General features: G+C 39.8%; 21 protein-coding genes and 6 long non-coding RNA genes across 84 annotated transcripts in view; 16 read left to right on the top strand and 11 right to left on the bottom strand.

The window, feature by feature from the left end:
• Positions 1 to 2,976: 2,976 nt before the first annotated feature.
• Positions 2,977 to 24,784, bottom strand: SCP2 (sterol carrier protein 2). Of its 4 annotated transcripts, none has more exons than XM_068953167.1 (16): positions 24,652 to 24,784; positions 23,062 to 23,119; positions 22,431 to 22,502; positions 21,107 to 21,238; positions 19,909 to 19,973; positions 18,751 to 18,877; positions 17,801 to 17,864; positions 17,377 to 17,463; positions 16,611 to 16,761; positions 15,581 to 15,728; positions 12,661 to 12,768; positions 10,373 to 10,526; positions 7,295 to 7,388; positions 6,591 to 6,720; positions 5,133 to 5,212; positions 2,977 to 3,893 (listed from the first exon to the last, which is right to left on the bottom strand). In XM_068953167.1, exons 1-16 carry the CDS (start codon positions 24,691 to 24,693, stop codon positions 3,798 to 3,800), a joined length of 1,608 nt encoding a protein of 535 aa, XP_068809268.1. In that variant the 5' UTR covers positions 24,694 to 24,784; the 3' UTR covers positions 2,977 to 3,797. The 4 variants fall into 4 exon arrangements, with proteins under 4 accessions (XP_068809268.1, XP_068809267.1, XP_068809266.1 ...); XM_068953166.1 differs by lacking the exon at positions 24,652 to 24,784 and adding an exon at positions 24,390 to 24,616; XM_068953165.1 differs by lacking the exon at positions 24,652 to 24,784 and adding an exon at positions 24,475 to 24,616.
• An 8-nt stretch (positions 24,785 to 24,792) lies between these two features.
• ECHDC2 (enoyl-CoA hydratase domain containing 2) lies at positions 24,793 to 33,168 on the top strand. 5 transcript variants are annotated; one of them, XM_068953169.1, is made up of 10 exons: positions 24,793 to 24,977; positions 26,232 to 26,408; positions 27,013 to 27,100; positions 27,583 to 27,669; positions 28,832 to 28,924; positions 29,547 to 29,603; positions 30,012 to 30,199; positions 30,640 to 30,690; positions 30,992 to 31,039; positions 31,773 to 33,168. In XM_068953169.1, exons 2-10 carry the CDS (start codon positions 26,358 to 26,360, stop codon positions 31,848 to 31,850), a joined length of 741 nt encoding a protein of 246 aa, XP_068809270.1. In that variant the 5' UTR covers positions 24,793 to 24,977; positions 26,232 to 26,357; the 3' UTR covers positions 31,851 to 33,168. The 5 variants fall into 5 exon arrangements, with proteins under 5 accessions (XP_068809270.1, XP_068809269.1, XP_068809271.1 ...); XM_068953168.1 differs by having other exon boundaries at positions 24,800 to 24,977; positions 26,341 to 26,408; XM_068953170.1 differs by having other exon boundaries at positions 24,924 to 25,035.
• Positions 33,169 to 35,514: 2,346 nt separating this feature from the next.
• LOC104149583 (protein zyg-11 homolog B) lies at positions 35,515 to 61,003 on the bottom strand. Of its 4 annotated transcripts, XM_009683256.2 has the most exons (15): positions 60,916 to 61,003; positions 59,554 to 59,648; positions 52,239 to 52,404; positions 49,154 to 49,908; positions 46,345 to 46,485; positions 44,992 to 45,168; positions 43,608 to 43,672; positions 42,805 to 42,904; positions 42,670 to 42,720; positions 41,824 to 41,985; positions 41,666 to 41,713; positions 40,844 to 41,041; positions 40,700 to 40,752; positions 39,915 to 40,012; positions 35,515 to 37,577 (listed from the first exon to the last, which is right to left on the bottom strand). In XM_009683256.2, exons 1-15 carry the CDS (start codon positions 60,983 to 60,985, stop codon positions 37,387 to 37,389), a joined length of 2,370 nt encoding a protein of 789 aa, XP_009681551.1. In that variant the 5' UTR covers positions 60,986 to 61,003; the 3' UTR covers positions 35,515 to 37,386. The 4 variants fall into 4 exon arrangements, with proteins under 4 accessions (XP_009681551.1, XP_068809263.1, XP_068809262.1 ...); XM_068953162.1 differs by lacking the exons at positions 59,554 to 59,648; positions 60,916 to 61,003 and adding an exon at positions 58,804 to 59,091; XM_068953161.1 differs by lacking the exons at positions 59,554 to 59,648; positions 60,916 to 61,003 and adding an exon at positions 58,652 to 58,823.
• Positions 61,004 to 61,133: 130 nt separating this feature from the next.
• COA7 (cytochrome c oxidase assembly factor 7) lies at positions 61,134 to 64,292 on the top strand. The gene is made up of 3 exons (XM_068953174.1): positions 61,134 to 61,492; positions 61,576 to 61,716; positions 63,264 to 64,292. Exons 1-3 carry the CDS (start codon positions 61,219 to 61,221, stop codon positions 63,710 to 63,712), a joined length of 864 nt encoding a protein of 287 aa, XP_068809275.1. The 5' UTR covers positions 61,134 to 61,218; the 3' UTR covers positions 63,713 to 64,292.
• A 22,850-nt stretch (positions 64,293 to 87,142) lies between these two features.
• LOC138068053 (uncharacterized) lies at positions 87,143 to 87,792 on the top strand. The gene is made up of 2 exons (XR_011142616.1): positions 87,143 to 87,531; positions 87,619 to 87,792. It is a non-coding gene; the product is annotated as an uncharacterized lncRNA (long non-coding RNA).
• Positions 87,793 to 105,935: 18,143 nt separating this feature from the next.
• SHISAL2A (shisa like 2A) lies at positions 105,936 to 128,882 on the bottom strand. Its single transcript, XM_068953160.1, has 4 exons — positions 128,567 to 128,882; positions 121,892 to 121,946; positions 117,480 to 117,619; positions 105,936 to 106,449 (listed from the first exon to the last, which is right to left on the bottom strand). Exons 1-4 carry the CDS (start codon positions 128,746 to 128,748, stop codon positions 106,350 to 106,352), a joined length of 477 nt encoding a protein of 158 aa, XP_068809261.1. The 5' UTR covers positions 128,749 to 128,882; the 3' UTR covers positions 105,936 to 106,349.
• Positions 128,883 to 139,607: 10,725 nt separating this feature from the next.
• On the bottom strand, positions 139,608 to 153,407 carry GPX7 (glutathione peroxidase 7). Its single transcript, XM_009683252.2, has 3 exons — positions 152,425 to 153,407; positions 145,154 to 145,415; positions 139,608 to 143,787 (listed from the first exon to the last, which is right to left on the bottom strand). The coding sequence occupies exons 1-3, from the start codon at positions 152,629 to 152,631 to the stop codon at positions 143,624 to 143,626; spliced, it is 633 nt and encodes a 210-aa protein (XP_009681547.1). The 5' UTR covers positions 152,632 to 153,407; the 3' UTR covers positions 139,608 to 143,623.
• Positions 153,408 to 155,862: 2,455 nt separating this feature from the next.
• TUT4 (terminal uridylyl transferase 4) lies at positions 155,863 to 205,501 on the top strand. Of its 6 annotated transcripts, XM_068953152.1 has the most exons (31): positions 155,875 to 155,996; positions 158,744 to 158,844; positions 164,416 to 165,094; positions 166,648 to 166,811; positions 170,475 to 170,591; positions 172,960 to 173,137; positions 176,163 to 176,251; positions 177,505 to 177,556; positions 179,025 to 179,094; positions 179,899 to 180,025; positions 181,169 to 181,288; positions 181,654 to 181,872; positions 181,994 to 182,195; positions 183,725 to 184,470; positions 184,904 to 185,054; positions 185,506 to 185,592; positions 187,071 to 187,174; positions 187,548 to 187,605; positions 187,700 to 187,803; positions 188,488 to 188,577; positions 190,437 to 190,550; positions 191,675 to 191,752; positions 192,162 to 192,339; positions 192,701 to 192,748; positions 192,846 to 192,928; positions 194,948 to 195,063; positions 196,828 to 196,988; positions 197,955 to 198,052; positions 200,814 to 201,339; positions 203,718 to 203,891; positions 204,943 to 205,501. In XM_068953152.1, exons 3-31 carry the CDS (start codon positions 164,530 to 164,532, stop codon positions 205,032 to 205,034), a joined length of 4,911 nt encoding a protein of 1,636 aa, XP_068809253.1. In that variant the 5' UTR covers positions 155,875 to 155,996; positions 158,744 to 158,844; positions 164,416 to 164,529; the 3' UTR covers positions 205,035 to 205,501. The 6 variants fall into 6 exon arrangements, with proteins under 6 accessions (XP_068809255.1, XP_068809254.1, XP_068809251.1 ...); XM_068953154.1 differs by lacking the exon at positions 158,744 to 158,844 and having other exon boundaries at positions 155,863 to 155,996; positions 164,419 to 165,094; positions 182,021 to 182,195; XM_068953153.1 differs by lacking the exon at positions 158,744 to 158,844 and having other exon boundaries at positions 155,863 to 155,996; positions 182,021 to 182,195.
• A 1,099-nt stretch (positions 205,502 to 206,600) lies between these two features.
• Positions 206,601 to 211,105, bottom strand: PRPF38A (pre-mRNA processing factor 38A). The gene is made up of 10 exons (XM_068953158.1): positions 210,779 to 211,105; positions 210,532 to 210,691; positions 209,877 to 209,998; positions 209,268 to 209,353; positions 208,987 to 209,097; positions 208,340 to 208,452; positions 207,759 to 207,785; positions 207,583 to 207,680; positions 207,194 to 207,242; positions 206,601 to 206,944 (listed from the first exon to the last, which is right to left on the bottom strand). Exons 1-10 carry the CDS (start codon positions 210,906 to 210,908, stop codon positions 206,902 to 206,904), a joined length of 939 nt encoding a protein of 312 aa, XP_068809259.1. The 5' UTR covers positions 210,909 to 211,105; the 3' UTR covers positions 206,601 to 206,901.
• ORC1 (origin recognition complex subunit 1) lies at positions 211,106 to 230,827 on the top strand. 2 transcript variants are annotated; one of them, XM_068953156.1, is made up of 17 exons: positions 211,106 to 211,240; positions 211,859 to 211,952; positions 212,703 to 212,830; positions 215,958 to 216,127; positions 216,534 to 216,915; positions 217,633 to 217,930; positions 218,446 to 218,550; positions 218,901 to 219,099; positions 221,023 to 221,129; positions 221,985 to 222,086; positions 222,416 to 222,587; positions 224,197 to 224,304; positions 225,068 to 225,217; positions 226,659 to 226,778; positions 227,461 to 227,627; positions 228,772 to 228,859; positions 230,219 to 230,827. In XM_068953156.1, the coding sequence occupies exons 2-17, from the start codon at positions 211,864 to 211,866 to the stop codon at positions 230,408 to 230,410; spliced, it is 2,577 nt and encodes an 858-aa protein (XP_068809257.1). In that variant the 5' UTR covers positions 211,106 to 211,240; positions 211,859 to 211,863; the 3' UTR covers positions 230,411 to 230,827. The 2 variants fall into 2 exon arrangements, with proteins under 2 accessions (XP_068809257.1, XP_068809258.1); XM_068953157.1 differs by having other exon boundaries at positions 211,127 to 211,240; positions 211,859 to 211,901.
• Positions 230,828 to 231,480: 653 nt separating this feature from the next.
• Positions 231,481 to 273,343, top strand: CC2D1B (coiled-coil and C2 domain containing 1B). Of its 7 annotated transcripts, none has more exons than XR_011142612.1 (25): positions 231,481 to 231,554; positions 231,758 to 231,878; positions 234,810 to 234,951; positions 241,992 to 242,107; positions 242,952 to 243,071; positions 244,228 to 244,365; positions 246,241 to 246,511; positions 247,069 to 247,193; positions 247,350 to 247,425; positions 249,208 to 249,318; positions 249,574 to 249,761; positions 250,389 to 250,461; positions 252,798 to 252,910; positions 253,736 to 253,928; positions 256,286 to 256,458; positions 257,465 to 257,590; positions 258,115 to 258,173; positions 258,430 to 258,546; positions 259,085 to 259,158; positions 259,803 to 259,861; positions 261,842 to 261,893; positions 262,594 to 262,693; positions 262,871 to 262,960; positions 267,515 to 267,605; positions 270,410 to 270,542. XR_011142612.1 is itself a non-coding variant. In XM_068953142.1 (25 exons), the coding sequence occupies exons 2-24, from the start codon at positions 231,813 to 231,815 to the stop codon at positions 270,527 to 270,529; spliced, it is 2,610 nt and encodes an 869-aa protein (XP_068809243.1). In that variant the 5' UTR covers positions 231,481 to 231,554; positions 231,758 to 231,812; the 3' UTR covers positions 270,530 to 270,541; positions 272,140 to 273,343. The 7 variants fall into 7 exon arrangements, 5 of the variants coding, with proteins under 5 accessions (XP_068809243.1, XP_068809240.1, XP_068809241.1 ...); XM_068953142.1 differs by lacking the exon at positions 262,871 to 262,960 and adding an exon at positions 272,140 to 273,343 and having other exon boundaries at positions 246,241 to 246,478; positions 249,634 to 249,761; positions 270,410 to 270,541; XM_068953139.1 differs by lacking the exon at positions 262,871 to 262,960 and adding an exon at positions 272,140 to 273,343 and having other exon boundaries at positions 246,241 to 246,478; positions 270,410 to 270,541.
• LOC138068052 (uncharacterized) lies at positions 239,427 to 241,967 on the top strand. Its single transcript, XR_011142615.1, has 3 exons — positions 239,427 to 239,501; positions 240,031 to 240,095; positions 240,723 to 241,967. It is a non-coding gene; the product is annotated as an uncharacterized lncRNA (long non-coding RNA).
• Positions 273,344 to 274,178: 835 nt separating the features above from the next.
• On the bottom strand, positions 274,179 to 337,262 carry ZFYVE9 (zinc finger FYVE-type containing 9). Of its 5 annotated transcripts, XM_068953134.1 has the most exons (21): positions 337,080 to 337,234; positions 320,694 to 320,798; positions 319,135 to 319,216; positions 314,002 to 314,115; positions 313,372 to 313,476; positions 310,443 to 312,535; positions 305,252 to 305,351; positions 301,344 to 301,520; positions 300,831 to 301,000; positions 299,934 to 300,057; positions 298,031 to 298,153; positions 296,692 to 296,847; positions 288,655 to 288,879; positions 286,134 to 286,216; positions 285,288 to 285,392; positions 282,224 to 282,374; positions 280,767 to 280,847; positions 279,269 to 279,431; positions 278,033 to 278,138; positions 276,697 to 276,873; positions 274,179 to 275,848 (listed from the first exon to the last, which is right to left on the bottom strand). In XM_068953134.1, exons 5-21 carry the CDS (start codon positions 313,439 to 313,441, stop codon positions 275,687 to 275,689), a joined length of 4,266 nt encoding a protein of 1,421 aa, XP_068809235.1. In that variant the 5' UTR covers positions 313,442 to 313,476; positions 314,002 to 314,115; positions 319,135 to 319,216; positions 320,694 to 320,798; positions 337,080 to 337,234; the 3' UTR covers positions 274,179 to 275,686. The 5 variants fall into 5 exon arrangements, with proteins under 5 accessions (XP_068809235.1, XP_068809234.1, XP_068809237.1 ...); XM_068953133.1 differs by lacking the exon at positions 314,002 to 314,115 and having other exon boundaries at positions 337,080 to 337,238; XM_068953136.1 differs by lacking the exon at positions 319,135 to 319,216.
• LOC138068051 (uncharacterized) lies at positions 336,339 to 346,698 on the top strand. The gene is made up of 3 exons (XR_011142614.1): positions 336,339 to 336,548; positions 337,798 to 338,132; positions 339,365 to 346,698. It is a non-coding gene; the product is annotated as an uncharacterized lncRNA (long non-coding RNA).
• An 11,502-nt stretch (positions 346,699 to 358,200) lies between these two features.
• BTF3L4 (basic transcription factor 3 like 4) lies at positions 358,201 to 368,966 on the bottom strand. Of its 4 annotated transcripts, none has more exons than XM_068953149.1 (6): positions 368,810 to 368,966; positions 366,829 to 366,892; positions 365,741 to 365,854; positions 363,470 to 363,671; positions 361,328 to 361,387; positions 358,201 to 360,436 (listed from the first exon to the last, which is right to left on the bottom strand). In XM_068953149.1, the coding sequence occupies exons 2-6, from the start codon at positions 366,880 to 366,882 to the stop codon at positions 360,390 to 360,392; spliced, it is 477 nt and encodes a 158-aa protein (XP_068809250.1). In that variant the 5' UTR covers positions 366,883 to 366,892; positions 368,810 to 368,966; the 3' UTR covers positions 358,201 to 360,389. The 4 variants fall into 4 exon arrangements, with proteins under 4 accessions (XP_068809250.1, XP_068809249.1, XP_068809248.1 ...); XM_068953148.1 differs by having other exon boundaries at positions 368,651 to 368,961; XM_068953147.1 differs by having other exon boundaries at positions 368,001 to 368,915.
• Positions 368,967 to 368,971: 5 nt separating this feature from the next.
• On the top strand, positions 368,972 to 379,808 carry TXNDC12 (thioredoxin domain containing 12). 2 transcript variants are annotated; one of them, XM_068953146.1, is made up of 7 exons: positions 368,972 to 369,168; positions 371,008 to 371,068; positions 376,796 to 376,848; positions 377,599 to 377,672; positions 378,232 to 378,301; positions 378,391 to 378,474; positions 378,892 to 379,808. In XM_068953146.1, exons 1-7 carry the CDS (start codon positions 369,084 to 369,086, stop codon positions 378,969 to 378,971), a joined length of 507 nt encoding a protein of 168 aa, XP_068809247.1. In that variant the 5' UTR covers positions 368,972 to 369,083; the 3' UTR covers positions 378,972 to 379,808. The 2 variants fall into 2 exon arrangements, with proteins under 2 accessions (XP_068809247.1, XP_068809245.1); XM_068953144.1 differs by lacking the exons at positions 376,796 to 376,848; positions 377,599 to 377,672; positions 378,232 to 378,301; positions 378,391 to 378,474; positions 378,892 to 379,808 and adding an exon at positions 372,334 to 374,594 and having other exon boundaries at positions 369,106 to 369,168.
• Positions 379,809 to 389,207: 9,399 nt separating this feature from the next.
• RAB3B (RAB3B, member RAS oncogene family) lies at positions 389,208 to 456,728 on the top strand. Of its 7 annotated transcripts, XR_011142611.1 has the most exons (7): positions 389,208 to 389,333; positions 394,692 to 394,770; positions 400,227 to 400,454; positions 440,427 to 440,545; positions 449,713 to 449,837; positions 453,718 to 454,522; positions 455,065 to 456,728. XR_011142611.1 is itself a non-coding variant. In XM_068953131.1 (6 exons), the coding sequence occupies exons 2-6, from the start codon at positions 394,750 to 394,752 to the stop codon at positions 453,903 to 453,905; spliced, it is 681 nt and encodes a 226-aa protein (XP_068809232.1). In that variant the 5' UTR covers positions 389,270 to 389,333; positions 394,692 to 394,749; the 3' UTR covers positions 453,906 to 456,728. The 7 variants fall into 7 exon arrangements, 6 of the variants coding, with proteins under 6 accessions (XP_068809230.1, XP_068809232.1, XP_068809228.1 ...); XM_068953131.1 differs by having other exon boundaries at positions 389,270 to 389,333; positions 453,718 to 456,728; XM_068953127.1 differs by lacking the exon at positions 389,208 to 389,333 and adding an exon at positions 389,575 to 389,586 and having other exon boundaries at positions 453,718 to 456,728.
• A 2,930-nt stretch (positions 456,729 to 459,658) lies between these two features.
• On the top strand, positions 459,659 to 491,084 carry NRDC (nardilysin convertase). The gene is made up of 31 exons (XM_068953109.1): positions 459,659 to 459,996; positions 464,714 to 465,029; positions 465,235 to 465,316; positions 466,648 to 466,801; positions 468,581 to 468,654; positions 470,111 to 470,206; positions 471,294 to 471,416; positions 472,918 to 472,975; positions 473,989 to 474,062; positions 474,270 to 474,339; positions 474,764 to 474,841; positions 475,268 to 475,388; positions 475,467 to 475,525; positions 476,133 to 476,187; positions 476,541 to 476,645; positions 476,871 to 476,994; positions 477,542 to 477,628; positions 478,011 to 478,130; positions 479,607 to 479,658; positions 480,828 to 480,978; positions 481,921 to 482,048; positions 482,410 to 482,572; positions 483,640 to 483,671; positions 483,974 to 484,112; positions 484,671 to 484,718; positions 485,085 to 485,137; positions 485,778 to 485,861; positions 487,950 to 488,040; positions 488,373 to 488,489; positions 488,791 to 488,880; positions 489,159 to 491,084. The coding sequence occupies exons 1-31, from the start codon at positions 459,674 to 459,676 to the stop codon at positions 489,354 to 489,356; spliced, it is 3,465 nt and encodes a 1,154-aa protein (XP_068809210.1). The 5' UTR covers positions 459,659 to 459,673; the 3' UTR covers positions 489,357 to 491,084.
• Positions 490,225 to 560,032, bottom strand: OSBPL9 (oxysterol binding protein like 9). 12 transcript variants are annotated; one of them, XM_068953120.1, is made up of 24 exons: positions 559,893 to 560,032; positions 547,692 to 547,742; positions 543,298 to 543,376; positions 529,168 to 529,244; positions 519,124 to 519,219; positions 517,001 to 517,052; positions 511,624 to 511,653; positions 509,092 to 509,142; positions 504,627 to 504,665; positions 501,509 to 501,602; positions 500,863 to 500,964; positions 497,587 to 497,746; positions 496,778 to 496,890; positions 496,373 to 496,491; positions 496,015 to 496,100; positions 495,539 to 495,713; positions 494,080 to 494,164; positions 493,695 to 493,805; positions 493,244 to 493,307; positions 492,965 to 493,105; positions 492,126 to 492,204; positions 491,678 to 491,769; positions 491,073 to 491,208; positions 490,225 to 490,955 (listed from the first exon to the last, which is right to left on the bottom strand). In XM_068953120.1, exons 6-24 carry the CDS (start codon positions 517,043 to 517,045, stop codon positions 490,881 to 490,883), a joined length of 1,797 nt encoding a protein of 598 aa, XP_068809221.1. In that variant the 5' UTR covers positions 517,046 to 517,052; positions 519,124 to 519,219; positions 529,168 to 529,244; positions 543,298 to 543,376; positions 547,692 to 547,742; positions 559,893 to 560,032; the 3' UTR covers positions 490,225 to 490,880. The 12 variants fall into 12 exon arrangements, with proteins under 12 accessions (XP_068809221.1, XP_068809225.1, XP_068809222.1 ...); XM_068953124.1 differs by having other exon boundaries at positions 517,005 to 517,052; positions 559,893 to 560,026; XM_068953121.1 differs by lacking the exon at positions 559,893 to 560,032 and adding an exon at positions 559,333 to 559,639.
• Positions 527,127 to 528,763, top strand: LOC104149571 (uncharacterized). The gene is made up of 3 exons (XR_695361.2): positions 527,127 to 527,433; positions 527,580 to 527,884; positions 528,028 to 528,763. It is a non-coding gene; the product is annotated as an uncharacterized lncRNA (long non-coding RNA).
• Positions 559,940 to 563,660, top strand: LOC138068050 (uncharacterized). Its single transcript, XR_011142609.1, has 3 exons — positions 559,940 to 560,052; positions 560,592 to 560,845; positions 563,482 to 563,660. It is a non-coding gene; the product is annotated as an uncharacterized lncRNA (long non-coding RNA).
• On the bottom strand, positions 563,654 to 580,972 carry LOC104149570 (uncharacterized). Of its 2 annotated transcripts, none has more exons than XR_695360.2 (3): positions 580,792 to 580,959; positions 574,480 to 574,585; positions 563,654 to 565,469 (listed from the first exon to the last, which is right to left on the bottom strand). It is a non-coding gene; the product is annotated as an uncharacterized lncRNA (long non-coding RNA). The 2 variants fall into 2 exon arrangements; XR_011142610.1 differs by lacking the exon at positions 563,654 to 565,469 and adding an exon at positions 573,608 to 574,207 and having other exon boundaries at positions 580,792 to 580,972.
• Positions 580,971 to 634,742, top strand: EPS15 (epidermal growth factor receptor pathway substrate 15). Of its 3 annotated transcripts, none has more exons than XM_068953112.1 (25): positions 580,971 to 581,112; positions 589,542 to 589,583; positions 594,829 to 594,918; positions 595,079 to 595,126; positions 596,167 to 596,262; positions 596,697 to 596,762; positions 597,272 to 597,397; positions 598,013 to 598,072; positions 599,176 to 599,340; positions 600,805 to 600,950; positions 601,845 to 602,004; positions 605,705 to 605,790; positions 611,386 to 611,458; positions 616,283 to 616,444; positions 617,050 to 617,247; positions 619,119 to 619,316; positions 619,917 to 619,994; positions 620,345 to 620,435; positions 621,873 to 621,908; positions 622,758 to 622,894; positions 625,178 to 625,247; positions 626,556 to 626,632; positions 627,234 to 627,396; positions 630,291 to 630,469; positions 632,341 to 634,742. In XM_068953112.1, exons 1-25 carry the CDS (start codon positions 581,086 to 581,088, stop codon positions 632,485 to 632,487), a joined length of 2,721 nt encoding a protein of 906 aa, XP_068809213.1. In that variant the 5' UTR covers positions 580,971 to 581,085; the 3' UTR covers positions 632,488 to 634,742. The 3 variants fall into 3 exon arrangements, with proteins under 3 accessions (XP_068809213.1, XP_068809214.1, XP_068809212.1); XM_068953113.1 differs by having other exon boundaries at positions 599,176 to 599,376; positions 630,369 to 630,469; XM_068953111.1 differs by having other exon boundaries at positions 599,176 to 599,376.
• A 6,966-nt stretch (positions 634,743 to 641,708) lies between these two features.
• Positions 641,709 to 695,332, top strand: TTC39A (tetratricopeptide repeat domain 39A). 7 transcript variants are annotated; one of them, XR_011142608.1, is made up of 20 exons: positions 641,769 to 641,981; positions 652,733 to 652,837; positions 657,954 to 658,085; positions 658,761 to 658,837; positions 659,332 to 659,399; positions 662,163 to 662,227; positions 664,731 to 664,830; positions 666,115 to 666,180; positions 672,565 to 672,673; positions 673,412 to 673,479; positions 673,604 to 673,663; positions 674,436 to 674,597; positions 676,303 to 676,394; positions 677,464 to 677,584; positions 679,805 to 679,916; positions 682,642 to 682,756; positions 683,458 to 683,574; positions 687,487 to 687,598; positions 689,848 to 689,966; positions 690,885 to 695,332. XR_011142608.1 is itself a non-coding variant. In XM_068953104.1 (20 exons), the coding sequence occupies exons 2-20, from the start codon at positions 652,632 to 652,634 to the stop codon at positions 689,911 to 689,913; spliced, it is 1,758 nt and encodes a 585-aa protein (XP_068809205.1). In that variant the 5' UTR covers positions 650,462 to 650,574; positions 652,504 to 652,631; the 3' UTR covers positions 689,914 to 689,966. The 7 variants fall into 7 exon arrangements, 6 of the variants coding, with proteins under 6 accessions (XP_068809206.1, XP_068809207.1, XP_068809204.1 ...); XM_068953104.1 differs by lacking the exons at positions 641,769 to 641,981; positions 690,885 to 695,332 and adding exons at positions 650,462 to 650,574; positions 652,504 to 652,642; XM_068953106.1 differs by lacking the exons at positions 689,848 to 689,966; positions 690,885 to 695,332 and adding an exon at positions 652,504 to 652,642 and having other exon boundaries at positions 641,775 to 641,981; positions 687,487 to 689,425.
• Positions 695,333 to 698,933: 3,601 nt separating this feature from the next.
• Positions 698,934 to 732,181, bottom strand: RNF11 (ring finger protein 11). Its single transcript, XM_068953108.1, has 3 exons — positions 731,914 to 732,181; positions 700,095 to 700,264; positions 698,934 to 699,505 (listed from the first exon to the last, which is right to left on the bottom strand). The coding sequence occupies exons 1-3, from the start codon at positions 732,034 to 732,036 to the stop codon at positions 699,334 to 699,336; spliced, it is 465 nt and encodes a 154-aa protein (XP_068809209.1). The 5' UTR covers positions 732,037 to 732,181; the 3' UTR covers positions 698,934 to 699,333.
• Positions 732,182 to 780,166: 47,985 nt separating this feature from the next.
• On the bottom strand, positions 780,167 to 786,128 carry CDKN2C (cyclin dependent kinase inhibitor 2C). The gene is made up of 3 exons (XM_068953101.1): positions 785,983 to 786,128; positions 785,485 to 785,625; positions 780,167 to 781,992 (listed from the first exon to the last, which is right to left on the bottom strand). The coding sequence occupies exons 2-3, from the start codon at positions 785,611 to 785,613 to the stop codon at positions 781,606 to 781,608; spliced, it is 516 nt and encodes a 171-aa protein (XP_068809202.1). The 5' UTR covers positions 785,614 to 785,625; positions 785,983 to 786,128; the 3' UTR covers positions 780,167 to 781,605.
• A 1,442-nt stretch (positions 786,129 to 787,570) lies between these two features.
• Positions 787,571 to 875,627, top strand: part of FAF1 (Fas associated factor 1) — a 183,780-nt gene continuing 95,723 nt past the window's right edge. Inside the window, exons 1-7 of one of the 2 annotated variants that reach the window (XM_068953099.1) lie at positions 787,571 to 787,701; positions 809,698 to 809,766; positions 829,844 to 829,890; positions 832,785 to 832,993; positions 836,315 to 836,406; positions 836,787 to 836,875; positions 845,023 to 845,128. In XM_068953099.1, coding sequence (XP_068809200.1) covers positions 832,924 to 832,993; positions 836,315 to 836,406; positions 836,787 to 836,875; positions 845,023 to 845,128 — 357 coding nt within the window. In that variant the 5' untranslated portion in view covers positions 787,571 to 787,701; positions 809,698 to 809,766; positions 829,844 to 829,890; positions 832,785 to 832,923. Of the gene's footprint in view, positions 787,702 to 790,990; positions 791,475 to 809,697; positions 809,767 to 829,843; positions 829,891 to 832,784; positions 832,994 to 836,314; positions 836,407 to 836,786; positions 836,876 to 845,022; positions 845,129 to 875,627 lie in introns of those variants that run through there. The other variant, XM_068953098.1, reaches the window with a different exon arrangement.

Here is an 875,627-nt window from a genome sequence, read left to right as displayed (position 1 = left end):
TGATCACCTGTGTGAGACACCGTCATACACTCCCAAGAAGCTACTCAAGAGGTAAGGCCAACGATGGACAGTTGAAGGAATGATTTTTTCCCCTCAGACTGCCTTATCTGCCCACAGATAGAGCCTTATTCATCCACAAAGAGCTCTCTTGTGAATATCCCAAATTCAAAGTTGCATGACAAATTCCAACTTGTTATCCTGAAGAACTTGGGAACAGGGATTCCTCAAAGTAGCATGGTTTTCTTAAGAAAAGGACCCATGTTCTGACTATCAGTTTTATTCCTAACGTCACAAATTCATCATCTGAAAAGCAACAGTCAAGTCTGAAAATGTATATGGATAAAGTGTGTAAGGCTTACCTACTCCATCATATCCATTTCTGACTAGGCAAAGCAGCAGGATTGAAATACAAAATTCAAACAGAAGTTTTAAATAAAATCTATGCTCCAAAACCAAAACGTTCACTGGAAGTCCTGCAAGCCAGATCTGCTGAATTAGGCACTGCTCTGCTCACTGGCTCAGACTCAGACACATCTATTTGATTCTCTTAGAGCAATAAAACACGTTCATTTTTTTCCTTTTACTATAAAAGTTCGTATCTGAAAGAACTGCACGAATTTTACAAGAACACATGAAGATGAGATTACCTCTGCCAACCTGGCAATATCTCTGCTGTCAAATAATTAACACATTAATCACAGCTGATAAAAACATTAATGGCTTCCTTCAAAAAGTATTAAAAGGTATTCATCACAGTCTACAAAGGAAGAATTCCTTTCATATGAACTGGGAGTCTGAGAACACTAAATCCTCTGCCTAGAGAACTAGATTTTTTTTTTTTTTTTAAATAAGGACTTTCATATCAAAAATTACATTTTGCTATGTTCAGTGACTAGCCACCTCTTGAAGATTCCACTCACCTCTCTAGGGCACCTGCAGCAGATATTATGTAAATATTAGTTAAATGTAGTGATAGGTACAGACAGAGGATGCAATCTCGGTAACTCCATAGAAGGCTGGCAGACGTGAGAAAAATGAAGTTCCTTGACAGTTTAAAATGATCTAAGACATAATTGCTGAAGTCCACCTTCCCTATCTCCTCCCTCACACTCCACATTCCTCACCACTCCCCCTCGACCTGACCTTAGCTCTCATCCCATTCTAAAGGGAGCTGGACCACCAGAAACTTGTACACCTTTTTCCCGTGAGATTAATTTTCTGTCTATACAGCTCCATAAACTGGCACACCACAGCATCAGGTGATTGCTGACTCTGTAAGCTTAAACAGATGAAAGATAATTTGCTGAGGACCATACATAATATACAATATTTAAAAATACAAAAGGTAACTTAGAAAAATAACATTTTAAAGTAAAATGACATTTATCATTGATATCCACTTTAATATTCTGCTTGGAGAAGTAAATTCTTAAATAGAATATTTGAGACAGCTTTTTTTTTTTTTTTTAATTAAACAGCGACCAAGAATACATGAACTGTGCTCAGAATTCTTGGAACAGGTGGGTTCTTAGCTTGCATTACAGAGATACACTCAAAACCTCTGGCAGTATCAGTGATTTCAAAAGACAGAATGCTTGCTGATGAAAGGCAGTAAATGCAACTCCTAGTCCAGGAGCCACAGGACACAGGAGCCAATTATTTAAAGTACCGAATTACTACCGCAATTCTGTGATTCACTTTTATTTAAACTTACCAACCAAACAGCTTGAATTTAAGAAACAGTTGGACATATTAGCAAATGTTATTTTGTGGTGAGTTAACATTACTTTTATTTGAGAGGTAAGACTCCTACCTACTACAATCCTTTGGATCAGTCAAACAAAGGCACAAGAGGAGACTGATTTGCATGATCAGATGGGATTTACAAAAAAGTTTTCAGTGGAGCAAGGACAGATCTGTCCTATTCAACACTGAACTGATGACTTAGAAAAGTGGAGGAACAGCGAGGCAATTAAAGTTCTTTCATTCGGAGCAATAAAGAGAAGGGGTACCTACAAGAGCTGCAGGCAGGTCTGAACACTGACTGAACAATAAAGCAAGCAGCTGACATTCAGCGTAAATCAAGTGATGCACAGAATGAAAAAAACAAGTTCCAGCTTCACCCTGCAGAAATAAGTACTGAATTAACATCAGAAATAAACGAGGCCTCAGTTATAAGATCTAAGAAAACGTCAGTTCAAAACCCAGCAGCAGTCAGAAAAAACAAATGATAAGAATTGGGGGACATGAGGGTAAGAAAACCAGAAAAAGCATTTGTTTTTGTGCCCTTGTATCTTAAAAGCCTTTTACTATGCGGTGACCAGAACACCAGGTACAGAAAAGAAACACGGATGGTGAGACGTTTAAAAGGACTTCTCTGTGTGGCACGCTTAAATGAACTAAGGAGCCTGAAAGGGATAGGGCAGGACCATTAACACCAGGAGTGACACAACAAAGCTGTTCAGTTTATTCCACTACAAAAGTCTAAGGGACCCCCTCAAATCTGTGAACTGATAATCACTGGCAGCCAGGAAAGTATTCTGGGCAAACAGATGTTTGGACTGTATTAATATTACTTCCAAGGTATGAATGGTCAGAAGAGGTAATCTGCTAGATGGATTTTTGGTCTGATCCAGTGTAGCCATTCTTACAGTTTAAGCAATTTGACTGTTAAGCAACCACACCAGAAAAACAACTGAATAAATTCAACTGGCTTGAATTAGCTCATTTTGATCATTATTTTAGTTACACTGGGGAAGTGAAAGTTTATGGAGAAGTTCCTCTGTCCTGACCCATATATGTGAGGTGTATATAATGGATCGAGATGTAGATTATAGTTTATCTAGTGATGGTGCCCGAGGCGTAGAAAATGAATGACTGTGAGAGCTCTTAGAGATAATTTGTATAAAATAATCAACTCAGTGCATGAATTTGAAATCCATATTTACAAATCCAAGGAAAAGAGACACGCAGAAGAACAGGAAAAGTATATTTAATTATCTATTGAACATCCAACCAGAATACATTTTCCCAAAGCAGAAGTTTTTACATTACTGATAAGAATTTCCTAATGATCAACTCCAGAACTGCTTAGGAGAAAACAGATAAGTGTTGGTTAGTCTCCCTTCCTGCTCTCCTGGGGAACCTCAAGTTTCTTCAAGGTAAAGTATTATTAAATCCTGTATACTTCAAAGCAATGTTCTAGTTCTGACTTACTTTTGGATACTTTCATTTATTTTTTAATTCCAAAATGGTAATAAGAAAAGTATTTTATAGCAAATTCCCTAAAACCTATTTTTTTTTTTTAAAAAAAAAACATTGTTAGCAATCCCACTGATAAGATCATTTTAATTTAAGCAGCAGCAAATTTGTTAGAATGGATGTCTGAAGGCCGTGACCTGCTATTACAGGTTTTTAAAAAAATGCAACTCATTTAATCTGTACGTCAAACTACTTATAACATTCCCCACTGTGTTCCCAACTAACCTGAAAAACAGTAAGCAGCTTAATTCATCTTGTCTAAGTTTTATAAAAATTTCATATTGGTTAAAACAGATTTTTTTTTTTAACATAATACCCACCATATATCATTTGTAAGAGTTAGTGTCTCAAGCTTAGCTTAAAAATCTTTGCCATAAATTGATGGAATTCAGTAAGAGTATTCAGGTCTCTTAACCACAGCATTTGGGTGAGATAGGTCCAATTAAGTCCAACCTGTGCCATATTATTGCCAATGTCTAGTTTCATTCTAATTTTTTGTCAAAAATACTAAGAACTGACTGTTTAGCCTAATGATCTCAAAGTTTAGCTTTGCCTGGCTGAAGCTGTAGATTCTGAAGTTTCATTGCCATGCCCATGTTCCCAGAAACCTTCAATTTGCCTTGAAAGAAAGCCTAAAAAGAAGAAAGATTGTGTGAAATGCAATACAACACATTTCCCCAGATGCACTCCCCTCCCAAAACTTATGATCGGAAGAGATCCAAAATATTTTATTCCACCATGCTGCTTTCAACTCTTGAGTATTTTAAGATTGTGATAGATAATCTAATTTCATTGGGGTACATCACATATATTTTTTTTTCCTTCTTCCTAGTTTTCATGCTTGAAAAAACAAAAAACAATAAAACCATACCTTTAGATTTTAAGACTCTTTCACAAGCTAATGGGCTGTTACATATGCACAGGTCCTAGCCTGCACTCTTACCATTCCAACAGTTCCTAGCAGACACCTTGCATGCATCAACAAATGTATTTTCTGACACTAAAGGCTAGAATAGTAACCTTAGAAAGCTGTACATTTATACTTAGTGTATTTGTGATAGCTAAACAAAATACATTTGGTATCACGTTTCTTGCCTTATCATAATGATGTATTTGTACACAAGGCCGTGCAGAATACCCAGTGTTTCAGTGATGACAGTCCGTAAAACAAAAAGATCAGTACTTCAGTTGGCGATCATAAAGCAGTAGCGTATTAAGGAGAGAGCGGATGCCATGACTGATTTTTAAAACTCCTTGCTCCTCCTTGCCCCACAACTACTGTTGTTGTTACTGTTGAATTCAGTTTTACAAGCCTAGTTTGCAAAGCAGACATGTTCAGGATATTGTTTTTTTCCTCCTGATCTTGTAAAAACATGAAGTACGTGCCGTAAAATATTTAAGTTTTAGATGTAAAATTCTAACTGCTTCTAAAATTTCTTACATATAAACTACAACAGTCTTCTGACGTATTTTTACCTACCAACTTTTGCTAGATATGATAGTTAAGAACATAACACTTCTTAGTTTGTGGAAATTCTTTAATTGTCACATAATTACCAGACCAAAAACCTAGAACAATATTATAGCATTCCAAACTCAGAAATACACAGCAGTAACTTAACTTAGAGGTCAGGTTTACTTGTATGGTCTGGCTGCTTTTGGCACACTGAGGAATAAAAAAAATAATCTTAAGTGTTCCACGGATGTTTACCTCAATTTTCACTTTCCAGCATCAATAACACTCATACTAGCTAGCCCTATTTCTTCTAACAGAGGGCTGATATTCCTCCCTTCTTAAGCTATTCTGTCCCCTGCAAACACTTGTTTCCTCTAAGAAACTCCTATTTTCATTTCATCTTTGCTATACTTACTGTCTGAGGATTCATTTTGCCAGTCATCAGAGCTAACAGATCGGCATCAGCCATTGTAATTGTGCAATCAGCCTTCTTATCTGTAACACAAGAGTTGACCATAAAGATTCAAACAGAGAGATTAAACAGTAATACAAGCTGCAACTCCCTCAAGAATCTCCTGATACTACAGGTTAGCGCAATAGTATCTAAAGTACTCACAAATAAGGGCTATTATAAAAGTACCAGCAAAAGGTTCTGCAATAGCGAACAGCAATCTGTGTCACCTTGTAGCACAGACCATCCCAACACTGAAAACACATGGACCTTTCTGAAAGGCGCTAAGGAAAAATAAGCAAAAAAAAATCAAAAACAAAAACCCCACTTTGATTCAGATGGAATGCTAATTGCAAATGTTCACAACTGTCCTAAGTTTTATTAAGCTTAAATTTCCTAATATTGAGTTTAACTCAGGGCAAACATGTTCTCCCCTGTGACACTTCCTGAAGATTTTTATCACTGAAATTTCAGGAATTTCCTGCCCCTTATTTCTATGGGAAAAATATGTGCGTCCTAAAAGTTCTCATTCGTATTAATTCAAATCCAAAAGTTTTCAGGATCTCCTTTACCAGAAAGGAGCTGAAATAAATAATAAGCTCTCATACATTAATGTGTATACTAAAGGGCTAAAAATTGCACACACCTTCTCCCACGCTCATCTTTTTATTAATAAACTTAAGTTTGTGATAAAAGGTTGTCCAAACAGCAGAACATAGTACTTTTCTTTCTGTAATACCTTAGATAAATGAATTCCAAATCAAATCCCCCGTAATGTTTTCAATTGAAAGCTTTATGATGCAGTTCATAGAAATAATGAAACTGAGGAGAGAGCTGTCTTTGGCTTTTTATTTATGTTAACGGGATGCATTACTTCAGATATTGGACATAACACTTTCATGACAAGTGTACAAATCCTTTGCTACCACAACTTTTGAGGAGGGTTCCCCACCACCACCCTGCCTCCCCTCTTTTTTTTTTTTTTTTTTTTAAAATGGAGCTTGACCTCTATGTGAGGTAGTACAGTGTTTAGATCAGTCAGTCCCATTGTTTAAGTAGTTGCAAAGGTGAAGTAACTGGCTAGATGCACCAGCTACCAGGGTCTCCAACAAGCAACTGAAGGATGGGCTACAAATTATTGATAACATCTTTCTTTGGTATTCTGGTTCCTGCAGGAGTCATATGACACTACTAGTCTACATCTGGAAAATACGCAAACACATAGACAGACTTCAGAGTAGAATACATTTATATCTTTGTTCTAAACTTCATGGATTAAAACTGCCAGTAATAAGAAAGGTTTAAAATAAGGTCATTCTACCCCACTCTTGCTCAAGGTCACCATAGTTTGAACAGAATATAAATTTATATTCTTTTCATTCACGTGTGTTTCTTGCAATGACACAGTAAAATAGCACTGACCTGAATTAACAGCCACAGAGCCTTTTCCATTTTTCACATCTACTATCCAAGTTGCTTCTTTCCCATCCGGACCATCTTTTATTTTGAAGGCAAAGACACCACCTATTTTCTTTACAAAGTGTTCTCCTTCCTGTAACGACCAAGGAACATGCAAATTATTCATTTTCTTCAAAATAATTTTAAAATAGTTTGAATTAAACAAAAGGCAGTAGAAAATCTTTACCCTTTTTACTAATAGAGAGATATTTATTTCCCTCTAGTAGGCCTCATTTAAATAACCAAAAAAAATCTAATGCTATCTATCTCTACTAAACCTATCAACTAAGAGAATTACATCTGGCTCAACAGTCTTGTCTTGCTGTAGGTCTGACAAAAAGTAATTTCTTTCTTTTATTATAGTGACAAAGCAAGCAGCAACACAAAGTAAAAATTCCTAGTGTTAACCAGCAAGCTCCTCACACACAATCTAAACTTGCCTTTACTGAAGTACTCTTACACAGGCAGGAACTGTCGAAAAAGTCACTTAAAAACATGGCACCGAATGCACAGCATAAGATGGTTTGTGACACTGAGATACAAAGCTGTAACATTTGTTTCAGTGAGCAGTCCTGACAGAGCAATTGATGCTACAATATTCCCTTCAGGTTTACCATGTGTTCTATCACTAAAAACCCCTGTAACAGGTAAAACAAGCAGTCAAATACCTCTTCGAGCTTCTTTTCAATCTCCTTGAAGACCAAATGTGACTTAAATCCATCAACAGCTGCGCTGAGAGGCATAGCCACAATATGATGGTCACTGGAATGAAAATCCCATGCATTTATGTTAGTTTAATTGTGTTTTCAACATCCTCAGATTATCTTGAATAGGCCTGACCCCAGTCAGAACAGCCATACTAGAACACTTCAGTGGTATAGAGCAATTACATGGGCTAGACAGCCTGAGTTAAAAGCACTTCAACTATCTAGATGTTTTTGCATGTGTGGACAGGTCACTAATTTTACAATGAGTGTAAATCATTGCTCTTATTACGAAAAACAGGCCACACCGTGTGTGCAAAGAGAAAAGCAGCACACACCGTCTCAGAGTACTACCCTGTTTTGACAAAGTCCCTTATAAAACAGCACCAGAAGTTTAGTTTCCAGAAATGGTACCAATTTCCACCATCCCGCCTAACAACTTCAAAAGAATCGCTAGCCTCTATAACAGAGGCCAGTAAGGTTCACTCTGCCATTACAGCAACTCTCCAGAAAGAGACAACTCTCAAACTAGAAGCTGAAATTGTAGATGCTTAAGGAGTCAACAAAAAGCAGAACTGTTGTTAAAAAACAAAAACAAAAATCAATCAAGTCCTGCTGCCATTTACCTTTATCTGTATTCATGGCAACTATTACTAAAGCCATTAATTACAAGCTAGATCTGAATCTCCAGTGATGCAAGGCAGACTTTAAAAAAAAAAAAAAATTACGAAAGATCTTCATAAACATGAAATGCCACCACCTTTCCCCCAATTATGTAATATACAAATCAATCAATTATATCAGCTGTGTCTTGAACAGATTAGCTGAATTGTTTCATTCCAAAGTCTGATATACATTAGCACAACTCCTCACGTCAGGTATCTTCTGCACACAAAGCCTTTGAGAGAAATAAGGGTTCTTAAGCCTCTCATATTACAAAATAGGTATTGCTAATATTTCTATGCTTTGAGATGCACCTGAGACAGAATTTTAAAAATTCTCAATAGCAATGAAGCTCAAGTCAGCTTTAGTAAATTAGGAGAAACATTGTCTATAAATGTAGTTTTTTCTAACTGAAAGGGAGGCACTATTTTCAGTATCTTAATTCTAATGGTGTACAAATACGTAACAACATATTCCCTACTCTATAAAATTACAAGCTTTTTAAAGACAGAGCTTAAAGCAATGGAAAAAACAGTATATTAGCTATAAAATAGTATAACACCTAAAAAAGTGTTTTCCTCCCAGATTTACGCATGTAGACCAATGCCTACTGCCAAGTTTTTTAAGCATATGAAGAGAATCCATGAAAACACATGATTTTCCTCTGTCACACATATCCTACCATATAGCCAAGCCTCTAGCAGATCGAGGAAGGGATTGGATTATAAATTCTGACACTCTACTACAAAAACTTACTGCGTAGCCCCTCCAAATTAAACTGCTGCTCTCATCACCTCTTCCACAGAGTATACCATCATCTCCCAGGAACAGTATGAGTTCATATTAGAAATAGGAGTAGTGAGGCAAATATTTCGTTCTGAAAGGTTACCGCATGATAACTTTACCGTCCAAGTGTTTTTAGAGCAAATGGAAAATATTGGCATCAAGCTTTAAAAATCAAAACATAAACACCACAAGGAGTAGCTCAATCTTTGTAAACAAAGTCGAAAGTAAAAACAAAGGGGAGTGTATACTAGCAAAGTCTCTCCTGAAACTGTGTATTAAAAAAACTGCAGAATATTCTCCCAATTCCTGTCCGTCCTAGCACAGAACTGCAGTAGATTACAAGATGACTTCACAGCAGTGTTTTCTTTTATCGCTCTGAAGTATGCTACAATGGCAAAGGTAAAAATCTCTAGCCCAGCCTGGATGAGTTACATGCCTGAATTCTAATAAGCACTTCGAATCATATTATATAAAAATACATAAAGTTGGAAATAATTTCTTCACGAAATCAGTAACAGTTTTAGCAGGAAAAAAAAGTGGATAGCTGTATCTCCCAGAGATAACCTTTTTCTTTCTTTCTTTTTTTTCTTTTTTTTTTTTAAATACGAGCCCCTGGAAACAATAATTCCCTTTCATAGTGCCTGTTCTGTTTTGCGGGGTTTTGGTCGTGTGTTTTTTAACACTGTATTTTTCCTTCCCTTAGGAGACAGGAAATTATGCAAGCCAGAAACGGGATATTTTGTTCTTTTCAAAAAACTTATAAACAACATGCAGTAAGAGTTATCAGGAATAAGACACTGCAAAAGTTATAATCTCTGCATAGGCCTGCATTGCCGCAGGTATACAACAATTCCAACTGTTGAGCAAGTTTTAGTTTTTAAGTGTGATTTCTTTCTTGCACAGAGGGAAGAAATAGGGCTAAAAAATTCTTACATAAATATTCTATAATTAAAATCATCTGATAATTCTTTGTACCCATGTCATCATCAATGTTGCATGACATGATTAAGCTGCTCGTGGTAAACAAAAAAGAGTAGGCAATATATTTTGCAACATAGCAGATGGGTAGTAACTTCAAAATCTGTAAGCGACACACTGCCTTCAAGGAAGTCAGTGGCACAATCTCGAACAAAAACTCCAGTACGGCATGTTGATGCCTCTAAACTGCATCAGCCTCTAAACGGCTGATAGTGTCTTCCCACTGAAGTGAAGGATTTCCACGACTCAAAGCAATTCCTCTTGTACAAACCCAGGCAGAAACTACCGTTCAGCTCCACGTTTCCCGTTCAGAGCGTGCTCCCACCCACTCACCCCCAGAAGTCCCCAACGCCTGACAGAAGTCCACTGTCACTTCGTAAGTACATATGTTTGCCCTCCGCAGTTGGCGCTCTCCTGCGCTATTCTGAAGCGTAAGGGCGCACCGCGGCTTTCACGGCGCTTTACTGCGACTCGGCTCGTCTCGGCCCCGCATTCTCTTCCGCTCGGAAGAGACAGGGCCGGAAAGCGAGCGGTTCCGGACAGTCCTGCCGCGCAGCGGGTGCCTCCCCCGCCCTGCTCGGGCGGCGGCGGGGGGACCGGAGGGGGGACGCTCACCTGGCGGCTCCGGGGAAGCCCACGCCGTAGAGGGTCACCACGGCGGCGCCGCCCAGGCCCAGGTTGTGCTGCAGCGCGACCTTCGCCCCGCCGACCTGCCTCCTCCCGGCCAGGCCGCGCAGCTGCCAGCAGAGTTCGGCGCACTGTGCCAGGCCTGCAAAATCGAGCACAGAGCGCGCGAGCCCCGAGCTGGGGGTGGGGGGGGTTCTGCAACACGAGGGCCTTAGGACACAGACAGCTCGGCAGCGGCTTCTGAACCTCCAAGGCACAAACGCGTGAAAATCATATGCCTTTTGAAGCGGTTCTGTGTGTTCTCACGTAACATGGGCTAGGATTACCTCGGAAGCGTTAGCAGAGCTACCCAAGTGCCTTTAATTACATGAAACCAGCCTGCCCAATCTCGGCATGCATTCTCGGGGCAGAAATCAGAATTCAACCCGAGTTTGCTAGATCACACATAAATAAAATGTGACCACAAGATCTTCTGAAAAAAATGCTGCCTTTTTTTTTTCCTGCAATACAAATGCCTACTATTCAAACACGCAGGAAATTTATATTATACTACAATGGAAGAAGAAACCCTGCAATACACACAACTGATAATCGTGACTGAAATTACTGCTAGGTTTAGCTGGTTAATGGAAATAAAGAACACACTACAGGTACTGTCTTTAAACTTCCTTCCCTAGCAAGATATTAAATGAACACAAGGACTATGATTTGAGTAGGTTAATTCATGATAGCTCAGTTATCTAGAAAGGCTTTTCCTGGGAGGCCCAAAGTGAACATGAATGCGTTTTCATTATAGCTGATTTTAAGATTACGTTTACCTTTTTATCCTTTGTCTCTTCCTTCTATCAGTTAGTTATTTCCTATCAATCAGTCAGTTGTTTTTTTTACCAGTTATTGTGCAACTATGATCCAGCTCCACTGGAGGCACATTTCTTCTGCCCTGTCATCCACAGAGCTCCTTCCCTTCCCGTCTCTTCCCCAGGCACTTGCACAAGCCTTTGGGGCAAGTTACAGGAGGAATCTGCACCCTGAATTTTATGCATTGCCCAGGGAAACATTATGAAGAGCAAGAATAAAAACTTTTCTTATAAATAATTCCAATCTTTCATATGAGAATTAGCAACTTTCACACACGCTCTCTCTTAGCCTCATGCAGAAAATGTGTATGGTGGAGCAGCTTGCCCTGGAACGGTTTGGAAATTTAAGATGACATATATGACCTCTGATCAGCATATAACTAGAGTCAGGAATGTTTTAGAGCAAAATTAAGACAGTCCATAGGCATGCCATTTTCTGCATTTTAATGATTCTTCTCTGCATCCTACTGAAATAGGGAGAAGCATGAACACTACTAACTGCCTCTATATTTATCATTGTACAAGTGACAAAAATGTAACACACATCTAGCAATACTCCTGTTACAGATACCCACGTTCTCATTTAAATGGAATGTTATTCTTCCAAAGTTTCCTAACACTTTTTTTTTCCTGTCAAATTAACTACAGATAATCTAAATAGCTGTAAATGTCTAGGTAAAGAACATTTGTTTCAGAAAATCTCCTCTGCTCCAACTTTCTGACAATTTCTCATTTCCAAACAAGGAAGGTGAAATATTCTCACAAATCCAAACAGATTTTATCCAAGATCCTTTTGGAAGTAAAGTATAGCAGTTTGAAGAAAACAAAAAACAAACAGAAAAGAAAAGCCCACGTTGCTGGGAAACAGCAACTAACAGTGAACTTTGGATGTAAACATCAGATAAATATTTGGAAATCCCAGGCTCAACAGAAATAGCTTTTATTATAGTTAAAAAAAGCCACAGGCTATTCAGATGCAGTAAAGATCTAAAACAAAAATTGAATTATAAAAGTCAGTAATATATGAAAATAGTTATTGCAACTACATTCATCAGAAGTTGCACTACTGAGCAGTGATTAAAAAAAAAAAACGTTAAGCTGCTTTGCTGTTTTTTTTAGGTAATAAAAGGCAGCACCTTAAAACTATACTAGCGCTAAGGATCAAATTCACACTCTTAAGTATTTTGTTTTGACCAACCCTGCCAGCCTGCCCTAATGCTTGCATTAGTCAGAAATGAGAATCAATTACAGAACTTTTATCTTATGAATCCTGTAATAATCCAAGCCTTCATCTGTTTCATAAAGACAAATGCAAAGTCCTGTTAACATACGTAAAGAAAAAGTGAGAAAAATCTGCTCAAGAACTGTATTTTATATCCAATTGTCATGGCTAAATTAAATAAAATATTTTTGCATTACCTGTAGCACCAAGTGGATGTCCCTTTGAGATCAAGCCACCACTAGGATTAATAACCCACTTTCCTCCATAAGTATTGTCTCCTCTGTCAATCAGGTCACATGCTCTTCCTATAAAGCAGTATTTATGAAAGAAAGTGTATATTATTTTACAAAGATCATTTTTCGACTCTCCTGTCACTAACCAAAGATGTTGCATATACTTCAAGTCAGTCAAAACCCAAGAAATGTCAGAACACAGATTTTAGAAACAGTAAACTGAAACTGGCCAAACTACATAAACAAGACTTGCTTAAACTCCCTGAGAAAGCGTAATGTGTAGAAAAGCAAAACGGCTAGCGTTTGATATAAAAGTTTTTAAATTAGCTGTTCAACTGGTTTACTGTTCTATAGTATTACTATTTAATCAAGTATGCTGTTCATTATTAATTATGAAGCTACAATGAAAATTATGTTTTTAACAGAAGTTAGTCATAATTATGAGTACTCTTTATATATTTTTGCTTTGAAATCTCCAATAAATATTATTTGCAAGAGTATCATCAACATACTGCAGAGCTAATACTTAAAGAGATTCCTCTGGACACCGTCAGGATTCATAGAACAGATTAAGTAAATATTAATTTGCAAAGGTGCACAAAATCCCCTGTATTTGGATTAAATCACTTTCTACCAAAAATCCCTCTAATTCTCAGTTCAAGAAACATGAGATATAATTGTTCATGTTACACAGAACTATAGCATAGAAATGACAGGAATTTCTTGGGCTATGTCCCATAATACCAAAGGCAACTACATCATTTAAAGATCCTGTTCAAATTTGAAGTGGCCAGTGCTCCTACCGCAATGCTGTCCTTGAAGGTCTCCTCTAGATCTTTTTTTTTTTTTTAGGTTTTGTTTGACAAAAATATTAGGCAGAGTTTTCAGATTAAGTTAGCTTTACAGCAAATTTGTCTTTCAGATCACTAACTTCAGCTCTTTGCTCTCTCTTCTTCTAGTCCAACTTACAATCTCTTTGGAAAGGCAAACATATCATGCTTGTTAGTCTAATTAAGCTGAGCTGTAAAAGCAAGCTCTCTGTTCCTCTGATCAGTGACTCTTCTCTCTCCCAGTTAGAGATCTGTATCTTTCTTGAACACAGGATTTCAGATGAGACCCCAAAGCTTTGTTCCACATTACAGAATTTCAGAAGGAAGCTACAAACGCTCCTGATAACTACAGTAAGATAACTACCCTCCTTATAACTACATCCAAATGACGAGCTCGAATTTTAGCAGTTAGTTGTTGTTAGTGTTTAAGTGGATGGTCTTTTGTTTTGTACTACTCTAGTCTTTCTTCCCATCTAATTTTTCATCATTATTTTAATACTCTCCTGCACTGGCAATAGTGCTTCCGGATAGAATGCAAGACATCAGAATGTTCCTACCATTTTTGTCATTAAGACATTAAATAAAATCATTCCCAAAATTAACGTTTAGAATTGCTTAACTTCCCAGTCTGTTAGTTCCTACCCTTTCAGCAGACAGTTCTCCCCTTCTACTAGTTCCTTACTGCCTATTCTTATCCCAGTTTCTTCAGCCTACTTTACTAAGGTCAAAGTCCAAAAAAGATCTGCCACGTTTCCTGTATTTAGAACACTTCATTCTCCCATTAAAAGCAAATACCTGGTCAGTCTTACATATCTAAATACACAATGTATTTTATGCCATTCCACTTGTCCCTATGTCTAATTAATCTAACCTCAAGACGAGGTTCACGTACTACTGGGGTCAGACTGACTGAAAGGGGGTGAGAATTGCATTCTTGAATTGGTTACTAACTTACCATACACAATATTTATTTGTCAAATAGGAGTACCACTAAGACTCTACTGTATCTTCAGTGAAAGGAATGAAGCTACAACGCTACATGTACATATTTGAATAACGGCCGTCATTTTCCATTTTACTGTAGATACCATAAAATCGCAGCAAAGAAGGCAGTAAAGAGCAAGCATTCCGCGAAGGCAAATAGTAGAAAACCTACACACACACAAGAAAGTTTTCCTGCAGGTTTATAAACATCTTGGTTTACACGTGGATGCTCATAACTAATACAATACACCATCTAGTGATAAAAGTATATTTTCTCAAAACTACTTAAGAATAAATTAAAGAAAGACTATGTCATGATTATTATGATTACTGATGCATGGCAAGAATATGTTTAGAGTCTGAATATATTAAATAATGAAGTAGTAGTTCAATGGATTATTTACTTCAAATCAAGCAAACACCTCTAAAGTAAAAAACTTCTGGATTGTTTAATGATTTCACTTACACCCCTAGAACTAAATTCCACTATCATTTAGCCTGTTGTAAAACCACTTCAATGGAGTTACACTAATCTAGACAGACTGTGCTTTGTCATACAGTTAAGTTCATGGGCATGTACACAACATGCCAACAATTTTCTGTATTTTCGAAGACAGCTAAGTCAAGATTTTTTAAAAAAGCCATATCAAAATTACCTAATTTGGTTAGGCCCTCTATAGTGGATCCCTGAAAAATGGCATAATGCTGAGAAAGATGAAGTATTTAATTTCCTTCCTCTGTTTGTTTAAAAAAGCCCCTTCTGCATATGCTAACCACATGATTTTGTGTAGCTGTCCAACACTTTACTCTGATTTCTAAATAAGTGTAAAAGGCAAATTAATGGCCTCATTTGTTAAATCAATTCTACAGTTTGCAAGTCTTATGTTTATATGTCACTACAGTGGTTAACTTGCATTTTCCTTTTTTATGAGGTTAGCTAATAAGGCTTTCAAATATAGAAGATCTTTCAGTAGAGAACTCAGAATAAGTTCTAATTAGATAAGTAGATAAGAAGAAATTTTTTATGCTTTACATTTTAATAAAACAAAGATCTTCACTGACACTAATACCTTCTGGACAGAGTCCCAGGGCTTCATAGGTAATGAACTCATTAACTGAGAAACAATCATGGAGTTCAATCACATCAACATCTGTAGGCTTTAAGCCTGCTTTTTCAAAGCATTTTTTAGCAGCTTTTTTAGTCATATCATAGCCAACCTGCAAGAAGACAAAATCGTCAGTTAAAATATCATGAAAGAAACTTAACTAGTGATTTCATTTCTACACCTGATTTTTAATGTGCTTTCTATATATCCTGTAAGTGAAAAAAATCAAAATGCTACCATCTGCAGATTAAACATATCTTTATCATAGCCTTTAATTTTTATATTGTATAAGCTGTGCAGAAAGAAATAACTAAATCTCTCTGTTGGTAAGTGGAACGTTTTGGGGAGCATTTCCTCAATTTTTTTCCGACCCTGTTGACAAGCCAAATTGCTCCTTTGTGCGACTAGGACCAACGACCTTGAAACAAAAACCTCAAACTCTGCCTCAACTGTCTTGATACCTTTTTCCACTAGAATTTCATTGATCGCCTGAATATGACATGACAAAAGAAACTATTTGGTTCTACTTAAGCAAGCTAGTACTCATCGCTACAACTGACAAATTATTTCAGCTTCAATATTACACAAACATAAATAAAATCATTTTAAAGTTTTGTTACACTTATAATAGAACAGAGAAATTTAAGAAAGGGGTTCACATGACACAGGCTACATTTCTTCCTGTTCAAGTGGTTAAAATGACATTTAAAAAGTGGCATTTAAATAATTTGTTAAAAACTAGATTTCTGCTAGCCTATTAATAGGATTTGTTACTGTTACTCCACCACTGTATTGTCTGCCCTCTCCACCTGCCCAAATCACAGTATTTTTATATTCATCATAAAGTATAATTTGTGTGCTTACCGACATGGAAACGTCTACAGCATCCTTAGGGCTGGCAAGTATTAAAAAAACAAAACAAAAACAAAACAGACACCACCACCACAACCCACACCATGAGAAATATCAGGAAATACAATGTTTGTAAACTTACCATCTTCAGACAACTGTTCTCTTCAAACGTGCTCGGATAATCAGTAGTCATCACCTGTGCTAGAATTTCCACAGCTTTAGGCTGCAACTTGTGCCTTTTCACAAACTCCTCACTAGCCAAAACTGCAGCTGCAGCACCATTTGATGTTGGGCTGATTGAAAGAAAAATAATTATTTCCTCATTCTGTATTATTAATGCTGGTTTTCCACAGAATTACCTTTAAAAAAAAAAAAACACACCAAAAAGAAAGAACCTTTGTTTTGCAAATGTCTTTTAAACTATATTCCATCAGTGTTCAATGGACACTTTCAGCTTTTAAAATTGCCCATTTCAGTAATATTTATCACAGATTTTTGAACAATATGACATTTCAACAGAAATGCTTCTTTAAGATTTTTCTATCCAAAAAAAAAAAGTCCTTGCTTGCCTAAAAACATTCTAACAGCAAGCCTTGCAAGAGTACATGGGAAAGGTTGAAGAGGAGAAATAACACTTAACAGCAACAGGTGTACACTGACAGAAGATACAGAATGACATTGAGAACCCCAAAATAGGAAAAATATTTCAGTTTACTGTATTATACTGTTAACAAGTACCCAGATAGTGTTTGATCAAGAGAGAGATTCATATTTTATGAGAAGTTGTATTTAAAATAATCTGTAACTTTTAATTTAGAAGCAAACAGATTTTTATTTACATAGATGTATAGCCACGTTTGTCTTAATTTCAAGGTTTATCTTTCACAAGGCTAAGTCGTTTTTCTTACCAACACTGTAAGACAGTCAAGAAATCAAAAATTTTGCGAGAATGCAGAATTTCATCTAACGTATACTCCTTTTGGAACTGGGAATACCTAAGAGAAACATACATATCTCTGTTTCAGTACAGTCCTCAGCATTACTCATACTAGTATCACACTCTCAGGCAACTCTATAGTTGCTTTCACTGAGCACAAGGCGTTGTACACTTGTACACATTGTATAACGCGCTCAATACAATTACAAATTTATTCTGGCTACAATAGAGAGAGAGATTGTACATACCTTATATAAAGAGATATAGATACATTCTCACTCCTTAACAAAGAACACACTCTGCAGAGTTGTTTTTTAAAATAAGTAATTTTCACTTTTACATGAATTTAATAACAGCACCATATCTTCACTGTAGAGGTATAGTACCATACTCACGGATTGTTAGTTGAATGGCTATGATTCTTCCATGCAATTTTTGCAAAGTATTCCGGTTTTGTCCCTGGAAGGAACAAGAAAGCTGTGTTGAGGCCCTGAAGTTATCCAAAACAGCGTTAACATAGCATTTTAAATACTGTATTAGTCAAGAATTTGACCTTCACAAGCATCTTTACAAGAGATTCGCTATATCAAAAGCTTTCTTCAGAACTCAACTGATATCCACAAACTAGATAATTTAGATAAAGACCACTAAAATTGGTCGAGTTTCAGCTAACAGAACTTCCTACTTGGATATTTAACACTTACTAACATAAAATTGCAGAAAATACCACCATTTTGAGGCATTACTTTTTTACTGTAATTTGAACACTCATTTTCACATTCACTACAGGATAGGTGCACTTAAATATTGGCCTCTAAGTTTTTTCCATATACTAGTCTAAAACTAACTGAAAATAAAAGATCTCAACAGGCTGGAATTCTGCAGAACAAAGAGACTATCTTGGATACAATTCTCTTGGCTAGCAGGAGGGTCAGAAAGAGCAGTGGCATTACTGAATCAATTAAATACAAAAGCTATTGTCAAACAATTCGGCCACCAGCCTATCTACCCATCAGAAGAATGGCAAAAGGAAAATACAAGGAGTTAAGCCACCTCATAACACAGGCCCTAGAGAAGCCCACACCGTACCATTAGACCTTCTAGCATCACAGCCTTAATTTTGTCTCCCTGTTGGTTGCATCTGCCTCCACCCCATCAACTTTTCTGTAGGCAACTCTTTATCTAAATATAGTCCCTTAAAGTGCTAGCTGTAGATGTTGCACTTGAGGCATTTGGGTAGAAGAAAGAACAGTGAATGCTATTGATTTTTAAAAATGAAATCGTAACAAATTTTTTAAATCGCTTCATTAAAAGAAGACAATGACAAAACATATTTTGACAATACCATACTTCTCCATATGTTCTTTGCCAGCGCTTGCAAACATCTGAGGTGTTATTGGAGCGCTGGCTAAGCCATATTTATTTATCATTAATTCCACGTGTTTGTCAATTGGATTAGTTCTGTCTGAAAACTAAAAAGAAGGAAAACAGTTACAAAGCAAGTCATAATCTCTTTTTCTTTAAACATACCTAGACAAATATGATAGATTTCAAGGAAAATAGAGGTTTTTCTGATTTTTTAAAACAATTCCACTGGACAGCACCTTGAACGTCAGTAACATGTTTTGAAGCATTTATAACATCCCAGCTAAAAGAAAGGGTAAATAAAACATTTACATTATCACCACTGCACTGATTTGTTTTAAGGATCACCTGCATATGACCTCCATCACAGTCACTATTTTCAGAAGATGACTTCAGGAATTTTTTCCACCTTGGCTTAAAAATCCTACATTTAATATAATTCCAAGTTAACAATAATATTGTATTAATTTCGTATCTTCAACAAAGCTGAGATTAGATATTGTACAGTATGTTAAGGACAACTCTTAGACATTTCTATCAGTTGTTAAATTCATGATTCCTCACCCAAATCTGGTGTTGTATGCATAGGTTTGTAGGTTCTGTAGTTGAATTACATTTGGTAAGCAATATCGGTTGCCATAAGGCAAAAAAAACAATCAAATATCCTGCAGTTCTCCAATAAAAAACATGGGAGATACAGAAAGAAAGGTTTACAGAAGCCCTTAAGTTTTCAGGAAAGCATACTAAATAGTCAATTGTGTAAGGATCAATCCATAAGCCAAAAGACACAGATTTTTTTCTTTGACTTGCTGTGTCATTTTGAGAAAGACACTGCAATTATGCAATGCCTTAGTATTCTGTATAGTATTTTTCTTTATCTCCTATTAACCCTGCCATTAACATGTTCTTGGTAAAGTCCTAAAAGCATGACAGATTATTTGAAATTAGTTTTAAAACATTCCACACAAAATTTGCAAATCATAGCTGGAATCAGAATGATAAAACTCATTAAAAGTTTCCATGAATCAAAACACAGCAAAAATCCTAAAACAATCAATATTTATGAGACGATATCTCAGAGAAAGAAGTGTATGTCATATGAATACTATGAAATGTATGACATGTTTTAGACGCTTACCACTGAAGAAATGGACCCCTTTGCCATCTTTTCAAAGCCAAGTGCCAGAACACAATCTGCCAAACCTTAAAATAAAAATTGTGGCTATCTGAATAACAATTTAATTATAAATGACATTAGGTACCATTAAATATTTTATTACAAGAAATATACACAAGCTCCTACCAGCTCCTCTTCCTCCTTTCTTAATTTTTGAGAGTGAGTCAAACTGGGATGGGAATGGTATTAATACAAAAATATTGATATTAAATATTGAGAGATCAATAGAGGGTTTTAGTTGTTTTTTTTTAATAATTCTCTACAGCTTAACAGCAAATATCTTATATGATCAAGCACTCATGTCTCAGCCACAAACACTAGAATAAGTATATAGAACCTTACTATAAACAGTTGTTATTATAGAAACATCAGCAGTTGATTGCAAGAAAGTATCAAAATCCATAAAGGAAATCCAGAAACAGAAGGAAACTCTCATCTACCAATCCAAAGCATAGAGTCTGTCACAAGATGTTCTCTTCTCTCCACCAAAAATCAATTAGGCAAACACTTGTGTTATCAAGTTTAAAAAAAAAAAAAAAAAAGGAGTGGGGCAGGAGGGGAAGAGAGAGAGAGAGAGAGAATGAGAGTTAAGCTTTTTTGTCAGACTCTTCTCTCCTTTTCATCCTGCAGATTCCAGTCTCTTGCAATACCATAATGCAACACATTCTGCCCTCCTCCAAAAAACTTTCCAGAAAAACTTAACTGTGTTATTACTTATCATATGAGGTTCATACACCTTATGACACAGGAAGGATGTTTACATCGATATACATCATCTTAATGAATCATAGATTTAAGTCTCTTAGGTGCACACATAAGGCTCAAGTTTACAATGACAGTCTTACTCTTTTAAGTCTTCTGTGTGTGTGTGTGTGTGTGTGTGTACATTTCTATTAAAAAAATATATATATATACATATACACATACACACTAAGTTTTCATAATGTATTTAAAAGGAGGAGGGAGAAGACACAGTCCAGGCAGCACTGACCAACCTCTTCAGTAGAATGCAGCAGAAAACACAATTCTGTCTTTGAAGATAGGACACTTAAAATTCAGAGTACTCTTTCACACACGTTTGCTAGTCCCATTCCTCATCAAGTTACAGTTATACAGCTAAAGAATACGTATCAACCAGTTCCAGAGCAAAATAACTCACCTCCTTCTACCAGCTGCCTGGCCATGAACAAAGCAGTAGATCCAGTAGCACAGTTGTTGTTAACATTAATGATAGGAATGCCAGTTAAACCCAAACTGTGATAGATGGCCCGCTGTCCGCAGGTTGAGTCACCTTTACATAGAGATATAGCATTAAAATAAGGTACATACTCAAGCTCCACTAGCAAAAAGAAATTCCACCTTGTATATGCAATACCACAGGTTAAACTGTAAACTGGAACTTTTGAACCGTGAATTTGAGTACATCTCAAAGTACCACAGTACAAGAACCTCAGGAACCAGATGAAAACTGTATTTTTAAAAACAGAAATTTGTCTTGCTTCTGTGACAACAGAGTGAATTAATGGAAGGTAACTGGACTGGATATAAAGGTATTAATAGAGAAACACACACACACATACAGTGGAAAACTCTCCTTCAAATGGAATGGAATGAAATTGGTCAGTTGGACTGACAGGAAAGGGTTCGAGTCAGTCATTTAATACCATTTCCTCCCTCTACAATAAGCAGTGACTGCAAGGTGAAAGTTCAGCTGAGAGTGTCTGCTAGAAATGTGTTGGAGAGTCCAGACGGTAACAAAGGCAGGGCAGCACTGTGTAGGTATCTGAACCACTCAGGTATCTTTATGTCACCTGGGAAGCATTACTCTGGAGCCATACTAATGCATATACTCTCAATAATCTTAGATCGTACATTAAATCATGGTTATGTTTTCACATATGTGCATAGGATTAAAATAGTTATGAAGCTCTCACAGAGTAGATCTCAGCTATCACTTAAGAGTTGAGTCTTTATCTTCTGTGCTCTCAGGCTGAAAGCGCAAGGTCACAGAACATGCTTGATCTCAAAAATACCTCTAGCAAATGTCTCCAACTCAACAGCGCTGAGTAAACAAGCTTGCCTTTTCTAGTGTACATACGCTATCAAAGGCGAATAAAACTGTGCTATAATTTTAATTTCAAATATATTGCCATAAACATTACAATACGCAAGTTTTGCATCACTTGTATAAAGTTACTGCTTGATCTTGCCGAAAGAGCTACCTATAAGCGACACACCTGCAGGACAATTTTCTTGAACTCTGTCCGTTCCAGGGACTATTACTGTAAACTCCATAGATTAACAGACACAAATCTATGCTCACTAAAAAAATAAAAAAACCTAAGAGTTAGTTCTATGAACTGACATGTGATTAAATATAATAACCTACATAAGACCCCGGAAACTGATAGGATCCCCATACACTTAACTCTATCCACACAAACATCTGCAAAGTCACATCCTAAGCAAATTACGTTACTTACCGTAAACATAACCCACACAGGCCTGCTCCACTGCTGAATAAGGAATGCCAGCATCAGCTAAAGCCTTCTGGCCTTAAAAGGGTAAAAAACAAACAAACAAATCAGCTGACACAACCATAACAAGTAACTTAGTTTAGTACGTATATGATTCAGGCGTCTATACACAGGAATAAAACAGAGCAGTAAGAATTTCTTAATAGACCATGTGAATGGTTTATATAGCCCTGCACCTTAACTGTCACAGGAAGAACAATTCTGCAGACCTTCGAGCTCTGAGCAGGCTTCCTTACCAGAAAATTTCATCCAATCAATTCTGCGTTCATGAACAAAGATTGCTGGTCCTAATGAAAGTATGTTTAAATAATATATGCAGATGTGAAATTATTTTAAGCATCCAATTTAAGCTGTCCTTTTGACTTCAGCAACGGAAAGCAGCGAGTCAAACAGGTCAATGTCACAGGTTACAGACTTTGTGACACTGTTCATTTTTATCAGTTTTACATTTGCTTTTGAAGTGTATTTATTTACTGAACATAGTTGTTCCCTCATTTGCATAATAAAATGATTAACTGTAAAACTCAGAGTAAGTGTCAGGAACCAAAACTAAATGTCTTCTTTGTTATTAAATTACCTGCTTCCTTAGCCAGGTCAGGATAATCAACGTCCTTCTCCTCATTAGGCTTCAAAAACTGACAAAAAACAAAGCAAAAATAACCCACATAACAGTGAAAATTTATACATTATCTTTTGCTCAAATCGATAGATTTAAAAGCTGTATATTTAACTTAGAAATGAGTTTGTGAACGGTCAGCATTACACCCTCTTTACCAAGGCAAACAACTTAATTTCACCTACTCAAAAGTCCACGCACAGAACCTGTACAATTCCCAAGTACTACTGCTAGAGCTTGGGCTGGCTAAAAACAGACAACAAGCACAAATTTTTTTTAAAAATGACAGACATCAAAGACCATTTTTGCTCAGTATTGAAGAAGATCCATGACTTGTATAGGGACGGACAACAGACTTGTCCGAAGCCTGCGGACTGGACAGAGAACGACTGTTATCTTTATTGACTTGTTCTAATACATGACATCACCAAGGCCTTGATAAATACTTCCCTTCTACTTTATGCTATACTCCTAGTCAGCCTCCATGTCCCAAGCCTGACTCCCAAGCCTCTGCTCCATCCTTGGAGTAGAGATTATATTTCCAGTTTTTTGGTTTTTTCTTTTTTTTCCCTTTGTAAAGAATAATTTGACAGAGTAGAGTCCATCAACAAATATAAAATATTTGTTCTGCATTTTTGCATCACTGAAAAAGTGTAACTGCTAAAAAAATCCTTCTATTCTTTATAGTTTTACAAAATATTTGATGTTCACTGTTAGTATACGAAAATTAGGTTGATGTCCCTTATGTCTACCTCCCCAAATTCAGCCTCTCATATAAACGCTCAGCTGTACTTTCTGTTGTACCTCCTTTTCAGCAGTTTAGACGGAGAACCTTCGCCCTGAAGGTCACATGAAAAATTGGCCAGGGAACTGATTATTGTGCAACTCTGTAAGAGCAACCTGCTTTAATGGCTTTCCTTAGGCCAGGGAAAGGGGGGGGGGGAGTGTTAACAGCTTCTCCGATCTCAGTGATCTCACAGCTGGGATAATTCATTTCTGAGAGTGAAACGCGTGATCCGCGAAGGTGGCAAATTAGACACACGCGAACTACGCAACGCTGTCTTGAGAAGGCACGAAGTTTTCAGTAGACGCTATACCGTTAGGATGAACGAGAAGGAAAGGATAAAATCCTAAAAGACTTCTTAATAAAACACCGAAGGCACAACAGGGTGCCTGACAAGCTTTAGCTGTCTGTGACCCTTGAGCACACCGCGAGCGAGCTAAGCTGAGGCCCCACAACCTCCACACCGCTCTGCAACCCAGCCCCGCTCACAAACCAGCCGTTTTACCCCACCACGTTCCCGCGCAGCAGCCCACCGAAGTTTGTTCCGTTTGTTCCCCCCCCCCGGCTACTCGCCAGACCATCCGAGCCACCTTCGCCTTCACCCGCCGGCAGGAGAGAGGCCCCTTCCCTCACCAGCCCCGAGGCGGGCGGACAGGCTCCCGCTGGCGGCTCGGGCCCCAAGCGCCCAACCGGAGGGCAGGCCGCTCCCGCGGGGCGCCTCGGGGGCGGGGCGGGGGGGGTGGCAGACGCCGCCGCAGACCCCCTACCTGGGTCATGCCGACGCCCACCACGAACACCCGGCGCGACATGGCGGCGGCGAGCGCGGCCCCCGCCTGCCGAGGCCGGTCGAGGCGCCGCCGAGACGCCCGTGCGCCGGCGGCGGCGGGAAGGGGCGGGTCCTGCCCCGCCCCGCCCCGCCGGGGCCGGTGCGCAGGACGCGGCGCGAAGCGGAGCCCGAGGAGCGGCGCCATGATGCGGCTGGGGCGGGCGGGGGCGCGGGCGCTGCGCGGGCCGCTGCGCTGGGGACCCGGCGGGGCCGCGCCGGCGCGGGGCGCCGAGGTGCTGGTGGGCGCGTCGGGCGGGCGGAGCGGCGGTGAGTGCGGCGCCCGGCCGGGAGCGGAGGCGGGGAGAGCCGGGACACCTCTTTTACGGTAGAGCTGCCCAGCCTGGGGCAGAAGCCTCTGCGGGGGTAAAACGGCAGTTTCGTCGGTGCGGGCAAACGCGCCGCCGTTCTGTCTTGTATCCCTTTTGGGGGGGGGGGGGGGAGTTCCTGCTCTCGGTAACATACAGTGCTAAAAGTCGGATAACCCCGGGGTGACCTGTGCCGTTCCCTGCGTCTTTGTGCGCTGGCTGGCGAGGTCGGAGGAGCGCAGAGCGAGCCGTGCTAGCGGAACAGAGGGGACCCGGCGGCTCGCAGCCGCCGCGGCCGGTGCAGCAGCACCCCGGAACGTGGCGGGCTGGGAAACGAGCAGGAGTCCGGCCGGGAAAACAGGAGCCGGACTCGCAACTCGCTCACCGTAAGCGGAGGGCTGAGACCCTTTCCTTGCGCTGGTGCGACTGTGCCTCGCTTTCCTACCAGCAAAGCCTGTGAGTTTGGGAGAATTCAGCAAGTCCTTACTTGTGGGAGCTTGCAGACAGCACCGCAGAAACGCCTCTAAGTAAAGAAGGCTGTGACCTGTGTACGTCCGTCTTCCTAAAATGGCTCTGAAATGGAGCCGATGCCTCCCCTTTTTCCAGCAGCAACCTCTGGAAATGATTCTACTATGAAACACTGCCTCTGAGATGATTTCTGTATGCTTCATTCTGGAAAAAAAAATCGGATAATAATTTACAAATCACAAGTGCAAGGGAGAAATAGGTAGATGTTGTGGTCTTTTTTTCCTGCTTGGACTTAGGAACTCTGAATGAAGTCCTCCCAGTAATGAGCTTAGCTTGAAATGAAGCGGATCTGCGCTTTGAGAGAGGTTCTGGAGCGTGAACTGAGAGTGCCTAGTTTGTGCTGTTCTCATGCAAACAGCAATTCCAGGAAGATGTTTTCCTTCATTAAGGAAAATACTCGAAGACAGTAAGGCTATGCCATGAGAACTGAATTAAATAACACTGGAAGCAGAAACCTAACATGGATCACTTGCCTTTTTTTCCCCCCCCACTATTGCAGATGTTTCTAAGATATAAATACCTGAACCGTGTTCCTTTTTTTTTGTTAAAAACGTCTGCTTTTTTATATTATTTGCAGTGTTGCTGAATTTTAGTCATCCTGGATGACTAAAATCATCACTGGATTATACACACAATCTACCACCTCCACTTTTAAAATAACTGATTCTTTTTAAAATATACCTTATAGGCATTTTCAGAAAAGAGAAGATGCAGCATATGCAGACATTGTTCCCAGCTGAATGACTGTGTCAGAGAATTAAAACAAAGTATAACTGAAGTTGTCTCCTATCACTAAGGTATTGCTGAAATCCTAATGAACCGACCCCACGCAAGAAATTCATTGGGAAAAGTATTTGTAAATGAAGTGAGTATAGCCCTGGCCTGTAAAGATGTTTGGAATCATGATCGATAACTAAATAGGATGTGAATAGCTATGATCAAGACTAATTTGTGGGAAACCCGAGACAAAAATTTAATCTTTTGCTAAAAGTCAGCGTAGGCGGCACTGAGGCAAGGCATCTTGGCCTGAAGAAAAAGGGACTGGGATATACGTACGTTGCAGTAACGTCAGATGAGGACTGAACAGAGACACTGGAACTAGATTTAAGTTAGCTGACTCAGACACGAGTTAACGTGTCTTAGTTCGTTTGAGTAATTATGATGAAAACATACTCAGCATCAGGCCTTAGCAGATGATCTGCTCAAGGTCAACACATTCCAGAGAAAGTCTGGCTCAAGCTTGGAAAGGAGGAAGGAGAGTTTAAGGTACAGCAAAAGTTCATCTTTGAACGGAAGAAAAGAGATGGGGGAAACCTGTCATTCTGAAACTCTCATGGAAGGATCCTGCTGGCTCTAAATAAGTGATCTCCCCGTATGTAATTTGGGAAACATGATATATGTGATAATTTAGGTATATACATCTACACGCTCAAGTTTTTCTCCTCCTGTTTGTATTCCCTCCCTCATAGTTGTTCAGTGCTCTGGAACATCTCCGCTTCGACGAGAAGGTTCGTGTGGTGGTGTTCAAAAGTGAAGTTAAAGGTGTATTTTGTGCTGGTACGTAACAAAGGCACTGCAAGCTCTTATTAAAAATACGGATGACTCTTAGGCCCGAAGGTTGATCAGCCTGTCCAGAAAAGCACATGAGAAGAAAAATAGGGGCTGGATTTTGTGTAACAAACAGTCAACACATTGCTCTCTCTTTGGCCTCTCTGATTCAGTAACGAAGACGTGCGTGATGGAGTGAGCCACACAGGCTGCAGTCTGACATCTAAGCTTTTCTATGCTAGCGTTTCTTTTTGGTTGTTAAGCACCTTCAGGCCCAGGTGATTCGTGCTCCTCTGTGAAATCAGTTCACAAAGAGAGTGGAGAATTCTAGCTGCTCCAGCCCAAATGCCCATGCTCTAGAGCTTCCCCTTTACTTGACCAGAAAACTGTCATTTTAAGACTTCTGAAGCTGTCTGACCTGTGGTAGCAAGAACACAGCTCAGATGTCTTTCCTCTGTTCCTGGCTTCTAACCTTTTTTTCTTCCATTTAGGTGCAGACTTAAAGGAACGCGAAAAGATGGATGATGCAGAAGTCGGGCTCTTTGTTAAAAGGCTGAGAAATCTCATGGATGAAATAGGTAAATGATTATCACAGTTTGAAAATTTGTTCCATGCTGTCCATGTTGAGACACTTAAAATTGCTGAAGGAGAGGAAGGACACCAGTCCCAGCAGGTTATCTGTTTAGAAAAGGCTCCCCAAATGGTTCCATCTTAAGTCTCGTACAAAGATATGATCAGAATTAAATATCAGCTGTCCTGCTGCTACTCCAAGGGCAAGATGCACTTCAGCACTGCCTTTTCCAAGATGAAGAGCAGCACACAGACGTGCATATAAGTATCTGCCATAACAAAGCGTTGTATACAAAGTTCCATGTAATGCTTCGGAGAGAACGCTAGACAGAACGAGTAACGGTGGTTGACTTATTTTTAATGCGCCCTCAAAAGCACTAATGATAGGTCTAAGAACAGGGACTCAGATCTCTGAACGAATCTGTTGCCTCTAAGGGTTTTTAGACCTTCCACGCCTCTCTCTTTTAGGAGAGGAATATGGACTTCTACAATTTTCTTCCCGTATTTATCTTTTTTTTTCTCCTCTCACTGGAGAGGAATACTGAAGTCAAATCTGACTGGAATACCAGCCCAAATAGCAGTCATAAAAAGATTACAATATATAGAGAATGACTGCGTCTCACAAACCACAGAAGCAGCGTTACAGGGAGGGTTTCCTCGTGGTTACAGCACAGAACTAGCACGTACTTCTGAAGCCTGTTCCCAGCTTGCTGACTGAATACTTAAAAAGATACCTTATTGAACAGCTCATTTCCAGATGCCTCAGTTTGTTCAGCTATGAAATCACAGCAGTATTTGCCAAGCTCAGGAGCTCTGGATAACATTTAGAAAAGCGCTTGAAGAGCTAACCCTTGTACCAGTGAAAAGCGATAGTGCCTTTGCTTTGACTGTTTAATTGCAACAGCTGGACATTCACATCATAAATGTGCAAGGAGACAATTCATCATGCTTTGTATTGCAGTACACTACAAAAAGGTGTTTGCATTTTTTTTTTCCAGAGAAGGGCGAAGCGCAAAAAAGATTCAGTTTCTCCCAGAGACAGCCAGAATGTTTGTGGCATTCATACAAAAGAAAAAGAAATCTTGATCAGTTTTGAAATGCTTGAGAAATTAAACACTTGAGAAAACTGTTTCTGGAACAGAACTTGATAATCTGTATTGTTTCCTGTAGCTGCACTGCCTGTACCCACAATTGCTGCAATAGATGGCTACGCTTTGGGTGGGGGACTGGAACTGGCGTTGGCTTGTGACCTTCGAGTAGCAGGTTTGTGCGTTGCTTAATGTAGGATTCTCCTTGTAATTGGTGACTATGTTTTAAAGAAAACTTGCATTTGTGATAGCTTACTGCTAATAGAATCTAGCTGGCTAAAAGAGGAATTTAAACAGTTCAGGAAATGACTAGGCATTCGTCCGCAATTTGTGACACTTAGCGACTATTGGGAAAGCAATCTCCTTGCTTAAAAAGTAAACCTTATGTTTAGACAAGATTAGAGGTCCTTCAGAAAACTATTTGCTGGTGAGATTAAATAGTTATTACCATGTAATATTGGGTCAGCCCTCTGGCTTGATCTAGCCTTCACTACTTAAACCAATTTTGAGTGGAAGCCTTGCTGCTTCTATTGCTTTTCTTCTGTCTATTACATTTCATTTACTATGGGCCCAAGATTCATTTTTCTTGATAAAATTGCTACATTCCGGTAAGCAGCCAGACTGCGCATCCCTCATCTGACTTGAGATGCAGGTTTATTAAGCACTGTAATATTCACACTTTTTAGCTACTTGGAGAAATGTTGTTCCACTACAGTGTGGACAGTTTTTAGTTGTATTGACAAAGCTTCTTCCTATCATCAAAAAGTAATTTAACCCCATACTTTTTTCTTTAATAGCTTCATCAGCTAAAATGGGCCTCATTGAGACCACAAGAGGGCTTCTTCCTGGAGCAGGTAATCTTGTTTCATTGATGTTAAGTGTCTTTCTTTCTCAGCTGGTACAGGAAATATTTTGCCATTAGAGCACCTGAAGGGTGTTGAGTTTGGGCTTTGAATATAAATTAGAAACAGTATCTTGTAGTGACCCAAGAGATCTATGAATCCAGGATTCTGTTCTAAGCCCTTGTGTCCAACTTGCTAAGAGTTTAGGAAAGTCACTTTACTCTTTTTTTTTTTTCCATTTATGAGAATACTCATGAGGACGTTGAAGACTTGGATGCTTTGCAAAATGCTGAGATCCTCAGCTGGTAGTTAAAGAAATACACAATCTGTTATTTTTCAGACCTCTTTGTTAATAAGGAAACAAAACTTTTTTTGGCATTTCTCTGAAGTAGAACATGGTGTTTTGGCTATTGTCTTAAGGTGGAACCCAGCGCTTGCCCAGATGTGTTGGAGTAGGTCTTGCAAAGGAACTCATTTTCACGGGTAGACAGATTGATGGACAAGAGGCCTTCTCAATGGGATTAGTAAACCACACAGTGCAACAGAACGATGAGGGAGATGCAGCTTACCAGAGAGCATTAACTTTGGCTAAAGAAATCCTTCCTCAGGTCAGTGTACTATTCATATGGTCAATGTGAAGAAGGTGTTGCTGCTTCCCTTAAGAGAAAACAAAGAATTTAACTCTGAAATTCCTTTCCATGACATAGTAAAATCTTGGTTTCTGACTTTTAAGCCTCTTAACCCCCTGTCCTTTTTGTGAATGCAGTTTCTGCAGAAACAAGTGTTGACATTGAGCTACATAACCCATAGGACAGTCTTACCCTCCCAGCTGTGGTTATGTAGACCTGCAGGCCACATATAGATGTACGTACGCAAAATAAGGTTTTAATTAACTGTAAATAATCCTAATTTGTATTTTAAAGTTACTGCAAATTCCTATAGACTGAAAGGTCATTTGGAAGGAGGGTAATGATGTAAAAATTGCCTTAATGTAAACTGATGGGGTTTTAATTACTTTTAAATGCCTTTTTTTTTTTTTTAAATATAGGCTCCAATTGCTGTGAAAATGGGAAAATTGGCAATAAACAGAGGAATAGAGGTAATACAATCTAAAAATATATTAAGATAAAGAAAGCAGACAAGTAGCTCTTAAAAATTACTGTGGTAAAAATGTTTAGAACACACAAATTATAATCCTTGTTTAAACAAGGCATTTAAAACCTTTTCAAGGTTTTTAAAGATTTGCCTTAAAGACCAAATTAACACGGCAGGATTTTGTTCTACAGTTGTTAGCACTGCAGTTCTAATACCATGTCAATACCAGTCACTGCAAGTGAATGTTTATTGCTTTGAGGGTTACAGACTTCAGACAAATGATATTCCTTCCCTCTCGTCCCCAGGTTGACATCGCATCAGGGATGGCTATCGAGGGGATGTGTTATGCCCAGGTAGGTTACCTTCAGAACACGCCCCTGAAAGCAACAACTGTATGTTTTCTGAAGTGGGTGGGATTTCACAGCATCATCTTGTAATTTCCCCTCTGTAAAGGAGGCCTAACAGATAAAACCAAAGCTTTGAGAACACGCTTAGGTGCAGTTCCAGATTTTTATTTCAAAATATTAACTGTTTTCTCATAAAGAGCTGCCTCTCTCTGTTTTCCTAAGGCCACACTCGTTCCTTAAATACCCTTCTACCTAAAGTGATTGTATATTCTTATGTTTTCCATAATACATTAACTACAGCATGAGCTTTGCAAATGGTTTAGTATTAATAGGTTAAAAAATTGATTCCTGTTATAGTCATTCTTTTGGACAAGTTTTGAGAGCACACGCACCTTTCTGAGCTCTTAGAACAATTTAATTGCTGTGCCCTTCAATGCATTTTAAGGTGATACATCATTGAATGTATGGAAAATACTTTCCTTATATAGTTTGCTGGTCTACAGTCCTTTGTCTTAGACTTTCACTTGTGATTTGCACTAGAAACCAGTCTTTGTTTTCCTGACTGCAAAACGTGGAAGATAGGGCTTAATTTATCACTGAGAGAAAAACAATCTCAGCAAAGACTCTAACACCACTACTGCCAAACTAATCACTACTTAAAATCACATCAGATTTGTCAATGGAAACAAACCTCTCTCTCTTTTTTTTTTTTTCCCCCCCCCCTCTCCTTCAAATGTAGAATATTCCCACACGAGACCGTCAGGAAGGGATGGCTGCCTTCAGGGAGAAAAGACCACCTCGGTTTATTGGCAAATAACGCTTCCTAGCTTCCCCTTGTTTTTTTTGAAGGTAGCTTGGGCGTGAAGAGGAGCCACTAATTTTTTTGGAATTATTTTTATGACTGCATACATACTTAGCTCTTTACCATGGACTACATTTCTGAATACTCCACTGGATCTCTTGTTGTTGCAAGGATTCCCAAATAAAAGAGATTTAACTTTGTAAAGCTGATCTTTTTAGAGAGGGTACAAATCTTTTCTTTCCTTGTTGTTCTGAATCCAGAACAAATTGACAATAGAGAAATAGGTCCAGCACAAAATGAACAAATAGTCTCAGTTCACTAACTGATCATTAACTCCGAGACTGGACTGTCCAGAAGGGCCCTCAAGCTACAGGTAGACCTGATTCATCTAGCTTCTGTCCTAGTTCTCATGCCTGTCACTTAATTCTCCTCCTGTGGTTTGCTAGATGGCAGCACAAGAATGTGTATGTGGGGAGGAGCAGGGTTGCTATTTTCAGGGGCAGCACAGACTTATGCCAGCCGGGACAATGTAACCTGATGGATTGTTTCCAGGCAGCCAGCGCTGACAAATGCTGGATTACAAACAGCCGTCTGGTGTTTGCTGCAAATGAAAGAATTTAGAATTCTATTTCTAAACTTCTACCTAACAGTGCAGAGAGGTAGCTGGAGTCTAAACATCTGAACCCAACTTCCTCAAGAAACCGGGGCTGAAATTTTAGGAACCTAAAGGATGCACTAGCAGTGCCTTTCTCCGTGTCAGCAACAGTAAATTTGCAGGCATGGCCTTCTTAAGACGAGATCCTGCAAGCAACACAGTACGAGATATTGCCATAACAGCTTGTGAACGATTACAGCAGCCACATATGTGATTGTACTTGCACCTATTCATTTAGTATGGCTTGTGACAGGTTTAGGTCTTCCATAGTACAATGTATATGAATCTATGCTATCTAGTATCTCAGCAGTTATTACCTGGGCATCAGGATCACTCTGGACATTTTCTTTGATGTTACGTAAATATGGCAGTCCACCTCCTTCAGTTAACGTGCTGGCAGCTGAAGTACAAAGGAAAAGTTTATCTTCAGGAAACTTGCTGAGATGGCAGAAGAAAACAAATACAAAAACAAAAAACTGGGTCAGAAGAAGGCTATAGGAGAAGTGGTTGGGAATTTTCTTCCCTCACAGTTTCATCACTGAGCAGCTCTGCTGGGATAGAAGAATAAGCAGCAAAACTCAGGGGAGCAAAACCAATGCAGCAGGCATTCTAATTCACTCATAACTTTGTACACATCTCAGCCATGGGACTTTATTATAAAGAAAGATTATAAACTGATTCCTTGAGTTCATAAATGATTCTTAGAATGGAACACAGAAGTGTCAAAAGAAACAGACTATAAAGCAATCATGGACTGGTGACATAGATAAAATCCTCATTTTTAAATTACATGAAAGCTTTTTGTTGGTGCTGTGGGGAACCCAACTTTTCTAGCTGCCCGTAAACTATTACAGCCTTACTCACAGTAAATATCTTAGATCCTAAACGCACTTTAAAAACAAAATCCTTTAAGTTGGATCTAGAACAATGGCGTTTTGTTGGGTTGGCTGAAATGTCAGCAGCTAAAGAAATTGCAGTCTAGACCAGCAGTCTGTCCTGAACTGAGATTATAGTTTAATTCTTGATTATGTATAATACAGGGAAAACGTTTGAGATACGAAACATCACAGCTACTGATTCTAAAGCAACTGTTTTACAATGAAATCCTGCTGTCTGAAGTAATCAGTCAGCTACTTGATGGGCAATGAAGGTTCCCCATGGGGAAAGAAAAGTCTTTCAAGGAAAGCGTTCCACCTCTCACTACAAAACTTCTGCAAGTCAGCAGTCAAGGCTCTCAAACAGATGTCAAGTAAAGTGTAAGGATAAGCTTTGACTTGTCATATGCACATTTGAAAAATCAAAAAGCTAAAAAGGATTACTAAACACTAGGTCAGCTTAGTGTTAATAATATGCTTTAATTGTTCCCATCCTTGATGGGAATTTATCCCAGTAGCTAAAAGTATTATAAGAGTCATTCAGAGGACAACCTTCTAAGAACCAGGCCTCAGAGAGCAAGGACTGGACCTACAAACATGCTACATCTCAACGTGAATAGGAAAAGAGTGCTAGGAAGAGAAACCTATCTCATGATTTACCAAGAGATAAAACCTTTCTAAGACAGTCCGCTGTTACTCTGCCAGGTAATCTGTCCGACAGAACAAGCAGAATTAGCAGAGCAGTGGTCTTTCATCCCTATGATTGTTACGAACAGAGGAAAACAGAATCATCGCTCCAGTCAACTAAACTTACATCCGTTTGGTGTCAGCAGCTGACAACTCACAAAACATGTGTGCCCACACGTGCATACGTGGCCTCTGGCTCAGACTCGCCTGCTGTTTCAGGATCGTGCATTATCCCTGGGGCACAGGGACTGATCTGCAGGCAGCCAGAACGACCCTGCTTTCCACTGGGAACCAAAAAAACCAGTCCGGGGCAGCGTCCCACAGCCACAGCCCCCACCCTCCTTCTCCCCCACCAGCACCATGGCCACCCTGGCAGGCGGTAGCAGCACTGCTCTACTGGTGAGAGCGGGGAGAAACGGTGCAGTCCAGATCCACTTTTCTGGAGCAAAAGTGCAACAGATCAGAACGAAGCTGCTGGCCCGACTGCAGCCCCCACCCCGGCCGCTGTCTATCTGACCAACCCTGGCTGCAGCTGCTGGGGCAGTCCCACTTCCATCCTTTGCAGAAATACGTGCCACCTCTCAGCACCTGTGCACATTTTCAAACATTTCAACAAATATGGAACCTTCTCTTCCCAGCAAGCATTTCCCTTTGGAGCCTGACTAGAAGCTGAAGTTATTTTCTCTGTATTAGAAGCTCTTTCCCCAGCACTGCAGGCTTAGGTGGTACCGTCCCTTCCTTTGCAGGCCTGCACCCATACAGCAAGTGAAGCACCAGAGCTGGAGAAATGCATTTTTAGTAAATGAACTAGGTTATCAAAAGATGCTTATGAAATATAACTTAACCACACTGGAATGGGCAGTCACTTCATACCGTGTTAAGCCTTTAGGCGAAAGCCAAGTACACTAGTCCACCGAGTTAATTCAACTGCAAGTAAGATAAGGCAGTTGGAGTAACTTCAGCAGTTTATGCATTTACAAGAAGTTTCTTATATAAAAGGCTGCAGAGGTAAAGCAGAGACATGTAAGATCTTTGGCCTTCATAAAAAGATGACAAATGCAGCTAGAGAAATACCAAATACAGAGTTTTAAAACTGCTTCCACAAGCGTTCTACCCTGGCAGGGACTACTGTAACGGCAGACGTGAGTAAACTGTGTTATCTCACTACATGTGCACCTTGTAGCCCCGTTCATACTTTTCAGCTTAAAAGAATTCTGCTCGCTGTCTGTTGGCCCAGAGTACATGGGAACAAAACAAGAAGGGTATGAAAAAAAAAAAAAACCAAATTTACAATCTCTGTGCTTGCTTGCTGAAGAATTTCATGAAGCGGTATCTTCTCCATCTAGATTGATGCTACTGTCACACTCGCTTTGTGCTGCATGCAGTGGTAGATTTTCAGAGTTTTAGTTAATATACTTCAGCAAGTTCTCCTGTTATCAGGAAAAAAAAACATTACTGTAAAGAGAGTTGTCTTATTTATTTTAAAATCTTGTGGTACCGATTGATTTATATTCCATTAACACCAATTTTGACAGCTTGTATTTCCATTTCATGCAGTGGAAATTTCATAGCACAAGTCCCATAGTGGACACATCCCAGAAAGGTAGTGGGAAAGGCTTGCAGGCCACTTCCAAAGAAGTGTCATGACTGAAAGCTTCAGCCTGTTTCACTTCTTTATGAATCAAGAAAACTGCATGTAGCCAGATATGCACAGGGAAATGATGCTAGCCAAATTATACTTCAGTACAAAAAACAGTCACACAATATTGATGAAATTACTGATGCATTCCCTTTTGAAGTTGCTGAAATACACAAGATTAAAGGTTAGAGGTGATGTTTTTATTTGAAGGATGAGAGCTCTGGTGGGAGGAAAGGGAGGATGGGAAGAAGGGGAGGAGTTAAAAATAGTAAAATAGTCTCATCCTGAAAAAACCATCCCTGCCCGTACGCTACCAAACAGAAGTATTCCCTTTTTTAAACCGAATTACCAGTACAGTTACAGAAGAGTCTGTGAAGATCAGTCAGTTGCCATGGAAATATTGAGATTAACCAGATAAACAGAAATAATGCTTGAAATAAAAGCAAATTTGAACTGGTGCGTAGCTTGCTTCCATTACTTGTATTTTATCAGGCATCTGTATACTGTGCAATATTTTTCATTCAACACATCATTTGAAACCCACCAGAATCAGAGAAAGTAGTAAGTTGTTACAATTAGCATCTCTATGTAAGATTTCACACTCCACAAAACAATGCAATTGACACAGGGTTTACACAAAACACTAGGTGATATCTTGAAAATACACTGTGATCTCTTGAAAATATAATTCACTGCACAATACTGACAGAATATTTACAGAAAACAACAAAGCAATCATTAGTCTCTCATAAATAAGGTGACCAAATATCCTGGGCCTCCAATCAAGTCATGCAATCCCCCATCACAATGGGGACAGGTCAGTATTTTGCTCTGATGAGCCTTCTCCTTCCCCTACCAGTCTTCTAAAAGCAAAAGAAAAATCCCACACACAACCAAAAGTACTCAAACAAACAAACAAAGAGAGATTTATAGTCATCAAGCTTAAAATTGCAAGCTTAGTTCATCCTTTTAGTATTATGTCTCCTTTTAATCCTGTTGCTATTGCTTTGCTCTAGCAAGCTTCCCCTTTCCCTGATGCAGTGCTGATCCCGACCTTACTTATGAAGTAGAGAGCACTCAAGAGAGCTGAGCTGCAAAAAGACATTGTTTTAGCAGTGAGGAAATCAGAAGAACACAGCTTGCAGGCAAAAGGAAAAGGAAATTGAAGATCCCATTCGTGTTCAGAAAGGTTACGAGGCAATGGGACATTTTGGTCGCCTTAGTTACAAGTCTCATTGTAACTTGCATGCATGCGCTTTTGTTTTAATCTGTAAGTGTTGAATCTCACAATCACAAACAGCTCTATTCAAACACCAAACTGGTAAACAGTTTTTATAAACAGCAATCATAGGGATGAAATAACTTTCTGTCCCAGAAATCACAAAACAAGATATTCCTAGAAGTCTTTTTTCCAGATGTGCATACTGATCTGTACAAGTCCCATCTTTTTGTAGCCAGCAATAATCCTACAGGTATGACCAGCTCAAGCAGTGACCATAGTTCCTTTTACAAGTTGCATATGCGGTTGCCATTAAAGTTGACGTTCACCATAGGTTACCATACATGGCTCTGGATACCACAATTATCGGCAAATCACTTTAATGGTGACCACTATATTACAAGTTACTCCAAGTACACACACACCATAAAGGATTATTACAGAGACAATACTTTACACTCTTATACCTGCAGCTTTCAGTTTGGTTTATTTTGTTGCTGTTTTCTACATGGAGGTGGTCTCCCATGACGCATAATATGTTTTTCCAAACTATCTAGGATGGCAATTGCAATTCGCTGTACATGTGGATCAGTCTGGACATTTTCTTTGATGTTGTATAAGTGCTGCAAACCACCTTCTTCAATTAACATGTTGCAGTACCTGGCAGCTGTAAAGAGATTTTAAAAAAAAAAAAAAGTGAATTTTGAAAAAGAATCTGGTGTTGAAGTAACAGATACTGTAAACACTTACTCAAATCCACTTTCATCTCCTAGACCAGTCAGCATTTAGGATGCTTCCTGAAGTGTCTACAGAACTGCATTCGTACTTTAATGAGCAACAGTGGAACAACAGAGCCGTTTCTGTGGTTACAAATACCCGACCTCTGATTGTCTTTGTTCAGTTTCCAAATCTGTCTTTGAACTTGATTGCAAGGTGCCTTGGAATATGCACAGTATTCTCTCCCTCTCTCTCTCCCTCCTCTATATACGTTTTAAGGGTGCATACATTTCACTTTCAGAAACGGGCACTAAGGAAATCAGAAGTATTATAGTATCTTTAAGTACCTAGGTAAAAACATAACCTTTTCCAAAAAACTTCAATATGGAACAGTTATCAAAAAGTGGTATCAGATACACTGCATCATTTGTACAGATTCGTCGAGTTCCTTAGAAAGCGGTTTGCCAACTACTACTGATGCTGACCTGTAACTAGTATTAAGTTGCTATGAATGCCTTTTCAGCAATAAAATTATACTTTTCTTTCCCCTTTTCTTATTGATTTAAAAAAGCTGGAAGTGCGTCTATATCAGCTCCACTGTTAGTATATGCAGCGACAAGCCACAAACAGAGCCATATACGTAACATATCATATCAGCTTCAGAAGTTTAAAAAAAGTCAGAATGACTGTAATGCAATTCACGGAGCGTTACTTCAGATGTGCCCAATATCATCATTCAACTCAGTGACACAACACTAGAGTTAACAATTTAAATGCTGACATAAAATGTTTCATTAGGGATCACATGTGCTGCAGTGCTACTAATATCTAAGTTAGCTTAACAAGCTGGATGTGGTATAGCAAAATGGCAAGCAGAGAAAGAAAGAAAGAAACAAACAAACAAAATCAGTCCCATTCATCACTCTTTCTTTTTTATCCTCATCTAAAGAGAGGAAGGCAAAATAAAATGCCTCCCCTTTCCAGGGTAAAAAGCCTCCTTGGTTCCAAACATCAACAACTTAGCATTTTTCCCCAAATTAATCATCATATTTCAGAATTAAAGATACTTTCCCTCAGAGTAGGTTATTACATTTGCTACTTAGCATTTGGTTTCTCTGCAGCTTTCTCAGGGAGGTTCTGGCAGCACCTCTAATCAGAACTAAACTTCAGGAATAAGAGAACCACTGTTTTGATCTCAAATTAGGAATATCTCACCCAAGGATTCCCTGCCTCCCATTCTACAGTGCAGTTACTGTCAACACAAACCTCTGTGGCATGCTGAAAGCTCAGAGGTTACGACAGCATAAAAATAAACACTAAAAATAAACAGAACATATAGGACTGTAGCGAGTTGACAGGTCTGAGGTACAACGCGGAGGAGAAGGCTTGCTTTAATTTTATTAACACGGAATTACAGGGTCTTAACCAAAAACTGTTATCTAGAGTCCGGTCAGGAAAACAGCTTTATCAGAACACTTCTACTTTAATACAGGAATAATCCTCACAGATCTCTGGACAACGTACCCTGGGAACGAAGCCTCAAAAGAATTACCGTTATGAGCTTACAAACAACCACAGCGTAGAAAAATTGTACTTTATATGCAGTTACCTATTACACCATGTTACTGTTTGATCCTGAACAGATATATTTCCACTGTAGAAGTAGTGATTTATGGGACTGTTCAGCCCCAAGATAAACAGGGATAGAGTTACTGCTGTTAGGAGGATTAAACACTGGCACAGAGAACATCTTTAATACTTTGGAGGAAAGCTGCATTATATATGGTAGAAATTTATGTGAATACAGGTATGTATATCAAATTCACAAAGGGAGGAAAAAAAGAAAAAAGCATTAAAAGCCATGAAACATTGCCCCGTTTTACATTCAGGTATGCTCAGGGGATTTATTTCCTTCCCTAGCACTTAGACATTTCATCACATGCTCTCAAAGCATTTTACAAACAAGATGTTGGTGTTCTCCTTTTGCAGATGGGGAAAATAGATTAAGAAACTGACCTTCATGTCACAGCAAGTTACTACAGAAGGGCGATTAGAGGCCAGGATTACCTAAAATTTCTGTTCTAATTGTAAGAGATGGCTACCTGCTGCAATCCTTGTTCTTTAATTTAAACATAAATTTGTGTTGCCTATTACTCTTATTATTGTTCACGTCTGAATAAAAACAACCGTTCAAGGAATACCATGTGAATTCCCATTTTTCCCAGTTCATGCTAGTGAATTTTATGCTACGAAACACGAATAAACACCACTTTGCCTTAATACATACGATTTTTGCTGCAGACATGCTGCATGGCCCACACTGCCCATAACTGGACACCAGGTGTCATGAAACAGCCAAGTAGAGGAAAAAAAGGATTGAAAGACCTATAACAAAAATAAAATAAAATAAGAGAGAGAGCGCGAGCGAGTGAGAGATGATCAGCAACTCACTTTGCTACTAGAATGTCATTACTCAGAGAACATGTTCTGTCTAGCTCTTCAACATTTCATAAATCAGCATTTTAGATGCAGGATGTGACTGGCTTCTAATACTTAAGAAAGTTACTACCAAAAACGTGCAGAACAAATACATGGTATGCTTCTACCATAGCACTTGGATGCCTCCTCCTACTCCTTAGGAATAAACAGTCTAAGTGATAAGGATTAGATGGATAGTAATCATCTAATTGCACTTTTTGGCCTCAAGTCTCTTTTTCTAGGACAGACAGTGGTAACCTAGTGCTAGCCAATACAACTTTATCGGTTAGTCGTTGCTTATAGTCTTTTAGATAGGCAGCTGAATACCATAATAGAAAAGCAGGGAGAAGAACATTACATTTATCTCTTACAGGAGTCCCTAGCTGACTCTACCTTTCTTTTGTCCCAGAGGGAAACCCAATAGGCTGTATATTTCGAGCTAATAGGTCTTCTGAGTTGGTTTCTTTTGGGCCAGTTATCTTCTACCAGACAAAACCACGTCTGGCATGTGGCTTACTCTGCTTCAGGAACAAGCTTTTAAATGTAGTTCACTTCTACCGTACTTTCCAAACTCTAAACGAAGACAATAGTTACCTGTAAGCCACCATCTCACATTCCGGAGTTGGCCAATTCAAAATGGCAGAATGCTGCAAAATATAGAACCAAGAACACTCAGTGTTAAATACAAATAGAAAATTATAAAATACAGTATGATAAAGTGCACTGTCTTTTCTGTACCAGTTGTTCAAGAAGAGAGGTCCTCTGGCTGCGACTTAGTGTCCAGGCCTGCTCTCCTCGAGATATCAAATGAGCAATAATCCCTGCTGCAAAGTAGCTGACTTCCACCTCAACACTGTGCAATAATTTGCTGATATGGTCTATAAAGTCTTTCCACATTAACTCCGAGTGGAGTTCTTTAACTTCAGCTATGTTATTCTGTGAGGGGAAAAAAAAGAATTAAGAACATATCAACAAAAGTAATACCATTCAAAGGAGATGAATATATGAACTTGAACTATGTGGTGAATTTAAACGTGAGATGAGATCTTTGTACATCCAGGTGACAACTATATACCAAAATACTACTTTTGCCTTTGAAAACCTTTCCAGTTTACTGCAGGAATTTGCCTCAAAATAAAAAGATTTTCTCATAAATAGTTTAAGATCATTAGTACAGAGATTCTACTAATTTAAAGGCTAATTTATAACATTCTCAAATACTAATTCTAATTTATAACATTCTCTCATTTCATTAAATATCAAAAGTGTGCAAATCTGAATTCCATTGACTTTCAACCTATTTTTTAAGTTTACACCCATTAGAAGCCTCACTCACTGCCCTTTCTTAAAAGCTCTTTTTGTTCACACTAACCATCCATTTCAACATAATTAGTGCTTTTGGAGAATTGGCAAAACAGTCCAAAACAGTGTGAATTATGAAGAACGCACACCATAAAGATTAAAGAAGAATTTTTAAGTGTTATGCAAGTTTTCAGATTAACATTGACACATCAAGTTTTAAAAGTCTATAAGATTTCAGATATTTTTTGTTCATCTCACCAGAAGTCCAAGAACTTTCTGTTGGATGGATGACTCAGATGGAAAAGACTATGGAAAGAAAGAAAAAAAAACCATAGGTAACCATTTATGCTTATTATTGAAAAAATATTAATTATAAAACTAATTGGATAATCCACAACCAAAACCATACTTCATACCTCCAAGACTCTCATGAAAAGTTCTAGCCCTTGATTTTCAATGAAGTGCCGACATGTTGTTGGAGATTCGTCAGTGAGGTTCCAAAGTGCGCTCAGTGTGAACTTGAGGGTAGTATCTACAAGATTCTGGTTTGTTTTTTGTTTAACTATTTGAAGAAGTTGCTGGGAAAAATAAACCAAAAATTCTAGTTATGAGTGCATATTTAAAAAAAAAAAAAGTATCGGCTCCTCTGTTTGCTTCTGGACAGATTGGGGTAATGCATAGTGATCATTTATAGGCAGAATATACTAATACCTATGTGTTTAGGATCAAACTATTCAAAAACAAAACAGCTATCCGTTCTTTTCTCCCTTTAAACATGGTTGCCTGCTAAAGGAATTCCTTTGTCTACACCATAATTACATTTGCAGCGCTATTATAGATGGCAGAAAGCCATCTGCAGAATTCTCGACATCACTTGAATATTGCCAGCATTGACAATTTACTCCAAGTATTCTATTTTTAATCATTTTTAGTTTTATACAATGAATTTCAAATCAAGAGACTTCTTGCCATTTTACTTTGGATTAGTTTCTGATAGTGACAAATTTTTCCACTTTGACTTCTTTTCATCTATGCTATTATATCTCACTGTCACTGTATTTGACATTATCTCTAATAAATTCTCTAGGTTTTTCTGTTTCAAAAAAAAAAAAAACACAAAAAAAACTTTCAAACAGAATACAGATTAACGTGTTCTAGGAATTCTATCCACTTTCTTTTATTCTATATCTTTAGAAATACTGTTATCACGAATAGCTGGAAAGGGTTGGTATTTTTGACTGTCAGGAAAGTATCCAACTTACCCTAACAATGAAGAGCTCTGCACCAAGTTGAGCTGTTTGCTCTGTTGAAAGCTACGAACAAATAAAAATCACATCAGCAATTTTTTTCAGACATTAGAAATACTGCCTGATCTTTTAAAAATTTAAGTTTTGTACCTTTGCAGCAAGAATGGAAATTATGGCTACAGCCATCCTTTGCATGTTTTGATCTTCATGATTACACAGCCACTGCATAACAAGTTTGGCTGCTTCAAACCTGAAAGTTAAAAATAAGTTAATTTTCAGAAATCTCCTAAGTCTTAATAAGAGAAAAATGCACACAGAAAACTCATTAGATATAAATGCATTAAGCCAAAAAACTAGAAGTACACCTTGTACCAAAAAGGTAGAAATACACAGCAAAACTACAGGTATTGCATGAGCCTCGGTAGGCTCCGAGGTGTTTGTTTAGGGTCTCTAACTCCAGGTTACGTATCCAAGTGCAGGAGCTTCTAAAGAAGGAAGAAAGCTTTCAAACAATCTTCTGAAACATCAGAACAACATACTGTAAAGCCTCTGGGCAAAACATGTAAGTAAAAAAAATCTCTGCAAAAGCAATCCCACAGTCCCCTGAAGAAATCCTGATTTCTGTTACACTTGACCAGTGGTAGACCTATCCAGCTGAAGTCAAAATACCTATATATCAAAGCATTTTTTTCAGATCTATATTCAAAATAATTGTGAATTGCAGATCGAACAATACCATAGACCAGACAAGTTCAGCATGTTAGAATAATTTAAACTGAGCAAACAAGAGTCCAGAAACAAGCTTTGTGAATGATCATCAAGCCTCCAGAGTAGGCACACACTTCTGAAAGTCCAAGAAAGTTATAAGCCTATTTCATGACTAAGCAGTCACCATAGAAAAAAAAACCATTTCCAGATGCTACAACTCATTTTAATTGACATATAAAACTTGCCTGTTAAATGGAACATCCTGAAGGATTCTGTCACTGCATAGTGAAAGAAGGCAATTCTTTTGCAGCTGTAAGAAACGAAAATGACTTCATCAGACACACACATATTTCAGAATGCTTTCTTTCTATGAATCATTAAATATATTTTCATTTCTATCATGAGCTGTACTGAAAATAACTTGTCAGAAAAGAAAGGAAAAGGTCAGTCTGAGAAAGGGGGAAAAAGAACAACTTTTGAGTAAAATTAATCCTTTCACAGTGGGATTCACTTTCCCTCTTGTATTTAAATTTATGCAACTCTAACATGAGTGAAGGAGTTCTAAAAATGCCACAATTTTCTTTAGAATTATATCCCAAACAGAGTAGAAGGAAAGCCAGCTGAATACTCAAAGCCCATTAAATTTTAAATGTGAAAGTTGAAAGTTAAAAAAAAAAAAAAAAAAAGCGCTTTCAGAAATTCACCAAAATATTTCTTAGGATTGTTATCTATAACTGTTGACATAACTATAGGCGTGAATGGAAGAGAAGCCCTATGCAAGATACCAAACTAGGGTTCATTTACTTCTTAGCAATTCACTTTAAAATTTGATGTTTTCAATAGTGAGACTTGCCCAAACCACACTATTTCATCCAAGGACTGTCCAAGTACACGAGATTTTTCCAAAAGCCAGCAGCATCTCATTCTATGTTATTAATGTTAACAGTTGCTTGATCAATGACGCAACTCTCAAACAACTCCTAACACACAGCTGATCGCTCAGAAACTAGCTTAGTGATTAGAGACTTCTCAAAGGATTTCCACATTTCCACATTGACTTTTCCTTCAATGCATTCATCCTTCTTTATCAAGCAAAAACTTCTGGATAATCATAAGGAAATAATTTGTACCCACATATCCAAAGTCTACTAGAAGAGATATTTTGTTTGTTTTCAACAAAGGACAAGGTAACCACTTTGCATTTCTACTTAATTCTGCCTGGATAATAGTTCTGTCAAGGCAAAAGTCACAGTTTGCATTAGATATCCAATAGCATCACCTCTTGGTTTCCATCCCTCTTCTGTTTTAGCTTTTGTGTTTGCCACATCCAAGGAAGCATTCACTCTTGTCAGCAAGATTACCTCAAAATAGTGGCTGACTCGGACTACAGTATTTGCTATTCATTCATGACTTTAATTTCATTAAGAGGCCTCTTAAAAAGCCACATTATGGGAACATATAAGGCAGAAAGTACAAAAGGAAGCATTATTCCATGCGAATCCTGCACAAATACAGATGCATGTGTACTTGTTCACAGCCGCTCTTGAGATTGAGATGCGGAAAAATCTTTTCCAAGACCCACAAGACAACAGAGAAACCTACAGAAAACAGAGAAACTTAGTCTTTTACCTGTTGATGATTTGGGAAGTGTTCCATGGCCTTCAGGAGCAAGTGAGTGACATCAGCCAGAAGTCGTACAGGCATGCCTGCTGCTAAGTCTTGCTTGGTTAGGTTAAAGACGCATGCACTTGCTGCTAACTGCACAGGCAAGTTCAGGGGGTGATTTCTCATTCCAATAACCACAAGCTGAAATGCAAGAGTTTTGCCCGCGTTACTTACACATACCCCAAGAGCAATCCACTGCTGCTTGAGGCTGCAACAGTGACTCACAACACCCAGTTTCTGCCTGCCTTTTATTTAAGTGAAAAATCCATCTGGTGTGATTTTAATTCTCAGTAAGAACATTTCCCTCTGCTCAGTGATTCAAAGCAGACAACTGATACTTCTCTGAGTCCTTTTGTACCGGTTGCAGCAACCTCTCAAAGGAGATTCGCACGGAACGCAAGAGATTCTTAGGAAGACCCAAAGTTTGCTCTACATACCTGGGTAATATCACCATACCCTTTCAGAGATGAATGAGGTCAGATATGCTTTCTGCAGCGTAACGGAAGTGATGTACTGGATTATTATTTGGTGACTAGACATTTAAGATCACATCCTAAGCTGTTGGTTTAGTATATATGTATCACAATTCCTTCCTGAATTATGTTTTTGGCTATGGATATTGATTGCAACCTCACCTAAGAAAATATTTTTCCTGTTGATTATCAATTCCTTCTTGAGGTTGAAGCCAAAAATATCAAGCAAGATCAAGTAAAGGTCACTTGTTCAACTCAAAAGATCATAAGGGGAAAAAAAAAAAAAATCTGTCCTTCTGATCCCTCTTTTTATGATCAAAGAAGAAATTAAACCATTTCTAGTGTTTCAGTAATGTAAAGCCAACATCTAGAATGGGTTTCTAAGGAAGCTCCTAGGAATTGTCACTAGTTTAGCCCAATATATAACACTATTTTTTTTTCCACTTGTTACCATCCTAGAAAGTGACAATGAATAGAAATATCAGGAAATTAGGCTAGACAAATCTTTAATTTGACCCAGTATAAATATGTTCCAAAGAAATAATTCAGCACGTGCAGACAATTTCAAATCATATCAAAGTTACCCAAAAAAATTAAAATTGCAATGCTACTAAATAGCCCAGAATACTTTAACCTAACATAAAACACTGCTAGGGCATCTTCTCCATCTCTCTTCCTAAAGTCATTGTTGATTTTTATCAAATACTAAAGTTTTAAGATTAAAAATCACAACAAAAAAAAAAGTAAAAGTTCATACAATAATTGATAGCACTTTTTTGAGACGGCCTCCTTAAGTTCAGTTTAAGAAACAATTTACAAATGTCTTATCAAAAATATATTTTACCTTTAAAATTTCAGGCTTTGTTTTTTCCATTACATGTGTCAGACTAAACAAATGAAAGAGTGCTTCTCTCACAAAGAAGGCCCGTTCACTGTAACGCTTCAGTGCTTCAGAAATCTGAGTTTCATTTGCTTCTCCTGACACCTACAAACAGAGAAATAATCTTTAGTTCACAATGTCATCACTTCGTTTTAAAAATTTTGCTCTTAGTAAGTGCAAAGCTGCAATGTCAAAGGTGGCAATATTTTAGCCAAATCCTTCAGGAGGCAAATGATTATATTAATCTGCCCACATTAATCCAGAACTACATAATCTTCAAACATTCTTCATAAGATGATAGCATCCGTCTGTTTAAGCCAAAACTAGGATTCAATCACGTCTTTAAGCAGAACTGTGAGACTAAGTAAATGTAGCACTCCTAGCCAATAAAAATTGATCGTGACACACCAAATGCTTAAAAGCAATTTGTTAACTGAATGCTCTGTCAAATGAAGCTGATAAACTGACGAGGATGATATATTTCAACTCTAATTTACTGGCACTCCGTTCTACCTCCATCAATAGACAATATTTCCATTCCTTGCCTACAACAAGTTTCTTATAAGATAAATCAATAGCAATAGCTTTACAGCCCTGCTTTAAAGAACATATACTCATTGCAGAAGAAGAGCGTTCTTAAAACTAGACTTGAAATACATGCAAAAATTAAACAGTGATCTAATGTAGTAAAGAGCACATTAGAAGCTATGGGCGACTGCCTTAATATGTGCTTAAGTTTAGAATAATAAATCGGAAACTAGCTACAGATTTTTCTACTTCCCAACCTGATGTGTTTTCCACTAACTGAGTTTTATCTACTTTATAACTGTAAGTTGCGTACCTGTAGATGGTTTGTTCCTCAGTCCTACTATTTAATGAATCATTGCTGCAGCCACTGTTTTTAAAAAGTTCTTATAGAAGGATGCAGAACTTGTTCTACTTAATCTGTCACATAAGGGAAAGCAAATGTTCATAGACTGAAATGTCATGTTCCTTGCATCTTGCATTACATAGGCCAAAATTTTCAGACCTTGCTGGAATATCAGGCATGTTTTACAGTTTTCCAAGAACTGATACCATCTTGGATTGGCTTTACGTTCTCGCCTCATTAAACCAGGGCAATCATATCTACCGAGCAAGGAAACGTTCCACAGCCAATTATACACTACATGAAGAATTTACACTCAGCTTCATGACGATAAATCACCGTGTCCGCCTCAACTGTTATATAACCTATAAATGTTTACTCTCTCAAGAATTTTCTATGATCCAGTTATACAGGACTGTTTTACAACATAAATATTTTACTTCTAGTGTCTCCACACCTGCTGCGTCCTGTTTATTCTTTAGTAGTATCTAGACTAAGCAGCTGAATATTTCAATATTGTCACTAATGAACTTCAGCTCACAAAAATCAATTCCTGCCTACAGTCTTTTCCTGACAACCAAGCCACTGAGGAAAGGAATATGAACTGCACTTTGCTAACTCCACTGCTAAAAATCCATCACGATTTTCATGTTATTAGAACCTTCTTCATTCCCATCTTTTCATATCACAATCACTCACATGAAACATATATTCTAAAGAGCAAGGATTACATTGAATCATGTTATATCAAATGTGAGGTGTCATTTTCTGATGCTGTACACCAGTCATGTTAAATGGGAGCCTGCTTTCTACAACACAGCATTTCAACATTCATACATGCTGCTGTCAGCTGTGACAACTACATAAGTACTCAGGAGACCTGGACGTTAACGATCGTCAAAAGTTCCAAGCAAAAAAGATCATTATGACAAAATTGTTAAAACTGCGTCATTTCACTTGCCTATAACCAGAGCATTCTAAATGTTATAAATCAAATTTTAAAACTCCGCTTGCACAGGAGACAGACTGAAGTACAGCCACGTCGTGCAAACTCTTCCTCATTCCATCTGCAGTTTCCGTCATTCTCATGGCACAGTAGAAAACAAAACTGTCAGTAGCTTGGTCAAGGATGCTACACCATTGACACCGACATGTCTAAAACACCTTTCTTCTTTAATGCTGGCCCCTTTATACAGGCTACAGGACAGACTCATTCTCCAGTTCTATAACTATATGCATCTTCTAAAGACAGACAAGCAACTTCTTGTTGCTTGGTGCTAAAAGATAAATAAATGCACTTCAGCAGTCATCTCATCCTGAAGGGCCAAGTAAGTAGTTTAGGATTTGCACAAGAAGAACTATTTCATCCTGAATAATTGCTTCTTACACATGCATCACCAAAAGACCTTTCACGGTGGGTAGAAATACTGTAATTAGGAAATAGGAGTGGTGATGGAGTAAAGCAGCAGTTCAGTTATTAAGTTTTAGTAAATTTACTATGTTAGGCATGAAGTGCTCAAAGTTTACACAAATTGCACCATCGGCTCTTACAAGTTTCTGCCTTATGCTAGAGACCATGATGAAAACCAGAGAATATTATCCCAATAAATGACTTCAGACCAGAAAAAGTTCAGCTTTCTTAGATCTGATATCTTAAATCAGGACTTGACACTCACTGCAAAGGCACAGAAGATGGACTTTTTTTACAATAGTATTATGTAGATTTAGCAGATACTGTGCCAAAAATAAGTAGCAGTCTGAGAGACAATCAGCAATTACAATTAATAGATGAAAAATGAATCTATAGCTTCCTTCTGAAACACCCACATACATTTGTTACAATTGACTCGTCCTATTTTTCCTGCACATTTTAGTTTTCCAGTACAATTAATCCCCCCACTTAACCTTTAGGTTTCCTTCTCCTGTTAGGAATTCTGAGTAGCCGGCATCCGTAGCTAGCAGTCCTACGAACTGCATTGTTGGACGTTGCTGAATAAATGCTTCTACAGCCTTATCCGTAACATGCTTTCTTCCAGAAATATCCAGAGACACGAGGTTAGGCAAGATATCTTTCTGTTCCAGTAAACGAAGTGCTATGTCTGATGTGAACTGTTTATCATCTGAAATATCCAGATGATTTAGATATTTTAGTTCTCTTATAACATCCAAAATCTGTGTTGTGGTCATTTTCAAGCATTTCAGGTGGTGCATGGTCAAAGATTTGAGATGGTCTTTGCAGGTAAGGAGTGCAGTTATGTCAGTGACAGAGGTGTTTGATATATCCAGACTTTCTAATCTAGGAAGGGAAGCAACGTCTGCCAAGTCCTCATTGTAGAACAGAACGTTGGTAATACTCAATGCACGAAGCCCGGAGAGCTGACTGAAGCACCTTTCATAGGGGTCTTCCAAGGAAAGAGTTAATGAGTTCAGCACAAGGCATTGAAGGTTTTGTTGGATCCATTTATTGCTGCCAAGTCCACTTATAATGTCCGTGATTGTTATATCTGCATTCACCCCAGTAGCATCAAGTTCTACCAGCTTGTGATGGCAGAATGCTTTCCGGAAAGCCACAGCGGAGATTTTTGCTTTCCGGATACAAGCTCGTTTCAAACGCATCTGGTTGCCTCGGAAAATGCCCACTGTTCCGTCATTCAGCAGCCCTATTGGAAAAGAGCGTAAGAAGTGTTAAAAAGGAAAATTAATTGCAAAATAATGCATATTGAATCATTATGCCACTGATTCCAAAATCTTACATTTCAGATTCTGCTTTTAAGATTATGATCTCACTTTTGGAAAATTCCAAGTTTGAAAAATTGGAATTAAAGTTGGAGCTAAATTAAATTAAAATGCAGTACATAAACAATGTCTCTTTGGCTCAGAACATGGAACGTGCAATAAATGAAATGTGGACATGATTCAGAACCTTTCAGACTACAGCCTGCATTTTCTGCATTTTCTCACAGTAACTAGTTAGAGATGTGATAAAGAGTACAATACCAACGATCAAGGAACAGTTTCCATCTTGCTTTAACTAATCTGAATAATTTAGCATTTGGTTGAACTCACAAGTAGGATCAATACACTAAGCTCAGCTAATGAAGTTCTCTCACATATCCTATATGAGGAAGGTAGGAGTGTTGCTCAGAAACAAGCTAAATGTGAGAAAGAAACCCCAAAAGTGTTTCAAAAAGAAGAAAGAGGAGGACAAGGAAAGAGAGTGGGAAGGAGAGAAAGACAGCAACGACAAAGAAAAAAAAATCTGCCTATGCAGTCCTTTCTTGCAGCATGCTGGCAACATCTTTACTGAAATAATAGGCTTAGTTCTATGCACAGGATTATCCAAAATGCATAGGAAACGAGGATTTCTTATTTGTATCATATCAGTAAAGTGATTGCTGCATTATAGAAAGTCATAAGAGAAGGGCATGACTGCATAAGCATGCACACAAGAGGAGTAGGAAGAAAGCGTCCTTCTAGTTTCACTCTAGAGGTTTATAAACTCCTGTTTTGAACCTCCTATCTATAAACATACTGAGAAAAGAAACTGAAAATGCAATATATTTGAATAAAACCTTTGCCATCACTACAGTTTGTCTGGATTTAAGTCATTAGGTAGACTTCCTCTGTGAGGATATCAAGTTAATATTAAGGTCTGCAGATCTTTCTAAAGAACAAGCAGTTTAGGCATTTCTCATCTGGTAGCTGAGGCATTTCTCTTTTGCAGAGAAAGTAAAAATAGGGGGCGAGACAACTGGTACCTGGAGAGAAAGATTAAGTGCAATAAATAATTTGGTAAAATATTACCAAATGGCATCTACGTTTTTGCTTATCTTTTCACTTGAGGATCAAGTTAGGCTATGTCACTAGCCTACTTTAGCCACACCCTGTTTATCTGGCATGCACTTTATTACATGCTGCACCTTCTCTGATACAGTATTTGTGACCTCTCTGCGGCTGGAACTGTCCTCTTCGCTACTAGCATCGGTAGTAAGTTTCTGTTCCTTGAATCTGGTTTCTTGGGACTACCCTAAACAATTAAGTATCAGAGGTAACACATACTGAAGATGGATGGGGTTTTGGAGTTTGTTTGTTTTTTTGTTAGAACCATTGCCCAGACTATATGGGACTGGAAACAGCTAGAGAAAACTAAAACTCCACTATTTGCACAACAAGACTCCAGTGATTTATTAGTCAAATCCATCCTACAGGTGTAGGGTTCTTAGTCTGTTTTAAATGATTTTTTGATGTCTCATCTCTACATAATGTCTCCAGAAATAGGTCTTCTGCCACTTTTTTTTTTTTCAGACTAGCCTAATCTATGCATTCCTTCTTTTCATGCTAAGATGCCTTTACTGACGTGAGCTTAACATATTCCTTTGTGTGCTTAAAGCAAAAACAGACAGACAGGATGGGAGCCCTCCACTCAAATACATACTGACATAAAACATGCAATAAGCCAGCACCTATAACGTAAAAAGATAACGATGTGGTTTGCATCATTTTTTATAACAGATTTGAAACTGACTGCTTTCCAGCAAATAATTCCACTCCATCAAATGTGCCAAGATTGCCGACAAACTTGTACACAGCACTAAACACACTGACAATTAAGAAAACATAATTCAGTTAATTGTTCTGCAGGAGAAATCATTGCTATCAGTTAGTAGCTATTTGAGCACTGTTGACCAAAATTGACCAAAAGAATCAAAGGAAAAAAAACCTAACGTTCAATTAATGGAACATTAAATTAAAATTGTAACTATGAGGCAAAAAACTTCCTATTCAGAGCTTTGTACATAGCTATGCAGCATTCAGCCGAAGTTGTGGCAAAGCTGGAGTAACAGAAATTCCCTATTAAGGAATATAGTTTAAACAGCTCCAATATCAGATTCTACTAGAAAATACACCAGCACTACAGTGTCACGTTCCAGTAAAATATTACTTAATACTTAATAATTCACAAATGATTTTTTTTTTTTTTTTTTTTTACCATGAAATGCCATCGTCTGCAGCAATCGATCAGCCACTTCTTGAGGAAACATTCCCGGCTCCTGTAGGCAGAGCGTTCCATCTTGCCTTTCTGTACAAAACTTCTCTAGGTTGGCAGTCAGGAAATTCAAACAGATGTCAAGCAAAGAATAAGGCGATGCTTCCTCCTGTCACGTGCAAGGCACAATGAAACAAATGAGATTTACTCAAATCATTGTCTTTCTCCATGAATGTCCCATTCCTCTACTATGCTGTTTTTAGGCAAATCATTTTTTGTTAGTCTGATTCTCACTGGAACAGGCAAATAGTACAAAAGGATAAGTCCCCCTTACAAAAAGGGAAGCCCCTCTTTGGAGGCACCCAGCAAATGTACCTCAGGTCACAGGATAAACGACTGGCCACACCGATGGGCAGTCCTCTCCCACAACCACCCCTGGAGCCACAGCCCAGCTTGTCTGTTGTACAAGACGATGCAAGTCCTGCTTGCACTCACAGAGGAAGAAAAGTATTTTCCTAATTTCTGATAAGTTGAAATTATGAAGTCTACTGGGAATTAATGAAACAAGATAGACCGATAGAAGAAAATCATATATCCGTAAAGTGATAAGCAGGAAAAGACAGCACCTACTGTTCTTAAAAACGTGGAAGGCATGGAATCAGGCTTTCTAAGTATTCTGGTATCCAAAGATACAAATAGGAGGTAATAGTAAGTTCAGGTGCTCTTGAAAAGCCTGCTTGTTACTTAATATCGTTAAGAGTACTTAAGAGTACTCAAAAAAAAGAGTACTCAAGTTATTTAATTCACAATACAATTAATCAATTACTGTTTTTTTTTTTTTTAACTAAATCACTTTAGCTTTGAAATGTATTTGCAGTCCACTAAACTGACAGTAAAAAAAAAAATGCTGGTTTTGTCCATCTAGCTCAATTATAATTTCCATCAAGGTTTAACAAGAAAAATGTCAAAGTAAAATACGTATTTCAAAAGTATGTGGTTCATGTATTTAACTTTTTAATAAGTATGTTGGAGACACATATATACCAAACATGGCATAAAAACAATCCAGCTTGCAGATAAACATGGTCTAATTACAACACTAGTCTATTAAAGTAAAAACCTGTTTTGTAAAATAAATTATACAAATGCAATATAGGATTAAAAATGAGAGCATTATTTAAAATCAAATGTTACTTCTTTGATTAATCTTTAATTTAAGTCAACCCACATTAGAAAACTACTCCTGAACTACAGCAGAAATGTAATAAATTTTGATACTGAAAAGGCGAGCTAAAACTTCAGATCAAAAAAGGAGACTCAGAAAGACCTACTTTAGCGCCAAACTCTGTGCGGCAAGAATTAACAATTACTACAGTCTTCTTTCTGGTCATAAATACCTTTTTCTCCTTTTTATGCTAAGGACCTGGAAATCATACACAGAAGTACCTCAGGTACAAAGGACAAAGCAGAATATAAACTTAAACTATACCTTCAGAGATTAAGATTGTACGTTTAATAAGAAGAACTCCAAGGATCTGGTAATTCAGTGCCTAATAATAGCCTCCTGTTTTCAGTCACACAAATTAATCAACATAAAGAATGACTCACAAGCATTGTGAATCATCCCCAGCACTACACAAAAGAAGGCCAAGTGACTGGTACATACTCCCTCTGATAATTTTGAAAATAACAGCATCAACTGTTGCCACATCTCATCTGTAGGTAAAATTGTAGCTTGCCTTTTAGACTGAACGCTCTGGATAACTTCACCTTTCTTTTCTAGATCATCTGACTTCTCTTCTGTCGTTTTATTTGCCTCGTGTGTTCATCAGATAAATACAGAAATATGTAATAGGTCACACAAAATAAATTTCAAGAAAAATACAACTTGCATCTTTTAAAATCAGCTGCATATACTTGAAGATGGGGAGATATCACAATAGGTCAAAGACAGCTTTGACACTTATCTTTAATGATTCATGTATTGTCAACATAGACACTGTAGTTTAATACAGAGTCTGAAGACTTAAGTACAGGTCTGGGAACTAGAAACTCTAAATTATTCAAATGTAAGCTCTTTCTGCAGCATTTGACACTCAACTTCCAACCCCTTTGACTCGATTTTTCTATCTATAAAAGAAAACAGGCATATTTGTCTCAGAGAGATCTCCTGCGCTTAAAGGAGATCTTTAGTGCTTTAAGTCTCTTTAAAAAAAAAAAAAAAAAAAAAAAAAGCTTGATTATTACATTGTGGAAGAAATAAGAGTTATTTTTCTGATGTGACTTGCTGAAAACAGCAATTTTGACTGCCTCACACCGTAAGCCAATATGAAAGGAAGGGCGAGAATTTGGAACCTTTAACATCTTTTGTAAGGTACAAAAATGCCTGAAATACTTCTAAAGAGAAATCCAACTAATTACTCAAAAATAGGACATTTTTAAAGGAAAGGAGAAAGATTTCTGTTTAACCTGAAACTAATACACAGGCCCAGGAGCTGCATGACAGCTGCTGACTCAAACAGAAATCAGAACCCTTGCTCAAAAGCCTATGAAACATTCCCGCTGAACCAAAGACATCCTCATCTCCCATTAGCTCCTGTACTCGGAATTTGCTGCTTAAATATGACAGAAACACAACACTGGCTCTGTTAATTTCTTCTGGCACTGTCCCATCACTTCTGCCAGAAAAGCTAAAATACTTCACATACCAGTGTGCAAACTCTGATGAGAATTTTTGGCCTTGCAGATAGGCTGCTAACAAATAAATCAGAAAGCCATCAATCAATACTTCTAACTGGTCAAACTCTAATTTGGATCTATTATTTTAATTTTAGTATTGAATAAGCACTTTAAAAGTCCACATAGGACATCACCATAACAATAAAAAGATGCAGGCCACTATCAGAAATCAGTGATACTCTTGTTGTTTCCATGCGTAATTTTTACTAACTTCACTTATTCCATTTGTAGGAGACATGGAGATGTTTATAAAGTTTCTTTAACTTTTTGCAAAAAAGGCTGATGAAACACCACTAATGAAGGCTCTTAGGTAACCTGAGCAGATAGGGCAAGTATTTGTATACATAGCTAATAAAGTCCCTTGACAAGCATCAGGAAAATGATTTCCTAGGTTGTCCACTACCGAAACAGAACAGCTGGAATGTATCCTGCAAAACTCTTATGTGAGCCAGCAGCATTCCTCTTCTGTAGTACATCATGTGCCCCTTTAATTTAAAAAAAGAACATTACCCAGCTAAAGATCTCAGAATAAGAGTCTTTATTTGTATTTAAATGCTCACAAGTTTAGCATTTAGATCTCTGTTAAAACTACTTATGCTTCCGAATGTCAATTTGAAAACAAATTGGGCTATTGTTTTCAGTTCATTTCACTTTCTGCTTCTAATACTCTAAAATGCAATGCTTTAACATGTCAACCATAGCTCAGGATTTTTTTTAAATTCAGAAATATTGGGAAAACTTTTATTACGTAGATTTGACTTTTGTCATAGCCGTTTTGTCAGGGTTTCTTTCATTTCATCAAACTAATTCAGCAGGCAGTCGAGAAAAAAAAAAAAAGGTCACGAAACCACAGACTATGCATTGCATGATACAGATCTTGACACCTTCATTTGCTAAAACTTACATTAAGAATAGTAATATGACACATCTAAAACCAACTAATTAATGGAATGAAATAGAAAATAGAGTAAGTCCATTTAGATGGACTTTTTAAGGCTTATTTCAATGAACTATTTAAAAAAAAAAAACAAACAACACTTTGTCCATGGTAAACTAAGGTAAACTGGAGGGGAGGGGGAAACTGCATGGCTGTTGGCATCTAACAGTAATCTAATACAGGTAGCAAACTGAAATTCAATACCTGTTTCAATATGATGTCAATACGATGTCATCCAGTTCAGCTTCTGAGCATATATACACTATGTCATTGGCAAGGTTCTCACAAAGAACACTATCCTCCACCTTTTCTTTTAAAATCTTCTCATATCAACTTTAAATACTACTAGAATATATTTTACCCTTTATTTCAAAATCTAGATATAAAGAAAGCTGATAAAGGGACAGCTTAAAGTACCTGGAATAATTTTGAGAATCCTAAACCTAATATTATGCCTACATTATACATATTACGCTCATTACCATGAGCGTAAGTATCGAAACAAAATACTGTTCCTTTTGCAAGGCATTATCATGCAACCACGCACCTATAGAACAGCAAGAGAGGAAAATTAAAATAAACAAATAAATAAATAAAGACATGGGTTTAACTGACATTTTCCATCAGGAACAGCAGTCTAATTTTGCAGGAAAAAAATTCCACTGCTGTGTAGGCCTTTTTTACTACAGGCGTTGTGATCCTACCATCTCACCCTGAAAGATTTAGTTCCTTTTAGCTTTGTGTCTCACTCATTAAAAAATAATAATCTTTTTTTCCATAGGTAGTTTTTGATCAGTTTTTTTGTCAAACAACTCATATAAAATCTTTGAAGACAGACACCAATTTCAGCTTCAACAGAACAATTTTATGGCTTACTCTCAATTTTTATATCCATTTATTTTGGTATGACAGAAACCCGAACGTGCAAGGTTTCTGTACACTCTACAAGGCCCATCGGCTTTTTTTCCTTGAAAGCTCAAAGGGGATAAGGATGTAGGATAAGAGACTTTTCAAATAGTGGCAATTATTTCTCTCAGCAAGTTGGCAAGAAAATAAGAGGCAATTCAAGACCTTAGTTATTGGTTTTGGACATTCTATGTTTTTCACTGCTTTTTTCCCCCCCTCCCCACAGCCCTAAGGCTTTATTTACATTCTTAAAATAATCAAGAAGTAGTAGCAACTCAAGTAACGGTGAACAAAATTCTTCTGAGCCCTAATAAAGGAAGGGGAAGGCAAGCAAAAAACAAACAGATGGTTCAGTGATTGACGCTATACGGAAAGCTTTACGATTATCCTGCTTAGGTTAAGCAGAATGAAACAAAAGTAGGTGATTTATTAACTACCAGACTCGAGCAGAGACTATGAGCCGAATTCATCAAATTTAATATTTTCATTAATTATTCTGGCACAACAAATGGGATCACGCTGATGAAAGCTGCTAGGCACGCAAAGTTGGGAGGGATCACAAGTGCAAAAATTATTAGTGCAAAAAATTAAATAGAGCTATATGTAAGGCCACCTATTTGAAGATGATATCCAGACCTCCAGACAGGCACTCATCAATTAAAAACTGCTGGAGACCAGAACCTGAATCCTTTACTTAATAGCAGGAAAACAACGCAATGTAGCCAAAGAAGGTATCAGGAGAGGCATCAGGCAAAAATAAGGCAGTATCAGTGTCATTTCCAAGGCACTAGGAGATTTCATGGGACTATTTATGCCCAAGACATATTTGCACGGTTTCAATTTGAACACAAGTTACTAAAACGCTCGGGGGGGGGGGGGGGGGAAGCCTGTTGGGAAGAAGAGACAAAACCAGCTTTTCTTATGTGTCTAGCAGATCAAAAGGTGTGAGGAGATATGAACGCCGCCCTATAAACATGGTGTCGTGAATAAACGCTATAGGAGAAGGGCAGTTAAGGTAAAGCACAAGGCCAGCACAGTGACCAACCAAAATTAAAATTTTGCCACGAACGCAGAAGTCGGGACAGAGCTCCTGAACATCAGGCGGGCAAGTCCTACCTCAGCGGGGGCAAAGAGGGAACCATCTTTAAGACAAGGATCAGGGGAGGGGGGAAAAAAAAAGTTTATTAAGGGATTAAATGAAACAGTACCTGTAATAACAAGGGAATTAAACCAGACAACCCAGGAAGCGCCTGCCAGTGCTTTACAAGCAAACCTGCACGCTCATCTCCCACGCAGGGCAGTGGGCAGAGCAGCACCCATACGCCCTGCTCCGAGGCCTGGCTTTAACGTGCAGAAACGGCTGTTTTTACCCGCCGGCTGCTGCAGCAGGGCAGCCAGGCCCGTGGCCCAGCCGGTGGCGCCGACGGCTCGGCTCTCCCCGCACCCAGGGGCTGAAGGGCGCCGGGGGGGGGGGGGGGGAGAGGGAAGGGCTGAGGGGCGCGAAGCCCCCGCTCGCTGTGGAGATTTCGCGCCGCGCTACGCCCCCCGCCCGCCCCTTGTGCGTGTATAAGCGGCGGCCGCAGCCGTCGCGCAGCGCGGAGGGCGGCCGAGTCCGCGCGCGCCCCCCTCAACGGTTGGCAGCGGCGAGGTGGGGGGGGGGGGGAAGAAGGGGAAGGCGCGCGCGCGCCCCGGCCTCGCCTCGCGCCGGCCTCACCTGCCCCCCCGCCTCTCCCTTCCCCCGCAACGCCCCGCGCCCCACAGCGCCGCCGCCCTCGCCCCCGCCGCGGATCGCCTCAGCTCCCCCCCGCCGCCGCCTCCCTCCGCCCGCACTCACCATGGCGGCGCGGCGTGTGCCGGACGCGAACGCCCAGCGAGCCGGCTCCCGGCGCGGGGCTCCTTTTTTTTTTTTTTTTTTTTTTTTTTCCCCTCCCACCCCCCGTTTTGCCTACCCCCCCCCCCGCCGCCGTCGGCCGCCGCCGCCCCGACCTGGAAGTGAATGTGGCTGAGCCGGCCGGGAAGCGGCGCTGAGCCCGCCTCCCTTAAAGGGCGCCGGCGTCAGGCGAGGGCGCGTCGGCTCCTGCCGCCAGGTGTGAGGCGGGAGCGGCGGCCTCCTGCGCTCAGCCCCTGTCAGCGCTTTTTCCTCGACGTCGTGTTGCCTCCGTGGCCGAGCAAGGACGAAAGGGAAAAATGAGATTTGCCGGTGAGTTTGCCCCTTGAGCAAATGCTCTTCCGTCCGCTGAGGAGTTAAGCACTTACATAGCAGCCCTTATCTGTGGGGAAGCCTCTCTCACCGTCAGGAGTCTGATGTCATCCTCACGGGTCGGCCTGCATATCTAAACTGGTTTCCTGCACAAACTCGTTTCTTACAGTAAAGTGAATAACACCATAGGTTTTGCTTCCTGCAAGTAGGAGAGCAGCTTTGCCATGAACTTCAATACCAAATAATTTCAGGCCTCACTTGCAGAAGTACATGAAGAGAAATACAGTTATTTTTGTGTCAGGATACAAACTAAAGAGTGATACCGTTACCCTGTCCAGGCAAAACGAAATTACGAAGATGTTATGGTTTAAACCTTTTATGGAGTTGCTGTTGTCATGTACAGCAGCTCTGAACAGCATTTGTTTGCAAACCAACACATAAATAATCATTAAGGAAAAGATACTAATTTATGTTTTTATCATTAGATTATGACAACACGTTCTACAAACAAAAATATTCTACAAACGCAATTTTACCTGTTCAATGACTTCTTGACAGCAGTCAGTTGTAGTCCCATTGTTTAGATTGGGGTTTAGATTGGGATGTCGAGGCAGAGAAAATAAACAACGTCCTTGGGATCAGACAAGAACAGAATCAAAAGTCCCCACGTTTCTGAATTTAACTGCTTAAAAAACTAGCCTGGTTAGAAGAAATGACTTATATAATTATGGCAACATAAATGATCTTAGATAAGTAAAGAAAGAGGTAGTATTCTTATTCTTAGTGCATTGTCTGTTTCTCCCACTTGCTAATGTCTTTCAGAGCTTCTAGTCTCTTTTCTTCTACACTTAATTGCAAATTCACTCCCTCCCTCCAACCCGAGTATCCCCACATACCCTTGTCCTTACTTTATTTCTCTCATTCTGTCTGCATTTATGATAGGAAATACCTTCCTTTCTCCTATCTGGGCTCAAACAGTGAAAGCTTTGAAGACACAGGCTAATTTCCTACTCAGTGCTAGTGCTTGGCCTCCCCACGGTACTCGAGAAGTGCAGTAGCAAGGGAAGCTTGCTGTGCTGCTGCAGTCCTAGGATAGAGTTTGCTCTGTCGAGTTGGTCCTGCCACAACAGCGGCATCAGAAACGGCAAAGACGAAATCCCAGCAAGAACAATCTCTTTGGAGATTTGTACTAGCAAACTCAAGAGTTTCTACTGCGCCTATGCAAATGGTCATCTTCCAAAGCCCTTCTGCAGAGCAGAAGAGGACTTGACAAGAAAGTTCTCAGGTGTCAGTCAGCATGGGCCAAACAATATATATTCTCTTATTTGCATTCTCACAGACATGTTAGTGCTTTCGCTTGATACATTTTGAAAGAAGATTTTCGTTATTTGTGGCCAGTGTGTGATAACTTCAACCCAAATACTGAAAAGTTTGGAAAGTTTTAAGCAAATAATGTAGCAATAATTTTAACAGCTGGTGTATTTGGACTTTGGTAATATGTCCAGCAGGTGGTGCCATCGGCCCGACCTACAGTAGTCCTGGCAGTTCGCTCTGGTTGTTAATGGACAATCTGTTTTTTTTTCCTATGGAGCCTATGCACAAGATTTAGCTGAGTTCTGTATATTCCCAAAACTTGACAACTCTGTGTTATATTACTGAAATCATTTGGGACAAAATATTGTCAAGTATTCTTTAAAATTAATTTTAACTCTAGGCCGTTCGTCATGTCCATTTCTAATGTGCTGCTACAGTCAGAAAGTTCAGTTTGTGCTCAAAAATGCTGGAATTGGAAAGTGTGCCATACTTTGTGTAAGTATCCTAATATCACATCTTGCTTGAGCTGTAAATTCAGCCATACCTAGAGAACTACAATTTGTTATGTTTTGTCAATTGCTTACCGATCTCTGGGCGTTCTCGATATCCCTGGCACTCAGACATACTAGGAGGGAGGATTCCCATCAAAAGCATCTGTCAGAATTTTTGCTGAAGGAAGAAAAAGGAAGAATTGCTGATCTAAAATTGAGCTGACCGTTATTTAGCTGTTAATCCAAGACAAAAAAGCATGCGGGCACCGAGTTGTGGAATGGGTAATAAAGCCCTAGCTTCCAGGTCATGCAAAGTATATTGATGTATACGCCACAGAAAAGTCTTAACTTATGGCTTTAAATATCGTAAACGAAACCTCAGAAATATGAATCCTAATGGCACAAAACCCAGCAAGTAAAATCCGCCGAATGCGTTACTGCCGAAAATGCGTAGGCATCCCCCCGCCGCAGGCGGGGAGGGCTGATCCGCGCGGTGCCCCGCTCGGGGCTCCTCCGGGCGGCCTGGCATCGATGTCTCGGCGCTCGCGCGGCGGCCCGGCCAGCATGGCGGGGCTCGTCAACTTCGAGGACGAGGAGGAGGTGCGCGGCTACCTGGAGAACCTGCACGTCGAGTACAGCTACCAGTGCTACCGCGAGAAGGACCCGGACGGTAAGCGGTCCCCGCCGGCCCCCTCCCCCGCCCCGGGGCCCGCCGGCCGGTGTCCGGCGCGTCCCCTCACTGCTGCCTTGCAGGCTGCCAGCGCCTCGCCGACTACCTGGACGCCGTGCGGAAGGACTTCGTGGCGGCGGCGCGGGTGCTGCGCGACAACTGCGAGGCGCACGGGCACAGCGAGAGCTGCTACAAGCTCGGGGCCTACCAGGCCATTGGGAAAGGTGAGCCAGGCCGTGGGGGGGGAGGGGAGGAAAGCCTTTTTTTCCCCGCCCTCCTGCGAGACCCGGCAGAAGGCCCTTTGTTACCGTTCAGGCCTCCGGTTGCCTCGGAAACCCTCGTGCTTGGTGCCGTCACACTCCTGCCTGAGCAGCTGGTGGCATGGTCGTGTTGCACAGTGGTGAATGTGTGGCAGGTTCTGCTTTTTACCTGCAGCATAGAGGGTACCAGTCTGTGGTGGCCCTGCCAGGAGTGTGAACTCCCCTGCTGTAAGGGCCACGGGAGCAGAGAGAGGGTGCCTGAATACCTGTGGCGAAATGTAGCTCTTATTTTTCAGGAGGTGCTGAGTACCTGCATTTCCTTCTGACCTTGAAAAAGAAAATAGGTGTCCTTCCTCTTTTATGGCCGCACGATTAAAGCGAGAGAAGGGTGGAAAACTTTTTTGTTCTGTAGTTTTCAGACTTTTTCAGTCGATCAAGGGTCATTGGCACTTCCCTGCAATATATATTTATAAGTTCATGCTCAAAGTTGCAGCCTCGGATCAGTCCTAATAGGTTTCTGTGACTTGGAAGACTGAGGAGAAAGTAAAAGTCTTGGCTGTTGTAATGGAACTGTAGCAACTCCTAGAGAGGTCTGCAGCATGCATTTGTATTTCTGCAGCTCGGGTTAGATTTAGGAGTGTTTATTGTCCCAAGTTATCTGCATCTTCTAGACTGTGACAATGCAAGGAGTAGAAATGTATGTTTTCTAGCTTAGAAAATGTTAAGCTATTTAAGATACTCCTTTTACTACCCAACTAAATGTATTAGATATAGTGTAAAAAAAAAAATCTTATTTTGAGCCCCGTTTACCTAAAGTACTTTCCTCTGAAGAACCAATTATAAGTTACGTTTAATTACTGAAACTATAAAAAACCTGAACTATAAACAAATAAATGTATAAGTGGTAGGTTTATTCAGTGCTGAGTGTGTCCTGTTTTTAAAACTTGGATTTCTTCCTGTCTGGTTTTTTTTTTTTTTTCCTTACAGAAAATAAGGAAGAAATAAACTTACAGACGGATGTCACTGTTTGCAGATACACAAATGTGTAGGCCCCAAGTCTGCCAAAGAAGTATCTGCTGGTGCAGTGATTTGAAGCAATTACATTAGTGAATCTCCTTGCAAATAACAAAGCAAGTGAGGAACGTGATGTTGTTACTGTAGTTTTAAAAAATAGTAACAGTTTCAGTGTACATATGATTATTCTGGCAAAAAATACTTAGTCTAGTGTAAGTTACTTAGGTTAGAGGTCTATGTAAATAGTGGAAAGAGGTTTGTTTGTTTTTTTTTTTGCCTACATGACTACTGTGTAGTGGAACAGGGTTCCCTAATTTGAGGGCATTAGCAAACCTATCGTAATTGAGACAACAGTTGTGTCTCTGAAGTCCTAAACGTAGACTGTAGCATCTCATAACGAGGAATGTTGTGAGCATTGGGAGACATGGTGCAAAGCAGAAAGTTTCATGGTTATGCAGCATGTGCTTACTGTAATCTTTTGGTTTCTTGGCTGACAGGTGGACTCGCGCCAGATTTGAAAGCTGCCTACAACTCCTTTATGAAGTCATGTGAGAAAGGTGGGAAGAGGTCAATAAAGGCCTGTCATAACGTTGGGCTGTTGGCCCATGATGGGCGAGTAAATGATGATAAACCTGACCCGGTTGTTGCTAGAGACTATTACACGAAAGCCTGTGATGGCAATTTTGCTCCTAGCTGCTTCAACCTCAGTGTAATATACCTCCAAGGAGCACCTGGCGTTCCTAGGGACATGAACCATGCTTTGCAGTATTCTCTGAAAGCATGTGAGCTGGGTCATGTGTGGGCTTGTGCCAATGCCAGTCGAATGTACAAAATGGGAGATGGCGTTGAGAAGAATGATACCAAAGCAGAAGCTTTGAAAAACAGGGCAAAACAGTTGCATAAAGAACAGAAAGAAGCATCGAGTTCTTTAACGTTTGGGGAGTAAAACTGTCAGTTGCAGTTCTTAAGACTGCAGTTTTACTTGTCAAGTGAACTTGTTGTTTAAATCACATGGGCATACAGTTTTTACTCTGAGTAAATATTCTGTAAGTTTTTGCATATACAAATAAACATATGTTTTGTGGACGCAACAAACATGGTCAACTCTGCTGTGCCTTTATCCATTTTTAAATACATATGTTTTTAGGTGCATTGCTTAGATTCCCCCCCCCCTTTAAGGAGGGCAAAAACTTCTGGTCTTTTGGAAGTTTGTCCCTGTGGTTTCAAGCGTGGAGGGCTCTCCCTTGTGCGTAACACTTCGATATCAAGGCTTGTGCTAGGTCAAGTTCTAACACAAAAAATTGTAGTTGCGAGATAATTCAAACATTCAAAACTGTACCCACAATCTTTCAAGCACCTGTGGAACTTTGATAATGTGCACACGTGGACAGTCTGCTCTAAGGCTACTTGGTACTAGGATGGTTTGAGAAACGAGTTGATTCTCTCACTGAAGGTAACGTTTGTTGTCCTGAAATGATATAAAGACTTGCTGACTTACGTGCTCTGTCATCAAACTCTCAAAACAACACATATAAAGAAGGAGAAAAAAGAAATACCTTGTTCTGTGGAGAAGTACTAATTTGATATCCTACTGAGGTTTTAAACTGTATGTTTAATGTCATAATTTCGTCAGAATTTCATCTGAGAAGCTTTAATTTCTTGAATCAGTCTAAGTTTTATAGGCTGTTAGTGTTAATTCTTTTAATTTTACAAATTGTTATTATTTGATTGTAAACTAACATTGTGGAATTGAATTATTGGATATACTTTGATTCCTAAATAATTCAGCATGTGAATGGAGTCAAATCAATAATCTTTTGTCCAAGAATAACTTTAGTAGTAAAACTTTTGATTCAGGAAAAGGGCCAGCTGTGAAAGCTACTGCTCGGGTTTTTTTGTTTTGTTTTTTTGTTGTTTGTTGAATACGAAGAAACTACATTGGAACACTTCTTCAGCATACAAGTAAAAGCTGTTTTCTGTAGAAGAGTATGGTTTTCAGAGGGAGTTGTACTAAGCTGCTGTCTTAAAAGGAGCTCTAGCCTATGAAATTGATATTTGTTGGGCAACAACCTGTGAACGTTGGAGCTGTGTCAGTCAATATGAGCTGCATCCTTGTGCGTTCATTTTTTTTGAAATATCTGCCTATGCAGACCCACTCTGTATGCGTGCCTGTCTGTCACGGGCCGGGAACACTGATTTGCCCAGGGGATTTCAGTGCAAACCCGGAAAGTCTCCTTTCTGCTTACTTTCATGCTTTGCTGTCATACTCGGTCTGATTAATGGTTTTTTGGTTCCATCTGCCACTTCATATATTCATTTACATTTCTAAACCTTGTGATATGAATCTCCTACAACACTGACCTTAGGGTAAAAAGCATCACGCAGTTGTTTGGTGTGATCTTTTATGTACAAATTAAAAATAGTATTCCTCAGTCTGAAAAAACAAAAGCTGTGGTAACTGACGGTGAAAATACCATCTTTTATTCTAAGAGTTCACCTACAACAGAGTTGGCATACAGCTGATGTGGGATGTGGCACTCCTATCTGAGCATTGGATTCTGTGCTCAGTGGCTGGGTTTGTGATAGATGCTCTGAAGAACTGTTAGCAGCTGGTAGTAATGTGGGTTTGCCAGTCAGCAGTGAAGGTTACCCTTGAAGGAGCAGAGGGAGGTACTGAATACTGGTTTGTGCTACAATCTTGCTATGGAAAAGAAAGTCAGTTTACTTGGCAAGTTAGCCAAATGCGTGTATTTGTGTGCTTCTCAGTGTGCCTAGCATTTCAGCTTGCACACAGCCTAGCAACAGCTGAAACTAAAGAATAATTTCTAATTAATTTTTATCACATCTTTTTGGAGGAACAATTAATTCAATAGTTTAGTTTATTTTCTGCTACCTTCTGTTTAGAAAAGCTGACAATATGCTAGATTTGCACAAACTGTAGCTGGTTCTTTCTTCCTTCTCTGAGGCTGCAGTTTACAAGTCAAGGCTCAGACCTTTCCAGTATGCACAGCAATAATCATATTGATTGCAGTGAGATTGCTCCTCTGTGAGAGCTGGAGGCTAGGTGTTTGCAAGCACTCTTAGGGATGTCTAAATGCATGTGATAGCCTCAGGAGATGCATGTAATGGAAGATATTTGAATATCTTCAAATGCAAATGATGAACAATATTGGCAGCTAGTTTCAAGGTGTCTGTACATAGTTTATATTTTGGAATTATATTGCCTCTAGATTTCCATACTACATGAAGTAAGAAAACATTATGTTAACTGTTAGAAAGATGTTTTCAGCCTGGACTCTGTAAGTTTCTAACTATTAATAGAGTTTTCAGCTGGGAATACCTTTTGGCAGATGGCAGAACAGTTCCTTCCCATACCTCAGTTTGCTAATCTTGGTAACTATGGCACATGGGATTTTAAGCATTGCTGAATGCTGAGGATCATGCAGGTGTTCTTGCACCATCTGAAATATAAAAATGGGCACACCATTTTCGGGAGGCAGAATGTACTCGGAGCAAGTGACCTCATTTGCCTTATGCTGTTATACAGCGATAGCATGACCCTGCTGGACCTGCTTCCAGTTTAAATGCTGGGAGGAAGGCTTCAGGCAGTTTGTTTTCTGTTCTCTGGACAAATGTAGGTTTTCAGCTAGTGACTTTCACTGACAGGGGAATATGAATGCTCACATGTACATTAAGTGTCTTTTCTGCTATTGGTTTACTGGTTATGGGCCCCATGGCTGTTCGAAAAGTTCAGTTGGAGAGCTGAGAAGGCACAGCCAGTGACTGCTGGTGAAACAGCAGAGCTGTGCTTGGCTTCAACTCCCAATCTTACTGTTTGAACAAAATTGTGAGGAAGAAAAAACACTTCTTAGAACTATAGGAATGAAGTTGTCTGTATTTGAAATAGAAAGATCCACTGTGGTGGATGGAAATAAGTTTGCATTGTAGCATCAAACAAAACAAAGAGCAGTCATATGAAGTGAGTGCTTTCTGAAAAAATATATATTCCAAATATAATATTCACTTTTTTCTTCAATGCAAATGTGTATAACCAGGAACGGTGACTTGATACAAGCTGTGAATAGCTCGGGTGCTGTGTATGTGTGTATGTATGTATGGGGAGAGGCATCTCTGCATTTCTGTAACTGAAACAGGCAAGAGGCAGAGGAACTCTAGCCCTGTTGGACAGATAAGCTACAGGAACACGGAGGGTTTAAGAGAACTGCCCCAGACTATAGAGGGGAAAAGTGAAAGGGCAAGGAGTTGCCCCAGATCTCCTGAATTACAGATTAAGTATCCAAGAGAGGAGAGACTGTTTCAAACAAACCATGCGCACAGTTTTTTAAATACCTTTAGCCTGAATGTTGTTTCTAGCATCTTGCCGACTAGTTTGTCACAGTATATCTCGCTTCTGCCTGTGCCTGACTACTACAGTGATGTTCTTGAGTGCACAGTGGTCACCCCTTATTCAATTTCACATAAATTGTTTCAGTTTCTGGCCAGCTTCTGCAACGTTATTTTCTGTTATTATTTTTATAACAGATTTAGGGAACAAGGTCCTGACTGATTGGATTTTGGGCTCCAATTAAATGTGATCACATACCTGTTCTGAAACAGCAATCCAAATAAGTAGGGCAGTGTATGTAAATGTACTCATGCACCCACACAATCATTCATAATTTTGGTATGTATAAATATGTGTAAAGTTTGTGATATGTATGTGATATATATATTGCTCTAAGTTACACTGCTGACTTAGAACGTGCATGCTCTGGCTGTGATCTGGATAAAGAGCCAGATTTATTAGTGAAATAAATTAAGTGGAGGAAACACTAACAATAATTTGACCATGGTAGAAAATATGTAGAGCAGAATAAATTATTAAACAAATCACCATATGCTATATAGCCAGAGCATATATGAATCAAAAGAGTTATTTCCAATATAATAAAACCTGTAAGAGACTTCTCATAAGAGGTATAATTACTGTTGGAATAAAAACCACAAAGGCATAGAGTAATGATAAAGTGTGTACATTATAACGACAGGTGGCAGTATATGAAAAACATTAGTGCATACTATAGGTATAAGGCCTATGGCTCTATTTTCAGCTGCCTGCCAAAAAATTTGTAGTAGTAGCAAACATTAGATTGTTAACATACAAACAAAAAAAAAAATCACAGTTCCTTTCTTATGGCAGCTCAAGAAAGTAATGTTCTTTCAGAGGAAGACACTTTGCCTGATTCTTTGCTGGGAACTATTCTGAGCATTTGTTTCACTTGGGAAAAGTAAGTAAATGCTACCTCTGCACAGTAAGAATGCGGTGGTGTAGTGGGCCATGCTCATACAGGTTTTCTTCCAAGAGGACTAATGATTGTCAGTAATCCCTGTGGATACTCCCAGACAGCATAGCAAACAGGCACCTGGGGACTGTGAACACCCTGAATGAAAGTGGCACCCATTTTTGAGCCTATTCATAACACTGGATGACTGGGAGGCTTAAGAAGTTTGAAGTTATAAAGTGAAACTTTTTGCATAAAATGTGTCCAGTGTGCTAGTATAGAGGAAGGCTCTTTTGCTACATGAAAACACCATCAAAACTGGTTTAAAGCGTTGTGATGGTCTCTGAACAGTTTGCTTCCCAGGTGGGACAGAGCTGTATTTTTTTTAACACAGTAACTGATGGTGCTGTAACAGATGCATGAGCTATGTAAGGCCCTCTCCTATTACACTGCTTTTCCTCCAGGGTGACAAGGCATCCAGATGGATCAGCCTGTCTCATTTCAGCAGATTACAGGTTGTATGTAGTTGATGATATTCCTAGTAGCCTATTCTCAACCTGGAAATTATGCTCAAGAGCCATAATCGAAGTCCATAAAGGGTGAAAACTATAGTGCGAATCTTGGCTTATAACCATCTTGCTCTGATATTATGAGGATATTATTAAAAGGCCAATATCTTTCTGCTCTTTCTTTTTACTTTATGTTATGAAGGCTAAATTGTATGTCCTTTTGGGAAGAAATTGTTCCTCAAAACCTCTGAGGTCATAAAAAGGGAGTGCTAGATATCACAATAGCATAGTTGGAAATATGGAAGACCTGTTGATCTTTTCAGTTTCAGTCAATTGTATTACAAATAAAGCAGCCCGTCTCAGCCTTGCAGTTCCTAGAACCGCTGTCTGTTTTCTCTTTTGCTTGTTTGCATTGATTGAGCACACAGCCAACCTCCTTTAATAAAGCAGCAGTCCACTTCAAAAAGAAAGTGACCAAGTCTAATTAATTAAATACACTTATGAATACCTGGCTGTAAATGATGAAAGCATTCACTGCAGGACTTTTCATGCTTACTGCAGCTGCAAAGAGATTGTTAATGGAGTGTTCTGTTTGTACTGAGATATAAAAAAAAATACTAGCGCTATATTGTGTTGTGTCACAAATGCCATTTGGATTCATTCTGGTCAGAAGATGATATCAGGTAAAGAAGCTGAATAATATTGTAAAAAGAAAAACCTTTTTGTTCCGGTGGCTCTTTTCTGTGTTATATTGTAACAGAAGCAGTTCTGCAGCTTGCTTACCTTTTATTCTGCTGCCAGTAACACACTCTCCCCCCGCTCCCCACCCCCTGCAGTGTGGGTGTGAAGGTAGTGCAGTGCCTTCTTCAAGCTGCACGCATCCACCCAGATGGATGGTCTGGGTGACTTTGTATGTGTAATCACCACATCAAGAAAGCAAAACAATACCTGCTCCTTGTTACAGTACAAGCTTTTTTTTTTCAATGTGTAAAGAAAGTTACTCTACTGGGAATTTCTTATGCATGAGGAGAAGTCTCCCAAGTAGCTCTTCTGCCCCTTTGGTAGATGGAGAAGGAAGAACTTATCCTCCTTCTTCCCCTGCGTTTGTCAGTGTCTTCCTCGCTAGATTCTGGACTGAGAATACTCTGCTCGAGGTTGGGCTTTTTCAGGGGTGAAGCAAGAAGGAAGAGGGAGGGAGAGGGGCCATGGCACAGTAAGAAACGGAACAGAAGATAGGCAGTGTATCCAGTTGTGTTATTAATGCAATAATTTGTGCTGGGGTAATAACCAGGGATTCAAATTGGGCCCTGATATTAGGTCATTTCTATACACCTGCAGTGACACTCCTGATCCAGAGAGCCCACAATCTAAGATTCAGGACTGTGCAAAGTCTCTATTATGCATTTCAGTATTAAACTAATGTCTTACTCCCATTTTTGAAACACCATATCAACAGTACAGCCCAGAATCTACATGAAACAGATTTTTCCAAAACTCTTAAAATTTGAATGATCTAATTCTGTATCAAATTTTAGATACCTAGTTTCTTATTCTGAATCTTCCATCTCCCATTGCTTTCATTCTTCAGTATCAACTTTTGAAACAGACACAATAACCACTAATTGTACTGATTTCAGATTATATCACATATTTCTAGTTTGTTGTTATTCCCTTCTAATTACACCAATTACAATTGCCAACAGCATAGTAGTTTCAGATATGATGGTTTATATTCCTGATATATATATATATTTTTTATAGTCTTGTTTGTAATATGGTAATGTGATTTTGTAATATAATATTGTTTATAATCTTTTCTCCCCTAGATAAAACTATTAAGAACTTTGTATGGTATGAATTTGTAAAATTGAGGCAGCTTTGGCAGAGTTATTTCAAAGAGGGATTTGTCAGCAGCATAATTATAATGCATACATGTACTCTAACTCATGAGTGTCTTGAGAGTTTTCTATAAGATGTGATTCTATCTGTGGAAAACTGAAATATGGTGCTTTAAACATACCCTGGAGGATTTTCTTAGCAACCAAGAGACTTCAGGTAAAATAGAAGAAGGAAATAAAATAAAAACCTGGCAGGCTTACACAGCACTTGTTACCGAAGCATTCTAGTGCACTTCACTGCGTGAATCACAAGAAACACAGAATTACTTTTTAGCTCACAGAGCCATTACAGAGCAAGTTAGGATAGGAAAACCCTAGAAGAAAAATGTTAATTGTTTGGCTATGATGTAATTTCCCAATTTGAAGTTAGGGCTACCCTGCACTCCTGTTTAAAAAACAAAAAACAACTTATTCTAGCAGCTCTCTCTTGACACTTGACGGCTCGGGCTAAGTATTTCGTTATTTCATTACTTTGGAAAAAAAAATGCTGAAGAGAAAAGGGAGCTAATTTCCTTCCAGCTCTCTTGTGACTCCGTGCTCTTACAGAGCTTCCTACCCACAAAATTCAAATCATTTTACAAAAATCCTGCAAACTCCTGAGAAGAAAATGTGTATTAGCTCTCTAGGAGGAAAAAGGAGATCACGGCACTGAATGGTTATTGACTCATTTAAGGTCACACAAGGTCAGTGAGGAGGCCAAACTGATTTGTATTTTCCAAAGAATATTTAGAGTGGCAAGGACTTGTCAATTATTTACAAGCCAACAAACACTAAGATGGGAAACTTGCCCTTGAATGTTATTCTGATAATATTTGTGGAATATTCTGGAAAGATGCAATAGCCCCCTCAGCCCAAGTGTCATTAATAACTGAAGAGAAAATAAGAAACTGTGACATTGTCAACAATGTAAGCAGTGTGTTGTGGCTGTGTTACCTTAAGGTAAGTTATTTTGTGTGGCTTATTAAGTGGAGCGTTTTCTCTTATTATGTTGTGTTGTTTATTTGTTCTGAAGTACATAATATCTTGTTTTTTTATGTAGGCTGAGATAGAGTGAAGTCAGCTGTCACAGGAACCCAGACCTGCCTTAAATTGGCAGCTCACACACCATGGTATTTGCTATGAACAGACCTTGGCCCTCAGGGAGATTATATATAACTTGATGTAAAAAGCTTTAGATCTTTTTGAAATGCTGAGCTTATTCTAAGTTCTTTTCTACTTGTTTTTTTAAGTTTTCTGTGCTCCTCAGAATTTGGACTGGTATTAGAGGACGCTAAGAACCATTGCATTGACTTAGTTACAAAAGCCACAGAGTGTGTGAGCAAATTCAATTCAAAGGGTAATTTTTATAGGAATATCACAAAAGTTTAGTTACAGTAAAAACTTTCCACAGCATTTCACAGTTAAACAAAATACCTTTGCGGTACACTTAGCTGTGTAATTTCAGTTTTCTGTGTGTTATAGCATGAAACTCCTAGAGTATTGTTTGCTGACTCTGGAAGAGGTTGTGTTCTGGTCATTGCTCCCACAACAGGCTTTGCACATTCCTAGATCACACTATCACACCATAGTGCCGATGCTGATCCATCAATGCTTTAAATTGCAACACTATTTAAAAACTAATGAATATAGTTCTATAAATGATAGAAGATAGGTGATACCTGTGTTGACCAATTCTACTTTTATATGAACTTTCTTTCCTAATCTAATACCATTCTAACATACATATTAAAAAAATGCATAGAGACAGAATTTATTTCTTTTGCAGTACCTGTATGTCTCTGTAGTGACCTTTAGGTAAGAATGCAAAGTGTTCAGGCCTTTCAAATGCAGGATAACTTTGCTTTAGACATTGTGCAGTTACAAGGTGCAACCTAAGGCTAAATTTACTATAACAGAGCTCTGGAAACATTTTATATCTAGATATATATTTATTTTTTCCACACTATAATGTTTGAGGAACATTTTAATGAAGGGTTTTGGTCCGTGATTTGATTTCAGTGAATGTTTTGCCTCAGCCTTTTGCCAGACTCATCCCAGAATACTTCTTGTAGGCCATAAGCAAGTACATTGCAACTTTAGCTCAAATGTCGAGAAGTTTTGCGTTTTAGATGCGCCAGTCAAAACGTTGCCCTCTAGGAGAACCAAAGGTGAGGTCCTTTGACAGAGCGCAATGACAGTGTAACACACGTGAGCTGGGGAAATGGTGTACAGAGGCAAGCAAAGACACTTGGTGCTCAGGAGTCCGCTGCTGACACTACTGAAGAGCAGCAAGCATCAGGGCTTCAGGCTGTGCACACTTTGCTTCAAGTCCTTGAAAGGCATCAGAACTTGGCAGCATTGCCTTGGGAAATAAGGTGGCAGAGGGAAAGTTAGTAACATCTTTTGATGTTTAAGACTGAAAGAACAAAGTTCTTTGATTCAGTTCTGTTCACTAACATGAATCAGAGATATTGTGACACTGGGAAACAGATACAGCCTTGAAATCTGATTGGATTGAACCTTAATACAACAGTGCTGGAAAACTTTCTTTCAGAAAGCTTCTCATGCAGTCTGGGATGTGTTGATCAGCTGAATGTGTGGAGAGGAATTGATTAATTACTCTGTATGCTTGGAGCCTTGAACTAGTGTGACGCGCCACTAGAGGGGCGTCCGGGATTCTTTCGTATTCTGGGATTAGTTGCACTGAACTCGAGAGATCATTCTTTGTCAGATGTAAGAATTTATTAGATCTAAGCGGTTCTACACATATGACGGACACTGGACAATACTAAACCATTAACAGCAGACAATCTACAAGTATAACAAAGCTAAGAAGCATAGTAAAGAATCAAAAACACACACATATCAGAGCTCTATGGTTAAGCCACGGAAGCACAGTACAATGACTGCTCTCGGATGCACGGTATAAAGACCGCTCTCGCCCTTTCCTTGTCCTTATGGGCCACCCCTCCGGTATAGTTTTCCCCGGATTGTTCTCACCACGCTCGAGCTGCGCCAGGAGGATTCAGGTTCTCTCTGGCAGTCGGCATCAGGGGCGTCCCCGCTGATGGGTGGGTTGTCGGGTCCGCAGGCCAGCTGACGGTGAGTCCGAGTCCACACAGAGGTATGTGGCTTACTTCCTTTTATCCTTCCCGGGCTTAGTTCATTAATCAGTGCCAGACCATAGCTGGACAATGGAACAGATGGTCTTAGGTGATAACAGTATGGATGCCGACAGGATGGTCAACAGGGTGCTTACCAGTACATTCAGCAGCTATCAGTGCGCATGTTTAACAGTTGCACGTTTAACAGCTATCAGTGCGCACAGTCAGCAGCTATCAGTACGCACATTCAACAGCTATCAGTGCGCAATTCCAAGGTATCTAGATGCTTACAGTGTGAGTCTGCGGTGTCACTTCTCCTTTGCTGACTAGGTTTGCTCTGCACTCATGCTCTGCACTCATGAGGCTACGGCAACCCCACAGTGTGGTGACTCTGGCCGTGGTGCACCCGGGGTTCCTAAACTCTTGGGGAGCACCCCAGAGCAAACCCCTCTTCTACGGGCTGCACCATCCTGAGGCCCACGCTTGCCTGTGTGGCGCCTATCAACTAGTAAGCAACAAACATAAATGCTATTTCATGCTGGAAATTGCTGTGTCCAATACTGTGCAGCCTATGAATATGGTTAAAACCAAAGGGGCTCTGCACGCTTTCTACAGCACATCGGGCATCAGCTTCCTTCAGCAGAGACCTGTGCCGTTGTTTTAACATTAAATGACTTGCCAGGGCGTAACTTAGCTTGGCCCAAACACTCCCAAGATGATAGTTCATAGCAGAGCTTTGGAGAAAAATAGGACCAACACACCAGAGCATCTGCACAGAAGAGGAGTTCACAGAAAAAATGAACCAGAATAAATTACATAGCAGAAAAATTCTTTCTACCTAAGTATTTATTTGTCCTTATGCAAAGTGAGATTAACTGAGTAATTAATTCACAGTGAATGCTGTTTTTTCTCACTTGACCTATAAACCTTTTTCGTGCAAATAACAGTAGGATTTCACTTCTCGTGCATTTGTATACAATCTAGTGCAATGGATCCTGCCCCAACTGGAAGTAGTCTAGAAATAGTAGCAGAAATCCACATTTTTTCAAACGTTTTGCTGTGCGTGGGTAAACCTGATTCTTGCTTACTTTTAAGATCTGCAGTAAACCCTGCCCCAGGATGTAGACAAACCAAGGATAATAAAAACGATGGATACACAACTAAGCCTTTTAACCTAAGCTCTGAAACCCCACCACATTTGAACCGCAGAATCACTTTCACATTAAGTGGGACAAAGATACAACAATTTCTTCCTTTCCCCTCAACACTTACAATTTTAGCTATATTTTCATAGCGACTAGGCTTTGAATTTTAAATCCTTTGTAGATTCACAGAACTGAATTTCCCCAAAGCCTAACTAATGGTGTGTAGAGAGGGAGAAGTTTGAAATGTATGATGGTGACATGGAAAGTATTTATGAAAGTGTGTACCTGGCTATTTATAATGTCCCCTTTGAATGTATGTGTGACTGAGGACTAATGAAGTCCAAATGTGAAAACTGACTGAAGTTTTAGTCATCTGCCTCTTTGTATTCGCATATTAGGATCTCTTTTGATTATTCCACCTCACTAAAGTCCCTCCTGTAAAAATATGCAAATCATTTATCTCACGTCCTTAGAGTCCATATAGCAGCACAAATGTAAAGAGGATGTGCACACAATGGATAGTACATAAGGAATGGTTAGCCAAGTCTAATGCGTGTGTCATGCCGCATACATAAGTTATTTTGTACACGATCCCATTGCTTTTGCCAGTATGGGAAGGGGAGGGACAGAAAAGCCTGTGGCAGTTTTACATACCATTAGACTCACCAAGATGAGTCACCAGCTTGTAGAGAGAACTGGAATGGAGTCTTGCATTTAATTTCCTGGAATGTAATCCCAGATCAGATCAAATTAGCTCTTAGATACCTGCAAAGGGTCTGGATGACCTGAACTGGAAGTCATTCTACTAGTTCAAGGTCTCCTCTGTTAATTCCTGTGCAATCCCTACTGAGCGAAGTTCCTGGTGGGAGTATGCCCATAAGGCGCTGCTGCATGTGTGCCATTGCATTTATTAAATACGAGCCCACACAGAGTTTACGTCCAAGACTGGTAGAGGAGGTGAGGGCTGGAACAGAAACGTGGTCTTTCATCACAGACATTTTCACTTTCTATCTGCAGCCGGGGATGAACCAGGGCATGGGTGCACTCACAGAGGTCTGATTTTGGGAGCCGAGTAGGTTTTCTAGTTCAGGCCCAGCTGTGCATTTATTTGATCGCAGTACTGTTTGAAGCATTCCCAGAACCCATTAAAGGCTGAAGAGTGCCCCAGCACTTTAGATTGCAGGCGGTCTAAGCGTTCAGAATGGATAAAAGATTGACGCTATCCATCTATATTAAAAAAATAAATAAAAAGCACACACATAACAAACCCCAAATGTTCTCATGATCTGGCGAGCCTTTTGTGTGCTGTCCTCTCCACATGCTGTTCAGCTGTGTTTTTCTTATTTTCATGTGGGAGGACTGTTCCCTTGGCTACCAGGGCCTGTAATAGTTGGCATTTGGGCACTCAGAGCTAATGGGATGAAAACAGTTCTGTGTTTTTCTTTTGTTCCTACAGGAACCCAGGGCACACAACTGGAAAAGGAAAGATTTCTGGCAGGCAACAGCTTCAGGTGATCTCATCGCATCTGAGGAGACATGGCCCTGCTGCCAGGTGGGCCCGAGCCCTTGGTCAGGAGCTGCCCCACACCCTTCCCTTCTGGGTGCTGCTCCTGCAGGTGTCTGTATTTCTGCTGGCCACTGCCCTTCTAAAGGTGCTATAACAGGAGGTGAGGTCTGGGGGCTTGTTTCTCTGCCCTCTTGCACATGAAATGGTACATGCCACCTTTACCACTCTAAGCAAATACATTTCTCACCAGCCACGTGAACCAACACCATCAGTATGCTATGAGGCATAACATGCACAGCCACCCTTGTGCTAACAGGAGGGGCAGGTCACAGCAGACTGCTGATACCTGGCAGCTCTAATCAGTATCGCTCAGCCTTTCTTGGCTTTCTGTATTAAGGACATTGTTGCTTTCACATAAGAGGAACGAGAATGGTCTTGTCCTTGACCTCAAGGTCCCATCTTCATTTGCCATCATGTTCCATGAAAGTCCATCTCATTAAAGCTTCCGCACAACAACCTTTGCAGAATTACTTGCTCTTTGTAGTCCCCACTGTTAGGCTGAGGGACTCAAATACATCTTTTTCTCTAGTTAAGTGCCTGGAGCAAACCAATGTCCTTCCACAGCCATGAAATGCAACAAAGGGACCCTGATTCAGAGGGCAAGGTGAGGTTTGCAGTCTCTATGGAAACTGAAGAATAGTCTAATGAAAGGGCAGACAAGGAAGCAAGAACTCAGGTCTATCAGATGAACAGAAACCGAAGGATCTCAGACACGAGTTGAGAAAATGAGGCAGGAAACTTGGCAAGTTGACTGAATGTTGTAAGTTAGGTATCTGGGGCCCTAGCGAGGACTCGGTGATGATCTCTTAACAGATAATTGACCAATTCTGTGGCACAACCAGCCCAAATATTGACACATCGATATATATTGTGAGAAAAAGAGGAAGAGTCACAACCAAAGACCATACATGTTACATCACGTGTTTTCTGCTGTAGCTATTCCAGATGGAAATAAGAGAAAATCTGATAATCTAGGAATGTGTCTGTGTTGTTTGGTGCGCATGCTAAATGATCCTGTCTTTGTAAGCAAGGCCGCTGGCTTTGAGCGCCTGCTAGAAAGGCTCAGAGGATAGAGAAAACAGCTTGGGGCAGCCTTCATGAGGGGAGGAAGAGGAACATGGGAGGCACGGTGGGGGAGCTGTATTCAGAGCCTTAGCTTATTTCTAGGCATCTGCATCATTCTTGCATGGTTCAAGAACAGAGGGAGGTAGTTTAAAGGTTTTCTTGCTGAGCCTGTGTGCCTGGCTTTGCATAGGTTGCTGGGAAGATATGAGGGCTGAAACCTCTGTTTTCAGAGGCCAAAGAGGTTAAACTGTAGGGTCTTCCTGCTCAGAAATTGTTACAGTTCTTCTTATTTTAGCATGTAGGAGCCGTAACCAAAGAAATACCCAAGAAGAAAGAGCTGGGGGTCCAGTGAGTAGATCCATCTAGTGAGGTGACTAGCCCAGACTGTGACAGCTCGGGTTTTCTCATTAGGTGAATTGAACTCTACATTTAAAGTCTATGAAGCCTCTCTCTGTTTCAGGGTTTTGCAAAGGTAGCTATTCTTCAATGGCCCAGTCCTTTCTGATAACTCCATAATCTGAGGCTCTGCATTTCCCAGTTTGTTCAGGAGGCAACACTCTCCAGCATGCCAAAGCCTCATTCAAGGCACAGCAGTACAAAGTCATGCCAGCAATTGCTCTTGGGTATATTGGCCACTGCTGACCAATTTTCTGTCATAAGAACATCTTTGTATTTGGATGCAAAAGTCACACTCTCTTCATTCTTGCTGATGGCACAAGGTAATTCTGCATGAATGTTCTCCTGAGGAATTAAACTATATTGCAGTATGAGTGATATTGAAACACATCAAACTGTGACTATTAATATGCATATTAATAAAGTATGTGCTATATAAAAACCTAGACAAACTGGGTTAGAAGGGACCTGGAGGTCATATAGTCTATTTCTCTATCCCAAGCCAGAATTATCTGTATTCATCATGCGTGGCAGATACCTGCCCTGTCTAACTTCTGGTGGAGGCTTCACAGTCTCTACAGGCAATCTTTTCCTGTGTCCACTAATCTTGCCCACCACAGACAGAGAGCAGTTTACTTTCTCTTGAACTATGAATGCAGTAAAAGGAGATCACGCAAACAGGGAAGAACCGCTCCACTCCAGCAGCAGCAAATGTACAGGAGCTGCGGCAGTCTAAGGGAAATCTCATTCAGTTCAAGTGTTTAGTTCAATTCAAGTTGACTATAATAGGGTATTGTCTATAACCCAGTGAAGAACAACAGTCCTTTCACTACACTGGAGAATGTAGACAAGATATGATTCCTCAACATCAGAAAAGATGACTAGCAAAGGGTCAACGTGAAATGCAGTTCATTGCAATGAAAGAGAGAGGCAGAATAAATTAGAGTAGCCACTTAGCTAGCGTTGAGGATTGGCCTAGATTTATTTTTCACTGTGTCAGACTGTTACTGCTTCCTTTTTATTGTTGGTGCTGTCACTGCGATAACGTTCTAGAAATTAACTGCTTTATTTTATTCATTGTTAAGAACAGAGCTTAACCTGCCCTACGCCACACTGCTGTTTTCAAGCGAATACAAAGATTGCATCAGGAATCCAATAAGTTGACAAATATCTGGGATGAGAAGAAAGGTAAACAGTGGAAACCTACTGCTCCCGATTCCTATCCTAGGAGAGATACCATAAAGTGCACTACATCATCACTATATTTAAAATACTTTTATTTAACAATGCTCTCCAATGGCAATGGTCCAGTTCCCCGGAAAATGGAGCCTAGGGCAGAAGCCCCATCACTGGCACAGACAGCCCTGTTCTGTTTCCTTACCGTGAAGTGTAACTGAGAGGCCAAAGCTGACAAGGCAGCCTGAAATGTTTTCCTAGCTCTCATCCTGTACATTTTTAAGGGTTTGTTTGATGGAATGAAATAGGGAAGATTACATTGTCCTCTGCACAAATGGCTTAATATATCATTTTTCAGTCTGAAAACCTCCCTTTTCAGACAAAGGAAATCAGAGGAGGCCCAGTAAGGAACCTGCAGTAATAGAACTGAAGCACTAGAGAGTTTCAATCATGGGGACTAGCATATTCTAAAGAAAATACATTCATATGAAAATAAATAATTTTGCAGTCTTTTCAGTAGCAGTTCGATACTAAACAGGTATTTGGGTGCAGAAAAACAGAAACCACCTCTTCCTGAGCCCCCAAGCACCCAAAGCAGAGGGGCTTGATATACCTCTTGCATTAGACTTCCCTGGTGAAGCCGGGCTCCGGGGAACGCCTCTGACTGCAGGCTGCTCTCCTCAGATGTGACAGACTCACAGTCCCTCTCAAAGTACCAGAAGTAACAGCAGTGTTTAGACAAGTTTATTGAGTTCAACATCGTGATTTCTTGAGACAAGTAACAAATACGGCCTAATGAAAAGAAAAGCTGCAGAGACACATTTTATCATTGACTCAGAAGAGAAATCAATGTATTTATATGTAGTAGAGGGGGCAGTCTCCATTAAAAAACAGAGGGATGAGACAGCTACGTTCATTATACTTGCTAGAATCCCATGGTTTAGGGAATGTTTTAATCTCTGCCATAGCTTCTGCCAGAAGCTGATGGGCTCATGCAAGAAACCAGCCTCTGCCCTAGCTGATCCCTGGAAACCCCGTGGCAATTACCAGACCGTGCTGGGGAGGCACCTTCCCTAAAAATACCTGGGAGAGCTGCAAGGAAGAGAAAGAAAGATTTTTCCCCGTGAATGATTCAAGATCACTAAAGGATGCAGCAGGGGCCAGCCTGACCATGCTAATAGAATACAAGATTGCATTTGTTTTCTTAAGAAAATAAAATTATACGGCTGGGGTTTGTGGCTCCTCTGATTGTCAGCAGATTGAGTAAAATCAATTCAAATCAAATGGACAATCGAAGTGCAACACATAGTGCAGGCATCCTTTTAAAAAATCAAAAGAGACAATGTAAGTCATTTTTTATCTTGTGATTTATTTTACTGAAATGAAAACGTACTGGGACATCACTGCAAGTAATTTCACTGTTTTCCTCCTGGAGCCAAAAACTAGAAAGCATTGGACAGTTGTGATCAAAAACTCCATCAAAAAAGGCAGCAGTCTTCAAGCAGCACATGCTACACTTGATCTAGGAGGCCAGAGAGTGTAGATTTGCATGACTGCAGCCTCCCCCAAACTGCTGTTCGTTCTGCAGCCTGACAAGCAGACGTGTTAACTGAGAAATGCAAAGTGCACCTTAAGAGAAGATCTGAAGAAGGCAGATCTACCTATGATTTCAGAGCAATATTTGTACATTTGCTAATATCTCAGAGAGAAAACTCAGGGGAAGAAAATATTCCGTATTCAAATAGCTACTCCAGTGAACCTGCAGTATAAATAAGGTTTGCTGATCATAGCAAATGGCAGGGTCCTCAGTGCAACTTCCTGCTTTGGAAGTGGTTGCTAGAATCTGCCCTCAACTCACTTTGCTCATGGTAGCTTGGAAGAAAATTCTGAAGAACTATTAAAAGCAGGGGTAAGTACTGATGATGTGCTTTGCTTTCTTTAATCTGTATTTAACTTTGGTTCCTATACTCTCATGGGATTTTTAACCCTTTACTTCGACAAGATACACAGACTTATCCTTACCCAGGGGTGCCGATAAAGTGGTCAGAGAAATGCTAGGAGCTGCCCTCAGCCCCTTTGGGAGCGCTAGTTTCTTTTGGAAGGTCAAGACTTGCCAAGCATCTCCTGCTTAGCAGCTGCCAGGCAGCCCCGAGAGCCAGGGCACAGGCCCCGCTTTGGCCCCCAGCACCTGCTGAAAGAGCACCAGGACCACGTGCCAGGTCAATACAATGCAATTTTAAACTACACAGATTTTGCTCTGAAACTAACTTCTTTAATACTGACAAGCCTCAAGAAACGGAGTTACTTTTCGCTAAATGGATCCTGCCACGACCTTCCCCGCCAGAGCCCGTGGGAGCACAGCCAGGGCGGGAGAGGCTCGGACACAGCTGGATGTCAGCAGTCACAGTGAGAGCACACTGCATAGAGGAGGGCACACTTTCATGGTGTTTTTAAAGCTAAATGTGAAGAAATAATCAATCAGTATTACTCTGCAATATCCACCGCCACCACTTGGAATAAAGCTCGCTTGGCACTTCTGAGGGTACCTAAGCAAACTCACGCTGCAAAAGCAGTAACAGAGCTGTTGCGTAACTAACATTGCAATCCAGTCCAGCCTGCGCGAGTTCTGCCGAAGAGCTGCTTTTATTCCTATTTGGCTGAAAGCCTGAGACAGAGCCTGAAAATAACACCTACCATAACCTCCAACATCTCTTTCAACACCTCTTAAACCACAGCACTTTCTGAAGAACAATGTCTGCTCTCCTCCGTAATTTCCCACCTTACCCTCCTCACCTCCATCCACTCCTGCTGAAGCACTTTCATTTTTTTGTTAGTGTTGCTACTTCAAAACTCTGTCAGGGTCTCCCCTTTCGCCTGCTGGAAATGGCTGCCTTGGCAAATCAGCCGTACCACGCTCTCCACTGCTTGTGAGGCCAATGGTGCAGCTGTGCTCACCAAAGGAGCACTGCTGCAGCAGGTCTTGCCTAGGTAATTCACACCACTACAGACTGTGTGCACCACTGTTCACACACAGCAGATACGTATTGACACAGGTACACTGATGCCTAAAATCCCAGGGGGAGACATCACCTTAAATTTATATACAAACATTATATGCTTTCTGATACATTCTGTATAGAAAACATTACATCTAGCTGAACATACTATATCTAAAATCAGCTTTTACTCATGCTCTGCAGACTCAATGGAAGTCAAGGTAAGCCCATCTGTTTTAACTCGCCTGAGACTAATGTTACTTCCACTCTTTCCTTCACACGAGTTCATCGCTTTCTTCTTTCAATGAGAAAGCTGGGAAATGTAGCAGCCTTGGGGTTTGATTAGTCATACTCAAAAAACCATCCACACCTGTTGGCAGGCAGGGAGAGGCTTTTCAATTAAGAATGGATTTTAAGAACACAGTGTCTCTGTTTTAAAAGGACAAATGCACCCTGCAAGGAATACAAGCTGTAAAATTCATTTATCGGTGGCTGTTCTTCCAGGCTAGCAATGTTATCAGAGAATGAGGTATCTTAATTGTTGAAGGGATTCAGTTCTGCTATTTGGAAATAAATATGCTCAATTTCACTGAAGAACTACTAGTGGGGTTTTCAAAGGGAGCAGAATAATGTGCCCATAAAGCAGCAGTGAATTGGTAGCCTTGAGTAAGCCTCAACCTCACTGAATGGCCTTCAGCTTCTCTTCTGCTCCTTTCAGAGCATGCACGCACCAGGGAAATACACCATCCCGGGCAAGCTTGACAGCAAGCCTGGCAGCAAAATAAAGGTGTGCTTAAGCTCAGGCTGGCAGCAGTAACCCAGCCCTTGCTACCTGCCCCTCTCCCGGGAGCCCGCAACGGCCCTGTGCCATCTGCTGCTGTGAGGCGCCTGCTGGGGACACACCTGCAGGACGTGAGGAGCATGAGACCTCCGCTGCCGCTTTGCACAGCCGCTCCAGGGACCGAAGGTGCCCAGGGGCTCTAGTGGAGGAGCCTGCAGTGAGAATAAACTTGTGCCGAATGCACGAGAGCCCGCTGGTCTCCCAGCAGGAAAGGTGTGCCAAGACCGAATGCAGTCTGGTTTGGGTTTAAAACAACCCGGGAAGGTCATGCTGGCACATGGGTCCTGCTGCCCACAGCAGAGAGCCACTGCACAACCCTTTTGCCTTCAGCTGTGGCGGCAAAGGAGCTGCTGACGGTGCTGGGAGCAACAGGGCTCCTGAGAGCAGAGTAGGTCACACCAAAACCCCACTGATAAAGTTCTGCATTTCCTCAAACTTTCCCAAAACAAACCTATGCTGCTAGGTACCTGTGCTCCTAGGCAGATGACTAAGAGGCCTACAGCTTGCAGTGCTAAGTGCTCTTGACAGACTAGTGATAGAGGAGGAACAGAGTTTTCTTTCTGAAAAAAATCAAGGCAGGGGGTGGGACATGCAGGTGGTCAAGGAAGGTTTAGGAAAAAGCCTCGCCAAAAAACAGTGGTAGGAGAGGTAGGGAAGGCCCTATTTCTCTTCTTCTAACACATCTCCAGGGTCTACTGCATGGAGGGCCTACACCTAAAACAAAAGCAGCCCTGAAAGTACTGGAATAGGGCTGTCCATGGAGACCCAGGATGATTATTTCTGCAGAAAGCAGAATTGCAAGGAAGCAGTGCCTAGCTGAGATAAGTGATTCTTACTCATGCTGTTTCTAAGTCTTTATTATCATTAGTACTTGTTTAAATAAGAGACTTGGAAGAAAAATCCTCCATGATGATTTAGTTTCCTCACGCTTCAGTTAAATCCTAAGGATGTTTCTGCTCCTTATGTCTCAAGCCCCCAGCAAAGGCAAGTGAAGGCAAGAACTTATAGTCCTATTAGCTCTAGATTTAAATTGTAAGCAGAATTAAAACAATATTTACAGGGCTCTTTCGTATGCTATAAGAAAAGCTTAGAAAAGTACATCTGCGTGTTTCTGTTTCCTTGTTATACTGTCTTTCACCTCTCTGCTTCCATTTCCTTAAGTAGAAAGATAAGATTCATCTATTCATCTGTGGTGCATAACAAAATAACCTGCTAGGTTTTGCAGAACAAAATATATTTACTCATTTGAGCAAGTTCTGTGTGCAGCAAAGAAGTTCTAAGAATATGTCTAAATTAAGCATGCTGCACAGATGTCCTTTGGAAAATACATGTATACAAATAAACACAGGAAATGAGATCTGCAGAGAATCATTGAGGAGGTTTCAAGATTTCAGGGTGTAAAATCTATTTACTGCTTCTGTTCAATTCCTCCCTAGCAAGCAGCCAGCCACTGTGGGAATGCATAGCTACAGAGGACCAGAGCAATAGCCAATCTAGAGCTCTGTGCTGGGAAACATCCTGTGGTGGAGGCAGAAAAACAGAAAGAAAAATTAAAATCAGAACAAGGACTGATTTTTTTCATTGCCAACGAAGGAAAGACTCCTCAGTGCCCAAAGCTCTACTCCTATGTGACCATTTACCTCTTCACCACTGCTCTGTAAATGCTACGTCCTCTTCCAGCATTTTTACATCTGGGCACACAACCTGACCGAGCATGAGGCATCTCTGTCAGCTTAAAGATGTGCTCTGTCTATGAGGAGGAATTTTATCCTGAGCTGCAATACTCTGAGCCCAATTTGCAGATAGATGCCCCTTCATCACCTGCAAAGGCTGACAGGGAGCCATGCACCCCACTCTAGTTAAAATGGAGCATGTTACAGCAGGGGTGTACGCTGCACAGCACTGTCATTTCCAGCTGGTTCCACCTTTGCTGCTACTATAGTGACTAAGTCCCATTTCCTTGGTCCTTTTGGTGCTGGGGTTTAGATTTAGTTACAAGATCATGAAAGTCTTCTCATTTGGTCCACCTCAAAGCACAGCTGGTGGTTGTGTTTTCACATCTGTCCAGAATACCTTGGGTCTTGCTTCTGGAACAGCTTGCCCTCACTTAGAAATTGTTCATAATGCAGCAAGGGGTTATTTTCTAGCTGAGGCTGGCATGAAATGTGCAAGTACTTAAGCTGAAATCATTCAATAGAAATAGACTTTTTATACTACATCACAGTCTGACAGAAAATTGCTGCACTTCTGTTATCGAAATGTTGCAGAGCAGTAATCATAGCTCCTGTCTGCTCAGCCGTGCATCAGTGCCCAGCGAGGGAAGGTCAGCGAGGGTGCAAGGGGAAACAGAGAACTTTGTGCGGAGTTTCTTGAAACTGAAATCCCTAGTTGGGGAAATAAAACACATAGGAGACTACTAAAGTCAGGCTGTGCAACGCATTTTGCTTTTCTTTTCCAGAAATAACAAATTCTCTAATTCACATTCTGCTGGACATGACCTGCACTTGAGGGGAGCTGACTTTTATTCATGCTTATACAGATGGGGAGTTGAAGCACTTTCCCTAGAAACCCATGCCCATTTAAGAGTGGGTTTTCCTCAAAGGACTAAGGCCCTGTAGGTGTTGCCTGGAGTTGCTGAGTGCTTTGCGGGAGGAGCCCCTTCCTGCATCCACCTACATCACAGCAGCTTCCAGTCCCACTCTTCTAACCTCCAGCTATTGCTGCTTCTCTCCCAGGGTGACCCCATGCTGGCTGACTTGCAAAATGGGAATCCTTGTCACTGAAGGATGAAGATGTGCCAGTTCTGTGGCATTTTGTTCCTCAAGGAGCATCTCCCAAACAAACCAGCTCATTAAAAGCTTGCAACTAGAGAAGGAATAAAGGTTGTGGAAGAAAAGCAACTTCTCATAGCACCTAGAATTTAAGGATTTGTGCTTCCAGTTGGAGATCACTGAGGCCTTGTTTCACTAGGTGAAACTTTTGGCATTATTAGTCCTTCAGTAAAACCTAGGACACCTTCTCACTCACCTTGATCATGGTCCCAGGTACTGCAGAGGCTCAGAATGAAGAGATGGTCCTGCATAAAGCATTTGGGCATGCCAGGATGGGACATCTCACACATCGTGGTAAATGCTAAGGAAGGGTGTGCCAGGAAAAAAATGCTTGAAATATAACGTGCTTGTATATACATACATCTGCTCCTCAGGAAGGCTTTACATGATATTCTTTATCACAGAATACAGCATTCCCCAGTAAAAAGTCCCTTTTGCCCATTGGCACAAACAATGAGAATGATCATTACCTTAGGCATAAAATAGATGCAAAGCTTCCTGGAATAAATGATCTCCTGAAAGGCAGTAACCCCCTCTGACTTTCCCAGGACTGTCTTCTCTGTGGCAGTCCTGTTTGACGGAGTTATTGCAAACTGCTTTCAGATTCAGACCTCTGGAGCATATGAAGCACTGAAGCAATGATAGCACAGCAACTCCTGTGTCCTTGCTGAGGAGAAGAAATAATGACAGGCTCTCTGATATAGCACCACCGTATAGTAATTATGCATTTTTAGAAAATAAGGAGAAGCTCTGCCTTGTGTCTCTCCTCAGTGCTCTGCGGAGGGGCCAGATGGCAGTTGTGAGTTGCCGAGCCGCTGAAAACCTGCTCGTTCCATGCTGACTGGTTAGCGGTCCTAGCAGGCAGGGTGCAAGTCACTGGGGTCCTGTGGGAAGAAAAGCACCCTTCAAAGTGTAAATTATATTAAAGTACACCAAGACAAATATGGGCTTTTCACTAGCACAGAGGCCTTACGCTCAGGAGATTGGGTTTTGTTTACTGCTTCCGCCACAGAAGTTTTACATGAGTCCTTTCTCTTTATCTCTGTTGTATGTCCTGTCCTACATGGAAAATGAATTTTTGTCTGTCACAGAGGAGATGGGAGGATAAAAAAGGGCTGAGAACTGCCAAGGTACCCTCTCTGGTCTGCTCTCACTTGAGTTGCCTGAGCAGCGCAGCATTAACATTTACAGGTTTACCTGTTCCATGAGCTCCAACCTCATTGCAATGTGATTTACCCTTGCTCATGAAGTGCTGCATATTTTAGACTAGGCTTTATGTTAAACCCATGAACCATGTCGGTAGTTTCATTCTGAGGCTTTAGAAAGTAATTGGCATGCTTCAATTTCAAATTATTTAAGGCAAACTGATAAGCTATATTTACATGTGGGTACTTATTCTACCTTCCATTCAAAATCCAAGCTGAGACGTAAAGGAAGCCAAATCTGTGTCGCAGGTTGTGATTCAGATCAGTATGCAGCCTTCAGAAAAAACAACCATTTTAATGTATTTTAAAGAAAAGAGTCAAATCTGGTTGGGAAAAAAAATCTCCCATCAGTTACCAGTCTTTTGTTATATTACCAATCTGCTTGCTACAGAATCAAAGCCAGATGTTTTGATTAATAGCAAAGATTTTCTCTCTAGGGATACCTATCTATCTGATGGGAACTAATTACCCCTGACACAGACAGCTGTCATAAAGAAAATTGAACCTTTTCTTGTTCTCATCATATGAATTTGAGGAATGTCCTAAAGGAAGAGGAGGAAGAATTCATGGGGAATGCTATCCTTCAGTTTGCCTCCTCTTCTCCTTTCAAGAAGAACAATCATCAGCAAGAAGCAGTGAAAACTGCAGATGGCATGTAAGAATAAGTGTAATTTGCGCTTATGAAATAAACAGATCCATTTGCCATGGAAAAGAGCTAGTAAAGAAAATCAGTGAAGCAGGCCAGTTTTGCTCAAAGGTACTCTTCACATGGTAAGTCTGATCAAAGTGGTCAGAGTCTGATTGTCAGATGGCAGTAAGCAGACCATGACATTGCTTTACGTGCTCTTTCTGTTTCAGAACCGCTCCTTAGAGGAACCTCAACTTCTGTGGTGTTCAGAATGTTTCCAGAAAAGAGAAAACAGAGAAAATGCAAGTTTGACTTGACTTTTTATGTTCCTAATATATTAACTGTTTTCCTTTCTCTTTTTGTATGTCTTTTGGTAATGAATAAATGCTTTAGTGCATTCAGAATAGGCAAGAAACATTTGATGCAATATCTGGATCACATTCCATTAAAATAGCCCTCTACAGCTTTAATGAACATTTCAACTTTTCTGAATGTGAGGCACTTCCTTATACAACAGATATTCATGGTACTCCAGCAATGCCATCCTACAGCTCTCATAGGATGTTACCCATATCTTTCACTTTAAACATTAAACAGCTCCCTGCCTGCTACTCTCAGTTAGACGTGTACCCAAGTACCAGAGCCACCTCCCTCCTGGTGCTGTGCAAATGGTGTATTGCTTTGGTAAAAAGCAGAATGAGCTAGAAAAGAGTTGTGAAGCAAAATTATCAACAGGTTTTATAATGGATAGTTTGGGATCCTTGCTTACTTATATCACTAACAATGGGCATGGGACAGGTTGCTGATTTTAGTGATGCTGGCTTGATAGAGTATCACACTGTGAGTTGATCTACGTTTGATACAATTCCATATATATTTGTGGAGACTGTGAGAGATGGACAAGATGTTTATGTTTCTTCGCTTCTCACTGTTTGCCTATTGTTAATGATAAGCATGCTGCAATCTTGCAAATTGGGATTTATCCCACCTACCTGTAAAAATCTGAATGGTAGGACCCTGCTCCAAGACAGTCACCTGGGTGCAGTAGTAAAAGGCAAGAACATATGCTGCTGCAGAGTGAGACATCTCTCCCGGGCCAAGATGAATTGCCACACGGCGGTTACCATCTCTTCCCATTGGCCAGAAGAGAAGTGTAGATGAATAGCTGATACCAGATGATTAATTTTTAGATGGTTAAAATAAGGTGAGACAAATCTACCCTTCTCAGCTGCATCTGTTTTGCTTTGTTTTTAAAAGATATGCTTGGTTTTACAAAACTTGAACAAGTTTCTTGCTTTCAGGACAAAGTTATGAAAATTTAAGAAGAAACTTCCCCTACTGGCACATTATTATTCTTCTTTAACCATCTACTGCTTTTTTTTTTTTTAATTTTCTCCTTCCCTCAAAGCACCTACTATTGCACACTGAGATAGCTGCTGGATTGAAAGGAACTTTTGTTAGGGTTCGAGGTGGTAATTCAGCAATTCCAAATTCAGCAGTTCTGATGACTGGAAAGAATAGTGAATCAGGCACCTGGCACAGACACTCACACTGATGAAAGTTCACATTTATCTATTCCTTGCCCTTCCTCAATTACCAGCTTGAAAGCATGTCTTCTGTTCCACCAGTCTACTTTGCAAAGTACAACTTGTGTTGGACTGCTTCTTCCCCAACCAGCTTTTGCTTCTAGCAAAGCATATGCAAAGAAAAGCATATGCAAAATCCTACTTTTACATAGTGCTCTATTTATGCAACAAACCATAACTATCCATAACTAGAACTGCAAACAGAAAGGAGGCCCTATCAATTAACACCATTACTATCAATTATGCAGTGAAGGGGAAAAAATAGACTTCGAAAAGTAAAAGACTGATTGCATCAATAGTTGTTAATTGCAATTAATTTGACTGCAGGCCTCTCAGAGGAATCCAGAATGGAGAGCCACATGTTATAGTCCACAACTGAATATGGCAGAGTTTGGGTTGGGGTTTTGGGGTTTTTGCTAAGGTAAACTTAAAATTAGTCTAGTTCACATTTAAAAAATCATCACATACATACTTTTTAACCTAGGGCATTGCATGATCACATCTTATTTTCCCACTATATTTACCTCTTTCCAGGTGAAGGCAGGCAGAGTGCTGGGAGCATACAGGGAGGGGGCATGCATATCGGGGCTGTTCTCTGCTGGAAAGAAGTAACAATCAAAACTGCCCAAGTGTTCTATTAAATCACTGGGGAGCAGTATGATTTAAAAAGTATTCTGAGAGGTATTACAAGGAATTAAAGACTACTGAGTCTGATATCTCTACCAGGCAAGCTGGTGGAAACGATTGCAAAAAAGTGAATCAGAAGGCAAACATGGTAGAACAGGAAGCTGTCAGTGTAGCTATTGTAGAGAGAAGTCACCTACTAGATCTGTGTGAGCTCCTGGGAGACAAACCACAGCAAAGCATTCAGCACTCAGCTTACCCAACCTTGTTGCCAATGTGAAAACAGTTCCTGCGCAATAAGACCAGGGAGGAGCACAGCAGCAAAGTGGTCCCAGAAACCAAAGGGCTGCAGTGGAAGGAAGGGAGGACACAGTGGACAGGTATGGTGAGCAGTGCAAGGCTAGTGTCGAAAGTAAGAAGGTGGTAAGAGGAGGGTTCCCAGCAGAAGGTGGGAGCAGGATTGCATAATGAAGTTATCACGTAGACATGATGAAATAATTAAAAGTCACTGAGATCATGCTAAAAGACAGTAAACTCAGTTGTTGAGCCTCTTAAATGAGTTCATAACTGTTCCAGTACCGCTGCTGCTCATATGCATAGGAGAAGGCTTTTATTTTATAACAATAAATGATTTACTGGCTAGCCTCCTCATCTGCTCCATATTTGCCATTTAAATTAAGGGCATGTCTTTATGTCTTTCCTTTAAAGAAACAGTTATTACAGCTTTCCCATGGTGGCAAAAGAAAGATGTCTATTGTTCTTCATGCTATTACTATCATTAAAAAAGTCTAAGCTTTTTTCTTATTCACTTGAACAAGGAAAATGAATAGCAAAAGTGATTTACATTTGCATTGCATAAAGTTGAAGTCACATTGTGGAGTCTTGATATATACTTAGGAAGCATTTTTTAAATGCCAGTATTCCCAAAATGCAGATATTTACACTGAGGTTCAGTAGCTTGTTCACAGTAGGATAATTTACTTTATTATTATTTATATTGTTTGGCTACTGAAATGATATGTTTTTTTCTTCTTGTAAGATTCTGGGTAATTTGAGAAGATCATAGTCAGATATTAATTCCTGTGGATATAACTTGCTGGTCAGTGAGTATTATAACATTTCTTGTGTCTTGCCCATAGAAGATAAGAGTTTTATGCCCCTAGTTACAGGTGGCAGCATTTTTAGCATAAGCTGCAACAGTTAGGTCTTTATCTTTGGAGGTTTCTGGTTCAGTCCCATAGGAAGACTGCACACGGTCCTTTACAGAATCTGCACACACGCATCGAAATGTTGTGAATTAGAGTAACTTTAAAAATTCAGGAGTGAAGACAAAGTCATCTACTGCCTGACTAGGCCTGCAATACTAGGTGTAGTATCTTACCCATCATCTGTGCTTTCAATCTGGTGATGAAGTCCACGGTCACAGCCAGCCTGGAGAACCTATGTGTGGTGAGCCAGTGGCCCACTGTGTTCAGATAGGTCGCTGGAGAGCAGTTGTCAGGAGTAAGTGTGCACAAGGCAGTGGCAGTGCACAAGCTTTATAATTAGAGGCCTTCTCTTGCAATATTTCAGTAGCTCAGAGCAGGACTTTCCTAGCTTTTTCACCAGTGGTAAGATGGAGAGAGGCTCCAATCTGTTAGTTGTCTGGGAAGAGGAAAAAAAAAAAAAAAAACTATTGCTACAGTTGTGTTGAACAGTTTAGTTTTAATGATTTACATATCTGTATTGCTAATTAATTCACATTTCCAGCTGTCCTTCAAACTCCCCATAAATTTGCTTCACTCTAATAATGCACTATCTTTTAAAATTTGACTTGAATGAAGCAATTTTTCTTCTGCACTAATCCTGATTGTTTCTAATTTGGGAGCCAGATATGACTTAGCATGTCACTAATATCCTTCAGCACTCTTCAGTTTCCATTTGGCCACTGGGGAATATTTTAATGGTTGAGTGTCAGTTTTTAATTACGTGGGTTTATTTGAAAAGCTGTTTTTTTCAGCCCTTTATGCTTCTAAGCCACATAAACAAAACTGGAAACCTGAACTACTACCTGGAAAATGGGAATTGTAAGACATGTATAATTGCAGTTTGCCTACTTCGGATCACTTTGAAATCCCATGGTGCCCAAACTTGTAGTACTGTGGTATCCAAAATGCCAAAACATTAGCATCATATCTGGAATTGTGCTGAGGGAGTTATGATCCAGCTTCTCTGATAGTTGGTATGTATGAGTAGGTTACATTTTGCTTAAAGAAAGCACCTAGCAAGATGAATTCTGACTTCAGTCACATTAATTTATATCAAACAAGATTTTTAATTATGTTCAAGCGTCTGGAGAGGCAGCAAAGCACATAACACGCATGGTTTTGAGGAGAAGCAGGCTGCAGGGTGTTTTATAAACCTCACTTCAACTTCCTTGAGATCTGCCCATCTTTCTTTTCTCTTAGCTCTTTCCCTCAGCTCTCTCTGCCTGTGTCACAGGCTGGCTGTGAGCCAGATAGCTACATTCGCACAGTCCTGAAGCTGAGCAAACGTAGATATCAGCACAGCATCCCACCTTTGCTAACCCACTGTTCGGAGAAGGTACTTCCCTCGCCAGCATGGAGTGAGGTCACGTCTGCTTATAAAAACACGTAGGCAGACTGTTAGATATCAAGGTAACATCAGTTATTCCTGCAAATTGCTGGCACCTAAGGCAAAACAGAAATTAAGAGCAAATCTGACCTTAAAACCCTCTTTACGTGTTGTGCTGTTCAGGGCTCAGCGAGCTTTCTCAACCAGCAAAACCCCTCAGAATCCACATACTCTGGCTGGCTCTTAGGCCCAGGACCATAAATCATTGTACTTCAAATAACTAACAGTGAAAAACACCAACATTATGTAGCATTGTAGAACTCTTCTCTCATGAGAAACTATAGTTGCTAAAGGGGCCAAACCCAGCTTATGGATCTTGGATTTTGTCATGGCAAACAGGGCCCGGGCCGCTGAGTACACTGAAGATTTTAACGCGCAAACGTAGTGGAAGTTCCCAGTTGTTTTCTGCTAAACTGACTGCTGATACCAGGACTGTACTTCTCTTGAGGCCTTGAAGAACACTTTTAAACGCTCTATGGGAGATGGGGCATTGATTCATATTGACCATCTAGCTACACCTTCATCCTGCCTAGATGAAAGCCTCCCTTGCTGGAAGTACCTCTCAGTACTTTCCACTGCAGCTCTTGCACTGGGGAGTGCAAACAGAGCAGAAAATGCCATCCATTTTTCCTAGAACAAAACAAGGACAAAATGTTTTCAGTTTACTTATGTGAGCAGCATCCCACCTTAGTAATTAGTAGTTTGGAGATTTCTCATTCTGCCAGGTTTAATGAATATTAGCGATGCTGAAGGATCCTGCTGTGAATAGCTGAACACTGCTGGAGTTGTTTATCAAAGAGAATTTTCAATCTAGGTCAGACACAGTGGATTAAAAAAGTAGTTTATCAAGCAGTACTGGGTAGAATGCAAGTCTTGCTGCAAATACGAAAGGAGCATAAGACAAAGTTTACATTAAGTATTAATTTAAAGAATTTGATCTTTAAATGGCATTTAATGTCTCTGTGAGGCATACTATAACATTTTAGTATGAGTATCAGTGCTCTTATGCCACAGTATTTGATCAGTTTGCATACTGACTATCATCAGTTAACACAGTAAACAGTTTCGCCCTGTACTTTTTTCTCCTTATTAGAAAAATCTATATTCACACAGGTACCTTCTTTAAACTCCTTAGACAGGAAAGTAACAGCAACATGGTAGGTTATCTCAAGTGAAACCCAGCTGATCAAAGTTTTTACATGGATTCAAACCTTTTCCCACGTCCTGATATTTTGCATTTTTGTCTACAGCAAGCTACCAATCACAAATAAAAAGCAGTGATAAGTTAACTCTAGCAATATGATGAGACTATTTAAGAAAAACAAGGTTTTTAAATAACTGCTCTTTTGGGACCTTGGCAGGCAGATTTGCAAGACTTACCCCTCCCCATCAAAGGGCAGGACAATATATGCTCCTTTGTAGTTTCCACAATAATGTTTGTTATAAAGCTGGGATTAAGGCCAGGTATGGCCACAAACAAATTTGGGAAGGTGAATTAATTGTTATTTGCTGACAGTAATTGCTTCCTGTTATGATTAACAGAGCAATTAATGTAATTCTCTAGCATACTCTTGGGAAGAACAAAGTTACTGGAGAAGAACAGCAAACAAATACCTTTGCCTCCTCCAGAAATCAGGTCAATACCAAGTCAGGTTTGGTATATGGATGGTAGGAGAGAGCAGTTCGTTTCCTCGCTTTTAAATGCTTAGCTTAGTCAAAGAGTCAATTAGGACTTAGCGCCCATAACTAGGTTCAGTACTGAAGCACTTTGGAACAGATAGTACTTGATTACCAAACATTACCCCTACAGCATACCTGGGATCACTCATTTCTGTTTAGAAATGGTGAGAATAGGTGGCAAATAAACCAAAGTAACTTTTAAAAACATTTACATCCCATTTTCCAAGCAACTGTAGGAGCTTCATCTTCCCCTGATTCCCTACCATCCCATTGCCCATACAGACCAGTTTTTGAAGAAACGTTTGAAAAAGTAAGGGCACAGGGAAGCACCTATTGGTGTCTGAAGGTAACTGGTTGTCTGACACCACCAAAGTCAACTGCAGATAAACAGCTAGGTACTGTAAACGTCCCAGTGGGCCCTTCCTTCTGTATGCTCAGATATCTCACTTAGATGCTTTTGAAAATGTGTCCCCCTTTGCTTAATTTTATGTAGCAAGTTTGTTGCAGAACCAACAATATAAGAAACACCAGCTGTCCTGTGTCTTAGTCCACTTCCTAGTCGCAAGGTCAGCTTTCCTGCCCCTATTTAGCTGTGTTGTTACCAAGTAGAAAAGGCACCATGGATCTCAACTCCATCAGCTGTCTTGTACCTTCATCTAATATTATGGCAAATAACATGCATGCAAGTCTGTTACCAACAGCAACATAGGGTTGCCTTTTCACTAATCAAATTAGCTTTTTTTCAAAAAGCTGCTCTCTCCTGCTATGAAAGTTAGTTTGGAAATTTATCATCAGGCATGATGATGCAACATGCCACAGATTGAATCTCATCTCACCCTGATCCTTCAACAATTAATTTTTCTGCCTGTCAGAATTTGTTTAAGTTAAAGTCAGCCATATGGAGAGAATTCTGCACATACCAGTTCATCAGTGCCTGATGTTGGAATATTTTTGAGTAGGTGCTTAGGATGCTCTTGGACACATAGGAAGTTCTGGATGAATAGAATATTATTATAGTAATTCTACATTTCCTGTACATTATGTGACTTTGGTACTTCTAAGTGGTGGATTCTTCAAAAATTGGTGACAAAAAGATTATTTCCTTTATTATAAAAGTACTTGAGGTAACTCTTGCTTCCCTCCCCCCCGCCCCAACTCAGTGGATTTATAAAAGCCCCACAATTCTCTGTCTAGATTTGCAACATTCTTGAAGAACTAGGGAAAGAAGTGGGACTATGTAGCACCAAACACAACAGAGGAAACAGTCCAGTCCACACCTTGATTTATCCCCACAGCACAATTAATTAAGTGGTGAGATTATTTAATAAAATAATGGTATAAGACAGAAAAAGGTACTAATTTAGAAGAATCGCAATTAGACTTGGGGCCTGATTCTGATCCCGTTTAGAGCCATTTATACCAGTGGCTCGGGCAGAACCGAGGGCAACTTTCCCTGACGCATACAAGGGCAGCGACAGACCCCTTCTATTTACAGCTGTGACCTGAAAAAAGCACTCTTGAATCACAGATGCAGAGCAGGAGACACATGGCCACTCACCATCATCCGAAAGTGAGTTAAATGTGCCTTTTTGTAATAGTTTAAATGTAGACTTGAAAAATGTTCCGGACAAATATTACAGGAGCTCGCAGTGGAAGTAGAAGCCCAGTGCAGTTGGTCTCAGAGCACTTATTAACGAGGATACTTTTTCTGAGATATTCTAGCATGCGGCTAAACAGTTCAGTTCTGGAAGACTGAACAGATGTAGCTGAAAATATTGGTAACCAACAGTTTAGCATTACTTTCTGCAGCTGAAATATGCCATGGAAAACAGATGAAATTAATTTAGCCAGGGCAGGCAATGCTTGCCTAGTAGTTCTTAAGTAATTTGTTCAGTTCTGGTACACAGAAAAGGGAAATGTCCTGATTTTTTCACTGAGGGCCTGGCCCCCTGCTCACCACCCTTGGCAGCGATGCTCAGTGACCGCCTGGAGCGTGTTGTTGCTGTCGGGGAAGAACAGTTCTCTCTTGCCTCCACCACGCCCACTGTCACACCAGTGACCTGCTTACACTTCACTCCCTGCAGGTCCAGCTTTGCAAAGAGCAGTCTCCAGGGAGGCAGGTCCATAGCAGAAAGGGGGTCCACAGACAACAAGTGAAGCCTGCAGCGATGGGGCCTCTGCAGCTAAAGAGCAATTGCTTCCTCTGGACAGTTTAATGGGAAAAGCCAGGTTGCTTCCATGATAATAGCAACATCACAGAAGTCTGCATTTACCGGAATCCATAACCGCACCATCTCTAACCCTCTGGCCAGTCATGTTCCTAGTTACATACTAGTTGCATACATCTTGTGTGAAATTTTCTGCTTTACTGCCCGCCCACAGCTGTTGTGTCAGGCTGCCCTGTGCTTCTGGGGATCCTTCTCCATGCAGAGAGGTCTGCGCACTTCCATTAGTCATGGAGCTCAGTGCCTTGCCCTTATGGGGCAAAGGATTTTGAAGTGCAGGAAAGGGCACAGAATCAATATAGCCAGAAGAAGTCTAAGAAATGCTTACAGTCCTGCCTGACAGCACCCTTAGGCTTTAGGAAATGGTGTTCAGAGCTCGTGGGAATGGCAGCCACAGCAGAAACAGCAAGGTGAGAAGTGATTATTTCAAGGTAAACAAACAATATTCTATAAAACTGCTAACACAGAGAGTTAGGGACTACTTAGACTTTGTTCAAAGTTTTTTTGCCTAAAGTTCTTGTGTTTTAAAAATGAAATTAGTACAAGATTCAACAACAGTCCTGGTATATTAGACATATCTTAATTATGTTCTATAGAGAAATAAGATGACAGATAAATTGCTTCTAATAATGTAATTGCATCATGAAACTACTACATTTCCTTATAGTGAATGCTAAAATAAGAAACAATGACTGTGATATCTTTGCTTTATTAGGAGATATTATTCTTTTAAACCTATACTCTAATTAGCACAAGATAAGGGACAAGAACTGGTCTAATTCAAGCTTTACGTTACTGTAAGTCTACTCCTTAACTGCCAGAGAAATGTGTATTCCTGGGTGTTTCCTTCCAGCAATTTTCTTAAACACATGCAGCACTCCTGCCTCCTAGAAATTTGTTCTATCAAATGCTGTTAAGTGTCTTTGGTACCATGGGATCCTATTTCTCCTAGTCATTAGACCGGAAAGTCTATTTGTTACCCAAATATATGCTAAAATATTAATATTCCAAATTGGTTTCAATACTTAGGAAGGTATCAGAAGAGGTTAGATTCTGAAAATTGCCTGGGATTACCTGGGATATTGTCCACTAAACCTAAGAGTTTTGGATACTGAACTCAATGTAGGGTTCCTGAAAGAGAAGAAAAAACTGGAAAAGTGGAAATATGAGGGGAGATATGGAGCCAAAACTCCAGCTACTTTTCCTAAATCATCTTACACAGTGAGACTGGAAATCTGCACACCTATTTTTCTCTCCTAAGACAGAAACAAGGAAAAATTTGAAATCTGTGAGGCTAGACGTAACTTTCCCTCCAAATGTTTTTCTCATGTTTCTGTTGCCACTTCAGACACCAGAAAAAGCACAAGAATCTATGAATGTTTGGATGTGAATACTTAACGATATATCATGCTGTTGCATGATCTGCCATTGAAAGCTAGGTTACAAGGGGACTTTAATTTAAGCATTGCTGAGAATGATAGCATGAGTTATGGCAGTAGCACGTGGATAACATGAAAGCAGCCTGCACTGTATTCTTTTACTACTGCACCCATTCTCCTACACTGCCATGGACACTTAGCTCTGCAGGACCTGCCAATCGCTTCCCTCAACACAAAACACCTACACATATCTGACAGGGGCACATCTGCATCCCCACTGGAGCGCTAAACCCTGTGGTCTCCTTGGTAGAGAATCTTTTTGTGTCTCATCTGGTCCTTCTTTTCCTCTTTCTTTACATGCTTTTCAAATTGTATAGGAAAACGGATGGTATACCACTGGCAGGCAACTGACAACTTTGTCCCAAAGCAGCCTGAACGACAGGGATTTTTGCAGACTGTGATAAAGCTGCCTGGCTCTACGCTGCCCAGTTTCCTTGCCAGGACATATCAATACCACTTTACAGACTTTTGACCAGACAGATCAAGGAGTAATGTTTTCTATATTGTTTCTGTTGCCTGATACCTGCTCTGGGCAGTGTCATTTCTAACTCCATCCTTTCCTAATGTCCATGCTTGTTGCTCCTCTATTTCCTGCCCCTGCGCCCTTTTCCTTTTACTGTATGTTACTATGTGCAATTAGGAGAGGATGCTGAGCACCATTCAGATGCAGATTCAATGGCTCCTCAGAGAATTGTCTGGATTCCCACAGTGTAACTTCGAGTTTTAGTTTAGACTCATTATATCACTGAAACGTAGTTTTGCACTTTCATTGTTCTCTGTCCTGGGATATTTTATGCTTCCTCATGGTATTCCAAAAAGAGATGCATGCAGCTGCACAAAGCATAATGCTTTGTGATGGTTTTATTTTTTGCCAAAGCCCATAATTAGTAGTTACCTAGTGATTTAAAGTATTATTCCACATCCCCTGACTATCACTATAAAGCGACTGTTTGATGCATTTTTTTTTAAGATATTGTGGCCTTCTGAATAACTTAGAAAATTACTTTATTAAAATGCTCCTGCTGCTGCTAAGGACTCCTGAGCTCTTCATACCACTTACTGTTGCCAGGCTGATAAATATGAAATATCACTTGTTGACAACCTGCAAGGAACATTATATTCCCTGAGTGGAACAAGCTGTCCAGGAGGAGACGTATGACCTATAGGAGGGATCTTTACTCCAACTGCCACCCATTGGCATGCTAATCAACAGCAAAGTGTGTTTAGGGAGGAGTCAGAACCAAAACCTCAAACCCTGAAACTCATCAAAACTTGAGGGAAATCACTTGCATGTTACTCACCAGTAAGGATGGCACAAATTTCCTGTAAGTTCATGATCTTTTTGCTTTTCTCCACAGAACTGATGACATTTATGTGAGAGGCATTTTCCATCCTGGCTTGGTGCTATAAGATTCATATGCAGAAGAAAGATTAATGGAGAGAATGGTGACTCACCATTCATGAATGAAAAGTGTAATCTGAGGGGAGGTAGCATAACAATTAGAGATTTTCCCTGCAGTCCCAGAACCCCAGCACTATTCTCTTCTGCCTCCCTTTCACCTCCCTCCCTCCCTGCTTCAGCCATTTCTCAAATTGCAGTGTCAGTAATTAATGCAAACTTTCCATTCTGCTTTCCCATAAGTGACCCAGACTTGCTGTTTCTCTCCCCCTTCCAAATGACCTGCCTGCTCCAAAAAATGCAGTTAATACACCTGAAAGTAGTTAGTGATCATCTGTCATACACAGCATGCCAGCACCATCCTTCTCTATAGGTCCTGCTCACCTGGAGGCGTTCCCAAATACATGTTTTCTGATCTCCAAAGTCTGCCAAATAGTATGTGCCTCTGAGCTGGCCCAACACCAGGCCACCCCACTCACACTCTGGGCCACTTGAAGGTTTGTAGCTTTTGCAGGACTTATTTTCATGCATTTCTTATAGCCTCATCCTTTCTGGGCTGGGTCTGTGCTGCAGGTTCAGGATCCATATCCAGGTTTAAGAGGGAAAGGCTTCTGCATTAGAAATGGTGGTTCAACTCCTCACAGGTGGAAAGTCAAATTTTGAGCCAGGGTTGGGTTCAAAATAAGCATTTTTTCCAGTCCCAGGTTTGTTGCCCTTGAAAGGGACAGACATGCTTTGACCTGCACTATGAGCAATTGCTCTGCATCGGATAGAGAAAATAAGCAAATGTTAGAAAATTAATCATGATGGGGATTTCAGGGATAAAGTTTTCAGATTGAACTATCAGATTTCTTACCCAGAAAGAAATGGAATGAGAGATGAAATTCTTGCATACCATTTTTATCTCCTACATGAAATTAATACCCCTAAATGCATTGTTCTAGATGCCTTTTACCTCCGCATTTCCTTACGTGCAAGCAATGCTATGCGGGAGATGATAGCACGTACCTTCTTGCAGACTGCTCTTTAGAGTTTCACCCTGCAAAGGGCTGAGCCCTCTCAAATCTCTACCTAGTCAATGGGAAGTGAAGTCACTTAACATATTAGAGGCCAGTTCATAGCTCACAAAATCTTTCTGCTACAAAATCACCCTGAATCCTCTGTCTAACCGAAACTTCACTTACACTGTTGCCATCAAATGGCCATGGTGTGTGATTTCAGCCTGAGATGCAGAATGGACAGGTGAACTGAGCTGAGTTTTTCATGACACTGACACCAACCAGGTGTCACACTGCGACCCCATACCGCAGTGCTACCACAGCTTCTGAGGAAGAGGTCAGCAAAATTTCAGAGGACTGTAGGTTTCTTCTTTTTTCACATCTTTCTTCCTAGTCGATCCTACTAGAGGACCGGTATCATATGGAGCATGAGATTAGTATCATGATATGGATATATCATAATAGGATTTAAAATCACAGTCCTACCATGGTATTGGTGTACTACCTGCTTGTACTCAGGCTTAGTATGTTCATCCTCAGCTGGCAGAGGTAAAGATCTGCAGGATATGTTATACATGTGCTACTTAACCCAGCTCTTCAAAAGATTTAACCTGACCTCATAACCTTTGCTTTCCCAGCTCCTGCCTTCCCATTGCAATGGAGGAAATAAAATGGAGGAGATAAAGTAAATATGCACAAATTACAAGCCCTAATAACTTGCTCTTTAGAAGAATTATATTACTCAAAGGTGACCTGTACATGTATTCATTAGAGTCAATAACTTTAACCACTGATTTCCCAACTGTGGCTGAACTAGTTACTTTTAAGGTATGTTTTACATGAATACCAAATGTTTTTCTTGGATTTAGTTAATGTCTCCCATTAGTTACACAGAGATTCTGAATCTGTTTCATTCCTCATAAATAGAGCTACTTCTTTCACAGGAAAAATCTGGCTTTTCATTCAATATGAAGCACTCAGAGCCAACCTCATGTGACATTAAAGTCACTGCAAACTGTCTCTCAGCATCACTAAATTAAGGTGTTCATCTCTGCTTAAAAGAGCAAAGAAAAATGCTTCAGTTGCAATACAGTCTCCAGTGTAGAAAGGATTTGGGGGTGACTCATCTCTTTTAAGAGCGGTAAAATGAAAAACAATAGTGTACTGAAAAAATGACAAGTTCATTTACCTTTTTTAAACTCCAAAAATAAACTGTGATTTTTTTCTTTCCCTCCCCTCATTTATTTGCACCTAAAAATGTTTTTAGCAAAAACTAACAGACTGAATGGCACAACCAAGATGATAAAGCTCAGACAGGGTAAAAATTTGAATTTTGAAACTTTGCAAACAAGTTGCTTTGAATCAATTTTCCCACAGCTGAATCTATGCTCTTGTCTGTTCTAATTTCCCACAGGTAGTTACAGCATTGGCGATTTGAAGTATTTCATAAATAACTTGCTGGTATTCAGTACGTTGCCTTATTTCCTCTCCCATAATTGAGCTGTGCTGGTTTGACATTTTGATTCAGCATTGCAGAAAGAGCAGACTCAATTTACTGAAATTTCTGTGGTTGATACATTAGGGAAAAACATTGGTTCCATTTTGCAGTGCATTCATTAAGAGAAAGGTACTTACCTTACGCTTGTTTGCAGCAACAAGTAGTCATTCATCAGGAACAAGAGAAACATCTCACTCTCCTCCCTGGAACAAGTAACTGTGGGCAGGGACAATTCTGACCTGAGACTGGTTTTCCAGATGGAGTCCAGTCCTATGGCTATTTGAAAGCTATCTGCAGAGCCGTTTTGGTGCTCTCCTGAGCTTCCTGTGAATCTCTGAAGGGTTTCCACCTCCTACATGTTTTGTGAAAAAGAGGGAGAATGTGGAAACAGAGAAAATAGCAGAGGACCATGGCATCGCAAGGTGTTATCTTTGGAGCCAGGATTATCATATGAAACATGACAATTGACAACAAACCCATACAGCGTGTTCATCAGTGTCAGCCTTGGTACAGTGTTTTGCTCTCCACCCTCCCCTGTCCAAATCCTGGGTCCTCGCTTAGGCAAACTCTTTCAAACTGATACAGGTCTTGCCTCAATTAGGGCTCAGGAGGCTGCTTTCCCCCAGCAAACCTGTTAGCCCTGGGTTTAGCCAAGCTAGGGCCTGCTCATGCTGGACGGGCTGGAGAAGGGGAGTTGAAAGGAGAAAGAGCAGAAGGGCTCTCTGCTTGCTGCGAGACATGGATGAGCTGTGGGTTTCACCTGGTCCCAAGCTTTCAGGTCACTCTTCCCAAAGTACAGCATGTTCCTGGCCCACCAATACCTCCATCCCCCGCCAACAAAAGCCTGAACATCCCTTGTCCCACTTCTCCCGTTGTTCCCAAAGCCTCTAGGTGACACTGCTTGACCCAGTGGTGTAATGCTCAGCAGAGTGGATGGAACAGGAAAAAAAGTAGCTACACAAACCTCCCATTGCCACCAGCATCTTGTTACCCAGGGGGAAAGGGAAGCTGTGGTTTCATAAGAGTGATGGCTCTTTAGCTAGAGTATCCTGAAACATGTTATCGGCTCAAGGGCTATTTGAAACAGTGTTTGTTTTAAATGCTTCATCGCTAAACTTTCCATCAGCTGCATAAAAAGGTGCTTGTACAACAGCTGCCTGTATGCATTGTTTGCACTAATGTCACTTGGTGCTGCTGCTGCCATCACAACGTACTCTTCTCTATATAAAGCAAGGCTCTTCAACAGTTTTTCTAAAGGACCCAGACTGTAAAAAACACAGGAATAATGGAGAAGGCAGGAATGATTTTCCTATTCGTGTTTTTAAGCAATAAGTATGTAACATAACTAAAATGTAAATTTTAGCATATTGGACAGAGACTCAGGGACTCAAAGATACTTGGATAGAGTCTTCCTCTGCGAAGGCATTTTATATAAAGGTACTATATATAGGCACATACACATATATGAACCAAAGATCTCTATCTGTAGCACACACATGCGCTGTCTTGGTCATTAAGGAACAACACAGTAATAGAAAAAGCAAGCTGACGTGGAATAATTCGGTCAACTACTAGAAACCAGCACTCCCTGACAAGGATCCACTTTAGAAATAAATAGCAGGTGGGAATCCAGACAGATCCAGCTTTCCTGGTGTTAGTGGATGTTCAGATCAGATTTTCCATTTTTCCCCTCCTAATTAGTCTTAGGATAATGTTTGCATTTCTGATAAAACTTCATAAATGCTACTCTTGCTACTGATAGCTTAAGCAATGTTGCAAAAACTGAGTTTCTCTATCCCAATCTAAAATTCAGTTTCTCAGTGTGACAGGTATCTCTTTTTCTGAAAGAAATAGCTTCATACGGCTGGGAACTGACTTTCCAAAAACATGTCCTTTGCACAGTTCTCTCATCCTCTACCTTTAACGCAATATAATATTAATGAGTCTTTAGCCAACTAATGTCTGTTACAATTTGAGGTCTATTTATACTATTTTCTAAACCTAAATGGCTAAAAAGAAAGGACAACAAGATCTTTAACAGATACCTAAATCACCATTCCTCTGACAACTTCTGAATTTGACAAAATATTAAATACCTTACCTCAAATTAAGAGAGGGAGGATTCCTGTGAGCTTCAGGCTTATAGACAAAAGCTTCTCATTCATGTTCCTAGGAGGTGGCTGTCTTTATGCTCTTCCTGCCTCATGTCTTCCACGACTTGAAGGATTGAACTATCTTGAGGACCTCTAGCCTTTGTCATGTTAGCAAAACAGAGCAGACATTTTGATTCAATACAGCTATGACTTTTATTTGGTCTTTCTTCCATAATTTAGAACTTGTAAAGGCCAAAGCTTTCAGGCGTGATATTTAAATAAGAAGATTAATTATGAAAGTCATTAAGGATTTGATTGATATTGTGGGACTATTGATTTGGTATTTTCTATTTAAACCCAAAGTCAAACTAAAGATTACAAGTGACTAGCTAATTATTAACACACAGGTATCTGGAGGATGATAGGGACGATAAGGATAGATCTGCTAAGGGAACTGAGGATACGCAGTTAGTCAGGCAGACAGCTTGCACTTGCCACAAGGAAGGCTCACTCCTGTAGATCCCAGTTTAGAGAGCATAAGCATTGTACAAAGCAGGTCCAAGGAAAAACGATACATATTTAAGTAAACCAAAGCCCAAATCCAAACAACTCTTGGGCGGATCTGCAGATCTCCCTGCATACACCCGGTGTCTTTGATCTGTGAGCTGCCGCTTTGCCAGTGTGACTCTGAAAAATGATGGCACGGTTCTGAGGAGATCACTGGAGGCTGCTGCTTGTGCCGCTCTGCTGGCATCTATAAATGTACAGAGAGACAACATGGACTTTCTATACGCCACAATCCATGAGGCCTATTGCATAGTATTATACAATTACTCTTCTCCCATTTTTACTTTGCCCTTATGATTAGTAAAATTCTTCCACTTTTAAAAACAAATAATAAAAACCACTCTCAGCAACTCTAGTAAGTTATCTTCATTAGCTTCTCTATGGCTAATGGTAAGAGAGAAGCCCCGAGTTTGCTTTACTATGGTCATTTAAACAACTTACGCTTAAAATGCTCCCAGGGCCAAAATTAGGGCTGTGCCTAACAAGTACATTAAGCCTTAGTATGACTACTAAGCTTGGGGAGCCAGTGCGCCCTGTAAGACTGCACATTACGTTCGAAAGCTATTAGGGGCAGCGTACTGAATCCCCTAATCAAATCAGCATGGGAGGTACTGTTTTGCGGCATCTAAAAATTACAGCAGTGCTGGTTCAAGTTTATATAAAGTTGAATTGAGCAAAATCCTCTTGTTTATGTGCTGAAAATCTTTTATTGGTTGTTTAGAATGAAGCATAGGCTTCTAGCATGTGAATCTTGGGGCTCAAATACTGAAAGGAGCCTAAGACAATCAATTGGCAAAAATCATAAGCTTTTTCCCGTATGCTCTTTGACAGCCCCAGCCAAGAGAAGTTATGGGGCTGGAAGGTCAGGTGTATGATCTATTATTAGAAAAGTTTTGATTTTTTTGTCTACTGTGGTTTTATTTTTCTAGAAGTCAAAAATGGCAACTGCCAGTTCAGTGAGACACAGTGTATGCAAGCAGTTACAGGAATAACATATACTATGCTCTCCATTTCTTTTGCAGGGGTTGTTATATTTTTCCAGCTAAGCACTATAACGTAAAAGTAGCTCAGGCTGAAAGCACGTGAGTTTTTTGATGCATGATACAGGATAACTGCACAGAAGTTTAAGTTTCAAACACTATCACAGACAAAGATTAAGTTAAAATTTGAAGTATACCTGGCAACAAAACTGACGCAGGAGGTGAATATTTCAGGCTTCCTCTGTAAATGGAAGATGTAATCTGTCTACTCCTTTAACATAAACAGCATTGTTAAATATTTTAGAAGCTCTTTTGATCACAGATTTTAAAGAACTCTTACAAGATAAAAGAAATAATACTCATTAACGTTCATGACTTAGAGGCTGAAACCTTAAAGCTTGACAAACTTGAAAGCTCCCATATGACAGTTCAGGACTATGTTGGTTGTTCCCTAAGACTTCTGAGGAAATAAAATATGTGGTTAGAGCTCTCTGAGTACTGTAGGAAGTCCAATACGTCACAGATTAGTGCTCCAAACTGGAACACGCCTGGAAACATTTTTAGGTTTGCTTTCAAATAAAAATTCCATCATATTGTGATGTAGAATCCACAAAATGTCTGTGGATGTTTATTTCAATTCATTTCAGTGTTTACTCTTTCTTATGAAAATAACTTACCAAAATCAAAAACTGTCCTACAAAACATTTACATTTTGACTAACTTCACTTCCTTTGTTGGAAAATTCTCCCATCAAAATGATTTTAGGAAGATACATGGGAAAATTGTAAGGGAAAAGGTGGGGAAAAATGATAAATGAAGAAAAATACGACACAAGCAAATGCCAAATTTTATTGAGGTACTGTATTCACATATGTTTGAACACCAAACCATCACATTTGGCTAGATAAGAACATATTAATGATGTGAAGACACCACATGAAGGTGGTACACAAGGAGAGCTTAAAACAAAGCTTGGCCAGCATGGGGTACCAAATTCTGCTCTGCCTGACAGCTGTGCTGTCTCCTGGGAACTGCACAGAGTAAGACAACAATTTGCATGAAAATGATTAGCTGCAGTAGCAGGTATGTGCAAATTAAAAGATGCTGCCTCTCAGTAAAGTAATGATACACAAACACATATCCTGGTACAGCTTCAGGTTGGCCTCTGGATATCAGTAGTGGTTGCAAGTAGTCAAAAAACACCCGTGGAAGAGTGAGTCAGGTTCTTGGGACGATGGTCACAGTCTATCCTTGTGGCTAAGGAATTGTCTCTTGAAGCCATTTGTCCTGTCAATAGGTTGGTTTGGTGGGGGCCTTCTAAAGGATGCAGCTCTGTACCTGGAAAATAGCAAGCATAGTTAAAAACTAGACTGAATAGGGAAAATTTTGTTGTCTGTTGCACAGCGGTTGATAACTACCAGCAAATCCTGAACAAAACACACAGCTCTTGACACATTTCATTGGGATTATTTCTTCCAAGCATCTCAACATATTCCTAACCTTTATCATCTGAAGACTCATGACCCCGAAGAAGGGCAGTACTAGAGCTACAAAGTACTTAAGGCCTCTTTTGAGGATGTATGTGGATGGGTAGATCTGCTGTTGCTCCTCTGCGCAAGTGGGGATCTCACCCTGCATGTAATAAAGGCTTGAGGCACAATGGTGCCTGAGTGAAATAAAAAAGGCTTAGCTGGCAAAGACAGCATCATTCATTCAATGTTTCTAAGCAGTAACTCTTGGAAACTGCACCACTGTCTATATTAAAGCTGTGCATTTCATTTTTTTAGATAGCTATACTCATAGATGTGTGCCTTTAATTCTGGAGGATAACAAAATATTTTGCAAACTACATTTGAAGAATTTCTATATAAAGAAATTATTTCACTGCTCATTGAAATGGGATCGCTTCTGGGGTGAAGCACAACAGCTGTCCGAGTTGCAGCAGTACAGACCGGTTTGTTCCAACAGCACTTGGCTACACTGGGAGTTAGGAAAGAATACACTTTGAAGTTTTTGAAGGTCTGCAGACATTATTCAGTCTGCAAATAGCAGGTGGTGGAAGAAACTGCTACCCCCAAGTACATATTATCATTTCTCTACTAGTAGAAAAAGAGGAATCTACCCATAGTGATAGGGTAATCCTAGACCTATTTTAGGCAGCAGCAGCCAGATTAGTTTAACAATTGGCCCACGCTCTTCTGGCTAATTTTGCCTGAAGCAAGGTAGGGAACACTCATCCACTTGTTCTGTCAACCTATTGGTTGGGCTGGTAACATCTGCTGGCACAGCTGGGTTCAGAAGCAGATGCCTGTCCACAGTCTTGGACAGGCAGAAGAAGAATGGACATGTACTGAAATCATGTCAGAACATCTCAGCTAATTCAGCTTCTAGTAGAAGTTCTCAAGTGTGAAAGTTTGGATTTCAAGACAGCTGACAACTCTCGCAGCAAAGAGCATCCTAGCAAGACAATAGTATCAATACTGGTTCAACAAGAAGAATGCTGTTTATCTATCTGAGTTATCAGTACTACTTTTTGTAGTGTAGATTTTCTTTTGCTTCTGGCACTGAGGATGGTTACACATTCTCGACTTAACTTGAAGCAAGATGCACACAACATATATATAAATTTAGATCTGTGCTGCTCCCTCCCCCTCCCCCCCCCACAACATTGCCATCCCCATATCCTGAATTTCTGATTAAATACCAGAACAGAAAGGAGTTCAGATGTTCCTACTATGGCCATGCTTTCTCTCTAGACTGAGGGCTGGATCCGCACGCAGCCTGGCACTGTGCCCAAGACACCTGCACTGGCTCTACCCCAGGACAGCAGGACAGCCATTCCTTCCCGACCTTGATGCAGCCTGGCAAGGAGCTGGGTCTGCCAGTGTGACCTACGGGGTCCTGAGAGCTCAGAGGCAGCCCCTATATGCACCACTGCTGTGGAGACCCTTCACCTCTTTCACCCTTGACAAATGCGGGTCTAGCCTGTTCTTCAAGATCCCCGTTGAAGAAACTAGGCACCCTGCCTAGTTGCCTGGCTTAGTATTTCTGCTACCCTTATGGTTTGAAAGATTTTCTATTACTGAATCTAGATCTACTTCAATGTGAAATTCAGCTCACTACTTCTTATCCTGCCTGCCACAGACAGGGAGAATGAACAATCACTGTCCTCTGTTTTACGTATCTGAACACTGTCACTAATCTTTTCTGTTCCAGACTTAAGCCAGCTTAAGCTTGTCCTGCCTTTCCAAAGCTTTTATCGTTTTCTCATTTTTGTCTCTTTTCCAGTCTGCCAACACCTGAAGAACTTTATGGCAGCAGCAGCATTGCCAGCACTAACTAGAGCAAAAGATTACTTCACAACTTACATTCAGCTCTCTGCAGAATGCCAGAATAAAAAATAAATAAAAAAAAAAAAGGCCCAAACATGAATACTCTGTTTATGGCACTCTATAATCCCCAGACAATTTTTTTTTTTAAATATTGCTTTGACAGTTATTCTTCCTCAGGTATATTTGTGGATTTGATTTCTCCTTTTAAGTGCAGTACTTTGCTTTTATCTTTATTGAATTTCACCTTTTTGATTTCAGACCATTTCTCCTGGGCATTAAGATAATTCTGAATGGTACTTTTAGCCCCCAAAGTCTTGCAGCCCTTCCCAGGGTGATGTCATCTGTAAATTTTATGTGTATACTCTTCCTTTCTTCAGCCAAGCTGTGAATATTCAAATGGCATAGATCACTGAGACATCATTTCCTCCAAAAACGTGCTTGAGCCACTGGAAACCTTTCCGACTGAATTTTCAAGCACTATATTTCTGTAGTTATAGCCACTTCTTCCCTTTTATCTGACAAGCCAACTACTTTGTCATAAGAAGAAATTAAAAAAAGAAATTAGGTTGGTTTGTCATGATTGGTTTTCAGGAAATCTGTCAGGTATTTCTTATGTATAACCTGATTGTTTAATAATTTGATCTACCATCACTCCATGTCTGAAGCGATGTCTCCAGTTCCCTGGCTCCTCCCCTTTCCCTTTCTAAAGCTAAGAGCTGCGTTGGTTCTTTTGAAGTCCCACCCTTCACTGGACCTTGCAAATAATTCAGACGCTAACTTGGGTGGAGGGACAGGAAAGAAAGGCTGCTGGAGGGTTGATGTCACCTTTTCAGCTGGCACGGGTAAGAAAAAGAGTATGCAAACAAGCCTGAAGTATATGGTATAAGGTGAATTACATCAGTAGTGAGGGTGTAGGGGTCCTGTTACTAATTAACAAACAATGAAGTTGCAGGGGAAGTACGCATGTTAAATCAAATTATCTGCTGTGTGTAGCTTTCTCACAGTAGGCGAACGCTGGCAGCCACTGATGGAATCTGTGGCCTCTCGCTGAGCTGTGCAGCAGCCCCCTGCAATAGGTAGGGACAAGAAGTCTGCAGCAGGCAGACAACATGAAAAGCAGAAGAAATAAAAACAGACACCTGGAATTTCCAGTAACACTTGACTGGAATATCTGTTAAAGTTCAGAAAAGATCCTTGCCTGCCTTTTCAGTTTCACCAGAAAGTTCCCAGCTGCTTCACTCTGGGTCTGGAAGCAAAAAGGCTCACATGCTGAGGGCATAGTCCTCCTTTTCTTAGCCCAGCAACTCTCTCAAGCAGTGCGAATTTTTATGATACTCAGTTTGTCAACAAAAGAGAATCAGACAATTCATCCAAAAAAGAGCTGCTGAGTTTCTAGGTCTTTATGTAACGTGTATCTATATTCAAACCCTACGAAGATGTCCTTTGCAGCTGGCCTTTTGATTTTCTTCTCTATCTGGTTCCCTCTTCCTGTAAGCAGTAGCATTTAGCAGGCTACACACCAGGGCACTCCATAAACATTAGTCTCCAAAACATGATGGAAGACAGGCAAACAGAGGAAGCTGAGATATAAAGAAACAAGAGTCTCATGGCCTTACAGAAAGCAATGCCAGGTTCACAGAACTGAACTGAGGTGCCAATACTTAGCACCTGCCTCAGATGATGCTGGACTCTTTCACTGCAGGATCATTTTTAATCTTCCCATGGCATTTTTCTCCCACAGGCCGTTTCATTTCCAATAGCATAAAAAAGCATGTGCATTCAGGAGGGGAGGAGTTTCAAAATTAATTTTGTTACACCAAATGTTTTCATGAGGACAAGCAATCCAAACCAATCTGTTGTGTTGCTAATAAAGGGGAGCTCTGTGAAAGGTGCATTTGCACTTACGATGGACAGGGTGGCAGTTTTTACGGAGGAAGAGAAAATACACAAAGCAGTGAACTCTGACACATTCACTTTCCTGCTGATCTAAGAACAAGTTCTGAGCAAACAGGCCCACTTTCCTTTCTGTGACAGACTGCTGATCTATGGCCAGTTTCACATTCTGTGGCTGTTTAGCTGTGAGCTTTCACCTCCTGTGGAAAGAAAAATGAATGTTTCATGCCATATGAAGTCGCCTGCATTATTCATAAATTCCTCTCAAGGTTGAAGTACAATTCATCTGTATTGGAGTACATTTTAAATACTTTTTGCATGATCTGTGCCATAGGGAATTTGACCTTTAAACATGATTTCCACACAAAATCAAGTCAGCATGCAAATCTTCATTTGCTGCAAGATATCCTTCTTCATTTCCCTATCGGAATTGACTCAGCAATAGTATGTATCATCCCCAAGAAGCAGAATGGTGCACCAGATACTTCACTGCTCTTACCTTTGTCACACAGAAACCTTTCTACCAGTTTATCACAAAAGAACTTCTTTTGAATGGTAAGTTACAATGGCTGCCTCCTTAGTAAGCTCTTGTGCATCTTGGACAGCATCAGGGGAAGGACGAGAACAGTATCAGGGGAATGTAATCTTCCCTAGCGTCTCACTATGAAGGAGTATTCACGAATAGGTAAATCAGGCAGAGTTATTAAGTCCATGAATATGTAACTTGAAATCACCCACTCTTCTCTGTTAGTGCTTTTCAGAAAACTAAAAAACCACTTAAAGAATCTCAGCTTTTTGAAAAATGCCTCTACACATCACATCACATACAGAACAGAGTGAAGGGTATAGGAACACAATAGAGTAAGATAAAAAGAAATGTTCTCACAGTACCTATTTCATTACAGTATTAGCAGAATCCATCCAGTGCCTCTACTTTTTAACAGACAGAACTCCGTCTAGTCTCACTGCCTGAAACACAAAAACATTTCCGTAAAATAAACAGCATTTTTCTTCTTTTAGTTGCAGGCAGAAATACATAAGTGCACCCACTGAACTAGAAATACATAGTTACTGGAATATTTCTCCACAACCTATAGAGTAAGGGATAGACAAGAAGTGCAGATCTTTCCCATTCCTGAGCCCGTGGAAAGCTGCAACTACTAACTTACTCCTGTTAAAAGGGAATAAACATCAAAATGAAGAGAAGTTGTTTAAGGTAGCGGCATTGCGCTGTAAGTAGCACTCATTACATAAAATTAGTGCGTTTCCCAAAAGAATCAGCAGAAAAACTGCTGATAATCAAAAAAATAGATGAGCACTCTCTCTCACCCTCCCAAACACTATAACGATCAGTCGCTACTGCCTTCACAGCACCTTCCATCCAGTGATCCCAAAGCACTGTATGGGCAAATGCTAACAATACCTCTTTGCGTGAAAGAAATGCCATACTTGTTTTTCAGACAGACTGAAAGAAAAATGGGAGAAAATAAAACAATTTGCAGTTAGGCATTTCATGAGCTGCACAGAAAACCTTAAGTTCTGGCATCTCCAACCTTCTGAGTGCTTGTTTTCAAAGCTTAGTACAATTTTAATACTGTTTTTCAGAGTACAACTTCATTTGATATTTTGGCATTTCAAAAAAATTGTACAAAAACACTTGAGCCAAGACGAAACCTTAGTTGAAATCTACTCTTTTCAGTGAGTTATTTCAATTGTAATCCAAAAAAAAAAAAAATCCAAAACTTCCTAATCAGTTCAAGGGATAGGGGCCTGGTTTTTATCTCTGTGTTCCATATCTAAACCAGCTTATAGCATCTGCAGGTACCTTTGCAGTAAGGGTTTGAATGTTTTTGAATTGCAGAAACTCACCGTTAATAGAAGTCTGGGAAATTTAATTGCTAAGGAGTCTAAGTTGAATATGAACAAAATTTCATCTTTTCTAGTGATGGAACTTTGAGCTAATGCTATCCTTCCACTAAATTTGAATTCCCAGCTGCAAAGTATGAAATTGCTTTAATTCCTAAAGAAACAAATTGTGTATTCTTTTAATACAGTCCAGAGGTAATTTTTAGTAATTTTTTTTAGTAGTTGAACCCATGTGGCTATTTTTTCCAGATATCAATATCTGAGGCAGACGGCCAGCAAAGAAAAAGGCAGCCTAACTGTGGAAAAGTTAAGGTCAGCTGCAGAATGATTGTATAATGGAAACTGATAATAAACCTTAACAAGCAAAGCTATCTGTGTGTATTCCAAAACAAAGCACAGTGTCTCAGAATTCAGATGGCAGCTATCTGGATGATAAACCAAACGAGACAGGTAATTCTACCGAGTTAACGAGGAGAAGGCGTGAGAGTTTGGGGCTTTTTCATCAACATATCTGAATTCAGTTTAGTACATTTGAATAGTGCCCCATGAGGGAACTTTAATTAAGGAGAGAAATAGGGACAGGAAGGTCGGCTGGCTATTTTTCAATCTGAGCTTTTCCTTATTATGAACATTTGCATACTATGATATCACTACTTTGTAAGAACAAGGAGTTAATCTCTTGTATTAAAACAGGTTTTCCCCAGGATCTATGAGTAATTTACAAGGTCACAGTATTCTTCACACTCCATCCCAAGGGTCACTGCTGTCTGACTCTGAATGCATTTCAGAAGTGTTCCTCAAGCTAAGTTTTAAAGGAAAAAGTTGGCTCCCATCAAAATATGTAATTTGCTGTCTTCACTTTGCAGGCAAATAGGACATCTTGCCCCAAAAGATCTCCCCACGCTAACACGGGCAGGAACACAAGGGCATGCCAGAGCAAGTTTGTTTACAAACTGTTTGGACACAAGGATGGAGAGGCTCTATCTACCTTTTCATCTCTGATGGTAACACCATCTAGAGGGCAGGACAGAGTGTCAGTCCTCTCCCAGCAGCAAAGCATATGCGCACCTTCTCCCAGCGCTGAGAAGCAGATATACCCCTGTAAATTCTTCTCTTGCCTGTTTACCTTTCTGATCCTACTCCTCTCCTGCCACTTATGCAATTTTACTATCCAAGTCCCCCTCATCTTCCCTAGAGGCTCCAACATTTTTCACTAAGCTTTTAACAACACAGTGGTAATCTAGGGACACTCTAGTTCCCTGCATTTTAAAGGGAATAAACCTTATGCACAAAAAGTTCAGGGTTAGAAGGAAAACAAGGCAGAAAATCAAATTCCCTTTGGAATATCCATGACTTTTGCATTCTCAGGGCAGGGATTTGTTCTGGACCTTTGTTTATCACGGAGAAAGACTTCTATAGCAACTGTTCTCTAGCCTTCTGATGGGAAGAACAGAAACACCAATCAGGAGTTCAATGAAAAATCTTTTCCTCTCTGAAAGAATTTACTGAGGAAGTTGTATATAATTAAAAAATAAGTTCAAAATATTAAGAAAAAGCATGCATTGAGTATTCAGCCTGGTCTGTAAAAGCATGGTTCAATCCTCTGTACCACAGAATTCCTGTGTGTCTTAAGCTAGTCTGTTAGAGCCGTAGTTTTAGAGGTATCATAAGCAATAGGACATAAGTGTTCTGGTTAGTACTGCCTTTTCAAAATTCCACTGAACATTAATGTCTGAACTGGCACATGAATGATTAAAAATATGGCTCTTCACTTCCCTGCAGTTCTGCCTCCTTGTAAAACAGGGCTAATAGTGTCTCCCTACTTCTTGGAGGTAGCTGCAAGGATAAATTGAGGAAAAACTGTGAAGCACTTAGATGCTTATGTAAGGCAGACAGCTAACCCATGGGCAAGATGCTATGCGAACATCACATTGAGACAGAATGCAAACAGCAAGAAAGCGATGTATAAACATCTGAGATTTTGACTATAAAACTAGAGGATTTCATAGAAAGAGGTAAATAGAGTATGCTGCTCCTTTTCATCAAGAAATACTAGACTGGATGCATATCTCTCAGAAGAAATTGGATTGTAAGCTCCTTGAGACACAGGATTTTCTTGTTACGTGCACAGAGTCTGATACTACAAATAGAAAAGAATAACAACAGTTTATATCAGTAGAACTATACTAACATTCAAGCAGTGACTCCTGGTCTACGGCAGTGTAGGTTGAGTATAGAACGAGCTCATTTTTTCCTCAAATTCAGTTCTCAGAATAAAATGCTAATTTTCTCTAGGGCTAACATTCTTTGATAACTCAGGGACCCCATATGCAATACCTGTATTCAGGCTATTAAAGACCATTGCTCAAGACTAAAATGAGGCAAATTCCAGCTGATCTGCTTCTTGCATAATTGCAGAATCTGAAACTTTAAAGTTGCACATCCAGCTTATTGTTAGATTTGCAACTGGTCTTTGAATTATTTGGGTAAAAATTCAACAATTCCACAATTCTATTTTTAGGAGATCTTGAATGAGCTCACAGAACAGTGACCAACTTCTTGGCTATTACATGAGGGAGGAAAGGCATACAACAATCAATCAAAGGTTTAATGAAATACAAAACTCCAACTGAGCTGATATATGTTGGGTGAAATTGAATATAATAAAAGTATTGCTTTCATAAATGAGCGCTCTCTGAATGCCATGGGGTACTGACGTTGCACAACACCTTATGTGTGACACAGCTATCATCTAAAGGCAAGACTAAACTAGAGCAGAAAAAGCAGGACCGAGCTAAGTTCACAGTTAAAATTCACACAGTCCTGGGGCCTAACATTTTCCTGAAGCTTCTAAAAATTGTTTTTATTCTTTAAATTCATTTTTATTACCTATATGTGATTACTCTGAGATCTCAGACAGAAGACCTAAAACAGCAGGAGAGATGCTCCTTTCATTGTTCCTCTGGCCCGAGAGCAGCTAACCAGCCATCTCATAAGAGACTCAAATCTCACATAACTTCCAGGCTAAAGAAACCCAAATATGATAAAGATAAGCATTCAGGCTTGTCAATGAAATCCTTCAGCCTTTTCAAAGATCTTTCAACCCTGACACAGGAACGGGCTTTCAATTTCTAGCAGCCCACCTCATCAGCCACTAAAGCTATTAGAATTTAAACGTGAAATAATTGTCATTTGGAGCGGCCAAAGAGGCAGAATAATAAAAATGAAAAAAACATAGGACAAGTGAAAAGTCAAAATAGTGTTTAAATGCAAATCATTGCAGCTTGAATAAAGCTCAAAAAGGCATGGGAGATGGTTAAGACAAAGCAGAGATCTCTCAATTTTCAGGAATCCTAATGCTTGGAACTAGGAGAGAGAGGATAACACTGGCTCATCAGTGGGGGAGCTTGCGATGCAGTTCACCTCATGATAGGAAGAGAGGAGGGATCTGTAACGCCACAGCAGGATAGCAGGGCTCCAGTCCGCAGAGAAAGAGAGCAAGCACTTGATGGCAATGGAGCAACAGCACCTGCCTCCTTACCAGCCCCCATACGCCAAACATGGCTGGCATCTCGTACCATACATGAGAAAAACAGAAAAACTGTACTGGTGGTGGATTAAATGCTGATGCCATAGCAGAAGAACCTGAGGGAGAAGGTAAACAGCGATATTTTCAAAAGCATAAGGCCAATTTATAATTGGAATACAATCATCTTGTCAAAGGTCACTAGGCACTTCGTCAGCCCCCCCTAGGACTTTATTTATGCCATTCTAGGCAGCAGGTCCTACTTCCGCTGTCTCTATCTCCAGGACAGGTGTCAAGTTTTCAATTTACAGATTAGTAGCAGTTTGCAGAATGTGTGACTCTCACTTTGGCAACTGGTTCAGCTCATGCAGTTCCAAGGGAGGCTTTACATTTCCTTACTACTTTACAAACTCCTTTTAGACCACAGGCTGCATTTTCTGGAGAATAAAAGCAGATGTAGGAAGTTCAGTACGAAGTGGACTGAGTTCATTAGACACCCACGAATGGGCTTACTGCTATATAATAGGCTATAACTACAGTTATATGCAGGTATGAAAACACTGTAAAAATATTATTAAAAAAAAAAGTTTTTTGAATTTGAGGTGGGAGAAGAGAGCAAGAGATGGACACTTTTTTCGCCCCATAAAATAGTCCCCTTTTTCAACTAGCTCCATTTACAAGGCTTAAGTAAATATAATCTGACAAGAGACCAAACAGAACATTACCTTTACTTCCTACAGCTTTACTGATGAACAACTAAAGCCAGATTTAAAAATTCAGCCATGACTAGACATCTGAATAAAAGCAGATGCTTTTCTTTTCTGTCCCTAGTCTTATAACACATATATATATATGGTATTAAAGGCAATGGCGACTAATGCTGATGCTTCCTTGGCTCTTTCTCAGATTGGTATTCAGCTGATATACATTAATTTCGGACTAATACTCAATAGGGTAACCTTTGCAGTTAGTGGGTTATATATTGTACAGGCTAATGTGTGTGTATGTTTTAATTTTCCTAATAATCTTAAAAATAAAAGCCCTAATACAATTGACCATCAAGAAAGCATTCTTCAGAATAAGTGGTGAGACCTGAAGTTTTTAGTTGTCTTAAGTCTAAGCTGCAAATATTGGTTGCGGCATCAGCAAGCAGCCACAGGTTCTTTCCCCTGCCGGTGGGCTAGTAGTGGGTACATGCATTGCTCCTGCAGGTGTTCACGGAGCTTTATCATGCTGCTGCCAGTGCTGGATGCTGAAACACAGTCTGGGTAGAAAGGTACGGACGACTGGGACTGAAGTAAAGAGTCTTAGATTTCAAAGACAGGGTTCTATGGCAGGAAGGAAGGAAAAAGAGGATGATCTCTCCCTGACTCAAGGAAATGTACTTAAAACCTTTATTGAGATTCTTATTCCTAGAGTGAAATTTTTACTATATACTTATTTACTTGGACAGGAAATCTGGAGCAAGCAACTCAGTAAGTCTCTTCCTGATGATGGGATTTATTTGTTGCATCCTCACTTGTATTACAAAATTTTACTGTTCCTACAATTAAATAAAAAGTACTGAGCTTGTGTTATTTCATTTGAGTTTGGTATAGGTTTCATTCAGAAGGTTTAACAACACGATAGTTTGACTACACCTTGAGACCCACATCAGAAAGAAAATAGAGTCTGTTGGATTTCTCCACAGAGACAGAACAAGGGTTTTCCTCTGCAGGAGATAACGTTATGTCAGTAACAACTGGTCTTACCTGCCACCTGTAAGCTTAAGCCAGTATCCAGTTTGCTGCGTGGCTTCGTACTGATAAACAAGTAACAGAGAACACACACAGTGATGATAAAAGCAAACAGGACCACCGCTGCTATAGAGAGGCCCACAAGCGCTCCAACGCTGGGAAGAGAGAAAACAAAGAAATTAAGTGGGCAAATAGCCTGAGATATCTATTTAAACAGTGGTCAGCATGACGTCTGGAGGTTACTTGTACTCAGGCAGGGGAGTGACTGTGTATTTTTACTGTACACAGAAATTTTGAGCTTAACACTTTAGTTCCATAAATTAGCATTATTTCATTGCCCTCGGAAGAGCAGTGCCATTAGTGACTTTTCATGTTACCTATGCGTACTACTCCTGAGTCCAATTTAAACTGTGTTGATAAAAATAAGAAATAACTTCATAACTTCTTAGTAACTGGCATCAGTGAGATCAAAACTTCTCCAGTGCTGTGCATATTCACCAACAAACCACTGGAATATTTAAGAACGTGCACTGTGCTTCCAAATTAAAAGTGTATAGTCCGAAGGATGCACAGCCTTCATGCAGCATTCCCATCTGTGCAAAGGCTGTAAAAAAATTACTAACGGTCTTCTCAAAAATCAGAGAGAGAAAAAGCAATACATTTCAACGTGAAAAATCAATGCAAACTACTGAGAAATTGGTGTCTGGGTCTTTATTTTTTTTATAAAAAACTTTTAACTTCCCCTAATTTTTGTGACTCCTTAATAGATTTTGGCCAATTTAGAAAAAAATTGCTCCTAAATATCACACATGCACTCAGAGGGGGTTTCCAGAGGTCCAGGCAGTGTCCATGCAGACTGCTCTTCTCAAGCAACATAGCTGCTAAAGCTATATCTTTGGTCTGAAATGCCATTTTTTAACTGCACAAAAAGCCTATTACAGCACTTTAAATGCACTTGCTTGTCACAGGCTTGCCTTCAAGGCTGAAATGCCTGTAAAAAGGGGGATAAGAAATGTAAAAACCACATCTTTCAATTCTGTCAGCAGCTCTGCAAAGCTGGGTGGAGTACTGTGATTGCTGCTGTGCTCCTGCATTCATGCAATAAATCTTGCACCAAGACTGGCGAAGCTCTTCTATGAACTTTGTCAGGATACAACTAAAACTAAAGATGAATTAATTTACTCACAATTTCAAAGGCAAAGGAGCAGGAACAGAACATTCAGGATGCAGAATGTACAGCAGTATATGAGATTTTATCAGGATACTACCTCTGCAGGATAGAAGCCACTTAATAACGCTTTCACAGTCTCACAGTGAGACACTATACTAAATATAGAAATCTTTAGTAGTTGCCTTACTCCCAATAATTCCCAAGAGACCACTTGCAATACAGCCCAGCTAGCATTTACTCTCCTCTCTTGGGCCATTTGATGCAGCCAGCATTCCAGTCCCCTGTTCGACAACCCCAGCCAAAGACACTGCCTTCTGGGGAAATTAAACTGTGGCTTTTTGATGGTAGATGAAGAGTGCCTGAGGCTTGAGGATCCTCATATTACTACTGTGATATATTTCCAATTTTGACAAAGGAAAAAAGGATAGGAGAGAGAGGTGAATGTCTTGGAGAGACTAAGAATTATTCATTAAATTCTACAAACTCGGGCCTCTGGTGATGAAAATGCTTTTCTACAGCACTGCTATCAGTGAGAAGTCACTTCCACTTGTGGCCTTGCAAGGAGAGGGGAAGAGTTGTACCTCAGGACGTTTTTATGGATTTTATATCCACATTCCAAGCTACTGCAAAGCTTCTCTACAAGATCCTGCAACACAAGTAGACAGACGTGCCCACAGAAAACTCTTAAGATCAGCAGGACGAGGAGGAAAATAGCAGAAATCAGTATGACTTTTAGATGCAGTTCTCATCAGCTATCTGTCAGATCCATTAATGAAATCTGTGTTACATTTAGCTCCATGCACAAGTCATTATCAGCAAAATTACTGGTCCGAAAAGAACAGTTTTACCCTTATGAAGATTTTTTCATGGCATTTTTCATCTATGTGAACTACAGTCCCTTATATGTTTGTGTGTACATGCACATACTAAGCATATTTTTCCCTATTGGTTTTTATTGCTCGCCTGTATGTTGTTTGAGTCATTCTGCTTAATACGGGATTTCAATATGTCCTGACAATGAGGGACCTCACGTGGGTTCTGCTCTCATTTCTTCATTTTTACTTGAAACATTTATAAACCAAATGGACAAAACAGAAGAAATGCACTACAGGGGACTGAGGTGAGCAGCTATCAAACAAAGAATGATCTCCACAGCTGAGCCTTTTCCAGAAAGTAATACAATCCAGGGGCTCTTCAGAAACAAGTATTTTGGCTTTTTTTCCTGTCAGTATCAGCCCTATTTTAAGATTCTTTTTAAATAACAGTCTGCAGTGCAGGACAAAAGAGTGAGTTCATCACTTTCTATCCAAACTTTAAGCAGAGTCAGCTGTTCTATAGCTGAATAGACACGTACATATTAACTACTGTAATATTTTCTTTTCGGTTATCTATCTTCCACAGTTGTAGCTCTCCTCCATTACATTGTGGAAGATAACATTAAACAATACAGTTGTGCATTATACAACACATCTGTAATATCATTATATAACTTGTGTAAGATGCTTTGTGCATTACAAATAGGAAAAACAATTCCCGGAGAACGTTTCAGTATTTCTTACTACAAGTAAAAGACTTATCATACATAGGTTACTTGCCACTAAAAACGCTTGTCAGAGTCCAGTTGTAACATGAAAAAGATCTTTCTCAAGACATGGAGACCCGCTGAAGCACACAGAAGCACCACAAAACTAAATACAGACCCCCTGGCTTCCCCTTTCTAAACCAATCAGAAATTAAGATTCAATTCATACTTACTGTTTTATATATGATATTTCAGCACCAGATTATTTTCAGTATGCTGAAATCATCAATCCTCTTGCAGGCTCCCTGACAACTTAGAGTGTATTATTAATTTCTTTAAGGTTGATTTTGCGTGAAAGCTTCGGGGCAGGGTCCCTTTCTTCATTTATTGAATTAAACCAGAGGAATTTAATACATCTTCCACAGCCCTAAATACTGAAGTTTCTTAACCACAGGGGCTTTTTTTTTCTTTAAACAGTTACCAGAAACAAGATACCAAAATAACTATGATTATTGATGACAGTGATCATCCTCCTCTGAAAATAAAGATGATCCTTCAGTACATCCCCTAGATTCTACACCAATGGCTAGAACATTGCATATCCATGTAGAAAAGCCCTTGCTAAAAACATTTTGCTATTTTCCTATCTTCATTTTAAACAGCAGATGTGAAAGTCCATCCATGTGACAACAGTCCACAGGACTCAAGATCTCTTATCTTCAAGATCAGTTTTCTGATAGCACACACGTTAAACTAGCAAACTGAAAAGTTGCTCTTGCCGACAACTGCTGCCTCACTAGCAAGCGCGAACCTCTGCATTAACAACTCCCCCAAATAGTGCTCTAGCATAAAAACGGCAATGAAGGCACAGAGGTTAATCCTGGCCAGTACTTCCTCGTGGTTTCCCTGGCCTACCAACAACATCCATAGGTTTTATTTGGACTGAGAACCTTCTGTCTAGCTCTGCCTGTAAACTACAAGGTTCCTGCTTATAGCCCAACATTCTGGCTGGAATGGGTACCACAAAAACCATATCTGTGTATCATTAGCATGTTAATATGGTGCATATTTTCTCTGCTGTGTTATCTCTTTGACCCTACAGGTATCCTCATCTACATATTGAGCAAAGTGGTGGCAAAATAGAGCCATCTACTGCTTCCGTTTTGGAGAGCATTTGCTCCACAAGCCATTAGCCAGCTGATGGGTGCAGATCATAAAGTTTATTTACCTGTAGGTGGAGTGGAGGCACAGCCAACTGCCCAGCCCAGTAAGCAGAGGCTATCCACTTTGGCTTGGGTAACAGACATTTCTCCATTAGGTGGCTGGTGTCCCAGGATGGCTCTGCACCTCTTCATTGTCTACTATTTACCAACTTTTGCCTGTTGGTGGGAGCGTGCCAATGCAAAAGGCTGAACAGAAAGTACGATCATCACAGCACTGTGGCCTGTCAAAAGGTTTCCATGAAAGACTGTTTAAAGCTGGTGTAAGCGGCCCTCAAAGGATTTTACCATCAAATAAAAGAATTCAAATGGGTGAAACACAGTTAACAGAAATGTCCTACCTTTGGCTGGCACAGGGACTAGCTTTGATAGAGTTGCACTATCCCTTTATCCTGACCACATCTGGGCTTCTCTAGTAGTTCTGTTCCACAATCTAGAATTGCCTGAAGACTAAGCTATGTAGGGGCATGAGATACATGGAGATCAGCACGGTATTGTGGACACAAAAACCCACCTTTGCATTTCCCCTGCCAAACTGCAATGACAGCTCTTCAAACACCATCACGAATCTGAGTCAAAAAGTAAAAACATTCATATATGGAATCCTTTGTAAAAGAAGCTTGCCCTGCTGGGAAAGGACAATGCAGAAACGAGAAGAGATCAAAATGAAGAGAGAGACAGTATCTATGGGGAAAGAGGTCAGAGAGCATGGGAAAAAGAAATGTGAACTCAGTAATGGAAAACGAGTATTGAAAAGATAACAACTGAGCAATAATTAATAAACAAAGAGAAACTAATTAAGTTTTAATATAAGCAATATCCAGAGACACTAACACAGAAAATCACTGAGAAATATATAACAAATTAAAGGAGAATAGAACAGTAAGGAGACATGGGTGAAAAAGCACCAAATTTGTGTAATCAGGGCTCTACTATTAGACTGTACAAGAGTAGAGTCCTGAAAATACCATTGTGAGTAGTAATCTTTGGTTAAAAGTCATTCTGAATGCGAAACAAAGTGGGGAAAAAACTTCTCACATTCTAATCCAAGCTGTGACCTTCAATTTTTGTACTGTCATGAAACAGCCTCTAATGCACAACACTACCAAAAAGATACATGATGTGATGTTTGCATAATTCTTTGAAGGTGAGCAATGGCAAGTTGATAGAAATTGACAGAAGATCCACAAGTCAAACAAAGCTGTTCCAAGTTACTCTCTACACACAATGAAGATACAGCTGTGTTTTTATCTTAAGTGATACAGCCACACCACAGATTTCACTGATTGCTCCCGCTGCTGTTACACTACGTGCCATGTACACGCTCATAGCACTACCACACAGCTGCACAGCCAGAGGCTCTACTGACCGGAGAGGCTCTACTCTGTCAGCAAGCTAGCTCCCCAGAGCAACCTGTGCTGTTGTCCAGAGAGCTGCTTTGTAAGTTATCAACATTTCTTTCAACGGAGGCTCAGCATCACAAACCCACAGCTGATTTTAATCTGGAGAAACAGTCCATCCACTCCAACAAGGGCCAGGAAAAATTAAAATATTGGCTGAGTAGATGCAGTTTGTCTACTCGTAGATTCAAAGGAAGCTTATGACTCATCTAGATACGAGCAAACCAAATATTCCTAATATCATTGCTGCAACGGTGTTTTGTATGTAGCATTAGCAACACAAATAGATAAATATTACTAGGAGATTGGAAGAATGGGCAGGCAGGAGCAAAAGACTTGCCATTTTGGAAAGCCAAAACAGCAGAGAGTCCTGAAGACTGAAAAGCTGAGGAAAGCTTGTCTAGAGACTTAGGTCACCATGGTTCTGCTTTACACAATTTCTTGAATAAAAATTATACTTGGCCTGGATAGTGAGTTTTAATCAAATTAATAACTTTACATGAAACTAACAAAAGGTACTCATTTGGAAGGGGTGTTATAGCTCTATTCGATATAGAAAGTAAATAAACCATAAAATTCGCAAAATAAAACTTAACTGAACAATGACAAACAAAATAATTCTAAGATATTTTAAAATGACGACAAAGAAGGTGCTGACTGAACCTAACTGCATCACAGTTCAGTGTAAGTACTTAAATGCTCAGCACATCTCTCCTCTTCCGCTCAGCTGTTCAGGTAAAGGAGATGTTATGATACGCTGTCCACTGTATGACATGTATGCACATGTACAGCACACATCTCTGAAGGGTAAGTTGTTCAGTATTTTGCTCACTAATGTTTTGTAGCATCTGTGTCTTGCTCCCTCAGAAGCTGCATAACCCTCTGGTGAACTTCACACACTCCTGGCTTTTTACTAATATTCCCTTCACTTCCCTGCTCATGGGCTCCTGACTGCTAGTTCTGAAGGAGAAAAACATACCCTTCACCCCTCTTTACTGAGGTCAGCCTTTTAGGAAATGTATAAAAGGAGCCTGGGCCACTCAAAAAAGAAGAAGCTGTTTGATTTTAAGTACCAGCAAAAAAGAAAGGATGAACGAGAAATTCCCTAAATTTCTCATCTTTAATGATAATAGTGAAAGCATGAAACGTGTCAGAGCTGCTAAAAGGTTTATGACTGTCTCAACACTTACGACTGTCCAGCAGCTCCCAGTATGGCAGATTTCAGGAGGCACTGTTTGAAGACTGCAGTTTTTGCAGGAGTGGGGAGCAAAAATACACTTTTGTTTTTGCCAAGGGATGAGCATAGTATATATTTCTAAACATACTACAGGCAGTAGTGATTTGGCAAAGAAAACCATAGGCCTGTAAGGAACAAATGGTTCAGGTAGCAGAGGCTGCTCGTTTCTTCATGAATTATTTCCATCAGAACTAGCTGCTGAATGGTCCAGTAATGCATCTCATACAGCAAGAAAAACAAGGCAGAACTATGCAATAGCGGCCTGAAACTGTAACTGGTGTGTCACCAAAAAGAAGCAATCTCTGAGACACCACTGACCAGATACTCCCCTCAAAGGACAGAGCTTGGAGCTGTCTCGTTTTGTAAAGCACTTAAGGTAGAGGCTCAGAACTATCAAGAGATTTCACTAGTTAATTCCAGATTTGAAAGATGGTGCAGCAACATAAACAATTAGTCTTGGACTCAAGTATTCAGTTTGGGAAACTAAACATCATATACCACTGTTACCCATGAAAGTCATATAGTCTGAAGTCCCAATTACTAAATCTCTTAAGTTCTACGTTGTTCTGTTTGAACACTCAGGTATTAGTTCCAGTGAATTTCTTTTTCTATTTGCAGAGTTTCTCTGCATTATCTGGACACAAGAAATATTCTGGTTATTTATAACAATTTATTTCTTTTTTTGTGCCTACAACTGCCAACATTTACATAAAAATAAATCAGTTACTTAAAAATGCCTTTGTTTTCTGTCCATGTGTTCAGTCAGTGTTTTCAAATTAAAGGGGGAGGTCAAGCAGAGGAAGATGGAGAAAGACAAGTTGCAAGCTCTGGAGTAAACAGAAGCCTGCAACAATCCTCCCAGCTGGGCTTCCAACTCCTTTCCCTTCCTCAGTAGATTCAGTCTCTGGACTTATCTTGGCTGGGCTTGACTAATTCCTGAAGAGTTTTAAGATTTAAAAGTGCTTCCTAGAAAGCCAGAAGAAACATTTGAAGGATTATTTTAACATCTGGTTGTTATATTCTCATAGAGATTATGGTCTGAAACAAAGACAAGCAAGGCACTGCTTCACAAAACATTCTGAGCGACCAGAGGATTTTTTTTCTTCAAACTCCTGATGGAACTATCATGTGCAATATATACAGTTTTTGTAGTGCTGCAATACTTTAGGGCTTCCATTGGGTGAGGAACTAAAAATTGCTATTTGATTTATTCCTGGAAAATACTTCTGAAAACAGATTTTAATTCTAAATACTAATTAACTTTGCTTAGACATATAAACTGCATTTATTCACCTTTTTTCTGTGATGGATATAAATAGTATGAGAGAATTTAAGGATAACCCAAAAACCCACACCAATTGCAGTTTCCCCAGACCCTTTTAGTAGCTCAGGGCTGATGGGTCAGCAGCTTAGGGCCACCACAGAGAAAAGAGAATAAAGCCTGAAGCTTCAAAGTTTTAGCCCAGATTTCAGACTCTGACCCTGATAGAAGCTTAGCAGTCACAATTCTCAGATCCTAAGAGATCTTTGTAGAAGTTCCTTCAGACAGGTGCTTTGTTAAAGTCTCTCACAGGATTCAATTCTTTGAGGTACTCGATGAAAAGATTAAGCTTTAGCAGTCTTCACTGCAACATCTCATCCAGATGCAAGACCAAAATTTCGTAATCTTAATCTTTCTACAGCTATTCCATCTTGAGAAGGTTTCCCGTGACAGAAACAGTCAAAGCTTGTAAAAAACAAAACCCTACAATAAAATATTAAAGCAGCATGGCTATTTGATGAAAAAGGTGTAAAAAGGACGCTTGGGGATGATAAACTAACAGCAGAGAAGCTCAATGACTCTGTGTCAGTCTTCACAGCTGAGCATGCTAGAGAGATTCCCACGTTCAATTCACTCTGGGTATCAGGCAAACTAGATTTTACATAATTATACAAGAAATATTAGAGCAGATAGATAAGTCGGATGTGAGTCCCCAGTCCTGGAGAACATTCATCCAAGCACCCTGAAGGAATTCCTATATGAAACTACAGAATTGCTGGTTGTCAGTCAGCCAGAGGACTGGTAGATTGAGCGTGTCACTCCAATTTAAAAAATGGTCTAGAGGGAAACCTAGGAAGACTGATTTCCACCCTGGTAAGAGTGTAAAGTCTATTAAAAAAAAAGGGAACATCACGGAGCACAGAGATAAATACAAACAATGTCAGGGCCCTGCATGCACCCTCTTCTGCCCAAGTGTTTGGCTTCCCAGGTCTCAGGGCCAAGTTTGCACAGCTGGTGACCTTCTACCACAGCTCTTGACACAGCCCTGAGGGACGCCTCAGCGAGGGTTGCCCCTTCTTCCCTTGGGAGCTTTTTTTAAGCTGAGGTCTCGCCCTGGGCCCTTGCCTGAGCTACATGGCAGCTGCACTACAGCCATGCCAGTGCCTGGCCATGGACCCTGACCTGCAGATTTACCTTGGACCTTGACCTTGGACTTGGCCTGTCACTATAGATTGCCTGAAAGGGGATCACTGGGCTGTGTCTGACCCCGGTTACAGTCTCCAGACCCTGATTTGCTGACTCCACTTCCCAAATGGTCCTTGAACCGACCTCACCAATGTGGACTTGCCTGGCAGTCACGGGGGTTGTGTCTGACCCTGGCTATCATCCCCAGGTCTGCCCCCCTCACCTTATTCAGGCACTGCAGGATACGGCCCTTGATGGTGAGGCCGCTACCCCTATCTGCCTCGTTACCATGATCTGCTCCCAGTTCCCTTGTCCTTAGGGAGCTGCCAGACCTTTCTAATGCACAATCTTTCAGAAAACAATCAGCATTACTATAGGAAGAAAATACTGTCTCGCTAATCTGTCAGAGTCTATGAAGTATCAATAAGCACTCAGCTAAAGGAATCCAGTAGACAGTTAGGTTTTCAAAAAACCTTTGACAAGGTCCCACAAACACTATTAAAAAAACTAAATTGACACAGGTTTGAAGAAAAGGTTCTGTTACAGATTCAAAGCTGCTTAAAGGATAAGGAGCAAAACATAGGGCTAAGTGGTCCCTTTCCAGTACGGAGAAGAGTCACAAATCAGTGCTGGAACTGCTTTTATTCAGCATCTTCATCTATGATCTGGAGAAGAGAATGAACAGTGAAACCTGATTTTCTGATAATCCTAAGCTCTTACAAGTCAACAAACACTATAACGGCAAGGAATGCTAGAAGGCTGTCAGAAAATTGAGTGAATTGGCCAAAACGAGGCAGATGAGCTTCACTGTAGACAAATGGAATGGAATGGAAAAATAATCAAAACCAAGCCTACACGATAGTGAACTCAGAACCAGACAGAACTCAATAAAAGTTTTGAAGGCATCGGTGACAGTTTCTCTGAAATTACAGAGTCAATGTGCAGGGGCAGCCAAAAGCACGAACAAAATGCTGGGCTTCATCAGGAAGGGTGTTGAAAGCGAGGCAAAAGGCAACATTTTGCCTCCGTGTAAACCTTGCTGTACCCACATTTTGAGTGGGCAGTCCTAGACTAGGCGTCTTTAAGAACAACAACGTGGAGTTAAAAAAGGTACAGAGAGGAGGTAACAAAAAGTAACTGTGGTAACTAAGCCTCCGTCAGTGGGACGGAGCAGCTGCCTCATGATGACAGTCTAAAAGGGCTAGGACTGTTCAGCTGAGCAAAGTGAGGGCTGAGGACAGACCTGCTCAAGGCGTGCAAAATCTCAAACCGTGCAAAGACTGAACGCACAACCGTCGTTCGCCAAATCTCGCAACACGAATGCTAGCGGACGCTCCAGAAAACTAGAGTAGGAAACAGTGTAAAACAGATTAAAAAGAACATTTCTTCCAACAGGAGGGAATGAACCTTGGGAAGGAGACAGCAGAAGCGCGCGCGCAGAAAGCAATTAGACAAGCTCAGGGACAACAAGTCCGTAAACGGGTACTAAAAGGGCCACCACACGCAGGGCTGCAGCCGCCCACATCCATCCGGATGCTGGCAGAGCCCAGAAGGAGCCGGCAGCCCGGCTGGCGCGCGGTCCCCAAACGGCACCTCGCGCTGCCACCGCTGCGGGCCGACCCAGGGCGCGAGGAGAGCCCGGGCCATGTCCCAAACGGGCGTCCATTTAGCGCTTGATCTTGTCACACACAGAGAAAAGCAGCTGGAACTCAACGGGAACTTCACGCCCGCAGCGGGCCCCGAGGCGGCAGTTCCCCTCAGGGAGGAGGGGACGCTCGGCGTGCCAGGGGCTGAGCGTTTCCTAACGCCTCGCTGGAAAAAAAAAAAAAAAAGCGGGCGTTAATTCGTTAGGATAGTCTCCCCCGGGTGCCACTGCGGCTCTACCCCTACCCGCGAGGGGGAGAAAGGCAGCCTCAAAGTGCCTGGCGATCTAGAAACAGAGGGGCGCGGGCCGGTCCGGGCGGGCCCCGGGCTCCCGCCGCCCCGCCGGGACGTTTCCAGTCACGGGGGCGCCCGCCGGCCGCGCCGCCGTGTGGGGCGGCCGGGGCGGCGGCGGCGGCGCCATGCCGGGCGCCACCCGCCCGCCTCTCTACCTACTCTCCCTACCTGAGCCACCACATGTAGCCGTGCTCGTAGGGGAAGAAGCTGTGCGGGTCATCGCAGCAGTACTTGACGTCTTGGAAGCCGCAGCAAAAGACGGCGCGGGCGTCGCCGCCCGCGCGCGGGCAGCTGAAGCCGCTCACCAGCACCTTGTCGGCGCTGAGGTAGCTGCTGCACTCGGCGCTCATGGTGCGCCGCCCGCTCTCCCCGCGGGGCTGCCCGCCGCCTCGGCTCCGGCGCCCACCGGAGGGGGGTGGGAGGACAGCGGCGAGCGGGTGGGCAGGCGGAGCGCGGGCGGGCGAGGAGCGGGCAGAGCCGCCCCCTCCGCCTGCCCCCCCCCCCCGACCTCGGCCGGAGGTCGCCGCCCGCGCTTGTGGCGGGAAGGAGGCTGCGCGGCTCCTGCGGCTCCGCCCGGGCGGAGGTGCCGACCCCCCCCGCCCTCCTCCCCACCTCCGCGGAGCCCGGACAGCCTGAGGGAGGGGGCGGCTTCAGGCGACGCCGCCCCGGCAGGCAGCGGCGGAGCCCCGGGTTTTGTGAGGAGTGCGAGGGCCGCGCAGCGCTCAAGGAGTTTCTCTGAGGGGCGTCCTTCGTGCTCACGGCGGGAGTTTCCCTTTAACGTGTCAGGCTTAACTTTTGCTGAAGTGAGGCCCCGTGCGTGTGAGGGAGTCAAGAGCCTGCCGCGGGGGGGAGAGGGGAGGAGGTCTCCGTGGGTCTTGAGGCGCAAAACCGCACGTCAGGCAGCTGCACCTCTAGGGGCGATTTTCACTGAGAAAGATAAGGGGAGGAAAAATACATAATAATAATAATAAATCTACCGGCGAACAGCAGCGAAGTGCCGCCGGCTCCACAGCCCGGCGCCTCAGCCCAGCTGGATCAGCCCTCTCCAGCAGGCAGGGTCTGGCTCAAGTGCTGGGCCACCGCCGGTGAGCTCCTCAAGGGGATGGGCGCGCAGGAAGGAAGAAGGAAAGTTGCACAAAGGGAGCTCGAATCTGTACGTTTAAGAACACAGTAACTCAGCAGAATGCTTTACCTTTGAATTTCAGGTCTTGCCTTGAGAGGAAGTCCAGGCCAAGGGGAAATTTAGTGTCTTCTGGACAGTGGTCAGGGAGCAGCAAGAGCCAAGGGTGACCACAGCTCGGGCAGGGGCAGCACCACCCCTCTCCACCCAGCCAGGCATGTCTCACAGGGTCCGAGCAGGGCCAGGCCTGCGATAACGACGGACACCAGCAGTCCCAGGCGAGGTATGATATTGAGTCAGGTCCACAATCCGTTTTAATGCACGTGTTAAAAAGTATAAATATTCTTTGATTGGTTGGTTTTGCAAGTTCAGCCCTGACCTGGCACCAACTGAAACGAATGCGGAGGTTTAGCCAGAGCGTGGCCGTTGAATTACAGATTTGCCTTCCTAATATTTAGATATATGCATACCCAGGGAAGAGTCAAGTTATTCAACCGTCGAGTGCCTCAGGCTTGAGCAATTTGAGTATTTGACTTTTAAGGACCTGGAAAAACAGCCGAGCAACTGGTATTGCAGAGGATGAATGACAGTGATGTGGCTGGAGCCAACACTCCAGAAAAGGGGAGACCAGGAGGAATTGGTGAATATTGGACATTGGGAAAGAGAAAGGCCAGATTACTCTGAGATTTTATGATAATGGTGATTTCATCAACTCTTGTGTTGTTCAGATCAGATCAGATTTAATCAGGTCAACTGATTTTATGTTTAATTTGAGGATTAAGCTATTCTGGGTTTGTACAGTAAAATGATCTGCCACAGACCAGCAGGCAGCCTTTTTACTTCAGCCATGTCAACAGTGTCCCCATGTGTTATGATTTAAACGTGAGTCTTGCGATACTTGAGGTCTTTCTTAGAGACCAATCTCCTGGTCATCCAATTCAGGAGAGTTTCATTTTAATACATCAGCTTAGTCTTTCAAAGAAATGGGGCCTGTGTTGCTGTGACTGAGGAAGGAGCCTGCAGTTGTGTTTTTTCACGTTACTCTAGAGCCTACCAACTGCTAGTCCTGTTAACTGGTTATCTTTCATACGATGGATTATTCGTTAATTGAATTGCCCCAGTCAATGGATGTTGTATAGATTTTGCCTTCATAGAGTCAATTCTTTGCTTTACAGAGCTAAATAATGAAGAGGGAAAAAGTAATTTTGAGCCTCAGGAAATAAGAAGAGATTTCAGTCAAAATTTAAAGGAAAGGGGAGAATCGGTGAAGCAGAGTGAAACAGGAAGATTTATTGCACGTGTTGACACGCGTGATTTCAAGGTGAAGATGGAATCCTGATAAGTATCTTGTATGTGATGTCTGATGGCCTCAGTATCTACAGTTTTTCAGATGTTGCTGTTGATAAATATTTTGTAACAATGGCTCATTTATGTAAAGAAAACAAATTTTACCCTTTCACACTTATCCCTCTAGACATAGAATAATAACAAAGGTAATAACGATTTCCAGCACTGAACCTAGCCAAACAATCGTGACTGCTATTTTTATTAGTGGAGTTATTTCCGTTCTTTTTCCTTTTTGATAGGAAAAGGCAAAGTTGTTTTTACTGAGCTGAGCTTTAGGCACAGAGATGATGTGCTCCTTACTTACCAAACATTTACAATGTGGCATTTGCTCAGCCATTTAACTTTTCTGTGCTTTTATTTACCCTGCTTGTAAAACAGGATTATTTGTAATTTTTGAGATACAGTTATATACTGTAATGTACTTTCTACTTAAACAGAAGTGTGAAACATCTGAAGGATTTTGGTAAACATGTAATTTCTGCATGTAGGTGATGATTACAGGATAATTCTGAGACTGAGTTACTCAACTGTAAGGAAGTAAGAAATAATGGAACTATTATTTCAGACTGTTTAAATTAAGCAGTACATCCATCAGAGCTAGCACTTGTAAAACATATAAGTTATTGAATCTTTTGAATACCGATTGTACATTAATATATGATAACAGAAAATGATAAATTCATAGGCCCATAATGAACTGTTACTTCCTACCACAGTTTGAATACTCCCTGGCTGATACTGAAGATTAAAGAAAACACCTTCAGAAAACAGGTACGAGGCAGTGACTTCTAGATATAGGTAAACAAAAAATACAACAAAACATCTTCCCACAATTTGCACTGTAAACTTGAACTGAAGCGTATTAATTTTCTGCTTCTTTGCTTCAACTTCTTAGACCAATAATTTAGATTCAGTCTTTTGAGGACGATTTTCTAAAAATCAAATACTGTTTTTGATATAATTATTATATCATAGTAATTTAATATTTTTAAGTTATATTTTTCATACATTTTTGTGCACCTTAGCTCAGAATCCTTTCGCTCTCTTGGCCATCATAGAGAACATTTGTTCTTGTTTATAGTTCAAAGAGATTCAGCTATTAATAGTAGTAACAACTCTTCCCTCCCTAACCCTCCTGCACATCTTTCTCTCTATTGTAGGTGGAGAAGGAAGCATCATATATTGTTAAGGTTCCGTAGTACTTCCTTTATAGGAGCCTATTTTCAATTGCTCCTTGTTTTGCCCAACTTTGTTATTTGGACTGAAGTTTTCTGTCCTGTGTTTCTGTTTCCCACTAACAATTTTTTATCGAGTTTCACTAGAGGGTAAGTAGTGAGCCCTGGAGTCATGGGAGGAAGATTTAAAATGGAAGAGAAGTTGGAAAAGAGAAACAGGGATCCCAGCAGAAGGGTTAAGTGAAGGGAGCTGGAAAAGATGAAATGGAAGGGAGGTCTGAAGTCTGAGGTGGGGGAGTCACAGCTCACATGGTGAAGCAGGAGCTGAGCAAATGAAGACATTAGGGCCAAAAATTTAGTGATGCAGGCACTGAATTAGGTTGCTGTAGGAAACTGGAACTGAAATGAGAAACTTAAAGTTCGGGGTCTGGGATTTAGTAGTCAATGAGATTAGGACTAGGATGGGGAGATGGGAGTAGGAAAGAGTGACCAGGAAAGAACTGAAAGGACTAGGCAAAGAGGACTAAGCTTTGTAGGAACAGGAAGACATCTGTGCTCACCAGGTCATTTACCTATGGAGCCTGGAACAGAACCCAGATTTCCTGCTTGTCCCCATTCCTTTTCTCTCAGCACACATTATGTCACATGCATTTCTGTCAAATATATGTCAAATCCTGTGGTGAAACGTGTGTCTCATTTCTCTTTCACACCGATGATGACCAACTGTTACTGTTACCAGTTATTTCATTCATACATATGGCTAAGTTTTATATGACATTTGAAAGGTTCCAGATGACTCGTGGTTGCCAACATGAAATTCTGCTCTTGTTTTCTGTATTTGTTGTTAAATATAAGGAATTACATGTACAAAATTGCATTCGAAGAATATTAGGTTAGGCTCAGAATGTAGAAGTGCCAGACGTAGGGCTAATAACACAATCACACACTATTTTTTAAAGAGACTCCTTCTCATTTTGCGATGGGGGAATTTAAGCAGTTTATTTTCTTATTATTTTTTAATGTGTGGTCAAGTTTATTTACTGCATATATGAACCATATCCACTGTGAATATAGAATTATTTCAAGCTGAGCTTTTTGTAATAATTAGACTGCTTCACAGACATTAATTCATTTTCACAGTGTCCTGTGAGGTAAGGGGTTGGTGCGTTTATCTATTTTACAGTTATCAGAATGTTTCATTATATGCCCTTCTCACATACCTGACTCTGGAGGCACAGATGCCTATTGCACATTGTCAATAATTTTTCTTCTAGTAGGAAAACTGAAGAGACATACTTACTATTCATAAAATGATTCAGATTCTCGAGCAGAAAATGATAGAAAAGTTCAAAGTATTGCTTCTAATTACTATGATAGTATTTTATGACCATGCAAAAACATTGCTAACTCAGCAAAGGGGACTCTTCTGTCTCTCATTTGGCTAACATCTGGAATGCACTTTTTCCCTGCGTTTAAAAACACATTGAAAAATTCTTCTGATTTAAAAAAAAAAGGTAAGATACTGCAAAATCCCATAAACAATCAGAATCGTAATAGAAGTGTCAGTTCAGCCTCGTTATGGATGATAGCGCTCTAAATCTGATGGGAAAGAAGTCACGCAGTGCATTCCTTCATGCTTCGTGTATTACATATAATTACAGGAAGATGGGAAGCTGGACTTTTCAGTCCTGATACCGCTATTGTGTTAGTCACCAGCAATGACATGCCTTTCTTACCAATTGTTTTCTTGACAGAACTTCAGTTTTCTTTCCTAGCTGCAAAAACTCATTTTTATTTCTCTCTTCTGTTGCTGGAGTTGGATTTTCACTGAGTATGAATGGCATTCATACTCATCCTACTCTGAGGGTACATCAAACTTTCAAGGCTTTTAGTTTGGCACATTTTTATCAAATTTCCCCAAGCACTGGCTAAAATGAATATTCCCAGGCTGGACAATAAGTTTTGGTGAGAAGTGTTGTGTGCGTGAGAAGCCTGTTTCTTCTTTCTGTCTTGCACATCTGTCAGAGGTCCTCTGGAGATCTAAGGACTCCCTAGAATCTTTGCCTGTCTAGCGACCTCTGCTTATTATCTTCAAGTGGTGTCCTTGTTTTGAACGTTTGGCCCTCACTCTCATTTCTGCTTTTTTCATTTTTTGCTTCAAATGTTTTGCTCCCGGGATCTGTGTGCTGCCTTTTGTGTTGAAAGATAGTCTTTTTGCCCTGAGTAAGTCTAGCGTAGCTACGCACAGTACAAATAGGGAAAAGTTTTATCAACTTTTTCCCAGCGCTGGTCAAAGTGGCTCCCTCTCAGGCGAGGAAGAAAACATTTGGTAGAGAAGCTGTGTGAAACTTGAGGGACAGTTTCTCTATTTTCTCCTGAGGAAAATAGTTCTGTCGACTTCTCCCCTAGGATCTCCACTGTTTTCCTTTACACAGTACTTTTATTTTTTATTTTTTTATCTTGGTCTCCCCTATTTCATTCCTGATTGCTGATTGTTGATGCTGCTCCATGTATCTCAAGTAAAGCAGATGTATGGGGCAAGAAGAGATCAGAAACTGACTTCTAAACAGACCACTTCATCGAATCTTGTCACCCAATCCATTTGGCATCCGTTCTGATCAATGCCTGGAAGACACTGATGAGCAAATGCTAAACTCAGTCACAGGCTAGGCCTTTAGTTCCCCATATGCTTTCCTGCCTAGTCCAGGGTATCAAAGCGATTGAGATCTCCCACACGAGGTCTTGTCCACTTTCCTAGAGTGCAAACATTTTAGCAGTACGTACCAGCGGTGTTTTCACAGGAAGTATTTTTTCAGTTGAAGAGAGAAAAGGCACTTAAAGCATTTCCATTTCAGAGGAAGTTAGAAGAGGAAAAGTTTGGTTAAGTGTCGTGTTAAAAGGTCTGAAGTCTGAGGAGGTGTGTAGGGCATTTCTTTAGCTCTTTCCTAGGAGTTAGGCATTACAGAAGATGTGTGATCCAATAGCAAAAAGTAAGATATGGTTATTAGTGTGTTCACTAATATGATATCAGCTGTAGTCTGTCTTCCAGCCAACACTAAGCCAATACACCTCTATTGAAGCCTACTGTTAATGACGGTTACATTCATCATTCTTGTACACCTGGAATTTGCACAAGGGATTTTGACAGGAATTGTTTCTGTATTGCTACCAAAGTGCCAGTGGAATGTATCAGTGCAGCTCACTGTGACAGAAATGATGAACATCTCAATAGAAATAGACAAAGCAAAATCAAGCTAAGTTATCTTAATTTACAGTAGCAGTGCTGTTTGTCTCATGGAAGGAAATGTAATTACTTCATTTATCTGTTGCCTTCTATTTCTCACTTTAACTGCTGACAAATCAATCGGCTTTTATGTGACATGACTTGCTTTCTCTTGCTTTGATTAACTGAAGGTGATATATCAGTACAAACTTGGAATCAGAAGGTCTACGTTCTGTTTCTTGCTTTTCATTTACTTGTTACAAGCTTTTGGGAAGATGGTGTCACCCACATGCTTTGGTTGTGTCATCCATAAGATGAACATAAAGCTCTTTTCATGCTGCTGTGAGGTTGCTGTGAGTCTCAATAACAGAATATGCTAATTATCATCCTTGGCTAAAATTGTTCCACTTTACTATTCTTATTACTACTGTAGTTACATCAGTAACAAACTTTCCTGTTTTGACAAATATTCATGTTTTGAACTACATTACATACAGCATGGAATAAACAGAATAAAACACATACCACTGCCCCCAAAAATGTTAAAACTGCATTCAGCAATTAAAAAGGACAAGTCTTTGGGATTGTTTGTTTGTTTGTTTGTTTACTGTAATCGAGGATAGAAGTTTAACAGAAACACTCACTGAAAAATTACTTTTCTAACGGCATAAGTCAGAATATATCCAAGTTCACAGAATGAATGTCCAAATCATGTAAATTTATAAAAACGAGGCACCCGATGCAGAACACTTGGTCAATGTTAAACTATAATTATGTTATCTGGATTGTAAAGAACAAGGGATCCTCAAGTGATGACAGGACTTCAAGGCTTGTCTTGAGCTGTGAATTCTGGGCTGATTCATGAAAGCTACAGCCTGTGAACGGAGTATCGTATACAGCCAATGAAGTCAAACAGTCAGTGGAAAAAGACTGCAAAAAAGATTGGCAGAATCACCTTATCGCTTTTGATCACGAATGTTCACTAGCGGTCCATATTGATTCACTTCATATTAACAAATTCTCTACAGCAGCAAATGTTTTTCCAACGTAGCTGCTTTAGTTATCGGGAACTGCTTCCATCATGCCTACTAACGGCCCTGTAAACACCTATGTGAGATGAAGCCTCTTTGCTGCTCCAGTGCAGCAACTCTGCTGTCTGTGAATACATGTATATGAATATGATGTAATCATGCAGCTGTTGACTTTAAGTCAGCATTTGTACCAAAGTAAAGAAAGATGGGAATAAAAGAGGATAGAATTTCAATTTTTATTCTTATTTGCTTCACTGGCTGCTGTTTTATAATTGAATTGCATTTTAAATTTCACATTCAAAAGGTTCAGACTGAGACACAAGCACTAATCTCCCCACTCCAGGGGGAAATTTGAATTTTTATCTCATTACAGGTCTAAAATTCAGAACTCTGATCTCACTAAACATTTTTTACATCAGAAGGTCCTACTCTAAATTCTAATCTCTTTTCTATTTCAAAATAATGCCTGTAGGAGATCTGTAATGTTTTTATATTACTGCAATTTGTTCTCAGAAGCTCTGAAGACTTCTTGTTTAAAAGAAAAAAAAAGACATACAAATGACAAGAATTGTGGCCATAAAAGCAGTTAAAACTGGAATCCTACGTAAGACCGAACATAAACAGTAATCCCCCTCACCTTTAAGGGTTTCGACATTGTCTGTCAGGTGTAGGAATTTTTAAAACCTCACTATAGTACAGAAGTAGCCTTTATCTCTGGAAATTCTCCAGGCTTTTGGGGCTGAATGTGAATAAAGCCTATCAGCAATATGGAAATATATCCCTCCCAGTGTTAAAGAGCTTTGTAGGCTTTCTTTCAAAGTAATGCAGAGACGTTTCATTGCATGTATTTAAATCTTGTACCAGTTATTATAATAACTTTTAAAGTATTCATCTTCCACATGAAAATATAAAAGGAAGAGAAATAACAAGCATACAGGTTGACTGTGGTAAGCCTATGCCAAAAGAGAACCTGGCCTAACAGTGGGGAGAGTGCGGAGCATTCGTTACTCTTCTGCAAATGACTGATATTTTAATGCTGCCAGTCTGTTCTATTTAGAAAGTAAAGCATTCAGCTCATAAATCAACTACTGAATTTTATTTAGAAGAGTGATAAAAAAGTCCCTCCTCCACGATGAAGTCACTTTTTGTTGAGTCACCATCTGGTCCCAGAGAGGTTCTTCTATTCAGAACAGATAATACAAACAGTAAAAAGGACCAATAAGTGGAAGAGTAATTAGAAGAGTTTTATAAATATGGAGATTTTTTAAAACTGTTTCTGCAAGGTACTAGAGTGTATAAATTAAGATGGCTAGCCAGGCTCTATTGATAGAGAGGTGCTAGCTGACGAGCTGTTTTTTCAAAAGGTTTTTACCTCATTATTCTCCAGTTGTTTTGGCTCAAGACGGTAACGGTTTCCTGAGAACAGCTGATTTCCTGCATTTCTGCCATTCAAGGGGATAGAGAGCTTCATGAAAAGTGAGTTTGTAACTGGCTGTCAGTGACCTAATGCACAAGAAAGGCCAAATTTTTGTAGTTGCTAGGCACCTGGCTTTTCCTTCACATCAGTACATCTGTTACAAGTATAGTACACAACCTCTTTTGTTTCTTGGTTTATGACTTCTGTTCATATTAGATTGTATTTTGGAGCACCAGCCTCCACGTAAGACAGTATTTCATGCATTAATTAATTAACTCACAACTTTTTTGTGTAGTATTATCAACTCTATTAACTGAGAGGAAAATCAGATCACAGACAGATTAATTCACATGCTAAGTATCAGAAAGGAGACATTGACAATGCAAGGAGCCAAGTCCAACACTGATGGTACCCAATCAGGATATCACATAGATGCTGAATGCAGAAATCTGTAGCAGCTTTTTCTCGTACAGTGCTTTAGTGCATACATAATCCTTAGGAAGGAAGAAGTAGGTGGCATGTGTCTCAGAGCACTGAGTCTCCAGCAAGGAGTTGAGAGTATCGCTTATTTGTTGGGTCAGGTACCTTTCAGCCTACTAGATATTATTGCAAACATTGATTCTTCGTGATTATTTTCAATAAATATTAAAGTGCTTAGAAATAACATTTTAAAGAATATGAAATAAACAGAAAAGCATTCACTCTAAAATTGGGGATGCACAATAAACTCAGATCGTTTTTGTTCACTGATATTCTCATTTTTGTTTGCGTTTATGTAACTCTTGTATCTGCTACAGAACTTAAGGAAGAGTGTATCTAAGGACAGACTTCGTGAGAAATTGCTTTGCGTTGATCCTGGCAAAGTGAATTTTGGCGACATCAGTGGAATGTTTTTTCTAGAAAAAGTAGGGGCTGAGGTGAGGCTCAGTCTCCTGAGTTTTGTGGAACAAAAACAGGGCCACAGCACCCTTTTAGAGCCATGTCAGAATGTCTCCACCAAGTCATGTTTAGTCTGTTGTGCTAAAATCAAGCTACCACTACTGGAACCAATGACAGTGATCCTCCTCCAACTTACACAGAGACACATAGTCCACCTTCAAACCATTGTCAACAGAAGCATCTTAAACATCCCTTGTATTCTCTGCTGTCCCACTGTTATTAGAGAAGGGAGAAAATAAGCACTGAATTATGAACTAAACCGGAAGAAACATCTCAAAACTGTCATGGCTGTACTTCCCTTTCAGAATACAAGTCTGCTTACTTCATATATTGAGATCCTTCAACTGTTCTCATTTTCTGGAATTAGTTTAGAAGATTTTCTTGTTGAACAGGTATCTTCCAATGCTCTGAGATAAAAGAGCATGCCTTATGTTTTAGGTCTGTAGATTGACAGCTTGTATCAAGTTTTCTAGGCTAGGAAAGGAAAGTTGCTCTGGGCTGACCTCAGCTCCTGTGTAGAGGTCAGCCATTATCACTAGACAGGCCTCCGCTGTTGCTTATGCCTAACCGCTGTGGCATTGACATAAAAGATGAGTTTTGTTCTTTCTGATGCCATATGGTAGGCACCTTGTGTTGATGTGTTGGCTCTGTGATATTAGATCACAGCGTCACCCCTACTATATAGGGAACATTCAGGTATAGCTCAGGTATTTCCTTCTGCCCTGTTTCTGCTTCTGCTGCGGAGCTTTAATATGGTTCAGACCTAGTTCCCAAATATCTTTATGCTTTTGCTACCTCATCCATCTAAGAGTATGTAAAGTGTTTTGTGTTTTATCAGTGATGTTTTCATTCTGGGATCTATTAATATCGTATTGCTGAGAATACCTGATTTCTCTGCATGCTTGACTCTTTCTTTAAATGAGTCAGAGGTAAGCTTGTTAAATTTGTTTTATTTTTGGGTCTACAAGTAGTTGCAGTATAACTTCCGTGGTATAGGACATATTTAGTTGATCCAATAGTTGCAGGTAGCATAAAATTTGTTTTGCTTAGTCAAGTGGATGTCCAGTCTTTTTAAAGTAGTGACTATGGTTAGCTATTTGTTGAATATCATCAGCTGAAGGGGCTGATGTGTTTGAAATGGTACCATGGATTCAGGAGAGAGAAATTGTGTCTGATTTTCCACCGAGGTTTCATGCCAGAATCGCAATGGAAACTTGAGAGAAATGTCCCTAGTATACAAGTAAATTACCAGAGATGATTGTAAGGACAACTAGGCCATTTGGTTTAGTTCTCCTTACAAGGCCAAAAAAAAAAAAAAAAGCATTTAAACTCCTCTTTGTTGCTCATTACTATTTCAATATACCATATTCCACTTCAGAGTGGAGCTTTGGATATATGTAGGTCTGATTTCACACTCTTTATGAGAAAAAATTCTGGGAGTCCAGAAGTATTCTATCTGATTGTAAACTGTGCAGACAGGCTTTTAAGTCATTTCTTTTCCCTATAGTGTGCCATAGGGGGCATACAGCTGTATATAATCATGCGTCTTGTGTCTCATCTTTAGCCTTTAAATCAACATGCCAAGAGTTTACACCTTCAAATTTGCAAATGTAAGAGATCGAGCCTTAGATGATGACTCTCAATACGTTAAAGTACACATCTGTTAACTTGCAGCATTGTTTTCTCTGTAAAGCAGACAAGCTGCAAAGCGGATAGTCTCATACTAAATAGATAGTGCTGTTTTACAGTTTCCAGGATTTTTCCTAGGGAAGATTTCTATCAGATCCAAAGAGTGTCAGAACTCATGAGCCCAAAAAGTCATTTCTGATCTCTGCATGCCGCTGTTGTAGTTCTAGCAAACAAATACAACCCAGTGCAATTTGGTTTGCAATCTTTCTGAGCAAGTATTCATGAAGAATTTATCACATGACTAGATACGAATCAATCTATAACCAAAAATGGTTACATTTATTCTGTAACTTTGTTTAAAAGACCAAAACATTTGTTCTACAACCTGCGATTCCAATGCAACAAAGGATTGAAAATATGTCACATGCTTCATTTAACCATGGAAATGTTTCTATTAAGTTCTGAGAGAGTATTCATGTGTTTAAAATTATATGTCCTGTTCAAATTCGTTGCTGTATCAAGTCTTGCCTATGTAATACTTACCTTAGTTCCTTTTAAGCTGCCGCAATGGTAAGAACAACACCAACACTAATAGTCATCAGCATTAAAATTAAGTTATTCACAGCACTTGGACATCTGCTGAGACTTCAAACTGCAGATCTTTTTAGCCCATGCTAGAATAATAATACTGACAGGTACAGCCTCATTGTTCTTTGACAAACAAAACCCTTTGAAAATCATGTCAGCAAGAACTCTTTTTATCCCAACAAAAACACAGTGTACAGGTCCCCTGCTCTTAACCCCAGGATACTTTAAGAAGACCCTAGTCTTGTCCAATGTGCAGCATTATTGACAAGCAAAAGCTTTTTTTGTGCTTCATAATGTTTTTTTAAGTAGAACAAACAATATCTGTTGAGATAGTATGAATTTCTTCCAACTCGTCATTGCCATCATAGCTCTTCAGATTTCTAGAATTTGTCTTATAAAGAATGCAAGATCAGAACTAAGTAAATCCAAATTCTGTTTGAAGGGGGACACCCTAACTTGAAATAGAGAAGTCTTAAAATGTCTTTCACAGTATGGTCTGGGTTCAGCAGCTCTTCAATTATAAAATGAAGAAGTACTTTCTAAGGAGACTATTTTCAGCCCTGCAGCACCTGCTAACAACATGCTGGGGCATTGAATTAGTACCAGTGCACAGAGGAAAAGATGAAGAATCTATAAATTCATAAATGATCTCCTTTCCTAGTAGCTAGGCTCTCTGTCCCAGTACAGAACAGCTGGCCCTGATCCTGCTTTCTTTTTGATGTTCCTTTGTAACTATTGTCTTAAACACAGTGATTCATATAAGAATAGACTAAGCAACTGAACGGACTGTAGAATACCCTTTCCTTCTCTCCATCAGAGGAGGAAAACATAGATGTATTCACTGCCACTAGCAGCAATTTCCTGTGCTGTTAAGTTACACTCCAGGGGAGAACTAGCTGATGTAACATGGAACATACGCATTAATATTAACACAGCCTGAACATTTCCATCCCCCATTTGTCTCAAAGATTCGCCAGGCTTGGGCTACAATCTGCTCACCCATTTCCTTCTCATTTCTCCCTTCTTACTTACTTGCTCTCCTTGCTTTTCTATTTCTGCTACTTCTTCCTTTTATTCCCCACACCTTTTTTTTTTTTTCTCCTTAGAATAAAAAACCCTTGCTCTCGGCTTCATTCAGGCAAATTCAGCTTGCTTTGTGCAGTACGGTCTTTCTCTCGGGGCCTTTCTGCAAATCCTAAAGTAGCTCCAGTAGTTCCTATTTCCTTAGACTGCTCTACAGAGCAGGGTCCAACAGTGACCTCAGGAGACAGCAACTTCTCAAAGCATTGGAACCATCAGTTACTCTAGAATCAACACTTTTGTTTCCTCTAGCTCTTCAGTACTCTTCTTCCCCTCTTTTTCTGCAAGCTAGTGCATGTTGTAACATTTGCCTTTGGTTTCAAGCTGACAAGCTATAACAGCAATGATCGGTTGGAAAAAGCTTATACTATGGTCAGGGCAATTAAGGCTTATTGGTGCTCTGACAACTATATGGACAAATATTGTTTGTGCTACTTTAAAAAGCATTACAAAACACAAAAAAAGGCTTTTGCTTGTCCAATAATACTGCAATTGGACAAGACTCGATTCTTCTTAAAGCATTCTAGGGTTAAGAGCTGGGGACCTGTACGTTGTGTTTTTGTTGAGACGAAAGGAGTTCTTGCTGACAAGATTTTCAAAAGGTTGTTCAAAGAACAGTGAGGCCGTGTTTGTGCTATTATTCTAGTATGAGCTAAGAGGACTATGAGCTAAGAGAGCTATGAGTCTGAGCAGATGTTGGAGTAACACATTTGAAAAATGTAACATTAAACATTATGATATTAATGTAACATAAACAATGGAGCATTATATAACAATGTAACATTAAATTTTTAAAAATTGCTTTCCATGTTGAAATGTTGATTCTCTAATGCTTGTCTCTACATGCAGCAAAATCAGATGATGTTATGAACTGAAAACATAAACCTAATCAGACTGTATGAGGCAAGAGTGATTTTCCTAAGGCAGAATGATAATGTAAGAAAGAAATGTCCATTTCCTGTAGGCTCTGACCCTATAGATGTTCAAATGGCTATTTAAATATCATCTGATAATCTTTACTGGGTGAAAGAATGTAGTAATTCTTCTGATAGTTTTTGGATAATTTTTGCAGAGAGTTCATCTTCATAATTCTTTCATTTCAGTTTTATAAACAAGTTTTCCTCATGCCCTTCCTAGTTAACTACCCAGACAGATACAGTGAATTGTGTTTGGCCTTGGTAACTAGAAAGACGAATATCTATTAGGTCTGCCTGGTTTGAAGATATCTATTTTGGCTTTTGCCCGAGTGCATGCCCTAAGTCAATCATGTTCTTTACTCTTTTTTTATTTTTTAATTCAGTTCATCAAAATGTGAGAAGAGAATTGTAGGTGGCAGTGATACCTCTTTAAGGAATTTATAATTATTCTCAGCCTTCATCCTAGAGATACACTAACTGACTTTCTGTAATGTTTTCAACAATCCATAATTTGAATTGGGAAAGAAACAATTGCTGGTAAGTCTTCTTTCCCAGAAAGGTCAAATTGAATTCAGCTGGAGAATAACTTAAATTGCTTTGACCATATGAACTTACAATCTTGTATTCTTAGGATGGCGAATATAGATTCCATTAGTCATGATTTCCCTTTCCCATATTCCCTCTTCTGGAGTGTAAAAAGACAAATTCCAGTCTTAATTCTCAATAAAGGTGTAACTGGCATACTGGAACTTTTGAAAGTCACAATTCATCTTTCTTCTTCAGGATGATTTTCCTTACAAGTTCTGTAATATAAGGTCTTATTTCTTCAACAGAGACAGTAGAGTCCCAGGCTTTTACCACTTTCCCGTTAGGGTCCACCAAGTATTTCCAGAAGTTCCATGTTGGTTCTTCTCCTGTAGAATCTATGGGGAAGAGAACAAACTTAGAAAAGAAAAACACATCAGCCAATTCCTGCATGTCATTGACATGTGATGATTAGTATCTCAGAGGAAAAAGGAATATAAAATTAAGAGAGAGCTCAGATTGAATATTAAGATGAATTTTCTGACAGACAGGGAGATTTATCTAGACAGCAGTCCCCTGGAGACTAGCAAAACAAAGTCAAACTTACGACAGGCAGACAGGAGGAAGTACTATACTTTGTGTGTGTGTGTGTGTGTGTGCATGTATGTATACTATATGTATAGTGTAAAATAGCTATACATTGATAAAAGGAATTTGGGGTAAAAAAATAGTTGTATCAGAACCGATTAGTAGTTTAATTACCTAGGATTTTGTCTCCAAAAGTACCCAGTATCACATGCTTCAGAGTAATGGTTCAAGAAATGCTACATGAAGAAATAGCAAAATAAATTGCTCCCGGAGGAATTTTCCTTGTAATCCTAATCTACTACTGTTTTTACTCTACATGACTGCATAGCCGTTTCACCTCGGTCATACTCTTATCCTTTACTATTCTGTTACAGTAGTAGCATAATTTTCAGGAAAGCATTTTCAGTCAGACCAAGAGTTTCATCCCACTAACTACACAAGTACAGACCCTACAAAGTAACATCTTTCTCCATTGATCATACGCTGGGCAAAATACTATTTCCAAAGTATTATCAAGACACAGCTAGACCTTCACTGTTGACTGTCTTGTCAATGTGCTGCAGTAAGTGTCCTGCCTCCGGCAGCCTCACTTTGCATGTGGACCAAGAGGGAAACACAAGGTTTGCAGTTTTCATGTGACATGCCAGCAGTAACAAGCCCACTGGGCAAAATAGACACGGAAGGACATGAAGAGGACTATAAGGAAGTTTGGCTAGCAGAAAGACTCAGTATAGACACGCGGAGGAGTTCTTGGGGTAGCCAAAAATAATACTAGCAACACTCTGTGTAAAGTCAGGGGTATGTGGGAGAACACTGTGGTGCTGGAGAGAAGGGGAAGTGGTGTGGTCCTTGCAGAATACAGCTTAGGTGATATCATGTCAGGTTGGGTTTTATGACAGATCGTTCCCAGAAGACATTTCCTTCACAAATGTGGGGTTATGGGGTCTTCATCACTCGTGATCTTTTTAGAAGTTCAGACAAACATGTCAAGAGAGACAGAAATCCTGCCTTGTGCAGAAGGACAGACTAGATAACTTCTGACCTCTTTGACCCTGACAAATCTGTGCTATGATTTTGTGAGCACAAACATAAATACCCTTATTCAGTCGCATGGTATCTTGTGTCAGAGGAATTCTATGTTGTAGAAACAACCTTCCAATATTCCAGATTACTCACCGATTAAGTACTTGAAGGCAGGAATTGCACCAGCACCACTGACGGCAGTTTTGCTGAACATAGGAAAAGAGGCGCCGTAAGTCTTCCGTGCAAAACTCTCAATTTCTTTGTTGCTGTCTGGTTCTTGCTGCCCAAACTGATTGCATGGGAATGCCAGCACATTGAAATGGTATGGGCCAAGGTCTCTCTGTAGCTGTTGTAAGGCCTTGTAGTGGCTATCTGTATATCCACACTCACTTGCAACATTGACAACTAAAGACACCTAAAGAACAAGAGAGATTAAAAAATGTGCTACACATGTCAGTTTTCCAATAGGTAGGCTTAGGTATTAATTATTCTCAAAAACTAAGAATGTCTAGAGAACTGTGACTGAACACTCATGTTTGAAACCACACAGAATTCTGTTCACTATAGGCAGATTTAAAAATATATATTTTTTATTTACTCCCGTTGGGAACCATGAATATAATACTTATTAAGCTTCTTAGCAATCTTAATTCTCAGTTTACAGAGAAACCAGAATCTCTTCTGTTCTGCCTTTTAGATATCTGTAAGGATATTTAAGAAGTGATCATCTAGTTGAGGTATATGGGGTAGTTTATCAAAGACTTACGAATTAATGTATTTTTGGTTGTTCCGTTACCTGTTGTGCAGCCTATTCTTTCTTACAGAATTTAGTACTGATACAGAACCGGCTGATGCATTTATCATTGTATGGATGCCTAGATCTGAAAGCCAGTGGAAGTAATTACATGATTTTAGGTTAGTCTGTGCAGTACAGACTGTAAAATTTCAGCCCATTTCTAGAGTAAGTTCACTAAGTCGTGACAAAACAGCAACATATTTTGCGTAACGGTTTTCTACCTCAATTAGAGGTTCCAAGTAGTGAAGAATGTGCATGCTATCCTTTAAAGGGTGACTGCTATAGCTGGTCATCTTTGATGTTGTGTGCAGTGATATCAGTCAAATGCTACCACCAGGCAGGTATCTGCCTATGCAGATCCAGCAGAAAGAAAGATGCCAAACAAAAATGAGCACTGCTTGAAAATGAAGGCACGTGTAAGGAGAATGCATGGTGGAACAGATTCTGCCAAAAAATTTGGGGGGAAATAAAGTGACCTAACCCTGATCTGACATAGCTTCTCAAGAACATGAAGAGCTTTCCATAGATTTTGGAGGTATTTTATCCTTAAATAACTTTTAGAGTGTGTTTTTGGACTTCTTATACTTTTTATCATTCTTATAATTTTTGTAAGTGTGAATTATAACTAATCCTATAGAAATTGAGCCCTTTCTAATGTTTTCATGGGAGTGGATTAAAGCTGAATATTATAGGCCTCTATCATAATAGCATTATGCCCTTTTCAGTGGTAAGTTCTTTTACGCAAAACTATATTCTATTACTTTTTTTGAATCAATCTGTAAGACACTGAGTTTCTACAAATTATAAATCAGCACAAAAGTTGGTCCTTCATTCTCAGATTGTGAAAAAAGATTGAACGTAATCGAAGCAGCCAACACATTCTCCAGTACTAGTAGCATAACAGTAGCTGTTCACATTGGATCTTTTTACAACGAAGTCTCAAAGTTCCACACAAGCTGGCATATTGATTTCATTATCATTTTTGTGAGATAGAGCAGCATTATAGGTGTCAATGCAGCAAGAGGAAAGCTTGCAGCTTGGACACATTCATTGACCTGATGAAAGTTAAACAGCAAGTAGCTGCATGGCAAGAAAAGGAAGTAAATAATCCTGACTCTAGGTCTTGCACTCTTGTGTTTGTGGCCGCTGGCCTTATTCGATTTGCGCTTTGGATTCTAATGTTACTGTTATTCTATATTCCTATGTGTATGTTTTTATACAAAATATAAAAGTATGTAGGAAGCATGAATAGAGTACATAAACCTAAATGATAGCTAATGTATCCAAAAATAAGTGACTACATATGTATAGCATTTTTAAGGCCAGAGAACAATCATTTATATAAAAGTTCATAATCTAGGTAAGGTATGGGACAACCGGATGAAATCTCTAGAAGGGTAGGAAGGAGTAACAAGAAAGCTAAGGGACTGTTTATAATTTCTTATGTTAAACATTAACGCTTACTTTGTATATTTTCTATATTGTATGGGCATGCAGCTATATTTAAAGAGGTTTCTGAGCAGCACTGTTTGTTTTCCCTAGAGGACTGGTAATTTTATAAGGCAGAAGTTGATGTAATCTTCTTTGGGGTATATTCTGTCAACAGAATATAATCTAAGGAATCCCTGTACACTTGCACATGAAATATCATCTGCAGCCATCTAGCTAACTTCCAAAGCATCACATTTATTCAGACTATATTTACAAGCTCTACATGAAATTTTAAATCAGTCTCCTAAAACATCCAAAGATTTGCCTTATAGTTAGACAATTTTTAAGAGAAGAGGTAGTAATTTTATGTTGCATTCCTATTTCAGACTGTCATCATTTCAAATACATCTTATAAATATGTATTAGACACAAAAATAATCATTGGCAGTTCTGTTCTCTTCAGATAATCTGTTTTCCAAGTTTTAGTAACAATTGTAGTACAGAATGGTCGAAGTAAAAATAAATGTAATACCGAGAGTTAAGTCACGTGTAGTTCCTTAGCTAAAATTCTAGCCTGTTTTTTAAATATAGTTTAAGGCTCAGCATTCTTGTGATGCAGAAGTATTCGTATACCTTAGTGTATTCACAGCTATTGGTACTTTATCCCAAATACAGTATGTAATATAAGAATTTATCCTTGGAGGCTTGTGGGAAATAAGGCTATGTACATTATTATGTTCATATTATAACAAATATGAAAGATGAACTGCAAATGAAATCATCAAGCTTTTATAATTTTATTTGATTTTGAATTGAGCAGAGCTTGAAAGAATGCACTCAAAAAGAGATGACTATTTTAGTTTACAGCTATTTAACACCAGTGATTGCTCAGCATGATGATGAAAGGTATGAGCTCACAATGCAAGTGGTGCAAACTTCCCAACATTCTTCTAAAGGAAACTACGCACACCTTTTTTCTGAAAGGCAGATATATGGTGCTTCTCTTCTTTTTTTTCATAGAAAAAAAGCATTCTGTTACTGAATTCGACAATTTAATATTGCCAACATCCTAAAAGTATAAATAACATATCATAAAGATTTTTCAGAATTTATTAGTATTTCATAAGGAATGTTTAAAATGAATGTTTAAAAATCTTCAGCAAGTCATCTTTTAAGTGTTTCTATTGAGTAACACAAACGATGAAATGAGGTGATGTGTATTTTGGTGTTTGTATTTTATCTTTTATAAACAACAGTCATTCTTTTTGTTCTCATAAAGAGGCTGTACTTTGAATTTTTAAGACCATTAATGGTTTAAATTAAACTCAATACTCCACTTTACTGACTTCTCTCACCTCATCCTCTGAGAGTGCAAGTCAAGTACACCATCTAGTGTGCAGTGCAAACAATTCATCCTGGACCTTTGCAAAAATGGTTTAATTAAAGCTGAACTGTGTTTTAGCCGTTGTTTGACCTTTTAATACTATGTTTTCCTTCCCTTTTCTTAGGAAACCCATGCATTCTAATAGGGAAATCATTTTTACATTGCAAAAATAGTTGTTGGTTTACTTCATGTTTACACAAGTGTACCTCCTTGAGGAAAAGATCCCTAGAGAGATTTATGAACCTATCAGCTTCAAGTAATGCTTCATGGACCTTTTAGCACAGACAGTAGATACTTATGTTTTTAGATCTGGAGATTTTAAATGGCTCCATCAGACTGATGGAAGGACCATCTAGAGGGTCAGATTACACCAATGCAGGGAACTGTTGCCTTCGTGGAAAAAACAGCAATGCTTTGTACAGCAATTAAGTATCTCTACTCTGTATTTATACACATTCAGTAATAATACATTCTTGAATTGTACAGAGCTGCAATGCAAAGTGCCTAGCATTACTTCCAGCAGTAAAATAAGACTTAACATTATTATAGTACCTTTGGCAGAAGGTTTCCAAAGCACTGCACTAATGCTGCTTCATTAAGCCTCAGCCACTGTACTTAGCTCTGTGGTTGGTAGGTAGGTAGGTAAGTAGGTACTATTATATCTGGGTAGGTATAAACACAGTAGGGAACAGCAGAAGCTTGGCAGTTCTGACTTCCAGATAGATACTATTTTTGGCAGGAATAGTGCCTCTTACTTAGAGCACATCCGACAGACCATAAAATGAAATATAAACTTTCTTGATACAGATGGCTATTCTGATAAACCTCCTTTTGTTTAAATCCTGATGATTCTTCTCTATCCATCACCACCCATTATATTTAATGTAGATGGATCAACAACATCAGAGTGATAGCCTAGATAAAGCATAGGAGGACGATCTTCTCATGGGACAGAATAAAACAGCTAACTTTTTGATCTGTTTCACTTGTGGCACTTTTTTGTCCATCATAATAGTCCTCTCTCTCTGCTTTCAGACAGATTTAATATACCTAGCTTTGCTGAATGTATGCCAAATTTGTAGCATTCTGGCAATATAATTTCTAATGCCCTTTTGAAAACAGAGTTCTCCCTTACCTATTTTGATATTTTTATTAAAGTGGAGGATACATTGCATCTGCGCACATTATTTTCAGCGCAAAAAAATCTGATCCTTAATCTTCTCATTTTTACTATTTCAGACTTGTAAGTAATACATTTCTTATTTACTATATAACTGACTTAGTACTTGTGGTTTGCATCAAGTTGCACTTGAACAGAAATTGAATTAATTGGCCTCATTTTTTTTTCTTACTAAATAAAATTATTTCGGTGATTTGAATATAAAACTTTTTATATTAGTAATGAGTCATTGAAGAAAGATTCTGCAAGTAGTGAATTGCACTGATTGTTTCTACCCAGCATGGCTCTTATGTTTTTAGAATTAGCAGACTTTATTCTATTTTTTGAACACTTCTGACTTTTTCAATTCCCAGGTAGTTTCTTGACTACAGATTACATTAACTAAATTATTTGAGTGACTGAGTTGAAGAAAATGTTTTATCTACCTCTGCCAGAAAGCTTCAGGCTGTTAAAAACTGGTTTAGCAATTAGCAGACTATTGTTCCAGGGGTTGACTAGTGACTCACTTCCTTTAAAACATCAGCAGCACACATATACTGCTATTTGCTTTGTTTTAATTACTTTAAAATATTATGGTAAACTTACAACTGTACATTGGTTATCTAACTTCAGATATAAGTGGGTTTATTTTAAGAAAAAAATGGGATCTGTGTCTACCTTGATATTGAGCTCTAACATATTGACATAAAAAGGTCATTTTATTGGTATAACCTGGTTTAAATTGTGCGTGTGTGTTCTCAAACAGCAGTTGAACTGAGTGTGGATGGGCTCTCTGAATGCAAATCTTTTGGTCGGACAGCTTGGACAGAAGCCGGTCATCACTTTTTGGAATAAGTAATTCCCACAAAGTACTTGTGGTCTTGGAAAAGCAAAAAAAGTTGTGGAATGAATGCTCTTGCAGTGGGATAGGCAGATGCAGAAAAAATTAGATGCTTATTTTCTCCTTATGGTCTAGCAAAGATCAAGGAGTAATATTCACTGATGGCAATACCTTTCCTCTAGTGCTAGAGTCCTCTGCTATGAAACCAGGCACCCCTGGAGCATGGCACTAGGCGAGATTCAGACACGCACCCCTGACCTGGAGGAGTCATGAGATACTGGGGCAGGCCCTAAGGCTTCTTCTGGAGGGGACAAACACCCCCTGTCTCTGCCAGGAGGGCTATAAGGAATTCCACAAGGGAAACCTCAGAGTTCCCCCTTTAGTCCTTGCCATGCTGATTCTCACCCTGCGTTAGAGAAGATACAGGTGGTATTTGCTTATTTAGAAAGATTTGCAGGCGACCTGCACCCAAAACATGCCCCAGTGACAGGATTTATTGACAGAGCCTTTGGAAGGAACTCTTAAAAAAGGTAAATATTGCTTAATATTAAACAGGTTCCATAGTTTCTCAAAAACAGATATCTGTGTGTGCATTGGATCTGTTCCCCACCTGCTCTGTTCTCTGACTGCATTGTGAACAAAAGCAGAGGAGGACTTTGACCAGATAAGATCGAGGCCTCTCATTTGGTCCAAATGCACCAGTAGCCCTCCCTTCTGAGCTCAGAAATACATCCCCTACTGTAGGCCTTCTGTTTCTTCCCGCAAATATTTTGGTCACCCACCACTTTGGATTAGTGACAAAGAAAGTGGAAACGCGGAGCTGAGACTAAGGGTGAAAGAGAAGAGTGGAGCCTTCCTTTTTGGGAAGCTGTTGGACTGGCCTGGCTGTAGCACATAAGATGTGTCACTTGAGCACTAAGGATGGAGGTGGTGGCTTTTATGCTTTGATTTTAGCTTCTGCAATTTGTGAATATGGCTACAAGAGCTACAGATACTATGCCACCCTTTCTGTGCTAACCTCTCTTCATTCTTCCATAAACCAAATTAAAAAAAAATCAAGTTACATTCAAGACAATTTTTCTCAAACTGTGAAGGAAAGTTGTGTCTACAACTCCTTAATTTAATATGTAAATGACATTTAAAAGGTAAAAAAGCATATGCAGTGTCTATCTGACCTTCATACTGTTCTCTGTCATGCTAAAATTGACTACAAGGGGAATAGCATGGTGTTTCCACAATTTCACTGTACACTGATATTAAAATAGTACATAGCAAGTCTCTCACTTTTTTACTAATTATGGTGAAAACTCTTAACTCCATTAATCACTGGCTAAATTCCATCTCTTTTGATGCAAAACTTCAAAGGGAAATGGGATTTAGGTAAAAAGAATTTACTAAATGTTTACTAAAAGCGGAAATAAGTTCCAAAAATAATTTGTACAAAGGTACAAACTTCCTGTGCTTCATGTTTTAGCAGCCACAGTCAAGTGCAATTCATCCTGCTGAATGGAAGGCAGGCATTCCCTGCTTGCCACGTATACAGGGAGCAGCCCGCACGAGGAAGAGATGCCGCCACACAGAGAGGTTAGGCTGCAAACGTTTTATTTACAGAGTGCAAAGACCTAGGGAATGGTATTAAAGGAAGCATGCAGGCAACACTCCAGATCAGTTAAAGAAGTCATAAAAACAAATCCATCTGCATGCGCGCATCATGTTAATGTACAATCTCTCCACCCCCATTGCTTTCTGCAGACATGCAAGGACTGGCTGATTAGTGATAGTGTGAGAGCTGCCCATCTCCATGCAGACTTACCGAGCCCCTGTATTTCTCCAGAGAGACTAGCTTGCCCCTGATGTTTACAACTTTGAAAGTGTAAAAATCAGTCTCTTTCTGCTGAGTAGCGGAAAATGCTAAGAGCAGGAGCGCTGCTATTGCAAGGAGCATGGCTAGAGGGATGAGGAAAACTTTGGGGAAGGAAGAGGAAGCCTTGTGCTCCACACTGCCCTCAGGATCTAGCATGCTGCAAGACAGCGCTGCACAGACACTTGCCACAATAGTAAAGTGCTGCCGGAAAGAAAGGAGTGCTGCAAACGGACCCTTTTGCAACAGTCTCTCTTCTGCAGAGATTTAATAGGATCTGTGTTCATGCAAGACCTCAGGAGGATGTCTTCATGAAGGATTCAGATTCTCTCCAATGGAGTATTTCATTGTGGCAGTGGTGTATTAGATAAGGCCATTTATGGGTGCAACATACAAACTGAAGGGCTAGTTCTTTCAGCTCAAGAATAGCAGTACTGTATGCGTCTTTGGGGGATGCTGACTTAGGGAGCTGCTTTGACTATGTCCTAGGAAAATATGGCATAGAGTTATCACAATGTTGGCAGACTTGCAAGTAGGTATTTTTAATATACTAATTATAGCAGCTAATAACTATGATGTAACGTCAAAGGATACCAGTGGCTGGGTGGCTAGTGGTTACTGATTCAAGTGCTCTGCACAAGAGTCAGAGCATACGGTTATCAAAAACTGAGCGTTACAAACAGTGTCACGTGAAATGGAGCGCGCTTAGGCCTTCTGGAACGTCCCCTGTCTGAACGCTCGGCTCGAGAAAAGTGGCCGGCCAGGCCACGCGGGTCTTGACAGGGTGATCTGGGAGAAAGCACATCACCAAGGAGTTCCTAAGTGAGAAAGAGGCATCAAGCATTAGAAACTGAATTTGGTACCAAAGCTTGCAGAAATACAGAGCCAAGGCAGCTACTTGGGGGATCAGTGTAGTGATGCAATTCGTGGGTTGTCTGGGGAAAAAAAAAAAAAAAGCCATTTGTGCCATTTGCTACTATGTCTGCTGGAAGAAAGAGGATTTGTATATATGAAGTAACAAGAAACGTTTGATGGTCATTGATTTCTTCTTGGACTGAAAAACCAGTCTTCTGTGCCTGTGATTCTGCTACTTCTTGGCAAAGAAAAAACAAAAGGTAATGATTTACAGAAAATATTGAAGTAGCACACATGAGGCATACTGGAAATTTATCTTTTGAATAGCCAATTACATTTTGTAATCTCACTGTGTGTGTGTGGTTTTTTTTTTAAACCTAGAGTTTTGGCAGATCTTTGAGGTTTTTATCAAGTTTGGTGAAGTAATTTAAGCATAAGTGGCATTACTGTAAGTGAAGGAAACATGAATAACTAGTTGAAAGACTTAATAATAGTTTTTAAACATTACAGATTTTGCAGGTTTTATGTATTTCAGGTTAAGTAGATATCCAACACCAAGAAATCATGCAATATTCTACACGGGTGAAAAATCTACCATGCTATCTGCGTGGAAGACATACTGTGCTAAAAATCTGAAGTTCTGATCTCATCCTCACAGATAAGTACTATTTTTCTGTATGCTTTTCAGGCTTCGGTATTGACCAAGAAACTTTCCTTTGGAAGACAGTGAAGTATGAATTCCCCATTTTATAAATAAATTATTTAAGAAGCTCCAGAGTCTCTTCAGACATAGCTCGACACAGAGAATATAGCTTTAAAATAGTATGTACATTTTAATAAATAAATTAAAAAATTAAAAATAGTAAATCCTAAGAATAAATAAAATATTTCATTCCAGCTTGCTGAAAATAATTAAACTGAAACCTTCTGAAACCTTTTTTTTTATTTGGCTAGCAAATTTTTAAAAATATACAGTACACTTCTACTGATTTTCTACAATCTTTTAGGCATAATAATACAGTAGTTTTGGCATGAGACTGCAGGTGAGGCAGTATGACTATACTATGAGACAAGCAAGATTTTGCTGTGGAAAGTGACTTTAAAAAACCTGCCTCCTACATCTCCATGTTTATTGTTTCTGATTTCTAGATAAAATTTACTTGCTTTCAAAATTACATTTTCTCCTACAAACAAAGCTTGGAATCTGAAAGTTTTGATCACTGACACTGAATTAGAAGTCCTTTAAATAATGGCCAACTTGTAGTAGAATTTAGCTTTCTCTTTTACAGCCACGTTTCGATACTACTCCCTGGAATAAAGCATTCTCTAACACTAGCAAAGAAGGCAGAATCGCACAGAGAGAGAGAGGGACAATGTCAAAGACTGTTAGTTTTATAATGACTCAAGTTTTCAGAGCCAAACTGCACTGACATCTTTGTATTACTGTCTGTCCAGCTATTTGTTGGAAAGAATGTGTTGGAATTTGTTGAAATAATCTGATGTATTCTAATAAATCTCAGCCTGTAGGAAAAACGCCAGTTAGAGTTGCAAACAGATGCCTGTTGGCTCGCTAGCATGCCTAAACGTTGCTCGAGGAGGGCTGTACTCGGTAGCGAGTATAATCTATATAATCTACTTTTGCAATTTACTCTTTGGCCTGCTACACCTAGTAAAAACCCTCGTCAAACAGGACTAGGTTGAAACCACCCTGCAGCTAACGTCAGCTGCCCACCAAGCAGGGCTGCAGCTCTGGTCGTTGGGCCCGTGTCCCCGACCGGGGAAGGGGGTGGGGGGAAGAGGCTCCACACTACAGCCCACCAGCAACACCCCCGGGCCGCCCAGCCCTCGCTTCTTAAAACGTGAACTTCAAGTGAACGGCGAGAAAGCGGATTAGCTCACGGCATCGTGCTGACTTGACGTTTCCCCACCTTGTCCAAGGCACGTCCTGCCGGCGTTTGGGGAACCCAGCGTTACCCATCTTGCGACTTTTCTTTACCTCCCCGGGGTGCCCTTTCCAGCACTAGTACCCACATTACTTTCAATAACTTCCTCTGAATCCTTTTAGTAGCTCCACATTAATCTTTTATGCTCCCTTTTTGTTTTTTTTTTTTCAATCTGGAAAGGCCTCCTTAGCCCGGGAGGCGACGCTTCGCCGCCAAGCCGGAGCAGCGCCGGACGGCCCCGACGGGCCTTGGGTCACCCGCCAGCACGGCCCCGAAAGCCGCCTCTTCCTCCCCACCGGACACCTGGCGAAGCCGCCGTCCCCAGGGGCCACCTGTGCCGTTTTGGGGAGCCGGGGCCGCTCCCCTCGATGGCCGGGGGGGGACGGCGACGGCGAAGGCGCTGGGGCCGCCCCGGGGCGTCCCAAGCAGCAGGGGCGGCCGCAGCCCGGCTCTGCGGGACCCACTGCGGCCTCCCCTCTGCCTCCGCGGCGGCGGCGGCTGCGGGGGGGGGGTGGGGGGGGTTCAACGGCCGCCCCGCTCCCCCCGGCCCGGCCCGGCCCGGCCCGCCCGTGGGGCTCCCTCTCCCCCCCCCACACCCCACAATGCAACGCGCGGCGCGGCTGACATGGCGGCCGGGCCGGACTGAGGCGCTGGCGTCGGGGCCTCCAGCAGCCGGAGCCGGTCATGGCGGGGCCGCAGCCCCGGTACCTTTAGGGCGGCAGCCAGGTACCGGGCTCCGAGGGCCGCGGAGGTGCGGGGGAGGGGGGTGGGGAGAGCGGCCGCAGAGCTGCTGCCGAGGAGGAGGAAGAGGAAGGGCGGCGGGGCGCGCTGCCCTCTCGCCGCCGCGGGCAGCCGGCTCCGGGGGGGGGGGGGGCGAGGGCCGCCGCCGCCGCCACCGCGGGGGGCGGCCCCAAGGTCAGCGGGGAGCCGCGGCCGCAGCCTGCCCCGCGCCCGCGGCTTGGAGGGGGGGGGCTGCGCCGCCGCCGCCGCCTTCCCCACTGGGGCGGCTCCGTCCCGGCCTTCCCCCCCCCCCCCCCCCCCGCCGGGCTCCCCCCCCTCGGGAGTCACCCCTCGAAATGGCCCCCAGGGAACCCCCCCCCCCAACCCCCTGGGCTCTTCTCTTGGGCCCTGTTGTGTGTACAAATACAGGCGGGCAAGTTTGCAGGGTGCTGTAATTCGCCGCTTGGCTGGATGTGTCAGGTTGCTCCAGGCCTTGTTGCTTTTTTAGGGTGGTTTCTGGAAAGGAGAGGAGGGCTGGGTGGGAGCGCGCAGGGGCTGGAGAGGGGCCGGTGCGGGAGCCGCGCTCCGGCATCGCCTAAAGACGGAGCTAATAATTCCTTTTGTTTTCACCTCCAAATCACTTGGCTTCCTTGGCGCTGCGCCCTGGGTTTGGGATTCGCTGTGTTTGCTCGAGTACAGAGGATACGCGTTTGCTTCTGATTTCGTTTGACTTGCGCTCCCGGGCTCAGTAGGTGCTTTTTGATAGTTTGACCCCAGATAGAGATGACATAATTATTTCCATGGCAAGAAAAGTAACCCCACCACAGAAATGTGACTTAATTACAGTATCTGGCAGAAGAAGCTATATTAGGAGTGAGAGATCTCCTTTTCGGACATCAGTTATGCAGTGAGCTGGGTCTTGTTGTTGTTGTTCTGTCAAACTTTAGAGAAAATGCCTGCGTAAAAATAATTTGGGGATGTAATTATGGTTTCCCGGAGCACGTGTATTGTATGTTCCCATAACATACGTAGAGAGGGATGAGAAAATTCTCTCTGTCTTCTGTTCTTGCACAGAAGACAGCTGGGACTTCTCTCTCATGCTCAACTAGAGCATGAAGAGGAACTGCCAGGTGCCGGGGGCACCTGCACAGTGCCGAGGTATTTACCTGCCTCTTCCTCTGAAGACAATTGCTGCTGCGGGGAGAAAGAGCGAGGAACAGGATTTCCCTGCATCCTCCTTGAAAGCAAGATCCCTGGGGAGCTCCTCTTATGCTTCTTGCGGATCTGCTTCTCAGAATAATAGTTTTACACTGGGTATTCATACTGTTACCATCAGGCAGTGCAAAACTCTGCCCAGCTGAGAGTATATCCCGTCTTCTAGACGTAAAAATTGCTTTTGAAATTTTAGAAAGCATATCAACTAAATTAACTTTCAGTGGCGGAGGGCAATAATAAAAGAATTAATTTAGTACTGCTACTGACTTCCACTGGGATCTCATATAAAGAAAGATTCTGCATTTTTTGATTGCATTCATTTGCAGAATGAGAACTGTATATGCAAAGTCAATATTTCTGATGCTTTTGGCACATTTTCAGACAGTGTGCAATATTATCATAAATTAATTGTAGATAAGTGATAGATCAGTAACTCTTTTAACTTTAAAAGTACTGAAAGCTTGCTACCTAAATTTAGTAACAATGCGTATGAATCCCTTTTTTTCCTTTTTTTGATTGGAGATGCACACATAGCTGTACATGTACCCATACTGTACCCTGGTTATAATTGTTGGTTCTGATGTTTTATCAAATCTTTGGAAAAACAAAAAATCATCTAAGGAAACTTGATACGTTATTTCTGTTGCTGTATTAAAAAAATAAATATTACCAGCAGTAAGTAACTTTCAGAATTCAATTTTTGATGACAGCAATGCTTGACTTGTGAGTTTGGTATTGATCTTTATTTCACAAACTGTTGTGACTCAATCTATGAGCCAACCGCATGAGCATGTTCATGACAACTTTTCTGAAGTAGTGGTTTTCATTTTGTTTTTTTAAGTAGTGAAAGTGCTGTACCCTGGTAAAGCAGGGTTAAAGATGCTGGTAACAGATCCTTTTGCTTTAATTGTAGTTTGTCAACTAGTTTACAACTAGTCTGAAGTAATTCTGGGGCTGTCCTTCCTCAAGGATCAGAGTTTGCATGGAAGGATCGCTGTTGGTTAAATAAAATTTTGGTCCAGACGAACTTCTATGCCAAAAATATGTTCTGCTGTATTTTTATTTAGAACAGCCAACAAGTATTAACAGTTGCTTAAGAACAAGATGGATAAATAGAGTTTGAATACGTTTCTGCAGTTGAAGCCAGCTTCACGATCAGTTCAGGTCTCTGGAAGCTGATTTTGCCCCTGAAAGGCTTTGGATGCACACAACTCTGGTCTGTTTTTTTTTTTTCCCCCCCTCCTTCAGCCTCCTCCTCTGCATTGGTACAAAAGCTGTGTTTGTTTTTAAAGTTGGAGCTAACTTGGACCAGTTTCCTGATCTGGTTACAGCATGTACCTTACAGCATGAGGCAAGTGGTACCCTCTTTTGGCTTTAGTGTTTGCTTAAGTTGGTTATAAAATTGTGGTGTTTTTCAAACATTGAGAGGATTATTACAGTAAAATTTAGGATCAGAACCAAAATGTACCGAAGCATTAGGAAAGTATTCTTGTGTGAAATACAAAGAGAAGGGAAGTCATTGTAACTTTGTTTTACAGCTCACGGGAGGGAGAGGATGCCTTGCCTGAGGTTGGAAGGGGAGTCGGCAGCAGCAGCAGCAGCAGGTTCAGAGATTAGTAGTTCTTGGTTTTGCTGTTAGGTAACATACCTCTTTCTTAACTCTTCTACAATATAATATGATGGATAGAAAAGAGAACAAGAATCAATGCGAATAAAAACTAACCCATATCAAGCATGTTTTACAAAGATTTCTGGTCTTGCATATTCTGGTCATTTAAGAACATAATTGTAGTTAGGTAGTGGCACCTAGATTTGTTACTACTGGTTTTCGTATCAAAGAAAGCTTTTCGCATCTGTCCCTCCATAGGACACTTACTCAGTGGTACTTGTCTAATTCAGATTCCCTTGTTAAAGTTCTGTATATAGAACTTGTGTATCTGATGATAAACAAGATCGAGCTCCAGAGGTCCCTTCCAACCCCAACTATTCTGTGACTCTAATGATCGCTCTTAGCAAGTTTTCAATCCTCTATGCCGTAATGTTTAACCTCAGAGCTTCCTGCGGAGCTGTGCATCTTCACTAAGCCCAGAGCATTCCTTTTTGTTTTTTCACTGTTTTGTATTAAATGTCACGTATGCTGCACTCGCTTCCTTCTGAATAGATTTTAAAAGTATTATATTTATTAGCCTAAATTCTATAGCTTGTAGAAGCAGGAAGATCTGAGACTCTGCATAGCATTTATATGTTTGTTACTAAGAATACCTATGCTGGTTTATTGCTGGTGAAGCCTGAGGAGCTTTAGTGGCCAGTAATCGCTGGTAGTTTTAGTTTTAAGTAGTTTGGAAAACCACCAAAGATCGATTATAGTTTGTATGCAGTTATGCCTAGATTATCGTAAAAGCAAACATAAATGTATGATAACTTTTTAAAAACTATCTCCATAGGATATGGGAGAAGCTTGAAAAATCTCTCTCAGTTCTCAGACACAAACATGGGCCTGAGGCTATCAACAGTCCAGAGAAGAGACTTTTTTCCCCCGTCTTTTCTTTCTAGCACATTAGGTCTGTAGAAGAAGACACTACCTGTATTGCAGTATGAGCAGAGTGCAGAAGACTGCTTTTCCCTTTGTTTCTTTCTGTGGCTGTAACCTCTGTTTGCTGAATGTCTATTTGTTTTTATCGAGGAAAATCAGCTGGGCTATATTGGAAATCAGCCTGGGGAAGCTGAGGTTAATCATCCCACTTACTGCTGGAAGGCAGGCTGGGGAGATTTGAGCTTAAGGGACAATCATAATGGGACCGATAAAAGCAGGTCTCCGATAAAAGCAGGTCCCTTGTTCTCAAAGGAGGGAGTGCTTTATAGAAAGAGGGTGATAACAATTATGTTTGTAGTACTTCTGCTGTTTATCTTTAATCTAGTCCTCCCTAAGGAAATGAAACTTATGAGGCTGTTCTGTTTCACTGCAGTTCTTCGTCTACACCCTTGTGATTGCTCTTGTACTTTCTAGTCAGTTACAAGCGAATTTTACAACATATTTGAAATAATCTCAAAGACCATTGAGCTACTGTATGTTTTCTGGGAGAGAGAAAAAAAAAAAAAAGATGTCTCAGTCCAGAAGGTGCCTGTACTGAGAGAAAAGCAGGAGGAAACTACATTTGCTCTTGGGGAGCAGGTAATAACTGGTGAGCGTGTATGTTTCTTTGTCTCCAGCACATCTTGCCGCTTGCCCAATGGCCTGTGCTAGAGCGAGTCACGGAGAGAGCACAAAAGGAACGTATAGCAAACCAGGCATCTTCTGTTCTGCCGCTAATTAAATGATTGAAAAAGAAATGCTTTACCAAAGAGCATTTTGTCACACCTCAAAATGCAGGAGCGCAGAGTTTCTTCATCCGTGAAGAGGTCCTGTTGTGACAAAATCCAACCCAAAATGTATAGTGTTAGAAGGAGTTAAATACAGCTGAAAAGCTTGAAGAGGTGGAAGGGCAAATGGGTAGAAATACATCCTCGAGAGTGTTTTTCTTTATTCTTTTATCTTTTTTTTTTTTTCCTGTTTGCATTTAAGCATTGCCCTGAATATTTGCAGTTCAAACACAGAATTTTCTAATGCTGGTCTGAGAGATCAAGGAAGCAAAAGAAACTGGCAAAAATGAAAGTGAAACAATTTGGTTCCTTCATTTCATCAGCCTGAAATGAATTTTAAAATAATGTTTTAGCTACTTTTAAATTCATTGTTGTAGGTATTTATCAATAAGTTTAATCATTTTCTGGAGTTTGAGGTCAGATGGTATCTTGTCTGACCTCAAGCTGTTGTATTTCAGCCAGAGTTTTTTCTACAAAGTGCCAAGAATTGAGCTAGATTTCAGAGGAGTTGCTGGCACTGCACATTCGGGAAAGCAGGGGAAACTGAGTCACCTGTAGCACCAGGAAGTTGAATAAATGAAATACGCTCAAATGATTTCAACAGGTGAATCATACCCCACTTTGCAGACACAGGTGAAAAACTGCGTTTTTGTTGCCAGCCTGCCTGGGTGACGATTCCTCTTTGCTTCCAGGTCTGGCAGTTGACATGAGCCTGAGCTTACGAATAAGACGTGCCATCCAGGTTTCTAGAAAGATGCCACCTCAGCACTGATTCACTCCATTCTGATGTTTTGTTTCCAACCATGTTACTCCTTTCAGAGACACTCCTTTTCAGCTTCCCATTTCCCTCTCTTCCCTCTATCTGTATGTAGGTGGTCAATATCTATGGCAGAGAAGGAAAAATTATCTTTTTAAAACTGTCTTCTTTTAGTGGTGGTCTTTTTGCCCTTTTTCTTTCTTTCTTTTTTTAATGTTACGGTTCATTAGTTGGTTTACTGTGTAGTCCTTTATAGGAGAAGGATAATGTGGTTACTATTGAGCGTGTTACAGTAATTCAGATTTTTTTCGTTTGCTAAATCCTGCCAGGATTAAGGAACAGAATTCATTCCTAAGTGCTACAACATTAGCGCACTTGCCTTTCAGATCTGAATTTGGTTGTGGAACTCTTAACATTTTTTGTTACAAAATGCTGTTTGTCTTGGGAAATTACATGAGCGGTCTTTATTGTAATTTTTTCCAGAATAAAGAATGGCTCTGTGCTTTTTAAACTTAATTACCTACATGTGATTATATTCACTCTATCGGTACGTAACACTATGGCAGTACTCAATTTTTTAGCTAGGTTATAAAGATAGTTTTAATTGTGACAGGAAAAAAAAAAGCCTAAGGAAATTGCTAATAAAAGCTCTATAAGAGTAAGCCACACTTGTACATACTGTGTATTTTTATTGAATGGATGAGATCAGATCAGTTGAGCCTACAGTAGAATTCTTGTGGTTTTTCGAAACCTTTTTGTAAAATCTGAATCGACCAATTTGAAGGTGATAAAAAGCAGAGCAAAACTGAAGTTCCCCATTCCTTCCAATGCCGTAGTTTCAGGGTGACTTTAAGCTGGCAGAGAAGTTGTTCCACTCTGCTCCTAGTTGTTTGTTATTACCTCCTCCTCCCTTGTGCCAGCTTGGGTTTAAGCTGGACTGGTTTTCTGGTTTTGTTCCCCGTGCAGCCTGCAGAAGTGTGTGAGGGAAGGAGCAGCCTGCGGAGAGGGCGTGAGTAGCCAGGGATGGAAAGAGGGTGGGATTGCTCCTTGCAGCAGCTTTACTGTGAACGTGAAACCATGAAACCTCGGCATGCTCTGTGCAAGAGTCTGTCGTGGGTGTCAGGAATGAAGGAGAAGTGAAAGTGGGACTGGTGATTTATTTTGCCTTTTTTTTCCTTAGGTTGAGCAACTTAAAACATGATGAATAGTTTAAAATTTGGGAAGTCTTGTTCTCCTTTTCTTTCTGTCTCATACAGATCTGTACAGTTAAACAGAGGATTGTTTGCAGATGGCAATATCCTTTACATACAGTAACGTTTCACCAGTTTGTAGGGCAAAGCCTTCTACTAGCGGTCAGACACCAGCAGATGTAGTTTACTGGTGCGGCCCTGGGCCCTTCTTTCTACTGTGAAACTTGTGTGACACTGGTACAGGTCACTAGTCGTTCCTGTTGCTGGACTGATAAGAAGTGCTATGGGAAAGATCGACTGAAATTCAAAGGCAAATTTTATTTACTCTTTTGGCTTCCCAGTCTTCAACTTTTGGTCCAGAAGTGAGAGCCAAGTGTTACCAGCGTTTAACAGCGAATAGCTCTAATATTACCTAAATGTATTTTTGAGGTAAAATATTTCACCGTTGGAATGAATTTAGTAGTTTAGATTTTTAATTTTCAGGTGGTATATTTTAGTAAAAATTGAAATTGACTGTGATGCTGACATTAACTTTATGACAATTCTTGAAATTTTTTCGCCCTCTTGGAAAAATAATACATATTTTAAATCATGTAAGTAGAGGCTTAAGCTGTCCATTTTCTGCTTTGTGTCTCTTCAAAGTGAGGTATAGAGTGACTATATGATATAATCTGAAAAAATTGTTATCCTTTATACTGATAATATTCAGAAAGATTTTTTTTTTTCTTTTTTATAAGCATTTTAACCTGATCCTTTCTTTTGGTGCTTCTTAAATTTTTGTGCTAAGTAGAGTAAGTACATTGTGATATCACCTAATAGTTGTAATTTGATTTTTTTTCTTCTATTATTCCTTTGCTTCACTAGATGATAGGCTTATTTCAATGGGTTCTTTAATATCCAGGAATTTCCAGTGATCATGCTTCTACCTACTGAATATACAGATGGACAGGAAAGGGAGAAACTTTGTATTCCCGAACTCCAAATCTTGCTATAGTTGTCTAGAATACATTTTCTTTTTTGGCTAATTCTTTATTCTCGTAATTCCTATTACCATCTCAAGGATTCTTAAAAAAAAATTCTTACAGATTTCCTCTTCGTTCTTTATATTAGTAAGAGTAATTCCTTACAAGCAAACAGGCTCCTATATTCATGCTTAGCTTCCTATTAGAAAAACAACATGGGATTTGCCTTCAAAATCAGGTTCAGATGATATACTACTTAAAGGACTGAGGTTTAGATAAGTAAAGTTAATTTGTAGCTAAACAAAATATTTACTACCTCTATTTTTCTGAAGAAGCAAAATCTTTTGTAATTGATGGCAGTTAGCAAATGCAAGAGTTGTATGTGTCAAAAATGTAATACTTAAGTGTCTGTGGATGTAGGTGATAGGTCAAGATTTATCTTTTTTTTTTTTTTAATCAGTTGATAAAATGGAGCTTGCTGGAAACTGAATTAGTTTTCTTCAGTGGTTAATTGGAGCAGTATGTTTTACTACGTGGTATTTTTTCTAGACATATTAAATTTTTTTTTTTCAAATTTTTTCAGTGTAATTGTGGATATCTTGGTTCTTAGTTTTTTTTTTTTTTTCCTAAAGCCAAAAATAGGAAGGAAGGAAAAAAGCAAGCTGTTAAAAGTTGTGTCACTGAGTGATAGTTACCATGTTTTGCTGTTTTTTTATCTCACCTCTTTTAAATAGAAGTCAAGATTAACAAAATATTCATGGGTTTTATTTTGATATGGAATGTATTATGAAAATCCCCCGTTATGCCTATGGGGGAACATGCTTCCTGTCATCATTAGTAGTTTCACTTTTCCTTAGAGAGGTTTATTTTAATGCATTTTCTATGTAGAGCTTTGATATTTTTTTCCTTCATTTTTAAAGTGTCTGTCACTATTTCTCCAGCAGACAATCAGCTACGATTCTTTCCTGCACCGTGGATTTAAAATCAACTTCAAATTACTGGAGAATTGCACTTCAAGTGGTCTCAAGAGACAGAAGAAGCAGGTCTTCACTATAATGGAAGAGGCCAGGAGCTCAAAGAATGGAAATCATGACCCAAGGAAGTCTGCCCGTGTTGTCTGTGAGGAAGGCAAAGCAGTCAAAATTACAAATAATCAAAATTATAAACATAACAGAAATGATAAAACTGTGAAGGATGTTGGGAGAAGTTCTCCAAGTGGGAATAGCAGCAAAAAAAGTAAACAAAATGATGTTTTTTCTGAAAAACAAGGAGAAAATAAATCATGCAAAGTAAATAGTTGTATTCCTGGGACTAAAGATTTGGCGGGGTCAAACCTTCAGGATCGTAGTCATGGAAAAGCAAAAAAATTTTCTAATTTATCATCAGCAGTGGAAAACCTGAAACAGACAAAAGCCCAACAAGTAGGAGAAAACTTTTCAGGCTCCCATGTTTCTGGGAATGGAGTTAGTACAGAAACCTTAACAGCTACCCAGAGAGGGAAAGTGGTGTTGGAAGATCCACTGGGAGTTCATACGTTGAAGACTAGTGTTGATCAGACTGGTGATCCTGGTAAGACTGCTTCAGATCAAAGAAAAATGGAACAGAAGTCTGATGACTTCAGTGAGTATTATTCAACACTGCTTTATTCATTTTTCTTCTGGTAAAATTGTTAACAATCTGAAATAGGCTTTGAAATGTTTCTATTTGCATTTTTTTTGCCTATTGTAACTTGCTGAGTGCGTTTACAGAGAGCATATTATTAATAATAAGCATATTACTTAGAGAATAGAGATTATGATAACAGCTGTTCTTCCCTCCCCACACCATGTCAAAAATCTAAACATCTTTGCAAGATAGTTAGAGTGCGTGGGTTTCAGGCAATTTTAGTGCCTTGGAGGGGGAAAAAAAAACAACCTTCATAATGTCATTGCCTTTTATGGAAAGGCCAGATATTGCTGCTTTTCAGAAAGATCAGGGGAAAAATTCAACAAGAAAACTTTCTTATAGGTAGTACGGAAATACTTACCTTTTTCTGTGACTGTTGTGCTCTTTTTGTTACCAAATCTTCAAAAGATGATTTGGCAGGAGGCTTTTCTGTTTAGGGTGCTGTGTAACATACTATCAGCAGTTATCCTTAAGAGTGTTCATTTTCTGTCTTCGATTTTGGAAATAAATATCTGGATCAGAGTTTGTTTCATTTCAGGTTAGTTCCTTAGCACAGGGTTCGTCCAACTTCTTCAAAACATAGGATTTTTTTTAACCCCCCCCCCCCCCCCCCCGTAAAAATGCTGTTTTGAGACTGCTTTTTTTTTAAAAAAAAAAAAAAAAGCAATCTCAAAAAATTGTAACAGAAAAACAACTTGAAATGGCAGCATCCTGTGATCAGTCCAGCTCTTTGTAGACCACCATCATGTACTGCAGGGACCATCTGTCACTGACAAAGCCAGGACTTGAAAACTTGCTCAGTTTTTGATTCCTAGCTGGTCTGAGGACACAGATACCTCATAAAAACCTCAGTTTTACTGATGAACAAATTGTAGGCGTCTGGAGAAACTGGCCTTTCGGAATCTACTTGCGTGTTTGTAAATAGCGACGTTCCAGAGCGCTGTGGTTGCTAGCCGTAGGGCAGTGAGGTGTCACGGGGCGTTCAAACGCCACTCCAACAGCCTTTCAAGTTGAGGTGGTTGAAATGTGTGGATACTAGCTTTGTGAGATCGTTTGGGTCAACGTCTTTAAAGTGGTTTTATGACTGTTTCCTTAGCAAAGTATGGTGTAAAAATTTATACCTAGTATTTATTATTTCTATCACAGTAGAGCATCAGGATCTCAGGTACTCTACTGTGCTTAACAAAAACCCCCTTTTCCTGCCTTGAAGAACTTAATAGAGGATTTGAAGTTAGGATTGAAGAACAAAATGGATCTATCCTTTTTTTTCTTTTTGATAGCACTCTTCCGTCAGAGACTAGTCTGCTACTCTCTCCAAAATTATAATAAACACACTGAAGAGATTCTAATGTCTAAGATGATTTTGGCCAACCTTTCAACGAAAGTCTGGACTGTGGCTCTAACTTGTGCCCAGTTCCTTAGTGAGACACCCTCAACTGCTCTGGCCATATTATATAACTTCTATTTTTTCTATTCTGAAGAAAATAACTACCTATTTCTTTCTGTAGGTAAAGTAAAGAATTCTGAATCGACTAAAGAACACACTTTGGAGTCTGATTATTTAGAAAACACTGCTGTTATTGATGAATCTAATCTGACAGCTGAACAACAACTAGGACTGAAACAAGCAGAAGAACGACTGGAAAGAGATTACATCTCCCGACTTGAAAAAGTAAGTTGTGTTACTTATTCAACAAAAAAGAAAGTTAGTATCTTTGTACAAGGTCGTTTAGCCTACCTTTCATTGTATTTGCCGTATTTCTTTTTGGGTGGTTTTTCTATTAGACCCTGTTGCCTCTGTTTCTTTCTTCTTTATAATGACTCACTTGCATGATCTAAGATGCTATTCCTAGTAATTGACTAATCCCTTGTTGGAGCAGGAGGAGTGGACTGAAAATTTGATGTTCCTTTTGTGGCAAATGTAGCCTATATGGAACAATATTTTTAATTCCACAGACCTAAAGGATGACTGTTCCATTACTTATCTGAGATTTTTCCAGAAAGTCAGGTTACCTGGACTCTCAGCATACAGGATTGAAAGGGACCTCAAGGTATGTTCAGTGTATTAGCCTTCCACTAGTCAGAATCGCCTATACCGGAGACAACAGTTCAAGAATGTTTGTCTAAGCTGTTCTTAATCTTCAGTGAAACAAATTTCAAAACCACTGTAGGAAACCAACAAGTTTTTCCTAATATCTAATGCAAATCTTTCTTGCAGCATTTTAATCTCTTCATATTTTGTCCTAGGAAAATAAACCTAACAATTCATTCCTTTTTTAGCAACTTCCACACATTTGAATATCGTTACCAGTACTCCCTGCAGGGTTTTCTTCTTTAGACTCGCTCTTTCTTCCTATGTCATTGGATGCATGTGTGGCTTTTTTTAAGCTCGTAGATAATTCTTGTTGCTTTTCTCTGGACTTCCGCCACCTAGTCCATGTGACAGGTATCCAAAATTGGACATAGTGTTTCAGCTGAGGTCTTAACTGGTACTCTGTAAAGAGGAAAGTTGACTTCATCCATCTGAAATAAAACATTTGTGTTTTTGTTAGAGGAGGATGTCTGCTGTTATAGCAGCAATAGGAAGTTGACTTGTACTTTGATTTGCTATGATTGCCATATCCTTTCCTTAAGAAGTGCCCAGCCAGGTGTTGCCAGACCTGTATTCATTGTCGTTGATAATACGTAGGCAGGAATAATACTTTGCTTTGGTGTTATTTAATTGCGCTTTATTCTGTTTTTCTGATTTGTTGTGATCACCTGGAATTGTCATCATCTTACAAAGCCTTTTGTAACCTCTCCCAAATTGATGTCTTGTGCAAGTGTAGTCAGCACACCCTCTGTTGGATTTCGTAAGTCTTTAACAAAAACGTGAATGATTCTCACCCCGAAAGGACCCTGTTGAAGACTGCTTGCACGTACTTCTAGATAGGTGGTGAACCTTTGCTATGTGCCCTTTCAAGGCCATTTTCTGAGCAGTTTTGCTCCCACCTTACCAATCCTTATTTAAATAGTCGTTATGATCTGCTTTTGAGACTGATACTATGTAGAGTGTTGAAAAAACGTGCTGAATCTAAGATACAACATCTGTTGCTACTTCAAGCCTTATGATTTTGTGTTTTTAAAAAGCAACCCCAAAATTGGTTTAGTATAATTTGTTCATAGCAGATCAGTTCGTCCCCTGTGACCTGTTTTCTTCTACATACTTATTCATATCTTAGTTATTTATTACAGTATTTTTCTGGAGGCTATTTCTGACTGGTCTCTGATTCCTTGGCTTATCCTTTTTAGACTTTTAAAGACAGTCTTAAGTTTTTCTTTCCTAGTGATTTGGAGCCATCTCATTCTCTGTGGGTTCTTTAAGATGCAAATGGCTCTGAGATGGATGAGCCAAGGGTAAATTTCAGTAGGCCTAGCTTATCTGAAGGCGTCTAACTTATTTAAGTAGTAATCTGTAACTTTTTATTAGTGTATTTTGAGGTCTTACCCCTTTCTTTACTGGTGTTAAGCATAACTAGATGATGAAAACAAGCATTACAATAAAGGCAAAGTAAAAGGCATTACATGATTCAACATTTCTGACAACATCTGTTGACCTAGTACTGCAAAGCAGTATTGCATGTACTTAGGTATCTCTGTTTCTGGAGGGCTGCAATTTTCATTGAACATTCAGCACGTTTTCATTTAACTTGATTTAAAGAAATAGCCAATCATTTTTAATATTACTGTTGCCGAGATGCATTCAACTTCAGAAGAGTGCTAAAATACTATTTTTCATCTGCAGTCCTTAAATCTTCATAGTTAGCCAAGTGTAACTGACTGTAATTTACGTTCCTAGTAGATGTTTAATTTCATCTTGTTAGGTATCAGTGTTGCAGAAAATGCAGATGAAGGAAATTAGTAATGAAAGTGTAATGACTGGGTTATTTTAAATTGATATTTACTCTGATGTTGGAAAATATCAGAAAGTGTCTGAAGTCTTTCTGAAAGTCAAAGCTCAAACTCAGTAAGTTGAAAAACTTGTCCAAATTTAGCAGTGGTTTAGGTTTTCTATAGAGTAATTCAAATTTGTTTAACCTAAAAATAGTCCGTTTCAGGGTCTTAAAATGGTGTTCTGTGTTCATTCATTGCTATGACACTGTTAAACAGCTGGTGTTTTCAGCATGCTTTTCCGTTTTAGTAAATACAGATGTATTAGAATTAGAATGGAAACGTTAGGTAGGGTCTTTTAGTCTCGCCGTTATAACTGACAGCGGTTACTGGAAAAGTGAAAGTCTGGAGGAAAACTAATCTTTTTTTTTTTCTTGGGATCCCTTCAAGAGGGACATGAGGAGGAACGCTCTCACATTGTGTCTTTTGAAGTGAGCATATGAAAAGATTTCCTATCTCTGTAGCTGTATCTTATTAGAACATTGCAACAGAGCAAGAAAAAACCTCTACTGGATGAGACAGAAGTGGAGGATTTGAAAGCAATTCTTGCCCCCCTCTTTGCAGAGGTGTTCCTTTCTGCCGTTTAGTCTAGTAGTTCTCGGTGGTTTCCTGGAGAAGAGTAGTTCTCGGTGGTTTCTCGTCTCCTGAAGCTTGGCTGTGAGGCTGCTTCTTGCTGCAGGCATGCCCCTTGCGCCTCTCTCATCTCCCAGGCTGCAGCTCCCTGTTTGGGTACTCCATCGCTCGCAGCCTGTCTATCCAAAACGCTGTTCATTCGGGAGTTTCGCCAGTTCTGAGCGTGCTGAACTGTAAGCTCACTTCCAGCCGGAAGATCCCACCTTATGCAGAGTACAGTCAGCAGGAAGTCAGAAACCAGCTATCTTCCTCCTTGTTGGCCGGCTGTACCCTTCTTAATAGAATACAAAATGCAGTATTGCACTTTACACTGTGAATATCCAAAGCAAGGCAACTCCACTATCTGTCATAACGTGTATAGCAGATAGTGTGATGAATGCTTCCCATTTTCTCCTCAGAAAAATGAGGATAGATGCTGAGACTTAATAAATCCATGGTTATTGAAAGCTTGGGCTGATAAGGGAAGAGTTTACAGCTCTTTAGTTCAGGCTTAGTCAGCATAAACTGTTAAGTCTTGATCTTGCCTCACTGAAATCTACTTAGAAGTGTAACGTCCAAATAATCTCACTTCCTTTCCTTGCTTTCGCCCCTTGTTGTATGGGTGCAAATCCGTTTCCACTGGTTTTTTTGGAGATCACTTAGTGTTTGCAAAACACCTGGACATTGTAAGTGCTACATAATCGTTAAATGCAATTTATTGTTCAAACAGTTGAGTTTTTCAGATGACATTGGCAGAAACATTTTCTTTTAATCTATGACCGTTTTTCCCCAGCGCTCCCCAGAATACACCAACTGTCAGTATCTATGCAAGCTCTGCTTAGTTCACATTGAAAATATCCAGGGAGCTCACAAGCATATTAAAGAAAAACGTCATAAGAAAAATATAATGGTAAGTTAACAAATAAGAAATTTGACTGTTATTTTTCTATTTTTAAAAATTAAGATATTTTTGTTATGTGGTATGCTTCTTTTTGTCATCTCCTTTTAGGTAAAAGTTTGCGTGTGCTGAACAGGGATGCACAAATTCCTGTTGCTCGTTTTCTGTTTGAGAGCAAGGGCTTGGTGATCTGTCCAGGGCAAGAGGAAAGAACGTTTGTGATAGTTGCTTTAAATTAGTCTTTCTGAGTAGTGGGCAGTTCAGTTGGATCTTGAGCCTCATATTCCTAGTAGCAGGAGGCTAGGTAGCTCAAGATGACAAGTACATTTAGTTTTTCTGATTCTTTCAGAAATAACACTGTTAGTGGCAAAAACATCATGGAGGGAGGGTTGTGTTTTTGGTTTGTTTATTTGTTTTTCTTTTTTTGGTCTGATTTGTGTGTTATATCTTTTTTTTTTTTTTTTTTTTAAATCTACATCCTTTCTATGACGGGTAAGCAAAGGAAATAGTACGTGTAGACTAAAAAAAGAGAATTGAAGTAGCGATTCAGTTCCTGAGATGTCATTTGTCATCTCCCTGTGGTTGTGTGTATGTTTCATATGAAAAAATATGTGCACAACTTGGAGGGTTTTTTTTAAGGAGAAAGGCAACCAGTTTCCTTATTTTTCCTTATATTGTTAGCATTTATGTTGCTTTAAAAAAAATAAGTTTTGTGCATGACTAGTAAATGGCGCACACGTTTCATTTGTTGCCAACCTGCTTTGTGTAAACACTGGTGGTGATCGACAAATTCAGAAGTTTGTAGAGTTTTGTGATTCAGATAGTTAAATGACTTCTACAACTATTTCCCAAAGTGTAGTGAGTTGCTTATTCCTGCTTTCGTGTACTACTTACCACGCTTGTACGTGGGATTAACGCTCTAATTCTCTTATATATGCCAGCCAAGACTTCACTGAGAACACTCTGAATGCCATAGATGCATAGTGTCCTCAGAGAGGAGTATTTTTTTTATGTTCAGTTATTAGTTGTAAGGGATTTTGGTTCTTTTGCTGTCTGCTAAATTACGTCATGAGGAGAAAAAAAAGAATAAAACTGCAAGAAACCAGACCCACAAGTGATACGGAAACACTTTTGTACCATGCTTTCCATCTGGGTATGGAGATAAGAGTTGAGGAAAGAGGTTTCTTTAGCAGTGAATGGAAATGATAGACGACAGGGAGTGGTTTCAGTTTATAACACTTGTCTACGGTAGCTTTATGTTGTTCACTACATTGCAGTGATAAATAGCATGTAGCTGTCTAAATGTTACTTCATTAAACACATGTATTGGCTTCCAAAACACTATGTATTTTAGATATATCAGTGTATACATTTGAATTACCAGAAGTTGAAGATTCTTAGTTTGACTAAAGAGGTCCCATTCTTTACAGCTCTAACAATAAAATGTGACAGTACAAAATAAGCTTAGCAGCAGCTTCCACTTCCCCACTCAAGGAAAAGCCTATAGCGATGCCATAAATAAAAAAACCTTTTCAGAAATGCACATCTCCTCTGTTATGTTAAATTTGTTTAAGAAAATAGAAGTTGATAGAAACAGTCTAGAACTAACCAAACATGATTTTCACGCCGACTGGCATGTGCATAACTAGTAGTTAGTTAGCGCATAGTTAGTGCATAACTGTTTTCTGGTTATTATTAATTTCTGTTGTCAGTCATATATTTCATGTAGTTGATGAATCTGTAAAACAAGCAATTGTTGCGCCTACCCCCAAATGGCTTGATGCCACTGACATTTATTACTGTCGGATTAAAGTGATTATAATTTGATGGATTAAAAATAGCACTTCCTGGCATTAGCTGTTTGGTAGCAGTGGGAGGAGACTCAACCTCTTAAGTTCACTTGGTGTTAGGGATACCTTTTCTGCCCCTGAAATCTTTCCTTCAGTTGTGATCCATTCTGAAAAATCGTGTGACCCTACTCCTTCCTCAACACTGTGTGACCCCTTCCTCAACGCTGTTACTTTCAGTATGTAGAAAGAGTTGCAGCTTTTCACTTCCTTGGATGCGTTCTGTTTCAGAGCTGTCTGAAAACGTGGTTCCAGAACGTGACGCTCCAAACTTTCTCCCCAATTGCCAGCTGTGAAACAACGTGCTCTCTTGTAAACACTGAGCAGCTACAGTCGTTTCCATGAGCCACACTATTACGTTTGTCAGTCGGGCCAGGCAGAGTTCCTACCTTTGCAAACGTGTGGTCGGGACAGCATGTAAATAGAAAAAACACAAACAACAAACAACACGTTCCGTTATTGTGCAATACTATGAGATAACCTTTTTCTCTTAAAATATCAGTTTTTACTTTTATCATCCAAAAATTATTCAGGAAAAACAAGAAGAAAATGAGCTGCGTGCCCTCCCACCCCCCTCCTCCGCACAGTTGGCTGCTCTGAGTTTTACACTCATTGAGGCAGCAAATGAACAAGGCATATCAGATGATGACTTCAGAATCCGTCAAGAAATTGTAAACGAGATGGAGAAAATTATTCAACAGCCCTTACCAGGTATCCATAGTATCCTCCGTTTTCTTTAGGTGGAAATTGTTCTCTTTGTTTATTCTCATATAGATTTTGATACCTTCATTAGTGATGGAATAATAAATTTGGGGTTGAAGTATCTATATATTATACAGTATTAATATATACAGGCATTTTAATATAGATTAGCACTTGATTTAAATGCAGCTAACAGACCTACAAAAAGAGGAAAATATGATTGTGCTTGGTTTTGCTTCTTTCTGATACGTGTTTATTGAAGCCGTTTGGCTTCTCTAAAGTGATGATTTCTGGTGAAGATCAGAAATGTCTGGGGCCCCAAATGTTTCCTCCTTGGTCTTGTTTAAAGCCTCAGCCACTGAGGCTGTCTCTCTCAGACTAGTCCTAAACCTAACTGGTATTACTGAACGCCTGCAGAGATGTGCACTGTAGTAGAGAGATTAGTTGTCAAGTGCGCTTCATTAAACGGATATGAATGTAATAACGGGGAGGGGAAAGAGGAAGGAGCTTGAAGGAGCATGAAAAATACTCTGGCTTTTTTGTCCTACCAGTGAATGCATCAGCTGTTTGTGAAGTCTTTCGGGGCAAATAAAAATCACGTGAACCAGTTTTTTAAAAGCATAAATTTGGGGGGAAGGAAGGGTTTTTTTTAGATCTTATCTATGAGGGGTTTTGTTAAGGGTATAAGGCATTTTTAGTACTTAATTGTGTTATGGAACGTCTGCAGGTACTAATCAGTAACTCTTCATTAAAAGAAGTCATTAAAATTAAGAAAGTTTATTGTTTAACAGGCATTTCTTCTCATGCATGTTTATAGTTAGTGGGTCCTAAAGTGAAGAAAGCTGTGCTTGGAGGTCAGCTATAGCTTCTGAAAATCTTTCAAATACCTGAATTATCTTTAACAGGTCTAGATATATCTCCTCTGAAATACTGTGCTTACTTAATTATATGTAAATATCATACCTCATCTAGTTCTTCCTTGATAACTTAAGAAAAAAAAGTCTGAGTAGGTTAAATGATTAGTCATGTTCTCACTTCAGGTAGTTAAGTTTCTTTACACTGCTCAAGTTCTTAGGAGTTGTCTGGGGATGCTGAACGGTAGTCATGCTTTTGCTTCAGATATGTAGTATGTCACTTCATTAGAACACGTGAAACATTCAAATCCAGTCTATAGAACTGGTGGAAAATAAAATAATCCATGACACTTGCTGCTTTGCATTAATTTCCCGTTATCTCCTGTGGTGCAATTGATACACCGAAAATTTTGAGAGCTGAGTTTTATAGCTACATTGATGTTTGCATAATGTTAACAATAGCTGACTTTTCAGTGACTCTGAACAGAACACGGTATTGATCTCACTGACAGAAGAATGACTTTTCAAACTCACATTTCATTTATATCAAAACTGAGCTGATGTTCTATACCGTTTTCTGTTTTGTTTTAGAAACACTATTATTTTTTTCCCTTTGCACTATAAAAATACAGGAGTAAGAAAGACTTTTTGTTTGCTGTAGGATGATTAGCCTTATTTTGAGGAACTGTGTTTAATATGCACTTAAACGTAAGGTGCAGAACTTTGCTAATCTGTTTACTCTGTAATATTGCCATGGGTGGCTCCTCTGTGCAAACCTCTGTTCTGACATGCTGTTGAGTTTTCCACTGAAAATTAGTATTTTAGCATGAGACAAGACAAAGGCAACAATTTTACATACATACTCATGAAAACTACTGTGTTAATGTCATTTGGCTAGTTGATATGTTTGGACTGATGAAGTGATGTGGAGAGGTATGTCTGTAGCAGTGAATGGCAGTTTCTTTTCTTGCTTTTTAAAGCCTGGTATGTTTTAATGAATGTATTTTCCAAGCTGTAAATTAGGGTAAAATTCAATTCATGCGCAGTATTGAAAACATTTTGGCTTCTTTTTCTCTAGAGCTCACAACAGAACCAACGTGATAGTTCTTACTACCATGGGAATCCATAGGAAGTAATTGCAGTGGGTTTAGGTTTTTTGTTTTTTGGGTTTTTTTTGTGCCAAGCAAATTCATTTTGAAAGGGCTGGTTTCTAAGTAGCAGAGAGTAGGCAGAGGTTTGTTTGAAGCTGTGAATGTGTAAGGTTTATTTTATTTTTGTTGTGGTTCTGTTTGAGAGTATTTGGTTCAAGCACAAAGGCAACTAAGATTTTTTTTTTTTTTCCCTGAAGGATATGCAATTGGGAGGGGGTTGAGAATAGTCCCAAATTTTACTGCTATAAATATGTCAGAGCCCAAATATATATTATAGGAAAGCTTTCATCTACACCAATTATATCATGAAGTGGGATGAACTATTGTTTATGCAGTGGAATGACATTTGTCATGATATTGTTGTTGTGTGGTTACTTCCTGATCAGTTCCGAGTAGATCTGTTGTACGTCCCTTCAGATAAGGAGCCATATCAACTACAGAATTACAGATTATCACAGATTTATTAAAAACTCCAGATTTATTTAATAAATGGATGCTTAGCTCTGTGGCTTAGATTACATCAAAGTTATGTTTTATATGTCTGTTTCCAAATGAATTGGGCATAGGAACTTGCTAATGTATATAATTAATGGTGATTGCAGTATGTATATGTTTTTTGTCACAAATATTTTTATGAGGCAACAAATAATTTGTACTTGGCTAGCTGCTGCAGTGAAATCAAGCTGTTATTAACAACAAAAACTTAGTTAAAATCCTGCACTAGGGTGATGGCAGTCATCACTATTTTATATTTAATTTTGTATTAAAAAAACGAAACTAAGGCTGCAGTGAAAGTTGATTTTGAAATCTCTTTTAAAATTTTGAATATCTGGTAATTGTACTATTTGAGTCATCAGTTTTCCTGTGAGTCTGTGTTACAGAAATGACTTCTGAGAAGTAAGAAAGTGCTTCAATATTCATTAATCTGAGAGTACCGCTTGGGAGTTATGGTATCTAAGGCACGGTATGTGTCGTCCATTATAGACTGATTTATTTACTAGCTGTTAAATACGTTTCTCTCTCTTCCAGACTGTTCACTGAGGATGTATGGCTCCTGTTTAACTAGATTTGCTTTTAAAACCAGTGATGTTAACATTGATATAAAATTTCCCCCAAAGGTGAGTAAATGTTCTCTTGTTTTAACCAGGACTGTTCTTTAAATCAAGCCTATCCACAACATTTATTTCTACTCCATTGCCTGCATCCCCTATTGGGACATACCGTGCTCTAATAGCACAAAGCACTTAATCCTTGGTTTGGTATCAGGTGTGCTATAAATCAAGCTGAGAAAGTTTTTATTGCCGTGAGATAACTTTAATTCTGTTTTTATTTTTTATGCTTGCCACTTTTTCATTTTTTGAATAAGCACTGAGGCAATATTAAAAAAAAAAGTTGACTATAAATAAGCATGCTTTTAAGTGCTCAAGGTTTAGACAGTAAAATCTTGTAGGTCTTTGTTCCTATTTATTTATTTATTTTTTATTTAACGGTTGGCTTAAAACTGACAATTTTCCTTTTTATGTGTTAGTCAATTCCAAGTAGATGTCATATCCCAGTTTATAGCTTACTCTGCTCCTCCAGAGCAGTGGAGCTGGCCCGTAGACATTGAAGTTGTTGGTACATTTTTGGTACAGGATATAAGCAGCATACTCTTGTTAAAGAGAGACAACTGCTGAACGTGCTCTTTCATGGACTGTGTGTGCTACAGAGGAATTCCAGATATCTGCTTTGGGTACATATTTGCATATAACATTTTGAAATAATACTGCAGTTAGGAGGCAAAACTGAGACCTTTTTCAGACAAGTGCACATTGAGTTCACCATGTCACTTTGTCGTAGAAGCTCAAAGATGGTACTTAGTTTTAGCTTTTCTTTGAACTATTTCAGAGCACATCTTTTAAACACCGTTTCAAAAATGGATAGTTGATTTCTGGGGAAGAGAAGAAAACACATTTTAAAATGTTTATTTCCCTAAGGATTTTTGAAGGTTAACTCTGATGTTAAAATCTAAGTTATTTAGTATTGTATGTTTCTAGTGGCGTATGTTGACTCTGAAATTGCTGAATGTATAGCAAGCATTGTTTTTACTACTGTTCCACAGTAACAGATTTCATAGGGCAAGTGTATTAACTAGAAAAGCTGTAGGCTAAATGAAGAAGATGGCTTATTTACTAGTACCTGTTTTCATGGTGCAGACAGGTACAGTTAATGTTTTAATTAATACAGATACATGGTTTCACTTCTGTTTAAAAAAACAAAAAACAAAAACCCATAGTGTTCTTAACTGTGCAACGTAAGCAGTTTTAAACTAAGTGAAAACTGAAATAGGTTGGTCTGAATGATATAATCTGTTCTAATTTTGTCATTTTAGATGAGTCAGCCAGATGTTCTGATACAGGTGCTTGAAATCCTAAAGAATAGTGGTGAGTTATTTACATCTCATTTCTATTTAATTAAATTAACAAAAAATATCACACAATGTATTTACTCAAATAATTATTTAAATTTTTTTTCCTCCAGCCAGTTCAGATCACAATTTATGGTAACAGTGTTAGATCCTGGGTCAGCAAGAGTTTTGTTTTATAGGAGAGATTCCATACAGCAAACCCAGCAGCCACTTTCCACTTGCTTGTGAACATCTGTGAGAACTGTTTTGAGCTTCTGAAACTTGTAGCCTCCTTGTTCTGTCAGGAAGTGGTCTAACCCTGTAATCCGAATGTCTTGAATCGGGTGACATGAGTAGCATTGCATTTTCTGATCCTGCAGGAAATTTTGATCAATTCCACAAGCAGTTCTGAAACAATCCTGGTGGTTTGTTAGAGATATAACCTTGCATCTTTCAAATCTCCTGAAGACAAAGAGGTTCTAAAAGAGATGCCAGCCCAGTTTCCTGACTAGTGCTATTTACCTCTTGGTTGCCTTTCCAAGACTTCATTTAATCCCGGATAACCCCTTAATACAGGACAGACCGTCCTTTTTACATTGATAGGACAAAAGTGCTCAGAAACGCACCTAGTCTGCTTGTGGTCTCTGCAGAGAAACTTGGAGTTTGGCAGTATTCTTCCAGAGACTGTGTTGGATTCCAGCTACCTGCACCCTTGCTACTTCCTCATACTACAGCTTGTCTTGTTAATGCCCACCCAAGGTTTCTTGCCTCTTGAGTAACTTTCTCACTTGTGAAGTGTGTGGTGTGCAAGTCGTATATGATGCTGGCTAATTGGATGCTTAATTCAATAGGACTGCGGTGCAATTATTGCAATTCATTGTAATACCTAAGATTCACCTAAAAAACAAAACAAAACAAACCCAGATAACTTCTGGTTGGTCATCACAACCTGGTCACAAGGACAACAGCTTGAAGGGTTATGTACTTTACCGTGTTTATAGTGTTCTAATTTATGCTGTCTACATAGATTCTGTAATTTGCACCTTCGTCACTACTAATGATTGCTATTCCTTTGTAATTCTGTATTGCTGGAGAATTGCAAAATGGTTGAGCTTTTTCCGTCCTTTGTGTCTTTGAAAAGAGAGAGGGAGGAGGGAGTAGGAGAGTAGCTAGGAGAGAGTGTGGTTCTAGCAGATGCTACCAGCTGTAAGGATCTTGCAGACACAGGCAGAATATACAGCAAGACTAGGCAGGTAAGCAGCATAGCCTTAAGGTCTACATCTGCTATAGGAAAGCAACTTTATTCTTCTCTTTCTACTGGCTGTGTGATACTAATGGTGAGCATCTGAAGTAACCAAGAAGTATTGCTTAGTGTTTACATACACACAACTTGGAACTTGAGTTGTATAAGTGCCTGATATAAATGTTACAGTTTTGAAGACACAATTGGGAAAACTGTGCAAAACTTCTATATATAATGTTTTTTTCCTCCCCTCTTTGCTTAGCTGTCTACTCAGACGTGGAGTCAGATTTCCATGCCAAAGTTCCTGTTGTCTTTTGCAAAGACGTTAAAAGGTACATGTTATTGAAAAGGATTTTCAGTGAGATACCAATTTCTACTGTGCTTGTTCATAGCAGCTGCTTGCCTTCACTCCTGGCAAGAAGTATTACTGTAACATTTATCTAACTTTCATGTCAAGGGGGAATTGCTCATACACAAGGGAGGTACAATCCAGAAAGAAAGCTTAGCTTTGTTTTTGTGCTTGGACTAGTACATATTCATAGAGCTCGTTGGTTGTAGGAGTCTGAAAATGCCCACTCTATTATAGTTAAATAAGGAAAAAGTAGAATGGTTCTCAGACAATATTTAAAATTTCTGCCAGCTGTTTAATCCAAGATTTTAAAAACATTTTATGAGAGTCACATTTCCAGTAAGGACACATCATCTGACACTTGCAGTAAATTCTTAACAGGTAGTAACCGCCAAAATGAAATGTAGTTGCTGTATGATGATGCACATTGCTTTGACTGACTATGGATTAGATCTTACTAGTCATTCCAGCCTGCTTTTTAATTTTTTTTCCGTGTATGAAAAATACACTTGGAGTTTGAGTTGTGTAAGATTGCACAATTAAATAATGGCAAAACTTAAGCAAATTCTTAATGACATTTTGTGTTTTTAGCTGTGATGGACTTCTGTAAGTTATAGATCCAACTCGTGAGTTGATAGTAAAGAAAATATTATATTCTGTAGCTTCCATTAAAAAGGTCAGGTTCTTACACAGAGAGACATTTCAATGTATGATTTTAGTATGATGGGTTTTACTCAGAGAGATAAGTGTTTTTTTTCTTCCTGCCTTGTTATGTTTGTAATTGCAGTGGTTTGACATGTAAAGTGAGTGCTAGGAATGATGTGGCTTGCCTTACAACTGACCTGCTGGCTGCACTTGGGAAACTGGAGCCTGTCCTTATTCCCTTGGTTTTGGCTTTCCGTTACTGGGCTAGAGTAAGTTTATAAATATTAAGGTTATTTTAGTATGTTTATTTCATCTTTTTAAGTACTATGTACAGTGCAACATATACCATGAGTATGTTTATAGAAAAGAACTTCTCACCACTGGTTTACCACTGTTACGTGAACAGGCCAGAATGAGACTGAAGATTTTGGTGTGCAAAAAATGTGTGTACGTTTCTGAAGCTTCCACTGTCCCATTAGCAAGCTATTCTACTAGAACTGTTCCTTAAAAAACAGCTCGACAGAGCAATGCAAAACTTACTACTATCTAGGTAGCATTAAAAAAAAAAAAACTGATTTGCTCAAAAAAGGGGCCATTGTCATATCCTGCTGTACTTCCTCCAGATATCAGTGCTGATCACAGGAACAAAGTTGTAATGTTCACAGTCAGTATTTAACTGTCTTTTAATTGAATTCTGAAACTTCTGTCAAGCAGTATTTGATTTATAATGTCTTGGCTTTATTGAAAGATTAATTGTATAGTATTCTTGATTGATTTTTAGCAAGGCCTTTTTACAAAAATAGCTATTCTACAACATGTAAAGACACAACAGTAAAAACTGCAAAAGAGAACTGTTTGAAGTCTAATGTATGTATTGTCTCTCTTGACTTCCATGGATGATTTCAGCCAGGCACACGGAATCCCCATCTCTGTATGTGAGATATTGCACACGAATAAATATCTGACAGTATAATGTGATTCTAGATGGAACATAAATGCGTCCCACAATCACAAAATGTGATGAAACTAAAGAGGATAACAGATGATAAAACAGTGCAGCTAAAGCATTTTACAGATTTTAGTTTACGTTTTTTCTTTAAGTGACTGACATACGTGTATGATTTTAAATGTAGCTCATTTAATAATGCAAGAAAGTAGATGTCTTGTATTCTGAGTTGATCACAGACGAGCAATAGGTGACTGAGAATTCCTTGTAGTAGTTTACAGTTTCTGTCTGCATCTATACAGCAAAATGTAATGCTTACATTGTGCACTGCCGTTTCTGAGAGAAAGGGTTTTCTGTTCAGCTTTAGCGTGTATCTCGTGTTTCTTTCGTATTTGTACTTTTGTAATGTATTTTAATTGAAAATACTGATGTTACATCAGCAAAGTAACAATTTATTCTCTTATAGCTGTGCCACATTGACTGCCAGGCTGAAGGTGGGATTCCCTCATATTCCTTTGCCTTAATGGTGATATTTTTTCTTCAGCAAAGAAAACCACCTATTTTACCATCCTATTTGGGCAACTGGGTAAGCATTTTGATAATATAGTAACTCTACTGTTAAATTTTTGAGGCTGTTTCTGTGCTCTATGAGATCATAAAATGCATTGAATTTGGTTGCTTAAGAAATTTATAAGTAAAGTACATTGGTACTTACTCTTCTACAGTTGATGCCCGATGATTCTGATAATCTTTTAAAAGACAGCTACTGTGGCAATTGTGAAATGCTGTGTTTTGGAGAAAAGGGAAATATTTTCCCTTTAATTCTCTAAATTTACTTGTCTGGCTTGAAAGCGATAGATACCACAATTGTCAGTGTTACTTCTAGTGAAATCTTTTTGGTTGTGTATATTATATACAGTCTTGTTTCAGAGCTACTTTAATTGTTGTTAGATTGAAGGCTTTGATTCAAAGAGACCAGATGACCACCAACTGAAAGGTATAGAAGAAGAGTTTGTACGGTGGGAGTACAAACCATCAACTAACGGTTCAGGAAAAAACTCAGTTGGAACAGAAGGCAAAACTAAAGTTGAACAACAAAAAGGTGGCGGTAAGAAGGTGACAAGCTCAGAAGTGGACAACCAAAGTAATGCGAAGGAGAAACATGGCAATGTAAGTCACTGTTTTATTTCAGTGAAAATTGTATTCCTTCTCTTATCCCTGTTTTTGATCTTTAAACATTAATATCAGAAGGAACCTGGAAAAAAATGTGAATTTTCATTTCTTATTACAGCTGAGCATTCTTGTCAATCTGTTTCAGTCTCCCTTAGCATTCAGAACCCCTCACCAAGTTTCACTGGGGCAACTGTGGTTAGAACTGTTGAAGTTTTACACACTGGAATTTGCTTTGGAGGAGTATGTCATCAGTATACGGGTACAAGAACTCTTAACCAGAGAGAACAAAAACTGGCCTAAAAGGCGAATAGCCATTGAAGGTAGGGTTCTTTCAGATCTATAGTTACAATGCGTTATTATCTTTACTTATCTAACACTTACAGGTCTGTTACAACGTGTCTGGTTACATCATATGTAAATGGAGGAAAAAGTACAGTTTTTTGGGTTTTTTTTTATCAGCTATTTAGTCTGCTTGAAGACAAGTTTTCTGTCTAGCACTGTTTTGTAACTAGTTCTTGAAATACAACGTGCAATTTTGTCTCACTGTTTCTTACCATTCTGTTCTTATCTCCACCTGTTTCATTTTTTATAAATCACTTGTTTTTCCTTTTTAATCATTCTGGTAATATGAATTTTCAGTACGTATATCTGAGTTTCCAATGCCGCAAAGTATTTTGAGTGGTGCCAGCTATCAGTTTGTTTCCTCTGCTTCTGATGCAGACTCTGCAGAGAGGTTAGCTCTGATCGGAGTGAAGTGGGGCAAATTCTTTGAAGTAAAAAGCTCCCTCCCCTTTCAGTAATATTTCTATAACGTGAAGCTGTCATAGACTGTGCATGTCATAGACTGTGCTTCAGGATCTTGGTCTCCTGCTGTGGGCAGTGCCTGTGGAGGACTGAGACCATATGAATCTGATGGTAGTGTATAGCCTGGGTTAATGCGTGTGAGGGACAGAAGGCAAAGAAAGAAAATTATTTTGCCTGTTGTTTCTTCATGGATGATGTTGATGAATTAGATTTCTTGTAACACATAGGAGGTGAGAGAAGGGAGCTTGTGGCTTGAATTTCTTCTCATAGTTCTTTTCTTGAATCAATCTGAGCTAGAGAGCTTTAAGAAAAAAAGTGGTATTTGGTCAGCAAGGGGGGAACTAAAACCTATAAGATGAAAGGATTGATTCTTGAGAAAGAAGTAGGAAGGTATTTTTAAAAAGAGATTGCGTTCTGGTTCTGATACCTGTTGCTGTTTTTTATGTTAAGTTTGTAACTGAAGTTACAAAGAAGGCAACAGAAACTCAGTTTGGTATCATCTTCCCAGGCAAATTTCTAGCATTCATGCAAGTGCTCTTTTTACTTGGAAAAATAGTTGATCTAGAAGTCACTAGGAAAGACTAAGAATGAAACCTAGTGAGATTGGTTCATATAATCGATTTTCTTAATGTCAAGTTTAGAAATTAATTTCTTAAGGGAAATGCAAATCCTCCTTCAGTGAAGGAGAAATGTGTGGGCAGAGTTGCTCAAACATTTATTTGGCCTTTAGATGTTTGTTTTCATTTCTGATTTTGAAATTGACCATACTGTAATGCTACAATATACCTGTGTTTTTCTTTTAAAGTACCGTATTTAGGATTGTCTATACTAGTACTGTGTTTTGTGTAGAGGCAATCCAAAAAGCCTTATTGGCTCTAGAGTCTGTAAGTATATCCATATATGGTTCTGGACTATATTATAAGAATCTCTAATTTGTAACTGCAACGTCATAACTTGGTATTTCAACTGCTTTAGTCTGGAATTGCTATTTGAAATGCAGCAATCAATGATTACTGATCAAATTGTTCTTTTTTTTTTTTCTTAGATCCTTTTGCACTAAAGAGGAATGTTGCACGAAGTCTAAATAGCCAGATGGTATTTGAGTACATCCTGGAGCGATTTAGGACAGCATATAAATATTTTGCATGTCCGCAAAGTAAAGATGGAATTAAATCCAAACCAGATAGCAAGAAAAAAGAAAAAGGGAAAATTAACAATAAGAAATCCACAAGGTCTGAAGAACCTGTAGCCAACTGTTGCCTTCCACAAGGGGAAAAAGTTGCAGATAAGCAAAATATAGGAAGTGGATGTAACATACCAGGGAATGAACTTGAATGTAATGAAATAGTAGAATCTGGTGCCAAAAGATACACTTCCAAGAACATAGACTCTTTGCTACTTTCAACTTTGGACTCTAATTATGATGAAGACAAAGAAGAAACTTTATCCCTTATTTCTAATGAATGCTGTGAATTAAAGCAAAAATCACTTAAAGAGAGGGATGATGTAGAAATTTCAGGAGTTTGTCTAACTGAAGGTGAGCTAAGCCACCGTTGTAACTGCAGTGAACATCAGTCTTATGACACAAATTCTAGTAATGGATTTTCTGATGCTGAAAGTAGACCGAGTCTGGTAACCGAGTCTTCTCAGAAGAGTAAGTGCACTGGCACAACAGCTACCTCGCGCAACTGCAAAGCAATGGTGGAAGCTCATGATCTTAAAGAGGAAGGCAGACTCTCTACAGAAGAAATGCATTATGTGTTTGATAAGTTTATTTTGACTTCAGGAAAGGTAAGCTGTGTATTTAAACAATGCTGGTCAAAGGGTAGTTGGCTGACAGGACTCTCTAGCTGCTCTTCCAGTCTCTGCTATGAATGGTAACTCAAGCCATTTTAGGGTACCTGGTTTTCAGGACTGGAAAACACTGAATGTGGTACCATTTGGACTAGAAAGTCTGTTGCCCGATCCTGTTCAAAGATTTTGATTTCCGCAGAAAAGATCCTGTTTTCTTTTCTGCCTCTCCCCTGGTTTCTGGTAGAATTTCTGGGTGCTGTTTACACACTGTGAGGACTAAACGTAGGGAAGCTTTTCTGTTCTTTGTGGAGACTCTGTTACTGTTCAGATGTTAAATGTTCTTGGTTGCACCAAATACATGGAAATGTTATGTCTGGCTGACTGTCTTAAAATAAAAATTGAATTTAAGTACTCTTATTTTTTTCCAAAGCCACCAACTATAGTATGCAGCATCTGCAAGCGGGATGGACATTCCAAAAATGACTGCCCAGAGGATTTTAAGAAAATTGATCTAAAACCACTACCACCAATGACAGACAGATTTCGGGAAATACTTGACATAGTGTGTAAGAGATGTTTCGGTAAGTTAGAATAGTATATTGCACTCCACTGCAAACTATGATTTGTGACTTATTAAAAAACAAAAGCTATAGGTTTAAATTACTTCTTCCATTAAATTCAGTAGGAAGAAGTTCTCGCAGGTAGTTTAGACTACAAATTGACCGATATTCTTATTTTCACTTCATTTAATCCATAGCTGATAGCAAGTTCTCGTAATGGATTTGAAGAACTAAAGCTATACAGAACTTTTCACACCCCTTCTGGCTGTCTATGATTGAGTAATTGCAGTAAAGACAAACATCTGAAATGAAATCCAAGCAACTCTAGTGACATCATGAAAAGAAAGAAAAATATTTTAATAGATCTTAAAGCAAATGTGACAAAGTGTCCAATAATTCTGATAATCTGAAAAGGATTTTTGAGGTTGAATGTCAAATCTGACTGTGTTTTAACTTTTTCTTTTTTATTTAGATGAATTATCCCCTCCTTTGTCAGAGCAGCAAAACAGAGAACAAATTCTGGCAAGTTTGGAAAGGTTCATTCGAAAAGAGTATAATGGTATGTAACAGTAGGTAGCAATTCTTGTTAATACTGCTTTCATTCACACTGTCCAGAGCATGATAATGTAACTGTTCTCCTTATTGCTTGTTTTCCTTGTTTAAAGCAGTGGCATCTATTTTTCCTCTTTACACAGACATATCTTGCAGACTTCTAAATTGAGCACCCCTCATATGTTATTCCATGTGCGTGTCTCAAGAACAAAGGAAAAGCTGCAAGCATGATTACACAGATACAGGACTCGTGATGTTATTGCAGTGAGGGCAAAGAAAGTTCACATGAGCTCTGGCCAATTGGGTGTAGTGTTATCTTGGTTCTGGTCCAAGGACTTCTGTTGCCTAGTCACCAGCATTTGAGTGTCTCAGAAATCATAATGAGTTTGTATCTCCACATCACTCGTATAAATAGGAAAAAGTATCTTATTGCAGTGATGGAAGTCTAAGGCAGAGATGTAAATATGAGGTGGTGTTAACTAGTGTTAGAGGCAGGTATTGAACACTGGTCTCCTGCCTTGCAGTTTGTTGCTTTATGCAGGAGGCCATGCCTTCTTCTGTAGCTGGCCTGGGATCAGGCAGCTGTGAATTACACTTCCATCCTCCCGCTGTGCCCTGTGCTTATTGGCAGCAGCTGAGGATTGAAGCCTGTTACAGATCCTTAAAGGACTGAAGATTTCTGATTTCATTAAAGGTTAGGAAATAGCCACAAATAAGTGGATATACTTTCCAAGCATGATTGCAGTTGAGCTGATAAATGTGTTATTTTATATTAAGAAGAAATTGCTTCTTCTCATCTATGTAACTGTGCTTTCCATTAGAAAAGTAAAAATACATTATAATCTTGTGTTTCAAATTAAAATGTGAACAAAACAACTTGGACCTAATGTTCCATAAAATATATTAATCTTAACGCTCCTGTCTTGAACAATAGATTATGATTACAGAACAGATACTGATTGGGCAAACTTGTCCAGCCAAAAAAAAAAAAAAAAAAAAAAAAGAGCAACCTAGATGAAATATCTATGGAACCAAAAGAGTGCCCTAAAAGTACCTCTGTCTTATCTGTAGGGTTAAATTGTAGTAATGACTGGCTTTTCACACTTCTCAGATTCATTTAAACAGTAAAATGGAGTTGCATATCACAGGACATTTCAGCATGTGTAAAAATGCTACTTAATGGTTAGTGAGTCTGTAAAATATCTAGCTTACGAAAATTAACACGTTTTGATTCTGCCTCACGAGTTACATGTTTTGATTCTGCCTCACTTTCTATACATCAGTTCAAAATACTGTGCTTCCTCGTTTCTCAAGGTTGAAGTCTTAGAAGTGTCGTTGGAAGCTCTGTCTTAAAACTTGTTCAATATATTGCACTTCTGCATCTCAGTTAAGCAGTATTTCATAATAAGCAGTCATTGAAATGTAACAGAACCTATTTTGTGTCCGTTCCCCCCCCACCGCCCTTTGATCTACTCTTTTGATCAGACAAAGCCAGACTTTGCTTGTTTGGCTCTTCAAAGAATGGATTTGGGTTTCGTGACAGTGATCTAGATATCTGCATGACCTTGGAAGGCCATGAAAATGCAGAGGTAAGAGTTTTGAGATTGTTGCAATTTACTGTTTTAAATTTAAGAATTTTTTAAGGTTTTTCACTCTAGGATTTCTTTCCAAAGAGTAGGTAGATTTTTGCATTAATAGCACACTGACTTGTTGAACTCTACGCAGCTGAAGCAAGATACAGCTTAATCTACTTGTAATGCCCTCTAGACGCACTTAGTATACTATACATATCCATATAGAGAATGTGAGTCACCGGTGTACAGAAATGGATGCTTTGATTTGTTGCTTGCTTCTTTTTGCACAGGCTTTTGCTCTATAGAATGTATTGTTTCATGGTAAATTTGCTTGTGGGTATAGGATCCGTACTTTAACATCTGAAGCTGTTCTATTTGTTTTTCCTAGAAATTAAACTGTAAGGAAATAATAGAAGGTTTGGCAAAAGTTCTTAAGAAGCATCCAGGTAGTTGTTTTTACATATTGTTTGGTTTATGTTTACATTTAATATATATATAGTTAATGGAAATATTTTATGTACTAAAGTCTTGCCTCTCCAGGTTTGAGAAACATCTTGCCTATAACAACAGCCAAAGTGCCTATAGTAAAATTTGAACACAGACGAAGTGGTTTAGAGGGAGACATCAGTTTATACAATACGCTGGTAAGCATGTAGTTGTGTCTGGTTTTATGTTTGTAGAGAGCTTTTTGATTTCTGGAGAGGTTTTTGTTTGTTTATTTGTTTTGTTTTACAGTTTTGAAAGTTCTACGTAATACACAAAATCATTTGAGGGAATAATTTTGAGTCCAGAATTAAAATACTGTTGTTGTTTTCTTCATTATTTAAAATCAGTGGCCCATACCCTCAGTCCAGCCTGAATAGTTGTATACCATGATAGCACAGCAGCCTCATGGCACGCAGCGTTTTTGTGAATGTTCCTGACAAGCTGTTAGTGCTATGGTTGCCGCGGCCTTTCGGTCATTCTGAGTAGTATGTCTCATCCTAGTTCTTGTTTCATACAATGAAATTCCATTATTTCATGTGAAACGGGCTCACGTTGCCTGCAAGGAAGACGATACAGTTTGTGGAATTTGTTCCAATACGAGTCTCTATGGACTAATTTCTTTGCTGGTGTTTTCCAGGGTTGTTTTTGTTGTTGTTACACTAATACTGGCCAGGATTCACCTTTCATTTATGTTTATGCCAGAAATTGTTGCAGGAATGTTACTGAGTATTGCTTTCCCACCTGCCATTTATATTATGCATCCCTAGTGCTTGAACTGCAGGCTATACTGTAATAAACCATACCCTTTTTTTTGAAGCACCTGTTTGATTTTTTTTTTCCAGGCACAGCATAACACAAGAATGCTCGCTACATATGCAGCTATTGACCCTAGAGTGCAATACCTGGGTTATACAATGAAAGTTTTTGCAAAGGTAATATAAAATGAAGGCTTCTTATTTGTGTAACTGTTTTCTGATTCAGCCCCACTGAGTTTCGCTTTTGCTAATGCCGACTGGAAAGGAGACAACTTCACATTATGCATATAAAGTGCACTTTCTTAAGCTGACATACCATAGAACTAACTTCTGACTTCAAAAATCCACCCTCTGTTTCTATTAAAGAGAGTAATGTTGCCAGCATATTTTCTAGCGCAAAAATTAGAGTCTTCTGCTCTATGTTGAACGATTTTTTTTTTTTTCACAAGAGAAAGCTGATGTCCTGAAAGGAGAACTTTCTTATGTACTTCCATTTCAAACCAACTACCTTGCAGAAAAATCCCCATTAAAAAATAAACAGTAATTGTAGGACGTAGGGGCTAGATGTGAATGGGCTGGAGTCCTGCTTCCTAAGTGTATGTATCTAGGACCATCCCGGAGATTATTGCAGCTTCTCTCTGGTCTCCTACCTTCTTCTATAGAAGCCAAGGAGTGTGAGGGGGATGATGTGTGCACAAATCTCAACTTCATGCTGATATGCCTAGGACATGCACTTGGTTTTAAGAATTTGGAAAGGTTGTGGTTCTCTTTAATATTTTAAAGAAAAACCCAAAGACTCCTGCGTCTTTTTTTTTTCCTCTTAAAATACTGTAGCAAAGTCTTACAGTTATTTTTTGGTCAAGGAGATCTTGCAAGTAACTTATTATGCAGCGTCTGATAATTTAAACATGATATAGCTCTTTCTTCAAGCTGCACTGTTAAATAAGCTCCCCCAACACATCCAAGGAAATCTTAGCCTGTATGTGAGAAATGTAATTGTTGCAGAAAGTACTTTAGGCTACCAGGTGTTAGTGTAATAAAATGTATCAAGATAAGTAAAATAACTTTGTTCCAGAATGGGATGGACATGTATTCATTACACTGTCACCAAGACCTGTAATGATTTTTTTTGTGTGTATGTGTGCGATCTCAGTAGTGCAGAATATTGCTGCGCCTTTTCTATGCCTAGATTAAAAATGTCATCTATTGATAATAATGAATCTTACATTTTTATAGTATTGCATGCATTCCAAAAGGCTACTGTGAAGAAGGCGTTCTCAAAGTCAGCTACACATACACACAAATGTATGGAAGTCATTTCAAAGCTGTACAAATACTCTCTGTTTAGGCAAAATGCTTCCCCCTGTGTATGCATTGGCACAAAACCAGGAAGAGCTGTCATTGCTGTTTCTAATGTGAAAGTGGTTTGTGAATTCATGCTTTTTTCAGACTTGGAAATTAAAAATATATTTATCCTTATGACACACACTTGAAGAATAAAAGTGTAGCTTAGAAACCCATGTTTTAAAAAGAGTACATTGTAATAAGATTTACAAGCCTAGTAAGGTAGTTCACTGATGTCTGTGTTCTGTGTTTTGCACTGGCTGGGCCATGGTTTGATTAGATAAATGTAGGCAATACTTGCGTTTTGCTACCATAGCATAAGTTGCCGATGCAACATGGAAATCATGGAAATACTTAGCTATTACTTTTTCTTTCTTTTTTTTTTTTTTTTTTAAAGGAAACTGAAACAATAAGGATTCATAGAAACAGTTCTGGTAACGTGAACTTAGGAAAAATTTAATTTTACAGTATTGAAACCTAGACATCAGACACTGGGGTTTGATGGGGCTTTCTTTTTTGGGATTTTTGTTTTGTTTTCTGTTTTTGGCTCATGAGAAACTAAAAGATATTTTGACCATGAGAAGGTTTCTTTTTTTATGTGAGTCAAATTATGTTCTGGGTTTGCCAGAAAACGTTTGACTGTAAGACACTTATTTTTGGGGGCTTTCTAAAACAATTGTTATTTTGTTCAGCGCTGCGACATTGGAGATGCATCCCGAGGGAGTCTGTCTTCGTATGCCTATATCCTTATGGTTTTGTACTTTCTGCAGCAGAGAAACCCACCAGTTATTCCAGTTCTTCAGGAGGTAGGCTTCCAGAAAAAGAGGCTGTGAGAATAAATGCACTGTTTCTTCGAACCAGACCTGAGAACCCTAGTCTTTTAGGATTAGGGGGACAAATGAGAAATGTGGTCCTTCTTCATTAGCAGGTTCCTAACTTCAACTTTCTTTTGTGGTAAATCTTATCAAGAAAATTACTACAAAATCTGGAATCTATGTTGAATTTAGTTGCTGCTGTTAAATTTACTTTTGAGATTTTGGTCTTACAGTGATACCAATGTGCTGCGCTCGATAGGGAGAAATTGGCAGGTGGGATGGAGAGAAGGGAATTGTAATTATGAGACTGTGACAGATGCTCTTGAGATTTGAGTTCAGGTCTTCCATCAGTTATTGTCAGATTATTTAATGCTCAGCTTTTTATCTATAAAAGAAAAAAAATCCAACTTGGTAAGGGAAAAAAGATAACTAGTGTTTTGGTACAACTTTGAAGATATTATCTTACATGTGTCAGGAAATTTTATTTTAAAAAAATAACATTCTGTATCTCCATTGCCTGTGGGTGGGTGGGTCAACTATCTCCCTCTCCCTGGATACATGGGAACTCCCAAGCAGGTCTGACAATTACCCCTTTCTGATTTATTTATTTATTTATTTATTTTTGGTCATCTGTCTGCAAGAGGAAAATTGGTTTAAACATTGCAGTTGAGACTCTGACTTTCTCACTGACACTTCAGTAGTGGTTGGGGGTTGTTATTTTATTGTTACCCCTGAGAGTGCATTTAAGTAACAATGGAATTTCCCTTTGGCTTTGCTGAAATTAAGTAGTAAGAAGAAGTTGTAATAACTCATATAGAGTCTCCTTAGAGATTTTGTGGGCCAGAGGGCTGTCTGAAACTTGATGAGGTAATTCTGTCATATTTTCTTATTTGTAAAGAGCAAGTAGAATAAAGTATTAGAATACTTGATATAGAGGAAGAATTTCCCGTTGGTAAAGTGTGTTTGAAGCTCTTTTTGGATTATTACTGTCCTTTCTCAAAGTAATTGCTATAATTAAAAAATAGGTCTTTTTGTGCTATCCTGTACCAGCAAGGCTGCAGCTCTTTTATGGTGATTTTAAATTAGAGTGGTAACTATGCCCTCTATTTCTGCAGATATTTGATGGAAAACAGATTCCACAGAGAATGGTGGATGGATGGAATGCCTTTTTCTTTGATGACATGGAAGAACTGGTAATATTTTAATTCTAGAAGAACACTAATGCTGAAGGCTTGTTTTTATGGGAAAGTGATACATTTGTAACAGTGTAATTGATAAAAGACTAGCTATAACTATCATAACTGTATTATTATAATTTCCCACATGAATCCTGTTTTTCTGGAATGAGTGGCTGCTTTTTCTTGATTTATCTCAAATCATTTCTAAGTAACATAAATGAAACTAGGAAAAAAAAATACTTTTAACTCTTCATAAGTAGGCCTGGATTGGGGTAGCCTTAACTGTGGTGATTTGTAGTCACACCTTACCTTCACCAGGTGAAACTCCATGGTAGAAAAATTGATAGTTAGAGAGGTAGTTGAGGAGGAGGAGAACTGCTTGGGTAACTGTACCTGTCTAAATTGTATCTTCAATTGCATGCAGAAGAAGCGTCTGCCTTCTCTTGGAAGGAACACAGAGTCCCTTGGAGAGCTCTGGTTAGGGTTGCTGCGATTCTACACTGAAGAATTTGACTTCAAGGAGTACGTGATCAGCATTCGGCAGAAGAAGTTATTAACTACGTTTGAGAAACAGTGGACGTCCAAATGTATTGCCATTGAAGGTACTTATCTGCTTAATTTTGTCCCCTTAATGAAGGAGGAATGTACACAGTTGCTCCAGATGTGTTCTCATTATTGCACAGGATCTTTATGTAAGGAAACTACCATCCACATTAAAAAAAAAAAATTGTTTGTAAGTCCTACAGCTTACCAAGGAGGAGATTAGACTCCTGTTTTCATAGATGTGTGTAAATTATTGTTACTTTATTACGATTAATCATACTTTTAAAATATGTCAGTTGCTTTGCCATCGTCTACTCAGCGAGTGTAATTAAAATGGGATTGTCTGTATAGAAATAAAAATTTCTGTTGCAGCATATCTTTTGCAACTCTTAGAGTTGTTTTTCTCCCTTCTTTGCACAGATCCGTTTGACTTGAATCATAATCTTGGTGCTGGAGTCTCTAGGAAAAGTAAGCCATTAAAGTGTACTGAGGATTAATGCTCACTGATTTCTAAAGCTTTGTGCCTGTTCTGTTGTTTTCCAATAATGTTGTCTTTCTTCAACAGTGACCAATTTCATAATGAAGGCATTTATCAATGGGAGGAAACTATTTGGTACCCCGTTCTACCCAGCTGTTGGAAGAGAAGCTGTAAGTTTTCAGTTTTGTGAAGCTTTCAGTTGTATTTTACCTTTCTCTGTCCACTATAATGATGCATCGATAGCAAATGTCTTTTATATCTTGATTGTTTTGGTATGCATAATACATGTAATTAATTGTACATCGTCTGCGTAACATGTACAGCTTAGTTTTGCACTTCTGTGATATAAAATATGGAGTAGGAATCGGGTTGGTATTTTTGGCAATTTCGGGGAAAGTTAAAAAAATTTTTTTTTGGGAAGAGTTTTAGTAGCTATTTGTGTAGCTAAAGAAAATAAATAGACTTGCAAGATATGGCATGTATATCAGTGTCAGAGAGTGGGGAAAAGAACAAGTGCCATTGAGGGAGGGAAAAGGGGGATGAAAGATCAACTTTTTGTTATTAGTCGACCTTCAAAACGTGTATAATGAATCACTGTCAGGAATATCCATATCAAAAATAACTCTTTTCTGCCACAGGGTGCAGTCATTGCTGCATAATAGAGAACTTTTTTTTTTTTTTGATGAGCAAATAAATTAGCTGGAATTAATATTGTTAATATCTACTTGAGAAGATGCTTTTTAAGACGTTTTAGGAGTGTTCTCCTGGAGGCTTTCAATAGGGCTTGTGCTCCTAAGTTGCGATGTGATTTTGAAAATCTCTGTTTCTTTTGTTTCTGTTTTTCTTTTATAATGTATTTCTTGAAAACCCTTTGGAATGTGAGCTAGCAGCCTGGGTACACAGGAAAGGAGATTTATTTCTCCTCATCCCTCCTTATCTCATTCCATTTGCTGATTCTTTGTGCAGTTTTTCTTAGTTTGTATTGTATGTTCTTTCGTGTAATGACTGTGTCTTATTTTGTTTTGTGCTGTGCCTAATAAAATAGGACCTGAATTTTTTTGTGGTTTTTGAGTGCTACTGTGATATAAATAATGAATTGCTGTGTTGGATGTAGTTATTTATATTTGACAAATGTGTGAGCATGTGTAGTAGACATTATTGCAAATTATTTTTAGGTTTTTTAGCAACGTGTTTGCATACATGCTCAACGCAATGTTATAGTACTTGTGGAAAATAGGATGTTCTTAGGTTTGTTTTGTCTTATCTCAGGTTTTCACTGAATGCTTTTACCTAAGTATAAAAGGCAAGACAGCAAGTAGCCTTTAGCATGCGTATGAGCTGCCCCTTATGTGAAGGAAGTCGTGCCAATAGTATTACATAGCATTTTCCTTATTCAGAGTGCTTAACAAACAAGCAGTTCTCAGTCTCCTACCCTAGCTAATACCCCATGTTGTCGCTCAGCGCTACTGAGAGCAAAGTGAAGCCAGAAGGTTGAGAGAATTACCTAAGGCGACGGTAGGACTTTGTCCCCAAGCTGGGGTTAGGACATCTCCATCTGGGGTTCCAGTTCAGTGTTTCAGACAAGATAAGTACTTTCACAATGTTTGTACAGCTCAGAGGCTGTGAACTGTGGCCTTTGCCCTGACATATGACAGAACTACAGTTGTCCTTAGCAGCTCCAGGCAACGGACGTAAGCTAAGTCATTGACCAGATGCTACATCTGTTCCCTACCGTGAAAAGATGTTTATGATTTGTCACGTGATGTAGGCACCTGAGCTTTGTTTGGTCTAGAGGGATCTAATCATGCCGTTTGAGAAGGGCTGTGGGCTGCTTCAGAAAGCATACAAGCAGGAACTCAAGATGCCAAAATAGATCATATGCAAAACGTTGCCCATATCTTCTGAAGAACCTTTGGAAAAGGTGTTGGGGGAGAGGTGGGAGGCTGGAGCCTGGATAAATGTTGTGCAAACTGAGCCTGTGTTCCTCAGGCTAAGTATCCTTTTTTAGACCAAATTACTCCATATCTCCTCAAAATGTTGCCTTTATCTAGAGGGCAAAAAGAATAGTTATAACCTACAAAGAAGTAAATTTAGGGAACAGTCAGAGAAGAAAGTTATCCATTATTCTTTCTTTTCTCTGTCCTGTAATTCAATGGTTTTATACATTGTGTTTGTTCGTGTTTCGATAGGAATACTTTTTTGACTCAAAAGTGCTGACAGATGGGGAATTGGCGCCCAATGACAGATGTTGCCGTGTCTGTGGAAAAATTGGTCACTACATGAAAGACTGTCCAAAGAGGAGAAGGTAAACAATATATAAGTAAAACTAACACTTTACAATTAAAATCTTTGAAGTCATGTTACATCAGGAGAGATTTGGGGATTTGCATTTTTAATGGAAATGAAGAGCATGCTGAATTGCAGAGACAGCCAGAGCTTCAGGTCTGGTCCTGACCTTCCCACCCTGTTTTTGCCTTTCTTGGACTATTTCTGGTCACCCCTTTAAATCTTAGAGTGTTCATGCAAGCGCATGTAGAGTAAAATCAGTGATCTGTGGGTTCATATTTTTGCTTCATAATCTATCTTTAATGATCACTGACCTTAAAATGTAGGTCAATAAGTTTTTTTTATTTGTTTCTTTGTTTTTTAGTAGTGTAAATCTTAAAATGGTCTTAAGACCATATTACCTGATTGCACAATCTGTAACTTATTACAATGGGTTTCCTGTAGTGATCATCTTGGAAAGGCAGATTTGCATTGCTCTGTAGATCTAACAACATACCTCTGCAAGCTAGATAAAAGTTTTTTGTTTAAAATCTAGGGGTAATTAAAATATGCATAGGTATGTTAGTTGTATTTCTGTACCATCATACTAGTGTCATCACTTAGTGATTGTGCCCTTGCACATTAGTTGCACTTAGGAATATTGGATCCAGCACCCTTGAAAAAGGATGGTCCCTAGTATATGCAGGTCCATGTCTCCAAAGAGTTCAGCAAGAGTTGGCAAAGAACCTGCACTCCTTGCTTTTTTACTACTTTGGACTTTTAATGACACATTCAGTATAGAGTGTCTGACTCCTAAAAACCTGTTGAAGTCCTTATAAGTTATTAAAGACAACAAGAGTTATTAATAACAACTCGTTATTGTTAAAGACTGAAGTCTGGGCATTTTGATTTACTCCTTATGTTGAGATGTGTGCCCCATGATTCTTTAAAATAAATTGTTTCTTCCTTCTGCAAAGTCCCATATTATTTACAGCCTTTGATTCAGTCAGGAGAATTCAAGATAAATGGAACTGCACTTGGACCTCAAGGTCACAGGCTGACCATTTCGTTCAGCTTCTCCTTTAACATGTTCCTCAAACACTAGCACTTCAAATTGCACCACCTCTTTCTCTATATCAGCCTTGGGGAAAGGAGTTGTCATCTATTCTTCACATAAAGTTGCTGCTGCAATGCAGTTATATAGAACGTCTCTCAAATTGTGTCTCACAAAATGTTATTAACACTTAACATTCCTACAGACATCATGGGGAAAAAGACCTTTACTTCTCACCTTGGTTCCTAATTGCTAATCCTTCTCCTGTTTGTTATTTTAATACTTAATGTTTGAACGGGAATCCGTGCTTTCTTTCACATCCTGTCTAGGCTCAGGGTGCTAATACGCTCTTATAGAGAAATACTCCATCTCCAGTCAGATGGAGGGATATCTACAAGATATAGCTGACTTGTTTTGCCTGTGTTCTGATTTAATGGGACTGTAGCATAAAACTACTCCCAGACTAATCAGCAGGCTAAGCCTGCTTAAGCACAGATACAGTTCTGCACTAATATGGGCAGATATCTTCTAGGTGGTGTTAGGGAGCTTGTAAGCTCATTAAGTTTGTACAAACTGGTTGTTAACCAGCCTTAATTCTGAAGGTGTTTTCCTGGGACTCCTATGATATTCTGGTACAGTTATTGGTTATGTAGCCATTTCCTTTGAGCGTACCTGTTTACTACTGTGCAGAGATTTGTTTTGTGTGTGTGTGTGGTTTTTCCACTAGCACTAATAAACATTGTTATTAAGGTTGAAGAAAAAGGAGAATGAGAAAGATGATGAAAAAGAAGTGAAAGATGATGATAGAGAAACAAGAGAGAAAAGATGCTTCATCTGTGGGGATGTGGGTCATGTTAGAAGAGATTGTCCTGAATTCAAGCAAACGCGACAGAGAAATAATAGTGTGCCAGGTAAATAAGTATAGCATGTGTGTGTGTTTAGTAGTATTTGAAAGTTCTGAGGTCCCTTCTTTCCCTGGGTTTCTATACAGACCTGATAAATATCTTCAAATTTTCTGCAACTAATGCTTGCTTTCAGTCATTGCAAACACAGGCTTTAGTCAAAGTGTTACTTTTCTCCAAGGGAAGTAATGCCTCTTGAAGTACAGTCTTTATATGGATGGGTGGGAAAAATGTGCTCAACAGTAAACATGGTCTACTTCACAGTATTATATCATTTGTCTTTTGCTCACAATGGGTGCACTTAGGAGTAGTAATAGTAGTAATAACTGAATGCATTTCCTCTTCCAAGTGTTTATCAAGTGTTAGCTAATGCTACATCATCTACAAGAGGTAAGCAAGTATCCTTTCGCCAAGAATTAGTTGTCTTAAGTTAGACTTTCGAAAGCATGCAAGTGAATTGGGAAGCTAGATCTGGCTTTCAAATTACTGTTAGGAATTAGAGAGACAAGTCTTACTGAAAACCCATTCAAATTAGGCCCTTAGATCCGTATTTTTTTCAAGTACTGTAGGCAAAAGTATCATAAATGAACTTTAGAGAAAACCTTGCTTCTCTTCTGTGTTCAGATCTCCCTTACTCCGTTTTTTAGGCTCAAAAATTTCTGCCGTTAATATTGTCAAAAATCCCACTACTCGTGGGAATAGCATGGAAACCTGTCTAAAGTAGTGTTCTCAGCTGTTAGCAATGTAAGCCTCGTTCATGCTAGAATTTATATTACTCGGAATTAGATTTTGGGGTTTTTTTTTGATGTTATTGGTAGAGGAGAAGCTTTCAAGCTAAAGGCAAGAGAGGCTGACGTGATTTACCTACTGCATGTCACATTAGACTTAAGGTATTGCTGACTTCCAGCTCCATGTTCAGTATTCTGTGATCCATAACCCTTGTAATTTATATAAAAATTTTTGTTCTTTGAATAGGTGCCCAGTTGGTCCGAAGCATGGTAAATTCACAGCTAGTGGCTGTGAGCCAGCAGCAGGTGGAACGACCCTTGCGCACTAGACAGTCATCAGAATGTGTAAGTTCCAGTTAGCTTTAGTTTTAAAATGAGTAGATAGAACAAACCAGCAATCCTGGGCCATGCTAGAGAGATGCCCAGGTTATTATGAACAAATTCTGGACTTTGTAATGGCAACATTGCACTCTACAGTATGGGTTACTAAAGCTGTTTGGTTTACAGTCCAGTCGACTGGAGACCATTTGTGGTCTTTTGGTATGGAAACTACATGTTCAAGTTTCATATGCAACAACTTGCTGTTCCGAAAGGCCATCTTCACTCTCTGTCAGGTTAAGCTGAGAAGCCTGTTGAAGTCTTGAGCATAGTTCTTCTGGCAGTGTAGTTACTAAAAGTGCTCAAAGTTGAAATTAAAGATGAAGCGCAGCTCATCATTAACATGCAAGAGACTTAGGTTTGTGACTAACATGATTTTCTGAGGTTTCAGAAGGGAACTGTGTTAAGGATTCTGTGGATAGTCAGCTGGAAGGCAGCCAGCAGCAGTGGGTAGAAAAAAATTAGAAGTCAAAGGGGAAAGGATGACTGCCATGAATAGACAGGGAACATAAATGAGTCATTCTTCACTTCAGATGTGATACACAAAGAGAAAGTCTGCCAGAGCAAGCTAGAAGCACAAACAGAACAATGGGGAAACTTTTTTGTTTTTTCTTACAATTTGTTCAAGTCTCTTTAGAACCAGATAAAAATATGTTTAGCCTGCTCCTATGTGGAGATGGGTAGCAGAGGGTGTTTGAACAAATACAGCTGCTGGCATTTAGTATTACTGCAGTACAGAATACCACAGAAAGTGATTAATCTTGAGCTAATAGGCTGAGAAACCTGTGCCTGCTTATGAAGCTGGCAAGTGAGTGTACAAAGTAATCGGGGCCGCTGATTACTAATGCGCTTTGTTCAGTTACTTTGCTAATGTAGGTGTTGAGTGTTTTATAACTGGTCAGCAAGCTTTCACTGGAATGTCTGTTCCAGTAACAGAGACTTGGTAACATCATTTTTTACTGTAATAGTCTGCTAATAAGGAGGGACTGATGCAACCCTGTTCTAAATGAACGGTCACACTGCCACCACGCTGTATCACATAACACAGAAGCATCTCTGTAGGAGCCTTGTATTTCTGTTTGGGAAATTGCAGCTGGAGGTGTGGGTGCATGCACAAGTGTCAGGCACATCAGACACACTGGACCTACTGCATGTGCAGTCAGTCTTGCATCATTTGGATGCCTTAGACTCTGTGCATGTGCTGTGTGGTTGTCATTTGGTCAGGATCTCCTGGAGAGGCCACAGAATACGTGCTGCCTGGGGGCTATTTGTTGGGAGGAAATGTTAGTGGTGCAAGAGGAGGCGAAAGGGAAAGCGGGGTGTGGAAGCAGACCATGAAGCTGGAGTTCATCATTTCTCCTCTCCTGCTGCTAGCATGTCCATGCATGCTTGTGGTGGTTTAATGTTTGCAGTAAGGCTGTGGTCTGTGTATGCGCTCTGTTTTTGAGTTTATTTGTTTGGGTTTTTTTTTTTTTGTAGGCTTATTTTGTTTTGTTTTTTAACAAATTTAAACTGTTAAACTAGTAATTGGCTTTCAAATCTCAGGCTTTACCTTCTTTCCCTGGTCTGATGCAAAGGCATAGAGGCATCAGTACAGGAATGATTGGAATAGCAGCAAGGAGCAGTCCCAGCTTCTGGGCTTCAGCTGTGCCCATGGCAAGATACACAGCACGCTATCGTAAGGAACTAGCTGAGAAGGTGCTGTGGGGACGTGCTGCAAACCTACTGGTTATTGAAGGAAAGTGACTGCCAATTTAAACAGCTAGGAGAGCAGTCAGGGATAGCTGCCGAGACCTTTAACTTCAGATATTTGACAGCAGCTAAGTTACCTGGAGCTTATATGTCTGCTATAGCCTATGGAGAAAGACAAGCAACTCCACAAAGAGACTGGGATCTGAGATTGAGATAATCACCTCTGTCTTAGGCAGCTATCTCTAATTTGAATCCCCTTGGAGGCGCCTATCTGATGCCATCGCCACCTCATCTGAGTGCTTAAAAACAAGTTAGATGAATCTAGACACTGGTAATAAATTTTGGCAGATAAGCTGGGAAACATCCAATCAACCCGGTTCTTGAAATGCTTTTCTGCTATGTGCAATACCAAACAGCTCAGATGGGCTCAGACCTGTTTCTGTATGTTGCCAGTGAAAGGGAAAGCTTTGTAAGAGCTCTACAAATGCTGTAATAATCTGTGCCTTCAGCCATTGCCTAGCATCAGGATACAGCAGTTGAAACTGGGTCTTTGGAGTTTCAATTTCTTGTTTAACAGATTAAATAAAAATTTAAGAAATATTAAGAGCTTATTTTAGAAGCACTTACAAAGGTATCTTTGGTAATGAGAACCACTGTTTAGAAGGGAGGTTTTGTAACTAGTTAATGAGGTTCTGGGCTGTAAATAAACAGGGTAGGGAAGACACGGAATAAAAATCAGAAAGAGATGTATGAGGAGTCTAGTGAATAGCTTGTTGGGTTTAATGTTTGCTCAAAATGATGTTTCTGATGGAGGGATGCACCACGTTAACAGGCCAAACTGTCTGCTGGTGGAAAATGATTGTTAGTTGAATTGTACTCATTCAAACCAGCAAGACCTTTGGCTTAGTTGGGGTGTTGCTGGGGAGTGCTCTGCTGTTTTTGTGAATAGTTTGATAAATTGGGTGCTTATTAAAGAAAAACACCATTAAATAGCTAGTGAACTAATCAGAAATACATACTTTTTTTTCCCCTCCAGTCTGATTCGCATCAGTCATCTTACTCTCCACAACCTCAACAATTTACACAGAATTCCTCTCAGCCAGCCTCCATTAACCAGACTCAGCCACAACCAATATCCCAGTCTAAGCACGTTCCGCAACCACAACAGGGTGCACAGCCACCCCATCAGGTCCAGCTGCCTTTGTTTAACTTTCCCCAATCTCCCCCAGGTCAGTATTCCACCTTGCATAACCTGGGACTACTTCAGATGCACCATCACCACCAAATTCAGCTTCCCAACACTTCGTGGCCTATTCATGGGCCCGTTATTCACTCTGCACCGGGTAACCCTCCTCATTCTACAAATGTTCCGTTTTCTATGAGGTCTGGCAGCAGCAGCACCACAAATAACCAGAGCAGTGTAAGCTTGAATGATCCCAGTATCATCTTTGCACAGCCTGCTGCCAGGCCCATGGGAATCCCCAGCACTTCTCATGAGGGACACTGGCACAATCCTGTGACTCCAAACTCACTGGTGAACAATGGCACTGTGGGGAATTCAGGTAACTCTTCTCTATTGTATCAAACCTCTCGCACTTTGTGTACAAATGTTAAATGTTACAGAAACAGCTAATGCTAAATTTGTTTTACGTTTAAAAAACGATGCTTAAGAAACAAAGTCATTATTTTGTCTTAACATTTTTACAGGAAAAAAAATCATGCAAGTTGCATCTAGGTAACTTTTAGGCATTGGTCCTGTCTGCCATTAAGAGCTATGCAACACATGAGAAATCATGCATTCAACTGAGAAGTACTGTAATAATTGTTTGAGTCTAAATTGCTTTTCTGTGAATATGCTTACAAATATGGTTTCTGTTTATGCTGTTACATGAATTGCTAGATAAATGCTAAGGTTGCACCTCCAAGCTCATAGACTGACAGAATTATGGTTGTGCCTATTGAGGGTTGTCCCCTTGCCAGTACTGCAGTACAAGCTTAATGATATGGTCTTACACAGTCTTCTCTCCTGTCGGTTATCCTGGCTCATTCATCTTCCTTAATATTGACATTCTTTCCTGAAAATGTTTTCCATCTGCTGCAACAAGTGGGCAACAGCCTTTGTCTCCTATGAAAAACAAGTACGCTTACATGTCTGAGGCTGAGAAAAATAGTATGTAGTAGCTAGAGTGAATGCAGTTATTTAAACAGCAAACAGTGGCAGTCCCTAAATGTGAACAGTGATCTTCTAAATCGTAATAGTAGTCTCTTGATTTATTGTGTGTATAACTTTACCAATGTTTAAAAAAAAAAAAAAACCCTCATACAATATACTGATGCAGTCATTCATTGCAAGAGATGGAAATTTTAAATCTCCTGCACATCTCTGTGCTAACAGTTAGTGACAGCAATAGTGGATTCTCATCTATGAGTCAACAGTGTTAGATGAGAAACTCACTTCACCAGTCAGTTTTTTCAGGTATTTGCTGACAGGAGATGCATATTTTTCTATTCTGAGCAATGTGAGGAACATATTTTAGAGGATGCAGAGACTGCTACCAGTGTGCTTTCTAAGCTTGCCTTTGTCCCTAATCCTCCATCCTTTTTTGTCTTAATCCTCTGTCCTGCCTCATCTGTCCCCTCCTCCATGTCCACGCCAGCGCTGCCTTTATTTCTCAAGCATCTCCATCCGATTCACGTCTTCTTACCCGGGTAGCTGCCTTCTTTCAGACACGTTCCCCAAATCCCAGTTTCTTCTCTTGACTCTCCGTCCTCCCTTAACTAGTCCCAGTGCTCATCATCTTGTCTGTCAGTCTGTCTTCAGTTTCTTCCTTTTGCATTTTCTGTCTCTCTATGTGCTGTGCGCTCTCTGTTTGAAGCCTGCTTTCATACTTGCTTGGAACAATTTGGGAACTGCAAATTCATGGAAGCTTTGTCTTGATTCACATAATCTTGAGTGGGAAGGAGCAACTTTACTTTTCAGTAGGCAATCTGATCTGAAGTAAGATCATTAGAAGATTCAGACAGACAGCTTTTTTTCATGCTTTTTCCAGACTTATATTTCATGTTTTACTGTATAAAACTACTGTTCTTTTTAAAGCCATAGTTTGCTTATTATGAAAGTCTATCTAAAAAGTTTTCTAATGAGACAAAGGGGGAGCTGATATTCTGAGAAGGGTAGTTGCTTAAATTTTGTCTTTTTTTTTAAGGTACATTGAGGTTTTTAAATTACAGGGTATTAGTGTCTTATGAAATTGGGAGTTTGGAGGGAAAAAAATAAACCAGAATTAATAAGACAGCATTGGCAATAATAGCTGCATGTCCTGCCTCCTTGATGCTTGATTTCTCATCCTTAATGCTGCAGTAATACTAGATTTGTGAACGGAATAATTTACAATTTGTAAAAAAAAAAAAGAAACAAAGAAACTCATTTCAGAAGTTTTTATCTTTTCAAAAAAATAATAAATTGGTCCAGTGATCTACATACAGAGTTTCTTAAGCATACGGGTGTTAGTGGAATTCCACTGTACTGCTTTTGAGAATTATTTCTTGCAGTAGGACATGCTTTCATGTCACACACATGTCAATGATAGTGAAGATCTGTGCAGGATCAGATACTAGTAAAATTTTTCAGAACTTTTATTTTTCATTGTGAGAATGACATACAGTCTAATTTATTTCTGTATGGAATAGTGAGATTTTAGGTCTTGATTCTAAGTACTGATTCATCGTCTATCTTCCCCCTCCAATACATTCTATTATCCTGAATAATGAAGTAATTTAGGTGGTAATTTTTATTGATGTATATTTAAAAGAAATTAGCACATCAGATTAATCGCATAAAGCCCCTGCAAACTGTTATTTGAGATGTAAATTGTATTTGTGACTTATTGTTTAATTATTTCAACTTGCAATGTGCTTTTCCCTTTCAATTGAAAAATAGATCAGGGTTTCCAAGGACAGTTTGGTAAAATGAACCCTCCTTCTGTCCCTTGGGACCATGGGACCCCTACCCATTTTCCTCTCCTCCGAGGAGCGTGGCCTTACAATATGCCTCAGAACTACATGCAGCAGGGAAATGCCAGCTATCCACCGAACAAACCTTTCTACCCTCAAGGTACTAGAACTAGTATATGAATCAACAGCTCATGCAACATGTCTCTTTACTGTCTCAAAGGCTTTAAAAGCCAAAGAACCATGTTTCACATGCCTAGGCTCCCTGGACCCATAAGAATGAATCCAAGAGTCAAATCAACGCTTCAGCTTCCTGTATGGATGGATGAAAATCTTTGTGGGAGGGAAGGGATTAAATGAAATTCTGAAGTAGCCAACTTGGACTGTGATGCACTTCCAGCCTTTTTTTTTTTTTCCTTCTCCTTCATTGCTGCTGTCTCACTTAGACCCACTTGTTTCAATAGAGGATAAAATGATTTGTCCATGCGCATGCCAGGAATTTGCAGAAATTTTTGTCCTGATTAGTTTTATTTGGCTTTTGTACCTTGCCTCATGGAATGGCTTGCATACATTAAAAACTTGCAAGATCATAGAATAGTTCAGGTCAGAAGGGACCTCTGGAGCTCATCTAGGCCCATTTGCAGTTAAAGCAGCACTAACATCAGATCGGGTTCAGTTATTCAGGATACTTTGAAGGATTGACTTTATCCAACTCTTTCTGATGCTAGTGAACAGTAAAAGTGTTCAGCATCTTGCAGGATTAGGAAAGGCTGTGGGAAAATGGTCTTTGGCTCCAGTGAGAGAGAGACTGTGCCCAAATTGTACTTAAAGGCACGCAATTACCGTGCTGCTGGGTCACTTTCTGTGAGATGAGAGATACTGGCATCAAATCCCATTTTTTCAAAGCCTAATCAATAGGCTGTAGCAAGGTTTCCAGGTGAGACCCAGATTTAAAAATCCTGAAATTATTTTTGTTAGTTTAAAGAAAGTAATCTTAAAGTAATGCAACAACAATGAAGTACTGATCATTGAGGGAATTTCAGAGATAGGATTAAAATAATACTGCACTGTCCTGTTAAATGGGTTAGTCAGATAGCGTTTGTGTCAATCACATAAATGCCTTTATTTATAAGTAAGTGTTATACATTGAATATAGCCAAACACTGTTAAGTTTGTTTAACTTGCTGAAGTAATTGTAATCCATTTTCTTTTAGCTGGTCCACTGATGCAGAGTAACCAGCGGTTCTCGCTTCTGTCTCAAGGACACCCACACTTGAATCTGAATTACATTCAACAGAAAAAGTGAAATTTAATGGGATTATGGGGGGGGGTTGAGGGAGGAAGGGAGAAAAAAAAATCAGGTTCTGATTTAAAATCTTAATGCAACATGTTTAGATACAAGATTATTTAAGACTGTTTTTAAAACTGTATCATTTGTACATAGATATGAACTATAGTTTTTACTAGTATCACAGAACTGAGTGATACAAATTTCATCTATTTTATTACCCTATTTTTAAGGGGAATTGTGTTTTGTTTTATCTTGATAAACTGTAAAGAGAGAGAATTTTTAAAATTAAGTTCTTTATTTTCTATTAGCTGTATTCATACTTTGGTTGCTTCAGACTTTATATATATTGTTCTAAAAAAATAAAATTAGAAAGGGATTTCATGTGTTTAAAAATTTGTCACTTCTATTCTTTACAGAACTATGTAGTGCCAAAAACAACTTTTTAAAAGAAAAATAAAACCGCAAAAAAAGATTTAAGACTTCTTTGCTCTTCCCTATTTGTTTGTATGTTTGTGTTTAACTGTAATTAGAATACTAGAATGAAAAAAACTTTTTAACATGAAAGATAAATAGCTTTAACCAATAAGACCTACTATGGGTATACACACACACACCCCCTGCTGATGTCGCTACATACACTGTTCACAGGCAAGAGGGGTATTTTGTAAATAGTTGGTCTCTGCTATTCCATTCGTAACCTTCCCAAAATAATATGGAGGTGTTCCAGAAAAATAAGACTGTACTATGATAAGATAACTTAACAGAGGGGGTTCCTTCCATAAGTTCATTGGGCACAGTACTCTTGTGCTGCCAACACTCATGGTATAAGGTATGGAAAACACTTAAGCGGTGATAAATGAATTTTGTATATAAAATCTTTAGGAGACAAAACTGTAAATCCATGCTTCTGAAGCAAGATTATGAATAGCACAGTACAAAAGGGGCTTAATACACAGCTGTTTTATTGTGATTTATAATAAATATGTATTAAGATAAGATCTGTAACTAGAATAAAAAGCTGGAATAGTCTTGAGGAACAGGGTCTTGCTGAATGCTAACTTCATTAAGCAAAGCTAGACCTGAGCATAATTAATTATATGTCATAGTTTGTGGCCTACTTGGGAGTGGGGAACAGAATATTTGTCTTCCAAGCGATGGTTGGTTACTATTTTTTAATTTAGTAACTTCTTCTTAAAAGCTATGAATAGTGGTTTGTTCTACTGTCTGGTTTTAGACTGCTTCTGACACTATTACTGGACTTAAAGTTGATTTTTACAAATTAACTAGTAACTCTGGCACAGAGCAGTACAGCTACACCTTTGAGTGTGGTTTTAAGTTAGCATCTGCTTTTAGAATAACACAGATTTTAACAGCGTTACTTCCTTTCTTGTACCAGGAGGTTTTTTGAGATAGTTTATGCTGGGAGTTCTTCAGTGTTACTGCGTTAATAACAAACACGTTCTCACTTTTGCAACTGAATTCAGTCGCTTTGTTTGTGAACAAAGCCTTGATTTGGGAATGAAACTAGCTTCAATTAGGAGAAGTCTAAACAAAGTATTAGGAAAAAAACAGCAAGGAGCCTTTAGAGACAAAAACCCTTATTTTTATTGCTTGTCACAATTTTTTTTTCCAAGCTTTAAGAAAACAATTTAAAAAATCCTTTAATTCTACCAGGAAGATGAGTAAATAACTACATAAAAAGTTTATTTACCTTTCTTTTAATTAAAAAAAAAAAACAAAAAACACTTCTTATATGAGAGAAGAAGGATTAAAGAAATAGACTGCTAAAGCAGCCAGTGCATATCCTGCTGCCCCATAAAGCAAATAGGACAGTATTAGACTGCAGTTCGAGGTCCCTAAACTGCCTGCTGGATTTAGTTTGCTATTCATTCCCTCGACGACTTTTCTTGTGGCTTTTCTTAGATCTGAAAGAAACAAACAAAAATTCATAGGACACGCTACTATTAATTGTTTTAAAAGACCAAGGTGATTCATAGTGGTGTTTTCTGTAGTGGACTATGGATAACGCATCTTGACTTCAAAACCAGCGCTTGGGGGAGGTACCATATCAAATACTTTATCTCCACCCAATGTAAGAGGATCCTCAGCCCTGAGATTCAGTAGCAGCTCTTACAACAGAACTGACCCCCTTAAGAACTATGCCAAGCCTTTACCTTTCAGGTGACTTAGAGTGACTTCTGTGCCTGTGACTACGGTGGTGCCCTATGAGGAAAAAAAGGTAACAGTTACTTGTGTTTATAGTCACAGACCCCTGAAATTCTTTTTTTTGCTAATGTAATCCACTTTGTGACTCAGTGTCCTAGATAATGCCAGAAGAACCCTAGCCTTAATTAGCCACACAAACTAAGCTCCATGTAAATATTTGAAAAACATACTCAGTGCAATGTTGCACGTGTTAAAGGAGTCCTCCAGGCATGCTTCCATATAACTAGCTATTTTATAAGCCACATTAGGCCTCTACTCTAGGTTCTTGTGTTTTCCTTGCAGTAGATGCTCTGTTGATAGAAACGTGCCAGAGTTAAGTGGTGAACTACAGAAATACCTGGAGATTTAGATCTTGATCTGTGGCGCCTCTCTCTGGATCTGCTGCGGTGTCGTCTTGGGCTTTTGCTGCGATGCCTCTCCCGGCGTGGCGAAGGACTGAGAGAAAGCAAGCTTTTAAATAGGCATACCAAAAATGCACGCATTCTAAGATTATATAGCAGAAAAATAGATTACCTTCTCCTCTTTGGAGAGCGGCTTCGTCTGTAATGGGAAAAAGAAAAAGAGTCACTAAAAGCCATCGACTGAACCAGTAGTTTCATTTCCTGTATTCTCCAGCAACAGCACCGGGGCTTCCCTTGCGCTATCCCATATCCCCAGTTCAAGTGTTTGTCTGGCCTGCTACACATGCTTCTGGTCTGGCTCGTACAGTGAGCAAGAAGAGGTAAGTGATGCTTTTTTTCCTGATTTAATACCAGTAGGAACAATTAACAAGATGTATTTTCTCCTCAGCCCTTGGTTTACATGAAAATCACAAGCACTTGATTCTGCTTGATACCTTAACTCCGCTGTCAAATTTAGCTGAAGTTGGCCAGCAAATTCAAGAATTACTGAAGAACTAGGGAAACAGGCAAATGAGTTGACTGCAGCTGTGCAGCACTGCAACTCTTTAAGTAATGGCTAAAAGTGGAAGGTCTAAGAGATTCTGGCTGAAGGCTATCTCTCTTCAGCTCTATAATTCGATCCAGTAAAAGCATTCTGCAGCACCGTAGATGTGTTTTAAGTAAAAATATTGTTCACAAAGAGGCATGCATCACCTTCTTGGAGACCTGCTTCGGCTCCGCCTGTATCGCACAGCAGGAGATCTGCGGGGTTTATCTAGGTCTCTGTAACCTCTTCTGCGGTGATCCGGAGAAGGTGCTCGCTCCAGCTGCAAAGATTTTTAGTTATCAGTAAGGATTCCCAAACAATTAATACAAGAGATAAAAGAAGAAACAGGTTGTCCAGTTCAAGCTTCCCTTTCCTCAAGTATTTCATACACTCAGAAATGAGCAGTACTACCTAAGTTTGCTAATCATAAAAGAGACTGCGTTGGAAATTAAAACGGCCACCTCATACTGCCCGCTCCCTCCCTTAAAAAGTGGAATTGATCAACTAGGACCATCATCATAGCTTTCAGCATCACCTTTAATTCTTTCTAAAATACCTATATATATTCTATATGTATATATAATGTCTGAAATACAAGCAGACAGAAAAGCTCAACAAACATGGAGCACTTTAGAGCTGCTTCATGGTCTAGCACATTCTCATAAGCAGTTTATATGAAAATACATTAAGGGAGGAGAAAAAGCTGCATGCAGCCTTCTAGTGCCTCCCCTCAGACATTTCTCGTAACTGATAAGAAGTTCGGTGATCAGTTTTAAATATCCCTTTACAAAATACTATAAAACAGTTGACTAACTTTTTCATCTTCTTCCTCTTCCTCCTCACTAGACTCCACATCATCCATGTCCTCTTCCAAAGCACTAACACGAGGCTCAAGTTGCTCAGCTTCTTCCAGAACATACCGTTTCTAGGAGAAATTACAACTTTATCTTACGTAATCCAAGTAAGAACAAACTCCTAAGAAAGAACCTGCTGCGCACAAGAAGTCCTGTACGTGGCTTTATGCAACAAACCAGTAGACTGATGGAAGTACTGAATATGATGCAGTCAAGAATTCAATAATCCACTTTTCCAAACCTGTAATCGAGGCAGAATGATATCACACACGCGTTCCTCATGGAGTAGTTCATCAATAAATTCATCCACGTGCATCAGTTCAAATTCTGGGAAGAAAAATAGCATTTTAAAAGACCAAGAAAATTAACACTAGCAACTGGAGTAAAGATGAAACATTTGAGACTTAAAAGACTTGTATCAAGCGGGCTGTACAAACAATAATGCTAAAATCATTCTTAAAAATTAGGAAAATCATTCGGCCTATCTTGCAAAAAGAAGAAACCACTGCACAGCTAGGATTAGTAGATTCCTTGTGCTTAAACTAGCACTCAGATTATAGTTGCTTTCTGTTGGGCACTAAAATTCAGTACCACAAATACCAAATACAAGTGTTTGGAGAAAGCAAAAAATGCAAGGCAGCTCCCATTTGTAATAAATTACAAAGACCAGCAACAGACTATCCAATGAATGAATGAATAAGTAAAAGCAAGATTTCAAGAAAATGATTTTCCTATAATTTTTTAAGCTTTTATTGCTAAAGCGGATATTTAACTTCATCTAGCCTTATTTTTTCCAGCAAAAGGTCATCTACGATACACTGAGAAACCACAGCTACGTAACGGTGCTTACCGCCATTTCTGTTCTGACTTTTTATTTTTCGATAATCATTGTACAGTGGTTCAAGATATTTGTAGCAATCAATGGCAGTGCCTGTCAGTCTCATGTACAATGCACCAAGCATTCGGACATATCTGAAAAGTAAACAAAGCGTTTCATACAACTGTGCTTTTTGCATAGGCAGCAGATGAGCTAAAACCCAAGTCTTTTCCCATACGTTTGTTAGGAAAAATGTGTACACTAAAATAAACAGAATAAGAGATCATTTAGATTTTCTCCTTTGAACACATGTATCTTCTCTACCGATTGTCTAGGCATGCAGGAACTATATCATCAGACCCTGAACTGAAAGAAACCCTTAAAAAAAGGAGGTGAACAGGGCCCCCTTAACACACCTGCTTCCAACTACTCAAGGCAGGAATGTGTTATGGCATTACGCACACGCTATAGAAACAAGCAATTTCAACAGCCTAAGTGACACAAGAAGAGCAAGTCCTTTGAAAGAGAGAACAGCGACACGCTTTGGAAAGCAGAGTTTTATCACGGTCCCTGTAGAGAAAACTAAACCTAGCACCGAGGTTACCCTGCCAGTCCACATTTCACTCAACGTGACAAGCAAAAGAGAAGGGGGAGGGGGGAAGGGGTAAAAAGGCAACTACCAACTCACTTGAAGTCTTCGTTTTTTATGAACTCCACGATGATGTCCTTCTCGGGCTGGATCTGCAGCATCTTCAGCGTCAAGCATAAGAAGGGCGTGGGCTTGATGTTGCCGCCGTAGACGCCGCCGACGTACTTGAGCTCCATGGCCTTATCCACCACCAGCTCGGCTGGGCGAGGCGAGACCGTTAGCGCCCGGCGGAGCCCCGCGCCAGCCCCCCTCGGCCCCCCCCCCGGCCCGGCCCGGCCCGCCGTACCCGTGAGGCCGAAGCACTCCTCCTTCCAGTACTTGGACTCGTAGATGCGGGTGCGGATGATCTTCTCCACCAGGTACTGCGGGTTGGTGCCGTGGATGCTGTGCGCGTCCTTCACCGTCCGGTTCGCCATGGCCTCGGCGGCCCGACCCACTTCCGCCGGGGGCGAGGCCAACGGCGGCTTCCGCTTCTGGGGCGGCCCCTACACCGCCACCTACCTCCCTTCCTCCCCGCCGGCCGCCATCTTACCTCAGGGCGGCCGCGGCTTCGCGGCACCAGGTACAAATATGGCGCAGCTTCCGCCTGCTCTCCTCCCGCCCTCTCTCTTCTGTGCGCACGCGCCGGAGGGGAGAGGGCGGGGCTCAGGGCTTGCTTTGGCGCGAAGTTCTATGCCTGGTGGTGGCGGCCGGAGCTCGCGCCGCTGCCGTTGCTGCCGCCGCTCGTGGGGTCGCTGAGGGGGCTGTGGTGAGTGGGGGAGGGGCGCGGTGCGGTGGCGGCCGCTGCGTGAGGGCGGCGGGGCGCCTCGGTCTCTCCTTGCGGCTGGGACCTGGCGCCGGCCCCGGCCACTGCCGTGGTCCCCGCGTGCCGCCGGCGAACGGCTCTGTGAGGCAGCGCCTTGCCGGAGTTGCTCCGCTGCCTCGTCGAAACCGCCCGCTGGGCTGGGCGTCGTGGGGGTTGCGCTTTCTTGAGCCTCGTGGGCTGTTCCCAGCAGGAAAGTTTTACTTCAGAAACAATAAATACAACTTAAACGTAAGCGAAAGTTTTGGGGCGGTCTCATCTGCCTGGTCGCTGGGAGTTGTGGGGCCTGGGCGAAAAATGGCCAGGTGAAGCCTTCCGAGGGCTGCCGGTGCGGTCGGAGCCGTTGCCCCAAACCCTGGAAACCTTCCCGCGTCCCCCAGAGGCGTCTGGGGGCTTGGGGGAGGCTGCCTTCTGCAAAGCAACCGGTGCGTGCCAGCTTCAGCACGTACCCCCCAAAAAATTGGTGGAAGATCTAGAAATCTGGTGTTCCTGAGTTGTTCCCTGCTTTTATGTTTAAATAATAAGCAAAACTTGCTTGTTCTCTTTTTTTTTGCTTTTCCCTAGGAATCATGAACACCCGGCACCAGAGCAAGCGCATCTATTCCTGGTATGGAAAACCCATGAGCTCCGACAGAAAACTGAGGACTTTGCAGTACAAGTAAATAGCACTTACTTGTGGCTTACTTGGGGAACCATAGACAGTAGAGGTTGTGTTCTTTACCTTTCTGGTGTCCTTTAGGTTAATGCAGCAGTGAGAATTAGAGTAAGGAGTAGTGATTTTGAGCAATGTCTCAGGACCTTATGTGTGTATATAATAGAAAGTATCTTGAATTGTAAATTGTATACTGTATAAACCCAAGAAAGCACTTAATTAAATCTGTGAATGAGTATTAACTGACTATTTGGCAGCTGTCTTGTTAGTCAGAATTGTTTTTGTCTAACTTAAATTTGCTAGTATTTCTAATCATGTTATGGATAGTTGAATGCTCATGCAATGTAAGCCGCTTTCTGCTGCTTTTGTGCTAAATCTTCTTAGCTGCTTTTGTGATAAATTTCAGATGTGTATAGTGCTTTGGGTCCTTTAGAATGGTAATGAATTATTTAAAAAACAAACAACGTATACTGACTTTTAAATAAATGAGTCTTAAAGTTCCACGGTAACTTTTAGCTGACTTGTTGCTAACTGGCTAGTTAGTTGTGAGTGTACTCCAGATAATGACCATATGTGCATTACTACTTGTAGAGCTAAAGAATATGAAAGCGTTTAAGCAGGAAACTCAATTTCGGGCTTTAGGGAGTGGCGAGGCGGGGAATACCTGCAAAGTTGACAGGTGATCAGCTTTAATGACATTTGAATCATAAAGAATATGGGAATCCTATTAATCTACATGTGCGTGTCACTTTCTAGGGGAATCCTTATTAAATTAGAAAGAAGTCAAACGGAAACCTGTATACAGCTTGGCGAGTTTGTTTTAGTAGAAGGGGAGAATGCAGATCAACCTTTTGTGGCACAACTCCTGGATTTATATGAAGATGGTAAGAGTAATTTTAAAAAAAAAAAAAAACCTACCTCCTATGTGAGAAATCTTAAAATGTTTTAAAGATGCCTACTTCAGGGGAATGTGTTTAGTGTTAACACTGTATTAGTTGCCTAATTCATTAAGAAAATGAAGCTTTGGTAATCACTGCATCTATCGACATGCACCTCAAATATTTGAGGCTAATGACTGCTTTCTGCTAAATTTGATAGATAAACAGAGAGCTAAAGGTGTTAAATTCTTACAGTCTTACTTTGTGATCTATTTTTAAAAAGGAGTTCTTGAGGAAGGCAGTATGAGCTCACACTTTATTTAGAGATTAGAGAATCTAAATGGAGTAAGAGCACTGCAATTCAGAAACTTGCGTCTTATTGGAGACGAGGATGCAACAGGAGCAACGAAGTGCAAGGCTGAAAAAAAAACAAGCTCGTTACTTTTGTTCCTCATAAAACTACTTGTTTATAGACGGGAGGTAGATTGGAAAAACAAATCATAGAAGTAACATAAAAGACTATCTGAGTCAGGATGAGAAACAGCTCCTCAGCTATGTCTGTTTGATTTCTCTGAACAGCTTTTATTATTTGGTTTGGGCCATCATAATAACGTTTTAAGGGTTTCTTATTCTTTAAATTTTTCATCGTATGAATACGTGTTACTCCACTCTGTCTATTTCCTAGTACATATTTATTGTAACGTAACTGAATGTTTTTTCATGCTGTATTGAAGGACATGAACCTTCCTTGGAAATAGGATGCTGAGCTTTTCCTCTTGTCATAATCTTTGACAAATTCATTAAAAACGAATTAATTAAAAATTAAGTGAGAGAAACTTAATGTTCAATTGTAATAGGTTCCGAATGTTTCTTTTAACTTCACCCACATTGTGTCTGTTTGTAGTGTTTGTTCAAACTTTCTTTTATTAGTGTAATAATATTGCAATAGCAAGATTCCCTAGTTTATTTAAGCAGTGAACAAATGTTTCTGGTTTATCTTTAAAATAACTGTGAATTTACAAATAACGTTTTGCAGTTTCTCAGTTCTCTTTTTCTACCACGGCTTTCAGTTAGTGAGGTCTGAGTAGATTATATGCAAATAAGGAACCCCTTCATTTGTGATAGTGAACTGGTCCAAAAATAAAACTGAGGAATTGGTTGGTTTGTAGGTAGTTTGTGACTGAGACTCTAAAAGTGTTAACTTAATCACCTGCAAGCCTCAGCTCAAACATGCTAATTCAATTTTAAAAATAGGAGCCGCAATCGTTTTATCAGATGTTTTCTCATCTGTGTCCAGGGAGGATTTCTATACTTGATGGCTCAATTCCATGCAACGTTTTTCCTTTTGACTTTTTCGGTCTGGGGGAAGGGTTAAATTTTGACTGTACTGAGTTTCTCCTAAAATGATGCTTTTGAATATCGCTTTTTATACGTTGACCTATCTGCTTCAAAAGTAGAGTAAATAAATATGAACTATCAAACAGCAGTTTTACATTAATGCTCTATCTTGCCATTGATAGTGGTCAGCTGTTTTAGAGAAATGTCTAACTCTCTATTGCATATTGTAGACTAGCCATTCGCTGGATGAATGTATTTTTTAACTTTTTTTTCTGGTTAAAATTGACTTATGCTTCAGAATCCCCTTGCTTTTTTGCTGAACTAGAATGATTAATTGTGATTTTCCTCATAACTGGCTGGAGTTTCTCCTTAGTTTTTTGAAACAGAGTTTTTGTCTCAGCATTGTCTTGTGGTTGAGTATTCCATGATCAATTAAAAAAAAAAAAAAACAAAAGGAGCAGTATGAAGTGACAACTTTTCAAATGCAATAACCATCCCCAGCTTGCATTGCACCAGTGAGTAGTTTGTGCTCCAGTTGAGTCCTTGTATTCCAGGAGAGATGCAAGAAAACAGTTACAGCATCTTCCCTAGCCATTCCTATGTTTTTTAGAATTGGGAAGTTTCTCAGAACTCCCGGCCACCTTCCTGGGTGTTATTCTGCTAGCTGCTTCCTCAAGTTACAGGAAATGAGGCTGGCGCTTTCTTTACAGGATGTGTGTAGTTATTTAGACATCATTTACTTCCATGCCTATAGACTGAACTCCCGGAGTATTAGTCTCATGAAATTCACTCCAAGTCCTACAGCAGTAACATGCTTGACTTAAAATAATATACCCCTTAGAACCAGCTCTGTTTTGATCAGATTTCAGTCATTCGTGTGCACTGTATGAACTGCTCGATTAATTACTGTTTTTTAAAAAGACTCTTCTGTCCCCAGTGCACCTGAAGAACCTAAATAGTCTGTGAAATTCCCTGGGATCAAGCTCAGCTAAAGAAGCTGCAATGCCTTCAGCTTTCCCCCTATAAATTATTCTAAGTTGGTCCCAGTGAGTATTCTAGTGTTGAGAGATCACACTGACTGTCCTGAGTGTGTCTAGTAAGCACTGAGTAGTGTGGTTGTGATATTGCCTTTGGTTCACCAGAAACCTACTACTCCTTTTCACATGTACTATCAAACAGCTTTTAGGTAGTGGTATCACTGGATCAGTACTGGAGCTGTGATAACCTTAAAATGGCAACATTTGTTTGAGCAACAGGTAATGATGGAACTGAGGCACATACTCTGCCCTCCTTAAACATCGCTTTATTAATATAATTACATAGCAATTGATAAAACTGTCTGCATACTTGCAGCTTTCACATCCTCGGTAAGTAACTTTCTATTAGTAGTGAGGTGTAACGTTGAATACTCAGCAAGACAGGGCTATGATGATTAGAATTGCATAATATTACCAGAATGGCTTTTGAAATACAAGTTTTGTGGTGTTGGAGGTGTAACCTCAAAATTCTGAGGTCAGTTCCTAGTTTTACCATTGACTCTGTATGATGTTGAGCCAATTTATCTCTCTGCCTTGATTGTTTCCAAAAAGACAATAGTAATTTTCTTCATCCCTTTTTTTTTTGTTCTTCCCAAAACAAAAGTTCTTGGGGAAGAACACTGCCTTTTGGTACATATATGTGAAGTGTCTAGTGAAATATTTCAGCTAAAGTCACTGAGTTTTCCTAAAATAGCGTTAACTCTCTGTGATACAACAAAAGCAGAGCTTTTAATGTTCACTGACTATTTTTGTTACAGGTGCTCAGCAGAAACATGCAATTGTGCAGTGGTTTTCTCATATTACAGAGATACCTCAGAATAAAAGGAAACTGCTTAAAAGAGAGGTTTCTCCCCAAGAAGTGTTTTTTGATCAAGTTCCTGGGTATGACACTGACATAGCTGTGGAGACCATTATCAAAAGTGTCATGGTATGTACTGCAGCCCATTTTTACGTGGAGGAAAGAAACAAACTCAAAAGCTTGAAAAGTGTAACAGTACAGCTGTTTTATTACCTCCCAAACCAAATGTATGATGTGTATTTGACTATTAATACAGTTGTATAGGATAGTTGGAAATTGTTAATATTCCTCCTTCACTCTATCTCAGAATGACTTTGGTTGTTGTCAGACAGCCCTAGAACTTAGGGGAGGGAAGTGATGGGGAGTCCTGTAGCGCAGTAAACTTATGCTAGTCTAAATATAGGTTGAAGACAGTGCGCTCTATAATGAAGCTTTACAAGAGATCTAATAGTAAGATATGTGAGCAGAAAATATTTGAATGCTAAAGTAACAGCAAATGCTAAGGCATGTGTTTTTTTGATATTTTCTTTTACAGGTAATACCACTACATCTGGGGGAAGCACTACCTATTATACTAAGCAAGGAACAAACTTTCTATGTAAAACAGTCTTGGGATGGGAAATGTTTTAAATCTTTATCCCCTGAAGTGTTCTCTAAGCTGAAAGAAGCTAAGAAGAAAACAGGTGGTAGCCCAAACTCTTTGACAAAATCCCCGCTGTACCCTTTGGACATCATTTGCTCCCCGAAGAAAGAGACAGAGAGAGTTGTGTGGAGTGTGACAAAAAAGAAAAATGTTGAGATGGAAATAGAATCAAAACATTCTGCTTCCAAGTCTTCCCTGTCTAAGGAGAGACATTCGCAAAGAGTAGCTAATGGCATGAAAACCCCAACAGCAAGAAAGAAGTTAGAGTTAAACAGTAAGTGTGTGTGTGTGTGTATATATATGTATAGTTTTGACTATGTATTTGTATGTTTTGTGCCTCTTCAGTCTGGATAATTCAAACACAAGTATAACTCAACATCAGTATTTTAACTTCCTGTTTTATTTCACTACCTATTTTATTTAGGCTTTGGGGTTAGCCTGTGCCTTTGGCAAGCATCTGTTGTCTTATGTCTGCTATTTCAAGCAACTGTATCGCTTATGTTCCATTGCTGTTGCAAATGTTTTGTTTGCAACAAGTAAGTCTACTTTAAAGTAAAGTTCTTGTTTGCTGAAATGTGACCAGTCAGCCTAATTTGACCTCGGAAGACCTGATTGTCTGTCTTTAATCTTCTGACCAAAAATACACTAGAACATTTACATTGGCCTTGGCTAGATAAGAGCATTTGGTCCTATGTGTACAATCAGTTACACCCCCCACGTTCAAACTGGTGCTTGGATAGAGTTGTAAGCGATGGAAGGAGATAAACTGAAAACTCGATCCCTGTGTTACTATTTCCTCTTTTTAGAGGAAATGTATGCCTTTCAGTGATTCAGTTCTTTGTCCTCGTAGTTTAATACTCGTAGTCACCTTTCATTTAAATTTATAAGTCTATGTGACAACCAATGAGCCCATCATACCATGTCATCTAAAAGTTAACCAAACCAGACATGTTAAAGCCTGACAAAAGTTCCTTTTGCTCTTGACTCCTAGGTCCCACAAAATCTCCCAAAGGCAAACTCCCAGGAAGTGATGTTTTAGAACTTTTGGGTGATGACTGTGATGCAATTGCAATGTCAGAACCATCAGCTACTAAACGAAAAGTGAAATTCACTGGAGTTTTAGGCTCGCCACCAAAAATGTCTTGTGCCAGTGAAGAGCCAAAGACAACGTTTAACAGTACAGAGCACGAGCAGAGACTTAATGACACAATACGATTATCCCCCTATAGTAAGGTCAGTGACTCCAGTGAGAAAGATAAGAATCTTCATATGGGAGAAGACACTATATGGTAAGGAATGATATTGTTATAATTATTTTTTTTAATGGGATTTCTATTTGTATGTAGTTCTCTAAAGCACATTGAAAGATCTCCTGAAAATAAAACAGGTAAAATCTCTGTGCATACCAAATTGTTTTGTCTGTTGAGATCATTGAGAGGAGTAGGAATAGCTTAAATGGTTACAAATACACTATGATGAAGCTCTAGAAAGCGTGTTACTTGGAGATGAATAAATGAGGAGGGGACATCACCAGAGAAGCTGACTGTAGAGATGGACCAAGCAGCCCACAGCTCGCTGAACAGAGAGAAGAGACTGGAACGGGAATGGTTGGACAATATGAAAGGGAATTGATACTATATTGATTATTATAGTTTGCGCTCTGTCGGCATGGATAAAAAATCTGTTTCCTTGCAGCCATAAAAATTGATTCTGAACATTGAGAGGCCTTCTCTCCATCTTTACAAGTGTGATGCAAAGGGGAAATACAAGTAGCTTTCTGTTTGTTTGTTTGTTTTTTTTACAGTTTAACTGGACATCAAAAACTAGGTAGTCGGAGCCCTGTAGTGACCCCTCGTTCTCACAGAAAATGTGCACAGAAGACAAGCGCTCGCATTGCAGAGCAAATGAGGTAATCTTTGCTTCCATGACATCTTATTCAGATTGCTATTGATAGCTTGAAGCCTTGAGAGTTTGGCTTAATATTGAAAAGCAAATGGCTCCAGAAGCACAAGCTTAATTGTAGTATCAGTGAAAAATGTCTCATTCAGAAACATAAAGCTGACTCAAGGTGTTCTTCAGAAAACTAACTTCCTTTTAACCAGTCTATTTGAATAGCCATGGAAAAGTAGCAGCTCAAGCAGAAAATATATTGGCCTATTGATTATGGTAACTACAGAAAAAGCTGGAAATATATCAGATGATAATCTGTGGTGAGTACACCAGCTTTAAAACACTCATTGCTGTTTCTGTTACTCATAGCTTATTAAATACACTGGAATCGGACGAGGAAGAGGATTTTCTGTCTAGCTCAGGCAGCTCTTACTCCCGTAGTGAAGAAGAGGAGAGTGAAGTGCTCTGTACCTCAAAGAGGGATTCTAAATCAAGCAGAGAATTTAGCACCCCAAAATCTTCAAGGAAGTCTTCAGTTCACACTCCTGCCAAGACCCCAAAGAAAACCGTAAGGTTCTTTGTAGCTGTTCACCTTTAAGAGATGTTTTTATTATTTCTAAGCCAGTTATTTGAATGCTTGATGCATAGGTACCAAAGTTAAGTATCAGAACCCTTTAGCTTTTAACGAAAGATTAACTTGCTTTGTATCACCTTCTGTATGAGGATTGAGTAGGCTGTGTGAACCACATGTGTTGTGCATGAGCATTGATGAAAAGACTCCAGCCTACAGAGGGAAAATGTTGGATTGGGCTGGAGCTGAACAATAACAGATGAATGTGCAGTTTAGCCTGTTCTGTGGCTATAAAGCTTTGGCTTACAGGAGGAGGGCAGGGAGAGATTTGCTAGGAATCAGTAGAATCAATATATGTTTTGAAACAGTAGCTCTCAAGCTGTGGATTCAGGATGGATATTGATGTGTAAAGTCTTGAGTGAAGCATTGGGGAGCTTTAGTAAGGGAAGAGGGTCCCTACTGGGTGTTTTTTTTTTTTTTAATAGAACATAGGGGAACACTCTCAAAGTTTACAGTTAAAACTGGAGCACCTTAACTAGAAGAGCGTGCAGTTCTGTTTCATGTCAAAAAGCGTATGTTCACACTGGTTCAGAGAAAGGCAGGAGAGATGATCAAATGAATGGATTTGACTCTATATGAGAAACAACTGAGTAGTATGTTACTACTGAATCTGAAAACAAGACAATATGGAAGGAGACTTAGTAAGTCTATGAAGTCATGGGTGGCAGGAGGAGTGACAAGAAACTGACTGTTTACTTTCTCTCCTGATATAAACTACAGGCTCCCCAATATACCTAGTAGGAACTGGGATCAAAACAAAAAGAATAGCGAGTCAATTATTCAGTAAGCCGTTAGACCCGTGCGGTTCTTGGCCGAGAGATATTGTGGCCGTAGGAAGTTTATCTGGTTTCCATGAGAGTCTGGGGAAAGTACCCGAGAATGCTTATTTAGTAACCCTCAATGGATCAAACTACAGCAGTTTTTCATGAAATTCTCTGAACTGAAAATAGTTGAAAGCTAAAACAGTATGTTCTTGTCCCATTCTGGCTGTTGTCTAAGCATCGATTTATGGTCAAAGTTTTTACTTTTATTATAAACTGCACACTTGACTATGTTAGTCAACTGCACACTTGAACATGTTAGTTCTCCTTTTTCTGTACAGTTTTTAGTAAGTGCAGTCCTATATAACAACAATCATGAGACCAACTCTGCACCTGGCAGTAGAATCCTCCTGACTCTTGAAGGCTTGCCAACGTGGAGATGATTACCAGCGCAAGAGGGCCGCTCTACAGGGTTCATGGCCATGCCAAAGATATGTGGCCAGCAGTTTCTCGTGGTGTCATGGCCACTGCTGGAGATGGGATACTAGGCTAGACGGATCGTTGACCTGTCTCTTTAGGACTGTTCTTATGACCATAGGCAGGCACATATTGCCAATGGTTAATTTTTGCTTCATGTTTATGAAATGTCTAGCACAGAAATCGTAATGTAACTAGAACTCCTAAGCACAACAGGAAGGAATAATTAAGGTGTTGCATTCACTTTTTTGTTTGGACAATGAAATTCATGTAGATCAGTTTCTGATCACTTACTACTTTTTTTTTTAAAAGAACTGGATCGCTTTGTAAGACAGCGCTTTAGAAGAACATAAAGAATTTTTAAATTCTTCCACCAGTTAAAAGGTGGAGTTACCTGTGTCACCATTACCCTCCCAACTTTTCTCCACTTAAGAAAAAAACATAAAGCTTGTTTGTTAGTTATGCTTTGTGAAGGCTGTTTCTCTTTTCATCTTGTACTCTGGCATTCTCAGGTAGTCTTTCTGCATAAATAATGCTTTGGAAACGTGTATGGATGATCAGTCTCCAGTAGAAATTCATGTATGTAGAAAATCTGTTTGAAGCTTTTAACTTTTCTTTGCAGCCTTTACCAGGAACACCCAAGACACCCCGGAATGCAACTCCTGAAATTCCAAAACGCAGCCATGCAGCACAGAAACCAGCCAGCATACTAGAAGAAGCCAGATTAAGGTAATGTGTAGTGGGCTAAAGGGAGGAAGTCATTTCTTTGCTTCAGGTATACAGAGCAATAGGCTATGTTGAAAGAGAGGAATGTTGTATTTACTATATTGAATGAATTTGGTAAAAGTTCATGGTGTTTTGATACCAGAAGATCATTTATGAATTTATACTAAGATACTAGAATTACAAATACTAGTAGTATTTCCAATACTACTTTTAAGATTTCAAATTATTGTGACCAGTCTATGCTAAGTTCAATGGAATTAGGTATCTGTTAGTTTTTTTATTCTGTGCAGTATCAGAAAAAAAGGACCCTCTTCTATTATCTTTAGACTGTAAAAGTATGATACCTGGCTCCTCCTAGTGGACAAAAGTTTCACAGGTTTTGGTCTAAATCATGACAAAGTGGGAAAAACACATACAGGACTGTTAGTATCCTTTATTCTGTGTTTTAGTTTCTTCCCGGTCACTCGGCTCACCTTCTCCTAGGATGAGTCTCCCCTGTTCTGTCCCCCTTACCTTGACTTATAAATTCTTTTGTGAATGGCAGCAGATATTCTTCTTTATTGCTGGATATTCATAGCATTTGCTTATGAAGATGACTGTTCAGCTCTCTTAAAACCTTAAAAGCACATATGGAGAGTAGGCTGTTTCTTTTGTGATGCTTGACATTGCTGCTCAGACTTAAAATATGTAAGAGAGATTTGAAAACCTATACATAATTACGAAGGGGGCAGGTCTAGTATTTATTTTTTCTCAGCAGGCCCTCCAAGCAGAATGGTGAAATCGCAAATCTTGCAGAATGGTGAAATTGCAAATCTTGGATCTTGCGTCCCAAATTTTTTTTTTTCTTTTAATCAAAAGGCTGCATGTTTCTGCTATCCCAGAATCTCTGCCTTGTCGTGAAGAAGAATTCCAGGATATCTATAACTTTGTGGAAAGCAAACTCATTGATGGTACAGGAGGGTGAGTTTGAGTTAAAATTAAAGATTGAAATATCTAGTCAGATGTCTGGGTAAAGGTGTAGGGTTTTTTGGTTTTCTTTTGTTTTGTTTTTCTGTTTTTTAAGATAAATTAGCATTTAGAAGGTATTTTAGATTAATTACTTCAGTAATGATAAAAATCTTGATGATCTTCCAATATGTTACATGTTCAACTTGCAAATAAAGTAACTGAAATATAGGGAATGGCCTGAAGTCAGAGGGGAGTAGTACTCAAGGAGTTGGAATTCCAGAGCTCCGAGGCCATCCTTGGTCTTAGGAGCTTGCTCACATTGATAGTGCCTCCTCTTGTAGGTGCATGTACATTTCTGGAGTTCCTGGAACAGGTAAAACTGCAACTGTGCATGAAGTAATTCGCTGTCTGCAGCAAGCTGCAGAAAATGATGAGCTACCATCCTTCCAGTTTATAGAAATCAATGGCATGAAGCTTACTGACCCTCACCAAGCTTATGTGCAGATACTAGAGGTGAGCAAAGCCTCTTCAATGGCTCTGTTATATTTTTCCTTCTATAATATAACTTTCTGTGCGCATACATACTTAGAAGGTTGCTGAGATGACAGCTCTGGAAGTCACTGTAGCAGTAGAATAATTACTGGAGGGGCTAAGAGGTCAATCAGTCTGTCATCACATAGTCCCTCTTTTGCAGGATTGCTGTCTCTGTGAGTAATACTGCGTTTGAAATCCTCATGACAAACTAGTCTGCAGTATCTCATCTAGGGCTGCTGATGGTGCTAGTGTTTATATGGGTGTGATTTAACCTTCCGAGAACTGGATTAAGATCATCCAATAGTCTTCAGATGGTAATTGCCCAAGACCTATGTTAGTCTAGGCTGACTTTAAGCTCAGTGACCTAGGAGTGAAACGATGCATTTCCTGAAACATCTAGTCGCTTTTCTTACAAGTTTCTGTCCCGTTTATTTAAGTTGGACATCTCCTATCTGAGTAGGAAGTGACTTAAGTCATTCAGATATCTCTCAAGTCAGATTTTGGGGGTAAATATGCATGTTTGCGTCTTTCCCTGAAAGCAGCACAGACAGTGCGTTATTGAGGGATGTGCTGTAGCAGGTCACTGTGTTTCTTTAGTACAGTGAAAGGTTCTGTGAGAACAATTACCTTATTTCATGGTAATGGTATCTTAACTCCTTAGTTCCTATCCTGTCCAGCATAAATGCATTTAACGTTTGTAAATTTGTAAAATTAATCAAGAATAAGTCTTTGGAAGTAAAATCTGGTTGTCTCCGTGGGCCTCAGCACTTTAAGCTAGCCCTGTTAAGTATCCTCTATGGGAGCATGTTGACAAATAAACCAGTTTCTCTGCTTCTTCTGCCTCTGCTGTTGTTTAAGCGTTCTACATAGGCTGCACCTACATTTCTGATTGCTCCGTGTCTCTTCCTGATTGTTAATTTTCCTCTTTAGTTCCCTGACATCTTTTTGTATAACTCTGAAGCAATACATGGAGCATACTGCAGCTACCTCATTGTCTTTGGAAAGTTTATAAAGAAGGGAACAGCAACAGGAAGGCCTGGACAGATGAATAGACAGATAGAATGAATGATAGATACCTGGTTACAGAAAGCATGCCAATTCCACTGCAAAAAGCTGAATTCTGTGGTGTATTGGATGCCCAGTTCCAGTGCTGTAGAATCAGGATCTCTGGAAATTGCTTGATTCAGACTGTCCTTGAATTGGAAACATGAAACAAGAATAGATTATACATTGTTGCCATGCTCGAATGCTAATAATTATAAAATTGGAAGTCTCTTTTTAAAAAGGGAGGATGAGATTCTGGAGAACAAATACAATCTTCAAATGCAATCTCCATTTTATTTTAAGGCTTGAGCCTGAACTTCTTTGAACAATTGGTTCAGCATATATATTGTAATTTTAAAGTTTCATGCTTTAATTTTGGTATTCCTTTGGGGCATACAGGAACAGTTGTTCCCCTCCACGATGAGAAAGAAACCAGGGGTTTGGTGCTGAGTTTTAGAGAGAAGTTCAAACAGAGTAAGAATTAAACTTCCTACCTCCACGGCTATGGTATATTAACCTGCAGCATTACTTAATCCTTGTCCAGTTATTGACAGGTCAGAAGGTGACAGCAACCCATGCTGCAGCACTGTTGGCAAAACTGTTCTCTACACCTGGACCAAAGAGGAAGAGCACACTGCTGATAGTGGATGAGGTGAGACAAAGAACTCTTCACTCTTTTCTCGAATATTATAAGAAATGAATTTTTGGATGAGGGAAAAGGACAAAATGTATTTATATGGTTTATGCTGAGAGTATATCACATATGCTCTAACAGGAGTAGATGTAGGAGAGAAGACACACGAGTAGCTTCTCTCGGCCTTATTAGTAAACTGAATGTAAAGAGTCAAGTATTCTATCGCTGTATTTTTCTCTGTGCTGGTTTTCAGATGGGTTTAATAATTTTTTTTGGCTCAATTCATGGAATGAGTTGTTCTGTGAAATCTAGATCAGTTATCTAGAGCCTGAATTTTGTCTGGAAGCTGCTGCTCTTTCTATGAGAAAATTCACAATGAAATATGCCATGTTCTACCTTTGAAACTATTTGAATGCGCTGTGTTCAGTAATTAACAAAAGCATATTACTTTGTGCTGTGAGCTGATTCTGGTCCTCACATGGATAGTCTTTTGATTGTTAGACACATAGTTAAGACACTGAATAGTATTTTAAAACTGCAGCTTGATACTGTGGTGAACACTGTTCAAACATCTAGTGGGGCTGTGCTTTTCCAAAAGAGATTAGTGCCTTAATTCAGAAAAGGCAGTCCGGTTAATAAATGAATAAAGGAGAACAGAGACAGCTTTTTCAGATCACCTATGAAGTCTTCTGTAGCAGAACTTGCTCTCTCAAGCCCTGATCAAGTATTGTAAGTGCAAGGTCATCATTTTTCAGGCAACTTCTTCTTTCTCTCTCCTCAGCTTGATCTTCTGTGGACCCGGAAGCAGAATGTGATGTACAATTTATTTGACTGGCCAACTCAAAAGCACTCCAAGTTAATCATCTTGGCCATTGCTAACACCATGGACTTGCCAGAGAGAATAATGATGAACAGAGTAGCTAGCAGGCTGGTATGTCCTAGCAGTTATGTTGTTATGCTAGGAAATGAGAAGGATAGAATAAATACTGTGTGCTGTCAAAGGTAATCCAGGAGAAAGGGAGGACGGGTTACAGTAGATGTTAAGCAATACTTTTATAGTTCCCTCTCTTCTCGAGAGAGTGGATGTGGAACATATAAATCCTAGGAAAGTAGCTGTAGGAGCCAGCTAGCTAATTAGATGTTGTGCCATGTAAGAACACTCTGTTCCTGTAAGAATTAATTAACAGAAAGGATGTAGATGTCTTTGTAAACATATTAAGACTTTGATAATCTGCCTTGTGGTTAAGCTGTTTACTCCAGAGTTCAGAGGAATTCCCTTCTGATTTCCCTTCCTTTTTCCCCCCTTCCTTCCAGGCACCTGGTTACTGCTCTGTCTGCCATCATCATGTGGTAGATTATTTTCTTTGTGTTGGGTACCTTTGGACAGAAAGTTAGATGCGCTCTGAACCTGTTTAATACATTTTCCTAGGTTATCACTTCAACACTGCTCTGAAAAGTGATTTGCAAAAATGGTACTATGTGCCTCCATCCTTCTTAGAAAAAGTTACACAGTAATTGAGTCAATTGCTTTCCCTCACTTGCTAAACCTGCAGAGCAGCTGATGATCTGGGACTCTGAGCACTTGCTTCTTGGCCTACGAGAGAGAGGTTCTGAGGAATGCAAAGCTCTGGCCTTCTGTAGAACATGAAAGGCAGTGTGCCAGTCATTCATAACAGAGGTCATAAAGTGGTATTCTTGTCTGAAATCAGTTTTTGTTAGCCTGAGCCAGAAGAGGATTTTTAATTTGTGGCTGCTTGCTAACTTTGCAGGCTACCATGTGAAGTTGGCTGTAGGACTGGACTGTATACAGATCTCCTAAAGGAGAGATGAATGGGTTTTTTTATATGTTCTGCTCTGTGACTGTAGTTAAAAAGATGCTTAAACAGTTGCAGTCAAAAGATTCTCATATTGGATGGCTCTGACTTGTTTGTAAATTCTGTGAGACAAATTTGAATTTTAATAGCAGCAGCTCTTGTTCCTCAGGCCTTTCAGTGGGGTGGTCCAGCTGCTGGCCCCCACTCAGTCTCGGTTGCATTTATGAATGTGTGTTTTTATTTTGCAAGTATGAAGTATAAGAATTGATTAACTGATTATAATTCACATCACTTGGAGGGGAAGAATGTGAATGAGGGTCTGCTCCTACCAGGGAAATTAAAACTGCTAACTGTACAAGCTATGCTTGAGCAGTTGAGAGTTTCCAAGTGGGCATAAGAGAAGTGTAGCTTCAGAATCTGCTAATTGGAGAGAATGTCGTCTTTAACAGAAATGTAGATACGTCCTTTTGAGTATGGAATTCCACAGCATCAGTAAAAACATAGCATGTGTTAGCAGCGCTACGAAGAATTCTCACTGTATTGTATTGTTTACTGTAGGGCCTCACCAGAATGTCCTTTCAGCCCTACACCTACAAACAGTTACAGCAAATTATTTCATCCCGACTGAGCAACATGAAGGCATTTGAAGAGGATGCAATTCAGCTAGTTTCCAGGAAGGTAAACACAGTACAGACGTGTGTCCTCTGTGTTGCATTAAGTAAAGAACATGGCGGGGGGGAAGGAGAGGGCACATCTTGTAACAGAAGTCAGACCTGACTTCTGTGTTTACATGTTCTATGCTGGAGACAGTGGGGCATTAGTAGTGGATCATGCACTATGTTTTCTGTAAGATATGCAGGACACTTTTACAGGAAACATTCCTAAGCAGTGTCCTTGCCTTTTCTGCCTGCTTTGAAAAGGCAGCAGTGTGCTCCAGAAGCCAGAGGGGTTAAAACAGGGTCATGATAATGCATAATGATATCAGCTTTCTCTGCTGTTTGTCATAATTAGAATCACTGGATCATCTTGACAAAGATTAGTATGCCAGTGGTAGTGGAAATACAGGAATTACAGGATTAGAATATAGTAGAAATGGGATAGACTATAGTAGAAATATAGGTTATAGGAAAAAAGTTCAGTCTTGAATTTGTAATGACTGGATTAGTAGGGGGTGTTTTGGTTTTATTTTTTGGTCAGCAAAATTGTTATTTTAAAATGTGAGATTCTAGTCATGTAGTCCATGGTGGAATTACTCTCCTGATTTCCCCTTCCCCTTTCTTTTTTCTTCTATCAATTCTAGCTAAATTTTTTATTCAGCTAGTAGGAAATGCTGCTAAAAACTTGTGATGTTTACTTTCAGGTAGCAGCATTGTCTGGTGATGCAAGACGTTGCCTTGATATCTGCAGAAGGGCCACTGAGATTTGTGAGTTTGCTAGCCAGAAGAATACCTGTGGAATAGTCCGAATGGCCCACATAACAGAAGCCATAGATGAAATGTTTTCATCCCCATATATAAATGCAATCAGGTAAAAACATTATTTTTCAGAGGTGTTTCTTCCCTTTGCATCTTTTTCACTGTGCCCTTTTCCAAAAAATCTTCAGTCCACTCTCACGTCCTACTCCCTCCCTTTAGGAGTGTATGTAATACTTAATACTTTGTTGAAATATGGTACAAAACAAGCCTTACAGCACAGCTAGGAGTGAAAAACACAAAGTAGGAATTAAAGACAGAGGAAAGACCTAGAAATGACTTGTTTAAAGTTATACAGCATGTCTCCGTGTTAGTGTTTTAGTTCAGATTAGGAGCAGGCTTTTGAATTTTCCTGATTGTCCCTGTTTACTGTATGTTGATTTACACTGAACTGCAGTTTCCAAGTACATATATTTGTATTCCTTCTAGATAGAACTAAATCTGGAAGATGTGCTTCAGGAGCCCACAGTTACGCTAGCTACCGGTTGCCCAGCATGCTGGGCCAGACAAGAGCTAGACGGAAGGAAAAGCCCTAGAAGCCTGTGTAGTATAGGCATCAGGTCCTCAGAGTCAGCTCCTCTGTGCTACAGAGCTGCTGGTATTATGCAACTCTCCTTGCTGCTTTGGATGCAGCCGCAGACCCCTGAGCAGAATGTGACAGTTGTAACATTATAACACACTGCAGAGCATGTAGGATGTTCTGTAAGGCTTTTGCCATTCACAGCCTGAGTTCATAATTATTAAAGAAACTATAGGCTTGTTCTCCCAGCCCAACACATGCACAGTATTATTGCATTCTTCAGTCTCTTAATTCATGAGGATTTACCATATTAAAATTTGTCTTATGTAGCTCCTAGTATGAGTGCTTGTAACAAACAGGAGATCTGCACAATGACCAAACTTTGCAGAAAACTTTAGCTGTGTTATGCTATTATGTATAGAATGAAATGTCATGTTCAGATACAGTGAAATAGAGGTGGAGTGATATGCAGTGCATTGTGGTGCCAGAGATACAGGCTGTAATATACTGGCTAGTTGAGATATAGTCTTGCATTTTTTTTCTCCTCTCTCCTGTAGCGAAATACCCTGCATTTCAGTATGTGCTTCCCAGGCAATTTTGCTTCCCTTCCAAACTTCTTCCTAAGGATTCACGAATTCTAGATTTGGTAGACTGATTTTTGTTTTCTTTTGATATTCAGGAGTGCCTCACTGCATGAACAAATCTTTCTGAAAGCAATTTTAGCCGAATTTCGCAGGGCAGGTGTTGAGGAGGCAACAGTGCAACAGGTATGTTAGTGTTTCATAGTACTTCAAAAAAAAAAAAAAACCTTCAATAAATTTATCAGGCAATAGCACAAATATTTCAGTTTTTTAATTTTTATCATATTATCTTAGATCAAATCATAAGAAGGTAACTTGGGGCATGGCTGTCCAGGCCAGGTGTAAAGCCTAACTGGTGCCACCACTTGTTCTTGCTTGGAACTGAATGCTTAGAATTGGAAGCACCTGCTGTTGTATTAATATTACCAGTATTCCAGGTCAGAAAATGAATTTTTTTTTGCCTATGTCTGAAAATGTTGCATGCCTCCACATAACTTGCTTCATAACAGAAGAAATAAGAGGTAGCCTGGGATTATGAGGTGACATTAGTTCAAGTAGGCGGCCTGAATGTTAATTTCCAAGTTATGTTTTGCTATCTTTCTCAACAGAGGCAGATATATAATTAATAACTGTTTTTTTAAGTGGACTTGTTAAATACCCATCACCAGCATGTAGACTCATTAGTCTCTGCATGGAATCCATTTCATGGATTCCACAGTACAGAAGCTAAATGTTAATATTTACCTAATAAAAATGATTAGGACTAAACTTGCTAGTTTTCACTGCTTCTGTAGGTTTATTAGTAAGCATTTTAGTCACATTTTCTGTTATTAGTTCCTAAACACCTATACTAGTTTGACTGCATGGATGCACTGAGTGACCAGTGCTTAAACTTAAAGGTTACATTTTTTCCCTTAAAGAATGTAGCTTTCCTCTGACACCAAAGGAGGTTTCTTTCCAGAGACTTAGAAAAGCAGAAGACCGTGTCTGATTCTTACCTGGTTTACTAGTCTGCATGATTTGTGACGAGTGCTTTCTTCTGTGCTTAAAGGTGGATTATCTGCCCCTTTTTAGCTGTAATCTTCCATGTTTCTAGTCAGCATGACTCATGCTAGCTTATCACTGGGCCTGGCTATCATTTCAGAGTGGATAACTAAGTAGTTTTATGTCAGCTCTTGATCTGCTGGATTGGCTTTATTCCACACAGTTCAGGGGAGAGGAGGTATAGTAACAGATAAAGATGTAGTTAAAAGAACTGCAGACAGCCTAGCTTGGTGATTGTTTTGCTTTCTTTGATTGTATGGCAAAGGAAACTTTAGCTTAGAAGCATTATTTCATTGACCAAAGTCCCAATATCCTATGTTAAAACAGCAGCATCTGAGCATTTCATCTGAAGAGACTGTAACTAGTTAGTTTCTCCTTCCCTCCCACCGAAGGAGGGGAAGGAAGCTTCCATTTTTTGCCTGAGCCCGCTGCATTGTAGCAGGAGGTAAACCTGAGTTATATCTTTTCTCTTTCTTTTTTTTTTTTTTCCCCTCCCCCTAGGTCTATCATCAACATGTAGCGCTGTGTAGAATTGAAGGTATGCAGAGTCCTACAGTATCAGAAATTATGGCAGTTTGCTCAAGGCTTGGTGCCTGCAGGCTCTTGCTGGTAGAATCCAGTAACAAGTATCTTCACATGCGGGTGCGACTAAATATCAGCCAGGATGATGTCATGTATGCACTCAAGGATTAGTAAGACGATAACAGATATTTTACATTCATATATGTATAACTATTTTAAATATTGTCTAATTTTTATTTTTTTAAAAAATGATGCTAAAATGGAAATAATGGAATGTTGTATTTTTCCTAAATATTCTGTTTAAATGTTTGATGTAGCAAAGCACTTTTTGTATAATAAAGAACTTGCTTCAGGGCATTTTAAATATTTGAAATCAAACTGTTTTAAAAATATTTTTAGGTGCTGGTAACAGGTCTTCTTTCAAATAAGATATGTGAACTGGAATTACTTGCATTACTACTAGTGCTAAAGAACTTTTAAGACTGGCAATGTCTTTGTGGCATTGCATTTTATGTAGCTTTCTCTTGTTGACTTTTGTCGAATATAAAAGATGTGATTAAAACTTGATTAAACCTACATTACTCGTCTAATGAAAAGGAGCCTTCAATTTGCAAGAAAAGCTGAAATGTGAGGAGACTCTACTACCAGGAAAGTAAAAATAGCAGCAGGAATTTGTCATTCAAGTGATCAGCTTTATGTATTTTTTGGAGCATAACTGTTACTGAGGAGAGCTTCGAAGAAATTACCTCAGCTAATGCAGGTCTGTTAAAGTCTGCTTTCATAATAGAGTTGTTTACCGAAATATATTAGTGATTTAGAAAGGGATAAGTTGGAAACACTTTAAAGAGTTGTGTTGTTGTGAAACGGCCTCCAAAATTTGTTTGTTTACCGAGATCACTTAAAGTAGAGAAATGGTGTAAAGAGCAAATACTAGAGAATTCACTGTTGCAAGATTAGAAATAAGGACTTCCCCTAGAAAGTGTCTCACACTAGCTTGATGAAGTGCAGGATTTAATAAAGCTGCAGTTCGTACAGCAAGCTATAAATTTCGTAGCAGCTTCAGCCAACCTTATAAATAAGCGCAGGATCGATAGGGCTGTCCGAGGACTGAATTACTCTCCGGGACGCGCTTTGCCGCCGCGCCTTTCCCACGCGTTCAGAGCGCTGCGGCTGCCGCCGGCCGGGCTCCTCCTCCTCCTCCCGCGCGGGGCTGCAGGCTCCGCCCCCGGCTCCCTTCCGCGCAGGCGCGCTGCTCCCGCGGAGCGGCGGCCGAGGCGTCCCCGAGCGGGGCGGGCGGCGGCGGCAGGAGGCCGAGGTGAGCCCCGGCGCGGCGGGTGTCGACCGGCCGCTCGGCCTGTCGCCTCCGCCGGCTCCTCCCTGCGGCGGGGGGCGCTGCCGAGGGGGCCGGGCCGCGGCGAGGCGGTGTGAGGCGCGGGCGGGAGGGCTGCGCGGGCAGGGCGCGGCTGGCGAAGCGGAGATAAAGCCGCGGCTTTGCGCCGGCTCTGCGTCTCCTTGCAGGCACGGCGGATGCCCGCGACCGGCTGCGTGCCCTCGGCGTGGGCTGGTGACCGCCATGCTCGGCAGGAGACCCAAGAGGAGCCCGCAGGCCAAGGGCCAGGGAGCCGCCGTTGCGAAGCAGGTGAGGAAACCTCCTGCGCTTCGGCCTCGTCTTCTTCAGACCTTTTGCTGCTGTTGGCCTGCTGGCGTTTCCCTCGCGTTAAGAAGAGCTGGCAGGACCATGACAGTTTTTTAGATTTAAATTGTCGGGGTGTTTTTCTCTCTCCTTTAGGGCATTGCTCTTAGAGTACTTATCTGACCTGAGGCAGTGGAGGTCTTGCAAGGAAGCCACTATGTTGTAACACTGATCCTTGCGTGAGCCCTTGTGACTTAGGCTAATAGTAGTTTCCTACCTCAGCTATGTTGAGATTTAATAATAGCTTTCGATAACTGTATTGGGATTTTTCTTACACCTTCCGAGATTATAAAAATAACTTACGAAGATCAAAACAGCCAGGGACAAACTCAGGGACGCGTGTGGGAGAGCGTTAGAGAGTGCTAGAACAGAGATAGTTTCTAGTTCTCTCTGTTTTCCGTATAGTCATTTTTCTTGTAATAAACTGGTAAAGCTATGCCCCTCTTGTAGCTGTGATTTAATCCTGGGTAGCGAGCCTGTATGTGTACTCTTTATGTTTGGGTGTAGTTTCAGAAGCATGGAGGAGAGAAGCATAGTTCAGTTGTGGTTGGTAGGTGTAGGAAGTCACGTGAAATTGTTAAAGATAGCAATACTGTCAAAGCACAGTCCTGGGTGGAGCAGTGGAAGAAAAGCAGAGTACAGCTAGAGGTAAAGAATAAGTCAGGTCCAGAGTAGAACTTCCTACAACTTTGAAAGTAGAAATGACGCAAGTAATATGTGGAGGAAGAATAGCTAGTACGAAAACAGAAGGATCTGAGAGGAGATTGGAATGGGATATTAAAACGGAGAAAATAGATGAGATTCCATTTTGATGATTTCTTAAGAGCCAGTATTGTCATAGCAGAAGCAGAACGGTTCAAGGAGAGATGCATAAAGTCACTGTTGCTCTATGATGAAAATTCCAATTTCTAAATTGGGAAAGTAGTATATATTTAGTTCATTTGAACAAGGGGGGTAAAAAAGGTAAAAACATCTTCCCTTCCCCCCAGTAAAACAAACTATAAAAAGATAAAGAGTAACTCTAATTAACTACATAGAGTTAGAAATTAGTAAAACATATTAGTTTTTCAGCCCATCTTACAGCATGGAGAACTGTTTCTTACGATGAATACTCTAATGGCTTGTTCATTTAAATGAACCCTATTTTGAGTTTGTTTGAGCTACGTAATGTATCAACTGCAAGTTATTTGTAACATTGTTTTTCTGTTATATTAAGCATTTGAGTTTAAAACTGTTAATTTCATTGGAAATGGGTTTTACTGAAAGGATTGAGAGACTTAGAGCTAGAAGCGCTGGATTCTGTTCTTGACTTCATGTGTCACTTGCAGTGTAGCAATGGATAGATCACATACGCTCCTGATCCAGTTTGCACACTTATAAAAGGTGCTCATTCCATAGCACTTTGCATCTTTAGATCACCGTTATAAATATTTCCTAATTAAATCTCGTCCTGACCTTTCCATTCTGTCCAAGTGTGCAAGCGTGTTTTGTTTTATGGAAGAGGAAGAAGGCATAGCACGGCCAAGTGATCTGCCTTGTGCCATTCAGAATGTCGAGGGCAGGGTCAGGACTAGTAAACAAATAGTTGCTGGTTTTGAATGCTGTTTTCCAATCCTTGAGATCAGTGTTTCTTACCTACATTTCATGTTTTTCTTTGGGATTATAAAAAGTTCAAAGAGGGTCATAGAACATTTCAAAGCAGTGCCCAGCAGTACCTCGATTCTTGCAGGATGAAGGATTTAAAAAAAAAAAAAAAGTTACCAGTAATTTGCACTAGTTGATAAACTGACAGCCAGCTTCAGCTTGTGGCAGCACTTCAGATCCTACAAGGCAGGAGGTGATTGTTAATCTTTGTAATAGCGATAGCTATTTTTTATTTCTCTGCTTCAGAGGAACTGATCTGCTGCCTTCTTGGCCATGTGAAGATCAGTAAGCCAAAAGGGATTTGTGCTTTGAAAAAGTCTGAGGAAAGCTGCTTTGCTTAACTGAATTCCATTCATCCTGTGAATTAATTCATATTTTTAAGAGTCAAGATAAAGAATGCTGCTATTTCTGGGGAAATTACTGCCTTACCTAGCACTATAAAAATAGTGGCAAAGTGATATCTAAGGCTGTCTTTTAGATTAGGACCCTGGAGATTTCTCTGATCTTTGTCGTTTAGCATGTTTTGCAACAGTAGAGTGGTTACCCCCACTATTTTTTTTTCAAATTCTGATTGGTGTAATTAGTATTCTTCCACCTGAGATGCTGTCATTTAGCTATGGTGATGATCTGTTGATTGTTTTCTCCCCCGTACTATAGGCATTGCTGGTTTTGTAATGGCCATCTTTCCATGTGTGTAGAGTGCTTTTCCTTGTGTTTATGATTTACAAACTGAAGTACTGAGAAATGCAAAACAGTCCTGTATATGCAAATATAACTTTTTCCAAGAATCGAGGGTAGAATCTGCAGTGTGTGCATGTCGGATCTGTATCATATGAATGCCGATTAGATCAGCTGTTAAGCAACTGTCTTGAACTTCCTTGATGAAATCTGCTTAATGAGGCTCAATATAACGAGCAGCATTTTATTTTATCTTTTTACTTCAAATTATTAGGTAGACTTGATTTGAAGAGACTGGGTTGATTGTGTACAGTCTTAGAGGGAGTATTCATTGATTCCTAACAGAGTTATATGCATCGTTTCAGTTATGGATGCCTTGCGGGCATTGTTTTGGTAATAGAAATGGTGTGATAGTTTGCTTTGAAAACAAAGAGAATCCGGAGTACATGGAAATGTTTAAATAACCTATTTATGAGTGATGCCTAAGTGCAGCATGATGTTTTTGAGCGTCATCTCAGTTCTCACAGCAGTGTTTTTTTTTTGCCTTGGCTCTAGCTGGGGCTATTTGTAGATTTCAATCCTGAAGAGATGCTGCTGGGTGCAGAGGAGGGTGCTGATGATGGGGACCTAGAAGCAGAGCTTGCTTCTATCACTGGAGTGAAGGTGACAGAAGGGAAGTCAAAACCAAAAGGGAAAAGTAAGTTGAAGTCTTTGGATGTTACTGATTGAAGACCTGAATAATTTATTGAAGATAACTATTTTTAAGTCACTCAATTCTCTAAAACGCTTTTCATCACTGGTAGAGGCTGAAATTGCAATAACTTTATTTCCTTTACTTTGAAAGGTTAAGTTGCTACTCCACAAAAACGGTAAGAGTTATTTGTCTGTGCTCTTGTAAACACAGGTAGGAAGAAGATATTTGATGGCTGGAAGCCTTGTTAATTTAGTATATGAAGGTATAACAGGCTGTAGTAGGATCTATATGACTTCAGAATGGAAATAGTGTCTTGAGTTGTTTGTTTTTTGGTTGTTTTTTTGGTGTTATTTAAGGAGTGAATTTACTGAGTTAGTGTTAGATTTTTAGTTTTTTCCAGTCTGTAACCATAATTGAATATCCGTTTAAAAGGGAAATTGTGGACTTGATGGGAGAAGTGGGAGTTCTGTGGTTTGTGTTACAGAGAAGGTTAGAGTACCTCTTAGAGTGGATCACTGCTGTTCTTAGTATTTAGGAATCTGAGAGTTTTGTCCGATACTGTTTGCACGCAGCTATGCAGTGTTTTACAGGATAGTTATAATCCAGTACGCATCCAGGCTGCTGCTGAGAGGCGCAGTCTAGTAGTGAGCATACTCTTCCTCAAAACCGGTAAACACATTTATGGAGCTGCAGGATGAGCTGGTTCAGGAAATTGATCCACGAAAACAAGTTTCTGCTGTTGGGCAAAGTTTTTGGCTAAATCGCTTATTTGATCTGGTTTACTACTAGGCTTTGTGAATTTTGCTGTGGCGAGTAGGGAGGGGTGGGAGCAAATGACTGAGATGGGAGAAGGAAAATTGGACTCACCCTTTTTACAGGTGTGTGGACAGATGCTGGAAAAAGTGTTAGTTCAACTGCAACTTTATTTTATAGTTCTGCAGTAATTTACCTATGATATTTAAGGGGACTTTCACACACAGCAGCAGGGGAATTAAGATTTTTTTTAATATTTAGGAAAAGTGAATAAGTGTCAAAACTCTAATTGGTGAGAGTCAGAACAGGTGTTTGTTCCTGAAGCTAAATTCTCAGCCATTTCCACCCTCCAGATTTCAAAACTGTAGTAACCCCCTAATGCTAAGAAGTACAATAGTTTTTTAGTCTTTGATAGAATATGAAATGTATATTTCTTCAGATTTTGGATGTTCTTAACTCACTATAATTGGTTGTTGCAGTTATATTTTCCTCTGTAGCTATTCATAGCAATTTTATTTTTAAAAAGTTTAAAATAATAGTCTTTATCAGGAGTTCTGGAAATATCATGCTCTTCCAGGGTTATTCTGAACCAGTGTATGGGTAACGGAGGTGATGTTCATATCACCAAATATACAGGCGCTCACTTTCAGTAGCACAGAGTAACTACAATAGCATTGAGTCTTGATTCTCAGAGGATCAGAATTTTTCATTTTAGCAACAGCGGAAGTTCTGCTTTTGGGCATAGATTATTCTTGATGGAAACTCGGAGTCTAGCAGCGTCCTCCTCCCGGAGGATGAATCTGGGTGTCAGGAGCTTCTGAATTGTTGTCACTTCTCAAATATGAACATCCTTTGGCCCTGATTATGTCACTTGATGTGTTTTTCAGTCTTTTTGCTCATAAGAGGGAAGTGAAACTTCAGAGGGAGTGGAAAGTTAATATTTACTACACTCTCTGAAGGTGTGTGATAGGGTTTATACTACTGTTTTTCTAAAAATAATTTACAACTATTGTTTTTTTCCCAGTACGCTTGGAAATAGTTAGGCCAGAAGCTTGTGGAGGATGAAGGAATGTATAGCTGGCAGTGAGGGGTGCTGACGCCTGGTGCAGCAGCATAGTGATGAGCACGTGGTATATCGTGGGGGCAGGATGCAGTCCAGTGCCTGGAAAGGAGGAAGGTACAGTAAGGACAGGGGAGAAACAGATCTAGTGTCTGGAGGAAGACAGAGAAAAGGGACCCAGCGTAATATATACTAGGGCTCCATTCTGGACTGAGCACAGGGTGCAGTGATTGACTCCCAGATTTGTATTTTAGGGCTGTGCTGTTGAAAAAAAAAAAAAAATTTAATCTCTCCCTGCACTTTGAGAATGCATGCAGGAAAAGCTGTATTGCAATGTCTTAAGTGCACTGATCTCTTCTCTCTGTGACTGATAAATGGCAATTGGTTAGCCACTCCGGTATTTGAAATTGTCGCCACAACTTGCCGTACTGGATTAGAGCTGAACCCGCCCTCCAAGGAAGCTTGCTTGTCTTTTCCTCCTTTAGCAGGGCTTCGTGTAAGGGAAGGCTCTTGCACCCAAGGGACATGCTGACTTTGAAGTAAGGCCAGTTTGCCTTTGGACGTGGCCAGCTCTCCTAGTTGCAAACCTTTGCTGTGGGTCAAATATGTGAGCAGCATGTTTGATGAAATACTGAAGCACTAAAGTCCTTCTTTCTTTAAAGTGAAGGGTCTGGTTAGAGGTTAAGTTACTATGCTGCTGCTGAAACAAGTGATCCTTCTCATGCGTTTTTGCAGCTCTTGTGTCAATGCTAGTGATCATATGGTAAATTAGATCGTATGAATGGAAAAAACATTGTTCCTAGGTTAATTTTCAGCAGGTTCACAAATGCAGCGGAAGGATGGGACGCATTTTAGATCTGTTTAAATCAACTGTAAAGCTGTACCCTAAAAATCTAGATTGTATTCAGCTTTTACCTTCTGCGTAGGGAAGTATGGTGTTTCCATGGACAGCTGGGACTTGTGTGCAAATAACTCCATCTTTGGGTTTGTGTGGGGGAAGTGGATACAACAGTTAAAAGAAGTCGTGGTTAGGCACAGCATGAGGTAGAAATGAGAAGTCAGCAAGGAGGAGTTAGGTAGAGTTTTCAGGGCAAAGTCCAGAAGCTTCAAGAGAAATTGCAGGATGAAGTAGCCAAGGAAGAGATACAAGAAAGGGGAAATTTGCTCAGAGAATGAGGTGATGATGCAGAAAATGCAGAGCTATATTTAGAGAGGCAGGAGAAACAGCACTCTTCCTGATCTGTGCAGCAGATCTTTTGTGCCGGTGTTTTGCTGCTTCCTCTGGGTTGAAGAGAAGAATCTTTCCCTAAGGACAAGCTTGTTAGCTTGATTCACAGAATCACAGAATGGTTTAGGTTGGAAGGGACCTCTGGAGATCACCTAGTCCAACCTCCCTGCTCAAGCAGGGACCTCTAGAGCATATTGCCCAGGATCGCATCCAGACGGGTTTTGAATATCTCCAGCGAAGGAGACTCCACTACCTCTCTGGGCAACCTGTTCCAATGCTCTGTCACCCTCCCAGTGAAGAAGTTTTTTTCAGAGCGTTTTATTTTTGTATCCCAGGTGTGACTTGAAGTAGCGCTTGATGTGTAAAGCCAGTTGTTTCTCTAGGTGGAAGGAGTCTCTTGTCTTTTTATTTTTCGCTCTTCCTCCTTTCTTGTCCTGTTAATGACTGGTAGGTTGGTTTATAGCCTGTTTTGCTCAGCACATCTGTAGACTTGATGTTAACATGCGTTACCAGTTTCAAAACAAAAACATGTTTATCAGGAGAGGGGGAGAAAGAGAAGACACTCTTGTGCTTTTGTTGTAGATTGAGAAAGTGGGTGAGTTGTTGAAGTCCTAAGTGCAGCACAGACCTTATACAAAATTCCAGTGATTTAGCAAGTTGCTCTAGTTAGACTGGGAACTCTTTGGGCTGGGCACTGTTTACAGTAACTGCTTTGATCTTTGTTCTGATTTATGGCTATATGCACTGTTGGAATATGAACAATAACAGTATTTTTTTTGGCTTTGAAAGAAAATGTTACCAGAAGTTGTACAGGCAGGTGTGCTGAGATATTTAATACCATGTCTCTGCATCTCGCGCACCTGACTGTTAAAGCTGCATTTTCCTCCCAAACTAACTCGGTCCTGTCCATACATGCAAATCCTTGGGAGCCGGAGTACTTTTAACTCATTTGTTCTTGTGCCACCATTGATTTTTATTTTAAGTGGTCATTTTCCTTCTCTAGTGCTTAATACCTTAATGTATTTTTAAAAAAGGAAGCATATAAAGCTGTTTAGTTTTATCTCCATAAAATAGATTTTTCTCTTCCTCCTAGCAGTTTTGCCTATACTTACTGTAATTTAAGTTTATCTTCTCAAGAATGTACAGTTCTGATTCTCAGGAATGGGTATAGTGTTACAGATGCAACTTCACCAAGACCTTATGCCATAGTGTTAATACTTTTCTGTTGGAGGTATATTGACTGATGTGTGCAAGGGTTGCTTTTTTTCGGCAGTTTTTCGTTCAGTGAGCCTGTAGTTGCCTGGTGCAATCGGGTATTTCTCTTCCTCTAATTTTCAGCTGATGAGTTCTGGTTTATAGCAGAAGTTTTTGTACTTTGTACATATATGTTCTATAATATCCTCTTTCTCCTCACTCTTCGTGTATTCTTTCTCTTTCAAGAACTGTTCTGAAACCACATGCGGTGACAAACCCGGAGTTGCCTTAATAGTTTTTCTTCATCTTCTGTTAAATGTAGGTACTGATATTTTTTCTAGTCATATGGTAGCTCTGAATTGACTTAGAAATCATTTTTGCCACTTAAATATTCTGAGATGAAAATAGTTGTTACCTTCTCACCCTAAATATGCTGAGATTAAGGTTGTTCGTACTTTTGGAGGTAGCTTGCACTTTCACCCAGTTGTTTATATAATCTCCCATTAATCCAATTGAAAATGAATACAGAACGTTCTGTTATTTGGGGGATTTATCTCAAGTCTTCCAGACTAGCAGGGCCATTTATTCCTTCATAGCCCAAAACACTTCTACGTTTGATTTCAATTTTTTAAGGCCTAGTTTCCTCGATTTCTCAGCAATTCTTGATTTATCCTTCTATGATGTCATCACTACCTACCAGGACCAATCTGAGCGTGCGTGCATCTCTTGTTTCAGTGATTTGTTTATTGAGAAATATGGTTTTGACACAACATCCAAGTATACTTAGTATTATTCTCGATTTTATCTCTGGCGAATTGAAGTCTTCCATGAACGTTTCTGTTACTAGGTTATTTCTCTGGAGAATATCATAGAGATATTTGTCCGTATCTTCAATCAGCCTAGGAGCTTGAGGTAACTTCTAGCACTTTTCCCCTGAACTAGTTGTTTCATCCATGTTGACTTGTCTTTTTTTCCTCAGGCTTAAATGTCATTACTGTGCCAACCTACCCCAATATCTTTCTTTTGCACCTGTGTTTTCTGAGCAGCGTTGTATCTCACCTCGCCTGCTAGTCATGGTGCTTATGATTTAGCAGTTCAGGCTCCTTATATTAGTGAACAGAAGTTATTTCTCCCTGGCATCCAATTTCTGAGCTAGATTATTAGATACAGTCATTTTCCTTGTCTTCTTGCCTGCCTTGACTAGTATTTTATTTCTCCTGATGTTCACTTCCCCAGTCTTTGTCCTTTATCCATGAATGTACCCTCATTTACCTATGATTCACTTAATAGCTTCCAAATGAAACATGGAGATTGTAAGTCCCCCTCCCCCCTTTTTTTTTTTTTTTTAAACAGGCGGTGGGGTTTTTTTGGTCAGTCATAGACTGTTGCAGTTTTAGGCAGCTGGTAGAGGGAGTCTGTCTTTTGAGAAAAGTTGTCTTTCTCATAGTGGCTCTTAGTGAACAAAACCTCATGCCAAAACTTCCCATATAGAACTAGTCCTCTGAACTTACCTGATCACATCTTTGCCCTTTCTTACAGGTTGGACGAATTACTTTGACGATCAGCTGAGCCTCCGTTATTTGAGTGGTGGTTTTATTTTTTGTTTGGTGAAATCCTTTGCCTATACCAACAGAAAGCTGACAATATCAGAGTTCGTTTTTAGCCTCAGGCTCGCGTTTTGAATTATTCTTTCTCCTTCCTGGAAGACAGCGTTCTTTCCTTATTGTATTCTCTGGATCCACTCTGATGATAGGCGTGTGAGCATTTCTTAACAGTGTTGATTTTTCTATTATGCAGATCTCCCTTTAGGAGAGTCAGATATACCTCATCCAAATAATAATCCTTCACACATAGAAATCTGAATTTGTTCAACGTTACACTTGCTCAAAAAAATAAGTCTTAATACACTTTTGCCTGCCTATGGCTGCAGATGTCACCTGAACAAAAGGGCAGAGTAGAGAAGCAGTTCCTACCTATCTCCTTAATTTAATTAAGATCAGTACGGAAAGAGGTGAGAATGTGCCTTCTGTCACAGAAAGAGTCTTTGGTATACTGTTCTCACGTGGAGACTTCTACCACGTTGTAACAACGTGCATTTTGGCTCTTTTCTGGAGAATTCTACTGATGCAAATCTGCAGGAGAAGTGTACTAGTGAAAGAATTTGCAGATTTGGGGCATTTTAGCCCTTTTGTTTTTTGAGAAAACCATTAGTTTTCTGGAATTAAATTTCACCTCAGTCATAAAGTCATAAATGCACAGGGTTCAACTTATCCCTTACGTTTTAGGACTTGCACTCATCTCATGCATTGCTAATACTCACTGCCCCCTTCAAACAGTCTGCCATACAGTCCCCTGCTAATTTGGAGTAAGAACAAATATTTATGCTGAAGGAAACAAATGGGATGGACTGTAGAAAAGAGAGAGAAGGGGAAAATAATCTATCGACTTAGATAGATCAAACCAAACCAGGGAGCTGTACAGGGGAAAAGAAAGGCATTAACATGAAAAAAGGCAGGTGGGATAGAGATATGAGAGAGAATAGTGCAAATAAGAAAAAAAAAATCGGATGAGGGAACAAGCAGGAGGCACTGTTTGATTTGCTCTGGGACTTCAGCCGGTTATACCTGCGACTCCCTTCTCAGACCTTGCTTTCTTGTTTAGGAACAGACTGTTTATTAGGTAAAGGAGAGAAGCAAGACAAGAACTCGCTGCCCTCGTCCAGTCAATAGTGTCGCCTTTAGAATTTGCATCTAGTGGCCACATACCTGTTACTTAGGACTTATGGCTCCTCCTGGTTGCTTTTTGCAGCTCCTCTGCCCATGGATCATATTGAAAAGATGGCTGCAGAGTGTATGAAGGACCTGAATGAAGATGAGGAGGAAGAAACAGAGGATGATGACTTAGAGAAAGATACAGACCTGTTGGTATGTATGATTTTGTTAGCAAAAAGTTTCAGAGTTTCTTTTGAGTTCGATTTTTTCAGGGAATAACTTTTAGCAAAAATGTTCATTAGCTTTGCAGAGGGAATCTGAAATGTTGTAAGGCCTTGTGTGTGATGGAAAGCCTTTGTAAGATCTGACACTCTGTGCACCAGAGCGGAGAGGGTTTCCTAGCTGACATTCATATGTGTGTCTTAGAGGAGTGGGAGAACAGTGGGAATCCCATCTGTGTCAGCTGATGAACAACTTACTGTCAGGCATATTTCTTAAAGTGATATCTGTGACCATTTTGCTACTGCTCTGGGTACTCCTTGGCCTGAGACAACGTATCCTAAGTAATTTCTTCGAGATTTTAATGAGTGAGCTGGTTGTCAGGGTTTAGGGAATGAGTGTTAAGCCGTTTTTGACAGCCATTATTAATAGGTTCTTTTCAGAAATTTCAAAGTTGGGGTTTGAATGACCTTTGTAAAGGTACTTCTCTGAACTTCTCCAGCTTCAGATCTCTATCCACCAACTTGCATAATGATCCTGGAGCTGTAGTCTGCCTTTTGTGTGGTATCTGGCTTCCTGTTCTGGCTACAAGTGGAACGATTGGAAGCAGTTCTTAATAATCAGCCCTGCTACCAAACACACCTTTCCCTCCCTCCACCCTTCACCCCCCCCCCAAAAAAAAAAAAAAAAAAAACAGAAATTGTCTGGGATATAAAATGTTTAGAATCTCAGTTTGGATTCAAGGTCCATCCAAAGGTTTTGGGGCTTGAAACTTATTTTATTTCATATTGCACTATTATATGCACTACAGTTGCCTTTGTTGGCTTTTACATTTTAGGCAGAATTGCAAGAAGTTCTGGGGGAGGAAGGTGAGACGGGAAGCTGTGAGGATGAAACAATTGCAATGGATTCATCCACAGCTCAGACAGAAAATGAGCAACCTGAAGTGCAACCACAGGTAGGAAAGAGCTGCGTGTTTCTAATAGTTTTGCTGAATCACTCTTATTGTCATGCAGCTTATACAAGGGTAACAAACAAGATAGAGAGCTGCTCCTATCCGACAGTAAACACAAGACGGTGTTGCGCTCTTGTCTGTGGAATCTGATGCAGTAGTGATGTATTTCAGTGATTTGTTTGTTTTGTTTTGTTCTGAGGTTGAATATTTATTGTTAGCATAGAATTGAAGAGGTAAACAGCTGGATTCGAACATGTCTTGTCCCTCATTGTACATGTGAGCATTCAGACTGCAGTTCAGGCTTCCAGGATTCATAGCATCCCCCACTGGGTCTTAAGCAGCGTGCTGAAGTGGTGAGACCTGTTAACTCAGCATCTTCGGTGGCTGTGTGGAATTTTTCTCAGCAGCATTTGCTTTCCCGCCTTAATTTGTCCATCCTCATGCAGTCATATTTTTTATTCAGTTACTGCTCTGTTTCTGTTGTGTGCTACAGAGTCCAGTGCCTTCATGCATTGTGCCCATTAATAAATGGGTCTGGGAGAGTTTCTATAGAGATAATGGCAATAATTACTTCAGTAGCCATCTGAAAGGTCTCTGTAGCTGTGGCATGTTTGTAAGTAGCTATTGGTAACTATTTGCTTAGGCTGCTTTTGTCACTGAACAAGTCCCAGGCTGTAGGAAGAGGAAAAAGAAGGAGCTCTTATAATAAAGCTAGGTTGAAAAATCCCTGAAGGGAGAAAACTAACATGATTTTAAAAAAAGGGGAGGGGGCAGGGGGGAAGACAGGGAGTCAAGCCACATGCCAAAATACTTCTTCACACCCTCTCTTTTGTGGTGTTTGAGAGACTTCACTGTTTTCTCTCACCTACTCCCTAACCGCATGGCTCCAATTACCCTGTGACTGTGAGTTTCCTAAATGTCTCCACCCATTCTTCTCTATTACGCCTTTGAGAGAAAGCCCAGAGGTGGATCCAGGGACGGTTAGTGCAGTACAAGTGCTCTTCTGTTTGAGAGAGACTGTTTCATCCTTGTGCTCTTGATTAGAGCAAGTGTGTGTGGAAGAGGAACGTTTGTTTTTTAGTGCTGTAGGAAAACTTGCATAGTTTGAAATAAGTCATCTTGATTTGGTTTTTTTTTTTTCTATTATTTTTCTTCTGAGACCACCTCACTTGCAGCTGTTACCAGTGAACTGCAACAGACAATAGAGAATAGAATTGCTAACTATAGGACAGCAATTTCTAATGCAAAGGAGTCAGGTGAGAGTGCCAAAACACGTCGGTATGAAAGAGGCCTTAAGGTAAGTTGGATTCATCAGGGATGTGAATGAGGGGGAGGCAAAGTCAGTTCTTTAAGCTATAATTTAAGAGTCTTTCTAGATCTGTGACCCAGTGAATTTGTTCAAAAGAGGAGGAAAATGCAGCAATCGATATGCTGTCTTGAGTTACGTGAAGAACGTTTCCTGTATTTATCACTGATCTAAATATAATACATAATAAATCTTAGAATAAAATAAATAAATATACTTATAAATAAATATAAACATAATAAATCTGATCTGACATAATAAATATGCAGATGAACTTTGAATGCATTTTTGTATCAGCTTTGTTTCTGTATGTATACTGGTACCTGGAAGCAGGGGATATGGTAAATGCCTATGTTAAACCCACCCATCTAGATCTGTATTTGACCTGTGATGACCGACCGTTCATTGTTACTTTAGAGCAAATTATAGGAATTCTCCTAGCACGTATACCTGCTGGTTCATCACTGATGCCTACCTTCAGGTACTGAACTTCCATTCAGTCCTTTGTGACAAAGGAAGGATTCCTCTCCCCAGGTGTGTTGGCTGCACTTGAAAATGAATCAAATGGGATTCTTCATTAAGGCAATTACAAAGTGTAGTGAGGAGCTGTTTCTTTGGTTTTGCCTCTTTTCAGCCAGGTGGCGTGCTTGCAATTAGTTTGTAGTGCCTAGTGATCACTGCTGTGCAGGAGTGTCTTTCCCTGTTTGCTCTCATATGCTCTCCTGCCTCATCTCGGACAGCAGCTAACTCTGTCTTGTATGAGCAAAGCTTTATAGCTCAGCAGTGTCCACAGAAGGACAAGTTTACTGTCTGACCAAGTGCCTTGAAGTACTAAGGGAACAAGTGAGGCCAAACCCAGAGGAGGAAATGCACAAGAGTGGAGATTTCTGTTTGTCCACTGTCTGTTAGCTCCAAAAAGGAATATGCATGAAACCACCTGACCTTCGGTAGGGCAAGAGGCATCGGCATACCATGCTTATTTTATCCAATACAGAAACTGAAAGCTCTATTTGCCACTTCTTTTTCTCTGTTTTTCAAGGTAGGGAGTTTCCATGTGCCTAAGCAATGTAACTAAGGATAGTAGACTAGCTATCACTTCACAGCTCAGAATTCCTTAATTAGCTAGAGGGCATGTCATTAAATACTGTGTTATTCTCTCTCATACATCGTTCTTGGAACTGTGAACTTGAATCTCACAATTTAAGTCCGTTACCAGTCTGTCATTCCACACTTGGAGAAGAGAGTTGGGTGTGGGTTGCTGGACTGGTCTGAACCCCCGTCTTAAGTGCAGTCAGTCCAAAACGTCTCTGCCACTGTTGCTTGATAGGTCAGCCAATGTCATGGCTAACTAAAAGCAGTAGTGATTCTGGCACCGATGAGATTTTTTCCTTGCTTTCTATGTGTTACCATTTCAGTTTCTGAGACAGGTGAAAGACAGAAAACTTTTGTTTTGGCCTGAAGCGCATGGTGCTCTTTTGTCTAAATCTTAAAAGTTTAAAAAAAAAACTTTGAGGAAGATAATATTTGTGGTGGAGAAGGGTTTAAAAAGAAAACTGCGTTTAACTCACGTTCCAGATAGTGAGAGCTGTCTACCTGACAGTTCTAGGTGTTGAGGAACTACTTAGTCTGGGAACAAGTCTTTTGCTTTGTGTTGCTCTGACAACTGAGCACCTTTCACTTGCACTGAAGTTGGCCCTGCAGAAAAGTAGGGAATGCTAAGGGGCCCCGTTCTCTAGTGACCGTCAAAAGATGGCTGTAATCGATTCCATCATGGATAAGGGAATGAATTTGAGTTTTGATGATTTTTACGCTCAGCTGTACGTTTAATATAAATGCCTATTGACTTTGCTGTTCCATCTCTGTCAGACGCTGGAAACCATGCTGGCTGCAGTGAAGAAAGGCAAAAAAGTCAGTGAGGAAGAAATTCCACCCCCTGTTGCAACAGGAAAGAGTTCTCATGTACCTCAAGCCACAGGAGCCGAACTAGAAAACTTGGAAGATTCAGGCAGTGTCCCAGCAGAGAAGAGAGTAGAATCTGCTGCAGATCATGAGCAGAAGCCCTCTCATGATGCAGAGCAGCATCTGGAATTGGAGTCCCTACGAGGTCATGCTCCTTCTAGTTCTACCATGGAAACTGGTACTATGTTCAGAGAGAATAAGCAGTTCCAATGCTATTCTAAGGTCACGTTTTTCTTAGTTTTTTTGAGGGGGATTCTGTAGCAAAGCACTGAGTTGTGCTTATGTAGACCTTCCCAGGTGAATATTTCAAATTGGGTCAGCCATGGGATCAGATATTTTTAAGAGAGTCCTGACATTCTGATTTCAGTTTCTCTGAAATTGAATCACTACAAAATGAAGGCTTCCCAGGGGACCCTCTCCTGGCCTGCAGTGTATTGGTATCTTTCACTTTAACTTCTACTGTGCCTCAGTTTCTCCTCCAACATGTGACACATGGGATTCCGTGCTTTAAGGCGTTTTGATATCTTGACTAAAAGACTATTTTTTTTATTTTCATTGAGAAGTGGGAGTATCATGTGTGATGGGACTTCTGGGGACTGGAAGAAAAGGGCCTTTTGTAAGGAGGATGTGTTACTCAAAGCCCAAGAGAACTAAGCGGGTTTGAATAGATGAGCAGAAGAAGGGGTGTACGTCTCGCTTGTTTTGCGTAAGTCTCATTCGTGTTCCTTTTTGCAGATCACCAGAACAGCAGCACACGGGCACTGCTACTTACGAGGCAGAGAGAGTATAAAGTAGCAGCTCTCAAAGCCAAACAACAAGGGGACCTGGAGAAGGCGAAGGAATACATGAAGATAGGCAAGGTGAGCACACAGAAACTGTCTGTCAAGAATCTGAATGCTAAGCTGCTCTGTGCACTACACACGTGTAATAAGAACGTGTTCATTGACTGTCATTGTGTCAACTAGCAAGTCTCGGACATACTCAAATAAATCTTATGTTGTGCTTTGCTACATTAGAAATTTAACACGGTCCTGGAAGCTTTGGACAGTGGGCAGCCATTAGACCTCCAGAATATGCCGCCATCTCCTCAAGGTAAGGTTTGTCTTAAAGAAACCCTTTTAGAAGTCTCTCTCTGCTGTAATAGAATGATTCTAAATTTGATCGCAAAACTGTAAGTGGAATTGAAGGTCACTTAGGTCTGAGGTTTACTGTATATTCAAATTCTAATCAAGACCATTAAAGAAAAACAAGGTATCCTCGTTTATTTTGAAGTTACTCTCTTGACCTATCTAGGCTTGAAATGAATGCTAAGGATTCCTAGCAGCAGCATATAGATTTCTTCATACTACTGTATCCTGGTTCTTCTTTCCCAAAGTTAATTTTCCAAAGCATATCCAGTTTGTGGCTAGCCAAAAGAGTATCACCCTGTCCCCTTTAGCCTGTTCTTCTGAATGTGATTTGTATGCTCATGATGGCTGCTTGATTTTGTAACTTCCCCTTTTGACTGCTTATTACGCAACCCGCAACCCTAGAAATAAAATTTCTATGCCTTAAAACTAAAGGTTATCTTCTCCCTTTTCTCTTGATCCCTGTTTTTTTTTTTGTTTGTTTGTTTTTTTGCTGTATATTTCTACTCCTAACAGCAAACTTGATTCTGAATTTATATCAACCACAGAAGTGATGCATTCCTATCTGTGGTTCGGAGGGACTTGCAGTGGAGTGTTCTTTTTGATACTCAAAAAGCTGTTCTGTGCAACACGCTAAATTTTCTTCTGTTGCAAACTCCTGGTTAAAGAGAAATTGAGAGAGAAATTTTAAGGTATAGAACATTCTGACTTTTCAAAATATCTTTCTTGTAACTTTTTCCCCCACCTTGGGCTTTGTCTTTCCTCTCTGTGTGTTATTTCTGACATGATTTGCAGTAGCTGTTACATGGAGAACAGGTAAAACTTAAACTTTTTTTTATTCTTTAAAAATATGCCAGCTCTGTGAAGTACAAGTTACTGAGGTGTAATTCTCTCATTCTTATAACTTGATATAATAGTAGCTATTGTTTGAAGTGGAAGGGAAAGAGGGTAATGGCAAGTTCTTAAAATCTACCTTAATATTTGTTGTTGTTACACGTTTCAACAGAAGTTCAGATTATAAGATTAACAAGCATACTTGTCCTGAAAAGAAAATAAGGTTGACTTCAGGGCATTAAAGTCGAAGTCCTAAGGCAGTTACCAGTATTAAAACCTCACAAGGATTGAAATAACTTTTTTTTTTAAATAGATTTAACATCACCACCAACAGTTAACAGTCAATATCTGGAACTCAAGTGTTTTAATTGCTGTTTAGTAAAAGTAGTTGGTTATTTATTGAAATAAAATGATAATCTCTTACTTCACTTCTTAGAATAAAATAACGAAGATTATTTCTACTTAAGTTATAAATTGATCACCAGGTGGCATGAGAGAGAAACTTCACCCATGATATAATATTATATAAATAAATGCAAGATTTTGGGGTCGATATTTTTCTAGATCCTAAAACATTTCATTATTATACAATACCAGAAAATGGGATATCTGAATTGATAGTCTTACTTGCTTCCTCTTTTCTGCATATCTTTTGTTACCAGGATATTTTAGTAAATTAGCAAGCTTGTTCACTCTTTCTTTCTGACAAGATACCAAGTTATGTTTTGGGAGATGATTCTTAGAAGACTGGAATAATGTGAACTTCAGACTTATTTGTCCACCCACATAAGTTTCGAAGCCAGCCAACTTCCTGGGAGATGATGTGATCAAATTGATGATTTCCTGACTAACGTGGGTTGACTTACTGTTTATGGAACATGCTGTGAAACTTCCTGCTTTCCTTCCTTTATAGATCTTGAAAGCCTAGAAAACGTACAAGCTACATCCCAGCAAAAGGTACCAGCCTCTCTGGGAAGTTCCCAGGATCTTACAACACCTGGACCTCAGACCTCAGACTGTTCAGGTAGGACTTATGATTTCTGTGCCGAGGCATAAAAGTAGCAGGGCTGGAAGGCACTTATGAGGACTGTTTTATCCCACTACCAACAGGATTGAGTATATGTGACTAATATTCCTTATACTGTTTGCTGCCGATCCCTTTTGTATTGTTGTCCTGGATCAGTAATAGAAGTAAAAATTAATAAACTTTCTTTAGAAGAATTGTATTCATAATAAAGCTTTGCACAGTTTTGTTTTGGGTTTTTTGTCTCTGCGGCAGAGAAGAAGCGGGGGAAGGAATCTGGATCATGTGGCATTTCATTATCTGTCTTATTTCAAGCTTACCTGCAGCCAAAAACAGTGCTGGAAGCATTGCAACAAAGACTTGAGAAGTACAAGTCAGCAGCAGCCCAGGCTAAAGCGAGTGGGGATGATCGGAAAGGCAGGATGCACGAGAGGATAGCCAAGGTAAAAGGAAAGTATAGCGAGTTGCTTGCACTCAGCAAAGTCATCTGAATTAATAGTCCTGCTGAAGGGTTTGTTAAGGGCTGAAGGATTTGTATTGTCCTTCAAGTTGAAAAGAGCTCCAACAGGAAGCTGTAAAGCATTCAGGGGAAGGAGAAGCAAAAGTACTGGTGTTCAGCTGTGCTGAAACTAGTTCTGAGGCAGGGCATATGCTGTATGTGAGGGTTAAGAAGGAGGATGTAGAGCATCTCTGGACCTTCATGCCAGAAGAATTAAAAAATGCTGTGTCCCTTTTTGAGCTGTAGAAATGGCAGAGCTGAGTTCCAGTCCAAAGATTTCTGTCTGCTAAAAAGACTATACATGGATGAGGTAACTTACAGATTTAAAATTTTAGGAAAGTTTGGGTTTTGAAGCAGCATTTTGCCTTCCCCCGGCCCTTTTCACTGTTTCAGAAACAGGTGCAAATAATCAATGAAGCAGCATTGGCTTCAGAATTAAAGGGCAGTGGTATGCACATAGTTTTATAGCAAAGTATTCTATCTTCTTCAGTGCTTATGCTGGTTAAATGTAGATGATTGCTAACTTATAGTCTACTCCATTTTATGTCTCAGTGAATGTCTTTCATTGCAGCAATACCAGGATGCTATAAGAGCCCATAAAGCAGGGAGAAAAGTGAATTTTTCTGAGCTACCTGTTCCTCCCGGTAAGTGTGAAAATAAAATGTCCTAATGCAAACTCTTGTAGATATGCTGAGTTCTGGAAGAGCTGTGCAGATAGGGCCTCCTCATGCTGTGGAGCAGCTCTTCTCTTACCTCAGAGAGTAGGCTGGCCTTGCTGTTTGATGGCACTGAAGAATACACTGTGAAACGGCTTATTAATACGCTCCTGAACTTTCATACTAGTGAAGATTACTGGGCATTGACTACCTGTTTGACAGTATCAGAACTTGAGACCAGCTCTGTTTGAGAAGTTAAACAATTTAACTATGGGCAGGTGATGAAAATGCCCTTCTGGACCCTTCTGTGTACTGGGCCTGCCCTCTTAGAGGAAATAATAAGCTTGGGGTACGTTGGATTTAGTTTACTGGAAGGGGATTTTGAAATCTGGAAAAATTTTGCCTAATCTTTCCCGTTCTATTCCCTCTCCGCAAGAGCCTCAGAACACTATATTTAGTTAAACATCCCTTTGCAACAGCTGATGAGGCAGATGAGTATTGCAGTTCTCTTCTCATGGCTTGTAAAAGTGTATGCAGAGGTGAAGTGAGTCCTGTCCATGGTTGCATTGAGACAGTGACAGAGGAAGAAGAAACTGAATGTGCTTCTTGGGACAGCATGCCGCCTTTTTTTTTTTTTTTTTTTTTTAATCTTCTTCAGAATGTATAGTCCTGTGTCTGTAAAGGTTTGGGCAAGGCGGTCTACATCTCCTCCACCTCTGACTTGGATGATACTTTATCTGTTATCTAGCTATTTCTGCCACACTCTTCTTGGAAGTGTCACTACTTTTACCTTGTGCCTGATTTGTTCCTGTGGTAGAACACAATCAGCACTGCAAAGTGGTGCCTAAAGGTGTTTTGGGTTTGTTTGCTTGTTTTGTTTTGTTCTTTTTCCTTACATTTTTTTCTTTAAAAAAAAAAAACCCTAGAAAAGGGGCACAAACCTTGTGGCTTGTTTTGTTTTGGCTTTTTTGGTCACCACCAGGTTGTGGCAAAGGCAAGTACGCTAGTAGGCAGTGCCAACTCTGTCAGGCCAGGTGCTGCTTTGAAGTGTTTTTTTAGTATTCAGCTGTTCCTGAACTGCAGTTTAGCAACCCTTGTTCTAGAACATGATCCATTTCCTGGTAAATATTACTTGCTGTAAGAGTGAGGTGCTCCATGTTTAAACTCTGAAAATATTGCATAACTTCTCAATTTCCTTGTGTTATCTTAGCTGTGTGTTTTCCAGCCATCGTTTTATGGCCATATAATTTTCACTGAAGATAACTGTGAGAGTCACTCAAACCAGCAAGGAGATTGCAATGGACTGGCAGTGTATATATTTCACTGCGTCTAGATGGTGAACAGTACCAGTCTTGACCTCCCTGGAGACGGAAACGCTATTTAGTAATGGATCAAGGATCACGCAGGGGGCAGCAGCATAGGATTCTGTGTTCTGCTAGCCTATATACCTCAGACTTGTTCTGTCCCCATATTCACCATCTCTAGGCTCAGAAGCAGTTGAGTTATTATTTCTTGACACTTCTGATGAGACTGACATCGAGATTGACTTACTACGTATTAATGATATAAACTTTATTAACAGATACTTTGCAGTAGTCCCTCTGGGTCTCTGCTGATTGAATCTGATACTGAACAGGTAGCATGAAAGTGAGAGTTTATCTTCTGTCATCAAGCCTTCCTTAAAAGGATAATAAAATAATTAAAAGGATAGTTCTTAATACATCTCACATTTAACTACTGTGATTCTGCCTTACTTTGCAACCTCTGCATTGCAGTGGATTTTCAGCATATCAGGTGCTAATGTTGTAGTGCGTTATCTGGACTTCATTGCTATGTTGTTTATTGCTGTACGGGGCAGCGCTGATTTTTTTTCTGTTGGACCACATACCAACTCAGGTGAGGCAGTAGAGAGAGAGAAAAGCCAGCAACTTTGTTGGGTAAAATGTACTACCTGTCCTTTTGTGCAAAGGAGAGGTAGTAAATTCTTTGCCGGTTCCGAGGGCACCTCTTGCTGAAGTCTTGAGGTCGCAAGGCTGCTTGGCTAGATGCCAGCTGCTGAACTTAGAAAACCGTGCTCTGTTTTTGCATCATTTTAGCACCATCCCTTCAAGCCTGGATATCTATGAGAGGTCTGATTTTAGGTCTGCCAGTCAGACTGAATCTACCATGGTTTTGTTGTTCTGGTATCAGTCTAGCTCTTGAATTCTGGACTGTATTAGATAATAGATACTTAGATAGAAATAACTTCAGAGGAAAGAGGAAATATGGAAGACGGGGCGTATGTTTTATGCAGCTCTCTACCTGTATATTCCTTTCCTTCTTAGGATTTCCCCCTATCCCTGGTGTTGCAACAATGGATGGTAACAGCACAATAGCTGCTGTTCTGGAAAATGCCAGCCAGCTGGCAAACATGGAAGAGAACGAGGAAGAAGAGGAGGTTAGTATTTCTTGGTAATATGTGTAATAGTTAAAGTCGTGACTCTTCTGGTGGGCAGAGATGAGTCCATTGGATTTCTAGTCAGGCGAGGTACTGTGGTGAAACAATTTTCCCAGAAGTCTGAAAAGAACAGGATTTCAGTCCTTGAGGGAACAGTAAGTTTGGTTTCGAATATCATATAGGAAAGAAAGAGAGAGATAAATGAGATGGGAGTTACAGTTACTGTCCACAGTTTGAACCCATGGGTCCAGAGTTTGGCTTGTTTTTCTTTCGTATCTGTTTTATATGTGGGGTTTATTTTCAAAGACAACTCCCCAGATCCTGACCATCCCTTTACATGGTTCTGAAATACTTATTTCTGTACTTTGATGTTGCTTCCCAGTAGCTCCTGTGTTTGTGCCTCCTCCAGATGCTCAGAGCTTACTGCTTCTTGTCAGGCTGCACAAGCCTTTAGACTTTGGATTGATTTCTTTGACTCTTTGATTTTTGTTACTGATTGTGCATTTGTGCTTTCAACCAGAGTAGTTTTTAGTGTAGAGAATGATAGGTTTTTTTCTGCATGCATCTGCTTCTCTTTGAAATCGCTACCATGTTGAACATTTATTTTTTTTCCTTCTCCAGCAGAGATTCAATGCTTGCATAAGTCAGCTACCTGCTGGCAGGACCCTGCTTATAAAGCCTCAGAAGTTAAAATTTACTGTCTGGAATGTTATGTTCCCCTCAAAAGTGACATCAGAATGCTGATATAGTGAACCATGATTGTTAATGCTTGAACTCTGGATTAGATTTTATGCATTTAACATGGAATTCTTTTCGTTGCGTTAGAACGAACCTCTGACGCAGGCCCCGGTTGCCAAGAAGCCTGCTCAGCTGCCTGGAAAGCCGACACAAGTTGTTAAGCCAATTACAGTGCCATCTGCTGTAGCCGAGGAGGAGAGCTCTCCTGAACACGTAAAGAAGTCCACATCACCTTCCACCCCAGACAAGGCAGCGTCAGTGGATCATCTCTCTTCAGCTGGTAAGGGTGAAGGGATCGTCATTCCAAGTGATCCATGTGCAAGTCCTTTGCACTACTTGTGTTTAATACTTTGGTAGAGACTTCTTAATACTTTAGACGTTAGCCTGTGAATGCGTGACAGATTCCCTTTGACAGGAGCCTCAAAATGTGTCTGCTGGAGGGCAGATCCAGACCAGCCATGCGGCTTTATTTCATAGAAGCAGCATGTGTAATTATAAGGGTGATTGGGTTTTTAATTAATTCTGATGCAATAAGCGTATTGATTCATAATGTTTAACTCCGCTCACAGTTGAACTCCAGATACGCTCTCATTAGAGTGGCGGGCTTGCCAATGTGAATTATTAATTGATCTAGTGACCTCAAGCAACAGTTTCTCCCTGGCGTTTCATCCTAGGATCTCTAGACTGGCCTGCAGGTGATAATTCATCAATCTCTGTAGCTCCCCTATTGCTAAGGTCACTAAACAGTTGTCTGTACAAGATTAATTTTACAGATAGGGAAAGAGTGGTGCATCGTAAGGGACAGCACCACCTCATTGTGTGATTTGGGCACACAGCAGCAGAGCTGAGACTCACTGAACCTATTGCCATGTCTTAACCATAATCCTGTCCTCCTTTCATTTTGCCTTGGGTTGTTCCCTCAGAACAAAGCAGAACTGCCTTGTTGGCTGCTGCAGAGCACAAGTGCATTCTTTAGTGCCGTCGTGATTAGCTCATAACCCTTTTTTCTAGGAAATTCCATTACTTGTTTTGTAAATAACACTGTTTCGAGCATAGTAGTTGTTCCATTCTGAAAATCTATGAATCTGCATTGAGATTTGATTTGTGCCACTTTAGCTGTGATATTAGTCTCTAAATAAATGAATTGCCCTACGCTTATTCTGTAAAGGAATTGATAATACCCGGTCTCTTCAGCTCATAAACTCGTATGTTACCTGGTGATTACCCATTAATCTCTCCTGGGGGTTCTAAGTGTTTTAAAATAAGCCCAATAGTTGCAAGAAGAAAATGGATGGATTCATACTGACTGATATTCTAGGATTTTCACAGAAAAATGCCAGTGCTTCACTATAGTAAAGCTGGATTTCACTAACCATAGTATATCTTGTGATCCAAATGTGACCTGCTTCCCCCCAGATTTCTGAAGTGTATCTTGCAGCTGCTCGTAGTGGATAGATCAACTGTGAAAATCTGTTCTTCTTGTCAGAGAGTAGAAGGTGTAGTGAGGTGTGGGAGTGGAGTGGAACAGTTGCGTTTAATGTTTGCACCAGGAAAATCAAGGAGCCGAGATCAGGAGGATAAAAGAGCTTTGCTCAGTCTGTTTTCCACAGATTCTCTTTGAAAATACCTCTGTTCTGTGTCTCAGCCTCACAGAGCACACTGTGTCCTGGTTGTTTTGACTCAGTGAAAATTAGGCTAGCTACCTTATCTAATTAGTTTGGTTTTGGCTGACTGGATAAATTCCTAATAGCGGCAGGACTGCAGGCTTTTTTTGCGAGGGTGGGAGTAAGCAGATAGTCATCTGACAGTGGTATAAATAGTGTGATAGCTTGACTAGCTTGGTTGGTGTATGTTTGCTGAGATAGGCACCTCTTGCAAGTCTTGTTTAGCTTATGTAATCATGAGTGGAGTGCAGGGGCAAATACAATATGAGTATCTCTGGCAATGGCTGTAATCAGCTCATGTTGTACCCTTTTCAGTGAGTTGTAAAAGAAGCAGGATGAACTGACCTGTTACAACGTAAAGCAATTTTTTTCTGACTTGTGTGATTGTCCTTATTGTTTTGGGAAGAGAAGAGGAGACCCAAGAATTAATAACAAAGTAAAATAGCAAGCAATTACAAATAAGCAGAGGTGGACATGTCTGAATGTGCCCTCACACATTGGCTCATTTGCTTTTTCTGACAGATTAAGGGAGGCAAAAGAAATGGAGTACAGAGGATGTGTTTTCAGGGTTCATGTGCCCATAGTATTCACCCTCTTTTAGAAATTAAAATGTCAAGCTGGAAGTTTGAATTCAGCTTCTATTATTGCTTATCAGCTGTACTGCAGTCTCTGTCCCCTGTCTACCAATAGGGGATTATAATTTCTTTTGTGACACTCTACATACAATTCTCTCTTTGTGAAGTGCTGTGAAGTTTTTGATGGAGGATGCCATGGTAGAAATAAGTTGGTTTGTTTCCTTTCCTGATACTTAAAATTGAAACTGTCCATGAAGCAATAAAGTGCAGTAAGGAAATGTCCTTAGTTGATATCTGTACTTCTTTTGACCTTTTTTGGCTATAAACTGAACATGATAAACCTGTTTCAGGGGCATGGTAGTAGATGAGTGAGGGTTTTTATATAACTGTTTTTTCAGCTAGGGAACAGCTGGAATTTCTGGAGAACAGAAAGAAGCAATACATGAAGGCAGCCGTCAAAGCAAAGAAGGCAAATAACCTTGAACAGGCCAAGATATATCTCAAAACAGCTAAGACCTTTGACCTTAAGATTGAGCAAGCAAAAAGTGGCAAGCCTGTTGATATTTCCAAGGTTAGTAGGACTGTTAATAAGGTATTCTTTGTTTCATATTCTTGGACATCTCATAGCTCAATCAAACCTGTGAATGATTTAAACAATAGTATCCCTTGAAATAAATTTTAAGTTAAAATTGTTCAAGTGACAAGCATGGACACTGAGCCCTGAAATTTCCCTATATCTTTGGTTTTGTTTTGTTTTTTTCTTTTTCTGCTCCTCAAATGTGCAAGACTGAGAAAATTTGGCCTTCGTGAACCATTTGGTCCCTGGTATGCAATGGCTTCCAACAGAGCTTGAAAGTGTTTCCTGGGTTTAGGGTAGGAGTATACATCTTGGCCATGTCACAGAATCACAGAATCACAGAATGGTTTAGGTTGGAAGGGACCTCTGGAGATCATCTAGTCCAACCTCCCTGCTCAAGCAGGGTCACCTAGAGCATATTGCCCAGGATCACATCCAGACGGGTTTTGAATATCTCCAGCGAAGGAGACTCCACTACCTCTCTGGGCAACCTGTTCCAATGCTCTGTCACCCTCGCAGTGAAGAAGTTTTTTCTCAGGTTCAGATGGAACTTCCTGTGGTTCAGTTTCTGCCCGTTGCCTCTTGTCCTGTTGCTGGGCACCACGGAGAAGAGGCTGGCCTCATCCTCTTGACACGGCCTCATCCTCTTGACACGCCCCCTTCAGTCCTAACCCCTTTTTGGGGGTGAGGATCAGGCACACGTGATCTGATGATTCTGTGGTTTCTCTTGATACATGGGTAGATGGGAAACCATATTGCAGTGCAATAGCTCTCATGACCTGAAAAGTCAGGGAACTAGGCCTGTAGGACGTTTTGCAGAGTCTTACGACGTGAGTAATTGTCACGTGGTGGTATAAGTAGTGGTTAGGTTAGAATTACCTTGAGAAGAAAAAAAAAGCATATCTCCCTTCACTGACCTTTCCATTCATTCTGATTGCTTTTTGTCTACTTATTTCTTCCAAAGGCTCTTAAATGTTACGGTGGTGTTCTTGTGTTGCAGCTGCCATCACCCCCTACAGATGATGAGGGTGATTTTATCTTCATTCACCATGAAGATGTCAGGCTGTCCCAGAAAGCAGATGAAGTATACACCCAGCTCATAAAACTGCTGAAGGACCAATATGAGGTGTCTGGTTTCTCCTTTTAGTGCTTCATCATTGCCTGGGAATTCTATGATGGGCTTTTTGTAACACATCCCTGGGTATTGTTAGTAATATGATTATAATCCCACTATTGTTTCTGTGGGTTTTTTTTTTTTTTTAATTAGGTGAAGAGGGTCAGAGCTGGATGTCTCTTGTTTGAAGTCAGAGGGTGTGCTTGAAGGCTTAGCACTATCAAATTGGGCCAAGTTTGAAAACTCGAATTTGAAGATAGTACCCGAGTGATTGACTAATCACTTGGGTAAAGACCATTTCTAGAAATTAAATGACTAAAAAGTAATAGGACAGAGCAACTCAAACAAATGCTCTGCTCAGCTTCAAATTTAAAAGGAAAGAGGATGGATTTTTTTTGGTGACTTAGGTAAGCTGTGGATTCTTGACTTTCCTTAAATAAGGTGGTTGTCATTCTCAAAACTCTCTGCCAATCATGAATGTGTGCGTAAGGACCATTAAGTGCATTTGTGTTTTTCTCTTTTATTTCTGCTGACAGAGGTGTCTGCAGTATTCCAAGCAGTTCATGCATCTGGGAAATGTGACAGAAACGAGTCGGTAAGACCTGCTGCCTGCCTTTAATCATCCTGTTGTGTGGTCAGTTTATCCTCCAGTCTGCCTGACCCCCTAAAGACGATGAGAGTGAGCACGATGGTAAAGGTTCTTTTGACGTGAAGAAGTTAGTAATTGTGAGGCTTGCATCTCTGAGCTGCTTTTTACCTCTAGTCCGAGGGTTAGTCTGTGGCCTGTACCTGGGGAATACTCTATTTTGATGTTCCAGTTTGTGTATGTTTTTTCTGCTTCTGTTTCATAGGTTTGAAAAACTGGCACAAGGTTGTAAAAAGGACATGGACATCCTACAGCTTGCACGAGCGCAAGGAATGGATCCTCCAAGCCATCACTTTGAGGAAAGAACCTTTAAAATGATAAGGTGTGGAAAACTAAGGGACTTTTCAGGCAGACTGAAATGACCTTCTGGTTTCTAGCCCTTGTTTAGGGGTTATATGGCTTCAGCAAACTCTGAACCTGGGAGGTAGGGTTAGGCTCAGCATTCTTGAGAGGACACTCCCAACCATTTAAATATTAAGTAATTGTTTTTTAACTTGAGGTTTGGAATGCTTTTGTTTTCAAAATACCTCCATCTTCACCCCCCTGTCTCCATCTTCTTCTCTCACACTTTGCCACTTCAACTGCTTTTCCTTCCTCTATCTTCACTCAGGCTTAGTGTCTTCAGGCTTTGTTCCTTACATTTTTCACTATGCCTCATAAATGTTTTTCTCTCTGCTCACGCTCTTCCCTTGCTCTTCAGTAATTTCTGAAAGAAGATCTGTGTAGGAGTAAGCTGTTCTCTGTGACTTTTAGTTTCTTTTGCATCTGACAAATAACAATTGCATCCTGGTCTGGGAGAGGATCAGGAGTTATTGTGCTACTGGAATGAATGTGCCTTCTTGTGTCTTTATTTTTTACAGGATATTTTCTGAGCTCAACAGCACAGAAATGCACCTTCTCGTTGTCAGGGGGATAAACCTACCAGCTCCACCAGGTAGGCACCCGCAAGAGCTTGTGGGCTTATTCTCTGAATGGATGCAGAAAGTAGTGGGGAATGAGATTTTGTGCCTTGAAGACCACGTGAGAAGTCGAAACCTTTGTGACCAACACACACTAAAAAAAAAATCAATGAGATTTCAGGCTCAAATTCACAAAAACCTTTAACAGTATTAAAAAGCAAAGGAAGGGCGTGGAGAATCTGGATTCCACCTGGACAAGAGGAAGAACTTTAAACTGTCGTGGGTTTGCTCATAACTCGGTCTTAGTTCAGGTTGCATTCAGGTCTCATTTTATTATCAATGCCTTCTGTAAATCCATACCACCTTGATATGTATTGACCCATCAGTAGACAGGAGTTACTACTGCCAACATTACAGTTTTTAGTCCCTTGTTTCTGTGGACTTATAAAGCACTCTGCTGTATTGTCCCAGGACTGAGAGCTTTAATGCGGTAGGTGTTTTCCTTTGGATGTTAGCTTTGTATGGATTTTTGATTGATGGGGTTTTCAGAAGTTGGGTGACAGGTAACGAGTCCTGCTGAAGATCAGTTAGGTGGTTTGGAAAATCTTGCCCGATATTCCAAATGCAGTGAAAACATCTGTATCAGCTGTTTGGATTGGCTGGTTCTTGTCTCACTCAGGTGTGGCACCGAGCGATTTGGATGCGTTTGTGAAGTTTGAATTCCATTACCCGAATGTGGTGAGTGTGTGTTCTGGCTCTTCTGTTTCTCAGTCTATGACCCTTACTACTGTATTAACTTGCGAGGGCTTCAAGGAAGGAGTGTCGGCTTTCTTCTAGAAAGGGAAAACACTTCTAGGCATGCTTTCTGATCTTTCTCTCTGCTCTATGAGAAATAAAACTGCTAAATCTCGGTTTCCTACAGATCTGAACTCTGCTACACCTTTCCCTCTGTGTTCCCTACACCTGTACTTTGCAGCGTGGTGTCCGCTTCAGACTTGCGTGTGCTCTGGTTGGCTGACAAGCTTACTGTCAAAGAGAATTCACAATGGCGGAGCTGTGCCCACCCTTGCTTCCTGGGGATACTAATCAGATGGTCTCTACTGCTTACAATATTTGAAATTTGTAAAAGTTCACTTCTTTCAGAGGTGCAAACTCACTGGTAACCTCAATCAAACATCAGAGCACGCAGGTTCAACAAGGGAGAGGGAGTACCTGAGATGCAGTCTCACTCCAAGTCCCATTTCTGAAATAAAACAAGCTTGAAGGCAGTATTTTGGGACACCTTTAATTATAGAAATAGATCAAAAGGGCTCAATTATCAAAATAGATCAAATAATCTCTCTTCTCAGATAAATGCACGTTGACTGCTGTGCATTTACTGCGTGTGTGCTGACTTAATTAGGAAATATGTGTCCATATGTGTCCATATCTGCAGAAAGGACTTAGGTCATGCAAGTTTCTTGACCTTACTAATTAATATGTCTGTGTTTTACACTGAATTCAAACTGTTTTATTCTTCATTGTGCTTCTGTTGTAAATGTATACTGAACCTTTTTGAGAGTCAGTGTTTTCAGTTATATATTGGGCTTCTCTCTTTTCATAGAGCTATTGTAGCTAATTGCTCCTTTCCTTGAAATTACCCACTCTCATCCTGCTCTCCTCACCTTGAAAAGTAGTTGCTGGTCAAAAAAATATGGAAACTAGAGCCAGAAGGGTCTCTAAAGAGGGCCATCTAGTCTGACCATCAGAAGTGCTGGGGCTTCTCCTGTTCTCTCCATAAGGCAAAAAATCTTGGCTCTTATGGGCTTAATGTTTATTCTGTGACAGTGCAGAGCCTAGATTTTACCTCCTAATGAATTTTGCAGCAATTCTACTGAGATAAGTTCAGTTAACCTGGGGGAAGTTGCTGAGGGACAGATTCAGTTTGTGTAACTCAAATCAAAGATTTGAGTTACCTGAGACTTCAGTGGGAGGAGTCACCCGCTAAGGGTGGCTGAAAACAGAATTGGTCTGTTTGAGTAATCTTCTGGGGTAAGAAGGAATCAGCCTGCTCTTATTCTACTTTTCTTTCTTTAAAAAAAAAGCCAGCTCTCTACTGCTTAGCCAACAGTCAAACACACCACCTTTCTCCTTCATAGCTGAAAACAGTTTTGCAAAGTAGCTGCAATAATTAGGTCACATTGTCCTTGTTCGGTCCCCAGAGATTTAGTTCATACTCTGCTTTGGGTTAGAAGTTAATTCATTTTGGTGGCAGATTGATTGTCAGGCAAAATAATAGTAGGGCAATTCCCTGAATGATTATTGTGATGAATTCCTTGTGTAGCGCCACGAGCTTATTATTCCAATGAATGCAGAAGGAACAGAATTATTGTGCCATAGAACATGCATAGTTTATCATGTAGTTTAACAGCAGCAGTCAGAAGCTTTATGATTGGATTGAATTGAGTGTGACCATGTAGCTTATCTGTGGCACTAGTATTTCGTTTAATGTTTTGGCTTATTCTTTATCTAGTGTTGTACTTATTACTGCAATGAAATCCAAATATTTTAATCTTTACTCTTGAATGACTCTTCTTATCATCCAGATAAACCCCCTAAACCTCATGTTTCTTGTATAGGTATAAACAAGAACTGGTAATAAAAATTGTTTCAGAATATGGAGTAGTAACCATATCTACCATGGTTTTATGTAATGTGTGTGTCTCTCTCTCTTAATAGGAGCAAGCTCAGAAGAGCAAAACTGCTGTAATTAAAAATACCAATTCTCCAGGTTAGTACCTCTTCTGGGACAGAGTGAAAAACATTGCACCTTAAGGAATTGCTGGAGAGTACAGGCTACTCTCATATTGTGTGCTGGGCTAGAGAACCATCCTTTCCTGCGCCCCCTATTTTTCTTTGTTGCAAAAGGGTTTGTTAGCGTGTGAAGCCTAGCTGTTGTGGAGTTTCTTCTCCCACATCCCGGGATTGGTAGCAGTTACTGTGTCATCGCTTAGTGAAATGATTGAGTTACCAATCGTGCTCCGACTGTTGCTTAGTTATGTTATCAGAACACCCTTTCCCAGTCATTCTAACCTTCCTGTGCTTCTTCCTTATTACTTCTTGTTTTGTGCCTTTTTCTTAGCCACAGACACTCTATTTAAAGTAAATTGCTGAAAGACCTAGATTATCCACTTTTGGCTCTCCAGTAACTTGCTGTCAGCTCCTCAGGATGACGTATTTTTTCTTCAGTTTAGTTTCTGCCCTCGTGGAGTGGGGATGACAGAGATGAACTGTTGCACAGGGATGCTGATATTTAACTTATCAATGACTGAAATAACTTAACCTCCTGAGAAGGGACTATACAGGTGTCAAGTGTCTGTCTTAAATGGGCCAAACTGAGCTAGACAGAGGTCTAAGTGCATGCACGTAATAGAGCGCTGCACTTAGTGTGACTTTCACAGCTTGCTTTCATTTTTCTGTATCTTGACTAGAATATAATCAGTTGTTCAAGCTGAACATCAACCGAAATCATAGAGGTTTCCGACGAGTGATTCAGACCAAAGGAATTAAATTTGAAATATTTCATAAAGGGTAAGTCTACAGTTTGGGTCATTCCCCCCCTTCCCCCCCCCCCCCCCCAATGTTTCAGTTGAAAAGTGTTTGTTGTAGCTGAAATTCATGGAGGACAAGCATATGATCTGCCTTAAATAGTTCTCATGCCTGAGAATTCATTTCAAAGTGTGCCTAAGCACCATGTTTTCCCTACAGGAAAAAAAGCAGAAGTTCAGTGAAGCTGACTCATAACTGGAAGATTGGTTGCAGATTAATGCATTAAGAGGAATTGATGAGACTGAGAAAGTAATGATTCTCCTTCCGAATGTTTTTATTCTTGTCCAATCTGTTTATAATCTTCTGGACCAGAAGATTTAAATGTCGTACAGGGTAACATTGTAGAATAATGAAATATGAGTGACAGCACAACATGAACAGCAGTAAAGCAGATGATAGATGATGGCAGAATTAGCGTTATGTTTTTGTACTCATCTTCATTCTGAGGATTTTACAATATTTACTAAGCATTGCTAGCAAACTGTTAGACTGTTGAGAGAAGTGAGAGAGAAACTCCCCTTTTCTCCGAGACAGACAGACGAGATGGGTGTTAACGATTTGTAATGTTCGGGGAAATGATCCTGCATCTGGGCTCATTACTGATTTATTCAGAAACTGAGTGGCCTAGATTTATTAATCCCACAGTTAATTGTGACCCATGACTTGGATGAGGTGTTAGATAACCTGTTTCTGCCCTGGTTGCTCTTTGTGCTGTTCATCGTTTCTGTTACTGGGACATGCAGAAATGATCCAAAGTTTCTCTGAGATGATTTTCAAGTTGTAGATGTTTTAACTTATGAGATAAAGCTCCATTGCTTTTACTGCAAATCTTGCATTTGTATCCCTGTTGAGAAAAACAGCTTATTTTCTTCCTCTTTCTTGATTAATCCCGACTGTTCTGCTGCTCTGTTGCTCAAGATTTAAACGTTAGAGATTCTGCCCATTTTGCGTAAATCTTTTAACAGTGTTTACGTTTGTTTAAAACCTTTTTCCCCGTCCTTTGTGTACCACTGCACATTTGAGACGTGTCCTGTCGTTATTGTGTCCTTACCAGTTGAATCTGCAAACGTTTTAAAGTTCTACTCAAGCTTAAGTTCACTGCTTGGGAAACATTTTCCAGTGAGTCATGAATTGTATGCCAACTCCAACTTGTCCTTTGAAGCCTTTCTGAAGATGAGCAAAAAAGTCTGAACAAAATATTTGGCTCTTCTGGCTCTGAGATTTGTTTGTTCTTAGAACAGGAATCTAACAAGTTAAGTATATGCTTGTTTACGGATGAGGGTGTGGACACATAGCAACAGGGAAGAAGGAAGAGAAGAAAAGCCAATCAATCACCTTTCCCTGGCAGTCTTCTCAGAACAAAATAAGGGCTGCCAGTCAGCATATAGGCAATGCTTATGTAAAGCAGGTAACAGAATTGCAGAACACATTTCCTGATGTGGTATGTGAGATCTGAGATAGCAGAAAGGCCCAGGTGTAACCCCCTCACAGTGATATTTCTACTATTTTCATGGTTTTTGCCCATTTCAGTTGCTTGCTTTGCACTGCTTAGCTGCAGCCCTTTAACCGAGGAGAAGAGAGAGGATGAAGTGATCCAGACTCTCTTCTGAAGACTGCCTGCTCCCTATCTTTCACTGAGACTGTGGAATGGATAATACAGCATCTCCAAGCGTTTCTGAAAGTAATTCTGAGGTCTTTGATAGCTCTTCACCCATCTCCCAAGAATTCTTTTCTCTCAGTGAGCAGAAGAGACCTGCTCCAGATCCAGCTTTATAGAGAAAGAGCACACAACATATAGTTACTTAATATATATTAAGCTTCTGTTGCCTTCAAAAAATACTTTTAAGTAAAAACCCATCAATGTACTTTTCCAAAAGTATTCTGTCATTAAAACTCCTAAAAATCTTCTAAAGATAAAAGGAGATTTCACCAGTGACATTTCTAAAACTATAGCCTAAGGCAAATTCACATTCTTCACTGTGATTCTGGGATGGCCCTGTCTTTGTTGGTTCTTGGATTAGATGGGAAAAAAAATGCAGCTGGAAAAATTACTGCTTCATTTAAAGGTTTATGAACAAAAGAAGAAAGTGTCCAACCTGCTGCAGTAGAATTCTGTAATCCTTCGTCCGGCTTAAGGTACTCTAGGTAAAGGAAGCATTGTAGTAGCATGTAAGGTAACGAAGTCTGTACTTCTCTAAATGATTTGGTCAGCCTACAGTAGTCTTGTTAATGGATAACAGAGTCTCTTCTCTGGGAGGTTTCCTGACAACGGAATTCATAGGCAGCATGTTTGGAGGCAGCACTATCGGCCCTTGATGTACTTGCTGCATTGTTTTTCTTTGCTACAGCTGTTTGTGCTGAGATGGACAAATTGACAAATGGGAAGCAATTGGAACAACTGAGCTGGACTCCTTCAAGTCCTTAACGCAACGAGGTTTCGGAGTAGATAAACTGCCTAACAGTGATTCACTGTACGTTCCAGCGCTTTCAGAGGAGCGGCCTGGCGATCTCTACCCCATCTAGAAGTAGCTGAGCTACCTACTGTGAGCTTGCTACAGCCTTGGCTGACAGTGCCAGATCCTTTTCCTTAATCTAAACAGGCTTAGGTGCTGTATGAGCCAAGGCCCTGACGCTGTTTCTGAACATGCAAGGCAGAAAGTGAGGTTAAAATCTGAGTGACAGATTCCTTATATTGTGGTTTGTGGTTTATGTGAACTGTCTGGAGAATATATGAATGAAGCAATCGCTGAGGCTGTGGATAAGTAGAAAAGAATGTATTCCTCTTCCAGTCAGAGATTTTAGACAATCAAACCCACTGATGATCACCTGGAAACTGTAGGCGCTGATATCAGTGTCACGTTTTAGAAAACAGCAGAGGCATCCATCAGGAAGTTGGAAGACACAAGTTTGTTTTCCCTGGAGAGTCTTCTGGGTCCGTTGCTGTCTGCACAGGACTGTTTCATGGGAGTGTATCCAAACTGAAGTGGCATAAACTTTTCATACCTTATCTGAGAAGGGTACCCAGTAATTTTTCTCATTCTGTTAATAATGAAGATACACCGGCAAACCTTGAAGCCATTTTTGGTGCGATCTCCTCTGCTGGTAATTATCAGACCTCTTTTGAATATAATTATTTCCTCTCAAGATCCTTAACTGAAAGGTATCTTGCAACAGAACCTACATCGAGAATTAAGTCTGGAAATGAAGAAAGAAGGTACTGGTGGTGTTGAAGTTATCCAGAAGTTGGTGAATGCTCTTCAGACATACTAAAAGACTTTCAGTAATGTCCATCACCAAGGCTCTGATGAATGAGGTGCATCAAGACAACACTGGATAAAATCAGGGCTCTTATAGGAGTTCTTAAATATTATTGAATCCTCAGATATAAGACAAACATTTCAGAAGGGTTGTTTTCATTGCATGTGCATTAATATATTGGTTACTCTTGCCACAGATTACCTGAACACAGGGATCCATAAAATATCTTTCCAATTTTCAGTGCAGACGTTAGGTCTCGCTTGATAGCACCTTGCTTTGTTTTTAGCCAACCAGATGATAAAGGTGGTGTGGACTTCCAGAAGCCCTTGCTGCATGCATTATGAGGCTTAAAATACAGCTCTTCAAATTAGCTTTCCCCAGTTTCCCGTGTTCCCCAGATCACTCCAGTCTTTTAATGGTGATATGAAGAAGGTGGATGTTTTGGGGTTTTCTTCTTTCTAAAGCCAAAATGGAATGGCATGAAAAAGGAAACCAGAATTCCTGGCAGGTTGCCTGTGTAGAACGTACCAGGCATGGCTGCTTGACCTTCCCTTCACAGGTTTTGTTACGTCCAGACTCTCTAGTTTTAATTGTTTCAATCACTCTCCCTTTGGAGAGTGATTTCAAGGAAATGCTTGGATTCAGGCAAAGAAATCCAACGCTCTGAGCTGAACACTTGTTAACTTCCATGGAATTAGTGTGTTTTAGTCTTTATTACTGCCTTGTGAAGGCCTTTATCTGGATAGGGGTCTCACAGCTGTTACCTGTCTCTGATTGTTAAGGTAAAGAGGGATGGTTTGCTGATAAAACCGCTAAACAGAAGCGATTATCGAGGAGAGAAGTCCAAAGTTGATTTCTTTTCTTTCCAAACAAAAATATTCTGTATTTAATTTCAGCAAAATAGACATTCTAAAATTATAGGTCTTTAGTACTAAAACTACTAGTATAAGGGTGAATCAAAGCAATAGCTGGAATGAAGCGTTCCTTCTTGTTGAAATTCAGTGTTTTGATATGTCAAAATGAAACAGAATAGTTCATTTGGCTTTCTCCTAATAAGAAGTTTGTCAAAACCAGCATGTGCCTGTGAATTGTTTGTTTTGGTGATATACACAACTTCACTGGGAAATTTTTCAGCCAGTTCTACTAAACATCCTTTGTAAAAGATCACTGTCTGTCCTGGGTATTAGGCCATTCCTCTCCTTCCTTATCACACTAAGGCTCTTCTCCTGTGCAGGGATGAAAGCTGCTGTTGTTCCTGGTGCTAGTCTAGGACTTGGACTGTTTTTCTTCACTACCCGTCTCATCTTTATTTTGGCTGTAAGAGGATGGTTAGAAAATGAGTACCTCTGTGTCTTGTCCTCATAATCTAGTTCAGTTCACCATTGGTTCGCCTCTTTCATCCAGGCTTTGAAGTTCTGGTAGGATGTCTTGACTAGACTTCCTGGGCATGATGATAGTTCAAGTAGCGATGACCTCTTGACTTTCTTTCTCTTTAATGTTCTAAAAACCTTGCCCTTTCCACTAAGGAAAATTTCTTTCAAACAGGTCCTTCTTCAGAAGTGATAAGCAGGTGGGGACAGCACACTTGAAACTGGACAAGCTGGAATCGGAATGTGAAGTCAGAGAGATCATTGAGGTATGTTTTCTGGGTGAGGTGTGTCCTACTAGGATGTAGTATTTGAACATGAAAGGATAGTGAATATTCGTCTCACTTGAATGTATGTATACAGAGATAATAGTTTTGTGTTGGATCAGTTTGCTAAAGAATGGGCTGTTTTTAATTGTGTAACCTACTGTGTGACTTTTAAGGGGATAAATTGATTCACTTCTGAACAGTGAATAAATAAGCTTTACACAAATTTGCGAGAGAAGTTGTGATATTTTCTCGCAGTTATAGTCTTAATGTCAACAGGTATTTTCCAAAATAACTGTTTTAGCAGACGCTGTCGGCTCAATGCAGAAATCACTGGTTTTTAGCCTCTTCCTAGGAGAGGAGGAGGGAGGCTGAGGTGGTCGTCCCTTAAAATATGTTATGTAAATGATTTTGGTCAATGCTGTAGCTGTTCTCATTGGGGGTTTTTTTTTGTTTTCTTCCTTTGATTTGGAACATCATCTCTACCATTTCAGATTTTTGCGAATAGAATCTGCAAGGGTAGTTTTTGATACATGGTACTCCTCTGACCGATGGCTCCTGCCAACTGCCTCTTCACATGCCCCGCTTCACCTCATCCCCCTTCTCAACAGGTGCCTGTACTGGTTAGAGCAATGCTAGCTTCCAGCTCTTTTAAACTTCGTAGAGAGGGACAGTGGGAATGGAAGTAGCAGCACTTCTTCCCTTTTTAAGAAATTCCTGGGGCCAGCCCAGAACAGGACTGTTTACAGCTGCACCAGCCAAGTTTGCTTTTAGATTTATTTATTTTTTTTAAACCTCTTTAAGGGGTTCCTGGAGAGGTTCTCCTCAGGCCACTCCAGAGTGACGAGATTAAGATGCATGCTTCTATGTCAGTAAAGTCTTTTTAGCTCTTTACGGTTTGTGGCAAGCTCATGGCTCCAGCACTGGCCGAGGCAAAGGCCTTGCATTCTCTATAAAGTGGTCTTCAGAACCGTTTTCAAAAATTTTGGCTGCTGAATCAGGCCTTCTTATTCTTACAGCAGCTAATCCTTGTTCTTTCAGCCTCTCTGAGTCTTATTCTAAGCATCCTCTCTGTACTATACACAAAGTAAAAAGACCAACTGTTCCCTTTGGAGCCACCTTTCCTAGAGCTGACGCTGGCTTTGAACACTTGCTGTAATGTACTGACTGTCCAAGGCATTTGCTCAGAAAGTAACAGCTCTCAGAAGAAAGAACGCTTGATGAGGGTCCTTCATCAGCCGTCCTGGGCTGTTATCTTCAATTAACATGAAAACCACATGTACCATGTGAAACTACCAAACTGGTAGTGTGGAGCCAGATCCTCTTGTCTTTGAGTGATGCACAGAAAACTGAATCCTTCCGCCAGGGGTGTTCATCATGCACTCTTTAAACATGGAGGTGGAGGGTCTTGCTTGCTGTGCTGTCCCGAACTGCAGGTGGGAAATCTGGACCCATATCCTATATCACCTTCAAGGATTGGGGCTGTCCCAATAGCTTGTTTGTCTTCCATATTGACAATAAGCACCTGATCTCAGCCTGCCAACCTGGACAGCATATAAGACCTTGATTGGAGGTACTCTGCTTCTTCGTGCTAGCAGGCTGGTGAACTTTGTCCCTCTGATTCTGAGAATCCCGTTTTTGGTAACATGAGAGAACGTCGTCATGACTCTGGTCACCCTGTCTTGGCTGTGACAGTTCTGGTGCGGGAACATGTTGAAGACTCAGTTCTGTACCCACCTGGTTAATGCTGTATCTTGCAGGAGGGGTGAGGTGGATGCTGGAGATCTCACAGATCTAATCAACAGCAGAAAAAATCACCTGGCAAGGAGAACTGGATTTTCATCCTCATGTTGCTCTAAATATAGTTTCTGCTCGCCACATCTCGGTCTCAATTTTTCTGGACTGTGCTCAAGAAAAGGGGCTTCTCTGAGTGCAGTGGGTCTCTATTTCTAGGGCTCTGGCATTTACATTTCAGTTCCAAACTTTCTTAAATAACTAGTCAAATTATTTCCATGCAAGAGAAATAACGCTCTTGGAGTGGAACTTGCAACTAGTGTTTGGAACCCTGATTCATCTTTTGCATCCTTGAGGATGCTGTTGTGTCTTTCCATAATGATCTCAGTTCTTGTTGCTATTAACCTTTTAAGAGGGAGATTGAAGCCTAATGGCTGATCTTCCATATTGTTTGCAGGTACAGTTTAGTGTAGAACAATGCTTAATTCCTTTCTAAAATGGTCTCCAAGTTCCGCCTTAATCAGGGTATTAACTCATCTGTTTTCTTCTCTTAAACTTCACACCCGTTAAGAGTGAGGTTGTCTGCACATTCTCTGTATCAATATAGTTTTGTCAGGACCAGAAATTCAGATGATCCCCTAAAGTGTTTGTGTCAACAGCTGACCGATTAGAGGGTTAAGCAAAGACTGTCAGAGTGGATAGAGAACTGCCATAAGATCACTAAGTGGAGTCATCAGAAAGCCCTCAGGCTGCCTCACGGATGTGCTCAGGGGACCACTGTTCACGTCGGCAGAGCTGCCCCTTGGAGGCCATTCCTCCCTCAGAGGCCAACACTTGGGGCAAGTAGGCAGAGCCAACGCGGCCCCTGGTACAGCTGCCTTGTGCTGGCTCTGCGGATGACCTGCTCACGGTAACTGAATCTGCTGCTCCTCCCAGAACTGCAGCCACCAGTAGGTGATCTCGGTCATCCTTTAGTCACGCAGGATTTAAGTCAGTAGTTGGCTCAGGCGCTGCGGTTTGGTGTTACCTTTTTTGTGTGTGCTAACTGCTCTTCTTTTTTGTGGCTCTTTCAGATTTTTGATGGCAGAAAGCCCACTGGAGGGAAACTGGAGGTAAAAGTGAGACTCAGGGAGCCCCTCAGCGGTCAAGATCTTCAGACAATTACAGAAAACTGGCTGGTCCTTGAACATTAGTTCATATCTGAGGTATGAATATTGCTTCTGAAGATGATCTGGACAGAACTTGATAGGGCTACAGATAAACTCTGCATGAAATGATCTTGTGTTGACATTGACCTAATTATGTAGCTCAGGCTTTGGTACCATTCATCTTTTTTATTTCTGGTGGTGAGTTGACTTAATTTAAGAAATGAGGTTACAGAATCTCTGATTAATTTGTATATCAAAGATGCTATTTCACCATCACTTGAAATACAGGGAGAGCTTGTAGCATCACCTTTATTTAAGGTAATATTTAGAAAATAAGGTTGATGAGCCTTTTTCAGAAGGGAGGGTGTGTCCCTGCTACTTACTGTCTGCAAAAGACCTTTCATAGATAGCAAGGACTCTTCTTCCTCTGCCAGAAGCTAGAGATGTGTGTTTGTCTGTCCCATGAAATTCTGCTTGGCTTCATCTGAAAAGGAAACTAGAGGAAATCCGCTTTCCCCTGGATATTGAATACGGGCTATCTAAGGAACTGTGCCTGGTGGCTACTGGGTTAGTGCTTCAGTACAGAAGAACAGCTGTGTGCTGTTATGTATACCTCAGTAGCTATGCATTAGAAGCAGAAGAAAGGTAGGCTTCCCCTTCCTGTCAGCGCCACCACTGTGGAAATTGCCTGGTTTTGGAGCTTGTCTTCCTTTCTCAAGCTTTGCCTTTTAGGTATCACAGAATTCCTCTTCTTTAAAAAAAAACCACACAAACAAACAGACCTCTAACAGTTCTAGTCTCTTTTTTAAAGTGATCTACTGCATAAAGAAAACTACTGAAGAATACAAAGCGCTAGAAGTCCAGCTACCTGTGCAATCAGCTCTCTTTCTTGTATGTCTTACGGTAGCTTTTAATTACATGGTGGCGTACTCGTACTTCTCCAGGACTTTTGAACACATGCCAGAATTGCTGTTTCATGGGCTACTGTACATACTACTTTGTCTTTCAAGCAGTTGATTTTGCAAGCTAAACTTTCATTTAGTGCATTTTTTGTAAGTATATGTTGGTCTATCACTTTTAAGTGATGTGACTGACGTTCTTGCTACAGATTAGTCAAACACAGTCATTTTGATGTTCTGACACTTAGCTGGTCACTGCTCCCATAGTTTATGTTCATAAAACGCTGGAGAAAAGTGTCGCTCACTAAGGAGAGTCAGTTCTCCCTTCAGTGTACATTGAAATTGCCTGCAGTCACAGGGCTTTTTTGGCCCGAGTGTGACCTGGTTGATCCATTTTGAGCAGGTATTGTATTGTGGTAGCGTGTAAAGAGTCCTACTCTAGGACTGTGATGTTGCTACCTGAGCTGGTCACAAGCTACACAAGCTTTGTAACACCAGATGATGTGATATAAATACAAAGTTTCTAATAAGTAGTCTCATTTCCTTCTCTTGGGTTCCTGAGTCTGTGCTCCTTCTGCTGTAGCATATTGTTTTGCTTTGCTTTTATAAACTGCAGTTAAGCTGATATTCATCAGCTTCACAGGGACGTTACCTATTTGCCGTATTTTAACTTCCAAATTGTGTAAGACTGCATCCAGTCATTTCTTCTTCTTTTTTTTTTTTTCTCTCCCCTCCCTACCCCCCTCCCCACCCCAGGAACACTAGAAGATGCGGGATGAACATTGTACGTAGAAAGATGCTGCTAGCTGCAAGCACCAAAGATGTTAAATGAATGCACTACTGAACCTAATGTCTATTTTGGTAACAGCCATAGTGCTTATTAATGACTTTTTAAGGCAAACGTAAGGCTCTGGAAATTTGCTACTGCAGGGGAACGTTATTAGTCTACACAAAATAGACAGAACTGCCTTAATGTGGGACTACTAACGTAGCACCAGGCTGAATGTTACATTAACTATGCATAGTGGTGTGTGAAAGGTTTAGCCCCTTAAAAATTCCCTGAGGCAGAGCAAAAGCTTTTGAGTCAAGTCACAGGTAAGACCTTGACAAGAATGCATTCCTTTAAGTGTACGAGCACCCAACATGGTACCGTGAACACAATCTGCTACTGCTTTTTTCTGTTCTCTCTTAGCAAGGCCTGTTTGTTTTTTCCTATCTGTTTCTTGGAACAGAGGAGAGAGCACTCAGTTCTCAAACACAAATCTAGCAGCAGTGCGTGTCCCCTGCTCTATGCATGCCATTGCAGCAAGGAGTTAAATGGGATATTGTCTTTAAGATGAGAATTCAAGACTTCTTAGCAGCAGGGGTTTAAGGATCTACATTTTTTTTTGTTCTGGCTACCAGTTGTTTGCCATGCTTGCTACACTGCTTTCCAGTGCAGCCCGGGTACTGTGCCTTCGGCCTTCCACATCACCCCCCACCCCCTCTTTTTTTTTTTTTTTTTTTTTTTAATTTAAACAGGTTACTCTACACTGCTGCTTCGTAAATATTCATTATATTTTTACAAAAACAGGCTTTTACAGTTCTGCCAGGTGATGGGAAAAATAGCCACTCTTTATCATGTAGAAAACTGGATTATGACTATTTTCAGGAATGTATTTGATTGATTAGCAGCATACAAAAAATGGTACCAAATATGTTTGTGTTTTTAAATCTCTGTGCACTAACAAACAGAAATGACTGATCTCGAAGGAGGGGATGTGCTTGTACTTGGGGAGTCAGAGTGCTGCTGCAAGAGCTGTTTAGTTAGGGCAAGTTTGTAGACAGAAAAGGAGTCCAGACAATAAGGCAGCGCTGCCTCTGTCTTCCTGAGCGGATGAAGACAATACAGTATTTAGTTTTTAATTTCAATAAATTTAATATACAAAACTACATGTTGAAAATAAAAATATAATATGCAGTTTTTTTGCAGTGTTAACTAACTGAATTTTAAAAGTACAATTTTTTTTTCTAAAACAAGTACTCATTTCTTAACAACATGGTAATTAAGGTCATTTAAAAGGCTATGGTTGAAGCAGACATGTCAGTCACCAGTTGATAGTGTTTTGCACAAACATAATCCAAACCTAAATGACTTTTGGGGCAAAGGAAGAGAAGATTAAGATCTTTAACCTCTTTTACTGCATTATTAAGCATAACAATGCAACTAACGTAACTGGAAAGCTGCTGCTGTGGCCAAGCTAGAGTGCAGTCTCTAGAAGGAAGCTTTTACTGAGTTTATGGAATGCTCTTCCAGATACTGAATCTTGCCTACGCCACATGGTGCTGCACTTTGTCCTAAAGTGTGCATAAACAGTGTGCAGAAGGGAGTTTAAACGTAGCCTTAGCCCTGTTTCGTTGTGTGAAGTAGCTTAAGGTTTATCCAGCATGAAACGCTAAGCCACCTTTTCCCAGAGGCCAGAGGTAAGGTTTTACTTTAATGTATCCTTAAAAAGGAAAAGTGTTAACTACTGTGCTCCCTCTTTTTTTTTTTTTTTTGGCCAATTTTTGTTTCTGGAGTTGGACTCCAGATCTGTGGCCCTTCTCTCCAAACATTGTGTGGTGACAGCTGTAATTTGCTGTACTGGATTTGTAAGTTTTTTTTTTCTTTTTTTTCTTTTTTTTTAAGCAGTAGTCATTTATTCACAAATGCACTCTCTACATATACTGTGCTGCCCTTATGAAAAACACATTGCTACTTGTACAGTTACCTTTTTCTTTTGCCTGGCTACTGCTGTATATATTTGCTTGTTTAAAAAAAAAAAAAAACACAGTTTCAGTGCCACAGTAGCCTTGCAATTCTCTTTCTTTATATAGAAACAAAATAAGCCCCAGCACACCCAACAGGACTGATTGATTGCAAAGTAGGGACAACGCCAAGGGCTGAGCGCTACTTGCCTTTACCATAAATTAGCCCCTCCGTTTCCAAACTAATTTTCTGTTTCTGAAATGGCCACTGTGGGGGGGTGGGGGGGGAACCTTTGCCCTCTTCCTGAGAGGGACATAAACAGCTGCTTTGCATGGTTAAGACTAAACAAACCCCTGCTCCTGCTTTCAGCTCTTTTCCTTGGTTAGCAGCTTTCCATAGAGACAACTTAATTTAATAAGAACGTGGAACCACATTTCCTCTGGCTGATTCTCAGTTCCAGCTTCATAATGTTGTGGCAGACGTGAGCAGCTGCTTCCTTCACAAATGCCATCTTAGGTGAGACCAAGAGCACTGGGCCAAGTGCAAGTTTTCAGCGCTGACCAGAAAGCCTTTTTCAGCAGAACATGCAAAAACGGCCACTCTATACTTTTATCACAGGTAAGCTTTTACATGGTGCTGCTAATATGAAGTGCAAGCTGTCTTGTATTACATGACACTAGCATTACACTACAGCATACAGCAAGGAGGAGACTTAAAGCTGCCCTGGGTGTTACTTTTCTTGAAAAAGCAGGATCTACTGGGGAAGAGGAAGGAGCTATAACTGCACTTGAGGGCTAATATTTCCTCTGCTTGTGACAGAAATCTGAAACTCATACAGATTTGATTTGTAAACAAAGTATAGAATAGCAGAGTTGTTCTAGGAGATTACAGCAATCTGCTGAGGTGACAAGTTTGTATAGTAAATAGAGGAAAAAAGTAAACTAATCTATTACATACACACAACTTGCAGTTTACGTAATACTGCTTTCAGAGAGATGCGTGCCCTTCTGCTCATTTTGACAAAGGTCTCTCATACAAACGTAGTTATGGCTAGGTAATCTTTCCACACATCTCTCTAGGGATACCCCAAATGTATTTCAACCAATAATCTGGTCAAAATAATGTAAACGTTACTTTTTAATGTCTACAGAATAACCACAAACGGCATTATGATGAGGTCAGAATGGAGGTCTTGATTGTTGTTTCTTACGTGTCCGTCTACAAACAGTACAAGATTGGAGTTTCATTTTTTATTTGCGCCCCAGTGATCTTTGCACCCGTTTGAGCATTTAGAGTACATGACTGTAAGTCTTTAAACATGAGCATTTTTTCTAAACAGTAACAGAAGTGTATTAGCTGCAAGGATAGCATAGCCATGTTGTAGTATAGAAGCTGCCCTGATCCTCTGTTTGTTGACAATGCATAGAAGATTTAGAATTATGGAACAACCGTCCCTCCTCCCCCCCCCCTTCCCATTAATAGTGTTAACAAAAGCTTAATTTTTCCAGTTTTAAAGTGCAAATGATTCAGATACAACTGCTGCTGGAACAGGTCTGAACAGAAAATGAAGTCCTCTTATGAGATGTTTTCCAGAATATAAAAGATGAGCTCCATTATGACTGGCCCCTCACTCAACTGACATGCCCCTCCATGAATCACTGGCACTAAGGCACTGTCCAGGTCATTCATGTATTGAGAGGGCAGTGGCTGTCCATTACTCCCAGCTTGATAACCAACCTAAAAAATACAAAGTAAGAGTGGGTTTTAGGGCAAATAGGACACAAGGCTGCGGTTCAGTGGGCAGTAAGGGAAGTGACTTTGCTGTGCAGGAGGAAGAAGGGCTGGCTGAGTGCCAGCACTAGACCAGGACAGAGCAGGCACTAAAGTAGCTTCTCCAGTTGCAGCTGCCTAGACAAAAGCAGCCACTTTTTTTCCACTGCTTTCTCAAAGCAGATCGCTCAGCTAAGCGGGAACCACACCCTGCATGATCAGACTAAGGGGTACAGTAGTTAAATGCAGGTAGATACTAAAAATACTTCTGCTCCCAGGCAAAGCCTGTTAGCTTGCCAAGAGAGCCTTATCTCTGCTTGCAGCTTTTGCTGTAGAGTGTTTGGGGGGGGGGGGGAGGGACTGTCCTGCTGCTCTGCCACCTGTGCAATGTGATCTTTTAAGAACAGACTGCTTGGTCGCAGTGTTTTTTTTTTAGGCTAAACCCAAGAACCCATTTCATGTACTTATCCATAATGCCTGGAGAAAAGCTTAGCTTGGGGGGGGGGTTATTCCCTGAACCTCAGGCCTGTGGCATGCTCAGAGCAGTGTTCACAGGTCTCTGACTACGGAGCAGGTGCTACTAGCAGCAAGGGGTGGGAGGTCTAGCACCAATGTTCAGTTACACTATGCACAGCTTTCAGCATTTAACAGATGTCCCAAAACAACAAACAACAGTTACTGCCACTAAATGAACATTTGATAGTGGTAGTTCTTCAACCAGTAGAACAGCTGCTGTGTCATACTTCCTTTCTGAGGAACAAACAAGGGAAAAAAAAAAAACCCACTCAATTAAACTGAAACTAGTCAAGACTTACTTGATCTGAGTCAAGTGTAACACGCAGACCTAGCTTAGTCATTCCATCTTCTTTTAGCAATTTAAGATGCGGACAGAGCGCTAAACAGAAAGCCTTTGCCACGTTTTCAGTCAGTCTGCTATGATCAGCTGGGTCGCTCAGACCATTATGTTGTTCATCATTTTCCAGAAAAAACACCTGGGGAAAAAAAATGTCAATACAAGATATAACACTATGATTTTATAGACAATAAGCTTAATTATTCAAATGGTGTTTAAACTTTTCACAAATGAAGAGTCAAAGAAGAGCAGCTCAGGGAAGTTGTGCAAAAAAAGAAAAACACCTAAAGATTAAACCACCCAATTTAAAAAAACAAAACAAAAAAAACCCAACAACCTTCAAAAGCTAGATATTTAAAGAGCAGTGTTCTCAACCACTTTTCAGTTCTGGTCAAAATCCTCATCATGTAAACTCATTATGTACTGCACACAGTTTTTAATAAAAACCTGCTTTTTTAAAAAAGGTATCATTAAAAAAAAATTCATATTTTTAGTAGAAGCTATCCCAGCCTCAACCAAAAAAAAAAAACACCCTATTTTCATACTACTGTTGTTAGTAGATTTATCGCTGTTGAGCCCAACCACCGACCTTGGAAAAAGGATAGCAAAGCGGCATGCTGTAGCCTGATTAACTCTGTTTCCACTGAGCAGGTTAAGTGAAACACTTCAAGAAATCCTGTAATATTAGCCCGTGTGTGCTGGCAGCTTCACAGGTTTCCTCAGCTGTATATGTAGTGCCTTAACGAAGCAGATGCTTCAAGTGATTTATGTTGCAGCACCTTCATTGTAATTGTTCAACATTTCAGCAAAAGAAAGGTAGTTCAAAATACGATTTTTGGAATAATGACTAAGCTTGGTCTCCATTACAAAGGAATCTTTCTTTTCAAATGTAGTTTTTTTTTTTTTTTTTAAACACAAATATAAGTGAAACCAGCTGTTACCGTGGGTAACACAGGGAACAAGTATTTTTCTGCTTCTTCCCAGCTTCAACAATAGTGCAGGAAAAGAGGTGGCCAACGCAGAGTATGCTGTACAGGATGGATGTGATTGATAGCACCTTGAGCTACGCATCAATGATAGGGCACTGTTCATTCTGTACTATGCTTTAGTAAGTAAGTCTTTCCTTCCAGGTAGGAGAGCTATTACAGGTTTGTCCTGAAGAATTTTCTATTTTTATTGGCGTGCAAGAAAAAGTAGGGCTTGACTATGGTCAAGCGAAGACAGCGCTGCAGTTGCAATCACACAATGCTATGTAAGTCAAGTCTTAGTTTACGTGCCAATCAGGTTGACTTCCTTACCTCTGTCCACCGAATGACCTTTCCATTCGCCTTGTACTCTGAGCCATGAAATATCTTCACACTTGTTATAGACTCCATTGATTTGCCATCAATAGGGCTTACAACACTGCAAAAGCAGAGGGAAAGCCTAAGTTCCTACTTAGCAGAAGACAGACAGCATTTCACGGTGTTCTGCTGAACAGAGGACACTGCAAAGGAAACAGTGTCGTGGATGAAGGGCAGCTAGCCTGCCTGGCTTGCTATGGATTGATCTGTGAGTGTTCTGCAATTGGCATGACTACACAGCAACTTATCACGTCAGCTAAATGGGCCATGGACAAGCATGAGCCTCAGAAAGGAGCTCTCCAAAGACAGACTCTCAGTGCCAAAACCAACAGTTTTGCCTATCGCTGCTAATTATGACCATGCTACTGGGCCTGGATCTTAATAGTGAGCAGCCTTGCTGGAATGGGCTCCTACTGGGCTGAGCCTCCCCACAAACAGCTGAGCTGCCGAGTGAGCACAGATCAGGCCCAGGAAGGACCTTGCTGCAGGTTTTCAACACAGCTTTGCATCAGGACCTTCTGAGGTCCCAGCTCTAACACTGCAGTACGAGATGCATATTTCATGCAAATTTGATTTTTTTAATTCACTTTATAATGTCAGTGTAGGCCAGCACTACCTGAACTGCTACTTATACAGCCCAAAACGTGGTCTGCAACATTTGTACAGAACTTAAAGACGACCCAAGCAGAACGTACCTACAAAAATATCCTTTCAATATGCTGATACCTTAAAAACGGTACCTACTACAAAAGTGCATTATTGCAATAAATACTCAAAGTGACATAAACACCATTCCTCTGGCTCAACTCTGAAGGCTCCAGATTTATTATTGGTATTAAACTAATTTTACTTCCAGCACTACTTAATGCAAATTAAGTAAGAAGTTAGTTATAATATGCAGGATTCAGCACTCGGAGTTGAAGACAGATTAGTGGTTTCCAATAACTTGATAGTGGCGATGGCAAGAAATCTTTCCATAGCATTGACAACTTTCTAAATTGATGTCCCAAAGCTCTATTATCTTAGTTCCATTTTCATTACATTTAATTGCAACTTATCATTCAAAATAGAGGTGCAGCCTTGTCATGCCTATTGATTTGCCATCCTAGGCACCTTATAAGATCAATTAACATTTTTAACAAATGCAGTCAAAGTCACCGTTCATTGTTGGGCGCCTGCTTCTCTACTTACCCCTTACTGAAGTTTTTATCATCATCTACCCACTGAATATGAACGTGTTCCTGAGGATCTTCAGCATCTACTTTGCCACAAGTGATGGTGAAGTCTTTCATCTCTCTCAAGGCCTGCCTCAAAGAGTCCATGTTCTCAGCAGTTATCTGGACCATTACCCCATCTAGGGAACCGAGAAACGCTCATAAGCCAAAATATACCACAGCCCCACTGAACATAGCCCATAAAACAAACATCCTTCCAACATAAAGGTTAGAATCTATTTTAAGAGTTATATGCAGCAATGCTACAGAAGACCATTTAACTCTCAGATTCCTAAAACGCGTAGCACTGATAGCAGTTGACGAGGGAAAACCAAGGATAATGTGCAGTCCATCTACCAGGTAAATTCAGCTGTAGCAATGGCCATATTAGTTTGCCTCAAACACTTGACACCTGCTTTAGGCAGTGTTCCAGCAATGACAGTGTTTCGGTGAGCTCAACACTTGCTTGTCAGTGGCAGAATTAAGATACAAAATTTGGACTAGACCAGTCTAAATTACTGCTGAAATAATTTAGGAATGATTGATGCAGTTCCCTAATGTACAGGCTCCTGGTCTGACTCCTTTTGTACCTCAGTGACTTGCACTCAAACAACAATTTAGACCCAGAAAGTGGCATAACAACCTATATATATGTACACTGACTCAAAGTCACATGGCTGCTTTTCAGGCCCTGACTGACCCCAACCCGTTCACACAACTACAACCACTCAAGCTGACACAGCTTAAGGAGTTCCTGCCTGCCAGTGGAGCTGTAATAAGCGACTTCAGTAAGTGACTGTGTGCATTGGCTTCTTGCCTACCTCTCTCACAAACTGTAAAGTATAAGCTTAAAACGCTACTGTCCCCACATCACATTTGCAGCAAACTTACTTAGACCACACCATTACATAGCTCAGCTAACAAGCAATAATGGCCTTCAGTCCCATGAACACAGTCAGTCAGTGTCATCTGACAACTGGTAAGAAAGAGAAGAGTGAACCAAATCAGAGACATACTAGATCAACAATCTTGACTTTTCATGTTCTCATCTGCCTACATATTGGAATAAGCAATGTATGTTCACAGTTCTACATAATGCAGAGCTACTTGGGAAACAGGATTAGGTTAGCAGGGCTTCCTCTCTGGTTGCTGGATTACACGTTCCACATTTCTTAGGCTCACAGTTTCTTCATTCAGCCCAAAACAGTGAACTGATCCCAGGCTCACAAGTCAGATATTTCATATCTTACCCTCATTTTCTTCTGACACTGTCCCAGAGCATCTGGACTAGTTATTTTCTCAGTTAAGTTCCCCATCTTTGAAGGGGACAGGGTTTTTGGCTAAAAACTAAGATAATGCTGGAACAGCAGCATGATTCGAATGCCCAAGGCATAACAGCAGAGCCCTAAGAACGATACAGCTAAGGAGCAGTGAGAGCGAACCAGTGCATTTTAAGCAAGCAATTCAGTTCTTACCTTCTACGATACTGGACTTGGCAAGGTAACCTGAAGAGGATTTTAAAGCTCCGCTGAACACAAAGAAGCTGGCACCAGTCACTGCAACAACAACCACAGGAGTGATTTAGTGGGGCTTTTGTCAAAACAATGCCGTATACAAGAACTGGGTATCACAGCTCTATCATCCAGAGAAGCAATTAATCTAAATCAGGAAGAATGCTGCTCAGAGTTACGGTGACTTTAATGCATGTCAGAGGCTTGGATCAGGAAGGGCAAATCACCCAGCGATTTTCTAAACTGGACAACAGTTTCTGTCAACCTTAATAAATGCTCATATTTAATCACTCCCTCCCCCCTCCCCCCCCCCACACACCTCTAAGATTCAGGACTGTATTTTAGAGTAAGCAAGTACATAATTTGATTTTTAAATGTTCCCACACAGCTGGCAAAGACTGTATGTGGGCTGTTTACAGATCACACCAATACCAACCCACTGGTCACAGCTCAAAGCCAGTCAGCTTAAAATAAAATTCTCTTAAATGACCACTAAGCATCCCAAGGTACCTGCTGGAAATCCCTCCTCCCACCCCGCGTGTCAAACGAGCAGAACTCGCATAGCCCTGAGCGACCCCCCCCATGCCATACACACTCACCGGAGGGACTGGGGACGTTGCCAACTCAAGAGTTGGCCTCCGTCTTGCTTGTTCTCATTTGGAGATAGCATAAATGGCTTTGCCATAAACTTTCCCCCAAACTCCCGACTTTCAAATTCTCAGACTTGCTGCTGCATTTCAGCTTAACGTAACAAAAAATAAAATCTTCCTCCTTTCCCACAGTATACAGGTCAAGCACAAGCAAGTGCAGCCTAGCCCGCACCCTCCAGTAATGCCAAGGACTGCTCTCATTATTAACACAGAAACGTTGCCTAAGGAAGTTAGAGCACTGCGACCTCTTGGAGCAGCTCCTGTCCTAAGCTGTATTGTGCAAGCAGTGTGGCCGTATTTACAAGGGAGGCAAGCTGTAACGTGATTTATTTTATTCTCGCTTGATCTCCTGCTTTTGCTCCTGCAAAGCTGCCAGAACACCGCTCAGACAAACCCGGAACAGCGTCGTTGACCCAGGGGAGAGCGATGTGGACTGTACCCAGGATGCGAACCGCCTACTGCGCCCGACATCTGAGCTCACAGGTTCTGCAAGGGGAATAAAACACCGAGAGGGGCAAAGGGCAGACAGAGCAAGGTGTTACTGGGTGCTGCTCTTCCTTGCATTGCGTGTCTAACTTACAAAGGTGCCAGCTGAGTAGCGTGGGTACTCCGAATTATTTTCTCTGAACTTCTAACAGAAACTCAGTGAAATACAGACAAACCCAATTCTGACAAATTCACGAAGCCACATGCCGCAACAGCAACACGAACAGCGAAAGGCGAGTCACGCAGCACACGGGGCAGGGCCTCCCTGCGCACGCCCGCTCTCACCCTTCCTCGGTTGATTATGGATACTGATGGCCTGCGTCTGGTAATTCCCATCATCGTTCTGGACGCACACCAGATGCGAGTCTGCTTTCTCGTTGAAGCACGCTCCCCCTGCCAGAACATGCTCGTTGGATTTGTTCATGGCTTTCATCATCTGCAGACAAAAACGTTTACCGTGTTTACGCTGCCCACCAGGCACTACCACAAGCAGGTGATACTTGGAACAGCGCCATCGGACAGAGCGAGGTTCTCCATAGCGCTCATACGCCCGCTTCCAAAGAGATTTCAGCACGCAGAACCATACGTTTCTTTTGGAAAGGGGGTTCAGGCCTTATATCATGTAGATGTTTTAAAGGGCTACCTCTGATGTAACTAGGATAAATGCCATGACAGACAGGTGAGGGCTGAAAAACTTACTGTCTCCAGCCACGTCAAAAAATACATTTAAAAAAAAAAAAAAAAAGTGGATGTAATGTCTGGCTGGTTTACACTACGACAGTTGCTTATAAGATAGATGATACAGATCACAAGTGAAAAACACGGCCTCCACAGAAAGACCAGGACTCAGACTCACGGCATTAACCCTAGTTCTGCCACGACTCTGCTCTGTGACAAAGAGCACAGCTTCAGTTTCTTCGGGCCTCACCCTCACGAATTGCTGAAATTGGAGTCAAGGCTCCCTATTTCAAAGGCTTTTTAAAGAGACTTGAATCACGGACATCCAGATATCACTTGAATTCTCTGGAAAGGAAGCCTCCAAAAAGCATCTGTTAAGTTTTCTGATGTACCTTCACTTCAGCTTTGCTAATTAACATCTACTTAAACGCTTTGACAAAATATCCTTGTAAATCATACAGCTCCCTCCCTCTTTTCCTCCCTTCCATTTCACGGAGACTCAGGCTATGAGATCTTTGCTCCAAAAAGAAAACTGAAGCAGTCACTTATCCTTGGAATTTATTTCAAAACTATAAACCATTTTTTCTTTAAAAAAGAAAGACAGCTAATTAAATTACACTCACGCACCCCCCGTGAACACCCTAAAGAGAAGGAAAATGCTGAATTATTATTTATTAATTATAATTATTAAACAGCTATTAAGTTATTAAAATAATTTTATTTAAAAAGCTAATTAAATTACATCTCTCTCCCCCCCCCCAGTGAAAACCCTAAGAGAAGGAAATTGCTGAATTCTTTGACATCCCCTAACAGCACTCACACTCCCAACTGCACATCCGTCGCTTCCTCTAGCCGATAACCACACACACTACGCACAACACGTTTCTCGCTCTCTGTCTAATATAAAACCTTAATTATAGCATCAGGAACATTATCTGAGGCTCACTATTGACAAACGTGCACAGGTGTAGTGTTTGGGGAGGAAACTTAATTACGATTTTGCCTCAGACAGCAGTGTATTTCATTATCTAGTTTATCAGGTCATGCTCCAAAACCGAGATTTTAGCTAAACAGCAGCCATCTCTTTGGAGGGCAGCCGTTGCCCTTCGCTTAGTCAGAGACAACGGGACATGGCAAGCGTGCTTTATAACACAGCAACTTACTAAAAAATTAGAGTCGCCTTTGCTGAGGGACTAAATAGCGTCAGAGAGCCAACAGTATCACTAGAAGTTGTGGGAAAAGAAAATCATTTTGAAGAGAAAACTGTATTTAATGTGAAATACTACATACTAAGTGTTTAGTTTCTCAACTACAATCTGAATTCACCACGTATAACCCATGCATAAGATTTCAAATGAGTCTTTTAACTTTCTGATAGTTCGAATGACACTCTCTTTGCTAATTAAATACTGCTGTACAAGGGAAACAAAGTAAAGGTCTTGTGGTTTAATTCCCATTAAATCAAACTATGCTCCGATAAAAACAAATCTGTAAAATTCAACCTTTCCAACTGGATTGCATACAATAATGTTCAATAAGTAACACCTTTTCTCCATTTAAAAAGCCGAACCCGTGCGTCACACCGGAAAGAGAATCCAAGCATGACACAAGAGATTTTGCTGCATAACACAGGAATTTCTCAAAGTTCAACTTAGGGCAGCGATAACACATTTGTGAATGTCAGGCACAGCTAACGCTTATTAAACTGCATCTTGCATGCCAATATCTAATTCATGCACTTTCCCAATACAGTAATTTCAGATCGGTGCAAGCTTTAGTGACCTTTTCTGTTTTCTCACATCATTAAGAATGAATATACCTTACAACAGATCCTTTATCTTCTTGCTTCACCAGTTTCAAACTTCACATAAAAACACCTTTTCCTTTTTCAATATATTTCTTCACTCTCACTATTATTTTACTCAAATGCCTCCTGCGGGGAAATTCTCCCATGAGAGAAAGCCGTATTCTTGTCTGATACGAAAAGAACATTCAAAAACCCATTCTGCCCAGGAGGTTTCCTTTTGTCACTAACTGCTGATTTGTTTCAAAACACCAAGTCGACCGTTTGCCCCCTGCTCTTCAGGCAGAGCGCCCACAAAACTACCACTTCTTTCATGGTTCAAATCTCTGTCACTTAGCCTTGTCGACAACACTGAATCCCAACTAGCAGGAAAAAACTGGTAGTTTCTCACACCAGAAATCAAATATAAATTAATAAAATTTAAATATGTAGACATATTTCACCTAAAAGAATCAGCAGTCCAACAACTTTTAATAAATGCTGCGAGTATGAACAGATACAACACAGATGACAAAAGTTCTCCTAGCGTACCCAAAGCCTGAAGTTTATCGACTCATTTGCTCAAATCAGAATAGTATTGGCAATCCTCTAATATTCTCAGTTATTTACACTTTATATGGAAGTAATTAAAAGCTCTGAAGAACAAGAGAAATTATCCTTCCTTTTTAACTAATTACAAGATTGAATCGTATGTCTATTTTTCCTGTGGACACATCCTCTTTCTCTCTCAAATCACGTGCATCAGGTATTTATAGTTTGTTCTGAGGCAGTTTTCATTAGCAGTAATAAATAAAATAACATTCATTTAGATCCCAGGTCTTCCAACCACAAAGGAGCTGTAAACACATGTTTTATTTTAAGCATTACCTCGTTGTATCTGTTGCTGGGAATTTTGATGCTGGTTTTTCTGACTTCCATATCAACCACTAAACCTTGGACCACAGGCAGCGTGTACTGGTAATTTCTGAAGTCCTGGTAATTAAAACAGTTTTTTAGAAAGTCAGGCACAGTAACCATCATTAACACAGTAGGTTTCATAACTAACCTAGTGACCACTAGCGAGCCCGTGAAAATAACTGCATTCAGTGACTGAAAGGCAGGGAGGGAAGGAGGGAGGGAACCTCAGCTTGTAACCTATGTAATTCAAGCGTACACACAAAAAATTTAGGATGTCTGGTAGTCATTTCACTCATTTTCTTACACCAAAATCTGCATTCTCCAGCCTTGAATGTCATTGCTGTATATAAGAAAATTTGTTCTCTGTACTGTTACATCACTACGTAGTCATTAGCTTCTCTAGCAGTGAGATTAGGTCATGCATCAAAGAGAATTTTCTATATCGAAAATATTAGCAAAGTGGGAAGAGCTAATAAGTTTGTTTCACTTGAAACTGTATGATCAGGGAGCTGTGACTCAACACTGCGATGACTCGGCAATTTTGAGGAAGGAACCTGAGCAATTATTGCATTTATTTCCAGGTCTAAATATTCTCCAGTGGCCAGCTCTTGGATGCTAATCTGGATGCACAATTTTTACAATTTACCACACTGTTAAAAGTTGACATCCAGTGTATCAATAACAGCAGGTCATCCGCTCAAATGCCCACTCTTTCCTCTTGTCGTGGTTTAGGCGTGCCGGCTGCTACGTGCAGCAGCACACTTCTCCCCCCACTGATCCATGCACGCCAATGGAACGTGCAAACTCGGCACTTACTGCAAGAAGGTTCATAATCGTGTGTCCAGTCTCTCCAAACAACGGCTTACGAAATCTGACGCTAAAAAGTGGGCATGGGTAAACTAGGGAAAACAAGACAAAAAAAAAAAGCCAGATTCAAATTTGCCTATTGAGAGATCCTGCAAAAACAAATACAATCTTCTCAGGTGACTATGGTAAGCAGCAGCAGCAGAGGAGGTCGGCGCGGAAGACCAGAGTTTAAAAAGCAGAAGGGAAGAAGGATGCGGCGTTATCATAACGTGCCTTCCTCGTGTGCCAGGCCTCCTCGCCCAGCATGCTGGCAGCAGTAAGAAGAATTATGTGGAACGCTTACAAGTGCCAAACTGTCTCAACACAGCGATTTGGACAATGATTGCAAAGATGACCTGCCTAAATGCCTTTCTCAAGATACTTCATGGAAACGGCTTCTCCGTTTTTATGACCATCCTGCAGCCTCCCGCTATAGCATCGTAAGCCTTTAGACTCAACGGTTGACACGTGTCTCATACACAAGCGGTAATACTGATATTATTTAATCTTCTGTTTCCACAGTTCTTGAAAACGTGGCAAATTCTCTACAGGAGGATGTCAAAAAGAATTAAGACGTTTGCAGTATGTCAACAGTGCAAAATTTCCGCATTCCTTAGCAGACTTGGCCAGACTGGCAAAACATCTGTGATGCGATTCAGTGCGTACTGTATGGATCTGGCTACATTACATTATGTTGCAGCAGAAGCCCTAACTGAGCCTGAAACATGACTCATGCAGTAACGTGTAATGCCAAGCTTTTCTAAACGGGTGTCTGAAAGAAGGATCCTAAGCTATCCTCCAGCGCCCACCTAGCCTGCTTTCCAAAACGCTGCACATCTTCACAGTTCCCACTGCAGTCAGAAGGGGCCGCAAAACGCTCAGCAGGTCAGAGTAACACCATCAGGATTTCCTGATGGAATTGCGCTCCGCTCTGCACACTGACACATGTGGAAAGCATCACAGCTCCTGTGCGCGCCCCATCCAGCGGGCCAACTCGTGCACCGCTTCCCCCAGCGCACCGAGAAGTGCCAGGTTTCCTGCGCTGCCACCCTGGCTGCTGCGCGCAGCAGCTCAGCTGCGCCCAGAGGCGCTCGACTCCTGCACTCGAGCGTGACGGTTCATCTGCAGATGCTCAGCAGTCATTTTCTGGACCTCCAGCAGCCCAGAGTGACTCTCGCAACTGGTCTGCTGCACGTCCAGCAGTACTGGACAAACAGCCAAAATCTGCCAATTCTACCCAGAAAAGAGGACGCATCTAGGGAAACCTGGCACTCAAAGGCAGGGGCTGGGGGAAAACGATCTGCAGCCGCAGCTGTCACAGGACAAGCGAATATGCCCAAATCCAGCCCACAGCCATACGAGAGACTCAAGCCTCGCTCCCTAACAAACCCAAAGCAGGTACTTCTAGCTATGAATATCAAAACATTTGTGTCTGTGCTAAAAACAGATGTCGCATCCTAAATACAAGCATCTTTGGTTTTTTAAATGTTGACAGGAATAAATATGCTACTTAAAAACCTCACAGATGCATGCAAAAACATCAGCACCTTTAACACTGATGTTTGTTTAGTCAAGTTTCATCTACAGTTCTCATCCTCAGAAAGCAAGTTTTGAAGATTTTTTTCCTCTATACTAAAATATATGTTTTATGAAAAATTTCCAAGTGTCACAAGTTATATTTACAAATCACTGTAAGGCATATCCTAAAACTTATTTTGTTAAATCTACAGAAAGACTGGTAAGCACATATGAAAAAAATTTAACAACAGTCCATTTTCACAATAAGTCAGCTTTACCAGACCAGTCAATTAAGGCAGCAAATGAGCAGTACAGCAAACTTCTGACCCGTCATGGCGGACAGACTTACAATAATGTCTCTTTGAACCAATGATGGCCAGTGTCTTTTTCAAAAGTTTTTATCCTAACTTTATGCTAATGTTACGCTAACTGCCAAGATCTACTTCAGCCGAAACACCCTCTCCAACCTATTTGTTATTAATTGCAACAGAATTTCTATAACAAACTGCAAAGTTAGCGGCCCCTAGACATATATTATTTCTCTCTGGATAACGAACATGCTTTAAAAAATCTAAAAGCAAATGCTCTTCCATTTCACCATAGAAAGAGCTTAAGATCTCTGAAGCCGTCATTTGTCCTAAATACAGCAGCTAAGTCAGACTTGTTCTGCACATTTCAGGTCACTAAGTGAGCAAGGAACAGTTGCTCAGAACTAGATTTGCCTCCGTGAAAATCTCCCTGATCAGCTAGTACAGATGTTGTAAAAAGGCTGTAGGTCATATCGCAACCTCAGGACTGCTGTGCTGTTAGTTGGAGGCAATGCGGGTACGAAACACCAGCAATAACAGTTTTTACTTGCCCATTTAAGCTTATATGGGCTTTGAAAAGTAACAATTTAGGGTTGGGTGTTCTCTAAACCGGATTATATTCTCCTGTAGAAATTACTGTAGCTAAAAGGATCTACGATACTTACGTCTGTATTCGGCTCCAAGTCTCAACATCAACCGGATGGGGAACACTTTAGCCCAGGGCGTCTCCCATTTCTGGATGAGGAGGCCAAACAAGTAGGGTGGGGTGGGGAGCACCAGGTCCTGCAGGGACTGATACGTAGCCGCAACGTACAAGAAGCCCCCGTGTTCTTTGCTTCCGAGGAAGCTCTGGCTGAAAAAGGAGTGTCCCAGGTTGCCCACAACGTTTCCTATGAACAAACACGTTTGTTATTTCACTAGATTGAGAGCTATACCAAGAATTTAAAGAGTTTTTCAGAAGAGAGAGAAAAAGTCATATTAAACAGACTTTGCTTCCTGAAGCTATGTTCCTCATGACAGTCTATGAATCACACAAGAAACAAAGATTTGCTACCCGTGGGGGTTCAGGCTACCTCTTGTGCAAAACTGCATTGTCTATTATGGAATAACTGCTTTAGACTAGAGTCACCAAAGCCACAGTTATCTCAATCGATCCACCCTTGGTGATACTTGTACTCACTTTCACTGTTAGGAAGTCAGATGTTCAGGAACATGCACAAATACCTTCATTTCTGCACTCGACTGACTTTCAGCCATGCTTACAAGTATATCAGGACATACCTACAATCACAGACCCACCACCTCTCCTTTATAACTCCGTCTTTCTAGCTGTACATGCATATAGAGAAATACACTGCTAAATACATGCAATGCCTACTCCTTTCTTTTCAAGGAAAACAGCTCAAGGAGAGGTGGGTACAAATGCACCTGGTCAAATGATTAATGCCCACTAGTTGCCCTTCCTGTTACGCAAACCAATGAAGTGCCTGCCCAGATATATATTAAACATCTGGGTCATTTGAGAAATTACACAAAAGAGTGTTTATTTAATTAGCATACTTTATGTAAAATGCAACTGGGAAAGACCCAGGGGAGAAATACCACTAATTCTTACTCAAATTTTCACTCTTTGATGCTCTTAATTACCAAAACTGTTTATGCTGGAATGAGCGAATGAATCTGAATGTTGATTAGATTATTACAGCATGCAATGCAGCATTTAACATGAGCAAAGAGCCATGGTGTGATTCCTTTTATCAAACGTTAACAGCAGCGTGTAAATAACGTACAGAACAGCTGATGGCTATTCTCCATAGGAAGATGTGAATATTAATAGTGCTGATTTGCTCTCAAGGAGAAACAAGTAATCTCAGAGAGAACAGTGCGATCGCTGGCGTTCAAGGCATCCACGCAGACCTCTAGGGCTCCTGCGGTGGTGCCAGGGCTTCCCCTGCCGCGGACGCAGAGCTGACCCCGAGGGCGTGCTGCTGCCCGGTCTCCCACGCCTTTATGCTCCCTCCCCTCTTTGCAGAGCACAAAGAACAAGAGCGAAGACAACGCTCCTCACCAGCAGTAACTGCCTCTCAATTTCTCTCACAGTCATCATCCAGCATCCAAAGAGAGACGGCTGAGTAGGAGTTTCTGCTCTCTCTCCACCAACTCATAATGCAATATTTGTAAAAAAAACTGACTCAAGGCAGAGAAAAAGAAACGCTGTGCCTCCCTCTTCTTCCTCATCACGCACATGAACTGGACATGGTGACTGGGAAGTTTCTCCTTTACACACACACACACGCGCACACACACAGAGCATTAGGTCTTCAGTAAGCAAAAAGCACAAGTCACAGAAATGCAACTATAATGAATCCTCAGTCATCCAAATATGATCTTCAAATTAAACCTTCTCCATTTTATACAACAAAATAGCCTAAAAATCATACCCACGCATTTTCAAACACAGGAGAACATAAGAAGTACAATTTTGGCCAGCAAACGAAAGGTTAACCCAGCAAAGAGGTTGGTTTGGTTGGAGGGCGAGGGTGTTAAGTCTGTCCCTTACACTGATCCCCTGCGAAAGTCTCAAGTCATAGCGACTCTCGCTGAAGCCAGTGTCGGCGTAAGAATAAAACTGCTACCGTCAGGTCTGTAGAGAAAGGCTCCTTTTATACCTCCAAATCCCAAATAAGAGCAGGCTTTTCCATCCTATTCAAACGGCTCGGCACCTTGAGTTGGATTCTTCTCGCTGTGCCCGCAAGGCGCTGCGCAAACCAAGCTCCCAGGTTCCCTGATAAAAGGCAACGGGGTTCAGCGGCCCGGGCGCCCCGTGCCAGGGTGAGGCCCGCTCGCGCTTTGTGGCCGGCCTGCAAAGCCCATTTGTAATTTTACACGCGCACGCGAGCCAGAGCTGGCGGCCGCAGCCCAGAGCTCACGCCAGGATTCCCAGCGCTCACAACTGCTGTAAGCGCTCAGCTGATGCAAAGCAGCCGTTCCTCAACCGTTCCTCAACCGGAAGGACTCGAGTGATTAACGGAGCCACATGAAAGGCTGTCAGCTGCTGAGCAGCACTGCTCCTGCCCAGCTGCAAACGCGGGTCTTGGCCAGCCTGTGCCTGCTCAGCGAACGCACCAGCCATCCCTCCCGTGAGGGCAAACCAAGGCACTAATCGGTGTTCAGGAAAGATTTTCTCTGATCTAAAATAGCTGCTGGCATCCTTCTGTCTCAACTCTGCTCGTTTCCAGTTCCCACCCACCCCTCTTCTTCATTTATACTTCCTTCTTCCCTTCCCATCTGCTATTATCCAAACAGACACTACAGACTGGCTAGTAAAATCACCTGGTGCGGTTCTTGGTTCCAACACCGTGACCCTAATAGTCCTCTCTAACCTTAAAACGTATAAAATGCATGAACTGTTTAACTGAACTTAATTCTGCACCCTAATGTGCTTTTTGTGCGAAAGAGGGTAGGCAAAACTCAGCTGTACAAAACCGGGTGGTTCGGCAACGCCAAGTGCTGCCCACCGCCATGACAAAGCGATCTAACGTTTCCACTTGTGACTGACGCCAAGCGCTGCAGCAGAAGGGGACGACTACTTATTTTCCCCGTTTCAGGAGATGGCGCTTCAAGGCTCACGCGCTTGGGCTGCCTTAGCAAGACTCTTCTCAGCCAACAGAAACATGAAAAACCCTGCAAGAGAGGAATCTGCGACTCAGCTATTCAGTGCTTTGCTACCATACGCCACGGCTTTATAAATTACTCCTTTTGACACAGGCAGCGGATGCAGCGCAGGCTCCAATAGGTTTCCACTATGAAGAGGACAAACTCTTGGGATTAGGTGACTGTGCTGCAACTCTGTTTATAAGAACATGCAACCTCCTGCTTTGTGGAGCGCACGGGAAGAATCCAACAGCAAGCGTCTTCCTACCCACCTCCCTAGTGCTCTTCACGACCAGCAAGCCCGAGTCAAAAAGCCTTTTTGGGCTTCTCTCACAAACATCTCTGCGCTCTGCAGGGTTGTCAGCCTTTCCTCTCTGTCCTGACTTTGAAGGCTGTTCCAAGTCAAGGCCCCACTTATAAGTTATTAAACATTCACAAACTTCCAAACACTTTTCATTTGTGTGGACACAATCTGCCATCCAGCTGCTTTAAATAAAGGGCAGCTATTAACAAGTGAACAAGATCAAACCCAACATCATTACACGTTTTAAGCATCGAACAGTATTTCAGCAGCCTGTAGAGAAAGTGCAGCTGTCGGAAGAACTCTCAAAAAAGCTCCTTCTCAAAGACATGTCATTTAATTTACAAAATAACACAGCTTCCTTTCTAAAGGAGATAAACTTGGAGTAATCCTGGAGTGAACAGAAAGGTGCCTTTCCTTATATTAAATTCGAGCACCTAACATTAGACAATTAATATTATTACTTAGAAAGTGCCGTAAGTGTGTGTGATGCATCTAAAGCAGCTTTGCAGGAAGTCGGAATCTATCCTTGTTCTCAATTATACTGGATTACCCTTGACCTTAAATCCAAAGCAGCTCTATGAAGTCCTTTAGAAAAATCACGCATCCACGGATGTGACTTTCTCTTTGGTCGTGATCCATACTCTTTTGAACCCTTCACTTAGGCATCTTCCCCTACTGAACAATATACTTTGCCTATCAGTTTGGCAATCCTTTCTGGACTCCCATAAAACAGTTCCTACCAGGAAAGCTAAAGTAAAAAGATTCTGCATTTCTTTTTTGCCTCCAGTACATGATGAAGCCAGGAACAGTGAGGTTACATTCCTGATACGTGCCCCATACCATTTGGTTAATCCCAGGTCCGAAGGCTGGTTTCAGCATCCAGTCTCGGGGCAAGCACGCGCATGCAGCTTGGGGGAGCGGGAGCTGTGTCTGCCAGGCCTCGTTCCACAGTCACCAGTAACAGCCAAGAACCGCCGAGCACCGAACACTGTGCCAGCGTCCTGCAAACCCCAGCACCCCAGTTCCCCAGCAGCAGATCCAAAGCAGTATTCACCTGGGGATAATCTTGCCAGCTGCATTTTCTTCAAGAGCAAACACACACACACACTCTTTGGAAATGCAACACAACCCCACTTCACTGCCACACCACGGGCCAAGAGACAAGGAAGAGATAAGGCCATGGACGTAACATACTGGCACAACATGTTTGTCAGCCTTTTATTGAAGCACTTCAGCAAGTAATTCAGAAAGAACTTACTCATACTGACAAGGGACACAATGCTCCACTCACTAGCAACGTGCGCAGCAGTTATCAGCGTCCAAAACTTCCTCAAACTACAGTGGGGCGGTCTTCCAAACAGTCACCCTCCCACCTTGTATCCGATCTGGTTTTGTGTCCATCTGTTCATGAGACACTTGGCAAGGGTGCATTATTTACTCAGTTAGCCTGTTCTTCGTTCAAAACATCTACATGCACTTCTTTATAGATCCACTCTCTATTAGCGACAGGTTTATTTAATTAAAATCAGGCTACGTAAAAAATGTGCTAAAAGTATAATTCAGAACAATCTACCCTCATCCAGAACACCCCCAAAAATACAGACATAACAAACCCATTTCAAGAGTTGTTGCCACAAACCCATTTCAAGAGTTGCCAGAGTTACATTTTCCTTACAAAAGTAACAGCAGCATTTATTGTACTCCGCCAGAGAAGAGATGATGCACTAAGGCCTATCTAGCAGCTCTACACTGACGCATCCAACTGCTTCAAAGTACCCATTCAGATGGACAGAAGTTCTCATGTTTCCATTCACTGGACCTGCTGCCAGGCTTATAAACCAACAGACATGGATAATCCTGGGATTACTACTACAACAGAAACCATTAGCTTTCAATTTCAAAACAAGCAAAGCAACACAGCAGGGATCTTGATGACAAAGGAGCCAGAGGAAAAATAAAGTAAGAGAAACAGAACAGCAATTAATACTTGCCTTAATCAACAACTTTGCAATTTATTATACCTCACATGCATGCAGCCTATAGCGAAAAATCTCCTTTTTCCTTCCAAATCTCTTCATTGTTTTACAATTATAAAGTCCTAACACCAGACCACAGCTTGGGTTTGAAGACTTCTCATAAAAACAACATTAATGAAGGTTCAGAGCGCTGCTGCAACAGACTGAAATCTTATCCAAGCTGAAACAGGAGACAAATCCAAAGGACGACCTGGGCTCTGCTGCCCCTGCTTGCACATGCCCGAAGCACGTTCGCAGCGAAGGGCTGAGAGCAGTACCCAGCGCCGAGGACAGGATCGCCCCTGAGTAACAACCTCTGAGGAGAGCAGAAACATCTGGGAAGAGGCACAAGTACATACAAATTTTTGCTTCTAGGCTCGAATGCACAATTCAAAATTGAGCAGGAAGAGCTAGTAAATAAATGGCTCATAGAAAAAAAAAGACTGATACAGATTTGGGCTTTAATTAAATAAACGTGGAGGAAAATTAAATGTATATTTTTCAGTTAAAAACAAATGCAACAACAAAACCAAACTCATTCCAAAACAAGATCGACATCCCTATATGAAATTCTTGTTTCCAGTCCAGTAAAGAATACTGTGTGTGTCTTTTCATTCTGTGACTGTTTTTAAGAAAACATTTACTATAGCGGATAAATAAAACACACCCACAAAATTTATTTCAGCTTCCTAACTGCAAAATAAATTCAAATCAATAGATTATATAATGAAAAATCAAACTGTGAGGCAGGGTTTCAAACAGCCTCTAATTTCTACAGGGGCTTCTCATTCACTCTAAATCTCAACCATCTAATCTCCAGAAGAAATGCAGTACCTCCAAAAAAGAACAAAATTTGGAAGCGTGGATGCATCTGCAACAGCACGCAAACTGCTAACCGCTTCCAAGGGATTACAGCCTCCAAACTGAAACCCCCACAGCACCATATCCTGCCTCTCTAGCTGAAAAATGTTGAAAACAGCCAGAGCTGCAAATATGCTAACATATACTTCTCTCTCCCATACACACATGACTGGGAAAGAAAAAAGGATGGGTATTGACAGGCGGCATTACAAAACGTTATGGGAATTTATCTAGGTGCTATGGTCTATGATAGCTTCAGTGCTGTTTGGTATTATACCATACATATATCTACTCAAGGTGGGTATTTGTTTCTGTTACGTGTCTGAAATACGAGATAGCGCAAATACTAACAAAAGGACATTAAAGAGTGGAATTCTTAAACACTGAAGTTTGGTTTCTGATTAAAAATTGTACAATCGCAAGCAGCATTTTGCACCACTGCAATTGTAGGATATCAAATTACTACCACTAGAGCACTAAAAAAGGAATTCCAAATACATTATGCGGGAGATATAAATTATGTATGTCTGAAGTGCAATTATACAGAGCTTCACTGCAATATATACAAACTGGAATTATATTTGTGCATATATTTTTTTTTTCTTCATATTTATCTCTCTCTGAATACCATCATAATTAGAACATAAGGCATTGCAAATAAGTGAGGTTTGGAAATGCATTTGCTTCCAGGGTACATGAACTGCATTATGACATACAATAATAGCATATTTGGAACCTGGCGACCTCTCTGGACAAACTGACCTTTGTGTAACAAGACATCTGATGAGAAAAAAATCTTTTCAATTATTTCATTAAACAGTTGGATTCAGACACTGCAAAGGCATTGTGAACGATTACTCAGAACCCTTTGTATATGTATTTTCAGTGTATAGCCCCGCACTGCATGCGATGCTACTTCACCTTTGAAAAACTAGCTTTTATTTTCTAACCAGTGGAACCAAGCACTTGTGTTTTTCCTTATCACGCAAGGTTTTTTGAATTCTAAGGTCCAACAATAGTTAAAAGTGGCAGCCCATTTACCCAGCAAATGTAAAATGTATAAAGCTTTACGTAATATAATCTTGTGATGGAGATACTAAAATCCAATACTCAGGGATAATTACTGCAACACATACAATTCACTCCAAGCATATATACACACACACACACACACACACATACACATAAACTTTACAGTATAATTATCTCCATAATGTGGCAATAGACATATCCTATAGGAATCAGACTTTTGAACTACCTGGTTCGAGGATACTGAACATTGTATGCACAGTGATTCTCTAAATTTTCTGATTCTTTAGAAAAGCTACCCTTACTTCATAACGGAAAAAAAAAAAAAAAAAGTTATGTTAGTACAGTACCCATAAGCCCTGCTGAGCATCCTACTACACTTGACACTAAAAGAAGTAAGAGTATTAATTTCAGATGTGTTACCCTTATTCAAATTTTAAGCCCCACACCTGGCAGAGGTAGCCAGAGTAGACATTAAGCAACTGCTGCTGAATGCAAAGGTTGCTGCAGAGACGGTCCTCCTGCTCCATTGCTATAATAATCCATGCAGGGCCTTTACACATGAGACTTACTGCGTGCTGGCACCCAGAGGAAGGCTGGAGGATCTTTAGAGCAGCTCCCCATGTTACCAACACCTCACTAGCACTTTTATTTGTAGTAGTAGTAGATAGTGTAGGTAGTAATCACCAATAAAAACTCAGTCCCCTGTCAGCTTTGATCTTTATTCTCTTTTTATATTCCTTTAAACAAAAGTAGACATTTTTTAAACGATAGAAACGTGAGTGTCTGATCCAGTACTATCATCCATCCAACCCAGTCTTCACAGAAAGCATTCCTACCTGCTAAGGCATCCCGATAAAGTTGCACAAAATGGTTAAATATATCCTTGGGCAAACACTTCTCATCAGGCAAACACTGCAGGAGAATCACTATCTCTGACTGCCCCACTGCATGCATCCCTTTTGTAGTGAAGCACCAGCACTTCCTGTTCACATCTGCAGAGAGGAAAACAGATCAAAACACAAAATCAGAATTTCACAAAACATGCCTAAATTTCACTACAGAAAGACAGCTGTTGTAGGAATCAGTTTTACAGCATGCATGGTTCTGGGATCTGTCACACAGACAAATAACGTTCTAAATTTGTTACCTTACAAGCAAGCACATCCAAAACAAAAGCAGCTCAACAATTCTGGGTTGGCAGCTAAGCAAGAGCCACAGCATTATGGCTCCCAGTCAGATCTTGGGATTAACATCACAGAGCAGACCTTTAGCAGTTTCTGTACCCAAATTATAGCACAGGATTGGAATGGGAATGAAAGGGGACAAAGCCAGACTGCTGGCTGTGCACTCCACAATCCTGACAGCTAAACCAGTTTCAAACAGATCTCTCTCTCTCTCAATGGATAGCTGGGAATGTCAGGTGTTTTCATGAGATGTCAGTGTTTTCTTTCCCTTCACAGGAATGTTGGTGTAACATATGCTCTAATCTTCACAATTCATTTGCTGAGACTACTAAGTTAATAGAGTAAAATCTTTCTCGTAGGTGTGTGTGTGCACACAAAAATTTACTGCTACCTAGTCAGGTGCTGAGAGATTTATAAGCAACAATTTACTGTATGAATATTTCACAGAATCAGAACACTTTGCTACAAAACTGTCCTTTTCAATTTTTCAAATAAGGATTTCTTACCCAGCAGAGACCAACTGAAGTACTAGAATTAGAGGCAACCTATATGCCTCCCCATTTGTCTCTCCCTCCCTCCGTGCATATACATACATGCATAGTATAGAAAAGGGTATGAGAGATGCCACAGGATCCTGTCTGCTTTTTCCAGAATAGGAAGACAAGGAAATGAGTTCAGCAACCAGAGGAAGAACGAGTGATAAAATAGCTTGCCTTATTCAGCAGACAGGAGATGGAGCCTCCAGTCTCAATTTTTGACACTATTATCACTCTAGTTTATATTTCCTATACAAAATTATCTGTATCAGTGCCTAAAGCACTGGAAAAGAGTCTTTCATAATATAACTTAATATGGCTAAGTACAAAGTTTTAAGTCCATGCACATTTCCAGAGACTATCCTACCAAATAAAAATGCTGCCGTTCCTAGGAATAACATACATATTATTCCCCACCCCACCCCCACCAAGCCTTAATTAATAACAGAACTTACAATTTACGATTTTTACCATAGACAGCAAATTAGCATTTAAAACAAATACAAGAGGGTCAGGGCCACCATCCTCCAGCTGCTGCATAACAGAGATCTGAGAAGGTCTCTCTTCTACCGCATAGTCTATAAACGAAACAAGTAAACACATAGTGAAGTCATTAACTTATTGGTACAGTACTGTATATTATAACCAATAAAGTCTGGCTCTAATGCATTTTGCCTGACCTTTTAAAAAACTTTTTTTTAAGTATTGTTGATGTGATTGTTTGTTTTCCCAGTATATTCAAACTTCAATACCGTTCAGGTGCATAACCCCTGTACACCCTTTCGGAAAGTGCAGTTTGCTTTATAAATCAACTTTTTTTTGTATGTATCTACTGGAGGAGAAAATAGAAATCAAATCAAAATGTGCCATAGTGTCAACTGAAATCCCAAATGATAACAAAATCATTTATATCACAGTAAAGCATAGCAGCATCAGTCCCGGACTAGAAACACAGCACACAGTTCATACCTACTACACAAAACTGACTCTTTCAGTGCATTAGCTAATGGGAAGGTAACAGAAGCGGGGAAACGCTACATAAAACAGCGTTTTTAAAAGAACCTAGAAGGTCTAAATCCAGCATAAAACGGATCCCAAAAGAAAACTCAGAAAATGTTTGTAGTTTCCCTCCATGATTAGCTCCATATGACTAGCAAATGTAAATTTTTCATCCATTTGAGTGATTATAATCTATTCTGCATTTAAGCTTTAACAAAAAAGTAGTTACACTGATGAAAACAGACTTTGAAAGAAACGTATTATCTTTCCTGCTATAATTATCTAGAAAGAAAGGTAATTTCACTTTCTAATGTGAAAAATGTTTTTGGAATGTTTTTAAATAGAATTACAATATTGGAAGAAGTAAAATGTTGCAAAGAGAATCCAGTATGTGACAGCACATGAAACAAAATCATCTTAGCATACAAAATAAGATTTACGTGAGGACATCTATATAAAATTCATGTGCTTGTAAGATGTGGGCTGTGTGCAGAAAAGTATAGTGTAGCCTAAGTAGTTCACTCCTTGTTTCTTTATTGTGGAAGAGACTGAATAATTAGGCACCCACATGAGCAGCTAACACAGAATGAAACAGATTTGTTTTGAAATGAAATGCTGCTTGCATATTTGTTTTTGACAGTACCCTGCAATAAAAGGTTACTTCCTGCTTAACATTAAAAATATATTCTGCCAGCAAAAAATTTAATAGAAATATAAAAATCAAAGATGAAATATAAGCTAATCCCAGGAATGCATTATAGGATGTCATGAACCAGACTGTGGCAAGCAACTATTGGAGAAAGAAAAAAAGAAATGTTTTTTTGCCTTTTAAAAATTAGTTTTCCTTTCTCTGAATCCTCCTCCATTTGGATACTCTGGGAGTGGACATCACAATTACTAGAAGCTTCACTGCAGGCCAAGCTGTGTAACGGTGCCATCGAATTCAGTGCTCTGGGATGCCTCAGACAGAGTGGATGTTCCAAGAGCTTTCAGCAAAGGGAAACATGAATATTCATAAGGCTAATTAAAACATATCTCTGTGTGGAACATTCCCCACAGTCTGATTAGTGGGGGGGAAAAAAAAAAAGCACTTCTTTCTGGACTGAAGTTAATTTTCTTTTTGCTTTGTGTTTTACCTTTGACAGTAATTTCCTTGCAAGAATGGGGCTCTTCCTGGATGCTAACAAGGATCAATGATGCAAACGAGCGTCACGACATTTAGCCATATGAGCACTTATTGGGAATTTCTTCAGGTCTTCAGCGTATTGCCAACATCTTATTCTTAAAATAAATGTAGTAACTTAATGGGTTAACTGCAACTGGTAAGCATCGAAGCTAGCTGCCAGTTTTCCCTCTCACCTCCTTTTACTCCAGTGGAGATGAGAATTGGAGGAAGACCATCTTCAGGAATTAGATTCATTGCACTGCCAACAGGACTGCCAACCTGAGTTATACTTCCCGAGAATACCGAAGTGTTATCAGTCTACAAGAAGCAAATGATAAAAAAGTACAACATTACAAAAGTAATAATGATAAAAATATAAGAGATGGCTGACTAGATTGCTAGATGTAAGTGAAGGAGTTTTGTCTCTGCAAGAGAATCAGAAGTACCAAGCTAACTTGGCTCTTAAAAACAGACGATAATGACGACTACTGTGTGCGAACTACACTAAAAAGCCTACTTAAACAGAGACTGCATCTCCTTTCTTTACTACCACACATACCCATTTCCTTACAAAATGTAAAGAGAGTACCTGTGCTCATCTGACCTTTTGCAAAGTCTCAATTCCTCTCATACGGAATATAGTGCTTTTAATACTGTTAGATTACAGCTGTGTTTTCATGCATAAATCTTTCTAGAAGAAAATATGTCAAATAAAATATTCTTCTGCTTAGCACTGTCACAAAGAGTGACAGTTCTTGTTTCAAACACCTTACCGACCACAACTTAGCTTTTCTAAAACATGCATTACACAAACATACACAAGCTGTACAGCCTAAAACTTTGAAGCCACCTAGCATGTGGACCTCAAACACCGCTTCGTGTTCTGCCACAGAAGAGTTCATTTCAGTCCAAAACATGCTTGTTTCCATACTCTGCAAACATTAAAGTGAGGGCACTTAATATGCAACCCAAACAGGCCTCAATAGCTTTCCCAGAACGGTCTTACTGAAATCACCATAGAGGTTAATATACTATTCATGACCAGAGCAAGCACGGTATTTTGAGCACTGACTAGCGTAACGCGTCCTTACTTCGGCTGATGAAGTGTTGTTCGTCACAGGCTTTGTTGGATCATGTGACACTGCTAAGGTTCCCGTGGAAGTTGTCCCAGCCACTGTCAGTTTTGCTGCATCGGCAACTTCTCCATTGGGTAATATCCCATCAGCAAACCAAACACGCCTTTGTTCTCTAGGCTGAGCCACTAGAGAGAAAAAAAACATCGGATTTAACATCTCACAACATTGACTGGGAAATTTGAGTACAGAAAAGCAAAAAAAAAAAAAAATTAATACAGAGAGAAATGTGGGCTGGAAGGGACTTGCGACATCCTCTAGTCCATTGCCTGTGGCAGCACCATGTGTAGCCTAAGACGCGCCTCTGCTGAGAACGGTTTACTTGCCCTTAAAAACCTGACCTCCCTACTGAGGGCAGGCATGTTGCAACTGGCACTAGCCAGAGTGTTTGGAAGGGATGAAGTGCAGGTATTTTTACCAACTTTTTACTACAGCTAAACGGAAAGAAAAAAAGAATAGAAGTATTCTTACCTTCTGCTCCAGGATGCTTTAAAACTCCCACAGGTACCATGACAGTGGGAGGCGGGGAGCTCAGGGCGCCTGAAGCCTGAGCCTGCTGCAAAGGAGGGATAGTAGAACAGTATTCAGCAGGATTGTTAGGGTTAGGACTCTGGCTTGAGGCACTCATCATGTTCTCCCAGGCTTGAGCTAAAGCAAACAGAGAACAAGCAACATGAGCACAGAGGAACGTGCCTAACACTCCATAAAACTGTGCTAAGTTCTCCGCCACTGAGCTCTGAGCTCTGCCACCTTCCAAGGGCCATCTCTCTTCCTTCATTTAAAAGCCCAGGAAACTGTTAAAGAACAAAATGCACAGTGAAAATGCACGCAGAAAGAGCACTGATGCTACGCAGTAAAAATATCACCTCGTTTTGAAATTTCTGAAATTGATAACAACGAACTTTGACCTGAATAGTGCTTAGTTCCTCATCCCTCATTTTGTTTCCTCTTCAAAGATTTAATTTAAAACACTCAATTCTTATATGTTTACCACCGCTGTATTCTATAAGAGCCTACCAAGCAACGCTTTAGTTCCTATTGCGAATGTTTGATAAACTACCGGACAATTGAGCAGGTTTCTCTTCTCTGCACGAGAAAAGCACCTTGCATTTGTTTATATCCAAGGCACATCAGTACACACCAACAACTTATATTCCTAATTATAAAAAAGCTCACGCTATTAATTTCTGAAGACACGACTTGAGCCTTAATCCTACTGCCCAAACTACGTCACATTACAACTTCTCTGTCAACAACATCCACCACAGAGATGCTATTTCTTTTGCAACTTTAAGAAAGGCCTGTAGCTATGCAAGGTACCAGGAAACTTACACCTTCAAGCTTATGCGCATGTTACAAATAAAGCATTCCTCTAATCGGGCGCAGGTATCCTGCCACCTGAGCCCTTTTCAGAACAGCTAAGAAAATCTGAATAAATCACGTACATATTTGGCTTCCTTTGGCTACGAATCGCCAGAAAGCCATGGAAAGCATAACAAGACTGAAGTAACAAACGGAACACAGCAGGACATAACCCCCTCCCTCCTCCTCCCACCGACCTGCAGCACCAACAGAGTGAAATACCTGTCACGACAAAGGCATTGACATTTCCTTTTGAGAAGAGGGATTAATTAAATTCAAGTGTTTTAAACAGCAATTCTGCACCCTCTTAAGAGTATAGGTCTTGAAAGAAGAAAGAGTTAAAAACGCACAAATAAAAGTTACATCTCTAGGATCCCTTTATTAGAATTTTCATAGGAAGGTAAAAGAACATTTTTAAAGTCTTCCCTCAATCAAGCAAAGTGCCAACTCAGCATACCTATCAATTGAAAGTACAGCAAAAGCAGCGTGGAAACTTATTAAGCACATAGCCTGTCCATGGACAAGCGCCAGAAAACACGCACACACAAAAAAGTGAAACGCAAACTTGAAGCTGAATATTTCATCCAAATCAAATAATTGTTTTTAAAGTATAATTCCTACCCCCATTTGCAAATCCGTGCAAAGAGTAATGCTTATCCTGCTGCACTCAGTGAAAAAAAATCTGAACCTACAAAGAAACTGCCTGGATCAGGAGGGATTCGACATGATCAGGCTACAGGGTAACTAACCAGCAACAGAAAGCATCACTGCAAAGCACTGCAGCAGGCACAGAAACAGAGGTAGCTCACAGGCAAATACACCTAAGTATGCAAGCAGCACTCTCCCTACAATAAAACCAAGCGGTGGTGGCACTGCTCACTGCCATTAATGTGTATCCATGCTGGCAACGAGACAGAAAGGCTTTTAAAAGGAAATCATTATAACACAATCAATTTTATTATGCCTTTTTACAAGAACACTTTTGGTTTCACTGAAATATTTTCAGATGCCTCCTCTCCCCCAACTGAAAACAAATCCTACTCACCACAAAAGGAGCCAGCTGTCTTTTGCCAGGTGTGCGTACACTTCCTTGTTCTTGAACACCTTGAAATGTGCTACCTTCTCCATCTCAAAATGTAGCATTTTAAAGGCCCTTCAACAGTGTCATCTTCAAGACTCAGTCTTAATTCTTTGATATTACAATCTACAACGTTCTGCCACCTTACATATTTGGCTACAGTGAAGAACTATTAATAATTAAAACCTACCACTTCTTTTTTCCAAGCACTGCACAAAGATTGTCTTATTAAGCTTTAATCTTTTTTGAGACAGAAAAGAATTACTCCTGTTTAGTAACAGAAATTGTCTACTAATTTTGGATGCTCATCTCAAGACTAAGCACTCAGTTATTTTCAACTGAACCTGCACCTATACTGAACTTCTTTGGAGAAAAATAAACCTATGGACTTCTGAGTTAAGCTAGACGTTCACAAAAATTAACAGATCTGAAAACAGCACCCCAAATACTCTATTATAAAATAAGATGTAAAGATACCACCATCTATCTTGTCTGAACTCCAACATACAACAGAAATTTTCCTATTTAACTCTTGGTTAAACCATAGCAGCCATCTTATTGCAAAGCCTTCAAACTTTATCTAAACATTTGCAGCCGCAGAAGTTCCACGCTAACTCCCCAGTAGTTAATAGCATAGTCATCCTAAAGGCTGGAAGTTTGTGTTTCGAAGGCGAATTTGTCTGACTTCTCATTCTACCCAAGGCACGTTGGAATGCACCTGTCAGACCTTCTGCTGCAACCAAAGAAACTTCTGTCATCAAGTTGCAGTTATCCGGATACATACTTGTACACCAAGATCCAGTCACCTCTTCATCTTACCATTAATAAACCAAAGATGGAGCGCCTCGAATTTCTCATGACGAGACACGTTTTCTCATGATTTAAGCATTCGTGTGGGTCCTCTGTCAACCTAATCCAATTTTTGTATCTTGTGAACCGCAGACATAAAAACTGAACGTTGGGTCTTTCAGTAACAGCTGCCTCAGTGTCATGGAAAATAAGTCAACTGGACAGCATAATTACCCAAATGTAACTGCCAGCTCAGGAAGTCCTTAAAACATTCAGAAGCCTGAGGACATAGGGGGAAGAATACTCTAGGTTTGCCCGGATTTATACCCCATATCTAAACCGTTAACACTACAAAGGATAAAATACTAAAGAGATCCAGTGGCCCTTCGGTTTAAACGAAATACAGCCTTTCCTCATGCCGAGCATAGCTAATATTGCTTTTGTTTATTCTACTTGTTACCTTTGTAACTACCTCTTACTTCTCTCATCCTATGTCCCATCTACACCTTAGCTTTTTAGCCATGACATCATGCTGGGTTTGATCCAGTAAAATGGCCAAGCAAGGATGAGAACTCAGTTCTCAGAGTCTTTTTAGAGACTCTCTTTTTAGATGAGACTTCCTCCTCTAGCACCATGGAGCTCAGGAGTTAGCAGCAAGAACAGCTGGATTATTTTGTGGATAAATACTACTTCCCCATTCCTCTATAGTGCGTAGTCTAGAGCAGGCATAACTGCACAATTCTTCTCTTTGGTACCCGATAAAAGCATGTAAGAGGTTATCCACGCAGACATCAAAGGACAGAGGAGAGTGCTTCCGGTAGCCTCCTGAATTTAAAAAAAAAAAAAAAAAAACCCAAACCCAAACCCACAATTTCTGCAATCCTGCAGAATAGCATTCACAAATGAAAGCTTTCAAACTCATTGCAACCTTACCGGTTTTCACCTTTCGTTAATCACATTCAGTTTAGGAACCCCCAGTCTCCACAGGGATTCCAAGCACGTTTCCCAAGGGCCTTTGCCATGTTAAACACTTGCCCATACAAACAGAGTATTTTGAGCAGGCCAAAGGAAAAATAAAAGGAAGAAATCACCACTGCAGCTCACCACAGAGCCAGTGAAGCCCTGCGTTTCAGAGTCTCCTTCCACTTACCATTCATTAGGACTGAATGGCAGATTACACACACTCTAGCTTCCTTTCGGTCCATGTACAGCAACTTGCATTTCAGGCTGCAGCATGCTGCACAAAAAACCTGGAACCCAAGAGAAAAAAAAAAATAGCGTAATTCAAAAAATGTGACAAACAGATGAATTCAGACAAGAGAATATCTGCAGAGCTCTAGACATCCTAAGTAAGGATGTAAATGTTCAGTCTTTTCTCATTAAAGTCACAGTGACTAATGCATGCCCAGTGCCACTTACTTTCCTGCTAATCTCGCTGTAGCAGTGTTACGTGCACCACACAAAGGCATGTCTTCCTGATACTACACAGAGGTATTTCTAAAATGTATGTTTGGCATAAATGACAATGGGTTAATTAATTCGTACCACATTATAATCCCTCATAAAATTAACAATTTAGGAATTAACTCCAGGCTTAGAAAAAGCAAGACGACTTTCTAGAGTCAGCTATGTATAAATGTGCAAGTTTGCTCTACATAAGAGGTCAGTGTGGCACAAATCAATTCAAACAAGTCATTTTTATTTGCAGCAGGGCAATCCATCTACATTAGCAACTCAGTAACTATTTAATCTCTTCACAGACACCGAGCTATTTCTCACTTAAGTGAATAGCGATACATCAGAAGTGCTTCTAAATATTCCATGTATAAAACAAGATAGTTTAAGAAGCTGAATGACATTCGTACTGCAAGAAAGCCTTGCTCCGTTTATAAAAGAAAGCTCGTATTTCCATGATTACAAACACTACAGCATCACAACGCTAGAGAGAAATCAGGAGCTGCACTTTACGCATACTGGCTGTTAAGGGGGAACACGGTGCAAAACCCCCCGGGGGACCTGCTGCCGAGGTGCATTTGCACCGCCAGCGCTTCTCGCCTGAAGCGGCTCTAACCAGGGCAGGAAACAGGGCTGAGGCTTCCTCGGCACAAGCAAAACCATAAAACACGAGCGCGGCTTGCGCACCAAAGCAAACGCTTGCATGCAGACACAATCCTACAACAGCACTTGCAATCTCGAAATCCTGCAGAACAGACAAATCAGGGTGTCCTAATGGTTTCTTATTTGTTGTAAATAATAATTAAAACAACAACCCAGTGTTTCCTCAGGGCTGCTTCCAGATGACACATGAGGACACTGATGAGCACCCATTTCATGCAGAGAGGTAAGATCCCTCTCAGGAACTTCAGAAACACCAGCAGCTCCATTATAAATGAGCTCAGATTTCAAGAAAGAATTTCAAATTGTAGTTTGAGTTGGATTTTGTATGTACAATTAACCATGTGTTGTGATGATCTAGGAGTCTTCATTAATTCAAAAAATTACTCCTTTATTACTTCCAATATTTCTATATCGTAAACAACCAACTACATAGGCTCCTCATATAAAAAGCAAGCTTAAGTAAACTTAATAAGCTTAACTAAATTTCAGACAAGTTAAAAACCCCACCAAGTTAAGACCGCTTTGCAGACTGTTACCTTCACAGACCCTTAGTTGCAAGCGTTTGAAAAACACATAAAGTAAGCTCTGAGTTCACCGCGATAGCTCAGAATCAAACGTGAAGAAAAAGCTCACCATGTCTCACCTCAGGCAATTTTAGTATTTCCTAATTACGTCAAGCATTTTAGAAACAAAAATGTAAGTGTGGATATACTAGCATTTCCATGTTTAAAAAAAAAAAAAAAAAGTTCCACATGTTTGAAAACCTATATTTAAAAAATCCCAGCAAATTTCCTTTAAAAATCTCATTTCTGTATTTACACTCTAATCCAATACACTGGATTCTAAGGACTATTACTAACAACATTACAACACATTTTAGACATATTTTCCTCGATTTCATTTCTCTGGGAGAAACTTCCAGCTGAAAGCTCAGTACTGAACACGGAAAAAATCAATGTCTTCTACCATAACTGAATACGGTTAGACTAAAATAATGAACGTGTAATTTAGGACCCTCTGACAAACACCACACTGTGCGTTCAGCAAGGCTCCAGAGTACAATGATCTACACATTAAAAGAGAAAATGAACACACGGACAGAACATCTATACCTCCTCTGAAGAACGCAGAGGAAGCACATAATCCAGCACAACGGACAATTCACTCCTTGCTCTTAGCAGTCACCAAGTCATTTATCTCAGTACCTCCTGCTTATAGAAAAAATGCCACAGCAAGTTCTCATGGTACTAAGGTTTTTGGCTTGACTGGGGGCTGTTAAACGATTAGCTGTTAGGGCATCGGGGTTTTTTTCTTACAGTTGAGTGACAAAAGTAGAGTTTGGGCTGGCAGTAAAAAGATGACATACAAATTTTCTGGTTTTCCTGTCAAGTGTGGCTGTTTCATCTGACAATGGGAAACATATACATATAGTAAAATGTATGAATATGTTCATAGATATTCTTCAGGTTCTTAATTTTAAACCAAATTTCATTGTAAACGTGTTAATTTCTACCATTCCCCTGAGGTTCATATCTTCCATTAATTTTGCAATTACTATCCTGAAATTAAAAACAGAGACAGACTTCCCAGGTGCCACTCAACTATTTTTAAATGCAGTTTTCATTCCCAAATGAAACAGAGATATTCACCCCTACTACAAGGTTTTATCATGATGCTAATAACACTTAAAAAGAAACTGCTGTGCTAAAGATTGTGTTGAAAAATCTTTACTCCCATGATTTCTGCCATTCACCTGCAAATAAGTAAACTGCAAGCGCTGAAGACAGTCCTTTACCAGAGGTTCACACGTTTGATAGAAACAGTGGAAGTGTCACTGTGAGTCAGTAATTACCTACGTCGCAGGCACACGGTCAGGCCGACTTGCTTGGGGATGGTTATCGTAACCAGAGAGCAAGAGCAGGCAATAGAGAATAGTTATATCTTAAACCACTACAGCTAAATTCATGAGAGCTTGCCTGTCAAAGCCCTTGGTTTCCTTCCTCCCAGAAACGTTCAGGAATTAAATGTTGTAAAGCACTTTGCAGTAAGTGCTGAGTATTATTTGACTTGCACTGATTCTTAGTGTTTATTAATGAGTGCCTTTTTTTTTTTTAAACGAGAAAAAAGCATAAAAAGGCATAAAAAAGAATTATCGCAGAATTCTCTGCAGCATCTTTTGACTGCACATGTGCAAGTTTAGTCCTGACAACAGTCGCTAACAAAAGCTTCCAGCAACAAGACCTTCCGAGGATTATTCTAAGAAAATTCTGAGAATATTAAATACTAATATGGGTATTTTTCACACCTGAGAAGCATTTATTTGTCTCCAGAGCAGAAGCAGCTTTTATTTTATCCAATCCCTACACATTATCCGAAAGAATGCTGCAGAGAAACAGTCTTACTCTTTTCAAGGCTTGTTTTCAATAATTAAAACAAACAAACTGCATTTCTTGGCCTTGCTGTAACTGTTCATGTCCATTCTGCTCTACAGTTCTTTCTCTTTCCTGCTTATTTTTGCAATTCAGGGCTTCAGTCATGGCAGGGAAACAATTAAATACAAGCAATGGACTTATTTAAAGCACAGAAATGAACAGAAAATATAACTGTAAATGGAGTTCGTAGTCGTATTCGTTAAGCTCATACAAATCAAAAGCATGACCTAAATAACTGACAGTATAATTTAACAGGTTGAAGCTAAAATAAAATACCAATGATGGACATAATTCCTTTAACTGAAATGCCTTAGATTCTCCTCAACTGCAATGAGAACAGGATCGAGCCCTTTGATATTAACTGAAACACGCAGAAAAGGTAGGCATATAACTTCTTGCGATACATAGTGATCTCCTGCGGTTACTAGTTCCACATCATACCTTCCACTGCAACCTGCAACAGGATGGGCAGAAGCAAGCAACTGGAACTCCTTAACCAGTGCTTAACGAACATGTATTTACCAGTCAATATTCTGGGAAAGATTTTTTCAGAACGTCTCAAAATCAAATTTGAATAAAATCTACTTAACTGGCGATGCAGTGAAGAGATTGAGTGCTATGCATTTTGGTTACTAAAGGGCAAATGGCAGACATACGTAGTCCATTACAGAGGAGCAAGCCAATGTTTTCTGCTAGGCTCCTTCCAGAAACAGGTGGCATAAGAGTGTGAGCTTTCCAGACACATTGCTTCTTTTAGGTCCTTTGTTCAAGTCGTCCTGCTTCCCTGCACTCTTCTGGTAGCTAAAGATCTTGCCCATAGGAGCCAGGAGGTCTTTCAATCAACTTCAGAAACCTTTGGATAGGGCCTAAACGAACCAAAGTTACTTTTACTCTAATTTTTAGTGGGTTTTAATATTTCTTTTTATCTTAAAATTATTCATGAATATCTACTTGACAAGAGTTTTAATTTTTCTCGTTTGACTAATCATATTTTTTCCTTAAGTTTCTATTTCCCATGTACCACTGACCTGTATTTCAATAACAAGATATTTACAAATACGTTATAATCTAACTGTTTACCATAAACTTGCCACATATGAATTAGTGTTGACCTAGAGGGCACGTATGGAAATTTTTCAAAACCAACAAAAAAAAATTGTCAACAACATTTCTTACACAACATAAAACGATAAAGAAATTATGCTTTCATTGTCTTTCTTACAAAATTTCTTATCGTGTGTTTGTCAGATTACAGAGGATTTACTACATTTTTTTTTCCTCAGAAGCAAAGATATATTCATTAAAGTAGTGTAAGCAATATGAGAAAAACTAGAAAAGAAGACTTAAAAGAACAAACTTGGTCAGCCACGTAAACCAGCAGGAACGCCAGCAATTCAGTAGCTCACTTCCAATTCCCATCAATTCGTTCCAGTATCTTTAATGGGATTATTGATGCAGTAATTTCTGCAAATTAGTTTCCTGCACTTAGCTGTTTGATAGCAGTTCTACATGAATCCAATGCATGTTAAAGGTTGCAATCAGCTAATTCCCTGACCTTACAGGATAATCATTCTTACAGTGATGAATAACCAAAAGTTGCTTTCTACTAGAACCCCAAATGGATTAGAGCTTAGAAACTTTTTTTTTTCCTTAACTAATCAAATCCAGCATTTTAGGAAGAGATGTCACAGGTAGCTGCAGCCAGCGGCTTAGCAAGTTCTCTGATTTGATTTTTTTTCAGTATCAGAAATGAAAGCACGCCTCAGGCTTTATCACAGAGCATGCACTTACCTTCCCACAAGCTCTGCAATGATGCCTTCTTTTGGTGAATGTAAATCTGGCCTCGCATTTCATGCAGTTTGGTGCTTGAGAGTCCGGAACCCAAATTGGAGCCACCTCACCCAAAGTTGTAAAAGGCTTTCTGGATGCAGCTCCAAACTGACCAGCTCTGAGATCGTTATCTGGACTATCTGGGGCTACTGCAAGGCACGGACTACTAGAGACTCCAGATTCATACTCTTCCAAATGTTCCCCGTTAGTATCAGTAATAGAGGCATTTAAAGATGTCTCACTAGGAAACACGTCTGCTGTCAAGGTATCCCCTAATTGAGCCTTACCAAAGACATTTTTGTTTTTACTATTACCTCCACAGTTTGGGGGAACGAGATCATTTTGTAAGTGGTCCGATAATGGCTTCGGAATCTGCAGTTTAAGATTTGTAGGCTGTTTAGGTCTTGCCCCACCAAAAGGAACGCTAATACATTGCAGATTAGTCACTGGTTTTGGTGATGTTTGCCCTTGCATGGATGAGACCTGACTACAGAGGTTATGTAAATAATTTTTTTTCATTTGGTCACCAGTACTGCTTAAAACAAGACCACTCCCCTCTGTGGTCTCATTTCCTCTCTGTTCATAAACGTTAGCGTAACATTCTGACTTGCTCTCCTCTATCTCCTTCTCCTCTGTTACCGAGTCTTCCTTGGAGGGTAAAGTCTTTGGAATATGAGCAACAACTTGGTTCTGCATTCCATAGGAATCACAACCATTAGACAAAGAGCTTGCTGCTGATGTACCCATAACATCAGAGAGACTGGGCCCTTCAAGCTCATCTATACCAGTTCCTTTTAAGTCCATGCCTGCCTCCATCATCCCATCTCCACCTTCTCTACTATTACTACACGCCTCATCAGGCTGTTTTGTCTGCAGAAGTCTTTCATTCTCTCCTAGAGTTTGCTTATTATTCACCTCATTCAATTTAGTCAGTTCCCAATTAGTCATCTCCTGAGATTCAGGGTAACACTCGGCTATGCTGAGCAATTCAGTTGTGCCAAGATTTTTATCACGTTCCCTGACTTCACTTTCAATGCCACTAACATCCTCAGAGGCAGAATGTTCTGCAACATGTTCCTTGTAATTGCCACTTCCAGCCACATTAGGTTGACAAGATTCGGTGAGCCCAGGTAGCCTGGATGGAAGTTGTTGGGATGTTTGCTCTTCTACTGCTTCTACAATTAAGCTTTCATTACTTGAACAAGAAGAGTTTTTAGCTTCTAGATCGACTCGCTGAGTAATGGCTTTACTAGTAACATTTTCAACTGATACACAATTTTCTTGCGTTTTAATGGCACCATCAGCTGGTCTCTGCAATAGAGTCACTGCATTAATCCCTGCAGTTGTAGCTTCTGAAAACAGTGAATCTCTACTCATATTAAAATCATCCTTTAATCGAGAGGAGGGGCATGCAATGGACTGGCTTTCAGATGAAGCATTAATCAAACGACTAATAGAGTCACCTTCAGCACAGAGCCGATTTACTTGCTTTTCTGTATCTGTATCTTTTTCAGTTGATCCATTTACAGTAACACAAAACTGATCACTCTGTCGGTTTTCATTATCCAGTGTAAAGCTAATAGTGTCCATTAGGGACTGACTGTTGTAATTTTTACAATCCAGCAAATCACCACGTTGTAGTGTTCTTCTGTCACAGTTATGCATGACTGCCACCACTAGTACATTTTTTTCTTCTGGCAAGCAAGCTATATTTCCACATTTCTTTTCTCTTGTTTCCGCAGCGTTACACTGATCATCCTGATTGTTATTCCTCTTAATTAACTGATCATCTGCTGCTGCCTGATCATCAATCCACATGGCTGGGGTTTCTGAGCTTATATTAAAATCTTTTCCATTAGCACAGGGAACCCCTCCTCCTGTTGGTGTGGCCACTGAATGAGACAGGGAGAAAGACTTTAATCTCTGTTGACATTCATCAGGAGCGGTAGCTTCATTCACATTGGCCACGGTCGGGTTAAACGACAGACGACGAGAAGGGGGATCTAGAATCTGATTCCACTTTGCACCCAACAGTGTAGGTGAAACAGCGGCATCTGAAAAATTAAGCCAGTAATGAACACGTTATGTCAAACTGATGCGATTCCTCTATTTTCAGAGAGCTTACTGTCCTGTTAAGTCTATAGATTCTATTAACTCTGTTACATTAAAATGACCCAAATACAGATGTATAGATGTTCAAATACAGGTACAACAGTAAAACACATCTTACAAAACTAACCCATCCTTGATGAACCATTATTGTATGAGGTATCTGGAACTCAAGAACTTTAGAGTTACACCAATTAGTATAACAAGTTCAATTTGCACAGTTAATTTTAAAGTATCAATTAATATACTTTAGACAGCTAAAAAGGCTTAAAAACCCTGCGATTCCCACACAATTTTGAACCTCCTTGACAGCACTGAAGCTGCAATCAGACTAAGCATTTATACTTTGAATATGGTAACTTTCATTTTATGATTTATGTGACCTAATAAAACATTTCTACGCTAAAGTCTCCCCAAACTGCAAAAGAAGCTTAAAATAAATCTATTTTGCCTGAATTGTTAAAAATAAGTCATAAAAATATTGCCACTGAGATTAAGCTCCATAAAACCCCTCTTTACAAAGTCTACGGAAGATCTTCTGCGAAAAGAGTGAGAAACAAATTAAAAAAGTAAACAAGATAAACAGAAACAGAATGAGAAGAGCACTACTAACAAACACAGAAGATGCATCATACAAAGTCACCAGATGGTTTTTGCAAGTTCTGAGATCAATTTGCAACTCAAAACCAAAAAGGGTGTTACAGATCTCTCTCCCTTAGCAATGGTGTTCTCCGTAGAGTACATCTAATGTGCACCTACAATTTTGTTCAAAATGACTCACCTTCGTTTTGCTCAAATTCATCTAAAACCTTATCGAGGTTATATGCCTCTGCTTGGAAATAGTTCTCCATTTGTCAGGGAAAGACCATCAGATTCTTGTCTGAACCTGCCAAAGAGAGATCAAATTACAATCAGACAGCTAAACTTCAGCTAAACTTCATTTAGAAGGGTTCCACTACATAATACCCTGATTTAAAGGGGGTGGGGGGGGGGAGATTCCTTTGTAAGCCAAAATGTAAATATATTGCATGCATAAATCAAAAGCATTTCCCAGGAATAAACATCATTTGTATGCTTAAACTTGCTAAATTCAGATTAACAACTTCCCCAAACTCACTTTGGATTTTACTGTTTACAGTCTGCAAAGTTGATATTTACGTCCAAAAAAAAGTTAAAATTTAAGTAAAAAATTTTTTTTAAGATCAAGATATTTGCAAACACTTGCAATAGAACCTCTTTTTTAAAATTCTGCCATATATACAAATTAAAACTTAAATGTGTTGATGTGAACTAGGATCTGAAGCAACAACATTGTTAACATTTGGAGGACACAGGTTCATTTTTACACGCTGGCTGTCAGAGCAACAGAAAATGCCCAAATCAGATGAATGAAAAGAATACCAATACTAACCTGTGTCACTTCCAAGCACAACGTATTCCACACCACAGAACTTTCAAAACAATATATGCACATCTTTCCTTATGCTTAATTCAGTGCATTTTCCATTTAATGTGACAGGTCTTTCTGAGAGGCCAAAATACAAGTAAAGTGAGATTTGTCTTCAGGATTTAGGAGAAAGATATGTACAGAGAGTACTTCAAATTGATTTCTGCAATTTAGAAACTTCCTGACTGTTTAGAAACTTCTATTTAGGGCAACATAACAAAAATGAAAGTCATATAGTCCTTTCTTATGCAATGTTGGCTTAGGACCTGCAAAATTGCAACCTACATAGGAAACATTCCACTATTCTCTTTATCTTAAGCTTTTATTTTCATTACATATCAATGCACTTTTTCCTTTTATATAGACTGCTGCGTTTTTTTCCACCACAATAAATAGGGAGGGAGGGGAGAGGAAGAATTTTCATCAGTAGTTACTAAAGCACTGTCACTGTAAGTGATGAGCAAGGATATATTTAAATATATTGCACTGAAAACGTCAAACTCAATCACATGCCTTTGCCCTCATTGCTCATTATCAATGCTACTTTAAGCATTTCAAGGCCTTGTCTCAACTTCTTACATTCAAGAAAAACACTGACCTTCATCTACGCATTTAAACAGAACTGTAATCAAAGCCAGCAATAGCCTTTAAGATGTTTCAGGTACCAAATGACGATGATGGCAGTGCAACCTTCCTTGTATTGCCACATTAATGCATCTAACCACAAGAATCACCATAATGGTGAGAGCAAAATTGCTCCAATATCGGTCAAAAACGTCATTGTCCAGAGCACTAGAAAGTTAACTACCCAACAATCTGAAGATCCAGCTATCAGTTTCATTCTACCACTGATTAGCTCATGTGGCTTTGAAGAAGGTTTAACTCCCTGTGCTTCTGTTTTCTGAAACATATACTAGGCTAGTGGTATTCTGCGTCACTCCTCATTTCCGAGAGATGCTTCAAGGGTTTATACTTGTAAAGTTGTTAGAAGAGGTACTGGGTATTACTTGAATTCTGCTAGCTCTTAAAGTGCCTGCCTTAATAATCCCTGTCTTCCTGAAAGGCAGGCACGGGAAATCTACCAAAAGGCCCAGAGATAAACAGTCTCATCAAAGGAAAATATTCTCGGGCTAGAAAGGAAGACCACAGGGAGAAATGAAAAATCTAAGTCCTTAAATAGCCTTCTACGACTTCGCATAATAAATAACATTTAAGCCCTAACTAATTGTAAGAACACAACCTTTTTGCTACCAACGGCTTCCAGCAACAAGATGCTCTGATCTCTTTTCTAAAAACACTCACTGCCAATGAAGATATTTTCACTGGGAAATGTGTGCCATAACCTAGATACCATAAAGAGAGACCTTGATTTGATCTGTTCTCTGAACATCATCCAAAACAGCCTCATTCTCTTCAGAGTTGGCTTTCAATGTTGTGAAATAAGGGAAAGGAGGAGGAGAGGGTGAGAACCTCGTTTTGCAGTAAGAAACAGTGTTAGACCTGACAGTTAGACTCCAGCTCAACTGAAAACCTAGTCTTTTATACTACAGAAACAACAGATATGAGAAACAAGTCGGAGGAAGTTTCCAATTTAAAGCTGTATTTTACTTTAACATTATTCTTAAAATAGTCAGACTTGAGGAAAACGCTGACCAGCATTATCTCAACTATTACAATGTTAAATACTGCTTTGTGTTCGTTGTGGGCAACAGCTGTCCAAGACCAGCTTATCAGGACAAAACAAAGCAAACAAACAAAAAAAAGAAACAAAAAAGCATTAAAATGTCATGAAACGCAGAGTTCAGGCTTTTAGGGTTGACCTCAAATTTGTCATATGGCATTTTTAAAAGGAAGTCACGTTACAACGTGAATATATCACTACTTGATGTAATCAGATTTATTTTATGTTTTGAAGATATATGTAGAAAGTCAACTTTAAAGAAAATGAGTGTAATAACGGTAAGTTATTAATTGCAATAAGCACCAAAAAGGCCATTTTAAAAAGAAATTCAAAGATAAACTAGAGTAGTGACCTTACAACCTCCCAGATTTGTCCAACTGTAATTCACCCTCCGTTACAGGATGCAAGATTACTCCTTCTGCAAGGAAAATAGCTAGATGATCAGCCACATCCCTTACTGTACACCGATGCCCAGATTATAAGGATAGCTATCTTGATCAAAGGCTGCATTTCAAAAATCTAAAAACAAAAAACCCCACCAGCACTCAACATTTTTCATTCTCTACTATATTTGCCTTTCTGAAGAAGGTAGGGTCAGGATCTGACCTCTAACTCATAGACTGTATTCTTAGATCCCCTAGACCCCTACTGTATATCCTGTCCGAGCTACCCAATCTGCCCACCAAGTAATTGTATTAAAAGTCTTCCATAGCATTTTAACTGAAACAAGCAATTACATTTACTACATACATCCCAATTAAACCAAATTCATTTTAAAAAGGAGATGCTTCTCCTCGTACCTACACGCACTAAATCATTCAGACTACATCCAGCTTGCAAGAGTTTGGAGGTTCTCTTGCACCTTTTCCTCCTCCTCATTTCAATACTGTGATGGGAAGCATCTTTACCAGCTCTAAGTATCTAATATTGAGAAGCTCATTAGACTCTGTCCCAATTAATATTTTGCTTGGAAAAAAAATTCTAAACATGACTAACCAAAATTAGCTCGCTACAGCAAGACTGTTTTAAGCAAAATGCCATCTAATTTCACATTAACTTGTCCTATATTTAATTTACATTATAATACGGTAACAGTCCAAGCTAACACTTTATGAAAATGAGAATAATGACTCCTAGGAAAAGTCCTACTAAGGTCCTTGATGCAAACAGAATTTTTCAGTGTAGGTATTGTTAGACTGAAAAGCATCGGCAAAGTTTTGCGTTAGTAGTGTCAAACTGCGATGCTGCTGAAAACACTACACAGATTTTCAGGCATTCTAATATTGAAAAAGGGCATCCAGTCAAGGCATTCTCTAGGACATAAACACAAGCTCTGCAGTATGGGTGGCCCCAAGAAATAGGCTACAGGCATTGATTTTTTCCGTTTTGTTTACGTTAGAGAAGATAATGATTACTGACAAGCAAGTTGATGGGGAAGGAAAGCTATGCTGATTATACGCTTCCCGAAAATAGACTTTTAAAATATCTCTTCGGACCTCTGCATTTTGATTCCACGTAGCTTTCACAAGTTTAAAAGCAATTCACATCTGACCATTCATACAAGTTGGGAACCCCACTAAAAGCCTGAAAAAATTACTTTAGAACTGCTTCAAACGTATGCATATTGGTAGAAGTAGAATCTAAGCCACGTTTACCCATAACAATTCCTATGTTTAGTCCTATATTAGCTTGTTTATCATTGTCATATAAATCAAGAACAAGACTACATCTAACTAAAGTAATGTTAGAAGTTGACAATAAATACTACCATTGTCATTGACTTTTGTCTCTTTTGCAAACAATAGAGTTTTAGCTTTTACATTTTACATTATGCACTGTTTTATAACATTAAAAAATGTAAACATTCAGACTTATGAAACTACCTGTTTACCAACAGCAAGGGCACACAGAGAAGACGTGGAACTTTGTGTCTGCTCCCTTACAATCCCAATGTGGTTAATACTACACAGTAACCCTGTGAAATGATTATTTTATTAAAATCTGTATTATCTAACAATTAAATGTGAAATTGTGAGTTTAAATTTCATCCAGTGTGATAGAAACTTGCCTCCCATAGTTTACTTCAGAAAAAAAAACTTTAAGTAAAGAGACCTTTGTATAAACAAATTTCTGGAATCTTAAGAATTCTGAAGCTCAAACACTGGCACACAAGAATGCAACTGGTCAAAATTGAGACTGATGGTTACTTATAGTCCAAACTAAAATGCACAAAATAAACAGCATTAGAAGAGAAAACCTCCTACATCATTAGTGTTATTTCACTTGCTGATGTACTAGGATATATAGAGAAATCTTTTATTTTGAACTCATAATCATTGAGCTGACAGCCACTCAAAATGAGATCTTGTTGCCCATGCAACAATGGCAAGAAAGGGTCAGCTGCAAATCCCCAGGTCTAACACCAAAAATGATTATCATACACAAAACCAAAGATACAAATAAAGAAACCCCACATACTTTTCCTGAAGTCCGTGTTCAACAAAAAGCACAGAGAAAAATCCACAAAATTCATTACTGCCCTCTCCCCAACATAAGTGCTTATGTTTATAACAGAGAGCAGCAATGTTTCTTGCCCAGTACACTGTCAGCTGCTCAAATGCATTTTAACCAGCTTAAGAACTAATATTTCACTTCTGCACAGCCAGGAACTCAAAATGGAAAAGAAAGCACAAAATGCTGTAACACAGCACACTACAATAACCTGGCAGCGGTTGTTCCTGTGGTCTAGAATTCTATCTTACTTTAAATATTTTTATTAAATATCTAACATAAATAAAAACACATTTAGTCTTTACGGGTCTTTGGCAACTTTGATTATAACTCACAGCTATCACTGTAACAGTTATGGAACAGAATTACTCTATTCACAAATTCTTTGGAATTACACTAGTCCCGAATTTCCTCCTAACACAAAAGTTGAAATGATCATTTTTAAATGATCGTTCATAGTTGTGAAACTCTTTAGTATTCTCAACTATTCCATGCCATGGCATGGAGAGAAGCAGATGAGCAAATACACAACTCAAACTTTGGAAAAATGAGGGTCAAAACATAATGAAATTGTGAAGAAATTTCAGTGGCTGTTTTAGATGTCTGCTGCCAAAAAAGGGACACTTTATAAATTGGTATATATTCAGATGAACAATCTGAAGAAGGCAGTATTGTGCCAGTGCAAGGAAAAGGAGGCATAAATCACCAAGTCAGTAAAAAGCATGAGTTGATATTTAAAAAATACAGTTCAAAGTCCCCTGCATCACGATTAGGCAGAAAAGACTAACTGTAAGCAAAACATATTAAATAATAAAATACATGTTTTTTATTTTGTATCTAAAAAGTGAATACAATGGTCACCACCCACTGGCACAGTAAGTCCTGAACCCAAGATCACTTCTTACCCATTGTAGAGTCATCTCCAGTCTCTCACAGAAAAAAGCTAATGAAATCATGCAGTCTGTCAATCAGATTATTTTCAAGCTCCTGTTGGATCACAAATTATGCATAATTCAAAAAGACTGTGTTTCACTTATCAATTTCATACAATGGCAGAGGCTTACCATCTTCATCTACAAAGCTTAAGAACTTCTGTTTTATCAATCAGTCTTCATAAATGCTCTACTCTCCCCAAATACCTAAATATAAAAGGAGCACATACGAGATATCTACAAATCTTTATACCTGATATATGTCTAGGATTACTATCCCAGTCATTATAGCTTTTAACATAAGATAAACTTTAATTGATTATTGGGGGGAGAGAGATGGAGAGAGAAAGGACAGAAAAAGACTTCCTTAAAATTAGTTGGTACTGTGAACAGTCTTAACCTTGGAGACTGCCTCTGAAGACAGCTCAGATGCCCCACATGCCAGCTTCTTCTTGGGAAACAATCAGTACAAAGAAATAGGCCTTGTGTCACACCTACAAAGTGGCAAGACTTGTATTTGCTTTGGTCTCTGTGATGAGGAATTATATAAACCACGATCCTCCGTACAGCATATTCTACTCTACCCTCAAGAATTTTTCACCACTGGAACTGACAGCCTTAACGTTTCCAAACCCTCTTGACTCTAACAGTGGACTACCAGCATGCGATCACATTACCACATTGTAATAAAGAAAAATGCACAAAGAGGAAATAATATCAATATATAACTGTTAGCGCCATAGTTGGCAAAGGTCTAAAAATGAGGGAGCATGTCAGGGACCAGAATAAGATCCTAGGACTTTTTATGACCTTGGCCTGTGTGCAGATCACTATGTTTCAGTGTGAAATTGTGAACATACACATTTCAGCAAACTTTTACTAAGCAAATACTCAAGTAGTTTATTATTACAGTCCTCATCAAAAATATATATGAAAGACTTATAGAATGAAAATCACAAGGGGCATAATCAGACTGAAAACAAACACTGCTCTTTCGTCCTGAGCTTCATAGCCCAAAAAAATACAATTTTCTCATAGCATGATTACATGCAATTGAAGATCAGCTTTACAAAGCTGTGAGATCTAACGCTCCTGATGGCTTGCTTCAACTCCAAGAAACAATGGTCAACTCTGCATTTGGTTCCAGCTCCCTTCAGCTACCTTTATATTATACGTTCCTGGGAAGAAGGAGAAGTCAAGCATTTCTACTGTAATAAACAGCTTGTTCAGAGAGCTCAGCAACAGCCGTATCTTTAACTGATAAGATTCAACAGCACAGACTGAGGAAGGAAGATTTTGTCCGCTTCCCCTCACAAAATAAGACACATCCTTGCTCTAAAACAAAGCAATTACTCTCAATAACAAAAATGAACACACAAAATGCTAAAAATACTCCATCGTCTTGTGTGCAAGATGTACGTACACGTAGAGGGGTGTGTGCATATAAATATATATACGTATACATCCATAAAGACATATGCATTTCAAGTACCTACCCCGAATCATAATCTAAAACGGAACTTCTCTCTTACCTTTTTCTCTTATACATGTGTTAAGAAACGAATGACCCTGTGCCTACTCATGATGACTGCAGCATAACCAGCCAGTTCTGCTGAATCAGTGGGTTCTATTTGATCCTAAAAAATAAAATATAAACATGTATTTTATAATTGGTAATTCTGCCACAAACCATGTTTTTTTAACGCATGATTGCAGCTAGCACAGGCACATTTGGCAAATGCTGCAAGCCTCCAAATGATTTAGACTACATTTGCAGGTTTTAATTCAGGGATCTATGCACTATGCTGCTATTGCGCTCCAGTATTCTGATTAAAAAGGCTGATAATAAAAAAATACATTGCTACCTACCTACAATTATTCTTCATTTAATTGTAAACCCATAGAACGAGGCAGCAACTCCAACAGTCCTTGTATCCCTGATGACCTTGACTGTAATGCTTAATTTATAGAGCTAGCTTCTGAAGTTAATTATATTACACTACAATAGGCCTTCCAAAAATAAAGAGCTAGTAGCTTTGATACTTAACAAAAATTCATGGCCCTCAGGATTCTGTAAACTCCATTCATCAGCTTCCCACCGATTTCTTTATAGCTAAACAACTGTTTTTGTCTTCAAATCATTCCTCCTACAGTCCTAGTCTCCCCTCGCTTCCTTAAGGCTTCTTCTCTTGAAAGGACAACATGGCATCAAACTTCAATAGCAGGGAGAATCCAAAGAAAAAAAGGCTCTTCAGAAAACATATCTTGTTCTCCTAACTACAGCGTTTTTATAGGATCAGGTGCTCATTTGCACAGGCTGCATCCTAACAGTCAATATAGCTCAAGAATCCAACACAGCCATGAGCAGAAAGGACTAGCTTATGACAAACAACCAAACAAGAGTGAGGACTGAGTTAAATTAAATCCATACTTCAAGGTTTGCTCGTGCTGATATTTTACCTCTTAGACAGTTGAAACATTTATTAGTGCTTTGATGAAGCAGCAGCATATCTTAGAAAATAATCTCTAAACTCTGTTGGAATGAACAGAGCTGAAAAAAAAAATAATTCTCTGTGCATGAAAACAATATTCAATGTTATACTACAATTTTCCCAGGGTTGTTTATTATTCTTTTCAGAAATAAGCTACAGTAATAATTCCAGGAAACTAATGAACTGAACACTAGCACTCCTAGTAGTACTGTTTCCAAACTCAGAATAAAATCACACAGCTTTGTACGCCAACAGAACCATTCCTGTATGCTAATTAAAGTTTTAGATGCCATGCATATTTCTACCTCTATAAGATAAGAGGACATTTAGATATTTTGGAAATAATAGACTTTATTGTGTTATAAGGTTCTTCAGATAGGCTTCCTAGGCATGCAAAAATGAAGCTGTGGGAAAATTTAATTCCATTGAAAGGTGGGTTGTTTTTTTTTTTAATTATTAAAGGGATATGAAGTACATATGGCAGGAGGGCAAGGTTACTTCTATCAACAACACGTCCCCTCCCTGGCCTGCAGATGGAGGACAATGGTTCAGCTTTCACGACACCTTTGAAAAGATGGATCAATTACTGACAATCCTGGTAGTGATTTATGACAAGGCCTGTCAATTGAGTCATGATCAAACGCCTTTCACATTAACAAGACATCAACCACAAACTTCAATCTTTACCAATCGGAAATGGTAGCAACCTACAGCTGAAATGTGATGTGCTGTTACTAATGCTTTAAGCCAATAAACCTACGAGGCAAGAAATATTCAGGACAACGGTATAGCTTTATTATTCTCTGTTTGTATTCTGATCTACCTTCCTTGCTCCATCCTTCCCACATAACTTTTTTGTCTGTAATCACTCCATACAGAAGAACATGCATGCAAAGAAGTGCGACCAATCGCCAAAGAAAGCGCTGAAGAGAGACTACCTTGAGGTCCTAGAGCTTTTTGTGCACAATTCCATGTTTACTCTCAGCAGCCATTTCTCCTTCCGGAGATCAATCCAAAAAATCAAAGCACATTAACAAATATGAAGGTTATATATATACACAAAGCACTTAAAAAACTAAATGTAGGGTTTTTATTTCTTGAAAAAAGGAACTGTAGGTTGACAATAGAATTAATTTCTTTTTATGATAAAAAGTTAATGTAAGGGAAACATATTGAAATAAAATCAAGGATAAGAATAACTAAAAAAGATCGTCAAGAATATTCATAGCCATGCATAACCTAATGAATATTAAAATTTTCACAAATAATACTCTCTGCTAAGAAATGGTACCATCACATTCGAATATATATATATATATATATATATATATATATATATATATATATATATATATATATATATATATATATATATATATATATAGTGTGCCTATGGAATATATATATATATATATATATATATATATATATACACACACACACACACACACACACACATATATATATATATATATATACACATATATACACACACACACACACACACAATATATATATATATATATATATATATATATATATATATATATATATATATATATATATATATATATATATATATAGTGTGCCTATGGAATATATATATATATATATATATATATATATATATATATATATATATATATATAGTGTGCCTATGGAAACCTAAGATCATTATAACTGAAGGCGGCCCAGTGTCTCTTCTGTTCCAGGTTGCTTACTTTAAGCATTTCCCATTTTTTTCTCTCTTCTGCTGATGGGTGAACTTTCTGTCTCCTGTCCTACAGTGATATCACTCAGGTGCTGCTTTGGTTATACCCTACACGTATGATTTCCCTCAGGAACTCTAAGAGGGTGACTGCCAATTACTGCAAAAGCAAAACAGAAATTGAAGAGAAATTTGACAAGCAGAGACGTGCCTGGAATAGAGAGAGGATGAAAAGTAGAAGAAAAAAAGTTCTAAAAATATCTGATTAGAAATATCTTCCACAAAAAAAGAATGTAAAAAATGTTTACCACATTAAATGGAAGTAATCTGAACCAAAATGAATTAGAATAGCTTACAATGAATGGAAAGAGACTGAAAAAGAAGCAATTTTGATACTGTGTAAAAAATATTGGGGAAGAAGCTCAAAGCATGATGAGATGCTAAAAAATGCTTCCATCTACAGGCAAGGATCCAATTCTTAACTACAGTGTGCTATCAGTGAGAAGATGTCTCTGAGTAGGCAGGAATACCTTTGCAGCAAGGCTCTTTGTTGCTAGACCAGTTGAGCCAGGCTTTAGCACAAATGCAAACCTAGATTTCAATGCTGGTATCTTAACTTTCCTAACTTGTCTTCACTCTGGAACCATCAGATGGGAGATTCACGGACACTAAGCACAATGGACGTATTAACAGGTCATCATTATACTTCCGGGTGCCAACCCAACTGTCGCAAGAACAAAAACTGTAACAACAAAGAAATACTATAGAATGATTTTACATTAATAGGAAAACGGTGTATTTAAACAAGAGTGGAAAGAGCTAGCAAGTTTCCGAACACACATCAATTACTCCGTGTGAATTATTTTAATTATCTGAACAGTTCATCTGAAAGCTAAATCTTCACAAGCAGAAAAGGTGATCACCCAAGTGATGCAATACTGGGAGTAAGAGTAATTTACCTTTTACCCAACAATTTGTAATTTGAGAGGGCAATAAGCATTATAAAAAGGAAGTAGCAACTTTAGTCCAGTTTCACATTAACATGTGTTTAAATTATTTTTTAAGAACAAGTAGAAAGACAAACTACTATTTAGGAATGCTCCTCCCAATTTGGCAGTCCTCCAAATCAACCTTAGGATACACTGTCACAACAGCACCCAGAAATCCATACGGACAGTATATGTCCACACTCAATGAACAAAAGCAAGCTTCATTCTCCAGTGCTGTCAGTCTGCTGTCTTTCCTGAACATTAAATTGACTCTCAAATAGCTATTCATTCTGTACCGAGATAAAGTACATGGCAGTTTCTATCGAATGTGTGCCAAATAAAAGGAAGAGCAGGCTTTATAAAACGTTTGTGATATGACAGTAGTAATATTTGTGCCATATACATGAAAATCCTGGCAATGGTAAGGGCTTTAAACCACAAATTATTAAACATTTCAGCATGAACTGTTTTATTCATAATTTAAACTTGCTGCCTTATAACAACAAAAAACTTGCAGCAAAAAACAAGAGAATTTTTCAAAAATAGCTTGTCTAAAAAACACTCCTGTAAAATAGCACTTCAGGATTAGAGAACTCCATAACAACTCACCATATGAATAATTTAATAAGAAACATTAAAACCAGCAGCAAGAGATTAAATATAACATATATAAACAAGATATCATCTTTGCTAATCCTTCTCCTACATCAAAAACTCAAGACCAAATATCCTTCATTTTTACTTCCTCTCATTCCCTGATGCTGCTATTACCCAGTGTAAAACAAGCGAAGATCAGGCTGAGGCATGGTCGGCAGGCTGCTTCTGTGCAATACTACTCCTATCTACCTATGAAAGCTGACAAATGATAAACTATTTCAAAGTTGCATTGTTTTGTTTTTTCCCCCCAATCAATTCCACAAACAGAGATGGATGACGCATAAAGCAGAATACGGTTTCTCTAAATTTCTCACTTATATTTCTCTTTTTTCCCTTTACTTCTCCCTATGCCATTTTAAAGGTCTTACTTTCACTTTTGTCTCCGGCCAAGTTTCCACAAGGAGACGTTCCCGCATGCCAGAGCGGCAGTAAGGCAGTCAAAAGAGCAGCAACTTCAAAGCAGCACTATAGAAGGTATGGCAGTCAAAAGGAACAGGGCGACAAGAAAAATTAAAGCAGCGCTATCAACCTTTGCCCTCCAGTAAATAACGGAGAGCAGCCCAACGGAAAAGGGCACCTGGTTTATAACAGTTTACAGCAGAAAATAAATTCCATTTCCTACCCCTTTTTCTATCTCAGGGAGAAATAAATTGATTTATTTTCTTGACACAAAACATAGCCTTGCCAAAAAAAACAACCAAATACCTTCCTCAGAACAGTACAGAGGCTGGGCCTTCAGCACCTGGAGACAAGAACCATATGTCCTTCTTATGTAACTACTTTTGACTGGCAGGAAAAGTATCCATAACCAACTCTTCTAAAGAACAAATAGATAGGTTTACACCACTGCACTGCCTTCAATGCAAGTTTTTTCCAGAGGAACTCAGTTGGAAAAAAAAAGAAAATCCCTTCCTGAACTTACTCATATGCTTACAAACCTCTTTTCAAAACTGAATGCTTTATAAATCTAATGATTTATAACACTCTGATTAAATGTTTTAGCAATGTTCAAGTTTAAAATACTACAAAAAAACAAAAATGTAACGCACAGTGTATTACATTAAACATTAACTGAATATGGAGCCCTGCTTCTGAATTTATCCATGGATTCCATATAACACATTAGCTACATAACAATGTGCTTTAAAAAAAAAAAAAAGTAGTAAATATAGCATACTGTATATGAAGGAAGTTAATTTTTATTCAAATATCAACTAAACTAAAACGCATAAAATAAAAAAAAAGTTTATATTATCCCAAATATGCAGATCATTCAATAACTCTGATGCTTCCTTCATTTGAGCAATGTGGAAAAAACTGACTAAGGTCCCGTAGAATCAATAACTGAACGTCTACAACTGCCAAGGACCTGCCCTTTTTAGAAAACCCTTGAGGAACTGATATCTGCAGGTACCATCAGCAAAATCCGTACCTGATAATAAAAGCCAGATTTCCCGTGCAACCAGAATGGGACTGATGAAAAGGACAACAAGCAAAGAGGGAAACCCCTCTGCTACCATTTACTAGCCCATCAATTCCGAGTTGTAGCCACTGGGGAGAGAACGATGTATGCGCTCAGCGGATCTTTAGAAAAAGAACAATCTGTACAGAAACAAAGTCTGAAAGTCTACACTGACTTTCTATTGAAAAGCAGCCTATAAGCTACTCAAGTTACTTCCTTTTGCCTGAACACTTCCTTTTTCCAACCCTACTGCAGTCATCTTTACCCATCTGATATCTGATATGCAAAAGAACAATTTTCTAAAATCTTGACACACACACACACCCTTTTAATAGGAAATATTGTACTGATAGACAAAGAAGAGTTACTATTTCTCAAATCCTGTTTTGTAGAGCTGGATTACTGAGAACCTCTGAAAATAAATAGGGAGGTTTATGAATGTTTCTTTCACACTCCCTTTTGACCCAAAATTATCTCAAAGGAAGTAACTTTTAATTCCCACTAGCAATTTTATTTCTCCTATTGTGTTGACCTTTCTATTTATATCATGCTGAGATTAAACCAATATACATATCTATAATACCAATCTACCATAAACTATTTTTGCCTTGTCAAATAAACAAAGTTCATTGCCAGACGCTTGTGATCATGACCTAACTACATTGCTGATGCTCCCTATGCACTACATCTTAAGTCATCTGTAACTAGTAACTCAATACAAGCCAGTACAACCAGTGCAATGCTATTTACTGAAACCGGCTCCACTGCTATTTCGAAGTACAATTCTCATTTACACTGAGGTCCATTAACATACTTCTGCAGGCTGAAGGGACTAAATGCTAACCAACAGAAAATGGTGAGTAACTTAATTCAGATTCACTTTAAAGCTTTTTTCCCCCCACTACTCCCATGGTGCAACGTACCAATACTGATATTTACTCAAATAGGTGTCCGTAATTCTGTATCATTGTTTGTAGCGCTCTTACATTGTCACAGGATAAAAAGGCTTAACAGATACAAAACAAAACTTTTAAAAGCAATCACTAATAATGACTCAAAATACCGTTTTCAGAAATCTTAAAGAACTTCAGCTCTAAGGACTCCACGTATTCCAAAAATCAGATGCAACACTTCTCAGAGACTCCAACCCTGGGAAACCTAAGCAGCTTCTTTTGAAAGTTTATCCACTGATAGGGTTGTTGACTCTGCTCAGCCATGAATCCCTAATTCTTTTTTTTTTCAGCTCTCTTTTTTAACATGCAGTATATTCTTGTGTTCGGTGTTCTTGGCCTGCTAGTCTTACGTTCCTCTCTAAAACACATTCCTTCCTCAATCACTTCTTCCTGTGCCCATTGCTTTCTCAATACCCAGGCTCCCTTACTTCCCTACCAAAAAAAAGAAAAAACCCTTCTGTTTCAACATCTCTGTGGAGATCCACAGGTATAAACCAGTTGTAAAACACCTCAATAATCACAAAATATAAATCTCATTTTTAATAATGGTCGGAAGAAACCCCATAGCAGTCTCAATGCTACCACTTTGCAAGTATAAATGAAAGTCTTCGGCCACGAGAGCTATTAAAAAAGAAAGAAAGAAAGAAAAAAAACAAACAAACAGGAAAAAACTCCAGTGGCTAAAATAACAGTCAAAAACATAAAAAAATATATTGTTACCATCATCCTGCCCTCCATCCACATTCATCATTATTGACATCATGGCTCCTTCATAAATTCATTTAAGCCCTCAGTCTTTTTCACTACTTAACGCAACACAATTTTTGACATGTACACACACTGAGTAGCTAAGATTCAGAATCAACACAGATACCTGCTTCCCTCCCTCAAGCATCTGTATTTTTGAAATTTCTACTTAACGCTAAGTTTTGTTATCTACAGAAGAGCTCCTCTTCACCCATTTCCTCCAAGCCGAAGAAGGTACAACTGTATCTACAAGCCATTTGAACAGAAATGAAGCTTAATAGTAAAAAGAGAAAATATAGCTGCAAAGGACAGTACAGGAAAAAAATGAGTGACTAAAGACACTAAATTTATACATATCCACTGTCAGTATCAGGAAACAATTTATTTCTAATTCATCATTAAAAAAATACGTTCATCCCACCGGAGTACGGAAAAAAAAAAAAACCTATGTGCAAATTTAAATGATGGATTAAAATGTATTTTACAGGCAACATGCTAACTAAAGCTAAGGTAAGGACAATATAAAGGAAAAGGATATTACGCCAGTACACTAATAGAGTTACTTGAAAGTACAAAAGTATGCAGGTAAACTTATGCTTAAAGTTAAGTAATAACCTCTTAAAATTACATTTATAAAAGAATCAAGAAAATACTGTAGTGCGTGAAGTGTACTGGGTTTTTATTCAGCCTTCATCATTTCTACAAATACAGTGTGAAATTCTTACAATCAAAGCAATTTGATGTTTCAGTTAACTGGCTGTTTCAACATAGATCATTTAAAGTGATCTGTTAATAATATAGCTGAAGAGGCGTGCTTTACACATACTTTCCAGTTTGCCAAAAAAAAAAAAAAAAGTCATTTTGGATGAACCAATATTTCAATCACAGTGTAACTTTGTAACATAACAGCAACTAATGCACGCTGCTGGACTATCAAACTGGCCCATGAATGGAAACAGTGGCTATTTACTGAAGCACAGACCCCAAAAGGAGGATAGATGAGACACCTGCCCCTTTTGCTACAAAACACAACTCTCAAAAGCAGGCTATAGCATGCCTTTCCACTGTATTATGGAAGAGCATGTAATTTCAAAGAGACTACCAGACAAATGAAATAAAAATTAATACAGAAAGAGGAAATTTGCCTCTGATGCGATTCCAGGACATACAAAATGTTACATATCTGCATTACAGTGTGCATGCACAATCAAAAATGACACTGACCTGACTGGTTTGCTGGCTACAGTTACATGGTTTATGTCAAACCATGTAATTTTTGTGCTTCCTCTATCCTACTAAAAAAAACCTCTGTATTCATAGACTCAATGGAACACAAATTAGAAGATGGCTTATGTACTGGATATGTGGTCAGTACCACATATAAAACGTGGTGGTTTTTTAGCCTTATTTCCTATGGAAATAGAGGTTATGGGATCACACTGCCCACTTTCAAACTATCAGGCTCTTCCAAAAAAAACTTTATTGAAAATTAGTATCTGCATAGTGAAAACAAATCCAAATGCTTGTCCCTCTGAGGGAAAAAGCAAGCAGAACTCAGCTGCTAGATGTATTTTTGGCAGCAACCTGACGGGCAATCAATACCCACAGAGATCTGGGAAAAACAGAAATAAGGTGTTATGTGAGAAAGCTGGGGTTACTGCAGAGGGGGAAGAGAAAGAGAAGAGATACTAAGGGACAAAAAGGATTTAAATTACAGAAAACCTACCTTCTTTTGTTCCACTTCTTGCAGAACAAATACATCTACAAATAAAGTACCTTCACTTGGGCACATTCAGCATCAGATTTAGTTTACACTATAAAACTTATTCCACTTATTCAATATCTTCTAATTTAAAACAAAACATATTTCTTCCATTTTCAGATCTCATGAAAAATTCTTCTGCTACTGACAAAATCTCTCACAAACTCTACAGAATTATGGTCAGAACAGAAGCCGACGACATCAGAAGTGAATCTGGATTTAGGTTCCCACTGGTGCAGCTAGTGTGGTGGGAGTTCCTTCACCAGTGTGCAAGGCTGGACCAACACACTGTACTCACTCTCCAAGAACCACTAAGCTCTTTGGAGCATTGGCTTAACCAAGACCAGTTCTCTGTCCTCAATCTCGCATACAGCATCAGGCAGCACGCTTTCCGGACCCATGATGTCCTAAAAAAGGTAGGTGAGCATTACGCCTATTCAACATTTGGTGAAACTGCCATGCACAGAGGTCCAAGATAAAAGCTTTTCCATGTCATACTGTGCTTGTTTAAGAGACCACCACCACCAGATAGCCATTCCCTTTCTGCAATAGATTACTGAAGCCCCCTCGCCTCCCTTTCTCTACAACACAAGCAGAAAAAACAAACTTGCTACCTCTTCAGTCACCACACTTCCCAAACTGGTGTAGAAATAAACTGTGCTTGGTTTTGTTTAAATTGAGATGCAAAACTCAGAACTGCAGCATTTGAAGAGCCAACACAAATTTACTTCTGCCAGTTATCTTCAACAAACAGTGGAGGCAGTGATCACCTGAGTGACCCCCACATGAAGCACCAAAGTTCACCTCTTGGAGAGCCTGGAAGAGTGGCACACCTAAGATCAGAACGAGAAATCTGCATCACCAGAACCCAGACCCCATATGTTACTGCTAATGCCGCTACTCTTCAACTTTCCTCTTAAAATCCAAATATTTAAAAAATGAGGGCTTGAGAACCAGAAATGTAAAACTGTTGTAGAAGTTAATAAATAAATAAATGAATGAATGAAAAGAGATGAGAGAACAATTTCATTGTCCCCGCTAAAAGATAGAGAAGTACAGTAAATAAATCAAGGGGAAAAAAAATCCCAGATCTGAAACCATCTTGAACTTTTGGCCTGTAATACCTCCCAACTTCCAGCAATATAACTAACCAACATATTAGATAATACTTGTTATGCATATCCACCTAATCTGCCAATTCTTCTTGTATTTACAACAGCTATATACACTACATATTCATAGCTACAACTGACTTGACTTTTATTTTACTGATCCTAAATCAACAATCTGGATCACACTTACAGCATAAACAGGTAGCTGAACATGTGCACTGAGTTCAAAGCAGAGTTTTGACACTACAAAACTGAATCTGGAAATAGAAGAGCTTCTCTAATAGTCAATGTCACTCACAGAGAGAGAAGCTATTACAGGATTTAGAAAGCTCTTTGATCTGCTTCTTGCACTGAACATTACCATCTTCTTTCAAGTTCATTATACTACTTCTTAGAAAAATATCAGTGTATATTCCTCCAATGACAATCTTTCTATAAATTTTCTAATGTAATTAACCTTCCTTACTTCCTTAAAGGAAATTTAAAGTTTAGAGAGAAATATAAATCTTGTACTCAGAGCACGTGAATAAAGACTAAGAGTTCTACTTCCGATTTTTATATAAAAGTTTCAGTATATCATAGAAGTAAATAAAAACTTTCACGTTACAGTAATTTTAAAAAATGCAAGAATCCAGAAATAAGGCTGATAAGCATTACTAGGGCAGCTATGGTACTTCTGTGATAGACAGAGCACACATGAAACTCTGACATAAGTAAGGCCTAATTTAAAGTTATCACCTGATAGGAAATGACCTCTGGATTGTTTGTATGCTGTGAAGAGGGACGGACAGGTTCCTCCCAACTACCACTTCACTAACAAAACAGCAGGCACTGCACTTAAGATATATACTGAACACTTTGCCTTTTTATGCAGGCCCACAACTGCTCTTTGGAAAACTGAAGCACAAAAGGACTCGCAACAAAATCATTAGCAATATAGTCATAAAGTGGTGGATTGCATTTATTTTCTAACTTTGAATTGGGTCAGGGATTTTCCCAACACAAGCAAAAACTGAAAATATTTTCAAAGTCTCTGATCACGCCTAATTCCTCTGTTGTTTATCAAGAATAACTATTTAGGATTGTTCCTCAGCTATCAAACTGAAGTCTTCAACACAGAAGTATTTTCATACGCAGATGACAAAAGACAAAAAAAAAAAAAAAACAGTTGCAGCTCTGTCTACTTTAGGTTTTAGTTGTTTTTTCTAACTACTGTGAATATCAGTTTGGCTCCAACCCAGCCAACAAACAGGAAGATACGAGTGAAGACATGGTACTACATTATTGTATATACAAAGCTGTACCCTACAGCAGGGTTCAGCATCACCATCTAAAATATCCGTTGATGCCTCAAGCCTCCACTAAAAAGCTTTCCACCTTTGTTACTGTGCTGGAACTGAACCAGTAACAGAAACCCTACCAAAGCAATTTTAAGAAAAATTACTAACTGGCAACACCCTTTTCAAAGGCAAAATCCTACTCAACTTCACTATGCAATCAATCCCTAAAGAAGTCATAGAACCTCTTGGTGCTATTAAAAGGAGGAGGTAAAAAAAAGAATAAGAAATAGAAGCAAAAATATCTAATAGTAGCATGCAACACAATTCCTGACAGAAAAACATAGGTGATCCTAGCTGAGCATACCAGGATGCTTCTGGACCTTCAACATATTTTCTCAGTCAACTGATAGTGTAGTGATTCCCACTGACTCATAAGGTAGATCTATAGTTTCAGTTGCTACCAAAATAGCAGAGATATAAGTAACATACAACAATAAGACAAAGACATTTCTATCTCCATATTGCACCTAGAGCACATAATATACAAGATATAGCCATAAGCATTATCTGCAAATGATTCAGTACAAAGGTCTAGTAATTCCTACTGGACAGCATAGAGACAACCGGAAATTTGATGCACGTGGAAATCCAACACTGAAATCCATGTTTTGATTTGTCCAACATACATTGGACCCTGAGGATAAAATATGCAAAAACCTTCATACATGGACACTAAAACTTCAAGACTAACGTATGGTCAGACTGCCACATACTGACATTTCAGAATGACCACGTTTTAGAAAGAACTAAAATAGGGTTAAATAATCTCCTCACTGACCTTCACAATTGAATTAAACTGAAGCAAGAATATTCAGAAATGCTCTACTGAAGATATTTCACAAGCTGTTTGGAGAGCACTGTATTTCCACACTCTCCAAAACAGAGAAAATCTACAGATTTTGACTCTGTGCCTGTTTTTCATACAGTTTACCACGGTTTTTTTCTGCCTTTACTTACTCTCATGGAGCTATGCCTGTGTAAAATTCAATTCACTGGACTTGCTTCTCTAAGTTATCTCCCGTTTGAGCAGATTCACAGAAAGAAATCTGTAAGAACAATCTAACCAGTGCTGTCACCTCTAAGTTTCTGGTTACACACCATTTGTCTTTAATCTATTTTTATCAACTAATTAAATTTTTACAATAACAACCTTAAAAATAGTTTGAATGACCGTGTGTGGACTTTCTCTATCATTCACCTTCAACCTATCTGATGTTGCTGTATTACTAAGGAGGGCTGTTATTCTGAAAAATGAGTATCAACATTACCTACTTCTACTTTTCTTCTAGAAATACAACAGTAATATAATCACAAAACCGTACTGGGAAGATTCAGTGAAAGAATGAACATAAACTTTACCTTAAAAGTATTCTTCATATTTCACCTGTCTGCTCCTGTACTCTGAATAACAATGATCCTAAATATCCCAAACTAACTATGTGTATAATACAAAAGGGAGAAAATATCATAAAAAGTCTGTTTCCCGAGTGTGCTTTAAAGACAAAAGCACTGAGTGCAGCATTCCATTAATCCCAGTGAAAAGATCCTGGAATCTTCAATGTTCTGTAATTTTCTCCGTAAACTAACACATTTAGAGAAATGACAGAGAGTTTAAATATCCCCTGTATAACATACACACATTCTCTCTCACATATAATAGTTGAGAATTACACTCACTAAGATCTAACGAGGCACCTTAAAAATCTACATATGTGGAATGTCTTAAAAGAATCTTAATAGCCAAAACAAAACAAAACTTAATTTTAGGTTAAGTTAGGTTTTAGTTTCAATGACGTGAAACCCAGAAAGCTAAACAACAAATAGTCAAGTATTTTACGGGTCTGCAAAAATGGATACATTTTTCTCTTAATAATGGCTGTTTACCTTGATCACATTCTGAAGAATGGTTCTTCACAGTGTGCTAGTCTCTCCAATAACTCAAACTGATAAACACACAGCAGGTTTTGCTCTAACTAGTCAAATAAATTCACATACATATCTAATTAAAGTAGAAACTTAAGTAGAAATTACTAGGTAAACAAAGGATCCTCCACACATCTTTTAAAACTTCCCATCAATTCGCATTAGTATTACATTTTCTCAGTGCTGTCAGATGTAGCCAACATTTGAATCCAGTGCAAAAGTAAAAACTGCTTCTATTCCTTAAAGCTCAATATTTTAACTCACCTTCAGCCCCATACTCCTGACTATACATTTCTTCTCAATAAAAAATGCTCTGTAGACTTTCAATATCATGATATAGACATGTTTCTCAACATATCTCGATACAGGATGGGAAAACTGAGCAGGTTAGTTTACATTTTTGCTCATTTCGAAATTCCAGTCTCAAAGAATCTCAATAAAGCTCTAGAACAGGCCATCTTTTCATTGCTTCAGACAATTTCATCTCAATCACATTAAAAAAAAAAAAAAAAGCATTTATATTAAAGTTTCAAAATAGTCTATGACTATACTAGTATCTTCCAGCAACGTTCTGGATAAAACTGATTCATCAGCATTCACATCTAAGCGTGCGCTGAAACTATTATCCCCGCCTGATTTTCTATTAGGAAACTTACTTTGAAAGATTCTTAGCTTAGTGTTGCAAAAATATTTTTCTGACCAATGAAACACTAATACTCTGCTTCTTCCCAAAGCTGTTTCTTTTTGGTCAACATTTATTCAACAGCAAAACTTCACACTAAACCTTTTGCAAAATAATTTCCACGTAATTTTTTATAAAAAGCCTGTACACCGAAAACCTAGCAAGCTATTTTCTGCTAAAGTTTGCATAGCTAGTGGACATGCAACAACAGACATTAAAAGCCTATCATTCTTTGGCCACAAGTTTTAGTAGTGCATCTTTGTCCTTTGTTCACTCTTTACCTTTGTTCCCTGAGACAGATTAACATTTGTGCCAAACTAAAAAAAAAAAAAAAAGTATTTTATCTCAATCTTAGCCCCAGGCCTCAAATCCTGAAATGTGTGTTTGAAAGTGTTGATGTCCCAGCCTAATAACTAACTCGAAGCTAACACAAAATGAACACCCAGTATCAGGACTCAGTATTACAGTTTGGGGGGGTGGGGGGGGATTTTCTTCCCTTTTTCATGCATTAAAGAAGGCAGCGTAAAGCAATGGGCAATTACAGATTCAATCATAATGTGTCTGAAGATGGTAACTAGCGAGGTGTAGATCAGGGCTCCAGTTAAACAGAGGCCTGCCTGAGATGTTGGGTCCTTATTCAGCCACCATTGCAGATTCCCCAAATCTCTGAACAGATTTGTAATTGTCTCTCTTGGGTCAAGGAGGCTGTTCTTCTAGTTTTCTATCATACGCCATAACTTAAAAAATAAGCGCGTTACTGGATTTATGCACTAACATAGGATTTCGATGCTGTTTCAACCACTGAAGGTATATCTAAAATTGGGATTTGTTCCATGTGATCAAAAATGATTTGCTAATAAAAGTTAATTACAGTGTTTTAAAACACTGCTTAGTCAATACAACACTGCCCAAAGAAAATAAAAGCTTTTCCTAAAGTAGAACATGTTTTTATTTTACTTGTTATATACAGCTCCTTCCAGTTTTGGATTTGATCTAGACCAAAATATTCAGGAGAGGGTTATTCAGAAATTCTCATCTAATACATCTATACTTAAATAAAGGTTGCTGAATTTTGAGATTTCATGTTTTAGTCAGCTCCTAATGTCTGAATTGAATGAAAACAGGCACAAAAATTAAACCCGCTATAAAACCTCTGCCACAAAATAATCAGGAATATCTTGTCTATAAATAAACAAGATAGTTAACACTAAAACATAAAGTCTATCAATTCCCATCTGTTACTTGTTTCTCAGGCTGGTTAACAAGATAAAAACAGTTCTTCAGCCACCCTCCGTCACATGCACCTATTTAACCGTAGCATTTACGAGCAAGTAACCAACCCACCTCTGCAGAAACTCTGACAGGCCGAGAGTGCCAGTTATTCTTAGAGCGAGATGCGACCACAGTTTCACGTAACTAGGGATGTTATAAAACGCATCCCGCCCGCCCCATCCCCCTCCTCCACCACTACCACCATTGCAGGAGTGACTTGTTACACACGGCGATGAGCGAGTAACATTCCCTGCTCGGGCACAGACCGGAGATCAGGCCATAAAAAGGGTACAAGAGGCGAAGAGGGAGCCTCCCCTCGGCGGGCGGGCGGGGAGCCGAGGCTGCCCGCGGGCTGCCGTGCGCACGGCGCGGCCGGGGAGCAGCCTCGCCTCGCCCCGCCCGGCCCCGCGCGAGCACCGCCGGCCCACGGCGGGTCCCCGCGCCGCGGGGGAGCCCCACGGAGCGCGGCAAGAGCTCTCCCCCCACCCCGCCCCGCTCCAGGATCCCCGCGGCTGGGAGAAAGGGGGTCGCCCGGTTGGAGGCACCCAGGGATTGGGGGGTGGGGTGCCGGAGGGCCAGTGTGGCCGGCGGTGGGGGCTGAGGGGCGACCGCTGCCCTCCCCTTCGGCAGCGTGTGGGGGAGGCGGGGGCCAGGGGGCACCCGGAGCTTCCCTCCCTCCCCCCCGCCCCCGCGGCCTGGGTCGGGGCGGCGGCGGCGAGGCGGCGGCGTCGGAGCCTTGCCCGCCCGCGGGGCCTGGGGAGCGGGGTACCCCGGCCTCGGCGGGCCTCGGGGGCGGAGGGCTCGGGGCCGCTCACTCACCTCGGCAAGCGGCAGGCGCCGCCGGGTCTGCATGGCGAAGGCGATCCGCCGGGGTCCCGCTCCGCCGCCGCTGCTCGCTCCCGGGCGGGCCCCGCCAGCGCTGGAGAGGCCGGCGCCCGCCCTCGCTGGCTCCGCGGCCAAGGCCGCCACCGCCGCCGCAGCTCCCGGCAGCCAGCGCCCCCTGGCCGGCCCCAGAGGCAACGCACGGCACTGCGGCACCGCCGGGGAGGCAGTGCGGAGCCTGCCGCACCCCCGCCCCGCGGCGCGGGGGGCCGGGCCGGGCCGGACCCGCCACCGTCACCGCCACCTCCGGCCCAGGCGCCTACCGGGCGGAGTCAGCCCGGCGCACGGCAACGCACCGCCGCGCGCTCCCGCCAAGCGCCGGCGGTGAGCGCCGCCCCGCGCCGCCCGAGCCTTCGCCCCCAACAGGCAGCGGCGGCGGCGGGCACGCCCCGGACAGCGCCGCAAACGCCAGCAGACCGCAGGCACCCGCGGCGAAGGCGCTGGGCGAGGCGCGCAGTCATGCCGCCGCCCGCGCCGGCCGAGACCACAGCGCGGGCAGGAAGCCATAGTTCCTCAGGCGCTTTCCGTGGCGTACTCGCAACCGCGAGGCGTACCTCTCCCCTAGCTGTAGCTGCACCTCCAAACTGTAGGCAGGAGGACACGCGTCTGGGAGCCCTTCATATTTCACTGCACGTTTCATGTTTAATACCTTCAGATCACAGCCAGGGACACCCGATATAGACGCAGCGACCCATCTATGCGTGCCCAGAGAAATACACCGCCGCCCCTGAGGGATACACGGATACACAGACACGGCGCCATCTGTTCAAAGACACCTCAACTATTCAGCGAAGCAGGATTCCAGAAAAAAAAAATGCACTCCTTCCTCACAGAAATAGACTCAAAAGCGCCACGGCCACCTGGCAGGTATATGCCACACCATTACTACGCACTTGGGAGTCTCACCGCTCATTTATTTAAAAGGAGGAAGCCAAGGAAGTACACACGCTGGGAACGAGATACCTTTCTCTGCCTGGCTGTAGGCGCTCAGTAAGTTCTGTGTGAAGAAATGTCATTTTTCTCTCTGCCCCCTCCTCTCCCCACCCTCCGTACGTGTGATTTGCTGCGATGCTTCGGGTCTCACGGGGGGGAGGGGAGAGCGGGGTGTCAGCCCCGGGCGCCCGTGCCCCGCTACAGCGCGCACAGCCGCCCTCTGCCGGGCAGAGAGCCGCGGGCGGTCCTCACGCACGGACCTCACTAACGCCTCATTAACGGCTCAGCCCTCGCGCAACGCCTCACGGCGCGTGACGCCCCGCCCCTCCCCCACTAACGCCTAACGGCTCACAGCGCCCCGCCCCCTCCCGCGGTAACGCCTCGCTGGCGCCCCGCCCCCTCCCGCGGTAACGCCTCACTAACGCCTCTCCCCTCAGTAACGCCTCACTGGTGCCTCGCGAGGGGGGCGAGCGCAGCGGTCCCCTCACGTTTAGAAAGTGCCGTGAGCTCCTGCCGGCCGCAGCAGAGTGCCGTTTCGCCGCCGGTAAAGAGGGAAAGGCGAGGGCGGCGCTGCTGCTACAGTTGCACGGCCCGTTCCCGTGCCGTTTACCCACGCCACCTTCCAGGTGTTTGCTCACTTTACAGCAGGTTCGGCTTCTCAATTAACTTCTTGCATACGGCAGGGAATAAGGTGTAATGAGTCGTGGTGATAAAATCTAGACCTTCTTGCTCCAAGAGCACCAGCCCATCCCACTTAAATGAAACTTAATGTTTATTCATTGATTCTGGTAGAACTATGTGCTTTTCAAGCAGAAAATATAAGATGCTCGCCAATCAACTGAGTCATCAATCCATGGGCAAAGAGCTGAGAGGGGTTAAAAAATGCTAATCCATCATATCTGCTAATAGCAAGTTAATGGAGATGGCATTTATTTTCTCCCTTAAAGCATTCCCAACTAACCCCAGCTTGCCATCTCTTCAGCAATTAGTGGTGTCCTGTTTACAAAGCACAGATGAGGAGTTGTGATTCAGTCCAGTACTCAATTAATATCCTCAACACAGTTCTCGTGAAACAGCTCAGACTGCTAAACACGCAATATGCCTGACAAACAAACGACAAGGAAAGAAATTAAAGGCTAAGCAATGTAACACTTGGTACTCTCTAGCCAAAAGCATACAAGCACGTGAGTTTGCCATCTACATATGTCTCCCAGAGTCAAATCACTACCATACTTTTGTCCTACTTTAATCCATCTGCACACAGACATTCACCAGAGTTTTTTCCCCAGACACTGAGAGCTTTTACCTGAAGGATATCATCGTTGGTGGTTCTTCAAGGAGATCGTTTCACGAAAGCATGGAAAACGCAGTTAGCAATGGGAAACTTCCCTGTGAGCAAGGGTGATGGGACATGGTCTCGTGCTCTGTCCCCTCTTGGTATCTGTATGCATCTTGGGTGCCTCGTGACGCATTCCCGATGACGATGACGTAGCTGGGGAAGCGGGAACTCAGCAAGACCTCTTAGACTGCTGCTCTGGGCAGCTGTGGTGCCAGAAACCTGAACTTAAAGACTGTCCTTCCTGTGTGCTGTGCCCCCTCTGCTAGTGTCCGAACAGGAAATATTTTTGTATGAATAGTGAAAAACTTTGTATACAAGCCAAATCAATACATTTTGGTCCCAAGTCCCAGCAAGAGCACAGCCATGGGTCATTACCTTCTACCGGGCACATTCAGTTCAACTGTTAGAATTACAAATGCTCAAAAAACATTTCCATGCACATCAGTCTCAAGTCAATGAGGCTTTACAGCATTGCGATAAGTCTGTTTGAATAAAAACCTGCTTAATAACATCCTGGAAGACAGCATGGGCATTTGTTTTTGAGTTTTCTGCCTCTTTCCCCAAGTCTTTTGCCATCTCTGCCCAGCGCTTTACGAGACGCTACCAAGGAAGAGGCATGAAGGAGAGCATATGGGAAGAGGCGATTCCAACGTGCCGGGGCAGGGCACGTTGCACTTTGCAGTTGCAAAGTGGGTGGGAAGACTGTAGTTAGAAAGTGAAGAGAAGCCCTGAGATGCCAGAGGTGAAGGGGGAAGGAAAGAGTTACAGGGTCAGTAGAAAAACAAAGGTGCGTGTCTGCATATGTGACTACATGAAACTGCTGGAAGAAGGGAAGGACTAATAACAATGTATGTAACCTCGGAGCTAGGAGTTAAGGGCACTTGATACAGGATTTAAAACGATGCAGGAGTAATTCTATGAACAGCAGAGTTAAAGACAGTTACGGAGGATTTATTAACTACTTGGAGAAACTTGTGGAAACTTGTGGAAAAAGGAATCTTAGTAACAACCTGGGTCTGCAACTAGATGGAAATAGATCCATTAACAATAATGTAGAAAAGGCAGGAGTGCTCAATAAATATGTCTTTCTGTATTTGGGGAAGAGCCAGATGGTATACAAATATCATATGATGATGATGAAATGCATTCCATTACAACAGGCACTGTTAAACACAGGCTAATAAAGTTGGGCATCAGCAGGTCTAGATAACTTGCATCCAAAAGTTTTAAAAGCACTGGCGCAGATCTCTAGACCATTAAGGTTGACTTTCAATAAATCTTGGAACATTGTTAAAGTTCCAGAGGACTGGATGAAATATTGTACCACTATTTTTTAAAGGGTAAACAAGGTGAGCAGGGTAATTACGACTTGCCAGCCTAACAAGAATTCTGGGTAATATAATGGAACATTACCTGCATTACTTGATTAAAAAAGAATTAAACGTTGGAAACAAAATAAATGCGAATCAATGTGGAAAATAAATCTTGCCAAAATAATTTGATTTTTTATGACATTATGGGTTTGGTTGATCAAAGTAAGTAGGTCTGTAAAATATTTGTTTTAGTAACTTGTTACATTTTAATTAAAAAAAGCAGAAGTATCCCAAATCATCACAGCACATATTAAACTGTTTGAACACTGGCTAACCAACAGTTACAAAATGGGGAAATATGGCGCTATCATCAAGAGATGTTTTTCTTGGTCCTATAGTGACTAGTTTTACACTATATTGTATTGATATTAATGGTTTTAAGGAAAGCAAAATCATCACTTGCAAAGTTTGTAAGTGAGGTAAACATTAGAGACTGGGAAATAATAAGACAAGTCACGATATAAAGTATCCGAGGCAGCTTGATAACGAGTAATGTTCATTTCTATACAGCCAAATGTAAAAATAGGCACCTCAGAATAAAGACCATGATTATAGGGTGGGAGAATTTGTCCTGTAATAAATTAAGGCTAAAAAACCTTGAGAGTCATCACATATAATCAGAAGAAAATGAGCAGCTGGTGTGGTGCTGTGGCCAGTAAACTACTGCAATCCTTGGATTTATAAATAGTATATAGAAAGATGTTTTCATTTTTTCACCTGGCACTAGTCCAACTGCTCCTGAAATCTGGTATCCAAATGCCTTTATTCCATAACAGAAGCCGAAAAAGAGATGGTTCAGAGAAGACCAAGGAGAATGATTTAAAGATTGAAACTGAACATGTTAATTTGTCAAAAAGAAGGTGAAGGGGTGACTCACAGATTTTAAGTACTTACAAAATTCAGTGACCGTACACTGACGCCAGACAAATTCAGCTTCACAGAGAGGTCTTTCATCAGCGAAGGTAATTAATCACTGAGACACCTTAGGGAGGATCAGGTTAGATTTCCCAGCACTGGGAAGGTCAAAATCAAAACTAGATGTTTTTTTAAATTAGGTTTTAACACAAGCAGGTGTTAAGTCTTGTGAGTCCATTACCCATGAGATGTAAGTACGTGATCACAATTGTGGATTCTGGTTACTAACCTGTGCAGAATTAGACTTCCATGGGAGCTAAGTAACAAAGTGTTATCCCCTTTGGCGTCACCTGATGCAGATCATGCGTCCTTGAGCACAAGACGGGAGCAGCCATGTGGATGATAAAAGTTTGCATGGGTTGAAAGGATGGGTGGACTTGTTCACAGAAGGCAAATCCTTTGAGGTGTATTAAATACAAAGCTAACACTTCTCACGTAAGAAGTCCCTGAGACATACATACACTGCAGGAAGCTGGGAGGTTATTCCTGGCAAGTGTCACTATATGATTATCCTGTTATTAAGCTCTTTCCTTGGCATCTACTTCTGGCCACTGTCTCAGACAGGATGCTGATCCTTCTCGTGCCAAGCAGTCTCTCCAACTCAAACCAAAGCCGACCCACCCCTGCTCTACCAGTGGAGTGGGAGTTTGAGTGGGAGCGGAAAATAGATCCTGTACATATAGATCCTGAATAGTGTAGGAGAGGGCAAGTACAAAAAGAGAGAGCAGCGGCAACACTTGATGTCAGAAAGTCAGAGCCATGAGCAGGGGATCACCCACAAGGCTCTGAACCGCTCCCAAATCTGGAATTGGTCAAAACATTGTGGAGTCTTTGGACTGATCTGATGTCATCAATCGACTATGAAACCTCCCAGGAAAATGTGCATGGCGTTCGCAGGCTAGGTCCCTAATCCACCTACTCAGCCTCCTAGTGACACCCATCAGCTCGAGTGGAAAAGGCCTGTGCTGTGAACCTGAGCTCCAAACCTCTTGGACGAGCGAAGCTTTTGTTCACAGCCCCACAGAATAAAATGTTGGCTTTTTTTAATACAGTTGCTACTAACTACTTAGATACCACACTCCAAAAGAAGCAATACTGTAAATATTCATTACTACCACAACTGCTCGAGGAGTGCTTAATGACCTTTTAATCAGCTTCTGTTGTAAAAAACAACCCTTTCATTATACCCTGCCACAGATACCAGAACTCCAGTGAAGATTGCAGTGTAATGATTTTGCCCTCTAGTGGTTGAACGACTTGCTCCAGCTCCTTTGGCATCCGTCTTAGTACATGCTTATTGAATCATCCGCCTTGAATCTTTGGTTTTTCTAAATTTTATGCAGGGTCCATCCATTACACTCAGGTACTACCTGCATCAGAACAGTTAGAAACAATAAAAATGCTTTCCTGTATCCTCAAAACACTGTATAAAGGTTAACTCAGCATTCAGTGAGTCAGAAAGTAAAGACACTCATATATGTACACTTAATTAATCTATGACGTATTTTCCACCAGATATGGCTTAATCGCAAGAAAAGAAAAAGACCTGCTAGGTCACCATCTCAATGCATTGGTCAGTTTAGGGTCATTCCATGCTGAATATCTATCTTTGTAAAAAGATCTTTGTGTCTGCGTTCAACTTCTACGTGTGCTTGAGCATGGGCTTTGGACTTCAATTGTATCTTGATTTTTCCTCTTCTCTCCCTCTGGCACCCATTTTAGTTTATTATCCCAAGTTCCCTAAGGAAACAACACTTATTCAATTAAATTGTCTTTCTCATCCCCTCCCTCCTTCCCATATCTTTAGGAGCTCTTGGCCAATTTCAGCCACAATTGAGAGTGGTAGGTCTCAAGAGAAATTCAGTTCTCACACGTTTTATGGCCATCCATGGCCAGACAGAGCGAACGAGCCAACGCAAGTGGAAGTCCATGGTTACACAATTCGTGTGGCAGCGGCCAGTTTATTTGTCCTCGTGCGAGCTCCACGCAGCTCCGTGTGCCTCCTGGCCTCCGCTGCCACTGGCCCAGGACTGCTGCAGGGACTGCGGTAGAAGCAGAGGTCAGCATGGAAAGGAAGGTTAGCAGGAACGGGGGAAGCTGGGCTTATTGCAAGGGAGACGTTAGAGGGTGAAGACACAGACCCATGTGAAAACAAGATCTGTTTTTCTGCTGCTTGCAGAAAAACTGCTTGAGGATTTTTGGTTGGACCCAGTATTTGAGACTGGGATGTGATATTCGGGTAATGTGAAAGCCTCTGCTAAGCAAGGATTCAATTATAGGATTTAGTAGTCCCTTTGAACAAGAAAATAATAAACATTTGGATAACTCCATTTTCATTGTTTATTTTGCCGTCCATCTATATTTAGAAGCCCTGGAAATGCTTAAGTGCTATTCTGATTACAATCCTGGTCTGGCCAGAAGCTGGAAAAGCCCTTAGTGAATACCCAGGGGGTTCAGGTATTTCTGAGGATGTTCCAGGTGAACGTGGCTGTGCTCAGTAACAGGAAAAAACAAAACAAACAAACAAAACTGAAGGCTTGGAATCAGGAGAAACAGGTTCTTGTTCAACTCCTTAGCTGACTTGCTGGGTGACATTTAACCTGTCTGATCCCCTTTCCTTGTAGACAGGGTAGAACTAGTTTAAATATAACTATTATATTTAAGAGCATGAGTACGGTATGAGATTTTGTCAAGGTCTTTAAAACCCCTTTGAATCTCCTATGAAAAGTATTATGATGATGTTTAAATGAAAGAATACGATATGAAAGAAGATATGAAATCATCATTTAAATAAGTGGTTTCTGGATTACTGAAACAAAAAACCTTTGAGATTCAAAAATGAATAGAATTTGAAAGATTAATGCTATCTGCAGAACTTCATCTTCCTACAATGCTGAAAAATATATATTTTCCATTTGAAGAGCTTAAAGCACTTTACAAATACAAATAGCTGAAGCCTGATAGTGCTCCAGGGAGAACTAAACTACCTGTTCCACATGACTCCAAAAATGCATTTAGAGTTAGGACTAAAATCATAGAACCCCTTGTTTTTACATCCTATTTCATGTATCTCATGTATCTCGACTGTGATATTATTCAATTTTCTCAATCAGATAAAACCTTTCATCTTTCAAATTTGACTACTTCGGGAATAATATTGGAGCCGTACCAGAGAATGGTGGAAGGTAGGAGAATGGAGACACTCTCATAGTTTAGATATTTTCATGATGGAAAGTCATAATTCATGCCAGTTTGGTCTAAAAATTCTGCCTTAAGTGTGATATATCGATAAGGAGGAAGGGACCAGCACATCTCACAGGTTCTAGAAGGAAGTTTCTGAGTTGTTGACAGCCCTTTCTAAAAGCTGTGTGCACTTTTCCATACGTACTACCAACATATCCCCGCTTCATGACCCATAGGAAGCCCTATGGTGACAAACACAAGATTTTTAAACTGAGAATCCCCCAAACTGGACTAGATATGGGCCTGTAAGAGAGCTTACAACCTCCTAAAGTAGGTCTACATAAATAACAGTGTCTCAAGAAGTTCTGTGGGCTTCAGTGAACATGCTCTGTGCTTGATGCACTCACTCATACAGCAAAACTTATTCAATACGCTGGCTGAAAACAAACCACATCAGACTCTTCAGAAAGGAATCCCATCAGCAAACAGCAGCCCAGAGGATGTTCTGTGGAGGATTTCTGAATGATTGTTTTTGGGAACAGAAACCCACTCCCCCAAATGTCAGGAAAATTCTAAGGGCAAAACAATTTTAGAGAAATCAAACACTGCAGTTCAAAGTTGACTCAATATATTACACCACCACATAAAAATATTTCATCCAAAAAATCTCACCAAAATAGGTATTATTAAATAATTCACATAAGAATGTTGGCATGATATATTTTGACATGAAAGTATTTTCCTGTCTTCCAACACAACTGTATTCTCTGACCAAAAAAGTTGTCAGATATTTTTGACAAGCTCTCGAGTATACAAATTAAATAACCAGGTTCATTGTTGTACTGATTTAATATAAGTGGATGCTCACATTTTATACAGAAAAAAATCTAATCCTTTTAAAATCCCGTTTTAATCTTTGTGATCTCTTGTAGCAGTGAGTTCTGTTCACTAACTGTGGTACTTTAAAAGTATGTTCTTTCCTCAACTCTAAATGTTTTACTGCACACTTTAACTTAATGCCCTTTGTTCTCATATAGCAGCAATCATTTTTACTTTTTCTGTACAATCTATTCTGTTTATTTCCAATATGTTCCTTCTGATTCATTTTTGTTTCTGCAAAAATTAAGACAGTTTCACTTCCTCTTGAATCACAAGTTTTCCTGCCTCTTTATATGGTGGTACAACAACGAGGGCTTCTCTTCAAGCTATCCATATGTACACTAAACCTGCTGAAAAATGTTTTTCTTCTTGGATGGTCAAATGTAACAGTTAACACGTCCTGCCAGTGGACGGTTCTGGTCAGCATTACCTTGCTTTTGTCAAAAATGTGTAACCATTCAGGCTACGTACTTCTGCAATTCTTCTTTAGGTTAGTGTAGTAGAAATTAAATCTCATTTTTCGAAATGCAAAAGAGAAGAGAATATGAATTTTAAGAGGAATGAAAGACAAGGCTCAGAGGGGATCTTATCAATGTGTATATAAACACCTGATGGGAGGGAGTTAGGAAGACGGAGCCAGACTCTTCTCTGTGGCACCATTTGACAGGACAAGAATCAATGGGCACAAATTGAAATACAGGAAATTCACCTTAAACATAAGAAAAACACTTTTTTACCGTGAAGGTGGTTGAACACTGGAACAGGTTGCCCAGAGAGGCTGTGGAGTCTCCATCCTTGCAGATGTTCAAAGCCCGACTGGATGCCATCTTGGGCAACCTACTCTAGTTGACCCTGCTTTGAGCAGATGGGTGGGAGTAGAGCCCTCCAGAGGGCCTCTCCAACCTCCTCCATTCTGTGATTCTGTGAAAGGCACCTGCATATGAATTGAAGAAGACAAAGATGGGAAGAGAAAGTAAATAGAATAAGGCCAGAAATGACCGTTTTGACTTCTTGTATAGCACAAGCTGTAACAGCAGCTCCAACCAGTGATGCATCTATTACTTTTATCTGTGTGCCCTGCAGGCATTAGTGTGTGGCATTACTGCATGTCTGCAGTCCCTCCAGATCCGCAGCTCTGTGAACGTGAAGGAGGAGAAATAATGCTGCAGGTCTTGGTAGGAGAAGGGAAGACACAGAGTGAAGGAGCCCAGGGGGTCAGGAGATGGGAAGGCAGAGGACAAGGGACAGCGGAAATAGTGGGGGCACACATCTTACATGCAGCTCCTAGGTTTTGGTGAGGAAGAACATATATATTTTAGAAAGAGCCTTCAATCCAAGGGTAGGGTTCTCAGTTTTGATGTTTGAGGGAGGAGTTTTGAAGAATGGAAGTAAACAGAAGCATAAACCTTAATCTAGAATATCTTTTTTTTTTTTTCTTTTAATGCTTATATGCAGGGTTTAATCTAATATGTACAAAAGAATTCATCCTTTAGGTCTTGCTGAATTCAAAGTCAGAGCTAGGTTTTCTTTAGCAAGGAAAAGAACTGAAGCTGATTTGAAAGGAAGCGGTAGATGTGGCTGGTTCGTTGTTATCTTAATCACTTTCCTTCTTTGTTGTGCTGGAGCTAAATTAATAGCAGCTATGCATGGACATACATGACTCTCAAGCTCCGGTTCATAATTTCTTGCAATTAAATCATGAAATACATAATAAAGGGAAGCTCCAGGAAAAGGGATTTTATTCTTGAAGGAATCTGATAGGCACCACTTTGCGGCACTATGTTGGAGTGCGTGCTGTCGGCATGCTTACCTTTTCCATCCTACTTCTCACTATCACCTGAACAACGGCAGAGGTGGCAGCAGGCATCAAACCCATCATTTTTTGTGCATATATATTTTTTAAGCTAAGTTTCTTAAGGAAGAAAGGTGAAGATGTCAGATATGAAGATGTCTGAAGGTGATGATGACAGAGTCACCTTCCTCTCCCCTTGAGCAACTCAGGAACTTGCTGCTCAATTTCAACCACGTTTGAAAGAGAAGCAAAAGTCTGAAAAAGATGATTAGCAGGTTTCACAGCAACTGGTGACTGGCTATAGGAGAAAGCTCCAAACGACTGCCCTGAAGGACAGCACAGCAGAGGAAAGGGCACCATTATCCATTCCTTTTAGTAGCAAGTAGCTTGTCAGTCAGCAGCAGGTAGGTCTAGACAACCTTGCCTGGTTATTTCTCCTCCATCAGAACGTCACAGGGAACGTGGTGCACGTATTTCAGGGGAAAGGCATGACAGAAGGCAGGTAGAGAAGGAGATGGTTAGAAAACATGGGTTGCTTCTGTTTTCATTAGTTTTTTGAGCAATGAAACTGTTCACACGCACAAAAATTTAAGCACACCCTTAAGTATGCAAGGCATTAACAAAAATCCAAAGCATCTTGTTCATTTCAATTGCTTCTCCACCCACATTCTTCATTGAATTAGAGGATATCCTACACACGCTTTTGTTTCACTTATTCCCTGAAGATCATTTCATTACACACAAAGCAAGGATCTTCAGCATATTCACAGTAACGTCTCAGTTACAGCATTCAGCATTACGACGTTCCTGGCACAACGGATGTTATTAAAGGATTGAAGAGATGAATGGGCCGCACGTTTCCCCAGGGCAACACATCAGAAAATGGCCATCAAAAGAACCTGGTTCAAAACACAGTGGGCATTACTGGCTTCTGGCAAATCCCACTCATCTCCGAAACAGTAACGCTGTCAGGCTGCGTTAAGGACACGTCCATCCTGGAGTACCTCTGTAAACTATGCTTGCATACCCAGTAAATCCACTGCTATTTCAAAACCCTGCTTCTAGTGGAAGACAGCGTAACCTTCGTTAATCAAAACCATAGTGGGCCAAAATCCAGATACAATTCTACTCAAATCATCAGCATCAGAGCGAACATGAGATGACCTTCGTTTTCTCTAGTCGTTTTTCACAAACCCAACTGGAGTGTCCTAGAAACCATACAAGTCTCTGATTGTGTGAATACTTCTTACAGGAAATGCAGTTTGTCCTTGTCACGTATCGCAGGTCACCTTCACAGACCCCAGCAGGATGACAGGCCACAGCCAGCAACAGGAAATTTTTTAAATTTCTATTTCCTCTTTCACCAAGAACTGGCTGGAATTTATTTTCTTACAACAGCTATTTTGAACCAAGGGCAACGATTCTTGAGCTGGCACTGAGCGAGGAGAAGTGCATATAGTAACATGATGTCACCACATGAATTATTACGCCAGGGTAGAAAAACAGTTTGAGAAGCAGCATGGCCAAAATTACCATATCACTTAATTACAACCGACTTTCGTGACAGGCCGTCAGTTAATTAACAGTGTCAAAATGCTGAATTGCCTCCAGCTTATACGTGCTTTGCAAATGACATGGAAGTCATCTTTTTAAATAGCAGCAGCTTAACTGAAAATGTAAAACCTATAGTGAAATGCTTTGAAAAATGAGGCAGTCAGCTGAACGGACATGAAATTCCCCACACCATAAATTCACTAGCGAAGACAGTTACAATCCATTTAATTTGCTCTCTGAAGATCCTATTCACATGACAATTTTTTTCTGCATTCAAAACTATTTTTCTGAAATAGGTATCAATTTAAGAGAATTACTAAAAAGGAGACTTGAGTGACGGCGGCCTGTGCAGCTGCACACGTGGCCTCGTTGCAGCCCTGGAGTCTTCTCTCCGGACTGCTACAACGTGTACAAGGGTAAAGGGGGAAAAGGCTTACAGAAGCGTGTTCTATTTTTCTTCAGAAATGTCACCTTTGCTGATTCTCAAGTAACATACACTAATCTGGAGAAAACTCTCTTTAGAGGGAATGAGGTTTGAATAAGCTTAGAAAATGATGTAATTTTTTTACGCTGTGACTATTAGAGATTAATACAAGAGAGAGCCTGTGGTCCCAGGGCCCTTTGTGGAAAAGGGCCTCTGGACACCAGGAAAGACCTGGCCTCCTTATCACCACATCTTCACGCCACAAACACAGCCTGTGCTAGCAGCAAGAGCAGAGCCCAGCTATGCCAAGACTTCAGGCGCACCAAGTCCAAAAAGCTTCCACCATTGTCCAACAAGACCTAAAAGCAGGGATGAAGGCATCCGCCCTTGAAGCACACCTAGTCCTTCTTCTCGGTTTCCATCTGGCTTAACACTCCCCATGCAACCAACAATGTCACGTAGGCACTCTGGGCGCTGTCCCCTCAGGCACCTTAAGCTGTTGCTGTTTCACATCTGTTTTGCAGATCCCCTTTTCCCTCAGTCAGTATCACTGTTGCTTTGCAGGCCTGTCTCCCCCAAAATCCACATCCGCACTTGGCTCTGGTTTCATAGGGCCTTCTGCTCCTTGGAGCTTGCATGCTTTCCTCCCCAAGCCCCTGCTCCCCCTGTCCCTGGACAGCAATCTCATCCCTAGCACCAAATCACTTATCATTATAGGGCTGAATAAAATTTAAATAAATGTTTTCTAATAAATTATATAAAGTTGTATACAGTTGTATACAAACTGTAGCAAAGCAAAAGAAGAATACAGTGGAGATGGAGAAGGCAGAGCGGGCTGAACAGAAAACTCATGCTTGAACCAGTCGTCAAAGGATAAGAACAGTGCCTAAATACAGAATTAAGCTGTCCTTTGAAGGGTAGGGGGAAAAAAAAAAAATCTTGAAATTCAAATGAAAATAACACAGCCCCTCTCACTCACTCACTCACTCTTTGGTAACAAGACAGTATTTTTGTTTGGACAGCCAGAACTAGCTAGAAAGAAAAGTTCAGAATTTTTTCCCCAAGAAAAATGAGCACTTATGAGAAAATCTGTGAATGAACATCTCCCCCTGTAGTTTGCAAAGAGCCAAGCATCTTGATAATAACGAAAATCCTGTCTCTTGGCTGAATAAAGAAAGCAAGTTAAAACAGATCGAGAGCTTTCTGCCTTAGGGCAACATGGAAATTTATACCTCAGGGAGAGTGCTTGAACAATAAAGGACAAGGCTAAAAGAAAGCAACCTGAAAACTCAGAAGAAATTGGGGCATGCTCATGGTTTCATGACTGCGTCCAGGTGATAAATTAGGTGTTGAAGAAAAAGATAAGATTGAATTTTAAGGTAAGGGTGGAACTAAAGGGGGTTGGCTCAGTCTGCAGCTTATGCAGTAAGTGACAGACTCCAAATACTAGAAAGAAATGAGAGAGCTTCCTAATCTGAACTCAAAGTACTCTTTATTAATAAAAACTTTGAACATGAAAATAGCAGAGTTTGGTAAAATGCCGTTTTGTGGAACAGCCATGAAAATGAAAGCTGACCAGAAAGCAAGAAGGGTTCACTTTGCCAAGACGAGAAACACTTCTGAGGATGAGAACGACTACAAAGCAGTTTTCACAAAAAGGCAATTGTTCAGCAATGTTCTGTCCCTATCACATTGAGCCTGTGTTGGGTGGATCCTGTTATCCATATCCTCTCTTCTGCTACAGCACTATTGCTATTTCTGCAAAGAAAGCCCTGACCAATATAGACTTTACTACCATTTACAATAATGGAAAAACAGCTGTCATTAATTTGATTATACCTTAAATTATGAGCTTCTCAGGCAAAGGATAATCTTTTATTCTGTGTTTTTACAGTGAACAGTGTAACAAAGACTTATCATTCAACAAGGCCCCCGATACAACACGATGCTGCAACGGTACTTGCACATTGCAGCCTCCCACGACCGCTACTTTCAGCGGTTAACAGGCACTGGGTGCATTCCTTGAGATATAAACATTAACCCAACGGTGGCTGGAAAGGCTTTGTCTACACCAGTTTCTAAATTGAGTGGAAAAAGTAATAACATCACTAGTCTCACTGTAAAGATCTCCTTGCTGAGTACAGAGACGCTCATTGCAGGCAGGTTGTGCCCTCTTCCCCATGAGGTCATTTCTATTCTGCTAGCAAACGTGAACACAAAACTCAGACACATGCTAGTCTTCATCATGTCATTTATTAAGTCAGCAGTGATGGCAAACAGGGAATCGTTCAGTCCTACCAGTGACAGATAAACCCCACAATTAAATCACCTGCAAGGGTCCACACGTGTAGAGAACAGGCTCGTAATTACATACACTCCTTCCACTTTTCTTGTGAACTTGGTGGCTCTACTTGAACTTTCCTGTTCTCCTAGCACAGCAACGTTTTGGCTTCACAGCAGTGTAGCAACTCCCTGCTCTAATAAAAGGATGTGGGAGCAGTAGGTGTAATTAAGCCTATACAAACCAGGCTTATTTATGCCTTGCTAAATCACACGATTGAGATTTTGGGCAGTGTTGTGAGTCAGAGCGCTTTGGAAGCCCTGCCTAGCTATTTCCTCAGCATCTCAGTGAGCAGACACGGTGTGAACCAACCGTACGCCGCTCAGGTTTGCGATTCAAAAGTTAACAACTAGTCCAATGATTTAAGTTTGTTAAAAAGGTTGGTTCTATACCTCCAACTGCCAGACCCTCGCAAAACAATTTCGACTATGATGTTTGCCAGGACTGACGTTGGAGAGATTAGGTTTGTTGGGTTTTTTGTTTTTTTTTTTGTTTTGTTTTAACGCAATAATGGGCAAGTACACACTAGATAAATTTTTTAGCTATAAGTTTGATAGTACCTATGTTAGACAGAAAAGTATTTGGACCTTGGACATAAGTTTACGCTAATATAAGAAGGATCTTGTGGCATCCTTTGTATAAGAGCCATTATAATAAGTAACCTTGTTGTACATTTCTCTGTTGACCGTAAGTGGCTGCAAACTAGGTAGGAACGTCTGACAAAATTTTAAGTCCAAGGATATAGAACTGATTAAGTGGAACGCTAGCTAGTAGAATAAAGCATAGCAAATACAGCAGGAAGCTGCTTTCTTGGGGGGAAAAAAAGCTCTTTGGCATCTGCCCTTTGTCTTGCTTTTACCAGATCAAAGAGAAGTTCTGAGTATAAAAACTGCAAATATTTTGCTTTAACAGGATTACTTAACTATAGTAGTAACAAGTATTACAGCTTATTTTCATTGTGCTGGTAGACAATGCATGTGATACCTCCCACAGCAATTTTTCATGGGATTGTTTAGGAGGGTAAGCCTGATTAAGAACAAGTATTTAATCAGCTCTCTCTTACCTTGCCTTACCTAACACACAAGGGCAAAAATTGAATCAAGGCACATCTCATACAAATTTTAATACAAATTAATGGCTCAGCAGAGAAACTAACAATATAGAGAATTTCTCATTATGTTTATTCAAGGCCAGAGAAGTCTGGTTCTGAATAGATACTAGTTCATTTGCTTTTTCCTGACAAATACTGGCCATTCGGAATCACAACTAACCTAAGGGCCCAAGCAACTTGAAAGCACATCGTGTGATGCCAGGCAGCCCAAAATCAACAGCTCCCGTTTCTCAGGGCAATACTCACAACAGCTATAGAGAAAGACGACAAAATTAGCAGTCACCAAGGAAGACGCGCTTGGTATACATTCCTGATGATGACACTGTAAGCCATTGAGGAAATGTTGGTAGAAGACATTTAAACCTTTTATTATTACAGCTTACTGCAAACTCGGAGTGTTTGTGCAAAGTAAAAACAAGAAGAGAGTATGTATTTTGCATGGAAAGGTTGCCACTAGCTAAGGTGTTAATGATCTGTCTCTGCTGAGAAACCTCTGCAGGACAAACAATCCTGTTCAGAGAATTCACCAAGTGCCGAGACCCCCAGACTGGAAGACAAAAATCCTCTATCACTAGAAAAACACCATCACCACCACCCACCAGGAGAGAAGAGGTATACCATCACAAACAACAGCTAGATTACCCCTTCACAACTTGACTACAGCCTTGAAGAGAGAAACAGCGGATGGGTTATTTTTAATGGAAAATTCATTTCAAGGTTTTAGGGAGAACTGAGCTGGAAAATCACCGTGTGATGGGATAAACTATTACAACTTCAGGGATAGAAGTGGACAACGTGATTTCGCAGTGCGCGCTGCCAGTGAAAGGTTCTTCCCTGCAACTCCAAGGGCAGGAGAACGGACAGAGGTTATAGGATTCCTGCGTTCAGAGTTAATCATTTACAACAACGCAGAAAACCATAGGGCTGAGAGAAAGGTGATGCAGAGAAGCCTAGAAAATGTAATACGTTCCCTGTAGCAAATACCTGCAAGAGGTCAATGTACTATTTTTCAGAAGACTGGCATTGTTTTCGTGTCAATACAGAAGTCTCAGCAAAATACTCAAATATCCGGCAACAGGTTCTTGAGTCTTTCAGTCAAGCTGAGGAAGCAGGCCGTGGGGAAACTTGAAATGGACAGGGAGAGAAACCCTTATTCAAAATAAAGGTTATTGTAAGCCCTATTTGCTTGCTTTCAGAAGCACGCAAAAAAAAAAGCGAGCCATCACTAATTACAACTATCACTCACTCAGAGCACAGCAGAGTCTCCAGCAAGATAGCAAATGCTTCAAAATGAACAGAAAAGAAGCTTCAGTTGCATCATTACCTCCTGGAGACTGTACAAACACTGTAAGCAAACTAAAGCTATTTTCAGTTAAACACTATGTGTTAGAGATCATTTGAAACAAACATTTTTTCACAACGGTAATTCTTCCTGAAAATTCTCTTCGCAGATAATTTAGCAACTGATGTTTTCAGGGAACAAGAACCTGCAGCCTGAATCAAAACTTTAGTAACTTGCACAAAACATCACTATTCACTGACTGCCTGAAAAGAGGCATGCAAAACGGTCGCGGGGTGGGAGGCTGCGTCCAGGTGCTGGGCAACAGCAAAGCAACGGGATGGCTGGGTCAGACGTAATGTCAAACCGCATTCAGTTGATCAGCCCGTGTCGCAGGCAATGCCTACGCCTCACTGATTTGCCTGTATTGAACCCCTATTTCACATTTCATGCTTTAAAAACGAACCGCAAGTTACTGTATCTGACCAGATTGGTTGCCCAAGGCATCAATATGGCAAATCCTTCCCTTCTTCTCAAACTCAGTATGACCCTGGCAGCAGTGCTGCAAGTTCCCACATACCATCTTGCCGAGACAAGCCTCAGATGCAGAGCAAGCAGTAAAAGCAGGGTTAAAAGGCTAGGTCAGTCCGCCAGGCCCATTTGCTTGATGTCACTGTTACCAAGCGTACCCCGGAAAACACTGATTGCAGCGTGAACATTTCCCTTCCCAAGGCAACTTACCATTTGTTTCACAGACAGCGAAAGCCAACCAGCTGTCAAAGGGCAAGGCAACGGCAGCTGACAGGGGCCCTCAACCTACAGCTTCCTCTGGAGGCATCTGCTCACGCAGAATCAACTGCTGAACGTCACTCAAACATCAGCGTGCTCAAAGGTCACTACCAAAACTCAGAATATAGTTTCCCAAGCTGGTTAAGCCAACCACACAAAGCGGGCAGAAAAAGGAAAGGTCAAGCTTTCAGCACGTGCCAGCACTACCAGGCACAGCTGTGTGATCAGCCCTAACAGCGAGGTGAGCTGGAAACTGGTTGAAAACTGACCTTACTCTAAAGAAAGTAATTTACACCCAGATAAGCAAGGCAGTCCAGCTGACTGTACAGCTCAGCTGCTAGTGCTGGCGGTTAGGAGAGCAAAGGAAGGGGATGACTATCTCTTGGTGGCAGGAAAGCCTCAGATTGGTTTAGGCCTTACATGAAACTTGACCTTTGGCACTAAAAGGCTTAGTATCCCACTGACAATCTGTTGACGTTTCAAGTCTTCACTTACCTATGTTTGTCAATAATTTGCGTTGCTTCGAAACTTCCAGCTTCACACACTGTCTCAAAATCAGATCTGATGTTCTCAAAACGTAGCTTGTGCAACATTTTCCAGTCTGTAGAAAGCTGGTCACATGGCACTTGCTCTTCTTTTCTCTGGCTGCTAAGTTGCATTAAACAGAAGCTAAAAAAAACATTAAATACTTTCTAATATTACTTTTTGACATAAGCAGTTGTTACAGCCATTACAGTGATGTCGCAAGAAAGAGGGAGAGGTCTTGTGACTACTGCTCTGTTGGGATATGTCTACTGAAAGTTTAGAATGCCTTGGGGTGTGTGTGTGTGTGCGCGCGCGCACGCATATATTCATTTTAAACATTTGCCTTAGCATTGATACCTTATCAAAACATCAAAACAACTTCAAGAACTCAAGTGAACAGATAATCTCTTTTTACTCCAAGGAGGCAATAAATTTAGCCTAATTAGGAATTTTATCTGCAATGCAAAGTTCAAGGAAATGCTGCCTAATATGCTGCCAGGAAAAAAATTGCATCCGAGCAAGCTATGGGCCTGCTGTTCAGTGAGAAGTTATTTAATAGGACTGACAACCCACTAAACAGGATGCGTTTAATAGCACGTGGAAGTAAACTGGCTTTTTATAACATTTGCACAGATGTAGCGCTCTTCTCTCGGGAACCATGCAGGTTTTACATTCGTTAACTTACATGCCACATACTTGTATGATGTGGAGCAGTACCCTTTAAGCACAGGCAAGCCAAGGCACTGGAAGATGGTAAAGTTTGTTTTTTTCTTGACAAATGTGCAGTGCCAGAGACTAAAACAGAAATCCAGTTCCCAATTCCCGGAACCCTGCTCTAGACATAAACCCACGCTTCCACCCAAACATACCAGCAAGATCGGGTTTAGAATTATTCTCTTCACTTGCTCTGCTTGGCTACCTGACTTCTTGATTGGCACTGCTGCCCCCATGTTTCTGAATAAATCCATGAAGTTCTTCAGTGTCTGCAAACTCATCTTGGAAAGGGGAGGGGGGGGGAACACAACAAAAATTATTTGATGGGAAAGCAAAGAGTCAAATTTGAATAACCATTCCTTCTACTTCTGCAGTCACTTCTGTGAAGTTGCTATGGCTGTTGTGATGCACTTCCGTTCTGCATCACTTCATTTGCTTGAGTGCAGAGCACAGATGATTTAATTAGAATTTTGATCTTCAGAAAAATCTGTCTGTGCCCTTTGCTAAGCAAAAAACGGTAAAAAGGAGCTAACCCTAAGGGCCAGTGGAAGAACTCACTCACCCAACATCACCTAGAGGGCGCAGTTTGCTCAGCCCCTCCAGATGTCCCTAATATCTGGAGCGATGCCATCTGACTCCAGGGAAATACTGGGAAATCCTCACTGAGAAACTCCTCAGTAGAGACTTGAGTTCATCTCTTGTATAAATCAATCCACAGGTTTACTGCATTATGTTGCAACAGTAACTTCCTCAGCTCCTTCCTGTTAACAGTAATACACTGGTCAATACACTAGTCAGTGAATAAACCATCTGTAAGACCTCCAGCATTCATTTTGTACAAACTGAATCCAAGACAGATTAATTTGCGAAAATCCTAGCAGAAGGGATTTCATTGTAACTACAAATTCCCATGGAAAATTGACAAACAGTAGCAAATTATCAATCCATTTCAGTACAACTTCACTAGCAGGTCAAATTTCATCTTTTTTTTGGTCCAATCTTCAAGTATTCCTAGATAGCAACAAAAAGACAAAAGCTTAAAAAAAATTCCCGAAACCTAATTTTTCAACATCTTTTTTAAGCACTCAATACCCATATCAACATTGCTGACTACTGTATTCTCTGCTGCCATCCATCATACATGAGTGCTTTTTCCACAGAAAGAGTGCACCGCAACTGTGGGATTTTACCGACTTGCTCTGGTACCTAAAAATGCCAACCTGCCCCACTGTCCCACCTATAAATCAGGGAAATAGGCAAATCACACATGCCAAATTTGATTCTTTCAGTCATCTCTGATTCGGTTTTGATTCTTTCACATAAGGTCCAAGGGATGCTTCAACCTATGTTCTGCTCTCTTTGCCAGATACTATTTTCAAAGCACTGCAAAGCATGTCTGGTACCTTTAATACATCAACAGTGTTAAGTAGTGAGTAAATAAGCTCAACAGCTTCAAAAGTACAACAGATATAATGCTCTAAACCAGATTAAGAATATTTTAATGTGTTACTTGTCTACTTCAACATAGGGAGTTTTTACTGTAGAAACACTCCCCTGTAAGTAATTCTGCACTTTTATCAACATGTGCGAACACTTATCCACTTACACCATGAACAAATATGAAGAACAATAGCTTTTTCCACAAGAGCCTTGATGGTTTTTTTTTTTTTAATTAAAATCAGTTTAATGATTGATAAGCTCTAGTATTTCAGCAGCGAATCAAAAGTGGTTGACTGTTTTCAGACACAATGAAAAAATGAAGATAATATAACTACATATGCTAGCATATTTAGATAGCTTACTGGTTTTCAAACATAGGAAAGAGTGAGGGTTTAACATGTAAATTGTCATGACCAAGAACAAAAAGTGAAATGAGCATTTTGTAAGAATCAGGAACTTCAACTATATAAACTTACTGAATTATTTTATTTCCAATGCTTAATCTCTCACAAAATTACTTTCAACATACTTCCTACATCAGAAACCAATAAGTTTTCAGTATCTGATTAGCACTGGGAAAAGGGTGTCCCGTACATTAAGTCGGCACAGTTGCTAATTCAAAAATGCGCTTCACTTATGCCCCCTAAGCGAGGGAAAGACGACTGCAGATACCTGTTTCCTAGGACCTTTCATTGGCTCACCAAGCTGGCAGACGCAGCAGAAGGCAATTCAATCAGCCTGTGTGCGCATAAACGAGGAACCATATCTTCCTTACAAACAGAACAAGTGAAGCTGCAGCTGATTCAAGATTAGCCATGCAGTAGACTAAGGTTTCATTCAATGCTGCAGGGAGAAGAGGAGAGCAGGTATACGGCAGCGTGAGTCCTAAGGCTGAGGATCCTCCCTAACCCCGCATATCTTGCGGGGTAGCTATCACTGAGGCTGCATTTACCATTTAAAACAGCAGCTGCCTGTTGTTCCTCAGCTGGGGCTGACGGGAAGAGGGGACAACACACAAGAGGGAGCAATTCCTCTTTTGTACTGTTATTTTATTTTGTAGTAAGATCCACGTAGTATATAAAATATAACAGGAAAAACTGAACAAAACCTAGAAAATAAACTGTCCAGCTGGCAAACCACTACAGCTCTGCTGTCCTGGTTCTCTGAGGTTACCAGAACTCATGTACTGTTTACCTTGTACTTTACAGTTCTCTAGTGTATGAGCCTACATAAAAAGCTGATATGTTTCAATTAAGCCAGGGTTAGATGACAGATGTAGAGAAAAAAAAATGGCTTTAAGCCACAGCTGCCCTTGACACAGGTTACAATGATGTCTAACTATACCGTAATGCTCATTATATCAAGAACCTTGAAAGAGCCTCGGGGGCGGGGGGGGAAGGATTCACATTAAGCATTCTAAAGGAAAGTCACAAATACTGCACTGTACCAATGGTACCTCCCAATATCCTCTTTATGCCTGAGGAGCATTTGTGGATTTTAATAAGCTACTACATAGATGACACCAAACCTAGAGGTAGGTTACAGGCAAAGGTAAAAATACAGGCAAAAAAGATCCCTTTAGAGCTAGTCATTGCACAAACTGCCCAGCAGGAAGCAAGGCAAGATGTCAACAACTCTTTCCTCTCACCTTAAATTTACATTGCTCACACGGTGCGTTTAATTTTTAGTGCCATAAAGAACAACAGTGGATCATCAGCTGCTAGTAAATGCAGTCATGCCAAGACAACAGCTTGAAGTTATTCAAGCAAAAATCTGTTATGGTGCAAACTAGTGCACTGAATTGTTACCCCTTCAAGTTCAGGAAGTGACTTGATGATAGAGAACTGAAGGTTTTTTGTTTTTTTTCTTTTTGACATGGGTAATACTCTGCATAATCAACAGGAGAACAAACTGCTAAGTCTATGTCGTAGGAGTCAAACACATTAGCTTGACTCAAAAGGTTAAGAAAAAAACCCAAAAGTTTAGAAAGGAGAAAAAAAAAGCACACTTTTCTAGGAGCAAGGTGGGTTTTTTTTTTGTTGTTTTTTTTAAAAGGTGACTGCAACAAACAAGCTGGTAAAACAGCTCGTCTTGGTTATCATCTGTGATCAACATAAGGTTGATAACAAACAGCATGTGCACATTTCAACAAGAATGAGAAATGCATTTGTAAGTACAATAGTTAAACAGCAAATTAAACCCAAGTTTTAATTGCGTAACGCCTTCAGGTTAGGAAACACGGACAAGACTTTCATCTTCACTACTTTCTGTGCACTATTTGGTGAAAATCAAGAGTAACAATGCTCAAGATTCATTTTATTTCTACTTCCAAAGGAAAAGGGGAAAAGGTTAAATAAAACTGTTCTCCAATTTGTTCCCCACTATATGTACACCCACACACATACACGCACGCACATGCACACACCCCTCAAACTGCACTGACATTTCTTTTTGACCAAAAGAGTAGATCCTGGGAGTAAGTGCAAAATGCAAAATCAACTGACAGAAAATGCTGAACAAACAGCATCATAAAAATACAAAATATTTATATTACTGAACTATTAACAGATGATGTTCTCTGTTTCTTTAAAACTTTGGAACCACATAGCTGATTTCTTAAATCTAGTCCATGCCAGCTTCCAGAACTATTAAGGATTTAGTTAGCTTCATTCTTTGATGCTTCATCAAAGTTTTCTACGAGATCTGAAAAAGATGAAGATATTTAATACGGTAATGCCCAGTAACATTGTCTTCATATGCTTAATGAAAGTGCACACATTATGGGAAAGAGTAAGTCATTCCTAACTACACTCGTATACGCAGTTACTTCTGGAGGGATACCAAGGGGCTTTAGGAAAAAAAGCGTGTTTGAACATACAGAAAGAACTAGAAATGCAGCACTCACGAGAATGGAAGTTTTAACATGAAACAAATAAAAATCAAACTTTCAGATGTGTTCCACTAGCTTGACTCTCAAGTCATCAGTTCGGCATCCATTGACTGTTATACATCAAGAAATTGAACGTTTTGAAGAGATCTGCATGTTTTTATGCACGATCATAAAGAAATAACTCAATGCTAGAGCAAGAGAAACTGAACCTCTGGACCACCAGTTTGCTGCTTTGGCTAATACACTATACTGGTGCACACAGAAGAACGTGGTTATTATCAGTTGGCAAACTAACAGTTTACTATATTTTTATTTTTGTGTCTTGATAAACTTTCAAATGTTGATACTGGCTTAATTCCTTCTATTACAGGAATACACATCCCACCCCAAACCCCGATTTAAAAGGGCAACCTGACAACTATGTCAATTGTGTCATTTTACAAATATTTCACTTTGTAACTTACATCCCTATACAGACATTATCTAGATCACCTACTCCACCTCCCTGGAAGTATTTTTACCTGAGAAATTACACAATTTGCCAAACTATTTTCAGAAGCTAGAATCCAAAATTGTCACTGTTTTAACGCTACCCAGTATATGAAGCTTCCTTTAACAAGTGAGAGGTATATCAAGAGCCATAATTGAAAAGTATGAATTGAAGTATTTATACAGTAAACAGCCATATAAGCATATGTGCCTACCTGGGACATCATCATCTTCTTCATCAATGTCTTCAGATTTTGGTGCTTTACTATCCAAAACTATAAAAGAAAACTGGTGCTGAGTCCCCATTATACAGAATTAGAGACAACCACACAATGAACTAAAAGAACGTACGCGTGAGAATAGAAAACACTTGTTTTTCTGATAGCAGCAGACAAAAATGACGGGTACCAACTGATCCACAGTAACCTGTGTGAGCTGAAGGTCCATCTGGGAACAATCTCAGACCAAAGCAGACATGTTAGCCCTGCCCTTTTTCATAGGGTATGGAGATATCAAATCTCCATCTAACAAAAGATCAAATGATACAGAATAACCACAATACTATTAAACCTTCTAATAAAAACAGTGCAATGTGTTTCAATACAATAATAACGTGGCACCAACCAGGGCTCAACACATCATATGACTCAATTACCTAGCAGCCACAACTACAGCAAGAAGTATTTCCATATCAACGTATTCTTCTGTAGATCTTGGAACTTGAAACATGCTACAAATAATCAAAGCGCAAGAACTATTAAAAAAAATTCTCCTCCTTGGTCTACCTAATTTAAAACTTGCTTTTTGGTGTTATCCAAAGAAAGCATAGTAAACATCAACTGGTACTGAGCTTTAAACAAATAGGTTCATGTCAATCCATCAATTTAGAATTTAACGTGTAGTTTCTTTTACCTATCCATTTCAATAACAAAGAGGGAAAAATAGCATCCTTGCTTTCACCTAAACTCTGAACATGAAAGACACAGAAGAAATGGTTTTAGAAATAACTATATTCGTTGAAAATATCAGAGCAGATAGCATGCATTTTCTAATTCCAAATATGGACAACTGGAACTTGCCCAAATACAGTTCTTTTAATGGTTATTTCAGTTATTGTTGAGGACATAATAAATCTAAATATACAAAACAGGAGTTTTTGGACTGTCCAACGTCACTAGGGCTGGGTATTAAGAAATAGTTTTCAGCAACATACATCATGAAAGATGAACTCTGACACTGACGATTGTGAAGAAAAGTGCACCTGTTCTGTACCCTCACAAGGCTTTTCTAAATTAGTATCAACATTAACAGACCAATTACTCGCATGCTTTAAAGTTCTTCTCATGTTCTCATTTTATAACACATACTATTAAGAATAAATGCCCACCTGCTCTTAAATGACAAATTTGCTTAGGGAGAATAGTTGACACCTCTACAAATCACACTACAGTGGTTCACCAAGGAGAGGTTATTAAAGCAGTGATTCTCCCCCAGACGCCATTACTCCACTGCAATACTTTATCACATTGTGACAAACATTATAGTAATAGTTATACCAATATATTACTGCTCCTGTGGTTTTACAGGAAGTAGAAAATAAAGAATCTTTAAAAACATACTTTATTTAAAAAAAAAAAAATCTTTTTTTCCTTCCAAAGGAATTAAGAGTCAAAGAAAAAGAACATACTTCTTCCACTAGATCAATAACAGAAACACATTTTGTATGAACAAAGAATCAATTCCCTGACAAACATAATCTGATGAGTGTCTCTACGTAAAACTTGAGCTACTCTTACTTTCTTCAATATTTTGTCACATGCAATTTTGTTTTAATTAAAAATTCCCCTTAAATATCTTTACAGTGATCAATACTGAAATTATTTTTTTCCCTAAGGCCAACACTTCTATATTAATTTCTTCCATTATCTTTGTGTGCACTAGGACTTTCTTTTTGCAGTTCCTAACTAATTCCTTAGCTTTTCTTACAAAATTCATGTCAACTTAATAAAGACCACTTAGAAGAATGTTCTTCCTGCATTTTGAATAAACAATAAAGTTAAACTACACATTCAAAACTGCAGAGTGCTAGAATTCAGTAGATATAGAATTACAGCATGCCTGACTTACCAGAAGTATTTATTATTTTAATATCTGCTATAATATCACAGCTTGCCTATAAAGAGTCTTGGGAAAAAAAAAAAAAAAAACAAGGAAAAAATAGGTGTTCCATTATATTTCTGCCACAGTGGCAAATAAAAGCAAATACTATGTTTTTGATTTCTAAATCACACATGCCGTATTAAAATTTTAACCCAAATAACAAGATATGTTCAATGAAAGATTCCAAGAAGACCTACCTTGTCTTGGGAACTGTTCAGCTAACTTCCTGAGACTTGTTAAGCTGTCAGCACCAAGCTGGCTTAAGATGCCTGGAAGCATTTCTGTGATCGGTTTAGCCTCTGCATGCCCAGTAATTGCAAAAGTGTTAGCAGAGAGGGACGCTTGAACCTTGGGGTTGTTGAAGTGAATAACTGTTCCATCATCTTTTATCATGTTCACCTGTTTAAATGTACATTAATAACATTTACCAAAATGGTGCAGCATCTTGTTGAACAAATATCATAAATTAATATTTTAACATTTAAAGATTTGAATTATTAAGACATTACAGAAGTAGTACTCCTGGAGAATAACAGAACTGTGAGAAAAATATCTAGAACTAACACCACCTGAATTGGAAGCAAAATAAGAGTTAGTGGTGGAAAGACTCAGCCATGAAGAGGCATAGTTTAAGTTCCAAAATTCCTTTATGAAATACTTATCTGAATACTAAGCAATAAATTCACAAGGCTTTTATGTTATCATACAGTTCACGCATATTTTTGACAAAGAAGAAAAATATGCGCAGCCCATTAGACTCCAAAGTATAAACTAGTTAATATCAGGGAGGGAAAAAATTAAGAGACTCCAATTCTGTTAACTGTTTACAGACTTAAGGCTCTAACAAAAAAAGCCATGCCACATACGTTCAAGACACTGCCATTTCCAGCTATCTGGGTCACCTAGCAGCAAAATGTTATTGCTTCTGCAGCAGAATTGGCAAGAGTGCAAGATTCGCAGTCTGGCATACTTGCTGGAAAACGCCCAATACAAGGATTTTTCCTCTCACGCATCACAGAGCTGGACATGTATACACCAATTAACACTAGAAGAGGGTCCCATGTCCTCCTAATAATTCCACCATGTCTCTTAAGTACATCATACAATGATTCTGCTCCCTTCACCCCTCCATGGTCTTCTGAACTGACAAGAACTGACACATCCCCTTATTTAAAAGCCTCTCTACAAAAATAACAAACCAAACCAAAACAAACAAACAAAAAAACACACAACACCTTATGTTTGACTCAACATCACTAACAGACAACATTTACCAAGGTCAACTTGGGTCTACCTGAATTACTGGAATTATATACCTAAATATCAAGACAGAAGTATTCTGGATAATCTTCTTTCACACCAAGACATTTTATATCTTAATAACTCTGTGAATGAAGATCTTGCACTCAGGGAGAGGGGGAGAACAAGAACTGTGTTCTTTGGGTATGTATGGCACAGCATTACATCGTTATGCTTAAGTAAACAGACAAAGTATAATGTTTCTGTAGCAGAGGTATGAAAACTTACAGGCAAATCAGGCTTCTACTCTGAATTTGTATTTGCCTTTGGAAGAGAGGTATACACTAAGTGACCTCTGGAGGCACCTTCCAACCCTGCTTAAATCAATTAATCACAGATTAAATACTGTACTTGTTTAATGAATACTACAGTAATATTTAGTTCATGATGAAGGAACGCTTCCTCCTCCCACATGCTATTTTCACGTTTTCTCTGGTATTATGGAAAATGTCAGTGTTCCAACTCACATTGTATACTAAAAGACTTATACGCATAATAAAATGGAGAGACATTCAACGACTATCTGAAAACTTTCTATTCCTCTTTATGTAACAGAGGAGATGCTTCCTTAGAGTCTTTTCCAGTGCTGTAAAAAAACGTCAGTCTCTTGTGACTGCTGCAAACAATCCTGGTTTATTTTCATGCAGTAAAAAGGATTTAAGTTTGATAATACAGATTAACAAGTGCCTACTCCAGGCATTTTGATGCCTTTCTTTACGTTTTGTACCACACGACTCTTGCTTTAAAAGTGAATGCGCAGTAAATAAACGTTTGCAGCTCTTCCATTAAGTAATCAAGTTCAAGAAGTCAAGAATCACGAGAAGTTTTGTTCTGCAATTAATGCAAGATACATACATCATAAACAGCTCACTAGCTTCTATCATCACTATCTGGCCAGCAGAAACCTCTCCCTTCTTTGTCTAGGTATGTATGCATTGATGAAAGTGAGACAGTGAAGTTACTTGATCGATTGCTCTATGGTCGACACAATCATACCAGCATAAAACTCGGATATTTCTTAGTCATTCAGTAACCAGACCTATGAGTTTTGGAGGGGAAAAGAGAAAATTCCCCCCCACACACACCCTTCAAAAAACAAACAAATACACACAACACACCACAACAGTGAATTTCATTTCACACAGGAAATATTTATTTTATAACTATACCTCTTCAATGCCAGCAATGTTATTTACTGCCAGTTTTTTGAGGGAACTCTGAAGTTTTTTGTCATCAGCTGTTGCTGTTCTGTGCACCACCTTCTTCTTTCTGCGAGCTGTTCCCTGAAAAAGAACCAAGAGACAACAGTCAGCAATGCTCAGCATCTCACTGCACTTCAATTTTAAAAGTCACACCACGCTTGACACAACATCTCTTAAAAAGATGAGAAAGCTCTGCAGTCAAAAACGCTTCTTTATTTCCTTCATCCACAGTTTAACAGTCACTCCCAATTTCCATTATTCTTTTTTAACTGTAAAAGACAGAAACAACACTCAACTACTGCAGTACTTTCCCACAAGTTAAACTGCAAGACTAATATTATTCACTAGTAAACAACGTAAAACTCTTGCTGAGAACTTCTTACTAGTTATTTTTTTCCCAAGATGAAGCACAAATGCAGTGATTTAAAAAGTTCAAGCTTTTCTAACCAAGTAATTAACACTTTTAAACTGTTCTACTGACAGCAATTTCAGAATTCCTACTTTACCAACTTTGTACCAAAAAACCAAACCAAAACAAAAATAATAAAAACACCCCTACCACGCCTAGGGTTAGGAGATGAACACCCACACGGAACTACTTATACACTTTTTGTGCTATACTATTAGCTACCTGCCAGCTCAGAGAAAAGATTCAGCTCAGTGCAGGATCAGATGAGCCCTGGAGCTGGCATGAGGCAAGGGGCAGAACTTGCCAATGGGGAGAAGAGAAAGGACAAACTGCAGTAACCAGTAGGTACGCTCACGCAGAGCTACCAGAGGTCACAGCAAATCACCAAATGAAGAAGAAAGCTTACACACTTAAAATTACTGATCCAGTGACTGTGAACTGAGACAAATTGCATTTTACCTGGCAGTACTATGATCGCGACCACAAGAAAAGTGAATTTTTTAGGCCTCTAAAGTATATATCCAAGTTAGATTTTCTATGAACTGAAGTCTATGTTTTATAAAAATAAGTTTCAGAGAAGTTTCATCCTCAACCCATCGATTCAGAGATGCACTCTTTCCTGTAAGAGACTTTGTGTTTTTCTTACCTTTCCTCCTATTCGGACCTGAGCTTGAAGCTTGGCCAGTTTTTCTTGATTCATAGTGCTGTTCCTAAACGATGAGATATAAATACAGGTTATCTCTCAAAACATTAAGATAACTTGCATAATTCTTTTTAAAAGTACCTTCAAATTTGTAGTTTTTTTAAAATGGATAGAAGTTTCTCCAAAACAGCGGAGAGACACAGCAAACAAAAAGCTTTAAAGTCAATCTACTCAAGTAATTTTAAAAAAAGTGCCTACACTAGTTTGTGCATGTGAAACGCCTGCCTTATTATAAAGCAGATTATCAGGAAGATTAGTTTTGCAGCATTTTAGTAATGAAATATTAGCTGTTAATTTACAAGTATGTCACTTCACTGTTGGCACAGTCTAATTAGCTTGAGCTGCTCAGAACTGACCCAAACCAGCAGGTACTGCACAACTGCTCGTAGAAAAAACAGGAAGAAACCTTTATTTTTAACAGAGCCCAGGAAGAGAGTCACCACTAAGCTACTTTTAATGCTTTTTCCAAATAGCGAACTTCCAATGCGTCTGACTAACAAGCTCGCTCCGGGCCAGTTGAAGCTCGCGCATAAACAGGTATTTTTTAGGGGCCTCCAGCAGCTACACATCCAATTCAGTAACTGGGAAGTTAGCCAAGCAGATTTTCCTTAAAGCGGGAGCTTTAGAGACTGGCAAGGCTAAAAACCTCTAACGTCTGGAAAGCGCCTCAAGCCTTCCCGCACGGTAAGGAGGTCACCGGCAACCCTCACTGCGTTTCCACCGTGCAAAGCAGAGCGCGAAGGCGGCTCCCACGGGCCACCGGGAGGCCTCCTGCAGGGACACCGCGACGGGCCGACCCCGGCCGGGACAAAGGCCTCCGGCCCTCTGGCCGCCAGCCGCGGAGGGCCCCGTCCCTCGGCAACCGGCGACACCTCAGCCGCGGGGGGAAAGGAGGAGAGGGCCGCGCCGAGCCGCGGAGCCCAACGCACGGCCCAGCCCGGGCTCCGCCGTGCTGCCCCCGCCGCGGCCCGGCGGGGAGGGAGCCGGGCTGCCCGCGCCGCTGCCTCACGGCCGGGCTGGGCCCTTCCCTCCCCCCCCCCCGCGCGCGGGCCGCCGCGCGCGCCCGGGGATGGCAGCGAGGGGGGGGTGGCGGAGCGGGGCGGGGAAGTTCTCACCTGCGTCCGGCGGCTCCCCCGCAGCCCAACACGCGGTGAGAACAAGATGGCGGCCGAGGAAGGAAAGAGAAGCGCACAGAGAAAGGAAGCCTCGCGCCACGTGACGGCGCCAACCCGCCCCGCCCTCCACGCCCGCCGATTGGCGGCGACGCTGAAGCACGCTCGCGTCGACGCGGGCGCGCAGGGCGCGCGCTGCCTGCTGGGAGCTGTAGTCCTGTGCGGGGCGGACATGGCGCCACACCACAGAGCGAGCCCGGCGCGGCCCTCCCCTCTCCCGCCGCGTACGGCGCGGCAGCGTCCTGGCCTGTTACACCGGTGCAGCGCAACACCGGCTCGCTATGTCTCCTTGTCTAAAAAGGAGGGGAGGGAAGAAGGGCATACAAAGGTTTGCAAAGCGGGAGCGCCTGCAGACTTCCTGCTCGCCAAGTCAATGGGAGTTCTGCGAGTTAACGCAGGTCTCCAGCCGCCGCAGCCCCCCGGCCCCGAGGCAGCGCCCGGCGCCTGGCACGGCCGCCGGCTGCCCGCGCCCTCCGCCCTCGGGCAACACCCGGGACGCCGCGGCTCATGCCGCGCGATCCTGCACTTGCCGGCAACCTCTTCCCCCGTCGTGGATCCCCGCTCGTGTCATGAACGTTTGCGGCCGGTTTTACCTTCCCAAGCACCTGGGGCAGCACTGACAGTCCTGGAAACGGTGTTTATTTGGCAGAGAAAAATAAAGGCGAAATCCAGCCTGCGCTGCTTGCTCCCGCCGAGACGAGTCTTAATGGGGGAGGGAGGGAGGCGGAACCAGGGGGGGGCTTTCTTTTTACCAGGGGCCCGGCTTGACCGCGGTACCGCCTGCTGCGCCTCGGCGACCTGCCTCTGCCAGGGAGAAGAGCCGCGAGAGAGAAAAACCCACCGCCAGGGCCACCGCTGCCCTCAGCCTGTCAGCCGGCGGCGCTGCACCGCCCACATCCGCTTCACATCACTTCCTGCGCTTAAATAAATAAATAAATAAGTAAATAAAAAAAAAATCAGCGGGGCTGGTGCGCTCGCGAGCCGGAGGTGCCGCGGGGCGATACTGCGTGAGGGCCGCGGGGCGTCATGGCGGCGGCGGCCTCCATGTCGTGCCTGTGCCTCGCGCTGGTGATGGCGGCGGCGGCTGTGGCGGCGGACGGGCTCGGAAAGGGTCAGGCCGGGCTCCTCCTCGGGCGTGGGGCTGCCGCGACCGAGCTCGCCGGGGACGGGGGTGGGGGGCGGGGGGAGGCGCCGCTTTATTGCAGTTTATCGCGTTGCTTTCGGGCCTCGCTAGCAGGTGCCCGTCGGGGGCAGACGGCGTGATTTCTTTTTCCTGTCGAAGCCCCGACGCGCGTAGAGCCGCCCTGGCGCGCTGCCCCGGTTTGGGCCAAGCAAGGGGCGGCGGGGAAGGTGGCCCTGGCCCGCACCCCAACCCGCCTTTCCCCCCAGCGCCGGGGCCGCAGGCCCCTCGGACGCCGGCGCGTTGAGCACTCCTCGCTGGGTTCCTCTGTTTCATATCTGCCTCCTGAACCCCGGCCCAGCGGCGGGGTCGGCCGGGCGAGCGAGTTCCTTTCTCAGCGCTGCGTCTCGGCTCCGGCCTGGGTAGTCGGCCGTACGGTTCGATCGACGGCGGCCCGGCTGGGCGGTGTGAGTCCCAAACGGTCAAACATCGAGGCAGGCAAGCCGTCGTTGCCTCTGGTTGAGTCCCAAGTTCGCTGTCGTGAAAAAGAGGCGCTGTCTCATACGTTATTTAATGCTTTAAAGGACATCCTGAAGCTCACCACAGCATGCTTTTTGGTTGAAAGAATAACTTCTAAAAAGCCTTTGCTGGCTAGAGCAACCTAAGGTTTTCCTTGAGTTAACATGTTGGCCTTTGAGTGAAACAGTTGATGCGTCAATACGCTAGGTAAATAGGACTTCTGCTGATAAACCGACCTTTATTAGCCTTGCTACGTGCGGGTGGCTCCAATGTAGGCTTGTTTCTGGAGCTGACGCGTGTGGCTGGACAGGAACAGGATGCACCCCCCTCGCTACTGGCAAAACTAAATATTTGATGTGTTGCGTCACATACGTTCATGGCAGTTTGCGTGAGGAGACAAGCTAAGGTAATAAAAATACTGTGCCAGCAGTTCAAACCTCCCGGTTGCTGAAGTGCCATGGCGTTTTGCTGACCCGGCTCCCGCCTCTCTCCAGCTCCTTTGCTGCAGTCCTCTCTGCCTTCCCCGTGTCAGCCCTGGGGCTCCCGGCCCGCGTGCCACGCTCGGAGTCTCCTCTCAGATCTCCGCGTGGCTTTTGGCCGTGTGATGATATTGGTGTGTTGGTTATCGGGCCAAAAAAGTGGCAGTCGCTGCTTGACAGGTGTTAAAACGTATGTTCTTTCAGTCCTACCTCCGCTGACGTCGCAAGACTTGTTATGCAGTTACTGAATGAAACGTTGCCTGCGTTTGTCAGTCACTGTAACATTCAGAAAACTGTGTAATGGGGCTCTTTTGTCCTCTTTCACCATGATTATCAACAGCTGTAATGTTTGGTGTAGTATTTCTAGAGCAATTAATAATCATTTATCGGCCTCGGTATTTTAAGTTTTGCATTAGCCCACATTCAGTGGGATTTAGAAAGGCAAACGGGAACATGTTTAATTTGTCCCTGAGCAGTTAATAAATGTTCACAGATTGAGAAGGAATGGGGAGTCATCAGAAGGCACTTTAGTTTAGTCTCTGTTTCGGAGATTTTTTTGTCATTTGCATATGTGTAAATATTAATATGTGTGTGGTTTGCGTTTGTTAATTAATTTCAGTGAGATTCCTCGTAAGACTGTGTAGGATGTAGCTATTTGTCTCTCCATGACTATCCAGTTGTTTTTCTTCCAGTCTTTCCGAGACTGGGATTATATTTTGCTTTAAAAAAAGAATATAAAATGAGTTGAAAATGTCCTTAGAGGTTAGACTGTTTTCATCTGTTAGCTGACATGTTACATTACGCAACATTTATAAACCCTTTTCTCTGGCAGGTTTCGGAGACCATATTCATTGGAGAACACTAGAAGATGGGAAGAAAGAAGCAGCAGCCAGGTATGTTATGTAGTTCTAAATACAGAAAAGCGTCGCTAAGAAAGTCGCAAAGATTCTGTATCAGTCCAAATTTTAACCACCGAGAGTAGTGGTTATTAGAAGATGTGACGGTGGTTTAGGAGATTGTTCAAATCCCTCTAGTCTGTCTAGATTTTTCTTAACTTTGCTGAGGCGCCACCTCAGTTTAACCACTTCAGTCTAAGCACATGATTGAAGTCATGTCTTTGAAATGAGAAGAAAGTAGTTTTTGACTCTATCATAGCAAAGAAGGATGTAGACCCCCAAACCCACAAACACACGTACTTACTAGTACTCACTCAATCCCCCTGAATTCAACTGTGCGAATAGCTTCTGTAAAATTGAACATGCAGATATAGATTTGATGCCTTACTGTGAGCTGAGGGAGTCATTTTGCTGCCATCTGCAAAAGTTTCAAACTGCAGCAAACTGGTAAGTTGTGTAAACAGAACCTCTTTTGGGAATACCCAAACTCTAAAACAACACTGTCTCTATTAAAAGGTCTAAAATGTATTTTTTTAATTTGCAAGCTAGATCTGAGAAGATGTGTGCAGGTGCACAATACTGACATTAGTGGAAATGGATTATGCCTTCCGGGTGGGATGGTTAATTGAATTTTGCGCTCAAACTGATCCATCCACTCACCACACAATGTCTAGTGCAGACACCACATTAGCACAGATGGTACAGTTGAGAAGTCTAACAAAGTGCTTAACTGGACGTTTTAGCATTTATTTGATATACCTGTACAAAAACTAGGCAATTTCAGTATTTGCGGGAATAATCGTGGCATTGCTTTGCCACAAAACAGAGAAGATCTTAAAACGAGTTAACAGACCGTTAGGCTGCTGGGAGGATGGATACGCTCTCAGGCATGGGCAGCACGAGGGTTTGCAGTCAGGACCTGCCCCTGGAGATCCTGTAAGGCAGGATTTCTGTAAGGCGCGTGCTCTTCCTTCGTTGCCGGAAACACAGACCCGCTCGCTTATTTGAGTTCAGCAGCGTTTGAGTGTTAGTGAGTTGCGAGGCTTGGGAGAAACCAACAAAAAGAGAAGAGAAGCAGACCCCCCCCCCCCCCCCGAAAGCCGATTTTTGTTCTAAGGCCGATCCATAGGGCAGGAGATGAAAAATTACTGTATAGAATGATCTTTAAGGCATTTAGAGCCTATTTATGGGGAGGGGGGGAGGGTGACCTATCACCTCGCGTCCAGCGAGAATGACAAAAGCAGATGCACTGCGGGCCACAGGGTGTATGAAGATTACTGTAATGATGACGAGGAAACGATACAGATCACCCTAGCGCTGAGCAGAATCGAGGGGTGGCTTTTCGTCTCGGCTGGCGCCTGTCGCAGCCCTGGCGACCGACTCCCCTCCGCCGCCCTCGCCTTCGCCGCTCGTTTTACCAGCGACTGAAAGGAGCGGCGCTTCGCAAAGGCGCAAAGCGGCCTCACGGCTGTGACGCAGCCGGCCAGCCGCGGCGCTTCGGCACTCGCCCCGCCTCCGGCCCAGCGCTGCCGCTGTCCCGGGGGGCGCTGTGGCGCCGGCGGTCGCCCAGGCGCCGGCGTGACGCGAGCGGAAGCGGCGGGTCCCGGGCGTGACGCGAGCGGAAGCGGCGGGTCCCGGCCATGCCGCTGGTGGTGCTGTGCGGGCCGCGGGGCAGCGGCAAGAGCCGGCGGGCCGCGGAGCTGCGGGCGGCGCTGGACGAGCCGGAGCGGCCGGCTCACGTCGTGGCCGAGGCGGAGGGCGGGCGGGCGGCGCTGCTGGCCGAGGTGGAGCGGCGGTTGGGGCGGCGGGACGTGGTGATCGTGGACGCCGGCAACGAGCTGCGCAGCGTGCGCTACGAGCTGTACTGCGCGGCGCGGCAGGCGGGCACGGCGCGCTGCCTGCTGCACTGCGCCGGCGGCGGCGCCGGCCCCGCCGACCCGCCCTTCGAGGCCCCCGACCCGCGCAACCGCTGGGACCGGCCGCTCTTCACGGTGGGCGCCGACGAGCCGCTGCCGCTGGCCGACATCCGCGCCGCCCTCTTCGAGAGCCGCCCGCCGCCGCCGCACCGCGCCACCCGCGCCCAGCCGCTGCAGTCGGCCTCCTTCCTGCACCGCCTCGACCGCGCCACGCAGGACGTGCTGGCCGCCGTCGTGGCCGCCCAGCGCGGCGGCGCCCAGCCCGGCCAGCTGGTCCGCGTGCCCGGCGCCGCCGAAGCGCTGGTGCTCAGCCGGCCCCTCAGCGTGGCCGAGCTGAGCCGGCTCCGGCGGCAGTTCATCAGCTACGCCAAGATGCAGCCCAGCGACGAGAACCTGCCCCAGCTGGCCAACATGTTCGTGCAGTACCTGAGCCGCAGCATCCAGTGAGGCCTGCAGCCTGGCCGCGGCCCCGGCCCAAAGTGCCCACAGCCTGGCGAGAGCATGTTCTGGCTGTTGCTTCCCGCCTGCTGACCCCGAGGAGCTTGTGTCCTGCCCATCCAGTATCAGATTCGGCAGCCACAGCTGTGGGAAGATGGGTTTCGTGTTCCTGCAGCAGCTGAAGAAGCTGTGCCGCAAAGAGGAGCGACAGGGATGCCACCTCCACGTTCTCCCCATCTTCTGAAAAGCAGGTCTGCTGTTGTATCCTCATGCCACCGAACAGCCTTCTGTGGAGACCTAAACCCCCCCAAATCATAGCGTGTGAACACGAGAGCCCAAAGGTGATGGCTGTGGGGTACCTTCTCCCCTCCCCATTGGCATATATCTTGAATAAGAAGATTGGTTTTCTAAGGCTCTCTCCAAATATGCCAGGTTGCAGAAGAGGCTTCTGTTCCAGGACCGGGGCATGCAGTATTTCTAGGATGTAACTGTTTCAAAAAATCCTACTGAACCCAAGGGACAGATTTGCAAATGCTGCACAACAGAAGGGTGCTGGCTTAGCGTGTTCAGACCTCTCATTTTATTGTTAAGCCTGAAACAGTGTGCCTTAAATGGAGAGGAGCCTTAGTTTACTTGCAGGACTGTTTTATTGAAATAACTGGCTATAGCTTTTCTCTGCAAGATCATCATTAAACACATTTAAATATGTTAATTGTTTAAGAATGACCACTCTCATAATGTGGATGACCTGAAATGATGTTGTCTGCTCTGGGTCTGACCTTGAAACTCTCCCAAAGTCTTTACCAGCTGTGACAGAATAGCTTAGTTTTGGCCTTACTTTCAACTTACTTCAGTCTTTGCTGTATGAGGTATATAGCTTATATATAGTTCTCCACTCTCTTACTTTCTGATGGATGATTCGTCCCTCTTTTTCATAAACACTGTTGAGTTTTGGTTTTAACTGTATGTGTAGTGTTACCTGGGAGGAAATGGTGAAGGGGGCAGGAAGGGTTACTTAAGTGAGTTGCTTGGCTTTGGCTGTTTATCTGATATAGCAGCTGCTAAATGGACTTCTGTACTGTGGAACTGAGAAATGACTACAAAATGTTTTGATGTATATAATCTCATTTCCTAATCAGAGTAAAGAGAATAAAGTGGAGGAGAAAACGCATTCAGTATCTGTAAAACTTCTGTGAGTTCTTCCTGGCTCAGAGCTTGTACTTCAGGGTTGCAAACAGCTCCGTTTAAAACCTGCTTTGAAAATTTCTCTTAGCATGAAAAAAAAAAGTGTGGTTCTGAACCAGTTACTAGATGGTTTAATTCTTATGACATGAAGCACTGATCCTTGATGATAAGAGCAGCACATATTTTACAGACTTAAATCAGTCTCTCCTGGAGAAAGGAGCGAAATCATGTTGGGCTCTATGGATGCAAGGAAGAAAGTGTGTTTTCATCATCATATGCAAGAGAGGGAAGGGAGAGGATGAAGATGTAATACTAGCTTCACTAGGAAAGTATGCATTCTTGCTCCTTACTGCAAAGTCCTCGGTAAAGAGGATGTTAGCGTATTGGCTATTGAGAAATGGCAGATTTCTGTTTGAACTACTCTAAATGTTAATTCCTTCCTTCCTACCCTTTCCTGGTTTTGAAGGCCATGACTGAATGTTGCTAAATAGAGATTTCCCTTCAGACCTTTCTACAGCTAAGTAAGAACTTGCCTTTCAGTTCTGCTGGTAATGAATTCATTTGCCATCATGTGCAAAGCTATTTAAATTCTATGGATGAAAACTGAGAGCCTTACCTTATTCTTAACCCCCAAAATGGTAACATTCAGAGTTTACAGTAGCAAAAAGCTTAGCTTGGCTTTTCTTTGCATCCCCAAAATAAGTGTCTGTATGCCATGTTCTCTGTGTATCTTTCTAGATTCCTCCTTTCACCTAGTTTTAGGTTGTTTTTACTGTTGTAGAAGCTATAGCACTATCACCAGCTCCCCTTGGCTACTCATCCACAGCTTAAAGGATTTATCAGTAAGACAAAAGAATATGAGATTCCCAAATCCTTGTTCTTAGACTTTCGTATTTTTTTGCACCGGTCAGGTTTCACCACTTCAACTACTGGATGGCTGAAACAATGAAAGGTTAGGTTGAAACAGTGCAGAAGGTTCGGAGGTGAGCGTCGTACTACTTATATATACTCAGAGTAGGTCTATATGGTGTAGCAATGAGTGACCTGAAAGGGATGTCACTTTTTTTGTTAGAAAGGTAAACATCATGTTAAATAGTCAAGGCATTTTACTCAGAGCAGTGAAGTAATGGATTAGTAGGACCACTACCACTAACAGCAGGAAATACATGAAATTCCTAGTGTGTTTAAGGTCTCTTTGTTTAATCACATAATGCAACCTCAATACAATACAAAGGAGCTTAGAGAACTTGAACTTTGTAAACTTGACTTTGTCAGAAGGTGAAATGCTAGGGGAATTTTTAAAGAACATGGTTAAATAAAACACAGGCAATGGAAACTTAGCCTATAGGAATGTGTAGGAAGTGAATGTCAAGTGAATTCTTTGGAAGGAAAGAGCGAGACTAATGTTCATGTGGTCACTTGATATGCTGAACTTAATACTCTGTATTGTCCTTTGCAAGTAACTGCTCGTTATTCATTGTACAGGGAACTTAGGCTCTTAACTTTGGTCCTTTACATTGCACTTCATTTATGCTTCAGTTCTGCATAGTCCTCTTCCTTGCTTGTCCTGCCACTTGTCACACCTGTCGCAGATTTGTTGCAGCACGCCACCGGGTTGGAAACTAGCCTGGCAACCAAGGGGTTTGCTTGGTTACCGTGTCTGATTATTGCTCGATGGGGTTCTCAGTCCTGGGAGGCTGTAAGAGGGGGCAGCTGAAATGCCTAGTCAGGAATGGGGAAAGATACCAAAGTATGGCTGTCATCCTCTGGATTGACTTGAACAACCATGAAAATCCATCCTGAGATCTCTAGAGTAGCTGGTGTGACTAACTACTGTCAGCTTGATAAAAAATGCATCACCAGTTGGGCATCTAAGCAAATCTGAACTAAGAGCAAACCTTGCAAAGAGAAAGTCTCTTAGTCCTTGATAACAGTTACTGGCTGGCGCTTACAATAAATGAATTTTATGCGTGTTTAAGATTGGGAAAATCTTTTGCAAGAAAACGAAACTTTAGACTACAGCAGAAGCTATTTACATCTCTGTTATTTTCTAATACATATAGCCTTTGTAGATGTCTTGACCATTACAACATGCATGTTACAGAATTTGTTTTAGAGGCTCAGTTGTAAGCTGTCTTTGATCTTTGACAATCTGTTTTGTTTTGTTCTGTTTTGTTTTTTGAAGTGGCTTGCCCCTTATGGTTATCATCCACAAGTCTTGGTGTGGAGCTTGTAAAGGTAGGTATATGTAGTACTACACCTTGCTGACATTTCTAATTGACTCTTCTATACAAATTTTGTTTGAATCATATACAAATTATGGAGCCATGAGAAACATGAACTTTGCATTCAAAATCTAGCTGGCTTTATTTCGCTTAGAACGATATCATGTGGCTCCGCTTTACTTGTTAGCACTGCCGAAAACCAGCCGTGTCTAAATGATAGCAAACCAACAGCTGTAATATTGCATTTCTGTAGCGGCCACAATTTCTCCTCTACTGTGCTACAAAAATGGAGCAGAATGAATGATATTCCATGAGGAAAGCATGAATTAAGAGTAAATTACTTTACCTTTAGATGGTATTTCTTAGAAGGTAAGGCTTTGTCCTTTTCAGTACCACGGAGGAACAAGCTGGGGATAATGGCTAAGTTTAAAGGATGGACTGGGTGGTTGAGTGAGAGCCAGAGGGTTATAGCAAGCTTTTTGTGTTCCATGGGTTCAAATATGACCGTGTATGTCTGTCGGGTAGGCTTCATTGTATGACTGCTCAGCAAGGGTTGCTTCAGTTACCTGCTGTTCTGAGCCATGGCTTAAACAGTTTGATGCAGATACTCCATTTACTCAAAGCTCATTGAAAAGTACCTGCTCTCCGGAGGGAGGAATGGAGTAGAGATTTTGGTGCTGATCTGAAATCTTTTCTACCCGCTTTATACATTTTTTTCCTCTTCAATTCCTCCCTTACCCTTTTTCTTCTTTTTCTTAATTAGCTTTAAAGCCAAAGTTTGCTGAATCCAAGGAGATCTCTGAACTTGCCCATAATTTTGTTATGGTCAACCTTGAGGTAGGCTGCCCTCTGGTTTGTATCCATGTCACTGCTAAGTAATTAAGCATTTGGAATGCTTCTTACTGGTTGCGTCCTTTCCTGGCTGCATCCTAATCTTGCATTCCTGAATAGAGTATTCAGGATTGATTGATATAGCTGATTGTTTTAAAAAGAAATCATATTCAATACTATTATTTTAACTGTGTTTATGAACTGTCTTCCGTAGTTTCTTTAACAATTTGTACCTTGTGTCATTCCACTGCAGCAATAAAGGAATTTGTATTCACTCTCTCATTACGTATCAAACATTTCAGCACCAAAGTGAAGTCTGTTTAATGCAAATTGACTAAGGAGCAAAAAAAATACGATTATTTTCACAAATGATACTTCTTTGGGTGAAAATAACCATATTTCCTTTGAAAGTGGAAGATAGTGCAGTTAACTATCTTCTGTTCAAGACATGAATTGCTCAGGGTAACTGGAATCCGGAGACAATAGCTTGTTTCTTTAAAATAAATGCTGTGTTTTGGTAGATACCTCACTGGTACGTCCCCTCTCTTCTGTCTTGCTTTGGTAGGATGATGAAGAGCCAAAGGATGAAGCCTTTAGTCCTGATGGGGGTTACATTCCCCGAATCCTTTTCATGGGTAAGACATCCACAGCTGTTGTATCTACCCACAGGACTGTATTCTTATTGTTACCACCTAAACATCCTGTTTGATTTCTTGCTTCATAGATCCCAGTGGAAAAGTCCACCCAGAGATCATAAATGAGAAAGGAAACCCCAGCTACAAGTATTTCTATACCAATGCTGATCAAGGTAGGTGCAGAGGTGTTTGAAGTGCATCTTTAGTGGGGGAGCGTGAAGGACAAAGATTGGTTTTGAGTGGAAAAAAAAAGATATTTCACAGCATAACTGGAAGCTGTTACATAGAAGGTGAATGAGTGACTCTTTTGTGTGTTGAGGAGCCATGGTCAGAATTGGAATGCACCTTAGAGGATAACACTTGTAGGACCTAGGCTGTCTCTGCATTTGTGGCACGGAAAACCACACAGTTCATGTGATCCAGCTACAAAAAGCTGTGAGAGGGAAGAGCACAACCCTTTTTTTTCCACAGGTTACTTTGTTGATGGACATTCTGTAAATTTATGTTGATTTAAAACACTTTCCTTACCCGGTGACCTTGGTGTTTTGGTCTTGAGATTAATCAGTTGGTATCTCTGTGTAATCTTACAGTTGTTCAAGGGATGAAGGAGGCCCAGGAGAAGCTAACAGGTGATGCTTTCAAACAAAAACACCTGGGAGACGAACTATAATAAATACACCAAATTATGCTTTTTCATCACTTCAAACTCTAAAATTAAATGATTCTGGTTTTGTTTTTGTTTTTATTTTTTTATTAAACAATTAAAGAAGTCAAGAACGTAGATACACTGGAGGGACATAATTCTCCTGTAAACAAAGTTAGATTAAACCCTGTTTGAAATGCACACGCATGCATTACAGTGTTATCTCCTCTTCTGCCTGGCAGGTTGTACTGTAACGGTCACTTGCAGCTAGGTAATGTGCAAACACACTGATCCCAGAATAGAGGTTCTGTCCCTGCCTGTAGGACAGCAACCACTAGTATTCTGTGTTAAAAGGGAGGTGTGTGGGGGCAACATGCATCTGAGGAAAAACAGTGTGATTGGAGTAATCAGAAGTAGCCAACGTTTTGATGTTTAATCAGGGTTTGATCCGTCTCTGCTCACCGATATTATGTGATCTCATTGTTTTTACTGGGGATATTCAGAAGAATGGGGCATGTTCCTGGGCCAGATGTTGTTCAGACATTCCTAACCGTTAATTCTGCCACTAAACCAAGTAGAATAGATTTCATGAATGTCCAAGAAGCATGTGAAATTATTAGCTCTGCAAGCATATTTTTATGTAGAATTCCGTGTGGTGATTTATCTTCATTTGCCTGTGGGCAGAAATTGAACTTATTCCTTGTGCACTCACCTTTTGATTGTTTTATGAAGTGAAGGTGGGTTATGTTCAAACATTATGGGGATTCCCCTTTTATTCTTTGAATGTTTTTGGAGAATGCCTTGTCATCACATTGTACTGTATTTTTGTACCAGGGTGAAAAATTAAACATTTTTAAACATAAACATGTGGACAGTGTTTTGTGTCAAAGGGCATAGCTTTCCATTTTTAAGAACTGGAAAATACATTTTTATTTATGTTGCAGTGGTTATTAATATTGAATGTCACGGCTGAAGAAGGTTTATCCTTTTTACAATTAAAAGACAACAGTAGCTTTTCATGTCATCATAACTCAGCCATTCTTGTACTATATATACTGAAGGCAGTATATAACTGCCTAGCATTATAAACCTAGCATTTATCTACTGGAGCTGAAAGGAAAATGACTCTAATGTTTCTTAAACATAGCATAGCACTTAATCCATTGAGTAAGAGACATTTTTAAAACAAGTCAGAATGGCTCTTGACCAGTGACAGGGTACACAGGAAGCAAATGTTGTCTGTTGAAGGAGTTCTCTAAAGCCGCTAAAGAAAAATCAGAATAGCTGAGGTTGGAAGGGCCCTCTGGAAACTGTCTAATCCAACACCCCTGCTCAAAGCAGTCAGCTAGACAGGTTGCTCAGAACCATGTCCAGTCAGGTATTGCATATCTCCAAGGATGCAAACTCCACAGCCCAGTCCTAGCTCTCTCAGCCTCTCCTTGTATGAGAGATGTTCCAGTCCCTTAATCATCTTCGTGCCCGGACTCCATGTCCTTTTTGTGCTGGGGAGCCCAGTGCTGGAAACAGCACTCCAAATATGGCCTCACCAGCACTGAGCAGAGGGGAAGAATCACCTCCCTGAACCTCCTGGCAACGCTCTTCCTATTGCAGCCCAGGATGCCGTTGGCCGCCTTTGCCACGAGGGTGCATTGCTGGCCCGTGCTCAACTTGGTGCCTATCAGGACCCTAAGGTCCTTCTTTGCAGAGCTGCTTTCCAAGCTTTTCTCCCCTAGCCTGTACCGGTGCATGGGGTTATTCCCCTCCAGGTGCAGGACTTTGTACTTCCCTTTGTTGACATGAGGTTTCTCTCTGCACCTTTCTCCAGCCTGTCAAGGTCCTTCCAAGTGGCAGCACAACCATCTGGTCTATCAAACCCTCCCACCAGTTCTGCATCATCTGCAAACCTGCAGAGGGTGCATGCAGTCCCATCATCCAGGTCATTAATGAAGAGGTTAAACATTATTGTCCCCAGTATCGACCACTGAGGGACACCACTAGTGACTGGCTGCGCTTTGAGCTGCTGATCACAACCCTCTGAGCCTGCCAGTTCTGCCAGTTTTCAGTCCACCTCCCTGTCCATTTAGCTAGACTGTACTTCATCAGTTTGTCTATGAGGATGTTACAGGAGACAGTGTCAAAAGCCTTACTGAAGTCAAGGTAAACAACATCTGCTGCTCTCCCCTCATCCCACCGAGCCAGTCATCTGAAGGAAAATCCTGTCCAAAAGGCAGATGGAAAAGAGAAGGTACAGGGGCTGCAGAGTTGTGCTTTGCAATATCCTGTCCGTTTGCTGTTGACATGACTGCTTGCTGGGTTTTTTGGAGAATGGAGAGAAGAATTATCCTATGGAGTTGCATGCCTGTGCCAGTAAACCTTTTTATGGTGCCTGTGTAAGTTCTGCACGTTAAAAACTCCAGCATGCTGTTTACTCGCTAGTAGGAGGCAGAGCTCATCCAACATATGCACTGAGGGCTTGTTTTTGCTTGAATGTTCCCATTAAGTCATATCTCATCTACACGCTACGTTGCAGAGTTAGCAATGCAAGTCAATGTCAAAAGCAGAGTTACAGACCAGCTTTACTTCTCATCTTCTAACGACTGTTAGTCCTTCCAGGATTGTCCCAGCATTCCCCCTGTTGCCCTTTTCCTTGCTGCTGGTGGCATTTTCAGTTGCACATGTTCTCATCTACAGTGTGAGTCAGGAGCCTGCAAGTCCTTTCTCTATCTTATGAGTGTATCATTCTGCCTCCAACTTGTGAGGCTGAGTGGATGGTTCCGGAACTGCTAAACTTACTTGCGTTTCTCATACATTCTGTGGTCCTAGTGTGGCTTTTTAACTCATGCCCACTAAATGTAGTTTGGTAGTTTTATGTGAAATGTTCTGTGTTTGTTGGGTGTTAATATGATGGAAACCAAAGGAAAAAGACAATAAGCATCTGTAGGTAAATATAAAAATGGCTGTGTATATATACATGCACCTACCTGCACACAGACACATGCACACGCTTGTAATTCATCTTTCTTTGCAGCCCCAAGAAATGCTAAAGATGCACCGCCACATTTTCCTTTTTCTCCATGTTCTCCAGGAACTCAGCTTTGGAATTTCACCAGTCAGTTAAATCCAAGATGTTCCTTTCTGGAAGATTTTTCTCTGAAAAAGGAAGGGGTTTGGACACTTTTTAGTTTACGTGATTCAGATATGTTCTGAAAAGAAGCATTTTGCTCATAAATAAAAAGGGAAGTTTCAAAGAACAAAATCTTACTATCGTTGTTAAACTAGCTAATATAGTTGGGAGGGGGAAGGACAACTGCTCAGGCACAGCAGCCCTCCTTCAGTTCTGAAATCAAAGCAATAATTTTTAAGCTAAACAAAAGTCAAGAACAATTACTCTGGATTTAATGTGATCAAATTAATCGGTTACACAACTGAATGGAGATTGTGGGCATTTGCAAAGCAAAGACCGAGAAAAGAGGCAATAACACAAATAGATAAATTTCTCTGGATAATTTTGAGGAGCTAGCTGAGGACATTAGGTAGGGGAAATTGTTGTACACCATAAACCCAACAACATATCTACTGAGTCCATTTTTATGCCTCAGTAGTGTTACGAATTTTAGTTTCCAGACTAGTCTTTCTTTAAGGGATTTTGGGCACTGAAACTCAGCTGGACACTAAAAGACAAGGACTCAGCGGAGATAATGGGTTTATTGCACATTACAATTACCCTGCTCAGCTACCAAAGTTATGCTGCTACAGGTTTTATCCTCTGCCTCCCTTGCAAATTGGCTAATAAATTAACAATGAAATTGAGCTCAGCAACTATTCTAGTTGTATCAGCCTTCAAAGTAAATAATTCTATTCAACTCCTGCAAAAGGGTTTGTGTTCCGCACAAATTGTCATTTTTCTAGCTGTATCAGTTGACCTGATAAAAAATAGGTCCTCTCTGACACTCCTTAACTTCATTCATACCCCTAGATTGGCATGACTAAAAACCCATTGCCACTGTTTTTCCTACCTGCCACCAGGGGGAGGTCTCTGTTCATCTGGGATATGATTCAACAAACTATAATTGAAAAAGCAATTGCAGATGCAAAATAGCAGGGTGCAGCTCTGTGATTTACCAGGCACGCCTGCACAGCCGTCCTGCCCTTGTTTTATCTCTGCAGTGAAATTATAGCCTGTGACATGCACGTCATTCGTCCCAAAGCCTTGCTGTGCAAAATGCTCTGATGTCAGAAGCAATGTGGTCTCAAGGTAATATTTAAAAAGTTCTCCATCTACAGAGATCTCCCTTCCATGACAGATATGGGAAGCGTGTTTCATCCTTTATATTTAAAACCATCCTGATTCAAAAATACTCTCCTTCACCTCTTCTCTCATGCATCTCTTCTCCTTCAGCACATTCTGCCTTCCAGACTTTGCTACTTCTGATGGAAAAACTATCCTGCGACCCTTTTTCCTGTGGCATCATTTAGGTGATGGCTGTGTCCCAACATTTCGGACATGGTGAGCTGATAGAGCCTCTGCATCTCTGCCATCCCTTGTACTTGCTCTTCTCTCAATCATGCTTTCATCCTTCTCAGTAGCAAGGTGGACCTGGGCGCTTGCTGGCTGGGGTGGTGTTTGTCCTGGGTGACAGAATATGACGTGTGTCCTGCCATGCCTTGAATGCTGTGGGCAGCTAGTTAACAAGTGCAGAAGCCAGTTCACATCTCTGGATTGCAGGCTAAACTTACTTTTGATCTGTTACTTAAATATAAATGTTTTTCTCATGGTATCTATTGTTTTATACCCTGATATTTTAGTCACTAATTCATAATGCAGATTCTTTACACCATTCTGCTTTTTGATCTAGACTGGATGATGAATGCTGGCTGGCATGTTCCCCCATACAGAGGGATACTTTGGGAACCCTTCATGCTGCAATTCCTTTTGTACATTGTATTATTTCACGCACACAAGCAACTCCATAGGGTTTAGAGGAGCTTCTTACAGGTCACTGTTTGTATTTGATTCTAAAGTTCATTATGCACTGCAGCAGCTCAGCAGTGAGCAGTAATAGAAGCCTCGTTTCAGCCTTGTTTCTTGCACATGTCCATTTGCATATGACTTGCAATAAACCTATATACTTACATTATAGATGTAAGATTTACATCTTAGATCCATCCACCTTAGATCCATCCACAAAATCCCCTTGGATTCTCAGCTTCTTCCCCTTTCATGAGGACAACAAAACCTAAAGGCACTTCAAAATCTGAAGTGTAGACCCAGGCCAAATCAATCTCATACAAACATACATGCTGTCAGCTCCCTTCCTCCTAGAAACAACCCACAGAGGAAAAAACCCAAAGTTAATTAAAGAGTGACTCGATTGCAGCTAGCCATCTGGCTGCCTGGGAACAGAGGTTGCTCTGTGCACCTGGGGCTGAGCAGGCTTTAAGCAAGTGTCAGCTAGAGACTCTGGGAACCTTCTCTCTGCCTTGCAAAGCAGCAGAGAACAAAAGTGCGAGAGGCAAGAACGCCAGCACTGCCAGAGCATCCTGTCCATCATTCGAGCGAGTGGAGTTCAGGACTCATCCCCTTCGAATGCACTTTTGTTCCCACATCAGTCTGTCTGCCATCATATCTAGCCTGTATCAAACTGATAATGAGCTTCATTCATTGTCCTCACTTAGAGCTTGTATACTGAATAGCTCTGCAGCGAAACATTATTAAACCTCTATGAGTGCAAGGTCATATATCCTTGGAGATGATGAAACTCTTCTTAACTTTTGGCAAGAGGAGAGGCATTTGCATTTGCATTATGTTGTTAGATTTGTTTATGGCTGTAGTATTATGCCTGGTTGGGTTTGCGCAGCACAGAGGAGCAGTTCAGGGCTATTCCTTCATAAATGTGCCTATAGGTATATCAAAACTTGAGATCTGAAGATACAGAAAGCGATAATGGTGAAATTACACTGAGCAGAACCCTATCAAGAGAGGAGGATAAAAAAGGGAACTTCACTGCAAATTAGTGCCCATTTCAAAGAAAGCAAAGTCAAAGGATGAGGCTTATCTACAAGGCTGCATCCCACTTCCAGAGAGCTGTGCACATTGTGCTGGGGGCTAACTTGACCGGGGAGCTCGCTGCATGAAGGGAACCTGGAAACAATCACGGATGTCTATCAAAATGGTAAAAGCTGCCTCGTGCCAAAACTATTTGGCACAGTATTAACTTATTCTCTTGTTCTTCCTCCAAGAAACAGGTACTAATTGGTTAAGCAGGTTAGTCAAATAAATTCAGTTTGCTTTTCCTTTCAGAGTTTGTCTAGCGTTAGGAGTGGCTGCATGCAATCCTCAGGCCTGCCATTTTCCAGGGAGCACTGCTCCTAAAGGAGGTGGTGATTCACTCACACGTGCCAGCCGGATACTACCACATCAGCATGTCACGAGGAGGAGGAATCGCACCCAAGTGCTGCTGCCTGGTTTCTGATGCCCGGCCTAAGGCAGTGGGAAAAGGGTCCAAGGCTTGTGGGATTCTCTCCATGCTGTGACAAATGTTATAGCCCAATTTTGTGATGGTTAAATCAGTAGCAGGTTCCTTAGATTAGGGACAAAAAGAGAGAGAGGGAGATGCCAAAGGTCTCCGTTCATAACTAGATTGGAAGTGGGGCCTGGCTGACCCATGCTCAAAGTGTGCCAGGTGCTGCCTCCGAACAGCAAGAGATGCCGTCACGCACCACTCTCACTGGCACATGTCCCAGGACAGGATAGAGCAGCCCTTCAAGCGAGATGCGGACACAGGCAGGGTACGTCCTGGCATGAGCTCACGGAGAGCTGGGTGCTGGGAAAACAATGGAGCATTTCTGAGCTGCTCCTGCGTTCAGCTTTTCTCTGGCCAACATGGATGACTCCTCTTTGCAGAAGTCTCCTCTTCTCCTCCACTTCTCTGTCCCTATGGTGATGTGGGCATGATGGGGAGACCACTTCCTAAGGTTTTCCCCCTCCTAAAAGGGGAACGATCCCATTGCTGCCTCTCCAAGCCAGGGAAGAGCGAAGGCCCACCAGAGCCATGGGGGAGCTGGATAAGGCTGCAGGTACGGAGCAGGGGGGACGACACAGCCTGTGTCGACTCTGGGTAGGGCTGTAAGTAACTGGGAGATTGCTTGTTGGTATATGGCCATTTTTTGGGGCCACTTTGCACATATACAACACGGGGAAGGCGGAACTGCCACAAAAATATTAATTGGCAAGAACAGCAGATGTTCTCCCTGCGTTCTGAGTGTGTTTCAGAAGGTGACATAACGTGCTGTGCATAAGGGAAGCCCTATTGGCAGCATGGTCAAATCTGGATGTCACCTTATTGTGCCATTTCTAACATTAGGAACAGTATGCAAACTACATTTTTAAGGACTTTGGTGCATTAGCTGTGTTAAAGAGAATGAAATGTGGACACATCCTGGGGAGAAAGCATGGCGCGTATATGCTGTCTATTCCATGCTGAAGAGAAGAGGTGCCTGGGTGTGTGCTACATATTTGAATCAGGAGGATTTTGTTTTTTCCTTGCAACTGGCATGTTTTATTTTAGCTTCCCTGGACAACAGCTGGCAATGAGCTGAAACCACTGCTCTGTGTGCAAACTGTGCTTCTCAGGATATTATTTTATCCACATTTGACCAATGCTCATCATAAGCTTAGACAATGAGTCTTTCAAACTCAGGGTCATTATTGCTATTATTATTTACAGCATCACAATAGAGGTCCCTCATCCTCAGTTTAGGTGCCTTGGTGCTGTTCTTGCTGTAGTAATAAATAAAGTAACAAATAAAATATTGTTTTTAGAAAAGAAGGGACTGAAAAGTTTGAAATTGTTTCCTTGGGTCAATTGCATTGTGTGAGGATGCTGCAACTTGACTGAGAAATGTTGTGACAGTAGCAGACTACGCGTATCATATGCTTGATAAATGTGCTTGCATGACAGCTGTGTCAGAATCAGATAGAGCCACATGTCAGGTAATGAGATAAAGCATAACATCTGCTCTTCCCTTCCCACTCAGTGTGCTTGTGGGAGCTCTCTCCTGCTCCATGTCTCCTTTTGTCCAGCTATAGATCTAAAATAACTCAGGTCTCCCTCACAAGAAGCTGTGCCAATAATGGATGGCTGTACAATGTCAAACCCTGGATGGAAAGCACAGTAGAAGTGCAAACAATATTCACCCCATAAATTACAGAAACACAGTAAAACAAAATGATAGACAGCCCCTGAAACAGCCTTAGAAAAGAATCACTACAAATTCCCCTGTCTCCTTGTTATCTACATTGATCCCTTCTCCTTTCTGTTAGTCCTGACTGAGAAAGGGCTTTTACAACGCTTTCGTGCGTGGCTGGATATAGACACTGGCATTTCAGGAATGGGATGAATTCTGGAAATGCTTTCAGAAGTTGGACTGTACAGTGGCTCTGTGCTTTTGGCTGTGATCATGGGATCTTAAATCAGGTGATTGCTAAGAAGATAAAACCTAAGTTAAAAAAAAAAAAGTAAACCTAAGTCATAATGTGTCCCTGGCATCAAAGATGCAGGCGTCTGTCCACAGCCACATGACAAGTGCAGAGCACTGTCTCCATTGCTGCCAAGACCCAGCCTGACACCCATGTCGGATGGAGTAGAACCCGGTTTTTGGAAAAGGCAGAAAACATACTTCCCAGGGCAATGGAAGGACTGCAAAGAGCTAAAGAAGCTTTTTGTAGGTATCAGCCTGTTAGGCTGTCTGTGAAATAATTTTTGTAATGAGGCTGGGGTTTGGTTCCAGTGTTAATTACATCAGGTTGCCTACACAAAGTTGCTATCTTGCTTAAGACATAAATCAGGGCTGTTTAAATTCTTGACCATGAGGGCCTGACTTACATAACAGTAATTTCAGTTAGGGTCTCAGTGTCAAATAAATATTGTCATTCTAGGTGAAGATGGAAAATCATTTGGGACCTGGACAGAAGTGTCCCCAGGGCTGCAGTGGACAGCTCTGACTTAAATCAAGACAAGCAGCCATGTCCCACCTCTGATCCACAGTAGAGGAATTCCCTGAAGCTTGGCTGCAACTCTCCTGTGGTTGCTCCCAAAATGCAGACGTTGGATATATTCTAGTTAAATCGAACTGGTGCACTCGCCTGCTTTCCACACGGTCACAATGCCACAGCTAGCCCACTGCCCTGGGGAAACTGTAGCAATAGAAGTTTATAGACTGCTTTAATGCAGCTAAACTGTTATAAAGCAAAAGCTTGTCCAAGAGCTGGCTCAATCCATTCCAAAGATGGTTACTTAAGATCACTAGATGTGCAAAGAGCTTTACAAGTAGAGAAGTGATCTGCCTGCTGCCGAGTTAAAGTGATGCACAGCAAATCCAACAGCAGGCCACGACGCAGCTAGACGGGAAGGGGACAGTGCTCCAAGGGGGCTGGGGCGCAGAGGCAGCTGTGCTGCCTTGTTTCAGATCCCCATGCTGCGAGGCCAGTCGCTGTAGGCAGCAAATCCAGCCAATGGAGAGAAAATACAAACTCTGTAATTCCAGTGTCTTTAACTGGCTCCTGCACTGACTTCCCCTCTCCGGTGATGGATGAAGAGCCGTGTGCGATGAAGAGTGAGTGCGCTCAGGCACTCACTTAAAGTCAGACGCTGTGATAACGTCCTACTGTCTCTGCTGGCTGTTTAGGTAGTGTCTGATCAGTCATACTGGAGAGACTTTTAAAACTTATATGTTTAAATCCGTTCACTTTCTGATGATCATCGCTGAAAGTGGTTTTGGGCTCCCAGCTCTTTCAATAGGCCAGGCTGGGATCTGTTTGTGGGATTTTAAAGCCAGGAGGATCAGCTGCGACCACTTCACCTGACCTCCTCCAAAGCAACAGTTTAGAGGGATAGCTGCCACCACCTCTTTTTTTCTCAGAGAGTAGAAGTAGTTTACGATGCTCGAGCTGCCATCAGTAGGCTTCAGAGTTAACAGGGCTATGGCAGTGAAACGGACTGTTCCCGGCTGGGCAGAAACTGAGACGAAAACGGCCGCATCTGGAACAACTGTTTGTGCAGCCCGAACGCCGGGAGCCGGCTGCGGTGATTCGCGCCCCGTCGGCAGAGCAGGGCGCGGCGCCGGCGGGGGGCGGCGGAGCTGGCGGGGCCCCTCCGCGGGCCCGGCCCGGCCCTGCGCGCCGCCTCCGCCGCCCATCGCCCCGCCCTCGGGCCGCCCCAGGTGCCGGCGGGGGGCGGCAACCGCCACGCGAGCGGCGGCCGCGGGACCCGCGCAACGACTCGCCTCGCCTCGGCGCCGCCGCCCCGCGACCGCACGGCTCCGCCGCCGCCGCTGCTGCCGCCGCCCCGCCACCGCACGGCTCCGCCGCCGCCGCCGCCCCCGTCCCAGGTGAGAGGCGGCGGTAACGGCGAGGCGGGAGCGGGGCGGCGGCGGCGCCTCCCTCCCCTCAGTAGGGCGCCGCGGCGGGGCGGGAAGCGGGCGCGGCCGGCGCGCGCCTCCCCTCAGGGCGCCGCGGCGGGAAGCGGCAGGTGCGGGCGCCGCGCGCGCTTCCCCTCAGGGCGCCGCGGCGGGGCGGGAAGCGGCAGGTGCGGGCGCGGCCGGCGCGCGCCTCCCCTCAGGGCGCCGCGGCGGGAAGCGGCAGGTGCGGGCGCCGCGCGCGCTTCCCCTCAGGGCGCCGCGGCGGGGGGGGGGAAGCGGCAGGTGCGGGCGCCGCGCGGGGCTCCCCGTCGCCCCCCGGGGCCGCAGCCCGCGCGAGTCCCGCGTCCTCTGCCCGCAAAACGCCCCACGAAGCCGTCGATAGCGACGGCCGGCGTCGTGAGGGTGCCGGCTCCTGCCCGTGATGCGTATGGCAGAAGGCTGTTGAACAGTTAGGCAGAAAGTGTATTAGAGAGCATTTGTACTCCTCCCCGCTCCCACCTAAGGAATATTTATTCAGCATGAAAGGCGGAATAACGTTGTTTCATGTTTAAAATACCCTGAGTGTCAGGGGGGACTTGGAGATGGAGGCCTGCCAGGCTGCTTTCCAGCTGGTGCGTGCTTTCGGTCAGTTCCTGTCGTTCTGCGCGATTGTTTGCTGCTCACCAAAGTGCAGCACTTCTTAAAAACGACAACAGCAAAAAAACCCAACGTAGCTGAACGGTGGTGAAACAAACTGCTGGGAAACAGGAGATTTCGGTTGCGTTGACGTTGCAGTTTGAAGGGGAGAGAGCTGCTGTAACCGGACGAGGAGGCTTCCCCCCGTTCCTCGCTGCGACGGGCGCGCGTTTGCTGTTAGCAGGCGGCAGTGAGCGAGCCTGCCTGGTGAAGCCAAATGGATTAATCGCTCTCAATTCCATTCATAAAAAGTACGAAGCCTCCTGTTTTTCCAGTTCGCGAAGTACAAAGCGGCGTTTCTGCCGTATGTCCTGAGACGGCGTGTTTTCTCCTGTGTGCCTGCCAGCGGCGCAGTAGCGTCCTGCGACCTGGTACGATAACGTCGTGCCCTGGGGTCGCAGGCAGTCTCACCCAGACCACCGTTTCCACCCTTTTTTAGCCTCCCGAGTTCTGTCTCTGTGCTGTCCTTCCCTTCTTATGAAGGCAGGAGCAGTGGTGTGTTTGTGCAGTGAATCAGGTTGATCTGACCTAAATTAAGATTAACATGACCAAAAAAAAAAAAAAAGTTAATTTTAACCTGAATTTTCCCTTCGATCTGCGACAACGTAAGATTGTGGCCTCAGCACCTGAGTTTGTGGTTTCTGTGCACGCTTTCTTGGTGACAAAACCGGGGTTACGCGTCTTCTGGTTTGTCCCTCGTCGCTTGCTCCTGAGTCTGTGCTGCGCCCTCCCTCAGTTGTGCTTATAAAATTGTGGGGCTTCAGAGTAGCCTTGATGAGCTCTGGGTTAAAATAATGCTCTTCTGTGTTTGAATTGCCCCCCCCCCCCCCTTTTCCTTATCTGTACAAGGAAGAAATGTCACTGGAAGTGCGGTTTTAACTTCTATGTCTGATTCTGTACCCAGATCTTTGGGGCACTCGATTATAGTAGGTGCAGGTTAAATCCGTACTCTGCCATATATGAGTGTGTAGTTTAAGAGCTTTTCTTTCTTATTATTTGTGCTTGTTATCCTGGAAGAGGTCATATATGGATTTACTGAAAGGCTGGTGTGATCACTGCCCTCAGGACTCGGTTTTGTCAGGACAATTTGTAATAGAAGTCAGACGAGAGGCAAATAAGACAATCTTTAAATCAAACTGCTTTGTAATTTTAACGGAACTGTACTGCCCTCTCTGCAGATCTGCTACATTTTCAGGTAATAAATTGAGAAGTCTTAAATGTTTTTATTTTTTAATAGCAGTAGTCCTCCTTGATACATCTTAGGTGTAGCAAGGGAATGTATGCAATATATTTATCAGCATGTGAGTTGTCGTTGTCCCTTAAATTTCATGTTATTTGATGTGTACGTGTTTCAAATAGCTTTTCCTACTCCCCCCCCCACCATGATCTGATGAAGCCCGAAATCAGAATGTGTAGATCACAGAGCTACTTAATAGCGCGACGTGTTGTGGGGGTCTTACATCACGGAGGCTGGTGGGATGCTAGGGAAGGGAACTCGTGCCCTCCTAACCTCCCCCAGTAGGTCTGTGTCTGTTGTCTGTTACTAGCTAAGGCTGAGGAAGTATTTCTTTATCAGGCGCTTCTCAATGGCTAACATTGAGAAATGTCCTGAAATGGTAATTTCAGCTATACTCCATCCTGTAAAAAAAACAAAACAAAACAAAAAAAACCCAAAAAAACCCACCAAACTTCTGCCTAAAGTTCAGCAGTACTTAATGTGCTCTTGTAAATATATGTTTAGCTTATTGCAGTATGATAGTGTTTGGTCTTTGGCATAAGCAGTAAGGCTTATGTTTGGGGATATTAGCTAATTAAAATGTGAGAATTGTCACGGCACTTGTGTCCTAGTCCCAGTTAGCAGCTGGTTTACTTCACAGCATGGAGAACATCGCAGCATAGAGAAATTAACTAACTTGTTCACCATGAGTTTTCTGCTTTGGGGATGAGGACGAAAGGCAGCAAAATACAACTTCATCTGCACTGCAGAGGCATCCTGAGCTGGCCTTGTCTCCACGCGATTCTGATTCACAAATGGTTATTACAAGGCAATACCAATCTCGAGTCACCTGACTGGGACAGCATGCCAGCTCACTTTTCTTATAAATGAAAGGTTTCAGACCTCCTGGTCATGCAGAAAAATCTGTAAATATGTCTCAGGCATCCCTATGGGGTGGTGTCTACCTGAATCTGCATATGGTCTAAGTCAGTATCTCAAAATAGTGTGAATTTCCTCATATATCTGAACTTGGTTTATCGTCCACTGCATTGGGAGGGCGTTGTCACTGCTTCTTCTGTGCAGGGGCTTTCTTCCTGATGCAGAAATTAGCTACTTCTTGCCCCCTGGCTGGGGAAAGATCAGCAGAGAGTTAAATGTGTTGTAGCAGAGCTAATACGAATTCATCTTGTATATTGCTCTGAGCGTTTTCATGTCATCCTGCTACTCAGAAGTACTTCAGTGTAGTCAATAATGAAATACTCAAAGTATTTAATTATTTCCATTTTATACTTGGGGAAACTGAGGCAGAAATGTAGAGCCGGAGAGCTGATGAAACTGGGTTTGAAATCCGTTATCTCAACCATCGCTGTAATGTTTGCAACAGGAAGCAAGTGCTCTAATGACTATGTGTTTTGTAACAGCAATCAACCTTTTCAGCTCTCACTGTTCTCTGGAGACAAGGCTAGGCTCAGGGTCAGCCTTGGCTAGCAGGAGGTCTGTAACTCCAGAAAACGGCTGGTTTCCTGGGGTTTCCAGGCTTACTGGAATATTAAGGCAGCTGAGGAAATCTACTCTGAATTTACCGCCCGGGGCATATGGAGGATGTAAATTTCTTGCGTTCCCTGCATCCGTTGGGAGGGAGCTGAGCTGGACTCTGTTAGCAGTTCTCCTTTGGAAGGGGGGAACTTTGTGCTGTTAAATCTTTCTCTCTGTATCTTCTGGTGTAGCATGTTTGTCAACAGGCACAAAACCAAGTGATAATAAAACAGCCACAATAAAATCACTCAGAAATGAGTAAAAACGTAGAAACTTTTATTTCTTTAAATTTTCACCATTGTAAAATTAGCCTAACTATGACTTTCTTCCTGAGAGTTTTGTCATGGCCCTAAAATGGAGTATAAGGATATTGCCCATTTAGGCAGGAAATGGGAGAGGCATGGTTCCAGGCAGGGGAAGATCTATTTGTTTCAAGGAAATCTTTCTAACAACAATCCCAGCCTGCTGCGTGCCAAAATGTAATTGTAAAGTCAGAGAGTTGATGGAAAGGGATGATATCCAAAGATTCTTGACCTCTTTTGTTCTACCTCCAGCAAATTATTAGCAGACTCTTTAAAGTGTCTGCTCCCAAATCTGAACGGGTGATATAAATAACTCCGCTATTTCTTAAAGGATTTTATCCTACAACTTTCATGCATATATTGGAGTCACGTATAACATGTGAATTTCGGAGCAAATTCACTACACGCGTCTAATAGCCAAGACTTCTGGACTCGTTAATAAATGATAGTTTTTGATTCTGGACAGCAAAATCAATTTTAGTTTTCCATGTGAAGATGAGAGGCTCCCATTTCTAAAATTACAAAAAAGGTGGGTTTTTTTGTGTTTCCTCTTTGCTTTCTGTTGACTTATTTTTGTTCTCAATCTAGCAATTAAGTTATTGGGATGAAGCTTCAAAACCAAGTTTCCTGAAACTGAACGCTGCTGAAGTGGGAACGAGAGATTGTCCAAAAAACAATGAGCCGTTGCAGAGACCAGGGTTATGAAGACACAGGGAAATGTAATCAATATGGAAAAATGTGTAATAGTTTGGGCAGGAGCATGGAGCCGTTTTGTGTGCCAAGTGAGTGACTGTCAGTTGTCAGTGGATTGTGTGAAAGAACTTGTCCTTGGTTGATCCAAATTCTGGCCTAGAGGAGGTAGCTGCGGCTTATTTACACAAGGGCTGAATTTGTCCGGGTGCTTCAGCAGTCTCCATAAGGCGGTATAATGTAAGTTGGGACAACAAAACAGCGGTTTTCCCTTGTTTACTGGAGAAGGAAAGCAGTGGGGCAAAGTTAGCCTTTAGATTATATTAGCTATGAAAAAGAGGACTAAATGCTGTTATATTTTCCTGCCCTAAATCTAGAATAACTATTACTTTAAGGCAATTATTCTTACATAGATGTGCTGTTAAGGGGAGTTGCAGCCGTTTACATGTCCTATTGTAATTGGCCTTTGCAGCACAGTAGCTGAGTAGACTTTGACCCAGGCTTTGCGCAGAACAAAAATACATACAGATGTATTTCAGCTGCTCCTTGGTTCCATTTACTTTGCTGCCTTTCTGCAGGAAATGTGTAATGAATCATTTCTGAGGTTTTGTGTCCACTTCTAGAACTTATCTGGAAATTAAATTTTGAATTAATCTAGATGAGCCATTGATTTAAAATTTATTAAAGGGAAATCAAAATATCTACTGTTAACTTAATATCTGTCGCTAACTCGAACACTGTTTCTGTTCTCTTTGTGTACTATGGGGCTTTCCCCCAGTGAAGGAAGTTCAGGCCCTTATGCAGTAGTGATTTCGTAGTCTAACCTATCTACTCATTAGTCTCTTATGTAATATTCTCATTATCCATCTTTATCGTAAACATAGTAATCCTTTTGCTTCTGCATCGCAGGTTCAACAGTGTGACCACTCTTGATTCATATACTCACAGCAAAGCCTCCATCTGTCTCATGGATTATAGATCTAAATTGGTAACTATCTTTGCTTGCAATACTTATTAGCAGTTATTTTAGTTGTTTATAATATGTTTTCTGCTTCTGCTAAATCTCTCTTGTAGTGCTAGCATTTGTATAAGTCTCCTTAAGGTCACGGCCGTATTTCCTTTATGAGCTTTATTCTTAGGGCAGCATACATTGGCCATAAAAATTCCATTACTTAATAGAAATCTGATTCGAGATTTAATTTAGTTCCTGAAAAAGAGAAAAAGAACAACAAAAAAATTTGTTTCAGATGACAGAGCACATAAAGGAGTGAATTTTTGTAACAGAGAAGTGACTTAAAAGCGTAGTTTGTGAACTAGACTATTTTTAATATAGGTACACTTCTTAATATATGTGGGGGGAAAAAAGGAGGTATTAAATCTTTTGAAAATAAGTTATGCTGTGTGTGAATAATCTCTCTCATGGATTACTGCTAAGCGGTAAATACTGGGGATGAAAGGAATCTTTGGGTTTAGCCCTTCCCTCCTCCCCTTTTCCCTACTGCCTAACTTACGGAATGGTTTCCATTGTCTTTTGTACTATCTTCAGAAGTGTCTGCAATGCTCCTGTCCTCCGTTTCCAGAAGAGCTTTGGCAGGCTGATGATCTTTTGACTTTAGGGCTGTATAGTTTTTCCTACTTCTGCCTTTATTGAGCCTCATTATTTTTGTTTTCATGAAGTGACTGTATCTAACCTCCTGTTTTCCTTACACATTCATCAGTAACTATGGATAGCCAGGAGTCTGAAAAGTACAGCTGTGTCCCTTCTCCTGTTGCCTGTTGCTACCACTAATTTCTCTTAAACTGGTAGTCATAACCTCTTATTATCTTTTTTTTTTTTTGCTTATTTATTTGCTAGTCTTGAGCCCTGGAACATAGGAATAGTAAAATGAAAGTAAGAAAAGGAAATTTTGACTGTAAAATACAGGATTGGTTCCTGTCAGTTTTATTAGCTGGTAAAATAGTATATCAGGCAAAACAGTGGAGGCTCGGTTCCTGAACATACATAAAACTAGGCAGGACCCAGCCTGGGCTAGCGTGCTGTCCTAAGATCTGGAATGGCATGTTGCAAGTGCAAATATTTCTTTATGTGTAGCTTTAAGTTCCATCAACACGATCACATTTCACTGTTGACTGAAGTGACTGACAGCAGTCAGGAGGGCCCTTTGCCAAAGGCAATTCAGACTTCTTCCTTGCTATATTGTGAGAGAGAGTGGGACATGAAAACATCCATGTCTGCGAACAGACACATGTGGCTGCTAGTAGAGAGAAGGCTAAACTTCCCAGGTAATGCTCAGATTTACTGTTTGTTGTCTGTGAGCAGATCTAGAAGAGCTACTAGTTTGTAGGCAGAATGATAATGACTGAAATGAATTTTTAAGTCAACATTTGTTATACCGATTTGATATACTGATTGATTTCTACCCAGTTCTTCCAGCTCCATCAGTTTAGTCCATAGAAGTTGGCTGTAGGCAGTAAATACTGAAGAGCTGGGGTAGCAGTTGACCAATCTTACTGATTTGTAAGAGCAGTAACATTTTGATGGTTCATGTTACACTATGAAACTGTGTAACTAACACTGTAGTGAAGAATCAAACTTAAAGAATGCAGCTGGGTGGAACCATCTATATGATACATTTCATTGAGCACTGAAAGCAGTGAAGGCTGATTTCCTGTGGAGGTGTGTCTTAGGGTGACAGGTTTCATTTTAAACTGCATTAGACCAAAGTAGAATATTAAGGCTGGAGAGACGTCTTGAGTGAGGAATGCATTCTTTGGTGTCTGATTAAAGCTTTGATCTTTAAGCTCTGGTTAAAGATTTTTATTGCTATTAGAGCATTTGTAGCATCTTCCTCCTAAGTGGATTCTTTGTCTAATAAAAGATGAGCTCACACTGCAGACTTTTTCTGCAATACAGAAATAATAAGGTATCTTGTATCTACAAAATGGCCTAGTCTCACAAAACTTGCAGGAACTGGGAATGTTTGAGACTTTGATTCTATTGCTAAAGCACGTAGGGAGATTAAGTTGTCCATAATCGTATGCTTTTACCTACAGAGAAATGGGCTACCCAGGCAAACAACCAAAAGATGCAAGGTCTTGTACTAAGGTTTTTTCAATGACGTTCTGATTGGCAGCTTTTCTTCTTGCGTACAATGGAGTTTTTGTAATGAAGCTAAATCTTTACTGTAGAGGAATTTTTTTAGGCCTATTCCAAGGCAATGAAAATAGAAACTATCACAAGCTTCTGTTTTACACTCTTTTGACAAGTTTGCTGGGAGCTGTCCGACATTCGCTCTGCTTTTCTCTCTGCTGCTGGGGTTGAATCTCTGCACGGGGCTGGCAGGAGGTGTGATTACACGGACCTTTCTCTTGGTAGCACAGCAACTGCCATCTTTTCCCACTGCCCACTCCCCTCAGCTTGGCTCCCTGAAGGAAAAAACTGACCCAACTGAAAAAAAAAATAGCCCTGCAAAAGAGGAAAAGTGTTAGGAGGAATTATTTTTAATGGGGATCTATTCCCTGAACCAGCTCACTGTGCAGTCCTTAGCACTGGCATAGCTAGGGAGTGCTTGGAACAGGGGTGTGACAACAAGTAGGTGAGAGAAAGGGAAGGATGAGAATTAGGAGAGAGGTCTGCTGATTCCTGGCTTGAGGAATCAAGCACAAATTCTGGGGCAGCCCTGTGAATGTTTTCAGGCCAAACGTTTGTTGAGTACAACTTCACTAACAATCTGCAATCATTAGTACGGCTGTCCTTCCACTTTCACTGTATTGACCAGAGGAAGGGAGAGGGAAAAGTGAAATTTAAGCAAGGAGATGGAATTTGCCTTTGAAAATTTCGTGCTCTGGCCCTGCCTGTAATGATTCCGTGAACTGAGCTGCAGCATCTTCAGTGTAGCATAGTCGCGAGCCCAAGGCAGTGAGCGTTGTGCTTCTATGACAACAGCACCACTTTCTGTCCAAGTATCATTTGATCTTATTTTCCACATTGTGCTTCTAACAAAGCTGCTCTAGTTGGTCACATTCTGTAATTACTTTTTTAACTGATATTTGAAAGTAGCATTTGCAGTCAGGTACACTTTCGATTACAGCAATCTAGGGGGTAAATGGAAGCAGCAGTGTTTCATTTACAAGATTGTCGTGGAGTGTGTGGATGGATTCCATGAAGGTAGTGGAAGAAAGAAGATACTGATTCCTATATAATTAGTAGAATACTTCTTTGTTAAAGGTCAACCTGTAAGTCTTTAAATGACGAGGTTTCAAGTGATGAGAGCATGTCACTTTTTAAAGCCTCAGTGAGCAGAATGGAGAAGTATTTTTTCCGCATTAGCAACTGCACATGTGTTTTCAATGGCATTTGTGGAAATCACATATATATGAGAGGAAGATAAATTACTCAAATATAAAACTTGTCTCTGTCTTCCTGCTTGGTAATGGTACAAATCAACTAATCATTTGGATTCATTTTTTTTTGCAGCTGAATTTTCTATTTGAAACTAGTAGTGTATGCATTTCCCTGAGCATGTGCATGGAAGTCAGTAGGTATTGAATTCTTCATTTTAAAAATTCCTATTAAGACTCCCAAGATGTGAATAAAAACATTTTTTCTGATACAGAAGTCAGAAGAAAATGCGTGCTTAGGCTCTTTGGAGTGCTTGCAAAGAACCTTAGTCTTATTTAATAGCAGTTGAAGTTAAGACCTGTATGTATCAGAGTTTTGCTGTATCCTATACAGACTCACTTGTGGGAAGATTTTGTTGCATTCATTGGAGCTATTGAGTACTGAGCTATTGCTAAAGTTCTTCAGAAACCGTCTATGAACGAACTATCTGCTGCACCAGACCTTGTCTGTGTGAGAAAACTGCTTGTATTTCACCAGAGATAAATAGTCATAAATATTTTACTTAAGTTTAAACTGAGTTGGTTTTGGTTTGTTTCCCCTCTGTTGGGAATTTAAGTTAAATTGATAATCCAGCTTAAATTGGTTTTGGACAGAATTTTAGTTTATAGCCTTTTAACTACACTAAGTTTCAAACTAGTTTTTTTTCCATCAAGCAAGTGAAGCTCTGTGTGTGGATGAGACTGAGGAAAGTATTCGGGCAAACATTCAGAGTAGATGTTGGTGGGAGTTTTGTTCCCAAAGATATCTTTGATCTCAAGATAAGAGGAAGATTAACTTACTTCTTCGGATGTTGGGGGGAGAAAAGACTTCCGTCTCCACTCAGACTTTGCTTTTTGACATAGCAAATGAATAATATATGTCCTAGTTTGGTGGATGAGTAGCTGCTGTCGTTGCCCCAGTTCACACAACCCCTCTGACTGGCTCTCAGACGCCAAGGCCAAGTTGTTTGACTCGGGCTAGATCGATTTTGAAACAGAGCTTTAAGGATGAAAAGCTGGCATATCTGTTACCAGGTAAATTCTTCCAAGCGTCCTTTTTCTCCTCTGCCTGATAAATCTAGTCTGTACCACAGCAGAAGGTAATAGAAAGAATAGAAATGAATAGAAAGGCAGGCCCCTGTCTTTTCACCTCTATTCGGCGCGTCTGAGCTGCCAGGGGTTGCTTGATGAGCTCCAAATCTCTCGATATTTCAGATTCCATGCTTTTTGGTTTCTGAATCTAGTGCAGGGTGACAGGAGAAGGAGGTATCCTTGAGGTATCATCTTTTTTTTTGTTTTTCCACCCAGTGTCCCCACCTCTCACCTTTGCCAACAGCCAAAACAGATAACCTATCCATTCAAATGCTGCTTGCAACCCCACTGAGCCATCACGTTTTGTGCAGATGCTGTTTATTTTAACCATGGTCTTGAGAGTAGGTAGATGTTGGATGGATTCAAGATTGTCAGCTGAAGTTCCTTTTGCCCACTAATGTTTTTGTCTCCTCCTGTCACTGAAGTTTTGTTTTTTTCTCTTTGTAAATGTTGAAGAAAGAGCTTTTCTATGGACAGAATGATGGTGGTTCATGAGATGGTAATGCAGATTTCCTTTTATAGTCATGAAAGGAATTACTCAGTTTTACCTGCCTCAGTGGCTGCTTACTGAATTGTGTGATACGGTGCATTGTCAAAGATTTTGATTTTTTTGTTGCAGTACTGCAGTTTATTGGAGCAACAAAACTGGCATCCTGCCATTGGAGTAAAGAACAGTTCCCCACTAGTATATGAAAAATTTGCAATAGCTGTCTGTTATTCTTTTAAAGACAAAGCAGTGCAACAGGTGCATTTCTTGAGTTTGAAAATCTTAACCAGTACAAGTGAATAATAGAAATTAAAAGCCAGACTTTACAAAGGGGTTGTGAAGATGTGTTCCTCTTTCTTCAGTAGATATAATGCTTATCTAGTTAGAAAGAAGAGAGAGAAGCTAAACACAGGGTGTGCAATTAAGGAAAATAATCACTAACTGCTCTTAAATGTGTTCTTTTTCAATGTTTGTCATTTTCTTAGATGGCTTCAGTAACAGATGCCAGATACAGGCAGAAAGATACTTCAGATCAAAATTTCGATTACATGTTCAAACTCCTGATCATTGGCAACAGCAGCGTGGGTAAAACGTCCTTCCTCTTCAGATACGCGGATGACACGTTTACGCCCGCCTTTGTTAGCACAGTAGGAATTGACTTCAAAGTGAAAACTGTATATAGGAATGACAAACGGGTGAAACTACAGATTTGGGTAAGTGCCAACATTGTCAAAAATGCTTTATCTTAAACCTAGCAAAGGTATGATGGGAAAATGTGGCTTCTTTGGAAATAGATCTTGGATTAATATGGATTTTTACTGTTCGTGTGTTTTGTGTGGCCATATATTTTGTATTCCTGAAGTAAAGCTGAGTAAGTTCTCTTTGTGTTGCTATCTCACTCAACTGGTAAGACTCTTGGTCTTAAGCTGCTGCTATACAATCACAGGAGTCAGTGTACTGTTAAACTGAAACAAAACTCAAAGTAGGTCTGGACCTTCCTTGGTAGCACCTTTTGAGAGAGTACTAGACTTAGGTGAATACATTCAGAGAGCACTGAAGAGTAAACTCAAACTGCTGATCTATTCAGTGTCCTCCAGATAAGATACTTCTGTCTTTTGGAGGCTCACGTGCCTGCAAGCTCACTTTATCCATGCAGGATTCCTCTGAGGGAAGACAGAGGTATGCTTCAACCATCTCTGCCGAAATGACTTCCTGGTAAATCAACTGGGAGGGTAAGTTGGAGGGTCCCTCTGCTCAAAAATCTGGTCATGGGACTTTCTCAGGCTTTTTGAATTACAGTATCTGAGGTCAATAAAAAAACAAAAAAAATACCCTGAATGTTTCCTGAACTGCAGAGTGGAAGACTAAAGGCAAGCAATTTTGTCAACAGTTCACAATGTTTATTTTTATGAAAAGCAAGTGATTTATTTTATGATAGATGTTGACAAATGACTTAAATTGCATTTGCACTATAGGGTTGATCCTAGTAGCGCTTAACCCTCTGTGTCCCAGTGAATTACTAAACGTGTTTAAAAAAGCTGGGCTCGGTTTGCCATACTTTCAAGTATCGCAAAGCCCCAGGTAGAATTCCTTAACAAAATTCTCTTTTTCTGTTTTGCAGAAAAAGAAAAGATCTCAAGTAAAAGAGATCAGGCTAGCATTCCCTTAAACAATTTCCAGGAGATAGCTCAGTGACACAGAATATCTGTCTCTTAGTGGTTTCTCCCACAAATTAAAGCTTAAGTTCAAGACTGAAGGTAAGTTGAAACTGCAGAGCATTTCCACCCAACCCCTGCCCCAGCTAAGAGCAGAATCTTCTAATTGATCTATATGCAGTAGATTGATAATTAATCTTTAATTATCAGTTCTCAGTGTAATACTATAGCAATCACATTTCTTATTGTGACTGTCATGATTCAGAGTGATAATCTAAAATGAGGAACTTTATTTTTGTTTTCTTCAAGTATATGATTCATTTTCTTTCTATGGTGCTGGGTGCCAGATACAACAAAAGCCATAATAAAAGATCCTCTGTGTTGCGAACTCCTGGCTTGGAAACTAATGTAGATAACCTGCCACGCAACTGTTTGCTTTCATTTAGAATTTGATTTATGAGAATTTTTAGACTTCAGGCCCACTAAGCAATTACATGTGTCTTCCGTCCTATGTTTGACTTTGTTAATCTCAGAACATGAAATTCTCTAAATTGATTAAAAGCGAGGTGGAAAGAACCATGAAAGATGTATGGTTTGTGTAAAGGTACTGGAATTAAAATGAATTGAGCCAGAGTTTTACGTAAATCTGTTTCGAAGGCTTTTTTAGGGGAAAAAAAGGCCTTAATAACCTTACACTTTTCATGGAAAGAGATAGTATGTCAGGCTGAGTCTTCAGAGAGCGCTAGCTAAAGGATCTGTAGTACTGGAGTATCAACAACATTGTTGATTTGAACTTTATTTTCAATAAAAGGTTCATGTCAGTGCTTGACAGTTCCCAGAGTGACTTGTGCTCTTTATTTCTGTGCTCCTTGCAGGTATCCCTGATGTGTGTCATTATTTAAGAACCTTAACAAAAGCTTTAGGTGTGTACCCCTTTTAAAAAAAACACAGTGTTTTGACCTATTTACCTTCTATCTGTCATAAGTCTAAACCTGTAATGTCAGTGTGTGCCACAGGTTACATGCAGTAGTGGGGCTATTAACATACCAAAACTCTATGTAGGAAAGGAATTGCTTTTTACCAGCCTGTCTTCTGACTACTTCTTAAAATGATTTACAGTCTCGATTGAGCTCCATTCTGCCTACAAATGGAAGGAGGCAGTGCCTCTGATTTCAGCTGAGCCATATTCAGTGGAAGATAGTATTTAGTGATAATAAATTGGGATTAAATTTGCAGCATTTGATGAAAAATGGTGTATGTTGTGACTGACATTCAACAAAAGTGAAATAGTCTGCTATAATATTTCTGTTGCAAAAACAAGAAGCAAACAGCCACCTTTGAGAAACAGCTGGAAGAATATTTATTTTCATAAGCTATTGTGTACCATGTAGCGTAAGAAGCTTATTTTGGAATATTGGAAATATTGGAAACTTATTTTGGAACATAACTTACGAGTCTGTCTTGAATAACCCTTTCTGTAAAAAGCAAAGCCCCACATAGGAGGCAAAGCCACAGCAAATTGGACTAATGAATTATTATTTTATCCTAGCAGTATAGTTTGCTCGTAAATGGAAAGTTGTTACTGGATTGAAAGAACTATAGGAAGGAACTCGCTACATTTCAGCATCTGTTACTAGCAAAAATGACACTGGAGCTAGCTGCAGTGTAATGGCACTGGTGGTAGCTGCTCTGTAAAGCTCCTTCCAGTGGCATACAAAACGGGTTGGGAGCAGATGAGGGCGTCTCAAGTTGCCAGCTTCTGCCTCTAGTAGACATAAAACCAGAAGAGAATTGAGTCTGAAACTAGCTGGTGACAGGGTGGGATGCGGCTGTGGGAGGGGTTAGGGAAGAAGGCAGAAGGCAAGCGGAGTTTGCCAGGGTGTGGTTGCTCCCCGTTGTCTGCTGCCGAGCGCATCTTACCTGCCAGACCTGCCAGCCCTTGTGTGGCAGGTGCTGTGAGCATGGGACCCTGTGCTTCCATTTTTAATGCTTTCACTTGACATTTAACACCTCGCCTTTACTTACAACTTTCCAGCTATGTTGACCTTTTTTTTTAATTATGGGCACCTAAACTTGATGTTAAGTCCTAGCTGGATTGGGTTTAATATGAAACCCTCATTTTTTCTAAGGGAGGAAGGAGAGGGTGCAAGTGTTTAAATTAACCACTTGAAATTTCTATATAAGATCCAGAGAGTAACACTTAAGAATCTGTAATATTCTCTGTGCCACAGACCTGCATCTCTTTCAGCACATCCATGCTTACAAAGCTCTTTTAAGTGTGTGCAGCTGTGGCAGATGAGAATTGGCAGACTGGAAGTTGTGTACAAATAACCTTGGTTTGTGTCATATAAGTTTCAAAGGAGGAGAAAAATATAATCAACCAAAAAACCAAACAGTTACCACTGAGCTTTCTGGATCACAGTGACTTTCTACATCCATTTGCTTTTGCCTCTGTTGATAAGAAGAGCATAAGAAGAGCAGAATATCTGGGTATAGGACCTCAGCTAAAAGGACTTTTTTGTTTATATATATATATATATATATATATATATTTTAAGCTAAGCAAAATTCATACCTCTTCAAGTGCTGGTCAGCTGCCTATGAAAACTCTTAACAGCGTGTCAATGTGTCAGCAAGTGTTATAACCTGTCTGGCCTGTCCTGCAGTTAATATCTCTAGTAGAATTTGATCTGTGTTTTTAAGATAGAGATCTAGCTTATGTTTTTGCTGGGTTTGAGGGAGGCCTTATTTTATGCATCAGGATATAATAAGCTGTCAGATGTAATGATCAGAACAGAGTACTGCTCTGTTCACTTTTAATGTAATCAGCGAGCCTGTTTGCTCTGTTGGCATTAACTCCTCAAGCACCCAAATTGGTATTTATAATAAGATTCCTAACAGTTGTGCTAGTCACATAGCAGTCTGCGAAATGACCCACTCATTTGAGAAGACTTGAGAGGAGTATCTTTCTCTAGAGTTTAGGGGTGTGGGGAAAGAGGACATATCAAAGATATTCATGATATTTTTAAGGAAGAATGCAGTTCTGCTGGCCAGAGAGCAAAACAGTAAAATAGTTCTGAGAAGGATTAAGTGAAATAATGTTTTGGTGTTTTTTAATTTTGGTTTTTTATTATTATTTTTGTTAACATGCAGTCAGCAGATTCTGTTTAATGTTAAATCTTCTAAGGCTTTTCTGTCTTGTTTAGGAATGGTGGCTGTATGTAAATTGAATACACGACTTCTAGTGAGAAAGTTCATTTTGTAGTTGGACGAAGTTTGGTAATTATCCTTTATCATTTAAAATATTTTATGTATAAATATTAACATTATGTAGATATTCTAATGTCTGCATATATGTAACTCTTAGATTAGAATTTTATAGCACTAACATCTTTAAAAATGTTTTTTAGAAAGTACTTCCTTATGATAAATTTATAAGGAGCTGATTTATAATCTCTCTCTGCATGTAGGGTATACGAATGGATTATTTCCTGACCAGCAGTTCTGTATTCCTTTAGTTGCTAATTACTGATCAGAAAGGAAAGCTATTATATTTTCAGCTAGGTGTGTTTTCTTATTATAAATAAATCTCAAAGGTAACATTGTTATTATTCTTAGCAAGTACTTAGAGTTAATACTCAAGACAGTGTTCAGGTTGCCTAGCAGCTACACAAGGCTACCTGGTCCAGATCCAAATAGAAGCAGAATGAATCAGAGAAACTGATTTTGGTCTTAGGTGAGAATGATGCAAGCAGGGTGTTTATTTTGTTTTTGGTTTGTTTTCCCTTCCTCTGTGTGCTTGTGTGTCTCTTGGTGGTGAGTAATAATGGATACTTACAGCAGATCTCTAGAGCAATGTAGCGGTGAGATTAAATACTGAGCGGTAAGTTCGGGGCCTTCCCACAGGCCCAATCCAGGTTGTTTCTGTGGGCTCTTTGGATAATAGCACAGATTTACTGATGCAAAATCGTTGGCAGTGTTTAGCCCAAAATACTTTGCACATGACTCAATACATGGTTTGTGCGAGAAACCTTCATGGGCCTGGTGCAGGTTTCTTTCGCTCGAGCTAAAGCATCAGCTAAAAGCAAGAGGAGATTTTATTCCTTTGTAGACAGCCCCCGAGAGAAATGCAGCCCACCCTTTTCCAGTATGCTGCATGTTGGTAGGGCATGGGGTATTGGGATTCCCAGTCTCTGTCGTGTGTTTGACTTGTCCATGTTGCCCTGGGTTCTGAGCACCTCAGAATTAAAACTGTAACATTTTTTTGGATGTATTTTATTTCCATTTTCCCCATAAGATAGGATGCATTTTTGTTCCAGTTTTGCAGATGGGGAAGTGAAGCTCTTAATGCCCATACTTTGGGACATACTGTCAAATTCATTCAAGGTATAATGGTGTAATGGGTCACCTGGGTCCTCTTAATTGACGGCATTTGAGTTTCTATCCCAGTTGTAAGGTGAAATCTTCAGTGAGGCTTTATCGTGTCAAATGAAATAAACCACAAAAGTATTAAATGTTTTCTTTTTATTCCATATCTCTCTCTCAGTTTGTTTGTCAGCTTTTTTGAAGCAAAGGCTGGCTTTCACTGTACCTCTGTGCAGCACCTTACACACAATGGAGTCTCATTTTTGTTCTACATACTATAAACATATATAGGATCAATAAAATATTAAATACAAGGTTTGGCATCTGATATGACAGCTGAAACTTTAAGGCAGATGGAGATGTAAATTTAACTTCAGATTAAAAGGCAAAAGGACATGATCTTCAGCTGAGCATAGTCTATTTAGACTTTTTTTTTTTTTAAGATACTACTGATCAGATTTAAACTACTAGGAAGAGTATAGCTTTTATTTTTTTTTTCTTTCCTCCCATTAACAAAAATGTTCCTGTTGCTTACCTGCTGAAACCTGTAGGGGTCTAAGATGAGCTCTAGTGGGTATTTGGAGCACACATCCCACTTTTCAGGCACAGCTATGAAGAGGGTGCAAAGCAACATCACTCTGTTTTTGTGGGAAGGATCATGACAAACAGAAATATGACAACTGCACGTTATGCTGAGTGGCATCTACTATTGAAAAACTAAAAAGCCTAAACCAAAACAGACCCCAAACTGTAGCTGTCCAGAAGGCAAATATGCGAAGAGCTTTTTGTGTCAGTTGTCAGCTGAATGACAGGATGTTATTATGCAACTCAGCTGATAGGGAGGGGATTCGAAAAAGTAATGCTGGTAACTAAATTCATTTTTTCATTTAAAGAAGGTAAAATTAGAACATCATCATACTTAATTGTAAATTTTAATGTTAATTGCACACTTAACCCAAAGCTAATTATGCATTTCAGATGAGAGTCATCTATTCCCCTGGCATCCCATTCCCATTATATTTTTGATAAGTTCCTTATAAACACTGACTTTAAATTTCTTTCTAAAAAGAGATACGAGTTCTGTAATTTAATAAGTAGATGCAATGGTGGTAGATGTCTCTAAAGATAGATTAGGCCTGATTCTGCGCAGTAGATTTGCAGCTATTGTGAGATCCTCTGATTTGATATCTAGACAAAGAGCTAAAATGGACAAAGTCATGATAGTGAGAAGAGCAGGTTGATCCATGTAAGGGAGGCCGGGATTACTTCTTACTTGCAGCACTGAAGGCTTATTGGGTCCCAAAAATGGAAGCCATCAGGGGTGAGTAGGCATAAAGCACTACTTCCGATGTTAAAACACAATGCAGAATATCTGATCAGAGAAGAGATGCAATAGCAGTGTTTGTAACTCAATGCCAAAGTTTTGGTTTTATCTCAAGTAATAATTCTTCTGTTCTAGGAAGAACTTGGTGGTCATGCAACTCTGAATGTTCTGTAAGATTAGACTTGTAAGAGCAGTAAAAGGGAGAGAAATAAAACCTTGTGTTTAAGAGGAAGGAAAATGAGCAATAGGAAATAAACCAACTGTGAGTCTTTGAAAAGAAGCAAAAAAAGGCAAGCAAAACGTTACCTTTGGACAAAACTTGCAGTTATTGAGTAGGTAGGCCTTGGACTCTGCCATGGAGGTGAGCCAGTGCATGCTGAATATTTTACAGCTCATTCAGCCATTCCATGTGAAATAGTTAAGTATAGCCTGAGGGATAGGTAATGGCAGAGACAGAATTATTGTTTTAGGCTTATTTATGCAACTTAAGCCAATGTCATATAATGCTGAATTTAGTGCTGGTTGCCACTGGAAGCAGTGGTCTGCCACTCTCCCTTAGGCATACATTTCCCTTCCCTTCCTTCTCTTTTGTCAGCAGTAATGATTATTTGGTTGCAAGGTGGCCTATGCCGGCTCACTCATCTGACCAAAACCTGCTCTTTTTGCTCCAGGGTTAGTTTTCAGGCTGCTCTGACTCACCTCACCTCTGCGTCTTCCCTAGCAGTGACTCAAAGGAAAGGAAAGAGGAGTGAAGTCAGGGCCATGCAGGTTGCTCCTTTCGATAACAGCTCCATGTAAAGCAGTTTAATCCAGTTTTGTGTAGAGATTTGTGACAGAAGAAGTTAGAATGGTATGAACAAAGCATGACTGGAAACAACTGTGTACAAACACCAGAAGAAATAAAAGAACAAGATTGAAAAAATGGTCTGTATCGATAACCGAGGACATGACCGACAGCAGTAGAACTGGTGGACACTGAGAAACATGTTCTTTATATTAAGACCAGAAACCTATGCTCCAGTAAGGCCACAGCACAGATGACTGGTCAGCTGAAGGCCTGTCTTGTAGTGTAGGAGGATGCAACAAGGACACAGTGAATTGACTGTGCCATTGCTTTTTCTCTTGCTTCAAAAGGAAGGCAAGCTGTACCCATAAACGTATGCAAAGCAAGGAAGCAAAGGCAAGGGGCAGCAACCTTGCTTAAGGTTTATGGAGGATGGAGGCAGATCTTTTATGCCCTATGGGAGTCGGCAGTTATTACGGCATGATTTTTTTGCCTCAGATAATTCTTTGGTGATTTGGAAATACTGAAAGTGTTGTGTGAGTCAGTTTAGAAGAAAAGGAGGCTTCTAGTTCTGAATAGATATCAAGAGGTGGTTGAGATTGATTCAGGGCTGGATTTAAAAAAATAAAAATAAAAAAAAAACCAAAGCTGATTCTTTGAAATCTTTTCCGTTCAATCTGAGATTGATGTCCAAACTAGAACTGAAAACTGCCCCTCTTTAACTCAGCCACAACCACCGATTTGTCCTATCGTGGAATGTAAAACTCAGTATTACCATAATTATAATTTTTGCTCTGTTTAAAACATAAACACTTCATACAGAACTATCATTGGAAAAACTAAGAAAAAGAAATCACCTGATACTGTTCCAGTTAATAAAACTGTCTTTTCTCATGTTTGTAAGTGTCTTTGTTTTTTCACTCTTTTGACTCGTGTACCCTGAAAACATTGGTAGTTAGCAGAAAAGCTGGTATGTGTGCGAAACGTGGATTCCTTATCACCCTTTTGGTGAGGAAAACCTGAATTGTTAGTTATCCTACTAACTTAAATGTTCTTCTGGTTATGTTTTGGGAGGCTGCTGAATTTATTTAACAACCTAAGCTTACTGGGTGCTCCTGCGTTGGCAGTTAAACAGTTGACATGGGAGGTTTATTTCTGTTTATAGTTAATCACCTCAATCCCATCGTTATCTCCTTATATTCTGCATTACAGCAAGGGCCAAATTCAACTCCAGGCTCGGCTCTGATTTCGGTGGAGTTATTCCTGATTACAGTATTGGATTTAATCTCACTGCAAGGTGTAATATCTCTCTTTGTGCTACATCTTTGCAAAATGACAAAATTGTTACCGTGCTGCATTCAGAGGTACTATGTTGTATCTAGGATCAGAGTCCAGTATATTTCTTTTAACTGATGAAGAGCTGCTGATAGCTCAAAGATCTGGACCTGTTCTAACAAAAATGGGCTAATGTCAATTGGTTGTGCAGTGAGGAAAAAGCTTTACTTGGAAAATTTCAAGTGAAATTCTTCTTGATGTAGTAAGTCAGTTAGACTTTGAAAGGACAACTGGGCCTTACCAGCCTCCTGACCTCTTGCAGGTATTGTTTTTTTATAGCAGAAACCAGAATAGATATTTTGGTACTGTCCAGTAGAACAGACTGTCATTTTCCGTAAGGATTTAGACTGACGTGCCTCAAAATGTTTTCCTGTTGTTCTGATCTTAATCAGAATCGCCCTAATATAATTTTATTTCGCACTTTTTGTCTTCTGCATTATGACTAGCTATATTCTGTATTTAAAGATGTTTGGTTACACTGTGATCAGCTAGAGGATAATACAGTGGGTGGCATTCATGACTTCTCAATGCCTTTGTGTGAAGTGAGTACAAATATGTGTTGTATGTTCCTGGTCAAATGAAATAATACAATTATTTGTTGAGCTTAGTCCTATTTAGAATTTTCATGCAGTATGGTGACTACTACTGTGACATGTTTATGAAACACTTATGTGTAAACAGAATGACTGATTTTTGAAACAAAACTAGTGACCTGAGACTACGCAAACAGGCTATCAGATGTGAGAAATTGCGCTGTAGTACCCTGGTTTTTAACAGTGGGGTCGTCTTCATTTATTTTCTGTTGTCTAGCTATTTAACATCATCCTGATGTTAAACATCATCCTGACGGTGGCCACTGACTTTCTGTATTTCTGTCAGCAAGAACTGTTTTCAATATTGTAGAGGGAAGGTTGTACAAGCATCCCTGAAGCATCCTTTGATTTGTTAGAATTGGGAGTGAGAGATGATCCTTCCAGGACAAGGGAAATTGTATGTGTGGGTTTTGTTTGTTTTTTAATAAACAGATCCCTAAATTGACCTCTTACCTGATTACTGTAGTTAAATTGTGCTGAGGCTGCAGCATAACCACAGAGTGCTGAGAGAGCGGCCTGGTTACTGTGGGTAGTTGCGTTAGGTGGTAGCAGCAGAGATCATTTTTGGGGCTAGATATGTCATTCATTAGCAGTTAAGCATCTTTTATTTTATAGTCGGTTGTTGCAACTCAAAAGTATGTTTTAGCCTTCTCTGCTTCTGTTGCCATCCAGACTTTGCTGTGTTGCTGAGATGTTCCTCCTTCCAAATGGAGCCGCAGGTCTTACGTGTTTTACCTAGGTCACAAATGGCATCCTGTACTTCTGTCATGCACTTTAATGTTGTTTGAAAAGTCCTCCGTTTCTTTGCTAATTCCACTTCAGATCCATTTCTTTGCTATTCGTATATCAGATACTCATTGCTTTGCAATTAGTTATTTATGTTAGAAGCCGAAACAAAGTGGAGGTAAGAGAGTTTGGAACTTTGGGAGAGCAGGTGGGAGTGGAGCAGATGAATGCACTATGTAATGAGCTGTTGTGCTTCATTAACTGAAATAACTGTAAATTGTGTATACTACTTTGTATATTACTTAAAGCAGAGTCAATAGTGGAGTGTTTTCTCAGCTAACTTCTGCATGGCTAGTCACTCTGACCGGCAATACAGACACTGATGTCTGTCAAGTGATACTGTCTACACGGAATTGCTCTAGCCAGAATGATAAAATAAGAGGATGTACAGGAAATCTGTGCATAGGATGTTTACTAGGCAGCATATTCACCCTAATGCTGCTTTTGTATGGGCTTATTCAAAAATCTGGCTGCTGCTTCCTCTCCTTTGGTCTATAGATTGGTGATAAAGCTGTGGCTGTTGTGAAGTTACTGAATGTTCGAATGCCATGGTAACTGTGTCGGGCTCTGTTGACTACCAGTGGTGCACAGTGCCCTTCCCAGTTTTGAAAGGCAGGCAGTAAGTGCTTTCAGTGCCAAATTGTGGTCGACTGGTGTGAGTCAGCTTTGATAAGTCCATGAAAAGTCCTCTACCAAGGGGTCTGCAGATTTCATTTTTTTTAAGAGGGAAGAAAGATAAATAACTCCCATCAAATGTGTTTTGGATCTTTTTTCCCCCCATTCTAAAATTGTCCTATGTTATTGGAGGGCTGAAAAAAAAAGCTTCCCTATTGGGATTACCACCAAATGCTGAATCACTTCCTTACAGCGCCTCTCAGCTCCGTGCTGTATGCATTTCTATAAGGCTATGCCACTTTTCCTGTAGTTTTTCACTCAGCCCTGAGTGATGCACCGTGGCTCTTCCCTGGTGAAATCAGATAACACTTCTGTAAACATTTTTGCGTTAACTGTATGGATAGTTCTGGCAAAGTACAGTTGTAGCAGAATTTGCAATAATGGAGTTGTATGCAAGAGTGACCAAGAAGAGCTGGGGGAAAGAGAGGAAGTCGATGCATTTATTTTCTATTTAGAGAAGCAATATTTTGATGGTAAGATAGCATGCTGGTGCATCAGCTGATTGCATGGAATAATAGGGTTGGAAATTTTCAGCTGGGCAAGGCTAATTAAGGATTAAATTTTCTAAGTCTCTCCTGCATAAGAGTAGAATGACAGACCTTAACCTTTATGCTTTTCTTACCAGCAAGTCTAACTTAGCTGGATGGTAAAACTGGCAAAAATGTGAAGAAAATCAGACCTTACTGTGCTTATATCTATATGTTTGTTATTTCTAAACAAAGATTCTTAGTCACTTCTGTTGTAATTATCAGCTGCAGTTCAGTTATGGTCATGGTGGGCCAGTCCCACAAAGGCTAAGCGAGGCTAAGTGTGATTGGGGTGTATAGGAAAATCATGCAACTTCTGGATAACTTGGCAAACGTAACTGTTGGACGGCATCAACCCTCAGTGGGTTAAGTCTCTGTTCTTATCTGGTGTAAACACTTCTGTTTGTATGGCACAGTTGTAAAATAGAAGCTGTTTACGCCCACTCTCTACTCCCTTTGCAGGTATAACTGACTAACGCTACAGAGAATCGGGAAGCAAGAACAAAGCTGCTTAGGGGTTCCGGATGGGTGGTTAAATTTCCTTGCAGTTACCCCAGCTGCTGCAAGCTGCCTCTCCACTGGGACGCAGCGTGGTGGTGGATTTTGTTCCAGTTAGAAATTGGACTAATACAAAGTGCTAATGCCAGTCCTGCCACGTGTCTAGTTTATTCTCTTCTTATTTCTAAGGTGCCCAAGGCTGAAGGCTTTTCACTGTTGGGAATGTTGTGCTATTTCAGAAATCGCTGCTTGCAAGAATGGAGGAAACTTGTGGTTGCCAGAGAGTGAATTCTGGCTGTGTGTAGGTGGTATAGGGAGAAATGTAAGTGACGAGTTAAAGTTCAGAAGTTGAAATGCCACTGAGCATATAGCTTTACAGTGTTATTTGTCCTCCTATTTCCAAGCCTAAATTTACAGTGCTAACAGTTAACAGAAAAATGAAAAGGGTCTTTAGATGTGATTCTCATCTCTTACATTGGTGTACATTTGGAAGATCCGCAGGACAGGTTTATGTCACGCGTAGGGTTTAATGCTGCGATAACCTGGCCGAGTGTATTGAGCTGCTCAGCAGTGTAGTAAACACGGAGGGGAGATGCTTTGTCTAAAAGCAAGATGGCTACACCGAGTGCAACGTGGCAGCAAGCCTAATTTAGTGTAAGCACAGCTTCATGCTGGCACAGCCATGCCATCTCCACTTCTGAAGTTAGCCCTGCCTCAGTTAAGTGAGGGCCTCAGTATGGTACTCCGCTGCACTATGCTGACATGCCCTAAAGCCAGCAAGTGGAGTGAAAACAACATAAAACTAGAGTAGAACCAAAACAAGACCTTCATTTTTTTTTGTATCAGAATTCCTAATGGTGAGATCCAGAAAGAAGTAACAAGTGAATAAATAATAAGAAATAAACAGTACCTTTCTAATGATTACGTTAATTAAAATGGAAAGCAACACCAAAGAAGCAGGTCCCATAAGTGTTGGCTTGCAAGCAACAAGCAGTGGCCAAGAGCAGTAAGTTCAGGAGGGGCTGGATTCTGCAGGGATGAAATTGCTACCATAGAAGTGTCAGTCTGCATAAAAATGATGTGGAACTTCCAGCTTCCCTGGGAGGTCGTTGGTGTCTGGACACAGATCTTCCTGAGATGAGGAACATCAGCATTTGGCAAAGCTCTTCAGCTTCTTTTTATATACCCTTCCTGACCAAGGGTGTTTTCCTAGTTGTGAAACATGGTGTAAAGCACAGAAGGGAGTGGGATGGGGTAGCTCAGTGCTCCATGTAAGCAGGATTTCTGTCCTGATGCTCGTTCCAGCTGTTGTGCTATAATTACGTGACAGCAGAAAATCCATACCTGTTTAAGGCTTCTTACCCTAGCTAAAATGGATTTCCTTTTTATTAGAATGCCTTTCATCTTGAAAGTAGCATGCAGGAAAAGTCATTACTGCAAAGATATTAAATGAGGTAAATTTGCTAGAACCGCGTAGTTCCCCCTGAGGCTTCAGGGTTCAGAAGTGTAAAATTAATCATTTCCTTTCCCTTACTTTCATTAACCATTTATTTAGGGAAAAGCAAACTCTTCAAAGAGGAAAAACCTACAGGAAGTTCTGCCTTTGTGATATACTTCTTACAGTGTTTGGAATTGCATATGCAGTTTTCAGCCTGCTGTGAAAAATCTGTGACCCTCATTCTGAAGTCGTGTATATATTTGAAATGACTTCAGATTACTTTCTACTAATTATGCACAGGAACAACCTTATTATTCTATCAAGAGACTGCAAGAAACCTAAAGGGAACAAATGCAACAAAAATCATTTGCATCATTGTCATGTTAAAACTGTAATTTGAATAATCTTTCACCTAAATGTGGAAATGGACTTTTCCAGATCTTTACTCCTTTTCATAGGAAATGTCATCTGAATCAATAATACTTACAGCATCTGACTCTAACGTAGACACAACAACATCTTTGTATCACTGCATCTTAGGCTGAAAGTCATTTGGCAGTTCTCCTATCTGTAGCACTTGCTGTGGAAATGCTCTCTAAATGGCTGAGACGAGGAAGTACAGTTGTTCCAGTTACGTGTCGAAGCCTGATGTTGCTAAGTGATGGCAAGGTAGTCACCTGTCATACCATTTACAAGATCCAAGTGTTTAAAAAGAAGGAGACGAATAGCGTTATTTTCCACTAATTGCGTACAAGATATTTATTCAATCTGTACTGAAAATATCAAACCTACGCAACGCTTTTAATCCAACGAAGACCTTCAAAGTTTTAAAGCTCCTGGAATGGCAGCCGTTTCTCTCAGCTGAGAACGTACCCTCCAAATACGATATTATGTTATCTGAGAGAGAGATGGTGGAGTCAGTTCAGTGATAAAAACAGACTGTTTTTTAGAAGGACACTCTCTATCACCAACTTTGGAGGCAGAGAAAAGGCAGTATTTGTATCGTTGCAGAATATGAAAAATGTGCCCCTTTTTGATTATTCTTTAACTATAGTCTGCATAGCTGAGATTTGCAGCATTTTTTTTTCTTTTTAAATGAAGGAAAGGGAGAATAAATCTAGGCTATTGTATTTTCTAACTGTTCTAGGACTGTTACTGAAAATATGAGAAGCAGGGGATCTTCGTTTCTAATTTGTCTCCCTATTTTATGGATAGCAGAAATTTAATAAAGATTTAATTGCCCTCATACCACAGGTGAGTTGTGTATTCTGCTAAAGTCTGTCAGCTCAGTGAAGTATTTGTTCAAAATAGTACCTCAAAGGGAGATGCTGAGCAATTTATTCAGAGTCATGACTCACTGGATCTCATTTTTTTTATGAAAGAATTCCTAAGACTGTTAATTTTAAGATCTCATCTATTACATTCTTGATTAATAACTATGAGTGTCAATTTGACAGCATGTTGAGGCTTGAGGGATTTGTGTAACTGGTGCTGTCTTTTCAGAGAAGGAAGAATAGCTCAGTTTTCAGTAGAGGAGCACTTGCACAGATCCGGGTTTGGAACTGGGGACCGCTATGGGAAAGAGTAGAAATACTGCGGTGGATTGCCTCTCCCCATTGGCATGATGGTCTCCCCTTCATCCAGAGGATGTAGATTGTTTGCCTCTCTGCAGAGGAAGAGACGGGGGTTTGCATGAATGAAATCTGTATTAATAATCAGTGATTATCTCCTACTTGCTTTTCAGAAATGAGCTCTTCTGAAGTTTTGCATCTGTGCACAATACAGATTGCACTTTGAATTCATCCTTGCAATTCGGAGCTGTTTCCAACAGTGAATTCTGACTCTAGAAGAGCTTTCTCCTTGAATCAGATGTTTTGAGTTTTATGTAAAAAGTGTTCTCTACTAAGATGCTTGGTACTCATTCTTTGATTTGATGTTCCCAAACTATCTTTTACCACTTGCAGGTTGCTGCAAAACCCTATACATGTAACTTCGCTCTTTTGGCTGACTTCTTCATTCACCATGAGTAATGAATGGAACAGAGAATTGTGTTTCTTTATTTTATTGAGTAATGATTGAAAGAGGAAATTGCACGTCTTTATTTTACAGCACAGCCCTTGCTAAAAATAGTACCTCACTATATTTTCTCTGGCTCTTTCTCCTTACTCTTATTTTACTATATTAAATGCAATCTTTTTTCACTTTGGATTTTGCTCCGTCTTTATGCCCTGAAGCTTCAAACACCAAGTTTTGTGAGTCATATAAATGTTCTAAGACATCAAATTAAGTAGGAACTGGAGAATGAGTTCTCAAAAGGTTGTGAATGCTGCTGACGTCAATCTCGGATCGAAATAAGAAAGAAGACATAGCTGAAAGATCTTGTGGGCAGGACTCTAAGGGCACTTATGCTAATTCTGTTGTTGGAGCAGAAATTGTGTTTTTATAAATGAAGGCGATAGTTCCAACTGAAGCTCTAGTAGACATTCATCTTAATAACTAGATGATCTTGAACTTTTATATCTTACACTGAAATTTCCCTTCAGCAGATTCAAACAAAATTGCTTGGAAGTGACTAAAATTAATGGCAGCATGCTTTCTACTTTTTCAGCTTGTGATACGATTCAGTTTTCTAGCTCCACTTTTGCAGGATTCCTCAAAGAGTATCCTTCAAAGTAGCATTGCAAAGCATGTTTTTTTTTATCAACAGCAGCCCCTGAACTTTAGAAAGCAGCTAGTAATGCCATTTTGCAAGTTAAATATATGCAGATTGCATATCTTTTTTTGTTTTGATGACGCAGTATTGAATTTATCTTTCTGTAGATATAGTGAGCAGAGTGCAAAATGTGGTCTTTTCTTACAGGGACTAAAGGAAAAGGATGTCTTGCGGAAACCACAAAGTAATATACTGCTAGCTGATCAGTACAGAACTTTTCTATACGTATGCACGCTTTGGCATTAATGAATATGGCAGTTCAAGACTGACAGACAATTGACGTACTTGCTGAATACTTTATCCTAAGTCCATTGAGACAGTTCATTGGAAGCATGTGTCTAATAGTCAGTAGTGCTGCAGTGATCCCTCTGAGTCTAGATGTGTGTTGATTGCTGGTATGCTTCCACTGGTGAGAGAGGAGTTGAAGAAGTTCTGCTCCTTGCAAAATCCAGCTCTGTACTGGAGAGCATCTCACAGCAGCAGATACAATAGTGTCAAGCTCAAAGAGGCCAAACGACATGCTGCAGTGAACCCAGAGGAACTGGAGGAGGAAGGTAATGTGATTGCTTGTTGCCTAAATTGGGACAGCAAAGTGAATGCCTCCACCAGGTCATCTGTACTGTTGTATTCAGGTGTCTTTCTGATGCTGTGATAAAATTCTCCACAGACTTCCCTGGGAAGCCAGTTTTTAGACTGGTGGCATAGCATGTATTGTGGTCCAAGCCATTAAGAAAATAAGAACTATAGCTTAAAGTTTAGAGATTAAATATAACCTAGCTTTATGTGCAGGTACCCAGTAAAAGCTCAACAGGAAAGTAATCAAGAAGGGGCTGTTACTAGTGCAAAATGTACTTTTGTTTTGAGGATGAGAAGAAAATATACTTTCTGAATGCAAGAAAAGAGGTTCTAGCTCTTGAAGACTGTACATAGCGTCCTGTGAATAGAAATAGAAAAGGACAGTGGCCCAGAGAGTTGGAACTGCTGTCAGGAAAGGGGTGGCACTACTGGAGAGAGTCCAGCGGAGGGCTACAAAGATGATGAGGGGACTGGAGCATCTCTCCTCTGAAGAAAGGCTGAGAGAGCTGGGCCTGTTCAGCCTGGAGAAGAGAAGACTGAGAGGCGATCTCATCAACGTGTATAAGTATCTGAAGGGGGGGTGTCAAGAGGATGGGGCCAGACTCTTCTCCGTGGTGCCCAGCAACAGGACAAGAGGCAACGGGCAGAAACTGAACCACAGGAAGTTCCACCTAAACCCGAGAAAAAACTTCTTTCCTGTGAGGGTGACAGAGCACTGGAACAGGTTGCCCAGAGAGGTGGTGGAGTCTCCTTCGCTGGAGATATTCAAAAGCCGTCTGGATGTGATCCTGGGCAATATGCTCTAGGTGACCCTGCTTGAGCAGGGAGGTTGGACTAGATGATCTCCAGAGGTCCCTTCCAACCTCAACCGTTCTGTGATTCTGTGGGTGCGGGAGACTCAGGTGAGCCCATTCCCCAGAACGGGCCGTTCCCAGGCTCTGGGGCATAAGCCAGATTCCTGATGGGAGGGGACCAAACCCCCATCAATTTACAGTCTTCCTTTTGCTGTAACTCCTCGGTTACCATTGAAAGGGAGAGGCAGGCTGTGAAGATAGATAGTTTGACTGAAAATATCAGCAAGCAGGATATGAGATAACGTGCCAGATGCATGTGGTGATGATGGATTTCCAGGCTTCTGACCAAGAGCGATCAGGGAGTGACTTGTAGTCACAGTATAGTTTTACCAGTGAGGCAGGGACCTGTGAGAGGCAGGTCATTTAAGAAAAAGTTTTAAATTGACAGCATCCTGTTGTAAAGAGAGTCTGCAGCACATTTCCATGGAAGATGTCCGATTCCATATGTCTGGCTGCACAGGCAAGGGAGAAGGAGGGAGATTTCAGCAGCTCCATTATACGTGAAAACGGAGTATTCACAGGGCGGTCTACCACAAGCTGATTTATTGAAGATTGACTGCTAAATTAGGAAGATTTCCTCCTGTCGGTGAGGCATTTTGCAATTGTACTTCACTACTGTTTTGCATCTATTTCAGAAACATCCATTTCTGATCACTGTTTTGATCAGAAGCCTCTGTAGTTCACGACCAGATGTTGAACTGCTTCAGCTGCTGATCTGAGGTGGCTTGGTGATGTGTCTACCCCATGGTGATGAGCACAGAGGCAGAGAAAGCTTTTGGTTTCCTGAAGCTACTTGTTTCTAGTTAAGCAGCATGAAAATGAATGTATGCTAAATTGTTGCCAATCAGTATTCCTAAACAACTTCTGCCTCAGGCAGTGACACTCGATTATGTGTCTTGTTCCTAAGCTTCTTAAAGGTTTAGCGTTTATGAATCTCCTATAATGCTGTTTGCTTGACACATTTAGTCAGGGATATGACAATGATCAGTTGAGGAGAAAAACAAGTTTTCTAATCAAGTAGAAATTGAGGCTTCTAGTAAAGAGAGCAGAGAGGCAAGGAAAGCTTTCCTGCTGTTTCAAATCAAGTTAGAGAAGGGCCATCAAAGCATCTCAAAAAGACTTAACATAGAAACGGGCTCCATGTTCACTTCCCAGTCAACTTCAGACAATCCACTATAGCTGGTTTTGTTTGCAGTTGTGGTAGAGAGGCTGAGGACTGAATGGGCTTGGGTGGCTCTGCTCTCATCCTGTCCTTCAGGAGGTGCAAGCACATCGGTGCATAATCTTGCACTTGATATCGATTCTACGGCTAAACTGTAGGATTAAAAAACAAACACAGATCTGTGAAGGTCTGTCTGCCCAGCATCTTTCAGGAGCACAACATAACTATGGTCTTTTAAAGTCACTGCCTCCAAGAATAGTGGGGAGGGAGGCAGCTGTCGTGCTGCTTGGGGTGGCCACTCCTGCAGCCCCGTAGCTTTGGTACTTGCTGCTTCTCCCCCTGGGTGAAGTCACAGCAGCGGAGGGGGTGTTGCTCTGCAGCCTCAGTTGCCTTTTGCAGTGGGTTTATGCTTAAGGGTCCTAAGTGTTCTCGTAATACAAATGACATTAAAAAACAGTTGGTAACGTGAGCAGGCACATACCAACTTGGCATATCTGGAAAATTTGACAGCAGCCAGATGTTTAACTAGGTAGAGTCCCTGATGAATCTAAATACCATCATATAAATCTCGCATACGCTACTGAAGCCGAGACTTCAGCTATGCCTTGTGAATTGCAGTTTCTTGGAGGTCGTAGTTGATCAGAGGGTAAATTCTTGTCTTTAACTCGAGATTGTTCCCAGAAAAGAAAGCACATATTCTGGTAGATCACTAAGGACCCGTTTCAGCAAGTCAGTTGATGCTCTGGAGCTACACAGCACTGGCTGAAAATAGGTATAAAAAGATTTTTAAAATATTTTTTTCCAGTGTTGCTGTTAGAAAGCTTCTTTATCTTGTGCATCTAAACATCTCAAGCAGCACAGTCTTGCTTTGGTTTACATTTCAGCTAACATATGGTATACATATCAACCCGACAAACGGGGAATGAATTTTATTCAAGTTGATTGATTTTGATTACTAACATGAGGATATGCTAATGAGAAACAATCCATCATGTCTAAAAGACAGTTTCAGTTCCTAGCACAGCTGATGCGTAATGTTAGTATGACATGCATGAAAATTATAGTAAAAAATGTGTTAGACTATCTTGAAATTTTTCTCAGTGATTACTCCTTGATGAACAGCAGGACACATGATTCTGTTTGCAACCTGACAATGTACTATTCTGCGTCAGTACACTTTTCCTTGTCAGTACAAATAAAAAAACATTAGATATACCTAGCTAGGAAAATACTTTACCTCAGGAAATTGATAACGCTGGTAGTTGTTGTGATGGTGCATATTTTTTGGATTTCTTTATGGCACAGGTATTGGAAAGGAGGAAAGGCTTTTTGGGAGGAAGGAGAATTTTCACTTCAAATCAGGTTTCCATCCCATGTGGGAAGGGAATGTTTTTGTACTTTCAATACTATAGCTATCTGCAGGAATGGTATCTGCATAGAGATCCAAAGGGAGAGTTCAAAGTGTTGTTTTGAATGCTTGTGGTGTTTATTCTTTTTATTAGAGTTTGTTTTTTTTTTTCATAAGGGACCAAAAGAACGTATACAGAATGTTTGTGTTTCTAAGGTAAAGTTGAATAACTCGGCACCTTTTATTTTTCCTCATCGGTTTTTTTGCCAGCTGTTTTCATTCCTTATTGTAGGATCCAAGCAGAGTTTCATTGCAGGGAACTCTCTTGTTAGAAATCTGAAGTTATTCCAGTGGTTTCCTAGCTCTCAGTGGCTAGGCTTTGGGCATGTTAAATCCTGGGAGCAAGACCCATTTTGTTCTTGTTGTCGAGCTTCTGCTTCAACTTTTCCACTTCCTGTGACTAGCAGCATCTTGTCCATAAGCCTCAGTGTGGGAACTGGTGCTCTGTTTAATTCCACCTCCAAGTCCCTTCCCTGGGATACTTTATCTGTAACTGGAATTTGTTCTTCCTTTGAAACAGCTTGTCAGTATAACTCCTTCGATGTTTTCCAGGTTCTGGCATGAAGACTTGCTAGAAGAAGTTTACGTATATCTACACATACACACACACACACACACACACACACACACACACACACACACACAAAAATATATAAAATATATGTATGTGTGTATATATTATATGTATGTGTGTATATGTGTATATTCCTATACTAGAAAGGATTTATTGGTATAAATTGTGTCCTGTTGATATGAGGTGGTCTGTTAATAAAGCTATGTCGACAAATGAGCTTTTCATAGTCTACAGCAGTGGTTCCTAAACTGGATCTGTGAGACCATAGTACGGGATCCCAGGTGAATCACAGATCAGATTAAATGGGTTTTCAATAACCTTTTCCAGCACTAGCAGAAGTGTAAACAGCTGCTTGAGTTATAATTTGTTGTCTCTGGCTGCTTAGAGAAGAAGTAAAAGTGGTAGACTGCATTTTTCAGATGAAGTAATTAGTACTCAGTATTTCCTAAATTCTCAGCCTAAAGTAGGATCACATGACCCTAAAATATTAAGGTTTAATAAAAAAAAAATTGATTTTTGTTGGATAACAATCCATGAGACATTGAGTTGGCAGCGGTCTGATGATTCGGGGTGTTTAGGAAGCACAGATATAAAGTATTTCTCTGCACAGAGTAAAGCTTCTTTAGCTAGAGGAACTCAGTTTCTCTCGGGCCTTTGTGGTATAGTTATGTCAGTTTATGGTGTGATTTATTTACTTGTTTTCTTTAATTTTTGCAATCAGGTAGAGACTTGCAAGCAGCTGTGTTGGCTGCAGCTTATTGCTGCCCCTCTGTTGGGGATGTCGCCCCTTACAGCTCTGCCGGAGGAACGGGCTCTCGTGTGCTGAACCAGAGCTCCTCTGGCCTGTTTTGCAGTCATACGCAGTTTGGGGGATCCCTGCTTCCCACCCTCATGCTGAGGTGTGTGATAACCTCGAGAGCTGCTGGAGAGTAACAGCCTTCAGCTGCCCACTTCCTACTGGAAGAGAATAACCCAACACTGTTTTTCAGCCCAACCTATGTCTATAGGTCAGGAGATAGTATTGCCTGGGCAAAGAGCCAAAGTAACGCCTCGTATTTAAAAAGTTTCAGAGGGAGATTGTTCAAATGCAGTGCTGAGCTCCCACTAACAGTGTATGTGGTATAGGCACCAGCTCGGACCAATGACTTTCAAATTATTTCTTGAGTTTTTAATTTACTGGAGCCTGTTCCTTTTAAATGTTTATGTACATATTGCTTAGGGAGAAAAAGCATTATATTATATGGAGAATTTTAAGAGAACGCAGATTTTTGGACTCGGCTTTCCAAATTCTCAGCATCTCAAGCCTGGGGCTAAAAACTCATTTTCTTGTGAGTGTTCAGTTACAGGTAGGAAGATTTCTTGTTGTACCGTATGGGTCTAAATCAGTGTAGGCATGAAGTGCTGTTGTTTGTAAAGTAACTGAAAGTAATGATTCCCTACTTGATGTAGCTATTCTTCATGTGCTCCTAAACAATCACACAAACTTCTCTGTGCTGTGATCCCGAAACATTTATGCTCAACTTCAATACACGAGGTAAAACAACCAACTCCACTGTTCTTACCTGTGTGAATATGGTATGGAAATAAAAGTGAAAGTTTCTCAAAACAGATAGTAAACGAAGTGCTCTTGTGTCATAGCAAGTCAGCTGCACTCTGTATGAGAGATCTGGCTAATATCGAGGCCTGAAAGTCTTTTCTTCCCAGCCAGAAATACTCGCTTCCTCAAGGAGGCAAAAATCTAATTTATACAAGAGCATTAAGTAATAAACTACTATATCGTCATGAATAGCAACTGATCTGGGCAACTTATGCAAACAGTCACTATAGACACAGCTGCTGTTGGAGGAAAAGAAAGAGTGCGATGTTTTACAGCTATCTCTGCACTATGTTTTTGATACCTCACCTAAGCAATCACACTGCCTGTGCTACCACAGTGAGCAATAGAAATAACAGCATTTATGGACTACAGTGCGAAGGAAATGCCGTTATATATACACAATTTTCTGTCTTATATAAAAGCTTTTCTACAGAAGTGTAATTAAATGTACACATCTACATAGCTATCATTTTTGTCTCCTCCTTTTATGCCCACTGCTTGCCTGCCTAAGGGGTGAGCCTATTGGGATCAAATACATACCTGGAAAAAAGCAAGCAATTACTAATTTAATTAGATAGGTAAAAGATAAAAAGGCTATACTGGCCTGCTCTCACAAGGTCCCACCTTTTTGTTCTTCAGTACTTTTTCTTCATATTTTAGTGCTGGAAATTAAGATTTCGAAAAAATGAGTCTTGCAAATTTCCCTCCTGCCGAAAAAAGTCTTTTTTTTTTTTTTTGTCGTTGAAATCAATGTATACAATAACAGCTTTCCAAAGGAAATAAATGATAAAAGACAAACAGCGCTGTAGCATTATTTTTTGTTTTAACTGAAGATCCCTAAACCCAAGCTGCTTTTTGGTTTTGACATTAACAGATTTCAACATGAGGGATTCAGATTAGATGTTAGGATAAGCTAAGATTGGGAAATATCTGTGTTGGACCGTATGCGGGACCTGAGCAGGACTGAATGGTGTCCACTGTTTCTTGCTATGACACCAAATTTACGGTTCTGCGTTTCCAGAGTGACTTTGTAAAGGGGCTTGAAACAGAATTTTGTCTTGTCTGTACTGGCCAGAGGCAAATACTTTCTGACATCCCTGGAGCGATTGTATTTATTGAAGGATCTGTTAGGATAGTGCCACTGGATTAAACGGATGAGGTTGTCGGTAGACAAGAGTGTCTTGTGTTCAGCACGAGCAGTCCAAGTCCCTCTGTGCTTGCAGGCTTGGGCAGGGAGCTATGGCCAGTGGGGAAGACATGAAGAGGCCGGGGAAATCAGTGAGTGCCTGGAGGGACTGCAAAGCTGCCTGCCGATGGTTGCCCTTCTCCCTGGGAAGCTCTGCAGAGGGTGGGGGGTGCCAGGTGCCCAGCAGTACAGCTGCCGCAGCGGCATCGGCTCCGGGCTGAAATAATGAGTTTCTGCAGCTCTGAATGGTAGAAAGTTCGGCCTTTCTGGGGGAAAATTCTAGCCATGGACAGGAAAACAACCTGCAACCCTGAGTTAAAACTTGTGGAGTTCGCTCACCTTTAGGCAGCTGTGATATGTCGAGAGGAGAAGATGGCATTCCTGCGCAGGAGAAAGCCCACAGCTACGTGAGGGCTTGATCATAGCTGAGCTTGACGTTCTGCTCAAGCACAGAAAGAAGCAAGGTGACTTTCCCACTTTTGGTATATGTTCTGCAGGATGTTCACTCATGTGACATGAGCACAGTTGCTTAGGTAGGAAAAGGCTTGCTGATATTTAGTCTGATCCTGTCAAGCAACAGAGTGGCATCTCCTCCTGGGTGCAGCAGGTGAGTCTTGATGTGTCCATGAGGCAGTTTGTGTATGGTCTTTGGAAAGTGTATCTTGACAGTTAACACCTGTATGCATTCAGGCGAGTGAACAGAGACAGACGCTAATGGCAAATGAAGTGTCCTCGTTCTGTGAACCTATGAAACCTAACGTTTCTCCTTAGCGAAAATAATCTGTATTTCTGTATAGATAAGTAGCTGCCTCCAGGCTGGTGGGGTTTTTTTCCCCCCCCCCTTAAATATTATCAAATCCTCATTCACTGAAGCTCCATTTCCATATTTTTATTTTACTTCAGGCAGTACACTAAGTAATCTTTTTTTTTTTTGGTCATATCTGTAGATATTTTTATCTCATGCAAACTCAGTCAATTCAGGTCCTCTCTGTACCGCAAGGACAGTTGGGGATACAAATAGGGCTAAGGCAGCAAAAGGGGCCAGAAAGCTAAAAGTAATTAATGGAGGCAGGAAGCCAGTTGAATAGATGGAAGAAAACCACTTGCTAATAGAAGGTCAGTGAAGAGAGAAGGGTCCTCACAAAGACTCAGTGGGAGTCCTTAAAGGAGCTGGTGTGTCCTTGTCTCCCTTACTTTAGTACTGTAGGACATGCTTTCTCTTCTCATTTTCTCCTCCTCTAGTGCTGTCAGTCTGGAGTGGCAGGAACGTGCTTTGTAATTGGCAATTTTTTGTCACTTTTCAGCAAATGAATCAGCTGCTAATCTCAACTAGGATCATAGAAATCCAGAAAGCTCCAGGTTTTACAGCAGCATAACTGAGGGCAAAATCTGGTTCACATGCCTTGTCTGAAATTACCTTGGAAAACTATGTCCATATACTGTAGCAATGAATTCATTTTCAAATTGTGGAAACTACAGTGACTTTTGAAAAACAAGCTGGTGACTTCTGTGAACAAAGAAATACTGTAAAAGTCCTGTTCTGGTTATTGCAGCTTCCTGCAGAAAAGAATGAAAGAGTTTGCAGTGCAGAAAGCACAGATCCATGTTGCCTTTAATGTGTTCACTTCGTGTTGACAACACGAAGCTGGAAGGAACAATGGTACCATGGTAACTTGTTTTCTTTTTAATCTTTCTTAGAAGATTGTAAAACTGTTTACCATGGCAATATCAAGTTAATATAGCACATTCTTTTTCAATTTCTTGTTTTCCCTTTTAGTATAATGATGTGTTTGAAAACTCTCTGGTGTTCAGCTATACTGCTATTGAAGCTTTCTGATACCTTCAGTAAAACAAAGATGCTAATTGTGAGCGTTTTTTCTTACTGTGCCTAGTTGATGTTTTTTCTTCATTTGTTCATCTTCTTTGTTTTAAGAGTCCTGTTGACACCTGGTAATTCTGACCTAAGCACAGTCTAATGGAGGCACAACGTGAAGCCTGCAATTGAGTTTCTGTTGTTGTTAGATACTTTCATAATTGTATTTCCATCATTTGTTACTCAGATCTGAGAATGATATCAGAGGCTTCTCAGTAACCGCTTAGATGTAGAAGTGGTGACAAGTCTGCTTCTCCAGAGAGGGGTAATGATTCTCGCTGCAGTCTGTGCACTAACCTACATTACCATACTATGGAATTGCTCAACATTCAGGTTACGTCACAAGCTGGCAAAATGGAAAAGCTCCGAGAGGCTACTGCTGCATACTGCAAGCCCATGTCACAAGGTAGCAAATCCCCATCCAAGTCCCTTGAATGCAAACAGTATATCTTCAACTTTGAACGTCTTGGGCTTTACCAGTTTTCTCAGATTCCTTCACAATTTCTGTGGATGCTTTTATAGCTGAGTTAAGCTAAACCCAGAACTGACAGAAGAAACTCTAGACAAAGATTAAAACAAAAAAAAAAAGGTAAGGTATCAGCAGAAGCATAGGATTGTATTTACCAAATAAAATAACTGATTGAAGTGTTTTTCTCTTTCATTGACAATTTAAGTAATGAAATGGGTGCAAGTCCTGGACCCAGTGAAGTCGATAGGAGTTCTGTCCTATTCCATATGACAAGGATAATATTCCTTCACCATCTTTAGTTTCTAGTGCTCCTTGGGAGTTGCAGAAGTGGAAAATTATTCACTTGGGAGGCGGAGATTGCCTGAAGACCTGGTCCCTGCAGCTCTCTGGCACAGCTAAAGAAGCCTGCCTGCTCTCCAGGGAAACTGCCTGTTTTGCCTCTGCCTGAAACAAGCCCTGTAAAATCCTAGGATGGCCCAGTGGCACTTAGGTCATCCAAACATGTCTCACCCTTATGACGTTTTTGAAGACTCTAGCCCTCCCATCAGCTTTTGCTATTCTTTGGGCTCTTGTCAGTTTGTCTGTCCCTTTCCTCTACCACCCATGCAGTCTCTGCAGCAGAACCTATTCCCTCCGAAGAAGTCCCAGTGTATTTCCCATATGATCCCTCCCATATTCTTTTGTGGGCACAGAGGTTAAGAACTTCTTTGTTTACCAGGTGGACTTTTAATTCTTGCTGGTTTACTTCCTTCCACACAAAAATGCACCCTCTTGTTTCAAAGCTGGGTGTGGTGAATATATCACTGAAGCAAGCATGGATGAGGTTGTTCCTACAGCTGTTGCCATTAAGCTGTTTTGAAAGTTAGGGCAGATGTGGAAGTGGGTTATGTTTATTACATCTCGTTTTGTGAGATGAAAAAGGTTTTATTGCAACTAGTCTGTTCGTTAATTAAAATGAAGTAAATATGTGCCAGAATGTTGCCTGTTCTTATCTAAGACATTTTATACAACAATTGCTATCTGCTGATATAACTGTCCTAATCAATGCAGGGTTGATTTGATGTTATATCATTAGTGAGGTGGAAGGATATTTTCAGGTTAGAACTGAGGTATATATTCTTTATCATCTAATAATTCTGTGATTCTGTAATATTCTTTGTATTAATTTTATTAATGCTTCAAATGAGAAATGAAAATCATATAAAATGAATCCTCTTCCTCTGAGAATGATGTTTGTGGTATGAATATACCAGTGAAATGAAAACTCATAATCTGTTTCCTGAACAACCAGGCATTGTTCTGCTTTGTGAAAAGGCCAGATATGTCACTTCCTGAGCCTTGGTATAAAGTATTAAGATCAGATCCAGATAGCCAACACCAAGGCTTTCACTGCTGCTATACAGCCTCCAAAATCAGGTCAAGTTATAATTCTTTGGCCTCAAGGTTAGGTAAAATAGGGGAAACAAGAAGTGGAGTTTAATTTAGTTTCAGGATGTTCTGAAGCAGTTTTGTCATTGCTTAAGTCATGTCTTCACTGTGTTAAGGCGCCTTTAGCTCATTTCCAGATCTAATTCTGCTCACTTACATGTTATGCTTTGCCCTGAAGTTTTTCTGCGCCATTTCAGCCAAGGGGAGTGATTTTTGTGGACTGGATGGGACCAAGAACAAGCCTCAAGAGTCTGCTTTTCTTCTCTCTGATAATAAATGATTTGTATTCCTGTAAAAATCAACTTATCGCACATTCTCCAGACGAAGCACGTGCCTAAGCATGAAAGCAGAGGAGTTCTCACTACTCAAGGTTAGTTCTTGCTCAGAGAGTTAGCTTTCAGCTGATAAATACTTCAGTATGTGTTTTCCCAAATGTAACAGGACAAATTCCTAAGCTGGGAAATGTTTCTAAAAGTGCGAAGGAAACATAACGTAGAATTGCCAGTGCTGAACCAAGCTGCTGGTCCAGAGAGCCTGGTGTCAAGTTTTCTGCCAGTGAACAGTCAGGGTGATTTAGGAAGTAGCATAATGCTTATCTGTGTGCATGTCCTTATATTGTGCCTGACACTATGAGCACTTCAATTACAGTTGATAGTTCAGTTACAGGCTGATACCCCTTCCCTTGCTTGGGGTGATGCTCTGCAGGTTTCTCTGCTTTCTGAAGTTATGTTAGGATAAAATTGGTAGAATGTAATGAAGAATGATGCCCTGGTATTTTTATTGATCTGTAAAGCATCACACACATTTAGTGTTCTGTAAAAATATGTTCTCTTGCTGTCCTTGTTGTGCATAGGATCTTTACTCTAAATAAGACAGTCTGGAGTTGTCATTAACGGCTCTTTTTACAACTTTCTTTCCTTGGGTTGAGGCCCGTTATATGTTTTGAGAAACAGATCACATAGAAAATGCTGAATCTTGTTTTCCTTCTTGCCTATACGCGTAGTCACGTGGGAGAGCAGAGTTAGGGCCTCTGCAAATGTAGGATTCTTCACTGAGGTCACTGGATACAGGCATGACCTTACAGTTCTTCAGAGGTTGTTTTATACCAGAGTTCAGTCACCAAACAGGATCTCCCTGAGCCTGACTGAGGTCCTGCTGGGGTGAATGGATGCGGGCAGATGAAACTGGAGGTGCGCAGCTCTGTGTCAGAAGAGCAGCTGAAGACACCATGTGGTGGTGCACCTGCAATCCCTGCAGCACTCTCTCCTCTGCCCGGTAGATCGAACCCTGATTAAAGTGATTCTACTGCCTTCAGTAGAAGCTAGCTCAGATCCTGTAAATAAGCAATGTTGCTGTAGCAAACCAAAATTCTTCCCTGTAGCTACCATTTTTCCTACTAAGATGATCATCTTTGACGTTTACCACTTGTGTATGTATATATACTTGTGTATACTTGTATATGGGTATACATATACTTGTGTATACTTGCACATACATTAGCCTAGCAGCAAGCTGGGTTTGAAATGGCCTGGTGCTTTTATTCCCCGCACTGCTTAATGAATGATTAGAAATGCAGTCAAGTTCTCCACTGGTATTTTTCTTTACTGGTTGGCTCCAACTTTATGAAATTCACACTGGAGCAAGCAACTGTTGGTGCTTTTTTTCAGGCTGATTATGCTCAAGGGTGCAATGTAAGGAGGCCCCAGTTCTGTCCTATAGCAGCATCTGTCCGACCTCATTTTAGGCCAGGATTTTTAACTGAAACCTTGATCGTCTGAAGTGCTGAATTTGACCACGCATTAGTATCAGAGTTGTGGCCTCCTGCAGAACATGCTCTGATTGATCCAGCTGTTGCCCGCTTGCTAAATCTGTTTGAGATGTAGTCTGGCTTCTTGGGCCTTTTCAATGAGTCAGGTCTTCGAAGATTTTTTTTTTTATTATTCTATTTATTTATTTAATAGGGCTTCATTTCCTCTGTTTGCTGGGTTGTTTAGCAAAACCTTTCCCCTTGAAAAAGGAACTAGGGGAATGGATTTGGGCTTTGCTAGCTCCTGAAATGGGCTTAGGTACAGTATCTTAATTTTAGAATAACTGCAAATGATTCCTGCCAAGAAATGCTACTAAAACTCAGTTTTCTAAACAGTTGATGAAGAGGAATAATTGAAACATCTCAAGTAAGTAACAGTAGTAGGGAAGATCTGATTGTAGCCCCATAGGATGTTAGAGCCGGGAGGAGCGTTTCTTATGACGTAGGGATTGGCTGAGCGAGGTTTGGAACTGGATTAGAAATTTGCTTGAACGTTAGATAAATCAGTCTTATGTCCTTCATTTTTTATGAGGTCAACAACACATTTTCTGCAGTTGTGAAACTTGTGGTTTTCCTCCATCTTTCTCGAAGGGTAAGTATGAAGGTGTCTTTTTCATCACTGAGATTTAGTCCATTCATGTTCATTGGCCAAAGGCTAGGAAGCGTTGCAAAGCCTAGATAGTTGGCGGATGTTGTGGCGATACCCATAGGAGCACTTTAAAGGTGATAAAGTGATTAGTACTGAGCAATAGTTGGCTGTGCCAAAGTTGCTGCAGCAGCTGTGGGAGCTCTAAGAGTGACTGTCTCATTGCTGAAGTTACAATTCTGCTTCTCAGGTAGCAGGATTAATTGTAAAGGAAAACGCTGAAGGAGAGCAAGGTTTATTTTGGTAGTAGAACTGCACTAGGTCAAACAGTCTTGAGGCGCAGGGCAACAGGGTTTAGCCCTTAATTGTTAAGCTTATTCCTCCAAATGTTTAGGCTAAAGATAAATGTATTGCAGGTAGCAGGATGGACAGCGTGCTGAAAATATCTTTTGTTTGCAAGGCGATGAATGAAACTGAGAGGCAAACTTTGTCACTCTTGGCTCAAAGAGAGTACTCTGGACTGTTTCTGCTGAGGACAGGGCTTGTGCCAGTGCCATTTGGCTCAAAGGCACAAATGTAATTTTCTGCAGAAAATATGTGCATGGAAAAGTACTACACAGCAAAAATATCAAACAGCAACAAAATCTCACATATACGTCTAGAAGCATTTGCTCATGACCCCATTTGCAAATGGAAAGAAAAATACACATAGCATTAGCACAGAGGTGGATGCACTTAAAATAGCGTGCAAAAGGACATCATGCAGAGAAAGCCATAGGCACTATAACCACGTGACAGTCCCCAAAGTAACATCCCAGCTGCTTCCTGAGCTGCCTCAGGAGTGCAGTAGAGCCATCTGCAACTGCCACACAGTGAAATTCCCAATGTAACATCTGGATTGTGTGGTCATAATACAAAATATTGTGGTAAATGGCAGCAGATTTTCTTCTTTGTCTTGTGTTATTACTGAGCATCATCACTTGTGTACTGCTGTGGTTGACAAGGCACTGGAAATCTAAGCCTCTGTTTTAAGATAGCTGTCCGCAAATAGCTGTCCTTTAGTTGAAACTGTTCCTTTTTATTCTCGGCAGAGATATGGTTTTACTTGGAAAGTCTGAAATTCCATTTGATTGTTTTTTGAGATGTTTAAGTTAAACAAAAACCCCTTCATTTCACCAATGAAGAACTGTATCAGATTAATTTATTGTATTGCTTTTTAAAGTATATGCACATTTCTGTCAAATATAAGCATATGAACTAGAGGGATGTGTATCTATGTTATTGCTAATTCCAGCATTCAGAAATCATGCTTCAAGCTCCACTGAAGTGAGATACATACTTTTTTGTCTTCCTTTTTATTTACCTTGTTTTATGAGCTTCAGGTTGTGCTTGAGTTTTGTCGTCTGTAAAGTTTATACCGCCTTCTTGAGTGTTAGAACATTAAGTGTCTTTATATTTTTGTTTAATGTTCTCCTGAATTCAGCAGTTGAGGCTTCAGAAAGGACACAGAAACGTAGACAAAATCATAAGCTTTGGCAGTGCTGCCCCATTCTTAATACAAATACCTTGGAGAATAGCATTCAAGGAAGCGGGAATGGATTCCCCCAACTGCTTGAGGTGGGCAGTGTGCGGTCTCGTGTGCGGTCCCCAACAGGCAGTGTGCGGTCTCGTGCCGCCTTACCCAGTGGCCAATCCTCAAGGAAATAACAGTGATGGTGGCTATAAGTCACCCTGGGGACTCAGGGATTCCAGTCTGCTTGCACGGCAGCGAACCTCTGATCTGGTCCAGTCCGAATCTCTGCAACAGGGAAGGCTGAGGAGGTGCTCTCTCTTCCTTCAGCGTGGTCCTGGCACTGGTGTTTTTCGTGCAGCTCTATCCCGAGCTCGCAGCAGGATTTTTTCCAGCTTGTGTGCATTGCTGCCGCAAAACATGCAGCTTTGGGGGAAGGTAGGTAATACAGGGGGGCCAGGAGGACTAAGTTTTGGAGTCTAAGGGTGCACGTCTGAGAAGGGAAGATGTCATAGGCTTGTATGAAAAATGGAGAAACTCTTTAGAGCATGGGAGACTGATCGGATCAGGCGGGAAGGAGGCTTGAAGCTGGGCTTCACCTATTTGGTGCTCTGGGATGGAGAGCATCTGGTCTCCAGTTTCTGGTCTGGACAAGACATCCCACCTTTGGCGAAGAACTATTTCTTGGCACAATTTTGAGTGAAACTTTCACACCCCCCACAACAAGTCTGAGCTATGATTAATATGCTTTTTTCTCATTTGGAAAATAATAAATTGGAAATTGCCTAATCAATTCTTAATCTCCACCAAATCTCGAAAAATGACATATAAAGGTTTCAAAGGCCTTAAAAGAATATTTTTTAATAGAATATGTTCTTATTATATATATAATGATATATAAACCATGGCTCATTATCTTCCTTTTGTTTTGCTGCTGCCCTTCAATTTGAAACACACAGTTCTTGCCTTCTGGTGGTCATTTAATTTGGCATTTTAACCTTAGAAATATCATAAATACCTTCCTGGCATTTCTGAGAGTTGTGTCTTAGAATTGACCCCCTTGACATAGTATCCATAGGGCTTTTTCTTGAAGTATGAGGCCCAGATTTTGCCTTAATTCACTGCTAAATATGCTGACGTTTTCCCTTGAGAAGAACAGGCCATAGGAGCGAGGCTCACAGTAGGATACTAGAGGCTGTCAGTTTTATTAACAGTTGGGGGTGCTAACGGGTCTTCCAGGTGCAAAGCAGTTAAGTTTCATAAACACCCTTGGGTGCAAGTGTTTGCTTTGTAAATGAGTTTGCTAAAGGACTTGCCTAGAATCACACGCCGAGGGCCAGGAGCCGCCGCCGGCCTCTGTCGGGGCTCGGTGCACCTGGGTGATGGCGGCCAAGGGCAGAGCTGGGGAGCTGCTGCCTGCGTCTGCACAGAGCCAGCTCTGAGCAGCCCTTCAGCTGCCTCTCTCTCTTGCTGGTTACCATGACATCTGATCACCTAGAAATAGGCTCCAGGAAGTCTGGTTCTTGTTCTGCTGCTCTCATAGCTGGGATTTGCTCGGCTTTTGCTTGCATGCGTTTGAGGGGGAGGGAGGCCGATAGCACTGTAATGCTAATTCCTTTCCCCTGTGCTTGGTATTTTCTGGATCAAAGAGGCCGGCTACTGAATTTGGTCAGACTGTACAGCTGATCATTTAACTTCCTCCCTCTCCCAAATTTTGCATTTCTTTTTCTGGCAGTCGATTTATAGCATATTGAGATTTTCTTTTCTGTTGTACATCTCTGTGGGTTAGCAGACTGCTGCCATGACCCACGCAGAGGTAGCACATGTCCATCCAGTGTACTGTGGTGCCATCCAGGATGTCCAGGCTTACTCACGGTAGTATAGTGCTGCTTCTGAGGTGCTCTCGCTGTGATTAATTTATCTGTTTCTCGGCAAGCCTCGTTAATTAATACTACTTATAGTAGCTAACATAGCTCAGGCATCTCTGCGTCCTACAGCTGTGCTTACAGTGGCAGATTAACAGAGGTAAAGGATCTGTGTGGAGCAACTGAAAAGGTCTTGCAAAACTGGCAAAATATTTTTATATAAAAATTCTTTGGGTGGCTAAAATGCTTCTTATCATAGGATCTCAGGCTCTTAGTATTTTATTACTTTTTTTTTTTTTGTCATAGCAGTAATGATTTTGTCAACTGCTTTCAGAGGATGGGCCTTAAAATGCACATCTCTTGAACTTCCTTTACTGCTACCTTCCCCTGTTTGTTTGCAGCTAGAGAAGTTGTGATACGTAGATATGTGGTGCCGGTGATACTTGTCTTTATTCCTGGCATTTCTTTATTTTTCTTTCAAAGTAACTAGATCAGGAAGAAGAAAAAAAAATCAAACTTATCATCATATTAATCCTCTGCTGAAAAATGAAGATTTTTCCACTCTATCAGAGTTAAGAAATGTGCATAGTGAACCAAATCTTTTTTTTTAACGTGTACATCTCCATGTAATTTGTTGTTCTTTGTTCTTCTTCTTTGCAGCCACTATCTTTTAAATCTTCTAATAGAGAAAGTCAACCTACAAAAGGATAAGAAGAGCAGATAATGTTCATAAGCAAGCAGCCCTATTTCGGCCTTCTTTCCTGCTCAAAAAGGGCAACTGCTGCTAATCTTTTCTGCGATCTCGAGGCATCTGGAAAAATTAAAATAATTTATTTTAACATCCTTAGTGGGTCATGAGCAGGGGTGTTTATCACAGTATCTTGGCTTGATTCTGGTTTGGAAATTACATTCTGCGGGGAAAATGCACTCTATTGCATTTTCAGTGATTCACTTTTTGTCCTGAATGGTGTGGAGTTGCTAAGCAAAACTAAACAGCTGGTGTTTTTCAGTCCCCAGAAGTGCTGTAATGGTAGGTAAAGTTAACTTATACTAACTTTTCTTCCTTGTCCATCAGCTAAGTATGCCAAAGTACTTGAAAAAGAAAAGTAGTCAGTAAGTGCAGTGCCTCCCCTGAAGAGACACTTAGCCCCTTGGTTACAAGGGACTTTTCCAAAAGTGGGAGGAAAAAACACTGAGGCCTTTAACTGGCCAGATATTGGTGAGCCCTCAGAGGCTATGCATGTATCAAAAGTCCTTTATCATAAAATTTCCATCTCCATGGTGGCAGTAGTTAGTGTGGAAGCGTTAGAGTGGCAAGTAGCTGCTTCTGTACAGGGTAAACAAAATAGGTTGGGAGCAGTGAAGGATTTGCAACTGCTAGTACTAAATTTTTCCAGGGGCTTCTGGTTTTACTACTGCTAGAAGAGCTGAAGTGAAGACAGCAAAAGTGGGAAATGTTTAAAAACACTTTGCAAGGATAGAGCCTTTTATATCAAAGGCAATTTTTCCGGCAGAAACATTTTGCTGCATATTGCTAATATTGCTCAAATGAAACCAACTCTCAAGGTGTCTAAATGCATCTGAGTAGGTTCCAGTAACTCTTGGACAATGGGAGTACTCAATAACAAGAAAGGAGGAAAAGCACATGCTTAATATGATCTGTTGAACTGGAGCGTTTTAATCAGAGCTAAGCTTTGAAGGAAGTGGGTGTTATTTTGCTCCTGGCAGCAAGTGAAACTTCACAAGCTTTTCCTGACATCACATCTTATCCGTGTCTTAACCAGTGACTCATCTTGCTAGCCTAATTCTAGCTGCCAGCAAGAGCGGTAAGCTCAGTGTTAGCGTTTTCTTGTTAATGTTACATCCCACTCTGCCCAAGGTCACTCTCTTCACTGACCCTTGTGGTTCTCAGTGCTTTTTTCCTCCTCCTCCTCCTTTCTCAAAGTGACTTTTGTTTAGGTGATTCTTGGTGGTTTCCACTCAGAAATCTACTTTTGCAAAGGAAACGTGGTGTGTGTTCATGTAACATCCAGGAGCTCTGATCAAAGAGCAGGGCCCCTCTTTGCTGAGCACTAGGCTAAGCTTTATGTTTATAAAGCTAAGAAACGCTCTTGACTGCAGCAAGCTTGCACTCCAAAGTGCAGCTGCTGAAATGCAGGTAGTTGGGCTGGAAGATATTGGCCATCTGGCAACAGACATCAATACTATTGATCTCCTCAAAAAATTAAAAAAAACCAACCAAACAAAACACCTTGAATTGCAAGAGGGTATGAGAAATTTAACACTTTGGATTACAGCAGTCCAGAAATGTAAGGAAATGCTAGTTACATCCCCAGCTTTGAGGGGCTACCTAGATACAGTGAGGATGGCGCAACAGGGCAGTAGCAGCAGAGAAGGCTGCATGTGCAGTCTGAGAGCGCTGCGTGGAGGAGGGAAGACAGCAGGGTGGTTATGGGGGATAAACACCGCTCTTGCTGTTTAAAGCAGCGATGCCAGCGTGAAACTGAGAGGGCTCCACGTGAGCGCGGCTGTTTCTTCATCCATGCAGACGGGAAAGTAAAGGGGTCCTGGATGTAAAGGAGTCAAGTATGACTGAGCCCAAGATTGGCAAGAGGCTTGAAGAAGGACAAACAACGCTCTGCTTTCAGGCTATACCTTTATTTCTTGCTCATTCAGGTTATCTGTCTTGTAGAGAAAAGGGGCTGAAGTACCCGTCTTGCTGAGAACTGAGCGGTAGTTGCAGGGAGTCAGATGTTTCCTGACGCTCTGATGTCTGGCAACTTGCTGCACCTATAAGCAGTGGGTCGTGAAGTCCCATTGTCCTGTCTCCGAGGGTGACCAAACTCAGAACAAGGTGCAAAAAGCTCTAGCTCAGATGTCACAACATGACGCTGAAGAGCAGGAGAGGGGAAACGGTCTCTCCTTCACCACAGCCGGTGAAGCTGTGAAATTGTGGTTGTGGCTGGGTGTTGGGGTTGACATAGCCTCTGTTCTGAGGCTCTTAGCATCTTATTTGCATAGACTGTTAAGTCCAGAGTAGCAGTGGATGAATGCACATATATTTTGTAATTGTTGCCAACCAGTTGGACAGCAGGTGACTCTCATATATTATCCCCCTTAAAAAAAAAATCATTTAAAAAATTTAAAGGTTTATTTTTCAGCTTGTTTGTCATATACGCTGCTAGAGAAGTCATGGTGTTGAGGGAATTAAACTTAGTACAGATGAGAAGTTTCAGTGATGCTTTATTTTAAACAAAGAATTTGTGACTGGAAACGTTCATTAGAAGAACGTTGGTAGGAATTCTGATTTTTCACACCTGCAGCAAAGAGCATCCAGTGTGATTTAAACACTCCAGTAGGTTTCCTGTGCAAGTACTTTGCTGTTTTTGTTGAGACAGACAAATAAGCAATAACAAAAAGCTGGTTGTGCTAATATCGTCAGTGTTTAGGTGATGGAAGTTGTGAGTAGAGGGCATCTGCACACTGTGCTAAAGCATTTAAGTCTTTACTCTTTCCTTGTGATGACCACTGAACACTAAACTGTTCAATTTTTGTTTCAGCCAACTAACAGTATTTTTTAATTGTTTTTATCTAGGACAGGCACATATATAAGCTACAAAGGGACAGACTTGTTAGCATAACAGTGTAAAGATACCTCACAGAGACCTGGTTATAACCAAGCTATCTAATTCCTCGTCAGGGACAGCCAAAGAGGCTTCTGGATGCTGCAGGCTCAGGCTGTTCTTCTAGACGTTTGGCTAGACTGCCAATTAGAGCTACAGTGGGTTTGTGCTGATTCTTGCCTGTACCTCATCTATTGCTTCTCTTGTCTTTTAATGAGCTTGTGTTCTGCCTGGAAATCTTGCAAATAACTTGGAGGGGGGAAAAAAAGATCTGCATCAATTATCTCCTTCGTTAGATAATTGTCTCATGCATCAAACTTAAGTGCCTGGTAACCTGAAGGTTTGTGGTGTTTTAAACTAATGTAAGGGCAGTGATTGTAAATGCTGAAGAAATAAAGCTCAGATTTGGCAGTTTATTTTCTCTCATTTATGTTGAAAAAAGCTGAATGGGGGGGGGGGATTTCCACAGAAGCTAGCATAAAACTTGGTATGAGTCAGAGGAAAATTAAGCCATGTTATAACTATCTAAGAAGCTAATATAACCTGAGGAAAAAAATCATGTCAAGGTGATTATTACAAAGATTCAAATGGATTTGGAGAAATGTGATTAAAAACCTTTAAGAGGAGATAACATGCTTTGTACCCGTACAGTAAAACAAACCTTGGAATCTATCACTGTCTCGCACGGAGATGAATCATGTATCGTGCGCTGGACCACACTACTACAAGTGCAAGGTTACGAAGAAACGTTACGTACCATGAAATATAGGATGTCTTTCTTTTGCTCCTCCCCTTTCTCTCCCTCTGCTTTTTTTTGAAACCTGAGAAGGCAGGCGCACAAGCATACGTTAATGAACGTGCAAGTTGCCTTCCTCGCCAGGTTAAGTGCGTTCTGCCCATAAGAGAACAAGTTATGGGCAGCAAACACGTGCAGCCCCTCAGACCTCATTTGTACGTCTTGTGATCCCCTTGTACCACCCATTTGCATGGGGCTGACCAGCAGAGCACAAAAAATAACAAACTGGAGTAACTGCATTTCACGATTTTCGGGAAATACAAATTACCAAAGTTTCCTTTGACCCAAGCACTGCAGACTGAATCTAGTTCCTGACTGAGCCTGTGCGCTGCGACTGTACCAGCGCAGGCTTTGGCAGCCATCCTGAGATCCCCTTGGGACTGCAGGTCCATTCAGGCTTTCCAGGACAGCCTGGACATACATCCTCAGAGCTAACACCTTGCTCTGAGCTTTTGGTCAATTTAGTGTTCTTTGCAAATTATTCTGCGTGTAGCCAGACAATGTTTCTTGCAGTTGCTTAATGCCTGATCAGTCTCAAATGCGGAACGGGAGTAGGACATGAGATTTGGGAGTTGGAAAAGCATGGGAACGCAGGTGTGAAACAATAGTTCTGTGAGCATGAGGATTAAAAAGGCCCAGCTTCCTATGGACTTGTGCCTTTTCCGTGGTTGCAGTATCTGACAAGATATTAATACTGATTTAGGTCTTTCTCCGAATGAGGCATGGAGAAAACCTCTCTCCTGTGGATTCCTTGGTGTCTAAAAAATGATAAGCAGTTGCACTGAAACTTTTTCACCCAGCTAGGGTATTCTTCAGGTCTCTCTTCTCCACTTTGCCAACTATTTTCATGAAGTATGTAAGAGCATACCTTTGAGATCATTTCCCCTTAGTCAGACTTGATCAAAAGTCCTTAGTAGGTTCAAAAGTTATAATGGGCACATGCACGTTTGCACATGTGGAGACAAATGATTTCGTAAGCCTCGTTTCCTCAGGAAATCAGGCTATAATAAAGCAACTGTCATGTCTCTCTGAATAATCAGACTGATAATATTGTTGCTGACACCTACCCTGTTTTAAGAAGTACAGTCAGGACCTTGGTGGCACAGTTGCAGCTTAGTGGCACTTAGCAGCTAAGTGAGGTTGTGTGGCAGTGAGCAAGAGAAAGCCCTTGGATGGGTTTGTCACCAGGCAGGACGGGTGATGGATGCTCAGGCTCCAGGTGCAGTCCACCTTGCTCTGGCATTTCTAGTCAGGAGGAGGAAGGGAAAGGGAGAACCATTTCTCAGCTGGTGGAGTGCCCTGTCTTGAAATAAATGTTTTGGGAAAAATCCCTTCTCTTTCCAGATGTGTTGCAGAGAAACAGAAAAATCCCCCCTGCATAATGTATCCACTGGGAGATTCACTTGCTGTTACAGCTGTGGATATTCTCAGGGTAGTGTAATAGGCAGAGCCCTTTAGGCAAGCTGCAGGGAGCTTATTTACAAGCGCTTCCCTCCCACAGAGAGCCTCTCTGATATGCTGGTGTAGAACAACCGGTGATCACTGATGTTTCCCCTCTCATGGGCTGGCTGGCATGTGCTCCGGAAGGGCCAGGGCTGTCCTTTGCATGCAGCAAAAACAAGGCTGCAGGTATGGGACCTAAGGCAGATAGAATTTTAAAGCCAAGTGCAGTCTCCCACCTATTGCACTGTCTGTATTTCCCCTGCAGTGTGGTCATCTGCTGTGTCAGGTCAGAGCCTGACCCTACAGCTCTGAAAGATGTTCCGTATAGATTTTACTTTACTCTTACAAACCCTCTCAGTTGTTTACTGAAGCTATATGAGTGATAAGTCCTTTCAGGCATTTTTTCTTTAGAGAAAAGAAACTTTGTTAAACGCATTTTAAACCAGCAGCAGTAAATGCTTCTAAAATGTTTTGGAGGTCTAACCACCATTCATCTCAGAACTGCTCACCTGTAAGAGCAACCGTAGCAATCAATACCCTGTGCTGAGCGTGCGCTTTGAAGATAAGACTCTTTGCCTTCTCACAGCTATTTCACAGAGTTGCTATTTGCTGAAAGGTTGATGAAATAAATTTGTTCAAATGATAGATAGCTCCAAAATGAGAGCTATTTTAAGCATATGACTTCTGTCCCTGGTTCACAGGGCAGGTCCAGAAAGAATCGACTGGTTAGAGGGTTGTTGGTCCACTTTCAATTCATCAAGTCCTGAATTGTTGTCTCCAAATTCAGGTAAGTACCGAGTCATCTGCAGCATCTATGTCAAGGGCCAATTCCCTGTCCCTGGCACTCAGCTGCAACACACAAATGTTTTTTGCCTGGTACAGTCCTGGGCTTTTTTCCATTGCCTCTGCTTGGAAGTGTCAGCTTTCAGTGAACTCTACTAACATTTTATTATTGCATTGAGGCTGAGGCAGAAAAGAGCAATTAAAGGGTTGACGTTTTTGATTAAGTTTTTAATTGTACGTGTGCCAAAGCACATTTAACAGATCATAGTTGGTGCAAAAGCCCAATTAATGCTAAGATGTAAGCAGAGCTCATTTCAGTGGGAATAAATGAATTTTTAAAAATATATAATAATAAAAAGGTGCTTGCCTAATTTTAGATACAGGAGCTAACTACAGCCCCTTTTTTTCTGAGAACTGGGATCTCAAAGCCTAAATATTCCTGTTTGTTCCAGGATACAGCTGGACAAGAAAGATACAGGACCATCACAACAGCCTATTACCGTGGAGCCATGGGCTTCATCCTCATGTACGACATCACCAGTGAAGACTCATTCAATGCAGTGCAGGACTGGTAGGAAATAAGTTGTTGTTGTTGTTAGGCTTGTTTGTCTTTTGGCCAATTGTCTCTTCACAGTTGCTTGTCAAGAACATTTTACATTCTACCCTTTGCTATGCATCACCATATTCTTTCCTCTTCACCTAAACTCTGGGTTGAATTGGTTTTTTTAAGTTCTCTTTAGAAAAAGTTGCACAGTTCCACTAGCCAGTTCTTTTTTTTTTTTTATGAAAAATGTATAATTCTAGTGTAGTAGTGTATTATAGTAGTTGTTGCTTTTAAAGGTCCATACTTATTGCTCATCTTCTAATGTATGATTTGGCCTTATTGAGGTTTCTGCCTATGCTGCTAAAGCAATCCAGTTTAACAATGGTTGTTCGAGTCAAACCTCATTTAAAATCTAACAGGGATAAATCTTTCCGACGTGCCTTGTCCTGTATTTAGATTTTTTTGGCACTTAAAAGTATAGTGGAACAGTATTCATCTCACCTAGCTTCAGCCAATTAAAAAAACCTAATCTTAGCCATCTACAAATTGTGTAGTTTAAAATAGTTTTAGTTATAAGAGGAGGAAGAGTAAGATCTAGAGCAGAAAGCAGGCACGCCCCTTGGAAGGGGCCTGTCTGTTATCACTGACTATAGAGGGAGCCTAAACAACTAAGTGCTCAGTGTGAAATGATGGGATGGGGAATGAGAAGAGAGCTATTGTATGGGAAGGGTGGGGACTTATGCCTAAAACTAGCCTGTGAGACGGACAGATTCTCACCTATTCTAAGCTCCTCTGGCTCCACTAACTTCAGTACGAATACATAAACCAGAAAATGACCTCTGGACTTCCAGATGACAAAAAGCCAGGAAATGTTTTGATTTAGAGTGAGAAAAGAAAGGGACCAGATCAGTCGCTTTAAAAACTTAATAGCTGTATCAAAGCTGTAGCAAGGCATTGGTGCCTAGGCTTGTTTCCCCCACATTATGGTGTGCACTTTCGCTTCCCCAACTGAAGGCTCTCCGTGGAGCCCATGCCACTCGTCTCCTTCCTCCAGAAGAAATGTCCCATCTTACCCCATTCTCTGATCTGATTTTGGAAGCAGAGCTGGGGCCAGACTTTTTTCCTGCTGTCCCTGCCTTCTTGAAAAGTGTGTATACAGAGCAGGAAAAACAGAGGTCTTTCCAGAGGAGCCAGAGCGTGCATCATCCCTGTAGCCACAGGCAGTGCCGGCAGCCCCCCATGGGGGTAGCTGATGTGAGGTGTTCTCTCAGTGGGGACTCAGTGCGGTGCCTGGGGTAGAAATGTCTGAGCTGCTGGCACAAGGTAGCAGCTGCTGGCGCAGCACTGGTAAACAGAAAGCTGGACGCTGGTCCTGCCGTGGCATCCTCTCGAAGGGGCGCCTAGCCCCCATCACTCCAGCTCTGACTAGAATCTCTCTCTGGGCCAGAAAATGCCACTTTCTTTATACCAGGGCCCTGGTATAGAGAACTGTCAAAGAAACTGGATCATTTGTCTCTGACTTTTCTGTGAAGATCTGTTACGCCCTCTTGAACAATGGTCCTTGTTATGGCTATCGTCTTAGAGACTTGGGAGACTTTATGCAGAAAGTGCAGGGCATGGGGTGTGTGTGGGGGGGGAAAGGCTATGTTTATCCTCCAGAGAAGTACCTCACTGACTCCCCTCAAACATCTTGCAATCATTACTGCTTGTTACCCTGTTGCTTTATACTGCAGATAGGTTTGATCAGCGCGCAAAGAAAGGCAATGCAGCAGTTAATGGAATCTCCTAAGTCTGATAGATTGATTTGCAGTGATCTCAGAGACCTGTCTGGAGCATGTGACAGCAGCATGTAGGTGACTTTTAAAATTCTTTTACCTAACTCAGATCAGTAGACCCTCTCCTGGAAAGCATGCTAGTCATGGCACTGGCTCTCAGAATCAAACTCACTCTGATTTGTACGTTGAATACCTTTTCCATGTATCGTGATGTAGGTTTTAACTGAAAAACGACAACGACATGGTGTGTTGTTTCTAGTAACTTGGCCGTCTTCCAAGGCCGCCCATTATTAGTTCTGTCTGTCCATTCAAGCAGAGAATCATGATCATCACATATAAAGACATAGTCGTCATTTTTGCCTCATCTCCAATATCATGACACCATGCAGCAGAAGGTGAACTACAACACTCCTTTAGCTGTCCTTCAGCAGCTAATGATAGAGGAATAGATTTTTCTTTCCTAGAAACACAGACCCAAAGGTTTGGCCAAAACCTGGTTCCTCTACATGGCACCCTCTCCGCCAGGCTGAGGTGGAGTCACTGTTTTTTTAATTGCATGTGCCTGCAAAGAGATTTTTCCCTACGAGTACAAGCATGTGAGCTCGGGCAATATCTTGCATTAAACTAAAAATATTTTTAGCTTGATTTCATGAGGAGACAAGATATATAAGATCACACTGTTCATCTAGCTGTCTGTCTGTCTATTGGTTCCTCTCTAATAACTTTGGTTTACCAGTCTAACCAAATTTAGAAAAGGGATGAAAGTCACAAAGATAGCTTTGAACACATTTGGTGAAAATTTGTGACTGGGGAGAGGAAATGTCCTAAAAGGAGCGCTCTTGCAGAGAGAAAAGTAAAGAAAATTCAGCTGTTACACTTTGTGGCTGATAGTGGCCAGCTGACCAGTGACCATATGCTTGTTGGCCAACCAGTCAGCAAACACACGGGGTTGCAGCGTTATCAAAACTAGGAATGATGAAGGGCTTGGGAGAGAGGTGGTTCATGAAGATTTTGGGGGGAGGAGGATTCTTACTTAAGTATAAAAGTTTTGCTGATGAGTTGTACAAATGCAAATCATTAACATACTGTCTCTATCAGAGAAGAGCTCCTTTTAAGTGCTTTTTCTAAATTTTATGTCATTTATAACCAGTGCTCTTAAAAGCAGTTGACTTTACTCATCTTTGGAAATGAGCGCGCTATATAGAGGGCAGAGACAACTCAGGGCTATTGGCTTTGGTGCCCATTAGTTCTAGAAATCAGCCAACTTGTAGGGGATTTTTGGTTTGGAATTTTATCAAATCCAAATTTAATACAGATTTATCTTACGTGCCTCTAACTTTCAAACTGTGTTTGTTCTATGTGCTTTGCCATGTTTTCTGAAATCCAGTACAATGAAGATAAGCCAATACTGTCACTGCTGATTATTTTGAAGCATATATAGGCATAGAAGATTAATGTGGTGCTTCTTCAGATTTTTTAGAAAAGCATAGCTCAGACAAATGTCAATCTTTTTATACACATGCAACATTTCAGTTAAATATACCAAATCTCAGTCTATGAGCTACTCAGTTTTAAAGTTTACATGGGTGACATTTAATCTGAAACTTTGTATGAGAAATGGTCTAACATTTGTTCCGCCAAAGGCAATGGTGCAAGGGTGTAGGAATAAGGAAAGGTCAGCTTTGTGTATTTGACTTCATTTCTTCCTTTGCCACGGGGGCTACATGAATATCTCTGCTAAGAGGAACTTGTCAGCCAAAGGACACCCAAAGGTGAACCATCAGTGTTCATTTTTACTTGATATGTCATGAATCTTTTCAACCATCAGTTTTAAGATTCTGCACCCAAATAACCTAGTGGGGCAGATATAATCGGCCTGCGGTAGCCCATTTCCTGCCTTTCTGAAGCTCATCTACAGGAGGGGAAATAATGACTCTCACTAAACCAGGATAGCTGTGTCAGCAGAGTCCTCTAGTGGTGATGCACCTAAGAGATGCTTTTTTTTCCTCCACTCTACAAAGTTATTTTCTAAAATTCTGAAGGGACAACAAATGCAAACAAAACCTTTTGTCTTTTGCTGATGCAGCTATATAAGCCCCTGGCGTTTGCAAGCATAGCAAGTATGTACAACTTTTGTCTTTTTTGACCATTCTGTGTGTACAGTTATGTTGTAAAAAACGTTATCATAGATCTGGTCTTCAGTCGAGAAATGTACCCTCCCTAGAAAATGACAGCGTCTACTTCTTGAGCCAAACAAAAGCTCCTTTAGCTCAGAGCCTTTATCTCCGTTAGCCTAGTCTTCTCTTCAGGTCAAGTGTGAGAGGGTACCAGCGCATGTAATGAAAAAGAGGGAGGCCTAGCGCTCCTGCGGTGCTTCTGTTCGGTGTTTGAGAGAGGGTGGAGCAGTGGCAATTGTGGTGCATCCTTTCTCTCTCTTAAGTGTCCTGTTAGTCTAGCTGGCTAGTGATGTGTTTTTCAGTGTCCAGGTACAAATATAAGAATATCGTTAAGTTAAACATTTATCATAAATGCAGCATGGTGCAACAGGTTGGCTGACATTTGAGACATTGAGAATAAATCAGAAGTACTCAAGAGTTCTTTACCAGCTAACATGAATTAAATCCAGTAAGGAAACTGTTAATCTTCCTAGCTATTTCTGGTTATTTTAAAAATGGCATGTGTGAATTTCAGTGTTTTTTCTGGCACGAAAAGATTCAATAAGCTAGTGAAGGGACCAGTATAGGGAGCTACGGAGTGAAGCCAGCTGAATGTCCTTAAAAAATGAAAATATATTTCTATAAACCAAAAAAAAAAAAACCCTGAACAAATGCTAAATATTTTTAAATTTAGTGACACAATTTCATCTGATTCAAGTTAATTTCTTTCTGTGGAATCTGATGAATACATTTGGAAATAATGAGGATAAAAGATTTAAGCTTTTGTAAGGAGAAAGAGCTTGCATTTCAAGGATCTTTACATTCAAATATTTTCAGTACAAACATATAAAAAGAATAATTTTAACTGGGCTGCCCACACCCATGCATGTTTAATGGTCTGTGTATGAGACAGGCCTGTAAAAAGGTTGGAATTAATGTGTTGAAACTGCATTTATATGGAAATTGGAATGGAATAAAAAAAAAAAGAATGCTATGCTCTCAGGTAGAGGGAACAAATATTTTAGTAGATCTTTTCTAAACTTCCCTCAGGTTTTCTTTATGCACAATCTTAATCTGATTTAACTAAGTGTATTTGCAAGCTCACCTTTGGCAAGTTAGTGTGTAAGCATGGTTTCATCATATTTTGCCTTAACATACACTTACTAAAATGAAAAAGTTTAAAATAAAGCTCTGCACGTAACTCACCTGCCGCGTGATCCGGGGGGACTGGGATCACTAAACAAATACAGCCAAACTTAGGAGCATGTGTCAAGAGAATCATCAGCAAGTCACACACAAAGTAGTACCCCTTCCACGAACTTTTGGCTGCTAGCCATCCCAGTCCATTTCCCTTGGCTGATAAGAATTTCCCACATGAACATAATTCCTAGCTCCTAAAATTGCACCCATTGACAAAACCTTGTTATGACTCCAGTTAGTGGACAGCAGCCATCTATATATTTGCAATAGGGTGTTCTCCTGTCTGAAGCGTGTTCCTTCTTGCTGGTACCCTGCCTACAGCAGTTTAGTGATTCAGGTTTTTAAGATGCTGTGTAAGCAGCCTGTCAATGTGAGTCTCAGCCCATCTCACTGCTTTCTCTTGTACCATCTCTTCCCGCAGAGTTCCCTACAGAAAACAAGCCAAAAGCATGAACAAACTCCTGAACCAGAGACCTAGCACTCCAAGTAAGCTCTTGCCCTTAACAAATGCTTTTCTTCTGTTGAGCTCCGAGGGGGACGCAGAGATCTCAAAATTCATAATTATGCCAGAAGTACAGGAATGCAGCCTGCGCAAATTCGACTCCCTACTGGGGGAGGGAGTTCTTCTCCCTTCCTGACCTCTGTAGCATCTTAGAGCTTATATCCTCAGAAATTGCCATAGCAGATTGTGTTCAGTAGCCTTGCTATTCTCCAAGTGTTTCATGGAGCTCCAATGTCCCCTCTAAAACTGCCACCAATGTGCGTCTGGTGGACTTTACTTCTCATCTCTGGCTCATGCAAATGTGACTGTTTAAACAGCCTCGTGCTCTGGCTCTAAGTGTCCAGTTGGCGAATGAGAACATCGTCCATACCGATCCTTCCTTGGGTGATCTTTGTACCAAACCCTTCTTATGAGTGGACATCCTAAAAGAGGCATTCCGGTTTGCTTTGCGTCACTCTGAAAATATTTAAGCTAAACCAATCAAAGGTACTTCTTTCATGAGTATCTGTAAATCAGGAATTTAGACAAGCTCCTCAGGTAGTATATGAAGCTAATTTTCCTTCATTCACATGGATCACTCCAATTCATGACAATTATCTTAAAGCAGCTGAGAAAGTTTAATGCATTTGGGAGTATTTAGGACAGGGCCTGCTTTCTTGCTCTTTCACTGAGAAAGGTATAACAGACTGTTATACTGAGAAGCTGTAAAAGGAAAGGTCTGACTTATTTTCCTTACTCCAGTGTGTCAAGAGTACCATCAGGTTATTTTGGAAGAAAAGGCATAAATGAGCAAAAGCAAAGGTGGATTTTACCTGGTATTTGAAAAGAACTTCTTACTCTAATTGAATAGTAAGATGCCTTTCCTGTAGGGTGAGTGAGAGGGTTAAATGAGCTTTATGGCTTTCAGGCCAGTTTCTAGATTTTCCAGTAGGCTCCTTTTGATTGTTAAAATATGACACTAGCTTGATAGTTGTCTGTGTAGATAAATTAGTGTTTTATACCTCATTTGAAACTGTAATACAACTGAAATAAACTCAGCATTTGATACTGGAAAGTAAATAGAAAACATTGTGGAAACTCTGCTTTGGACAATCTAGGCAATTTCATGGAAGGGAAAGAAAAATTGGTTAAGTTGAACTTAGATTTAAGTAACAGCTGAGTTCATAAACAATTAGTTTTATTTATTTTTGAGGTGGATCTCTAAATGAGGTTGTTGACATATCCATGTAACTATGAACCTGAGACTATTTTTCTCCCAAGCATGAAGCATAATAACGTGCTTTGTCGTAAATTTGTGGAATTCAGCACAAATAGGGGACGGCGTTGTTATCATGTCACAGAAATACAGATATTTTTTCCAGTGTGTATATTGCACTAATCTAACAGGTATTGAAACATCTCAGTTACACAAGCCTCTTTTTTTTCCATCTATCTTTCCAAAAGCTTCTGGAAATTTGTTGCTATTCTTTTTTGGACAGGGATCAGCTTTTAGATAGTCTACTTTATTTAAGGACTTTTAAAAAATTATTATTCCCAATAGTAAGTGTAAATGGCAGTGTTCTGGGAGGGAGGATTTTCGCTAGCTTGTACAAAACAGCTGAGGAGAAGGATGAGGTTCTGTGGGAGATCCTTGGTGCTTTTTCATCTTTTTGATTTTCCAAGTAATTCTGTAAAGATAGCTAAGAGTTGGCAGTATGTCCTTGTATGACCCCCTCTCTGTGCTCAAAAGGTGTTATCCAAAGAGAGGAAGGGGGTCAGAACAGGAGCCTGACTGTAGGTGCTTTGAACTGAACCCAGGGAGACTTTCTTTTTTTCTATTGCCTATAGAGGGGGAGAGAGGAGATTTCATCTCCCTCGGCTTTCTGATGATTTCTAAGGTCATCTGCTTCTGTGATGAGCCTTGAGAAACCCCAGAATACTATATAAACTTGTCACGACTCCTATTAGCTCTTACAAGACTAGTCTACATGGGGGCACTCAGAAGGGTGAACGTGGAGGAGCCAAAATTGCAGCTGGGGGGAGTGCTTTTCTAGGATAATGTGGGGCTTGCGCAGCGGGCTTGGTTTAGGCTTGTGTTCTCCCATGCAAACTACATGTGCTTCTTAAAGGCAATTTGCACAGTGAAATGACCCCGTTTCACAGATATCCGTGGAGTAATGTGACCAGCTGTTTTATATGGTAAAGGCGAGTAAACAACTCAAAACTAATTAAAAATTATCATTAGTGAATCAGAGCTGGAGTCTGCTGCTAATTCAAAAGTGAAGGAATTAAGCGCCTTGTTGTTAGGGGAGTTCAAGCAAACTAAACAGAAAAAAAATCTGAGTGGAATCCTGGCTCTTCAGGGAAATGCTAAGTTTGCCTGAAACTAGGATGTTTTGTATGGAGGAGTAGGTTGTAGGGACACAGAATGGACCGGAGCAGTGTTTGGAGGAGAGGTGGAGAAGGATGGAACAGATTGCTTCTGGCAGAACAGCCTAATTGCCTTTGGGAAGGAGGGAGTCTTGAAAGATAAAATAGGTTGGGCCAGCCTGACAAATGGATTAAAACTACTGCTACCAAGCTAATACTAAAAAAAACAAAAAACAAACAAAAAAACCACTCCTTAGTTTTGTCATAGAAGATCTATAGAAAGGCCAGGTGCCAAATACGAGGCTGTGTTCTGGGCTGCACAGCCAGCTGCACTCCAGTGACAGCACTTGAGTCACGGAGAGCTGTAGAGGCTTGGTGCTCCTTCTTAAACCCCCTGTACTCGGTACCTCTGATACCGACGTTAGCATTTGTCAGATACTTGCTGTCCATTGCTGCATCTTGTGTTTTCTGCCTTAGTTATCACTTCGTCTAACTGTGTCTGTTAGCTTACAAAACCTTACCTTGAGCCTTTTTCCTCCCAAGCTGGTAAATCTTTGTTTCTCTTCAGCAATTGTTTCCGTGTTTCTGGTAATTTTCAGTCTCCGTGACAGCTTTCCTGTTCAAGCAAAGATGATTTGATGTTTCCGTGTATGATTGACTCCCAAAATACAATTTCTTATAGCATTAGTAAAACTGCAGCCAATTTGCTGTGGCAAATGACCATCTTTTTGCCCGCTCTGAATTGTTGTTGTTATATGCTTTACAAGAAATTGTAAATCTAGTATGAAGTGTGTATTGTACGGCTTTCTCTATAAAGACCATATCCTTAAGAGGTATAATTGATCATAGTGCCTCTGACAGATTACAGCTGTAGGAGAAGGAGCTTTAGAATAATGTTTTCTTTCCCAAGACCTTAAAAAAGAATTCAGCTTAGCTTTTTGTCTAGTTCCTAAGATCTTTAAAACATTTGAAAAGTCTTAAGGAGGAACTTTATTGTTGCACAAAGTTAAGCAGTAATGAAATAGAATGGCACTATAAATTACACTGGTTGCATTCTTGCTTTATGTGTAAGGTTGGTCATTTGTCTTTTAATCTACGTGTAATCTTTGGACGTGGATGTTGTGTTCATTGGCATTTGTTTTCATACTTAATATATGATTGTCTTTTGGCACTACTGATGGAAGGTAAAAAATCTTTCTTGTCCTGCTGTAGGGCCACGCAAATCAAGACTTACTCTTGGGACAATGCACAAGTGATCCTGGTTGGAAACAAATGTGACATGGAGGACGAAAGAATTGTTCCTTTGGAGAAAGGGAAACATCTGGCTGATCAACTAGGTACATGTAAAAGCTTTTCTTTTTTCTTTTTTTTTCCTCCTCTCTTCTTTATAAGGTGTTCCTTTTAATTTGTACAATAAAATCCTTCCAGCAGTAATAGCTTAATAATGGCATCATTACTAAGAATATAGTCCAGCTAGACGTTTTACATTGCTCAGTGCTCAATACTACCTACCTTCTTGTAGCATTGTTGTAGCTATAATGCTAATGTGTAAGGATATAAGAAAGCCAAAGTTTGTTTGGAGAGAACAGCTTTTATTAGCTCAACTGAAGGAAAAGAGAAAAAGTTTTTGTGAAGACAGTCCTATCTCCAGGTCTCTTAAGTACCATTTAGTTGTTTTTAGAATGCACAAGTTGCTTTCATAGAAGAAAAAAAAAATGCAATTGAAGAGTGAAAAACAAAGTTTATAAATGGGTCTGTAGAGCTGAGTAAATTATATATTAAAAATATACTAGGCTTCCCTGTCCAGGTAGGGAAATGACATTGCCTTATTGATATGGGATAGGAGGAGCAAAACGTTTTCATTGAGAGGAAATTGGGTTTGCAGTGAAGATTTTAGAATGAATAGCAAGACGTAGGATACTCATCCTAAATTCTCATTTATTTATCACTCTTCTGTTATGTATCAAAGCATATGTTGTCTTTTTAATATGGAATCAGGGCTTCTGTATTAAGTTTTAACTATATTGTCTCCATCTCTTAAGATTTCGCAGCTACAAGTAAGTCCTGTTAAAATTGACTTCAGTTAAGAGTGGAGACCCTTAGAGTGGGCATACTGTAAATATTTAGTTTGTAAGAGTAGAGATTCTTGACAGACTTAGAGGAATCACTGTAATACTCAAATTTATAAAATCCAATACTGTCTCCAATTCTTAAGCCAATAATTGGAGGGAGCGTAAGGTATTGTTAAAATGGGGGTTCTGGAGTCCCAGCATACAGTATATGCATTGTTATAGTTTAAAGTGTGACCTTGATCAAATCACCAATTACAGTTAAACCTATAGAATAGTAGAATATAGAATATTATTCATTAGTTGTTATTTTTATTAAGGGAAGGTCTAGAAACCCTACTCATAGACCAGGATAAAGTATGGCTTTATGCTAGAGACCTTTGTGGTATAGACAAAAGGATGATCACTGTTCCAAAGAGATAAGAACAAAAAGGTCCCATTCCTGACTGGGGCTTTGAGAAACAGTCATAATAAACCAGTAATAAGCATATAGTAACCGATACTAAAAACTCTCATTTCTCATTATTATTGTTGTAATAATAATCCTTTACACAAAAGACTAGTAAAGTAAACAAAGACATGGTTAGATTGCAGAGTCTGTTATGGGCTATTTTTCACACATCAGAGTTTGATTTGCTTTTGAAAAAATGAATATGAATAAACCAGGTTCCTGTTTTGCAGACTCTCAAAACTGAAACACTTGTGAATGCATGTGTAGCCACATATTTTGCAGGAGTAACTTCACTGGAAGTCTAGAAGATTTGTCCGGAATCATATAACAACAAATAGAGAGTACTGCTGGAACTGCTACTCTTATCTGGACTCCTAATGTTTTTCTTCCCCCCTAGAATCATTCATCCACTGGTTTAAATATGAGCCTGGCATCTAGAATCTGAATCTTTTGCGTGGGACATTTCAAAACACGCACGCACACGCACGCACACATGCACACCCCGTCAATATAAAACTGTTCTACTGAAGAATTCCCAGTTCTGCCCTGTGACTGATCCTTGAGCTCCTCCAGCCCACAGTGGAGAAATATATCCCCAGTGCAGAGGAAAACAAAAGCTAGTTATGCCTTGGGAAAGTGCTGTCTGCTTCTCATTCTTCGGCAGCCTCCCAACTTACAAAACGCTTTTTGAAAGGGTTGAAAAATACATCTGGTTTTATCAGGCAGCTTTTCTGTGTATTGAGTGTGACCATGCGTACAGCGTTATCTGAAATTACTTAGTGTATTGGGCAGCAAGGATCTTTTAAATTGATTATTGTCTGGCTAAACTGTTCTCTTTCATCATAGCAATTACATAAAGGTTATCCTTTAGCATATTATAACTTTGTGTAGCAGCATTAAAATTGTTTGATGATGTATTTGATCAATGTTTGTTTGAAGGGAAGCATTTACATTGCTTAATCTACAGAAGTTGTCTTAGTTTGTAGGTATGCAGAGAATTCAGGGTCAGGCCTTTTAATGTTTTTAGGACAACAATTTTGACCTGACGGTAGGAATATGTGACTATGAACCTTCTAGGAAATCCTGAAGAATATACCCCATCACACGACCGACTCCTTTCCATTTTTACACGCTAAGTTTCTCAGTCTGGGTAAAAAATTGTTATTGGCCCGAAGGTGAACTAAACCAAAACAACTTCAGTGACAGCAACAGCTAAATGCATGCTGGACTGACGCATGTCCTTGTTCTGTTCTCTCACTTCTTGTGCCTTTTACACACATTCCTAATCACCACCAAAGATAGCAAATGGGCTACACAGAACACTTCTCTGGTATATGACAGCAGTTCTTATTTAGTGATGAGGCAAACATTTCCATTATCATTTTATCCGTTACCTCATGATTGTTAAAAAGTGACAGAATAGGGTAGATGCCTATTTGTTATCTCACACGTGGCAGGATTAAGTCTAACAGCAATGATAGACTCATCAGTTAGGAATACTTCTCTTTCCCCTGGTTTATGTCAGAATCAAAGAAAACTGATGCAGTGCAGAATGCTCCCAAAGTGAATCACAATAGAATGTAGCTTATTTCAGAATAAACTCTCTGTATGGTCCTTGGGTTCTTGCTGTTGGCAATAGAATAGCTGGTAGAACAGAAGTAACAGCAACTGTACATGATGGTTGATCTCTGAGGCCCTTGGGGATAGAAAGATAAAGAACTGCGTGGGCCGAAACAGTGCCGGTAATGCTTCACAGGTCAGCGCGCTGCTGCTGGCTGAGGCAGAGCTCCTCTTGGAGGGAATTCAGGCTCCTTTGTGAGAGGGAGGCTGGTGGCTGCGTAGTGCTGGTGTCAGCTGGAGGCAGCAGGCAGCAGTCTGCATGCCATCCATACCTCAGCGTAACTCCAGCCTTGCTTCTTTCTGGTCAAAAGGGTCAGTGCTTGGGTGACCACGCTCCTTAGACAGCTCCTAGCTGCAGTCATACTGGATGCTGAAATCGCTCTGTAGGAGGCAAACATTATTTGTAATTCAGCGGTGCTGAAAGGCCCTTGTCAGAATTGGTGCGCTGTCATGGTATGTGCTGTACGAGTAGTTATCATTGAAGAGCTTTCCATCTAAACAAAGAAAGGATGGGGAAAAAACAGACCCAAAGAAGCGAAGCATTTTGCCCACAGACACAGAAGCTGGTCAGCGGAAGGAATACAATCAAGATCATGATTCACAGCCCTATGCTCTTCTTCTTGATCTATACTGTTACCAGACAATAGTAATTGTTTTTAGTGTAAACCTGGCATTGTCTGGTAAGGATCTGTAGAGCACAGGAAGGCCCTTCCACACGTTACAGATTAGCCATGCAATGTTGTCATGCAGCTGCAGCCCAAGGAATTCTCCACTGATAGAAGTGGGAGCATTTGACCCCTTGACCTGGGTTTATTCAGATCTGTAATGTCTGCAGAAGTATTTACCAAAGTTATAGGAAAGATCCATTTATGCCTTTGACTCTTGTTGAGGCTTGATAGATTTTTTAGAAGCATTTCTGCTCGCTCTTCTGAGACTGTAGGAATCAATGGAGCTTAAGAATTATCTAATGTCTTATTTCTTTGAAGGTTTTCTTAGCATGAATTTTGAAAAAATTGATATTGAAAAATTTTCTCCATATCATCAGTTTTTATTGACTTTTTGCTCTTTTTCTCACAGGTTTTGATTATTTCGAAGCCAGTGCCAAAGAAAACATCAACGTAAGACAAGTGTTTGAGCGTCTTGTGGATATAATCTGTGACAAGATGTCAGAGAGTTTAGAATCTGACCCTTCCAGGGGCACTTCTGGAAGGAGCATGCGACTCACAGACAACCCACCCCCTTTGCAGCAGAACTGCTCCTGTTAGTGACGTTTCTCTTTGAGAAATGTCCCTCTTCTTTCCTGATTAAATTTTCCCTTTTCATTTGTGTGGTGCTTTATCATGTAGTGCAAAGGCTGAAGTCTCTGTTACAGGAAACTGGTATGTTTGTTGAATGTCCCAGAGTGCTTAATATATATTTTCTCATCCAATAATTTAACAAAATTCTGAATAAATGTTGTAAGTGCACCTAGTGTTAATGTGTGAATTATGTTGAGGAATAATTGTGCAGTGCTGCAAATGTTATTCCCACAGAGAATGTTGCATTTTTAATTATAAATTCCTTTACTGCAGAAAGCTTTACTTCAACAACAGCAAGAAATATAAGGGCGTTGCTCCGTTCAGCACCTTGCTATGCCTCGTCCTTTGTTTCTAGAGCCACAAGAGCTGACTATCCTGCAGCTTTTCCCCTGTATCTTGCAGTTTTTACCTTTGTAGGTTTGGACCTGCCCTGTGCCGCTCTGATCAACTGCTTGATGGTGGATATGTTGCAGGACGAAGGAAATGAGGCAGTGGCTGTCGCGTGCTTAGTTTGGAGGCAAAATCTGCATGTAGAACTTGGAACAGCAGTGTCTCAGACACATCAAAACATCTGGAGCCAAAATGTGAGCGGTGGTAAATGCTATTGCTCTCAACCAAAAGCACTGATGAACTGTCAATTGTAACATCTTTTTTATTTAACATTTTATCATAGAGTAGCACCTTAGAAGCCTCCTCTTGGAGGATCAGATTTCACTGTGCCCAGGTTTTGTACAAATAGAGATAGCTCTTCTCTAGAGAACTAATTAGCTAAATAATAAAAATCCATCCCCAAAAATGTAGCAGTCTATGGTTTCAGTCAGCAAAACGTTTTTGGAAGGACTTTTGGTTATTGCAAGGGATGAAAATGACTGATTTTATTGTCAGGCTTGGCACAGTACAGTACCTAGAGGAACAAGCACGTTACAACAGGGGAAGGAACTGTGGGAGATGATGTGCAATGGGAGAGTTTAAGTATATAAGCTCTCTTGCAAAACTTGTTGCGTATCATCCCTTCAGAAGAGCTGCTTGAGCAAGCATGTGTTAAAAGGCACCTTTTGTCACTAAGACTTGGAATTCAGCAGAAATCTGTGCAAAGCTGATTTTTTTTTTCTTTTTAATAAACCAGGTCAGGGAGGTTTGTTGTTGGAATATATCAACTTGTCAATTGGAAGACTTTTGACAACAGTGTACCTGTGTCTTAAGACATTGAAGGGACAGGGAAGAAGGAGGAGACAGACACAAGACCCCAACCCAAGGGGGAAGACAAAGAACGAGCATGCAAGGCATGGAAGTTCAAAGCCTTATTTGGCCTTGTTGTGACAGGAACTTGCTGTCTCTTGCTAACTCTTTGTATGTAACAAGTTAAATATCAGCTGGAAAGACAAAGTGAGGAGCGGATTCGAAAGCCACCCGGCCAGTGCTCACTTGAAATGGGGAGGATACAGCCTGAAGCTTTTTTAATCGTCTGAATAGCTCATCCAAGGTAGAGGAGACTGCAGGATGTTTTGGGGACATGAGACTAGAGGTTAAGTCACTTATTTCAGTCAGGCAGAGTTGGGGCTTTGACTTCTGGGTTAACTGCTATTCTATAATGGGAATTTCATCTTTTTTTGTTTTTTGTTTTTTTTGGAAATAGTTTTGGTTCATGCTAATGTGAATCAAAATCGTTTTGATGCACAGGAAGTTCCACAACACAGGTAATCCATGCCCAGCTGGTCCCAGGGAAAGGTCATCCCTCCCATGTGCCTTCCCAAGTTCCTTAGTAATATGGATGAGGGAATCCCTCCTGGGCCCATGCTACTGCTATGCCTGCATGTTTAGCACTGCTCCCTCTTGAGTCATGGAGAGGAACGTGTGTGATGATGATAATTCTTCCAGTTTCATATTCAACCACAAAGTATAATTTAAAAAAAACTTAAGGAAAGATGTGATTAATAAAACTAAAGTGAAAAATGGCAAAAATGAGTAAAAGAGCAAAGACTTTCAGAGTTAAGCAGCGGGCATTTTGTTGCACGATTCTTTGCAGGGAGAGACAATTTTTGCTACTTCATATGTAACGTACTCTCACATTTCCAAAATCTCTAAAATTAAGGCTGTTGTATACAGATTTGTTGCATACAAATTAGGGCTGTTGTATGCTGTTGTGCGTGTAGAACTCTGTTTATGAGTGTTAGCCACATGCAGAGCTTGGATGCTCTCTGAAATATGGAGGAACTGCTTTTGCAAATCTGTGAAATTGCATAGACTGCATGCCTTCGTTTATGATCACAGAGTTGTTTGTACATACCAGCTCCAAACAGTGACTCCAAATTGCATCTGTAAATGTAAATCAGGTGGATATTGTGAGAAGTTTGCTGTCTTTACGTGCAAATTTGGGAGAAGTTTTATGGCTTTACTTTAGGCCTGTGAACTCATCTGGCCAAGGAGACTTTCCAGTGTCAGAAAGTAGAGTCAAATATGTGCTCATTGCACTATAATTTACTGGATCATGACATCCGCAAATGCTTTTGTAATTTTGTTCTGTCATGTCTCAAAGTGTAATAGTTCTTTAAAAAAAAAAAAAAAGTATAGTATTCTGGAGAAGAATACAACCACATTGATGTAGTTTGAATTCATTGTGCTGAAGGATTTGCAGCAGAGTTTGTTTGTATGTTGCTTTCAGAAGTCTTTACTGTGACCTGTTTTGGGTGTTTATGATCTAGTACTGAAAATAAAATTTGTGCAGTGCTAGAAATGTGCTTATTTTATCTATATCCCTGAAGCTGCAAAATAAAGAGAAATGTGGCCAGAGAGCTTGTATGAGCTGTATTACTATCATCAGCCAATCTTTTGGATGGAGAAGGTGTCTTTCTAGTGCTCTTAGAGTAGATCAAGTTACTTGGACCTTTTTTTGACAGTGTAATGATCCCTGAGTCCAGCAATCAGGAATCGCTATAAAGATTTAAAACAAAATGAAGCAGAGGGTTATTTTGACCAATAAACAGGCAGTGCTGGGTTTCAAGTGGAGCAGAAGTGAGTTTTAGGAAAACCTGTGTACCTTGCAAGAAGAAGTAATTTCTACAGCAGGAAATGATAATTTGAGCTGTGATGGTATAATGGGAGTACAGGAGCCCTCATCAGTGCAAATAATGATTTTTCAGCTCAGCAACTAGATAATAAAAGAAAAAAATGGTTTTAGAATAAATGAAATTTTGATTTTTTTGTTTTACTTACTTTTTCTATCAAAAAGACCTTCTTCCCCTTTTCTACCCCATGTAATTGTGGTCCACTCAATGTGTTCCAGTCAAATGAGACGAACTTTTTTCTTCTTTAAGAAGACTACAGCTGTATTCCGGTCCTAGCAAGCTGGGACAGGTAGAATTGTTCTTTACAGCATAGCCCACCAAGAAACTATATGGCAGAATAGCGTGAAGAAGTGAAAGAGATAGTTGTGAATTCTGATCTGCCCTACATTGCATACACTGAGAAATCTATTGCATGCAGAAATCCTGCAGGGTTTATTTTGGATGAAAAAAATAATGCATGCAATCACCATGCAAAAATACACAAGCATCTTTACGGAGAGATGTTTGGCACCTCATCTTATGTTTGGCTTAAAAGGAGGGAATTAACAGAGAGGAAGCCTTTGCTTCCTATGCTTTTGAGTGGTATGCAGATAATGTCAATGTCATCAGTGAATTAATCACAACTGTTACAAGTATTAACTTTTAAAGGGTAACAGCAAAATGTGAGACAAGAATTTGGCAAGGGAAATAATGGACATGCTTGCACAAAAGACTTAAAAAACAAAAACAAAAAAACTGACCTAGACTGAGCCTTCCACTTAACAGCGGCCTAGGATAGCAGTGTTAACAATGATACAAATAGTATAGTTGCCAGGTGAAAAAGAAAGGAGTGCTAGACTGTGAAAAGAAAGAGCTGACTGCACTTGACACGCTTCTCTATGTTGCTTGTAGAATCATCTACAGCCCTGAGCGCACAGTTCTGAAGAAAAACCTGTACAGTAAAGCTTTGGGTTAGACGTGGCTCTTGGCTTCCATCTTGTGGAGAAACAAAGTAAGAAACCACCAGCACAAACTCACTAAAAATTATCTTCCCTGTATCTCACAGATGATAGGCCCTCTCATTTCTATTAGCCTCTGACCCCTTAACTTTGCTTCCAGCATCTTTTGCAGTCAAAGCAGACTTACACACACACACAAAATAACTACCAGCGCTGATATTATGGGAATATTGAACAAACGTGCAATAACGCAAAATGGATGTTGTGATACACGCAGTGGCAAGTGTCAGGATAGCTCTAGCAGCGTTCCAAGAAAAGTACGTGGGACTTGAACACAATTTGCAGACAACTGCAGCAACAATTCCAATTTATCATCTATGAGCTCCACAGCTTGCACAGGTGCCTTCAAAGAGCTGCCTGAAGACCAAAAGTAGGATTTCTAGCGTCAGCAACTTTACTTTGCTACCCGGGCATCTGCACGTTCACACAGGAAAAGCAGATTCACAAACTGGAAAATGCTGAAAACTAGTGAACTGGAAAGACTAGGCCATGGTAAGAATAAACACTGAATATCACAATCCTGGCCTTTCTGTTAAATAGCCATTATTTTCCTGCAGATTTTAACTTTTCTGTTCAACAGCCTTAAGGAGAGGCCGTACTTTAAGCTACCGTCACCGTTAAGGGGGGGGGGGGGTAAGAAGTGCAAAGCCAACAGCGAGCACGTCACAGCAATCAAAAGACCAGCTGGCTGAAAAGGACTGTAATATTTGCCCCTCAAATACAACTGCAACCTTAAGTCTAGTTCATTTAAATGTGGAATAACACCAGCTAAGAGGCAGCTTTGCTATCAAATCAAGAGCGAGATCAGGTTTTTTCTTAGGCCCTAGGAACGGGTACGTTTCCTGAGGTTCACTCGATGAGGCTGAGGGCGGCCCCGTCCCCTCCTGCCGTTTCCGCCGCGGGCTCGGCGCGCCCGGCCCCACACAGCGCACCGCCGCCCGCTCCCCTCCGCTCCGCCCCGCCCCGGACCCGGCCCGTCGGCAGGGTCGGACTTCGCCGCCTTGTTTCGGGGCTGCGCTAGACGAGCCGGGGGGAAGCAGCGGCGGGCCGCGACCGCTGCCACACACAGCCACAACATGGCGCCCACAACCGTGGCGTGCCGCTCGTCTGGGGGGGCGGGCAGGGCGCGCCAGCTGGCTGCCTCCTGATTGGATCGCCAGCGTTGAGCGACAGCTGCTTGAACCAATAGCTGAAGGACACTGCGGGGAGAAGGCCGGCCTCCCACGCCGGCTGTTGGACTAATCCAACGCAAGAGCGGGGGGAGTTCTACTACCGCAGACAGGCCTAAGTGTGGGACCGGAACGCACAGCGAGGAGTCATCGAGCTCTCTCTCTATTTTTCTCCTTTTCTGTCCTCAGCCTGATTTCTGAGAGGGGCTTCTCTTTTCCCTCTCGTCTCTCCCCAGTAATAGATTCCCCCCACCCGCCCACGCCACCAGCATCCTCTCTACCAATCAGAGCCCTCCTGGCTGAGCTCCGTCCAAGGATTGGCTGTCGCGGCCCACGTGGCGCCGCGGCGGGCGCTGACTGGTGCGGCGGGGAGGCCGCGGCGCCCGTCACCGCTCCTTGCTCTTGCGGCGGAAGCTGCGCGGGCGGCGGGGGGAAGCGGCCGCCCGGCCCGGCGCGGCGGCGGTAGCGGTAGCGGCGACAGCGGCGGCGCCGGCCCGCGGCGCATGCGCAGGCTCGCAGCCGCCTTCGCGCGCAGGGGGCGAATAACGTGCGTGGGGGCGGGGCGGGCCCTCAGCGCGGCCGGGCGCAGCCAGCCGGTGCCCGCCGCCGCCGCCATGCCCGGCAGGAACAAGGCGGCGGCCGGCTGCAGCTGCCCGGAGCTGCCGGCGGGGCAGCAGCAACAGCAGCCGCCGCCTGGCGAGAGCGGCCGCGACGCCAAAGGCCGCTCGCCTCAGCGGGAGGAGGAGGAGCGGGGCGACCGCGGGCCCGGCGCCAGCCTGGGCGACCCCGACATCGTCAAGTCCCCCAGCGACCCCAAGCAGTACCGGTGAGGGCGGGCGGCGGGGGATGGGGGCCGGGCCCGGCTGAGCCGCACGGGAGCAGCTCGGTACCGGGGCCTCCCCGCTTCTGAAAAACGGGGGTGGATGGGGGCTCGGGTGCGTTTCCCCACACGGTTTTCACCCGCAGCGTGGAATGCCGCTGCCCTGGTACTTCAGAGCCGGTACCGGTTTTTCTTACTTATTTATTTTTAACGCAGGCTGTTGCATTTCTTATTTTAGATGAGCCTCGGTTTTCACCAGCGTTGTGTCCGTGAGTTGAGGCAAAACTTAATGCTGCACTGTCAAATTACTCGCATTCTTGTTTTTATACTTCTCGGTGATAAAGCCGAAAGCGTGGTGAGGTATCGCCTTCCCTAAGCGCAGCCCAGAGCAGCAGAGCCTTTATGGCCTTCTCCAAGAACAGCCAGCGAGCTTGAGCTCTTTGAAAGGTGTAGAGCAATCATTCTCAAAGGGATACTGTGATAACTTTTTCTGTTAGGCAGAAGATTATTCAGCCCTTATTTAGATTTTTTTTTTATATCTTTATTCTTCATGATATTTGATCCGTGCAGCCTGTGGACAATCTCCCTAAGCCTAAATCTGCAGCTGAATTTTGGATTTGCAATGACATTGGTTGACAGTGAAATTCCCTGCTGGCTGTGTGAAAAGGACTGCCCCCGATGGCTTAGGGGAAAAAAAACTACTCCCTTCCTTTTTGGCCTACTTGCTTGCTGTGTCCTGCTGATTTCTTCTTGCCTGTCCTGCTTATGTTCTTATTCATGCTGCTTTGCAGGAGGCTTGTGTCCCTGCGAAGTTCTTTATGGAGGCACTCTCAGCTTAGGAAACTTCTACCTTTACTACCTGGAGCAGCACAGTACTGCAGCTTGGGAAGTCCTTGGAAAAGAACGTCACTGGCAATCTTTTTTGGGGCTCAGGAACCTTCTCAGTGTGTAGCGAATTAGAGAGTGTGTTCGCTTATAGCGTGGAGTAAACTAATATCAAAATCTTTTAGAAATCCCGCTCTCCATGCTTAACAGATTCTCAGTTGGAAGCCAAGAATCATTTATTTTCAGATTGGTTTCTATGGATGGCAAGTAAGCCTTGCACAAAACAGAGACCAGACAGTAGGAAGGAGAATTTTAGTGTTGCTAAAAGTAAAGCATGCCAATGTCAGCTAACTATGTTCCAAATCTTCCAAGCAAATTTAAAGGCAAGCGATGTAATGAGGCATACAAACTTTCTCCCCTGTCCAAGCATGGTGATGTACACTGCAGATCATTGACAGTTGTCCTTCTGGTGGCATCAGTCTTGAAAGGATAATTTGATGGAAAATGTTATATTTTAAATATGCTGGCTATCAAAACAGAGAAGTGCTGACAGAGGCTGTGCAGAATATATTTTCAAATATGAGTTTGGGACAAAAGTGATCATAATCGAAGCTGTTTCTGTTCATAATATTGTTGTATGTCAGAACTAAGACTGATTAGTTACCTTAGCTGAGTTTTCTTTCCCAAAAGGTGTGTTTTCTTTAAATTCCTCCTTATCTGGGATTTCATGGGTTTGAATTGCTTGTTTTTGGTAATTTGGGAAATTGAAACGTCTCTGTAACTGTTTACCACACATTAATATGTATTTCGATGTTTACTTAATTGCTAAATAATTATCACCGACATAAGGAAATAACTTGGTGCGAGAACAATCCTGCGTAAGCCTTCCATGACGTTTAACAGTATCTTTAAGCGTTTTATTTATTTGTATCATGCCAGTACACTACTTCTAAAAAGCAACTGGGATCTGCTTCTAGGTTTAGTGATTGCATTTTTCTTATTGTATTTTGTATACTAATTGATGCCTATGTATTGATTGCACTTGTTCTTTTCCATTGGACTGAAACGTGGAAAAAGTAAAGAACACCTATGTCAGTTGGTGCCTCTGCTCAGTATAACCTAAATTGTTCTAGAGTCTCCTTAACTGAAATCTGATAGCCTTCGATAGCTGCTTAATTCAAATGTTGCCTTGCTGCTGGGAGCTGTCTTTCTGTTATAATATGTAACACCCACAAGCCTAAGGATGAGTAATGAAAAATTGAAATCATCTCTTCTGTTAGTATAATAGAGGTATGTGGCAAGGATAAACAAGAGCTACTGGATACAGCTGGCTAAACACCTTTATGGCAAATCTTTCTGGAAGAATAGCGCTGTTCTGTTCTCTGCCTTCCACAACTACATATTGATCACTAGGAAGGGAATATTCCTCGCATGAAAAGCTAAAGGTGACAGCTGTCTGCAGAGGTGAGGAAGACATGTTGGAAAATGTACTGCAGCGATGTTGACTGCGCTGTCTGGGGCTCCTGCTTTGAGTTCTCCAGAGGCTGAAGCGCTGTGCATTGCCCATACAGTGCATCTGTTCTTAGGATCCCTGTGGTGTGTTCAGAAGAGCTGCAGCTACGTGATGAAAAATACGTACCTGGAGCAAACGCACTTAGCTATTCCAAACTTTCACAATGTGTAGATGATTAACTTTGGACCCAGAAATTTGATATCAGATCTAGTTACTATCTTAATTCCTACAGTTAGTTGTAGTCTCTGCAAATTATACACTGTGTACTATAGTTAATTCAACAAAAAAATGCAATTGTGCTTTCACCTGATTGGATCAGATTTGTACTGTTGGGTGGTCTTGGAGCACACGAAACAGGTGTTTCTGGTCACTGACACTTGGAGCCAGAGTAAATGCTCTCTGTTCCACAGCTGATAAATGGTCATAATTCATACACTTGACACAGCCATTAAACATTTGTTAAATAGCTTCTTTCTCAGACTTAGTAGTTTAAAAAGTGTAATGTGCTCTGTATCGCAGAGCTGCTTAACTCTTGTCACGATACCCTCTCTACCCCTCTCCTCTAACTGCTTTCCCATGAAATTCAGTTGGGAAAGAAATATCCGGAGTAACTTCTTTCAAGCTGATCTGTGGTCTGCAGAGTCATAGTAAGTGGCCTGCGGCTCTGTGTGAGGCAGCGAAGTTTACAGTGACTTCCAATTTTGAATTGGAATGTTGATAAATAGCACGGGCTTGTATCAGTGGGCAACGCTGGAAATTTTGTAATGATAATCATGAGTGAGATGACATGTGAGAAACATCAGGAACCGTGAGTTTGGGAAATACACAACATGCCTTTTATTTGGATACTTATGGGGTAGCTTGATCTTTAAAACTTCTGCTGCCTAATCGAATGAGTAGCCTCACTGCAGAGCTGTGATCTGATAATAACTGGCTGTGCTCACTCAGACTTCTTGGGGAAGGTGGGGGGTGGGATGGGGCTGTGAGTTAGTTTTGTACCACTGACTTTATGCTGGATCAGCTACCACCTGTCCCTATTGCACGACTTCTTTTGTTGGATTAAATATTTTCTTGAGCCAGGATTCCTTTCTCTTTGCAGCTGGCATAATGGCCAGTGTAAGCTCCCAGAAGCTGTGCTCTCGCTAATTTGGCAGAGTGCAACTGTGCCCGTTTCTAATCTGGCAAGGAACTTGTGAGACATATGCTATCAAAGTAATGATACTTGCAATCCCTGCTCTGGAAACTTGTGGAATGGTACTGGTCAGAGGGGTGTGTGTGTGTGTGTATATATATAATGTGTGTGTGTGTGTGTGTGTATATATACACATATGTGTGCATATATATATTACTTCTTCATAGCAACCCAACCATTGCCCTGTCATATATTTTATTAAGGTTGCAGAGGATACCTGTTGTAATACTTGCCTGACAAATTGGTCCCATTCCTATGGAAAGCATTAATAAAATAAAGTAAAATGGAGTCTCTGGGCCCTATTTAAAGGCAAAGATCAAGATCCTAAGTCTACCACACAATGCATGTTTACAAGAGCTTGCCAAGCATAACAGGCTACTGTATGCTGCCCTTTCTGCTGCGGAGATATTCTCTGGAAATTTGACTTTGCTTATTCTGAGTATAAAAGGTTTCTCTAATCAGGTGCTAATAGTCTAAATATTTCACAAAGAGGAAGAAAGGCACAAGACAGTATCCCTAACCTTTTAAGGGGAAGGGCTTCCATTACAGCATTGAATTGCTTCTTTCCTGTTCTTAGGGCTGTCTCCACATCTCTTTGAGGCCTCTAGGAATGGCTTGTTGTGGAAGTTGGTATTTGGCCCTATTTGCTTGCTGGCTGAGAACTCTTGGTGATTGCGTATTCCATGTCTACACTGAGAACAAATAGCATTCATTTACCCCTAAATAGAATGTAAAGAATGTACTGCATTTTCACACTCCTAGATATCCCTCTCCTGCCTTGTAACCCTAGGCCTGGAACTCATTTGGAGGGATGGGCTCTACCTGTCCCTGACTATGTGACTTCAATGCGTGTTCGGTCTTTTTCATAGATTCGAAGCCTATAATAGCTGCATGGCAGTGATTTAATTAAACTGTAAAAGCAATGCATTGTTGTACTAGCAACGGATAGTAATTCCATAATGGCCGATGCTGTGTGGATGCAGCAAAAAGAACTTGAGTTTGTTGGAAACAGATTCGTATTTTTACTTTTCCACTATAAAGCTACTCATTGTCTTAGCTAATCTCAGATTTTTGTTGGGAAATCTCAGTTAAAGAGCACAGAACTGTGGTGGAAAATACAGAAATTCCTGCATTTTCTGAAAATTCAGATTTGGGAAATGAGCATAGTCATTTTAAATAATTATTTTTTTCAGGTATATCAAACTGCAAAATGGCTTATGTGCACTTTTAATTTCGGATTTGAATAACCTGGATGGTGCCCCATCTGCATTATCTTCGGAGGAGGAGGACGACGATGATGAATCTGAAGAGGAAAGCGATGAGGATGACGACTCAGGAGCAGAGATTGAAGATGGCAGAGAAGGTTATGATGAGGAGGACTGTGATGAGGAGGAGGAATGTGAGGACAATGATGGAGATAATGAGGATTTCAATGATCCTGATGACAGTGAGTTAGAAGAGCTAGCTGAAAAGGAAGAGACAAGGAAGAGAGGTTGTACAGAAAAGCAGGTATGTACTTAAAAGCTATAGAGTGAAAAATTATTGTCCAGAGAGCTTTCTCGTGCTCTGAAGCCTTGTGATTAGGCATTCAGATTAGCTCTTCTTTTTAGTATGTCTCTCCTGACTGATTTGTCTCATACTTCTGTCACTTTCTTGGAGCACTTCTTGAAGTATTTATTGAAGCAGCTTTTACTGCGTGTTGTGTTTTCTGTAGTCTGCAGCTGCCCTGTGCGTTGCTGTTGGCAGCTTCTCTGATCCTGAAGATCTGCCTGGATTAGCGCACTTCCTGGAACATAGTATGTATCTTCTCCTATTTCATTTTCTCCAACTTCTATGCAAGATGAGCGCACCTAGCTTTGGTTTTCTGTAGTGTTGTAGTATGGTTTCCCGTTTCAGCTACCCTGGAATTTATTTTGAATAATTAGATAAGTTTGTGTTTTTATAAAATACTGACTTAGTAAGGAACTCTGTATAAGAGGTGGTGTCTCATACCCTTTGGCAGGCTGTGCATTAATGTACGCTTTTCTGTTATCCAATAAGCATGGTAGGGAGCTTGGTACCTCTGGTTTTGTAAAGTTGCAAGTCATATCCAGCCTGAAGCCGTAAACCTCTTATCCGTGTAGTAAAGGATGATGAATTAGTAATGCAGATGCAGAAGCCACATGAAGTTTCCAGCTAGCCATCTCCTAATATACTACTCTTGACTTAAAGGATGGTCATGCCTAGAAAAGGCATTGCTATTTTAAGTCTGTTTGGGCATATTACACCAATTATTGCACAGGTTACACAATGTGCTGCTAGAAGATGTGCTTTCAGTTCTGCCACTGTTTGTCTAATGTTGCTGTGATCTATGAAATGTTTAAAAATTACTTTTTAAAAATACAGCGTGTTATAACGCAGGTCATTTGAAAAGGTCTGTTTAGTCGAGCAGTAAAAGTGGCGTTAACCAGGACGTAACTTACGTTATTGCCAATGGAGTAGTTCGTCCAACCGTGTCCTCAAGCTGCTTCTTAGCTTTGCTGATTCCAAACTTGGTTCTGTTTCCTGGAATTTGGCATCTCATATATGCTCTTTTACCTCTTATTCAAAAGTGATGGCAAAAGTTAAAATTCACTTTATTCTTGGATCTGAGACCTATCATAGTCAGTTTGGACAAGGACAGTGTGTCAGTGCTTGGCTGGAGCTGCTGTGGTGAGCTGAGCTGCTCTGGGTGGTGAGCATGTTTGCATGGGTTCTCCATGTGTGAAAGGGTGGGAGGGTGCATGAATGACTGAGCAAAAGGAGGAGAGCCCTGTCTCCTAGGGAGTCCTGCCTGGACGGGAGTCCTTTCAGGGGTTGAGCATGTACTTAATGTTACCAGGAACCAGTGGTTTCTTTAGTACCAAGCTTGCTAATGTTGTATTAGCTCAATGATATGTGTGGCTAAAAAAAAATAAAATAAAAAAAAAAAAAATATATATATATATATAAAATATATTGTATGGATAAGTGTGTTGAGTGGGTAGGTGGTGCATGTGAGCTGTGGGACACTTGTTCCTAACGCCCTGCTGAATAGGGGTTGTCACAGTTGCAGTTAGGAATAACAAATGTTATATCGTCTTCCTGATTTTGCTGGTTTTTGTTCCAGTGGTTTTTATGGGTAGTTTGAAGTACCCAGATGAGAATGGGTTTGATGCGTTCCTGAAGAAACATGGGGGCAGTGACAATGCTTCCACCGACTGCGAGCGGACAGTCTTCCAGTTTGATGTGCAGAGGAAATACTTCAAAGAAGCACTTGATAGGTAACTTCATATAAATGGTGGCTAGCTATTAATGAACATGTGCATGTGTTTCAGGAAGTTGAGTGTGACTGCTCGGTTCTTCATTTTGGGGTGATTAATGCCATTGCTGAACTTCCCATAGATCCTTGTACTATAACAAAGCACACTGAATACAAGGAAATACAATTCCTCTGTGGATATTTTACTGTTTTTTGACCTAGTGGCTGTACAGCTGCTGTGTAATTACGTAGAATCTGTGTGTGAGGACCGAATGGCTTAATGCACATAGCTTTTTGGTTGCTTTACCGCTCTTAGGATTTCTCCTGTCATCAAAGTTACTAGTTTATTCAATGTGGCAACTGTTCAGAGGGGAAGTGCTCCCAGAATCTTAGTGATCCATCCTTTGACATAACTGCCTTTAGTTTCTTTCCTCAAGCTAGTCTATCAAGGTGGAGGTAGAGAGGAAGCCTTGAATTCATGTTACAATGTATGCCTCGAAAGATTACATTTAGCAACACAGGTTATTCAGTGAAGGAGGTATCTTGTGCCAGGAAGTATTTAACTTGCTCATTTGTGCTCTGGGATATATTAGGACAGTGCCTGCACCCGGACAACACCTGTCTGATTAGCTTCTTTCTGTGAGAAGAAATTACTCGTTCATGGGGGCCTGTCAGCCGCGTATGCTTGATGCTGTGAAACATCTCAGGAAGAGAGTAGAATCCATTATGAATGTACTTTCATTAAAATGCATTCCTCCGATGAAGCCAGAAACTGGTGTGTGCACGTTTTACCAAGTATTGCTTAGATCTTCCTTACTGGGCCAAATTTGGCTTTCATTTACAGGTTAGTCCAACTTTTAGACATTCGCAAGCACAGTAGAACCAAAAAATATTGCAGTCTGTCACTAGAGCTGACTTAGTGGAAGGGAAATTAGGTGTTCTATAAAATAGCATCTCATACGAAGAAGGTAAATGGATGATCATTCAAGCAACTGTGGAACTAACGAAATTGAAAGGCATTGCATTTCAAATCAGTAGAAGAGAATAGTCTTTCAGCTTAACGGATCCTGTAGCCGTAGAGCTCGGCCGATAACGTGTTCCTGTTAACCTTTTGTTTCAGTAAGTCCAGTGCAGCATTAAAATTAACACAGGCAAAACAGAAATATTAGATTCTCTGGCAGCCTTACACAGAGTCTCCATTCAGTGCTACTTGTCCCTTTCCGTTGTTCTGTTCTCCATGGGTACAGGAGAAGACATGTATCTGGAAAACAACATTCACATTTGTATTAGATAATAAAATTGTAATGGATATAAAAACTTATGTTTCAGGGCATAAATCAACAATTTGTTGCCTGGAGTTAGGAAGAAACTTGCCCTATGGTCCTGTTGTTCATAATGAACAATTGAGGATTCTTGCATTTTTCCTCTGAAGCATCTGATACTGGCCACTGTTGGAGACAGGAACCAGACTAGATGGATCACTTATCTGATCTGGTATGATCATTCTCAGGATGTAAAGGCAGATAACCCTGCATCCTTTAGTATCGTATCCTACCATATCCAACCAATTCACTCCCACGTTATGGAACAGGGGGCCTTGCCCTTTGGTTTTTGAAGCTATCACAGAACTGACTTTATCTTTCCTTAAGACGATACAGTCCAGAATGACATAATTTTTAATAAGTGAAGCAACTTCATAAACTAAAATAGTAGCTGTTGGTTGTTTGTGTGTGTGTGTTTGTTTTTGTCCTGGCTTTTAATAGACACTGAAGAAAAGCATATGAATTTTTCTCTTTCATAGGTGGGCACAATTCTTTATTCACCCACTAATGATCAGGGATGCAATAGACCGAGAAGTCGAGGCTGTAGACAGCGGTAAGAGTTTCTTTATCTGTTTGTTTGGCCCCTCTTAAGGAAATGAGACCTGTATGATAACATTGTTTGTTTGTTGGTTCCCCTTTTGAACCCTTCACTTAACTTGACAGAGGGATTAAACTCTTAGATTTCTGTTTAAATTTCATGGATATCAACGGCTGTTTAGGGGGGAGACACCGAACATAGTGCCATCACTGAGAAAATTTACCGTCTCATTTCTCTATTCAGAAATTAATTATTTTAGGTTGTTCGACAGCAACCCGTGGTATAATTTAGGTAGCATGTGAGTACTTTTTGACCCATAATGTGCCTTTAGCTCCAGCCTAGCCCCAGTGCTCTCTCTCGAGCCCTCTGCGGGGGTAATACAGAGAGCAGGGGTGATGGTACTTTTTTGTCTCCTAACCCTAACCGTAGTAACTGTAATAACTACGAATTCACATGATTCTGATTTCACAGAAGGAAACTGAACCTGACTTAGAAATGAGTGTTCACTTATTATACTATATATAATGAATACCTAAAAGAGTGAACTTTTAAAGACAGTCTGGAGAAAAAAACTGCTATTGGCAGATATACTAACAGGTTCAGATTCAGATTCCACGTTTTTCTTTCTCCTAATTTTTCCACTGAAAAGGAAAACTAGGCAATTGGATCTTTGAATTTAAATAAGTGTTTATATAATATAAGCAGGGACCCTTTTTGTAATTCAAGATACGGTTTCTTCAACAGCTTAAACTATCCTTCGCTTTGCTTTATACTACTTTCATGATGTAGTTCCACTCCTTCTGGTGTACTGACACCCAGTAAACTGTGTCAGCTTGGTGAACTGGCCGCAATGTGACCCAGCCAAAAGAATTAGTTTTCAGCTCTGCTCTGCATGATTCTTGTTACCAGCAAAGGCAGGAGCAGGAAAATGTGGCTGGAGAGGGCGAATTCTTGCTTGTTGGTGGATACCCATATTTAGGTCAGTGTAAGCTGACTGTGAAACTGCGTTGTTGGAAACTCTCTTGCTCAGCTTTCAACTTCTGATTTCATTGTTTTGCTAGAAGTTGTGTTATGTGATATAAGAGAGAAGCAGATTTGTAATTGTTCTCTGACCTTTCCTTCAGGGCCTGACTGTGGAATATTGATGGCCTTGTGTTCCTATTAAACTTAACAGAATTTGAGAGTGTTCAGACAGGGCAGATTTGGGCTTTACATGCTTCCTCTCCTTATGCCTTGCTTTGCTTCTAAGCAATGAGCTACGGTTTTTCTCTTCTCTTGACTTCTTATTGTGATTATTGCTAGCAAGTCATATTTCTTATCCTATTTCACTACTTCATCGTACATGAAAACAAAAATATTCCAGGCTGCACCTGTGTGGTATGTCTCCTTTTCAAGGTGATCGATCTTGTTTTGCCTGGGAACATGACCTCAAATTTTGATGCATGACACTGCAAATTCTTTAAATTGACAGAGTACCAGCTAGCAAGACCCTCTGATGCAAACAGAAAGGAGATGCTGTTTGGGAGTCTTGCCAGGCCTGGACATCCTATGAAGAAATTTTTTTGGGGTAAGTTCTGCATTAATGCTATAAAGTGGTGATAATATTTTAAGTCTTAACCACTTAAAAGATGCACTAACATAAGAGGCATTATTACAGCAAACACTAGGCTTGCTCAAATGTACAAGAGCACTTTTTCATTTTACAGTGTAGAACTTGGGAGTAAAAGCAGCTGCCCTCATTTAAGATACTTTTCGTTCCGGTGCTGCTTTTTGCTGATGTTAAAGCTAAGTTGCCTTACGCTTATAATCATTGTAACTTTTTGTTAGTGTAAAGGCAGCATTCTCTGAGTCATCTCTGTCTTGCTGAAGCTTGTTTTTTCTGTTAAAATACCCCGGAAAGATAAAGTGTTTCTGGATTTGAATCTAAGGGAGCTTTTCAAAATAAATATTTCGTTGTTGAGGTTGCAGAAGTAGATCTTCACAGCCGCGTGAGTGGAGCAGAAGGGAAATTTGACCTTCCTGTCCCGTGCCATTCATTCCAAACAGAGCCTTAGTTCCCTCATGCTCATTGTGCTGCTGGGCATAAATTGCGGAGTGTGACGGATAATACAGACGGCCAACTTTGAAATGTAGATAATTTCTATGAAGTTTATAGTGGCATATACTACACATCATATTTTTCCTCCTTCTTTAAATGTTTTTTTCCTCACCTGTTTTGAAAGTTGCATGAACAGCTGGCAACACACGCAGAGCTGTGTGGGACACAGTATGGGTGATCTGATATACAGAAGCACTTTGTCCTCTCGTGCAATAGAAATATCAACTGCCCTTTACAAGAGGAGCTAGAAACTGGAAGAAGTTAAATTTCAGTTAGCATTCCTTTAACTCCAAGTTCCTAATGATTATTTTTAATGTGCTTACTACAGAAATCCTAGCTCCTGTTAATGGAATGCGGGTACGCTTTCAGCTTTGTCGACAGTTGACACTAAAACTTCCTGTTCTTTCCTCCATTCCACATACGTGCATACATGAGACCTCTTTTTGTATAAGGAGTGCAGGCCTAGACTCTGACAGTGGAGGAAAAGAAATTCCAGGTGTATCTGGCCTTGACATAGCCAGTATCTAGGTAACTAAAGACTTTTTTACTTTTACAGGTAACGCGGATACGCTCAAACACGAGCCTAAAATGAATAATATTGATACCTACACCAGACTGAGGGACTTCTGGCAGCGTCATTACTCTGCTCACTATATGACTTTAGTTGTCCAATCTAAAGGTAACACCAGCTGTTCCTTAAAAGCAAGCTGTTTGCTGCCCTTGGAGTAGTGGTTTTGGCTCCAGCTTAGCTGTAGCCCAAGCCCTTTCAGTGGATTGTCCGGTCCTGCAGGAGGTGTTTATATGTAGATTTTAGCCTGGTTTCCAAGTGAAAGGAGGCTTAGGCAATTGTGCTGTGTTACTGCTATCTTGCCGCTTCTCGAGAAACTTTTGACTGAAACTGATGAATGGGTGTCAGATTAACATGGCGGGGTGAAGCCTGAAAGGTACGCTTTTAAACAAACGCTTGTAGGAACATAGAATCAGACCGCCTAAATGACTTACCGCTGCTGCTTTTCCTGCAGTCAACAGTGAACTGCACAGAAAATGATGGAGGGACTGAGACTGGATTGTCCCAGTTATCTTGTTGCTTTAGGAGCTCCAGTGGGTCTTTTTCAAGAGAGGCTTTAAAATGAAACACATTCCTCTGTGGAAAACAGTGGTTCTAAGACTGTTTCCCCATAGACTAAAAATGCTGTGCAAATGCCCTTGGGTATCGTTTCAGCAAAGCACTTCAAACCAAGGTTAGTTTCTGCTGAGGTAAAAAGATATAAATTGCTTAGAAGTCAAGCATGTACTTGAGGACTGTGCTGAAAATAAATAGCTAAGTACGTTCAAGTTAGGTTTGTGCTCAAGTGTTTTGTTGAATGTCTAAAACTGATTGCAGTTCCCCTCTGTAAAGGGGAGGTGGTAATTCTTTTCTTCTCAACCCTTTTATTTTCTGTCTAGACTGTATACGACTTAGGGCATTGACTGTCTCTTTAATAATCATTTACATAGCAATAGATTGTTTTGCTTTTTCTTCTGGTGACTGGGAAGAAAGGCATGGGAATTGATAGCCCAGCAGGCCAACTTTGTATTTCTCTCTCTGTTAAAACAGAACATACCCTGAATCCTTCCTTTTCTTTTTTTTCCCCTTCTTTTATTTTTCTTTTAACATACAGCATCACTTTTTGAACACAGAATTCTTGCGTATATGCACTTCTCCAATTGGTCATTTTTAACAAAAAGACTTCTAGTTCTTCACACATTGTCTTTAGAAAAGAGAGTGGGGAGATGGAGTTCTTAGCACTGCAGGATTGCGCTTGGGTGTGCAAACTGCTACATACGCACTGGACTGGGAGTGATGGAATGGATCTGGCATGTACTGGTGATTTTGCAGATTCCTAAGTTTGGTAGCTCTTTTTCACAGTCATACCAGATGCTACCAAACTTTAAATACCAATTGTATCAGCCCTGAGATACTGGAAGTATATATAAAAACAGAGGTATGTCCAAAGGTATAGTCTAGTGAATTTTAAGAATTGGTTCAAACGAGCTTTGAAGTTTATAATTGATAACTTTCCAGTTTTAAAACACGTTGACTTGCAGCCTCTTTAAAGTACTGGTGAGGTAAGATAAATAATCTGTCTTAAATTTTCAGGAAATTAATTTCTGGCTTTCTTTTTTTCTCTCCTTATTAGAAACACTGGATACATTGGAAAAGTGGGTGACAGAAATCTTTTCTGAGATCCCAAATAAGTAAGATACGTCTGATGCAAAGTGACATTACAACTGTACAATTCTCTGAGTACAGCACTCAAAATGACAATTTTTAAAAAAAGTCATTTACCAGAGGTGTTATTTGTTTATCCTCATCCAGAAAAAAAAAAAAAAAGTGCAACTTGGAAAGTTAAAAACTGTCTTTCATTGCTTCAGGAAGACTTTGTGCATAGCAATTATTTAGCCTGCTTATTTAGCAAGCTGTGTGGCCCTAACCTGCATTAGTGTTTGCCTCATCTATGCCAATGCCTTGATTTTATGATAAAACCATTCAGACATAGAGGATCATTTTATGTTTTTTATCTTTGTTTTGTGACAAAAATAGTTAGCAGCAAAATAAAGTAAGATGGTCTCTCGAAGAGGAATTTAAGTGTCATCTTTAGAGTGCCAACCGATTAGGACTTGATCTTTTTTTAATAATTCACTCTAGCGTGCTGCCTGAAGTGGGATTTCTGCAATAATTTTCTTAATTCAAAGAGCATTTTTTTCCCCTTTCATTTTTTACTTTTGCAAGATACTTATTTCTGTGGTGGGAACGCACTTTGTGAAAGGCTAATGCCACACAGAGCCACGTTTGTCTTTCCCCACCCCTGCCCTTCTGTTCCTCCTTCTCTGCTAGGCAGTCCTGCAGGCTTCTTTGAACCTAGGGCCAGCTCAAGAAGCTTGTTACTGTGTTTGGCTTCCCCTGTTACAAAAGCAAGCCTTGTGTTGCTACTGCCTTGGACAGAAGGAGAGGGAGGAGTTGATGACCTAAATCTTGGGTAATTACCAGTAAGCTCTGTTGTGTGGGCAGAGTGGAAGTGAATGCCAGGTTCCCTTCCAGTTTGGCCTGGGCGGATCTTGGGTTGCACCCTTTGTTAAGAGGCGTTTTCTGGTTGCCTGGGGTACCACCTCTGTCCCTTCAGCCCTATGGATGCTAATGGTCTTGTGATTATCTCAGCGCAGCCTTGAATCCTTGCCACTAACATCCACACTTTAATTTTCCTTTCAAGCGGTTTACCCAAACCGAGCTTTGGCCATCTGACTCAGCCTTTTGACACACCAGAGTTTCACAAACTTTACAGAGGTGAGTAAAGCAGATTTGGCTAAACGTTCTGAATACAGAGGTTCGTATTTCCTCTGTGTTTTACAGGGATCTGTAACTTTTTAGAACTTTGTAGAATAGTTCTAAGAGGTTCTGAATAAGTTTTCACCTGTCTCTTCTGCATCGTGTAAAATTTCTTATCTACTGCTGATCATGTATTTATATTCAGTACCTTTTTTTCCTATTCAGTTGTTCCGATCAGAAAAGTTCATTCGTTGAGTATCACCTGGGCACTTCCTCCGCAAGAGGAGTATTACAGGTAAGTTGGTGCTGCATTTTCCTTGTACCGTGTTTATGTTGCGAATAATTTTACTGACTTTCACAACAAACCAAGAATCTTACTTATTTGTGTTACAGTTGACTTTCATTCGGTATGGGGGATGTTTTTAAAATGAATTAAGCTTACGCAGATACAGTTCTTGCATAAATTCAGTGGAACTGGCACACAACTGATTTAACATCGTTCCTCGCTGACTCATACCAATTGTCATATTCTGAACTCCCACATCTTTAACTTGTTATCTTAATGCTATTGGTAAATGCAATACTTCTCATGAAGAAACAGTGTATATTGTAGTCATTTGTGATTTGAGTTCTTCCTGTGATAAGTATTACCTCCTGGCATTTAACCTCCTCTTTTTTGGTTTTGTTTGTTTGTTTGTTTGTTTGTTTGTTTGTTTTAGAGTGAAGCCACTTCATTATATTTCCTGGTTGGTGGGACATGAAGGCAAAGGCAGTGTTCTTTCTTTTCTTAGGAAAAAGTATGTATTTTTTCAAGCATAGTGATTAAATGCTTTACTATGATTAAATTAGAGGTGAACTCTGTTTTTTTGAAGATATATATCATCAGCCAAGTCTGCCTTCTTTATATCAGCATTTTGTAGTGATATCCTTTGAAACTGAGAATAGTCTCAACTAAGAAATAAGTGATTGCTGATCTACGTGTGTACGTGTGGTCCATGGACCATGGCCATCTGTGACTGATTTTTTTAAGAGTTCTCCCAAAGATAGCTTAGCTTTTTGACTGTCTTAAATTCTGTGTCCTGGGGTTCACCTCTTAGCTGAAAAACTTTGTGTGAACTACAAACAAATTGGAAACCATAGAAGTAAAGATATGATATGCTAGTTGCAGTTAAACTTAAGTAAAGCTGAAATGGGTAATTAATGGGCATTTGACTCTTCCATAGATTTTGGGCTCTTGCATTATATGGAGGAAATGGTGAGACAGGATTTGAACAGAACTCGACTTACTCCATCTTTAGCATTTCTGTGACTTTGACTGATGAGGGCTACAAGCACTTCTATGAGGTAGGGTTTATTGCAACTTGATTTACTTACTGTTTTCCTAATGTCTGGAAAAGTTAATCAGTTCCTTTCTGTCTGCAGGTTGCCCATGTTGTATTTCAGTATCTGAAGATGTTGCAGAAGAGAGGGCCAGATAAAAGGTAAGTATTTGCCATCACGTCTATTGCTGAGATCGTCCCTCTCCATTAGCCTTTTATTTGTAGCGTGTGTGCACTTTTTGGTGGGAAAGATGCATCAGTTTAACTTAATATAAGTTTAAAAACCAGTTAGTTCAATGTTTGTTTGCTTCTTCATGCTTTTAGGTTGATTTTATTGTGAACTGATTCTTAATTTTATGAAGCTGAAGTAGTGTAAATGTAAGGTACAGTTTGGCATTGATTTAAATAAATAATAATAGAGAGTGAGGTGTGCCTGTTGAGACAGGTCTCCGGAAGTCAGGAATGTGGTGTTCTGGTGTTAGCCTTTATGTTAATTTGATACAAGATTTTGACAATTTCTGGTTATGTCTGTCCCTCTTTGGAAAGCAGTTACCAGATCTTCCAGCTATTTGAGAAATGCTTGAAGATGTTTGGATGGAAGGAGTTGTATGTGTGTAAGACTCGTATCTAGGTTTTGTGCTTGAAAAGATCGCTGTGGAGAAACTCACTCTTGATGCCTTTCCTGGAAGGCTGCTTTTTTCAGTTTCTTGATAAATGTGGTGGAGTAACGGAGGAAATCCATTTTTATCCTTTTCTCCCTCCTTTACAGAATATGGGAAGAAATCCAGAAGATTGAAGCTAATGAATTTCACTACCAGGAACAGGTAGGCATCCACTGCTTTCTGTTGGTGTATAGGTAAAACTTAAAAAGGAATCTAAATTCTTTCCAGATGCTCCAAGTCTTTTCAGACTCTTAAGACCTGCCAGTCTGCTGTGAACATCAGGCTGATAGAAATGCTGTTTTTTTCAAATCCTTGCATCTGTAATTGCCTTCAGAATGGCAGATCAGGACTATTGAGTGTCTTCAGTGGCCTTCACATACTGGAAGAAATGGAGTAACAAACACAGCTTACAACCCGTGCTCAACGTACCTGAGCACTCAAGCTCTTCTCAGCACAGAAAGTTGGTATTCTAGTTTCCTGATTATGTGAAAAGTAGCTTGCTTATTTATTCATAGACAGATCCAGTTGACTATGTGGAAAGCCTTTGTGAGAACATGCAGTTGTTTCAGAAGGAGGATTTTTTGACAGGAGACCAGCTGCTGTTTGAATACAAGCCTGAGGTAAATATTCTCTGAAGTCTGATTGTATGTTTTGGTGTAGGGAAAATGTAGGCATACTGGGGCACGTTTTTTGTATTAATTGGATCACGCTTTCTTTATTCAGAAAGCAAATCTCTTTTTAAGCTTATAATGTCTTGTTCTTCATGTGCTCAGATTAAGAACTCTTAGTGGGGTCAGGCAGAGCCAGAGTTGTATTTGAACCGAGACATTGTCTTGAACTTGCAGATCATTGCTGATGCCCTTAACCAGCTCACACCTCAGAGAGCCAACCTCGTTTTGCTCTCTGCTGCCAACGAGGGCCAGTGTCATCTAAAAGAGAAGTGGTTTGGAACGCAGTACAGCGTGGAAGGTAAAACAGCAGCAGAAGCTTAGAACACGTCCGATTTATGCACTAGGGCTATTAAAAGGGTGACAACACAAAATGCAACCACACAGAAAAGTAGGTAAATGAATCCTCAGTGCTAAACAGACCTGGTTATTACTCAGGTACTCTGCCCTACTGTGTAACCGTTCTTTGTTTACTGTCAGTTGATTCCGGCTCCCTGGTTCAGCAGTATTTTAGGAGGGAGGGATTGCAGTGAGCCCTCCTCTTGACGGTTGCTCAAGTACTGAACAGGGGAAAAAACGCGAACAGTGAAGGACACAGCGTGCTGGTTAGTTGGATTGCTAATGCATGCAGGCTTGATTTACTTTTAAACAGGGCTGCTTTAGTCCTGCACCAAGAGAGCTCTAGGAAGGGATTTAGCCAGAGCCGTGATGAACCAGATGACACGAAGAAACTCCTGTCATACTGCAAATGTGTGCGGAGAGAGTAGAAGCTAGTGAAGTGATTGTTCTAGAGAACAGAATAGCGTTAGCTTCCTGTTGAACAAAATGCATTTCATGTTTTTTAATAGATATTGACAAATACTGGAGTGACTTATGGGCCAGTGACTTTGAGCTAAATCAGGATTTACACCTTCCAGAAGAAAACAAATACATAGGTAAGGCACCTGAGCGAGAATGAAATCTTTCCCCAAGAATTTAAGAATTTGCTAAGGTTCTGACACACTTTTTAATTCCATCTGGACATTAACTTCTTTCTGTAAATTAAAAATTATGGGAATTCTGTTCATCTGCATTTTATTTGATACTCTTTTATTTATAAGTTTGAGAGTTGGACTCTAAGATGTAAATTTGTAGATTATATTTGTATAACCATAAGAGAGCAGGCCTCACGCAGTCAGAGGGCTCTAGACACCTGAGAAGGGAACTTTATTTGCTTAACCCCGCATGACTTCTGTGACCTCTATGGATGTGGCCTGGTTGTGGCTATGAAATGCAGTAACTTCCCTTTTTTTTTTTTTTTTTTTTTTTTTTTGCTAGCCACTGACTTTGCTTTGAAAGTTGCTGACTGTCCTGAGACAGAATATCCAGTCAAAACACTAAGCACACAACAAGGCTGTCTCTGGTACAGGAAGGATGATAAATTCAAAATTCCAAAAGGTAAATGATTTCCATTTTATGTACTTCACAAACTGCAAAAAAAAAAGAAACAAACAACCAACTCTGTGAAGCAGTGGCCACTTGAGTGGTGCTGGTAATCTGGAAGGCTTGTTGCTACTTTTTGCCTCGTGATTCATGTTTGTGTGCTGTTTTACCTGCTGTTTTACATGTAACCCTCCTTTTTGTCTAACTACATGGAAGATGTGTTCAGACTTTTGTCTTAGTATCTGTAGTCTGTTTGCTTTTCTTTTTCCTTCAACTGTTTCAGAAACTTGTTTCTCTAAGTTTTTTTTTGCCAGTCCTGGCTCTGGTTTGTCTTAGTCTGGCTATAAGGATATGCAGCTGTTTAATGCTGTGAAAGATTTTTGGTTTGGGCTGTTTATAAAAAGCTAGATGCCGCGTGCTTGCGTGCTGCCTAATAATATGACCAGTCCCAACTGTGAACTGGATTCCTCTTATGCGCAGCGTTGTACGTACGCGTTCCTACAGTGTGAAAAGATAGTTCTGTCATTCAGCTGTGACTTGGAAACTTTGGGTCACTGCTGCATGATAAAATCGCATTTGCCTTTTTGGGTAAGCCTGAGATTTGCTATTTCTAATGTGCCTTGTACATCAGAGGAGGAAGGCGTGCAGCCTTTTTCGTAGCGTGGGACGAGTTACACAAACCATGCAAAATGTGTGCATCTCTTCTGAGGACTGTTTGGAATTGCAGGTGCACCAGTGATACACCTAGATGCCTCGGGCTTTCCTTGCCAGAAGTCCCTGGTTTTAACAGCTGGATTTGTTTTGCAGGGCAGTAACCCACCCATAGTAGTGCTCACCATTTAAAACCAGTTCTTACTGTCAGCTCTTCCATAGTCCTTTTGATATATTTATCAGCCAGGATAGAAGAGAAGCAGGTAAACTACTCTGCAGCAAGTAAATCCTGCTGATACCTCATGTTAAAATCACTGAAAAATACTGACTTCCTAACGTTTAACTATGGACAGAATTTGGCAGACAGACTATGTGACAGAGACCAGGGCTTGAGAACGAAGAAGCATATTTAGTCAGAAAAACTGTAATGTCTTTTACAGAAAGAGAAAAATGCAACCTGGAATTGAGATAAGTGTGGAAAATGTATTGCTCCTTTCAAGCAGAATGTCACAATTTGTAGTGTCTGGTGAACAGACGTTTTGTGGGGTTTTCTTGGAACTCTCTTTTGTTTACACTGGTCACGTCATGTGAGTTAGTGTTTTACAAAGCACAGCCTTATGTTTTCTAATATTTGGCATTTCTAAGGGAAAATTTTGGGGTGAAAAAGAGAAGACATTTGGTGTTGAGTTAATGTAAGCAAAAATATATTCTTATAGCTGAGTGACTCTTTTTGTTGGACTCAAATCATGACCAAAGAATAACCTGATAGAAATATATTTAGCTTTGGCAAGCTGCCCCTTTTAATATAATTGTTCATTTATGTCTCTTTCTCCTCACCAGCTTATGTTCGTTTCCATCTGATCTCTCCGTTGATACAGCAGTCTGCAGAAAAGTAAGAATTACATTTATTTGCGCTCATCTTGCGGAGCAATTGAATTCTCATGTGTGGTCAAAAAGTACAAAAAAAGATTACTTTTAAACTGGAATAGAAGAAGGCCACCTTTCCTCATGTTCTTACACTTCTCTAGTGGTTTTATCTGCAGTTGGACAAGGGTGGTTTTGCAGCAGAGCGTTACTGTAGCAGACAGACATATGCGAGTGTCATGGTGTGTCACTCCCCAGTGCAAGTTTTGGAAAAATTAATGTGACAGCAGCAGTGCGCGTAGCAGCAGGAGGTGCTCCGCTAAGGAGGCAGTCCTGAGAAGAGCAGTCCATGGCCATATCCAAACCCAGCAACCTGGGAGCGGGTAGGAGCAGGTGAAGAGACTGTTGACAGCGTTTGAACCAGCCGTTTGTTACGCAGGCCTCAAGACTGTGGTTCTGCACGTGCAGCACTTCTGCTAATCTTAAGCTAGCGCTGTCGTTTGTAACAAATTTCATAGTGGTTTTATTATAGTTCTGCTGAGATCTGCACAAGGAGGGTTTTGGGAATGCTTTTGTAAAGCATTTTTTGTTTTCATCAGGATTTACTTGGTTTGAATGTTGAGGTGGAGTCTGGGCAATAACAAAAATCTGAACGTACAAGACTGCAGTTCCCGCTTTGCAGCCTCATTCTCTGTAGCTTATTTTTATTTCAATTCTTATTACAGCTTGATAGATAAGTAGCAGTCTCATGAAGTCATCCAGCCTTCAGCATAGCAGAAGCTTCTTCAAATAAAACTTAAGGGGCCCCCCATTCCTTTACACAAAGTGTAAAAATCTCATTTTCTGTGTGATTATTCACTGTTTTGAGCGTTGGCATGTTACAATATGTGTTCCCACTTTTTGAGAAATCTTAAATCATGTGAAGTCGGAATCTCATTCAGTGCAAAGGGAAGTTAAATGTTAAAATAGTTTCTAAGTAGTCTCATGTGCTTTCTGGACAAAGTGAACTTTGCATTCTGTATTTCCAGGTTTTCTCAAAATTGGGTTTGAATCTGATTTTACTCAAGTAGTCACTTCTGTTGGAGAACTTTTCATGTGTACCATCAAACTCATTGGCCTTGATTTTTTTTTTTTTCTCTTATTCCTTGCTCTTTTTCTTTTTTTTTTTTCTGACTTTTTGCCCCTTTCTCCATGCAGCATAGTATTGTTTGATACATTTGTAAACATCCTTTCCCACAATCTTGCTGAACCAGCTTATGAAGCAGATGTTGCTCAGTTGGAATACAAGCTAGTAGCTGGGGAGCATGGCTTAGTCGTTCGAGTGAAAGGATTCAATCATAAACTACCTGTAAGTACTGCTGATCTTCTGAGTACTTGCGCGTGCTTCTTCTCAATGTACGTGCTGTTTCTGCTAGCAGTACCTATCTATCTATAAGCTAAAGCTGTTTGCACATTGTCTGCAGAAACGTGTCTGAAGAACAGTTGTTTACAATTTGATTCAGGAGATGCAACTTCTGAAGAGGCTCATTTGGGATGCAGGTTTTCTTTGCCGGGTTGGTAAAAGCTATGAGGGTGGGAGGAAACGTGCTCCCGTGCCCTTGCTGCTGCCATGCAAGGCACAGCAGGCCCACGTGGAGGGGACGTCTGCGTTGGAGAGTAACTCTCCTCCGAGAGCGGAGAACTGCGGAGCTTCCTTTGCCTTCCACTGCAAGGGCTTAACTGGAGTCTTTAACAAAACTGTCAGTCACCTATCAGGCATATTAATGTGAAGTTTAACAGAAAAAGCCAGAGATGCAAATAGCCTGATCTGAATATCCTTTTTTAATCACAGATATTGCTCTGCTGTGATGCTGATCAGCTGTAACAGGGAAAGCTGAAATATCTAATGCAGAAGCGTTGACATTTTAGGCTAGGTTTGTTTCAACAGAGTGCAAGAACTCCTGTTTATTTGGGAGAGTGAAACCATTTCATTCACTTTTTAAAAATATAGTCCTTTTGAAGCTGACTGTAATTTGATATACGATTGTCTAGTGATTTGTCTAGTGAAGAGCGTCTAACAGAATTGAGGAGTGTGCTTTAGTAACACTCTGTCTTTTTTATATTGATCAAACAAATTGTGTTTTATATATATATATATTTAAATGTGTATATTTACATTTATATACATTTATTTTTACATTTATATACATTACATTTTATATATATATATATATATATATATATATATATATAAATTCGGCTTAGATTGGTTGTCTTTTCCAAAAATGACTTGAAACTGTTTTCTTTCCAGCTTCTGTTTCAGCTCATCATTGATCACTTGTCTGACTTCAGCTTTACTCCAGCGGTTTTTGAAATGATCACAGAGCAACTGAAGAAGACATACTTCAACATCCTCATCAAACCTGAGACCTTGGCCAAGTGAGTTGCTGTGGGAGGGCAAACGCTGGCTGCCCCCTAAGCGTTGAGGTTGAGCTGAAGAGCTCAGGAATCTCTGCCCTGTGCTCGTGGAGGCTCTTCCAGGGTTAGCTTGTGCCTTAGAGAGCTCGAGTGGCCCTGCAACCAGGGTATCAAACGTGAGGGTCAGATGGGAGATCCAGCTAGCTGCCACTGAACCTGGCCGACGGTGGGCTGGGTGCGCAGGGAGGGTGGGGTGGGCCCATAGCAATGCTTCTGGCTACCATCTCCCTGTCTCCAGTGCCTTCCTGAGTCAGAAGCGGGATCTTTTACATCAAACAGCTCTTGGTAGTTTTATGATTTTATTTTCCTTGTTGCATTGCAGGGATGTGCGTCTCCTGATTTTAGAACACAGCAGGTGGTCCATGATAGATAAGTACGAGACGCTGATGAATGGCCTTTCCATCGAGTCGCTCTCATCCTTTGTTAAGGCTTTCAAGTCACAGCTCTTTGTCGAGGGTCTTGTACAAGGAAACTTCACAAGCAGAGTAAGTATCAGTTCAGCAGCTGACCCTTGTTGAACCTCGTGCTTCAAATGTGCTTGAATGCAGTTGCCGCAACTCTAACGCTGACCTGCAGCTGCTGCCTCTTCGGTACGGGCAATCCGGAGGCTCGCTGGCGCAGGGCAGCTTCACCACTAACAGCTCGGGAGCACTAGTGTGGATAAGTCCCTGGGGAGCCCTTCGTTGCCTGTTTGAATAGAGGTTTTCTTCAGAAATTTGGATGTGAACTGCAGAGAGGGGAAAACGTGGTGGAAATATGCCTGTAGCGTTTTCACTGTTGCCACCAGTTTTGATGTTGTTTGCTATATTGATTTATTTGATATTGACAACTTTGATGATGGTGCTGCAGGGGGAGGCTTCCCTCGAACTACTCTTTTTTTTTTTTTTCCTGGGATTTTGATTGCCCACATGGTTTGAGTAAACCTCACTGAAGTCCTGTCATCTTCAGTCTCATTAAACAGCTGCAGTATCTGTTGAAGGCTTCTACCCTGGGACTAGGTAACACACAGTCCTATGGAGCTGTTTAAAATCGGGTTGTAACAGGGCTTAGCCCCATGAATCCAGTGTCATGAGTGCAATTTGCTGCCACTTCTGTGTGAGCTAAGCTCCTTAACTCTGTAACTCCTATGTTAGTTTTAATGTTTCACTTACTTGCTCCCGTTCCCTCCACACAAGCCCAAGAGTCTTCTTCCCAGAACTCCAACTTCACGTGCAAGAGAGGGGCCTCATCCAATGGCCCTCGCGTGCGCCTCCCTTGCTGTTTTGATGGCTGAAGCATTTCTCCAGCTTTTGCACTCTCCTTGCTGGGAAGTTGAAGTCAAGAAACTGATTGGAGACTTCTGTTTTGCTTTGCCGCGTGCTGTGGAGGTGTCCCTCCTGACACCTGAGAGGGCGAGTCCTTGGGGAGGCTGTGGGGACATAGGTGGCATGCCAAAACCTGGCTGTACTCTCCTTAGGGATCACCTTCTCAGGCAACGTACTGGAGTGTGTGCCTGTGACCTGGGGCTAATAATTCTCTTCTAACTAAAACTTGTTTGCGCTTTCTCTCCTAGGAAGCAAAGGATTTTCTGAACTACGTTGTTCAGTGAGTATTTCTGACTCCAGCACCATTCTCACTTGGTAACTAAAAACAAGTTAAGATTCTTTTTTGGAGGAAGGCATCAGGGTGGGAGCAATGTAGCAATTGCCTCCTCCCACCCTGGATACAGTGCTGCTGGTGTTCCCTGGAGGTGGTGATTCATCGTGGCAGCTTAAGTAAGACATTGTTCCGGTTTGGGGAAGAGGAAAACAATGTCAGTCTGAGCATTTAAATATCTGGGGTATTGTATTGTTTTTGACCAAGATGTGAGCAGGGGTTTGACGCTCTGCTGTCTGCATTCCCTTCAGAAAGCTCCAGTTCGCTCCTCTGGCCCATCCCTGTCCTGTTCAGTTCCGGGTGGTGGATCTGCCAAACGCGCACCTCCTCTGTAAGGTGAAAACTCTCAACAAAGGTGATGCCAACTCTGAAGTGACAGTTTATTACCAGGTAACATGTTAGCTTTGTCTGTACAAGTTTATTCCTGCTGATACTTGCTGATGTTGTACTGATGTCACAGTCTTGAGAGTCAGTCTCCGGACAGGGATTTCACAGCGTGCAGTGAAAACTAGCACAGATGCATCCCCTTGGCCTCAGAGGCTAAACTCAACCCTGGTGGGCTCTCAAAGCAGGTGGTGTTTTGTATGTGGGGGTGCAGGTATGTGTCGTCCTGCCCATCTCCTCCCTTCTCCTCGAACTGGCATCTTCCCCTCCCTGCCTGTGTGTTAGAGAAGGGATAGGAGCTGGGTTTTGTACTGCCGTTATTTCCCAGTTTCCCTGCCACCAGTCTTACGGTCCTGGGTGGGGGAACTCCTCCCTTCTGCTTTGAAGGCTATGTTGAGGCTCCTATGGAAGCCAAAACCTTTTCAGCTCTCCCTGCCGTGAATTATAATGTCCTTAATGCTGCAGTCTAGGCTGAAGTTTGTATGTCACAGCTGTCACCTTGATCTGGACTGTAGCACTTAATTCCATGAAATCACCCTAAATTCTTCTCAATTTTCTTTTTAGTCAGGTGCCAGGAATTTAAGGGAATATACCCTTATGGAGCTGCTTGTGGTAAGTTGGTTGGTGTTTGTGTCTTTTCAAGCAGGCTTTTTCAGTAGTCATAACCCATGAAAGTGTCTTCCCTGAAAACAGTGCTTGGAGCTGAGTTAAGGCCATGGGGCTTAATGACACAAAGGTGACAGTATTGCTCACTCCGATTAGACTTTTAAGCGTTTGGGACAGGATACCCAAACCGCTTGAGTGATGGCAAGTATGGAAGGCAATGTTTTCTTAACTGCCAGCTCAGAAGGCTGAGACCTTTCCTCATTCAGTGGGTGTAGCTGGAAAGGCAGCAATTCCTTTTTTTTCCCATGTTGCAATCAGGGGTAGCTACAGAGGAGCACTGCTGCTTCTGTAACTCGCTTGGCTCTGTTTCAGATGCACATGGAAGAGCCTTGCTTTGACTTCCTGAGAACCAAGCAAACCCTTGGGTGAGTTCACTGTATCAGGATAGCTCCTATTCACCTGCTTTTGCTAGTCCCCTTTGCTGTTTTTACTTTGGAAGCCTTTTCCTGCACAGTGGCTAATTCCTGGGTTATTGTAACTGAAACAGCAGCATTACACATCAAAACCAAGAGCACCCTTCAACCCAAACTTCAGCTTAGTTGCTCTAGATTCCTGTAAAAATTGCATATTTTACCAGTAAGCTAACTTGGAATTATTGAGCAGAAAGTTGTTCCTTCCACTTCCTAAATAGTTTGCCATTCCGTATGGTCATGGCTGTTTTCATAGCAGCTCTGTGGTGGGAAGACTCCATCAGAGGCAGCCTTCCTTCTTTCCCAAGAAACTGGAACAAGCTTTTCACAGCTACAGGGGTATCGCTCTCTGTTTGAACTGGTTTGCAGGAATTATCAAACACAAATACTTTTTAAGGCTTAGAAGGATTTCCTAAAAATGAGAAAAGATTGAAGCGCTTTGATGGAGGAAATAATGGAAATAAAGAGTATTTTGAGACTTTATAACTGAGATACTGTTTTGTAAAGTGCCAGCACTTCTAACTTGTGGGTTTGTACTGTAGATGAAAAGTCAGTTGTGCTTGTGGAATGACTTTTTGTCTCCCTTTGCTTTAAGCTACCACGTGTACCCCACCTGCAGGAATACTTCTGGGATTCTTGGGTTCTCGGTCACTGTAGCAACGCAGGCGACCAAGTACAAGTAAGTGCTCAGGGCTCGATGTTCCCAGCCTTGCCACAGGGGCCAGGCGCCTCGGAGCTGCCAGTGCTCGCCAGGCAGCCTTGCCAGGTTCAGTTGGGAGAATCAGGCTGCAGCCCCAGGCTCATGCAGGATCCTCCTCCTCAGCGGTCAATCGAAGTGATCTCACAGGCTTTAGGCTGCAGCTGTGGCCCATGACCTTTTTGTTGCATGTTACTGTGAAGAGCACTAACCATGACATACTGTGTAGCTGTGGGCATATGAAAGAAATTGAGACTGGTACGTACTGTACAGAAGAACGTTGTGGTCAAGAGCCACAAGGGAACGATGGGGCTAGGGAATGTTCAAGTTTATCGAGGGCTGCAAGTCCTGCCCCAGTGGCCTAAAGAAAAAGGCAGTTGCTACCTCCCCTGGGATCATAATTTCAAGTCCCAGCTGGGACATGCATCTCTGATTTTAAAAGAATATTTCTTAAAGCAGGTCTCAAACTGTTCTTGCTCTTCTCTCTGGCTTGACAGCTAAAACCTGGGATCATGGGGCAGGCCAGTTCTGTTTAGTTCAAGCCCTGTCTGCCCTCCACCCCCCACCCCCCACCCCAGGCCGGGTCGGATGGGGCTCGGTTCCACGCAGGGAGATCTATTGCCCATTGTTAGCCTGCGACTCAGGACCAAGTGACCTTGCCTCAATGTCTATTTTGCTGTGTAAAGGGGTGCTGTAAATGGCACCTGTTGCTGTAGAGTGAACATGAAAGACCTCAGTGTAGAGCGTGTACACGTGTCAACCACTTTTAAGAAAAGCCATGTCTAACGAGGTGGTCAGTGGACGATGCATGGATTTGGTAGCAAGCATCTAAGACTCACTGGCTATAGTGAGGTAGCAAACTAAATATGTGACTGTATTAACATGCTCTATTTTGTTTAATGTACTTGCACAACATCCAGCTGAAGAATAATTACTGAGTGAAGGTCACTTACTTACTTAATCATCTTCTCTTTGTTTTAGTAGAACATGTCACAGCAGACTTAAGTCTGCTTTTGCTTGAGCTTTTGAGTGCACCTACTCTCATTTAAACAGTAGATGCAGTAATATTTACCTGTTTCAGGCCAGCAACTTTTATTCCAGGAGGAGCGTTGTATATGACTGGGAAGGGAATGTGAAAGCAGCAGGCCTGACGTTAGGTTGTTACACTGTAATACAGGGGCTGAAACGCACTACATGCATAAGCAAAGCAATAGCCTTAAGCTTCTGGAAGGGCTGCAGGCCTAACTTGAATAGAGATAAATAAGTCAAAGAGTAAGTAAAATATCACACTGCCCTTTTGAACATGCGCTCCTAGGAGCGAACACTACATAGCTTTTCTTCTGACCCAGTTTCAGCAGCTAGAATAGCAATAGTCCCAGCTTTAAGCGAAAACCTGCCGGTATTGCCTCCAGTGACCTGTGCCAAGGGTGAAGATCTGTCAAAGTTGTTGGAGGGATATATGAAATAGCTGCAGCTTATGAAAATGCTTCTCTGTTGTCAGGTTGTCAGGGAAGGTTTAATTAGCACAGAGTACTGCTACCTCTAATTTTTACATTTGCCTGACACGTCTAGTATTGAGTTCTGTGTCATCGGTGAAGGTTTAATATTTCAAAGGTGTCACAATCCATCACATCACTTAGCCTGTTTCTTTCCTCTTATCTTAAAAATGACTTTAATTCAACTGTCAAGGTGCAGGGCTCAAGAGCTGAAATTTAAACTGCAGCCCTGATACAGCACACCGTAGAGCCCGCAGCTATGTTTTGTTTAGCTTACCACAGCTTGGGTCCCTGATGGGTTTAGCAGAGACCCCCCCCCATCACAGCAGCTCCTGCTCCTGCAGCCTGGGTGCAAAAAGTCCCTCTGAACAGTACTTACTGGAGCTCTGGTTTTACTTCCTGGTAACAGGAAAGCTAGAAAAGCTGGTGTTCACAGAGGCGTGGTCTTTCAAGGGGGAGGGAATGGGCATTGTCCCACCAGGCCCTCTTTGTTTAATTGATAGCTGCTCTGCTACTTTACAACTTTACACCTCCCCCCCTCCCCCCAATGATTTAACTATTAACTGTCTTTTAGTTCTGAACTGGTTGACAAGAAAATAGAGGAGTTTCTTTCTTGCTTTGAAGAGAAAATCAAGCATTTAACCGAAGACGCTTTTAGCACCCAGGTAAAAGTTGCTCTTAAAACTCTTCCCTTAATTGTTAAGGGATATTTAAACGGGAGGATGTGGTTACACCTATCTAGCATTTCTGAGGTTTTTCTGGACAAAGGACCCATTATTTGACTCCTGCCTCTCCCTGTCTGTATTCATTCTGTTGCCACTTGTGCTTCTGGACATTTACAGTTAAGTCCAAAAACAATTAACTAACTGTTTTGTTCAATGTACTTTGGACCCTCTGTTAATTTACTATTTGTCTGTTGTCTTTAGTGATACTAAGGTACTTTAAACTCTTCAAAACTAGGGGTTTTTTTTTTGCTTGTTTTTTTCCTCAAATGTAGGTTACAGCTTTGATAAAGCTTAAAGAATGTGAAGACTCCCATCTTGGAGAAGAAGTAGACAGGAACTGGAATGAAGTTGTGACACAGCAGTATCTCTTCGACAGGCTTGCCCGTGAGGTAGTTAGATTACTTGCACGTTGGAAGTAATTCGTAACTTTTTTTTTTTTGCCTTTTTTTTTTTTTAAATAATGCCAAATGGAACACAGGCACTTAACTTTCTGCAGCCTTGTTTTAAAGGCAAAGCATAACTAGGGGAATTATCTGTTACAGTGATACACTGACCCTAAAACATAATGCTATTCTTAAAGGGTTGTTTTATATGATGGAATGTAGTTCATAGAGATACCATTTTCGTTTAAAATAACTGGTCCATCACTGTGCTGTTTACACCTCATCCCTGTATGTTTGTGGGTTTTAGATTGAAGCGCTGAAGTCCGTTACTAAATCAGACCTGGTCACCTGGTTCCAAGCTCACAGAAGCAGCGAAAAGAAAGTGCTCAGTGTACACGTGAGTGTTGCCTGGCGGTTCGAGGTCGTCTACTTCTGAAATGCCAAACGGAGGCTGCCTAACTCTTTTCCCACCACCTCCATTACTGGGATCCCAGTAAGAGGGTCTCAGTTTTGTTAGTTATCCACATTATTGTTTATATTTTCTAGTTTCCTAATAAATATCATCACTCAGATTGCATTTAAATATCTAGATCTAATTTTCAGAGCAGATGAGCTTTGAAGGAGGTCTAAATTATAAAAGTTAGAGCCAAATTTCTCTTTTGGTAACTCTTTCAGGTGGTTGGATTTGGAAAACACGAAGGGGACTCGGAGGTTACAGCTGTCGCAGAAGTACAGAATTCTTCATCTGGTGAAATACCTCATCTTACTTTCTTACCCTCATCCTCCTTGATGACTAATGTTACTTCCATCAAGGACATCAAAGCTTACACATCAACTCTGAATGTTCTCCCTTACCATAAAATATTAAAATAAAAATGACATCTTGCCCTGCAGTGATGTGTAATACAGGTGCTTTTTACAACTTACACATTGCAAAACTGGTTTTATTAACAAAGCTGCAGTGGTAGCTGAGATGAGGAAGTCCATTCAGGTACCGAGGTAGCTTCCCTCAAGCAGTTTTCAGCCAACCTTTCTCATTAATGTCCAGGTTTGTTAAGAACAGGCACAGCGCTGACTTCCAGCTGGAGAGAAGGGAGGGTTTTTCTTCCCTTCCCTAGAAAAACACCATGTATTCCTCTCCAGCTGTCTGAAGGTGGGGGCTGCCTTTTGTTCAAGCTGCCATGTGCATCATTCCTACAGTGCTGTGGCAGTTGCTTAACAGAAGTTACATTTCCTCAAAGAAAATAGTCTGCAGTTCTCCTGTAGGAATTACAAAGTGCATGTGGAAGGAAAAAAGAAAAAAAAAAACCTTAAGGCTTCAATCTTACACTGCTTTTTTTAAGTTTTTATGTATGTGCAAAGTAGACAAAACTGAAATTAAATCAAATTAATGCTAGATTTAAACTGTGGAAGGAGAATAGTTTGATTGCTACCTATAGTCGCTTACTCCGACATTATTTAACTTCAGGCTAAATTACAGAAATACAAAGGTTCCTACACCTTTAGCTAGTTATTAGAGAAGCAAGGCCAGACGTAGTTTCGAGAAAAATTCTGCTGTGAGTGGTGCAAATTCTGTTCCTTTTGCTAGTTCATTAACTACTTGAAGAACTAGGTTTAGCCACAAGGAGTCCACTGGAAAAACTTGTACTAATTCATTTCACATAAAACAACTGATCATCACTCAGCTGCAAAAACAATCTTGCTGCAAGGTTTATTATGAAATAAAGAAAAGTCCATAAGAGAAGTTTGAAAAATCTATTTTATGAAGCTTTAAGATGCATTGAGTAGAATTATCTATGGTTACATTTTAATCTCTAAAATAAAATAACAAAGTTATTTTGGGCAAGACACTGAAATGCCAAAAGATTTGATTATCATACAGGTGGAAGATAGTATTTACGTAGCATTTTCTAAACAAACTGTCCCATCAAAGGAATCCTCATATTTACACATTGCAAACATTAGCTATATTTAAATGATGTCTTGCATTTTTTTTTTTGTTGTTGTTGTTTAAATATGTAGGACCCAGGAATATTATGCAACTGATACCAAATGTCATGGCCTTCACAGTGGTTATACAAAGTGTATTCTTCACAGCCCAGATTTTCCATGCTTTAGAAGCATTAATAAAAGGGCTCCAACAGCCTGCCTTTGAAGCCTGAATATACTACCATTATAGCAAAGTCCAATATAAGTTACTGCACAGCCAAGACGTTTCCTGTTTTATATAACTGCTTATCTGCATCAGTAAGTCCAGTATCCCTGAGATAGGAACCACTGCAATTGGAGGGGACAGGTTCTCCAAAAGTTACATACGTGATAACTGATGACTATCTTGGTATCAGATGTAAACTTCGCTAAGCCAAGGCTTGAATATTTTCAGTTTTTATAACCCACTTAATGTTTACTGGCAGCAAGTCGTTTCAATAGCGGCTCATCATAAACCCAACATTCTCCATCTTCATGGAATAACTAGAAAAAAAAAAAGGAGGGGGGGGGAATAGTTTTATGTAACTTTTTTATGACTAAGTTGGAAAGGAATAGTAAAATGCTTCAAGTTAGAGAACACTGAAACTGAATAAAGCTCACCCTTGTTTCCCACGAGGTCTCATTCTCCTTTCTGGCTCTGGCTTCAGCTCTCTGTCTTTCTTCAAGCCTGTGCTTTGCAGCTGTAGCTGCATCAATGTCTCTGATTTTTAAGTTGTAGGTTACATCTTTCCATAAGCTTTAAAAAAAATAAAAAAAAAGAGAGAGAGAGAATGGAAAGGAGACTACGGAAGCAAATTGTGCGATGAGGCTATAGACATGTTACTGGTTATTAGTTATTACTATTTGTGTGAATTAAGGTAGGCCTCTCTTACCAAAAGGGCAGAAATAAAAACCATTATATGTTGAACCTCAATTGCACTGTCTATTGCCAGCAGTGGGAAATCTGTAAAGAGACTCTCTAGGCCTCCCTGCTACACTGGCTCTTGACAAGGATGCAACTGAGAACTGCAAGTCTTCTCTTCCCCATTAAAAACCCAGACCTGCTCATAACTTGGTTCTGTCCTGCAGCAAGGGCCCACTGAAGAGCACAGCTGTCTGTGCAATGAATGAAGTTAGGTGTATCCAGTTAGGCAGACTGTTTAATGTAAACTTGGGTCTTTCCTAACTAAAAATGTCTTACTTTTCAGTTTAACTAAAGTTCTTACCAGCGAGACTCATATTCTTCTTGGTCCTCCAGTTTCCTTACCTTCTTCTTAATTGTAGGCATTTTCTTGGTATCTATAAAGACAGCATTCTCCTAGAGAGTGAGAGGAAAAGAGAAAGAAAAAAAAAAAATCAGTTCTTCATGTATACTCCCTCTCACTCTAGCGTATTGGTTGTCAGAAAATACATTAACATATTTTTTTTTTTATTTTTATAACAAGACAGTGGTCAGGTTACTGTAATAAGAAATTAACAAAATAAACCCAGGACTCTCATCCTGAATTCAGCATTCTTGTCATCTTTTGTGACTCTTCACAGGAGTTCCAACTATTAAAAAAAAAAAAAAACAAACCAACAACCACCACACACACACACACAAGAACAAAATTAGCACTTAAACTCCCACTTTTGATGAAAATTTAAAAAAAAAAAAAAAAAAAGCTGCTTTACCCCTGTTGTGTGTTTTGCATACATGACACCATTCCATTCTCCTTCAATCGAGCAGAAGGGTTTCTTGTCATTAGGAGCACTAAACAGAGAAAAAGAATCGTTTTGCAGTTGTATTACACTAACCAAAAGACCCCAAAGGATCAGAACTTTACCCTAGTTGCTGTACAGTCTTTGATGTAAAGGGCTTAAAGTGATAACTGCCAATACAGAAAAGACAAGCTGTTTCATATTGGGAGGTTTTGCATGGATTAGTTCAAGTGGCACAAACCTTAAAAGAAAATGCTGTTCCAGTGTAAGACAGGTCTTGCCTTAGGACTGTCTGCAGTTACAGTTCAGGAAACTAACAACAGGCTTTCAAATCCAGGCTCTTCCCCTGGATTTAGAGGGAGCTAGAGGTCTTTAAAGATATGTAAGTTTAAAATGTTTGAAGAACTCACAATTTCTTGCCCAGATTATTGGGAAACACAAACGCGAGTTTAAGAATGAAGTGCCTCAACGTGCAAGTGTCAAGTGACTTAAAACCAGGTCATAAACATCTTTCGGCCTGCATCACTTTCTGATGTTCATATTACTGTTACAGCAGGTCTGCAAGTAAGATGGGATTCTCCCCTGAATTCTGCGTACAGATCACATGCATAGGGTCTAAGCAAAATACACCAGAACACAGGTATAAATAAATAAAAACAAAATGAGTCTGCAGCAGAACGTTAGTGACATGGCAGTAGGTTACTGGGTATAGCTTTTTCAGTATCTTACAATACTGTTGTATAAAATTGAGCTCTTTAAAAGACAGTCAGCAGAGAGAAGCGAGATTAACTGAAGAAAGAAAACAGGCTTACAAAATTTCAGCTGTAATTCTGTGCTTCTTTCCTCCATAAAATGGTTTTGTGTGGAAGACTATGGAAGCATTATAGCCTGTCTTTGAGCAATTAATACTGCATTCTCCACCAAGTTCAATCCACGGTACAGTGAGAATAGATCTGCAATAACAAATAGATATATATATATATATACACATTTTCATATATTTATAACCCTTTAAGTATTTAAGGGTTAAATAACCATTTAAGTATTACAAGACAATAAAAATGAAAATACCAGGTAGAGCATTTACTTGCCTTCCATAACCATTAGGGAAAGTCAAAATATAGTGTTCATCATAATCTAGGCACGTGACGCACCCTATCAAAGAAAAATAAAAACAGATTTAAAAAACATCCAACAAAATTTCTACAAAACTTTTCATAACAATCTCCTGAAATACTTCATTAAAAGCAGGTAACACAAAAAAGGAAAGGTGAAGAGCTTTATTTTTTCATAGCTGCTAAGTATGATTAGCTTCTAGAGAAGGCTGGGAGAACTGTAATGCTCACAAAGAAACTGGACCGAAAGTGATTAACCAGATTTTTTTTTTTTTTTTTTTTAACCACAGGGAATCTGAAGTTTCTAGATACTTAAAATCTAGATATAGCAATTCAAATGCTCCTCATGTTTAAGAGAATGATTTGAAATATTTTCTGTAAAAAAAAAAAAGAGCTGCAGAAGGTTAATTTCTCTCCAGACACTTACCTTGTCCTATATTATGAACACCAATAGACATTCCTAGGAATTTTGACTTGGTCCATATATGAGCATTGAATTGTATCCTCTTGCTAAAACACTCTGCGTAAAATGCTGAAACTGAAGGAAAAAAAGTGTTAGCAAGACAGTAATACTTTTTTTTCCCCCCCCAAATTACTCTATCAGGAAATACTGCAAAGGGCCCAATACTTACAGGGCTACAGAGCTTGCAAATTGTTTCTCATGAAAACAGTCTACAGACAAAACAGCTTTCAGCTCTCAAATTCATACATAAACCATAAATCCAAGATCTAAACTAAAAGCTGACTTTACTGTTGCTCCTATCCAGATAAATGAGATACCATCTCTATTAGCAGAGTTACTGTCAACTTACTCGGAGGATGATGAGAGACCTGCTCTGCCACAAACGTTACGCTGCTTTTACTGACCCAAGGAATTGGTCCTTCTGAAACTGGTTCCTGCAAGATAATAGAGTTTTTTTCATTCACTGATGGTGTTTTCAAAACACCCAAAAGTGACTAGACGCTTCTAAGAGTGGCTACTTCCACATTTAGAATAGACTTGTAAAAATGTATCGCAACAGTCTTAATGCATTTGCCAGTTGGCTTATTTGAGTAAGGAATAACTCCTTATTTCTGAACCTATGCCTTTTAAAGAACTTCCAATTTCTGTTCTCTTGTTTTTACCATAATTGCATGAAGAGCCATGTCCATGATCCTGAATCCCCAGTTAAACTGAAGAGTCACATATAAACCCAATTACCAAGTATTACTTAAATCTACTTAATTTCTTATTAAGTAATAGCAGAGGGGTGGCAGAGAATTTCCATTTTTGCTTCCAAGGAAGTTTGATATGCATATTAGCCATAATCAGATTGTGTGTGTCACACAACCATATAATATATTCATTTCCTGTGGCAAAACAGGAAAATATAACTCAATTAGAAGCAATGGAAGCACCAACACAATACTGTCCTTATGTCAGCACAGTCCAAACGTTCACCTCAGAAACGACAGGAAGATTTAATCAAACAAATAGTAAATGCGAAAAAGAGACTAAGAGAGAGAAGGAGATATTTTGCTTTGGATCAGTCCTGAAATAAACAAGAGGATCTACAGCTTCTTCCAGAATTAGTGGGACATCGAGTTGACTATGGTTCACGTGCACAAATATCTCATACATAATCCCTTGAGGCTGACTGAAGCTTGGACAAACGGGGGAAAAGCAGAGATCACAGACTGGCAATTTCAAATTGCCAAAGTGAGTCTTTTACTCTGTTCTTCACTTGGCCAGATGTTTCCAGTAAAGTACAAAAGGAATAGTAGCCAGATAAAGACGTACGACTAAAATAGCTCAGAATCCAAATTTGAGAAGTATGACTTCATGCCTTTCAAAAATCTAGGAAAGGATTTTAAAGGGAGAATTAAATACAGCAGAGAAACTGCATTGCCTCCCAGGTTCTAAGGGATGGAAAGAAATCCCACTATTATAATGCAAGTTTTAGAGAACTGATAAAAATCAGAACTTTGGAAAAAAAGAAATTCACACTCAGTGCTAGAAAACAGTTCAGAAAAAAGTTTTCAATAAGTTAAAAGGTTCTTTAAAATAATTAAAAAAAATTATGGCTCAGATTTTGCTAAGCAAGGTATTTTAAACATCATCTGCCCAAGGAAAAGGAGAAAGGGAGAAAAATCAGTTAAGGAATTGCCACGTTATGTAGTAAAATTGACAAAAAACACAGCATAAGCCATTTCAGTCAGTAAATTAACAAAGCTTAGGGAATTACTTGCATGCGTTCTAGGTACTAGAAAAGATACCACTAGAAAACTAACCATATCATCTTCACCTTCAGTGCCTGGTAATACCCAATGACATCGGAAGATCTCACCCAAAATGGGATTGTACGGTTTTTTAGCAACCGACCCTTTTCTTCCTGCATGAAAAGCTGAGAGGTACCATTTAACCACTTGCACCATTCGTTCCTTCGGATCCTTCTGGTCACTAATGCTACATGGACCAAAAGAGAGATAAGAAGGACAAGCAATATGTAATACAAGCAAGTCCCCGATTCCTAACAGAAATCAAAATGTAAATACTAACACTCTTAAGTATCTTTACCTTAAACACAGCAGAGTTTTTCAACAGCTAGAAGTTTTGACTACTGCGTTTGACTACTTTGACTAACTTTCAAGTTTAGCTCAAAACCCAAGCACTGTTATTTAAAGCTAGTAACACATTTTTGACAGCCCTCAGGGGCTATAAGCAACATCCGAACCAGCTAAAATGCTCTACTTTGAAAATCAAATACCTGACAAATAAGTCCGGATGTGCAAAGAAGTCGGCATACATTTCCAACAGTGATCGTCTTTCCAGGATAAAAGTTGGAAGGACCACCTGGAAAAAGAAAAATAACTTACAAATCAAGATATTTTAACATCCTGCACAAAAGCGCTCTACATACTAATTGTGAGTGGCTTACAAACTGCCCAAGGCATTCATTTTTCCCCCTCCCAGTAACAACTCCAATTAAAAAAAATTTATCACACAAAAGAGATGACAGCTTAACTAGCTCTCAAAACAAACGCAGTTAGAATATTACTTTAATGTTGAACTAATTTACACAGAATTCAGGGTAACTCCCGCAAATGAACAGTAGGCAAGCTTACCTTGGTTAGATCCATTCCTAATCTAACTTGTGATAAGAGGTGCATGATAACGCTCTTATGTTCTTCCACTGATTCTCCTTCCCCATCATCATCTCTGTCATCAGGAGGATCAAAGAGATCTAAAGAGAAAGACCGAATAGCTTTTGTTTTTCTTTGCAGAAAGATATAAAACCTTCAAAGACTGCCTATATTAATTTAGCATACATATAAGGTGTCCAAAAAGCCTTACTCATTAAACAAAGATTTTTAAATCTTCAAGTTATACAATGCTCCATTAGTAGAGAAACAGCAAATACACCATTTTCCACAAGTATGTCATATATGTGATCATACATGTATCAACATGGTTTACACACAAATTAACAACCAAAAGCTCCCTACTGAAAGTTAATGCAGTCCTCTTACCAGCATCATTTGTCCCATTAGACATGGAAGAATTGAGGGACTCTGTGGTATCTGGACGTTTCAGGCTACTTCCCGTGCTGCTGCGAGTCAGAAGGGCAGCAGACCCTGAAGAACTAAAGAAGAGTACTGAGTTCTCATGATTCACAACGAACTAATTCAGACCGAGTTATTACAATTTGATGTACACTGGCACCAGTTTTCTAAGGAGTTCACTGACAGACAGTAGCATATATGCTACATGCCGATTCACGGAAAACTTAAAAGGGAATGGAGTCTAATGCCTGGGAAAGCCTGCACTCTTAGGTTATAATGTAACACCTAAAGGCGTAAAAAGGCTGACTATAATTCCTCTTTGAAACACGTACCATCTCTTAAAATTCATTTTCTAATAAAGCAGAACAATAAATAGAGATTTTCGGGGAAGGAAGTCAACTTTTTAAACATTTTCTAGTAGAAGTGAGAAGGATCATGTATTTACCAAATGCTGCAACAAATACGTATGAAATACCCAAAGGTCACACATTAATTCTCTTTATGAGCTGGTGACTTCCCAAGTTTGGTCTGCATTAGCTTTGCCAATATATATATCAGGTGGAACGAGGAGGTAGAAGGAGGAACAGGGGAGGAACCTGCATCCCTGGCAGACAACTGGGCTTTGGGGGAGTGATCTTACTCTGTTACATGAAAAAAAGCTTTTTGCCAGTATGACTTGTTCGCTTATTCAGATTAACTAACAAGAAGTAGACAAGCCATGCGCTTGTAGATAAAAAACTGTATTCAGCAGGTACTGCAGTCTTTCAGCTACTTACTCTATACATCGCTTTGGGGAAGAACTGCTCTGATAAAATTCGTCAGCATCATAAAACTCATCCTCACTGCTTGAGTAGGAAAAATCCGGGACTGTATTTGGAGAGAGATTGACATGGCTCGGAGAAGTTAAGCTGCTGCTAGGTGCTGACTGTCCACTTCCTACGGAGTATTAGGAAGAATTACAGATTTAATACAACAGAAATAATTTTAAAATCCACCAGTTCTAACTTACGAATAGGACAGATCAAATTAATAAAGACTAAAGTGAACTCAGAAGATAAGATAACTTACAAAATTAGAAGTGATAACTGGTCAGGTTCATGTTCAATTTCATGTAACAGCATTTAAGATTTCTGGCATCTATTTGGAATTTTCCTTCCCGCACCACGTGTCCATTGCCCCATCCTTTTGCTGCGCATCTCTTAGGAAGAGAGCCTGGCTCTGCCTTCTCTATACCCTCCCAAGAGGTAGCAGAGGACAGCAATAACATCCCCGCTTAACCTGACTTTCCTAAAGCTGAGCAAACCCAGTTCTCTCAGCCTCCAAGTACACCATGTGCTCCAGCCTCCTAATCATCTTGGTGGTCCACGTCTTCCTTGTACTGTGGAGCCCAAAACTATACACAAAACTAAAAAGGACTACAGGAATCCTGTCTCACCGCTAACTTACAATTCTTCAAAACAGTCAAAACAATAAAAACAAAACAGGGATCACCGACACGCACCATTTTGTTTCGTGGAAGCCTAAGTCACAACCGAGGTTATTAAGCAAACTAAGGTGTTTACATAAACAACATAATCATCAGAAATTAACTAGAAGATGAGCTGCATAGAGTAAGACTAAAAGCAAAACTTTGTCATTACAAAGTCTGTCCAAAAGCTAGCAGTGATATCCTTCATTCTTCAGATTGGGGCAAGTATTGCTTAAAACATTTATTAGTGTTCTGGGAAGGCAGGGTAGGAATAAGTAACAGAACATAACTATTTACATGCACAAAGTCAAAAAAAAAAACTTAGGAGGGAGCTGAGTTTTAAGATGACTGGACAATACAATCAACACATCAGATCAGGAAAGCAACAGTCGTTGTAGACAGATCACTGAAAAATTACGTTAGGTATGTAACTATGGTTTTAAAAAAGTTAAAAGACTAACTTTCATAAGGAATTGTAAACAGAGATGATTATAGCAACTTCATACACTTCAACAGTGCAATCTGAAATAGCATATGTAATATTGGTCAGTTCATCTTAAAACAGATGCTACTGAAGTTAAAGCAAAGAAATACTCAAAGACTGAAATAACTTGTACGAAAAAATACTTTGTAAGAGTAGCTTATATTTAATGTAAATGAGCAAGAGAAAATATGATAAAAACATTCAAAACAGTATATGATCTATAGGGGATTTCATCTTCCTTTTTCAAAGCACAAGATTTTCCCTATTACATTGGATGATACATTCAAAACCAGCACACAAGTAAGAATTTTCCCCGCAGTTTAATTGCATGTTGTATAATTCATTTCACATGAAGCATCTGGGGTCAAGGACTCAGAATTTTAAAGACTTTTTATAGTTATAGTTAGTATACCCTACAGGATAGTTAATCATTAAAACTCTGTGGAAAGAGCATTAAACCTCGAGCTCCAAAGGTTAAGCAAATCTCTAGGTGTTAGCATTCAAGCTGACACCTCCTGCTGGGAAGCAGATTATCCCACAGCTGCTTTCTGCAGAGCTCTCATTGCTTCTTCTGAAACAACTGCAGGTAGGTAATGAATTAAGATGGATATCAGGTCCAACTTACGATGGCAATTTCTATGTTCTTCCTACTTTAAGTCCCACTGAAGACAAGAGGGGAAGAGTCAGAAAGGAAGGAGTATATAGTAAAATATTTATCAATTTCTAATTCCTTAAAAATGAAGTTTTATAAAGCCAGTGGCAGTCTAGAACTTACTGTATTGCTTTTTCTCCCTCATTAAGACTTTAAGTCAAATTAGAGATTCTTAAAATACTACAATTACAACTAGCTCAAACAAGGACGACACGAGGGTTCTTTTTTTCTTTTCTTTCTGTTTTGAGGTGGGTGTTGGTGGTTAAACAATACTCGCAGCCTGTTAGTTTATTAGAATATAAATGAAAACCAAGTAGTTAGTGAGACTTTTTCTACGTTACAGCAATAAATCAGGTTCTATTTTTAGTTCCGTTTAACTTTAGTTTAGGGGACATCTCATCACCTTTTTCAACACAAGTGGATTAGTTTTTTGCTATTTGAACAAAATACTATGATCCAATAAAATATTACAAGTTCTGTAGGTCAATTTCATTTTTCGCACAGCATTTCAATAATTACTCTTCAACTGTTAAAGCGAGAAAGCCGTAGAAATCAAATGTGAAATAAATGGGAAAGGTTATTTTACATCATAAAATAAGTGACAATCTCTCGTAATTCAAATGAATACTATTGTTTAAGGGGGAGAGGAAGGAACCAACGAATTAAAAAAAAAAAAAAAAAGAAAGGTCATGCATGATGTAGTAACTGCAAAATCCTTGTGCTGATTACTACAAGACTGTGATGCTGGAAAACAAGCAAGCAAGCTAGCAGTATTCTTATATATTTAAGTATGATACTTAGGAGCCAGCATAATTGATTTTAACACAACACTGAAATGGATGTTGATTAAGGGCAAGATGTAGGCCGATTTGATCATGATCACTTGTGTGTGAAAATGACCTACAGTGGAAAAGATTAAAAACTAAAGAGAAGGAAAAACTGTGGGTTTTTCGAGAAAGAAAGGAAGAAAACGAAGGCCCTGTGGAAGATTTTATTTGACTCAGTATTTGGAAAGCAAATGCTACTACACACGTTTGGTAGAGAAATTTACTGAGACCTGGTAGTCACATCACAAAGGTACAGGGAGACAGACTCCTCTTGCTTCACAGCTATTTCTCAGAATTGTAGCAAAACGTAGGTTAGACCAGCTTACAAGTTTATCAAGTTAACCAAGCAGTTGTATGCCCCTCCCAAAACAACCCAATCAAACAAAAAACCTCTCACACATCAGAACAGAAAATGTGAAACTGATAAAGCGATCAGTGGGAACATCAGTGTTGCTCACACAAAGATATAAGACTAAGAACAAAATTTCTAGTAGTTTAAACTCTTCCTTTATAATTGGCTTATACAACGTTAACATAATAAATAGTCGCATTACATTATAGACACTATATATTCAGGTTTTGTTTCTTGTACTTTGATCAGACAGTCACACAAAACTGTACCTGTACTATTTGGTGTCGGAGTCTGATTTCCAAGTGATGCTACCACAGGTCCCACTGGCAAAGATGAGGGTCGCTGCTCTGATTTGCACAACTGAGCAGGTTCTAGGGGGATATTTTGGTATGTTAAACCAAACAACTCAGAATCCACGTTTAAATAGGAGAACTGTGCTTTTGTTGGGAAGGAGATTCCCCATTGCTTCACCTCACCTTCAAAAAAAGAAGCCCTTGTTTCTAAAAGCCATTTAGACAGAAAAATGCATTTTTTCCATCGTTACCTAGCTTTTTTCAATAATAGGCTAAGATGGCATTAAGAAAAAAAATACCACAGTTAGTTAAGGTCTTATCTTTTCTGAAAACTATCATTTCATTTATTCTAAAAATATATATATTAGAAATGTAAGCTAGTAATTTAGAACAAGACAGACAAATCAGCATAATCACAAAACTACGGGCTCAGGCTGGCTCAACGCTTCCCACTCCTCCTTCCTTCACACTGCTGTGGTGTGTGTGCACCGAGCGCAGTGCATCTGCTTTGCGAACATGACACAGAAGCAACCACCGTTAGGCAGCCTCTCCCATCTAGACTGCAGTTTCACCCCGCTCTGTTCATTAGTATTTCTCCTGAGCTTCTTTCTGTGTACCATACCTGGAGGTATGACGGTCTGGGAAGGCATTGTGCTGATCACTGACGGTTCCAAAGGACTAGGCTGAAACACTGCGTCAACAGGATTTATAGTACTCTGAGATAAAGAAATAAGAAGTACAGTCTTTTCTTAGTTTAAAAAAAAAAAAAAGAAAAGAAAAAGAAAAGAAAAAAAGCATAGACAGTAAGAACACTGTGAGCGCAAGAAATGCCCAAATGCAAGATAGCAAAGTCCTAAGAGAGAAAAGTGACACACAAATTGACAGTTCAGGACATGAGAAATACTTTCAAAATGGTTAATACTTTGATCCTTTACAAAAACTTTAAAATACTAAACTGAATTTGCTACAGATTTGAATTATTCTGTAAAGAGCTCTGTATTGCAAGTTTTATCTTCTGCTATGCTTGCCAACGTCCGCTAACAGCTACTGCGTGCGGGAGGGGAAAGCTGGACGCAAATCATCTGGCAAAATTAGGATAAGCAATCTGTATTTTTATAAACAGCTTCTTCAGAAAATAATTTGTCCAGACAACACTAAATCGCTGCACGAATCGAAACAGAATATTTACACGTTTACAGCCGTAAAGTGCCATTTTGTTGCCAAAATTCTTTTGAATACAAGCTGACAGTTTTCAGTACATCTCCATCTCCAAGGTCATTTCAATTTGCTTACAAACTCAGGCACTCCGAAAACCAAGTACCAACCCAACTCCGCACTCAAAAGTCATTGACTTCAGTAAATGCTCTTGGCTTTTAGATTTCCAAGACGCTTGCGGAATAAGTGACAACGTCGAAATCAAATTAGCACGATTTTACCTTGCTTAACGGACCTTTGGTTTTGTTATAATCTAACAATTGCTCATATATAAGCTTACATGCAAAAAATGGATTTGCCATGTTGTTCTGGGCTAATAATTGGGTAAAAGGCATGTAAAATCCTTTTCCAAACCTTTTGCAATTAAAAAGCATTAATATGTCAGAACTGCGAAAATAATTACCTCAATTTTTTAGGAGGTCTTGCTACTACGCTTAAATAGAAAAATACCAAGCACAGGAAGTAATATAATAATACTGAGTCTTATTTTTAAAAAAAGTTCTGCTAAAAAGAAGTGCTTTGCTTTTAATTTTAATCTGTGTGTTTAATCCTATCCTCTTTTTAGATCAATAAGTAAAATTTTACTATTAAAAAAAGTCACCAATCTTCTTCCCTTCCTTTACTCTTAAATAATTTTCATTTGCATGGAGACTGAGGGAAACTGATCGTTTCAACCCTCCTCCCATCTTCCTACACATGGATGACTTCTTCATTGCCTCTTTTCCTAGTTTACTCTTATTCTGAACTTGACTCCTACGTGAGGATCAGCAGTCCAATGTTTAATTGAAAACAAAACTACTATTCCCTGTTCATTAAAAAAAAAGAAAAGAAGAGAAAGAAAGAAATTGCTCTCCCAAGCTTTTGACTGATGTGACTTATGACTATTATGCAAATAATCCATCCAGTACACGTACTGCTACGCCACTGCTTTCCAGCTTAGAAACAACCATCCCTTACACATTACTTCAACTGCTTGCGCAATTATGCACGCAACATAGGTAGGCCCCTGTCCCACATATTTCACAGCTAAAATCACGAGCGGACCTGAGAGACTTAAGAATCAAGATGAGTCCTGAGATATACAAAATGTTATTGCTGTTTCTACCTCCCCTAGCTTTCAGAAAAGCTAATAGCAATATGATGTAGAACAATGGTACGATAAAGGAGAGAACACAGCAACTTCAGCTTTGAATTTGTATATAGGATTGTAATCTTATTTTTAAACATGTCTCCGTGCCGCACCATTAACTGCCGTTTTTCCTCAAGTATGTTGGGGTATGCCGTCATGGTTTAGAAGCAGAGAAAGGCATATCTAAAAGCATTTCCTTTTCTTTAACTTTAATAATAATTTTTAAGAAACAGTCAAGGAAAAAAAAATACCTCCCTTCACCATGATATCAAGCTGATAGCGTATTCCTGCCTGAACCTAAGTGATACCCTGACCTTAAATCCATGCTAACGTGAGCTACGCTCTCATCTCAGTGGCATCAAGATTTCAGCCCTCACAGTCAGTGCTGCACGACCTTATACATTCTTACAAAAATACACTTTTTTCCAACATAATTAGCCCAGAGACAATTAGAGTAGTGGCTAATAAAGTTTAGGACTATCAAAAAGTCCTAATATCTACTGAATTTCTGAGAAGAGAGAGAGTTAAGAAGCAAACGTGTAGAGCTGCAGATCATCTCTGCCACAGGAAACTGCAGTAGCATACAGCTGCGCAACCTCTCTTCCAGGGCACGCAACAGCACCTATTCCATTACACTGAGACCTGAATTATGTGGTTCTCCACATATATTTACCTTACTTACAATAAGCATGAAAGAATTTGTACCTGGATCCTTACTTCAAAGTTCACACAAGAAAAATCATACTACTAAAACTGTATGCAATAGAAAGTAGGGCTGGGAATTACCGTCAACTGCAATTAAAACCAATTATGATTTTTTGAAAGCTATGTTATACTGAAACCAACCTCCTATTAAAAACATCTGAAATGTATTCAGGTGACAAAAACGGAACAAAGCAACAGAAGTCACATATGACTGAAACCAAGGATGACAGAAGTCATTAAAAATGAAGAAGTAATATTAAAGATGAAACACTGCTGAAACAGACAGAAGACAACTTTGTGTCAGATAAGCAGCACTGTAGAGAAGACAAACTACTTGAAGCACACGGATAGCAGATCTAGTCTATACATAAGGATACTTCAGATGGAACACAAAACTATTTCTATCCCAACGGTTGCCCCTTCCATCTGCTCACATGGCAGATTTTTATTTAAGTGTTCAGTCATAATACTGCCATTTAAAACAGTCCATATAAAACTGGTCACTATACTACCTAATGGCAAAAGTGGCAGCCAACCTCTGAAGCTAACAACTCAACAGTATTTTTAACGAGAGACTTGAAGCAGTAAATTAGAGAAAGAAGAAAGTATGTTGCAAAATGAGTGGAAATTCAGGTCTCTGTTCACATGTTCTGCAGAAATAAAGGGAGACAAAGATTAGATTTAAACTTACTATAAGTCCATCTGCGTGCTTCTCCTCATTATTTTGGTCCTTAAGGAAAAAATGTTAAAAATATCAACATATCAATCTTGTATGACTTTTCAGTTCTGTGTTATGTGAGAACTATAACAGTTAAGTTTCTCTCAGGAATGTTTACATGTTCTGCCATAAAACATTAATGTTTCTTATCATGTGATAAAGCAATTAGATTCGGAAGAAACAATTCTATACATCATCACTGCACTTCTGGCGATTAGTGCGTTCTGAGGACCCGCCCACACAAACTTGAACAATTTAAAAAAAATATTTCTTCTGCACTGTATAACGCTATTATGCCTTACAATGTACGCTCCTGCTAAATAGCTAAGAGTCCCCCAAAACATGCTCTGTAGTACCTGTGAGTCCCTAAATACTGAAACACATTGCTCTTTAGAAACAAAGAGCCTAACGATCAGCATATAGGTCAAGTTGCCAAAAGCACTTCGGGCTTTGGAGAGGCAAAAGTGCCTTTTGAAATTAGACATTTTAAGCTCTACTAGATTTCAAAACCTGTTCGTTTTATTAAGAGACTAGCTTTTGCCTAGAGGCTTATGTGAAGAGCAGGTAACGCATGGAAAGAACTATCATCGGGGGAAACGTCACTAGCGACAGGTAAGTTAACGCCAATCTGCAGCGAGCACAGTTTTAACACTGTGCCAGCAACAGTGTTAAATTTTATTAATACATTCAGTCAAATCTCTTCATTTCTGCCAAGAAATTCATATTAGCCAGTACATCTACCCATGGCTTTGTTCAGTGCAAACAGTAAGACATCTGCAGAGTATTTCCTCAAATTTCCAGTTGTCAAAGTTATGAAGAAAAAGAGAATCAAGAAAAGAAAAAAAAGCTGTAAATAATATTGAAAATAAAGTTAGGACATACATATGTTTGATACTTAAAACGGCTACAATATTACACTTCCCTTTAGCTTATACATTTAGCAATAGGCTGCCCAAATTTCATGTCTGCTAGTTGACGCTCCTTAAGCAAGGTTTTCAGTGACAAAAAGGGGACACTACAGACACCGAGTTCCTTTGGGTTGCCAACTGACAAACAGAAACGCCACCTGTGCCCAAATACATTAACATTTTTTCCCACATACAAAATGTCCATGTTACGTTATCATCTCTTGTGTCTAAGAAATAAAACTAAAGGTTGGTATCCTATCTCAGCGGTGCAGAACCAGCAACGCGTGTGGCATGCTGAGGAGGTAAGGAAGGGAGAAATGCCACAAAGCTAGACAGGCAAAATTGACCGGAAGTGATGGGGTGAAAAAGGGACGGTAAAGATCCAAAGCTAAGAATCTAAATAATAAGAGCTACTTCATAAAATGCATAATATACATTTCTGTTACGAGACTGCAGTTCAGCAAACAGAAACCATTACATATATTTTACACGCAGAACTTATAAGCAAAACTGGGCACCTTCAACTGTCACTCACACAAGTCAAACGCTTCATCTACTCATCCCACTTGGTTTGTTTTGATTGCTTTTCAGTAAGGCGTATGTGTAAAAGCACTGTGGCATTTTATATACCTATTTAGTTGGTCTTTACTTCGTTATTAAGTTACTCATATTCCTATTATTCATTATTGTACGAGACAGTCTGTTTTAAGTCCACAAAGTAGTTCAACTTAATGCACAATAAGAAACAGATTCACCTCAATATATCAAAATCATCCAAATAATAAGGGCTACATATTTGAAACTGAAATAAGTTCTAAGTATATAAAAAAGTGATGCCATTTCTCAAGTTATATAACCAATCAGCAGGCAATTACGGAGTGTGTCTCCTAATGGGAAAGGCACTGCAGAAGTAAAAACGGGAGGAGTATTGATAAAATGTCTTAATTTTAGCAGTGTAAGTCAACAGCCATACTTGCCTGATACCTTTGGAAAAAAACTTCTAGAATCTCAGAAGGTTATACAGTGGAGAACTGAACGGAAAGCTACCAGTCAGATTCCAGAAATTTTTACATATATAAAGTTTCACATACATGCAACTGATGGAACTAAGAGTAAGGCTTTCCTATAGCGGTAGGAGATCAGGGTATCAATACAGCTTACGGAAAGGAAAAAAAGAAAATCAGAAATGCCATGTAGTCAACAGCTATATTTGCTTAAGGGAGAGAGAAAAGGAAGACAAAGCAGAAGAGAGGCTATTAAAATAGCAGGAAGATTTAAAGAGGATATTTTTCACTGCATGAATCAACTTCTTCCATTTATTGAATTAGTCTCCCAAAGGACTCCGACTCCATCTACCTTTATGATCATATGCTACTTGGAGCAGTAGAGCCCTGAACCTGATCGAAAAAAGGCCATATAACTGCCACTGCAAGTTCAGGTTTGTCCGCTATTTCCCAACTTTAAAAAGATAAGCTTGTCATCAGCACGAGATAAGCGATCATATTTGCCCTTGCCCCACTAAACTCACCCACAGCACGTTGCAGAAATGGAATCTGATAGTCAGCAGGACCAGAAAGCTAACTGAGTCGCCTGTAACCAGCTTTGATCAAGAATCTGAAAAGCAGATTATAATTCTGCTCTTTCAGCTTTGCTACTAATTGCACAATTGAGCTAAAAAAAAAAATACAAAATTTCACAGGAATGGAACCTCTGTGACAATTACAACAGTTAGATACATTTATATAGTAAGTAAACAAGAACGAGGCAGTCTCGTTACACGTTGTTTCTCCAGCTACCTCAATACAGCAAGTTACATATCTGCATAAGAAAACTAGGATACTATCATCTCATCTATAACTGAATGAGTTTCGCATCCGGAGGAACCTGATCCTGCAAGGTTCCGAATACTTCAATTTTCACAGGCCTCAAAATTCTGTAAAACCTATCTGGCATCTAGAATGAAGACAAACAGCAGCATTATATTTGAAAGCCCTTAAAAAAAATTGATCCAGAGTACAGGGGGAAAAAAAAAAAAATTGAAGCACCTATGCCTATTTCCAAATAAATTGAGTTATGATTAAATTCAGTCTTAAAATCTGAAAATGGCATGTTAGTTTCTTTGCAGAATAATGTCTTCCTTAACTTTGCTCCTGACATATAAATAAATGGCTCATAGTTAACAGATCCTGAATACCACATATGAAAGCCTGTTAGAACAGAACTTGGGCAAAAAAAATCCAGTAAGCAAATCTCACTAACAAGATAATAAAACATTTAAGTGCTGTGAAAGTCTATCACCCATACTGTTTTCTCAAATAACATAATTCTCAAGAAAATACAACATTATTATAAACCTGAGACCTATTAAAAGCCTTGTCAAATCATAGTTTCCATCATCAACATTACAGTTTTCCCTCTTACTGTTTATGCTAGTCACATTCTTAGAAGAAGCAGAAAGACTAGTTCACTTCATTACATTTTTCTTCTGTTACCCTTACATTTGCAGAAGGCTCTGATTTAGTCTAACTGCAAACTCTGCAAAAGAACGTTTAACTCAAAAAATTTTTGTTTTTGCTTTGTTTTTCCTGCAAATCGCTGTTGAACTTTAAAATAACTTTGTTTGCACATCGAGCTTTTTGGAACATCAGTTTCCTGAAAAGGAAGCAGTAAAAATTGCCCTGCAATGCAAATATAAAGACCAAAAGAACAGATGTTTTAGAAGCAGATTCAAAACAGCACCATTCCTGGCCAGACGACGACCTAGAAGCATCACTACAGCTTGTGAACAAGTAACTGAATGCTCTGGAAGCAATGCTAGTAGTATAGCTATTGTGATGGACCACAGCAGTTATTGATTGTATCATTTATACTCGGTAACATTGAATAACCTGCCATCTTTTTTTAACCAGTCAGCGAAATAAACATTAGCACATTCAAAACGTGAAAATAAATATCAATAACTTCTTCCCAGGTAGGAAATCTGACCTGCTGAATACAGGGACACGAGTACTTTAAAAAAGACATTTGTAAGAGCCACATAGGAACAATACAGTACAAACTTCAGCACAAACTTAAAGATTAAAGCACACTGGACAGTCATAATTATTTGTAGGAAGCTGAGATGTATTTTTATGTACGGATTCTTTTTTCTCCCTTTTACAATAAGTTATCTACCTTCATATCTTAGAAGTTTTACAAATTACAAAATGAATTAGATTATACTGCCCACAGTCAGTATGTTTAGAATTATTTCCTTACTAAAACCCCATCATATAAAGGCAAAAGGTTGAATAAAGGAATTCAAGTTTTGGCTGTGAAAAATCAACATGACTGTCTGCTGCGGAACACAGTATTTCTAAAACACCATTAAAATAGTAGTTTAAATTAACCTACACCAATTTTTTAAATACATTCTGGAGCATATGGGAAAGAGCGCACTCTTAGATTTCAAGTGTCAGATGAAAAAAATGTGTTTTCACACAGACTAATGCTATATAATTAAAGTTCAAAATTGTTTACAGGGTACTTACTTTAGCAATCTGTAGCAACACAATGCAGTGTTTTATTGATTCTACCATACTCTAGAAAAAAAACAAAAAAAATCAAAATTAGTGTCTTATATCTTGTATCTATAAATATTTTAATTGTTACACACAATTTTAACTGCAGTACTAGGTAAGAATTAAACGAACACTCACTTCTGCAGACACCTATTTTTTCCCTCCCCTTTTTTTGGTGAAGACAAAAAGCATAGCTGTAGAAAATTAAAGTTGCCAAAAGCCATGTACAAGATATCAGGGTGAAATGGAAGCCAACTTTAAACTTAGAGAGCTGTAAGCAGTAAGCTCTGGGCAAGTAGCATACGTATTACATTTATGCAGCACTGGTTTTTTTTTTTTTTTTTTTTTTTAGTTTTAATAAAGATATCCCCTAGTTTAAACACTTGACAAGTTCTCCGTGTAAGCTGAAGATAAGGGGGAGAGGCAAAGGAAAGCGAATAAAGTTAATTAAGATGAAAGCAATGGAAGTTCTAAAGAGTAAACAATGTAAGTTCCGATACTTAACATATCGTGAAATACAGTAAAAGCAGAACAGCAAAGAATACCACAAAAGAGCTGAAACGTGAAGCAAAAAGGAGAGAAATGGGATATGAAACAAGAGCACTGGGAAACATTTACATTAGCCTATCAAGAGATTCAGGATGACAAGACTGGGATACAAGGAGAGAAAATGATGAAAAGAGCAAGAAAGTTTTGATAAATATCTGATGGGAGGGTGTAAAGAAGACAGAGCCAGATTCTTCTCAGTGGTATCCACTGACAGGACAAGAGGCAACGGACACAAATTGAAATATAGGAAATATCATTTAAATATAAGAAAAACATTTTTTACTGTGAGGTAGCTGAACACTGGAACAGGTTGCCCAGGGAGGCTGTGGAGTCTCCATCCTTGGAGATACTCAAAATCCAACTGGCCACAGTCCTGCTCTGGCTGATTCTGCTTTGGACTAGATGATATGTAGAGGGCCCTTCCAACCTCAACTATTCTATGATTTTATGATCCTAAGATGCTGGACTTATATCTGAATGTCACACCAGAGTCAGGCTGCTTCTTTGCTGTCACACTACTGGACTTCTAATATGACTCCCAGAAACTGAAACTCTCATTAGGATAATGCATAGATGGTACCGTTGCTCTGCAGAAGCCAGCCTTGGTCTGATGCGACAGTGGCTTAAAAAAACAAAACAAAACAAAGAAAAACACCTCCAAAACCAGAGGGCCCCAAGCTGACCCTGTACTATGCTACTCAGTAGCCATGTTGTCCAGAGATTTTTCCATTATTTGTGGTAATCCATTCAGCATTAGCTCAAATAATGAGCAGGTAAGGAGGGAGGGAAGGGGAGGAGAGCAGAGGGAGATGACAGGTAAGTCAATGCTATGATAAGAGTTTAGAAGTGCTAAGAAATAACAAAAAGACTCTATAAAAGACTCAACATGAGATAAAGTGAGAAAGAAAAAAAAAACAAAAAACAAAATCAGAAATAATACCATGATGAGAAAATTTAACTAGAGAGAAGGATATTGATTTATTAGACCTCAGAGAAAATTAAGGCAAAATTTAAGGCAAAGCAGCCACTTTCCATCACATATACAGCAACAAGACATCCCTATCACTTGTCAGAAGCGAAGAAACATCAAGAAAGAATGGAAAAGGTCTGGAACAGACAAATAGCTTTGAACTGTGTGAGTGAGCCAAGCTGATGAGAAGGCTGCTGAGCGTGAATAAAGTCATTCAGCAGCAAATGCAAGAGGAAAACATGAAGTAGAAAGCAGATCAATTTCAAACAAAAATAAAGGAAGAACAAGACATATATCTTACAGTCAGTGTCTGAAAAATTGCTGAGGTGAAGGGATAGAACAAGGAGAACAGAATGATATAAAGGAACCTTCTTGGTGCTGAGAAACAGCTCTCCTCACTGAAGGCAACCACATCGCATTAAAAGTTTTAAAAGGTCTAAAGGGAGAGAAGCGAGTTTTCCACGCTAACAAAGTTAAGAATAGGGCCGTATCACGTGCTTCTTCTAAAGAGTAGATCTGTGATAAGAAATGTCTTCTTATCAGATGTTTCTGTTGAAAAATGTGGATTTACCAAAAAGTAAATGTTTTTCCTCAAGAGAACCTCTTTCTGAGAAAAAAAAAATTGAAAAAAAACATTTCAAGAAAAAATGAATTTTTGTTTCAAATTTATACTCAGTAAAGCTGAACCTGCCCGAAGTTTCAAATAACGTTGGCATCCGACCAAAAGATGAAACTGATCATTACCATTTTCCCACAGAACTAGTCTGAAATTAAAACAAATTTTTTTTTGACTCAGCATTAAAACAAAATTGAAATTTCTTCATTCTTAATGAAAACAAACAAATAAAAAAAATGCCATCCCATTCTTGTGTGGCTTTAAAAGAAAAATTTCCGCTCTTTTGTAATAAGCTTTAAAAACATTCACAAGAAAATAAGGTCATTTTTCAGAATCTGTATATGATATAAAAATTAAAGAAACTTACACTGGTTGTTTCTTTGAGACTTTCAATTTTCTGCAAAGAAAATTCAAAATAACACGGTTAAAGAAAGAATTTCAAGCCTCTAGTTGTACTTAAATATTATACTACACACACTCTGTTTCATCTTAAATTGGAAAAGGGGTAGAAGAGGGCAAGCAGCATGAAAAAGACTACTTCTTTAAGTAGACATTTAGCGTTTTTGTTCTGTTACGGACAAGACAGAAATCAAACCGATTATTACAACATAAAGACGACAAGGTTAGGACTTTCTGAGCAGTGATATATTTACCCATCTAGGTCCACGCTTCAATTTTGCATAACATTAACAGCAATAAAAATCGAATTCAGTATAAAGATTCACTCTAACCTCAGTTTGTATCGTTGTATAGCGTACTGAATGGTGGTACCCACCAATAGCTAATATTACTTGAAAGTATCATCATTCAAGTATAATATTTTCCATAGTTTGGGAAGCCCAATTTAAAAAAAAGAAGTGGAAAATAATGGTGCATGCACTTCTTGTTCTTTCTAAGCCTCCAGTAAAAGTGCACCCGGAAATCTGCCTATTTAAAAATTTTATCTAGGAACACTCATTCATAAGGATTTCCTACATGGAATTCAACTTCAGGCATGGAAAAGGCATCTGCATGCCTTTTTACACATAAGCACGACCTACCTAAGAAGCACGTGCATTCTGTTGACGTCCTTATGTCTATCTGCTGAGGGCAAAATTATTAAATTGGACTCAGTATTGAACCACTACTAATTCAATTTCAGGACCTCTCTGCTTTGATTAATAGGAATGTCTCATGGGACCTCAATCATAGCTTTTAGGATTCCTGAAGAACCAAAGTGTGTAAAGTAACTTTTGTCCCCACACAGCAATGCACGAACACATTCTATACCATAAGAGAGAAACATCTACCTATAAGCCTACAGGAACAAGTAGTCTCAGCCTATGTGGATAAAAATGCAACAATGGCTTTCCAGACAACGCCTGGGGAAAATCTTTCGGTTAAACTTTGTTTTCCCCTTCATAAGCTATCTGTTTTCTTTAAACTGTGGTTAATTGGCAATAGGTGGCCAAACGGCACCCAGCCTGTTCCACTGGAAAGACTGGACCATACTGATCTAGGAAGCAGTATCTGAGGGATACTATAAAGTGAAGGGGACTTATTTCTGCCACAAGCTAAGAAGTATGTCAACAGCTACACGTTCCTACTTTTTTCCCTCCTTATTTTCACTTCTCTACCATACTTTCAAGCTCAAACTTCATCAACATGTATTGAAAAAAACATTCTAAATATAATGACAAAAATTCGGTGAAGCCCTGAGCCTTTTAGCACCATAACAAAATAGGCAATGTACCCAAACATACAGATCTTGTCAGCTGGAGGAATGAACAGCTGAAATGAATCATTCAGTCTGAAGGTTTTATAGCCAACTGTTAAGCGGTCACAAACAGTTTTGGTTATTATTTATCTATTTTTTCCAACATGTTACAGTGTAATTAAGCACAGAATAGATTAGTATCTCATTTTTTTCACTGATAAAAATCTTTGTTGAAAATCTGAAAGTGATGACATGCCATATAATGCAGTTTGTTTATACTGTTTCCTCCCTACTCATCCGTACATTTCAAAAACAACAGACTAATCCATGCACTGTTATCCACAGGCACAGAGAAAAAGGTAATTTGTCTGAGATCACAAAAAACCTGAGGTGGAATACATCTCAGGTCACCTGGTTACCAAGGCCCATATATAAATTGGAGAACTGCATTTTTATCTTTATGCATTTTAGCAGTTTGTTGCTATCAGGCCAACTTCAGTAGTAACAGACAGTGTGCACTAAACTATTTTTTTTCCTCCGTGTTTGTGCTCTTTTGCTACCTTCCAAGAGCACAGCATAGAAAATTAGAGTATTCTTTTTCATACATACATAAAATTAAAGAGAACAGTGCAGGCAAGTCAGACCCAGACCCTGTGAGGACCTATCGAACCCTGTCCCTTATGGCTAAGGGAATGAAATAACTCTGCTTGTCCTAGTTTGAACTTCTAATTAAAGTGCACTGGATAGAATATAAAGAAAATGACAGATTTGCTTTGTTTCTAGCTGTTATATATTTTTTCTCGCAACGTGTGTTCTTTGTAACTTCATTTGTAACACACTGATATGGAAGTCTGGCGTTTCGTAAGCCATGTGTAATTCTAGAACTGTGAAGGAAGCACCCGTAAAATAAAATTCATGAACTCTCTCTCATAAGATTTTATATCAACATACTATAGACATGACACTGGGGAGAGAAAAACAAGTGGAGGATCACAAGCAACAAAACCACTCCACATCAGCTTGCTTATAGAAGTGCTTGGTTTGGGGGAAGATGTTGGGAGAAGGCTTGCACCTCTTCTCATTGAGTGGACAGAACCACACTGCTATGTATACGCACTGCTACAATCCTTCTGACTTTATTCTTTTACTCTCTTTCATTTAAACTTTTCTTCTTCTATTTAGACATGGCTACTATCAAGCTACTGCCACAAAAAAATTAATAATATATTTGCAAAAAGTTTTAGTAAAGTAAAAAACATAGATCACTTATAAAATACAAACTGCAAGTAAAATCATAAACAGGCAAAATAGGAAGTAGGCTGAAGATAAAAAACCATGAGCCAACAAAAATAAAAACAACGAATATCACTTACTACCTAAAAGTTACCACAATTTTCTCTTTCCGAGATCCCTACTCTGACTTTGAAAATTGGCAAAGATAAATTTTTAATACAGCAGCGTTCCCAGTTTTAGGTAATGAGTACATGCATTTTCAAATCAGAAATTAATTTCCTGCTGACGTGCATTATCTTCTGTATCCTCACCTCCCTCAGTATCTGCATGAATGTTAGGAGGAACACCTTTGTTTCAAACTGACTTACAGCTGCAGAACGCAGCCACATCCAATACCCAATCCAGTCAAACAGCAGGCTGCCACTGAAACTATTTACTCGCCGCTTGTTGTACTTCTCTGGCATCTCATTTCTCATGAAGCCACCGATGACCCAACAGAAAGCTAATTTTATTTCACGGATTAGGATTTTCGCCTCATTCAACAAACACGTGGCTACAGAGAGTTGGATCAGCTTGTCCAAAAGGCAGGCAGCAGAGGCATGTACGGGCAGCTGACCTGTAATCAGAATCAGTAACAACCTGAAGCTCTCTCCTCGCTCTAGGGTTTACTTCACAAAAAGTAATCACTGTGAGCCAGAGTTTGTGCAGGCAACTGCTACACTTTCACCCAAAAACTTGTCAAGACATACCAGTTTTGTTCCAGCCAGCCCAATATACGCTTCTTCACCATTCTGATATTTTTGAATGCTTACAGCTTTATTTTCTCAATATTTCTGTGGTCAAGACAGGTTCATGAAACTCAACTTAAACGTTTCTGTTTAGTTCTCACCAATAATATTGTTGACAAAAGGCAATATGATCCCACTATATAGTGCTGGTTGCAGTCCTGCCAGGAGTATCAGTATAACGGAGGGACTTCAAGACATTCACAGTATTCATCAAAAGCTGCACAATCCATCAATTGTACATCTGCACTGTCTTCCAAGTTCAAAAAATTTCCGTGCCTCAGAAATAAAATATCCAAGAGACCTTGAGGCATCTTGGAACACCTATACCATTACTTCTAAAAGACAAACGATTCTGTAACAAAAACAGCCTGTCTAATTCTTTGTGCACTTACAAAAACTATGGGTCAGGTTTTAAATGCCTGGCCATAAATAGTTGCAGAAGACAGCATCCAGCTATCGGAGAAGCACATAACGCTCAGATAACCAAGGCTTGCTTCATCAGAAAGCATCCTGCAGGTTAGACTCAGCCCACAGCCTGATAACTGAACCATATTTACACAAACAAATAGGAAAATTGCTAAATAGGCTAACAAACCTCTTAGCTACTTTAGTTCAGGAACAGCCATGATCAAAAAAGTGATTTGCAAGGTCTTTTTTCTTTTTAAATCGAGAATAAATGGAATCTATAGTAAACAGCAAAATTCATAAACCAGCAGAAGCTGACCTCTTCTAAATCGGCCTCCTGCTCTCTCTGTAAAGTCAATCTGTCTGTTCTCTAGATACCTTACAGAGACGAAGGAAGAAATCATATAACCTCTAACTTAGCACAACATGTGAGAAGTCTCTAGGGATTAGAAGCACTGTAACAGGAGGAAAAAAAAAAAAAAAAGTAACATCTGATCTGCAAAATAGCATCTGGAGGGAGGACAACACTGAAGGACGATTTTTCCCAGTAAGAAGCACAGAAGGAAAAATACAGAAAGTCGTACTCTTTCTAGTCAGCTGTCTACAGATTAAACATGCTTACATGGAAAATGCCTACACTTCAAAGTTTTTATAAAAACCCATATATACAAAAAAAACAGAAAGACAGACCATCACCTGTGAAGTCATTGAGATGCCATAACACAGCAGACAAGACGGATAACATATGCAAGGTCACAACCATTACACAGAACCACATAGGGAAGTAAATTTATCATAGAAAGCCATCAAATTGTTTTCAAAACTGAAAACAAACACCAAAAGAAAAACAGCTTGTTTTTCAATAGCTAAAAGAAAAAACACTAGGATGAAATTCACCACTACTTTATAATATTGAAATTACTACATATATTGAAACAAAAGCAACTCCTCTAATTAATCTTTTATACAATATACTTATAGGTTAAATCCTTCCTCCACACCGCACATTCATGTACGAAATTAGCATGCTAGCATATGCTAAACCCACAACACCAAAAATACGTGCCAGCCTTTCTTAAGCGTAGCGACTGAACTGCAACCTACAAATTTGCCTTTAAAATGGGATGGGATGGGAGAGGATACAAAAAACAGCCATCAGTTAAGTGAATTACAATCTAGCTAAAAAGGTAATGCCTTTGAGACAGAAAACTACATTTTTGGTCATCCTCACCTAAGATAAATGAACTATATCATTCTCAGACTTCCAACATGTACCATGTTAGTCACGGAACTATGCAGGATGTAGACCAATTGATTATGTTACTGAATAACAAAGAAATAATCATTTCCTATAAACTGAAACTTTTAAAAGATGTTTTAAGAATGACATTCAACATTACTAAAAAATTAAGCTTACCTCCCACTTACTACACAAATTATACTGTCATCAGTTACTCAATTTGTTTTAAGTGATTTTGACAACTTGGGGAATGAGAAAACAGATGAAGGATTTTAAGTTTCTATAGTCTTTAACAAATTGATAGACAAATCCATTAGATAAAGCTAAATAAGTAACAAGATAAAATATATTTGCTTTTCTCAATATTTAAAATAAAAAATACTTGCTTTTCTCTGTTCATCATCTTTGCAGTTCTGAAGTTTTTCATCAAACAGCTAAAAGAAAAAAAAATTATGAAAAGAACGAAAGTGCTATTTTTCCATATAGTATCAGCCAGAAACACTGAAATTTCAAAACCAAAAGCATTTAACAAGTTTTTAAGGTATATGATCTTGGTATTATGACCCAAAGTAGTTACTCCTTAATATTTCTTCAGAGCATTTGCGATACAGTAGCTCTGTAACTCATCCTCACCCTGTTCTGCAAGAGGCAGGATGTCAGCTCCTGAGGCTAGTCCCAGAACTTGGGCTGGCACGGTTCTTCCACAGTTTGCACCAAAAGGTGAGGTTGAGTAATAGAAGTGACATTCCTCAGAACACCTAAAACTGCCTTTTTTATTTCAGCAAAGATCTTTAGAGCATGTAGCGTGCTTGCCACAACAGCACCTTGATCTTTATCAACCCTCCTAGGTACCCTCCTCATTCAGATTAATATTAATTGCTGTAAGATTTATATGCACTTCTTACGGAAGATGCATAGCGATTTCACAGCATTAGGTTCTGTATTTTTTTTTAATAAAAGTGGAATATTAGATGCAGCTAAAAACACTGAACAAATTCTTAGTGACAGGATTGCTTGTCTATTTCATATAAACTGAGCAGAAACAGATACAGTTGCCTTCCAGGGCACTCAGACCTGCAGATGCAAATAACTATTAAACACAAGTTGTTCAAGAAAGAAATATGACTAAGGGTAATACTCAAAAGTTCACCACGTCCATCCTCGCTCAGAAAAGACGCTGCACTTTTGAGTAGTAGAATGAGAGTACTTCCCGCAACTGCCCATCTAAAACCTAGTTACTTATGTAACTTTCCCTTGAGAGCCGACTTCTGGTTCTAAAAAAGGCTCTGTCCATTCTTAGTGTCCATTCTAGTCTTAGTCTCTGTCCATTCTTATATTTTCTCTTCTCTCATTATTAGTTCCTACACCTCCTCCTTCCTCCCAGTTGCCCTGAATTAACAATCAGAAGGCGTTAAGATTTAAATACCTTCCTTCAGTGAAGCACGTCTCTCTTGCATACTCCTACTAGATGACCTGGGAGCAAGAGACAAAGCTAACTCCTGAATCAAGTCTTTGCAGTCTGACTTTGAATTCTGTTTGCACTTCTTGTCCACCTCCATTTCAGTTTGTATGCTCTTCCCTGCCTCTCCCCAAAATGACTGATTTTTTGCTGAATATCCCACATGCAGTACTTGCCCAGTAGTATCAGCAAAAAAAATCCAAACCAGCAGAATGGAAGCAATCTTAAGAGCAAGTTTAACCTGCTGAGTCAGGGGTAAAAAGTGTCCTAGCCAGCAGAAAAAATTTTCTGTTTTTCCCAATAAGGTGGGTACTGTCAGATGTGACCTTAACATTCCTTTCCTCCCCACCTACTTTTAAAATACATGTGCACAGTGGAAAAGAATTGTATTTCTACAGAATGTCTAGAGAATGCTTTTACTCAAGGACCAAGAACAGATAGATATCACTACTGTAACAAAGTATCCAACTATCTGTAACTGTAATTACACATTACATGACAAAATTTTCTCAAAATAAATCCTGAAACACTATGAGCGTGTTCTCACAGTGACATCTTACTTTTTAAAATTAAGCTCATCTCTGCCAATTCCATAAAGTTACACATACAAGAGCATATATGTCAGTCGTTACACACCGTTCTATAAAATCTTTTTACAGGGAGTCATTCTAATTTTCTAACTCTATTTTAACAATCTCAAGATCCATTCTAAGATAAAATTAAAATTGCATTTTCAAACTTGTTATAACATTTAATTTTATTAGTTCTAGTGAGAATCTCTTTACTCCAGAAGTAACATCCTAAGCTAGGGAGAAAGAGAAAATTCTAACATCAGACTTCACATATAAGAGAGGTATGTTTTCTCATGTTCATACTCTGCTCAGCTAGATGAGCTCTCTTTGCCTCCCACATCTACCAAAAATGCTCAGAGTGTAAAACATGACTTCCTTCCTCTGTTCAGCTACCTTTCAGCCAGGCCTCGAAATCCACACTGACAAGCAAACTCAGAGCACAGTCAACCAAAACATCAGAGTTTGTTAACATACCTTCAGTTGATCTATCAAGATCTGTAAGTATGCATCAGCCTCAGTGAGTTTCTTATCAAAATCATGAACAGTGGGAACAAATCCTGAATCCACACCCTAGATATAAAAACAAAACAAATCAAATATATAATTAGAGGCTTTGAAAAAAAAAAAAAAAAACGATAACAAAAATACAGTTTTGCCTGCCAACTGGCTGATAAACGCTGCTTTGCCTCTCATCCTGCAATGTGTAAACACAGGCACACAGCTGAGCACATTAGTCTTCTGCTTGCAGTTAAATAAGTAACAGTAAATTGCTACACATTTCAGCGACGGGTATAGTCATCACACACTGTATTTGATTATTTATAATTGACAACAATTATTTTAAATAACATTAAAGCTTCTTTGGAAAATATGAGAGAGAAGCCAGTATGGCTGCAGGCTGTCTCATGATTCCATATTCTTACATTTCAATAAAGAAGATAAAACCGTACCTAACTGTATGACAGCACTTTTCACACTTCAGACAATCTTTGCCAATTGAAATACAGCCCAACTCATAGCTCCTTAATGAAGGACTGCGCAAATTAATGCTAAGTCTCTTCTTAAAAATGGACTCATTTTCCAACAGAAAACTTCAAACAGATTACTTGAGTTGTCCTAGTTACTTTATAGAGGTATAGTAATTTGCATCCTTTTCACTACATTTTATTTCTTACATTTTGCCGTATATATCCATCCTAACAAGGACAAAAAAAACATTGCCACGAGAACGATTACTTTTATATTTTCTCACTTGCAAATTTGTTTTCCTACATAATGTAAAATTCAAAGCACACTTCTGCATATTTTCCCCACATTTAAACTGAAAAACTGTGTGTTTAACAAGCAGAACAAACTCCTGTTGGGTTACCACATCTTTAAATACAAGAAAGAAAGTGGAAAGGATTCATGAAATGGATTATTTCAGACTTCATGCACGTATGCTACGTAGACACGTTTAGGGTTTATTTCTATAATACCTTTAATGCACTGGAACTAAATACAAATACTATAGCACTTCCAGCTCAAAAAATTCTGCGGGTAAGTTAAGTAAACAGGAAAAAATATAAGGGATAAAGAAAAAAACATCAGTTACAACAGAAACGTGATCCTGAGACCTCAAGGTAGCGTCAGGATTTTCCCCACTAGCCTAAATATTTTACCTAAGGTAGATTCACATTGATTTAAGATATGACCTCTTCACTTCAAACTCTTAAGACACCATCAAGTGTGCTCTGTTGACTGCTGAGCATCCCCAAAAGTCTGAACACAAAGAGCTCAACCAGTGAGATCAACCAATTTTGTATCGGGAGGATATGCAATCTACATTTGTAAAATTTCCATGCTCCGTTATGCTAAAAAATTAAGGAAAAAGAGACACTAAAACCACCCAATGTAAACATTTATCAAAACAAACTAAGGGACATGACAGTCCTCACAACCCAGAAACTTCCAACACTCCTCTAACTAGAGGTAGTCAAGTCTAAATTACACCAAAACTGGAGCTGAAACTATATAAAATTAGCGTTCTGTTTAACTGTTGAAGATAGAGTTGCCTGCACAGCTTGCTGCCAACGCTATCGCTTCAGCAAGTGTTCTAACACGCTCAGTTAAAAATTTCTGGAGGTAAGGCTTTATACATAAAAACGGCAAGAATTATACAGAAGATTTCCGATGAAGGTACCATACACACAGATTGATAGCTTACGGTGCAAGTCATCCGTTTGTTGCATCAAAATGCTAATTTTTATTTCAGTCATCTGTCTAAGACTACTAATACGTAACAATCTAGCACTTACAGTGGTGTCTTTAAAGATAAAAGGCCGTTCTTAAATTCCAGCCTCTTAGCACTAAAGGAAAAGCTGATTAAAACACCAAGTGTTACAACTGAACAGACAGTCCACATAACTACAGAGTGAAACCCTTGTCCAAAAAAGTTCTACTAGAAAGTTAAAATTCCAAACAACAGAAAGAAAACCATAAAAATAAGTACAGGATCAGGCTGATGTAACACAAAAGCGAAATGCAAGTGAAATACACAGGTACCTAAAGCTGTAGCATTTCACTAATTTGCTCTGGGCTTGTATAAAGACAGCTTTGGTAGAATATGATAATTAACTGAGTCAATTTACTAGTCTTCGATCTATGAAATCAGATTAATAATTGTAAACCTTCATATAGTTTCAAAATGAAAAACTCAAAGATACCTGGAAAGTGCAAGTATCAAGACTAGCAACAGTACAGAAAAAACACCGTATAAATAGTAAAAAAAAAAAAAAAAAAAAAAACCCTTACTGATATTTCAAACCCAGCAGTAATTTAGAAATAGCAGGCATACAAGCAAAAGAGCAGGCTTTAATGGTAAATTCTCACTTCTTCCTTATCTGGTTATCCAAAGACACCCTAGGAAAAAAGGGACCCCCCTCCTCTCTCACTTTCCTTCTTCTTCCCTTGCTGGGTAGGAAATAAGGATTCAAAAGAAATGAGTCAGCAGAGTAAAGAGAAGGATGTTTTAAAAGTTAGTCCTATTTCCAATAGTTTAAAACAGCTTGTTAAACATGTAAATTAAGAAACTGCACACTTCAACTAGTAATCAAATTTTTATGAGGAACCTGTATTACATGCTGTTTTCTTACTCATAAATTGACAAAAGAGGTTGCCTGCAGATGATAAGAGTCTTCATCCTAGGAGGCAGAGTTCAAAACTCAACCAGATACGACCCTGAATAACCCAATAACTTAGAAGTTGGTCCCACCTCGAGAAGGGGCTTGGACCAGATGACATCCAGAGGTCCCTTCCAACTTGTTATGCTATTACTCTACAAATAAGTGTCTCCAAATTACAAAAAATAAGAGGAATCTAGACTGTTCAGAAATACATTGATTCCTACTGTCAGTACCAATTCAAAGTCATACAACCTGCTTTTCTATTGAATCACTATTAGATCTATCAGTAAGTATTCTTTATGTTCCCCCAATAACCACCAGCACTTTGTGCTCCATACACATATAGGCTTTAAGGAACTGACAGTTGTATTACCGGATGCAATAGCGACAGAAGTAATTGATAAATCTTCTAGATTGCCCACCTCTCCCAAAAATACATTTTGTGTCTGACTCCTCCTGCAAAAAGCCCATGTTTGATTACCAGTCTAGAGAAAAGAGAAAAGGTAACATAGCATTTCTTTCTTCCCCTCCAACCATCCTACAGCTTCTGAGATTCCCCCTTCAGGGCCTATCATGAGCTCGAAGATTAGGCTTTATAGGGCACATGCCAGTTTTGATGTTTGCATGTAGTAAGAACACACCGGGCCCAGCAGTGCACTGACGTACCAACTAGCAATCTCCCAGTGTGATCTGCATGATACTCAATAACTTGGAAAGACTTTACATTCTAGTGTCATTGAAAAATCTCAGGCTAGGAGCCTGGCAAAATTATTCCCTTCACATACATCCTCCCTTGCCCTCCCCCCTTTTCTTTTTTTCTTTTTCTTTTTTTTTTTTGGGGGGGGGAGGAGGAGGGAGAGAGCAACAGCAAAATATGAAATAATTTAAAAACACGTATTATGAGTCTTATTTCCACTGCAGAACTACTAGTACTCAAGAAGTTTATATACCCTGTTTCCCTATCCTCCAAAACAGGAGTCAGGTATACCACTAATGTATTTGTATTCAAAATTTGCCCATGCTGAGGAGTAATTCCAGCCTAGTTTAAGTTAATTCTTTCAAATCAGGATGGGATGAAAAGACCACATTATCCTTAGAAGAAGCATACCAGAAAACTTCTGATGTATTTCTCAAATAAAAGCATTGCAATAAGGACCTCTGTGGAAAATGAACAGTAGCGAGGCAGGAAAAAAGAGGAAAAAGATAGAGGCAGCAGTGAAGACTTGACGGAGTTGTCCTCGTAGGATAGTTTTGCTGGGGAAGGGAAAAAGAAAGCTGTCCAGAGTGAACTGACTTTCTTATCTTTTTATGCATACTTTTTCTATAGTCTTCATCTAATTAAGATTTCAAGTCCAGCAAAAACTCTTGCGAGAGTCAGTTTAGAGAAGTGAGTAATAGTGTTTTGCCTCAACTTCCTCAATACCACAGTAGAAATATATCCCCTATCTAAGGCACATTTGATCTTTTGTAGTAGGACATTGCATGTAAGAACCACTGGTAGAAAACCTGAAAAATGACAGAGCAGCTAGTAAGCCATTACACAGCAGTACCTTCTTGCCTTTTCTTTGTGGCAAACACTAGCCTGTTTTTTCTGCTAGATTTTTTAAATTTATATTTAAAGCTTGGAATAGGCCTCTCTCAGTTACATCTTTGTTTTTAAACTTACTTTAAGAGTTCTGGAAGGCAAATGAGCCAGATTATCACATATCTTTCTGAAAAAGCATTACTGCTTTGCAAAGGACAAGATGCTTAGCCAAGAAATTGTGCCGCTATAGATATTATCAGGTCTTAAGAGGGAAGAGAAAGAGTTCAAAACTCAAAAATATGTACATACAAGTATAAAACTGTCTTTAAAATATAACTTCTGTGAGGTTTCCAACTCACAGCAACTTTCAAGAACCTAAAGACATCCTAGAGTCACATCCCTTTACTTGCATCACTTGTTATGGATATAGCCAGTTCATACACACTCTTCACTATCGTAAGGACTTGCAAAATCTGAAGAAGGGGGAGCATGCTGGTTAACTCTGTGCCCTTCCACCAGCACTTCAAGAATATATCTGATATAGATCTTTCATCTTAAAGAACCTGTTTTTACTTTTATGCAAGCATGCTTGACTCAGTACGCGAAAGCCAGTGAGTACCAACACAGTTTAAGGAAAACGTATAAGAAAACGTTACTGTACCTTTTATTTTCATTTGCAGGTTTAAAAGGTTCATCAAAAATTTTGGTTAACACAACACTAAGAGATCTGCTACTAGCAACACAGTTTCACAAACACTTAAAACTAGTATAAGTGAACCAGAAAGAAAATCAGTTCCCCTGTTTGTTCTCACCCTTACTCTGCTCTTTCTTTGAGTCAGCACAAACATTTGCGTTGCCACATAGTCAACTCTATATGGAAGCTAATCCAGGTTAATAGTAAACTAGGAAAAGGAGGATGGCAGGGAGAATAGTTTTGATTTGGGTCACTTCCAAATCCAGTTCCCAGTTCAGCTATATATTTGCACTGCACTGTCACTTCACTTTTGCTAGGAGAAATAAGTTATTGAAGACAGACAGGACTGTTTCCAGCAGCAGTACCAACTCTACGTTTCAGTGAAATCACGGCGTACCTCAATACTTCAGTCTTTTTATCATCACCCTACACAGCAACCATCCCAGGTCCACTTCTTAGAATACAGTTTTGCCACCTTACTATTTGCTACTAACGTAGGTAAATATCTTATTCAAATTACGGATATAAAAAGTTCCAATTTTTTTTAAATTCCTTTTTCTTTTACTGTAGTAAGAAATAGCCTACCTCTGTACTGTACTGAGAGTCATTTCTGTTCTTTTGTCTCTACAGTAAGCCTACTGGCAACATCAAATAGAGGCTGAAATAGTATGGGGCACTACCTGAAGGGGTTTTATAAATTTTGGTGGGCAATCCAACTTTGTAGCCTACAAGTGCTTCAAGACTCTCTAACGTGGACTATCACTGTCATATGTACTCAGAAAGCATGCAAGATCTCTTATTTGTAGAATATGCAACTTTCAGGTTTATATTTGTTTGGGTTTTCTTTTTTTTTTTTAAACAAAGTTGGTAGCTGTCTTTTATGAAATTCTCAATAACCTTTTTAGCTGCCACTTTCAGACACCACCAAGATCTTGCAGCAGCACTGGAATGAAGGAGGGGAAAAGTACATCTCAGGATACGAGATTTAAAGCAAGAACGAGAGCAAAAGCTTGAGCTAATGGCGGGGGGGGGGGGGGGGGGGGCAGGTAGGAAACAGGCCTATCCCTTCAGGTTGAAGCATGACTACTATGATGGACAGGATCTTTTTTGAAAGATAAACACCAGTCTACATGCAGACATTCAGCCTTTTAGAATGCTTACATTTACTTCATTTATTACAAAATTCCCTTAAGGCATGAGAAGAGTACAGTTTCTGGTGCTTTTTAGGTAGCCTCATCTCTTAACAGTGGTCTTACACTTTTAAGATCAAAAAAGAAAGAGCCATGTTACTGTGGTCCTAGAAGACATGAGCTATCTTCAAGGGGTTTAGGCATAGGAGAACGAGCCACGAAGTACACATAGCACTAGGGTGCCATTTGAAAGAGAGAGGATGCAAACAGAACATTCAACTATACAAGAAGCCTAGAAGCACTTCCTACTTGAAGGGGATTGCTGGTTGACATATTCTGGCAAGGAACAAAAGAAAATTTTACATAAGTTATCACCCTCCTAGCTCTGCCCAAGCAAACAAGAAACCCAAACCACCATATATACCTTCTCCACAAGTATATCCTTCCCCTTATCTCTTGTAGGTCAGATGCCACTGATGGGCTGCCACTGGAAAATGCTATCATACTGTTCACTGTTCAAGGACATTTCACTGACAAAGCTAACACTAGAAGAACCAAGCACACGGTTAGTAATAGTTTTGGCATACAAAAACGTAACAAGCACAGCAACAGACTTCAGTTTCAAAGTTTTGAGAAATTACATTACAAGTGTAGCTGAAATGTTTCCTCCCCATTTTTGTTTCATTTGAACACAACATTACTAATTACCAGACCTCTGAGCAGCTGGGAGCCCCTTATTCATTTCAATCTATTCATGACTCAGTTCCTCCACAGTTCCTTGCCTGTAGCTCATTATTGCAAGTTCCTACTTTTTTAAAAAAAGTGTTTCAAAACACTTCCATTATACAAACCTAGGGACAACAAAGCAACAGCATTAAGGCAAAAATAGGATTAGCAAGGCTAAATCAGAGCTGAGAACATCCACACGCTTCTTCCTCTCTCTAGTCTTGCACTAATTTGTTATCTTTCGCTCCATCGGTCCACACGGCACACAGCTTTCAGCACGCTTTCGCAGGTCTAACACATGCGTGTCTGACACTATGAAGAAAACTCAGCCAAGGCTCACTTTTGACTTTCTGAACTTGAAGACTCCTGGACCAGGATAGGCAGACTGTTTGGAAACTACTTAAAAATCAGAAGCAAGGCTCAAGAAAGATAAATAATCTCGGACCAGAACAGAGGCATAAAGGTTTTACATAGATTGACATCCCTGTGTTGCTGTTCAGAACACTGAAGAAAATACTCTTACAGGAAACAATCTCTGCAACAGCACTCAACACCCTGTAGCTGTAGAGCTAATAACCCTCCAAGGAAGTCGTTTAACTTTATCGTCCGAGGGAAGAAGCAAGCACAAGAACATCCACTGCAAGAAGTGGCGTTTTGTTTTAAGCGTTAATTGAAGCTAAAGCATGTTTGTATACAACGGGTTCTCGTAAACCGATGAAAGAGCATCTGCGAGCGCGGAGGGCGGCGGGACAACAAACCACAGCCTGGCCGGGAGGAGCCGGGCCGAGCCGGGCCGAGCCGGGCCGAGCCGGGCCGAGCCGGGCCGGGCCCCGCTCCCCCCGGCGCGGCGCCGCCCGCCCCCCACCCCGTCGCCTTCCAGTCAGCGAGGCCCCCGGGCGCCCTGGCGCCCCCGCCCCGCTCTCCCCCGTACTCACACCGGCCATTCCTCCGCGCGATGAGGCGAGCGCCGGAGCTGGCTGGCCGCCCGCCGGGCCCGGCAGCGCCGCCGGCGGCGAGGGGGAGCGGGAGCAGCAGCGGCGGCGGCGGGGCTGGGCGGGGCGGGGGCCCCGCAGGCTGCGGCCGCTGCCCCTCCGCTCGCCTCAGAACTAAGGCGGCCACCGATTGGCTGGCGGGAGCGGCCGCCCCGCCCCGCCCCGCCCGGTGGAGAACGGCGGTTACCGGGTGCCGCCGCGGGGGAGGGGCCCCGGCCCCGGCCCCGGCCCCGGCCCCAGCCCCAGGGAGGGCGGGCGGGCGGCGCGGGGCCGTGCCTGGAATCGAAAAGCAGCCGAGCGTCCGGGCGGCGCCGTGGTGTCCCCGGCGAGCAGGGAGTCAGCGACCCGGCGGACTGTCGAGCGCCGCTTCGGGGTTTCTTGAACGTCGTGCAGCGAAGATGGGGAGCCCCGAAAACGGCTGAAGGGGGGAGCGCAGGCGTATTCGGGCCGGTCTAACGCCAAGCGTCTCCGGGGCCCAAACGCACGTGATGGGCAACGGGGAAAGCAGGTTCTGGAGGGTGAATGGTGCGACCGCGCTGCCCTGGCCCAGGAGGTACTGCAGGGCTCGGTGTATTTAGAGGGATGAGCACGTGTTTCTTTGTAGTCAGTTCTGGATTTTTAATTATTCCCCTCAAACATTACTAAATTACTAATTTTATCTTTTTTTTTAATCTAAATACACTTCGCTTATTGGAAAAGCCCCTGGAAGATGAAAAAGGTTATCTAACGGGAAACCGTGCCATTACTAGCGGCAATCGCAGCACCTGTAAGAAGTCTGCCAATAAGACAAGGACTACAATTTCTAGAGAGGGTGGAGGTGTACGTTTTGATAAAGCTGGAGTCCATTTTGACGTTTCATTTCTGCAGCCTGCATCTCTGAGCCTTACGGGTGGAGGCGAGAGCACAGGTTGCTCCTCGTCTCAGGCCCTGAACAGGAGTGCTTGCGCAAGGAACCTGCTACCTACCTTCTCCTCCCTCGAAGGGCAGCTCGCGCTGTCCTCCAGGTAATCTCTGCCCCCTCACACAGAGCAGGGTACTTCTGTCTGTGGTCGGCTACGGTGCCAGGAGGCACGGATTACTACTAAAGTTTCCATGATGTGTTATTAAGGAAATGAAGCTGATTGCCAAACCTGAATTTGTTTTCCAGGGATCTGCTATCCGCTAGAAAATTTTGAGTGGTCCTTAAGTCAAAAAGAGTCGAAAGCCACTGCTACAGCAGGAAAAGTAAATGGACTCTGAATTTCACTGAGATGCACAAGTGCCTGAAGTTGGATGGAATAAATTCCGGATTATATCTAACTTTTTAGACTGGAAAAATGTTGTCATATCCACCTCAGTCTTTATAATCTGCTTCTCCTTCTGTGATACTAAAGATTTTAATGTATCTTTCTTTACATAGTGTCAGTCTTTAAGAGATCCAGATTTCTCACTCTAAAACATACCAAACCTTTATTCAGTACAAATAATGAATACCTGTTTTAAGATTTCTACACTGTAATCAGACGCCTTTGTGGTACAACCCAAGCATGAGAAAATCCCTTTTCTAAAAAGTTTAGGATTCTGTCCAGGGCAACAAACAAACAAACAAAAAAAGATCAGCCTGTTCTGTAGATATGTCTAAGTCTAGAATAGAATAGCACCAAGAATCGAGCTTATATCGGCGGCGCTAAGAACCATCCTCAGTCCAACTATCCTTTTTTTCAGACCGCCACCCCCAACCAAAAAACTCTCTCTAGGAAGAAGTAATCTTGAAGAATTTTATCAGGTTAGAGTTTTTCCTAGCTAAGTGTCACCAGAAAAGTCACTACCAATATCCAGCTTACACACTGGATTCAAACATAAGCTGTTTACCACTTTTGTCATTCATTAAATATGTTCAATGCTGCTGTCTCATTTTAGTATAAAAAATTAGATGCTATACAAATATATAACCGACTTCCAGATGTCTCATTCTGCTTGACTCAAAAAGGATTAACTCCAATTTTAACAAAACCAAAAAAAAATAAGCCCAAACAAATAAATGTATCAAGATCAGTCTGGAAACATCAATTAAAATACAGGCTAAGAAAGAGAAGCCTCACATTGACTTGTCAGGATGGTGAAAAAAGAAAATAGTAACAGAAAGACTAGAATCTAGTCTAAGGTACCCGTATTAGTATCTTACTACAGCTCAATGTATACGCCATAGAACAATCAGATGTTACACAGGGTATGTTTGTTATGAACAGTCATGTCATTGTACTTTGTTGTTCTGGAAAAAAAAATTAAGAGTGAAAGTGGAACTTGCCTGAAGCTGAAGAGTATGGCGGAGAATAGTGTCTTCTAAAGCATGAATCCACTTCTCTCTCTCATCAGCATCTCGAGCTGAAAAAGTATTCAAAATACAGTGTTACAATATTTCAAGTCTTATATACTAAAAGCCCTAAGCAAACAGATCTGTTGCTCTCACTAAATATGGCAATTAATCCATATTATCTAGAATTGAGGACATAATTCCACAATCCTGTTTCTTTTTTGTGGTTACAGCTATATATTACTGTGCATTCCTATGCTACTGAAGAGATGTTTTAAATAATTAGACAGGCAAAACAACTTTTATGCTTTGGTAGAAATGTTATTCTAGTAACTACTCCAAATCATAAATATTCTTGGTTCCTGCTCTAAGCAGGATTTAACATTCCTCTACTTGAGAATTTAAGCTTGTTTATAACTGTTTTTAAGTCATGTCATTTTTCTGATACTACCTTCAACGATAATAAAATTCAGACGGCAATTTAGACACAATAATTTTTAGGTAAGTAAATATGAACATCACCATCTCAGTGCACTTAAGTGGGACTTTGCATGCACAAGACTCTTCTAAATCTGTTTTTAATCAGGGTCTTAGTTCCTTTTACAAATAATGGTCTGAGCAGTGTCAATTAAAAAAAATGCACAAACAAAGATTTGCTTATAAAGAATAACTTGGCACCACGCATGCAAAGACAAAAAAGTATTGCAGAGTTTCTGTATCACAAACTATTATTAGGAGGCAATTTCTTCAGTTTCATCATTGCATACAATCAAGGAGAGCCACTTTTTTTTTTTTTTTTTTTTAAATCGGAACCAGTTTTAAATAGATGCACTTTCCTATGCTCGTCTGCTCAGTAGATTAAATCTGGTCCCCCCCCAAAAAAAAAGTTAATCTTTTCAGGTATGGATTCCTAAGACAGGATGACCAACAACTCCAACAGATCACGACTGTTAGAGCTGGAGGTCCTTCAGCGGGAGGCCCTGCCAAGCCTTACACACTCCACTGCTTGCTTTGCACGAGCCTCGGAAGTCACCAGATCCTCCCATGAGCTGATTCAGCTCATCCTCTCGCCCTAGAAAACAGGGTTGTGAACTGAAGCACTAAAGGATAAATGGCAGGACAGCACAGCCAGGAGTGGAGGTGAAAGATACTTTTCTTTCTGCAGCAGCATCTGCCATCAGCTCCCCTGCTCATGGAACTACACGCGGAGAAATATAAAGAGTAGTTCTCCTGCTTTCCTGCTATTTGAATGATTATTTGCCTCTTGTCCATCTTTAGGGACATAAATGTGAAGACAGTTCTCACAGACATTCCTCACTTAATTCATTAAATCCAAAATATTTCAATCATTTTTACAACTGCCAGTCAGGATATGATACAGTAATAAGTACATGGGCTCAAGAAATTAAGAACTTACACGTTCTTCACAGGAAAATGAGATGCACAAAAATTCTTCTTAAAATTTTCTTAACAGAAGCTCTTCAATGTGTAATAAACTGTCCATTAATTTTACTTCAGTGTGGACATAGTAACTTTGAATAGTGAAGCACAGAGAATAATCTGAAGTATATAGTAAGTGTTTTCTAAACTTAACACAATCCTAGTCTAAAACCGTCTTTCAGTAGAACCTGAGTCATATGTTAACTGCAACACCCACAATAATATTTTCATACTTCTGCAACAGACTGCTGCTATACAGTTTTCATTAAGAATACAAGTTGGGAAGTAATGATAAGCAAACACGATTATGCATTTCAGTTGCCGTCAGTGATAGTTAAGAAAGCAATGTATTAAGTCATGATTAAAGTGGGTAGTGGATAGCTTTCATGACTAGGGGGACAAGGAAGAGAAAAGGAGGTGGAGGAGGAGGATGGAGAACAGATCAAAACAAACTAAGGACTATCATTGCCATTTTCTTTCCAATACTTTTTTTTTCCCCCCCTCGAACAACAGACGTGTCACCACCTTTACTTCGCTAGTCTGAAAGACTTCCTTGCTGTGCTGAAAGAGCGTTTAAACAACACAGGAGCAGACAGAGTCCGCAGACTCCAAGTAAAGGAAAAGAAGCAAAAAAACAAAAGGAAGAGGGAAAAAAAAAAAGCCATGAGCATTAAGCAGACTGTAGGGATAAACTGGCCCATACACAGATTTAGCATTGGTCGTCATTCAAGTGGAAAGTATTTAAAAGAAACAGGAAGTCTGCTAAAGTCAAGGAAATCTTAAGCGGACTAGCACCTATTATAAATCTGAGGAGTAAGATTCCTATCTGACTTATTTGTTATGGAGCTCAAAGCAAATATCCGTAGGTTATTATACTGAAATGTACTCTCCAGACTCAAAAAAACGCTTTGTTTTCAGTGTTTCCATTCTCACCCATGTGTTTCCATTGCTTTTAGCCTTTGGAATTCTGCAGCTCAAACCGACCCCCACTCAAACCCACCTCAAGTCTTCTAAACATACTTAATAAATCCTCCTTTAGGAAAGTATTGGTCGGTTCTTCACATACCCATGCCTATGAAGAGCATTTCATTTGCTAGAGGAAGGGTTGAGGGAAGAATAATTAATTTATAAATACTTCAGGCATTCAGTACTTTTTAAATGGATGTTCAAAGTGGCAGTGGTGAAGTTATTTCAATGTGTCTAAGGGGTTTTGTGTTTGTTTTCTGTTTTTCGTTTTGTTTTGTTTTTGTTTAATAACCATCTCTCCATCCCAAAGAACATCTTATTGGGAAAATGTGGTACAAACCACTGAACCAGGCTAGTAAGTAATTCGCAGGATACCAAACTCTGCGTTCCAGTTTTATTGCCCATGATTGTTTAAACTAAAAAAGAAACAGTTAAGCTGTACACTCATGAATTAATTCATTGCAACAGACTTTCCATGACCTCTATACTGCCAGCAAGCAAGAGTTCACTGTATTAGTTAAATACTAATCTCAATATATAGTAGTCCATTAATAAAGGCTATCTCATTAAGGCTTGCATATCAAGCCACGTACTAACAGAACAGAAAAGGCTCACAGCAACAGGGAAGACCTAGAAACCAACCAGCCAACCAGTACAGTTCAAAAACTAAACTCCCTTTCCCAAACTCATGAATAAAATAAGCTCCCAAAGCCGCTATACCTCTAACAACCCTTTTTATTACTGGTTTTACAAGGGTCCAGCAGAACGAAAAATGCAAGCTATTTTTTTCCCCCTCATACACCTGAAAAAACTAAGCAATATCCCTGTGTCCTGCCACAGATGTGGCAAACCTATGGCACAGCATGATCAGTCTAGAGGTAGAAGACATAAATCACATCAACCCTGCGATGAAGACGTCTCTGTCACTCTTAAGTCCAGGAGTACTGCCATGAGGTGTCACTTTTTGCCATAAATGGTGTACCTTTTAAGCACTCTCTATTCAGGACACTGGCTTAAAAGTTCGAACCATCTATAACCACCGGCAAATCCTTCTGGACCTCCTCCATACTATCTTTTAAGAAAACCCTGGAGAAAACGGCAGGATGCAGTTCTTAGTAAAGCAAGCTGAGAGAAAAGTTATATTAAATCTAATCAAAATGGCTGTTGCGAGATTAGGTGCAAGTAAAAGCTCCCTAATGGTAAAAGCAATTTAGAACTGAACAGCTGCCAAAAGATTCACTGATGAAAAAATAAGATCAATGGAAACATTCAAAAAAGAGATTAGCCAACACACTCAAAAACAATTTATGGAAAAAAATCTACACACAATGGTCAGAGATCATTACCCATCTATCTGTAGGGAAACCTAGATACCCAAGGCATTTTGCATTTAAAGAGGGTAAGTTTGGCCAAAGATACAGCTCTAATATCTTTCCCGCTAAAAAAGTCTGTAATGCACACTGCATAATGTTCACTCGGCATCAGTAAATGCTGGAGGCTTTTCTCAGTGGCTAGAGGACAAGAACTCCTTCCTCACTAGTCCGGTGTTCGTAGCTCAAGTGCCCTGAAATCCCTTCAACCTTTTCCATGATTTGATCAGACTCCATTTTAAAGTTAATTTCCCCCCTAATTCCTCTGGGAAAGCTACTGCAGAATTTCTTTCTGCCAACATATTTGGGATAAAAGAACTAATTTCAAGACCAAGGAATTTCACTAGTATCTTAGTTTTTATAAAAACTGAGGAATAGTGTTTGAAACCCAACATCTAGAAAGGGAAGGGGTGGAGGGAGGGAAGAGGAAAGAGAGAAACAAGTTACATCTTCCTAAAACTCAGAATTACAAAAGCTGAATAAGAAATACCAAGACACGGTATATAGCATCTACATAAGAAATATCCAGCATTTAAAAAACTAAAGTGTTACTTCAGCTGTTTTATAAGTGTTTCACAGAAATCTACACTAAAAAAAAAAAAAAAAGCTACATATAGAAGCCCGCTACACTAAATGAATATTCACTGTGCTCTTAGTGTGACGGGTTAATGCAATAGTTACCTTGTCAGCCTAAACTCAATGGGTACTAGGATGTCAGCTATCCACAAAAATACAAATATTGTCTGCAGTTCACAGAATGAAAACAGTCCCTGTGCTCGTCTCCATTTTAAGATGCTACAGCCATTAACTCGTTTCTTACCACAGTAAGATTTGCCAGGGAACATTCACACATGGGACCTGCTAAATCCACATACAGCAATACAGAATCGCAGAACGGTTGGGGTTGGATGGGACCTTTAGAGATCATCTAGTCCAGCCCTCCTGCTCAAGCAGGGTCACCCAGAGCACGTTGCCCAGGATTGTGTCCGGACGGCTTTTGAATATCTCCAAGGAAGGCAACTCCACAACCTCTCTGGGCAGCCTGTCCCAGTGCTCCGTCACCCTCGCAGCAAAAACACTTTCCTTAGGCTCAGATGGAACTGCCTGTGTTTCAGTTTGTGCCCGTTGCCTCTTGTCCTGTCACTGGGCACCATTGCAAAGAGTCAGGCCCTGTCCCCTTTCCACCCTCGCTTTACATATTTACCTATGTTCACTGCTGTATGCGAGAGGTTTGAATCATTACTGGTTGAAACGTTGCAACTTTACCATGACTATGTCAATTAAGTTTTTTTTATATTTTTGGAGTAGAATGAGTATAAAATAGATTATGATTTGTTCCCGTATGCTTAGCCTTGACTCTTTTTGTGTCTATAGTACATCAATTGAAAGTTACCTGTATAATTTATTGTGACATCTCAGGCATGTCAGAGTCAGCGATGGGGCTCTTAGGACAATCACAACTCTGTTTACGACTAGTGTGGAGAAGCACCTTTGCCAAGTATGTAATTATGTAATTATATCTCCGGTAACGTATGCATTACAATGAGACTTAGTATGATGACAATATTTCTAAAGACACCGTGCATTTTTTGCAATCTCTGCCTAGCTGAGCTTATTTACAAGGTATTTTAACATCAATTTATACAAAAAACCCTAAACCTCTTCATCGAAGAGGGACAAAGAAAGAAAAGCAATTATTTTAAGCAAGGAGAAAACCATAGAAGGGGAAAGGTACTAAAGACAAGAAATATGGCTTCTACTGAGGGATTTCCATCATTCAGAAAAAGGATATTTTACAAGTCCTAAAAGAGGCTCTTATCTCTGAACTTCCTGAATTGCCAAGTCAGATATGACAGTGATTTTTAAAAGTTCTATTCTATGAGAATAAGAAGGCAAATGAAATACTACTGTATGAAATACTCTCCGCCTCTATTAATTCCCTAACCATAGAATAAATTTCGTAACTTAGAATTCCTCTTATATTCTAGTATTTTGTTTACTTTGTTGTGAAAAGAGATTATATGTTGTTATATAAATGTATACAGAACGTTACAAAGAACAGCATGGAACAGATTACTTTCCTAGCCTAACCTCAGTAGCATCTAAAGATTAGATATAAACAAGTTCAACAACTCTTCTCCATGATACAGCACTTACCGGTAGCATTTCTAGGTCATGCTCAGCAGTACTTGGAAGACAGAATATACAAAACGTATCACCTCAGAATTAGCATGCTGGTGCGTGTGTGTGTGTGTGTGTGTGTGCGTGTGTGCGTGTGCGTGTGTTTGTCTACATGGGCATAAGGATGAAAGAAAAACCTCAAGAATTAGTTAAAAATCACTGGCTGACTTATAAATACACCATATTGTCTCCAAGCGAAATGCATATTTTATTTTCATTCACTGTGACCTACTTACAGGCAGAACTCAGGGGGAAAAAAAATCTATTACACCCACAGAGTCAATAGAGTCGATTATGCATTTTATTCAGACAAAACATCCACTGATTTTTGTTCAAAATTCCAGTATTTTCTCAACCAAATTGAGAACCAGTGTACTACCTTTACAGACAAATAACCAGATCACTGAGATGAAATTCTGACTATACTGAGATCAGCAGGATTTTTGCCACCAATCTCAATGGAGAGCGTATTTTACCCATAATGCCCAATAAGGCAGAAAAGTCACACTTGATACAGATAAGGTCAAAGGGGCTGTTTCATGGCTAAATAAATGGCTTTTTAAAGTCACTGTAAGTCTTTTAAAATAATAGAAAAGGCATGCAAAATGAAGCAGCCAGGGCTTCATGTAGGCCTACTATAATGCAATAATTTAATTGCTTACATATACCCTTCTAACAAATGCAGTTCCCAAATCTGTCAGGAGGTTTTAAACAGTCTCAGTACCTTACCTCCTCTACAATTTTGGGGGTGTCACAGTTATTCTTCCTCTTTCCGCTAGTCTTCCTTCTGATGCCATTCTCCACCCAAAAAATCAAAACCCTTTTTTTGTTCTGCAGGTAGATTGACCAGTCTGTTCCCCCATACCCACTGAAGACTCTTAAGACTTCCTCTAATCTTGTCCACACGAGCTCTCCAGTATTCTCCTGTGTAAAATATATTAATAAGGTTGATCTACAGTCTTGAGAAATCAACTAAACTGCTGTTTCACGGTTACCTAATTACTCAACAATACTTCTGAGCTACAGGATAAGATACCAGCCACTTATACTGAGTACTTCACGTTGCTAAAAACCCATCTATTTAAGATGATCAGTGAAAATGAAGTGGGTACACATAGTGGAAAATCACCACTATCAGTGTTTTTCCTTCTTTTCAAACTTTTGTTGCAGCTCACTATCATTTGGAATTGTAAATTTAAAAGCTGCTTTTTGAGTAACTTTATAATTAGCCCATAAACATACATTCACGTCGAAACTTTTGTGACGAAGGAAGTACATGGTCAAGATGCTATTGGCTCCCATTGGGAATTCATGCACAATTTGTAATTCATTAATCAGTTTCAAATATGGGACAATCTGCAAGTATCTAGACTTTCACTGCAGAATGTCAGTACTTAAAAATTCTGCCATTTTTAGGATCCAGGGGTGTTATCTAAACTGAGCTGAGGATAGCAGAATTCCATCATAGCCAACACTATTTGGAATCCATATAGTAAGCATCCCTAAACAGAAGTTTCCTGAAGGACCCAAGCACACTACATTATCTGGACAGCACTGGGTTCAACACTGAGCACAGACACCAGTTCCCTTCATTTAGAAACAGGGCTAGAGAAGGTGCCTCCAACTCTGCTTCCCCACCTTTTCTTTAACCACTTAGATTGCCAAAGAAGTGAAAGTTCAGGTTTACTTCCTCCTGGTCCAAGAGTATTCAACTCCAGCTAGAGTGACTGTCATGGAAACAGTTTCTATCTTACCCTGTTCCAAATGTGTCACCACGTGGAAAATAAATGCAGTACTTCAAAAGTGCCACAAGCAAGGAGCAGCACCAGTTTTGAACCTAGTTACTCGCCTCTCATTGGTGAGAGGGGAGGGAATTAGGTTGCAGCTCCTGCTCCCAAAGCTATTACTGTTTTCGGGTTTTTTTTAAGCCCAGAATATTTGGCCGTGTTGGTGTCATTTACATTAACAGTCTTTGTGGATCTAGGTATGGGCGACGTCGCAAAAAGCACAGTTTCTGAAAAATCTCATCAGTCTATCAAATACAAGACAGGAACGTGGATTTCTGCAGTGTTGAAGCTTAGTACTGAAAATGCATCTTCTTATGAAGACATTTGCAATATTATGTTCCCTATAACACCCGATTGGGCAAATCTTTAAGGGTCTAGGTCAAACACTTTACTTAACCTTCAAATTAAGAGCCTCATTTCATCCAGACCACAGAAAACATTCTCTCTTCTAAAACTGCAGTTGGAATAGATATGACAAAATAAACTACATGCAAGTCTTTCCTTCCCTGTATATTTTAGAAGTAAAAACATATCTGCTAAAGCTCGTTTCAGGTTCAGTTTTCTTCAGGCCATCCTTTCTCCTTTCAGTGACTCAACCTTTAAATTTCACAGCTCCACCTTATAAGGGATTAATAAATAGCCAATAGCATTTTCTTATCCCACATCCTACAATAATTCACGTAACATCCTCACAACTCACAGCTTTCAGTTCTGCCTGTTCCTATCTCAATACTGATATTATAGGGTTGATGATTCTTTCTAGTCCAGTGAGAACTCAAACCGGTAGGTCAAAAAGCTTCTCATTACTCCAAACATAGCCTCCTCAGGAACGCAGGCAGGCCCTGTAAAAAGGCCTTGTTAAGGTTCTTGTCTCGGGACAACCGTCCCCACTTCCCACTATACACAAACTGTTTTTTCTCTTTGCTATCTCCATCAGAGGTTAGATGGTAAGTTAATACAGGCAACACACTTGACGCGCGTCAGCAGATCTGCTCCTTTACTTCCCTCTGGCTAGACTTATCTTCTTGGTATTTCCTGTAGATGACTACCTATCACCTTATCTTCAAGAATGGCTAAACGGAGCTCTTCAGCTTATTTCCCCAAAATATTATAAACAAAAGCCCCCATGCTATCTGTCATTCAGGCTTGTAACCTGGATAGTATCTTCAGTATGAACTCCAGTTTTCTCGGATCCTCCCGTCAGAGCTTAGCTCTAGGTCATGCAATGATTAAACGTATGTTTGGCAGCCTTATGGGGCTAAATAATACTTTATAAGGTATACTCTGTGGAAATAGCTTTTAAGGCATGTTTTGCATTTAAAAGCCATTGCAGATCACACTAAACTTGCTCAGAAACTACTAGTTTAAGGTAGAAACCATGTTTTGGCTTGAATACAAACCAACAAAAAAAAAAAAAAAGAAGAACAGTTAAAACTCAAGTTTCTTGCTGTTGGAATTTCAAACAGAAGCAAAAAGTGTCAAACTTTTCAGCATCACCCCACTCCTTATAGTGAGACCTTTTTTAACCATTTCTCCCCACTTCCAATATACCTCCTCTTCATGCTCACAACGCTCATCTTTTCAAAATAGTTGCCATGTATTATATCTGAAATCGAAAGAACAGATTCATATTGGTGCCAATAATAACAAGCAGTATTTTTTTCCTCTCTCTGTAAGAAACAATAAAAACCTCACACGCTACACATGCAGATATTGTTTCAAGGTATTATTTTCTTTACTCTTCCCAAGTTTAACACTAATTTCAAAGTCTGCTTCTTCAACTACAGTAAGTAAAAAACAAAAGGTATGTATATCACCATAAAAATTGGGTGTAGATAGCCCCATTAAAGACAGCATACTCATGATATGGTTAAAAAAGCAGATTTTATGGTTAGTGCAGATCTTATCACATTCATAAAGCAGAATATGTATTTTATTATGAGAAGGGAGGAGGACAGATAGCAGAGCTGTGAGGTAAATGTATGAAGAGACAAGGCTGGAAGTTTAACTCTTACATAGCTGCTCATCTTCCTCTGTTGGCAATCTTAAAGCATTATTAAGCAAAGCATTGAGAAGTATTTACTGTGTCAACATCAGCAGGATCCCAAAAGGCCCTGAAAAATATTCCTTTAGGACAAACAATGCAGTCACAGCACTTGAGGAAACCGGCATAGACCAACATTTCATACCAAAATCTCTTCCCAAACATTTTTCCATAGCAGATAAAATTTGTGTCAAGATTTAACAACCTCTCAGAACTTACAGGAAAAAAAAAAAAAGGCTACAGCTTATGGTTTGTTATTTAACTCGGGCACTCCAGTAGACTCAAGTGAAAAAGTGCCTCTTTATTCCTCAAGGGCAATCAAGTTTCTATCAGCTAGCTGGTGGACAACAGGAAGGTTTTATAGGAGACTATAAACATACACTGTTTCCCCAAATAGTGGTGAAACACAGGCCTAAAGCCACTCTACTTAAAAATTTCAAATTCAGATAGTGCTAAACGACTACGGCCCTTTTGAGCCCCAGGATGTCCTTAGTAAGAGTATCCCATAGTGAAAAAAAATTCCCTGCTTATACACATTTAGGCTACCTCTTGCCGAGCCCATCTTCCTCTTTTCTCAGCTCGGGTGGTAGGCAGTCATGAATGAAGCTAGAAACTGGGGCAGGTTGGGGAAGGAGAGACTAGTGATCTGCCTTTACTGGCTGATAGCATTCATGTAATAGGACACATTTCACAGCAAAATTCACGCTTCAGTGCTCAGATAGTTTTGTGGCAGGAATAGGGAAGGAAAGATAAATGCTTTAGCAAGCAAGATCATCTCAGATCAACGCACCGGACCACCTCCAATCTTTCAATCCCTTATTACAAAGAACAGCGGAGACAAGACTGTCTTCTAAACTGTGCTGCCTGTTGTAAGAATAACTGCTGAATTTTCAGGTAGGAGTTCTAAAACAAATCTGGATTCTTATTCCTGCATACAGTGTATTAGTAAAGTATTTCTGTCAAAAAAAAATACATTATTTCAGGTTAGACAGCAATTCAAGTATCAAGAAAGCAACAATACCCTTGCCAGACTAGACTGAGGAGTATTATCCCAAATATCCTCCGCAAATTACATGGATTTTTGCATATAGTCTGAACAAACCCATGAGACTGCTGTGAGATCTACTCAATACAGAAGTCTTCCTATCAAGCCATGAAACTGGATACAGAGTATGACCAAACAAGAGCCAGTCACGAGATGAAATACATTACTTTAAATATATTTTGAAACTTCTGTGGATATTCTGCCCCTTCCTTCCCCCATCCAGAGTGAACAGGTATCAATAAAGTAGCATGTAACAATAAAATAAAGGGAACAAAACTGCTGGGCCCCCTGGCAAAGACAAAGTTAAGCAGACAATAAAACCCAAACGTGCTGTTTGTTCTGTTGCCCATATTTATTCAATTCACTTCTTTCCTTTATACCAAGATATTAAGTATATGGTACAGTTTGATATTCATCTAGTCATTACTCAAAGCCTGCATCTTCTTTGCAATAAAAACTTTTTAACTTAAATGTTCAGTACAGACATGGCCACTAGGAAACACAGCAGCAAACACAATAGAAGGAGACTGTCACAGGCAGCAAGAAGCTAAGAGCTTCACACTGGAAGGACTCAAGAATTTCCCAAGATCCAGTGACAGGCAAATTTTAGTGGGAGCTGCTGGAGTCTTAACACTTAAAAAAAATCCAGTTACACACACACCCACACACGCAGGCAATATCCCTGTGAGAAGTTGATCAAACATCTTCCAACGCCTTATCTGCCTTCATCTCATCACTTACATCTCTAGCGTGAGACAGAAGTACAATTTTGAGCAACCGACATTAAGAAATAATTTATTCATCCAGTATAAAGTTTTTCCTTTTTCTCTCAAATTCAAATTCTATCATTGCCTGTCAGCAAAATTTCACTGAGGTCAAAAGAGATTTAAGTCTTCACCAACCAGTACTTAAAGTCTGAGTATAGGAAAATATTTTTCTTTTTGAGCCTGAAAAAGAAACTGTTCCACCGCCGGTGGGATCCTAACTTACCCATAGCTCAGCAGATCTTTGAAATCTTGACATTTTTAAAGTTTTGCCATTTGACATCTATTGAGCTCATATATTTTTCTACTCTTCTGTCGTCCCTTTCCCAACTAGGCTCCACGTTGTTAGGACCCCTGGATGTCTTCGCAAATGAAGGAATAAGGTGGGAGGGAAGGAAGAGATTGTGTCTTAAAAAAACCCTGCAGTTTCTGAAGCAGCCTTCTTCAGAAGGCTCTTCTTTCATAAACGGTGAGTATATTTATAGCTATGACTATTTCACAGAACAGAAGTTCTATTTGCATCACATAAAAAAGGAGAAATAAACTGTTAGAAATATTGTATGTATACTATCTGTATGTATCCCCAGAACCCATATAGTATTCTACATGTTCTGAGAATACATACTGTTGTATTTGCATAATTATCCGTTAACCATTCATGACTGATGTTTACCTACAATTTACATAGATGCTGTATAATATTGAAGGAAATTAATATCACACACAAGCATTTTATAAATATGTCACAAGGGCTGCACGATGCATATAACACATATTTGCAGTGATTGTAAGAACTACATAGTTCCACAGAGCTTTGTTTTATACTGAAATATCCCAACATCAATATCTTAAGTATCTTTTTACATTTTCACAGTTTACAGTGCCATATATTACTACCGTGCTCATACCATTACAATTTGCCAGATATCAAGTATGTTATATTCAAAACATGCTAACAGTAAAAGCATAATACAGAAAATACTGTACAAGATCTTAGTTCTAACCTACAGAAGCATACACACGTCCTGACCTAATGAGAAATGCATGCAAATAAAGACTATAAAGCATGAGATATTATGTGGCAAAGCTGGTGTTCAAAAACTATATTATTTAGAGCAGGACATTATTTATATCAAATACGGTCACTCTTCTTTTAAGACATCTGACTACCCTAAGGGCAATATAGCTTATAAAGAACCGCTGCAAATAACAGACATACTAAAAAAGGTTTTTCTTAGTAACTACAGAGGAGAGATTTATAGATTTGCACGTATTAAGTTCTCAAACATTAAGCAGTGTTTAGCGTCACAGTACTGAAAGACTGCCAGAGTATGGCACTCCATTACCTGCATCAGCAATTAGCTTGCGTTTTATGAGTTATCCTTGAAAACAGTGGATTTAAGTATTGATGTCTGCTCAGCGTTATGAAGGTATATTTATGAGGCTTAATGCAGTGAAAAGCCATAGTACAGCAGCATCATTTAGCAAGAACTGTAGCACAAGGAATACATATGCCAAAGACAACTCAGTGTACAATTAATATTTACCATTAGAAATATTCACAAAAACACATCGGTTACTAATGTAAAGCCCCATTTACAAATCACTGATTTGCAAATATATACTGTACAATACAGGCTACAGAATTACTCCACTTTATATAGATTAATACTATTTCTTACATTCAGGTGCCTCTTAGATATTTAAGATTACCAGCTCTATGCAAAATAATTACATTTTTTAGTCACTACATTTTCGAGAAAAAGCAAAAGGACTAACAAACGGTAGTTGGAAGTTATTTTATCAAACTCCCCTAGGATTTTAACATTAGAAAAGCAGTTCTCTAGTCAATATTTTCACAATATTTTGTCCTACTGCTGCAGCTAAAATAATTTAAGGAATACATAACAATGATATAGTACCTTACCCTTTCTACCGGTGAACCATAGCATGCAATGACGAAACATAGCAGTGGCAGACGGCATTGGTGTTAGTAAATGTGAATAAAAGGATAATAGCAGAGAAATGGTGACTGGCAGACAAGACACAGAAATGTAGATGAAATGAATGCAAGCTTGTAAATCTGGAAGCAAAGCTCCACCTTTAAGGCAAATATTTCCTCTAGTCTCCTCATAATTGAGTATTAGGTTCTGTTTGAATACCAACTGCAACCTTCAGACCAGTCTTGATTCTTTTCACACAGAAACGCATAATTGTATCTTGATAATGAAGGTCAGAAACGTTTCGTAAGCACAGCCCATAATCAGACGCCCATTATTCTCTCCCCTTGACTGATTTATTCTTTACATTTTTAATCTCCAAATCCTGCCAGAGCTACAGTCTCTCTTTCAAGCACATAGGTATCCACTGCAGATGTAAATCCCTGCCTAACCTGCAGCACCCCTGGATCCAGAATGTTCTCAGTGTGCTCATTCATGCTGTTCTGTTGCCAAACATTTAAAATCATCCATCAACTACAAGAAGTAGAATACATTACAAGAAAAAACAATCTCTTCTTTGAGCTCACCCTGAAAATGGAAGGTTTTCTGATCAACAGTTATTGTGAAGGTGCTGTCGTCCTCGTCGTCTATACCAATCACAGCTCCCTGTGAAACAAAGAACAAAATCCTGATAAGGCAAGCAGTGACATCAGCAGCATCCACTCTATCACTACACCCCTGGAATGTAAAAAGCGTTGAGAATTTAGAAGCTAACTGAATGCTGTGCAGAGCAGAGAGATGCTCTGTTTGGTCGTGGAATGTAAGTCCGTTTTTTTAAAAGATTAAGCCTTTAGTTGCAGATAAAAACAGTAATTATTTGTACAACTTTGTGATTTTCGGGATAACAATATGCATCTTGACTTTGGGAACGGAGGTGGCTATATACTACAGCATCATTATAGTAAAGAGTAATCTACTGTTCTCTACTACATTCCAACCTATGTTTTAAAGAGGGGTAGGGAGCAACACACTATAAATACTTCCGACGTATAAAAATATTGATACATAGATATTTTACAAAAAGAAGTTCTCAGCCTATTAAATGATCCAATTTTCAGTCCCTAAATGAATATCAGCTGTAAGTCAACAAGATATATCAAAAGCAGCTAACTGTCTTCTAATTGCTGATGAATTATTAGAAGGAAATGCAGTGAATGACAAAGTTCATCTGTGCCCAGCTATTTAAAGCTATGCACATCTTCCTTCCCTCCCCCCACCAAAACACTTAACAAATAACGCAATTTCACGCAGGGGAAGAGGACCTTTAAAAGAACCATTCCGTGCCTGCACTGCCTGGCAAGAACGTGCAACTTTAGTTCAAAATGCTTCAAGTATCACTGGCGGATTTACTCAGTTTCTCTTCTCCTTCTTCAGGAGACGAAACAGAAAGACATCACTGGAAAGTACACATATTTAAAGGGTAAATTCTGCCCTTAAGCGTCCAAGCGAACAGTAAGTAACAATACTAAGAGCGCCTATGAGTCAACTCCAACAAGAGCTTCGTTTCATTTGGCCAAGTATCACACAGCAACTACAGAGCGGAGGGTTAGATGAATAACCAGGCTGGCCCAAACATAAGAATGTTTTGGACACTGATTTAGGGGCAGGAGGACCTGAATCAACCTTACTCACACAAATACTTTATAGCCCCTATATGAGGTTTCTGGCAGATGGTTCCAGCTCACGTATGGTTGAGCTTATCACAGGCACAACAAGGTAAGAGTGGCAGCTACAGCTCCTATTTAAGAATAACACCAACCACAGGTAATTCATGGCTACACAGCAGGAAGGAATCGCTCCAGACTGTTTGTTCCCTTCCACTGCCAAAAGCATATTGCTTAACTCATCCAAAGGATTGTTTTCCAAACAGGTTTTCCAAGGACAGATCTGTGATCACTATAAAACGGGATCCCCAAAAGTATACCCGAGCACATGTAATTCCAAATACTTTTAGAGCCAAGTTGTAACAACAACCAGATGACTAGCCACTCCATTCTGATTCATGATTCCTATCTGGTAATCATGCAGGGTGCTGTGACATGTCATGACGGGCCAAATTCATTTTGCCAGAATGATTTTTTTTTAAAGACCGATAGATAAAATGCGCCTAGGACTCTTGTGAGTACGTGTTTTGGTATGCAATAAATCAAAATATCACTACAAGTTGTACAAAGTCTTAGTCTAGCTCCTCCTCATCAGCTACATCAAAAAATCTCTTAAGTCAGACACTGAGAACATGACAAAGATATTTTCCTCAGGGTAACCAAACAATATCGATTTTGGATCCTGCGGCTCATAACAACTGAAACTTTAGCTTTCAGGTTCCTCTCCTGTATGTTTGCTAGCAAGGCAAATCAGAAAATCACTGATCAACAATAGATTCTTGATTCAAGGAACCAGCGCTGATCCTTGCTCTTTACTCTCCTCAGAGTTCTCAGAATTCCTGACCCCATTTACTTGTTCAGGAGTTTTACTGGAATTGATGACTTATTGCATGCTTGCTTAGCCTCCTTAAGCCAAAAACATGCTTATGGGGTGGGCAGGAAGAGGGAAAGGCAAGTGGAGGAGGGGAAATGAAAACTGGTGGAACTGAAGCAAAAAATCAAAGACTAAATTCAAAGTTTGCTTCTAGCTGGTAAAAAAAAACACCAAGAAAAATAAAATTAGGGAATAATTAAACTACATATAAATAGTTAAATTAGAAAGGAAATATCGATAAAACGACTGCAAGGCTAAAAAAGGTAAGATGAGGGCAACTAAGTCCTGTCTCCACCCAAAACGGTGGGAGGAAACTGAGGAGAAGGAAGAACACACCATCCTCTGCTCTCACCATGAAGATGCATAAAGTGCACACACACCGACTTTAATGCTAAGGCAAAGGGTCTGAGCATAAGCATAGAAGATGCTTCTGTTGTCATGTAGAAAATACATACGAACAAGAAAAAGAAAAACTAGCATGTGAAGTGCTATGTTTAAGTGTATGTTCCAGAAAAATACACTTAGGTCAGGACCTAGGCATAGTACAGATCGCAGAGATTCCTCTCTGAACACCTCTTCCTAAATATGCCATGACATAGGACAAAAGACAGAAGATGAATCTTCTGGCCCATGAAACATGGTTACCAAATGAAAAAAGATGAGAAACAAGCTTTTAGAAACCTATTAAAGGAAAAAGGAAGTATTTTTAGGCATATCGCTTAAATTACATGTCTGTTTATGTTCACACCTACAGTTACAAATCAACAATTAATCTAAACAGAAAACCTCTTTGATAGAATTTCAGCTTGCAGAAGCCCATCTGTTCAGCTACGGCTATTGCTGTCGCTGTCATCTGCCAAAAGAGCTGCTTTACAACAATAGTAGGAGGAAAGACCCTTTCCTCCCTCACAATAAATAAATAAATAAATAAATAAAAATACACAGACATTCAGAGAAAGAAGTCAACAAATCTTAGGGAAACTTCAAAGAGCAATCTAGGGTACAAGGGTGGCAGATGGGGAAAGAGAAAGGGACTGTTTTTTCTAAAATACATAGAGAAGGGATAATGTAATATTGAACAGACTGTTCACTTTTAATATTCCTTACACTGACAGGCTGAGGCCAACCGCCACACTGACAGGCTCACAACACTGTTAAAGCAGACAAGTTTTTTCAGACTAAATTTTTCCACATAACACAAAAAACATTCTCATGAATCCGTGGGAATACAGTTCTGTAGAGAGTGGTTTGAGTTTACATTACCTTTAAAGAGATTATAAATTAAGATACCAATACATTAAAAGGGGGAAAGAAAAGTGCAATAAGACACCTGGAATCCACATGAATGGGGACTCTCCTTAGGACTCTCAGAAGGTTATTGAGACCCCTTTATTAGGCCCACGGAAAGGCAGGAAAGGAGTAACAAGAGAAGGAAGCAATAAATAGGAGAAAAAGAGGCAGAGTTCTGCTGCAACCTACATCAGATCGTGTGTCAGACCGCAGAGCACCTTTCCTGTATTCCCCTTACTTCAGTACTCAACAGCTCCCATTCACACCCACTATCCTCCTGACACTTCCCCAAGCTAGATCGGCCCTTCATAGCATGGCTGCATACTGAACTAGAGAGCTTACGAGAAATGGAAATAAAGATAGGAAAAGGACTTATGCAAGAAAATGTCTTGCTAAGTGCATGCCCATAGAGTAGAAACTGGGCATCTGCAAAGATGTCACGTTCCCAGCACAGCTCCATAGTGCTGCTTCAAGGTACACCAGCGGGCATTCAAGGTTAAAAGTCCCAAGCAAAAGAGCCGCAGAGAGATAACGCTCCGCTTTCCCAGTCTGCATCTCCTCGGCTCTGTCTCCCCTTTTTTGTGTCCCCCTGCAGCACAGATTTCCAAAATGTTGCCCGCTGTGTTCTTCCTGCCCTTTCCAGTCCTCCTTTGTTTCCCTTCCTCAAGCCTGACCCCCTGCTGCCTGACATTAATACACAGCATTGCAATACTCTGAATGAAGCAGTCAAGTGGCAGCACTAAAGAATGTCCCAGCTGGCAGAATGGAGGACACAGTAACAGAGTAAAGACAGATCAGAAGGGCAGAAGGACAGCAGTTTTGTTACATCTTCTGTGGATATAGAACATAATTGTATATACATACATATCCACAACCACAAAGAAACGAGAACTGCAAACCACAACTTCTCCATAGCATTTGTTACTACTAATCCATCTTACTTTGCCATGTAATGCTTTTTTATCCATAAAAATGTAGCTAGCCCAGCATGCCATTTGACCTCTCATGTCTTCCTTCTGTAAATACTTCCACTATTCCAGTATTTTAGAGAGTCAGGAATGGAGTCCAAACCCCAGAATTCTCCTTGCAGTTCTCTCCACCAGGCCATATTATCCACAGTACGTCATGAAGCATCAAAGAAAACAATACTTACCCTGAGTCTAACGCATCCTCGGCGTGATCCTCTCATCATTTTGTCTTTTGACTGAAACAGGGGAAAAAAAAACAACAGAGTACTGGATTAACAAATCTAGTAAGAACTGCAAGGAGAAAGTTAGTTATTTAAGACAACTGAGAAAAGAATAAAGCATTTTGGTATAATATTTTATTGATTGATTAAATGAAACTGATATTGTTACAACACAGGTTAGCTCTGACACAAAAGAGAAAACACCACCATGGTACGAAAAAGGAATCTTTTAGAAAATAGGAATACAATATCATACTTCAAGAAGTTTTGTAGATACCTTGAAGAAATAGTTGGGAGATTCAGTCTGCACCTTTATGAAAGCAAGAAGAGGTAAAGAAAAAAGGCACTTAATAGGAAATACCAAAAACTGGCACAGCACTGATATTACATCCTCTTCCTTTCTCTCCTACTGTCATAAAAGTGGCCGTATAACAAAATCCAGCTGTGTAGCAAGAATTGTACAAATGAAATTATATCTCTGTCAGACAGGTCCCCAGATTTATCCCCCATTTCATACAGATACAAGTTTCACGTTCAGACAAGTTTGTATGTCTACTCACAAAGTAATGCAGCCTCCTTTTATGCTAACAGTTAGAAAAGTTACGGTTGTAGCCATCTAAGCGATAAGATCCCAAATCAGAAAACAGGAGCCCTCCTTACTCCTGTGGACTGGCCCACCTCGCAGCTAAACTACTGAATCTCTTCTTCAGTAGCTTTATTTGAAGCAATGACAAGTGAATTCAAAACCCAGACAACACGAAACAAGCAGTTCTAAACAGCCAATTCAAGCTAGCTTGAAATTGCCGTGTCTTAGACTGTCGGCTATTCCCAGCACTGACACAGGCAGATTTTGTAAGCAACATTTTGCCAGTATCACAAGAGTTAAGGGGCAATACTGGCAAGCCCATGTAGCACACACACACAAATCCTTTAAGATAGAGAAGAAAGAAAATATTTGGGGGAACTCTAAATACTTAGTTTTCTGATAGCATTTAAAACATCTTCCAGTTTTCAGTTAATTCCCTCTTTCTTTTCCTTAAAGGAGAAATTCCGTGCCATTATAGCCTTCGCTCTGAGGGCAGTCCCCTTCTAATAACAACCTCTTCTTCCTTACCATCCAAATATCCAAACTACCTTCTTTCAGGTCATAAAAACTCCCACTGTAGTTTGATGACCGGGTTCTCAGCTGTCAGCTACTGAAATATCCTCTTCTTTCCAACAGTATTTTAACTCTTCCATGTAGGCAACATACAGATGTGATGATTACGACCGAACTACTTAAACTCAAGCCATTGGGCAATGAAATCTTATTGATATCAGTGGGGGGAAAAAAAGACAGGAACCAGAACTATCAGCAACAAATTATTCCTCATCTGGCCGCCCATTTGAGAGAGAAAGCTATGTGGAAAGCAGGAAGTGGTCACAGCAAGTCCTATTGACTAAAGACAAATTAAAAATATTAGAATGACAGTTTGAAATCAAGTTAAGTTTTTGCTGATCTCCAATTCAGTCTAACTTGTCAAAGAGTTTTTTTCTCAACATTAAAACCATCGGAATTAACCTACTTGTTTTCCTGTCGATACAGGTTAGCTGCTTAGAATCAAACAGATTTAAAGACCAGTGGTGCATTCATAATATATTCTATAGATGTACAATTTCGTCGCAGATTTCCTAAATAAAAACTTCCACATAGGAAAGATTTTTGAAGAGTAGTTTTTAAAGCACAAGACCAGATACAGCAAAAGTTACGCCGATCATTTTCTATTTCAGATTGTATATACCTTAGACACACCTCACTGAAGTATACTTACACGTACGTTTTTACAGCTACTGCCATAAAGATAACTAGTCCCTAAAATGGGAGAGCCCTATTAAGAGCTTACTCCTCCCTCTGGTGGTTTCAGGAAGAAATATTGCCATAACCTTGACATGCAAGTAAATTCCTGCATTGAGGATGCAACTCTGCAGCAGTTAAAAGAAGCCTGGCAAGATTACGGTGGTCTGACTGTCCTGGTCACACGCTCCAGGCACTCCTGTATGCCAGGCAAAGCACACTCAGGGAAGTAAATCAGACAAAAAGTGAAGGTATCAAAACAGCAATTTGGTTTTGTTTGGGTTTGAACCAGCTAAGCGAAGGGAAGATGAGAACCAGTCCTCCTGCAAGGGTGGGCAGGACCACACTGATTCAAATTTGGCAGATTAACTATCATCTCAACTGCAAAAGATAATGTAAAAGCCTTAAGGATTTTTCCCCTCTTTTAATAGGATGCAAATTAAGTTTAAACATTACAATTCTTAATATCTTTAATCTGCAAAAAGATTCACAAGATAAATCAAAGGTTCAGAGCAGGCTCCTATGTGCTTCTCCCCACTGCAACAATGCCACTTTAAAGTGGCATCTGTCTGTGGAAAAGACATCTGTCTTTTCCACTCTTTCTGTCCACTCCCTCCAAGAGAAATTTGGCATAAGCATGTCTATTCTGGTAAAGCTGCCTTCAAGACACAGAAGAGGTTCTCAGCTTTCACACAGAGCTTTAATTGGTCAAAACCAATTGTAATGAAGCGCTAAGTCTGTTCATTCCACCTGCGTGGAACACAGCACCTACCACTGTAGCATCCGAGCTCCCTGTGCACTGAAGCACACAGCTTCCATCCCTAACAGTGGTGTGTTCTCTCATCAGAATATAGCAAAGCTTCCACAGATTGCTGCAGGACAGTACTTTAAAACATATCTCAGTTGACATTTTATATTTGCCCCTGCCTCAAAAATAACATTTTATAAAAAAAATATATAAATCAGGCAGCTCTCCCTTAAAGCGCTAAGTTTTACCCTGTGGTTGACGGGGAAAAAATTAGACAACTTCATCTCTAGTCTCACAGTGCAAAGCATGGGTATCCAGAACATCCTACGCTTGTCAAACGTTCTCCCTCAAATAATGCCATCCTGTAACTGTTTTGAGGAATGGTTCCATTTCACTGAAAAAAATCTCATATCGCAGAAAGACATGTTGGAATGGCTATTTAAAAAGTTACACTTTTCTTTCTTTTCACATACAAAGTTTTAATACACAGCTATCTTTTTTCAGTGATCAGTTTTGTAAATGTACAAAATGACATTTTCAATACATTTTGGGACACAGTGTACAGATTTTGATGATAATGGACTTGAATAGGTTACAAGCAAACAACGAGATGATTTCTAGCTGAAGCTCAATTGAGATTTTGCAAAAATAAACAAAGATATACACTACCATTACACTGGGAATGTAGATATCTGCCAAAAAAATGGCCTTTCTTAGTTTCCTTTTTATATCCACAGAGCAAAGTTGATGAACTACCGAAGTGATCTAATATAAAGCATTTCGAGAAACCTACAACTTCTTCGAGAAATTAAAATAATGCATGGCTCTATTAAAAGCGCAAAGAAAAAAAAAATCATCTTTAGAATTACTACTATTTCAAGAGTTTTAGCTATTGCCTGGGAAGTTTCAGATCTCAATATAAAATCCAGCCACTGCCTGCCTCCCCAGAAGTTCACAGACTCAAGTTCTGCTACTAGAAGACCACGTTGTCAAACAAATATCTAACCTAAGTACACAGATGAGCAAAACTGTTCAAGTCATTTATTTCCTTTTAGGGAGGAAGTACCTGGAACAGGGTCTATGTATAACAGTGATTTTGCAGTTTAACTGCATCTAGAGGAGAAGCCTTGGTTGGGACCAGTTTCTAGAACAGCTATTGTTCTGCTCCAAATTCTAAGGCAACCCTCATTTTTCAAACAGAGATAAAACCTGACAAAAACTCAACGTGCTGTTCCCAGCCCATCACTATTCTAGCTCCCTTGTCTAGCAAGGGACACATGACTCTCAGCTGCTTGAGCACAGGAACAGCTGTAACAGCTATTTAATCGCCTGCTCTGGAGTTGTCAGTGCTTACAGAAGACCTACAACTTCTTTAACCCCTTTAACCGTTCTGGGTCAGGTGCAATTCACAGAGGGCCAAAGGTGAATCTAACACCCCAAAGTTGCTTGGCATCTGAGGTCCTCTTACTGCAGGTCCCGAAACTGAAACCAAATAGGTGCTGCTGGTTTAGCTGAAGCTTTGACTTTTGTGGATCTAGTCACAAAGCAGGAACCAAAACACTACCACAGGTAATTGAGGATGCCCACAAGGGCACTATTAATTCCTAAAGCCTGATCCATGGATGTAAGAAAAGTGGATTTTTTTCCTAATATCTTGAGAGTGTGAGAGGCAGAAGAAACTCATGTTCAGTAGGAATACGCCCACTATGTTCAGAAAAAGCAGACAGTGTAAACCCAACCCACCATTAAACAGCAAGGAGAAGCAAAAATTTTTAAAAAGCGTCCTACTTCTTAAGTGTTCAGAGACTCAATTACATTAAATCAGTAACTTTATTCCAGTGCAAGTTTATATTTGCATATGCCTTGACTGATAAGAAAGAAGGCTGCAACAACTGGCTTCCTAGAAGCTATGGAGAAATTCAGGTTTGCTTTTTGTAGGGTCAGTGTAGGCAATTAAAGTTAACAGCAAACAGCAGAGGGAAACGTGCCTTATATAGGCTGTAAAATTTTCTTCCCAGAATAAAATTATTACTCTCTAAACTTTGTCTCCTCAAAATACAAATTTCTAATGTTTAGATTATATGTTAGATTCCAGATGACGTACATTATTGTTCACTCTGCATATCAGCGGGGGCAGAGCAAGCTTGTATTTCTAGGGATTCAATATGCATAAACAATGCTCACTATTCAACATGTTGGTTTCCTCTTTAATGAGGTAAATTGCAGCATGTGGAGTGATTTCTAAGTACTCCTTCATAGCAAGCACCTATATGTTGGTGCTTTTACCTCCCTTGAAAGAATAGTAATGCAAATCTGAGAAAGCTTGCCATATAGTTTAAATTTTAAGAGCGAAACCTGTGGCCAAACTGTAGCCATGTATCACTCAGAAGTTGCTCTTTATGGGGCCCATTTAACCCCGACAGATGCCATGTAAATCTGAAAAAGATAAGGCAACAATTAATGATTCCTGACATAGAAAAGCATTACACTGCTTCTAGAATCATACCAGAAATTAATATACGAGATGCTTTAATGGGATCAAATGTAAAGTTGTGAAAGATACAGCACAATCATAGGGCCTTCCTTCCACCTCTCCCCCAAGAAGCACAACTACAGACTAAAAAGCCCATACTGGATACCTGATCATTTTGTTGATCTTTTCAACTTTCTAAATACTATCATTGCTAATTAAAGCTCATACTGAAGTACTCTAAAGTATTTTAAATAAAGATGTATTCATTTAATTGTCCTTCTCATCTGGTAATTCATTAGATCGTCAGTTAGCTTAACCGGTCGATTTGCCAACTGCACTGAGAAAAGGTTTATTAATACCTAGAAGTCGTATACAAAGTTGTAACCTATCAGAAAAAAAATAACTTGAGTCTGCATTGCTACCAATTTTATTTTGCACACTATAGTAATAAAAATACGCAGTAGATGAGATTTTGCAGACATAATTCTGTAAGTGAACAGATTTATTACTGATCCTCAAATTTAAATATTTGGAACTAAGTTTTTAGTATTTTAGATTTGCATAACTAAAATCTTTGGATCCGTAAACAGCACATGAGCTGTACACTACTGATTCACCAAACAGTCCCATCTTCATCTAGATCCTATATTAGCACCCAACTACATTTGTCAAATTATTGGAGTGGACAACATGGCTGACTTTGAGAGGACAGATGACTCTCAATTCGGACTGCTAGTACAAAATTAACCCATCGAATATTTTGAATAGACCTGAGCAGTCAGAGTAAGTTTACATCAGACCAGAAATGTCACAGATCTGCAGTGCAAAGTAACGATCGAGTACTGAAAGCCCTAAAACCAGACCCATAGCCTCACTACCAAAGAGCACAGATTAATTCAGCATTGCTGAAAGCAAGCACGCTTTGTCCCCAGGCACATGGTGGAAGAGATGTCACACAGAAATCACTTGCATTTGTTTCCAGGAAGTAAGAATTGCCCAGTTATTTGAGTGACTATACCCCCAACCCCGGAGGAAAATATAGTGCCAGTCATTAAATCCTAGTTATCAAATTCTAAGAAAAACATCAGATTTTTTGAAATATTATGTTTCTAAAGACAATGGCATCTATAAAACTGTAAGGGGTCTTATGTTATGCACACAACCGTGGTAACAGACTGATGTATAGCTTCCAGTTTGTTGGATTTATTTCCCTCCCAACAAAAAAATAAAATAAAATAATCTAGTCTAGGAAGGTAGGAAGGGTTAGTTAACACGTTGGCTTGCAGATTTCTACCTCACTTGTAATCTAAGACTAACAAATGGAGAAATACCCCTTCTCCCTCTCCCACGCCCCTATCCCAAAGGGGATAAAACCTTTACTGTATAGAGTTTTTATATAAGATGAAAAAATATTTCAGAGTTAAAAAATATACGAATGCTTAAGAATACTTCCACATTGTAAAACTCTATAATGTGTTATCATCTTGCTTAGGAGACTTTTCTGTTTACAAAAAGAACCGTTGCACTGCTGCATTAAAGGATGTGCAAAGCAAAGCCACATTTGCACATTTTAAAAGAGCAGTATACACTAAATATAAGGCAAGTATAAAAAGAGAGGTTTGGATCACAGGAAAAGAAAGATAAATTGGTTTTGGCCACTTTAAGGTTTACTTTTTATTTTATTGCCTTGGATTTTACATGGTTAATTTTACATGTTTCTGTCTTAAGTGTATGTATCTTGATTGTTATACAGTCCACTATTTAAATTATAATCCTGTTACAAGATATTCAGACAATCAATCAAACCTGTGATACAAACATACATGCAAAATTCAATTTGAATAGTGTTGAGTAATAGCCATCTTAACATTTTTATCCTGTATCTGTAAATCCAAAATAATTTTCCTTTTTATATCAAGTTTGCTCACAGTTTTGTCTGTTTTTATTCGACTCACTGAGCTGTTTTTAGTGCCTCTGCAAGGTATTACCAGTAAAGGGAGGTGTCACGTTAGCTGAGAACAGAAAGCAGAGCCCTCAAAGGGAATGTTCGTACAAGAGCAGATCTTTTTTTCTGTTTTCTAGGGATTTTTGCATGTAGCTGTTGATCGAGAAACTGTACTTGGGAAAGCAGAAAAATGAATTCAACTAAAATTCTCTCTAATATAAGACACTGAGCCATGACTCCAGGTTTGGAGGCATCATCTGAAATCAAGTTAGAGAGATTTGTTTCCAGGTCTAAATATTCATGAAACTACAGCAAAATTTTAGCCCTACTCCTCAATACCTGGATTATACATTTCGCAAACAGTTCTTTCAATGCAATCAATATCAAGATTGCTTACTAGCTGCAATCTTTAAAAAACGTGAAGGGAGAAATATTCCTAAAGCACCTCAGCTGCTTCTTCTCACAAATAGTTTCACATAGATTTTGCTCCTGAAAGAGTTCAACCAGCATGTTCTACAAAGTAGAGTTTGATGAAATGATTAACAGAAACAACAGAATATTAATCTGTTTAATCTGCATTTAAATCTGTTCTTTAGGAACGTATTGATGAGAAAACCATAAAACAATTGGAGGTTGCCAAATGTTGTTTCAAGAATATACATTATAGAGTTGTCATACACAACAATGTTTTCTGTCAACCCTCATTCACTATACAAGGCAACTGTTTAAGTTTAGAGCAGTATGAGCAGTTCTCCTTGCAGTACTGCCAGACATCAAAAATGCACAAAGGTTTTAAATATTTTATGCAAGATATTTTATGGAATTTAAAAGAGGAAAGATGCACAAAGGTTTTAAATATTTTATGGAAGTTATTTTATGGAATTTAAAAGAGGAAAAAATGCACTAAGACCCAAAATTCACCTAATCTTCTAAATTAAAATAAACAAAAAAAAGGAATCACCATTACATGCAGAAACTACAAACCCATTTATGAAAACTGAAATTGCAGACTGACCTTCCTATCTACTGGCCCTGGTTTTAGCACTGTTTACACAGCTATGCCACTTCAGCTTTCAAGCTATTACACAATTAAAATATTTATTGAAAGAGTACACTGAAAACAAGAATTTTAAAAAGGATATTCTAATTTCAGCCTTGAGGGGGTCTCTGGATTATTTCTAGAGGATTCTCAAGGGTAACTGAGGCTATAGCTGATGTGTACTTAAGCCAGGACTGCTGCCAGAAAACACAAACAAAAAGCAAATCCCATTCACCTCCCTCTTCTGCCCTAGCCATTTCTTTGTCTTCATGCTATCTCCAATACAATGCCAATACACAATTGTTTACAGCCATGCAGAAAAACAAACTACAGAACAAATTTAACTAAAAAAAAAAAAAAAAGAGCAGAAAGTTATTTCTCAGCTGGAATCCAACTCAGGGAACAACCTCAAAACTCCAGTACCAGCAGAAGGCAGAAATGAGCCAGCTGGGGATTGTTCTTTTAAATATTGTCAGCCCCTGCTTAAAGCTATGTCCAGTTACACCCTGTAAAAGGTGTAATGCTTCAGCACACCTCCATGCACTACAAAGGAAGACATACCTCTAAGAGAAAATATAGGTGAGCCCACAAATCAAAGACTATTGGGGGAAAAATAAGACATTTATGAAACCATTGGTTGAACTGATTCAAAATGACATGCAACAATTTACTTCACAGTTTGCTCTTCCCCCCCTCCCCGCCCTGCCCTGCCAAAAAAACACATAAACCCAACAACAAGATAATCATTCACTTTAAATTCAGGCAGGAGGAAGTAAAAGAAATACAACTGAAATTAACTAAAAAAAAAAAAAAACTAGACTTTGCAGAATTGAATTTGTATTTTAAAACTCTGGCAAAAAGAGAGACAGAAGAAATTTAACTGACAATACCAATGGATCTGCATGCAAATGATACCTTTTGCAGCTACCAGACAATCATTTATTGGAACAAAAACAGGTGAGACAATGTCTGGACTATTAGTCCAGGTTTTACTCTCTAGAATATATATATAAGTAAATTTAAATAAATGTAATTATAAGTAGATTTGAAGATTTTCTTCCTCTTTCAGAATAGAAATGTTACAAGCATAAACTGCAGAAGAAGAAAGTAACAAAAAGCAAACAAATTCTGGCATTTAAAAAATTGTTGTAAAACTATTTGGAAGTGTGTGTGAGAAACAAATGTGCCTTGATACTTCCAAGTAGTAGTACTAGCAGTCACTGCAATACAACAAAGTATAGAGGAAGAAATATACAAACTAAAACCCAAGTAAGTGTGAATATTACATTGTAACTTTCTTTGACTCAGACTTAATGTAAGCCTTTTGCCTTGCTTCTGGAAAGCTGTTACCATGTGAGAAAAGTAAACTTAATTCATTTGCTTCTGATGCATGTATTCAATACACATTTAGGTCAACATTTACTCAGTTTACCAAAAGACAAAGCATATTAATTTAGGGACTATTTTCCACAAGCCCAATACTATTCTACACTAACTCCGTTTGGGTGTTTATTCCACATCAAGGGTACTTTTGTGCAGTCTGTTTTAAGCTACTTCCCAAGAAGACTAAACAATACTAAACAATAGAAGGACACATCTATGAACAGATGTACTTTTCTGGATCTTGCTCTGATGGAAAGTTCAGCTGCATGCAAAGTTACTATCCTGCCATTTGCCACAGCCCTTCTGACAAAAGTTAATGCCCGTTGGACCTACTGGAGGAAGTGTTTCCTGCATGAGCATCATTTTGGATTGAAAGGGGCTAGGCAGTCTGCAAGAGGTGATGAGCAGGTAAGAGCAGATGAGTGAGCTAAAATCTCTTCCACCAGCAAAATTTTTTCCAGATTGCATAGCTATACAGCCAGCTAGCAACAATCTCACCCTACCCCACCCATGTATTACACTCATAGGTTAGAGCCAGTTTCAGGGTCAAAATCATTTGAACAGAGTCATACCGTAACACAACTATGTTGCTTCAGAGTGAAACTGGCTCTAAGGGAAGAGAGTTCATGACTGTCTATATCCGAACACACAGGTAAGCCTTTATTTGAAAATACAAGTATCCACATACAGAATCACAGGGGAAGCAATAGCAAGCCATTTCCCCACAGACGTAAAGCCCCCAAACCTGCTAACATTCCATATTAAAGCTGCTTATTTACTACAGTCTTATAAACTACCGTTCAAAAATTATTACTCTAAAGCTAAAGGTAGAGCTGAAAGAAACAGTATCCTACTACCCTCTCAGTACTAATATTAGTACTTGTGAGACATGTGGTCAACCGGGACTTGGTCTGCATTCTCTCATACCCAGGATCCATCTGACCATCCAGCCCTATGAGTGATTATGCCAGCACACAGGAAGAAGCGTGCATGCAGCATGACCAGTTCTTTTGGCAGCTAGTCTTCAAATACCTTAAATTCAACATGATACACACCCTTACCTACAAAAGCGAATTCAAGTATCTGGAAAATGGCATAAGGACTTGACAGATACATGTGCAGAAAAGATAGCACATAAATAAAGAAAGCATTGTAAACTAAATGTTAACTGTAGGACTTTATTAGTGGTAAAGGGACACAAACTAGAGGAGGTGATTTGATTTCTTGATCTGCAGTCGAATTTCTAGGACAGATAGTTAAAAAAGAGTTTTTAAAATTATGAACTAAAAGCTTGCATAATAACACAAAACATAATAAATTGTACAGAATAAAAGCGTAAACCATAGGCAGGGATACGTAATCACAGGAAAGAATGGAAATTAAGAACGGACATTGTTTAAATGAATTGAATGAAAGTCACTGCAACGATCAGAATGTTCATCGCATGCACATTCAGTAAACGTCAGCACAGATTTCTATTTCTGTAGCTGAGCAATTAATGTCTTTACACCTTGGACCTTTATGTACACTGTACTAACTCATCTCAGGCAAACAGCTGACATTTATAGTTCCTTTTTAATGGCTGTTCAAAAGTACTTTTTCTTCTCCACTCATATTCCGGGTAAGGGTAAAGCAAGGGTTTTAAGCGTACTAGAACTAAATTTGGTCTAGAATCCTTAACTTGTTTATATAAACTCCTAGGGCTGGAGATCAAAGCTCTTTCCCAGTAGAGTCAAATACAGACTTTGGAAAAAAGTATGCTTGTGTATGCGCATATACTTTCTCAGAAAACAAAGAGGAAGCCATGAATTTCGCCCCACGGTACCCCCAATTATGTTATTCACCATAAACCTCTTACCATTTGTTTACTACAGGTTAAACTGACGCAGTGACAGTAACTGCTCTGTGCCAGCTTATCTTTGCATGCACGCGGCTCTGCCAGTAAGCCTTCCCATTTTAGGGCATATCCATGGAAAAAAAAAAAAAGAGCTGCAGTGCTAAAATATTTGTAACTTATTGCATATTTTATATAGGAAACCAAACAAGCTAGCAACTCAGTATCCCTCAGTAGTTAAGCAGAGGGTCAAGACGTCTTGTCAGCTTAACATACTTTCAAAGTTCGTGTTGGAAAGTAGGAAGTGGTCAGCGGAAACAGGAGAGTAAATCTCAAATTGGGAAGCAACCTGCTGCTTTGGTAGCGGACTCAGGCTGTACGGCGAGGGCGTTTTCCGTGCTAGGAAGAGAGCGCAGCTCCTCTCAGACCCTCCCGGGGAGGGCGGCAGCCTCCCGGCCCCGGCCGCCCGGGCGGCGCAGCCAAACCAGAGTCCCGCTGGACAGAGAGGGGGGACACGCAGGCAGCGGGACGCAGGCGCCCGAGGCCATCGCCCAGGCACGACCGAGCAAGGCCCCGCGGCGGGCGGCGGCGAGGGCGGCCGTGAGGGAACCGGCCGCGAGGGCGCAACGGTCGCTCCCGCCCAAGGACCCCGCCCAGGAGACGACGCCCCCTTCCCCCCCCCCCCCCCCGCTCAGCGCCCGCCGCCAACAATAACAACGCCGTCCCCCCCCCCCCCCACCACCGATAAATCTCCCAGCGCAGCCACCCCATTGGCTGCTCCCACCGCCTCCTCCTTCCCCATTGGCCGCCCCAGGCCTTACACCGCCCCACGTCCCCTCCCCACCCCCACCCCAGCGCCTCAGCCGGGCTCGCGGCTCCTCACCCGCCCGGCCCGCCGCTGCCCCTCACCGTGTAGTAGGAGAGGAGCCCGGCGTTGTAGTCCAGCACGAACCAGCGGTACTGCCAGCCCTTCATGACATTGGTCCATTTGCTCAGCGGGCCCTCCATGATAGACGCCATCTTAGGCACCGAACCGGCACCACCACCACCACGCGCACCCGCCCGTTCGGTGAGGGGAGCAGGGGAGAGACACGGCGGCCGCCAGGAGGGAAGGGGGCGGGGCACGCAGCGAAGGGGGCGGGGCCAGGAGCCACACTTCCCCGAAGGGCGGGGGAGGGGGTGTGGTTTGCGCGCGCAGCGGGACCTGCGCGCCAGAGGTGGGGAGGGGCTCCTCCGCCCAACGGCTGCTGGGGAGGCGGGGCTTAGCGGGCAACGGGGGGGGCGGGCGAGCGGGCGGGCTGCCTGTGGGGAGAGGCGCGGCTGCGTACCGCGAGGCGAGCGGGCGGTTGGGGAAGCCGGAGGGGGCGAGTCCGAGGGTGTTAGCTGGGGGAGCCCGGCCCTGAGGCAGCGGGACTCGCCTCGCGGCTCGGGGGAGGCAGAGGGCGAGGCGCGAGGGAGCGAGCAAGCGGCGTGGTGGGGGCAGGGCGCGCTGGCGCCCGGGCGTGTGAGGAAACAACGTCCTGTCAGCTAAAACAGGCGTCTTTGCACCCTTTAATTTCCCTCGCTGTTGGGTTTAACCCTGTGTCTCTCCTTTGTTTGCCTGTCCAGAGCTCGTCTTGGGTTTGCCAAGCAAGTCCAAGGGCCCTGGTCCCACTCTTGAAGGAGCTACACGGCCAGGGTCCAGGGTGTATAACGGCACATTCAGGACTCGAGATGGGAATTGTCTGCTCTGGTACTAGAGTGACCTATTAAGGGTAAAGCTTATTTAAATAGGACGCAGCTTTCCTGTGGACTGGTCCAAGAATGTGGAATGAATTCCCCAGGAGCGATGGACAATCATAAATCTCTTGTTCCGATGCAAGGCATGTTCTTTGGCGTTGGCCTGCTCCAATGTAAATATGTAACTTCAGTAACACAAAAACTTAAAAGGACCAATAGAGATACTCATATTCCTCCCTAGGGAGAGGCACCATAGCAGTGCAAGTGGTGCTTTTTCCATTAAGTTTGTATTTGTTGGGCAGACTTTCATAGGATAGTTTTTTCCTTGTTTCTTTTAACTGGATGTAAAAACAGCTTTTTGTTTTTCTGATTTTGGTATAAAAAGTTCTTCGTAGTAGGGCTGAATTGGTTCTAGTGTCTTGTAACAGTGCAGGTTAGGGTTATTCCAAGTTAACTAATTTTTAGAGAAAAATCACCCCAGCTTCTCCTTTTGTGAAAGGATCACTCCAAGGCAGAGCTTGGAGTGCAGAGCATTGCAGCCACCTGTAATAATAATCCTGTATTTATTTTACAGAATAATAAATAATTCCTATTTCTAATTTTTTCTTCCTGTTTCACATGTCACATTGCTTACTAGTTTGTTACCAAGTAGCATTTAAAGTGTTGGCTTTATAATACTCCTTGGAGTCACACAGTAGGGTGTTTATGCATGATGTTACCAGTTCCATCTAGCTAATGTACAATTCACTCTTGACACCTGGCTTGTTAATTTTGATAACATTCTTTTTCAAGCTGTGTATGACCTCAGTAGCCTGTTTTCCTATTTAGTTTCACTGGCCTAAACAAAGCACTGCTGCCTAGAAATTATACCCAGGCAAGCAAAACAAAAAACATCAGATGGTGCCAGAACATTACTAGTCCTACCATTTACAGCTTTAGTTGGATTGGAGCTTTATTATCTCAGATCACTACTTTCACTGTATTATACCACAAGAGTTGGAACCATTCAAAGAGCCTGTGCAACAAATCTCTCAGCTTAACTGTGAAGGGGCTCTCTCTGGCAGGGCATTCCCAATGAGCAATTTGTAGCAGAAAAGCTTTCTATTTATCTTGGTTTGCCAGAGGGTGAATTTGTTGAGCTTCAGTGTACGCTGAAAATCTTACTTGTTCTTTGTTTTCTTTGACTTTGTTGAGGGGAAATGTGCCAAAGACTTGTCTGTGCTAGAAAAGGCTAGTTCAGTTTTAGCTAGTTCAGTTTAACTAAGCCTTGATGAGCCTCTAGAGTAGTTGGAGCAGTTGTGTTAACAGGTGTTGAAGGGGAATTCCTCTCCAGACTTATTTTAAAAATATACTGAGGATATTTTCTTTAGGTGATTAAGCAGCGATTAGAGAATCATTGATTAAAAAAAACATAGAAATTGAAATAACAGGCTATAATTTCATGGGCATTTTTCAGCATTCAAGATGCAGTATCTCATCGTTTAATGTACTTTCTTACTATGCCACGATGATGCATCTTTTGTGTATATCAGATTATTTCAGTACGTATTGAGCATTTTTGTGAGGGTGTTGCTGAGAGGATTAGACTTAATGAGCTATGTCCTTCTAATAAAGATTCTGGGTGCCCGTTATAACAAACATTTTAGTTAATTAAAAAAAAACACTGAAATCAGCCACAGCTGTGATATAACCTGTCTTTCTGTACTTTGTATGTTACATCATCATCACTAATTTTGCATAAAAAATTATTTGAAATAGGAGTTAGTAAGTTACTTCCTATTTTCTTTGCTTTATAATGTTCCTTTGTATCCAGTTTGGAACAATTATAAAGAGCTGTTGTTTTCTATAGTTATGAACAGTTTTATTGTGATGTTCTCCATATTTTACAAAATTTAAATTAGACTAGTATGTCACCCTCTTTAACATTAAGTAGGGTACTTCCTGCCATCTAAGAGAATTACCTACTATAAGGATCAACAGACCTGGGTAGAAAGCAACAGCTGTTACCTTGTGCTGCCTTTGTTTTATGCACTGTTCCTTTTGTTGCAAATCTTGCCCAGCATCAATCTTGCCACATAGAGGTCTCAAATAAATTATGTTGCTACAGTGTCCCGCAGGGTCCCAGCCAAGACACAGATTTCCTGACCAGCTGTGGTGTTTATCCCGTAGAGTGGCCTCTGGAGTGTTCAGACTGTCCCGGTGGGAATGTTGGGGGAAGCCTCAGATCTGCCCAGTCCTTACTGTGTTTTCCAGGACATTCAGACTTGCATCCTACTTTTTTCATGTCTTTCTTAAGCTTGCCATAAGTTGCATCTGTTGTTTGGCCACTACAGTCTAGTTCTGTATGGTTTCTGGCCAAGATAAAGGCATGCCCATTTAAAATACATTTTGGAGAAGGACCAGTGTTGGGGAGACTGAGAAGAAAGAGTATACTGAACGAAAGTCTGATATTTTAGAGGAAAATATTCCTGAAATTATAACTTTGAAGAACCTCAGTGATGAAGTTGTATGGCTTGTGGGTTTTCTTAAGGGTGTCGGGGCGTGTGACTGACAGCAGTGAAAGTAGCTCTGCAATTATATCCACCCCTCCACCCCCCCCACCCCCCCCGCCCCAAGAATGGGCTAACAGTTTCATGTTGTGTTTCTTATCCTATCAGGTCATTGTGTCAACTACTGACGCTGCAATCATCATAATTAAGAAATTCTGTTTTAGCCTGTTGGTGGATGATTCTTGTTCTGCTTGTTGGTAGCAAGTAATGTCTTTTATTTGTACCTTTAGGAAGAAATCTCCATCTGATTTCTTATGGGTGACAAATGCACTAATAAATCAAGATCAAGTAGAAGATGAAGACTTCTGTGCCATCTTCAGTGTCCTCCTGCTGTCCTGTAAAGAAGATATTTTCTAGTCTATCTATGCATATGCCAAATACACTAAGAATAGAAACAAAAAGCAGAGCCTAAACATTTTATTTTATTTCTTCAGAATTAAGTTTGTTTTAGGGGGTTGTGTACAGGAGGATAGATGGGAGAGAATCACCTTTGCCATACAAGCAATCATCCTTAAGAGAGGAGAATGAAATCAAGTATGCTATAAGTAGATGTGTTATACTGTCATTGTTTTAATAAGACTATACAAATCAGCACTTAAACCAGCAAGAAGACAGTAATTGTTTCTCCACCTTTTCGAGGCAACCAAATAATTCTATCTTGGGCCTTTTTTTTTGCCAAAGTTTATTCTTGTATGTTCCCAGCAAATCAAAACCATCAGCAATACATTTTCCCAGTCCTGTCCATTTTCTTCTGTTTTTTCTGATCTTAATGAATTGTCATCAGTTAGTTCCTCTAGGTCAGGAATGCATAACCTTGTTGAGAGCTGCTTAGACCCTTCTGACTCTTTTGAATGTTTCCTTCTTAGCATACACTTGTGCAGTAATAGCACAGAAGAAATCAAATTACTACTGGTTGCATGGAATTAAATTCCTCAGGCCACAGAACCCTTGTTCTAGTTCTGCTTATGGCTCATAGCTTTGCCTGGGCTAGGTTACTCAAGAGAAAAGACTTTACTTTCAGAAAAGCATCATAAAGATCCAAGTCTTCTGTGTTACTATCGTCCAGATTCTCTTCCCTTCACAGGGTGTTTAGAACTGCACTGGGGAGTATTATGATATTGGAGCCATTTCACAAATGCACATGGAGTATGTTCAGCCAAAATATGGTACCCTTTAAGAAAAGGCTGATGTACCTCTCTTGTATTTAACACAGTGACAAAGATGAAGTGACTGTTCTGAGACTTCTGTAATCGTTAGTTATTTAATCCTTTTTAGTAGTGCTGTATGTCTGGAAGAATGATCCTGCAAAACAGCAGTTGACTCACCAGTCAGGCACCAATATGCTACAGGATTAGGACAAGTTTGTCAGATGTTGCAGTATGTGTTAAAGAGAGTGTGATGCTATTCAGTTAAGCAATTTGAGTGACTCACTCACTGACCAAATCCTATTACAGGCCCCATAGGGAAACACATTTTAAGGGCATTATAAATTTGACTAGCTATATAACAATAACATAACTTTAATTTTGGTTATAGTTTCATAAAAGAAGGAATGTAGATTACAGTTTGTGGTTTTGTAAGACAGTTTGACATAATGGCACGTTATCAGGGAGGTGCAAGAAATGTAAACTGACATTTTAAGACTCAACATTTCTACAAGAATTACCTTTCTCAGCTTGGTTAGGGGCTTTGGCATTTAGGAATGCAAGTATCGGGTACTCCCTTCATACAGGGATGGGCAGAGGACTCCCCCCACATCCCTTACCTGTCACAGTTGAGATCTTTCAATGTTCAAAGATGGAGGTGTTAACAACAATACAAACATAACAGGGAAAGTATTTTCAAACAAAATCTGTAACTTAATATATTATAAATCTAGTCCAAAAAGAATTAAAAGATTTGTGTGGCCTTTATGCTGAAGAAACAACTATTGGAGCTATTTCCAGGAACTGAGTTCCTAAAAGCTGGAAATGTATCTAGCAATTAGAAAAACGCTGGATTGAATTTTGCAGGGTGAGTGGTTCACTGCAATCTTATTATTAGAATAATATTATTATAAAACTTAGAACAAATCATAATTTAGTCTTTAGAACAACAGGCCCGCAATCTTTGCTGAGTACAAGAGTTTAGAGTTCAGTGCGCTGAAATCACATTTTATACTCCAATGCACTCCTCAGATGGGTAACATCTCTTCATTTGATTTAAGCATCTTCTCATCCTGCGGGCAGAATTTATTTAAAATTTAATATAGAAGTCCATGCTATTTTTTCAACCACAAATAAGTGTTTGATTTCTCCTTTAGTCTCCACAGAGACTTTGAAAGATATAGAGGAATGCTGCTCAACTGGAATGTTTACTTTACTGCAGCTGTGGTATGCGGCCCACTGGTACAAAAAAAGGCAAATAAGCATAATCTCTTTTCCCTAAGCTTTCCCATCATCACCTCTTTTTACAGGGTTTGGCCTATTAACATGTTTCAAATAAGGTTATTTGCTCCTTGCAGTCAATTCATTTTGTAAATATGCAGGAGGTGCAATGTCTTCTCACAAAATTTACACTGTTTACAGAAGAGTTTGATGCAAAGCAAATTTACCAAGGGAAAATGCTAAGAATTGATTTGATATTTTAAAGAGCATTCTCCCTAATCATAAGCATCATGTGCTACATTTATTTTCAGGAAGAAGTGTTTCTTTTCTGTTATACATTAAATTTATTGTGTTATTGATAGATTCTGCAATATCATTGCCTTTAAAGCTAGTGTGTATACCTATACAAGTAGGTTCCAAAATATATGTATGTTATTAGGCTGTTATGGACAGTATCCATGGTTTATGGTTCAAAGTCTTATTAAAATTTGAAGGAAAGATATCTTTTCCCCTCTCTTTTTTTGTCCAGGTAAATAGCAGAAATAACGTAATAGACTTGAGCATATATCTGACTACGGTAATAAAGACATCGTGGGTACCAGATGGAAAATCAGGAGAGATGAAAAGGACAATAAAGATAAACTCAAGAGCACCTAAAGCTGAAGAATTAAACATAAACAACAAGCATATGGAATGAGCATTCTCGTGTGAGTGCTTCTTTTATTCATTTGATTCCGTGGTTAACAGTACTAAAGAGATATCTGTTAAAATTAAGCTTCAGTAGTGTCAATTCAGAATCAGTTCCTGGTTCCTTCTGCATTTCATATCTGGATTTAAGGACAAATTGTTTTGTTCAGATCTAGAATCACTCCCAGTGATTTATACACAGGAAGGGCCTTGTAATCTCTCATCTAATACTACCCTGATTTGGAGATGCCAGGGAGATCTTTCTTGAGGGTTACTGTTTCTTGCACATGGATTTGGAGACAAAGGTAGCAAGGCTTATCCTACCAAAAAATGGGAGAAGGCTTTTTCTTTCCTTCTGAGAATGAAAATAATCCTTTTTGGTGCTTGCTTAAAAGATTTACTTCCTCCTTGGAAGCAAAAATGCAGAAATGCTTTTTTTTTTTTTCATCCTCCTCAACTCTTTTTCTCTCCCTTCCATAAGGAAGGGAGAAAGAAGAAGAGAATTGGTTTAGTAGAAGAAAAATAAGTAGCCATCAGCATTTGCAGAATAAACTTAAATTGTTCCCCAAAAATCATGACCTTCACTTGAACCTCAAATTCAGAGAACAAATGGGTGTTTTGCTATTTTGACAGCTCTCAGGAGCTGTCAGGAGACTATTCTGTCTGAACTTCTGGACCTGTGTGTACAATCCAGCCACATCTGATCCCCAAGGACGTGGTGACACTTAGGTTCACAGCAGCATCTCCTGCAGCTTCATCAGCTTGATTTCAGCAGGAGGGAAACTCAAGTTCAGTGACCAGGCTGGCTAGGTTTCCAGTTTAAGTAGTATGAAGATAAAAACCTGGGACACGTTATAGTGCACATTCACCAGCTGTCTAGACTAAATCAACCACTCACATCAATTATACAACTCCAGCTCAGGTAATTTCTGAGCTACAAATCCTTGGAGGCTTGGAAGGTACACCAGGGCAGTATCACTACATGCTTATCTACTCCCGCTGTCTTCTACAGCTCCCAGTTAATGCTACTGCTAGAGACAGGACACTGGGCTGTTTGAACCTTTGCTTTGAGCCGCTACATCTATTCTTATATTATGTTCTTATTTTTATGAGTTAACTAAGGAACCTAAGCTATCGGTATTTTTCCAAGGAGTTTCTTTTTTCCAGTAGAAGAGTGGAATTTCTCTGGGGATCTTTAATGCTATTATAGCCTGATTTTACTTTTTAATGGTAGAGCCTGATTTTGCACAATTTCTAACATTCGCAGTCTCACTGACTCGCTGAAGCTGAAGGTGCTCAGAACTGCTGATATAAGTCCATGTCACAGACTGAAACAAAGAGAGTCTTGCTCAGCTGGTAGGCAGCAGCACATACAGAGGAGACGTGGCAGCTCTCTTCCTCAGTTTGTAAGCCAAGAACTCGATGAAAATCCAGGCCTTTTTGCATCTGTTCACTTCTAAGTTTCTAAAGTTCAGTTGTTCTACTTGTACTTCCCAGTGCCCTGATAAACTATCTGATTTGAACAGTAACTTCTAAGTAACTTCTGAGCAAATGCTACAATAACGTTAACATTAAAATCTATAAATGCTACTGGGGTTAACTGAATTCTGTGGACAGTTGCCAGAAAATGGAAAGTTATGTCATTTGCTTTCCATTCCCCAAGAAAGTTAATTTTTGAAAATAAACTTGTGAGGAATATACTAACAAGCAAATGTAACTGTAATAATAATAATAATAGTAATGAGTTTTTAATATCCATTAGAATAAGATGAAGTTAGTAATATTCAGTACTCGATAGTTTCTTACAATTTTGTATTTACTTGAGGTATACAAAGTAAATAGTTTTTTTTTTTAATTTACTGGTCAAGTTTGCAATACAATTTTTAAATCAGCTGCACTAAATCTTTTGACATAAGATATCAACCAAAAAAGACATGAGTTTAATTGGGTGTTCCTAGTTCAGACCAAACAGGCCAAAAGTTGTTCAGACTTGTGCATTCCACTGGTGTTGATGTGGTTACATGCATATAATCAAGAAGAAAATTTATCCTATTGACTGAAAGATTAAAGCATGTAAATAGGCAAAGTTAGGCTCTGGTATTCATATTGCATAAGAAAAGAGGAAGATCTAAGCTTTTCATTAGTATTAGACTCCTTCTGCTTTATGCTGACCTAGTTCTAATTATGCTATTTCTAGTATACCAGCTAGAGAAAAGATGTAGTTCTGAACACAGCAAAATCAATAGCAACTGAACTGTTTGTCTTATCAGTCTTGCACATTTTTGATGTCTGTCAACATTGATTTACATATCTGATAATTTTAAATTAAACAAAATCCTACCCACAGTTTTCCTATCCAAATATCATTTACATACTGATAACATTAAACTGTTCTGTCTGTAAAATGCTATGTCCATTTAGCTTTATGCTTTTGGATAGGCATTTAAGTTTTAATATAATCTTTTAAGCATCAGGTGGTGTCTCATACATTTAATTACTACAGTGTCTCTGCACTAAATTTGTTCATTTGGACTGCATTTCTAGAACAAGAGGAGGAAAATCTTCTTCTGAGTTGTGGACCAGTCTTATACCCTGCATATTTGTCTTTGCTATAGAGTTAACTCAACTGGTAATTCCAATGCTGTTTTAGCTTGAATCCCATATATCCCTAAACCCTGAATTCTAGCATTATAGTACTTTAAGGATTTCTGGGGATAATCAGTACAAAATCAGTTGATGCAGGGACTCCGTGAAGCATAGGTAACATCTTGCAGTGTAGCTGATCTTAGTAGTGCTAGGCTGACTCAAGCGCTGGCTGTCATTTCTGTCCCCAGTAGCAATATAGCCACTCTGTACAATGAATGCTCGGACAGTTTAATACTTCTAGGAAACGTTAGATATTTTTTTCATGCAGAGAGAAACCCTACAGCTTGCAATATTCTGTTATCTGGGTTTTTTGAATGTACTGTGCAGTAAGACTGGCCAGGATTCCTGAGGCTCAGAAATTCAGACAAACAGGTACAGTTCTGGGGGGGATAGATAAATAGACAGATATATACATAGATAGATGTGTGTGGGTCTCAAGACGTATGGTAGCTTTAACTCAAGTTTACTTTATGGTGAAGACACTGCCTAAGACATAATAATGCCTCCAGGAACAATGCCTCCACTTACGCAAGCAGTGAACCAAGAGTCTTTGGCAGAGGGTCCTGGGAGACACTAGAAAGTATGACAAGCTGGGGAGAGCTTTCTGATAGCTGTTCCTATATCACATTGTTTAAATGGGAAATCAGTAGACTTCATATTCCAGTCATTTTAAATTACCTATTTGTACTTCAGGCCTGACAACCAAAGCATAGGTTAAAGAGAATTTTGGTTTCTGAACCTTTGGGGTTCACTTACCTCACATTTTCAAGCTTTTCTTGGCAATCTTGAAGGCCAGAAAGGTTCTATACTTTCTTGCTTTTTTGTTTGCTTTTTAATTAAAACTCAAATAACCCATGCAAGTGTTTAATTCCAGAGGATGGAGCTTTATTAAAAAACAAACAAAAAATTGGAAAATATATGATAACAACTTGATTCTGATTCACGTCTCTTAGAGGAATTTGTTTTCTCAAGCACACCAGATTTGAAAAGAATAAGTAAAAAGGTAAAAAAAAAAAAAAAAAAAGAGAGAGAATAGCATCTTCCAAGTGTATTGGCCATGTTTATCTAAAGTGAGACAAAGAAAACTTTTATCCCACTTAACTTGTACTGTTGGATGGCATTTGGACTGGCCTCCTGTGTTTGGCAGCTCATCTTTGAGCCATCTGTTTCAAATTATGCATGCTCAGGGGGCACATTGCAGCGAGGGATACAGTTCCCTCGCTGAACACAAGAAATTTGAATTGGATTTGCAGTCTAGCGATCTGTAAGTGTGGATGTGCAATCATATGTTCAAATAAACTCTGTTTATTTTGGATAAACTGAAGCATTCATACTACTGGAGAAACTTGAGAGAGGATATAAGTGGAGAGCCTTAAGCCATATGCCCTGTCCTGTGTCCCTTGTACAGTGCTCAGGCAGTGCAAAATAAGATAAAACCACCCAATTTCCCCTGCTAGGAAATTTCTCTTTTAAATAGAAAAATTCTCAATGGACTAAGATGATACAATAACCAGTTTTACACACCATGTTAACAGTGGATTAAAAGGACTGTTGGGTAGAGAAACTGCAATTTGGTTCCCTCAGTTAATGAATCATCTCCAACCCTGTCACAGCGCTAGGGATGAATTGAGTAGTGAATCAGAAGGCTGTAACCAATTCTCCGAGAGCCTCTGTTATGCAAGCAGATCTTGGCCAGGAGAGAGGATTTGATCCATAAACTTTAATGGTGCATTAGGTAAATATTGTATTATTCGTGACATACTGGTGGCACTTACCTTTTTCATATGTTATCTGCTTTGGCCATTTTTCTTTTTAGAATATACTGCTTGTTCCACCCCTCCCTATCCTTCCTTTCCCCAGAACGCTGACTCAATTCCTTTTACCCTTTCAGCCCGCTAGCAGTTTTAGGCATTTCCTTGTCCAGTTTTCAGTGGAACAAGTAACTTCCCTCTCATCAGCAATGTGCGGCTCTGTTGCAATTGTTGAATAACAACGTGCTAGCTGGAGACGGAACAGATTTCTTTACAAGCAGTAGATAGTGACATGAGACCATAATTCTCTTCTCTTCACGGAATACACTGAAACTATGGACTTCAATAACACTTGTGTATGTGAAAAGGAAAGTTGGTTCACGTAATGCAGTGGTGGAAGTGGTATATTTAGAACCAGCCAGGAGACTTGGAGGTTAAATGTAATTTTGTCATATGTTCTCTTTCTTGATGATTGTATTTCCTTTTTATAGGATTTCACATTAGCCAAAACCCCAGATTGTTTGCATTATCAGCAAAGTCTGATTCCTCTAGTAATGAGGGTCAGACTTAAGTAACACAGTTTATAATAAATTGTGAACAGAACTTTGACCAAATGGTAGATCTGATTCAGTGGGATATGCAGGAAGACTCTAATTATGACATCAGGCCGAGTGAGGTGCTTGAAAATATTTCCTACTGTTAGAAGTAACAGATGTTGTTCATTTAATCAAATAATTGTTTGAATTGTGCATTTGAATTTTGTGAAAAATTGTTCAAATTGTGAAATTTGAAATGTGCAATTAACACACCTAAAATTTTAGTAATTTTATATTTTGTAATATAGTGCATCTGCTTGTCTGGACAGGTCTGATCAAAAATTGATTCTTTATACTACATTGCTTACTAAAGTATTAAATTGTGTTACTTTTAAAATTAGCAGTCTCCAAATAGTTACAGGAATTAATGAAAGTTATTCAGCAATGTTATCAAATCTGGGTACCTGAAAGAAAAAAGGTTTTTCAGAGCTCAGTTCTGTGTGACAATGTTGGTAACTCAGTTAATCTTTGAAATAAATCTGTAAATACATGTCTCAATCCTATACTGCTCAGATGACATACATGTAGATTTTTAAACTGTGACTGTAGCAATTCCATATATTGGAGGAAGGGATTTGAAATTAGCAGAATTAGATATTATGTTGCATTTTTTTAAAATAAATTAGGTTTGAATACAATAAACTTTGTGATATCTTCCAGGCCTGTCACAAACTTTTGTTGTTTATAGCTAACAGACATCTTGCTCAGCTCAGAATCCCCAGCTAGAAAGATAAAAGAGACTGAAAAGCAAGTGTAAACAGAAGTCTATATTTATAAATACAACAATATAGATTTTCTTGACCTTGATCTCTGCCAGCTACATGGGTGTGTGTGTGTGTGTGTGTGTTTATATATTGTGTGTGTATAGTTTGTATTTTCAAGCAGTGACTTGTACCATCTAGCTAATGGATCTGTTCCATAGTCCTATGCAGGAGACCCACAGCTAATTTCTAGCCTTGGATTTATTCCCTACTCGGAGAATTGGAAATAAAGCAATTTATTTATAGCAACTTATTTATATATTCATTTCACAGTTAACTAAACGGGCCCACTGATGGTTTCCAAGCGTTTTTCTCTTGCTCATCTATATATATGTAATTCACCATCATCGAGAGCTAGCAAAAGGAAAGGAGATAGAAGTTCATTAAATCACGTTTGTAAGTATTTCTCTAACTAAGTTCACTAGGTTAAACTTGATTAACCAGTAACAAATTCTGTCTCTTCAGTAAAGAGGAAGAGACTGACAATCAAGCTTGTTTAAGTTTTGAATGTAATTTGAATACCTTTTGAGTCATGGATATTCTTTTAGGAAGAGCACATCCCCTGTTTCTACAAAACTTATCCAGCTATCTGAACTCATCTAGCTTATCTGGCTTCTGCCTCTGTCTTATACTGAAAACCTTGATGCTTTCTTCCCTTGGTACTTCAGTGGTTTTTTTCATTTTTATACATAGTAACCTGTTTGTCTTAGCAGCACTTCAGGTGTTTTGTCCTAAAGAACATATCCTGCCATGTTTAAACAAATTAAACTGATATGGGAAACTGAAAATCTGGCTGGTTTGATACTGGTACATCCTTATCATTAGTTTGGATCTACTGTAGGTATGTATATAGAGATATATTGATACATTCTTCAATTGCTTCTTAGATTTTTTGTCTCTTATTTAAATTAATCTTAATCCAATAACAGTAGGAATTAACTCAGCTTGTCTTTCAGATTCTGGGATGTGTGTTTTAAGGCTTGAAGACACTTAAATGTAATTTTATTGGTAAACTGAGCAAGTTTGATTGAAAAGCTACCATGAAGCCATTCAAATCCATGATGTAGCTTTCACAGTTGCAGTGATTAGGTATTTTCCTTGGCTGCTTTAATTGCTACTAAAATTCAGTTAAAGAAATTTCTTCTATGGAGGATCACCAGATTTTTGTAGTGATATTTGTTGAATGCAACAAGTGAAGCTAGTGCAGTATCTTTTATTCTTATTACAAATGATGGAAATGAAATGTAAAGTGACACAGAAGTAAGCAAGTCCTTGTCAGCTAATGGTGTTCAAATTCCACTAGTGATGTTTGCATCTGATCAGTCAGGTGCGCACCTCAAATGATCCCATTAGAGGCTGAATTACTGCTGCATTAGTTTTGCGATTTAATCTTTACAAAAAACAAAAAAAAATCAGGCATTAAATAATTTGATTGTCTCTAAGAGTTTTTCATGTTTCAATTGTGTGTGTGCACACCAAATGAACATTGTGAGCGACTCTCTGCACCTTTACTTTGTAGAAATTAGATAAATTCCAGTCTTTTATATTTAACAACAATATTTATTCTATATGTTTCAAATATTATTTTTCCTAAAGGAACATATTTTAGGTGCTATCTAATCAGTCATGTTACACTGCTATTGTTGAGAATACCAAACTGATTTAAAAGAATGAAAAAAGAAAGGTACCATGTGAACACATATTTTAAGTGTATGTCAATACTTCAAGAGTCAAGAAAACAAAGAGAAGGTTTAAGGCAACATTTCTCACTCTTACATGCTGACACCAGTGAGATTATCTGTTTTGAACTCAAAGCAACATTTTGCCTATACTGTTGTGCAATAGTTGACCAAGTAACGGGACAGATTCCTCTCTGCTGCACAGCTGTAAATCAAAAATAACCCCACTAGCAGGTGGTTTCTTGTTCATCGACGTACAGCAGGATTTTGGTTCTGAGAAGGGGGAGTGCAGCAGGAAGAACATCTACAGGGATGCCTGCAGAGTCATGCCATGCTCCTTAAGTCTGCAGAAAGGTAACTCCAATAGCCTGCAGTCTTCCATACACCCTTTTAATATACATGACTGGCACGGATGTAGGCAAGTAGTGCGTTGCTCTCACTTCTCGCTGTATTTGTCAATAATTTTTGGTCTTTTCCATATCAAGAGAGGCATGAAAACACAGTTTAATTAGCTCAGTTTTAAATGTGGCTTAATCACGGCTAGCTAACGTAATCATCTCTATCCTTGTCTACTCTAAGAACAAAATCACCTTTCTAATATGATTAATACATATTAATACATCTTTTCTAATAATAATAATACACCTTTTCTAATATGATCTAATATGATCTAATAATAATAATAATAATACACCTTTTCTAATATGATCAATTTTCCACCATTAATAAGGTCTTGACTTACCTCCTCCCTGTCTCTTTGGTAGTCCCAGAACCATCGTCCCAGCGACGTCTTTGTTCCGTCACCAGTGTTCTACCGCTGCTGTTCACGTCTGTGAGAGATGCTGTTGCTGAAAGGAAGTGGAGTATGATTTAAATTTGGGAAAGAGGTTAACTACTAGTGTAAAATTAAAGGTATGACTATTGTGGTGTCCTAAATAAGGATGGTTTTAAACATGTGTTTAACTGATGCCTGAATCATCGCTCAACTCGAGGAACGGGCGCAGGTACTAGGTTTCTGTGATTTCAGAAAGCTAGTTTTTTTGTCTTATGACTAACATCATTGCAGCAATGCTCTTTTATTTTCATAATTTCCAAACTGTTTTGATAGCCTGATGATTGTAATTAGGAAGAGAAGAAAATGAAAGAAAACTCAGAAGATTAAAAATATATAAAAAGAGAAAAAGAAATAAGAGGACGCAAAAGGAGAGGCTCAAGACATAATGCTAGTATCAAGAGGTATTGTAATGAAATAAAAATGGCATCACACTGTAAGTAGTCATGAGTTTGTCCTAAAGACAAACCCTTTTATGAGAAGAAAACAATTCAATCGATCGATGATATGCTCTTTTAGCCAATTACTTCCTGTATATTATAATTCTGAAATAAATTAATAATCTTTTTGATGTACAGAGTGAATTAGTTCTGGGTTAGGGGAACGCTGGGAGTTCAGTGTGTAGCTTTTTTATAATATTCTTTACTAACTTAAAAACATAATAGAATTATAATTGCTTTAGAAAGGTGAGTCATGCATTCCCTGGACTTATAGCATAGACAACATGCCTAAGGGAAAAAAAAAAGAGGATAAACTGTTGGCACAAGCCTTTCTGCCTACTACTTTTTAAATGTTTTAGTTTGTGACCCCCATTTTGGTAGAATATACAATACATATTACAATATTGATGTGAATAATTTATAACAAAGACTGCTGCTGTTTCAGCAGTGGTATCACTTGCTCTGTTTCTGTCAGAGTACGTATTAGGCTGTACAAGGCTAAATCTCCGGTTGCTATGCCAGTGGGCATCATGTCAAATTAATGCCTATATAAGATTTATCTGATTTTCAAATATGATCTTCAATTAAAAATTAAATCTTATGCGGAAAAACACCACTGTGCTGTGTCATCAATCTAGTTGGTCAACCTGACCAAATCAAGTGGTCAATCTGACCTTTTATATGTCTGTATTTTCTCTAATTCTTCTTGGGCATGAGGTATAGTGCCATAAGAATGGCTCATACAAATTAGCTGGAGAAATATGCTTACAGTCTTAATTAACAGATAAATTTTGTATGTTTTAAAATGGTATAGATTGGTCTGTAGTGCTGCTGCATTTTAAATTCGCCAATACTTCCATCAAACATAATTATTTTGAAGAATGTTATTCAGGTTTTTATTAAGTGTGACATTCCAATGTCTTAGTAAAATTTCAAGATTGCTCTCTCTAATTATCAGAGTCCAAAAATAGTTTTGCCCTTTGGGATTCCGAATACTTGTAATATAAATTACAATGTTTTCCAAAAACAAACTGGTACAAACAGTTATTCCTTACTGTACTCTATTTCTACAGGACATAAGATTGTCAGATGAAGAAAATAAATTCAGATATATTCTGAGGTTTTTCTAAGCTTCAGAAAACACTGTTCAGATATATATATGCATGCAAACATACCTTAGCATGCTATTTTGTGTTTTGCTAACACTGCTACTGCTTTGTACGAATTTGATCATCTCATGACCCATTTTAAAACATCTTCAAGGCAGCTGTAGCTCTGATAGTCTGCAAATGGCCACGAGGAGCCAAGCGCACAGCACAAGAGGAATTAGCAAATTAGTCATTCAAATGCAGTTTTCATAACAATCAGTGTACATACTCCAGTAACTAGATGCCCTGCCTGTAATGCAGACATTACAGGCTTTATGCAAAAGTTAACAGATCTCTGTGGGAAGAGCCTATGAAGAAAATCAGGCTAGATTATCATAATGGTCTCTTGTGGCTGTAAAATGCATCAGTCTATCAATAAGCCTGCATCTGGCAAACTTCCAGCTGCATAAAACGTAAAGAGCACATGAAGCATATCCCGAGATGCATTACTAGTTAGACACATCTGCAGTTGTGATTCCTGAAACAGCTTGTGGTACCTAGTCCAGGGAAGTACTTTGAGATTTTTGATAAAAAATACCCTCTGTCCAAAGGGTCAAACTTTTGTACAATGATCTTCCTCATTTCTCAGAAGGGTTATTTCAATAAGCTAAGTGTGGTAAAATGCTGTATCAGGAGCACAGCTGGTCCTTGGCTTTCTGAAACCTGTGCGATGTAAGGCAATCTCTGCTCACCTGTGAGCCGGTCCCCTTGCATTTCCATCGCTTGATCACAGAATAATAATTCCTTTTATTCAGGATGTTTTGTGTTCATGCTTGTTGTTGTTGCTGTTCTGTCAAGCTCCCTATGGTTTAACCCTTCTGCTATTTAGATCCTTAATTCTGCATTTGTAATACTGGAGCTGCTAATCTGCTTTGCACTGAAATTCCCAAAAGCTGAGTAAGTCGTTTCATGACTAGGTATGCAGGAGGCAGGAGTGAGCCGTTGCTCTAATCAGCCTCTTGATTGTTCATGGGCTGTAATAATGCTTTTCCTAGAACAAGCAGGACGAGTCACACTAAATACCTAAGTGTTGTCCAGGAAAAAATAATGGGCTTCCTGTGTGCCAATCCATGATGTAAACCAAACTATAATAAAGAAAGGCACGGACACTTAAGATACTATTTCTGGGGAGACCAGTGGATCTGTTTAAAAAGTTACTAACTTTACTGAGGCCATTTGGTGAACATAAGAGATGCATAAAACACTGGGGACATTAGTGTCTGATTCTCACTTGTGCAAGGCCTTTCTACACTGTCTTGATATAGCACAGGTTTCAAATCCAAGCAAACTATTACAGCAAGTCATTTATGCAGTATCCTGCAACGGGGATTTGCGCTGATACAGTTACGCTATTGCTGTCGTAGCTGCGCTGGTGCAAGCTACATACCCCATCTTTCCTTGCTATGCCAAGAGATTGTTATTGTAAATAATAAATAGATAATAAAATCAAACCTGCTAATGGTTTTGGGTGGGTTCTAGTAGCCCTAGTGGTTCTCCTGGCAGAAAATAATCTGTTATAGGTTACTCATTTCAAAGTAGGAACCCTCTTTTTTGACCCTATGTCAGGAGATAAAATTTCTATTCCAGCCTAGAAGCAGATGGCTATCTCCTTCTGGAAGCTGTCATGCCAGATTCCTATAAATCTACAGTACAACACTTCATTGTCAGCAGGCTGACAACTGTTGTAATTAGAGGCCATGAGATGTCTGAGTCCATGGGCTAGCTGTTTTATCTCAGGTGGTTGGCGGCATCCAGGACAATACTGTCTGCTGGAGACACAGAACACCCAGCAACGACAAAGACCTATCTGAACGCACCAATCCAGTGTTGAATGAATGGGACTCATTATTTTAATAGGCAGAGACCACAAAGATTACCTCAAGTGATCCTCGCGCTCTGACTCTGGACACAGTGCCCACGTACATAATGTCCATGTGTTCTTCAAGACTGTCCATCCATCCCTTAGACGAGCCAAGCACGCTATCCGCATGGCCGGGGTGTGAAGGTTGAAGGTAACCACTTATCAATAACCACCTATCTGGCGCTGCCACGACGGTATCTGAGGCCCTACACAATGCCTGTTAGTTCCCAGCTACCACTGACTAAGCAGCAACCTCAACTCAGTCCGCTGGTGCTGACCAGGAGAGCTCAAAAGCAGTATGAGAAACGCTCTTCGGCTTGCTAGACCACTGTGCTCTTTACAGTCTGAGGGAGCAGGACTAGGGGTTGCCTCCTCTGCCAGGAACCCTGACTGCTGGTATCTCTGCCTAGCCCTGATATCAAGACTCTCAACTTTCCTTTCTCCCTGCCTTTTCCAAGCCCTTCAAACATTTTCCCTTTTCTTTATTTATCTCATTTCTCACTTCAGAACCTCTTCTCCTTGTTGCCATGAAAGTCAGCAGTTTGGCCTCCCAGGCAGTATATGCTTAAGTCTTTCATAGTAAATACCTTATTACCAAAAAAAAAAAAAAAAAACCATCAAAACTGTTTTATCTTGCAGTCACAGGAGGAGAAGTCACTTTACTCTGGGAGTTGTCTGCCACCGCCTCAGTATATACTGAAATAACGTGGCCATCCCATTCTGCTCAGAAGGGACAGGGGACATTTAGTCATATTTCAGGTGAAGCTGCCCTGCATGAAGGACTCTGTTGGCAGAGCTGAGCTTCCTTTCAATCTCCAGCCTTCCTGCACAACCTACTCTACAGTCCCTGCCAAACTTTATTCAATAGCCCGGCTGCAACTATGGGTCTAGTCATGGACTAGGTGGGAGACTCAGTACCCAGCATAAGAGAAAGGGCCGACATCTGCCGAGTCTGATAGCCTGCCCACAAAATCCTGCTCACAACAGCCCTCAACAACATCTAACTGCAGAGCCAGGTCCGGTTACTCGTTTTGCATTTTCCTTCCATTTGCAATGACATGCAGTCTGGCATAACTTTTCTTCTCCTAAGAGGCTGTGAGTCTGCTACCAGATCCCTTCTCCTCACCCAGGGAGAGGAGATGGAGAGAAGGGGAAACCAACTGGTGGAGCAAAAGGCACCCACCAGAGTTCATGGCAATTGGTAGAAAATCAACCCCTTCAAATGTCTCCTGAGGGGCTCCCTCCCAAATGCTAACAGGACCAAATATTGCTGTCCCCAGGAGACACAGCTGTGGTTTTACCATCTCCTGGTTTAATTTCCATATATTAATTATTGTGGGATAGCAATTTTCCATGTTTAATCGAAGAAGAAAAAAATCAACCTAGAAAGATAATAGCCTGTGAAATTTTACATAGGAGGAGTTGAGTGGGAGGTGGCGTGGAGGTGTGACAGTGATAAATATGTGAATGGTGTAAATGTTTTTATATCTATACTGTTGTTTGTTTTTTATATTCTTCCTCTCTCTCAGTGTCTGCTTTTTCTTGCTGAAGCTATGACTGAGAAACAGGGGAGTAAAGCAGAGGTTTTGTAAAACCTTTATGAGAGGATGGGTGCGAAGGAGGGAGCCTGCATGTTTCGTGACAGATGAGAAATAGCAGTTAGTCATGACTGCCAGCTGAGGAAAGGCAGGATGCAGAGGTGGGGCACGAGCACTAGGATAAGCATGAAACTGAACTGAAGAGGGAAAAACGCAGAACAGTAGAGAATTAAGAAGAAAGAAAAAACACATATTGTGAAACCTTTCCAATAAACAAGTATGATTCCTGTTTATTTCCTTTTATCAGCCTGAATGTGTATTTCAAGTTTAAATTGATGCCTGATCCATCTTTGCCTAAGTTAAAAAAAAAAGGGGGGAAATGTTTTCCCTCCACCCTCACGGAGTGAGCTATGACTTGGTAGAGCAAAGAGATCAGAAAAGTAGTTCAAACAGGCAGCGTGCGGCCGTGAGCAGGTACCGCAAAAGTAGCCCGTGCTCTCTTGTTCCCTGGCTCTGTTGTGGCAAGGGGAGATTTACTTGGGGGGAGCTGAGCGCCACGAGGGAGAAAAATAGAAAAAAAATAAATCATGATAAAAGCAGGAAAATAAAAGCGGTGACATGCATATCCCTTTCTGCCATTTTGTACACAGTTGTTTCCCACGGGTTAGGAGAACGCAGGGCAGTTTGCTTTCCACTCCAGCTCGCTCCTCCTTTTCCTTCTGCCTGCATTTTCTCCCCATTTCCTAAGGGTTGTTTGCCCCCTTTTCTGCTTTTCTGTCCTCCATCTAGCCCACTATTCCCTTTATGCTCCACCGAACGCAAACCTTCTCACAGAGAGACGGATATACATGAGCAGCAGTCACCTAAGCGGGTATAGCATCCATATACTCATTTCCTGTGAGCGGAGAGGTCGGGGAGAGGCAACAGGCCCAAATCCAGGCTGACCTTCATTGTTGATGAGCCAGGAAAGGACATGTCAGCTCAGCACGTCCTGTTGGACTCGCGTGCCGTTTCCTCCTGGGCTGTGCTCCCCATCCTGCTGCAATCCCAGACCTGATGCAGCTCCTGCTTGGGACTTCCCCCATCTGTGGGGTCCTGAACCAGAGCCTCGTAACAGTTCAAAGTGCTTGAAGCCCCTGCTGCTAAATATACGGGGCAGAAACAGGGCCAAGAGGGAAGGTAAAAGAAAGGCTAGGAACTGGGAACTGATGGAGACTTCACTGCAGGATATTTACCACTATAAGGCAGGTCCGATCCGAATCAGGCCACAGCTCCGGCTCCGGGTTTTTGTTGCAGCTGCCTAGAGCAGGCTCCGGCTCCGGCGAGTAGGGCCCGGCGCCCGGTTTTGCTCTCGGCTCCGGCTGCCGTGTGCGGGCGGAGGGAGGTTCCGGCTCCGGCCGGTCGGCGGGCGGGAATCCAGTGCCGGGTTTTGGCCGGGGCCAGCTGGGGAAGTTGCCGAAGTTGGGCCGTGAGTGCGGCGGCTGCGGCGCGTCCTTCCTGCTGCCCGGCCGGTGCATGATGGAAGCAGCATGGCCGCCCACCTCTCCCTGACACAGGTACCTCCCGCCGGCTTCCGCGTCGCCACCGCGCTCCCCGCTCTTCCCTGCCGCTCGTCTTCCCGCTGCCGGCGGGCTCCGAGGCCTGCAGCGTGACTGGGGGTGGGGAAGGAGACAGGACGGGACCGGAGCGGGGCCTGGGGCTGACCCCGGCCCCGTCGCGCCGTGGTGGGTGGCGAGGCCGCCTCACGCCGCCCCTCAGCGCTGCCCGGCCGCGCTAACGGCCGCCGGCGCTGTCAGGTGGCGGCGGGGGGAGGGGCGCGTGGCTGAGGCGGGCGGGCGCCGCTGAGCCCGGGAGGCTCCGAGGAGCAGCGCGGAGGGGGCGCCGCAAGCGGGAAACGAGATCCCGGCCGGCTGCGGGTGCCTTTGCCCCGGCAGCGGGGGGATAAACCTGCCGCGCCGGAGCCTCCCCCTCGGCGGGCAGCGCGGCCCTTGGGGCGGGCAGCGCCGCCGCCGCAGCCCGCGGAGCTCCGCGCTGCGCCTGCTGTCATCGCAGCTCGTCTTTTGTCTGGTAGGAAGGCGAAGGCGCCTGGCATTTAAAAAAAAAAAAAAAAAGGGCAGAAAACCGCCCTGTAGGTTTTGAAGGCAGGTGGTAAACTCGGAGGCGAAGGAAGTGCTCGCTGAGGGCTTGAGCAGGGTAGTTCTGGGTTTGGTAACTGTGCCCTGGTGTCTGTGCATGGACCCGCTAGTCCAGCTTCTGTCTTCGGTAGTGTGCTTGAGATATTTAAGTGACCGTATAGGAACGGAAAAGATTTTTGTAGCTTTTTGGAGGTAGTAGCATCTGCATATTAGTGGACAGGCAAGGAGATGAGCTTGGAAGAGAGGGCTTCATCTCTTGTCTTAGCAGTAACCTAACTCCAAAGGTACCATTATTCAGAAGGAACAGCTTGGAAGTCGTTCCCCCCCCCCCTTTTTTTTTTTTTAATTTGCTGCACTGCATGGTGTAGGGATGCCTTTTTGCATACTAGCTGTACAGATGCCTAATGGCAAAGGACTTAGATCGTGGTCTTAAAACTTGGAGAAGGTTAGTACCATTCAGTGTTCAGGTCAACTCACTTTGACTAAGTCTTATTGCTTGTATTTTTTTTTTCCTGGTGATACTATTCCTGATGATATTGCTTCATACAAGCGGTGCTATGCTGTCAGAAATATCTCTTATTCCTTAGAGCTCTGATAGCAATAAGCTGTGCAGTTTTGGTACTTCTTTGTTTCGTTTATCAGTAACATGAGAAACTTGCATTCCTCCATGACATAAGTCTGAGGAAGGCCTGTCAGTGCCCCCACTCTTTTCATGCCTCAGTCTGCTAGTCAGTTACCTCCTTTATATAAAAATAAGGACTAGTAAATAAATTTGATTAATATTTAAGCACATATAAGTAAAATAAAAAGTTGGTAGTAAGACTGCTCGTTTTGTAGTTATTCCTACGTGTAGCTGACTGTTGAGGAAACCCTCAGCTGTTCCATGGAAACGCGGGACAGTGCGGTGAAAATCAGAAGCTCACCTATGTTGAGGAACTAAAAATGTTTTTAAAGGTCTAAAGAAATACAGTTATAAAGTATAGCACACTGTGAAAGCTTGCTTTGGTGTTCCAAAGTGTGAGGTTGGCCTTTTCTGTTTCTCTTTTTTCGAAAGTTTTCTAGCAAAAGGGAAAAAAAAAAAACTTCTTACTGAAGAGGAAAAAAAGCCTTCTTAAACCAGTAACCTTAATTCAATATGTTTGAAGGCATGGAGTATTCTGGCTCTTTTGGGGGGGACGGGAGAAATATCTGCTACAGCACATTATGCAGTAAGACATTATTGCTTACAAGCTTTTTTTGATCACATGGGGGAAAAAAAAAACTGTGAACAGAAATGTGATAATGTTGACAGAAGCAGAAGAATCACCAGTGTCCTTAAAACTGTCATTACTACAAGTTAAGCTATTAGTTAAACTAAGAAAGTTATTTCTGTTGTTATTGAACATTTCTATTTTTTGGCATTGAAAAGTAGCTTTGGGTTTATTTGATTTTTCTCAGATGAGTGTTTCTTCATTGTGGGTTTTAATTTCTGGAATTTTGGTGTTATGAGAAAATAGTAACAAATCATAAGTGTCTGAGTCAGTTTAGATACAGTGAGAGAGGTGAAAATGGTAATAATTGTGCTTGGGAGAGTGGATAAGATTACTAGCTGCAGTTAGATCAATAACAGGGACCAGCCAGAAAAAGTAGGCAGATTGTTACATTCTGCTGTGGACCATGTGCAGGGAATAAGAGGCATATTTGGCTGTAGTCAAGTCAAAATTGTCTCATTTTTTTTTCCTTTTCCTTTGTTTGGTTTTGACTGTAATTTAACACAACTAGGAAGTAGAGTGTTTCCAAAATGAGACGAGGGTATTTTCAGATGGTTTTGCAGCTGCAGTATCTGAGAGGGCTAGACATCCTTTATTTGAATATTGTAGCGCTGTTTAAGTTACATGAAACTTTTTAGTGCTAGATGGTAGATTGCATTTTGTTGGCTGATAAGCACAAATATTTCAGGACTGTGTAATTGTAATGGAGTATGTTACAGTGAGTATGCTTGAAACGTGTTGCAAAATGAAAGTGATTATTCCCCCCCACTCCCATTTAGTAATAATCTGAAGTGTCTTGTTCTCTCCACCTTGAGCCTATTCTGCAACATCTTGTTGCCACTTGCATTTGTTCAGTAAGTATTACAGTCTGGGTATAACTGTGAATTGAATATGAAACTTCTAAGAAAACTTCTACCAAGGAAATGTTTTGTTGTGGTTGCCTTTAGTTGGGAAGCAAGCTAGCAGAATCAATGAGAAGGAACTGTTTATATCTGGAATATTGTGTCATTTGTTGTTGGAAAACTCAAATTAAGCTATAGCCAATACAAAAAATTTTATTTTTGACCTTCCAAGGATGGCTGCTCATCTTTATTTCATTGTGGGGGCAAGGAAGAAAACTGGAGATGCAGATAATACGTGTTGGGAGTGTGGAAGAAATGTTTGTTGAAAATTGGTGTAAGATGAGCATCCAAAAACTCCTTGCTGCTCTTGAAAATTCAAGTTGTGGTTTAGTTTGAGAGGCTGTCTATGTGTGATTGAGCGAGAAACTTTGGGGTTTGGGAAAATTCATTATTTAAAGGTAGGAATATAAAGAAATGCTCAGGGAGAACGGGAAAATAACTTTTTGTTTGTTTTTCCTGATGTGATTAAATACATTTGCTTGAAAAATATAGTAATCTTCTCAAAAGCAGTTGTGAGCTGCTTCGGTAAACAAGGCAAAGTCATATAATATGAATTTGTACCCTAATTAGCTGCAAGTCTCGGTTTAAACTTCAGTATCATGTCCTGGAATCCAGAATTTTTATATATTTTGTTGTCTCAGGGAGGTGATGTATATTACAACTGAGGCTAAGCTAAATACCTGTCTGTTTGGTGCATTGCCATGGTTTACATCCTGTTATGGAATATATAGGATGTAAATACTTAAAAATATGACAGGCTTGTAGTGATATATGTCACAATGTTGAGCCAAAGCAAAGCTAACCGATCACTCCTCCCCCTATCCCTCCAGGTCTTTGGCAGACTTCTGATGTTTGTTAGGGATCAACAAGGATACTGGTTTGCTCTTTTTACAGGAATGAGAGAGCTGTTGTTCCTCTTTCAGTCCTCTGTGAAAGATTTGGATTTTTTTTTTAAGCTTATTTATAGCGGAGGCTAGCTATTTTTAAAGCAGATAGAACTTCTTTAGATTGATACTACATCAGCCAAAGCAGAGAGTAGTTGGCATCTAACAGGGTAGTGGAGCTCTTTCACATAATGGTGTCATGTAAATCCTGAAAAATATTTGAAACTCCTTCACTTTTTATGCTGTTTTTACTTGTCTACTTTTTCACGTTATGCGATGGTGAGGTTTTTTTGTAGTAGCTTGAAAATGAAATAGAACCATACTTAAATATGCAGTGAGAGAAACTTTTTGTGTAAAGAAAAGATGGCAGTTTCTGTGTATGCATCAGCTATTCAAAGAGAAGGAAATTTCTGAACTGTTAGGAACATATTAATATTGTATATAAAATTAAGGTAAATATTTTCTTAACTTTACTTTGGTTGCTGTAGGGGGAAACCTTTTAATCGGAAAGAGGCTTTCACTTAATTCTTCTTGATATCGTCAGCACGAATGTGAGGGAAGCGGTGTGATTCCAACAAAAAGTAGACAATTTGGAAAAGTGCAAGCAAATACATCTCCAGAGAATGCCTGCTGTTGTTTAACAGTATTGGAATGTGTAGCTGTGTGATCAAACTGGTATAGAAAAGCCTGTTGGATTTTTTTCTCTTTCTTTTTTTTTTCTTTGGCTAGGTGACAAAATTTTAGGAGAAAAATGGATGGTGACATAATGTGAATACGCAGTATATGGCAGTAATAATTGCCACTTTGGTCTTGTGCTGTGTGTCCTGAAACAGAGTGACTCTGTGTAGTTCTGTGTCTGTGGGACTGTAATAATGGTAATATTAAATTATAAATAGGAAAAAATTAATGAGATGGAGGAAGTTGTAGTGGAAAAATAATACACAAATACTAGATTTCCAGGGATTCAGTGTTTAAATGTGACTTGGATAAAGCTCAGGTGAATGCTGTACAAATATTTTTGAAGGGCACACAGAGGCAAAAAAAATTATCAGACACCATAAAAGATAATCTAGCTAGTTCTTTCTGGGTTAAATTAAGAGGGGGAGAGTAGACTCAGTATTAAAAAAAGAAGAAAATCCAGAATTTGAGATGTGCTTGGATATAAAATAGAAAGTGATAGAAAGCTTTGCAATGAAACACTTTGGCTATTGCTTTCCAGTCTTATCTGAAAAGAGAAAGGCTGACTATTGTTTGCAAAGGGTATCCTGATAAAACCATTTTGCTTTAAACTTACCTACTTTTTAGCTGTCCAATGACTCTTTCCTTACTGGTTTATCTCCTGCTTGTAATCTTAACAGTACTGTGTCCTGGTTACCTGCTCCTGCAGAAGAGGTTCCAAGTAGAATAGTCCCTGGAGCTACTTTTGTGGGTTTTTTGGTAGTATGTGTTGGGGGGGGGGGGGGGAGGAGGAGTCATTAATTTCATATCATCCCCAAACTTTAAGAGGGAGCTGCATCTAATAGTGAGAGAGCACTGAGAGGAACTGCTTGTAATTACTTTATTCTTCCATCCCTTCTTTTCAGCTTCAAGGGAATGGAGCTGTGCTGTACTCTTGCTATGCTTTAGAGGAGCAGTTCTTTGTCATAATGGGTCTTTTTGGGATCCAGCACAGGGTAAGAGGAGGACTATTCTAAGAATGCTTACTACAAGAATATGCAGTTTAGTATGGAAACTCCAAAGTGAATCCTAGAGCTTTGTATCATGATAGAATACAGTACTTGGGTTTTCAGTCAAGATAGGGAGGAAGCAGGTGTTCTGTCTTGCTGGGGATGAAGGGATGGCGTATTTTTGTTTTTCTCGGTGGATAGTGCTTCTTTCCCCTCCCCCCTCCCCCCCTTTTTAGTTTTTTTGTCTGGAGGAAGCTTGTGGGTGGATGGGGTGATCAGGCTGGCAGTAGTATCTTATTGCACCTAAATGTGAGTATGACAGAGGGGCAAACACATGAGGATATAGAGGCTTGATTGACATCAGAAGGTGGAAAAGACAGGTGTTCCTGAAGTTGGTTTTCATTTCATAAGTTAGTATTCTGAACTTTACAGGTTTGCAACACAGATTGTAATTACTAAAGAGCCATTACTCTTGTGAAGTGAAAAAATTTTAGATGGAATCATAATAATGTATTCCTATTTTTATATGAGTGGAATCTGACCTTTCCTCCCTTTCTCCTTTTTGCACTGAAAACATGTTCAGTTTTCTCTCTGCAACTGTATATTATAAACCAAAAAGGAATTTTGCCAGGTAAGTTTTATAGCAGCACTTTGGAAGATGTTAAACAGTAATTTTTCTTCTCTCAGAACTTCAAGAACATCCTTGACTGTATCTGTTATTTTACTGTGAGGTATGTTTTGCAGGAAAAACTAATCTGTTACTAGTAAAATAGTCTGGGAAAGATTTTTTTTTTTTAATTACTGTTATTCTGTTTGTCACAGGAAATTCCAATTATTGCAGTGATACTGATGTTAAAATGAATTCTGAAAATAATAACAAAATAAATAAGAATTATTGGCTTGTACTCTTAAGCACTGAATGGAAGAATTGTTTTGTGCTTAGTGTTTTCATTGCAGGACTTCAAGTGTTTCCTGTCCAGGAGTGACAACGATAGGTCTGGCTGTAATAATGAAACATTTGGCTGAACAAAGGGTGATATTGGGCAAGAGGGATTATATATGAGAGTTGATACTTCTAGAGTATGCACAGGCCAGCTGTGTTCTAGTATTTTTTACACAGCTTTAATTTGATCGTGTGTCTATACTGTTGTTACTTTATAATGAATTAATAAATACAAGTAAAATATTTGAGTGTTTAGGAGAGGAAGGACCTCTGAATTGCTATTAAAGGGTAGCTGAATTGGTAAGTACAGCATATGAGGTTTAGTTCAGCAAATATAGCATGCTTTCCGGCATGCTAGAAAATGATTAATAGAGTTTTGATATTGGTTATGGCAGTTGGTCAGAGGTCTGGCGAAACTTGAATGTACTTCTTCAGCCTATTTGAGGGGATGTTTAAATGACTGCTTAGTTAATAGTGGCTGAAATAATAAAAGGCTTTGGGTAGTAGGGCAAAGTCAGAGCATAACTACATAATTGGAAGTATTCCAGTGAATACAGGTGATGATATTTCGGCATATGTAGTTTTTATTGTCTGGCTATGCAAGAGGCATTAATAAAAAGGCAAACTAGGGAATCAGCAGTGTTATGTGGCTATTGGAAGAAACTGAACACCTCTGGGGCAGTGTACTTGCTAGAAACAGAAGTCAATAGTGGAATGAAAAACCCCTGTTATCTCTAGCTCTTCTCTGTGATTTGTCTGTTAGCATGGTCTGATCAGGTAAAGAAGACGGCACACTTTCAGTAGTTGAACAGGATTGCATTAAAGCACTGAATTATACTGTCTGACTTCCCCTCTTAGTATGTGTAAACTTTCTCAAGCGTCCATTAGCTAATTGTTTGGCCAAAGGGGCAATTTTGTTAGCTGTAATTATAGGAAAATGTGTGGGAGTTTTATTTAAATCATGACCATTTATACATACTGTAGTAAAGTCTTTTCAACAGCTGTACAATTGATGACAAAACCTAGAATATTGTAAGTTTATAATTTTCCATGTAAACTTCTAAATTTTGAAGTAGAAAAGACTGCTATGTTTGTATTCAGTTTCTATAAAACTCCATTTGTGTCACTGAGGGTTGTAAGGTCATATTGCTCTTCACTGGGATAATGCTATTTGCAGTTTGTACTCAAAGGGTTAAAAAGAATCTGTATAGTTAATTTGCATTATGCTCAGCTGTCCCAGTGGCATTTGCAAGGCAACACAATCCAGTAATTCTAGAGTTATCTTCTACATAAATGTACCCAATCTCTGTTTTAGGGAATATGTACTTTATGAAAATGATCCTTATATCAGGAGGAAGAGAAAGAACCCTAACAATCCGTTTCTCAGGAATCTCTCAGACGAGGATATTTGATATAGGCCAAGATACTAGGTTTTCCATGATTTCAGAAAATCTGAAGTGTGTCTTGTGGTGGTGGTATTTTTTTGAGTTTCTAAGAAGAGTGGAAAAAAATAAAGGGCTTTCTACTAAGCAGTTGTTTTATCCTTCTCAGTCTAAGTGTAGGTGAGCATTGAATGTCCAACAGAAGGCACTGGTTGTAAGTACAAAAGTTGTGATCTCTGATAGCAAGGATTTGAATGGAAAAAAATTGAAATAAGATACTGCTATTTTAATTTTGTGTCATTGCTGTGAACTTAGTTGTAAGTCCAGTAATTGTTTTGGGATAACTGAAAACTCCACAGACCGGTGGCAGATCACACTAAAATCTAAAAAGTGGTGAGATGGATAATGAAATCCAATTATTATTTTTTTTATTCCTTAGTGAGCACTTCATAGTCCATATCATTTCAGATTTTATTTCTTCTCTTTTGCCTTTTGTTGATCTTATTTAATAATTCTTGTTTCGTACTGTCTAACCTGGTGACCTGTAAGAGAGTAATCTGATAGTAGTTAGTATCTGTGACTTCAAACAAGAAGTTATACTCTTCTAAAGGTTGCAGTATAAATACCTGTCTTAGTCCTCATCATTGTATAGGATAAATACCAATTGTGGATTTTAAGAATTATACTAATGCTTCTTTGCAGACTAGCAAGAAGTGTTTTCTAGCTTTAGTTATCCAGGGAGAAAGGAATTTAAATATGCATTATAGAGTTAACTGTATCTCTCTCTCTCTCTTTTCTCTTTTTTTTTTTTTTTAAATATAGCTATCGAGTGCAAATCCTGTGTATGAGAAATTCTATCGACAGGTATGTATATTCTTGTTGAAAAAACCAAACATTTTTACTTTTCATTTTAAATAAAAACAGAACATTCCTTTGCTACACTCTTTAGTATGGCCAGCAGCGTACAAACTATAGAAGTTCAAAGAAAGCCACTCTGCTTTAAAATATATTTCTGTAGCAGCGGACACTTGGGTCAGAACTATATTAGTATCAATTTAAGATTGGTTATAAGATGACTTATTTAACCTGCTAGGAAACTATCATCCATTATATTACATGCATTGCTTTGCCAGTGTAACATGCTGTTGGATCTTGGAATGAAGTAAATTATTGCTATGTACTGTGCTGTTATGTTATTTCTTTTCCTTTTTATAAATGAAACTGAGTTGCTTTTATAGCCCAGTTAGTGTCACCTGGGACCTACATCTCTTAGAGTATGCCCAGAGGTTCTTACAGACTGCTGTAAGGAGTGAAATTTGGATGGAAGGCCACTGACAAAGCAATGCGTATAGTTCTTGCAGGTTGACTCAACAGATAAAAAACCAAAAATCAAAAGACTTATATATTCATCACTGGTCTTTTATATTTAGATACAGCAAGATGCTTCAACCATTGTATTATATTAGTGTTTCATATCATGTGCATAATATCCATTATACAAACATAGATATACAAAAACACCTTTAAGGAAACTTGAATCTAAATAAATGAGTGTGTAAAACAATTTAAAAATGACTTTTTTAAAATAAAAAAAACAATTGAATAACTTATGAAGCCCTATAGAAAGCCTTATAGAGGAAGGCTTTTTTTCTCCTTTGTGCAGCTGTTAAAGCTTCTGTCTGCTTGTTGTAAGATGGGATGTACTGTATGTGACCTTTTATTCAGGAACTTCTGGATGTCAGCATTGCAGTGTAGCCTTACCTGCTGGGAAGAGAGAAGACAGTGATGTCCACCAATACTATTTTTGGACTGTGCTTAGGGAATTAATCCTTTCGTCAAGTGCATAAAATGGGGGATAAAATGTATGAGCTGGAAAGTTTGAGCGTTCTCTTCTGCTTTAAGAAGGGCTTTTCTCCACCATAGGAGAGTAGTTTTGAAGTTCCTGAACAAGAAGAGAGCTTACTTGGATCAAATTTAAGCTAGTTTCTGGAGGTACCCTGAAGAATACAGGAGATGGTTGTCAGCCTCACAAAATTGTTTTCTTTCTTTCTTTCTCTGACCCAATCTGAAGGACAATTCCAGTATATGTCTATCTCTAGGAATCAAGTTAAAGGCCGTAGGAGACTCCCACGTTATGATGATCGTTCATCATCATGAGAAAAGACAAGGGTCTCATTTTCTGCACGTTAGGCTTCCTAACTCAGTACTGTTGACTCTCTCTCACTGGCTTGCATAATCTTCCCGTGTGCCTATCCATTTTTTCCTTCTGATTGCAATTGCCTAACCATTGAAATCTGAAGCAAAAAGTTGGATACAGAGATTAAACTTGAGCATAAGTATGATGCTGGTTCCTAAGTCGCTTAATATCTTGCATTCATGGGAATATGTATGTAGTGTAATTAGAGTACTATTTGTTGTATAGCAGCCTGTCATTCCTATGCAAGGAAGGAGATTCCTCAAACCTGATGTTACTGTTGGTTGAGTTGTGCTGGTGGACCTGATTTCCACAGGGTTACTTTTCTGACTTGGCTCATCAAACTTCTTTCTGCAAGCATTTGTCCTAAAGAGTAAACTTTGGAAGGTATTGCGTCTAAAGACTTTTAGTTGCACTAGATAACTTTCTCCTTCCTTCTCTTATGTAAGAAGATACCAACTTTTAGAATAGAAATGCTACAAAGACATTCCCCGCTTCCTGTCTGCTGGTAGAACATGTCTTTATTCTTTCATATCAGAACCACTTAAGAGCATTCCATGCAGATTGAGAAGAAATTCATCACCTGAAATAGCTCTGATGCTTAGTACTCTTACAGTTCTATCGCAAACTTAAAATAATTAATCTTGCATGATGTGTTGTGATATGGATCTAGAGTATGTGTGTAGGTTGTTTTTGTTTGTTTGCTTTTTTAACTGAAAAAGTTAATTACTTGGAATGCAGTTGAAATCTTAATCTTTTAATCAGGTTTTTCTTTCTTTTCTTAGACTCTTAATCAAAAGTTTTTCTGTTTGACCTTCTCTAGACTTGCTGTCAAAATAAGGTGAGGTTAAAGGATAAGCTTACATGAATGATAAAGTAGTTGGTAACTACTTAATCGTGTAATGCAGTGCAGCACATGAGCGGTATGTCTATGCTGCTGAATTCTTGACAAATTCTGAGCTGAAGTGCTACTCACTCTGACCTTGTGACCTAATAACATTGGGCATACTTTTTTAAACAATCGCTTCTGACCCTAAGGAGGACACTTTGCAACAGCAGGGTTTTCTGCCGATACAGGTATGAAAACTGCTTGTTTGCTGATCAGAGAAAAAGCTCTACTGCGCTGACATGTCGCTGACAAATACCAGCAATCTTCTCAGTGTGATAGTGTAGAAAACTGGCTTGCATCTAACCATTTCAGTGCATACTAAGTACGTTCATCCCGGCATTCAAGACTCGGTAGTTTGTAAAGAAATTGAAATCAGCCCTTTTAAAAAACAGTAGTTAATACTCAGAGAATTAGTTACACAGAAAGAAACTATCCGTATCAGGTCAAATAAGAAGTCTGCTTAAATTCTTCAAAGTTACCTTTCTCTAGGTTGAAGGTGAAGAAATTAAAGATAAACACAGCCCATGTTGTGTTGCTCTGTCTCTTTCCTGAAAGAGTGGAAAATCCTAGGCTTGAAGTTTTCTGAGTGTATGCTAAGATTATTAGGCTTATATGAAAGGCAGGTTGCACCAGCTGAACAGGGGACTTGCTGTAGTGTCTTGATGGCTTCTCACCGAGAATATAAATGGTTCTTCTGTATAGGCTGAATTAGCTACTTAAGAATCTGAGTAACAGGCTAATTACAAGACTGCAGGGTATGTAGTTTATTGCTGTGACTAGGGAATCCTAAATTATAGGAACCAACCTCTCCTAATTAAAGTTACATTGCTTATGTTGAAAACAAGATATTTTCACTTTTATATTAAATGATGTTTTCTGAGTTGTTTTTGGAGGTTTTTTGTCTGCTTTTAGAAGCAGAGATATTTGTTGACAGCCTTCATTTGCTGAAGCATATTTTTCAAATGATGAATTATCTGGGCCTCTTATGTAGTTTTTCATTAACTAGTTTATGAACACATCTTTGGGAGCTCTCTACTTTGAGCACCTAACGTGCTGCACCTTTGAACTTGGAAGGTTGGTCTTCTGTTCTACACAAAATGTTGAATATAATCTTTGCTTAAGCAAAACTTTGTAGGTGATGCTTTCAAGCATAGGCAAATTTTTTGCTGTATACTCCAAATCCTTGCTGTTCTAAATGAAGCACCAGTTCACACTAGTCATTCTCGGGCTATTCCAGGGACTGCTGTGAATCAGTATTCAGCAAGTGCTCAAACTTCAAAAGTGGAGAGAGAGGAAGGAAACAAAAATAATGAGAAGATCTAATGCTAGTATCAAGTTATTCTTTCCGTACGTGTACTTAACTTTTCCGTGCGTGTTCATTAATTTGTACAATTTCAGTTTTGGTTCTCTTGTCTCTCTCTGTCTCTCTCCCCACAGGAAATGGGGAAAGTAAGTGACCTTTGCCTCTTTTCTGTTCTTCGAAATGTTTGTTGTGTCTCAAATTCTTCGGAGTTTCAGGGCATCTCAACCCATCATAGACTGAAAGACTTTGTTGTTGAAGATAGTATTATGTAATTTTCATCTACAAAATGCAAGATGTAGTTTGACCTCTAGTTCTTGTAGGACCTATACAACTATCTCTGGCGTAGTAAACTGGGATAGTCTGAATTGACTGAAGACGCCCTTCTTAGTCTACTCTTTTTCCATATGAACTATCCATGTTTTATTAGTCAAAAATATTCCCACAGTCCTCACAAGGCTAGTTCTAAGTGTAAATTAATAATGCTAAACGTACAACCCCTTTCTGTGTGTCTCTTTTTGCTTTAGATTCTTAAAGAATGCACAGCTTTTCCTCTATTTTCCTTGTTCTCATGTATGTGACATGAGCTTCGCTGCTCTGTTCCTTCCATTGAAAGGTATAGTTGAGATACTGTTTTTCCTTTAGGAACTTGAATAGTGATCTCTTTTAATGACATCTCTTCAGATCTAGAGAAATGCATGCTAGTAGTTTGGTATTGTGCCAAGACTGTCACTAACTTCTTCAGTGTGTAAATGCGCTTCCCTTTAGTAGAGGGAGATACCCACTCTCTAAAGTGGGGTGGTAAAGGTCATCTTCAAATAGAACCTTCTTTTTCAGAGCGTAACTGAGCATTCAGAACATTCTGAGCTGGACAGTTGAACGTAATGAAACTCTTGGATTTCTCTGTCCCTACAAGTCAAATGTTCTGTAGGCATCAAAGAGAAAATCTGTGATTACAAAGGACTGATTAGAGAGGTTCAGGTGGTGACCTAATATAAACAAGTTCCTTTCTCTGCTGTATAATTTGAGAGAGTCTCAGGCTTTTATCTGTACTTGATACTGGAGAACTTGAAATCCAGGCATAATCAATGGTTGTAAAGTTGGAGCAGTGGACATTTGATTTGCTTGCCTGTGTATTAATGTTTTTCCTCACTTTTTAAGTGGAATTAATCTAAATCTTCATTTAAGATGACTTGTGAGAGGAAGCTTGTGTTGAGGTGCTAGCTTTCAACTCGGGAGGTCTGGGTTAACTTCCTTGCTTCCATTCCAAACTGGGTGGTCTTGGCAAATTTCTTATTCTCCCTTTGCCTTAGTTGTCTCCTGACAGATGGGGGTAACAGTAATAATTTGGGGTAATAATTTTGTGGTATTTGTTTGTTTATCATAACTTAATGGTAATAATTTTACTGGAATGCTGTAAAATGTTAGGGTGTGAGATATTACAGTAGACTTTATCTTAAAAAATTTGGCAGCATTAAATTAAGATGGCAACTTCCGAGGCCTGTCATGGTAACAGTAAATAAATTTGAAGCATCTAGTTCAAAAATGTATGACTTCTAATGTAAAATTATGTTTTTAATGAAAGGAGATGTTCTTTAAAAAATCTGAGGATTGTTCACGAAGTTACTACATTAGATTGAGTGTTCTTCTCTGATAGCTTTTTGAGGGCAGGTTGCATCAATTCAAGTGCTAGCTTGTGATGTGGGTTTTTTGTTTTTCCCCCCAGGTTGATTCTGCTAACACTGGAAGAGTGCTAGCTTCTGATGCAGCTGTTTTCTTGAAAAAGTCTGGATTAACAGATTTGGTACTTGGGAAGGTATTTACTGACTTAAGAACTACTACTTAATTATCCTATCTCTTACTTTAGTTAGTATCCTCTGTAAATTAAGGAGTGATCCTACAGGATATATAATCTTCCCTTGCAGCTTCCTCTCAGTGTTGCAAAACATCCTTGTGTCTTCTGTTTTATATTTTAGATTTGGGACTTAGCTGATACTGATGGCAAAGGTATCCTGAACAAACAGGTAAGATTGTTTATGTGATGAATGAGAGCCTTTCGCTTATTCCAACTATTAGCAAACCTTGACATAAGATAAAAGTTAAAAACTCTGATTCAGGAAGACAATTCTTGTAATGGATCTCTTCTGAATTCTTTTTATTAGAATGTTTTTCCCATGTCATTGTAAATGACAGTAAATTACGCAGCCTTCAGCTACCTGATCTGTTTTTCTTCAGGTCATTAAAATGATCCTCTATATAACTGTGCAATATAATATACTGAGAATTAATTTAAGGACTAATATACTGTTTACTGTATTTACTATGAAGGTAACTTTCTGTTATCTTGGGGGAAAGCAATTGCAGAAATAGAAATTCTAGTAAAACTATTTGCTCTTAAAAATTCCTATTTATCTATTTTGGTGGATTTCATATCGGTATGTTTTGTTTTGAGTTACTCTTCCTTACTTGTAGGTATGAGCTATATGTCAGTCAGACTTGCATGTTAGTGTTGTATTTGTAGTGTAATCTGCTGAAAAGCTGTAATGTGATTTTGCCATGTGATGGTTTGAAGTATGGTTACTTAAATAAATAGCGGCCCATAGAGAACTGCTTCATTTCATGGTAGAAAAAGGAGGAGCTGTAGCATCTAATACTTTTTTTTTTTTTTCCCAAACCTTCCCTTTTTGACTGATGCCTTCTATGCTGTACCTTTCTTCCCTCTCATTTCATCAACCATTGCCTTGAGGATCAGCTCAGTTCCTCCAAGATAAACATATGTAATTGCTACTTTAAATATTCACTGCTCTGCCCTGAAAGAACTGAGTGCTGAAAAGTTAAAGCTAATTATACTAGCCGGGAATCTACTGAACACTCGGAGATAGTAATTACAAACTTTGCCCCACGGGAGGGATCGAGCCATTTCCGACTGCTGCTTTCTCTCACTTTGCGACTCCTTTTGAAACCATTTCCAACCTTTTGTGTATGTAGCAATACTAGAGAAGCTGATTCTTTTGAAATTTGAGTATTTCTCCTCTAATTCTTTAAAATTTCTTTTTTCCTGTAGGAATTTTTTGTGGCTTTACGACTTGTAGCATGTGCACAGAATGGATTGGATGTTTCCCTGAGCAGTCTTAACTTGCCTGTTCCTCCACCAAGATTTGTAAGATTTCTTTTTTTAATGGGAAATACCAATTCATTAATAACAATTACTTTTAAGTGAGCAATTGGAAGAGTTGTTTTAAATAACCATCAAATATTTCTGAAAATGATATTGTAGGGGAGGGGAAAAAAAGGCCATGTGGAATAAGAGTAAAGTAGTGCATGTTCTAGTGGTGATGTAAGTGTCAAATTGTGTAAAATTAGCACTAATACAAGCACTACACATATTTAGTCTTTAATGGAAGAAGCATTTTAAATTTCTTATTCTGAAGTTGGGTATCCCTAATTAGGGCACAAGTGACTAAAATGCAGTTCTGGCTTTGAGAAGTAGTGCCCCCTGAAACAGGGGAATGGTTTTACAAGGTCAGAACCATTTCCCTTCTCATGTGTGTTTTTTGTTTGTTTGTTTTGTGTGTGTGTTCTGTTTTTCACTAGACTGATACTAGCAGTCCTTTGCTACTCAGCGGAGCAGCATCAGCTGATGTACCATGGGCTGTTAAGGTAAACAGTGATATGTAAAGATCAGACTCTTAGCTAGAGTGCTAGAGTTATGATGTGGTTTGCGATAAGACACAAATCTTTTTGAAGACAATATAGTGATAGTGGTACCTATAGTTCATCAACAATTCCTGAATATGAAGTGAATGGTTATCTTTAATTATGAATTAACATTCATGTCAAATCTGTAATTGGGCTAGTAGATCATCTAATCTGATTAAAAACACTTGTCACTTGTGAAATCTCTTCACTGTGCAAAACTTATTTTTTTGAGAATAGTTATCTGAAGCATATTCAAGTAATTGAAGACTAAATCTCATGGGGATTTGGATGAGTCTCTGACTTAAAAATAATAGATTCTCTATATCAAAAGGACTGCAAGGTGTGTTTCTCCCACTGTAAATTCAAAAAAAACCAAACAACATAATACTCTTGAAATAAGTACTGCTCTTTTGGTTATGAGTGTGACTAAGCGTTTCTGTAAGTAGCGTTTGTTTCTTCTGCTCCTGCAGCTAGAAGACAAAGCCAAGTATGATGCTATTTTTGACAGCCTAAATCCTGTGAATGGACTGTTGTCAGGTGATAAGGTGAAACCTGTACTCCTGAACTCAAAACTGCCAGTGGATATCTTAGGACGAGTAAGAATGTCTTTTTACCGAATTGTAAATTCACAAATTCGTAACTGCACTAAACTCGATATCTGTTCAAACTTAAGATCTGTAACAATAAAGTTAACTATGAAATATTGAGTGGCAGCACACTTGCATGCAATTATTCAACTGTAAAAATATTCTTTGATATTTTGATAATCAAATTATCAAAATGGTGATTATCACCTCTCACTATAATGCATCTATTTTGTGTACACTTTAAGACGTGATTTAGGACAGGGTGCTATTAATACTTGTTCTTCTCTTTCTCATTCGCTTGAATCTCTTTTGCTCACGCTTGCTCTCACGCTTGCTCTGTTGCATCTCGCTTGCTCGCGCTAGGATCTCTCTCGCACTCGAGTCGTGTGCTCTCGAATCTCCTTGCGCGCATGCGCTCTCGACTCGCGCTCGCTCTCTCTAGAATCACTCTTCTTTTACACAATTTATATGAATGTATGTTGCTGACTGAAAACTAATGCTGTTAGATTGATAGCTTGGGCTATAATGCAGGGAGGTTGTTCTCACTTTTGTTTTTAATGAGATTTTAAATAGGGAACCACTAAGTTTAGGCAAACTTTCCTATGTTCTGTTTTTTATTGTTAGGTGTGGGAATTGAGCGATATTGACCGTGATGGAATGTTGGATCGAGATGAGTTTGCAGTTGTAAGTACCTTGTTCTTCTACAACTTGGAATTTTGAAAGCTTATTTACAAGGCCTTAAAATGGGTGCATTGTGAGTTAACTTGTGGGCAGGTTCTGTGGTTTCTTTCATTGCCTTTATTCAGAGACCTGAGTGAATCTCTAATACTAGTTAATGTTCCTGTCAGTTTATTCGGTTATTGTCTCACATTACACAGCAATAACGTTATTTGTGGGCTAAATGAACCATTCAAAGCTTAGATCTGTGATCTGCTGTGCCAAATAAGACTTCTTCCACTGAATAACAAGTCTTACACAAACACTGACGGTTAAGCTACTTGATGCCTCAAGATATCTTTGAGGGTTTTTTTAAGTATGTATAAATTCTTCAGACGTTCATAGCAAGTCAGAATTTGAACTCTGTTAATGACAGGCCTGATGAAATAACGTAGGAAGCCATAAATAAGGTTATTTTTCCCCCAAGAGACAGTAAGTGAGGAAAGAGTGGAAGACTCTTGCTTTTGGTAACAAAACTGTAGAGTACTTAGCTGTCAAGTTGCTACTATTTATGCTGTAGTTGTTCAGATTTTTTAGCTTTGAGATGAGGGAATTGATATGATGCTGTAGCCAGATGTTGCAGGTAAATTAAATCGGCAATTTTTATAAAATTAAATTTCTTTAAGTGCAGTTCTGTGTCTTGACTAACAGTCATAAAATTCTTAAAATAGAAAACGACAGCAAAAGAATAGTCACTTAAGTGTAGTGTCTCCTGGAAAAATTGTGAATATATAGAATTTAAATGCTTGAAGTGATCTCTCCTAAAATCTCACAAGTGGTGGTTATAAGCTGGGTTATGGTTAGGAGAATCATTTTGAAGTTAAAAAGGTACTTAGCTTCATTTGCTAAGCATTGAACCTTAAAGGGTAAGTGGTAGTGAAAAGCGTTAAGTCAGAGATCAGTAAAACAGAATTCAGTTGAGAGGGCTTATAAAGGGGAAACGTAATGAAAAGATGCTACAAAGTAATCTCTTAACTTTTTTTTTATATGTATGTTTTTATATGTATGTTTTATATTTTTATTTTCTCTCTGTATATACATACACCCACACGCCTTGTTTTCATGTTAAGGCCATGTTCTTGGTGTACTGTGCTTTGGAGAAGGAACCAGTGCCAATGTCCCTGCCTGCAGCTTTGATGCCACCATCCAAGAGAAAACCTGTTAGCGTTCCAGGAGCAATGCAGTTAATTCCATCTTCAGTGTCTGCTAAAGAGTCTCATCAGTCCTTGCCACCTGTAGGTGTTTTAGCTGCCAAAACACCATTAACACAGGTATAATTCTGAAGTGGTTTGGGGTTAAAAGGTTTCTGTTCTTAATGCTGTGCTTTGGAGTCTGCCGGTATGAAGAGACTTTTTTTTTTTTTTTTTACTATATTTTCTCTTCCTTGCCCCATTGATTTATTGATAAAATTGAGGAGGCTGATGGGAAGACCAAGTTAGGAGAAAGGCTAATTTATCTTATTTTTACATTTTCTGGATGCCTTCAGATATAAACTTTCAGATTTAAAAAAAAAAAAAAACAAACCTCACCTAAAGACTTTGAAGATACTTTAACAATAAATTATTTCAAAGCATCAAACTCAACCCAAAAGTCAGAATGTTAAGAAAACAGTTCAAAAATGTAGTTCAGATACACGTCTGGAGACGATATAATTGTTCTGGCTAAGAATGACTTGAACTTGACAGGTTTTTCTAGCAAATTAGTATCTGTGGTAGGTGTGTGCATGCATGCATGTGTACTTGTAGGTGTGTGCATGCATGCAGAGTTTGAAAAGGAGTTTGTCGCAAATGTGGTTATTGGGAAACTTGACAAAAAAAAAAAAAAGCACCTTATTTAATCCTGGTAGTTTTAGAATACAGAATTAAGGAACATTTCCTGTTTCTCTCCAAAAGAAGAAAAATTTGAGAAAGGGGATTAAGGTAAGAATTGCAGTGCTTTCAGGCCTAAGATGCTGCTTGGATGTTTACTTGACTGACCGAAGTCTTGTTAGCGTATTTATTACAAAGTTGTGCCATCCTGGGTGAATGTCTCAGTGTATGCTTTTTATGCAGCACCATTTGGATTTCATGCAGTAATTGTTCTTGTACACTGAAATTAATGTGTAGATGCACAGCAGTTGAAGCCATCTTCACTGAAAAAATGCATGTGTGTTTTATGGTAGTCTAGCACTTGAAAAAACTGCCACGGTAAGAGATATTGCAAAAATTCCCATCTTACCTTGATGGGAGCATTCAAACCTGTGATTAAGAATGTCCCGGCTATTAACTGTCCAGGCTTGACCAGTTCTGCAGTTCCTCTGGTTAAAGCTCTTCAGCTGTATAAAGAGGAATAAAAATGAAGGAGTCGGACAGTAAGCAGGAGGGGTGTGACTCAGTACGATGATGAGGACACAACTGCATGTTAGGAGAAGGTCTGGGCTCCAGGGACTACTTGATGCGTAGACAAGGAGGCAAAGCGATACCCACTACCCTGAGTGCTTTACCGATGTAAATATTTTGCTTCTCTTCTTGGAGTTACTTGCAGTTCTCTGTACAGCTCTCTTTTGGGGGATAAAACTTATTCATGAGCTAGGCATCTATATCACTTTTTAAATCTGTGTTGTAGTCCTTGAATTATGTAACTCCTGAAAGTAATTAATCTGAAAACAGACTTGCCTTTATCTTAATATTATGGTTCTTTTTCCCTTCCATCCCCCACAGTGGGTTGTATCGCCTGCAGACAAAATGAAGTACGATGAGATCTTTGTGAAAACCGACAAAGACATGGATGGCTTTGTGTCAGGTGTGGAAGCCAGAGAACTGTTCTTGAAGACAGGACTGCCTTCTGCTCTGCTTGCACATATCTGGTAGGGATTTTTTCAGTGACAGCTGTTGAGACAATGGGATGGTTCTCACTCATTCTCAGCACTCTTCATGAAAAGTGCTGTGTTGATATTTCTGGAAAATGAAGGTTTTGTTTATACAATAAGGTGGGCTCTGTATGAGTAGTGGTAATGTATTTGCTTCTACTTTTGGACTGAAACGGAGGGAAAGCAGGTTCGTTCTATGTTTTGTCATCTCCTAGCTGGAACAGAGAAGGAGCCGGAACGGAAATAGTTACAAATACTAGTTACTTCAGTTAAACCTTCATATTTAAGGCATTATCGTGTTGCTCTGCATCTGAGCCCTGATACACTATCCATACCCTGGTGATGACAGTTATCTGTACAAAACTTCTAGCGTGTGAGACTTGAGGCCTGTGTAGTTCTGGAGCTTGTTTGTGTCTTTCACTACTGCCAGTAGTGATACCTACTGCTTTTTTGTTTGTTTTTATGCCTCTACAGAATAAGCTAATGCAGGGCCCTTTCTTAGGAAAAAAAAAAATCTATTTTTTCAAGATATGCTTAATATAATCTCTAATTTAGGAAAATTAGATAAATGTGGTGTCTGTAAGAGGTTCCTTAATTAGCAGGAGCTTCAGTTACAGATACTCAGGTATCGCTGCTGACTCACAGGCCTGATTGTGCCTTTCAGCAGATCCAGAACCCTTTGTAATGGAACTGTACACCTTAGCATGGGAAGAGAAAATGGTTGTGTATGTTTGAGTAACGTTTCCTGTTTATTACCAAGCCCAGCTCCTCCACTGCGTTTTTTAAAATGAGGAGATAGACTAGCAATTTTCAGTTTTGAATGACAGCAAGTACAATAAACAGGGTTGTACTTGCGGAAATTAGGATTTGGTTTGTTTCATGTCTGAACAGGGCTCTCTGTGACACAAAAGACTGCGGAAAGCTTTCAAAGGAACAGTTTGCCTTGGCTTTCTATTTAATTAATCAGAAGTTAACAAAGGGCATCGATCCACCTCAGGCCCTGACTCCAGAGATGATTCCACCTTCTGACAGGGGTGTCAGTTTACAGAAGGTAAGGATGGGTTTGGCATTTTGATACAAATCTCAAATGCAAGAAAAGGTTAATTTCAAAGGCTACATAAGAAGCGGATCAAGTACTGGCATACCTTAAATCTAACATAATATCAGAGGGAAAACAAGTCTTAATTACAAAGAAGAGACAAAACACCGCTCCATTCATGTTCCAAAATGAAGTTGCCATTTACTTAACCTGCCAACCAAGCGGAGAGATCTTATGTTGAGAAAGCATGATTTTCTGTTTTGAAAGAGTAATCCTCTTCCTGCCTGTCTGAAGAGATTTTAGTTTGCATCTGAGGTAACATGCACAAGTTTAATGTTTTTCTCCTAATGTCTTTACAGTTACCTTTTTCACATTTCTTTTTGAAGAAGTCTCAAAATAATGTGAACTACTTGAAGTTGTGATCAGATATTTAAAGTTTCAAAAGTAAATGATCCAACTATTTTATAATTCAAAGACAGTTTAAATGTCCTCATAGCCTGCTGATTGTCCTACATTCTGTTGCGAAATTAAGATACATCTCAGCTGTCGAAGCTGTAATAATTACAACAACAGAGGTCACAGCAAATTCTTACTTTTCTTACGCATCAAAGTCTGATGTGGATTACCTTTTCTTGGTTGTGCAAAACATTGACCTAATTCTACAACTTTCTTGAACAGAATGAAAAATTTTCACCTGAAAAAAATGAGAAACTCAAAATTTGGCACTACTTTTGAGTTTCTGTAACTGATACCTAATTTCTTTTTACATTCTGTTTTTAAAAAGTAATTGCTTTATTTGCAACTCTACTAATCTTTTTTTATATGTTTGCTTTCCTTTCTATGTCTCTTTTCTAGTTTGGACTGTTTTTTCCATTCTGCACCACTCTGCTTTTCATCTTTATTATTCTGTCAGTTTGTTAACTCTGCTTTCTCAAGGTTAGAGAATCTTTGCTTTTCTAATATTTACTGTCTGTTGGTTTAATAATGAGCATCCTTCTAAGACGCTTAAATAATCATTGAAATAGCACAACACTCTCTGAAGTGTCACAATATGTTGCTGTCTCAAAGTATTGCCGTTTTCCAGTGCTGTTCATCTGGAACAATCCCAACTGACACAGTGTATATTTAGTTTACTCCTGTGTAGAAAATGTTTTGTGGGGTGAGTCTCTGTGGCTGTTGTGTTAGTAATATGTGCTGCTTAAACTTAAAGAGAAAAATGTTATTTCTTATCATATTGACACTGCTGGGGAAGTGTATTCCCCCAAATTGAAAGCTGACAGTTATAATTAGGACTTTTTACTGATTATATTGCAGAAAATGTAGTGATCAAAGCACATTAGATGAGATCAGCCTTGTTTACTGCTATTCTATGTGTATATTGTTTTCATAGAACTCTTAAAGACATCAGTTGAATTTTGCAGTGATTTTGCATTACTAACATACAAGATAAGATTAAGACTATTTTGAAAGAAGGTAAGAGGTGTCTTTTAGTTAGCTCTGTAAATCCTTACCGTGAATTCATTTTACCAGATTGAGCTGACGGTTCAGCTCATTTTGAGCTTTTTCAAAAGAGATACTGTCTCGTTTGTTAATATGAAAGAACTTCCTTGCCCAAGATTATGGCTCAAAGATTGAATCAAACAGTAAGAGCAGTAGAGAGATATAATTTTTTTTGAAGTGGTGTGGCTTAAAGAATAAAATTACTATTAGGCTTCCTCTTCTGACTTAACAGATATAAACACAGTAGCAGAAATATCTATAAATATAAATGTAATTGATTATGTTTTTAGGGTAGGGGAAGCTATTTGGCAATCTTTCTTGGTAGATGTTCAAAATATATATGCATGTGTAATGCTATTATCTAATACTCTGTTTTCTTACAGAATTTCATTTCAATACTAGTGTAACTGTTATGTTTCAATGTTGAAACTTGACTGCAAATGGGAATTTCATAAATGGGAAATAGCAGCAGTCTAGTATTTGTTGCTGTTTCTTTACCAGATCAGTCTTGTTTGTAGTTGCCAAGTTTACACTTGTGTTATCAGTCTTGAGTCTTAAAAGGAGCTTGCATGTAAGTTTTAAAGGAATTTTCACATGTGAGTTAAAACCTAGCTTCCTTCATCATTCTATCTTGATTGAGTCTTACTGCTATCTTGAATTAAAAACTCTTAAGCATTGTTTGCATGTGTTTCTTAAATGGCAGTGAATAGTTCTAACTTCTGTCTTTAACTTCTTGACTTGTATTTTGAAGCTAAAAATGTTTGTTTTTCTATTTTCCCTCCTCCAGTTTTCCTGAAAAGTCGAAAATGAGATTGAATTACATTTTTTAAGGTTTTGTGCTAAACCTAATGTGCAGAATTTCTCTAATGGATGAGAGAAGAAAACCCAGAAGGAATTTGTACTTCTGGCTAATACCTCCATGTTTTTCTCCTGTCCCCTTTATAGGAAAGGGAGAAGTTTTTTCTCACTAGAACACCATGAGCAAGTTGACAAAACTCCTGAGTAATTTTTTTTAGGATAAGACTGAACTTCCTATATAAACTTCTGTTTTGCCAATTTGAGAAACTGTACATTAACCAGTTCAAGAATGGCTGTATGTTTTTGATTCTCCATTCATGCGCTTTACTCTTTTAAAATGTGCACATATAATCTATAGTTCTACAGAATAAAATTCTCTGCCACAGTGTGTTCAGATTTACTGGTTTAGGTCTTTTGTTTTATTTTTTTCTCCTCCTCTAAGCATAAACTTGAATAAACACATAATGAATAACATCTGAAGTTTCGTTGGAAATAAACCAAGAATTTAAAGATTCTTTTTTTTTTCCTTTTTATTTGTGTTACTTTGAAGAACCTACATGCTTTTAAAATTAATAATACATATATGTACATATCCTCTGTACGTTATATTTGCCCTGAATAATTTTATTCAAGGCTTGAAGGAAATAATCTATTTATAGAAGGTAGTTAGAATGAGTATGGCTTCCTAAATATATTTGTGTTGTGACAAGGCCCACTCAAATAGCTAGTGTTTGCTAATTTGTCTTTAGGGTTTGTTCTGCATCATTTATGTTTAATTGTTCTTTGAAATAATTCGTATTAAAGTGTTCTTTTTATTATAAAGAAATGGGAACTCATGGGTCAGTCTTATCTATAACTTAGTCTGTATCATCAAAGTTTCAGTCAGTACTCTGGTGATTCTTGTTGAACTTAGCTTGATATGACTCAAAAGCATCACAAATCATGTGTCAGTCCTCTGCAACATGAGGATCACCAACGTGAAGAGCTACTTTTTCTTTCTTTCTTTCTTTCTTTTTCTTTCTTCCTTTTTCTTAATTAGTAAACCAAGCCACTTTTAAATGAATGCTAGGAAGCCAGCTACAATACAATAACTAAAACAAATCTCATAAGGTAGAACTAATATTTTTGTTGTCAGTTTTGGGTTTTTGGTTTTTTGGTATGATAAGGTGGTCTTGCAGTTTGGTGGAAGATGTCATCAAGAGTTTACAGAAGACAAACTCAGGTTGAGTTACTAGATGTATTGGATGTGTTGTGTGTTCAGTTAATCTAGCATCTAAACTGCTTTTAAAGGTCCAAGATTCTAAGTTTAATGTTACAAGCAGTTGTTATTTTTTTGATGGCATGCACTGTCCTCTTGTAAAGTGAAGATGTGTTACTGTAAACTAACAGTAATTTTCTTTTTTGTATTTTTCAGAGCACTCAAGGACTGAGTTCTGTAGCAGACTTTTCTGCAATTAAAGAACTTGATACATTAAACAATGAAATAGTAGACCTGCAGAGGTAGGTAAAGGAGGAGTAGTCTTAGTTGTCTTAGATTCTTATGTTACTAGATGTTGTTTTAAAAACAATTCAACACTTAACAGAAATCCTGAATGTAATACAGTCTACTTTGCTAGTATCAGCGGTGAGTATGTCTGTAAGATGATTCTAGTATTGCATTGTGTAACACTTCTGCTCTTTGCTCTCTCAGATGAGTGCGTTTAATAGCAGCAAGACTGCTATTAAAAGTCTCTATCATGCCTTCTGGACATGTGTGAGAGCTGCATGTCTTGGCACCACAAGATTGAAACCTCTCCCCTGTTCATCTGTGACGGACCGAAACAGAGCAGGTCTTTAAGATGCTGGACCCATGATACAAATTGGTGCTAGTGACCTTTTATTTGTGCACTCCTAAAGACTTTTTTCCAGTGGAAGGAAGGAAGTGAGACAGGAAAATCTGAAAGATCGGCAGCTTTCTTGATCACTGAAAGATCAAGAAGTAAACAGGGTAGAGAGCGGAAGATGGCAGTTTCCATATGGACCTCTGCTAGGATTTTGATAGTGGTAAAGAAGATGGTCGTGCTCCTCTTCTGCTTGGTGAAATAAACGGTTGCACGGGGAAGAATGCTTTTTAATTTGAGAAGTTCCACTAAGAATTTTTAAGGTAGTTAAGAAGATGACTTAAAGTCACTAAGAAAATTAAGTTCATAAATGTTGTACAGTCCTTGCAGATGTATTTCTTCAGTGATTTTTGGTACTATCGTAGATCTACTGTAAACTCTTTTTCTATTGAGAACAGTCTGTTAATTCTAGTATTTTACAAGTGAGGGTGCTTTGCCATGATGACATTTGCCTGTCTTATTCATGTCACTTGTAGGAATGATTTAATTTGGCAAGGTGTCAAAGCACAGTCTGTTTCCTAAATATGTAGATGTTTTCAACTTCAGTGACTGCTTATTCTCTCTCTTTTTACTCCCACTGTCTCTTCACTTCTCTCTGCTCTGGTTTCCTCTGTTCTTGTTTAGATTGTTTTAGTGCCAGTTCCGGACTCATGCTTTTATTAAGTTGAGATTTGATTTACAAAGAGCTGCGTTACTTTGCTATGTGTATCTTTGAGGAAAATAGATCGTTCATTAGCATGAATTTTTAGATGAAACTTTTTTACCAGGCGTGATTGCAGCCTAACGTGCAAACCAGTCTGTTATATTTTAGTGATTTTTACTTTTTTCTTTCCCATGGGGAGATGGGAAGGAACCATGGCATTTGGATAGTCATTGCTTCCACTTCTTTATTGGCCCATATATTTGGATAGTTATTTAAGACACCCTTGGAGGACGATAGATTGTTTGCAGTATGCTTTGAAGATATGACAGGGACAAATATTACTGTTTTTAATTTTAGAAAAGGGAAATTTGCTTTGATACGGTTTAGAGGCCCAGAATAGGACTAGATTAATTATCAAAGGCTTAAGGCTGTATTTCAAACTGAAGTGTAACAGTAAGAGATGTGTGCTGTTCCACTGAGAATGACTGACACTCTGTCAATGTAATAAAGTTAATTGTGGCTCCAGTGAAAAATATATTTATTTGTTGGAAAAAAAAATTATGATTGACTTAGAAATCCTTTAGCTGCTGTGGAAGAGTTATTTTGTTAGCAAAGTAAATATTACTGTTTGTGCATTCCATAAGTGCAGGTGGTAATGTCAGGCAACAGGAATGTCAGGAAACTTGATTTTTTTATCTTTGGGAAACTCATAGTTTTTAAGTAGAACTGGTTATGTATCCTTCCCGTCTTAGTAGTTCACTTATAAAAAGATAATTGAAACTTAACTTATTTTTGGTCATCATTAAACAAAACATATTGTTCAGCTTTTTTATCGAAAATGTAATGATTTCAGTCCATGAACTCCACTAAGATGCATCCATGAGAGCTGCATCTATGAGGCCCAGTAATAGAATATTGGATCCATTTTTGAAGTGCACATTATTTAAAAAAAAAAAAAAAAAACCAACAAACAAAACCCCCACCCAACCTGAAACAGCAGAGGAGTGTCAGCAGATAAGATAATCAAAAGAATGATAGTGCCTGGAAGACATGGCTCTGAGAGACTGAACAAAAAACTCTTAAGATATATTTGTTGCTCATCAGTTTACAGGATGGAAATATTTCTGATAGCTAATAGTTTTTGAATCTCATTCAGTAAAAAACATAGTATCAGGAAGATGAAGCTTGAGAATCAGATGAGGAATAAAATGCAGAACACTTACTAGTGAGCACAGTTTCCCAGTGATTTGTCTAGGGATGTTGTGGAATCCGCATCGTTTTGGGCCTGTCAGCACTGCTACTTTCTTCAGAAGGCTTCTAAATTCAGTTTCAGTTGCAATATATTTTTAGAAAGCTATCTGTGAAGCTTTTTTTGATCACTATTGTGGGAGGCTGGACCAGATGTTCTTAATATTCCTTTTGGGCCATAAAACCTCTTTTTGTTCCCCAGCAACCATGCTTTGCTTTTGTGCATTCAAAGCTAGCTGTGACCCACTGATGAGCTGGAATTCTTCAGCTTTAACAGTACCACGTTTCTCTCTAAGCATATAAGTAGTTGAGCTTAATTTCATACAGCTCTCCAGAACTGCCGTCCTTCATGTATGTTGGACAGCAACAGTTATACTGGCTTAAATACAAGCCAGTTTAAAAGGGACCGTAAAGCTGCTAAGTCAGTCTCTCAAAAGTAAGGAAATAGCAGAGTGTGCCCAGAAAAACAGGGCACTGACATCAGACCTTTGTTTCAAAGTTCAGGGATCTACAGCTCCTTAGCAAAGTAGTGATAAGAATTTTAATATATGCTAGATGCTTTCTTCTAAACTCTGTCTTGGAAGTAAACGACCTGTTGTAACTGGAAAAGATGGTGGGAGGGAAAGAAGGGGAGGAGAAACTAGGCAAGCCTTTCCTTCCAGCATTGCCAAACTCAAGTACTGCAGTGTGAATTTCCAAACTTACAGAAGTATGTGAAAGTAAGAATGCTGGGCAACTGTGAGCGCAGATGATGCTTCCAGCTCTGTCTCCAGTCATCGGTCACTTATTATAGGAAATAACTATGAATTTTTTTCTAGCTTTTCTAGCTAATATGGTTCTAAGTGTTTGTAGTGTGCTGACTCCCATTCAAAAATGGTTATATTCCATTCGCAAATTAGTATACAATTTCTGGATTTACTGTGATTATTTGTTTGTAAATTCTGAAGTATTTATGCTGGAGAAACTGTCTTAGGTTTTCTTAAGAAATTGCTTTTAATTTATTTGGTGTGAGGTTCTCCTGACCTGATTCCTATTCAAATATGTAGGGAAATTGTATTGCCTTCATAAATTGATTGAAGCTGGTTACAAATGTCCTTTATTGGCAAGCCTAGAAGTTTGTTGTTTGTTGGTTTATTTTTCTCCCCCCCCCCCCCCCCATCGAGTGTTGGTATGGTATGGGGCTTTATGAGCCAGGAAATTTGTCATATCCGATAAATCAATTATTTGTTGCTTGTTTTTGGTTTTTTCAGTTGCTGAGCATTCCTACAGGGGCATACCAGATAGTTTGTAAAAGAAATGGAGAATGAGTGAATTAAGAAGAATTAGTGAATTAAGTAGGTCTCTGTGTTGTCCTTTTTGAAACAAAGGTGCATTACTGTTTGGTGGGGGAGTGGATATCTGTAGACTGTATACGTTCAACTTGTTTTCCTTTGCCCAAGACCACTGCTTAGGGTTTTCTTGTTCTGCCTGACTGTAATTTTTTCATTCAATCTTTCCAATTAATTGATTGTTTTGCACTTTGGCCAGTGTAAGTCAGCTGGGGGTGGGTATGGTAGCCTGCTATATGCTTACCTATGTCCAGATTCCAAGGCTTTGGTACCCGACTTCTGCTGAAATGGGTTGGAAGTGGGCTTCACCTCTGGTGCTCTTTTAGGCACATCAGTGACAGTGGTGTAGAAGGGCTATACATTAAGGCACACATACCTGCTTGTATTTCCTATTTTCTTTCAATTTTCCTACCTTAGTTAAAGACCAAAAAAAAAAAAAAAAAAGGATTTATTTACCTAGTACAGGTCAATTATTCCATCTTTTATCAGGACTAATATGCCTGAATGTTTGCTGTGCTTGACATGTGTCTGAGGGCTTGAAGGTATTTTTCAACCCGACTTGTATTTAGATCCATCGACGTGCTTTGCTGGGGTTGAGATTCTTCATTAATGGAGAGTTAAGGAACACAAAATCAACAGAACTTCTTTCAGCTCCATATTGCAACATTTTAAATGTCTAAGTAAAATTATGCGGAAAATACTGGTCTTTTGGGATGTGCTCTGCAAGTCACTCTTTAATCAGATACTAGAATAAACAAAAGCAGAATATAATAAACGGTAATTATTTTTCAGAACAAATGTTCATTTAAGAACAGTGTGACACCTGGATTTTTGTTTTCTTCCCTTTGTATACAATCTAGCAGAAAAAAGAGAACTTTTGTAGAGCAGACCCGCTTGACTTTGGGGACAGAAATGGTCTATTTCTTATTAGATAAGGGGAAATAATAAAATTAACTTTAATTTTGTATTGATTACCATGCTTTGGCTATTAAATACAACGTTGCCTTAATGTTAGTGATCTCTTAGTAATATCACTTAATAGCTTTTCACTACGGTATTTCAGTTAGATATATTAGGTTTACTGTCATAGCACAAGTATTAACTTTTAATGTGTGTTTTAATTTAATAATGATATCTTTACCAAAAGTAAGCATCTGCATAGAAAATAATTGACTAATACAAAAGCTGCTGTTAAAACTGTAAAGCCTAGTACTTTTCTGCATCTGTGAAAGGAAAAATGATTGCATATGCTGTCCAGAGGGAAACACTTTTTTTTTTTTTTAAATTAACAGAAGCATTTTTAAGTTGTGGAGGTTTCTTTCTTTCTTTCTTAAAGCTATTGCTATCTTTGACTGCCAAGAATGTATTGGTGATAATTCCCCTGTCAGCAGTAATCACTCTTAAGCTTGAATAAACATCTGTAGGGACAGACTTGACATGACGCAGCAAATAACTATGTATGGAGTCTCTAAGCACATACTGATCATGGCAATCTAACATCCCTTCTGACTGAGCTTACCCACACAGATATCTGAAATCTGATAGGCAAGGTTAATTAATCAGCTGGGTCGGCCTCCTGGAAACGTTTTCTAGCTGCTGTCAGCACAGGAATTACTGTGATTGCAAGGGTTAATACATAGAATCTGATGCAATCCCTCCCACTTTTCCCAGCAGTTTTCATTAGGCAAGTGCTCCATGGCAACAGTGAGATCACTGAAGACGGTATTTCATTGATTTCTCCTTCCCGCCCCCTTCCGTTTTTGAGCCGTTCTTATCACTGAAGTGCAGTTGGGTGAAAAGACATTTTTTTAATGCAGATCACTTATATAGGCTTCTGTCTTGTAAATAATTTGGGAAGCAGAAATCCCCTACATTTTTTCTGTGTTTAATGTTTCACTATGTATTTAAAGAGAGATACAGGTTTAGGAAGCTGGATAACTGTACCTGGTGTAGCTGATGTTCTTAAGTATTCTTGCATTGTTTGCTGGTCTTCTAGGGAAAAGAATAATGTAGAGCAAGACCTGAAGGAGAAAGAAGATGCCATCAAACAGAGGACGAGTGAGGTCCAGGTAAATAAGACACAGAATTACTGCTGAGATATCTGATATTGAACCATGTGGTGTTTTAATGGCAGTGGGATTACTGAGTCTTAAGATCGCATCACTTATTCAGTGGTGGCTAAGAAAAAGAATATTCTTTGAAATGTATTTGTTGTGTGAATGTGGGTTGGTGGGGGTGTTTATATAAATATATGAACTCTTAAAATGTGTAGCCTATCTGGAGTTCTAATTCAAAGCAAAGCTATTTAATGTGTAATTAAAATGAAGAAGACACTAATATTGCAAATTAATAAAATCTTAAGTGGTTGAGTTAAATGGGACTTGTACATGGGACTGTTTAAGAGTCATAGTAATTGCCAGCTTGGGAGAATGATATTGCCTTAAGTTAATTTTGCCTGAAGTGAGTGAATTCAAAAATAAAATCCATTTGATTTTTATTTAAAAGGATGATATTGAACTTTCCAGAATATTAGAAAATTTGAATGTCATGAGTATTTTAAATGAATTAAAAATTATGTAGTCAACATCAGTGTTTAGGGTGCTAACAGACTAGCCCTGAATTAAATGCTGCAAAGCAGTATTTCAGTTAAATCGTAAGCTGCAAAAGCAGCTGGTATTGCTGCATTAAGAAAAAAAACCTCCAGTGAGATGTCTGATCATCTAAATTTCTTTTAAGAATAATAGTGGAAAATAAATTATTTAGTTAAAAGTAAATAATGCAAGACTTGGTTAAGAGTAAATAATGCAAGATTGCTGCATTTTACTTCGTGTAAGGGGAAAAAAAAAAGCCTGTGTGTTACCTCTGTGGTGAATTTTGTGCTTGACTATCAAGCCAGGATATCTTCAAGCCAGGATGATGATGATTAATAGCGTGACCTTTCAGGAGATAATCTGATGCTTGTCTGTTAGTCGCAATGGCAGCCAGCTACAGCAACTGAGGAAATGCATACAGAGGTTGCCCATGCCTGTGATTTCTGTCCATGCATGCAGTGATCATTCCACTCCCCACTATGCAGAATACCTTTTCACACTGTTAAAATGTGTTACTGGTATTTTTTTGACATGTATACATGATAATTCTGTTAATCTGCTCTGGAATCTGTATGTGTGTTCATGTGAAGGTTGCTCTCTGGCATCTCTTTCACAAGAGGTATGTAAAACTAGATCAAAAGCCTTAGATCTAATTCCTGCTTTAGAAGGCCTAAAATATTACAGTGTTAGTATGATCTGTGTATATGTTTATCATCTACTGTTTGATAGTCAGCTGCATCACAGAATCAATGAAACCATTGTGCCCAGAGCAGTAGAAGCAATTGTCATACGCCCTTAACCTCTTAGTGATCACACAAGCTATTTGTCCCTTGTTAATGCTGAGTTCTTTCAGACTGCAGAGAAGGGACAGTCTGTTACTGGTTTATCTGAAAAATGACAGACCATCAGCATCAAGTGGGATATGCCTGCAGCATTTATTTGAGTTTGTGGCCTTTTATCTCTTATCTCCTTACTCCTTAATTTTGGAGGACCTGTTCGGTGAAACTTTCTAGAACTTGAGAAAATGTTGGTGACGGACTACGAATGTTTTTACATCATCCTGCTTTCTTCTGCTTTATTCTAAGAGTGGCATTTTTAAAGATGGTATACAAAACCATCATGTTCTAGTGTGCCACCTTTGATAAGGCTAATTTAGTGGCATCTTTCTCTGGGGCTTGTGATACCAGGATTACTCCCATGGATGCAAATTATCATCTCACAGATATCCACAATTTGTGATGAGTTGAACTAATTCTATGGGAGGAAAGATTTCTGTATAAAATATTTTATTTATTTTATTTACTATGCAAATAAAGAGCAAAAATTGGGAAGCTTCTAAGGTACCCTTCCCTAACTACTTCCGTGATTGGATTAGCATTCTTTCACAAATTCAGGAGCAATGATCTCGGGTATGAATTATTCCCTCAAAGAAGAGAACTCTGGGTTTTACAAAGTTAACATATTACTAAAACATTAGTTTTTGAACACATATCAAGTACAATTTGTAAGTGCCTTCACCTCGCTGTCCCCTTTTTCTCTCATTTCCCTCACCCAGCTTCTTTCGTTTACTAAGCTGCTTTGCTAGACCCAGGTGTTGATGCTCCTCAGCAGCTAGCCACTGCCTCAAGCAGCGGGCTCCTGGCCACATCCATGAGGTTCTCATTGTCCATCTAGCATCTCACGTGCACGTGTATGGTTTGTCAGTCTAACTACCAAGACGCAGAAATGAGTGATTCTCCTGGTACTCCCAACAACAACTGCATGTTCCCCGTAATTTCACTAATACTAAGTCAAAAGGTCTATGTTTTGCTCTTCAGTAGGACATTGAAACTTTTGTAAAGAGATTTTTAGAATAAGTGCATGTGACTAATAAACAAAGCATAATACATGTTCAGATCTATGGAAGAATATATCTGCGTATGAGATCCTGTTTCAGGGCTGTTCTCCTCTCTGAAAGGTATTTCAGGATGAATAGTCTCTTTTCAATGAGCCCAGAATGCTTCTGGTCTTTTCTTCAAGCCTTTTGGTCTCCTTGTTGGCCTGAATTTCCTTAAAAACAGGCTTATGCTCTGAGTATCTCTGTCAGCATTGGGTTTTCCCTATGCTTTGTTGCAGTGCACCAAAGCCATTAGAAAGTCAGTAAAGTTTGACTTGTCTGTACTCTTTCTGACTTGAAGGTTCTTAGTGCTTGAATTAAGAATAGTGTGGCTATTAAATCCATTGTCTGTCTTTTTGTGGAAATACAGATCTTTTGAGATTTCCTTGTCCTATGCTACATTAGCATGTAAAGTTACCACGATTGTAAATCTAACACAAAGATGCCTATTACCATTTTAAAAAGCTACTTTTTATACCATCTCAAATATATTAATTGTTTGAAAATGGGGTCTCGTTCAGTGTTTGAGTGTTAAGATCTCTTTTTTCCTGTGCGGAGGATATTCTTTGAAATCAAAATTTAATTGGAGTCTTCTTTATTTTATGAAGATATATCTTTGGATATTACCTTTAGTTCTGTGTATTATGTCTGCTCTGACCTGTAATTATTTCTGGGGCGGCCATATGAACATGAATTTCCTTTCTGGAAGCTATCAGATTTAGTCAGTGACCCTACTTCTGTGCCTAGGACAGACATTAGGATTCAAGGAGGATGTAGCAAGACTGGGGCGATCTATATTTAACTTGTGTGTATGTAAATGCTTGCTCCTTTTAGAAAAAAGGAGACTGTAAAATCTCTTTAAGCTGTTACTTTTTTACCCTGATGCTTATGTTGGGTGTCAGCTGATAACTCATTTCTCAAAGTGATTTAAAAGACAAATTTATCAGGACAGTCTCCCAATTATCCAGGCCACCAGTGCCTGTCAGAGGCAGGTATGTGTTGATTTTTCATAGATTAGAAATAATCAGCAGGTCATTTAGTCTGACTGCTGTACAACATCAATCATATAATTTTAACTAGTTATACCTTTATTAAACCTTAATTTTTTTAAATTTTTTTTCATAAAAGCATCTACTTTTGATTTAAAGACCTTAAGTTTAAAAGGATATAATGTTTCTTTAGAGGTTCTGTCCTAGCTGTCAGTTGTTTTGAGGCCTAGTGTCTGACTGCTGCAGCTGCAGTGTATGCCTATCTGCTTGTCTTGTGCAAAATTTGACAAAATTTGGCTTTTTTTGTCCTACTGATTGTCTGGAGGGGTCAGCACATACGGATAAACTCATAATCTCATTCACTAAAATAAATAATTAAAAAGAAGGGGATCTCTAGCTTAGAACAGCAGAATAATGTTTGTATCTAATCAAAAATTCCCTTCTGCTTATTTTCTTTTCCTCCCTAATTTTCTTTTTTTCTCTATTCTTTCCTTCTCTCTCTCCCTGTCTTACTCTCTCATGATTCTTCCTTCAGTTACCATATTTTTCTGGAAAGGCTGCAGTCTTCTCTTTTCATTTAATACTTCTCCTTGCATATCAGTCCTTTTGATCTCCCTATATTATCTCTTCCTCTTGACTGTTTTTCTCTTCCTGAATTGTCTCTTTTTTCCTAGTGTTATCTCTGCAGTTTGTAAAAGTATAACCATTGCTGTTGCTCAGAAATGAACCAATTACCATATGATGCCACTTATGTACTTAAAATACATGATACCTGGTTGCTGCTGTTTCATAAGTTAAAAAATGTCGTATTTTCATGGATGGAACGTGAATTTCTTTCCAGTATTGTTCCTTGAAAATAAGTTCTTGAATAACTTGCACAAAATCAGAGGCAGGGAGGCTGTTGAAAGGAGTGCAATGTGGGGTAATGATGTACATGTTTTATTCTTTACTCTTCTGCTACAGTAATTTGTATTTTTGGATATGTATTTGTGGAGGAAGGGAGCACAATAAAAGATTTCTATTATTATCAAGGAACTCAGTAAATTAGTATGTTAACATATTACTAAAACATAGGAGAAAGATGATGTAGCAGGCTGAACAAGGAAGATTTTAGAAATTGAAAATAGAAACCTGACCCTCTTTATAGGTGAAACGTTTAATCTCTTTGTTGATGGTATAATCTTCAATATTCCAGTGAGTTTCTTCTGAATAAAGAAAGGAAAAAGCAAGTAGCCTGTGTATTTATGTCTCAGAATACAGGCTTTAAAATACTTGCTTCTCTGAGGTGCTAAATTTTAGTCTTTGAAAGATGTGTTCTTGCTCTGAAATCTGAGGCATTGGTACTGCAATTTATACTACAAAATTACTACAGAACGTAGTGGTCAAAAGAGGGAGAGGAAAAAACACGAAACCCAAAGGAAATCTGTTTTATTACAGGATCTACAAGATGAAGTAAAGCGGGAGAGCAGTAATCTGCAAAAGCTGCAAGCTCAGAAGCAGGAAGCACAGGAAATCCTTAATGATCTGGATGAGCAGAAGGCTAAGCTGGAAGAGCAACTTAATGATATCAGGCAGAAGTGTGCAGAGGAGGCCCATTTGGTAAGACCTAGTGGCTCAGACCCATGGCGGAGTAAACACCTCAGTTTGAAGAGAGTAGTCTTGCAGTGTGTTACAGTTGAGGAAAGAGAAAAAACTGTAAAGAGTATATAATGAATTTCCAGATTTTGTGACCAACAGAGAATAAGCCACTAATTTCAGTGGCTTCCTAATTTAGTATTGTTGTGCCAATAATACAGCGAGAACCATAAGGTTCTCATGGTGTGCAAACTATAGATGTAATCAGTCCCACAAGTGCTTCTAATTTTCTACCAGTTTAAAAAAAAAAAACAAAAAACATCTTAAGGCTTTTTTTTTTTTTTTTTTTGCTAATATAAATCTACAATATTTCCTTGTGGTATAAAATGACATTTCCAATATTAGAAATATCCATGTTGGTCAGGAAAAAAAAACTGGAATACCAGAATCTCCTTGACACCAACGGGGAGTTTTGTTCAGGTAAGATCTGTCTTGCCCGTGTTAGCTGTGAGGTTTTTGGATTTTTTTAGTTATTTTTCTTTGCCTTTTATGGTCATAAATAATAGTTTTTGCTGGATGTGTTGTGGATTTTTGGGGATTTGGCTTTGAAATACTTGCTCATGCTTCAGATAGCTGTGCTGAAGGGTGAAATAACAAGCCAGGAATCAAAGATTTCTGCATATGAAGATGAACTAACCAAAGCTCAAGAGGAGCTGAGTCGCCTGCAGCAAGAAACTGCAGAGCTTGAGCATTGCATAGAGTCTGGGAAAGCACAGCTGGAACCTCTTCAGCAACATCTGCAGGATTCACAACAGGAAATCACTTCAGTAAGGCAATTTGAAAAACAAACATTTTAACCGACAACCTTTCGTGTGTGTGTGTGTGTGTGTGTGTGTGTGTGTGTTGTTTGTTTTTAAGAGGAAGTGTTACTTTTTCTTCACTGTTTGCACATGTCTTTCAGTTGCTTTCACAAATGTGTTTTGTGCTAATGGCTGCTAAGATTTTTAGAGGCTGACTCAAGTCACAAGATGATACTGCATTATATTTCTCCAAGTTTTGATAATAAAAAGGGATTAATTAATTGTACTAAATCTGTCTTAATGTAATGAATGAGAAAGGGATAACACTGGTTTAAATTCACTGTGTGTGGTAGTTATCTAAGCTTTGTTTCCCCAGCCACGGCCTGGGCCATGCTCTCTGCCATTCCTTTAGTTGATGTGATGTCAGTGTAGAAACTCCCAATTCTTTGAGCATTGTTGAATGAAGAAAGTAACCTGAATGTAAGAATAAATTGGATTGTGACTAGATACTTACAAGTAGAAAGATAACTGCACTGGATTTTATGCAGTGAAGCGTCTTTCCTCACCACTTCTTTTTCTTACTCTGACTTGCCAGCTGTCTTCTAATATGTTAGCCAGAGTCTTTATTTTCATTATCAGCTTTTTTTCTTTTAATGCCATTCTATTAATTTTGAACCCTAGAAATGGTTGATTTTCTGGGGGGTTGGTCATTTCATAGTCTTCATATCTGTAACTTGCTCACAAAGTTTTTTGTTAAAACTTCTGCTGTTCATGAGAGAATGCTATTTTTTCCTATTGAAAAGGTTTATAACATTCATAATTTTAAAATTTAATTTGGTAGGAGACTTAGAGACTGAGAAGCAAACAAATGGATTGTCTATTTTTTCATTAGAGGTAGAGAAAACTGTTCTGTTTCCATATTTCTGCATGTTAGCAAGAGGTGCTTGAGATTAACAGATTTGAGGCAGGTATTATAAGTGATTGGTAATGCTTGTCTGTACCAAAAACCTTTTTTAGCTTCTTGGACAGGTTTTATATCGTTATTCTTGTTTGTGAGCCAAAAGCAATAAAATCAAGCTCAACCATAGGTGTTTTGGTGCTTTAGGCAGGATTATCTAATGGTTGATCTGAGGTGAGTGCATTTGAAAGATACCAGATGTTTTCTTTGCTACTACCCAATTTCTGTGGGCAAAGCAATGAAACCCCCTTTTATTTAGGTTCCTAACCTCTATTTAGGAGACTTAGAAATCAGCGAGATTTAGACACCTAAATATCTTCATCTGAACCATGTTCCCTCTTCTGCATAATCTGCTGAATTCAGTAGTTCCTTCATAACTCACAGCATGGTTGTAAGTGTAAATGTTTGCTGTGAGGCCTTTTTTAGGCATGTTGGCGAAGTAAGGACGTGTGGATGTATCTTTCTGCTTAGAAGATACACTGTGGATTTTGTAGAAAAATCGTGTGGGAGGAGATAATAAACTGTAATTTTCCCTCTTGGAAGATGAGCAGTCTGATAAGGTGGCCTTTTTAATTTACCGAGTGGAAAGCAATTGTAACCCCATAACTGTAAAAATCTGGAAAAAAGCTTTGCAACTCCCCTTATGAGTTTGAGTGGAAACAAAGCAACAGGTTTTGACGTCTCTGTTGATGGTCTGTTTCCTTGGCAGTAAGAAGGTTCTCAGAGCTCTCCTTCAACCACATTAAATCTCTTCTTAGTCACATTTGTGCTTATCTCTCAAATTTATCCTTTGCTTTGAAAGAACACAGTTTTATTATTATTTTGTTTTGGAAAATAATTTCAGATCTATACCTTCCTCTTTATATTTGAGAGGAGATGGTCATGTGTTACCTTCTGTGCACTGCCGTACTAATAATTATAAATTTATTTCTGTTTACAGGTGCAAACAAAACTTCTTGAGCTGAAAGAGTTGGAAAATAACCAATTTAGTTGGCACTCCCAGCAACATAATGTACTTGTTAATGGAACTGTGGATCATTCTAGTCTTAGCAACAGCAGCAGTGAAACTGCTAACCTTAATGAGAATGCTGAAAGGGAAAGTTTAGCAGAAGATGAACAAATAAACAATGCGTCTCCAGTGAGTAAAGTGTTTTGCCTGCTTGATCATGATGTAATGCAGCTGTGAAGTTGGAAAAAGTTAAAAGTGGATCATGACTGATTACATTTTGTTTTTAAACACTTGCACAAGTCCAGTTTCAGGGTTTTGCTCAGAGGAACTCTACTGCATTGATCTGAAAGCTGATTATCAGGAGAGGAAGCAAATTTCACTTGGATGGAAAGTTGTAACAGGGCCTTTTGCTTTGGAAAAGATACATAGGGGTTTTTTTGGTTTTTTTGTTGTTGTTGTTGTTGTTTTTTAAGTTTAATAGTAGAATTGATATTAAGGGAGAGCAGCTGTCTCCAGTTGATGCCGCAAGAACAGAATGAGGTATAGCATGGAAAATCTAGAGCTATCCTGCTTAATGGATGTCCTTCCTTATCTCCAAGTATGTTCCTGGATTTTTTTTTTAATGACTTTCACAGGTTTCATGGACTATTTCTATTCTATAATAATTATGAATCTCTTGAGCTAGAATATCCTTTAGTATTATTTTTAACACTTTGATATGAAGAATGGTATACATAGTGGGGTTTTTTGTTTTTTAATATATGCAGAATTACTTTTATCCTTCTGTAGATAAGGAATAGTCCTGAAACAATAGAAGCTGTTGTGGAAGAAGGGAAAGAGACCCCAGCTGCAGCTATTACAAAAAAAGTAAGTTTGTTCAGATTTGATGGAGGGAAAACTAAAGTCATAGTTAAATTATTTCAGGTTTACATCCTGTCAGTTACTTACATGATGGTCATAGACTAGCATAGAAATCAAATTATCATTTTCTTACTGTTTTTAATTTGAATATGTCATGAAAACGCTTTATCTCATGTAGCAGATTGATGTTGAGAAACATTTCGGATGCCCATTGATGAATTATATAGAATTCCAGTTGTCTATATGATAACATTTAGTAGTTACTTAAAGCTAAAAAGAAAGACATGAGATATGTGTTTTCTCTCCTCTGCATCTTAAAAATTTCATACTTCTCTTACTACTTTCACGTTACCCAGGAGGATCCATTTGATGCTGAATCTCATCCATTACCTGATCTAGTTTCTGAAGCCAGCTTAGACTTCTTCCGATCTGACCCTTTTGTTGGCAGTAAGTAAACTTTTCTAAGTACGGATTTGCAGAAAGATGTTTTGTCTGAACATGTCAGACTAATCTACACCTCGGAACTGGTCTTTTTAGAATAAATGGGAAGGTGTTTGAGTGACAGGAGCGTGGAGCCAATAGCCTCACAAAACCAGAAATGACAGTCCCAGGGTGTTTTCCCTTTCTTTCGTCTGCACTTCTGTATTAGCTGTGAGAACTGCACTTTTCCTGCACTGCACTTCCAGAGTGTGTCTCCTCCCCACCCCTGAGGTTGCGTTTTTGATGTGAAAGGTGCAGGCATATTTGTGATGCATTTCATGTCGCTCATCTAATTTACAGCAAAATAGCTCAACTGAAGGTTCAGTGAGCTGTGCTGTGGGGAGGGTGTGGGTGGTTGAGAATGAATGGCTTGGCCTATTTACAGTGAGTTTGGCACTCAGAAAAAGGTATGTGGAACTGCACCATCTGTTCATCTTGTGCAAATGCTGTGCTTTATTTTAAGAACTCAACGCTTACGAATGCTGTTGCTCTGGTTTTATGTTGGAAGGGGTGGTCTGCATGGAGATGCTTGGAGCGTGGGAGAAGGAGAGTTAATTTGGGTTAACTGCTAGAGCAGATGTTTTAAGCCACATTAATATGCCTTGACATACTTTTCAGAATCAAGATCGTCTAATTGTTTTAGCTCAGATCGCTTCAGAAGGAAAATAAACTAAATTTACTTAGGATGACTTGGCTTCTGAATGACTGTCAGTTTGCAGGTTTAATAATTTTAAATAAATAAAACTGTAATTTAAAATATTTTTAATTTGAATGCCTCCATGCAGCTTTTGTTTGATTATGTGTTTATATTGAAGTGGTCCTGCTACAGCCAATGACATACCTTTCTCCTCTGAAAGAAAGGCTATCTCTTTTAGTAGTCGGCCTTTGGGCTTTTTGTGTCCAAAGATGTGTTCGGGGGTAGGTGCTTATAGCTAAGAGTTAGCATATCCATGTGGGAGCATGACTGATGCGACTGGGACAATGTTGCCAGTACAGAAATGAACACTTAAGACCAGGAGTTGCTATCCATGGTGCCTGTGAGAGTTATTAAATCTGGGACTAAGCTTCTATCGGTGGCCTGGGTTATCATGATGGTAAATGCTGCACAACGTGGGTGTTTAATAACAATAGCTACCCAGATGCATCTTTGAAATGGCTGCTTTAGTGTATACTTTGTGCTGGTACTAAGCTACTTGATGAATAGTTGTTCTGTCTAACACCAGCTCTTGTAGTTCTACTGAAATTAGTGAAACTACTCCTCTGAGTGAGAGTTGCTAAATTCTAGTTATAGAGATTAATTTATATCCTAAGAGACTTCACCTCAGTATATTTTTAATGGTTTAAAAAAAAAGCTACATGTTTCGTTTCTTTTTTTTTTTCTTTTCTTTTTTTTTTAAAAAACAGGTGATCCTTTCAAAGATGACCCTTTTGGGAAAATTGGTAAGTAACTTTTTAACTTTTAATGTGTCTGTGTTTGTAGATGATTCATAGTAGAAGAGTATATGGGAAAAGCGTGTCACCACTTTCAGTACGAAAAAGATGGAAATGACCTGAAAACTGCCTCAAGATGGATAAACAGTAGTAGCAGTTGGCTACTTATATGAAGCCTCTCCAGAGAAGCACATTCTTGGTGGACTTCTCTTTTGCTGTCGGAAGTATCCTGAGTTGCGATTTAAGTGTATCTGAAGATGGTGAACAGAAGGCCCCAAACTCTTGCTGCCTAATTTGTATGCAAATAAGTAGGACTGTACTCTTAAAAGCTCTCAATTCAGCAACTTTCTCTAGCACTAGATACTTAAAAAGGTGGACAGTCTCAATTCATCATTGTATTATTTACTTGGTCCTGGATGACCTTACGGCTGGCAAAAGCAAAATAGACTGTACAAAGGCTATAGCAAAATAACATTGTGTACCAAGTGCCAAATAAGAAAACATCAGCTATGTTTGGGGAATTAAGGAGAGGAGAGTAGCGGAGTTCTGAAAAACATTAGCTTTTGTAAAATGGTACCTTTTTAAGGGAGGATGTATAAAGAACCTATGTGCTCAAATGGTTCCAGAACTGAGCCACTGTCGTTATCCAGAGTTTCCGTGATGTACAGAAAATGTTAGCTTGTCCAATGTTTTGGATCATAGAAGTTATTTGCAGGTGAACTTCATGCTTCAAAGATACTTGGTCCTAACTGTGTCACCTTTCTGCACTACGAAATAAGCAATATGAAATGTTTTATTTTTAAGATATTAAGCTAAATAAAACTAGCAGAAATATTAATGCAGTATTTACTTCTTTAGATCCTTTTGGTCCTGATCCTTTCAAAGGCTCCGATCCTTTTGCAGCCGACTGTTTTTTCAAACAGTCCTCCACTGATCCTTTTGTGACTGCAGGCACTGATCCATTTAGCGCTACAGGCAACAGCAGTAGTCTCGCAGTAAGTTTGATAGCACACCTCTTAGTTTATTTTGTCTCAATTATATGGAAGGAATTATGTTGTGCATTTGGTACTGCTTTGAAATCCTGATACTCTGAAATCATACGGATAACAGGTACCTCTAACTCCCTGTCCCTGTTTTGTCTATTTTTCTCTCCTACTTTCTAGAGATGGTCACAAACAAAATAAAAGTAAAAACACTTTTAAATGCTTTAGTGTGGAGCTTCACTGCGCTTCAAATTGGAATGTTTGGAAGTAGTAAACAACCGCACTGGTAGCTGGTTGGAACTTACCATTGAACAAAACCTAAGATTAACCTCACCAGGTTATGCCAGGTTATGCTGAGATCCTTGATTTGACCTCTAAAACTTGTAGAATCAATAACTATGTTACGTATTTTCTTTGAAATTGGGGGGGGGGGGGACCCCTCCCCCACATCAGAAAAGTCAGATTGTCCTAGATGTGTATGTTGTTTGGGACGTATTTCCTTTTTTAATAGGAGCCACTGAAGCTTACTTATAATTTGTAGAGGCCTACTGAGTAGATATACAATGAATACAATGAAGACGAGTGTACTTAGGTGCAACTTTTAGCTGCCCATGCTATAACTGAGCAATTATTGATCAGTCTTCAGTGTCTAATAAGATAAGAGCTGGATGTGAAACCTTCTTAGATCTAGGGTAGAATCTGATGAAGACAAGATGATGTTCAGGGCTGATGGATAAACACTTATAAGAAGCTGAAATTCTTCATCTCAGAGGTTTGTTTCCATCCTTTTGCCACCTCCTCTCCTCCTAAGTGCGTCTTCTATTCATATCTCACTTCCAATTAAAAAATGCACATGGATAATTAGGAGGCAAGCTAGGTGGCTGTAGAGAGCGTGCCTGACACAAACCACAGAAGCAAGACTGAGAAATCATTTCACCTAATATATTCTCTAGTATTGTCTTGTCCTTCTCTGTGATGTGCATGTTATGCAAATCTCTGGGTTGTACTCCATACTGCAGCCTATACCTGCAGCCTTAAAAAGGAGTTTTCTACAGTATTCAATATTTATTCAGCAGACTATCCTCTTCCAAATTACCGTCTTCTAATACAAGTAATTCTCAGTAATATTATGGCCTGATAAGGGAAGCACAGAGAAGTAAACAAGTCAGCCAGAACTGTGGTGTAGGCTACATGATCGGCAGCGGTTGTGATTCTTGAGATCTGCATTTCTGGACTGGAGTTGTTAGGCATTCATCCCGGAGGCTTTACTATACCTTTCTGTATTGATAGCTTATAGTTAGATCTTTATGAAGATGGCTCTGATAACATGAGACCAAAATAGGTATTAGATATTTTTACATCTTGGTTTAGTAGTTACCTTTTTCCCATTCTTTGAAATCATAATTCTGAGGAGGAGTTTCTGTTAGCCGACTCATTAACGCTGATAAAAGCTACTTCCAAAACTGAAATTGTAGTAAAAAGTGGTAGGTCTCCCTGAACTTGCACTGATTTTTTTAAAATAGAAATAGCTGGAAGACTCTCGGAATGATCAGGAGAGAATTAAGCTTGCTCACAGGTATGAGCGTAAATGATATTAGAGTGGTACAAAAGATTCTGAGCTTTCAGATTCATTTCAGTTACATATTTTAGAAAACTACTTCCCTTTAAGTAAGCTTGGAAAGGTATCATGCACTTGATTTATTTTGTAAACTGTTTAATTGTAGGAGTACTCTGTTCTTGAGGCTATACAACAAAAACTCTTTCTAGGAGTACATGATATTGGAGTAAACATCCTGAACCTGGCAGGAGAACAAGTCTCTTTTCTTGTAGAGCTTAAGTGGGAGATAAGTTGATGACCTTTACCATTGTAAAGTATCCTCTGTCTTTAGGTAGTCATAATTTATGGCTTGATAAATTATATTCTCTAGCGTCTGGAGCAGAGGACTGTATGTCACAATTCATATTCTTTTTGAGAGAAAAACATTGCTTACCTGCTTATTGCACAGGAATGTGAATCATGGATTCTTGGTTGTATTTCCATGTTTGATGGGGAAAAAATAGTTGCATGATCTTTTATCATAAAACCTTTGATTCTGCTCACATATACAATGAAGAAGATGGCACATTTAACTTGACTTTTTTTTTTTTTAGCCACTTGTGCTAAGCATGCGAGCATAAGATTACTATTTGATTTTAAAAACTCTTATATTGAAATAAATCTGAATTGTATTCTTAGACTGAGGACTCTTTTAAGCTGAAAAACAAATTTTCCTCCAAAGGAATTTTTTGTTTTAGACAGAAATACCGAAGAAAAATGACCCTTTTGCTCCTGGTGGAACAACTGTTACTACATCTAACGATCTAGGTAAAGGAGGACTGCATACATCAAATTTTGGGGGTTTTGTTTTTATTTGCTTTGGATTATTTTTATGTCTTTAGGCTTTTAACCGTAAATTCACAATAGGAGCGTTTTAGGGATTGCATTGTACTTGACAGGAAAATTTAGGCAATGTAAGGACATAAATCTGGGGGTGGTCTTTTTGAAACAAAACTGTGTCATTATCCATAGCGCTTATCACTGAAGACTGATTCTGTAAACACGTTCCTTGTCCTACCTGAAACTGGTAAAACTCCTGGCCTAAGAGTTTGGACAATTTGAATGATTTGTACTGCTTCCGATAGGGCTGGTTTTAGGGATTTCCTGTTACTTTTAAGTAACGTAGCAGATAGCTTTATATTCCATGACAGGAGATCTAAGATAGAATTAGTTGATCAGCACTTTAAACTATTAAAAGTTTTGCTGCTTTGCTTTGCTGTGATCCTCTCTCAACTGACAGTTAAAGATGTTTTGGAGAGGAATCTAACATCTTGTAGTTAATAGCTGTTGAGATGAGCACACTGCCAACTATCCTCCCAAGTTAGCCTGACGAGTGGTAATCGAAAAAACGCATCCAAGTGTGATTTCATATTGTAAGCCTGCTCAATTTAACTGCAAACAAACAAACAAAAAATACTGTTTTCTAGAGACATGTTAAGTGAATATGTGCAAAGACTGCACTTCTTGCTTTAAGCAGAATAGCATTTTTTCATCCTTACATGCAAAATGTGTTAAAGGGTACTGCTGAATTACAGATTCTGAGATAATGATGTGAAGTAAGGTATTTCATTCCACGTGAGTGGACCTAGAGGCAGAATCCAGCTGTCGTTCTTATGTATCAAATGCACATGTGTGTGTACATGTGTGTATATGTGTGTGTAAACGTGAAATATTTACATACAGTTATATATGTGTATATTTTTTTTATATATAAAAGATATATATGCACACATATTGGCAAAACATACAGGAATATGGTTATTGGATGCTTTTGGTGGAATTTAGATTTAACTTTTACATCGGAAACTGGAGTATCAGTTTCTTTAGAATTTCTCCCTGTTCAGGAGAATTATTATTCTGAATCAATAGTTAGCATTTATAGTTTTCATAAGTAAAAGCTACTTAATCAAGAACTTAATAAAAGTGCCTACCTTATTAAATATTTGACTTGAATTAGTCTGTGTGGGAAAATATAACACCCGTTTGTTTTCTGTGGTGTTTTTCAAAAGTCTGTATCATTCAGTGCCATTTAACTTTTAAAATCCAATTTTATTTTCTTTTTTTGCTTCTATTTAGCTACAGATCCCTTTGCATCCCTGTTTGGAAATGAATCCTTTGGAAGCAGCTTTGCTGACTTCAGCATGTTATCAAAGGTAATAAGAAACTACTGCCACTCATGGAAAATGCATAAAACTGCAGTGACGAGACGTTAGCAGTCTAGCCTATTCTCTTTCCCAGCAGTTTTACTGTTACAACTTTGCCACTTATAAAAGTTTTTATAATTGCTAAATTTCTTGAAAAATAGCTTTTTATAATAAAATGGCATGGAATTCCACTTTGAATAATGCATTGTAATCTTTTTTTGTGCCTTTATAAATGTTTTTCTATACTACAATATTATCCTATTTTCAGAATTTGCTAAGGGCACTGGCAAAGTATCACTTTTGCTGTACTCTTTATTGCTGTACACACTAACCATTCAAGGTTTTTAAATGATTTTCATTAATGTTCATTTTTAGTGTCTCTTGGAATAGGTGGAACATATGTCCCTTTTTACAAAAAAAAAAAAAAAAAAAGAGAGAGAGCGCGAGTGGGGGGCAACATATTTTTCTTAGTCCAAACATTCATTCTTTTTCTAAATAAGTATTATTGAAAAGAGGGGAAAGTGTTAGCAGAATTGAAATGTACTGAAAACTGAAATGTATACTGAAATGAATACTGAAAATGTATACACTGCTGTTTTCTTTGTTGAAGGCCAACAATGAGGATCCCTTTAGCTCTTCCACATCAGGTTCTGTCAACAATGTGATCATAACTAAAAACTTATTTGAGGAATCGCCGGCCAAAAATGAGGATGTCCCTCCTGCACTGCCACCTAAAACGGGAACTCCCACAAGACCGTGTCCACCGCCACCTGGTAAGAGCTGATCCTGAGATGTTAATAAGAATTACCTTCTCTTTCATATTGGTAAATGGACAGTAATTATGAGGGGATGATGAGGTGTACTGAATTTAGAAAGAATGAACAGGATGTGAAACAAATGTATTTGCGACGGCTTCTTGGAAGTTAAATTTGGTGTGGCATTTTACCATAGTTTGTTTTTTTGAAGAGAGAAAAAATTTAGAGAATGGGTGAAGAGTCATTACAAACATCTACAAGAACATAGCATGGCTACAAACTGAAAGGTTACTAAGGTGGTACGTTGTAAATCTTACAGTAAATTATGCCCTAAAGGGAGAATTCGGTGTGTTTTATCCCTTGCAAAGCCTCTATTTTTTAATGCTGTCTCTATCTCAGAAGAAATATTAAAGCTATTTAGGTTTTTACATGGCTAGAGGAAAAACAAATTAAACTCTGTTAGCATGACTGTCTCAGATTTTTTCAGTTAAATTCTTCCAGGTGGCCTTGCCAGAGGTCCATAGTAGTAAGCCTCACCTGAGTAATAGTAATAAACCCCCAGTTTTCTATACTCTGCTTTTTGTTTGATGATAACTGAATCCTCTGGTCTGCTCCATAACATGAAATACTGTTTTCTACAAAAGGCCATGATTAACAAACATATGCATGTTCTAGTGGTTGCAGCAAGCCTATGTGGTTACAACAGCCTCTTAATTTTCAAATATTTATTAAAGATTTGAAAATATATCACTAATATTCCTTTTTATGTTTATATCATTTGTTTCATTTTTTTTAGAAACTCTACTGCATCCGTTTTTACTATAATGCTATATGGAAGAATCTTGAGGTGTTTTTGGAAAACTATAGCTTAAAAATTTTAAATTATCTATTCATATTTTTCCCCCAAAGGGTGGGGAACATAATAGATGACGTTTTAAACTCGGCTGCTTAATTTCAAATATTGACTCATGGAAATTCAGCTTATTTGTGCCTTGCAGAGATTCAGTTTTTATTCGTGCCTTGCAAACGATCAGTTAATACTCCTGTGTTACAGTAAACGTTAAAATGGCTGACATAGGAAGCGATGATAACTTGGTTATTTTGTAAGGTGTTTCCTTTTATGGAGGTCCTAAAACAATTTGGGATTTCTGACTTCACGGTATGGGAGTGGCTATGAGATGGTGTAGAGATCCCCTTTTAGAATGCAAGCTTCTAGTGGCAGAACGGCATCCTTATCAATAGATGACTAGAAAAAAATAGTCTGTTTATATGCACATATTTAAAAATGATACTGTGGTTATCTTGATAATAACTATGAATATAAGGATGTCACATGGATTTTAACGATTGTTTATATTTTTCCAGTGATGCAGTATAGGAAGCTCTTTTTGTGTTTATGAATTTTGTGTAACTATATTTATACAGTTAATGGACTACTTTGAAAACTAAAATATTAAATTGTTTTCCTAATGGAAATCAAAAAATTACATGTTTAAGTGTATTTGTTTTTAATGACTCTTTTTGTCTGACTCAAAACAAGGACATGATTTTTCAAAGAAATGCCCTGAAATCTTGCTAAGATTCTTCACTGTACTGGAAAGTGTGCAGAAGAGTGGATTATTCACTTGCCTCTGATATCCATTGCCTTTCCAGATACTGAAAAGCACTCCCTCAATTTTTTAGGAGGGGAGGAGAGCTTTGGAGATTGTGTACTTCAGATCCCTATGGTTATTAATCCTTCCCCTGTAGAACTAAATCTCCCTGGATGTCACTTGAAGCTGCTCCTCCTGCATTATCCAAGAAAGTGGTAGGCATGTGTTGTTAGTCAGTAATAGAACATCATCCGTGAGGGAGGGCTATCCTGGGAAGATTATCTGGGAAGCATCTAACTAGATTATATATTCCCTGGGGGAATCCCTAGAAGTCTCTAAGTCATTGCTGCATTAGGATCCCTTTGGGTCTATGGAAGACCTTTTTTTGTGTGTGTGTGTGTGTTTTTTTTTTTCCTCCTAACCTGCGACAGCAATATCCAAAATAATAAGCGGATACTGGTTCAATTCTCCTGTTTTAATCTAAAATGACAACAGAAGCAAGTTTTAGAATACAACCATTAAAGTATCAAACCACTTGCAGAATGCACAAAATCTTCTAGTCAAATTCAAGAAACTGAAATTAAACCTTTTTTTGTAAATAATAACATATGGAAAAGAACAGTGGGATGAAATTCAGCTCAACTATTCTTGGAAGGATTTGGTTTAGTGTCCTCAAAAGTGTTGAAAGCTGACTGGTTAAGCTGAGGGAAAAAGAACAAGATAGGTGGGGGCTTGTGTCCTTGTGCCTGATTCTGTGTTATGTCTGCAGCTATTTAGGCAAGGATTAACAAAATAGTTAAGCCTGTGATTGCTTGTTACCACACTCCTCTCTTTTTTTTTTTTTTTTTTTTTTTAAACTAGAGAAGTTACAGGTGTTGGCATAGTCAGAGGAGATTTTCACTGGTGTTTGGAGACTTAGAAATGCCTCTTTTTTTTCACTGACTCAAATTTTGCTAATTTGATCCAAATAATAAAAGAATCTCAGGGGAATGATCACGGATAATCGATAAGCATAAGAAAAATTACTGTGCTGATAGAATGGGAGCTCAAGACTTCCAGAAATTCTCTTCCCAAAATACTGTTATATCAGCACATTAACATACGTGTGTTCCTTTTTATATGATTATGCTTTAAGAAACTATGGACTGTACCCTCCTTTTTAAATTAGCAACCCCTCCTCTGAAGTCAGTGCAACTCCACTAGTTTACCGGGAAAGGATATATTCCAAGTAGCTTTTTGGGTTTTTTTTTTTGTTTTTTTCTGTTTTTGGCATGTTATTACCTGCTATCTTAAATTCATTTTAAATTATTTTAATCTAAGGGAAAAGACCTATCAATCAAATAGACTCTTCAGATTCCTTTAAACCGACCGATCCATTTCAGCCTTTCCCCACCCCAGACATTCCCAAAGAACAAGAAGCAGATCTATTCTGTGATCCATTTGCTCCCACCAGCATCAGTAAAGAGGCTGACCCCAACAATTTTGCAAACTTCAGTACTGTGAGTAAACATTTCTTACATTTGTTTCAGTATAATGACAGCTTTGAATTGTTCGCACTGAAGTATTCAGTTTTAAGTTAAAATATTAAAACATACCCCATGTACAAAAGAGATAAAACTTTGAATTAAAATAGTATTTACATTTAGTTTGCAGCTGAGGCTGTCCTAAAATGAAATAATGCAAAATGTTACAGTAACTCTTTAAGTTGCATTGCTTTTTTTTTTTTTTTTTGGTAACTGGAATATGCAGCAGATATAAATTATTTACCTATAGCACACACCACCAATTATCCAATTAAAAGTAGAATGAAAGGTGTGATTTTTAATGTAGCTGTCACTGAACTGTTTGATCATAATTTCAATGTACTGAAATACTCATAAACAGCCTCATAACCATTTGTTAATGAAATATAATTCACTGAGTTTTGAATGGCCAGTAAATTACAGACTTGAATGTGATGCAGAAAGTAGCAGGTGTCTCTTTATAACCAGAATCCATTTCATAGAAGTCGTGGTGTCCAAGTGATACAAGCAAATCTAAAGGTTTGTGCATGCCTATATATATAGTTTTTCCTTTCGTGTTTTTGCAAATAGGAATTTTGGAAGGCATCGCTTCACTCTCAAGCTTGATATCTGATAAATGCAAATTGCATTTACAGTAGTTTGATCAGATGCTTTTATTATTTTTAGTCCTAATAAAACTGTGTGCTTGATTGAAGTAAACAGAGGATTGCCAGGCTCTCAAAATTGATTTGCACTGGTTGATGTGTGTTACAGCATGACACTTTTGAAACGTTCTGATTGATCACTTTTACTAGATAGAGGGGACTGAGAAAGCCAGTATGGAGGTCTCAAGAGAATGTGAAACACAGAGGAGAAAGCAAAAACTTTCATTTATCCTCTGTGAAGGAAAAAGTATTTTTCTCCAGCTTCAGTTACTGAGAATGCTCCATGAGCTATGGAAAAAAAAACAAATCAAATTTCTCTACTTCTATGGAATAAAAGTTCAAGTTTGAAAGAAATAGCTCAAAGGAGAAACTAGCTGGAGAGTATTACGATAACCGCTTCAGACTTTATGTTGGGACATTCATGAAGACATAGGCTTCACCTACCTCTTTGCATGCTGAATAAAAACAAATTTTAGCATAACTTTTTTGTGTTTTAAGATGACTTCCTAACTCTCTCTGTTGCTTATAATCGTTATATCAAAGCAATTCAATTCATGTTGTGTGTGTGTATCTATACATACAAGCACACATAGTCAAACAATCTGTTCTTTCTGTTTTCCTCTTGTGTCACATTGACCTTTCTCTGTATTACTTCTAGGTTTTTACCTGCACATTTACTTGGTTATTAAGCTGCTTCTTGAGAGAAGCATTTTTTCAGCTGTTCGATTGAACTGACTCATTCTGCAACTAATTTTTGCAGTCACTATCACTTGGCAGAATCATCCATAATGAAGACAGGGTAAATCAGAATGTGCCACAGAGCCAGATATGGGTGTGCTTTGCAATATATTCTCCTGATTTAGTCACATTTTCTTCTTATATAAACTATTTTTTATCCAAAATAGTTGAATTTAAAACTTAACACTTACTGCAGTAAATTTTTTGGAAACTTAATATTGAATTTTGGAACACAGTATATTTCAGAATAAACCATAATTAGGATGGCTTAAGTGCCATTCTTAATAGTTAGACCTGAACTAAGCTAATCATTTAATAGCCTGTTGAACTCAATTGACAACCAATATTTAAAGACTACAGTATGTCCAGTATTCTGCAAAACCGTTATTGTCCCTCATACGAAGGACTTGGACAGGATTAGTTGTCACTATTATTAATCTGATTATTTTGTCTTTAAAACTACAGTATTCTACTGAGGAAGACATGATTGAATGGGCTAAGAGGGAAAGTGAGAGAGAAGAGAAAGAAAGACTTGCAAGATTAAAACAGCAAGAGCAAGAAGACTTGGAACTGGCTATTGCACTCAGTAAATCTGAAATATCAGAAGCATGAAGTTTAGAATAAGATTGCATCTTATGTCAACTGTTTTGTCTCTTTTCCTGAATACTTAACCTATTTAAATGTTAATCAGAAGTTACATATATACAGGAAAACATGAAAAGTTGTAAACTTCTGAAAGTGGCTGAATACTTTTCTTCCATGCTGACTTGTAGTTTCCCTAAATTTCATTAACTTTGTCAAACAACTAGTATCATACTGCTCTAGTATGTATACTCTTGAGCTTCTTGCCTGTGCTATTTTTATGCTGCAAGCCAAGCACACCAAAGTATCTTTCTGTTTCACAGAAAGAGAGACTGCAGAACATCTTTAGAATCACTGATTGTCATTCTAATCATGCATGAAAAGATTTCTGTGAGCATTTGTAACTGCAAATCCTGAAATTCAAAGACAAGAAAACGTGGCCCAATCAAGTTCCTTCAGAAAGAAAGTTGGTGAAAGTAGCACAGTACGGAAGATGAAACCTGCATAGCCTTGTTTTTGTGTTTGGTTTGCTCTTCTGTGGCTTTGTTTCCTTTTGGGTGTATTTGGCAGATTTTAGTTAGAAGAAGAGAGGTTAACTGAGAACACCTCGATTTCTGTTTGGGTTTTGAACTGTCTAATAAGAATGCTAGGTAGCTTATTCTTATTGAATATCTTTTAAAGATGTGTGAATGTTTCTGCTAAATTCAATTCTTTGCTTATTTTTATTGTTTGAATAACTGCTGATTTTAGGATTCAAATTCTCTGAAGTTTTCAGCAAAAATCAAGTATGTTTCCCACCTGCAAGTAAGTCAGTTTAAAATGCAGGTAGTGAGGTTGTTATCTGACTGTAATCAGTCAGCAGCTGGTAATTGAGCAAAAAGTGACAAACAGGAATTGTTCTGCCATGGCCAACACTCTTCCATCCAGCAGTTATTTAAAACCCTTTGTACTTCCAAGGAGATTTTAGTAATGCCAGGATTGTAGAGTGCTTTATTTTATATGTATGCATATATTTTTTTCATTAATGAAGATTCTGCTGTTGGACTTGAAATAATAATCTCTGTGGAGTCTAAATGGGAAAGACTGTATCTTACTGAAACCTTTTTTGCTTTTCTTGCATGGTCATAGGTTCTAAGACAGTCAGATATTCTGTTTTATGAAGCAACTAAATTGAAGATTCATGTGCATTTGCTGTTGGCAAGATGACTGTCAAATTGCGAGGCCCCACTGCTATTTGAGCCACTTTTGCCTGTGAAATACGCAGCTGAACTGGCAAGTTAGTAAGTTGGATCTGAAATAGGGTTGAGAATAGAAAGAAAACATGTAGTCTAATTTTTTTTTTACAACAGTTTTTTCTGTTTGTGTAATTTATTGAATGCCAATTGATAGTTGCACCTTAAACTGAATGATGATTTCTTTATGGTCACTGAGTCAAAGTAGGATTGATAGAATGTTAATGAAAGTAACTTAATGAAAGTAACTTATTGTTCATTTTAAGAGAACTCCAGTCTGGAGAATCGGTTTCATTTCAGCAGCTTCAAAAAAGATCATCTTTTGCTCTGTTTAAGAACATTTGGATGGCAGCAGCATAAACAGTGAGGACATGTTTTTCCTTGCACTTCTAACTTGTGATATTTCTGCTGAGGAAATTGAAAAGTTTCAAGACCCAGCTCTAGGGCAGGGTGAGGAGTAGGGAAGAACTGGGCCATGCTTTCATATATTTAATCTCTTCCAGTTACCTACCAATGCTGCTGCTGCAAGAGTCTGAGAGTAGTTCTCAAGTTTTCAGGAAAATCGGTAGCTTGACTTGGACAGTTTTCTTTTGCACTGGGAAATGAGCATTTAAACACCTGCTCTAAAAGTAACAAAACTTTTGCAAGTATTATAACTTAACGATACATCTTTGTAATGAGTGTACACTAATCTTGCAAACTGTATGCTTAACTGGATTACATAGTTTCTTATCTTTTGTTAAAATGTATACTCAGTGGACCAACACAATATTATATGTATATATTATATATATATATTCCTTTCCTTTCCTTTATGGAATTTAAAGTTTTGAGTCGTTTGATGTTACATTTCATGTTACTGACTCTAATACTTTTACTCAGACTACCAATAAACCACTGCTGTGAGCTAAATGGCATTACTTACGAAATTTTAACTTTTTTTTTAACTTGTTCAGGTGGGGTTAGCCTCTATTTATAGACTTCCCTTTTGTTTAAAAATTCTAACAATAGCTGTAATTATGAAGAAATAAAGTTTAAGTACATAAGTGTAAACTCTCTGCCTGTTTTTTCAAAATGATGCTGTTAAAACGTCTTGTAAATGTAATGTACACAGTGTAAATTGTTCCAATTGCAGTCTGATGGGAGCGTGTTAATTTTCAGAGAAACAGAAGTTGCTTGAAGCTTGACGTTAGCTTTTTAGCTAAAGTGCATATGAAGTCAGTGACAGCTGGGATTAATTAGGAGTTGTAGCAGCTTCAAAGAAAAATCAGGCTGCTTTTGCCTAAGTACCTTTGCCTGTGCAAACGTTGCAGAACCCAGGTGTTTAAACACTTAGGATTTATCTGTGACAATATACGTAAGCATCCCCTACTGGCTACTGTCAAAGATAGAGGGCTTGAAAGATCTTTAGTCTGATCCAGGGTATATATATGTTTTTTCTTTTTTCAAATATGTCTGTAACTGTAATTTCCAGATCTCTCATTTATGCCTGGGCTTAAACTGCTCTGTTGGAAGTTTAGGAGTTCAGCAGTTATAAACACCTGTACTTGATCCTTTGGTTCCAGTAGTGTTAGGTTTTATTATATTCATCTAAATAGACCCAAATTTCTCTGCCTATCATTGTTTAATAAGACATCAGTTGAATTAGGCATTGTAATATCTTCATTAATTGTATCAGCTTTACACATGTTCTTGAGGCAATTCAAAACTCTGTGCAGGCTGTTTGTTTGTTGTTTGTTTTCCCCCTTTTAGGTCCCCTGCTGAGTTTCCATCTTTGCTTCTGATTATGCTACTTTCAGCCCTCTCTCTGCTCCAAATCACCTGCTGTTTGCCTCTCTGTCATGACGAGTGTGCGAGAAGAAGTTACCCCCCTCCTCATGACTGTTTCTCAGGAATGTACTAGAACTGAAGACCATGCTACTCCGACTGAATAATTTGATACTCTTTTCACCATCTTCTGTCTAGCCTCCTGCACTGTGAAGTTCCAACTGTCATGTAAAAGTTTGTTGTATTTCCAGAAAACCATTGCACTGTTTTGATTTAAGAGATTATCTGATGCCTAGCAAAGGTATTGGCCACTTGACAGTTATAGTCTGAATGCAAGGTTCCTGAAGCAATGTAAATAGAAACCATTATCGGAGGAATGTACTGAGGATTAGTGTGAAGGATCTACCTTTATATCGCTATCAAGTATTGACAAAGAATAAAAGGGTAATAAAGGTGCTTAGTGAAAGAACTGGCATGTTAGATTGACTTTAAATGGAATCCTCTATAAAATTGTCTGTATCAGTACAGGGGACTTTAAAGCCGGAGACTTAATGTGACAGATGTAATTCTAACCCTTCTGCTTAATACTTAAAAGCTGTTGTGTTAGACCTCAACATTGGACCTATCAGTTCCTTTGGTTTATGTGGGCTCCCTTGTCATCCTTTGCCACCTGATATGACGGCTGTATGTCACCACTTCACAGAAATAGCATTCAGCTGTCAGAACTATGTTGTCTAAAGCTGGTTCCTCACTAACTTCTCAACAGTTTGTTACCTACTGAAATTAAAAATTCTCTATTTCAAATTTTGAAGTTTTTAGCAATATTATAGCTCTAGTGTTGCAATGTTTTAGTCGTGCTTTAGCCTGAATTTTCAAAGCAAGCTAATGTGCTACCTCATGTTTCTTGCAATGCTGATTAACAGTATTTTTACATGAAAATTCTTTTACATAATAATATAGAGGGAACAGGACAAACTTAGAAGGATGAAAGTGGAAAAGTAACTTATCTGTTCAAAACTTTGGTGGCTTGCAGTTATATGTCTTCTCTTTATGGAACTCCATAGCACATCAGTGAATATTCATGAATTTAATTCCATTGTTGATTAAAGTGAATGGGATGGTTGGCATTCAGATGCATCCATTCATTATTGTAAAACTGAAGACAGTTTGCCTTGTGCAATTGTAAAACACAAGACTGTCAAATCAAAACTAGATTGTCAATAGTTAGTCATGAAAGTAGATAGTAATCTTTTCCCCAAAGATGATCTGATTTGCTTTAAGTTTGAAACTCATTCTTTTAGTAGCTGAAGTGGAGCTTTAGTTACTGGTACGGGTGTGATTGAAACCTATGTGGAGTAATTTGTGTGTTACCTTCCTTGTTGGCAGCAAGGTGTAGGTATGTTACTGAATTAAAAAAAAAAAAAAAAAATGCAAACCGCAAATCTCTGAAGCAGTGGTTAAGGGCACAAGTACCAGCTGGGGAAGGACAGGCTTTTTAGGCTGTGACACCTAAGCCTTGCTGGAATCTGTTTTAGACCAAACAGTTGCTATGTATGCTTCCGTGTGTCATAATGTTCAAACCAAACAAACTCTCTTCACGTCTTTCAGCCCTAATGGTATATGATGCTTCTCTGCTGTTCATAGTTCTAGGCAAACTCTCATGCTTGCAGAACAGCTACAGAGCTTGTGTTTCCGGGGAACCCTGAGGTTAAAATGAAGAAAGTAGCTGCCTGTCTGCACAGATGTTTGTCTGAACTCATTGGCCTGTATGAACTGTAACTCAGTATCCATGCAGGAAGGGAAAATAGTGTGACAAAGAATTTCTTCTCTTTGTGCAGAAAAATTAGGAGGTCAGAGAAACAGCTGGGTAAAAACACTTCCTTTTTGTACTGAAAGACTGCATAAAGAGTATGAGAATTTTTGGACTTTTTGTGGGAAGCTTGACAGTGAATTTTGGCCTGTATCAGTTGTATCCCAGAAAAGAATGAGCAGGAACTTTTAACTTGTCAAATAACAGGCCACCCAAGTCATTAAAGGGATTCATCCTGACCTGCTTATTCAAACTAATTTTCTTGTGTGGATTGGCAGCTGTTGAAGCTATGTAGCGCTGAACTTCTTATATGCATCTTTTGTCATTAGGAAGGTACTACTCAAAGCCAAAAGGTCTTCAGGATTGCTTTCCACAGAATGCAGTCTCTCTTCAGATGTTACATGAACCAGGTATGAAGTTGTTTACATGGAGAAACTAATTTTGGAAGGCTCTCAAAGGCTTTGTAGGTAAAATTCCTCTTGTCTGCATTATCTGAAGGTTCATTAAATATTCTTAAATACTCTTTCTGAAAGATACAGTGGAGAAGTCAAAGTCAAAACTAAAACTGGACCTAGACTTCATTCCAGCTTCCTGTAGGTAGTTTTCCTGTTTGGGAATCTGTTAGAACTCTTGCAAAACTCAGGTCTCTGAATTAAAACGTTTTTGGGTGTTCGGTGTGTGGATCTCGTTTTGGGCCTGCATCCAGTAATAACATTTGCCGAGTAATAACTTGGGTTAGAGTCAAACCAGTCATCTAGAATCCAGAGAACTGTATGTAAAACTACTGCTTAAATATAGGAATTGAAGATCAAAATCCTCTAAAATTTTCCTTCATATGCAATTATTGTATATAAAAATAATTAATTTATTTTACATACTAAAAACAGTTTCAATATTATGCTCAGGAGAGTAACTCAGTTGGACTGCAGTTAGTTGCTTTTCATTAGTATTAGCTATAGAAGATAAGCTAATGATGCAGCATAGTCATATTTTAGCTTTTCCAACTTTATCCTTACAACATAAAATTCCTAAAAGTTTTGAAAAGCAATTTAAAGTAGATGCTTGGGGTCATTATTAATAAAAATGTTCTTTAGGTTAAATGCAATTGATTACTGAAAACTGGCTTTATTTAAAGTGCAGAACTGCATGGGAATATTCTCTTAAGTACATGAAAGCTGTTTATCTGGTCTCATTTTAAATTGAGTTGGAATGCATGAGGTTCATGATTAAGGAAACGCTGTGTATGTAATGTGTATTTTATGCTAAAAAATGTGGCTGGTTGTTGCATCCGTACCAAAACAGCTCTACGAAAGCGCTTGCTACCGCTCCTTACAACACTTCTCACTTATCTAAAATATTTATCCAAACGCCTTGTGTGTTTTTTTTTTCTTGTCTTCAGATTACACTACCATGCTCAAATTGATCAAATGCCTTCTCTTTGCACATTTCTTAGCGGCTTTTTCAAAACCGCTCCACCTGGGGGAGTGGAGGGTGAGGTGGGGCGGCTGCCTGCCTCCCCTTCTACACGCCACTAACCACATTGTCTGTGTTCATAGCTAATGAATTCTTCTGCCCTTTTTTTTTTTTTTTAACCTTATACACCCACTGTTTTCATTAATGTGCCCATTGTTTCACTCTATCAGCCCAGTCCTTCTGTTTGTCCTGCCGCTCCCTCCTGTGTGGATGCCCTTGCTGCCTTTCCCTCTGCTCCTTTCCTTCCCCAAACTCAGGTCTCTGATTAATCTCCTCAGAACTGTTATCCCTGTAACTCAGAAGCTACGTGTGACTGATAAGATAATATAAGTAATTAATGGTTGTATTAAATTAAAACAGCTTTTTGCAGTGTTGTGTACTGATTTATGGTTGGTTTAAGAGTTTTTACTCTGTACTTGAAGCTATTTTTAATTTGTTCATAAACTGAAGCTGATAAACTTGAAACGTGTATGCGCTAGTGGGTGTTACTCCTTTGCACAACTCATTGGCGACTGTGTTTTGCAGTAGATGGCTCCACCTATGCAAACACTTTCATTGGAGCTGGCTAATACAGATTGTCGATTAATTTGAAACTTGGATAAATACAAATTATAGTTTGCTTCAGTAGCTTCTCACACTAACTAATGGCTGTAATTCCAGCACAAATGGGATCAATAATGCAAAAACAGATTCAGAACCTCTGTTTTAAGGACTCCCTTGACTAACGATGAATGATTTCTCATCGGTTTGTATCTGGCAATTTCTGGATAGCTCCAGGCTAATCCTGAATTAGGAGGCTTGTAAAAAGGGTCTGTGGTGTGGGTTCTCTGACGTGCAATACCCTTTTACACCTGCAGCTTCCCCTTTGCAGGGTTTTTCATTAAAATAATAGGATCTTGATAACTTTTGCAATTTCTAATTTTCTTCCTCCCCCCCCAGCGAAATAAAAGTTGTTTGAAGGCAGCCAGGGTATTAAAATTGTTGGGACAGCCTGGCAGAAAGCAGTGGGGTAGGTATACAGATGAAACATGACTGTAAATCTTTTTTTTTTCCCTTCAGGAAATCAGCGTAGAAATGTGACTCGGCGTGTAATTCTAATAACTAGCACTAGAGGGTCCAGATAGCTAAATACAAATTGTGGAGCTTCATTCAGAAATTGACCTTTTTAATCTTGTGGAAAAAATAAGGAATTTTTGTCAGCACCAACTGTGATTTTACAAATCTCCGCAAAACCAGTTCCCTATAAAACAGTTCCTGCATCTGGATAATTCTCTAGCCGTAGGAAACTTGGGACCTGGGTCCAAACTTTCCAGCAGGCCTGTTGCTGAATTTTTAAATTCCTCGCCAATTCTCGTGCTTTCCTTACGTGCCGGGTGGCGAGCGCCGGGTCTCTCTTTCCTCTCAGCCCGTCAGAAGGGGCGGCCATCTCGCAGCTTTTCCCTTCGGCAACATGGCTGCCACCTGCCCGCACCCTGGGTGCTGCTGAAGGCTGGGAGGTGGCTACCATTTCTTTAAGGCTACAGCCGCTTACATCTGCGTGGCGTGTCACGCTGTCTCTGTGTGGCAGGAAGGCTGTTTACACTAGATGCGTCTGTAGCTTCCTGATGCCCGCAGAGCGGCTGGAGCTGTGACTGTGAACAAACCTGCCACCATGCAGGCGCGTAGAGGAGCTGGCATGGAGGAGGCACTGAGGAGGAGAGACGTGGTGCGAGCGTAGATCGGAGTGAGAGATTACGCAGGGCAACGAGGCAGAGGGGATCGGAGGGAATGAGGGGAGTGGAAAGAGAGGTTTTGCGAGCAGCTGGGGAAGGCCGTGTTTCCGTCTCCCAGGGTCTGATCACGAGCCTCATGTGGTGCCCGTAGCGGGAGCCCATCCTTTGGATGAGGAACTCGGCTCTCCTGGGGATTTTGCAGGCCTGGGCCTGCTGCCGTCAAAGGGAAAGCTGTGCTGTGGGACGGGGGAGCGGTAGGGCTCTGCTGGTGGCACAGCATCCCTGCTCTCCCCTGTCCCCGGCTGCTCCTCTCCTCTGCCTGAGCGCTGGGCTGCAGTCCTGCAGCTGCAGGAGGCCCCAGGAGAGGCGGCGGACAGTTGCAATGCATTTACAGCTAGGGCAGAGGTCCAGGCCCAGCGCCGAGAGAGGTGGGGAGAGATTAGCGTTTAAATATTTGGATAACGACATGCAGGTTATTTTTTGTTTTAAGCCTTTTTTTAAAGTTTATTGTTACTAGCCAGTTTATATGGTAATGTAACTGCCATACAAGATTACACCTTTTTGTAAGTGTTTTGAAGGCATCAGTTTTGTAAGCCAAAACGTTAAAGATTCGAAACATAATCACTGCATCAAGGTTTACAGTTATTCCAGTTAGAGCATGCAGGACAGACTGTTGTCTTTTGCTACTTACTTTTGTTGCTTATACACATCTTCATTGAAAAATAATGTAAGAACTTGGCAAACATGAAAAAGCCTTGATGGGTTTTGCATGTCTTACAACATTGTTGAAGGAAAACAGCTGGGGGGAAAGGCCTGGACAGCTGTGGGGAATACATTGCAGAGAAATACATTCTCTGCTCTAGGGACCAAGGTAAGTTGGGAGTAAACCAAAGAGATGTTGATGCACAGTTGTTTTGGGCGGGGAGGGCTGTTTAAGAGCCCTCCATTATAGAGCCCCATTGCCTTAAGTTCATGAGCTGGCCAAAAATCTTCCTTTCTCGCAGATGAGCTGAAGTCTGGAGAAAGAAATTTCAGTCTGGGCTAGTTCTGGCTTTCAAGCATCGCAAACGCGGCGTTACTCCAGTAACCAAAACCCTTCGCCGAGGCTAGAAAACCCCCGGCTTTGCCTCTCCCGCAGCGCTGCGGGGCCATGGCTGCGCCGCAGCGCCCCCCCCTCCCCCGCCCCGGGCGGCTGCGAGGCGGCTCCGGGCGCCTCCGCTGCCCCAACGGCGGGACCCCGCCGGCCCCAGCGCACAGCGGCGGCGGGCAGCGCGGCCGGGCACCGCCGCCGCTCACCTGCGGGGGCGGCCCTGCGGCAGGGCCCGGCCCTGCCCGAACATGCGCCGAGGCGCGCCGCGGCCGTCGCGTTTTACACCATGCGAGGTGGCTGCGGCTGCCGCCCGCGCCGGCCAACAGCAGCACCAGCCTTCGCCTTCTGCTTCCTTTCTCCGCAGCTTCTGGAGCCTGGGCCGCCCTCGGCGACGCCTTCATGGACTCCCCCGCCGAGAACAGCAAGAGCGGTGACTCCAGGTACGGGGCCGGGCGGCGACCCCGTGCCGGCGGGGCGAGCGGGGGCCGCGGCGGCCGCAGCCGTTCGCCTCAGGCCGCCCGTTGGGCTGCGCGGGGCGCCCGGCATGGGGCGGGGGACACAACACGACACCCCCCCCCCCTCCTCCCGCGCCTTACAGCTAGAACCCTCCGCTTTGGGGGAGGGGGGGGACCCGCTGGGGTTTTCCCCCTTGCAGAAGCGCTGCCTTCTACAAGTTTGATAGCCCTTGGTCCCGAGGGAGCAGCAGACGCAGCTCGCCCTGGCCCGCTGGCTCTGCAGGCGGCGCCCTGTCTGCCCCTCACCCGGCAGCGGGGCGCTGACGTCGGCCTGTCCGCGGAGGGCTGCGCCAGCGGCCGGGAGCGCACCGCGCTGCTCTCCAGGCGGTGCATCGGCTTTGTTATCTGTCCCGTTTCACTAGGTCTGGGAAGACGGTGCCTTTGTAGCCACAGCCGGCTTGTTCTTCTTGCCCTGCTTTGTGGTATTAATTCTGCCCAGGTGTGCTTGCTGCTGGGGCCCCGCTGGACTAGGTGCTGCCCGGGTAAAACAGCAGCTGGGACGGAGCTGCCTTTCAGTCCGCTTTTGCCACGGAATTACACAGAGGCTTACTTTAGTAAACTTAGTCCATCTGCTCTTCAGTTTATCGACCAGAAAAGAGATTACAGAAGTGGCAGAAACTATCTTTTGCTCTTTCTTTCTTTTCTTTCTTTCTCTTTTTTTTTTTTTTTTTTGATTAGACAGTTTAAGCTAGCTATGTATCCGTGTTGCAGTCCTTTGATAGTTGTGTGCAAATTTAACTTTGGTCATAAGTATAATTTGAGTCATATAATGTCACTGAAGTCTGTATAAGAGCTTGTCAGACCAGGTCCTTTTTCTTGAGCTCCTGTTTACACAGCTTGCAACACACCTTGACACGGAAATATTGACATTAATTACTCTATAACTAAATCCTTTCCTGCTCACCTCTATGAACAATCTGCAGCTGGGTAACTTCCCTTTTTCCTTTCTGTGTGTACTCCTGCTGCCTCTAAAATACATAAAGTTATATGATGTGCGTGTGAGGGAGTTGTTTTTTCAAAAGCTGAATCAGTATGTAAATAACACTCTTCCCTGATGATGATATACTAAATTTTAGACTTAAGTACATTACAGGCCTATTTATGCCTTCCTGTGAATGGATCTGATGGAACTTAAAGCAGTAAAGTGCTGTAGGGTTAAAAACACAGTCTCTGAGATCTGCTTAATGATCCAGAATATTGTGGGTGTTGTTAGTATTTGCAATAGTTTTGTACAACTTTGTTGTCACATTCTCTCTGTATAACTTATTTAGGGACCCATAAAGTATTATTAATTTTATTTGCACTTTCTAGGGTGGAAAGGTGGCTCTTATGTTTACAATAGTGATTTTAATGGATGTTATTAAAAGACTGTTGTGCTTCCAGGTTCTATGTTAGTACTGATAGTCGATCAGCTGCAGCAAAGATTGAGAAACTGTGGTTGTGATCATGTTACACTTAAGAAAGTTTTGTACATGCAAAAGGATGTTTGCCAAAAAGTTTGGAAGCCGCAAGCAGTTTGAGTTTTCTTAGATTAGGGAGGTGGTGCTGAAAGCAGACTTACTGAAGCTGCTGGAGAACTTGGTCCTGGACTCTCATTGCCTTTCTGTAGCTCCATCTACTGGAACTGGCCGTCACATTCCAATGTAAAACTGCACCTGGATGTGAAGTACTTTGGATGTTCTGGTTACTGAACTAAAATATGCTGAAAAACAATTGATGTTATATGCCGGTATTTTTGGCTAATTAAATTATCGCTAATTCCTTATTGTAGTTCACGTTTTACTTAAAATACTCCCTTAAGGCCCTGAAGATGATCCTAGAAAAAGGTTTTTTCAGGACTACGCTTACTTTTCTTTGGTTTCAGATCTGTTTTGGGAATAGTTTGAAATTATTAGCTCATCGCTGGAAGACAGGATGGTTTAGTGAACTGGTTTGAACTAAAAACTAAATGCCAGAATTTTTGAGTAGGGCTGAGGAATAGTAACGTTCTATTTTGCGGGTTTTCAGCTTTTGTCCTCACTTCAATAACAAACAAAATTTCAGTCATCTTTTGTGGAAAAGCAATAATGGGAAGAAAGTTTGAATGTTAGCATTGACATTCAGATAGACTTGATGGCTTAAATCTTGAATGTGACTCAAACAGAATGCAGTACTGAACTTGCATGTGTTTTTATCTATTTTTCTCCTTGACTCTAACTAAAAATGTCACCCTGAACTGGTGGAATCTTGTATGTGAGAGTTTTTGGTTTTGATAAATCAGGATTTCCAGAAAGTTTCCAGACTGCTGTGCCTCTGAACCCTAAGCCAGCACTGTTTTTGGGGGGGGGGGGGGGGGGGGGGAGGGGGAGGGTCGGTGGGTGGGTTGGTTGGTTGGTTGGTTTGTTTTATCATCTTGCAGCTTTTTTAGTTGGTTTTTCGCTCTGAAATGAGGAGAATAATAATCATCTGCTTTTTGAGGCAGTTGTGGCTAAGAAGAATGATTCTTCAAAAGTGCCTACAGGATATTGCATGCCAAGAAAACTTACTACTAATACATTTTTTCTGTTCTTACGTATTGATCCAACCAGTAGTTTCAGGAGCGTTATAAAGGTGTTGTGTTGAATTTGCTAAGCTTGAATGGTTATTTAATTTGAGGGAAAGTGGCATTGTTTTTGGCTAACGTACCGTGAAGTGTGCCTTGCAGATGACCTCTTAAGTAATAATTCTGTTTATTGGAAGCTCTCAGGAAACGTACACTAGAATTTCATGTAAAGTAATGATTAAAGGCAAAACAATAATCCCCTGTTTGTTAAAATACATTGTATCTTTCCTATATATATATATATTTATGAGAACTTAAAGTACTGTTAAGTAATACAATTTAAAAAATATATGCTTTTGTTTCAAATTCCACTAAAATACATTACTGCGTAATTTATTTTGAAATGCTTTACATCGAGCTTTACATCTTTAATGTAAGCAACAACAAAAAAAGGTGCAGCTCGGATAAGTACTGCAGGAAAATGTCTTTGGGCTAGAATGTGCATTTCATCCCTTCTGTGTTCTTCACCACACTGCAGTCTGAAAGAAGTGAAATGCAAATTAGCATAAAACATCAGAAATCAGCCATTACAAAACGCTGTAGTAGGATGTGTAGGTAACTATTTTGTGATCTACTTATTAATGTTTATTCAAATAATTATTACTAGGTAATGGCAAATCCAAACAAATATGAAAATCCCATAACAGCATTCCCTACATTCCCACTACTGAATCTCATTTCAGAAATGATACAATCCTCTGGCTTGATCTTGCACTCCTTACAAAAATAAATCCCACTGATTTCGGCTGCTTTCTTATGATAAACTTGGCAGACCTGAACTTGCGTTTTGCATAATACCTTTTTTAAGCATGTACCTGAATGTACTCAACTCCACTGCAAGACAATGACCTCGTCAAGCTCTTGTTGAATTCTCATTAGTTTTAACGTAGACAGGATTATACCTTTAAAAATTAAGAATAACTATGACAGAAGTGTAGGTTTGACCAGAGGTAGTAAAAATGTGAGAAGTTAGAGGACTTTGAGAAAAGAGCAAATTAGTATTGTAAGGCTATGTAAGTGTTGATTTTAAGACTTTATAAAAAAAAAAAAAACCCAAAAGTCATACAAAACAAACCTGTATTTCAAAATGATAAAGGCTGTTGAGCATTTGAATTGAAAAGGGACTCTTAAAACTTGTTAAGCATTAATACAGACTGATTTACCATGCAAATTTACTCAACAAGTTTAGCTTCTTAATTGCAGTGGGCATATGAAATTCTGTAATGCTGAATGTATTTGTTTTCTTTTAACTTTAACTTTGTGTTAATTATTGTTTGTACGTTCCAATGGATTAGCACAATTCTAGGATGCTTGGGTTGATAATTTGTAATTGGTCAGATTAAATTGCTTTTTTTCCTTCTATTTGATGCAGACACTTCTAATAACTGGGAATAATCACCGACTAAATGCTGCGTTTCTGCGTGTCTGGTGTACTTTTATGAGTGGTCATGCCATTAAAATTCTGTTGCTTACTGAAAAGGAAGTGCACAAAATGACATCAACGCTTTCTTTCTACTTGAACAAATCTATCTAAATTAATTTATTGCATTGTTTGCCGATTCAAATACAGGATGAGAACTGTCAGCATAGTGCAACTTAGATCCTGCTTGGCGTAAGTTAAACAGTGGTGGAACCAAGGGCAGAACATAAGTCTACTGATTCTTTGAACTTTGTTTCATGCACTTGACTGCTTTGTCACATCCCGTTGTCTTGTGACCCTTTACTGAAACGTAAGGACCAAAAGCATGAATATCCTTTTAATAAAAGACCTTTGACGTTGTCCAGACATCAGCAACTATGGTAGTTTCAGAGCAGAGTTAGCCTCAAAAATAGCCTACCAAAATCTCCCCCCATGCAGTCTTGAAATATGGACTAAGATCTCCTGAATTCCAGAATTGCATCATGTTTATATTTCTGTACAGAATTTGGGGAACATGGATACAGAAAGCTTTGCTGTTACTTTATTATTCTCAGAAGTAATGACATTTCTGCAGTACCTAGGAGCCTTAGTCATAGGCTACAAATGTATTGTAGAACAAAAAGATAAATGGAAATTATGCTGAGGTGTCGCTAGCTTGGCACATAAAGCAGGAAGGGGTATATTAGAATTGATTTTCTTATATAAGTTTATTTGCTTTTGAATATGAAGAAGTTCCTGTATTGTTTGAAAACTGAATGTTAATAAATTATTATGAGAACTGGTTACTGGTTCTCCTTTTCACCTAATGAGACAGGTGTTCATATGAATTTATTTCTGATCTCACGCGGCTTTGGAAATGTTTGCAAAGTAGAAACATAATTTTTCCCAAGTGATGTGCTTTTCGTTTTCTTTGAATATAGAGATTTTTTTCAGTCTTAGGTTCAGATGATTTGTGATACAGTGTTGCTTAAAGTAGTCATCTGTTTAAAAAGGACTTGACAGTCAACTTGAAAAGACAGAAGAAAATAGCCTCAGTTATCTGATATTTCCTAACCTGTCTGTCCGCGTTATGGCAGCAGAAATAATATCTGTATTAAGTGGTGATATTTTTGAAAATATGCAGTGAGGAAGATACCCTGGTGCCAGTGACAGTACTTACTGCATTTGGTGGCCTGACACTGTCTCCCATAACATCCTCATAGACAGGCTGATGAAGTGCATGCTAGATAAGCAGACAGTGAGGTGGACTGAAAACTGACTGAGTTACCAGGCTCAGAGGGTTGTCCTCCGTGGCACAAAGTCCAGCTGGAGGCCATTCACTAGTGATATCCCCCAGGGGTCCATACAATAGAGACAATAATGTTTAACGTCTTCACTAATGACCTGGATGGTGGGACTGAATGCACCCTCAGCAAGTTTGGAGATGATACAGAACTAGGAGGCGTATTGTGTTGTGTGAGAAATATATTTTGGTGGAACAGCTGAGCAACAGAAGCCAGCTGTGCCATGCAGATAGAACTGCAGCAGTCGAGCCAGAACCCCGGTCGGTGTTGACTAGAGCAACTTTGCTGATGTTTGTGAATAGCATTAAAACAGTGCCGGTTACGATTGGGCCCAATTGTGCTAATGCTGGTCAAGCTCCTAAGATATGTGATCCCTAGTATAACTACAGAGGTTATGCTATGAAGTTTCTTTGGGACTGGAAAGTAATCTTTCCATTAGATGCTTTTCTCTGATCTTGCCTCTCACTTGCTTTATGTGGTTGTGACTGGGCTACGTTTGTAAAGACATCATCATGTGCCTCTACTGCTCCCCCCTCTGAGATGCTGATTCTTCCCTGATAATGGAGAGAAGAGAGTCAGCTACTGAGTCATCCACATTTGGGCTTCTCTGTGGTGGTTTCTCATCAAGTACTGTTTAGCCCAGTCTTGCTTGACTGTTTGTATTTTATTGTGTTCCTCCAAATTAAGTTATTCATGCATATGGCCTAAATTGCCTTGTGCAGATAACGTAGATTTGTCAGGGAAATGTTTCCACATTTTAGAGTGTGAACTGATTTAACTTGCTTTCAGTGTTTCGCGATACGGAAGGAGCTATTGAATTAATATTGAAGGGGTTGCAAAGGTTTGTGGGCACAAACTTTGGACTTACCTTTTTTTGCAAAGTCCTGATAGTTATTGAGGTCAAATGAGTCAGTAGTTCAACGTTTTGCAGAATACAAGGTTTGAATTTTTTTTATTAAAGAAATCCATAAAACCAATGACATTTTAGATAAGCATACGTGCTCTTTAGTACTTGAGAGCAAGCTTACAGTAAGAAACCAGTCATCATGCACACAGTGAAATAAAGAAAACCTATGCAGAAATATGGTAATTCCCATCCTCCAAAAAAAACCTCCTCCTTTTTGACCATTAAAAATCATGATTCTATACTCCTGAAAACGCTTTTTCATTAATATTCAAAAAATTAATCTATCACGTACTTAGTGCTTATTTATGGCGTTCGGTATTGCTGTTGGCATGGAAAGGATTTGATGTTTAAGCAAAAAGAACATTGCCTAGGATGTCCTGAGTAGTTGTGCTTGTGACTAGAGGCAGTGGGCCTGCACTGGAGTACAGAGATCAAGTCTTGTGTTAAGTCATAAGATATACTGTAATTATGATTTATGAAGCACTCCCAGTTGTGGTCTCCAGGGCAGAGAACGATGATTTAATAAGTAATAAAGTCACAATGAGAACCGTACGCCTGTCCTTGTAAGATCCGCAACCAAAAGGCAAAAAAGAAATAAGCTTCTAAAACCGAGGAGGAAATAGCCTAAACTTGGAAATATTCCTGATCTTAACTTTTTAGATTTGTTTACTCTAGTTTAAAAAAAAAAAAAAAAGAGTAGGAGTAGAAGAAGAAGAGACAGACAGACAGGTATGGGTGGGGTGCAGGTTGTCTAAGCATGTAAATTTTACCCCAAATCTGCCAAGTCAAATCTTGAAGAATTTGCCAGAAACAGCTGGAGCCTTCGCCATACACCATACTTTAAAGACTAATTTGGGAAATACAGTATCAATTCGAAAGTATATAAACAACTAGTGAAAACAATGGGTAGTCTTTTAGAGTAGCTCATGACCATGGCATAGAAGCACCTTGCTTATTTCAAGTTGCAAGCAGTAGCTGTGCCCACCTGGAGAGGGGGCAGGGAACAGTAATGTCTTTTATCTCCTGCTGCAGCACAAGTACATGCTGCTGTTTTGAACTTGTAACAGAGTTCCTAAAGGGACAGCCTGTGCCTCTGTTAAAATAATTTGTATACCAAATGCAACACAGGCTTTTCCTATGCAGGGCGCTATAAAAGGTTTAATCTGGTGTGTTAATGTGTTCAGAGTATCTCCCTGAAATTCTCCTTTTCTTGTTCATCGTTTTTTGGGTCCTCCTTCAGCAGTTGATGTCTCTGTTACTGGTACTGCTTTGTATAACCTAAGAAATAGAACAATGTGTAGGATAAAAGACATGTATAATTTTACGTGTATAATTTTTAACATTAGACTATAACCCTTTGGAGAAACTGACTTAGTCCTTAGATAAATTAGATCATAACTGATCAACTTCTACAGTACAGCTATTGTATTGGAGAGCTTGCTTCTGCTGCCCTTCTTATGCCTAGCAACAGCACGGCTCATCCGCCAACAGGGCAGTTTGTGAGCGCACACTCTCTTATTTTGGGCAGAGTCAGCCAGATGAGCTCACTCCAGTGATTTAAACTGTTTATGCCAACCCATTAATTTTACCCGAAATTAAAGAGAGATTTTTACAAAGAACATGTGAAATCTCACTACCTCCCAACTTCATAGGAACCAAGAATAAGCAGTAGCTGGCTTGTGGATTCAAGCCTGCTTTGTGGAGAATCCTTAGTAAGAAGAAATAAGTTTCTTGTCTTACCTGTTTGCTTTGCAAATTCACAGCAATTAAGGCCTCAGTTCTCCTACATTTCAACCAGTCTAATTCTACTCTCTGTTCTTGTTCATAGTTTCTGATGAGGTTCAATACCTCATGCAGTAATTTTTGTTTCAAATATGTAATTACAGGGATATTTGACTTCTGCCTCGTTTGCACAGAACGAAAGATAGCTGACAGTCACTAGTTTCTGTCAGGTCTGCAATAGCTTGTAGATCAAAGATACGCTGGCAGGGACTGACGCTCTCTGGATTAGTGGTATTCAATGGTATGTGAACTTAAGGTATCATGGAATGGCTTCTAAATCACTCATTCATAGTGTACTATAACTGAGCTATTGATGCTCATAAGTTTTTTTCATAAAATCCCTAATGACCAATCAGAGAGTACAATGTCCTTGGCTGGCAGGCAGGCAGGCAGGCAGGCTGGCTCTGCCCTGTGCTGACAGTGTGACTGTCACTCAGAGCTGGTGAAGTAGCGCTGAGTGCCTGCCACTGCTACGTGTTCTTGCTTAAATGCTGACTGGGCATGCAAATGACTATGTCAGAAAACACGAGAGGCTTACCGGCAAGGTGAGTAGCAATGCACGGTATTTTCAATTTGGATTAGAGGCAGTTCTGATCTTGTCGTTGAAGATAGGAGAGAATCTGCAACCCACTGAAGCATGACTAATCAGTTTGCTAAAAATGCTTAGCATTCTCTAGTTAAAAGTATTTCTTTTTGCCCTATTGTTAACAGCAATAAATGATAATTTGTAGTGTTTCTGTAAGGTGTATATTTTAGCTCAGGTCTTAAGTTCGCGACTGGGAAACCACATCAAATGTCTGGTTTCCTTAGAGCGTTAGGGAAGTATGCTGCTTACATTGTTGCTGCTGCTGCTGGGGATGGCACTGTGTTCATTATTCTTATTCCAGAAAATATGTCAAATGGTTGACGTATCTTACCTGTGCTTTGAACTTCAACAGTGGTTTTTTTAGTCAGGTTTCTGTTTTAAAAGGGAATATTTTGAAAAGGTTCACTTGTATTTAATTTCTTTCTTTTCTAATTCTCCCACATGGAGATAAATTAAAAAATTCTCCTGCATGGAGATAAATTAAAAAAAAAACAGATAAAATATTACTAACAATAATATCTAAAGACTTTAAAACAGATGAAAGTGTGTGTATTACAGTGTTAAACATGCTGTTTGGTTCAGGGACAGAGGTTTTAAAAAGGCTAATAAGAACCATAATACTTACAAACAATAATTGGCAAAGTTTTAATTATTATGGTAAGTAAGGCTCAGAGTGGATTCCAAGAGTTAGGTAGAGGTGATACTGCGTATTGTATGAGACAGCGCTCACATGTATGCCAAGACTTGGTTAATCAATGTTTGCAAAGCGCGTGGGGAGTCTCTTGGGAGCCGGGCTATTTGCAGCACATCTGAAGCATGAAGACAACAGCCCCTATGAACACTATCGTATAATGATTTTCTCAGTTTTATAATCTTGATTCTCATATATAGAATATACCTATGCTCTTTTTTTCTTTGTAGTAATTACTCTTAAAAACAAACCCAGAACACTGTGCTCAAGTCTGTGGTTATTACTGATACTATCAGTTTGTTCTGTGCTCCCCTGTTTTCCTTAAGGTGATACCAGGATTTTGCTTTCTGTTTTTCTTTCAGCAAGCTGTGTGTTTTGCCATTTTTTAAGGAAGTAACACAGTTTCCAAGTCACAAGACAATTCACATCAGTTAGAGCTGTTGGAGTCAGGAAACTGATAAGTGTGGTTTTTTTGTTGGGTCTTTTTTTTTTTTTTTGGAACAGCCTTCTATACGACATATTAATGCAATATAGTTCTTCTGTCATTAGATGCAAGATGTCCATGTTTCACGAACTGTCTTGAAATTGGCCAGGTTACCGTAACTTTGTTAGTGTAAAGGTAATCGTTTTTTCTCTGTGTTTTTGTACAGTAATTCTGATGGTGATGAACTTGGGCCACATTTTTTCAGCTGGTCTGTATTATCCCCTTGCCAGTAACCTAGAGACCAGCTGAGAACCCTCGTGAAAGGTCAGGCTGACATCTGAATGTTTTACAGGAGGAAAATACAGAGTAAGCCATCTAAGATAATGTTCTGACTCTGAGATGCAGCAGCACTTTCTAGGGAAAATGTGTTCCCAGGAGCATGCACGATGCAAAATTTTAGCCGACTTACAAGACCGTAGTAGTTTATTGGTCAGGAACCATGCTGAATATGAGCTGAACTCAAGCAGCTGTTCCAATAGCAATGTGTATAATTATCTGATGTAGTACAGAAACATTTCACCCTTAAGAAAGCGACAACATAATCATAGTGCAACTAGCCTATTGTCTGGATCAGACTTACATACAGTCAAGGTGTGTGCTGTCACCCAGTGCTCCTGTGTTTCTGCTAGCTGAGCTCATCAAATTACCGGGCTCCCACATGGTAACTTCTCCATGTGCAAGTACTTGTTTACAGCAACTTGCTTCTCTTTCAGAAAGGAGAAAACTTGAATTGCTTTCCACATGTTGCAGTGTAAAGATTTGGTTAAAAAAACAGAGTATCTGAAATGGAAGACACTGTCATCTTTTGCAAGTATTAGACATGAAATAACAGATTATTCACATGGGAATAAGGCAAGCGCTGAAGGTGACAAATTCAAATGTAGTAGCATTGTACCAGTGGAAGGAAAACAAACGTGCTGAGTTTATTCTCTCTCCTGGCAGGTCACCTGCATCAGGCCTCAACATGGCATTGCATGAATGTATGGCAGCTCTGGACTTATTTCTTAGCAACAAGTTCTCAGATGCTTTGGCTTCTTTACAAGCAAAGTAAGTTGACTACTTCTACTAGCTCTCCTGTATTTATTTTTCTTTGCTTCTCCATCTTTCATGAGAAGGGACTAGACAGCTAGTACTCTGTCAGTAGTCAACAGACTGTATAAGTTTCGTTCAGAACGGGATGGTAAATAATATGGCCAAGTTTTTGAGAAGATAGAAAAAGTACGCTTGAGTAAGTAAATAACATGATTGATTATGGGTAATTAGAGAAAGTGCTGAGCTGCTGTCCAAAGAAATAACCCTTTAACTGTAGAATAATATGTGAGTTTCTTACTCCTGAAAGAAAAACATCTATCTTTTCTTTTTCCTCTTTTCCTGTATTTTCCTGCATACAGTGAGAGTTTGTGGTGTTGTGTCTAAACTGGCAACTGGTGGTGAATTTTAGGTTTAGGTCATGTTACTATAGGTTAATTCATATTTATAAGTTTGCTTTGTGGCCCCCCCCCTTTTTTTTTTTTTGGATAGATACCTACTTTCAGAAATATTCTGACAGCTTATCTTACAGTTTAGCGTTGTGGTCACGTACCCTGTTTCATAATTAAATTACGTGAGTGGCCCAGCTGCAAGTAGTGAGGTCATAAAATAACTTCTAAAAGTTTTAGCTCTTTCCAGTTTCTGTTATTTTCATACCTTGTCCTGAAGTTGTGCTGTGCTCTTGACTTGTTGAAGTCTATTGTTATTTTCCATCTCTTCCCCTAGTTTGCCTCATTTATTTTGAGCCATCAGCAAATTACATCATGCCGTCTTTCAGGTCCCACTGGAATATCAAGCAAGTGTAATTCATAGGTAGTGCAGGTTATATCTTTTACCTCTTCAATTTGTCATTTATTTTATCCTTGACTATATTTGTTCATAAGTGTTTGGGGTTACCAGTGACCTGATGGGTCACGTAATCTGAACTCTTATTTCTCACATGCAGAAGTTCAGTGAAAGCACATGTAAATGCTTTTCTGTAAGAATTATGGCTCATAGTGTCTACATTTGTGCATGGCTGGATTAGGCCTCAGATATCCTGAAAAGTATCAGGAGCGGCTGGTTGCGACAGCTGCCTTTCTGCCCAATTATTCTTTTACTCACTCAAATACATTGTATGCAAGTAGTCATCGGTGTTCTGCATCTCCTTCCCTTCCTCTTTCCATGATCTCCTGAAGATGTGACTGCTATGGCAGGAGCCATCAGAAGGGACTTGGTGTATATTTGTCATATACACCCCCCTGCAGGCATCAGGGATGACTGCAGTAAATACTGTATATCTGCTCTACCAAGGTATCAACCTCAATCTTTGACACCGAAGTCCGTAGATGACCCACTTAAGTGTACTCTGTAAAAGTTATTCTTGATAAATTGTGGGCTCAGAAGTATTCCTAATACTGATTTTATTTACAGCACTGTTGTGTTTTGTGTTTATATATCATCAGAAGATACCATAAAAACGGTAAGAGGAACGACTGCATTCTCATTAAATTCTGTTAGTAAATCCCCCGTACCCATCTGGAAACGCTTACCCAGGTCTTCGCAAAAAACGGGGAGGCAGTTTCCAAAATGCTGCAAAAGCTAGTGAAGCTGTGTATTTTTTCTGCAAATCCATTTTTATTCTATTGCATGTGGTTTTCATTCTGCTTTTGTTGGGCCCTGCAGAATTCATTACATGGGCTGACATTCTGTCTTTGCACCTGGAATATGAATGTATTCCACATTGCAAAACCATTTTGAAACTGATTTTTCATGTTAGCCTGTTGTTAAGAGGAGGCCCCTATCCTGTTGACAGTGAGTGAAATACAGAATTATGATCTTTGTGAGCGTAATGCAGAAACTGGAAGCTACATTTCACTACAGATGATATCCCTTATAGACACACTCCACCTCCTTAGGGAATGACAAGAGTTGTAGAGTAGGCACATGTGGTGATATTGAGTATTTTCTTTGGGAGTCATCAGTTCCTCATTGTTGCCGTTTAGCGTGCTGAGATTTGAAATTGGTTTTCACAGTCTATAAACATGCTATCTTTGTTTAAAAAATACTTTTCAGTTTTTACATGCTTGTAAAGAATTTCTCATCTTAGATTTTTGCAGCTTTACCACTTGTGTTGTAGGACATACTCTGCTTTGTATTACGTTATTGCACATTCACTAAATTACTCACATTTGGCTTCCACTCACAATCTCCAGCTGATTTGTACCATGTGTAACTGAGAACAAATTTTGGCAATGTATGAGAGTTAAAACCAGCAGATCTTTCCTAGCAGCTTAAAAATAAATTCCAGGGATGATGTCTAGACTTGTGTTGAAGTAAAGCTCTTTTTTCCTGTTAGAAAAACATATCCTCCATAAAGAAGAGATGTAGTTTCATAAATATTTTAATTTGGCTTTTTTTGTTTCATGTTACATAACTTTGTTTCTGCAGCTACCTTTTAGGTTTAGAGTCGATTTTCTCTTTCTTATTGCTAATGCTCATTATACAACAGTGGCTTCCCACTCTCTCCTGGTTTCTGCACTAGGTTTAATTAATTTAATCTTTAATATAGAATATTCATATTAAGCCTTAGAACTCCAATAAATTCTTTAAATTCAATCAACAAACACAACAGTGATTTTCAACATCTATCCCATTAACTGTGAAAACGAGTAACACTGTGAAACTGTCCAGTCTTTGGGGCAGGGATGAATCTCATGTTCCTCCTCAACTCCAAGATGCGTACAGTAAAGGAATTAAAAGCTGACTGGATTTTTAGCTCTTACGTAATCACAAACATATCATCATCATCATCATTCAAAGAGTCGTTTCTGATGAGGTTTCCTCTTCCCTTCCACAAGACATATGTTTAATTTGATCAATGTTCTGGAAAGCATGAAATAATTACCCGATAGTTTGCTGATGACAAACCATTTGGGAGAATGGTAAATAGCAAAGATGAGTTCATGACACAGAGTAATCTGGATCATTGGATAAGATGTAACACATCTGTGTTGCTGTTTGCAGGATTATGAGTCTGAGAATGATAAACATAGGGCAATTGGCTTCGCTCTGGGAATAATCTCCCAAAAGTGCCTGGAGGTGAGGGTGAAATATTAATTCTAGTAGCAAGATACCTGAAAAGGTAATTTCAGTCCTTGGATGTATGAATGAGTATTGCTGGTAGGTGTGGGAAAGTTATATTACCTCTCTGTTAGTTACTTGTGGAACCATTATTAGAGTGCTGGAGTTCTGTGATGCCAGTTTACCACCACTGGAATTTTGAAAATAAGTCCAAATTACAATATGAGATGTTATTGTGTTCTTTCTGATTTAAAAAAAAAAAGAGTTTATTAAGGTTTTAATGGAAATACTCCGTTGAAATAGTAACTCTTTTCGTTGTGTGGTGAAACATGCTTGCCCTTGCAGAACAAAAGCAAAAATGAGGTCATTTAGTAGGGTAGAGGAACTTGCTCTGGGAGCTGTTCTAACCAAGAAGATGGGTAAGTGTGAAACTGAGAGCAGTAAAAGAGCAAGGGGAAGCGCATGGAAATAAAGAATGAAACTCTAATATCTAGATCTCAAGAAATATATATATAAAGTAAGCCCAGATCATATGATCACTTTGATTTTTCTTTGGTGATTTAGTTGCTTAGTATCACTGAGAGGCAGTTACTTTAGGTGTAACAAATGTTATTTTTTGGCTCTAGAAAACATTAAGCAAACATCAGGGACTCCTGAGGATACTTAGGGGCATTTATCTCACTCTATCGAGCAAAGGAATTAATGTGTAATAGTGTATGAATGCTTGGAAAATTTGAAAGGATTCAGATCATCACAGCAGGTTATTGGATCACTGTTTAATTTAGGACTGTTTCAAAAGTTAGCCTTAAAACTATCTTTCAGTTCAGTCCGGGTATCAAAATCTGGGGAGGCCCATGGATTCCCAGGGAGAGAAAGTAAATGGACTGAGGTGTCTTTAAAGTTTGGCTTTTCCCCTTTAAACAAAGCCACTTTCTCCTTGAAAGAAAAAGAAAAGGAAGTGGTTCACCTTGAAAAACAAGCATGTGAAGTAAACATATTAAGAATGAGTATATTGAGGGTGGAAATTTTGTTGAAAGGATATCCGTGTTTTATTGCAAACATACTTGAATATTCCATGCTATGCAGGACTAACTGATCCCTTCTAAAAGTGTAAACAATTACAGTAAAATTGTTGCTCTTTAGCAATGTTTTTCTAAGTCATGCTGTTTGTCAGGGATGAATTAAATGCAAGGTCCGCAGAGAATTTCCATGGCAGGAATTCATCACAGGTGTGTGTTTGTTTGTTTGTTTTTTTAGCTTGTTTCCCAAGTCTTCCTTATTGGATCTCCTAGGCTGGAAGATATTTTAATTTATAGGGGATTATAACCTACAGGGGTGCTAGGAGAATGCTGTCAATGTGTGCAGTCTATAAACCCTCTTCCTGCCGGAAGAGAGGTGCTTGCAATGACTACAGATAGGAGTTACTTGTTTTTCCTGAATTCTTGCAAAAGTTTTTGACTTTATTTAAATAGGCACCATTTGAAATCCTGCAGAAGAGTATTTAAGTTGGACAGATTGAGGTGGGAGATTGGCAGAAGGGGAGAGAAAGAAAAAGCTGTGGTCTTTGGCTAAGACTAGACCAATTTTGATAGGAAGATCTGTATGATGAAGGTTTTACTTTGGCCACTGTTATAGTATTGTGTTACTTACCTCCTTGATTCTTTCCTGAGCAACTGTGCCAAAATAGAAGAAGAAGATCTGAATTGTTGTCACCTGTTCATTAGATAATTCATTAGGAAGGCAATGATTCTGTTGTCTCTGAATGGTTATGTGTGGTTAATTCCTGTGCTTTTTGTTATGTATGATAAATACCTATCCTCAGCTCAGAATTGGGATATTTTAGCAGTTATTGATATTGGAGCTGTAGACATGATTTTCTGTACAAATAGGAATCTCTCAGCATTTCTTGGTTATGTTAACCTTTTACACGTCCTTTGTGTTTGATTTCTGGTTCATTCAGACCTAGTTCCTATCAGACTAATATGGTCCTGGTTTTGGATTTGTATTTGTTTTTTAAAAGTAATAATAAAATCAGATCAGCTATGCTTCAGCATCTTGTGTTTTCCTGCAGAACTAAAGACAGTATGTATCATGCACTCACTTACGCCACCATATTGGAAATGCAAGCTATGATGACATTTGATCCTCAGGATATATTGAATGCAGGAAACACAATGAAAGAAGCTCAAGCCACCTGCCAAAAGTAAGTGTGGAGAAATTCAGTTAACAGTCCCTTCAGGGAACAGTTCTGGAAGATACATGGATTAAAAGAGGACATGTCATTTCATAGGAATTGTAGGAAAATTTAGGCTGGAAGGAACAGCATAAGGTCTTCTAGCCCAGCTTCCTGCTCTAAAGAGGCTCATCTATGAAGTCAGGTGATGTTACCAAGGGTTTTCACCAGTCTGATCTTGCACACCTTAATTTACTGCAATATCTGATTTTTCTTATCAATTAGATTTTAGTCCTCTCTCTCCCCCCAGTTCTGCAGTGTCTGGAGGCCATTTGCTGTTTATGAACAGTGCGAAATCTTTCCATTTGATGATTGTACCATAGCCAGCTGTTTTTCTGAACCAGCCACGTTCCTGCTTCTCTACACGCACATACACAAAATGAATCAAAAAGCCTGCTTTTCTCCTTCCACCATCAAGACGTTTTTCTGTGCGTAAAGGGGAAAAAAGACAGATCCCAGGATATCCATGTTGGCAAGATTCTGTATGGAAGATGCTCAGGTTTGCATAGATGGCAGAGTAACAGAGGGTTTGTTAACACTGAGTTAACAATGTTAGTGCCTGCATGGATGGCCAGCTGAAAGGTGCCGTTCTCTGTTGGTTGTACTTTTTGTCCGAATGACCAGACTGATTTTTTTTTTCTGCAGGTTTAGGAAGAAATCTACAGTAGCCGATTCCTTCAACAACCTTGTGCATAGACAAAGCCTTGAACACTTTACTGAAGGTAACACTACCTCTGATGCACTTAATGCTTTCTTCTTTTTCCCCTGGAATTGCAATTGTATAGAGTTGCTGACCCAGCATGATTTTTGCAAGTTGCCAGGTCACTGACAAAACTGCTGACTTGGCACTTCCAATATGGCTGGTTTGCTGTTTTGGCAAATTGCTGTATCACCACTTTGAAAATGAGAGTTTTTGGTCGTTCTTGGTATTTCCAAAAATTGCTAGATGAAGAATCTCTAGAAAGAAGTGGGGAAATGCCTAGAAGGGTTCTAGATCCAAGAATTCAGGGAAATTTCTAGGAAGGTTCTATAGCCATGTGGCATTACTCTTTGGATTACTTCAGCAGCCTAGAACTGAACAGCGCAGCCAGTTTGGAAAGAATTTTCTCAGTCTTTGATTTGTGAGCTTATTCCTCTATAAATGATCAAAATACATTTTTAATTAGTTTTTGTCTGATTGAATTTGTTTTCTCTTTCTCCCTCTGTGTAATGCTAGAGGAAATCCATGCAGAAATTTGCTATGCTGAATGTTTACTTCAGAGAGCAGCGCTCACATTCCTACAGGTACAGATTCCTATTTGGTTCTTGGAAAGCAAGTAGCGCAATGTCCACGTAACTGTTTTTGTTTATTAAAACTAATAAAATGTTAAAAGACCCTAGTTTAGTATAATGGATTGAAACATCTGAATTCATCTGAATTAAATCTAGATTTTTTTCTGAATGATCTGCTGGGGTGATATTAGCATGTCTTGTTAAGCCTCTGGATTATCTAAAAATACTCATCTCAATACATGTAGCACCGAATCCCCCAAAATGTCCTTCTCCCGTCCCTTTGGATATGTGAAATATCACCACAAATATTGTGTGTTGGGATACAGATCAAAAAGAGATGGTCACTGTAGCTGTGCTGTGCTGAAATGCAAGGGAGATCTTGCTTCAGTCAGACTGATGGTTGCTTTCCCAAGACTGCTTTCTCACTTCTTTGTTCTGAACGCGTGCTGTTACCTACTTCGCCGTTAGGTTCCACGCATGAATTTCACTAAGCAGTGCTGCCTGTCTTTGAAAGAAGGGGAATACTCCCTCTTTGTATTTCATCCGTCTGGAATAGGGAAGTTTGATTTGCCTCAGGAATTAACATTTGGGCTCCAGCTTGCAATTTAAGCTGTTAATGATAATTGGAATGACTGATTTTTCTTCTTGATTTGACTGTACTTGCTATGTGACAGCATGTCTCTCTGTCTGTGGGGAGAAGATGATAAAAGTCACATTCATGGAGGGGCTTGTGCTTCTTCACTCGAAGATGCTGATAGAGAAAGAAGTGCAGGTGGTGATTTTATTATTTTGAGGAGCTGCTAGATGGGTTCTGATAAATGCTTATGATAATTTATGAACTAGGTCAGCTTTCTCAGCTATGTACCATGCCCCTCTGCTGGGACCTGTTGCTTTGTAGCAAGGCCAGTAATAGAAAGAGCTACCTCTGAAGGTTTTTGAGAGTGCTGATAGTGGTGCCTATACAATAAGATGCTGGACTTTGAAATGGCTTGAGAGGCAGCTACCTATTTCCCTATTTCTGCTTCTCTGGGATTAGTAGCCTCTGGCGTTGGGACAGTTGGGGTGATACCTTAAGCTATAGCAGCAATATTTTTCAGAACTTGTCCGTTGTGGCTCTAAGAAAGGAGTCTTTATTGCAGGGCCTTTTGGTTTTAAATGCTATTTTCTCAATTATCTTTGTGCTCTTCTGCATACAGGATGCCTGTTTGTATGCTTCCTCTTCTCTTCTGTGTTTAATTTTTCATGAACAGGTTTTAAAAATTAAACAAAGGCACTTGGTTCCAACAGCTACTGATGTGGGTTAGTTTTGATGCATAATGTAAATGACCAAACCCTACTGAAAACACACACAGAAATTAGTCTCAGGATTTTTCAGGAGCTGGAGTATTGTCGTGTTGGTTATCCTCGTTTTTAGTAACGAGTATTCTGAATTTTTAGTCTGAAACTGAAGTAAATATTACATTTTTTAAAACATCTTTTTTTCTTCTCCCCATTTTCTGTTCAAAGGAAAATATAAGCAGACCTTTAGATATGATTATGTATGCCATCCCACCCAACACACACATCTGCAATTGGTAACAAAAAACTGTTTTTTTTCTACTGAACAAAGGAAAACAGGGTCACATCTTTCTGTGAATGTTTTGTTTACATGTGATTGGGATGGTTATGGATGACCTTGAAAGATAGGTCAGTGGTCGTGTTGCAGGCCTCAGGGATAAAATCCTGCCCTTCAACTCAGGCCAGTAGGCTTCCTGTACTAGCTCATAGTTCGGTTTCTTCTGAACTTCCTTTTCTGTAACTTTGATTGGATTGAATTATCTCCCTGACTTAAGGGAAAACAAGAAGGCTCTTTGGGGCAGTTTCTGTCTCTTTGTTTACGAATCGATGAGAGCAATTGGACCCCGTTTTCTTAATGATAACAATGTAACAACCAAATGCTCATCTTATCCGTGCTGTTTTCTCCCCACAGTGTTTGATAGAGCCTCTCAAAAAATGATCACAGAAAAATCATCTGCTAAAACACATGTAGTCTTTCTATCCTAAAGTAACAGCAGATATCGGAACCAATCAGAATGATGAATTAGAGGTGACGAATGAGGCAAGAAACAGTTACCAGAAAGTTGTGAGGCTGATGAAATCCCTCTGAGATACAGCTATAAACTGAAGGTCCTACAGATATATTTTCCTACAAGTTTTCAGTTTGTTATAGCTTGAGATGTGATGTATTACTATACTAGCGTGGATCTCATATATACTTGAATATTTGGGTCAGAAAGAGCATGTCCTGCATTACTTTGCTTACTCTGCCTCCTTTTTAGTATGTGAAATTATGTTCTGTAGACTCATTAGGGCAGGTAGTTATTTGCATCTGGTGCTGAGCCAAGAAACGTTCAGCATTTAACTGTGCTGAAGGACAAATGATTTAAAGCTATTTTTTTGAAACAGCCACAAGTGCATGCACCTTAGATGCCATTCATTAGCTTTGTTCCGGTGTCCGCTAATGCAAATTCTGATGGCCCAGAGGTCGTTGGAGGATGCCATCAGAGGCCCGTAGAGGATAAACTAATCGCAGAAGGCATCAAAATAAAGTGAATGTATCTGAACACAGTAAAAATTTTTTAATTAGAAAGGAAATCCTGAATCTATGTATGTTTCTTAGAGATTTATACTGTCTGTCTCACAATGGTTGTGTTCAAAACGTGTTCATCTCCAGAAAACAGAAGCCCTTCATAACGTGCACAAATTCATATCGCTAAAGTGTTTCATTTCTCACAGGATGAGAATATGGTTAGCTTCATCAAAGGAGGCATCAAAGTCAGAAACAGTTACCAAACGTACAGGTAAGTCAGAGTGATGATATGGTTAAACATACTCTTTCAATTAAAAAGTGCTGCTGGTGGAATTCTGTAATTCACAAATAATTAATTACTGCTGTATTTATTATGGCCTCACATCTAGAACCAACCTCTGTCCACACAAATGTCTTCTTTGCATAAGAAAGGACAGTGATACTGTGTTTGGTTCAGATTGTAAGTTTGTATGAGATGTACGGTTAATGGAAAAAAAGATAGTGGACCCTATCCCTGTTCACTCCTAAGGTGCCTACTTTAAATATGATCTCATTAACATTATGTCAAGAAATAAAACTATTCTAAGTGGTGTGGTGTTCGTTTTGTCTCACAGCAGAATTTGGATGACTCACAAGTCATGCGGCATTTGAAACGGCATTTCTTTATAGTTCTAGCTGCAACTTTACCTTTAGAACCTTCAAAACCAGTAGCTGAAGCACAAATAATTCACTAATAAATACATGAAACCAAAATAAAATTAAGAGACAATTAAGTGAAGAGTTTGTAATTAAAAGGTATAAATGGCTTCAAGCAATGACTGAACAAATTTAGGGGAAATAGGTTTACTAGTTACCATAAGAGAACAGATGCAGTCTCTCCACATCATGAAGTTCCTGAACAGTCAGTTCCTAGGGGATGCTTTCCCAAGCATCTGCCATTGTCTGAGTGAAATCGTGGGTTCGCTGGACCTTTAACCTGGTTAAGTATGGCAGATCTAAAGAGAAAGTGCGTGCCATTGAAGATGATAAGCACGGCTGCTTATCTGAACTCATGCTGTGCCCATCCCTTGGAGTCTAGAAGCCTAAAACATCTGCTTAAGCAGATCTCTTTTCATTTAGAAAGTTATATGGAGCTACTTTCAACATGCGCAAAACGTTTTGAAGTACAGCAGTAAATTGTAAAAAGGTACATTGCAAAGTAGACCATAGGAAATGCATTCGATTGTGCCTCAGTAAGTTAACAGCAACTCTAGTATTTTTAAAGACAAAGTCTTATCAGCTTAGTAGCTGTTATGTGGTCTCCATTTGAAGAAGTGTAAGTATCAACTTGCATGGTACTAAAACATGTACTTGACAGTGGGGAAGTTCATATATGAGATTGGTAGTTAGGATTTCTGTACTGTATGTTTGATGAGTCAAGAAATACTGTTTGCAGTTTTGGTGAGCGAGTGGCACAGCAGGTTACAGAGATTACCTAATGAAATATAGAACAGAGACTTTATTTGCTTTAAGTATTTTTCACACCATAGTTCCTGACTTTAAAAGCCATCTTCTCTTCCCCCACTGCCTCCAGCATGGTTTGGTAATCTGCAACAACAGCCTCCTTGGCAAATACAGCAGGGGTAAAAGTTGCAAAGATACAGTTTTTAAAATTCTTTTTTCAGGGAGGAAAAGATACCCTACACTGTAAAAAGATGGAATTAAATAAAATAACTCAGAATGAAACATTTGCTTGTTGTCAGTGCATGAAAAGTATGAGGAAACTATACAGCAGTACAGACTATATGAATAATTTAAAAAGGTGAAAGCTAAATATGCATCATACTTTGTTTCATTTTAGGACATCTTATTCTTTTTTATTTAGGTTTTAAATTTGGAACAGCCACAAAAAGTCACAGGTACCAGACACAGAACAGCATCTAGACTGAGCTCTCCAGAAATATAGCGAAAGAGAGAAAGATGACAGTACCCATGTTTGTGTGGGGTGAAGGTAGCTCTGAATGCAGGTCCATTATTAAGACTGCAGTTACAATAAATAATCTTATATCTGTTGGCAACGACCAGCAGATAAAAACATGACAGCCTTAACGCAAGCACATGGCTGCTCTTAAAACAGTTTTTTTTTTTCCCCCCAGTAATTGATGAAATAAGCTAAAACAATAATGTGAAAGGCACATAGCTATTGCAAGCTTGGAGACAAGAGAGCTTCAAATTCATTCAGGTTAGGGAATTCAAGGGCTGCTACAAACTTGGGATCTAGGAAAGTTATAATAACTGAAACATGCTTTTCACTTCTTTTTTTTGTCTGTCCTATTTAAAAATATTTCCTACAATCATATTTTCCTATCTGTAACAAAATACTCTTCTTTTGTTTGGACATTCACAAAAAGGGAATAATTAGTGCAGGGATTAGTGAAACTCAAATTAAATTTAGTAATTTAAAAGCTATAAACTCCTCTCCTCCCTCTTGCACTGCCCATTGTCTCCTTTTGTTATACTAAAGGTTGATGTTGCTCCCGCGTGTGTGGCTGTAAATGGACTATGTGTGTTTGACAGGAATTCACCTCAAGAAGTCCATATTTTTGAATTGATGGTAATGTAATGGCTTGTTGATTAACCCACCAAAATGTAGGTGGTTTCCACCTTGATGAGATGAAAAAATTTACCTTGTTTGAACTATTGTGTAGTTCAAGGTAATTGGGTTACTAATTACAATTCAGTAAGAAAGTATTAACCATTTTATTCACTTGTAACACAGTTTCCTGCATTTTCAGGGAGCTGGACAGTCTCATGCAGTCTCCACATTATGTCAAAGGGGAGAACCATCTTCATTTTGAAGGAGGTGTAAAGCTTGGAGTTGGAGCATTTAATTTGGTATGTACTAGCAGTTCTTTGCTTTAGAGGAAGTCCAGCAAACTCCTGAAAACGTTGTTAACTTAAATACCCGAGAAGTTCCACTGACATCAGTAAAAAATAATGATAAGGTTAAAATTAGGTATGTGTGCCGATACTTGCAGGATCCCGGTCTCCGGTCTAACAACATCAGATAGTAATACGCTTTAGAAATAATGAGTGAACCTGCTACCCATAACCTGGGCAGTCCAGCTCTGTGTGTGTGCAGCCCCACCTGCACATCCTCATGGAGCAATTAAAAACTGAGAAATGATCTCATCTGGCAGGGACTAAGGGCATGTTCTTTGATGGTATAGCTTGAGTGTCTGTGCCCAGCTTCCGTTTGCGGCAAGAACAGCAGCCAGTTCATTAACCAAGTGACTGACCAGTGCTGGGAGCTGTTTTGGGGGAGAGGGGAGGAGTAGTCTTGCAAGAAGGGACTGCTGGCTGGGGGAAGCCTCACGCAGGAGCAGCAGATGCCTGTGCCTGGCTTCCATTTGCCTTTTCACTACAACTTAGGGAGAAACTGGGGGCTGCAAACCTCTGATAGTAGAGCAGAGTTGAGTTGGGGACCATCTGTACAAACAGAATACATACAAGTCTGTGGGACCTGACGACTTGCATTGAAGGGTGCTAAGTGTAAGTAGGAGTAAGTAAACTCTGCAAAATGCAGTAAACAGCATCATTTTGAGCTGCTGTTAGTTTTATACACAGGACTTTACATATACATGAATCGCAGTCATGACTGCAGAGTACAGTCATGTACTTGTCTTGGAAGTCTGGGGAACCTACAGTCTGATTGCACCTATTGAGCTGGAGTGCTGCACGTATACATATATTCATATACAGTGGAACTAATGCTTTCAGAAAATGCTTTCCTTACTGCATATGAGTCTGACACATGCCCAAGTGTTGGATTTACTGCACACACACAACAAACATGTACTGTGGTGTGGTATGCACCCAGTGTTTCTGAAACATCCCAGAAGTACTGGAGTTGCTGAGCATGTGCTGTGCAGAACATATTTCTGTGCAGGGACTGTTAGAGAGAGATGCCGGAGACCTATGGGAAACTGATACTTCTGCTTCAATCATGTGTAAAATGTATCAGTTGTATTTCCATTTACACAGGAAATCCTCAGACATGTAAAGACGTTTTTAGTGATTTTTATTGACTATTCTGTGCATTTGGAAGAGTTGTATCAGGCAACCTGCAACTGGGAAGTGAAAGCTGTTACTGCATAACTGTTGCATTTCTTTTGGTAGACATTGTCCATGTTTCCTGCACGAATTTTGAGATTACTGGAGTTTGTTGGATTTTCTGGAAACAAGGTAAATATGAAATAAATATTCCTTTTACCTCACTCATTAAAAAATGGAGACAGGAATTTCTCTCTCCTTCCTCACTTTAACTGTAACAGTCAGAAATACTCCGATTGGTATTGCAGTGTGCTCATTGTTGGCATTGATGCTTTATGCAGCTCAGTTTTCTTTTACGTTTCTGTCCAAACTATTACACTTCAAAGATGGTGATTCAGTGAGGAAGGCTGAAACGTGATAGAAGGCAAACGGCTAATACGATGATATTGACGCATTTAATATTTTCATTTATTTTTCCTTACTGGTGTTTGATGTATACTTGTACTTAGAAAGCCGTAGCCAAATGTATATTCTTAGTCTTTAGTAAATTATACAGTCTTCACATTATCTGAATGTCCCTGACATATTCCTGCATGACATCCAGTTGGAGGGAAGGGGGAAAAAAAAAAAAAGACTTTCAATTTCATTTCTCACTCTCTTTTTTTTTTTTTTTCCCCTTCCATGTCTTTAGCAACTGGTAACTTGAATGTGGCACCTAAATTCCCCAGAATCTCTGCATGAAGAGTAATAGGTCTGACCAATATTGTCTGTGCATGTGGTAGAGGACAGAGGTTTAGCAATGACACATCAGCAAACTCATGTGAACGTCAGGTATAATGCAGGACAGATACACAGAAAGAGATACTCCTGCTGTGCTAGGTTTTGCATATTTGTTGTTTCAAAACAGGATATTAAAATTGATGGAAATTATTTACATCTTGACCTTGATACCTCTTACCTGCCCTTTTCTCTGGTTCTACCACCAGAACATGAGATTCACTCACAGTTGGGTTCCTGGATTAGGAAAACATGGTATATTTAACCTAATCTACTAGTTACATTTATCTCCTAAATGCTGGGTAAGATAAGTATTTAATGTCCTGCAAACATGGCAAAAGCTATACAAACATTTTAAAACTTAACTCTTTTATAAAAAGCTTCCTGTTTACAAAACCTGTTTCAAGGAGAAACGTGTATTTCCTTAATCAGAGCTGCACCTTTCGGTGACAGGTGGGTTAGTGTCATCACTGTTTTACTAGTTTACAGGAAGGATCTTAGATCTGAAAATAAAGTGTCTTGTTAAAAAGCAAGGAGCTTTTGGCAGAGTGTGGATTAGAACCTGGAAATTCCCAGAAGTTAACCAGTTTTACCTCTACTGCCTGTAAAACTGGCATGTAAAAGTTGAATAGTTCATACCTGTCAACCATGAAAACAAAGAGCAAAATATTCACCTAGAAAACGTAAGGGTAATCCACATATCAGGCGAGTTTTGAGGCTACTTTGGAGAACACTCATCTTTTTTTACTGCTGATTACAATTTTCCCTCTTAATTTAATTTCTTGAACTATATGGCTGTGAGTGGGCTAAAATTTGCGTTGATGAGTCAGCTCTTGTTCCAGTTTTTTGGTAACTGACTGAAGCTTGACCTAGACTACCGTAAATATAAGCAAAAACTTCTTTTCTCCACACCATAAAGAAAATAATATTTTAGACAACATGGGTCAAAGTTCACTGATAGTCATTTATTTTAACATCCTAAAAAAGTCTTTCTGCATTTAACATTAGTCAGTCAGATGCCCAAAGCCAGAACCAAAATTGCAGTTGCGTTTGTAATCCTTTCCAGTGGTGGTTTTCCAAAGCTTGCAAGAGGAAGCTGTCCCCTGCAGTACAGACAAGGGGTTTGAAGGTGAAAAAAACAGTAGCAGAGTCGGAGGTGGAGCGTGTGTGTGTTACGTGCACACCATCTGGAAGAAAGGAATTCTGAATATGTCTGTGTTTGATCATTTGATCTTTTCAATTAAATGCTCATGGTGAGCATCAGGCTGTTTGAAACATGAGAGCACCATCGTTAGTGCCTTGAGCAGCTTGTAGTTTACCTGAGAGAGCTGTAGTGCACTGGAGGACAGCTTTGCTGTGGGTTATGTGCTTACTAAAACTGGATATAAAATTGCATTGGGATATCTTCCACAATGCTAATCTGTCTTGAAGCCAGCAGACTTGCCCCTAGGGACTCTCCTTGTTTCTCAGACGTGTTATGTCTGCTAGTAAATGAGGACATGCCCAGAGCTTGATTACTTCCTAAGCCTTTTGCGGGCACTGTGGACAGCACAGTCAACAGCAGTCTGGAATCTCAAAACAGTGGGTAGGGTAGATCACGAAAGTATTAAAATAGCTTGAGGCCGCTACAAGATGTGCCAGTTGTGCCATTCTCACTGTTCAAGGTCCCTTTTCCCCTGTGTCATTAGCTAAACAAGGGGCTTGTTTGTGTTTAATGGCATAGCCCTGCATTTGGGTATTGAGGTTCAAGGCACAGGAATGTAGTTTTGCCTGATTTCATGAGAAGTTCTTTGTGCGCTGAGGTATACGTTGCACAGAGGCAGCTACACTGTGCTCTAACTGGAGAGGCTTGCCTGCCCTGTTCACCAGGTGGTAGGTGGAGAAGGTGTCCCATCCACACTTCGTGTGTTTAACAGTGACTGCCCTTTGCTGCAAGATCTCAAGAATCCTTGCACCATCACTTCTGCGTTCTCCCAAAACATCCAGCCCTTCTTACTGACCCTCTGCTAGGTCTCGGGCTAATATTTACTGTTGTTCTTATTTTATAGTATACTACAAATACTGTGCTGCTCAACCACATAAAAGTTTGACATTAACCCTCTGTATGTTACATGCAGTTTGGCAGAGGGTCAGCTGACAGCGTGATTTCAGGGAAAGGCAGGAGATTTTTCGGATAGAACCAACTTCTTTTAAATTATACTGTTTGATGTAGGAGTGTGTTTTTCCCAAAGCAGTTGAACTGAAGCATATTTTTGATGTCTCAGTTTGAAATAAATTGAATTCCAGTTTCCCACTAGACATCTTTTTGATTTGCATTTTTGGTCTTTTCTGTAAATTTTAAATGAAAGTTAAATCTGAAATTATTTCAGTGGATGCATTCAAATGCCCTCTCTTCCAATTTGGCTAGTCAGCTCTTCATAGAAGCTAGTAGTAACATCCGTCATATTTGCTAAGCCTGAAGTAATGTGATCAAGTCATGGCATATGAACGTTGATCTTGTTTTGCTTTTTTTATGAAGAACCCTAGTTAAAAAAGATGACTTAAAAGTATCGCTGGAGAGCTTTTACTTCAGGAAAGCAGAGTGATTTTAGTCACAGCTGACATAGGTATGAAGCAGTCTGTACATTGTCTAATAATAATTTTGAACATCGTCCTTGTTCTTTCCGCACTCACTGTGTGCATCCCCACCGTTCCCGTGGGGAGTCCTCGATGACAGAACTTTGGAGTTCCTGGAATACGATTCAAACCACTGGCATATTGCTTTTCCTGTCATGCAGTGGGAATTAAAAGGGCATGGGGTGCTGTGACTAACTTTCACAGAAAGATAAGGTTTGTCATGTTGGATTACAACATTTGTCTGTGAGAAAAGTGTGTCATTGCTTCCAGCTCTGTGTTATTACCTGATGCTCTTTAGAGTAACCTAAATCTTGTGTGAATAGAAAAACTAAGTATATATTAATATGTCATTTAATTATTTTGGAGAAATTACTAATGCTTGTTGCCTGAACATCTGTTTTATATGATAGCAATATGCCCTGTAATAGACTTTGTTTGGAAGCACAGTCCTGGTGTTTTGGGATTGCTTGTATCATCTGTGGCATAGTTGTGAGAGGTATTTTTGTGTGTGTCAGAAGGTGTGTCCTAGCAATTACACATAATATATGCCCTTAGTGAGTGACACCAGTGAGTATAGTTTGTTTACTGAGTTACTTCTTAAGCTCAAGTAATAGCTGCTTGCGCTTTTGATAGCGAGATCCTCGGTTTCATCCCTACTGAAGATTATATGGGTGTAATAGTGTTGCCTCATGACACCTCACTTAGCTTAGGTTAGCTGACGAATCTCCGTAGGCTCCATGTGAAAAAATGTAGACGCTTGAAAAGGTGATTCACAATGTCTGACTTAGGCTTCTGTGCGGAATTGCTCCTTAGTGGAATACATCCATCTCCACCGGCTCCAGAGAGAGCCCAGGGAGACAGGCTAACTAAAACTGGTATCTAGAACATGTTTCCCAGCTTCACCCTTCATGATCCCACTTTACTGGTGATCTCATCATAACAGCAGCAGTTTGCAAGAGGTTTTTTGGGAGAAATTTTGTTGCAGCCTTTTCTACAAGTAAACGTTCATGATAATTTATTTATTTTTTCAGACCGTGTCTATGATTGCATTGTTACTCTAATATAGCAAGTTTGTTGTGTTCAAGTAACAGTGAAAAATAAGCATTCTATAATAACTGTAAAGGATAAAATAGGATTGTAGACATAACTCAGAGTGACCTAACTTGCCGAGTGGGCTTCCCAAAGCTGTGCATATACTCAGTTTGAGAACTTCGGCTAAAGCATGCCAGGTTTGCAGCCCTCTCGTCCGGTGAATGGGCAGTGTTCTTGATCCTTTTCATGGTTATTGCTTTCCAGGACACAGTCCTGCAGGGGGTGGATATGGTCTGCATTCATTGTTCATAGAGATAATAACTCTGTGTTCAGCAATGTTAAAATGCATTTTTGGGATTAAAATACATAATTGGGATCAGCTTGGCAAATTGCTCTTAATAACTAGTAGCACTTGCTTATCTGTCGTTCTTTGTGCTATTCACAAATGTGATCAGCAACCATTTTCTACGTAGTTTTACATTATATGGAAGATGTCAAACATCATAAGACCTCGTACTGATGTCCTTAATGGCTCATTGAAACATTCAGGCTGGGGGTATTTCACTTGAAAAATATACTTTGAAATTTTTTCTGCCAGAATTTATTCCACAGAATCTTTTGTCTTATTGCTATCTTGTAGTGCTGTAGTGCTACTTTTTTTTTTAATCATATATTTGCTTGTTTGTTTTTTTAACCGTATGTTTGTTTTGTTAATCTAGGCACTTTAAAGAAGGCGAATTTATCATCTTTTGTTAGTCACCTGTATCAGTCAAACTTTAACTCTCAGCAGAAAATGAAGCTAGGTTTATTTGCTAGAGCTTGATTTCCCTAAAATCATGCTGGTTTTCAGTAATGATTTTCCTATTTTGTAATTCTTCTGAAGTGAAATGCAAGTCAATGTTTTCATTATTTTGTCCAGATGTCAGACTAAATGACCTGCAGATTTGTGTGTTAACGGTCCCTTTCCCCGTAACGGTAATTAGTGCAATAAATTAAACTTTATTAAAACACAAAGTAACTGCATTCATGTGGAAACAAATAACTACACTAGTATGTGAAAATGTACATGTATGACCAAAACTAGAATGCGATTGCAGGCTTCAGGGTGTACAGAGCAAGTGGTAAAGGTCATGCAGTGTAACACCCTTCTGTCATCAAGGACACACAAAAGATGAAAATCTATGTTCAGATCATGCTCTGATAACTCTCTGTGATACCTTCCACAGTGGCTCCAATAAACATCCCTCAGAGTTGCTCTTTATAGTGTAGCTCATTTGAGTGGATATCCTTATAGGCACGTACATTACGTTCCAATAATTTTCCATTGCGGTCATTCTATAATTTAAACAGAATTTGCCCCGGCACACAGTGGACATCTTACTGTGCATATTCACTGGTAGGCAGCTCTCCTGTTTCATACATTTACATCTTTACGTTTGTGTTATTTATACCGTGGAAGCAGGCCTAGAATGGGGTCTTAAATGCTGTTGCCACAGGAACTTTAAATCTCTAGCACTGGTTCTCTCTCTTGCTCTCACTGAACATGATGCAGTGTTGTACTCGATTGCTCTACTTCTTTCCAAAGACTGCCACGACTTCTTTCCATCACATTTTTCTACTTGGGGTGGTGGGCCTACATCATTGCTAAGGCTTCTTTTGTTCTTAATATACTTACAAGCATCCTTTTGCCCTATTATCCTTTGTCCTGCTAGTCACACTTTTTTTTCTTGATGTCTTTAACTTTCTTGGGCAGTAAATAACAACAAACGTGGATACAGTGCACAATGGTGATACATGCTAGTTGTCAGGCATTTCAAAACTCTTTGTGTTTGTTATTTCTGGAATGATGTTTAACAGCATTTGGATGATGATAATAAGTTGTCTCACATTCTCTTATGTTAACATGTAATAAACCCCAAGTTGCTCCTCTGTCACATATATTTTCCAGAAGCCAAGCGGTAACTCCATGAAAAAGATAATTTTGTTAGTGTGTTTTTATCTTTGGTTACTATATAAGCAATTTATATCTGTTCATTTTTGGCATTTGGTGAGTGAGCAGCCTACAGATGATGCTGCGGAAGTTATCAAACTAGCGAAATACGACTTTGCTTATTTTTCAATGCTTTGTCTTCTGCATCTCTATTTGCACAGGAGCATGGTCTGCTGCAGCTTCAAGAAGGAGCATCATCATACAGCTTTAGGTCGGTGCTGTGTACCATGCTGTTGCTTTGCTATCATACTTTCATGACCTTTGTGTTAGGTAAGACTGTTTATAATTACTCTTTGATTTGATTAGTTCTTTGTGGGACACAGAAGGGAAAAAGGTGATTCCATCACCTATCTGTTGGTGAATTGGTTGTTCAGGACCAGATTAAACTAATTTGTGGATAACTCGTTTGTGGATGATTTTACAACAGTGATTGTAAGTGAGGAGAATGTCTTAATCTTCAAGACAGAGGCTTAATATAGAAGAAAGGAGAAGATGGGGACAGCAAAATAAGTCATGAGAACTATCTTCTCTAGTCAGGTGCATTATTTGGGATGTTAAAAATAATGGTTATAAATGATGACTTCCTGAATACTTTGCTCGTGTTTATTTTTCATCTCTGTCTTTTTCGGGAGGTGATAGCTTCCCATGGAGGGAATATTCCTCCCTGTCATCTTCTTGTAGAGCATTCTACAATGCTGTTGGTCTATGCATAAGCAAATTTTCAAGTTCCTAAGTACAGCGTTGTCGGGGGTCTTCCTGAATGTTGGCTCTTCACAGTAGCAGAAGTCATTCACTCTTGCACAGTGGATCTTTACTCCATTCCATGCTGGTCCTCATGTGTTTCTTTCCTTTATGCCTGGCTAGTGCAGCACCAACCTGTATTTTTGCCTCACTGCCGTTAGAGAGAGGAATTTATGTGTTGGCCAGGTGAGGATGGCTAATCAGTACTGTTCCTCCTGTACTTTTTTTTTTCCTATTTTTATCACTTGCATTTTTTATGCAATCTAGGGACAGGAAAAGGAAATGTTGAAGAGGCAGAAAGACTACTTAAGCCTTACTTGGCTCGCTATCCAAAGGTAAAATGAATCATAATTTAGTTTGGTATGATTGTTTAGTGTTTCGCTGCCAAATAACAATTTTCAGGCTGACCATACAGTCTAGATCTTTGTTATAAAATGCTTATATTTTTATTTTTTATAGGGAGCCATATTCCTGTTTTTTGCAGGCAGGATAGAAACACTGAAGGGTAATATTGATGCGGTAAGTCATCCTTTTGCTCTTGGAAAAGCAAGTCTTGAAAGCTTTAGAAAAACTTCTTTGAGAAAATGTTTCCTCTTTGGGTAGTGCTTCCTATGGCTTTGGTTTATTTGTAATTTATAGTTCATGAATAACAAATAGGAATTTTGAAAACAATTTTGAACAGTTTGACCAGCTCCTTTTGCTACCTTTCTAAATTTCTGGTGGTAACTTAATCCTGCAGTATTAGTGACACAGTTTTTTTCATTGTCTTCTCTATCCTGGAGTGAGTGCTGCCTTTAATACCATCCAGTGGTATTCCTTTGCCTTCGGTCTGGATGGAGAGTTACATAAGACTTAAAGGAATTGGAGAGTTGAAGAATACGTATCCAAAATATTTTGAGATAGGGAGAAAGCTGGTGTGCAGTGTTGTAACTCTCTTGAAGTCTTTGGAGCTATGACAATAAATGTCAGCTGAGTGTTTTTCCTCTGATTTTAGTTTCTTAATTTCTCTAGGAACAAACACTCATTTTTCCTGCACTTAGGACTGAATGTAACTCCCAAAAGTGGGGAGTCTGTGGGAGGGGTAAACTTGATAACACCAGGATGACTGGAGCACTGGGTCTCATCCTATTATGTGAGGCCAACAAACATGATTTTGGCGGGGGGGATACTGGGCTCTGACTGATTTGGAAGTTGCAGGAGCCAGGGTCATGGAGTCTCAGTGTCTGTTACAATGCTGCTGTGTGTGCCTTTTCGGGTAATTAGGGTTGTGTTTGAAATTCTCTTTGTGCAGGCAGTTAATAGGTATGAAGAATGTTGCGAGGCTCAGCAATACTGGAAGCAGTTTCATCACATGTGTTACTGGGAGCTTATGTGGTGCTTCACCTACAAGCGCCAGTGGAAGATGGCTTTCTTTTATGCCGATCTGCTAAGCAAAGAAAACACTTGGTCAAAGGTAAGTTAAGTGGAACAGTAACAAAATATTTAACAAAGGGCGGAAGGCCCTGTAGCATCTATTAACTTTTGATCATATTGACTTGACTTTTTATAGCTTTGAACTGAGCGAAGATTGTAAAACAAAACCTGGTCTGCTGTAGCTCTTACAAAACGATGTGAAGTGCAAATACACAAATCTAAACAGTTTCTGTGAAAACAGATGTTTTGGGCCTGATTGGCAGTTGAAGAGCAGCCTGTTAAAGATGCTCTGTTGTGGGTTGATTGGTCCCATAGTCAACACACTGCAATTAGTGGCAAGTTGCCGTTTTTTGGATATAGGTTCTTTTGGTGATGAGCGAGGCTAGCCACCATGGTGCCTCTAAGGTAATAAATGAAATAAGCAGAGGAACCTTGCCTCGTACATCTGAAAGAGAGAAGTTCTCCCGTCCAGAACCCTGGTGGTTTTCTTTCCTCCATCTTCACGTGAGCCCCAGGGAAATCCGTCAGAAGGTCCTGGGAATGGGGTTTTTATCGGATGTTGATTAATTTTTCTTCTTAACGTGATCACACTGTGTGTGTGGTGGGAGGAGAGGTATCTCTGTCTGTTTATTCTATTACAGTATTGAATATATTGGCCAAATGCAACCAAAATTGACAGAAGCTCAAAACAGCCGGGTGAGAGAAACTCTTGCAGTGTTCCTGCTTAGAATAAAAACTACGGTAGGAACTCCTTATAACCCGAAGGATTCCAGCATTGCATTAAGCCATAGGATGCCCAGACGTATTAGTCCGAGTAGTTCTATGGAAGTGTTGTTTAGGAGGGGAACGCTACTTAACTAAAAGCTTTAATATCCTGAAACACTGTAGGATTAACATGTATGTGCTTTTAAATTATGTGTAGAGTTTTATAGTATATTTCAGGGGTCTTAGGAAGCATCTCCGCTTCTGTATTAATAGGTAACCTACATTGCAATATGATAGGAGCAAAATAGTAACAAATAAGTAAATGATGGCCACACATATGGACTGTTTGATTCTGGTGTAAATAAAGAATCACAGCTTAAAATATGCTCTTGAAGCTTACAGTTACTATGTACTCCTTAAATCAATACTCAAGAATTCACCAACTGTTATTCTCAACTGTTCCAAATGTTGTCCTGTCCTCTGCTGCTTTCCTTCCTTGGTTTCTGAATATATGATTGCTCAGGAATCCCTATGAGATCAGTATATTTCATAATCTGAAGTCTTGAGGCCCTTTAAAAACCCTTTGGTGCTCTCTAGGACTTGATATTTGACATAGTCTACCAAGTTGTGACTGGACACACAGACCATATGTATTATTTTCTTCTCTGCACGTGACCCTTTCATAATTTTTCTAGTGTGTTTTCTTGAGGATAATAAAAAATTCACTCTACACAAGCATGATATTTAATTGTATAGTTGTTCTTGGAATGTGAACAGAAGCTGGTACAAAGAAAACAAAGGCATACGTGGTTAAAAAAAAACAAAAACCCAAACCTCATCATTTGCTTTTCTCCCCTTTCAGAAATACTGGAACCAGTGTTTGAAAGCAGATTTTTCTGCCTAAAATTTTGTAGAATTACTTCTGCTGGCAAGCGAAAGCAGTAACTTCTTCTTCTTTGTTGCTATTTTGTTCTTTTCATCAATAATGGTGATGATGTCAATTCATTTTTCTGTACAGATGTTCTTGATTGCATTTGCAGGCTACCTACATTTACATGAAAGCTGCCTACCTCAGTATGTTTGGACCAGATGATTGCAATCCTTTTGGAGACAATGAAGTTGAATTATTTAGGTAAAATTTGCTCATTCCCATTTATGACAGTAATCATTTTCTTATCCTTTCAAGCCAAAGTGTTGAGGGAAGAGAGGGAGAAAAATTACTGATTGTGCAGTTAGGAAGATCTGTACAAATAGCATTTGAATTGGCAAGAAACTGAGGAGTGAAACATTCCCAGTAGATTTATGTGGACCCTGAATTGAGACGACGGTTTTCCGGTGATCCAGAAATACTTTGGAGGCAGGATATTAGTTATATCAGCCATATAGTGGCTGCTGCTGTAGTATATAATATTCACGTGCTTTTTCAGTTATTTCCTTTAATCAGTGTCATATAAGATCTCAAAGCCTTAAATGGATTATGCTACAAAACGTGTGCCTCCTGTAATGACTGTTGGAGACAACATCAATACAATTTGATTCTTGGGACCGGATCTGAGAGGAATATGAATTAGTTAAAAGTGCAAGTGAATATATGCACTATTGACACAGTAAATTAAATCTGGTTGTAATGTTTAAGCTCAAAAATACCTGAATTTTGCTGGGCCAAAAAAACCTAATTAATTTGTATTTTTAAATTTTTTCTGTAAAACGTAAGTATCACTTTTTATGTACTTACAATATATTGTTACTTTTCAGGCCTTTCATATTTTATCTAATCATTACAAGCAGATTTAATTTGATTTGGGGTCCATTATGAAGTGAACTAGTTTAGTCTCTGGGAGAATGGGAGGAAGGCGGACAAAACTTAGCTTCTCTCTTTCTTAGTCTGTGAAAGAAATGGGCCTTATTGTGCATCAGTGCAGAGTTGTAATAATTTAGGCTCATCTAATTTATTCACTCTGGGGAGTAGCATCCCTCTTTCTCCTGCTTGATTAGAGAGGATGTCTGAAGAGGTATGCATCCACTGCCTAAAGACAGCTTTGATGAATATGCGTTGCCCTGCTTCCCCAGACATAGCAATAACTCAGTGTGTAACAGCTTTTATAAGCGCTCTCCAATTTGTTTTTTTTTTTATAATTTGAATGTTTTTTCCCAGAGGTTCATAGAGTAAAATTTATTTTCATTTCCTTTTTAAACATCAGAAGCGTTCCCAGTTTGAAACTGAAAATTGCAGGGAAATCACTGCCTACGGAAAAGTTTGCTATTCGTAAAGCTCGACGGTATCTTTCTTCAAACCCTATTCCTTTGCCAGTCCCACCTTTGGTGAGTTAGAAATATTCTCCCCTCTCCCTTATTATAATTGTTCTTTAATTTATAAAATGGAAATGAAAATGAGATAATTATAATAGTATCTTTCCATGTTTCTAAGGTAAAACCTCTGCAAGAGACTGGAATGTTCACAGAACAAAGCCAAATGAATGCAAGGAATTTTGTAAAACTGGGACATGCACCAGCCACAGGGAATTAAGCCAGCTGTTTGTCACACATAAATGTGTTGCATGTGTAACCCGTTATTCCAGCTTGAGACTAGAATGCCTTTAACAGCTTTTTCATTGATTACCTTTTGAGGAACAATGCCCTGGGTCTCTTCTGTCATGTATGTCATTTACTGACACTACTAAATGAAGACTTTAAGGTACAAGTGAACAAAAAAAAAAATCAAGGAAACAGAGCAAGATTTGAGGGACTGCATGTAAGTGTCTACTTACGTGCCCGTGCACGTTTGCAATTTGGTGCTCTCCAGAGCACCTCATGGGTGGCGGGATGAAATACAGCCAATTCTTTTTGGCCAGTCCAGAAAACTATTCTATATTGTTGATTTTTTTGTGCCTGTAGTGCTGGGAAGTTTGCCATGGCCAGGCAAAACTGCTTCATAAGGTGCCCATTGCCTAGTACACAGTGCATTTACAAAAATCTATCTACAAAGAATGAGTAAAAGAACATGAAAAGATTTCGGCTCCACAGGTTTCCCATGTACAGTGGGGTTAACGTTTGCAGTGCTTTGAGCCGTTATGTGTGAGAAACAGATGGATAATAACATATATTCTTTGAGAAAATGCTGGAACAAGTAAATTTTCCTGGAGATGCCAGTGAGCAGTGATTTTTCAGCCCACAAGCTGGGTGTGTGACACAGTGCTTCTTATGGAAATCTAGTCTCTTGCGGATGTATTACAGTATAGGATGGGTATTCACTTAGAGGCCACTTTCCACTAAGTTCTTAAGACTGAAATGAGAGAAATAATTAGGTTAGTTTGATTTGCCTTTCAGGTTTCAGAAACTGCGGAGAGTGAGAAACGTACACACCTGAGTGTTGGTTTGGCTGTTCTAATAGGGTTATTGGCAGAGCAGCTTTCTCTGCTAGAGGCTTTCTGTGATGTGGTGGGGGCGCTACAGTCTGTGTTTTCCCTGCAGTTGCATTTCAGAGGCAGCAGCTGCCGCAGCTGAACAGATGAAAACACTGAGGACATGTGGAATTGGGGTGGCGAATCTTAACTGAGCTATTGTTTCTCGTGCTTTTGTTTCTTTTCACTGTGAATGGACTTGCGGAGAGGAGAGAGGTCTCAAACGTGGTTGGAGTTAAAACACTGTCTTGTCTATTCTATCCTGACAGCTTATGGTTCTGGACTCAATTATTCTGTACAGGAACTTTATAGAGAAGCTTTAAATTGTTAAATACATACCAGGTCTTATAAAACAAACAAAAACAGAACAAAAACACGTGTCAAGAGGACCTGTAGCAGGTCTCTGTACTGTTTCCCTGGTTAGCTTTGTGAGTGCCAATAGCAATGGGCATCTCAATACATTTGGTCTGGTGATGCATTGTAACGGAGAACCCCAGTTACAAATAGGAATTAAACTAATAGCTTTTGATAGAATTTACTCTGGAAAACATTTACAGTTGAAGAGGAAAGATGTTATTTTCTGAGGGAACTTCAAACAAACCTGAAAAATTTATTAGAGGGACTTCTGTAGGTTGGTTTAAAGTTTGACCCAAAGATTATTGGGGTTTTTTTGTTTGATGGTTGGTTAGTTTGTTTTGAAATTCTGAGGTTTTGTATTTTTCTATGGAAGTAATACATTATGACTGTGTTATTTATTACCGATCTGGTTAGATTAGAACTGAAAAACAAGAGGAGGCCTTAATCAAGGGACTGTTATCCATGAGGCGTTCAGGTTTTAAGTCTGTTCGTCATGTTGGTATTTGCCTTTATTTTTGAGCGAGTTAGTGTTAGTGGTCTGTTCAAGCAATCCTCCTTGGTGTTGTGTGAAGTATGTGGCCCTTTAGGTGTTTTCCAGGACTAACTTGCTCTGAAATGAATGTAACTGGTTTTCAGTTACAATGAAAATATATATTGACAAACTGAGTTTCTAGTTAAGGAATTTGTAACTTTCTCACCATAGATAGAGATAAGCTGAGGTGTTTGATAACTGCATTTATCTAGTACCATAATTAACGATGCTGTCTTCTCTCCCTGACCCTAGGAAATGATGTATATCTGGAATGGCTATGCTGTAATTGGAAAATGCCCAGACTTAACAGAAGGAATGTTAGAGACTTTAATTGAAGCAGAAACAGAATTGGCAAGAAGTTCAGGTAACCAGTGATATGATTTAAGCAAGTATTTTACAATGGGATAGCTAAAGATAACTATCTGTGTATAAAGAGGAAGTGTCATTATTAAAGTTAATCTAATCATAGGCGGAAGACAGATTATGAAACCATAAACTGTTAATGCAGATAGGAATAATTTTCCTCTTTAAGTATAGCAATAACTTAAAATGGTAACAAGCTGTTTTACATCTGCAGAGATATGAGAAGAATACTGTGATGTGTATCAAAGGCCTGTTTATTTTGCTGTATGTATTAATTTTAAAAGATCAAAATTAGCATATACATTGACTTGATCACTTGGATCGGAAAGTTTCATTATCGTCAGACACTGTATTTCAGTTCTGAAGGATAAATGGAAGGAGGCAAAATATCACTCTTGTTTTAAAAATGCTGTCAACTTACAACCAAACCTTGGAGAGCTGAATGGTGTTTGTATGTCAGTGGTATGCTGTAGAAAGCTAGGACATCAGGGATAGACTTCCTTTGTACTATGAACGAGCTCTAGCACAAGCAAGGGGATTGTATGGAACTAGAACAGGCTCTGCTACAGCGTCTTCTGTCAGTCTGGTAATTAGCCATCCATGAGAGAGCTAACTGCTGTTAATTTCTTGCCAATCTTCCCCAGCTCCTATGGGAGTACAACCACACTCCCATAGGGGGAATGCACAGCCTGCCTCACAAAGTTTCCTCTTACTAAATATGTGATCTTCTTATGTACTACCTTCCTGCAAAAGGACCAAGCTCATTCAACCTATAGGTTAAATCACTGCATTGCAGCCTTCCTGTGCACGGTCCATGTGTTACACAGGTATTCTTTTAGAGTTGAAGGCATTGCTTGAAAGAGTGGCTTAAGCTATCTCCTTTTTAATTCTTTGAAAAAGACGGGAGAAAAGTATTTGCAGTGAAGGTAACATCTTAGAAAGAAAGCTTTTGACAAAGTCTCTTTCACCTTCTCATTTGGCTACATTATTTTGCGTAAGTGATTTATTACTCTGTTTATTTTTTTCCTAGCTGGTAAATTGTGAGTAAGGCTGGCTAACTTTTTGCAGGGGTTTTCTGAGGTTGATTCATCTTTGTGAAACGCTGTGAGGACATGTGGTCAAAAAGTGTGATATAATTTAGACATCAACAATTTAAAGTATTACCATTTTCAAGTAGTGACTTGCTATTTTCAGGTATCATGCTTTCCTGACAGTGTTTGAGGTTTTACTATTGTATTTTCTTGTATTTTCTTGTATTTTTTCTTATTGTTAGATTCTTAATGCAATAATCTAATACTATACAATTATGAGCTTGAAAATGTGTGTATTACTAGTGTTGTACAGAATAAGGAGTCAAAGGAAGTCAATTATTGGAAATGCATCTAGAAATCTAAATCTGATCTGCCTAATTATATCTAGGATGGATCCCTAAATGTTTATGTAACCCAGGGCAAGTTTTCCAGGATGTGTTAAAAGTAGAGCAAATACATACGTGGGATTGTGTTCGTAGAAAATTGGCCAGAAGGGACAATTGATCTGCTTTTTATTCTTCTAATGAAATAAGTAAAACTCTCCTGTGGCCCTGAGCCATCTGACTGTGGACATACTTAGTGTATCAACTTTTGTCCTGTTCCCTAGTCCTTCTGTTTTCCAAATAGTCATTGGTCGTCTTCCCTGGGTTTCGCTTTGGAGGTACGCATGGATAGTATGGTAGATTTCTCTATAGGACTTAGCAATAGAAGTGACTGTGTGTATTGCTGTAGGTGCAAGAATTTTTCAGTGCATATCCAATGGTAGGATCAAGGCCTCTAACTGCACACCCCAAAGGGGAGCAACTGTGTCACGCTGTGTGGGTCAGCATTTGATCAGCTGAAGTGAAAGAGAAAGAACTATGTGATCTTGAGGACTGCAGAAACAGGGTGAAATTCAGTAGGCCAAAATGCGGTGTTACATATTTTGCCGAAATTCTTATTAGTTAGTATTTCATGAGTTGGAAATGAGCTTTGCTTATAAATTTAAAACTAAGCTGCCAACGTGGGAAGATTATTACAGATGTTTTCAAAATGTACTATGCAAAATTTTCCTGATAGAAAAGGGGTATTAGTGATGACTTTGAGCTAGGCACTGGTAAGACTGAGTATATGTCATTTCGGGTACTCGTGGCTAGAAGTACAAACTGAAAGGGAAACAGGTGAGAAGAAGTTACTGTAGGGAGATGAGGGAACGTCAACTGAAGCCAGCAAAGTTAGGCGTATTTTCTTTAGTGAAAGGTGGAGAGTTGATAAAACTGTTCCCTATGAACAGGTCATGCGGATAAGAGTCAAGGAGGGAGAAGAGCTGTATTTGCTGAAGAACAATGAAGACATAAGGTTGAAAGATTATGAATTGGACCTCAGTATTTCCAAAGTGGAAACTAAGAGTTTTTAGGTGTCAGAACAATAAGATTGTGGAACAGCCTTTCAGTTGGCGCGGTGGGAACAGAACATCCCAGCAATCTTTAGACAATGGTTGGTCAGTTTATGAAAAGGATGATGTGCGCTTGTCTGTGATTGCATGAAACTGCACTGAATAAACTATGTGAACCAGTTAGTTCCTTCTGTCCTGTGTTCCAGTAAATAGATCTTACTCATACCTACCTGTGTAAGTTTCCCTGCAGGTAGGAAACTCTCCAGTGCTCTGAACGGTTTTCTGAAATGTGCCATCTCATCATTTACTTCACCTTGCAGCTACAGAGTTACTAGCAGATGACCAGTGCGTGATAAAACTGTTAAAGGGTCTATGCCTCAAGCATTTGGGCAAGATCTCAGAGGCGGAAGACCATTTTACTTACATCCATTTAAAGTAAGTTTTCATAGCTGGCGTGTAGGAGAACTCCTGAATTTCTCTGTAACAATTCATTTTAAGCAAGGGCAGAGGAAACGTTGATATGAATAGAAGGGGGAGGACTGCAGAATCTTTACTATTTATTTCACCTGCTTCGATGTCAAGGGATCGCAATTTTAATTGTCGGTGGTGTTAGCCATGTAAGAAAGAAGGACTGCAAATCTGCAGTCTTTACTGGGATATTTCCTCATTTTGGGGGACTATACATGCATAAAATTTGTGAGATATCAGTGCTTCCCCCTCACCCCCTTATCAGTCATGAAGAAGCTGCGCCCAAAGAGCCAAATGCAGTCTGCAGAGACAGATGGCAGCACAGTTATACTTGGAACTTCTATACCTCATGCAGAGAACGGCATCTCTTTTTGTCAATGCACATGGATAGAGCTCATAATATTGTCCCCTTTTCTAATTCTTCCCTGATAATAAGGGCAATGTTTTATAATCCTGAGAAATAACATACTGTGCAGCATGGTTTTGCAAAATACACATTTAATAACCCGGAAGGTAGTTTTGGATAGAGAACATGACAGGTGGTGTAATAGAGATTGATTGCCCCTTCTGATCTTAGCTAATCTCTTATTTATTTGTGTTTGGAGCTGTTAAATGAGGGAAATGATGTATCATTTCAAGATCTTGATGCTATTTCTTTTCCAATTCAGTGAGAAGAAGATAAAATATGACCATTATCTAATTCCAAATGCTTTGCTGGAGCTTGCAGTACTATACCTGGACCAAGGAAGAAGAGAAGAAGCGATAAAACTGCTGGAAAGAGCAAAGTAAGCAAGTGAAAAGCCTGTGCTGATGTCTGATGGGTCAGTATGGTATTTTACTGAAAAGCAGGAAGCAAAACCGTTTGATTAATACCATGGGAACTCACTCTTTGTTTATTCAGTGGAAGGCCTAGTTTTGATTGGGGCCTTTCTAATGGTAGACACTATCTGATTTTTCAGTCTATGGCTATCCTTCCATTCTGATAGGAGAAAATGAAATTTTAAAGGTCTTAATATAACTGTCAAGGGCTTCCATGAGAAATAATCCATGTGTAATAAAATTAAATAATCTTTGTAGGCACCTTACTTTTTCATAAAAGATGAAAAATAAATTTCATAAATGAAATCAAAGCTCCATATTATGGTTGAAAAAGCATTACTCAAATTGATGGCTAGCAGTGCTGTTTTATTTTATTTGATTAAATACATTTAAAGATAACTCTTCAGGTTGCATTTAGTATCTTTGCTTGCATTGTGTTATCTGCAGCTGGAATGCAGCTGAAACACCTGCCTGCGGTATTTTTGTTGTGTGATTGATTTTTCTGTCAAAGTAGGTTTATCAGGAATAGTTGGACTTGATCATGTATATCCTTTATTGTAGAACTAACAAAATATATTTGTGCCTTGGTCTCACCCTTAGCTTCTCTGCTGAGCCAAAATTTCTTTCTAGGGGAAAACAAACAATCAAAAAGCAAAACTATTGAAACCAAACAACCTTTGAAGCATCCTGTCCAAGCAGGGTTGTCCATTTGTCTACCTGGGTACTGAATGATTCCAGATGTCTACATGTTTCTGAGTGCATAAAGTCAAGCCAAGCACTGCTGCAGGTGTGAGCGGCTGCAAAACTGATGTCTGGCCCCAAGCTTCAAAGAGGTCAAATAGTGGTTTTGTGTTCAGTTTTTGTCCACATCAGTCCACCGCGCAAGGAAGAGTGGTGAATTGGTCTACTAGAGATATGCCAAAAGCCTGTCAACACAAAAATTGAAACATTACAATTCTTAATCTTCTGTGCTTGTGAGCCTGGACTCTGTAGACTCATGGAAGATGATAACAATAGCAAAAATTTCATTAGAAAATGCAATGGAAGGTGTTTCAGTTAGTTTCACATTCCTCAAAGCACACGTTTCCTTTTGTCCTCATTTTCGTTGTTCAACTCTATCTTAAAAAGAGGCCTAGAAATTAATAATTCGGAACATCTCATTCTGACTAGTCCTTTTATCAGTTCCTGCTCAGCCATTCCACATTCCCACTTGTCGCTCCGAGTGGCTCAGCTCACAGACCCCTTCAATGGAAGAAGTTGAGCTTAAAGTGGAACACAACAGATAGCTGCTTTAAGCATGTTGTTACCCAATGTATGAAAAGCTAATACCCAGGCTTGCCGTGCTCAAAGAATCCATGGAAACTGAACTGATATGCAAAACACTGTTGTCTTGCTTCAAGCAGTTATTAGAGAGAAAAAAAAAAAAAAAACAGTCCTTAAAACGACCACCTGTGGCTGTTATACTAGATTTAGAAGTATCAGTATTTCACAATACCAATATGGTTTGGGTCCATGCAGCCCTTCTCCAGTGTAGGCACCTGTGGTGAGACTCCAACCTTAATTTCAGAGTAGACTATGTGTACTGCAGTTCCTTAGCTGTCCTTCATATACTGTCCAAACTCGTTTTTTATTCCAAACTAAAACTGCTCAAGTCAGGTAATATCAGTTGGGCAAAAGAATATACTATGTCTGTCAGTAGAGGGCAGTTTTACCTTCTGCGAATCAGTAGACATAACAGCAGAAGCAGTATCGTGGTTAGAAAAGTTTTAACTCCAAATGCACAGCTTTTCTAAGCATTCAGCTTAAAATACTGATTTTCTTTTTAGCGCCTAGAGGGCGAACGAGTTGTCTGTGGTGGCTTTCAGGAACGCGGAATTAGGTTTGCAATTGGCTGGAGTGGAGATGGGCGCTCTGCTTGTGGATGGCGCTTGATTTGCTTGACCTGAATCCATACAGTACTGCTGGCTTGAATGTTTCCACTCTAGGAGAAAGAGTGGAATGAGATGATAAACAGTTTTGTCTTGATCATGCATGGAATTATTTCCATTTGTATTGCCATAAGCTACAAGCAAGAATGTCAGCCAACTGATGAGCAAAACAAAAGGTGTTTTTAATTTCCTTATGGCAAAGTCTACTTAATTTAAAGTAAAAACTCCAAAGAGTTTCAGATTAGAGTAGAGGAAAATCTGTTCACTTCCTCTATTCAGTCAGCTTTTTGAGTATATATAATATTATAAGCTGAGGAAGGATAAATGTGGAAGTCCTCCTTTTTCACAAAGACTCCCCCTGCCATAGGGGCAGATGCCACACTTTCATGCTCGATTTGAATTATGAATTTGGAACTGAAATGCTTTTAAAAATATACCAGTTGTTTCATACTTGATGTTATGTTTCTTTATGGTAAAAATGGCAAATACCTTCTAAAAGAAAGTTAGCAAAGTCTTAGAACTGTTGATGTCTAGATTCTATATCTGTTCTACAGGAGTTGAATCGTTAATTCCTAGTAAGCAGGGTCTACACTTTCTTCAAAGGCTTCTGTAACTCTTTAGAACATAACCTTGCTAATAGGCAAATGATGCTGCTGAGCCAGCCACTAGATGTTTATGGAGGAAGGAAGGAATTCCTTTTTTTCCTGCCAGTCTTTCCCTGGGCCGGTGAACTGCTCCTTGAAAGTCTGCATGGAGTCTTGCATGCACCCTCTTTCTCTGTCCAAGCTCCCAGGGCAGCCGATCTGACCTTATTCCCCCCCCAACACACAATATAGTGGTGCTCCTGTAACACATCTTTGACAGCCACAGGATGGAAACAGGGCATTTCCCTCTTCAGGTCCAGGACAGCTTTTCTCTCTCTCTTTCTCATTTTTTTCTCTCCGTCCTTGAGATGTGTCAGCTGAATTAAGATGAGTTCAAGATTCATTTTTTCTTGGGGGTGTTTTGTAGATAGTACAGGGAAGGGTATAAGTAGGACTGCGTACCATGGCTGAAGAGGTTTCACATCTGCTGAACTTCTCTCCTTTCCAGTATTGGAAGTACTTGAAAAATAAAAAGATTTGGTTTGCTTGTGTTAATTAGCATCAGGGAATGATGGCTTGGATTGAGAATGATCCCCCCCTTAGTTAGTTTCTTTGGAAGTCTTAGCTTTATTCTTTTCCCCTAGATGTTGCTTTTTTTCCAAATATACAATAAAATAATTTAATAAACATATTAAAAGTGGTAGATGGTTCAAAGCATCCAGAAGAAACTAGATCAGTGAAACATATGTCCTTCCCTTTACCACTGTACCAAATATAGGCAATTAAAGTCTTTATCCCTTTTTTACTATACTTAAAAAGTGAATAAATTCTCAATTCATTGTAATTTTCATTCGATACTGCTTAGCAGTTAGCAGTGGCTGTTGGTCTCATTCCTCTCCATACTCTAGCTAACAAAGGTTCATATTGCTGCTGCAAAATGGTTAAATCCTTGCCCTTAGCACAGACTATCTTATTAAAATGAGGAAAAAATCCTGAAAATGTTTGTTTCCAAATTTGTCAGTGATACTTTGGGAAGAAAAAATATTTAATTTCTGAATGTAAACTAAGTGGATGTTATGGGTGTTTAATATAGACTCAATATTTTGATTGAGTGGAACAGATTCAATTTCTTTCTGAACTATATTTTCCCTGGTAATTTCCAGACAGCGGAACTACAAATAAAGAACAAAGAGCTGCATTGTTTGGCTGAGAACACATGCCTGTATTTTAGAGTAGGCAACAAAGGAGTTTGTGAAGAAAGGCTTTCTGCTGTCTGCAGTTGTTTTGCTTAGAACAATAATATAAAGATAACTTGAAAATGTTTAAAATATATATATTCATCGTAGTGGATCTGCTTTTGTTTTAGACAAAGCTACAAGAATTACTCCATGGAAACAAGAACACATTTCAGAATTCAAGCTGCCCTGCACCAAGCCAAATCCATCCCAGAAAACGGAATGCGCTCTGGAGCCTCAGCAGTGTCGTAACTTTTTCTTCTTTGATGTCCTGTTTGTTTGCAAACTGTGGTGCAGAAAATTACTGACACTTTAGAATTATTTTTCCTTCTCTTCCAAGTCAGTGAGAAACCAAATCATTTAAAATTTTAAAGGTGATGCGTGAGATATAAATCTAATGTAATAACATGGCAAAAAAACTCTCAAACCAACCCTAACCCTTAAAATATTTCTTTTCAACAAGTGGCTTTTCGAATACCTACATCTGTGTAATTCACTCATGTGAATTCACTCATGTGTAATTCACTCGTGTAATTCATTCATGTGTGCCTTTTTTTTTACTAAGCAAGCTAGAACATAAGCAGAAAAATTGAAAAAAACCTTTTAAGGCTCACGGAGTTAATCTGGGTTAGCTAGAAGTGTTCATTTGAATTCATATGGCTAGCAGCTGAACAGGAAGCATCACTTTTTCCAGGTACCTATGTAGTTGAAATGATGTGAGAAAATCTCAGCGCTCAAGAAGCATAGCAGGGAGCGGTTTTGAATCCTGGGCCTTTCCAGTTGTGCATAGAAGGCTTCTCTTTACTAGCTTTTACTATTCATTTATTTCACTGCTGTACGAAATTTGCTGGTGAGGAAAATGGTCTCTCTCGTGCAGGTATCTTGGCGTTTTCTTTAATTTGGTCTTCATGTCAAGCCTGTCATTTGTAGTGGCTGAATAATTTACAGTCTACCAAGGATTTTAGGGAAAAAAAAAAACAACAAAACAAAACCCAAATGAAGACGACGGTGTAAAACTGTATCACTTCTTCTTTGACAAGATTCAAAATGGGAGGACCTTAGGAACCAGTTCTGTCATTAGACTGAACGTGATTTGGAATTTATGTCATATTTAAAGCACAAGTCCTTGAAGGTCACTGAAGAAATAGCAATATGGCACTGGCTGTAAGGCAATACAAAGTTACTGTGACAGTCGACGACTCCTTAAAATGATTGTTCTTAGGCTTACCTAGCTGAGACGTCCATGTTTAAAGAGATCGTATGGCAATGTTTCCTTGTAAGGAAGTCTGTGTTGGAGCAAGCTCTCTTGGCATAGCCCTCTGCCTTTTATAAAAAAGAACACTTGCTCTTTTTGGTCTTTATTGTTTTTTTGGGGGGAATCTGTGAGGAAGGTGCATTGAGGGGGATTGAGGGTAGAGCAAAGGGCTGACTCCTCTTTCCAGTGCTGTCTGCCATAGAATTGCTACTTTTTTTTTGCAAAACTGGTAGTCAGCGATAACACAAATTTGCACTGTATTTACTGTTCTCGAGGCTAGCTCCATGCTTCTACTCCTGGGTTTCTTTGGGGCAGATGTCTACCTCCCTTTTGAAAGAGATTCTTCCCCATGACCTGTTCTGATATCTGGAGGTGGGAAGTCCTCTGACAAGCCTTTTTCTCCAATGGAGATGTTTGTCAGGAAGACTCCTGTCTATGTATCTCGCGGTGAATATTCTTTTTCAAGTGACTGTTCCCAGCAGAAGAGAAAATTGACAGTTAATAACTCTGCTTTTACCTTCTCTAGGAAAATGACATTGTTTTATCATGCAAATTCACGTGCAAGGAGATAGAACTACCTGTTCCTCAACACCGGGAACTTGCATTGTCTTAAAACTAGGCACCCTTCATAACAGTCTTCCCAAGTTAAAATCACAGATGAAGAATGCATTTTTTTAAAGAAGTGACTTTCTCAGTTCAGATAATCATAAATAAAATTCAGTACAGACAATTACACCATTTACACATCGTGCATCAAAATTTAAGTGTAAAAGTTCAGCCATTCTTTGTATATAATAAAAAAGATTCTTGTTCTACTTCATGCATATAACGCCTCTTCTTCCAGTTGTGTCCTTTTCATATACTTTGGCAATCTAAGCATCTTTGGAGCAAGCATTGCCATGAGAATTAGCATAACTTGTACTCTGCAGAAAGTGAACAATCCTTGGGACTGTAGATTCATCTCTCAGGGCCACTGAAATGCTCTTTGAAATTTCGCCCACATCCGAGTTTCGCTTATGCTGTCAGATACATTGCACAAAGAACAAATACTGTGCAATATGCAGTCAACTTCCCTGACTCTTTGCAGAGGTGAAAATTCTAAGACTGTCGTCATCATCTTTGGTCCAGCACAGACACCAGTCGTATCGTGGACCTGATCTCCAGCTTTGATATCTCCATTGAGGACCTTGTTGTTAGCCATTATTGAGTAGTCTGTCCTTTCACTCTGACTTTTCAGCTCCCAACCAAGAGGAAAGATTCACCTTCCTGGTGCAACAAGGACTTATGGACTATAATATTCTGAACTCACTAAAGGAAAATAACATCTTGCTTGCAGAAGGAGGAGTGGAGGATCTGGTATGTGATCACTGTACATTAGCCTTCAACTTTTGACTGGCCCACCCTTACTCCCTGTCCATGAATGTGCTTCATTTTGATGCTCTTCCCTGGCTAGTAAGCAAAAATCCAGGTGTCAGTCTGGCCTGGAAGTAACGTAATGATAGTTGGAAGGTCTGTGCTGGGATTGTCTTTCAGGCTGGAGAATCTTCCTGTTGCTTTTACTGAAGCTGCTGCAGTCCTCCCAGAGGAGCTCTCCAGAATCGTAAATTGGTTCATCAGTCTGGATTGTCAAGTACAATGAATTAGGGAAAGCAGAACTGGTTGGAGAAGTTCCAAAACAGCTTTAGAGTTCATTATATTCACCTACCAAAAAATAGTGGATATCCTAATGGAATCAAGTCCAGGATGACCTAACATTCACAAAACATAAGTACTTCTTCAGGTGGATATAGCCAATAGCTCAACTGCAGAAGGAAAGATTAATTCCACTTTCAGACATTTTATAGTCCGACTAATGCTTGAGAAACCCATTCCACGTACTAGGCCTGAACCTGAGAAAAAACTTCTTCACTGTGAGGGTGACAGAGCATTGGAACAGGTTGCCCAGAGGGGTGGTGGAGTCTCCTTCGCTGGAGATATTCAAAACCCGTCTGGATGTGATCCTGGGCAATATGCTCTAGGTGACCCTGCTTGAGCAGGGAGGTTGGACTAGATGATCTCCAGAGGTCCCTTCCAACCTAAACGATTCTGTGATTCTGTGGTTTTAGCCAATAACTGCTGGTATCAACTCTCTCTGTCCTCGTTAAAGCCAAAGTAGTTAACCAAAGACAAACTACTAGCTCATATAGCAGAAAATAGTATTCGGCACTTGGCAGGACCTTGATCATAAAACTTATATATTGTATTTCTTTTTTTTTTTTTATGTATTTTGTTTAGTAGCACTGGTGAGTGGTTTCCTGTCAGTAGCTGAGGAGAAGAAATTCATACTTGGTTTCCTGGATCTCTGCAGCTGTTTCTGTGACTCACTGTGTGATATCGCTGCATCATCTAAAAGTGGTAGTGGCAAGGAAGGGAAAAGCAGTAAAATGAGGACCACCATCATTAGATCTGACATGTGGAATTCACGTATGTGCAGTCTCTCATTAAACCAAAGGGCGGTATGGGTTCAAAAGTCAGCAGCAAGCAGCTTATGCTGAGTTCTAGGTATGCATCGACACCTAGCTCCTATAACTAACACTAGATGAGATAATCTGTTGGATGAAGAACAGTGAGGCAAAGCTGAGCCTGGTCACAGGTTTTCTTGGTGACCAGAAGGGAGAGTATTTTGATGAATTCACAAGCATGATGCGATTTCTATTATTTGGAAGCACCAACTTATGATTTTTCAACTAAACCACTAACGTAGGAACACATTTTGATACATTCTAGATATGCAGTTCTATTGCTGTATGATTTACAGTTAATATCTTCTGTCATGGATGGTTAGTTTAAAGACTGTCCCGCTCTGACAGGTTATTTACACTGCAGTGTCACAGCATTCAAAACTTTGTTTAGGAATCTTTGCCTTTTTTAAAACAGCAGCACAAAACAGGATCGCATCAAACTTTTCTTCCCTTTTCACACAGTTTTCTGCATTAAATTCTGTATTAAATCCATTGCCTTTTTACTTCTCTGCTAGTTGATCTAAGGCCTGGCTCCAAACAGCTAAAAGATTATGGCCTGATAGCTATGACAGCAACAGAAGCATCTGCAGTAAAAGTAATGCTCCTGTGCATGAAACAAAGCTTTCCTAGAGGTCAGTCCCAGAATGCAGAAGGCACCCCCAAGACTTGAAATACAATCCTCGCAGCCCCGAGTTCCACCTGCAAGATGCATTTCTTTCCCTTCTCCAGCATAGAAACACAGCACTAATGTGCATGTATGTGAAATGACCAGAACAATGCATTCCGCACAGTCCCCCCTCTGGGAGGAAGAGGAGAAGATAACCAGAGGTGAGTCATGTTGTTTACTGCTCTACAGGAGTGTGGTTGGAAACGTCATCGATGAGCAAGATCTGAAAACCTGAACAGACTAGAAATGAACTTGCTTCTTCTCTAGTTATGTTCTGCAACTACCCTTTTGTGATAATATGCAGTGTGTATGGCAAGTATTTTAACTCAGTGACTTGTCACCATAAAGTATTTTTAAAAGAGGCTGTAAATTTAAGATGCTCCCTAGGTTTGCCTCAAATGCACCAAAGAAAAGCCAAATGCAAATATTTTCTTAAAAGCTTAGTAAATCCCTATCTCAAAGATTTATGAACAGAGCTAATAAATATCGGCATTGCATTGTGGTAAAATTATGCATGGTGTTTTTTCCAAATTCAACAATATTTTTGTAGAACTAGGCTATGTTCCATTATTTTCTGGGTATTTTAAATCTCTGAACCTACTTAACTTTCATTGGTGGCTAGACATAGGCAAAATGCTTATTTAAAACTATGGATTGTGATGAATTCCAATTGCTTTCACTGTCCTTGGCAATTTTACAGAAAGAATATGAAACAGAGCATTCCCAAGCCCCCCAGCCCCCTGTCTTTTTTGGCTGCTTCAATTTAAAAAAAAAAAAAAAAACATAAAACATGTTATCCCATGTTAGTCAAGTACTGTAACAACTGTTTCAGGTCTGCGGATGAATGGTGGTGTAGTAGTACCTCTCACTTTGACATTGTGTTTCTGACCTATTAATCCAAATAGTAATCAGCCTCATGAAGGGGCCATAATGTCCAGCTCTTTTAGAGGAAATACCTGGTGTTTGAATCTACTGAATTGACATTCAGTACAAGTGAGGGAGCCGACGATGGCTAAAGGTTACTGTTACGTATAAACAAGGCATCTAGGCCCTGTGTTTTTGACTTGGACAGTGGAAAATGCTATTCGGTTCTGCAGAATTGGGTAAATTTTTTTTAACTCTCCAAACTTCTCCATTAACAATGACTCAAAACTGCTGTGGCAAATGCAGAAAAATTTGCAGAAAGACCTATTTCTATGCTGTGGATTTTCCCTTCTAATTATATCGCAGGTGGCAACTAGTACTAAATGCAGTTGTTTGTAATTATGCCAAAAAGTAAATCGTAACTGTAAGGAAAAAAAAAACTTTTCTCTCTTTAATGGTGTTTGACATTTTTTTTATTATTGAGAAAAGCAATATAATCAAGTAAATTGCATATATTAAGATATCTTCACCTTTTCATGACTTCATAGACTGTGAATTTGAAAGATTATAACTACTAGGTGCCGGTGATGAAAAATACTTGATAGAAGTACTTTGCTCACAGCCTTTTATCAAGAAAATATAACTAAAGTTATTATAAAAATGGTGATTTGGGTGACATACATAGGTAATGTTTTGTTTAAATGCTTACCAAAAATGCTACTTGTCCCTTAAACTTTTGCACAGTCAAGCTGCTGGAATACAGATTGTCGAGGGATTTTGGATTAAAGATCACTTAAGATACAGTAGTTGTGGCTGTTTGGGGTCCATGGTTTACATAGATTCCACTTTTGTGTCTCTGCTGCTGTTGCGTGCCTACATTTCGTGCACTTTGCTTTTGGCAGTGGAGCAAGAAGAAGCAGCCAGAGAATTAGGAGTGTCTAAGCCAATTAACATCATGATCATTTATGTTAGCAAGGAAGTTTGGCAACTGTGCGGAGAGGACAGCTTCAACACCTGTGGTGTTGGAGAGCAGCAGCCTGTTCTTTGTTCAGCCGCTTGTTAATGAAGAGTCCGGTTTTGCTTGCGTGGGCCCGAGATGGATGCTCGCTCGCTGAGCGTGGGCCTCCTTGAGCCCTCCGTGGGGGCCAAGGTTCCCATTCCGTCTGGAAGTCGACAAGGAAATGAGCAGGTCCGAGCACAGAGTTGCGCTCTGCATCGTTCCAGTATGGGAATCCCTGCCCCAGCCCGTCAGAGGGTGCTGCTCTGTAGGTGGAAAGAGTCCTTTCTGCCCAGATAGTTTTCTCACTTTTGCAAATCCTTTTTGACGGAGAGCTGTCTAATCTCATGTTATCCCTACCAAAGTGTCCGGAAAGGGAAAAGGCAGTTACCAGAAGGCAAGAGGAAAGGGGAGGTATAACTGTTAGGTTCAAGGAGGACTTTGGTTTGTATTTTAAAACAACAGCTACCAAGAAAATGCAGACTGAGAGTTTCATGGGATTCAGACTAGTAGCCTATGGTCTGGCTTCGCTCAAGACACTTTTCGTCTTTCAAGAGAAGCACCTTGCAGAATTTCCAGTTATTTTACTCTTTCTCCCAAGCGACCCTGAGCAGGATATGCAGTGTGTGCATCCTGGACCCAAGTAGGTCCTGTAGGACTTCACTTCCTCTGTGGAGGCACATAACTCAGATCTGAGCCTTTCATCTGTTGAGAAAGCGGAGTCGAAGTTGCAATATTGTAGACAGTTCTGATCGCTCACTGTGCTCTGCAGTGCAAGGAGCGGGGCGGAGGTAAGGAACTACTTAGTGCTGAAGCTGGAATTAGTGCCATAGATGCAATATATAGATTTTTTTTCATCTGTGATTGTGGCCCTGCGTAAAGGCTGCCTCTGCTGCTATCATGCAACGATGCAAAAAAGGAATAGCATCTCCAACACGCAGCGGAGCTGTACAAGCACGACCGTGCAGCCACCACTGACAGGTGTGTGGCAGAAGAATAGGGAAAAGATGCTAAGAAGCTCCAGGTGTCTGTCCTTCTGCAGTGAGAACCCAAGATACGGCCTGCTGCGTCCAGAAAAAATATTTGATGTAGAGAGCCAGAGTACACCTAATATGTGTAACAGCTTAAACATTTACTGTTGTGTGCCCAGGTCTCTTTGGAATGCTTTATTACAAGAATAATAATGAATCTCCAGGATTTGAGGCTGCAAAGACCAGGTTTATGAAGGCATTTCTAGAGGACAGCGTTTTGGGAGTTTGTTTGTTTGTTTGTAATCTGGTTGGCCCCTCTGGCTGAGGAAGGCACATGCATACCTTTGCACTGCTAGAAAAATATACAGGCGGTTTCACAAATATTTTTTTCCATTATATAGCGGTTCAGCTCTGCAGTTTTTCCTTAGCTGTTCTGAGGCTATCTATCTGCAAGGGGGATAGTGTGAGCAAACTGCTGGCAGAATGTAAATAGTGTTAGGTCTGTTTAAAGCAAACGAATGCTTTTGTAGACTATGCTTTTTATCAAACGGCATAAACTGCATTGTATACAAGGAATGCCAAAGCCCCAAATTCCTATCCCAGAATAGCTTTAAATGCAAGATAATTGGCAAGGGATGGTTAGCATAAATGATATTCCTCAAAGCTAAAATTCTATATAAAAGGGAAAGTTAATTGTTGAAGATAATTTTCAGTCTGGGTATCAAATCAAGAAGTGTTCTTCTGGACAGATTTTTTTTTGGGGGGGGGGGTCAATGTTTTTATAGGTCATCAACTAGTACATGTTTTAAATAAAAATGTGGTGCCTGTAATGGTGGTTGGGGGGGGGGGGGAAATGCGTGTGTGCGTGCACGCACGCACTCATAAGATGTCTGTAATTACCTCTGTTTCCAATTAACTGACATCCACTTTGTAAGGTCAGTTTGAGGCAGGCTTTAACTGATGAGCCGCCCCGTATTTTAGGCTTCAACCATCTATTTTTTTTAACTCTGAGTCAGAAGAATTTTCTTCTTTACCAAGATTGCACAAGGACAGGAAATATCAAGGCTTGAATCTGTGACAAGTTAAAGTTCAGGTATTTTGTAATCCCTTAGCCTGTAAGTGTACAATGTCTAGCACTGCAAGACTGTAAGCTTGCCAAACACGTAATTGTTTTTTCACCCTGGGAAGCTGCAGGAGGGTAGGAACTTTTAAAATATTATTCAGTTAAAAAACCTTTTTACAACTCCAGCCCTTCACAGACTTTAACAATTCTCTGGACTTTTTTTTTTTTTAAAGGGAGAATTTTAATGTTTATCTCAGATTTACATAATGCGATGACAGTAAGTAATAGGGATTATTGTATTTAGAAGTAAAATTATTTAAATGATAATCCCAGTAGCATGCAATCATTTTTAAACATAAAGATTATAGAATTGAGTACCCATTACTTATCATTGCTTTTTTTCTTTTGCCTCACATTTGTGGGAATGTTTTTTCTGCCATGTGAGACAAAAATCCACTTCCCCTGTAATCTGAGACTATAACTTAACAATATCCCTGCTATTGCAAGCATCTTGGCTGTTGGTTGCTGCCTGGCTCCTCACTTACTTTCTAGTTCAGCTTTTGGCCTTTTTAAGGGTGACTGCAGGTTGCTATTAGGAAGCGTGGTGTTTGGCAGTGACGAGGGGCACAGGGCCTTTCAAACGCGATGTTTCTTGGCTTGTTTGAAACGCCAGGGGCCTGCGCTTGAGGATCCGCTCGGTCCTTTTTTTTTTTTTTTTTGGGGGGGGGAGGGCGGGGCTGGGCCAGTGTGCTGGTCTTTGCCAGGTACAGTTTCTAAAATATGAAGTATCGCACTGAATTTCATGATAGAACGTTAACACCTATGAAATGCTTTAAAGCAACCTTTTTTTTTTTTTTCTTACCTTCACGTGATGACTATTGCTAAGCCTGAAGGCAGCTTACACATCTGCAAATACAGCATTTACAGTCCGGTTACTTATACACAGTATAACTGTGAGAGGTGGGTTTTGTTGTTGTTGTTTGTGTGTTTGTTTTCCCCTTCTTCAAAATACTTTGCCGACGTTTACCTACGGGCCTGTCTGCCCTGCTGCATTCAGCCACTGAGCTGTACTAGACACTGGTTAGGAAACAGCCGTGCTGTAAATGCACTGCCTCTTGTGCTGGAAGTGTAAGTAAGTAATTTATTAGACACCTCCAAGACAGGAGGCAAATATCATCCTCATTTTACAGGTGGTGGAGTCGAGAGACTGTTACAGTTTCACAATTGAAGCTAAAACTCAGGTGACTGGAAAGCTCAGGTTACACATCGTTTGCATTAAGTTCAGATAAATCACTTGTTTGAATGAGAGATCATCCAGAACAGCATTACACCTAAAAACTTGAAAAAAAAAATCAACTGATTTATTCATTATATTTACACATTTGTTTTTAAGCTAAAACTTGATTTTTTTTTTTTTGGAATGTTCTTCTATAATCAACTCTAGTTTTAGCCCTTCAAACCTTTTTGTAACTTAACAAGTATTTTACTAAAAGTAATTTTTAACTCTTAGCACAGTAAGTATGTCAGTGTTAATAGTTCAGCTATACAAAGTGCCTAGAAAAGCACTCAGCTCAGTAACTAGTCACTTAATATTTCTTTCAGATCTTTGTAGTCAAATCTTGTAATAAATAAAGACCAATACCAACACGACAACGGTGTTTTTTAAAATTGTTCATTTGCCAGTTTCAGCAAGATAAAAGAAAAGAAACTAATATTTTACGTGAACATTATGTTTTATGCAAAAACAAAAAAAACAAAACAGACAAAAAGGAGGACACAAAAGAACACACATGGAATGATGAAAAGGAACCATGATTTCCCACTGACAAATATTGCACAACTTCAGGTCTGCCTTCTCAGATTTTGCTCAATGTAATGAAGTAGGTATGAATTAAGCAAAAAATTGAGCCCAGCTAAATGCGTAGCAATTTCAATGAATCTAGAACTGCTCTAACTTGCTTCTGAACACTACCTGGAGCTCTTCTCTAAGAGAGCAGGTTGCTGTCAGCAGCAGGAGTAATAAATAAACCAAAATGTTGATTCTACATTCTGCTGACCAACCCTTCAAAAGTTATCCATGACATGCATAATTCGTCTATAGTGTAAGCACACAGAGTCTTCAAAGTACTTGGTTCTTTAAATGCAACGTCTTAGACCAAGCACTCAAACTATATATATATATATATCTATCTCTCTCTCAACCAATCAAGAATGATCCCTGATTTGTTGTGGTTAACTTGAGAGTGCATCTCATTTTGCAAGACCAAGACATCTCAATGTATCAGGGTTGCACTGAACATATAAAAGTCACAGTAAGGAACATTAAGTAAAAAAAAAATAAACACGCTAAGTGGATAAGAGGAGTTTACAGCTACAGCCTTTGCTAGACCATCTCTTAACAAGCAAATACTTTTTGCTGCAGAAATTAGATAATTTTGTCATTCTGGCTTTAGCAGTACTAGCTCCCCACTCAATTGCTACTATGAAATTCTGTGTTTATATAAACTTTGCTTTTATGTGCAGAACATAAAATATATTCTTCTCACATCTGATTTCATTTCTGCTTGGTGGACTGATGTGTCAGCCAGCAGGGCTTAACAGATACATTTAATACAGGAGACTGAGATACAGTATGTTTATTCTTAACTTCTGATAACCTAAGAACTACAGGAACAAGAGATGCAGTATCCTTTTGCTATGATCCAAACCAACCCTTTTTAGGGAACAAAAAAGTGGAGTAAGTTATCAACACTAATACTACATTTGTTCCAAATACTTCCCCCCCCCCCCCCCAATCGTGATAGCAGTTGTTGCCCATCTGGCCCACTTTTAACTTGATCAAGTTAAAGGCAATATATTAAAAGTCTAAGGACCACTGTTTCATCAAAACCCAAGCAAGTTTTAAAAACCATGAAACCATAATTTTAGTGTAGGGCTTGTTTCGTATCTTCATATTTAGCATCACCTGTAGAAAAGGGATAATGCATCTCAGTTTGCTTACAAGCTAGGATATCACTTTGAATTCTGCATATTCCTAACTGCAAACAAAATATAGCACTTTTAACAGGTTATAAATAAACTGTTTTTCTAGCACAGAGCCAGCCCAACAATAACAACACACTATTAAAAGACCTAAGGCAATGAATTCCATCTCCAATGGAGAGAAAAAAAAACTGTGCAAACAAGCTTAAAACTATTTCTTTGTGCCAGTGTTATAAAATGTAGATTTTTGAATAAAGCCTTGACCCAAATGCCAGCACTTGTGAAAAGAATCAGAACAAAACGGGTTACTTTATTTAGGAAAAAATACTCTTATTTTGCTGCTAATAAAATTGGATACACGCAGTTTAAACATTTACAGTTGCTGTAACACTTTACACAATTCCTACATATGAGTGTAAGAACAAACATTAAAGGACAATGGTGGGTCAAGGCTTTACATTAAAAATAACAACCTACTTTTTCTATAGTCTCTAAAATATTATGTTTTTTCCAATATTTGCAGCCATTCGGAAATAATTTTTATTTATTTTATTTAGGAAATGTGTATTTTGTGCATGATCTTAATTCCTAATTCCTGGCTCTTTGGGCTGAATGACAAAAGGATCAAACCCAATAAGATGGATGGTCTCCTTGAAGGTTCAGTAGAGAAACCCTGGCTCAGTTAGTCTCATACGATGAGAGCAGTGCTGCATCCACTGGCTCCATGCAGGAAGGACAGGTAAAGGATCTCATCAACCAGTCATCTATACAGTCCAGGTGGTAAATGTGCATGCACGGCAGAAATCGGATGGGGTCCCCATAAACAAAGTCCATCATACAAATGACACATCTAGGGGGGGAAAAAAATTGTAAAACATTTAAAATGCTGTTACCACACTGGAAATGTAAAAGAGGAATAACATCTACCCTGATTATTTCTGTGTCAAACTGATATTGCTTGCAGATGCTGCGAGGCCGCCTTAGCTCCATCAACGCTGCCGCCAGCACTAGCTTTCTTGGTGCTCCCTCTGCGCTATGCCACCCACGTTCCCATGTTAGCAGAGGCCAGGAAGCTGTCAGTGGGCAGGGAGGGGACAGCGCCACAGGACGGGAAAAGGGAGCTGTACAGGTGAGGAAGCAGCTGCAGCTTGAAATTATTTCCCTCGTGAAGAGGCAACAGAGAGGGAAGAATCCTAAAAGGCGAGGCATTACATGGGTGAGGAAAGTAAGTCTAATTTGTAACAGAAAAGCAAAGAAGAATAAAGGAAAGTGACTTGTGCACGACCATTTTATCGGAAAGATGCATCAAATTCTACTCTCTGAAAGTGAGACAAAAAACAGGAGGACAAGGGAAAAGGAACAAGTTATTTCACATGATCAGCTGTCCCATGGCAATGTCACGTCACCCAGATTAGCTCAGTTAAATTTCTGTAACTTACTCTCTGATCTTCTTCTCAGAGCCGTCTCTTCCAGGATCATAGACTCCTTTAGGTAGGTGCTGAATAAGGCCTATCCTCTGCGCTATTCTGATTTGTTCCTCTTCTGTCAGCTGTGTTGCTAGCCGCGTCTGGCTAGGAGTTGGATGATAAACAGGAACAGGGACCTGTTCCTAAAATTGAAATAGTTCAGGTGAAAAAAAAAAAAACTGCTTTCCTAGTATTTCCTCGCACAATATAGGCAATACATTTAACTGGTTCCTCTCTTAATCCTACAAATGTCTGTAGGATTTCCCAATCCTGCTTTGCAGATTGTGGACTATAAGTATACAGAGAATGGGATAAAAGGGTAAGGCCAACGTCTTAGGAAGCCTGGCAAGGCTCTATTCTTGGCTATTCTCTGCAAAGGCTTTTTGTCCCTAGGAGTCATTCAGAGAGTCAACGCATGCACAACCACCACATGAAAACAGGCAAATAATAAACCTTGCAGGCACTTGGCCAATCCGTAGATAGTGAACAATGTAATGACTAAGGAAGAGGCCCAAGTATTTGTAGCAAAAGACTTGGGTTTTTACACTTAGGAACAATTATTTGCAAAGATAAGGCCAGTGTATAATCTTAGAGCTTTAGAGAAGACTGTTTTGTTGGTTCTGTAATTAAAAAAAGTTATGATGTGAACTATTTTAGGCCACCCAAGCAGCAGTCCAGACCTGTAGATTTAATTCAGTCCGGAACTGTAGATTTAATTCTTGCATGCTTAAAAATGTAACCAGGACAATGCAAAGAAGTGGTTAAATTAGTATTTCAAGTTTTACACTTGTTCTTGTTCATTAATATGCTTTTACAAGTTCTCCCAAGCTGAATCTCAACTGGCATATATTTAGAATACAGATTTCCCAACCAAAAAAATCCCCACAACTTTAGATGTCGTGCACTCTTTCCTCTGTCACATTCTCGAGACTTCTTTTGAACCTTAATGAACTAATGAACTTGAGATCAGATATTTAGGCTGAAATTTATATTACTATGGTCCTTTTTTTTTTTTTTTTTTTTTTTTTAAACACATACATTTAAAGCACCTTTTTGGGAAATAAGTACTAATTTGAACAGGAGCTATTAGGACAGTATTGGCTAATAACCATAAATCTGCTGTTAACGGGAAGATGTTAACGGGAAGAAAGTTTCTTGCATAAGCCTATTTTAACAGTGCCTCTTAAACTGAAACATTATACTTACAGGAATGTTTTGAAAGTAAACCTGTTGTTTCAACAGCACAGCAACACTGATTAATCTGTTTTGGAAAAAGCTAAAGTGCGCGTTTCAGAGGACAGTGTTGCAAATTAAGCAGATGGCAGGAGTGCAGGAGGCTGCACAGCGGGAAGCGCTGGCGTGGCACAGGGCGCGTTCAGCAAAGCTCCCAGCTCCAAACCCCGCTCTGCCGTTACTGATACGGGAGAGCGCCAGGCTTTCACCGCCTGCCAGAGCCGCCGCCACCACCTTCGGAAACGCGTGTGTCTGCACGGAGTTGCCTGGGCCCGTTAAATTCCTGTGCCGGCCTTGTGCCCTTGCACCCGTGGAGGGGACCCTCGCGCTCGCTGCAGCTGCTGAAGGTGACGTGGGACGTCCTGCTGCGGCAAGTGGCCAGAACCAACCTAAGGTAATGCAAACACACACCCGGGGGGGGGGGGGGGGGGGGAGTTCCTCTCCGTATATTGCAAAGAGCAGGAGCAACACTGCAGTTCCCTCTTCTCTTCCCTGCTTTGCCTCTGAGGCTGCTAAGGCGACGACCCGTTGCGGTACGCGGCTGACAGGAACACCCGGCAAATTCCATAGGCAAGGTTTAACGCACACGTAATACAGAGCTTGTAAAACCTGTTAAAGGCTTTCCTCCTTCGTGCCAGTAGGGACGGCCAGCGGTAAGACCGGAGCTACCTGCAAGATTTACAAGCCCCCCGGAAGGCCAGGAGAGAAGAACCATCCCGAAGGACGCGCAGCGTCTCGCTCGCCGATGCCGGAGGTTCCCAGCAGCAGAATTCCTCGTTCACAGGTAACGTGACTCAAAAGTACAACTTTGTCTGGCACTTCTTCTCTTAATACTACCACTTGCAATTCTGCTGTGGGGTAAAAATCCATGGTCTTCTCCCCTTAATTTAACTACGCTAGGATTTTCCCCTTCTCGTTTCCCAACAGAATTCAGAGGGTTTATGAGAAGGTGGGAAGAGAGCGATGATTCAGCCCTGATTCCAAAAAAAAAAAAAAAAAAAAAACAACACACCACAAACTATCAGTAACTTTTTACACTAAATGCTTTGCTGTACTTCTGTGGCAGCACGGTTATTCAATTACATGTAGAGGACACCAGCGTGAGCTCCGTCCTCTGGCACGGAGAAAGATGCACATAACACACAGCAGCTGGACACAGCTGCACCCTCCTCGCTGCATTACAAAAGGGGCAGCAAGTATAAATACCTACATGCAATGCGCAGATTGGTGCCAGTAAGGTCAGGAGGAGGAACTACACCTGCAAGCGATTGCACAGAAACATAAGGATCACTTAGGAAAGGCAAAGAAAAACAAGAAGAAAAGATGAAGAAACTCTTAAAACATATAAAAGGAGCAATCGTATGAATCGATAGCGAATGGCTAGATCAGAAGTCTAGCAAAGCAGCATAAATTATATAGCAAAAGGAAGCTATGGTTCATTAAGACAGACTGTTGTGAGTTAAAACCATACATTTTGGACAACTCCAAAATGTGAAATTAATCATGCTGTCCAACTGATGACTGCTTGAATTAAGTTTTCGACAGTAAATTAATACAACTTTTAAGCATCTAAAGGACAAATAAGGAGAACTCTCTCCCCCTTGTTTTAGTCTTTTACAGCCACTCGCTGCTCCTCGCTGCTCGTTGCTACGTTACTCCAGGCCCCTGTCCCGTCGCTATCCTCTTCCCCGCAGAGGACGGCCGAACATGGCCTGATGGTGCCCAGGACGCGCCAGCGCCCCTTCGCGTGCCAGGAACTCGGCGGCTTTCCTGAACACCCACATCGTATGGAAACCCTCATCTGTTTTGCTTCCTGTCTCAGGTTGTCTTCAAGCGGAGAGGGGGGAGGCTGCCAAGCTGCTGTGAAAAATGCATACGTTGCTACTGCAAACTGAGGGGCAGCTCAATATCGATGTGCTGGTGCACCTCCTTAACGCCCAGCAGCTGACAGTACTGTTAATCTCTTCTCCAGTTACTAAGAGCCTGCCCAAACTGAGCTAGTTGTCCATTGTATAAAGACGTGCTAGTGAAACAAAAAACACAACCACACGCATTGCAAAGAGTCAAATTATAGGTTACACCAACAATGGCCTTTTCAAATCAGTCTTCCTCCAAGAGATGTTAAGAAAAGGCCTGTCATATCTGTATTATTCTGAAAAAATATTTCAAACTATTTATTCATGAGACTATGAGAACCCAGATTTCTCTGACTCAGTTCTTTCAAAAGGCACGCTGCCATTTACAGAGGGGTCAAAATAAGAGCTGAACTAGCTTGCAGGAAGCACTCTGCCAGCTAGATCGTAAACATAACCCATCAGTCAGCAAGGCTTTGGTAGCTCCCCCATAGTCCCAGTCGCACACACGCACAGACAGATGGACGGACAGACATCCCCCCCCCGTGGCTGCCCCCCTGCTCTCCCCACAACGAAACCTCCAAAGTGTTTCTGGAAGTTGGGCACCTAAAACGATCATTTCAAGCAACCCGTAAGGACAGGGTGACGCCCTGCACCGGTGTGGGGTTGTCACCCCCTCTGCACCTCTTTCACAGTTGATAAAGGCTAATTTTATCACCCCACATTTTAATGCAGGAGATCCCACTCGCTCCAGCAGGGCTGTTCAAGAGCAAGGAAGGGTTCGAGGCCTCAGCCACGTTACGTTTGCAGCTAGAGGCCCTTGGCTGTCTATGTATGTGCAAAAGATTACATTAACCAACTAATGGTTATTATACTGCAAAGAGGAGCATGAATTTATTGCTCTTTTGTCTCACTTTTCTCTCTTTCTACCATGGAAAAATGTTTTTGCAGACATAATTATGACATACTGACTTTCCAGCCAAAGTCTGTGTTATTTATCATTTGATAAAGATGTCTGACATATCAAGCAAAGACGAAATTTCATGTTAGCTCTGTTCCTCCATGCAGAAAACTAAAAAAAGGCCAAAACAAATAACCAAAACCACATATTAAATGTCAACCAACAAAAAAAAAAAAAGAAAAATCACTCTCTGGCACTCAATTTGCTTTAATCAATTAATTATTTTTTCCCCCATATGAATTTAATATGGATGAAACATCTCAGTCCTGGAGATACACAACCTTTTACTCACCCTCAGAGGAGGTGGTGTCAGTACAAGCCTCCCTGGCTTTCTCAGCACAGAAATAATTCCTTCCAAATGTTTATCCAGGCCTTAAAGAACAGAGTCGAGGACTACGGCCGGGTTTGTGTCTCTATCTCACCCCGGCTCCTCCTCCTTTGGGGGGGGCCGGAGGGGGGGGGGGGAACCATCAAACATGGGATCTGGATGTTTATTCACATGAGAAGTGAAAAAACACAGACATTTTTGCAGACTGCTTAAAAGGCCCAGGCGACGTGGCTGCGTGGGGACTCCCAAGCACGTTTTGGGAGTTCTCTCCTGGAAAAAGGAGGTTTCATTAGGCATCGTTTCTAGTTTGAAGTTTTGTTATCAATGCAACTTATCTTGGTTACTTATGCTGCTGTAAAACTGCTTCTCTTTTGGTTTATAGCATTTTCATCTTGTTCTAGCAAGTGTAATGAATTTCTAATACTCTGAAAGCAGGTCAGTGGTAGATCAGGAACTCCTAATCCTTGGATAAAGCTTATTTTAAGATCCCTCTACTCCACATATCAGCAGCATGTTATGAGGGGGTTGGTTGGTTGGTTGTTGTTTTTAAATACTTGCACCAACATGCACAAATCCTTTCAGAAAGGTTACAGGAAGGTAAAAGGTGAGACAAGTAATTCGTAACATATCCAAAGATCTCTCTGCCCTTCAAAAGAAGGGATTACTCGTGATTGCCCAGAGGGACAAACATATTTTGGGGGATAAACACTATTTGAAATGTAAAGTGAATTTTAATCTTAAATGATACTTAACACCACACATACAAGCGCACACACACAGATATTACTATAGCTTGGATGCATGGTTTGGTTCTGTCTTTTTCCTAAACTAGAAGTAAAAAAAAAAAAAAAGTCAGGCAAGTCTAGTAACATCAGTTTTATTTTCTTACAGTGCTGCAAAAATCGCAGATTTTTTTTTTGCCTAACTGCATAAAAACAAGCCTTTTCCCCACTAAATTCATAAAAAGCAAAACAAGAATACAAACAAATGAAAATATTTGTTTCTGTAAGCTTAACAAAAATTGGCCAGATAATTTCTATCATGAATTCAGGTATGCACTGACTAAAGACAGAAGAGCAATATGGGAGAATTAAAGGTTCGGAAGGGCAAGCATGTTTTTAATATTTGTACTTATTGCAAAATATTTTGCACGGAGACTTGAGATCTAATCTGATGTTGACATTTCAGACGGAAAGCAAGGCAATACTGCCATCGACATGCCCCTGAATATGGACAGATACAAGCCAAGAGAAAGCAAGTGGCAGGTACTGCACTGGACAGCCCACTTGTTGGGGGCTCAGAACTAAATCACCCAGCAGGCCCAGACTTCACGTTTCTACTTGCACGCTCCATCAGCGAAACGGCACGCCCTGGTATGGTTGCAGCCCAGAACCACGGGCCTGCTGCCTGCACTGATGACTATGAGATGGGCCGTGAAGCCTGCAGCCACTCAGTAGCTCCGTTAATTCTCACGAGAGGCTGCGATCGCCCTCGGACAGCTGCGCCAGCCAGTTCCAAGCCATTTTTAGCTCTGCCGGGAGGGTTGCGTGTTCTGCGCTAGGGAAATCCTTCCCCCAGAGACCAACCTATTAGCGGAACTAGAGGCTGAGTTTTCAGCAGAGGTTCTCACCCCAAGCTTCTCGGTGTCACAAACGAATGATTAAGCACGTTAAGCAACTGCCACAAGCGCGCACAGCCTGGCAGCGGGGGGCCGGGTGCCCGCCCATGCTCCTCGCAGCATCGCCCAAACCTTCCCTTCCTCCGCACCAACTCCAGCCAGGGCTTTTCCTTACCACCTTTTTCAAATACCAGTAGGTAGAGAGCTTATGCTCCACGTGGTTGCTGACTAATCAATTAATGCACATATAAGAGTTCAGTTTGCATGTCCCCGGTTGTTCCCACAGCTCTTCGCTGAAATCCCTTCAATATGCAAATATCTTTCTTGAAACGTGTTGCCAGAAAGCAGCTGCGTTGCTTCCGGACAAGTGCAGTGGAGGCGCCCATGCTTTGGTGCTCACCAGCTTGGTGCCTGCAAACGTTCCTCTGTAAAACGGACCGGCCTTTCTGCAGCACTAACATGCTGCAGCGTTACAGTTTATTACAACCCTCATTATCACCACAGAGATTTTTCAGCCTTGTTGCTTCCCGGTTTTCCATTTACATACGTACAAGTCAGGAGGTGATAAAAAACAAGAAAAAAATCTTGCATTTTCTGTTTTTTGCAAAATCTTCACTGAACTTTACAGAATTTTCTTTTCTCCTTACTTCATTACTCATAAGCGACAAACTGGGATAAGGGTCCAGAGGCCTTTTCTCTAAATGCCATTTTGATTTTGGTAAAAAAACTTAACTGCCTCCGTATGTTAATACACGTTCTGAAATAATATCCTCCCCCAAGACACATTACTTTAAAACCACTCACCATTACGCTGTGCTTTATACTGCAACTACGGCTTACTTTAATAATCCTCCGAATATTATGAGCAGTCTGCCAACTATAAAACCCTTTTCTTGTCACACAGAAGCAAGCGGTCCCTTTATACAGCTGAATACCAGTTGCTGTAAAACATAATGCAATGAAATAGTTACCCAATCTTTCATATTCCTGCTTCCAGGTGGGCAGTCAGTTTAAATAACTGCGATAGCTGAACACTTACACTAAAAAGTCCTTCTGAAGGAAAAACTCCTTCCTGTCACCTCCGCCATTCGCAAGTCACCTAGGACAGCCAGCCAGGTTCGAGACCGACACGCACGCGAAAGCCAATCCCAGATCGGCTGGGATCTGAAGAACGGGCTCGTCTGGAGACCTGACTCCCTTAAGAGTAATGCAGTCGGAAAAGAGATTAACTGTTAAGTTAACACCATATTAAGTAAAACTGTAACTGATTGTTTACCAAATTTTGAAACATGCCAAAGACTTCGATGTCCTTTGCTGAGGTACGCAGTGTGAAGACACAAGTAGTTCTCTCCCAACAAATGCACAAATGATAATACTTTTCAAAACAGATTCATTGCACCACTCTACTAAATACATATTCACCTATCAAATACGTCTCTGACTCTTTGCATTTCTCAGGATCCTCACATTTCTCCCTACAAGGATTAATCATACAATATAAATTTTAAAGATAGGCCTGATTTATCTGGAACTTTAAGACAATAAATGCGTATTTCATTTTTAAGATTTATTAAGGGATTGCTCTGCTATCACGGCTTGCTGGAGAAAGCTTACGTGAACTGTTTGTGATGATTCTGAACAAGCCACCTTACTTTTATTTTCCTTTGAAGTTTTCATTGCTAAGTCTGAGAGCACCGAAGGAGAAAAAACCACAACATAAAACATTTCACGTCTCAGTTTTCCCTTTTAATTAGTATCGTAACTGCTTAAAGTTTAAAAAAAAAATGCAGAAATAAATGTGCGCGCTAGCATCTTAACTGGTCCATAGCCGGAAGAGCAATAAAACCCCTCTTCACTGCATGTGTGGTTAGTTTCGTACACGCTTCCTACCGGTGCAGTCTTATGTAAAGATTAGTGCAAATTCTGAACTGGACCTGTAACTATGGTAGGTAATTAATATAACAACGGACTAAGACGACCGTTTGCAATGGAGGAAAGGAATTTGCATGTCTCTCTCCAGCTGCTTGCACCAGTTAAGAAGCAACAACTGGTTTGAGCCATGTTGTTGTGGGGGTGGTATTTTTTGGTCAGAGCCACGGTGGTTCTGCACTGATGGAGTAGCTTTATTTAAACTGCTACTAAAACTGTAAAACAGTCCCTTGCATTTTTTACAGTTAATCCACTGAAACTGCTGAAAAACGCATTTGAGTTACAAAGGGGAAGCACCACGAAAAAAGCAAACGCTGGCTGGCGACTCTGAAACGCGACCTGTCGCCAGAGCAGAGCTTTGCTGCTGACGACGAGGCTGGGCCACGGGGAGGGAGGGCTCCAATGAGACCCTGCTGCTTTCCTAGATAGCGGCAGGAGTCACTTGAAAATGGGACTTTGTTTTCAAGCTTCCTACAGGTGCTGTCACATAAAACCAAACAGGCCGTCCGCTGCACAGATTAACAGTTGACTATTGAAGCCCTTTTCACTTTGGCCAGTGCAAACACCTGGTCTCCCGCTGCAGAGGTAAGTTACCTGCTGTTCTGAAATCTGATTAACCATCAGCGCAAACAGAAACACAAAAGAGCAGCAAGGAGCTGTAGGGAAAACGTAGTAATTAAAAAGTAGTAATTAATCCCTAGAAGCACAATTTCCTGATGCAACCATGCAATTTTTATATTTCCAGGCTGCACAGCAGGTTTCTCTGGCTCCAGGACCTTATCCTTGGGTACACTTCAACTAAACAAATTTTCATTCGCCAGCTTCTTATCAGTTTTAGCTCTCCTTGTTCCTTTCTCTATTGATCCCATCACACATCAGGATGGGCCTTTCTTCTGGAAAGATGCCACCCTCAACACCTACCACTTAACCAAAACATTCGCACTAGTCCCGAACCGTCACACTGCTCCACAGGGACCCGACTCCATCTCCAGGCAGAGCCCCACTCACCGCATCAGGCCACAATTTCTGTAAGAGAACGGAGCCCTTCTACCACAGCTCCTAGCGTGCTGTTTACTTTAAGAGGTTATTTTTGTATGGGGAGGGGAAAGGATCTGTAAACAATTTACAAAAATCCATGCTCTTCCATCAAGCTGTTGCAATGAGCAAAGCCAACACGCCAACAGTTGCCCCCTGGACGTTACATTAAGGAGACCTGCTCACAAAACGCAGCCTCGTGGGGCTTGCACATCCCAAAGACTATGAAGCAAAGCAGCTGGCTGGGCAAGGAGAAAATCTAGCAGAAGGGGCAAACGGTCATTGGTGCAGCTGGTGGGAGAAGAGTGGCACAGCAGCGCACGTACACAAATGAGCCGACCCCAGCAAACCGCAACGTCTGTGCTGCTGGCGCTTTTTCTCTCCTACTTGCACCAAGTGGTTATCCTTGCAGAAATCCCTTCTTAGGCCTGGCAAGCAGAGGCAGTTGTTATAATGCTGTAACTATATTAAACACATCACGTATGGTTCAAGCTACCACATATGGTAGTTGGTGAAATGAGCAGATGATTTAACAGCAAATAAAACCCTGAAGTTTTGGGAAGAAAGGGGGGGGGGGGGGGGAAAGAGGCCCTTGGTCCTAGTCGGTAGTGGGAGAGGCTGAAAAGAAATCCATCTCTCCACGAGATGGTTTCTTCCGCTAGGGGCCAAAGGGCGCACACCGAGCAAACCTCCCGCGGCCCAGGCGTCTACTGCGGGGGAGCTGTTGGCTAGGCAAAATCACCACAGTGGCATCAAGTAAAGACACTTGCAAAAAAACCCAACCAACCAAATCCAGCTAACACGTTTCTTGGGAGGCTGCACTCCAGCACAAGAGACGAGGGAAGCACCGGCACGTACGGTGAACAAGTTGCCAGATTGCTAGTGGTCCGTACAGAAAAACGCGAAAATCACTCACATGCTCCTTCGGGTGCACGTTTATGTTTCTAGAGAGCGTAAAACGTCAGTCAGTGAAATACGCTTATAAGATAAATCAAAGAGATAATAGTTAAGAATACTAGTATGGATCATCCCAGGAAACGTGTTGAGCCTGCAGCCGCCCTGGAGCCTCCCTCCGCCAGGCCCTGCTCACGCGGCAGCGAAAGGCTCCGTCCCAACCTCCCTGGGCGTCCTGCAGCCCCAGGCGCCCACCCACACCTACCCAAGGCCCTCTCTTAGGCGCTTTGACCAACCTCCGCAGACAAAAAGGCTTAAAGCTCGCTCATACCTCCGAGCGGCTCACGCGCTCAGCCCACGTCGGCCACCCCGTGGCCCCCAGGGCACTGCACCGCACCGCTCACAGCAGCCCGGCGTGAGGCTCGCTCTGGGTTACCGGACAGGCAGGCGCCCTACGAAGAGCGTAAGCGCGGTGGCAGCTGCAGGCGGGCAACGCAGACGCCCCGAGAACACGCGACAGCACGTCGCGCTTCCACCTCGGCAGCCTCAGCACGGCTCCCTCACCTCCCGGGGATTAGGTGCAGCTGACGCAAACTGATCCAAAATTGTGCTGACTCCAAAATACTGGTCCTGCCGCTTCCCTCGCTCTGGCTCCAGCGGTTGGCTGTACGGGCGCTGGTCCGTCTGGCTCCGAACCCCATAAAAAGCAAACAAGCAATTACTACGGACTGTGCAAGCGCTGTAGCGACCGTAAAAGGTGGGAACACAAAGCCAGGAGGAAAACCTAGCAGTGTCCCTTTCGGGGGCTTAAGCCAGGTCTGAAACCCTGACAACAAACACTTAAGATTTAATACAAAAGTGCTAACCCGTCTTTTGGCAAGAATTAGGTCAGCTTGAAAGAAATTCTGAGAACAGCCTTTCTGCGTACTTCAGGCACAAGGTAGCAAAATTATAGAAAACAGCTCTAATTAGGTAAAGAAGAAAGGCTGGGGACAAAAGGCCAACACAGAGAGTAAACATGAAGATGGACATAAGCTAAAGGCACAAGTAACGGACCTGGTGACAACTGGTTAAGTATAAATACAGGCTGTACTCAAATATGTAAAAATACAATGTGTATACGTATATTTAAATTGTAACGAAAGCAATGCTTTCGTTACAATAAAAACATAGAAAAGACATATTACGGAGATTCATATATAGAACTAGAAGGGTATTTTAAGAAAAGCGTATAGCAAGCAGGATACCAAAAGATCAGTGAAATCAAGTGCAGGATGATCTCATCTCTAGGATCAGTGTATGCTGTTGTTTTGGCAAGTACTTCATCTTGAATGCAGGTCTGAACTACTGACCTAAGTATATGGCTTTACTGATAAATAAACGTATTTCTTTCTGATCTCAGCAAGGCACTTTCTTCCACCCCTATTGTCCCCGTTTCTGCTCCTTTCAGTGAGCCCGAGGGCTGTTCAGCAGACCCTGGCCTGTTCGCATGCTCCTTTCGGTGCTCCGTGCACAGGGCCGGCCAGCCTCTTCTATATGAGAATCTTCTTAGGTAAAATCTCTATCCTTTTCCCAGTAGTTGGCTGGAAAAAAATCTAACAGTCTTACCCTCTGCTCAAATACTGCCAGTTTGTAAGAGCCAGAGAGAACGAAAAAATCGAGAGTACCACGCAGCCATCCCGGTGGCTCCTCCAACAACGCGGCGAGCATCCTTCTCAGGCCGGGCAGAGGGCGACTTAATGGCCTTGCCTGAAACAAGTTTCAACATACCTCCTAACCGTAGCATCAAACTCAAGTCCTAATACACCAAGCTGCTAAAACAGGACTTAAACAGACACCGACAGTCAGAGCTGAAAGGAGAATATCGCCCTTGTGTAAGGCCTTCTGGGACGTGTCAATTTAGTCTAAGATAAGAAGTAACACAGATAACGAAAACAAACAGGTAGATCAACAGCAGCTGTTGATAACACCGCCTGGGGTATTATCCCATGCGAGGATATAAAACACTCCTGCAGCCACCCAGTTAGAAGCACGCATCAAGAAGAGGTCTGAAAGGGGACAAGTTGTTTTTTCTCACGAGCAGGTCCCGCCTAAAAAAAAATAAAACAAAACAAAAAAAACACCCACACACAGAAGAAGCAACATAGAGAGAGCAATTTTGGGGAAATTTGGCAGACAGCAGATCACAATTTAAGACAGTGGGACTTTGATAAACAGTGCAAACTTCTGCACCCTAGAGAAAGGGGAGAAAACGGACTGCCCTACTAAGGATAGATGACGTGGGGTGGGGGACAGTCTACATGCTATTACAGAAAAGCTTCAAGAGACAGACAAGCCAGGTGATAACCTGCGGCTGCGTAACCAGAAAGCAAGAAAAACTGCCTAAAGCGGAGAGATTGCGGGTTCGTGGCACCGGCTTTGAGAACACGCTGGCTGCAGGCGTAACCCACCACAGCAGGGCTTGTTCCAAAACTTAATCTGCGTTACAGTTAGGATTACTTGATCAACACTCTGTACTCAATTTAAAATACTTTAATTACTTTTTTTTAACAAAACCATCTCCAATCCCAAGCGCTTGCTCAGGCAGGAAGCTGCCACACCTTGGCAGTCTGATGCTGCAGCCAGATCCAAACCTTTGTATTTTCTTAATTGCATCTGAATTCTTAACGCAAAGCGGATGCCCCTGCGATCAACATATATGACTCAGAAACTGAACCTAGGCAACGCAGCAGGGGCCGGGATTGTGCAGAGGCAGCCAGCAGGTTTCCGAGGCTGACAAAAGGGTATTTTCAATGTTGGGTTTTGCAACTGCTTAACCATTGCTTTTAAAAGCATGTTTCCGCATTACCCTGTCAGAAAGCCACAGATATGCGAAGCTTCACAGATACGTGAAGCACCCTCCATACGCCTGCCATACGTTAGGGCTCCTGAAACACAGTAAAAACCTCTGTGTGTACCTGGCTTTGCCACGACCATCCTACCGTCTGCCCGGCCTCGGCTCTGTGCAACGCAACCGACAGCGTAACTGCGATTTCTTCTGCATTTTCCTTTGAAGTTGGTGCACTCTATATATAAACTTTAACGTTAATAGGGCTCGAATCAGGTAGCGCCGACAGCCCCACAGGCTGCTACGTTTGCGCGTCTTGATCAGTGATTCCCGTGCACAGCCCAGAGCATCGTACGTGAGGATATGGCCAGCTCTCACAGGCACGTATCCACTTCCATGTCCCACTTCTGTGAGTATTAACACACTCAAAGATGATTCAGCTATTTGTTTAGTGTCATTTGACAAGAACATTAATTATTTCAACCCTGAATTAACGAGCAACAGGAGCAAATAGCCACAGGCACAGTTTCAGGCCATCAGCTCATCTCAGATGGTCATTTATTAATCTTAAAGGAATGGTCCATGTGTTAATGATTATTGCTAAATGTATTAAAAAAGAAAAAAGCAGTGCTGTATGCAAAAGCAAGGAATGATGAGGTAAATATTAAGGCATACTAAGCATTATAAAGTTCTACTTTTCAACGCAGTATTAGCAGCGAACACAAGGGCAACGTTTCTATTTTTTCCCAGCTGAGGCTTGTCCTCACAAGCCGTGACTCTGCATTTTCAGCTTCCAGGGCACGGATCCAAACATGATCTCATTCAACTGTCAAACCACTCCTAACATACAAAAGGCCTGTGCCAAGAACAGGTAGAAAAAACATAAATAGCTCTCGCAGCAATTGGTTATGCAAGTGAAATAGTCCCAGAATGTATTTTTCCAATTTATTTTCAAGTCTTAAATGCATGGAGACAGTTCAGTGTCCGAGTGAGCACCTGCATTTTTTTTTTTTTTTTTTTAAATCTGTCACCCGAAGGCACATAATTATTTTACAGTTGTGTGTGAAACATTCAGTTGCCAGGGCAATCAGGACAAGCTGTATACCCTCCACGGCAGCTGAATAAGGTATGATGCCCATCACTAACTGTATAAACAACTGCCAGTCTGGTCAATATTTTAAGTCAGTGTTATATCCTGAATCACTCTTCTTTCATTCTTGCTTGCGCTAGTTTTACACCAAAAATAATTTTGTTCATTTCAGCAAAGGTGCTTTCAGGGTAGACGGTTTTAACCGAGAACTGAATTGGGTCCAAAACCCTACAAGTGAAAGGGAGAAAGCAAACATGGAGCTACACGTCCAGTGTCTAGACCGGGCTCCTCCAGAGACAGCTCATGCTGCACCACCAGATCGGCAGGCAGTAACAGCGCGAGGCTGCCTTCGATTTGTAAGCATTTTTACAGATTCCTTGAAAATAATCCGTCGCAGCCTACGCAGAGCTGAGACGCGCTCCCGTTAGCGGCCGCTGCCCCGACTCAGCAGAGCGTGCGCTCGGGGCCCATCGACTTCAATGGGACTTAAGCATGCACTTAAGTACTTCCCCGAATTGGGCTTACGCTGCTACAAAATCTCAGAAGAACAGAAAACTGTTTAAGAGGAGGAACGCGAATACAGAAAGGTCGTTTTTCTGAATATGGACTGAACGGTTTGAAGACAAAGGACTGTTTTACTCTGAAATGCCCCTACGAGAACAGCTGCAACACTTGAAGACATCCAGCACTGCCTGAGCTCATACATATGCAACAAGGGATTTCTCATGTTATGTGACAGTATTACCAGAAAGCCAGGATACCTAATATGGTGCTAAATACGATGCAGTTTTATGGTTGCAGTTAAGAATAAAGTGAAAGTGAAATAAAAAGGGAAAGTTAAGTTTAAAAGCACTGATTTCTGAAGACTGTTAGCTGTGACTGTCAAATACTCTGATTTGTACAAATGCCTATGACGAATGCAGGTGAGGTACATGCTACTTTTGGTGCCACTCGGAGACAGAAGTTTCTGAAAGCCTTATGACATTATGTTACTGACACTCTTTCAGGCGTTATGAAGATGTACAGAAATACTTTATACTAGTCTTAAGGTTTGGGATAGAATAACCATGTCCTGCTACAATCTGCACTATCACTAAAATAGGTTTTGCCAGTTTATACAAACACAAATAAACACCAGTCATGAAGAAATACTGCAACGGAATAACATTAAGCCATAGATAGAAAGCTCTGAGACAGTAAATCTGGAGGTATTCAGTATGTCGTGGTATCAACAAAATACACACCACCATAGCAAAATAGTTAAAGAAAACCCCAGGGGTTTTTTAAGGTTTAGCTTATGACACTTAGTCTAGAATACACCTGCTTACATTGGGAGTCGTAACGTTAAAACTAGAGGTAAAGATAATGCTAGATAATTTTCCCTTGCAGATGAGGTTTAAAGAGAAGGAGAAAAGGAGGTGGAAAACTTCTTGCTTGGATACTAGCTCTTCATAAGCAGAAATATCATCAGTCAATTACTGCAGAAATATTTTAGTTATCTTTCTAGCTTTTTTTAAAGCCCATTTTGCTAGGCTGAACCCTGTCAGTAAAACCTTCTTGACACGTTTCCAGCCACAAAGCCCTCCCAACGTTATCACAGAACTTGTGCAACCACTGCTTACTTTAATTCGAAGCTGGGCCTAAAAACTTTACTGGGAGCCTGCGCTTGAACATTAATCACTCCTGTTGGTGTTGGGCTTATTGAATTTTTGACGCTAAAGAGGGAGAAGACTGTGGCTGTATTTCTTTCTTGCGCATTTAAACGCGACAAGAAGAACATACATACCAAATAGGGTCGCAACTTTGCTCTCCTCAAAAGCTTGCTGTCCGGCTCCTGGAGGGCCAGCTCTGTTAAATGCATCTCTGAGAACAACTGGACAGATTTGGTTGCACGAAATTGTAACAACTCGGACATCAGAAAGCAGGCTAGGAAGGCCATTGCATTTAGCGCCTCTCCTCTGAGCCTCACAAGCTCCAGGACAAGGTTCACCTCCATCGCTGTATGCACCAGGCTGGTTCAGGTAAGTGAAGGCAGCGAAGGTGCTTTCCTGGGGACTTTAAAAGATTTGCCAAGTAAGCTCAAAACCAAACGGGCAAAGTTATAAGTAACAGTCTAAATTATTTTCTTTATTTGGGATACCTCCTTTCATATAGGCAGATCTCCCCAGCAGTAGAGAGCAGAATAGAAACCACGGCAGCAAACCTGCTTTCTTTCATTTGCTGTTCTGAACCAAACTAAAACTAGTAGTTTTTTCTACTAGAAGTAGAAATGAAATAGTCACTTTGGGAGATGGTCAGCTGCAGATGTTTCCTTGGGGGGCGGAAAAAGGCTAAGGATTGCTTTGTCCTGGGTTACCCTATGGAGCAATTTCACACCAGCATATCAGATGGAAGAGAATTTCTTTGCTCAGCTAACGCTTTGTATAGAAAACAGCCTTAAAATAACTTACAGACCTAATCCTGATGTTGTGTACTCTTTATCAGTTCACATAACGCTGTGTTCTTGATTAGGTCTTCAGCACATTATGGCATAGTTTACCCAACCGAGAGAGGGTAATGGCTCCTAGCTTACGGGAAGGTGCTTGCCTCCTGACCTCCCCGCTGCCTGTTCTGCAGATTTAAAGTAAATATTACTTGTGACTTCCATTATCGGTCATGGCAAAATTCACCAGGGCTTAATGCTGCAAGATGCTGAGCAGTCAGTCAGTGATCCCTCAATCACTTAAAATATGCTTTGCTTTAATCTTTTTTTTGGTTTACGTTTCACTGATTATGGATGAGACAGTCTGTTTCTCCGGAAAACCAAGTTTCTTGACTATTAGATCCACTAACAAACAAAATAAAAATAGAAGCGTTAGCCTAGAAAAAACAAAGGCTGAAAGGAGTATAGGATTGTTCTCTAAATAAATCAGAAGAGTAAACATCAGAAAAAGAAAAATAACTGAAGATCTGTTTGATACAAGAACAGCAGGTGTAAGCTGGCCATAATCTAGAAATGTGAAAAAGCTTCTTGAGCCTTAGCTCGCTGATGGTCTAAAGAGACCCCTGGTACGTGAAATAAGGGCAGAACTTGATCAACTTTTGGTAAAATTATATACAAGCTGCAGAAAATATCTTCACTGAACATATGCATAGCCATCCGCATATTCCCTAGTTCACAGGCACCAGGTAGTTATACCAGGTAGTCCAGTAGTTATTCATACACTTGTTAACAGAGTTTCAAATACTGTACTGAACATGGCTGTTACCCAAATTAATATCATCTATGAAGCAGGGGAAAAAAAAAAAACACCCTAGCAATAATGCTTGTCATATTTAACTCAAAGCTCATTTAACTAAAATACAGAAGGTGATGCTCATTAAATCCGAGCCACATTTTGAAGCTACTGTGTCCACCTGAAAGTTTAAGGTGCTAACAAAAGAACTGCTTTAAAAAAAAAAAAAAAGGTTCTTGGACAAAACCTTTTTGCATTAACAATTCTGGAAATATATGGATTCACAGATCAGGACAACTGCTGAGAAAGAGATTTTATGATCTAGTTACAGACATGGACTTTCAGTGCACATTCAGTTAAGTCTGTTTTATGACAATTACTATGTTTTGTTCATCATTGAGTTCTTACAATTTCTCATCACATCTGCTCCAGTTATTCTCCTCTATTGGTTCTATAATGCAATATTTTATATTGAAATTCATTAATGACTTCTCAGCCACAAAAAGTAATATTAAGATATTTTTAAAGGATTGTGTTTCTATTTCAGCCGTCATACAAAGTGTAAAGGTCTATATGCCTTTTATGTTTTCGATACATTCACGTTCAGCATTGCACAAGCCTGGAGTGAGAAAGGACACAGAAGTCTTTACATCTCCCCTTCTCCCAAGAAGGGAGGGGCAGTACAATCCTCGAGGTAACCTGGTTTAATCTCCGCTGGGTTTTCAATAGCCCGCTGGTGCTAAAACACCTACGGCTGCGGCACACAGGTTTCTGGCCAAACCCCCTTTCCCTGCAGCACACCTCGCGAGTAGAAGTAGGAGCAAAGGTAGGGCTGAAAAGAGACCTTTAGAAAGCTGCCTGGAGGCTAGCCAGAAATTTTACCACATATGGAAATCTCCAGTTTCACAAACCCACCAATGTTGCTTGAGTAGCACTAGGCAACTGCACCACGGGCAAGGATTTGGCCTGTGGCAAGCAAAACCCAAGATCTTCGGTGAAAAAGCATATGGGGGATTATTACAGTCTACATTGATATGCAACGACTTTATTGCTGGAACACGGTAATCGTTCTGCATCTAGAATTTAAAAAAAGAAGCCTTACTTTAGTTTAGTGTGCTACTTAAGTCTTTGTAAGGGAGAAAGGGTAATAGCTACTAGTGCAATTTAAATAGTTATATTCTGCCCAGCTGAAATGTGTTACTGTATTCAAACTGAAACCTGGCCAACATGTTTTGTGAAATAAAGCAGGGAAATCAGTGTGGCCATGAGTGGTCTCATTCAGAAAACAATTCTCTATAGCGTTGCAGTGCTCCCCAGCCCTGACAATATGCTGGGCTGTTTGCTTACCAGTGACTGACGAGGCAGCGTGTCCCTTACTGCCGTAGCAACCCAAACTCCTGCAGCTTTTGGGCTTTTTTTTTTTTTTCATCCGGTCTCTAAGCCAAAAATTACTCCTGACCCAACTTAGCTCATGAGATCCAAAAAAGCCATAAAGATGCTATTTACTGCCTGTGTTCAGTGTAACTAATTATGAACTCAGAAAAACTAAATAGGAAGATGCTGAGCGAGGAGGTTTGATCTATGTAAGAGAGCGGCATTCCTGTAAAACTTACACGAGCTGCTAACACTGCGTAAGCAGATGCAAGAGAAAGCAGCAAAATTTGCTTCTCAAGTTTGTTTCTTGAAACAGGATTTCACTCCTCAATTTGCATTAACTAAGACTGGCTTCAATAGGAAACTAGCGGACCCTCCTGAGAGGCACCAAACTAAAATCAGTAGTGGTAACACATAAAACAGTGGCTAAATTAAGGTAACTAGTTTAGAATTAGGAAGTTACACAACAGCAAAAGCTAAACATTTTAGACAACAAGGAGGTTATTTTACTGAAAGCCACACACACCGGCAGTGCTCACATACATATGGACAAAGCTAATCAAACTTTTAACAGTACCGACGAAGCTTGCCAAGTTATATTCAAACTTTGGAAACAATCCACAGAGCAGTAACTGGAAGGCTTGTGCAAGGATAGAGGCACAGCAGCACCCCACAATGCAAATGAATGATGTTACTGTAATCAGCTACGTCCCTAGGGATATCACAGTCTGCTGCACAGCATGAACAGGCTGCGAGAGCCTTCACCAATTACCTTCACTTACTAAATACACCTACAACTGTTAGGTAACGTTAGTGAATTTCCTTAGGGAAAAAAGAAAAAAAGGGAGGAAAAGCATTGAAGCTTCTTTAATGACAGCTGTGGTAGACAAATCTATGTTCTTTCATTATGTCTTGGGGTTTTGTTCGTTTGTTTTATAATCACGAACTTACTGGGGGCGAGGGGGGAACAGAATGAAATTAAGCCTTTGTCTACACTGGAGGTTTGTCCTGAGCTGACCTGATCCCTGAAATTACAATCACTGCCCCACTGAAGTCAGAAATAACAAATTTGGATTGCATTTCATATGCAGATCATTCTCAAATACACTTATCATCCAAACTAATATTAGGCATTAATTCTGTGCACGCTCTGGTATGCGGCTAAATCCAAGTATATTCTTAACCACAACACGGAAAAGCCAACAATCCTGTAGTACTTTGTGAAAACAGCACATGTCTAATATCTGGTATTGCTAGACTTTTCTAGAGATGTCACAAAGTTAAAACGGAATATACACATTGCAAAGACTGCAGTTAAATCCGATCAGCTCTTCTCATTTAACAACCCACTGCTGTTCAAGGAGGTATTCCCCGTTTTCTCCTGCGCTCGCACAACACGCTCCGACACCCGTCCACGCCAGCTCTAGTGCTCACCCGCCCTGCCATGAGGCCAGATCAGTTCACTAAATGGACAGAAGGAAAAGAGGGAGAAAGAGAGAGCAAGAGCCCATTCGGGATACTTTAATGGTACGAACCAACTCTCTGGGGGAAGAGAACCAAAGCCAGCACAAAGAGACGGTGGAGTACGTGGCTGCAAATGGAAAAGAGGAAGGAAAAGTGAAACAATCCATTTTGGCAGCAGCAAATACTTAGATCGGAGTTCCTGGAGTCAGAAACATGGAAGCATGGAAGATGGATCACAACACGCTGTATTTTAGCTTGATTTCAGACTCATGCTCTACTGAATTTAGAAACAGCTCTAGAGTCTCTTCTTTGGCCTCAGTTGCATTCACTCCTGAGTACAGTCTGTCAAAGCTATAGTTTAAGCGGCAGAACAGAATCCTGCATTAAATGAATTTAAATGAACATAAACTATAATTTCCCTACATGCTATGATAAGGGCACCAATGCCTTTAATTGGCAAAGTCCCAGCAAAGGCCCCAAGACGGGAGTATTTGGTTTCTTTGGACAGAAGCACTTTTTTTAGCGACATGGAAAGTACCCCTCTCTTCCTAGAAACACCGCAGAAGCCTGAACAGCTCAAGTTACTGATGCACTGAATCAGACACATGTCCCTATATTTAAAAAAGGAATCTTACGCTGACAAAGGGATGGACAAACTTCCCTCCCTCTACACTACTGCAACTGCTCATTCTGGGATGAAAGCATTTGTCTGATCTGTCAACACTAACAACTTGTGGGGTAGCATCTGTTACATAGTTGTTACTACCATTTTCCCAGTTTTTGCTTGTCAATAAAAACACTGCAGCACCAGTTCTTAGAGAAACCTCCAAAAAGAAAGAAAAAGTCTCAGTGATCGGACTCAAGAGAAGCACGTATTGACCTCAGGGTACCAACTCCACAGTCACAGCCCACTGCAGAAATCCCTGCCAGCGTTAACACTCGATCCAATTCACTCTTTAATGAAGAGGAAGTTTGTCATTATTCAGCCACAGCACCCTAAGATACTGAGCTGAAAGAAGTAGGTGTAATTTCTTTATATTAGAGCCGGGAGCTCAAAACTTTCCTTCTGTACAGCAGACCCTAGATAACGGCATGCGCATAAGAAATTCTTAATAGCCAAAAAAAGGAGGAGGCTAAAACACCCTTCATTCCCATCCCAACATAAAATTACAGTTCTTTTCTCCTTAGTTTATCAGCTCAGAGTAGGTGACAATTTTAACAACATAAAGACACTTCAGGAGAAGCTATAGATAGGGTGAAGTGAACTCTTCCCCAGGAAGCTCTAAATCTAGGCCATCTTGCTTCTTCTGGGAGGTGAGAAAAGGCAGGTTACTACTCACTGAATGAGAGGAAAGAATACAGTCTATAACAAGGAAAACAAAGATGACTTGGAGCATGAAATTTTTTTTGTGTGTGCAAGTTAATATTTTTATTTCTTTTTAAAACATTCTTCTGAAGTTTTTTTTTTAATAAAATTAATTATATATTTAGCACTGTTTCTCTGCATAGCTGACTCCATCTCATACCAATCATTAAATCCACTATATATACAAAAGGAATGGGCATTCTTTGTTAAACTTATTTTCAATAGTTTAGTCACACAGTCAAATACAGAAATGTAGCTTAATTTCTCAGAAATTCCAGCAGGTTTGTCTAAATTCAGACATAAGGCAAAAAAAATAAATAGATAAAAACAAAAAAACCTGTGTCTTGTTTTTGGTTCTTATAGATGGCTGGATGGAAGGACCTGCTAAAAAGCAGCAGAACTACAGTTATCGTACGAATCTATTCATTGCCACATTATCACTTCCAGGGAAAGGCAGGGTGGCAGAGCAACGGAGTGTCTCACGTGGGCTCGGGCAGAGACCCAAACCGAGGCACCCTGACCCAGCAGTCGGGAAGTGCTTGGCCACTGCAGCCCGCTGCGAGCAGGAGGGCTATGCCTCCGCCAAAGGAGTTTTCGTGGCTCAAGACGGACCTTAAACTAACACTACCTATGCACTGTTTGTTTGTTTTTTTTTAAAAAACTGCAAAACATCAAGAACTGGCAACGGCAATTCAGCCAGTACCATTATAGAGCACAAACTAAAGTTTACAAGTGTTAGGGTGGTTAATTCTAGTGTCTTAACTAAATCTGAATTTAGAGCTTTACTTTGCCAATCTGAGCTTTTTTAATGAAGTTTCAACTGCATACAGCTTTCTGTTAAGCAACAGTACAGACCAAACCAGTTTAACAGTTTGGTACGTGTGCAGTCAAGCAAATTTTACACCTGTTTGCTCAAACACCGAGAGCAATCACTTCTCTTTCTGAACTTTAAAGAAAATTAATTCAGGCAAAATAAATATTGGTCTTAATCTACCCTGCAAAGTTTTACTATGTCTGAAATACAGATTTCAACAAGTGTGTTAATAAAAATGCAGTGATTAACATTCAGTGCACAGAACAAACTCTGCGTCTGGGTTTAATTACAACGATGAATAAAAGTCAGATGCGGAGGCATCCTCCCAGAGTAGCCATGCATTATACTGTCCTGTAGATATTGGAATAATGGAATCTGATGCACTTTGATCTCTTGGATAAGCCTCCCGCGGCTCTAAAAGAGAAAGGGCAAGAGCACCGAGCCTCGTCCAATTCCACAGCGTTCGCACACTGAGTCATGAGAGATTTGTATCCTTAACTACCAAGATGCATTTTATGGGAATAAATAAAGCCAGATAAATATTGCTCCATTTCCTTCTGGCTAGATTGTGTATACAAATCATCAGGAGAGCCATATAAAGTGATAGTGGTGAGGACTATAGGGAAACCTTAAGAGTATCTACAGAACTACTGTCCGAAAGCACATAGCTATTGTATATATACACCTATTACTGGGTCATACCCTAGTCTGCCCTTTCTTTTTCGATCAGTTTTGCCATGACAAAAATTGGAAACTGACAGTATCTAGCAAATTCAGTGGTTTTAACCATGGCCGCAGGATAACCAATTCCTTGCTCTTGTCCAAAACAGCACTGCATGATTTTTCTCTTACCACTGAATGCTCATGTGGCTTCATTAAACTTTATTGGCCATAAAACAGGCATTTCCTTCATGCTTCCAAGACTTCCATTAGCAGCCCAAGCTCTAACAGCATGAGTTAACTACAATCCCAAGTTCTGGAAAACTCAGCACTGTCAGCCAGCTGAGATTTGTCTTTGATTGAAGACAAGGTTGTCTCTGCGTGGCTATTTGGCCTTTGAGTTCAGTGAACTAAATACAAGGACTGTTTCTGAGCTATGCCTCTAGAAAAACAAATTGCTCTGAGCGGGGAAAAAGCAGGAGAGAAGATACAATGGCCTCTTCAGTGTCCAAAAAAATAAGATCAAAGGAAACAGGTTTCACCGTTGCAGGTATAATAGTCTGCATGTTCACCACTGCACGCTGGGGCTAAGGGAGGAACTGAATTTCCTGAGTCACAGTTTCTCTCATTCCTCCCACAGTTTCAGTTCTCCTCCAGGCACTTCAGGTCTACATCATCGCGAGACTAAACCAGTGGCTAAAAAACAGAGATGGGACGAGAACTCTGAAAAATCAGACTCGCCTTTGATATGATTTCACGTACACATGCATGTGTGTGAAGCAGAGAGTACGCGCAAGCTTCCTCATGGATCAGCAGAGGCGTCCAGTGTAACAACCCAGCTGGTTGTGATTTGGCTGACGCAACCACGGTTGAAAGGAAGGCTCTTTTATCTTCTCCTCCAGTTGCTGCATGCATCTGTTGTTTGTCCATGTCACTACTCAGGGCTTGTGGCCGAGCAGCTTTTATGCCCCGGCATCGCAACTTTCTTCTTCATTGTTGAGAAAGAGAATGGCCTACAGAGATTCCTATGGAGGGACTGGTAAATAGAACAACCGCTCTTTATAACTCTAACTCCTAGAAATTGTTTCATTAGTTCAGAGAAGAGTCGTGGTTGATTTGCTTTAGCCCATTCCACAGACCATTACCTTTTCAAAATATAAAACTCGTTTATTTTCCGGGCTTCTGAAACCTAAGCCCAGAAGTATGGCCAGGAACGTCCGCTGAGCACATTAATGAACTGGTGGTAAATACAGGAAACATAAAGGCTTCCTGAAAACAAGGTGGTCCTAGATTTTGGGGAGGGCAGGATTGTTTGTTTTGACTGGCTTGCCTGAAAGACTCCTACAGCATCTCCCATGATAATGAAGATTCATTATCCTGATTAGGAAGGTTTTCTTATTGTATCTCCATAGCCTCTTTTTTTCCTACTAATCCAGCCTCTTGAACACAGGCTGCCAAAAAACAAAAACCAAAAAACAGAAACACACACACACAGATTCCTAACAGATTTCAGGAGATTATTATCTACTGTCTTGAACAGATCTTACGATAAAGCTCCCTCTCTACAGCAGCACTGTCATAAATTCCTGCAGAGATTCATTTTGTAATGGAGGAATATTATTTTATTAAAATCAAATTATCACAGAACACTTTACAAACATGAATTAAATTAGTAAGCATGCCTGCAGTAAAGATAAGCTTTATTGCTCCTCATTTTACAGATGAGGAAACCAAAGCACAGTTAAGTGATTTGCCAGAAGTTATAAACTAAACTGAAGACTGGACTAAAAACGACTAGAGCTTATACTAGGGCTAATCGAGCGACTTTTTTTGAAGCCCACAGCGCAGGTACAGCCAGCGAGAAGCCATGCCCTGACCCTGGCTGCCTTGGGCCAGGTAGCTGCTGCGTTCTGCCTATGGCAACCTGCTGCAGCTGTCCCAAGGACCGGCAGAACGATAAGAAATCTGGGATCCTCTATGAAGCCATATCCTACCTTCAGGAAGCAGGACACATCTTCCACGTCTGAGATTTTGACAACATCAGGGCAAGTTTTTCTTGCGCTTTAGAAATCAGACTGAAGCCTGCTTTGCCTTCTCCAGAGCCGCAGAAGGATGACTCTCCAGCTTTCTTCCCCAAAGAGATTTTATTCTAATGCAGCCATTAGAATAAACCTGCTCATTTTATGATTCTTCAGTCTCTTAGGAACTGTTTCATTAGTTCACTGAAAAGCAACAGATGATTTGCCTTAGTCTATTCCACAGACCATTAACTCTTCAAAATATAAATATATTTCTGTGCATGTCTATGGAGAGGAAATAGTAAGGACAAGCATAAAAAAAAAAAAACACAAGATACCTGCCTGTCACAAGGAAGTATCATTATTTTTAGTTTCTCAGCCCTGCATTCTGCAACCAATTTGACTAGCAACATTAACAGGGCCTACAGCAGTGTTCATTGAGCCTTGCTTCTTCCTTTTATTAAAGTGGTGAACAGTGACACAAGCAGACAGGAATGAACCTTGTGCAGTATCTTGATCCAACTTGGATTTTTTTTTTGTAGAATTACACACAAAACGGGGAACAGTATTCCATCAAATAATATAATAACATTCCTCTTCCTTTTCAAAATTCCTGTTGCAAAACCTTCTGTCCAGCACGGTCAGGGACAGATCTTTACTGATTGCTGACTCAACAGCTGTGAGTCTGGAAACTGGCTCTAATTTTCATAATAGAAAGAATATAACACAGGGAACTCAACACACCACATTTGCTCTCATCAGGCCTAACTCCTCTTTATAGCCAATTGAAATTAGGGTTAAAATCTATTTTTAAGATAGCAGAGAATTACAATATTCAGCCAATATTCAAAAATTCTCTTTAAAAAAGAGTTCACAAAAGGACATTTCCCAATACAACTATGCCAAAAAAGTTATCTAACTTTGTGACACCATATGGTATCCTTTATTTTCAGGTTTCCTAATATGTTTGTTCCCTCTACTCCTTTCCTCTCCGTTCAGATGTTTCACTAGCAAAATGGAAGACAGCACCAGTCAGCCTGCTGGGCTACGCTGAAACCAGTATGCATTAAGACAGAAAATACAGATGCCCAATTTCTAATCGCTGTTATCTAGAAAGGAAGTCATACTCAGCACCCTCAGGAAACGTTCTGTTTAGCATTGATTAGCAGCAACCAAATTCTCTAGACAGCTCTCTAAGTTCTTCAGACATGGCAGGAATAAGAAATGTCATGGTATATTGTTTACTAGCCACATATCCTTGAGCGCTCTTACAATGAGGTGCATAATACATATGTTTTATGACTGTCTGGATGAATAAAGTGTATATCCCTATACAGATATTAAACCACAAAAGCGTCAGTTTAATAATGCTCTGCACACGCAAAGAATTTACTGCAACAGCACCATTTATGTACAAATATATGCAAGCCTATACATACACAAGACATCGAGCACTTGCATATTTTCTAAATACAGCTGTCTAAATTGTATCCTAACAGTTTATCAGGAGTGACTTTATCATGTAGCGCTTGGTCTTTCACAGTTAAGAGATATTATTAGAGGATGTTATTGCAGCACTTGTTCATTTTGAAAACAAGTTATATAAGGTAGCTTAAGCAAACATATTCTTGAGAAGAAATAAACACAAAACACCACCGCCTTACTCGAACGTTTCTCATCTATGCCACAAATGCCTCAGCTCCTCTCTCACCTCCTCTTCTCATTGGGGCTGATCTCCACCGGCGTCAATATTGCCCAAACGCATTAGCTAGTGACACACAAACTAGAGAGAGACTCTCCTTTACACCCCTTTGAGGTTTCCACTTGAATAAGGAATTGTGCACTGAAATGGTATTTCAGTTCAGGTCTGCAAATGCAACTGTAACTCATGCACATCAGCAAGACCTGGAGGACAAGGAGAGAAAAGGCCTGCACATGCAATTTTTAATATACTCCTTTCTCTTACATAAAAGTAAAGCTACTAGTTAGTTTGCCTTCTTTTTAGATAAAATGATAGCTAGCTTTCTGTATATAATGTTTTCCCATCACATCTTTCCACCTCTTCTGCTGTTCCAACGCATGCTAACACCTTTGACTTTGCACAGCCACTCAGTGCAACACCTTGTAGGACCACAGTGTTCGCTCTTGACCAATGCGTGCAGTCACCAGTGACAAATCATCTCGTTCATGGCCCAGCAGAATTCTCTATAGGTATTTCTACAAACAGGTGCAACTCCTACGCAAGGATTAATTTCATAGGCAAGTTTTAATGATGTCAATTATCATGCCTTTTAGAAGACAACGTCAGAATGCCATTATTGCTTCGGTCATAATGTAAGTAATGAGCATATAATAAAAGCTTTATTGTTCTGTTGAGCAAAATAAATTCAATATACGCATCCACGATGACAAGTTTCAAGCAGAAAAGTAGCAGGAAGTTTCAAGAAAATTTCTGACGGTTTAAATTGAGGAGTTTTTTCAGCGTCTCAGATAAGCAGCACTCAAGGGCTAGATTTACTGCCTCGTGCTCAGAGGATCTAGTGAGACGCCCCACTAGGGCTACGAGGCTGCAGCCAGGCACAGACTGCTGTGCCCGCTCCCTGAAACGAGGGCCGACGGCAGCAAGCGTGGCAGGACAGGATCAGGGTGAGAGTACACGTACTAGGGATGCTCAATTAAGAGCGGAAGCCCAAGCAGGCTATTGTAGCAACCTCAGTTTAAGAGGTGCCACGAGACATCCTAAACCGTGCTTTCAAAACGTGCTGTCCTCAACAGCTTTTTCAAGATTATGGGAGCGCAGCGTTGGCTTAAGCTCGCCTTTGTGATCTCCCCTGTCTCATTCCAGGCCTACAATCGACTCAAAGGAGTTTCCCGTTCTAAAGGGTTTTTAATGAATCCTTCCAAATAAAAAGGGACATTAGGTCCACTGAAATATTTTATGTAGAAGGCGGTAGAGTACCACAGCTAGCTGTGAAATCATTCAGTTAAAAGGGTAAAATATTTTAGTAGCCTATATTCTGTATCACTTACTTCTCACTTAGCTTACTAATTTAGCAAGTGTTTTACACTGGAATCTCTATTCCTAAAAAAAGATGCAATTTGTCCACACCTGTACTTTTTACGTATTTTCTAAGTATTGGGTAGCTTACGGCATAAAATTCCAGAGTTTAATGAACTGAGAAATTATTTTCTGCAACTATTTAAGAATGGAACTATTTAAGAAGAGTAATATAAGACAAGAATTTAAAAAGCAGCACATCTGTTCTGCAAAATAAAGTCTTTGAGAAGAACTACTAGAAGTAAGAGAAACTGGAAAAAGCAGTGAACTTGTCTGGACAAACAGCAGAAGGCACATTGCCAACAGATGGCGAAGAAGCCGTACACAGAAAAGAAAAATAAACTTTAAAGCATACTCAATTTTGAGGACTCGAGAAGAAACAAAACCAAAGCTAACTCCCTCACTAGTTAGAAATGGAGTTGCGTTTGCTCAGTACTTAGACAAACAGCTGTATCTAAAATGGAGGCACTGAAAATTAGTGTCTCTCCAGGAAAAAAGGTTGGTCTGCACTTGAAATCCCCCCCCCCCACACACACACACTCTTACTTTTGTCTTTTAATCATTTCCCACGTTAGCCCTTAAACTTGATGCACTAGAAAACAGATGATGCTTCAATGGACCACTTTCTCATTTATGCAGATCCCTGTTTAAAAAGATGCTTTCTCTCTGAAAGCCATCAGCCACAGAAATTGGTATCAGCCACAGGTATATGTGCACAGCTTCCGCAGGGAAGTTATATTCCCCATTACATGGTGTGTCCATACTGCCAATCCAATTTTCAGTCTAACTCCTGGCAAGCAGGAATTTTATAAAGCAGGTCCAATAGTGCTCGGAGCACTGATAAAAATAATTTGACATGCAGTTCTGAACAGAATATTGGAGGTGCATTGTGCAGTTAAAAGTAATTAGCTAAATAAAAACTATGGCTTAGTTCTCACATGGATGCCCATGGCACAGAAGTATCAGAACAAGAAAAAGATTTAATATCAAAATAAAATAGCAGTTAGTTATAAGAGACATAGTAGTCCCTGTCTACAGCAGTGAGGAGGGAAAAAAAAAAAAAAAAAAAAGGAAAAAAGAGACGGGGAGATATACATATCAGCAACAATTTTACTGAATTCTTGTGTTGCAGAGGCCTGGACTGCAGAGGCCTGGACTGTAAAAAGTTTTTAAAGTGAGGGGGTGAAAAGAGAGACTGGAAACAAAAAGTAAACTGGGCATAAGTAAGGGACTAATATGCAAGATTAGTAGTTTTTAAGGAGTTTTTAAGGGAGACCCATGAAAACATGCCTTCACCAAACAAGCTTCCTCCCCTCAGTTTGCACACCTTCCAGCATCAATTCAGAAAGCTGGCACATCGTTGCTGCAAACCCAAAGAAGCAAACATAACACGTTTCATTGACTTCTAAAATATGTCCATTTTATGGCTGAATTTCAGGAGCTAGATTTCAAACTACTAGTATTCTTGTTCAGGCTGCTAGTTGCCACAAGCAAGTTTTCAAACTCTTTTTATCTTTTTCCTTGCTTTCCTTCCTCAGGCTTATATATTCTCTCATATATTCTAATTCTGGTTAAAACACTGAAAGAAGTAATTATCACACATAAGGATAATCCACCCATTTGTAACAGTGGAATTCAAGTTGTCACCCGAAAGTTAAAATAGCATAGTTACCTATTGCTTTCGTAACGGAACATAGAGACTTCTTCAACTTTAGAGTTTGGCCTACCTAAAACCATTCAAAGTTATCCCTTAAACGTAACATATTTCCCTTGACCTCAAAGGGCATGAAATACCGTACAGTACTGCAGACAATGTTGACTTCTTATCACTAGCCATGGTGGCTCAACAACTGCGGAAAGCGTAGCTTTGAATTTTGACTATACGAGGCAGGAAATTCACACAAAATCCTGCACTAAGGCGGACGGAGTTTGTTCTCCCTAACCCTAAGATTCAGGGATTGTGAAGATCACATGCAGGGTTTCAGGGCAGCCAACGCCACTCAAGACTGCCAAACTCTTATGTGCGCATCACCTAATGCTACACCGCTTTATTCAAGAACGGGGGATTTTAATATGAATGCACTTACTCAATAACAGACATCTCTAAGTTCATTTATTTTAATCAGTCAATCATCATCAATTATTTCCAAGAAGTTTTTAATTAAAAAAAAAAAGTCCTAGAGGCTGAGGAAGACTACTTATCCACCACTGAAACCAACCTGAGAAGGCCTACAGAGCACGTATACTTTATTTGTGGCTCCTACAGGTTGTTTCCAAGGCCAAAAAAACAAAACAGAAAAAGGAAAAACAATCAAAACCCCCAAACACCCTCCACAAGTCTTCTTAGAGAGCACAGATGTATACGCAACAAACAGCACAGACAGCCAAGCTTCATACATTTATTTAACAACAATACGATGCATTCCTAAGCAGAATGGATGACTTAAACTTAGCTTAGAATAACATGTCCTTTAAAAGAGTTCACCTGACACAAAATACTCTCTATTCATTGGAGTTAAACAGACATAAGTCAGGAAAAACTCCCACGTGAGAAAATTTATTCTAATATTAATTTTTTTGCACTCATACAAACCAAACAGCTACAGACTGCCAAGTAACACCACTGTTGTTTCACTGCATCATCAATGACTGCTACATACACAGCTTCTCTTAAATGCTGAAGAAAATTCCTATCAGGGCTGTAATTCTTGAACTTGTACAAGCATTTGTAGATTACAAGTCTACCCAGTTAAATACTTCCTGCAATTCTGATAATTATATGCCAGTTCTGCAACTCCTGAATGACTCCCATCCTAGAAAATAAAGAGCTCTCAAGGCACCCTTCAGGATTTGTGTGTCAATCTGTCATTTTTATAGATTTCTCCGGAACACATTTTATTCTCTCAGACAGTACAGTATTTCTGAAACTTGAATAAAATGTGCAGTTATGCTACTGAAATTTTTATTTCTTATGCTGTTTTTTCTTGCTGTACAGTCATGTACTTTAGATGGCTTGTTTAGAGCACTATACGTTTCTATATATGGGGATGGAGATGACAAGGAGTGGACAAGTGCAACCACAAGTTCAGCTTCCTTCTTTCTGCGGTCACCACCGAACGGAGGTCAAAAAAGAAAAAACAAAACCCAAGCTTTTTGATATCAACGGCCTCGCAATTCTACATCGATGCCATCCTCTGCTGCGAATAAAATTATAGAGAAAACATCCCCAAAATTTCTTTAACCTTCCTGATTAGTCCTAATCAGGACTAATCATGCTCTGGGAGGCAGAAAAAACAAAAACAAAAAAAAATGGGAAAACGTTTCCTTTCTGGTATCCCACACAACCGAAGGAAATAGGATCTAGCACATTAAAAAAGTTACTTACTGAGGCTCAGTTACCGCTAAAAATAAGGGAGGGAAGTATAGGCTAGAATAAACATAACCCGACAGAGACCAGCTTGGGTGCAAGCGTGTGTGGTCTCTCGTTTAAGAGAGTAATGAGAAAAGAGCAACACCAGACAGTGATGTCACCGCGCGAGGACAACAAAGGAGGCTGCACAGGCTGGGGGGGGAGAAAAATCAGCGTCTCCCCTTTCTAGCTGAGATTTGGGGACCACCGCCACAGCCCCTGGGCCCAGGGCTGTGCCGGGGGAAGAGTCAGCCCCTTCCTCTGGCTTTCATCCTGCCAGGGGCCTTGCTTTGTTCTCCTCACCTACGGGCTTGCGCCTTCCTCGACCAGTTTAAGTCGCCCCCGCACGGCGCCTCTCCCCCCCCCCCTTAAAAAATAATAATAAAATAATCTCATTGGCTGAAAGGCTAAAATTCGCGAGGCGGAAGGAAACAAAGAAACTTCCCCCAAGGGGGCACATTACGAGGAAGGGAGGAGGCTCAGGTAGTTGCCAAGCGCAGGACGGGGACGGGCGCGAAGTTGGCTCCTCACAGAAGGAAAATGGGGGGCGGCGGGGGGGGGGGGGGCGCCGCTCACCTGGGCTCAGCCCGCCGCCCGGCCCCGGGGCCCTGCTGCCCGCGGCCCCTTCCCCCCCCCCACCACACACCTGATATGGCGGCGGCGGCTCCTGATCCGGCTCGGTCCCATCGCCGTAGCTGGCTCTGTCCGACTGCGACTCGTGCAGCAGCGAGATGTCATCCGACGTGGGGGACTTGAGGCAGTTCCCCATCTTCCCCCCGCCCGCGGCGGAGCGGGGCTTCTCCTCCTCCGCGGGGACGGAGCGCCGGCCCCCGGCGGCCGCGCTGCCTCTGCCTCAGCCTCCGCGCCGCAGCGCGCAGCCCGCAGCGGCAGCCGCCCCGCCGGGGAGGCTCATACCCGCCCCGACCCTCAGCGGCTTAGCGGCGCGGCCGCCCGCCCGCCGCCTCCCGCTCGCCTCGGCCCGCTCCGGCGGCCGCCCCGAGCCGGGGAAGGGGGCGGGAGGGAGGGAGGAGGGGACACAGCGCTCGTCAGCCGCCCGCGGGGGCAGCAGCGGGGCTCAGGTGGGGCCGGCCCGCCCCGGACCGGCGGCGGCAGCAGCGGCGGCGGCTCAGGCGCGGATCTGCTTCCTGGTCAGCAGCGCTCTGCGCACGGGGCTTTGTCGCACAGGCCGCCCTGGCTCCTCCCCTCACTCCTCCCCGCCCGCGCCAGGTTAGCAGCCGCCGCCGAGGCCCGGGGCGAGGAGCGGGGCTGGGGGGGGGGCTCCGTCCCGGCCGCCCCTGCCTGGAGGCGGCTTCACCGCGACCCCCAAAATGGTGGGCGCCGCCCCGCCCCGCCCCGCCCGGCAGCGCTTCGGGGGGCGGGGGTTGTTTTCGGCCATTGCGGGCTGCCCCGCTGCCGCCGGGGGTTGAACCCACCTCGCCGCCCGCCCCCGCGCTGCTGCCCCCTCCCCTTTTTTCCTCTTTTTTTTTTTTATTTTTTTTATTTTTTTGCCGAGGCGGCCTCCGCGGGGCGGGCTGCGGAGCGGCTCCTTCCCCGCTCCCGCGGGCTGCGCGGGCGACACGCGTGGCAGGAGGTGGGGAAGAGGCCGGCGACCTTCCCGCTTTCCCTTGCGTGCCTTTGGAGATGGCCTTTCGGGCGTTTTATACATGGACAGAGACCAAAACAAACCACATACTTAGCTTTCTTTTTTATTATTATTATTTATAAAAATGTGTTTTATTCACTTTCTGATGCAAATGCGGATTTCAACAAAGTAAATGCCTGCACTTCCACCGTGTTAATACAGTAGCATGCGTGTAAACACCAAGACGAGGGAAAGAGTTTTCATCCATTTTTCATCCTGTAGGTGTTCTTTCCAACTTTGTCCTCTAGGATAGTTCCTCAAAATTGCTCACTGGCTTTCAAATTCAGACCTCGACATACGTTTAAAAATCCATTTTTGTTACTTTTCTTTTTTTCAGTTAAGCAAGTTGGGTGCAGATGAGGCTATTTAGAAAGTGCAGTCTCTATATAATACGGTGTAGCGTGGCCAGTTTTTTAAATGCCCAAGCGTTCGCTGCTGATCTACTTTGATCCTGATTTGCGCTGTAGTTTCCATCCTAGGTCCAAGCATCCACCAGCCACGCTGATCCGTTTGGCCCTGCAGCCTTTACTGAAACGTTCGAGGGGTCCTGCGGGGATTTAGGTGCGTGAAGAACGGGGAGCAGACTTGTGGCTGATCATCCAGGTAGCTTCTCCCTTGAGGATTTCCTTGTACTGCTGTTAAGGAGTTCTGCATTGCTGCTCTGCAATGAATAACCTAAACACCTTCAATAGAGGATCGACAGCCATAGCATAGTCATGACTGGCATCTGTGGGGTTCAAGCACGTTTTCAGTTTGGCTAAGAAACTGAGAATAAAAATGGTGCACAAATTGCGAGTTACTCATGGTGGAAAGGCTGGGCAATGGGGTGCTGTATAATAATGACTACTGTACGTGACTCGGTCATTTGGGTGTTTAACATATAAGTACGTTGACTTAGTTTAATAGGACAATTAGGAAGCCAAGCAATAGTTAGGAGCCAGTGAACAACCACCTCCCCCAGGGATGATTTCAGGGTTACGGCAATGTCAGAGCTATCTTTTGTGAGACTCTTAAGGGGAGATTCCAGCTAAGTTACAGATATTTTTAGTTGTGCAGTGGCAACGTTGGGAACAAGATTACTGGCAATTAAAAAGACTTCTTTATTCAACTGTCACTTGATGTTTTATTCCTACTGTGTATATTAAGCCTGCACAGTGACTGTAGCTATGCACAGTCCACGGGCCAGGCACATGCTTCAGTGTACCTTACAATCCTGCTCTCTCCGTCGTACAGTATAGACGTCCTGTAGGAGCAGGTGGTATCTCCCTTCTGGCTGGCATGCCAAAACCCCCTTTCTTCAGAAACCACTGTACAGAAACGGGTCTCTGGTCTCATCCCAATATGGAGTCAGCACTCAGCTGGGATATACCCTGGGGTGCCAGAGTATAGATACTGCCTTTATTTACCTTAAGTCAGATCACCAAAAGGAAAAAACATTAAGTGCTAAGCCCTTGCCCATAAGCACATACAGGATACTCTAAATCCAGGCTCAGTTTAGAAGACTGTCAAATGCCAGAAAAGATCGACTTTTTAAGATGGACTCACAGAGACCAAAGAGGGAGCACTTCACATTGGGCTTTGCAACATGGCAGGCTCTGCAATCATGAGAGCTTGGAAAGAGAAAAAGCCGTTACCAGTCATTACTGATTTCTTCAGAGTCAGGGTGCTTTAGGCTGCTTGTTGTTCTAGGCCATTTACTCCTATTTTTTCAGGTAGGTGGTTAATAATAACTATGCACCATAGGGTCAAAAGTTGTACAGCGGTCCCAGAGACTGAGAATGTAGAAATTCTTGTGCTCACAAACACAGAAAAGTTGCCCTTGTAATATCACCATATATGCTATAGTGTGATCTGAATGGACTGTGAGGCTGCTGCTTTTGCCAACTATGGTTTTTTTGCATCTTGGGAATGAGAGAGCAGCTGAAGAACTTTTCAAGACAGAGGTTGGTTGTCTTCAGTGCTCAAGAGCCATTTGGTGGGAGTTTCTCTAGAGAACACATGAACTGTTTTCACTGTTTCTCAGCATTAAGTGACAGAAAATTGAACAGATCTGGCAGGCTTCACTGTACCTACTTTCTGTAGATAAGTACATAGACTCTTCAAAAAAGGAGCTGCTTTTGTGAAAATAGACATAGAGATGTTCCTTGTACACACAGAGTGGTACATACAGATGACTGTAGACCACAACAAAGCAAGCCCCCATTTCAGAGCTGTGCATGCTGTAGGAGATCCTTGTTCCTTGCAGGCTTGGAAGCTCACAAATAAGTTTTTACTGAAATTTGCCAGTATACAGGAATAATATTCCAGTAAGTTTCAATATGATAACGTCATACACAGGTCTGTTTTGGCCACTTTGTAGTTACGATTTAGCAGCTAGCATCTTCCAAGTGAAATATATTTTTAAAAACAAAATGGAAATGTAGGAAAAATGTTTATAAAGGATGCAAGCAATTGAATGTTTGTTTTACTTTGGAGTTTTTTGATATGAGGGGAGACAAGTTACATAACACTGTATTTTTAAGGCTCCTATGATCTATCAAGAGATGATGAACTACACTACTAAAAAACCTCTACAGTTCTTCTGGATTTTAAAATCTGAAACCCACTGAGGACCTGAACAGTCTTTCTTCTTAACAGTTTATCTGCAAAACTGACATCATAAACTGCCTGATTCAGCGATTCAAAAAACCATTGGCAGCTTCATTTTACATAACCCATGGTCATTTTTTTTATTGGACATGATTTTGCATACGTTTAATGTGTCATACTCACCAAAAGTATTTGAAAGACCTGTTCAGCCTTCAGCAAGAAAAAGTTTTTTCACTTCCTTTTCTTCCCTCGGCCTTATCTTCCCAGCGCTTACCCTCTCTGGTCACGTCTCATCTTTCTTCTGGAAAAAATTGTTTTCTCAATTCATATACAGAAGCCCAGTTACTTTCTGAGTGAAATCTTTCCATGCCATGGAAGCCACAGTTTCAGAGACAGCCCCAATTGTCCAGGTAACGTTGATAAATAAGGCACATTATAATTTTTAAAACTTCTTTGGAAAAAATGTGATACATACTTTTGGGGAATACTGCTAAATGACATTCTTCTATTATACATGTGAATTTGGTTGTAGGAATGGCTGAGTTAATTTATTTGGTTATAAATAACACAGCATCTTCCAAAATACACGATCGTTTCCAGTTTTGTTGATATTTTAGCTGAATCATAGGCATTTCTGAGTATATATTACAAAGTGTATTATTTTCCAAGAGAGAGTGAATGCAGCACAATAGAGCGATTATGCAACTAATGTATTTGCCTTAAATGTGATTTGCCTTTGTGATACAGTAGTTTGCTCATGTTGCTAGAAACTCCCTAAACTTCTGCTTAAATTTGCCCAGTATCACAAATATCCCTTGTATCAGTTTATTCTAAAGACAACAACTTGGCAAGGATATGCTTTCCATTACTGGCATAAGTTACCTTCCATAATAGCTGTTTTCTCCAAATCCAGAAGTTTTTATCACCAAGGAGTGTAATGTCTGCTCCCTACATTGGGAATCTACACAGTTTGTCACAAGGCAGAAAAAGGACATGTATTTTGGCAAAAAAATTTGATCAAAATTAGACAATCATCGTACAAAAGTAATCTCTTCTAACAAGCCCTCTGCCACCCAGCTTCACAGTAAATTTTGTGTAGTAGTCAGTTTTCCTTTTTCTTAGTGTAATACATATTGCAATCTCAACTTGAAGAATGATCAGAGACCTAGAAAACAGGATCTGATAGGACAGACTGAAAGAATTGGGGTTGTTTAGCTTAAAGAAAAGTTTTGGCAAAAGAGATAATTATCTTCAAAAACATAAAAGGTCTCCGCAAAGAGAAAAGGTATAGATTGTTCTCCATGTTTAGGGGATCTAGGGCAAGAGGTAATGGACTTCTAAGAGATTTACAGTAGACATTAGGAAATTATTTCAAACTACACAAGCAGATGAGCACTGGAAATGATTACCTGAGAATCTCATTCACGGAAGGCTTTGAAAAGCAGGTTAGGCAAAATGTCTCAGGAATGATTTCAGATGAGGTAGATTGTATACAGATAACCCCCAAAGGTTCCAGACTATTTTATATTATTCCATTTCTCCCAGGTGGTTTACAACAGTTCTATTACTGTTATATTAATTTTCTCTTTTCCTAACATCCTCAGGAAATACCAGTAAGAAAACATGGCAGTAGGTAAAAAATATGGGGAAGTAGAATGGGTTGTGAGGTTCCCAATAGCAAAATATTAAGGAATCATAATAACTGCAGGAAAACTCTTCTGGTTGAAAGGGAGCGTGACTTCCTGGTATTTCTGCATGGCAGGCCTTGGCAGCCTTGAATACTGCGCCAGCATTCAACTCACAGTGGACATGCAATAACTGGAAATCTATTTTTTGAATAATCTTTTAAAATATTAATTTATTTAAAGTGTTGGTCTTTCTTCACTTTTTGCTGTGTGAAATATTTCCTGCATTTGCTAGGAGCAAACTCTGTCCCAAGGTCTCCAAATCATCAGGTACCGTGACTGCAGGTTCTGATATATTCTGCCTGAGATGTGGGGAAAAGATGGGTGTTTGCAGGAGCAGGTCCAAAAGCCAAAGCTACCTCAACTAATGATGTTAGAGAAGGAAACTGTAGCTGATTTAGCTTCAGCTTAACATAAGTCTGACTCTTGCTTAGCATAAGTGCCTAAAGTAGATGAAGCCTGCAGGCCTCAAGGCCGAACTGTCAATGAACTCAAGAAACATTGCTGGCGATGTAACCGCGAAACCAGCTAATGAGGATACAAAACTAGCTAATTAGGATAAAAAACAGGATGCAGGAGACAAGATGGGATGCACTTGGGTTGTGGTTGACCTTCGAGGGAGGGAAGGGACTATGAAAGACAAGGGACATGGCAACCAGCCTGGGATGTAGGCCAAGACCAGTTAGAAGGAGAGAGACACCAATCAGGAGAGAGACCACCGACTTAGCAAAGACGACTGGAGGAGACCTTCACAGGCAGGCGGGGAAATAAGATTGTGAAGGGTATAATTACCCCAGAATTTCTTTGTTTGGGGTCCCTCCTTGGAGGCCCCCAGCTCAAGCTGTTACTTTACTGTACCATCATTTAAATAAATAATTGATTTTGCTGCTGTATGTGCGTGAGACTCTGTTCCTTGGAAACCTATGGTCGAACTGTTTCCACAACAATGAGGAGTATGAAGTTCAACATGGTATCGTCCCATCTGAGTTTGACTTTTATATTGGAGACTCTTAGTTCCTCGTGAAGCCTTCAGTTCACTGCAACAGTAAGGTAGTATCAAACATGCTCGATCTTCTTTGAAGCAGCATTGGGTCGTTTGACATCTGTGCAGGTAGAACATGTATTTTGCTGCCCAACTTAATGTGCCTATCTTCCACCTTCTCCTATTTTTTCCTTTTTCTCCAGCTTTCACTGGTTTCCCTGAAGCCTGAAATCTCAGAGATGTCTTCCTGTAGACAGCAGTATGTCCCCTGCAAATCATAAGACATGGAAAGATTCCTGAGAACCTATGTAGTCCATTCGTCTGCCATACACCTCTGTCCCAGTCCAAGATAAACCATGCCTTTTTTGTTCCTTGACAGAAAACTGCTGAAACTGTTTCTGAAAATTCTTTCTGGATACTGAATGACTTCTTTAGGTACTGTGTTCTAACCCTTGCAATTTCAAAGTTTTTCCTAATATCTACGATTCTACAAGTTAAACCCTTTATTACTTGTCCTGTCTGCGTTACTGCAGTGATTCTAGGTATCTGAAGACTGTTATCATGCTTCTTAACTTCAGTGTCTCTCGTAACAGGAGAGACATGATTTGTAAGTTTCTCATTCTTTTTGCTCTCTTGCAGACTTTCTCATTGGTCCACTTTTTCAGTAAGCGTGATGTCCAAAACTGGAGTACTCCAGTGAAAACCTCAGTGTTAAATAGAATATTATGTACAAAAATGCCATTTAAACAACTTAGTATGTTTATTTTTTCGTAATGCAACGTCATTAACTTCAGTTTGAGGTGCACTGTCACTCCCTATCCCTTTTCTCATTTTGTGTTTCTGCAGATGATTGTTCTGAAGGGCAGTATTTTGCACTTCTGTTGAAACTTTGGTCCATGACAGCTTAGCTAATTGAAGCGCAGAAAACAAGTTACTGGAAACTGAACAGAAGGAATGTGGAGAGGAACCACTGAAAATTTCTTACGGAGAATATTAGGTGCATATAAATGACTGTCTCTGGCACTGGGGAGGAGTTACTCTTTGGGAAGTTATTTTTACCCTTGGGCTAGAAATATTTCTTAAGACTCATTTTTACTTTTGGAATAGTCCTTTCTGCATGCGCATGAACCCTCCTCTTGGTGGGAGAGGGGGCTCAAAATATGTACCAGTATTTGCTTCAGTATGCACAAGTACTTCTGTGGTCTGTCCTAGTGACAGGAATGCTGTGCTTGCTGCAAAAATTTCTAGAAAATAAGTACATCATGCAGGGAACAGGAATGATCATACAAGGAAGTCTTCTTGACTTCTCTAGTTCTATTAAAAGGGATACAACAGAGTGCCAGTTAATCTGTCCTGCTTTTGAATTGTGAATTGTGTTGTGATTCCTATAGGATATAAAAATCTTGATTGTTTATTAAGCTTATTTACCTGACAAAAGAAGAGAGATGATCTGAAGGCCTGTTTTTTTTAGCAGAACCAATCACATATTGGTTAAATAAATACTTCCCACAAATTAAAACAAGACAGCAAAAGTCATTTTAAGTATTTCTATCTTTTTGAAAAATATTTCAACACGGTTGTGTTTCAAGAATAAATTATTATTCTTTTAATTTATTTTGAGGTCCATACCTACAATTAATCTTTTAGAACAGCAGTTCTTACTTAACCTCTTTCAGTTAAGTAAGTTTATTCAAATTATGGGCTGATCCTGACTCATCTAAACTCTCAAGATTACTGGAATCTTAGGAATAAGATGTGCAGATATTACTAAGATTTTTGTGCTTAGAAATGAGTATCTCTTATATGTCTTCATTTAATTCCACTGCAGTTAATGTTTCATTAATAAGAGGAAGAAGATAAGACAGTATGGTTTGGAAGTTTCAATTTTATAATCCTTTTTTTTCTTGCCTGTAATGAAGCTTCTTCTTGACCATTTCTGGATAAGTTGCTTAACTCAAATACAATAGGAGCTGTAAATCCTTCTTTTGCATTAGTACTTGATGAGTCTGAGTTGAGGTTTCCCCTAAGCATTTTTTTTGGTAAGGAAACTTGGAAAGAGGAAACAGCTGGAGAACAGTCACAGGTTGTTTCTGTGCTTTCACTGGACTAAGATGTAAATGAAGTTGATCTGGAACTTTCAGTCAGAATCCTGTTTGACATAATGAAGCTGGCCGCTGAATCTGGGCTGTCAAACATGACTTTTTCAACAGCACAAAAGTGATCTGTTAATATGAACATCAGGAGCTGTAATGACATTTGAATGTTGTCTATTACTATTTCCATGAATTAATATGTTACAATGAGAACAAATGCAATTATAGTAAACTTAAGATGTTTCTTTTTTAGGCCAAGTGTTTATCGTATGGAAGTTTAAATAATATCTACCTATATATATGCTTCTCCTTCTGTCTATATTCTGGTAATAATTATGAAGGTACTGTAACTACAGAAAGACTTTTCAGAAGCAGTTACTGCTTTTAAGAGCATAATCCTCAGCGGGGTTTGTGTTCCTGAATATGACAGCTGCTTCACGGATTTTTCACCCAAATTCATGCTATTAGAAAGTTTTCCTGTACTTAACTATAACACTCACCATATAGCGGAGGGGGTGTGTGTAGAACGGAGTCTAATGTGCAGTTCACAAAATATAATGTGGGTCACACCTCAGTTTTCTCTCTCTGTCTTTCTCTCTCTTTCTTTCTCATCTGCAGGTAGTTTTGATATATTTTAGCCAAAAGTTAAGAGAAAAGTTTTCTGGAAAAATAGAAATTATATACTTGGCATGTGCAATAGTTTATTTTGCAAGTTTTAATTAATATTCTGCAGAAAACCCGAATTAAAGAATAAAATGTTAGAAAGGTCAAAGGTATGTGGAGATTCCTTTTGAATTGAGAGAATAAAAGGCCAGGAAGCTGAAAAATTGTGGAAGGTACACAGAAATACTGAGGAAGATAGAAGCATTACTAGAAGGCTAAGAGGGAGAGGTGAAACCACTGTAGAAAAAAAAAAAAAACTTTTGAAAGCAATTTGTCCAGGCATTTCTGTAGCATAAATTTCTGAGTAAGCTTATTATTGCATTACATTTTTTAACACATATTAAACTGTAGTTCTGGTTGGTTGGCTGCTTCATGTCATACATGTGGAGGAAACCTGTCATGCAGTTCTCTCAGAACTGGTACCTCTTTTATTTCATCTCTATTCACCAGTGGAACCACTTAGCTCTAACTCTTGTAGGAGATTTTACCATCTTTACAGGAACATTTTAACTGTGCAGTTGCAGACTGCTTTAGAAAGTCACATCTTATGCTAGGCACTGACTTAAGAAATGTGTCAGAACAACATACACTTCATATGTCTTCGCATTTTGGACTGCCTATTTTTCCACAAAAGTTCATGTAGAAGTAGACTGCTGTACAGAATGTCTGAAAGACACTAGACATTTTTTAATGGTCATATTACTTCTGAGTGCTAAGCTGTATGCCAGCACAATGCAAGGGTTAAGAGCAAGGTAAAATCACTTAACTGTTGTTTTGATATAATGAAGGAATATTGTTCTTACCTGAAAAATAATGGGAAATGTGGTTCCTTTTGTGAGGACTGTTCCTGTGGCAGAACTTAAAAGTATGCACGAAAATGCTGTTTCTGTGAACTGTGATGTCATTTGTAGCTCCTGAATCAGAATCTTAAATTTGGATAGGTAGATCTCTGTTGTAGAAGCCCCATCTTGTGGACGACCAATCAATGACTCCTTTAGCAAAATTAAGATTTGAAATACTTAGAAAACCTAAGGATATTCTGATAATCTTTAAAATAAACTAGAGTCTTCATATTGCTGGAAAATATGGAAACATCATTCATATGTAGAAATCAACATATGTTTTTTGAAGATTGTTTCCACACGTAGGAAATAGTGAACTACAGGGAGATGAGAAACAGGGACAGAAACAAGGGTACTGCCTCCAGAACTCTGTTTTAAGTCTGAATCTGTTAAAGCTCTGCAAACCCAAATCCTGCCTTGAAATCCCAGAATGGTTTTCTGTTACATTTATATAATATAAAGGAGTATTTGGATGACAAAATCCTAGCTTATTCATATAAGAGCAGAAAAACATTCTTTGAGAAATTTGTTCAGACAGAAAGAACAACAAAGTATGCATGGAAACTGAATCTGGAAATTTTGGAAACATCCTTAAAGAGATACTTAGTTTCAGCAAAACATAATGGAAAAGCAAACGTATTTGCTAGGAAGAACGTTACGATACGTAAAAGAAATATGAAAACAAGCCTGTGATAAAAGCTCATCTCAAATTTCAGTATGACAGTAGTGGACGTTGCTTGTTTAGCATACATTTTGACACTTTGAAGGAAATAGGTTACTATATGATAGTTTTCCATTTTCTAATAATAAAGGTGATTGATAGTAAAATATCCAGAAAGTGTAGTGAAATCTAGGGAAAGTTTGGCAGAAATGCCAATTCTAATTCTAAAACATCTGTAACTCTTTTTTTTTTTTTTCACCTTGTAAGTTGACATCTTTCAGACTTATCCTCCAGGCAGAAAGAATTACTATTTTGAGTAACCTAACCTCTTAAGAAATAGACACAGTGGACATGAGAATATGATCTTTATTTGAAGGTTTTAGAAGCATCCCAGGAAGAGTTTTGAGTGGGAATAGTAGAAGAGAGCTGCTTTTCACTGAATTTACAAGTCAGATCTGTGTGAAATTTAAGCAGGAGGCAGCTATTGCGCTTAAGTCCAATCTGCTCTTTCAATCAAAGACATCCTACATGCTTAACTGAAAATGTAACACCTTTTTTCTGTGAATATAGCATATCCAGGGAAAGTGGTGAGAGTGGCTTGCTTGGAAGTAGTAAGAGTGAGGAGGAATTTGGCATGTGAATAGGGCATGATATCAACCCCTTTGTGTTGGGGGAGAACACAAGTCATCATTCCTACAGGTGGCTGTCTGATTAAAATAAAAAGACAGAGTTTTTGATCTGGACCAGTCTGGACATCACAAAGCTCAGAAATAATTCCCTAGTCCATATCAAGAGGAGTCTGGATAAAAGCTTCATTTTGGAGACACTTAAAAATTCCTTGTAAATGTACTGTCTGCCACTTCACAGTGTAGTTTAAAATAACTGTTTGTTTCCTACTGAGTCAAAACTAAAAGCTTAGATTGTCATCCTTTAGTAGTCTGAGAATTTCATAAACACAACTAGTTCATAACATAAACAGATCTAAATAAGTCACTGTTGTTAATAAATTAATGGATAAAACTATAAATGAACTTTACTGGCAGATTATAAAGAACTTCACAGAAATGCCTGCAATTTAAAAATATATTTGTTGATGTTTCGGAGTTCCCGAATGGCTCCTTTTGTTTCTATTGGAAAACTGAAGCCTTTCTTGAAATAGAATTTTGCATTTTGGGGGATAAGCATCTTTTAGGAGTTGTCTCACACAGGGCAGAAACTTCGAGAAAAATGCATATTCTCATCTTGGACCTCAGTCTGCTCCTTAAAGAAGGGAAAATTAAAAGACTTTAGGAATATATAGGACTAAAATTGTTATCTGGAAGCAAATTCTGCTGGAACCAGAGTGTGCTATAAAAGCCTTTCCACTTTCCAGAGCGTGGAATGAGGCTACTAAAGGAGTGTAAGGTCCCCCTTCCTCAAGGGGCTGAAAGGGCACAGCAGATGCTAGTTCACCCCTCAAGGGAAGAGTATATGAAGTAGGAACACCTACTTATAATTCCCTGCACTCAAAGGACGAAGCATGAACAGTTCAACAAGAGGCGCGCAGACAGATATTAGTATGCTATGAAATCTAGAGAAGCTGTGGCCCGGGAAAAGAAAATGAGTATGTAAAGTTGTAACAAGACAGTTTTGGAAAACAAGAGTTTTGCAAAGAAACAATTTATTCAGGAAATCTCAGGAGGGAATAGTCATTGTTCAGAATCCCTATTCCAACAAGTGAAATCTCTACAGTTTACAGTAAGGATAACCTCTGATATAAAAGACAGATTGTTTTCCTTATTCTAGGGAGAAGGCTCTAGAAAAAGCCAAAATCTCCTGTACAGGATTTATTTGGTAGTGTTATAAATTTGATGTTTGAAGGACAGAGACAAGGCAAGATTGGAAAGTTCAGGTAGTATCTTTTATTAGGCCAGCTAATATGGTAGAGAAAGCAGATCAACTGTCAGGCATTTTAAATACCTAAAGAAGAGCTTGTGTGCCTGAAAACCTGTATCCTCCCCAAAAATTTTGGCTGGGATAAATTTGGCATGTTTAGCTAACTGAAGGCATACCAAGCAAGGAAAATAATATGTCAGGAGATATACTGCGTCATACAAAAGGTCTACCTATTCCAGTATCCTGTTGCCTTGGTAAAGGCCGATATCTAGGGAGGAGTGTAAGAATAGGGCAAGCATTCAGTGATACCTCTCTGTATTAGGATTGCAATAGAAATTGCAATTGTTTGTATATGCCTATGTAAGAAGGGAGGAAACTGAAAATGTGGCTGCATCCTGGGGCTGCAGGACACTGAAGAGCAAACTGTTGAAGAGCAAAATGTACAGCTAATATGTATGTAGTTGGTATGTTCAGTTGCAGTGTATCATAAACAGAGGGTTAACTGCTAAAAGTTGCAGAGTAATATGCATCTCTTGTTGCACTAACAGACCTTACGAAGAAAACAGATCAGGATTGTAAATAAGTGTAGATCTGCAGTAACTCCACTGGCAGAGGAGTTAGGTAGGTGTAGAAAATTGCCGTGCAAGGGAATGAAGAGCTGTGACTAGTGAATAAATTGTTACTATTTAAAGATGGGTATAATGATTCATAAAAAAACTAATGCACATAAAGGTTGTGTTAAGATAGTAAATCTTTGTCCTTATCTCTTTATTTTATTATGCACATTTTTGTAAATGTCTTCTTTGGTTGCCTCTAGCCTTTCTACTATTCTTAATCTTTGCACATTACATTTTTATTGCTATCAAAATTTGAAGAGATAATATTGATGTATCAAGTTATTTAACGTAAAAAAGACAAAGTTAGATTTTCAATGACATTATGGAAATTTAAGCCACCAGAAAAAAGGCTTGATGTGTTATGTTACTATAAAACTAAATATATGTACTTGAACTCTGAGCTTTTGTGTTCATAATATATGAAAGTGATCTATTATTTCTGTGTCTCAGTAATGATACTTCAGTTCCCACTTGGGTATGTCATTTTGGCATAGTGCTTTATTTTACATTTGGTTGTCAACAGTGTAGACTTTTGCACCTAGGATTGCCACTTCTGTTTGATGTTTGCTTGCTTCCTAAAAAAAGAAATTTACCAAATTATTAATTTGTTAGCGATACCTTTATTTATTAATTCATATCTTATTACCCTATTGAAAATTAAGACTAATAAAGTGCCTTTTTTCTTAAACTTCTTTCTGAGAAGTTTCAAAGTACCAGTCAAGACTTCTGAACAGACTTCTAGTTTGACAAGATTCCAAATCATGCATTTGTATGAAGTAATATATTTAAACTGTATCCCTTAACAGGGTGCCAATTTAAAGTACCAGCTCATTTATCAGACTTTTGTTATAGGGTAAGTAGGTGTCATATGTTGTAGATTTCTTTTTCAACAAGTTAATGGGCAGAAATGGAGAAAAGGGAAGAGGGGAGGGTGAATTGTCTTTCCAAAGAAAGTATATACATGACATGGAAATAGCCCTAATCTAAAGGCTGCAGGGACGTGTCACATGAGACAGAAGCATGTGCACGCTGACTGGTGCTACTGTGGGATGGAGTGAAAGGCCTGTTGTTCCTCCAGTAAATTTATACCTGTACATGGTAAGAAGTCTACCAGATAGCCTTAACAGGAGTATGGCTCACATGTGTTAATAATTAACAAAAATACAGTGCAATCACAGATACTTTAGCTGACAAGTCTGTATTCTAATATCCCCAACATTCTGAAAAGTAAGGATTCTCTCCATGTTGCACTGCGATCTTGAACTTTAATTAAGTAAGGAAAATATCGTTTAAAAATAACATTCCATACAGAGCTCCGGAGGACTGAGGAAAGGGACTATAATATGGCTCAATGCCATACAGTTAGATATTGAAAGGATTACCGTCCTTCAGGGAATACTGGAATTAATTAACCAGAAGACAAGAATGGATTTTAACTTAAAATTCTCAAGCAAAATATTTAAAATGAACAGTATCTTATGTATTCTCAAAAATGGTTATGTCTTCAAAATCCTAGGAAACTGGGTGGTTAATCACATCAGAGTACTTTACTTTTCCCTCTCTTCCTAAGCAAGAAAAATAACGGAAGTTAGGAAATTTACAGGAGAACCAAAATCTGACCACACATATGGCAGCTGGCTGATTTAGCCTCTTTAAAAGACATGCGCTTCTTAGCATAGACCCCAAAATTTTTGTTTCTTTATCCTGCTCCCGCTTTAATTTAGGCTCCCTATAGCCCACCAGTGCATTCTTCCTTTTAATCAAAAGTGAAAAAAGCTTTTGTTATACCTCTTTATAAACTTACCAGACGAAATCCTTCATACCAAAATTCATGTTTTATTAACAGGAGAGTGTTTTGTCTAATTTACTTCCGTAAGGACAGAGTGCTATAGAACCTATTAAAGGGCAATACTGATGTTATTATAATATTTTATCAGAATAGTAACTTTAAATACACGTTTTTTACTCATATTTTCATGTCCATGATATCAGTCTGCTATACTACTCTGCACCTGTACTGTCTCTACCTGTTTCCCTACCTCTCCCTGTCATCTTCTCCAGAGCTGTGGTGCTGCCACTTTGCAGTAATCCCTTGTACCAGCCACCACCATAGGATTCAGTTCCCCAGAGACAGATTCTGGTCCCTGGGCAGAAACAGATTTAGGGAATTAAGCAGAAAGACAGACCCCTAGCATCACCGAAGACAACCTAAAACTCTTCTGACCCGACTCCGAAAGGCTTAATGATACTACAGTTCCTTAGGCTAAAAAACTTTTTCCGATATTAGTATCATGAAATTTTTCAAATGATAACATCCTTTACTGTCAGAACTTTTAATTCTGGGTTTCTGTTTCAAATTTTCCCCAGTTCAGTCAGAACCAAAAGTTAATACCCATTGGCTAATTTCCAGTGCATGCCTCCACAGAACAACCGTTGCCTTTAACTGGTGGTGAGATCAAGGCTTGAATTGACAAAAGACATCTGTATCTTGGAAAACAAATTAATGTTTATGTTTTAATTTATAAGTTCCTGGCTCTTTTATAGTTCCTGTTTTTCAAGTAGTATCTCTTTGGATCCCTAGCTGATGGAGAGTCAAAATGGAAAAGGCTCATGAGAAAATTACCACAATACAACATCTGGTCTGCATTGGAAAAAGCTAATAAGGATATTCAACATCTCTGAGAGTAAGAGTCAGTTACGAGGCACTTTGCAAGATCAGTCTAGGAAAAATGGTGCTGGTTGTGGCCACCTGGGCCAATCTAATGTTTTAGGAAGAGCTATCCTACTTCCTAGCATCTAAATTTTACTCTCACTTCAGCATGGGCATGTGAGAGCGGGGAGTAGTATGAAAGGTGTTTGCTTTTCTTAACATTAATCTGATTTACAGCACTGTCCTGAATATACTGGGGTTTTTGCCTGTCTCTCAGTTTTCTTTTGGACATGGTACGTGAAGAGTCGAGACGCCTTCCCAGGACTTTCTGACATAGTTTTATTGACCTTTTTAACAGGAATTGGAATGGAAAGGACCTTGATTCTGCATATTTTTAAAAGACTATTTCACATCCTGCTTTGAACTTTATTCCAGAAGGTTAAAAGTCATGAACTAGACTGCACATTGGCTGATGTATTTGTATGGCATTAACAGCAAGAAGTTTTGCTTTACCTATTTGTTCCTGTTTTCTGCAGCAAGAGACTCTAAAAAATGCAAAGAAATCATGGATCAACCCAAGCAGTAAGAGTACCACTGAATTAAGAGGGAAAAACTCTTTTGGCCACATGAAACTTCAGCCCTTTAAGTCATCATAGCTCATGCAGAACAGAAACAATTTGGCATGTATAATAACAAACAATGAGAATTGTTTGCCAAACAAAGATATATACTGCAGATGGAAGATCTGATGAAAATTGTTTATAGTTGAGGAACTAAATGTAGATTTTTCAAGAACAAGGTTGTTCTCTTTCTTGCCAAGACAAACAAATCCAATAGAACATCTCATTGCTTTAGGCTGCCTGCGGACCCACTGAAAAGTCTATGGACCTCTCTCTACAGAAAATTTGCATATTGTCAATGTATTGTCCACAGTTGCACTGTGGCAGCTGCAGAGGAAGTGGAAGGTTTGAAAGAATACATAAGGGAGAACTGAGTTTTTGGCTCCTGAAACAGTATGGAATGCTTTTTGAAACTGTAGAAGTTTATGATCTGGATAGTCCTGCTACAAGGGTTATCTGTGAGGTAGTTAAACATAACCGTAATCAATCTGCCATCTTCAGATTTTAGCACTAACAACATAATGAAATTGAGAATTCATATCTTTTAGGACTGCTGTTTTCCACGATTCCTACATTCCTGTGAAGAGACCCAGATTTACACTTTTACACATTTTCAATATTATTTTTATAAATACACAGTGAACAGATGTTTTTACAGGCACTATACATGAATCCTAAACAACTATTTGTAATAGGCCATTTGTTTGGGAAAAACATGTAACGAGCATACATGCCATCCCTGACACTGACATGAAATATGTATTAGCAGGATAATATGGCTTATACTTCCCTGGAAGTATAACACTAATCATGTCCTTAAAATTGTGCTGTATCTGCAAGTATGTATATTGGAGAAGAAGGCCAACAGCCTCTTGGGTTGCATTAGGAAGAACGTTGCCAGCAGGTCGAGGGAGGTGATTATTCCCAGCACTGGTGAGACCACAGCTGGAGCGCTGTGTCTGGTTTTGGCCTCCCCAGTGCAAGGAAGGCATGGACATACTGAAGCAAGTCCAGTGAAGGGCCACTAAGAAGTTAAAGGGACTGGAGCATCTCTCATAGAAGGAGAAGCTGGGAGAGCTGGGACTGATTAGCCTGGAGAAGGAGGTTTAGGAGGGATCTTAGCAATGTGTAAAAATACCTGATGGGAGGGTGGAAAGAAGATGGAGCCAAACTCTTCTCAGTGGTGCACAATGACAGGATGAGAGACAAGGGGCACGAACTGAAATACAGGAGATTCCGTTTAAACATAACAAACAAAAAGGTGTGGGTGACTGAACACTGGAACGGGTTGTCGAGTGAGGCTGTGCAGTCTGCATGTTTGCAGACATTCAAAACCAAACTAGACACGGTCCTGAGCAATCTGCTTTGAACAAGAAGGGGCTGGACTAGACAATCTCCAGAGGGCCCTTCAAGCCTCAGTGATTCTGTGAGTCTGTGAATAGTTGAAGTAGTTTGCTAATGTCTTGTCAATATGTTAACTGGAACCTGATTGCATAGGACTTCTAAAGAAAGCACAAGCTGTAACTCCAGAAATAAGGCTTAACTGCTGATGCCCCAAAAAGGCATAACGGGAGCCACTAAGTACTTTGAATGTCTCATGAGAATGATAGTCAATTTAAAACTATAAAATCAAAAAATATAAATACAGATGTGACTTGTGTCTTTTTTTCAATGATATTGAACACTCATAATGCTCACTTCAGCTGGACTGCATCAAGCCCAGAAAGTAATGCAGAAGGCAACAGTCTCTCTTTTATTTGGAAACTTATTTTAGTTTAACCTTGCTCTGGAATATCTTACCATATTCTTTACTCTAGAAATTAGTATTTGGTGCTTTATGATACTGAATTCATTTGTTGGTTTGTTACAGGTTTTCTTTGCTTACTAATACCGATAAACCACAATGTATTTTGACATACTACTTTAGTAATAACCACATACCACTCTCATGGAATGGAGAATATCAGTTTGAGCAAGATAAAATCAAAATATTGATTTACATTGAAGACATACTTTATGGCACATTATACATTTAGCTTTTAACTATTCTTATAGTACCACCAGAATAAGAACAAAGCTGAAATTCAGAAATGGCTTGCATTTTTAATAGACATAAAATTTCTATGGAAAGGCAGAGATAACGTATTTGAATTAGCTAAATAGTGATATGAAGATTTACCTGTGGTTCTTCATCATGCAAATGCTGAGAACCTGACTCAGTGTTGAGAATTAGCAGATCATCATTCTTCTGCAAACTCTTTGTCTTTCATAATGCCTCTAAGAAAGAAAAAGCGTTCTGGAAAACAATAAATTGAGTAACATTACACACACAATTAGGAAATATGTAGATTATAAAGCATTTGATTTTTAACTCTTCAGAGTTAAATAACATAGAAAGCTCAAATATAGTTAGAGGTTCCCATCTTCTCTCACCACTTTTCTGTGACTTACAACTTTTATAGCATATCTCCTCTGATTGCAATGGTCTCTGCATGGGGTGGGGTTTTTCTGGGTCGGGCAGAATTATTTTAAATTTACACCTTTAGCAGCAGTTCCTATGTCTATTGTTTTCCTTTCATAAATTTATAGCCTATTATAGCTATTCAAGTCTGGCATAGATCCATATTACACATTTGTGGAGAATACAGGCAATTAAATCTAACGTCTAATAAGCATGGAGGCTTATGCAACCTGCAGTCACTCAAAAATATTAAATATCTTCATGTTGCCTTGTCTTTTGATGGAGTTGTGCACTTTGTTGTTCTGTAGACCAAATGCATTCTGCATTTGCGCTAGGGGAACACATGGATTTATCCCTCCCTTCCTACAAACTCTCTGTATGTCATTTCAATATTCTCTAGTTGAAGGACCTGTGTAACTTCCATGTCTAGTATTTGATGGCTTTTTCCACTTCTCCTTTTGTTAGGAACCAGAGTTAGGAACCCATCCTTTCCTCAGAAAAGGGATTATGTCCTCATTCAAGAGACCTCTCCTTTGCTCTTGACACCAAGAACACTGCTCTTCCTTCACTCCTTCTCTACACTCCTGGTACTGTGTGCGACTCCTGTATCCCCCACACTGACTGCATTGTTCACTGACGGGCTTTATGTACCCCTTAGTCTTACCTCTGGGGTCCTGGGTGCTTTCTCACTCATTCTCTGCCTCCCAAGATTTTCTCAAACCTTACAAGGTTTCTGTCTGTTCCATCCCATTGTCTGCTAATACCTGTTACTGTTCTGTTTGGGTGGGTACGTCATTTGGCATAACGTTAGACTTCTAATTACAGGTGCCTAAGTCATGAGTCCGGTCTCCCTGTACAATCAATGGACAGAGATAACTCAATGACCTTATTCAGAGCAAGGAGCCTAATTTGGATTTTTTTAATTACAGCCTGATGAACTTTATCTCTTTCCTGATAATTAAGAGAACAGAGACAAATCAGCCACTTATACCAGGCACCAGCTACATGCACAAACTTAGATGGCATGGATGTCCCCAGTAGTGTCCAAGTGCAGAGAAATGACATTTAAAATACAGAAATTTGACATTAAGCCACACAGATTAGCACCACAGCTTCAGGGGCATGTGTTCTACATACAGTAGTTTAATAACTGGATTTATACTGAATAATTTCAAGCTGTTACAGCCCTTCAGAAAAGTTCTGTCTAGCTTCTGTAATACATAAAGTGACATAAGGCCACAGATGCTGTGGAAATTGGCCTTGCAGTTGATATGTTAATTCAGCAAGAAATCAGTTCTTGCAGAAACCTAGTGAAAATGATTTTAAATATTTTAATATAGTGTCATGCTACTTGGTTGACTTTCAGGAAAGAGATTATTTAGTGTCAAGCTACTTGGTTGACTTTCGGGAAAGAGATTATTAAAAAATTCAAGGAAGTTCTAAGTCTCTGGACAAAGTACCTTTATGAAAACATAAGGTCATTTTTATCACACAGTTCATTAGCTTCCTTACTAAAAGCAAAAAAAAAAAAAAAAGAATTGAATATGATGGTCACAAAATAACATTTTTACCTACCCAAGAAGATGAGAAATAAGATATTTTTATAAACTGAGTTCAATATAACACTAGACTTCACACAGTCTCTTGAATGTCACTCATCCCAGTTTTACTTACCTGTGACTGCCGCTACAATTTTCTTGATGAAAACTTCCATCCGAATAGTTCCAGTGGTATTAATAAGGCTGCACTAATGTACCTGATGGGAATGTGGAACAGAATTACGTTGATGGTGTGCAAGAAGGAGAATCTAGCTTGTCCTTTCTAGAATACATTCAGTATGAATAAAGAGTAGCAAATGCCTTGTATTTTCAGAAATAAACAAATAATCAAGTTAAATTGAAAATAAATTGAAGTCAATCTCTCATGATATTCACAAAGAATTTAGAACTCCTTTAGTTTTTCCATACAATGCACTTATACTATGGAATTACTGAGCACAGAAAGTAAAATAAACTGTACTTCTTGTATAAAAATACTAAAGGACAACAGTTTTACTAGCATAACATCTTTTTGTGATTCAGAAAATATTTCCTTATTGAAGAATAAACAAAACAACTGATTTGCTAAGAAGCAATTCTAAAAAATGTGTATTGTCAAAATTGTATTGTCATTGCCATTTTTAAAAAAGTCTTATTTTAATTTTATGAGATATTAAAGGAAAAAAAAAAACATTTTACACCATGTTGTTTTATAAAACAGGTAAAACATTGCTGTTCCCAAAGGAAAGGCAGCAGTTCCAACAATAGTAGTGCCTGCTGCTAGAATGGAGGATAAATGGTTCAAAATAGCTACATAAAGTTTAAAAGTTAAATGTGAAAATATTATTGTATATAAAGCATCCTCTGTGTTCAGACTCTCCTGTTTCAGATGGTATATTTCAGATGGTCAGGAAGGCAAACAAGTATGACATCTTATCACTTTACATCATTACTGGAAGTAATTTCTTTATAAAGAATGCTGCTTTCTGCTCAAACTGTCTTTGGTTAATTCCAAAGTTCTTTTGGCCCAACTGTCCCTGTGTATGTTTAGCTATGTTACACAAAGATGGCTTTCCAGTGTTTTATAAACATAGACTTTATACCTAACAATATACTCAATTGCATGACAAGACATTTTGATAAGCTAAATATATATTTAAAATATATATCTTGAGGTATATTCTGATCTTCCCCAATAATCTGTTTCAGGGTAACATTATTAGGGAATGGACTACGTCTGAAGTTGCTTCAGCTATTTAGCCCCATTCCTCTAATCCACTTCAATCTTCATTTTCAGCTGGTAACTTCCGTAACGCTGAACATTATTATAAAAAATGATTATTTAACAAAAAGTTTACTCTGAATTTTGACTCTGAATTGCGACACTGAATTTTCCTGTCCATAGAAGTTTCTTTCTTGGTTCAATACATATAAAGCAGATTGTTTTCAGCCAACAGAGTCTTCAGAGACCATGCCAATACCTTAGCTCTCCACTTCATCCCTCTTCCTCTAAGATTATGAAACAGTGCGTGGGAGCAATGTTCTTTTATCTCCTTTACCAAAGATATATGACTCTAGGAACAAGGAAGAACGTAGGTTGTGGAATCCATGTGAGTAACATGTTCTGAAGAACTACTTGCCCACAACTCCTGGGTGAGATTGGCAAACTCCCTTGCAGATGAATTTGCTTCCCTGACTGCCCATTCCCAAAATGAGTCTTGTAGCTGTGGGAATTTCCAGACTTGTCTTCTGTTGCAGAAAACCGTACTGGTGTCAGCAATACTGCTTTTTCATCCATTATCCCCCACAGGGAAGTAAAAGCACATCAGATCTGTCAGATTCATAAGGTCAGTTTAAATGTTAGGCTAACTGAAAATGAAGAGTTTTATTCTAGCACATCAAAGTGTCAAAATCTTCATTACAAATTTGAAAAATGTTGCATAAGAGAAAAGTAAATGAATAAAACATAATTCTAGATTATACCAGATTCCTCTGTATATGCTTCAGTGGCTAAATTAATATGGGCTACCAGAAAATTGGTACTGCCAAAAATTGCTTACTGTGAGGAGTTCTTTGAAGCTACATCTTCTTTTTGCCATTTTGAAAATGGAACTTCATTTTCTCTTTCCCTCAGTTTCTCTTTTGAACATTACTCTGGTTCTTCTTGTTCTTTTTTTCCAGAAGTGTAGCTGCAATAGCATAGAGTTCTGTACCAAACATGGCTCTGATGACCCCACTGTTCCACTTCCTGTTCTCCAGGACTGGATCCTGAAATACATAATGCAAATGTAGCGGACTCGTCCCCTACTCTGGTATATCTCTGAATTTACATTCCAGGTATGTTCCTAAAATAGCACATTCTTTCTAGTTTAAACGTCTTCTAAGACTCCTACAACACATTGTAATTTTTGTATCATGAAAGATACTAATTTTTTCTCATCTTGGGAATATTATGTTTTTTATTACGTTATTCGCTTTTCATAGGGTCCACATACAGTATACTAATATAAAAACTACCTCAGCTATGAATGCTTTTTCTAAATTCTCCTCCATTCTACTTGTGCCAGGAGATCCTGGGTCGTCGCCTTCTTTCCCCTACAGATAGCCGCCCACAGAGATACCATTCTCGGTAATTATCAAGTAGTTGTTTCCTTGCTGAAAATGGGTACTAGCAATTGTATTTAAATGATCAAACAGGATTGTATGGAGTTCTGTAGTTCAATATTTTAAAAAGGTCAGTTATACCAGGACAATTCCATTCCAGCATTCCACTGGCTGGAATTCCAGGAATTTTAGTAGATCTAGTTTATATTAAAGTTTCTCCTATTTATGTACAGATATGTATAGTTTCTTTTTTTTTTTTTTGAAATATGTATTTTTTATTCCTTTTAGTACCTATCACTTCTCCAGAATGTTTCCCATGATATTGATCTTTTCTTCAGGTCTGCTGCAATTTCTGTTTTTCACTACAGAATACATAATTACTGTAACTGGTCTAGTAATGGCATGTGACCTCAAAACACCCATTTTTATGCCTGCACTGTTCATATTTTATATGCTATACCCCTTCAGATTCAATTTTCTTTGCAGTCTAGTTGAGGTTGGTTAAACTCATCTGCTCCACAGAAGTTCACACTTCCCTCCTTACTAATAAACTCCAGTGGTTTATTCGTATTATCTCTGCACCTTAGCTTTGCAGATGTGTGGCACTTCTGAGTTGTAAGCTCCTTTCTGCTCATTTAATTTTGGCATCACTGACTGCTGAATGGGCCATGGTCACCACCTATGGAGGCTGGTGATGTTTCCAAACCTCTGAAGTGGGTAAGGACAAGTCCACATCACACCTGCCTGAACTAGTGGCTGTGAAAGGGAACACAGCCTTTTAACTGCGAGCTGGGGAGTCAGTATCATCTTCTACCTCGCAGGTTTCCAAGTGAAAACCTCATTTTTTCCTCTTGATGCTGAGAGGAAAAGGACCTGTGGTCCCCCTCCAGCTTCTGCATGCTGCAAGGGGACGAGGTGCCCATGGGGAAATGGGGAAGGAGCCCATCCTCGTCAAACACTGGGCCTCTCTCTTCTCACCTAGGAGCACAGGCTAGTTATGGAAACAAGGAACAAGGAGCTAAAATACCCAGCTGCTCCTCACGCCCCCTCCTCAGCATCAGGGGAAAACCAACACCACTCCTTACTCTGAAACGGTGAGGGGCAGCCCCTGCCATGAGCACCACCCATCACCGCCAGCGACGAAACTACCCCCATGCGGATGCAACGTGGGATCCGGACTAAATCAGCTTCCGGCCTTCCCTCGCGAGGGGTGCCGGGACGGTCTGCAGCCAGTCTTCGGCCACCACGCCACACCACCCTCACCACCCAGGACAGCACCCAGCCTCTGGAGATGGCTGCAGGCTGGTACCCCACCGACTCCTGCCCTCCTGGGCCTCATGGACCCCGGCCCCACAGGGCAGACGGCGGGGCTCGCTGCGTAGTCAGGGCATCACTCGACGCCCACCATGACTGTGAGGGTCACATTTCACTGTGAGGGTGACAGATCATTGGAACAGGTTGCCCAGAGAGGTAGTGGAGTCTCCTTCCCTGGAGATATTCAAAACCCATCTGGATGTGATCCTGGGCAATATGCTCTAGGTGACCCTGCTCGAACAGGGAGGTTGGACTAGATGATCTCCAGAGGTCCCATCCAACCTAAACGATTCTGTGATTCTGTGACTGGCGGCGAGGCCTGCGGCGGGGGCGCCGCCCTCCACCAAGCGCCAGGAAAATGGCGGCGGCCGCCAGCTAGCCCTTGGGGACGGCCTCGCAGCCCAACACCTCACGGCCAAGCGCCGCCCTGACCCCGAGGAGGGCGTCGTGGCCTCGAAGGTGCGTTTTTGGCAGAAATCGCCTGTGAGAAGGCAGGAGGCGGCACCTTCCCTCAGGGAGGGCCCGCGGCGGAAGGGCGCTGGTGCCTGCCCCGTGCTCCCTGCCTGCCAGGGGCTTCCTGCCTCCCTCACGGCGGCGGCGGAGAGCCTTTCTCCGCCTGCTTTTAACTCCTCCCCATAGCAAGCGAATGGGAGGGCTGATGCCGCGGTCAGCCTCGTCTCTCCCTCCCCTTTCCTGCCCTCAGGGATCCCTTGTCCACCTACGACCGTTAACGGCCGTTAACGGCCTCGCCTCACCCCCCCCCCCGCCCCCGCTTTGCACATGTCCGCTCCTGCTTGAAGGAGCCCCAGAAGAAACCCTCCCCCAAGCAAGTGGGATTGTGCCCGCCTCACCCCACGCGGTTTTGTGCTCCACGGCCTATATTTTGTGTATAATTTTAGTCAGCCTGAAGTTTTCTATGCTTTTTTTTTTTTTTTTTTTTTTGCACGAGTGGTTTGGCCTGGCTTTCTCAAGTGGCTGGACCACTTCTGCGAGAAGTTGCCGTAGGTGTCTGGCGAGCATCCCCGAGAGAGTTTGTTGGCTCTCTGTGTTTATTCATTTCATTCAGTTTAGCGAACTTGGATCTTTGCTGTGACAGTCTATTTTGGATAGAAACAGGGCATGAAGGCAGTGGACAATTGTCAAATAGCCACTGGGGGCTACCAGCCAAAAACTTGATTTACTGCTTATTCCATCCACTACGATTAATTGGGAAGAGTTTGTGTGTGTACAAAAGTCCAGGAGAGGCGAGAAGGCAGGAACTTCTGCAAACTTATTTTAAGAGGCAATACAGTCTAGCAAAGAAACAAAATTTAACTGAGGCAACTACTTAAGTTTTCTCAGCTGAAGGCTATTGAGCACCCTCTCCAAAAAGCTGCAAGGAGTGGGGAAAATTGCACAGTGCTGTTATGTTTGTCATGCAACTGCTTGTATTCCAAAAGAAAACCTCCTTTGCAGAGTGTGTGCACCTCAATTTAGTACTTATTTATTAGTCAAAGAGTTAAACTAGAAATAGAAATGCCCAGGTGGGTGAACTATCCAGAACAGCATTCGTATGCTACTAAAGTCATGTTTGAAGAAGAGACATGAAATGAGGGGTCTGCACCCCAATACTGTGCTAGAGACATAGAAGCTGCTCCTACCCAGCAGAGTTTTAGTCTCCCACGAGAGGCAAAGGCAGAGTTGAGCAACGTCAGCTGACGAGCCAAACGGGGAGGAACTTTGTTCAAGTTGTCATCACCCCCTCCACTAACTTTATTTTATGTAAACAAAAAGTTCTATGCCGTTACATCTAGAAGAGACAGGAATTGAAAAAAATACAGTGTTTAATATTATGCTTCCAAATCTTTCTTCATATAGGCATACACAAAATGGTTCTATACTACCCAGAGCTTAGACTCCCATTAGCACCTCTCTGCTTTATTGATTTGCCCGTATAGCAGATAAAGTACTGATAGCAGTAACATTCTGCTATCTCAAGTGGTAGAGGTAATTTCTGGAAATCTAATGGCCAACATAGTGGAATTCATTAGTTTAATCTGCTTTTTTTTTTGTTTTTAAGCAAGCAAGTATTTAAAAAGTCTACAAATTCTTCTCCATCAGAGATTATTTTTCCTCTGAGCATGGCTTGGACATGACTCTGGCTGTCAAGTTTACTTCTACAGAGTAAGACCTGCGGTTTTCTCCCTGCGTTCAGTGTTACGGTTCTGATTTTGAATGTCCTGTTGCTTGGGATACTTGCCCAAGTAAGGTCTATTTACACAGCAACAATAAAGCTAGGGTTCAAACACTGCTAGTCAATCAAGAAGGAACAAAAATAGTTTTGAGGGCTACCGCTCTTCTTGGCTGATGCTCAGAAGAGTTGGTGAAAACTGCAGAGAAGACAACTGAGTACACTGAAGACAATATTTATCATATACTTCAGTTTGTAACTGGGTTTTTAGGAATCATATTTGTAATTCAGTTATTTACTCAGATTTAACAGATCTGTGTGAATATTAATTCATTTTTTTCCAAAACGACTACTTTCTTTTGGTTTTTTTTCAACTTTTAATTTCATTCAGTAATGTCCACAAGGTGGTGCCACAGCTAAAAAGTTAGCAGTAAATAAGACAAATATAATTTGATGATTCTACCTGCTCTTCATAACTGAGTAAAGTATGTGTATCATTAAAGAATGGATAAATATTTTGTAAGCATAATGTTATCTGCATTTCAGATGACATTACAGATTTGGAAGTTTCTTTTTAAATCATTCATACTTACCAGATCATAAGCAAGGATGGGTCTATCAGCTGTCTGAGTAGGAGAGGCACCTGTGCATCTGTAACCGTTGGAAACTGTCTATGAAAATGAAGAGACAGCTCGGGGTTAAGTAGAGAAGATAATGAGGAGTGAAGAAATAGATTCAGAGAGATTAAGACCAGCAGAATTCATATTCTCTAGCAGGGTTATTAGTGCAAACACGGTGCCCCACAGATGTGGTTGTATTGCTTCTAGGCCTAGCTTAAGCACAGAAGCAGTATAGCACTGTTTGTGCAGAGCTATTTGGGCACGTGTATACAGGCCAAATGTGTATTACCTGTCCAGGGTCTCAGCATGCCATGCTTGGAGCTTGGAACTAGGGAACTGCGGTGCAACGGCACTTGAGTGCTACATGCAGAGTCAACAGGAGGGCATCCAGATTTGCTAGTTTTGGCCCTTTGTCAACCTCATCAGATACAGCCTGGTCTCTGCAGAGTCTCCAGTGCCTCTTCACTATTTTTCCTTGTATTTCATGTTTTCAGAGGACTCGGTACCAGGTGCACAGCTCTACAGTAAGCAGGTACAGCTCAGATCCACCACTGTACCCAAATTAGTAAGTCATTACCTATCAAGAGCATAAGGAGATGTACTTCTGTGACACTTAAGCAGTACTGTAGGAGTCAGCTTGAATCCAGAAAAGCAGTACAGCTCTTCCTTAGCGCTGGCTGATTCAGATTCCATGCAGTCACCCTAGTGTGTCCATACCACATCATATTCTAATTTTTCCAAGTTTTTTGTAGCCAGGGATAGCCAAGCTCCCCATTATCCTATCACATGCGAGCAAACAGGTAAATATTAGTCCTAAATGGATATTAACTTCTTACGGGGGAGCATAGTATGAGAACAGCTGGATTAGTATATACAGGCAAAATTTAGTGGTAGTCTTTTTTTCCAACGGTTGTTAAAAGGGCGGCCATCCCAAACTGTCTTTAGTAGAGGTGATCAGGTTTCTAAGCATCTTTCTAAACAAGATTAGACCAGAAAAAGTAAAAAAGAATAGCAATGAACCTAAAATGACCGTAGGAATCAACTGGCCCATACAGAAGAGACAATAAAACCTTACCCTGCAAGTACTTCGTGGTAGATCTGAATGGCTGCTTTGTTTTGTAGCAGACTTAACCTATCCTAGAAGAGCTGAAGTACAACGAAAAAGGATCTACTTGAAAAGGGTATTTTAAAAATACTTTTCAAACAAGAATTGTTTTTCATTGGTTGGCACTGTTATTGTTAGAATCTCGTTTTGGTATGGTAGAAGTGTATCAGAAAGAGAATGATAACTGTTTTCACAGAATATATTTTCTCTAAATTGCTATTCTGTTATTTTAAAATACACTAAAATGCTGGTAGCTTGTTTGACTCAGTGAAAGTGATATATACCCGTGAGTGACAATCTGCCTCTCAACTGTAAAGCAGAATGAGAATTAGAGACTTAGTGACACTAGTTCTAAAAGGTATCAAATGACACAGCCCCCTTTTAGAGGATCACAATTTTAGTTATATTTCACAGTAGTTTTCAGTATCTTAATACTTGGTATTGGTTTGGTTTTAACATCTGTCTGGAAAAGTCAGAATTTGAGAACTTACTTATTAAGTGTGCAGATTCACTGAACAGGTTAGCTAGATATAATTTCTCATTCAGTTAGTCCAAATGACAGCAACACTCTGTCAAAGGATTCCTTTAAAATTGTTCTGAGTGTATGGCAGCAATGTATGTTGCAATTATAGCGATATATTTCTGTTTTAGTTTGTATGTTGCTTTTTCTCTCTGACTTTGTAACATTACTTTTGAAAATGACTGTTTTTCAGGTGTCAACCTGTAGATGCATGCATAGAGAAGAAAAGATACTCTATTCTAAAGGAAATGGTAGAACGTCTGAGATTACAGATACAGATTTCCACTGCATGTAAAACCCAGGTATGCATTATATCAGTAATTTAACAACCAAATTGAAACCCTGAACCTTTATACTTGCATTTGATGTGTTAGCAATGATTTTGCATGTGTACTGGAAATCCCATAAATATTTTTAAAACACCACAGCTATTTCTCCTCAAGGTCAGGAATTTTCTGGTTTCCCATTCAGGTAATTGCAAATAAGCTATGCTTTCAATTTATATCTATATATTTGTATCTATATCCCATTAGTATTTGTAGAATGGTAATTTTCAGCATTGTAAGTTAGGAGTCACACTGAGCACAGTTCAGAAATCATACTACAGATGCACAATGTTAACAGGAAACAATTTAGAATGGCAGTGGTATCCTACAGGATGTGTGTAACTCATTCAGCTATATGTTGATTTACACAGGACTATATTATAGACTGTACACTCTGGTAATTGTGGTATTATTATTACTAGGCAATATCTAAGCACAGGAAATGCATATAAGCACATTTGAAGTGATAACATCCACTCTTATTTGAAAAGCAATATTTTATTCTTGTTAAAAAATGCATGCTATGGCATTTGCAAGAGAAAAACACAATTTCCTAATTAGTACTTAGCAAGGTTTTTAGGAAAAAGCTGACTAATTATGGGAGGGCCTATAACCAGCATTTAGTAATAAATACAAATAAAACCCATCTTTTATTCTTAGTCACTTAAAAAATTATTTTTAAGCATGGACTGTAAACCAAGATCAGAAGGAGACAGTACACTTCCATCCAAAAGCACAAGAAAGATCAACATAACTTATCACAGTGGCACCAAAACCACAGTACTCCGGTCTATCAAGGAGAGTGATTTAAAACCATACCTATGTAGAAGGCTGTGAGGAGTGAATAATTTCATCTTACTGATACATACACATATATAGGTATGTATGTATATATGTGTATGTATATGTATACATTACAAGAAAATTAGAGGTCAACAATGAACACGTTTAAGGACAAGCACTATGGAATTGTTTGGCATTTTTAAAGAGACAGCAGCAAGTGAAGGAGAGACAAGCAATAACTAGGGCTTGTCATGAGGAATACAGGATACCACCCTGGCCCAGGAAGAACCTTTGTTGCTTTATGACACATCATGGACCACAAAAGGCTTAGTTCAAATTTAGATAAGCAATCAATTATAAGGAAGTTAATGACATAAATCTCACTTTTTTCATGAAGACTCAGCTATTTTCAAATTTACCTCCTGGCTTTTATGTCTGAAAATTTGAAAGAAATGGGATGTTTAGCAAAATGGTAAGTAGGACGGGCTGAGTATGTCTTCAGGCCCTGTGTCCCATCTAAAATCTTGTCCTATTTCTTCATCTCAATAAGAAAGTCCACCATACCCATTTATACCCATTTACCTGAAGTCCCTCTCTGCCTGCTTATCTAGCATTAAGGTTCAGGAACAGGCCCATTCTCCACCCCATGTCCCCACCCTCATGTTACAATTCAGCATCAGATTGGCTCCAAGCCTATTTTGCCTTCACTAACAGCCTTGACTTGAAAAGATTTGTCCTTTCCTGCTCCTTGTCCTAGGATGTGGCATTTGAGTTCATTCACAGTTCTGCAGCTAGAGATAACGTATGGTGAGGCCCTGCTCAGAACCTCTCTCATCAGTTCCCTTGAACCATGTAGGCTTCAGGCATAGATATGTGCTTGGGAAAATGATTAAACAAATCAAGGGTCTTCCAAGTAGAGCTCTCTCCCGGAAGGGGCATATGGTTCAAACCAGAAGAGGAAGGGAATATTCATCAGATTTTTGTATGCCAGACTCTTCTTAGCAAAGCGTTTTCAGGGCTAACTGACAAAACATAACTAACATATTCTACATACTGTTCCTATTTCTTACTTTGATTCACCAGAGAGAATAGATAAAAATTGATATAAAGTTTCCCCACTTGTTTCTTTCAACAACAGAAACTTACTGAGGAGAGAGAAAGCAAGAAGTCGTCTTAACTTTATGGAATAACAAGAGGATAGTATATGATATCCTCTCAAAAGACCTTCCACCTAAGCAGTTTTTTTTTTTAACTATTATGAAAGTCTCTTGCCTGTATTAATACATGGAAAAAAAGTAACAGTAGAACTCTGAATCAAATTATTGAATCCAAAAACTGTAAGCTCCTGATCCATACCTAAATGCATATCCATACTGCTGGGTGATATAAATTGTATTTCAGTGTAAATTCAGAACTATAGTTGATGCTATTTAATATTTTTCCTGGTTGTAATCCTTTAAATTTCAGATCAATAATACCATGCTATATTGTGTAAACTGATTGTGTTATGAGTGAGGTTCTAAATAGACACTGCAACATAAAATCAAGGATTGGCCTATTGGCATATCGAATGATACGACAGACATACAGAAAATAGTCTAATGGACTGATAAACTGTTGGAAGGTTTTGTAAAGAGCTTTCTTCTTATTTTACATCTATATTATTTAACATTAAGGAAGCTTTTGTCATTATAAATTTATAAATGCTACTGGTCTGAATTTTTTGTGCTGGCAGTCAAACTAGCATTGAATAAAACTTTAGTTTTAGTTTTGTCAAATCTCACATTAGCAAAATTTTGAAAAAATAGCATGACCAATGCTTCTAAATTAACATTAATATGCCTTTGCTTTTGTTATGATTTCATTATAGCACTGCCTTTTGGAAGAGTCATCCGCTAATGTAAGCTGTGATTTACCAGATAATTTGAAGGTGTATTTAATTTTAAATACGGTATTCAGTGTTTTCCTGAATTGGAATCTCTGTCCTTAATTTAAACTTGCAGTATCCTGGTTAACAAAGGAACAACTTCAAAAGTACTTAGAGTACTTAATGTCATGCAAGTTTTTTTAAGTCTGTTGCTGGGATCAGGGCTTTAAAAGCAAAGGTCAGATAAAGATCCCTACTTGGAACACACTAGGAAATTAGCCTATATGTTTATTTTTTCTTTGATGAATCTACTTATTAAATAGTTAAATGACCAATAATACTACTCGTAATATAATTAAATATATTTTTATTTGTGTGAGTCATGGGAAAGAAACAAATATATGTATTCTGTTGAACAGCAAACCTAACATGACTGCAGTACGTGTGAATCATTCTGTACTGCCTTCAGCTTTTGGCTTTTATTAAAGCAGTAAGAGATGTTCCATGCAATCTCACAACTTAAAAAAAAAAAAAAAAAGAAAAAGATTTTCATGTCTATCTCTCTAATTTCACATGGGAAGTATATTTCATTGCTCGTTTACATGATATCAAAGTCATTGTGTCCTTTCTTAATCATCGTTATGGTGGATCGATTACAATGTAAATGCAAATTCCAAACACTGCATGAAATAAAATTTGCAATTAGCTAGAGATATCCAGAGGAAATTCTGTTTTGTGACGTCGCAATTGAACAGATATCTCCTATTGTAATCAGTGGCAAAAATATGATTTATTTCAGTGGATCACAATAGGGTCCAGTCTTGAAATAACAGTTTATAATAGTTTATAATAACAAAGTTATGTTTCAGACATAATTAAGTTACTGTATTCTCTTCATTTTGCCTTGTCTCTCCTGTGCCTAATTTTATTTGCATATATGAAAGCAACTTGTCATTGAATTTTTAGTAGAAACGTATATGTGTTAAGTGAAGTCCACTAAGAAGAGTTCTTGCTATTAAAATCTTAAAAGTTCTATAGCTTGCAAGGAAACTTGCTGACCCTCAGAGTGGTTATGACTGTTAGATAATTCAAAAGCTTCCTCATCTTGCCTGAGTGGTATGAAACAATTTGAACACACCTTAGATATCTTTAGGCCTTTACATATGGGTTAAATATCTAAAAGAGAAGAGATTCTTAAGCATTAGAAGTCCCAGATTTTTAAAGATCCTGTTGTGTCGTGCCCCTCGTATTTACTTGGTTAGTAAAGCTGTAAGAATAGTGAACAACTATGCTAACACTACTCTTTTCCCTCTTTTGGCTAAATAATGACTTGGGCCTAGGATGTGCTATGCAAATTATGTCTGAATATATTTGCAAACAGTTATTTTAGGTGACAAAATAAAGTGGTCAGCTAAACTGAGGAAACTTTGTCTAGCTCTTTGTCAGTTTGCCAAACAAATCTCTAGGGATTCAGAGCCTGAGGTTTAATTTCAGTCATTTGTCAGGTTGCTGAATCCTGTTTATTCCAAACTAAGACTAGTTTTCTTTCAAAATACTATCATCTAGCATCATTGCAGACAAAATAATATTTGCTCCTACATGGAAGCCCCTCTAAATATAATCCAGTTTGCTTTCTTGTCACTGCATTTGGTCTGCAAGGATGACAGGAATGGAGGCTGCAATTGGCCTAAGATTCCCTTGCATTTAATCTTAAGAGTATTTTTCTGCAGAATAAGTTAATTACAGGCAAGAGCCTGATGAACTTAAAACTTCTAAAAGTTGTTAAGTTATATCTAGATTTGAAAAGCAACTGAATTTAGCAGATATTTAGAGAGGCAATAAAGCCTAGTGGGCAGAGTGCTGGGCTGGGATTGAGAAATCTGTGTTCTATTCCAAATTCTCTTGACTTTTAAATGACCTTGAGCTGTCACTTTTCTGTGCTTCAGTTTAGCTGTCCTCATGAGAAGGATAACAATCTTCCATGATGACTTTAGATTTAATGATGCAAGGAGCTATGTCGATGTTAGGCAGTTCTTGCACTAGACTGAGCAAGATGCATTTGTGGTTAAAGATGGCCAGGATTTGGTCCATACCCTGTGTGTTCCAGAAAATCTGGGAAACAAAAAAGAGGCTTTGGTTGTTAGACTTGCTTTTCGTTGTCTCTCAAAACACATTTCCGTGTTAAAGGTCTTTCTTATCTTTCAGACCATTACAAAATATCTCTAAAACATTTCATATTATTTGGTTACTGCATTGATACTCACAGTTCTTATTAATGTTACTGAGAATTGTGTTTGCCAAGTGCCTCTCAAGATCATACAAATGATAACTTAATGTAGATAAAGTATTTTTGAAAACAAATGTTTTGCAGCATTATACTTAACATATTTGGGTAAAATTAGTGTCATTTAGTTTATTTTATAAAATATTTCAATTGGCCTTTTAGCTTACTTTTGAAACTTTTTAAACTTTAATTAAAACTCAGAAAGTATGTTTTCTGCTTTAATTATATCTTGATTTTACACATTTTGTATTAATATACAGCTACAAGCTCTGTATACAAAGAGAACAGTCTACTTTCAAAACTGCTGAATGCTTTGACCTCAAGGGCATAGAAACTGTTGACTCATTGTTTTTACTGCATATAATATTAGTCCTTTGTCACATCCAGGGAATGACATCATCTTCTTCATTGTTAGCAGCAGGTTTGAATAATAGAAAAAGTGCAGCGTTAGTTCACTGCTGTTATTTGCTCCTAATAAGTGAATGGGTATCTTGTACGAAGAGTTAGATTACTAGTTTTGAGTAAATGTTTAGAATGAGTTTGTGTCAAGTCCCTGCAAGGAGCTTTCCTCCTGTCCTCATGCACACCGTGTGCAGGCCAGGCAAGTTGGCAAGGAGCACAGAGCCTGCAGCATGAACGTCACTGATGGTACTGGCTTCTCAAAAGGGATAAGAGGGGAGACAGAAAAGGAAGAGACTAGGAACTAGATGAAATAGATATTTTATTTTCTTCAAGGTCAGTTTAGTAAAAGGAATCCCTGAGCTCCTGAGAGGCATATTTCTTTGGGGTCTAAAATTACAAGAGGTGATTCTCTGAAAATAAGTTATCCCTAGGACATGCTAACAATAGGAACTGCTTATTTGCAGTTTACACAGCAAAGTATTTTATCCATTCCAAATTTGTATCTGTGTCTATTAGTCTTCTAATCCTCATAACTAAAAAGTCTGTGTCCTCCTCTGAAAGCGTAATTGCCTATTAGAAGTATTTGCTTATGCCTGACTCCTTGGGAAGGATGATAGATCTTTACATATAGTAATCAGGCCAATGGAAGTATTGGGGGGGGGGGGGGTGATACACCACCTTTCACAGGATGTGAAAGCATTCTTTTATGGTGAGAAAAATTTTAAGTGTTGCTTCCTGAACGATAAATATTCCCAGTGAAACAGAGTTCAGTCAGGGAGAGATTCCTTGAGAGACTGATATTATGCCAAATCCATTATCCATTAGCCTTAAGTCTTTGTTTGCTCCAGAAAGATGTGATGTGTTTCACTAAAAAAAATTACACCTTTGTGTTCCCAAAGAGAAAGTTGAAATGCATACAGCTGTGAACAACTCTAAAGGAACATGAGAAATGACAAGAGGCAGCAGGCTGGGAAAGTTGGAGGCAATGGTTTAAGGATCTGGGATTGCTTAATTGCAGAGGCCCACATAACAAGACCGGACTCAGACAAGAGGTACACGCCTGGAAGTACTTCCTAGAGTGCCAGAGCCACAAAAAATATCTTTAAAAGATTAAATTCATCCCCACTGATTTGGAAGTAATAGGGACCTGATGTATCAGCTGTCTTGCAATATAGACTGTTTATCTGTACAAGTGTAGTAGTCATGCAGATAGTGACAGCTGCCTTGCAAGTAGATGGCTCAGATTTAAGCAGGTGTTACTGTCCCTATTCCTAGCCCGAATAGTTCTCAAAGCAGGGAAAATATATAGTTTTGTCTAAGAACTTATTTTCCAAATTTCAGGCTTATCTGTTGTATATAAAATGTTAAATTTTCTTTATATGCTTTTGCAATATAAAGTCTGACTTTTTTCCTCAGTTGTCTCTTCTAGTCCATAGTTCTTCTCTGTCAGTATTTTCAAAATCTCCAAAGTACCGTGAACTTTGGCGAGACTAAATCACTGAATTTTCCCTTGCCCTATTTTGAAGAGTCATACTTGGACAGAAACAATAATGCCATCCGTTTCCTCTCATCCCTTTAAAATCAGAACTTGGTCTCTTTTTTAGGTCATTCTCTGACAAATCATCCAAGTTAAACAGGTTACTGTGGCCAAATTAAATGCTTGGGAAATAGACCATACCATTAATTTGCAATAGTAAGTTGTCTCAGCATGATTTCTCTTCCTCTCAAGGGGAGTGCTGCTTCAAGTAAAAGAAAAGATTAGCGCATTTAAAATATTCTAAATATATCCTGTTAATTGTCCTGAGCTCTGATGGTACTGTCTATTCTTTTGTTGTGCATAATTAGCAAACTGTAAAATTCAGAATTTCTTTTCCACCATAAAAGTATAGCTTTAAGTGCTACAGGATAATCTTTGCCTTTCTGAAAAGTTAATGTAAGTGTGGCTTATTGTTTTTCAAAGATTATATCGAATTTGCCCAGTTAATAAATATAATAAGAGGACTTTTTTGTTTAGATATATCAGCAACTTTAACAAAGGGAATACGAGTATGTGAACAAAAAGAAAAGTCCAACCAAAATAACAATGGATTATGGAAAAATCGGGAAATATTTTCTCCTCTGAGTATGTAAAGAAGATTTCCCTTGTTTGTTAAGGGACAGAGAAGACCTCAGATTTCAAATCCAGCAAAAATAAAAGGTTTCATTTACAAATATGTTTGAAATGTTGACCTCAAATATCAAATTCAGTGACAGCAAATCTCATATGAAAAGTAAGCAAACATAACTAATAAAAAACAGAAATATTCACAAGTGGCTGAGAGAAGCATCACTTGCAGAAAAGTTAGATGAAGCAAGAGTTTGTAATTCTCTATTTGCTCTAAAATGTCTTTTCCTCAAAATGGATAAGGTCTGCTGTGATTTGAAGCATTACTGAATACTGTGCATGAAATGGACAGTTTTCCTCCCCTTATAAGCAAATTGAGCTTTACGCACCCAGCAGTACGGAAGAATAAGTGTTGACTTATCCATAAATTACCTTTTAGACATTTGATCTACAGCAGTATGTTTGAATAAGAGTCTCTGGAAGCATATGAATTTGTTGATGCTTTTAATGAATTTTCTTTCATTTTATGGCCTTTCTTTAAAAAAATTTTGTTGGTCATTCTGAAAAGCAGAACTTTTATCTCAGATCTAATGCTCACTTCATTACTTTTTCATCCAGTATAGATTTTTTTTTAACATGGGTTCAACATGTCCTACTTCATTTTCTTTCAAACTGCCAGTTAAGATGTCTCTTAATATTATATCAAACAAGTTCTATAGGAGAGGCCAACTTGTTCTCCTGCTTTTAAAACTTATATGTTGTCCCAACATTAAATATTTTTAATGTAGTACAGATTTTTTCACATATCCAATACAGATTTTTAATTCTGTCATTCTGCAGAATAGTAAGGAGAGAAGACAAATTAGATGTTTTCTTTGATTGTGCCTTGACTGGATATCAGTTTTTTCTGAACAGAGAACAGCACGGAACAAATAGTGCTCCAGCATTTTTAGCTTAGAAAATATTTGAAAGGCATCTTATAAAAGCTAGATAACACTAAAAGTTGTCTAATAATATATGTGACCATTTAGGATCTCCTAGGATTTAACCTCCATTACGCAAATTGGGAAAAACTTATTAGTAGGAGCCAAAATATGGGCTGAATTGCACCCAACATAATACTTCCTGTCACTCTCCTTGACTGGCATTAGTGGGTGATGTATATTGCCTGCAACTGTACTGCTGGGCACATCTTGGTATGTGGCAACTTAGGAAGTGAGGACACTATGTGCTGTAGGTATTAATCTCAGTAAGACGGATATATGGAACTTCAGATTAAGAAATCTTGCTGTCTTTGAAGTGTAAATTGAAATTTATAATTTTAATGATAATTTCATTGTAGCCAGGAAAATCTAAGGGTTGTGGTAGAGGTTTTTGCTAGACAAGTCAGGCAAAGTAGACAAGCTTTTGGGCAGACAAGAAAGTGTTGTTGCCCTCACCTTATGATACTCTCAGTATAGGCACATTTGCAGTTCTGAGCATTACGTAATCCAGGGAAACAACAGAACTATGCAAATCCAAAAGTTAGACTTTCTTAAACTCTTTTTTGTCTCCTTTATTATGTTCTCAAACTATACTGCAGATTCACAGGCTAGACCTCTGGGAAAGCTCCTCGATCTTTGAGGAAAAGTCCGAGGAAGATGGTGTTCAAAATAATGTACTGTTTAGTTTCCTCAATATGGTAGAAGCTGGCTGTAACTCTTCTGACTCCTCTCAATTCCCTACAGATGCCTCCGTTTATAAAAGGCATCGAATAACAAGTACACCTTTTTGAAATGTGTTTGAAAGACTTCTCAGTAATCCAAAATGACTACTGTTCTCATTATTTAAGATATATATCCAAATTGATTTCTCTCTTTTGATGCCTCCAGTGGAAAATTATTGCATTATGAGAAATAAATCAAGCCTAAAATTTGGGGGAAGAGTTGGATTCCATCATAAGTTTCATATTGTGCCATTAGAAAAATGGTATATTAAATTCAAATACTTCAATGGTACCATTAGGCTGTGTCATTAGGTTGCTTGCTAATTGATAGGTTATTCAAATTAACATTATAATTTTTGACTTCTTAGAAGTATCAATATGAAGAACTTACAAACTTCAGAGAACTAAATTGGGTGTTATAAGGAAAAAATATAGGTGAGAATATTTCCTAATGCATATCACTTAGAAATCTGTATACATTCCAGTACTTGGTGCAATCTCTTGTTAATACCTTGTATGAGGGAACTTCCTGCTACTTTTTCTCCTTGAAGACTGTTTTGTGGTTCATTAGATCATGTTGTCAGGCCATTTTTTCTGCTCTCCTTAAACCTGAATTTTCCAGCTAAAAAGATGAAGCTGTGTAAAATGGAAGGAGATGGTGAGAATAAAATATCATTAAGAATAAGGTAGATTATGTAAATATTGCAGTGATCCCAAAACTAAGCATTGCAGTGATTAATACTAAACCTGACACTAAGTCCCACTATGTTAAAAGTAACACATGCACTGTTAAGAAAACCAAGCAACCTTGTATGCTAAGCCACGGCACCAAGCAATAATTTAATTTTTTGTGCTTATGAATGCAGATTTTTTTTAAATTAGGTGATTTTTAATTTCCTACTTTTCTTCATATGATGCTACCACAGGTCACCATTTTGACCATAGTCTCTACAATCGTAATCATTAACATTAAGAATTTTACTTAAATACAACCAAACTTCTTCAAATGTAGGCTATGCATGAGATTTCAGGATATTTGAACTGCACTTAAAATAAAAAGCCTTAATATAATTTTGGTATTAAAAACCCTATGCAAAGAAAGACTAATAGAAGTGGCCAGAAGGGACTACCATTTTCATCTAGTCTGACTTCCTGCAAAACAAAGGCCACAGGACTTCCTGAATTAATTTCTTCTCGAGCTGGAGCATATCTTTTAGACAAACATGCAGTCAAGTGACCAAAAATCCATTAGATCTGCTAAATTATTTTTTAAATTAATTTTATAGTTAAAAAAAAATGGGTTTACTTGCAAATTAACAGGAAGTCCATTGTCTTTTAAAAAGGACTGCTGTGACTTTAGGGGGTTTGTTACTTTCAGACTTAGCAGAGGAATGGAATTACAATGTTAAATGCAAATAGCCCTCAATGGTAATTGTTGCAATTGTCACCATAAACCTGTACTCTTGAAATCTCTAGCACAGAGGCAGCAGAGGATTTTGGTCAGGTGACTGACATGGGTCGTCTCCTCAGTTAGCTAACCTGCTGCTCTGCCATGCTAACCGTTGCCATGGAAAGGATGATTCACCATCTCCTGGAGCAGCTCCTGAACTGCCATCGTGTGCAGTTTGCTGTATGAAGGTAAACAGGTAACTATGGGAAATGTGGCACTCCTTTAGGAGCCGTTCTGTTATTCTTCCTGGGGGATTGTAATGGCAAGCTGCATACATGAGGGAGTGGGGAGAGGGAGTACCTAGTTCACCCCACAGCTTCAATCCATCGACCCATGTGAATCAGAGCCAGGCTATTTAAGAACCCCAGAGGTAACAAAAGATTTTAATATCCCGTTCTGTTGCTTTGATATTCTCCCACCAGTACCAACTCCTTTTTCCCTTTCCCTTTGATGTCTCTGTGGAGCTTCATCTCCGTAGAATATTTTTTTATTGTTTATTTCTACTCTTCTGTATGTGTTCCAGCCTTCTTTTGTTGCCAAAGATACAGCTCCAGCACTCAGTCCCAATGTTCCCAGTGCACCCCTCTCTCCCCCTCTTAAAGTCGTAGCCCTCTGGATCAGAACCTTTATTTTCAGAGGAAGTGTCTTCACCTGAAACTGTGATATCTAATTTAACTCTGTTTATTTCCACAAATCTGTTATTAAAAACTCATCACAGACCACTTAAAATTTTTCCACATTTAGGCCAAAGTCATAGAACTGCTCTACTTAATATTGTCCTGTGCTTTATAATAACATCTTGTTTGCAGTTGCCTGCAACTTTGTTTGAGCTGAAATTATCCAAGCCAAGTGATCTGCCCCAGGTTTAATTTTTTGGCAGTTTTCAGCTAAACCACTGTAGTCCTTTTCAGGAACAAGGTTAACAAAATATTTTGCCCATGTTAGCAGGAAAAAAAAAAAAAAGGCAGCTGCTTAATTCAGAAGTGTTGGTATCTCCCTTTCTTTACAGAAGGAATTTGAAATGTAACACCATCACTGGTCTTTTTTGATGCCTGTACCTTTTGAGCAGAAACTTGAAATTGGGCAGCATGATTGCTGTGGTTTCACAGATGTGCATCCACATTTAATGAAGTTATAAGACTCCATAAAATCTCAGTTTGCACATAATCGGTTAAGAATTGTTAGATTTTGGCAGCTAAATTTTCCAAAGATCAGTCTGTGCTGACAGAGCTCGTTCTGGGTACAGCTGCTGTATGACATGTAGACTCCATGTGCAGCTTTTGCACAGAGCAACTGAGTCTGCTCTTGCCTGAGGCACTAGGGACCAAGCAGCATTTCCCTGTAGTTTCTGTTTCTCCTGCTGTATTCCTAGGAGATTAGGGTGTGATCAGGGAACCTCTCCTGGGTGCCTAGTGTCTAATCTCCATGTCCTCTATTGCTGCTGAGACAGTGAGAAAGAGGAGGAGGAGGAGGAGGAGGATGGATCCAAAGATGAAAGAGAGGTAGGGAAGAGGACCAAAAAAAGCAGAGCATGGGAGGGAAGAGAAGGCAGGAGGCAAAAAGAGGAGGTGAAGGCTGGAAGTGCAAGGGAGAGAACTGGGACAGACTAGTCCTAGGACATTGTCATCATGGACAGAAAACAGCTGTGGAAGCAGCATCTTGTTAAGTCTTCATACTAGGAACAAAAAAGATGAGGTGAGGACATAATGAGGTTCAGCTAGGCGGTGGGGAAGAGAAGTAAGATAGCAGGTAAGAAGATTAATAGGCATAGTGGAGATAAAGATATGATGCTAGGGGAATAATTAAGAAAAAATAAGAGGAAGAGTGTGTGGTGGATGTGCACATGGAGGAAAAAGAACAGGGAGATGGAAATGGAAGAGTGCAAGAAGGCAGGAGGCAGGAAATGGAGGTATGGATAACTCTAGAGCAGCAAAGAACAGAAGGAGTCAGAATGCAGAATGAATGCTAAGAACAGAACGATTTTTTGAGTTAGGACATCAGTGCAGCTTTTGACTTATCTTTAATGGTATAGGAATAGGAAATGGGTACGGCTAACTTCTATAGTAATACATTTTTTCTTGTTAAAAAGTTCACTTGCCAAATATTCTGTGACTCGAGCCAGAGCTCCAGAGTTAAGGAGACTGCATCTTGCTGTCCATTAAATTTTCAGGCTTCCTCTGACTTTGTTAACAAACATTTTAACTGCCTGAAGTGCAATAGGCTTCTTTTCTAACCACAGTAAAAAATATTTCTGCAAAATACATTTGAAAATATTTAAAGTAATTTTAAAATTATAGGTAGGGCTGCCAGCAATGCCTGTCATTGGCAGAACAAACCAAGGCCCTACACTCAGCTTGATGGCATTTCTCTGTGCTTCTAAGAGTGTTTGCCCCATCACCACAGTAATTAGGTACACTTCCTCACAGGGATGAGCAGAACTGCCTTTTGCAATTGCTTCTCCCACTAGCTAGAAACAGCTGCACTGGAGACCCCAGAAGAGAGAGAGGGGGATGGCTGGCTGTGCTCCGGGTCCCTCTGCCTGCCTGCAAGCAGAGCAGAAATGGAGGTCACTTGACTAGAAAGCAGAGGAGTGCAGAAGCAGGAGGTGGCGTGGGAGGTCTCCTGTGGGGTGACTGCTAGAGCTATAGAAACACCAGAGAATTGCACTGTTCCATTCATGAAGTGTGTGTGGGGGGGGGAGGTGGTATTTGTATCGAACATGATGATTCAGTCTGGAAGTTGGAATTTCTTTAATATAAATGGCAAACTCTTTCCCCAAAGCCAGCAGAGCTGGACTGTTATATTCTCTTTCATCTGGAAGGCAAATTTTGCAGAGCTGAACTGCTTTACTTTCCTTTTGAGAATGAAAGTAGGAGTACTGTCACAAGATATGTATCTGGTGTATCTGGTGGTAGGAAAAGTTATTCAAAAGCTGCAAGTGGTCTGTTATACATTTATTTTTATATAATTGGGAGTTGCAAGTGTTGATTTGATGGGCATGTATTTGTTTGTAATATTGATAGCTTAAACACACAAATGACACTCCTTATAAACAATTCCTAACGGTATGGTTGCTGTTATTACTTGGTCCCTCCTAAAAATTCTTATCAAGGGGGTTAAACAGAGCTAAGAGCTGATAGATTTACCTATCACTTCTTGAGGCAGATCTCTGTTCAAATTCTGACCTACGTCCCAGCTAAAAATGTGTTCAGTCTTTTCTTAATTTGTAATAGATACTTGTGTACATTACAAAACCATCTCGCAATTTGGCAAATTAAGTTGTCTGTGGTTAGCTCTGAAATTGCAGAGATATTGCAGTGCACTGCAGCATTGCATAACAAGCTTACACAGAATTTGCCTTACTCTAGTGAGTAATAGTTATCCTTATCTTTAGTGAGCATCAGATTCATCTGAATTTTTGAAAAAAGAATTAATATCAAATATACGATGGGCATGTTATGCCTTGTGGCTGCAATGTTTTTTCAATTAACTTCTCTGAATATACCACAATGAAAAGTGTCAGCTTTTTGCCTCAGAGGCCTATAATTAGATTAAATAAATACTGTTAATTATCTACTACCTTCTTTACACAAAACAATATGTTTCTCTAAATTAAAATGTTCATACAAGAAGGAAATTATTGTTCACTTCAATGTATGCATGTATTTCTGGATTGCGAGTACTGTGAATCTACCATGGTGTAGCACAGCTTTTTTATCTGTACCTCTTATTTTATGGAAGCTGAAAAATCCATATACATCACACCAATTAGAGAAAATCTGTTGATGCAAGGAGGCGATAATACTAAAAGTTATAATGTTAATGAAACAAATGCATTTTCCTCATTAACAGATGTTTTCTATAAAAATCCCTTAAAGAGATTACATGCAGCTCTGTTTGTGTACCTACAATCACACCCTGAAGGACTATATTATGTTCAGATTTAATGATGCTTTTTCTACGAGAGTGTTCTTCTCCTTTCAGGAGACTTAAAAATTCTGGTTTGTAGGAATAATTTACAATTAACAGCTCTGTTTCCAGGCCTGCTTGTGTACTAGCTAGTGTGGACCGAAAATCTTCTCTGCCTGTTTTCCAGCGATACAAAGTATAAGCAAAAGTTCATGTTTTAAGCTTCATTATCAATATACTTCCATCCTCACATGCCCGATTTAGAAGTGCAGATACTCATATGATACATCACCTCAGTAGTAACACACCTGAAGGAGAAAACACTCCTGGTGATGTGACAAAGTGGATCCAAATGTCCCTATTTACATCAGAATAGATGTTATGTCCCTATTTACATCAGAGTAGATGTTAATAACTTCAGGCCTAAATATGCAATCCTCACTCACCAGAAAATTTCAATTAACTTCAGTAAAAGTCCTTATTTTGGCTTGCAGTATATCCTGAATATACATGTGGGGTGCACCGAGTATTGTTCTTGTGTTTCGTTAGGTTTAGACCCTGCAAAGAACTTCTCCACTAGTTTTTGAATACTTTGTGTACTTACAGAACATCACATTTTGTTGTGCTTCGTGTTGTGTATGTATCTTTTCATTTAAATTTTCATTAACTCTGTGAAAGTGTTGATTAAAATGTCATTTTGTTGATAGTAATCTTAATATTGAGGAATGAGCAGGAGTATATTGCCCTAGAAATGCTGCCCCAGTTCTAGCTCTCAGGGTGTAAAAGCAAAGAGAGAGACCATCTTGATAGGCACTATCTGCAGAAGAAAAACTTTCAACAGGAACTGTGAATTGACTTTAACCTTTTAGTGGTTGCAGTGTGAAGCAAAATGTGTAATCTTTTCCTATATCGAATCAAGCTTTATATTTTAAATACTCATAAATAGTAGTGGCCCTCCTAATTGCTTGTATTAGTATCAGAAAGCAGTTACTTACAGAGGAACAAAGAAATGCAAATGGAAACATGCTTCAGTGGTCTTTTACTTCCCTGAAAAGCTGATTATAATTTTGGCTGATTCAGTTTCTTTCAGAGGGAATTTACCGTTTTTGGCAGTTTGAGTTTAAGCAGTGCTGACTGGACTAACTACATAAGGTCGATATGGGGCTGAGTAAATTAGGATCCTGCGTATACCAAACTGAATTTTGCCAGCAGGCTCTAGATTTTGTCTTTTAGCCCCTCAGTGTTCCTTGTTTTCTGTGCTTCAGAAGCCATTTTAACACAAGTTTAAAAATGCATACGTTTCAGTTATGCTTTTGCAGGTGCCTTGCTCAATTCCCTGCTTTCCCTATATGGCTTAACTCCTGGATATGCAATAATGAAAGGTCAAGGTTATTCTAAAGCATCCAACATACAAGCGCTCTGTTCCTGATTGCTTGTTAAGATTAACTTTGCACAAATATGAATAATGCTGTGCTTCAAGGTAATTCAAACATTCCGAAAAAAGTATGGCATGATAAACAGTAACATTTATCATTATAAAATATCCCTGGAGATTTGTAGTTGATGCTTCTTCAAAATAAAAGAAGCCATCTTACTAGCCAGTGCCATGGCAGAAGTTATTTTTTTTTCGAGCAGTGCTGTGCTGTGTAAATTAGGTCTGCAGAGTGAGACTTGGCACATCTGGCTCTGAGCGACGTGCAATGTAGCTTACATCCGAAGATAATTTCTTTGCCTCTGTGACACGGAAACCAAGAGGCATGGATCTTTCCCTCTCCGCCACCTGCGTATAGTTTTCTAGTGTAGCCAAAGGTCATAAAAACCTATTGTGGGAGATACACCTTGCTTCCCATTATCTAAGGAAACCTGAAGGCAAACCTGCTTCTTTTGTCCCCATGTGGCATAGAGGTCCCTTGGGGTGCGCTGGGAGAAGATGCTGCGGCATCCTCGGAGGCTGGGGCCGGGGGAGGCGAGCCCCGAGCCGCGGGCAGCGGGGGCGCCGCCGCCGCCTGTGCCACGGGCAGCGGCCGCAGAAATGTGCCAGAAACCTCCCCGCTGCCTCCGTAGCTCCCGTTTCTGTACTCACTGCGGGCAGGGGCGGCGCGGGCACGGAGGTTATTCTGCGGTGTCTTCGGTGCCGACTGCAGGGAGAGCGGGGAGAGAGCGAGAGGAGGGAAAGGGAGGGGGGGGGGAAGAAAGAAAGAAAAAGAAAAAAGGGCGCAGTGCAAGTGGCAGAGAAATGAAGCCGCGGCCGCGCGGCGGGGAAGGTGGAGGTGGCGGCGGCGGAGGCGCGGCGGGGCGCGGGCCGGGCGCGGGGCGCTGCGCGGGCCGGCGGCCGCCCCCGAGGCCCCTGGCGGCGGGGGGCCGCAACAAAGCGGCGGCGGCGCCCGCGGAGGAAACTAAATAAATAAAATCAGACTGTTATTTAAGGCGCGTAAATTTAAAAATATTTGGACAGGAAGAGAAAGGGGAAAGAAACCGTAGGAGCCAACCTAACGGTTTCGGCGCCGGGCGCCCCCCCCCGCGCCGCCGCCCCGCCGCCCGGCGCCGTCCCCGGGGGCTGCCCGACCTGCCCCGCACCTCGGCGGGGCCGCGCCGCCGCCCGCGGCCGACCCCGACCCTCCCTCCTCCCCGGGGATCCCGGCGGATCCCTCCGTGAGCACCGACATTTTGAATGCATGTGTTGTGGGGCAGGCTTTTCAGAGACTTGCTTCTGGGTGCTTGGTGAGAAATCTTTCTTTCTTTCTTCCTTTCTTTCCTTCTCCTTTTTTTCTTTCCCTCCCCCTCCCTTCCCCCCCCCCCCCCGCCGTGCACAGTGTCACAGACCTCAAAAATAAATACAGAAGCTTTCCTCTCCTCGCTTTTTCGTGGGAATTTCACCACTTTAGTAAGCAGATAACAACGTTTGGTTGCTTCTGGCTGTCCAGTGAATTGTCAGGTACATCTGTGAAAGAAACATCTCTCTCTCTTTTAAAAGCTAAAAAGTGATATTTTCCACTGTTTTTAACTCTTTGTTCATGTGAACAATGCAATGGCATTTCCTACGATGTTAATTTCTCATCCTACCATGGAATAAAGCATTTATTTAATTCCTCTCATCACCCCAAACTGTAGAAAGAAATTCTTTCATCTAGTTCAATGTGCAACCATTTATTTCACTGGCGATTAAGCTGAATCCATCTTAAAATATCTTATTATCCCCCCCCCCCTATAATTACACAATCAGCTTCATGTTTCTTTATCTACGCTAGCAGTGCACCTCTCACTCTGTTATTTTCAGGATTCACAAACTGATTATTTCATTCTCTTGCAGTGCTGCAGAAATAGATTAAACTCTGTTCGTTCCCTATAGGATCCCTTTAGGATTTATCCCTTTTCAAAAGGAATTCAAGAGTCCCTGGCACTGTTTTAGAAACAAAGGTCAAGTGAAACAGCTTTGCTCACCCGTGATTTCCAAAATGTGGGAGAGGGCTCTCTCTCCATATTTGTAGTCTGAAGTTGCCTGGTCTGTAGTAATCCTGATACGGTTACGTGTTATACTCCATTGCTTCATATTTATACTGTGGTTGCTGTATTTGTTTCTATTTATATAACTCCTCTCGATACTCTCTATTCCTGGGCTGCTCGAGAGTAATATCTGCTCCTGCTTGGTAGATGTACTTTTTAGTTACTTTACATCCCAATAAAAGATCCCCCAAATATTTCGTTCCATCTTATACCCTGCAGTTTTGAATCTCCTAGCAAATGTTGTTGTTGACGATTTCACAAATATGCGAATTTGTAAAACTGAACTTTTTGATGTTATCGTACTGGAGAAGAATCACAAATGTAATTTCTGAAACCACATCCAATACCAGCCTACTTTTTCAGTATAAAGATCCTTATTAATGAGGAGACTTACTTTATATTATTTTCTCCTGGACCAATTAATGCAAGAACTTCTGCAGAAAAGGTGACCCACAGTACTCTACATCTAGTCACGTTTTATCACCTGTTAAACGCTTTAAGGTGCATGCAGCCCACTAGCTGATTTATTCCTTTAGTTTCCCAGAGCCCTTTTGCAGTAACTGTTAACTTCCTCATGCAACAGAGAGTCATAATTACACTTTCAAGGAATCTGAATGTGAATTTCAGTTTACCATGTTGCTTCGGAGAAATACAGAGCGGATTATAGATAAATGTCAACAGTAAACATAAAGCAAGCTTACCTCTAAATTAGGCGTATATATCGTGCATGACTCATTCGATAGAGCTATAGGCTTGACCGTGAAGTTAAACATCCTTGTTTAACACCTGAACTTCGGGCATGCGATAAAAGCCGCTACTTCTGAATAGGCGGGGCATTTGCCATGCAAAACAAGCTGTTTTCTTAAAACTCAGTTAAAATTAAAGCAAATGCTGGTGGAGCTCGAGACAGGTCTTAGACGACCTTGTTTAGCAGTATAGGTGAAACATAAGCGAGGAAGATGACTTTTACCTTTCGGCGTTCGCCTCTGTCTCACAGCAGCCACTGTGAGAAATCCACGTGGTAGGTCAGGTTTCTATTTCATGCGAGGAGTGCAAGGCAGAAAAAAGCTTGGGGCTTCATCCAGGCAGGATGGCGAAGTGGCAAGACAGTTACATGAATAGCAACAGAAAGTGGTTGTGATCACGTCGCCCTGTGGAACTGCGAACTACGTTGCGGCGTTTTAATAATTCAGATGTTTTTAGTGGTCTTCGCACAGTGCATTCTGTAGATGTTTTCACAAAACATGCATTATACGTGCCGTGCTGCTTGGATTACTGTTCTATATATTCCTTAAGAACAAAAATGCGCAAAGCTTCATATTTCACAGAGGTTTTTAATCAGAAAACACAGCAGTGTGACAGAGCGTATACTAAACGTGATAGACAGTTTCAGGAAATTACTTCTCATTTGAAAACAATAGGAAATGACTTTGTGGGGCTAAAATATTTTTCGACGAGTAAAAATCTAAACTAACCTATCTTCTTTTAAGTGCTAGTTTGTGGCCATCTATTCATTTTACACTGATTTGATACCTTCTATTTTTTGCGATTAAAAATCTAAACTATTAAAAGTAAAGCACTTTAAACTGCTCCTCTGTCGAAAAATTAGGATCTATACAAATGTTAAACTCATTCCAACAAGGTGCTTACCGTCGTTAGCTCGCCTTGGAGCTATCGAGGTAAATGAGTTTTGGTCTTATGCATACTATCAACTGCACTGTAACAGAAAATTTTTAAGGGTTAACTTGTATTTTAGGTGCAAGCCATAATATAAGTTCAGGAATATCGAACGTATTGCTTCCTAAATTTCACTGTGTTCAAATATTCATTTTCTGTGAGACGCATCTATCATTAAAATGGTTTATTTCCAAAACAAAACAGAACAGTTTGTGGAAAGCAAGTATTTCTTAAACGGCCTCTAACCAGCTCTCAGCTTATGAAGTGAACAGAAAACTTGTTATATTACAGCCTTATAATACTCTTTTCCCTGCCAATGGTTATCTGCTGCTTGTTCTGAACCTAGAAAAATGTATTGTTCAGTGCACAGTAAACACGAACTACTAAACTGAGCTGTTAAAAACCCCTGGCAATCAAAAACACCACTTATATTGTTTCTGGTAACTAAATTCAAAAGCAGCTTGGTGAAAGTTTAAATACACAAAGGAGAAAAGTGTAATCTACACTTAGAAAATCTAAGTGACCACCTTCTTCTAAGTGACCTACAAAATGCAGCTATTTCCCAACGCTTCTGAGCAACATCCGCTCTCTTCAAGCCAAGCAATCTCTGACTTGAAGCCCTGCCTGTACAAGGATTTGCAGGTTACCCTTTAAAGGGCTGCCTCACCCAAAACAAGACCTCAGACGCTTAAGTACGAGCTAGGGGACGGGGTGGCGGGGGGGAAATCACAGTAAGCTATTTTCTTGTCTTAAACGTAAAAGTACAGCAACATAAAGCACGTGAATATATAGCTTTCTTTTGTATTAAGGACTTCATACAAAAAGCCTAAAATAAAGTGTAACACTTGATACTGGCAAACTAGGTATGAGCGACCAACATATACACGGTTGAGTCTCTTAACGCTTTGTAGGCGGCAGGTGCAAGGACTTGCTAGGAGTGTGGATTTAAAATCTAATCATTATCTAAAACCCCACCTCTCTCTTCAGGGGGAAAAAAAGGAAAAAAACCAAAAAAAACCCAAAAAGTTGCCACAAACGTTATTCAGAAGGAAAATGTAGAAAAGGGCGCGGCGGGGTCAGTCCTGGGCGGCGGGCGGCGGATGGGGGCCGCCGCCGCCCTCCTCGAGCAGCCGCACCACGGCCGTGCGCTTGTAGAGGCGGGCCAGGTCGCAGGCGGTGGCGCCGCGCTTGTTCTGGTGGCCCAGGCGGCTGGCCGTGCGCCGCACCAGGAACTCCACCACCGCCGCGTGGCCCTCCTGCGCCGCCAGGTGCAGCGGCAGGTTGCCCTCGGCGTCCTCGATGTTCACGTCGGCTTTGAACTCCAGCAGAGTCTGCAAAGTGTCCAGGAAACCCGCTCGGGCTACGTCGTGTATCACGGCGAAGCCGGTACTGTCTTTCAGGTTAGGGTTTGCGCCTCTGCTTAGCAACCTCCGGGCAATTTCAGGATTCCCCAGTTTCATGACCTGTGAAAGAAAAACGAGAGTTGAATACCCCGGGTGACGGGAGGACTCTTTGCTTTAGATCCTTATTTTTATCTCTGAGTATTGTCCCGGCTCTGTCATCATTTAAAATAGACAGAGGAGCCCTATTATAAAACTAATGATGCATTAGAACATCTATTTTAATATATTTTTTGCTAACCTCAGTAGAATTGGGGAAGCTGTTATCATTTCAGTGGTAATAGCTTTCTGTCTCGGAGAGATTAATGTTTAAAACATGCAGTGTAGCACGTTGCTATAATAACTTCTTTAACTTAGGTTATCTCAGCCTCTAAGCTTACGAAAATTAAATACGGTTCGGTTTTATTTGTGTAAGTATTGAGACTCCTTTGCATTACTATTTCATCTTGTTAAACATCAAATATGGGTCCCTCTGAGGAACAGACATTTTACCTCAGTAACAGAAAATGTAGAATGTATTTTTATAAACTTTCAGGTGTTTACATTGTCTGTGGATTATCAAAAAACAAATATTTACACTGCACTATAGTTCTGTCTGCTAAAAGAAATAAATCCTGGAAGAAAATTTTCTCCCTAATATATAGGTTTCATTATGTTACCCAAAAAGGAGAAGTTAAAAGGAATGTTTCAGAGTTCCATAAACTTTCTTCTAAAATCAGTATATTATTTCATAGTTTCATAATTTCACTATAAGCGAATTGTGGATATATTCTGTTGTTAAAAATATCTCTAATTAAAAAGCACTAATTGGATTTTCTGACTGTTCCTCTCAGGGAAAAAAAAATACTTCTTTAAATATTCCTAATTGCGTCATAAAAATATTATAATTAAGAAGCAGTTATCTCTTATTTGAGGCTTAACAGTTTATACCAATTTCCCCCAGATTTGCCAGTTTTTGTTTTCTCACAGCATTAAAAAAAATGAGCATGGCAATGAATAATCTCCGACGTATACAGTAAACGAAGAGTTTACTGTTCTTGTAATTAGTTTTATTGTTAAGTGTCAAAGTGGGGGGAGAAAATCTTTATTTCCTTAGAAACGTCCGTACTGATTTAAAATTTTGCAAAGAATCTTTTATCAGCACAAAGAGCATTACAGTGCATTATATTTAACATGTGTAATTTGCACAAGGCATTTGCTGAAATACTGTTCTCAATGAAAAATATGTATTAGGCTTTGTAATAAAGACACACCTATAGTAAATATAATTACTGTAGCATTTAGAATGTAAAGTAGCCCATTATATTGCATCTACAGACAGGAATAAAACTACAGATAAGACAGGATGGGATTCAGGGAAAGACATTTATCTGGGGCACAATATTTCGTGCATGTTTATGTGCCATTTTTTCAATTCTGAAAAGAGGTGTAAGCGATGTAAAGGAAAATAAAAGCATTGTGCTCTCTCTTTCTTTGATAAATCTAGACATTTTTGTCTCTTTTTGAGGGCCCAGGCTGTATTATTTGTGTATTCAAAACATGTATTTGGTTCAAGTGGCAACTGCCACTTATGTGTTCAAGGAAGGCAGGTTTGGGGACTGAAGGCTTAATTTAAAGATGCGGGGGGGGGGGGAGAAAACCTTATAAAAGGTGATGCTATTTGGACGTGGGATACAACTATACCGCAAATGCCCTTTATTTTGAAAAGTTTCACTTGGCTGGGGGAGGCAAAGAAGGAGAAAGTATTTATTGAATAAGTCTGATGAAGAGCGTAAGGGCAGGACTTGCATTTGAGGCCTGCATAGGTACACTTCATCAGAAAAAAAAAAGTACAGAGGAAGACAAGCACTTGTCCAATTAAACATAAATCCAGAAGAAAATTAGATATTAATTTGAATTAACAAATAAGCATTCTCTCTGTTGTGAGTGAGAGAGAGATTATTGAGAGATTATCTCGATTTTGGAGGTTGTATTGACAGAGAACCCTTTCGAGCGTGGTCACCCACCCACAACACATTTCAGGATGATACATAGTGAAAATAAGTAGACAGATTCTTCTGTTTTGATTTTTGTTTGCGGTTCCTTAACTCAGTTATGATTAGGCTGCAATAAAAAGTATTGTTAGTACACAGATGCGTGTTTAATATAGCTGAATGCTCTGTCCTTGTGTAAAATATTCCTTAATTTAGGGCACGGACGTTTAGTTTCTTTTAGCAAAATACATTACTGTAGTACCATTCGGTTTTCAGCCCCCGTCTGGAGGATAAAGCATCTAGCTAAATGTTTCCTGCTTTTTAAAAAAAGTTAGTTTGTACAAGTTTCTAATTTAAATCCTTCCCTGCTCCTAAAAGTTGCTGCGAGTGTCTGCACTGTCATACGATGTCCTATTTAGGTGATAACAGTGCAAAGATAATCTTACAGCTCTCGAGTTTAGGTGAAATTGTCAAACAAGGGTCAGTACTGCTTTACAACAAGAGGTGCTTATTTTCGAGGTCTAACATTTTGATGGTAAGCCAAAAACCTGTAAATATCTCGAGCGCATTCGCAAGCTACATGCTTTTTGAAAACAAAATTTCAGAAATGAATATCGTGGTTTCGGGGGAGGGGGAGAGAGGAGTTAATAGAAACGATTTTTCTAATGTGTGAAATTAAAAAGTCCCACAGCTCTACTTCCACATTTCTTTACATTCCCTTAAGTATATAAATAACCACACATTTCCTCCTGATTTATAAATCACTTATTTCACTATTTTGTATGCATTCTACCATTTTCGCCATCATTATCTGATATTATGAAAAGAGAAATCTTTCATCAGCTCCAATAGTTAGCAGCTGGATGAGTTCCAAATCCTGTCTGCACAGCTACCCACTTAAAAATTAGGACAGAGGACCCTATACGATCAGAAATGAAATAGCTGGAAGCAATGCCTTGCCATCCGATCTAAAAATTCAAATATTTAAGCCTTAATTATGAATGAAAAGGCAAGTGATTCAGACTGAGCTGTAACTCATTCGGCTAGCTATGAATGTACATCTAAGGTACTCGATTCTGTGTAGCAGCTTCGAAATGAGAAAGGTCATTCGTCACAAACAGCGTATAAAGGAAAAGTACCATCTACCGCAGAACTAATAATCGAGAAAAGCAATGTTTTAACAGCATACTATAGGGGGAACAAAAAATAACTCTAAGCTTCAAATAGTAACACAGATGTGTTTACAGACCTGCTCTGAAATCCTGCTCACCTAAGATGATTTCTTTTCATCTCCTCTCTTCCATTCTTTGCCTCCTCCCCACTAAGTTACAAAATATTATTAAACTTGTAGCCCGTTTGACATTGAGGGTGATCCCCGACTGAAATAATGGTTTTGACCAGTTTTATTTCAAGTACGTCATTTTAGGGAGTTGGAGCCACTAAAGTTATAAAATATGGCATCCAACTACTTTAAAAAACACTCGAATTTCGTCCACCAGCCTGTTTAAAACGTTGTCTTTTTGGAAACCCGGGTCACGTAGGTAGCAGTGATGAAATATTTTCTCCCTCTCTGGATACCAACCTGCAGCGCAGTCCTCCCAAATCCATTTTGTGCATTGACGTTTACATTCTTTTGCAACAAATTAGTAAGTTGCACTAGGTCCCCCTTGGCAGCCGCGGACGCCAGCTCGTTCCCAGAAGGCTCGGCCATTCTTTAGGGTGACTGACGATCGGAAAAAGATGAGATTTTTTTTTAACCAGGCATGGCATCGGAGACTGACAGAAGGATTGGGATGGTTAATCTTCTGGAGTAGACCTTGTAGTAAATACTCGTAAAAAAACTCCTTGCCAAGAGCCCGCCCCTAACTCACACGTGATTATTCAGCAAAACTGCAGCTCCACTTGAAAGAAGATTTCTTCGCTTCCACATATAGAGTAACTCCTATTAAAGACTTTGGCCAGTTTAAAGGGAAATATATTAAAAGCTATGAAATATATGATATATGTTATATGTAACATATATACACGTACCCTGGAGCCTGAGTCAGCCCTGAAATCTTTGAAGAAGAAAACAACCCACCCTGTTCACAGTCGGGATGCGAGACTTAGCAGCAACAGCTCCGAAGAAAAGTCTTCTCTAGCGGCGCGCGTCCATGCCCGGGGGGATGCCCCCTGGCAGCCGGCACGGCCGCCTCCAGGGCGAGCCGCGCGGGGCGGCGGCGGGGCCGGCGGGCGGCGGCGGGGCCGGCCGCAGCGCTCGCTCCCTCGGCGCGGCGGCCCCGGCGCTCCTGGCTTCGCGCAGCAGCGTCGATCCCGCGTCCTGGCGGAGCCCGGGCGCAGCGGGCGGGCGCGGTGGCGGGCGGCGGCGGCGGCGGCTCCGGCGCATCCAGGAGGCCGGCGGGGCCGCGGGCGGCGGCGGCGGCCTGGCGGCGGCGGCGGCGCAGAGGCAGCCGCATGCCGCCGCCCGCGCTCAGGGCGCGGAGCCGCCGCGGCGCCGCCGGCGCGCAGCCGTCTCCGCGGCGCGGCCGGGCCCCGCGGCCGGCGCTCGGCGCTCCGCTGGGCGGCTCGGCGCTCCCCGGTGTGGTGGTGCCTCTCTCGCTGCCGCCGTCCCGAGCGCGCTGGCCGCGCCGAGGAAGGGGAGCGGTGTGTGCGAGCAGCGGGCGAGGAGGAGGAGGAGGCGGACCGGCTCCCGGGAGCGCCCGGAGGGCAAAGGCTGCGCCGGGGCAGCCGCAGCCCGCGCAGCAGCCGCGCGGGCGCGGGCGGCCCGGGCAGCGCGGCACCCCGGCTGCCGCCAACCAGCTGTGCCGCCGCCGGCCCCTCGGCTCGCAGCCTCCGGCGCGCAGTGACAGCAGCGGCTTTCCTTTTCTTTCAACTTTGCAAAATAAAGCTGCACTTGCCGGTCTGCAATCGCTGCCTCCGCCCGCGACTTTACGCTCCCCCTTTTTTAAGCACAAACAATCTCTACTTCTGTTTCCTACGGACACGAAGCCGGTTTCTTTTTTTTTTTTTTCTTTCCCCCTTTTTTTTTTAACCTCATCAGCTTTTTTTGAAAAGAAAAAAAATTTGAGCGCTTTTTGAGTTGAAACACCCGCCCACATTTTAACGGCAGAGATTTAAGGAGGCGCGGCGGAGTTGCGGCGCGGCCGGCGGGCGGGCAGGAAGGCCTGCACGGCGCCCGCCCCTCGCCCGGCCCCGCCGCGCAGGCCCCGGCTCCGGTCCCGGCTCCGGTCCCGCGCACGCTGCGCGCCGGGCGGCGGCGGGGCCCGCGCCGTGCGGGGCTCCCCCCGCTTGGCGGACCGGGCAGGGCAGGGACGTGCCCGCCGCCGCCGCAGTCGCCAGGTCGCTGGTTCAGAGGCTCCGCTGCCGAGGCCTAAAGCGGGAGCGCTTGAGCGCCCGGAGCCGCTGCGCCAGCGCGGAGGGCCGAGCCGCCGCGGGCAGCGCGCCCCGCCGCTCCCCCGGCACCCAGCGCCGCCGCCCCGGGGTCCCGCGGGCTCGCGGCCGAGCGGTGCCCACCTGCCCGCAGCGGCCCCGGCCCGGCACCGCGGAGGCGGCGGCTTCCCGGGCAGGGTCCGGTCCTGCCGCGGTGCTGGCTCTGCTCCGCAGGGACAAGGTCACGGATGAAGGGCCAATGTCAAGTCGCGGTAGCTGTGAGAGGCGAGAATGCAGAACAGAAATCTTTGCTGTTCGTGTTTCTGATGTTCTTGGTTAATTTGAAAGGGCCATTTTGAGGGGAAAAGGCACGTAACTACAAGGAAGACGTGAGGGATTCACTGCTTCAAAGGGAAAAGAAGTAACGACGGTACAGTATGGAGATTTTATTACCGTTCTGACTAACATCATTTAATGCTTTGAAATGCTTGACTTGCTGAATTGCTTTAAGTTTCAGGGGACCTCGAAAAAGCTGAATTCTGCAATAGTTAACAGCCTGGGAGGCGAGTTACACCGCGGCTTCAATGTCACGGCTCCCCAGGCAGCATACGTAATCTGTCAGTTGTAGCTGTCCGTGTAGACACCACGGAAAAGTTAGTTTGAATGTAAACATGTATGAGCCAATTCAGGGAGGGAACCTGTTTGACAATAATATCAGCTCATAAAACACCGCCCCAGTTCCGTCCCAGAAACCTGCCATGGACATGAAGGCAGAGACAGCACGTGTCGCGGGCCTGATTTACAATTACGACTGCGAGAGACATAACCAGTTTTACAGGGACCAACCTGCAATCTAAATAGTTAAAGGAAGTTAGCAGTAGGTATTACTTATGCGTCTGACTCTCCTGTAAGTTTTGATTAGCTTGTTGCTTCGCAGTCACATTTCTCTGTGCTGACCCCCTTGTTTGTGAAAACACCGTGGGGAAAAGCTATGAGCTGGCTACACAAAAAGCAGAGAATCCAGCTGTGCTCAAATTATCAAGTGCCCCACACATGCAAAAAAGAAAGAAAGGAAGAAACTTTTAGGGCCTTATTATCATAATTCTCGGTCACAAGCAATACTGCTGAATTTTGTAAACAAAGATACGAATTATAACTCCCCTCGAAGTTAACTCTAGAAATAGAAGTATATAGAAATACATATATTTAAATATAGTTACTTTTTTGCATAAGGAAGGCATTAATATACAATACTTAGAATATTGAATCAGTCGGCTTTTAAAGGACCTATTTTGTGACTAATCAGTACCTAAAATCTAAAGGTTTTGGTGGTATTACTCGTTGCTAATTTAGTGCAGAATTAGTCCTAAAAGTCTTGCAACACTACCCTACTACTTTTTTTTTGTTTTACAGTTAAAAAGGAAGCGTCCATCTTCTGTTAATCATGTTACATAACAAAAATAATTAACTAAACTGTAGCTGGGATGCTGCAGGCCTTCTGCGAGTAAAATTGCCCAGCCAGAAAAAGCCATCAAACATTCTTCATCATACTTGCTTCTAATGTCCTTCAAAGAGCTTTGCAGAAAAAAGCATGATATTATGATCACGAATTATGGTCACTTCCTTTTAACAATCATCAAGATACCCCTCATAAAACAGAAAGTGTAACCTCAGTCAGAATCAAAATCAGCGGCTGAAACACCTTCTGCAGGGAGATACTATCACCGGACATTGCAATGAGTCATGTCAGCAAGTACCCACTTTACCCTCTATAATTTTGTAATACTTGTAGGAGAAAAAAGACATAGAGGAGTATGTCGAAGTTATGAGTTGTGAAAAGAATAATAGAAACTTTCACTGTGACTTTAACATGAACTTCCTGTGATGTACGGTATGTTAACTTTTCACCTTTTCTTCACATTGTGGTTCAATTGCTTCCTTTTTTGATCTAATATACCTATTATGATTTAAAATATTACTTTAGTAGACGTGAACACTATGTAACTAACCTTGACAACGTAACTTTAGTTTAAATTCGTGCCAGGAATTAATTGGCTTCAATCCAATTTATAAAACTTGCTTTTCAGCCTTTATGATACTTACTCTCAAGTAATGCGTGGGTGGATTTGTTCGTAATTTAGTATAGGCTGTCACTGGCATTGCACCATACCTTGTACATATTACAGAATTGTATGTAACATCAAACTGAGAAAAGCAGGTGTGAAAGCAATTACATTATCATCCATATATTCGGTGGTGGGAAACTCGAACTGTTAAGCTAACATGAGCGAGTGATAAAGGTCTCTTGCACAACCTTGCCAACATAAACTAACGCAGGAATACGATACAATATAATATCCAACTTATCTGGCTTTGCATCACTAGTGGAGTTTTAGTATAGCTTTAATCCACCTTGAAATTCGGAGTGATTATCCAGCCACCAGAAGCAACCCGAATGCATCGTGAAGATCACAGCCCTCAATAGCATTCAGCAGCAAGCTTTAGATAATTCCATACCTACAGCATTCTTTTGGGGGAAATGGACTGTCTTGAAGGTGCAATTTAACATTTTTTGTACCCATCTACTGTATGTAACGTGCATGCGGTGTTTATTTGCTGTCTCTCCCTAAGTCACGCTCCCTTTTTTTAATGGATTCTGCTGTGATGTGCAGTTGTGCTTCTTTTTCCCGCAGGTCTCCCTTTTATTTGGCACCCTGTTGCTATAATTACAGTAGTCAGCAGGAAGTACACCGACTGAAAAACTCGTGTATAAGCCTCACGAAGGCGAGTAGAGGGGGGAAAAAAACAATGGAGAACTACGTTTCTTAAAGAGGGGAAAATAACCTGATTCACAGGGAGTATATCATAACGTAGCTCCCTTAGCTTTCACTAAGAAGAAAGGTGCTTAATCCCTTTCTGGCCTTAGGTAACCGGGACACCCACCGAACATATACAAAGGGCCGAACAAAACGTGTTGGGCTAATTAGCAAATTGCTGTCCGAAAGCGCGAGCGTTCCGTGTTCAACGCCAGCGGCGAGGGGGCGGGCGGCAGGGCGCGGCGGCAGGCAGCCCCCAGCAGCGTTCCTTCTCGCCGGCCCTTCCGCGCTAGCGCAGCGCGGCGGCCCCGGCCGCGGCACCCCGCGCGGCCAGCGGCAGCGAGGGGTCGTCGCGCACGTTACTCTCCGTCGGCTCAGAAAACGGCTCGGACTCTTTCCGAGGGAAGTACAGAGAGGGCGAAATTCACCGTTTCGCGGAGCCGCCCCGCCCCCGGTCCAAAAAAAAAAAAAAGGAGGTTTTGCAGGAAGTCATGCGCCGTCGCAGCAAGTGCAAACCGCGCTGGGACGCGCCCGCCGCGGCGTTTGCAGGCGCCTCCCGGAGCCGCGCTGCAGCCCGGGGGGGCGGCCGCCAGCCCCAGCCCCACCCGCTGCTCCCCCCCCCCCGCCCCGCGCCGCCTCCCCCCGCGCCGCGGCGTTGTCACCGCCCCCTCGAGGGGGGACGTTCCCCCTTTCCCCCCCTCCCCCCCGCCGCTCCGCGCCTCCGTCGCCGGGGGCCGCTCGGGATGGGCCCGCGCAGGGGCCGGGCGCGGAGGGAGCCCCCCCCCCGCCCCGTCCCGCCCCGCCAGGGCCGGCCCCGCTGGCACAGAGCGGCTCCCCGGAAAGCAGCGCCTCCGGCCGCCCCGCCGCGGCGCTCCCCCCGCGCGCGCGCGCGCGCGCCCCGTCAGCGGGAGCGGGAGCGACGGCGGCGGCGGCCGGGGGCGCGCGCGGCCGGAAAGGCGCCGCCCCGCCCCTTCCCCCGGCTTCGCGAGCGCTTGACAGGAGGCTGGTCACGTGTCAGCCGCAAAGCGCCTCTTTGCGACCTCAATGACAGGCAAAATGTGCGACAGGCGCTGGGCAGGCGGGGAGGAAGCGGCGCTGCCTCCTCCTCCTCCTCTTCCCCGGGCCAGCAGCTGAGGCAGCGCCGGCAGCGCCGCCCGCACCCCGGCCCCCGCCTCTGCCCCCCACCCCGCTGCCGCCACCACCACCGCGCCAGCAGCCCCCCCGTTGGGGCAGCTCGGGAGCGCCGCCGCCGCCTCCATGCGCTCCTAGCCGCCCGCCCTGCCCCTGCTCGCCGGCGGCCGCCGCCGGTGCGCGGCGCCGAGCCGGGAGGCGGCCGGCTGCAATGGCGTCCAACATGGACAGGGAGATGATACTGGCCGACTTCCAGGTAACGCTCGCCCCGCCGCCGCTGCGCTGGCCCCTCGCGTCCCTGCCGCCTGCCCTGCGCGGGGAGGGCCGCCCCCCCCCCGCCCGCCCGCCGCCCTCCCCGGGCCTCGCGGTGGCAGCGTGCCCCCTGCTCGGGGCTGGGGGGGCCTGCGCTCGACGTCCTCTCTGCCTCCGGGAGTCTGAACTGTTAACACAAAAGGCGTTTTCGCCCCCTTCGCTTGCGCCAGCTCTCTGCGACCGCCCAGGCCCGGGGACAGCTGGTGGAGAGCCACCCCCCCCCCCCCCCACACACACACATGAGAGAGGCGAGTGCCGGGGAGGGTGCAAAACTCCTCTCTTCTCGCGGTTGGTCCCGGCGCTTGTCGTAAGTCGCTCATCGGTACTAGGGGTTAACGCTGAGCAGGGCTGTGCGCATCCCACCATCAGCGCTAACTTCGTGGTCGCCTCAGCCTGTGACTGTTGTAATGGTGGAAGAACTCTCCCCTGCCCTTCCCAGCTAACCTGGGTTTGCAGACAGACAGAACACCCCCTTGAAGTGTGTTGCTTACCTTCCCTCCTCCCTACAAAAGGGCATTTAGACTGTAAATTAACTTCAAGCCCTTCAATCTTATTGGCAGATTGAGGTCTCTTTCTAAATGAAAGTGATGTTCAGGGACTTGGTTAATCTGCTCAATATATTGCTTCTTAATGTTGCTTGTTTCTTATATTGTTTTTCTCAAGAGCAAGTAAACAAACAAGTGGAAGATACCTGATTTTGAAATGGTGGGGAGAGCCAAAAGCAGCTTGAAAGAATAGCAGATTATATTTGTGTACATTTGTGTATTTCAATATTTACTTTCAAATCTGAATCTTTTCTTAGGCTTTGTCTCTCTGCAGTGGCTGGTCTCATATGGATAGGCTCCTGCATGTTCTTAGATCAAGTTATGAAACCTCTGCCTTTACATACGACTTCTTAAAAGTCTGTTAGCTGGGAAAGTATCTTGTTTGGTTAAAAAAAAAGAAGTAATCCATTTGTTGTTTGTGTTTAACAAGAATATTTCTTAAGAGTTGCAGGTAATATGATAGTGTAATTTATTTTTTGCAAAAGGTATTTGAGATCTTACTGACATAACATGTGGAGTTCCCAGTTGATAACAGGGAAATGTTTTCCCTTTCTGTATCTGAATATATGCCTTTTATATTTATGAAAATGTTTAACAAGCAATTCTATAATCAACCCTTATGGTGTTGTGCTTGGAGATACCTTCGTGTGTGTGGAGAGTAATTTTTAAGTTTTAGGGCTGGGATTTCATAAAGGAGCTCTTCCGGTAACAGTACACTGTAGAAAAGGAAATTGGGACCACAGTTCTGCATCCATGTGACTGGAGATGGACTTTTATGGAATTCCATGTAATTAACTGAAATAGATTAAAAGGTTCACATTCAGAAACCCAAGACTGTGATTAGGTTGATGGCTGGTAAATCTTATTAGATATTTTAAAGTAGAGTTTTTAATCTGTATCCTCTTTCCAAGTTTCTTGTGTCAGTGCTGTTTTGCAATTCTGCAGTACTTTTGATCTTGGGTTTTTGAAACCAATAGGTAAGAGCAACTGCAGTGACTGACTGTGAAGACAAGTAAGTATTACTGCAAGCTTACAGGCTGCCAAGAGAGACACAGAAATCAGCTGTAGATCCAAGATGACAAAATGTGTCTGAACTAGGACCTGGGAAAAACTTGTATTGTTTAACAAAGCTTGTATATATTAAAGAAAAAATTTCTTATTTTTCCTCCTGTGTTTCAGTAGCCAGTTCTGTTTTTGTTTCCTTTTTTGAAAATCCTCTAGCTTCTCTCTTCTCTTCATTCTGAAATGCTGAGTTATCAACTGTGATTCTGTTAAAGCTTCAGATTAGCGAAGGACAATGTCAGTCATTTTTAGACCTCCTGTATCTTTAATGTTACAAAATAGGGATTTGGGAGTTTTAAAATACTTGATGGAATTTACAGCTCTTTGACCAAGAATTTAAAAGGGAAAGGGAAGCATTATCTGCAAATAAACTCTGAATGATTTTTTTTCCCTGTTATATTTTCTATATCTTTTAATAAATATATTTTTCAGAGTTCTACCGCCATCTTTGACGTTTGCGCAAGGTATTTGTTGACAGATGTTATATATGCTAGAAACTTTAAAAATTCTTTGTAGTTATGTTCAGGTAGTCTTTGCTGAATGAATCTAAGGGGAAACTTCCATCACCATTTCACACTAGCCTTTTCCAAGTTTCTTTTAAGAGGGATAAAACAGTGGTCTTTAGGCTTGTTAAATTTGAAATGGTTGTCCCACCAATAAAAACTTTTCAGCGGTCATAATTATATTAATGTTAGAGGCTTTCATGCAGCGTTCATGGACCTATTTTGTACTTTTCAAAATTGGTAGGTATTTTGCCATTGATTTCAAGTGGAGCAGGATCTTGTACGCTAGCATTTGAATTTTCCTTTTAACTCTGCTGTAACAAGTTACTTCTACATTCTAAGATGTTAAAGAGAAAGTATTCTGTTTAAATGCTATATATGTATTATCAAATCACTTTAATAAAGATTTTAAGTACAGAGTAAAACACAGTAAGTCATCTACCAAAATTACTTTTTCTTAATGTGTCTCAAAACAATTTAAGCTTGTTCTGTATGAGTTATAATTATTTTCCTTCCTTCTCCTTTATTTTTTTTAATGAGGTTACAGTGTGCTACCCAGGGAGTATAAAGTATGTAGGCTGTAAAAGCAACCTATCTAACTTTTTCCTCTTAGGTTCTCACTTAAAAGATTAAGCAGAAGCTTAGCTTTGTACCCGAGTAGTCTGATTGTTTTTAGTGGAAGTAGGTAAAGTAGTGGAGCTATGCACGTAAACAGGTTTTTAACTGTCTTCCTAAATGCAATTCAGAACGTCTCCACAAAGTGTCATTGGCAAGTAGGAAAAGCTACACAGGAAAAAGAAGCACCTTGTGTTTGCAGCATAGCTTCTTTAAGAAGGCAATCATATGTCAATTGCTTAAAAGAATAATGCAGCAACCTGCCTGAAATCACATGAGAAATAAGGGAATGTTATTTCTACCAATTTTTGTTAACATTTCTTCTCTCTTGTTTATCATCTTTAATGAAAAATGTCCTTTCATCTCTGGTAGGATACCCAGGCTTTTACATGATACAAATACTAAACTTCAGACATTCCAGTCAAAACTGATATGCTGCTGTAGTAGACACTGTGTACCTGCAGAGTAAAACCCAGTCCCTGCCAGAGAGTTGGCAGTTTAAGTAAAGGTTTACCATTGCATTAAAAAGTACTTTCTTTTCTCTTTAATTAATAAAAGGCACTGATATGTACTATCATTCTATTGCTCTTCTACGCTATAAAGTTCGTATATGTAGGAACTTTATTAAAGAAAAAATTATAGTCTGATACTTTGGCCTCACAGTTTGGGATTGTATTTGTGGTGATCCCTTCTCATTCCTGGCTCTCCAGGTAGCCTATTGTATAAAATAGAAATATTTGAACTAGGTGAGGAGTTCATGGCACAGATGCCATTTTATAAATACTATGACTCGTATGCACACACTTTCAGGTACTTATGTTTAGAAATTAGTCCATATACATAAGTATGTTAAATTTGTAGGCTCAAAATAGTTGCTCTTGGCGTATATTGGTCGACTTGTAATTATTTAAAAAAGAAAAAAAAGGTAAATATTTTACTTTTTTTCTTTACTAAAGCAAACTTCAGTTGAATTGAACTTAGGTAAACTGGCATAATTGAATTGATAGGAATGAAAAATGAGTTTTGAGTGTTGGCAGAAGTGTTTGATGTAGACATTTATGTATATGAGCAACTCTGTCTTTTATTTATTTAATTTTTTACAATTTCATTTAGAGGACTGAAATTAGCAAAAATGTCTTTTTGCCAGCATAAATTATGTCCCAGCATAAATTATGTCCCCATATAGGATGACTTTGGCCATACAACATGGCTATCCTCACAGTAAATCCTAAATGTGGAATGGGCCAAAAATGTGGAATACTGTAGGAGTTACAAGCTATTGGGTATCCATATTACAAGATTATCTAGCACATAAAGCTTCAGATGGAGATCTTTCATGGACTTCACATTTTTCATTGACCAAGTAAGTAAGTAGCTCAAGATCTGGTTTGGGTAGCAGGACTTCAGAGTGGAATGGTGAAACTCAAATCCTTACTTTTGCTGAAACAACACATCTCCAATAGTTTTCTTCTTCTGTCCATATTTATTGTGCAAACAAAGTTGTGGAAGGCTTTATTTTATTTTATTTTTACATGTTTTTGGATGTTGGAAATGGACAAATACAGTGCTTTGGTATGAGTCACATACACATCTGTATATAAAAACCGTTCTTTTCAAGCTTCAGCTTTGTGTCAATTTTTCTGATAAAAACAGACTTTTTTGGGAGGAGCAGGGAGGAATTGGGAAAGAGGAACCTTGTTGCCATCGGTTATGAAAAGGTGGGAAAGCATGCTAGATAATAATGTTTTAAGTTATAAAATTGTTGATTGTGACATTGATATAGCAGCATATATATATATCCTTCTAGAACAACTAAAGTTAAAGGAACCGGAGAATCTTTCACAGTTTCACTAGGAAGTTAACATAGTGCTGTTGAATAAATGACAAGATATATTTTTAAATACCTCTTTGGTGATTATAAAAAATGTCTTCTTCAGCCCTGTATAAGACTCTGTATTACGCACACTATTTTCACTTTATAACAGTCTATATGCAGAATTTACATATGTATTGCACATTTTTGAGGGTGGACCGCTAAGAGAGTGTTGCTTTCTTCAGTATGTGTTGACACAGTGGCTCAGCTTCTCTGTCGCTTTTAAATTATTGCCAATATGAAAATTTAGAGGTGAAGAAGGTAGACAGATAACAGCAGTATTCTGAAAGAAGAATAATTTGATTTCAGTACACCTGATTGTGGCTCTGGACTGTTTTTATGCTGGGGTCTGGAAAGTCTGTTCCAGCCATTCTCTGGTAACAGAAAACAATCCACTAAGGTTTTAAAATTTGTAGCAAAACTGATGTCCTTTACATTTCTTTCTGAAAGAAGAGTTGTCATTGTCTTGTCATTAAAGCATTGGAGCAAAAAAGACTATTCTTGACTTCTCTGCAGACTTTCTGTGAAGGGTTTGGCAACACATTTAGAACTAAGTCCTCAATGAAAGATAGGCACTGAAGAGATACCCATCAAAGCTTAAATTTTTGGAAAATGTCCTCAGATTTGTGTTTAAAGTTCTTGAAGGCCTGTGTTTTTTGTCAGACAGACTGCCTGAAGCACCTAAATTTTTTTGTTTTTGTGTGTGCTTAGATCTCTCTGAGCTTTGTAAACTCAACATCTTGCTCACACCAAACCCCATCGGGATTCTTTTGTCTGTCTTCTCCGTAGAATTGTACGCAGCAGGCGCTGCCAGAGCGAGCAGATGGGCTATAAGCTCTGTCTCTCTCTCCATAGTAGATGGAGGGAAATCCAGTGCTCTGTAGGCTAGAAATCAGGGTTTGGGAGAGACAGGTTTGTTTCCTCTTCTCATACTGGGTATTTTTTAGGTAAAAGTGGACTCTGCTGAGTTTCTAATAGGTGCCAAGACGCTCAGCCCTGCTTCACCTGACTTTTTTTTTTTTTTTTTTGGTGTGGATTAGGTTACTATAGCCATAGCTGATTTTTGAAATAGGGATAATAATTCTTTGTTTTTTAGGAAAATTTATTCTTGAGAAGAGCCCGTAACCTTTAGGAAAGGAACAGACTTGTGGAAATAATGTCGGGAAAAATTGATTCATCTGGAACATACTGCTTTATTTTTTGTTTTTTTGATTTTTAGTATAAAAATTGGGACTTTATGACACCCTAGGATATTGAAGCTCATACCTATGAGGTAATTTATTTCACTTTGATGTGTATTTTTTCTAATCCTTATTGCTTTTTATCCTTATTGTATTGCATAGTCAATAGCAGCTTTGGAACTGGTAGCTGGACCTCTTGGTTTGCAAAACAATTGGCTTTGTGTGCTACAACTGGCCTCGGGTAAAGCATCAAGAGACATGATAAAAGCGTACTGTATACTTAGTCGGTTTCAGTTTGTTTGTTTTGATTGTCATTGATTGTCATTGTCTGCTTCTAAGACCTTTGCTTATATTAGCTTTTGTTCTTTGTATGTTTCTGAAGAATCAACAGTTTAATGTTGAGATACTTTTAGATTCAGCTGTAATTCCAAAGCTGTGTTCATCAGCACAAACCTAATCTGATTGATTTGTCAGCTTTCTGGCCTTTAAATAAAATGTGAGGTGAATTCCCAAATCAGGAATAAGAAACGGGACTAAGAATGGTGTCCATTTAGAAGCATGATAATTTGGATTTTTCTTTGATATTGCAGTGTAATAGCACTAACTGTTCACGGAAAAGGCAGCCAATTTCTTTTATTTAGTGACAGTATTTCCAAATACTATCTGACGTTTATGGAGATGAAAGAGGATACTATGTGATTTGTGTGCGTTACAGTCTTGGTGTAAGAACCTAATAATTTACCCCTTGAACACTGGTTCATCTTTAGAAAGAGGTTTGTGGTGTTCTCCTTCAATTACCTTGAAAAGACTCTTCACATCACAGTAATCATGTCACCATTTCCATCAGCCCATTCATACAGGTATTTGGGTTAGTAGGTCGCTGAGACAGATTGAGGGGTGGTAACTGTGGGATCCTTTTTCAAATGCCAAGACAACAGTACTGGCTATATTACTGATTTAAAAAAACAAAACAAAACACCAAACTTCTTCTATGTGATTATAACTACCCCTAGAAGTTAGGATATGCTTTTATTGCAAGAAAATGTGATAATTATTTGGCAAGTGCAAACTAAGATGTCCAGCTAATGTTTCTTGGTAAGCAAGGATCATTTACAGTAAACACGTTTTCTGAGTTCACGTTTTTGTATGTAAGGAGGGATAGAAAAGGAGAAGATGAGGAACTGAGAATCTCCCATCTTAAAAAGTCTTGCATTACTGCTGGAAAGTCTGAAGAGATTAGATGCCTTCCTCGATATTTGGGCATATGGTTCAGTTACCATTGCATGCCTGATTTTCATGCTTTTTTTTCTACTAGAAGTAAGAGTTAATAGCTTATTAGAGGATCTGTTTGGCATATCTCTGATAGGATTTTCTATCGTTTTAGTGACTACATGAGTCTGTGCTTTTGTCGGGTAGCCATTAGATGAGTCCCTTCTCTTAACTACTGTAGGAACTAGACTAAAAAGTCTGGGGAAATACCTAATGTTTTACTTATCCCTCCCATTTGGTTGAAAGGAAATGATGTGCTAGCAAGCTGGATTGATACCTATTAATTAAGCCCCTTTTTTTAGAGTTGACTAGATTAATGTGCAGTTGTAAAAACAAACTATTCAAAGAAGAAATCAGAACCCTAATACATGTTTTATATTTTATTTATTCTATCAAAGTAATTATCTGCTGGTCCTCCATGTCTAACTGGTTGAGCAGGTCTTTGTTCTGTGGGAGTAATAACAATTTCAAAAGATACTTCAGTAACACTGAAGTTCTTAAGAGATGTTTTTAAACTAAATCAGAAAACATTAGTCCTTCAGAGTTATTTTATATAGATATCGTATTCTACCTATTGCAGGAAACAATTTGTAAAGACAAGAATGCTGAAGTTGAGTCATTTCTATTATTTTGTTTAAAGGTCAGGTTGTTTGTGTGAGCAAATATCAAAGCTGCCGTACAGCTCAGATCAAGGAGCCAGCTTACCTAGTGTCTAATCTCCAGCAGTGACTAGTGGCCAAGCTTTAGGAAGGAACTGCAAGAAATAGGATCTGAATGGATTAACCCATCCTCATTTCTGGAAGTCAATGCTTTAAGAACGTGATGCTGGAATTTGTTGTAAGACTTTTGAAAGCAAACTGTATCAGTTTGAGTAGGTTTTGAGTTCTTCAGCTGATGGAGTTCTTCACAGGACTCTAAATAGTTTTGTGAAATGTGAGTCCACTCTGTAAAAGCGGTGTTGCCTCTTTCTCAGTATGTTATATGTATTCATGTATATGCTAATTTATATACTTTATTAGAAATTCTACTAATGTTCATGGTACAGAAATAAAATTTGTCTGAAAAGGCAGGCAGGTTTAGTAGTCCAGAGAACTAATTAATGGGCGCTAATTTTTGTTTTGTTTTACTTTTTAATTCAGTCTGAGCACTGCTCTGTTTATGTAGTTCGGAGACATGTGGCTTAAATGCTCGAGTATTAAAATGGGACATAGACTAGAGTTCATGTCTTGGCTCAGCTCATGGACTTCTTGGGGACATGCCTTCGTAGTATTCTGGAAGCAGAATTTGCTTCAGAGCCTTGAGAGCATCCAGAGTGGGCTGGAAACCACTTGAAAGTGGTTAGTGTGGTGCCAAGTTAGCCAGCTCTGCTAAGAAGTGGTTAGAGCTTCATGCTACTAGTTTAGACTTTGTACCCTGCTTGCTTTGTTCATAATGCTTTCAGTCATCTCGGAGCATGGGCAAAGTCCGCTCTCATCTGCTTGCAAACTAGTAGGTAGAAATACCTTGTGTGACCTTCAAAAATACCATTATTTGTTTTGTTGCTCCCTGATCCTTCTGTAAAATGGAGCTAATGCTTCCTTACTTGACAGTTTTGCTTAAGGTGGTGTTCAGACAGTACGGTGACGAAGCTTGTAAATAGTTGGGAGTGGGAGTTGAAATACATACGCCAGGCTAAAGTTTTGCCCAGTGTACCTCAACCCTTCTAAGATTCCTGATACTGGCAAGTGTACTAATTTAAACTAACAGCTGGGGAGTCTGCTTAATTGTTGCCAGATGGTCTTCTGAGTTATGTAAAAACAGAGAAGCATTCTTATCTTTTTGTTTCGATGCTTGTAATAGGTGACCTTTCAGTTTGTCTCTCAGTTGATACGCCTGGATGTTCTTTTCTTTTAATGTTTGTCTAAAACAGAAAGAAATAAAAGTAAATTTAATAACCACAGATGAGTCAATATTAGAATAGTCTTGCTACATCAGTAGGGCGGTTGCAAGGTTGGAATGACAGAGTATACCAAAGAGGAGCTGGTATGCAGCTGATGCTGCAGTCAGCGAAGGCCGTCCTGAGGCTGACAGGACTGTGGGATGAGAGATGCCGAGGTACCAAAAAAACCCTCTGTTCTGAGTGTCTGAATATGCTGAATCTCTTTTTAGGTGAGAGGAGAGTTATACATGGAACCTAAATCTGATATTATGATATTAAAGCCTTTATTTGCTTGGCTGAGCGTATTGCTATAACTTTACCTGTTTTGGAGAAGCAAGTATTAAGTTTTGTTTCTGTTGCTTTGTAATAATTACCATTGCAATAGTGTGTGTGTATTTTCAAGAAAAGTTCTTTTATTAAAATGTTGTGGGTGAATTAGTATACTGAAGCTTTATGACTTTGGGTAGACTTTTAGCAGAAGCAGTTAGGAGCTGCTGTTGGCTACTTTTCTAGAATTGTAGTTATTGTCATTGATTACTAAGCCATATTCCCCAAAAAGGATGGGACAGGAAGCAAAATACCATATTTCTCGTTAAATACAAGAAACATACAGCTAGATTGATTAAACATTCTACATCCAGAAACATATTTTATTTATTTATTTTTATTATAAATACTTAGGAAGGAAACAATGGATTCTTCTAGTAGTAAGTAATAGCCACATACTGGGGTGCATTAGTAAGAGCTTAGGCTGCAAACAGAGGAATTAATTTTCCCTTTTATTCGGTACTAGCAAGACCACTACTACCAGGAGTACTGTGTCCAGCTTTGGTCCCTCTAGTCCAAAAAAAGACATCAACAAAGCAGAGCAAGTTCAGTGGAGGACTGCCTAGCTTGTTGGTAGGCTGGAGCATGGGATGTAAAAGGAGAGTTTGAGAGAGTTGGGTTTATACAGCCTTGAAGAGAAGGCTACGGGGGATATAAGTGCTCCCTCAACTACATAACAGGTGACAATAGACAACATGGGGCCAAATGTTTCTTCGAGGTGCACAGTGAAAGTACAAGAAGCAATGAATACAGGTTACAGCAAGGCAAATTATATTTATGTAAATTATATAAATGTGTGTATATGTGTGTGTATGTATATATATATATATATAAAAATAAATATAAAATGCATCATATTATTTAGAGATTACAAAAAGATTCTTCCTGGTAAAGGTGGTCAGACACTAGAACAAGCTGCCCGGAGAGGTTCTAGACTCTCTAGAACTACTACTCTCTAGTCTACTCTCTAGTATCCTTGGAGATACTGAGAACCTGATAGGAAGCTGAAGTGTGTCTGTGAACTGAACTATCTTGCTGTAATTGAAGGAACGAATAAAATGGCAAACTAAGTTTTGGTTATATTGGAGAGGAAGTATGTAAGGTGATAGCATGTGAAATATGAGCAATATGCTCTGTGTTATTAAAAACAGCTATGAGTTATTCAAGCTGCTGACCCCAAGACTGAGAATTCAGCTACCTTTTTGAACAGGTTTATGGTCTGTACTCAAAAAGAGTTTTTCATGCTCTTAATCTCTCCTGTCTTTTGATGAGTAAGTTACTGAAGGGATAGTGAATTCATTTTAACAATATTTATTCTCTGCCAGTCTCTTTGATTTCTGTTAAAACTCATATATCATTATGGAATAGAGGTAGTTCCAGTTGCATTGCTAGATCTAATAATAAAACATACCAGGTAACTTTAAACATTTCATAAAGTACTGCTTGTGCAGTTGCGGTGGATGAAGATGCATTACGCTGGCTTCCCAAGGTTTTGTTGGGAGATCCCAAGGGATGAAAGCTTTTCTTCCCAGCTCTTCTCGCCTGTTCAATCTTGTAGTGGCTTAATGTGGTTATTTCTTTGGACACTGTAGTTTTATACAAATATTAAAAAGATGCAGTGAGCTACAGTGGAAACAAAATGCTGATGGCTGGAAGCTCTTTTGCCTTTTTCATCCAGCACAGGAGAGTCTGTATCACCTGTTTCGGTATTTGAGGAATAGGCATCAGATTGAATGACAGTAGCTTAATCTTATTCTGAGACAGATGGGTGTGATGTTAGCCTGAGGAAAAAGTCTGCGGTTAACAACTGTTACGATTCTGCCCTGTAGATCAGATGTCCAGGTTTGTTGCTGCTCTGGGTTCTTGGAGCTATGGCTCTAATTTTATCCTTTTTATTAAATGAACTGAACATAGTATCTGTATTGCCATCTCTTCTGGATTACTGCATGAAGTTCTAACTGAGGATGTTAACTGCAAAGTGCTGTGGAAACTAGTTGGGTACAAATGTGCTTTTTTCCAGTTGACCTCTACAGGAGAGAGAGAGAGCCATGAACTGTGAAATTCAGTGAAATCTATTCACATGATTTTCATGGGCCAGATCCTGTTCTGCAGAATTCTTCTGGGCTAAATCCCAGGTTGGTTTAGCTTAGAGATGTTCCCTGCTTTGAGAAAGCCTGGGTATTGTTGGTAGTCAAAGGCAATACAGAATTGTTCAACAAAATTGTTGTGAGAAGCAGTCCTCGAAGTTGTTCTGATCCAACTGCTGGCTGGTAGGCTGAATCTGATCTTCTGGATACTTCTGAACTGCTGCGTTTTGCCTTTCTGAGAAGGGGAACGGTGCTGCAGGTGAGATCTGAGTAGCAAATTCTGCCCAGCTGCCAAATACCATCTGCTCCCAGCTTCTGTGCAACAACTGCCACTCGCTATCCAGCAGGGCAACGGGAGCCTGTCTCGGTATTTGAGTCAGCAGCAGCTGTTTGTTGCTTTCCCAGCTTCTGCGGGAGAAGTAACAGCCCGCTTCTCTGTGTCGGGAGCAGCAGTTGTCCTGTCTAGTTTCGCTGTGTAACAACTGCCTGGATCTCTGCGGCAGGTGTGGGAGGGAGCATTTTAACGGCAGCTGCTGCCAGATGGGGAAGTCAGCTGCTTTCCTGTGATGTGGAGGTAGGCTAAAGCCTTTGCTGTTGGGCTGGGGGTCACAGAGGGTCTCAAAACCCCAATCCAGCTGTTACAGCTGCCGAGGTCAGACCACCCTGCGAGTGATTTGGAAGAGCAAGTCTACCGTCCTGCACTGCAGCTTTCTAGAAGAACCTCCTAGGTTTCTCTTGAATGTCTTGAATTCTGTCTGCCCTGCAGCTTTTCTTCTGTTGAATTATTTCCTCAATAGCTGCTTACTATTTCTGTATAGCAGTGATAATGGTTACTGCGCCAATTAAATAAGAAGACCCCTAACGGATAGCTGTAAAACTTTCCAAGGGTAAACTCTCCCATAGTATCTGACTAGGGTGTTGGTTAATCTGTAAAGCTACCAAAAAAAAATCGAAGAGCTGTGAGATTTCACTGTATACAAATCTAAATCCAGATGAGGTGTACACTTAGCTGGCCTGGAAAAGCAGGATGCTAAGAAAATGAAAATAATGTTCGGTAATTTTATCTTTGGAATCTGATCTTACGCAGTCAGTTCAGTCCAATAGTTCATGTATCCTCACATTCATTTTCCTCTTGTGTGGTCTGAAAAACACAGAAGAGACTGTACAGTCTTTAGAGAAGTGCTGTTGCTGCTGTGAAGGATAAATTTTAGAGATTTAGAGTACCGAGAGACAATTCAGATGGACGAAGAGAAGGAACTCCTACCTTTTCTTTCCCTTTGGCCTTCAAAAAATTCTTTGGTTTCTTTTTGATGTGTAAAGGTGGTTTACAAACCAGTAAGCCTTGAAGATTTTGCCTTTGCTGTGGTGATTTGTTTCTTTAAGTGTGATGACTTAGATGAATGTGATGTGTTGGTTGTTGCTTAAATCAAGAGTCAGGAGTGTACTAAAAAGAATTTTCTGCTGAAATATTTAAGGCTTTCCAGTAAATAGATCTCTTACAGGAATAAATTAAAATAAAAATCAGTTAACTCTGCGATTCAAAAATGAAAAAGTATTCTCTGGTAATATCACTTTACTTGCTTAGCAACAAAGATGTCTCTGTTTCTTCAGAGCTCATCTACTTCCATGTATTTTGAAGGATTTTTCTGTTTCTGCAAAATTAACTTTTTTTCATATTTTAGGGGTGTTGTTTCTTGCTTGGGTAGAACAGAAGGCATAACAATGAGCAAAATACCATGTTTTCTGGTATCTTTCATGTATCTTAAAGAAGTAACCCTCTCCTGTTTTTTTTCAATCTGCCTTCCTAACACAGCAAAGTATATATGATTATGGTGCCCCGGTCTCCTCACCAGTAGCTTTTGAACCTATGGACTCGTACCAGTTAAATTCTTCTAAATTTCATGAAAGTAGAGCTAGGTAACATGGAAAGAAGACCATTAAGGAAGAAGCCCAACCATAGCTTAAATCAGCACTTGCAGTCAGGGATGAGACACAAACCCATCGCAAGCCAGGCTTTATTAGTTTTGTTGCTCACAGAACCTACTTGTTTCCTGTATGTGTCTCCCTAAAGAAAATGAGGGTCTGAGTAGACTGGGTGGTTGTGTGACTGCTCTACTGCTCCAGAAGTCTTTGAGAGACCTGGAGCTACCTTGAGTGCTTACTTTCTTAGAGGAAAGTAAATGAGGTGCAAACCACGTTGTTGTTGTTTTTTTTTTTTTTTGGTCTATCTTATTTGCTATACACTTAAAAGGAAACAAACCTTTTGATTGCTGTTTTATTTATGTTTAGACCAGTGATGGGTCATGATTTGAGATAGGGATTTGTGTGTGACAGTTTGCAGTATCCAAATTAGTTCTGCTTCTTAATGTTGAAATATTCTGAAGTGTTAGTCTGCTACAACTAAGACTCATATGAGCATATTGAGAAAAATCTTAAACAAAATGTCTGTTTTGTTGCTACATTGATAGGTAATGTTCGTTCGTTCATTCATTGTCATTCAGAAATGTTTTGTTGGCTATTTTTGCTAGTTGTCAAAAAGTAACTGTAAAAAATGGTGTAAGGTTATTCATCAAAACTGCTTTCCTGAATATTAAAACTTTTCTTAGTTACTGTTTACAACAGTAAACAGTACTAAACTGATTACAACAGTAGTCAGTTTAGTATCAGTTATTATACAACAGTAAACAGTTGTACTGTGTACAACTGTTACCCTAATGACTCTGCATTGCTAAGAGAGAATGAGTAGGATTCTATTTTAGATTGTAGGATGCAGACTAGTGAACTAGTTTGCTTATTTACTTTACCCTCAAATGAGGTTACTCCTTTCACTGTGTGCTTTTAGTCTGAGAGAAAGGTAAGCCAATTTCATTTAGCTTAGCTCAAAATATAGGAATTCTTATTGGAGGAGGCCTGCGGGTTGGAACACAGTTGTTAAAAAGGTCACGTATAGCTTACAGGGCTGATAAATTACAAATAGTAACTTTTTATTTCTATGAAACCAGATTTTAAGTGTATTTCACTTCACTGTAAATAGAACCTCAAGCTGTCACTTTTGCAAAGCTTTTTCAGAGTTGGAATGTATTCTGGCAGTTGTCAATATCTTACCATTTCTTCAGAAGGTGGTTAGACTTTCAAGTGCTGAACATCTAATGTTTTCCACTGAAGAAACTATTTAAACAAACTGTGGTAGGGAACTTTTTTTTTTTTGTAATGAATTACTGAATCCTTTATGGACTTACAACATAGGACAATCCAATTGTTTACATATTACACTCACTTTAGAAAATACTCATTTTAAATAAAAATACACAATTTAAATAATACATTTTTAACAGTTTTTTTCAAATTGTAAAGAGTTACTTTAGTTGCATATGAATATTTGCATATGAATATATATGAATATTTACTATGTCAGTAGGTGAGATAAATTCAGATACTATAGCAAATAATCCTACTTTAAAAAATGAATTTTAAATTACAAATGGCCTAATTATTGTGTATGTATTCTTTTTCTCATTCTTGTTTTCTTTTCCTTGTAGTACTGCTCATGAGCTTTGTTTCTGCTTTAGAATGGAAACAGTTCAAGCAGGGAGTCTAGATAAATTTCCTGGCTTGCTTCTGTATGTTGGGAAGCACATACTGATGACCGATACTGTACTCTTTATCTGCATTTGCTTTCTAACTTTGATTATAAGATTCCTTCTTAGATATAACTTTGTTATCTTACACCTTTTTCCCTACTTCTCTGTGTGTGTGTTTTTGTTTTAATCTTTGTGAGAAGCCACACTGGGAGAACATATATATACACAGGAGCTTCTGGACTTTTCACTGTCCTTCCCTCATCTTAATTTCTCATGAGGCCTCCTCTTCAAGGTAAGCAGGCCAAACAACAGGAGTCTTCAATAAAAGAAGTCTTTGAGCAACATGTAGGAAACTGCCAAATCTCTTCTGGCCAAGCAAGGGTTTATAGGCTTTTCAGGTTGTTTTAGCAACCTCCTTCCAACTTGAAAGACTTCCCAAATGAGACCTCAGATGAAAACTTTTATTAATTCTTACCTTGTACAGGAGTTGAGGAGAGTGAGCTAGCAGGCTTAGGCAAGTTTGCCAATTGCAGTGGACCCTAATGTGTAGTTTTTGTTGAAGAGACGCTTTCACGTCTTCACTTCTGTCCCATATCTGCTGGAGGAATATCTTCTGTGCTCTGTCTTCTCAAGGTCACTCTTTGGGTTCTTCGTAGCCTTTCTTTGTCACTTCATATGACTGTGTGAGCAAGGAGGTAGACTATGAGCTTTCTAAAATCTGTTTCGGTATAAATTCCACAAGAGGATTTGTCCCATCTTATGGTATCTGGCCTTTCCCAAGATAACAGGTAGAACTTCTGCATCATTCCTGGCAAGAAACCCTTGGGGGAAAAAAATCAAGATACAAGTAGTGATGGATATTCAGGCTTTTCCTGACTATAGAACGCTTATCATAAACAACAACTTATCCTAGAACCAGGAGATGCAGCTTATATTTGAAAGCATGCTTTTCATGGTAAGGAAGAAGGACAAGCTGTGTGCATGTAAATGAACAGAACTATAAAGAAAGCAAAGTTCAGTGATCCCTGCTCCCAGCAGATTATGGATATTCAAAACCAGTTAGTATGAACAGTCGTAGTAGGAGTCTGTCTGTGTCTGGGGCTTAACAGAATTTGTGGTTACAGAATTCATTCATTGCCAAATAATAATTTGTTACCTAAATTTCACCTTGAAAATTTGGTCTAATTTTTTTAATGTAGCCTAGAAGAGACAGTCTTTAAAATGCTGTCCTGAGCAAAAACAAAAATAGAAGAAGCCATGCTTTCAAGCACAGTCTCTCTTTCTATACATCTCTCCAAGCCACTGTTTCTATTGTAACTTTATGATAGAATGAATCCTACTATAACTTCAAAAATGACAGTCTCATGTTCTGCACTCCTCGGTCCTTCCTGCCATGAGTATATAAGCTTTTGATTTGCTAGGGAGTGCATTGAAGTATTGTCTTACTTTTAACCTCGGAAGCAACTGCCCAAAATGAATAACAGAAGAGAAGGCAAAGTGTTACCTCAAAGGAAAGCATTCATTTTTCTTTAACCTCTTTTTAACACTCCAGATGCAAAGTGGGTAAAATGCTGTATTAGCACAGCATGCTGAGCAGAGGAAGAAATTTTGTTATGTACCAGAGAGAATGAGTGTGGCCGTAACAGCCTTATGGACCAACAGCTGCCTACCCTCCACAGGCAAAATCTCTCAAGTGTTGTCTTGTGATCACTCGTGGTCCTCCAGACCAATGTATTTTATCTAGACATAGTGCATGTAATGCTTTTTAAGTGTGGAAAACTTCAGCGTAGAATTTGGGAAGAGGGAACTGGCTATGAAGCTCTTTGCGATTTCCTTTTCTACTTCCCATTTACAATAACAAATGTAAGAAACAGGAGAAAAATAAGACCTATCATGGAAAATGTATGAGCTGACTGTTTTTTATTTCTTCAAGGGGTGAGTAAAAAGTGTGTCTGTTTCTGTCTCTCCCCTCTCACCCCTTTTTCTCCTTTATAACATGAAAGAAAAACACTACTAAATAAGCTTTCTTGACTCCAAAGATACGTTTGCTGCTATCTAGCTCTGTGGTGTTGCTATTAAAAAAGTTTGATGGCTTTTATGTAGTTTTATATAAACTAAACTTTCTTTTTATATGACTTTGTGGTGGAACAAAAGGAATATGATCACGCTTCAGAATCTGTAAAAGTCTGAACGGGTATTGTGTGCGTGTGAATACAGAGCGTGGCTTTGACTGTGACTGAAGATCAGTTCCAGAAAGAAACTGAACTGTATCCGTTTTTCCCATCTGGTGAAGTGTATCTGATATCCTTCTATGCGAGTGGTAGCAACTAAGTGGCAAAGTGAGGAGCAATGCTCTGCCTGTTGAATTGCTGGATGATGGATATCAAAAAAAGCAAGCAAGATGCTGGATCAAGGTTTCAGTTGAGTAGGGGTGCTCTCTTGGAGTTGCAATTAATCTAAACTGACAATACCTTTTCGTTGGATGTTATCCCTACTTTAAAAATGCTTTTGTGTTAGATTTCTTAACCCTGGTGAAGGTGAAGTGTAGGGCTAGAGCAGCGTGCAAGCCTTTTTTCCTAAAAGGAAAACACTTTAAATGATTCACGGTATAGTCTTCATTTTAAATAGTTTTACAAGGGTGCTCAGTTGTGTTTGCAGTAGTCAGTTGGCACTCATGTAGATCAGAAAGTCATACTTACGCTCTTCTTCACCTCTTATACTGCCCTGTGTAACACAGAGTGTAGAGGTATAAGATGGTGGTGGAAGCAGTAGAGCTTCTTTAGAAGTGTTTCTCATTTTACACAAAGTATTTCAGCCATCTCAAACTTAGCATTTTAAATATTTAAATGATCCCTTTCAAGGTGGTATGAGCGTTTCTTAATTTTGAATGTAGAATTCTCAAAAAAAAAAAAAAAAAAAATCTGAGGAACAACCCTATTGTCCTGATTTTACAGATAACTGCTTTGTCTTGCTTCCTAACTGTCTTCCTCAAGGTTTCACAGAAATTCTCTGGTGGAATAGGGCATTGTATCCTGGAATCTGATGTTTAAAACTGGAAGTCTGAGTTCTAGCTCATCCTTTTTTAACAGAGATAAAAGACCTATACCTTTCATGTCATCCTAGGGGAATTAATTGAATTTTAAGTATCAATATTCTGATTGAGATCAATGCTTTTAATTCAGTTTATTGCTTCTTTTTCTTTTTAGGCATGTACTGGTATCGAAAATATTGATGAAGCTATAACGTTGCTTGAACAAAATAACTGGGATTTAGTGGTAAGTATTCTAAGAAAATGACTTCATAGATCAACTTCATATAACAGCGACAGGCTATCTTGCTGAGACAGCTATTGCCTTTATTTCAAATTTGGGCATGGCTTATGGCTGGGGCAAGCAAGTTACGTGCAAACTATTTCTTGTCTGTTAAAACCTCATTGCCAAGTAACGTAGTGCTGAGTTATATATACCTGTATATGCTCTGATTCTCTTCATGCCTTTTTGATTTAAAGGAAAAGAAACAAATCAATGTTTCATACTGTGTTTAGTTTCCTTTTTGGTTAGTTTGGTTAGTAAATATTTTAAAAACACATTTTTTTTTGTGTATACAAATTTTTAAAGATTTAGGTGCCTGTGGACTAAATGAAAAGTAAACCAATGTCTTCAGTCTTTATGTTTATCTTGTTTATTACAAGGCTCAGTGTGCAGACATGTAGTGGGAAAGCAAGGTAACAAGCAGAAGAGTTTTATTTTTATTAAGTAGAACTCTACCTGGGATTATCAAGATGAATAAAGAAACAATTAGTCCACTTTCTTAAAAATCTAAAAAAGTACAATAGAACAAACTTAACTTAAAACCAAGTCCCCTTCCTGTAAAATTTAATACCTTTGATTTCCTCCTCCTTTTTTCCTTTGAAAATGAGTGATCTCTGTACCAATCCAAATAATCATGAACTAATTAAAAAAAAAAAAGGTGATCCAGAAATGACTCTGTATACAACTTCAGCTTTCTGCCATGTTATGCTTCCAGAGTATTGATTAGTCATCTCTGTTTTACTGATTAAAAACTGAATATCACAGTGTTTAACCTGAGTTTAAGTGACCTTAAACATTGTAATATTGTAATAATTTGTAAACAAACACTATGTACTTCAAACACTTCAAGTTGTATGTTTAAAAAGAATGTTGGGCAAAGTGTGCCAAGCCTTTATTTTGCAACATATCACATCACAATATAAGCAAGAATGACACAACCAGCAAAAGACAGTACATATCATCAAGCAGAGAAGCCCAAATGTATGTTGACAGATTGGTACAATTAAAAACATCTTATATCATAGTAGATTGTTGTGACATGGTGTCTACTGTTTTGAAAGTTGGAGTATTTTTCTATTCATGTATTTGAAGGCAAGGAATTAATCCTATGGCTTCTCTTCAGGTTGTAAGGTTCTCAATACAAGGCATTAAATCAGTTCGATATGGTATTGGGGGATTTGTAAATTGTAAAACATGCTGTACAATAAATGCTCACAAAAGAGGTTGACTGAGAGAACTCTAATGAAGAATAGCAAGAGCAGCTAAAGGGAATCTGTTTTTTATATTTTTTATATATATATATGTATATATATATATAAAATGTTTTTGAGACTACAGAATGAGCAGAAAAGAATAAAGTATTTGAAGCTATGAGAACTAACAAAATTATTTAGAAGTAGAATAGGAATATAATAGGAAAAGGAGTACTGACCCAAAATGCAAGCTTGGAAGAGGCATATGGAATGTAAGAAAGGGAAGCCAATTTGGGATGTGGGAGATATTTCAGGAGAGTACGTTGTTCTTGAAACTATTATAGAAAGTGAGTGAGGGGGTATCTATGGAAAGGAAATGTTAAGTTGTAGAAGAATAAATAAATAAATGAAGGAGAGTAGAAGTGAAGGAGATGCCCTATGCTTCTGTCATTAATAGGGCACTGGCTGCTTTTTATTAAGAGCAATCTTGTGGAAACAAAAAAAATGAATGAAAACCAAATTATGCTAATCTAATAGATAATTAGGAGCAAAAGAGTGAAGGAAGGGGAGAGAAGACAGAAGCAATGTGAAGGCAGAATGTAGGAAGAAAAGGATTCAGTACCTTGAGGAGAGAATCAGATATCTCATTGTTAGTCAAGGGATTTTAGCATTTAAAAAAGTCAAAATAACATATGGAAAAAAGGCTCATGACATTTGAGAAAAGTAGGGTTTTTTTTTCTCTTTTAAAAATAAAAAATGTAAAATAAAATTGTAATGTAAGAATTATTTCTGGTCTGTGGTCTTTTTTTCAGGGAGGCTTATTGCATAGGTCATTTTTTTTTCTTTTCTTTTTTTTTCTTCTTCTCTTCCTCCTTTAATTCGGTAGTCAAGTACAGATTCAATGACAAGAAATTGAGGAGAAGGTGAGGTGTGGTTTAGATTAAACCAAACAGTCATGGAGTATTTTAACTGAGATGAAAAATTAAAAAAAATCCCTTTGTTTGGTACTAAGTATTTCATTCAAACCTGAAATAAAACATTTCATTTTTAGGCTTTGTAAAGAAAACAAAATGTGTAGGACTTGATTCACAAATCATGAAGAAGGTAGTAATGATTTTGGTAATGGTTCCTCTATTATCGTTTTACCACCAATGTGTTAGGTAAATGGGAACATGAAGATGACTGTCTTCTCTTACTTCACTTTTAGTTTTGTCAGTTGATTTCAAGCATAAAGTTTCTGATAAATGTGACCTGAACGTATAGGTTGGGGACAGTCAGTATTTTTATGGCAAACTTATCGTTGTCTAAAAGGAATTGAACCCATTCTAAGTGAAGTAGTAAAATATGCCGCCATAGTTGATTTCTATTTAATGTGGATTCCCTTTTTTAAAATGTGGATTTCTTATTTATTTATTTATTTATTTTTAAAGTAAATTCAGAGCTCTGTATTTGATCAGGAAAACTTAGTGAGACACTTGGGGAAATACTAAATAGAAAGCCAAGCAAGTCCTTTTAGGATGTCATCCTAAGTTCAGAGACACTTCTGCAGCATTTGGGAGAGGGGAGAAGAAAAGAAGAGAGGGGGGAGAAAAAATAAAAAAAAAAAAAAAGCAAACGAGCATAAGCTAAGGAAATTCTTGTTTTGGAACAGATTGCTTTCTTGCTCTTCATTTAGGCCATCTGTATCTCAGTTCCATTTTACTGTTTGGAAAATAGTCGTGAACTATGTGCAACTATGTTGGGAAACCAGGTTGAATACTCCCATGAGCACCTTTTTCTTCTTGAATTCTGTGCAGCTGTTCTCAAGGGAGTTGTTATTTCTCTGGGACTTCAGCCAAAACAACAGTGAGCAAGTAGTCCTGGTGAGGTTGAAAGCAGAAGGATCCCAAAACAGAAATAATGAAGTACTTACTAATATAGGTCAAGAAAGAAGTATAAGAACACATACAAGAAGGTCAAGAAGGATTGTGCAAAAGCAACAGAGGTTATAAACTTTACAAAGCAAGTGAAAGAAATCTTAATTTTCTAAAAATAAAGAAAAATATCTCTGTTTTAGGTTCTGTGTTGATTACTGTTAGTATCCAGATAATTTTTTTTTTTTTTAAATGACTTGAGAGGTTAAAAAATTAGTGTATGAGATTAAATCTTCCTAGTTGAGACAACTCTGAGCTGGAGATTTTTTTTTAATGTCAGTCACTGTGGCTACAAGTCTCTCTTTCAGACAACCTCTGCACCTTTACATTATTTCCGACCTCCTGAATAGCCTAAGTGGGTGTGCGCAATGACTCTCCCTTTTTCTAATGTCATACTGCAAGGATTATATTTTCACGTAAACTTTTTTTGAGGATGTATTTGTTTACCCTGATGTGATATTCCTACATCTTTATTGTCTTCACATTCCTCTTATTTTTGTTAATTTTTTTTTTTAATTTCCCCCCACATTGTTAGTAGGTGTTAATATCAAGAGTTAAAATGTCACCCAGCGTTTCCTACTATCAAGAATATTATTCTTTCCTGTTACGTTACTTCAGTGAGTGTTACTGTGTTTTGTTTCTTCTGGACATTGTCTTACCTTTAAACAAAAACATATGAGTGACAGTTATGGAACTCCTTTCATAATTTACTTGTTTCAATAGCTATTTATGTTTTTTTTATTAAGGATGCATCTGAATTCTTTTTTTCTTTCAATTTAGAACTGAAACATTAACTTACATTTTTTGAGTTTTTAATGTTTTGTTTCCCTAAATTAGAAATCTTCCCATGTCTTATTTTTCCTCTGCCTAAGATACTTAGGCTGGTGTAAACTGCCATTGTTTTATCTTTCACCTTTCAATTTAAATTTTTCCTGGCTCTATATGTTTTATGGCTTTCAAATAGCATCTGTAGCTGTTTGAAGTGATGTAGGAAATTCTTTCCTACACGTTTGGTTGCTAGGTGTTCTTCAAGCACTCAAAATCAAATTGATCATAGGATTACTGCGAAGGAATTTATATGAGTAACAGCCTATGAATTACTTGGTGGGATCATGGAATCTAATCTTGCCAATAATTAATTTCCTACTGCTGCACAGGACTTGGACTTTGTGGTGGGCTACTCTTGTTCGTTTGGCAGCACTGTAGCCTAACTACTCGGCTTATTATATGCTGCCTGGTGAAATGTTACAGATGTTTGGTGAAATACAGAAAGTCAACAAAGACAATACGGTGATCCCTTCTGGACCTGATCTTTATGAAACTGTACTTTAATGAAAGGATCCAACAACTCTCTTAAGCCTATCAGGATTCCTGATTTGTTATTTCTCAAGTGTAATTTCTTTGGGAGGTATTAATTTACAATACTTTTTAACATCTAAAGAAGCCAACTTAAGAATTTCTGTCAGCTTTAAAACTTGATGATTTCAAGCTTGCCCATTCCAACTATGATCTTCTGCTTCTGCATTTGAAGGGAAGAATGACAATATAAAGGTATCATCTTAAATGCTATGTAAAAACAATAAAATAAAAACCTGAAAATTCCCAGGTCTGTGTCTTTTGAATTGTTTCCGATGATGGCATGTATTTAAAGACAGTGATTCATTTATGCAAGAAATTCTAATTTACTCCTTGCTTCTGTGCAGTATGTACCTTCATGTATCTGAGGTTATTACTGGTGTGAGAGCTTCTTATTCTCCTGATGTCAAATGCTTATACCTGTGCTTAAAACCCAATCTCCTGTAGCGTTCACAGTTTTAATGAAAATCTCATATCCTTCAGTGGTAGCTCAAGCTCGTTCTTTATTGGTAATCGGAACAGAGTTTCTGAACAGAAAGCAGGATTCACTATACTTGGTTTTCTACTTCTTCCAGTATGACCATTTCTGTTGTTACTCCTTTAGAGTTCACTGGTTTAAAATCCTTTCTATTTTGCTTCTTTTTTCCAACAGACATTGTAATGTAGGTACTGCTTAGCATATTAAACTTCAAGAAGAAAATCCTTTCCTCAAAATAAAGGATTATTTGTGCCTTCCTGCTATATTTAACTTTGTTATTCTGTATTCTGGCAGAGGCTCCAAGCACAGCATAGTTTCAGTAAAAGCAGCAGTTTAGTGTACCTGTAAATGTGATGACTTGCAGTTTCTCCTGTACACAGCTTCCAAGGATCAGCTGACAAAAGTTCTCCTATACCTTGGAAAGAGAAAATCTTATGTTTTTAATGTCTGGTTTTTATAATGCTTCAATTCTCAACTATTATTTTTTTTTCTTTTTAATTGGGAACTTTATACAGAAGATTGATTTATTTTTGCGTTTTGCTGTTTAAAACCTCTTAAAAATTGGCATTATTTGTCAGTTTTTCAAATACCCACTTTGTTCATACATATATACTTATATTTGCTTCTATCTTTTGGAAAGAAAGAAAGTCAAAAACATTTTTTTGAACTAAGAAAAATGAGCCATGACTTTACAATTTTACTTTTTTATTGTTTCTGTTGGAGGTGTCATTTTTAGATGTCATTCCTAGGCAGAAAATGGTCAGTTGCCTCTTTGACAGTTATCAACAATCATTATTTTATCTTTGATTGCTTTCTAACCGTAACTTAGTTCTTCTGTTATAATGTGTAATAAATCTCAGTATAAGTTGGTAGCAACTAATACAGTAATGATGACTTTTGACTTTTTTCCAATTGATTTGCCCTGCAGAAGCTTTGATGTGGTATCTCTTTGTGCGTTTTTGAATTAGTCTGCCTCCAGAAACTAGATGATTGATTAAAGTTTGGCACAAGGCCATTTCTTTTCCTTAAATGTGGGACAGTACTGTCATATGGTTTGCAGCTCTCGTTTCCTCCGAAGGTGGCTGTATTTCGGTGGCTGTTGACCCAGGACTGCACATCATGGTGATCGTGTTCATCATATTTGCCTCATTTATCTTGAATTGTTGACCTATTTTCTGTACTTCAGAATTTCATACTGACTATGCTATACATTTGACAGCACTCACTGCTGGACTAATAAGTCTGTGGTGTGCCTGTGTCATTAGGACTAGACCTGAAGGCTTGTCACTGTCAGGAACGTGGGCATATCTGTGTAGTAATAACTGACTCATCTGCCCACACGGGAATGTTATGTCTGCCTGTGGGGAACAGAGGTGTGTATGCGTGATTTTATTTTATTTTATTTTATTTTTTAATTTAAATTAAGGAGCCTTTCAACTTTTTCTTCAGATGGGTGTCCTCTTCTGGACTTGCGTGTTCTGTTGCCTGTGTTACTGCCAGCTTGGTTAGGTGGTGTTTGCTGTCACTGAAGTGAGCAGCCTGGACAGCGGTCAAAATGCTGCTGCCCGCAGAGCTATGGAAAAGGGAGGCTCTGAGTGAGGTGGTGGCAAGTAGATGTTGGAGAACTCATGTACCACCGGTGCAAGTGTACTAGGCACGGTGCCGGTTCTCCATGAAATACAGAAACCACACATTTCCTGTATGTCCATCTGCAGCATTAACCTTTGCAGTAGGACACAATCGGTTCTGTGTGAACTTTTGTTTTACAAAGGGCTAGAGAAGTCCCTTCTGGAAGTCTATTAATATACTTTCCATTATACTAGGGATTCTTGCTTGCAAAAAAGTCTTTCAATTTCTCATAACTTTTATTTCCAGCTTTTTTGCAGTTTGCTAAGGGATACTTCTGCATCTTTGAGCAGGTGCAAGTGCCTGCTGTATATTTGTGCAAGTTTCAGGAAACTGGGTGGTAGAAAAGAAGACTAGCTAGTTCTCGGCAAAATGTGATTATTAAATCCTTTGTTTTCATTTCCTTGAAATTGAGGCATTCAAATGTAAAAGAGATGTTTCCTTTTTGTATATTTTATACATTGAATACCTTGAGAAATGTGCAGATCTGTAAGCGGTTGTAAACATATGTATGGCTTTCCACATAGTTATATGCACGTTCATCTTTAAAAACTAATATGTCTGGAGGAAATTGAGATTCTTGCCTTGCAGAATAACTGTGCTTTTTTGTTGCCTTGGCAATGTGCTTCCAGAAGGGAAAACTTCCTCTAATAGTAATAAGGTAGCCCAGTCTTCATGGCCTGATCAAATCCTATCTGCATTTTTTTTTTTTTTGAGAGTTAAGGGCACCAGTTGACTCCTCACCTGATGTAGAAGTGTTTGCTATGTTGTCCTGTAACGTTTGTTTCACGTGACTTTGCAAGCACAGCTTGCAGTTGGTCCTGTTGTATCTCTGTGTCAGCTGTGATCCATTGCCTGCAAGTGGTCTGCTAGGCATCAAGAAAGTGATCAACAAAGCAACTACAGTTTAAAATAAAATGAAACCAAAACCAATAAAAGATGTCATAAACACATTCTGATACATGCAATCAGAGAAGCAAACAAAATAAGGGGAGAATAAAAGCAGCAAATGCCTGGCTTGAATGTTTTCAACTTGCAATTGCTTTGAATGAAACTGTTATTATGTTATATAGAATTGGTCCTCAGTGGTGTTTTTTTTTTTTTTTTTTCTCCCTCCCCCAGAAACTTAGGTGGTCTTTGGATTTATCTTCTTGTTTGGATGACCCTTTGCTTCTTTAAAAAGAAGTTGAGAAATACTGCTTGGATCATGTTAACATTGCCAAATCTTGCAATTTTTATAAGGAATCCCATTAAAGTTGTAATCAAAGCCGTAGTTGCTGATGCTGTGTAAATAGCCAAGAATCTCAAGTTTCACAGTGATCCCTCTGTAAAGAAAGAGGCTGGGATAGGGGGCATTATCTGGCTTGCCAGTAGAGAAAGATTTGAAAACTGAAATGAATTGCTTTCCGCATCCAGAGTCTACCTCCTTCAGATTTTTATTAGAGTCCTGTAGCTCCTGACTGGGACTATTGAGGTGCAAAAAACCCTTATAAAATGTTCCTTTCTCCAGCAAGTAATAGCTAAATCATATTCTAGGTTCAGAGAGTCATTTGATTTCTTTAGTTTATTCCATCTTCTTTCTTGATGGGGCTTAAAGCAGATGCATATGTAACAAATATGACTCTATTTCCTTGCTCCCCAGCAAATTACTGTGTCTCCTTAATAGGAGAAAGCATAATCTGAGAAATATTATTTTGGAGTTTGGCAAAAACAATTTTAATTTCTCTAAAATACTCCTCTGTTGAAACACTGTACTTTTTTCACAGAAAAAGTTTTCAAGGGCTCAGTGCTTGAGCTTTCATTTGGGAAAGCCAGTGCTATGCAGTTTCATTCTTGTCTTCTGTTTTAAAGGCATTACTAAAATTTTAGCGTTAAGGGTAACATGAGAGTATTACTTGTTTAGTAGGTGAATCTTTTTGGTCTACCATGTTTAAACAGGTTGAGGGCAAAGGTTGTGAAGTGTACAACTTCATTGAAACCATGAATTAAGATTAAACACTTAAATTCTTCTGTTGTTCAATTTGAAGGCAATTTTTTGGGAAGATGAAAAAATCGGTAGCTCTCAAGGAGGTAGGCTTTTAAATTTTTCTTTTATTTTAATTTAAGGCAATTAAGAGATTTAGCTCAAAATCTGTAGCTGCAAACCCATGTTTTCTTTATTATGGTTTCATGTATGCTTTTGGGTTTTGTTGTTTCAGCAGAAGGGACTATTCTTACATAGGTCTTTGAAGGAGAGTATAGTGAGGTAAATATTTTTCTTACAGGGCAAAACTGGTGTAGCATAGGTCCAGAAACTTGGGCAATGTATCTTCTAAATGGATGTCCTTTCCTTCCTATTAGATTGTAATAATTCTTCAGTATCTATGAAAAAAAATCCATATTTTCCACCTCCACAATTTCAGCAAAGGTAATGGTTAACTTGCAATGTTTCAGACAGTTTTTTAGACACAAAGGTTTTAATCTAAAAAGAATTTACTTTGATTCATAATTATTGATTTAATTTTTTAAAAGCCTGTTTTATCCACTGGAAGATAACGAAAGGGTGGTAATTATGTCTTATGGCTTTACTCCGTAGCCATGTGACTGTGGTGATGCATGTGATATTTAATATCTGGCTTGAAAGACAGCTGAGTAGTTCTTTGGGTAAGACTTTGCTGTCAACGTGGTAAAGTGAAGTAAGCAATGTGTATCCTCTCGAAATAATTGATGGAGTTTTGTTACTTAAAATTTTAAGTAAGCTTTTTTTTTGTGCAAAGCAAGAAAATACATATAGACTTTTTTTTTACAAAGGCTATTTCATCTGACAGAGAATTGCTTGTGCTCTGAACATAATGAAAAAGCATCTACCTGCGATCGTAGCTGTATTTAATAACGTTACTGTAGCTGTATGCATGCATTACCCACCCTGCTTCACATCTCGCAAACATATATTTTCAGCAGCTTGTACTGGCTGTTTATATGAAGAGTGCATAGTATTAATTTGTCCTGAAACACTCAAATTTAAAAGCAAATTTCTAGAACGTTTTAATAGTTGTGAGGGGTATTTGATGTTTTTAATTGTCCTGAAAGTTTCCAATATGTTGTGTGACTAGTTGAACTGAAAAGTACATACATTTTATAAATGTGTCTTTGACAAGTGATTAGTGTCTTGGCATCATGCTGGGAAAGTATAGGTAGGATAAAAATGAAGTAAATTATTTAAATTGAGAAGCAGCATCTGTGTAGATACTGTATCTTAGCAAAGAAGCCAGGAATTGCCCAGACCCATCAGTCTGAACTTTACTTTCAGAACAGAGTGCTCTAAAAATGGATTTATTTATACTGTTGAATGTCTTAACGCTTCTGTCCTAGTTTTATTTAAATAAACTGTCTTTAGCTGGTGCTGGAAGACCTGGGTTGCTGCAGTGCTGGTAGTGTAGCATAGGCTATGATTAGGTGTGAGAAGAGATATTGAGAGACAAATTGTAGATTGCTTTTTGTCCGAATTTTCCAGTTTCTAAGCTTCTAAGCTAAATCTTGCAGAGCTATTCTTTATTACTGATAAGTGATTAGGCAGTGTGTTGACTATAGTTAAGGTAATTCGGGAACTGCCACATGAGATGTGTTTTGTATTGTTATATCTCTTGAGTAAAAGGGACCTTAGTCTATGCATAGTATTCCTAGAGCATTTTGAATTGTCTTGTGTCCTGAGATGTCATCCCTGTTCTGTCTTTTTGAAAAAGCTTTTTTAAAAGCTAATATGACATGCAATGAGTGATTTGTTTGTTTGTTTGTTTTAAGCTGAACGGAAAGCATCTTGGCCTGAGGTAGCTGACTGCGACCCATGCACTTTTGTGTTGTCATTCACATTTGCATAAAATAATTAGGAGAGGGGAGCAACGTGGGAGTTCAGTACCTAGATAGTTTTTCAGGCATAACCTTTGGTTTATTTGTCTCCTGCTGTCTATTTTAATTCTCGAGGAAGAACAAGATATGTTTTTGTATCAAGCATAAGCATTCATTTCTGCTAACTTAAAAGGTAAAGCAGCATCAATGTAAAAAGTTGTGACGTTAATCACTAGGGCCAAGATATGTATATCTATATATGCCATAAAGTAGTAGATGCATCATGGTCTACTCCTCTCACTTTATGTATAAATGAGTTTTGAGTAGATAGTTCAAAGTAGACTTTTTTTCTTTTATTCCTGCTGAAGTCCAAGTTTGATCTTGGATAGATACAGATCAATAAGCTGCTTATACATATGTTCATGTTTTTTATTTTCGTGACACTATAAAAATACATCCAATTAGGATATTTATTTAATTCATTATTTGTATTGTTGACGTTGCACTCTGTGCAGTTACACAGTGGCGATATAAAATTGAAGAACTGTGCGAAGTGTGGGTAGGGATGTGTGTGTGTGTGTCTTTTATTTTATTATATTTTAGTTTCCCTCAAGGATTATAAGAGTATATGTAGCTGTTGAAAGGCTTCCTAGTGCATTTCAGCATGTTGTAGGAGCTACAGGAAAAAAGTTTATTGAAGCCACCAAAGAAGTAGAGAGAAATGGGAAACCACATCTAGAGGGCTAATTGTAAACTATTGCAATGCGTGCTCTATTACTGATGAAGTGAATCATCTGTATGAATATATTCATGTGGGCATTTTTGATGAAATGTTAATTTTTTGCTTTATTAGCAATTCTATTGTTTTGCAGCTTTTCATGAAGTATATTTGTTGTAAAGAAAGCAAGCTGAAATAAAGCATAATGCATAGAAGACACTTCATTGTAGTTCAATTACAGCTTTTGGTTAAATTTTAACCACGATGGGGACGAATGTTGGCATCCTGTAAAAACTTTATGGGTGTAACTTCACATCTAGCACTTGGAAGTACTTTGAGACTTGAAGCTGGGGAAATGCCAGCAAGTATAACACAAGCTGCAGGAAAAAGCTGACTCTCTTTGCCTTACAAAACCTGCCAAAGATAACAAAGGTAGAGGTTGCTTCTGTTAGTTTACTACTGGGGCATAATCAGTAATTTTAAACTTAAATATTATTGTATTCATTTTAAAATTTACAGTGAATATTACTTTTTATAACTTAAACTTGTAACAGTAATTACTTGTTAAAAGAATGGTTTTAAAATATCTGTTTATTGGTCTAGTATGTAGGAAGGTGGTAATATATCTTGGTTGGAACAGTCTCTAGTCTAAAATAGTTGGTATTTCTGCAGACTATTTTATGAGATTTCACGTTTAGAATTAACACATCACAGACTTGTCTGTAACAGGGAAGATTTGATTGTTTCATAAATGAAAAGTCATGTTCCTCTACTTTGGAGTCTCATAATATAGTCTCAACATCTTGGTGCAGGAAGAAGTGATTATGTTGTATTATGCCAAATTTCAGTGAACTTTGATTTTTATTAATCCCAATTGACTGAAATATTTGACTAATACTTGCAGCAAGTTTTCTCTTTCTTTCTTTCTTTTTTTTTTTTTGGTCAGTCAGTCAGCAACATATCTTCTGCTGTTCATTCCCCAATTTTCCCCTTTTTCATTGTTATAATGTGATCAGAGGAAAAGTCCATGCATACCCTGCACTACTTTTATCTAGTTTCCTGAAATCGTACTATCAGCAGGTCAGAACAAATGTTTTGACATGTCTGGCATTACCTGTTAAAACATAGCAATGCTAACATCAGTTCTGTTGAAAATACAAGCCCAAATTAATACTTGCCAAATAGAAAGAGGAAAATATGAGGGGAGCATAATTTCAAAATATTTACTGTTTTTACTGGAATATGTAAACGTGGCAGAACATTGTGAGTTAGTTACATTGTAAGAAATACTTCTGTGCCCCAAAGGAACTGATAAATCTCCACACTTCTACTGTTTTACTTTGCTGTTGTTTATAAAAATATATTCCTTTGTCACTCAGATTTATAGTTTGGAAGAAATTAAAAATTCACATTCACTTTTTGGTCCCTTCACGCATGTGTTATCTTGCTAGTGCTTTTCTTCTGTCTCTTATCATTTAATTATTTGTTTTTTCCTCTCTGGGCAACATTTTTGGTTTGGGTTTTGGTTTTGTGTTTTAAGCTTCCCATTGTACAAAGCATTTGTGGTTTTATCATGCATGTATCTTGTTGGAATATGAAATAAAATGATGGATTTTAAATCTTTGGGCTAGTAAATATGATTCATCATTTGAAAGCAGTGAAATCAAAATATTGCATTTCAAGGACTGTGTCACGTTTAACCTAAATTAAGAATAGAATTAATTGCAAAGGAGTTACTTTTGTAAACAGAATAGTATAAATGGTCTTTTCAGTGCTGTGGAAATACGTTTTATAATTTAAAAGATAAGAAATAACTTCTCACAGGTGTATGAGATTGCCTAGTGATAGCCTCTTAGTATATTTAATTACCCTCCTTAGTTATTTAAAAAAATGATTTGTTTGCCTAAATTCAACGGGGAAAATCTGGATGGATCCTTAATCTCGTTGGACTAATAGCACACAGAAATGTTCACTGGTATTTCCAAATGTAAAAGTTAGCGATTTTTCATTCTACAAAAATCAAAACGCAGTACATCTGTCTTGCATGCCATCTCTTGGCTGTCTCCCCACCGAGAGATTTTTATATGTGTGTTTTGGTGAATATTTACTTGTGTAATCAGAATGGGAAATAAATATAAGATTAAAAGCTGAAAGGGTAAGTCAAATGTTAAGATAGGTTTCTATTTGTTTTGTAGTGTGAAATAAAAAAATAAAACAAGAACTCTTTGTTATATGTAAAAGCATAGCCCAGACAGCTGCTAGCACTACTTCCTCAAAGATTATTGTAAAGTTGTCTTTATTTCAGCTAATGTAGAGAGCAGCGTGGGGCAAACTTTGAATTTGTCATTTGAGAAAATTTTTTTTTATATCAGGGAGATGTTAAATATGTAATAGGAGTAAAAGACAGAATGAACATGAAAAGCCACGAAGTGCAAAACTTGGTTCTTTAGCTTGCTGGATACTTTACACCAAATTTAATTCATATATATGTATAGGCTTTGGGTTATTAGTTACTTCTTGTCTCTCAATAGCAGTTGCTAATACCATTTCTAAGAAGCAATTAGTAGTAAAATCTAGCGCTATCTTCTAAGTGAGCTGTAATTCATTTCCCTCATGCAAAATGTCCAAGTTGCTCCTTGAGGAGAATCCGTAATACCTACGTATTGGACTGCAACCTACTTGCTGTTGGTTTTGCTGGAGGTAGAGATCTGAATGCAGAAAGATTTAAAAGGTCTATATCTATAGCAGGCTGTCAGCCAAAGCCGCTGCCTGAGATGGAGGTTGGGAAGGAGGTTGCTGCTAGGAAGCTCTTCCCCCACCTCACCCTCTGCTCCAGCCTGCGAGTGTGCTTTTGTCTAGGCCTGATTTGGGCTCTTAAATTGATTTGGCTAAACACAGTGTTTAAATTCTGGAAACAAAACCTCCCATCACGCAGATAAAAGAATTCCCAACCTCATTTAAATATGCACTTAGCATATTTAGACCTCTACTTTTGAATAACGTCATCGACAAATTCCATCCATTTTCAAACATAGTGGTAAAAATTGAGAGTTTTAAACTTGGAATTTAGTTACTGTGCTATCTAAAATACCACAATTCTTTCATAACTATTGATAGCCTCCCCTGCCTCGAAGACAGTCACAAGATGTGCTGAAATGCTTTTGAATGGTTAGTACTATGATTGTGTATTTTGAGACAAGCCATTGACAGTGTTTCATCAGCTTATTAAGAAACGGTTCTTAGTTTTCTATTTAACTCTCTTTTGTAGTAGTAAGAGTCGCATGTAGTCAGAACTAACTAATTTGTTTTGATTAATGTTCTCTTGGGGAAAGGCTTTAAATTTCACAATCTGCTTCACAACATTCTTTAACCTCTTAGCTAATTCTAGGGTGTTTGCAGAATACCTCAGAATTTCTGGGTTGTCCAAATTTTTGTGAATTGGTACGTTGTGGGATTTTTTTGTTCTTTTTTTTTACGCTATTGGTTTATTCTTTGCTGTGTTTGTGATAGATGCAAAAAATAAAGTGATGTCAGATTTAATCTATTTTGATACTGTGATTTGGAAGCTTGCTGCTGTGAAACGAGGACACACGAAAATGTATTGTTACTAAGGACCTCCATAGTTGGCACTCGTCAATCCAGTAGTATATCATATTTCTGTCTTCCCATTCCCTAAATGGAACAGGATTATAAGTAATATGTATCAATATACAATCTGTATTTTTAGATGGTGATGGAATCATGGAATAACTCGGGTTGGAAGTTACTTCTGGACATCGTTCTAGTCCAAAGCAGGTCCAATCAGAACAGATTGTGCAAGGCCCTGTTGTTAAATAAGCCATTTAATCTCGAATGTATGACTGATATCGCAAGGCAAAATGTATAAATAAGGAAAAACAAAATTTGGCTCATAATATCTGAAAATAAGTAGTGGGTTTGGTAGTTGTTTAAATGTTGTTTCAGTAAACAGTTGTTTCCTCACTTCTATTTATCTATTTCAAGTTTGATCAGTGTTACAGCAGAGTTTGTGTGTGGGTAGCATTCAGACACATCTAAGATTCTTGGCTTTGTGAAAAATTGTACAAAACCTCTGTAGTTTTCCAGTTTGATGAGCTTAACTCTTTAAATAACATTAGCATTAGAAGTGACAAAATGCCTGTTGCGGTACCCTGCACTCAGCAGTGGACACTAGTGGATGTACACAGAAGGCAAGAACAGAGTAAGCCTGTAGTGCTGCTGCTCTGAGCAATGGATTATTGGAAGCTAAAGAAACTTTTGGAGCCAGACATGGTATCTTTAGATTTAATAATCCATGAGTACATTTACTGCACCTATTAAAATTGTTTCCAGGGAAGTGTATCTTTTTAATTACGGTATATTAGTAGCATAGGCTGTCTTTGATAAAATGATCCCTGTTTGGAAGGACAAAAAAAATTTAATATCTTTGAATGTTTGCTTAACCAGTAAGAGTTGATCCTCTCTCAAAGGGGCCTGGCTTTGGGGAAGAATAGTCTGGAACAGCTCTTTCCTTAGTACTACTTTTGTTTGTTTGTTTGTTTGTTTTGGTCACAATCTTCCTGCTGTGAATTCCAGTAGATAGTTGTTGCTTTTTCTTATTTTCTTCACTGAGTGTGCTTATAGATGTCTTGTAAGAACATGGATATTTATCTTTGCAATACCTACCTGCGCACTGCTACCAGTTGTCATCTACATAATTGTAGTCTTCATCGTTTTTACCAGTGTCCAATCTCTTTGTTTTTACTGTATGGTTAATAGAGATCTTTCTGTCAAAAAAGTACATAATGCTGCTGCTGTTTTTTCTTATTCCTGTGTCCCTTAAATGTCACCAGTTCATGAAACTGGGGACGTGAACAAGTGAGTTATTCAGTTTTAAAGAAAGTAGCTTGGAGCCTCTATCATATTTAGCCCCTCCACTAGGCTTAGAAAAAGCTTGAACTGATTTAATCCTCTGATTTTTTTTTTTTCTTTGAGAAATAAGTTTTAACAGAAAAAGTATGGAAAAGCCATGCCATGTTATATTTCCTCACTGTTGAAGCAGCTAATGAAGTTGAATAAGTTGAAGCAGAATAAAGAGAATTCCACTGGGTCAGCTCAGTGTTGTTGGTGTTAAAATCTGTATTTGCTCTCTCTGATTCCAACAGATGCAAAATAAAGGATGTTTTTGCCTTCCATCAGTAAAACCAGCTTTACCTGTTGATTGGCAGGAATGAAACATGTGATGCTGAAGAGCATTGTGGGGTGGGAACAGGGGAAACAAGCAAACAAAAATAACCCCTAAACAACCCCAAACCTCCCACTTTTTCCTGGAGGTTTATGAGATGAATGTGATCAGGAGCCACATATGACTGCAAAAACCACAATAACGATCAACAAGACACATTGTTAAAATCATACCGCCATGCAGGGTGGATAAATTAATTTTATAAAAGTGTTCAGTAGAAAACTTTGTTTTCAAGTTGACTTGATGGGTAGTTGCTTTAGCTTGTAGGTACCTGCAAGCCTTTCACTTGTGTGCCTTTTCTGATTTGTTTCTAAAGGCATGATATGTCTTGTTAAAACATCATAGTTAGTTAACTGAGCTCAACAGCTGTAACTTTTTTGTTCTTATCTAACATTAGCTATTAATAGAATTTATAGAAATTCAGAATTATTTATTCAAAGAAAAAGAAAGCACAGCACTGAAAACTTGGTTTATTCTCTTATGTTTTAAATGTTTATTTAAGCTGCATTTTTTGAATGTTAATTTGTAAAAAAAAAAAAAAAAAAAAAAAAAATCACATTGCTAGCTAACGACCGTGCATAGTTCAGCAGCAGTCTTTGATGTCCTCTTCTTGGAGTGCCGTCAATCTGTGCGCTTCTAAATTCCAGCTGCATCTTCCTAGCACCAGGCACTCACTCGCCAGCTGTGCTGGCCAGCAGGTCAGGTAAAATTGACATATGAGGATGGGTATTAGCTATATTAGAAGCTGTGACATTAAAAATGCATGAGTTGCTGGTGATACAGGAGAAAATGAAGATTAGTGACTTGCTAGAAACTCTCTCTGGCTGCACCCTCAAGCCTAGCAAATACGGGGCTGTGGAAAACGATGATCATGAAGACCATAAAAGCCTGGAAATAGAATTAGTCTTCAGAGTACCATTTCTTTTTCCTCTAAATTTGCTGAGTTCTTTCCCTTTTCTTGTCTAGTCCAGCCGGTGCTGTTCCACTGGATCTGCCCAGTGATGGGTCATGTTTAAAAGTCTGAAGTTAGGAAGGTTCTGACAGCCTGACTCCCATACCTTCTAACAATAATCGGAACAAAGCTTAAAAAGCTCGGTAATAAAATGTGTAAGTCACTTTCACCAGCTCACGTGGTATCACTTTCAATGCACCTAAAATATGAAAAACCCTAGCATTGAGGTGGCTTAAAAACATATATATTTTTTGTGATGTAGAGCAATCTTAAGCACGCTAGCTTCCAAATACTGTTGAAAAGAGCCTTAGTAGGATTTTGCCACTGAAGTTTTTCCCCCTTCTTGACAAATATACGATTTCTAAGTTTGTAAAAACTTCTGTGTCATCAGATGTGTTGGGAATGTACTGAAACTTTTTGCAACATAGAATGGACCAATGCTATAGCAGGGTGAGAAAACAAGTGTCACAGGTGGGTTTTGAGATTGAAATTGTAGCATGTTTTGCCTATTCTAAACATTATGCTTTTCAGTATGGGAATTTATCAGGATGTTTTAATAGGTAATAGTTCTGCGTTACAGATATTAAGCTTCTGCTGATTAAAAAAGAAAACTAAAAATAATTTATAGTGTGACCAGGAGCCCTGGTGATAGGTGTTTAAATCCTTTATTGTACAAACTTAGAAAATTAAGTTACTAACAGACATGAGTCGTAAGCTGCCCTAGTTGTGTGTGGTGACCTATATTGCTTTCCCTGCCAATATAAATTTGAAGAGAGATGTGAGAGATTTTCAAAAGCAGTAGTAAATGAGTAAATAACTGGCTGCTGTTTCATTTCAAGTGGTGCTTATTGTGCATCCTTACTGTTGATAAGTATGCTTTTCAATGCTTAAGCAAATATGGTCTTAATGGTCATATTGAGTGTATTTGTAAGTCCCTGTGCCTTTGCAGGCACTAAATGAATGGGGTGGCATCTGGATATGGCCGTAAGTATCAAAACACAAGTATTGGTGGACAATTTAAACAGTTGGTGTAAATATCTCATACAGGCATTCTTTATCATCTTGGACATCACACAAAGCAGCCCCATGTAGAAACACCTGTCCTAGGTCTGGAACAAGAAGTAAAATTAGTGGGTTGATATTTTAGTTATCGTGGGTGGAGGACTGCATGGTGCGGTTTTACTGCTTTCAGAAGGCAGGTTAGTATCTCCTCACTCGCTGCCCTTGAACTGCTGCCTGAGCTAGCTCTGACCAAGCCTGTAAAGCTGCCGGATGTTGCATTGTTTGCTGCAAACCTGCACAGGGAGTCAGTATTACAGATGTGAAGAGAACTTGGTAATTTTTTGTTCCTAGCTGTTTTCTGTTACTTCTGCTAATCACAGTTCTTTTCTTTATTGCTTCTTGATTTTTTTTTGTTTTGTTTTTGTTTTTTGAGTCACTTAATTTACTTTTCCTGAACTAAGAGTCCTAGAACTGGCATTCTTGATAGTAGCATGACATATTTTTATTTATATGGTTTTTAAAAAATAGTTATTATGTTGAACTAAAGAAACAAATATAGTGTGAGAAAATTTGTGAACAGTTAAAATGTAGTTGTGATACTGTAGATTGGCAGAAGGACTTAGTCAAAGCACCTCTAAAAGTGAGTAAAAATGGATGTAAAAGGAGCTTCTGAGGCAGGTTCTCACTCTTAACCACTTATCAGACTTGCAGTTGCAGCTTCTTTGGGAAGCTGCAACTTTGGAAGCTTCTTTGGGAAGCTTTGTGGATGTATGGTAGTTTTAATATTTCCAAATGAAGTTGTCCATCTGTGTCCCTTCCTCCACCCCCCCCCCCAACTTTCTATCTCCAGTTAGGTCCAAATAGAGTTGTCTGCATTTGGGACTTCAAACGTTCTGAAACATCGTTGTCTTTTAAATAAGAATGTACGTGTGCGAGCTATAGTTTCAAATAAGAGACTGCATAAAAGACCAGCCAGGCCTGCACCTCCACTTGAGTAATATTTTGATAATCTGACCAGAGTGAGATGATACTTAGCTGCATGCACATCATTTAGAAGGTGTTTCTGTATGGAAATTGCTTGAATTTTGGAGGGTAGGCTGCAGTTCTTTAGGATTCCCTGATGCCTGATGACTCTCAGGAGGTAAGACAGTATTGTGTGCCTGTGGGGTAGCTGGAATCAGACTGTCTGGAAACCCTGGGCGTGCTCAAGGCACGCACTCTGCTGAGTAGCCGTTTGCACCGAGTTAGTAATTTCCAAATACTTTGGCCTTGCGACACTGCAGTGTGTGCGCAGCTTTGTGGGTTTATAGGGTTATGCAGGTCTGCTACTTCTGGGAAATGTTAGAGTCTCTGGGTGCATGCTGTCTAGCTGGCTCCTCTGTGCACAGTTAGCTTGATGGGTCTGAAAGCAGCATGTTTACTGTATCTATATACCAAGTGTATAGACTGTTAGATTTTTTGAACATAGACTGTGCAGTTTATTCCCATTCTTCCTGCACAATCCATGATGCACACAGAGAAGTCCAAGCTTTGGCTCAAGTTCATTTTCACTTAGATATACTTTTTATTTTAGGAAGGTACTTGACAGTATCATTTACCACTAATATTCATTGAATAGAGGACACTTTATGCTGTATTTTAAAGCAAATTAATCACTTTTAAAAACATATTATAGAAGTTCTAATTTATTTTTGTTGCCCTGGATACCTGACTAAAAACTTATTTTTTCTTTTCAGGCAGCTATAAATGGTGTAATACCACAAGAAAATGGCATTCTGCAGAGGTAAGTGCAGAAGGTTGGAGTAGTACATGCACAGAATGATGCCATGTAATAGTTTCTGTTCCTGAATCCTAAGAAGATGATGTAATTTTCCTTTCAGAACAGTTTCTAGAGCCACAGATTCATTTCCTGGCAAATCTGACTTAACATTCAAATTTTTTCTTAAGAATTGAATTCCAGCCTGATCACCTATTCAAATTAGTTAATTTTTACTTTGAATTCAGTGCTTGTCGGATCATCCCATAAAGGGTTATCTCTTTAGTAAGCCTGAATTTTGGTAGGCTCTCTTGGAAGTGAGGACTTGTTTTTTCTATGTGGATATAAAAAATTTGCAAGGCAGTTCTTGTAAAAGTATGTAGATCCACAGATGTGCCTGGCTAAGTATTTTATTTTTTCTTATGCGTTTTAAAAGGTATTGATATTGTATACACATTCACACCCCTATACCCGTGCCCACCCACCCCAGGACCACAAAGGTTTTCGTGGGTTTTTAGTGAATTACGGGCACCAGATGCTATATCAGTAAGGTAGTAAGTAAGGTTAGTCTTTCCCTTCTACAAGTAGCTTCACTGATTTTTCTCAACTTTTGAATTAAATTTTGGCTTGTATACTGATGCCTAGATGTTTTGAAGCTGCTGAAACATGCTCTCCTAAGTGCTGATGAGGCAGCTGAAAGCAGCAGAAAAGGAATTGAGCTACTTGGAAAAGACAATAAAATAATGTTTAAAATTTTGTTTAGAAAAATACTCAATGTGCTATTTAAAAAAAAAATTGTTTTTAATTGATGGAAGAAGATAATGTAATGTAGGTAAACTGGTGTTTTGGCATCTATGTCAATAGTCACTAAAGTTATCATTAAATAGTTGGTTTTTGATTCAGGATAAAACCTCATTTGCTCAGTAAATTGCTGGATTTGTATTAACAGTAAGGCCTACACAGTCCAGCTGAGATCAGGTCTCTGCTGTGTTGGGCACTGTTTCTACCTATGTTAATAAGTCATGACCCCAAGGCATTTATAAATATCAGAAAGATTGGAAGAATGGTTTTGTCAGGGGGAGGGAGCTGGGGAGTAGCTATACCTGGAAGAGGTTTTGAAGGAAGCCTAGAAGACTTAGAAGCCTACTTTCTGGTGGTTTTCAAATGAGGCTGACATTCAAAATCGCTGACGTTTGAAATTGCTGACATGAGGCTTTTTATGTTCTCTTAGAGATTGCCGTTCAGATACGTAGGATGTCTTTTGTAATGGAATTCAAATAGAATTAATACAGCCAGACTTGAAGAAAGTTAGTATATTGAAGGGAAAAATACCTTTTGTGTTATAATTTAGTTGTGTTTTAAAAAAGCCATTCCTGAGAGTTGGGATATTCTTTACCTCTTAGCTCTGTTAACAAAACTGTTGTAGTAGTTTGAATTCATAGTTGGACATGAGATTAAAAAAAAAATTACTCAGCATTTATAATTTTTAAAAGTCTGAAAGCAAGACTGTTTCCTGTGCTCTTTATGTATGTGATGTATACAGTCTGAGGTTGTGATGAGTCTTTGTAGCTGAGAATTCATCCTTCTGAGCCTGCTGACTTGAGAAGGGAAGGAGTCCCTTGTGCTACAAGCATAAGGATGTGTGTGTGGTTTTTGTTTGTTTGTTTTTAATGCGGGCAGCACAATGATGGGACTTGCACTAGACTTGTATAATCTCTGCTCTTTTGTGTCCTGGGTGCCAGCCACGCTTATGCTTTTGTAAGCTCAGACCTCCTCTAGATGATAACTTTAACTTGCGTAAGAAGCATTTGCATTGAGAGGTCTCTTAATGTCGTCTTAAGAAGGAGGGTAAGCATTTTCAAATAAGTTCTGTTTAAGAATGGTAATAGCCAAGTTAAGTTTCAGCATCTTCTAAATTATTCTTTGCTCAGCTTCCATTCTTTCAGTGCATACTTTTTATTAGCTTGCATCATCACTATTTCCTGTAGCTGCCCAAGACAGCTCTGAACAGCCCAATCCTCTGAACAGAGAGCATCATCTTCCTGTTAAGAACATCTGCAAGGCAAAGCTCTAGGCATACACTAGGAAGACTCCTACCTTCAAAAGCAAGAGTTGAAAAGAGAATTTGTGTACATCGTAGTTTTCTTTGGCCTGGAGTAATGTTTCTTAAACTTGTTGTTTTGTTATGTTAGTTTTTACGTGCCTCTTGTGGAGACGCTCACTGAAGAAGATGAAGTACTTCTATGTAATGGGGGTTTTTCAGATTATTTCAATCTGTAGTGTTATGTGTACCCTTGATATGGGATACATCCTTACGTGAATGTCTAGGAGGCTTTGAACTCAAAGGCAAGCTAGAAGTCAGCATTATATTACTATTGTACTTCTGGATATTAGTTTCAACGTACACATTATTAGCTCTGTTTATTTCCATTAATTACATAACTGTCATACCTGACTTGTTTTTCAGTAATTTGGGATTAGACTTGGAATTATTTTTTATGCTTCACTTCTCATTTTCATTTATATAGGATACTAATATGATGGTGTAGAAAACTGTTGGTTTCCATGGTGGCTTCTAAATTGTTATATGATCACAGCATTCCTGAAACAGGGAACAAAGCTTAGCTTTTTCACTCGATAATTCTGACATTAATTGAACTTTAAACTAAGATGATGGCTTGGAAGCCAGTTTGTCATCTCAGATTTTCTACTATAGCACTTCTGAGTCACTGAAATATTAATGTTGTTGATATTGAAGTTAATTTCTGTTAGTATACCAATATTTTTGGATATGGAAATGTAGCTGATTCGACAGGCATATGCTGATGACCATAGTGAATAATACTGTTCATTTTGCTTTGCTGACCTTTTTTAAACAGATAATCTGTTCTGTGTAAACCTTCTTATCATATATCTTTCAGTGAGTACGGTGGAGAGACTTTACAAGGACCAGCATATGGCCCCACGGGTCATTCTACAGCAGCTTCTTCTACTCCCTCCTCATCCTCAGCATTTCGCCATGTAGTGCCATCTAGACAAATAGTGGAAAGACAACCTCGAATGCTTGACTTCAGGGTTGAGTACAGAGACAGAAATGTGGAAGTAGTACTTGAAGACAGCTCCACAGTTGGTAAGGATTTGTAAAGATGAAATGGAAACTATTGTGGTAAAATTATTAGAACAAAAACCAACAAAAAAAAATCCAGTCCTAAAACTGCAAGCCTCAAAACACAAAAAAAAAAACCCCAAAACCAAAAGACCATAGATACTAACCATTTCCAAATCTCTTTGTAGCTTAAAAGACCACCAAATTTCACTATTTCATTGTTAAGGATCTAGCAAAAATTTATTTAGAAATCTAGTGGTCTTTTGGGTTTGCTTCAGAAACAAAATTGAGATTCCTGATTAAACTGAGACATGAAAGTGTAATTAGGGGTAGGATTAGTGTGGATGTGGTATACTAATGAGCAGATGATCTTGGCATTTCACATGTGTGTAGCATCATCTATCCCTTCCTGTGTAGGAATAGTGACAAGATTCAGAGGGATTCTCTCTAGGGTGAAGATCCTCATTGCATTCACTTTTTTTTTTTTTTCCCCCCTAACTATTATTTGACTTTTCTGGGAAAATTAAGGTTCCTTTTATGTGATTTTTCACTGTATGTATCCTAAAACTGATGTATTTTGCAACAGTATGTTAGAACTATGTTAGAAGTATGCTGCTGTTTGTGTTGCAGAGTATATTATTTTTTGACATTTCCCAAACTGGGAGTTAATTTTACTTTACTAAAGAAAAGATTTGTGTTGTGAAGTTACTATACAGTTCAAAACAAGGAATTAAATAAAGAAATAGTGAATTAAAAAAAAGCTGAGCTGCAGTCTTATATTTGTGATGAAATTTTGAAATCGAAACATTTGATCCTTTTTCAAGTCGTTTTAGCATTTTATTTGGTATTGAACAATGCCACCTAGTGGTGATTATTTCGAATTCTTGATTACGGTTTCACTTTTTCCAGTGCACTGTACTTAATGATGTCAGTGCAAAGACGATATAAAAGTCCAACCAAATCATAATTTTGCATCTGTTTTCTGCTCCCCCCCCCCATCTCCCTCCCATCTATTTTCTTGCAGATATTAATGATTAAGCTATAAGGCAGAAGACAGTTGGTGGAAATCTTTTGTCTATTTCTTGGCATGTGAAGGTTGAGAGCAGTCTTGGCTGCATCAACCAGGAGATAGTGAGGTTTAAAGTCCTGAGAGAGTGAGCAAGGCAAACGGTAAAATTTCAGTCCAGGACTTCAAGAGAGCAGATTTTGGCTTGTCCAGGGATCTGGTTGGCAGGATTCAACGGGAGACTGCTCTGGGGGTAAAGGGGCCCCAGAGAGCCTGTTAATCTTCAAGGGCAACCTCTTCAAAGCAGAAAAATAGTTCAATCCAACATGCAGGAAGATGAGCAAGCATGGCAGAAGGACAGCATGGAAGAACAAAGAACCTTTGACTAAGCTAAATGCAAGTACACAAAAGGTGGAAGTAAGGATGGGCTAACCAGGAGGAATACAGAGACATGGCCGGAGCATGCAGGTTTGGAGTTGGGAAGACCAAAGCTTGGATAGAGTTGAAACTATTGAGGGTTAGGAAGGGCTTTGGTATGTAAACCAGCATTAAAAGAAAACTAAGGAAAATGTGAGCCTACTGCTCAATGGCAATCATTGAACCTCAGTCTGTGGGAGGGTGAAAATCCTCCTGGAAGCCCTTTCTCAGCCCATGAAGGAAAAGAAGGTGATTGGGAACAGCCAGCAAGGATTTGTCAAGGCCAAATCATGCCTAAGCAGCCTGATTGCCTTTTATCATGTGGTGTGGACAGGGCTCTGTGGAGAGAGGGAGAGCTGTGGCTGTTGTTTGCTTTGACTCTAGCAAGTCTTTGACACAGTCTCCTGTAGTATTTTTATAGTGAAATTGTTGAGATGAGAGCTAGATAAGTGGACTTATAGGTAGATAACTGGCTGAACTGCTGGGCTCAAAGTCAAACTGGAGAGCAGTTGCTAGTGTAGAGATGTCCCTAAGAGGTCTATATTGGGGCCAGCGTTGCTTTGAGAGGGCGAGCGCTTTTGGCAAGTTCACAGACAGCACCAAATCAGAGAAAAAGTATTCTGGAGAGAGGGGCTGCTATTTAGGGGGACCTGGACCGGCTGGAGAAAGAGGCTGACAGGAACCTCATGAAGTTCATCAAAAGCAAATATGATGTCTTGCATCTGGGATGGGATAACCCCATGTTATCCTGTCTGATAACTGGCTGGAGGCTCAAAGCTAGAAAACAGCTCTACATTAAAAGCTGCACACCCTTGCAACGAATAAGACTAGCCACACCTGGGGTATATTAGCTAGAGTGTAGTCAGCTGATCAAGGGAAGTAATTATTCCCTTCTGTTCAGCAATTGTGAGCCTGCATCTGGAGCACTATGTCCAGTTTTGAGCTCCCCAGTACAAGAAAGATATTGACATAGTGGAGCAAGTCCAACAGAGGCCACCAAGGTAGTCATGGAACTGGAGCACGTGGTAACGTATGAGGAGAGGCTGAAAGAGTGAGATTAGTTTAGGCCGGAGAAGAGAAAGGCTAAAGGGAGACTTTATTGCTGTCTACAGCTAACTGGTGGGAGGACACAGAGAAGATGGAGCCAAACTCTACTCGGAGGTGCATAAGAATATGATGAGAGGCAATGGATGCAGTTTGGAATGTGGGAAATTCTGATTAGATGTAAAGATTTCTTTTTAATTATTTGTTATTTTTTTTATTGTGAAAGGTGGTCAAGTATTAGAACAGGTTGGCCAGAGAAGTTGGTGAACCTCCATTCTTAGGTGTTCAAGATTTGACTGTACAAGTCTTTGGGTGAATTGATCTAGTTAGACCTTTGAGTTGCGAGGTTGGTTTAGATGATCTCCTGAGGTACCTTTCAGCCTAAATTATTTTATGGTCCTAAAAACTACAAGGAGAAGGAGAGTGTCAAAATGTCTAAAACACTGGAAGAACTTTTAGAGCAGTCAAATTGTATGAACACTCAGGCTTTGTATGTCACGGCTATTGAGAATGAAATTGAGTATCAAAAATACGCACCTTGTTTATTGCTGTCAACATGCATTGCTTCAGATAGTACACATCTGCAAATGTTTGGGACTAGCACGCACAGTGTAGGACTATTCAAGGATATGTCCAGGCTGTCAAATCCTCGTGTGGTTGTTCGTTTAAATTCATGTTCTGTGTGATTTTTATCTTCCTTTGTTCTTTACTATTTGAAGTATGTGTTACTAGGGTCACTAAACTAAAACTGGTTTTCATCATAAATTTTTTTTCTTGCTCTTGTTTTTAACTATAGTCCTGTGCCCTTTGAAATAAGGCAGCAAGTGTTTGTATTTTTATGTGTGGTTTTCTTGATATTTCCTTTGTTTTCTCTTCAGGAGAGATAAAACATATTCTAGAAAATGAACTTCAGATTCCTGCGTCTAAAATGCTGTTAAAAGGGTGGAAGACTGGAGATGTAGACGATAGTGTAAGTTTTCAGCTGTGTCTTCAGTTAACTGATTTCAGTGTTTCAAACTAAACATCTGTGGGTGGCTATTGCAGTGCAAAATTGTGAGTTTCTAACAGTGTTAGTTATCTTGGATGAAAGGAATACAAGAGAAACAGACTAAAACATTGCAAAAAAAAAAAAGAAAAAAGACAAATCACTTTTGTTAGTGTTATTTTTATATATGACATGGCACACCTACAGAAAAGATGTTACTAAAATAACAGTAAGTGTATCTCAAAACAAAACATTTGGTAGCATTGTAAGTAAACGTTAATAATTAAAAACAATAAATAAACCATAATATGTCAAAATCAACAAATGTTTTATATTTATAATCATGTTTTTTTTCCCCCCCTCAGACTATTTTAAAAACTCTACACTTGCCAAAAAATAATAGTCTTTATGTTCTAACACCTGACCTGCCTCCTCCTTCTTCGAGTCATTCTGGGTAAGTCTTTTGGCCATAAATTCTGTTTGTACTGCTGTGTGTGTGTGTGTGTGTGTGGTTTTTATGAAGCTGCATGCATCCTTACAGGAACCCGCACTCAGTAAATGCAAAGTACTTCACTGCTTTAAGATATACTAGTAAGTGTTGAGATTAACAAACCTCAACACCCAATTGCTGAAAATAACATTATTAAGAAAAGTTCTTTAAAACCTTGGTGTGGTGCATTTACTCCTTGAACACATGCAGAATTTTGCACCGCCCAAATGTAGATATCTTTAAGTTAACAACAATGTAGTCCCTGTGGAAATTAAAGTGGCCTTCCGTATCTTCTTGTATTATATTGGTTCATTTAACATAAAGCTATTATAATAATTGTAATGTATATGTACATCACAATAATAAATACTGTGTATGTATGTTACAAAAACAAATAATAATGTAATAAAACATGTAGTAACCATTACCAACATATCAACATTTTCTTTCTGAAATGTTTGTAACATTATATTATCATATCTTCTTGGACTTTTTAAATGTAGGTAGGTAGGTGGGGTAATTAATTTCCTTTGATTGAGTAGGGTATCTTTTATTACTGATTTAAATACTCAAAAACTAACAATGAGTGAATGAGTGTTCATATGTCAGTGAATATTGCAAAGTTTTGAAAGTGAAATAATATTTTCTCAAAAACGGAATCCTTACTGTCACATGTTAATATTAGATTCCTTTACTTTGATTACTATGGCTTGTTTTCTCTCCTGTCCTTCCTGTTCTCAAAGGCAGAGCTCTGTGTTCCTACCAGTAAAACATTAATATTATTACTTAACCGCTAGGGGGTGCGCAGTAATTGAGTCTAAGAGAGTAGTTGTATCCCTAAAAAGTCAAGCAAGCAGGAAGGATTGAATTTTTGAATTGATTAAATTGCATAATCATTAGACTAGATTGCCTTCAAGTTATCTGAAGAGGGAATTGTTTTTTCTACTATTGTAGTTGGATAGTATAGTACTCTACAAATGCAGTTGTATTACCCATGCAAGAAATTCTTTTGACAATCAATAGAAATAAATAGCATTTCTTAATGACTACAGATACTCCCGATATTACTAAAAGTAACTTCTACATGTATGTTCTGTAGAGGAAATGAAAATTCGGGTTTGAACTGAAAAAAATTGAAGCATTAGGAGAAGAAACTAGTGGAAATGGAACCGGGGGGGTGGGAGGTGGAGCGACGCTGAGCTGCCCAGTGAATTGTGTGTGCACTGTTTGTGTTAGCAGGAGCTGTAGTTGTGCGTGAGGACAAAAAGAACAGTGGAAACGCTGTGGAAAAACACTGTAGATGCTAGCTGATTATTATTATGTCTTTGTAAATTATTTTTCAATTTCAGAATTTTCTACCAAGGTGTCACTGGATTTTGTAATTTGAATGTTTTCAGTTCTGGAAAGAAATTGGGGTCTGAAGAGCGTGCTTTTTATTTCATCTGAATAAATCATATAACAACAACAGCAAAGAAAAACTGTTTGAAAAGAGTTCTTAGGCTTTTTTGGTGGTTGAAGAGTTTAAAAGAACTTTGTACTTCCTAGTAAAATCAAAGTGGTTGTTGCCATTACTTTACAGTTTATACTTGTTTCATAGTGGAAATTAGTTCTGGATATTTTTAACATACATCTGGTAGCTTTGGGATAGCAAAAGATGATTAATTAGTGGCTACTTAAACAAGGATAATTTGAAGGCGAGATCATCTCCCTGAAGTCATAAATTCTAGATGAAAGGGGAGGCTTGCCTCCAATTAAAGCATCAATGCAGATCAAAACACATCTAATTGAAGCAATGTACCAAACCCGGTTACACTGTTTACTGCCTACTGTTAGGTCAGTTATTACTCAGATTAGTTTGTTACCCACAGTTTTTAAAAGCATGATGCTAACATCCATTATTAATGGATGTTAGAGAACTTTGCCTCTTACTTTGAGTTCATCTGTTGTTTTCTTCAAATACCTTCTGTTTTCAGCTAAATAGTCATGATCTGAATATCTCCAGAATGTGATATTTGAAAAGCTTGAAATTTCAGTACGTGATATTTTATGTATGTGCCCTTCTTAAAAGGAGCGATCTGATCACAGCTCTATAAACTCCAGCTTTGTTGCTGTTCTTGACACAGAGGGAGAACCAGGGTCTGAAGCATCGTTTCCCACCTCATTGGTATCTAGGCATTGAAGTTTGTGACAGACTGGATAGGCTTAACCCAGAACTGATCTAAGCTAGCATTGAAATGTTATAGCAAAGTGATCCTGCAGTTTGAACAAGCAAAACTCTGCTAGGATATCTTCATTCGTCAGTGGCATACCTAAAGCTTTTATAGGTAATAGAAACCCAGTGGCTTTCTACCACGCATGCTAATACATTGAGGTGTAAAGATTAAATTTAAATGTCAGTTTTGCTTGCCGGCTTGCATATTTTGCTTCCACAGTTGTAGCTGGCAAAGCCATACTTACCCATCCTCGACCTCTAGAACAGTGACAATGTGTTTTGTGAGCTGTGGCTGAAAGGAAGCCTGATCCTGAGTGAATTCCTGCTTCAGCCTGAGAGCTGAGATAGCTCAGCTCTTTCCGCCTGTACTTCCAGGGATCTCACCCTCCTCGGACACATGCCGCTTCCAGTTCCTCCCATGCGTTTTCTAGTACTTACCTCATTTTTCCCTGCATGTGCAGGCAGTATGCCCTGCCTCTGTTCTCCAGCTGATGAGACAGGTTATACTGAAGGGCAGGAGGTGTCATACGCTGTAGGTAGTACTGTGATCACTGGCCACAGGTTGGCTGCATGGAATATAAAAATGTTAGACTTGTATTGCAGCTTCTTACTAAGATGGGTACTAATTTGGGTCTCTTTCCTCTACCCAGCTGTTGATTTTTCACTCAGTTTTTGGGACCTTTATAACTGTCAGATTTCCTTGAAACTAGTGAGTATGTTCAAAGTTACTGGATGGGACGGGTGGGTGGAGAAAAACATAATTTTTTTTTTTGGAAAGCAGCCTTAAAAGGGAAGAGGACAAAGAATGTCCATCAGTTAGTTGTCCAAGGAGAGAAATCCCTTGCACCTGCTTTGCCAGATTAGATTCCTTTCCACTTCTCTATCGTGGCCTTTGCTGCCTCGGGTGCTTCTTGAAAGCCAGCAATACCCTGCACAGGGAGAGGCTTGGGAGCGCGATAGAAGGGAGCATGAGAAGGGTAGGCGTGCAAGTCTGGCCACATGCTTAGGTCATCCTGACATTCTTCCCTTTCCATCTTGCATGTTCTGGGAAATGTTTTTAATCAGTGTTTTTTTTTTCCTTTGGTTGTCACTTTAATAGATATCGTGGGGCTTTTATATATATTTTTCTAAATAGCTGAAAATCTGAGATACTTTATTATACCTGGTGTATCATTGGACAGTTAAAAGCTATCTGACTGTGTGCATATCTTGGAGATTATTACAGATAATATATTCTGAGCAATTGTAATTTAAGAAATGTAATAATCTGTATGGATAGGAATAAAAAAAAATCTTTCAAGAAATGGCCCCGTCTTTTGCTGAGTGTGTGTCTTTTAGATTGTTGCAGAGGAGTGGTGACTGTGACATGGTGTCTCGGTGTATGTTATCAACTGTAGCGGAGTGTTAATTAAGAACGATGTAACCTGCAACTCCAATTATTAGTAGTGTCTGTTTAGCTGGACAGGAGCAGTGCCTTGCTTTAGTTACTTTGAAAACCTCAATGAGAATGGTAAGATTAATGTTTTATTTTCACATCTGCTCATGAGACAGTTTAAAAATCCTGAAGTTTAAAATGCAATAGAAGGTAAACAAAAGGGCTTCTGCTCATTTACATGTTAGCCAGATTTGCTAACTGATTGCTGTTTGAACCTAATCTACCATCTCCTGCTGCATTAGCTACAACAAACATTACATTTACATACTGACTTCTTATTTTGTTTTAATGTAAATAATCTGTAATTACAGTAAATTTGGACTTCTGTTGACATGAGCTTGTATAAATCTGTAAGTTTAAAATGGAAATGTTAATTACTTTGTGTCATACCTATTTATATAAAATCCTGAGATTTTTGGGAAAATCTCCTTGTCACTGAAGAAGATCTTGCATAATGAGAAATAATGAATTTGTTTCATAAAAACTCACAGAACTGAAATAAAAAAGAGGACTTGCTGATCATTGATTAAGGGTATACTTTTGGTTTCATAGTTAAAAATATCTCTAAAATTTCAAAGAATAATGCTATAAAAAACTACATCAAAAGTCAAAGCATTAAGGCAGTACTTAATATATTAACAATAGATTGGTTATATCTATTGTTAAGTGTTACAGAACAGTGGAAAACTAGTAGAACTGGAAGCTTAAAATATAATATAAATATTAATATCATTGTGCTTTAGCCTTGCATAAACTGATTGGACAGTTGCTAACCTGTTGAGATGAACATTATTTGCAGTTACATGCTTTTTGGCTAAATTTGGTTCTACTGTAAATTTATTAGAATTGTACTATACTGAAATATTGAGACATACGGAGTAGCTAGTGAATAAAATCTTTCAGGACTCTTAATCGAGCATTTGATACTTGGAATTTAGAGAAGAACGTTCTTGTATCTTTTGTTGTCTAAAATTTGAGTTTTAAAGGACGTTTTTGTTTGCATTTTGTGGAGTTTCAGCCCCTGTTGAATCCAGGTTCATCCGTGAGGTTTTTATGCGTTGCGGTAACGCTGATAACCAAAGCTATATGTGATCCATATGAAATAGAAAACTGATCTGAATCTCTCTTGCTAGAAGTGGTCAATGTGGTAACTGTGCTCAGATCTGTTCTCTTTTGTCTGTGCTCAGACTTGCTTCTTTCTGATTGCCTCTCTCTGAGGCAGAGTTGTTCCTAAAAATATCACTGAGTTCCCATGTCTCCTATGCTGAATAGTGAATGTGTAATCATTCAGCTGAGGCGGGGGAAAAGTAATGGCAATGGACAACCTATCTGTACATGCTTTTGAAAGCTAGGATTTGCAGTAGGGAGGACATGGTGCTGACAAGAGTTGCCCACTTTAATTCTATTTCTAGAATTTGCCCCTCTGCCCCCATAATTAATCCTTAGATAAATTAAATTCTGTTAGCGCTGATGGCAAAAAATCTTTCTCGACTTCCCTCCCCCCACCCCTTATGCATACATTTTATTTGGAAGATTTACAGTCCACTAATAACAGTTGCTGGAAGATGAAACTGCTCAAACGCAGGAGCTAAAATTTTAGCAATGTGCTTTATGTTCAAAGTCAGGCTCTCACCACTGTTATGTGCACCTAAAAAAATAAAGAAGTTTCAGCTTATTGTCAATGAGATTAGAAATCTCCTTTAAATATCTCTGTTTTGTGCGTTTGATAGCTTTAATGATTGCAAATACGATTATAAGGCAAGGCAGGTTTTTGGAGGCAGAGTTTTGTTGGCACAAAGACTTTGGGGTAATCCAAATCCTTAGCTGCTGGAGGAAATGAATTTGGGAATTGGTGGGCCTTACTGGTTGTCCAGCTGCGTGTTAAAATCAACCCCATCCCGCAGAGGAGCGTTGGTACGCCTAGGAAGTTATCGGCATATACTGCCCATCACATGCACTAACAGCTCCTCTTCCCCTTGGCTTTCCAGGGAATGTTACATGTCCTGTGGCTCTCAGGCCATAGAAAGTTTTGGTATGGCAGCTCAAAGGATTGGGTCAGTTGATCATTGTATTTGTGTGTAAATTTTATTCTACACATATTCGTCATTATCTTTCTGAGGAAAAGATGAATAATCAGTCATATACTTTAATAGCCAGCACTTTCAAAAAGGTGTTTCAAGGTGTTTTTTTTTTTTTTTTTTAGCCTAATTTTTAGCCAAGTCTTTGTTTGTATTTGGCTCTGAATATATAGTGAGAGCTTGCTTGTTCTCAGAGAAGGGAATATTTTGCGCTGCATCTCCATTTAAATTCCCTCCTTGTTTAATTTCAGATTTTCATAATCAATTGCACCTATTTCTTTTAGCTGCAACATCCCTGCAACCTCGCTGTTGCTTCTATTTTCTGAGACGTTTTCCCTGTGAACTATGAGACATCTGGTTGTCTCATATAAGAAGCAATTTTTGTGGTCTGAAATATTGTAGTCTTTAGTGTTACTCAGGTTTTCAGGACTGGATCCATCATCTTTTGCAAAGCAGTAGTGTTGGTAGTAGATTTTTTTTTTTAAATCCATTGCGTTGTAGAAATACGTAAATGATTGATCATTCCAAAAAGAGATGGTACTAAAGCTCCACTACTTGGAAAAAAAGTATAATATGATCATAGCAAATCATGTGACCTAGTGGACTTGATCCTCTTGAGGACAAAAAGATTACACGTATAACACAGGTTTTTACTTTAAAATTTCAATATTATCCTATTTTTGGTAATGAAGATGGAAAAGAAAGTGTTTGAATATTTAAAATCAAGATTTTACAGTCTAACTGCAACAACTGCGTTTCAGTATGAAAAGTAAAATACATACTTGAAAAATATACTTGATTTTTCTGGACTATTTCTTGTCTTTAGAGGGGCTGTTAATTATTTTAAAAATTTTCCAGCTTATTATTAGAATTTGTGACAAGTGCAGCTAGCTTCACATTAAGAGGTACAACTGAAATAAGTCATCTATGTAGTGTCTGTCATGTATTTGAACATTCTTAGCATTAACAATGAATAAACTTTGTCTTCCATATTACAAAAATGTAAAACACAAGAAAAATAGCACTTTGATTTTGTTTTGTAGTATGTGGTTATTATATTTAAGATGTCACAGAATCCATATTATGTTGCTGAGTGAAGATATTTTTATAAGGTAATTTTTCTTGAAGTGTTAAAGTAAATCGTGCATCTCTTGCTGAAGCATCCAATGAGTATTGCGTGGGTTCCTTACTATCTGAGTAGCAAAACTGCAGACCAGTAATTCCAGCAGAAGAAAAACTAACATATCCAGACTCAAATAGTCTAGCAGTCTTTCTTGTCTTCTTGTGTATTAAGATACAGCAGTGTTCATCTGCATAGTAGGTCCAAACAGAATTTGTCCTTTATTGCTTGAAGAAACAGAGTATTGAGGTGAAGCAGTAGATTGCAACAGTGAAGATCTGAAGAAAAAAAGTTTATCATTCTTGTATGAGTGTGTTATTAAAAAAGAAAGAAAAAAACCCGATATAATTCCAAATACCCTTAAACAGGTCAAGTTTACATAAATTTTAGAAATGTAGCAAGCTGTGTTATAATATTGTTGCAGTTTTGTAGCCTATATATAAGGTTGTACACAGCTGTAATTAGCCCTGATTGTAATACAAGTCCTGTCTTTTCTTTTGAAAAGTAGATAATTGCATAATTTTGTGTCTAATTAAGTAAGCAGGATGCTTTTCTAATGTCTAGATCTTCTGTTACCAGGAAAATCACAAAAGACAAGTTTTATGTGGCAACATGAATATATAGTTGACCTGTTCAATCTGTATCTGAAGATTTTTTTTTTCCTCAATTGAAATCATTAAAGATACTTTAATGTCTATTAAGAAAAAATTGAGCAGAACATATTTCTCTAAATGCTCAATACCCACACGAGAAACTTTGTAGTTAGTTTCCCAGTTCTAATTAGCTGAATTTGTGCTTTGAATGAAGCTAAGCGGAAGAATTTCCGTTTGATTTTTTCTTCAGGTGCCCTAGAGAAGTAAGAGCATGCTTTGCTTTGTTCTGCTTACTATCAGTTTTTAATGTGCATTGTAGCTTGATATTTTGTCTGGTCATCAATATGCTTACAAGCCTGGTGTTAATGGCATTGTGAGTGCTAAATATACCTGATGTTTGTGATGATAATGTGACTCTCTCGATTTTGAAAATACTTAACATTAGAAGAGCTTTAAAGGCTGCAGTCACCTTATTAAGGAAGCAGTTCAAGAATGGCCTTCAGTCATTCTCAGTGTGCTTTCTTGCATTTAAGAGTGAAAAGAGAGATGATAATGTTGTGCCTGGACTTGTCCATGTAGGGTTTAGGGTACCCTGGGGTTTTTGCATCTAGCTGTAAAACAAGCTACAACATGCTTATCCCTGATTTTCTTGTTTTTCTTTCAACCATTTCAGGGCCCTGCAGGAGTCATTAAATCAAAACTTCATGCTGATCGTCACCCATCGAGAAGTCCAGCGGGAGTACAACCTCAACTTCTCAGGAAGCAGTACCATTCAGGAGGTGAGTTCCGTTTCACAGCTGAAGAATAAATGTTGCTCATTATAGCTAACGGCAACTTGGTTAAAGAGGGCTTACATGATTTTGTTGGGAACTATTTTATTGCTCAGTTTTTGGTTTAATCAACTCGGATCATCAAGGTTGCTATAAATTGATTAAAGGACATGACCTAAAAAAGGTTCACTATTAAATCATACAGAAAAGATGTTTCTTTTTGCATTGCGATTGCAAAATACATAAACAGTGTTCACTGAGTTATTGAAGAGTGATAAGGAAAGGCAGTTATTCAGATCCATTTTATTTTTTAGCCCCTTGAAGCTCCCACTGCCTTGCTCTCTTCTAAGCAGCTCCATCTCCCTTTTGTAAGCACCTCTACTGTTATTGGTGGCTCTCGCAGCGCTGTAATCTGTAGCGGTTTGGGAGCCACGGGATTTCTTTGTATGCCGGTGTCCGTGCGGTTCTGTGGAGTGGCCAGCAAGGGGTGGTGTTGTAGAGAACTTTGTCACGATTAAGTCCTGGAGGAATAAACGTCCCTGGTATGAATCTGGATCCTCTGAATTTAGAACAAGCACTCCTTGTGTGTGTGTTTTTTTTTAAACTCCTTTCTAAACAAAAACAAAATATTGTTGTCTAATGCTTCACAGTATGTCTAATGTTTCAAATGGTTATTTTCCGTACCACCCACCAAGCGGGGATATATGAAACCTGAAGAAACGTGACAAGCAATCTGAAATGTGAATCTTCAGAATTCACGTTAAAAAATATTAAGAATAAAGGCTTACTTTTCAGATTAAATGTATGCTTGCTATCGATGTGACACTTCTCTCAGTCAGTCTTTCAGGACTGAGAAGATCTTACTGAAATCTTTCCTGTGATATGGTGACATTGTAGGTAGGATTGTTTTAAGTTCCGTAATATTAGCTGTAGGAGCAATAGCTAACACAACAATGAAAACTGGCTATTTTCATTGTGAACCCTGTTATTCTTAAGATCTAGATTCTGATTTTGCTCTGTGCAAAAGGCTGGTTTTTATTTTGTGTTTTTTTTTAAACTTACTTTTCAATATAAATTTGCAAACATTGTTGGGCCAGTTTGTTTTTGGAGGGTCTCGGCTCTGACTTTTCAAATTATTCCTAATTTAAAAACCATACAAAAATAAATGATCATAATGATATTTTTTTCAATTTTTAAATTGTGAGATGCTAAAAGAAAAAAACATGCATATTGCTTCTTTTTACATATGCTATATCAATTACTTTTTTCCTGGTGGGTCTTAAAGGAACCAGAAGGTGGTACAGTGCTTGGGTATTTAGGCTGTCTTTACATGCATTGAAGTAATCTTATTTGTTGGTAGTTACAGATGATAGTCAACATGTCGCATACAAAGTCAATTTAATTTAAAAGTGAGTGAATAATTTTCCCCCTTAAACAACTGAAGAAAAAAACAAAAACAAAAAAACACCCCAAGCCCTGCCACCCCATAACCAAATCAACCTTGCATCAAATCTTTCTGTGCCTTTATCTCTTGTATCGAAGCGTTGCATCCAATACAGCGTGTAGAATTGAGACAGTTTCAGAAGCTAGAGTGGAAAAAACTCTGGACCTTCTTGCTGCAGTTGATGCTGAACAGGTGAATGTGTCTGTACAAAGTCACACTGAAATCACTGGGGACTTGGCTGAGGTAAAAGGGACGGTGAACATTTGTCTAATTATAGAAAACAAGCACTGTTTTGTATGTTAACTCCCTAATTGGTTTTTAATTTATTTTTTTTTCTTTTAGCATAGAGCGAGCATTGTAACAAACGATTGATGAATCTCGTTGCTTTGTGTGATTTGAAGGAATCAGTGATATTTTTCTTTCTTCGCTCTCCCTATCTCTTTCCTCTCCAGAGACTGTTAGAATTTTTATTCATTCTCTTGCTCACACTTGTACAAATTAATAGTTTACTTTCCTTCTGGTGTATTTTTGTAATAGTGGAAAAGCTTTATGCAAGTTGCAGTTGCCAACCACAAGAGGGCAGGAAGGACTATTCAATTATTACCTATAAATGCCATTCAGCATTTTCAAATTAGCTTCTGGTATATTAACAAAAAGGAGTATAATGGCTAAGTTATTGTTTGATTTACAGATAATTGGCATATTGCAGGGAGGAGACTTAATTTCACCCTTTTAAATTAAACAGGGAGATTTAAAAAGACATAAAATATTCATTAATGTTCAGTGATTATAAAGCAGCGGCATATATTTATTCTACCTTTATTACTGTTTCGATGGGAAAATACTGCAAATATTTCAGAAATCGAGTTGGCCATACTGACAAGTTGAAATGTTTAAGCAGTGTTAATGCAATCTACTCACACGTTATATCCTATGCAAAAAGATTCAAAATGACTACATCAATTATTAAAAGAAATATTTAAAATTCTATAAATGTTCCATTGCTTGCCACAGTTGAATGCAACTGTCTCTCCAGGGCCAGTTGTTTGGTTTGTTGTTATTATTAGTGCAGCAAGTTTTAAGGAATAAAAAATATTTATTTTACAAATGTTTCCAGCAACAACAACAACAACAAAAAAAACTTGCAGAACAGTCATAAATATTTTGCAACGGTTTAATGTGAAATCCAGTGAGCTATCTGCTGTGCTCTAATAAACTACTGTTGCTTCAGTTCTGTTTTCTTCTTTCTTTGTTTAGAACGTATGTTTCAAATGATATTTGGATGAACTATTACTTAAATCATGCTTTTTATGGAATACAGTCCAGCAGAAAATTAGCTAGCAGAAAAGCCTGAACCATAGTGCTCAGATCTGGTTCCACAAATTTTCCTGTATTAATTCCATGGTTGGATTTTGGATGGTGCACAAAAGTGCTTTTATCACGTGTTTTGTCCACATCTTCAACTACTTACTCATTAAGATTTAATTTTTCGGTTAAAAAAAAACAAAAAAACTTATCCTCAGTTATAGGTTGCAGACCTGAATCATTATAACGAATCTTCAGAAATAATATAAAAAACGAAAAACAAGTTCTCCAAAAATTCTGTAGTTTTTTTTTTTTTCTTGCAAGTTGGGTAGGGGAGTTGTTAACTTGGAAAGTTAACGATAACATGTTGGCCTAAATTGCAAATTAATCTGTGTCACGTTTTTCTGACATCTGTTTGTTCTTGTAAAATTGCAGTATTAAATTAATTCTGGGCAGATACTGTTCTGGGAAAAAATCATGATTACTTTTTTCCATGATCTGCATTTTAAACTGGAAATGAGTAGGTTTTGTGCCAGTTTGGAGACTGTAAATTAAAACATTTCCAATGTACTATATGGTTAAGTAAGGGCAGTTCTAACAAATTGAAGTGCTAATACTTATAAAATTATGAAGAGTTTTCAGTCTGAATGCTCGGTCTTTATTCTACTATGATAATTAGTAGAGGCTATCACTAGTTGAAAGTTGAGGTGAGAGAGCTTTTTTTAATTTTGATTTGAGAAGATATGTGCTGAAATTTGTAAGACATTGCCACTTTCAACATCATTTATTTTGTCTGTTATGATTTTGTTATATACTAGGAATGAATATTTTTTGTGAGTTGTGGTTACGTTACTTGAGAGACGAAGGGCAAGTTTTTTTTATTTTTTAAAATGTTTATTATTTTTCTTTTCAAAAGGGGAGTACTTAATATTTTCCTGAAAAGCAACTTTTTGTTCTCATTCTGGAGTAGGCACAGTTTAACTAATTTGTGAAAAACTTACTGAATTTGGAATTTGGAAAGCTCTCTTTTTATCCCAACAACATGCTTCACGCTTTTTGTTGTTCTAGTAAGTGCCATGGGGGAAAAAACATTCAGAAAATTTTAACAGACTAATTACCTCCATTAAAAACAAGGAGTTTGCATTTGTCTATTTTACTGACCGTGTAGTCTTTGAAGCCTTTTTTGTGATTCCTGTGTGCAGGATTACAGCAGTACCCAGTGTACACAAGCTGTGGCTATTAAAGGGAGGACAAGTGAAATATGCAGAAACCCCAGGCCCCTTGAAGATAGATATATATGGATACACATATATGTATATATATATATTTTTGTAATTATTGGAGATTCCAGTTGAGGATACTAGGTAAAGCATGCACCAGGTACTGTAATTCCTAGTAAAACATAAAATCTGTGCAAAGAAGATAGGTTCCTAAATACTGTCTACCTTTGCATAGCTGCATCTGCTCTTTAGTCCGTGCCTTTAGCCAATTAAAGTAAGTAGAGGCTAGCTTCTTAGCATCTCTGTCACCTGTGTTAAGTAGTATATTTGTTCTTTGTTCCCTGTAGACTTACTGGCTAAGGTGGAATATGAAAAGCAATGTATCCAGTAGCACTGCAGGCAAGAGAACGAACTAGGCATACACAGAACTGCTCTGGGATGGGATAAGCTATAAATTCTGTGTTGACAGAGACTACCGATAGTTAGAAGACCTTTTTACAGAATTTTTAAAAGCTTTTTTGATAAGTGGATGAATGTGAAACAAGATACAAAACCAGAACATATAAACACGGGCAGAAACCTCATTTAAAAGGCCTAGATAATGCTAATACATAAATATATGTGAGTAGATGAACTCTCTTCAACATACAAAAAACTAATTTAGCTGAAGAAGGTTTTTTTCCTTTTTTCAGATCTGACTTTTGGTATTTGTATAAATATTTTCAAGCCAGTTATTTTTGAGTGAGATCACCCATACTAAAGGTCAGACATTGGCATGGGAGTGTGAAAAGTGTATATAATAATTTTCATCCTTTTAATATTGTAGCTAAGTAATTGCAATAGGATAGGCTTGCCAGGGATTAGAGTATCAACATATCCGAATATTGTATGTATGTAACAGAGTCAGAAACAGTTATCTTATATTGTAGCATTTTTATCTGCTTTGCTGAGATAGTTTAAAAACCCCTATTCTTATGCAAATAAAAATCAGTAACTAATACTCCATTTTAATATTTGATAGGAGCTACACAGCTATTCCATACTACTGGTTAATTATTCTCATAGTACTGGACAAGTTAATAAGTTTTGCTGTTATACTGAATGTACTTAAGATCCTTAGATGATTTTTGTGAAAACTGAAAATTTTGCTTTTCAAAGAAATCTATCACGTAACAATTATATTCAATTTATAGTGTGTGATTAGAATAGTATACGTACTTTAAACATCTATTACTGTAATAGCCTCAGTGTTCTACAGTGGTAAATGAGTACCGTCTAGCAAGTTAGGGTTCAACTTTTTAAACAAGGCGGAAAAAATCTTTTTTTATAAGGTGAATGAACTTGATTTTTTTTTCTTTTTTTTTTAAAAAGAAAAACAGCATATTGCTAAACTAAAATGTATCCACTGAGGGGAAGGAAAAAGATTTTTGTAAATGGTCATCTGTTTAGAACTGTATGGAAAGGAAGTTCCTTGGGAAATAAAAAGGAAAATAGCTATTACATACCTGTTCAAAAGTGATAGCTTTATTTGGCGTTCAAGATATCTAAATATCTGACTGTGGAGACAGTTGTGTTTCTAAGGGATTACGTAGAAGGTATAGAACCATTTTTTTTCCTATGCAACAGAAACAGCAATAAGAGATAAAGGGCACTCTTTTACTTCTCTATTAATTATGAAGCTTAATATATTCCTGACAGAATATGTTTCATAACCTGTAATTTGTTTTTGGTGGGTTTGGACGTGCATATCATTAACGAAACGATCTTCAGTTATCAAAAACTAGTAAACATGGACATTTTTATATGCAAGAAAAGGCAGAGAGTAAATAATTGCACTGGTGACCAATACTGTAATAATCCTGTTTTACAATATGCACTTGACAGGTTGTAATAGTGCTAATTGAAGAGACTAATTCACACTTGCTTCATTCTATTCAAAGGCAAAATCAGCAGCTTGTTTTGCTTTTGACCAGATGGTCCTGATGAACACCTACTGTGCACTTTAAGTGCTTTACTAGAATTACAAAGGCTGGGGGCTGCGTCCGACTCAAAATGATTTGAGAAGAGAAAAAAAACTCACTGCTCAATGGATTTGGTGCAACTAAATTAATTCTAGTGGACCCATTACACATTGAGCCCCCTTTTCAAAGTGCTGAGCCTCCTCGTTTGTTCTGTAGCAATGAGAAAGTGAAAGGCAGATTACTGCAAACAGAAATAAAAAAAAAAAGTGCTGTGAAAAGGAGAAAAGAGGCCTTGAAGCCTTTTCATATCATTTGGGTTTTTCAAGTGCGTTATTTTTGGGGAGGGTGGATGTATGAAAAGCCAATTGGAGTTTTTTTTGTTTTAAAGTGCGCTATTTAAGTACTATGAATATAAAAGCAAGAGCAACAGTTGACTGAGTTTACTGTGGTAAAGCTTTGTGTCCAAGGATGAATCAAATTCATTATAGTTCAATGCTTTGTATTTTCGTATGAATGTCGGGTTAGTTTCACAAGACTGTGTCTGTTTAGGATAATTATAATTTAATATTTTCCTTTCATAAAGTTATCACTGTAGATATCTAAAATTTACTGAAAGCAGGTTTTTTCTTGGATAAATTTAGAAGGACCCAAAGAAATTAAAACTCCAAAGGAAGCTGTTGAATTTCCAAAGGAAGGCGAGGCATGTTCCAATAGCATTGAAGCACAGATTATTATAACTAATTAGAAGTCACACATCTGTTAGCTTTCGATTTGTCAACGCTTGTAGTTTGTATGTGTGTTTATATCTTCCCTTCTTTCTTTCTTCCTTTCTCTCTGTCTCTGTTACGCCCCGTAAATGTAGGCTGGATTTGAGAGAGTCTCAAAGGATAAGGATCAATTTATTTGAATTTGGAAGTAATGAGGAGTCATTGTTATAATTTTGGTTACAGGTTCTGTTCCATGAATGCTCAGTCATGTGAGTTGTCCTTATTTTTGAAGTAATCGTGTTGAATTGAATGGCTTTGCTCGTGTAATTTAAGGATGCTAAGGATTTTTGGGATCAAGACCTAATTTAGAACTCTGATTTTTTTTTTTTTTCCCAAGCTGCAATTAAATCCATAACTCAGTATTCTGATTTTGAATTTTTGCTGTTTTACTTTCAGAGGTGAAGAATTTTTGTGCAAAGCTTCCATCATAATGCTAGCTATTAAAAAAGTGTTAGCATGAAATGACAAGAAAACGTAAGCAGCCTTATGAACGTATTAAACAGCTATGTTCCTAGCTCTTGTCCATTGAAAGTGGCAAAGCAGTATTCTGTAGCTAAATAGCACAGTACTGCTATCTATGTAAATTATATTTAGTTGAGTCATAAATGAAAAACTAAATATTAGTGTTTTTCACAATTAAAAGTAATTTGCAGGTTGTAAATTAGAGCGTAGTAGAGCATAGTTTAACCTTTCTTCCGTATGTTAACTATATTATGATCACTCCTGTTATTGTGTAATATACACTTTTCTTGAAAACAAAACAATAACAGCCGTTGAATTGCTGACTTGTTTTCAAACAATGGAATTTATATTTGTGCAAATTATAGTAGGCACAGTGTTCTCTCATGTTTTCTCATCAAACAACCCAATTATACTTATAAATAGTGAGGTGCTAATGAACTGTTGTTCTGGAAAAGTTGTGTGGGTTTTTTTTTGTTGTTTTCCTTCTTAAGTTGAGTAAGAAAAGAAACACTTCACAATTTTAGAGTGCTTGTTTAGTGAGAAAATATTTGGAGATATTGTACCTATGTAAATCGTGTTGGTGCTATCACTTTTAAGTACGACAGAAGCTAATCTGAACCCCTTAAGTTCATGTGGAATTCAGCTGGATTCTTGCCTTTGTGAATTGCTCACTTTATTGGGAACTGATGAGCTATTTCTCTTCATAGGACTATAGAAGATTTTTTTCAGTAAGATGCAGTTTAAAGAGTATTAATGCATTCATTGCAATTTGCTTTCCAGAGAGTTAGGGTGGTGAATATATTCAACAGTCTTGGTGGAGATGTGGCACTGAAATAGTCTACAGTATCTTAAATATAAATAGTGTAATTACAGGACAGCATTAAATCATTCTGTAATTGCTATGCAAAGAAAATATTCAATTGTGATTTCCAATGCGAATTAATAATGTTTATAGCAAACAGTTTCACTCAGACGTTATGGACTGCATAGCTATCTGTTTAGTAAAACCATTTCTTATGATTTTTCAGTTATATTCCCATGTCTGTGTAAAACGTGAACTTAAAGTTGTTCTTTTGTATTTGTACCAAGAATCATGGGCATAAGTTGAAGAGTCTTGCACTCATTTAAAGGATAAAATGGCCTCATGATCACCCTCAATAAATCCCTGTTACTGTTTTTAAAAAGGGTTATAGAAGCTCTCAGCAAACATTTGCAATAAGTGGCAAAATTTATGCCTTGCTTTGTGATCGTTGCGTGACCAGACAGTGGGGTATAGGATTGTTTTAAGGTTTTTACAGCTGCAGGCAAAAAGCATCTGTTCCTAGAAAAGCCTGCATTGTTTAATTTTGACACTGACTTTTCCATGCTGCTTGTACCCGTCGCTGGATTAGGTGCCACTAAGATAAAATTTGTTTTAAGTTGCTTCCAAATGCAGCTGTCACTATACATGGCCTGGTAGCTTAAGCGAAGTAGACATAATCAAAACAAGCTTTTTTGTACAAGGTCATCTTATTAGACTGGAGAAGCTCAGAGCACGATTTCTGACAATATTGTATCTTGTGAGTAGCTAGGCTATTAGCTTTTGGGTTTATTTAATAATTCTGGTGGTGTCTAACATGTGTGACCACCTTATAAACAAAGAAAGAAAGGGATTCTTTTTTTAACTTTACTGTTTTTCCTTTTAAATATCCATTATATTTATTTTGATTGAGGAGTTACTATGTTACTAAACTATATAAAGTCTTTGAGTATATCTATATGTCTCTATCTACAGTGAAATGGAAGGACTTCCAAAGATCAGGGAAAGTTGACGTTTTTGAAAGAGCTTCTTTTTTTTTCTTCAAAGTTTCCAGTGCATTAAAAATGAAAGAGCACTTCATTTTATGTATCCCAGAGTTGTGTTAATTTCTACCCAGCTGGTCTAAAATGATTGATACAAAGCCAAATTTGTGACTGCCTGCATTACAAAGTCTGTAATTTGCTAATGAATTATGATAATAATCTTTCATCGTACATGAAAGATTTAGACAAACAATTTACTAACTATATAGTTTGATCACAATTTTTGGGTTTCTACCAAGCGTCAAATTTATTTTGTTTTCCCCCGCATAGATAGCAGGCCAAGGTGAACTTATTCTTACCATGTTTTGGAAACAACAATGCTGGAAGATATGTGGGGATGATAGTGAACAGCAGAAATGATACAGGCTTGTAGTGTGAAACACCATACTTGTATGCATGTGTATACATGTATGTGCAAACCAAACCACCCAGCCTTCGACTAGAGAAGCTCCGTAGCATGCATGGCATGAGAGGTTGTTGGAGACTGTCTCTGGGATATTGTGCTGTAGGGGCAGAGTAGTCAATGAAAAGGGAGTAGAGAGGTTTCTCAAGTTAAACCTCCTTAAGGTGCAGCCAAGACAAACTATTTAAAGCATAGCTAGACAAAGGCCTAGGAGCAAACTAAGCTTTTTTTAAAAAACAAAGCAAAACAAAAAGATATCAACCCCAAACCCTTACCAGGCTGCATCAGGGAGAGTGCAAACAGTACTCTAAGCTTTAGTCTTTCAGTCCGTGAAATATTGCACAAAAGGGAGAAAAGGGGTAACCGCCACCAGATGCAGTCAACCTGAATGAATTACGTGGTCACCTGTATATTATGTCAGCAAAGCAGTTGATAGGACATGCTTCTGAGGACAGTGTGGACAGGCTGTGGCCACAGTATGAGCAGGTCTGTTACTGTTATGAAAGATGCTCATATTTGGTCCTCTGAGGGAGGAGTTCCTGCACCTCCTGACCAGAGGCTGCTTCCGAGTTCTGCAGCCCTTGCTTCTGCTTTGGATTTTTCACTCTTCTGAAAGTGAGCAGCCTAGAGAACAGGAGAGGAGCTTTCTGTTCCGAGCCACCAGCTTTTCTGCTGTTTTGCATATAGATTCAGCCAATTTTCTGCCCCTTTGGGGCCCAGTTTATTTCAGTGAGTTGGAGGTGTTGGTCATATTGATGTCCACCCTAAAGCAAACAAACAAAACCACCCGAAACACTTGTATCCGGCCCCATTGTTGTTATTAGGGTGAAATTGCTGACTCGGCGATTTCTGGCTTTAACTATATCTCTTCAGAGCAGTAGTTACCTGAAACAATTGGTTCATCTGTCCTAAACCCAGACATGTATCACTGCCTGAACAAAACCATGCTCAGACTCCTGTGGCTACGATTAGGTGAAGTATTACGTTACTGTAAAAAAAAAAAAAAAAAAAGAGAAAGAGAGAGAAACTGGGAATAAGGGTGAGAAAGTAAAACGACTAACAACAGGAAAACCTGTTCCAGAGGAAGGACTGGGAAGGTGGCCACGTGAAAAGACAAGGATAGGTGCTGACTGGAAAGGAAGATGAACCCTGAACAAAGCCAGTTGTGGTTTTTGGTTATGTTTTGATGTTGTTTGTTTTTATCATGTTTAGTGAACTAGAACTTTGCAAATAAATAAGAATGTGTTTGTGAATCATTTCGTATTGAATCGGTTAAAAAAAAAGTTTAAGTTTGGTTGGAAGATGATATTTTTTAATTAGTCTTCCCAGCTGATTAGAAGTATAGAACAGTGCCTGAAAAACTCAAACCAGTTCTGAAGTCATGTTTGCTATGTTATGTTTTGGAAGAGAAAAAGATTCTTAGATATTGAATTTCTCTCTCTCTCTCTCTCTCTCTCTCTCTCTCTCTCTCTCTCTCTCTCTCTCTCTCTCTCTCTCTCTCTCTCTCTCTCTCCCCTTCTCTTTTTCTCCTTTTTTTTTCTTTTTTTTTTTTAAAAGCATAAAATACTGGTCGTGTTGGTTCTTTGCATGACTAATCTGCAGTGAGCTGAAACACACAGGGCATGCAATTTTTCACTTACAATTTCATATATTTACCTCTCTTCAAAAAGAATGTCACCACCTCTATTTATGGAATTATTTAAAAAAGGCGGTGTTTCTGCTAAAACTGAGAAGGATTCCTAATGGTGTGATACAGGAAAATACAGTTTTGTACCAAAAGATGCAAGACTGATGCAGACCCACTCCTTGCAGGATAGAACTGCATTGATGTTTCACTTCAAAATTGCACTACTGATCTGAAGTGTATCTCCCACTTGTCCCACTTTCTGTGTGTAAGTGTACGTTACGGAGCAATCCTTGAGTGTACAGGCTGAATTCTGTTAGGATGAAACTAAACTAAGAGGTGCAGAAGTTATAAATAACAACTGCTGAGACATTCAGGACCAGATGAGAACTAGGCCTTAGAAAAATTCTAGCAATACAAATAATATGAATGTTGGACCCTTAACACCCACTTGTTTGCTCTGCAGATCTGCCCTTATTGCACTGTCCCGTGTGTTAATGTAGATATAGTCATAGACTGCAATTTAGTGTTTCTCAGGGAGATTTAAAGAGAGACATCTCCCATGACAATTCAAGCACCATCTCAATCTACTACTCTTAGTACATCACAGAATGAACTTCTATCCTACTTAGAAACTCGCTACAGCATTCTGTTATGTCTAAATTTTTCATTAGCCTCCTAGGACCCAACTTTGAAACATTAGCGTGGACCTGCCTGACTTGACAGTTTACCTTTTGTACCAGGGAGAGAAATTTCACTTTACTGTTTTGTACTGCAAAAGAAAGTATCGTCTTCCACTGTTCTGCTACTGCAGTTTGTGGAGAATGTCAGAGTTTCTCCATTGTTATTTGTCTCAGTCCCTGCCCAAACTGTCTTATGTTCACAGTGCTCAGCTGTATGCACATAGGATGTTCTCAGTTGCAGTCTAGCCTTTTCTCTGCATGCCTCATGTCAATGCATTGAATAAAAAAGAGCCGAGACCTTTGAAGCAGAGTGAGTGAAAGGGGCTGCTGGTTATAGGTGAAACTGTCAACACAAAACACTTCCCAGATTAAACTAAGTACTTTCTACACTCCACACTTTTGAATTATTCAAGGATAAGTCCTTCTTGCCTTGTCCTTCTGTGGGTAAGTGCAAACAGAAGTTTATACAAGGCATAGATGGGAGATGTTGAACAGAAGCTCTGCTTATGGTTACGAGTAAACTAATGAACGTACAGAAACATAGCTCACAAGGTTTCTTAAGTAAAAGTTACTCTTTTTGAGCTGCTGAGTTCAGTAAAAGGTAGCCTGCCCTCAGGCACAAGCAAAAGAAGCTTGAGGACAGCATAAAACTAAACCAAATATCTTTTTGCTTTTCCTGAAAGAAATCACAGTGATGTTTTGGAGGCTGTATTTCACCCTGATGCTGTGAATGAAATAAGTGAAATGATTTTGATTCCTAGGATCCATTATTCCTTTCTCCATTTCCTTTTATTGGAACTGAAGTAAGGTATGTACAGTTATGCTGTGCAATACCAAACAGTTAGACATTGCCATTATTTAAGTACAAATTTGTAGGAATGGACTGTCTTTTCCTGGTCATGAATTCAGAATAGTAAAAATCCTCATTCTTTGTACTCATCTTTGCCTTTCTTTTTTGTTTCACTCTTTTAATTGTGCAAGTCTTGAGATAATCTACACTTTCAAATGACAGTAGCATCAGAATTGCCAAGAGAATGCCTAAGTATTAGGCGTACTAGAAAATTGATACTAGATAGAATCACCTTCCTGGGGAAGAAAAAAGTGATGAGAGTTAAAGTGTTTGATACTCCAAATCTTTGGTCTTCCATTTTTCTTCCTTCTGCCAATTTAGAGGTAATATATACAAACATCTCCAAAATTCCATTGTTGTATTAAATTCTCTTAATTCCAACAGTATCATCCCTAAAATGAAAAATTTTTCTGCTTATGAGCGTGTTCTACTTTAGGCCATGAAAGAGCATTTATTAACAGAAGCTTTTCTTCATTGTCTTATAAAGCTGAGAGTCAGCTCATTGTATATATGGAGGGATTGAATTCCTTTCTAAATTCAAGTCATATACAGTGGAGATGGTATAGAGTTTAGATTCTGATAAAAGTTTTTCCTATTTTGAATTACAGTATTAAGAAGAATGATTGGTGATCAGTACTGGAGAGATTTTGTGATAACAAGGCTTTCCCTGTCCCTCAAAATTCCCAAAAAGGTTAGCCAAATTTGGGAAGCTACTTGCAGCTGCTATCTGGGATATCTTCTGCATGAGAATATTATATGAGAATACAGTATGAGACGCAAAAATCTCACTATTCTAGATGCACTATACTAGATTTAGCAAACTTCTTCCTCGTTTATGATACTTACAACTTTCTCATCAGGTATTTTTGTAAGAGAACCATTTTGTATACATAAATATATATAATTTTCCTTTTAGAGAGGTACTTTACCACTATGTTCAATCACAGTTTTCCTTAAGACCAGTTAGAAGTAAGGAACAATAAAACTCAAAGATTCAATGTTTATTCTGGAGCATAAACAGAAACTGTTTGAAGTAGAGGATAATTTTAGCATAGGGTCTGTCATAAGTTTCTGTCATCTCAAGACATTGATATCAGAAGAGAACTGCACATCCAATTTCAATTCTCATGTTGTGTCTTTTGCCTTGTTTCAGCTTATAGGTCAGATCTAGGATCATTCAATTTTAACTTACAAAAGTTGGCAAGCATCCATCTCTATTTTCTCTTCTGTAGGTCATTTTGCTCCTTTGATAAACCATGTGTTTTTCCTCTTTCCTCCTCTTTTCAAGAATTCATTCTCTTCTGTTTTTTTAATTTTCTTCTAAGTCCACATACATGTTTTTTTACTGCTTTCTCATTCCTGCTCTCTATCTTCTGACTTATTTACTCTTTTGCAGTTTTTCATTAAAAACACTTCAAAACTTCTTTACTGCTGCTTGATTTAAAAAGAGAAAAAAAAAAGGCCTATCTGACTTAACTTTATTAAATACACTTTTCTCCTAATAACGGAGAAAAACACATTGTAAAGTGGAAACTTTTAAATTGTTATACTCTTTGTACTTACACTTTTCGGCAGTGCAGAGTTCTAAGTTTGTTGAATTACACCTTGAAAACTATTCCCATGTAGAGGGAATTATGTAGGAGAATTCTTGCATGTTAGGTTTTTAAACAGAACTGAATTCTCACTGATTGTTACACAAATATCAAATGGATATTTTTTCTATCAATTCGATTGCCATTCTTGATGTTAGTTTATATAGTTCAATTAACTTACACTTTCCTAAGTTTTAGAAAGAAGTATTCTTACATTTCTGATGTCTTTTTGTTGTTGCATATTTTACACACTGAATTTGTGTAGCTGTAAGTATTCTCGTGGTTCAGAGAAGGAGCTCTTAGCATGAATCTGTAAAACAGTTGTGTCATTAACATCTTCACAGGGAAAACCCACACAGAATGGCTGAATATGTAAATGAGCGACTTGTGATGCTATAACTTGTCAAATAACCGTTGATGCAGTATAGCTGGGCAAACTGTTTCAGTGTGTGCATATACAGTAGGTATTTCTCTCCAAATTAATATTTGCATTTGGAATGTGTGTGTAGTGCAAATACGTGAGAAGTATATAACAATTAATAATATTTTGTGTTTGATGTTTACATACTATGTGCTCTGCATTTTAATTCTTAATGTTATCTGCTTCTTTAATCATCTTGAATTAGTGTTCCAAATGTATTGATTCAAAGGGATTTATTACTTATTTAGTTATTTATTAATTTTTGATAGACAATTCTGCACTTGAAACCGGTTGGGTATGGTCAGTAGTTGGCAGGCAGGTTTTTTTGAGATTGCCATTTTGCTCTTCAAAATCCCAGACTATCATAAAACTTTTATGTCACCTTTATGAATGTTTCTGATGGTTGTAGTGGGGAGAAAAATTTACAGAATAAGATACCGACTTTAATAGTGGTTTCTAGCTTAGCACTATTCTGTGCAAAAAGAATGTGTAGTCTTTTAAATAAAGGTGTACTTTTAATTTGATTTAATTAAACCAGCATGGACTTTTGTGAACGTTCTTACTTATCCTAAGGGCAGCTTGTTTTACTTTTTTAACAAAAGCAAAGTAGGAATTAGATGAAGTTAAACTGAAGTAAGGCCTCATCCTTGGTAAGCAAAAAAAAAATGTTATAAATCCTGTTTTAGTTAATACACAAGAAATAAATAATAGCAACCCCCCTGCATTTAAAGAACACTTTAATGGAGTCATATACGTGAATCTGCTTAAGGGCAAAGCCAACGTTCCCTCAAAAGTCATCATCACTAGCCCAACACGTACAAGCTGCAGTGCCTACTAAAATGAGCCCCACTGGTTGTAGAGCAATCGAGTAACACCGGGTACTATAGCAGCAAACGTGGAGCATGCAAGAAGCCTCGTGAACATACCCTTTTGTCAGTACTATCATGTTAACTTTGAGCTTAAAGTTTTCCCTCTAAAGTTCGAGTGTATAAATGAGGACTTCTATTTGTGGACCTCTTACATTCCCTATTTTACTTAAGAAAAACTTATTACCTTTATAACATTCAGAAAAAGGATGGCATGTTCTTCAAGATTTCAGGTCCCCTCCTGGTTTTCTTTCCACACTGACTTTTCAGAGCCTAAGACCTTTCCTTTCTCCTTTGATGAAAAGGATTCCTTTGACTTTGGTAGTTTTTAATTCTTTCTCAGTTATTTCTATTTTTTTTTTTCTCCCACTTGTGAACCATGGCTAACTTACTATAATGCAGTTGATGTAAGGAGGGGGGAAAAGTCCGTTTTGCACTTTCTTCTTTGACTGCTTGGCAGTTCAAATGCCATGTTCTGCTAGAAGCTGCTAGAAAGCTTGGTGCTCATCCCCCCCGTAAATCAAAACATTTTAACACTTCTAATTTCTGTAAACATGCTGTCCGTGTTCTAGCGCTGTTAAAATGATGACTTGTTAGATAGTAGTAAGACTTATATATTTATTTATTTTCAGTGTAGTGATAAATGTCACTTAATGAAAGTGACTATACAGGACAGTAGCAGCAGGTGTTTTGGAGGGGAAAGTGTTGCAGCAGTCGTCCTGTGACCTACAGGAATGGAGCAGGAGAGGCGGAGCAGCGTTTCCCCAAAGTGAAATTAGGTGCAGTCACAAAACGAGCCTCAACAGAGTTTGCCTTTCCGCTCCTTTTATCCAAAAAGGCAGACCTTGCCGCGCTGTAAACGCTGGGGCAGTTCTGCCGGGCTGCCCGCTTGCGCGGCTGGGACGCTGCTGCCACGCCGCCGCCGCCGTTGTTCCCCCGCGAGCCCGGAGCGCTGCCCTCCTCGCCGAGGGGCGCCCAATGCTGGCTCCGGGTGCGAGAGGCAGGAGGAGGGGATGAGCCGTTCCCAGCAGGCGTTTGCCCTTAGACTTCTGCTCGGGATCCTAGCTGGGAGTCAATGTCCTTTTAAAGCTGTATTTAACTCTGTGTCATCCCGTTGCCCGCTCCCTCCCCTGCGCTGCTTTGAAGGCAGCCCCTGGGGTCAGCGGCAGCCCGGCTTTGCAGGACTCCCGCGCCAGGCGGAAAGGGACTCTGAGAAGCAGCGCAGAGACAGGAGCCAGGCAGACCTGTCAGTGGCTTTTCTTCTCCCCCCCCTCCCCGAGTGTTAATTGTGGTCACAAATGTTAAGTGTTTCTGTAAAATTAACATCTTGGTATTGTGTATTTGTTTTCCACCGTGTAGCTTCAATGTCAAGTTTACTCAGCAGACAAGTCAAAACAAGATTGTTTTTTTTCTAGCTGCCACTAAAGCGAGCCTCAGCCTGGGATCTCAGAAAATCAGTGTTCGTTGTGGTTAGCAGCTATAGGAAACAATAAAGGTTTTGGGTTCAGAATTCAATTGGCACTGAATGTTGATGCAGGAAGCACAACAGCATACAGTTTACTCTTGTGAAACTTTATTGATTATTTTTTAAAAGAAAAGGTCTGGTGAAAGTAAAAGCAGGCAATTTGCAAGTATTTTTACAGTTTTTATTCTGAAGTGTAAACTCTTCTGTCCATCTCTATCCCTGCACAGGAAACAGGCTGAAAGATCTTCAGATACAGAAAAATTAAAGAAAGTGGCCGTCATTTCTACTGTTCAGCTTGTTCTTCTGGGTGATATTGGGGCTTTTCTTGTTTGCACGTTGGATTTACATCTTTTGCAATGCTAGTATCTCATGTGCACCTGTAAATACTTAAAACTATTGTGACATCAGTGTATCCTCAAAATCTCCATCTTGGTTTCTTTTATAGTGACCTATTTCCAAGCCTCAGATCTGGCATATTGCTGTTGAAGAGGTGATGGTATGAATGGTGGTTTTCCATCTTTCTGGCATTACCTGTAGGCCAAAGTCTAAAACAGGAGCTTTTTTGTCACTAAGGCAAATGATCTCTTGAATTTCTTAGAGTAACTGAGGGTATTTTTTCAAGTATAGATTGATTCCCTGTCTTCAGAACCTGCAACAGGGTGAGCTGCAGAGGCCTCTGAGTGACCTCCTTCTCCCTCAGCTTCCTTGCAAACCCGGACACAGTTTAAATCCTCAGGGTATCGTCGTTGATACAGCCACCATTGACTGACCTGCATTCTGTAAGTGGTATCTCAGTGTCTCTACTTTCAAAACAGCATGCTTTGAAGGTTATTGAAAGGAGTAACCCATGTCCTCTTTGATCTGAACTGTTTCTTCCATAGCTTTGGTGACAGATTACAGATATTTCTTCTGGTCTGGAACTATAATTTCAAATACCTGTCTCTGTGACACCATTAGCAGCAGCTCTTAGCCTTTTATTGTTTTTCTGTCATTCCTGCAACCATTTTTGCTGCTGCTCTTCAGGAATTTGTTTCCACGAGACTCTACCAGAGCAAGCAAACCTCTTCTGGGTGTTCTGATCCAATGGACTTCAATAATGGCCTCTATTTCAAGGGAAGAGGGTTTTACAGAAAGTATTCCAAATACCTCAACGGGGGATAGAGACTCACCTTTGACTTAGGGGTATGCATTTGTATGCCTTTATTTTCAAGTTCATGTTGAGAGTTTTTATGTTAGTGACCAGGTTTCATTGCTCGAAGAGGTCAGTTAATCTGTGTTTCTTATCCTTCAAGATTCTTATTTGTATATTGCAGTTCATTTCTTGCTGAAGAACTATATTTGATTTTGAGATTGTCAGGACTGCTACTTACACAGGTAAGTGTGGAGAAGCGGAAGTGCAAAGTAAGTTCACCCAGAGTACTGACAGCTGCTACTCCATTCGTGTTATAGGATATGGCTTTTTGTCCTATTCCTGATGAGTGACTAGTGAATGATAGCTCATCACCCAAGCAAGACTGCAAGCTTTTTATAGAACACTTTTCAGCTGCAGCTGATAGTGTGCTGAAGTGCTATGTGCTGAAGCTTCACACACCCCAGCATCACCATGATTATCACATTGAGGTTCAGAGTCTCAGAGCATTTAATCTTTCAGAACCCTTCTGTTTCATCGTTTGAGTGTCCAATGGTGATGTGGCCAGATGGTTTAGAACACTTCTCACAACTGGGAGACCTTGGAGGACACCTTCAAAACTTTCCAGATTGAGATCACCTGAGTCTGATCTTTTAGTCTCATAAGCAATGCAAAGTGCCAGTGCATCTATTCTAGACTTTATCTCTCTTTAGCCTGCCTGTTAGATACATTCTTGATCCCTTGAAAGTGCCTCAAATTAATTTTCTTTTAAATGTTTTTACATAGATCATGAAAGATATGATTATGACTTCATTATCCTGTTTGAAAGAATTTTAGATCCAGACTCACTCTGCTGGTGAGTAAGCAGCAGAATGACCCTGTCCTTTCTTCAAGCTTCTGGCTTATTCTTGTTGGACTTAAGTAGGTTTCACTTTCCCCATCTCATATCCATGCATCTCATGAAGTATGTGGGTGCTTGCTTTTCTCCGGTAATGGATGTTCTTCCTAATAGGTAGAAGTAGTCCAGCAGACTCACCAAGATGACTAAATGACTGGGTTTTTAGTAAACATGTTGACCTTTATCATAGAAACTTATTCCCATGGTATTTTGGATTCTTTCCTAGATCTTAGAGTGCAAAGCTGCCAGCTAAATTAGCCACCAGACGTGGCTCTGTCATCTTAGTAGAAGTAAGGAAAGTTACTACCCAAAGCAGAAGGTCACTTGCTGATGTATCCTCTGCCATTGTTGCACTGAGCGGAAAACATATTCTGATGTATGTGAAAATAAAGACTTATTATAACTCTCTTGGTGTTATAACACAATGATAAAAAAAGGAATGCTCCGGAGCAGTTCACTACTCTTTTCCTTTCAGGGACTTAAAAGAAAAATGGAGCTGAAAATGTGTCTTTGGGAGATATACATCATTAAATCTTTTTCATTGGCTATTGAGGTGATCATTCTGTAACAAGGAAGAAAGGGATCAATTTTATTTTTATTTATGTGTTAATTTGAGATGAATATACTTTTTCTGATCTTAATATTTGTTATCTGTGAGTATAATTTTATATTGTATTGCTTCTAATTTTATTTTGGAGAAAAAGTAATTTTGGTGGGGACTTTGCTTAATGTATGTAGCATTGTAGGCATTTTGGGGAAATGACAGCTGAGCTTCTAATAATCAGTGGCTTTGGAAGTAATTCTCATTAAATGGAATAGTGTTCACTGCTTATTTAATAGGTACAGAGTTGCATTTAGAACTGAGACTGAAAAATGCAGAGAAAATAATAAATATATTTAAACAAATAAGCTAACTTTTATTTAAGCTTTTCTGTTTCTGTGAGTTGGCAAGTTTGTACAGTAGGATAGTGAAAACTACTAGAATTACTACAAATAATTTGCTCTTCCTAAGTGGTCATTGCTTTTGTTTTGTTGCTGCTGTTCTGCAGCATGTAAGCGGTAAGCCTTGTAGAGACTGGAGTCTACAGAAAACATAATTCCCCATAGTTTGTTGATCAAACACTAATGAAATTGCATTTAGTTATATATTCAAGAAATATTGACGCCTGCCTTCCTAAAACAGACATTGTGATTTCAGCAGTATGTGGTTTCTGTGTTACTCAAGCTGGGCAAAGCTCTAAGAAAGCTACTGAAAAAATTGTTGTTGCATTGAGAAATGATTGGATGTGTAATCCTCTAAGTACTACACAATAATGTAATTTTCTTTTCAAATTTTGCATTTATAAAGAGAAGTGTGTTTTGGGTGTTGTGGAGTACTCATGTTTTTAACTTGTCCAGTCCTGGAAGCCAGTATATTCAGGAAGAGCACCTGAACTAAAAGTTGCAAGACTGGAGCCTTAGTATTTTTTTTTTTTTTTTAAGTTAAACTATCCAACATGCTGAAAACAAGACGTTAGTTCTTAAGTTGTATGACAGAGTTTTATACCCTAGTACAAACCATATTGGCATTTTTTTAGATTTATGACACTTGTTGCTATCTCACAGGAGGCTTGAAAGGTTTGTAGGTTATTCTCCCAGGCAAAGCATTATTAATAACAGAGGTTTCATGTGAATAACCTGGAAATTAGCAGGGAACGAGAGTGACTGGAGACATACCACACTGAAGAAGTTCCAACCTTTTCTCTTGAATGTTCATCATTAAAAGTTAAATCTGGTGAAAGAACATGTAAAATTTTCTTCATTATGGAAGATACTCTTTTCTGGAAAGTTTCTGTGACTTGTTTTTTTGCTCAGCTTTTCTGTCATAAATGTAGTTCAAGTACTCAAGGCAGCTTTGGCAGGAATGTGCCAGTATGTCTTTGATTAAAAATGTTAAGTTAGCAAAACTGGCTTTCTTTCCTTCCTAAAAGGGTTACTGCTTGTGAAGACCCTTTCCTTGGTGGAAAGGGTTCAAGCCTTTTTTTTTTTTTTTTTCCCCCTCCAAGTTGTTTTATGTACCAGCTTTTATAAGAGTTCACATTTACTGGTTTTGTTTCCCATTCTCTGCTAACACTATTCCTTCATATTTCTGTGTCTGCATCTGCAGAACTTCAGATGCATTGTATAGAACTGAGAGTTCGGGTTTTCCGTGTTGCTCTCATCTTACTATATTTATTTTAACTTTTAACTGTTCCTAGTATTTTTCTGTTACCTGATAACTCATAATAGAGAATGGGATTTGGAAATAACTCCTTACAGCCTGCACTTAGAAAAACATGATTTTAACAACCTGAACCTTATTAATTTGCTTTCCTCTTCATCTTTTTGCGTTCTGCAAATGCATACAAGATACACATATACTTACCACCAATTCAAAGTCTGACTTGTTTGAGAAACAACTTAGAGATTAAAGAAAAAGAGACAGATAGAATGTAGATTCAGGTTTTTGGTCAGGTTGCACCTTTTCTTTTCAACTCCATTCAAATTTTTTAGGAAATATGTTTAAATGTATTTAAATACATTTAAAAATAGTGTTATTCATGAAACTAAAACAAAGTTGCATGACTTCTTTCACTAAAGATAAAAACTGTATTCAGATTCCACTGTTGCCCAACTCATTTTGTTGTTTCAACAGAATTTCATCCCTGCTTCATTCCCTGTTATACTGTCTTTAATTAAAAAAAAAAAAAATCTGATCAAGATCATTTTTAGCCTTATCATGGAAGGGGAACGCAGAAGAATAGTTGACAAATACGTACAGATTTCAATAATTCTTTGCCCCTTATTCAGAAATCTTTGAATATGTTTTCACCTGTAGCGCCACTGCTGTTAAAGTGCATTCTGTCTCAATAAAAATAAATGAGAGACAGAGGTCTTTCCTATATATTATTACATTTCAGATCTACTTTTGTTTTTTAAAGAATGAACTAATCTTTGATCATTGCCTTGATTTCTTGTTTTTGTTTTTTTTTTTTAACCTATTTCATATTGAATTTGAATGCAAATGAAGAGCTAGCTTTGTAAGATGTCACAGTAAACTTTGGAAAGCTTTAAAATTGTTTCCAGTGAAATTATATTTGGGATACAGGTACAGGGAAGCGGTGCTTTAAGCGAGCTTAGTTTGATTTTTATTCTGTGCCCTGCAGAAAGAAATGCATAAGTTTCTGTATATGTTAAACAAGCATTAAATTGAAGATTTTTCTCTATCTTATTAAATAAATGAGTTTGTTTTTTTGGTGTAAGGTTCCACGGTTAAAGATGTAAACCAGCAATTTCTTGCTTCTATAGCATGACATAGTTCAGAGCTGAGATTAGAGAAACCCTGTAGAGTGGCTAATACTCAAGGGCATCCCGAACTAGAAAAGTATGTGAATTTAGGCATGGGAGGAAGGAAGGATCTGCTTTAAATTTAGTGTAGGGTCACTGAATCTTAATGATAGATTAAACAAGGGAGGTGGAATAATGAATAGGGGTATGCAATGTGTAGCACTAATACCAGAAGTCCATGGTTTTCAGTGGTTATTTAATGTCTTTTCCCATATGTTTCTGAATAGACCAGGTTATGGCAGGGATGAGCTAAGGAATAGCTTTGTTAGTGAATTGTTAGATAGATTGAATTCTCTCTTTTAAAATGTACACGTATGTAGGAAAACTGCTTGTTAATAGTATAATTGAGCACCTTATATGCATATATCTTAAACCTAGCAATATTAGTAACTGATTGTATTTGTAATTGATGGGTGTGTGCTGAAGTTCTTAAAATATACTGTGCAAATTGTCTTCATAGCTTTATTTTCCTGCATGAAAGTAACAGCTAGTATTTGCTTAGGGCAGAGAGAAATTTCTGTTGCTTTCTGGATACTGCTGATGTAAAGAAAAGCCCAAGAAGAAGCGGTGATTTGAAAATGAGGAGGAGGGAATTACCGAGAAATGTTTTTGTTTTTTAGAAGTTGACTAACAGCTCGGTTATCCTTGTTCTATAATTTATTTCAACTTGAATTTAAAATAACACCAATAGAATATCTGTTCAGACTCAGAAGCATGACATAATTTATTAAATTCATACTTGAGGTGACTGAGAAAAATCTCACAGTATACATGAGTGTTGGATTGGTATTGAGCTTTCACACACCGAGTCTGCCAGCTGCCTGGTACCAGCAGCATAGGTGAACCAAGCAAGTCAAGCGCTGGGTTGTTGATGGGCTTCTGGATAATCCATATTCTCTTTAGTGTAGCGAAGGTACCAGGAAGACTCTAGAGAAAATCCGCTTTGCACCTCATTTTTCCTCTGTTACAAATATGATTGCAAACTGTACCTGGAAGGTGGAGAGTAAATCCCACTGACAGCTTTGTCCTGTTGTTGTAACAGTACAGTATCAGTGAAATTAATATAATGTACGCATCCTTTCGGGTTTGTTTCTCATGTTCCTCTTTAGGCATATTTCGTTGGCTAACAGTGGGAACAAATAGACTGCAGGGAGAGCCTACCTATCCCTCTTTATTAAGCAAAAGGCTTCCTGTGGTCTTAAGCGTAAAAATGGTGGAAAGAAAGAGGTGAAATATTGAAGTTAGACAAGTATTGGAGGACCTCTCTGCGCAATAATTACTGAAGTAGTGCTTTGCTTCACAAGATGCGGAGGTTGAACTGCTTTTTCATGTATTGTCTAAATTTGTAAATATTTACAAATTTTTAACTAGTGCTTCTAACTTTAGAGGAATAGATTTTGTATTCTCTGTAATAGGAATAAAATATGTTGTCTCCTGAAAGTGTATTTTATCAATTGTCTGGAACTGAGACGGTGAAAAGCACAAGACAAAAGGCTGATCTCTGCTGGAAGTTCTGTTTCTTAAATTAAAATTGGTAGGCTTATCACTTAAAATGAGCATTCTCTGAAGCATATGTAGTTTATGCATTTTCTAAGGCTTGGAAACTGAAGCAGTTTTTCTCCTGAAACATGTTTGGGTCGGCATGGAGGAAGATACTGTCAGTATCAGTTAATTAAATTAAAGAGCATATGTCTTGGTATCGTAATTTGTGATTTCTTGGGAGTAGGACTTAGTCTGTCATTGGATCAAAGTGAAAAGAAATTTGAAGGAGGGGAAGATTTTTCAATACGAATACAAATGATATTCTTAACTACAATTAAATACAATAAGAATTAAACATCTTTTAATTTCTTTTCATCTCCATATTAGTTCCCCAAATCACCCTTTATTTTATCATTTTTCGGTATGGCTAATTATTTTTGAGACCTACAAAAATGCAGTAGTGGGAAAGTGGTGAAAGACTGATGCATATATTAATCATACTTAGACTGCTACAAAATGGTATCTTTTGAAATGAAGATGAGGGTGTTTGTCTTACAATAAATTCCTCTGAATGTTTATTTTATTCTGAACATGACAGCCATGGAAATGTGGCATCACATCTGTTCTCCACTGCAAGAATCACATCCACTGTGTCTCATTCACTTCTAGTGACAATTCAAGTCCTGGAAATAATCTTTAAGGCCCTCATGAATAGGGACCCGACTATATCCAAGGTATCTACTATGCCATAGCTCAATGAGACGTCTTTTAGGTATGAAACCCATATATGAAATTGCTTTTCCCTTGGCACTTTGTCAAGGGACTTCATCGTTTCATCAACATTTTGGGAGACAAAAAATACGTGGAATTGGGACAGTGACATTAGCAATATATTTTGGCAGTTTTCGTGGTTTTTATGGCAAATGAATATCCTTCCCTGAGGAACAATGCCAGAAATTGTATTTCACCTTTATGTTACAATTGAGTCAAGAGAGTAGTTGCTTCTTGATGTTGATCTGGTAGCAGATGAGTTAGTGTCAGTTGCCTGCCTTTCATAATTTGTGGAAAGGTCAGTGAAAAGCCTCCATTGAGCAGTGCTTTTGCATTTAGTTTACTACTAAGTATATTTTCTCAAATGACTATTTCTACTGAACAGGAAAAACAAACTAGGACTTCAGAGTGCATCTTTTCCGTGTCAGTATCTGTTTAAAAAAAAAAAAAGAAGTCTTCAACTATTGTCATCAGTTTTATTTTGTTAGCAGAAATCTTTAGGACACTTTCAAATAAATTCTTAAAATTTTTGTCAGTAATCTTTGTTTAATCTCTTTCAACTCTAATCACATCTTCCTTTCAATCTGTAATGTTACAGCTAGTTCGCACTCTAATACTTTCATAAACTATTTCAACCTCATGCTTGTGTGCTGCTGATATTTTTTTCTGTGCTTTTTTTTTCCCTTTAAATACTCGTGTCTCTTGCCTAAACGTCTTAAGAACGTGTTTTCCCTTCTTTTTATTTAGGAATTTGTTTCTTCTTTTAACCTTCTATTAAAAAACTCAAAGGGTCATGCATTTTTAAGTTCAGAGGGGATTATCACAATTAAGTCTCCTAGGCACTACAAGCAGTGAATAATAATAATTATGTAGTCTGAACTTGTGCGCAGTCCAGGCCCTATAGCCACAATCAACAACAACTGCATCAATTTCAGAAGACTGTAACTTCCATTTAGCTGGAACACTCTTCCAGAAGGATAGCCTAGTTCCCATTTAAAGATGGAGATCAGCAAAGAGGTCTTTTACTCCACTGAATTAAACTGTATCCTGGCAGAAGACTGAGACACTGAGAAGTTGAAAGACATTTTTAAGACTTGAAACAGTTGTGTATAGAATTTGAATTTTCTGGCTCCTGACACAGAGCTGTCTCCAGGGTACTACTGCAGGGCCCATGTATGGCTGTTAGGCATCAAACAGCCTCTTCTTTTAAACCATACAAGCCTCCATTACTCTCCTCTTTGAGCTTTAAAAAGCATTTTTCTCCTTTTTCATAAAATATTCTTATTAAAATTATGTTTTATTATATCATACACGTTCTGCATTGTGCTGTTTGTTTCTGATATTCTCACTAAGTATCCTTAGTAGGTCTTGCAGGGAAGAGAGAGCGCGAGAGCAAGGGGAGAATTTGCCACTTGCTGCAGCCCAGGAAAGGGGGCTGCACATCCAGAGCAGCGGCAGAAGGGAATATCTGGTAGCTTGAAGATAGAGCTCAGATTACATCTGGTGGAGAATGCTTAAAGTTTAGAAATTGCGTCTCTGTGAGGAATAGAAAAAAAGTATTTTTTATGGCAAAATGTCTTACTAAAGCTTTGAGAGCACATCCTATGCATCCTGTATTATACTGCATGTATATATTGCATTGGGCAATCAGGAGAATTTGGTTCATCAGAAGAATCAGTGAAGTTTAACTGAACTGTTGCTCTTATTTCTATTTCAAAAACGTGCAGTTTATCTGCAAAAATAGACTGGGATTACCCAGGGGATCATTTTATTGTGTATTGTGGAATCGTGATATTAACTTGGGAGAGACCCAATAAAAACCATCAAATCACATCCAAGATGGGTTGATTTAATCGAGATTTAAAAGATGAGGCCCAAGGAATGCAATAGGTCTCTCAATTTTTAGTACTTCATCATTGTCTATGAAAGTAATTTATTCAGGACATTATTATTCCCATTGCTGAAAGAAATTGCAGGATGCTTCTTTACAAGTACTTATAAGATATAATGAATATTAAGTGTATTATCCAGGTGTAAGCCATCTGGTGAGCTCTAAACTAGATGGGTTTCTGATAACAACTGCTACTTAAGAACAATTTCTAAATTTCTTTGCAAAAGTGTTATAACTTGGAAATGAAGCTCATTGATGATCTAAAGAGAGCAGGAAGGTCTCTCTCTGTCAACTGTATACTGAACCTCGCCAGCTAGCTTATGTTTGGAATTTGTCATTTAAATTTTGCCCGTAGTATTTTACAAAAGTAATGAGGGCTATCTATAGTTCCGAGGAGTTTACATCAGTAGAGCAAGCTAAGACTTTTTCGTCCAGCTTCCTGCATTGAAATTATTCAGCAGTTTGTGTTTACTCCTGTTCAAGATGTGATATTTGATGATTCACTGTGATGGATATGAATATGGGGGAATACGTCTTCAAGAGCATAGTTGGAAATAAAGAATCCATATGCCTTCCTTTTGACTGGAAGCTGTACTGGGGAGTCTGTCCTCATAACTAGTATCTCGTTTTCCTAAATGAAATATTTTTTACTAGAATATTATATTCTGTCATCTCTCTGTTAAGTTTATGTTGTCTGCTTGCAGATTCTTTTTTTCTGCAAATCTTCCTCCTTCTCCCACTTGAAAATTCATAATGGCACAGTAATATATTCACTTTGTATTTACTTATTCAGCCACTTGCCTTTCAGTAGTTACCTGCGTCTCTACCTTTCCAGCAATTAGTGGCAAAATTCATGTGCTTCAATCTCTTTTCTAGATATTGAAATTAAGAAATTAGAAACATCAAAAAATGTATTTGCTGTTTTTTGCTTAGTGTTTAATTTGACTTAATCTTCTCCGTTTGAACTCTTAACAGCAGAATGTGACAAAAATCACACATTAATTCCCAGAACAAAGTTAATTTAAATGGTTATATAATGAACTCGACAAACTTTCTAATGAAGGCGTTGACACAATACTTACTGAGTACTACAGTACAACACAACCCATTTTTAACAGTAGTTTAAGATGTTTATGTGTTGGTACAGGCATTCTTCCATAAAATCTAAAGTGATATTTGAATACGTTGTTGGATGTTCCATCAAGGACATAAAATGTGTTTAGGTACGGGCAAGTGATATAGGCAAATTTAGCAGAAATTTTTCTGAACATTTTTTGCGTTGTAACTTGATGGTGAATTCTGCTTTGTGTGTGGCTGATGCATGCAACAGACCTACAGGTTCTCCTGAGGTCATTTAGGATTATATAAAGTGGCATATTGGTTTTAATTTGAAAATGAAGCGAAATCTTAATTAGAGGGAAGAGAGCACTACATCCAGTAGGCATGGAAGTTCTGATGCTTTTCTTTGTTTCAGTTTTAATTCCACCAATTGAATAAGCAAGTAATGTTTTACAAGCATGGAATGAATTAAAAGCAATTATGTTAACGTTTAAATGGCATTTTTCTCTTACAATAAGCAAGGAAAATCGCCTCAAATTTTTACTTATTAAAACTTACTTATTAAATATAGAGTGAAATCGTATCGGGAGCATTAACGGCAAAAATAACCATTTAAAGGAAGAGAGCTATGTAATGAAATATTAATTTGAGCAGATATTGTAGCCACACGTTTGAATTCTTACTTATGTGTTTCAGGGAAGTGCCGAATCACAACCAACTTTTATCTGGCAAGCTTGGCATGGAGAAGAGTTCTTTTGCATTCAGTATTGATTTTATTTAAAATATTTTAAAGTAAATTTTTCTTTTAGATTTTAGCACATTTGAATTGACTGTATGTGCAAATGTAAATAGTTATTTTAGCGCGGTGGATCTTCCTTGGAGAGTTTCAGTTACATGAAATTCCTCGGAAGCAGACACCGTTTTTCATTAATAGCCTGATTCTGACATCTTAGTTCACTGATTAAAAGCATTACATAATGCAAATTACAGTAAGCGGCTAGAAAGAGAGGCTAGTTATCATTTGATGTCTTCAGAGATGCATTATTGATTCTAAGGAAAACAATCTACAGTAAAATTAAATAACCTTTACGATGATGTAAATAACCTTTGTTCTTTAGCTAACCTTTGTTCTTTAGATTTTGATATAGTTTTGTGTTACGTTGTGTACAAAACACTGTAACAAAAATTGCGGGTGGAGAGTTTCTGCGCAGACTCATCCTGTTCCACTCGAGCAAATCTTACGTTAAGTGACCTGTGAGTCCTGTTCTGGGTGCTAACGTTGGCTGCCGTTCATACAGTCGCGTAGCAGGTAATGTACTGTGTCCTCCTGTTGTGAGTAGCTGACTAAAATCTTTGCCCGTGCTACTTTATAATGAGTTAAGAAATTCAGTTTCTGATTGACTGCTGATAGCCTTTCCTGGTAAAATGCAAATTACTTTGCTAGGGGAAAATTCTAAACATCACTTTTATTTTTGTTTTTTTCTCTTTTCTAACTTCTGTATCTGTACAGTTTCTTTACTACTACTGTGGGCCAAATGTATGTAATGTGTTGTGGCAGAGAGGTTGATTCAGAAACGCTTTCTCTTGGGTCTTAAATCACAGAATATTTCTAATAGTTCTTGACAGTCTGACAGAACTTAACAGAAATTTATCTGACCCATCGCCTTTGTTCATAGCTGTCAACAACTTGGTTATCCTTTCCCTTACACTGCTTTATCACCATTGATGCTCTCCTGTGTTTAGGCACTTGCTAAATTCTGTCACAGCATCATCCGAATTGCTCTCCGTGTCCTGACGTTCACTGTTGATGCAGCTTTTGGCTGAGATGTTAAAGGCTTTCTCCTATAATCGTGATGACTTATCGCTTTATCCTTTTTTGCCTTCTTTTTTCACCTATTGTCTGTCTTCACCGATCAATACAAAACACTTCTGCTTACTTTGCATTTCTTTCTCTCATTGCCCCTTCCCTGTCGTTGCAGTCCCCTGAAAATGTGGCTGGCTTGGCTTGGCTTCCCGTCCGTTACAATGTCAAAGTCAAAATAGTGGCGTTGCTGTCGGTGCTCCATGCAACCTTGCGCCGGCTGCATCTGATCTCATTCCCCTGCATCCCCCAACTCGCATTCCACATTCCTCACAGTCCTCTGACTTTATTGCTCCTTTTGTCTGCCTTTCACGCACTCATTTTTGCACTGTCTTTCATGCTGCCTATGTGCCTGGAACAGTCTTTAGCATCTCGGCCAATTTGCAGCTTTGCATAAATTATATTTAATAATAAGACTAACAAAAGTTCATTATCTACATTATTTCAATTAACTTTGTACCTGCAGAAGCAGAAAACAGCCTGAGGGAAACTACTGTTAAACTTTGTTGTGGTTCTTTGTTGTGGTTTGTTGTGAGTCAAAGATACAGATTGAGGCATGACACTACTTTGATGATTCAGCATAATATTTTTTTTTTTTTAACGATTTGGTAGATGAGAGGGTTTTTTTTGCTGAGTAGAGTTCGGATTTTCTAATTCAGGAATAAGAAAGTAGCTACTTACTCTGTATAACTGAAATCACCAGATGATGGTCATCACCACCACGTTACGCGGTACAGACAACTCGCCCTATGATACGTTTTACCTCATTTTCTCCATACTAATATGGATGTAGAAGGGCTTTGAACACTGGATTAACTTTAGATCCACAAACAAAGTATATCTTACGTTTAATTTACCTTTTAAAGCTATATACTCACCTGCTAAAAAATAGCGAAAGATAAGAAAGTAAGAATCTGCCTGTAATGGGTGAATTTTCTCAGTGCGTTGGCCACTTTAAAGTACAGGTTTTCTTAAAAACCAGCTTTTACTATTTCTACTCCCTTCTAACACTAGTGACAATGAGCTGGAAGTAGAACTTCATGTGCTTCTTCACCGCCAGTCGGAAGCTTCGAGGCGAGGTGCTATTAAGGAGCCGTACATAACTTCGCGAGTGAAATCCCGTCCAAAGTATTCGGTGGTTTTGGG

The sequence above is a fragment of the Struthio camelus genome, chromosome 8 (genome assembly GCF_040807025.1).
Source record: "Struthio camelus isolate bStrCam1 chromosome 8, bStrCam1.hap1, whole genome shotgun sequence".
Lineage (NCBI taxonomy): Eukaryota > Metazoa > Chordata > Aves > Struthioniformes > Struthionidae > Struthio > Struthio camelus.
This window is presented reverse-complemented; position numbering and strand designations above follow the sequence as displayed.

What these genes read in the sequence shown, in the direction of transcription:
- ECHDC2 (XM_068953168.1), top strand. Translation starts at nt 24,854, where the DNA reads ATGATGCGGCTGGGGCGGGCGGGGGCGCGGGCGCTGCGCGGGCCGCTG. An exon ending in AGGGCTTCTTCCTGGAGCAG is followed by an intron (nt 29,604 to 30,011) that starts GTAATCTTGTTT and finishes TATTGTCTTAAG; the next exon opens with GTGGAACCCAGCGCTTGCCC. An exon ending in CTAAAGAAATCCTTCCTCAG is followed by an intron (nt 30,200 to 30,639) that starts GTCAGTGTACTA and finishes TTTTAAATATAG; the next exon opens with GCTCCAATTGCTGTGAAAAT.
- TXNDC12 (XM_068953144.1), top strand. Translation starts at nt 372,712, where the DNA reads ATGCCGCTGGTGGTGCTGTGCGGGCCGCGGGGCAGCGGCAAGAGCCGG.
- NRDC (XM_068953109.1), top strand. Translation starts at nt 459,674, where the DNA reads ATGCGCAGGCTCGCAGCCGCCTTCGCGCGCAGGGGGCGAATAACGTGC. An exon ending in AGTCGAGGCTGTAGACAGCG is followed by an intron (nt 468,655 to 470,110) that starts GTAAGAGTTTCT and finishes TTAAATTGACAG; the next exon opens with AGTACCAGCTAGCAAGACCC. An exon ending in CCGCAAGAGGAGTATTACAG is followed by an intron (nt 474,340 to 474,763) that starts GTAAGTTGGTGC and finishes TGTTTGTTTTAG; the next exon opens with AGTGAAGCCACTTCATTATA.
- PRPF38A (XM_068953158.1), bottom strand. Translation starts at nt 210,908, where the DNA reads ATGGCGAACCGGACGGTGAAGGACGCGCACAGCATCCACGGCACCAAC. An exon ending in TCATTCTGCCTCGATTACAG is followed by an intron (nt 209,098 to 209,267) that starts GTTTGGAAAAGT and finishes AATTTCTCCTAG; the next exon opens with AAACGGTATGTTCTGGAAGA. An exon ending in ATCAAGATCTAAATCTCCAG is followed by an intron (nt 207,243 to 207,582) that starts GTATTTCTGTAG and finishes TTTTCCTCATAG; the next exon opens with GGCACCACCGTAGTCACAGG.
- BTF3L4 (XM_068953149.1), bottom strand. Translation starts at nt 366,882, where the DNA reads ATGAATCAAGAAAAACTGGCCAAGCTTCAAGCTCAGGTCCGAATAGGA. An exon ending in AGGTCCGAATAGGAGGAAAG is followed by an intron (nt 365,855 to 366,828) that starts GTAAGAAAAACA and finishes GTTCTTTTTCAG; the next exon opens with GGAACAGCTCGCAGAAAGAA. An exon ending in TGAACAGTTCCCAAGACAAG is followed by an intron (nt 361,388 to 363,469) that starts GTAGGTCTTCTT and finishes TTTCTTTTATAG; the next exon opens with TTTTGGATAGTAAAGCACCA.
- ORC1 (XM_068953156.1), top strand. Translation starts at nt 211,864, where the DNA reads ATGAACACCCGGCACCAGAGCAAGCGCATCTATTCCTGGTATGGAAAA. An exon ending in CTAGAAGAAGCCAGATTAAG is followed by an intron (nt 221,130 to 221,984) that starts GTAATGTGTAGT and finishes TTTAATCAAAAG; the next exon opens with GCTGCATGTTTCTGCTATCC. An exon ending in CCATATATAAATGCAATCAG is followed by an intron (nt 227,628 to 228,771) that starts GTAAAAACATTA and finishes TTTGATATTCAG; the next exon opens with GAGTGCCTCACTGCATGAAC.
- GPX7 (XM_009683252.2), bottom strand. Translation starts at nt 152,631, where the DNA reads ATGCTAGATCCTGAGGGCAGTGTGGAGCACAAGGCTTCCTCTTCCTTC. An exon ending in TGGAGAAATACAGGGGCTCG is followed by an intron (nt 145,416 to 152,424) that starts GTAAGTCTGCAT and finishes CTTGTTCTTTAG; the next exon opens with GTGTCTTTAGTTGTCAATGT. An exon ending in TGCCTTCAAGTACTTAATCG is followed by an intron (nt 143,788 to 145,153) that starts GTGAGTAATCTG and finishes TCTTCCCCATAG; the next exon opens with ATTCTACAGGAGAAGAACCA.
- OSBPL9 (XM_068953124.1), bottom strand. Translation starts at nt 560,003, where the DNA reads ATGGCGTCTATCATGGAGGGCCCGCTGAGCAAATGGACCAATGTCATG. An exon ending in TCCGACACCAAATAGTACAG is followed by an intron (nt 497,747 to 500,862) that starts GTACAGTTTTGT and finishes AATACTCCGTAG; the next exon opens with GAAGTGGACAGTCAGCACCT. An exon ending in TAATGGGACAAATGATGCTG is followed by an intron (nt 496,492 to 496,777) that starts GTAAGAGGACTG and finishes CTTTCTCTTTAG; the next exon opens with ATCTCTTTGATCCTCCTGAT.
- COA7 (XM_068953174.1), top strand. Translation starts at nt 61,219, where the DNA reads ATGGCACAAAACCCAGCAAGTAAAATCCGCCGAATGCGTTACTGCCGA. An exon ending in CCGCGAGAAGGACCCGGACG is followed by an intron (nt 61,493 to 61,575) that starts GTAAGCGGTCCC and finishes GCTGCCTTGCAG; the next exon opens with GCTGCCAGCGCCTCGCCGAC. An exon ending in CTACCAGGCCATTGGGAAAG is followed by an intron (nt 61,717 to 63,263) that starts GTGAGCCAGGCC and finishes CTTGGCTGACAG; the next exon opens with GTGGACTCGCGCCAGATTTG.
- ZFYVE9 (XM_068953132.1), bottom strand. Translation starts at nt 313,441, where the DNA reads ATGGAGAACTATTTCCAAGCAGAGGCATATAACCTCGATAAGGTTTTA. An exon ending in ATTGCAGAGCTTGTGGGAAG is followed by an intron (nt 305,352 to 310,442) that starts GTAAGTGCATGC and finishes CTTGGGTTCCAG; the next exon opens with GTTTTTTGTGCAGCATGCTG. An exon ending in TTATCGGGATGCCTTAGCAG is followed by an intron (nt 288,880 to 296,691) that starts GTAGGAATGCTT and finishes GTTTGTTCATAG; the next exon opens with GAAACGTTGTGGGCAACCTG.
- SCP2 (XM_068953167.1), bottom strand. Translation starts at nt 24,693, where the DNA reads ATGTCGCGCCGGGTGTTCGTGGTGGGCGTCGGCATGACCCAG. An exon ending in AGAACAGTTGTCTGAAGATG is followed by an intron (nt 15,729 to 16,610) that starts GTAAGTTTACAA and finishes GTCTTCTTGCAG; the next exon opens with GTTGGCTATGATATGACTAA. An exon ending in ACATCCACTTGGTGCTACAG is followed by an intron (nt 10,527 to 12,660) that starts GTAATGCAAAAA and finishes TCGATTTTGCAG; the next exon opens with GCCTGGCACAGTGCGCCGAA.
- TUT4 (XM_068953150.1), top strand. Translation starts at nt 164,530, where the DNA reads ATGGAAGAGGCCAGGAGCTCAAAGAATGGAAATCATGACCCAAGGAAG. An exon ending in ATATAAAATTTCCCCCAAAG is followed by an intron (nt 176,252 to 177,504) that starts GTGAGTAAATGT and finishes TTGTCATTTTAG; the next exon opens with ATGAGTCAGCCAGATGTTCT. An exon ending in CTTTCCGTTACTGGGCTAGA is followed by an intron (nt 180,026 to 181,168) that starts GTAAGTTTATAA and finishes ATTCTCTTATAG; the next exon opens with CTGTGCCACATTGACTGCCA.
- LOC104149583 (XM_009683256.2), bottom strand. Translation starts at nt 60,985, where the DNA reads ATGCTTTTGATGGGAATCCTCCCTCCTAGTATGTCTGAGTGCCAGGGA. An exon ending in TTTCCATTCTTGCTGCAAAG is followed by an intron (nt 42,721 to 42,804) that starts GTACAAAACTTA and finishes ATTTGTTCGTAG; the next exon opens with CTTTCAACAGAGCAAACAGC. An exon ending in AGAAAGTTCTTGGACTTCTG is followed by an intron (nt 41,042 to 41,665) that starts GTGAGATGAACA and finishes TTCCCCTCACAG; the next exon opens with AATAACATAGCTGAAGTTAA.
- RAB3B (XM_068953131.1), top strand. Translation starts at nt 394,750, where the DNA reads ATGGATTATAGATCTAAATTG. An exon ending in TTCAATGCAGTGCAGGACTG is followed by an intron (nt 440,546 to 449,712) that starts GTAGGAAATAAG and finishes GTCCTGCTGTAG; the next exon opens with GGCCACGCAAATCAAGACTT. An exon ending in ACATCTGGCTGATCAACTAG is followed by an intron (nt 449,838 to 453,717) that starts GTACATGTAAAA and finishes TTTTTCTCACAG; the next exon opens with GTTTTGATTATTTCGAAGCC.
- EPS15 (XM_068953111.1), top strand. Translation starts at nt 581,086, where the DNA reads ATGGCCGCCCACCTCTCCCTGACACAG. An exon ending in GTGCAGAGGAGGCCCATTTG is followed by an intron (nt 616,445 to 617,049) that starts GTAAGACCTAGT and finishes CTCATGCTTCAG; the next exon opens with ATAGCTGTGCTGAAGGGTGA. An exon ending in ATTTTGCAAACTTCAGTACT is followed by an intron (nt 630,470 to 632,340) that starts GTGAGTAAACAT and finishes TTAAAACTACAG; the next exon opens with TATTCTACTGAGGAAGACAT.
- CC2D1B (XM_068953138.1), top strand. Translation starts at nt 231,813, where the DNA reads ATGCTCGGCAGGAGACCCAAGAGGAGCCCGCAGGCCAAGGGCCAGGGA. An exon ending in TGAGCTACCTGTTCCTCCCG is followed by an intron (nt 250,462 to 252,797) that starts GTAAGTGTGAAA and finishes TTTCCTTCTTAG; the next exon opens with GATTTCCCCCTATCCCTGGT. An exon ending in AATTCCATTACCCGAATGTG is followed by an intron (nt 259,862 to 261,841) that starts GTGAGTGTGTGT and finishes CTCTCTTAATAG; the next exon opens with GAGCAAGCTCAGAAGAGCAA.
- CDKN2C (XM_068953101.1), bottom strand. Translation starts at nt 785,613, where the DNA reads ATGGCCGAGCCTTCTGGGAACGAGCTGGCGTCCGCGGCTGCCAAGGGG. An exon ending in TTGGGAGGACTGCGCTGCAG is followed by an intron (nt 781,993 to 785,484) that starts GTTGGTATCCAG and finishes TTTCTTTCACAG; the next exon opens with GTCATGAAACTGGGGAATCC.
- TTC39A (XM_068953102.1), top strand. Translation starts at nt 650,531, where the DNA reads ATGCAAATGACTATGTCAGAAAACACGAGAGGCTTACCGGCAAG. An exon ending in CAGCGCTCACATTCCTACAG is followed by an intron (nt 659,400 to 662,162) that starts GTACAGATTCCT and finishes CATTTCTCACAG; the next exon opens with GATGAGAATATGGTTAGCTT. An exon ending in TGAAGGGTAATATTGATGCG is followed by an intron (nt 673,664 to 674,435) that starts GTAAGTCATCCT and finishes CTCTTTGTGCAG; the next exon opens with GCAGTTAATAGGTATGAAGA.
- RNF11 (XM_068953108.1), bottom strand. Translation starts at nt 732,036, where the DNA reads ATGGGGAACTGCCTCAAGTCCCCCACGTCGGATGACATCTCGCTGCTG. An exon ending in AGCCGCCGCCGCCATATCAG is followed by an intron (nt 700,265 to 731,913) that starts GTGTGTGGTGGG and finishes TTTCAATTTTAG; the next exon opens with GAACAGGTCCCTGTTCCTGT. An exon ending in TCTGAGAAGAAGATCAGAGA is followed by an intron (nt 699,506 to 700,094) that starts GTAAGTTACAGA and finishes TTCCCCCCCTAG; the next exon opens with ATGTGTCATTTGTATGATGG.
- SHISAL2A (XM_068953160.1), bottom strand. Translation starts at nt 128,748, where the DNA reads ATGAGCGCCGAGTGCAGCAGCTACCTCAGCGCCGACAAGGTGCTGGTG. An exon ending in GGCTACATGTGGTGGCTCAG is followed by an intron (nt 121,947 to 128,566) that starts GTAGGGAGAGTA and finishes TTTTTGACTCAG; the next exon opens with ATTCGTGATGGTGTTTGAAG. An exon ending in TTGGCAGGGGAAATGCAAAG is followed by an intron (nt 117,620 to 121,891) that starts GTGGGTTTTTGT and finishes CTCTCTTCCCAG; the next exon opens with CGTTGGAGCGCTTGTGGGCC.